Genomic DNA, 1041635 nt, shown 5'->3' with positions numbered 1-1041635 from the left:
CCAACAGCCATTAGAATTTGAAAGATCCCAGTGTGAAGAAACAGCACTCAGACTGGCCCTAGACCTTTTATCTTTAAGATGCTTAGATTTACACAGGCTATGGAAATTTTAAAGGCTGCTAAGGAAAAAAGAAACCTGAAATGGCAAGAATCAAAAGTGTTTTTTTTAATGTTTCTTGCTAACTTTGGTGAGTACACTTTTAATTCTGGGAAGTTCTACATATGTTCGTTTGTAATGGCGTGTTTTTTTAATGCTGGAGATTGATCTCAAGAAATTCAATGGAAAGTCCGTTAAGACAATGTGTTAATCAAAATTCTATTTTCAATAATGGTGTCGGTTTTGAATGCTGTTGAGGAGTGGAGCAACGGAACACCAGACTGAGGCTTGGAACGCTCAGTGGTCAAATAAGAAACTACAGTCCGGAAGAAGGAAGGAAAGGGGAAAAAAAACTGCACACACTAAAGGAAGTAAATCCCCCAAATCCTGTACCTGTGAAACCATTCTCGTAGTTGCTCTTCAAAACTCAACATTGCTGAAAAGTAGCCCAATCAGAAACAATTTACAATTTTCTAGCAAATAAATCCAGATCAATTGTGCAAAAAGCAGCAGAAACAGCTTGTTCTTACCAGCTTCTTTTCTCATGCATATGCCCCACATGTGACTCTGATGTCGGGTTCTGCCCTCAGCACCGGCCCTCTTTTCCCGTTTACCATGAGGTGCAGGGCTTGCTGCAACAAATATCGAAAGGCCCGCGGTTCATGCGGAACATGATTTCCGCCCCTTATGTGCATAGTGTGGTGCATACTTGGCAGCGCAGATGACCGAAGCAACCCTCTTATTTATTTATTTTTTTCTTTGGGAGTGGTCAGCGACAGCTACAGCTTCAGATGCCAGTGTTTCAACAACAGATGCAGAAACCAAAGGCTTTCTCGATGATAACTAATCCCCAAGCCATGCAGGCACTGCTACGGATCTACTGGGGGCTTTGGATGCTGCAGTTGGGGGCGCGGAAGCTGGTTCTCAGCCTCAGTTCATTTGGGTTGCCTGGGGTGCACCCCTTCCACCAGAGGCGGCACGGACCCTGGGAGTGTGCCGTCTTCCAGCTCTATGCCGGGGGAGGGCAGCGCCTCTCAACAGCGGCAGTGGCAATTCGTGCAGCATGTAATTTGAAGGTTGGCTAATAATGGTTCTTAGGTGTAGATTACAGAAGTGTGTTTTCAACAGCAGCTGGAGCAGCTGAACATCATGGGCTTTATCAACCAGGAGGCCCACCTGCTGGCCCTGATAGTCATTGGTGGAGACATTAATGTAGCCATCGAGAGACCGCTGGGCTCCCAGTCTTCCTAAAGCCACAATCTGCCTCACTGGACATGCACACAAAAGGTGTGAACTTTTGTCTGGTTTCCACAGTAACTATGATAGCTTAAGCAAAGATGGTGTAAATAAAAGATAGGAACACAGGTATGGATGTAGAAAGTATTGTAACAGTTATTTTACTATGTAGTTCTCCAGAAATGTAAATGGGATAAATATAATTAAATTGTTAAATTACATTAATTGATCTGTATTAAATGCTAAGGTACTTAGAGAATATCGTTTGCAAAATGTTTTGTTATAATATGTAGGGTATGGGTTTTTTAAGTGATAGCTTTTTCACTGATTACAAAGACAAATGTAAGGCTTCTAAGGTTGTAGGATGCTGTAGGAATGAGGTTTCTCACAGGACTCAGATCAGGATGAGGTGACCCTAATGGATGGTCTCACCCTTTTATTGAGTATCTTAACTCCCTTAATTACTTAGCTAATGCTTTGCAAGGTTACAGTTTCATCGTGCATTTACAGTGCAGATTATAACAAGGTAACTCACTTGTTTACATATCTCAAGTGATTCTCAAAGCTACTATCTCACATGATATATGAATACATCATAACGGTTACAATAAAGTGATTTCCTTGTGTACACTTCTAATATGTCTAAAAGCTTATTATATCATGTGACATTCCAAAGATTATAATGCATGCTCCTTAAACTCAGTGCGTGACAGAGGCCTGCTTTTGCACGTAGGCAAAGTCTGTTTGCTGCCCATATAAGGAATACTTAAACAAGATAAGGGTAAACTTGTATCAGGTTAATATGTGACAAGAGTCTTATGACAAGAGAGGGGAGGGGGGAATGCCTCAGCATTCTGTCACACGGTGCTAACATTTTTCCTTGCTTTAGAATGACTACGTGGCAAGAGGGGAGAAGGAATAATGAAGGATTCATACTTCTTTCACAGGGCCTTAGATCCTTTCACAGGGCCTTAGATCAGTGTGCTGACCTTGCCTGTGAGCTGACCTTGCCCTGGTTCAGAACTGCATGATAGATAATAGTGCTAATTGAAGGTATGAAAGGGCACATAACTCTGTGTATGTGTTCCACAATTTTATTTTTTATAATCGTTTCTACCATTTTGCCCGACACCGAAGTAAGGCTTACCAGTCTGTAATTTCCAAGATCTCCCCTGGAACCCTTTAAAAAAATTGGCGTAACATTGGCCACCTTCCAATTGTCAGGTACTACAGATGATTTTAGCGATGCGTTTCAGATCACTAATAGCAGGTCAGCAATTTCATGTTTGAGTTCTTTTAGTACTCTGGGATGTATACCAAAAGAACTGTAACATCCTATTAAAATATTAACATCTTGTACCATCTAATAGTACCTATTGATACCCAGTGGTGTAGTAAGGGGGAGCAGTCCGCCCCGGGCGTCGTCTTGGTGGGGGCGCCAGCACCCGTTCTCCTCTCCAAGCCCCTTGCCGCATGTGTGCGCCCCTTCCCTTCCCTCATACCTCTTTAATTTTCCCAGTGTGAGCAGCATCGCAAACTTATTGCCTGCATCGGTGTCGGCTCTCTCTGACACCACTTTCAGGTCCTACATCTAGGAAATGACATCAGAGAAAACAGACATGACGCGGGCAGCAAGTTTGTGATGCTGATCACATCGGGAAATTTAAAGAGGTATGGGGGAAGGGACAAGGAGGGTCAGGGGGGGCGGAGAAGGCAGGGGGAGGGGCACCACCACCCAGGCACCACTCTCCTTCACTATGCCACTGTTGGTACCCATTAGAAGAGCTCGTCCAACGCTCTTCTTCCATTTCTGTTTAATAAATCTTACAATTCTTTTTCTTGTTGAATCCCTTGGTTGTGTGGAGTTATTTGGGAACCCTGCTAGGTACTGTGACACTTGCACCAACTTATATTTAGAGGTAATTACACCACTCCACCATCAAGGGGTCCACAATACATATCTAGGACATTCACATGCAAACATGGCTATCTTCTGGGACAACTACCGGTAATAGCTTACCTATGCTAGACGTCTTGCAAGTCAGTGCTGGACGTCTTGTTCTCTATAATGGACAGTTCTGTACATCTTTGCCGTGGACGTACTTGCGGTTGGACAATCAAAATTTTTGTGCATCTTGTAAAACACATTTTGGACGCATTTTTCTGGATAGATACCTTTTCCATAACAAAAATACTCTGTTGCTCCTGGACATCTTTTTGATTAAAAGCCCGATTTTTAGATGTCTTTGTTTGGACATTCCAATTCAGGTTTAGACGTCCTATCCAAAATGCCCCTCCACGAGTTCACACCAAAAGCTCTCTAAAATAAGTCTTTAGATATTTCTTAAACAGTTTCAAGTTCCTAATAGATTGTACAGACAATGACAGAGAGTTCCACATCATAGGACCAGCAATATAAAAAGTAGCAGAATACCTAAGAACATAAGAACAGTCACAGTGGGTCAGACCATCCTGTTTCCAACAGTTGCCAATCCAGGACATATAGAGATGCCAGATTTCCTCTTTGAAAAAAAAAAGAGGATGCCTGGCCCTGCATTGTTCCGCCCCCCACATGAACCTCCCCGAGCTCGAAGGCTGCATTTGGAAGCCTATGTGCATGCATGGACATCAACGCAATGACGTTGCATGCATGCACATGTGTATATGATGTTATCACAGCGACGGCTATGCATGCGCAAAGGTTTCCAGATGTGGCCTCCAAGTTTAGGACTTCCAAAACCTGGACAAACTGCCGGGTTGTGGAAATCCCTCCGGGCGCCGGGCAGTCCTCTAAAAAGAGGACATGTCTGGATACGTTAGATAGATTGTGAGCCCACCAGGACAGATAGGGAAAATATTTGAGAACCTGATTATAAAACCACTTAGATAATCTTGATAGGCGGTATATAAAAAAAAACCTAATAAACTTGGGTTTTCCCAGACATCTGGAAACCCCAAGAAAATTAAATAGTATAAATAAAAGCTGTAAGAGACCAAAATGAAACTCAAATATCCAGCACATGGCTTTTGTCATAGACTTTAGTGTTTTAAAAGCAAAGGTCAAGGTTGTTGAAATTGCAAAATACCTTCTGCAACAGCTGCCTGAAACTACTGTGAAGAAAGCAGAAGGAACTCAACTCTCCCACAAGATGTGTGACAGAACTCATAGCAGTCTTTTTTCAGCAATATATTTAGAATGGATTTGATCTGCTGAAAATTTGTAAGTGAAAGTCATACAAAATAGATAGATCTGTCATAGCCAAAGTTTTCATCATTGGGCTAAAGAGAAACAGAGAAAATTTGGGTTGAACCATAGTAGAATGGGTTGGGGTGGGGCCAGAGATTAGTTTGTTTAGCCCTCCAGACAAAAAAGATGTTCTGCTGCCCTTGCTTTCAACAATGTGCAATAAAATCACAGTTTTATTGATGATATTTAAAGATATTATGTGAGACTTTGAAAAGTGTAATACCCCATGCAAGAGCTAAATTACGGGCACTTAAATGAGTCAAGCACTATCCCATAGACCACTGTTTCTCAACTTCTTCAAGTCAAGTACCCCCTAAACCTAACAAATACCAACCGAGTACCTAGCCAAGCTCCGGCCCAGACCATGCTCCCATAATAATAATACTAATTGTAATGCAATTGCATAATAATAGTACTAATTGTAACGCAATTTCTTCCATCCATTTTTCATATACACACAATATTATCTTATTAATATATTAATACATAAAGGTAACCACAAAATTAAAAAAGCACACTACGCACAGAAAATGTTAATTATCATTTGTATTGGGGGGTTCATAGAGGCAGTGGCATATCAAGGGGGCGGGGGGGGGGGCAATCTGCCCTGGGTGCACGCCTTAGGGGTGGTGCACAGCCAGTCAGGTCCGGGTTGTCCGGTGCCAGTCCGCATAAAATTCCTGCCGGCCCGCGAAGGGCCGGCAAGATCGGATTGGGAACATTGGCAGCGTCTGGGCTGCATCGGTGCCCCCCACGACGCAATTTAATATCGGCAATGAGCCTCCCCCCCTCCCGCGACAGCACTCAAGTTCAGCAACGTGCCTCCTCCCCCCCGGCATCAACAGTACTTCAGATCAGCTCAAAGCTTCCCTCTGACTCAGCTTCCTGTTTCCGCCCAGACAGTTTGAGTCAGAGGGAAGCTTTGGCCTGAGCACTGCAGTTGCTGATCTGAAGTACTGTTGATGCCGGGGGGGGGGTAGAAGGAGGCCCGTTGCCGAACTTGAGTGTCATCATGGGAAGGGGGGGGGGGGCATGCTGATCTTGTTGCTAAAATTGGAAAGAAAAGGGAGAAAAATGGGCCTGTGGTGGATGGAGAGATTGAGAGAAGGGGGCAGATGATGCAAGTGGGGGGAAAGAGAGAGAAGGGGCAGATGATGGAAGTGGGGAGAAGGGGCAGATGATGCAAGTGGGGGGAAGAGAGAGAAGGGGCAGATGATGGAAGTGGGGAAAAGGAGAGAAGAGGGCAGATGATGGAAGTGGGTAGAAGGGGCAGATGATGGAAGTGGGGAGAGAGAAGAGGGCAGATGATGAAAGTGGGGGAAAAGAGAGATGGGGCAGATGATGGAAGTGGGGAGAAGAGAGAGAAGGGGCAGATGATGGAAGTGGGGAAAAGGAGAGAGAAGAGGGCAGATGATGGAAGTGGGTAGAAGGGGCAGATGATGGAAGTGGGGAGAGAAGAGGGCAGATGATGAAAGTGGGGGAAAAGAGAGATGGGGCAGATGATGGAAGTGGGGAGAGGGGGGAGAGAGAAGAGGGCAGATGATAGAAGTGGGGAGAAGGGGGAGAGAGAAGAGGGCAAATTAGGGGTGGGGAGAAGGGAGAGCAAATGCTGAATGGAAGTGGAGAAAGAGAACACATGGAAGGAGAGATAAAGAAAAAGGACATGCTGGATGGGGGAAGAAGATAGAGTTAGTGAGATAGTGGAGGGGTGAAGGAAAGGGGTGGCATGCTGTGGGTAGACAGTGAAAAGAGGGAAACTGAGGACTGCATAGTAAGAAAGAATTTAATTTAGACGTAGGCAGAAAATAAAGAAGGAAGATCAGAGAAGGAAAGGGTGGAGAGAGAGATGCCAGAGAACGGGGAAGGAGACAGAGATATCAGATCTGAGTGGAGGAAATGAGGAGAGATGCTAAAAACCACATGGGGGAGGGAAAGAGAGATGAGAAAGATGCCAGACCATGAGGGAACAGAGGGAAGATGATGGATGCCAGATCAAAGGGGGGGGGTCTAGAGGAGAGATGGCAGGGGGAAACAGACAGTTTCTGGATGGGGCAGACAGTGGATGGAATGGGCAGATACTGGATTGAAGAGACAGGGCAAACGCTGGAAGGAAAAGAGTGAAAAGAAGATAAAAGCAGAAACCAGAGACAACAAAAGGTAGAAAAAAATCAGTTTATTTCTATTTTGTCATTAGAATATATCAGATTTGAAATATATATCCTGCTAGAGACATAACTGGGGACTGCAAAGCCCAGGCAGTGCTTCTTTAGCTTCCAGCTGGCTTAGGGCTCTCTCGAACCAGGGGGCACTCCCCTAACACTATTCCTGTCATGTGTGACTGCAGTATTCTGTTAGCATGATTTTTTTGTGTTGCATTCTGTAATAATTTGGCTTGTTCAGTTTTTTGATAGTAGAGGGGATATATGTGAAGGGGAGGAGAGACAGGGGTTTTGTTGGTCCTTGCTCTGTATATTTATATTTATAAAATGACAATTGTACAGAATATTGTTTCTTTTTATACTTTAATAAAATATGTTCAATATAAAATCATAACTGAGGCTTGTGCAGATGGGATCAGATGATTTGCGGGGACCAAGCATGCGGAGACGGGACGGAAATGTGTTATTTTTATTTCAGTCTTAGTAGTTTGCCGGTCCACAAAATAATTCTTTTATTTCTGCCAGTCCATGAGTGTAAAAAGGTTGAAAAACATTGCTCTAGAGCAGAGTCGGCAGCTGCGCTGAGATGCAGGAAGGTCCTTGATGACTCGTCTGCCGGCTTTGCTCCGGAAGAAGTAAGTTATGTCGGAGGGGGTGGACCCGGCAGACACAGTCATCGCGGGACCTTGCCGCAACTCTCTGCGTCTGCCGGGTCAACCCCCTCTGACGTAACTTACTTCTTCCGGAGCAAAGCCTGCAGACAAGTCATCGCAGGACCTTCCAGCATGCCACTGCCGACTCTGCTCCAGAGCTAGTAAGTCGGAGTGGGGTGGACCGGCAGCCAGCAACTACAGTCATCGCGGGAAAAGAGCAGGACTGCTGGAATGAAAGAGTGGTGCAGGGTCTGAAAGAGGGCAGGGTGGTATGGAAGGGTGGTGCTGATGGAATTGATGTATAGGGAAAGGGGAGAGAGACATAAGGGGAAAGGATACTGGATGGAATTGGATTGGAGGGAAAGAAAGGGGCAGATGCTGATTGAAGAGGGGTGGATGGAGAGAGAAAGGGCAGACATTGGATGGTAGTGTGGTGGGTAGAGGGGGAGCCTATGCTGGATGGAAGTGTGGATGGGAGAGATAAGGGAGCAAATGGGAGGAGAGAAAGAGGGGAGCAGACGATGGAAGTGGACAGAGAGAGGAGAAGGTACTAGATGGAAGGGGTAGAGAAAGAGGGCTTACCAGCTTCTTGGAAGTGTTCATAGGATGAAGAGGCAACACCGCACGCAGGGCTGCTCTGGAATCTTCTTCCTGCCGAGTCCCTCCTTCCAATATAACGCCCAGTTTCATCAGAAGTTACATAAGAAGGAGAGACTCAGCGGGAAGAAGGTTCCAATGCAGCCCTGCTTGTGATGTTGCCTCTTCATCCTATGAACACTTTTAACAACATGGTAGGCCCACCTTGGGAGGCACAAAGGGGCATATGGGGGAGTCACAGGTTTGAAGTTTTTTTGCCAGTAGCGATCGGGAGCGAGGAAGGGAGAGTACGAGGGAGGGGGGCTGCTGGATTTACAAGGTGGGGGGGGGGGGCTGTTGGACCCGCAATGGCGAGGAAGGGTTGTTGACCGGGAGGGAGGCAGATCCTTTACTATGGGGACAAGGCCATTCACTGCTCCACAGGGCAGTGAAAAGCCTCATCCCTATACCTGCAGCAACCAGTCGATTTTTCCCCCATTCCTACGGGTTACTCATGGTTAGCCACAGGAAACAGTCACCGTGTCATTCTCTACTGACACAGTTATCATACTGCATTAAGGTAGAGTATATGTCTGCTTTCCTACACATGGCTGAGTATGGCATGTTAGATCTCAAAACTATTGGCCTTTCTGATACTCTGAATATGAATACCACTGCTTGGCTATTCAAAATACTGAGCTTGTTGTACAATACTTTAAGATGTGAAGATATAACCCACTTTTCTGGACTGATCTGATAGGACTAAAGGAAGGAAAGATATCAGATAAGACAAACATCTTCCTTATTCCAGAAATTCATGTTGCAATGACTGTTAATTGATGATTTTATATAGTGTTGTCTATAGCTCATAACTACCCATGGTTGTCAGTGTCTTAAAACCTAGTGACCACCACAGATTGAATATTGGCCCATTCATTATCAGGATCATTAAAGTGTGGGGAATAAGTCTAATCTAATCTAACCTTTGGTTTATATACCGGATCATCTTCCAGTGGAGCTCGACTCAGTTCACATATAATTAAGACTAGAGTACATAGCAGAAAACATAGGAAAAGGAAGAACTAATTAAAAACTAAAGTACATAACAAAAGCATAAGAAAAATAACTATAATATTATCATTTCGTTGAGGCTGTAGTTAAACCATTTAAAAATTGCAAGAACATCAAAATTTTCAGGAATTTACGAAATAATTGCAGCTGGCCTAAAAGCCTAATGGAGTCTGGAAGTTCATTCCAGATCTCTACAGACTTGAAAACAGATTTAATTCCCTTAAAGGAAGGGAAGGGAAGGCTAACTTATATCTTTGTGTGAGTAGATTCTGCGCCGTTCACGGAGGAGGGTGTTTATGAGCAACTTGAAAAACTGAAGGTGGACAAAGCGATGGGACCAGACGGGATCCATCCCAGGATACTAAGGGAACTCAGAGAGGTTCTGGCGAGTCCTATTAAAGACTTGTTCAACAAATCTCTGGAGACGGGAGTGATTCCTGGGGATTGGAGGAGAGCGGATGTGGTCCCTATTCATAAAAGTGGTCACAGGGATGAAGCAGGAAACTACAGGCCGGTGAGCCTCACTTCAGTTGTTGGAAAAATAATGGAAGTGTTGCTGAAAGAAAGGATAGTGTATTTCCTTGAATCTAATGGGTTACAGGATCCGAGGCAACATGGCTTTACAAAAGGTAAATCGTGCCAAACGAACCTGATTGAATTTTTTGATTGGGTGACCAGAGAGCTGGATCAAGGACATATGCTAGATGTAATTTACTTGGATTTCAGCAAAGCCTTTGATACAGTTCCTCATAGGAGGCTGTTGAACAAACTTGAAGGGCTGAAGTTAGGACCCAAAGTGGTGAACTGGGTCAGAAACTGGCTATCGGACAGACGCCAGAGGGTGGTGGTTAATGGAAGTCGCTCGAAGGAAGGAAAGGTGACTAGTGGAGTCCCTCAGGGTTCGGTGCTGGGGCCAATCCTGTTCAATATGTATGTAAGTGACATTGCTGAAGGGCTAGAAGGAAAAGTGTGCCTTTTTGCAGATGATACCAAGATTTGTAACAGAGTAGACACCGAAGAGGGAGTGGATAATATGAAAAAGGATCTGCAAAAGTTAGAGGAATGGTCTAATGCCTGGCAACTAAAATTCAATGCAAAGAAATGCAGAGTAATGCATTTGGGGATTAATAATAGGAAGGAACCGTATATGCTGGGAGGAGAGAAGCTGATATGCACGGACGGAGAGAGGGACCTTGGGGTGATAGTGTCCGAAGATCTAAAGGCGAAAAAACAGTGTGATAAGGCAGTGGCTGCTGCCAGAAGGATTCTGGGCTGTATAAAGAGAGGCGTAGTCAGTAGAAGGAAGAAGGTGTTGATGCCCCTGTACAGGTCATTGGTGAGGCCCCACTTGGAGTATTGTGTTCAGTTTTGGAGACCGTATCTGGCGAAAGACATAAGAAGACTTGAGGCGGTCCAGAGGAGGGCGACGAAAATGATAGGAGGCTTGCGCCAGAAGACGTATGAGGAGAGACTGGAAGACCTGAATATGTATACCCTAGAGGAAAGGAGAGACAGGGGAGATATGATTCAGACGTTCAAATACTTAAAGGGTATTAACGTAGAACAAAATCTTTTCCAGAGAAAGGAAAATGGTAAAACCAGAGGACATAATTTGAGGTTGAGGGGTGGTAGATTCAGGGGCAATGTTAGGAAATTCTACTTTACGGAGAGGGTGGTGGATGCCTGGAATGCGCTCCCGAGAGAGGTGGTGGAGAGTAAAACTGTGACTGAGTTCAAAGAAGCGTGGGATGAACACAGAAGATTTAGAATCAGAAAATAATATTAAATATTGAACTAGGCCAGTTACTGGGCAGACTTGCACGGTCTGTGTCTGTATATGGCCGTTTGGTGGAGGATGGGCTGGGGAGGGCTTCAATGGCTGGGAGGGTGTAGATGGGCTGGAGTAAGTCTTAACAGAGATTTTGGCAGTTGGAACTCAAGCACAGTACCGGGTAAAGCTTTGGATTCTCGCCCAGAAATAGCTAAGAAGAAAAAAAAAAAAAAAAAAAAAAAAATTTAAATTGAATCAGGTTGGGCAGACTGGATGGACCATTCGGGTCTTTATCTGCCGTCATCTACTATGTTACTATGTGTGTTTCTCAAATGGCAAAGTCTAAGGGTATTCCAACATAAGGGGACAAAAGGATCAAATATTCCATAGAGAAGCTTGAAGATTATGCATGCGCATTTAAACTGGATCCTAAAGCGAACTGGGAGCCAGTGAAGCTTTATCAACAAAGGGGAAACATGATCATACTTTTGTTTCCCCAAAATGAGCTTAGCTGCAGTATTCTGTATTAACTGAAGTCCCTGGGTATAGCTACATAATGCAATTTCTAACCACCTGTCTCTGTTGATAATGGTTAGAGCAGCAGGCTAAGAACCAGCAGACATAAAACTCCTGCGCTGAAGGGAACAGTGCCCGTCTTATACCACAGGAACAGCTCAGAAAAAAAAAACCCCTTCACTTTATGCTCAAAGTTAATGGCATGCAAATTATATGCACGGTGAACAGCGGTAGCAAAATGCAAAGTAGCTAGAACACATGTACATTTCTTTAATGCGCTACTTCCAGCCCAGAACAATGCAGTTCTCTCACACATGTACAGTAGTCACTTCGCGTCATGTGTGTGTACTGTATAAGCATGCCCTAGACAGGGAAGAAATACTGCTGAAAAACTGCTGAAAAATACTGAGGCGTTTTAACACCCTGTAGTTCTGCATGCCAGTCTCTGCATTTTATTATGTATTATTTGGATTGTCATTAATGGAGATATTACATTACACAGTATAGTTAGTCCACTATCTAATGGAGACGGAGCTGAAATTTGCTGAAATTAATCCTCAAATTAAATAACAAGGAAAACTGGCCTTGAACAATTCCTCTCTGAACAGATTTAGAAGAAGCAGAGTAAATAATTACTTATTATCCTGGGATGAAATAAATTTAGATAACTGCTGCGGCTCATAGAAAACATATCTGTTCTCTTTATATACCAAAAATGCACTTACAGGGGTATCTCAGAACAAAGGTCGCCCCTAACTCTATCACCCAAGGTCTCAAAATAAGAAACTGTTTTCTTCTCTTCTGGGTCGGACGTGAAACATCCGGATACATTTTTATAATATTTGACAAAAAGGGAACATCCTTATATTAAAAAAACAATTTTAGTATCCATTCAGTCTGTCCTCTCCAGGAAATTAAACAAATCCCAACTATCAGCAGATAAATTCTGCTGGTTGGGATTTTGAGACTTAACTCTCCTAAGTAAATATTATTTTTAGAGAGAGGACTTTGTTTAGATAACGCTTAAACATAGCTATTGCAGGCATAGAAAATAATTTTGGAAAGTTAATAATCCGCAGGTTGCATCTCCTAATGGAGTTTCCCACCATTTCTCGCTTAAAGTGAAGACTTGCACTATCTTTAACCCAAGGTAGTGCTTGCATTTCTAAGGATTTTATTCTGGTGTCATAGTCATCTGATTTGTTTTCCAAAACTGAAACTCTATTCTTCAAATCCAAACTTTATGAAAATACTGCAGTGCAGCGTTGAGAAAGTTGCTGTATCTGGCTTCCCAGCGAGATTTGAAGACTGGAAATAGCCTCCCAAATTGACTCCATATTAAAGACTTCAGGTTTACGTAGGGGCAAAAACTCAGTTCTGGCACCCCCTGATAAAGCAATAGTACTTGCGTTTGCAGAAGAAATATGCGAAACAGCTTTTGTCTGCTCCTTTCTTCCATCTGGCTGCATTGCTGGCATAGCACACTCCTCCTGCCTCCTCTCAGAGCCGGATCCCCCGCCCTGCTGGACAGGCAAGAGGGCATCCTGAACCATATTCAGCGTCGACTGCTCCTCCCCTACGCTTACTGCTCCCGACAGGACGAGCCAGAGGACTCCGTTCCTCCGGAGACAAGCTGGCACCTTTGAGGGAGAGCTCCTGCGCCTCAGCTTGTGCATTCCCTCTTGCCGAGGCTTTGTCATCCAGTGGCTGCGCTCTTGGGCCATGCTGCACAAAGGAATCCATTAGCCTGGTCTGAGGTAAATGCTCCTCCGGGTAAACCTGGAGTTTCGATTTTCTTTTCATCATTGGCAAAATAGGAAATATTCAAAAAGATCGTGCCGGTGACCCAGTGCAACTTCGACCTTTCATCTTTGCCAAGCTCCGCCTATGTGCTGTTCTGAGGATGACATTTGCAGAAAGAAGAGCAAAGTCAGGCTTTAGTAGCCAAACCTAGTCTGCAGGGCAAAAAGTCTTCTGGGGGTAGTCTAAGTTGTAAAACCAATACAAAGGATGGTGGCATCTTTTATGTTTGAATGAAAACCATTTTCAAGTTTGGTCAGGAACTCAATGTGAAGTCTTTGCTGACCTCTGCTGGCAGGTTGAAGAACTGATTGTTTCTACTGCCATAAACTGAGGAGTTCATTTTCAAAAGTATTTATGTGGTCAATGGCAGGTGCTAACCATGTAAGCTTTCTTTTCAATATTGTGTTATAGAAAATGCTTGGAGAAACATAATCAAAACATACATCTAAGTCCGGTTTGGAAGTAGGGTGCTAGATGCCAAAATTGTCTGTCTGGACATCCAGGCCATCTGGAAACCCAGACCTCCAGGACATCTATCTTTATACCACATTTTCAACCAAAATTTCATCCAAGTCTCAAACACCCAGAACAAGACCGTTTGGATGTGGGAGGGGCCAATCTTGTAATGGACTGGCCACCCAGACATGGCAACCGAACAGTGGGACACCTTACAGGGCACTGCTGTGAACTCCACATAAAGGGTGCCAGATAAACATTTCACCAGAACTCCCTTATTGGTTATGGTGAGCGCCCCCCCCCCAAATACCCCCAAAACCCACTATACCCTTCTGTCTACAGCACCAATAGTCCTTATGTAGGTGGCACCTATATGGCTGTAGAGTAGAGTTTTGGAGTTTGGGGAGGGGGGGGCTCACATTTTCCACCATGAATGTACAGGTTAGAGTGGCTTATGGGCCTAAGTCATCTTTTCTATGGTTCACTAGCCCACCCCTCAAGCTATTTAAGATACCTGTGTGCAGCTCTACTAGGCTTTCCTATACCAGGTGCTGATGTTCTGGAGATAGGTATGTACTTTTTTATTCTGATCTTTGGTGTGTGTGTGAGGGGGACAGTGAACACTGGGGGAGTGTGTGGGGGGTCTTTACTCTGCAATGGTTATCTGGTCGCTTTGGATACCTGTTTTCACATCGTCTAACTCACATCATCTAAGTTTTGTCCAGGATGTCTAGTATACATTTGATTATCCCTGAAGGACGTCCAAGTCAGCTCACATCTGCCCAAATACCACCCTGACCACTCTTCTAGATATGCCTCTTTCAGCTCTGGGTGCACAGCAGCATTCAGAAGCATAAGAAATCCCACTACACATCCAGAAAGTCGGTTTGGTTATCGGCACTTGGACGTCCTGTCTATTAGGATGTCAAAGTTCTGACTTTGGCGGGTTTTTAGACATTTTAAAAGTTTTGATTATCAGCCCCATAGCTTTTAGCTGTACATAGTAAAGGGCCTACAAATATTTTCAGACCACAGGAGGCAGCCCAGCTACCTCCCATGGCTGGCAACAAATTCAGAAATTCAGTGCCTGGGCTGTATCTGGCTACTGGCACTGAATTTCCAGTCTAAGTTCAGTCATAGGAGCCAAAGATAGGCCTGCTATTTAGGCAGGTCTGTCTGGCCGCTAGACTTAGCTGGTTAGCCAATAAATAGTGGTGCTGGCTGGTGGTGACCAGGCTAGTGGCTGTCCAGGATACTCTGTGGAAGATAGCCATCTATCTCCTGCTGAGTATCAGTGGTTAACTGACTTAATGCTTAATGCTGGCTGGCTAAATAGTACTGAATAAACAGCAAAAAGAGAAATCCAACAAAGACTGCAGTGCAGGAACAAAAAGCAAAAAAACAAGAAAAACCTGCAGACAATATGTATATAATGCAGGCTGTGTTTATTATATCAAATATTAAATGGGGTCACTAATACCACCTTTTTACAAACCAAGGGACCTGACACGGTCCGTGTTTCAGTAAACACGCCTTCCTCAGGGGTCCATGGTTGATAAGGTTTTAAGACAAACCGCAATTTAAATTGATAATGAACTTCAAACTTAGAAGTAAAAACATAGAAACATAGAAATAGACAGCAGATAAGGGCCACAGCCCATCTAGTCTGCCCACCCCAATGACCCTCTCCTACCTTTCTCTGTGAATAGATCCCACGTGTTTATCCCATTTGGCCTTAAAATCAGGCACGCTGCTGGCCTCAATAACCTGAAGTGGAAGACTATTCCAGCGATCAACCACCCTTTCAGTGAAAAAGAATTTCCTTGTGTCCCCGTGCAGTTTCCCGCCCCTGATTTTCTACGGATGCCCCCTTGTTGCCGTGGGACCCTTGAAAAAGAAGATATCTTCTTCCACCTCGATGCGGCCCGTGAGATACTTGAATGTCTCGATCATGTCACCCCTCTCTCTGCGTTCCTCGAGTGAGTACAGCTGCAACTTATCCAGCCGTTCCTCGTACGGGAGATCCTTGAGTCCCAAGACCATCCGGGTGGCCATTCTCTGGACTGACTCCAGTCTCAGCTGCCACCGCCGCTGGCATCAGCGGCGGTGGCAGCAACAATTCATCCTGGGAATGTATTGTTGCCACCAACGCCGCCACTGCCGGCGGCTACCTCTAAGACAAGTTTGAAGTTCATTATCAATTTAAATTGCAGTTTGTCTTAAAACCTTATCAACCATGGACCCCTGAGGAAGGCGTGTTTACTGAAACACGGACCGTGTCAGGTCCCTTGGTTTGTAAAAAAGGTGGTATTAGTGACCCCATTTAATATTTGATATAATAAACACAGCCTGCATTGTATACATATCGTCTGCAGTTTTTTCTTGGTTTTTGTTTTTAAATAGTACTGCATTTCAAGCTGTAAGTTGCTACAGAAATTAGATTCCTTCCCTCTCTGATAATCTTTCTAAAAACTTTAAAGACTTATCTATTTCAGAAATCTTTGATAAATAAGGGATTGCAATTGATGACTTCCTTGTCCAATTATTCGCTTTCCTTGTCCTCTCAATAACTTTGTGTGAACCGGATCGAGCTCCATAGTCGGGATGACTCGGTATACAAGACTAAGGTTTGGATTGGATTGGCTACTATGGGGCATCAGGAATTGGGAAACACTCTAGCTGCCTTCAAGTTATAAGGAGAACCACAGAATCCAGCTGTTCCCCATATAACTTATGCATTCAAGTCTGAGATAAGCATACGCATAAGGCCTTGACACCCCAAATAGCTAGAGTTCAGTGCCCCTTTTGCTATCTCCAGTTATAAAAAATTATAGTGACAGCAAAACCCCAGCCCTGCTCCTATTTAAAAAAAAAATGGCAACAATGATCAATCCCATTCTTCAACGCCTTTTCCTTCCCATCAACCCCCATGAACTCTCTAGGAAGCTCTACAGGAGGAGGAGAGGCTCTTGCCTCCTCCTACAGGGCTGAATATGTACTGTTTTAACTGTATTGATACTTAAGATTTATTTACTCATTTTACTCAAGCAGTGATTGGTCCTTTCACAAAGAACTGGCAGTAAAGGGACCAATCTCTGTTTAGTATTTTCCATCTCTGCTTAGGAAATCAGACCAATGATGAATACTTGAAAGTGTTTCGAGTAATGCTCTGGGTGTATGAGGTCTGAATAAATAGTGAGTTATATTATATAAGTTCACTCTTTCAATTTGTTTATATTTGTGATACATTTTTGATTGAACTCTAGTTTTCATTCTTATATTTTGGATTCCCTATAATTATAAAATAACTGCAATGGCCTTGAAGGCGTGTGAGGAATTAGTGAATTAATGAATGCAACTGGTTGATCCGACTGGAGGATTATGAAAACCAAGACCAAAATTTTAAATTTTATTCTGTATGTTACAGGAAAGCAGTGATGCTGAAGCAAAAGCAGTATAACATGATCAAAATACTTTGCACAATGGATCAACTTAGCTTCATTTTGGATGTTCTTGAGTCTTTTGATCACTGTTAACCGAATGCCATTGTATAGTGCATTACAGTAGTCCACACAACTAATGACAGGTGCAAGAACCAGAAAAATATCAATCTAAGAAGGATCTAACATAAGAACATAAGCATTGCCTCTGCCGGGTCAGACCAGGGGTCCATTGTGCCCAGCAGTCCGCTCTTGCGGCGGCCCCCAGGTCCTTGAACTTTAAGTTCCCACCACCCACATTGTTTGTGCCCTAATCCTGAAGTACCCTGTATAGTAACCCTCTATCTATACACTGTAATCCCTTTCTCCTTCAAGAAGTCATCCAAGCCCAACATTGTACTCTGTCCTATCATCTCTCTTGGAAGCGCATTCCAGGTATCCACCACCCTCTGAGTGAAGAAGAACTTCCTAGTATTCGTCTTGAATCTGTCTCCTTTCAGTTTTTCTGAATGCCCTCTTGTTTTTGATGTCCCCGCTAGCCTGAAGAATCTGTCCCTCTCCACCTTCTCCATGCCTTTCAGGATTTTAAAAGTCTCTATCATGTCCCCTCTAAGTCTCCGCTTTTCCAGGGTAAAGAGCCCCAGCTTCTCTAGCCTTTCGGTATATGCAAGGTTTTCCATGCCCTTAATCATCTTTGTTGCTCTTCTCTGGACCCTCTCGAGAAATGCCACATCCTTCTTAAGGTGCGGCGACCAGTATTGGACGCAGTACTCCAGATGCGGGCGCACCATCGCTCGATACAGCAGCAGGATAACTTCTTTCGTTCTGGTAGTGATACCTTTTTTGATAATGCCCAACATTCTGTTCGCCTTTTTTGAGGCTGCTGCACATTGTGCCGCTGGCTTCATCATAGTATCCACCAATACCCCCAAGTGCATTTTTAGTGTGCACAATTGACCTGATTCGAGCTATAAGTGAACGTGGGGGACACGTCATTGCAAGGGAGGACAAGTCAATTGATTTATTTTATGTTCTGTTTTTACTACAGGGCAGAGGCACTGAAACAGATTCTCAGTGCAGTAGTAGTAGTGGCAGGACTCTCTTCTGTCTTCATGGTGTTTCGCAGTACTGAGGCTTATATGGATGCTGCGGGGATGGTGACAGGGCGGTGAATGGGATGGCAGTGGCGGTGACGGGGCGGTGAAAGGGATGGCGGTGACGGGGCGGTGAAGGGAACGGCGGTGACGGGGCGGTGCAGAGGATGGTGGGCCGGGGACGGTGCAGTGACGGGGACAGATTTTTTCCCCGTGTCATTCTCTGGAGTTGATCTCACAACCTCTGGATGTAAAGGCAGCAGCTCTACCAGCTAGCCTTCCCCCAGTACCCTCCCTCCCATCGTATAGCTGTACATCGGGTTCCCTTTCCCTATGTGCAAGACTTTACATTTCTCTACATTGAAGCTCATCTGCCATCTTTTTGCCCACTCACCCAGCTTGTTCAGGTCACTTTGTAGATCTTTGCATTCCTCAACAGTTCTGACCTTGTACCAGAGGAAACCTAACTCTCCATGGCCATTTCTATGTACAACACAAATCCAAAACTTGTAATAGTATCATAAAAACATAAGAATGGCCTTACTGGGTCAGACCAATGGTCCATCTAACCCGGTAGCCCATCTTCTTGGAGGCTAATCCAGGTCACTAGTACCTAGCAAAAGCCCAAATAGTAACAACATTCCATGCTACTGATCCAGGGCATGCAGTGGTTTCCTCCATGTTTGTCTCAATAACAGACTATGGACATTTCCTCCAGAAATATGTCCAAACTTTTCTTAAAACCAGCTACACTATCCGCTTTTACCACAACATCTGGCAATGTGTTCCAGAGCTTAATTATTCTCCGAGTGAAAAAATATTTTCTCCTATTGGTTTTAAAAGTATTTCCATATAACTTCATTGAGTGTCCCCTAGTCTTTGTAATTTTTGATGGAGTGAAAAATTGATCCACTTGTACCCGTTCTACTCCACTCATGATTTTGTAGACTGATCGTATCTCCCCTTCAGCCGTCTCTTTTCCAAACTGAAGAGCCCTAACCTTTTTAGTCTTTCCTCATACGAGAGGAGTTCCATCCCTTTATCATCATGGTCGCTCTTCTTTGAGACTTTTCTAGGGGCCGTTATATCTTTCTTGAGATAAGAAGACCAGAATTGATCGCAATACTCCAGGTGAGGTCGCACCATGTAGAAATATTGAGGCATTATAACACTCTTAGTCTTGTTAACCATCCCTTTTCTAATAATCTCTAGCATCTTGTTTGCTTTTGTGGCCACTGCCACACTTTGAGCATATTTCATTGTATTATGCACAATGATACCCCAAATATTTTTCTTGGGTGCTAACCCCCAAATTGGACTCTAGCATCTGGTAACTATGATTTGGGTTATTCTTCCCAATGTGCATCACTTTGCATTTGTCCACATTAAATTTCATCTGCCACTTGGACGCCCAGTCTTCCAATTTCCTAAGGTCTGCCTGCAATTTTTCACAATCTGCATGCGTTTTAACAACTTTGAACAGTTTAGTGTCATCTGCAAATTTAATCACCTCGCTCATTGTTTCAATTTCCAGATCATTTACAAATAAGTTAAATAGCAGGTCCCAGTACAGATCTTTGTGGCACTCCACTATTTACTCTTCTCCATTGAGAAAAATGGCCATTTAACCCTACCCTCTGTTTTCTATCTGATAATCAATTCCTAATCCACAACTGAACATTGCCTCCTATCCCATGGCCTTGGGGGAGCTTAAGCGGCTCTAGGCATCTCTCTAAGGCCGCAACAGATGCCTAAAATGTAGGCCTACAAAATACTAGCCTAGATTTTAAAACCTAAAAGTAGACATGGCTGGCTCAGCTGATCAAGGCAAGGGAATCCCCAATCAACTGAACTTGTGGGCCTCACTGAAGCCCTAGCTTCGGGGAGTCCTGTCAGCTCAGCTGATTGGGGAGAAAATACCCCTGTCACAATCAGCTGAGCAGCTTTGGCAGGGGACCTCCAGTACCCACCCCCCCCAAATCAGCAGGAGGGATGCTCATTCCCTCCTGCTGCCAGCCTGTGATCCCCCGCCATCACCCATGAAGCACCATTGGCAGGAGAAATGCCCACTCCCTCCTGCCATCACTTCTGAACCCCCAGGCCTGCTGGCCAGAGGGAGAAAATATCACTCCAGACGGCCTTTCCTCATCAAAGGTGCAAGGGTGGGAGGTGGAAGGGGGGGCTGTTAAGGTAGGCTTAGGGTTTTCGGGGGTGTTGGGGGTTGAGGTTTGGAGGGTGTCACTGGTTGAGGGTGTCAGGGGTTCCTGGGGAGGTGTTGGGATGGTCTGGATCAGCGGTCTCAAACATGCGGCCCCCCAGGGACTATTTTGCGGCCCTCGATCTGTCCTCTACTTCCCTTCCTGTCTCACTGCCCTTCCCCAAGCCACCACAGTTAGGGAACAGGCCAGCGCCGAGGTCTTAGCTCTCCCTGCTTATCTTCCCCAGCTCGGAGCCGACCAATTCTCGCCACCCAACGTCAATTCTAATGTCGGGGAGGAAGTTCCGGGCCAGCCAATCGCTGCCTGGCTGGCCCAGAACTTCCTCTCCGACGTTAGAATTGACGTTGGGTGGCGAGAATTGGTCGGCCCGCACTGGGGAAGATAAGCAGAGAGAACTAAGACCTCGGCGCTGGCCTGTTCCCGATTGCAGCAGTGGTGGCCTGTTCCCCAATGGTGGTGGCTTGGGGGAGGACAGGGAGAAATAAAGAAAGAAGGGGGGACAGGGAGACAGAAAGAAAGAAGGGAGACAGGACACAGACAGAAAGGGGCATGGAGAGAGAAAGACAGAAAGAAAGGGTGGGCATGGAGAAAGAAAAAAAGAAAGAAAGGGACCAGAGAGAGAGAGAGAGAGACAGACATATAGAAAGAAAGGGGGCATGGAGAGAGAGAGAAAGAAAGAAGGGGCAGAGTGAAAGAAATAAAAAAAAGTTGGGGGAGGGAAGGAGATAGATGCCAGACCAGGGGAAAGGAAGGAAGGAGAGAGAGAAAGGAAAGAAAGAGATGTCAGACCATGGAAATAGGGACGGAAAAAGAGAGAGAAAGAAGGGAAGGTAAGACATGGAAACATAGATTTTGAAAAGAAAGCAGAAAAATTGAATATTAAGTTAATGCTAAAGATGGATGCAAGGCAGAAAGTGAAGACAGAGAGAAAAACAGTCAAAGGACAAGAAGGCCCTGGAAACATAGTTAAAAGCACAGAAAAATAAAGTCACCAGCCAACAAATGTAGGAAAAATGATTTTATTTTCAATATAGTGATTGAAATGTGTCAGTTTTGAGAAAGGAAAGATATTAAACTTTAAATGTGAAGGCTGCAGAAAAAATAGGGTACTTGGAGGGCCGCAGAAAAAATAGTTAATGACAATTTTGCATAAGGTAAAACTCTTTATAGTTTATAAATCTTTCCTTTAACTGTTAAAGGAAAGATTTATAAACTATAAAGAATTTTACCTCATGCAAAGTTTTCATTTCTTTAATAAGACATTAACTATTTTTTCTGCGGCCCTCCAAGTACCTACAAATCCAAAATGTGACCCCACTAAGGATTTGAGTTTGAGACCACTGGTCTGGATGGAGACAGGAGGGAGTGGGCATCCATCCTTCTGGGCTACTTTGTGAGGTATCAGGGTTTGGGGGGTTGGCAGCAAGAGGGAGTGAGCATCCCTCCTGCTGGGCCACTTTGGGGGGCATTATGGGGGTTTGGGGGTGGTGACAGGAAGGAGTAGGCATCCCTCCTGATGGGCTACTTTGGGGGGGTGTTGGGGATTCGGGGTGGTGGTGGCAGGAGGGAATGGACATCCCTTCTAGCAGTCTTCAATAGGGAGGGGGGTTTGGGGGATCAAAGGAGCCAGTGGCAGGAGGGAATGGGCATCCCTCCTGCTATTCTCCGATTGGGGGTGTCAATGGTTCAGAAGGGCCAATGGCAGGAAGGAGTGGGCATCCCTCCTGCCAATTTCAGAGGTTCTTGTCAGGGGTGGTCCCCTGCCGCAGCCGGCTCAGCTGATTATAGCAAGGGCATTTTCCCTGATCAGCTGAGCCAGCAGGACTCTTCAAAGCCACAACTTCAGGGAGGCCTGCCAGCTCAACTGATCGGGGAATCCCTTGTCATGATCAGCTGATGGCAATGGATCACGTGATCAGGCAGGCACAAGCGCTGGTGACAAGGGTGCCAGTTAGAGAATTGGAGGATAAGGCGTCTGTTTTGTGTTTTTTACGGCAAACGCAGTTCTGTATAGGACACTGGTGTGCAATGCTCAGTCTGCTTCTTAGGCATATGCTGAGACTTGCATCCTATACAGAATCAGCCCCTTAGGCCCTGATTCTATAAATGGCGCCTAACTGCACCTAACTTGTAGGTGCAGGTAAATGTATTTGTCAATCACCTGCTAGGTGCCGCTTATAGAATCACACCTAGCAATGCCTAGGTGTGCTTAGGTGTCAGTAGGTGTCCTAGAGGTAAGTTATACCTGGCCTAATTTACTGGCGCCTAACTCTGACACCTAGTGACCCCTTCATCAATCCTATTCTCTGCCCCTAACCGTGCCTACTTTTCAGGTAGCCATCAGAGGGCGCCTCGACTTAGGCGCTGAGCTTATATCTGCATGCAACCTAAATTGATCATTAAAATAATGTTTCAAAATTGGTTTCCAATGGTGTGGTCAATTACTATGCCATTCAAACCAATTAAAAATAATTAAGTTGTGCGCGGGACTTACCTAAACTGGTTATAGAATCAATCCCTTAGAGGGCAAGTCTTACTATATAAGGTGTGCCTGCATTTCGCAAGTAGATGCAGAATAGGTGCCACTTATGTGCCTGCCCAAAGCTCTGTTCCGTAAGTTCACATGTAAGTGGCATAGCGTGAAAATCGAAAAGGGGACATATGGGAGGAATATGGAGGGAGTATGAGAGGAGCCAACAAGGGATCAGGCAATACTGGACCTGATACTTACCAATGGAGAAAATGTCACAGAGGTCTCGGTGGGCGACACGTTGGCCTCCAGTGACCACAACATGGTATGGTTCAATCTCAGGAAAGGTTTCGCCAAATCTAACACATTAACCAAGGTCCTCAGCTTCAAGGACACCAACTTCGAGGGCATGGGGGATTTCATCCATCAGGCGCTGCAAAACCAAGCAGAAACAGATAATGTAGAAGTAATGTGGTCAACTCTGAAAGCTACCATACAAGCAACCAACCACTATATAAAATCGGTAAGTAAACGGCGAAGAAACAATAAGCCACAGTGGTTCTCTGCGGAGATCTCAGACCTCATAAAAGAGAAGAAAAGAGCGTTCATCTCTTACAAACAATCAGGGAAGCAGGACTCTAGAGAAGACTAACTGGCCAAGTCAAGAGCCGTCAAAACAGCAGTCAGAGAGGCCAAATTCCGAATGGAGGAGAATCTAGCGAAGAACATCAAGAAGGGCGATAAATCCTTCTTCAGGTATATTAGTGACAGAAACAGAAACACAGGCGGGATAGTACGCCTTAAGAAACCAGACAGGAACTATGTAGAATCAGACTCCGAAAAAGCTAAACTTTTAAATGAATACTTCTGCTCAGTCTTCACCCGCGAGGCACCAGGATCCGGCCCTCAGCTGCAGACAAGGGATAGCTCGGTAGACCCATTTCGTAATTTTGAGTTTACGCCCAGCACTGTCTACTGTGAGCTGTCTAATCTCCAGGTTAACAAAGCAATGGGGCCAGACAACCTACACCCCAGGATACTCAGGGAGTTAAGTGACGTCTTGGCGGAACCGCTATCCATGCTCTTCAATCTCTCCCTTAGTACAGGTAGAGTCCCGTTGGACTGGAAAACGGCTAACGTCATTCCACTCCACAAAAAAAGATGCAGGACGGAGGCTGCGAACTACAGACCGGTGAGTCTCACATCAATAGTGAGCAAGCTAATGGAAACTCTAATCAAACGCCAATTGGATATGATCCTGAACGAGGAGAATCTACGAGATCCCCGCCAACATGAATTTACAAAGAGGAGGTCCTGCCAACCAACCTAATCAGCTTCTATGACTGGGTGACGGGGAAGCTGGATGTTGGGGAGTCCATAGACATCGTATACTTGGACTTCAGCAAAGCATTCGATAGCGTACCACACCGCAGGTTGTTGAGTAGGATGAGTTCTATAGGATTGGGAGACACATTGACAGCATGGGTTGGGGACTGGCTTGGAGGTAGACTTCAGAGGGTGGTGGTGAATGGCACCCACTCCGAAATGACGGAGGTGATCAGTGGAGTGCCGCAGGGCTCGGTCTTGGGCCCGATGCTATTCAACATCTTCATAAGGGACTTGGCTGAGGGGCTTCGAGGTAAAATAACGCTATTCGCTGACGACACCAAACTATGCAATGTAGTAGGCAAGAACACAACAGACAAAAGCACAGTGCCTGACAAAAACTCAATGCCAGACAGTATGGTGCACGACCTACTCCTACTGGAGCGCTGGTCCAGGACCTGGCAACTAAGTTTCAATGCCAAAAAATGTAAAGTCATGCACCTTGGCAGCCAAAATCCATGCAAGACTTACACCCTTAATGGTGAGATCCTAGCGAGGACTGTAGCAGAACGAGACTTAGGGGTGATCATCAGTGAGGACATGAAGACTGCCAAGCAAGTGGAGAAAGCTTCATCTAAGGCTAGACAAATCATAGGTTGTATATGTAGGAGTTTTGTCAGCCATATGCCCGAAGTCATTATGCCATTGTATAGATCCATGGTGAGACCCCCATCTGGAATACTGTGTACAATTTTGGAGGCCGCATTACCGCAAAGATGTGCTGAGACTTGAGTCAGTCCAGCGAATGGCCACCCGGATGGTCTCGGGACTCAAGGATCTCCCATATGAGGAACGGCTGGATAAATTGCAGCTATACTCACTCGAGGAACGCAGAAAGAGGGGAGGCATGATCGAGACGTTCAAATATCTCACGGGCCGTATCGAGGTGGAAGAGGATATCTTCTTTTTCAAAGGTCCCACGGCAACAAGAGGGCATCTGTGGAAAATCAGGGGCGGGAAACTGCACGGTGACACCAGGAAATACTTCTTCACCGAAAGTGTGGTTGATCGCTGGAATAGTCTTCCACTACAGGTAATTGAGGCCAGCAGCGTGCCTGATTTTAAGACAAAATGGGATCGTCATGTGGGATCTCTTCACAGAGAAAGGTAGGGGAGGGTTATTGGGGTGGGCAGACTAGATGGGCCGTGGCCCTTATCTGCCATCTGTTTCTATGTTTCTATGTTTCTATGAAGCATGGGATGTCACCTATCAATGAGCACACCAAATTGAATTCTGTCAGATACGTGCATTGACAGATTTATATGCCTGCAATTGACTCGGCATAAGTAGACATATGGTGGCATAGTATGGGGGGGGCAGGAAGGGAGGACCGTCCCGGGCATTATCTTCATGAGGGACATTGGCCCCTATCCTCTTCTCTGCCCTCCCCTCGTACAGGGCCGTCATCAGGGCAATACTACCAGTCCTGCATTCAGGGGCCCGGAGCTGACAGGGGGCCCGAGCTCCCCCAGGGTCCTAGGCCACAGTTCTTCAACCACCGGTCCGAGGACCAGTGTCGGTCCGCAGGAAATTTTTGCCGGTCCGCACAGGGCCGGCAAGATTGACTCCCTTCAATTTCCTGCCGGTCTGCGCAGGGCCAGCAAGATCAACAGCTGAAGTCTGACCTGGGCCGGAGAGATCTTGGGGAGCCTCCGACAGTGGCTTTCTCCACTCTGCAGCTCTCCTTTACTTCCCAGCACAGCGATTCACGAAGGCAGCCTCGGGGCTTTTGCTGAGTCGCGGATTGCTCTGATGATGCAACTTCCTCTTTTCTCAGAGGCGGCACGACCCAACAAAGGACCCGAGACTGCCTTCCTGAATCGCTGCGCTGGGAAGTAAGGAGAGCTGCTGGGAGGGGAGAAAGCCACTATTGGAGTCTGGGAAGCTGCTGGGCAAGGGGAAACAGGGACAGCTGCTACTGGAGAGGGAGAAGGAAAGATGCTGCTGGGAGGGGAGGAGGGAAAGGAATCTGGGAAGCTGCTGGGCAAGGGAAAAAAGGGACAGCAGCTACTGGACCTGGAGGGAAGGAGAAGGAGAGATGCTGCTGGGAGGGGAGGAGGGAAAGGAGTCTGGGAAGCTGCTGGGCAAGGGGAAAAAAAGGGACAGCTGCTACTGGACCTGGAGGGAAGCTTGTGGGCAAGGGAAAAAAAAGGGACAGCTGCTACTGGAGAGGGAGAAGGAGAGATGCTGCTGGGAGGGGAGGAAGGGAAGAGAGTTACTGCTGGACAGGAGGAGGAGGGAAGGGAGAATGAAAAAAGGAAGGAAACAGCTGGCAGAGAGATTAGAGGAGACACAGGCATGAGAAAGTAGAGAGACTGATGATAGGAAGGGGTCAGCAGAAAAATAAGCAGAGAGGGACAACGATGATAGATCTGGTGTAGGAGAGATAAAAATGAAGAGAGCAGTGAAGCTGGAATGAATCATGTAAAAAGGAGAGAGGGGGCACAAGCTGGATGGAAAGGGGAGAGGGGCATAGAAAGAAGACAGATACCATTTGGAAGGGGGAGAGGACAGACAGTGGATGGAAGGGGAAGATGCTGGATTGAAGAAACAGAGAGGGCAGGCGCTGGAAGGAAGAGAGTGAAAAGAAGATTGAAAGCAGAAACCAGAGACGACAAAAGGTAGAAAAAAATAATTTTATTTCTATTTTGTGATTAGAATATATCAGATTTGAAATATATATCCTGCTAGAGCTGGTGTTAGACATAACTGGGGACTGTAAAACCCAGGCAGTGCTTCTTTAGCTTCCAGCTGGCTTAGGGCGCTCTCTGACCATGGGGCAGTTGCCCTAGTTGCACTCCCCTAAAACTATTCCTGTCATGTGTGACTGCAGTATTCTGTTAGCATGATATTTCTGTGTAGCATTCTGTAATAATTTGGCTTGTTCAGTTTTCTTGATAGTAGAGGGGATATATGTGAAGGGGAGGGGAGACATGGATTTTGTTGATCCTTGCTCTGAATTATTTGTATTTATAAAATGACAATTGTACAGAATATTGTTTCTTTTTATACTTTAATAAAATACATTCAATATAAAATCATAACTGAGGCTTGTGTGGATGGGATCAGATGATTTGTGGGGACCAAGCTCGCAGAGATGGGGCAGAAACGGGGTTTTTAAATTTTAGTCCTAGTAATTTGCCGGTCCACAAAATAATTCTTTTTTTTCTGCCGGTCCACGGGTGTAAAAAGGTTGAGGAACACTGTCCTAGGCCACCATAGCACAAATTCCTGTATTATGCTTCTGCTGTGCACAACAATAAACAATAAACACTGCTGTCATACTTTTTTTTTGTCCCCTGCCGATTTCCTGATAGCACCCCCCCGGACAAAAGTGGATCCGTCTACCTGGCCCGCGGACGCAGCCGGCGATATACTAGGTGCGTGCCTCTCGTCTCCTGACTCCTTCACCAAGGCCCGCCCTGTCTCCACTCCGATTGGCTTGGGCTTAGGGTGCCTAGCCAATCAGGAGACACATCACTTGCCTGCCACTGAATCTGCGAGAGCGGGTCGGCCGGATGACGTCACCACGTCTCTAGGAGGACAGGACGAGAGGAGCAGCACGAGGAGCTGCAGAACTAGTAAGGCAGTGATCAATTTAAACATGCACCTTTCTTCCTCCATCCCATGCACCTTTCTTCCTCCATCCCATAACACAGCCTGGTGGTGATGATTATCAGATTGATTCATGAATATATAATGATGTTATGAGTGTGCACCTCTTCCTTCCCATCCTCTTTAGCATGTCCATACAGCATGTTACATTACACAAAGTCTGTGTAATGTGTGACATTTCCGCTTCCCGAGACGGTCATGTCAAAGTGAAACCCCGGTCTCAGTCTCTTACTCGAGACCAGACTCTCACTGAGAAGGATCAGGAAGAAGATCCTGAAAGCCTAGCTGCCTATCCTGAGTCTTCTAGCCTAGAGCAGTGCCCTGAGTATAGGTTAACTGCCCGGCCCAGAAAAGCTTCCAGTCACACTAAGGGGTTTAATCAAGCTCCCAGTGATATTCTGCCCTGTAGCCTGAGGGGGAGCCCAAGAACCCACAAGCTAGGCACACGATCACCCAGTGTAGGGCGTGGCCCTAAGCCTGTTAAGCAGCTCTCCAGAGCTTGGGGACACAGGCAGCTAAAATAGACTCTGACATCTCAAAATTACTGACCAAAACAACAGACATAAAAGAGTTCCGCAAAGAAATAAAAACACTACTGTTCAAAAAATATCTCCCATCACTCTAACCACCACCCAACGAGTTCCCAACCAACGACTTCGGAAACACCCATCTATACTATCTCTTTGTCTGTGACCTTAAATGTAATGTAACTCTCCTACTTTACACCTGATTTAAACGATCGAGTTGCCATGTATTACCTCTGCAAAATGCAATATCTTCTGTCATATGTAATAACTTCTGTGACAAGTATTATCTTCTGTGAACTTGAAGTATCATAACTCTTTACTGTTACTGTAATCTACTCCTAACCTGAAATGTAATTCAACTGGAACTGTCCAGATATCTTCTATAATGTAATCCGCCTAGAACCGCAAGGCACAGGTGGAATAGAAATCCCTAATGTAATGTAATGTAATTAAAGGAGGCTGCCCAAGAGAGTCTGGGAGAGAGAGTTCTCCGGGCCAGGAGAAGGCCAGACCTCACTCCAGAGCCAATGGAGTGTGAGGCTCCAATGCCTCAGGAACCAGCAGAGCAGCTGGATACCCCAGAAAGCATGGACCTGGATGAAGGGTGTATGCTGGAGACCGTTATGGAAGAAGCCATGGATGTGGGCTTGGCAACTTTCCTCTAAACACTACAGGTACAAGGCTGTACAGCAATAATAGTGGAGAGGAGTTTTTGGCAGAACTGTTTTGATTGTTTGTGCTGTAAAAACAAGCTTAGAGCAGTGCTGCACCAGCTTGATTGGATTGCTACATTGCAGCTGTGCCGGAGCTCCAGAGAAGCCCAAAGGACTGTGAGCTAATCAGGGCTGGAAGTTTAGGAGCCTGCAGTAAGGCTTCAGTTTTGTCTTTTGTTTTTGCTTAAAGTTTACTTTATATTCAAGAATGTAAAACACCTGGTGAAGAAACTGGACTGTGTTGGTTAGTAAGCCCAGGACTCCAGCTCACGGCTGGATAAGTGCTTAAGAGACTAATTGTGCTGTGTTTTTCAGAGACTGTGTGATCAGGTAGAGCAAGCCCTAAAACCTGGACTGGCATTATACCTGATAGAAAGCTTGCTGTGCTTTCACTGGACTGGGTGAAAGTTAAAAGTCTTTTTGTTTTCTGTTTTCTTTCTTTTTGCCTTGTTTGGGAAGAAAGGAAACTTGGACTATAATAATAGCTGATATGATTTATGTGTTAAGTGACTAATTAAACTTCTCACATTATTGTGTTCAACTTGACTCACGGTGCTTTATTTTTAGCAAAGCCCAAGATAGTGAGACACCAGTGAGGTCTCCCCCTTTGGGAGCCACGTCAGGAGTGTGCTACCCTCTACCGGAGGTCTTCTTAACTTTACCAAGACCCCGGCAGGTGACAAATGTAACATGCTGTATGTGACATGCTGAGGAGGATGGGAAGGAAGAGGTGCACACTCATAACATCATTATATATTCATCCATAGCTGCATGTTAATGATGTGCTCATATGCACTTATTTATCATCATAACATATACATCATCATTAACATGCAGCTGTGGATGTGTAAGGACAGGCTGAGGAGGATGGATGGGAAGGAAGGAAGGTGCACATATCAACATATCGTACATTTTTAACATGCATGATGCAGCTATAGGCAAGCTGAGGAGGATGGGATCATACAGATGTGTATGTTCAGATATGCGCTCAGATGTGTAGTTTTTTCTGATATATTTATTAAGCTTGCAGTATTTATAAAAACACATTTAATACTTGTTACAAAAAATATTGTGCAATTGTGATCTACTTCTGGCCTACAAAGGTCAAAAGAAATCCTTAACTGAGATTTTACATTCAAAAGTGAATTATAGCTACTAGCACTATTATTTATTAGTTATTTATTATGCAGGTTTGTTAGTTTGTTATTAGTTCAGAATTAGACATATGTTAGTTTAGAATAGATAGGTATAGATTAGTTTAGTTTAGGTTAGGTTAGGGCCCTGCTGAAAGAGTCTACCTTGACGTGGTTGCAGGCTTACAAATCTTTTGGTCAAAGAGTGCGGCGACAGAGAAAAGTATGTGTGTATTCAGCCCATGGAAGAAGGGGGGGTTGGGGGAGGGAGGGGTGCATGAGGGGCCCAATAGGATTGCTCTGTAAGGGGCCCAGAAATTTCTGATGGCGGCCCTGCCCTCGTGTACATCTTGCAATGTTCACACATGTGAGCAGCAGCTTCCACCCGCTGTTTGAGCCTTGACTCCCTTCTGACATCATATCCTGGTCCAGGATGTGACGTCAGAAGGGAGCCAATGCTGGCGAGAGTAGCAGGTGGAAGATGCTGCTTATACAGGTGAATATTTCAAGAGGTACGCGGGGGACGCTTAAGCGGCGGGAAAGAGTGGGGAGCATACGGTGCGGTGATGGCGGACGCCAACCTCCCTCACTACGCCACTGCAGACATACATTTTTGGTGCACCAATGTGGGTTTGCACTAATATTCTGTAAGGGCATCAGGGTACCCTGATGTCATTACAGAACTTGTGCTGCACTAAGGTACCAAAATTTACACCTTAAATTATACAATCCTAGCACTTTATGCATGTAATTGCTAATTGGGAGCTAACTGGTATTCTAGAACTTTAGCTCGCAACTCACTTAGCATGTAAATACAAGGGGGAATTAACAGAGGGAGGAGCATGGGCGGGGCAAGGTATATCAAACAATTATATGCATAATTTATAGAATACTGTTAGTTATGCACTAAATTGCCATAGGCAAGAGGCCAAAGTCGAGAGGAAATTTTGACCTATGCTCGAACATAGTTTTTTCACATACTTGTGAGGAAACCACACTTGGAACCCTGAGGAAGACTTTTATGTCGAAACACGGTCCGTGTAGGGTTCATATATCAAGTTGTGGATGTAGACTTTATTGGAATAAAGTAGTCAATAAAACATCAGTAACATCAGTCTCCACAGTCGTTTGTTTTGGGCATGTAAATAACATACATTACTATTCTATAACAGAATCTTGGTGCCCAGATACCATTACATTCTGTAATTTGTGCTCAGTTCACTGCATCTTGGCACCTAACTTTTGATGCCCTTTGTAGAATTGTTCCGCACCCTGTCCAGGTTATTAGTTTTCTTTCTGGAACAGAGTTAAAAACCTTGCAGAGGTCCATTGGGCTCATACTGAGGGCTTAGGTTGCCCGCAGTACATGCTAACTGCATAAATCCATTTTACAAAGCTTCCCTTCCATGAAATACTAAACTCTTGGCTGTATATGCCCTGAATATGTATACCCTAGAGGAAAGGAGAGACAGGGGAGATATGATTCAGACGTTCAAATACTTAAAGGGTATTAACGTAGAACAAAATCTTTTCCAGAGAAAGGAAAATGGTAAAACCAGAGGACATAATTTGAGGTTGAGGGGTGGTAGATTCAGGGGCAATGTTAGGAAATTCTACTTTACGGAGAGGGTGGTGGATGCCTGGAATGCGCTCCCGAGAGAGGTGGTGGAGAGTAAAACTGTGACTGAGTTCAAAGAAGCATGGGATGAACACAGAAGATTTAGAATCAGAAAATAATATTAAATATTGAACTAGGCCAGTTACTGGGCAGACTTGCACGGTCTGTGTCTGTATATGGCCGTTTGATGGAGGATGGGCTGGGGAGGGCTTCAATGGCTGGGAGGGTGTAGATGGGCTGGAGTAAGTCTTAACAGAGATTTCGGCAGTTGGAACCCAAGCACAGTACCGGGTAAAGCTTTGGATTCTCGCCCAGAAATAGCTAAGAAGAAAAAAAAAAAAAAAATTAAATTGAATCAGGTTGGGCAGACTGGATGGACCATTCGGGTCTTTATCTGCCGTCATCTACTATGTTACTATGTATAAGTTGCCATACAGCCAAAAATTTCAAATGGCCTAAGTAGAGTGGGTTCAGGGGGCTTAAAGTTCTACAGCAAAATTCAGTTGTTTTCCATACAACTTTACATGTATAACTGCTGCAACCAAACAACAGATGTAATTTTATATGAATGTTATCTGTATAAAGTTATATGTGTATGCTGAGCAGTGGTAAGAACATAAGAACATAAGAATTGCCGCTGCTGGGTCAGACCAGTGGTCCATCATGCCCAGCAGTCTGCTCACACGGCGGCCCTCTGGTCAAAGACCAGCACCCTAACCGAGACTAGCCCTAACAGCGCACGTTCTTGTTCAGCAGGAACTTGTCTAACTTTGGCTTGAATCCCTGGAGGGTGTTTTCCCCTATAACAGCCTTCGGAAGAGCATTCCAGTTTTCTACCACTCTCTGGGTGAAGAAGAACTTCCTTACGTTTGTACGGAATCTATCCCCTTTCAACTTTAGAGAGTGCCCTCTCATTCTCCCTACCTTGGAGAGGGTAGGGAGGGTACCTGTCCTTATCTACTTAGTCTATCCCCTTCAGTACCTTGAATGTTTCTATCATGTCCCCTCTCAATCTCCTCTGTTCGAGGGAGAAGAGATCCAGTTTCTCTAATCTTTTGCTGTACGGCAGCTCCTCCAACCCCTTAACCATTTTAGTCGCTCTTCTCTGGACCCTTTCGAATAGTACAGTGTCCTTCTTCATGTACGGCGACCAGAGCTGGACGATGTACTCCAGGTGAGGGCACACCATGGCCCGGTACAGTGGCATGATAACCTTCTCTGATCTGTTCGTGATCCCCTTCTATATCGTTCCAAGCATTGCGTGGACGGCTTCATCGATTGTCGATCAGAACTCCCAAGTCCCTTTCCTGGGAGGTCTCTCCAAGTACCGCCCTGAATATCCTGTATTCGTGCATGAGATTTTTGTTACTGACATGCATCACTTTACACTTATCCACGTTGAACCTCATCTGCCATGTCGATGCCCATTCCTCGAGCCTGATTATGTCACGTTGCAGATCTTCACAATCCCCCTGCATCTTTACTACTCTGAATAACTTTGTATCGTCCGCAAATTTAATCACCTCACTCATCGTACCTATGTCCAGATCGTTTATAAAGATGTTAAAGAGCACGGGTCCAAGCACCGAGTCCTGCGGCACCTCACTGGTGATGCTCTTCCAGTCCGAGTATTGTCCATTTACCCCCACTCTCTGTTTCCTATGCTCCAGCCAGTTTTTAATCCAAGTGAGTATTTCACCCTCGATTCCATGGCTCGCAATTTTCTGAAGTAGCAATTTATGCAGAACCTTGTTGAATGCTTTCTGAAAATCCAGATATACAATGTCGACCGGATCGCCCTTGTCTATCTGTCTGTTTACTTCCTCAAAGAAGTGCAGCAAGTTCGTCAAACATGATCTGCCTTTGCTAAAACCGTGCTGACTGGTCCTCATCAGCCCGTGTCCGTTAAGGTGATCAATGACGCTGTCCTTTATCAGTGACTCTACCTTCTTTCCCGGTACCGAGGTCAGACTCACAGGTCTGTAGTTTCCCGGATCTCCCCTCGAACCTTTCTTGAAGATCGGCGTAACATTTGCCACCTTCCAGTCTTCCGGAATCTTTCCCAATTTGATCGACAGATTGGCTATTAGTTGAAGCAGTTCAGCTATGGTCCCTTTCAGTTCCTTGATGACTCTCAGATGGATGCCATCCGGTCCCGGGGATTTATCGCTCTTAAGCCTATCAATCTGCCTACACACCTCCTCTAGACTGACCGTCAATCCTGTCAGCTTTCTGTCTTCATTTCCAGCATGGGGATTCAAAGAGGGATTGGATGGATTCCTGAAGGATAGGGGATTGAGGGATACAGATAAGGGTAGATAAGAGTATGGAAAGAGTAAAGATAAAAACAAGGGGCTATAGGGCTAAATCAAATTAACATGACAGGTCATGGACCTGATGGGCCGCCGCGGATGTGGACTGCTGGGCGCGATGGACCTCTGGTCTGACCCAGCAGAGGCAAATTCTTATGTTCTTATGTTCTTATATAGCCTGATGGGTTCCAGTATGCTGTGTACATCTTCTTCGGTAAATACAGACGCAAAACATGTGTTCAGTTTGTCGGCAGTTGCTTTGTCCCCTTTTAGCGCTCCCTTTATTCCATGGTCTTCCAACGGTCCCACCGCTTCCTTCATGGGTCATTTCCCCTTAATATATCGAAAGAACGGCTTGAAGTTCTTCGCCTCCTTAGCTGTTTAATTATATATGCCCAGCACTGTAGAGAATGACCCAGGGACAAATTTGTCCCTGCCCCTGCAGGATTTATCTCCATCCCCATTAGTTCTGTCCTTATTCTTGACACGTCCCTGCTAGCTCTGTCCTCATATGCACAAGCCTCGAACACCTTAACATCATAAGTGTCGAGGCTTGCAGGGATGGGGCAGGGACAGGGACAGGGACAGAACTCGCGGAGATGGGATGGGAATGGAGATAGATCCTGCCGGGATGGGGACAAATTTGCCCTCCCTCCATGTCCTTCTAATTCTCAGATGTTTTGATGCACCTCTTCTTATTTTCCATAAGAGGGAGCACTTGTACTTCTATAACATCTACATCTGCTATCTTCCAGCTATGAGCACAACCCCTATGCCATCAGTTGTCTCCTCCCTTGTGATTAGCTAGGCTCATGGATAAAATTGCAGTTTCACAGGAGGGTTGACATGAAATGGGTGCATATAGGAGGCATAGATATTCCGTTAGAGAACTGTGTGAGCCTATCACAGTGTTGAAAAATGGGCTTAACATAAGAATAGCCTTACTTGGTCAGACCAATGGTCCATCATGTCCAGTAGCCCGTTCTCACGGTGGCCAATCCAGATCACTAGTACTTGGCCAAAACCCAAAAAAGAAGCAACATTCCATGCTACCGATCCAGGGCAAGCAGTGGCTTCCCCCATATCTTTCTCAATAACAGACACCACTGGCGCCTCCCACCCTTACTAGACCAGTGTTTGGGACTCCTTGCTTCAACTACAAAATTAGCATCAGTGGTAAAAAAAAGTAAATAGGTTGATGAGACCGTTACACCCCTATTTGAGTCAGCGGGATCCTCAGCTGGTGATGCAAGCGATATGGCCATTCTTGGCCATCTTGATTAATGCAATGCTCTCTGGGAAGGACTTGTTGAATCTTTGCTTCAGACAGAGGCTGAAGATTGTCTGAAATATGGGCACAAAAAGCACTACGAAAGGGCATTCTCATTTTTATTAGAGCTCCTTGTAGGTAAGAGGGACAAGTTTAAATGTCTCTGCTCTATTTTTCGAGCTCTGACAGGCACGGGCCCTGAGTATTTAGAGAAAGAGGTAAGATTGTACTCAACCAGGTGTGCCTTCATTTGAAACATACAGACAATATAGTAACTCCCAGGAGGAAAGAGGTTTTCATATGATTGTAAGAGGAGAAATGCTTATCTGGGGGTGTCCCCAATCCTTTGGAATAGGTATCTAACATTTCTGAAACAGGCTGATTGTTGGGACTATTAAGATATTTGGAAGGGCCTTAAAACCTTTCTATTTTTATAAAGACCGAGCTGAAATTATGAAGAGTACTGTACTATAATGTGGTGTGGGATTATTTGTAGTCTGTTAAAAACCTAGGAGGTTGGGGGAATTGTGTGCGCATTAGTTGGGTTTTAACTCTTACCCTCCTTTGTCGCTTAAATTGATGTAAAGGTATGCATTAAAGTATCAATGATGTTTTTAGGTCTGCTTTCGTTTTATTTCTATGAGCCACTGAGCGGCATGTAAACTTCAACTCAATTAAATGAAGGCATTTACATGAAGCCATAACTCAAAAGAAGTCCAAGACTGGGTAAGAATGGATGTACCCTCAGTAACGGGAGCCAGGCCCAAGCTCTCCCCACAGTCGCAAAGTCTTTGGCTTCTGCACTGGGCTGTGTTTAGTCTGAGTAAATGTTTTTGTTTACCAGACTAATTAAGCTCTGCTCTGACATTCACAAATATTAACGTTTTTACATGACTTGGGCCTTCTGCTTTGACTCTTGTACAGCACAAGATAACTCTTTGGAGAGAGGGCTTTGAGTACACAGGGACAGCTCTTGCATTGACATGCTCTGTCTCATAATTCTGCCTCCAGATCATACCCCACTGAGTAGAGTTAACCATAAGGCTCCAGAAAAAGGAGGACGGATTGAGACATCAGGGTTTTACTTCTACTGAAAGCGATGGAAGTAAAACCCGGATGTCTCAATCTGTCCTCCTTTTTCTGGAGCCATATAGTAACCCTACCACTGAGGACCAGTCCTTAACAGTTGGATTCACTCTAGGCAGGATAGGCTAATTGGATTCATCAGCTGCACAGATACTCTGAGCTGACTGGGACATTCCCTGCCCTGACAGAACAGGACTGAGGATCTTCCCCATTTTAGTTTTCCTTCCACTCTGGCACTGTTTCAGTTTGTTCTCTAGTATGGCTTCTGGATTTATTCATCCTGTCTGATTCCTATTGGGAAACCAGCTCGCATGATCCCTTTCCTTATTCCTTATTTTTGGGGTGTCATCTGCCGCACGTAGGCAGCCTGCACTTAATTAAACTCTTTCCTGGGCCTCCTCATCTTTCTCTCTCCTTTACAGCAAATGCCGGAGAAATATTCCAACCATCCTCCTGCTGAGGGCTCTCGACTTGAAATGTTTGCATGTGTGGGACAGACCTGCAGTGGAGGGGGGGAAGGGGAGGGAAGAGAGAACCAAAGCATTCTTAAGCATAATATTCCCTAAGACATCTCAGATGTTATGGGTAGTGCTGCCTGATTTACCGATTTGAATTGATTCATTGATTCACTTCAGTGAATCGATTCAAATCTATTTGTGTTATGAAAATATCAGACTCGCCAATTCGGTGACCAACATCCCTTCCCCCAGTGAGACCTGACATACCTCTGAGCGGTGGGCCTCCTAAAGCAGTGGCTGCAGCAGCGGTGGCCAGTCAGTAGGGGTAGTGTTCTGAACAGGCTGCTCGTTGCCTGCCCTTCTGCGGCCTTCCCTCTGCACTGATGTGGCGGCAGAGGGAAACCCTGGTGGGGCAGGTCTCACTGGGGGAGGGGGGTTAACAGGTTTTCAAGATATCCTCAATGAATATGCATGAGAGAGATTTGCCTGCACTGCCTTCTTGGTATGCAAATCTCTCTCATGCATGTTTATTGTGGATATCCTGAAAACCTGGCCTGCCAGTAGATCTCGAGGCCCAGACTCGGGCAGCCCTGCTGTAGAGCAATGAGGCACACTTCACATATACATAACGTGACTATACATCTCATTTTGAATTACCTTGTCCCGTTGTCCTGAAGCACACCTGAAATGTCCTGTTTTCGGAGTCCAGGATTTCTTCCTGCTTCTCCTTGCTTCCCCAATGCAGCAACAGGCCAGGTGCTGCAGTGACTGCATTGCACAAGCGCCAGGCCTACAAGCCTTCTCCATCATCTAATCGCTGGCTGGCCCCGGAACTTCCTCTCTGATGTCAGAATTGACATCGGGGGGGGGGGGAGAGGGACTTCTAGGCCTGGCGTTTGTGCAGTGCAGTCATTGCACACGCCTTGGTGTTGCTGCATCAGGGAAGCAGGGTGTGTGAGGGCAAGGAAAGCAGGGAGGCTTGGCTTGTCGGGGGGGGGGCAGGGGAAACAGGGGGGCTTGGTTTGTCAGGGGCAAGGGAAGCAGGGTGGCTTGTCTTGGCTTGTAGGGGGGCAGGGGAAGCAGGGTGCATCAGGGAAGCAGGTGGCTTGGCTTGTCAGGGGCAAGGGAAGCAGAGTGGCTTGGCTTCTCGGGGGGAGCAGGGGAAGCAGGGTGTGTCGGGGAAGCAGGGTGGCTTGGCTTGTCGGGGGCAGGGGAAGCAGGGTGGCTTGGCTTCTCGGGGGGGGGCAGGGGAAGCAGGGTGCGTCAAAGAAGCAGGGTGTCTTGGGGGGCAGGGAGAGAGAAAGAAAGAAATGAAAGAGAGGATGCACAGTCAGATGGAAGTGCAAACAGAGACTCATGAAATCACCAGACAACACTATTTTTGATGGGATTCGGAGGATCCGGGTGTCCTGTCTCTTTTTAAGGAAAAAATAAATGGTCACTTTACATATACACAATGTACTCCAGTGCCGAATTTAGACTTGGTGAGGCCCTAAGTAGGGTTACCAGACGTCCAGATTTCCCCAGACAAGTCCTCCTTTTCGAGGACATGTCCAGGGGTCCGGATGGCTTTTTAAAACCCGGTACTTTGTCGAAATTGCATTGGGGTGGGGCAGGTCTGGGGTGGGATTGGGGCGAGACTGGGGTGTAATGGGGCAGGGATGGGTGGAACTGTGTGGGCCTGGGGACAAGTCTAGGAGTCTAAATTTTACTCAAGTAAAATCTGGTAACCCTAATCCTAAGCTATATATAGCTTGGAGGCCCCTTATTACACTATATCATATACCCTAGAAATAATACATAAATAATTTTTTAAATAATTTTAGCATACAATGATAGATATAATGCTAACAAAATTAGTAATTTGGATCACTTTCTGAATTTTTGTACACAAGAACATAAGAAATGCTATACTGAGACAGACCAAAGGTCCATCAAGCCCAGTATCCTGATTCCAACAATGGCCAACCCAGATCCCAAGTAGTAAAACAGATTTTATGCTGCTTATTCTAGGAATAAGCAGTGGATTTCCCTAAGCCATCTCAGTAATGGTCTATGGACTTCTCTTTTAGGAAATTAGCCAAGCGTTTTAAAAACCCCACTAAGCTAACTGATATTACCACATTCTCTGGCAATGAATTCCAGAGTTTAATTACACATTGTGTGAAGAAATATTTTCTCTGGTTTGTTTTAAATCTACTACTTAGTAGCTTCATCGCATGTTCCCTAGTCCTTGTATTTATGGAAAGAGTGAACAAGCGATTCACATCTATCCTTTCTACTCCACTCATTATTTTATAGACCTCTTTCATATCACCCCTGAGCCGCTTTAGCCTTTCCTCATAGGGAAGTCATCCCAAACCTTCTATCATTTTTGTTGCCCTTCTTTGTACCTTTTCTAATTCCGCTATATCTTTTTTGAGATTCAGCGACCAGAACTGCACACAGTATTCAAGTTGCAGCCATACTGTAGAGCGATACCAGGGCATTATAACATTTTCATCTTTGTTTTCCAGCCCTTTCCTGATAATTCCTAGCATTCTATTTGCTTTCTTAGCTCTGCCGCCGCACATTGAGCTGAGGGTTTCAACGTATCCTCAACAAAGACACCTAGAAGCCCTAAGCCGTAGCTGTAGTTTATAGGTATATCTGGCACTGACTGGAGCAGGAGGGAGGAATGGTGAGATGGTGTTGGTGAATTGACAAGGTAGAGAAAAAAAAGCTTCTTCCTCTTCCATTTGCAGCTTTCTTTTTCCCCCATTATCCTCTGACCCTGCAAGCAGGGCAGGATTAATCAATAGGCCAAGTAGGCATTTGCCTAGGGCCCGAAATGGTCAGGGGGGCCCGATGAAGGAAGGCATCAACATTGTTTTTTCCAAACAGCGATGGGCCCCTCCAGCATCAATCAGCAATGCGGCCCCCTCCCCCGATCGGCAACATGGGCCCCACCCCGATCGGCAAACCCCCCCCCCATCGACGGAAAGTAAGACAAGCAAGCAACGCGGGTAAGAAATGCAATGGGAACTGTAATTGTGCAAGCGGTGCTGCTTGCCCAAAGCTTCCTGTTTCCGCCTGGGTGCATGGTGGGGTGGGGTGGGGCAGGGGGCCCAGTGTACTTGTGTGCCTAGGGGCCCTCGACAAATTAATCCTGCCCTGCCTGCATGCCAGCCTAAACCAGAGCAACATTGCACAGATCAACTGTTTCCAGCCTTCCATAATCCAATGAGGAAATTATTCACTGTGAGGTCACCTGAATGAAGAAGAGGGCAAACACTTTCCTTATACTGGTGCCAGGCCAAGCTAAACAGGCCCTAAATCCAAACGCAGCTCAGCCAGCAGCTGGCTAGAATCTCTCCTGCTTCCACACCCGTCTTCAGGGCTGCTAGCTAACGTCTCGGTCCTGTTCTTCTACACCCACGCCGTGTCTAGGAGCAGACCTGGCATCCTGTCCAGAACGGTACCCAGGGTAGAATATTTCTGCAGTGAAGACACAGCTAGAAGCGCTTGACTTATCTCCAACAAAAGAAGCAAAGAAAGCCCTGCGCCAAAATATGGCCCTGGGGACTGGCTGTCTGAATACTTCAGATTTGTTGGTAGAGGGTCCAGATGACGGCAAGTGGAATCTCTTGGGAGCACAACAGCATTCATTGTATCAATTTTACTTTAGATTGTTAAAAGATATTAAATAAACTATATTATATATATAATCTTATTGTTACATGTTGTATAAGTATTGATTATATGATAGATAAGGGTGGGGAGGGGGGAGATAAGAGAATATTATATGTATCATTGTTGATTATTAAGTGATATATTTATGGTTATTTGTATGGATATGTTATCACACTTATTATAAGTTTAAAAATGAATAAAGATTAAAAAAAAAGAAACAAGGACCGTGCTGGGTCCCGGTTTCTTTAGAACAAAGGTGGATATATATATTTTTATAAACAATGTATCGATTGACTTAATAAAGTGCCTGCATCAAGAAAATATATATATATATATATATTAAATAGACCAATAAAGAATAACATCCCGTGACTGTTACTGTAGCAGTATAGTACTGCAGTTTAGAGAATCCTATGGGGGACACATTTTTCCCTGTCCCCACAGGACCTCAATTTCTCCGTCCCGTCCCCACAAGTTTGGTCACTGTCACTATCCCTGCCCTATTCCTGTAAGCTCTGCCTTAACCGCACAAGCCTCAAACACTTATGAATTTAAAGTGATTGAGACAAGTTTCAAGTTTCAAGTTTCAAGTTTAATATTTATTTGTTTAATCGCCTTTTCAATATTCAAGGCGATTTACATATTAATAAAATTACACAATAAGATAGTTAAAAACTGACAAGACTAGACAATAACTATACGAACTGGGAACAAAAGGAAGGACGGGAAAGAAGTTACAATGTAATTAAGCAAGGTGGGGAACCAATTAAGGAAAACACGAAAGGATGGGATAGAAATAGTTGAATATATGAAGACAAGAGAAATAGAAGTAAATGAAATTGAAAAATGTTAAAAAGAAAACTATAAATCAGAAGACAAATGCGTCGTTAAATAGAAAAGTTTTCAGTTTAATTTTAAATTTGTCTAAATTAAGTTCCTCACGTAAATAGATGGGAAGAGAATTCCAAGTTTGGGGGGCCGTTACTGAGAAAATATACTGACGGCGAGTATTTATTGTTTTTAATGATGGAATCGTTAATAAATGCTGTTGGTCTGATCTTAGAGTTCTATTGGAAGAATAAGGAATTAATAGTCTATGGATGAAGGCCGGAGTTTTAAACAGAAGAGATTTAAATGTGAGCAGACAAAGTTTGTAAGTTATTCTGTGAGCTACTGGAAGCCAGTGAGCTTCCTTAAGAAGAGGAGTTATGTGATCGAATTTTTTAGCTTTTGTGATAAGTCGGATAGCTGTATTCTGAATAATCTGAAGACGTCTGATTTCTTTTTGTGATATACCGTTAAATAAAGCGTTACAGTAGTCTAATTTAGAAATTACAAGGGAATGGATGAGAATTTTCAAAGAATCATTATTGAAGAGTTGGGAAATGGAACGTATCTGCCTCAGTCTAAAAAAAGAAGATTTAATAACACTACTGATGTGATCGTGGAAAGTAAGTTTATAGTCCAGAGACTTGTGCAGATGAGGACAGAGCTTGCAGGAATGGGGCAGGGACAGGAAAAGAGCTCGACGGGAAAATGAGTTCCTGAAGGGACGGGGAAAAATGTGTCCCTGTGTCATTCTCTACTTGGGAGAACAGTATAGAAAATTGAATAAATAAATAGTGTGAAAAGTTTCAGCCTCTGATAACCATTGTGATATCATAATGCCTCCTTCCACCAATAAGAGCCAACCTCATCAGTGATGTCACAATAGCTTGATTGTCCTTTACTTGGCTCACTTTTACTACATTTTGATTTCTAGAGTGGTAGAGAATGACACGGGGACACTTTTTCCCTGTCCCCGCAGGAATTCAGTTTCCCTGTCCCGTCCCTGCGAGTATTGTCGCTGTCCCTATCCCTGCCCCATTCCTGTAAGCTCTGCCTTAACTGCACAAGCCTCGAACACATGATTTTATCCATTTTTTTGCTTGCATGTTGGTTGAGCTTATGTTTTTGCCTATTGCCTCCCTTGTTATGTTTTTTTTAAATTTTCTTTTAATAATATATTATTGTAAACTGCTTAGACTAACTATGGTTGAATTTGTGGTATCTATATATATAAAATCGGAGGTATGTATGTGTGTGTGTATGTGCCACGATCACGCAAAAACGGCTTGACCGATTTGAACGAAACTTGGTATGCAGATCCCTCACTACCTGGGGTGATATGTTCTGGGGGTCTCGCGGCCCACCTGCACACGTGGGCGGAGCTACAAACATAAAATCAGATTTCACCCATTCATGTCAATGGAAAAAATGTAAAAAGCTGCCATTCTCACAGTAATTCAAAAACGGCTTGACCGATTTGAACGAAACTTGGTATGCAGATCCCTCACTACCTGGGGTGATATGTTCTGGGGGTCTCGCGGCCCACCTGCACATGTGGGCGGAGCTACAAACATAAAATCAGATTTCACCCATTCATGTCAATGGAAAAAATGTAAAAAGCTGCCATTCTCACTGTAATTCAAAAACGGCTTGACCGATTTGAACGAAACTTGGTATGCAGATCCCTCACTACCTGGGGTGATATGTTCTGGGGGTCTCGCAGCCCACCTGCACATGTGGGCGGAGCTACAAACATAAAATCAGATTTTACCCATTCATTTCAATGGAAAAAATGTAAAAAGCTGCCATTCTCACAGTAATTCAAAAACGGCTTGACCGATTTGAACGAAACTTGGTATGCAGATCCCTCACTACCTGGGGTGATATGTTCTGGGGGTCTCGCGGCCCACCTGCACACGTGGGCGGAGCTACAAACATAAAATCAGATTTCACCCATTCATGTCAATGGAAAAAATGTAAAAAGTTTCCATTCTCACAGTAATTCAAAAACGGCTTGACCGATTTGAACGAAACTTGGTATGCAGATCCCTCACTACCTGGGGTGATATGTTCTGGGGTCTCGCGGCCCACCTGCACACGTGGGCGGAGCTACAAACATAAAATCAGATTTCACCCATTCATGTCAATGGAAAAAATGTAAAAAGCTGCCATTCTCACTGTAATTCAAAAACGGCTTGACCGATTTGAACGAAACTTGGTATGCAGATCCCTCACTACCTGGGGTGATATGTTCTGGGGGTCTCGCAGCCCACCTGCACACGTGGGCGGAGCTACAAACATAAAATCAGATTTTACCCATTCATGTCAATGGAAAAATGTAAAAAGCTGCCATTCTCACAGTAATTCAAAAACGGCTTGACCGATTTGAACGAAACTTGGTATGCAGATCCCTCACTACCTGGGGTGATATGTTCTGGGGGTCTCGCGGCCCACCTGCACACGTGGGCGGAGCTACAAACATAAAATCAGATTTCACCCATTCATGTCAATGGAAAAAATGTAAAAAGCTGCCATTCTCACAGTAATTCAAAAACGGCTTGACCGATTTGAACGAAACTTGGTATGCAGATCCCTCACTACCTGGGGTGATATGTTCTGGGGGTCTCGCAGCCCACCTGCACACGTGGGCGGAGCTACAAACATAAAATCAGATTTTACCCATTCATGTCAATGGAAAAAATGTAAAAAGCTGCCATTCTCACAGTAATTCAAAAACGGCTTGACCGATTTGAACGAAACTTGGTATGCAGATCCCTCACTACCTGGGGTGATATGTTCTGGGGGTCTCGCGGCCCACCTGCACACGTGGGCGGAGCTACAAACATAAAATCAGATTTCACCCATTCATGTCAATGGAAAAAATGTAAAAAGCTGCCATTCTCACAGTAATTCAAAAACGGCTTGACCGATTTGAACGAAACTTGGTATGCAGATCCCTTACTACCTGGGGTGATATGTTCTGGGGGTCTCGCGGCCCACAACTCTATGTTGCTTGCTCAAGGCTGGGTTCACCCAATAATTTATATGTTCTTGCTCCAGGAGGTGAAACTAAAAATGTTGTTTATAATCACGTTTTGCGTTAGTTGTATTGTATTCATTTTGTCAAATATTTCACATTATAATTTGAATATTGTACTTTTTATTAAGCTGTAAAAAAATAATTTCATTCACCACTATAAAGTATCTTTATTTGAATCCATTTACAGTGTTATTGCTATAATTAAATACCCGTGCAATGCCGGGCATCAGCTAGTATCAAATAAATTGAAATTTGAGGATAGAGCTTGCAGGAATGGGGCAGGAAAAGACGGGATGGGGAAATTAGTTCCCGTGGAGACAGGGAAAAATTTGTCCCCGTGTCATTCTCTACTGCAGTGCAATACAAGGATCTGAAGACCCTCATATATATCTACAGCACTGGAGAGCACTGCAAGGATTGTGAGTTCCTAACATATGAATACACGGTGAGGAGTGTGAGACCCTCACAAGTGACTATAGCACTGGGAAATGCTCTGCAAAGTTCAGGACCCTCATGTCTGTCTGCTGCACTCTCCCAGTAAGCTCTGACTCTTGAAGTGGAATGAGGAGATGAAGAACCCAAGGAAAAGTGCATTTCATCACTTCATGGCTGAATCTGGCTTGAGCAGGAAATAAGCATTCCTCTCGTTGCTCTCTTGCGTACCACCGCTGTGCTCTGTGCTTGCAGATGTTCAGGCCCGATGGGTTGATGAGGAACAGATGTCCCTCCAGCAGCTTTGCCTGCAGTTCTGGCTGGCGCATGTGTTTTGGGACTGTACAGAAAATGTGCCCCATCCGAGGCCTGCCAGGCCCAGTCATTCTTTTCCAATGCTTTCTTTGGAGGCCACTTTCTGTTTTGAAAAGTCTATGCTGAAGTAACCTGTCTCTGGTTATATAAACGGGTCATAGTCCCTCTTTCCCGTTCCTTCACAGAGCTCTGAGTCCACAGTAGTGGGGGTGAGGATAGAGAATGACACGGGGACAAATTTCCCCCATCCCCACAGGGAAATTTCCCCCATCCCCACGGGAACTCATTTTCCCATTCCGGAGAGTTCTTTTCCTGTCCCTGCCCCATTCCTGCAAGCTCTGTCCTCATCTGCACAAGCCTCAAACACTTTAAAATCATAAGTGTTCGAGATTTGTGCAGTTAAGGCTGAGCATACAGGAATGGGACAGGGACAAAACTCGCAGGGAATTGAGTTCCTGCGGGGACAGGGACAAATTTGTCCCTGTGTCATTCTCTAGTTGAGAAAGAAGCCAACCGCTGCCCAAATCGTTGATTCTTTATTGATGGCTGTGCCCAGCCGCCATTCCTTTTCCCTCCTCCCTAGAGGCCAGGTGAATAGCATTTCTACGAACCAAGTCAGCAGACAGATCCAGGAGTTACATTCAGTGAGTCCGGCTTCCAGAAACTGGAACCAGATGTCTATAAAGGGCCTGCCCAGTGGCTCATTTCCAATACTGAATGCTACCAGGTGGGAGGCCTGAGTTCCTGAACCTGGCTCCTGCTCCCCTGGCTGCTGAGAGGTGTGGATGCTGCATTGGGAAGAGGGGTTGCACCAATGGGATACCAGTCTTGATCTGGATTATTAACTGTATAAAAGGTGGGGTAAGGAGAGTACTAAGAATATAGGAAAATGCCCTGGTAGTTGCATATATTATGTGATATTTGCATAGCAAAAAAGAAAAAAAAATCACAACTGGCCCCAAAATTGGATATGGAAAAACACTTTATTACTTCTATACTATTGCCTCCTGAGGTCTCTGATCTCTGTATTTCCTCTGAATATCTACTTATTGTATTTCGCTGAATGTCCAGCACTCTTGATTGTAAACCGCCTAGAAGTCGCAAGATTGTGGCGGTATAGAAGAATAAAGTTATTATTATTATTTATTGAGGGACATGAAAGAGGCTGTGTTTCGGCACTACACCTTTGTCAGAGGTCTATAGAAACATGACAGCAGATAAAGGCCAAATGGCCCGTCCAGTCTGCCCATCCACATCTCTTTTCCCTAAGAGATCCCACATGCCTGTTCAACGCTTTAATGAATTCAGACACAGTCTTTGTCTCCACCACCTCTACCAGGAGATTATTCTAAGCATTTGCCACCCTTTTTGTAAAAAAAAAAAAGTATTTCCTTAGATTACTCCTGAGCCTACCACCTCATTCTATGCCCTCACTCTGGAGTCTCCTTTCAGTTGAAAGAGACTCGCCTCATGCGTATTTATGCCACATAGATATTTCAGACCATCCCTCAAGCTTCGCTAGGTCCTTCCTCATGTTATCCACACCATCAGATAAATCAACATAATTGAATAATTCTGCTCAATTGAAACGAGAGTACAAATTTCACACATATAAGATGGCAACACCACACCCAAGTGACTATAGTTGAAAACACATACATGCATATTGACTGCGACCTTCATGTTCTGATTCAGCTAGAAGCCCAACAGAGTATGAAGAAATTGGTATGCAAAACCATCAAAATCTCCTTACGAGTCTATCCTTCATGAGTTGGGAGGCACTGACTTCGCAGGGAGAGTGGCAGAAAACCATATTGTCCCGGTGTGAATGCTTCAGGAAGCAGCTCTGCTGCCTGCCCCTTTCCCCGATTGTCCGACCAGTAAAGTGGAGAGCAGCTGGGAGCAAGAGAAAGGCTGTAATGCAAGGACCAAGTGGAGGTCAGTAAATCTTACGACTACTGTTTATTATTTCTATAGCGCTACCAGACTAGGGTTATCAGACATGCGGATTTCCCCGGATATGTCATCCTTTTGAGGATATGTCCGGAGGTCCGGATGGTTTTTCAAAGCCCGGCACTTTGTCCGGTTTTGAAAAGCTTCCTGGCATAATCGCGTTGGGAAGGAGCCATCCTCACATGTGCAGTCACAACACGGTGACATCATTGTGTCATGTCCACACATGCATGGCTGCTGTCTGGGGGCGGGACTGGGGGCAGAACAAGGCAGGAAAGAGGTGTAATTGGGCAGGCCTGGGGGTGTGACCATGGGTCCAGATTTTCCCGAAGGAAAATCTGGTAACCCTATACCAGACATACGCAGTGCTGTACATTAAACACGCAAGAGACAGTCCCTGCTCGAAAGAGCTTACAATCTAGTTATGACAGACAAATAGGGTGAATCTATACATGTTGTAGAGGTAGGGAATTACAAAAGGAGTGATGAGGAGAAAGGGTAGTGAGATATAGAGGGAATGACAGACCAAATGGGTGCTTTTCAAGTGAGTTGGGGTTAGGACTTAAACACAGCTTCAAAAAGGTGGGCTTTCAGGCTGGATTTGAATACCTCAAATAATATCTTTATTTCTTATTTTTCATTTTGTCGACATTTCAAAAACACAAATAAAATAAACAAGTAAAGACTTTGTGATTATATTTAGTGCTCAGAAAATGGCTACCGAGGTTGTTTGGTTATTGAAATTATTTGGAACTGAGATCTCAAAGACTGACATCATGGATTAGTGCAATGATCGAAGATGGTATTTCTGAGCACTATATATAATCACAAAGTCTTTGTTATTTTTATTTGTGTTTTTGAAATGTCAACAAAATGAAAAATAAGAAATAAAGATATTATTCCGGGCATGAGAGATTTGCTACCAAGTTAACCTGGAAATATAAATTTGTTCTCTCATATTGGATTTATTGAATTTGAATACCGCCAGAGACAAGCCTCACTTGCCAAAGTCATGAGATTTTGAGAACAGGAGGAGAGTGTCTTCCTCTTCTTCGCTGAGAGCCTGATAAAGAAGTCAGGAACCAGAACCAAGTCAAGTCTGTAGACCTCAGCTAACACAAAGGAGGATCACTGGGTCTTTTCATTCGTCATAATGTCTGTAAAAAGGTAACTTTCTTATTAAAGTAGGATGAATTAAACCAATTTACCTTTTTGAAGAATGCAAATAAGGGGGAAACCCTATCATTTTGCCACCTAGCCACTGGTTTTCCTGAAGGTAAGGAGGAGAGACGGGGTTAAATTTTGCAGAATAATCTAATCTAATCCTTAGATTTGTATACTGCGTCATCTTCTAATTTAGAAGCTCGACTCGGTTTACACAAAAAGATTGAAGACAAAATCCAAATTAACTAAAACCTAACACGTCTTCCATACGTGAGATCAACTAAATCCACAATAAGAATAGTTATTTTAAAATGTAGAAAGTTGAATTTAATGAGTTTCAGAATGTAGAAAAAGCTGTGTTTTTAATGATTTTCTGAAGATTTGAAGGGACGGAAATGTTCTAATCCAGACATGGGCAAACTATGGCCCGCAAGCCATATCCGGCCCGCCAGCCATCTGAACCTTACCGACTGCGAGCCCTACATACCTCCCTCCAGAGCAGCATTGGGCCATCAGTACTCTAAACAGGCTGCTTCGTGGCCTTCTCTCATTGGGGCCTTCCGTGTGCTGCATTACTGATGACATCATCAATGATGCATCAGAGGGAATTCCCTGACTAAGTTCCTGGAGGCTGTGAGGGATTGCTTCATGGAACAGCTGGTCAAGGAACCGACACGAGGAGATGCCACTCTCGACCTAATCCTCAACGGACTAGGGGGACCCGCAAAGGAGGTGGTAGTAGTAGGGCCACTAGGAAACAGTGATCACAACATGATCCAGTACAAACTAGAAGTGGGAACATCAAAAGTGAAGAGAACCACAACGACGGCACTCAACTTCAGAAAAGGGAACTACGAAGCTATGAGGAAAATGGTGAGAAAGAAACTCAGAAACAGCTCACGGAAGATGGAGACCGTAGAGAAAGCCTGGTCCCTACTCAAGGACACGGTGCAAAAAGCACAAAACATGTACATCCCCAGGTTTAGGAAAGGGTGCAAACAGAATCGAACAAAAACCAAGGTGTGGATAATAAAGGAAGTGAAGAAGGCGATAAGCGACAAGAAATCATCATTCAGAGAATGGAAAAAGGACCAAACTGAATAGAAGGAACACAAAAAACATCAGAAAGAGTGTCACCGAGTGGTTAGGAAAGCAAAAAGAGAATACGAAGAGAAGCTGGCTGGGGAGGCGAGAAACTTCAAACCGTTCTTTAGGTACGTGAAGGGGAGGCAACCGGCGAGGGAGGAAGTGGGACCGTTGGATGATGGAAACAGAAAGGGAGTGGTAAAGGAGGAAAAAGAGGTAGTAGACAAGTTAAACAAGTTCTTCTCTTCGGTCTTCACGAGCGAGGACACATCCAATGTACCAGAACCTGAGGAGATCATAAGTGGGGCTCTAGATGAAAAGCTGGAGCGAATAGAGGTAAGCCATGAGGACGTCCTACGACAGATAGATAGATTGAAAAGCGACAAATCACCGGGCCCGGATGGAATCCACTCAAGGGTACTAAAAGAACTGAGAAAGGAAATAGCGGAAACACTCTGGCAAATATGTAACCTATCATTGAAAACTGGGGAGATCCCGGAGGACTGGAAAATAGCAAATGTCATGCCTATCTTTAAGAAAGGATCAAGAGGTGACCCGGGAAACTACAGGCCGGTGAGCTTGACTTTGGTTCCGGGTAAGATGATGGAAGCACTGATTAAGGACAGCATCTGCGAGCACATAGAAAAAAATGGGCAGCTGAGGGCGAACCAACATGGCTTCTGCAAGGGAAGGTCTTGCCTCACAAACTTACTACACTTCTTTGAGGGTATAAACAGCCAGATAGACAAAGGGGAACCCATAGACATCATTTACCTCGACTTCCAAAAAGCTTTCAACAAGGTACCCCACGAACAGCTGCTTAAGAAGCTGTGGAACCACGGAGTGGAGGGGGATGTATACCGATGGATTAAACACTGGTTGGCGGGCAGAAAACAGAGGGTTGGAGTGAAGGGCAAGTACTCAGACTGGCAACGGGTCACGAGCAGAATTCCGCTGGGGTCGGTGTTGGGACCGCTCCTGTTCAATATATTTATAAACGATCTGGAGACAAGGACGAAATGTGAGGTTATCAAATTTGCAAATGACACCAAACTCTGCAGCAGGGTTAGAACCACGGAAGACTGTGAAGACCTGCAAAGGGACCTAACGAAACTGGAAGAGTGGGCCAAAAAGTGGCAGATGCGTTTTAATATAGAGAAATGCAAGGTCATGCATATTGGGAAAAAGAACCCAATGTTCAGCTATACAATGGGGGGAACATTGTTAGGGGTAAGTACCCTTGAAAGAGACCTGGGTGTGCTGGTGGATACAACAATGAAAGCATCGGCACAATGCGCGACAGCCTCAAAGAAAGCAAACAGAATGCTGGGTATCATCAAGAAGGGTATCACGACCAGGACAAAGGAAGTCATCATGCCACTGTATCGTGAAATGGTGCGCCCGCATCTGGAGTACTGTGTCCAGTATTGGTCGCCGTACCTCAAGAAGGACATGGCAATGCTTGAGGGGGTCCAGAGAAGAGCGACGAAAATGATAAGAGGTATGGAAAACCTTTCGTATGCTGACAGGCTAGAACAGCTGGGGCTGTTCTCCCTGGAAAAGAGGAGACTTAGGGGAGACATGATACAAACTTTCAAGATCCTGAAAGGCATAGATAAGGTAGACAGGGACAGATTCTTCAGACTGTGGGGAACAACAAGTACAAGGGGGCACTCGGAGAAACTGAAAGGGGATAGGTTTAGAACCAATGCCAGGAAGTTCTTCTTCACCCAGAGAGTGGTGGACACATGGAACGCACTCCCGGAGGTTGTGATAGGGCAGAAGACACTACAGGGATTCAAAGAAGGTTTGGATAAATTCCTGAAGGATAAGGGGATTGAGGGATACGGATAGAAGTAGTGATAGGTTTTTTAGGATGAGGCAAGGAACACTTGACAGGTCATGGACCTGATGGACCGCTGCGGGTGCGGACCGCTGGGCCGATGGACCTCTGGTCTGATCCCGGTGGAGGCAACTTCTTATGTTCTTATGTTCTTATGACGAGAGAAGTACGCAAAGGAGCCTGTTTAGAGTGCTGCCAGCCCGACGCTGCTCTGGAGGGAGGTATTTAGGGCTCGCAGTCAGCAGGGTTCGAATTGGAGGGAAGGATGAAGGGTCAGTTGGTGTTCGGCTGCACGGCGGGGGCGGGGGCGGGTGCTTAAGGGTTCTGCTGCACAAGGCATGGGAGGAAGGGAAGGATGGAAGCTGGGAAAGGGCTCTGCTGCACAAGGGATGGGAGGGGAGAGAGGGAAGGATAGAAGCTGGGCAAGGATTCTGCTGCACAGGAGAATGGGAAGAATGGAGGGATAGGAAGATGCTCTTGGTCCGGCCCCTCTGTCAAATATAAGAACCCATTGTGGCCCACGAGTCAAAAAGTTTGCCCACTGCTGTTCTAATCTCAACAGGAAGCTTGTTCCAAATGGATGCAAATAAGTATGCAAAAGATTGAGAAATGTAACTTGTGGTTTTTTTTGATCTTCTAAAAGACGGGAAAGACAATTTGTAGAGACAATTTGTGCTAGATTGTAAGGACCGCAAGGAATTCAAAGTAATGCCTACCAGTGGTTTAAATAGAATAGAATCAAGCCTAGGTACACTGAGTTTAGAATTAGAGGCATTAACTCAGGAGGTGCTTTCACTGGAAATAAAATGAGAAATTAACACAATGTTCCATTTCTTTACCTTTCATTTTAATATTAACTGCAAAAGAACAAAATTTAATTTATTTTCATTAGTTTCATTTTAAGATTTTAAGCTTCCTAAAAAAAAAATAATAAATTAAATGCTCCTCCAGCCCTTCATCAGCCCACCCCCAAACACTAAGTCATGTACCCATTTATGGGTGGGAGATGAGAGCAGAGGCAAGCCCCAGAAGCTTCTACCATACCAGTGTCATACTTCAGAATGGCACAGGCCAGTCCCATGTTGGATTAAGGCACAGGTGTCAAAGTCGGTCCTCGAGGGCCGTAATCCAGTCGGGTTTTCAGGATTTCCCCAATGAATATGCATGAGATCTATGTGCATGCACTGCTTTCAATGCATATTCATTGGGGAAATCCTGAAAACCCGACTGGATTACGGCCCTCGAGGAGGGACTTTGACACCCCTGGATTAAGGGCTTAACTCCCCCCAAAATGGGCCAGTCACAGGTCAGTTGGTATCTCACCAGCAGGGCAACAACAACTGGAGATCCCACCTACCTACTTTTCACCCACAGATGGAGTAAAACATGAAAGGGCTTGGGAGATATTGGGAACAGTTTTTTTGGGGGGAGGGAGGGGGACGCTGTGGGCAGGTCTGGGGCTGGGCTGCTGCTTTCTCAAAGCAGACAAAGATGAAACAAAAGGAAGCACAAAACAAAACAATTTTCAGTGCAAATCCATAGCATGAGCAATCATAAAAGTGGGGAAAGCACATGGAACACGGTGCAGGGGGGTCTCAAAGTCCCTCCTTGAGGGCCGCAATCCAGTCGGGTTTTCAGGATTTCCCCAATGAATAGGCATGAGATCTATGTGCATGCACTGCTATCAATGCATATTCATTGGGGAAATCCTGAAAACCCGACTGGATTACGGCCCTCAAGGAGGGACTTTGAGATCCCTGGAGGATTTTCTCTGCCCTTTCCCCCCCAGTATGTCTGTGTGTGTGTGTGTGTGCATTGGCTTGGATCTGTGTTGCTTCTGTCTGCGTGTGCATCTCGGTTTCCTGTGTGTGTCTGTCATTTAGAGGAGAGAGGAGCAACAGTTTCTAAACATTCCTTTTGCTTTGGAAAGAATAATAAGATGTGGTGATATAGTTGCCCATGAAGTGGACTATTTTAAAACTGAGTTCCTCCATTTAGGTGTCCCAAGGGCTCACAGTAGGAAACTAGGTTCCACTATAAAACACTAGCAGAACCCAATATGTTTGCAGCTAGCATTTAGGCTCCTGCATTAATATCAGTCATAGAGCTGGTGTTGAGTACGTGCATTAGGTGCAGCCGTAGGGCTACCAGACGTCCAGGAAAACCCGGATATGTCCTCTTTTTAGAGGACTCTCTGGCAAAACCCAGCAGTCTGTCTGCGTTATGGAAGTCCCTAAGCTCGGGGCCTCGCCTAGAGGTCCTCTGCACATGCGCAGACATCTATGCGATGACATAGGCACACGCGCAAGTGTGTGACATCATCACGTCGACGTCTGCACAGAGGCCCTCCAGATATGGCCTCGAGCTCGGGGAAGGAGACCGGAGGTTAGCGTGGGGGCAGAGCTGGAGGCAGAGCTGGAAGCTGAATGGGGCGGACACAGGACAGGGCCAGGTGTCCTCCTTTTTTTAAAGAGGAAATCTGGTTACCCTATGCAGCAGGGATGGGCGTAGGTTACAGCATTCTGTACGTTGTGTATGTAAATGGGAGCTCTGCATGACTCCCATCCATGCTCTACCTGTGTGTACACCCCTCCATGCAAATGTGCACTAGGAAAGTTAAGCAAGTATTTGCAGAAGAGTGGGGTTGGGCAGCACGTGTAAGTGTACACATATATGCATATTTCCCAGCATTCTATACATTTATATGCATAGGGTTACCAGACGGCCGGATTTCCCCGAACGGCTTTTCATAACTCGGCACTTTGTCCGGGTTTTGAAAAGCCTCCTCAGATCACGTCGGGCAGGGAGGAAGTCCGCGCACGCGTATGCGTGACATCATTGCGGTCTTCCTCCCTGCCCAAAAAGAGCAGGCAGCGGGGGAGGGTGGCGGGATTAGAGTGTTACAGGGCGGGGATGGGCAGAACTAGGCAGGCCTGGGGGTGGGTCTAGGGTTCTGGATTTTCCGAATGGAAAATCTGGCAACTCTATATATGCATAGCACACATGTAAACAGAAACATAGAAGATGACAGCGGATAAAGGCCACATGGCCCATTCAGTCTGCCATTCCATATCATCCACTTCCTCCCTCTAAGACAGTGGTCTCAAACTCGCGGCCCACCAGGTACTATTTTGAGGCCTTCGGTATGTTTATTATAATCACAAAAGTAAAATAAAATAGTTTCTTGATCATATGTCCCTTTAGCTATAAATGACAATATTATTATTAAGACTTAGCCAAAAGGAAAGATTTATAAACTATAAAGAGTTTTACCTCATGTAAAATTGTAATTTCTCACCTGTTTTTTCTGAGGCCCTCCAAGTACCTACGAATCCAAAATGTGGCCCTGCAAAGGGTTTGAGTTTGAGACCACTGCTCTAAGAGATCCCACATGCCTGTTCCATGCTTTCTTGACTTCAGATACAGTCCTCATCTCTACCAGCTCCACCAGGAAATCACTTCATGCATCCATTAGCCTTTCCATAAAGAAGTATTTCCTTAGACAACTTCTGAGTCTATCCCCTTTCAACATCATAGAATCACATACAAAATTATTTTACTGACCTTTAAAACTAGACAAAATAGTCAACCAGAATGTATCAATAACCTTCTTATTCCCTATAGTTCTTCTAAGTCTTTAAGATCTGCGTCTAAAAATTTGCTATCAGTTCCATCTCTGAAGTTTATCAATACAATGAGGTCTACCATTTTTTCTGTCAGCGTGCCATCTCTTTGGAATAATACTCCTGTCCACTTAAGGGAAGAATCAAATCTTAACCATTTTAAAACGAAACTAAGAATAAAAGCTGAGAATCTGGAGATCAAGATGGCGTCGAGAACGCGGCGCTGCTTACCTCGTCTGAACCAACACTTGCACTGACTCTCCCTCACATTTCAATATGGGGAAGAGGAAGGGAGCCTCTCGCCCTAACCCTCCAGCGACTGGAGCCTTGCAGCGGATGGTTCAAACGTCGATCCAAAGCGCGTTGACCCGTTTGGGTGAAGGAACCCATTCCACCTCAGTGGAGAACCCGGATTCCTCGGGAACTCTCGGCGTGGGAAGCCGAGCGTCATTGAGCCCGGAGCAAAGGCTGATTCCTCCCCAACCCGGAAGCGAACTGGAGCAGGGGTCAGAGGTAGTCCTTCCTCCGAGACTGGGAAGTTTGGACACCTCTGGGAGAGGGGTACCTGCACGGGACTCTTTGAAGGAAAGAGCAGGAGAACAGGGTCATCTAAGTCCCTGCACCAGAGAAGAAGAGGTGAGAGACGCTCCGGGAGGGAGAACTGTTTTGTTTGGGGAGTTGAGGAAGCCTGAAAAAATTGATATGGAGGCGCTCTGGCAGGCCATATCAATCATGGATTCCAACCTGAAACTTTCTTTGTCTGCCTTGAAAGTGGATTATGGATCTGTCCTTTCTAAGGTTGAGCAACAAAGGTCTATAGTAACCAATTTAAAAGACAAATTGGAGAAGTATGAAGAAGATTTGGGACAAATGAGAAGAGTGGAATTGCAAAGGATTAAAAAGAGCTCCTATATTTCACGTAAAATGGAGAATTTTGAGAACCAACTACGGAGAAATAATTTGAGAATGTTGAATTTTCCAAAATGTCCTATTATATCACCTGTGGAAATGGTAAAGAAATATTTTCAGGAGAACTTGGCCATTCCAATGGAGAATTTACCTCCAATTGTGAGAGCTTATTACCTAAATATTAGATGACCACAGGAGGAGTCCACTCCTATTGGAAAGCAATAGGTTCAAAATGTGGATATGGATTTAACAAATTATTTGGAAAACTCCCTTGAGGTTGTGACTGATAGAACTACCTTGATGCTCACAGTAGCCCTGGAAAGTGACAGGGAATTTATTTTGTGTTTGTATTTCCGTCATATTAATGAAAAATTTTTGGGCTCTAATGTACAAATTTTTCCTGATTTAGCTCAAAAAACCCAGAGACGTAGGAAAGAATTCTTGGCCTTAAAACCAAGAGTTCTTGCTCTAGGGGCTACATTTCTTGTTAAATTTCCATCAAAATGTTATGTGCTATTTCAAAATAAGAATTTTTTATTTTTTGAGCCCAAACAGTTATTGGAATTTATTACCTCTAAAGAAGGTGTGGTAACCATGAATAATTAGATATGGCCTTCCATCTGATAGTGAAATGGGTTATCTTATGTCGTTATTCTAATAATTTAAAGTTGAATTGAAATATATTTCTTTTCTTGATCTCCAATATTGTGGGCTAAATAAGAGTTAACATTACTTATTTATAATAATTTTGTGTTAATTTTATTTCTTCATCTCTGATCATTATCAAGTTATCATTGTATACTTGTACTATTATAAAATTCAATAAATAAATTAAATAATAAAAGCTGGAAAAAAAACAACAAACGAAACTAAAACCATTTATTTTTCTTGATGCTTTCGAGACCTAAATGCCCTTTTTAGGGCTACGTAGTTTTAATCTATTTTTTGTTACCCTCCCTTTTTTCCTTTCCCTATATGTTCTTTCTTACTTGATAAATTGTAGTTCTATCCTTCTCTCCTTTTTTGTTCCTGTTTGTTTTTGTATTGTTTTTAAATGTTTTGAATTATGACTATTATTTTAAAGGATGTATAGTTACCCCATATATGTTTTTAACATAATTTTCACCGCCTAGAAGGCCGATTGGGCAGTTTATAAAATTTTTGAATAAACTTGAAACTTGAATACAGAGTAACACAGGATTTTAGTGCACATTAAGTCCGGATTTAAAGTAGCACTTTTAGGGGTGCAAAAATATATATATAATTGTTGCCATTAGCATGTGGCACCTGCCTAGAGCTAATATGGTGCATTTACCATCTCCTAAGTGCTCCTGTATTAACAGTGCATTATCCATTTAGCGCTCGCTAATCATAACACGCTAGCTGGATAGCATAGGAATGCCCACACTCTGCCTTTGACACATAATAATAATAATAACTTTATTTTTCTATACCGCCACAATCTTGCGACTTCTAGGCAGTTTACAATCAAGAGTGCTGGACATTCAGCGAAATACAATAAGTAGATATTCAGAGGAAATACAGAAATACACATCCCCTCAGCAAATTCTTTTTTAAAAAAAATTGGTAATGCATAGGTTAGAGTGTGCAAACAGGCAAAATAGCACAAAACACTTTACCCATTGGCATGCGGTCAGGGCGATTTGCCCTACCCCCGAAAGGCCCTGAGGGCACTGCTCTGAATTTTATTAGTTGAGCAGGCAACAGGCAGATGCTGTTCAGCCAATCAAATTCAGATCAGTACTAGCAGGGCCTTCAGGGGGTAGGGCCTCAGCTTCTGTGTGTGGCTGTGAGCAGTTGGAGCACTTGGAGAGCCTCTGCAGTTGCTGGTGGAGTAGGCTGGAATCATTCCCCTGACGCAGCTCAGCGAAACGGAGGTTTTCCCGTCCCTGCTTACCATTGACTGTGTTTGAGACTCACATATGTGCTGCTTGCTTTACTCACATTTTTTTTTAAGTTTTGTAATTTGGCGTGCTAGAGTTTTTTTTGAGGTGGTTCCTACGAGGGCTACTATAGTGTTTCTCACTATTGAGTGAACTGATACATTTTGGACCTTGCTTAATGGTTGTTTATAAGTGGAGTTTTTTGCCATATGAAGATGAACTGAGGCTTTTTCTCCCCTTTTTTTTCTTGTTTTTTGTGTGTTAAATGAATGAGTGGGTCTTTGTATGAGTGCAGTGGGTAGACCTGGTAGTGTCTAGGTAGGTCCCTCCTATGGTTTCCAATACGGCATAATTTATTAGTAAAATTAGGGGTTTTGGAGAATCCCCAGCTCAAGAGCCCTGCTTTTTTTATGGTTTACTTTTTGTTTGATGCAGTTTGACTGGTTGAGCATGCTGCCTACTCAAGAAATCAAACTGTATCAAGCAAAAAAGTAAACAAAAAAAAGCAGGGCTCTTGAGCTGGAGATTCACTGAATCCCCTGAAAGCCTTCACCGCACGCCACTGACTTTAACACATTTCTGTGGTAGCCTTTTTGTATGCGCTAACTGCCCTTTAAGTAAAAGGGCCCCTAGGTGTCACTGTACATAGCAACATTTTAAAAAATGAAATACACCTCTGAATTACTAACAGCCAACCCAGCAGGGATGTGGCATTGGAGATTGGTGTAGGTTTAGGGGGAAGAGGTTAAAGGAATTATTTCCAGTCCCTTTATGCCTATCTGTGTATGTGTGCGTGCATTTTAAACTCTATTTCTAGAATTTAAAAATGACATCAAGTACAACACTTTCATTTATTGATTGGGACTTGAATACCACCTTTAGTATTCTCCATTTGTATTCTGTAATTCGCTAGCCATCCAGCCCCTTCACTGTAACATGTTAATACTATATTGTAGTTCGCTGATTGTAATTCATTGGTCTTTAAGATTGTAATTCGCTGATTGTACAGCTCTCTTTACTGTGAACCACCTAGAAGTCGTAAGATTATGGCGGTATAGAAAAATAAAGTTATTAGTAGTAGTAGTAGTTTTACAACCACACACAAAACGGTTTGTATACAAGTAATTCAAGCATTTTTCTTATCTGTCCCAGTGGGCTCACAATCTTTCTAATTTACCTGGGGCAGTGGAGGATTAAGTGATTTGCCCAGGGTCACAAAGAGCAGCATGGGGTTTGAACCCACAACCTCAGTGGGGCTGAGGTTGCTGCTCTAACTACTAACCACCTTTTTCATGATGAGATTCATCCAAAGCGGTTTATTTAACAGGAAAGCACATATTAGAAATGAAGTCACTAAGTAATATAAATAAAATCCAAGAAATAAGGTGCCATGCCATAATCCAATCATGCCCAAGAATAGGAAGACACATCCAGAAAAATAGCACTCAAAGAGGAAAACCAGAGTTTAAAGCGGCAGCAAATGAAGGTGACTGACAAGCTACCTACTCCCATCTTCTCCCTCTGTTCCTTGGCTCACTGGAGAAAACCCTCTGTATAGAATCTAAGAAAAAAAAAAAAAAAAATGCAGCTGAGAAAGCTCATAAAAATTAATATCATTCATTCTTGAAGGGCATGTGTATGGATAGTATAACACAAAAGAGACCCCCAACCGAGGGCCTCCTGCATATCTGAAGAAATGTCTTCCTCTGGTCCTGAGTACATCTTTTCAGGTTCAGAAAAATCCGACAACCCCAGGAACCAGAGCCTGTCTATTTTTAAAGAACAGATGTTGAATCTGGTCCCAGTCCCAAGGGATGACAAAGGTCACTAGGAGAATTCCTCTTCACTCTGCCTCCATCACTGAACCCTCCAAGTCAAAGCAACCTATGAAGGAAAAAAAAAAAAGCCCTTACTGGCATGAAAAGGGTTTCTTAAGCGATCTTTAGTACCTCCCGCAGTCATTTTTGGAAAGAAAAGATATTTGAGAAAAGATCAACTACAAAGTCAAAAACCTTGCGGTGTGTCTGGGCTTTCAAACTAACAGTAAGCAACAACTTTTTCCTGTACAAAGAGTGTTTGTACTTAAGATTACTTCCCAGAAGTCTGTTCCAGAACCTTCACTGTGTTCACTGTCTGAACCTTAGAGTACATCTCAGAGGTAATTATTGCCAAAGAGGGAACAGTTTTCTTAGGGAGGCCCATATCTATCTGTGATCCCCAAAGTTATAAGTCACCCTCGCATTCCTTAGATAAGTCTCCATCATATTCCCTGCTTGCAAATACTATATGTAAAAAGTGACATGGCGAGGTCCCTACTGCCCCAGCACCAGTATAGACTATAATTTCTAAGAATTTGTAGCTGGATCCCTAAATGAAAAGCCAGGGAAGGAGTGCCATACAGTAAAGTGCCATGCTCTAAAGTAAAAGGGGATAGATTCCGTACGAACGTAAGGAAGTTCTTCTTCACCCAGAGAGTGGTAGAAAACTGGAACGCTCTCCCGGAGCCTGTCATAGGGGAAAACATCCTCCAGGGATTCAAGACAAAGTTAGATAAGTTCCTGCTGAACCAGAACGTACGCAGGTAAGGCTAGTCTCAGGTAGGGCACTGGTCTTTGACCTAAGGGCCGCCGTATGAGCGGACTGCTGGGCACGATGGACCACAGGTCTGACCCAGCAGTGGCAATTCTTATGTTCTTATTTATGATGTGCTTAAAATAGAAGCCCAGCAGCGGGGAAGGAAGATGATGCCAGAGAAACTTCTACGGCCTGTGTCCCACACATGGCAAGATAGACTGGGGGAGGGGGGGGGGGCTGGAGTTAGCTGTTAGGGCAACTCCAGCCACTGGGCAGGGTGGGGTGGGGTACCCGATGCCAGTCAGACTTCTATTGTCTCCGTCCCATATGTGGCAAAAAGAATCAACAGCAATTATAAGTATTTTATAGCACACTAGCTGATGCCCCGGCGTTGCACGGGTATTTAATTATAGCAATAACACTGTAAATGGATTTAAATAAAGATACTTTATAGTGATGAATGAAATTATTTTTTTACAGCTTTATAAAAAGTACAATATTCAAATTATAATGTGAAATATTTGACAAAATGAATACAATACAACTAACACAAAACTTGATTATAAACAACATTTTTAGTTTCACCTCCAGGAGCAAGAACATATAAATTCTTGGGTGAAGAGACCCCCAGAACATGTCACCCCAGTTAGTGAGGGATCTGCATACCAAGTTTCGTTCAAATCGGTCAAGCCGTTTTTGCGTGATCGCAGCACATACACACACACATACACACATACATACCTCCGGTTTTATATATATAGATTTAAATCGTCTGAGTACTAGTCTTACCTATCTAGGGGGGGGGGGGGGACATCTTATACTGAAACTTAGCAAGTAAAATGAATAATTACTGGTCTGTTGCCTTGAGAATGAATGTGACTGTTGGGCAGACTGGATGGACAATGCAGGTCTTTATCTGCCGTCATTTACTATGTTACCATTATAAAGAGGCTTGTTCCTGAAGGAGACTTGTCTTTCACTTTCTCTCTACCCAGCTGACTGGAGTAGGGGGGCACTGAGCTCCAGTGTGGTCTCAAGCACTAGATATGGGGTTCTTCCAAAATTCCCTCTTTCCTCCTTCCCAGACTGGGGTTTAAGAAATCAAAGCCCCAGTGGGTAGAGCCTTACTACATCAACCTAGAACAGGGGTGCCCACACTTTATGGGCTTGCGAGCTACTTTTATAATGACTAAGTCAAAATGATCTACCAACAATAAAATAAAATAAAAAACACAAAGCACACTGAAAGGCAGAGAAAATGTTAATTATTCATATTCCGGGTTTTTTCAAAGAGGTCACGGCAGATGACTATGCAATGTCACCTCAGTAACAAAATACAAAAATAGACAAATACACCCCCTCCCTTTTTACTAAACCACAATAGTAGGTTTTAGCACAGGGAGTTACACTGAATGCTTCGTGCTGCTCTCAATGCTCATAGGCTCCCTGCGCTAAAAAACGCTATTGCGGTTTAGTAAAAGGGAGCCATAGTGCAAAATATAGACAGCAGATATAAATTCTCAAAACAGACACATTTTGATCACTAAATTGAAAATAAAATCATTTTTCCTACCTTTGCTGTTTGGTGATTTCATGAGTCTCTGGTTGCACTTTCTTCTTCTGACTGTGCATCCAATCTTTCTTCCTTTCTTTCAGCTTCCTGTATGTTTCCTCTCCTCCAGACCTCATTCTCTCCCCCAACTTTTTCTTTCTGTCTCCCTGTTCCCCCTTCTTTCTGTCTCCCTGTCTGCCCCCTTTCTTTCTTTCTCCGTGCCCTCCCCCAAGCCACTCGGTTTGCTGCCACCGCCATCGGGGAACAGCCCCCAAGCCACCGCCGTCCCAAGCTTTCCCTGCAGAAGCGTTGCGCTGACCAGCATTCCGCTCCCTGACGTCAATTCTGACATAGGAGAGGAAGTTCCGGGCCAACAAGGCATTTCTCCTCATTCCATCCAGCCTGAGCCCCATCTCTCCTTGATCCAGCATTTCCCTTCTGTGTCTGTCAGAATTACCATTCCACCTATTTTCCAGCATCACCCTTCTTTGTGTCCATCTCACCTATATCCCTATCTCACCACTTTTTCAGAATCTTCATTTGTCTCTGTCCTTGTCTTTACCCCATGTTCACCATTTGCCCTTTCAATGTCTTTATCTCCCCCCCCCCCCCCACTTTTTCAGCATTACTTCTATGTCTCTATTTCACCTCCTCTTCATGTCCCCTTTGTATCTCTATCCTTATTCAGTAGGTCCTGCTTACTCTTTCTCTTCTTTGTGTCACTATCTCCATTTTCAGCTTTCCCCCCTTTTCCTTTGTTAATGCACCCTGTAGCCAGAATCTTTCTACCCTCCCTCCACTCCGGCCCAGCCCAGTATGAAATATTTCCTTTTGTTTCCCTCCCCTCTCTCTTTCTCTCTCTCTTCTGCTCCCTCACCCACGAGTCCTGCATCTGGCCCTCTCCCTTCTACCTGCACCTGGCAAAAACCCCCTGCTCCGCGGCTCTCTTAAGCAATTCGTCAGCAGCGGTGATCAAGGCAAGCTGCCGACATCGAGGCCTTCCCTCTACAAGTCCCACCTTTGTGGAAAAAGGAAGTTGAAACAAGCGGGACTCGCAGAGGGTAGGCCCCGACGTCAGAAGCTTGTGTCGATCGCTGCTGCTGAGTTGCCGAAGAGAGCCGCAGAGCAGGGGGTGTGGCAGGAAGCAGGTAGAAGGGAGAGGGCTGCTGGAAGAGGTAGAAGTTCCGGAGTATGACACCGACCTGGGCCAGGATGATTTCTTTTTCAGGCTGTTGCTGTTGCTGTTGCTGCTGCTGCCGCCACCACGCCACGCCACGCCACCACGCCCCCCCCCCCCCGAAATGACAAAAACAGCCTAATGCCCGGCGTCGGCGTCTTTGACGTCGGGGAGAGGAAGGCTGATAGGCCCGGTAGATCGGGACGGCAACACAAGTCTATCACAGAGCCCGGGATGGGCTCTGCGATCGACTCACGTTGCCTTCCTGAGCTACTGGTCGATCGCGATCGACGCGTTGGGCACCCCTGACCTAGAAGATAGGCAAAGGGACAAAAAGGGCATTGGGAAACTATGATACTCCAATGGTAAGTAAGGATTTTCCACCCCATCCATCCCTTTTTCTGTGAAAGAAACTCTGAATATGAACCATGTAGAAAAGAGCTGTATCCTAATACCAGTGCTAAATATCTGGGTATAGGGGAGAATGTGGTGCGGTGGTTAAAGCTACAGTCTCAGCACCTTGAGGTTGTGGGTTCAAATCCACACTGCTACTTGTGAACCTGGGCAAGTCACTTAATCCCCCCATTGCCCCAGGTACATTAGATAGATTGTGAGCCCACCAGGGCAAGCAGGGAAAAATGCTTGAGTACCTGAATAAATTCATGTAAACTGTTCTGAGCTCCCCTGGGAAAATGGTATAGAAAATTGAATAAATAAATAAGGCAGCCACCCATAGTTATCCAGGTACTGCTGATATTCTGCTCACGCGGTGGCCCTTAGGTCAAAGACCAGTGCCCTAACTGAGACTAGCCTTACCTGCGTACGTTAGGACAGCTACCTGGATGCCAGAACCAAATATCTATGGTAGCCAGATACCTTCTGGCCAGTAAGCAAGCCCAGCAAAAAAGCCAGGGACACTCAATGGGTAGGAGTCACCTGCTATTGAACTGCTGCTCTCCATCCCTACTGTCCAGCTTCTCTTTCTCTCCCCCTCCCAAGTTCAGCATCTCTCTCTCTCTGCCCCCCCCCCCATGATCCTCCAGACTCACGCCAGCTGTGGTGCAGCAATGAAAGCAGGTAGCCTCTAGCCAGCCCCACTAGGGCCTTTCCTTTGCCGTATTGTGCCTCCTCTGAATATAGCCTTCCTATGGGGAGGAAAGGCCAAGGAAAGACCCTGGTGGAGCTGGCCAAAAGCTACCTGCTTTCATCTGTGTTGTTTCAAGTGTAAGATTGGAGGACCATGCAGTGTTGAAGGCAGAGATAATGAATTTGCAGGGGGAAATGAGAGATTCCAGACCCACATAGGGGTAGGAAGGAGATGGAAAGATGCCAGGCTTGCAGGAGGGTAAAGAGGGGGAAAGATGCTGGACCTGGAGAAAAGCAGAAGGAAGAGAAAACAGTTAGATATGCAGAACCTGGGGGACAAGAACAGAGAAAAGAGATGCTGGACAGGTCGCAGAGAGGAGAAGCTAGATAGGGTAAGAAAGGGACACTGAGGATAGATGCTAAATATGGGGTGGGTGGGAGATATGGACATAGAGAGGGCAAATATTGAACATAAGGGGAGGATAGGGATAGGGGAGGAGAGATGCTGGACAGGATGAATAAGGAACACAGAGGAAAAATGGATGGTGGACATACAGAAAAAAGAAGTTTCAAAAGGACAAAAGACCTTGGAAAGAGATAAGAAAAAAAAAAAATAGATAGAAGCAGATGAGAGACACTAGAACCAAAGTAATGCTCAGACAACAAAGATAGAAAACCATATTTTTCTCAATTTATTAACTGTACTGTATCAGCTTTGGGAGTTTCTTTACTGGAGCTCTGAAGGAGTTCCCCCAGCCCCACTACTGTGGTAGAGAAGGTGTCTCAATTCAGTCTTGGAGTCAGTCAGGTTTTCAGGATATCCATAGTGAATATGCAAGAAAACAATTTGCACATTTTGAAGGCAGTGTATGCAAATCAAGTTTTTGCATATTCATTGTGGATATCCAGAAAACCTAACTGACAAGGGGGTACCCCAGTCTGAGTTGAGAACCACTGTTATAAGGAGCCCATTTTAGGTTTTCCACATGGGACTCATTTAGTTCTCTGTTTTATGTTTTATTAAAACTTGTTCTACCGCTTGTTCTTATGACAGTTCTTGCGGCTGGAGAGATGGTCACACACCAGGGACACGGACCTGCGGCTGGAGAGACAAGAGAAGATAGAGAGGACATCGATCGTCATGGGGGACTCCATCATCAGACAAGTCAACAGCAACATAGCAGGAGGAAGACAGGATCAGATGGTGACCTGCCTACCGGGAGCCAGGGTAGAAGATATAGTGAGCCGCATCGATAGGATCATTGACAGCGTGGAAGATCTGATCTATTCTTAGGTCACGTGACAGACATTTCTCTACTTCACTGCCTCCAGTTTTACATTAGCTCTTCCTCTAGATCAGTGTTTTTCAACCTTTTTTGGGCAAAGGCACACTTGTTTCATGAAAAAAATCACGAGGCACACCACCATTAGAAAATGTTAAAAAATTTAACTCTGTGCCTATATTGACTATATATAAAGTAATTCTCTTGAATAGGAATCAAATAAACACAAAGAAAGTATTTTATAATTACTTTATTATGAAATATTAAGTAAACAGAATAGTGAAAAATTATAAAATACTTTATTCAGTGCGAAACCTGGGCCTGTTTGGCTGAACACAAAGCTGATATTCTGGCTGGAATCGAAGAAAGACACACACGTAGCTCTTCGTCAACAGCTCTCAGTCTCTCTCTGTATTTGGTTTTTATAGCATACAAAAATAGACAAATATACCCTCCATCCTTTTTATTAAACCACAATAGTAGTTTTTAGGGCAGGGAGCTGCGCTGAATGCCCAGCGTTGCTCTTGACACTCATAGGCTCCCTGCGCTAAAAAACACTATTGCAGTTTAGTAAAAGGTGACCATATTGTAAAATATAGACAGCAGATATAAATTCAGAACTGTGCATAGTAAGTGAAGGGAAGTTTTCATCTCTGGGAATTTACCCAGTTAACTATTAAGTTATTTGGGCAAATTCCTTTGAAAACTGTGGTAATACTGCCTCCACTTTGCTAAATTTAAAATAAAATCATTTTTCCTACCTTGTCTGGTGATTTCTGGTTGCACTTTCTTCTTCTGACTGTGCATCCAATCTTTCTTCCCTTCTATCAGCCTGTATGCTTTCTCTCCTCCACACCTCATTCCCTCCCCCAACTTTTTCTTCCTCTCTCCCTGACCTTTCTTTCTTTTTTTTCTGTTTCTCTTCTTTCCTTCTGTTTCCCTGCCTGCCCCCTTTCTTTCTTTCTCCCTGCCATTCCCCAAGCCACTGCCACTGCCGCTGCCATCGGGGAACAGGACCCACCAATGGATAACAGGCCCCAAAGCCGACGCCGACGCATGCTCTCCCTGACGTCAATTCTGCAATCGGAGAGGAAGTTCCGCCCAGCCAGGCAGCGATTGGCTGGCCCGAACTTCCTCTCCGACTGCAGAATTGACGTCGGGGAGAAGAAGACTTATCGGCTCGATAGATTAGATCGCCAAGACAAAGTGAGTCCTGGGTGATCGACTCACTTTGCCTTGGCGAGCTACTGGCGCCCCTGCCTCGGGCCCCCTGTCAGCAGGACTGGTAGTACTGCCCTGATGGCGGCCCTGCGGCACACCAGGCAACATCTCGCGGCACACTAGTGTGCCTCGGAACAGCGGTTGAAAAACACTGCTCTAGATCACTCTGGCGCAATCTGAATCGTGTCAGAGCCATCAGACATGAAAATCACTGGCTGATCCTGGTGAATGCAAGTATCCAGGTAGAGGTGATATTATCTGGGTAGTAGTTATCCTGAGTACTTTTCCAGACTTTCCTTATTTATTCAGCTACTTCATTCAAAAATTATAGCAGCTTCCTTTTCCTCTTCCTTATCCAGTTCATTGCCCTAAAAATATCTTTCAATTTTGCCTATTGCTTTTCTACTTTCCTCAGATGCTTCCCCCATCTTGACAATGTTAGTTTTCCAGAAATCCCTTGCTTTTAAAATTAAACATCTTCACCAATATCTTAAGGCTAGATTCACTAAGCTGTCCAATCGTGTCCCGACCGGTTTGCGACTCCGACCCGATTCACTAACTTGCCTCCCAATCTGATCCGCCAATGCAAATGAGGGGAAGCAGCATGCAAAGCAGGAAGGCAGCGATTTGCTAAAAAGAAAAAGGAACACTGATTGGGCTGGCCGATCCAAAAACAAGCAACTGCTGAGGAGCAGTCATTCACAGCCCTGCCGACTCTTCCTCTCCACGCCACCCTGAAATCCCAGCCCTGCAGCCCTGAAATCCAAAGTAAAACTTACCCCAAAGTATGTTGAAATATATTTATTCAATATCAAAGTGCACGCATACAAGAATAGCAAAATAAACAGGTTTCTTAAAATTTGCACAGTAAACAACCCCTCTTCCCTCCCCCACCCACCCCCGCCCATACCACCCTACACAGCAAGAATGTGAGCCTGCAAAACTATCACTACTCCAAATCAGACATTCAAAAGTCTACTCCGGGCATGCGGAGTAAAATCCATCAAAAAATGTTCCTAGATCATCTGAAAGCGACGTCCCAGACCCCCATCCAGAATTGTAAAGTGTCTACGCTCCAAGGAGGCCTGAACGATCATCAAAGACCTCCAATGACTATACGTCGGAGGGTCAGTGGACAGCCAACTTGTCAAAATGGCTTTTTCCCCAACAGCAGCACTCTAGCTATAAATCCTGACATTCCTATAGGCTTGGGAGATGTTATCTGGTAAAATCCAAAAAGTGCTCTTGGCATGGGCAGCCAACGCCTCCCCCATAAGTCGTGTAGTGACCCAAGCTAGTCCAGAATTGCTAGATACATGGGCATGACCAAAACATATGGCCCAGTGTAGCCTGAGCCTGTGCACATTTAGGGCAGTTGTGAACTGGAGTGATCCCCATCCGGAATGCTCTCATGGGTGGAACTTAAGCTGCAATTCCCAATGGACAACATTAGAAGACAGCTTCCTCAAATTCTTCAAAACCTGTTGCACCTGTAACGCTGTAAGCACATACTGCAAGCCCTCCGACCAGGTGGCTGCTAGGATCTCCAAATTGATACCTGATTGTGTGTCATGGAGTCCCACAAGATGAAAATGTAAAGGTATCTGTTGCTGAGCAGAAAAACTGAACATCTCCGAAATCGTTTCTCGACATGCCTCTGTCAAGTGGTGTCCCGGCAATGAGTGGACATAATGACATACTTGCCAATAAGCAAACAAGTCCACTTCCAATAGTCCAAAAGTTTGTTGCAAAGAGCGAAAGGAGACGAAAGTCCCCTCCTCCGTGTACAATTGGAAAAGATATTGTAATCCTTGAGAAGCCCATCGCCGAAAAGGAGGGTTATGCAAACCTGGAACAAAATCACAGTTACCCTGTATCGGAAGATAGGGAGAGATCATTGAAGATAGGTGTAAGCAACCACAAACCCATTGCCATGTCCACCGCGCAGGGGCAAAGATTGAATACCTCGCCACTACAGAGTGGAGAGCCAGGGCTGAGACATGTAACAGATAGCTAATATGATAAAGAGTTAACACCGACAACTCCACCCGAGTGGCAGAGAAGTAAGATGTACCTCTAAACCAATCATTAATATGTCGCATCTGGCCATAGTATACCAGCGGATGTTCAACAAGCCAAAAAAAACCCTCCCCCTGGGTAGACACATGCGCAGATAAGTCATATATGGCCTATTACCCCCCCCCCCCCCCCCCGAGATAGAATTGTAAAACTCTGGAGAGTTGGACATGGTGGGCATGGGTTAACAGCAGTGATAATACCTGAAAATAGTACAGCCATTTCAGAAATAAAACCATATTATACAAGACCACCTGTCCCGCCACTGACAAAGGGAAAGGTGTCCAAAGTTTAAGCTGATGCCTCGTTTCCTCCATTAATGGAGACACATTACAAGTATATAACTTGGACAAGTCATGAGGTAACCACACCCCTAAATATTTAAGCGCTATAGGAGCCCAAGAAAAAGGAAACTCCCCTTCCCAGGTATCCTGAAGGGCAATAGGAATAGCTAAGGCCTTGGATTTGAGATAGTTCAACGTAAACCCCGAGTAAAACCTAAACTCTTCCAGGGATTGCAAAAGATGGGGTAGAGAAGAATGGGGTTGAGTCAATGTGAATATTAAATCATCAGCAAAGGCAATACCTTTACCGTATGATCTGCAAATGCCATCCTAGTCACATCAGGATCCTGGATTATGGTTCTTAAAAAAGGAAACTTCCCCCAAAGTAAAGCTCTGCCTCTCTGCTCTCTGCCCTGCAGCCCTGAAATCCCACCCATACTTCCTCCAAAACCGCCCTGCTCTCTGCCTCCCTGACTCTGGATCTCTGCTGCCCCGACTCTCCTGCTCTTTGCTGCCCTTCCCTGCAGTGCGAGCCCGTGGTTTTAACCCATGGGTTTAAAGTGGGCCTGCACTACAGTGTGTTCTGTTCTGTTCTAGAACATGCCACAGTGCAGCCCCGCTTTAAACCCGCAGGTTAAAACCATGGGTTCGCGAGAAAAGTCATAAGAACATAAGAATTACTGCTGCTGGGTCAGACCAGTGGTCCATCGTGCCCAGAAGTCCGCTTACGCGGCAGCCCTCTGGTCAAAGACCAGTGCCCTAACTGAGACTAGCCATACCTGCGTACATTCTGGTTCAGCAGGAACTTGTCTAACTTTGTCTTGAATCCTTGGAGGGTATTTTCTCCTATGACAGACTCCGGAAGAGCTTTCCAGTTTTCTACCACTCTGGGTGAAGAAGAACTTCCGTACATTTGTACGGAATCTATCCCCTTTCAATTTTAGAGAGTGCCCTTGGAGAGGATGAACAACCTGTCCTTATCTACTAAGTCTATTCTCTTCAGTACCTTGAATGTTTCGATCATGTCCCCTCTCAATCTCCTCTGTTCGAGGGAGAAGAGGCCCAGTTTCTCTAATCTTTCGCTGTATGGCAACTCCTCCAGCCCCTTAACCATCTTAGTCGCTTTTCTCTGGACCCTTTCGAGTAGTACCGTGTCCTTCTTCATGTACGGCGACCAGTGCTGGACGCAGTACTCCTGGTGAAGTCAAAAATTAAAAAGCAAATTTTAGATAAGTGCTGGGTTCATGGAGAGCAAGCACATGCACAGACCATCTACAGGCAAAGAAGATGGTCTGCGCATGCGTCAGGATCGCTCTGCAGCGATCCGTGTGGTCGGGGGGGGGGGCGTGTCTCCGATCACCCCCACTTGCATGAGGACGCGTTGTGAATCAGTCAGCCTGCCACGGATCGTCCATGGATCGAATAGGATCGGTGAGCTAAGTGAATCCAGCCCTATATACTGATGATTACCCACTACGACTTCAGAAACTCTCTTCCCATTCCTCGGTAGCAGATACAGTATCTCATTCCCCCCCTCCCCCGCATGGGTTTCATTATCAGTTGCCAGAGCAGTTTTCCATGTCAAGAATGCAAATCTTCTGCACAACTTCACAGCCCAGATGCCTCAGTCAACACCCAGAAAACAGATATCACCTATCATTACACCTCCCCTTTCATAGCAAAATTCTGACTGTCTTCATTTAAGTCTGTGGTGTTTCTTCTACCCGCACAGGAAGTCTGTATATCACACCAGTGTAAATAAATGTCCCATTTCCTCTTTCCAGATGAACGGTGCCTTCTCTTTATCCAGTAATCCCTGCAGTTCTGTGGCTCTCGGAATAGTTTTTACAAATAGCACCACTCCTCCATCCTTTCTTCCTATCCTGTCCTTCCAGAATAAGTTATAGTCCAGCATAACCACGTCATGTTTCTCTGTGAACCTTGTCTCGGTAACTGCCACTAAATCCAAATCAGCTTCTTCCATCACAGACTCTAGATCCATAACCTTATTAATCTTTGTAAACTGCATAGAACTTCACGGTATTGCGGTATATAAGCTATTATTATTATTATTATTATGTGGACATTGGCATGCACTGCTTTCTAGATATTGCCCTTTTCCCCCCATATCTATAGAGGTATTTAATGCTTCACTTACCATATATACTCGAATATAAACTGGGATTTCACGGGAGCCAGTCAAGAAGCTGCTCGGCGCTGAGCAGCAGCACCGCAGCGTGCTCCTGCTCGATGCCTCTTAGCGGCTGAAGAAACCTGATCTTGAGACAGCCACCACCAACCGGGTTAGCAGCGGGGCAGGAGCGCGGAAAGCTCGCTCCTGCCCACCGCACCTCTGGACCACCAGGGATCGGCAGAGGAGGTACGAGGACAGGGCAGGGAGGGGGGCTGGGTGCAGAGTCTGACAGGAGAGGAGGGGAGGTAGGGAGGGGGCTAGGTGCTGAGCCTGACAGGGAGGGAGGGAAGGGGGGTTGAGTGCTGAGCCTGACAGGGAGGGAGGGAAGGGGGGTTGAGTGCTGAGCCTGACAGGGAGGGAGGGAAGGGGGGTTGAGTGCTGAGCCTGACAGGGAGGGAGGGAAGGGGGGTTAAGTGCTGAGCCTGACAGGGAGGGAGGGAAGGGGGGTTGAGTGCTGAGCCTGACAGGGCAGGGCACTTGAATATTAAGCCGCCCGACATATATTCGAGCCAACCATTTTTCCTCCTTTTGGGGGGAGGGATGGGAGTTTCGACATATTCGGACTGACTTATATTCAAATATATACAGTACTTTGGGGCTTTTATTCACCTGAGGACTTTGTTCACCCATTCTCAATGATCCTAGTTTAAAACCCTCCTCAGTAAATTAGCCGGTCTGTTGTACAAAACATTTCTCCCCTTTTTAACAGGTGGATGTCATCTTTCTTCAGCAGCTCTTGCAAAACCATCCCCATGTTTATGAAGCCAAAATGTTCTTGGTGACACCTGGGCAAGTCACTTAACCCTCCACTGCCCCAGGCACCATAGTCAGAGTGTGACCCTGCCGGGACAGATAGGAAATTACATAGAGTGCCTGCTTATTTTTGTTTTGTTTTATTTATAACCCGCCTTTCCCAAGGCGGCTCACAATTTAAACATATACAATAAGAAATACCTAAAATACATGTATATGCCCATATGTCATGTTACAGAATAGATGTCTTTTCAGCAACTTCTTAAAAGTATCAAAATTGCCTTTCTAATGTACAAAAGTAGCCAATTCCATTCCTGGGGGGCTCCTGCAGGAAAACATGCTTACACGTGAGGCATTCAGTCTGAAATCCCTTATGGGTGGCACAAACAAGTTACCATGTTGGACAAAATGTAATTTAGGTAGCGGGCCATAATCCTGAATAATACCCACTAAACTTGCAAGAGCCAGCCCATGTATACATAAATAAACCATCACAAACAGTTTAAAGTATATACGGTCTTCTAACTTCAACCAGCATAGCTTCACGTAATATTCTCTTACATGGTCAGTCCTTTCCAAGCGAAAAAGAGTCCTTACCACTGAATTTTGAGCAACCTGTAATGCACTCAACAAGGTTGCTGGTAGGCCCAAGAGAACAAGCTTACTGTTCAATGAATTGTAAACTGCTTTGATATCTGCGGAGGAAAGGCAGAATATCAACTAAAGATAACCGCAACCATTCTCACAACCATGCATTCATCTCCAGGGATGCTTCTCAACCTCTGCTTTCACCCTGCACACCTATCTGTTTTACCTTCTGTCTCATAGCCACAAAGTCACTTTTGATGTGTTCAGATGGGCAGCTGGCACTATAATTCATGCCAAGGTGGAAGAGCAGCATAGATTAATAGTAAGGTTGATGAGTCTCAGATTATGGCACCAAGAACAGCACACACATCCCTGGACATCATGTCTGGTTGGCAGATGGACACCTCTGTATCTCTTGGAAAGGAGTCACCAACAACCACTACCCTTCACATCCTAGTGGTCACCGAGCCTACAGATTTGGAAGTTTTGAGCTCGATGAAGTTATAGGGAAACACTTTTAAAACCAATAGGAGGAAATATTTTTTCACTCAGAGAATAGTTAACATCTGGAACGCATTGCCAGAGGATGTGGTAACAGTAGTTAATATAGACAGGTTTTAAAAAGGTTTGGACAAAGTCCATTGAGACAGATATGGGGGAAGCCAATGCTTGCCCTGGGATCAATGGTATGGAATGTTGCTACTATTTGGGTTTTTTGCCAGGTACTTGTGACCTGGCTTGGCCACTGTGGAAACAGGATACTGGGCTAGATGGACCATTGGTTTGGCCCAGTATTGCTATTCTTATGTTCCTTCTGTTCTTGAGATGCTGTCACCTTTTCCACTTCCAGAGCAAACTGATTCTTCATTTCTAGAGATTCTGGAGTTGGGGGTGTCAATTCTGCAGGGTCTAGGGTTCTCTGTTCAGCTGTCATCTTTTTGTTGGAGCCTATGATCAGCCAGGAAGAGCTAGAGAAAGAGGGCATAGAGTCAGATCTTTAGTGTTAGGGAAGTCTTGACCTATCTGTGGTGAAAAGTCCCAAATCAGAGACTCCTTGGCCCCAGGGAACTCACTTGTGTGAGAGTGAGCAGACTCAGCAGAATATCAATGCAGATCCCTGGAGGAGGAGTAGAAAAACAGAGATTACCAAAGGGTCAGCAAAGACCTGAAGAGGGGAGTATCTGAAAAAGAGGAGCCTCTGAAGCAGCCTAAGTATATAGAGAGCTAGGAATGGAGAAGTAAAAAATTTTTTTTAAAAATCTATTTTTGTGTTTTCCATTTTGAATTCCTTTCGATTTGTGTTTGTGAGGCAAAAGAAGGACTGTTAAATTAAGTCACCCAGGGCTCCTTTTACTACAGCTGCAGTATGAGCCAATGCCTGCTTGCTGCAGCTTACCATGGGACACATCGAGGCAGTGAGAAATCCTGCGGTAAAAGCCCAACGTGTATGCGCAAACCACTTGCTAAACAAATTTAATTTTTTCTCAGAGGGAGCATTTCCGCAGTTGTCAGTTAGTGTGGCTACTTTGCCACATGCTAACTGATCAGCACGTGATTCCTTACCGCCTACAAAATCGATGTCCGTAAGGGCTCACACGTTGATCTTTTTTAATGGCCATATGTGAATAGTAAGATAAATGGCTGTAACGCCTTTGAAACACCAACATAAGGGCACGCTAAGGCCACTTTTTAAACCCCCGGGACAATAATGAAAGGGGCCTAGATTAGAAAATCTCCCTGCTAATGTTGCATTGAAATCAGGTATTTTATTACACCTAGATTTTTCCTCCAGAATCTTGGGTATTATTCTGGATTCTTCTCTTACATTTCATGACAAGATAAATTATTTGGCAAAGAAATGTTTCTTTAGTTTACATATGCTGAGGAAAGTTAGGTCACTATTTCATCATTACTTAGTACTGGTACAGTCCACTGTGCTTGCTCAGTTGGATTATTGTAATTCTGTTTACTTGGGCATTAAACAGGGTAGTCTAGATTGGCTACAATTGATACAAAACACAGCGGCTACACTTATCTTTGGAAAGAGAAAGCACGACCATGTATCCCCACTATTGAGAAAGCTTCACTGGCTTCCAGTTCGTTATAGGATACAGTTTAAACATCTATCTCATTATTCACGGGGGATAGGGGTAGAGCCGGACCGCAAATGGGGAAATACCACAAATATCTTCTGGTCCGGCCATTTCCTATTGGTGATCTACACGGGGCAGGAGAATAGAAATATCGCTCCTGCCCCGAAAGCCCGATAGACCACCAGGTAAGGCTGGGATGCCAGGGGGAAGGCAAAAAAAATTTATGATTATGTGAAATCGCGAGTGCGGAAACCGCGAATGGGGAGGGGGAAGTGTATGTGTTGTCTTTAAGTTCCTTTATGGAATATTCGATTCTTCAATCCCTTTATGTTGGAATGCTGTTGCAGCACAGGGAAGGGGGGGAGAAATGCTACACAGGCAAGGTGGGAGACATGCTGCTGCACAGGAAAGGGGGGAGAAATGCTGCTGCTGCACAGGGAAGGGGGGTAGAAATGCTGCACAGGCGGGGGGGGGAAAAATGCTGCACAGGCAAGGGGGAGAGAAATGCTGCTGCTGCACAGGGAAGGGGGGAGAAAAATGCTGCTGCTGCATAGGAAAGAGGGTGAGAGAAATGCTGCTGCTGCTGCACCCAATTGGGGAGAGAGAGGGATGAAGGGAGAAGGAAGACAAGGGAGAGGAACCAGATATGCCAAGTCCATGGGAGGGAGGGAAAGGAAAAAAGGAAAAGAGATACCAGACCATGGAGGGGGAGGAAGAAATGCCATGGCATGGGGGGAGGGAAGGGAAGGAGATAGAGATACCAGGCCATGGTGTGGAGTGGGAAGGAAGGAAGGAAAGGAGAAGAGAAAGAGAGATGCCAAAGCATAAGTGAGGGGGTAGAGACAGAAAAATGGAGAGGTGGTGAAGCTGAAATGAATCATGTGCAAAGGAGAGAAGAGACACAGGATATACAGTTTATTGAAGGAACATAGAAAGAGGGAAGATGCCATATGGAAGAGAGAGAGGATGGACAGTAGATGGAAGGGGCAGAGAGAGTGTAGGCAGTAGATGGGAGGGGCAAAGAGAGGGCAGATGTTGCATGGAAGGGAGAGAGGACAAATGCTGTATAGAAAGAAGAAAGCAAAGAGAAGAGATTAAAGCAGAAACGACAAAAGGTAGAAAGATTTTTTTGTTGCTTTACTTAGAATCAAGTAGTATTTTAACTGTATTGATAAAAGTTTATAAATAGGAAATGAAAATAAGGCAATTTTTTGGACTAAACCCCTTTCCTCAGGTCAGGACAGGATACCATAACAGCAGTATACTGTACTGTTCTGAAGAAAGATTCGGCCTCTGAAAGCTAATTGAAAAATGGATTAGTCCAATAAAATGGTATTTTCTTATTTCTCATTATTTGTTTTATTTTTATTTGTTAATTTGAAAGTGGTGATTGTTATGTATCAGTTTTTTCAAATTTACATCTGCTGCCTTTATATTTTGCACAGTATTAGGGGACATGTGTTACTGTTTTTGTGGTGTTGCATTGTATCCAGGGTCTGGTTTCTTGGCGGTTCAGTTTAACTTTTGTCTATATATTTCTATTTTTAGTTTTGATTATTCCATATTGGGCAAGGGTGTATCTCTGTTCTGTGTATATGAAAAGGACATAGTTTTCAATTGGCATTGACTGCAGGATCAATTGACTGTGCAGGATCTGGCTTGTTTAGTTTTACAATGTATGTGTTGGTATTCTAGTGCTCACTGCAGTGTTTAAGATGCTGCCTTTTCCTAAGTACACTCTTATTGTGCGATATGTGGATTGTTACTAAAAATCATATCTTTCATATAGATGGGGGGTGTCAAAAAATGATGGGCCCCCTGGTGTCACATATACTAGGTACACCACTGTTGCCCAGACTACCACTATGTGTATGTTTAGAACACATTCCCAACCAGAAAAACGCCCAAGTCCCAAACACCCAAAACAAAACATTTTAGGCAAAGGAAGGGCCAGTCTTTCACCTAAAAGCATGATTCTCTAACTGGCGTCTGTCATAAACAACGCCGGTTATAGAATCGTGGAACCATCCCCCACTCCCCTGTAACAATCGCGACAGAAGAAATGCCCAATCTCTCCTGCCACCACCCCCCTGACACATCATGACAGGAGAGATTCCCAATCTCTCCTGACGAATTCCCCCCGAACTACCATAATCTTCACCAGCAGGAGGGATGTCCAGTCCCTCCTGCCGGACACCCCCACACCCCCCTGCCGGACCCTCAGCCCACCCCCCAGATACCCCTCCACCCCTACCAGGACCTCCCCTAACCCCACCTGAACCTCGCCAGACCCCTTGGACCCCCCTAACCTTTTTTTGATGGTTGGCCGGCCGGGGCCTCCCTCTGTCCGGCTGGCAGACCCACTTTCATCTGAATGGTGGGCCTGCCCCTTCCCAGTGCTTTGTGGGATGCACCGGGGAGAGGCCTAGGGCCTGATTGGCCCAGGCACCTAAGGCCCCGCCCATAGGAGGGGCCTTAGGCACCTGGGCCAACCGGAATCTTAGGTTGGCCCTTGGCGCCTGGGCCAATCAGGCCCTAAGCCCCTCCCCGGTGCATCCCACGTCTAAGTCAAAACATGTAAGTTCCATCTGGCAACCTGTCAAACTTTTTGATTATGGCTTCTGGATGACTAAGTCTAGGTCAGCCCACATTCTGCCCACCTCCTGTCCTATCCACTCCTCCAAAAATGCCCCTTTTCACTCTGGGTGTACAAACAACACTGAAAAGGTCTAAGCTGCTTTCATTATCAGTACATGTCTTTTGGATTGTCCAAGTACCAACTTAGGCCAATTTTTGGACGTTTAAAAAAAAAATTATTATGAGCCCCTTAATATTTGCGCATGTCTGGTTGATTTCCTCTGTTGTCCTCCTTTTTAAATAAATTTCTCCTTTTGTATATTTGTTTCTTTTTCTTTCTTTTCTCTCCACAAAATTTCTCTTTTCCCAAATGTGCCTCATTCTTCTCTCCCTGTTCCCTACTGTTTATTTTTCATTTGTTCACACTTTTAACATATGAACATAAGAGTTACCATACAGGGACAGACTGAAGGTCCATCATGCCCAGTATCCTGTTTCCAACAGTAGGCAACCTAGGTCACAAGCCCCTGGCAAATTCCAAAGAGTTAATCAGATTTATGTTGCTTATCCTAACAATGAGCAGTCCTTCCTCGTTCTCTCTCTGATAACTTGAGACAATGTACATTCAATAAGCAAACACAATAAGTCCACAATGAACAACAGCATCAATAAATACAAACAGTAAGAATATAAGAATAGCCATTGTGGGTCGGACCAATGGTCCATCTAGCCCAGGGGTGTCAAATGTCGGTCCTCGAGGGCCGCAATCCAGTCGGATTTTCAGGATTTCCCCAATGAATATGCATGAGATCTATTAGCATACAATGAAAGCAGTGCATGCAAATAGATCTCATGCATATTTATTGGGGAAATCCTGAAAACCTGACTGGATTGCGGCCCTCGAGGACCGACATTTGACACCCCTGATCTAGCCCAGTATTCTGTTTCCACAGTGGCTTATCCAGTTCAGAAATATGTACCTGGCAAAATCCCAACTAGCAGCAACATTCCATGCTATAGATCCCAGGGCAAGCAGTGGCTTCTCCCATGTCTGTCTCAATAGCAGATGATGGATTTTTCCTCCAGGAACTAATCAAAACCTTTTTTAAAACCCATTAGCCACTGTTACCACATCCTCTGGCAACAAGTTCCAGAGCTTAACTCTTCTTTGAGTGAAAAAAAATATTTCCTCCTATTGGTTTTAAAAGTATTTCCCTGTAACTTGATTGAGTGTCCCCTGGTCTTTGTAATAATAAAAGCAAATATTTTAACACACATTTTCACTTTGGTTTCCACCTCATGCATTCTTTGTCTTATTCTTTCTTTACTTTTCTTAGTTCCCGCCTTTCCCCCTCCTTCCTTCCATTATTCTCGATTTAGTCTGTGGTCTTCTTTTGTGACTATGCCTGCACCACTAAGGTTGGCATTTCCCATGCTGGTTGCTGGCAGTAACCCCAGACTCTCACTGTTTGCCTGGATAGGGCATGCCCCACCTTGTTAAGAAAAAGGCAGAGCCACACCACTGCTTGCTGTGGTTAAAAGCAGAATCCAAAGAGATGACAGGAGAACCAGACATTAAGACATATAGCGGAGCAAGAGACGGGCTCTTATCCTACCATTTGCAGCACAGTCCACATTTTGATGTTTATGGTGAACAGATATATATCAAGAAATGGAAATGAAAATTTGGCAAGAAACAGACTGTGGTCAGAGCAGCAGAGAAAACTGGAGTTCGTGTCTTCCATCAACGATGAGAATCCAGTCTGTGTTAAAGATACCCTCTCACACATTCAGTGCTACAGCTTTTCAGGGTTACATTATTCTGGGCTGGACCCTGATACTATTTCACCCCAAGTCAACTGAACAGTCAACTGAACGTTTAAAGTCAATCCTGGTTTTGTCCCATCACGTGCACTGAGCAGTTGTCTTTTTTAAGTAAGAAAAAACCAGTGGGAAAATCAACACTACAAGCTGTTGTTTGCAGTAGGGAAAACAGGATTGAATTAACCTGTTGAAAGTTGACCTGGGGTAAAGTGACAAACTCTTTATCCAGTAGTAGCATGTGGTGTCATGTTTTTCACATCCTTGTATCAGCCTCTTCTCCTGTTAAATGCTGGATGAAGGATGGCGCTGTTGCACAGACTCACCACTGGGTGACAGTAAACCTTGGCCAGAGGAAGCCTGGATTCACAAATCACAGACATCAGACAATTTCCATCTTCTCCTGCTGCCAGCTCTCTGCAAAGCATCACAGCCTGCCTTTCCCATTTCCAGCAGCAGCTGGAAAGTTTATTCACTTGGGACTGCTGAAATTTAGAAGTCATTTTGAGGGCCCCTGCCTTACTTCTGATTTTCATGCAATGTTTTGAGCAGAAATAAGTATTTCAAGTAATCGGCTTTTTGCTAGATTCTCTTATCTAGCTGACCCAGCTACATGGAATCTTAACAAGTCAGAAGCTCATAGAAATCCCATACTCAGAAAAGAAAATGGAGACTGTGGTTATCACAAATGATGCACATCTTTTAGTACTAAACATGCATGAAAAAGAAAAGAAGGAAATGAAGGGCTTTGGTTGAGGAGGGGGCAGTAAAAGACAGAATAGGTGCTGTGTTCTCCTGGCCCATGTGGTCTTAACTTTATGGAATGCTGGAGAAAAAGAAGAGAGAATGGGGCCAGGAGGTAAAAGCCTGAAAGATTATAAACCCTCTAGGGTAGTGGTCTCAAACTCAAACCCTTCGCAGGGCCACATTTTGGATTTGTACCTCAGAAAAAAAAATAGTTAATGCCTTATTAAAGAAATGACAATTTTGCATGAGGTAAAACTCTTTCTGGTTTATAAATCTTTCCTTTTGGCTAAGTCTTAATAATAATATTGTAATTTATAGCTAAAGAGACATATGATCAATAAAGTGTTTTATTTTACTTTTGTGATTATGATAAACATACAGAGGGCCTCAAAATAGTACCTGGCAGGCTGCATGTGGCCCCCAGCCCGCATGTTTGAGACCACTGCTCTAGGGAGAGGGAAATATCTACTGTACCCAGTGGCATGGTAAGGGGGGTAGGGATGGTCCGCCCTGGGCGCTGTCTTGGTGAGAGAGCAGACACCCATCCTCCTTTCTGCCCCCTTCCACTGCCGCACGTGAACACCACACTTCCCTTCCCCCATACCTCTGTAACCTTCCTGGTGTGAGCAGCAACCCCCAACCTGTTGTCACGCCAGTGTCAGCTCTTCCTCTGCCATCACTTCCTGGACACACACCTAAGAAGTGATGTCGGAGGAAGTGCTGGCGTGACAGCAGCTTGGGGGTTGCTGCTCAAACCAGGAATGATACAGAGGTACGAGGAAGGGAAGCGACCCATGCGAAGTAATAGGGGGCGGAGAAGGACCATGTGGAGGTTGGGGGTGGAGAAGAGGGCGGGGAGGGGGCACCACCACTGCGGGCACCTCTCACCCTCGCTACGCTACTGACTGTGCGTGAATGTAACTAACCTTGAACTACCACTGGAAAAACATGAGCAGGGACAGCTCAAAAGGTAATGGGTCCCTGGACCTACTTCTGTTTTGGTGCTCCTTGTCTCAACCCACTTTTTTTTGTGTTGCCCATGCCCTTCCCTCTGATGGTACTTCCTGGCACCGCAACCTGGAAGCGTTTCAGAGGGAAACCAGGTCAGCGCGAGCAAAAGGCAGAAGTTGCACTGGCACAAATCTACAGCAGTATGGGGTGGGGGGAAGGATTGCGAGATTCTGGCTTGGTATGGTGGGGCAGAGAGGTGCTGTTGCCCCCATTGAAACGGCGCCCAGGGCGGTCTATGCCCCCCCCCTTACTACGCCACTGCATACAGGTACGTCAAGCAGTTTCCCTATTTGTCCTTGTAGGCTCACAATCTATTTAATGTACCTGGGGCAGTGGAGGATTAAGGGCTAAATGCACAAAGCTCATTGTTAAAATCCTGTGGGTCACTGTGGGGCCAATTAATTGTCCAATTTGAAAATGGCGGTTGATGTTCAAACAATTTTGCATGCAAATGAGTTTCTTGGATTTCTGCTGTAATCCCATCCAATCGGTCTTCGGAAAAAGTGACTGACACATGTGCAAACCCGGTAGGGGAAGCCCCTAACAGCTGAGTGGCAGGGGAAACCCTGAAGCAGCTTCCTGCCACTCAGCTGTTTGGGCAGTAAGAATAGTTGCTTATTTTAATTGGTACAGATGTGCATGTGTTACACATGTACAAAATCTGTGCCTATTAAAAAAAAAAGTCATGCTAGGACCCCCCTCCCCCCCAACGACAACCCACACCCTCGAACTTTAAGAAAAGAATTGGCAGGAGGAAAGCTCACTCCCTCCTGCCTCAGCCACCTGGACCCCCACACACCCCAAGATCCCACCTTTAAATTAAAGAGTGTCAAGAGGAATACCCACTCCCTCTTGCCACCAGGACCCCCTGTGAACTTTCAACACCTCCTACCTTTAAAGAGCGGTAGGAAGGATGCCCACTCCCTTCTGCCACCAGGGCCCCTGTGAACCCCTCTACACAAAAGTAGAAGTAAGGAATTACAGGCCAGTAAGTCTGACTTCTATGGTAAGCAAGTTAATGGAAATGCTTTTAAAATAGAGAATGGTGAAGTTTCTGGAATCTGATGGATTACAGGACTGGAGGCAACATGGATTCACTAGAGGTAGGTCTTGTTAGACAAATCTGATCAATTTCTTTGACTGGGTGACCAGAGAATTGGACAGAGGGAGTGCACTAGATTTGGTGTATTTAGATTTTAGCAAAGCCTTTGACAGTGTTCCACACAGACATCTAATAAATAAACTGAGTGCCCTCGGCATGGGCTTGAAAGTGACGGGCTGGGTCAGGAACTGGTTGAGTGGAAGATGACAGAATGTAGTGGTCAGTGGAGATCGCTGTGAAGAAAAGGATGTTATCAGTGGTGTGCCTCAAGGTTCTGTTCATGGGCCTGTTCTCTTTAACATTTTTATAAGCGATATTGCTGAAGGGCTGTTAGGTAAGATTCGCCTTTTTGTGGATGATACCAAAATCTGCAATAGAGTAGACATCCCAGATGGTGTGAATAATATGACGAAAGACCAGGTGAAGCTTGAAGAATGGTCTGAAATTTGGCAGCTAAAATTTAATGCTAAGAAATGCAAGGTCATGCATTTGGGTTGCAAAAACCCAAAGGAACGGTACAGTTTAAGGGATGAAGAACTTATATGCACAACAGAAAAGTGGGACTTGGTGTGATTGTATGTGATGATCTTAATGAGGCCAAACAGGTTGAAAAGGTGACAGTGAAATCTAGAAGGATGCTAGGGTACATAGGAAGAGGTATGACCAGTAGGAAAAGGGAGGTATTGATGCCCCTGTATAAGACTTTGGTGAGACCTCATTTAGAATATTGTATACAATTCTGGAGACTGCATCTTCAAAAAGGTATAAAAAGGATGGCTACTAAAATGGCCAGAGAAAGGCTACTAAAATTGTGTGTGGTCTTCATCATAATGCGTATTGGACAGACTTAAAGATCTCAATCTGTATACTTTGGAGGAAAGGCAGGAGAGAGGAGATATGATACAGACATTTAAATACCTACGTGATGTAAATGTACATGAGTCGAGTCTCTTTCATTTGAAAGGAAGCTCTGGAATGAGAGGGCATAAGATGAAATTAAGAGGTGATAGGCTTAGGAGTAATCTAAGGAAATATTTTTTTACAGAAAGGGTGGTAGATGCATGGAACGGTCTCCCGGAAGAGGTGGTGGAGACAGAGACTGTGTCTAAATTCAAGAGGGCCGCCTGGGATAGGCACATGGGATCTCTTAGAGAAAGGAAGAGATAAGGGTTACTGCGTGCGGATGAGCAGACTGGATGGGCATTTGACCTTTATCTGCCATCATTTTTCTATGTTTCTATTCTGAAATGGAAACTTGACGCAGCACTTGGCATCAGGGTTTCCATATTGTAGTGTAGTTATAGTATTATTCCCTTATGTACTGTGTAGATCTTTCCTTAATGTTGTGGTGGCAGCAGTGGCAGTGGGTGGGGCAGAGAATATCTGGCCCCTTCGTACCACCTTTGCCCTCCTCCCCAATTGAATTACTTTAGAACAGGAACTAGAGAGCCTGCAAATAAGCTTCTGCTAAGCGAAATAGGAGTTGAGCGTCTAGGCTCAACAGGGCGCTTCTGGTGCCTCCTTGCCTGTTGACACATCAAAAACGGCCCATGGAGACTTCCTTGAAGGACAAAAAACATAGTGAAAGGGGTTTTAGAGGAGGGGGTCTAGGCTCTTCAACTTTGACTTTTGAAGACCCCCCTCCCCTCCCCCCTGATTTTCCCCATAGGCTATAATAGCCTTACCCACTGTGCCATGGTGGTGCCCGCCTGCTTCAGCATAGGAATCCAGCTGGAACAAATGGAAAAGAAATCTGCTTAACAGATTTGCTGTACAAACCTGGTCTTTGGGCTACTAGTCAGACCAAGGTCAGACTGAGCCTTAACCCCCAGAAAACTTTGTTACGAAGGGGGGAAGGGCCATACAGCTGGCCCACTATTAATCCCAGCCAAGTCGAGAAGGAGCCAAACAGCCTTTGCTCAAGCTCCTAAATAAATCAGGGATATATGCAGATATGCAGGGGACGGCCCCGAGCTTCAAAGCAGGCTGTCTAAGTAGGTGTCCCTGAGGGCTGATCCTGCTAACAACAGAATTCAGCAGGGTTAGTCTGCATCTTCTTCCAGGCAGAGGTTCCAACAAGTGAGAATCTCTGGGCACCGTGCCTACAATCGAACACTTAGAAAAATACCTGAAAATAATAAATCCACAAAGAAGAAGAGAAACATTTCTGAGCTACTTGCTTGCAGAAAACAAAATGAGGGGTCGGGAGCAGCTCCCTGGGAAGGAGGTGGAGTCCCAAAGGTTGATTGACAGTTTTCTGCAAGCAATTGTGGGTTCAGATGCAAAACCTCAAGTTCAGGACCACTAGACATATTGCATTATAAATGTATTTTATATGTACTCTTTCAAATGTATTTTCAAGTGTTGCAAATCACTTAGGACAATCCTTATAAACTGACTAGATAAACTTAAGAGAAATGGAACCTATACAAGACAGAGAAACATGTCAGTGAGACAAAAGGAAGAGAGAGAGAGAAAAAAAAATAGAGAATCAAAAGGATTTGAGAGGCAGTAAGCTGAAATCAAAGGTAAGGTGAGAACAGGTATGTTCTGACTTCTTTCTTTATGGTAATCAGTGTAACTTGTTACTTCCAAACACAGTAAATTTCAGCTTTCCCTTTTCAACAGCTTATCACTTTTTGTATTTATTAATAATAATAATAATAATAACTTTATTTTTGTATACCGCCATACCCCGAAGAGTTCTAGGCGGTTCACATTAGTTAGACAGAGATTACAAGTGGTTACATATCAAGTTGATCATAGAGTTGCGAACAGCAAGGAGAGAAGTGGGGGGGGGGAGAGGAGGGAGACGGGGGCGGGGAGTAGATCAGAAGGGGGGGGAGGAGGAGGGTTGAAAAGGGGCATTAGAGCTTTGCTTATTGCTCTTAATTCGAGAAGATTGGTATGGAAGGTTTGTTCGTGGTGAGACCATACTCCTTGAGTGTGTAGGCCACCTAGATGAGCATCCCATTCAAATATCGAAGCATCTGTGGTTGTCCCTTCTCTGATAGGATTTACAGAAGCACTCAGACATTAACATTTACATACAACAGAATCCCAAACAGATCAAGGTGTTTGCCTTAATCTCTGTCCTCTCTTTTCTATCACAAGCATGAATCATCGGATAAGGGCCTTTTAATATTAAATGTTCCTATTTAATATGTAACTACCCATAAATGATGATTTTTTTTTTTTTCTTAAATCCATGTTCCCTTTGTGGTTTCCAGACTCTCCTATCCAGGAAGAAAAAATACTTTATCAGGTAAATATGTGCAAATTACATTTATTTATTGGGATTTATTAACCACTTTTTTTCATGAAGAGAATCACCCAAAGCAGTTTACAAGACATGGAATAGTAATCAGGTACTCTTATGTATTTTCCCTATTTGTTCCAGCAGGCTCACAATCTAACTTCTATTTATTCAATTTTCTATAACGTTCTCCCAGGGGAGCTCAGAACGGTTTACATGCATTTATTCAGGTACTCAAGCAGTTTCCCTGTCTGTCCTGGCAGGCTCATAATCTATCTAATGTACCTGGGGCAATGGAGGGATTAAGTGACTTGCCCAGGGTCACAAGGAGCAGCGTGGGTTTGGATCCACAACCTCAGGGTGCTGAGGCTGTAGCTTTAACCACTGTGCCACTCTAGAAATCAAAATGTAGCAGAAGTGAGCCAAGTATAGGGCAATGAAGCCATTGTGACATCACTGATGAGGTTGGCTCTTATTGGTGGAATAAGGCATTATGACATCACAATACCAGCTCTGGTTATCAGAGGCTGAAATGTTTCACACTATTTATTTGTTCAATTTTCTATACTGTTCTCCCAGGGGAGCTCAGAATGGTTTCCATGATTGTATTCAGGTACTCAAGCATTTTTCCTTGTCTGTCCTGGTGGGCTCACAATCTATCTAACGTACATGGGGCAATTAAGGGTCACAAGGAGCAGCGTGGGTTTGAACCCGCAACCTCAGGGTGCTGAGGCTGTAGCTTTAACCACTGCACCACACTCTCCCCAACTGTGGTACCTGGGGCAACAGAGAGTGACTTGTCCAGAGTCACAGGGAGCAGGCTGGGATCAAACTCACAACCTTAGAGTACTGAGGCAGCAGCTTTAACTACTAGACCACTTGAAAATCTGTGAACTTGGGAATTCTGGGAAGGAATCTCCTGCTGCTGGAGGAAGGTAAGTGGATATCGTGTGAGTAAAGGAGCTCATAACTTAACCTCCTGGAGGCAGATGCCCAAAGTAAGGTCATTTAATTTGAAACAGGGGTTCTCCAGGAACTTGTCCCAACCTCTTTAGACTCCATTATTTAGGTGTGACGCAATGATGTCACAAGCATGTGCATGATGTCACCGCGTTGCATCCCCACATGCACTGATGTCATCCTGACACCGCTCGTTGCTAGAAGCTTTTCAAAACCTGGACAAAGTGCTGGGTTTTGAAAAGCCATCCGGAGTCTGGACCCCCGGACATATCCTCGAAAAGGAGGACATGTCCGGAAAAATCCAGACGTGTGGTAATCCTATCATTTCCTGTTCAGAGGGCCAGGAAGTGATGTCGGAGGGAAGGCTCAACCAGCGCAAGCAGTGGATAGCAGATGCTGTTCACTGCTGGCAGAAATTTTAAGAGGAATGGGGGTACACAGCACAGCGGGGAAGAGTGCATTGGGGGGGGGGGTGCACGGCACAATGAGGCAGGGCACCTTCCCTCACTATGCCACTATTAACAGCAACAGATTCCACAGATGAATTATACTCTACATACAAAAGTACTTTCTATAAGGTATTTCCAGCCTGCTAGCTGTTAATTTTATTGTGTCCTCACATTTTAGTGTTGTGTAACTCCCAGCCAACCTATGCTTATAGGAGGTAGATTGGAAGACACATTCAGATATAGGAGTGTGAATATACAAGAAAACTTCCTCCCATACCTAAAAAACAGGGTCTGGGTCACTGATCCACCAGAGCAAGATAGATAGGTATAACAGGTTGTTCAAAGATTTCTCTGTCAGTTTTATACCAAAATTAACCAGAAAGGGATGTACATATTTCATAATAATAACTTTACTGAAAGGTACTTGGGTTTAACTTAAAAACAAAACCCCAGGAATAACAAGGAAATAAGGCATTTATACAAGAAAAAAAAAAAATGGACCAGCATAAGGTAAGATAATAGCACTTCTTTTACATAGCAAATGATAATTCAGAACCTTGGGTTTCAGTCAGTTATTTGTCAGCCTATTACACCTGACCTTGGATATATTAGCTATTGTGCCTCTTCCCCCCCCCTCCAAAATATGGCTCTGCTATAGAGCAGGAGGTGCTGGTTTCTGTGGAGTCACTGAGGGATGGATTCTGTAACTGGTGCCTAAGTCGGTGGCCGCCGATCACCTGTCAATCATTTCAGAGCGCCAGTTACAGAATCGCGCCAAGATAGGAGGCTGAAATGTAGGCCCAGAAAATCCAGGCCTACATTTCAGCTGCTAGACTGCAGCAGCTGAGAGCAGCAGGGGGATTCCCCCCCCCCCCCCCCATCAGCTGAGCAGCAAGGACTCCCAAAAGCTGCGATTCTGTAACCGGTGCCGAAGTTTTGGTGCCGGTTACAGAATCGCGGCTTTGGGAAGTCCCTGCCACTGAGCAGATGGGGAGGGGGGAATTCCTTTGCTGCGATCAGCTGAAAGCAGCTGTGGCAGGGAACCCCACAGCAGGAGAGATTCCCACTTCTTCATGCCGGCACTCCTACCTTAACATCCCTGGCAGGAGGGATGCTCAATGCCTCCTGCCGGCACCTCCCCTGAACATCCCCAGCAGGACGGATGTCCAATCCCTCCTGCTGGCACCCCCACCCCCCAAAACCCACCCAGACCCTCCCCCGTACCTTTTTGTAGAAGGCCGGCTGGAGGGATGCCTACTCCCTCTGGCTGGCAGTCCTGCCTTTTCTGAATGGCAGGGCTTCCCCTTCACACCGGAGAGGGGCCTAAGGCCTTGATTGGCCCAGGAGGGGCTTTAAGTGCCTGGGCCAACCAGAGTCTTAGGCCTCCTTCCCATTGCATTCTGGGATGCACTGAGAGTGGCCTAAGACTCCAATTGGCCAGATCCCTAAGGCCCCCTTTACTTTTCCAAGTGGTCACCAGGAGTGGACAGAATAAGAAGTTTCAAGTTTATTTAAAATTTCTTATACCGCCCAATCAAGCCTTCTAGGCGGTGTACAAAAACACCAAAACAATGTGCCAATTAAAATACAATTTAAATAAAAAACAAACCAGGGGAAATAACTTTTTTTTTAAAATGACATTGACAAACGGGAACAAAAGGAAAGAAAGGTTAGAACTACAATTGACAGAAAGAAAGAAAGAAAGAAAGAAAACATTCAAGGGAAAGAATAACAAAGAGAGGGGGAACTGAAGGTTGAAACCTTTCTTGAATCTAAGTCATCCTTAAAAGGACAGTTTAAGTTACAAAAGCATCAAGGAAGAGAAATGTCTTTAACGTCACCTTAAAATTGGCAAGAGTTGTTTTTTCGCGTAAGTGATTCGGGATACTGTTCCAAAGAGAAGGGGCACTGACAGAGAAAATTATGGTCCTCATTGTACTGATATGTTTCAATGAGGGAATGGTAAGAAGGTTGTGAGCTGAAGATCTTAAGGTCCTAGTTTGATTATATGGAATAAGTAAGTTATTTATAAATGATGGTTGGTTATTTGTGCTGGTTTTAAAAGTTAGTAGAGGAATTTTATAGGTGATCCTGTGCTCTATTGGTAACAGGTGGGCTTTCTGTAAAAGAGGAGTAACATGGTCATAATTTTTTGCATTAAATATGACTTTTACCGCAGTGTTTTGTACTATTTGGAGTCCTCTTATTTCCTTTTTTGTTATGCCTTTGAAGAGGGCATTACAGTAATCTATGCATGAAATAATGAGGGAGTGGATTAAAATGTTCAGGGACGCGGGCTCTAACAATTTTGCTAAGGCTTTAATCATGCATAATCGATGGAAGTGTTGGACCACTGTACTAATATGTAAGTGATAAGTAAATTTACAATCAAATGTGACTCCCAATAGCTTTAAAGAAGGTACCACTTTGATAGAAACATAGAGTATGACGGCAGAAGAGGGCCGGCGGCCCAAGAAGTCTGCCCACTCAAGAACCCTCCTTCCCTGGAGTACCAATCTTTTATGCATAACTCTATAGCACCCCCACCTGTTTGTCCATTGACTTTTGAAGTTGAGCACTCTACTAGCCTTGACCACCTGGCATGGAAGTTTATTCCATCGATCAATCACCCGTTCGGTGAAGAAGTATTTCCTAGTGTCACCATGAAATCTTCCCCCCTTGCCCTCTTGTTGCCATGGGACTCGTAAGAAAAAAGATTTTCCTCCACTTCAATGTGACCCATGATGTATTTGAATGTTTCTATCATGTCCCCCCTTTCTCTGCGCTCCTCGAGAAAATATAAGCGCAGTCTAGTCAGACGTTCTTCATATGGGATGTCTTTAAGTCCTGAGACCATCCTAGTGGCCATTCTCTGGATCGACTCCATTCTCTTCACATCCTTTTGATAATGTGGCCTCCAAAACTGGACACAGTACTCCAGGTGAGGTCTCACCATGGATCTGTATAACGGTAGATTTTTAAGTTTAAGAGGGGTTTGAAGAGAAAGGCCATCTTTGGCTGGAAGATCATTAATTTCGACTTATTTACATTCAAGGAGAGCATGTGTACGTCAAGCCAAGAGTTAATCTTTTCTAATTTTTGATTGATGAAAGTAATTTCATTCAAGTTGTTTAAATTTATTGGATGAACTAGTTGGACATTGTCCATGTAAGTGAACGTTGTAAAACCAATAGATTGGCCTAGAGTTAGGAGAGGGGCTAAGAAAACATTAAAAAGTAAAGAGGATAGAATTGAGCCTTGTGGAATGCCGTATTCAGTTGTAATGAAATCTGAAGATGTGAAATTGTGGATGTTTTTATTGACTATGAGAATAAAGTCTACATCTGAAAATATCGGACTCCACAGCTCTTTTGGTTTTAAAAACCCAAAGAGTAACAACATTCTATGCTACCAATGCAGGGCAAGCAGTGGCTTCCCCCATGTCTGTCTCAATAACAGACTATGGACTTTTCCTTCAGGAAATTATCCAAACCTTTTTTAAAACTAGCTACGCTATTCGCAATCAGCCTTCTCCAAACCTCCTCTTTTCCCTTCTGACTGTAGCTCTGGGCTGAGCTCCCAGTCTTTCAAAGTAGCCAATAATAGCAGCTGTGTTCATGCAGTGGGAAGTGTCTAAGCAGTGTACCCTTCACTTCCTTGTTGCTATACAGAAGCCTGCATGGTGCTTTTTTACAAAAACAAGTGGCTTCCAGGGCTTGGTGAGTGCCATAGACCAATTCCTTGATTTCCTTTGTAAATACTCAGTCAGTGAAGGAATTTTGTATGAGACTTTCCTCACAATTGTTTGGAAGCAAAGAGTGTTATTTTATTTTGCAAAGTGCCAATTTGCGGAATTGTAATGCTATGTTTTGACACTGTTTCAGATCATTGATTGAACCATGTCAATGAAAAGTGTGGAATTTTCAAGTATGGAACTCCAAGCCATCATGAAGTTCCTATTTTTGCAAAAGAGCACGCCAAACGATATCCATAAATGTATGATGCAAACATTGAGTGACAAATGCCCATCATACTCCACAGTGAAGAAGTGGTGTGCAAACATACAGCGAAGAGATTTCAAGACCAAACATGCAGCAAGGTCTGGGAGGCCTCAAAAGGTGTCAACTCCTGAAATTGTTGACCATGTCCTTGGCCTGATTTTAACAGATCGGCAAATATCAGCTAAAACAATTGCTTGGACACTACAAATATCCAGGGGACGTGTTGAGTATATAATTCATGAGCAACTGGCTATGCAGAAGCTGTTAACCAAATGGGTGCCCAAATGTTTGACTGCTGACGAGAAACAATATTGAGTGAACATTTCCACGTTGATTTTGCAGCATTTTCAGCAAGCTGGTGCCAATATTTTGGAATAACTAGCTACTGTTGATGAAACATGGTTACACCACTATGATCCTGAGACAAAACAGCAGTCCATGCAATGGTGGCACTCACATTCTCCAAGGCCAAGGAAATTCAAGACCCCAAAGTCAGCAGGAAAGGTGTTTTGGGATCAGGAAGGTGTTGTAATGACTGAATGTCTTCCAAGGGGCCAAACAGTTAATGCAGAATACTATCGTAGCTTGCTGTGCTGATTAAAGGAGGCATTGAAAGAAAAAAAAGGAGAAAGAAGCTGTGGAAAGGAGTTCTCTTTTTGCAAGACAATACACTTGCTCAGAAGTCTAGAAAAACAATGGATGTTTTGACGCACTTGGGGTTTCAGTGCATAGATTCAGTGGTGTAGTAAAGGGGGGGGCAGACTGCCCCAGATGCTATCAGTGGGGGGCACCAGCACCTCACTGCCCCCCATGCCATGCTCATGCTCTCCCTTCCCCCCACCACTTTAACTCTTCCCAAGCACAAGAAACTTCTGTGGCCTGCTGCTCGCACTGGCCTGGCTCCCCTCTGAAATCACTTCCTGGTTGTGGGCCAGGAAGTGACATCAGAGGGAATGACAATGCTGGTGCAAGCAGCAGGCTGGAGAAGCTGATCGCATTTGCGAAGATTCAAAGAGGTACAGGGCAGAAGGAAGGGCGCAAGTGTGGCGTGGGGTGTGGAGGAAGCAACCACCCTGGGTGCCTCATACCCTCGCTACACCACTGCATAGACCATCCACCCTACTCACCAGATCTTGCTCCATCTAACTATTTTCTGTTTTCAAACCTTAAAACGAGTTTGAAAGAGTGACAATTTTGAGTGATTTGGAGGTGATTGCAGCAGCGGAGCACATTTCAGTGATCAGACATCAGAGTATTTTTTGGAAGGGTTACAGAAATTTCAGACATGATATGCCAAGTGTGTTGAACTTAGGGGTGAATAACTTGTAAATCTCATGGCTCCACGACATTCCCTTCTTGGTTGGGCTGAGAACTTTTCAGCACCCCCTCATACAAGACCCCCACGCCTGTAGCTGGGGTACAAGTAAGACAGGATCTAGCTGGCAACCCCCAATCTTTACCTTATCTTTTATTGTGCAGACAGCCAGCTTTTTGCAGTCTCAGGTCACAGGCCATGTAATAGTTCCAAACTTTGATCGGCTTAGCTATTATGAAGAAGCGACAATTTATGTGACATTTTACCATTTTGGGGGGTAGCTGGGATATATCATTTAAGAACAAAAATCCCCATTTCGGTTTCTGGACGTGAGAGCAAAGAAATACGCCAGATTGTTTACAGCAACTTTTGTCCATCAAGCTGCAAAAATTTTGAAAAATTTACCAGTTTATGTTATTTCTTTGACTAATTATAAAAACTTTAAAAGAGCATTTAAGTAAATGTGTGTTAAAAGTTAGTTAAATTGAGATTACATATCTTATTGCTGTTTTACACTTCCCCCCCTTTTTATGAATCCGCATTAGCGTTTTTTATTGCCGGACGCAGTGGTAAAAGTTCCGACGCTCATAGGAATTCTTTGAGCGTCCGAGCTTTTACCACTACATCTGGCAATAAAAAACGCTAACGCGGATTCATAAAAGGTGGGGTAAATTTGCTATTCTGGATAATGTCTCCACTCTTACTATTTGTAAACTGCAATGAACTTTGTAAAGGTATGTGCGGTATATAAACAATAATTGAAAATGAAATTGTGTAGTCTTCACCCATCCTGCCCAGGTGGTCTTAGAAGACAATCCCTTGTAGTCAGCTAGAGACAGAGTTGATGTGAAACATCCATCCAGTGGCCTTAATATCTACCGTATTTTCACGCATATAACGCGCGCGTTATACACGATTTTACAAACCGTGCATAACCTTGTGCGTTATACGCGTGAGCGCGTTGTACAAATTTTTTTTTACATAGTTCCCCCCCGACGTCCGATTCACCCCCCCGCAGGACCGCTCGCACCCCCACCCCGAAGGACCGCTCGCACGCACTCCCACCCGCACCTGAACCCCCACCCCGAAGGACTGCTTGCACCCCCACAGCCTCCCGACCCCCCCCCCATCATGTAGACGCTCCTACCGGTGTCCTGCTGCTTCCTCTTGGCGGACCCGGCCCTTCTGTGAGCCCTGCGCCTGCGCTGCTTCCTCTTCCGGCGGTCCCGCCCTTTCTCTGACATCAGAGAAAGGGCGGGACCGCCGGAAGAGGAAGTAGCGCAGGGCTCACAGAAGGGCCGGGACCGCCAAGAGGAAGCAGCAGGACACCGGTAGGAGCGTCTACATGATGGGGGGGGGTCGGGAGGCTGTGGGGGTGCGAGCGGTCCTTCGGGGTGGGGGTGCGGGTGCGTGCGAGCAGTCCTTCGGGGTGTGGGTGCGAGCAGTCCTGCGGGGGGGGGGGTGAATCGGACGTCAGGGGGGGCATCAGGCTTTCAGGGTGGGGACAGGACTTCAAGGGGGAGAGAAGAGTCGGGGCAGGCGAAAGGAGAGTCGGGGTGGCCAGAGGAGAGTCGGGGCGGGCGAAAGGAGAGTTGGGCGGCGACAGGAGAGTCAGGGCAGCATGCGCGGTATACGGGTGTGCGCGGTATACAAAATTTTTTTAACATATATTTTGGTTTCACGCGCGCTATACCCGTGTGCGCGTTTTACACAGGTGCGCGTTATCTACGTGAAAATACAGTAAGTGCTTTTCAGATCAGCTTTTCCAGTATACACGTCCTATTATATAGCATGTTATTTAGTTTGCATTCTTGGTCTCTGGTTGCCCAGAAGGGAGCCGGCAGTAATATCAATGATGCAGACCCGCATGCCCCCAAAATATAATAGGCAACAAATTCAATTATAAATCTGGGACTGAGTTGATTGCCGCTGCTGCCACCCGGGTTGGGTGGGTGGTTGGGTGGGTGGGGGATTGGTGTTGTGTTATGCTGAAAATCTATTTGTGTTGAGACCTGTATTGTAGTGAGTTTTTGCTTTTCTTTAATAAAAATGATTTAAACATAAATCTGGGACAACCTTTTAACCTGAGAAAGAATCTTTCATGCCTAGATGAGTCTTTACAGGAACACTGTGTAAATAAGAGTCTTGCTGAGCCCTGACCAAAAGTGGAGCTTTTTCAATCTGAAAGCTCCTGAAATCGGGACCACAGCGTTTAAAAAAAATTTTCTTCACAGAGCCAATGACTGCCTGAATTATGCAACGCTGACATAATATCTGTCTGCTCAGTGTGTGGCATAATTGGGTAGAGAAGACTTAATTATACGTAAGGAAAATGGTGATCAGACACATACGCGTATATCTAAATGTCTCTCTGTCTCCCTTTTTATGTACTGTATATATATAAATTTCTATTTATAGATATAAGTACTGTGAACACACAAATTCTCAGATCTTCATTTAAGAAAGGGGCACACCAGGTGCTACTGAACCCTAAGTTTTTCAGGACAGGGGAGAACTTGGTGCCTTATATATATACTGTATTGCAAGAACATACTAATAATAATCATGATAATCTTCACATACCAGAGTGTTGTTTCAATCAAATTAAAATTTACTGAGGTAAAACTAACAAAATGATTGAGTTGACAAATGTCTCTTCAAGAGCTGCAGTTCAGTTAGGGTTACCAGATGTCTGCATTTCCCTGGACATGCACTCCTTTTGAGGACATGTCCAGGTGTCTGGATGGCTTTTCAAAACCCAGCGGGGAGGGCCATAACAGGGCGGGAATGGGCGGGCCTGGGCGGGCCTGGGGGCAGGTCTAGGGGGGGCCCGGATTTTACTAATGTAAAATCTGGTAACCCTAAGTCCAGTCCTATACAAAACCAGAATCTAATTCTAATCCCAGGATTCCTTTGTCCTCCCTTCCCCTATTTCCTCTATCCTCTTGCCTCTAGTACTTCTCTAAGAACAGATATGGGATTTCTGGTTGCTCCTACAGATGTTCCCATGTTATTGCAGTCTTTATAGTCCCCCATGATAACTAACCCCCTGTTTTACAAAGGTGCACGCTAAATATACACACACGCTAACTGCTAACGCGTCCATAAACTAACACGCACGCGTTAGCGTTTAGTGTGTGGTTAGCGCGTACTTATATTTAGCGCACGCTAAATCGCTTAGCACACCTTTGTAAAAGGAGCCCTAAGTCTCTGCTCCTCTGATTAGGATGGCATAAACCAAATGCACTTTTACTGGATCAGTAAAAACTTATTTTCTTCTCCTTCTTGCAGGAAATCAAACACTTCTTTCCCTTCTCCCTCCAGAAAGAGACCAGCATGAAGCTGCTTCTCTCTTCCAATCCAGATGTAGACTGGGAATGGGGCTTTCTCTTATAGAGTGAGTGGGGACATAGCAGTCTTCCACAATAAGTATAGAGAGGCTCTGTGCTTCCATTTTATTTTTTAGCCACTCCTGTCACTATTTATCTTTGGCTGCGTAACCACAATGGCACTATACAGGAGATGATGGACTGGAGATGGAAGAACCCTGTGGTTATGGCAGCAGGAAGCTCCAGAACATGGGATTGGATAGACTTAGCCTCCCTAAGCCTCTTATACAGGGTTCTGTATCTATGGAGCCATTCATCGTTCAAACTTCATCTGTTGCAACCACTGGGACCTGCAAAGTTTGAACTAATAAAGTCTGAATCGTGCAGAGGTCTCTAGATATAGAGCTCCCCCCCCCCCCAATTCAAACAGAGTGTGTTTCCATTGTGTGGCTCTGCAGCCATGGGAGAGAGAGAGAGAGGTAGTAGGAGGCATCCATGAGTGGCTAAAACTGAAAACCCAGACCTACCAGTTTACAGGTGCTGGGCCAAGTAAGAGAGATGGGGGGGAGGGGGAGAAGGAAGGGCAGAGATTTAGGAAAACAGAGCAGAAGATGGATGGGATGGGTACTGGAGGAGACCGAGCGAAAGAGGGATGGGAAAGTGAGAAAGAGAGGAGGAGAAGGATGGGATTGGGGGAGAGAATACAACAGTGAAGAACAAGAACTTTATGACTGAACTGAGTGAGGGGGGCAGGGAACATGAAATTGGGGATGCAAGAGACTGAATGAAAATTTAGAGGAGACAGTCAAGTTCAGTTTATACCAAACCATACCATACAGTTTCTTATATCCTGCAAAATTTTGGGATGGATTAGTTGCGGTTTACAATAAGATTTCCAAAAGGCAATGTGTTGGTCCTGGTTTGTGTTTCTCAACCCATTTCTGATCAGTGGGTTGTTGATAACGTATTTCTGATCATTGTTTTGTTCATTGAGTTTTTATCTATGAAAGTTTAGCTGTTATGGAGATGAAACCATTTAAAATTGTAAAAAGTTGGTTTGAAACGAGTTGATCAGAACAGATCTACACTTCTCCCTCCATATTCGCGGTTTCGATTATTCACGGTTTGTAGCTTGCTAGCTCCTTTCCCCAAATTACATCAGCTTGCATAGAGAAATCACTGAGTCCAAGCTTTTACAGAGAAAATCGCCAATTCCCAGCACTTTCTTCATCACGTTTTGCCTCTCCTTCAGGAACAGACCAGATCTCCCACCATGTTATTCGTGGTTTCACCATATTCATGAAGGTTTTTTAATAGAAAACAGCGAATAACATATGAAAAAGTTATTTGCGGTTTTTCTTTATTTGTGGTTCTGTTAATCCCTTATCACAGCGAATACGGAGGGAGAAGTGTATTTGGAGTGTTCTCATCCTTAATGCCCCCTTTTGCTAGTTTTAATTTGAACAAGGCAATATAGAAGTGGTATAAGGTTTACAAAATTGCTGAGAACAAGTTGCTGGATATTAATACAATACACTATAATTTTTATTGTATACTGCCAATTCCTCTTCGAAGTTCTCAGCGGTTCATAAACAATAAAATTTCTGTTATTAGGTGCTTGGAAACTTCCCTATCTATCCAACAGGCTCACAATCTAGCTAAAGTACCTGTATAAACAATTACTTTCAATACTGAGGATAACAAAAGGGAAAAAAAGAGACCAATAAATTCAAAACAAATCCCCAGAAAGAATAAAACAAAAACAAAATAGCAAAATTAGTCCAAAACAAAACAATTAATACTAAATAAAATGAAAAATAAGACCCTGTTAGATAAAGTTATCGCATCTTGAATAGAATCAGTTCTGAGTCTCTCAACAAGCCAAGATTGATTAGGTTCTTACCTTGCAAATATCTTTTCTAACAGACAGGTGTGTCATTCTGGACAAGCATGCAATCTCCCTGTAGCTGCGAGCCCTGCAGAAGTAGTCCACTCTGGACCCCCCCCCCCGAATTCCTCCCACCCTACAAAGGGCTCCGCAGCCCCCCAGTCAGTTCCCTAGCAGGCAAGCGCCTTTTCGTAAAACATACCGTGTTTCCCCCATTATAGGACCTCCTCCTTTAGTAAGACACCCCCCTTTTTTTCCCCACCTGGGAAATATAAGGCCCCCCCCCGAAAATAAGGCACTATTTGGCAAGCATGTCTTGGCGATCCAGAGTACTGGTACAGTACCGTATGCGTGGTCACTCAACTTCCTGCTTCCGCTGTCCAGGAAAACAAGCCCAGGAACAGCCTCTGTACACCGAGGCCCTGATTCTCCAAAAGTGCATCCCGATTTTAGGCAGCTGTAGACGTCCTACAGCTGCCTAATCAGCCAATCGGGATGCACGTTTTTTTTTTTTAAATGCTCCCCAGGCAGGCCGCCCGGGACAGGCGTCCTATACTAAACGCCGATTCTGTAACCGGCAACTTTAGAGAATAGGGTTAAATTAGACGCGGCCGCTATACTTATGGCAGCAAGGGATCTCCCTGCTGCAATATGTATAGCGGCCGCGGTTGTTGCGGCCGCCTGTCCCATCACCGACAGGAGAATGCCTAACTCCTCCTGTCGGAACCCCGGAACCCCCTCCCCCCCCCAAACTCGTAATCGCAGATAGGAGGATGCCCAACTCCTCCTGCCGGAAAGCCCAACGACCCCCCGCCCCAACTAATCTCCCTCCCCCAACTAACCTTTCAATGTTGGTCAGTTGGACGGGTCTTGCTGCCGTCCAACCGACGGATCTGCCTCGTGGAAATGAGACAGCACGCCCCTTCCCGGCCCATCCCCGCTAAATCTAAGGCCTGATTGGCCCAGGCTGTAAAAGCCTGGACCAATCAGGCCTTAGGCATAGTGGGTCCGCCCATCACCACTAATCCTAAGGCCTGATTGGCCAAGGTGCCTAGCCTGGGCCAATCAGGCCTTAGATTTAGCGGGGATGGGCCGGGAAGGGGCGTGCCGTCTCATTTCCACGAGGCAGACCCGTCGGCTGGATGGCAGCAAGACCCGTCCAGCTGACCAACATTGAAAGGTTAGTTGGGGGAGGGAGATTAGTTGGGGCGGGGGGTCGTTGGGCTTTCCGGCAGGAGGAGTTGGCATCCTCCTGTCGGCGATTACGAGTTTTGGGGGGAGGGGGTTCCGGGGTTCCGACAGGAGGAGTTGGGCATCCTCCTGTCGGCAATTACGAGTTTGGGGGGGAGGGGGTTCCGGGGTTCCGACAGGAGGAGTTGGGCATCCTCCTGTCGGCGATTATGAGTTTGGGGGGAGGGGGCTCGGGGTTCCGACAGGAGGAGTTAGGCATTCTCCTGTCGGTGATGGGACAGGCGGCCGCAACAACCGCGGCCGCTATACATATTGCAGCAGGGAGATCCCTTGCTGCCATAAGTATAGCGGCCACGTCTAATTTAACCCGATTCTCTAAAGACGCCGGTTACAGAATCGGCGTTTAGTATAGGACGCCTCTCCCGGGCGGCCTGCCTGGGGAGCATGTTTTTAAAAAAAACGTGCATCCCGATTGGCTGATTAGACAGCTGTAGGACGTCTACAGCTGCCTAAAATCGGGACGCACTTTTGGAGAATCAGGGCCTTAAATGTTTTTCTGGTTTGTGATACAGTTTTTTCTGGTTTGTGATACAGCTTTTCTGGTTTGTGATGACCTGTACCATATAGAGGTAATAAATGTCTTTTTTTCAGCAATAAATGTGTACTGTATTCTTCTTCATGGAAAAATAAGACATCCCCCTGAAAATAAGACCTTGTGCATATTTTGGAGTTTTTAAAAATATAAGACAGTGTCATATATTCGGGGAAACAGGGTATGAGAAGTAGGTATATGGAGAAACCTCCCCAACTAACAATTCTGTTCTGCTCTAAATATAACAAAACATATGAACCATCTTGTTTCTTTTGCTATGCCTGTGCGTCAATTGGATCATAAGAGGAATAAACATCCAGCCGATGAGCTGTGTCAGAAATGTAGAGCTCAAAGCAAATTTTATCAACAAGAAATCTTAAAATGTAAAAAAGAATACATAAATAGGAAATTATCTGAACTAGGCAATAACTCACATTATAGGCCTGATTCTGTATAGAACGCTGGTCTCGGCAGCTGCCTAAGAATTGGATACCAGTGTCCTGTGCAGAATCACATCTGCCCTAACAAACAGACACTTAACCCCCTGATTCTCTAACTGGTGTCCATGTCACCAGCACTGGTTAGAGAATCACGCCTTAGCCTGATAGCAAAGATAGAGGGCACAGGGAGCAAAGATAGGGATACCTTGTCATCAGCTGATCACAGCAAGGGAAACCCTGATCAGCTGAGCGGGAGGACTCCCTGAAGCTGCACTTCAGAAAGTCCTGCCGGCACAGCTGATTGGGAGAAAATATCCCTGCCGCGATCAACTGAACCAGTTGCAGCAGAGGACCCTCCTGACACATATCCCCAAAACCACCAGGAGGGATACCCATTTCTTCCTGCTGCTGGCCCTCCTGAATCCCCAAACTCCCAATCCAAGATTGACAGGAGGGATGCTCATTCCCTCCTGCTGCTGGCCCCTTCGATCCCCTGACACCCCCCCAATCTGAGATTGGCAGGAAGAATATTCACTCCCATCAGCCCCTTCGATCCCCTATGGGAGGGGCCTTAGGCCCCTCCTCGGTGCATCCCAGGATGCACTGGGAAGGAGAAGGCCTGCCATTTTGAAGAGGCAGACCTGCCGGCCAAAGGGAGTATGAGGGGTGGGAAGTGTTGGGGTAGGCTTTGGGGTGTTGGGGTGGGGTTTGGAGCAGTCAGGGGGAGGGGTTCATAGGATCAAATGGGCCGGTAGCAGGAGGTAGTGGGCATTCCTCCTGCCAATTTTGGGAGTACGTGTCGGGGATGCTCTGCTGCAGCTGGTTCAGCTGATCATGGCAGGGATATTTTCCCCTCTATCAGCTGAGCCTCTATCTGCCTCTATCAGCTAATCATGGCAGAAGTATTTTCCCCTCTATCAGCTGAGCCAACAGGACTCTCCGAAGCACGGCTTCAGGGAGTCCTGCTGGCTCAGCTGATCGGGGATTCCCTTGCTGCAATCAGCTCAGGTGGCCGCGTCTACATTTAACATTTGAAATGTAGGCCAGCATTTTGCTGGCCTATATTTCAGGCATCTATCATGGCTCTAGGGAGACGCCTAGGGCTGCTTAAACTTGTCCAAGGCCCCTTCCGGGCAAAACCACACCCACGCCCAGCAACAAATGCTTACAATGTAGGCATCCTGCCTCGGAGGTTTTTTTCCTACAAATATGCATCCCGATTGGCTGCCCACCACTGCCTACAATTGGGATGCCTGTTTCTAGAATCAGTCCTTATCTGTTTAAAATTGTTTTGAATTTAACATCAGCCTCACCAGTGAATGGTATTGCAGAGGGTTCTTTAAACACCTCTGGATTTTCAGACTTCTGTGATGGTGAGGTATCCAATTTGTGCTTTTTGCAAGATTCTTTGACGCGCAAAAATGAGTCATTCCTTGCTTTAGCTAAGTCTGACCAGTCTTCTGATTCAAATGAATCAGGGAGCATTTGGGATTAGTTTCACTCTGTCTATGACTGAAGTGGCTAATATCTTGAGTCTATTAATTCATTACCTATGTTATTAGATTACATTCCTTTTTGTTATTTGTCTTAATGCAAATAATCTTTTGCTCCATTTCTTACCCATTTCATCATCAATTTGCCTTTGCAAACTGGAGATAAGAACATAAGAACATAAGAAGTTGCCTCCGCTGAGGCAGACCAGAGGTCCATCTCGCCCAGCGGTCCGCTCCCGCGGCGGCCCATCAGGCCCATTGCCTGAGCAATGGTCCCAGACTATCCCTATAACCTACCGCTACTCTTATCTGTACCCCTCAATTCCTTTATCCTCTAGGAACCTATCCAAACCTTCTTTGAAGCCTTGTAACGTGCTCCGGCCTATCACAGCCTCCGGAAGCGCGTTCCATGTGTCCACCACTCTCTGGGTGAAAAAGAACTTTCTGGCATTTGTTTTAAACCTGTCTCCTTTTAATTTTTCCGAGTGCCCCCTTGTACTTGTGGTTCCCCATAATCTGAAAAATCTGTCCCTGTCTACTTTTTCTATACCCTTTAGGATCTTGAAGGTTTCTATCATGTCTCCTCTAAGTCTCCGCTTTTCCAGGGAGAACAGCCCCAGCTTTTTCAGTCTGTCAGTATATGAGAGGTTTTCCATACCTCTTATCAGTTTAGTTGCTCTTCTCTGGACTCCCTCAAGTACCGCCATGTCCTTTTTGAGGTACGGCGACCAATATTGGACACAGTACTCCAGATGTGGTCGCACCATTGCACGATACAGTGGCAGGATGACCTCCTTCGTCCTGGTTGTGATACCCTTCTTAATGATACCCAACATTTTGTTTGCTTTTCTTGAGGCTGTGGCGCTGTGGCGATGTTCCAGCTCGTCTCAAAGAAGCCATATTTACTCCTCAAGAACATTTAAGAGATGAATATTCTGGTTTTAGCACTAAGGACCATCCAGATTTGGGAATGAAATTGAAGTGTTCATCTTTTGTACTTTGATCCTCTCCTACACTAGTTTATTCTGGTTTCAGGCCAGTCTCTAATTTGTCTCTGCTAACAAAAGTTCTAAAGAAAATAGCACTTTTACAGTTGAATGATTTTTTTTAGATGCCAATGGATATCAATGTGATCACAGTACAGAATCTTTACTGTTAGAAGTAGTAGTAGATGAGATACTGCTAAAGGCTGATCAGGGCTATGATGCCTTACGGCAGTGGTCTTCACTCATTTTTCAGTCAGAACAATTTTGGATTCAAACGAGTTGAAGGAGAACTGCTAAATCTTCTCATGCAAGATCACAACATTGCTGACCAGTGTTTGTCAATGACATCCATCCCACCAGCCAGTCTTCAAACCTCAAACCAAGGTGGTAGGCATTTCCAAATGCATTCCTTTCATTTATTGAGAAATGTCTTGTCCTTTAAGCACGCCGCACTTCCTCTCATCTGCTTCCCCCTTTCTTTCATGAACTTGGGTAGAGAAACAGGGAGTAGCAGGAAAAATTCAGAATAATGATGATGGCCACCCCAGAGGTCTCCAGGGGCCGCTATTGGTTCTCGGACCTTGCACTGAAGAACACTGCTTTATGGTTACAGTTAGATCTTTATGCAGTAGGGTTGTCCAAGGTTTTATGCAAAAAAAATCAACTTTGTCAAATCTTGGCTCCACAAGGCTTATTATTGTCCACTTGGTATGTCTTACTCATGGGTCAAATTTCAGCTTGATTAGGCAATATTTAGAGGTAACCCCAGCATGCACTGTTTGCTTGTGTGTTGTGTATGTAGGTGATTGTGCATAATTAGTTTGCATGGCATCATCTAATTTGCATTCTTCATCTGAAAACTGACTGCTCAGGAAGTCAGTCTTTCAGCTGTCAACTGCTAGACTGCCACGTGGACTGGATGTTCTTCGACTGGTCAATTTTCATCACTATGGCCTTTATCGGAAAGCTATAAGTTGTCATGTGAATCAGCGATGGCAGTATAGTATCGAGCCAGGATACTGACACAATGCATAGAACATTGTATCACAAAATGTGTGCTATGGCAAGATTCAGGGTGTGATGTGAGACACCAGTGAGGAGGAGAGGTGCCAGTGCTAACTGACTACCTATAGGATGTGCCCCATCTGGAGGGCCTCTGCGCATGTGCGGATGTCAACATGATGACATCACACATGTACGTGACGTCATCATGTCAAGTGTGCTGCAGCTTCAAAAAGTTTGCAACACACTGGCATAGACTCTTGCGTTAGGAAGTTGAAGAAGCGCGGATGTCAACATGATGACATCACACATGTACGTGACGTCATCATGTCAAGTGTGCTGCGGCTTCAAAAAGTTTGCAACACACTGGCATAGACTCTTGCGTTAGGAAGTTGAAGAAAATACACGAAGAGTATTTGTCCCTAAAGAAGCACAGAACTCATCAACGAGAAGGTGATAGAATGAAGAAATCTTTAAAAGTGAGCTCAAACAGTAATTTGATATTTCAGAAAAAGATGTTCTGACTGAACTTAAAAATGAAGATCGAGAATTCCTACAGAGGCAAAGGCAGAACGCGTTTTCTTGCTGTACGAGTGGAAGTAACTTTCAAACTACTGCAACAGAAAGCAGATAGATGCAGCGCGAAGAAAAGAAAATCATGACAAAAGCGAGGTATGACGAAGGCAGAACAAAGCAGTTAAACAAAAACAAAAAACAATCCAACTGGTCTGCAGTGAAAAACAATCAGAACAAACATAAGAAAAACTGCAGACAAGTGAGAAAAATTTCTTCAGGCCACATACAACATTTCTTCAGGTCGCATTCTAAATGTGCCCTTTCCTATTATCATGTAAATAGCAATCATCATATTTCTCTTAGCATCCCCTCCACATGGACATTTTTTGTCTCCCATTCTTCCTGTCCTCACATTTTTTAGCATATCATATATATCTTTTAGCACATCACAATTTTCATGGTTTGTGTACACTTTAACCACATATCCCTGTCTAATTTCATCTGTTCACTTTTACGTTTTTGTCCACCTTTATTATTTATCTATGGGCTCCTTTTACTAAGGTGCGCTAGCGTTTTTAGCACACGCAGAAAATTACCACGCGCTACGGTTCTAGAACTAACGCCACTTCAATGCTGGCGTTAAGGTCCAGCGCGCAGGGCAATGTAGCGCGCGCTATTCCGCGTGTTAAAGCCCTAACGCCGCTTAGTAAAAGGAGCCTTATAGTTTTAGCCTTTTGGTTACTTTTATCTTTTATTTATTAGGACCTCTGATGAAGGCGTGTTGACTGAAACACGGACAGTGTCGGGTCCCATGGTTTGTTAAAAGGTGGTGACATTAACCGCAACATATATTTGTTTCAATAAACGTAGCCTGCATCGTGTACTCTTGTCTGCAGACCAAAGCAGTTACCCATATAACAACTGAATTTTCTTCAACATCATCTGGTGATGTCTACGCTCAACACATAGCCAAATAAAACTGTTGCAAACAAGGTGCTCACAGCCATTTCCAGACATCTAAGGTTACTGACGGAGCACCTAGCAAGATTTGCCTTTTATGATAACAGAATCGCACCTGAAACAAAGGGCTCCTTTTACAAAGGCGCATTGGGGCCTTAACGCGCGGAATAGTGCACGCTAAAATGCCACACGCGCTAGCCGCTACAGCCTCCTCTTGAGCAGGAGGTAGTTTTTGGCTAGCACGCGCTAATCCGGTACGTGCGCTAAAAATGCTAGCGCGCCTTCGTAAAAGGAGCCCAAAGCTGCGAATGGTGTAAAACAGCATCCGCTGTTGCCAGACGTTTCGCATCTCATGCGTACAGATGAAACAGAGCCTATGACCTTTGAAAGTCTTGTAACACAGAGAACTTATCCATTTTTTTGATCTCTTGATTGAAGGAGGATCAACAAAAGCAAAAATATTCCTGATGATCCAGGTTTCAAGGAACTTTGAAATCGGGCAACCAAACTGACTGTTGCTAATGATGCAGCAGAATGAGGGATAAGCCTCATTGAGAAATACAACACTACTTTGACAAAAGATGAACAGAAGCTATTTGTTCTTTGGCTAGTGGCCAGTCACTGAAAGAAATTTCCTTCTTCACAGTGGCGTACCTAAGGTATGTGGCACCCGGGGCCCATCATTTTTTGACACCCCCCCCATGTAAAAAAATATTTTTTGTAATGACCATGAAACGGAATAAATGGTCAGAATAGAAACAGGCAGTGAAAATTTTCTTATATTCCAAACATAACATAACATAAATTATGTCTGAATTGTCATGACATCAGAAGTACATATGGAGTAGCTGCAGGTGATGCTTGGGACAGTTCTGATTGTGTTAGTTCGGTTTTATGTGTTTTTTGAATAGAAGGGTTTTTATTTCTTTTTGAAGGTTTTGCAGTCTGTGGTTGATGTCAATTGGTTGTAGAGTTGGGGGTCGAGTGTTGCAGCTCGAATGGCTAGGAGGTTGTCGAACAGTTTTTTTCTTTTGACGGTTTTGGTTGGAGGGTGTGTGAATGGTGCGTGAGTTATCCTATGTCTGTTTGAAGTGGATTGAATTATTTAGCTGAAGAAATTAGTTACCCCCTCATCCCACACACATTAATGCTCTTCCATTTTTGTTCCATTATAAAAAACACTGATAAAGTTCCCAGAAAAAAAATATTTTAAAATAAGAAGTGAAAACAAAGGCCCCTACAGATGAGAACATAACAAGAATAGCCTAACTGGGTCAGACCAATGGTCCATCATGCCCAGTAGCCCATTCTCATGGTAGCCAATCCAGGACACTAATACCTGGTCAAAACCCAAAGAGTTGCAACATTCCATGCTACCGATCCAGGGCTAGCAGACACTTCCCCCATGTCTTAATAACAGATTATGGACTTTTCCTCCAGGAATTTGTCCAAATCTTTCTTAAAACCAGCTACACTATCTGCTTTTACCATAACCTCTGGCCACTTCATTTTTAAGTTTAGATCTTTCCTTTCAAACAGAGACCTTGCTAGATGTCAAATACAGCACAAGGTAACTTCACATGGACTTAGCTGTGCAGGAAATGTGAATCTCCTCATACACCCACCATATAATGCAAAAATGTGCAAAGGTCTGTTTTTTTCTTTCGATCACTACATAGCCTAATGCCACACAAGCAGCGCTGTTACAAACATATTCTGTAGGTCAGTGCTAAGGATAACAAAGTTTCCTTCCTTGGACCAGAAGGAGATACTGATAAACCACTGGAAGAGATCCCAAAACAACACCCAAAGACCCACTCAGTGTGTGAACTAGAGAGCTGCACAGGAACGGGGATGACGGGAATCCCGTGGGACCCGCGGGGATTCCGCGGGTTCCCCCTTCGGGTCACGGGGATCCCGTGGGGACGGCAACTAGGGTCGCAGGGATCCTGCGGGGTTCAATGCCTTTCCTACCTGCCCTGCTGCGAGGCCTCGTTTTCCATTTCCTTCCTGCTTGCCCTGCTGCAGCACACATAGCCAATCAGAAGTCTTCCCTGATGTCAGCGCTGACGTCGGAAGGAGGGCTTAAGCAAAGTCCTCCCTTCCTCCGACGTCAGCGCTGACATCGGGATGATTTCCGGTCGACTGTGTGCGGCAGGGCAGGTAGGGAAAGGCAGTCGCGTACCAAAGCGAGGGGTGATCCGCCCCGGGTGCAGCCCGCCCTGGGTGCAGCCATGGGGGGGAGTGTGCACAGCCGGTCAGGTCCCCTTTGTGGTGCTTTCCCCGATCGACTGAGAACAGGCCCGGCCAACAAACCTCCCTGCCCTGTAGCCGCGAATCTAAATTACCTTCTTCAGCTGCTGTAAGAAGGTAATTTAGATGTCGCGGCTACAGAGCAGGGAGGTTTGTACGACCGGGCCTGTTCTGTTGTCGGTCGGATGGGGAAGCGCCACAAAGGTAAAGGGCAGGGAGGGAGAAAGGGAAGAAAGGTGGAGTGGAGAAGAAAAGACACTTAAGGGAAATGGGTAAAACCGAAGGGGGAGAAGGACGCTGAAAGCACAGGGGAAGACGGGAAGGGGGGAGAAGGATGCTGAAAGGACATGTGGAAGACAGAGGGGGGGAGAAGGATGCTGACAGGACATGGGGAAGACGGGAGGGGGGAAGAAGGACGCTGAAAGCACATGGGGAAGACAAAGGGGTGGAGAAAGATGCTGAAAGGACATGGAGAAGACGGGGGGAGAAGGACGCTGAAAGGACATGGGGAAGACAGAGGGGGAGAAGAACACTGAAAGGACCATGGGGAAGACGGGGAGAAGGACACTGAAAGCACATGTGGAAGACAGAGGGGGGAGAAGGATGCTGACAGGACATGGGGAAGATAGGGGGGAGAAGGACGCTGAAAGCAAATGGGGAAGAGAGAGAGGGAAGAAGACAGAGATCCAGACTGGGGGGAGTGGAGGGAAGAAGATGGGTGCCAGACCAATTTGGAAGGGGGGAGAAAGGGAGAGGCACAGTAACAGATCAAATGGAAGACGCAGAGAGAAGAGAGACAGTGGATGGAAGGAATTGAATGAGAACATGAGGAAAGCAGAAACCAGGCAAGTTTCAAGTTTCAAGTTTATTAAAATTTGATTGATCGCTTATTACAAGCTAAGCGATTAACAACAAAGCGATCAGCAACAAAGGTAGGAAAAAAATTCTTTTTTTTTTTTTGCTTCAGGATAATGTAGTATATTAGTTGTGTTGATAAAAATGTATAAACATTAGAGGCTCTGGTAGAAACCTCTTTACAAAGTATGTATTCTTCCCAATTAATATTTCCAAATTAATAAAGTCTTTTTGCTTATTTTTAAATGGGTTTCTACCAGAGCCTTTAATTCAGTAGCATAATTAACTGAAATAACTATTTCTGAAGTTTATAGGGACAGGCGGGGATGTAGGGGATTCCTCGCGTGGACTGGTGGGGACGGTGGGGATTCCTCGCGGGGACGGAGGGATTCCTCGCGGGGACGGGTGGGGACGGGTGGGAGTCCTCAAGGGGATGGGTGGGGATGGGTGGGACTTTGGCGGGGACAGGTGGGGACGGGTGAGATTTCTGACCCCGCGCAACTCTCTAGTGTGAACCAGTTGAGTGGAGTGGACTAACTGGGGGGTGGAAATGGGCCCGGAGTTTGCTCAGCAGAATTTCCCAGACCACCTCTTCCTCTCAATACATTGACACGCTGCCACCACCACCACTAGGAACACCTCACTGGGTAGGCCAGCTATGCTATAAACTTTATAAAACACATTATTATATTTTCTTATAAAGCACATATTTTAACTGAACTAGACATCCTCAGTCTTTCCATTCACAAAAATAGAAGGAAGAAAAGTTCCCATTTCCTGCTGTCTCATGTCCCCGGCCTATGCAATATTTTTTTCTGCAGACCCTTCAAAAGTCTGACCAAATCCTCGTTTCACTTGCATTATAAAGTACTGAGGATGCCATCTCTCCCCAATCCCAGGTCCTAAAGTCTAAGACAGTAGCGCAAACTAATGCTGCCAGATTCAGGAAAAAAAAATTTCGATTCGATTCAGCCTATTGAATTGGTTTTTCAATTCAATTTTCCTAACCAGTTGGGTGATTTTTTTCAAAACTCCTGGTGGGTTTTATAGCTTTTTCATCCCCTTTGGCTTCTCCTAACCACACTGGCGCTGTGGTGTAAATAAAATAAAGAAACAAAAAGGACTTTTCCTCTCTCTGTTAAATCCTAGCTCACGTTTGCAGTCCAACACCAGCTCTGGCAGGATACACATTTCAAATCTGACATATTATAATCACAAAACAGAAAATAAAATTAATTTTTCTACCTTTTGTTGTCTGGTTATATTTCAAATCTTGTTGGTCCTAGGCTCTGGTTTTCTTCTGATAACTTGCTTGCCAGGGTCTCCTTCTTTCTTCTTTCTGCATGCTAACCATCCATCTGCCAACTCTGTCCTCCCTTTCCATTTCCCTTCCCTCCCCAGGAAGTCTGGTATCTTTCCTTTTTTTCATCTCCCTCCACAGATCCACCTTTTCTTAACTACCCTTTCATCCGGCATCTCTCCCTCCTTCCCCACCACCCCAGAGTCCACCATCTCTCCCTTTCTTTTCCCAATTACTCTCCTATCCAGTATCTCTATCCCTCCTCCACACCATCCCTTGTGTCCAATTTCTCTCCCTTTCTGTTCCTTCCCTCCCTAAATCCCATGGTCCATCATCTCTCTTCCTCTCCTCTATTTTCAGACCCATTATTTCTTCCCCCCCCAAAAAAAAGTTTGGCATATGCACGTCTCTTTGAACACCCACTTCCCCTTCTCTTTGAACACCCACTTCTAAACCAGGGTCCCCCCCAAAGGCCTGTCCCCCCTTGAAGGCCTGCATCCCCCTTGAAGGCCTGTCCCACCCCCTTGTAGGCCTGTCCCCCCCCTTGAAGGCCTGCCTGCCTTTCCCCCCCTTGAAGGCCTGTCCCCCCCCCTTGAAGGCCTGCACCCCCTTGAAGGCCTGCACCCCCCTGAAGGCCTGCACCCCCCCGAAGGCCTGTCCCACCCCTTTGTAGGCCTGTCCCACCCCCTTGTAGGCCTGTCCCCCCCTTGAAGGCCTGCCTGCCCTCCCCTTGAAGGCCTGTCCCTCCCCCTTGAAGGCCTGTCCCTCCCCTTGAAGGCCTGCACCACTTGAAGGTCTGCACACGCCGCAAAGGCCTGCCTCCCCCCTTGAAGGCCTGCCTGTCCCCCCCTTAAAGGCCTGCCTGCCTGCCTGTCATCCCCCTCCCCCTTGAAAGCCTGCCTGCCTGCCCGCCCACCCCACCCTGAAGGCCTGATGCCCAGACCCACCCCGAAGGACCGCTCGCCCCCCTGGCCTCCTCGCACCACCTATGAAGCAGCCGCAGCAGGATCGCGACATCAGCGATCCCTGCGCTGCTTAGGCGCTGCTTCCTGCGCAGCAGTCCCGCCCCTCCTCTGACATCAGAGGAGGGGCGGGACCGCGGCGCAGGAAGCAGCGCCCAAGCAGCTCAGGGATCGCTGACGTCGCGATCCTGCTGCGGGCTGCTTCACAGGTAGTGCAGGAAGGTCAGTGGGGCGAGCGGTCCTTCGGGGATGGAGGGGGGACTGAACGGCAAGGCCGGGAGCACCCCCTCAGGGCTGGCACCCGGGGCGGTTCGCCCCCCACACCCGCCCCTTGGTACGCCACTGCTTCTTCATCAAAGGCGGCTCTTATGTCATAGACCGTTGATTTATTTGTCGAGTGCACAAGAATTACAATATACAGTTAAGCTTAGCTGTAGTTAAAAAACAAACAGCGAGGTGGGGTGACCCCTAAACTTTGTATTAAGTCAAATTGTGTCTTTTTTTTTCATTTTTATTTAAAGGAATAAAATTTAGCTTTGTGGACAAACAAAATGTGTTAATTAATTTTTGTGGACCACCCTATTATGCAACCTTTCATACATTATCTCATCCATAATCAGTGGTATTGAAGTGATTTGGTTCTTATTTTTCTTATCGTACACAATAGTCTGTTGGAACCAAGAACTCTCTTCTAAGAAGGTTTGAAAAGAAGCCTTCTACAAGGATCACTTCTCTTGCCTATCCCTTTTAATTTATATTTGTTACCTTTAGCGAAATAAATGGATAGTTGAGAAATTAATTTTCATTTTGTTGTTGATGATAATCAGCTTGTTATTTTCATGAAAAATAATTGAGAAGAGGTTTTCTCAGAGTTCAATAAAAACAAATTTCAGATTCTAGCAAACTGGCTGTGTAAGCATGATCTAATTTTAATTGCTGACGAATCATCAGCATTGTGGCTTTTATGCAAGCATAAGATTTCACGTGCTTTCCAGACGTATGTGGTAATCCTCTCCCATTTACGCAAGATCTAATGACTTTGGGGTTTTAGGAAGTAATGATGTGTTGAAGTCTAATCTGCAGTTAGCTCAAATTGTAAAATCTTGTTTTTATCATCTTTGGCTGATATGACAATTGAAGCCTATATTGACTGAAGGCAGCCTAATAAAGATAATAATAATAATAATAACTTTATTCTTCTATACCACCACAGTCGAATGAATTCTAGGCGGTTCACATCGAAGAAGGCTGTGGTGCATGCTCAAGTCATTAGTTGGTTAGATTACTGTAATTCTCTTAAGAGTAAGATTGGTTTGAGTATAATCAGCCTTCAATGCTTGCAGTTGGTGCAAAGCACAGCTGCTCATTTCATAACAGGAACAAAAAGATTTGCTCATATTATACCATCTGCCTTAGTTGCTTGTGGCAGCACAAATTACCTTTTAAGATCTTGTATTTGGTATATAAATTGTATTATTTGGAATGTCCAGCTTACTTTTCTGGCAAGTTATCAAGATATACTTCTCAGCAAGAAACATGTTCCTCACAAAAGAATCTTCTTACAACAACCAGGAAAAGAGCATTTTCTGGACCTCTTCTCTAGAACTCTCTTTCTGAGGAATCTCAAATACCGGTAGTTCCTTTTTAATCTTGCTTTTCATAAATGTTTAACTTGGCTGTTTCATCAGTCAGTATTTTGAGTTGAGGTGCTGGAGATTTTATTATAATGGTACTGTATGTTTGTAATATTTGTTTTTGGACTTGTTGATTGTGTTCTGCTTTTGACAATAAGGCCCCCTTATCAAGCTGCGTTAGGGTTTTTTTATTGCTGGCCGCTGCGGTAAAAGCTCTGATGTTCATACCTCAGCAGCCGATGATTTAAAAGGGGGCTTAAGGTAGCTGTGTGGTATAAAAATTAATAAATCTAATCCAATCCTATAATAAGCAATCTAAGTGGTATGTCAAATAAATTGACCTTGACCCTGTTCCTGGAACTTGTCAGGTATGAGCAGGGGTGTATTAGATGGGTTGGAAATATGAATGAGGGTGTGAGATGGGGGTAAGAAAAAGGGATTGAAAGTTGAGTCATGGTGTGAATGATCTGGAGTACTGGAGACTGGATGAGAGGCAGTGAAAAGGGATAAAGTGCTGTGGTGGGCCATGAGAGGAAAAGGAAGGTTCTCTGAAGGGGGTGAGGGTGGAAATTAGGTTTCAAAAATAGGAAAAGAGAGGCAGTAAGAGGCTGGATAGAGGGTAAGAGATAGAAGAAGCCTGGAGGCAAGTAAAGGAAGAAGATGGGCCTGGTGAGGGAATGAGAAGCACTGGATCATAGGTGAGGGCTGAGAGTACAAGGGATGGAATTCAGAACTAGAGAATGTGTGAAAAGAGAGAAATAAAAGGGGGCAATGGAAGTGCTAGAGAGGGAAAGACCATTAGGCAGATGAAAAGTGAACAGGAAACTAATGACTAGAGAGTGGAAGAAAGGAAATAAGGAGTAAAATCAGATGTGAGTGGATACAGAAGCAGAGAAGAGAAATTAAAAAAAGCATAAAAAGTAGAATCAGCATCAGACAGATATAAAGAAGGAAAGGAAGAAGACAAGAGGAAAGAGAATGGTACAGTTTAGAGGGTAAAGAACATTTGCACATGAAAGAGGAGTGGGACTTGGTGTGATAGTAAGTGATGATCTTAAGGTGGCTAAATAGGTTAAAAAGATGATGGCAAAAGCTAAAAGGATCCTTGGGGACATAGCGAGAGGAATGGCCAGTAGTAAAAAGAAGGCATTGATGCCCCTGTATAAGACTCTGATGAGACCTCATTTAAAATATTGTGTACAGTTCTGGATACCACACCTTCAAAAAGATATAAACAAGATGAAGTTGGTCCAGAGGAAGGCTACTAAAATGGCCAGTGGTCTTCGTTATAAGGCGTCTGGGGACAGACTTAAAGATCTCAATATGTGTTCTTTGGAGGAAAGGTGAGAGAGGGGAGATATGATAGAGACGTTTAAATACCTACATGGAAAAAATGTGCATGATGCAAGTCTTAGCTGAAAAAGGAAACTCTGGAATGAGGGGGCATAGGATGAAGGGGAAAGGGGACAGATTCGGAAGTACGGTAACCTCAGAAAATACTTTGCCATGGAAAGGACGGTGAATGCTTTGAACAGCCTCCGTTTGAGGAGGTGGAGTCAAAAAGAAAGCTTGGAACAACAATGTTGGATCTCTAAGGGAGAGGAGAGGATAGTAGATGGCATGGATGGGCAGACTAGATAGGCCATATGGTCTTTATCTGACTTCATGTTTCTATGAAAGGGAAGAAAAGGGAAAGAAAACCGGGAGAAGAACTTAAGGGAAGGCTGACCCAAGAAATGAGAGACTGGGACTAGCCCGATTAGAAAAATAACATTCATAGACTGCAAAGGTAGAGAAGAAAACAATATATTTTCAGTTTTTAAGTCCTTCTGGAACATGTGTGGCTTTTTTCTTTTTGTATTTTGCAAAACACAGGAGGAACTGCATTTGTTTCTCTTATGCCAGTGTTGCACTGCTCATTGTCACTAACTTTGGGGGATTTCGTTTTCTAATCTGTAATTTCTTATTCCATATTAGGTGAGGGTCTGTCCAAGCTCTGCTTGTGTGACTGAGGGGAAGGATTCTGTTAATATGTACCGTATTTTCGCGGATATAACGCGCGCGTTATACGTGATTTTACGTACCGCGCATACCCCTCGCGCGTTATATGCCTGAGCGCGGTATACAAAAGTTTTTAAACATAGTTCCCCGCCCGACGCCCGATTCACCCCCCCAGCAGGACCGCTCGCACCCCCACCCCGAACGACCGCTCGCACGCGCTCCCACCCGCACCCGCATCCACGATCGGAGCAAGAGGGAGCCCAAGCCCTCTTGCCCGGCCGACTCCCCGACGTCCGATACATCCCCCCCCCGGCAGGACCACTCGCACCCTCACCCCGAAGGACCGCCGACTCCCCAAAAATATCGGGCCAGGAGGGAGCCCAAACCCTCCTGGCCACGGCGACCCCCTAACCCCACCCCGCACTACATTACGGGCAGGAGGGATCCCAGGCCCTCCTGCCCTCGACGCAAACCCCCCCCCCCCAACGACCGCCCCCCCCCAAGAACCTCCGCCCGTCCCCCAGCCGACCCGCGACCCCCCTGGCCGACCCCCACGACACCCCCACCCGCCTTCCCCGTACTTTGTGTAGTTGGGCCAGAAGGGAGCCCAAACCCTCCTGGCCACGGCGACCCCCTAACCCCACCCCGCACTACATTACGGGCAGGAGGGATCCCAGGCCCTCCTGCCCTCGACGCAAACCCCCCTCCCTCCAACGACCGCCCCCCCCCAAGAACCTCCGACCGACCCGCGACCCCCCTGGCCGACCCCCCCACCCCCCTTCCCCGTACCTTTGGAAGTTGGCCGGACAGACGGGAGCCAAACCCGCCTGTCCGGCAAGCAGCCAACGAAGGAATGAGGCCGGATTGGCCCATCCGTCCTAAAGCTCCGCCTACTGGTGGGGCCTAAGGCGCGTGGGCCAATCAGAATAGGCCCTGGAGCCTTAGGTCCCACCTGGGGGCGCGGCCTGAGGCACATGGGCCAAACCCGACCATGTGTCTCAGGCCGCGCCCCCAGGTGGGACCTAAGGCTCCAGGGCCTATTCTGATTGGCCCACGCGCCTTAGGCCCCACCAGTAGGCGGAGCTTTAGGACGGATGGGCCAATCCGGCCTCATTCCTTCGTTGGCTGCCTGCCGGACAGGCGGGTTTGGCTCCCGTCTGTCCGGCCAACTTCCAAAGGTACGGGGAAGGGGGGTGGGGGGGTCGGCCAGGGGGGTCGCGGGTCGGTCGGAGGTTCTTGGGGGGGGGCGGTCGTTGGAGGGAGGGGGGTTTGCGTCGAGGGCAGGAGGGCCTGGGATCCCTCCTGCCCGTAATGTAGTGCGGGGTGGGGTTAGGGGGTCGCCGTGGCCAGGAGGGTTTGGGCTCCCTTCTGGCCCAACTACACAAAGTACGGGGAAGGCGGGTGGGGGTGTCGTGGGGGTCGGCCAGGGGGGTCGCGGGTCGGCTGGGGGACGGGCGGAGGTTCTTGGGGGGGGGCGGTCGTTGGGGGGAGGGGGTTTGCGTCGAGGGCAGGAGGGCCTGGGATCCCTCCTGCCCGTAATGTAGTGCGGGGTGGGGTTAGGGGGTCGCCGTGGCCAGGAGGATTTGGGCTCCCTCCTGGCCCAATATTGTCGGGGAGTCGGCGGTCCTTCGGGGTGGGGGTGCGAGTGGTCCTGCCGAGGGGGGAGAAGAATCGGACGTCGAGGGGGGGCATCAGGCTTTCAGAATGGGGACAGGACTTCAAGGGGGGACAGGCAGATCTTCAAGGGGGACAGGCAGACCTTCAAGGGGGACAGGACTTCAAGGGGGGACAGGCAGACCTTCAAGGGGGGACAGGACTTCAAGGGGGACAGGCACTGAGAGGCGGGGCAGTGCACCGAAAGTCAGGGCGGGTGAACGGTGAGTCGGGGCAACCAGAGGAGAGTCGGGGCAGTGCACCGAAAGTCAGGGTGAGTCGGGGCAACCAGAGGAGAGTCGGGGAGGGCGAAAGGAGAGTCGGGGTGGCCAGAGGAGAGTCGGGCAGCATGCGCGTTATATGCCTGAGCGCGGTATAGAAAAGTTTTTGTACATATCATCGTGATTTCTGCGCGCTATACCCCTGTGCGCGTTTTACAATGGTGCGCGTTATATCCGCGAAAATACGGTAATTCCAGTGTAGAGATCTGTAACAGTCCTACGCAGAAATATAGAAAAATGATAATAAATAAAGGCCACATGATCTGTACAGTTTTTCTGTTCAGACCATTTCTGTCTATAAACTTACTGTACCTCTCTGTACTAATCATGCAGGTCAAAGTAGTTTACAGACTAAACGTAAAGAAAGGAACAAACAGGAAAGATACAACTATTCATTCCATCAAGTAGTAAAACCATTCAGCTTCAAAGAACAAGGTCTACAAAATAAATACATTTTAGGGGCAGTTTTAATTTCTTTTTTTAAAGGATAATTCTCTGAAGATAAGAGGCGGTAGATTATTCCATAATCTGAAGGAAGTAGAGTGCCTAGTGGACCCTTAGAGAGAATGGACTGGGTCTGGAAGAACTAAGGTCCTTTTATCAAGCAGTTTTATGGTTATTTTTATCACCAGCCACTTTGGTAAAAGCTCTTACGCTCATAGGAAATCTATGAGCGTTGGAGCTTTTACTGCAGGGGCTGGCGATAAAAAGTCCTAATGCGGCTTGATAAAATTCAGCCTAAGTGATGAGAATCAAGTAAGCTGAGGATCTGGTTGGGAATTTTTCCAGTTTTTCATGTCTCTGCTAGAAGGCCAAGTCACATTCTCAAAAAGTACGTCTAAACCAGTGGTCTTAAACATGCGGCCCGGGGGCCACATGCGGCCCGCCAGGTACTATTTTGAGGCCCTCAGTATGTTTATCATAATCACAAAAGTAAAATAAAACAGTTTCTTGATCATATGTCTCTCTAGCTATAAATGACAATATTATTATTGAGACTTAGCCAAAAGGAAAGATTTATAAACTATAAAGAGTTTTACCTCATGCAAAATTGTCATTTCTTTAATAAGACATTAACTCTTTTTTTCTGAGGCTCTCCAAATACCTACAAATCCAAAATGTGGCCCTGCAAAGGGTTTGAGTTTCAGACCACTGGTCTAAACTGTTCAGTTTTTTGAAAATTGTCTATCTGTATGTCTAGGTGTTTGATCGTCCAGACTGTTACTACGTCTATCTTTATACCACATTCTCGACCAAAAATTCAACCAAGTCCCAAATGCCAAGAACAAGACTTTTTGGACATAAGAGGGGCCAGCATTATGATGGACTGGCCACCCAGACATGGCAACAGCACAGTGGGGCACCTTACAGGGCAGTACTGTGAACTTCACCAAAAGGGTACCACATAAACATCTCATCAGAACTCCCTTATAAGTCATGGTGAGCTCCCCCCACCAAACCCACTATACTCACCTGTCTACAACCCCAATAGCCCTTATGGCTGCAGGTGGCACCTATGTGGCAGTACAATAGTGTTTTGGGGGGTTTGGATGGGCTCACATTTTCCACTATGAATGTAGTGGTTAGTGTGGTTTATGGGCCTGGGTCCTCCTCTCTATGGTTCATTAGCCCCCCCCCCTCCACCGACTACTTAAGCCACCTCTGTGCAGCTCTACTAGGCTTTCATATGCCAGGTGCTGATGTTCCGGAAGCAGGTATGTACATTTTTATTCTGAACTTTGTGTGAGTACAGTAAACATGGGGGGAATCTTTACTTTGTCTCTGCAGTGGTTATCTGTTCACTTTTGATACCTTTTGGGCACTTATACCTGTCTTTACATTGTCTAACTCACAATGCATACGTTTCGCCTAGGAAGTCTCATCCCTACAGGCCGACTACAGGATTATCCCTACAGGCCGACTAAGTCTAGGTCAGCCCACATCCCACCTTAGCCACTCCTCCAAAAATGCCCCTTTCAGCTCTGGGTGCACAGTGGGATTCAGAGGCCTAAAATGTCCCTGGATATGTCCAAAAAGCCTTTTTGATTTGAATTTGGATGACCTGTCTTATAGATCATCCAAATGCCGACTTGGACGGGTTTTTAGATGTATTTAAGTATCGATTATGAGCCCCATAGTGTGCATATGATTTGCATGCTATTTGTACTGAATAGAGAATGACACAGGGACAAATTTTCCCCCATCCCTGAAGGAACTAATTTTCCTGTCCCTGTCCCATTCCTGCAAGTTCTGTTATCTGCAAAAGCCTCAAATACTTTAAAATCCTAGGTGTTCGAGGCTTGTGCGGTTAAGGCAGAGCTTACAGGAATGGTACAGCAACGGCGACAAAACTTTGGGGACGGGAAGGGGAAACTGAGTTCCTGTGGAGACGGGGACACATTTGTTCCCGTGTCATTCTCTAATACTGACTGAGCATAGCCTGGCAAAAGAAAATCACTCTCAACCCGGTATTTTTTACCAGGTTGCTGGAGCTTTGTGCATCCTGCTTGGAGTCAGCACTTAACCAGATAAGTGTCAATATTCAGCCCTTAACAAGTTAATTTAACCTGCCAAGTAGGACTGCATATACAGCAATCCTATCATTGTCTAGTTTAACTTAAGCATTTAAGGACTGAATATCAGCACTTATCTGGTTAAGTGCCAGTCGCACACACCTGGTTATTTAATGCTGGTACCCAGATATGGCCTAGCACTGAATATCTAGGTGAAATTTCAACAGCACCATTAGCAGCGGTGGTGAGCTTTTACAAAAACACTGACTGCTGCTAGCCAATTATCCCCCTCCCCCATGTTCTGAGCTCTTTGGGGGGGGGAGGACAGGATATAAATCCAAATACAATAAATGTACTTGTCTCATGCTTTCTTGAATTCAGGTAAAGTCCACATCTCCAACACCTCCACTAGGAGACTGTTTCACACATCCACAACCCTTTACATAGGGTTACAGGGTTACCAGATTTTCCATCTTGAAAATCCGGACTCTGACCTGGTTACACCCCATCATGCCTCCTCCCCCCCCCCCGTTGCCTTGAACTCTGTCCCTTTATGCTTCATGACGAATACCACTGAGCATTTTAGTAGCCACCCTCTCAATCAAGTCCATCCTGTTTATATCTTTTTGAAGGTGTGGCCTCCAGAATTGTACAAGGGGCCACTGAAAAGTTCTCAGCCCAACCAACAAAGTTAGGGCTGTCTCCATCGAGGGCTATATACACGTAGTCCAGCGATTTTCCACCTTTTTCTTTCCCTATTTTTCCAATGGAACAAAAAAAAAAAGTGGAAAATCACTGGACTAGGTGTGTATATAGCCCTTGATGGAGACAGCCCTAACTTTGTTGGTTGGGCTGAGAACTTTTCAGCGGCCCCTTGTACACAGTACTCTGAGGTCTCATAAGAAACTTTATAAAGAGACATCAAACACTTCTTTTATCCTGCTGGTCATTTCTCTCTCTATGCACTCAGAATCACTCTGACATTTGCTGTCCCCTTTTCTTACCTGTTTGGCCACTTTTAGCTTGTCGGATTCAATCACCTTTTCTTGTGTGCACAGAAGTGCGTCACTCCCTAAATCATACTGCTCCCTTGGCTTTTGCAGCCCCAAACGCATGACCCTGCATTTTGTTAGCATTAAATCTTAGCTGCCAAATTCGATATTATTATTCAAAGTTCACTAGATCCTTTCTCATGCTAACCACACCATCAACAGGTGTGTACTCTTTTGCAGATTTTGGTATCACATGCAAAGAGGCAAACCTTACCAGTTAGCCTTTGTTTGGTTTCCTCAAAAGGTGGAATATGACGGTCTAAGATCTGATGTAATATTTACAGTGTTGTCTTTTCATGGGTAGGGATGCTGAACTTGAGCCCTAGGGATTAATGCTGTTTCACTATGTTGTCTGCTATATAGATTCTGAGTGTCTTTTTGCTGGGTTATATTGAATGTTATTTCACAAAGTATCTGGCAGTGGAATGTAAGTGTGTATGGTAAGTTGTAAGGGAAAATGTCCCAGCTCCATTGTTAGGGAATATTGCATCTGTGTTAAGAGAACTGTAGGGGGTCAAGATTTATATTTAAATTGTGTCCCATCTTGTATTCCCTCAATCAAGGGCCGCCATCAGAAATTTCTGGGCCCCTTACTGAGCAATCCTATTGGGCCCCCGCGCACCCCTTCCCCCCCCCCCGACCCCCCCTTCTTCCATGGGCCGAATACACACATACTTTTCTCTGTCGCCACACTCTTTGACTAAAAGATTTGTAAGCCTGCAACCACGTCAAGGTAGACTCTTTCAGCAGGGCCCTAACCTAACCTAAACTAATCTATACCTATCTATTCTAAACTAACATATGTCTAATACTGAACTAATAACAAACTAACAAACATCTGCATAATAAATAACTAATAAATAATAGTGCTAGTATGTAAAATCTCAGTTAAGGATTTCTTTTGACCTTTGTAGGCCAGAAGTAGATCACAATTGCACTGGAGGTCTCTGTTGCAGGATTAGCTGCTCTAATCGGATACCATCGAACAGAAAAAGAATTCCGATCGATATTGATCAAACGGATTAATAAAAATGTACAAAATTATTTACAATCGATTATTTAATTGATCAGAACTGATTGATCTGACAAAATAATTAATGTGTCTGCTAGCCCTTACATATCTGACCGAGCACATATCTGAACATACATATCTGACCGCATATCTAAACATACACATCTGAGCGCATATCTGAACATACACATCTGAGCGCATATCTGAACATACACATCTGACCGTATATGTGAGCGCATATCTAAACATACACATCTGAGCGCATATCTGAACATACACATCTGACCGTATATGTGAGCGCATATCTAAACATACACATCTGTATGATTCCATCCTCCTCAGCTTGCCTATAGCTGCATCATGCATATTAAAAATGTACGATATGTTGATATGTGCACCTTCCTTCCTTCCCATCCATCCTCCTCAGCCTGTCCTTACACATCCACAGCTGCATGTTAATGATGATGTATATGTTATGATGATAAATAAGTGCATATGAGCACATCATTAACATGCAGCTATGGATGAATATATAATGATGTTATGAGTGTGCACCTCTTCCTTCCCATCCTCCTCAGCATTTCACATACAGCATGTTACATTACACAGACTTTGTGTAATGTAACATGCTGTATGTGAAATGTTGAGGAGGATGGGAAGGAAGAGGTGCACACTCATAACATCATTATATATTCATGAATCAATCTGATAATCATCACCAACAGGCTGTGTGTGTTATGGGATGGAGGAAAAAAGGTGCATGGGATGGAGGAAGAAAGGTGCATGTTTAAATTGCGCGGGGACAGAAATCCCACCCGTCCCCGCCAAAGTCCCACCCATCCCCACCCGTCCCCGTGAGGACTCCCACCCGTCCCCACGAGGAATCCTTCCGTCCCCACCCGTCCCCGCGAGGAATCCCCTCTGTCCCTGCCCGTCCCCGTAAGGAATCCCCTCTGTCCCCGCCCGTCCCTATAAACTACAGAAATAGTTATTTTATTTAATTATGCTACTGAATTAAAGGCTCTAGTAGAAACCCATTTAAAAATAAGCAAAAAGACTTTATTAATTGGGAAATATTAATTGGGAAGAATACATACTTTGTAAACGGGTTTCTACCAGAGCCTCTAATGTTTATAAATTTTTATCAACACAACTAATATACTACTTTATCCTGAAGCAAAAAAAAAAAAAAAGAATTTTTTTCCTACCTTTGTTGCCTGTTTTCTGCTTTCCTCGTGTTCTCATTTAATTCCTTCCATCCACTGTCTCTCTTCTTTCTGCGTCTTCCATTTGCTCTGTTACTGTGCCTCTCCCTTTCTCCTCCCTCCCAAATTGGTCTGGCACCCATCTTCTTCCCTCCGCTCCCCCCATAGTCTGGCATCTCTGTCTTCTTCCCTGCCAGTGTCTTCTCTCCACTCTCTCTTCCCCATTTCCTTTCAGTGTCCTTCTCCCCCCCCATCTTCCCCATGTCCTGTCAGCATCCTTCTCCCCCCTATGTCTTCCACATTTGTTTTCAGTGTCCTTCTCCCCCCTGTCTTCCTCATGTCCTTTCAGGGACCTTCTCCCCCCTCTGTCTTCTTCCCCATGTGCTTTCAGCGTCCTTCTCCCCCCTCCCGTCTTCCCCATGTCCTTTCAGCGTCCTTCTCCCCCCATCTTCCCATGTCCTTTCAGCGTCCTTCTCCACCCCTTTGTCTTCCCCATGTCCTTTCATGATCCTTCTCCCCCTTCTGTCTTCCCCATGTGCTTACAGCATCCTTCTCCCCCACTCCCATCTTTCCCATGTCCTTTCAGCGTCCTTCTCCCCCCATCTTCCCATGTCCTTTCAGCGTCCTTCTCCATCCCTTTGTCTTCCCCATGTCCTTTCAGGGTCCTTCTGCCCCTTCTGTCTTCTCCATGTGCTTTCAGCGCCCTTCTCCCCCCCTCCCGTCTTCCCCATGTCCTTTCAGTGTCCTTCTTCCCCATGTCCTTTCAGCGTCCTTCTCCACCCCTTTGTCTTCCCCATGTCCTTTCAGGGTCCTTCCCCCCCCTCTGTCTTCCCCATGTGCTTTCAGCGTCCTTCTCCCCCCCTTCCCATCCTCCCCATGTCCTTTCAGCGTCCTTCTCCACCCCTTTGTCTTCCCCAGTGCTTTCAGCGGCCTTCTCCCCCCTCAGTTTTACCCATTTCCCTTAAGCGTCTTTTCTTCTCCATTCCACCTTTCCTCCCTTTCTCCCTCCCTGCCCCTTACCTTTGTGGCGCTTCACCACCCGACCGACAACAGAACAAGCCCGGTCGGACAAACCTCCCTGCCCTGTAGCCGCGAATATAAATTACCTTCTTACAGCAGCTGGAGTATTGAAGCTGCTGTAAGAAGGTAATTTAGATTCGCTGCTACAGGGCAGGGAGGTTTGTTGGCTGGGCCTGTTGTCGGTCGGTCAGGGGAAGCGCCACAAGGCTAAGGGGACCTGACCGGCTGTGCACACTCCCCCCCATGGCTGCACCGGGGCGGACCGCCCCCCCCTTCGGTACACGACTGTCTTTTCCCTACCTGCCCTGCCGCAAGCAGCCAACCGGAAGTCTTCCCGATGTCAGCGCTGACGTCGGAGGAAGGAAGGGCTTTGCTTAAGCCCTCCCTCCCACCTTAGGAAGGGCTTTGCTTAAGCCCTCCCTAAGGTGGGCAGACTAGATGGGCCGTGGGCCCTTATCTGCCGTCTATTTCTATGTTTCTATGACTTCCGGTCGGCTGTGTGCTGCGGCAGGGCAGGTAAGGAGAAGGAGAGGAGACTATGCTTGCGAACCTGGGGGAGCCCGGGCCCCCTGTCAGTTCCGGGCCCCTGAATGCAGGACTGGTAGTACTGCCCTGATGGTGGCCCTGCCTCAATCCGACAACACAAAAAACCATTTACTCGGTAGTTGCGCCAGCACTGTGGAACGCCCTTCCCTTAACCCTATGGCAAGAAACTAGTCTAAATAACTTTAAAACCAATCTTAAAACTTTTCTCTTCAAAGATGCTTGTAAGATTTATGATTGATAATAAAAAATAAAATATAAAAAGAAGCGCGAAGAAGCTTTTTCCAGACAGACCCACTTCCCCGATGGTTTTTTTCCTGTACCTTTTCCTTTTATTTTTAATTGTGTATCCCTACCCTCTCTCTCTTTGTTTAAATTTTTGTCTTAATAGTTTCTATTAGTTTGTTTGTCTATTCCCCCGACTTTTAATTAATTTGTAACACTGTACAGATGTAAACTGCTTTGGTATGGAAAAGCGGTATATCAAGACATAATAAACTCGAAACTTGAAACTACAGACTACAGAATTTACTCCTATGTGAAAGACCTGATTGACCAATGCTATTAAATAATTATAATGATAGTTTTACTGAGTGGCTGAAAAGACTATAGTTCATTTAAATGTGGGAGAGAGGAGGCCTTTGATGTGGTGGGTGTGATGTGTAGAAGTGTCAACTTTGGTTTGCCCCTTCACCACATACCTGGTTTAAAGGCATGCCAAACTAGACAACCAAATTGCCAATCTACTGAGGCATCCCTTGACTACAAGACTTTTAGAAAAGAAATAAAGACCATACTTTTCAAGAAAGCCCTGAAAAAAAGAAATAACAACCCAAGTTTCAAACACCACCTCTCACTAAAGCCAACTACCCCCAAACAAATAACCATACTCATTTCTTACTCTCTTTGAAAATGACCAAATTTCTTTCTTTTTTTTTTTTTTTTTTTGAAAGTTCTAGTTGTAATACATCCTTGATAATTCTTTTGTAATCCGCCTTGAATTGCAAGGTAATGGCGGAATAGAAATCCCTAATATAATGTAATGTAATTTTAGTTTGGAGAATTTGCTCCTCAGGCCCAAATTTCACTCTAAATACTACAGTTATGATGGAATTTGCGAGCCTTCTGAACCCCATCCCAATTCCACTGAACCACATATAAGTGTCAATTGTAGACATAAGGGCTATTGGTATATTTGGTGGGTTTTGGAGGCCTCACCAAATAAGGGGGCTATGACGAGATGAGTACCTTGGACTTTTTATTTGAGGTTCACTGCAGTACCCCTTAGGGTGCTCCACTGCTCTGCTGGGATGTCTGTGTGGCCAATCTATTACAAAGGCTGGCCCTTCCTACATCCCAATGGCTTGTTTTGTGTGCATTTCTTTTAGACGTGTTTTTTGTTGTTGTTGATTTTTTTAATGGTTCAAAAAGATAGATGCACTGAGCACAAACAAATCCATTAAACCCCTCCCCCCTCCAAGATAGGCATTTTGCAGTTTTGAAAATGGGCATGTTTGGCTGGATTTTTATGTGTGTTCTGCAAAACATCTAACCTTGGATTTAGATGTCATATTGAAAATATCCCTCATTATCCCCCTCCTTTATGAGCGTCGGAGCAGTTACCGCCGCTGCTGGCACTAAAACCCGTGCTATGCGTTAGTAAAGGAGGTGGGTATGTTTTCACCAGTTCCTAGTTGACTAGTCCCTAGAAAGACCTTAAATGTAGCCTCTTGAACTGTTTGCGTTTAAAAAAAACAACACCCCAAAAACCAACCTTTTCTGCAAAGGTGGGTAGAACTGTGACCTTGGTACCTTATTATGCAGAATACCATTTGAAATCAACATTTATCAGCAGTCTGTCAGAGCTTGCACTTTTCACACCTTGCATGTGTTATTGTTAGAGCCTTTTCTCGGCTCAGGAAACAAGGGTGAAATGCCAGGAGATATACAGCTGATTTTCACCTTGTCACTGAGGCCCCGATACACAAAAGGTTGTCCATATTTAAATGTAAGGCTAGTCTGGCAAATTCCCATATGTAGTGTGTAACAGCACATGAATCCTTCACACTCTACAGAGTGCAGTTTACGGAAGAGCATTTCCGAATATGGACTTGCCCAGTAGGGCAGCTATTGCGGACTATACTTTAAAAAGGTGTGTGCTTTATCTTTCTGACAGCAAAAAAAAAACAAGGCCAATAAAATGTTGTAGCCCAAGAGGATCACGTGATGCTGTGAGCTGAACGGCTGTGTGCTTGTTCGTCTCCGGAGCCCTGCACATCTATAAACAGCAATTAACGCACAGACGCGGGTTATTTCGGCTCCCACAACCGGCGGAACGGGTGAACATTACATGGATAGGTTTTTGGCACACTCACCCGCCGCCATGACAACTAAATCGGCGAAAAAGGATCGTGAAAAAGTGCGGCCCAGCGATGACAAGATGGCGGCCACGCCGCGTGCAGACGCATCGGCGGCAATTTTTTCACCTGAAACGCTATCGGAACTGCAACGGGTGATAATACAAGCGCTGGGGCCGCGCATGGAATCGATCTCCACTCAGCTGACCAAGTTAGAGAATTTATTGGAGGATAATGCTAAGCGCGTGACAGACCTGGAGACGAGAGTGTCGGCGGTGGAGGACGGGGCACTAGCAATGGACGCTACAGTGACAACTCTGACAACACAGCTCCGTTCCTGCTAAGATAAACTTGAGGACCTAGAAAATAGGTCTCGTCGATTTATAGGCCTCCCGGAGACTATATCAGATACTGTACTCCTCTCGGTGGTGGAATCCTGGCTGGCCAGCGAGCTCCCAATGCCATCCTCTTTAGGCCCGGCCCGCTTTGAGCGGGTGCACCGCGTGGGCCCCTGAGCAGGAACAGACCAAAGACCAAGAGTAGTCATTGGCAAACTTCATAATTATAGACATAAGGTGGAGCTGCTGCGTGCCTTTAGAGCTAAAAGAGAATCTTTGCAATATGAATCCTCGCCGGTGCGCATAGGGCAGGATTACTCTGCAGCGCTTACTGAAAAGCGTAAAGTCTTTCATCCTCTCTGCTCTAAACTTGTGGAACAAAAGAAACGCTTTATGTTTCTCTATCCTGCAGTTTTGAAAATTTATCACAATGGAAAGTGGCATGTATTTGACTCTGCGGATCTAGCGGGAGAGTTTATTAATCGCCCTGAAACTCCACCTGGAACTGTCTGATTACAATGTACTTTATTCATGTAAAAACCAGTGATGGGAGTTTATAACAATTGATTGAATGTTGCTTACTGTTTGTGCATCTTGATAGGCATATTTCAAGAGGGCAGGGCTCTGATAGCCTCTGCGATGTGATCTGCTAACCTAAGGCCTGGTGGGTTTTGGGTTAGTGCAAGAACCAGATGGGTAGGGGATTGGAGAGAGGGGGGAGGAGGGTGGGAAGGGGGGATAGCTAGGATAGGGTTGAAAGGGAGGGGGGGAGTTAGATTTTGGGATTTGGGGAGAATTGTATACTACTGTGAGCTTCTTTCTGGTGCAGTTCCTGGGTGCTTTTCCTATACATTTCCATTGCTGAAAATATTGGTGTGCTTGTTGTGGGGTTCTCTCTGGTATGGCTGGGAGCCGGGGGGACCTATTCTGAGACACTGGACATGGTATCATTTTCGGGTATATTCATGATTCCTCAGCCTTTTCGTATCCTATATTGGAATGTGGGTGGTATTACTTCCCCAGTGAAGCGTAGTAAAATTCTTCAGCGTCTTCAACATCACAAAGCAGATCTGGCATGTCTTCAGGAGACCAGGCTTTCGGATCTTGAACACGCTAAGCTCTTAAGAAGTTGGGTGGGACAGGTTTTCTATACATCATCTACAACCAAAAAAGCTGGAGTGGTGCTGCTAGTCAGAAAGGGGTTCCCGGGGAAGGTGGAACATCTTTACCGGGACACATTGGGGAGGACATTACTTTGTAGGGTCACCATGTCAGGATCATTATTTACTTTACAAATGATATACGCTCCCAACCAATATGACCATTCCTTTTTTAAGTCCCTGGTGGGGGCCGGCCTGCGTGATCCTGCTAATCCCCTGATACTGATGGGCGACCTTAACCAGGTGCTGGATCCTACTATGGATAGAACGGGCCCGGGGCCTTCCCAGTCCTGTGGTCCAACTAAGGGAATACCTTACTTGTGTGACACATTAGACTTAATTGACCCTTGGCGAGTGATGCATCCCACGGAACGTGACTATACACATCAGTCCCGGGCACATCACACGTTTTCTCGAATAGATTACATCCTGACCTCTTCCGCATTCTTACCTAAAATACAGACTTCAGCGGTGGGACCCCTTTCGGTATCTGACCACTGTCCAATATGGATTGACGTCTTGGGAGACACAGACTTTGGGTCTGGTGGGACCTGGAGGTTTCCGTCTTACTTATTTAACAATTTGAACTTTAAGAAATATCTCACACAGAAATGGGATGACTATGTGACCTTCAACTCACAGCATCAGGACAGACCATTACTGTTTTGGGAGGCGGCTAAATCCGTACTTCGGGGGGACATCATATCTTACGTCAGTGCACATAGACACCGGATCTCCCGGGGCATTTTACAGTTAGAGCGTGACTACCAACGTCATAAACGTGCCCACATTGCGCACCCTACACAGAAATCTCAGGAGGCCCTGACGGCGGCGCAGGTTGCATTGAACACCTTATTACATGAACGCACTCAACATTACTTTCATTACTGTAAATATAAATTTTTCAGATATGGCAATAGAGCAGGGCGCTTGTTGGCTAATTTGACTAAACCTCGTCGCCCAAACCGCTACATTTCTCGGATCCTACTGGGTTCGGGTAAGGAATTAACTTCCACCCCTGAGATTGCAGATAGCTTTTTACAGCATTTTAGGGACTTTTACACATCTAGGGACGGTCGGGGAGGACCTGAGGTGGAGGACTATTTGATGGATGCAGGGGTCCCTAGATTGTCATCCCCAGATAGAACCTTTTTGAATCGCCCTATTCAGGGTAAGGAGATGCAGTTAGCTATTAAACCGCTTAAAGGGGGCACCTCACCTGGCCCAGATGGATTTTCCCCAGAGTTCTACAAACTTCTTAATCCTTCCCTCTGTGGTCCTCTGGAGGCATACTATAATGCGGCACTAGAGGGTGGATCCCTTCCCTTAGGGGCTAATCAGGCCTTTATTACTTTAATACCTAAACCGGGCAAACCGGAGACAGACCTAGAATCATACAGGCCTATCTCACTAATTAATGTCGACATCAAAATTTTAGATAAAATATTAGCTAACAGATTATCCACTTTACTGCCGAACATGATAGTGCCAGAACAAGTGGGATTCGTACAAAATCGTCACTCGGTCACCAACGTTCACAGGTTACTTGCTGCATTACAGCGCACTAAGGACTGGCACACAGGGGATATTGGTGGGACTAGATGCTGCTAAGGCATTTGACCAGGTTAACTGGACATACTTGTTCCAAGTGCTTACTTATATGGGTTTTGATGGGTGGTTCCTCGATATGCTAAATCTGCTTTATACTGACCCTACAGCCAGTGTTTTGATAAATGGTACCCATTCTCCCATATTCAAGATAGAGCGTGGCACGCGTCAAGGCAGCCCGCTTTCCCCCTTGCTCTTCTTATTGTACTTAGACCCCTTACTGCGCACCATCCAGCGGGACGATGTCTTGCAGGGCATGTCTGAGGGGGATTCCCAACTACGAGTATTGGCTTACGCTGATGATATCTTATTAACTCTAGGATCTCCGGATGCCTCTCTTCCCAGGGCCTTAGACATAATAGACGAATTTAGTATGTACTCAGGTATGAAATTGAATAAATCTAAATCTTTGGTATTGCCCTTGACTCCGGAGGTGCGGACGCACTGGCGGGGTACTTTTCCTTTAGTATGGGCGACAGATTATATATCTGGGTATATTGATTTCTGCAGATCCTGCACAATTGTATTCCCTAAATATAGATCCATTGATTTTAACAACGGTTCAAAAATTGGAGAATTGGCGGGTCTATCCACTATCTCTACTGGGTAAAATAGCATTGTATAACATGGTGTTGGTGCCTCAATGGCTTTATGTATTCCAAATGATCCCTGTGTTACTTTCTGCTCGTCACGATAAACTGATTGGGAAGAGTTTACAGAGGTTTTTGTGGAATGGGAGGAGGGCTCGATTATCCTTGTCTCATCTGGCCCGCCCTCGGGATCGAGGTGGATTTGGGCTCCGCAATCTTAAGTTACTGTCTTGGGCATGTCAGATGACATCTGAATGATTGGTTTTGAGGCACTGGACATTTCTCCGCCCCTGAACCTGAACTTTTACTTTGTGCACCTTATCACTTTAGTTATCTGCTTCATGTCTCTACATTACCGAAGCGGACATCATCAGCACGGGACCTTTTTCTCATGCCTTTGAGATGTCTATGGAGGACTCTGTGTCATCAACTTCGGCTCTCATTCCAGGTGACACCTTACTTACCTTTGCGGGGCAACGGAGCATTCAGAGCGGGCCTGGACTTGGAGTCCTCAGGGGTGTTGACTTCAAGATCTAACCAATACCTGTTTCAGGTGGTCCATTCTTCGGGTTCCTTGAAAACATTTGAGGAGCTCCGGCGCGACCATGGCTGGAGGTCTACTGACTGGCTTTCCTACCTTCAGCTATCTTCATACGTGAATTCCTTACCGCGAGCCTCCCTCACTGATTGTTGTATGGAGTCCATCTCTGAAGCGTTGAGTCTCTCGGCCCAGGTACCGATTCCACTGCGATTCCACCATCGTCATCTTCAGGAACAATTGGGGGAACCTTCTTATGGCACTATTGCATTACGATGGACTCAGGACTTTCCTTGTGAGGTGACTGCTTCTATGATCCGCAGGGGGTCACTTTGGGCGGTCCGGGTGACCCACAATGTACTTTTGTTTGAACTCAATTACAAATTTCTTCACCGGCTCTACAGATCTACTTCCTACCAGTTTCGTGCTAAAATGTGCACGTCAGACCAATGTCTTAAGTGTCTCCACTCACCATCCACTTTGGGTCACCAATTTTGGTCCTGTGCTAGGATCTCAGCGTTTTGGCATCAGCTAAACTTACATGTTCAACTCATGTGGACTTACAATTTTACTCTAGCTCCGATTATGCTATTTACATTGGAAAGTATTCCTCTGTCTGCACCGAACGGATTTCGAAGTTTTCTGTCCAAGGCGGTCTTGTTGGGGAAAAAGGCGATCTTGCTTTGTTGGATAACTGCTGATTCTCCGACCCTCTCTCGATGGCGCACGCTCATGATTCACCAAGCTTCTATGGAGCGACTTGGTTTCTCTTCATTGGACTCTGCACAGGGACGGTCATTTTGCACATGTTGGTTACCTTTTTGTGACACATTGACGCCTAGAACACGTAGTCATATACTGAATGTTTAATGTATTTCTGGGAACTGCATCGGATTGTGCTGTGTATTTTGTTTTGGTTAGGGATTGGGAATGGGGATGGGAGGGTGGGATGTTGGGAGGGTGACATATTTGGTACATGGTGAAGTTATGATGGATCTTGGTATTCAAACTGTATTGTTGTACACCGTGGCTTTTTGTGAGTTTGTAATTCTTTTCTGAAAATTTAATAAAATATATTTGTGAAAAAAAAAAAATGTTGTAGCCCAAAAGGTGGTTCACTTTGGTTAGAAACCAAGGACCCAACATGGTCCGTGTTTCGAAAAACACTTCTTCCTCAGGGGTCCTGTTTGGAAAATAATGCAATGAGGCTGTAGCAAGTCACATGTGTTGAAAATAACATACAGTACGTATATTTGAGCCAATGGGTATGGTGGATAAATATTAAACTGATATGTGTAGAAGCACAAAGAGTGATAATATTATGTGTGCAGTGGTGCGCAGTGATCGGATGCTAAAAAGACATATACGGTGGACACACCATATGACAAAATTTGTCCAGTGTGGTATGGTGATCAAGGGGTTGAAAGCCCTATGAATGGAAACCAATTTTGAGCTGGTGACCTATTGTATGTAGAATAAGTGATCCATGATCAAGAGCTATGAGAGGTGACTCAGATGGGATGAGAAGCGCCATAAAATATATGGGAAAAAAAAAGTTTAGTGGTGGGAGCGTAACATGAATACATACCAAGATCTTGTGTCGGGTCTTTGGTTCCTAACCAAAGCGAATCACCTTGTGGGCTATAATGTTTTATGGACCTTAATAAAGTCTCAACATCTTGTATATCGTCTCTGCAGTTTCTTTTGCTGTCCGACTATCACTGCAGAACCGTTGGATTTCTCGTTGTTTTGCCTTTATCTTTCTGAACCAGTCTGGACTCTTGACAAAGTGAAGGAGATTGAAGATAGCTCGCTGGAGGAGAAGGGGCCGTACACTGCAGCAGGACAGCCTGTTTCAACCAGGGATAAAGGGGTTGGGGCTTCTAGACTCCTAGATTCAAACCAAAGACTTTGCCTCTGTTTAGTAACCAGAACAATTCCTCACAATATCAACTTTCTTCCTTGAATGTATTACTTCTTCTTATGACTTCATTTCTGGATCTGTTTTCTTTCTTCCCCTTTTTTTTTTTTTTAAATATGGAAGGATATTTTCTGTTACACATTTCAACATTTTGGAATAAGAGGTGTGAATCTTTTATGATGGATCTTCCTCATAATAAGGTCCTTCGGCTCTCCTTGCTGTATTTGTGATTTGCACTTATCAAAACTGCATGTGTATGGGACTCTGAAGAAGATCTGCTCTTCATCTGTCTGTACTGCAATCATGAATTTTGTTTATTGGCAGTGCCAACTTTAGGAAATGTGAGCGGGGTACCATGTGACTACAGCATCATTGGCTAGGGTCAGCACCAGCTCTGCATGCCTCATCTCAAGTAGGGCAGACCCAACTCCAGTCCTAAAAGGAAATTGGGATAAGCTACTGGAACCTATCTTGCCATTATGCTTCTCCTTCCTATCATCACTAGCCCTGTAACATTGGAGTAGTAAGGGTAGGAGGAGCCCGGGGCGGTGGCATGCCCCCCTTGCTCCCTCCCCTTGTTCCTTCCTGCTCCTCCATTCCACACTTGTGCTCTCCCTCCCCACCCCAAGTACCTCTAAATCTTCACCAGCATGAGTGGCTTTGGCAGCATACTCTTTGCACCAGTGTTGGCGTTCCCTCTGATGTCACTTCCTGGCCCCATGACCCGTAAGTGATTCAGAGGGGAACCAGGCTGGTCCAAGCAATAGGTAAAAGTTGCTCATGCTAGCAAAGATAATACAGAGGTACGGGGTGGGAGAGGAGGGATATCATGAGCATGGTGGGGGTGGCAGAGAGGAGCCTGCGTCCCCACCGACTCGGCGCTCAGGGTGGTCCGCACCCCTCTTACTATGCCCCTGCCCTGTAAACATGTTCAAACTTATGCACTACCACTTGTTGTATGCTGACCTTATACATTGATATCATATAGAGCAGTGTCTCTCAAACCGTTTTAGTTCTGGCACACTAAACGGAGCAAATGCTTTTCGTGGCACATTATAATTGAAATTTTAAAATTGCAAAACCAACAAAAAATTTAATTTGAGTTATATATTTAAAGTTCTTTAAGCTATGTATGGGTAATTGTAAACTAATGTAGTGAATAGTGAAACTAATGTAGATAGAATTGCTAATCAATATGATGGATGTGCTTGTTTTTGAGTGTAAATTAAACTTAAAACGTGGCTCGATAGTCAACAGCCAAACACACATTTCATCATCCAGCATCTGCAGTCGTTCTCTTTTCAATTTAATTTGTCAGAGCTGAAAATCCAAATTCATAAATATGAGAAGTTTCAAATGGTAACAAAGCCTTGATTGCTTTGTTGCTCAAGTTAGGATAACTACTGGATTAAAAATAAAACTACAACTACTTGCTGTTAGTTTTGAAGGACCAATCACGTCAAAGAATGATGCTTGTCTGGGTAGTTGTATCCTTATGCACACAGATGCTCATAACATTTATAGACTCTTGAGTACGTGATGTACATGTCATCTATTCTAGTGCATACTTATGAAGGGAATTTTTAAAATACAGAAAAATGACTCTTGGCCCGGGTCGCAAATTTTGTCAGGTGTGGGAGCACTTCTGACAGGACCTCACACCGTGTGCTCGCAGTAGACTTTTGAATCTTTAAGATTTTATTCCCACTCTCAGCTGTTGGACTGGCCATGGATTCTTGGGGAGGGGAGGGGAGGGGGGATGGGAGGGGAACTGATTATATTTTGGAAAATGTTATTTCCTGAATGGTACTACTGTTTGTATTAGCTTCTTACTGCTGGAATAATAAAAATCATTTAAACATAAAATACAGAAAAATTGTGGAATCTCTCGTAGCACACCCAGAATCTCTTGAGCACACTACTATGCCATGGCACACAGTTTGAGAGACATTGATATAGAGCAGTGGTCTCAAACTCGCAGCCCGCCAGGTACTATTTTGAGGCCTTCAGTATTATAAAAAAATGATTCTTTATGGAAAATTTGTGCCTTAAGTGTCCGGCGGTTGTGTCTGGCGGTCATGTTCTGGAACGTTGCCCGCCTCACTGCTGTAACCTCACGCAAGCACTTTCCTGCGTCTGTATGCAATTGTCCTCTCCACTCAACCTCACAATCATGTACAGACGCAGGCAAGCACTTACGTGAGGTTAGTGAGGCGGGCAACATTCCAGAATGTAAGATAACCATTGGAGGCAGTGCAGCTTGTGCGTGTGTCCAGTGCTGGTTGCGGACGCGAACACCGGACACTTAAGGCACAAGTTTTCCATAAAAAATCATTCTTTATAATACCGAGGGCCTCAAAATAATTGGTCCAAAATCTTGTCTCTTGCAGTTGATACTTTGATAGTTTTTCACTTTCTGCAGTTGCACTGTTTTCAGCTGTGTATAGCTGAAATTATCAGATAATCCACATTTTGGATTTATAGGTACTTACCTCATATAAAGTTGTCATTTCTTTAATAAGACATTAACTATTTTTTTCTGCGGCCCTCCAAGTACCTACGAATCTAAAATGTGGCCCTGCAAAGGGTTTGGGTTTGAGTTCGCTGATATAGTGGAGTTGCTGACTTTTACAGGGGAGAAGCAGCAGCAGAGACTCTGATGCTAAACAGACATTTTTTTTCAAAGAAGGAGGCAAAGGGATCATGAGGAATGAGCTGATGCAACGGCAACAGTGGGGGTGAACAAGCGGGAGATGCTGAGGGAGGAAAAGATGTTAGGGGGGGGGGTTAAGAGGCAAAGATGGGATAGTTAAGAGATAACATAGAGAATACCGGGGATGGGGGTGATATAAAGGTAAGGATGGGGGAGGGGTAAGAGGCGGGGGAGTGGATTCTGGGAATGAAGAGGGAGAGCAGTTAAAAGGCAGAGGAGATGATGTTAAGGATGGGAAGGCTGTGGATGGTGGGGGTATGAAAGATCCTGCCCCTACCACTCGCATATTCTATTGTACTCCCTGCTAAATAAAGAATAAACAGTTGGTGGGGGGAGGAGGCCCATCAGTGATTTTCACCCAGAGTGCTATTTGCCCTAGCTTGCTCTTTTTTATCAGTGTGACTCTTGGTTGGGACTGATAAAAACTGATGCTTTACAATACAAACAATACAATATAGTTATTATATTCCCAGCTGTATTTGTAGTCCACGGGCCCTACCATTGAGCTCATGGCTCCACTTTTCAGCCTCTTCTGACTTATGCAAATGAGGCCCCAAAGTGTCTCCTTAGGTTGTCCCTGATAGCAGAGTCCTATTTTATTGAAGACCTTTGTGATGGGAATAGCCAAGGAAAAACTGAACCCGAATGAAACTTGGCTTGAACTACCGCTGGAAAGGCGTGAGCTCAATTCTACAAATAATGAAATCCTGTACAGAAGAGGTCAAAATATCTCTGCGCATCTTGACACGAAATGGGGTTGAATTAGAGCAAAGCTGAAGCTTGTGAGGAGCAAAAGCAGCATTAGTTGTCAAGGATTAAATCTGAATGCTATCTTCCTGAAAAATAAATGAGAGGAAAAAAAAAGGGTAATCTTAATGATTTTGCATAACGATTTATATACCACCTTTTATTTTTTGTAGGGCTGCTTTAAAAGAGAAAGTCTCCTAAGGGGCCCTTTTATTAAGCTGCGTTAGACGCTAATGTGCACCTAACGCAGCAAAAATGGCCTAACATAGAACATGCTAAATCATTCTGATTAGATTTGTCATCTGCGTGAGCTAAACTTGCTATAAATATATTTTTTGAGGGGCATCATGGGCAGAGAATGAGCGTGGAAGCTGAAAGTGCGTGCTAACTGAATACACTTCCCCCTCCGTATTCACGGGGGTTAGGGGCAGAGCCGGCCCGCGAATAATATTTGGGCCGGTTCTACCCCTTAACCCCATTTCCCCTAGCTATTTTAAGCCCTGAAAGCCCCCCTTTAATCCTTACCTGGTGGTCCAGCGGGTTTTCAGACAGGAGCGATCTTCCCACGCTCCTGCCCCGTGCAGATCGCTCACAGGAACTGGCTGCCTTGAGCTCCCGTAGTCTCTCGAGCCATTTCCTGTGAGCGATCTGCATGGGGCAGGAGCGTGGGAAGATTGCTCCTGCCCCGAAAACCCGCTAGACCACCAGGTAAGGCTTAAGGGGGGCTTACAGAGCTTAAAATAACCTGAAAAATGAAAATGAATTTTGTGGTTTTAAAACCATGCATAAGCGAATCCGTAGATATGGAATTTGCGAATACGGAGGGGGAAGTGTAATGCTGACTTAATGTGGGAGCTCTTAGTGCAGTGTGTCAGTTTGAAAGTGGTCCCCACAATATTAGGTGGTAGGGGTTAAGTGAAAGGCGTACTGACAAACGCCAGGTCCCAGGTTCAGTTCCCTCACAGATGACTCACCAGGAAGTAGAATAATAGACACAAAGCCGCAGTGTGAATACGAGAAAGCTCTTAGGGCCACCCAAACATTTCAAGCTTACATACATTACTAATTTTGTAAATCACCTTGACCTGTTGCTTCAGACTGAATATTAAACAAGAATTAATTCTAATATTGATTCTACAACACTTAAAGAATATACAGTGGTACCTCGGTTTACGAGTGCACCGGTTTGCGAGTGTTTTGCAAGACGAGCAAAACATTTGCAAACTTGGTGCCTCGTAAACCGAGCGCGTCTCGATTTGCGAGCGCCCTCCCTGCGAACCGGCACCCTCCCCCCCGCAATCCGGCACCCCCACCACTGCCATCGGGCACCCCCCCGCCGCGACCCCTCTTCTTACTTTGATGTAGCCTCCGCACCTGCACCAGCATGTCCTGTGCTGTGCTGTGCCGGTGCCCGAAAATCTGCCTCCGGTGCTGGGCCTTGAGCATGTGCGCATGCTCAAGGCCCAGCACCGGAGGTAAATTTTCGGGCACCGGCACAGCACAGCACGGCACAGCACAGCACAGCACAGGACATGCTGGTGCAGGTGCGGAGGCTACATCAAAGTAAGAAGAGGGTTCGGGTGGGTTGGGGGGACAACAGGTCATGGCGGGGGGGTGCCCGATGGCGGCGGGGGGTGTGCCGGATCGCGGGGGGAGGGTGCCGGTTCGCGGGGGGGGACCTTTGGGGGGAGCAATGCCGATTCTCGTGGGGGGGAGCAGCGCTGCTGGCCTCGGGGGGGGGGGGGGTGGAGAGTGGGAACCTATCAAAGCGAGTTTCCATTATTTTCTATGGGGAAACTCGCTTTGATAAACGAGCATTTTGGATTACGAGCATGCTCCTGGAACGGATTATGCTCGTAATCCAAGGTACCACTGTATTTTAAAAGCTCCCTTTATTTTGACTTGTTATGTTAGGTGCCATTGACTTGTGTTCGAGGCCTAGTGACTTGATGAACACCATCAAGTTTTTGTGGCAGAATACAGAAGTAGATTGCTTGGCCTTTCTTTTGTGCAGTATGAATTCAATGTTGTTGCCGTTGTCGCATCAAACACAATCCTACGCCTCCAGTACTGCCCATCTGCTGCTGCCCAGATGGGTGGTATGTCATTAGTCTGACATCGCCACTGAAACTGCATTGGGAGGCTGTGCTAGTAGTGAAACTATCAACAGCATAGCTTTCAACTTCTCAGATGTGTGTTAGCCCTAGTGAGAATTTGTTCTGGATAGTTAATACAGTTGACTCCGCCTAAGTTCACATCGGTTCACACTTCGGTTATCTGCAGCCTACCACCATGGTCCCGTTTTTTTTACATTAAAGTCAATGGACGTACCCCTCAGATAATTGCAATTCTGATAAGTACCCAATCTGCTTATGCGCACTGATGTTATAGGTCCCACCTCTATGAGTTCACGTTACATTCACTCCGGTTAAAAGTAATCACGTTCTCATGTTGATGAGCCATGTGTTTCGGATCAGCAGCTTAGGCCTGGCAAGGTGTTCGAACTTTCAAAACTGCACCATGGCATCTCGTGGAGAAAAACCTTTGTCTTTGGCTGGTCAAAAGTCATTGTCTCTGGCTGAACGTGTCGATGTCTTAAAGAGACTTGACCAACGGGAGAATCAGGTCTCTATTGCAAAACATTACAGCGTTCATCCTAGCCAGATTTCTCGGATTCACAAAAAAAAGCAAGCCATATTGAAAGACTAGCAAAACAACAGCAATCCTACCAGGAAACTGAAAAGAATTGGGAAGGCTGGAGATGTTGAACAGGCGTTGCTGCGATGGTTCGCTGAAGCTAGAAGTTGTCAACTGCCAATCAGTGGGCCTCTGCTGATGGAGAAAGCAGCACAGATATCTGAAGAACTGGGCCTAGAAGACTTCAAAGCAACAAACGGTTGGCTAGAGAGGTGGAAAGTTCGTAACGGCATAAAATTTAAGAAGCAGGATGGCGAAAAACAAGACGCTGATGAGTTTGGTGCAGAAAGATGAGTCATGGAAGTGTTGCCATCAATCACTGGTGGATCTGAACCATGCGATGTTTTTAACACCGATGAGACGGGTCTGTACTGGTGTGCCATCCCTGATGGAACATTGGCTTTCAAACACAGTGAAACTGTTGGCTTCAAGAAGCCAAAGGAATGATTGACATTGTTGCTCAGTTGCAATATGGATGATACTGAAAAACTCGAGCCACTGGTGATTGGGAAGAATCGAAATCCTTGATGCTTCGAAAACATTAAACGTCTGCCTGTTGAATATGAAAGCAACAAAAACGCATGGATGACGGCCACACTGTGGATTGAATGGTTGCAGAAGCTTGACAATCTGATGAGAAAGCATAGGAGGCACATTGTAATGCTGTGTGATAACTGTGCAGCACACAGCAAATGATGTACGACTAACCAACATCAAACTTGTGTTTCTGCCACCAAACACGACCTCTTTGATCCAACCGATGGACTAGGGGATAATCGCCAACTTCAAACGTCATTATAGGTCACTTGTCCTAAGATATGTGATGGCAGTGATTGATGGAAGCATGGAACCCAGCCTCCAAGCTGCTGAGCTTGTGAGAAAAATGACGGTGCTCGACTCTCTTCACATGGTACAGGAAGCGTGGAGTCAAATCTCATCAACGATTTCAAATTGCTATCGATGGGCGAGCTTCATTCACGCATCTGATGAGACAACTGAAGCTGACACCGTCCATTGAACTCCTAGTTAGACTCTCGCCACAAGAGTTTGAGCTGTATGTCGCCATTGACAACGATGTGCCTACATCAGGGGTGTCCAATGTCGGTCCTCGAGGGCCGCAATCCAGTCAGGTTTTCAGGATTTCCCCAATGAATATGCATGAGATCTATGTGCATGCACTGCTTTCAATGCATATTCATTGGGGAAATCCTGAAAACCCGACTGGATTGCGGCCCTCGAGGACCGACATTGGACACCCCTGGCCTACATCATCTGACAGCACTAATTCCGATATCTGTACAGTCATAAAGGACACTGCAGACAACCAAGAGTCTGATGAGGATGGAGATACTGCTGCGGTCATCATGACTAATGAAACACCTGCAGAGATTGTTTCCTTCTCGGACGCGCTGAAGTCCCTACACACGCTGCGTTGTTATCTGGAGATAAATGGATGTCACGATATGGACAGTTTTACAGCACCAGTAGTCAGATACACAGCCTGAATCATGCAATCTGCGTGCAGAAAACAATAATTGATTATTTCAGTAGAATGTTGTTTTAAAAAAATGTTTACAGTGCATTAGACAGAACAGTGCTGATTCTAAAACTGAAGCGTATACAATTATTTTACATGTGATTTTTTGCTGAATAAAAGTTTTATTGCATTTGACTACAGCGTACTGTGATTTTTCATGACTAAAAAGTGGTACTCCGATTAAGCGCACGTGGTGGTCTGGTCCAGAGGCCTTGCACTTAAGCGGAGTTGACTGTAGTAGCAAATTCCATAAATGAGAAACCTGAGTAATACACTTAAGTGAATGTTTGAAGTTACTACGGGCAGTCCCTGAAGTTAAGAACGAGTTACATTTTTAAAGCTGTTCTTAAGTCGGATTTGTATGTAACTCAAAACTTGTAGATGTTAAGATTCTTGTTGCTTACCTCTGCTCCCAGCTGACAAAAGGGCCAACTGTCCCTGTAAGGTACAGCATGCACAACCACGCACTGTTCTTAATGTGGCCATGTATCATTCCTGAATCTGCTGCAGAAGAAGTGAGAATCTCTGCCACTGAAAATACTGCTTAGTGAAATCAAATGAAGCTGCAACTTTGTTCTTAAATACGAATCATACATAAGTCAGGTGTCTGTAACTTGGGGACTGCCTGTATATTGAGTGGGCAATATTGAAATTAAAGCATTTCAACCAACTGTTTGAGGGCCGCAATGGAGGACGTTGAAGGCCACTGCCGCAGTGCAGTACATGCTCCTACATTAATATTTTTTAATGGCTGTGTGTTAATGCTAACATTAGTGCATGCCCATATATTCAACAAATAGGAAAAAGTCCTTTTTGATAGCTGCTGTAAGGGGAATCCTTTTACTAAGGTGTGCTAATGGAAATGTGCTAACAATTAGTGCATGCTAAATACTGTATAGCCCATTGTATATCTACAGGGCTGCATAGCACGCAGCACATATTAATTAATTAGTGCATTTTAGTAAAACGACCCCTAGAAATGGGGTTAGCAGTTTAATAAAAGGGCCTGTAAGCTAGGAACATTAGGTGAGCTTGCCGGCAGAGATAGGGAAAAATACTCGAGTACCAGAATGTAAAAAACAAATAAACAACACCCTTAGGCAACCTCCATTGATAGGAGGTATATAAAAAACTTGGAACATATCCCCCATCTCTCTCTTATTGTTTCACAGATTACAAATGATTATTTAAGAATATCATGTTCGAAGTAAAATAGAGTATGTTATTTTTAAACATATTTGTTGTTAGAAATATTACAAATAGCTTTCTTCCATTATTTAAGTATGGCATTAGAGGCTTGCAATTAACTACTGGATTTGCCTTGGACTCTCATGGGCCCCATATCTGCCTAAAATTGAAGAAAGCACAGGCCCTGCTCAGAATTCTACCCTGGACCCCCCAGCACGTCTATGACTATTCACGGGAAAAGTATCTACAAGATCGGATACTTTTTTCGGCCTGGCAATCTAAGCCATGAAGAAGCATGAAAACGGTAACGTCGGGATCGGACTATGTAACTGATTTCATGCAGATTTGGAGAAAGGTGGAAGAAGTTCGATGAAAGCCGGGAAAAAGAAGTAATTCAGCAGCGCCTAGAACGGGAACGGCCGCCAACGGTACAACGTCTTCCCATGCACGGATACAAGCGATGGATGCTCACTGCCATGTCCGCCACCCCCGACGCCCACAAGCCCACTGACAGCTGCTCCCCAGCGCGCATGTGCAATCCGGGGGCTGCCGCTTAGCATTCCCTCCTCTCTCGTGGCGGTGACGTCACTGCCAGTCCCGGCCAGGGAAGGGATAGAGAAAGCGAGCTGGGTGGCTCGCGCTCCCCCCTTCATTCCCCATTCGCCCTCCCTCTTCCCTCGCGCGCGGGCGCACACACTCAGCACCCAGGGAAGGCGCACGGCGCGTTCATACATGCTAGCAGAGAGCGAGAGGAGCAGCCGAGCACGCATCGGTGCAGGGAGCCTCTAGCTGCACAATTCCTCGTCTGTGCATTTAATTCAAGCCCTCCTCATGCATCCTTAATCCCAGAGGCAGAGGCGCTGTAACCCTTGGCCCGCCCGCCTCCGGACCTCGAGAAGTCACTAAAGCTGCTGCACTCCGGAGCTCCCCGACGCTTCAGCGCAGCCATGCCGCCGCCGCTGCTGCCTCCCCGGGCAGACGTGGTCCTGGCATCGCTCCTGGCCCTAGGATTCCTGCACCACTTTGTCGCTCCTGCTTCTGCCCTTGGTGAGTACAATGAGGGGAAGCCTTATTGATCGCATTGGGGCGGGCGGTTAACCCTTGGCGTGCCATGTTGCTCGTCTCAGGCATTGTTTTAGTCTTGCATTCTAGTATCAGCTACGGGCGATCAGTTATTATGGACCCAGCCCTTGGCCTGATTTTACCTCAGTTCATAAACCCCTCTACTTGCTGTCTGCTCTTCCCTCTCAGTCCACGGTGGAAAATAAAAATATGTTGGAATTAAGTCATTTCTTTTTTCAAGAGATTAGTCCCCCACCTCCTTTTTTTTTTTTGTATCTGTGCATCAGTATTTCCATTTGCATGCTTGTTCTTTGAAATTATTCCATACATTTTGGAACAATATTTAATGGTGTGAGACAGTGAGGGGTGTGGAAGGACGTAAAATGGTAGGGGGTTTGTTTGGATTGTTAGATCTGGATCCGGCTTGGCCTTCTTTGCCTACCGTGGAGCGATCGTTTTCAATCACAAGAAATATCTTGAATCATAATAATAGATTTTTCTTCTGAGCTTCAGATTTTTCAGCCTCTTTTCCAAATACTGGACCCTGGACCCGGGCTGTGCTTTCATTACGGCTCCAAGGGTGTATTTGTGTTTGTTTTCGGGGGGGGGGGGGGTCGAGTGAGGGGTGCGAGTGCCTGGCTAGCCTCCTTGTCTCCTTCCTTCTGTGGTTGTTACTTGCAGTTAAAACCCAGTAATTACTCAGTGTTGTGTTCCTCGTATTCTGGATGTGGAAAAGAGTGCAACCAGTATTTATAGATATTTATTAGAAACGACCCCTGAGCTTGTAATATGCAGAATGCAGGCAAGGTTTGAGGAGTTTCACATTTACTTTTGGAAGAAGGCACAGGGCTGTTGCTGTAAACCAAGAACACAAGGGTTTAATTGTGGAGGAATTCTGGATGGGGATCCAGATTTGCAATCCCAAAGCTCTGAGTGGTGTGAGGCTGCAGTGCGCCTCCACTGCGTGACATGGCACATAAAATCAAGAGGAGAGAAAACAAGAAAGGGGATCACTTCCATACCAGGGAGGGGTGCAGAACCTGGCCTACGCTTTGGGGAGCACTCTAGCTATAGAGCTTAGAATGTGTGTCTTTTTTTTTTTTTCTTTCTTTCTTTCTGTAGCTTTTGGGTTTTTTTTGCGTGTTTACTATATAGAGAGATGATTTTTTTTTTTTTTTAACAAGGGAACATGTTGCTTCGCCTCTCCACACAGATTATGTAAGCAGTGAATCATTTTGCAGGGACTCTTGAGCAACAGTTACAGATTCCAACAGATTTTACCCCCCCCCCCAAAAAAAAAAGAAAAAAGAAAAAAGGATGGAAGAACTATGAATAAAACAGGATTGTTTTCCTTAGAGTTAAGGCAATAGAGCTGGACTGGAAAAAAAATTGTTAGGAATCTTGTCATGTAGTTACAGCCACAGGACTAAAGTGTTAAAATACACAATTGTTGTGTCTTATAAGCAAGGATGTTGGGCATCATTTTGAAATTTCACATATCTATCTGCTGTCATCCAGGAGCTGAATCTAGGGAAAAATTTCCTAGTCCAGGAACTTGTTTTCTTCTTTCTGAATATTTTGTTCCTTATGTAGTGTTTGGGATGGGAGGAGGAGGGTAATACACGCCTTCCTGTTATTCCCCCTACTCCAGGCAAATCCTTCATTAGTTGCCAAGGCTGCTGTGATTAAGAGGTGTTCAGACCTGTGCTATACCTTCTGTTAGCCTCTCCTGCTGTGATCTCACAGGGCTGCTTTGTGACATCATAGTGGTTGCGGCTGCCACATTGGTTCTGATTCACCATTGTTGGCTCAGAGAGGAAAGAGCCTTTTGTTTAAACATCGCATTTCTCCAATTAGGCACAGTACAAAGGCAAAGCAAGTAGAATGTCAAATATAGGTATTCCAACAGAGGGTGTGGGTTGTTGGGGTTTTCTTTTAAATTATTATTAATCGCTTTCCCTGGGGAGAGATGCCAAGTGTTTTCTGTCCATCCAGTTTATTATGTAGTATAATTCAAACACCCTGAACTGTGAGATCTTTTTTATTTCTAAAATACCCCCCCCCCAAAAAAAAAAGAAAAAAAGCTGCTTATGCTTTAACCACAGAAACTTTATTTTTCCGTATGGGATTCCATTGTTTGTTTTCTCAGTGCTTGTCTGCACGCAGTTTTTATTCTCCAGCCCACTCCTGACTCGGTTCCAGATATAATGTAATAATTTTGATTTATTTAGTACTTTTCATTCAAATTACATGAGGCTTTGCAATGTGCATGCAGTCACCTCTGGGGTGGGTGGCCTGGCGACATACTTCTAACAGTACTGTGTGGAGCAAAAGAATCCGGACAGGCAGAAAGTGGGAGAAAATCCATAGGGAATTAGAGAGTATGCAGTGAGCTTTAGTGAAAGGGCCCCTCTGTATGCATGCTTTAGGTAACAGAATTACTGCACACTAAATCCTTAGAAGCTCATAGGTATATAAATGGACTACTTAGCGTACACTGATGTCCGTTGGCATGCCCTAAGCTTTAGTAAAAGAACCCGAAAGTCTTTTGTATTGGGACTCCCTTCTCCAATCACTGAGAGTACTAAACTTTTTTTTCTTCCTTCCAACTTATTCATGGCTAAGAGCTCTCATGGCAGCCAGAAGAAAGGATATAACTTCTTAAAGCATACTCCATGAATACAGATGTTGACATCCTTAGCTGGGAAGAGTTGGCCACAGATCAGGACTAGTGGCGCAGCAGCCCAAAGCTAAGGGCAGCCCACTTCTAGATAAAGCATTCTTTGCATAAAAAAAGAGAGAGGGAGAGAGATTGCAGAGGAAGAAGAAGGAAAAGGTTCTACCCTCCCCCGTCCCCTCAAATCTCTTGTGGAATGACCTCTAAATTTTTTGGGGATAGACCCGTTGCTCTATAATTGAACTCACAAGTCACCGCAAAACCCATCGGTAGTCCTTAGTCGAGCACATCTTGGACTTGAAGCATCGTACTGTTTACTATATGTTTAAAACTAAGGGGCCCTTTTATTCATAGGCAACGGAATGCTTTTTTGTTGGGGGGGAGGGAGGGTAAAAGCTCTGACCTAGCCGCAACAGGATCCTACATCATGACAACTCCCCCACCTACCTGCCCCGGCACTTGTAATTTTAAATCTGCGGGCAGCCGCTGTGCAGATTCAACGATCAGGCCTGTCCCAGAAGTCGTCATTCTGCAGCGATGCTGTGTGGCAGCTGTCCGCAGATTTAAAATTACTGTGGCCCGGGAGGAGGTGGGTGGAGCAGTAGAGCCATAATTGACTCTTCTGACTGCCAATTTTGGGGGATGCCATGGCCCCTATGGCCTTCCCAGTTCCGATGCCTAGACTTTTACTAAATCTTAGTGTGTGTTAAGTGCCACGTGGCCTATAGCTATAAAATTTAGGACCTGATTCTATAAACAGCGCCTAGGGGCTAGGCACTGCTTGGCAATGGTTATCAATCACTAGGCACCATTTGTAGAATCGCGCCTAACTCAACTTAGGTACTTGTAGGCATCATAATTAGGGTTGCCGGATGTCCGGATTTCCTCGGACATGTCTGGAAGTTCGGACAGCTTTTCAAAACCCGGCACTTTGAAAAGCCTCCTCTCAATTGCGTTGGGCAGGAGGCAATCCACATATGCACAGATTGCCTCCTGCCCGACCAAAGCAGGCAGCGGGGGTGGGGGTGGGGGGTGGAACTAGAGTAGGACTGGGGCGGAAATGGACAGGCCTGCGGGCGGGTCTAGGGTGTTCGGATTTTACAATCGTAAAATCTGGCAACCCTAATCATAATGTTAGGCGCTGGTAGATTGGACCAGGGTTTTCTTGGTCTGATTTACTAGATCATGAAGGGCATAGAAAAAATAGACAGGGACAGATTTTTCAAATTATGGGGATCAACAAGTACAAGGGGGCACTCAGAGAAATTGAAAGGGGAGAGGTTTAGAACAAACGCCAGGAAGTTCTTTTTCACACAGAGGGTGGTGGATACATGGAACGCGCTACCAGAGGATGTGATAAACAGGAGCACGCTACAGGGGTTCAGAGAAGCTTTGGATAGGTACTTGGAAGACAAAGGGATTGAGGGGTACAGATAAGAGTAAAGGTAGATTATAGGGATGGGATTAGAGGTAAGTTACAAAATTAATCAGGGACCACTGTTCAGGCACTAGGCCTGATGGGCCGCCGCGGGAGCGGACCGCTGAGCAAGATGGACCTCTGGTCTGACTCAGCGGGGGCAACTTCTTATGTTCTAAAGCAAGCCATGCCCAAACTCTGCTCCTAACCACACCTACTTTTCAGGTAAGCACTGGTGGGAGCCTCAATGTAGACGCCTACATAACACTTTCCCCAAAATTATTTGGGGGAACTGTTCAATTAAGAGCGCCGACTGAACCAATTATAAAAATTAAGTTAGGCACCTACCGGTAGGCAGAATCAAGGGCCTTAGGGCTAGATTCACGAACCTGCCCGATCGGGCCTGATCCGGGCAGGTCTGATGAATTCTCTAAACTCAAATATGAAGATGGGGGCGATCAGAGGAACGCAGGTCTGCGATCCCAACGCATGTGCAGACCATCTGTAGATGGTCTGCGCATGCGTCTAGACCCAACTTTTTAAAAAAAAATTTTTACTTTCACGCACGTTGACTCTCCTGCTCTCCCCTTCCAAGCCCTGCTCTTGCCGCCTTCCTTTAGTGCGAGCCCGCGGGTTTAAAGCGGGGCTGCACGCAACAGTTCAGCCCCGCTTTAAACCCGCGGGCTCGCACTGCAGGGAAGGCGGCAGAGCCAGGGGGAGCAGAGAGGACCTGTCAGGCAGGCAGATTGGGGCAGGCAGATCGGGGCAGCGGGAGGCGTTCGAGGCAGGCAGATCAGGGCTGACAGGGCAGAGAGCAGGGCTTCACTAGAGCAGGAGAGTCGGAAAGACGTTTTCGACTGCTCCCCAGCAGTCACTTCTTCAGTTGATTGGCCAGCCCAGTCGGATGTGAAATTTTGTGTTGTGAATCGCGCCCCTGCCTATTTTGTGTGCGTTTCCCCTCATTTGCATGCACGGATTGGAAGCGGATCGCAGAAGAAGTAAGTGAATCAGGCCGGAGGGAAATTGGGTCACAAACCGATCGGTTTGCTTTGTGAATCTAGGCCCTAGTGCAGGGATCTCAAAGTCCCTCCTTGAGGGCCGCAATCCAGTCGGGTTTTCAGGATTTCCCCAATGAATATGCATTGAAAGCAGTGCATGCACATAGATCTCATGCATATTCATTGGGGAAATCCTGAAAACCCGACTGGATTGCGGCCCTCAAGGAGGAACTTTGAGACCCCTGCCCTAGTGCATGCTAAGCTTTAGTGAAAGAGCCCTAAGTTTATTTGTTTCACTGTTCTGCTGTTTCTTTATCTGATCTTATTCCAAGAAGATCCATCCTTTCTGTTTTAGCCCCACACTTTTGGTCATGTTTTTTTCTCCCTTTTATGTATAACAATTTAAAGGACACAGTTTCATTTTAGCTCAACACTTTCTGCTTTTCCGGTTGAAGTTTTTTAGCTGCTTATGCTGTTATGGGGGAGGAGAAGGGGTATTCTGTTAGAGATCAGCAGAAACAGCCTTGTGAATTAATTGAAGTAATGATGAAAGAATGGGCCTTTTATTATTTGAAGCATTAATATGTAATGAAGAATGAAACATGGAAAAAGGCGAGATCTTAGTGATTGTTTTCTGTGCCAGATTATCCTGCTTTCTAATATTGTGGCAGGTATTTATGGTTATACATTTTTTTGTTACAGTGGTTCGGTACTGAAATTCATTTACTAGTGTAGATTTTGCCCCAGTTTTCTAACCCAAGGCTAGGCTACTCCGTTGCATGTTTTACTTTTCATAAATGTACATGCGGCCACGTCTTGGGAAGATGATCTCTGAAACTGTCTGATGCCTGAGCTGGATGTTAGTTTCTAAACAAGAAATTACGTTTGTGGTTATTCAGTTACAATTACTTAGCGGCGAAAGAAGATAAAGTGATGCCTGGAGGCATTTGCTTGGCAGAGTGGAGATTTCTAACACCTTTTCCCAGGTTTGCATCTGACTCATTGTATTTCTGTTTGGATAGATCCCGTTTCAATTCAGAATACAGTATTTCAGGAATTAGAAGGGACACGACTTGATAGCCTGCCAAAGTATAATTACCTAAAATTGACAAAGTAGTTGGAGCGAGAGGAGATATTCTTGAGGCCATCTTGTTGAAAGGTGCAGGTTGTGGGCCTATTAAAAGCGTTGTCTGAGGGATTCTAAAACAATTAATAATGTAATAACACAGTAGTCTTGTGTGGCACATTCCCCCCCCCCATTATCCTTCCCCTCCCCGTGTTCACACTGTGCAGGCAGACACACCATGGCCACATTGAGTCGTCCATATCATTTGCTTTCTGTAGATCTGGGTTTCTTCTCAATCAGGGGATAGTCTTAGCTTCAGGGCTCTTAGGCATGGGACTCTTCAAGCCACAGGTGGTGTTCCAACAACTACATGGTATTGATCTCTAAGACTGGCAGATCAATTATCTCAATTTCGAAAAAGTTTAAAAACCTGGTTGTTTTCACAATATTTAATTTGATTTTAGCTGTGGTATAGTAATTTTAAGCTGCCTACCTTTAAATGTAGTCTTCAGCCCTGCAGGCCAGTAGCAGCCCTACAGAAGGTCTTTCCCAAGGGTCTCTGGGTCAGAGGGAAAGACCTAGTGCAGCCCACAGGCAGCCTTTCTGTAGGGTTGCCACTGGTCTTAAAGGTAGGCTGAGCAGCGTTGAGTCTGGAGGAGGGGCAAAGGTGGAGAAGGGGAGGGTGGTGAGCAGTTGTGTTGGATTCTGTTGGGGGTGGGGAGGAAGGGAAGGCAGCTGCTTTGGGTCCTGGAGGGAGGAAAGGAGAGATAAAATGCCAGACTCTCCGACAAGGTGTGGGTAGGTGAAAGTTGGCTGCAGGCGATTACGGTACATATTTTTTTATTTATTTATTTATAAATTTAAATAATTACAATATCAGATGATACAAAAGAGAAAAAAGGTCTTCCTTGGATATTAACATTACATAATCATTCATACAAAATTCCTTTCTAAGCCCACATTAATGGGGAGACATGATACACTTAAAAAAAAAACAAATTATAAAGAAAGAAAAAGGAAATAATTCACAATTCACCCTCGCAAATCCTAAACCATTCCTTACTCTTATAGGGATTCTTAATTTCCCTCTTATTTCTCGGTAGTGAAAGTTAAACCTCTTAAATATTAACTCATTTCTGTTCTTGAGCAATTAGGAATTGTTGCAGTTGTATGGGATCCCAAAAAACATATTCTATGTCTTGTAATTTGACAAGACATTTACAACGGGAATTTTAGGTAAAAGAATGCCTCTAGAGCTAAAACTCTAACTTTTAATTTCAAAAACTCTTTCCTCCTTAATTGAGTAGCTCTGGAGACATCTGGAAAAATTCTAACCAAATCCCCACAAAGTTTTGTTAACCTATTTTTAAAATAAAGTTTCATTATTAACATCTTGTGTATCTCACTCATGGCCCGACTCTGGATCACATCCTGACTATCTTCCAGAAACTCTGTCAAATTAATTTCAGTTGTAACCAAATGGTCCCTCCTGGGCGGATTCTATTTTCTTTTGAGGAACATAATAGTAATTATTTATTGGAAAATTCTCCGCGTTGGGCAACCCCAGTATTTCTTTGAAAAATTTCCTTAGTAAGATTTCAGAAGATAGTAAGTGAGTTACTGGGAAATTGACCAAGCGGAGATTTCTCGCTCTATACATATTAGTTCCATTTTAGAATGTATCACCTTAGAATCCTTAACAAAAGATAATGGGACAGCTTGAAGTGTATTACATTGAGCTTCCACCACATTTAAACGTTTATCCAAACAACCCAGATTGGAATCCACATTTTCAAGCTTATGAGAAACAGACTGTGAAAAATCCACTGTTTGTTTCACAGTTGACCTGAGAAACCCTTCTACTCTAGAAATACCTAACCACAAATCTTTAAGGGTAATATCTTGTATTTCCTCCGTTAGTGGTTGATCCTCCACTACACCTGAAAAATCAAGTGATTTAGGTATTTCAGTAAAAACTAACGTATTTATCTGAGTGGAGGATACCACATATTCGGTGGAAATAGTAGGATTTATATTCCTACTATCACTTGATACTGGATGAAGGGGAGGAGTCTGTTCGAGGGGACTCATTGAAGCACCCAAAATGGAAGAGTTCATGTTAAGTGGTATTGCTGAAGGATTATCAGTTAATAATGTCAAATGCCTGTCCATAGGGCCAGATACAGCCGGTGTTGAACTCTTGGGTTTAATTTTTCTTTTCCCCATGTTCAAGCTATCAATAGTTATGGAAAAATAATACCTTAGATTCCGGCTCCTCATGGCTCCAAGGGGCTCCCAAGGGGCAAGACGTGCCCCTTTGGGCAAGCCCCTTGGAGCCACGCCCTGCGGCCGCAACCGCAGCAGCGGTGTCAATTTAAGGTGTTGGAGACGAACCCAGTGACGTCAGGGGTCCGTCTCTTGCTGTGCCTGAGCAGCAAAAGAAAATGCCAGCCGCTGCTGCAGGAAGCACGGGGGCAGCAGGAAAGTCACCTCCGGTATCCCTCACAGGTATCAGGCTCCCCGCAATTACATATTTTTATTGTATTTAATAATTAAGGCCTCCTTTTATCAAGCAGCGGTAGAGCCTTTTACTGTGGGCCAGTGATTGGAATTGAATGAGCATCGTAGCATTTAAATCACTGGCCTGTAGTAAAAGATTCTATCATTGATTGATAAAAGGAGCTCTAATGCGTTAATTGTGGTGTTAACCACAATTTAATGTGAAGTCTTAAATAAAGCCAATAATAACATTAACCAAAATAAGACTATTCACTAAAAATTTACTAAGTAAGAATTTCTTTAGTTGATGACAAAAAAATTGAATAAGAACTCTTAAGTCTACAAGGCAAACAACTTCATATTCAAATAGCGTGATAACTAACATTCTTTTTTAACAAAAACTTCTCACTAAGGCTTAGACTATCCTTAAATTGAGATGGTCTCTTAAGGACTGCACTAGATCCTTCGTATTTAGATTTTGAAACTATTCCATACAGGTGTCTAATAAATAAGCTGAGTGCCTTTGGTAAGGGCCCCAAAGTGACAGACTGGGTCAGGAACTGGTTAACCCTGGCTGAGAGAAAATTGGAGGAGGGATACTCACTCCCTCCTGCCATGATGATTCTCCCCCCTCATACAAGAGAAAATCAGTAGGAGGGATGCCAACTCCCTCCTGCCAACAGAGGGCCTCCAATCATTCCCTCCCCTCCCCACCCCCCTAAAAAGGCAGGAGGAATGCCCACTCCCTCCTGCCACTGGATGCTCCCCTAAACTCCCTGGTACCTTTTTCCAAAGTTGAAAGCAAGGTCCTTCCACCTACAAGGCCTGCTGATCCAAAATGGCGGGCCTTCCCTTCTTGGTGCCTCATGTGATGCATGGGGAGGGGTCCAAAGCCCTTATAGGCTCCTCCCTTGGGAGGGGCCTTAGATGTCTAAGTTTCCAAGTTTATTTAAAAATTTGTTATACCACTTATAATTTTAAGCGGTGTACACAGGTATCATAAAAAAAGGGTTATATATAAACAAATTATACAAATATACAATTATAGACGTAGTAGAGACAAACTGATGTACAACAAACAAGAGGGTAGAGGGAGAACTCCATTAAATCAATAGGATAGTAAGACGGTTAAGGGTAGAACAATAAGAAATGGGAATCCTGTCTGAAGTAGTCTAATAGAGAAGAGTTTTAAGTTTCAAAGGCGTCTTTAAATAGAAAGGATTTCAGTTTTGACTTGAAATGATCGAGTAGGGGTTCTTCTCTAATGAAGATTGGGATAGAGTTCCAGAGTGAGGGGGCAGTTACAGAGAATATAGAGGATCGGGTAGAATCATAATTTATTTGGCGTAATGATGGAATCACTAAAAGTTTTTGAGATTGTGGCTAAGGTGATCTTAATGGTGTATTGGATCAGAAGTCTGTTGATGAATTCTGGGGCATTGGTGGCTAAGGACTTAAACGTGAGTAGGAGTATTTTTTAGGTGATTCTGTAAGAGATTGAGAGCCAGTGTACCCCTTCCCGTGCATCACATGATGCACCAAAGAGGGAAGGCCTGCTATTTTAGATCTGCGGGCCTTGAAGGTGGAGGGATTTTTCTTCCAACTTTGGAAAAAGGTACCGGGGGAGTATTGGGGGGGGGACCATCCGGTGGCAGGAGGGAGTGAACTACATTGTATGCGGAGCAGCTCGTGCTTATATAAGTAGAATAGAACAATTTCCGGTAAACTTCATAAGTTGCGTTATCCTGGAAAGTTAATAACATATTTAGAGATGGTGGTAACTTTGCCCTGCCAGCCAGTTCTGGAGAGGAATTTACAATAGAGCCCCTCTCCCCTCTGGGCCAAAATCCCCTAGTGGGGAAGGTCTGGGATGTCCCTCTTCTTTTCCTATAAACCCTGCCTCTTTCAGAACGGCCCCCTTTCAGAACCTCTCTGGCTCCTCAACTTCCCTCCTGAATCCTCAGTTTACACCCACCTCTGACTCCTAGAGGGGCAACCTAGGCACTTCTAGTGAGGAGCAGGCGCAATGCCCAGATGCCTCTGTCCCAGTTTCCAAAATGATGCTGCTTGCTCCCTAGCAGTAGCCTTGGAGTACTTCTGGGATCAAACCTTGTGGCAAGTGGTGCAACTTGGAAACTGCCTCCACTGGGATTCACTCCTGCTGTCTACTGAGGAAACAGTGAGGGTTCCTGTAACACATATTGGGACAAAACAGGTGGTGGTGACCCCTCACTACAAGGCCACCAGTGAATTGGCTGGGGTTGGGGGGGCTTTTAAACATATTGGATGGCTCTTTAAAGCTAGTGGTCTCAAGTTGGGGCCTGCTTTTATGTGTTGCTTTTTAGCAAGAATATGCAAAGTTTCTGGCTTCAGCAACACAAACAAAATTCACTGTTGGATTCACTGACACATCCTGGTAATTTTTGGGTACTAGAATAGCATGCCGATAATGAAAAAGTGGGGATGGAACTGTACACATCAACCAGGGATGCATAAGTAGATGAATATTTGTTACAAGATAAGGGACTCATAATCAAAACTTAAACATGTCTAAAAACCCGCCCAAGTTGGCACTCGGATGACCTAAAAGACAGGTTGTCCCAAGTGCCAATAATTAAACCGAATTTCTGGATGTATGCAGGAACGTTTTAGGCCTCTGAATGCCGCTATGTGCCCAGAGCTGAAAGGGGCATATCTGGAAGAGTGATTAGGGTGGTATTTGGGCAGGATGAGGGCCAACCTAGACTTAGTCATCTTGCAGGGATAATCAAATGTTTCACAAGACTTCCTGAACGAAACTTATATGTTGTGACTTAGATGATGTAAAAGCAGATATAAATGGCAAAATGGTATCCAAAAGTGACCAGATAACCATGGCAGAGGCAACGTAAAGATTCCCATGCACTCCCTTAGTGTTCACTGACCCCCTCACACACCCACAAAGATTGGAATAAAAAAGTACATACCTGTCTCCGGAGCATCAGCATCTGCTATAGAAAAGCCTAGTAGAGCTGAAATTCAGGTATCTTAAGTCGCCGGGGGGGGGGGGGTAGGCTTAGTGAGGACCCAGGACCTAGAGGAGGACCCAGGCCCATAAGCCACTCTAACCACTACATTCATGGTGGAAAATGTGAGGACACCCCCCCCTAATCCTACTGTACTGCCATATAGGTGCCACCTGCAGCCATAAGGGCTATTGGGGTTGTAGACAGGTGGGTATAGTGTGTTTTAGGGGCTCACCATAACCTATAAGGGAGTTCTGGTGAGATGTTTATCTGGCACCTTTTTTGTGAAGTTCACAGCAGTGCCCTGTAAGGTGTCCACTGCTCTGTTGCCATGACCGAGTGGCCAGTCTGTCACAATGATGGCCCCTCCCACTTGTTCTGGGACATTTTTGGTCAAAAATGTGGTATAAAGTTAGATGTACTAGCAGTCTGGACGATCAATGGCATGGACATCCAGATAGATGATTTTCGAAAAAAAAAAAAAAAATATTCTAGACATATTTTTTGAAAATGAACAATTTCCCCCCTGCCGACTTTGGGCATCAAGTGCCATATATCTGAATCAGACTTAGATGTATCTTTTGATTATGCCCCTCTACGTGTTTATTAAAAGTCAGCAAAACTCATTTTCAACTCATTATTCACCTGCATTGCCATCAAAACGTGGAACAATCTTCCACTAGGTACCAGAAAAAAAAATCCTGTTACCTAAAATTCAGAAGAAAACTGAAAACATTTCTGCATCACACACCGTTAGAACTAATCATGCGACTACAACCTTGAACTACTTATACTAACTGATCAAACTGAATAACTGTTCTAAAGTGTTCATTCTCTACTGCATTGTATAATTGTACTATTAACGATTTTGTATAACTTGTTCTAACCCACGTAGTATGTAATTGTTAGCACCGGCAGAGTTTGTCAATGTCCCTGCTTCTTTTAGGTGCATTTTTGTACTCTTATCAGATGATGGCTGTAAGCTCCCCATGTATGTATGGGCTCTTAACTTTGTAAATTTCTCTTAACTTTGTAAATCGCCTTGAACCTTTATAGGGATAGAGCAATCCATAAATACTAGATTACATTAGATTAGATAACCCTTTCTTGATTGTGGATATACACTTCTCCCTCCGAATTTGCGGTTTTGATTATTCGTGGGCTTTATCTACATAAATGACCTAGAGGCGGGAACTAAGTGTGAAGTCATTAAATTTGCAGATGACACCAAACTATACAGCAGGGCTCAAACCAAGGAAGACTGCGAGGATCTCCAAAAGGATCTAACGCAGCTGGAAAAGTGGGCCGAAAAGTGGCAGATGAGCTTCAACGTGGGGAAATGCAAGGTCATGCACGTGGGGAAAAAGAACCCGATGTTCACATACAAAATGGGGGGAACACCACTAGGGGTTAGTAACCTGGAGAGAGACCTGGGAGTGATGGTAGACGCAACACTGAAGGCATCGGCGCAATGCGCCACAGCCTCTAGGAAAGCAAACAGAATGCTGGTATCATTAAGAAGGGTATTACGAGCAGGACGAAGGAAGTCATCATGCCGCTGTATCGTGCAATGGTACGGCCGCATCTGGAGTACTGTGTCCAGTACTGGTCGCCGTACCTCAAGAAAGACATGGCGGTACTTGAGGGAGTACAAAGAAGAGCAACCAAACTGATAAAGGGAATGGAAAATCTCCCATATTCTGACAGATTGAAGCAGTTGGGACTTTTCTCCCTGGAAAAGCGAAGACTTAGAGGAGACATGATAGAAACCTTCAAGATCCTGAAGGGCATAGAAAAAGTAGACAGGGACAGATTTTTTAAATTAAGGGGCACCACAAGTACAAGGGGGCACTTGGAGAAATTGAAAGGGGACAGGTTTAGAACAAACGCTAGGAAGTTCTTTTTCACTCAGAGGGTAGTGGACACATGGAACGCGCTTCCAGAGACTGTTGTAGACAAGAAAACATTAAATGGTTTCAAAGAAGGTTTGGATAGATTCCTAGAAGAAAAAGGGATTGGGGGGTATAGATAGGTATAGACCATTGCTCAGGCAATGGGCCTGATGGGCCGCCGCGGGAGCGGACCGCTGAGCAGGATGGACCTATGGTCTGCCTCAGCGGAGGCAACTTCTTATGTTCTTAGCTTGCTGGCTTCTCCCTCCAAATTACGTCAGCTTGCATAGATAAATCGCTGATTCCAAGCACTTTCTTCACCGTGTTCTGCCTCTCCTTCAGGAACAGGCCAGGTCTCCCACCATGTTGTTCGCGGTTTTACCATATTCACAATGGTTTTTAATAGAAAACAGCGAATAACATATGAAAATGTTATTTGCAGTTCTGTTAATCCCCTATCACAGCGAATACGGAGGGAGAAATGTATTATCTGCTGGATGGGGTGGGACTTGGGAGCCTTGTTTTATGTTTTTTTTATTCTCAGTTTAGTATTTTCTTCTCATATACAGTTACAATAAAAAATATTTTGTCAAAACAAAAAAAAAAAAAGAAAGAAGAGTTAACAGGATCTGAGTCCTGGGTTCCCTGCGCCACCCTTCTGCTCTACATTTAAAATTCTTTGAAAGGCTTTTAAATCTTTACATTATGCAGCTCCGTAACACTTGGCTGCTGTAACCATTCCATTTACTCCAATACTTTAAGGGTTAGATTCACTAACCCTCGATTCTATCTCCGATCTGTTCCCAATTGCATGCCGGCCGACAAATTCACGAAAGGCTTGCATGCAAATGGGGACAATCGTAGACACGCCCCCCACCCATGGCATGTATCGCTAGAGAGCGATCCTGGAGCATGCGCAAACCCTGACAGGAAGTCCCTGATTGGCTGAGGTGCCCCAGGCCCCTCTCAAGGGAGGAGCCTGAGGCACCTCAGCCAATCAGGGCCTTAGGCCCCTCCCTGTGCATCCCAGGCCAGTATTGTGTAGCGGCCCGGCAGAGCAGCAGGAACAGGAGGACTTTGCGTTTCTTCCTGCTCCCGAAGATTGGATCACTGGAGGCCTAAGGAGCAGGAGGGACTGGGCACCCCTCCTGCTCCCAATAATTTTTAAGGTACGGGGAGGGTGTGTGTGTGTCCGGTGGGCCGGTTGGGGGTGTGGTGGGCCAGTTGGGGTGGCCCGTGCCGGTGGTAGGAGGGAGGCCTATGGAGCAGGAGGGACTGAGCACCCCTCTTGCTCCCAGCTTTTACGTACCGGGGGGGGGGGATGTTGGGCCGTGGGACCGGGGCCGGTGGGTGGGCAATTTTTAACTCTCCTGCTTTCTGCCGCCCTTCCCTGCAGTGCAGTCCCACTTTAAATCCATGGGTTCACACTGTGGGAAAGGGCGGCAGAGAGCAGGAGAGTTGGGGGAGCCAGATAGGCAGGGCAGGCAGAGAGCAGGAGAGTCTGGGGAGGCAGAGAGAGTTGGAGCAGGCAGAGAGCAGGAGAGTCAGGAGAGGCAGAGAGAGCAGGGGAGCCAGAGAGAGAAGAGTCGGGGCAGAGCAGTTTTTTTACTCAAATCGCTTGTTCTTGAACGGCCAGCCAGTCAGTGTTTAGGGAAAAAAGTGTAGTGAATCGCATCCTTCCTGCTTTGCATGCTGATTCCCCTCATTTGCATGCACGGATCGGGATGGGATCGCGACACAGGTTAGTGAATGGGGTCGGAGGGATATTGGGTCGCAAAGGGCTCGCAAACCGATCGGTTTGCTTAGTGAATCCGCAAGTGATGCAAGTCTCTTGGTGTTTGGAGATGTGGTTAATTCTCAAGGACGAATTTCTGCAGTTGCCCGAATGTGGGATCAGTTTAAGTCTGTTTCAACCACTGAAGTAGAGCAGATTATATGTTCAATAAATTAATTGGCTGTTCAGTTAGATATTGTTCCTTTTCGATTTCTTCCTTCCAGTGAGAAGGTAGTGGCTCCCTTCATCAGCAATATAATCAACTTATCCCTGCATACAGGAACTGTTCTATACTGTTTGAAGGAAGCCATTATTACTCCTACCTAAAAAAAGAGCAGGTCTGATTGTGATGTATACACAAGATTTAGATCCATCCTATATAATAAAAGGCTAACTCGCGCATGCGCATTCCTATCCTCGTGCTTCCATGATCAGTAGTTCCGTGGCCGCAGGAATGCGCATGCGCGGACTCCAGGCTGGACATCCTGCTCTCCTGTTACCAGTGTTACAACGGCCGTACAAAGTTTTTCTCGGTGGTGGCTCCTCAATCTCGGCAGTCGGCCGGTGAGGGAGGCGGAGAAGGCAGCCGCTGCTCCCGGAATCCACTGTTGTTGCCGCCACCGCCTCCTCCCCGGCCTGGGTCCGCAGCGTGGGGAGCGGGGCAGCAACGGATGCAGCAGTAGTGGCGGCTCAGGGGGGTGGTGATAGCGCAGGGAGTCTCCGGGTAGGTTCAGGGCGGCTGTATTTGGCTGTTTGTCGGACCCCTATTAGTTGCGCCTAGAGGACCGGCAGGAGATTGGCGGTTGCGGTGGTGGTTTCACAATGGCGGCGCCGGCAGTTTGTCCACTGTTGCAGGTTTCTTAAGGTCATCTTGCTGGGAGGGAGACATAAGAGAGTTACCGAGGGTTGGGCTGGGAGGGGAGAGAAGCGATCTGCCTCGGGTGATTCAGCCAGCAGCAGCGTTTACAATTTGCTGCTGTTACCGGCTTCAGGCCTTCTTCTCTGGCGGGTCCTGCCTACTTCCTGTTTTCATGAAGACAGAACCCGCCAGAGAGGAAGACCTGAAGCCGGCAACAGCAATGAATTGTGAATGCTGCTGCTGCTGCCGCCAAGAGGAAAGGGAGCAGAGGGGGAGAGAATGGCTTGGAGGGAAGAAGAGATGGCAGGGCATGGAGGGAAGGAGGAAGGTATGCCAGACCAAGGGAAAAGGAAAGGGGAAAGGAAGGAGGAGATGCCATATGGAACAGATAGAGAGAGAACAGACAATGGATGGAAAGAGAAGAGAGGGCAGTGAATGGAAGGGGCAAGACAGAGGGTGAATAGTAGATGGAATGGTTTACAGAGAGGGAGACAGACACTGAATGGAAGTGTGGAGGACAGGGGAAGCAGACGTTGGAAGGAAGTGGAGAGGAGAAAGAAAAAAGGTCACATGCAGGATTGAGGGAAGAGCATAGAGTTAGAAATAAAGATAGACAGACAGGGGGCCAGGGACAGACACAGACAGAAAGAATGACAGACAGACAAAGAGCGTCCAAGGAAAAAGAAACAAATAAAAAACAAAACAAAACCAGACATACAGACATCTACTCTAGCATCCGTTAATGGAGAGAGAATCAGGAGGAACTGGAGGGGGAGAGGGAAAAGGAGCTGCTTTCTAGCACCCGTTAATGTAACGGGCTTAAAGACTAGTTTCTAATAAGTCACTATTACCAAAGCCAAAAAGGCTTTTTTAGGACAGCTTGTTGATATTTTTAAAAATAAGATTCTTCCCTCTCAGCAATCGGGTTACAGGAGTATCCATAACATGGAATAATTGCTTTTAGAGATGACAGATGAAATTTTGTGCAAAGCCAAGTCGGGGTTGGATGCTTTGCAGGTACAACTCGACAACAGCTTTTGACACGGTCTCACATTTGAAACTGTAGCAGAGACTTAAAGAAAGGGGCCTAAACTCTATAGTGTTAAAATGGTTTGCCTCTTATTCCACTTTAACCTTTATTGCACCACCAAGAAATCCCGCAGAATTCAGCTATTCGCCTTCCCTTCGCTAAAACTTTGTCATCTCAAAAGATTCCTAGACAAAACCTTCGCCTTCCAAGCAGCTAAGCTGAACACATGGCTAGCCCAAATGATACTCGAGGCCCCCTCTTACCTCGGCTTCAGAAAATTACTCAAAAAACTTACCTATTCAGCAAACAAGACCCTTAACCGTCCCCCCCCTCCTACAATAACACCTCGCCCTGCTCTTCTCCTCCTTCACGATAGCTTCTCTCGTCCCTATCTTTTACACTCTTCCTTCATCTTTTGTTAAGTTCGGTTAAAACTTTGTTATAAATCTGATAAATTGTTGTAAATCTGCTTTTCAACGCGGATCCTAATCTAATTGATTTAAACCGCCTAGAACTCACTGGGTATGGCAGTATATAAGAATAAAATTATTATTATTATTAATCGATCATGTTAAGTATTTTGGAAGAGTGAGCTTTAAACTAAGGGGTCTGTTAGATCAGGTGTACCTCAGGGATTATTATTGTCCCTAGTTCTTTTTAAACAGGTATTTAGTACCCCTAGCAAAATTGCTTGAGACCGGGGATATCAAGTCTCTTTGCAAATGACATTCATTTGCTTTGTTTTTATTCGTAAAAATCAGGAATTGGTGGTTTCTTATCTCAATGCCAAATTAAATCAGTCATGTGCCTGGCTTGTTGAGAATCATTTAATTCTGAATGCTGACAAATCCTTAGCAATGTGGATTTTTCATAGTCATTCAGATCTGAGAGTTGTACCAGAGATAGGTGGCAAGCAGCTACCGCTTCTCTAAAATCACAACGTTGGGTGTGTGTTGTGATTCAGAATTGAGCTATAAACTTCATATCAGTCATGTTGTGAAATCATGTGTTTTTCATTTACGATTATTGCAGCAGTGGAAGCAAGTTTTGAACAGGAGAATCTTACTAAACAGATTCATGCATTTATTACTAGTCGTTTAGACTACTGTAATACTCTTTTTTTTTGGGGGGGGGAATCAAAAAAGGTCAACTTGCATCGTTTGCACAGCTGCTAGGCCTGGGGTAGGGAACTCCGGTCCTCGAGAGCCGTATTCCAGTCGGGTTTTCAGGATTTCCCCAATGAGTATGCATTGAAAGCAATGCATGCAAATAGATCTCATGCGTATTCATTGGGGAAATCCTGAAAACCCGACTGGAATACGGCTCTCGAGGACCGGAGTTCCCTACCCCTGTCAGCTAGGCTATTGACCAGTGCGCAAAGAAATGAGCACCTAACCTCAGTCTTATATAAATTGCATTGGTTGCCTGTTACCAAAAGCATTGAGTTTAAATTGCTATTTTTAGTTTTTAAAACATTAGAAGATGCCATCATATACCAGAAATCCAATTATGTTGGCTGTTAAATACTATATTTTCAAAGTTAGTTCAAAATCAACAACAGCCTTCATACACACCACTAACTCACTATTATTTCAAAAATTTCATCTGCGACCTCAGTGAGGCCACCCAATAGCGACCCAAAATTTCATTGTTGCCAGGGATTCACACACCAAATCTTCATCAATCCCCTGTAATGTTTTTCATTTTGTTCACTTTTAAAATTATGATAGAAGGTTATTTAAATCAATATCTTAAATATTCTCAGATTAAGAAATCACCACTTAGCTTGCTAAAAAAAAGAAAAAAAAAAATTTAAATTGAATCAGGTTGGGCAGACTGGATGGACCATTCGGGTCTTTATCTGCAGTCATCTACTATGTTACTATGTTAAACTCAATGTGATGTTACTGCTTTGCAACTTGTGACCCTGGCAAGTCACTTGATTCTCCATTACCCCAGGTACATTAGGTAGAGTATGAACCCATTGGGACAAATAGAGAAAATGCTTGAGTACCTGAATGTAAACCTCTTAGGACATAAGTGATATATAAATACTAGAGCTAGAGCTCGTATTAGACATAACTGGGGACTGCAAAGTCCAGGCTGTGCTTCTTTAGCTTCCAGCTGGCTTAGGGCTCTCTCTCTGACCAGGGGGCAGTTGCCCTAGTTGCACTTCCCTAACATTATTCTTGCCATGTGTGACTAAAGTATTCTGTTATCTTGATTTTTCTATGTAGTATTCAGCAGTAATTTGGTTTGTTCAGTTTTCACAATAGTGAAGGGGATATTTGTGAGAGGGAGGGGAGATGGGTTTTGTTGAACCTTGCTCTTTTTAATTTGTGTTTATAAAATGGCAGTTATCAGAGGAGAAGCTTTCTTTTCTAAAGTGCCACCGGCGAAGGTAAGAGGGAAGGGAGAGAGGGAGATAGATTTGGCTGGATGTAGGGAGGGAGGGAAGGCGAGATAGATTTGGCCAGATGTAGGGAGGAGGGAAGGGACTGTGCACCTTCCCTCCCTTAAGTTTCTTTTACGCCGTGAAGGTAAGGGGGAGGGAGGGAGGGAGATTTTCAGGCCACTGAAAGGCGGTGAGGTGGCGAGAGAGAAGGCTGGATGCTGCGGGGACGGGGCAGTGAAGGGGATGGTGGGGACGGGGCGGTGAAGGGGATGGCGTGTTCGGGGACAGGGCGGTAAAGAGGACGGCGGGGACAGGGCGGTGAAGGGGACGGTGGTCCGGTGACGAGGCAGTGATGGGGACAGATTTTTTCCCCCGTGTCATTCTCTAGTTCTGATAAGAAGACTTCACTGCTCAAATCTCATGCAGGTCAAAAAAAAAAGGAGGAGCGGACCACCAAGACAGTCTGTTGCCTAAATGATAGCTTTGAGTCCTGAGAATCCTGAAAGGGTAGTCTTTAGCCTTTGAGGTGTTATGATTGCATGGGATGGTTAAGAAATAAGCGACTGACATAAACTGAAAAATGCCAATAATTATGAAGTCACCCTGATCCTTAATCATTCTTTTAAATATTTTTGAGTGAAATGGTGTGGTGGCCGTGTTAGTTCACTTTTCAAGGTAATATGCAGAAATAAAACAAAAAACAAAGGAAATATTTTTGAAAATGAAATGTTTAAAAAAAAAAAAGCATCAAAATGCCAGATAACTTCTGCTAAAGGGTGGAAGGCTTAAGGGTGTGTACAAGCACCCCACGAAGTGCTGTATGCCAAGCCAGAAAAAAATGGGGAGATCTTGGAGCCAGGTAAAAAAAGGTGCTCTCCAGAGGAGCTGAATGGAGTGGCTCATCAAATGTGATGAGATGTGATAATTGCAGACTTGTCACTTGATATGTCTTTCCCAGTTAACTTTAGCGGTAAGCGTTACAAAATTCTGTGTCATATCATGCACCCTTACTGCTTAATTTTCCCATTTGTGTATCACTGTTTTTCTAATTAAGAGAAGATAATTAACATTGAGAGCTGGTGGCAGCGTAGCAGGATGGTTAAAACACAGAGGGAGGTAACATGGAGCTAGATCTTTAGTACTGACTTGGAATCTGGGGAAATCTCTTGATCTCACTCTGTCTCGGTTCTCAACCTGGACTCAGCCACTGATACTCTGTACGCAGTCTTGGCCGTGTCCCTTGAGTACTGTGCAGATTCCATTTGAAGTGAAAATATTTGTCCCAGCAAGATTTTCTGGTGCAACAAAATATCCATTGTCTTTCTTTTTTTTTTCCCTCTTTCTCTTCTTCCTTTGGGATTTTTTGTTGTTGTGTTTTCAGATGTAGTGTTTCTCTCATTGCCTCTGTAATGGTCGCTTTTATCTTTTTTTTGAAACCAGACTCGCATTCTGGTCCGCTCCCCCCATATAACTGTAAAGAATTTGAGTGTATCATGTCTCAGAGGAGACCTGCTGTCTCTTTTGTCTGCTCTTCTCATTAGCTGAAGAGTTCATTGTGTAGAAGTTGAGTCTTCATGACAAATACTACCTTTTTCTGGGATTATAATTGGAATGTACAGCCAGCAGAGCAAACCAGAGATTATTTGGGATCTGTGTCATTCTAGGACTGAGCAAGTGGATGAGCTTTAGGCATTCTTACCTGTCCTCAGACTCTAACTTAACTAGGAGGGGCATAATCTAAATCCATTTTCGTCCAAGTTGCAAGTCGTCCAAAATAAAAAATAGCTCAGGACACATTTTCAAAAAATACGTCCAAATTTTTTTTCATTTTGAAAATCATCTAACTATACATCCTGCCAATCTGACCGTCCAAGCCGCTGAATCGTCCATTTTTATACCACATTTTCATCCAACTTTTCGTCCAAGTCAAAAACGCCTAGAACAAGCCTTGTTGGACGTGGGAGGTGTCTGTAAAGTGATGGACTGAACACCCAGACATGGCACCTAAATAGTGGGGTACCTTACAGGGCACTGCTGTGAACTTCACAAAAAGGGTGCCATGTCTTCATCTCACTACAGCTCCCTTATAGGTTATGGTGAGCCCCCCAAACCACCTCCAGAATCCCCTAGACCCACTTATCTACCACCCCAATAGTCCTTATGGCTGCAGGAGTCACTTATATTACATTACATTACATTACATTAGTGATTTCTATTCCGCTTGTGCCTTGCGGTTCTAAGCGGATTACAAGTTAGAAGACTGGACATTTCCAGTAGCATTGCAGTACATATAATCAAGAAGGTATCCAGTTACAATTATTAGTCTGGACTTTTCCAGGAGAAATTGATAGTAGGTAGTAGATAGTGATAGGTTGTTTAGACGAATAGAGATAATACTGTCCGGGTGTTGCTGGTGGAGGTGATGGAGGTAAAAAATGGTTTTGGGGTGTTTAGGGGAGTGCACATGTTTTAATATCAATGCAGTGATTACAGGGGCTTATGGGCATGGGTCCCCATCTCTATGGGTCTCCAACCCATCCCCAAGACGATTTAAGACGCCTCTATGCAGCACGACTAGGCTTTCCTATGCCAGGCTGCCAGGTGATGATGTTCTGGAGGCACAATTTTCACGTTGTGATTAATATTTTTATGGGGGTGGGGGGTCAGTGATCACTGGCGTAGTGTGTGTGTGGGGGTCTGTATTATGTGTTTGCAGTGCTTATTTGGTCACTTTAGGTGGGTTTTTTGACTCAGACCATGTTTTAAATGGTCTAAGTCACAACGTCCAAGTTCTGTCGATCCTGTGCTGTATAACTTTCAGTTATACATGCAGTACGACTAAGTCTAAACCTGCCCACGTCCCGCCCAAATCCCGCCCTCGACACTCCTCCTGAAATGCCCCGTTTAGCTATGGTCGTTCAGCGGCACTATTAAGGCCTAGGTTGTTTAGAAATACGTCCAAAACCTGGTTTGATTATCGGCACTTGGATGTCTTTTGTTTATGATCGTCCAAGTGCTGACTTAGGCCGGTTTTTGGACGTTTTTCTCTTTCGATTATGAGCCCCATAGATTCTAACCTGGGGGAAAAGTACAGTGAGGGGTGGGATGGCAGGGTCTTGGACTTCTGTAGCAAAGTGAAGGGGTTATGGGTCAAAGGAGGAGGCAAAGATTCCATGGCACTGTAAGGAAGTAGGAGGGGGCTGGGCTTCCATGGCATTGTGAAAGAGTTACAGGTGGGAGGGGACCAAGGTTCCATGGCTCTGTGAGGGGATAATGAGTGGGAGGAGCTTAGGCTGTAATGGTACTGTGAGGGGGTACAGGTAAGGAGGAAGCCAGGCTTCCATGGCGAGAGAGTTCAGGGTGAGAGGGAGCCCGTCTTGTCATAGCAAGGGGAGTATGGGATGAGAGGAAGCCTTGGCACAGTGAGGGTCAGGAGTGGAAGCAGGCTTGACTTGTGAGCATAAGAAGGGAGGAGTTTCACCCCCACAGTTTAGGGAAAGACAAGGACTGGAGTTCTACAGTGCAGACAGCGTGCCAGACTTTAAGAATAAATGGGATACCCAAGTGGGATCCCTACGAGGGTCAAGATAAGGAAATTGGGTCATTAGGGCATAGACAGGGGGTGGGTAAGCAGAGTGGGCAGACTTGATGGGCTGTAGCCCTTTTCTGCCGTCATCTTCTATGTTTCTATGTTTCTAATGGGACAGGTAGTTGTGCTGCTACAGTGGAGTAAACACTGGAATAGCTACCGAACTGTGACATCACTTAACTCCTGGAAGAGACATTTGAATGCTTGCTTGGCTATCAGCACCATTTTTGAAAAGCTGCCCAGATCCATTTTTTAATATTTTGCAGCTCAGAGGATAGCTGAGGGATCTCCTGGGGAAATTCCTTTGTCCTGGCCAGCGGCAGTGCTTACCGTATATTGTTTTCATAAGGAAATGGTCCACTTTAAGTACTTCCTCTGGCGCTGACGCTGCTCAGAACCCTGCCTCTGTTACAAGATAAGAGGAAAAGGAGAGGGCTACCCCAGTGATAACCTTTCCAGGGCATGTGCAAAATAAAAAAAAAAAAAATCTCGCTATCATGTTTCCCCCTTTGGTGGTATGGGTTTTAACAGATCTGCCTAGATATGGATTTGAGATACAGTTACCTGAATTTCCAAATCTGAGCTGAAAACAAGATGTATGCAGGGTGCGGTAGGTTTCTTGTCCAGGGGAAAAACTGGATCTCTTTGCTGGTTTTGATAGTGAAAACATCTTTGATTTTCCCCTCGCTCTTTCCTCTCTCTCTCCTTTCTGCCTTCTAGCTAAAGAGATACAGCAGTATAACATTTGTTTCCCTATTCCTATTGTTCCTGCCATCAATGTTATATTTCCTAGACTTTATTGTAGTTCCTCCTCCTTCCCTCCTATTAACTGTCTTTGTAGTCAGTTTGTATATGTCTCTGTCCTAATTTTTGTATTCCCCCTTTTTTATTATTGTATTTTCGCCTAGAATTCAGGATAGGCGAGTAATGAAATCTTTTTTTTTTATTTTTTTTTATTCTTTATTGATTTTCTAAACTTCAAAAGTGCAATACACAAATATATATCATATAATCATATATAATAAAATGCTAGAGCACGCATGCGCTCTCGAAAATTCGTGCGGTGGGGCAACATTCTAACCTCACGGCGCATGCGGGGGCTGAAGGCGCGCGACTGTGCTCTCTCCCTGCCTCGGCGCATCACCGCCCGCCCTCACTCACCGCTGTCTCTCACTCGCTGCCTGCCCGCGTCCTCGCCGTGTCACCTCACTCGCTGCCGCTGCCGATCCTCTTCAGAGCAGCCTGCGATTGTGGCCGGCTTTAAAGAACCTCGCAGGCCGCTCTCCAACCTCAGTAGCACGCTCCCTCTGACGCACAGGATCGCGTCAGAGGGAACGTGCTACCGAGTTGGAGAGCAGCCTGCGAGGTTCGCTAAAGCCGGCCACCACGATCGCAGGCTGCTTTGAAGAGGAGCAGGCCAGAAGATGCCGGGATGGAGGGGAGGGTAAGAAGGGGATCAATACCGGGAGCCAGGGGGAGAGGGAAAGGGAAAGGGGGCTGCTTTGGGGGGAGGGGTGTGCTGGGGGGAGACAGAAGGGGCCATGGATAGGGAGAGGGAAAGGGGGCTACTTTGGGGGGGGGAGGTGTGCTGGGGACAGACAGCTTTGCTCGGGGGGGGGGGGGGGAAGACAGAAGAGGGCCATGGAGAGACAGGGAGAGGGATTCTACCACCCGTTAATGTAACAGGCTTAAAGACTAGTAAGTTAATAAAAGCATATTCAACTTACAAATATGCATAACCAACCATTTTCTCCCCCCCCACCCAATGATTATTCAATAAAACACAGAAACATAGACTATCCCAATAACCTTACCCTATTCAGATTAAAAATATCCTCCCACCCTCCTCCCACCCCAGGTGGACATACTCAAAAGGCAAATTAGGACAGAAATAGCTCCCCACCCCTCTTTCCTGGATGTGTACAAAAATAAACCAAAACTGACTCATAATCAAAAACCTACTATAGTGAGGTAATAAACTTTGAAACTATGACTAGCCATACTGAGTCAGACCAATGGTCCATCTAGCTCAGTATCCTGTTTCCACAGTGGCCAATCCAGTCACAAGCATGCTACTGATCCCAGGGCAAGTAGTGGCTTCCCTCATGTCTGTCTCAATAGCAGACTATGGTCTTTTTTCCTCCAGGAACTTGTCCAAACCCAGCTACATTAACTGCGGTTATTAAACCCTCTGGTAACGAGTTCCAGATCTTAAGTAGTCGTTGAATGAAAATTCTTTTTCCTCCTATTTGTTTTAAAGGTATTTCCATGTAACTTCATTGAGTGTCCTCCCTAGTCTTTGTACTTTTGTAAAAAAAAAAATTGATTTTACACAACTCAGGATTTTATAGACCTCAAAAAAAAACGAAAGGAATTGACCCCCAAAATATCCACAGAGAAGAAAATCCAGAGAAAACCAAAAAACTCTGTGGAGTGACGATGTTCCAAAATGGGACTTTATTTGAAAGTGTCAAAGTTCCAAAGGTACACTGAAATCATCCACATAAAATAAATTCATCCACATAAAAATAAATTCATCCACATAAAAATAGTTATCTACATAAAAGCCTTAAAGGTCCTTTAAGACTTTTATGTGGATAACCTATTTTTATGTGGATGAATTTATTTTTATGTGGATGATTTCAGTGTACTTTTGGAACTTTGACACTTTCAAATAAAGTCCATTATGGAACATCGTCATTCCACAGAGGTTTTTTTTGGTTTTTTATAGACCTCAATCATATCCCCCTTCCCCCCTGAGAGCACCAACCTCTTTGGCTTTGCCTCAAAGGACAAGAATTCCACCATTCCCTTTATCATTTTGGTTGTTTTTCTTTGAACGTTCTCTAATTCCGCTATATCTTTTTGAAATACAGTGACCAGACTTGAATGCAATACTCAAACCTGATTCAATTTAAATTTTTAATTTTTTCTTCTTAGCTATTTCTGGGCAAGAATCCAAAGCTTTACCCTGCACTGTGCTTGGGTTCCAACTGCTGAACTCTCTGTTAAGACTTACTCCAGCCAATCTACACCCTCCCAGCCATTGAAGCCCTCCCCAACCCAGTTAATATACTCACCTTACCAGAATTTGGTCAGAGCAGTTTACATGTATGAAATTCAAATAAAATCAAAAGAAAGGAATGCCATTAACATTGATAGGAAAGTAACACATTCACACATGGGAAAGCAGAGGGAAGATAAAGGTACAGCTCTCCCTCTGGATTCGCGGTTTCCCTACTCGCAAATTCGGTTATTCGCAATTTTTTTCTTCTTTTTACAGGCTGCCTGATCCTCCCCGGACCTTACTTGGTGGTCTAGCGGTGACACGGGGCAGGAGCGTCCTATGCTCCTGCCCCGTGCAGAGCCGTCATCAAAATGAGTGCCGTGAGTTCCCATTGTAGGCGCGGCAGCCATTTTGATGATGCTCTGTACGGGGCAGGAGCGTAGGACGATCGATCCTGGCCCGTGTCTCCGAAAGACCACCAGGTAAGGTCTGGGGAAGGTCTGGGATGCAGCATTTCTAAAAAAAAACCAAAAAAATCGCGAATAACCAAATCCACGAGTAGTGAAACCGCGGATTCGGAGGGGTACTGTGATACAGTTATTAGTCTAGGTAGGTTGCTGTGAAAAATGATGTAACATATTCCTGTTTCCTAATGAAACTAGTGACTTATATTACTTTTGGAAAGTAACTTACCCAACACTGGTTACTCATTACTTTTAAAAGTACGGTAATATATTACCAGTGGTATGATGCTAGTAATATATTGCTGGTACTATTACTTTTCTTACTCTTTCCTTCAATTTCTTTCCTTTCCTTTGACAATTGGCATTCTTTCTTCTCAGATTTCGATTTGTCTATTGTTCACTGCTTTATCTCCCCAACAAAGATGTTACATGAAATTATAATAAACAATAAACCATGGGATATTACTTAATAATATATTACTTGCCCAACACTGACTATGGATTTTACCTCCAAGAACTTGTCCACCATTTAAGTCTTGAAACACTTGTGTGTTATGTTAAAATCATAAGCAGCATAAAATAAGCATGGTGTGCATTGATTGAGATACGAGCCCTTTTAGTGGTGGGCTCTCTAGCTCATCGTACGGTCTCCATTTACCAGCGGTTCTCTGAGCCCAAATATGTGACTTCTGCTAATAGTATAAAGTATGAAATTACCCAGCTTATTTTATGTGGTATCTATTTAGAACTTTAACACATGGCCATTAATTCAGAAAATGGGGGGAAAAAATCAGCTGTTTTCTGGCTATGGTGGAAGCGATCTTAGTACGCAGGAAAGACCTGCTTAAGGAAATGTTAAGGCCACCTTTTATTACAGATTTTTAAAAGGACCGCTTAATGATGTATAACTTTGGGGAGAGTGTGGCGCAGTGGTTAAAGCTATAGCAAAACCTCCCCAACCCCAAGAAAAACAACCGACAAGGGGGAGAGACAAGAGAACTCTGACCACGACCTAAATTAACCTACAAATGATATAATGTGAAACAGGAAAACCCTCAGTAACACAGCCACCCACTTGGGGAAAGGCTGTCACCGGCTGACACTCAGAAAGAGTGTAAACTGTGAAACATCCCCGGGTTTTTCCTGTGCAATTTATGAAAATCAATGAAGTGCACCCCCAAAAAGTGCTACGTGTGAAAAAAGATTAGTAAATCAAAAAAACACACAATGTAAATAGTCGAGAAAACTCTTGTCTCTACTCCTTGTCAGGGGGGCCAAACAAGGAAGGAAAGTGTCCAAATCTGTCCAAATCTGAACCAAGCCAGTCAATAAATGGAAGTACTTAGCTTCTCTGAGCAATAGCACAGCCAGCCGATGTGAGACATCATCCGTCCAACGGGACTCCGTTTCGGGGGTGTACACCCCCTTCTTCAGGAACAACTGGACTGTATTCAGACTGGTGATTCCTCCGACGTAGCTTGGAAAGTGAGGCAGAAAATGGCCTCATTTTCTGCCTCACTTTCCAAGCTACGTCGGAGGAATCACCAGTCTGAATACAGTCCAGTTGTTCCTGAAGAAGGGGGTGTACACCCCCGAAACGGAGTCCCGTTGGACGGATGATGTCTCACATCGGCTGGCTGTGCTATTGCTCAGAGAAGCTAAGTACTTCCATTTATTGACTGGCTTGGTTCAGATTTGGACAGATTTGGACACTTTCCTTCCTTGTTTGGCCCCCCTGACAAGGAGTAGAGACAAGAGTTTTCTCGACTATTTACATTGTGTGTTTTTTTGATTTACTAATCTTTTTTCACACGTAGCACTTTTTGGGGGTGCACTTCATTGATTTTCATAAATTGCACAGGAAAAACCCGGGGATGTTTCACAGTTTACACTCTTTCTGAGTGTCAGCCGGTGACAGCCTTTCCCCAAGTGGGTGGCTGTGTTACTGAGGGTTTTCCTGTTTCACATTATATCATTTGTAGGTTAATTTAGGTCGTGGTCAGAGTTCTCTTGTCTCTCCCCCTTGTCGGTTGTTTTTCTTGGGGTTGGGGAGGTTTTGCTATAGTTATATTTTTTCCTCCCTTTACATTTTTTTGGGTTCGTGTTTTGTATGCAGTGGTTAAAGCAACAGCCTCAGCACCCTGAGGATTTGGGTTCAAACCCACGCTGCTCCTTGTGACCCTGGGCAAATCACTTAATCCCCCCATGACCCCAGGCACATTAAATAGATTGTGAGCCCACCAGGACAGACAGGGAAAAATGCTTGAGTACCTGAATAAATTCATGTAAACCAGGGGTGTCCAACCTGCGGCTCAAGGGCCGCATACGGCCCCCCTGAAGTATTTTGTGCGGCCCCGGTTGAGGGTGATGGAGTGTTTTCCTCTGCTGCCCATGGGTGTTTACCGACTTGCTGGCTCCCTCCTCTGTCTTGCTGCAGTGTTTGCGCATTTGTACGGCCCTAGAAACATTTTTTTTCGGCCAAAGCGGCCCAGGAAAGCCAAAAGGTTGGACACTCCTGATGTAAACCATTCTGAGCTCTGCTAGGAGAACAGTATAGAAAATTGAATAAATAAATAGTGTGAAACATTACAGCCTCTGATAACCAGAGCTGGTGTTGTGATGTCATAATGCCTCATTCCACCAATAGGCTTCATTGTCCTATACTTGGCTCATTTCTGCTACATTTTGATTTCTAGAGTGGCACAGTGGTTAAAGCTACAGTCTCAGCACCTTGAGGTTGTGGGTTCAAACCCACGCTGCTCCTTGTGACCCTGGGCAAGTCAATCCCCCCAGTGCCCCTGGTACATTAGATAGATTGTGAGCTCACCAGGACAGACAGGGAAAAATACCTGAGTACCCGAATAAACTCATGTAAACCGTTCTGAGCTCCTCTGGGAGAACAGTATAGAAAATTGAATGAATAAATAAAGTATATAAATTGTGACACCAAAGCATGCAAGTGTCTTAAAATCATGAAAATTATTGGACAACAGGAAAGAAAAGGCTGAAGCCACAAAGGACACATTTCTGAACCCCAAAAGAGCGACTCTGCTATCTGTCCTGTGCTGTCCTCAGACCTAGGCGAAGGAGAAAAAAATGAATTAAACAGTCCATCCCTTATCGACCTGGCGGGTAAATCTGGACATCCGATAACGCTAGTTGTAGCTCAAAGCAAATTACATTCAGCTATGGTAGATAGTTCCCTATCCCCAGAGGCTCACAATCTAAGCCTGTACCTAAGGCAATTGGGGGGGGGGGGGGGTGAAATAACTTTCCCAAAATCACAAGGAGCAGCAATGGGATTTGAACCCTGGCTTCTTCCATGAAGCATTTCCGTTTACCATCCATTCAAGATGGTTTTGGCAATGCAACAAAATAAAGAACTACTGCAGCAGGTCAAGACTGGGGCCCAGTCTTGTCAGTGCATATATGCACTACAATTAGGGTTACCAGCCGTCCGGATTTCTCCAGACATGTCCTCCTTTTGAGGACATGTCCGGGGATCTGGACGGCTCTTCAAAACCCGGCACTTTGTCTGGGTTTTGAAAAGCCTCCTCAAATCGCGGCGGGCAGGGAGGAAACCGCACATGCACGGGTGCTACGCAATGACATCATGCGCAGGTTCGCGTGCACGTGACGTCATTGTGTGGCATCCGCTCATGCGCGGACTTCCTGCCTGCCTGACAAGAGCAGGCAGGGGGGGGGGACTTGGGCGTGGATGGGTGGAACTGGGCGGGCCTGGGGGGGGCGAGTCTAGGGAGTTCCAGATTTTCTGATTGGAAAATCTGGCAACCCTAATTACAACAGTTCAACTGAAAACCAGATGATTTTGCTTCAGTACCCTATTGCAACAGTGACAACATTTTCACACACTGCTGAAAAAACCAATAAACATCAGAGCATTCTACCTCTACCCTCTCTATCCAGCCCACTGGTGTTCATGACATAACAGATTCTCCAACACTGTCTCTTCCTACTATGAGTAATGGAAAGTTCCAGGGTGCCCCGAAGCAGAGGCTGGGATGCTTTACAAAGTGAACCACCTGCAGGGCAGGATTAATTCGTCGAGGGCCCCTAGACACTGGGCCTCCTGCCCCGCCCCACCCCACCATGCGCCCAGGTGGAAACAGGAAGTTGCGTCAAAGGGAAGCTTTGGGCAAGCAGCACCGCTTGCACAATTTCAGTTCCCGTTGTCTTTCTTACCCGCGTTGCTTGCTTGTCTTACTTTCCGTCGATGGGGAGGAGGGGGCACGTTGCCGATCGGGGTGGGGCCCGTGTTACCGATCGATGCTGGAGGGGCCCATCGCCGTTTGGAAAAAAAAACAATGTTGATGCCCTCCTTCATCGGGCCCCCCTGACAATTTCGGGCCCTAGGCACGTGCCTACTTGGCCCATTGGTTAATCCTGCCCTGACCACCTACACTTTGCTCTCTCTCTCTCTCTGGAGCTGCCCTCCTCACACACAATCACATTGATCAGTTTCAGAACAGGCCTGGTGACTCCCCCCACCCCAACTGCAGTGTGTGTCTCCTCCAGGGCCAGAGCATACTACAGGCAAGACCAAGGGACTCTTCTAAGGACTTCGGAAAACAGTTGAACTAATGGCTACCCTGTCTCAAGAGACATGGCAAATTAGGTACCAATTATGACAACCATTTGGGTTTAAATATGGAACCTTTAATTCAGCTTCTCAAGTTTCTGTAGTTTGCAAGTGACAGAACTTCAGAAATAAGATGCATTCGAAAACTTGGCAGACGCTTTAAGGCTTTCACTGCAGGACAGCCATCAAAAGGGAAAAGTCGGGGGGGGGGGAGGAGGAGGGGGGATATTATTGCCAGTGCAATGCTGAAGGGTAAACTAATACATCAGATAATAAAAGCAACTTGCAAAAAAAAAACAAAAAACACACCCACCCAGCCTGCAGCAGAGCAATGCAAACTAGAATAGAGGGACTTATCTGAGGTCACAGAGTCAGGTCACAGTCCAGCTATAAATCTGACATCTCTCTTTGAGAGAGTGATGGAAAACGCTGCCAGGAACATAGTTTAGGTAGAACTTGGAAATCCCTTTAGGACACTACAAGGAAACAGAGCAGTGTAGGACCAGAACTAACCAAGGCGCTTTAATGGGTCTCTCAACACAGATCACCTCCCTTCCCAAAAAGCAGACACAAAACAAGCCCTTAGCAAGCTGCTTATGATCAAAGATCGCCAATGCCCACTACTCAGACAAGTTACAAGCAACCCTTTTCACCCAACAAATAGTTAAACTCTGGAAAGCGTTGCCAGAGGATGTGGTTACAGTAGTTTGCATATAAGCTCTGGGACGCGTTGCCAGAGGATGTGGTAAGAGCGGATAGCGTAGCTGGTTTTAAGAAAAGTTTGGACAAGCTCCTGGAGGAAAAGTCCACAGTCTGTTATTGAGAAAGACATGGGGGAAGCCACTGCTTGCCCTGTATCGGTAGCATGGAATATTACTACACCTTGGGTTTTGGCCAGGTACTAGTGACCTGGATTGGCCACTGTGAGAACGGGCTACTGGGCTTGATGGACCATTGGTCTGACCCAGTAAGGCTATTCTTATGTTCTTATGTATAGGTCGGGGTCATGACATGTTTGCTGCTTCAGAAGACCCTGACTGCCAAGGTACTCTTAACTGTTGCTCACACCATCTCTAAAAGAAAGATAAAGAAACAAATTCTTAAACACTTAAACTTTTTAGAAGAAAATAACCTTACCTATTGCAAGTTCCATGACACTCACACTATACACAGTACCTGTTACTATTCATTTTCATTTTATCAAGACGCTGATGAATAAAACTCCTCCCATATTTATACAACACTCCTGACAATGATGTAACTCACCTAGTCCCGCCCATTTTCCAAATACTGCTCCTGATTGGACAACACACAGTGCTACAGAAATGTAAATACCCCAAAGTTACTAAACCCACACTGACACTACTAACCAAGCAAAACTCCCTTCACCATCTTATGTCAGATTTTCACTTTTATTGCCCTAAGAAAGCGCACCAGTCCACCTTCCTATTAAGGCCCGAAGGGGTCACTGTCTCTCACCGGAATATCCACTCCTGCTCCCTCTTCCACAGTCTGCTTGCCACATTTCCCCCACGTGATAATGTTAGAGTTTCAAGAACCATAAACTGCAGATCATGCAAAGAATGATTATATTCTATCCAATGTTGAACTAAAGGAGCTCCCTCTTCCCCTCTCCTGATCTTGCTCAGATGTTCAATGTGCGAATAGGATGCATAGTCTGGTCAATGTAAAACAAGGGACAGGTACATTGAATAAAATACACTACACCCTCAGAGTTGCAGTCAGTAATACCACGCAACTGGTGCGTATAATTTAATCGGGGGGGGGGGAGGAAGGGGGGAAGAGTGATACTACATGATTGAGACGTTCAAATATGTTATGGGCCGTATTGAGGTGGAAGATGATATCTTCTGTCCTATAGGTCCTTCGACCACCAGAGGGCATCCGCTGAAAATCAGGGGAGGGAAATTTCGTGGTGATTCCAGGAAATACTTCTTCACAGAGAGGGTGGTCGATCATTGGAACAGTCTACCTCTGCAGGTGATTGAGGCCAGCAGCGTGTCAGATTTTAAGAGAAAATGGGACATTCACGTGGGATCTCTAAGGGAGTAAAGTCAGGGGGGTGGGTCATTAGAGTGGGCAGACTTGATGGGCTATAGCCCTTTTCTGCCATCATATTCTATGTTTCTATGTTACATACAGATAGCGCATGTGGGCATAGAGAACACTGACCACATGCACTATGCCTCCCCTGAATAATATGTCCCTGCCCACGATCCCTACAAAATTGAGATCGCGTTACCAAATCTTTTAAATTTCTGGCTCTTGCATACGTGACTCGGAGGGGGGGGGGCTTCTAACTCGGGGTGCGCCTGTAAAATGTGCCAATGCTGGTTTGTAATTTTCTTAATCTGAAAAGCCTGTTGTGTGTATCGCAAAACACATACTAAAGATGTACCCTCCTGGTGAACAGAGGGTTGTAATAAGAGCATATAAAGTGTTAAAGTTGCCATTAGCATGTGTCCAGTAATGAAAATTAGCGTGTGAACCCCTATCACCACTTATTTTGAGGTGGTAAGTGCTTGTGTGCTAATCAGCATGCAGCAATGCCAACATTCTAACTGATTAGAGCAGAAATGCCCACTATCCACCCCCAGATACACACCCTCTACCAAAAGAAATATGCATATATATATTTTTAGTGCGTGAGTAGCTTCAATGAAACTTACTATGGGATGCTTCAGTGAACCCTATTAAAATGTGATGAGCACACATTGCTGCTTACTTCATCTTAGTGAAAGTACCCCTAACCCACTCTTTTATTAAGGTACGTTAACTGATTAGCGCATGCTAAACGCTAATGCGACCATAGACTGACATGCACGCGTTAGCGTTTAGTGTGCCCTAAATCGATTAGCACACCTTAATAAAAGAGGGCCTAAACATTAAAAGGAAAGAATTACAAAATACTCGGATAACAAAAACCAGGTTCTGGTGATCATTTAGTACTGCCTCTGATCAGACTACACCTTTACCTGTCATCATTTTTTTCTTCTTCCTTCCCAACCCCCTCCCCATTTCAGATGTGGGGTAGATTAAAATATGCAATTAAGATTCAAATAACTTTATTGGCATGAAAGATGGTAGTTTATTGTCTCAAAGCATTATAAGTATTATTTTCTAATCATCACAAAATAGTTAGACCCCCAATATAAAAAATTTGTGCCATGAATAGAAGAGAAATTATACCCTGGAAGGAAGTGTTCCCAGCATATAAATTCTGTGCTGTTGAGAACTGTGGTCAAAGACTTTGAACTGGGTTTCAGGACTTTTCCTGCTTGGATTTGTTGATTACTTTTCTTTATCAGGTAATCAGTTTTCAACCTTTGACATCACTGGATTGATTTTCTGGTTCATATCTGCCTCCTCTATGTTTAATCTCTTGAATCGAATAGTATCAAAATAACATCGACAGTAGAGATTGTAGCTTACATCCTTATTACCACGAAACATTTCATAACTGCAGAGACAACAGCTCTGTATAACTGATTTTATAGCTTTATTCTTGTAACCCTACCCAGACAAGAAATTCCCATTACTGCTCAACTGAAAGCATACCTAGCTAGTTGGTTTTTTTGGGATTACCACGGTGAATATGTATAAACTAGATTTGCTTCAGTTGGGTTTCTAGTAGATACTGTAGATATAGGTATTTATTTTAAAAATTTATGAATCGTTTAAATCTAAGCGATGTACAAAACATTTACATCCACAATTTCAAGCACAAACATTATAAAATGCAGCAAACAAATAAGTCTTCCCCACAAATCATTCCATTCAAAAATTCATGTCATCAAAGAACATAAGAATAGCCTTACTGGGTCAGACCAATGGTCCATCAAGCCCAATAGCCCGTTCTCACGGTGGCCAATCCAGGTCACTAGTACCTGGCCAAAACCCAAGGTGTAGCAATATTCCATGCTACCAATACAGAGCAAGCAGTGGCTTCCCCCATGTCTTTCTCAATAACAGACTGTGGACTTTTCCTTCAGGAACTTGTTCAAACCTTTCTTAAAACCAGCTACGCTATCTGCTCTTACCACAACCTCTGGCAACGTGTTTCAGAGCTTAACTATTCTCAGAGTGAAAAAAATTTCCTCTTATTGGTTTTAAGAGTATTTCCCTGTAACTTCATCGAGTGTCCCCTAGTCTTTGTAATTTTTTACCGAGTGAAAAATCGATCCACTTGTACTCCACTCAGGATTCTGTAGACTTTAATCATATGTCCCCTCAGCTGTCTCTTTTCCAAGCTGAAGAGCCCTAACCTTTTAGTCTTTCCTCATGCGAGAGGAGTTCCACCTCTTTACTATCTTAGTTGTTCTTCTTTGAACCTTTTCTAGCACCACTATATCTTTCTTGAGATAAGGAGACCAGAATTGAACGCAATACTCCAAATGAGGTCGTACCATGGAGCAATACAAGGGCATTATAGCATTCTTAGTTTTGTTAACCGTCCCTTTTTTAATAATTCCCAGTGTCCTGTTTGCTTTTTTGGATGCCGCTGCACATTGGGCGGAAGGTTTCATCGTATTGACACCCCAGGTGGACCCTACCATCCGGTAACTGTAATTTAGGTTATTCTTCCCAATGTGCATCACTTTGCATTTGTCCACATTGAATTTCATCTGCTACTTGGACGCCTAGTCTTCCAATTTCCTAAGAAAGTCTTCTTGATATCCAAGAAAATAGTACTTCTGCATAGTCCAAATTTTTTAATTTATAAATACTTACATTTAAAAAAAATTTTTAAATTAATGCTGGCTTTTACAAAGCCTCGGTAGTAGTTTTTACCATGTGTTGGCCAGGTAAATGCTCCAATACTCATAGAATTCCTATGAGTGTCGGAACATTTACCTTACCGGTCTGCTGTAGAAACATCTACCCGGGCTTTGTAAAAAGAGCCCTAAAATCTTTAAAGGGCAAATTTATCTCATGCATATTCATTATGGCAATCTTGAAAACGTGACTGGCTAAGAGTGGGTCCAGGAGAGGGTTGAAAAACAACACTGAATATGGCTATTACTTTTTAGTCATGGATGTGAAAGCACTGTAGCACTAATCAGTCTGTCTAACTTGTCCGTGAACACTACATCTTCAGCAAAAATTAATCAGTGAGACTCATACCTGGAGGTGAAAAGTGAAGCAGGACCCTGACACCTGTACTCTTGAAGTAATATCTATTTGAGAAAGGCGAGATCATTTCCAACAGGAATGCAGTTGAAACAGGGCTGCAGAAGTACAGTTTTTACTTTATTCCTTGTTCGCCTGTTTCGCAAAATGGTTGATTGCTATTCTTGTATGTTTGTACCGAGATAAATAGAAGATATTTTGTATTTTGTAAACTATTGTCCATATTTGTGATTGTGGGTTATATATTTTTATTTTGTACTCTCCTTAGATTGAAAGATTATATAGAATATCATTTTTTTTTTTAATAAGTAAAACAAAAAAACTTACATCCCTAACCCTAAGCCCCTCCTCCCTCCTTTTCTCAAAATAACCTTCTTTTGTTCTTGGTGTCTGATCTTCACCGATTAGCAGATCATATTGAGGGAGTCTCAGAAGATTCTGGCAGTGTTTTTAAAAAAAAATCACATCTGTATGTGTGTACCCTGAAAACATAGGCATAGTTTGACTGTTCCATTTGGGGGGCAGATACTTTAGTATATTGATTTACATATAGACATATTTGTTATGGTTATCTCAAAAAAAAAAAAAAAAAAGGACTGGATCGGAACCCTATTTATTGGAGATTGAAGATGATTTTTTTTTCACTGAAATTAACCAGCTGCAAGGGAAGTTTGTCTCATGCTGCTCCCAGTCACATCCCCATGAATTATCAAGGACAGCACTCCCCTTCCTCTCACTGCTGCAGCCTGATCTCTCCCTTCCTCCCCGCCAGCTCTCCCTCTTCCCCACAATACTCCAATATTTTCCCCTACCATATCCATGTGAACCTTAGAAATACACAGATTCTATAGATGCAGAAATGCTGTATTTGGTTTAGCAGAACAGCTGACAATGACAGCAAATAGTTTCTTATCTTCCAGAATAACATTTTCTAATGGGTTAGTTTTGTGTATTCCATAAGAGTTGCAGAAATGAACCTCACTTTTAAATCTGAATATGTTCTGGACGTCCGCTCCCTCCTCCAAGCGACTCTATCGCTTGATATATTACTTTTCTTGTTTCCTTCTTTGTTCCTGTCCTTCTCTGGCTATTTCAGAGCCCGGACGCCTTTAGCCCTTGTCCGGCCTATGGGCGGTCTAGATCAGTGGTTCCCAACCCTATCCTGGAGGACCACCAGTCAGTCAGGTTTTTGAGATAGCCCTAATGAATATGCATGGAGTGGATTTGCATGCATGTCACTTCCATTATATGCAAATCTCTCTCATGCATATTTATTAGGGCTATGTCAAAAATCTGACTGGCTGGCGGTCCTCCAGGACAGGGTTGGAAACCACTGGTCTAGTTCACCATATCAACTGCATATATGTTTGTTACTGCAGGATTTAGATGTGGGTCATCTCATTAAACATATTTCTACTCTCTCAGTGAATGCCGAACTACGTTAGTGCCAGTTTAGAGTTTTACACCGAGCATATTTTATGCGTGTCCACCTATTCAAATCTGGTTTAACAGCCTCTTCTCAATGTGAGAAATGTCACAGGGAGGGTAAGTCTTTCTTTCATGCTTTTTGGAGCTGTCCGGTGGTTAAGGAAATGAGTGGTTCGATATTTGGAACATCTGCTGGGAAGGACTGTATCCTTGATTCTGGTGGGCTTTCATTTTGATAAATATGAGGCTTTCCGTTCTAATAGGCTCTAATAGGCTTTTTGTTTCAAAGGCTGGCTTATTGGCTAAAAAAAATCATTTTAAGGGTCTCTACTACGTCAACCACCCCCATCCTTTTGAAGTTGGTGTAACCGCCTACATGCCCTTATGATATTGGAAAGAGGTCAGGTGCATGGTTCCTTTAGACAGAAAAAGGTTTTCCTCCAAATATGGGGTCTCTAAATACAGTATACTCCCCGCCCCATAGAGCTCATCGTTTTATTCTTAACTCCCTGTGAAGTCTCTTGAGGTGGTCTCTAATTTAGGATGACCGTGGAACCCTGGGGACAGGCGTGCTGAGCAGCTCTGGTTCCCTAGGTGCCACTCCCTTCTCTCTCTTTTTCTTTTTTTTTTCTTTCTTCTGTGTTTTGGGTTTATTGGTTAGTTGTGCTGCATAATCCGAAGCCTTTTTGTAGTTCTATTGGTTGGGGGGTGGGGGGGAAGTGTGGAAGCAATGTTTTATATATATATATATGTATATATATATATATATATATATAAATGATGAATGTAATGTTCAATTCTTGTGCTGTTTTTACTTGCATATTCATCAATAAAAACTGAGTCTTAAATCAGAATATGTTACCCAGAGATGATCTCAGATATACTGTATTTGAAAACCTGACATATTTCAAATACTACGTTAAAAATTAAGGGATTCGTTTACTAAGGTGTGCTAATAGATTTAGCATACGCTAACGATTAGTGCATACTGAATACCAAGAAGCCCATTTTATAGTTATGGGCTTCTTATAATTTAGTGCATGATGACTATTAGCACATGCTAAATTCATTAGTGTACCTTAGTAAAAGTTGACTTGAATATGGCATGATGTCTTAACTACAGGAAGGGGGTTTTGGCTTCTGAAAGCTAAATGAAAAATAATAATAATAAATTATTTTTATATACTGCTATACCAGAAAGGTTCAAAGCGGTTCACAACAAGATAAAATACATACAATCAGTAAAATTGAAATGACATAATAAAAACAATCAATTAAAATTGGAATACATCAATTAAGAATCAGTTAGAATTGAAATGCATCAGTTAAGAAACAAAAGTGAGTTAAACAGTTGTAATACTAGGATATAGACATGTCAAACAGATGGGTCTTTAATGTTTTCCTAAAATTAAAATAAGAAGTGGCCTCTAAGATAGGTTTTCCTAGCCACATATTCAGTTTGGCGGCCTAGAAGGAAACTTTTTTTTATCAAAAAACGTCTTATATTAGCAGGATTTTAAAGGGGGATAGTTAAATAGATTTATTCTACGTGTACTCTTGTTGAGATAATTCCAAGAGAAATGGGAAGCAAGATAGTCTGGTAACATCCCAAAAACAGCTTTGTAAGAACTCTGGACTCTTCCGGCAACCAGTAAAGTTTTTGATAGAAGGGAGTGTATGTGTGTGTGTGCGCGTGCGCGCGCCAATGGGCTTTAGTGCATTTACTGCACAGCATCGTTACTGCAGATTTATAAAAGGAGCCCTTAGTCCAATGGAAAGCTATCACCTTATTTTCCATTTTTAATTTAGACCCCTTTTATCAAGCCACGTTAGGGTTTTTTTTATTTTTATTGCTGACCGTTGTGGTAAAAGCTCTGATGCTCATAGGAATTCTGTGAGCATTGGAGCTTTTAATGCAGTGGCTGGCGATAAAAAACCCTAACAAGGGGGCTTTATATTTAATTTGTATATATTCCCCTCCTTTACAAAGCCGTGCTAGCGTTTTTAGTGCCGGCCACCACGGTAACAGCTCCGACACACATAGAATTGTTATGAGCATCTGAGCTATTACTGTGGCGGCCGGCGCTAAAAATGCTAGCGTGGCTTTGTAAAGGAGGGGAACTGTTTGTAAAATGCCAGTTTTTTAAACTTACACGTATGTTTTATACTTTCCACAGTACAGTGGGATAGACAACACTGTTTCTCTTTCTGTGGTATTGTATTCTGTGCTGAGCTTAAGGGTTCAGTTTAATTTTTGTCTACATATTTGTTTTATTTTTATTTATTAACTTTTAGAGATGGCTACAAAGCTATGACTCTACTTTAGACTAGAAAACTTTTTAAAAACTTTTTTCTTCTTACAGGTTAGATTACAGAAATTATATAGTTCCAAGTCTAATAGAGGCTGGCACTGCCATCTTGAATCTGGGACATTGGATCATTTATTATATTATTGTCCCTTGATACATCAATTTTGGAGATCCATTTGGGATCAGGTAAACAAAGTAATGGAAAATCCAGTGGCACTAACATATGACACTGTGCTATTTGGCACTATGATGAGAGCTAAAAGCCAAATATCATCTCACAATAATAAACTTCTCTTTATTATGACAGGGGTTGCCATACAGCTTATTGTAAGGAATTGGAAAAACTGGGATAGGCTGAACTATTCCTTTTGGTAGGAGTCTCTCTGTCACGTTTTTAAAATGGAACGTATTATGGCAATACAATAGGGACATTACAAAAAGTTTCTGAAGATTTAGGAGCTATTGACAAAGTTTTGCAAAGAGCGATTGATGATTTTGCTCTTTGGTCATACACGTCCAGGGTGGGTTGGAACATATTTTTAATTTCTTAATTTGAGTGTACTTTTTGAATATTATTAGGGGGGGGGGGTGATATATCTATTTGTATTTAAGTGCTTTTATAGTGTAATAATACCTAAAAAAAATTATCTGTGTGGTCCTTTAGGCCCCCTTTTATCAAACTGTGCTAGGGTTTTTTTTTATCACAGGCTGCGGTAAAATCTCTGATGTTCATAGAATTCCTAAGAGCATCGGAGCTTTTACTGCAGCGACTTGAGATAAAAAAACCCTAATGCAGCTTGATAAAAAGGGACCTTAATTTTGTAATCATGTTGATTCCAGGTAATTTTTTCTGCTTTCCTGTGTCTTTCCTTAACTCTCTTGCTAGATTTGCCTTTTTCTCTCTCCTGTCTTCTTCATGTCTTTCATTATATCTAGCACTGATCTTTTTCTTCTTTTCCTATGCAGATTTCATTATTACTAATCTTAAATTTCCCTCTTTCCTTAGGTTTTCATCTCTCCCTCACCCAGCCCTCTCATTCCCCTTCCAGACTTTCATTAACTGTCCTCTCCTCCTTCCATTCCATCCCATCTCCTTCCTTATCTTTTCTATCTCTCTCTCTCCTACTATTCCATTCCCCTATCCTCTTCCTCTCACTCCTTCCATCCAGCATCTCTGCTCTTTCTCCTTTTCCCTTCCATCTAGCATCTTCCCCTGTTTCATTGTCTACCCCTTCCATTCAGTGTCTCCCCCTCTCTCTCTTCTTCCGTTCAGTATCTCTCCTTTCCCCCTCCCATCTAGCATATTCCCCTCCTCTTCCATTTATTGTCTTTCGTTCCCCCCTCTCTCACTCCCCCTTTCCCTACTATAGCCATACAGGATCTCCTATCTCTCTCTCCCCACCTGCCCTGAGCATCCAGGATTTCCTGTCTCTTTCTCATGCCCCCCTCCCCATCCAACATCACCCCTATTTTTCTCTTGCTTCCCACCATCACCTCTTTCTTTCCCCCATTACCCTGTTTCTATCTTCCCTCCCTCCATTCATCATGGACTGTCTCTCCCCCCAAATCCTCTTTTTCTTGTCCTCATTATGCAGCAAAAGACAAAAGAAAATCATGTATTTGGTTCTTCTGTATAAGCCATTTGGCCAGACTAAGGGTTTATTTATCAATATGGGCTAACGTTAAGATGTGTTATTTTACCACTACCACTAACTTGTAGCTCAGGTCCTGTTTTATTTATTTATTTATTTGGTTGGTTTTATGCAAGTGAGACCTAGAGAGACTGATTACAGTGTTTCCATGTTGAAAGAAGATGGGGAGAAATGAAGAGGTTTGGTATGTGAGATGTATTCCTAATGAGAGCCAGAGGTTGAGGAATAAGGAGTGAGGTTGCATGTAATGAATCTTTGATTGAAGCCGTCTGGTAGGTGAAGAAGTGTACAAAAGAAACAATGCTGAGAGACGACTGGGGTAGAGTAAAGAGAGGCCTCGGGCAGGAAAGGGTAAACACATTTTCTATGTCAACAATTCTTGCTAAAAGTCCACCTTGAATCTCTGTTTCTGCAAATGTTTCACTTCCCATTTATTTCTGTTTATTTGCTTTTTTTTTTTTAATCTTTATTGATTTTCAAACTTCGATAGTGCAATACAAATAGTAAGACAGAAAAACTGCACAAAGCACACTATTAACAATACAATTATTACATTGACAATCATTTTCTCCCATCCTCATCTTCATTCTTAATATAATAATATATATATGTGATATGAATACAAATTATAATTGAATAATTTAACTATTCAAAATACATTTCCCTCCCCCCGCCCACCCTCCCTCCCTGGATGTGTAAGGAAATCTAATGAAAAAGAAAGAAACATGACCCTTATTATAATGCAATAAAATTAGTCAATGGACTTCATACATCATTAAAGGATTTACTAGACCCCAAACGATCTGCCATCATCCTTTCATACTTATATGTCAGTGGTCTCAAACTCAAACCCTTCACAGGGCCACATTTTGGATTTGTAGGTACTTGGAGGGCCTCAGAAAAAATAGTTAATGTCTTATTAAAGAAATAACAATTTTGCTGACATAAAACTCTTTATAGTTTATAAATCTTTCCTTTTGGCTAAGTCTTAATAATAATATTGTAATTTATAGCTTAAGAGACATATGATCAAGAAACTGTTTTATTTTACTTTTGCGATTATGATAAACATACCGAGGGCCTCAAAATAGTACCTGGTGGGCCGCATGTGGCCCCCGGGCCGCGTGTTTGAGACCACTGTTATATGTGGTAACACATTTACCCACCAAAAAGTGAAATTGATCCTATCATGGTTTTTCCAATTATGAGTAATCAGTTGAACCCCTATTCCTGTCAAGATCATGAAAAGGCGACTTTTATACTTATCTAAAGTAGGCTTAATATGTAGTATTTTTCCTAAACACGAATCTTATGCTCAATTCATGGATTGTTTGTCCCAAAAAAAGGATACAAAAAGAGTTTTACAAGCATTTCTGAACGTAGCACCGCAGACTGATCCAACCAAACCTTGGCAAGATTGTGAGATGGTACAGAACCAGGTGATACGTGTGACAGTGGGCAGCCAAATCATCCCATACCCACTGGCAGAAATACTTTGCTCAACACTCTGCATATTCTACCTTGGAGAAAACCACTTTACTGAGATCAGGCTGGATGTCCAGCATTACATCAACTAAATCCTTATTGCAGTGTCCCGCAAACTTTGTCGAGCCGCGGCACACTAAACGTGGACACAGGCCACAGTGGGTCTGGCGTGAAGGCAGATTTGCTGCTGGATCAGAAGTTTTCGTGAAAAAAGCAGCAGTAATTGTCAGCAGGTAATGGCGCTGGTATAATGTGGCCAGAGTCTTAGATGCTGATGGTGTGATGTGAAAAATGAGTCTCATCACATTGATTTCATTAGTCAGGGAGAGCTTTCTCGTATTAAAAAAAAAAAAGCCTAACGTTTCCTCTCAAACTCTTCAAAGTTAAAGATTAATAAATACCCTTTTTGAAATCAAGGTAAAAAGGCTTATGTGTAACCTCATCAAACAGAAAAGAAAAAAACCCCAAAACAAACACAAACACACACTAATAAAAGCAAAACAAAAAACCCTCCCACCTACAAGTTTTCAACCTAATGAAAATTGTGGTAAAAACTTTCCATCTTCTTCCTCCCCCAACTCTGAAGGGAAAAAAACCAATAAAAAGGAAGCTTATGTGAAAATGTTTTCATGATCTTGCTCCTTTAAAGATTTTCTGCAGTTTAAGCTTCTTCTTTTTTTTTTTTTTGTGGATTACATTTGAAAGGAATGTCAGAACGGATGTATTTTAAATATTTGTGGTGTCTCAGCCTCCTGCCTGGCATCAAAGGATCTCTCAGAACTGCCTGTACCCTCCATGCATAACTGAAGTTAAGAAAACTGTTGTCAAAGGTTTTAGGTCTATTTTTTTTAACAAGACTAATATTCCTTCCCCCAACCCACACCCCAAAAAAGAAGCAAAATGCTAATTTCAGGGTCTTCAGACAGATTTATTTCAGAAGGGCTGGACGAGAATGTTTGAATTCATAGCATGTTTTACTATCTAGCCCCAGGGGTAGGGAACTCCGGTCCTCGAGAGCCGTATTCCAGTCGGGTTTTTAGGATTTCCCCAATGAATATGCATTGAAAGCAGTGCATGCAAATAGATCTCAGGCATATTCATAGAGGAAATTCTGAAAACCCGACTGGAATACGGCTCTCGAGGACCGGAGTTCCCTACCCCTGATCTAGCCTAATACGAATAATGGGCTTTGAGTTTTAACATAACGAATAATAGAAGCAGCAACTTGAAATTAGAGGCCAAGTGTTTTATTTCAGTAAGATTTAGCACAGTAGAGGCCCACGGATTATTCATATTTGAATTTAAATCACTATTCAGCTGAATATAAAAAAAATGTTTTTGGGGTCCAGTCAAAACAAATGTGAATATTTGGTGCAGTCCTAATAGCAAATCATTGGATCCTTTTACTAAGATGCGCTAGTCATTTTAGCGTGCACTAAATATTAGCGTGCACTAAACGCTAACGCGTCCATAGACTATAATGTCAGCATTTAGTGTGCGCCAAAACGGCTAGCGCGCCTTAGTAAAAGGTCCCCAATATGCAGTCCATCTAATCTGCCCAAATGATGGGACGATCCTATCCGGGGGGGGGGGGGGGTGCCGATGCAATAAAGCGCCCCAGTTGGTTCTGTTTTTAGCGTATAAATTTATGAGCGCACAATGCGTAACACATTTAAATCCCTGCTAATGAAGTTATTAGCTATTCAGCGCAGATTCAGCAAAGTGTGCAAAGGTCCACCAGAAAGCTGAACGTAATTCCAGGGCTTTTAACGCAAGGTCTGAGGAGGCATGAAACATTGGCTCAGTCTTCTGCAGTCAGCATTATAGAGGATTTTGCATCTGTTTTCTTCTCTTTACTGAAACTTAGAAGGCCCCTGACATTTTTTATGGATTCCATAAAGAGCCTGGTGTGTGTGAAAGGAGAGGTGTGCTAGAATAAAGAGCAAAGTGCATGCATATTCCTGAGCTGGGAAAAAAACAAAAACTGTATTAGGGAATATAAAAATTTTCAAGCTAATATGGGGTCCATTGACGTCTTTTGTTGATCTATTGTAGATTTGATTTTTATTGATATATTATGTGCACATCCAGGGGGAGGGAGGGAGGGTAGATTTATTTTTAAATGATTCTCTGAATTCTTGTAAAATTAATGTATTGGATTATTTACTAGTGCTTATTATCTTTTATGGATATGAAATGTATATCATAATGAGCTTTTTGAAGATTTGATTATTAAATTAAAAATTTATAATAGTTATGGGATAGGGTGGGGGGAGGAATATAGATTGATTTGTTTCTTGAAAGAGCATTAAGTGATGTCTTAAATATAAAATGTATTTAATTTGTATTGCACTTATTGAAAAGATTGAAAATGAATAAAGAATTAACCCCCCCCCACATAAACCTGTATTAGCATCCAGAATTGCATGTGCATGTTTGTATTTGTTAAACTTGATATATACGTCCCCCTCCCCATTCGCGGTTTCCGCACTCGTGATTTCACATAATTGCAATTTTTTTGGGGGGACGGGGAACCCCTCCCCCATATTTTTGCCTTCCCCTTGGCATCCCAGCCTTACCTGGTAGTCTACGGAAACTCACGGCAGCCATTTCCTATTGGCGATCTGCAAGGGGCAGGAGCGTAGGAAGATCGCTCCTGCCCCGAAAGCCCGCTAGACCACCAGGTACGGCCGGGATGCCAGGGGAAGGCAGGAGGGAGGCGGGGGTGGGTCAGAGCCGGATATTCACGGTATTTCCCTATTCGCGGACCGGCTCTGCCCCTATCCCCCGCGAATAACGAGGGAGATGTGTACTGCCTTTACTGGTGTCTGAAACAAAGGGCTCCTTTTACAAAGGTGCGCTAGCGGTTTTATCGCACGCACCGGTTTAGCGTGCGCTAGCCGAAAATCTACCGCCTGCTCAAAAGGAGGCAGTAGCAGCTAGCGCGCGTGGCAATTTAGCATGCGCGATTTCACGCGCTAAGGCCCTAGCGCACCTTCCTAAAAAGAGCCCAAAGTGATTTACAATTTATAAAAATGTGTGCTAACATGGCAAAACACCCTGGACATATGCACACAAGGATTTGTGTGAGCGAGAGCTATGTTTTGCACACTAATTGTTGGACAGAGTTACATGAAAACACACATCTACACATGCACTGGGATGCTACTCTCTGTGTAACGGTTGGTATTGGAGAAATGTTATGCACAGAGTAGCATTCCACAATAAATAACTTTCAAAGGGTTCATTGCATATTTCAGTGTTGTGAGGAGAGGTTAAAACATTTCTTAAGGGCACCAGCAATACAAATAATCTTAAACCCAATATTACGTATAAGTGTTTAGACCAATGGTTCTTAAACCTGTCCTGGGGGAGCCCTAACCATTCGGTTTTTCAGGATATCCCTAATGAATATGCATCCTGTACTTAAATAGAAAACTATCCTCTGTCAATTTCTGTGTAATATGTTGTTCCGTCACTTTCTGCATTTTGCAATTTGCTGATTGTCCAGCATTATTCCTTGGGTTGCATACATGAGACCTATATTACATACTTAAGATTCATATTTCTTGTTAATAAGTTGTACCCTCACTACTTGCATTCTGTAATTAGCCGACTGTCTAGTTTTATTCTGCAATTCACCTTATTGTCCAGCTCTATTCTAAAATTTGCAGATTGTCCAGCTTTATTCCTTGGGTTGCATACAAGAGATCTATACTATATACTTAAGATTCATATTTTCCTTTGATCTATCTCTTATGTAATTAGTTGTAGCCTCACTTCTTGCATTCTGTAATTCACTGATTGTCCAGCCTTCATCGATGTGAACCGCCTAGAAGTCATTCGACTGTGGCAGTATAGAAGAATAAAGTTCTTATTATTATTACACTAAGGGCTCCTTTTACAAAGCTGCGCTAGCGTTTTTAGCATGCGCTAAGCGCCAAAAACTAACGCCAGCTCAATGGTGGCATTAGCGTCTAGCATGCGCTAAAACCGCTAGCTCAGCTTTGTAAAAGGATCCCCAAATATAATATAAATAATTATATCATTTTTAATATTTGTATTCTTTTTAATAATTTATCAATTTTCACATATAGATTCTAACACATAGAACCCCCCCCCCCCCACAATACATACTAATAATCTAAAAAGGCTTAATAACTGTTCATCTTTCAATGAAGGAATACTGGATATGTCCACATTGTTTCACAACTTATTCAAATTCCTCTGTGTCCAGGTCAATACTTGCTGTATGAAAACCTCCACAAACTGTCCAAATTGCGGATGAAGATGTAATTCCCCACAATCTGAGCTGGTTGTGTCCAATAATATCACTTGCTCAACACGAGACCGTGTTTCGCTTCACAGGGCGTCTTCAGAAGCTTATAGAGCTGAGGTTCCGTCTGTTACAAATATACATAGGGCTCCTTTTACTAAGGTGTGCTAGCGTTTTTAGCGCACGCAGGATTTTAGCGCGAGCTAAGCCCGCGCTAGGCTTTTAGAACTAATGCCAGCTCAATGCTGGCGTTAAGGTCTAGCGCGCGGGGCAATTTAGCGCGTATTATACTAGGCCCTAATGCACCTTTGTAAAAGGAGCCCATAGTAATATTATAAACTTTATTCACTAAACATTCTCATTAATTTTAACATTTATCATCTATCTTATCATAAGTGAGTATTCATAATATCTTTACGTCAAAAGGCAACTTGGTAGGAGAAAATATCCAAACTAGCGAATCCAGCGCTTCAACTAGGGCTTATTTTCGGGGAAACACAGTATGTTTATTTGTACTTTCTATACCACATTATTCTGTTGAAAACAGGTCAAGGCGGTTTACATAAAATTAAAATGTAACAAAGCAGGAAAAGAACTCCATTTAATTATTTCTATAGTTCTACTAGATGTATACAGAGCTGTACACATTCTATACAGGTGCTTTCTCCATCCCCAGTGAGCTCACAATCTAACCCCCCTCTTTTACGAAGCCTGATGGCGCGGGCCAATGCGGTAAATGCTCCAACGTCCATAGGGATTGAATGGGCGTCAAAGCATTTGCCGCACAGCACTTGTTCGCGCAGCTTTGTAAAAAAGATCCTAAATTTTTCTACCTGGGTTGAGTGACTTGCCCAAGGTCACAAGTAGAGAATGACACGGGGACAAACTTTTCCCCATCCCAAAGGGAACTCATTTTCCCGTCCCGTCCCCGTGAGTTCTTGTCCTGTCCCTGCCCCATTCCTGCAAGCTCCGTCCTCATCTACACAAGCCTCAAACACTTTAAAATCATAAGTTTTCCGAGGCTTGTGCGGTTAAGGCAGAGCTTACAGGAATGGGGCAGAGATAGGGACGGCGGCAAAACGCGCGAGGACGGGGAAAAATTTATCTCCATGGCTTTCTCTAGTCACAAGCACCTGCAAGAGCAATCAAAGCTAGTTTTCCTGGTTCTCAGTCTGCTGCACTAACCTTTTGGGCTAGTCCTCCAATCATTGTGAGCTTACAGACTGTATTGAGGACTTGGGCAGCTAAAACTGCAGCGAGAATTTAGAATTTTTATTTGTCTGATTGGGGCTTTTATTGCAACCTAATTGAAAGTAAATAGATAGTGCAGGTGCTAAGTAAAAGAAATGCAAGAATCTGCAGACTGTGCCAGAATAGCTAATATTGGGGTCCTTGTACTAAGGTGCGCTAGCCGATTTAGCGCGTGTTAAATATTTACCATGCGCTAAAATGCGCGCCTTGGTAAAAGGACCCCATTGTCCTGTGGCGCACTGCCAGTGTGTGGAAAAGATTTAGGGCTCCTGTTAATCACGCGCTAAGCTCTGCGCTAGCCGAAAAACTACCACCTGCTCAAGAGGAGGCGGTAGCGGCTAGCGCGACTGGCAGTTTAGCGCGCGCTATTACATATGTTAAACTGCTAACGTGGCTTCGTAAAAGGAGCCCTTAGTTCTTGTGCAGTGATCCTAGCGATCATGTCTTCCATGATGCAAGGTGTGGGTTTTCTTTCGTTATTAGGTAGTTTATGTCCAGCTGTGGAGCGATTTTTTTAAAAAATTCTTTTTAGTTTGTTTTAATAAGGGAGGTGGGCTCGCGTGATCACCTTGTGTATGTGTGTGTATGTACACCCTCTACTACTAAACGTCTGTGGTGATGTTCTGTAGAGACACAATTACGTGGACATGTTGCCGGGAAGGGGTGGGGTGGGGATGACAATATAAACCAGATGAGTGTTTTTTCAATGTGCGTCAATGTTCTGTTCCTGGTACACATCAGATTTGTGCCATATGGAAGAAGATTCATGAGGATAATCATGGAGTATTTTGGAGGGATTTACGTATTTCACAAACGCAAACATACCACCTAATAACTTTTGTTTTTTTTCATCTGATCCATTTCTATTTTTAAGGACTTGGTTAGAAAATGAAGATTTTCAGAAGCAGAAATTTCATTTTTTTTTTCCCCCTGATACACAACTTCTGTGAATATACGTGTGAAATTGCACCAGATGATAACAGTTTAGTTTTTTTTACATCCAATCCATACCAGATTTTCCAGACATATCAGTTCACCCACATTCATACTCCATGAATACTCACTTTCAGTTAGCCTATATAGTTTTAGTTTTCCGTCCAGTGCAAACCCAATATTCTAGGCACATGGAAATCCATGAAAATACTGAGCGCCATTTTTTTGGGGGTGTGGGTAGGGGGGTTGTCAACATAAATACATGTGTACAATTATGTCACAAATTTGATTATTTGCATCAACCACCTCAGATTTTCAGATGTCTGGGCTTTGAAAAGAGTCTGATTTAGGTATTTTTTTTAACCTAGATCCATAAGTTTGTGCACGCAAGTATGAAAGTATGGAAAGAACGGGAAGAAGGCTCCTTTAGTTCTCTGTGCGCCTTCTGTACCCTTTTGTTGCTACAAAAGCATAGAAACATGACTGCAGATAAAGACTAAATGGCCCATCCAGTCTTCCCATCTGCAGCATCCACTATCTCATCCTCTCCTTATGAGATCCAACATGCCTGTCCCACACTTTTTTGAGTTCTGACATAGTCTTTGTCTCATTTAGAGAATGACATGGGGACAATATTTCCCGTCCCTGCGGGAACTCATTTACCCATCCCATCCTGGCGAGTTCTTTTCCTCTCCCTGCCCTGTTCCTGCAAGCTGTGTCTTCATCTGCACAAGCCTCAAACACTTTAAAATCATAAGTGTTCGAGGCTTGTGCGGTTAAGGCGGAGCTTACAGGAATGAGGCGGGGACAGCGACAGCAAGAAGACTCACGGGGATATTGAGTTTCTGCGGGAACGGGGAAAAATTTGTCCCCATGTCATTCTCTAGTCTCACTCTCCACCACCTCTACCGGGAGACTGATCCACACGCTTCGCCCACCCTTTCTGTAAAAAAGTATTTCCTTAGATTATTCTGGAGCTTTATAGAAACATGGTATATTTGAAGATGTAATGTGCTGGCGTGGAGATGATCTTATTCCCCACCACCCCCTCTTTTTTTAAACTAACCACAGATTGTGACTAAAGTCATTCTGCACTTTTTTATTTTGCTTTTCAAGCTTTTCTGGTAACTTGCTCTGTCTCAAGGCCCTATGGGGTAGAGAGAGAGAGAGCAAGCAGATTATTTATGGCATGCAGAAAAACCTTTTACAGATTAGGAATGTGAATTTGCATTTTTGTTTATAACAAGAAACAGATTTTAGTAAAAAAAAAAAAAAAAAAGAGGGGGTGTGGCCAGTAATGAAAGCTCATGGCCTGTTGGGTCAGGGGAGGGATTACAAGGGCACAACCAGAACAAGGTAAAGAAAGCAGATTTTTCCTCTCCAGCTAAGTGGGCATATGTGGGAGGAAGAGGCCTTTTGATGTTAAAACATGTTCATCATCTTGTGTCTGATCCCTGAGATTAAATGGATGGCTCTGAAATCCTTTTGCTCCGAGATGTCATTCGTTTTTCTCTGTACATAGATGCATCATCATGTGTACGTATGTGGGGAAAACATTTTCAGTTTCTCTTTCCACCTTTTTTTTCAGGCTCTTCCTGGTGTCACACACATATTGATTTTTTATCACAATTTAAAGGTTTTAAGCTCTGTAGATTGCCTTAAAATTCGTAGGTGAAGATGTATTAGATTTTGTGTGTTATAAATTTTTAAAGTGCAGTAATGTTCCAAATGCAAGCTAAGAAATGCACATTCGTGTGTAAAAGTTCAGGCATGCCCAGTCAAGTGATATGTTTTCAATTAATCCTTAAGTGAACAGAAGCTGACACAACCTCTTTGTGGTATAAAAATAAACATGATATCTTTCTTCAAATTTTAATGCATACTATATGCTGATTATAACAGAATGACAGATTCACTTTTTTTATTTTATTCAGGCTCACATTTTGGACATCTTTTTAGCTGATTTTACTACTTTTTAAAGTTTTACAAGCTACGGCCAAAAAGGTTTAGGAGGGTAATTAATTAAGGTGTTTTATGGCCCTAATGCATGTTGCTTGCCATGGAGTTGCTGCTGGGGGAGGATGGAGCGAGTCCAGCTCCAACAAAGTAACAGGGTCAGCTTCGGGGGTGGGGTGGTGGTGCGTCGGGCGAGGAGGCAGGGAGGGGTCCCTGGCAGCAGCTTCAGCAGGGGGCAGGCAGGAATCCTTCTGTGGTCGAGTTGTCTTCAGGGGAGGGGGTGCAGATGGGGCAGGCAGGGATCCCTGGCGTGCAACTTAATTTTGGGACAAGGCTGGAAGGCAGGGGGAGGGAGCATGAACTCGACACAGAAGGAAGGGAAGGGGCAGGGGAGGGAGCGGTGCAGGGCCGGGCAGGAGGTTGAGATGCTCACTCCTGTGTACCTGTGCGCCGCGATCCACAAAATCGGAAGAAGGGGCGCAGGACTGGACTGCGGAAAGTTCGCTCCTGCCCATACACCGCTGGACCACCAGGGATGTGTGAAAAGGTATGGGAGGGAGGGGGTAAAAAAATTGTTAGTATTGGCCAGGACAGGAGGGATCCCTCCTGTCCCAGCCTACCAGAGGCCTTCATCAAGTCCGGGAAGAGGTCAGGTGATGACCTGAATGTAGGACGAGACCCCCATTTTGGGCCATTTTTTGGCCCCAAAATCTCATCCTATATTCGAGTATATATGGTGGTGATCTTCAGTGTCAAATGCCACCGATAGATTAAGAAGGAGGAGAACAGAATAGATGCTTTTGTATTTGGCCAGGAACAGGTCATTGGAGACTTTAGCAAGTGTAGTTTCTGTAGAATAGAGAGGGCGAAAGCGTGATTGAAGTAGGTTGTGAATAGCTCAAGATTAGAGAAGACAAGACAACGGTGGAGAACAGCACGTTCAAGTAACTTGAATAAGTAGGGGAGGAGGGAGATGGGGCAATAATTGGAAAGGCAGCTAAGGTCCAGTGGTGGATTTTTGAGGAGTAGCATAACTACGGCATGTTTGAAGGCGTTGGGTACAGTCACAGTAGAGAGGATATGGCGGATAGCAAGGGTGACTGACAGTAGGAGAGATGGTGATCAGTAGACGGGTGGGGATGGAATCGGAGGAACAGTTAATGAATTTGGAGGAGGAGAGAAAATGTGCAGTTTCCTCCTCTGTGATTTCAGAGAAGGAAGAAAAGGCGGCAGGGCGGACGGGAGGAGGGAAAGGCGGAGGCAATTCGGTTGAGAACTCAAGGTTAATCTTGTGAATCGTTCCATTACTCTAGGACTGGCCCGTATAGTTTTTCTCTGTCTTTCGGTATTTGTAGACTTCCCCCCAGTTGCTGCCATTATAATACAAAGATGTCGTCGTGAGCCATGTGTTAACCCTTTCAGGACCATAAGGATCGTAGGCCAATTTTTGTGGTTTTGACGACATTTTTATGGTAAAAAGGGCTTGCAGATGCCAAAAAATTGATTTTTTTTGTGAAATATCATTATTTTTATTTAAAAAAATCACACTTCTGGCTTATGGACAGTGTGGCAAGTGAATCTTCTCGTCAATCTAGCAACGACGCTAATGAATGAATGTCGGAACCAGTTTGTTTACATAAAGGTAGTATCATATGGAATCCGTACATATCAAATTTAGAACTGTAGACTATCCCAATCAAAATTTATAGGATTTTAAAGTTATGGGACAAATATGTCCCTTGGTCCTGAAAGGGTTAACCTACACACTGAAGCTCAGCACACAGTTTCCTTAATGAATGTTTAAATGTTTATACTCAACGCACCAAATTGAGGATAATTCTATTAAAGGAGCCTAATAAAAAGTGCTGGTTATGCTACCTATTTCTCATAAGCTCCTATAAAGAAAAGCTTAGGTGCCTGCTTTTCTTTTTAGAACAGCAGCACAAATGGCTGAAAATGCAGTTACATTTAATTTGCAATCATTTACGCCAGCCCCATAACTGGTGTAAATGCACTACACCTAAATGTTAGTGAGAGTAAATGATAGAATTCTATAATTTATATGCAAACTATCCAGCAAAGTATATGCCATCAGTTATGGCGCATACTTTCCTGCTCATCAGTCTTCTTTAAGAAGTCATTGATGGCTGCACCACTATCAGTTTCACGTGCCGACCCGCTGCCTAAAACTTAAGTGGCTCTTTAAAGAATAACGCCTTACATGCAAATAATTCTGCACAGAAAATGTGCACAGACACAGGCCAGCATGCCGTCTTGAAGCACGCTAGCAGCTGAAACAATATTTTGTGCAGAGATTGTACCCAGTAGCCGGTGGTGCATGTGCATTAGATGTGCATTTCTGAAATCACTTGAGTGCATTGTCTCACCTCTTTGAGAGTGCTTTCAACTAACTCCTCTCACCTCACCTATCCCCGGCCCTATATGTCATGTCTGCCTGTCCAAGTTAGATTGTAAGCTCTTCTGAGCAGGGATTGTCCATAAATATGAAAATGTACAGTGCTGCATACACCTTTCAGCATTTCCATGGCTCCTCAGTACCCTGTTGGTTTGTCTTTAAGTGACTCATTTCATTCAACCAAACAAGAAGAATGTTGGGGGAACTTCATGCTCACACAAAAAACAAGAGTGAAGCCTTCTTGAACACAAACTGCAGAAAATGATAAGCTATGTTTTGCTCAGATCACACACTAGAGCCCAAGTGCTAGAAAACCATGCACTTAGCCTTCAGGTAGGGTCACCATATGGCTCCGGAAAAAGGAGGATGGATTGAGACATCCGGGTTTTACTTCCATTGAAAGCAATGGAACTAAAACCCAGATGTCTTTATTCATCCTCCTTAGTTCCAAAGTGGTTTCAGCAGGCTGAAGCTGGCTGAATCTATTCTGGATTCTTCACCCTTGGTAATGCTGGTTCCAGCATATCCAAATGAAGAGGTTACAGACGGTAACCTAAAGATTGGGGGAAACGCTTGGTATGTCAAACTGTGAGAAGCAAAAGCAGGAAGAGGCAGTGTTCCACAGAAAAAGGAGCAAGCCAACGAAAAAAACACACTGTGGACGAAACACAATGTTCTTGACTTTTCCTTTATTTCTTCTATCGGTGTAAAGAAACTGTCCACATCAACCGAATTACAAACTAATGGACCCGACATGAGCCGTGTTTCTGCTAACAAAACCTTTCTCAAGGGTCGGTTGTTAGTTAATGCTCTGGTATTGTGGAAAAGGTTACCAAATTGCAAATTCCAGTGTGGTAAATAATGCATTATTCACCTCATTGGAAGTTTGGATAAGTTCGTGGGGAGAAATTCCACGTAGATTTGGGAAGAGCATCATTTACCCCTCGAAAGAAGCTATAAGAAACAGATGTACTTTTGGCATCTTCTAGATAACCTGTGATCCATCTGGCCATTGTCTAAAACAGGTTGCTGGGCTCAGTGGATCTTGGTGCGACCCAGCATGGCTTTTCTTATGTAAAAACTTGGGTTTTATTGCAAAACAAAGTTAGGCCCCCTTTTACTAAGCCGTGGTAGAGGTTTTTAGCGTGGCCCAGAGCGTAAAATGCTCTGACACTGCTCCGACACTCATAGGAATTCTATGAGCGTCGGAGCTCTGGGCCATGGTAGAAACCTCTACTGCAGCTTAATAAAAGTATGTGTGTGTGTGTGTGTGTGTGTGTGTGTGAGCGATTATATTTATTTCTCCTTGCAAAGATGTTATAAGAACTTGTAGCAGTTTCCTTGTAAATATGTTCTGTCTTATTTTATTTTTCTGCACCCAGTTCAGTTTCAGCATATGATAATGGAAGATGTGGGTGTGAGAGAGGCAGGATATAGCATACTTGAAACAAATGTGCTTAGAGATGGATTCTGAGAGAGAATCCTCCACTGGCCCAAAGTCAGTTCCCTGCAGATAAGGCAGCATGCTTCTAATTGGCACCAGAAGAGGGTGCGATTAATTTGCTGGGTTCCTTTGAATCATTGTGGAGCTTTCTCTGGGGTGTAGGAGGGAAGAGGTGGGAATGGCAATCTTGACTTCCTCTGCATTTAGTTCAAGCCTTCTCTTTCTGTCACACTGTAGACTGTTTGTGCATGAAGGTGTGAAATTTCTCCCTGTCTTGTAATTGTGTGAGGTATTTTCCACAGTGCTCTGTCACAGAATAGAGCCTTCTGTTGCGGATGGTTCCTCCAATGGCCAGTTAGGCATTCTGGGCACCCCTGCACTGAAGTTTTCACTTAAAATCCTTGAAACATAAATACCCTTTGAGATAAAATGTATGTGCAGGGTCTCAGCTGTGTACTGATCATCCCTTCTTCACCATCATCTTAAAGGTGATGGGACTTCATCTATTGCTTTTTCTGTGTGGTTACAATCAAGGTGCTTACATATTGTTTAGACGGGTATTTATTTTGTACCTAGGGCAATGAAGTATTAAGTGACTTATCCAATCACAAGCTGTTACAGTGGGAATTGAACTCACAACCTCGGGGTGCTGAGGCAGCTGCACTAGGCCACTCCTGTCTTCACCACCTCTATTTGATATACTGCAGACTCTTTGGATACTTTAACTTGGGGGTGTCCGACCTTTTGGCTTCCCTAGGCCGCATTGGCTGAAAAAAATGTTTCTGGGGCTGCACAAACGTGCAAACGCTGCAGCAGGACAGAGGAGGGAGCCGGCAAGACGGTAAACACCAGGGGGCAGCAGAGGAAAACACTGCATCGACCTCGACCGGGGCCACTCAAAATACTTCACAGGGCCACATGCGGCCCTTGGGCCGCAGGTTGGACATCCCTGCTTGAAACTGGTTTACAATACAGTTTAAGGGAAGAAAAAAAGGAACCAACACAAGAAAATAAAAGACAAATATATGAGTAGCACAAGGGAAGAATTAATAATCAGTAATAAAAATATATATATTATACCAGGGAACAAAAGATAAATTAACATTGGCATAAAAAAGAGAGGGAATGATAGTCACGAAGGCCTTTCAGCATAGTAGCTGTTGGCTAAAAGTTGAGGTATAGGCAAGGGGTAAAATCAAAAGTTAATTGGGGGGGAGGCCTGAGTATTGATTTTCAGAGCAGATTTGAATATTTTAAATGATGCCTCAAAGTGAATATAAAATGGAAAGCCATTCCAGAGCAATGAGGCTAAAAGTGGGAAACAGGAGTCTTGGGCTGATTCCAAGTGGATCTGCATTTGGTTTGGAATGACCCAAAATTGCTTATGAGGAGAGTGAATGATAGGAGACTTTAAGGAATGACAGCATTAGAGAGGAAGAGAGAAAGCTCAATAAGCTAATATAAGAATTTTAAAGTGGATGCAGTATATACGGAAACTGGGAACCAGTGCTCCTTAGAAGGGAGGGGGAGAATCACTGCCAAACTTCTTAGCACTAAAATGAAGTTCACAGAGATATTTTGAATTATGTGTAATCAGTGAAGTTGTGATTGCTGCGTCATGAAGTAGTAAGCTGCAGTAGTCCAAACACAAAATAACTTAAGGAATGTAGTAAGAGTCATAAGGCTTACTTGTCAATTAATGAATGGCTGCCTCATAATTGGCGAAGGGTAAAGAATCATTTCTTCATAATGGAATTTGGCCTGAGATTGACAGCCTATACAATATGGGGGCATTAATGCCCTATTGCCCAATCCCATTGGGGACATGGTAATGAAGGAGTAGTAGCTTGGTGGTTAGAGATGGGGGCTGAGACTCAGTGAAGCCAGGGTTCAAATCCACTCATGCCCCTTGTGACCTTGGATAACTCACTTAATCCTCTATTGTCTCAGGTATAAACTAAGGCCTGATTCTGGAAATGGCACCTATAAAACAGGAACCTACTTCATGTCAATGTAGGTGCCACATCCAGAATTGTCTATTTTTTGTACAGATGCCTTAAATGTAGGCCAGCGTTTTACAGGTCTACATTTAAGGCATGGGACTCGCGCCTAGGGACACCTAAGGCTACTTCTGGCGTAAGCCACGCCTACTAGAGAATGACACAGTGACAGAATTTGTCACCATCCCCATCCGTCCCCGCGGATAGCCATGGAAAATCATCCCGTGTCATTCTTTACTGTCTATCTCAACCTCATTCCTTCTTCAGTGTAAGGCTTGAGGGTCAGTGGTTGTGCCCATTCATACTCTGATTCTTTCCTCCCGCTTTAAAGAATGACATTGGGATGGTTTCCCATGGTTATCCACAAGGACGGTGAGGGTGACAAATTCTGTCATCGTGTCATTCTCTAACGCCCACACCAGCCTTAGGCATCCATAGGCATTCTTGGCGTGAGTCTGACACCTATACTGTAGGCATCGTTTGCCACTTTGGGTTTTTTTATATTTTTTATATATGCGTCCTAACTGGTCTGTTAGATGGCGATAGGATGCCTACCACCATCTACTTCGGGATGCTGTTTTGCGAATTAGGTCCATTAGTGTAATTCATCTGGGAGAGAGAAATATCTAATGCAATTCACTTTGCGCTACTACTGAAAAGATGTGAGTTAAAATCCACAACAATGATGTCATGACCATTGTCAAAACAGGATTAAACCTAGAAATAAATGTGATGGCAAAAACAACCTTTCCCAACTGGATTTCCTTTGTGTATAAATCTCTCCCGTATATATTTGTTATAGATAGCCTGAAAACACTACCAGTTAGGTATACTTCTGGGCTAAGATTGAGAATCATTGGCATGGAAGACTTTTGGGCCCATCTTGGCCACCCACAGTCTGTTATGGCTGCACTATTGCAAACCCTTAAGGATCTCATGGTTTTTTTTTACCGTCATTTCTGCAACGTTACGGCCCCTCAAGTCTGGAACTCTCTTCCAATTTATTTAAGAGAAGAACACAATATTGATAAATTTAAGACTAATTTAAAAACATTCCTTTTCAAAGATGCTTTTGAGTAATAATTCTCAACCTTGGATTTATTAATTATGTTGAATTTGACTATGCATCTTATATCCCCGACCTTGTGTTTTTCCCCGACTACTCTTTCTATAATAATTTGTAGTTCAAATCCCCTTCGCCCTTTTATCTTGTTTGTTAAGTTTGTATATAGTCTAGTTTATTTTTATGTTTATGTTAAATATTGTATTACTTTTTAATATTGTAATTTTTAATGTTTTTTTATGTATGTTCATCGCTTTGAAGTATGATTAAGCGATTAATCAAAAACACTAATAAACTTGAAAACTTGAAACTTGGACCATTATGACATGCTAATCATTAGTAAATTAACCTCTAAGAACTGTCCTTGGCTTTCTTGGTCTTGGTCTTGGTCTAAGAACTGTCCTTGGCCTTCTTGAATTTTAGTCCCTTTTGAGTCAGGTTTCATTACAGCAAAAGCACCTGTTGTAGAGGCTTTGCCCATTTGTTCGTTTTTACAGGTGCATGCATGGCTGTAGACCTTTGATGAAACTGCTCTGTATGCTGCATATTAGGCCCTGGAAGATCCAGGAGAGCAGTGAATCCATGCTGCTGAAGAAACAGAAAAATGAAGGCAGATAAAGACATAAGAATAGCCTTATTGGGTCACACTAAGTTTCCTATTTCTAACAGGAGCCATTCCAGGTACAAGTAACTGGCAGAAACCCACATTCGCCACATGCGACCCACCAGGTACTATTTTGAGGCCCTCGGTATGTTTATCATAATCAGCAAAATAAAACAGTTTCTTGATCATATGTCTGTTTAGCTATAAATTACAATATTACTATTAAGACTTAGCCAAAAGGAAAGATTTATAAACTATAAAGAGTTTTACCTCATACAAAATTGTCATTTCTTTAATAAGACATTAACTATTTTTTCTGAGGCCCTCCAACTTCCTACAAATCCAAAATGTGGCCCTGCAGAGGCAAACTGGGAAAATCCCTTCTCTTCAGAATCACAGGTCTTTGGAACGACCTTACTACCCCGCTGCGGAACCTGGGCTCCCTCCAATTATTCCGCAAGCAACTGAAAACCTGGCTTTTCACTAAAATGTAATTCTATCCCCCCTTACTCTTCTCTTCTATATATAAGTTCATGTAAACCTTTTTTTTTTTTCCTTCTCTTCCTATATTTTAAGTTCTTGTAAACCGTGCCGAGCTCCACATCCGTGGAGATGATGCGGTATATAAACTTAAAGTTTAGTTTAGTTTAGACCACTGATCTATGCCATCTATGCCATTACTTTTATAGGTGCTACTCTTCAGGCAGTTACTACCAACAAAATTCTAGGGGTCATATTCGATCAGAAACTGGCCTATCATGATCATATTAGCAGTTTAGTCAAATCAACACTCTTTAGGTTATGGCTAATTCGTTCAATTTGTAAATGGTTAGAATCAAAATCTTTAAACACACTAATCCATTCACTGATCATTTCTAAAATTGATTACTGTAACGCCTTATTTAAGGGTATTACTCAAAAAGAGATCAGGCGTTTACAGCTAATTCAAAACACCTCTATTAAAATTATCATGAATGCAAAAAAGTTTGACCATGTTTCACCAATTCTTAAAAAATCGCATAGAATAATTTACAAAATATATCTGTTATCATTTAAGGCCCAACTCTATAAGTCTCCAGCTTTCATCGACAGGATTCTAATTCCCTACTCTTCCACTAGAACTCTTCGATCTAATGACCAACATTTGCTAACCGTTCCATCACTTAAAACCATTAATAAACGAAGACAATACATTTTTTCTGTAGTGGCCCCTCAATTGTGGAATTCCTTGTCAATCTACTTAAGGGAGGAAAGAAATGTTGACATATTTAAGAGTCAGTTAAAATGCTTTCTTTTTAAAGATGCATTTGACTGCTAGACATTGTAAAAACACCAAAACCAAAGCAAAATTCTTTTCTTTTTAAAAAACAAAATAAAAAATAAAACAAAAGTCCCTCCTCTTCTAATTCTCCTTGATTGTCTCGTCTGCCTCCAATTATTGTATTTCTATCCTACTTACCCTAATAGTCCCGTCTGTTTTGAGAGTCATGTATTTGAGAGTCGTGTGTATTGTTATAAACTATTCTTAGAATTGTACATCGCCCTGAATATATGATAGGACGATTAAACAAATTTTAAATAAACTTGAAATTTGAAATACCATTCCTTCCTCTCCCTTAGAGATCCCCTATGCTTTTTTGAATTCAGATACAGTCTTCGTCTCCATCTTCACTGGGAGACCGTTCCAAGAATTTGCCACCGTTTCCACAAAGTTATTTCCTCAGGTTACTTTTGAGTCTGTCCCATTTCATCTTCATCCTATTCCCCTTCATTCCAGAGCTTCCTTTCAATTGTGCATTTATGCCATGGAGGTATTTAAATGTCTCCTGTCTCTCCTCTCCTGCCTTTCTTCCAAAGTATAAATGTTGAGATCATTAAGTCTGTCCTCATACACTTTATGAAAAAGGCCACTGACCATATTAATAGCTGTTCTCTGGACCAACTCCTTCTGGTAGTATCCAGAAGTCTATATATACAGTATTCTAAATGAGGTCTCACTAGAGTCTTATACAAAGGCATCATCTCCTCCTTTTTTCTACTGGCCATTCTCCCTATGCACCTAAGCATCCTTCTGGCTTTGCCATCACCTTTTCTACCTGTTTGGTTATCTAAAGATCATCACATACAATCATACCAAAGTGTCACTCCTCTTTTGTATACAAAAGTTCTTCACCTCCTAAATTATACTGTTTCCTCTGAATCAAATTTTAGCTGCTAAATTCTAGACCTTTCTTCAAGCTTCACTAGGTCTCTCCTCCTCCACATATACATAGAATGGAGGGAGCAGCAGGAAGCAGATGCTGACCATGTTGAATTTTAAATTTAAGGGAGGTGGGTAAAAGGTGATGGAAGGAAAACACACCAATGCTCATTGCATGAACTTTTCAACTTGTTTACTCATGCATGGTACTCGTTCCAGTCCTTCTGGGATTCAGCTGCTGCCAGGATGGAAGTGCATGCTATTTTTGGAGATGTAATGTAATTTTGTTTGTTCTCTGTGTGCCTTCTTATTTTTAAATGGCGTTCCTTTTTTATTTTAATGTACACAATTAGGCTTGGATTCTGTATAGGACGCGCTGTTCTTAGAAGCCGCCTAAACGGCTCGTGAGAATCGCACACGGGTATCCTATACAGAGTTGTGCCTAATCCCGCCTAAAAGAACCCGATTCTCTAACCGATGTCCATGTTTCAGACGCTGGTTAGAAAATCAGGCTGGCACTGAGCTTATCATGGCAAGGGATCTCCCTTTTCTTTGCTTGCCTACATTGTACGTGTCTCCTGCTAGCCTAGGGAGACACGTACGGCTGCCTAGGTCCGCCTAAGGCTACTTCTGGGCCAAACCATGCCTAGCCTTAGGTGAGCTTAGGTGGGCTTGCACGTCTCCCTAGGCTCCCGGAGGCACCTCCAATGTAAATGGCCTGCCTCGGGAGGTTTTTTTATATACAGTGGTGCCTCACACAACGAACTTAATTGGTTCCAGGAGCAAGTTTGTTATGCGAAAAGTTCGTTATGTGAAACGCGTTTTCCCATAACAATACATGTTAAAAAAAATAATTCGTTCTGTAGCATAAAATATGCTAAGATGACATAAAAAAAGATAAATTTTTTGTTATTATTTTTATTTAGATACATCTAAAAACATACATCTCCCTGTCCTTTTACTTCCACTATCTTCCTATCCCATCTCTATTCCCTTTTGTCCCTCTCCCCATGATCAATCATCTCACCACCTCTCTCTGCCCTCACCCTCAGGGTTCAAGATTGCTTCCACTCTTTTTCCTGTTGTTCTCTCTGCCTGTCACCCTATGATTTAGCATCCCTTCTGCCCTTGTCCAATATTTCCCCTTCTCTCCCTCCCTCTCATCCCCTGCTCCAACATGTGCTTTCAGCGGCCTTCTCCCCCCTTAAGCGTCTTTTCTTCTCCACTCCACCTTTCCTCCCTCCCTGCCTCCACCTTTGTGGCGCTTTTGCACCCGACCGACAACAGAACAGGCCCGGTCGGACAAATCTCCCTGTCCTGTAGCCGCGAATCTAAATTACCTTCTTACAGCAGCTGGATTATTGAAGCTGCTGTAAGAGGTAATTTAGATTCGCGGCTACAGGGCAGGGAGGTTTGTCGGCCGGGCCTGTTGTCGGTCGATCGGGGGACCTGACCAGCTGTGCACATTCTTCGGGGCGGACCGCCCCAGCTGTGCACATTCTTCGGGGCGGACCGCCCCCTCCCCCCTCTTTCGTTCGCCATTGCCTTCTTCCTACCTGCTCTGCCGCAGCCGCACACAGCCGACCGGAAGTCTTCCTGATGTCAGCGCTGACGTCGGAGGAAGGGAGGGCTTTGCTTAAGCCCTCCCTCCGACGTCAGCGCTGACATCGGGAAGATTTCCGTTCGGCTGTGTGCTGCGACAGGGCAGGTAAGGAGAAGGAGACTACCCTCGCGGCTCGACCAACCCCGCTGCGATCCAACCCCGCAGGAACCCCGGAAGGATGCAGCTTGGGCGACTTCGTTGTGTGAAACGAAGTCCGTTGTACGAATCAAGACATAACGTTCGTTGTGCGCAGCGTTCGCTGTGCGAGGCGACCGTTATGTGAGGCACCACTGTATATAAAACGTGTGTCCCGATTGGCTGGTTAGGCAGCAGTTGGCTGCCTACAATTGAGACACCATTTACAGAATCCGGGCCTTAGTGTCTATGTAAACCGCTGAAACCTATGTTAAAGATTTGGTGGTGTATCAAATTTTAATAAACATAAACATTTGCAGTGAGCCTGGGTAGTCAATTTACCAATGAGGGGACTTTACGCTCTATACAGGAATCAATATTGACTGTGTAATAACAAAACTTATTTAAAAAAAAATTGAGCACACCTCTTTAGTTGAGGTTGGAGCTGCTGGCACTGGAATATACCATTCTTTAGAGCAGTGTATCGCAAGCTGTGTGCCGTGGCAGATTCCAGATGTGCCGCGAGACACTGGCAAAGAGGAGAGGCACTGGCCGACTGCTTACAGGACATGCCTTTTGCGGCAAGAGGCACGTCCTGTAGGCAGTCAGCTGACGCCGGCGCCTCTCCTCCTCTCTGGCGTCTTTTCTCCTCTCCCCGCACCTCCCCTCCTCCAGGTTCCCCCACTGGCGAAGTAACTGGTTCAGGGTCGCGGCCGAAGGGCCTCCATGCATGTGCAGACCTCAACATGATGATGTCATGTATGTGTGTGATGCCATCGCGTTGACGTCTGTGCCCTTTCAGATGCCTTCCGGCTGTGGCACTGGGTTTAGTGTGCCGCGGATTCGGTTATTTGTGATTTTTTTTTTTTTGCAAAAAAACCTATTTTCATTTTTTGGCTATTTTTAAGCCGTCCAAACCTCCCCGGAACCTTACCTGGTGGTCTAGCGGTGAAGCGAGGCAGGAGCGATCTTCCTATGCTCCTGCCCCGTGCAGAGCCGTCATCAGAATGGCTGCCGTGAGTTCCCGTTGTTTGCGAATACCGAGGGAGAAGTTGGAAAAGTTTTTATAAAAGAGGGGTTCTTTGTGTAACAAAAAACCTCCAGCAGCCCTGAGGAGGGGGTCCTGTTGTACATTTCATTTCAACACTGTGACACTCCCTCCACACACATACCCAACCTGTCAACAGAGCCTGCCAAAAAAAAATCCAAACCTAAATCAAATGGGGCACTGCCTCTTGCCTTGAGATCCTAGTTCTTGCTGGGTTATTTATGATGGAGACATGCACTGTTTTGGCAGTTTGGTTCTTCCCCAACAGTAAATCCCCACTCATGTTCGGACTTCTCTTTTTATGTAATGTGTGTGTTAATAGCTCGTTATTATGACTAGTAGTGGGAGAGTATGCACAGCTTTGTTTCACTGCAGCTTTAATTAAAAAGGGCCTTATATTCAAAAGGGTTTAATCAGGCAGGGCAGGTTCCTGCCCATTAAATCCCACTGAGCTGGCCATCCACCAGTATTGAGCCATACTTAAGCAGGTGGTGCTGCTGAACAAAGATTGTGACTACTGAGGCGCTGTCTGGTGAGTGCTGGGGCTGCCCATGGGTGGAACTTCTGCACAGCTTGCATTTAACAGGTAGTGACAGTATCCAGTCCACTAAACAATTAAAATACAGTAAAACCTTGGATTGCAAGTAACTTGGTTTGCAAGTATTTTGCAAGACAAAACGTTTTATTAAATTTTAACTTGATATAAATGCAAGGTCTTGTAATACGAGTACATACAGTATACACGCCTCACATCATCACATCATCTTCTCTCTCTGACGCTCCGGGAGTGTAATGACTGTTCTAAACGAGTGCGGTCTTGCAATACAAGTACGTTTACTATTTTGTATTAAAGTTTTGGGTTGTGGAACGAATCGTCTTAGTTTCCATTATTTCTTAAGGGGAAATTCGCTTTGATATACGAGTGTTTTGGATTATAAGCATGTTTTTGGAACAAATTATGCTCGTAAACCAAGGTTTTACTGTATATTAAGTTAAGACGGCAAAAAGGCTGTCCTAACTTTATCCGCCAAACTAACTGAATATTGTCCAGTGCCCAGTTAACTTTTGGATGACAGCACTTACCCGGATATTCAATGCCTGGGCCTGGACATGGCCTGGCATTGAATTTATAACTATTAAACCTGTAGCTTAAAAATCACAGGCTGAATATTAGTTCCTCAGAGGGCTAGATGTACAAAACACAGTAGCTAAGACCGTGTGGGTTGCTGTGGGCTGATTTTTTTCGGCCGATTCTGAAACATTGGCCGATGTTCCAACAAGTTTACATGCAAATGATTTGTGCAGAGGTTTGCTGTAATCCCGTCCAATCAGTCACTGTGAGAGCGACTTTGACATATGCACAGAGCCAGTTTGGGGAAGCACGAACAACTGAGCGGCAGGGGAAGACCCAAAGCAGCCTGCTGCCACTGAGCTGTTAAGGGCTTTTTTCTTTTTTTTTAATGGCACAGATGTTGTGCATGTGTTACACACGCACAATATCTGCCTCATTAAAAATATGCGAGCCGGTGACCTGCCCCCTCCCGCTGTCATCCAGATTTGAAGTATGGGGACGTTCAAGGGGGGGGTTTTGGGGGTGGGGCATTCCCCATGCTGATTTTTGTTAAAACGGGGATGGGTCAGTTTGGCGGGAGGGGGAGTTCATAGAGGCAGGAGGGAGTAGGTGTTCTTCCTGCTGATTTTTAGTGAAGTGTGGGAGAGGCAATTTGGCTGGCATGGTGGGGGGTTCGCGGCAGCAGGAGGGAATAGGCATCCCTCCTGCTTCTATTTGTGGTTCTGGGGGTGTCATCAGGGAAGGGGGCCTTCATCCGGGGTGGAGGGGGGGCATGGTGGAGGGTGTTTTTTATAGGCACATCTTTGCCCATAGAAAAAAAAAAAGGAAAACCAGGCAGACCTGTTGGTAACACAGTTACCAACTAGACCTATTGTCTTTTTTAGGTTGATAGTACCGATCCGATTCTGGCATGCAATGTTAGGCCATCGATTGGATGGCTGGTTTTAATATTAATGACTTCATGCCAGAATCGGAGAATGTACAACAGCACGTTAAACCACTCGGTGAGCCGCTTTGTGCATCGGGTCAGCAAATTCGATTGGTTGCTAAGCCAATCAAACTAGTTTAGCAACAATCATTAGACGATCGGAAACTTTAGTGCATCTAGCCCAGAATTAGACTGCAGAAGTGGAGCTCTTACACCTCTTCTAAGATGAGGTGACAGTAGAAGCTGCAGCTGCAGTGGCTGGTGTAGCTACAAGCTGGGGTCCAGATAGACCAGGGGTGTCAAAGTCCCTCCTTGAGGGCCGCAATCCAGTCGGATATTCAGGATTTCCCCAATGAATATGCATGAGATCTATTTGCATGCAGTGCTTTCATTGTATGCTAATAGATCTCATGCATATTGATTGGGGAAATCCTGAAAACCCGACTGGATTGCGGCCCTCGAGGAGGGACTTTGACACCCCTGAGATAGACTAAACATATTTCACTTGTTTCAAAATGGGAAAAATCCATCTGATTCTTAGAGCCCTTGACCTCTTAACCCCTTCTCTCCTGCTGGGTACCTGTGCTCTCTGTGCTAGGTCTTCACCCCTCCCTTCCCATTCCTCCTAGTCTAATCTAATGTAATCTAATATAAGATTTCTGAATCGCTATAATATCATTTAGTTTAAGGCAATTTACATAAAAAAGAAGCCATAATAATTCTATGGGAAAATACAATTCCTTGGATAAAAAGATATCCTTACAGTTGTTTAACTAAAAGTGTTAACTTTGCAATCTATCATATAAAAATATTTTCAACATTCTACAAAATTTCCAATAACTAACTTCTGTCCTTATTTGTATAAGTAGATCATTCCAAATAATAATAGCAGCATATGTAAAAGAAGAATTAGATTGACGTTTAAAGTGTATACCTCTAAAAGGGGGAAGCTGCCATAAAAATGTATTATTCAATCTATTAGATGAATAATGCAAACATGAAAAGAACAAAGTGAGATGATCGGAAGCCTCTGCCTGTATATTATGATGAATCAGACAAGCAGTTTTAAACTCTGACATGTTTCTCTATAGGCAGCCAATGAAGTTTCTTATAAATTATAGAAACACTATCGTGTCTCTTCAGATCGTATATCAATCTCACTGCAGTATTTTGAATTACTGTAATTTTTTTTTTTTTTCTATTTTTGAATTTAATTTCAAATACAAAGAATTACAGTAATTGAGTTGTGATGATAATATCAACATTGGAACCACCAATGCAAAATGATGTTCAAAAAATAAGATTTCTCCAATCTCAACTGTCTCATTACATACTGTATATACTCGAATATGTCGATCCGAATATAAGTTGAGACCCCCATTTCCCCCCCAAAATGAGGAAAAATGGTTGACTCGAATATAAGTCAGGCGGCTTGATATTCAAGTGCCCTGTCCTGTCAGGCTCAGCACCCAACCCCCTTCCCTCCCTCCCCTGTCAGACTCTGCACCCAGCCCCCCTCCCTCCCAGGCTCTGCACCCTGTACCCCCTCTCTGCCTTGTCCATTGTACCTCCTCTGCTGATCCCTGGTGGTCCAGCGGTTCAGTGGGCAGCAGAGAGCTTTCTGCGCTCCTGCCCCGCTGTTAACCCGGCCAGTTGGTGGCTGCCGCAAGTTCTGGTTTTCTTCAGCTGCTGAGTGGCACTGAGCAGGAGCGCGCTTTGGAGCTGCTGCTCAGCACTGAGCAACTTCCTGACTGGCTCCAGGGCAGGGAGGGGGGCAGGGTGCAGAGCCTGTCGGTGGCCTGCAATAAGTCTGGGAAGGGGCGCTGGCCCGAATATAAACCGGGATCCCCATTTTCGTAATATAGATTGATGACCAAAACTCAACCAATATTTTACTCTTGATGTTAAAGCTAACAATAACCATTTAGTGCTATGTTTCGGTCGAAACCCAAATTGAGTTGGATATAAACAAGACAATTGTTCTATGTATGTGTATTCTGATAGCTGCATATTTACCAGAGACTCGAATAATTTAGTCAACAGAGGAATATTGGCTACCAGTCTAAAATTAGATGGTTAAAGATTGCTGTTTTGTTGTTTTGGTATAGGCATAAAGATACCTAAGTAGAAACACTTTCAGTTTTGTGCTTTATAAGCAGGGCTTGCCTGGGGTTTAGGGTACCCTTTCTGAGAATTTATTCGGAGGTGGCAAGACCTGGACAACTGCAACAATCTGAAATTTTCAGTCTCAAAACACAATTTTGGGGTGCTGTCGCCAGTTTAAAAGAACCTTTAGTAAAATAGTCCTGAAATGAGAAGGAAGACAGTTAAAAGAATGAGAAAAGAGAATTAATTTTCACGGCACAATCTTCCTGCCCCTTTAGGGACTAACCCAAGAATTAAACCGGGGCGTCTCTTGACCAACAAGCTCCTGAATTATAATATTCCTGAATGGAATCTGTACTTATTCCCTGTTAGTAACCGAGGCACGCAGGTGGGATGGGAATCAAAATTGTGTTTGTTTTAAGAGGCACAAAAATCCTTATTCATGTCAGCAGCAGATCAGTCCAAAATCACTATTATTATTATTATTTCTTTTAATGAGTCAACCAATAGGTAAGCATGCGGAAAAGCAGCAGATCAAGAAAGAAGGGAGCCGGCAGTGCATTATATTTGTGTATCCCTTTTGGTTTTGTGCTCTTTGAATCTTCTCCATGTTTGCTGGCATAGCTTTGCTGGTTAGACGTGACTAAAATGAGACAGGGTGCTTTAACATTTCAGTCACATGCGATTTTTGCTGAAAGAAAGTGTGGTCCTGGAAGAATAACAGCTCCAAAAGAAAAAAAAATCCCAGTTTTCTTCCTCTTCTCTTTTTAACTGATTGAGGCAAGAGAAAAGAGAAGCAGCTGGTAAAGGAACATACAGAAGTTTCAAGTTTATTATAAAATTTGATTAATCGCCTATTCCAAATTCTAAGCGATGTACAAATCGATTAAAATGACAGAATTAGGGGAAACAAACATAACTAACAAAGGGACTAAATCTACTAAACAAAATAAAAACCAACTTATACAAACATAATAAAACACAAGGAAAGACTAGGAAAGAAATACAATCTGATTAATATGAAGAAAAACAATTAAGGTTAAGAACAATAGGAAAGGGAAAGAGAAAACTCTCAGAAAATATAAAGATATAATGAGAGTCATAAGCAATTCATTTAGTCATTGAATGCATCTTTAAAAAGAAAACTCTTAAGTTTGCTCTTAAATTTTTCCAAATTCTTTTCCTCTCTTAAATAAATTGGAAGTGAATTCCATGTTTGAGGGGCTGTGATGGAAAAGATAGATTGCCGCCGTGTGTTAATAATTTTGAGAGACGGAATGACCTCAGTCATTCGACCTCAGTAATCTTGAGGTATTTAGCCTTCTAAAGTATACTTTAATATAAATAGAATTCAGAAGGCATGGAGGAGTAGCCTAATGGTTAAAGCAGAAGGCTAGGAATCATGGAAGTTGGAGTTCAAGTCTCACTCATGCTCTTTGGGCTCTTGAATAAGTCACTTACCCGCCCCCCCTTCTATTAAACTGCGCTAGCAGTTTCTAGCGTGGGGAGCTGCGCTGCTCCCGATGCTCATAGAGTTCCAATGAGCGTTGGGAGTAGCGTGGGCCATTCAGAACAGCTCTCTGCGCTAAAAACTGCTAGTGCAGTTTAATAGAAGGGGGAGGGGGGTTAGGGGTCCTTTTACTAAGGTGCGCTAACCAATTTAGCATGCGCTAAATTGATTAGCGTGCGCTAAATTGGTTAGCATGCCTTAGTAAAAGAACCCCTTAATCCCCCATTACTTTAGGTACAAACTTACTTAGGGCTTTTTTTTTTTTTTTTTACAAAGCTGCATGGCAAACACCCTGATGTCCATTAATTCCCTAAGGATGTCGGAACGATTACCGCAGCAGCATCTGTTAGCGCAGCTTTGTAAAGTGGGGGAGGAGGTTAGATTTTTAGATTTTAAGCCATCTGGGGGCAGGAAAAATATCTACTATGTCTGAATGTAACTCACCTAAAGCCACAACTGACAAAAGCATGAGCTGCATCCAAATCCAGAATCCCCATTATGGATTCAGACAGTCTAAAGTGGCCGAACACTTGTTTTCTACGTTTCACTTACTGCCATTTTTCATTTGTGCAATGTGTTCCTGGGTGTGAGAAAAGTTATTTCTTTCTCATCTCAATATTCTATATTTTGATTTAATGTTCTGGTTTTTGTAGAACAGTTTTTTTTTTTTCTCCATAGTGGGAAACATAATTTTTTCCTGTTCTGGTTTTCCCCCCCCCATTCTCTTAGATGGAGCCAGTGATATTAAAACTGGGTTTCAAATGATGTTACAGACAGAGATAAAGGATTGTGGTAAGAGCCGTTAACGTAGCTAGTTATAAGAAAAGTTTGGAGAATTTCCTGGAGGACAAGTCCATAGCCTGTTATTGAGAAAGGCAGGAGGGAAGTCACTTCTTGTCCTGGATCAGTAGCATGGAATGTTGCTACTATTTGGCTAGATGGACCATTGGTCTGACCCAGTATGGCTATTCTTAAGTTCTTATGTCTGAACATAGAGCTTTGAGGCTCTTTGCTTTTTAAATTTCAAATACAGTAAGTCCCTTACTCGGTCCCGCTTTAGAGCAAAGATTAGCAAACTAATATTTATTTGGACTTATTATGTTTTATAAACCACTTTTTGTTGGACTAAGTCAAAGCAAGGCAATATAACAGATCATATTTTGCAGGGTACAGGGATCCATTGTCTCTGCCTAGATCCTTTCTTTTGCAAGTACAAGCAACCTAGGAACAGCTGCTTTTCCCTGTGTGTGTAAGTATACACACAATACACTGTTTTTTTTTAGGCAGGGCTTCTTTTGAGGAGATACTCAGGGGTACTAAGCAGTGGTGTAGTAAGGCTAGGAGGCACCCAGGGTGGTGGCGCATCCCCCTGCGCCCCCTGCTCTCCGCACCCCCGCTCCTTCCAAGTCCCCCTATGTCTTTCTGCTCCACACTCGTGCTCTCCCTTCCACCCGTACCTCTAAATCTTCGCCAGTGTGAGTAGCTTCTGCAGCAGGCTGCTCGCACCAGCGTTGGATTTCCCTCTGACTTCACTTCCTGGCCCTGTGACCCGGAAGTGATTCAGAGGGGAACCAGGCTAGCACGAGTAAGAGGCAGGAGTTGCTCGTACTAGCGAAGATATACAGAGGTGGGGGGGGGGGGATGGTGCAAGTGGGGTGGGCAGGGTAGAGAGGTTCCGGCGCCACTACCAACATGGCGGCCAGGGCAGTCCGCACCCCTGTACCCCCTTACTACACCACAAGTACTGAGTACCGGCAACTTTAGCATTGCTTGGTAAAAATGACCTTTGGTACCCAAGTATTAATACTGTAAAAAAGCTCAGGTCCTGCACACTCTATGCTGCTTTTTCATGGATTCTGTAGCTGGTTTCAGGGGTCCTGGCTACTGTGGGGGCGGGGCCCATCAGTAATCACCTCGCTCCTGAAGAATGATCTGGTATTTGAATACCAGCACCTTTTTTGCTAGGAAAAAATGCACTGCTTTAGGTAAAGTAATCTTTAGCATTAACTTGTGATTTTTTTTTTTTTTTTTATTGCCTACCTTCCATGTAAGCTAAAGCTGGTGTATTACTGGAGAAAAGAAAGGGGGAGGGGGCAGCTGTAAATCTTGGAAGCTAAATTCTCCTCTACCAGTTCTAGCCAGAAGGGCCACTATTCCAACATGCACCTGTTCTCCCCACCCTCAGTCAATATTAGGCCAGAACACGAGTCTCCAGTACAGAAATATTGTGCTGCCACCAAAAAGTAGTCCCACAGACTATAAGTTTGACTGATGTTAGCACTGTTCTTACCCAATCATCAGTTTTTGTTAGTATTGGTGACATCCTAGAAGTAGAAAAAAAATGAGAAGGAATCAAGCAAAGCTTGAGGGATGATCTAGAACAGTGTTTCTCAACTCATAGTTTATTTAAAATTTGATTACACGTCTATCAAAATTCTAGGCAAAAATACAATACTGATATAAATAGTGGATACGGTACAGTGCTCCCCCGGTCATTCGCAGTCGGCGATTCGTGGTCCCAGTCATTCACGGTATTTTCTGACCACGAATGACCGGGCAGGAGAGGCAGGAGAGAGCAGCCGGAGCAACAGAAAGTGAAGGAAATCACTCGCGGTATGCTCCGACCACCTCTTCCTGCACTAAAGTCGGGCCTCACCAATCAGGAGCTGCGTGTCAAAGCGGCTCCTGATTGGTGAGGCCCTTTAATGCAGGAAGAGGCGGTCGAAGCATACCGCGAGTGATTTCCTTCACTCGCCGGTGCTCCGGCTGCTCTCGCCTGCCTCTCCAGCTGCCCTCTCCTGTCTCCCCCGCTGAAAACCGTGGTCCACGGCTTTTCAAGATTCGCAGGGGTTCCTGGAACGGAACCACCGCGAATATCTGTACTGTAATTTAAAATGAAGACATCTACAGACTGAGGACAAACCATACTGATTATACGTGGGAAGGGGGGAGGAACTACAAGAAAGTCAAGAAAGAAAATATAAAAGGAACAAATACAGGGAATGGGAAGACACATATTATGCTGCTGTATTTCTTTTAAAAGAAGGGAAACTGTAAGGGGCGAGCAGCGCATTCAGAAAGGGTAGCCGGTGTTCATAAGCAGTTTGAACAAAAAGGGTACCACCTAGTGTTCATAGGCATCTTTGAATAAAAAGCATTTTAAAGCGCCTTTGAATTTCTGAGTCCTGGAGCACCCCCTTGCCAGTCAGGTTTTCAGGATATTTTTTAAATTTTATTTATTCACTTTTCTATACCGTTCTCCCAGAGGAGCTCAGAACGGTTTACATGAATTTATTCAGGTACTCAAGCATTTTTCCCTGTCTGTCCCTGCGGACTCACAATCTACCTGAATATGCATGAAATAAATTTGCATATAATGCAGGCAGTGTATTCAAATTAAGTTTATTCATTGTGGATATCCTGAAAACCTGACTGGCAAGGGAGAAACATTGACCTAGAGCAGGGATACACAACCTTGGCCTTTGCCAAGCTGTATTTTCAGGATTTCCCCAATGAATTTGCATGAGATCTATTGCATATAATGGAGGTAGTGCATTCAAATAGATCTCAATCATATTTATTGGGGAAATCCTGAAAACTCAACTGAGTTGTGGCCCCAAGGATTGAGGTTGGATACTCCCGATTTAGGGCTCCTTTTATCAAGGTGCGCTACGGGGGTTAGCGCGTCGGACATTTCATCACACGCTAACCCCCGCGGCAAGCCAAAAACCTAATGCCTTGTCAATGGAGGCGTTAGCGACTAGCACGGCAGGCGGTTGAACGCGCGGTAACCGCCTACCGCACCTTGATAAAAGGAGCCCTTAGAGTTTGGCTGCTAAGGTCTAGTGCTAAAAAATGTGGAGGCGTGCATTTGGTTTGCAAAAACACGGGGCATGAAACACTTCTGTGAGCCAAAGGAACTGAGATCTAGGGGTAATCGCATATAGTGATCTAAAGCTGGTTGAACAAGTAGACAAGGTGACAGGAGGACTTTGTGCAGATCCAGAGACCTTCTTTTCAAAAAGATATTAACTAGATTGAGTCAGTCCAGAGGGTAGCTATTAAATTGATGAGTAGTTTTTGTCTTAAATCATAAGGAGACAAACTTAACAAATGTAAATGTATTTCTGGAGGAGGGATAGGGGAGATAAGAGAAACATGTAAATACCTCTAAGGTATAACTACGTCATACACTGAAGTTGGGCCTTTTTCCATGGATAGAAGCCTCTGGAATGAGGCGTTATAGGATGAGGATAAAAGAGGGTGGAAACTCAGGAATAAGGAAATACATCTTTACAGAAAGGGGTGGTGGATGTGTGGAATGGCCTCCCAGTAGAGGTGACGGAGAGGAAAACTGTATCTGAATTCAAGAGAACATGAGACAATCTCAGAGGATCTCCAAAGGATATTGTAGAGATGGGTAGATTGGTCTTTGGGCTAGATTCACTAAGCTCACAGATCCGATCCATGGGCGATCCGAGGCCTGGCGACCGATTCTCAACACGCCCACATGCAAAGTAGGCCGATCGGAGGCACGCCCCCCCTCCCCCCCCCCCACTGACTGCATGGATCACTAGCGAGCGATCCTAACGCATGCGCTGACCATCTTCTTTGCCTGTAGATGGTCTGTGCATGCTTTTCTGAGCTGGGAACTTTTTTTTTTTTTTAACCATGGTTTTAACCCTCTTTAAACCCGCGGGTTAAAACCATGGGCTCGCACTGCAGGAAAGGGCGAACAGGAGAGAGGAGCAGAGAGCGGGATGACAAGAGGAAAGTTGGGGCAGAGAGCAGGGCGGCAGTCAGGAAGTGTGTTAAAGGGACAAGAAAATATTGATCATGGATATAAAAGGAAGACACTATAGCTGCAGCTGGAAAAAGGCATATTTGTTGCTTGTGCTTTGAGATTTTGATGCATGGGAAACAGCGTTATTGGCCAGCAATAAAGAAACTTTTGCAGGGCGGCAGTTGGAAAGGACGTGAGCAACTGGTCTCCAGCAGTCGCTTCTTTGTTGATCGGCCAGCCCAGTCGGTGTTCCATATTTTGGTTAGTGAATCGCTGCCTTCCTACTTTGCATGCCTTATTCCCTCATTTGTATGCGCGGATTGGATCGGATTGGAGGATGATTGGTACAGAGGTTAGTGAATTGGGTTGGAGGAAAATCGGGTCGGTACATGATTGCAAACACGATCGGTGGGCTTAGTGAATCTAGTCTTTTATCATCTTCTACATTTCTATGAATAGGGAAGTCAAAGTCGGGATCTATTACTTCTATTACGTATCATTTCTTTAGTGCTACCAGACTTACACAGTGCTATGCACTAAACACATAAGAGAATCTCTGCTCGATAGAGCTTACAATCGGGGAGTTATTGTGAGAATGATTAAAACAGACATGGGTACGGAAGAGGTGAATAAGGGGTTAAGAGTTAAAAGCAACCTTAAAATAGTGAACTTTTTGCCTGGATTTGAATAGGGCCAGAGAGAGCATGACATTCTCAGGAAGTCTATTCCAGCGTCTAGCAGAACAAGATAAACGTAAGAGTGACGCGTTACCAGATGAATGGAGTTTCTAGGGAGGGGTGTAGACTAGAGAGAGATAAGAGAGGAAAGATACTGAGGAGCTGTAGAATGAACTGGAAGTCAGTAAGAGGAGTTTGAACTGTATACGGAAATAGGGAGCCAATGAAGAGTGGCATTCTGTCACTCCTTTTGATAGCAATTTTTTTTAAATTTTGATTTCTTTCTCATATAAATGACCATTTTCTTCCTCTAGACACAAAAACAGAGAGCAAAGGGGTTTTTTTTTGCTTTTTTTTTAAGTTTGGAAACTTTTGCAATCCAGCCTGGAGAACATCCTGTTTTGTCCCTCTCTGTGAAGATGATCTTGGGTATGATGAGCCTTCTGCCTACTTCTTTCCCTATCCCTTGTTTAGGGAAAGGAGCCTATGGACTTGCAAAAAGCAGTGGAGGAATGTGGATCCTGTTCCGTCCCCTCCCCCTTTCTGGCTTTCCGTAGAACATCTGTTTTTAGAATTAAGCTCAATGCAGACTACATTTGCTGCCAAACTGCTATTTCCTTTTGAGAGTTGGAGTGCAGCTAGAGCACTCTTCCAAACTTTAGGAACGGTAGTGTATTTGGTACAGAATGTGCATAAGAACTTAAGGCGTGCCATGTTGGGTCAGACTAGTGGCTTCCATTGATTGTTTGCATTTCTTTTTATTAATTGCTTTTTTAACCAAAGCAGTTTCTAATACAGGTACACTTAAGTATTTTCCCTACCTGCCCCGGCAGGCTTACAATCTAACTGTGATTAAGTGACTTGTCCGGAGTCACAAAGAGCAGGCTGGGATCAAACTCATAACCTCGGGCTGCCGAGGTAGTGGCTCTAACCAGCAGGCCACTCTGTCCCAACATCCAGTAAATCCTGAGCAATGGAATATTGAGGCCACTTCTAGCTTTTTGACAGGTTTTCTGCAGGCTGCTAGAAATCAGGAATTTGGGGTGGGGGGGGAGGGGTAGGGATATCTAAGAAAAAGAATTTCCCCCTGGTCAGTGGCTATTAATGGGTAACTTATGATGCCCATTTATGTCTAAATATCTTTATTGTCATTGTAAAACAGAGCAATGGAAAACAATGCAATTACACACCTACACAGAAAATCTAAAAGCATACAATATAAATGATATACTCGTATATTAAACAATGACTATTATAATATATATGAAGCCCATTTAAAGCAAAGCTGGTGTTTTAGTTTGTGCCTGATGGAAATTGATACAGCATCCTCAGAACCTGAACTCTGCCATGGATAACTGTATATTCATTTGCTTGACAATATGTATTCAGGACGAGTGTCTTGACCAAACAATGAGTGTCAGTCTGAGGGTGATTGTGTTTTGCAGCAGCCAGAAGGATCGGCTACCAGCACGTGTAGCTTGGGTCTAGTTGTGAGTCAGTGTTGTTGTGTGCTTGGAAGAGTCTACCCTGCCTGGAGTGAGGGGTGCTTGTGGGCAGAAGAGATGTGTGGGAAGGGCGCTTTGAGGAGGAAATAATTGCCAGTTTGTGAGAATATGCTGCAAGTCACTTTGCTTCTGTACTGGAAGCTTGCTGTAGACTCAAGTGTGTGGCAAATATCACCCCTCCCCTGCGTTATCGTGAATCACAGAGCCCAATTTAGAAAGGGAAAGGTATTGGGACTGGTATACCATTTTTTTGTAGATATGCAACCACATATACTGTATATACAGGTTCTTATACTACATACCAGTACATAAATAAATACCAGTGGTGAGAGGGGGCCCCTTTTTCTGCTCCTTGGTGAGTGGATGTACTTGCCACTGCCTTATGGCCTCCCTCCTGAGACACGGATGCTTTTGCAGTGCTATTCACTTTCTCTTTTTGCCTCCCCCTCTTCCCCCAACACTCTTCACTTCTGCCTACGGTACTTTACCATCATGCTTATAAATCAGGATTACATTATTGCAATCTATTTCCTCTAGATCAGCATGACAGAAATCACTGAACAATTTTTCAACCCTGTAGAAGTAAACACATAATAGAACATAATCTAGAGATAGTCTCAATAAAATAAGTATTTCAAAGCAAGTACTACCACAGAAGCTTAAAATATAACCATAGAATCATAGAGCATGATGGCAGATAAAAGGCCAAATGGCCCATCCAGTCTGCCCATCTGCAGCATCCGCCTTCTCCTCCTCTCCCTAAGAGATCCCATATGCCTGTCCCATGCTTTCTTGAATTCAGACACAGTTTGTCGCCACCACTTCTACTGGGAGACTATTCCTTGCAACTACCACCCTTTCTGTAGAAAAAAAAAAGAGAGATGAAGGACAAAAGGGGGGAAGGCTACCCAAGTTAGCGGTGGGCCCACCCAAAATAGCTATGTGACTGAGGAGTGACATTAACTCCCTCTTTTACAAAGGTGCGCTATGCTTTTAAAACACGCGCGTTAGCGCACACGTTGATTCAGTGCGCACTAAATCCGCGCTAAAATGCTTAGCACACCTTTGTAAAAGAGGCCCTAAGGGGTAACAGCAAGAATATATCTGTGGAACGCTAATAACATTGTAATGTCTAGGATTTAGCAGGCCCAAGGGGAGGGGTGGATAGGTGGGCAGGCGTGCAAAGCTATTTCTAAAGAGACTCAACTAGGAGGACTCTGGAGAGCTCAAAAAAAATTTCTGAATATTATGACAGAGCAAATACGGTTAGTAAAAAATTGATATTGAATGTGCATGGTTGCATTCCTCAGTGGTTCTGGATTCCTGCATCTCTCTGCTCTGAGGGGGGGGGGGGGAATGGGTTTAGGGGGACTGTTTTTTTTTAAGGGATGCCTTGTTCATTTATATGCCCTGGGGTCATCAGTTTCCAGACCCTGGGGGAATTTGGTCTGTGGTTTTTCTTATTCATGCCCTTGCATTCCTCTCCATTTGGGAGGGGAGGGGGGTGGGGGTATGGTGGGTGAGACTTGCGGGAAGGGGGGAACAGAGGAGGTCGGGGTTTGTGGGTGGTTGTAACTGACGCATGTTTTTGTCATGATGTACTTTGTTATGCGGATATTTTGCTCATGTTCATTATGTTCTGTAACTTGTTGTTTTCTTCGATTCTGCCGGTTTTTCATGTCAATAAAAATTGTTTACAATCTAAAATAAAAGTAGATTCAGGTGAAAAATATTGATCTTGTAGCTTTTGGTCAAAATAATCAAATTAGATTTTGTTTTCCTGCCCCAAACCCTTTTAAGTACAGAAGAGCACAAGAAATTAAAGTTTGGCTTTTCTGGATATAATGACTGACAAAGTGGGACAACTATACTGTATAGCATGGGTGCCTGCACTTTTTGGGCTTGCCAACAATAAAATTTTAAAAAACAAAAAGCACACTGTACGCAGAGAAAATGTTAATTATCATTTATATTCCGGGTTTTTTTCAAAGAGGTCAAGGCAGATGACTCTATGCAATGTCACCTCAGTAACAACCATACAAAAATAGACAAATATACCCCCTCCCTTTTTACTAAACCGCAATAGTGGTTTTTAGTGCAGGGAACTGCGCTGAATGCCCCGCGCTGCTCTCAACGCTCATAGGCTCTCTGCGCTAAAAAACGCTATTGCGGTTTAGTAAAAGGGGGTCATAGTGCAAAATATAGACAGCAAATATAAATTCTCAAAATGGACACATTTTGATCACTAAATTTAAAATAAAATCATTTTTCCTACCTTTGTTGTCTGGTGATTTCATGAGTCTCTGGTTGCACTTTCTTCTTCTGACTGTGCATCCAATATTTCTTCCCTTCTTTCAGCCTCCTATATGCTTCCTCTCCTCCAGACCTCATTCCCTCCCCATCCCCTTTCTTTCTCCCTGCCCCTTCATTCTTTCTGTCTCCCTGCCTCCTTTCTTTCTTTCTTCCCCCTTTCTTTCTTTCTGTTTCCCTTCTTTCTTTGTGTCTTCCTGTTCCCCCTTTCTTTCTTTCTGTTTTCCTTCTTTCTTTCTGTCTCCCTGCCCCCTTTCTTTCTGTCTGTCTTCCTCTCTCCATGCCCCCTTTTTCTTTCACTCCCCTTTCTTTCTTTGTTTCCCTGCTTTCTTTCTGTTTCCCTTCTTTCTTTCTGTCTCCCTGCCTGCCCCCTTTCTTTCTTTCTCCCTGCCCTCCCCCAAGCCACCGCCACCACAATTGGGGAACAGGCACCCAAGCCGCCCGCCGCCGAGTTGTGAGTAGAGGTCTGCACGGGAACGGGGATTGCGGGAATTCCATGGGTCCCACGGGGGTCCCGCAGGAATCCCCCTAACCCATGGGACTCCCATGGGGACACCCCTCTGGCCCACGGGACTCCTACGGGGACCCCCTTCTAGCCAACGGGACTCCCACGGGGATGGAAGGCTTTGCAAGCAGGGTTCTTCCATATAATATAATGGACACGTCAGTCTTAGTAAAAGAGGGGGTTTATAAGTTAATTACCGGAACAGAAAACAAAAAAGGTTTCACCAAAGAGATTCCACAAGGAAAACAGCAGCGCAAACACAAAAGAAACTGTGGAATTGATGATCCTGTCAGAAGTAATTGCTGCTTTTTATGGGGAAGGGCGGGGATGGAGGTAATTCCTTGTGGGGCTGGGTGGGGACGGAGAGGATCCTGAAGGGGACGGGTGAGGACGGAAAGGATCCTGGCGGGGACGGGTGGAGATGAAGAGGATCCTGGCGGGGATGTGTGGAATTTCTGTCCCTGCTCAACTCTCTAGTTGTGAGCTCTCCTTGCTTCCTGACGCGGTAAACAGAAGCTCCGGGCCGACCAGCCTTCCATCCAACGTTAAAGCAGTGATTGGCTAGGCCAGAACTTCCTCTCCGATGTCAGAATTGACGTCGGGGGGTGGGAGTGGGTGAGAAAGCTGGTCAGCCCGGCACATCTGCTTACTGCGTCGGGAAAGCAAATGTTGCCAATGGAGAAGCAGGTAGAATGCGAAGGCAATGGGCTCCGTGATCGACTCGCATTGCCTTCGTGACCTTTTAGGCATCCCTGCTGTATAGTAATCCATAAAAAAATACCTCCTTTGAGTTAAACACACAAGATTCCGTTGCAAGATTTATAACATTGGAACTGTTGTATAAATGTTATTTAATTTGTATGCACCAAATATTTACTTTTTTTTTTTTTTTGTCATAATAGCAAAAGTGGTAATTATTTATTTGGAGTTAGCTCACACTTTTTATTCAGTGGCAGCTCAAGATGCATTACATTACAATACACTAGGTATTTCCATGTCCCTGGAAGACTTATAGTAAGGGGAAAAGGATTGGGACTTGTATACCACTTTTTTTTTTTTTTGTAGTTTTTACCACCCTCAAAGCGGTTTACATACAGATACTTCAAGTGTTTTCCCTCTTTGTCCCGGTGGGATTACCTGAGGCAGTGGGGTTCAAGTGACTTGGCTGAGATCACAAAGAGCAACAATGGGATTTGAGCTGGGTTCCCCTGCTTGTCAGCCCTGTGTTCTAACCACTAGCTACTCCTCCCCTCCTATGACTACCATCTAATAATAGAAGGGGACTTTTAAAAACCAAGAACCTTCTAGTGAACTGTATGCCTTCAAAATCTTCACAGAAAGGCTATTTAGAAGAAGGAGTTATCTTTTATGTAAACAACTAGAACACACAGAGGGGCAATTGAAAGAACATGTAAGTCAGCATTGGGACTTCCTGCTTATAATGTTGAAAATAGAGAATGACATGGTGACAAAATTGATCACAGTTCCTGTCCCTGCAGATAACCATGGGAAGCAATCCAGTGTCCTTCATTAGTTTCTATCACAACCTCAGTCCTTCTACACCAGCATTCTTCAATGCAAGGCTTGAGGGTCAGTGGCTATGCCCATTCATACTCTGATTCTACCCTCTCTCCTTAAAGAATGACATGGAGATGGTTTCCTGCAGTTATCCTTGGGGACGGGAACGGTGATGAATTTTGTCACCTTGTCATACTTGAAAAGAAAATGCCCATCTCGCTGCAATTTTCAAACAGAGAAATCCAGGAAAAAAAATGTTGAGTTATTATAGGATTTGAAACTGTGCCCCTTAGACTACAGTCCACTCCATTAACCACGAGGCTACTCTTCTGACCTTCTCACTGCTTTGTTTAGAATGAACATAAGAACATAAGCAGTGCCTCTGCTGGGTCAGACCAGAGGTCCATCATGCCCAGCAGTCCGCTCACGCAGCAGCCCATCAGGTCCAGGACCTGTATAGTAATCCTCTATCTATACCCTTCTATCTCCTTTTCCTTCAGGAAGCTATCTAATCCCTTCTTGAACCCCAATACCATACATTGTCCTATTACCCCCTCTGGAAACGCATTCCAAGTGTCCACCACCCTTTGGGTGAAGAAGAACTTCCTAGCATTGGTTCTGAATCTGTCCCCTCTTAATTTTTCCGAATGCCCTCTTGTTCTTATATTTATCAAAAGTTTGAGGAATCTGTCCCTCTCCACTTTCTCTATGCCCTTCATGATCTTGTAAGTCTCTATCATGTCCCCTCTAAGTCTCCTCTTTTCTAGGGAAAAGAGCCCCAGTTTCTCTAATCTTTCAGCATATGAAAGGTTTTCCATACCTTTTATCAAACGTGTCGCTCTTTTCTGAATCCTCTCGAGTATCGCCATATCCTTCTTAAGGTACGGCGATCAATATTGGACGCAGTACTCCAGATTCAGGCGCACCATCGCCCGATACAACGGCAGGATAACTTCTTTCGTTCTGGTTGTAATACCTTTCTTGATAGTACCTAGCAATCTATTCGCCTTCTTAGAGTCTGCTGCGCACTGTGCCAACGGCTTCATTGTGTTGTCCACTATTACCCCCAAGTCCTTTTCTTGGGTACTTTCACCCATTACCAGCTCTCCCATCGTATAGCTGTACTTCGGGTTTCTGTTTCCTATATGCAAGTCTTTACATGGCCATAATACCTGGAGCTGACATTGATTCTGGTTTTCCATTTTGATTTCACTTTTGGGGAGAGAGAGGGGGTCATGCTTTAATCCTTCCAGTGGTCACCTGCTCAATCGAAGTACCTTTTTGTTACTTGGATATGTATGAAACAGATCTATATTAAAAATAACTTCCCTTTTTAGACATGGGGGTTTCTTCCCGTTTGAAAATTGCTGTTGGATAACGTTAACCAAATTAAGACTATTCACTAAATATTCACTAAGTAAGAATTTCTTTAGTTGATGACAAAATACGGAATAAGAACTCTGAAGTCTACGATCCCAAGGCAAACAACTTCATATTCAAATAACTTGACAACTAAAGGAACAGTCCAACACTCTTTTTTAATATAGACCTCTCACTAAAGATAAGACTGTGCTTAAATTGAGATGGTCTGTTAAGGACAGCACCAGATCTTTCAGCAAAACTGTCTGAGGGAGAGCACTAGAAGTGGTGTATTTAGATTTTTACACTGTTCCACAAAGGTGTCTAATAAATAAACCGAGCGCCTTTGGTAAGGGCCCCAAAGTGACAGACTGGGTCAGGAAGTGGCTAAGTAGAAGGTGACAGAGGGTAGTGGTAAATAGAGATTGCTCTGAGGAAAGGGATGTAACCAATGGTATGTCATAAGATTCAGTTCTTTAATATTTTTGTAAGTGATATTGCTGAAGGGTTGTCTGGTAAGATTTGCCTTTTTGTGGATGAGACCAAAATCTGCAATAGGGTAGACACCCCTGATGGTGTGGAGAACATGAGGAAGGACCTATTATTAAAACTTGGTACAAAATTTGGCTTTTAAAATTTAATGCTGAGAAATGCAAAGTCATGCATTTGGGCTGCAAAAAACTGAGGGAACGGTAACAGTTTAGGGGTTGAAGAACTTTTGTGCATGAAGGAGAAGTTGGACTTGAGTGTGATAGTATGTGATGATCTTAAGATGGCAAAGCAGGTTGAAAATGCAACGGTGAAAGATAGAAGGATGCTAGGGTGCATAGGAAGAGATATGGCCAGTAGGGAAAAAGAGGTAATCATGCCCCTGAATAAGACTTTGGAGAGATCTCATTTAGAATATTATGTACAGGTCTAGAGACTGCACCTTCAAAAAGATATAAAAAGTTAGTCCTAAAAAGGTCGGTGGTCTTCATCATAAAGCATATGGGGATAGTCTTAATGATCTCATGTCTACTTTGGAAGAAAAGCAGGAGAGGGGAGATATGATAGACGTTTAAATACTTATGTGGTATAAATGCGCATAATTCGAATCTTTTTCAATTGAAAAAGGAAACTCTGAAATGAGAGGGGCATAGGATGAAGGTGAAAGGGGACAGACTCGGAAGTAACCTCAGAAAATATTTTTTTCACGGAAAGGCTAGTGAATGCTTTGAATGGCCTCCGGTGGAGACAAAAAGTTATCTGAATTCAAGAAAGCTTGGGACAAATATGTTGGAGCTCTAAGGGAGAGGAGAGAATAGGAGATAGCATGGATAGGCAGACCAGATTGGCCATGTGATCTTTATCTGCCTTCATTTTTCTGTTTCTTTGGATGTCCTACTTTTGATCACTAGCTAGTCACGCCCACAACACACTCCTTCGCTCTTTGGATGAACTGCAGTGTGAAATGTCTAAATCCTGACTTTCCAAAATCAGGATTTGGACATTTTTTAGCAGATGGAAACCACAAAATGCTTTAAAAGTCCATCTGCTTTGAAAATGAGCACCATAAACTTATGGAGAACACCAAACCCATGAGATTTCACTTGTTTCACTTGAAACGCTTGTAAAGTCTCTGCAAAGCTGGATCATAAATTAATAGCAACCACATTCTGCATGCTAAAACTAGCAAACATTAAAAGCTTAAATTATGGCAAACCCCTTTCTAATCAGTATTACACTGACTTTATTAGAAACAAATATAAAGATTTTATATGGACATTAAATCCAACCTTACATTTAATCAAAGAATTTCATAATTTCATACACAATAATGACAGGAGTAAATTGGATAATAATAACAATGAAAAGACAAATGATCCAAGCTCTCAGAGGCAGCAAAAACTGCATTAAGAAGAAACATCTCGTATGGTGAGAATACAAAGGCGCACAAAAAACTCATTGAGTTGATGCAATGGTAAAACGGGAATATCTTAAATAACAGTGACAACGACGTGGAAAGTGACAAAATGCAAAGAGAAATCAGTGGGTCTATTTACGAAGTGGTTTTGCAGTTAACGCACAGTAGCTGTAAAACCACCTTAGGTGCCCTGGCATGTGTGGAAACCATGTTACATACATGTAGCTGCATTATAAAGCTGCCGATTGAGGCAAGAATATTGTTTAACTTTGGTTGTATATGTTTTAAGTCTTTGCAATGTCTTGCAAACATTTCCGGCCGGTGGCACACCAATTCCAGTGCCCCGGCTGGTAGGCACCCAGAAGTTGATGCAATGTGATCCCGCCTTTACAGGGATCTGGGAGGTGCATGGAGAAGAGGAGAGACGTCGGCCAGGAGGAGAGTCATCTGCTCCAGCTGACTTCCTACTGGACGTGCCTCTCGCCGTGAAAGGCACGTCCAGTAGGCAGGCAGCTGGCGTGGACGATTCTCCTCCTTGCCAGTGTCGCAGCACACCAGAAATCTCAGGAGGCACACTGGTGTGCCACAGCACACAGTTTGTGATACACTGCTTTATGTAGTCTTACACCTAGTTATTTTCTTGACCACTTTGAATTTGTTAATAGAAAACGCCGTACACATGGTTCGCGGATATTTGACTTTCCATCTATCAAGGGATGTGTTTACAAATGATTCTTTTGCAGAATTCTATCTTATCAGGCCAGTATCCTGTATAATAATACCCTTAACGCGCATGCGCACTTCAATCTTCGTGGCTACGTGTGTCCGTAGCTCTGTGGCCGGCAGAGAAATGTTGGAGAATGTGACGCATATGCATTCGATGAGTGCGCATGTTGGGAACTATGAGGTGGTTTACTTTCCTGGGTGCCGGTTGCCCTTTACAACACAACGCGTGATAAAAAAAAAGGTAGGTGAGAAAGTGGGCAGGGACATTGACAGACTGACAGAAATAGAGACACACACTAGAGAATGACATGGAGACCATTCACCGTGATAAACTGTGGGTCACCGCAGTAAATCCACAGGAATGGAGACATGTGCAACTGGTTTACTGCAGGAATGGGGACAAGATCTTTTACCACCCTGTGGGAGCGGTGGAAAGTCTTACTCCTGTGGTAAAAAAAAATTGTGCCCGGGTCAGACTCGGTCTCTTCTTCCCAGCTCCTCTTGCGCCTATTTTACCATCAGGAGCCAGTCATGCCATGATGAAGACAGAAGGAACCTAAAACCAAAGCCTGAGACCAATGTGATTTGAAGAATAAAATTACCAGACAACAAAAAGAAAAAAAATAAATTTATTTTATATTTTGTGATTAGAATATTTCAGATTTGAAATATGTATCCTGCTAGAGCTGGTATTAGACATAACTGGGGACCGCAAAGTCCAGGCTGTGCTTCTTTAGCTTCCAGCTGGCTTAGGGCTCTCTCTCTGACCAGGGGGCAATTGCCCTGTTTGCACTCCTCTAACATTATTCTTGCCATGTGTGACTAAAGTATTCTGTTAGCTTGATTTTTCTATGTAGCATTCTGTAGTAATTTGGTTTGTTCAGTTTTCACAATAGTGAAGGGGATATTTGTGAAACGGAGGGGAGATGGGTTTTGTTGAACCTTGCTCTGTTTTATTTGTGTTTATAAAATGACAATTAATTGTAAGAGAAGAAGCTTCCGCTCACACACATGCAACTGCAGGGCGGCACAGGCAGGCTTCGCTGGCATCAGTTTCTTTTCTAAAGCGCCGTGAAGGTAAGGGAGAGGGAGGGAGATAGATTTGGCCGGAGGTAGGGAGGGAGGGAAGGAAGGGGCCGCGAACGCGATTGATGACCGCGCGCCTTCCCTCCCTTAAATTTCTTTACGCCGTGAAGGCAAAGGGGAGGGAGGTAGATTCTTAGGCCGCTGAATGGCGGTAAGGTGGCGAGAGGGAAGGGTGGATGTTGCGGGGACGGGGTGGTGAAGGGAACGATGGGGACGGGGCGGTGAAGGGGATGGCGGGGGCGGGGTGGTGAAGGGGACGGTGGTCCAGTGACGCGGACAGATTTTTTTCCCCTTGTCATTCTCTAATACACACACTGAAAGACAGGTAGGTGGGAGTGAAAAACACACACAGAAGGACAGGGGGCCAGGGAGAGAGATTGAAAGAAAAACAAACAAACAGCGGACAAGGAGACAGACAGCAAAAAAAGACAGTCAAACAGACAGCGGCCAAGGAGAGAGAGAGACAGAAAGAAAGAACGACAGACACATATCTATTCTAGCACCCGTTAATGTAATGGGCTTGAAGACTAGTATGGGATAAACATCTTGGTAATTTTATATTAAGTTCCAATGCCTATCTGGCATTTAGAAAATTGTTAAAATACTTGTTTGGTAAATGTTTTAATTAATGGATTGTAATTCATTGTGAATGTTCATCTGTAAACCGCACAGAACTGAGAGGTAGACAAACATTTTGTTATGTTATGTTAGTGGTCTGGCCAATATTATGGAAAACAGTTAACTACACTCCTGAAGATATACCCCCTCTTTTACGAAACTGCGATAGCAGTTTCTAACGCGGGGAGCCACGCCGAATGGCCCGCACTGCTCCCAACGCTCCTAGGAACTCAATGAGCGTAGGGAGCAGTGCGGGCCATTCAGCGCGGCTCCCCGCGCTAGAAACTGCTATCGCAGTTTCGTAAAAGGAGGCTATAGTGAACTGTTCACATTATCTGCTGAATGAGCAGCAAATACATATTAGCTGCTGGATGGGCTCCCTGCCCCCTACTGCGCCTAAACATAAAATCTTGGGTTAATTACTGTTAAGTGGTTAATCCTACAAGGAGTGGAGGAGTAGCCTAATGGCTAGTGCAGAGGCCTGAGAGTCAGGGCAACTGGGTTTGATTCCTGCTGCAGCTCTTTGTGAGTCAGTGCCGAGCTCTGTAATTATGGAGAGGATGCGGTATATAAACTTAAGGTTTAGTTTAGTTTAGGCCAAATCATTTGACCTTCCATTACAAGGTAAGTAGAGTACATAGAGTGTCTTTTTGTGTTTGCAATTTATCAAATCCCATCCTCTTTCCTTTAGAAAGGAGTCACCTAGTTTTAAGTGGCAAGAATTTGTTAAATGCTGATATTGCAGTCATTATGTGTGTGGACCCATTCTAGTATAAATGCATATTTCTGTTAAGTGTGCACTAGTATTCGATGGTATGTACTTTGCAGGCGGGAATTCATGTAGGCCAGGGGTGTCCAATGTCGGTCCTCGAGGGCCGCAATCCAGTCGGGTTTTCAGGATCTCCCCAATGAATATGCATGAGATCTATTAGCATACAATGAAAGCAGTGCATGCAAATAGACCTCATGTATATTCATTGGGGAAATCCTGAAAACCCGACTGGACTGCGGCCCTCGAGGACCGACATTGGACACCCCTGATGTAGGCGAAGTGTGGGGGTGCACACTTACATTCATAAATTGTACAGTAGAATACTATAGTTTACACGCAAGAGCAGGTGTGGGCAACTCCGGTCCTCAAGGGCTGGAATCCAGTCGGGTTTTCAGGATTTCCCCAATGAATATGCATGATATCTATTTGCATGCATTGCTTTCAATGCATATTCATTGGGGAAATCCTGATAACCCGACTGGATTTCGGCCCTCGAGGACTGGAGTTGCCCACCCCTGCGCTAGAGGCATGCATGGGGCTGGGGACAGTGGGGAACCCACACGTATCCGTGGTGTTGGTGACAAAACAGTCATTAATACCACAGGGATGGATCCAAAGTGAAGAGGGATGGAATGAGATGGATCAGAAGCGTGTGGTGATGGGAAGGGATAGGGGCCAGATTGCATCCCCGTGCATAGCTCAGCTCAGAAACTTGAAACAAAAACACTACAGCTAAAAAAAAATTTTTTTTTTAAAAACAACCTTGCATATTTAACAAAGTTATACTTGCTGTTTTATGTTAAATTTTAACAAGTTATAGGACATATTTTATGTTTTGGTTGAATTTAGAAATCTTTTAAATATGGGTTGGTTCTTATAACCTTGTTATTGAAGCCTGCTAAGCTGGACTGCCATCCTGCTTCTTATCGTCCTAGATCCTTGATAAATGTTGATATCAAAGTACTGGCCAAAGTACTGGCCGATAGGCTAGCAACCTTTCTACCTCAGTTGATCTGTCCTGAGCAGGTTGGCTTTGTGAGTGCTTAATGAGCAGAAGGTTCTCTCATTTCCATGTCATATTGTACTTCGCATACAATCCACAAAGCCACTGGAGGGACCTGCTGTGACAACTGTGGTCCCAAGGACAGAGGCAAAAGACCAGGCTACTACAAAGAAACGAGAGACGTCCACAAAGCACACCACGTGGAACCTGTTCCTGGACACAGGAGTATAAAGTTCAAATCCCAAACTGCATCAACGAACACTGGAGCTAGGCTGTATCCAGGAACAGGCTCCACGTGGTGTGCTTTGTGGACGTATATTGTACTTCGCGGCACATACCAATGCTTTTGGTGGGCCTTGACGCAGAGAAAACATTTGACCAAGTTAGCTGGTCCTATCTTTTTCGGGTGTCGGGCTTTATAGGCTTGAATGGATGGTACTTGCAAACCTTACGTGCCTTGTATTCTTTGCCTTCCGCTAAACTTCTGGTCAATGGAACAGTTACATCCTTCTTTCCTATTTGCCGCGGGACACGACAGGGATAACCCTTGTCCCCTTTATTGTTTGTGCTTTAACTGGAGCCCTTATTGCACACCCTTCAGAAAGATCCAGATGTTACAGGAGTTTGTTTTTCTTCAGGGCTTTTGCTGATGTTCTTACTAATGTCCTTGCTTCTTTGTCTCATGCTATGGGGGGTTCTTCAAGAGTTTAGCTACTACTCAGGGCATCATTTAAATGTTCATAAATCTGAGGCTTTAGCGATTCCCATCTCATTACAAGCTAATTGGAAGAGGTCGTTTCCGCTTAAATAGGCAGACCATAAGCTAAAATATCTTGGAATTTGGATACCTGAGGATCTATCTACCTTCCTGAGAGTGAATTTGGAACCCCTATTGCAATCCACGGAGCTTCACTTGGGTTTGTTGCAGTCTTATCTCTTTGCACTTTATAATATGATTGTCATTCCACAATGGCTATATTATTTTCAAATGTTGCCTCTGCTTTGTATCATCCATTACTAATGTCCTTGCTTCTTTGTCTCATGCTATGGGGGGTTCTTCAAGAGTTTAGCTACTACTCAGGGCATCATTTAAATGTTCATAAATCTGAGGCTTTAGCGATTCCCATCTCATTACAAGCTAATTGGAAGAGGTCGTTTCCGCTTAAATAGGCAGACCATAAGCTAAAATATCTTGGAATTTGGATACCTGAGGATCTATCTACCTTCCTGAGAGTGAATTTGGAACCCCTATTGCAATCCACGGAGCTTCACTTGGGTTTGTTGCAGTCTTATCTCTTTGCACTTTATAATATGATTGTCATTCCACAATGGCTATATTATTTTCAAATGTTGCCTCTGCTTTGTATCATCCATTACCATTCTCGCCTTCGTCGAGCAGTGTAGCGCTTTTTGTGGAATGGGAAGTGTGCTTGCTTGACATATGCCAAATTGACTCTCCCTAGGGATAAGGGCGGGCAGGGCTTATTAAATTTACATTTGTTATCTATAGCGTGTCAGACGACTGGTTCAGGGGGAGTTCCTACTTTACTTTTACGGAGGTTGAGTTGGAGCTTCTGGCACCTTAGTCTATTGGATCTTTATTACAGGTACCTGAGTCTTTTCTTAAGACTGTTCTGACCAGTTATCCAGTTTATCAGCTTGCCAGAACTGCTTGGAAATGGATGTGTACTTACTTGCACCTTTCTCATACTAGCTCGCCCTTATTAACCATTTGAGGCAATTCTGAATTTCAACTGGGATTGGATTCCTCTTTGTTGCTACATGGACACCTCGTGGACTTATTTATCTTTATCAGGTTCTCACACGTACGGGAGAGATGTGGACCCATCAGCATCTGGTAAAGCGGTATGGGATTACAGCTAAGGGCACTTAGCCCTATTTAAAACTACGCCATTATATACATTCTTTACCTATGACAACTTTGACCTCGTCTTTATGAAAAGTCTTTAAGGAAGCCCTTTGTTTGGAGGCTCAATCCCTGATCCCTCTCCGTTTTCACCATAAATTTTTATTGGAGTCCTCACCAAGTATTGATTTTGTATCTTTGGGAGAGCGACAGTCAATGGATCTGGGTTGTCCTATATCAGCAATTCTTTTACAAACTGCTCTTAAAGCTGCTTCACAATTATGGACCTCAGTTTCCATGTTTGAAATGCAATATAAGATGATACTGCGCGTATACATTTCTTCATCTAGAGCACATCAAGCTTCTCTGCGCTCGTACTCTTGTTGTTCTAAATGCCATCAGACGAATGTGACTTTGGGCCACATGTTTTACTCTTGCCTCAAGATATTGCATTTTTGGAAGCTCCTGCATGCTCACATTTCAGCTTTGTGGAAGATGTGGTGTTCTCCTCGTCCTAAACTTTTGACTCATCTGATTCCTGTGCCCTTTTGTTTGCTAAGAAGTTGATATTGTTGCACTGGCTGGACTCTACTTCTCCCTCTGTCTCTGAGTGGCAAACTCTACTGCTTCATCAGTTGAAGATAGAATGCATGGACATGGCAGATATGGACTCTGTAAAGGGCCTCCAGCTGCAGAGTGTCTGGGAGCCCTTTTGGTCTTCTTTAACTATATATGCTCATAATAATATCTTGAACATTTAGCCGAGTGTTTAACTAGCTTCTCACTTGGTTGCCCCTCTCTCTCGCCTCCCTCCTTGTTTATTTATTTATTTTTTTGTGAGATGGGAGGGTGGTTTGGGGGATGGTGGGATTTCTGCTATACCTTGTTCACGTTTGCTTGCTATTCTACACATACTGTTTGTTTGTCTTCTGTTTGCTCGATAAAAGACAATTGAAATAAATAACGATCGGTTACGGCGATGGGAAAGAAAACTATGGGGATGTTGAGGGGATGATATCAATATGACTGGGGATGAGAACCAGATTATGCACACCTCTATTACATGCCTTATTTTACAGTCCAGGCATAAATAGTTACACTAGTTCTGTGGCTTTAGTACAGTGTCTCTCAAACTTTTTTTAGCTCTGGCACACTAAATGGAGCAAATGTTTCTTGTGGCACATTATAATTAAATTATAAAATTGCTAAACCAACAAAAAAAATTAAATTTGAGAGTTATTTATTTAAAGTTCTTTAAGCTATGTATGGGTAATTGTAACAATGGTGGAACTAAAGTAGATAGAATAGAATTGCTAATCAATGTGACGGATGTGCTTGTTTTTGAGTGCAAATCAACTCAAAATGCAGTTTGATAGTTGGCAAGAAAACACACATTTCATCTTCCACCATCTGCAGTCGTTCTCTTTTTTCGATTTAATTTTTGTCAGAGCTGAAAATCCAAGTTCGCAAAGATAAGAAGATAGAAATGGTTAAAAAGCCTTGATTGCTTTGTTGCTCAAGTTAGGATAACCACTGCATAAAAAATAAAACTAAAATTACTTACAGTAAGTTTTCAGAGACCAATCACGTCAAAGAATTACGCTTGTCTGGGCAGTTGTATCCTTACACACACAGACACTTGTAACATTGACAGAGTCTTGTGTATGCAACATACATGTCATCTATTCTTATGAATACATGTCATCTATTCTTATGAAGGGAATTTTTAAAAATAAGGTAAAATTCTGGAATCTCTCATGGCACACCCAGAATCACTTCGGGGCATACCATTGTGCCTTGGCACACAGTTTGGGAGACACTGCTTTAGTAGGTAATCTCTTCTTAAATATAAACAATCCATGGTCTTTTAGTTAATAAAACCCCTCTATAAAACATCTCCTACTTTTATCATTTTCATCACCATCAGATATACTGTAATATAAAAAGCCCCATAAAACAGCTGTAGTCTTTTTGCAGATGAACTTTGGGTGGTAGAGAATTATATTACATATCTCCCTCATTATTCGCGGGGGATAGGGGCTAAGCCAGACCGTGAATAGGGAAATACTGCGAATATCCGGATCTGACCCACCCCCGCCTGCCTCCTGCCTTCCCCCGGCATCCCGGCCTTACTGGGTGGTCTAGCGGGCTTTCGGGGCAGGAGCGATCTTCCTACGCTCCTGCCCCGTGTAGATCGCCAATAGAAAATGGCTGCCGTGAGTTCCCGTAGTCTCTCGAGACTACAGCGGGAACTCACAGCAGCCATTTCCTATTGGCGATCTACACGGGGCAGGAGCGTAGGAAGATCGCTCCTGCCCCGAAAGCCCGCTAGACCACCAGGTAAGGCCCGGATGCCGGGGGAAGGCAAAAATATGGGTTTGATTTTTTTCCCCCTCCCCCCAAAAAATTGCGATATGTGAAATCGTGAGTGCAGAAACCGCAAATGGGGAAGGGGAAGTGTACTCATTTCTTTCCTTCTCTTCACATATCCAACAGACTTCCAAAACCTGTCGTTTTTTTCTCTACAATTTTGCTAAAATCTGCCAAGACCTTCATCCATATCTTCATTATCTCTTGCTTAGACTACTACTGCAACTTTCATTCCGCTAAACCATCTCTCTCTTCTTCAATCTGTTGCACATCTTACATTCCGTCAATGCCACTATGCCCACATTACTCCTCTCCTCAAGTGACTTCATTGGCTCCCTATCTATTTCTGCCTACAAGTGTATTTGCTCTGCAGCTCTTCAGTATCTCTCCTCTCTCCCCACATTCCCCCCCAGGCACTCTGCTCATTGGAGTCTCTCTTATCTGTACCCTTCTCCTCTACTGCCAACTCCAGACTCTATCTCTTCTACCTTGCTGCACTGTATGCCTGGAACAAGCTGTCTGACTCAATATGTAAGTTTCTGTCTCTGGCAGTATTCAAATCCAGACTCAAAGCTCACTTCTTTGAAGATGCTTTCAGTTCCAAACTCCAATCCACCTTCTAAGCACCAATATCTATCTTATCATTCCCTCTGTAATTCCCCCACTTGATGCACATTCTTGTCCAGTTTGTCTGTCTTGACTAGCTTGTAAGATCGTTTGAGCATGGACTCTCTCTTCTGTGTTTTTGATGTAGTGCTATGTATGTCTAGTAGCACTATAGAAATTAATAATAGTAGCAGTAGCAGTAGTAGTAGTAGAAAAAGCCTATTCTCATGTTCGTTTCAGGCAGGCCCCAGTCTTAGTAGGAAATACCAGTACACCTATTTGACAGGAGTGAAGCTGTCATAATGGAATTATAGCAAACTAACTTTTCACTCAAATAAACCAGTCCAGACCCATGCAATGTGTAAAAATCAGAATTACCACCTTTAACAAAGTACATACCTCCACAAGGAGCCAGTGTAATTGTTTCAAAAAAGGGAAAGCATGATATCTCATTGAAAGTCCAAATATAATCTGTACAGCTGTGTTCTGTACAATTTGAAGTCATGTTAACCTCTTTCCTGGAAGGCCTACTGGGGCCAAATTCCAATAATTCTGTCTGGCTGTCAAAAGAGCCTGAGACACTTTCCTCCAAATCTGTTTATAATACATTTGGACATGTTTGGATTCAAGGTTGAATTTTTGTTCACATAACCCCACGGTCTCTCACCTTTGAGATTGCAGGAGATGTTTTATCTTCCTGGAGTTAACTGAATACCCGTTGGATCAGCTTTGCCTATATTGTGCAAACTAGTCAACTATCTGGGGCAGTGAATATTTTGATGGATACAATTCTTTCCTCCATTCATCTCAAAAGGCAACCAGATTTGGATATGATCAACATACACGTGAAAGCAGAAGCTTAACCCATATGTCATTGAGCAGTGATTGCATATCCAAGTGGGGACAAGTGACCCTTGAGCATTCCACATGAAAGGGGCCTGTGGTCAGACCAAAACTTGCCTAGCTCTATCACAGAGAAAAGAGGAAACCCATTTTGCACTGTACCACCCAAACCTATGCTCTCAAGCATCCCATAGGCAGATCATAATCAACTGTATCAAAGGCCAAGGAGAGGTCGAGCAGTCTAAGGTTGCTGAATCTCCTTTATCCACATGGTGATATGTATTGTCCAGTCGAGATGTTACCTTGCTTGCTGTGCTGGACAGGACTACCTTTTTTGTAATTTTTCCCAGATAGGGACAGTGGGACATTGTCTCATAGCTCTTAACAGCCACAGGATCAAGGCAAAAATGACCAAATAACAGCTCTCTTTGAAGCATTAGGAAAAGTACCTTCATTTACCGCTCTGTAACTCCCATCCTTTCTAGCCAGTTCAACTGAAGTTAAGGGGCAAAATCAAATTAACAATTTATCTAAAAAGTGTTATTTTAGTTTACGGATGTTGAGGAGAGTTCAAGGTTTTTTTCATCAGAATCAATTTGCGGTTTTGGTTCAAGCAATTATTTTGGCACGTCTGGATTATGCAAGTTCCCTGAATATCGGATTAACCAAATTTAATCTGAAGAGGCTACAACTTATTCAGAACACTGTGGCCAAATTAATTTTTGGAAGACATAAATATGATCATGCCTCTCCATTGTTGAGGTTACTTCACTGGCTTCCTGTTTACTGGCGAATTTAAATGTGCCAATGTAATATTTAAAATTTTACATGGAATTTTTTTGCCTTTATTACCTCTTTCATTTAACTCTCTTCGGTTTCACACTACCAGGAATACACATACATTTAAATTGCTTTTCCCTTCTGTTAAAGGGATTAAAACCCTAGGGGCAGTAGAGTTTTGGCTAGCGCGCGTTAATCCGGTGCATGCGCTAAAACGCTTAGCGCACCTTTGTAAAAGGAGCCCTAGGTAAATTCTCACATTCCTTATCCTATTCCTTGGTAAAAGTTTGGAACGATCTTCCCTTGATTATCAGAACGTCATTATCTCCATCACTTTTTAGGAAAAATCTGAAAACTTATCGCTTTCAGAGATTCTTAACTGAGGACTGATCTAATTTATTGAAAATTTTTCTATTACCTTCATTATTGTTTTCTATTATTTTTTTAAAATCTTTGTTATATTCTTTTAAATCTTTGTTAATCTTTGTTACCAATCAGGAGCTGCTTGTCAAAGCAGCTCCTGATTGGTAAGGCCCGACTTTAGTGCAGGAAGAGACAGTTGAAGCATACAGCGAGTGATTTCCTTCACTTGCCGGTGCTCCGGCTGCTCTCTCCTGCCTCTCCAGCTGTCCTCTCCTGGTCGGCGGTTTGCGGTCGGAAAATACCGTGAATGACCTGGACTGCGAACCGTCAACCGCGAATGACCGGGGGAACACTGTATACCATTAACAATAACTCCCTTCCCCATCGTAGGGTTACTATATGGCTCCAGAAAAAGAGTATTAATTGAGACATCCGGGTTTACTTCTACTGAAAGCAATAGAAGTAAGGAGGACAGATAGAGACATCCGTCCTCCTTTTTCTGGAGCCATATGGTAACCCTACCCCATCGCATGGTCTGATCACAGCACAATCTGTTTTAACTCATGGTGTCCTCTCACTCAAAGTAGTCCTTGTGACATGTTCAAAAGAATAAATTATAGAAATAAATTGACTGTGGAGAACTTTTCTTCCGTGCTGCCAAAAACAAAGGTTTGTCATCATAGATTTCTAGTGTAATGATCTGGAATCTCCCATCAATCTTTGCCCCAGAAAACAAACATGATTACAGAGGATATGAAACTGGGTTCAGAGTTAACAGAATCAGTATTCAATATTGAAATCCCTTAAAAGCAGTACAATATGGTATTCTAAAACAGTATGGCAAAAAAAAAGTTTTCTGAACCAGTTGGTTGATAAGTGAAGTGATTTTTGCTAAGAACATCACCCTTTCAAGTGGGGTAAAGATGTAGCCTAGTGGCACGAGCAGTGAGCTGAAAACCATGAGAGCTCAGTCAAATCTCACTGTGGCTCCTTGTAACCTTGGGCAAATCTCTTAATCTTCTACTGCCTCGGATATAAACTTGGGGGTCATTTTACTAAGCTGTGGTAAAAAGTGGCCAAAGTGGGCCCTTATGCAAGTCTTTCCCATAGGCTAAAACCATTTTTACTGCAGCAGTAAAATGGCAAATTTTCTATTTCTTTTTCGTATTAATAGCCATGTGCTAATGTCTCCATTAGCACGTGGCCATTAAATAAAAAAACATTACCGCCTGAACCCTTACTTTCACTCATTTTATAAGCGGTGAGGGCCCATGCAGTATTCCTGTGCTAAAACAAAACAGAAAATGGAGTTCCAAATATAGTCTAACCATGGGATAAAAAAGTGCTTTAAAAAGTCTTTATTAATCTCAATAGCACTTTTTTTATCCCATGGTTGGACTATATTTGGAACTCCATTTTCTGTTTTGTTTTGGCTATTTCTGTGGAGATCAAGTTTGTTTTTTCCTCGACTATTTAATGTATTCCTGTGCTAATCAGTTACCGTTTATTAGTATAGATGCACTAGCTAAATATTGCAGAAACTAGTTTTATAGCCCGTTACATTAACGGGTGCTAGAATGTATGTGTGTGTGTCTGTCTTTATTTCTTTCTCTCTCTGTCTCCTTAGCCGCTTTCGGTATTGCTGTCTTTATTTTTTTCTGTCACCACCCCTTGCGTGCTCCCCCTGTCCATTCTCCCTTCCTTTTACCTCCCCTGTGTCCACCACCACCCCTTCACTGCTCCCCTTATCCAGCAGCAGCCCTTCTCCCTTTGTTTTACCTCCCCCCTGTCCATCATCACCTCTTTCCTGCTCCCCCCTGTCCAGCAGTAGGTCTCCCTTCTTCCCCCCCCATCCATCAGCACCTCTTCCCCTGTCCAGCAGCACCTCTTTCCTGCTCCCCCTGTTCAGCAGTAGGCCTCCCTTCCCTATATTTTTTTTTGATGGCTTTAATAAACATCAATAAAGATATTCTTAAAGGAGGAAAAAGATTCAGATTCCCGTATGCCGCCAGTAAATTACTTGCAGGCTATACTGGAAAGGGATACCACCTCACTGGCTCAAAAAACCTCCTTGTTGTACATTCAATGTCCAAGTATACCCATGTTATCTCAAATTCTCCACTGCACTCATAATATAAAAGTGATTGCAAAACTTCACACATCCAAATTCTAGCATAGATATGCATTATAGCTAGATATGCATTAGAAGAAGAACGTATCTTTTTTGAGTTCACTGTGTCTGTTGCTAGGTCTCTGCTTTTGCGTAGGCTGCATCAGGGCAAAGGACCCAAATACACAGTCGGTGCCCAAACTTCACGCTCACTCTCAGCGGCAAAGATAGCCGCGGGTCAGGGCAGCCTCACTTTGATCCAGCGTCAGAGGGTTTATTTACTATCTGAGTGCTTTAGCTGTGCTGCCTTGAAGGAGGGCCAAGGCAGCCGCCGCCAGCACCGCTCTGTAAAGGCCTCCTTCTGGCAGCCGCCACTCCGCACCGCTGCGCGCGCCTGAAAACCGACTCCTCATGGCAGCCGCTGCTCCGGCCTGAAACCGACACCGCGGCCTACAGGCGCCGACAGCGAGCAGGCGGAGGGATTCCAATCTGCCGGTGCCCGGCGCGGAGCAGAATGTGGGACCTGGAGGAGTTCACCCAGCACTGGCGAGCGGAGTTAGCGGGCGAGGAGGTTCCTGCGATGCAGCTGCTCTCTGTCCTGGCCCTGCGTCTGCCCTCCGCCGACAGCCGCCTGCCTCAAAGCCCTCCTCCTGGCAGCCGCCGCTCTGCGCATCCTGGAGTCCTGATGTAGTAAACCTGCGGCCGAAAGTTTTTTTAAAGTTTAAAAGTGCTGGCGGCAGCTCCTCTCACGATCCCCGCCAGCGTCGGAAGCCTTCTCCGACGCTGGTGCAGGCTCATGAGAGGAGCCGACACCGCAGCTTGAGAGGTGGAGAGCAGGGAGTCCAGCGCTACCGGCCAGTTTGACGAAGTGAGGACGGGAGGGGGGGGAGTCGCTGCCAAGACCGCTATGTTAGACCGAGTGAGGGACCCTTGTATGCGCGCATGCGCACTCTGCCGACCACGGAACTACAGATCAGGCAACACGGTGGTAGAATGCGCATGCGCGCTTAGCGTTTTATTATATTAGTTAAACCTAAAACATAAAAATATTGTTCTTCTATTCTTTCCCTCCCATCTTATCCCCAGTCATACCTTATGTGTGGTTCATAGACAACCCCACGAAAGACAAAGGTGCGCGCCGACAACTGAGCGCAAGATGTAGGCGTGCGCCGAAGAAAATTACAGTTTTTAGGGGATCCGACGGGGGGTTTTGTTGGGGAGCCCCCCCCAGTTTACTTAATAGAGATCGCGCCGGCGTTATGGGGGGTTTGGGGGGTTGTAACCGTCCATATTTTACTGTAAACTTAACTTCAAGGTAAAAAGTTTTCAGTAAAATGTGGGGGGTTACAACCCCCCAAACCCCCACAACGCCCCCACAACGCGGCGCGATCTCTATTAAGTAAAATGGGGGGGGGTTCCCCCCCACGCTCCCCCGTCGTAGCCCTAAAAACAGTAATTTTGTGCGGCGCGCATCCCCGCGCTGCGCTCAATTGTCTGGGCGTGCCTTTGTCCCGGCGCGCTTTTGACCTGACACCCTTATGTGCCACAGCATAGAAACATGATAAGAACATAAGAATAGTCTTACTGGGTCAGACCAATGGTCCATCTAGCCCAGTAGCCCATCCTCACAGTGGCCAATCCAGGTCACTAGTACCTGGCAAAAACCCAACAAATAGCAACATTCTATGCTGCAGATCCAGGGCAAGCAGTGACTTCCCCCATGTCTGTCTCAATAACAGACTATGGATTTTTCCTCCAAGAAATTGTCCAAACCTTTCTTAAAACCAGCCTTGATATTAGCTCTTACCACAATCTATGGCAGATAAAATCCAAATGGCCCATCCAGTCTGCCCATCCACAGTATCTGATATCTCCTCCCTAACAGATCACATGTGCCTGTCCCATGCTTTCTTTAATTCATATTCAGTCTATATCTACTACCTCTACTGGGAGACTATTCCATACATCTACCACTTTTCGTTTAAAAAAGTATTTCCTTAGATTACTCCTAAGCCTATCACCTCTTAACTTCATTCCAAACCCTCGCACTCTGGAGTTTCCTTTCAATTGAAAGAGACTCACCTCAGGCATATTTATGCCATGTAGGTATTTACTGTATTTTTCGCTCCATAAGACGTACCTGACTATAAGACACACCCTGATTTAGAGGAGGAAAACAAGAAAAAACACATTCTGAACCAAATTCTCCCTGCCAGGCTCTGCACCCAACCTCACACTCCTTGCCAAGCTCTGCACCCTGTCCCCCCTCTGGTGATCTAGTGGTAGGCCTGGACAGGGCACAGGGCAGGCAGGGACAGGGCAGGCAGGCCTAGTGGCTGGAGGCAGGAGGGATGCCCACTCCTTGCCATGAAGGTGCCCTCTCCCCCTCCAGGCCCCCCTGCACCATATCTTAAAAGTTGGGAGCAGAAGGTACCCAAAAAACCTCTGGCTTTCTATACTTATTACCTGGTTAGCTTTCTAAACTTGTGTTACATCCCAGCACCTCTCTCAGTATCCCACAATCCCTTTATCCCTCAAGAATCCGTCCAATCCCTATTTGAATCCCTGTACCGTACTCTGCCTGATCACTTCCTCCGGTAGCGCATTCCAAGTGTCCACGACCCTTTGGGTGAAGAAAAACTTCCTTGTATTTGTTTTGAAACTGAAGGGAGATAGGTTCAAAACAAAGGGATCGAAGGGAAAAACACATGGTGGGCAGTTTTGTTCGTTGGGGAATACGATCGATCGCTAAACTGGTCAAATTGGTTTAGCAACGATCGGGACATGATTGGTAAGTTTTGTGCAACCTCCTGTAAGTCTGTCCCCATGTGCCTTATGATGTAGAGTAGACCATCAACCATTTTAGTTGCCTTTCTCTGGACCAACTTCATCCTGTTTATATCTTTTTGAAGGTGCGGTCTCCAGAATTATACATAATATTCTGAAGTCTCACCAGAGTCTTATACAGAGACATCAATAGCTTTTTCCTACTGATCCTTCCTTGCTCTATGCACCCAAGCATCCTTCTAGCTTTCACTGTCACTTTTTCTACCTTAAGTTCATACTATCGTACCCAAATTCCACTCCTCTTTCGTGCATAAATGTTCTTCACCCCTAAAATGTACTATTCCCTCGGGTTTTTGCAGCTCAAATGCATAACTTTGCATGTCTTAGCATTAAATCATAGCTGCCAAATTTCACACATAAGAACATAAGAAGCGCCATCTCCGGATCAGACCTTCGGTCCATCAAGTCCGGCGATCCGCACACGCGGAGGCCCTGCTAGGTATACACCTGGCTTATTTTATATCCAAACGTAATATAACCCTGTGGTATTAGCTATAAATACAAGCAATAGGAGTAGAATACCACTCTATCAGACCCTACACCTCAGTATACTCACACTATTATTATCTATTTTTTATAATCTATTTTTTATAATTTTTATAGATTTTTATACTTATCCAACTAAATAGCCTCAGAAATGGAGCCTACGCATAGCGACACAGTCATCAACTGAGAAAATCTGCGTAGTATACATGCTCCTGCTCCAATCATTGGCTTCTAAATCTAATGTTATCAAACATCTTATATATTTGCTGAATTTACTAAAACTTAATCGAGTTTTTCAAATTTGGACTTTACACACAGTAGTTTGATATGGAGTACCCAATTTAATGCCATTAAGTCTATAGCACTTTAGAGTGTGGGGTTACTCTATTAAGAACATAAGAACATAAGAACATAAGAGGTTGCCTCCGCTGAGGCAGACCAGAGGTCCATCTCGCCCAGCGGTCCGCTCCCGCGGCGGCCCATCAGGCCCATTGCCTGAGCAATGGTCCCAGACTATCCCTATAACCTACTGCTACTCTTATCTGTACCCTTCAATTCCTTTATCCTCTAGGAACCTATCCAAACCTTCTTTGAAGCCTTGTAACGTGCTCCGGCCTATCACAGCCTCCGGGAGCGCGTTCCATGTGTCCACCACCCTCTGGGTGAAAAAGAACTTTCTGGCATTTGTTTTAAACCTGTCTCCTTTTAATTTTTCCGAGTGCCCCCTTGTACTTGTGGTTCCCCGTAATCTGAAAAATCTGTCCCTGTCTACTTTTTATCCCAGGACAAGCAGGCAGGTATTCTCACTAGTGGGTGATGTCATCAGACAGAGCCCCGGTACGGACGTCTCACAAGCACGTGTTGCTTGTAGAAACTTAAAGTTTCTAGATGCCCGCACCGCGCATGCGCCGGTGCCTTCCTACCCGGAGATCCGGGCGTGTCTCCTCAGTTCTTTCTTTTCCACGGAGCTGAGAAGTTCAACTTCTTCATGCGCTAGCTGAATTCAGTTAAATTTGCCTTCCTTGTCCGCGTTTTCGTTTTCTTTTAATTACAGTTAACAGTTCTTTTCTTTTTCAGAAAAAAAAAAAAAGAAAAGAAGATTATTTCCTCCGGCGGGTCGAACGGGCCGGCCACGTGGCTCAGGCCCACTGGCTTCGACCTCGCGGCGGAGATTTTCCGGCCTATGTCCCGGCCAATCACCGGGTTTAAAAAGTGCAGCAAGTGCCAACGCGCGATTTCACTCACGGACCCTCACTGGCGCTGTTTGCAGTGTTTGGGCCCTGACCACATCCCGAAATCGTGCGGGCCTTGCTCTACCCTTACGGCACGCTCATTCAAGCGGCGTTGCCTATTGTGGGAATCGATGTTCAAGATGGACGCAGCTAAGGATCCCTCAGCCTCCACTTCATCTGATACCTCCCCGGTTCGGGCGAAACCGGCATCGACCCCCCCTGCATCGAGTGTGGTGAAACCGGCATCGCTCACCCCGACACCATCCACGAGCTCGACGTCGGTGCCTGCCCCGGTCTCCTCGGTTCAGGTACCTCTTCCTTCCACAGTGCCACCAATGGTCATCAAAGTGCCGAAAGCTACTAAGCAGAAGCACTCGGCCTCGAAGGAGCGCGATGTCCGTGCAGGAGGACCCCCTTTCGGTGCGGATCCCTCCTTATCGGCTTCGCTACGGTCCGTGCTGGAAGCTCAATTCGTTGAGCTCATGCAGACCATCGGACCCGGGCTCATCGCTGCCATACAGGGTGACCTCCCGGTACCGGTCCAAAGGGGCGGTCCGCCCCCTCCCCCTCCCCCACACCGTTCGACCTCGACAACCGACGAGGACGAACGGGGGAGGGCGGCGATGCCCGCGCGGCAAGCCTCGCTTACCGATATGCCGCCATTAGAACCCATTACGCCTCCGCGCCAACATGGGACCAGACCTCCGATCGATACTCGAAGCCCTGGGCATAGTCAGGAAGAGTTCTTCCGTACTCCTTACCAGACTTGGGTAGCATCGCAAGAACCCGCATCGCAAACCCAGTTGCGATCCACTGCTTCCAGCCCTATCCACTTGGGGGCCTCGGGAGACCATGCGATGCACAGACGATCCCGATCCCCGTCCCGCCACCGAGACGGGCACCGATCGAGACACTCATCCTGGCACTCCTCACGCCATTCGGAGGTGTCACCGCAGAAAAAACTGCAACGTAGGGGATACTCCTCATCAGAGGTGTCCCCTCCGAGGGGCCCGGAGTACGAGGAGACACCGGTGCCCGATTCTCCTTGTCACTCCCCGATGTCCACGGACCTGGAGGCCTCCTCCTCCTCCAGCCCGTCCCACAGACCGACGCTGGCGGAACAATTGTCCTTCTCATCATTCCTCCGACAAATGGCGGATGATCTGGATGTGACCCTTGACACGGGCTCCCGATACTCCAAAGAGTATCTGGACACCATGCATTTACCTAACCCTCCAACGGAGTCGCTTCGGCTCCCCTTGCATAAATTACTGGACCAGACCTTCATGCAGTGCTTCGAAACACCGTATTCCATACCGGCGATCCCCAGCAAACTCGATGCTCGATACCGCATCGTGCACCATAAAGGGTTCGAGGGCCCTCAACTCTCCCACCAATCCCTACTGGTCGAGTCCTCCCTTAAACGCTCTCATCCCTCCCAGGTCTACGCCTCTGTACCGCCGGGCCGAGAGGGGAGAACGATGGACAAATTTGGTAGAAAATTCTACCAAAACTCCATGATGGCGTCACGGGTGCTAAACTACAACTTCTTTTTCTCTTCCTATCTGGAGTTCTTCTTGCCGGTGCTCCGCAAGTTCACTCCGTTCATAGACAACCAAGCTCGATTCGAGTTCGAGGAAGTGGTAGCCTCCCTCTCCCAATTACGCCTCCAGCTGATGCAATCCTCCTTCGATGCATTCGAACTCTCGGCACGCGCCGCCGCAAGCGCGGTAGCTATGCGTCACCTGGCATGGCTCCGTACTATCGATATGGATCCCAACCTACAGGACAGACTCGCCAACGTACCATGTGCTGGAGCTGACCTGTTCGATGAGTCTATCGAAACTGTTACCAAGAAGCTGTCGGATCATGAAAAATCCTTTCAATCCATCCTGCGGCCCAAACCCAAACCTCAACAGTCTCGACCTTCCAGGCCACCCCTGATTTACCAGCGGCGTTACATGCCCAGACAAACGCCTGCTGCGAGACAGCCTGCGAAGAGACAACCTCCCCAGAAGTCTCAGCAAAAACTCCAGCCACCGGCTGTACCTAAGGCTCCCCAGCCCTTTTGACGCCCCTCCCGGGAGCATAACCTCGGCCTCTCCCATAGGGGGCCGCCTCCATCTTTTTTACCACCGATGGGAGGCCATAACCACGGACCTATGGGTCCTCTCCATCATAAGAGAAGGATACTCTCTTCAATTCCACCGGGCCCCCCCGGACCATCCTCCAAGAGAGTATCCTTCAAGCTCGACGCAGACCGCCCTTCTTCTTCAGGAAGTCCAAACCTTACTTCAGCTTCGGGCTGTCGAGCCGGTCCCGTCAGACCAATTGAACCGAGGGTTTTACTCCCGGTACTTCCTCGTCCCGAAGAAAACGGGCGACCTGCGACCCATTTTAGACCTTCGGGCCCTCAACAAGTTCCTGGTCAAAGAGAAGTTTCGCATGTTGACTTTGGCTTCTCTATACCCCCTCCTCGAGCAGAACGACTGGTTATGCTCCCTGGATCTCAAGGAGGCCTACACTCACATCCCCATTCACCCGGCCTCCCGAAAGTTCCTCAGATTTCGGGTGGGAAATCTGCACCTACAGTATCGAGTGCTACCATTCGGCCTATCTTCGTCCCCCAGAGTCTTCACAAAGTGCCTGGTGGTAGTGGCCGCAGCACTCCGGGACAGGGGTCTACAGGTGTTTCCATACCTCGACGACTGGCTCATCAAGGCCCCGTCAGCCCCAGAGGTCACTTTGGCGGCCTTGGCTACAACCTACTTCCTCCAGAATTTGGGCTTCGAGATCAACTTCTCCAAGTCTCATCTACAACCCACCCAGTCCCTCCCCTTCATCGGAGTGGTCCTGGACACCACCCGACTCCGAGCATTCCTGCCCCGGCAACGCATGGAGTCTCTTCTTCATCTCTGCCAGTCGGTGGCTACTCGCCAAACCCTACCGGCGAGACAACTGATGGTGCTCCTGGGCCATATGGCCTCCACAGTACACGTGACACCCTTTGCCAGACTCCACCTCAGGATCCCCCAGTGGACCCTGGCATCACAGTGGAATCAGACATCCGATCCACTGTCCAAACGCATCGTAGTCACACCTGCTCTTCGGCAGTCTCTACTTTGGTGGATGACCTCTTCGAATCTATCCAGAGGTTTGCTGATGCACTCTCCCCCCCATCAGAAAGTTCTCACAACCGACTCGTCGAATTACGCATGGGGGGCCCACCTGGAGGGTCTCCGCACCCAAGGATTCTGGACCAGTGCGGAAAGACTACACCAAATCAATCTATTGGAACTCAGAGCCATCTTCAATGCGCTCCAAGCTTTCCAACACCGACTCCACGACATGGTAATCCTCATTCGCACAGACAATCAGGCCGCCATGTATTATATCAACAAGCAAGGAGACACGGGCTCGGCCCTCCTTTGCCAGGAAGCTCTACGAGTCTGGGACTGGGCGGTGCGCCACAACGCCCTACTCAGAGCAGTATACATCCAGGGGGAGAACAACGTCTTAGCAGACAAACTAAGCCGTCTGCTACAACCGCACGAATGGACTCTCCATTCCAACCCCCTTCACCAAATCTTCACGCAATGGGGGACGCCTCAGATAGACCTCTTTGCGGCTCCCCACAACGCCAAACTGCCTCAGTTTTGCTCCAGGATCTACACTCCTCATCGCCTCGAGGCAGATGCTTTTCTACTGAACTGGGGGAAACGATTTCTATATGCGTTCCCACCATTCCCGCTGATCCAGAAGACTCTGGTCAAGCTGAAACTCGAACGGGCCACCATGATTCTAATAGCTCCTCGGTGGCCCAGACAACCTTGGTTCTCCCTCCTACTTCAACTCAGCAGCAGGGAACCAGTACCACTTCCAGTGTTTCCTTCACTACTTACTCAACATCAAGGATCACTACTTCATCCCAACCTGCAGTCTCTCCACCTGACAGCTTGGTTCCTCTCAACGTAACCCCTCACCAATTCTCACAAGAAGTGAGGGAGGTCTTGGAAGCTTCCAGGAAGCCCGCCACTCGACAATGCTACTCCCAGAAATGGACCAGATTCTCCTCATGGTGTGTTTCTAAGTCAAAGGAACCTCAGCGAGCTTCCTTATCCTCCGTGCTGGACTATCTCCTACACCTATCTCAATCTGGGCTCAAGTCCACATCCATACGAGTCCACCTGAGCGCTATTGCGGCGTTCCACCAGCCTCTACAAGGGAAACCCCTCTCGGCCCATCCGGTGGTCGCCAGATTTATGAAAGGACTCTTCCATGTTAACCCTCCTCTCAAACCACCCCCAGTAGTTTGGGACCTCAATGTAGTCCTTTCCCACCTCATGAAGCCCCCGTTTGAACCACTCAACAGGGCCCCTCTGAAGTATCTCACCTGGAAAGTGCTTTTCCTTGTAGCCCTTACGTCCGCTCGCAGAGTCAGCGAACTCCAGGCATTGATGGCGGACCCACCATTCACAGTATTCCACCATGACAAGGTGGTCCTCCGCACTCACCCGAAATTCCTGCCTAAGGTGGTCTCCGAATTTCATCTCAACCAATCCATTGTACTGCCAGTATTCTTCCCTAAGCCTCATTCTCACCACGGAGAATCGGCCCTTCATACTCTAGACTGCAAACGTGCCTTGGCTTTCTACCTGGATCGCACCAAGCCACACAGAACCACTCCTCAACTTTTTGTCTCCTTCGATCCTAACAAGTTGGGAAGACCCGTATCAAAGCGCACCATCTCTAATTGGATGGCGGCTTGTATCTCTTCCTGCTATGCCCAGGCTGGATTATCACTTCCTTGTAAGGTCACAGCCCATAAGGTCAGAGCAATGGCAGCCTCAGTAGCATTCCTCAGATCAACACCAATCGAGGAAATTTGCAAGGCTGCCACCTGGTCCTCGGTTCACACATTCACCTCACATTATTGTCTGGATACCCTCTCCAGACGGGATGGACAGTTTGGCCAAACAGTATTGAAAAATTTATTCTCTTAAGTCGCCAACTCCCCCTCCATCCCACTGAGGTTAGCTTGGAGGTCACCCACTAGTGAGAATACCTGCCTGCTTGTCCTGGGATAAAGCAATGTTACTTACCGTAACAGTTGTTATCCAGGGACAGCAGGCAGCTATTCTCACGTCCCACCCACCTCCCCTGGGTTGGCTTCTCAGGCTAGCTACCTGAACTGAGGAGACACGCCCGGATCTCCGGGTAGGAAGGCACCGGCGCATGCGCGGTGCGGGCATCTAGAAACTTTAAGTTTCTACAAGCAACACGTGCTTGTGAGACGTCCGTACCGGGGCTCTGTCTGATGACATCACCCACTAGTGAGAATAGCTGCCTGCTGTCCCTGGATAACAACTGTTACGGTAAGTAACATTGCTTTCTATACCCTTCAGGATCTTGAAGGTTTCTATCATGTCTCCTCTAAGTCTCCGCTTTTCCAGGGAGAACAGCCCCAGCTTTTTCAGTCTGTCAGTATATGAGAGGTTTTCCATACCTCTTATCAGTTTAGTTGCTCTTCTCTGGACTCCCTCAAGTACCGCCATGTCCTTTTTGAGGTACGGCGACCAATATTGGACACAGTACTCCAGATGCGGTCGCACCATTGCACGACCAGGACAAAGGAGGTCATCCTGCCACTGTATCGTGCAATGGTGCGACCGCATCTGGAGTACTGTGTCCAATATTGGTCGCCGTACCTCAAAAAGGACATGGCGGTACTTGAGGGAGTCCAGAGAAGAGCAACTAAACTGATAAGAGGTATGGAAAACCTCTCATATACTGACAGACTGAAAAAGCTGGGGCTGTTCTCCCTGGAAAAGCGGAGACTTAGAGGAGACATGATAGAAACCTTCAAGATCCTGAAGGGTATAGAAAAAGTAGACAGGGACAGATTTTTCAGATTACGGGGAACCACAAGTACAAGGGGGCACTCGGAAAAATTAAAAGGAGACAGGTTTAAAACAAATGCCAGAAAGTTCTTTTTCACCCAGAGGGTGGTGGACACATGGAACGCGCTCCCGGAGGCTGTGATAGGCCGGAGCACGTTACAAGGCTTCAAAGAAGGTTTGGATAGGTTCCTAGAGGATAAAGGAATTGAAGGGTACAGATAAGAGTAGCAGTAGGTTATAGGGATAGTCTGGGACCATTGCTCAGGCAATGGGCCTGATGGGCCGCCGCGGGAGCAGACCGCTGGGCGAGATGGACCTCTGGTCTGCCTCAGCGGAGGCAACCTCTTATGTTCTTATGTTCTTATGTTCTTAATAGAGTAACCCCACACTCTAAAGTGCTATAGACTTAATGGCATTAAATTGGGTACTCCATATCAAACTACTGTGTGTAAAGTCCAAATTTGAAAAACTCGACCAAGCAACTTATCTTGTTAGTTGAGTGTTCTTCATTGTCTAAGTTTAAGCAATAAAATTCTCAAAACATTCCGTTCACCATAGCACTTTAGAGTGTGGGGTTACTCTATTAAGTTTTAGTAAATTCAGCAAATATATAAGATGTTTGATAACATTAGATTTAGAAGCCAATGATTGGAGCAGGAGCATGTATACTACGCAGATTTTCTCAGTTGATGACTGTGTCGCTATGCGTAGGCTCCATTTCTGAGGCTATTTAGTTGGATAAGTATAAAAATCTATAAAAATTATAAAAAATAGATTATAAAAAATAGATAATAATAGTGTGAGTATACTGAGGTGTAGGGTCTGATAGAGTGGTATTCTACTCCTATTGCTTTTATTTTATATCCAACCATATCTTTATATGCCTCTCTCAAGGAGATATGCATCTAGTTTGCTTTTGAAGCCTAGGACTGTCGATTCCGCAATAATCTCCCCTGGGAGAGTATTCCAGATGTCAACCACTCTCTGTGTGAAGCAGAACTTCCTGATATTAGTCCTGAACTTGCCCCCCCTTAGCTTCATTTCATGTCCTCTTGTCCGTGTCAAATTGGACAATGTAAATAATCTTCTCTGCTCTATTTTGTCGATTCCTTTCAGTATTTTGAAGGTCTCGATCATATCCCCACGCAGTCTCCTTTTCTCAAGGGAGAACAATCCCAGTGTTTTAAGTCGATCCTCATATTCCAGTTTCTCCATACCCTTCACTAGTTTAGTTGCTCGTCTCTGCACCCTCTCCAGCAGTTTTATATCCTTCTTTAGGTAGGGAGACCAATGTTGGACGCAGTATTCCAAGTGGGGTCTGACCATTGCCCTATAAAGCGGCATTATAACTTTCTCCGATCTACTCGAGATTCCTTTCTTTATCATGCCCAACATTCTATTTGCCTTATTTGCCGCTGCTGCGCATTGTGCCGACGGCTTCAGGGTCCTATCTATCAGTACACCCAGATCCCTTTCCTGTTCACTTTTTCCCAGAGTTGCACCTGACATTCTGTACTCGTATTCCTTATTTTTACTGCCTAAATGCATTACCTTGCATTTCTCCACGTTGAACTTCATCTGCCATTTCTCCGCCCATTTTTCTAACCGACACAAATCGCTCTGGAGTTCCTCACTGTCCTCCTGCGATCTGATTGCCCGGCAGAGTTTTGTGTCGTCTGCAAACTTGATCTCACTGGATGTTCCGTTTTCCAGGTCATTGATATAAATATTAAAAAGGATCGGCCCAAGTACCGAGCCCTGGGGTACACCACTAGTCACTTTCTCCCAGTCGGAGAACTTCCCATTTATGCCCACTCTCTGCTTCCTGTTTTCCAGCCATTTGCCTATCCACCTTTGTATATCTCCCTCTATGCCATGGCTTTGTAGTTTCCTGAGAAGTCTTTTGTGTGGAACTTTGTCAAATGCTTTCTGGAAGTCCAAGTATATTATGTCCACCGGCTTTCCACTATCAATTTGCTTGTTCACGGTCTCAAAGAATTGGAGTAAATTCGTCAAACATGATTTCCCTTTCCTGAATCCATGTTGACTGGGTTTCATCAAGTCGTGTGTGTCCAAGTGCTGAACTATGCTATCCTTGATCAGTGATTCAATCATCTTGCCGGGGACAGATGTAAGACTCACAGGTCTATAGTTGCCCGGTTCTCCTCTCGATCCTTTTTTGAAAATTGGCGTGACGTTCGCTTTCCTCCAGTCGTCTGGTATCTGACCAGTTCTGATTGACAGGTTTGCAAGTTTTTGCAATAACTCTCCGATTTCAACCTTCAATTCCTTCAAGACTCTCGGGTGAATTTCATCCGGTCCAGGGGATTTGTCACTTTTAAGTTTGGCGATCTGGTAGTATATCTGATCTAAGTTCACTTCAACTGTGGTGAGGCTGTCCTCTATTTCTCCTGTAAACAGTTTCTCCGCTTCAGGTATTGTTGAGGTGTCCTCCTTCGTAAAGACGGACGCAAAGAAGGAATTTAGTTTGTCTGCGATTTATTTATCTTCCTTGATGTACCCTTTTCTTCCCTTGTCGTCCTAGCTTTGCTAGGTCCTTCCTCATGTTATCCACACCATCAGGGGTGTCCACACTAAAGCAGCTTTGTTGATGTGATGCCTAGGCATGCCCAGTATTTTCTGATATGCAGGGCTGGATTAACACTATATTATGCCCTAAATAAATATATATCTTTGCCCTCCCCTACTAGGGCTCTCCTCCTCCTCCATACTTCTCCAAAAGTAGCAGGGAAACGTGCAGGACTTAGCTATGGGTACGATAGCAGTAGTAGTTTGTGAGTGAACATGAATGAAGATGGTTAATGGTTAGAACTGAAGAACTACCAAGTTACTCAGTTCCAGGAAGGAACTTGTGAGCCAGTCCTGGATTTCCGCAATCCTATCCTGGTACAGTGGTACATTATGGGACCTGAAGTGCTATTTTCAATTGGTGGTATTAGGGACTATAAATAGAATACGGAATGAGAGTATAAGTTCAAAAACAGGACTGACCAAACAGTCTCCTTCTTTGAGCTGGATAATTTAGTGGGCTGAGAACCAGGGATGCTGGGTAAGTCATTTTCACTCTCCATTGCCTCCAGCACTGTACTTATCGGAAATTCCAAGTGTAGACTGCCCGAAAAAGTGAGATTTAAGGACAACGTATCCATTATAAATTTACAAAGTTTTATGTGTGAAAAAGGCTTCACAAATGGAAGAAGCAAACTAAAATACAGTATTTAGCTTTTTTGATATAGGCAGTATTAGGACAGTGTTCAAAGGATTTTGACCAAGTAATTTAATAGTTAACCGGGTAAGTTTCCTGGGCTGAAAACATCCTTTGACTTAGTATGTGCATAGGAACATTTGTACCACTGAAATCCTCCATTCCAGCCCAGGTTTTCAAAGATAAGCTTTATTTATTTACTAGTCTTTAAGCTCGTTACATTAACGGGTGCTAGAATAGATGTGTCTGTCTGTCTGTGTTTCTTTATCTCTCTCTCTCCTTGGCCGCTGTCTGTATCCTTCTGTCTCCCCCCCCCCTGAGCAAAGCAGTCCGCCCCCAGGACACACCTCCCCCCCCAAAGCAGGCCCCTTTCCCTCTCCCTAACTGTCTCTCCATGGTCCTCTTCTGCCTCCCCCCCCCCGAGCAAAGCTGTCTGTCCCCAGCACACCTCCCCCCAAAGCTGCCCCCTTTCCCTCTCCCTATCTCTCCATGGCTCCTTCTGTCTCCCCCAGCACACCCCTCCGCCCAAAGCAGCCCCCTTTCCCTCTCCCTATCCATGGCCCCTTCTGTCTCCCCCAGCACACCCCTCCCCCCAAAGCAGCCCCCTTTCCCTTTCCCCCTGGCTCCCAGTATTGATTCCCTTCTTACCCTCCCAACATCCAGGCGTCTTCTGGCCTGCTCCTCTTCACCAAAGCAGCCTGCGATCGTGGTGGCCGGCTTTAACGAACCTCGCAGGCTGCTCTCCAACTGGGTAGCACGTTCCCTCTGACGCGATCCCGTGCGTCAGAGGGAGCGTGCTACTGAAGCTGGAGAGCGGCCTGCGAGGTTCTTTAAAGCCGGCCACGATCGCAGGCTGCTCTGAAGAGGAGGATCAGTGGCGGCAGCGGCGAGTGAGGGCGGGAGGTGACACGGCGACTCCTTCTTCTGCACGGAGGTGGAGAGCGGCTTGCAAGGTTCGCTACAGCGGCTGGCGAACCTCAGCAGGCCGCTTTGAAGAGGAGCGGGAGGGAGGAGTTGCTGGTGTCTTCTGCACAGTCACATGCAGGCGCCTTGAGGACAGGCACAGAAGCACACCTCACGGCGCCACCGCTCACGAATTTTCAAGAGCGCATGCGCCTCTAGCATTTTATTATTATTGATATGAAACTGTCCTCATTAAATACTCAGAAACATACACAACTATATGTACTCTGTAGTTCTCTGGTGCTGTCTGCTGCTCCTGTTCATTGAGGCAGTGCCCCCCCCTCCCCCACCAGATCTGCCCACCTTCATGTATAATTCTGGCATTTGCTCCCAGACCTTTCCCTCAGCTGACGGCAGACCTGTCACACTGCCCCTCCCTCATTCTTCAGTCTTACTCCTTTGCAACAATTAGAGAGCTACAAAGGAATGGGGTTGGCAGGAATCCCCTCTAGGTCCACGGGGATTCCCTTCAGCGTAGCGGGAATCTTGCAGGGATGGAAGTACAAGTCCTGCGGGGTTCCAGAGGAAGTATACAAGCCTCTTGGTAACCCACCTATACCCCCAGGGTCCGCCAAGTACTGCCTCCTCCTACCTTGAGATAATTCAGTGCAATTGCACTTGTTCTCTGCTCAAAAGGGAAGGCTTCCGGGTCAGCTGCCAGCAGCATCTAGGAACCGCTACCCGCAGCCTTTTGAAGAGAGACACTGGAGAGAGGAAGGGACAATTGTTGAAGGTCGTTTTAGAAGCTGGACAGTGTTGGTACTCGGAGATCAGAGCAAGAGGAATTGGCTCACTGATCCATGCGGCAGTGCTCACCTTTCACTTGGTGACCTGGCTAGTAGCCATATTTTTATTCGAGCAGGGTACAAAGTATGAAAGGAAATACAGAAAATCTGACACAGTGACAAAATAGGACAGACCAGTCTTAGTTTCAGTACATACAAAGGAAATGATGCATCGCAATTTGTGTGTGTGTGTGTGTGTGTGTGTGTGTGTATTTTATTTATAAAAAGAAAAAAAAAAAGAGAAAGAGACAGAATGTTTATATATAAAATTTACACTACTGTTGGCAGTAGTGGTACAGCGGTATATAAGAAATAAAATTATTATTATTATTAAGAACATAAGAAATTGCCTCCACTGGGTCAGACCAGAGGTCCATCGCGCCCAGCAGTCCTCACCCGCGGCGGCCCATCAGGCCCATGACCTGTACGGTGATCATTTCCTAAGCCCTTTAATCCCTCCTATCTTCTGTCTATACTCTTTCTATAACATATCTCTACCCCTATCTGTATCCCTCAATCCCCCTATCCTTCAGGAATTTATCCAATCCTTCTTTGAACCCCCGTAGTGTACTCTGGCCTATCACAACCTCCGGAAGCGCATTCCAGGTGTCCACCACCCTCTGGGTGAAAAAGAACTTCCTAGCATTGGTTCTAAAATTGTCCCCTTTCAGTTTCTCCGAGTGCCCCCTTGTACTTGTGGTATCCAATAGTCTGAAGAATCTGTCCCTTTCTACCTTCTCTATGCCTTTCATGATCTATCATGTCTCCTCTGAGTCTCCACTTTTCCAGAGAGAAGAGCCCCAGCCTTTCTAACCTTTCTAACTCATCAGTATCAACACACACACACACTACATAGTATAATAATATATTGTAATATCCATATGTATGTATAGAATCATATCTGCTCATATAATACATGTGATCTCTAGTCTAGATAAAATAGATATGCCTTTAAGCCATTGTACACTTTTGAGAATAATATGAAAGAAAGTGTCTGCTTTTGGCTCACAGACTCTTGGATTTGACTGTTGTGCGACTGCGAACCCCGTTTTGAATTTCCCTGAACTTTTTATATTAGAGAGTTTGGGCTCCTTTTACTAAGGTGCGCTAGCGTTTTTGCGCGCTAACCACACGCTAAACAAAAAATACTAACACAAGCTCTATGGAGGCGTTAGCGTTTAGCGCGCGTGCTAAAACCGCTAGCGCACCTTAGTAAAAGGAGCCTGTTTGTGTGATGATGTTGATTAAATAGAATTATGTATTTATTACATAAGAACAGAAATACCACAGAGTTCCAGTTAGGCAGGGGTAGGGAACTCCGGTCCTCGAGAACTATATTGCAGTCGGGTTTTCAGGATTTCCCCAATGAATATGCATTGAAAGCAGTGCATGCAAATAGATCTCATGCATATTCATTGGAGAAATCCTGAAAACCCGACTGGAATACGGCTCTCGAGGACCGCAGTTCCCTACCCCTGAGTTAGGGTCTTTAAATATACCTTTAAAACATCAAATTCCTTTTTAAAAAGAACTAAAGTTCTTATTTAACTTGCAAAGCATTTTCACCATCCTGAAGATAGTAGTGGTGTCTAGATCAGTGGTTCCCAACCCTGTCCTGTGAGACCTCCAGGCCAATCGGGTTTTCAGGATAGCGCTAATGAATATGCATGGAGCAGATTTGCATGCCTGGCACCTCCATTATATGCAGATCTCTCTCATGCATATTCATTAGGGCTATCCTGAAAACCCGACTAGCCTGAGGGTCCTCCAGGACAGGGTTGGGAACCACTGGTCTAGATAACTGTGTAAAGAAATTGGATGTATTTCATTTTTAATTTGGGGATAGAAAGAAAACTCTGGGGTCCTTTTACTAAGGCGCACTAACCGATTTAGCGCGTGCTAAATGCTAATGCGCCCATAGAATATAATGGGGTGCTTTATCATTTAACGCATGCTAAACCGGTTAGTGCGCCTTAGTAAAAGGACCCCAATGTGTTCCTTTTATGAGCTCAGTATTTAATGTTAGGTGTATTCAGTTCTTTGAGCGAGTAATTTAAGCATTAAGCCTTAGAACATTGGAGAAGTGCTTAATGGCCATTTCTATGTGGAGATTTGTATTTTCTGCCCCTCTTAGAATTACAATTAATATTTTGTAGACTTATCACTACAGGGATCTGTAGCAGTATCTCAGGTAAATAGAACTGTATAAGACTAACCTTAAGATAAAAACAAAGACTGTGGATGTTCTGGAAGATAATTTATTATTCGCTCTTCACAATACAAACATAAAAATACAAATAAAAGTCTGAGTTTGTAGTACACATGTGATTGTCCTACCGGACCCTACATGGTCCGTGTTTTGGCGAAACCACCTTCCTCAGGGGTCCAGATGATGTAGGGTGCACAGATAAAAGTATGGTCCTCATCAGATTGTGTCCGTCAAGGTGATCAATGATGCGGTCCTTTATCAGCACCTCTACCATCTTTCTCGTTACCGAGGTCAGACTTACTGGTCTGTAGTTTCCCAGATCTCCCCTTGAACCTTTCTTGAAGATCGGTGTAACATTCGCCACTTTCCAGTCTTCCAGAATCCTTCCTGATTTGGCTATTAGTTGGAGCAGTTCAGCTATAACCCCTTTCAGTTCCTTGATTACCCTCGGATGGATGCTGTCCAGTCCCGGGGATTTATTGTTTTTAAGCCTATCAATCTGCCTGCATACTTCTTCTAGACTGACCGTCAACCCTGTCAGTTTCCAGTCTTCGTTTCCTGCATATAGCCTGTCAGCTTCCGGTATATTGTATATATCTTTTTTGGTAAATACAGACACAAAAAATTTGTTCAGTTTGTCGGCGATGGCTTTGTCCTCCTTTAGTACTCTCTTTATTCCATGGTCATCCAATGGCCCCCACCGCTTCCCTCGCTAATCGTTTCCCCTTAATATATCGAAAGAATGGCTTGAAGTTTTTTGCCTCCTTGGGTATTTTTTCCTTGTAGTCTCTTTTGGCCCCTCTTACTGCCTTATGGCACCTGCTTTGATGTTTGTGCTTTTTCCAGTTTTCATCCATTTTTGACCTTTTCCATTCCTTAAACGAAGTATTCTTGTCTCTGATCACTTCCTTCACTGCTACAGTGAGCCACGCTGGTTCCTTGTTCTTTTTCCTCTTGGATCTCTTGTTGATATGCGGCATATAGATTTTGCGCCTCGGTGACCATGCTTGCTCTAGTGTTTTTACAGTTGCTTATCCTCTTCTTAATCTTCTTCCCCACCATGATTCTCATCCCTTTGTAATTCCCTTTTTGGAAGTTCAGTGCCGTGGCCGTCGTTCTGGATCGATGTTTTGCCCTGTGTCCAGGTTGAAGTGGATCATATTGTTCTAACTTATGATTGTTTTAGTACAAATGCTGCTGGTAACATATTTGCATATCATTATAACATGCCATAAATAATGCAACAATGTTCCAAGACATTCCAGATTTTAATTTTTGCTCATTATTACAACTACTATTTATTATTTCTAGCATTAGCAGATGCACACAGCACTGTACAGTGAACATGCAAGAGACAGTCCATGTTCTAAGTATGACAGACAAACAGGACAAAAAGGGTGAATCTATGCATGCTGCTCAGGTAGGGAATTACAAAGGGAATGATAAGGTACTTTACAAGTGGGTTGGAGTTAAGACTTAAAAGTACCATATATACTCGAATATGTCAATCCGAATATAAGTTGAGACCCCCATTCCCCCCAAAAAATAAAAGGGGACGAGAACTGACCGCTGCCATTCAGAGAGCAGCGTGGGGCCAAGCAGGAAGAGCTCGGCCCTGTCGGGTGTGCTGCTGGCCATGAAAAGGGAATGGAGACGGAGAGGCTCAGCATGGGGTAGAGCGCGGAAAGATCGCTTCTGCTCCATACACTGCTGGACCACCATGGATTAAAAATGGCAGGTTAGCGTGCGCCGGGGGAAAGGGGGAGGGGTTAAAAAAAAGTTAGTCCTGCTGTCCCGGCCTACCATATCGTCTGGGAGGTGGTCTGGTTGATGACCCGAATATAGGACAAGACCCCCATTTTTGGGATATTTTTTTGGCCCAGAAATCTCGTCCTATATTCGAGTATATACGGCAGCTTCAAAGAAGTGGGCTTTAAGCATGGATTTGAGATAGTGCCTGAGGTACTGAATCAGGTAGTTTGTTCCAATCACACAGCGCAGGAAAGTAGAAAGGACGGAGTCGGGAGTTGGCAGTAGAGGAGAAGGATACAGACAAGAGAGACTTACCAATGAACAGAGTTCCTGGGGTGGAGTGTAGGAAGAGATAAGAGAGGAGAGATTTTAAAGAGCTGCAAAGTGAACTGTATGCAGAAACGGACAAAGGAGCCAGTGAAGTGACTGAGGAGAGGGGTAATATGGACATAACGACACTGGCGGAATATGAGGTGTGCAGCTGAATTCGAACTTTGTTTCCCCCCCCAGTTAGAGGTTTTAAACTGAAAAAACACCATGAACATCTTCTCTCACACCAAGCAGCATTATGGGGTAAAGACCTAGAACAATTGCTCTCGCCCAGTACTTACATGGAATTCAGGAAGCGCCTAAAAACATACCTGTTCCTGTTTTATCTAGACAACTGACCCGTACATCTCCCTCTCCTCAATATCGGTTTTCTAGACCTTTTACCCTCTCCCGTTCACCTCTCTTATGTTCAATCATTTTGTACCTTCTCTTAATCTTTTGTAAACCGCATAGAACTTCACGATATTGCGGTATATAAACTGTTATTATTATTATTTGTGAGAAGCAAGTGTCAGTAGTCCTGATGAGAGTGTGGATGAGGGCTGTGTGCTCAGAAAGGAAAGGCTGGATTTTAGTGATGCTGTGTAGAGAAAAAAAATGACAGGTTTTGGCGGTCTGTTGAAGAGAAGGAAAGAGATGAGTCAAAATATTATCTAGGCAAAATTATGTCATGTGAAAACATTTAAGTTACTAATTAAGGGGGGGGGAGGAGGATAGGAATGGCTAAGAAAGCAAATAGAATGTTTAGTTTTCCATTCCTTTCCTGATAATTCCTAAGATGAAAATTCTATAATGCAGTTCTGTCATGCCATGATGTGGCTGCACCTCAAATACTATGTGCAATTCTGTTCATCATATTTCAGAAAAGATCTAGCAGAACTAGAAAAGGTACAGAAAAGGGCCTCCCTTTATTTTCTGCCCTGGGCACCAGCATGTCCAACACTGGCCCTGACCCTTACTGTCGCTGGTGGGGATCCCCAAGCACAGCCAGCTGAGGACCTCCTCCAAAGGTGGCCAAACCTCCTTTCTACCAAGCATGGCAGTTGCTGGCAACATCCTTCACCCACTGAGGTGCCAGCATCTGTGGTTCAGGGATGTTGCTGCTGTCTGCCAAGCTTGGCAAAAGGGAGTTTTGGCCACCTTTGGAGGAAGTCTTCAGCTGACAGAACTTGGGGATCTTTATTAGCTAGAGTTTTAATATTTTATAGTTACATTAGAGGCTCTGGCAGCATCCCACTTCAAAGTCTGTATTCTTCCAATTTACATTTCCAAATTAATAAAGTGTCTTTGCTTATTTGGAAATGGTAATGGGGAAGAATACATACTTTGTAAATGGGTCTGTGCCAGAGCCTCTGATGTACTTTGATAGCAAATTAAATGAAATAACTACTTCTGAAGGCAGGGATGGGTTTGATTTCTGTCCCTATGCAACTCTCTAGCAACAATCTCCTGGCCAGCCCCACAACACTCACAAGCTCTACTGATTCTCTCCAAAGACACTGTGCAGCATCCCTAACGTGACCATATGTCCCGTTTTGAACGGGACCATCTCATTTTTAGGTAGCCTGGATGCCGAAATGTCCCGTTTTCAGAAAGGGAGCAACCTGAAAATAAGACCTATCCCGAAAATAAGCCCTAGCATGATTTTCAGGGTAGATCTTACTATAAGCCCTACCCCTAAAATTAATCCCTAGTCACTGGCAGGAATGCTTCCCCCATCCCTCCCTGCCCCCCTGTGAAACCCCCCCCCCCCGCTGACCCTTCCATCTCTCCTCCGCCAACCGCGAGACCGAAATACCTTGTAACAAACGACAATGTCGGCAGCAATCTAGACAGGCATGCTGCCTTCTCTTGCCGGGGCATTTTGTGTGTCACGTTGCTGATGACATCATCAGGGATGCGGCAGAGGAATGCCTGGGCGGGAGAAACGAGCTGCCAGTTTTAAAAGGTACTGGGGGGGAGGAGGAGGATATATTAGAAAAAATTTAATGCCTACTCAATTTAGGTTAAAGTCCACTCAAAATTGACTCTCTGGGTTATGCCGCTGGTACTAGGTATAGGTGAGCAGATTGACCTAGTACCTAAGGATGGTCTTTATCTGCTATAATTTTTCTCTGTTTCCGTAGCCTGCAATCTGTGATTCTGTGACATAAAAGAAATCTACATGAACATCCATAATCAAAAGCAAAATTTCACATTAAAAAAATTAAAATGTGTATTTTCCATTCTGACTTTGAGAGATGGGTAACTTGGTTCTTGCATGAAACCAGGTTTTGATCATATATCTTGAAACAGCACCAGGAAACATGATTCATCTTATTTAGTTCAATACATATCTGGAGGTTAGAAAGATCATTTCTCTTCTCTGTAACTGCTTTAAACCTGCCTCCTCCGAAATTGCTGCAGGCGAGCTTGATGAGAACTAAAACCATATCTACCCACCCCAGAAATAATCTTAATTTGACTTGTCAAATAGAGGCTATTATTCATCTCAACAACCTAGAACATAAATAGCCAAGAAGAAATAAATTAAAAGTTAAAAGCACTATAAAACTGGTGCAATACCTGTTTCTATAATTAGTGCCATTGTGAGGTTATTTGGCATCCTAGGCAAACTAGGCTTTCCTGCTAGCCAATTAATTTTAAGCCCCTTGTCCCCAAGATTGTGATAATTCAATATCAATAGCAGTGATCTTCTCAACGTCACTTTGTTCAGGATAATCCTGTAAAAATGCATAATTGAGAATCATACTTTTAAATATCAAACTTTTTAGAAAGTGCCTGAAACGATTTTTTTTTTTTTTTTTTACTTGCTCTGTATCCTTGTGGGTAAAAGTAGGGCTGAGGGAAAATTGAGATTTATTGTTTTGCCCCGTCCACAGTTGTGCTTTGCTGTTCCCCAGAATCTGCTGCCTGGGCAACCATATACCCTGCCAACCTTGTTTATAAAACTCAATATCTTCTCTCTCGATTTCTTAGCTTCTTCATAGGTGATATCAAACGTGGTGGGGCTATGCTGAAGTTAGGTTCATAGGCTGTCTGATTTTCTCATGCTATCTATTTCAACAATGGAATTTTCTCTCACCACCTATCATGTGATAGTCTGACACAACACCTTCTCCCCCCCCTCCCCCCCCCCCCCCCCCCCCGGACCAGTGCAATCTGCTGATGTATGTGGTGTTAGGGCTGACTCTTGTTCAATGATGTCAGCTGGTTTGTGAAAGTATTTAGCACATCGCTGGATTTCAGCTCTGTTCCTGTTAATTTCTTGTTCTGTTTGTAACACTATTAGTACAGGCCTATATGGATGGTGACCCGTCAAAAGCGCGCTGGACTTTGGCGCGCCGACAGAGGTGCACCAACAATTGCATGCAGGATGTATACATGCTGCCGGTTGCACCGCTTTAAAGCCTTACCGTTAGTGCTGTGAGGGGGTATGGGGGAACCCCCCCCAGTACATGTACAAGTCCTCGTGCTTCTCTTGGGTGTGTGTGTGTATGTGTGTGTGTGTGTGTGAACCCCCCACTATACTGAAAAACTCCCAACCACCGAAAACTGAAAAGAAAACGGAAGTTTTCAGTGTACTTGGGGGGTTCCCCCATACCCCCTCCCAGCGGGAGCGCAAGGACTTGAACATGTACTGAGGGGTTCCTCCCATATCCCCCCTCACAGCGCTAATGGTAAGGATTTATGGTGGCAGGACCGGCGGTGTGCATACATCCTACGCGCAATTATCGGCGGGCCTTTGTAGGAGTGCTTTTGTCCTGCACTCAATTGTTACGCTATCATATAGATCAGTGTTCTCAAACTCAAACCCTTTGCAGGGCCACATTATGGATTTGTTCGTACTTGGAGGGCCGCAGAAAAAAATAGTTAATGTCTTAATAAAGAAATGACAATTTTGCATGAGGTAAAACTCTTTATAGAGAAGCTTCCGACGAGGAGCCACCAACTGCTACTTTGAACGGAAAAAAGACCGCAGCAAGGGAGCCAACACTCGATCATCGCATCCAGACTGGGGGCCGCAGAATAATACCTGGGGGCATGCGGCTCGCAGGCCACGAGTTTGAGACCACTTATATAGATAGTACATGAAGCTGTAGAAACAGTTTTTCTGTTTGTTTTAAAGAGAATACCATTTGGACTTCAGGATGAATGAGGGGGATGAATAAACAGAGGGGAGAAAATGATAAAGTTATAAACTGACTTTTGTTCTTCATTATTGCTTGTAACAGAAATCACATTGTCAATACCACAAATTTTGCAAAAGAAAACAAAACAAAAAAAGGAAAGAATTCCTCTAACTCTGTGCTTCAAGTCTACAAATTAAGCGGTGACAATTACAACTCTAAGAAATATAAAATATAAGGAAAAAGAAAGAAACTATAATATACATAACAAATTCTACGGAGTAGATGTCGACATTGGGAGAGTAGGTCTAGGTGGTGTTACAGGTATTTTAGAATTCAAAAAATGTTTTTAGGTGGTCAGGATCAAAGAAAATATATTTTATAGAATTTGGAGAGGCTGTGGGGGGCTGGGGACTTTTGGGCACATCTGGTGGGACTGCCCTAAAGTGGTACTCTTCTGGGGAATGGTTCAACAGGTGTTGTCTGATGTATTGCATACTCCTGTACTCTGCACATGGACATTTTTTAGCTCAATCAACCTGCCCAGGGGCTGGATTGTGATCCAGCTCATTTTGTGGCTTTGGTTGCTACGGCAGCCAGACTGTGTGGCCCAGTTTTGAAAACAGACTGCTCTTCCTGCACAGTTGTATCTTCCTCTTAGAGTGGATGATATCTATCTTATGTCTAAACTGACTGCTTTACAAACTGATACCTGTAGTTCTTTTCATCACATTTGGCGTGCCTATGGTGCTTGGAGGGGCATCATCTAAAGGCTTTAATTTGGGAATATCCAGTCAATTCTTTCTTGCTGGTGGGTTACTTGCCTGCTATTTGGGGAATGTATATTACCCGGTAGGGAAGGGGGATTGTTGTTCTGCTTGGGGATGCTCTTTTGTTTTTTGTTGTTGGCATTTAGCCTGTGTTTGGCTCTTTGCACTGTTTAATAAAATTGTTTTAAAATTTAAAAAAAACTTTAAAAGAACGGTGAGAAAGAGGGCAAGATTTGAGTGGACAGAAGCAATAAAGTTAAGAAAGCTCAATGGAAAAAACCAATATGTTGAAGACAGGCATAAGGAATGCGCTTCCAGAGGGCGTAATAGGGCAGAGTACAGTACTGGGGTTTAAGAAAGGATTGGACAATTTCCTGCTGGAAAAGGGGATAGAAGGGTATAAATAGAGGATTACTGCACAGGTCCTGGACCTGTTGGGCCACCGCGTGAGCGGACTTCTGGGCATGATGGACCTCAGGTCTGACCCAGCAGAGGCATTGCTTATGTTCTTATGTTCTTATGTTCACTTAATGCATTTATAGGGAATAATGCTTGAGTACCTGAATAATTTGTAATCCGCATAGGATAAGCGGAATATAAATTATTAAATATATATATATATGCAGAAAATTTAATCAAAATAAACCTCCTAATTTTGCACCCACGGTTCATTTCTTAAGAAAAGCTGATGCCTTCTGTGTGTGGGACGGGCCACATCAGAAAAAACCCTTCCCTTTACAATTCAGAAATAAAGAACCTCTATGACAAAGAGAGAGTCTTAACACTGGGGGCCCCCTTTTACAAAACTGGGGTAGTGATTGTCCCGTGGCAAATGCACTGAAGCCCATTCAATTCCTATGGATTTCAGTGTATTTGCCACAGGAGAATCGCTACCGCAGCTATGTAAAAGGGACCCTAGATTTGTCGTCATAAAAAAAAACCGTAAAATTACTTCATATACCATGAGTAATGTTATTAGGGCAATTCTTTTTCTTTTCCCACTTTTCCAGTGCAGGTTTTTGGACATGCCACCAGTTACCCCCTCTTTTACTAAGGTGTGCTATGCTTTTTAGCCCGCGATAAAGATTAGCGCACGCTAATCACATGCTAAACGCTAACACGTGCATGTTATCCAATGGACGTGTTAGCGGTTAGCGCACGCGTTGATTCAGCGTGTGTTAAATACGCACTAAAACACTTAGTGCACCTTAGTGAAAGAGGGCCCTAGTTCTTGTGTTCATTTTGCCATCATGCTGTATTACTTCCTCTGGGTTATATGTTATGTTTTATTTTCTTCCTGTTTTCTTATAGTGCCTAAGACATGTAGCCCTAAACAGTTTGCCTGCAGAGATCAGATAACATGCATATCAAAGGGCTGGAGGTGCGATGGTGAGAAGGACTGTCCAGATGGCTCTGATGAATCCCCAGACATATGTGAGTACTATTCCCATTTCTTTTTATGAAATTTTTTATTTTTTATTTTTTTTTATAATTCTTTATTCATTTTCACAAATTACATTAAGTGTTAATATTTTCATTCACAGTAACAATAAATACATCACTTATAAACAATCATTGGTATATTACATATATTCTTATCCCTATCCCTCCCCCATCCCCCCCAACCATATACTCCATTATTGTATGATATATGTAATAATAAAATACCCCCCTCCCTACCTCATAAACTAATAAACATAAGGGAAATAATTTTACTTAATCCTGACAATATTTTGTTAATGGTTTCCATACATCCTGAAATTTCTTAAAATTTTTATTTAGAAAAGCACAATTCACTGAGGAGCTCTCAAAATTAATACTTGTGTTGCAAAATCAAAATACATACAAACTCCACAAGTTAGAAACATATAATAGCTTCAAAAAAACGAAATAAAGTGCATGTAAAGTGCTCAGATCACTAACCAAAAGTCGAAGGGAGGCAAGGTGGTTTTTATTACACCTTGTTATGGGGTGTTTGAGCTGAAAAATTGTACAAGCGCAGGACTCCATGGATAAACCGCTGTTCCTCTAAGAAGTTTAATCTACTCAAGATAAGTGATTTATTTAGAATGTTACATGCTGATTCATTATTTGTGCCAGATGACATATGAGGAGAGACTGGAAGCCCTGAATATGTATACCCTAAAGCAGGGGTAGGCAATTCCGGTCCTCGAGAGCCGGAGCCAGGTCAGGTTTTCAGGATCGCCACAATAAATATGCATGAGATAGATTTGCATCTCAAGGAGGCAGTGTGTGCAGATCCATCTCATACATATTCATTGTGGATATCCTGAAAACCTGACCTGGCTATGGCTCTCGAGGACCGGAATTGCCAACCCCTGCTCTAGAGGAAAGGAGGGACAGGGGAGATATGATTCAGATGTTCAAATACTTGAAGGGTATTAACGTAGAACAAAATTTTTTCCAGAGAAAGGAAAATGGTAAAACCAGAGGACATAATTTGAGGTTGAGGGGTGATAGATTCAAAGGCAATGTTAGGAAATTCTACTTTATGGAGAGGGTGGTGGATTCCTGAAATGTGCTCCCGAGAGAGGTGGTGGAGAGGAAAACGGTGACGGAGTTCAAAGAAACGTGGGATGAACACAGAGGATCTAGAATCAGAAAATAATAGTAAATATTGAACTAAGGCCAGTACTGGGCAGACTTGCACGGTATACGTCTGTATATGTCCTTTTGGTTGAGGATGGGCTGGGGAGGGCTTCAATGGCTGGGAGGGTGTAGATGGGCTGGAGTGAGATTTGATGGAGACTTCAGCAGTTGGAACTCAAGCACAGTACCGGGTAGAGCTTTGGATTCTTGCCCAGAAATAGCTAAGAAGAAAAAAATATAAATTGAATCAGGTTGGGCAGACTGGATGGACCATTTGAGTCTTGATCTGCCATCTTCTACTGTTACTATGTTAGAGTGAGTTACAGCAACCTTGAGGGCGGTGCATGGGACCTTTAAGTGCTATGATGGTTCCGGTAGACAACCAACGCTAGTACTTGGATTTGTACTTTATAGCACTTTTGGTTGGTGATCTAAGCACTTTACATGCACTCGATGAACTTTATTTCATTTTTTGAAGATATTATATGTTTCTAACTTGTGGAGTTATTGTATGTATATTAAACTTTTATTGCCAGGTTTATTTACTTACGTGTCTTGAGACTATGTACCACACTTTCTACATAATAAATCAAGGTGGTTTACAATCCAAATTTTAAAAAAACAAACCCCAATGTAAACATAAGGAGTAAAAGAACCCAAATTACAAACTTAAAATACAATTAGAAAAAATAAAATCGAAAAAGCCAGTGCCATCTTAGACTTGGGTTACAAGATTGAATCAAGTAAATAAAAACTTTGCATTCCCTGGCCTGGATTCCATTACACTCAGTACACATAGCTCACAGTTCTATTCTGATGGCAGATGCTTGTGACCGGAACCTTATGCTGGCAAGGAGAGCAAGTTGGATTAGTTTTTTGGCACTCGATGTTTTGGGAACCCTTCTTCTTCAAATGAGTAAACTTGAAATCCTGAGCAAGTGTAAGGGCCAGTATGTGTGAGTATGTGAAAGCTATTCTACTGTATGTGTTGTTTTGAGATTCCAAACAGGGCCAACTTAACCATTAAAGAGACTAGACCAGCGGTCTCAAACTCAAACCCTTTGCCGGGCCACATTTTGGATTTGTAGGGACTTGGAGGGCTGCAGAAAAAATAGTTAATGTCTTATTAAAGAAATGACAACTTTGCATGAGGTAAAACTTGTTATAATTTATAAATCTTTCCTTAATTGCTTCTGATAATTTCAGCTATACACAGCTGGGGGGTGGGGGAATGGGAATGGAAATGGTATTGATATAGGAATTTATAAATAGTTTCATGAAGGTTTTGATTTATTTGTTTATTAACTGGGAGGATGGGGGAAAACGTTTTATTTTTAATGATTGTTAAATACATAATTATGTATGGACACAATATTTTTTTAATTGTTATCTACCTAGAATCTATTGTGAGAATAGTGCGGAATATAAATAAATAGGAATAGAATAGAAATCAAATTGATTGTCCCTTCTGTAACAATCTGCCATAAAATGGTTACTAGTTGGCAGTCACTAACTAATAGCGGTCCTAATCTCTGGAATAAGTTACCTTGTGAGATTAGGAATAATAGATGCTGCCATACTTTTAGGAGGGCAGTAAAAGGCTTTGGGGCTCATAATCGAAACGGAAATATGTCTAAAAACCGGCCTAAATCGGCACTTAGACGATCAGTGAGACAAGTCGTCCAAGTGCCGATAATCGAACCGGATTTTAGACGTATCTAAAAATGACTTAGGCCTTCACAGTGTTGCAGTACGCCCAGAGCTAAAAGGGGCGTTTCAGGAGGAGTGGTGAGGGCAGGATTTGGGCGGGCCATGGGCCGTCCTAGACTTAGTCGTACTGCATGTATAACCAAAAGTTTTACAACACTGCCTAGACGGAACTTGGATATTGTGACTTAGGCCATCTAAAACCAGGTCTAAGTCAAAAGAATGTATCCAAAGTGACCAGATAACCACTGCAGGGACAAAGTACAGATCCCTACACACTCCCCTCAGTGATCACTGACCCCCCCTCCCCCCCACTGCCATAAAAATCATACTAACAACCTTACATATCTGCCTCCAGAACATCAGCACCTGGTAGCCTGGCATAGGAAAGCCTAGTAGAGCTGCACAGAGGTGGCTTAAGTGGTCTGGGGGGTGGGCTAGTCAACCATGGAGAGGAGGACCCAGGCCCATAAGCCACTGTAACCACTGCATGCATGGTGAAACATGTGCATCCCCCAAAAAACCCCCAAACCTTACTGTACTGCCATATAAGTGGCACCTGCTGCCATAAGGGCTATTGGGGTGGTAGACAGGTGGGTCTAGTCGGTTCTGGGGGTGTTTTGGGGGGCTCAACATGACCTATAAGGTTGTGGTGAGATGTGTGGCACCCTTTTTGTGAAGTTCACAGCGGTGTCCCGTAAGGTACCCCACTGCTCTGATGCAATGTTTGGGTGTCCAGTCCATCACTTTGCTGACCCCACCCATGTCCAAAAGGTCTTTTTCTAGGCACATAGATCTCATGCATATTCATTGGGGAAATCCTGAAAACCTGACTGGATTGCGGCCCTCAAGGAGGGACTTTGAGACCCCTGCCTTAGGGGCTGATGTGGTGAATTTGTGTTAGAGCAGGGTGGGCAACTCTGGTCCTCGAGGGCTGGAATCCAGTCATGTTTTCAGGATTTCCCCAATGAATATGCATGAGATCTATTTTCATGCACTGCTTTCAATGCAAATTCATTGGGGAAATCCTGAAAACCCGACTGGATTCCAGCCCTCAAGGACCGGAGTTGCTCACCCCTGTGTTAGAGCCATATGCTGACGCTTAGTCCATGGTTCTAGTGCAAGCCTAACATAGGGGTCTGGGATAGAGTGGGGCAGCTTGCCCAGGAGAAGAATTGCTCTGGGCATTCAAGAAAAAAAATTATTTAATTCCACAGTAGGGCAGAGCCTGTTTCTTCACAGGCTCCTCTAAGTTTGTGTTCTTCATAAGAAAACAGTAGGCTTTTCCCCTGTCTTTTCCCAAATACAAGTCCCGTTCTCCATAGAGCGTGACACGCCCTAGTCTTTATTCTATGTGCAGGAAACAGTTAGGCAGCAGTTGGTCCCAGGTCTTAGCAGGCACTAGAACAAGGGTAGGGTTTTTTAAAAAGCAGTAGAACCTTACTTCCTACAAACTCTGTCTGTGCCAGGCCCTTCAACCAGCTTCTCTAGCTCCTAGGTTCCCTCTAGCACACCTCTCCTCCTGGGTCTGGCTCGGCCTTTTAAATTCCCCTGTGTCACTTCCTGGTTTCCTACTTTTTTCCCCCTCCCCCCTTCCTGGGAGAAACTCTTTCTCAGTGCTGCTGTGGTTGTGAGCCAGTTTTGCCAGGAGGGGGAGTGCCAGGTTTTCCTGAGGTTTATTCTGAGTTTGAGCAGCAGTGCCCAGCCGGGGAAGTGGCAGGGTTTCATACACTCTGTCACAGGGTCCTTTTACTAAGGCACACTCTTTTAGCGCGCGCTGAATGCTAACGTGTGCATAGGATATAATGGACACGATAGCGTTTAGCGGGCACTAAAATGGCTAGCGTGTCTTAGTAAACGAGGGGGATACTGTTTTAGCTCCATAATGCAGTAAACCAATAGGATGCAAATTACTGGGTTATAGTAACATAGTAACATAGTAGATGATGGCAGATAAAGACCCGCATGGTCCATCCAGTCTGCCCAACCTGATTCAATTTAAATTTTTTAATTTTTTTTCTTAGCTATTTCTGGGCAAGAATCCAAAGCTCTACCCGGTACTATGCTTGGGTTATAGTAACATAGTATATGATGTCAGATAAAGACCCGAATGGCGTTAAAAAGTGTGCACTGTCGGAAAAAGCCGCGTACACTGCAGCAGTAATATGCATCCGTTTGTCGCAAATGTTTCCCTTTCTGTGTGCAAGTCTGGTCACCGTGTCTCGAGGAAAGATGTGGCGGAATCAGAAAAGACACAGAGAAGGGCGATGGAAATGATAAAGATGAGACAACTTCCATATAAGTAAATGTTGAGCTTGGACAAGAGACGACTGAGGAGAGATACGATAGAGGTCTGAGTGGAGTGGAATGGGTAGAAGTGAAATGTTTGTTAGCTAAAATCTTTATATACCACCTAGCTTAAACAGATCAAAGTGGTAAACAATAAATCAATAATCCAAATACATAAAAGAACTCAATCATTCAGATAGAAAAGACCTATCACTGTCTTTACATTCACACATATAAAATCGTTTTCACATCTATGCCTCTGTGTTGTCCAATACATTGAAAGCTTGATGAAAGAAATAAGTTTTAAGCATACTAATCTTAAATTTTGTGAAATTTACTTCAGATTGCAAATGCTTGGCTACTCTTTCCAAAGATACAAGGACTAGGTGGCACAAATCAGAGAAATTATTTCTTCACTCAATTTGTAATTAAACTCTGGAATTCATTGCCAGAGAATGTGGTTAAAGAGGTTAGCATAGTAGGTTTTAAAAAAGGTTTGGATAAGTCCCTTAAAAAAAAAAAAAGTCCTTAAGCCATTATTGAGAGGCGTTTGGGAAAAATCCACTGCTTATACCTGAGAAAAGTGGCATAAAATCTGTTTTACTATTGGGGGGTATCTTGTCAGGTACCGTACGTGTAACCTTGATTGGTCTCTGTAGGAAACGCTCTTCCGGAGTCTGTCATAGGGGAACACATCCTCCAGGGATTCAAGACAAAGTTAGACAAGTTCCTGCTGAACAAGGACATATGCTGGTAGGGCTAGTGTTAGTTAGGGCGCTGGTCTTTGACCAGAGGGCTGCCGCACGAGTGGACTGCTGGGCATGATGGACCACTGGTCTGACCCAGCAGCGGCAATTCTTATATTCTTATACTAGGCTCATATCTTTCAGGTATTCGGGGAAGGGTCATGGCGGTGTCAATGGCTAAGTGGAGTATGTCGCGGTCCAGTAGACCGTCAATGAGTTCATTTTTTGGGGTCTTGGGGGTGGAGGATTGCTGGATGGGGTCATCTTGAGGGTGAAAGTGTGGGTGCATTTTGCCCCCCTTTGTCCTCTCCAACCCCACGCCTGTGCTGCTCCTTTGCACGAGGTTAGCTGGTGTGCAAAGCCCCTTAATTGTCCGCTAAATTAGTGCTAATCCTATGAAAATTCTAGATTATTTTTTATGAATATTCACTGAAAACACTTCTGATGGCGCCTTTCAAATGGAATGGAAGCAGGTCACAATTCACCCACATATGAAGGACCTTAAGCTTGACTCAGAAAGTGTCTACAATTACTGTCTAACATCAAACCTGCCATTTGTGTGAAAAATAGCTGAGAAACTGGGAACTGCTTAGCTAATCTAATTTCTTGAGAACATCAGTGCTCTGCATCCCAGGCACACTGGGTTTTGAGCTCACTACTCCTTTGATGAACTTTGCTTGCCTTTTTTTAACTCGTAGATAGAGATAAGAAATATTGTTGATTTCATTGGACCTTTTCACGGGGTTTGATCTTGATTACCTCGTCCTTACTGGCAGGTTTTCTGAATTTTGTATAGCTGGATAAACCCTTGCATGGCACTATTATATCTTGCAGGTATATATTTTTTCAAATTCTCTGGTACAGCACTTTCTCTTCCTGTCTCTCTACCCTCAGGTTCTGTCTTTAAGCCACTGCCATCCTTGCTCCTTTTTCATGTATGCTGATGACATCCAACTAGCGTCAGAATTTCTTGCTTCATATTCTTTTTTTTTACTCTGGCGGTTTTTTCAGCGTGTCACCTATCGATAGCTATTTATCCAAGGCTTTTTTCTTTTGATAATTTTCCTTTTTATCAAAAGTGGACCCCTGACGAAGGTACTCATACATTTTTCCCTGTCTATCCCAGATGGCTCACAACCTGTCTAATGTACTTGGGGCAATGGGGGGCTTAAGTGACTTGCTCAGGGTCACAAGGAACTGCGTGGATTTGAACCCAACAACCTTAGGGTGCTGAGGCTGTAGCCTTAACCACTGTGCCACCAATTGGGTTTCCAAACAAAACTTTTGTGGCTATCTGCTGGGATTCAGGGTGCCCCTGCAAATTTTGAGTACGACAGAGTTTTGATTCCGATTATAGCAAGAGATGAAAAATCTGGGGGTGTTGTTGGACTCCTCCTTAACATTTTGGGGACATATTGCCTCAGTGGTTAGGATGGTCTTCTTTAATAATAATAATAATAATAATAACTTTTATCCCAGGACAAGCAGGCAGCTATTCTTGACTGATGGGTGACGGCACCGACGGAGCCCCGGTACGGACAATTTTAGAGTGATTGCACTCTAAGAACTTGGAAAGTTCTGGTAGGCCGCACCGCGCACGCGCGAGTGCCTTCCCGCCCGACAGAGGCGCGCGGTCCCCAGTTTTCTAGTTTCCGCGGAGCTAAGAAGACGCACGTTTCAACAGCTGTTGAACATTTTCTATTTTTTTCGCCTTCCCGCTCGCGTAAACTCCTTGGGAAATATTGTTTCCCTCTTTTTATTTATTTTCCTTGTAAAAAAAAAAAAAAAAAAAAACGAATTTTGGTTTTTCTCCCATTTTTTTCGTTTTGCCCCGGCGGGGCCTGCTGCCACCATCGAGGCCTCGGCCTTCGATTTGGCAGAAGCCGTGTTTACGTTCATGCCCCCCCAACCCGGCTTTAAAAAGTGCCAGCGGTGCGCGAGGCCTATTTCTAACTCTGACCCGCACAACTGGTGCTTGCAGTGCCTCGGACCTGACCATCAGGCGTCCACCTGCACACGCTGTGCCACTCTCAAGAAAAGAACCCTTAAAAACCGTCAAATTCAGCAACGGTTATTATTCGGTACCGACATGTCGAACTCGGCGGCACCGGTCCCTACTTCGACCCCGACGCAGTCGGCACCCGTCTCGTCGCGCGGCGTCGCACCAGTCAGGTAAGCTGGCTAAGAAGCCTTCCCCGCTGGAGCGTCCTCCGGTCAAAGTAGCAGAGAGCCCAATCCTGCCGACCGCGAGGCGCCCACGGAAGCGCTCCGCTCCGATAGAGGTAAGCCCCTCGACATCGGGTTCCTCTTCGGAGTGTAGAGCGGCACCCAAGGTACCGCAGAAGAGAAAAGCGGTACCGGTGCCTTCTTTAGATGAGCGCATTGCTGCCGTCTTACAAGTGCAATTGGAGGATCAGTTAAAGCAACTCCTTCCTGCACTACTGGTACCGAGCCTTCTGGTACCGGTCCGGTCTGAGCCATCGGTGCCGACAGTTCCACAGCCCATGCTCTTGGCTTCCTCTTTGTCGGCACCGACACAGTCTACTTCCATGCCAGTCCTAGCACCGGAGTCGACTGCTCAACATCAGGCTGTTCAGACGTCGGCACCGGTACAACCACGATCTCCCGGTACCGTCTCTATGAGATCAGGAAAGTCGGTACTCAAATCCCGACACCTAGATCCCTCCACTCCGGAATCTCGACGCAGTTTTCAGATTCGAGACCCTGATCTGTGGGGTGATTCAGAAGACCCTATGCTCTCTGAAGGAGAATGTTCATCTGGTGATGAGGATCCTTCTACTTTAGATCCATCCTCTAGACCAGATGTAACTTCATTTTCATCCTTTTTAAAAGAGATGTGTGACTCTCTCTCTATTCCCTTGGAGGCCGAGTTGAAGAAATCCAAAGCTTTTCTTGAAGCACTGGATTTTGACCAACCTCCAAGGGAATATCTCAAGTTACCTCTCCATGATATCTTGAGAGAAACTTTTTACAAGAATTTGGAGACACCTTTGACCATCCCTGGAGCACCTCGCAAATTAGACTCCTTATACAAGGTCATCCCAATTCCTGGGTTTGACAAACCACAGCTCCCACATGAGTCCCTATTGGTTGAATCCACTCTAAAAAAATCCACGGGAGCTAGTGTATACGCCTCAGTCCCTCCTGGCAGAGAGGGTAAGGCCATGGACAAATTTGGCAAACGGCTATACCAAAATGCCATGTTAGCCAACAGGTCAGGGAATTATGCATTCCACTTCTCCTTTTATCTTAAACATCTTGTTCAAGATCTAACTGCTTTTGAGAAGTACCTCCCTGACCGTAAAAAATCTGCTTTTCGCCACACTACTTCATCACTGTTGCAGCTTAGGAAATTCATGGTCAGGTCGATATATGACACCTTTGAGCTGACCTCTCGGGCCACAGCTATGTCGGTGGCTATGCGTCGACTGGCGTGGCTCAGAGTGTCAGAACTAGATGTCAATCATCAAGATCGACTGGCTAATGCACCGTGCCTGGGGGATGAGCTGTTTGGAGAATCCATGGACTCCACCACTCAAAAGTTGTCGGCACATGAAACTAGGTGGGATACTCTCCTCAAAACGAAAAAGAAAACCCCACCTTCCAGGCCTTTTCGCCAGCAGTCGGCCTACCAACGTAGATTTGTTGCTCGTCCTTTGCCACAAGCCCCGCAACAACCCAGACGTCAGCGGCAACAACAGAGGCCAGCTGCTAGACCAGCACAGCAGCAACAACAGGTGAAGCCTCCCCCTTCACAAAAATCTACTCAACCCTTTTGACTTAGTTCTCCAGGACATAGCCGGTCTCCATCCTGCTGCCCATCTTCCGCAGCCCATAGGAGGACGCCTTACTCTCTTCATAAGCCGTTGGGAATCCATCACCTCGGACCAGTGGGTCCTCAACATCGTCCGCCACGGCTACTCTCTCAACTTTCAGACTCTTCCGGACCAAAGTATTCCAAAAGAGTCTGCTTTGAACTCTCCTCAGTCCTCCCTCCTTCTTCAGGAGGTTCAATCCCTCCTCCTTCTGAACGCCATAGAGGAAGTTCCTCTAGATCAAAAGGGGCAGGGATTCTACTCACGTTATTTCCTAGTCCCCAAAAAAACAGGAGATCTCAGACCCATTCTAGATCTTCGGGACCTCAACAAATGCTTGGTCAAAGAGAAATTCAAAATGTTGTCTCTGGCCACTCTTTACCCCCTTCTCAATCAAGGCGACTGGCTATGCTCCCTCGATCTCAAAGAAGCATACACTCACATACCGATCGATCTAGCCTCCAGGAAGTATCTCCGCTTCATGATCAACCGTTGTCACTACCAGTACAAGATACTGCCCTTAGGTCTTGCCTCCTCTCCAAGAGTGTTCACCAAATGCCTGATTGTGGTGGCTGCTTTTCTTCGTACCCACCACCTTCAGGTGTTTCCTTATCTGGACGATTGGTTGATCAAGGCCAATTCGCCTCAGACAGTTCTCACGGCCACCAACCAGACCATTCTGTTTCTACGTTTTCTGGGATTCGAGATCAATCTACCCAAATCTCATCTCATCCCCACTCAGAGACTTCAATTCATTGGAGCAGTCTTAGACACAGTCCTCATGAGAGCGTTCCTACCGTCCAACCGTCTTCTCATGCTTCAATTTCTATGTCAACAGGTGCTTCTACAGGCGTCCATCTCTGCCAAGCGCATGATGGTTCTCTTGGGTCACATGGCGTCTACAGTTCATGTCACCCCTTTTGCACGTCTTCACCTACGCACTCCTCAATGGACCCTAGCCAACCAGTGGTCCCAAGCGATGGATCCCTGCTCACGACACATATCTGTAACATCATCTCTTCGTCAGTCTCTACAATGGTGGTTGATATCCTCAAATATATCCAGAGGTCTTCTGTTCCATCTACCTCCCCATCAACTGGTTATCACCACCGACGCCTCCCCTTATGCCTGGGGAGCTCATTTGAACGAGTTCCAAACTCAGGGCCTTTGGACAGCCCAGGAAAGGAAGCATCACATCAATTTCCTGGAACTCAGAGCGATGTTTTATGCCCTCAAAGCCATCCAACATCTTCTCTTTCCTCAAGTTCTCTTGCTGTGCACAGACAATCAGGTTGCGATGTACTACATCAACAAGCAGGGTGGGACGGGCTCTCGCCTCTTGTGCCAGGAAGCCCAGAAGATCTGGACTTGGGCCATAAATCGTCATCTATTTCTGAAAGCTATTTACATTCAGGGAGAACAGAATTCCTTAGCGGACAAGCTCAGCAGAATTCTCCAGCCTCACGAGTGGACACTCGATCCTTTCACTCTACAGTCCATCTTCGCTCAATGGGGCACCCCTCAGATAGACCTCTTTGCAGCTCCTTCCAATCACCGGCTGCCCCTATTCTGCTCCAGACTCTACTCTCCTCACCGTCTGGCAGCGGATGCATTTCTCCTCGACTGGTCCAATCTGTTCCTGTACGCTTTCCCTCCTCTGCCTCTCATGTTGAGAACCTTATTCAAGCTCAAGAGGGAACGAGCAACCATGATTCTGATTGCTCCAAGGTGGCCCAGGCAACATTGGTTCTCCCTTCTACTTCAACTCAGTTCCAGGGAACCTTTTCTTCTTCCACTGTTTCCTTCTCTACTTACACAGCAGCAGGAGACCCTTCTACATCCCAACCTCCAGTCTCTGCACCTGACAGCTTGGTATCTCTCGGGCTGACTTCTCATGATACACTTTTGTCTCAGCCTGTTCGTTCCATTCTAGATGCCTCCAGGAAACCTGCCACTTTGCAATGTTACCATCAGAAGTGGACACGGTTTTCTTCCTGGTGTTTCCTCCATCATCATGATCCCACTTCCCTTGCAGTGGAGACTTTGTTGGATTATCTCCTTTCTTTGTCTGACTCTGGCCTCAAGTCTTCTTCAGTCAGAGTCCACTTAAGTGCTATTGCAGCATTTCACGAGCCGGTCCATGGAAAGCTCCTCTCAGCTCATCCCCTGGTGTCCAGGTTCATGCGGGGTCTTTTCAATGTGAAACCACCTCTTAAAGCCCCTCCTGTTATCTGGGATCTTAATGTGGTTCTTTCCGTCTTAATGAAGCCTCCATTTGAACCTTTGGCTACTACCACTTTCAAGTTTCTCACTTGGAAGGTACTTTTCCTCATCGCCCTTACCTCTGCCAGGAGGGTCAGTGAGCTTCATGCACTAGTTGCAGATCCACCTTTTATGGTCTTTCATCATGACAAGGTGGTTCTGCGTACACATCCAAAGTTTCTCCCTAAGGTTGTCTCCGACTTCCATCTCAACCAATCCATTGTTCTGCCTGTCTTCTTTCCAAAACCTCATTCTCATTCTGGAGAACAGGCTCTGCATACTTTGGACTGTAAGAGGGCTCTCGCTTACTATCTGGAGCGTACGAAACCCCACAGATCAGCTCCTCAGCTTTTTCTGTCCTTTGATCCGAATAAGTTAGGACGTCCTGTTTCTAAACGTACGTTGTCTAATTGGCTGGCAGCGTGCATTTCATTCTGTTATGCTCAGACCGGACTGACACTGGAAGGTTCTGTCACAGCCCATAAAGTCCGAGCTATGGCAGCATCTGTAGCTTTCCTCCGGTCCACGCCCATTGAGGAAATCTGCAAAGCTGCCACTTGGTCCTCAGTTCATACTTTTACATCTCATTATTGTCTGGACACATTTTCCAGACGGGATGGACACTTCGGCCAATCTGTTTTGCAAAATTTGTTTTCCTAATGGCCAACCTTCCCTCCATCCCTCTTTTTGTTAGCTTGGAGGTCACCCATCAGTCAAGAATAGCTGCCTGCTTGTCCTGGGATAAAGCACAGTTACTTACCGTAACAGGTGTTATCCAGGGACAGCAGGCAGATATTCTTGCGTCCCTCCCACCTCCCCGGGTTGGCTTCTTAGCTGGCTTATCATAACTGGGGACCGCGCGCCTCTGTCGGGCGGGAAGGCACTCGCGCGTGCGCGGTGCAGCCTACCAGAACTTTCCAAGTTCTTAGAGTGCAATCACTCTAAAATTGTCCGTACCGGGGCTCCGTCGGTGCCGTCACCCATCAGTCAAGAATATCTGCCTGCTGTCCCTGGATAACACCTGTTACGGTAAGTAACTGTGCTTATTCTTATATACCGCCATACCCAGCGAGTTCTAGGCGGTTTACATCAATTAACAAATGATCTGCATTGACAAGCTTATTTAAGATTTGTCTAGTCTTGAAATTGCGTAAACTGCTTTCTCCAGAAAATTTTCAGCAAGTCATGCAATGTTTTGTGTTGCCCCATTTGGATTATTGTAATGCCCTCTTTTGTGGACTTCCCAAAAAGGCGCTAAGGGCATTGCAAATGGCGCAGAATGCGGCGGCTAGAGAGATTGGGGGAATTTCTTCTACAGCACATGTAACTCCTTTGTTGGCTAAGTTGCATTGGCTTCCAGTTACAGTTTAAGATCTTAGGTGGTCCTTTTACTAAGGCGCGCTAGTGCGTCTTAGCGTGTGCTAAAAATTAGCGCGTGCTGGGGAATCCAAGATGGCCGCACGCTGGAAGTGCTGAGGAACGCTCCTCAGAGTTCGCCCGATTTTGAAAAGAAAACTTCAGGGAGTGAGATCACTTCCTACCAGAAATGCCGAAGAGACATGGCCGGAGCGCCGCTGCTGCCTCATGGCACACCGGAGGAATCTCTGTTGGCACCATAGATGAGCTACTGAGGAGGATGCAAAGTGCCCTGTTGGCGTCAGCAGTTGGCCCGCTGGAGACGCGGGGAGAAGGCAGGACCGCGGCAACTCTCCTTGGGCCAGATACTATCCTTAGCCCTTTGTAGGACTTTAGTAAAGTTAAACATATATATATGTTCCCTTTTTTTTTTCTCTCTCTCTCTCTGATTGTTGCAATGTCAACTTTGATGGAATTTGTTCTTATGTTAACTTCTTTCTGTACAAGTTATTATGCTTGATATAAGTTTGAAAATTATATAAAAATTAGCACGTGCTAAATGCCTACGCATGCTAACACTTCCATTATCTCCTATGGACGCGCTTGCACGCATTAGAATTTAGCGCATGCTAATTTTTAGCATGCGCTAAGATGCACTAGTGCGCCTTAGTAAAAGGACCCCTTAATGTTAGCATTTAAGGCCATAAAGCATATGCTACCAAAGGTAGTGGGTTCTTTAATTATTCCATATGTACCCTCCTGTGCATTTGTTGGAAGTGCCTCCATTGCGGTCTATTGAAAAAGCCAGAATTCATTCCAGGATCTTTAGCGTGGCATGCCCTCCTTGATGATATTCACCATATCTCGCTGTTTTCTTTCTTTTCGCAAGGTTTTGAAGGCTTACTTTTTCCAGGAAGCTTTTGATCATTTATGAAGGGACGTTGTGATTGTTGCATTTCATTGCTAAAATCTGGATGCAGATCGTTATTTTAATAGTTTCAATTTTGATTTGCGTGTATTGATGTGGTAAGGTTGTTTTGTCTAATAATGTATTTGTGGGTTTATTGTAACCTGCATTGATTTTTGTGATATGCGGGATATAAATATTTTAAATAAATAAATGAAATAAAACAGTGGCTCAGAATTAACCTTGTAAAGACAGAGGGGATCCTTTTCTCTTGGCACACACAGATGTTTACCCCTACCATCCAAGGGAGTCCTGTTTTCCTTATAGACACCTTCAGTCTTGTGTGTTATCCTTGACAGTCACTTCACCTTTCATACACAGATTTCCAGCCATGTAAGGAAATTCCTTTTTTTTAACTCTTAAACAGTTGAACCAATCTGCCCATCGCCTTTGAATCCTGTAATTCCTTATAGCAAAGCTTAACCCTTACCCAAATCAGGTGACTTCATCTTATCCATTGTACATACGTAAAGGTCCTCTACGGTGCAAAAAGCTTTAAGAGTATCTCCTCTCCTTACTGATGAACAACGGCTCTCCATCGCTTCTTGTCTCCCTTTAAAACTGTCACATTAGCCCAGCAATCTTTCTATTCTGGCTTCCACCATTTTTCTTTGGTCTCTTGATCCCTTACAGACAATATCATTCTGTTCTTTCTACCCAACAAAATCTCTTTGTTATTCCGACCCATCTTCTGGTGAAGCATGTGACAGTTGTTTCAGTGTAGTAGCCCCCACCTTATGGAATGGTCTTCCACTTTATATTTGTGCTGAAACGTCTTAAACTAAAATTTAAGAAAGCATTGGAAACATTATTTACCTTAGATGAGTATATGATATACAGAAACTATAATAATACTATATGTACATAGATAGTATATATAGATAAGATATACATACAGTCAAACCGCAGGTTGCGAGTGTTTTGTAAGACGAGCAAAACACTCAAGCAAACTTTAAGTTGCAAAACGAGCGTTGACTCGATCAGCAACTGGATCAGGAAGTACTCCTTCATGCGGGCTGCAGGGTTGGGTTGCAGATGTTTAAGGGCCGTAGGTTGGAGCTAGGGGGACCCGGGTGAGTAAAGGGCACCTCCATGCTACCGGCCTCAGTTGGCAGCAGGGCCATGGGGCCGCTCTCCGAGTCCTTCAGCAGCAGCATGTCGGCCGTGATTCCGAGCTCCCCTCCCACCACCCTGCGACTGTTTATAACCACCAACTCACTTCAGGCCTCTCTCCAATTGGCCCGCGTCACGGACGCGGCTCGGTGCGTTGGGCTGGCTTCTCCGCACAACTCATTAGCCGGAAGTTGGAGAGAAGCACGGGAGCTTCCCCCGCCCAATGCAACTTCTCCCGCTTCCAGATTGGAGTGCTTCTCCTGACATCACCCCAGTAATTTTGCGTGCTAGGTTTGAATGTTCACAGCACGATGATGGTAGCCTGATGATGATGCTCCCTGAGAGCACTTAAATGTGGAGGTGAGAAACCATCTGTCCACCGCGCGAGCACAGGCAGCTGCCGGAGGTAAGTGTGCGGCTGACATTCTTTCCAGAGTTGTGGGTTAAGCTTGGCACCAGAGTCAGAGTAGTGGGTTGGCAGCGAGAGGGCTGGTTTGTGCTTAGAGAGGAGAGAAAGAGGCAGGCTGGAAGCAGAGGACGGCTTTCTTGAGCAATAGTGCACGGAGGGAGGAGAGAAAGCTGTTCGGGGGGCCAGCAGCTGATGCTGCGTTCTCCGGTTCGGGTGGATTAGATGCAGAAATCTGAGGTATTGGGGTGGGGTGTACTACAGTAGATACTGAAAGTTTGCAGGGGAAGGTGAGCTTTTATTTGCAACATAGGCCTGTTTTTGGGATATGGAACAAATCGAGTTCCATTACTTGCTATGGGGAAAGTTGCTTTGATATATGAGCACTTTGGATTACTAGCATGCGTATGGAACGAATTATGCTCGCAAACCAAGGTACCACTGTATATTTAATTCATGTATTGTAACACCATTGCAGAAGCTTGTGTATTGTAATACCTTTACTGAAGCTCATGTAAACTGCTCTGAATTAGTGCTGTCTGATTCCTGAAAAAAAAATTTAATTCGATTTAGCCTACTGAATCGATTTTTCGTTTTGATTCACTTTTCCTGCTCAATTGGGCGTTTTTCTCAAACGTCCTGATGGGTTTATTTTGTAGCCTCTTCACCTACCCCACCCCTCTTTGCCCTCTCCAATCCCAAGCCTGCGCTGTGGTGTAAACAAAATAACACCACCTCTGGCAGAATACACATTTCAAAACTGACATATTGTAATCACAAAATAGAAAATAAAATTATTTTTTCTACCTTTTGTTGTCTGGTCAAGTTATTATTCAAATCATGTTGGTCCCAGGCTCTGATTTCTGTTTATCTTCTGTTAACTCGCTCACCAGGGTCTCCTGCCCATTTGATGCTTTCTTCTTTCTCTGTGCTCACCATCTATATTCCATCTCTGTACCTTCCCTTCCACTGCCATATCCAACATTTCTTTCCCACTGTCTACCATCTCTCTTCTCTCTCTCCCTCTGCCTTCTGCTCTGGGTCAAACCTCTCTCCCTTCTTTCCTCCATTATCATGTGCAACATTTCTTCCTCTCTTCCCATGCACCATTTCTCCTTGCCCTCCACCTTACGTCCAACATCTTCTCCCTCTCTCATCTCCATGTATGTCTCCCTCCCCTCCACCATATGCAGAATTTCTCCCTCTCACCCCTTTTTATAGTTTTTTGCATCTCTCCCTTCCTCTCCTGCATCCCATGCCCAACAATTCTTCCTCTCTCCCCCCCATGTGCATCAACTTTCCATCCCTCCCTCCCAGCCTCCTGTGCAGCAGCTTTCCATGCCTCTCAACCCTCTACCTACCGACTCAATCACCATGCGATCTGACAAACCATTGGGCCTCCTAAAGCAGCAGCGGTGATGACTGGTGGGCAGAGGCAGCACTTTGAATAAGCCTGTACGTCAGGGCTTCCCTCTGCGGGAAAGCCCCAGCGGGGCAGGCCACAAGTAGCCCGCTCAGAGCGCTGCATCTGCCCGCCAGTCATCGCTGCAACTGCTTTAGGAAGCTCTGGAGGTATGTCAGGCTTCACCGGGGGAGGGTTGGTCACTGCATTGGTGAGTCTGATTCGAGGGGAAATGAATTGATTCACCAAAATGAATTGGTGATTTGATTTGAATCAGTGAATCGGGCAGCACTACTCTGAATTGACTCCCCATTAGTAGTGGTATAGAAACTTCCAGCAAACATAAACATAAACAAACAAACTCTTGACTAACTTCTGCTTCTTGTTTCCTTCTCTGCTTCGTGCTGCGTTTGCTGGCACTCTGGTTGCAGCGCAAAACGCCTTAAGAATTGTATTTTATATACCCCCCCTCTTTTACAAAGGTGCGCTAAGCTTTTTAACGCGCGCTAAACGCTAACGCGTGCATGCTATCCTATGGACGCATTAGCGGTTAGCGCACACGTTGATTTAGCGCGCGCTAAATCTGCGCTAAAACGCTTAGCGTGCCTTTGTAAAAGAGGGCCATCGTCTTCTCACACTCTCCTACCCTTCTGCTGTGTCTTTTGGCAATTACAACTTCATTACATTTTAATATATTGTAGCCTAGGCCTTCTCTTGTATCTTGCCCCAAATGTATATCATTTCTTTTATTATAGACCACATAGGCAATCTTATTTTATAGGTGCTATCAAATAAACCGTAAACCTTAAACCGTTGCATTGGCCCCTGAGTGACTTAATGTTTAATAACTTGAATAGACAGGCCAAAATGGTTTATAAATAAAAGAACATTTAGATTAAAAGAATAGAAAGAGAACTCCTTTATGGGTAGGAAAGTCACTACTGAGGATTACAATGTATAAAACCCCCGAACAAACCTATATTTGTATCGGCACTCTGGAATCACCATTGAGTACTGTATATTAACTTAAAGAGCTATTTCAACATAGATTTGAATTTCATTAAAGATAATTCCTTAAGTAATGGGACCAGTAAAGTATTCCAGTCAAATTTGCAAAGAAGAAAAAAGCTGAACCACTTGTTGATTCTAAATGTACACTAGTGGGGTATGGGAGAACTAAATGTCGTTTGTGTAGTGAATGAAGGGACCAGCCGGGAACATGGGGAATAATCACTGGTGAAAGATGGGAGGAGAGAATTCCTTAATAGAACTCTGTGGATAAATAATAATACCTTAAACTGATGGTGGTATTGTACAAGCAACCGATGTAATTTTCAGAGAATGGGAGAGATGTCAGATCTACGAGCCTCAAAACCAAACTCGGGGATTTTAATCTAATACTAGGTAGATCCAATGGTGGCTGGTGCACTTAAATATATGTAACTGATCTCCTCCCTGTGTTATTTACTTTAAACAGATTATATGTAAACTAACTCGGTAGTGCTCAGAACCCGCAGGTAGAGAACCCGCAAACGGGGACACGCTCCAAAATGCAGACCCCCTTGGTTTATCACTGCATCTCCTCCTACACTAATAAAACTGTTTAAATTATCTTTTTATCTTATTTTATTGTGATTATTTTCATTTGTATAAAGTGCTTAGTGCATTAGAGTTCATTCATTCACTACTCGGACTGGAGAGGGGTCACAAGTGGTGTCCCGCAGGGATCGGTACTCGGACCACTGCTGTTCAATGTTTTCATAAATGACATAGAAACAGGGCTGAAGTGCGAAGTTATAAAATTCGCAGATGACACAAAACTTTTTAGTGGGGTTAGGAGCAAAGAGGATTGTGAAGATTTAGAAAGGGACCTGAACAAACTGGGAGAGTGGGCGAATAAATGGCAGATGAAGTTTAATGTAGAGAAATGCAAAGTCTTGCATGTAGGACACAGAAACCCGATGTACAATTTTACGATGGGGGGGGCGTGGGCTGCTTATGGGTGAGAGTAGCCTTGAGAAAGACTTAGGGGTAATGATAGATAGATCAATGAAGCCGTCAGCGCAGTGCGCAGCGGCCTCAACAAAGGCGAACAGAATGCTAGGTATAATCAAGAAGGGTATTACAACCAGAATGGCAGAAGTTATCCTGCCGCTATATCGGGCAATGATGCATCCACATCTGGAGTACTGCGTCCAATTCTGGTCACCATACCTTAAGAAGGATATGGCGATACTCGAGAGGGTTCAGAGGAGAGCGACACGACTGATAAAGGGTATGGAAAACCTAACATATGCCAAAAGATTGGAGAAACTGGGCCTCTTTTCCTTAGAAAGGCGGAGGCTTAGAGGGGACATGATAGAGACTTACAAGATCATGAAGGGCATGGAGAAAGTGGATAGGGACAGATTTTTCAAAATTTCAAAAAGTACAAGAACGATTGGGCATTCAGAAAAGTTAAGAGGGGACAGATTCAGAACCAATACTAGGAAGTTCTTCTTCAGCCAGAGGGTAGTAGACACCTGGAATGCGCTTCCAGAGGGTGTGATACAACAGAGTACGCTACAGGGTTTCAAGAAGGGTTTGGATGAATTCCTGAAGGATAAGGGATTGAAGGGTATAGATAGAGGATTGGGTGATTTCCTGAAGGAAAAGGGGATTGAGGGGTACTGATAGAGAAGTACTATGCAGGTCCTTGACCTGATGGGCCGCCGCGGAATGGACCTCTGGTCTTACCCAGTAGAGGCACTGCTTATGTCCTAATGCCACTCAATTTCCATAAATGCTAAAGGGTCCATAACCTGGTGAAGTCAGAGAAGCTGACTGTGATGGTACTATTGGGTTCTGACGTGTTTTGCCTTCGCGGGCTTTCTCAGAGAACCCACCACTTCTTATGATGACCAAGAGAACATCAGCTTTACCTACAATAAATACATTAAAAAGTTTCAAAATTTGATACTAGTTGTTAGTTGTTTAAAAACTTCCATGATGCTGCTGGAGGGTACCTTCCGTTGTTCAGAACTGCATTTCCTGTTCTGCTACGTCACTCTTTCCCCAACCTAGTGTAGGAGGAAGTGCAGTGATAGACCAAGGGGATCTGGTCTGCATTTTGGGGTGTGTCCCTGTTTGTGGGTTCTCTACCTGTGGGTTCTGAGCACTTTCGAGTTAGCTTACATATAATATATTTTGTTTAAATAACACAGGGGTGAGATTGGTTACATATATAAGAGATATACGAGCCTGCCATGTTTGGAGAGGCTGGAGATGTTTTAGTTGAGACAGAGGGATTCCTGCAAGGACCATGTTACAGTAGTCGAGATGAGACATAACCAAAGCAAAGTTAAGCAAATGCAAGGTGTTGAAGTCAAAATATCTTCGAACCGAGCATAGTTGTCTGTTGTAAGAAGCCTGTTTGCATGATTGCTAACTGTAGAACCTGAAAGATAAGTTGGCATCAAAGATAACACCCAGGTATTTAAAACAATTTGCAACCTGCATTGGAGTGTCCCATAAGAGTAGGGGGGGGGGAAGATGCGTGGAAAGAGTCCCAGCAGCTCAATGGTGGCTGGGGGGAGGTAGGTGTGGTAAGAGAGTCTAATACAGCATTTCCTAACTGGAAGTGCAAATGTGTTTCAAATGTTTTCTATTGGCCAGCTGGAGCCAGATAGGGAGAGAAGCTAAGATAGGCCTGAGCCATTGCCATGGGTGCAAACTCTTCTGGGCCTCTTCTCCCTCGAACAGAGGAGATTGAGAGGGGACATGATCGAAACATTCAAGGTACTGAAGGGGATAGACTTAGTAGATAAGGACAGGTTGTTCACCCTCTCCAAGGTAGGGAGAACGAGAGGGCACTCTCTAAAGTTGAAAGGGGATAGATTCCGTACAAATGTAAGGAAGTTCTTCTTCACCCAGAGAGTGGTAGAAAACTGGAATGCTCTTCCGGAGTCTGACTTAGAGGAAAACACCCTCCAGGGATTCAAGACAAAGTTAGACAAGTTCCTGCTGAACAAGGATGTAAGCTAATAGGGCTAGTCTCAGTTAGGGCGCTGGTCTTTGACCAGAGGGCCCCCGCGTGAGTGGACTGCTGGGCATGATGGACCACTGGTCTGACCCAGCAGCGGCAATTCTTATGTTCTCCATTTCCCCCCCAACACCAGGCCTACAAGATTCCTAGCAGTGGGAGCCAGTATGGTTTCAGTGCAATGCTTGCATACTGTACCTGCTTTTTATGGCAGCTTTCCTCTACACTCAGAGTGGAGAATGACACGGGGACAAATTTTTCCATCCCATCCCGGAGAGTTCTTTCCCTGACTCATTCCTGCAAGCTCTGTCCTCATCTGCACAAGCCTCAAACACTTTAAAATCATAAGTGTTCGAGGCTTTTGCGGTAAAGACAGAGCTTACAGGAATGGGGCAGGGGCAGGGACAGCGACAAAACTCACAAGGAAATTTTCCCCGTGTCATTCTCTAACTCAGAGCTACTTGGAGCCAGTGGGTCTTGCAGGGCAATGAGAACCCTTGCAATTCCAGCTGCAGAGAAGTAAGAAGAGCATTTTGCCACACCTGTCACTTTTTGAGAGAAGATGGTGGTTGAGAAGGGACAGATAATGGTGCCAGGATGGTGAGGAAGGTTACAGTGCTGGGGAGAACTGGTGATTGGAGAGGGAAGGGAGTGTGGGGTTAGAAGATGGGGCAAAGCGGAGGTGATGATGCATGGCACTAGGGGGTGAGGGAAGGGAGGACAATGGTGTGCCACAGCAAAGTGAGCTCCCATGGCTGGTTGTGCTGCAAATTCTAAAGAGGTCTAGAATGACTGGCCCAGCAGCCTAGGGGAAATGATAATGATTGGATGCAGTGACCAGCAGCAGCAGTAGCCAGGCCCTGGGGTCCTGTGATTGGTGGCAAATTGTGTGGCATTAATGGAAGCTAGGGTATTAGATAATAGGGAAAATTCACACATGGTCTTTCACATACACACACTGCTTGCCTACATCTTTCTATTGAAGCTATAAAGAGGTAGGTGTACCTTTTTTTCTTTCCCTGGCTAGATCTTGAGTGTCTAGAAAATGTAATTTGCCAAACAGCCTTTAATTCCCCCCTCAGGCTGCCTCCACACACCATTAAGACTAGATTGAAAAGCATTAAGGCAAATAAAAAACTGAGCTCAAACCAATTACAGGGTTGTGCTCTCCCACAGAGGTGACGCTGGCTCTTTCCCCCTTAGGGCTCGGAAAGTGCAGACAATCTGATAGACAGTACTTAGTGCGCAGGTGAAAAGGCTGTGCTCCTGCTTGCTCTCTCTTCCTGCCCCCTTCCCCCCCCCCATCTTGTGAAGCATCAGGCCTGGGAGGCCATATGCAATAGGGCTATTAGAGTTACCCAAACTCTGTTGCACCCAGAAGCCGGCAAAGCCTCAAAGTTTTATAGAGAACGTTTACATCAAATGTGTTTCCTCTTTGGAATGGGCTTGGTGCACTTCAGCTCACTTACTATTGAATGAACGAGGGGAAGGTTGCAATAAAATTTCCTAAGGATTAAAAACAAAGTCAGAAGCAAAATAAGCTAATTCTTGTAAGTGGCTCCCTCTGCTGTAAGGGTGTGCTTAGTAGATGAAGAAAAGACGGAGCAGTTGCACAAAAAAAGGATGATGCTAATCCTTCTTGGTAACTGTGCTGAGGGCAGTCTCCTCCACCTGCCCCTCTCCTCCCTGCCTTTAGCCTTGGATTGGAAGCTATCCCTGGCTAGATAAAGCTGTTATAAGTTTGTTGCAAAACCTGGGGCCGAGCAAGCAAGAAAATACTTTCTGTCAGGGGTCAGGAGATAGGGACTCTCCCCTACACCTTGCATATGCTGACAGCTCAGCTTCCATTTGCAGCTTGACCTCTGAGAAACACACATACACAACCCTAGAAGGGAGAAACCTTTGTCTAAAAGACTGCTTTTATAGTTCCTTTAGTGTGGTGGTCATTGAAAGTAAAAAAGCAAGGTGGCTCCCAGGTTTTTTTTTTTTTCGGTGTTGCAGCACACCCAGTTCAGGGTCCACAGCACGGTAGCAAGGCACACCGACAAATCCGTGCACGACAATTGCGCCTTGACCATTGCGTGCATGTCAATTGTGCCCCGTGAAAAGCGCACACCAATCTGAATCTGCCATAAGTGGATATCTGGAAGGCCCTGATTTGCTCAGACTCCTCAGGCTTAGGGATGGGGCCTGAGGAGTATGAGCAAATCAGGCCCTTCCAGATATCTACGTATGTAAAGGGTTCCCATAATCATAATCTAAACCTTACCGTAACACAAGATACCAAGTGAATCTTTTAAGTGTAGAGGGGAGTGTGTGGGGGGAGGTATCCTCCCTCAAAAAGACAAAATAGTATCCACTGTGGATTGTGAGTGGGGAGGTCAATTGTCGGGGCACAATTGACAGGTCACCTCTCATTCAGTGTGCACATTTGTCATACGCACAATTGTCGGAGTGCATTTGTCAGGGCACAATTTGACGGGTCACCCTGTAGTACAGCATCATATTTCCTCCTATACCCTGCCCCCTCCCTAAGCCTTCATTTCTCTCTTTTCCTTTCCCTTCTGGTGCAAGCATTTGTCTCTTATTACCCTCTGTTTCCATGTTTTCCAACCAACAAGCACAAGCAGCTTCCTGCTTTGCCGACTTCCCTCTGCAATTGGCATTGTGTGTGTGTGTGTGTGGAGGGGGGGGGGGTGTGGGGTGTGGAAGAGCAGATAAGCGCTGATGGTAGATAAAGAATTTGTGACCTATCCAGTCTGTCCATCCATACCTTAAAATAAGTTCTACTGTCCTTCTCTCTTACTTAGAGATTCTTTCTGCTTGTCTCATGGTTTTTTAAAATTTGGATGCAGTCCTCGTCGCTACCACCTTCACTGGGAGGCCTTTCCATAACAAAGTATTTCATTAGATTACCCCTCAGTCTTTTCACCTTTGTTCCAAAGCTTCTTTTCAATTCAGAGAGGCCTGCCTCTTGTGCGTTTATGTCATGGAGTATTTAAATGTCACCATCATATCTCCCTTCTCCTGCCTTTCTTCCATATTAAGATCTTTGTCCTCAAGTACTTCATGCAGGGTCATACATTTGGTCTGTAATAACTCAAGGGAGAAATGGCAAAAGTGCTTGGGTGAATAGGGAGAGGAATAGCCAGTAGGAAAAAGGTGGTGGTAATGCCTTTAAAGCCTTTGGTGAGACCTCATTTAGAGTAATGTATACAGTTGTGGAGAGGAGACCACACCTTCAAAAAGATATAAACAAAATGAAGTTTATCTAGAGCAGTGTTCTTCAACCTTATTACACCCGTGGACCGGCAGAAATAAAAGAATTATTTTGTGGACCGGCAAACTAATAGGACTAAAATTTAAAAACCCCGTTTACACTCCATTTCCACGAGCTTGGTCCCCGCAAACCATCTGATCCCATCTGCACAAGCCGCAATTATGATTTTATATTGAACGTATTTTATTAAAGTATAAAAAGAAACAATATTCTGAACAATTGTGATTTTATAAATACAAATATACAGAGCACGGACCAACAAAACCCCTGTCTCCCCTCCCCTTCACATATATCCCCTCTACTATCAAGAAAACTGAACAAGCCAAGTTCATAGAAATATCATGCTAACAGAATACTGCAGTCCCCAGTTATGTCTCTAGCAGGATATATATTTCAAATCTGATATATTCTAATCACAAAATAGAAATAAAATTATTTGTTTCTACCTTTTGTTGTCTCTGGTTTCTGCTTTCATCTTCTTTTCACTCTCTTCCTTCCAGCGTCTGCCCTCTCTGTCTCTTCAATCCAGCATCTGCCCCTTCTATCTACTGTCTGACCTCTTCCCCTTCCATATGGTATTTGTCTTCTTTCTATGCCCCTCTCCCCTTTCCATCCAGCCTATGCCCCTCTCTCCTTTTTACACGATTCACTCCAGCTTCACTGCTCTCTTCATTTTTATCTCTCCTACACCAGATCTAGCATCTTTGTCCCTCTCAATTTCTATGCTGACCCCCCTTCCCATCTCATTGCTATCTCTCCCCTTCCCCTCTTCTAATCTCCCTGCAAGCTGTTTCCTTCCTTTTTTCTTCTCCCTTCCCTCCTCCCCCTGTCCAGCAGTAACTCTCTTCCTTTTCCTTTCCCTCCTCCCCTCCCAGCAGCATCTCTCCTTCTCCCTCCCTCCAGGTCCAGTAGCAGCTGTCCCTTTTCCCCCCTTGCCCAGCAGCTTCCCAGACTCCTTTCCCTCCTCCCCTCCCAGCAGCATCTCTCCTTCTCCCTCTCCAGGTCCAGTAGCAGTTGTCCCTTTTTCCCCCTTACCCAGCAGCTTCCCAGACTCCTTTTCCTCCCCCCTCCCAGCAGCATCTCTCCTTCTCCCTCTCCAGGTCCAGTAGCAGCTGTCCCTTTTTCCCCCTTACCCAGCAGCTTCCCAGACTCCTTTCCCTCCCCCGTCCCAGCAGCATCTCTCCTTCTCCCTCTCCAGGTCCAGTAGCAGCTGTCCCTTTTTCCCCCTTACCCAGCAGCTTCCCAGACTCCTTTCCCTCCCCCCTCCCAGCTGCATCTCTCCTTCTCCCTCTCTAGGTCCAGTAGTAGCAGTCCCTTTTTTTTTTCACCATGCCAGCAGCTTTCTCCCCTCCCAGCAACTCTCCTTACTTGCCAGCGCTGCGATTCAGTAAGTCAGCCTCGGGTCCTTTGTTGGATCGCACTGCCTCTGAGGAAAGCGGAAGTTGCATCATCGGAGGCGGCCCGACTCAGCAAAAGCTCCAAGGCTTCCTTCCTGAATCGCTGCACTTGTAAGGAGAGCCGCTGGGAGGGAAGAAAGCACAGTCTGAGGCTCCCCATTATATCTCCGGCCCTGCGCTCCTCGATCTTGCCGGTCCTGCGCGAACCGGCAGGAAATTGAAGAAGTTAATCTCGCTGGTCCTGTGCGGACCGGCAGGAATTTTCTGCGGACCGGCATCGGTCCGCGGACCGGCAGTTGAATAACTGTGATCTAGAGGGCAGCTACTAAAATGGTTAGTGGTTGCCATCCAAAAGCATACGGGGACAGACTTAAAGATCTCAGTGTGTATACTTTGGAAGACAGACAGGAGAAAGGTCATATGATAGACATTTAAATACTTCTATGGCATAAATGCACACGAGGTGAGTCTCAATTGAAAGGAAGCTCTGGAATGGGGGTGGGGCATAAGATGAAGGTGAAAGGGGACAGACTCTGGAGTGATCTAAGGAAATACTACTTTACAAAAAGGGTGGTGGATGATGGAAAGGCTTTTACCACTACACTTTATTGCCATTCAGTCAGTCATTTGTTGTTCAGTTAGTGACTCTAAGGCCTATACAAACAGTTCATCAAATATACTCAAATATAAACTGGGATTCTTGAGTCACAAAAAAACAGGGATCTCGATTTATATTCAAGCCACCAACTGACCACTTGGTACAGCTGCCCTCTTCCTGCTGAACTATAGGGGCGTCCTCCCTCCAAGCCGTTATCCACAGTACAAACACCCTCCCCGGAGCCATTATCCACATACATGCCCCCATCCCTCTAGTCACTGATCCCGATATACCTGTTGGTGCTCCCACTGCAGATTTGCTGACCTCCATGCGCCCCCCCCCCCCAGAGCTGCTGACCTCCATACTCTTGTGGATTGTACTGCCGCTGATCTGTTGTATATTGAACTGGGCATTGAGCATCTGCACATGCTCAAGGCCTGAGAATCTTGGAGGGGACAGAAGCCGGCATATCTTGAGCATGTGCAATTTGTTCAGTACCATTCAGTCCCATCACTTTGTCCACCTTTAGTTTAGCTAGCTCCTCATGAACACAGTCCGAGCTGAAAATTGTTCTTTCTCTACCTCCGTTGAAATAGAGTTCCCTTCTGTTCACTATTTTGTAAAGAAGACTGCAGACTAGTGCTGCCCAATTCAGGAAAAAAAATTTCGATTTGATTCGATTCAGCCTATTGAATCGATTTTTCGATTTGATTCAATTTTCCTGCCTAATTGGGTGTTTTTTTCCAAACATCCTGGTGGGTTTATTTTATAGCCTCTTCACCTCTTTTGCCTTCTCCTACCCACACTGGTCCTGTGGTGTAAACAAAATAAACAAACAAAAAATACTTTTCCTCCCTCTGTTAAATCCTAGCTCACGTTCGCGGTCCAACACCAGCTCTGGAAGAATACACATTTCAAATCTGACATATTGTAATTTGCAAAACAAAAAATAAAATTATTTTTCCTACCTTTTCTTGTCTGGTTATTTTTCAAATCATGTTGGTCCCATGTTGGTCTGGTTGTCTTCTGATCAGGCTCTCATTCTTTCTTCTTTCTCCGTGCTAACCATCCATCTTCCATCTATGTGCTCTCCTTCTGTTTCCCTTTCCTCCCCCAGAGGTCTGGCATCTTTTTTTTTTTTCCAATCTCCATCCCCCCGCAGCTGCAGCGATGGACCCCACCATCCCCAGATTCACCATCTCTCCTTTTCTTAACTACTCTTTCATCCAGCATCTCTCTTCTGTGTCCCTGTCCCTATTCTCCTCTCCAATACTGTCCCCGTTCCTATGCTCCCTCCATGCCCAGCATCTTATCTCTCCCTATATCCAGCTTCTTCTTTCTCTCTTCCTTACCTCTTGTATCCCCTTCCCCAGGTACAGGCTTTCTCCTACTATCTCTCCTGCCATCCTGCACCCTACCCACCTACTTTGGAGCCTCTTGTACGCTTCCCCTTGTGGTCTTGCATTACTTCTCCCTCTTTCCTTTAGTCCAGCACCTTTCCTTTGCTTTCTTCCCCCTCTTTTTTGTTTGGTCTCTCTCTTCCCTTCACCCCAGGTCTAGCATCTCTCCTCCCCTCTCTTACTCCTTCTTCTGCACAGGCCTGCCTCCCCACCACAAAGGAACTCTTCCTCCTCTTCCCTCTGCACAAGCCTGCCCCCATGCCATGAAGGCACTCTTCGGCCTGCTCCCCACCGCGAAGACCTGCTTCCCCCCGCAAAGGCCTGCCCCCCTGCTGTGAGGCACTCTTTTCTCCTGCTCCCCGCCGTGAAGACCTACCCCCCCCCGCTATGGCCTGCCCTCCTGCCGTGAAGGCACTCTTCAGACTGCTTCCCCCGCAATGGCCTGCCCTCCTGCTGTGAAGGCACTCTATGGCCTGCTCCCCGCCGCGAACGCTTGCTCCCCCCGCAAGCCTGTATCCTCCCCCAGCTTCCCCGCTCTTACTTTTAGGTTAACACGACAACTTGCAGGCTCGTTGGTATTATAGCGATCCCTGCAGCTGCCCGTTGTCCTCAGCTTCACGTTCTCTCTGCCACAATCCTGTCCCTGACGTCATAGCAGGGGCAGGACGTAGCAGAGAGAACGTGCCGCTGAGGATGACGGGCAGCTGCAGGGATCGCTATAACACCAACAAGCCTGCAAGCTGCCTTAAGGAGGTAAGAGCGGGGAAGCTGGGGGAGGCCTTTCTGACTGACTCTTCCCACTCAAGCAGGAGCGGCAGCGGATGGCCAGCAAGAGGCAGCGCTGCAGCTCCTGCTTTTGCAAGGTACGGGGGAATGGTCAATCATTGAATTGGGAGGCTGATTTTTTGGGGAAATTGAATCGATTCGAATCGATTCACCTGATTCGAATTGGTGAATCAATTCAAATCGTGAATCGGGCAGCACTACTGCAGACTGTTCTGACCTGTACATCAGAAAAGGCGATATGTTAAGTATCAATAAACCAATAAACCATAACCTCACTTCCATTCTTATTTGTGTTTTTTTTAAGTCCTACTCTTGGCCTTTCATCTCTAAACACAGTTGTTGAACAATTCAGCTTTATTCTCCTCTGTTTCTAAATTATTTCTTTTTCAAGATTGTTGATTCATGTTAAATTTTATGGGGTGTACCACAGGCTTCTCAGAAACCAAATGATTTGAACTACTTCTGCTAGGACGTACAAGTGTATCAGTGTGTTCTGGTGTCGATTGTCAGTTGTTGCAATACTTTTCAGCCATCTAATCTGTCCTCAAACTCAGGAGCTCAGGATTACTCAAGAAACTCTCAAAGTCTCCTGGTGTGTTGCAGGACATTTTCTGGATTTTTGTTCCTGCAGGGAGAGTGATCCAGCTGTAATTCTAGAGGAGACTGGAGGGCTTTGACTCTATCCTGCATTGACTATGTGTGATGTTGGGGTAGTTTGTTCTGTCTTCTTGTACCGTTTGGGCTTGTAATCTCTGCATCCCATGTTCTTGTTTCTAAGTATAGCTAAAAGCTCTGCATAAACTTTTGATATAAATGAGTCTTAACATTTCAAACTGTGTTAAAGAGCTTTTTGTACAACTCGTTGGCCTGTATGACAAGAGTTTAGGGTGTGTGTTTATTTTACAGTTATTCTGAGGGGACGATTCTCAAATGTTAGCAGTAAAATCTGACAGGCTGCTGTTACGGCCACTACTGTAATGATTTAAAAAAGGCGAGCCATTCTTAAAAAAACGTGCATGCAAATGAGGTTTGCGGAGGGTTGCTATATTTGCATGTGCTGATCGCTGGTGATAGTGATTGGCACATGTGCAGAATAAATGTACAAATAAAAAAGACCCCAAATCGAAGATTGGCAGGAGGGATGCCCACTTCATCCTGTCACTGCCGTCAAGCAATCCCCTCAGGCAACAGGAGGGTTGCCCACTCCCTCCCACTGCTGCCATCAAGCAACTCCCCCAACACCCCCCGGCAGCAGGAGGGATGCTCACTTCCTCCCGCCGCTGCAATCGTGCCTCCAATTACTCTCCTGCCCCCCTCCTTGTTTATGAATGCCAGACAGAGGGATGCTTAATCCTTATGGCCAAGTCAAAACAATACTGGGGAAACCAAAGATTCTTGGTCAGATCTCATTGGGAGTGATTAAAGGAAGGTATATATAAGTATAATGTTATGTTATGTTATGTTTGAAGATGACGAAAAATCACTCTCCTATACAATATTCAAACTTCTTATCTTTAAGTTATCAATCATTTAGACTGCTTATGCAGCGAAGAAAGTATATTTTTTTTCAAATGAGTCCAACTATATGCAATGATTGGGTGGTGAGGCTTTATTCTTGGGGTTCGCCCCTTGTTTTAGCCTTCATGTCTCTGAGCATATTTTGTGACTAAATATGAAGATATATGTAACATTCTAAGAAGTTTGAATATTGTATAGGAGAGTGATTTTTCGTCATCTTGTAATCCCTATGGCCAGCAGGCCTGCCTCTTCAAAATGGCAGGATGCGCCGGGGACGGGCCAAAGGCTCTGATTGGCCCAGGTTGGTTAAGGCCTCTCCTATGAGGGGGGCCTTTGGCGTCTGAGCCAGTCAGAACCTTAGGCCCCTCCCCAGATGCACCTTGAAACACCAGCAAGGAGGAGAGGCACTGGCTGACTGCCTAGAGGACGTGCCTCTTGAGGAGAGGAGGAGAGGCACTTCTCCTCTTCCAGCACCCTCCCCCCCCCACACTGGCAGCTCAGGACCCCATCTGGAGGGCCACCATGATGACATCACGCATACACAAGACGTCATTGCGTGAATGTCTGCGCATTTCCGGATGACCTCCAGCCATGGCCCCAAGTTTAGTGTGCCGCGGCTCCAGAGAGTTTGCGAGACACTGGGCTAGTCATTCATCATTATTTTATGTATGTACTTATTTGAGAACTTGTATGCTGTACAGTCTGATAATTGTTGTTGATTTACATAAGCACAGACACAGTAGTTAAGACAAAATCTAATTACATAAATCAGAGAGACATAAATAATTAAAATCAAAATAAACCATAACATAATTGAACTACAAAATTATAGCAGCCACCATAAGATTTTATACAACTCTTCTTGTCATCAGCATCAGAAAATGTCTGAGTATCATTTATTTTTTTTTTATAAATCTTTATTCATTTTAAAGCCAAAAATAAGTGCAACATATTATACAGACATTTTACATTGTAACAGCACTTAAATTCAATCATAATTATATTCTATGACAAATACAGATATCATCCCCCCGGCCCTTTCTACATATCCAACAATTGCACTTAAATTAAAAGTATCTTCCTATCCACCCTGGACGTGTATGATCAAAGGGCAAAATCAACATTCACTCCTTACAGAATTTTGTCAATGGCTCCCAAATATCCATAAACTTCCTATAATGTCCCTGCTGTATAGCAATCATATGTTCCATTTTAAGCGTGTGGCATAGAGACTCCCACCAGAAAGTATAATTTAACCGATCCCAATTTTCCAGTTCCTCATAATAAGTTGTATGGCAACCCCTGTCATAATAAAGAGAAGTTTATTATTCTGGGAAGATATTTGGCTTTTAGCCCTCATTTGCGTGCCAAATAGCACGGTGTCGTATGACAATGCCACTGGATTTTCCAACAGTTTATTCACTTGACCCCCAAATGGATCTCCAAAACCCAAGTATCAAGGGACAATAGTACAGTAAATGATCCAAAGTCCCTACATCAAAGATGACAGTGCCAGCATCTATTAGACTTGGAACTATCCAATTTCTGTAAACAAACAGGGGTCCAAAAAGATCTATGTAACAAGAAAAAACATGTTTGTCTCATAGATGCAGACGACGTACATCTTATCCTCCAAGTCCAAATTCGTGGCCAGTGAGACGCAGAAATCTGCTGCTTTAACTCAGTGCTCCAAATGTCACGAAGACCAGTCTTTGGTTTCTTATTCAAAAATTCAGATATTAATTTGTACCAATGAGCGGCCTGAGGTCCCAGGAAATCTGTCTGGAAGTATAGGATTGGCAAACTATACTGATTTTTAAGATTTTGCCAATCAGGGAACCCCTTCTGAATGGTCTGCTTCAACTGCAACCACTTATATACTTGAGACTTCGCAATACAAATGTTTGTTGCAGTCGTGAAAAGTCAAGCAGCTTTCCATCTGATACTACATCATCCAGAGTACGTATTCCCGCCTTCATCCAGTACTGATGGGCCGCCACGGGTGCGGACCGCTGGGCGAGATGGACCTCTGGTCTGACCCAGTGGAGGCAACTTCTTATGTTCTTATGTACTTCCAGATGACCTTAAACCCGCCAATTTGAATCTTGGAGTTCAACCAAAGGGACTGACATGTGGATTTATGAATTGGAATAGATGTTAGATTATTGATAAATTTTAATGTCTGCCAAGTGTCTAATAAAATTCTATTGTCCTTATATAACCTAGGTAACTTGATACTCAGAACGTGACACAATCTCAACGGAGACAGGAGTTGCCATTCCAACCATAACCAGTCTGGAAGATTTTCCATGAGCTTGGGGAAGATCTAATACTTACCCTGACGCATTATATAGGCTTGATGGTACCTATAAAAATTGGAAAAATTTACCCCCCCGCCGCAATTTTCGCAGCTTTCCCCAGCCAAATAAATTTAATGAGAATACTATTTAATTTCTTGTAATAGGACCCCTGAAAAAACCCTGGTAACCAGTGCTCCCTCTAAGCGGGCGGGTGGTGTGAGCAAAATTTTTTCCCCGTGCGCTAAAAATATCGGGCGCCAGCGCCAACTCGCCCAATTCTCCTCTCGCCGCGGCCTGCCATCTCCGTACGCCGTGCGCTGTGACGTGACATTGTGCGCTGCGAGGCAATATTTTGTGCGCCAGCGCACGCCAGCGCAGCTTAGAGGGAACACTGCTGGTAACATACCCGTTTGGTGACAAACCACAGACAAAAATCATCATCTTAACCGCTTGAACTCTCCCCCACCAAGACAGATGCAAGGGGTTCCGTTGCTCACACATTTCTGTGACCTTTAGCAATAAAGATTTTTCATTTACTTTCACCATCTCTTCCAGCGTTTTATGAATCCAAATACCTAAATAGTTTGCGACCTTAGAATGACATGGTTCTAACAGTACCGAAAGTCATTCTCAGGAATTTGAAGTGGAGGTTTGTGGGGGCAATTTGGGGCTCCTTTTACAAAGGCGCTAGCGGTTTAACGCACGTAATAGCACGCGCTAAAACACCGGACGCGCTAGCCGCTACCGCCTCCTCTTGAGCAGGCGGTAGTTTTGGGCCAGCGCGGGGGTTAGCGCGTGATGAAAAGTCGCGCGCGTTAACCTCGCTAGCGCGGCTTTGTAAAAGGAGCCCTTGGTGTTCAATGACATGTGCAGATTTATTTATTAATTTAATGCGCGAACAGAGTTTCTCCAAATACTACATGATGATAATATAAAGATAATGTCAGATAGAACCCGGAAGTCATCGGAGTTAAAAATACTGAAAATTGTCACTTAGAACCCTGTAATTCTAAGGTTGCGATTTTATACCCTCTTCCTTCCAAAGAAAGGGGAATGAATCAAATAATCCTTTTGGACAATGTACATTTAGCGGAAGAACCTCTGATTTACTCCGATTTATTTTATATCCTGAAAATTTCCCAAATCTATCAATCAAATTTAGTAAATGTGGCATGATAGTTTCAGGATTCCTCAAATGAAACAAAATATCATCTGTATACGCAGAGACATTATATTCCCGACCTGCATAAGGAATACCCTGAATCTCCTTTGCCTGCTAAATAGCCAATAACAAGGATTCCAGAACAATACCAAACAGCAAAGAAGATAACGGACACCCTTGTCTAACTCCCCTCTCCAGACAGAAGCGTTCCGAAAAAGTATTATTAATATATAATCTGGCAGAAGGGGAACTGTACAAGGTTTGAATCATTTGCATGAATCCGGATCCAATACCAAACCAATCCATTGCTTGGTCTGAGTATCATTTAAATATAGTGCATTACATTATGCTATCTATTGTAAGATAAAATCTCTATATCCTGTGAAACATAAAACCATCTCAAGATCAGACTGCCATACGCCCTGTTACCAAAAGCCTGTTTAAATAGATAAGTCAGTACCCACAATTCAGAAGGTAATGAATTTCACAAGCTAGATCTTTCAGTGTTTTGAGGGGAGAGGGAAAGGAATGCTTCCAAAGTAGGCTCTTCAGATTCAAAAAGCAGCAGATGATAGAATGGAAAATGGACAAAGTTTTCCCCCCCCCCTTCCCACTCCTACAAAGCAGCACTGATGAGGTGATTGGAATAAATTTGGCAGGACTGTCCCAGGTCTGTGTGTGCTTTTGCAGTCAGCAGACAGGATTTGCTCACAGTGCAGTAGTGTCACACTGAGAAGAGCAGAGGCACAAAACATCGCTATTCCCTGTTCAGTTTCCTGATTCTTTCTTCTCTTTGTACATGATACCCAGTGTATTCTTTTGCCCTTTGTCCTGGCACTCGGGCTGGATTTTTAAGTGGCCTATGGGTTCTGGAGCTTGGGGTGACCGGCTGGGATGTTGTGCTCTAACCAGATGTGGCATCCTCACTGGATTTCATTCTAGTGCAGTGTCTGACCCTCCCCCCCCCAGGACCGGTAAGCACCTGCAGCCTGAGAAACCAGGCACTTGAGCTGTGAAGGAAGCTCCTTTTCTCTGGTGGCTATTAGGGCTCAACTTTGTTGACTGGTTCTGTGGGGATAGGGATGGCTAACATGGGAAAACCTCTCTGATGGCACAGCCCACGGGAATGGTTTGCTGTTTTGAACACTGGGAAGAAGCTGCATCTCCGCTCTGGATTTTGTGGAATGAGCACCTTGGTCTTGAGGCAATTAAATAATCGTCCCCTATGCACACTTTGCATAGAGGCAGTCACAATAATCTTTAGCAGGCCCATTTGTTTTATAAGAGTCTGCTGACGCCATCCGGTGTATTTCTTTCATCATTTCCCCTTCCAAAAGTCCAGTAAGACTGGGAACTCATTCTGCTATCAGGTATCAGGTGCTCTAATAACATTGGGCTTCATTACTTCGTGATTAAAGGAAAAGGTATCCAGTCCACAGTTATCTGATAACTCCCATGTCCCTTAGTCAAAGGTCTCTGGCCTAGATACACTAAAGTCAGCGATCATCTAACGATTGTTGCTAAACCCATTTTGATTGGTTTAGCGACAATCAGATTTGCCGACCTGATGCAGAAAATGGCTCACCGCATGGTTTTCTGCACGATCGTTCATTCTCCGATCCAGCCATGCAAATGAGGTCATTAATATTAAAATACCATGCAAACTAGCTGAGCGACTGATGCTCTACCATCGCTTCACAATGCATAGATAAAAGCGATCACTTTTAGCGATCCGAAAAAAGCAACTGGTCAAGAAAAGTCACTTACGTGTCTTACCGATAGTTTAACCCTGAAATAAATATAATATTTATAACATTGATACCATAAATACAGTTTTTACGATAGCAGGGACGTATATGTGTTATATACATGTTGTGAGCAAGTATGTTGAAGGCGCATCTATGTGTGCCCGTTAACAGCGTAAAATATAAGAGAGGACAGCGAAAAGATGGGTCTAATGAGAGAAGGCTAAAATTTTTGTTCCTCATGATTAAAATATGTAAGAGCTGGGCCAGAACTTTACACAGCACTATCCTCATTTAAGCCCCACATTTGCGTAGTCTACTTCTACCTCTCTTCCCCCTCCGTACGGCCTCGTAGCAAATCTGGCGCATGCATACATTGTCACTATATCAACTGGACTATTCTGTGCATGTGTGAGAGTCACTCTCAGAGCGATCGATTGGATGCAATCGAACGGAGATTATGACGAACCTCCGCGCAAATCAATTGCATGCAAACTTGTCTGAGCATCGATCGCTCACAAAAAAATCAGCCCACAGCGATCCAAATGGTCTTATCAACTGTGTTTAGTGCATCTAAGCCCCTGTCTCCTTCTCGGTCAGACAAGGCAGAAAGTGCTGCATGGACCTCTCTGATACTGATGTCTCACTTGCACAATAGAAATATTTATGATTTATTATTACTACTGCTGTTGTTTATCATTTCTATAGCGCTGAAAGGCGTACTCAGCATTGTACATTCAGCATCTAATATACCAGTGGTTCCCAAACCTTTCCTGGAGGACCCCCAGGCCAGTCGGGTTTTCAAGATAGCCCTAATGAATATGCATGGAGCAGATCTGCATTCCTGGCATCTCCATTTTATGCAAATCTCTGTCATGCATATTCATTAGGGCTATCTTGAAAACCCGACTGGCCTGGGGGTCCTCCAGGACAGGTTTGGGAACCACTGTAATATACTGCTTTTTGAGGGCAACGGCAAAATGATGTACCAGATGCAGATACAACAAAGATTATATAAAAGGGGATTCCAGCCTTTCTCCTACTCCTCCGCTGATGTCACCACAGTAAGAAGCAAATTAAAGTCTTGGGATTTGCAACTTCTGTTCAGATTCAATTCCCCTGATTAACCTCACCAAGCACTGGCAAAATCTCCAGATCAGTAAACCCCTTACATTTTTGATCTAGTCATGGAGAGTGCCCAATCCATTGTTCAGTCCTTCCGCAAAGTCCCAGGCCATTTGGACTGTAGTAAAATATTGATCTTTGCCCTGGAAGGACACTCTTAGGCCCTCTTTTACAAAGGCACGCTAAGCGTTTTAGCGTGGATTTAGCGCATGTTAAATCAATGCGTGTGCTAACCGCTAATGCGTCCATAGGATAACATGCACGCGTTAGCGTTTAATGCACGCTAATATCCATTACTCACCCATTTAAGGGAGGAAAAAAATCTCGACAAGTTCAGAAGAATGGTCCTTGTAATTCTGTATTTTGGACTCTTGTCATCTTTTCTCTATCTCTTTTAAGCAGTCTGGCTGTCATTGCCTGGGTACAATTACACACCAGTAACAGTCTCAAGATCAGTAGGTGGTCATTCACTTTACTTCTCTTTTTTTAATTATAAATGTATAACAAAACAGTACAATGCATAAGGAGGCCACCAACCCATTATACAGATGGAAAGGGCCAAAGCTAGTCAGAAATTCTTACATATAGGTACATCAGTTGCACTCCCCCCCCAAAGAACAACAAGAAAAAATAACCCCTCCCTACTCCCCTTTAGGCTCTATAATATAGAAAAGAAAAGCAAGAAAAAGACAAATTCTAGGCCCCTCAAAGGGAGGCCCAACTCGATTAATTCACTATTCCCCGCCTGTCCAGATAAGAGTCCCAAACTTTGTGAAACAAAACAAAGCATCCATATTTAAAAGCACTGCGTTAACAACAGTATAAATTTCTCCTGTGGCTGCATGTGTCTCCCTACTGGGCATATGTTTCTGGATTTGCTTCTCATGCTCGGTGTCCAAAGTGCCAGTCTACCCCGGCAGGTTTGCTTCACATGTTTTGGTCTTGTGACCGACTTCAGATCTTTTGGTCCTTTGTCGCCCTGTATCTCCAAATTATATTGAGTAAGCCGATTCCTCTGAGGGCAGATATTCTACTTTTTTCTCAAGTTACTACATTGGGTTTGTCTAGAGGGGGAAATTTGCTGCTGTATAAAGCCTCTTTATTGGCTAGAAAATGTATCATTGTGATGTGGCGTCAAGCTGAGGTGCCCACTGTTACTATGTGGAGAATTGAATGTTTATCTTATTAAAATTTGAATATTTGGATGTCCGTAGTGGTGGCCCTGGTCCTTTGTGGAAATTTAGACGAATCTGGGCCCCTGTGTGGGAGTGTCTGTCCCATAGAGCTCATAATTCCCTTTTGAGCTTTTGACACTGGAGTGATGGGGTGGGGGTGGGGGTTCGGGATGGGTGGGATTTTTTTTGGGGGGGGGTGGAGTTTGGGTCTCTTAGGTCTCCATGAAGGATCAACACGGATATCCTTGTGTAATCAGCTGTTTGATTTTATATTGCTGTTGCATTGGGTATGTGATTTTGTATTCTGAAAATTTCAATAATAAAAGCACTGCGCTTAGACATCAGATGTCATTCGCTTCTCCGTGTAAATTAAGAAGCTAAAAGTTACCAAGGAGATGGCAAACAGGTTATTTGGGTTGAAGAGTGAGCTGCGTCACTGTCTACTTGCTGTCATAGCATCCTGTCCATCCTTGGTCTTCAGGTGATTAATAAGACACTGCTGCTGTTTCTCTCAGGCCTCCTGTCACTTTCTTTTGCACTTAATTTAATTTAATTAACAGGAAAAGATTGAGTCTGTCTAGCCAGTGTCTGTGTTTGTGAATCTTAGGATGGCCTCGTGGGATGGGGAGTGGTTTTGCTTTCAGGGTTTAATGGCAGTGCCAGCAGCTGGTAAGTTCTAATTTTGACAATTTCCGCTGCCCCTCTCAGGGATGTTTTGTAATTGCTTATCTTTTCTTGAGCTTTCTACATGTATCCTGTCATGAATGCAAGGGCTTTTAAAAAAATAAAAAATAAAAAATTATTTTTTTCCTCAGGTCCCCAGAGCAAAGTCTCCCGCTGCCAACCAAATGAGCACCACTGCTTGAGCATGGACTTGTGTATACACATGAGCAAGCTCTGTGATGGTATTTCCGACTGCTTGGATGCCACGGATGAAGGTGTTCACTGCAGGGGTATGTGTGCAAAGCTTCCTTTCTAAGCATTTCCTCACTATACTCAGCACCCTTTTCCCATACACCCCATCATTCTATAATCTTGGATCCTAAATGTAAGCGCCGTTTGCATGCTAAGATTCTAGAATACTAGTACTTATGTGCAAGAATGTAGCATTGTTGTGCCTAAGTGTTGGATGAACGCTAAGTGGTATTCTACAAACCTAATGTAGTTTGGATAGGTTGGAGTGAGCTTTGACGGCAACTTGAATGGTTGGAATCTAAGGACAAAACCAGGTGAGCTTCTACGGTCTATGTTCCAGAAATGTCAAGGAGAAACAATTTAATCATGAATTAATAAAGCATGTCACTGTTGGGGAGACTGGATGGACCATTCAGGTCTTTACCTGCCGTCATTTACTATGTTACTAGGGAATCTGCACAGTGCATAACTGCAAGGGGGTTGGGGAGTACACCTGGACGGAGCATTTACACAAACAACTTATAGATTGTTATGTGCCAAAATGCGACACTTATGCACACCTGCCTTTTACATGGCATAAGTCAGTGGTTCTTAAACCTGTCCTGGGAGACCCCTAGCCAGCTGGGCTTTCAAGATATCCCTAATGAATATTCATGAGGCAGATTTGCATGCCTGTTGCCTCTATTATATGCGAATCTGTCTCATGCATATTCATTAAATAAACTACACCAGGACTTATAAAAAAAACTTTCAATAGCTTTACCCATCAACTCAAAAATAAGCTAATTCAAATATTCAAATATCAATTCAAATATTTAATCAATTATTATAATAGTCATTAAATTATTTTATTAAATACTACTTTATATAAATCACATCAACTACACATAAATATCACAAACACAGGGCCTTCCCGATTCATTCACCCAATAAAATGTTCTATTAAAAATTCCACGAAATGTTCACCCATATAATCAGGTGTAGCAGAAACCAACAGTAAAGGTACTTGAACTTTTTTGTTCTTTGTCATATATACTCAAAATTCACTTCATTTTCATGTATCCAGTTGATATCATAAAGACAGAGATGTCCAATTCATTCAATAAACCTGATTGGCTGGTGGTCCCCCAAGATAGGTTTAGGAACCATTGGCATAAGTGATGGTGTCTAAATTCTGGCGTGCAATTGTGGACTTGTGCTCTATTCTATAATGGAATCTGAGCACCCAGATGCCATTATAGAATTCACACTCAGCACCCTACATTTTGGCACCCAAAATTGAGTGGCCTTTTTAGAATTGCCCCCTAGCATCCATTAAGGTCAGCCCCTCCCACTGCATGGGAGGGAAAAGTCCAGATCATTTTAATATTTGTGTCAGGTACATACAGTACATGTATCTGTTTCATGTTCAATTTATGATAATACTGCTTAAAGCTTTTTGTAATGCAGTCAGGGGCATGGCCAGACATACTGTTTTGGGTCGGCCTGGGCCCAAATTGGGTGGGCAGAAGAATGCCACCCCATAGGCAATCTGGTTTCTCCCACTTGGCGGCGGTATACCTTATAAAGTTCAGATCTTTGCCGGCAGCAAGCAGCATGACTGATACACTGCTCGCGTCAGTCCCACAGCCTCTCTTCTGATGTTCTCCGCCTATGTGAAAAGAGGAAATTTTGTCAGAAGAAAGGTGGTTCTGGCACGAGTATCAGTCATGCTTCTTGCTGCCGGTGAGTGTGAGCTTACTACAGAATAAAGCCATAAAACATGTGGTGGACATGAATAATTATAAAAATATACAAGACAGAAACTTGAAATGATATATACATCATAAGAGGTTCCAAAGTCTGTATAGTTATGATATGCCCACCACAAGTTTGATTGCTCAAAGAGGGAATAAGAAGAACACCAATAGAAATGTATAGAAAAAGTGAATGTTAGGAATTGATAACAAAAAATAATGGCAGAACTCTATATGAAACTCTATATGGAAGAGGGGGTTTACCGGCACTCACATATCAATCAAGGTTACTAAATGATTAAAAAAAATCAGTATGAATCAAAATGAATAAATAAATATGAGACACTTCAGTATGGGCCTAGATGTAATATCGATAGTCTTTCCTGACCCTGGACAAAAACTCATAGATGATCAGCACCATGTTTTGGAGTAAACCTAAATGAGTTTTGCTGGATACATCATTAGTCTCTTCTATAATTAAAGGTGCAGGTGATAAACCCTAAGAGGGAAAAATATAGGGGAGAGCGACTCTAAAAGCCCCACTCCTCAATGGGATATCAATTGATAAAAATAAAGTGTGTGGAGGGGCATAATCGAAAGGGACGTCTAAGTCCGTTTATGTCCATCTCGCAAGTCGTCCAAAGTTAAAAAGAGCCTAAGACACATTTTCGAAAGATACATCCAACTTTTTTTTACTTTCGAAATTAGTCTAATTATATGTCCTGCCGATCTGATCGTCCAAGCCGCTAAATCGTCCATCTTTATACCACATTTCCGTCCAACTTTCCGTCCAAGTCCAAAACGCCTAGAACAAGCCCTGTTGGACGTGGGAGGGGTCTGCAAAGTGATGGACTGCACACCCAGACATGTCACCTAAATAGTGGGGTACCTTACAAGGCATTGCTGTGAACTTCACAAAAAGGGTGCCATGGCTTCTCCTCATTACAGTACCCTTATAGGTGACGGTGAGCCCCCCAAACCACCTCCAGAATCCCCTAGACCCACTTATCTACCACCCCAATAGCCCATATGGCTGCATGAGCCACTTATATGCCAGTAAAAAAGGGTTTTGGGGGTGTACATATTTAAATATCAATGCAGTGATTACAGGGGCTTATGGGCATGGGTCCTCCTTTCTATGGGTCCCTAACCCACCCCCAAGACGACTTAAGCTGCCTCTTGGCTGGATGACTAGGCTTTCCTATGCCAGGTGGCCAGGTGATGATGGTCTGGAGGCTGAAATTTAAAGTTGTGAATAAAATTTTTATGGGGGTGAGGGGGGTTGGTGATCACTGGGGTAGTGTGTGGGGGTCTGTGTTATGTGTTTGCAGTGCTTATCTGGTGAGTTTAGGTGGGTGCTTGTGACTTAGACCATGTTTTACATGGTCTAAGTCACAACGTCCAAGTTCAGTCTAGGCTCTGTTGTTAAACTTTCAGTTATACATGCTAAGTCTAAGCCGGCCCATGTCCCGCACAACTCCTGCTTTCAACACACCTCCCGAAATGCCCCATTTAGCTTTGGACGTTGAGCGGCACTATGAAGGCCTAGGTCGTTTAGAAATACGTCCAAAATCCAGTTTTATTATCGGCGCTTGGAAATTTTTGAGAAATGTTCGTCCAAGTGCCAACTTAGGCTGGTTTTTGGACATTTTTCTCTTTCGATTATGAGCCCCATAGTGCTTACTGCTACAAAAAATGAAATATTGAAGGTGATAAAAAATAAAAAGTGCATAGTGAAAATTTCTCAATTTATCTTTTTCTAATGTTTAAAAGTTTGTATAAATCAATCTCCAATCACAGTCTTGTATAAATCATTCTCCAATCACAGTCCCAACATGTTCCAAAGTCATAAATTAAACTAATCACAATTCATGTCCTCATTCATAAAAATGGGATGGGGAGATGGGAAAGAACAGTCCCAAAATCGTAATTGATATCTCCGATCATTTTGACTCAATCTAAATAAATAAAGAACTTATCTGTATTTGAGCGAGTGGTAATCTCAGCTCACGAGTAATTGTCTCAGCTCGACAGGGCTCCGTTTCATGAACTTCCTCAGGAGCAGAAACACTTGGTTAATCCTTGCAAAGGCTTTCTTTGTAAAGAAAAACTCCAGATTCATTAAGAGAGCATTCATAATGAATAGAAAGCTCCCCATTCAGGCGTTAACATGACTAATAATGTTATAATGCTCCTGTATCACTTCATGGTGCGACCTCATCTGGAGTATTGCGTTCAATTCTGGTCTTCTTATCTCAGGAAAGATATAGCGGCGCTAGAAAAGGTTCAAAGAAGAGCGACTGAGATGATAAAGGGGACAGAACGCCTCTCATATGACAAAGGACTAAAAAGGTTAGGGCTCTTCAGTTGGAAAAGAGACAGCTGAGGGGAGATATGATTGAAGTCTACAAAATCCTGAGTGGAGTAGAACGGGTACAAGTGGATTGATTTTTCACTCTGTCAAAAATTACAAAGATTAGGGGGACACTTGATGAAGTTACAAGGAAATACTTTTAAAACCAATAGGAGGAAATTTTTTTCACTCAGAGAATAATTAAGCTCTGGAACGCGTTGCCAGAGGTTGTGGTAAGAGTGGATAGCATAGCTGGTTTTAAGAAAGGTTTAGACAATTTCCTTGAGGAAAAGTCTATAGTCTGTTATTGAGAATGACATGGCGGAAGCCACTGCTTGCCCTGGATCGGTAGCATGGAATAGTTCTACTTCTTGGGTTTTGGGCAGGTACTAATGACCTGGATTGGCCACTGTGAGAACGGGCTAGTGGGCTTGATGGGCCATTGATCTGACCCTGTAAGGCTATTCTTATGTTCTTATGAAAACCAGATTTGAAAAAATTATTTCAAATAGCACACTTCCTAGCTAACCCAACTGAGATAACAACCAGATCAACAAACCAAATCAACAAATACCCCAAAAGCAGCTGAACTGGCAACCTTTTTCAAAGCAAATGTAGATTACATCAGAACTGAGACTAACAAAGGAAATGTAGTGAACTGCACAGAAGAACAAGATTCTTTATCCGAAATTCTGAAATCCGAAAAACTCCGCAAGTGAAATTTAATGTGAACCAAAAGCAATCAATTTCCTTGATGTGATAACATGCTGAAACCAACGGAGGTACAGTGGTACCTTGGTTTACGAGCATAATTTGTTCCAGAAGCATGCTCATAAACCAAAATACTCGTATATCAAAGCGAGTTTCCCTATAGGAACTAAGGGAAACTCGCTTGATTCGTTCCCACCCACCCCTATCCCCCGAGGCCAGCGGCGTTGCTCTACCCCCCCCAATAACCAGCATTGCTCCCCTTGCTCATGAAGGCCCCCCCCCGCATGATCCGCCATCCCCCCGCTCATTTCGCCCCCCCCCCCGTTCATAGCGCCCCGCCCCCCCCGCGATCCGGCACCCACCCATCCACCCGATAACATTTCTTACCCCCCATTTGGCACCGGCACCAACGCACAGGACATGCTGGGCATCTCGGAGAGAACGGGAACACGAAGGCCTTGAGCATGCGCAGATGCTCAAGGCCCAGCGCAGAAGGAGGCACATCTTCGGGCACCGGCACCGGCATGTCCTGTGCGTTGGTGCCGGTGCAGGTGCCAAATGGGGGGTAAGAAATGTGATTGGGTGGGTGGGTGCCTTTTTGATGCCGGATCGCGGCGGGGAGGGAGTGCAATGTGAGCGGAGGGTGCCGGATCGTGGAGGGGGGGGCGCTCGTAAATCGAGGCACGCTCGGTTTCCGAGGCGCCGATTTTGCGAATGTTTTACTCGTCTTGTAAAACACTTGCAAACCGGTGCACTCGCAAACCGAGGTACCACTGTACATGTTTTTCTCCTGACCTCTGTGCAATTCAGGTCAGAAGGATGGAAAATGGCAAAGAGTGCTGTAGATCCCACTCAGGATGGCAGAAAGGGTTGAGGGCTGAATTAACAATGACAAAAATAAAATAATTCCAAAACCCGAAATATGCTTGGATAAGGGATCTTGCACCTGTAGTAGGAAGCAACACAAAATCAAAGGAGAGAGAGAGAGACCCATCACAAACAAAATGCTCATCAGATAGGTACTGGGAAGAATTCTCAATCATAGAAACAGAGTTCTTTTGTATATACATAGGAGTCTGTACTCTAGGTGAATATCCTCTGGTTGCAAACTGTTGCAGAAGGATGTCACTCACATCTTTCAGCTCCTCCTCCTCCTTCACCAGTGGAGTATAGTGCCCTCTTCAGTTTTTCCTTGTGCAAGCAAATTGAGAAGATGTGTTCTGATTTGCTCTGTACAGTTTTATTGTTTTCAGGTGTGTTCTTCCATATCATGAGGCTAAGGTGCCTAGAGGTCCCCAATTTGGGGCTACTCTGCCTAGGAGAAGATGCAGATTCCATGTGAGCAGTCTGCAGCTCATGGGGCAACCCCCAGTTGTACCTACTGAGCTAGCCTGCTTTGTGCATCTTGGAAGCTTGGGGACCGTTTCCCAGGTAGCTAGCTCACCTGATTTATCAGAGGTTTGAGCGCAGGCTATGAGGCCCCTGTGTTAGTCCTTTTGTGCTTCAGAGAGCCGGCTTCGTTTTTCATTCCCCTCATTGTGATGGTTGAGCTTACAGTCAATGCTGGACCAACTGACAGCCCAAAGATCTCCAGTTTTGGATCATTTTGATAGGAATGAAGCAGAGAGTCCCCCTCCATTTAATCAGGATGCAGAGAAAGCTGACACAGGCAGGCACCAGCATAACACAGTGAGTATAGCCCATTATTCTCTATGGGGAAATTTGGGGGGGGAGGGAGGGGGGGGGTCAGAAAATTAGATTTTTAGACATTTATGGGGCCAGTGATAAGGTCCACCCCCCTCTTCCAAAACCTATTTTCCTTAATTTTTTAAACTTCAGGGAGCCCTCACAGGTTGTTTTTGGTGCGAATACTAGAGAATGACATGGGGACCGTTTACCGTGATAAATTGTGGTCACCGCAGTGAATCAGCAGGAATGGAGACATTTGCAATTGGTTTACTGCAGGAATGGGGACAAGACCTTTCACCGCCCCCTGGGTGCGGTGAAAAGTCTTGCTCCTGTGGTAAAAAAATTGTGCCCATGTCAGACTCGGCATCTCCTCCCCAGCTCCTCTTGCGCCTATTTTACCTTCAGGAGCCAGTCATGCCATAATGAAGACAGAAGGAACCCAAATCCAAAGCCTGAGACCAATGTGATTTGAAGAATAAAATTACCAGACAACAAAAGGTAGAAAAAAATAAATTTATTTTATATTTTGTGATTAGAATATTTCAGATTTGAAATATTTTTCCTGCTGGAGCTGGTATTAGACATAACTTGGTTCCGCAAAGCCCAGGCTGTGCTTCTTTAGCTTCTAACTGGCTTAGGGCTCACTCTTTCTGACCAGGGAACAGTTGCCCTAGTTGCACTCCCCTAACACTATTCCAGCTGTGTGCGACTGAAGTATTCTGTTAACTTGATTTTTCTATGTAGCATTCTGTAGTAATTTGGTTTGTTCAGTTTTCACAATAGTGGAGGGGATATTTGTGAAAGGGAGGGGAGACAGGGGTTTTGTTGATCCTTGCTCTGTACTATTTGTGTTTATAAAATGACAATTGTACAGAATATTGTCTCTTTTTATACTGTAATAAAATAAGTTCAGTATAAAATCATAACTATTTGAGGCTTGTGCAGATGGGATCTGACAGTTTGCGGGGATGGGGCAGGAATGGGGACAGAGCTCACGGAGATGGGTCAGGGACGGGGACAAGCTCACGAGGACGGGGCGGTAACAGTGATAAATTTTCCTCCCATGTCATTCTCTTACGAATACGCTGGTGGTGGCCATTTTGGATTTTAAACGATTTTTTATTCTGAAGTCTTCATCTGCCTCAAATCCACTTGATTTGCCTCAAAATCAGTAGGGATAGATTCCTCAGTCTGTTTTGTCTCCATATCATGCCAGTTCTGTGCTGAATGGCTGGCTGAGGAGCTTCTGTGTACTGTGTGCTGTGGAGCGCACAATAGAGGGGCGGAAGTCTCAGGCTTAGCTTCCTCTGAGTCCTCTAGGGCTGGAGAACTATAGGAAGTTCGGATGGTTGGGAAGAAATCTTTCCCAGAGTCCCTGAACAGGGGTTATGCGAAACGCAAATGCATGGAAGTGGTGGAATCCAAGAGAAGGCAGTCTGAGGTCCTGCAGGGTCTGTGGAGCCTTCTATTCAGGGTTTTAGTCCAGTCTTGGTGAATCTCCTGTGGAAAATTTATTTGATAGGACCAGGATTCTCTGCACTGCCTGCAGGTAAGAACCTAAGAATTACCGCTGCTGGGTCAGACCAGTGGTCCATCGTGCCCAGCAGTCCGCTCACGCGGCGCCCCTTAGGTCAAAGACCAGTGCCCTAATTACTTGCATACGTTCTGGTTCAGCAGGAACTTGTCTAACTTTGTCTTGAATCCCTGGAGGGTGTTTTCCCCTATAACAGCCTCCGGAAGAGCATTCCAGTTTTCTACCACTCTCTGGGTGAAGAAGAACTTCCTTACGTTTGTACAGAATCTATCCCCTTTTAATTTTAGAGAGTGCCCTCTCATTCTCTCTACCTTAGAGAGGGTGAACAACCTGTCTTTGTCTATTAAGTCTATTCCCTTCATTATCTTGAATGTTTCGATCATGTCCCTTCTCAGTCTCCTTTTTTCAAGGAAGAAGAAGCCCAGTTTCTCTAATCTCTCACTGTATGGCAACTCCTCCAGCCCCTTAACCATTTTAGTCGCTCTTTTCTGAACCCTTTCGAGTAGTACTGTGTCCTTCTTCAAGTACGGCGACCAGTGCTGGACGCAGTATTCCAGGTGGGAGCGTATCATGGCTCGGTACAGAGGCATGATAACCTTCTACGATCTGTTCGTGATCCCCTTCTTAATCATTCCAAGCATTCTGTTTGCCCTTTTCGCCGCTGCCGTGCATTGCGCAGATGGCTTCATTGACTTGTCGACCAATATTCCCAAGTCTGTTTCCTGGGTTGTCTCTCTGAGTACTGCAGCAGACATCCTGTATTCGTGTGCAAGATTTTTGTTACCAACATGCATCACCTTACACTTGTCCATGTTAAACTTCATTTGCCATGTCTCAGCCCATTTCTCGAGCGTGTTTATGTCCTGTTGCAGGTCTTCGCAGTCCTCCTGCGTCTTTACTACTCTGAATAACTTCATATCATCTGCAAATTTAATCACCTCGCTCGTCGTTCCAATTTCCAGGTCCTTTACAAATATGTTGAAGATCACAGGCCCAAGCACCGAACCCTACGGCACTCCACTAGTGACGCTTTTCCAGTGCGAGCATTGCCCATTTACCCCCACTCTTTGCTTTCTATCTGCTAACCAGTTTTTGATCCACATGTGTATTTTACCCTCAATCCCATGGCTCACAATTTTTTGAAGTAGTCGTTCATGCGGGACCTTGTCAAACGCCTTGTGAAAATCCAATATCGTAATATCATGACTACGATACCAGATATAGCCAATCTTCTTCTCTTCAATAATCATATGTCTATACGAACACAAACCAAGGTATCTGTATCATGAGCCCTAATGAAATAATGTAATCCCTGGATATGGCCAAGCTCTTCTCAATTGTAAATCACATTGAACTCCTTCTGGAGTGTATTAGCGATCCATTGATGGTGCTGACTGTATAAGTGCATATTAAAAAAAAAAAAAGAGAAGGAAAAATTTCCAGAGTTAAATGCACAACTTTGGACACTTAAGTGCTAAACCACTAAAGTTTCTTTTGTTTTAAATGTGGGCTGGATTTGATACATACATAATGTACTATTGTACATTATGCAACAGTAATAAAATTAAGCACAGTAGGACTTTAAATGGATAAGTTACCTGTTTGCAGACAATCTGTTCATAACTTTAATCCAATTTATATGCTTAGGACTGATTAAAATCTGCACAACTTTCTATGGATAACTTGACTGCTTAAACTTACACTGCACCCGTTCTACTGAATATTTGTTCATGACGTCCAATGATGTTTTTACGAGATTGATCACCCCCAACCCTATCTCTCCGAGAACAATCATGGTGATATTCTTCCCCACACTCCTTGCTGCACCTGCTCACTGTTCTGCCTCTCTGGCTGACTTGTTCCTTCCATCCCACGTCCCCCTGTCACTGGAAAAGCCAGAGTATGGTGAAAAATGTGGCAGCCAGGTTAGCAGAGGCAATGTTGGAAACAGGCTGCTTGCAGCCAGCCCTGGCAGGACCTTTCCTCTGCTGTCTTGGCCCAGGCACAGGACCACAGGCTGGATTTTATCCTTAAGAGGCAATTTTTGAGGCCCGTGGTACTTGCTTGCCACTTGACATTACATCGTACTCCCGGAGCGGATGCCAACGCAGATCCCCAGTTTCTTATGTCGGGAATGGATTATGTGGTAGATGCTCTGTATGATCTGGGTAGGGTCCTGAGTAGAGAATGACACAGTGACAGAAGTTGTCACCATCCCTGCGAATAACTGCAGGAAACCATCTCCATGTCATTCTTTAAGGAGAGAGGGAAGAATCAGAGTATGAATAGGAACAACCACTGATCCTTAAGCCATTCATTGAAGAATGCTGATGTAGAAGGATTGAAGTTGAGATAGACAGTAAAGAATGACATGGGATGGTTTTCTGCAGTTATTCGTTGGGACTATGACAAATTCTGTTACCATGTCATTCTCTAGTTCCTGAGCAGTTTCTGCATATGCTATTTCCACCTGTAGAATGCTTTGGATCAGACAGTGGGCGGGAGATTCAGCCTCTATGTCTACACTAAACAAATTGCCCTTTTAGGATCAATTGCTCTTTGGTAAAGGGTTTGACAATCTTATGGCCAGCATGCAGGATTGTAAACCAAAGTCTTTACCAGACAGCAGACCAAAGGCCTTTAAGGGGTTGGGTTGAGGTAAATTTTGTAGACCTAGGTGCTTCTGCCAGTACTCTGAGGATCTTTGGTCCAGAAATCATTTCAAGGCTCAAGGCAGAGGTTTGGGAGTGGAGCTTTGAGTCCTGTCCTGTGGTTTATTCAAGTTTCAGAAATTGACTGCCCTGCCTTTGCCCTTTGGAACCACTGGCCAAAGATTATCTGTATGCTTATGTTTGAATAACTGGATTTAGCCAAACTTTTTTTTTTTTTTTTTGCAAATACCAGAAACCCTTTGAAAAAAATCAAACACAAAGGTCCATCTGCACACAGACTTGAGCACAAATGTTTGACAAGGACACAAAGTCCGCTTCAAAAGATAACGGGCAAAGTACTTTTTACTCAGATTGTGACCTTTAAGTGTGCAATTATAACAGCTTTTTTTCTTCTACTGACTCTTCCTCAGTGACATCATCTAAATGCCATTTGTCTATGCTTTGGAAGGACCTTATTAAACTTGATGGAGAAAATTCTATCCTCTATTGATTAAAAAAATTACTTATATATCTACAGGGGACTTTTTTTTTCAGCTAGAATGTATGGACACCTGTTTTTTCTTCCTTCTAAAAATGCCCTATCTACCCCATTACATTTATCACTCAAAATCGTTTTGTTTTCCATTGGTGCACCTCAAACCTGTGACTCTCAGATGTAGAGGCAGCCATCTTTCAGGAAGAGCATGCCCCATACTAGTTAAAAAAAAAAAAAAAAAAAAGAATCTCTGGTTATCCCAACATTGGTTCTGCATGAGTACAACAGCAACTTTTTTCCCCTGGAAAAGAAGTATTCTGTCTATATATCTATTATACATATATTTAGGGTTACCTTATTTATGAAGGCAAAAAAGAGGACACATGACCCGGCCAGCCCTGAAGTTGCTTCTCTGCAGTGATTTCCTTTTCTCGCTTAGGCGGGACTTGCAGAGGTGGCTTCCGTGGCAGCAGGCCGAAGTTTCAATGCAGCAGCTGGGGAGGAAGTAGGTGGGGGGAGTCAAGAGAACCAGAAAAACCCAGACAGAGTTCACTCCTTAAAAAAAAAAACCAAAACATTCAGGCACCTGGGCAGTCCTCTAAAACAGTGGTTCCCAATCCTGTCCTGGAGGACCACCAGGCCAGTCAGGTTTTCAGGATAGCCCTAATAAATATGCATGGAGCAGATTTGCATGCCTGGCACCTCCATTATATGCAGATCTCTCTCATGCATATTCATTAGGGCAGGGTTGGGAACCACTGCTCTAAAAAGAGGACATATCCGTGTTTTCCCGGACATCTGGTAACCCTACATATGCATGTACAGTACTAGCAAAAATTGGCAAAACATCTGTAATGGCCACAGGATTCAACTCTCCCCAAACAACCTGATTCATGTACTTTCTTTTTCCCTACGTTTGCCCCCTCCCCCAACATAGTTTATATCTCCCTCTCCCTCCCCTCCCCCCACCCAGTCACAACATTCTGTCTCTTCTACCCCTCCCCCCAGGCCGAGTTGCTCTATTTCTCTCATTCCCTTCCTGCTCTTCTCCCCCAGCACTGATTCTTTCTCTATGTCTCTCCTCTGCCCCACTGTTCCTGCAGTTCATTTGCTGTGGCAGCTCATAGTTCCTGTGGTCTAGAAGCATTTCAGTTTGTCAGTTCCTACATCAGAGTTTTCAGCTGCATCCAACACATATCTATCCTTTGCCAGTGTGGGCATGTTACCCCCTGCACTGTTGAAACAAACACCACTTTATCTACTCCAGTACATTCTCCCTGAAAGCAAAAATGCATCTGTAATGTTTTTGTGAAACAGGAGAGACGTGTATTTACATATATTTCAGGACACTGCTGTGAAATGGTTGAAACTTCTGAAAGGCCATATCTTGAGTAAAACATAAAAATTTGATCTTACTGGTGATTTATAATAGGTGCAGTAAACTTATCATTTTCTCTGTTTTCCATCAAGTGCACATACAACAATTTTTTTGCTTTCAGATGACAGTATATAATATGTTTATACACTTCTCCCTCAATATTCGCGGGGGTTAGAGGCAGAGCCGGCCCACGAATATTGAAAATCCACAAATAACATTTGGGCTGGCTCTGACCCATCCCTGCCATCCTGGACCTTACCTTGCGGATTCGGAGGGAGAAGTGTAACCAATTTTTATCTCCTTAGCTCTTACTCAACAAACTACCTCGTAGGAGGACGGAAGTGTGACCTTCTGACTGACAGCTCTACCCTCCAGTGGGCTTGGAAGGCGGGTCTAAGCGCATGGGGCGTGGGAGGCAGCGATTATTTGTATTTGGAAAACTACAGAGCGCTTATTCCTTTGCTTAACTGCTTAACGGCTCTGCCCCTCCCCGGCATCCCGGACCTTTCCTGGTGGTCTATCGGGCTTCAGGGCAGGAGCGATTTTCCTGTGCTCCTGCCCGTGGAGATCACCCATACAAAATGGCTGTCATGAGTTCCCATAGTCTCTCGAGACTAAGATGTGAACTTCCCGCAGCCATTTTGTATAAGTGATCTTCACAGGGCAGGAGCACAGGAAGATCACTCCTGCCCTGAAAGTCCGCTAGACCACCAGGTAAGGTCCGGGGAGGTCTGGTATGCAGCTTTTCCTTTACCAAAAAAAAAAAAAAAAATTTGTGAATAACCGAATCCCTGGATACTGAAACCGCGGATTTGGTGGGAGAAGTGTACACACTGGATGGTAAAAGCAGTTAACTTAGTTGGAGTTAAAAAATGTTTGGACACGTTCCTGGAGGAAAAGTCCATACGCTGACTTTTATCAAGCAGTGGTAGAGAGTTTTACCGCAGGCTGGGAGATAAATGCTTTGATGCTCATTCAATTCCTATGAAAGTCAGAGCATTTACCTTGCCAGCCACAGTACAACTCTACCGCTGCTGGATAAAAGTAGCCCATAGTATGCTATTAAGACAGACATGGGGGAAGCCACTGCTTGCCCTGGGATTGGTATTATGGAATATTGTAACAATTTAGGTTTCTGCCAAGTACTTGTGACCTGGATTGGCCACTGTTGGAAAAAAGATATTGGGCTAGAATCTGGACCATTGGTCTGACCCAGTATGACTATTCTTATTGTCTTATGTTCTAAAATAACAGGATTTATTTATTTTTTTTTGTAAAGGACTGGGTGTGAGATAATAAAACTTGGCTCACAAACAAGCTTATGATACAGTTATAAAATGATCATGCAATATGTAGCATGGTAAATATTCTTTGCAAATCATGATGTAATTATAGCATCATTATTTACCATTGTCAGTATGGGTTTTCTTCCTAGCTGATAAACACATCCATAAGCAAGTTGAATTAGAGCATAACATTCACACTTATTGTTTTCGTTTGTTCACGTGACATTTGACCTTGAGCAGATTTCCCAGACCTCTCTGAGCTCACAGTTAAGTTTTATAATCTTAGTGGGCAGGAAGATTGAATTTTTTTTGGTTTGGGGAAAGAGAGCCTTTATCTTCTGCTTCTGTTAATCAAGTACCTAGAATGTTGTATGTCACCCTTGGGGGCAAGCAGTTTTGTCTTCTCTCCAACTCTGGAACATTAGAACTAAATCCATTTGGGGTCAAGTAAATAACTTACTTGAAAATCCGGTGGCGTTATCATATGATACGCTGTTATTTGGTACATTAATGAGGGCTAAGAGTCAAATATCCTGTAATAATAATAAACTTTTACTCATAGTGACAGGAGTTGCCATTCAGCATATTACAAAAAATTGGAAAAACTGTGCTCGACTAAGTTACAGTTTTTGGTGGAATTCATTGTGCCACATTTTTAAAATGGAACGAGCAATAGCCATTCAGCAAAGGGCACTTTAAGAAGTTTAATGATGTTTGGGAGCCATTAACAAAATATTGTACAGATTGAATACGATTATTAATTTTACTTTCCCCTTTTGTTCATAAACGCCCAGGGTGGTAGGGGGGAGGGAGGGTTATTTTAATGTTAGATCATGATGGATATAAAGGAGGGAGGGTATTTGATGTGATTTAGTCTTTGATGGGTTAGTAAGTGATGTTAAAGTGTATAATGATTGTATTTTTGTTGCACTTATTGAAAGTTTAAAAATGAATAAAGAATTAAAAAAAAAAAAAAAAGAATTAAAAGCTCAGAAATGCTTCCCTATGTCTACTTTAAACCAAGACTGGCACAAATTGTCCTGGATGATAGGGAGCCACCAGTCTCCCCAGGTCACCAATATGTCCATCTTTGCTAAGGTCCACCATTATGCAGCGCTGGGTCACCAGCTGACCAAACCTCCCTCTTCTCTTTGATTTTAGAATTCATGGTGAACTGCTCACATGCAGGCTGCCAGCACCACTGTGTGCCAGCGCCGAGTGGACCAGCCTGCTACTGCAACAACTCCTTCCAGCTGGCCGATGATGGCAAGAGCTGCAAAGGTCAGTGGTCAGAATGCAAGCGAGGGGTTGCTGTGTGGGATCCTGTCGCAGATGCTGTTAGTCATAAGATTTGCTGCAGGCATGATGGAGCAAAGCATTGGTCAACATAAGGGTCATGCTACCAATACAAGTATTTGTAATGCTTGATGGGCCACATATCATCAAATAAGATAATTATGTGGTTTACAGTAAAACAAAACAAATAAGGAAAAAAGTTATGAGTTATTTATAGAGGAAATGGAGAGAAGGCAGGAAGCAGGGAATAAAGAGTTTGCAGGCGAGTAGATCCAGGCCCATCCTGCCAAGCGCCACTGCCCATTTAGAATCAATGAACTTTTGGAGACCCTAAAGCCCAAAGCCAGCCTGAAGCAAAGCATCTTTAAGCCAGACTTCTGGTCTGAGGACCAGAGGTAGCTCATTCCAGATGGATGAGGCTAACATGCTGAAAGAGGTGCAACAAATACTTTTCACGGCACTTCCTAGTATAGGTGGGACCACAAGAAGTTTTCAGATGAATGACCATGGGGCAGAGTAAGAGCATTGTGGGGTTTGACACAACATTGTGGAAGATTTCTAGTGGACCTTGCCAATTTGCGAACCCCCAGATCTAGTTGTTGGGGCTAGTGTTGAGGGGGGGGAGATGACAGAAGAACTAAAAAGAGGATGAGAAGGCCATTTAAGGAGGGGGATGTGAAAGGCAGATTGGGGAAGGCGCTCTGCGATTTACCTGAAAGGGGGAAAGCTTGTGCGCTCTAAGAGGGTGGGGACTTAAACACTAGCTTCTCTCATGCCCTCTGGCAATGCCCTAAAATACAATCCTTTTGGAATCATATCTTTCAATATTTAGGCACCTTATAGGACACTCCAGTTCAGGGTTCACCTATGGGTGCTTTGTTTGGCAAGTCTGCTAGCTGTGGGATCTTTGGAACAGGGAAACAATTGCTATTTCAGAAGGCATGTATGGTAGGCCACAAATGTGTTATTCAGACTTGGGTGCAAGAAGGCTCCCCCCCCCCCTGATTTTTGGCAATGGAGGAATCGACTATATCATTTGCTACTCTTTGAGGTTTGAGAAGCTCATGTAACTCCCAAACGTATAAGAAATTTCCTTATCTTTAAGTTATACCACACAGCTAGAAGTTTGATCTTAAATGATTTGCATTGATATATCGGGGTTTGCTTGTTTTTTCCTGTGCTATACAGGTCACCTTTCATCTTTAGAGTATTCATGGGGGTGGAGAAGGGGGTGTTAATCCATGCACTATTTGTAGGAACTGTTTCTCAGCAATGATAATTTCGCTACTGGAGTGGAGCCACAAGACACAGGGCTCTAATGGTCATGTTTGAAGTGTACACCTATTATGACTTTGTATGCTTGTTTGCACTCTGTTCATAAGTTCCTTCAATAAAATGCATTGAACACAAATGCTAACTGTGCCTCTCGCTTCTGCAGACTTGGATGAATGCGCTCTGTATGGCACCTGCAGTCAGTCCTGCACCAACACGGAGGGGGCGTACGTCTGCAGCTGCGTGGAAGGCTACCTACTGCAACCAGACAACAAATCCTGCAAAGCCAAGAACGGTGCGTTCTGCCCCTCGCCACAGCATCGCTTAATTTTTGGGGGAGGGTTTTTTTTTTTTTTTTTCATGTTTCACTGATACATGTGTCTGCTTTCTACGCACCCACGTACTAGGATGGTGCTGGAATATTTTTGGATTTCGCTATTGTTTTGTCTCTGTTTCTTGAAATGTATAAAATCGCAAAATCTCAATACAAATTTAAATTAAAAAAAATAAAATTAAATAACAGATTAAATTACAAGTTTTGGTGGAATTCAGTTTGCCATATATATAAGATGGAGCGTACATTTTCAACACAAAAGGATATATTGATAAGTTTAAGAAGATTTGGGGACCATTAACAGATTTTTGCAATGATTGATATAATTTTTCCCATAATAAGATACTTGATAAAGGGGGTGGGGGTGGGTGGGTAGGTTTATTCTTTACCACAAAATAAAAATAAATTACCATAATATTTGTTATGTCGTATGCAACTATCAAAATAAGGGGAGGGAAAGGGATTATAATTGAATAATAGTTGATATAATTATTAAATATTATATGATGTCTAAAATTATAGTAAGGACTATATAATGATATGTTGTATTTACAGTAAGTTATGGAAATATCAAGTGTATACTTAATGCAATTGTATGAATTTTTATGTTACACTTGTTATATGAAAAATGAATTAAAAAAAAAAGAATAAAAAAGTAGGCACCACGAGGCGCCTTTTTAATGGCAAAAAAAGAGAAAGGTTTGGATAATTTCCTGGAGGAAAAAGCCATAGTCTGTTATTGAAAAGACATGGAGGAAATCATTGCTTGCCCTGGATCGGTAGCATGGAATATGGGTTTTGGTAGTTACTAGTGACATGGATTGATGGACCATTGGTATGACCCAGTGGAGCTATTCTTATGCACATATGTTAGGTTGGCTTCCGTGCACAAAGAGACTAGAGTGAATGCTCAGAAGCAGTGCTGATCCTGTGTAGGAGTTTCTTGGGTGCAATATAACACCGGGCTTAAATATATAGGGTGTGATTTGAAATGGGGCAGGGAGAGAGGAGAGGGCAGGGGGTAATTTGTGAATTCAGCTCCAGTATGGGCACGTTCAAAACAGTAAATGAATCCCTTGGCACCAGCTAATGTTGGAACAATATTTGAAAATGGATTAGTTCAAGATTGAGCCTTGAAGCAGTTACAAGTCCCTCAGTCTTGCCAGACAGCAACCCTTTTTCTATTTCAGCACTCTGCTTGTACACCTCAGTCCTGCCCTGTAGCACCCCCTGCTGTTCTAGTCCTGAGACCCATACACACAGATATGTCGGTGCACTTTAGTCCTGCCCTGCAGCTCCTCTGGCTATTCCGGCTCTTACTACTACCGCTACTACTAGTAATACTACTTATTTCTATAGGGCTACTAGACATAACCAGGGCTGTGTACTAAACATATAAGAGATGACAGAAGGGCAGGATTTGGGTGTGTTTGTATGTGATGATCTTAAGGTGGCAAAACAGGTTGAAAAGGTGATGGCGAACGCTAGAAGGATGCTAGGGTGCATAGGAAGAGGTATGGCCAGTAGGCAAAAGGAGGTATTGATGCCCTTGTATAAGACTCTGGTGAGACCTCATTTAGAATATTGTATTCAATTCTGGAGACTGCACCTTGAAAAAGCTATAAAAAGGATGGAGTCAGTCCAGAGGAAGGCTACTAAAATGGTGCGTAGTCTTCGTTATAAGGTGTATGGGGACAGACTTAAAGATCTCAATATGTATACTGTGGAGGAAAGGCGGGAGAGGGGAGATATGATAGAGATGTTTAAATACTTATGTGGCGTAAATGCGCATGAGTCGAGTCTCTTTCATTTGAAAGGAAGCTCTGAAATGAGAGGGTTTAGGATGAAGTTAAGAGGTGATAAGCTCAGGAATAGAGAATGACACGGTGACAAAATTCATCACCGTCCCCGTCCCCGCGGATAACCGCAGGAAATAATCCCATGTCATTTTCTAGTGTCTATTTCAACCTCAGTCCTTCTACACCAGCATTCTTCAAAGCAAAGCTTGTGGGTCAGTGGTTGTGCCCAATTATACTCTGATTCTACCCTCTCTCCTTAAAGAATGACATGAAGATGGTTTCCCGCGGTTATCCACGGGGACGGGAACGGTGATGAATTTTGTCACCGTGTCATTCTCTAAATCTAAGGAAATATTTTTTTACAGAAAGGGTGGTAGATGCGTGGAACAGTCTCCCAGTAGAGGTGATGAATTCAAGAAAGTGTGGGATAGGCATGAGGGATCTCTTAGAGAGAGGAAGAGATAATGGTTACTGCGGATGGGCAGACTAGATAGGCCATTAGGCCTTTATCTGCCACCATGTTTCTATGTTTCTAACAGAGCTTACAATCTATTCAAGACAGACAATCAGGACAAATAAAGCATTAGGGAATTAAGTATAGAGGGAATGATTAAAACAGACATAAGTGAATAGAAGTTAGAAGTCCTGAGACCTCCCTACAAAGCTCAGCCTTGCAGGTAGCAGCCTGCTCCATTAGATGCAGTCAGAAGTGTTTGTGTTGACATCTGTCTCTGAGTGGAAAATATGTTTCCTGCTTCTTCCTTCCTGGGGTGCTAGCAAACAGGTGTGCAGTGTTGGTGGAGTTTTTTTGAGGCACACAAGCCCTGATCATCTGATAGCGATTGGGGGTGGGTGGATGTTTTTGAGAGCGCTGTGGATTTCCTCTGCATAGAGCTTTAACTGTCAGTGCTGGCATCAGATGGTCCCAGCACCGCATCCTCCCTTCAGACAGACATTCATATCAAACAGTAAGAAAGACAGTGGCCTATTGCAAGATCAGCAGCAAGAGGAAGATCTGGCTAGATCTAGCACCTGACTTAAACAAGAAAAATCTTCAAAGCGTGTGCATTTAAAAATTAAAGCTAGTTCTTGGTTAGGGTGACGAAAGCTCCTGGCCATGAAGAGTTGTCTGCAGGGCCAGAGCTGTGTATTGGCTGTAACATTTAAGAATCCCTCCTCCAGTTAAGCAGAAAGTAAATTTTAGGTTTAATAGTGACATCCTAAGCTAAATTCCCATACCCAACTCTTCCTCGCCATGACCCTTCCACCTCGCCCCCTAATTCTAAGGCCCAAAACTAATTATACTTCATTGAATCTCATGTACTGACATAATGTATCTTTATTGTAACCCACCTGTATCCCTAACACTGACAAAATGCACCTTGATAGTAAACCACTTGTATTGTAACCCACTTGTATCCCATGTACTGACTAAACGTATCTTTATTGTAAACCGTTTCTATCTCATGTACTGTCAAATGTATCTTTATTGTAAACCGCTTTGAACTTCACGGTATAACGGTATATAAGAAATAAATTATTATTATTATTACCTTGTCTAGCATAGTGTGGCCAGGCGACAGATTTTCAAGTTTTATCAAGTTTCAAGTTTATTATGTGATTTGATTAATCGCCTAATCTACATTCTAGGCGATGTACAAACAATAACGAATAAATAAAAACTTGGGGTAATTATTAAAAAACAAATAATATTACATAATTACAAAAACTTACAGTCATGAAACATTAGGAAAAATATATTTAAAGGGTTACATTCTGGTTCAAATTTTATATTTCAGGATTAAACAACAGGGAGGGAATAAAAGCACAAATATGAAAATGAGAGGATAGGAAGGAATATAAAGTTATTTAATTAACTAAAAGCATCATTGAAAAAAAAACTTTTAAGCTTACTCTTAAAATTAACTAAATTCTTTTCTTCTCTAATATAAAAAGGAAGATTATTCCAGGTTTGTGGAGCAGTCACTGAAAAAATAGTAAGCCGTCTAGTGTTGATGACTTTCAATGACGGGATAACCAATAGATGTTGATCCTGTGATCTAAGTGTTCTTGAAGTTATATACGGAATTAGAACTCTAAAAATAAAGGCTGGGGTTTGAGACATTATTGATTTGAACGTAAGCAAACATATTTTATATAAAATACGGTGTGCAACGGGAAGCCAGTGAGATTCTTTAAGTAAAGGAGTGACGTGGTCGAATTTCTTTGCTTTATGAATTAATTTTATGGAAGCGTTCTGTATGATTTGTAGGCGTCTGATTTCTTTTTGGGATATGCCCATGTACAAAGCATTACAATAATCTAATTTGGAAATGATTAGGGAATGTATTAAGATATTTAATGATTTTGGGCATAAGAATTTTGCAATAGAACGAATTTGACGTAATCTATAAAAGGTAGATTTAACCACATTTGGGTGGGTAACTAAGTAGGATGGGTAGGCACGATGTATTTCTTTTTTCCTCTCCCCCCAAACTTAAAATTTTGATACCATAGCATCTACTATGGCATAGCTGATAGAGGTCCTGAAGCCTGCCATAGTTCCCTTCAGATAGCTGCAGTATTCAGCGATAACTGTCCCAGCCGCATGCTCAGTTCTTGTGTGAGAACTGAGCTTATGCATGGTGCTAGGGTCGGCATCTCAGAAATGCTGCCCATGACTGCTAGCACCCCAGCAAAGAAGGAGCAGGAAACCTACTTTGCTCTCAGTGATAGGTATTAACCGAGTTGGAATTATGGCAAGCTTCAGCTGAGGGGAGTTAGGGCAGGCTTTGAAAGTCTTCACCTGGTGGGACTTGGGGATCCCAATCAGTATTTCTCAACCTACTTCTGCAGAGGTAAAAAAAAAAAACCAACCCAAAATCCAAAACTATATTATGGCGGAGGACCTACCAACTATTAGTTCTGTCCTAGTACTTTAATATAACATCTCTTAACCCTCTCCTGGAAGCACACCTAGCTAGTCAGATTTTCTGGATTTACTGCACTGAATATATTTGTACATGAGATAACTTTCAGATATTGGAAACCCATTGTATGTAGATATATCTCATGCATATTCAGTGTTGTAATCCAGAAAATCTGGCTAGGTATGCTTCCAGGAGAGGGTTGAGAAACAATGTATTAAAATACTAGGGCAGGACTAATAGTTGGTAGGTCTTCCATCATAAAATTTATTTATTTTTAACCTCTACAGATATCCAAACTTACCCCCTCCCCCTTTCTTGGGTTGGCTGTGGCTTACAATGGGCAAAAGTTTAATGGTTTCCACCTGGTGCTGCTACCTTTATTGCAGGGGTGTCAAAGTCCCTCCTCATGGGCTGCAATCCAGTCAGGGTTTCAGGATTTCCCCAATGAATATGCATGAGATCTATTAGCATACAATGAAAGCAGTGCATGCAAATAGATCTCATGCATATTCATTGGGGAAATCCTGAAAACCAGACTGGATTGCGGCCTTTAAGGAGGGACTTTGACACCCCTGCTTTATTGGCTTCTTTGAGAAATCAGAAGTGAACAAAATGCATAGGCAGCAGTGAACCAGAGAAGGAAGAGGCAGCTGCAGATATAAGATGTGTTACTTGCTGAGCTGACACCTACTAGCAGAAGACGATCACAAAGGAGTTGAGTGGAGGAGATGGGCTAAGATTTTCCTGGGGATCAGCACAGTTTTGGCTTGTTCAAGATGGACTTTTTGATCCGACCCATTGTATTGAACAGGAAATTCATTTCTTTGTGAAGCATGAAAAATAATTTGGTTTTATCTTTTTTTTCCCCATGTTAGAGCCCGTGGACAGACCAACAGTGCTGCTGATTGCTAACTCCCAGAACATTCTGGCTACATCCCTTAGCGGCATTCCTATACCCACCATCAACCCCACCAGCACCAAGCAGACCACTGCCATGGATTTCAACTACGCGGAGGAGACAGTGTGCTGGGTGCATGTGGGGGACACTGCCTCCCAAACTGTACTGAAGTGTGCCAAGATCCCTAACCTGAAGGGCTTCACCGAGGAACGATCCATCAACATCTCCCTCAGTCTGCACCGTAAGTCACTCCTCAGGGATCCAGGAAATCTAGCTGAGTTTTCTGCTTAAAGACAGATGTAACGTGCTTACTGAGACACAGGGTGGGGTTGGGGAGGGTGTTACTTTCTTACGGTGTTTTGAAATGAAGGCTGATATTTCCAGTTAAGGAAAATGTTGAGAGCAACCCAGGGAAAAATTCCCATTCCCTTTATGTAACAAAATTAGCCTTTTATTGTTTTATTTTGTAAACAGGTGTTAAACCGAATTGTACTCCTGCTGTAATTTCATGGGGCTGGATCAGACTAATGGGTTTATTCTGATGGTGGTAATTACTATATGCTTTGGTAGTACACATTACAAGCTTTGAGAGCTGCAGGAGACCTAGAGAATAACCTTTTAAATTAAAGGCTATGCCAACCAGATCTTGGCAAGAGCCTGGCCCAGGTTGGAGCATGTCTACTAGTGGATCGGAGATATGCTGGCTCATCTGAAATACACACAAAAGTCAAGGACCCAGTGTACCCATCAGCTTTGCACAGCGAGCAGCGATTGGTTCATTAAAATAACTCTCTATTTACAGAGGTCAAAGGTGAATTCTTTGGTCCTGACCTGGCATTTCCAGCAAACACACAGAGAAGCAGGGATCTGCACAGTGCATGCAACAAACCACAGCAGACCATACAATGAAAGAACATATACTGTACATTATCAAGATTTTAGTGAAAAGGCGTTAACAAAATAAAAGACCCAAATATGGCTGTGTTTAATCTCAAGGACTTGCATCGGGAAGAATAAACCAGTTTCCAAGATTTCAAATTAATAAATGTGGCCACGAATGTGCTTCACACAGCCAAGAGCAATTTTGGATGTTGTGATAAGACCAAGTCACAGCCGAAAGACTTTTCTATGAGGAAAAAAGTAAACCTGTCCCTCACCCTTGGGGGTGAAACATAGCCAGGTTGGGGCTTTTATTTTGTTAGTGTCTTTTCATTAAAATATTCTTAATTTATATTATTTTTATCTTATGGTCTGTTGTATTTTGTGATTCCTGCAGAGCTGACTGGTTACACCTGGATAATAGTTTTCAGTTCCAACTTTCTTAAAATTGAAGTAGCAGAGTCCTTCCTGTCCTGCTTACATTGTGGTACCTATAGTTCAGTGATTAAGACCAAATATGGAACCAAAGCACAGAGGAACATAAACATTATAATAAATCACCCAGGTAGAATGGCCTGGTGTTTGGCCCAAAGAACCACTTTCACAGTTTCCCAATACAAAACTGGGTTCGCCACATGAATTTGATTATAATATTGATAGTCCTTCCACTGCTGTACAAAAAAAAAAGCAAATTTTGGGATCCTTGTGTAGCCACAATAGATAAGTCCATTGTCAATGTGGACTAAGATCTGGTTGAACCCACCAATCCAGCCACACCCAGGCATGATCGGACTCCGCATAAGGCCCTATCTCAGCCCTGCGGATCATTGAGAAAAGATCTCTTGAAACCACCAAATAATCAGTGCGAGACTGTGTGGAGTGCGCTGTAGAAAGATGAGTAAAATCCTTCTCAGTGGGGTGTAAAACTCGCCAGACATCAATAAGGTCAGAGCTGGGGGAGACCTTTAGGTTCTGAAGCCATCCCTCCTGTCTGTGCCAAAGACTTATCCAAGAGTGGGACCCAGGCTATTTTAAAGTCCTCTCCTAGAATAACAGGGAAAGCCTCCTGAGCCAATAAGATTGTTTGTAGTTGTTTGTAAAATAAAAAGTCTATCATAAGTGTTAGGAGCATAAATACTACCCAATAAAGAGCGTCCTGCTCTAGTCGCACTACAAAACATGCATTGAACCAGCATAATAGAACGAAACTAAATTTGAGCCACACCAAAGGGAAATTTACTCTAGGTCCCCAACGGCGTCCGGATGCCATAAGAAGGAAACTGAAATAATTTATAATTTATTTATTTAATTAAGAATTTATTTACCACATAAAACTATGTAATTAACATATTGATTACACACATAATATACTAATCGCCCTTTAATCGCATGGATTTGAACAGACAATGGACACACATCTTATCAATTAAACCTTCAGCAATAACTATAAAATGTTAAAACCCATTCATCCTGGGATTCCACTAGGTGGGGGGGGGGGAATAAAAGCAACCAAAATAATGCAAACACTAGAAATGCCTACAAAAGGAGATGTACCAGTATATGAGATCACAAATCCAAGACCCTATCCCACACCCTCCCTCCCATCCCCCCTAACCACTAAGCACACATCCCACCCTGTCTCAAATTCCCCCCTCCCATTTAAAGGAATCCCAAAATATACCATACCCCATGTTCCTCAAAAGGGGAAACCAATCACGTACCAACACTTCCCCTCCTCCCAGAAATCCCAACATGAACAGAATAGCCCAGCCCTCCTACCGCACCCTAGTGCTATGCATTACATTAGCCAAAATCCACAATCTCCCCAAAGGCAATGTAGACCACTCTACATTGCCAATCTCATGGTGTGGACTAGTCCTAAGGACCTACCCTCGTCAGTACCACCGAAAGCCATTCAGTTGGTATAACAAGCCCCCCAAGCCCCCGCCGAACCCCCGCTTCTCCTCTACAAGGTGCCACAAGTAAACTGTAAGCAGGGGATCCATGTAGGCAGTGGAAGGCAGGAAATAACAAGAAACAGGCCCAGAACAGTACCAATTAACGAGCACCAAATTACATCATCCCTACATCTATAACAAGCACATCACCAAAGCAGCACACTCACACAGACTTCCCATACTCCACACACACATTGCTAAAGATAAAGTCAAGTCTCTGTGTCCAAATGGATCCAGCAAGGACAAAGGAGAAGGTGAGCTAACCAAATGGTGGGCCATATGAAGAATTCTTGATCCACTAGGACTATCCATGGAAAGCTCCAATAAGTGAAACAGGCGAAGAGAGCAAAATGGCTCAAACCAACTAAAGCCCCATAGTTAACTTTCAAGTAGAGGGAAGTCTCCACGGGGAACTGAATGAGCCAGGCTTCCAGGCGAAAATGAAAAAGCAGCATCCAGACCCGGACTCCAATCTGCTTAAGCCTCAGGTACTCATAGTGGAAGAAGTGGGCGCAGATATCTCAGTCAGGTAAAGCATCTACAAAAGCCTGCACTGCTGCCACAGTATCATAGACGCTGGTGGCGCTATTATGTGTTATCCGCAACTTGGCAGGGTAGTTCAAGGCAAACTGGATTTTGTGGGCGAATAGGGTGGAACAGAAGGTGCAAAAAATTTGTCTTTGCTGCACCACGCCACTAGAGTAGTCTTGAAAGCAGAGAATGTGCTTGTTGTCAAAGAGCAAAGTCTGGCCCCCATGAAGGGCTTGCAAAATAGCAGACTTATGAACGAAGTTAAGGAGCTTAGTGATGATCATGCGGGGACAGGCCCCAGGCACTGGTTGTCCTCCCATTCTATGTGCTCTTTTGATTTGAATGGACCTCAAAGTCTCCGGTAGCTGTAAATTGGAGGTTAGCCATCGTTCAAGAAACAGTCCAATGTCAGTCTCAGGTAAGAATTCAGTGAAGCCAACAAAGCACAGTTTGATTCTCCTACTCCTGTTCTCTAAATCCTCAATGCACTTTTCCAAGACCTTCAAGCGCTGCTGCTGATGGTTGTGTGTGACCTACACCTTGACAATCCAATCCTCGACATCACCTGTTTGTTGATGGAATGTGCCCAGTTTCTGGACAACAGCCTCCAATTTCCCCTGTAGTGTCTCCAGTTTCTGGTCAATAGGGAGCAGGCGCTTATCCAAGATTGTCTCCAGGGCTGCAGTAACCTCTGTTGTAATCTCCGCGATCCTCGTGGAAGCTATGGAGGGCCCCGCAGGCCTCGGAGGCATCACCATATTGTTGTCTAGCACCTGAACCCGATTTCGATCTTTCCGCATCGTTTTAGCAGCCATGGCGCCACTAAGGAGCACGACACAGGACCCAGCCAGGCACTACCCAATGCAGCAACTCTGCCCACAGAGTGAAACGATTTAGATTTAAAGAAAGTCATCAGGGTATCTGGGGGGCAGCAAGAGAGTCACATACTAGCATCCTCTCCCTAGCATGGCGTCATGTGATGATCCCGATGGTGGAACATTTTTAAAGGAGCTCTGAGAATTATCCCTACAAATGGGAAAATTGCTTTCAAAATAAGTTGGCAGGAAGAATCCCCTCTTAGACGGTGTCAGGTCACTTTACTTAATAGAGATCGCACCGCATTGTGGGGGCATTGTGGGGGGTGTGGGGGGTTGTAACCCCCCACATTTTACTGAAAACTTCACTTTTTCCCTGTTTTTAGGGAAAAAGTTAAGTTTACAGTAAAATGTGGAGGGTTACAACCCCCCAAACCCCCCACAACGCCGGCGCGATCTCTATTAAGTAAACTGGGGGGGGCTCCCCAACAAAACCCCCCGTCGGAGCCCCTAAAAACTGTAATTTTCTTCGGCGCGCGCCTCCGTCTTGCGCTCAGTTGTCGGCGCGCGCCTTTGTCTTTCGCGGGGTTGTCTATGAACCCTCTTAGACAACTCAAGTACTTGCAGACGTCTATGGGGCAGAATGGGCACACTGGGAAACATTCTGTTAATATGTGAATAGTACTCTTACTTATCTGTTGCAGCAAATAGAGAAACCCTGCAGAAGGGCTTTTGCCAGGGGGTAATGTCTCATAATGGGTTAATTTTGCACATACCTTGACAAAGTGGATCTCATTCCTATACTAGTGTATGTTGGGGATTATCTTTCTCTCAGATTCACTACCAGTGCTCACTTCAGCTTTTGAATTGTTTGGAACAGAGCTGTCTCCTTTGTACGAAGGACCCAAGAGCTTGTATCATTTGCCATATGAATGCTGCCTTGTCTCTGCCGAATTCTATATTCTTGAATTGTCCTTTTGCCAGATTAATGGCCTCATCAATCTGTGGATGTGTTTACCATGTGTGCCTTTCCCAATTGTGAGTTACAGGAAGCCAGCGAGGGTGTCGCAACCTTTGCTAGTCACTATATTGGGATGAAGGATTGCGGCCAATGATAATTAGTCTAACGTTGGGCCCGATTATTGCCAAGTGAGGGGGGACTGCCTTGTTGATTGCAATTCCCACGTATGAGGGAGGGGCTGAAATAATTTGGGAGACGTGGCACTTTATCATCAGACCCAGAAAAAGTTTTGTTTTCAAATCTTTTTTTAAAGTTTTCTTTATTAAGGTTTACAAAATATTTACATTCAGTTTTACACACCAGTGCTTAAATAATGAAGATATGAGTTGTCTTGCCACAGCCGGTTTCCTGTTGAGACAAGGAGGTATTAACCAAAGAGGATACCAGAATCCATAGGGAAAAATTCTCTCTTCTTTTTATTAGGATTTATTTACTGCATTTTTAAAGGAATTCATTCAAGGCAATGTACAGCAAAAATAAGTCAAACAAGGGAATAGACAATTAGAGCAATAAACATATTAAAATAACAGTACAAAGTATGGCATAGTATGCTACATTTCAAAGTCAACATATTACATAGTAATAATAATAATTTATTTTTACATACCACCTAACCAGCAGTTCATAGCGGTTTACACAATAGGTACTCAGCATACAATATAATAATAACATTATACATAATAAAATTCTAAGTAACTAATACAAGCATTAAAACTAATAAATAATGGAAAACACAATAAGTATAGGTAAAAATATGAAAAGTACATTATGGGCTCCTTTAGCAAAGGTGCGCTAGCATTTTTAACGCATGCACCGGATTAGCGTGTGCTGTAGCGCACACTAGCTGAAAAACTACTGCGTGATCAAGAGGAGGCAGTAGCGGCTAGCGCGTGGGGCATTTTAGCGCACGCTATTCCACGCGTTAAGGCCCTAACGCACCTTCGTAAAAGGAGCCCTATAACTACTTGATAATATGAAAATCTGTAATGCATATTATATTGTTTAAATAAGTGGTTTTTAAGATCTTTTCGAAATTGATAGTAAGTAAGAAATGGAGAAACAAGAAGATTCAAACATGAATTCATTAATCCTGCTTGGAATGCTAAGGTCCTATCCAACATTTTAATAGAAAGCATAGGTATAAGCAATATTGTAAACCCAGATACATGTGATGGTCGGTGTATGAAGCCATAAATAAACTTGAAACTTGAATATATAGGTAGATAAGACAGAGGAACAGTAGTTCGAAAATAAGGGGACCAACTTTAAAGAAAGTTGCACATGAAGTTCGAAAGGTGCATGAATATACAGTGATCTCAGCTAAGTTAAGAGTTGGATAAGCAAGTCTTGCTACAGTATGTGCAGCCAGTGTTAGTTCACATGTGTGTGTGCGAGACCAGCATGTTAGAAGATGCCTTTCACCCTCCCCTCCTCCTTTTCCTGGTCTGCTGCTGGTGTGTGCGCACGCCTGCGTTTGTGTGGTTTTGAACTCTACTTCTCCAGACCCCTGGGTCGGTGCTGGCTGAAAGTTGCTTAAATAAATAAATTAATACAAGAGCAGAGTAACCAGACACGTGTATAGAGTGCCAGAAGCTTTGTGGTAAAGGGGACTGGTCCCTGGTGGGGGGTGGGGGAGGGGGGAAAGTACATGCGCGCACGTGTGGGTTTTTTTCCCCTGTGAATTTCAGCCACAGTTCCGGGAAGACCATGCCTCTTTTTTTTTTTTTTAAAGTTGAAAGTCTGTTTTCAATCTTGGGGGATCCTGGCAGTGAGACTCGAGAAGGCAGTAATGGCTCCCAGCTGGCAGTGTTTGCTTTCTACACTCAGTCCGTTCATTTTGGGTTTTTGTCAGTTCTTAGATGTTATATAAAATGAGCACAGGCTTGGAGCAGGGAGAGAGAGGGGGAAGAAATCTGTCCCCATTTCACTTTCTGGAGCCAGCGGATACACAGACTAGCTCATATTGAATTCCTATCTTGCAACTTCTTGGATTAAATAGCGATGGGACATCTTTTATTGGTGATGTGAATGCCCTATTCTGGTCCTCAAGCAAGGGGAACAAAGAACCCACCATAGCCTCTCACATCAGGCAGCATTATGGGGTAAAGATCTAAAACAATTGCTTTTGCCCACTACCTATGAGGAATTCAGGAAGCGCCGAAAAACATATCTGTTCCTTAATCATCTAGACAGCTGACCCTTACATCTCTTTCCCCTCAATACAGTTCTCTTGACTTATTAACCACTTTCTTTCACCTCTTTAAGTTCTATCAATTTGTATCTTCTTTTAATCTTTTGTAAACCGCATAGAACTTCACGGTACTGCAGTATATAAACTGTTATTATTATTATTATTATCATTATTTTACATGTTCCAGAAAGGTAGCGGTGTTGGTTTGACATAGTCAAAATAGAGGCTGGTGGTATTTTAATCGGTTTATTGAGTCATGTGTGGTTCCGGAGGATTGGAGGCGGGCCGATTTGCAGTTCTGGGGGGTTACAGGCCACTTCTTACAGGTCTGATCCTCAGAAGTGAATATATAACTGACCGTTTCTCTTTCTCAGCCAACAGACATAAGAGAAGCTCACATTTGAACTTTGTTTCCCCTCCAGTTAGAGGATGTAAACTCAAAAGACATCATCAACACCTTTTCTCACATAAGGCAGCATTATGGGGTCAAGATCTAGAACAATTGCTTACGCCTACTACTTATGGGGAATTTAGGAAATGCCTAAAAACATATCTGTTCCTGAAGTATCTAGGCAGCTGACCTGTACAACTCTTTCTTCACAATAACTGATCCCTAGAGCTGTTAATCACTAGCTTTTAACTCTATTAAGTTCACTCATTCTGTACCATCTTTTAATCATTGTAAACCGCATAGAACTTCACGGTCCTGTGGTATATAAACTGTTATTATTATTATTAATAGTGGAATTACAGTGCAGTTTTGGGAATCCAGTGGATCTAAGGCAGCATGAGGAAGGTTACATTACATTTATGGATTTATAGTCTGCCAAAGCCTTTCAGTTTTAGGCAGGTCACAAAACAAGAAAAACTGGTCATTTCCAGGAATTATATAGAAACATGGTGGCAGATAAAGGCCTAATGGCCCATCTAGTCTGCCCATCCGCAGTAACCATTATCTCTTCCTCTCTCTAAGAGATCCCTCATGCCTATCCCACACTTTCTTGAATTCAGACAGCCTTTATCTTCACCACCTCTACCAGGAGACTATTCCACGCATCTACCACCCTTTCTGTAAAAGTATTTCCTTAGATTACTCCTGAGCCTATCGCCTCTTAACTTCATCCTATGCCCTCTCATTCTGAAGCTTACTTTCAAAATGAAAGAACCTCGCCTCATGCGCATTTATGCCACGTAGGTATTTAAACATCTCTATCATATCTCCCCTCTCCTGCTTTTCCTCCAAAGTATACCTATTGAGATCTTTAAGTCTATCCTGGTAAGCCTTATGACGAAGACCACTGACCATTTTAGTAGCCTTCCTCTGGACTGACTCCATCCTGTTTATATATTTTTGAAGGTGCGGACTACAGAATTGTTCACAATATTCTAAATGAGATCTCACAAAAGTCTTATACAGGGGCATCAATCACTATATTTAAACCATGATCTATGAACATACAAACTTTCAGAAGTTTTTATAATCGGTTGAACTCATCAATAATTCTAATTCTAGTGCAATAGGTGTGTCATTCTGGATGGACGGGTAATATTCCCTTGCTTGCGAGCTATGCAGAAGGAATCCACTCCAGATTTTGAATCCCTCTTCCTATACTAGAGGGCTCTGCTGCCCCCTACTGCATAAGAGTCAAAAGGAATCTTTCTGATCTAATCTGTATATTTTTTTATATTTTTCAGTCTTTTTATGTTCCTTTTGCAAAGTTTTGACGGCTTTCGGTGCTCAACCCTCCCTTTGTCGAGGGTTCAGCTCAGCCTGCATGGAAGACAAGCAGAATGAGGTCTGCAGCTGACAGGCCAGTCTCTCTGTGGCATCTGTTTGACAGCCTGCAAAAACTTTTTTGGAGCTTGGGGTCCATTCCCCTTGTCCCATTGCTTACCTATAGCATCGTAGGGGCTTGAGCGTGGGCTGTCACACCCATATGGAGCTCAGCAGCGTTGCACAGGGTGCCAACTGCATTTCGCCTTCCCCTTTCATGTCTGTGGCTTCACTGGGATTTGAGGCTCAGCCAGACACCGCTCTGACTGGCAACCCGAAGATTCAACATTGGAGTAACGGTCTGTTTGAGGCAATGATTTCTTCTTCCAGATCTAGCTACTTTTGGAGCTGAAGCATGGTGCAGCTCATTTCCAGAACAGGTCACAGTGAATAAAGCTGATACAGCCTTTATATTTAGGTTTCTGCCTCTTCCCTTAGGCTTCCCCCACCTCTAAAATAGCAGTTTTTTAAAAAATTTAGTTAAATCGATTTGGAGCCTCTTTTGGTGCCAAAATGCTTCTGCAGCAGCCATCTTGAATTTCCTGAAAACTTTTTTTCACCAGAATTCTTCAGAACCTTCAAATTGTCTCGTTTTACCTCAAAATTGGCTGGTATGGAGTCCTCTGACTCCTTTACCCTCAATTCATGCCAAGTTTGTGCTGGATGGGTGCCCGAAAAGTGCACTTGCACTACATGCCATGCAGAATGTGAAGGGGACGGGAGTGGTCGGCATAGCTTTCCCTTTGCTCTCTAGGGCTGAAGAATGGTCAGGGGAGTCTATCAGTAAGGAGTAAATCCCTTTCAGATTCCCGGAATCATGGTCATTCTAAGCACAGGAGTATGGAGGTTGCGGAGCCCAAGAGACGCAATCTGGAGTCATCTAAATGGGTCTCCATACTGCCTAGTATGGCATTTTCTCCAGAATTTGTCCTGTCTGTCAATCTGATGTGCTGAGCTTATCTGGCATGATGAGATCCGCAGGAGAAGTCTGCCATTGCACCAGAGGGTGCATGAGAGGATTTGGGCTCCCAGGGCACATGTACTTTAGCATCAGAGCCTGGCCAGGATCTGGTGCTTCTTTCTGAGGGAGACTCAGTCAATGAGGAGTCTATTTGTTTGCCTATACTGTCACAGAGTGAGCCTTCCATGTTGGGAGATGCAGGATCACACACTGGTGTGAGTATGCAAGATGCTGTTGTGGCCCACGATCAAGAGGATGGCTCCACAGTCCACCGACTGTTCAGGTCCTCAGCTCAGGTTGAGCTTATTGTGGACTCTCTGCAGGTGTTAAACATGGACTCCCAGCAGGTTCCATCTGCTCCCTGCTCTATAATGAGCAAGTGGGAGCTCAGTCTTCCACATTTCCCTGGCATCCTGACATCAGTGTATTGGGATGCTCCTGAGGGTCCCTTAAAGTAGCCAAGACTACGGCTTGGCTATATCCAATGGCACCGGAGTGTCAGCAGCTGTTCACTCAGCCTAAGTTATATTTCTTGGTAGTGCAGGAACCAAATGCTTGTCCCTGTTAAGTGAAGGAGGCGTGATATTAAAGGATCTGTAGGATCGCAGAATGGGTGTGATTCTTAAAAGACAATTTGAAGTACTAGCCTTAGGATTCAAGACAGCTGCAGCAATTTCCTTTGTGACACACGCCTGTCATACGAGGTTGTGGGGCTTGAGCTGGCTGATGACGAGTCTTTGTCCCAACTCCTATTAGCAGGAGTGAACTACGTAGTCAATGCTCTCTACGACATCATCAGAGTTATAAGCAAAGTTTTGGCTTATTTGATTAGCCCACAGAATGTTCTGGATCAGGCAATGGGCTGTGGATTCCTCCTTCATAGATGCCCTCAGCAGACTTCCTTTCAAGGGACAAATGTTCGGAAAGGGTCTGGATGATCTCACCACCAGCATAGCAGATCATCATCTGAAACCTCTATCTGACAGGAGGCCACAAGCAGTCTAATTTTCATGGTTACAGGTGCTTTCGACAGTACTGAGGTGGAGCCTCTTCCCATAGATTCATCCAGGGAGCCAGACAGAAATTCTCAGGCAAAGACAAGCCTCCAGTTCTTGTTTTTCTCCAACATCCAAGAAAGCACAATGACACCAGCTCCTGAGCAGTTCCCCTGAAGATAGGGGGACGGCTTTTAGAGTATGCGTAGGCCTGGGCTCAGATCTCATCAAACCATTGGGTGCTGGAGACCATTCAGAGCGATTACAAGCTCAAATTTGCCCAGCCCCTAATGGACTAGTTTTTTTGGACTTCCCTCGGGGCGACCAGAAAATTCAAGCACGGTCACAGCTACTGTTTATAGACTGTTAGATATTTAGGCCATAGAGTTTGTGCCGCCTGGAGATTTGGACTCAGGCAGATACTCCATATACTTTGTCATGCCCAAGAAAGGCTCAGACGTTTGGAGACCCATTCTGGATTTTACAGACAGCAATGTAGCCTTGAAAGAAATGCATTTTCGCATGGAGACTGATCAGTCATAGTGGCGATGGCATCAGATGAATTTCTGGCTTCGCTGGATTTGAGGGAGGCTTACCTGCACATTCCCATCTTTCTGGAACACAGAAAGTTCCTGAGATTTCATGTCCTGGAAAACCATTATCAGTTCTCAGCTCTTCCCTTTGGGCTGGCAACAGCTCCTTGCACCTTTACCAATGTGATGGTGATGATAGCTGCCCACTACGCAAGACAGGCTTGCAGGTTCTTCCATACCTGGACAACTGGCTGATCAGAGCTCCATCATTCCCAGAAGGAGAACAAATGCACATGGCTGGATAGAGAATTTCTGAAAGAGCTAACTGGATCCATCCCAATCCCTGGAATACCTGGGAGTCTTCTTCAGTACAGAAGAAGGTCATGTCTACCTTCCAGAGGCATGCAGACAGAAGCTTTATGCCCAGATAACGAGCTTATTTACCAAATCAGTTCTGTCTGTGGCAGTACATCCAAGTGTAGGCTCCATGGCAGCCACGAAAGACATGGTCTCATGGGCAAAGGCTCACATGTGTCCTCTCCAGGCTGCGTTACTATCAAGGTGGTCTCTTCAATCTGACTCTCTGCTGATGTCTGCCATGGACTCCAGAAGCCCGGGCCAGTATGAACTGGTGGCTCCATCCACAGGCATTATCAAGGGGCATGCCCCTCAGAGTAGCCTTGTGGGTAATTGTGGCAACAGATGCCAGCCTGTTTGACTGGGGGGCTCACTCCATGGAAACTCAATACAGGGGCATTGGTTAGCCTCCCAAAGGAAATGGTTGATCAACAAATTGGAACTTTGTGCCATTCAATTGGCGTTGCAGAGGCTAGAGAAGAGTCTGGAGGGGTAAGTGGTCCAAGTCTTATCGGACAATGCTACTGCGGTGGCATATGTCAATTGCCAAGGAGGCACCAAAAGTGCGTAGCTGAGTCTGGAAGCCTGCTTACTATTCAGATGGGCGGAGTCTAATCTTCAGGATCTTTCAGCTGCGCATGTAATGGGAGTGGCAGTGTCAAAGCCAATTTCCTCAGTAGACAGACTCTAGATCTGGGAGAATGGATGCTGTCTGCAGCAGCTTTCCTCACGTGGTCTGTAGGGTCACCCATTGTTCGATTTGACAGCAACAGCAAGAAATAAAAAGGTGGACTGATTCTTCAGTCGAAGATCTGAGCCTGAAAGCGCAGGCCTAGATGCTCTGGTCCATCCTTGGCTGAAGAGTGAGCTCTTGTACCTGATTCCACTGTGGGCCGGATACTCCACAGGATTGCAAGCCATTGGGGAACAGTCATTCTTGTAACTCCAAATTGGCCCTGCAGACTGTGGTATGCAGAACTAGTGTGTCTTTAGAGGGGCACAAGTCTCAGACTGCGAGTATAGCTAGATCTTCTTTCTCAGAGACCAGTGGTCATAGAAGATATGGATTGCTTTGCTCTTATAGCATTTTTCTTGCACATGTGGTGTTAGTGCGCAAGAGATACTCAGAGGTGGTCATTGCTACTCTGCTCGGAGCAAAAATCCTATGACGTTCTCTGCTTATGCTAAGGCGTGGGAAACTTTCCAGCACTGGTGTATTAAAAAGAAAGTGGAGCCTTTTTCTGCTCCAATCCCCATGGTGTTAGCCTTCTACCAGGTTGACCTTGACAAAGGACTTACAGTGGCATCCCTCAGGGTTCAAGAGTGATTCTCTTGTTTCAGGGCTCAAGAGTGTAAGGCTTCGTTGGCGTCTCATACGGACATTGCCAGATTCCTAAAAGGGGCGCTGTGGCTCAGGCCTCCAGTAAAACATCTGTTTCCCTCATGGAACCTTAAAGTGGTTTTGCAAGGCTTCAGTCAGGCTCCTTATGAGCCACTGAAAGAAGCATCCTTGATGGATCTGACACAAAAGATAGGTTTTCTTGTGGCTATTACCTCAGCAAGAAGTCTCTGATCTACAGGCTCTTTCTTGCAGAGAGCCTTTCCTCAAGTTCACAGAGGCCAGAGTTTCTTTATGCACAGTTCTATCCTTTTTGCCAAAGGTTGTTTTGGCTTTCCATGTCAATCAAGAAGTCAGATTGCCGGCATTCCAATTCACAGGTTCTGAGAAGAAAGACCAGATTCTGAAAATGTTGGATGCGAGAAGATATCTGACCATCTTTTTGTGCTCTCTAGTTAGGCTAGATGCAGTGCATCAGCTTCCAAGGCCACGATCTCCAGATGGATCCGTAGGGCCATTTCATCTGCTTACAGTATATTGCATGTGGTGAACAATCTCCAGTCTCTGTAAAGGCACATTCCATTATAGCTTCTTCATGGGCTGAAGCTCGGGCAGTTCTGAGATTTGTAGGTTGGTGACGGTCCACTCTACGTACATTTTCCAAGTTTTACAGAGTGGATGTAGCGGCAAGGGTGGACTCTGCCTTTGGGTCCTCACTGTTGTGAACTGGCGCAGTGGTCCCATCTTAGTTTTCTGGGATTGCTTTTGTATCTCCTGTCTGTCCAGAATGACATACCTATTGCACTAGAATAAGATATTAGATTCTTACCTTGCTAATATCTTTTCTAGTAGATAGATGTGTCATTCTGGAGCCCCACCCTGCAAGCTGATTAATCTTTAAGCCAATCTAAAATGGCTGCTAAGAACTTTATACACGCCCACCATTCAAATAACCCAATCACATATTCAAATGTCATAATGACATTTTATGTTTTTGAACAATCCTTATCAATGGAAAATCGAGGCTTCGTGATGTCGTATATGCACATTCAATTACTTTACCAGCATGCTGACCATTGTGTATATATATATATATTATTATTATTATTATTACACATAATAACAAGGAAAGGATATTACAGAGAAATCAAAAAAGAAATAAAGATCCTAATTACAAAACCTTTAGTTCACATCATGGAAGAGTAACCTTATCAGTAAAGAAATTAAAACATAATCATGATTAAACAATTAACTATCAATGGTGCTTGAATATTTCACCGAACTCCTTTCCTATTCAAGTCTAATGGAAATTACTTATTGGTTTAATGCAATTGCAAAAATTGTTCAAGCTGTACTCAATCCCAAAATATTTATTCACAATCTTTAAATTTCAAGATACATTTACATGGAAACTTAAGATAGAATGTAGCTTCCAAGGCTAATACTCTAGGTTTCAGATCCAAAAAAGCCTTCCTTTTCAACCGAGTTGCCCTGGTGACATCTGGAAAAATTAAAACTCTATCTCCACAGAATTTTACATGTTTGTTTTGAAAATAAGCTTTCATTATTAGAGATTTATCTATTTCCCTTGCACATATCACCAATAGGGTTAATCTAGTATGTATTGTATCCTGAGAATCTTCCAGGAAACCCATCAGATCAAAGTCTATTGGTTCTAATTGATCTGTTCTCAGATCAGCAGAAACTTTTTTCTTCTATGGGATATAGTAAGAATTTGTTATGGGCATAGTTTCCGAGTCAGTCAATTTCAAAACTTCTTTAAAATATTTATGTAACAAAATATCTGGTGTTAACAAATGAGTTTTGGGAAAATTGATTAGGTGCTGATTCTTTGCCCTTAACATATTTTCCATGAGTTCAAATCGAGTAAGAATGAGATGTGAATCCTTCACAGATGAAGAAGAAACTGCTTACAAAGTTGTAATTTGGGATTCAGTGGTTACAATACGTTTCTCCAAAACTTTCAAATTATCATCCACATTTTCTAATTTATGCACTACTTCTGAAATTTTATATTCCGATTTACCAGACTTCCACTCTAGTATTAATCGCCCACAAATCTTTTAAGGAAACATCCTGAGGCTTTTCCCGGCGCTCCTGTGCAAGTAAGGCCTCATCCTGAAGGGAAAAGGCCTTAGGCATCTCCCCAAAAGTCAATAGGGAAGATGCTAATTGCACAGGAGAGCCTGTCGGAAAAGAAATGGACCCAGTCATTGGGTCACTACCTCCAGGCTGAATGATGTCCCTGAAAAAGAGTCAGTGTTCACATTTTGACCAGTCACACTAATTGGTACAAAGTGTCTATCCATGGGGCCAGATAAGATAGGTGTCGAAACTTTAGCCCTCACTTTTCTCTTCCCCGTTGGGAAAAAAAAGGGAAATAATAAGTTCTCACTTATCTTCAATTTAAAGACTCCCCGTAACTCCCGTGTCTCTTGAGTCTCCAAAGGTGCTCCTAAGGTGCCTGGTGTGCCCCTAAGGCTGTGCTCCTCTGGCCACACGACGCAGTGACGGCTCACTTGTCACCCGCAGGTGAAAGGCCCTGATGATGTAGGGGCGTCTGTCTCCGCAGGTGCCCGCAGGGAAACGGCACCCAAAATCACCTCCTCTGATGGTGTTAAACAGAGCACTGAACTTTCTAGCAGGTAGGAAACAGCACCTCTCACAAGCAAGCTCTCCCCCAACCATTGTATATTAATGTTTAATCCTGATGGGTCAACTGTATTGAGGCAATGGATCCAACGCTATTCACACTGAATGAGCTTCTTATCACGATCTTCCCTGGGCCATCCGATTATTTTATCTAGGGGATCCTTCCCTTTCTACATCTGTTGGTTAGTTTTTACATCCTATTTTATCACAAAGTCGGTCTTATGTGAAGGATGTTACGCATTTTTTTAAATGACTGGATTTAGCCTCAATGGCTCTCCTGGTTGAACTTATAATAGTGACTTTTGACATCAAATCTTTGTACACATCCATACCACAACAAGCTGCTCTGGATGTAATTTTGGATGTGTTGGATTCTCGACCTAGACCACAATACATTTTTATACTGAATTTTTATTCGATTTAGCTAAAATCGTATTGATGAAATTTTTTTTTTCTTTTTCATAAAGAGATACATTTGTAGATTTCGGGAGTAGCTATGGGTGCTACTTTTGCACCACCTGTAGCTAACTTGTTTATGGCGCATTTTGAACAACATTGAGTATACAGTTCCCATTATTTTCAGTATGTTCATCTGTGGCTGTGATATATTGACGACTTATTTATGTCATGGTCAGATAGCGAGGCTAATTTGTGTACATTCATTGATTGATTGAATACTTGTGATGTTAACATTTAATTCACATATAATTTTTTGAAATATTCTATCAGTTTTTTAGATGTGAATATTATTTTTTTTGATCGTAAATTTCACACTAAAGTTTTTTAAAACCTACTGATAAAAATACAGTGCTAGAATATGGAAAGTTGTCATCCAGTAAAATTAAAGAACAGTCTTCCTTATTCTCAATGTTTGCGATACAAATGAATCTGTTCATCTGATCAATATTTTAAGTCATAAGTAAAACCTTTTTTGAGTGACCTGGTGGAGCGAGGTTATCCATCATTTGTTTTGAATAAAGCTTATAAGTGAGCTAAATACAGCAGCAGAGATATTTTGTTAACACATAAAAGATACGATTTAGTGGAAGATGCTATTCTTACATTTGTGTTACAATTTTTGACGGGTGGGGAAGTGGTGGCTGATATAATTAAACAACATTGGGATATTATCAGAACACATCCATTATTCAAGGTTTATCAAGTATGTGTTGCATTTTCAAGGATAAGTAAATTAAGAGTTTTTGAGTCCACTGTTTCCTGAGCAAGTAGGCCAGGAAGAACAGGAGAATTACATACCGGGGCATTTTCACTATGGAAATTGAATTATAATCTTTCACAAATCTGGTGGACAATATGATTTTTATATTAAGAAATCAAACGAATTGCAAGACAGCATTGGAAAAACAACTGTCCTTGCAATAAATTTTACATTGGAAAAACAATTAAAAGTTTGCACATCTGGATGGTTGAACATAAATCATGTATTATGTACCAAAAAATTGGTGCTCCCCTTGTTTCTCATTTTTGTGTTATAATTTCAGAGCAGAACAGAGTTATAATTTAGGGAGTTTCCCTGTACCCCTGATTCACAGGTATTTCTATATGAGGCTATTACCTGCTTTGGTACAAACTGAAGGGGGCAGCAGAGCCCTCTAGTGAAGGAGGAGGGATTCAGAAGCTAAAGTGGATTCCTTCTGCACGGCTCTTGAGTTTGGGGTATTATCCGTCCATCCAGAATGACACACCTATCTATTAGAAAAGATATTAAAGGTATGAACCTAATCTCTTTAACCTTCATATCTAGTTCGGCTGCTTGATAGGCCAGCTTACCTTTTTCCTCATTTTGTGTTGCATAGACCAGTGATTCCCAACCCTGTCCTGGAGGAACACCAGGCCAATCGGGTTTTCAGGCTAGCCCTAATGAATATGCATGAGAGAGATTTGCATATGATGGAAGTGATAGGCATGCAAATTTGCTTCATGCATATTCATTAGGGCTAGCCTGAAAACCCAATTGGCCTGGTGTTCCTCCAGGACAGGGTTGGGAACCACTGGCATAGACCATCAAGAGAAACTAGAAACTTTTACTTATTTGTTTATCCAAAAATTAATGGGTGTAGATATAAAACCTTCTTAGATAGGACCCTAGCATTTCAAGCTGGTAGACAACAATCTTAGTTAGGTAAATATATTCAGCAAGCTATGTTATCCTATTGCAGTTTTTGGAAATTAATTAAGACCACTTTGTTCAATAAATTTATTACTTAGCAAGTTTTATTATTGAAATCCTATTTTACAAATATTTTTATTTTTTACTGTATTATTGTAGTTTGCTGATTGTCCAGCTCTTTTTAGTGTAAACTGCCTAGAACTTTTGGTTATGGTGGTATAAAAGAATAAAGTTATTATTATTAGACCTTCTAGCATTTTCAATCTCTTTTTTTTCTTTTAGCGAGAAATAAGAAAAGGGTCTTGTCCGATGAAATTAATTTTTTTTTTGTTTAACTTGGGTGACTAGAGTCAGATCAGGGGAGAGCATTAGATGTAATGTACTTGGATTTAAGCATGGTTTTGGCACAGTTCCATATAAGTGACTCATAATCTTTGTGCCCTTGACATGTCAGAAAACAGTTAAGTGAGAGGTGACAAAGAGTAGTGGTAATTGGAGTTCACTCTGAGAGAAGGAGTGCTACCAGTAATGTTCCATGAGGATTGGTCTTTGGTTTGATTCTCTTCATTCATTCAAGAATTTCTCCCCACCCACCCCCCAATTTTAAAATTTTATCGTTAGCGATATCTTAGGGAAGGGGTGGAGGTTTGTCCATTATTTTTAGAAACTACTTATCTTGTACTGTTTTAAATTCCAAATCTACTTCTAACCTAGAAATTTTGTCTCTTAAATCTATATATATAAAATCGGAGGTATGTGTGTATGTGTGTATGTATGTATGTATGTATGTGTGTGTGTGTGTATGTGCCGCGATCACGCAAAAACGGCTTGACCGATTTGAACGAAACTTGGTATGCAGATCCCTCACTACCTGGGGTGATATGTTCTGGGGGTCTCACGGCCCACCTGCACACGTGGGCGGAGCTACAAACAGAAAATCAGTTATCCCAGGACAAGCAGGCAGGTATTCTCACTAGTGGGTGATGTCATCAGACAGAGCCCCGGTACGGACGTCTCACAAGCACGTGTTGCTTGTAGAAACTTAAAGTTTCTAGATGCCCGCACCGCGCATGCGCCGGTGCCTTCCTACCCGGAGATCCGGGCGTGTCTCCTCAGTTCTTTCTTTTCCGCGGAGCTGAGAAGTTCAACTTCTTCATGCGCTAGCTGAATTCAGTTAAATTTGCCTTCCTTGTCCGCGTTTTCGTTTTCTTTTAATTACAGTTAACAGTTCTTTTCTTTTTCAGTAAAAAAAAAAAAAAGAAGATTATTTCCTCCGGCGGGTCGAACGGGCCGGCCACGTGGCTCAGGCCCACCGGCTTCGACCTCGCGGCGGAGATTTTCCGGCCTATGTCCCGGCCAATCACCGGGTTTAAAAAGTGCAGCAAGTGCCAACGCGCGATTTCACTCACGGACCCTCACTGGCGCTGTTTGCAGTGTTTGGGCCCTGACCACATCCCGAAATCGTGCAGGCCTTGCTCTACCCTTACGGCACGCTCATTCAAGCGGCGTTGCCTATTGTGGGAATCGATGTTCAAGATGGACGCAGCTAAGGATCCCTCAGCCTCCACTTCATCTGATACCTCCCCGGTTCGGGCGAAACCGGCATCGACCCCTCCTGCATCGAGTGTGGTGAAACCGGCATCGCTCACCCCGGCACCATCCACGAGCTCGACGTCGGTGCCTGCCCCGGTCTCCTCGGTTCAGGTACCTCTTCCTTCCACAGTGCCACCAATGGTCATCAAAGTGCCGAAAGCTACTAAGCAGAAGCACTCGGCCTCGAAGGAGCGCGATGTCCGTGCAGGAGGACCCCCTTTCGGTGCGGATCCCTCCTTATCGGCTTCGCTACGGTCCGTGCTGGAAGCTCAATTCGTTGAGCTCATGCAGACCATCGGACCCGGGCTCATCGCTGCCATACAGGGTGACCTCCCGGTACCGGTCCAAAGGGGCGGCCCGCCCCCTCCCCCTCCCCCACACCGTTCGACCTCGACAACCGACGAGGACGAACGGGGGAGGGCGGCGATGCCCGCGCGGCAAGCCTCGCTTACCGATATGCCGCCATTAGAACCCATTACGCCTCCGCGCCAACATGGGACCAGACCCCCGATCGATACTCGAAGCCCTGGGCATAGTCAGGAAGAGTTCTTCCGTACTCCTTACCAGACTTGGGTAGCATCGCAAGAACCCGCATCGCAAACCCAGTTGCGATCCACTGCTTCCAGCCCTATCCACTTGGGGGCCTCGGGAGACCATGCGATGCACAGACGATCCCGATCCCCGTCCCGCCACCGAAACGGACACCGATTGAGACACTCATCCTGGCACTCCTCACGCCATTCGGAGGTGTCACCGCAGAAAAAACTGCAACGTAGGGGATACTCCTCATCAGAGGTGTCCCCTCCGAGGGGCCCGGAGTACGAGGAGACACCGGTGCCCGATTCTCCTTGTCACTCCCCGATGTCCACGGACCTGGAGGCCTCCTCCTCCTCCAGCCCGTCCCACAGACCGACGCTGGCGGAACAATTGTCCTTCTCATCATTCCTCCGACAAATGGCGGATGATCTGGACGTGACCCTTGACACGGGCTCCCGATACTCCAAAGAGTATCTGGACACCATGCATTTACCTAACCCTCCAACGGAGTCGCTTCGGCTCCCCTTGCATAAATTACTGGACCAGACCTTCATGCAGTGCTTCGAAACACCGTATTCCATACCGGCGATCCCCAGCAAACTCGATGCTCGATACCGCATCGTGCACCATAAAGGGTTCGAGGGCCCTCAACTCTCCCACCAATCCCTACTGGTCGAGTCCTCCCTTAAACGCTCTCACCCCTCCCAGGTCTACGCCTCTGTACCGCCGGGCCGAGAGGGGAGAACGATGGACAAATTTGGTAGAAAATTCTACCAAAACTCCATGATGGCGTCACGGGTGCTAAACTACAACTTCTTTTTCTCTTCCTATCTGGAGTTCTTCTTGCCGGTGCTCCGCAAGTTCACTCCGTTCATAGACAACCAAGCTCGATTCGAGTTCGAGGAAGTGGTAGCCTCCCTCTCCCAATTACGCCTCCAGCTGATGCAATCCTCCTTCGATGCATTCGAACTCTCGGCACGCGCCGCCGCAAGCGCGGTAGCTATGCGTCGCCTGGCATGGCTCCGTACTATCGATATGGATCCCAACCTACAGGACAGACTCGCCAACGTACCATGTGCTGGAGCTGACCTGTTCGATGAGTCTATCGAAACTGTTACCAAGAAGCTGTCGGATCATGAAAAATCCTTTCAATCCATCCTGCGGCCCAAACCCAAACCTCAACAGTCTCGACCTTCCAGGCCACCCCTGATTTACCAGCGGCGTTACATGCCCAGACAAACGCCTGCTGCGAGACAGCCTGCGAAGAGACAACCTCCCCAGAAGTCTCAGCAAAAACTTCAGCCACCGGCTGTACCTAAGGCTCCCCAGCCCTTTTGACGCCCCTCCCGGGAGCATAACCTCGGCCTCTCCCATAGGGGGCCGCCTCCATCTTTTTTACCACCGATGGGAGGCCATAACCACGGACCTATGGGTCCTCTCCATCATAAGAGAAGGATACTCTCTTCAATTCCACCGGGCCCCCCCGGACCATCCTCCAAGAGAGTATCCTTCAAGCTCGACGCAGACCGCCCTTCTTCTTCAGGAAGTCCAAACCTTACTTCAGCTTCGGGCTGTCGAGCCGGTCCCGTCAGACCAATTGAACCGAGGGTTTTACTCCCGGTACTTCCTCGTCCCGAAGAAAACGGGCGACCTGCGACCCATTTTAGACCTTCGGGCCCTCAACAAGTTCCTGGTCAAAGAGAAGTTTCGCATGTTGACTTTGGCTTCTCTATACCCCCTCCTCGAACAGAACGACTGGTTATGCTCCCTGGATCTCAAGGAGGCCTACACTCACATCCCCATTCACCCGGCCTCCCGAAAGTTCCTCAGATTTCGGGTGGGAAATCTGCACCTACAGTATCGAGTGCTACCATTCGGCCTATCTTCGTCCCCCAGAGTCTTCACAAAGTGCCTGGTGGTAGTGGCCGCAGCACTCCGGGACAGGGGTCTACAGGTGTTTCCATACCTCGACGACTGGCTCATCAAGGCCCCGTCAGCCCCAGAGGTCACTTCGGCGGCCTTGGCTACAACCTACTTCCTCCAGAATTTGGGCTTCGAGATCAACTTCTCCAAGTCTCATCTACAACCCACCCAGTCCCTCCCCTTCATCGGAGCGGTCCTGGACACCACCCGACTCCGAGCATTCCTGCCCCGGCAACGCATGGAGTCTCTTCTTCATCTCTGCCAGTCGGTGGCTACTCGCCAAACCCTACCGGCGAGACAACTGATGGTGCTCCTGGGCCATATGGCCTCCACAGTACACGTGACACCCTTTGCCAGACTCCACCTCAGGATCCCCCAGTGGACCCTGGCATCACAGTGGAATCAGACATCCGATCCACTGTCCAAACGCATCGTAGTCACACCTGCTCTTCGGCAGTCTCTACTTTGGTGGACGACCTCTTCGAATCTATCCAGAGGTTTGCTGATGCACTCTCCCCCCCATCAGAAAGTTCTCACAACCGACTCGTCGAATTACGCATGGGGGGCCCACCTGGAGGGTCTCCGCACCCAAGGATTCTGGACCAGTGCGGAAAGACTACACCAAATCAATCTATTGGAACTCAGAGCCATCTTCAATGCGCTCCAAGCTTTCCAACACCGACTCCACGACATGGTAATCCTCATTCGCACAGACAATCAGGCCGCCATGTATTATATCAACAAGCAAGGAGGCACGGGCTCGGCCCTCCTTTGCCAGGAAGCTCTACGAGTCTGGGACTGGGCGGTGCGCCACAACGCCCTACTCAGAGCAGTATACATCCAGGGGGAGAACAACGTCTTAGCAGACAAACTAAGCCGTCTGCTACAACCGCACGAATGGACTCTCCATTCCAGCCCCCTTCACCAAATCTTCACGCAATGGGGGACGCCTCAGATAGACCTCTTTGCGGCTCCCCACAACGCCAAACTGCCTCAGTTTTGCTCCAGGATCTACACTCCTCATCGCCTCGAGGCAGATGCTTTTCTACTGAACTGGGGGAAACGATTTCTATATGCGTTCCCACCATTCCCGCTGATCCAGAAGACTCTGGTCAAGCTGAAACTCGAACGGGCCACCATGATTCTAATAGCTCCTCGGTGGCCCAGACAACCTTGGTTCTCCCTCCTACTTCAACTCAGCAGCAGGGAACCAGTACCACTTCCAGTGTTTCCTTCACTACTTACTCAACATCAAGGATCACTACTTCATCCCAACCTGCAGTCTCTCCACCTGACAGCTTGGTTCCTCTCAACGTAACCCCTCACCAATTCTCACAAGAAGTGAGGGAGGTCTTGGAAGCTTCCAGGAAGCCCGCCACTCGACAATGCTACTCCCAGAAATGGACCAGATTCTCCTCATGGTGTGTTTCTAAGTCAAAGGAACCTCAGCGAGCTTCCTTATCCTCCGTGCTGGACTATCTCCTACACCTATCTCAATCTGGGCTCAAGTCCACATCCATACGAGTCCACCTGAGCGCTATTGCGGCGTTCCACCAGCCTCTGCAAGGGAAACCCCTCTCGGCCCATCCGGTGGTCGCCAGATTTATGAAAGGACTCTTCCATGTTAACCCTCCTCTCAAACCACCCCCAGTAGTTTGGGACCTCAATGTAGTCCTTTCCCACCTCATGAAGCCCCCGTTTGAACCACTCAACAGGGCCCCTCTGAAGTATCTCACCTGGAAAGTGCTTTTCCTTGTAGCCCTTACGTCCGCTCGCAGAGTCAGCGAACTCCAGGCATTGATGGCGGACCCACCATTCACAGTATTCCACCATGACAAGGTGGTCCTCCGCACTCACCCGAAATTCCTGCCTAAGGTGGTCTCCGAATTTCATCTCAACCAATCCATTGTACTTCCAGTATTCTTCCCTAAGCCTCATTCTCACCACGGAGAATCGGCCCTTCACACTCTAGACTGCAAACGTGCCTTGGCTTTCTACCTGGATCGCACCAAGCCACACAGAACCACTCCTCAACTTTTTGTCTCCTTCGATCCTAACAAGTTGGGAAGACCCGTATCAAAGCGCACCATCTCTAATTGGATGGCGGCTTGTATCTCTTTCTGCTATGCCCAGGCTGGATTATCACTTCCTTGTAAGGTCACAGCCCATAAGGTCAGAGCAATGGCAGCCTCAGTAGCATTCCTCAGATCAACACCAATCGAGGAAATTTGCAAGGCTGCCACCTGGTCCTCGGTTCACACATTCACCTCACATTATTGTCTGGATACCCTCTCCAGACGGGATGGACAGTTTGGCCAAACAGTATTGAAAAATTTATTCTCTTAAGTCGCCAACTCCCCCTCCATCCCACTGAGGTTAGCTTGGAGGTCACCCACTAGTGAGAATACCTGCCTGCTTGTCCTGGGATAAAGCAATGTTACTTACCGTAACAGTTGTTATCCAGGGACAGCAGGCAGCTATTCTCACGTCCCACCCACCTCCCCTGGGTTGGCTTCTCAGGCTAGCTACCTGAACTGAGGAGACACGCCCGGATCTCCGGGTAGGAAGGCACCGGCGCATGCGCGGTGCGGGCATCTAGAAACTTTAAGTTTCTACAAGCAACACGTGCTTGTGAGACGTCCGTACCGGGGCTCTGTCTGATGACATCACCCACTAGTGAGAATAGCTGCCTGCTGTCCCTGGATAACAACTGTTATCCCAGGACAAGCAGGCAGGTATTCTCACTAGTGGGTGATGTCATCAGACAGAGCCCCGGTACGGACGTCTCACAAGCACGTGTTGCTTGTAGAAACTTAAAGTTTCTAGATGCCCGCACCGCGCATGCGCCGGTGCCTTCCTACCCGGAGATCCGGGCGTGTCTCCTCAGTTCTTTCTTTTCCGCGGAGCTGAGAAGTTCAACTTCTTCATGCGCTAGCTGAATTCAGTTAAATTTGCCTTCCTTGTCCGCGTTTTCGTTTTCTTTTAATTACAGTTAACATTTCTTTTCTTTTTCAGTAAAAAAAAAAAAAAAGAAGATTATTTCCTCCGGCGGGTCGAACGGGCCGGCCACGTGGCTCAGGCCCACTGGCTTCGACCTCGCGGCGGAGATTTTCCGGCCTATGTCCCGGCCAATCACCGGGTTTAAAAAGTGCAGCAAGTGCCAGCGCGCGATTTCACTCACGGACCCTCACTGGCGCTGTTTGCAGTGTTTGGGCCCTGACCACATCCCGAAATCGTGCGGGCCTTGCTCTACCCTTACGGCACGCTCATTCAAGCGGCATTGCCTATTGTGGGAATCGATGTTCAAGATGGACGCAGCTAAGGATCCCTCAGCCTCCACTTCATCTGATACCTCCCCGGTTCGGGCGAAACCGGCATCGACCCCTCCTGCATCGAGTGTGGTGAAACCGGCATCGCTCACCCCGACACCATCCACGAGCTCGACGTCGGTGCCTGCCCCGGTCTCCTCGGTTCAGGTACCTCTTCCTTCCACAGTGCCACCAATGGTCATCAAAGTGCCGAAAGCTACTAAGCAGAAGCACTCGGCCTCGAAGGAGCGCGATGTCCGTGCAGGAGGACCCCCTTTCGGTGCGGATCCCTCCTTATCGGCTTCGCTACGGTCCGTGCTGGAAGCTCAATTCGTTGAGCTCATGCAGACCATCGGACCCGGGCTCATCGCTGCCATACAGGGTGACCTCCCGGTACCGGTCCAAAGGGGCGGTCCGCCCCCTCCCCCTCCCCCACACCGTTCGACCTCGACAACCGACGAGGACGAACGTGGGAGGGCGGCGATACCCGCGCGGCAAGCCTCGCTTACCGATATGCCGCCACTAGAACCCATTACGCCTCCGCGCCAACATGGGACCAGACCCCCGATCGATACTCGAAGCCCTGGGCATAGTCAGGAAGAGTTCCTCCGTACTCCTTACCAGACTTGGGTAGCATCGCAAGAACCCGCATCGCAAACCCAGTGGCGATCCACTGCTTCCAGCCCTATCCACTTGGGGGCCTCGGGAGACCATGCGATGCACAGACGATCCCGATCCCCGTCCCGCCACCGAGACGGGCACCGATCGAGACACTCATCCTGGCACTCCTCACGCCATTCGGAGGTGTCACCGCAGAAAAAACTGCAACGTAGGGGACACTCCTCATCAGAGGTGTCCCCTCCGAGGGGCCCGGAGTACGAGGAGACACCGGTGCCCGATTCTCCTTGTCACTCCCCGATGTCCACGGACCTGGAGGCCTCCTCCTCCTCCAGCCCGTCCCACAGACCGACGCTGGCGGAACAATTGTCCTTCTCATCATTCCTCCGACAAATGGCGGATGATCTGGATGTGACCCTTGACACGGGCTCCCGATACACCAAAGAGTATCTGGACACCATGCATTTACCTAACCCTCCAACGGAGTCGCTTCGGCTCCCCTTGCATAAATTACTGGACCAGACCTTCATGCAGTGCTTCGAAACGCCGTATTCCATACCGGCGATCCCCAGCAAACTCGATGCTCGATACCGCATCGTGCACCATAAAGGGTTCGAGGGCCCTCAACTCTCCCACCAATCCCTACTGGTCGAGTCCTCCCTCAAACGCTCTCATCCCTCCCAGGTCTACGCCTCTGTACCGCCGGGCCGAGAGGGGAGAACGATGGACAAATTTGGTAGAAAATTCTACCAAAACTCCATGATGGCGTCACGGGTGCTAAACTACAACTTCTTTTTCTCTTCCTATCTGGAGTTCTTCTTGCCGGTGCTCCGCAAGTTCACTCCGTTCATAGACAACCAAGCTCGATTCGAGTTCGAGGAAGTGGTAGCCTCCCTCTCCCAATTACGCCTCCAGCTGATGCAATCCTCCTTCGATGCATTCGAACTCTCGGCACGCGCCGCCGCAAGCGCGGTAGCTATGCGTCGCCTGGCATGGCTCCGTACCATCGATATGGATCCCAACCTACAGGACAGACTCGCCAACGTACCATGTGCTGGAGCTGACCTGTTCGATGAGTCTATCGAAACAGTTACCAAAAAGCTGTCGGATCATGAAAAATCCTTTCAATCCATCCTGCGGCCCAAGCCCAAACCTCAACAGTCTCGACCTTCCAGGCCACCCCTGATTTACCAGCGGCGTTACATGCCCAGACAAACGCCCGCTGCGAGACAGCCTGCGAAGAGACAACCTCCCCAGAAGTCTCAGCAAAAACCTCAGCCACCGGCTGTACCTAAGGCCCCCCAGCCCTTTTGACGCCCCCCCCGGGAGCATAACCTCGGCCTCTCCCATAGGGGGCCGCCTCCATCTTTTTTACCATCGATGGGAGGCCATAACCACGGACCTATGGGTCCTCACCATCATAAGAGAAGGATACTCTCTCCAATTCCACCGGGTCCCCCCGGACCATCCCCCAAGAGAGTATCCTTCAAGCTCGACGCAGACCGCCCTTCTTCTTCAGGAAGTCCAAACCTTACTCCAGCTTCAGGCTGTCGAGCCGGTCCCGCCAGACCAATTGAACCGAGGGTTTTACTCCCGGTACTTCCTCGTCCCGAAGAAAACGGGCGACCTGCGACCCATTTTAGACCTTCGGGCCCTCAACAAGTTCCTGGTCAAAGAGAAGTTTCGCATGTTGACTTTGGCTTCTCTATACCCCCTCCTCGAGCAGAACGACTGGTTATGCTCCCTGGATCTCAAGGAGGCCTACACTCACATCCCCATTCACAAAGTGCCTGGTGGTAGTGGCCGCAGCATTCCGGGACAGGGGTCTACAGGTGTTCCCATACCTCGACGACTGGCTCATCAAGGCCCCGTCAGCCCCAGAGGTCACCTCGGCGGCCTTGGCTACAACCTACTTCCTCCAGAATTTGGGCTTCGAGATCAACTTCTCCAAGTCTCATCTACAACCCACCCAGTCCCTCCCCTTCATCGGAGCGGTCCTGGATACCACCCGACTCCGAGCATTCCTACCTCGACAACGCATGGAGTCTCTTCTTCATCTCTGCCAGTCGGTGTCTACTCGCCAAACCCTACCGGCGAGACAACTGATGGTGCTCCTGGGCCATATGGGCTCCACAGTACATGTGACACCCTTTGCCAGACTCCACCTCAGGATCCCCCAGTGGACCCTGGCATCACAGTGGAATCAGACATCCGATCCACTATCCAAACGCATCTTAGTCACACCTGCTCTTCGGCAGTCTCTACTTTGGTGGATGACCTCTTCGAATCTATCCAGAGGTTTGCTGATGCACTCTCCCCCCCATCAGAAAGTTCTCACAACCGATTCGTCGAATTACGCATGGGGGGCCCACCTGGAGGGTCTCCGCACCCAAGGATTCTGGACCAGTGCGGAAAGACTACACCAAATCAATCTACTGGAACTCAGAGCCATCTTCAATGCGCTCCAAGCTTTCCAACACCTACTCCACGACATGGTAATCCTCATTCGCACAGACAATCAGGCCGCCATGTATTATATCAACAAGCAAGGAGGCACGGGCTCGGCCCTCCTTTGCCAGGAAGCTCTACGAGTCTGGGACTGGGCAGTGCGCCACAACATCCTACTCAGAGCAGTATACATCCAGGGGGAGAACAACGTCTTAGCAGACAAACTAAGCCGTCTGCTACAACCGCACGAATGGACTCTCCATTCCAGCCCCCTTCACCAAATCTTCACGCAATGGGGGACGCCTCAGATAGACCTCTTTGCGGCTCCCCACAACGCCAAACTGCCTCAGTTTTGCTCCAGGATCTACACTCCTCACCGCCTCGAGGCAGATGCTTTTCTACTGAACTGGGGGAAACGATTTCTATATGCGTTCCCACCATTCCCGCTGATCCAGAAGACTCTGGTCAAGCTGAAACTCGAACGGGCAACCATGATTCTAATAGCTCCTCGGTGGCCCAGACAACCTTTGTTCTCCCTCCTACTTCAACTCAGCAGCAGGGAACCAGTACCACTTCCAGTGTTTCCTTCACTACTTACTCAACAGCAAGGATCACTACTTCATCCCAACCTGCAGTCTCTCCACCTGACAGCTTGGTTCCTCTCAGCGTAACCCCTCACCAATTCTCACAAGAAGTGAGGGAAGTCTTGGAAGCTTCCAGGAAGCCCGCCACTCGACAATGCTACTCCCAGAAATGGACCAGATTCTCCTCATGGTGCGTTTCTAAGTCAAAGGAACCTCAGCGAGCTTCCTTATCCTCCGTGCTGGACTATCTCCTACACCTATCTCAATCTGGGCTCAAGTCCACATCCATACGAGTCCACCTGAGCGCTATTGCGGCGTTCCACCAGCCCCTACAAGGGAAACCCCTCTCGGCTCATCCGGTGGTCGCCAGATTTATGAAAGGACTCTTCCATGTTAACCCTCCTCTCAAACCACCCCCAGTAGTTTGGGACCTCAATGTAGTCCTTTCCCATCTCATGAAGCCCCCGTTTGAACCACTCAACAGGGCCCCTCTGAAGTACCTCACCTGGAAAGTGCTTTTCCTTGTAGCCCTTACGTCCGCTCGCAGAGTCAGCGAACTCCAGGCATTGATGGCGGACCCACCATTCACAGTATTCCACCATGACAAGGTGGTCCTCCGCACTCACCCGAAATTCCTACCTAAGGTGGTCTCCGAATTTCATCTCAACCAATCCATTGTACTTCCAGTATTCTTCCCTAAGCCTCATTCTCACCACGGAGAATCGGCCCTTCACACTCTAGACTGTAAACGTGCCTTGGCTTTCTACCTGGATCGCACCAAGCCACACAGAACCACTCCTCAACTTTTTGTCTCCTTCGACCCTAACAAGTTGGGAAGACCCGTATCAAAGCGCACCATCTCTAATTGGATGGCGGCTTGTATCTCTTTCTGCTATGCCCAGGCTGGATTATCACTTCCTTGTAAGGTCACAGCCCATAAGGTCAGAGCAATGGCAGCCTCAGTAGCATTCCTCAGATCAACACCAATCGAGGAAATTTGCAAGGCTGCCACCTGGTCCTCGGTTCACACATTCACCTCACATTATTGTCTGGATACCCTCTCCAGACGGGATGGACAGTTTGGCCAAACAGTATTGAAAAATTTATTCTCTTAAGTCGCCAACTCCCCCTCCATCCCACTGAGGTTAGCTTGGAGGTCACCCACTAGTGAGAATACCTGCCTGCTTGTCCTGGGATAAAGCAATGTTACTTACCGTAACAGTTGTTATCCAGGGACAGCAGGCAGCTATTCTCACGTCCCACCCACCTCCCCTGGGTTGGCTTCTCAGGCTAGCTACCTGAACTGAGGAGACACGCCCGGATCTCCGGGTAGGAAGGCACCGGCGCATGCGCGGTGCGGGCATCTAGAAACTTTAAGTTTCTACAAGCAACACGTGCTTGTGAGACGTCCGTACCGGGGCTCTGTCTGATGACATCACCCACTAGTGAGAATAGCTGCCTGCTGTCCCTGGATAACAACTGTTACGGTAAGTAACATTGCTTTACGGTAAGTAACATTGCTATTTCACCCATTCATGTCAATGGAGAAAATGTAAAAAGCTGCCATTCTCACAGTAATTCAAAAACGGCTTGACCGATTTGAACGAAACTTGGTATGCATATCCCTCACTACCTGGGGTGATATGTTCTTGGGGTCTCGCGGCCCACCTGCACACGTGGGCGGAGCTACAAACAGAAAATCACATTTCACCCATTCATGTCAATGGAAAAAATGTAAAAAGCTGCCATTCTCACAGTAATTCAAAAACGGCTTGACCGATTTGAACGAAACTTGGTATGCAGATCCCTCACTACCTGGGGTGATATGTTCTGGGGGTCTCGCGGCCCACCTGCACACGTGAGCGGAGCTACAAACATAAAATCAGATTTTAACCATTCATGTCATTGGAAAGGATGTAAAAAGCTGCCATTCTCACAGTAATTCCAACTATAAAACACTTTCTATGACACTATAACCACTAGGGACATCGTTTCTATTCTACCACGGACACCATACATATAGAGTTTGTATGTTCTAACTGTGTTTGTAACTGTTTCCTTCATGCACCCCAGTTCATAATGTTATTACATTACATGAGTACTCACATATGCTGAACTAGGAACACAGGTTCCATTCTGAACCGGGAAAAAACTGCATGGAGTTTCTTTTCAACCTGAGTTTCCACATATTGAGTTGTTTAAATCAATACTGAAACTTTTGGATGCCACTTATTCCAACAGATCTTCCTTTTCAGTTTACGAGATTGCAAATTCCAGTGAGATTTGCATTCTCTATCACAATCAACAAATCACAGGGACAGACTATTACATACTGTGGAGTGGATTTAAGATCCCCCTGTTTTTCCCATGGACAACTCTATGTTGCTTGCTCAAGGGTGGGTTCACCCAAGAATTTATATGTTCTTGCTCCTGGAGGTGAAACTAAAAATGTTGTTTATAATCAAGTTTTGTGTTAATTGTATTGTATTCATTTTGTCAAATATTTCACATTATAATTTGAATATTGTACTTTTTATAAAGCTGTTAAAAAATAATTTCATTCACTACTATAAAGTATCTTTATTTGAATCAATTTACAGTGTTATTGCTATAATTAAATACTCGTGCAACGCCGGGCCATCAGCTAGTTAACTTAAAAAATTTTGACAGATGCCTTAATCGCCACTGTGTGTTATGTTCCTCCTAAAAAATGGAGTTTAGCAAAGGAGGACTTCTTTGAATTTTTGCTAACTAATTCAATAACTGGTGCTTATAACCTATTGAGTGGGGACATCAATATTCATCTAGAGCAAGTAGATCAACCTGAAATCATAGAGATCTGGTCTTTTATTTCTTCACTAGGCTTTTTCAAATCATTCCCAATAAAAACCCACCAAAAGGGTCATCAATTAGATCTTATTATCTTTTCTTCTAAAGCAGTGGTTCTTAACCTGGGTTCGACTGAACCCCAGGGGTTCGGTGAGTCAGTCTCGCAGGTTCGGCGGAGGTCAAAACACACCTCCGACTCATATAGCGCTTCGGTCATGTTCAATCATCTATCAATTATTCAATGATTTTGATCAAGACTGATCGTGTACTCGGTTTCTTGATCTATCAATATGTAACTAACGCCTTATATATATCAATCAATTCCTGATCAAAATTTGTGATTTAACTGATAGATGATTGAACGTGTCCGAAGCGCTTATGATTTGTGATGATACGCCCCGCTTGTCCATAATTGGCTGCAGGTGATCACGCAACATCGCTTGGCCTATCTGTGCTGCAGGGGATTTGATGCGCACAGTAGTCGAATTGTAACTGTTGTGATGGTACGTCGTGTGATACCTATCTTAATATTTTAATCCCTTACTAACTATGTCGAGCAAAATACGAAAGTGGTCGGACGAATATGTACAATATGGATTCACATGTATAACGGAACGTGATGGGAGTCAGCGTCCTAATTGCATGATTTGCAATGCCAAGTTGAGTAATTCTAGTCTAGCTCCGGCAAAACTAAGGGTACACGTCCTTAAGCTGCATGGAGATGGAAAATACAAGAACACAACGCTCGCTGAATTCAAGGTGAAGAGAGCAAGATTCGATGAAAAGGCTACTCTGCCTGTTCTCGGCTTTGTACCCATCAACAAACCGATCCTCACAGCATCGTACGAAGTTGCTTACCTGATCGCAAAGCAGGGCAAACCACACACCATTGGTGAAACACTCATAAAACCAGCTGTGTTGAAGATGGCGAATATCATGCTTGGAAAAGCGGCTGAAGTTCAGTTATCTGAAATTCCTCTTTCAAATGACATCATCAGCAACAGAATAGAGGACATGAGCAAAGACATCTTGGCTCAAGTAGTTGCAGATCTGATTTCAAGCCTGGCAAAATTCAGCCTTCAACTTGATGAGACCACAGACGTTTCCAATCTAAGCCAGCTTGCAGTATTCTTGCGCTATGTGAAAGACGACATGATAAAGGAAGATTTTTTTATTTTGTAAGCCTCTTACAACAAGGCAACTGATGTGAAGAAACTTGTGGATGACTTCTTCAAAGACAACAATCTTTCGTGGGATATGGTTTCTGCAGTTTGTTTGGACGGAGCTCCAGCCATGCTCGGAAGAAAGTCCGGTTTTGGTGCGCTAATGAATGCCGATGCACCACACATCATTGTTATACATTGCATTCTGCACAGGCATGCGTTGGCAACAAAAACCTTGCCTCCAAAACTGGCAGAAGTTTTAAAAATTGTTGTGGAATGAGTGAACTATGTGCGAAATAATGCTCTGAAGCACCGCATTTTCAAGGAGCTGTGTAAAGAAATGGGATCTGAATTCGAGGTACTTCTGTACCATTCTAACGTTCGGTGGTTATCCCGGGGACAGGGGCGGAATCGTGTTTTTGCCATGCGTGTGGAATTAGCTCTATTTTTGCAAGAGCAGCAACATTGTCATGCAGATTGCTTCAAAAATTCTGAGTTCATTCTCATTTTAGCGTACATGGCTGATATCTTTGCAGCTCTCAATCATCTCAATAAGCAGATGCAGGATGGTGGAGTCAACATCATCGAAGCGGAAGAAAACCTGAAAGCTTTTCAAAAAAAGCTACCATTATGGAAACGACGAACAGAAAACGATAACTTCGCAAACTTTCCCCTGCTAGACAACTGTGTAAGTAAGATCAAAGATGTATCTGGAATTGGAGACATTTCTGTACCCGCGGAACTGAAGCAAACTATTGCCACGCACTTAGATGAGCTTGCAAAGTCTCTCGACGGATACTTCCCTACAAGAGAGTCATATCCAGCATGGGTGAGACAGCCGTTCACGTTTAGTGTTGAGACAACAGATGTCAATGATGAATACTTTGATGAAATCATTGAAATTCAGCAGAGCCAGGTTCAAAAGCAACTCTTCAGAACAACAACGCTCTCAACGTTTTGGTGTCAACAATTGGTAACGTACCCTGTTATTGCTAAGAAAGCTCTGGAAATTTTCATACTGTTTGTTACAACATATCTTTGCGAGCAATCCTTTTCGAGGATGCTGGACATAAAAATGAAGAAAAGGAACAGACTTTGTTGCGAAAATGACATGAGAGTGGCACTTGCCAAGGTAAAGTCGCGCATTTCTGAACTGGTCTCTGAGAGACAATAGCAGAAGTCACACTGATTTGCAGTAAATTTCATTATTATGTTATTATTATTAGAAATATAGGAGAACTTTTTTGTTTTCAAAATTGATATTATTTTTTCCCTCACTGTATACCTATGTTTTGAATTTGTAAAAATCATATTTTATTTTTCCAATAAAGAAGGGTTCGGTGAACACGCATATGAAACTGGTGGGGTTCAGTACCTCCAACAAGGTTAAGAACCACTGTTCTAAAGAACCAGTAAATCCTAAAATTTGCTGGAAACAAGCTAATTGGGCTGATTCTTTATGGTCTGATCATAGATTATGTAATTTTGAATTTGACTGGCAAGCAAAGACAACTCAATCTAAAAACAATGATATAAAACAAGAAATAAAAAAAATTGCATGCTAGCAGAGGTTTGATTAACCCTGTGGAATTTTGGTCCCATTATGATATAGGGTTCCTTTTATCAAGCCGCGCTAGCGGTTTAATGTGCGTAATAGCATGCGTTAAACCGCTGGCCGCGCTAGCCGCTACCGCCTCCTCTTGAACAGGCGATAGTTTTTGGCCAGCATGATGAAATGTCACGCATGCTAATCCCGCTAGTGCGGCTTGATAAAAGGAGCCCATAGTTTCTAAACATAATAATGAGATTGAACAATTTATGGATTCATGGATCAATACTAGTATCTATATTTTAAATGATATGGCCCCTATTAAACTGAGAAGAAAGAGATTTAGAAATTTAGATGGGTGGTTTGATTCAGGTCTTTTAATGTTTTGGAAGAATGTTTTGACTGATAGCTTTTTTCCATAGAGCAGTTTTTCCTGCTTGCTTTACTCCAGGACTACACCTGAATATCGAAGTGCTCAGATAAGTGACTTCTATTTTTGACAATTGTTGTTTGAAGAAAAGTTTAAAAAAATATATAAAACTATAAGAAAATATATAAAACTATTAGAAAATTAGAATAGAGGTTCACTTACTAATTGGGAGTTTTTCTGACCAAAGATGTGTCTGCTAGGATTAAATTCTGTTTAAAACTAGCCTGTCTATATGGGAAGCTTAAAGAGCCCCTATTAGACACTGAGGTCTTTTCTCCCTTTTTGTAAAGAAAGGTGACTTTTTTGTCCTGTATTTTGGAGGGTGCAATTTTTTGTGATTTATTTTGGGCATCCTTTTCTTGATTTTTTGGATATTTTTACTTCTTTCCCTGCCATGCCGGTATTTTCTGCATTATATTGAATGCTTTCTGTCTTTATCTGTTTTTAAGTCCATTATTCTAATTTGTATTTTATCTGTATCCCATGTATTAGCTCATCGTGTTGTGAACCGCCTGGAAGTTTTTCGATATGGCGGTATATAAGAATAAAATTATTATTATTATTATTATTATTCATTTGCAATATAGCTTAGGATAGGGGTAGGCAATTCCGGTCCTCGAGAGCCGGAGCCAGGTCAGGTTTTCAGGATATCCACAATGAATATGTATGAGATGGATTTGCATGTACTGCCTCCTTGAGATGCAAATCTATCTCATGCATATTTATTGTGGATATACTGAAAACCTGACCTGTCTCCGGCTCTCGAGGACCGGAATTGCCTACCCCTGGCTTAGGAAAATGTTAGACTATCAGGAAAAGTTTTTTTGTTTTGTTTTGGGGAATAAGAGCTGAGTCTGGCAATCAATCCTGTGTGCTGGTGGTGGGTCATCTGGTTACGTTAAAGTTGCCAAAATGTGGAGGGACAAATATGGGATACTTGGAGAGAAGGTGGTGTCATGGAGTTTTGCAACTGAGTTGCTGAGGGGAGGACAGAAACTCTTCTCAGAGGCGCAGTGGATCAGTTTTCATCTGGTCCATGGTAATTTTAGCATTCCCCAGGACATACACCCAGATCATAATTGAACTGGATCCCAATATTTGTTATTAATGTTATTTGTCAGGAGTAAAATGGTTTATTCCAATGTTTGGTGTCTCTGGTATTGTTTTCAGTGCTGCTTCTCTTTTTATTCATTTTCTGTTTCATATCTTTATTGTATTATTTTTTTGTCTCTCTGATATCTCTGTTTATCTTCCTTTTTATTTTTCATCTCGGTTGATTCTTTGCTGTCCAGTAAATGGATCATTTCACGTTCCTTATCTTTTCCTGACATTTTCCCTTTTCCTTGTTCAGCATTCTTCCCACTCTCCTCTATCTTTTCCACCTCTTCCCCTTTTGTATGAGAGTGGAGAGTGGTAAAGAAGCAGCTGGGGATCTGAGGAGATGGACAGCACTAGCAAGGTTAGGAAGAAAAGAGTTGAAGGATGCGGCTTTAGCAGGAAGGGGAGAGAGTGAGTAATGGGCAGGACTGAAAAGGGGAGTGTGAAGGGGGAGGGGGAAAGAAGGGGAAGCTTTGGAAAAAAGAGAGGAAGGGAGGGAGAATCAGGAAGCTAGAGAGCACAGCAACACTAGGAATGCAAGGGGAATGGAGTGAAAAGCATTAGCTAAAAGGGAGGTAAGCACATTAGGGTGAGGGACAGCCTCAGTAGAGAGAGCACCCTCTGCGTTCTTGGTCCCATGTTTCTCTCCAAGCACATTTTTCTTTTGCTCATTTATTTAGCCCATCCTCCCAAAGGAGCCCAGAACGGGTTACAAAGGTACACTCACAATATGGCCGAGACATGACATAGATGGCATAATTGACAATGTACTGTAGACATGACAAAAAATAAACATATTTAACATTAGGTGGCACACTGACTTTGAACTAGGAGTGGCATTTGTGTTCAGTAGGTTGGGTAGTGGAGGTGCTAGGTTACTGAGCGCATGTCAGTAAGGCGCTGGGTTTGCAAAGAGGAAGGTTTTCACAGCTTTCCTGAAGCTCAATAGTCCATCTAATGTTCTGACAGATGGGGGGGATGATGTGTCATAGTCTGGTTATGAAATGCTTGTAGGAGTGTTTGCGGGATTTGGGAGACACAGGGCTCCTTTTATTAAGCTGCGTTATTTTTTTTTGGCGCACGCAGCATTTTAGCGTGCGCTAAACCCGCGCTACGTGGCTAGAACCAACGCCAGTTCAATGCTGGCGTTAGTGTCTAGCGCGCTGCAATTTTTTTAAATTCTTTATTGATTTTCTAAACTTCAAAAGTGCAATACACAAATATATATGATTTAATAAGTTAATAAAAGCACATTCAACTTACAAATATGCATAACCAACCACCCAATGATTATTCAATACGCGCCCACAGGCCCCACTGTCCTACTCGCCTGGCTGCTGGGAGTATTGAAAGCAGTACTGTAGCTCACCACTTTGAGCTGTCCAGAGCTTGAGAGAAGGCAAAGAACGAAAGCAGAGCCATTTTCTTTATTCTGCCCCAGATGCAAAAGAGTTTCCTTCACACCATGTTGGGAGCAGAAGCAACGTTCAATGGTGTGGAGACTAGCCCTCCATCATACAGAAGGCTGGCACACCATTAAGTGCTGCTCCTGGCACGCCATTTAAATTGGGGACGGGAGATTTAGTCTATGGAGTTGGGGATGTGAACTCAAAATTGGAACGATCCTTAAAAATCAGGAACATTTGGTAATCTTAGGTTGTGCAAAAATGGAATGATCTTGCTCTTTTTTTTTTTTCTGTTCTCTGCACAAAATATTAATTTTTTCCTGTGCAGAACAGAATTGTTTAAAACGAACTGTAGTGAATTATAAAATATGCAGGGCATTTGAATCAATAGCTAACATCCCGTATTTTTGGTGGCAATGGTTAAAGTCCCAGCGCCAATGATGACAGATGACAAGTCATCTTACCCTGGCAGAGCCACAAAAGTTCAGCCCGTTGTGGAGGAGATGTGCTGGACTTGTTCTATTTTAGGCACGGAGGGAGAAAGGAGGACGAGCTGCAGGAGATACATAGTCCTCTGCTAACCTAACAGTCATGGAGCTAGATAGGAATCCTTAGATGCAACCGCCAGGATCACTAACTATTTTAGGAAGCAGAGCAAGAAGTAGCTCCTTCCTGAATCAAGTCCAGACAGCTATGGTGATATTCTTTTCCTCCAGTGCGCTCAGCTCTCTTCTGGTTTTGGGTCTCCTTTTCGTACGCCTTCCATCATCTCCCCGGATTACAGCACATTCTCCTCTTTAGAGTCCATTGCCTCTGCTCTCTCCTTTTCCAACCCCCAACCCCTTTGTTCTCTCACAGCCCAGATGCCTTGCGGATTTGAGTAATTTTGCTCTGTAGAGCACTGGCATTTCATTTATCTTCTTGCAGTTCTGTGGAAAGGTAGATGGCACCACAAGAACAGTCCAGACTGTCACTGCTAACCAGCACCTCAGACACAGAGCTGGATGACAGAGTACAAAAATTGGTGTAGAAATGAAAGGAAGGTGAAGCTGAATAAATCCAAAAAATAGAGGCAAGCAAAGAGGATTAGCCCAGAGATTCCAATAGGTGGAGAGGGAGCACAAAAATGGAGGTGAAGTGGAATGGTAGCATTGACAGTTCTACCTTTGGTACAAAGTCTTTATTACCACAATTATTACCGCTCTCCCATCAAATCCTAATGAGATTTGCAGCAGGAGTTCTGTAACGATGGCTATGCATGTTGCAACGTTCCCCCCCCCCCCAAAGCTGGAGCTTTTCACCTATCTCATCCTGGAAAGAATGCGCTTAGGTATGCATCTGATTTGAGCTTTACATATGGATTGTTTTTAACCCCTGGGGATTTTAGGCCTCTTTATAACTGAATGCCTTGTTCAGATCCCGTGGATGTTTTTCTAACCTCATAAAAGCTCTTTCTGAAAACTGTGTAGTTCTGATTTTCCTATGGCAAGGCATAGTGGTAACCCAGGAAATTGCAGCAGGAGATATCTGCATAGCTTTTCTCTGTTTAGTGGAACTACTCTTCAACAACAAAAACTGTTTTTAGGGAACTAAACTGGTAGACAAAACAAATGCCATAGTCTTGGAAACTTATTTTATTTTTAACCTCAGGTTTTTGTATTTTTTAAAATTTTGCCTTTATCAAGAAACCAAAGCAAAGTAGATAACAAGATAAAACTTAAGTCAATGTGCACAGAAGAATCACCCAAATTAAAAAAAATAAACAAACCCCAGGAGGGAAAAAAATGTATGCTGGTCTACACAGTGAAGTTCTTTAGAGTAAGGATGGACCGTGGATCTTCCACAAACATTGGAGCACTAGAAGATATAGTCCAAAAACCTTTTATTGACAGCAATCAGTAAAAGAGTATATAAAAGGCCTGAGGCCTAGTAAATAATAGAAGTCACCAGAGGAAAAGCCACAAGTGGATCCAGGGACCAGAGAAACTTGCAAAAGAGGCAAAAACATGAATTCTTTACAGAGGAGACACCGTGTATGGAAATTTGGGGCCCATTAACAAAATACTGCAAGTTATGAAATATTAGTATTTCCCTTTGATTTATGAAAGGTTGTTATACACATTCAGGAGGGGAGGGGGGCTTCAATAACTGCATAATATTTGTTGGAATAGAGTGCAGGTTGTGTTATTACTTGGTTGTTCATGTGTTTGCACTTTGTATTGGAATTAAAAATGAATAAAGAAACGAACTTCTGATAACCAGCCAACATGGTTTTTGCAAGGGGAGATCGTGCTTAACGAACTTATTGCACTTCTTCGAAGGAATTAACAAACGGATGGACAGAGGAGACCCCAAAGACATCATATATCTAGATTTCCAAAAAGCCTTTGACAAGGTACCCCATGAACGCCTACTTCGGAAACTGAAGAACCATGGGGTGGAAGGAGACGTACATAGATAGATCAGAAACTGGTTGGCGGGCAGGAAACAGAGGGTAGTAGTAAAGGGCCACTACTCAGAGTGAAGGAGGGTCACGAGTGGTGTCCCGCAGGTGCTTGGGCCACTGCTATTTAATATATTCATAAATGATCTAGAAACAGGGGCGAAGTGTGAGATAATAAAATTTACGGACGACACCAAACTATTTAGTGGAGCTCGGACTAAAGAGAATTGCGAAGAATTGCAAAGGGACTTGAACAGACTAGGGGAATGGGCGACGAGATGGCAGATGAAGTTCAACGTTGAGAAATGTAAAGTATTACATGTGGGAAGCAGAAACCTGAGGTACAACTATATGATGGGAGGGATGTTATTGAATGAGAGTATCCAAGAAAGGGACTTGGGGGTAATGGTGGACATGACATTGAAGCCGACGGCACAGTGCGCAGTGCAGCTAAGAGAGCAAATAGAATGCTAGGTATAATCAAGAAGGGTATTACTACCAGAACGAAAGAAGTTATCCTACTGTTGTATCAGGCGATGGTGTGTCCGCTTCTGGAGTACTGTGTCCAATATTGGTCGCCGTACATTAAGAAGGATATGGCGTTACTTGAGATAGTTCAGAGGAGAGCGACACGTCTGATAAAAGGTATGGAAAACCTTTCATACGCTGAGAGATTGGAGAAACTGGGACTCTTTTCCTTGGAAAAGAGGAGACTTAGAGGGGATATGATAGAGACTTACAAGATCATGAAGGGCATAGAGAGAGTAGAGAGGGACAGATTCTTCAAACTTTCGAAAAATAAAAGAACAAGCGGGCATTCAGAAAAGTTGAAAGGGGACAGATTCAAAACGAATGCTAGGAAGTTCTTCTTTACCCAACGTGTGGTGGACACTTGGAATGCGCTTCTAGAGGGCATAATAGGGCAGAGTACGGTACTGGGGTTCAAGAAAGGATAGGACAATTTCCTGCTGGAAAAGGGGATAGAGGGGTATAGATAGAGGATTACTGCACAGGTCCTGGACCTGTTGGGCCGCTGCGTAAGCGGACTGCTGGGCCTGATGGACCTCAGGTCTGACCCAGGGGAGGCATTGCTTATATTCTTAAAAAAAAAAAAAGTGGATCCATGGACCAGAGAAACTTGCAAAAGAGGCAAAAACTCATAACAATTTTTTTAGGTACATCAGAAGCAGAAAACCTGTGAGGGAATCTGTGGGACTGTTGGATGATCAGGGAGTGAAAGGGGCGCTCGGGGAGGATAAGACCATAGCGGAGAGACTGAATGAATTATTTGCTTCAGTTTTTACGGAAGAAGATGTAAGAGATCTATCTGAACCGGAAATGGTTTTCAAGGGTGATGATGCAGAGGAACTTAAAGAAATCTCGGTGAATCTGGAAGATATACTAAGCCAAATTGACAAGTTAAAAAGTGATAAATCACCAGGACCGGATGGTATGCATCCCAGGGTACTAAAAGAACTCAAAGATAAAAACAACAGACTGTGGATGTGGATGTCCTGAAAGATGATTTTTATTCACTCTTCACAATAAAAATACAAATAAAAGTCTGAATTAGTAATACACATATGAATGTCCTGATGGACCCTACATGGTCCGTATTTCGGCGAGACCGCCTTCCTCAGGGGTCTGGATGATGTAAGGTACAAAGATAAAAATATGAGCAAAACAATGTACTCGTCTTTGAGCAGAAAACCTAAAAATGGCGATGTTACACGCCAATCTGCTTGTTTCAGGTTTTATGCTCAAAGACACGTACATTGCTTTGCTCATATTTTTATCTTTGTACTCTACATAATCCGGACCCCTGAGGAAGTTTTTTACTGTGGATCATTGGGTCTCCCTTTTTGTTTTTTTGTGTTGCACTAAAAGAACTCAAACATGAAATTGCTGATCTGCTGTTAGTGATCTATAACCTATCGTTAAACTCGTCTGTAGTACCTGAAGATTGGAGGGTGGCCAATGTTATGCCAATTTTTAAAAAGGGCTCCAGGGGAGATCCGGGAAATTACAGACCGGTAAGCCTCACTTCAGTGCCTGGCAAAATGGTAGAAACAATTATATGAAATAAAATTGTGGAACACGTAGACAAACATGATTTAATGAGATGGAGTCAGCATGGGTTTAGCCGAGGGAGATTTTGCCTCACAAATTTGCTTGACTTCTTTGAAGGTGTGAATAAACATGTGGATGAAAGTGAGTTGGTTGATATTGTGTATCTAGATTTTCAGAAAACTTTTGATAAAGTTCCTCATGAGAGGCTCCTGAGAAAATTGAAGTGTCATGGGATAGGTGGCAAAGTTCAATTGTGGATTAGGAATTGGTTATCGGATAGAAAACAGTGGGTAGGTTTAAATGGTCATTTTTCTCAATGGAGGAGAGTAAACAGTGGAGTGCCGCAGGGGTCTGTACTAGGACTGGTGCTATTTAACTTATTTATTATAAATGATCTGGAAATTGGAACAACGAGTGAAGTGATTAAATTTGCAGATGACACGAAACTGTTCAAAGTTGTTAAAACGCATGTGGATTGTGAAAAATTGTAGGCGGACCTTAGGAAATTGGAAGACTGGGCATCCAAATGGCAGATGAAATTTAATGTGGACAAATGCAAAATGATGCACATTGGGAAGAATAACATGAATCACAGTTACCTGATGCTAGGGTCCACCTTGGGGGTTAGCGCCCAAGAAAAAGCATCTGGGTATCATCATAGACAATACAATGAAACCTTCCGCCCAATGTGTGGCGGCAGCCAAGAAAGCAAACAGCATGCTGGGAATTATTAAAAAAGGGATGGTTAACAAGACTAAGAATGTTATAATGCTCCTGTATCGCTCCATGGTGCAACCTCATCCGGAGTATTGCACTCTGTTCTGGTCTCCTTATCTCAGAAAAGATATAGTGGCACTGGAAAAGGTTCAAAGAAGAGCGACCAAGATGATAAAGGGGATGGAACTCCTCTTGTATGAGGAAAGATTAAAACGGTTAGGGCTCTTCAGCATGGAAAAGAGATGGCTGAGGGGAGATATGATTGAAGTCTACAAAATCCTGAGTGGAGTAGAACGGGTACAAGTGGATTGATTTTTCACTCCATCAGAAATTACAAAAACTAGGGGACACTCGATGAAGTTACAGGGAAATACTTTTAAAACCAATAGGAGGAAATATTTTTTCACTCAGAGAATAGTTAAGCTCTGGAACGCATTGCTAGAGGTTGTGGTAAGAGCGGATAGCGTAGCTGGTTTTAAGAAAGGTTTGGACAAGTTCCTGGAGGAAAAGTCCATAGTCTGGTTTTGAGAAAGACATGGGGGAAGCCACTGCTTGCCCTGAATCGGTAGCATGGAATGTTGCTACTCTTTGGGTTTTGGCCAGGTACTAGTGACCTGGATTGGCCACCGTGAGAACGGGCTACTGGGCTTGATGGACCGTTGGTCTGACCCAGTAGGGCTATTCTTATGTTCTTATCCGTTTTTCAGTGCAAACACCTGCCTCAGGAGTCACAATATCTGATGAACATGTTAATGCCTCTGCTCTTAAAAGGTGCCCTCAATGATGACAATAACAAACATCAAAAACAGCAGTTCATAGTATACAATCTGTTTCCTATAACCTCTACCTGGTCCTCTCATGACTTCTATTACTCACTAGGCCTTGGGCCTTTTATGTATTCTTTAATTCATTGTTGTCAATAAAAGATCCTCTAATGCTCCCATGTTTGTGGAAGGTCCATGGTCCATTCCTACTTTGAAGGACTTCTGTGCACAGAAGAATTGCTATATAAAAATATAGAAATAAAGAAGAAAAAGAAAAATAATTTATTTTAAAAAAATCTTTATTAATTTTCAAGTATGAACAGTGCAATATATATATATATATATATATATATGAATACATAACAATAACAGAAAGAATCACCTTCAACTTACAGAATTTAAAAAGTCATAATTTTCCCCAACCCTATTACTAATCAATGATGTAAATAAAATTATTCATAATACAATAAAATACCACCCCCCTCCCCACCTTCCTGGATATGCATGCGTATAATAAACAAACCTATATTAAAGAGAGATATCAATTTTATAGATGCAGTAAAATCTGCCAATGGGCCCCAAACTAATTTAAACACCTTATTATTCCCTAGCAATTCCACATTCATTTTTTCATATTTGTAACTAGAGCATAGATTAGCCCACCAGAAAGGGAAGTTGAGACGATCAGAGCTCTTCCAATTTCTTGTTATCATCTGAATGGCTATCCCTGTCATAATCAAGTAAAGCCAACATTTATAGCGATCCATTGGGGGTTTGACATGCAACAAGGTGCAACATATGACCATCTCATATGTCATTGGGAAATGATGAATCAAGTATTTCATTAATCTGTCCCGAAATCAACTTCCAGAAGCCGAGTATCAAAGGACAGAAGAACAGCAGATGATCCAGTGTCCCAATATCTCCATGACAATGCCAGCATCTATTAGATTTAGAACTGTCTAATTTTTGTAAACACACAGGGGTCCAGAATCTTCTAACAAAAGTTCTGTCTCATAGATGCTGAACTCATCCTCCAAGTCCAAATTCGTGGCCATTGAGTTGCAGAAATATGCTGCATAATCTCAATGCTCCAAATAATTAAGAAAATAATTAAGACTAACATAAAACACCCGTTCTTCTCAGCGTATGCAGCATCAGGGAACTAACAGGATAGAATTCCTTAACACAGATTTATGGTCTGTGTTCACAAATGAAGGGATCGGGAGTAATGGCAGTAGGAATGGATGTTAGTGGTAGACTTTGACTGAGTTCAAAAGACTGTGTTAAACTAAAGGTGGACAAAGCAATGGGGTGATACGGGATACATCAAAATGTACTGAAGGAATTTAGGGAAGTTCTGGGGTGGGGCTTCTCTGTCTGACCTTTTTAATACTTCCCTAGAGCCTGGAGTGGTCTCCTGGAGGTTGGAAACTACAAGCAGAGAATAGAGAGGTTTCTAGAATCAAATAAATTGCAAGACCCAAGGCAGCTTGGTTTTACTGGTGTCAGGTCAAAAGCGCGCCGGGACAAAGGTGCGCGCAGACAACTGAGCGCAACGCGGAGGTGCGCGCTGAAGAAAATGACTGTTTTAAAGGGCTCCGACAGGGGGTGTGTGTGGGGGGAAACCCCCCCCACTTTACTTTATTCAGATCGCGCCGCGTTGTGGGGGAGTGTTTTTAGGGGCTCCGACGGGAGGTTTTGTTGGGGAACCCCCCCACTTTACTTAATACAGATCGCAGCGGCGTTGTGGGGGGTTTGGGGGGTTGTAACCCCCCACATTTTACTGAAAACTTCACTTTTTCCCTAAAAAACAGGGAAACAGTTAAGTTTACAGTATAATGAGGGCGGTTACAACTCCCCAAACCCCCCACAACGCCGCTGCGATCTGTATTAAGTAAAGGGGGGGTTCCCCAACAAAACCTCCTGTCGGAGCCCCTAAAAACACTCTTTTTCTTCGGCGCGCGCTTCCGTCTTGCGCTCAGTTGTCGGCGCGCGCCTTTGTCTTCGGCGGTTTTGTCTATGAACCGGTTTTACTAGAGGCAGATTTTGTCAGACAAATCTGATTAATTTCTATGACTGGATGACCAGAGAGATCAAGGAAGAGCATTATATGTGGTTTAATCAGATTTTAGCAAGACCTCTGACATAGTTTCATATAGATGACTTATAAATAAACTGAGTGTCCTTGGTATGGGCCTTAAAGTGAGTGAGTAGAATAGGAACTGGCTGAGTGGAAGGCAACAAAGGATAGTGGTAAATGGAATTCACTCCAAAAAAAAAGGATGTTACCAGTGATATATATGCCTTGATCCAACTGGGTTTTTAAAAAAAAAATACAGTGGTGCCTCGCATAACGAACACCTCGCACAGCGAACGCTGCGCACAACGAACTTCAGGTCTTGCTTCCTACAACGAACTTCGTTTCACACAACGAAGTCGCCCGAGCTGCATCCTTCCGCGCAGGCACTGCGCTTAACTGCCCTCTCTCCGCCTGGCTCCCTGTGCAGTGGCGGACCGTCGGCTCGCAGGGGCCCGGCGCCTACTGCTGATGCGTTGGGGGGGGGGCGGAGCTACTCTCGCCGCTTCCCCGATGCTAGAAAAATACAGTAACAGCTTTGTTCTCTCTCACCATTGGCAATCTGTTTACATATTGAAAGAAACAGGAAAAAAAAAGCTTATCCATTTAGACCATTTTGTAATAAGTATAAACTAGTATTATAGACAGAATGATCTGCCCAAGGAAATGGACAACATTTTCAACCATGCAGGCATTTAAAAAATGAACAGTTAAGTCCCAGTTTTTGCCGCTGAGACTCTGCCCTCTCTCACTGTAAAATTAGACTCTACTTAGTCTGTCTTTAAATTTAAAAAATGTGTGTTGTTTTAAAAAACAATTATGTTTTTAGATGTATCTAAATAAACATAATAACAAAAAATTTATCTTTTTTTTATGTCATCTTAGCATATTTTATGCTGCAGAACGAATTATTTTTTTTAACATGTATTGTTATGGGAAAACGCGTTTCACATAACGAACTTTTCGCATAACAAACTTGCTCCTGGAACGAATTAAGTTCGTTGTGTGAGGCACCACTGTATAGGGCTCCTTTTACTAAGCATTGAACTGGCGTTAGTTCTAGCCATGTAGCGCGGGTTTAGCGCGCACTAAAAACGCCATCACAGCTTAGTAAAACAAGCCTATAGTTTTGCGAGCCATATTGTGGAAGGACTGTTTGGTAAGGTTTACCTCTTTTTAGATGACAGTGAACTCTGCAATAGGGTAAACATATTCAGTGATGTGGATAACATGAGAAGGGATCTACTGAAATTTGAAGAATGGTCCAGAAATTGGCAGCTAAGACTTAAGGCTAAAAAATGCAGGGTCACACGTTTGGCCTGCAAAACATTACAGTATAGGAGATGAATACTTCTGTACACAAAAGAAGAGTAGAATGTGATCATATCAGATGATCTTAAGGTGGCCAAACAGGTAAAAAAGGTGACAGCAAAAGCAAGAAGGATGCTTATGTATGTAGATAGAGGAATGGCCAGCAGTAAAATGAGGTGATAGTGTCTCTGTATAAGTCTCCAGTGAGACCTCATTTAGAGTACTGTGTACAGTTCTGGATAAAAGATATATAATAATATGGAGTTGGTCCAGAGGGAGGTCCACTAAAGTAGTCAGTGGTCTTCGTCATAAGTCATTTGGCGACACATTTTAAAGATTTCAATATGCACAAAAGGGGAAGAAGAGGACATATGATAGAGATGTTAATACCTCTGTGACATAAATGCAGGTTTCTTTTAATTGAAAGGAAGCTGTGGAATGAGGGGCATAGGATGAAGTTGAGAGCGGACACACTCAGGAGTAACCTAAGGAAATAGTTCTTTACAAAAAGAGTGATGGATGTGTGGAATGGCCTCCCAGTATTGGTGATGAAGACAGACTTATCTAAATTCAAGAAAGCATAGGACAAGCATGTAGTATCTCATAGGCAAAGGAAGAGAGAATGGATAGTATAAGACCTCTATAGACAAGTAGAGAGTATGTATAAAGAGGCAGACTAGATAGGACATATGGTCTTCATCTGCTATCATTTTCTCTGTTGCTATTAGGGCTACAAATTAATCACAATTAACTCTGCAATAATGCATTAATTATTAATTGTGACTTAAAAATTCATCACAATTAAATGTAACTAATCACATTGCAGAGATGCCAAGTCTCACTCATTAGGAGTGTGTTGCACTCATTTGAAAGCTTTTTCACTCTTGCCCTCTTTGAGCTCTGTTTCTCAGCCACTGCACTGTACATGATCACCGCTTTCATGAGAGGGAAGCCTTAGAGAAGCAAAAGAAGTGGTCCAATGAGTAGGAAGAAATCTGAACACACCTTCTTGCCGACTGCTTTCCCTTGCCTTGTCCCTTTTCCCTTTATTTCAAGTACATATGTTCTGAAACCAATGTAAATATTTTAACTGCTAGATGGAAGACAATTTTCAGTTAAATGTATTCCTTGGTTTGTTTGTATTCTATCAGAGTCTCTAAAAAAAAAAAAAAAGAAGCCAATATCATTTAGTGCTACCTTGATTCATTTTCAACACAATACTACACTTAAATCATTCACGATTTATACCCTGGATGTATTTTTTGGAAAAATCTCACTCTTTGACCTTTAATCGCGTTTTTTTGTGTGGTAAATATCAGCCTTTAGGATGGTTGATCTTTGGCATCCCTGCCATTAGTGTCTCCTGTCTCCTTTAAACATATCTCTTGTTCTCTTCCACTTTCAACCTCTGTCTTTGGTGTGATCCAGTATCTCAGTATCTTTCCTCCCACCTATGATTCAACGTCACCCCTACCCTATACCTTAAAGTTGGTCTTTTGTTGGCTGCCTGTGGTCTGACCTGAAGCTTTCCCTCTGACCTACCTCACCCATTCAGAAACAGGAAGTGATTCAGAGGAGGTGGGACAAACTAAAGGGAAATCTTTGGAGTAGGCTGCATATTTGCAACATTGCCTGGGGCCAACAGAAGGCTACCTTTAAGGTAGACCAGTGGGGACAGGGGGCAGATGCCAAACTCCAGGAGACAGGAAAAGGGAATGAATTGCAGACCTGCAAGCAGAATCGAAGGGCCACCAGTGAGCTCCAGCAGCCAAGAGAAGAACATGGTTATGCTTGCAACCAAATCTGTGTCACTTTTCATGGGGAGGGAGGGAGGAACTCCTATCATCTTGGGTCCTGCATCCCCAACCCTGTATGTCATGTCTGTCTGTCCAAGTTAGACTGAAAGCTCTTCTGAGCCAAGACCGTCTATTAAATGTCAAAATGTACAGCACTGCGCATGCTTTTCAACACTATAGAAGTGATAAATAGTAGTAGGAAGAAGAGAGAAAGAGCATGAGTAAAAGAGAAATAATGGACCCGGGGGAAGGAAGAGGAAAGGATAGATGTTAGACCTGCAAGTGGAAGGGAGGAAGATTCAGTTCTTTAGGGAAGGGAAAGGGGATGGGATTTGAAAAACTGCTTTTCTGTGGTTGCAGTCAAAGCAGTTTACAAATTATATACAGGCATTTATTATGTACCTGGTGCAGTGGAGGGTTAAGTGACAGGCTCAGGGTCACAGAGAGTTGCAGTGGGAAATAAATACCTTTAATTGTGCGATTAATCATGATTAAAATATTTAGTTAAAATGCAGCCCTAGTTCTATGTTAATTGCTGAAGAAAAGCTGGTGTGAAAAATCACCTCAAATCTCTGCTTACGCAAGTATCTTTATTTCGATTTCTATCCCCTTCTCCCAGAAGCTCAGAACGGGTTACAAGTAGACATTCACAGTCGTTTGAAAACAGACTAGTCATGACAACAAATAGGTTACAGTAAACAATAACAGAGCTTATTCTACAGACCAGACTGGTCTAGGAGAAGTATATTGTGTAGGCAGTTTTTAATGGCCCGATTGGCGGAAGAGGAAGGTCTTTACTGCTCTGCAGAAGGTCATTAGTGAGTCTAGGGACCTGATCTGTGTGGGTAGTCGGTTCCATAGCTAAGGTAGGAAATGGCTGTAGGATCTTTTGTACGCCATACTCATTCGGAGGGATCTCCCTGCAGGAATGCTGAGTCTTTGTTCTGCTTTGGAGTGGAGGGGGCTGTTAGAGGTGTATAGACGTAGCTTGGATGCTATGTAGGTTGGGGTTTTTTGGTAGAATCTCTTGTGTGTCATGATCAGAGCTTTGAAGATGCATCGCTTTTTGACTGGTAATCTGAGCTGCATAGAGCGCTGGAGTAATGGGGTCATGGTAGCTGAGGTTGTATAGGAGTCGAATTGCTGAGTTCTGGAATTTTTGGAGGCATTTTAGATCTCTTGCAGCGATGCCATTGAATAGGGAGCTGCAGTAGTCCAGTCTAGAGAGTACGTAGGCATATAGCAGTTGGGCTAAGTCTGTTTCTGGGAGGTAGGGTTTGATACTTTGCAGCTGGTGTAGGTAGTAAAAAGATGTAGAAACTACCTGCGAGACGCGGGCGGAGAGGGACAGGTAGCCATCCAGTATAATTCCAAGACTTCGTACCTGGTCTTTTGCTGTTAAGGGGGTGGATTCCCAGGATAGTGTCGGACGGGTGAAAGTAGTGTTCTTTTTCCTGATCCAGAGTAGTTCAGTCTTTGAGACATTCAGCTGGAGTTTATTGGCTGTCATCCAATTTTTCAGATCAGAGAGGCAGTGTAGGAGGTTAGTGAGTTGGGTTGGCCGATCGTCACCTAGAGGGAGCAATAGTTGAAGGTCATCAGCATAGGAGTGAATCTTAATGTTGTATTTGTGTGCAGTGTCGATGACTGGCCTGATATACAGATTGAAGAGGAGGGGATAGCAAGGCACCTTGGGGAACTCCGTATTTAATTGATTTGGGGTTTGATTTAGCTGTCGCTAGTAGCACAGCTTAAGCCTTTTACAAATTTTTGAAAGATTCCTGGAGGAAGGTCTGTTGAGAATTCTTCTTCTGGGCTGATTCACTCTAGAAAACTATGGGCCAGATTCACTAAACTCCCCTACCGATCCGATCTTTGTCTGATCCGTGGCTGATTCACGACGCATCCACTGCGGGGAAGGCACTGCAAATCGAGGCAGAAGCAGGGCGGCGATTGGAGCGGAGAGAAGGAGAGTCGGGGCAGAGAGCAGGAGATGGCAGTCGGAAAGGACGTGAGTGACTGGTCCCCAGCAGTAGCTTGTTTCTTGATCAGCCAACCCAGTTGGTGTTCCAGTTTTTTTGTTAGTAAATCGCTGCCTGCCTACTTTACATGCCATTTCCCCTCATTTGCACGCGCGGATCGGATTGGAGGATGATCGGCTACGAGGTTAGTGAATCGGGTCGGAGGACAATCAGGTTGCAAATTGTTTGCAAACTGGTCAGGATACGATCTGTGTCCTTAGTGAATTTAGCCCTGTGTTTCAGTAATTCTTTTTAAACAGACAAAACATTGTATATAAATGCTGGTGTCAAAATTCTAGAAAACTATTACAACCAATATAACAAATACAAAAACCATCATAGACATAAAACAAATGCACACAAATCCCTTGTATTTCTACCATTTTATCAACTTATATAATAAAAGTGTTCATTTCCTGTGCAAACAGCATACAATTCCTTAAAGATAGGTTGTGTACCCCGACTCGCAAGTTAGATTGTAGAAGACATTAATCATTTTTCTCAGCTCCGCCTCCTTTGCTCCCTCTCTCTTCAGTCTTAACTTCTACAAGCGAGTTGAGAAGGTGTCTTTTCCTCTGCTCTGCACTGGATTTATTATTTTGGGGTATTAATCCGATCTTTGTCGAAGCTTCCCTGTGCTAAGAGGTTACCAGTAGTCCTGGGACACCTGTGCCTGGGAGAAGGGTCAGAGTTTGGGGTCTGCAGCTAGGAGGGCAACCCTTTTGAAAGAGCACCTGCTTGGCTGACCTGCCTTTAACACTGGGAACTCGGGATTAGGTTCCATGGGAGCGGTGCTTGCCCCTGCAAAGACAAGTGCTTGACTGCAGGCTGATTTGACCCTGCAACTGGCTGAGAGACTTGGCAGAGGTTCCAAAAGGTTGGTACCAGCTCACTGAAAATGCTACAAAATCAAACTTGGATGTTTCCACTCAACGTAATTTCCTGTTAGCATTCAAACATTTGGGCAACTACTTGGCTGACAGCTTTTGTATACCCAGCTGCTCGTGGATTATTTACCCAATACGTTCCCTAGATATCTGTGGTGTCTCAGCAGTTGTTTTAGCTGATATTTGCCGATCTGCCAAAATCAGGTCATGTACATGCTCAGTAAAAAAAAAAAAATCAGCACAAACCAAGGAGAATTGACCCCACAGAGAAAAAATCCAAGAGAAAGAAAAAAAAAAAACCCCACTGGAAAAACGATGATCCTGAGATGGACTTTAATGAAAAAAATCAAAGTTCCAAATATACATAGAAAATCCGATTTTCAAACAAGCAGAATAATCCACTTCAAAAATAATCAAAAATCAAAATCCTTGCGTTCCAGTTATGTTTGATTCTCTACATACCAGTTTTTTTCCACATATTCGCCATCATAGGACTCTTAGGGACCCCTGAAGAAGACATCTTGTCGAAACGTGGACCGTGTTGGGTCCTGCAACATTAGCGGATTAGGTCCTTTTGATTTGTATGTGGATTTTGATTTTTGATGTTGATTATTTTTGAAGTGGATTATTCTGCTTGTTTGAAAATCGGATTTTCCATGTATATTTGGAACTTTGATTTTTTTCATTAAAGTCCATCTCAGGATCATCGTTTTTCCACAGTGTTTTCTCAGTTAAAAAAAAAATCACTATTTACATGACTTTCTAAAAAACTGAGTTTCAAGGTGCCTATTGGCATCTAAAAATTGGCATCAGAATTGTGCCTCTGTAGATGTTTTAGGCCGCCTAATGCCACTGTAGGCATGGCTAACACCGGAAGTGGCATTAGTTGGCTTAAACATAGAAACATAGAAGATGACGGCAGAAAAGGGCTACAGCCCATCAAGTCTGCCCACTCTGCTTACCCACCCCCTGTCTATGCCCTAATGACCCAATTTTCTTATCTTGACCCTCGTAGGGATCCCACATGGGTATCCCATTTATTCTTAAAGTCTGGCACGCTGTCTGCCTCGATCACCTGCACTGGAAGCTTGTTCCAATGATCAACCACTCTCTCTGTGAAGAAATACTTTCTGGTGTCGCCATGAAATTTTCCGCCCCTGAGTTTGAGCAGGTGACCTCTTGTGGCCGAGGGTCCCTTGAGAAAGAAAATATCATCTTCCACTTCGACACATCCCGTGAGGTACTTAAATGTTTCGATCATGTCTCCCCTCTCCCTACGTTCCTCGAGAGTGTAGAGCTGCAATTTGTTCAGTCTCTCTTCGTACGAGAGATCCTTGAGCCCCGAGATCATCCTGGTGGCCTATGGAGGCGTGATTCACATCAAAAGTAGGTGCAAAAAAATGTAGCTCTGGAAAACCCTGGCCTACATTTCCAGTGCCTACCTTTGCCAGAGGTGCAATTTTGTACCCCTTGCCGTCACATGATTAACATGCAGTTGGTGGCTTCTGCCAACGGCGCCAGTTACAGAATCCGGGCCTCAATGTTTGCATCATACATTTATGGATTTCCTTTGGAGTTTTCTTCTGCAGCAATAGGAGCTTCATGACAGCTCGGATTTCCATACTTGAAAATTCCATTGACATGGTTCAATCAGTGATCTGAAACAATGTCAGAACAGCATTACGATTCTGCTGTTTGGCACTTTACAAAATCAAATAACATTCTTCAGCTACAGTGGCAAAATAACGGCTCAGAATTTAGGAAGTTGGTTGGGCTGAGAACTTTTCAGCACTCTCTTGTACAATATAATAATGAGGTTAGCTATTTTATTTCTGTGTCACTTTTCATACTGTATTTTGCACTCCCAACCATGGTCAGAGAGTGGTTTCACACTGCTCCCAGGCTTTATCAAGGGAGATGTGGGATAAAGACAGTGACCACCATTACATGACATCAATAACTGTAGCAGACGTTGCTACTTGAAAGATCGAAAATAATCAATGCAGAAAGCTGGCGGGGGCTGGAGACTAAGGGCCGAGGGAGAGGGTGTCACGAGACACCCACCAAATCTTTTATGCTGCCTTGGACCTGGTGAAAAATTTCTCACGTTGTGCATTTATGGAAAGCCACTATTTCCTTCCATGCATTGCAATGGAATGCTTAATGGCTTCATTACCTTCATGTCTTCCATTTGAGTTAAAACCCGCACTTAATCCCTCTCTGCATTGCTTGGAAATTAGGACATGCAACCCGTGGTAACTGCATGGTTAGGTTCACGGTAGCTTTCTCCATTGGCCCCTTAGACTGGCCTCATCGCATATGGTTTAAGGTTATGTTGCTTATATTTAAAACTTTGGCTTACAACGAACCCCAGTTTATATCAAAAATGCGCGTGCACGTGCACTCAGATCATCTTTTCAAAATCTATTAGTTGTTCCTTCTCTAAAAATAATAGGCACACGAAGATCAGACATGTTTTCTGTAATCGGTCCCCAATGGTGGAACTCTTTGCCTTAACATATCAAAAACAAAAAAGATAAAAAATCCTTGAAAACACACCTTTTTAAAGATGCTTTTAACATTTAAACCTTTTTGATTTTATAATATTTTTTTATTAACTACCCTGTTTCCTTTTGTTTTTTCCCTTATTTGTCTTTCTCGATATAACAGATGTATCTTTTTACCCTCCTCCCCTTCCAACTAATGTCTGTCTTGTCTTAATCTCAATGTTCATGTATTTTGTATTTATTTTTAATTCTATCCTATTTTATAATTATGTACATCGCTTTGTAAACAGATTCAGCGATTCATCAAATATTTAATAAACCTTGATGATAAGCCCTCTGGAGACAGGAAAAATTTCTATGGTACCTGAATGGTGAGCTAAATTCAAACCCCAGACCATCTCCATCTCTATTGGCTTAACTGTGCCCACTATCTAGCATCTTCCATAAACAACGGAAAGAGCTACTTTTTTAATTTTTATTTATTTATAAATTTTCAAATTACAAATTAAGTATACCCATAGAAACATAGAAAATGACGGCAGAAAAGGGCCACAGCCCATCAAGTTTGCCCACTCAATTGACCCTTCCCCTTACTGTCCTCTTGGAGATCCCACTCTGATGACCCCTCCCTTTAACTCTATCCTCTTAGAGATCCAACATGTGCATCCCATTTATTCTTAAAATCTGGCACCTGTACTGGAAGCTCATTCCAATGATCAACCACTCTTTCGGTGAAGAAATATTTCCTGGTGTCGCCATGAAATTTCCCGCCCCTGATTTTCAGTGGATGCCCTCTTGTGGCCGAGGGTCCTTGTACAGAAAGTTGTTAGACAAGCCATAAATATTTCAAAGTATAAAACTTTACACCTTGGTATCTTAGAACAAAAGAATGTATATTTTAACTAACAAAACTCAAGTCCTCCATATTTGTATCAAAGAGCTACTTTTCATTGGGTGTCAGGCTGATGCAGGTTGTAACATAAAAACATAAGAATAGCTATACTGGGTCAGAACAATGGTCCATCTAGCCCAGTATCTTGTTTTCACAGTAGCCAATCCAGGTCACAAGGACCTGAAAGACACCCAAATTGTAGCAGCACTCCATGCTACCGATCCAGGGCAAGCAGTGGCTTCCCCCATGTAAATTTCAAAAGCAGACTATGGACTTTTCCTCCAGGAACTCGTCCAAACCTTTTTTAAACCCATCTGCGTTGACTGCTGTTACCACATCCTCTGTCAATGCTTTCCAGAGCTTAACTATTCTCTGAGTGATAAAATATTTCCTCCTATTGGTTTTAAAAGTATTTCCCTGTAACTTTATCAAGTGTCCCCTAGTCTTTGTAAGTTTTGATGGCGTGAAAAATCAATTCACTTGTACCTGTTCTATACCACGCCTGGATCTTTGTTAGAGACTCATGTAGGCATCAGACTGAAATGGATAAAGCATGAACATAAGCATGGTAAAATATCCAAAAATAAAATAAAGTATGCCAAAAGGGAAGTAGAATAGCTGTAGGACCTCCAAAGGAAATTAAGAGTCAGTATTGGGAGTGGAGCTGGAATTGTGCTGCTTGATGATTTAGCCTTACGGCTGGCAGAATGAGGCTTTATTTGAAGCTCTGAATTTTGCTTCTGGAAGAAGAGATGTGACGGGCACAGTGCTGAGTTGTGGTGGATAGGAGGCGTTGGAGCTGAAGTGCTTTTTGGGTGAGGCGGATGAAGGGATGGAAACAAAATTTATTTCGGCAGGAATGTTTGACGACTCCCCAGAGGAAAATGGATGACATCCGAGACCCCGTTGGCAGTGAATTGTGAAACTATGTGAAAGAACATTCTCCACAACCTTTGCAGAAACCAGAGTGCGGACTGTGCAGGCGGGCAGTTGCCTGGGGCTGGAAGCAGCATTTATTTTGACATTTTTAAGATGTGTTTGGTTTGGTATTATGTTTCCCCTCTAGGCAGAAGTATTTGACCTCAGAAGGGAAATGCTACCCCCACAGTGAGCGGCTTGCAGCAGAATCCCTTCAGCCTCTTGCTTATTTACACTGCCTAACCCCTCTCCTGCCTCCTCTTATCCAGCTCACATTAAGGAACCATCATACATCTCCTTTGGACTTATTATGTTGGCTTTCATGCACAGCTTTTCTCAGTACCCCTACCCATCTGTTTTCTTCAGGGTACCATCTTGGGCTTCTTAGGGATCCCCCAAGAGTGTGGCTAGGTCTGAATCCATCTTCTGTGGGGGATTGACCTTATTTATTTATTTATTTTAAAATTTTCTATACCGTTTTATTCCAAAACAGTTTACAATAAAATTACATATTTTAGGTCAGAACAGATAAAAAACAAAAGCAGAAAGATTGAATCCTTGCAATAGGTCAAATGCTCAAAGCAATGCATCAATAAATAATTGCGTTTTCAGCAATTTCCTGAATAAACTCCTATCCCCACATTTCCGAATTTGACCAACAAAGGCCATGCTCCTGCACCTGAAAAGTTCATGGGTGGCATTTGTTTCCACATACTTGGGATTGGCCTTTGTTTTCAACAGTGCTGAGTTTTCAGAGCACAATGATCTTGATGGTTGGTAACCAGACATCAAACTAGTAAAGAATTCAGGAATCGTGCCATATAAAAATTGATATATGTTGATGGAAGGATGATAAATAAATATGTTTGAGAGGATAATATCAGTTCAATACACAAAGGAGATGGTATACTGTTAACCAACACCAGTCAATCCACTCAAATAAATTAGTCTTCAGACCCTCAGAAATGCCACCATCCACTCCATTGTAGTTTCAATAGTGGTTGGATTTACACATTAGATCCTCACCGGGTCACTTATAATCTATTGTGAAGATAGAACTTTACTCTGACTATTTTGCCAACAATCTTCTTATAAAGCTAATACTTGCTGAGGTGGTGCATTCAAAGGGATCTATCACCAACATGTTTCACCCTATACTGGGTTTCACCAGGGCTCCGATCCCTATATATAACGATAAATAATATAAATAACTGCTATTGCTATTAAAACCTTTGCCAAACAATGGAGTGGATGGTGGCATTTCTGAGGGTCTGAAGACTAATTTATTTGAGTGGATTGACTGGTGTTGGTTAACAATATACCATCTCCTTTGTGTATTGATATAAAAATTGATGACATAGCATAGTTGCTTTGTATTGGATTCTAAATACAACTGGTAGCCAATGCAGTTGTCGGAGATATGGGGTAATATGTTCATATCTTGGCGTTCCTTCTTGGAAGCATCCACACCCTCCCCCCAGTCCCTATCACCTTGGATTTCTCTTCCATCCTTGTTAGCGCTGTTGCCTCTTGTTCACTTTCCCATTTCCAGTTTTCTCTCCTCTGCTGTCTAAGGCTGAGGTCAGGCATGTCCTCTGCTTTAGCTTTCTGGATTCCAGATTACCAGCCTTGCTTGATGGATTCCTCCCCCACCCCCTCCGAGTAGTTATTCTAAAGCTGCTGGTACTAGTATATTGGAGAGCCTATTCAAATATATTGTCCAGTGTGTTGATACTTGATATTTATTGACTTTATGCAGTGCGGTACAATGGAGATAAGTTTCTAGGTTCCTGCCTAAAAGAGCTTACAGTCTTAAGGGAGTATCTGAAGTTGACGAATGCAATTTGCAGAAGCAGAGTATGAACCTGGCTTCCCTGTTTCTCAGCCCATTGCTCAAACTACTAAACCACTTCCTGTAAAGTGGGCTCGAAATTCCAGCTTTTATTGAAGCCTGCTGTCTCAGGAATTGCTCTTGCCGGGTTTGGGTGAAGAGAGTTTTTCCTGAATGTGACTATGGCGGAGGCTGCTAGCAGCAAGCCTCCCTGTGTCCTGTTCCTACTGTTCATTTGCCAAGCAGCTGCAGAGTAACAGGGGTAGGAGAGCCTCAGATATGGTGAGTGTCCTTAGGAAGTAAATGGGGAATTAAATCCTAGCCAGAACATCAGCAAAAAGAGAAAAGTACATTTTGCATGAGCTGGAGCTCTGGTAGCTGGATATGTCTGTGCAGAGGAAAGAGCCTGTCTGTAACTGTGGTTACACTATTACCACGTACTGTATATAGAGAAGTGATACTCGGGATCTTTCTTGACATGTCCAGACAGTAACAGTTTAATTAACTCATAGACATTCTCAAGCCAAGCAGTATTGTCAGCTTTTAAACTTTTTTTTGTTGTTGTTGTTATTCATAAATTTTAATGGCATGCCCTTTATTGATATCCTGTACCTGAGAAGTGACATAACTAAGAATGCCTTCTGTAGGGTCTATGTGAGCATGTATACAGAAAGTAAGAGGGTCTTTGGGGCCCCTCTCAGGGACTCTGTTAGCTTTCATTTACATATGTATGCAGAGAGTGAGGGGGATTTGGCTTATAAATTTTGCTTTCACATATCTGAGAGATTCTTGTCCAGGGAGGCAGCTAATTTTCAAAGTGGTTATTATAGCTTTCTTGGCCTCCTTCCATGAATCTGACTTGGAATCTCTTCCCAGCTCTGCCCTTGCTTTCTCACATCAGATTCCTGTGATCTGTCTTGCGTATAATTTTAATTATCCTCAAATTTACCTCACTTTTTAAATTGTGTGTTACACTGTGTTCAGTGAATCTCTTCATAAAGCTTTTGACAAAGTTCCTCATGAGAGACTCCTGCGAAAATTAAAGAGTCATGGGATAGGAGGCAATGCTATGTTGTGGATTAGGAATTGCTTATTGTACCAAAAACAGAGGGTAGGGTTAAATGGTAATTTTTCTCATTAGAGGAGGGTGTATAGTGGAGTGCCGCAGGGATCTGTATTATCCCAGGACAAGCAGGCATGATATTCTCACATGTGGGTGACGTCATCTACGGAGCCCCGATGCGGAAGCATTTTCAAGCAAACTTGATTGAAGATTTAAGTTTGCTCTGCTGCTCCACGCATGCGTGCCTTCCTGCTCCACTAGGGGGCGCATCCCCTCGTGGTCTCCAGTTCAAAATTTTCCGCTGAGCCTAGAAGTCGTGTTTTTTCAGGCTCTGCCCCAACTGCCTTCTAGCACCGCGATTTTTTCTTGTTTTTCTCGATTTAGTCGCTGTGCGCGAGTTTTTTCTTGTTTCAACTGTTACTGCTTCGTTTTTCACCGACCCGGAGGCTGCGTGGCTATTCGAGCCGCGGCCAGTTTCGATTCTATGTCCCGGCCTTTGACCGGCTTTAAAAAGTGCTCCCGGTGCGAGCGGCTTCTTTCCATCACAGACCCGCATCGCCGGTGCATCCTCTGCCTGGGGGACGCTCATCCAACCGACTCCTGCCCCCAGTGCGCTACTTTCCAGAACCGGGCCCTCCGTCGAAGGAAAGCCCGCATGGCGGATCTTTTCGCCCCGGACCAACCCTCTACCTCGGCCTCGAGGCCGGCCCCGGCCTTGACCTCGGCATCGCCTCGAGACTCGAACCCGAAGCCCTCGGGACAACAGAAAACCTCGGCTCCGGGTAAGTCCCCTCTTCCCTCTTCAGGTTCTGTACCAGCAAAGAAACCGGCCTCGGGGACACCGGCGACGCATGGCGGAAGTCCCATGCTTACAGCCCTGGCGAAGCCCTCCAAGCCTTCGGGCCGTGCCTCCACCACACGGGAATACTCTGATACGAGGTCACCCCCGGTGGAGTGCACCGAGGCAGTGGACATGCCCTCGATGCTGTCCGTGCCCATTTTCCAGGACCTACTCCAAGCGATGATCTCGTCGGAACTGTCCGCTGCAATGGCCCATTTGCAACCGGCCTCGACCTCGACCTCGCATGTGCCAGACCAGCCTGAGCCTCGCGTCGAGCCACCTCGAAGAAAAGCGCGCAAGCTTCACCGCATTCCATCCTCCTCGGACTCCTCACCGAGGCACCCGAGGCGCTCTCCCTCCACAGACCGCCGCGGTGCAAAACGTCGTGCTAAAACGACAGAAACCTCGAACCACCGTACCTCCAAGAAGGCCCGGGGTTCCCCCACTCTATGAGGCCGTTCACCTACACCTCGTACGGGACCGCTAAGGGTGGCTGAGTTATCACTCTCCAACCCGCGCATCCTCCGAACTCCCCCTCGGACCGGGACTCCGACCCGAGGTCGCAGGTTTTCACCGAGGGAGTCCGGGTCGAGGTCACCGATTCGACATCGATCGGTACCTCGAACCCTGACATTGTCTCCGAGGGGCTCCTCGAGACGTCGGAGATCTACGACCCCGGAACACTTTCACAGTACTTCCCCGGTCTCGGAGCGTGGATCGGAGCAGGAACCTCGATACTCGAGGGAAGCCTCCCCATCCTTCTCCACCCGACTGAGGTCTCGTTCACTGACCCCGCACGGGGCCTCGGGAACATCTCGCCCATCCTTCACTCGCTTTGTCCAGGACATGGGCCACGCCTTGGACTTAGACCTCCAGTCCGACTCCAGATACTCTAAGGAATACCTAGCGGAGCTGGATATGCCATCCCTGCCCAGAGAGTCCCTCCGCTTACCGCCTAACCAGGTACTCCAACAGGCCTTCTTCAGGAACCTGGAGACCCCCTACATGGTCACAGCCGTACCCTCCAAAATGGAGGCCAAGTACCGCACAGTACCCTACCCGGGATTCGAACAACCACAGCTCTCCCACCAGTCGCTGCTAGTAGAATCCTCCTTGAAAAAGGCCCACCCATCCAGGGTCTCAGCCGCGGTCCCCCCAGGCCGAGAAGGCCGAACCCTAGACAAGTTCGGCAGGAGACTATATCAAAATGCGATGATGGCCTCTAGGGTGCAAAGCTACACGTTCACCTTCACATCCTACCTCAAACACCTCATTGGACTATTGAGAGCCTTTGAGACTGACCTACCGGCCTCCCGCCAAGGAGCGTTTGGCCTGCTTTTAGAGTCCCTCTCCAACCTGCGCCTCCATCTATTCCACGCGGCCTACGATGGCTTTGAACTCTCCTCCAGAGAGGCAGCCTTTGCTATCGCCATGTGCCGACTAGCTTGGCTGCGCCTGGTCGACATGGACCCCAACTTACAGGACCGGTTGGCTAACCTACCCTGCGTGGGAAAAGAACTGTTCGATGACACGATCGAGGCGGCTACAAAACGCCTCTCCGAACACGAACGCTCGTTTGCCTCCCTCGTCCGGCAAAAACCTAAACCGCCCGCGCCCAGGCCGTTCAGGGCCCCTCCATGCTGCTACCCACAAAAATCCACCCCTCCCTTCTTGCGGCCTCCACCCAGGCGTCCGCAAGCCCACCACCGGGCCATGCCCAAGTCCCAACCGCCTGCGACTTCCAAACCATCCCCGTCCTTTTGACGGGATTCGCAGAAGGGGGCGGGCACCCTCCGCCATAGTCCCAGGCCTCCTTCCCATCGGGGGCCGCCTCAAAGCCTTTTACTCTCGCTGGGAACAAGTTACGTCGGACGCATGGGTCCTTGGCGTGATCTCATCAGGATACTCTCTCAACTTTCGGGCCATTCCTCCAGACAACCCCCCAAGGAATTGCCCTCCCAACCGGACGCAGCTACCCCTACTCCTCTCCGAGGCTCGAGACCTGCTTCGCCTCAGGGCAGTGGAGGAGGTTCCCCCCGACCAACGGGGGAAGGGCTTCTACTCCCGTTACTTCCTGGTACCGAAAAAAACGGGAGACCTACGCCCAATACTAGACTTGAGACGCCTCAACAAATTTCTAGTACGGGAAAAATTTCGGATGCTTTCCCTACCGACCCTCTACCCCCTGATCGACGAGGGCGACTGGCTCTGCTCCCTCGATCTGAAGGAGGCGTACACACATGTCCCAGTACACCCCGCTCACCGCAAGTTTTTGCGTTTTCAGGTAGGGGACTGGCACCTACAATACCGAGTCCTCCCCTTCGGCCTTGCATCATCACCTCGGGTCTTCACCAAGTGCCTCGTGGTGGTCGCAGCAACCTTACGTTCCCAGGGCCTCCAGGTATTCCCCTACCTGGACGACTGGCTGATCAAAGCCCCGTCCAGGGAAGGGGTTATCTCAGCAACCCAACAGACTATTACCTATCTACAAAGTCTGGGGTTCGAAATAAACTTCCCAAAATCCCAACTACGCCCCTCGCAGTCCCTACAGTTCATCGGGGCCACGCTGGATACGGTTCGCTTTCGTTCCTTCCTCCCCCCTCCGCGCCTAGAGTTGTTAGTAAGTCTGAGTCGAAGGATCTCTCTGCTCACCTCGGTATCAGCTCGACAGATGATGACTCTCCTAGGCCACATGGCCTCCACCGTCCATGTCACACCCTTCGCCCGCCTCCATCTGAGAATCCCTCAATGGACCCTGGCCTCTCAATGGCGTCAAGACCGGGACCCGATCGACTGTCCCGTGACAGTGACTCCTTCCTTGCAAAGATCGCTCTGCTGGTGGGCCGACTCTTCAAATCTTTCCAAAGGTTTACTCTTCCTCGCCCCTCATCACAGCAAGGTACTCACCACGGACTCGTCAGAGTACGCTTGGGGAGCCCATCTGGATGGCCTACGCACGCAGGGGATGTGGTCAGCGGAAGACCGCCGCTGTCACATCAACGTGCTAGAGCTCCGGGCCATCTATCTCGCAGCTGTAGCCTTTCAACATCTGCTCCACGACCGGGTGGTCCTCATCCGAACAGACAACCAGGTAGCAATGTACTATGTAAACAAACAAGGAGGAACAGGGTCTTGGTCCCTCTGTCGGGAAGCCCTGCGCCTCTGGAAATGGGCAATCTCCAACAACACCTTCCTTCGAGCGGTGTACATACAAGGAGAACAAAACTGTCTGGCGGACAGACTCAGCCGCCTCCTCCAGCCACACGAGTGGTCACTGCACTCTCAAACACTACGACAGGTGTTCAAACAGTGGGGGACACCTCAAATAGATCTGTTCGCATCCCCCCACAATCACAAACTGCCTCTCTTCTGCTCCCGGATGTACTCCCCGGACCGGCTCGAGGCCGACGCCTTCCTCCTCGACTGGGAGGGATGGTTCCTGTACGTGTTCCCGCCGTTTCCTCTGATTCTGCGGACGCTTGTCCACCTGAAAACAGTACAAGCCACCCTGATCCTGATTGCTCCTCGCTGGCCATGCCAGCCTTGGTTTTCCCTTCTACTTCAACTCAGTGTCAGAGATCCACTGCCTCTGCCTCGGTTTCCCTCTCTACTATCACAGGGTCAGGGTTCGCTGTTACATCCCAATCTTCAATCTCTTCATCTGAATGCTTGGTTTCTTTCCCCCTGACTTCTCTCCCCGTGTCTCAATCAGTCAAGGAGATATTGGAGGCCTCTAGAAAGACCTCAATGAGAACCTGCTACTCCCAAAAGTGGACCAGATTCTCAGCCTGGTGCTCCTCTCACAGCCAGGACCCGGTGTCGGTCCCCGTCCCCCTGGTCCTTGACTATTTACTTCAATTATCTCACTCCGGCCTAAAGACCAACTCCATTCGAGTACACCTCAGTGCGATTGCAGCCTTCCATCAGCCCCTGGAAGGGAAAGCCCTCTCGCTCAACCCCCTAGTTTCTCGCTTCATGAAGGGTCTTCTGAATGTCCACCCTCCTCTCAAACCTCCTCCGGTGGTTTGGGACCTTAACGTGGTTCTGGCTCAACTAATGAAACCTCCATTTGAGCCCCTAGACAAATGCCATCCAAAATTCCTCACTTGGAAGGTGATTTTCCTGCTTGCGCTCACTTCCGCTCGGCGGGTTAGTGAGCTACAAGCTCTAGTGGCGGACCCACCCTTCACGGTATTCCATCACGACAAGGTGGTACTCCGCACTCATCCAAAGTTCTTGCCTAAAGTAGTGTCTGATTTTCATCTCAATCAGTCCATTGTCTTACCTGTGTTTTTTCCCAAGCCCCACTCTCATCCCGGAGAGGTGGCGCTCCACACTCTTGACTGTAAGAGAGCGTTGGCCTTCTACCTCCAACGCACTCAACCACACCGGAAAGTCCCACAATTGTTTTTGTCCTTCGACCCAAACCGGTTAGGTCACCCAGTCTCCAAGCGCACCTTGTCCAACTGGATGGCCGATTGCATCTCCTTCTGCTACGCTCAGGCTGGTCTCGCACTGCATGGTCGAGTAACGGGACACAAGGTCCGAGCGATGGCAGCCTCCGTAGCGTTCCTCACCTATTGAGGAAATCTGCAAGGCTGCCACGTGGTCTTCGGTTCATACTTTCACCTCCCATTACTGTCTGGACTCACTGTCCAGGAGCGATGGCCGGTTCGGCCAATCGGTTTTGCGAAATCTATTTGCTTAACTTGCCAACTTCCCTCCATCCCTTTTCAGTTAGCTTGGAAGTCACCCACATGTGAGAATATCATGCCTGCTTGTCCTGGGATAAAGCACAGTTACTTACCGTAACAGGTGTTATCCAGGGACAGCAGGCATATATTCTCACAACCCGCCCACCTCCCCGAGGTTGGCTGCACTATCTGTTGTGAACCGCCTTGAACTCCCTGGGTATGGCGGTATACAAAATAAAATATTATTATTATTATTATTATTCTTTGCTAGTTAAGTGAACTGGAGACCACGAGGGGATGCGCCCCCTAGTGGAGCAGGAAGGCACACATGCGTGGAGCAGCAGAGCAAACTTAAATCTTCAATCAAGTTTGCTTGAAAATGCTTCCGCATCGGGGCTCCGTAGATGACATCACCCACATGTGAGAATATATGCCTGCTGTCCCTGGATAACACATGTTACGGTAAGTAACTGTGCTTTCTGTACTAGGGCCAGTGCTGTTTAAGTTATTAATAAATGATCTAGAAATTGGAACAACCAGCAAGGTGATTAAATTTGCAAACTATTCAGAGTTGTTAAAACACATAAAGACTGTGAAAAATTGCAGGAAGACCTTATGAAATTAGAAGACTGGACATCCAAATGGCAGATGAAATTTTATGTGTAAAAATGCAAAATGATGCACATTGGGAAGAAGGATCCAAATCATTCTTACCAGATATTAGAGCCCACCTTAGAGGTTAGCACCTAAGAAAAAGATCTGAGTGTTAGACAAAACACTGAAACTTTCTGGCCAATGTGTTGCGGTGGCCAAAAAAGCAAACAGAATGCTAGGAGTTATTAGAAAAGGGAGGGTAAATAAGACCAAGAATATTATAATGCTTCTTTATTGCTCCATGGTGCGACCTCTCCTTGAATATTGCGTTCAGTTCTGGTAGCCATATCTCAAAAAACATATACTGTAACAAAATTAGACGAGGTTTTCAAAGAAGAGTAACCAAGATGATAAATGTGATGGAACTCCTCTCGTATGAGGAAAAGCTAAAGAAGTTAGGGCTGTTCAGCTCTGAAAAGAGATGACTGAGAGGAGATATGATTGTGGTGTATAAAATCTTGAATGGTATAGAACAGGTACAAGTTAATCAATTTTTTTACTCTTATCAAAAATTACAAAGACTAGGGGACACTCAATGAAATTACATGGCAATACTTTAAAAAATAATAGGAAGAAATAAATTTTCACTCAAAAAATAATGAAGTTCTGGAACTCATTGCCAGATGATATAATAACAGCGGGTTTAAAAAAGGTTTGGACAAGTTCTTAGAAGAAAAGTCTGGAACTCATTGCCAGATGATGTGGTAACAGCACTTAGCACTTCAAAACTTCAAACACAAACATATTTCAAACTATGGGACTGGAGTAATACCTTCAAACATAAATGAAGTGTCACATTTCGGTTTTCAGAATTTCAGATGATGAATCTTGTACCTGTAATCATTTTATTGATACTTGAAATGGAGCTTAAATTGGATGCTGATATCTCTGTAGTGAATAATTCTAATAAAAATATACCCCCCTCATACTAAACCACGGTAGCGTTTATTAGCACGGGGAGCCACTCTGAATGCACCGCGCTGCTCCCGACACTCATAGAGTTCCTATGAACATTGGGAGCAGTGCGGAGCGTTCGTCACAGCTCCCTGCGCTAATAAACACTATTGCTGTTTAGTAAAAGAGGGGGGCTAGTGAAAAAAAGTTATTAACCATCAGCTTACAATTTTTCAGATAGATACTATGAATTTTTTTTTCCAGTTTTTACATTTGTGGATCTTTAAACAAATAGGGAAAGCATGCAGAAGCATTGCTTAGGGAATGGCTTCCAGCACAGGTATTTTTTTTTTTTTTTTAAGTTCAACATGCTTATTTTTGTTCTTCAATAAAAACCAAACCAAACACAACATATTAATGAATGTATATCAAAACAACATCACACAACAGACATACCCATCCAGTCAAATTTATCCATATAAGGTATAATACATAAACTAATCCCAGAAAAATGAGTGATATTTTAAGTGGCAGTATCAGATACAATCCTGTACATAGAAACATAGAAGATGACGGCAGAAAAGAGCCATAGCCCATCAAGTCTCTAACGACTCCACCCCCTTGAATTTACCCCCCTAGAGATCCCACATGTGCATCCCATTTCCTTTTACAATCTGGCACGCTGCTGGCCTGAATCACCTGAAGTGGAAGTTCATTCCAACGATCGACTACCCTTTCGGTGAAGAAGAACTTCCTGGTGTCGCCATGAAAGTTTCCACCCCTGATTTTCAGCGGATGCCCCCTTGTGGCCGAGGGACCCTTAAGAAAGAAGATATCCTCCTCCACCTCAATACAGCCCATGATATATTTAAACGTCTCTATCATGTCCCCTCTCTCTCTACGTTCCTCGAGTGAGTATAGCTGCAATTTATTCAGCCTTTCCTCATACGGGAGGTCTTTGAGTCCCAAGACCATCCTGGTGGCCATTCGTTGTACCGACTCAACTCTCAGCACATCTTTTTGGTAATGTGGCCTCCAGAATTGCACACAATACTCCAGATGAGGCCTCACCATGGATCTGTACAACGGCATTATAACTTCGGGCTTCCGGCTGATAAAACTTCTACGGATACAACCCATCATTTGTCTTGCCTTTGATGAAGCCTTCTCCACTTGATTGGCAGTCTTCATGTCTTCGCTAATGATCACCCCCAAATCACGTTCCGCCTTGGTCCTAACTAAGGTCTCACCATTTAGTGTGTAAGTTTTGCATGGATTCCTGCTGCCAAGGTGCATGACCTTACATTTTCTAGCATTGAAGTTTAGCTGCCAAGTCGAGGACCAGTGTTCCAATAGAAGTAGGTCCTGCGTCATACTATCTGGTAAAGTGTTCTCACTTACTATGTTGCATAGTTTAGCGTCATCGGCGAATAATGTGATTTTACCCTGAAGCCCCTGAGTCAGATCTCCCACAAGATTAATAGAGAAAGGAAAACCCATTATACCCTATTTAGACACCAGTCATGTGATAATACGCATTCAAGTTAATAAGATAAATAAAGTTAAAGTTAGGTTAAGGGATTAATGCAATATAGCCCAATAAATATTTAGAGGGTCCCATATTTTTTGAAATCTACTTAGTGATCTATGTTTTTCTGTAACACACTCTTTGTATTTTACTGCCATACATACCATAGCCCACCAAGCATTGCAATTCACATTGAACAAATGCTTCCAGTTAGATAATATGATCTAAATCGCAATCAGCAATAAGCATTTCAGAAGGCATACATCAGAATCACTGAGGATACAGGTTATCCCTTCATATCCAAATACTATGATAGCGATCATTAATTGAGTCTCAATATGGTTTTAGAAGTGTTGAAGCAGAAGGAGGGAGAGGTATGGTAAGAATATGTTTGAGGGTTGTGAGGAGTCTAGGTGAGTGGTAGACGGGTTATATACTTATGGGTATATGTGTCAGAAGTGTTGCCACAAGTGGTTCTGGGTAGGTCATAGCTCCACCTGCATTGGCATGATGCAACCCATCTGCTGCATGGGTTGAAGAAACATATTCAGAGGTTGGCTGAAGCAGGACTGGAGGAAGAGGTGTTGATATGCCCTGAGCCCATTTTCTTAGCTCTCCCTCCATGGCTGCTGTTTCTTCGGCAGCCAGTGCTGCCACTTCTCTCATACATCTCAGCGATCATCTGTTTGAAACCCTAAAATGCTGTGTGGCTGAAATAGCAGATCATTAAGCGATTCATGCAAAGGAGGGGCTGCAGTGTTAGGAGGCAGGGTCATGGAAAGGGGAGGTAAGAGAGAAAGGAGGCTAAGACTCTGGAAGAAGTGTACTTTGTTTTGTAATGGTTTCCAGAGGTGATTGGGTTTGCAATGGAGCAGTTGAGGGATAAAGCTGCAAGGTCTCTAGAGTGAGCTGGGCTGGGCGTGAGATGATGTCCCATGTGCAAAAATTTCAGACTTAAACAGAAAAAAAATGCTTTTTCTGCCTTGATGCAGAAAAGAATTTCTGGCTAATATGAAACAGGAAAAGGTTAGAACTTTAGATCACCCACTGTATGAACAACAGCTGACTCACATTCCATCTGTTTCCCATCATCTTGTTCAAGTGTCTTAAGTTTTTCTTGCCAGAAACAAAATTGCACCATCTATGAGGCGTTTGAGAAGCTGGAAGTGGGGAGTGGGAAGATTGAGGAGAGTGGAGGAGTGTTCAGGCTGCATCAAGCCTGAGGGCAAAGTCTTAAACTGCAGGGTCATGGGCTTTGTTTATTCTGCTGATCGTCGAGGGTCAATGGATGCTTGGGGAAGGCCTTTTAAACGTCTCAGTCTAGCTCATAGTGCTTTCTGACCTTGTTTAACTTGCTAATTGTGATTAACTGCCATTATTGACTTTGTATGGTGGAATCTGCCAAAGGGGCATTAGGTGCAGGCCTATTCCATTTAGCACCTCTGACCTCCTTCTCTCCCCAGCTCTGTATTATAGTCATGGGGAGACAGCAGACCACTTCAGTTACATGGACTCCCTGTCTCCTCTAGCTCCTCTTAGGCAGGTTTGTGTGAACCAGTGTAAGAAAAGAAATCTGGGTTCTTCTATGTACATCTTGGGGGAGAGGACACTGGTGATAACTAGTTTCATTTCCTATTCTGAACCAACCAGTAATGTGAACTTCTCCAAAATAAGTGTGTATTCAGGTGCAATGTGTCTAAGTGGTCCTGAGCACTGTTTTTTTGCATCTGAACCAGCAAATTGCTTGCAGAATGCTGTCAATCATCTTTTGAACTCCACCTCATTCCCAGGGAGCTTCTCCTGCCCTCTCAGTTTTTTTTTTTTTTGGAAGCAAGTTGTTCAGATGTGTTTCTGCTCTGCTCTGTACTGCCCTGCTCTGCTCTGTACTGCCCAGTTCAGGGGAATTTTTTTTTTTTTATTCAATTTGGCCTATTGAATTGATTTTTAGATTAAATTTCATTCACTTTGATTCACTTTTCATGCCTAATCAGGTTTTTTTTCCCCCAAACAGCCTGGCAGATTTATTTTTGTAGCCTCTTTATCCACCCCAACCCCCTTTGCCCTCTCCAATCCCATGCCGGTGCTGTAAACAAAACAAAAAATACTTCACCTCTCTCTGTTAGGTGCTAGCTTACACTCGCTGTCTAACACCAGCTGTGGCAAGATACACATTTCAAATCTGTCATATTGTAATCACAAAACAGAAAATAAAATTATTTTTTCTACCTTTTGTTGTCTGGTCATTTTATTTATAAATTTAATACATTTACAATATCAAATGATATCAAAGAAAAAGGTTTCTTACACAAAATCTTACAACACTTCTAGTCTGGTCATTTTATTATTCAAATCATGTTGGTCCCAGGCTCTGGTTTCTGTTTGTCTTCTTTTAACTCACTCACCAGGGTTTCCTGCCCATTTGACGTTTTCTTCTTTCTCCATGCTTACCATTCATTTTCCATCTCTGTACCTTTCCTTCCACTGCCATATCCAACATTTCTGTTTCTTTCCCATTGTCTACCATCTCTCTCTCTCTCCCTGCCTTGTGCCCTGGGTCAAACCTCTCTGTTCCCCTCCATGCAGAATCTCTCCCTTTCACCCTTCCATTTTTGTGTGCAACATTTCTTTTTCTCTCTCTATGCACAATCTCTCTCTGTCCTCCACCCTATGTCCAACATTTCTTCCTCTCTCTTCTCTATGCATATCTCCCTCCCCTCCATCATATGCAGGATTTTTCCCTCACCCATTTCTACCTCTTTGTTGCATCTCTCCCTTGATCTCCTCCACCCCATGTCCAACAGTTATAACCTTTCTCCTCTCTCCCCCTATGTGCAGCAGCTTTCCAACCTCCCTCCCATTCCCATGTGCATCAGCTTTCCATCCCCTCCCATCCTTTGGTGCAGCAGCCTTTCATCCCTCCCTCCCATACCCTTGTGCAGCAGCATTACATTCCTCCTGTCCCCCTGTGCAGCACTTCCTGATAGGTTCCTCACCTCTAAAACCCCTTTTCCTGCATAAGACCTCACTTTTGGGCCTCCTAAAGCAGCAGCGTTGGTAAACAGGCTGCTTGGGTCTTGCCCACCAGGGCTTTCCTCTGCTGCATCATCAGTGATGTCTTCAGAGGGAATGCTCTGGTAGGGCAGGCCAGGAATGGCCTCTTCACCACCTGTCTCTGCCCGCTGGCTTCCACCACCACTGCTGCTGCTTTAGGAAACCCGGACAAGACCCAGACGTGTCAGGAGACTCAGGACTCACTAAATCGGTTAGTCCGATTTTTTTTTTTTTTTTTTTTTTAAAGTGAAATGATTAAAATCGATTCACGGAAGTGAATTGGACAGCACTACTGCTTTGTGGTTCTGTTATTTTCGGGTATTTTTTTCTAAGTGTTTAGTTGGAGGCTTTGTGCCCAGAGGTTCCCACTTGTTTGGACCTCTGCCTGGGAGAAGACATAGACTTGTGCTGCAGAAGTCTACTGCTAGCAGGATCAGCCCTCGGGAAATCTAGCTAGCCAGGCTGCTTTTGTATTTTTTGAACTCAGAGGTGCGTAGCTGCTCACATCCCTTATTTATCAGGAGCTTGAGTGCAGGCTGTTTGCCTCCTTCCCAACTTGGCCATGATTAATAGTGGGTCAAATGTATGGTCCTATCCTCTTTGCAGAGAGAGGTTTCCGGGGTTGAGGTTCAATCCAACCTCGATCTGACTGGTAGCCAGAAGACCTAGTTTGTCCGGCGATTCTGTGAGACAGAGTCCATTTATCCCAGCTGCATTCCTAACCTGAAACATGACACAGCGAGTAAGGAATTTAGGGGAAAATTGAGGGGGGGTTCCCAAAAGTGAATTTTGAAGGTTTCTGCATCTAGAACCAAGGCCCTACCTCTAAAACCCCTTTCCCTGAATTTTTTTGTACTTCAGGGAAGTCCCCATGGGCTGTTTTTTGATGCAATTTTACTGGTTATGACCATCTTAGATTTTAAACAGTATTTTTTTCTAAAGCCTCCATCTGCTTCAAAATCCCCCAATTTTGCTTAAAATCGACAGGGATGGACCCCTCAGGCCTTCCTACCCCTATGATATGTCAGGTTTGCACTCGATGGCTGGTCAAGGAGCGTCCATGTCCTGCATGCAATTTAGCATGTGGGGGAGGGGCGGAAGCTTTGGGCTCAGCCTCCTCCAAGTCCTCCAGGATTGGGGATCTGCTTGAGGTGCGTTCCCAAGGAAAAAAACAAGCACAGACGTGTGGTGACCACCAAGCCCAAGAGGCAGGGGGTCCCAGTATAAGGCTTCACCTCGGATTTTGTGAGCCATATGTGGAAAGCCTATTTTAACTATGAGTGTCCTCAGCATCTGCATTCAGAGCGACAGAGGTGGTGGCGCAGGGGATCTCCTCTCAGCATGCGCCCCGACAAGGCGAGGACACAGAACTGGACTAGGAGGTTCAATCTGACATAGACTGGGAGGATGGGAAGTCCAATTCCATGCCACTATTGTCCCAGGATGCAATTTTTCTGGCAGAGTCTGGTTCTCTGCATGAGAGCAACGTTCAAGAAGAGGTAGTGACCCTGGACCGGGGGAAGACCCCCCATGGTGTGCTGGCTGTTCAAAGCCTCTGAACTCTCAGGCATTATTTCTACCTTGCTGTGAGACTTGCAGCTGAAAGTTCCTCTAGCCCTCTCATCGCAGTGCTCAATTATGAGCAGCTCAGTTGGTCTGACCATGTTCTTTTCCTCGCATCTGGACATCACAAAGCTGGTTATGGACCACTGAGAGTCACCAGAAGGGTCCCTGCGAGTGGCTATTGCCAAACTCTACCTGATGGCTCTGGATTTACAGCAGCTGTTTTGTTCAGCAAAAGGTGGATTTTCTGGTGGCGCAGTCACCAAACAAACCTGTTTGCCTAGTGAAGGAGGTGTGACGTTAAAGGATACTCAGGACTGTAAAGTGGTGTGGTCTTCAAGTGGCAATTTGAAGCTTTGGCCTAAGATTAAGGTAGTAGCTGCAGTTTCCTTTGTGGCACCTTCATGTCTCGAGTTCCAGCCTTGGAGGACAAAGGATATATTGAATGCTCTGTATGATATCAGAGCAAGGTATCAGTCTTTGCTATCTCCACCTGGCTGGTGCTCTGGATCAGACAATGGGCAGGAATTCAGGCTCTAAAGCCACTTTGAGCAGGCTTCATTTTCAAGGGCAGATGTGATTTGGATGACCTGATGGCCAGATTTACAGACTGTCTCCCTAAGGCCTTGCCAAACAGCAGACCTTATCCGATTCAGGGTTTGGGACGTGGGACTTTTCAAGGCTCTCAAAGATTCCATCTTTATGCAGGAGGCCAAGCAACACAGAGGTCCATTCGGGGGTCATGGCAGAGGTTCAGCAGGAGTAGGAGACAGTAAGCCTCTGGCTCTCATCCCTCCCCAACCTCCAAGAAACACAGTGACTCCAGGACAGGGGCCAAGCTCCCCCAGATGTCGTTTTTTGGTCGATCTGGGCTCAGATAGGCACAGATGATTGGTTCCTAGAAGTTGTTTGAGAAGATTACAAAATTGAGTTTTGTGCCCCTCTTCCAGATATCTTTGTAGATTCTCCAGTCAGAGAGAGCCCTCAGAGTTTTGACAACGTTATAAAGGCTACTGGATTTTTGTATCAGAGTACTGGATGAAGAATTGGGCTTAGGCAGATAGTCCATATATAGTAGAATCCTGATTAACCGCTACTCAAGCAACCGACAAACTCACCCAACCAGAAAAAAAAAAAATTGCTGGGAAAAAAATTGGCTTACAGCCCCCGTAGCAGCAATAGCAGTGGTCCTGACACCCTCTTATTCCTCCTTCCAGTCTCTAAAGCAGCAGCAGCAGTCCTGACCTTCCACCCCCTTTCCTCCAGCCCCGAAGCAGCAGCGGCATCAGTCCTTACCCACCAACCCCCCTTCCTTCCTCTCTCACTTACCTAAAGCAGCAGAAGCAGCAGTCCTGACCATCCATGCCCCCTCTCTCCAGCCCCGAAGCAGCATGGCAGCAGTCCTGACCCCCCAACACCCCCTTCCTCCCACACTTACTCGAAGCAGCAGCGACAGCTGGTCAGAAGAAGCAGCGTTGTAAACAGGCTGCTCCAGCTAGCCCTGGCAGGGCCTTTCCTCTGCCGCTTAACTTCCGACATGGTAGAGGAAGGGCCTTGCTGGAGCTGGCCATGAGCAGCCTGTTTACAGCACTGCCCCTGCTGACCAGCTGCCGCTGCTGCTTTAGGTAAGTGAGGGAGATCCAGCAGGCCAGATCTGCGTAGAGGGAGAGAGGGCAGATCCTGGGGGGGGAGGTGGACCAGAAATGTGTGTAGGGGGTGGGTCCAGCAGGGTGAAGGGGAGGGAAGATGGATGGATACTAGACCATAAGTTGGGGGGGGAGAAAGTGACCCAGATCAGAAAGGATGGTGGGAAGGGAGAAACAGATGCTGGACCTACAAGTGGGTGTGGGGGGGGGGGTTGATAGAGAGGAGAAGAGAGTGAGGTGGGAAGGGAGACAAAACTATTTTTAGAGCAACTCTCAAGCAACCAGAAACGACAGTTATCCGGCATCTACCAATCCCCTTGGGTGTCGAATAACTGAGAGTCTACTATACTTCATCATACCAAAGAAAGGCTCAGACGACTGCAAGCCAATTCTGGATCTCAAGTCAGTCCGTGCTGCACTGAACATGCCGCATTTCCGCATGGAAACCGTTTGGTCGGACAGCAGCAGTGGTGCCAGGGGAGTTTCTTGTCTCCCTCGTTTTGACGGAAGCCTATCTCCACATTCCCATTTTTCCGGTCCACAGGAGGTACTTGAGGTTTCATACGCTATACTTAGTTGAAGTAGCACTATCTGCATCAGATAGCCAGTAATGACTTCCTCAGAGCTTCCCCTCTTGATCAGAGTTCTCAGCCCATTCTTTGGGACATATCTGGCCAGTCATGAGATAGATTTGCAGGCCCTACTTCCATTGTATGCAGATTTCTTTCATGCCTATTCATTGTGTGTATCCTGAAAACTTGACTGGGTATGTAAGTTCTGAGGATGGGGTTGAGAACCCCTGTTCTTGATGGATTCCCCATATTTCCTTACAGCTTGCCTTTTGTGTGTTAGCTGTATTCCCTCACTGACAGTGTGAGAGGTGAAGCTTCTTCCCTATTCCCAAGTTGTCTCTTGCTATAAAGCAGTATATACTCTTAGCTTCCACTCTTGTCCTCCTTATTCACATCATGTGTGGCCTTCAATTTATTCAACTTTCCTTGTGCCTAGCTTTCCTGTCTCTTTTGCACAGGTCTCCGTTTGTTTTATAGTAGAAAACAAAACAGCGAAGGAAGACTCTGGTGCTCAATGTTTTTTATTGGTATATCGTGACTCGACATGATCGTGTTTCGGCACAACCGGGCCTGCCTCAGGAGTCTGGACAAATACATATAAAGATCCATATAAAAATATGCATATAAACAAATGAACAAATACATATAAAAATACAATTGAAATTTGCATGTAAACTGATGATGAATACATTAAAAACATTTTTTAATGAAAATCTCATAAAAACATAAAATATGAATGAAACAAAAGAAACTGGATTAAAAAATATGTATTCCAAAAGTGCATCTTATATTCAGTATATATAGACAACAAGTATGTATTATAGTATGAAATGTTTTATGTCATTGCATGTTGTTTTATGTCTTTAGTCTCTTCTTCCCCAGTATTGGTTTATCTAGCCTGCACCAGAGCCTCTGAGTACAAGCAGGTGTTAAACATGCAGGGGCATAGGGCAGAAAATGGGCCTGCAAGTTATGCCTCCTTCAGCTTGAGGCAGGCATGGGGGTCCATGGCAATTGCCTCTTTGTCATTTCCTGACTCCTGCCCTAAGTATATGAACTGCAAATTTTTACTTTCTGCCTCTCATAATGCCATGTGTCCTTTCATGTCTTTCCAGAGAATTCTAAGAATTCTGAGACCCACTACGTTTTGCATTTTAGTTAGTAATAAACTTAAATTACTACCAAGGGGCAATTGCTTGGCTTTAATATTTGTGTTTCAACTAGTTGTTGCTCTGTTCAGATATCAGCCATGTGCAAGAAGACTCATATACATGATTGGCGCTATACAAAAGTCATATGGTTAATGGAGTCCATTTCCCATAGAGCTTACCATCTAGGGTTGGGTATAGGGAGGATAAGTGTCACAGTGAGTATAGGTCTACAAGTTCTTAGATGTGGGTTCTCCTGCCAATTCTTTCTTGTTCTACCCTCCTTTAAACCAAATACTCTGCTAACATCTAATTATAAACTGCATAAAAATGATGCTCAAAATTTGAGACATTAATATACCACATCAGTTGGATTACGTCTTTAAATTTTCTGAGAGTGCTCTGTCTTGAACTTCAAAGAACATCTGAGTTCTACTTTCCCAAAGGAAGAAAATTTTAAAAAAATTAAATTAAACAGTCATTTATTTCCTTAACATCTTGCAAAAGAGAACAGAGCAAACTGGTTTCCCAATTCAGCAAGTTCCCCCCACCCTGCTGAGAAATAACAATAATTTTAAAAAAAGCAGCAGAGATTTTCTGTAGAGATTTTAGATTTGTTGAAAAGCAGTGCTTGGATGGTGACTCACAGTTTTAGAGCTCAGTCTGCAGCCATATGAGAGCATTAAAAAAAAAAAAAAAAATCTAAAAGAGGTAGAAGGGACCTTGCAAAATATTTATGAATAACAAAAATACCCCCTCCCCCCAAGATAAAATACCAAGTGCAGCATGGTACTAAAGAACCCAAAAACACATTTTCCAACAATCACTCCATCAGCAACCTTCCAGCCAGGGCCAGTGTTAAGGGGGGAGGGGGCAAGGTTCTTGGGGGAGGGCCCCCCTTGGGCCAACACATCCTCCCCCTTCTAAGCAAGCTGGTCCGATGTCACCTTCACTCTTTGTTCAACTTCTCATCCATTTTTGTTGCAGAAAACTAGCAGCTGTGGCAGCAACTCTGAAATGCTTTCCCTGCTTTCCTTCTGCCGTGGTCCGCCTCCAATGACACAACTTCCTTTTTCCTCCTGGGCAGAAGGAAAGCATGGAGGGAGGCCGCAGGCTGTGTTTCAGAGTCACTGCCGCAACTGCCGGTTCCTTGCAACTAAAATGGATGAGAAGTTGAACAAAGAGTGAAGATGACATTGGACCAGCATGCTTAGAAGGGGGAGGATGTGTTGGGTCAGGTAGCCCCCTGGACCAACTGTGTTTTTTAAAAAAAAGTATAATGGGGGAGGGGTTTCAAAGAAGTGCTAGACTTGGGGTGTGTGTGTGGAGGGGAAGAACTTATAGGGCCAGAAACAGAGAGTACTAGAGAGAGAGAGATAGTGGGCAGTGGTTTGGAGGGAAAGAAGAGAAAGGGAGAGAAATTGGACATGGGGTGCTGTGAAGAGAAAGGGGAAAGAGATACTTGAAGGGAGGACAGTTGGGAAGAGATAGTCAGAGATGGTGGACCTGGGTGTGGTGTAGAGAGAAAGAGCAATATAGAATAGGAGGATAGGATAGTTGGAAAGAGAAAGGGAGAGATGGTGGACCTTAGGGAGGCAGGGAGAGATATGAGATGGGAAGGCAGTTGAGAAGAGAAAGGGAGAAAAATTGGACCCGGGGATGGAAGGAGAGTAGGGAGGGAGAAATGTTAGGTTTTGGGGTGGAAGGGAAAGAGAGATGCAACATCTCTTTTTTCCCTCTCTCCCATTGTTCAGCATCAAGGAGGGAGAGAAGAAGAAAAACAACAACAGAAAAGAAAGGGAGATATGTTGGACCATAGGGAGCGGGTGAAAGGTGGACCCATAGGAGGCAAGAGACGTGGGATAAGAAGATACTAGGGGATGGAGAGAAAGGGACAGGGAGATATAGCTTGATGAGAGAGGAAGGGAGATTCTGGAAGTGCTGAGCCATGTGGAAGAGGATAAAAGGGGGATGACAGGATGAGAGAGAGCAGTGAGTACAATGGTAGTAATGGGGAGAAGGAAATAGGAGGCCGGGAAAGGAGTGAGATGGGAAATGGGAGAGCTACAGAATAAGAAGAGATAGAAAATTGATAGGTAGCTGAAAATTTAAAAAGAAGGAGATGGATGAGAAAGAGGGCGAGATTTGAGTTGGACAGAGGCAGAAAAGAAAAAGGGAGGAAAATTGAAAGGGAAAAATTCAATATGCTGGAGACAGGAGTAGTGAAGGAATGGAGCAAGAGAGAAGAAAAAAAATGGACAGCAGACACTGGAAAGAGAATTAGAAGATAGACAAAAAGCAGACAGAGAAACCGGGACCAAGATGATGGAAAAACAAAATGTCCAGACAGTAAGGTAGAAAAAAGTATTTTATTTTGAATTTATTAACTGGAATATGTTAACCTTGGGATATGTACATCACAAATATATTTGTATTCTATTCAGTGGCATATCCACATGGCTAATTTTGTGGTAGTGGTGGTGGTGGCGGAGCCTAAAATGGTTGGATGGGCACCAAATTTTCTCCCCACCTGAATGCAAAATATAAATACAGTACTTGAGCTGGTGGGGATCCCCGAAGCCCTGCCAACTGAAGACTTCCTCCTTTGGTTCAGCAACCAGAAATGTATCGTGGGTGACACAGCAATGATATAGAAGTGATTCTGCTGTGCGCATGCATTCCAGAAGTTCCTCTGAGTGTTTGTCAGCATGCATCCGTGGCTGGAGACTTCATGGGGTTAAGTTTCTACACTCCATGGGATGCTGTCCACATAGTCCTTGGGCAAGAACAATTTGTAAAACTAAAACAGAAGAGAGGAAATAGTTACCGTAAAAGTTGGGATTGTGAAATTGAAGGCGCTTTTTGAATATTTGATTTTACTCATCTGAAATTGGGCAACCAGAGACAAATTTAGGATCATTAGGGCCCCCACCCTTACTGTTATCCCTAATGTGATCCTGTACAGACCTCCATCCAAATGATTATCTCATCCAGCTCCCCCTCCCAGTCTGCCATAGTATTGATTGATTTCCTTTCTGACAGTTTTGTTTGCTTAGGAAATGGGATCAGTAATATTTGAAACAAGTATTCAGCACAGCATTAGCTATGTAACTTTTATACAGATTAGCCTGGAGATCACTTTTCTGTCAGCTGTGTATTTGTTTATTTGATCTTCAACTCCTGACATTCTCTCCTCCAGATGATCAGTGTGGACACATCAGAGTGACAGTTTTTGTGATAAATTCAAAACCTCTGCCTTAATCGAAGATAATTGTCCTGTGTTTTCCATCAGTACTTCTTGAATCTTTTTCAATTCTACCATTACAGGATCAGTTGTTTCATTTTCATTTTGCTATACCGGCAGAGGAACTTTCGACGGAGTTACTGGGTCCTGCTTTGAACGTTTAACTACTGCCCCTGCTGCAAAAGCAGATTCCAGTAGAGAATGACACGGTGACAAAATTCATCACCGTTCCAGTTCCCACGGATAACCACGGGAAACCATCTTCATGTCATTCTTTAAGGAGAGAGGGAAGAATCAGAGTATGAATGGCCACAACCACTGACCCACAAGCTTTGCTTTGAAGAATGCTGGTATAGAAGGACTGAGGTTGAAATAGACACTAGAAAATGACATGGGATTATTTCCCGCGGGGACGGGAACGGTAACGGTGATGAATTTTGTCACCGTGTCATTCTCTAGATTCCAGTTTCGTTTGCTTCCTTAAAGCCATATTAGTACCATATTTTCTCGCATATAACGTGGGCGTTATACGTGGTTTTTACGAACCGCGCATACCCTTGCGTGTTATACGCGTGAGCGCGTTGTACAAAATTTTTTTTATATAGTTTCCCCCCCCACGACGCCCGATTCATCAACCGGAAGGAGCGCTCGCACTCCCACCCCAAAGGACCGCTCGCACCCCCACCCGAAGGACCTCTCGCACCCCCACAGCCTCCACCCCTCCCCCATGGAGAAGCTGTCTACCTTGTTTCCGGATACCAGTCCAGCTGCTTCCTCTGCCGGCGGTCCTGCCCCTTCTCAGAGCCCTGTGCTGCGCTGCTTTCTCTTCCGGCGGTCCCGCTCTTTCTCTGACATCAGAGAAAGGGCGGGACCGCCGGAAGAGGAAGCAGCGCAGCAGGGCTTAGAGAAGGGGCGGGACCGCCGGCAGAGGAAACAGCTGGGCTCGCTGGCATCCGAAAACAAGGTAGACAGCTTCTCCATGGGGGAGGGGGGAGGCTGTGGGGGTGCGAGCAGTCCTTCGGGTGGGGGGTGCGAGCGGTCCTGCGGGGGGGGGGGGTGAATCGGACGTCGGGGGGGGGGCATCAGGCTTTCAGGGTAGGGACAGGACTTCAAGGGGGAAAGGAGAGTCGGGGCGGGCGAAAAGAGAGTCGGGGTCTCAAGAGGAGAGTCGGGGCGGGCGAAAGGAGAGTTGGGCAGCATGCGCGGTATACGGGTGTGCGCGGTATATAAAAATTTCTGTACATAATTTTGTGTTTTTCGCGCGCTATACCCGTGTGCGCGTTTTGCACGGTGCGCGTTATCTACGTGAAAATACGGTAATCTTAAGAGTAAACAGCAATAAATTAGGCTGAATTGGGTAAAAATCCTGCCCAAATCCTCACTTTAACAAGTTACAAAAGTGTAGGAAGGAGAGAGCAACTGCTCACATGTCTGCTCTCATCATCAGTTAAGCCACGCCCCCCAGAAGCAACACTTCCTTTCTTCTGCTGGCTGCCTTCTGCTTTAGCTGTTATATCAAACCAAACTGTTTGATGATTACTGTTGCCCAGGTGGGCACCCACTCGGACATTAGACATACTTTCCCCATTTGTTAGCACAAGATCCAGCTTCACATCTTCCTTTGTGGGTTCCATTACTGTTTGTCTGAGCAGAGCACTTTCAATGGCACCCAAAATCTCTCTACTTCTTCCAGATTCTGCAGATGAAACTTTCTGGCAGATTAAACTTTCTCCCAGCAACACCCTTCCCCCCTTTCTTGTCCAACCTTTGGACATCCGCAGCCAGATCTTTATCAAGGTGCTCAGATTGTGTCGGATGTCTGTGGACAACACCCATATGGCTAGAGGTAGAGAATGACACGGTGACAAAATTCATCACCGTTCCCGTCCCCGCGGATAACCGCGGGAAATAATCCCATGTCATTTTCTAGTGTCTATTTCAACCTCAATCCTTCTACACCAGCATTCTTCAGAGCAAAGCTTGCGGGTCAGTGGTTGTGGCCATTCATACTCTGATTCTTCCCTCTCTCCTTAAAGAATGACATGAAGATGGTTTCCCGCGGTTATCCATGGGGACGGGAACGGTGATGAATTTTGTTACCGTGTCATTCTCTAGCTAGAGGTTCCATCTTCTCTTTTCAAAGCAATCCATATTGGGCTAGATTCACAAAGCAAACCGATCGTGTACCGATCGGTTTGTGAACCCTTAGCAAGCTGATTTCCCTCCGGCCCGATTCACTAAAGTGTTTAGCGATCCCCTCCTGATCCATGCATGCAATTGAGGGAAATGGCATGCAAATTTGGGAGGGCAGCGATTCACTAAACACTAACACCGATTGGGCTTGCCAATCAGAAAAGAAGCGACTGCTGAAGACCGGTCGCTTCTATCCTGGCCGACTCTTCTGCCCTTTAAAACCACGGGCTCGCAATGCTTTTTAGCAGAGCAAGCCTGTGGTTTTAAATCTGCCGCCCTCCTTGGGAGGGACCTGGGGTGCCTCAGCCAATCGGGGCCTTAGGCCCCATCTCGTGCATCACACGATGCACCGGGACGTGGCCTAAGGCCTCAGACTCGTTGCGGGAGGCGTTGGAGTAGGAGGGATTGAGCACCCCTCCTGCTCTGTTAAAGGTACGGGGAGGGGGCGTCTTGGGGGGGGTGGCATCAGGGAGTTGGCATCCCTCCTGCCGTTACCTTAGTTTTTGGGTGGGACCGATGGCAGGAGGGAGTGGGTACCCTCCTGCCATAATTTTTTTCAATGTGGCTGCAGGGCAAATTTTTGGAGGAGTTCGGGGAAGGAGGAGGGCTAGGGGCACTTGTTGGGAGGAGGGTTAGTAGTTTTAGATATGGAAGGAGGGAGTGGGAACCCTCCTGCCATAATTTTCTAAACGCGGCTACGGGGCAAATTTTTTGGGGGGTTCGGGTCACTTGTTGGGAGGGGGGGGTTTAATTTTTTTTTTTAAATCGGGCAGCTATTTTGCATGTTTAAAACACGCAAAATATCTGCCCAATTAAAAAAAAAAATTAAAAAGCCGACAGAAGCCCTGATGGTAGTGACAGGAGGCTGTTTGTCCTGTCACTACTGTCAGGGCTTTAGCGATCCGTGCAGTCGGTTGGGGACGTTCCTCTGATCGCCTCCATTTGTATGCAGATGGTTGGAGAATTGGTCGGCCTGCCTCCAATCACACACGGATCAGAGGCTTAGTGAATCTAGCCCATTGTTTCTTCCTTTTCCCAACCCCTCTGCACTTCGGTTGCTTGGATATTGTTTCTCACATGCAGAGCTACTCCTCCACCTTTTTCAATCATCTCTATCCTTCCTAAAAAGATTATAGCTTGGTTTGTTTGCATCCCATTCATGGGAATCATCCAACCATGTCTCTGATAGCAACAATATCTAAGTTTGCTTCTAACATCAGGGCTGCACAGATCATGAACTTTGTTGCTTAGACTGCGAGCGGTTGTGGTCATTGCTTTCCAGTTGCATTTCAGTGGCAGTCTCATCTTCTTGTATAGTTTTTTGTTTAGTCTCACTTCCTACTGTGTTGCTAAGAAGTGAATTGCTAAGATTGTTGTTTACATTGCTTTCTTTACTACTGTCACATCTTGTCTTTTGTTGGGGGCGACCACTGGAAGTGACTTGGTTCCATATGCCAGTGTTTTTCAACCTTTTTTGGGTAAAGGCACACTTGTTTCATGAAAAAAATCACGAGGCACACCACCATTAGAAAATGTTAAAAAATTTAACTCTGTGCCTATATTGACTATATATAAAGTAATTCTCTTGAATAGGAATCAAATAAACACAAAGAAAGTATTTTATAATGCTGCCACCGCCAACAACACCGTTGGCGGCGGTGGCACTCAAGTGGCTAAAGAGCCGCAGTTTGCCGGCCTAGGGACAACACTGGAGGGTGGCCAGCTGTGCACCTCCTTGGGACGTAAACCCGGGGTGGGGCAGACCGCCCCCCCCCCACCCTGGTATGCCACTATCTGTACCTCACTCCCTCCCTATGACCAAAAATTCTTTCTTCTATTCCCCGTGTACACAACCATCTCTTTCCCTCCCTTCCTCTCTCCAAAGTCCATTTCTTCTGTGTCCAAAAATGCATTCCCTCCCCCACCTCAGCATCTCTTTCCCTCCCTTCCTCTCTCCCAAGTCCATTTCTTCTGTGTCCAAAAACCCATTCCCTCCCCCACCTCAGCATCTCTTTCCCTCCCTTCCTCTCTCCCAAGTCCATTTCTTCTGTGTCCAAAAACCCATTCCCTCCCCCACCTCAGCATCTCTTTCCCTCCCTTCCTCTCTCCCAAGTTCATGCCTTGTGTCCAAAACGCACTCCCTCCCCCCTTTTGTGTTCCGTGTTTGCCTCCCAGCCCATCTTTGCAACTTTCTCAGCAAAACGAAGCTCAAGCCGCGAGGCTTGTCTTCTGCTTCCTGCCTGCCCTGCCACGCACAAATAGCCAAACGGAAGTATTCTCCGACGTCAGCGCTGACGTCGGAGGGCAGGCTTTGCTTAAGCCCTCCCTCCGACGTCAGCGCTGACATCGGGGAACGCTTGCGATCGGCTATATGTTAGCTGCAGGGCAGGCAGGAACAGAAGATGAGCCTCGCGGCTCGAGATGTATTGAACTTCGCGGGTCCCCCGTCCAGCTCTCTCCTGTCCACGTGGGGCGGACCGCCCCTCTCCCTAGACTGGTGGTACTGCCCTGATGGCGGCCCTGACCGTACGGCACACCAGGCAACATCTCGCGGCACACTAGTGTGCCGCGGAACAGCGGTTGAAAAACACTGCCATATGCCACCCCCACTTTCTATTTTAAATGCCTAGAAACATACTGTTTGAATTTCTCACCAAGAATTATTTTTCCTGCCACAGGGAAATGCAGCCCATCGTTACAATATAGTACAATACATGTATTGCCTCGTTCTCCTATGTACCTAAAACCTCATTGATGACACCAGGCTTTGAGACATCTATTGAAGTTTTCAGTACTATGTAATCTTTCCTCTCCCTTTCCAGAAGTTTTAACCCCTTCTCCAGTTCCCCAAAAGCTCTCTGCACTACAAGTAGGGTGATATTGGCCATGTGGATAACAAGTCAGATTAATACAGATTGATCCTGCACAGTCAGTGCTAACAGAAAACCATGTCCTTTTCATACACACAGAACACAGATACACCTGGGCAGACTGGATGGACTTTATCTGCCGTCATCTACTATGGAATAAGTAATCATAAACTAAAAACAGGAATATGTAGTCAAAACCAAACGGCCAAGAAGCCACCTTTCTGTAATTTTCCTGAGCTTTTCCCTTCCCCTCCACAAGCCCTGTTCTTTTTGCACCACTTGTCCATTATTCCAGAGCTTAAATATAAGTTGATGTGATGTTTTTAGTGAATTTGTTTTGTTTTACATTGTTTTCATATGGCTGCCTCACTTATCCAGTCCATTCAAGTCTGTCTTTGTTATTTTTTTTGCTCTTTAATTAGGGAGGGTTAAAGTAATTTTCCGAGAGGCTGTTGAGGTGCAGTGTCCTTCTGTAGATGTTGAAGCTGGTCTTGATGTTTCACAGCCACTTGGTACATCTCCTCCTGTTTTCTGTTTAATAACTTAATATTAAAATGTAGAGCTCTGTTATAGTCTAGGCTTGGGTTAGTGTCGGAAGGGCTTGGGCTTTGCCATGCTTCCTGTTTATTACTTGGCCCTCGGTCTGTTTACAGTAATTATTCCTCTTTAATTTCTATATTTTTGGCACAGCTGGGACTCCACAGGGCACAGATTTTGCTCCGTATCTCTATCCTGTTTTAGCTTTCAACCCATTTGATTACTTGGCAGATATCAGAATTTGGTTGGTTAATGTTGACTAAAAGCAAACAAAAACAAAAGCCCCACCTTGACTCCAAATATATGCACATAGGGCCTGGTTCTTCGGAAACCGCTGAGATTTTTGGCGGTTTAAAATTTTTTTTAAATAAATTAACTTTACCAGGTATAGTCAGTTCCTTTCTGGATAAGCCCCACTCACCCTGTTCCTACTGGGATTTTCAATGGAACCCAGAATCCCAGTCAGATGGCCTCGGCGCTCTCTGAGGATAGAGTCTAGATACTAGAGCCTTGACTTCCAAAAAAAAAACCAGCTTCACACTATTCATGGAAAAAAGTTTTTATATTGAACGTTGTCATTTACTTGTAAATTAGGAGTAAAAAGCCTCAGAACTGGAAATGCGGGACCAGATTAGATTTGTACCGTGTATGAAAAGATAAGTTTTCTGCTTTCCTGTGAATATCTATGGAATAAATTTTGGTTGTTGCCAAATTAAGCAGTGCACGGTTATAAATATGAGCAATTGAACATTTTGTTTGAGTTTGAGAAGAGTAGCATGATATAGATGAAATATTTTTGAATGATTTTACATTATAAACAATAAAATTGCACCATAGAAATGTAGGAAGTCTTTTTACTTATGAAGTTATTACCCTTTCCAGTCAAGAAATAGCGGTCTGCTCCTGACAGGGTCTTGAGGCTTTTTTCTCAGAATTTACAAGTAAATGATAACATTCAATAAAAAATATTTTTCCTTGAATATTGTGAAGCTGTTCTTATTTTTTTGTTTGATTTGGGAATGTTATGAACTCACAGTTTATAGATAGATAGGGCAATTTTGAAAATGGAGCTTGGACTTACCCAGCTAAAAGACTGTCCTAATTTTATCTGAGTAGTTATTTGGGTACTGGTCTGAATCAACAGTACCCAGAAGTGCCAGTGGCTGCATTAGACCTGGATATTCAGCACTGAATATTTGGATGTAAAATCTCATAGTAGCTGGCATTTAACCCCCCCCCCCCCAAAAAAAAAAAATACTGACCACCACAGTAGAATATGAAAACACACCACCCGCTTCTTAAACCCTGCGTCATGAACATGTTGACCTCAGTTCTGCAGATTACCTGAGCTCTTGGGAAAGAATATTTGGAAATCATTTTGTCTGTATGGCCTTTTATTTTTCCCCTAGCTCTGGGGTTTCCCACCCAGTCTTTGGGGCATACCTCAGTCAGTCAGAATTTCAGAGGACATCCACAATAATGCAACACACAGATTATCATGCAGTACCTGCCTTGTATGCAAATTTATCTCAAGCATATTTATTATGGGTATCTTGAAAATTTAGCTGATTGGGTTGAGAACCAGGGCTCTGACTTACAAAATGATTGTGGGGATGGAGGGAGACTGCAAACAGAGAACTCCATACATGCCTTGTCTCTCATACATTTCCTGCACAAGCCTGTTGTGTGTCTCTTTTGGAGATAGGATTGCTTTCTCTCACTGGCAATTCTCATAATTTTCCAGCAGTTGTTATAATTGTTGAGTTCTTTGTGGATTTAGGCTTGTGCATAAACTTGCTGCCCACCTACAAGTTCAGCAGAATCAAGGCAGCTGTCTTCATATGTAAAACAATAACCTATCAGTCTTGGGCCTAGGGAGGATGCCCTTGGCAGCAGCCAGCCAAGCCAGATGTGCATCTATGTGTACAGCGTTTGGCCCTCGAAGCCCTCAGAAATTCTTGCCTGTCAGATTATTCTATTGTCTTGGTCTGGCTACTTATACAAAAAGAAGTTTTCAAGACTTTTAAACACAAGCAAAGCTGTTCTGGGTTTTTTTTTTTTTTTACAGAAAAATAAGATGTACAGATTTCTGTATGGTCTATTTATTTTGTGAGACACATTTACTTCTTTTATGCAGTGAGAGGAGACAGTGGTTCTACTTTCTTGCAGCTCTTTCTGCATCCGCTTTTCATATCAGCCAGATTCATACAACCCCCTTCTGTATGGTGGCTCCTAATCCAGACATCAAGCAAATGTTAAAAGCAGCATTCATTAAAGGCAGAGCACTTGAGGATCTAGGCCACGGAAAGGTAATCACAGTCCTCAAGGGCCAGAAGCCAGACTTCAGGTTTTCAAGAGTTCCACAATGACTGTGTATGAGATCTATTTGCATACAATGAAAGCGGTACTTGTGAAACAATTTCATCCAGTCACTGTGGAAATCTTGAAAACTTGACTAGGTTGCTACCTTTAAGGACTGTGATTACTTAGACCCACTCCTGATCTAGGTGGATGTCTCTGAACTTGATTATAGCCCAGAAACCTAAATGTGCACCTTCCATTTTTGGATTAAGTACCGTATATACCGTATGTTTCTACGGTGGAGAAAGACTAAGGTGGCTAGTGCTCATCAGCCTGGAGAAGAGACAGCTCAGGCAAGATATAATAGAAGTCTCTAAAATACTGAGTGGAGAGGAATGGGTAGATGTAAATTGCTTGTTTACTCTTTCCAAAAATACTAGGACTAGGGGGCATGCGATGAAGCTACTAAGATAGTAGAACTCTGGAATTCTTTGCAGGAGAATGTAGTGAAAGTGGTTAGCTTAGCAGGGTTTAAAAAACTGTTTCCTCACTGTCGACAGTTTTTTTTTTTTCAATCTGTATTTAGGCCCCGATGCACAAAGCTCCAGACACTGTGATAAAAACTACCATGGTGGGAGCGATTTTTCTTTACAAGTGATGCTCAGCACAATAGCATTGACATTATATGTATGCTATTCTTGTGGAGCATCGCCAGTAAAAAGGAGAGGAACTGTGTCTGGCGCTTGCTCTGAAGAGCAATCGCAAGCACAGCTCCTTCTCCTGCCTGCCTGTCAAAAAAAAAAAAGCATCCCCTGCTCTCCCTGGCCCGCCAGTTCAGCTGATCAGGCAGAGGAATCCACAGTCGGCTAAACCAACAGGACTTCCCAAAGCCACCAATCAGTGGCTTTGGGGAATCCTGACAGTTCAGCTGATTGAGGATGCCCCTGCCCCGATAGCTGAACCGGCTTTTTTAAAATAGCCCTCCTTGAGGGCCGCAATCCAGTCGGGTTTTCAGGATTTCCCCAATGAATATGCATCGAAAGCAGTGCATGCACATAGATCTCATGCATATTCATTGGGGAAATCCTGAAAACCCGACTGGATTGCGGCCCTCAAGGAGGGACTTTTGAGACCCCTGCTGTAGTGCGTATGTTACAAATGCACAACAGCTTACACCCATTAAAAAAAAAAATAAAAAATATTACATTACCCTTGCATATTCTAGGAAGCTTGATACTCAAAATATGGCTCAGACGTAATAATCTAAGTTCAATAAATAAATAATTAATAAATAGTGCTCAGCGAAAGCCAAAACAAACTTCAAGGTATAAGAGCCCAGGACTCTACCAGCTCAGGCTTGAATACATCATCGCACTCCTCCCTCCCTACCAATAAATTAATCACTGAGCACTATTTATTAATTAATTATTTATTGAACTTAGATTATTAGAAATTCTCTTTCTTGAAGAAGTTGTGATTAATTGTTAGAGAATTTAGGATATTGATTTGATACTCCCATCTATAGTGAGTGTTTGTTCAGACGTAATGGGGGCCATAAGATGACTTTCCAGTATCAACCAGTCTGGCAGATTCTCCATGAGTTCAGGAAGGATCCAGTACATACCCAGACGCAAAATAAATGCTTGATGATATCTGTAAAAATTTGGAAAATTTACCCCTCCCTCCGATTGTGGTTTTTGCCACGATAAAGAGTTTGTATTTTAAATTATGTTTAAGCAAATTGAAACCAAATCCACGATAAGGGACCAAGTCTCAGAAATTGAGTTATGCAGATGGCTAAGTAATCAAGAAGATGCTGATTCAAATGCAACAAATCACATCTGTCTTATCATTTCATTTGCCAGAGATATAGTGTTTCAATTAACAAATTGTTGTAGTTGATAAATAGAACCCAACGGACATTGTTGCCTCATTTCTCAAGTAAGCGGTGCGCTGAGACTTGGTACCTTTTCTTAGATTGTGACACATTTCTTTCTGTATCTGATTTTAGTTATGCCCTGCAATCCCCATGGTCCTGAGTGGACTTCATCGTGCTGTAACTCCGTTTATTTGAGATTATCAGTTTCATGTATGAAGTCCTTACAGGTTGTGGGAAATTCAGCTGCATGTCTTGTGTTGAGATTCTCTACATTTGAGCTTATCTCTTCACATCTTACTAGGCTACACTGGCTTCCTGTTTCTTTTCGTATTTGTTTTAAGTTGCTGTTACCGATTCATTTGGGATTGCATCTCTCGTATCATGTTTCTTCCTTTTACTAGTAGTGCTTTAGAGCTGTATGCTCAGCCAGGTCTTCAGTCTGAAAGTACCCAGAGCCGGTGCTAGACGTGATGGGGTCCAGGGCAGATGCTAGGGAAGGGGGCCCAAAAGCTTGCTTGCAAGCTGTCCCTTTTTCAACTTCAGGCAGATTTGGGACTCCCTGTGACAGGGAGACCCAGGGCTATTGCCCTGTTTGCCTACCCTGAACGCTGGCCTTGAAAGTACCATTGGATTTATTGTTCCTGATTTGTGCCAGAAAAAGGCTTGAGGAGGCCAGGAGAAATGCCTCCTGTATATAGAGAATGACACAGGGACAAATTTTTCCCCGTCCCCGCGGGAACTCATTTTCCTGTCCCGTCCCAGCAAGTTCTTTTCCCGTCCCCGTCCTGTTCCTGCAAGCTCTGTCCTCATCTGCACAAGCTTCAAACACTTTAAAATCATAAGTGTTTGAGGCTTGTGTGGTTAAGGCAGAGCTTACAGGAATGGGACAGTGACAAAACTCACGGGGATGGGGAAATTGAGTTCCTGTGGGGACTTGTCCCCGTGTCATTCTCTACGTCCTGCATAGATTGACTGAAAGAATGGAACCAGTTGTCACTGGTGATTAAACTGCAACAAAATAAGCTTCTTTTAAAAAGATGGAATAAATACATTTTCAACAACTTGCATACAAATTGAACTGGAGACCGAAGCAATAGATGGTGGGAGCCTTGTATCTATTTTTTTTTATTTTGCAATATATCTAGTACACAGAATATGGAGAAAAAAATAAAAATATTACAATAACAAAGGAAAAATGTTATGAAGAAACAACTCTTCAGATAATCTACATCTAGGGAGCCATCTTGGCTAACATCTGAAGAAAAAGAAAAATATTTTCAAGAATTAAATATAAAATGCAATCTTCAAAATCTCTTACCTGAAAGAAAATTCTAAATTATACATTTTCTCCTTGAAGTAAAAGTTTATCTAAAAGAAATATTTCTAATTGAGAAGAGCCTTGAATCTTGTAGCGATGACCTGTGTTTGAGATTGTGTTGTATATTGTATTTGTACTGGACTGTCTGTTTTAATTACATAAGAACATAACAATAGCCTTACTAGATCAGACAAATGGTCCATCAAGCCCAGTAGCCCGTTCTCACGGTGGCCAATCCAGGTCACTAGTACCTGGCCAAAACCCAAGGCTTAGCAACATTCCAAGCTACCAATCCAGGACAAGCAAAGGTTTTCCCCATGTCTAAATAACAGACTTTTCCTCCAGGAATTTGTCCAAACCTTCCTTAAAACCAGCTACGCTATCCGCTCTAACCACAACCTATGGCAACGTGTTACAGAGTTTAACTATTCTCTGAATGGAAAAGAATTTCCTCTTATGGGTTTTAAAAGTATTTCCCTGTAACTTCATCGAGTGTCGCCTAGTCTAGTGTTTTTCAACCTTTTTACACCTATGGACCGGCAGAAATAAAAGAATTATTCTGTGGTCCGGCATCGGTCCGTGGTCCGGTGGTTTAGGAACACTGGGCTAAGTCGTGGGCCAGACCCTGTCCATCTCTACCCAATCTCCACCCCCATAATAATACTAATTGCACCTTGCACGTCCTGTGCCTTATCTGGAAGCCTTCCCTCTGACGTTGCAACGTCAGAGAGAAGGCTTCCGGTTCAGGCGCAGGATGCCTGTAGGAGCCACTGCCCCTGGCTTTGTGCACCGAATCAGTTAGGAAGAGGGAGCTGGCTCGAAGATAACGATGCATCGATTGCACCGTGGACCGGCAATTGAAGAACACTGTTTTGGGCCTGATGCATGTGCTGGCCCTGTGGACCGGCACTGGTCCGTGGACCGATGGTTGAAGAACACTGCCCTAGTCTAATGTAATTTTTTATGGAGTGAAAAGTCGATCCATTTGTATCTTGTTCTGCTCCACTCAAGATTTTGTAGACTGCAATCATATCTCCCCTCAGGCATCTCTTTTCCAAGCTAAAGAGCCCTAACCTTTTTTAGTCTTTCCTCATATGAGAGAAGTTCCATCCCTTTTACCATCTTGGTCGCCCTTCTTTGAACCTTTTCTAGCGCCACAATGGGCTCCTTTTACGAAGGTGCACTAGCGTTTTTTAGCGCACGCACCGGATTAGCGATCGCTATAGCGCATGCTAGCCGAAAAACTACTGCCTACTCAAGAGGAGGCGTAGTGGCTAGCACGCGGGGCATTTTAGAGCGCGCTATTCCGCGCGTTAAAGCCCTAACGCACCTTCTTAAAATGAGCCCTATATCTTTCTTGAATAAAGGCAGAATATAAGCAATAAACTAAAATGAAATCCTATAATAGGCACACATTAGACACATCCATATAACCTAGATATGATGAGTGGTGTAGTAAGGGTGGGTTGGGTGGTCCACCCTGGGCACTGTCTTGGTGAGGGTGCCATCACTCCTTTATTTATTTATTCAACTTTCTATACTGTTCTCCCAGGGAGCTCAGAATGGTTTTACATGAATTTATTCATAGAAACATAGAACCTGACGGTAGAAAAGGGCCACGGCCCATCCAGTCTGCCCACACTATTGGCCCATCCCTTAACTACCTCCATGAAGAGATCCCACATGCCAATCCCATCTTTTCTTAAAATCTGGCACGCTGCTGGCCTCAATTACCTGTTGTGGAAGATTATTCCAGCGATCAACCACCCTTTCGGTGAAGAAATATTTTCTGGTGTCGCCATGAAATTTCCCACCCCTGATTTTCAACGGATGCCCTCTTGTTGCCGTGGGTCCTTTAAGGAAAAAGAGATCCTCTTCCACCTCAGGTACTCAAGCATTTTCCCTGTCTGTCCTGACGGATTCACAATCTATCTAAAGTACCTGGGGCAATAGGGGGATTAAGTGACTTGCCCTGGGTCACAAGGAGCAGCGTGGGTTTGAACCCTCGACCTCAGGGTGCTGAGACTGTAGCTTTAACCACTGCGCCACACACTCCTCCACCTATCTGACCCCCTGCTCTTGCCCATTCCTCCCCTTGCTACATGGGTGCCTTCACTTCCCCCCCACCCAATACCTCTAGCTCTTCCCCGATGTGAGCAGCAGCTCCAATCTGCTGCTCGTGCCGGCGTCGGCTCTCCCGCTGATCTCACTTCCGGGTCCTGCGCCTAGGAAATGACGCCAGAGGGAGAGCCGGCGCGGGAAGCAAATTGGTGATGCTGCTCGCGGCAGGGACGTTAAAGAGGTATGGGGAAGGGAAGGTGGGTGCTTGCGTGTGGGGATAGGGTGCCACCCACCCAGTCGCCTCTCACCCTCGCTACGCCACTGGATATGCATAATACAAATGAAACATCCTAAAATGCACACATTAGATCGGGCCTGCACAACTTCGGCCCTCGCCAGGCCAGGTTTTCAGGATTTCCCCAATGAATATGCATGAGATTTATTTGCGTGCACTGCTTTCAATGCATATTCATTGGGGAAATCCCGAAAACCTGACTGGATTCAGCCCTCGAGGACCGGAGTTGTGCAGGCCTGCATTAGACCATAAAAATAACTTATGATAATAACAATATCGGTACCATATAGTGCAATGAAACATTTTAATGAAAGCCAAGGGAGCAAGTGCAGTTAAGAGGTATAGATGGACAAACTGGATAGGACAAAGATGGATAGCTAAATTGAAAGCAAATTATAAGTACAGTTGAATGAGATGTAATGTAATGTAATGTAATTTATTTCTTATATACCGCTACATCCGTTAGGTTCTAAGCGGTTTACAGAAAATATACATTAAGATTAGAAATAAGAAAGGTACTTGAAAAATTCCCTTACTGTCCCGAAGGCTCACAATCTAACTAAAGTACCTGGAGGGTAATAGAGAAGTGAAAAGTAGAGTTAGAGGAAAAATAAAAATAAAATAAACATTTTAACAAGACAGTATTGATCTAAATACTTTGGAAGGTAGAAGAGAGGAGAGAAAGGAATAGAAGCAGAAGGGGGAGCCGTTGAACAGTAGAATTCTGGAGAAATTTAAATGAAAGAAATAGAACAAAACAAAGACAAAAGGCAAAACAATAGATAAGATTAAAGATAAATCATAAGCTGGAAAGAAAATGTGTGGGACTGGTGTTACTGGTTACCCATCGAAGCCAGAATAATCTTCAAATTTGGTTGCCTCTGCTTCAAGACCCTTTCTGGCACCGCTCCCACCTACCTCCTGAAACACCTCACCCTACAGGACAAACTCCGCTTGTCCCGCCAAACAATTCTGTTCACATTTCCTTCTTCCAAAGGATGCAAATTCAAAAGATTCCATTTCTCAATCGGACACTCTCCTTTCAAGCAGGGATCTGGAACAACACCTTAAGGGACCTCATCAACTTACCACTCATTCAGAAAATCATTAAAAACCCATCTATTCGACAAATTTACCTGACCCTTCAATTCGGCTCTACACCTACCTCGTCTCACTCGTTCTCCCCTCCCCAATTTGGCCCTGTCTCATAACTGTCCATCTACCCCTGTCCAAATCTAAGTGATGTTACCTCGCTATCCTTACAGCACTTCTTGTTGTACACCGTCTTGAACTGAAAAGGTATGACAGGATCTAAATGAAGCTATTATTATTATTATTATTAATGGATGTCAGAAGTAATCCTCTATGATGCATTCATTTAACCCAAGAGAACCCTGGCACAAGTTAACTAGGGAGTGGTGGAACCTGTCACTAGAATTCAGTCTGGGAAGTTTTAGGAAGAGCAGTGGATGATGCGTGAGGACGGGGGGGGGGGTTGGACTGAATTACTTCTCCAGTTTTCCCTTTCAGCCTCATTTATGGTGATTTTTGAACTGCGTGACTGGCTTGTTCCTCATACTGTTCCTTGTCAGTTGCTTTGATGGTTTTACTAGTGTTTGAACGTAGGAGTCACTCTTGACACACTCTGAGCGCTTTAACACAGCTGGACAACTGCTAGCTTGTCTTGGATTCTGCCACATGTGATACTTGACTTTGTGAACCTCTTAGAGTGGATCAGTTGAATGTTTTTGCAGGCAGGGGGGCCTGCTCGCTCGTTTTACTGCTTTAGTCCATGCTAGTGGAGTGCCTTGCCTCTCTTACTGGTACCACTCGGGGACCAGTGCAGCTGAATCAATTATTATGCTGTGAAAGTGGCTTGGGAAAAAGTTCTTAGTTTTAATTATGATTAACTCTTCGTTTCTCAGATTTGTGAACGCTCCCTCGAGTTCTTACTTTTTCTAGCATAGAAACCTGCTCTCTGCAAAGCAAGCTACACTTTTTTTTTTTTTTTTTTTGCATTTAATAAAATGGATCTCTGTCCTCAAAACTTGTCTTTGAGAAGTATGCATGTTTAAGCAGTTGAAACTTTTTTTTTAAATTTAAATAAACTCAGCTTTATCTCTCTTGGCTAGTGGTTTGCACTACTGTGATCCTCCATGTGAGTGAATGAGGTGATTGAAGGCAGTTCAGTATGCAGCTGTAGAAAATCCGACCGTTGGGAACGGGCGGAAACTAAAGACTGGGGATTAGGGGGAAGCAGGGAGAAATGGGTAGGGCTTGGGCATGCCCAGTGGGGCCCGGGCACTGCACGTGCTCAGAGAGAGAGAGAGAGAGAAAAAAAAAAAAAAAATCTCTCTGAGCTATTGGAGAGCTTATCCGCAAATTGGGAGCTGTTGGGACAACACTCATATGTGGCTGACTCATCCTGCTTGTCCTAGGAGAAGTGTTTGCCCAGTGCTTGTGGAAGTGTAGTGGCTACCTATTAAGGAGTGGGTGCTTTTAAGGCACTAGAGCTGCTTTTTAAGGCTCTCCATGTGGTGAAATCTTTGTATCTTAGCGAAAGAATATGATGTATGAGAACATATAGGGTTCCTTTTACAAAGGTGCATTAGGGCCCTAACGCGCGGAATAGCGTGCACTAAAATGCCGATTGCACTAGCCGCTACCACCTCCTTTTAAGCAGGCGGTAGTTTTTCGGCTAGCGCGCTGTAGCACACGCTAGTCCAGTGCACGCGCTAAAAACGCTAGTGCACCTTTGTAAAAGGAGCCCATAGTAGTAACATAATAAATGATCTAATCTAATCTACAACTTGGATTTGTATACCGGGTGAGCTTGACTCGGTTAACAAAGTAGCTAATCTAACCTAATCTAATGCTTGGCTTTGTATACCGAGACTTCAATCCAGGAAAGCTCGTCTCGGTTTACAATAATTAGTTTAGGCTAAAAAGGACTAAGAGAAGGGAAATCGAAAAGGAGTTAGTTACCAAAATGCTTAGTGAACAGGATAGTTTTCAAAGACTTACGAAAAAAAGAAAGGGAGACGGAACTTCTTAAAAAGAGTGGGAGATTATTCCAGAGTTGAGGAAACTTAAAAAACAAAGATTGACTAAATATCTTAGCTCCTTTGACACCTTTACTAGAAGGACGGGATAGTTAGAGTTGTTGGTCACCCCTTGCAAAAGAGAATCTTTAAAGATTCCAAGATAAAAGGACTAGGGGAGTGAAAATGCCACGAGGAATCGTGAAAAGTAAAAAAAATCTCAGATTAAAAAGTATAACCAGTCTGAAAAAAGAACTATTAATTGATAGAAACATAAAACATGATGGCAGAAAAGGGCCACTGGCCCAACAAGTCTGCTGACTCTAAGGACCCTCCCCCTAAGTAAGAACATAAGAACATAAGAAGTTGCCCCCGCTGAGTCAGACCAGAGGTCCATCTTGCTCAGCAGTCCGCTCCCGCGGTGGCCCATCAGGCCTAGTGCCTGAACAGTGGTCCCTGATTAATTTTGTAACTTACCTCTAATCCCATCCCTATAATCTACCTTTACTCTTATCTGTACCCCTCAATCCCTTTGTCTTCCAAGTACCTATCCAAAGCTTCTTTGAACCCCTGTAGCGTGCTCCTGTTTATCACATCCTCTGGTAGCGCGTTCCATGTATCCACCACCCTCTGTGTGAAAAAGAACTTCCTAGCGTTTGTTCTAAACTTCTCCCCTTTCAATTTCTCTGAGTGCCCCCTTGTACTTATTGATCCCCTTAATTTGAAAAATCTGTCCCTGTCTATTTTTTCTATGCCCTTCATGATCTTGAAGGTTTCTATCATGTCTCCTCTAAGTTTCCGCTTTTCCAGGGAGAAAAGCCCTAGCTTTTTCAGTCTGTCAGTATATGAGAGGTCCTCCATGCCCTTTATTAGCTTAGTTGCTCTTCTCTGGACCCTCTCAAGTACCTCCATGTCCTTCTTGAGGTACGGCGACCAGAACTGAACACAGTACTCCAGGTGCGGGCGCACCATAGCACGATACAGTGGCAGGATGACGTCCTTTGTCCTGGTCGTGATACCCTTCTTAATGATGCCCAACATTCTGTTTGCTTTCCTTGAGGCCGTGGCACACTGTGCCGACGCCTTCAATGTTGTGTCTACCATCACTCCCAGGTCTCTTTCAAGGTCGCTCACCCCTAGCGCTGATCCCCCCATTTTGTAAGTGAACTTCCTCGAAGTGAACCCACATGCTTATCCCATTTTTTTCTTAAAATCGAGCACGTTGCTTGCCTCAATTACCTGAAGTGGAAGATCATTCCAATGATCAACCACCCTTTCGGTGAAGAAATACTTCCTAGTGTCGCTATGAAATCTCCCACCCTTGAGTTTCAACGGATGCCCTCTTGTTGCCGTAGGTCCTGTAAGGAAAAAGATACTTCTTCTACCTCAATACGGCCAGTAACATATTTGAACGTCTCTATCATGTCTCCCCTCTCTCTGCGTTCCTCGAGAGAGAATAGCTGCAACTTACCTAGACGTTCCTTGAGTCCTGAGACCTGAATGGTCTATCTAGTCTGCCCAACAGTCATGATTAAATTGTCACTGAACCTTTAAGATCTAGCCAGGAAAGGTCACAGCCAACCCTAGATTTAACTGACTAATTGCGGAGAGGGGGGGGGGGGAGAGAAGTTATCTGTTAAATCAAATTGTTCATTAAATTGAAATATCCCCCCAAAATTAGATTTTATTCATTTTGAAGTGCAATGCAATCAATTTTCATATTTAAGATCATGTAATTTTCCTGCAGGTTTTCTGCTATTTTTAGTGGGCTAATGTGATGTACAGGTATTGAAAGTATTTTATGTATGTTGTCCTCTGAACCATTGTGAATGTTTTATTTTGTAAACTGCTTAGTTATAAGCGGTCATGTCATTTTAGAAATAAATATTGTTTTGCTTTGGAATTCTGCAACTTCTGAATTCTGTCAGCATTGACATTGTCCATTAAATCTGAAATCTGTTAAATCAGGGTCTGTTAAATTGAGAGTTGGCTGTCCTGCAAGGCCAGAGCTCCATTTTGGAATGCTGGAAGTCGAGAGCGTTTTCAGGGATTTTTTTCCCCCAGTGTTGTGGAATGAACTTCCACTGTCCCTGATAGATAAGGGTAACCTCTCGGCAGCCTGGAAGACCTTGAAAACTGTTTCATGGTCATCCTGATAGGCTAACTGCTTAGCAGTAAGGTATGGAGAGATGCTCACATGAGTTTGTCTGCATTGTGACATTTATATGTTGCTGTGTACCATACTGATTGTATTTAGTATTGTAAACCGCATTGAATGTTTTTTTTTTTTTATAAGAATACGTTATAAAACAGGGTCTTGTGTGCAGAAATGCAGTCTTTGAAAATTGCTCACATCATTTGTGGGTGAACTTACATACATAGTTCCACTATTTGCACATTGGGGAGTACGCTTATGTGCAAACTGTTAGATTTCCAAAAGTTATGTGCATAAATTTGCATGGGAAAAGTACTCGGATGAATAGAAAGGGTATATTTTTCTTGTTAATGTGAAATCTGATGACCAGACTTTGTCAATTGTTGGAAAGTTGTCTCGTAAGGTGCCACCGGCTTTTGGCACCATCTTTGGATACTTAAAAAGCAAGACCTAAGCTGGGTTTCTTCCACTTTTTGTGGAATTGTCTCAAGTTGGAGAACTCATTGAAATGGGGAAAACTGCGAGATATGGTTGTAATATACGACCTCTTTTACAAAGCCGCACTAGTGGCTGCCGCGTGACAACAGCCCCAAAGCCCTTTAAATCTCTATATGCTTCGGGGCCGTTAGCGCAGCGCAGCCGCTAGCGTGGCTTTGTAAAAGAGGCCGATAATGTAATTGCATTTTACTCAATGGGTGCATTTTTTTTGGGGGGGGGATAGCTGTCTGGCTCTTTGTCTCTTACCCCTTTCTGTGGCATGGACCACTAATTGTAATGTGGCATCCAGTTGGTGGTGCTAATAAGGATGAAATAAAGAACTTTGGACGCTGTAATCAGTCTCTCTCTCCCTTCCTCCCCTCTTTTTTTTCATACAGATGTGGAGCAGATGGCCATCGACTGGTTGACGGGGAACTTCTATTTTGTTGATGACATTGATGACCGGATATTTGTGTGCAACAAGAATGGAGACACCTGTGTGACGTTGCTGGATCAAGAGCTCTACAATCCCAAAGGAATTGCCCTGGATCCTACCATGGGGTAAAGCAAACCCTCACTTTCCTTCCCAGCTAGCATACATCTCGTGGTCATCACATTCGATCTTTCTTTTTAAGCGCCTGTGAAATGCCATACCGAGTCATCCCAAAATTTCTATCAAGCCCAGCATCCTGTCTCTGACAGTGGCCAATCCAGATCAGAAGTACCTGGCAGGATGTCAAAGAATAGATTCAGTCTTCCTTGCTTTTCTAGCTCTTTATGGCTAATAATAGTTAATGGACTTTTCCTCCAGAAACTTGCTAAACCCAGCTATGCTAACTACTTTCACCACATTTTCCCATTAAAACATTCCATAGTTTAATTTGTGAAAAAATACTTTCTTCAATTTGTTTTAAATGTGCTACTTATTAGTTTAATGAATTGTTCCCTCATCTTAATACTTGAAAGTATAAATAACTACTCCACATTTACCCATTCCACCCCACTGACGATTTTGTCGGTTTCTATCATATACTGTATCTCCTTTAGGCTGGAGAGTTGCAGTCTCTTTAGCCCATTCCTCATAGGAAAGCTGTTCCATCCTCTTTATCATTTTGGCTGCCTCTCTCTGCATGCGAGTGTGTGCATGCGTTTCGAAAGAAGCAGATTCACACAGGCTTATCAGTGTCTGAAGGATGACTGAGTCAGCTGTGCATGTGAAGGGAACAGTCATGTCTTGCTTACTCATATCCATAATGCTGACAGTAGACCAGCACTGTTGCAAGACCTCATGCTTCTTATAAGGGAAACAACATGTGCTCACCGCTTGCCACAAAGGGAGATGCTGGGAACTGCAGCACAGTTTCAGAGCTTCAGTGCTTGTGCTCTGCACTGCCCTGCCCTTGAACTTTCCATATCTCATGATTCCCGAAGGCAACTTCTCTTTGTGCAGAAGTCAGTGCTAAATTGGCGTTGTGTCACCATACGAATGAGGTTGTTTTAAAAGTATCTCCTTTCATCTAAATAGCAGCAGAAAGATGCAATTGTAGATGACTGGGGGTGGGGGGGTGCCCAAATTAGAAAGGGGTGGGTTTGTGAGGCATTGAACAAGTTATGCATGGAGTGGAGGAGTGGAGGAGTGGCCTAGTGGATAGAGCTGCTGCCTTCACACCCTGCGTTTTTTAAGGTTCAATCCCAGTGCTGCTCCTTGTGACCCTGGGCAAGTCACTTAACCCTCAATTGCACCAGGTATTATAGTTAGTGTTTTTCCCTATCTGTCCTGGCAGGCTCACACTCTTAAGAGTACCCAGTCACCATTAAACTGCTTAGGGCCCTTGGGGCATGTACGCAGTATGTTAATAATAAAGGCCCCCCTATGGAAGCGTTCACATGCGTTAGCATTTAGCACTTGCTAAAACGGCTAGCGCACCTTAGATAGGTATGATTTTTTTTTTGAAGTGGGCTAATATATATATATATAATTGATAGCCCATAACACTTGGAAGTGCAAAGTAACCACTTCACATATAAATGTCAGCACTTAAACGTGAGAGCTGCCAAGTGATGCCACTCTTCATCCACGGGCAGGTATGGGAGATCCCACTGTACCTGCTGGTAAATACATGTGTATTTGCTGGTGTCCTTGTACCTGTTTTACAAAGACTTGTGAAAGAGTCTGGGGGAGATTGTAAATGTCTTGACCTAAAGAATCCAGTTCCATCTTTAATGTTCTATGCCAAATGGAGCTATACGGACACTGTTGGCACTGCTCAACATTGTCACCCCTGAAATGCTGCTACGGTGGCTCTTAAATGTACCTCGGTCCTACTGTGCAGCACCCAGTCTTCCAGTACCGAGATCCCCACAGAATCCTGCACAGCCCTGCAACTTCCCCTGTGCCAAAGCAGAGAATGGCTCACAGCTCTACCAGTGCTTCGCCTTAGAAGAGTTTTTCTGTGAAGCTTTCAAACAGTCTTTCTGGCTTAATTCAGTCCTCTTGACGTCGATTTCAGTTTATAGTCCATGAGATAGAAGAATGAATCTCCCCATGGGGACCAGTGAGCTTGCATACATAACTGGGCCATGATGATTCCTATGCTCAGCTTACTAATCCCACATTTTGGTAATGTGTTGAAAGGGTGATTGTGTTCTTATGGGGAAGAAAATTTACCTCAAGGAAGACCATTCTAGAAAGATTTGTTTCATGTAGACAGTAAAGAAATTATCTGTGGATATAGGCCAAGGACTTGTAGACTATTGAAAATTGGACTTTCTGGGCGAAATAGGTAGGAAAGTGTGTCCCTTTATAAAGCAGTATGGAAACTCTTGTCCATAGAGTCTTGTGGAAGATGCAGTCGTAATGTCATCAATTGGCAGAGCCCTGAAGCTTTCCAATTTTGCATACCATTTTCTTTATTAATATCCCTCTATTTGGTGTGTTTGACAGGAAAGTTTTTTTCACGGACTACGGGCAGATCCCAAAGGTGGAGAGGTGCGATATGGACGGCCAGAACAGGACCAAGCTGGTGGACAGTAAGATTGTGTTCCCTCACGGAATCTCGTTGGACTTGGTGAATCGACTTGTGTATTGGGCCGACGCTTACCTGGATTACATTGAAGTGGTGGATTATGAGGGAAAGAACAGACACACCATTATTCAGGGGCTCTTGGTACGTTCAGCTTGGGAGTAACATTTGATCTTGCTCTGACTGTTGTTGCTCGTTTGATACAATTCTGTCCTCCACCATGGTGGCTGAAGGACTACAGTTTTGCTTATTGGACAGAGTTTTAACACCTGATTGTTCAGCCTGGCTTAAGGTTACCAGGTGTCTGGATTTCCCCGGACAAGCCCTCTTTTTGTGGGCTCTGTAGGATGTCTGGGCAGCTTTTTTATTTTACTGCTTTTATCTGGGGAAACTGGACATCTGGTAATTTTTGAATCCTGGTCTGTCCTTTCCAGGGTCCTGCAGGACCTCTGCCACTTGGCGCCCTCACTTGCATCAGTGCGCATATTGAGACTACACCACAGCTGTTCCCCACCCATGGCCCACCAGTCTTCTGGACCACAGCCTCCATCCAGCTGGGGGGGGGTCTATTCATGTTTCCACCACTGTTGGCAGCAGTCTGGAAGCCCTCTCTGCTCTTCCTGGCCTCTCCTAATCGTAGGCACGTTCCCGCGTTTGCTAGGCCTCCTCTCCATCCCCGCTTCTCATTGCTGCACATGCGCTAGAATGAGTGCACCTCTCCTCCTTTTCCCCCAGCGGTTGGCATGCAGAATCAACAAGTGCCGCAGCTCCTACAGCAGTCCCATCAGCCCAGAGCAGCAATGCCATGCCCATCCATGGGCTATGGCAGGACTGCAGGAAAACCTCCAACCCCAATAGCCAGTCCCCAGGTGGGTTAAAAATATATTTTTTTAACTGGTTACAGAAGGATGGGTGGAAAGAAAAGAGAACCAATGCAAATACTGCTATTACCCAGCACTACACTTCTACATATAAGCCCAAACAACTAGAAGGGCTTGGGTCTCAGAAACGGAGCCTACGCGCAGCAGTGACACTCACAAACTGGAAGAAATCAGCGTAGTACAATTGCTCCAACTCCAATCATTGACCCCCATACATATTTTTTTAAAGCATTTTCAGAAAGCACTTAAAACAGCTAACCCACAATCGGGTCGCAAAAAGGAAGTGTAAGCTAGACACTAAGAAAAACAGCAACCAAATTACTTAGCAAAATCAGCAAAGTCAACCACTAAAAAGCTAAGTAATTTGGTTGCTGTTTTTCTTAGTGTCTAGCTTACACTTCCTTTTTGCGACCCGATTGTGGGTTAGCTGTTTTAAGTGCTTTCTGAAAATGCTTTAAAAAAATATGTATGGGGATCAATGATTGGAGTTGGAGCAATTGTACTACGCTGATTTCTTCCAGTTTGTGAGTGTCACTGCTGCGCGTAGGCTCCGTTTCTGAGACCCAAGCCCTTCTAGTTGTTTGGGCTTATATGTAGAAGTGTAGTGCTGGGTAATAGCAGTATTTGCATTGGTTCTCTACTATATATTTATATATACTGCTGGGGTATTGTGTTGTGGAAAGAAAAGAGGTCATGCTAAATGGAAGGATGGAATTTTGAAAAAGGGGGACCCTGGATGGAAAAGGGGAAGAGAGGAGATGCTGGATGGAAGGATAGGGTAGAGAGAGGGAATCATGCTAAATGGAAGGATGGGATAGAAAAAGGAGGACAGGGGGAGAACAGGAAATGCTAAATGGAAAGGGGGAGAACAGGACATGCTAAATGGAAGAATGGGGAAAGATAAAGGGGATCCTGAATGGAAAAGGGATAGTGTGGGGAGATGCTGAATAAAGGGATGAGGGAAGGGAAGGGGGAACATGGTAAATGGAAAGAAAAAGGTGACATACTAGATAGAAAAGGAGCAGAGACAAGATGCTGGATGTAAGGATGCAGAGTGAGGGGAGACACTTGATGGAAGGATGGGGGAGGGAGCACGACAAATGGAAGGTAAAGAGAGAAAAAGGGGACATGCTGGATGGAAAAGTCAGAGAGATGCTGGAAGGAAGAGTTAGGAAAGACGGAAGGGAGACGCTGGATGGAAGTGAGGAGAGAGGGGTGACAGTGGATGGAAGTGGGAAGAGAGAGAGAAGGACATGCTGAATAGATGGGAGTAGAGGACAGAGCTAGTGAGAGACCGGGCATAAGAGAAAGGGGAATGAAAGGTGTATGAGAGAAAAGAGATAGAAAGCAGTAGGTATATAATAAAAAGAAGGACATTATAGACTATATAGTAAGAATGAATAAAGAAAGGGAGAAAAATTGAAGAACGCTGAGATGGAAAAACAAAACAATGTTAGAGATGGATGTAATAGTGGAGGAGATGAAGAAGACAGGAGGTGAGAGAAAAATGACAAATGGACACATAAACCTAGCATGAGAGTTGAGATGACAGAGGAAAGCATAAAACAGAGATTGGGACCAACATGAAAAATGCTTGAGTACCTGAATAAATTCATTTAAACCGTTCTGAGCTCCCCTGGGAGAACAGTAAAGAAAATTGAATGAATAAATGATTAGAAAAATTAGACGGCTAAACAAAGGTAGAAAAAAAATTGTATTTTTAATTTTGAAAAAAGTCTAATATATCATGGGGTAGAGGGTAGGGGCAGCACAGGACAAGATGGGGGGCACCATTGAGGGAGGGTTGGGGCTTGGACCGGGGCTGGGGCTGGGGCCATGTGTCCTATTTTTTTTCTCGCAAATATGATAACCCTAGTCTGGCTCAGTTCCTAGGAAAGATGCAATGAAGGCTGTAAAACTTATCCTTTGGATTGAGGTGCCAGAGGTGCATGCATTTGTTTGCCACTCATGTGAGGATCACTATAGCTGAGGCTGCAGGAGAAGAGCTGCCAATTTTTTTATTTTTTTTGCATTTTTCAGATCGTACAAACCAAAAGTAAAAGGTGTGTTTTGAATTTTTTTTTTTTTTTAATTTATGGAGGTGCAACCTAGAGGAAGCCTCTGGTGAGAAATCTCATCCATTACATTCATAAGGGACTAAAACATCTGGTCCTCATGCTTTTAGTTAAGTGCGAAAATATGTCCTTAGGACTTTAACAGATCCCTAGAAATAGGTGTGCATATACAGAGATGCCAAGCCTCACTCATTAGGAGTGTGTCACACTCATTTGAAAGATTTTTCACTCTCATTCTCTGATAGAGATTGTATGAGACTTGAAGACCTCAGTATGTAGACCCTAGAGGGAATTGGGGGGGGGGATATGATACAGATATTTCAAGAATGTATGGTATAAACACAGAGGAACACTATACAGAAAAAGGGTGGAACCCAATTAAAGCAAAGCTTAAATGACCTCATAACTGAAGTGAGCTTTGATGGCAACTTCAGAGGCTGGGAAGTAAAACCAATGCCGGGCAGACTTCTACAGGCCTGAGTCCTGTAAATGGCAAAAACCACATCAGGATCAAGGCTGGAGTGAGCTTTGATGGCAGCTCTAGTAGTTGGCAAGCGAGTAGGACTGGCGCTGGGTAGACCTTGATTGTCTGTGCCCCAAAATTGGCAAGGGGAGAGAGAGATATACCAGTGTTTAATCATAATAGAATAGAACCTGCGCAGAGTTATTGGGCAGACTGGATGAACCGTGCTGACATTTACTGTTAGATCGCTCTCTCCCATGTGTCTGCGCCAGGTGTCTCCACCTTCTCAGTACAATAGCATTCTGTCGAGAACCTCTTCCCATACAGCTTTACATGGAGCTGTGGAAAATGCCACCTCCTAGAAATTTATTCAAGCCTGCTGTTTGAACAGTCAGACACAACAAGTGTATGCACTATGAAATTGAGGAGTTGAAAGCCCAACTGAACGCCATGGTCATCTTGTGTGTGTATGTGGAGTTGGGATCCACTTATGGTTCTGCGAGTGGTTTGATTTTGTTTTTATGTGGCATTTCAAAAGATATAAAATAAATTCTAGTGCAATGGGCACATCATTTATTTGAATCTATGGGTAGTGCCCCTCTGATCGTGAGATCTGATGTAAGAGTTTCACATACATTTTCTCTGCTCTGCTTCCCATCACTCTAGGCCAGTGTTTCTCTACTCGGTCCTGACGTACCCCTTTGCCAGTCAGGTTTTCAGGATATCCACAACGAATATGCATGAAAGAAATTTGCATATGCAAATCAAGTTTATGCATATTCATTTTGGATATCCTGCAAACCTGACTGGCAAACGGGTTCTCCAGGACCGAGTTGAGAAACACTGGCCTAGGCTGTCTTGCAGCTTCTCAGCTTTACTCTCTACACATGAGATGGTAGGAGCTTGTCTGTTCTGCTCAGGTTTATTTGTCCTTTAATTTGGGGTATGTTAATCCAGTTTGTGAGGCTTTTTGATGCTGCAGAGGCTCGCGGTTACGAGTCATCTCTGATTGCTAGAGAACACAGATTCTGAGAGCAGTAGTGTATAGCCAAGAGGCAGCCTGCTTTGCAGGACACCTGCTTGGCCAGTCTGCATTAGCAGTCCGGGAGCTCAGGGACCATTCCCTTGGGAGCAAGGCTCACTCCAGGTTTTGTCTGCAAAGAGCATAAGTGCAGGCTGAGTGGCACTGTAGTGTTTTTTTTTTTTTTTTACCAGGATCGGGTGCTGACTGCATTTTTCCCCCTGAGTTTCCAAACAAGTTCTGGTAGGGGTTTGAGATCTCAGTCTGGCTGGTGGGATTGAGGAGCAGTCTGAAGAAGCAAGCGGCCTGAGTGCCATGGCGCCACATACTTTCACCAAGGTGATGGTCGTAGTAGCAGCACACCTCCCCAAGGAGGGGATACAAATGCTTCCATACATGAGTGATTGGCTGATAGGAGCTCCATCCGAATCTGAAGGAAGGACAGCAGTGCAGCGCAGCGCGTAGTCCAACTTTTCAGAGGCTGGGTCATAAACTTCCGAAAAGACCACTTGGAGCTGACATGGTATCTGGGTGTATGTTTCAACTTGAAGGACGGCAAAGATCTTCTCACATAACACCGCTGAGTGAAACTCATGCATCAGATCAGGGTGTATCGGAACAGGCCAGCACCAACAGATGCTGGGGTCAATAGTGGCAACTATAGACATGATCCCCTAGATGAGAGCACATTTATGTCCTCTCCAGCACGCGCACTTATCTCACTGGTCCCCACAAATGGAAGCACTGCAGATGCCCCTGCTTGAACAACAGTAATGTGCAGCAGTTTGAACTGGTGGCTGGAACAAAAATCTGAATCTCCACTTGGGGTGATTCTGATGAAGGATACAAGCCTTTATGGCTGGGGAACTCATTGTGAGGGTTGCCTAGTGCAGGGACGTTGGTTCCCCTCACAGAGGAAGTGGTCCGTCAACCAGTTAGAGGTGAGAGCCATCCGTCCGTCCGACAAGGCACTACGAGTTTTCTTGGATAATGCAATGGCAGTAGCCTATATCAATTGGCAGTAAGGCATCAAGAGTGCTCCTTTACAGTTGGAGGCCCAAATGCTGTTTCAGTGGGCAGAGATCTACCTATTGGCACTCTCAGTGGCACATGGATGTGTAAGCGGATTTCTTCAGCTGACAGACTCTGGATCCCGGAGAATGGGCTCTTTGTCAGGAAGAGTTCAACAGCATTGTGAGCTGGTGGAGGTGCCCGAAGTTCAACCTGATGGTATCAGCGGCCAACAGGAAAATGGCATGGTTTTTCAGTCAAAGATATGAGCTGGGAAGTACCCTGGTGCAGCCATGGCCACAGGCAGGGCTCCTTTATGTGTTCCCTCTGTGGCCCATAATAGGCATTGTCCTGCAAAGAATAATGTTGCATCCGGGGTTAGTAGTTCTTGTTGCATCGAACTGGCCAAGGCATTCATGGTATGCAGACATGGTCCATCTAAAGAGGAACCAGGGTCTTTGACTGCCCTATCATCTGGGGTTACTCTCAAAGGGCCCAATCACCCTGGAGAATTTGGAACGCTTTGGTCTTGCAGCATGGCTCTTGAGTGCTCATCCTTAGTACACAAACGCTATTCGGAAGTGGTGATTACCACTCTCCTAAAGTCCAACAGACAAACGTGGCCGCCTGCGTGAAGGCCTGGAAGTGCTTCCAGGGCTTGTGTGCACAGAAGAGTGAGGACCTGGTCCCAGCACCAGTTTCGCTTGTTCTAGCTTTCCTTCAAGAAGGGCTGGAGAAAGTCCTAGCAGTTAGCTCCCTCAACATACAGGTAGCTGGTCTCTCGTGCTTCAGATCCCAGACAAATAAAAGGACATTGGCCTTTCACCCTGATGTGTCCTGATTTTTGAAGGGAGCATTATGTCTGTATCCTCCTGTACTTCAACCTTTTCCAACATGGAGTCTTAATCTCATTCTTCATATGAGCTCCATATGAGCCTTTGGAGATGGCATCATTAATGGACCTGACAGTTAAAATAGCATTTTTAGTGTCAGTTACATCAGTATGTCGGGTATCTGAACTACAGGCTTTGTCATGCAGAGAATCTTTTCTCTGATTTTCGGAGATGAGGGAATTGCTGCATAAAGTTGCCTCTTTCATGCTGAATGTAATTTCCAGTTTTCACTTCAATTAGGAAGTGTGGTTGCCAGCTTTTACATCTTCAGGGTCCAAGAAGAGTGATAAAGCTCTGAAATTGCTGGATTTTTGCCAAGTTTTGCTTCGGTATCTGGAATGGACAAATGAGTTTCAACTGTTGGATGATCTCTTTGTGCTAACAAGTACTAGCCACTTGGGTTGGCCAGCTTCAAAAGTATCCTTAAAGGCACATTTCACTAGGAGCATAGCTTCCTCCTAGGTGAAGTCTAGAGCAGTTTTCCTTGAAGAGATTTGTAGAGCGGCCACATGGTCCTCTCTCCACATCTTCACAGAGTTTTATAGAGTGAACTTTGCGACCAAACTGGATACTCCGTTCAGATCTTCAGTACACTCAGCAGGCTTATCTGTCCCACCTTAGATTCTGGGGAACTGCTTGAACTACAGGTTCAAGAATGATGTGCCTATTGCACTAGAAGGGAAGATTAGGTACTTACCTTAATAATCTTATTTCTAGTAAATAGGCACATCATTCTTGAAGACTGCCCAGTCAGACCTTCATTAGCCTGCTTGCTGTCTTGGACATGTCTGTATTACCAGATTTCTTATTTCTTTCCTCTCTCCAGCAAGGTCAGGGATAGAAGAGATCACTCCTATTTTGAAGAGACCAGGGGTGTCTTTCAGAACACCAAGACTGCTAGTGCAGGTTGCACTCAGGTAGGTGGCTTGTTTGTTCCATCTCATTATATATTTGAATGTTTCATGATTTTGTATTAAATGTTGTAATAAGAGCAGAACAGACTTGTTTTTCAGGGAGACTCCCCGTACCCCTCTCTGTTATGTTTTTTTCTCTAAGGCTGACCATCTGCTTTGATATGAGCTGAGGAGTTACAGGATAGCCTTGAGTGATGGGAGGTGGAGCAGAAAAATGTAAATGAGGCTCTTTATACCAGATCTTGCGATCAGAGGGACACTACCCACAGGTTCAAGAATGATATATCTATTTACTAGAAAGAATATTATAAAAGTAAGTACCTGATTTTCTCTTTTGGCATTTTGTGGGTCTGTGCATGCCCTTTCCCATCCAATAGGGTTCAATATTACAGGGCAACCTGCTACCATGTTCACAGATTCATGATGTGAACAGACTGTGGGTGTCATTGAGTCAGCCATAGATATTTTTTGTTTTTTTAACTTGAGTGTCTAGCCCTGGACATGTGTTTTGTACATCCAGATATGCTACATGTTAAGCTGAGCTCTTTTCTGTGCATGCTCCAGATCGAGCATCTCTACGGCTTGACCGTCTTCGAGAACTACCTATATGCTACCAACTCTGACAATGCCAATGCCCAGCAGAAGACCAGTGTCATCCGGGTCAATCGCTTCAACAGCACCGAATACCAGGTGGTGACACGTGTGGATAAGGGTGGGGCACTGCACATATACCATCAGCGGCGTCAACCCACAGGTAAGGTGATGGGGGGAGAGGAAATTACTGGTCATACAGGAGAGTAGAAAGCCACTGTCTGTTGCACCGAGACACTTCCATGGTAGCTTTTGGTTCGCCAGCTATAATACAATGGTGTCTCGACATAAAGACTGGGAGGAGGCAGGCAGGAGAGGTGAGAGGGAGGATATAGAAGTTAAGAAATGACTAGTAAAAAAAAATAAGAAATTTAAAATCTGTCTTTTTATTGATGGAGTGAAGAAGTATTCAGATTTTGTCTTTTTTCTAACATGCTCTTTTTCATGTTGAATTATATTTTTATTTTTTAAGGATAAAAAGCTGTTAGTCTGCACTACGTATATACTGCCACATACAATATGGATATGAGCTGGTGACTTGAAATTTAGCTGTTAACATGGAGTTACTGGACAGTTTCTTCTTTGAGCTTGTAGCTCTGTTGGAACTAGTTTTTAGTTTCCTTTATTGGCCTCTGCTGCACATTGGGCAGAAAGTTTCAGGGCTCCTTTTACTAAGCTGCGCTAGTGGTTTTAGCTGCATGCGCTAGATGCTAACACCAGCATTGAGTTGGCGTTAGTTCTTGGTGCGTAGCGCAGGGTTAGCATGCAGGGCAATGCAGCGCATGCTAAAAACGCTAGTGCAGCTTAGTAAAAGGAGCCCTCAGTGTATTGTCTACAATAACACCCAGATATTTTTCTTTGGCACTAACCCCCCCCCCCAAGCATCCGGTAACACTGATTCGGGTTATTCTTCCCAATGTGCATCACTTTGCATTTGTCCACATTAAATTTCATCTGCCATTTGGACGCCCAGTCTTCCGATTTCCTAAGGTCCGCCTGCAATTTTTCACAATCCGCATGCATTTTAACAACTTTGAACAGTTTCGTGTCATCTGCAAATTTAATCACTTCACTCGTCGTTCCAATTTCCAGATCATATATAAATAAGTTAATTAGCACCAGTCCTAGTACAGACCCCTGGGGCACTCCACTGTTTACTCTCCTCCATTGAGAAAAATGGCCATTTAACCCTACCCTCTGTTTTGTGTCTGATAACCAATTCCTAATCCACAACTGCACATTACATCCTATCCCATGCCTCTTTTTGATCTTTTTCCTTTTAAATATCAAATCATTCATTATTCAAAAATGATTCAACTTAGCTTGTACAGAGGTTTTCTTTCAAAAGGAAGCTGTGACAGAGAACAGAAACCCCAACTGGCTGATTTAAAGGAATTACCCCTTCATCTTCAATTTGCAGTGCTAGAATTGTAGCAGTCTCAACTCTTTCCTTGAAACAGCCAGTTGACGAAACACACATTTGTGTCGGGTTCCTGCTTTATGCCACAGCTTGCTTTTGAAAGTAAATCTCTGCACAAGATAAGTTGAATTATTTTTGAATAATGACTGAGTTCATATTAAAAAAAAAGGATCATTGAAGTATATCATAAGCCTAACGCTCTGAGAAAGAGAGAGTTTTGAAAAGATATAAGACTGATGATCCCCCAAAATAAATAAATAAATATATATATATATATATATATATACATACATTATATTTATAAGGAACCCTTGAGGGCATTCTACACACACACACACACATATATATATATATATATATATATATATATATATATATATATATATATATATATATATAAAAGGGCACTCCCCTTTTATCTCCCTGTTTTTGTGGAACCTCTGTCCAGATCCCCCTATTGTTCCACCATAGAAACATGATGGCAGATAAAGGCCAAATGGCCCATCCAGTCTGCCCATCCGCAGTAACCATTATCTTTTCCTCTCTCTAAGAGATCCCATGTGCCTATCTCACGCCTCCTTGAATTCAGACACAGTCTGTCTCCAGTTCTCCACCACTTCTTCTGGGATTTCCACGCATCTATCACCCTTTCTGTAAAAAAGATTACTCCTGAGCCTATCACCTCTTAACTTCATCCTATGCCCTCTCATTCCAGAGCTTCCTTTCAAATGAAAGAGACTCGACTCATGCGCATTTACGCCACCTAGGTATTTATATATTTATTTCTGTGACATTCTTATAAACAACAGTGGGGCTAAAAAACCTCACCTATTCAGTTCTTCTTTAATTTGTTGTAACACTAGGGGGTAATGCATGCAAACAGATCCTGTGTGGTCTTTATCTGCTGTCATTTACTATGCTACTGCGTTAGCTGGTATTCTTACCCTGAAGTAACTGAAACAAAAAATAAAGGCAAAAGATGTAGAATTCAAGGAATACAAAAAAAAAAACACAAGAAGACAAACACAACAGAATACTAGATAAAACTCAAGAAGTGAAGAGAAAAGATTGGCCATTGTGCAGGTGGAAGAAAAAAATGGCTAGCGTTGCAAACAGAGGAGTCAAGGCATTTTTCAGATACACTGGAGAAAGGAGGAAGACAAGAAATGGAATTGTGAGACCAAAAGATGCTGAAAACTACTATGTAGAAGGTGATGTGTTAAAAGCAGATGTGCTAAACAGACACTTCTGTTCTGTGTTCACGGAAGAAAAGTCTGGAGAAGGGCCTCAGCTAACCGACAAAGGTATCTAAGGGAATGGTGTAAATATCACACCCTTCACAGAAGAAAGTGTTTTTGAACAACTGGATAAACTAAGAGCCTCTTCTATCAAACTGCGCTAGCAATTTTTAGCACACAGTGCTGCGCTGCTCCTGGGCCATTCAGCGTGTCTCACCGTGCTACAAACTGCTAGCGCAGTTTGATAGAAGAGGCCCTAAAAATGGATAAAGCCATAGGACTAGATGAGATCCATCCTAGGAAATTGAGGGAGCTCAGAGAAGTTCTTGTGGGTCCTCTCACTTCAGTTTCATAGCGAGGTGGAGGCGGGGGTGCCAAATGCCCCGGGCAACGACACCTCTCCTGTTTCCCCCTCCCCATGGCGATGGAACGGGTCTCTGAAAGGTCCCCCTCCATAGTGCTATATCTTCAAATCTTTGGCGGCAACGAGCAGGCTGTTCTACGCGTTGCTTGTGCCAGCCAAATCCCTCAATCTAATGTCACTTCCTATTTGTGGGACCAGGAAGTGACATTAGAAGGAAGGTGTAACCGGTGCGAGCAGTGGGTACGATGGCTTTCTCGCTAACAGTGAAGATGTGACCAGGTACAGGAAGGAAGGGGGGCAGAAGAGCAGGGAGTGGGCATGGCACAGTGGGGAAGAGCGTATCGGGGGCGCCTATGCCCCCAGTGCCAACCTCCCTCACAACACCACTGTCTTACTGATTTGTTTAACAGATCATTGGAGATGGGAGAGGTTCTGTGGAAATGGAGAAGAGCAAATGTGATTTTTCTTCACAAAAATGGTAGTAGAGAAGAAGCTGGAGAAACTACAGGCCAGTAGGCCTCACTTTGGTGGTTAGAAAAATAGTGGAAGCTCTGCTGAAGTAAAGAAAAGTGAATTACTTGGATCCAAGACAACATGGTTTCACCAAGGGGACATCATACCAAATGAATCTGATTGAAATCTTTGATTGGGTGACCAGAGAATTGGGTAGAGGATGTGTGCTAGATGTCCACCTGGATTTCAGCAAAGCCTTTGACACAGTTCCTTTATAGGAAGCTTATCAATAAACTTAGCAGGCTGAAGTTAGGACCCAATGTGGTGACCTGGATTAGAAATTAGTTGACTGACAGAGAGTGGTGGTAAATGGAATTTGTTCTGAGGAAAGAAAGGAGAGTAGTGACGAACCTCAGGGATCGGTATTGGGGCCCATTCTGTTGAATATATGCGTGAGTGATATTTCTGATGGATTAGAAGGAAGAGTGTGTCTTTTTTTTTGCAGATGACATGAAGATTTGCAATTGAGTGGATATACCTGAGGGAATAGAAAACAAGAGAAAAGATCTGCAAATGTTAGAAGAATGGTCTAATGTTTGGCAATTAAAATTTAATGTGAAGAAGTGCAGAGTGATGCACTTGGGGAGTAAAAATCCAAAGGAGCTGTATTTTTTTTTTCTTTCTATAATTTATATTCCACATATCCTACAATTCTACACAGATTACAAATTATTCAGGTACTCAAGCATTATTCCCTAACTGTCCCAGCAGGCTCCCACACTATCTAATGTACCTCAGGCAATGGGGATTAAGTGACTTACCCAGAGTCACAAGGAGCAGTGTGGGATTTGAACCCACAAACCTCAGGGTGGGAAGGTTGTAGCTCTAACCACTGCACTACACACGCCCAGATGCTAGGAAGTGAGAAGATGATATGATCAGACTAAGAGAAACTCTGGGATGAAAGTATCTGATGATCTCAAGGCTGAAAAACAATGTGGCAAAGTTTTGGTAAGGAATCTGAGCACCATTAACTAATAATGGGTGAAGATAGGGAAACATTTCATGTCAGGGAAACATAATAGTGATGGATTTGGAGTGGCTACACTGTGAGATTGGATACCTCAAGGGTCTCTGCTCTTTGGGAGACCAGATTATAAGAGTCACTGTGTCTAGTGGTTGGTGGCTTCTCTATGAAAGATTCTGGACTAGTCTACACATGGCTTCTGCGTGGAAATCTTTTTTGTGAGATTTCTTGAGCAGCTTGTCAACATCTAAACATTTTATGAGATTGTTTAGACAATTCTTTAAGCTCTTCTGACATTTGAGTATTATGCTTACAGTACTTCTAGTCATGGTCAGGACTAAGGCATGAGAAATTTGTTGGTGTATGTCGAATTTTCGTGCCATGTTTCATCATGCATGGACGAATGGGAGAACTTTGTTTTACATCCATCCAGCTGAGTGAAAAAGACAAAACCGAGGAGCTGAGAAGACCATTGTATGCAGGAGGGGGCGTACACGCTCAGAACTTTCCACTAAGCTCTAAGCTCTGGAAGAGCAGCTCCATTCCGATGCCATCAGATGCCATCATACACTTGTGCGCTTGACTCAGCCCTGCTTGTCAACAGAAATCTGTTTGGTTTTTTTCCCTGTGGTGTCTCGTGGTAAACAAATGGATTTTTGTTGCTTACCTTCCAAAAATAATGAAAAGCCAGGTGTCATGCTCTTTGCTAGGTTGGCATTTGGAGAGGGAGTTGCAAAAATATTTGCAACGGCCACTGTTCAATTGAGCAGTGTTGCAGGGTTCTGTGGTGTGTATCTAAGGTCGCCATGGATCTCCAAATGGCTGTTATACTGCTTTTCACAATGCCATCTCACTGTAGGGTTTCCATCACCTCAAGATGACAACTGTCTCCTGAGAGCTTTAGGCGATAGATAGCTAGATAGACAGAATATGCATGTGTATGTAGAAGAGAAACAAAGCAACCAATTATGATACTCTAAAATATTAACAACTAATTATTTTGTGTTTTTCTCTTTCCACACCACATTTTCTCTACTGGATTTCTGGACGTCTTTCCCAAAGCATCTAAATTCAGACATTCTATTGATAATGCCCCTCCACATGTGTAAATGCTACTGTTTACAGATTGGTATGCTTCTAAAAGAAGGGCCACAAAATAAACATACAAGGGGGCACCCGCTCAAACTCAGAGGAGGGAAGTTTAATGGTGACACCAGGAAGTATTTCTTCACAGAAAGGGTAGTAGATCACTGGAACAAGCTTCCAATGCAGGTGATCAAGGCCACCAGCGTGCTTGACTTTAAGAATAAATGGGACACACCTGGGATCCCTACAAGGGTAGAGTTAAGGAACTAGGTCATTAGCACTCAGACTTAATGGGGTGGGTCAGAAGAGTGGGCAGACTTGATGGGCTATAGCCCTTTTCTGCCGTCATCTTTCTATGTTTCTATAGCTAAAATCCAATATATCAACTATAAAATAAAAATACAAGACATGAAATCAAAAATATAAAACAGAACTGGAAAAAAAGTTAAATACTAGTAAAAGCCAAGCTGAATGGTTCTTTAATATGTTCCTAAATTCCTTCAAATCAAATAGCGATCATAGACCACTGGAAAAGCATCGCAAATGTTTTCCACTGAAAAATAAAACTTGTGAAGGTGCTCTTGTGGTTTTACATTTGTCTTTTTAAATGCTACACTCCTCCAGTGAGAAGCCACGCCTGTGAGTCGGATCAGTTTGGGAAGCCAGGTGGATGCACCGACATCTGTCTCCTTGGCAACAGCCACAAAACACGGACGTGCCGCTGTCGCTCTGGCTTCAGTCTTGGTAACGACGGAAAGTCATGCAAAAGTAAGTACAATGTTCCCCCACCACCACCTCTTGCCTGACTTAGTTGTTCTGTGTTTTTTGGAGTGTGCGTCCACTCTTGGGCTTTCCCTTTGGTGATGATGTAGTCAGCATTTTCCCCCTACCCAGACGCTGGTCTGTTATAGCTTGTTGTGTTGAAATCCTGCAGTTTGCTGGTTTAATTTTTTATTTTTTTTTTTGCTTTGTAAGAAACCAAGTCACTGCGTGGGATGTTAACTTTGGAAAGGTTGGATCTTTTAAGTCTGTCGCTTATGTCATCTGCTGAGATCTTTTGGATTTGTTCGCTAGCTGTTCATTGGCTAAGCAGTTTCTCTTATGTCATAGTGCAGCTGCTTGTGATATCACAGAATCCTGCACATTGCATTGTTCCCTCTATAACATAGAACTTCATGCATAATACTGATCTCTAATGTTGTGATGACCATTTGAAGAGATAGCACTTTGTTTTAAAAATGTTTCTGTCGTATAAAATCTACTCTCTAAAACTGACTGCAGGCTGTCCTCAATCCCCCTGCTTTTGCCACCTTGTATCTACTGTTCTGATTCCTGTTGTCTGAAGATTGGTGAGCAGAAGAATAATTTAGGCATGCAGAACTGGCATGCCTAGGAGGAGGCTACTTTAAAAAAAATAAAGTAGAAAATGTTATGCTGAATAGACTTTGTATAGGGTTACATATAATTCAGCCTGGGCAGTTCTGAATTGGTGGTGTTGAAATGCTCGGCCGGATTTCAATATATTTTCAGTGGAGTCTGGGAGAATTAAAATATAAGTGGTCAAGATCAAGTCCCAGAAGTACTGTGTGGCGAGGCGACAGTGTCATAAGAACGTAAAGATAGCCATACTGGGTCAATCTAGCCCAGTATCTTGTTTCCAACAGTGGCCAATTCAGGTCACAAATACCTGACAGAAACCCAAATAGTAGCAACATGCCATATGACTACTACTATTAATGTAGCTTTACCAATAGATGTACGCAGTGCTGTACAGAGTCACAAAGAAGACAGTCCCTGCTCGAAAGAGCTTACAATCTAAACAAAACAAGACAGACAAACAGGATGTCATGGATATATTTAAGGGGAGCGGTTAATCTGCTGACTGGTTTGGTGGACAATGGGGAGTAGGGTTATGGACTGACCGCTATGGACTTTTCCTCCAGGAACTTGTCCAAACCTTTTTAAAACCCGGTTATGCTAATTGCTGTTACCACATTCTTTCCCAGTTGAAAGTTAAGATGCCACATTGGCTGCGCTAGTACTGGAAGAAGAAAGGATGGTAGGACAGCTAAAGTAGATTAGCTCCACTCCCCTTCCAAGATAGTATACATCAGCCATATGTGTCCACTGCCCAGCAAATGCCCTAGTGAAGTGCATAGGAAGAATCCTCCAAATTAATGTGCGATCTGTTCCAATCACTTACCTACCAGTCGCTCAGTTTTCATGGAAATCGGCCAGATAGTTTAATTGACAGAAAGGAGGTCATGAACAGATAGAAGGACGTGACCTGCCCATAAGGTATTCTTTTTGTTTTTTCACTTTGTGTTGAACACTTAAAACATAGATCTGTATGCATGTGTGTGTGGTTTTTCTTTTCTAAACCATATATAATAATAACTAAAGAAAACAAACTTCTCAGCTTGAATGTCTTGCCAGTCCACACACCCGGAGCTGACTCACCACAGAGAAAACTAGTGCCAAGGCCAACATGATGAAGCGGAAACAAGATTGCTTACTGATAAAAATTCTTCTTTTGCTATCCTGTCCTGGATAAACGGGCTCAGTATGTTACAGATTTTAGAGCTGCTGTTCTGTAGTCAATATCTTGAAACCTTTTAGGCCATGTCCCAAAGTGGTAAAATTAAGAGACCTGGTAGTTTATGCTCAAATCTTTTTATTGTTGAACAAAGAAAAAGCTTAAAATAGAACAGAATTCATCCAAACCAGTGTTCAACAAATACAAATTTATTTGTTTCTCTCCCCTCAAAACCCTTCCCCCAACTACCTAATCCTCCCATATCCCCTGTGAGAAAAAGCGAACTATCTTGATTGAAGGTATTCAGCCAGATTATATGACACAAGTAGTTAAATCTAACCAAAAAAGAGATGTGAGCGGAACAGTCAAGTGGATTTTAGAGAAAGGAAAAAGTGAACAAACTCAGTCATAAGAACATAAGAATAGCTGTAGTCGGTCAGACAAATGGTCCATCAAGCCCAGTAGCCCGTTCTCACGGTGGCCAATCCAGGTCACTAGTACCTGGCCAAAACCCAAGGTGTAGCAATATTCCATGCTACCAATCCAGGGCAAGCAGTGGCTTCCCCCGTGTCTTTCTCAATAACAGAATATGGACTTTTCCTCCAGGAAATTGTGCAAACTTTTCTTAAAACCAGCTATGCTATCCGCTCTTACCACATCCTCTGGCAACGCATTCCAGAGCTTAACTATTCTCTGAGTGAAAATTTTTTTCCTCCAATTGATTTTCTAAAAGTATTTCCCCGTAACTTCATCGAGTGTCCTCTAGTCGTTGTAATTTTTGACGGAGCGAAAAATCGATCCACTTGTACCCGTTCTACTCCACTCAGGATTTTGTAGACTTCAATCATATCTCCCCTCAGCCGTCTCTTTTCCAGGCTGAAGAGCCCTAGCCGTTTTAGTCTTTCCTCATATGAGAGGAGTTCCATCCCCTTTACCATCTTGGTCGCAAGTACTGTAGGAAGGAGAACCGCTCCTTCCTACAGTACTTGCTCTAACACTAACCCTTCCCCCCCAAAAAAAAACAAAACAAAACAAAATAAAACAGAGAGGGATGAGAAAATGTGCAGGAAATGTCCAAAAAAGTCATAATCCTTCCAGGGGCCTGGACTCTTGGGGCTCCCAGGGAACATCCGCAAACTCTTCCAAACTAAGAGAATATAGCAGTACCTGGTCGTTAAAAATAGCTCGCTATCCGCAAAGCACCCTAAGAGATGGTATTCATAACTACGCCCTCTTGGTGACAAGGAAGCCAAATAGGCCCCCCAAATAAGCAAAAAACGTTTATGCCTGCTTACACGCCCCGCCACTTCCCGAACCTCCCAGCAGCTACTGTAAATTGTGAACTATCGAATGTCTACAGTCAGTGCAATGTAACCTGCATGAATCCTCTTTAAAGAGATGTGTCCTGGTTATATGCATAATGTTACATGTGCATCACGGCTGCTATGAATAAAGTTTGGGTTGCTCGGCAGACGGGGTTGGGAGCAGTTACAGGTGGGATGGTGAGGTTGGGGGCAGGAACAAAAGTGGCAAATTCAATTGCTCTGTGTAAAGCTTGGTTGCGGTGAAAAAACATGCCTAACATATAATGTGTGTCTGTGTGTCCTATCTAGCTGCTGCCCTTGAACATAAGCATAAAGTTAAGCACTGGTTCCAGCACTTAACTTTACACAATGCACAACCATTTTCAGTACTCGGCCCAGCATTTTTTTTTTTTTTTTATGACGTACTGCATTTAAAGTTATGCTAAATTAAACATCCCATATGCCAATCCTCCCCTCCAGCTTAGAAAGCCACCATTATAAGCTGCTGACTGTGTGATTTGTGAATTTGTGCATTAGTCCATGCATGCTTTATGTCTTTTTTTTTTAGGGGGGAAGGGGGTAGCTGTAGATACAGGTGAAAGGAAGGGGAGGGCAGGGAAGGTCTTCTTCTCCTTGGGGGTCAGAGAGATGGAGGACAACAGCGTTCACTTCCGCAGCTGTATAACTCTTTGACTTCTCTTGCAGAGCCGGAACACGAGCTCTTTCTGGTATACGGCAAAGGGCGACCTGGAATCATCAGGGGGATGGACATAGGAGCCAAGGTCCCTGACGAGTACATGATTCCCATCGAAAACCTGATGAACCCAAGGGCCCTGGACTTTCATGCCGAGACTGGCTTCATCTACTTTGCTGACACAACCAGCTACCTGATAGGACGACAGAAGACTGATGGCACGGACCGGGAAACTATCCTGAAAGACGGTACTTGTGGTTCGGAGCTGGGGGGGGGGAACCTGTAGATATCAATGAGTACAATTTAATACAATCAAACCATTCTATTCCCAGTATATTAGGGTGGAGGGGAGGGAGACAATTGAGCTTGTTTGTTTTTTCCTTTGTAGTCTCTCTACTTCCAGCTGAACCCTCTCCAGGGTGTCATTCTGTACACTTACACTCCTTTTCTAATTCCTGTCCAGCTCTGGACATTACTTCTCCTCATTTAGCTGCCACTGGGGCATCTAGCCATGCAGCTTTCATCTGGGAGCCGCTGTGCATGCATGACCTCGTCCTCTTCTCAATTGGTTGTCTGCACTTGACCTTTAAAAGCATTCTTCTATTATACCTTACTCTGTTTCTCTTAGACGTTCCCTGCTGTCTCTCATAGGGAGCTGCTATTACAGGTTCATAGACAACGGTGCGAAAGACAAAGGCGCGCCCAGACAATTGAGCGCAGCGCGGAGGCGCGCGCCGCTCAAAATTACTGTTTTTAGGGCTCCGACGGGGGGTTTTGTTGGGGAACCCCCCCCACTTTACTTAATAGACATCGCGCCGGCGTTATGGGGGGCTTGGGGGTTGTAACCCTCCACATTTTACTGTAAACTTAACTTTTTCCCTAAAAACAGGGAAAAAGTTAAGTTTTCAGTAAAATGTGGGGGGTTAGAACCCCCCACAACGCGGCGTGATGTCTATTAAGTAAAGTGAGGGGGTTCGCCCCCCCGTCGGAACCCTAAAAACAGTAATTTTGAGCAGCGCGCGCCTCCGCGCTGCGCTCAATTGTCTGGGCGTGCCTTTGTCCCGGCGTGCTTTTGACCTGACACCGCTATTACAAGCCTCCAGCATTTTTCTAATGCTTGTCCCTGATAACCCACTATATAAAGACTAAGGGCCTCTTCTATTAAACTGCGCTAGCGGTTTCTAGCGCGGGGAGCCGCGCTGAATGGCCCGCGCTGCTCCCGACGCTCATAGAGTTCCTATGAGCGTCGGGAGCAGCGCGGGCCATTCAGCGCGGCTCCCCGCGCTAAAAACTGCTAGCGCAGTTTAGTAGAAGAGGGGGGTACGTATTAGAGAATGACATGGTGAAAAAATTCATCACCGTTCCCGTCTCCGCGGATAACCGCGGGAAATAAACCCATGTCATTTTCTATTGTCTATTTGAACCTCAGTCCTTCTACACCAGCATTCTTCAAAGCAAAGCTTGCGGGTCAATGGTTGTGGCCATTCATACTCTGATTCTTCCCTCTCTCCTTAAAGAATGACATGAAGATGGTTTCCCGCGGGGACGGGAACGGTGATGAATTTTGTCACCGTGTCATTCTCTAGTACGTATTGCAGCAGCATCCTCTGGATGAGATAACAGAATACAACATCCTTTGTGTTTAACGTTGCCCCATTTAGCACAAGTTGTCGATGAACTAGATAGGGCTGGACAGGCAGCAGGAGGTACCCTTAGTTCAGGTTCTCTGCCCTGCCTTTACTTACCAGGTGTGCATTGGTGTTTTAAGGCATTCATAACGTGGAAGGCATCGCTGTGGACTGGATGGGGAACAACCTCTACTGGACGGACGATGGACCTAAGAAAATAATTTGCGTGGCCCGGTTGGAGAAAGCATCACAGAGCAGGAAAACCCTTATTGAGGGAAAGATGACTCATCCCAGGGCCATTGTGGTGGATCCGCTGAATGGGTAAACATTATAGCATACGCCTGGCTCAGTAACAGTTTCTTGAGATTACATTGGTCTCCCTGAAACACATCAAGTGCTATTGGTCTGTGAACAGTTCTCTGGAACTGGAATATACATTACATTACATTACATTACATTACAGATTTCTATTCCGCCATTACCTTTCGGTTCAAAGCGGATTACAAAAAGAGTTATGGAAGAAGGGTTACAACATTAGATCAGAGAAGGTTTCCAAGAGAGGGAAAAGTAGGATCTGGGGTTAGGGAGGGGATGGTGAGAGGGGGGTTAAGCTTTATCATGGTATTAAGCTTTATTAAGGGATTTCTTGAAGAGTATAGTTTTTATTTCCTTTCTGATATAGCTAGGCCAATATCAGGGGCAGTGGTCAGTGACTTCACAAAGGATTCAGGTTGAGCAATGGTCAAGAACACAACTTGAAGCAGTCAGACTACCTATATCTTAACATGAAACGAGAGAATGGCGATGGTTCAGACAAAGTTCTTATTTTTTTGGCTTGAGAAGAAAAGCCCAGAAGTCATATGGAACTTGGGAATCAATAGATGTAGTGCATGGTGTACACATACATTTATTATGCATGGAAAAGGGATTTTGGATTTAGCCGTTGCCTTTCTCAGAAGCTCATGATGAATTAAGGATCAGTTATAGTGGGCATTTCTCTATCCCTCGAGGGCTTACAATTTAAGGATGTCCCTGAAGGAATGATTAAGGCCCAAATTCTGTAACCAGCGCCTAAAGTTAGGCACCTATTTTGGAGGCGCCTATCTAAATTGAATAACGAGCTCAATTAGGTTTTTTTAATCCGCACTGATTGAAACATAGGCGCCTATCAAGAAAGTGCGATTCTGTAACAAGGCGCCTCTAAAAATTTAGGCGGCCTTCAAAAAAAATAGGCGCTAGGCATGTTAGGCGTGGGCGTGGCTATGTGTTAGGCGCCTTCTTACAGAATCGCTGCTCTTAAGCGTGCTTAAGCGCTCAGCTAGGCGCCTCACATTTAAGTGTGCCTAGAGCTGGCCTATTTAATGGGCGCCTCCAAAATAGGTGCCCAAATAGGTGCCTCTCGGCGTGATTCACTAAACAGCACCCAATAATACTTGAATCACGCTGAACAGTGCCTCTAGAGGCGCCTAACTTTTGAGCGCTTCTTATAGAATTTGCCCTTAAGTGACTTTTTCAAGATCTCAGAGTAGCGGTGGGATTTGAACCCTGACTTCCTTGGTTCTTGTCCCACTGCTGTAGCCATTAAGCTGCTCCTCCCCTCTAGAGCATGAAGGAATCCTGATAACACAAGATGGTTTTGTAGGAAAAGCAGTATTGCAGGAGAGGAACACGTGAATTATGCTGATGCAAATGACCATTTATTCTAACCGTTAAGCCCATGAAGAGCCGTACGCTGCACTGACATGCAGCTGTTTCTCAAGAGCCCAGGATAGCTAGGATATGCCAGGGTGATCAGGAAACATTGCCTATCTCCAGGTAAAGAAGTAGCCCGGTCATTGTTCTGCCATCCCTGCCAGAAGGTAATAATAACAATAATAATAATAACTTTATTCTTGTATACCGCAATACCATGGAAGTTCAATGCGGTTAACAAAAGAAGAGACTGTACATTTACAGCGATGTTACATATATGGCAATGAAAAGGCATATAATGTGGAGGCCTGACATAGACAGGAGAATTAGATAAAACAGAGATTGATTAAGAGAGGCCATAAGTGGCTTGGCAGGAGGGCGAAGTCAGAGGATTGGGAGGCATAACGAGGTCAGGGAGGGGGGGCAGGGAAGGAGAGAAAGGAGAGCTAGCGGAATTTATCGAAGAGGTAGGTTTTTAGTGACTTCCTGAATAGGTGGTAGGGTGGAGAGTTAGAGATGAGGGCGGTTAGGCAATTGTTCCATTTGCCCGCTTGGAATGCTAGGGTTCTATCAATAAATCTCTTGTAGAGGCAACCTTTTAGGGAGGGAAAGGTGAATAGGTAGGCGTTTTGTGTGCGCGAGGGGCCTGCTATTTCAAGGTGCTCAGACAGGTAAATTGGGGAAGAGCCTGTTAAAGTTTTGAGGTACATGTGTCTCAAGAATATTCAGAAGGATGGTAATAAAAGGGATGAATATATACCAGGGAATTTTGATATCTAAGTGCATTCAATCCAACACAACACACACATCAACATTTTTCCATTTTTTCTGCCATGTGTTGGCCCTCCCTGTCTTCTCAGTACATGCTCACGGGAGGCTCTATGTCTTTCTTTGTTGCTGAGAAGTGGAACAGCCCTTGCTCTTTTCAAAGGACCCGTCAGCAACCGTTCTGTGCTTTTTCTGTCTGTGGTGTGGACCACTGCCAGTATACCTGCTTATATAAATGCCTTCTATATCCAAATGGAACTCGCGTTATGCTATTAATGAAAAAGGTGCGAGCTAAATCCAAAATCCCTAATAGGGTTTAAACTCTAGGGAGCATAAGCAGCTTGCTTGTTGTCACACGCATGCATTAGATCAGGTCAGCTGAGCGCTCGAGTGCATATTTGTAGGGTCATTGGCGAGACTTTTGAGACTATGGAAACATAACAATATAAATACATGGAAAAATATTTTCTCGCATTAGCAGTCGCATCAGAAAGTTCAGAACTGCTTTTTCTTTTCTGTCTCTGTGTGTGCGTGTGTGTTTCGCTACGAACCTGACAGGGTTTTCTTGAAAGTGCTGCCCTCCCCTTCCCTTGGGGGACACAGCTGGCTCCCAACTCATTCCCCTCCCTGCCTGTGACTCCAGGAATTCTTGTGCTTGTTCACTTCTCATTCATTATTTACAAATGCCAGTTGGCAGGCAAACTAAATTGGAAAGCTGACCCTTAGCAAATGAAGCAGAAGAAGGCAGCTCCCACCCCTCCCCTCCTGTCAGCTCTGCTTCGAGTCTTCATGGCTGATTTCTGTCAGCTGACTGCCTCGGCGAGGCTTGGCGGCTGCCGGGTATGGGCTGCAGATTGTTTAATCTGTACTTCAATTATCAATGTTTCAAAAGTGGTCCATAAACAAGTCATCAGGTTTAAAAGAAAAAAAAAAAACCTGACTGATTTTTTTCTCTCACTGTCTCTTTCTTTAGCAGTTTTATTTCACCCTTGCAGCAGATATCAGCAAACAGGTTTAAGGTGGACTGACCTAGTATATTTTGACTAACTTTTCAGAACTGGGCTGCTTCCATCATGCCAGCACTTAGATGCTATTTATATTTGAAGTTTCTGAGGCCCAGATGCTCAAAAGCTTTCTGTGCTGGTAAAACTCATTAAAGCAGTCTTACCGGCACAGGAGCTCTTCTCTTGATGTTCAAAAGGGTTCTCGAGGGCTGTTACCGATCCTCGTAGCAGCCACCGAGAATCCAATGTAAATGCAATTCAAGGGGCTCATTAGTATTTAAATGAGCTCTCCTTGTGATGCACAGAAGGGAATGCCCTCCTTTTTAGGGGACAAAAATTTCCAGCAGGTCTGGACCTACTGATATCTGTTGTGCATATGTTGTGTGCTTCTATGTCCAGCGCACAACCCCGCAGCAGAGCAAGCAGCCCCTGCTCTCCCTGCCGACTCAGCTGATTGCGGCTCCGGAGCTGTGATCAGCTGAGTTGGTGGAGGAGAGTAGCGGTGGCAGGAAAATGTTTGACCTAACAGGAGGGATGGGGGAGGAGCTGTGCCTACCGCTTTGCTCTTCTGAGCAGGCGCCAGGCACAGTTCCTCCCTCTTTTGTTAGGGCTGCTCTGCACAAATAACACTAATGGATTTGAAGTGCACGGCTGTGGTAGTGGGTAGACCCCTGACGAAACTTCAGTGAAACATGTCGGGTCTTACCGCATGAAAAACAAGATTTCACCATTACTAAGTTAAGTAATAATACACTAAGAAATGCATGTTATTTAAAACTTTGAAGAGACCGGTGAGGATTTCACCATTTGTAACTCCCCGTATATACACTTTGGTGGGACGGAGGAGTGGTGGTTCTGAGGTCTTATGAAAAAAACAAAAAAGAAGTGCTTTCCAAACATTATGAACACTCAGTTAAACTAGATGTTGGATTTGAAAGACAAACAGCCAAATACCTTAGAAACAATTCTAAATTTATTGACCAGATTTCTAAGGAAGCAATCAGCCTTTTCATATAAGTCTGCACAAATAGCATGCATATTATTTTCATGCTCTACTGCTGAGCATCACCCTGTAAATTTAAATCACTCTCAACACAGTATTTATTACTGTGTTATTGGAGCTTTTTGGATCCTTCCCTGAATGTTTCTCTTACTTACCTTCACTACTTATAAACCAGGAGTGGTGGAGGGTTGCTGTGCTGATCTCATACACAAACCTTGTATGTAAAGCATGACCACAACACAGATAGCTGAAAATAAATTTTGAGGAGACTGAAAATAATAAAAGGCACATTTTTCTTTCAGTAAATGGTGCACACCTTGAGGATAAAATAGTACTTTACTTGTGTTTGTCGGGGCTTTGATTACTGCTCAGCCTCTCTGCAAAAAACAAAGTTATATGTGGTGTTTGACAACACACACACTTTTATCCTTAGAAAGGAGAAAGGGGTGTCAGGGGCACAGTGAAGAAAGAGTTTGGAAATACATACCAAACCACTCCTGTATTTCCCATTGGAAGAACTTACTGCAGAAAACACAGCTGCAGTTTCTGCTTCTAATTTTTCAAGGACAAAAAAAAAGCGAAAGTCTGAGTTAAGTTTTGCTTTGATTATTGGCGATGGCGTGCCATTGCAGCCAGTTTTGATTTCTGCCCCTCATTTACTGTGTTACTGTGTTTGTTGCAAAAAATGTGTGATGCACTGGGTCTTGTCTTGTAAAGGTGGATGTACTGGACTGACTGGGAGGAGGACCCCAAAGAGAGCAAGCGAGGGAAGATTGAAAAGGCCTGGATGAATGGCTCTAACCGCAGCATATTTGTGACCTCCAAGAATGTACTGTGGCCCAATGGCCTCAGTCTGGATATTCCAGCCAAAATCCTGTACTGGGTGGATGCCTTCTATGACCGTATCGAGATGATCTTCCTGAATGGAACTGAAAGGAAGGCCAGTATAAAACCCCACAAGCCACTGACCCTGGTGGCTCTTATATGTATTTTCAATTGCAGAGATGGGAAGGGAAGAGTGTTAAAGCAGATGGGGAAGTAAGAAAAGCGGAGAGCTGAATAAGGGGAAGGCTACACAACCAAGGTGGAAGGATATAGTGTTTCATGGGAATGGGAAGAAATAGATAAAAAGATGGAATTACTGTTCTTGAAGGGTGGAGAGATTTGGATGGTTAGGAGGGAGGATGAGGAGAAGAAGATGAAAGGTGGAAGAAGGCACATGTGGAAAGGAAGAATTTGTTTATGGGTTAAGTCTCCTTATTTGTGATTCTCCTTTTTTGATCTCACTAGGAGTCAGATTCTCAAAACAAAAATTTGCCTTTAACGTGTTCGCTAAATAGGTTCCAGCTGATTTAGCGTGCATGTATTTTAAGCGGCAGATTATCAAAATGGCTTAAGGAGGTCTTTTCCGAGTTTTCTAGCAGTCTCCGATACTGCCAAGCAAATGTAGTACAACCAGGTCATTAATATTGAATGATCACTCCGAACGATTCTCTATAATTGTCGAACAATTCTCTAACCTCGTCCCACATTTGCATCTAAAATTTACTGACACATCTAAGCTGTCGTTGCCTTACTTTCTGATCAGTGCCTGAGTGATGATTGGCTCGGGCATTGAAAGGAAACTAAGGTTTGACAGCTCAGACCTCCACCCCCCCACGCAAATTAAAGTAATAAAAAACCCCAAATTGAAGATCAGCAGAAGAGATGCCCACTCTCTCCTGCCATGTCGCCGACACTAATAACGCCCCCCCCCCCCCTGTAGCTGGAAAGATGCCCACTCTCTCCCGCCGCCAAGCAACACACCCCAACACCCCTTCAGCAGCGGGAGAGATGCCCACTTTCTCCTGCCACCAAGCAACAGACACCCCAACAACCCCACTCCCTCCCACCGCCAAGCAACTGCACCTACCCCATCAGCGGGAGAGATGCCCACTCTCTCCCACTGCCATGCAACAGACACCCTGACAACCCCCCCCCCCCCGATTGGGAGATGCCCACTCACCTCCTGTCACCAAGCAACTGCACCCCCCAGCAACAGGAAAGATGCCTACTCCCCCCCGTGCCCATGAAGACCCCCCACCCTTTCCTCCTTACCTTACTTACCGTATTTTCACGCATATAACGCGCGCGTTATACGCGTTTTTACCTACCGCGCATACCCCTCGCGCGTTATACGCGTGAGCGCGGTATACAAAATTTTTTTTACATAGTTCCCACCCCACGCCCGATTCACCCCCCCCCCCAGCAGGACCGCTCGCACCCCACCCCGAACGACCGCTCGCACGCGTTCCCATCCGCACCCGCATCCACGATCGGAGCAAGAGGGAGCCCAAGCCCTCTTGCCCGGCCGACTCCCCAACTCCCCGACAATATCGGGCCAGGAGGGAGCCCAAACCCTCCTGGCCACGGCGACCCCCTACCCCCACCCCGCACTACATTACGGGCAGGAGGGATCCCAGGCCCTCCTGCCCTCGACGCAAACCCCCCTCCCTCCAACGACCGCCCCCCCCAAGAACCTCCGACCGCCCCCCCAGCCGACCCGTGACCCCCCTGGCTGACCCCCACGACCCCCCCACCCCCCTTCCCCGTACCTTTGGTAGTTGGCCGGACAGACGGGAGCCAAACCCGCCTGTCCGGCAGGCAGCCAACGACGGAATGAGGCCGGATTGGCCCATCCGTCCCAAAGCTCCGCCTACTGGTGGGGCCTAAGGCGCGTGGGCCAATCAGAATAGGCCCTGGAGCCTTAGGTCCCACCTGGGGGCACGGCCTGAGGCACATGGGCCCAACCCGACCACGTGGTGAAAAGCACACCACCAGAAAAACAGCCTTGGTGAAAACTAAGCGGCAAGCATGCTCAGACCATTGCGCATGCTTACAGAGCTGGGAGGAGGGCAGGGCGGGCGAAAGGAGAGTCGGGACAGCGCACGGAGAGGCGGGGCAGTGCACGGAAAGTCAGGGCGGGTGAACGGAGAGTCGGGACAGCGCACGGAGAGTCGGGGCAGTGCACGGAAAGTCAGGGAGGGTGAACGGAGAGTCGGGACAGCGCACGGAGAGTCGGGGAGGGCGAAAGGAGAGTCGGGGTGGCCAGAGGAGAGTCGGGGCGGGCGAAAGGACAGTCGGGCAGCATGCGCGGTATACCCGTGAGCGCGGTATACAAAAGTTTTTGTACATAAAATCGTGGTTTCTGCGCGCTATACCCGTGTGCGCGTTTTACACGGGTGCGCGTTATCTGCGTGAAAATACGGTAGATGGCTGGCTACAGGGATGCCTACTCCCTCTGGCTAGCAGGACTGCCTCTTCAAAATGGTGGGCCTTCTCTTCCCTGGTGCATCCTGATATACACCTGGGAGGGGCCTAAGGCTCTGTTTGGCTCAGGTTTTTTAAGACACCTATTATGGGTGGTGCCTTAAGCGTCGGGGCCAATCAGAGCCTTAGGCCCCTCCCTGGATGCACCAGGAAGAAGCCTAGAGCTCTGATTGGCCCAGATGCCTAAGGCCCTGCCCACAGGAGGGGCCTTAAATAACCTGGGCCAATCAGAGCCTTAGGCACTGATCAGATGCATCAGGAAGTAGCCTAAGGCTCTGATTGGCCCAGACGCCTAAGGTTCCGCCCACAAAAAGGCCCTTAAACAACCTGGGCACATGCAAATTTAGCGAATCTTCACTACTCTCCGCCAACTTTATTTGCATTAACGCTTTTTGAATATCACTAATATAACGGCTGTGACAGCGACCCGATGGTTTTTAACGTGATATTTTGAGAATCTAGGCCTAGGTCCTTTAGAGTTGTTCTGTTCCTATCTTGGGTAGCTGGGGGGAGGGTGAGAGGAGGGTGAGACATACTTGGATGGAACCCCTGGGTACATTTATTTTGTTCTATATGCTTTGCTACTACTACTATTTATCATTTCTAAAGTGCCGAAAGGCATACACTGAGCTGTACATTCAGTATATAATAGATGGTTCCTGTTCAGAAAAGCTTACAGTCTAATTAGGACAGACGGAACAAATGCTCAGAGCTTATACTGCTCCTGATCACCTAAATTGAGAAAGAGGTGTAGATAAACAGTTCTATTAATTTGATCTCCCATGTGCTTTTCTCTGAGCCATATTGTTATGGCAAAGATAAACTGTTTACAACTTCATACTATGGGGGTGGGGGTAAGTCAGTTGGATAGCCATAGACCATGGTCTCTGATGGATTTGACCTTTGCTTTCTAGTCCAGTAGAAGATTCCATATAGATGCATGAACACTTGACTTGTTGCTCATTGAACTGTCAGATGGATGGATGTCTGAGGAAATCTGTCCCTTCTTTTACAGGTTGTGTACGAAGGCACAGAGCTGAACCACGCTTTTGGCCTCTGCCACTATGGTAACTACCTTTTCTGGACAGAGTACCGGAGTGGGAGCATCTATCGCCTTGACCAGACAACCAAGTCTGTCATTTCACTCCGAAATGAGAGACCCCCTATCTTTGAGATCCGGATGTATGACGCTCAGCAGCAGCAAGGTACGCTCCTGCCGGTGGTGAGGCTGGCAAATTGGTGAAGTACCATGTTATAGTCCATTGTAATGGCTTGTATCTCTGATGCATTCAGCCTGGTTTCAAAGCTGCTATTGTGACTGTTCTGTTTACAGGGTATGTGTGGTGATATGGGATTGTATGTCTCCGTTGGGTTTTCCTGTTACATACGATTGCTGATATTATGAATGAGATATTGTTTTAGGTTTGTGTTTTTTATTTAGGGCTCCTTTTCCGGCGGCTTTATCGCACGCGCTAATCCCCGCGCTAGCCAAAAAACTACCGCCTGCTCAAGAGGAGGCGGTAGCGGCTAGCGCGGCCGGCAAATTAGCGCGCGCTATTACGCGCGTTAAACCGCTAATGCGGCTTCGTAAAAGGCGCCCTTAATGTTTTATCTTTTATGCATGTTTTAATGTACTTCGCTCGGAACTGTGGATATGAAGGCTAGAAATGTTCTCAACTAAATAAATGATCTGGGCATATTTATTTCCCCAGTGATGATTCTCTCCCTGATCTTGACCTGTGTGAGGTCCTGCAGCGGTCTGCACTCCCTTCGGTGGCTTCTCTTTGTGTCAGCTAGGACTAAGTCAGACAACTGTGCCCTTTTTGATCGAATCGTCCAGTGTGTTAGCTAGTGGTATAGGGGTAAAGTCTATAAAAGGTGCCAAAATGTAGGCCGAAGGATGATACGCACTGAACACAAATTCTGTAGTGGCAGTTCTGCAGTTTTACACCTGACTTTGACCCTCTATTACAAGCCGCAATAGAGGTTTTTACCATGGCCTGGGGCGCTAAATGCTTTGACGCTGCTCCGACGCTCATAGGAATTCTGTGAGCGTCTGGACTACAGTAAAAATTTCTGTCGTGGTTTAGTAAAAGAAGGGTTTAGGTGCAACCATATATCCAGGTTTACCCAGACATATTTTCTTTTTTGAAGACTGTCCGGGTTTCTGGATGTTTTTTGTTTTTTTTTTACTTGAGGGAGTTTTTCTGGGTTTAGCCTCAAACGCACCGGCTCTCCTCCCCAACCTCCTCCATGCTGCAGTCCAATCTTGAAGCCGCCGGGAGCATTAGCAAAGTGAGTTTGCACTTTTCCTCTGACGTGGTCCATCCCAGACCAAAACAGAATGTGATGTCAGAGGAGGGGCTGGACCGCAGTAGAGGGAATGTGCAATGGAGGCCGACGGCAGCCTCCTAGAATCGCTACATCACCAGTGATCTGCAGGCCGTAATTAGTTTTGAAAATGAGACTGGGAGGCCGTGGGGAAGCTGGATGATGGTGGAGAGAAGGGGGAAACATGCCGTCCTTCAAGGGGGGGCCCACTGGTGAAGCTATTAGAAGTGAACGGAGGGAGGGGGTCCAAAGAGAGGGGCATATGCCAGACTGAGGTTGGGGGGAAGGAGAAGAAATAATGTGTTTTAAAACAGAGGACAGGGAGAGAAATGGTGGACAATGGAATGGAAGGAAGGAGGGAAGTTGAACCCAAGGGATGGTGTGGAGGAAAGGGGGATTAGAAATACTGGACTGTGGGGAGTGGTCATTAGAGAAATGCTGGACTGCGGGGATGGAGACAAAAAAAAAGGAGAGGTGCCAGACCTCTGAGGAAGGGAAGGGAAATGGAAGGGGAGGACAGAGATGGAAGATGGGTGGTGAGCACTGAGAAAGAAGAAGATGTCAAATGGGCAGGAGACCCTGGCAAGCAAGTTAACAAAAGCCAAACAGAAACCAGAGCCTGGGACCAACATGATTTGAATAATGGCCAGACAACAAAAGGTAGAAAAAATAATTTTATTTTCTGTTTTCTGATTACAGTATGTCAGATTTGAAATGTGTATCCTGCCAGAGCTGGTGTTAGACAGCGAATGTGAGCTAGGATCTAACAGAGAGAGGAAGTCTTTTTTGTTTGTTTATTTTGTTTATACCACAGCGCCAGCATGGGTAGGAGAGGGCAAAGGAGGTGGGGTGGGTGAAGAGGCTACAAAATAAACCTGCCAGGACATTTGAAAAAAACAACAGTACCCAATTGGGCAGGAAAATCGAATCAAAAAATCTATTCAATAGGCTGAATCAAATCGAATCAAAATTTTTTTTCTTGAATCAGGCAGCACTAGTTTATACTTGGGTCAGTTTATATTCAAATATATAACAGGCAATTATTAAACTGAGTAGTGTACACTAGAGAATGACATGGGGACAAATTTGTCCCTGTCCCCACAGGAACTCAATTTCCCTGCCCCATCCCCTCTAATTTTGTCGCTGTGCCTGTCCTTGCCCCATTCCTGTAAGCTTTACCTTAACAGCACAAGCCTCGAACACTTATGACTTGCAGATGAGGACACAGCTTGCAGGAATGGGGGCAGAGACAGGAAAAGAACTCATCAGGATGGGAAAATGAGTTCTGGTATCATTCTCTAGTGCACACAACTGGCCTTACTACAAAATGGGCATCCAACAGAACTTAATTTATGTGGGAACAGCCTAGAACTGCAGTTCCACCACTTTTCAGACTTCAGAGCAGCAGGAGTGTTTGCTCCAGCACCTCCCTTTTAGGAAGCCTGCAGTAGGGGATGGAGTGAGTCTGGAGTAGAGCAGAGAACAGTCACTTTTACTCACTAATTCAGTTCATCTTTTCCTGTTGCTGCTGCCCCCACTCCGGCTCCACAGTTCCAGCCTTTTTTTTGCCTACATATTAAGCCCTGGCACTCAAATTTGCATGCTAAATGTAAAGTTGTATGCCCAAGTTTATAGAATTGGGGAAATAGTGTCCAGTTGGACACTGTACTGTCCAGTTGAGCATAGTTGGTCAATCAGGAATGTCATTTAACCTCATGTCTTTCTCCTTGTTCTCTCCCCCCCTTGTCTCATTTCTCTGCAATTGCTAGTGATGGACTGCCCCCTCCCTGCAGTTCATTGATTTTCTTATTGAACTGCATGATGTGTCTTAAGATACAGAGTACCCCACTGCTTTAAAGAGAAGATCAGTGAACTAAGGTGGGGAGGGAGGGGGAGCGCAGCCAGCAGCTACAGCAGCTATAGAGAGGCAGACTGACTGTCAATGCTGCAACCAGGAGAGAGGAGATGAGAGGGAAAGGTGGTACGACTATAAACTAGTGCTGCCTGATTCACGATTCAAATCAGTTCACCGATTCACTTCGGGTGAATCGATTCAAATCGATTTAAAACAACAAAAAAATTGGCTTCCTGATTTGGACCCTCGCCCCATAAAGCAGGAGCGGCAGCACTGCTCTTGCTGGCTGGCCGCTGACACACCTGCTTTAGAGGGCGAGGAGGGAGGGTCAGTCGGGAAGTGCTGCTGTGCTGCTGTCCGGCTTCCCCCCCTGGCGTCCGGCTTCCCCCCACGGCATCCGGCTTCCCACCTTGGCCTCCCTGCACCATTTACCTTATAGGTGCAGCCTGCAGAGAAGATTGCGGTTATAGTGTCTTTGCAAACTGCTTTGAGCTGTTTCCTCCGCCACAATCCTGCCTCTGATGTCAGATGAGGGGCGGGACCGCAGCAGAGGAAACAGCTCAAAGCAGTTTGCAAAGACGCTATAACCGCGATCTTCTCTGCAGGCTGCACCTATAAGGTAAACGGTGCGGGGAGGCCAGGGGGAACACGGAGGCCTTCCGGGGGGGGGGGGTGCACAGTCCTTCGGAGTGGTGGGGGTGGGACAGGCCTTCAGGGGGACAGGCCTTGGGAGGTGCAGGCCTTCAAGGGGGGGGGGGGGCAGGCCTTTAAGGGAGGTACAGGTCTTCAAGGGGGGAACAGGCCTTCAAGGGGGACAGGCCTTCAAGGGGGGGTGCAGACCTTTAAGGGGGAACACACCTTCAAGGGGGGGTGCAGACCTTCAAGAGAGGGTTCAAGCTTTTAATGGGGGAACAGGCCTTTAAGGGGGACAGGCCTTTAAGGGGGAACAGGCCTTTAAGGGGGGAACAGGCCTTTAAGGGAGAAACAAGCCTTCAAGGGGGGAACAGGCCTTTAAGGGGGGGGGGGACAGGCCAGGGATGGTGGCATAGGCCTTCAGGGAGGACAGGTAGGCCTTCAGGGGGGACAGACCTTTAAGGGGGGAACAAGCCTTCAAGGGGGGTGACAGGCCTTCAGGGATGGGGGGAACAGGCCTTCATGGTGGGGTGCAGGCCTTTAAGGGGAAGTGCAGGCCTTCAGGGGGAATAGACATTCAGGGGAGGGGGGCCCTGGTGTAGAAGTACACGGAGGGAGGGAGGGAAGGGGGGATTCAAAGAGACGTGTATATGCCGGACTTTTGGGGGGAAGAAATAATGGGTCTAAAAATAGAGGCGAGGGAGAGAGATGATGGACAATGGGATTTAGGGAGGGAAGGAACAGAAAGGGAGAGAAGTTGTACACAAGGGATGGTGTACTGTGGAGGGGGTATAGAGATACTGGATAGGAGGGTAATTGGGAAAAGAAAGGGAGAGATGGTGGACCCTGGGGTGGTGGGGAAGGAGGGAGAGATGCTGGATGAAAGGGTAGTTAAGAAAAGGTGGATCTGGGGAGGGAGATGAAAAAAAGGAAAGATACCAGACCTCCTGGGGAGGGAAGGGAAATGGAAGGGGAGGACAGAGATGGCAGATGGATGGTTAGAACGGAGAAAGAAGAAAGAAGGAGACCCTGGCAAGCAAGTTATCAGAAGACAACCAGAACTTGGGACCAACAAGATTTGAATAATGACCAGACAACAAAAGGTAGAAAAACTAATTTTATTTTCTGTTTTGTGATTACAATATGTCAGATTTGAAACATGTATCCTGCCAGAGCTGGTGTTAGACCGCAAACATGAGCTAGGATTTAACAGAGAGAGGAAAAGTCTTTTTTGTTTGTTTATTTTGTTTACACCACAGCGCCAGTGTGGTTAGGAGAAGGCAAAGGGGGTGAAGAGGCTATAAAAAAAACCCACCAGGATGTTTGAAAAAAAACACCCATTTGGGCGGGAAAATCGAATCGAATCAAAAAACCAATTCAATAGGCTGAGTCGAATTGAATCAAAAATTTTTTTCCTGAATCGGGCAGCACTACTACAAACTAACTGTGTGAGGTGGGAGGAGGGGGCTTAGGGGATTCCATGGAGTGGAAAGCAGCCCCCTGATGTGGAAAGCAGGAGCACCTGATGTGGAAAGGAGTGGTATCTGATGGAGAAAGGGAGGAGATGCATATTAGGAAAGGAGATGCCTGATCAGGGGAGGGGGGATCCCATGAGGAGGAATGTGAAAAGTGTGGGGGGAGGGGGACGCTTCTGGGAGACAGGGAGATCCTTGAAAGGGAAAGTGTTAGATAAGGAGGGAGGTGGTGGGAGGAGGAGAAAGGGATGTGATATAGGAAAGGAAGTATTAGGGAGTAAAGGGTGAAGAGAGGTGCCTGATGGGCCTGCAGACTATTAATAACATTCCTTTTGAAACAAAATAAAAAGGATAAACAACAAAACAATAATATATCCTGGCTGCCCATTCCTGGCTTAAACTGATGAAGGGTTGAGCATCAGAAGAAAGGAATGCCCACGAGTTAGTCACTTGAATTTTGGTGCTTACTGTTTATTTTCAGCAGAGATAACCGGATAAGTGCTGGGTAATAGCCACAAATAAGTGATTTAACTGGTCAGTGAATGTTTCCGGCTGGTTAAATTGTTTTGAATATCACCTGGAAAAGGTCCAGACAAAAAAAGATAAAACAGAAAATTCATTTAAAATGTACTGATTGGACTCCCTCAGCTTTGGGAATTTACATCTCTGTCATCTTTGTATTTTGCACAGTAGGAGAAGAAATGTGTTTGTTTCTCTTTCTCCATTTCCTCACTACATGCAGAACTTGGCTTCTTGTGGTTTCTATTTCTGATCTGCGGTTCCTTATTTGGTGATGGGGTTGCCAGCTGGCTTCAGATTTTCAGGATAAGTTGATCCAGCCCTGAGTTTAGCATTGCATTCACAGACTTGAAGCGTTGCCTTAGGAAATACAATAGGGAAATTAGAACCACAAGTTCCTGGCTGTAAGCGCTGGTATAAAACCAGTACAGGACCCATTCTGACAATCTAGAGCTCCAAAAAAAACTCCAGAGATATTTATCAAAAAAATGTTCATAACTAAATCCCAGCAAAAAGGTTAAAAAATGAATAAACCGAGTATTCAAAATATCAGGAACCCACTTGCCCTTTAGGGTGGCTGGATCAACTCATCATTGTACCCAGAAAAACCTTCTGGAAATATTACTAACCACTGCAACCAAAAAAAAAAAATATCAAAGAACACAATAAGAAAAAGAATATGGGGCTCATAATAATAATAAAAAAAAAAGTCTACAAAGTGGCCTAAATGGGTATTTGGACGATCAAAAAGCCTGATTGTCCAAGTACCCATAACCAAAGCTGGTTTTAGGCGTATCTAAAACCAGTTTAGGCCTTTCCTCTGCCTCTAAACGCATAGAACAAAAAAAGGCGTTTTTAGAGGAGGGGAAAAGGCGGGAGGTGGGCCGACCTAGACATAGGCGTACAGCAGGTATAACCAAAAGTTTAGGCAGGTTGCCTAGTCTGCACTTATATGAGCTCAGCGGCCCCGGCAACCTTCCCAACCCCCACCACAACTATCGCGGCAGGAGAGATGGCTCATCTCCCCTGCCATGACGGCGATCGGCCACCCCCCCGAACCGTGCCACTTCGCGCAAGTCTATAACCTAGGTGCTAAAGTTTCTGTCTGTGTTACATGCGTAAATGTTTAGAATTCTAATATAGACGTGTGTTTGTGCTAGCATGCTGCCTAAGCAGGTATCTGCAGAATAGCACTTAACCTACATAGCGTGTATTTGCAAGAGCGGGGATGGTAGAGGCAGGATGTAGGTGGGGCTTCCACTGGCGACGTAACTTACAGAATGCTGTAAGTTATGCATGACCCTGCTGCACTTATGTGCTCACACATAAACCAGCTCTTTAGCCATGCCTAAATATTGGGGACATTTATACTGGGTTATTCTAGTATTCTAGAATGGAACCTAGGTGCCTAGGTTCTTTGGAGTATAGGCTCCTATTTCATACCTTCTTGTTGGCAAAGGTTTGGTGCCCAATTATAGAATTGCCCTCAAGGACCTAGATTCACTAAACTCACCGATCGTGTCCCGACCAGTTTGCGATTGTTTCCCGATCCAATTCATTAACCTTCTGCCAGATCATAATAACATAGTAGATGACGGCAGATAAAGATCCGAATAGACCATCTAGTGTGCCCAATCTGATTCAATCTAAAAATTTGGTTTTTTTTTTTCCTTCTTCTTCTTCTCCTTAGCTATTTCTGGGCAAGGATCTAAAGCTTTGCCCGGTACTGTTCTTAGGTTCCAACTACTGAAGTCTCCGTCAAAGCTCACTCCCAACCATTGAAGCCCTCCCCAGCCCAACCTCCCCCAAACGGCCATATACAGACACAGACCGTGCAAGTCTGCCCAGTACTGGCCTTAGTTCTTCAATATTTACTATTATTTTCTGATTCTAGATCCTCTGTGTTCATCCCACGCTTTTTTGAACTCTGTCACCGTTTTTCTCTCCACCACCTCTCTCCGTAAAGAAGAATTTCCTTATATTGCTCTTGAGTCTTTCTCCCCTCAGCTTCAAATTATGCCCTCTGGTTTTATCATTTTCCTTTCTCTGGAAAAGATTTTGTTCTACATTAATACCTTTCAAGTATTTGAACGTCTGAATCATATCTCCCCTGTCACTCCTTTTCTCTAAGGTATACATATTCAGGGCTTCCAGTCTCTCCTCATACGTCTTTTGTCGCAAACCTCCTATCATTTTCGTCACCCTCCTTTGGACCGCTTCAAGCCTTTTTGTGTCCTTCGCCAGATACGGTCGCCAAAACTGAACACAATACTGCAAGTGGAGCCTCACCAACAACCTGTACAGGGGCATCAACACCTTTGTTCTTCTACTGGTCAATCTCCCACCCGATCTGATCCGCCCACACCAATGAGGGGAAATGGCATGCATAGATAGGAAGGCATCGATTCACTAAGCAGAAGAGGAAACACCAATTGGGTTTGCCGATCCGAAATGAAGCGACTGCTGAGGACCCAGTCGCTTACTGTCTTTGCTGACTCTCCTGCTCTTTGTCACCCTGGCCATCAAAATAAAAAATATAAAACGGTATCTATACATATGCATACAAACTCCCTTTCTGCAAAAAGTGCAGTGCTAGCCTGTGGGTTTAACCCACGGGTTTAAAGCGTGTTATGTTCCATAATCTGGCTTTACAAACAGTGTGTTCTGTTCCATAATCTGGCTGCACAAAAAATCATTCCTTTAAAATGTCCACTCGTAGGGCCAGCAAGTAAACTGCAGCCACCCCTCCCCCTTTATTTTGAGCTCGCTTGTGCGAAGAGCAAGCGCGTGCGCAAATGGCATCTACCACCAAGGATAATCTGGGCAAGCGTCTTGATCGTTCTACAGTGATCTGTGGGATTGCTTGTGGGCATGCGTCCGATCAGATCATTTGCATGCTGAATCTGTAGTGAATCAGTTGCTCGGCAAAACTCGGCCACGAATCGCCCAACAGTGATTCAGAGCGGTGAGTTTAGTGAATCTAGGCCAAAGTGACTGAAAGGATAACTCTGAGTGGGTTTTAGAAACAGAGCTAAGATGTTATGTTATAATGTAATAATAATAATAATAATAACTTTATTTTTGTATCCCACCATACCCGGAAGAGTTCTAGGCGGTTCACATCAATTAAACAAGGTTACAAGTGGTTTACATCAGTTGAGCGGGGTTACAAGCGGTTCAATAACAAATTGATCAAAGTTGCCAGGGGGGGGTGAGGGAAGGATGTGGAGGGGAGAGGGGATGTTAGATGGAAGGGGCGTTGGGATCCTGGTCTTGGAAGAGGCGGGTTTTGAGTAGTTTTCTAAAGCCGAGGTAGTTGGGGGCCTTGAGGGCCATTTGGGATAACCATGGGTTTAGCTTAGTGGCTTGGAAGGCGAGGGTTTTGTCGAGGAATTTTTTTGAGTGGCAAAGTTTGAGGGAGGGGTAGGCGAATAGTTGGATTCTGCGGGAGTCCTTGATGCTGTGATTTAGGGCGAAGTGAGGGATGATGTAGCTTGGGGATAAACCAAATACTGTTTTATAGCAGAAGCAGGCGAATTTGAATAGGACTCTGGATTCTAATGGCAGCCAGTGGAGCTTGTGGTAGAAAGGGGTGATGTGTTCCCATTTTTTTCAGGCCGAATATGAGGCGGATAGCAGTGTTCTGGATCATTTTGAGTCTCCTGATGGTTTTTTTTGTGGAGCTTAAGTAAATGATATTGCAGTAGTCTAATATGCTGAGGATGTACCACGAATAACAACATTCCTTTCCTTAATCATGGTATAAGAATATAAGAATAATCTTACTGGGTCAGACCAATGGTCCATCTAGCCTAGTCTCCCATCTTCATTGTGGCCAATCCAGGTTACAAGTATCTGGCAGAAACCCAAATAGTAGCAACATTCCATGGTACCGATCCAGGGCAAGTAGTGGCTTCTCCCATGTCTGTCTCAATAGCAGACTATGGACTTTTCCTCCAGTAACTTGTCCGAACCTTTTTTAAAACCAGCTACATTAAATGCTGTTACCAAATTCTCTGGCAATGCATTCCAGAGTTTAACTATTCTCTGAGTGAAAAAATATTTCCTCCTTTTGGTTTTAAAAGTATTTCCCTCTAACTTCAACAAGTGTCCTCTAGTCTTTGTAATTTTTGATGGAGTAAAAAAAACATCGATCCACTTGTTCTACACCACTTAGGATTTTGTAGCCTTCAATCATATCTTCCCTCAGCCATCTCTTTTCCAAGCTGAAGAGCCCCAACACCTTTAGTTTTTCCTCATAGGAGAGGAGTTCCATCCCTTTTATCATTTTGGTTGCTCTTTGAACATTTTCTAGTTCCACTGTATCTTTTTTGAGGTAAGGCAACCAGAATTGAATGCAGTACTCATGGTGAGGTCACACCATGGAGTGATACAGAGGCTTTATAACATTCTTACTTTTCTTTATCATCTTTTTTCTAATAATTCCTAGCAACTTGTTTGCTTTTTTGGCTACCACCAACCATTGGGCAAAAAGTTTCAGTGTACTGTCTAAAATGACACCCAGATCTTTTTCTTGGGTGCTGACCCCCATGGTGTACCCTAGCATCTGGTAAATATGATTTGTGTTATTCTTTCCAATATGCATCACTTTGCATTTGTCCACATTAAATGTCATCTGCCATTTGGTTGCCCAGTCTTCCAATTTCCTAAGGTCTGTCTGCAATGTTTCACAGTCTACTTGTTTTTTTAACAACTTTGAACAGTTTAGTGTCATCTGCAAATTTAATCACTTCACTTGCCATTCCAGTTTCCAGATCATTTATAAATAAGTTAAATAGCACCAGTCCCAGTAGAGATCCCTGAAGCACTCCACTATTTACCCTCCTCTATTGAGAAAAATGGCCCATTTAACCCAACCCTCTGTTTTCTGTCCGATAACCAATTCCTAATCCACAACTGAACATTGTCTTTTATCCCATGACTCTTTATTTTTCTCAGAAGCCTCTCTTGAGGAACTTTGTCAAAAGCTTTCTGGAAATCTAGATACATTACATCAACCGACTCACCTTTATCCACATGTTTATTCACACCTTCAAAGAAGTCAAACAAATTAGTAAGGCATGACTTGGCTGAACCCATACTGACTCTGTTCCATTACATCATGTTTGTCTACGTGTTCTACAATTTTATTTTTTATAATTGCCTCCATTATTTTGCTCGGCACTGAAGTCAGACTTACTGGTCTGCAATTTCCCAGATCTCTCCTAGAACCCTATTTAAAAATTGGTGAATCATTAGCCACCCTTCAATCTTCAGGTAGGACAGATGATTTTAGTGACAGGTTACAGATCACTAACAGCAGATCAGCAATCCCTGGGATGTATACCATCTGGTCCAGGGATTTATCACTCTTGAACTTGTCAGTTTGGCTTAGTATGTCTTCCAGGTTCACTGAGATTTCTTCTTTCAGTTCTTCCACATCATCACCCTTGAAACCCATTTCTGGTTCAGGTTGATCTCTTACATCTTCTTCCGTAAAGACTAAAACAAAGAATTCCTGCAGTCTGTCCACTATGGCGTTATTCTCTCTGAGCACCTGTTTTTCTTCTTGACCCAACGGTCCCTCGGACTCCTTTACAGGTTTTCTGCTTCTGATGTACTTAAAAAAATTGTACTATGAATTTTTGCCTCTTTAGCAAGTTTCTTTTAATATTATTTTTTTTTACTCTCTTATCAATGCTTTGTATCTAACTTGCCAGTGCTTATGTCTCTTCTTATTTTCTTTATTTCGATCCTTCTTCCATTCTTTAAAGGCTAAGAACATAAGAAATGCCTCCGCTGGGTCAGACCTGAGGTCCATCATGCCCAGCAGTCCGCTCACGCGGCGGCCCAACAGGTCCAGGACCTGTGCAGTAATCCTCTATCTATACCCCTCTATCCCCTTTTCCAGCAGGAAATTGTCCAATCCTTTCTTAAACCCCAGTACCGTACTCTGCCCTATAACGTCCTCTGGAAGCGCATTCCAGGATGGTTTATTTTGCTCCAATAGCTTCTTTCACTTCACCTTTTAACCATGCTGGCTCTCATTTTCTCTTCTTTTCACCAGTAGAACATAAGAACATAAGAAATGCCTTCACCGGATCAGACCGAGGTCATGCAGCGGCCCATTTAGGTTCTCTATTATGAAAACCTGAAATTACCGTATCCCTCAATATGATTTGCAAGAAGGTGTATATCCAACTTGTGCTTGAAACCCAGTAGAGTATTCTCCGCCACAACATCCTCAGGAAGAGAATTCCAAGCGCCCACCACTCGTTGTGAGAAACAGAACTTCCTGGCATTTATCTTGAACCTGCTGCCAACCAGTTTCAAGCTGTAACATCTGAAAATGTTAGTAATGATGCTTCTTGGTCTATTTTATCAATTCCTTTTAATATTTTAAAAGTCTCTATCAAATCGCCTCTCAGTCTTCTCCTCTCGAGTGTGAACAGTCCCAGTTTCCTGAGGCGTTCTTCGTAGCTCAAATTTTTCATTCCTTTGACTAGTTTCGTGGCTCGCCTTTGCACCTTCTCCAACAGAGTTCTTGAGGTAAGGAGACCAGTGTTGGACACAGTATTCTAAATGTGGTCTGACCATTGCTCTATAAAGTGGCATTATGACTTCTTCCGATCTACTCATGATCCCTTTCTTAATCATGCCCAACATCCTGTTTGCTCTCTTCGCCGCCGCCACACATTGCGCCGATGGCTTTAGGGTTCTGTCAATCAGTACCCCCAAATCCCTTTCATGTTCGCATTTTGCTAATGTTACCCCAAACATTGTATACTCTTGTTCTTTATTCTTCTTTCCTAGATGCATCACCTTGCATTTATTTATGTTAAAATTCATCTGCCACTTTGTTGCCCATGTTTCCAGCTGTCTCAGATCCTTCTGAAGCTCCTCGCAGTCCCTTTGAGAGCCAACCGCCCGACATAATTTTGTATCATCGGCGAACTTTATTATATTGGATGTTGTTTCCTCCTCAAGATCGTTTATAAAAATATTGAACAAAATAGGCCCAAGAACCGAGCCCTGGGGCATTACACTAGTCACCTTCACCCAGTCCGAGAATTTCCCTTTTATGCTACCCCTCTGCATTCTGTTCTCTAGCCATTTACCGATCCATCTATGCACTTCTCCTCCTATTCCATGGCTTAGTAATTTCTTCATAAGCCTTGCATGTGGGACCAGTGAGAAGGTTTTGTTTTAATATGCAACACTGATCAATGTGGATTTTTTTTGTAGAGTCTCCATAGGAAAGTGACTTGGTCTTTGTCTTTGCAGTGGGGTCCAATGCCTGCCGTGTGAACAATGGTGGTTGCAGCAGCCTATGTCTGGCCATCCCTGGGAGCAGACAGTGTGCTTGTGCGGAGGATCAGATCCTGGATATTGACATGGTCACTTGCAAAGGTAGGTGTCTGGCTGTGCCCCGTGTCTTCAGTAAAGAAACACCAGGTGAAAGTATTTCTATTTCCATCACTTGTCATTGTAAGATGTGTTGGGTACGTTGCAGATTTTGTGCTACTCTGGTTGTTTTGCATAGTAGTAGTATTTCCTGTGAAGGGTGTTCTGCCTATTGCTCAAATTAACCCAAAACTTGATATCTAGTTTGCCTTTCACAGCGTTTCCTGCTCAGAGAGACGGCATTTCTTACAACACAGATGAAAACTAATAATAATGCAAAATGCACAGACAACTTCTCTGTGGGGTTAATTTACACACATGGCATAGGACTAGAGAAAAACTACAAAAAGTAACATGTTGGATATGCTTTATGCTCAGTGTTTGCTTGTTGCAGCTACAGTATCTTCTCCAAAATGCATGGAGGGATTGGGAGCTACAGACTTGGGCCTGGATGCACTAAAGTCAGCAGTCATCGCTAACCCAGTTTTGACTGCTTTAGGGACGATCGCATTTGCTGACCCGATGCACAAAACAACTCACTGCGTGTTTTTTCCCCTCGATCGCCCATTTTCTGATCCGGCTGTGCAAATTAGTTATTTAATATTAAAACCCCACGCAAACTACTCGAGCAATTGATGTACTAACATCGCTTGGTGATGCACAAAAAAAGCCACCCAAAAAAAGCGATAAAAAAAACGACTAGTCAAGACCAGTCGCTTACCTGTCTTACCGGCACTGTTTTAATGGTGCAGATGCTGTGCATGGTTTGGGGGGTAGGGGTGGGGGGTTCCATTGGCAGGAAGGAGTGGGCATATCTCCTGCCTGTTTTTCTCATGCAGTCTCCTGCTCCGAACAGTTGAGTGGCAGGAGGCTGCTTCGGGGCTTCCTCTGCCTCTCAGCTGTTCAAACTTCCCCTGCTGGCTCTATGCATGTGAGAGTTATTCTCACAGCGATCAATCGGACGGGAGAGACAGGGATTACAATGAACCTCCATGCTAATCATATACATGCAAAATTTTTAGTGCTTCAATAGCTCTTTTAGAATCAGCCAAAAATTGGATTGGAGCGGACCCACGTGGTCTTGCTGATCCTGTTTAGTACATCTGGCCCTTGGCTAAGAGCCCTCTCTCAAAGCCCTTGTTGACGCCCTGTAGAAAAGCTGGCCTTTCCATACCTTGACATCACTTTTCCATTTGCCGGACCCTAGCTTTACCTATTTGTTTTTATTTTGTTTTCAAAGCCAACCCATCCTACGTGCCTCCTCCTCAGTGCCAGGCAGGGGAGTTTGCCTGTAAGAACAGTCGCTGCATTCAGGAGCGCTGGAAGTGTGATGGGGACAATGACTGTTTGGACAACAGCGACGAGGCACCTGAGCTCTGCCGTAAGTACCTATATCCTATCCTGCAACTCTTCAGGTCCTTCCTCAGTCTAATAGAAAGTTATTGCTGGGGCTAACACCTATGCTTGGCTGGTTTCAGCCAGCATTTTCTGTAAGCTATGTGCATGCATACAGATTGTGAACCCCATGTATACGACAAAACATAAAGTGCACAAGAAAATACATGAGGGCTCTTCAAAAAGCTTCTGCACTTTCATATTTTCGTGAGAAATGTTTGGGGCGGGAAAAGTGGTAAGAGGGCATGTCGTAGAATATCATGTGACTAGTCTGTCAGGCAAGCCAGCTCACTTTGCAGTTAGTGATATAATTTGTTTTTGAGATATTGAATAAGTGGAGGGGCATAATCAAAAGATATGTCTAAGTTTGTTTAGGGCCTAAGTCGCTAGTCTCCCAAAGTCGGACAAGAAAACATTCCATTTTCGAAAACTACGTCCAAAATTTTTTTTTTTAAATTGTCTAACTGTATGTCCAGTCTGCTAAGTCGTCTATCTTTATACCACTTTTCGTCCAAAAATTCGTCCAAGTCAAAAACACCTAGAAAAAGACCTTTTGGACGTGAGCGGGGTCAGCAAAGTGATGGACTGGACACCCAAACATTGCACCAAAGTTGTGGGGTACCTTACAGGGCACTGCTGTGAACTTCGCAAAAAGGGTGCCACAAACATCTCACCACAACAACCTTATAGGTCATGGTGAGCCCCCAAAACACCCCTCAGAACCTACTAGACCCACCTGTCTACCACCCCAATAGCCCTTATGGCTGCAGGTGCCACTTATATGGTTTTGGGGGGTGCACATGTTTCACCATGCATGCAGTGGTTAGAGTGGCTTATGGGCCTGGGTCCTCCTCTCCATGGTTCACTAGCCCACTCCCCAGACCACTTAAGCCACCTCTGTGCAGCTCTACTAGGCTTTCCTATGCCAGGCTGCGAGGTGCTGATGTTCTGGAGGCAGATATGTACAGTTGTTAGTATGATTTGTATGGCAGTGGGGGGAGGAGGGTCAGTGATCACTGGGGGAGTGTATAGGGGTCTGTACTTTGTCCCTACAGTGGTTATCTGGTTATTTTGGATACTTTCTTGTGACTTAGACCTGGTTTTAGATGGCCTAAGTCACAACATCCAAGTTCCGCCTAGGCAGTGTTGTTAAACTTTCGGTTATACATGCAGTATGACTAAGTCTAGGACGACCCATGTTCCGCCCCAATCTTGCCCTCACCACTCCTCCTAAAACGCCCCTTTTAGCTCTGGGCATACAGCAGCACTGTGAATGCCTAAGTTATTTTTAGATACGTCTAAAACCTAGTTCAATTATCGGCACTTGGACGACTTGTCTCACTGATCGTCTAAGTGCCAATTTAGGCTGTTTTTTTTTTTTTAGATGTATTTCTGTATATTTTTTAGTTGTATTTCTGCATAAACTTTATGAAAATCCCTTGTAATACTACAATGAATGTTTAATTAGTAGTTATGAAGCAGCACAGAGCCATTCACGTCCACCTGATTTTTTTTTTTTTACTTCATTTAGTTTTTAATGCCAACAAAAAGTGCAATACAATTTACATACAAATAATAATAATCAAATAAGAACTTATAATCAATCAGTATCTATACAAAAGATAAAAATTCCCTCCCCCCATCCATCATTACCATCAGGATTTCTAATCCACCTGATTTCTAATTATTTAACCCTTTAATTGGCAGATGGTGAAACAGCTGCTTTATGTAACTTGATGTTGAACGAGAGCAACAGTGCCAAATAATAGAAAACACTTTGCTTCTGAGCAACAATGTCAAATAAAGGGTTAAAGCAAAGATATGCTACAGTAACTTAATGTAGAATTACTTAAATAACACTCTCTAAAGTTAAAAGTGGATAAATTCCGTACAAACATAAGGAAGTTCTTCTTCACCCAGAGAGTGGTAGAGAACTGGAATGCTCTTCCGGAGTCTGTTATAGGGGAAAACACCCTCCAGGGATTCAAGACAAGGTTGGACAAGTTCCTGCTAAACCAGAACGAACACAGGTAGGGCGGGTCTTGGTTAGGGCATAGGTCTTTGACCTGGGGGCCGCCGCGTGAGCGGACTGCTGGGCGCGATGGATCACTGGTCTGACCCAGCAGCGGCAATTGTTATGTTCTTATATTATGTGCATTATAATTGCTGAAGTACCCTCGGCTTATAAAAAGTTGCACAAAAGAATATTTTTGTAGTTATAACATGTCAGCATTTAGAGGGAACATTGGTTTCATTCCTGTCTGTGGTTAGTGTCTGATGTATCATTGTATGCCAAGAGCAAGGATGATTCTATGATCGTGTCCACCCCCTCCTTCCCCACATTCTAGTCAAAAATGACTTTGGGGTTCAGCCATGCACAGAGCCTTTCCAGAGACTAGAAAGGGATTTGGTAAGCCCTTTGCTAACTGCTTCTAGAGTGTCATCCACATGCCTTGTTTGCAGGCTAACCAGGACTGAAATATTTGAGACAGATTTGCATGCATTTACTGTAGCCTGGTCTTTTTTTAAAAAAAATTATTTATTCATTTTTGATATCAAATACAAAGTGCAAACACATGAACATTCAAGTAACGTACCATATTGCACTCTATTCCAAAAATAAAATATAAAACTGTTTTATCTCCCCCTTCCCACCCTAACCCCCCCCCCACACCTAGATATGTATGATGTTCATTCATGAAACAAAGGGAAATAATAGTAGTAATAATAATGATAATAGTTCATATTCATATCTTACAATATTTTGTTAACGGGCCCCAAATTTCCTTAAATTTACTATGATGTCCCAACTGTAAAGAAATAATATTTTCAAACTTATAAATCTGGAATAGGGATTCCTACCAGAAACTATAATTTAAGTTATCCCAACTTTTCCAGTTGTTCATTATCAATTGCATAGCTACTTCTGTCATGATGAGGAGCAACTGTGGCCTGGTCTTTAAATTTATAGTTTTGATTCGCCTTTAAAACCAGGCATGTTTATAACCCTCTAGAGTTGGAATTTACTACTCCTCTGCTAAGCCTAAAGTGAGGTCTCTTTCCACACCTGGGCTACTTGAACCTTTTCAGAGTGAGGCACCCTTTAGAAGCAAAGTAGGTAGTAGGGTGTGGAGCCCATTGACATCATTTGTTGAATCACATTAGTTGTCATGTACCTTTTCTTTTTAGTTAATTTCCTTACACATCCAGAGTAGGAGGGAGGTGGGAAGGCATCATTATTTCTATATGTGGTTATACTTTTACGGATGAATGGGAGGAAGGGGGGGGAGAAAATGATTGTTTTCAGAATGTTTGTATATTTAAAGTGCTTTTCCTGTGATCACTGTGTCTTTCAGCATCATTTCTTCAAATAGTATACTGAAGAGCATTTCAGATGAAGAATAACACCCGGTTAGATAGACATCTAGGGGGAAATTCTGTAAATGGCATCTAAAAAAATAGTCACCTGTCTCTTAGACACCTATTACAGAATTGTACCTAACTTAAAACCTTGGCGGGAATCGCTGTGTTACATTTTTAAAATGGGTTAAGGGGGTGGGGGAAGGGAGTTGCATTGGAACTTGATTCAGGGTATATTTGGATAGTTTCATGTGGGTTTTATTTTATTTGAGTATTGGGTGGGAGGGTGGGGGAAAATTTAATTGTATGTTAATGTCTTAAAGTTTATTGTGCTTGTCTTGCGATATTTTATGTATATGAATTACTTGTTGCACAATTGTAGTTTGAAAATAAAGATATATAAAAAACAAAAAAAAAACTTTGGCGCCTGTAAAATAGGCCAGGGTTTTAAAGGCCTACATTGTAGGCGCTTAAGTCCTTTAGAGAATCGCGCCTAGTGGCGCTTAAGTCCATCTCCAACCCTAAACACACCTACTTTGGAGTTAGGTGCCATTAGGCGCCATATGATAGGCATTTATCTTTTGTAGAATTCTGCCTAAGAAGATAGGTGCCTATCACCCAATTAATTTGTATTTCTTTTCAATTATGAGCTTGTTAAGCTCATAAAAAGACAAAGAGAAGGCCTTATAAGGATTGGGTGACTGTTGATACTGTTTTTTGTGCTTGTCCTCTGCAGATCAGCATACGTGCCCTTCTGACCGATATAAGTGTGAGAACTATCGCTGCATCCCCATTCGTTGGCTGTGCGATGGAGACAATGACTGCGGGAACGGCGATGATGAGTCCAACTCGACATGTTCAGGTGAAGCTGGGTCACGCCACACCAGGTCTGCCTCTTTCACTTCCTGAAATGGAGGTCTGAAACCTCCAAGAGGCTACTCGGATGTATCTATGCAGTATGGTGCAGGAAGAGAGGGCTTTCTGTTAACCAATATTCCTCTGTTTCAAGTTTTCAAGTTTTATTTAGTCTTGATATACCACTTTTAAATGCAAAGCGGTTTACAATTACATAGAAATAAAAATATAAAATGATAAGTGACAAATTCACATGAACAGTACAAACAATACATGATACATAAGGGTAAATGGGACCGATACATTGCATAAAAATAAAAGGAAAGGGGTAGAGGGAGTCTTTAATGTTGGGCCTATTGTCTGAGTCTTATGAATGGAAGGACCTAAGGATAGATCTCATAAGCATCTTTGAAAAGAAATGTTTTAAGACTAGATTTAAAGTTGTTGAGGCTATTTTCTTGTCTCAGGGTCAGGGGTAGGGCATTCCACAGTGTGGGTGCAGATACTGGAAAAAATTGTTTTACGTGTTGTATTGTAAAACAACTGACGGACAGAAGGAACTGCAAGGAGATATTGTTGAGAAGAACGTAGTGACCGTTGAGATTCATAGGGGATCAGCAATCTGTCTATGAATGAGAGAATATGACTAGATTGAACTTTGAAAGCAAGAAGAAAAGTTTTGAAAGTAATACTATGGGAGACAGGTAACCAGTGAGCTTTTTTAAGGAGGGGGGGAGTGACATGATCAAATTTCTTAGCTATCTCCTGTAAGAATGAAGGAGTCTGGGACTGGTTTTCCTAAGTGTTGAACTAAGTTTTCTCTTTAATAAAATGCTGAATTATGTTTAGCTGCAGACCTAACTTATCTCATGTTCTAGCCTGCCTGCACTGGGTGTTAGCTTGGGCATTCTAGCTTCTTATGGCTATCTCAGCATAAACAACATGTAACAGAAAGACTGCAGGGCTTAGATAAGTGACCTGCTAGTGACCTGCTAGTATGAGCTTAGGACCAATGATTAAGAAAAGTAACACGTGAAAATTTTTTTCTAGAATTCAGTTGTATAGCCAGAAGAATGTATAAATACCTCTGTAACTTCCTGGTTTCGGGACTTCTGAAGCCAGCTTGGGGCTTAGGGGTCCGCATATGCTGAATAAACATCTGTGCTTTCTTCAAGTCTCTAAGTTTTGTGGCTGCCCAAAGTGACCTTTCAAGAACATCAGAGGCAACGTTATCAACGTGGGCTACCATTAGGCTGGTCTATTTTACTGTTAACCCCAGTTGTTGGTACCTCGATTTCTTTGCATATAATGGGATCCATGCTAAACTAGCATGTTAGTGGCAAAATGCATAGCCTGTTTAAATGGAAGCTCATATTAATAACTTCCATCCTAAGTCCCTTACTGCTCATCTTTTCTTGTCCTTATCTTCTGCCTCTAGCCCTTAGTTGGTTTGGCTGACTGTTCCTTGCCTTCCTGGCCATGATTATCAATATACAGACCTGTGCTACGTGGTCTGGGTTATGAGAGAAAGCAAGTCCATAGGTGGGAAAGAGCAGAGGCATAACAGCCAGGTGAAGGCAGCGGTGTAGTGAGGGAAGAAGGCACCTGGGGGGGGGGGGGTGACTCCCAGCATTGCTGTGCTGTGAACCTCCCCTCATACTTCTTCCCTGTGCGCCACTGCCCCCTCCCCCACTGACCTACCTCTTCCAAATCTTCACCGGCAGTGAGCAGTATCTCCTAGCTGCTGCTTACGCTGGCCTCGGCTCTCCCTCTGACATCACTTCTGTGACCCCCCTCTTCCCCCTCCCTCGCTAAGTCACTGGGTGAAAGAGACACACTGTAATTTAATAGACTACTAAAGCATCTGCCTGTGAAGCCATTGATGCATTTTGGATGCTTTGTAATGATTAAACACTTTCTCAGATTTGTTTGCACTAAATTAAAAGGGAAGCCAAGTTCCCTCAAATTGTGAGCTCTGGGAAATGGCACTTCTGCTTTATATCTGCCTATGTCTTTTCAGCGCGCACTTGCCCGCCGAACCAGTTCTCTTGTGCCAGTGGCCGCTGCATCCCAGTCTCCTGGACCTGTGACCTGGATGATGACTGTGGAGATCGATCAGATGAGTCTGCCAGCTGTGGTGAGTGCCATGGGATGCCAGCGCTACTCTGTCGCCAGGTGTGAGGGAAGGGACTCAGTAGCATGAGCATTAAGAATGAACTTCTAGGTCTGTGAGTGTCATTGTTTTGTTCAAGTGGGGGCCATTTTGAGGAAAAAAGGATTCAATGCAAATGTCAGAAGAATGCCTAGGGCAGTGGATTAAAGGGATCCTTTTCCTGTTGATACAGACAGCCCAGCTGTTAGGGCACACTCAGAGTGTCTGGAGTAACTCAAAAAATCTGCTCACCCAAGCGCACACTCTTATTCAATTCATCCCTTCAACAACTCACTCTCCCCCACAAAATACTCTGCTCCTCTCACCCCACATTCTCTTACCCCAATGTGCACATTTCCCCACTCTCATCCCAGCCATTCTCAGCTTTAACCCGTCTCTGCAATCAGTCAGCTTCCCAGGGCTTGTCCTTACCTTTAACCCCTCCAATATAATTCCCCCTTATCTTCTCAGAACATTTGCAGTCAGCATCTTCTCTGGTACAGCCATTCTCATCTTGTCTGGCACTGTGGGGCTCTTAATGAGCCGTGTGGCGCTTTAACTCCCACACTTTCTTACAATCTTGGCTCTGAAAACAGCACCATTGCTAAGCTTTTGGAGAAGTTTGGGGAAGAGAGTCAGGGCTGCAGCTGGACTCTGGGCCTTAACAGTGAAGAGCACTGATCTAGGTCGAGCATCCAAGGAAGATACTGAGAGTTCGAGAATAATGGTCTTACATTTTCATTCTTTAACATAAACTATAAGAACTTGAAATACTGTACACTTCTCCCTCCGTATTCGCGGTTTCAGCAATCGCGGTTTCGATTATTCACGTTTTTTAGCTTGTTGGCTCCTCCCCTCCCCCCCATTACATCAGCTTGCAAAGAGAAATCGCTGATTCTAAGCGTTTACAGAGAAAATCGCCGATTCCCAGCACTTTCTTCACCGTGTTTTGCCTCTCCTTCAGGAACAGGCCAGGTCTCCCACTATGTTATTCACGGTTTCATCATATTCACGATGGTTTTTAATAGAAAACAGCGAATAACATATGACAAAGTTATTCGCGGTTTTTCTGTATTTACGTTTCTGTTAATCCCCTATCACAGCGAATACGGAGGGAGAAGTGTAATCCTCAGTTCCATCTCCAAAGGATCTCACAAAATAAAAGTAAGAGTATACTAAAGGAGTTGAATAACATCACAGAAGACTCTTATGGCCCCTCATCAACTAATGAAAACATAAGCCCTAGTACCCCCCCCCCCCCACAGTTCCCTCATCTCCTCCCACCGTACCCCAAGCCCTGAGATCCAATTATGCCCCGCTGTCTGTATCCTGAAATCCATTCAATACTTGGGGCTTCTTTTACTAAGGAGCGCTAGCATTTTTTGGCATGCGCTGAAGATTAGCGCGCGCTAACTCCCGCGCAGAGCAGAAAATACTAACGCCAGCTCTATGGAGGCATTAGCATGTAGCACGCGCTAAAACCGCTAGTGCAGCTTAGTAAAAGGAGCCCTTGGTTTCATGCTTTATGGGATATAGCAGTGTTTCTCAACTCGGTCCTGGAGTACCCCCTTGCCAGTCAGGGTTTTCAGGATATCCACAATGAATATGCATGAAAGAAATTTGCATATAATGGAAGCAGTGTATGTAAATCAAGTTTACTCCAGGACTGAGCTGAGAAACACTGGACTAGGGGGACTTGTGTTTAAAAAAAACAACAAAATGACAATGAGGGAGGGAAGGACCGGAGAGGATTGAGGAGGTTGCTGAATGGAAGGAAGGAGAGGGGAAGACGAGGAAATGGCAGAAGAATCCTAAAGTGGGGAATCAGAGAGGGAAAAAGAGGGGAATACACAATACATGAAGAAGACGTTCTGAAGAAACAGAAGAATACCCGAAGAAGCAGGTTCAGAAACTTGGTTTTGATAAGAAGGAATATCTGTTTGAGAGGGAATGGGGCGGGGGAAGTAAGGAGATGCTTTTGTGAAATAGGTATTTTTGGAAGAACTTGAATTGTACAGTTTGATATTGAAAAAATTTAATTAAAAAAAAAAAAAAAAAGACTGGGGGCTCCTTTTATCAAGCCGCGCTTGTGGGTTTAGCGCGTGTTAAACCGCCGGCCGCGCTAGCCGCTACCGCCTCCTCTTGAGCAGGCGGTAGTTTTAGGCCAGCGTGAGGGTTAGCGCGTGATGAAAAGTCGCGCGCGTTAGCCCCGCTAGCGCGGCTTGATAAGAGGAGCCCTGGGTTTGATGTATCGGCAACAAAAACAGGAGAGCAGTCCATACCTCTCAGTCTCAGCTCTAATTCCCTGATGGGGACTGTGGACGGAAATGGTACGACCGTTCGTAAGTTGCAAGTAGATGCCTCTGCTGGATGGAAACTACAGGCAAGTTGGAGGGGCAAAAAAACAAATGCCTGTATATAAATTACAGCCTGATATCATTCTGTGTTTGTTATAGGGTCTTGATTTAGGTCTTTGCAGGTTCCTCTCCAAATCTCTGTCAGACCGAGCCCAGGAGGGTGAGGGATCATGCAACGCTTTCCAAATGATGTCCTTTTAATGAACGCATAGATATTTCTTAGGTCATTTACCTTTAACTCAAAAAAAAGTCTTTGCTGCCATATCTTTCAAGTTGCTCATTTTTTATGTGTCTGTTATTTTCTGTATCCTTTAGCTTATCCAACCTGCTTCCCCCTGACCCAGTTCACCTGCAGCAATGGCCGATGTATTAACGTCAACTGGCGCTGTGACAATGGTGAGTGTGGGGGAGTTACCAGGACTTTCGTGCCGGGTGGGAGGTGGTTCTGTTTATTTGGTTTTCTTCCTTTTCCGTGATACGTTTTGTAAGTCAGTTTGGAAACAGAAACAGTGAGATGGAATGAGGCAAGATCTTGGCAGAAGGGAACAGGGTGGGGAGGCAGAAGGAAGATTCCTGGATGAGAAAGGGAACCTGGCACACACTTCTGTCCATTCTGAGACCACAGCGTTTGAGGGAACGGCAGGGAGTTTAAAAATGGTGACTGCATAGCTCCGCTCCCAGCTCTGGAGAGGAAAAATAGACTGTGTAAACAGCCCAGAAAAAAAAAAAAAATCAGTAATTCAGGCAAAGTATCAATAATATAACTCATTATGATTTACAATTTAGTTTTTCTTTCTGTTATTTTAGAGAAAATCAATGTGTCCTCCTTTTTTCTACAGTTTTTGATGACTCTTGCTATACAGTTACCGCCCCCCCCCCCCTTCAACCAATTGTAAATCTGAGCTCGTGCTGCCTCATTTTTAAGTTTGCTTGCCTTTGCTTCAGAACCATGACAGGTTCATCCCCAACCTATCTGTCTCACCAGTTCGAATTCCCAGGCACAACTAATACACGCAGTACCTACTTGTTCGCTTTTTCATCCCTGAAGGGCTGCACCGACAAAAGATACCTCGATAGAACACTATCATTCCAAGTAGGCAAATGGAACAAACGTTTAACCAACTTCATCTCAAACGCACTTTCGTGCCAAACGTTTAGGAAGTCAATCAAAACTTATCTCTTTGACAAATTTCTCTGACCCCCCACTTCAACCTTGATGTACTTCCAAAACACTTCCGGATAAACTTGACTTAACACGTCAATTTAATTTCGAAAGTTCTCTGTAATGTCGCTGTCTGTATACAGTCTCTTCCCTTGTAAACCGCTTAGAACTGTTTGTGATATGGCGGTATATAAAAATAAAGTTATTATTATTAGAATGTGAGCGTAGCCAAACACTGACCGCAGTAGGTGCCATGGGTGAGGGGAACACATAGTCACAGTTAAAGAAGGGCTACCAAAATGACTTACTTATGTGTAGCTGGGGGCGGGGTGGGGGAATGTGAGGCACGTTCAAATACTTCATACACAGAAATAAAGCACAAGCCTCAAACCTTTTTTTAGTGCTAGGACATTGTTTTCCACAAAGGATCCTGTTAAGAGATAGTGGGAGTAGTGTACTGTTAGAAAGGGTAGTGGATGCATGAGATGAACAAGCCTGATGGTTAGTGCAGCAGCTGGGGAACCAGGTTCAATTCTCACTGCAGCTCCTTGTGACTCTGTCACTTCATTTCCCCAGGTGCAAAATAAGTACCTGTATATATTATGTAAACTGCTTTGATTGTAACTACAGGAAGGCGGTATATCAACTCCCATGCCCCTCCCTCCCCTGTCAGGATAGGACATGTGAAGCCCTCAAGAAACTCAGGGTTAGGAAGAGAGGAATCTTTATTGCAAAGAAATGAAGGTATAAAATCAAAGTGAACAAATATATAAAGTGATGCTTTTTTTTTTATTGGACTTCATGCGTGCGTTCATTAGCTTTTGGGAGCTACACCCCTTCATCGGGTTAAAGCAAAATGAGCAGGTGAAGGCAAACAATGTTATCTGGATATACAAGTCGAGGGGTTCTAGAGGCTGAGTCGTTTTGCCTAGGCATCACCCTTTTTTCAACTCCCCCCCCTTTTTTTTAATGTAATCAGTGATTCACTTACTCTGGATGTTCAGATAACTTTATTTTTCTTATTTACCTGCCAGCTCTAAAGCAATTGTATAGCAGGTATTGTTCTTTCCATAGAAGCCTCCCAACTTAAGGGGGGGGGGGCTTTTATTTAAGTGTGCTAGTTTTACACAGGGTTTTATTGCACTTTTTAGGGGCATGACCTCTAATTTTTATTGCAGGCCTTGAGAGTTAACGCAGGAACACTTACCGCTTTTTATTAAGGAAGTGCTAAGTGCTTCTGCGTCGACTCCGTGTTAGCCAGTTAGTGCACTATAGTTATTACGTACTAGCGGGCAAATGTGTCCATGCCCACTCCCCTCCCATGCCATTCCCCCTCGCAAAACAAACAAAAATCCTAAAAATTCAGTAATGGATGATTTAGCATGCATAAAGAAGGAAAATACCGCAAGATGCTTTAAAATGTTTGTGTGGAAGTCTGTTTTCACACATTAAGCATACGATGCTCTTTAATAAAAGGGCCCCTTAACTTTGTCCCTGAGGCAGTGGAAGATTAAATGACTTACCTGAGATTACATAGGGCTAAATTCACTAACCTGAGATCCGTGTCTGATTCGTGTCCGATTGCAGGCAGGCCGACAAATTCACGCCCCCCCCTCCGACCGCACAGATCGCTGGAGAGCAATCATTGAGCATGCACAGACCATCTTCCTTGACTGTAGATGGTCTGCACATGCGCTAGTCCTTTGTGCCCGTCAGATTTTTTTTACTTACTTTACTATTTAGTTTACTTTACTTTTTTTTTTTTACTTCACAAGCCCGTGGTTTTAACCCGCTTTAAACCCATGGGTTAAAACCACGGGCTCGCACTGCGGGGAAGGACAGGAGAGTCAGGGTTGAGCAGGGCAGGAGAGTTGGGGCAGAGAGCAGAGAGGCCAGAGCAGGAGAATCAGGGCAGAGAGCAGGGCCAGAAGAAAGTTTGCCAGAAGAAAGTTTAGTGAATTGCATCCTTCCTGCTTTGCATGCCGATTCCCCTCATTTGCAGCACGGATCGGGATCGGATCGGGACATAGGTTAGTGAATTGGGTCGGAGGGAAATCGGGTCGCAAAGGGCTTGCAAACCGATCGGTACACGATTGGTTTGCATAGTGAATGTAGCCCAAAGAGCTGTAGTGGAATTTCAACTGGGCTCCCCTTGTCCTCAGCTTCTGCTCCCACCATTAAGCTGCTCCTCCACTTTCAACTGTTCCTTTTGTTAGTATTATAATAGAGTTTGTTAGTAGTAATTTGAAATATTTTGTTAGCTTCCTAGAATGTTGTAGGTCAAGTGGAATAAAAGCATCAATATTAAATCACCTTAATGGATCCTTTGTTGACTTTTATTCTGTGCATGCAAACGGACTAATGCAGCATCACACTGCTTTATCGAAGAAGTGAAGGGAAAGACCAAGATCAGCTGAGGTTTGTGGCACTGCACCAGGAAATGGAGCAGACTTAGATGAGCCTTACCACCCTGGCTTGCTGTCTTCTGCTAGATTTCTACATTCAGTGTAGACGGCTAATAAATGCCAAACCTATGGTTGAATATAGATTTATGAGTAAGGTCACCAGAAATACTTAGAGAGGCACATTAATGAAATCTCATTGCCACTTGTGGTAAAACCCTGTCTTATTCAGCCCAGTCTCTTAACACATCTGCAAATTTTTTCTTATACCTGACTGCTTCTAGATGCGTAGAGTAAAAAGGTGTATCTGTGAGTTTATATATTAGGAAAAAAGGCCAAACATCTATACTTTGAGAGTTAGGCATTAAGGCACAGAGACAAAGGGATCGCACATTTTAACTTGTTATGGCAAGTTGTAGACTTTAGGCTTTTTTGACTTTTTAAGAGTTTTTAGAACTCCATCCAGGGCTAGTTTGAAAAAAACTTATTCTATGGAAGTGTGGGCAGAGTGGGGCATGAGAAGATGGGGTTGGAGGGTGGAAGAAGGTAATACTCGCAGAGCCTCATATTCCATATTCTTTACCCCAGCCCCCTACTTTATCTCTTCAACACCATGACCTCTCCCCTTTATGCTTTTAATTAGGCTTAATGAAAAGTTCCTGGGTGGGTAGGTGTGAGTAAAGCATCAGCGACATGTTTTTATTGTGAAATTTCTAGTTTTCAAACACAAGATTTGATGCTGCTCATTGATGAGCTGTGGAGAAGATGGTAAACTGTTCTCAGAGCTTCTTGTTAGCAGAAATCTTTACCGGTCCTTCTGTGCATCTGCCCTGGTAAAAGTGTGGGCAAACTACTCCTCTAGCTCTCTTGATAATTACAGATTCTGTTACATCCACTCCAGAGTCAGTATGATAGATGTTTTATCTCAACCACACTTTTTTTCTCTCTGCTCCTCCTATTTAGCTGAGTAACACAGAGCCCCCTACAGTTTTTATTTCTGCAAGTAAACTGTGCAGAAGTGCTTCTGATCTGCAATGCTTCTTTTTCTCATTTAAGTTCGCCTTTTTTGGTGGCTTATGTGCCTTGAGACCCCTTTTGGAGGGGTTCTGTGCCTTGGAAAGGAAGCAGTTTCCGTGGAGCTGGACTACAGCTTCACAGGGCAAGCTTCAGGTGGACCTGTGAAGCCAGACTGCTATGTGCCACTTCTTGGTTCAAGGTCTGTTTCCTGGCAGCGAGCTTGCCTCCTGACCTTGTCAGAGGTTTAAGGCAGCACAGGCTTCATGTGCCCTGAGTAAGAGCCCTCGGAGTATCAGGACACAGGTTACATTTTCCTGCCCCTGGCCGTGTGGTGAGGTTCTGAGAGGGCGGAGGTTTTGGTTGGGGTCTGTTTGATTGGCAGCCCAGAGATCCAAAAGATTGGTGTGTTTGTAGAAAATTTGAGGCAGGAATCCCTTTCCCTTGACTTCAGCTGCAAGATAGAACTTGAAGGCAGGCACTTTGGAGACTGTGAATACAGCCACATTACTTCCTATGGGAGAATTGGGGGTGGGTTGTCTAAATAAAATTTTTTTTAGCACTTTCTGGGGGGTAGAGTTCAGGTCTCCTACATTTACAACCCCTATTTAGCAATTTTTATCTTTATAACTCATCTCCATTGGATGTTTTTGGCGCAAATGTACTGGTGACAGCCATTTTGGATTTTATTGATCTTTTTTTCAACTTCTTTTTCTGCCTTATAACCCCTTGATTTTGTGTAAAATCATTAGGGATGAAATCCTCAGCCCCTAATCTGATTTCATGTGTGGATTGTGCCAGACTTCCGGTGGAGGAGCATCCATATACCGCATGCCATGTATTGGGTCCTTGAGAAGTGGGGAGCCGATGAAAGTCCGTTAATTAGGCAAAAAAATCCTGCCAAGTGCCAGTTTTTGGTGACTGCACAAAACACAAGCATGCTGAGTCTGGGAACTACTTTCAAGACTCATCTGGGGGACATTGGGAGCCAGTCTTGGCCCATGTGTGTATCTTCTCTGGGGGAATTTTTTGCATCTTTGGATTTGACAGAGGCTTATCTTCGTATCCCTTTATTCCTGGGACACTGGAAATATCTGAACTTTCATATTCTCCAGCAGCATTTCCAGTTCACAGCCCTCCCACTTGGGCTTGCGATGGCCCCCTTAACCTTCACCAAGGTGATGATGGTAGTGATGGCGCACCTCCACAGAATGGGGGGTCCAAGTTCATCCCTATCTGGATGACTGGTTGATCAGAGCTCCATCCAGTCTGGATTGAGAGCAGGTAGTGAAGATGGTGGTGTCTCTTCTGCCCTGCCTGGGCTGGATTGTCAATTTCAGGAAGAGCTAGCTCATAGCATCTCAGCCGCTGGAATTTCTGGGAGTTCAGTTTGACACAATCCAAGGATGTAGTTTTCTCCTGAGCCACACAAACAGAAGCTCCAGAAACAGCTCTTGGATGCTGTATGCGACTGCTTCCTGGAACAACTTGTCAAGGAAAATACAAGAGGAAATGCAATTCTAGACTTAATTTTAAATGGACTGCGAGGACCGGCACAAGGTGTAGAAATAGAAAGGATGCTGGGAAGCAGCGATCACAATATGATCCGCTTCGACCTGGACGCAGGGAAGAAACATCAGTCCAAAACGATGGCCACAGCGCTGAACTTCCAAAAGGGCAATTACGAAGAGATGAGACTCATGGTGGGGAAGAAGATTAAGAAGTGAATAGGAACTGTAAAAACGCTAGAGCAAGCTTGGTCCCTTTTTAACAGGGATTTCAAAGTCCCTCCTTGAGGGCCGCAATCCAGTTGGGTTTTCAGGATTTCCCCAATGAATATGCATTGAAAGCAGTGCATGCAAATAGGTCTCATGCATATTCGTTGGGGAAATCCTGAAAACCCGACTGGATTGCGGCCCTCAAGGAGGGACTTTGAGATCCCTGCTTTTTAAGGACACAGTCACCAAGGTGCAAAATCCGCATATACCGTGTATCAACAAAGGATACAAGAGGAAAAAGAACAAAGAACCGGCGTGGCTCACTGTAGAGGTAAAGGAAGCGATCAAAGACAAGACAACTTCGTTTAAAGAATGGAAAAGATCAAAAACAGACAAAAACTGGAGCAAGCACAAGCAACATCAATGCAAGTGCCATAAGACGGTAAAAGGGGCCAAAAGAGAATACGAGGAGAAAATAGCCAAGGAGGCGAAGAACTTCAAGCCATTCTTTCAATATATTAAGGGGAAACGACCCGCGAAGGAACGGTGGGACCATTGGATGACCATGAAATAAAGAGAATGCTAAAGGAGGACAAAGCATTCGCTGACAAACTGAACACATTTTTTGTGTCTGTATTTACCAAAGAAGATTTACACAGCATACCAGAACCTATCAGGCTATATGCTGGAAACGAAGACGGAAAGCTGACAAGATTGACAGTCAGTCTAGAGGAGGTGTGTAGACAGATTGATAGGCTTAAGAGCGACAAATCCCAGGGACCGGATGGCATCCATCCGAGGGTCATCAAGGAACTGAAAGGGACCATAGCTGAACTGCTTCAACTAATAGCCAATCTGTCGATCAAATTGGGAAAGATTCTGGAAGACTGGAAGGTGGCGAATGTTACGCCGATCTTCAAGAAAAGTTCGAGGGAAGACCCGGGAAACTACAGACCGGTGAGTCTGACCTCGGTACCGAGAAAGATGGTAGAATCGCTGATAAAGGACCGCATCATTGATCACCTTGACGGACATGGGCTGATGAGGACCAGTCAGCACAGCTTTAGCAAAGGCAGATCGTGTTTGACGAACTTGCTGCACTTCTTTGAGGGAGTAGACAGGTAGACAAGGGCGACCTGGTCGACATTGTATATCTGGATTTTCAGAAGGCGTTTGACAAGGTTCTGCATGAACAACTACTTCGGAAAATTGGAAGCCATGGGATCAAGGGTAAAATACTCACGTGAAATAAAAACTGGCTGGAGCATAGGAAACAGAGAGTGGGGGTAAATGGACAATACTCGGACTGAAAAAGCGTTACCAGTGTGGTGCCGCAAGGTTCGATGCTTGGACCGTGCTCTTCAACATCTTTATAAACGATCTGGACATTGGTACGACGAGGTGATTAAATTTGCAGACGATACGAAGTTATTCAGAGTAGTGAAGACGCAGGGGGATTGCGAAGATCTGCATCGTAACATAATCAGGCTTGAGGAATGGGCATCAACATGGCAGATGAGGTTCAACGTGGATAAGTGTAAAGTGATGCGTGTAGGTAACAAAAATCTCATGCACGAATACAGGATGTCTGGGGTGGTACTTGGAGAGACCTCTCATGAATGAGGCTTGGGAGTTATGATCGACAAGTCGATGAAGCCGTCCGCGCAATGTGCGGTGGCGGCAAAAAGGGTGAACAGAATGCTAGGAATGATAAAGAAGGGGATCACGAATAGATCGGAGAAGGTTATCATGCCGCTTTACCGGGTCATGGTGCACCCTCATCTGGAGTACTGCATCCCGCACTGGTCGCCGTACATGAAGAAGGACACGGTACTACTCGAAAGGGTCGAGAGAAGAACGACTAAGATGGTTAAAGGGCTGGAGGAGTTACTGTACAGCGAAAGATTAGAGAAACTTGGCCTCTTCTCCCTCGAACAGAGGAGATTGAGAGGGGACATGATCGAAACATTCAAGGTACTGAAGGGAATAGACTCAGTTGATAAGAACAGATTATTCACCCTCTCCAAGGTAGGGAGAACGAGAGGGCACTCTAAAATTAAAAGGGGATAGATTCCGTACGAATATAAGGAAGTTCTTCTTCAACCAGAGAGTGGTAGAGAACTGGAACGCTCTTCCGGAGTCTGTCATAGGGGAAATCACCCTCCAGGGATTCAAGACAAAGTTAAGCAAGTTCCTGCTGAACCAGAATGTACTTAGGTAAGGCTGGTCTCAGTTAGGGCACTGGTCTTTGACCAGAGGGCCGCCGTGTGAGCGGACTGCTGGGCACGATTGACCACTGGTCTGACCCAGCAGCGGCAATTCTTATGTTCTTAGATCACGGATCTCCTGGTGCTTCCATATCCCACTGCATGGCATTACATTTAAGTATTGGGGTCCATGGCAGGCTCCATAGAGGTTGTGCCCTGGGCCAGAGCACATATGTGGCATTTGCAGGAGCCCCTCCTATCTCATTGGTCCCCTTACGTCATTCTCTTCAAATGCCCCTTTCTTGAATGGAGCCAGCACGCAGCAGCATCTGCTGGTGGCTTCAGGCAGAAGCTCTAGGGAAGGGCATGCCTCTTCAACTTACGGATTGGATTACTCTCATGACTGATGCCAGTCTTTCCAGCTGGGGTGCTCTTTGCGGAGATCGCTCCATCCAGGGCCAGTAGACTCCCCATAAAAAAAGTTAATCAATCAACTGGCTAGAGCTTCGAGCCATACGATTGGCATTGAGTGCTCTCCAAAACGCCCTGGAAGAAAAAGAAGTAAGGGTGTTTTCCATCAATGCCATGACAGTGGCATATGTAAATTGACAGGGAGGCACTAGAAGTGCTCACGTGAGCTGGGAGGCTCGGATGTTATTCTGATGGGTGGAGCTGCACCTTGAGGCTCTCTACTTGGTGCACGTGGCCATAGTGGAAAATGTGCAAGAAGACTTTCTAAGTCACCAAGTCCTGGACCCGAGAGAGTGGTTTCTTTTACAGAGAGCGTTTCATCTCATTGTGCGTCATTGGGGCAGGCTAAAGGTAGACTTGATGGCCAAGAACTTGAAAGTCAAGCGCTTCTTCAGTCACAGAACAATCAGGAATCTTAGGCTTAAACACCTTGGTTTTGATCCTGGCCAGCTCAGGATCTCCTTTACTTCTTCCTGCCTTGGGCCTTGGTGGGACGAGTCATTCAGAGCCATTCATCCGGGTCTGGTGATCCTGGTGGCCCTAGACTGGCCTCACCTTTTGTGATATGCGGATCTTGTCCGACTTCAGCGGGATAGGTAGATCCAGCTTCTTCGCTACCTCCTTACACAGGGACTGGTTCCCATGGAGAACACCCATCACTTTGGTCTTACTTCATGGCTCTTGAGTGCCAGGCCTTGATTCAGAGAGGCTACTCTGGTGTGGTCATGGCCACTCTGTTGAGGTCCAAGAAGCCCTCTACTATGGCAGCTTATACCAAGACTTGGAAGGCTTTCCAGCAGTGGTGTGCCAGGGACCAGGTGGAGCAGTTAGGTGCTTCCATTCTGGTAGTCCTAGCTTTCCTCCAGGCTGGTCTAGAGAAGGGCCTGGCGGTGGCTTCCTCAAGGTACAGGTGGCAGACCTTTCCTGTTTCAAAGCGCACAACGGTTCCAGTGCACTTATCGCTCATCCAGATGTGACTAGATTTCTCAGGGAGGCGCTTCACTTGTGGCCACCCCTGCATGGAATCTCAACGTTGTGCTGAAGGTGCTTGCAGAAGCTCCTTTTGAGCCACTTAAGGATGCATCCCTTCTGGACCTTACAGTCAATTCAGTGTTCCTCATGGTGATTTTTTTCAGCAAGGCGTATTTCTGAGCTGCAGGCTCTCTCTTGTAGAGAACCCTTTTTCTGGATCACAGAGAAGGGGGTTTCCCTCTGTACAGTTCCTTTCTTTCTTCTGAAAGTGGTTTTGGATTTCCATGTCAACCAGGAAGTTCGTCTGCCTGTTTTTCATCCCTTGGGGGTCAGAGCAGAAGGATAAGATCTTACGGAAACTGAGCGTGCAGAGAATTTTACTCTTTTACTTAGAAAGGACCAATGACTTCTGTCTTTCTATCCATCTGTTTGTCCTGACTAGCAAGTCCAGATGAGATAGGCTGGCGTCCAAGGTCTCTATTGCCTGATGGATCCACATGGTCATCTCATCAACTTATATTGCCTGTAGTAAACAGCCACCAGTTCTCTCAAAAGCACACTCGACTAGGGGTGTCGCAGCTTCATGGGCAGAGACTCGAACAATTTATCTGGCTGAGATTTGTAGACCAGCTACTTTGTCTTCCTTCATACCTTCACAAGATTTTACAGAGTGGATATGGTTGCTCGGTCTGACGCTTCCTTTGAGGCCTTGGTGTTTTGGGCATGCTCTTCTATCCCACCCTAGACATTGCCATTGCTTTGGTATGTCACCTATTGTACTGACTCTGGAGAGGATGTAACAGAATGAACGATTAGGTTCTTACCTTTGATAATCTTCATTCTGTAAATCCATAAAGGAGTCAGTATGGTCCACCCTGTATCTACTCTCATTCTTTCTGTATTGCCTGCATTTTCTGCCAAAGATGTTTCTCCTTTCAGGCCTTTCCACCCAGCAGACGGGCCCTGATGTGAGTCTATACCTATACCGCTGTCTTTGTTCCAATTTGTGCTTGTTGCATGCAGTAGGTTGGTTCCATATTGCTGCCATGGTTCTTGCCTGTTTTTCAAGTTGCTTGTTTATTAATTGTTTTCTTATGTATTGCAAAGCAGAACATAATGCTGTTATGTTGGCAGGGAAGTTCCCTGTGCACCCTTTGTATGTATGCTTTGTTCCAGTGCTATATGTTTGCTTTTGGACTGAACTGTAGGGGGCTCTGTGTTCCTCAGCTAAGTGGGAGGAGCAGAGAGAAATAAAGTGTGGTTTTCTGCAAGGCCCGGGTTGAGATAAAACACCTATAACAGGGGTCCCCAAAGTCCCTCCTTGTGGGCCGAATCCAGTCGGGTTTTCAGGATTTCCCCTATGAATATGCATTGAAAGCAGTGCATGCACATAGATCTCATGCATATTCATTGGTGAAATCCTGAAAACCCGACTGGATTCGGCCCTCAAGGAGGGACTTTGGGGACCCCTGACCTATAATAATGACTCCTCTGTGGATTTACAGAATTATTTTTATGTTTAAGGTGTATATGAATATTGGTTTAGAATTTAAATAGTACTTTTACTTTTGATATTCAGAAATATATGTACACAGGATATGCAGTTCTGCTCGTTATTTGACAGTCCCGTCCAGTAACAGATACTAGTTTAGCAAGAAAATCCTTTCTTTTCTCCAGCATAATCTCCACTGATGTTTTGCTTCTGACCTCTGCCCCAAACTGGAATTCTCTTGAATCTTTACTCTCTTCACAGTAGTACAGTGGTGCCTCACACAACAAACTTAATTGGTTCCAGGAGCAAATTTGTTATGCGAAAAGTTCGTTATGTGAAACGCGTTTTCCCATAACAATACATGTTAAAAAAAATAATTCGTTCTGTAGCATAAAATATGCTAAGATGACATAAAAAAAGATAAATTTTTTGTTATTATTTTTATTTAGATACATCTAAAAACATAATTGTTTTTTAAAACAACACACATTTTTTAAATTTAACGACAGACTAAGCAGAGTCTAATTTTACAGTGAGAGAGGGCAGAGTCTCAGCGGCAAAAACTGGGACTTAACTGTTCATTTTTTTTTTTCTTGGCTTATTTTTGGTTGGCCCGGTGGTTTTCATGTTCTGTGGTGGTAGTTTTTTCTCTTTTTCGGTGCAGTAACATGGCAGCAGAGGTGGTTAAAAGTTGTTTCCGGTGTGGGAAGCGGCAAACACCATCGGGGTTATGCGCTGCAGGGTATGTGGACGCTTCGGGGGAAGATGTAGTAATGGCGCCGGTTGAGTTGGCATTTTCCCGCCCGAATGATGTGCATTCAGTTTCGCTGGCTCTCTCAGTGGATGCAGCCGCATCGGTGGTGCAGGACCCACAGCTGCTTGATACCGTGCTTCTTTCCCTGCCGACATCACTTTCTCTTCTCGGCAGGGTGTCGGCTGTAGCGCCAGTGCTTGTTTCACAGGGAGCCAGGCGGAGAGAGGGCAGTTAAGCTCGGTGCCTGCGCGGAAGGATGCAGCTCGGGCGACTTCGTTGTGTGAAACGAAGTTCGTTGTGGGAAGCAAGACCTGAAGTTCGTTGTGCGCAGCGTTCGCTGTGCGAGGCGTTCGTTATGCGAGGCACCACTGTATTTGGAATGCTGAATTCTAGGGTTTTGGCCTCCCATGTAAAGTTTACTCAACTGACCCTGAACTTGACAGATCAAGGAGTTTGAGCTCAGTCCAAAAGCATATATAGTGACGTGAATTCTTTGCACATGACAGTGAAGAATTGAGTCACTCTTAGGAGGAGGTGAGGAGTGGCCTAGTGGTAAAGCTGCTACCCCTGTACCCAGAGGTTGAAGGATCAAATCTCAGCACCTCTCCTTATGACCCTGGGCAAGTCACTTACCTCCTCTTCTACTAAACCACGCTAGCGGTTTTAGCGTGGGGAGCCGTGCTGAATGGCCCGCGCTGCTCCCGACGCTCATAGAAACTCTATGGGCGTCAGGAGCAGCATGAGCCATTCAGCGCTAAAAACGCTAGTGCGGTTTAATAGAAGGGGGGGGAGGTTAATCCTCCATTGCCCCAGGTACAAAATAAGTACCTGTATATATATAAACCACTTTGAATGCATAACCACAAAAAGGCAGTATACAAGTCCTTTTCCTTTCACTGGTTTTGGGGCAGAGCTTCTCTGAGGTCAAGACTCTTTACCTGTAGATGTCCATTGCATCCCTTCTACTGTCAAAAACAAATAATAGCACCTCCAGAATGTACAATTTTTATGGTAAATGATGCTAAGAACCCAAAGAGGGGTATAATCAAAATATACATCTAAGTCCAATTTGGACATATGATGCTAGATGCCCAAAATCAACACCAGGAAAATGTCCATTCTCAAAAAATACATCTAAAAAAAATATATATTTTTTGAGAATCGTCTATCTGAACATCCAGGCTATTGTTTGTCCAGACGGCCAGGTCATCTATCTTTATACCACATTCTCGACCAAAATTTTGTCCAAGTCCCAAACGCCCAGAAAAAGACCTTTTGGACACAGGAGAGGCCAGCATTGTGATGGACTGGCCACCCAGACATGGCAACAGAGCCATGGGATATCTTACAGGGCACAGCTGTGAGCTTCTCAAAAAGGATGCCACATAAGAACTTCCTTATAAGAACTTCCTTATAAGTTATGGTGAGCCCCCAAAACACACTATACCCACCTATCTACAACCCCAATAGCCCTTATGGCTGCAGGTGGCACCTATATGGCAATACAGTAGGATTTTGGGGGGGGGGGGGTGCCCTAACATTTTCTGCCATGAATGTAGTGTTTAGAGTGGCTTATGGGCCTGGGTCCTCCTCTCTGTGGTTCACTATCCCCCCCCCCAGGCTTTTTAAGAGACCTGTGTGCAGCTCTTCTAGGCTTTCCTATACTAGGTGCTAATATTCTGGAGACAGGTTTGTACATTTTTATTCCGATCTTTGTGGGGCTCAGTGAACATGGGGGAGTGTGTGTGTGTCTTTACTTTGCCTCTGCAGTGGTTATTTGGTGATTTTGGATACTTTTGGGGCACTTATAAGTTGTGAGTTAGATGATGTAAAAACAGGTATAAGTTTCATCCAGGATGTCTAGTAACACATTTGATTATCCCTGCAGGACGACTAAGTCCATGTCGGCCCACATCCTGCCCTATCCACTCCTCCAAATACGCCCCTTTCAGTTCTGGGCGCACAGCGGCATTCAGAGGCCTAAAATGTCCCTGGATACGTCCAAAAAATAGGTTTGATTAACGGCACTTGGATGACCTGTCTTTTAGGTCATCCAAGTGCCGACTTGGGCGGGTTTTTAAACGTATTTAAGTTTTGATTATGAGCCCCTTAATGCATATGACACTCGTATCCTGAACCAATTTAGGGTATTCATATAAAGGAACTCTCTCCTGTTTGCATACTGTGCCTTCAGAGCCTTGGCATCCTGAAACTGAAATGCATGTCTAGTTACCCTTTGCTAGCACTCTGATGTCATGGATTAATTGCCTCATCGAATCACCTGCTTCTGATTTCCCAGGTCTCCAGATGTTTGCATTCATGCATGGTATTCATCTCATTGCACTTTTAGTGGTATTTTTTGTTTTTATTAATGCATATAGTTCTTATGAATATATAACTCTGTTTTGCCTGTGTTTTGTGTTATTTGCAAGTGTTTTATGGTGTCTGTTTCTGTTTTCATTTTGTGTTTTCGCTGTGCCAATTGTCTTGTCTTTGGTTGGTGTTTCTGTGTTTCAGAGAAGGACTGTGGGGATGGCTCAGATGAAATGAACTGTCCATACTTTACCGGTTAGTGCATAGATCAACATGCACCACCCTTTAAAAAAAAACAACCATTTATCTAGTATGGATGAAGTGTTTCACCCCTTTGCAAGCAAACACGATTTTGTAGACTATAGAAGCTATGGGCTTACAAGGTCACTTTGACTGTTTCATATTAGATTCTTGGGAGCTCATGTGTTACACATGGGTGATTCAGTAATAAGTATATCTGTATGTCCTCAGAGGCAGGGACAGCATCTGTGTCACAAAAATAGCATCATCTCCATAATATGGCACTTAACTTACACAAGGTAGTCTGTTCCTCCTCTCGTGCAGCACCAGACCCCAGTTCAGCTTGTGTGATAGCTGCACGGCATTAAAGAAAGAAGCCGTTAGCACACACACCTGCCTCTGATAGAGAAGCAATACATAGACAATGACACGTGGACAAATTTTTTCCCTGGGTCCACAGGAACTCTGTCCCATCCCTGTGAGTTTTGTCCCTGCCCCATTCCTGTAAGCTCTGCCTTAACTGCACAAGCCTCAAACACTTATGATTTTGAAGTGTTCGAGGCTTGTTCAGATGAGGACAGAGTTTGCAGGAATGGTGCCGGGACAGGAAAAGAACTGGATGAAATGGGGAAAAATTTGCCCCATGTCATTCTCTAGTAGATATTGAAGTTTTATTAACCAATTTTCTCCCTCTGAGGACTCAGTTTATACTTGTATATTCATGGATAGCGTTTCTCAATCTAGCCTGGCTTTCAGGATCAATCATATTATACTGAGAGAGATACTGGGCAACAGGAATGTATTTGGGGTTGCCATGATGAACTAGTATTAATCCATAGCTAGCTTATAAGGTAGCTGAGGTGCTTAGTGGTCAAAGGCAGCATGCCCTAAATACCTTGCTGCGTTGCACAGTGTTGCCATTATATTAGAATCTACATGATTTCCCGTAACAGTGAAGTGTGCCTCTGCTAGAGAAGGGCCCCTTGATAGTTTCCTCAAAAATATTTTGCCTTGTTTCCTAAAGGAAAAGGGAGTCCTTGTTTGGGCAAATGTACACTTCAGTTTTGATTTAATAGATTTCTGCTATTGCTGTTTCATGTGCTATTGTGATATCACAAAGTAGCCTTGTCTGCCATGTACAATGCAGCTTTCACCTATTAGTTTCTAAGGCCCTGTTTATAGTCTTCAATTAGTAAGGCTGCCAACTGGATCCCGATTCACAGAACAGGGTTGATCCAGTCCTGGGTTTACCCTAGTGCAAGCTGGGTCTTATAGTCTTACTTTTCTTAGGGAATGCAATGAGGAAATCAGAACTAAAAGTCCCTGCATGCAATGGGGGTAAACCTGGGCCTGGATCAACCCTGTTCTGTGACTCTGGATCCAGTTAGCAGCCTTATCAACTAATATTCTAAGTTTTATGACACCAGAAGTTTGGATTCCTTTAATTTTCTGGTCTTCAAATGTTATTGTATTTTTTTAACAGAGTCTAGTCTGTGAAAAGCCTGTATCTAACTCCATAGCAGTTTGGAGCTTACTGCAGGGCACTGGGGCACAGCCAGATGTTTTTGATAGTGCCTGCCAGGGCTAGCAGATCTTATTCTCGTTTGAGCACTGTGTGCCAGCAAAATTGTTCAGAATCAGAGGTCTTAGGTGCAGGGCACAGACTTGCTTGTTTGCAGATTGAAACTGGTGACTCTTAATTCATTTCTGTGCATTCAGTCAGGGTCGTTTTGATGTGACTTTCGAGTTCTGGTTGGTGAAAGCTGCTCACTGCTCATGGCAGTCGCTTTGTGATGACACAAGTGTTGTACAGTTCGGGGTGGGGGGGGATCAAAAGAGAGACTCACTGTGATAGCAGCATTAAGATATAGGGCAGGGGAGTGCTTGAGGCTCCAGTTATCTGAAATGACTCGAGATTCTTTTCATTCTAAAAGGTCTTTGTTTTCTGTTTTCTCTGGAAGTTGATCCTAATCCCGTAACTGTGGTGCATGTAGTGATCTATGCAATTTGTGTTCATTTTCTTGCTTATAAATAATTCACCTTTTAATGTATGTTAAGGCAAAGGGGTGCATGCTCACTTGGGAAGGAAAAATGCCACAGTGGAAAATAGTGGTTCTTTAGTGTGTCTGATGTGGTTTCTTTGCTGAAAGGTTAATTCTCTGCCCTGTAGTAAATATTCTGAATGGAGGGCTGTTGGGAGTACAGGGGCCTTAGTCTTTTACCTTCAGAAATTTGGGCAAAAATGCTGAATTAAAGCTAAGTTGAACTCATGTTGGTGAGTCTTAGCTTGGTTTGCAACAAAGATAAATACATTGGGGGGGGATGGAAGGGGGGTAATTTTAAAAGCACATAAATTGCAGGTTTGTGTATGGAAATGGCTTTTTTCAAAATCACCTATAAATATATGGATAAAAATATGCTTGTAAGGCTGTTGTGTACGTATTTGTACTCATGATGAGCAGAGATATTTTTTGGGGTGGAGTTGGGATGGAGTTTGGATTTAACACACACACTTTTGGATTTTCAAAGGTACGTGCATAAATTTTTCTCAAAAGCTGTCGGGATGATGTGGTTGTATTTCTCCTTTCTATCTGCAGCTTTGCTCGAGTAATTTTTGAAGGGAAAATGCATGTGCCATTTCCCTTTGAAAACTTGTATAACTATGTGCATTATTGTTGCACGTTTTTCTTTACAAAATTGACTTTTTAGAGGGTAATTATACAACAAAATGCCTCTGTGAAAAATCCAAAAAGGGTCTATTTAGGTAAAATAAGTTGCCTATGTGACTTTTGTAAAACACTATCTGCTCGGAGGGTGTAAGCATGTGTATGTACTGATTGCTAAAGTTGTCCAGGTCTCACTGTGTCTTGAGTAGGTAAAATTGATATTTAAACCATCATGCTGTGGCTTTTCTTCAGGGTGTGCTGTGAGGTCTGAAGTTTGTCTTTATACATAGTGGGTTCTCAAACTTGATTGGCTGGGGCTTGAGGTGATTGACACAGGAAAATCTGTTGGTCACAAGTTTGAATTGTTATAAATTTGATTTTGACTGTAAATCAAATTTGAATTTTGGTGGGAAAGTCCGTTGGTCACAACTTTAAATTGTGGTGGAAAAGAGGTTGGAAATTAATTGGGACAGTTCTGACTCAGGGTGGGGAGGGAGGAAGAATTTCCGAGGTTATATGCTGTAACTTTGAGAGTGGGAAAGAAGGTGTTTGTCCTTGGGCTACTATTTGGATTTTTGCCAGGTTCTTGTGACTTGGATTGGCCTCTGTGAAGATGGGATAGTGGGCTAGATGGACCATTGGTCTGATCCTTATGTTTTTGCACTAAATTTATTTTGGATGGTCTGTTGCCATGCTTTGTTAGGGAGAGCCCTTTGTCTCCATTGAAGTTATTGGGGGTCTTGCTATCTCTTTTGCCTCTTTGATTCTGTTCGACTACAAATTATCTTCTTCAAGATTTTTGTGTCCTCAAATCTAATCATAGGACCAGTTGCCTTGGTGTGACCAATAGACTTTCCTACCTTAATCACCTCAAGCCCCAGCCAATCAGGTTTGAGGACAAACTGCAGACCTCACAGCACACCCTGAAGAAAGCATGATGGTTGAAACGTCAGTTCTATCTACTTAGATGTGGTGAGACCTGGATAACTGCAACAATCATGATGCCCAAGAGAACGTGTGTATGTACTCTCTGTGCAGGTGTGTTTTATAAAATGCTTCCATCTCTGCTCCACCCAGACTGCGCCTCCAGAAACATTTGACTTATTCATTTTATGCAACCTATTTTGCTATACTAGTTATAAGTGTTATCATATTTGATTATTGCAACTCATATATAGAAGTTGCAGCAGGTATGTTGAAGAGATTACAATTAGTTTGAAATACGGTGGCCTGCATAATTTAAAAAAATTTAAAATGTGAGCATGTTTCACTTTTTTTTTTTTAAAGCATCATTGGCTTCCATTACAGGAGAGGATTGCTTTCAAAAGTTTCTTGCTTTGTTTATAAAAATTTTCAAGGTGACATTCCAGATAAGGTCCTTTCATTGGTGTGCTCATTTTTATAAGGAAAGAAGGTTAGAGTATGCACACTTCAGTTCCCTTTTCCATTGAGAAGTTCAAGATTGCATGTGTAACCCTGGTCTCACTCGCGTCTCAGGCACCAGCTAGCTCCTCAGGTCAGGGACCCGCAACCAGGGCTCACAAAAATAAATTGAAGTTTATCTGTTTCTTGAACTAGGTGTGGCTGGGGCTAGATAAAACTGGTAGGCCGAAGGATCACTTTCCCTGGTTCAATCACCACAGTCAGCTACTACCTTGTTGCTTATCAAGGAAATCAGCAGAGATCAAAGTGCAATTGATAACTGGAACTTTACTTGAAACTTGATTGTAGATTTACTGTTTACAGTTCACTTTAATCTGATTTCAATACTCTTTGTGATTAAGTCCATTCAAGAACACTTCCATATGTTCCCCAGTCTCTTCATTCAATTATTTTTGTACACGTGGTGAGCTGCTCAGGGTCTCACCCTCTTCCCAGGACCATGCTATCTTCCCGACAAGCTGACACACTCCACACAGGTTCTACTGTAAGCAGGGTTTCTCACTCTCACAGTTACCCCTTTGAGATGGTCTCCATACAATCATTGTCCTGTCCTCTCCCAATGACATCCTTGAAAGGGCAAAGTCCCAATTATTTTCTGTGGTGAGCCTCTCCAGGTCCCACCCTCACTCTTGTCTCTGCTGTTCTGGCAAACCCACATGGACTCTCCCTCCACAAGCTGTCAGTACCTTCAAGAGTCTTCCTCAGCACTAGGGGTCTAGAGGGAGATGAGGATAACCAAAAGCCCTGGTCCTACTCCATTTCCTCCTTCACACACACACACCACACAGGCATGCTTTGCAGGGGGGGGGGGGTGCTCTCACGTGGACTATAGATAACCGCGCTAACATTTTTAGCGCCAGCCATTGCAGTAACTATTCCAACACTCATAGAATTCGTATGAGTGTCCGAGCTGTTATTGCCTTGGCTGGCGCTAAAAACACTAGTGTTGCTTTGTAAAGGAGGGGGAAAATAAATAAAGCCATTTGTTTTAAATAAGATAATAGAAGGTCTGAGGAATAGCCTAGCGGACTGTAAAAAGATACTGGAACAATCATTTTCCTATAGCATAACATAATAGCAGATTTCTAGACCGCATAGCCGTAAGTTCAATGCGGTTAACAAAAGATTATGAAAAAATACAGGAATAATATGATATACAGGAATCTAATTGATCAGAAATTTAGAAAAAATAAGTTTTCAAGAGTTTTCTGAAATGTCCATAAGACGTGGATCTAATTAATAATGGACGGAAATCTTTGTCATAGTAAGCTGCTTGATAGGAAAGACAATGCCCATGATGTTTCGTACTTTTACAGCCCTTGGCTGAAGGGAACGTAAATAGGGCATGAGATTTTCTACTATTCTTGTGCGTCACAATAACAAATCTGTCGGCAAAATGTAATGGGGCAGCACCAAAAGCAACTTTATAGTATAAGGATCCCAACTTAGGACTCCTTTTACGAAGGCGCGGTAGCGGTTTAATGCACGTAATACCACGTGCTAAACCGCCGGCTGCGCTAGCCGCTACCGCCTCCTCTTGAGCAGTGCGTCATGAAAAGTCGCACATGCTGAAGTCGCTAACGCGGCTTCGTAAAAGGAGCCCGTAAAGATCACCCGGGCTGTTTCAATTTGGAATACTCACAGGTTTTACCTGAAACTGTGCTTCCTGTCTCTTATTTCATAAAAGTCTTAAGTCTCTTTTATTTCAAAAATCCTTGGATGACATTTAGCTTCTGATCTTTTCAAAACTTAATTTATAGTGTTCTTTGTGCAACATATTTTATTGTCTGGATCTGTGAAGTGTAAGTGCAGAGAATAGACAGGAATATAAAATCCCAGATAACATAACGTAAAGCACAGCTTGCCTGTAGATACTTGCCACCTTGTCAGCACATGTGCTTTATATGCAATGCATGTCTTTGCTCTTAAAGAGAAAAGCCATTTCTATGGGCGAAACCTGCTTTATATGACTTTATAAAACTTACCCCCATGGAATGCAATTTTCAATCACTTGCCCTGGGTAAATTAGTTGGCTGAAATTTACCCTTCCTTTCTAGGGTTAAAAGTACACATGGTATCCAGATTGTGAGGAGGTTGAAAATAATGCACAGATATCATATTTTCAGATCTCTGTGTGTGTGGTTTTCACTGATACGTCACCTTCCCAAAAGGCAGGCACTCTGTTTACTGGTGCTTGGTACTTGTGACACCGTCTGGGTGCAGCGCAGGGAGCGTGTGTACTGTAAGAGCTTATGTGCATACAAATTCCGTTATAGAATACCAGTGTTAAGTCACAGAAACGTGCATAGATTTAGGTGCGCCCACTTAGGTCTAAGGAAGACGTAAATGGGCCACCTAAGTGTGGCACTTATGCAGGTAACGTACATTACGCTGTAAGTTGTACTTGTAACTGGGAGACGTGCTGTTGTCCTGCCCAAGCTCCGCCCATGTAATGCCCCCCGTGCATATCATCTTGCATTTATATGCCTATATTATAGAATACTGCTGTGTGCCCAGTTCACACTTCTAAGCATATGTGTACAGTGCATGCACATATGTGCTAGGATTCTATAACATATATGCCATATGGTACCTAATCTTAGGCACCCTATTATATAGAGTCAAGGGGATGGTGGGGTCCTCTTGCCATTGGGCTTCATTGGCCCAGGACTGGAATATCCAGGGGGTCCCACAGGGTTGGAGCTAGGTCTCAGTACAGGAGTATTTCGGGGGTGGGGGTGTTAGAAAGTAGGACAGGGGTGCATTAGCAGGATTGCACTTTGCATCTCTTCCTCCCTATCCTGGGCACTAATTATGCTGGGGGTTTTTTATCCATATTATGGGATGGGCAGTTTTCAGTCAACCTTTTTTCCCCTAGGTGAACAGCTGTTTCCATATCAACAATCCTCTGAAAATTGCCTTAGTAAAAACGGGAGGCTCTTGGACCCTTAATTCACCTGGATATGTTTGTAGATACAGTATTTCCCCCCGATGTTCAGCCTATGGCAATCAGCGTTTTTTAGATGCTGGCAGCTGTGGATTTTTTAAATTCTTGGTACCTGAATACTGGCACTGAAATTCTGGGTTACTCCTGGCTCTGTCTTAGCTCCGTCCCTAGACTATCTTGGCAGTATTTGGATATTGCTGAGGTGTTGGGGTAAATTTCTGTGCTATTATCCAGATAAAGCCTCTGAAACCATGGCTGGCCTGAGTAAGTGCCAGTTAACCCAGGTAGGAGCCACTCCTAACCGGATTAACTGTCACTGACTATCGATCCCTATCGGATTTGCCTCTGAAAGGTGTTAGGAGGCAGAAGTCCATGCAATAGCAGGCTTCCGTCCCTAGTTTGGGTGACATGAAATCCTTGTTTCTCAGACAACGACTGTGGTGATAACAGCGATGAGGCAGGCTGCAGCCACTCCTGCTCCAGCACACAGTTTAAGTGCAACAGCGGCCGTTGCATTCCTGAGCACTGGACCTGTGATGGAGACAATGACTGCGGAGACTACAGCGATGAGACTCATGCGAACTGCACCAACCATGGTAAGTATGTGAGGTGCTGGTGTCTCTGTAACCTGTACGTTGAGTTTTTCTTATACTGCCCTTCTCTATTTCTCTATTCCATTGTCTCGCAAATTTTGCAAACCTTTGCACGCTAAACTTGTGGCTGCGGCTTGAAGGCACCCGGAAGTGTGCGGAGTCCCTACAGATGGGGGCCCTGATCCACCAGTGAGGGGATGCTGAAAGAGGCACGTAGAGGAAGAGAGATGCTGACTGCCTACAGGATGTGCCTCTTGCCGCGAGAGGCATGCCCTGTAGGCAGTTAGCTGGCGCCTCTTCTCCTCCCCGGCGTCTCGTGCCACAGCACACAGTTTGCAATACACTGCTCTATTCCATTTTTGCTGATTATTAAATAATTCTGCATCTTTGTAGACATTTTATATATTTGCCTGTCCCTGCTTCAAAGAGCTTTCAACTGAAGTGGTACCTGGGACCCAGTAGGAGATGAAGCAACTTGTCCAAAGACTGTCGGCAGCAGAAGTAGGCTTTGAATCTAGGTCTCCAGAATCTGTCAGTTACCTCAGCCACTAGGTGCTCCCTGCCACATAGCTTTTACGTCCCAGTTCCTCTAATGCCACAGTGTCACTTTTATGACATCACAGCCCATGGGTTGTGTTTTTGTATATACTTGTTCTGTGACATCACTAAAGAATGAGCTTCCATGCTGCAGTTGTTGGTTACTGATCCACTCCTTGCATAGTTTCTCTAAGTGGTTATTTTCATTCATGCCAACTCTCATTCAAATGCCCATGCTTAATCATAGCAATGGCAGCTTTTAAAGCTGAAAATTGCTCCTCTCAAAGCAAGAAGAAAAAAAAAAAGCAGATGCAAAATCGAACTGGTCTTCTCCCGCCAACCCTGCATTTTTAACTCTGGGGGAGAAGGGGGGAAATGTCTTTGAAGACTCCCTTGCAGGCCTGTGAAAGTGTCCCCCACCCCAGCAGTGTACTCATGCCCTTTTGGACTTGCAAACCATGCTCTTGAAATGTGGAATAAGAAAGAACATAAGAAACGCCCTCACTGGATCAGACCTAAGTCCATCTAGTCCAGCGATCTGCACACGCGGAGGCCCAGTTAGGTGCTCCCTGTTGGAGACCCGGATTTCCCGTATCACCGGATATGATTTGCAAGAAGGTGTGCATCCAACTTGCGCTTGAAACCCTGAACACTGGTCTCTGCGACAAGCTCCTCTGGGAGAGCATTCCAAGCACTCACCACTCGCTGTGGAAACAGAACTTCCTGACATTTGTCCTGAACCTGCTGCCACACAGTTTCAGGCTGTGACCTCTTGTCTGTGTCACATCTGAAAATGTCAGTAATGCTTCTTCCTGGTCTATTATGTCAAATCATTTTAATATTTTAAAAGTCTCTATCAAATCCCCTCTCAATCTTCTCTTTTCGAGGGTGAACAGTCTCAGGGAAACCATCAGGGGAATTTGGATGATCACTGAAGTAGATATCTGTGATCAGGACCATACTGGGGGAGAAAGGAGAAAGAGGGATGGAAAATAATTTGCTAGGTAGCACTGGTGGGCTGCACAGTGAAGATGACATCACTATGCTTAGTGGTACATACTCCTCCGGCCCCTGTAATATCCCTCCATCCCCTTTATAGATAGCCTTGTCTGAGATAGACAGGAAGTTGTATTACATTAAGGACCAGATGCTCATAGTGCAGAGTTCCTTAGGTTTGGAAAAATGAGTGAAATGCAAATATTGGGCAGGAAGAGTCCCTGCTGTTGTACTGTCCAAGTGATAAAAGGGGAGAGGATTGGGAGTGCTTTCCTGTCTGGGTGATAAAAATCCTGGTTATGTCTACAGTTGCAAGCATCTTGTATGCGTGGTGATTAAACCGATGCCCTCAGATGACCAGTGTGTATGGATCTCTTAGAGAGAGGAAGAGATAATGGTCACTGTGGATGGGCAGACTGGATGGGCCATTTGGTCTTTATCTGCCATCATGTTTCTATGACCTGGAATATTTCAGGCAATTTTTCAACCTACCTGAGGTGCTCACAAGTACAGGGTTCCACTTTGAAAATGCAGAACTGCACTCAGAGCATGCATGTTAGCACTTTTTTTAAAAGTACACGCTAACATACCCACACATTGCCTTTCCCAGCCTAACCCTTCCCTGTTTATATTTTTTGACATGGGTAATTTTAGCTAAAGTGGAGAGGAAGGGAAGTTGGAAATTTTTAACGAAGCTTTGAAATTTACCCTTCTTATATTTTAAGAATGAACTCATTTATGCATTCAGGGGGGAATTCATGAAAGGGCATTAAGCGCGTTAGTGCACGCTAACCGCTAAAGATGCCCAAAGGACTATAATGGGCATTTTTAGAGGTTAGTGTGCACTAGAAACATAGAATATGACGGCAGAAAAGGGCCATAGCCCATCAAGTCTGCCCACTCTAATGACCCACCCCCCTGACTTTACTCCCTTAGAGATCCCACGTGAATATCCCATTTTCTCTTAAAATCTGACACGCTGCTGGCCTCAATCACCTGCAGAGGTAGACTGTTCCAATGATCAACCACCCTTTCTGTGAAGAAGTATTTTCTGGAATCACCATGAAACTTCCCTCCCCTGAGTTTCAGCAGATGCCCTCTGGTGGTCGAGGGACCTATTGGACAGAAGATATCATTTTCCACCTCGATACGGCCCGTAACATACATGAACGTCTCAATCATGTCTCCCCTCTCTCTTCGTTCCTCAAGTGAGTACAGCTGCAGTTTATGTAGCCTTTCTTCATATGTGAGATCCCTGAGCCCCGAGACCATCCTGGTGGCCATTCGCTGAACCGACTCAATTCGCAGCACATCTTTCCGGTAGTGTGGTCTCCAGAACTGAACACAATACTCCAAATGAGGTCTCACCATGGATCTGTACAGCGGCATTATGACTTCAGGTCTCCTGCTGACAAAACCCCTACGGATACAACCCATCTATTGCCTTGCCTTGGAGGAAGCCTTCTCCACTTGATTGGCAGCCTTCATGTCATCACTAATGATCACCCCTAAATCCCGTTCCGCCGTGGTCCTAGCCAAGGTCTCACCATTTAGTGTGTAAGTTCTGCATGGATTTCTCTTACCCAGGTGCATTACTTTACACTTTTTAGCATTGAAGCTGAGCTGCCAAGTCGATGACCACTGTTCCAGTAGTAGTAGGTCCTGCGTCATACTGTCAGACAAAAAACTTTTGCCTACTATGTTGCATAGTTTGGCGGCGTCGGCAAACAAAGATACTTTTCCTCTAAGCCCTTGGGTCATATCACCTATGAATAAGTTGAATAGAATCGGGCCCAAGACCGAGCCCTGTGGCATTCCACTAGTCACGTCTGACGTTTTGGAGGGGGTACCGTTTACCACTACTTTTTGAAGTCTACCGCTTAGCCAATCCATAACCCATGCAGTTAGTGTGTCCCCTAATCCCAGCGATTTCAGCTTGTTCAATAACCTGCGGTGTGGGACGCTGTCAAAAGCTTTGCTGAAGTCCAAATATATTACGTCCAGAGACTCCCCGGCATCCAGTTGTCTAGTTACCCAGTCAAAGAAGCCAATCAGATTAGATTGGCAGGACCTGCCCTTGGTAAATCCGTGTTGGTGGGAATTACGTAGGTTTTCTTCGTCCAGGATTGTGTCGAGTTTCTGCTTGATCAGTGTTTCCATAAGCTTGCTCACTATGGATGTGAGACTCACCGGTCTGTAATTTGCTGTCTCTGTCTTGTAGCCTTTTTTGTGAAGTGGAATAACGTTAGCTGTTTTCCAGTCCAAGGGAACTCTTCCGGTGCGTAGGGAAAGATTGAAGAGTACGGCTAATGGTTCTGCCAGGACTTCGCTCAACTCTCTGAGGACCCTGGGGTGTCTGGTCCCATGGCTTTGTTTACTTGGAGTCTTGAAAGTTCGCAGTAGACGCTGCTGGGCATAAACTCGAAATCTAGAAACGGGTCTTTCTGGTTGTCTCTTGTCTGTAACTGTGGACCGGCTCCCGGTGCTTCACAGGTGAAGACTGAGCAGAAGTATTCGTTTAGTAGTTCTGCCTTGGTAGAATCCGATTCTGCATAGCTTCTGTCCGATTTCCTAAGGCGTTCTATCCCATCTTTATTTCTTTTCCTGTCACTAATATACCTGAAGAAGGATTTGTCCCCTTTCTTAATGTTCCGTGCTAGATCTTCTTCTGTTCGGAGTTTGGCCTCTCTGACTGCCTTTTTGACTGCTCTAGATCTGACCAGATAGTCTTCTTTTGCCTGCTTTCCGAAATGTTTGTAGGCAATAAATGCTTCTTTTTTCTCTTTAACGAGGTTCAAAATTTCGGTGCTGAAGACCACTGGGGTTTTTTGTTTCTCCGGCGCTTGCTAACTGTTTTTATGTAGCGGTTTGTAGCATCATGCAGGGTGGATTTCAGAGTTGCTTAACACCCTTTCATGAATTCCCTCCTTACTGGAATCAAAACATCCTTTTGAATTTTTTTTTTTTTTTTTGAATTTTTAGTTTTTGCTGTCTGACTTTGGATTATTTGATTTTGAAAACCCTTTGAATGGGCTATTCCAGGAAAGAAGTATATCAGTTTAAAAAAAATGAATAAAAAGAAATAGGAGTTCTCTCTTCCTACTCCCTCACGTGTTTATATGTAAAAGATGTGCCCTGTTTACACACCAAAGCTTTTCTTGGCTTGTTCTAGCGACTCGCCCGCCAGGAGGCTGTCACATGGATGAGTTCCAGTGCCGACTGGATGGGTTGTGCATCCCCCTTCGCTGGCGCTGTGATGGTGACACAGACTGCATGGACTCCAGTGATGAGAAAAACTGTGAAGGGGTGACCCATGTCTGCGATCCTAATGTCAAGTTTGGCTGCAAGGATTCTGGTAAGTTCCACCTTCAGGATATTTTACTTTGTAGCAGGAAAGGACTGTGGAGATTTTGGGGGAGCTGCTTGAAGCAGAAGGTCCTAGGCCAGTTTTTGCACATTAGTGTTCAGGGTGGGAAATATAAATGCCAGCATTTCAGTTTCTTCTAGATCTTACTGAATAACACAGCTTGGAGGATTTGAAATGGTGAAAATACATTTGCTTCTCCTGAACACTTGATGTGCTGCTCTATTTATATGTAGGACCTGGTGTTTTTCAATTGTCCTTATCTGGTTGGATCTAATTCCCAGTAGCTTGTGCTTTGATAGGAAGGCTAGTTTTGCCTCAACTGAGCCCTTATCCCTTACCTTGCCTCTCACCCCACCCCTTCCCATTTCTAGAATACTTGAAGCATCAGCAGGAGCCCCAGATCTTGGTTTTGCATGCCCCATGCAAGGCCTCTTTATTTCAGTGAAATGATTGAAGGTCCTGTCCTCTGGTTGTGTTCCTGTCATGTTCTGGGGTTGACAGTTTAGCCAGGATAAGGAACATTTTGCAAGTTTTGTCAAAATACTAGAATGGTGAGAAATTTAAACAAAGCAGAGATGCTGTCATCTCTTTTTCTTTTTTTTTTTTATTTCATTGGTTGGGGTGAGAATTTAGAAATCGTCCCATTTTAGGCTGTAAATTGCAAAAACTTGTGTTCCTGTTTATTTTCGTAAAACCAACTCATGTTGGGGAATAACAATGAAGAAAGGTATTCATGGTATTATATGGATTGCATACAGTATTGGAATATTGTTGTTGTTATATAAGTAACTACTGTGTTTCAACTGGAAACGTTTTCCAATAAAAAAAAAGTTTTATCCCTTTCTTTGAAGCGAGGTGTATTAGCAAAGCCTGGGTGTGCGATGGAGACAGCGACTGTGAGGATAACTCTGATGAAGAGAACTGTGAATCTTTGATCTGCAAGCTCCCGTCCCACACTTGTGCTAACAACACCTCTATTTGCTTACCTCCCGAGAAGCTATGTGATGGGACTGATGACTGCGCAGATGGTTCTGACGAAGGGATGCTGTGTGGTAGGTTGCATCTCCTTTTCTCTTATTAATGGCAGTTGGATACCACAACACTTCTCCTGGGTGACTTCTGTACTTTTCCTTATGGCAGTGATCCCTGAATCTGTCCTTAGGAAACCCCAGCCAGTCAGGTTTCCAGGATACCTACAGTGAATATGCATGAGGAAGGAAAGGGTTCATGGGCTGGATTCAACAGCTATAAAGTTTAAATCTTGAGAATCTTAGTAGGCGAAACCAGTTGTGCATTGATAGTGGCTGTGTGGACTTCACATGTATATCATTAATCCTGGAGATTTGACCAATCAGCTCCAATGGTAAACTTCCTCATGGCGCTGCTGAGAGCCAAAAGTCGTTTTAACATGGAGGAGAAAGCCTCAGGAAAAAAAGAGAGCCATATATCAGCTCAACTTCACACACATCACTGGCTTAAAAAACCTCCAGAACGCTATTAGAGAAAAAAAGGGACAATGCAACCATGTGAACACCTCTCAAAATATCACCCCCCCCCATGTGTACCCGTGTTTCGAGGTACAATGTCCACTTTTTCAGGGCAACAGGGCAGAAAGTGTGCGTTGTCGTTGCTTCCCACAGATCAATCTCTGGAGTGGTATGTACCTCTGGAGATCGATCTGTGCGAAGAAACGATAACGCACACATTCTGCCCTGTTGCCCTGAAGAAGTTGTCATACCACGAAACGCGGGTCTACGTAGGGGGATGTTATTTTGAGAGGTGCTCGCATGGTTGCATTTCCCCTTTTTTTCTCTTAACAGTGTTCCGGAGTTTTTTTAAGCCAGTGATGTGTGTGAAGTTGAGCTGATATTTGGCTCCCTTTTATCCTGAGGCTTTTTCTTCCATGTTAAAACGACTTATTGCTCTCAGCAGCACCTTGAGGAAGTTTACCAGTGGAGCTGATTGGTCAAATTTTTAGCTTTGTTCCTCTACTCCTTTTTTTTTTATCCACAACACCTCAACCAGACATAGGAAAACTCACACCCCATTCTAATATCCCCCAATTAAAGAGATCAAAAAGAAAAATCTATATGATGGCCTCCTAGCCACTCAAGCAGCCAAACTAGACAACCAAATCGCCAATCTACTGACGGCATCCCTAGACTACAAAACATTTAGAAAAGAAATAAAGACCATACTCTTCAAAAAATCCCTGAAAAAGAAATAACGCCGCAAATTTCAAATAACGCCACTCACTAAAGCCCCCTACCCAAAACAACTAGCCATACTCAATTCTTACTCTCTTTGAAAATGACCAGATATCTTTTTGGTAAGATCTTTTTGTAATACATCCTTGATAATTCTTTTGTAATCCGCCCTGAACCGCAAGGTAATGGCGGAATAGAAATCCCTAATGTAATGTAATGTAATTAATCCTGGAGAGCCTTAGTGGGTGTAGTTTCTGAAGATCTCTCTATGTACACTCAATTCTTTGCAGATCAGTGCTCCCTGAACAATGGTGGCTGCAGCCACAACTGCACAGTGGCCCCTGGGGAGGGCATAGTATGTGCCTGTCCACTTGGGATGGAACTGAGCTCTGACAAGAAGACCTGCCAGATCCAGAGCTACTGTGCGAAGCACCTCAAGTGTAGCCAGAAGTGTGAACAGGAGAAGTTTAATGTGAAATGCTCCTGCTATGAGGGCTGGATGCTGGAACCCAATGGAGAAAGCTGTGTGAGTCTCGGTAAGTATAAATAGGAATGACTTTTATGTAGTCCTATTTAAAGTGGTTACCTTGGCCGGTTAAGGGCTGAATATTGGAATTTAACTGACCAATTGCCGAGGCTGCTTCTGGAAACCTCACCCCCCCCAAATAGCTGGTTTTCAGTTTAGTGCTAACTGGTTATTCTCAGTGGCACTAACCGGTTAAGTGCCTCTAAAATTAAATGGTTAGCCCAGGGGTGGACAACTCCGGTCCTCGAGGGCCGTAAGCCAGTCGGGTTTTCAGGATTTCCCCAATGAATATGCATTGAAAGCAGTGTATGCAAATAGATCTCATGCACATTCATTGGGGAAATCCCGAAAACCTGACTGGATTCCGGCCCTCGAGGACCGGAGTTGCCCGTCCCGGGGTTAGCCACAAACAGTGATTTAACTTGCCAGGAGCTCATTCTAGCCAGTTAAATCACTTTGATGTTTGTAGTATTTTTCATAGAAAAGCACCTTCCTTAGCCTTCAAAGGGAAAAGCATGTGTATAATTAAGCAACTCATACAGTGAACAGCTCAGAAGGTGTGCTTATGATGCAGTATATCAAAATAAATTGAAGAGACCTTGAACTTTTGAAAACTGGAGTGTAAAGACCTTGGCTAAAAATTCTCAGATTTTGCAGCAGCCTGGGTTGTTTAAACATTGCCTCCAAGGGACTTAATTTTATTACAGGATCTCAAACGTTCATCTGTCAATGGTAGCATAAGTACTTCCTGTGCCTGTATAGAATTTTATTTATTTTTTAAATTTATTTATATTCTGCTCCATCAAAACATTTCTAGGCAGATTCCAGCTCAACATGCACAATTTAAAACAGTACAATCATATCTAAAGACAATAAACAACATCACTATTATAAAAATAAAATCAGCTGATCTTATAAAAATCATCTTTAATCAAAAGACTGTATAAAGCAGGGGTCTCCAAAGTCCCTCCTTGAGGGCCGAATCCAGTCAGGTTTTCGGGATTTCCCCAATGAATATGCATGAGATTTATGTGCATTTACTGCTTTCAATGCATATTCATTGGGGAAATCCCGAAAACCTGACTGGATTCGGCCCTCAAGGAGGGACTTTGGAGACCCCTGCTATAAAGGAATGGACATAATTAGATGAATCAGCAATATAACACTTCTTTAAACTCAAGCTCAAAGCTCAAAATAACTTTTAAAGCATTTCAAGTCTTGCAAAACCCTGATCTGCTCTGGAAGCTGATTACAAAGTTGAGGTCCTTTTACATAAAAGATGGAATTCCTTTATACCAAATTTAAGAGCATTTGAAATTGTTGCTGTAGGGTGTGGTCAAAGTTAATATCATAGCTGAAATCAAACTAAATATTTGGGCAAGTTTCTAGAAGACTGGTCCGTTGCTAGCTAAGCAGCCATGAGCAGCAGGGAGGTGATCTTTGGGAAGAATGATTTTGGGCTCAGTGGACAGTTGCCCAACCTAGCATGGCGCTGCTTATATTTTTATGATTCTGAGTGCTTAGATTTAGGGGTATCCCCTTGGCTGTTTCTATCTGCTCTGTGGTATGTTAGAGAAAGCCTTCAGGAAGCTCCTCTTCATACCTGCTGGATCTCCCAAAATAAAAATACAACCGAGTTGTCAGGTATTTGCTGCAGCAGTCACAGGAATCATCTGGGTCACGTCCACTTTGCTCATATTTATAGGAGAAGACTAGATAGGATTAGGTTTCCTTTAGACAATAATTCTCAGCAGGGTAGATCTGCTAAAGGTTGGGGGTGGCCTGTCTTCTCACTACCAGAATTGGAAGACTTCCAGCTGCTTCCTGTGTAATTGTTCAAACCATGCCCAAGCCTCATCTACCCTTTTATTTTCTAGTTCTTAAGCAAAGCTTAGAGCCTGTCCTGGCATATAAGGAATGCTGATACCATTATTTGTCTGGACTTACTGGCATATTTCCTTTAAATTTCAAGTACTGTTTTCCCAATTCAGTGTAATTTGCTTAACAGGTAGACAAGATTCTTGCATTCAGCATTGAAGATGAATGTGGTATACACAGATAACTTTAATTTTTAAATATATGTTAATACATATTTCATAAACATAATAACATGCTCCAGGGTCCTGAGAGCTCTCTTCTAGGGCTGCATTTTAATTGTGATTAAACACATAATTAAAGGTATGTTGTTTATTTATTTTTCCTATTGCTGCTCTTTGTGACTCTGGGCAAGTCACTTAACCCTCCATTGCCCAGATGCTTTGCGGGGGTGGGGAGGGGGAATAACTAACATACCGTTAATTGTGATTACAAAGCTTAATCAAAATGCAGCCTTAAATAAATTATAGAATTAAAAGTAACGAAAAGAAATGCAAAATACAGATTGAAAAATTATAAATTGAATCTAAAACAGCATGCAAAATGGCTATAAATAGTGCTTCAGTTTTCAAATGGGCTACTTCAGAAATGCAGCCCGTTTGGAGGGTTTTTGTAAGCCGTATTGGAGATCTATTTGTTTCTAGCTGTATCTGACAGCATCTCATTGTCCATTTACTTATTTTCAACCTGTTTTTAATTTCTGGTGAGCTGAAGTTTTATTTAAAATTTGATCCAAGTTTATTTAATCTTTGATATACCATTTATCAAAACATACCTAAACAGTTTACAATGATCAAATATGGTTAAAATAAAAGTGGAAAATAAAAATAGAGGGTCGATAAAACATGTAGACTTACAGATACAAAAAGGAATAAGAGGGATGGGTGAGAGATTAAATACAATGAGAAAAAAAAAAAAAAATCATAAGAAGGAGGGAAGGGAGAGAAGGGCTTAATGCACTAGGGTAAGGTAGGGGTCGCTTCAAAAGAAGCATTTAAATTGGTAATGCCGGCTGCGTGGAAATTGTTTTGGCTCTGATTGAAATGAAAAAAGTCAGAATGTATAGGCGTCTTTAAAGAGGAAAGTTTTTAGTTTAGATTTGAACTTTTCGAGAGATGTTTCCAGTCTATGGTCCGACGGAAGGGCGTTCCATAAAGTGGGAGCAGTGACCGATAAGATAGTTTTGCAGGTTGTGTCAAGGAAGAATAGTTCATGAATAGACGGGACTGAAAACAGATTCTGAGTAATGGAACGCAAATTCCGGATAGGGGCCTAGGGTATAAGAAGTTTTGTTGATAAAGGCAGGTCAATTGGACTGCTTGGTTTTAAATGTTAACAGAAGTATTTTGTAGGTGATGCGGTGAGGAACGGGTAGCCAGTGCTCTTTGAACAAGAGGGGGGTGATGTGGTCAAATGTTTTAGCTTTGTAAATGAGTTTGACTGCAGTGTTTTGCAATAATTGAAGCCAACTTTTTGTGTAATGATAAAATGCTTATAAAAATTTCTAAGCGATTTATATTAAAAGTTAAGGCAAAAAACACATAACCAGTTTTTTTTTTTTTTGTGGAGAAGTGGGATTTATTTGGAATATGATGAGTGACTCTTCTTTTTTGCTCTCTTTAGACCCCTTTAAGCCCTTTATCATCTTCTCGAACCGTCATGAGATCCGCCGCATTGACCTGCATAAGGGCGACTACAGTGTTTTGGTGCCTGGTCTGCGGAACACCATTGCACTGGACTTTCACCTCAACCAGAGCTCTTTGTACTGGACAGATGTGGTGGAAGACAAGATCTATAGGGGAAAACTGTCAGAGAATGGAGGTAAGGGGGCTGACAGAAGGAGTGCCCATTTCAAAGATGGTGATGAACTTGTTTTCCATTTTTCTTTATTCCATGTTTTCTCTCTTTATGTCATTCTGGTCTTTTATTTCCCCTTTCCCCTGCTGTTGCTAGGCTATTGGGGTGGTCAGCAGTAAGGGAGATCTGAATGGGTTTGGTTGTATTGGCCTTTGAAATCTTGGCAAAGATTACAAGACCTGTCTAGTTCTTCCCATTTATACCTGTCTAGTTCTTTCCATTTATACTTCTGTTTTATATTATTCTTAACTTTACACTTTCCTTCATCTAAGAATCCTCTGCCTAACGCAGGCATTTTAAGGTTTTGTTACTGTCTTTGCTTCCACTTTCTTTGTGGTGAAAGATTTCCTAATGTTACTTCTGAGTCAGCGTCTCATGTCATGATCTCTCGTTCGTTCCATTGACAATTTCTTGCTGCATTTGCATTTCTAGGCCTTTCTGTCTCATTCCCTGCCTCTCCTTTCCTCTCTACTCTAGGGAATGAATATTTAGGCCTTTAATTTTCATCTGATTGGGCTTTTGCTACAAACTGTGCCATTTTGGTAGCCCTTCTTTGGGCTTTCTCTACTCAGCTATCTCCAGGCCTGGAGATGTCCTCTGCACATCGTACCTTACGGCAGCTGGAAAAGAGGACAGAGTTCCTATGAATAAAATAGTCTTGTGAACATTGCAGTGGTACTGACCCTTGGGCCCTGAGAATTGCATAGTCTGCATAGTCTTTCTGAACTCTTTTCATCTTGTTCAAATATGTGAATATCTAAATCATAGGTAGGGCAGGAGGAGTGCTATGATGTATTCAAGCCTGAGCTGGTAGAGTCCTGTGCTCTTATACCAAAAGCTGTTTTTGGCTTTCACTGAGCACTATCGTTATTTATTATGTTATATTTAAAGTTGATATTGAAAAATTCTCTTTTTAGTAGAAGTCTATAGAGAAAATTTTTTGAGAATTTATTTGTATAGTGTTGTACTCCCAATTTGAGTGTTCTGATATATTTCTAAGCAACATTTTTATCATTATGTGATGTGTGTTTTGAAGTGTGTTACTATGGAGGGGCATAATGAAAAGATATGTCAAAGTCCGTTTTGGGCCTAAGTTGCTAGTCGCCCAAAGTTGGACATGGGAAAAGGTCCATTTTCAAAAAATACATCCAATATATATATATATATATATTTTTTTACGAAAATCGTCTAACTGTACGTCCAGCCGTCTGATCGTCCATACAGTTAAGTTGTCCATCTTTTTACCCCATTTTTGTCCAAAAATTCATCCAAGTCAAAAACACCTAGAAAAAGATCTTTTGGACATGGGCGGGGTCAGCAAAGTGATGGACTGGATACCCAAACATTGCACCAGATTAGTGGGGTACCTTACAGGGCACTGCTGTGAACTTCACAAAAAGGGTGCCACATACACATCTCACCACAACAACCTTATAGGTCATGGTGAGTCCCCCAAAACAACCCCCAGAACCTACCGATTTAGGCCGGTTTTTAGATGTATTTCCATTTCGATTATGAGCCCCATAGTATATAACTTACTTGTACAGCCATGCGTTCACTGTTGATACTATAGAAATATTTCTCCATCTATAAACAGAATGAATGAACTACACAAGGAATGCTATCCAAGTAAAAAGGACAGCTCTCTGAGCTCAGAGAAAACCTAGTGGGTCAATATTAAAAGCCAACAATAAGAACTATTCTTTTAAAGTAATAACCACTTTGATATATAGTAGTACTGAATATACATGGAGAGTGCCTGCTACTAGCAGCTATAGGTATAGTGAAACTATTGAGCCATCACACATATAATTAGGGCTTCTCTTCTTATGAGTTTATGAATTGTAAATTTAGGGGTGGATATTCAGAACAATTTAACCGGACAGGAAGTGAGTGGGCCATCCCTAGTTTGTTAATAGCACTGAAAGGCCAATGTGACTGCCTCAGGTTAGTGCTGGTGCTAGACAGGCTGGAGCTAAGGGGGCCCCCAATTCCTCTCCTCACTGCCCCCTCCCCTGATTTCCACACCCACCAAATGCCCTCCCTTCCTGCATCTCTCCCTTCTTCCTCCTTCCCTCCCTCCCCACCACCCCACAGTCTTCCAAATGCCCTTCCATCCTACCCTTCATTTTAAAATCAGCTGCTCCAGGGGACCCCCATGGGCTGAGATATCCTTCCCTTCTTCCCATCCTATTCTGAAGCCCCTCCTCACCTTTTAAAATGCAAACTGGGAGACTGGTGCAGGAACAATTTTCTAGTGCTGCTTGTGGATTCCTTGGTTCTGTTCCCCTGCTGTGGTCCGCCACCTCTGACACAACTTCCTGTTTCCGCTTGAGCGTGCCTAGCCAATCTAAGCACCTAGCTTAATTTTCTTAAATAGCTCAATCGGCGCCATTAATTGAATGTGTTATTAAAAAAACAATTTAAAACCATTAAAAAATGTAATTAGCTGGTAGGTGCCTACCACTTTGAGGACGACCTGGGAGGAAAAGGGTGCATCAAGGATGACAAACAAATTGCAGACAGATTGAATTCCTTCTTTGCGTCTGTCTTTACAAAGGAGGACACTGCTACAATACCTGAAACAGTGAAAGTGTTCAAGGGGGTCGCAGAGGACAGCCTCACCACAGTAGAAGTGGACTTGGATTAGATTTACCACCAGATCGACAAACTTAAAAGTGATAAATCTCCTGGACCGGACGGAATTCACCCTAGAGTCTTAAAAGAACTGAAAGTTGAAATTGGAGAACTATTGCAAAAACTTGCCAACCTGTCAATTAGAACAGGACAGATACTGGATGACTGGAAGATCGCCAACGTCACGCCGATATTTAAAAAAGGATCGAGAGGAGTGCCAGGCAACTACAGACCTGTGAGTCTCACGTCTGTCCCTGGAAAGATGGTTGAGGCGCTGATCAAAGATAGCATAGTCCGGCACTTAGACACGCACGACCTAATGAGAGCCAGCCAACATGTATTCAGGAAAGGGAAATCATGTTTGATGAACCTACTTCAATTTTTTTGAGATAGTGAACAAACATATTGAGGGTGGAGAACCGGTGGATATTATATACTTGGACTTCCAGAAAGCGTTCGACAAGGTTCCACATGTAAGACTTCTCAGGAAACTACAAGGCCATGGAATAGAGGGAGATATACTAAGATGGAAAGGCAAATGGCTGGAGAACAGAAAGCAGAGAGTGGGCATAAATGGGAAGTTCTCAGACTGGGAGAAAGTGACTAACGGTGTGCCCCAGGGCTCGGCACTTGGGCCCATCTTATTTAATATTTTCATCAATGACCTAGAAGAAGGAACATCCAGTGAGATCATCAAGTTTGCAGACGACCCAAAGCTATGCCGGGCAATCAGATCGCTGAAGGACAGTGAGGAACTCCAGAGCGACCTGAGTCGACTGGAGAAATGAGCAGAGAAATGGCAGATAAAGTTTAATGTGGAAAAATGCAAAGTGATGCAAAAAATAAGGAACACAAGTACAGTATGTCAGGTGCAACTCTGGGAAAGACCGAACAGGAAAAGGACCTGGGTGTACTGATAGATAGGACCCTGAAACCGTCGGTGCAATGTGCGGCGGCGGCGAAGAAAGCAAATAAAATGCTGGGCATGATAAAGAAGGGAATCACGAGTAGATCGGAGAAAGTTATAATGCCACTCTACAGACCACACTTGGAATACTGCGTCCAGCATTGGTCTCCATACCTAAAGAAGGATATAAAACTGCTGGAGAGGGTGCAGAGACGAGCAACGAAGCTAGTGAAAGGTATGGAGAACCTGGATTACGAGGAACGACTTAGGAGACTGGGGTTGTTCTCCCTTGGGAAGAGGAGACTGCGAGGAGATCTGATCGAGACTTTCAAAATACTGAAAGGAATCGACAAAATAGAGCAGGAAAAACAGTTATTTACAATGTCCAATGTGACACGGACAAGAGGACACAGACTGAAGCTGAGGGGGGACAAGTCTAGGACAAATATCAGGAAGTTCGGCTTCACGCAGCGAGTGGTGTTCCCCTGGAATGCTCTCCCAGAGGTAGTAATTGAGGAATCCACCGTTCTAGGATTTAAGGGTAAACTAGATGCTCATCTCCTTAAGAGTGGCATAGAGTGATACGGGTATGGGTAAGCTGGATGCACATCTCCCTAATGAGAAGCATAGAGTGATATGGGAACCAAAACTATGCCACAGTACTCCTGGCGGGGTCTCTGCGTGTGCAGATCTCCGGACTTGATGGACCTAAGGTCTGATCCGGAGATGGCAATTCTTATGTTCTTGTGTTCAGATAGGGAGCCAGTGAAGTGACTTAAGGAGAGGGGTGACATGAGCGTAACAAGGTTGGTAGAAGATGAGTCGTGCAGCAGAGTTTTTCACAGATTGCAAGGGGGAGAGGTGACATTGTGGGATACCAGTTAGAAGTAGATTGCAGTAATCTAAGCGTGAGGTTGCGTGAGCACAAGAGCAGTGGTTCTCAATCTTTCTTCTGTTGTGACACACTTAACAGATATTGTTCATGTGCATTACACACTGAATGCTACAGTTCGCAGCTGAACAAAGAAAAATCCCTATATATCATTTCTCTGTTGCTGACGATGATACAAGAGAAATACAAATGTAATGGTGGTGATTGCTGGGGTAGAGGAAAAGGGTGGTCATAGAACTTCAACATTTTCAATTGGGGCTGATGACAGGAGTAAGGGTTTATTTATGGAGATAAGTATTTGACTTCTAGGTTCACCTCTCCCCAACCTGCCACACAAAATTTAAGAAAAGCACAAGGGTGCTGTCTATCAAATTTTTGGTGACACACCAGTGTTTTCTGACACACTGGTTGAGAACCACTGTACTAGAGAGATTATCTTGAAAGTTATCCTGTGGGATATTGGAAGCCAGTGTTCTTCCTTCAGAAGTGGGGTAATATGATCCCATCTCTTTGCTCCCTTTTACCAATCTAATAGCAGTAATCTGGAGTAATTTGTAATCAGTGAATATCGTTGACCTGGACTCCTTAAAACAGAGTTAGAGTAATTAATGTTAATACTGTGGAGATGAATAAGAACATGTCTGGCCAAAAAATTCCACCCCCCCCCCCCAAAAAAAAAAAAATCCCAGTGGGTTTAAGGAGCACTACCCTATCCCCAAACTCTTTTACCTGCCACAGTTGATCAGTTCACTTAAGTGTCTTTACTTGTAGAAGGCAGTTCCTTTACCACAGGGGTGTCAAAGTCCTTCCTCGAGGGCCACAATCCAGTCGGGTTTTCAGGATTTCCACAATGAATATGCATGAGATCTATTAGCATACAATGAAAGCAGTGCTTCTAACTGCTGAGTGAACTGATACATTTTGGACATTGCTTAATGGTTGTTTATAAGTGGAGTTTTTTGCCATATAAAGATGAACTGAGGCTTTTTCTCCACTTTTTTTTCTTGTTTTTTGTGTGTTAAGTGAATGAGTGGGTCTTTGTATGAGTGCAGTGGGTAGACCTGGTAGTGTCTAGGTAGGTCCCTCCTATGGTTTCCAATAGGGCATAATTCATTAGTTTTAGGGATAGTAGAGCCCCCTGTGGAACACCGTATTTGATCGTTTTTGTTTTCTATAGTACATTGTTAAGCAGTACGCTTTGGGATCTATTATTCAGGAAGAACTACCGAAGGCCCAGACATCAACACCTTCATCTTTTGGAGGATAGATAGAATAAGCAGTCTTTCAAAGAACATTTCACTACCTCTCCCAGTGGGAGGAAGGTTAATTTTTTTTTTTTCAGAAAGTCCTGGCCACTGATTCCAAAAAACAAGTGAATGTTGCGGGTTATAAATTAATGGCACTGCCTTATTTCTTTTTTAATTCTTAATTGATTTTCAAGTAATAACAGTGCAATAAAAGCACTTTGAACATACAAATATTTCAAAAACAATCATTTTCTCCCCCCCCCTTAACTAATCAACAATAGACATGCATATATACTTCAATAATCTAGTATAATAAATAGTAGCGCATTCTCACCCCCCCCCTCCCTCCCAACCCTGGATGTGTAAGGAAATCAAACAAAAAGTAAAGGGAGATGACAACTATATCGAAGTAATAAAAGATGCCAATGGGCCCCACACCAAGGGCTCCTTTAACGAAGCCGCGCTAGCGGTTTAATGCATGTAATAGCGTGCGCTAATTTGCCGGCTGTGCTAGCCGCTACCGCCTCCTCTTGAGCAGGCAGTTGTTTTTCGGCTAGCGCGGGGGTTAGCGCGTGATAAAAAGTCACGTGCGATAAAGCCGCTAACGTGGCTTCGTAAAAGGAGCCCCAAGTTAAATGCATTACTATGCCCCAAGATTTCAGCATTCATTCTTTCATATTTGTAGCTGGAGCATAAGTTCGCCCACCAGAAAGTAAAGTTGAGTCGATTGTAACTCTTCCGTTTGCTTGTAATCACCTGCCTGGCTATTCCCGTCATAATTTTAAAAAGCCGGCATTTAAAAACGTTTAACATGTAATAATGTTCCACAGATTATGACTTCATAAGTTAATTGGATTGATGACTCAAGTACTGCTTTCATTTATGTTAGATCTCATTAGATTGTCTCAGCCCTACTTCCCTCAGTGGATTCAACTGCATGGTGCTCTCTTCGTCAGGAGCAAGTTCCCAGTGCTGGAAACAAAGGTTTCTACTTCAGATATTTTTCTTAATTTTAGAGAGACAGGGAGCACTGAGACTAGTGTTGGACCTGAGAAATCGGAGCAGATTTCTGCTTCAGAAAAAGTTCAAAATGAAGTCTCAAAATACTGATTTTCTCCTGGATGTGGAAAACTGGTTACGTTCCCTGAATGTCAAAGATGTATACCCACACTTTACTCTCTGCAAAGGATATTTCTCTGCTTCCTAGTGCAAGAATTTCACTGCCATTACTGTGTCTATCCTTTCAGACTTTGAGTAACCCTGGAAATGTTCACAGAATAGTTAGAAGTAGAATCTGCTCACCGTTGAAGACAAAAAGTTTGTTTTTTCCCTGTCGGAACAATTTGGCTGGTGAAGGATTTTTCTGAAGAGAGCAAGCAGTCACTTTAGTGCACTTTTCTGTAAGTAGATATGACTGACTGAGCAGAAATGCTTACAGATGGTTCAAAACACCACAATTTGGATTTTTTTTTGTATGGCTCAAAAATTTGAGCAGGTTACACCTTTACCTATGCAGCAACACTGGCTACCTATAATCTATAGGGTTAAATTAAAAATATTGTTCCAAGCACATGGTTCTACGTTTGGGCATTCCCAGCTGTCTATCCTCTAAACTCATTTCTTGGGTTCTGTCCTCCCTCTTCATTCCTTACATGATAATTGACTTCTTTGCTCTATGTCCTGTATCTGAGCTGAGTCTGAGACATTGTGCGTTTTTCTTCCTGGTCCCTTCACTATGGAACAGCATTGATCCTTATCCTGTGTGCAGAGCTCTCCTACAAAACTTCCATGCAAATTTGAAGACTCACTGTTTTTCCATGGCCTTTCTCTGTTTTCAGGAAGCTGGTAAACCAATAGGAAGAAATTTCTTTTTTCACTCGGAGATTAGTTAAGCTCTGGAATGCATTGCCAGAGGTTGTGGTAAGAGCAGATAGCGTAGCTCGTTGTAAGAAAGGTTTGGACAAGTTCCTGGAGGAAAAGTCCATAGTCTGTTATTGAGAAAGACATGGGGGAAGCCACTGCTTGCCCTGGATCAGTAGCATGGAATATTTCTACTTCTTGGGTTTTGGCCAGGTACTAGTGACCTGGATTGGCCACCGTGAGAACGGGCTACTGGGCTTGATGGACCATTGGTCTGACCCAGTAAGGCTATTCTTATGTTCTTATATACTGATGTCTGCTTTTTCTTCTCTTGCCCTCTCCGTTCTGCCTTTTCTGCTTTTCTATTTGTTATACGACGTGCCTTTCCTTTTTCCATTAGTCTGTTGACATTTTGATATGAAAGGCGGTATATAGTAAATGGAAATAAAATGTAAACCATAATGATGAATCTGGTTCTAGAATATCTGGGATTCATTGTCAAACTTTCCAAAATTAATCTTTCATCTATCCCAACTACTCATACTTGTATATTAGAGCCCCAATAGATACGTATGGGTTGATGTTCAAAACAATTTAGGTAGTTAACTTAGGACAACCACATAAAACTTTTGGCACAGTAACATCATCATATTTTGGCCAGACACTGAGATGTTCAGCCAAAAATAATCCATTAAGAGGAGGAGGGTGAGGGCCAAAAGTGAACCAGATAACGCCAGTTTTCTGTGCTCTTCAGTCAACTTTATGCAGTTAGGACAGCCTTCGTGCAGTCTGACTTAATTGGGTAACTTATCCAGTTAAAGATTTTAGGACAGCATATTCAGCAGTCTTTTTCATGATTCAATTTGAAATTCACTTTTATGTTAAAAAAAGCATGTTTATTAAAACACAGCCATGTGACAAATACAAAGCTGAGAATCATTAAGAAATGACATTAAAAAAAAATCTTTATTAAGTTTTCAAAGCTAACAAAAAGTGCAAAACAATATACATATATACATTTATAATCATAATAAGCACTTATAATCATGGCAGTATAAAAGTTATTATTATTATCAGGGAATAAAACCAAACCAAACAGTCTTCTCTTTTCAAGGGAGAAGAGACCCAGTTTCTCTAGCCTCTTGTACAGCAACTCCCCCAGCCCCTTAACCATTTTTGTCACTCTTCTCTGGACCCTTTTGAGTAGTACCGTGTCCTTCTTCATGTATGGCAACCAGTTCTGGACACAGTATTCCAGGTGGGGGCATACCATGGCCCGGTTCAGCGGCATGATAACCTTCTCCGATCTGTTTGTGATCCCCTTCTTAACCTTTTCCTACCTTATCCAATCGTAATTATTTTAGCTAAGTTTTGTATTATTCACCATTATCATTTACGGCTATTGTAAACATAATATAAATAAGTCATAAGTCTGTAAATTCAAATATTTTGTGGTCCTGGCTCTTTATTTGTTTACCCACTGTCTATGTCATTTTTGGAATGTCCCGGGACACACGATAGGAAAAGGTTAATCATTTCTAGCATTCTGTTCGCCCTTTTTGCTGCTGCTGTGCATTGCGTGGACGGCTTCATTGACTTGTCTACCAGTACTCCCAAGTCTCTTTACTGGGGGGTCTCCCGAGTACTGCACCGGACATCCTGTATTTGTGTATAAGATTTTTGTTACCGACATGCATCACCTTAACTTATCCACGTTAAACCTCATGTGCCATGTCGTGGCCCATTCCTCGAGCATGTTTATGTCACGTTGCAGGTCTTCGCAGTCCTTCTGTGTCTTCACTACTCTGAATAACTTTATGTAGCGTCTGCAAATTTAATCACCTCGCTCGTCGTACCAATTTCCAGGCTGTTTATAAATATGTTGAAGAGCATGGGCCCAAGCACCAAACCCTGCGGCACTTCACTCGTGTTGCTTTTCCAGTCTGAGTATTGTCCATTTACCCCCACTCTCTGTTTCCTATCCGCCAACCAGTTTTTAATCCACGTGAGTATATCACCCTCGATTCCATGGTTCGCAATTTTTCAAAGTAGCCGTTCATGCGGGACCTTGTCGAACGCCTTCTGAAAATCCAGATATACGATGTCGACCGGGTTACCCTTGTCTATCTGCCGGTTTACTCCCTTGAAGAAGTGCAGTAAGTTCGTCAAGCAAAATCTTCCTCTGCTGAAGCCGTGCTGGCTGGTCCTCATCAGATTGTTTCCGCCAAGAAGATCAATGATGCGGCCCTTTATCAGCGCCTCTACCATCTTTCCCCGTACCGAGGTCAGACTCACTAGTTGGTAATTTAGACTTTCAAATGGGGCTAGATTCTGTGGTTTTTAAACAGTGGCATGCCAAGGGTTGGAAATGGGTGGGAGAGGTGATAGATGGACAAAGGGTGGTACTTAAGTATGGGGTACTAAAATCTTTATTTGATATTCCATTCAGGGACATGTTTAATATTGTACTTGAAAATATACATAGTTCCAGTTTTAGAGGACTGAGCTTATCTATAGACCTTGCCCAAACTCTGGATCAGTGCCTCAAATTTAAAGATGAGCAAAGGCAGTCGCTAACATACCTCCATCGATATTTCTTGGGTCTCCTCCCAGGGTTATGTTTAGAATGTCTGGCTTAGACGTGAAGTGGGGATTTGGGGGTGCGACAATGAAATTGATCTACTATAGAGGAACCTGGCCAGTGCCCCAGAGTTTCTATTAATATGTTGATAAGAGTTAGAATACAAATTTTTTACTTAGAACCCATGTTTCACCTTGGAAAGCTTTTAAGGCGCATTTGGACACTGACTGCAGCTGTCTCAAGAGTGTTATAGTGAAAGCAACTTTGGATCACTTGTTCTGGAAATGCCCTACAGTGGAAGGCTTTTGGAAACGGAGGGTAGGAGTGGCCTAGCGGTTGAAGCTGCTGCCTCAGCACTCTGAGGTTGTGAGTTGGATCCAAGCCTGTTGGTTGTGACTCGGGACAAGTCACGTAACCCTTCATTGTCCCAGGTGCTACAGTGAGATTGTGATCATGCCAGGATAGATCGTAAGCCCGAGTATCTGACTGTAAACCACTTTGGGCGAATCTCTTCATGAAAAGGTGGCATCTGAGACAACTTGTTTTTTTTCTGTTACATAGAGCATTTTGGACCCCGGTTCATTTACAGAAGTTAGATAGCTCTAAATCTAATAGATGCTGGCACTGTCATCTTGAAGCTGGGACATTAGATCATTTGTTATTCTATTGTCCATTAATACTTGCTTTTTGGAAATCCAATATGGGGTCATATAAATAATTTGTTAGATAATCCGGTGGCATTATCCTATGACACCGTATTGTTTGGCATGTCAATGAGGGCAAAAAGCCAAATATTCTCTAATAACAATAAGCTTCTACTCATTATGACAGGGGTTGCCATACAACAGATTACGAATATTGGAAAAATTGGGATAGGCTGAATTATAGCTTTTGGTGGAACTCTTTGTGTCACATATTTAAAATGGAAAGGGTAATTGTCATGCAGCAGGGAAATTTTAAGAAATTTCAGGTTATTTGGGAGCCATTTATAAGATACTGTAAAGATTGAAATTACTGCATAGAATAAATATTAATTTTTTCCCTTTTGTTCATATACGTCCAGGGTGGGGAGGGGGTGGGTGGGAATATTTTATGTTTTCTTCTGTTTATGAATAATTATTGGGTATAAGGGAGGGGGATATTTGATGAGAGTTAGAATTTGATGATATATTAAGTGATGTTAAAGTATAAAATGATTGTATTTTATGTTATACTTATTGTGCGTTTTAAAAATGATTAAAGATTTATAAAATAAAAAAAAGATAAGGTGGCAAATAAACCCCAAAACAAAAGATCTGGGCATTCTGTAATTCCTTATGTCATGGTAATTTTTCATTTCACCTCTGTAATCTACTTTTGCAAGAAGGGCTAATGACCGTTTGTGAGAGGCAGAAAGGACACAAAATGAAAAGGCTTTTTGACATGGCACTGATCAAGCGCAAAGGTGCAGGATATGGGGATGACTGGGGGGGGGGGGTCAGGGGATAAAAAGCAAAAAGAGGTGGGCTTTTAATTGGGCCTTGAACACTGCCAGAGATGGAGCCTGCCATAGGGATTTGGACAGCTTGTTCCAAGCATATATGGCACAGCAAGGCAGAAAGGACGGAGTCTGGAGTTGGTAGTTGAAGAGAAAGGCACAGATAGGAGGGACTTACCAGCAGACTTCTTGTGTCTTCTCACGTATGTCAGCTTCAGTATGCATAGTTTCAGTGGAACTGAATAACCTGGCTGTTAGTGAGCAGGAACAAATGGCTGAGTTCTTTGCTCCTTTTAAAGATAGAAGACTGATACTAATCTAATCTAATCTAATCCTTAGGTTTGTATACCGCATCATCTCCACGTTCGTAGAGCTCGACGCGGTTTACAGTAGGAGAAATAGGAAGGAACTACAACAGAGAGTTAGCGGTAGAAGTGTGAAGAAAATTTAGAGGACTTGGGATGCCAAGATATAAGATTTTCCTTGATTCCTAAGTTGGAGGGAGACTTACATTTTTTGAGAAAAGCCAGGTTTTCAGATGTTTGCGGAAAACTTGAAGAGAGCTCAAGTTCCGAAGAGGGGAGGTAAGGTTGTTCCAGAGCTCAGTGATTTTGAAGTGGAGGGAGGTCCCTAGCTTTCCTGTGTGGGAAATGCCTTTTAGCGAGGGGAAGGATAGTTTTAATTATTTCTGTAGAGCTGCTAGCCATATGCAGTGCTGTATACTAAAACATTCAAGAGACAGTCTTAGCGAGGGGAAGGATAGTTTTAATTATTTCTGTAGAGCTGCTAGCCATATGCAGTGCTGTACACTAAAACATTCAAGAGACAGTCCCTGCTCAGTAGAGCTTACAATCTAATCAGACAAGACAAGTAGACGAACGGCAACTTAAAGCAGAAATTTCTGTCAACAACTGTGCACCAGCTTGTATTAACCAGAGATACGGTGGAAGAGTAGCCTAAGGGTTAAAACAGCAGACTGAAGCTTTTTACAGCCCCACAGAAGGGGTTAACAGTCTTTTTCCCACTGTAAAAATAAATTTGCTCCTGGATCAGCACACCTAAAACTTTCTCCCCAGCTGCCTTCTCGGTCCTCAGCCATGCTATGGAGAATAGCCTTCAGAGGCCTGCACTGAGACCTTCCCTCTGCCCTCATCGATGTATCTTCCATGTCATTCTCGGAGTGTTCTCATGAGGGTTCTCACAGTGTTTTTCTGCTAGTTTTTCACACCTAACCTTAGTATACTTTATTGTGATTTAGCACTTATGAGTTTTGCACATGGAGGCAATTGATGATGGTGTGCAGGCAGAGGTGATGTACCTTTACCCTCAGTGTAAAGCGCTGGAGTTTGTCTCCTTTTTTCTGATCCTCCACACTGAGGTTGCCTCCTTCACCTTCACCACTATTATTATTAGCAGTATCATTATTATTATTATTTAGTGGTTTTGGTGTGTCTGGTTGGCGTTCCACACTCTCAGAACTCTTAGACTGATTTTGCCTTATTATTGGATTCTCTACTCTGAAGCAACAGCAGAAAATTGTTTCTTCACAGAAAGCGTGCTGGATGTATGAAGCAGCCTCCAATGGGAGGGACAAAAAAAAATGAACAGAATTCAGAAAAGCCTGGGGGATAAGCATGATGTTTAACAGTTGCAAAGACATGGGGAATAAAAGCTAGAGATGGCGAGGATATGTGACATTGCATAAGAATTAAGTTGGCCAGCCTAGGTGACTCTTCTGCTCTTCCTTGTGGTGACTTAGTAAATGATAGCACAGAGATACCAGCTGTGTGGTGTTCATCCAGTTATTGCTGCCCACTCTTCTAAGGTTGTGGCCCACCTGCCTTCCATAGAATGTAACAATTTGTAAGATATTGCTCCTTGTCCAGGACAGGTTTTATTTATTTATTTTTAGTATTTATATACCACTTGTAGCCTAAGTGGTTTACATTCAGGCAGTGGCATAGCAAGAGTGAGAGGCGTTCCTTCCCTGATCCCCCCTGCTGTGTGTGCGGCGGCCCCCTTCCTCCCCCCCCCCCCCGAACCTCTAGTTGTTCACCGCCGTGAGCAACAAGAACTTCAATATGCTCCTCGTGACCCTGTCATCTCTCCCACTGATGTCACTTCCTATGCGTGGCACCTGGAAGTGACATCGGCGGGAGAGACGATGTCACGAGGAGCACGTTGAAGTTGTTGTTTGCAGCGGTGAACAACTAGAGTTACTGGGGGGAAGGGAAAGGGGGCACGCATGTGGTGATGGGAGGAGTTGGAAGAGGCAGGGGGGCGGAGCAGAGGAGGGGTGCCGGCGCCCCCGGCAGACTGCCCTTACCCCCTTACTATGCCACTGCATTCAGGTACTCAAACATTTTTCCCTGTCCCTGTGGGCTCATACTCTCTAATGTACTTGGGGCAATGGGGGATTAAGTGACTTGTCCAGGGTCACAAGGAGCAGCACGGGATTTGAACCCACAACCTCAGGGTGCTGAGGCTGTAGCTTTAACCACTGCACCACCCACTTCCTCCTCTATATCCCACCAACTTTGTTAGATCATGTCAGATCATTTATTTATTTCATACCCAGAACCGTTCCGTTCTGTATTTAACAGTAGAACTTTGTAATAGTTGATAAGCCACATGTTAAAATAAAGTGGAAACTTGAACCTTAAACTAGCTGATCCATGGTGACCTCCACCATCTTGTTGACTCCCCCTACCCCCATCACCTCTGTCCTGAACACTTGCTTCTCACCCTTCCCCCCTTCCTCAGCCCTATCCTAAGCCTAGCACTCCATCTCTAACTCTCTTCCCTGCATGCCTCTCTACATCAGTCACACACTATCACCGTCTTTCTCTTCATTAATCTCTCTCCCCCTCTCTTGCTTTTTTCCTCTTCCTCTCCCCCCCTACTTGTCATGCTTGCTTTCAACATCCCATCAGTTCCTGTCCCTGTCCTCTGTCATCTTTTATGCTGTTCTCACTGCTCTCTCTCTCTTAAAACACCCTCTCTATCTGTCTCGTATCCAATCCTGGTAGCAACACTATCTCTCCTCTTCATGGCCCCAATGATGGTATGTGTTCCACTCTTTCTCCTCCCTTCATCTCTGGGGCTGAGCACACTCCTGTAGCCACCTCACAGCTCTGTTCTTCATAGTTTGAACTTCCCACTAGCAGATCTATTGATGGTTGTATGAATGAATACCATCAAGAGATGGGTAGAAAACACACTCAACCATGCCTCTGCACCCCTTCTACCTCCTATTCCGATAATCATATACAGAAAGCCTGACTTGAGATTGTAGCAGGCTTTCTTCTGCTGCAGTGTGATCAGTCCTTAGCGTCCACATTAGAGAATGACACGAGGACAAATTTTTCCCCGTTCCTGTGGGAACTCATTTTCCCGTCCCATCCCGGCAAGTTCTTTTCCTGTCCCTGCCCCATTCCTGCAAGCTCTGTCCTCATCTGCACAAGTCTCAAACACTTTAAATCAGTGGTCTCAAACTCAAACGCTTTGCAGGGCCACATTTTGGATTTGTAGGTACTTTGAGGGCCTCAGAAAAATAGTTAAATGTCTTATTAAAGAAATGACAATTTTGCATGAGGTAAAACTCTTTATCCCAGGACAAGCAGGCATGATATTCTCACATGTGGGTGACGTCATCTACGGAGCCCCAGCGCGGACAGCTTTTCAAGCAAACTTGATTGAAGTTTCAAGTTTGCACACTGCACCACGCATGTGCATGCCTTCTTGCCCACTAGAGGGCGCATCCCACCTCGTGGTCCTCAGTTCAATTTTTTCCGCGGAGCCAGAAAGCCCTGTGGATTTTGAGCTCCCTTTGCCTGCCTTTCTGCCACCGCGTCTGACTACTTTTCGGTCGCTGTGCTTTATTGTTTTAGTGTTCGTGTCGTTTCGATTCGCTTTTTCAAAAAAAAAAAAAAAAAAAATTTTTCTTTTCGTTGGGCTCCGGGGGCTCCCGGCAGCCGTGGCCGCGGGACGTCGCTAACGTTCCCGGCCTGTTTCATCATACATGTCCCGTCCTGTGACGGGCTTTAAAAAATGCAGCCAGTGTGAGCGGTTGCTATCGATAACTGACCCCCACCGGTGGTGCATAATTTGCCTGGGCCCAGATCATCCTACGGCCTCCTGTGACCGCTGTTCCACCTTCCAGCCCCGGGCTCTCCGCCGCCGAAGGGCGAGAATGGCGGAGTTGTTTGTAATTGACCCCGCGCCTGTGAAGGCCTCGACGTCGGCCTCGGCTTCGGCCCCGGCCTTGACCTCGGCCTCGGCGACCTCGGGGGCCTCGGCTTCGCCTCGTCCCTCGACCTCGAAGGCGACGTCGGGGACAAAACCTGCCTCGGGTAAGTCCTCCTTTCCATCCCCTACAGGGTCTGCAAAGAAGCCATCCTCGGCTCCGGCCAAGGCGGGGGGGTCGTCCTCGGCCCCGCCTAAGGCCCCGTCCGCGCACGCCCCGAGGGAATACTCGAGACCGAGGTCGCCCTCCAGGGAGCATGCCCCGGACTCGGATCTCCCGACCTTCGTCGGGATTCCGGCCTTTTAGGACCTCCTACGAGCTCTAATTTCATCGGAGCTGTCGGGGGCCCTGGAACAGCTGCAGCGGGCTTCGACCCCGGCTGCTTCGACCTCGGAGGCCCCGGCCTCGGCGACCTCGGCCTCGGGTATCGGGGCCCCACCAACCTCGGCCTCGGTCTTACCCTCGACCTCGGCCTCGGGGGCGCCACCCGAGCGTAGCGTGCGACCTCGGGACAAGGTGCGGCGGGTGCGACGCATTTCCTCCTCCTCTTCCTCGAGGTCCTCCCGGGGCTCCTCGCCCTCGACTCGACCTCGGACGAGGCGCCGGCCGAGGAAGCCGAAGCGCTCGCGGGGCTCTCCTCGGCGGCGTGATCGTTCTTCGCCGATCGGGGGCGGGGCGTTACAGGTGTCGGAGTTGCGCCTCGATAACCCGAGGCTCCTCCGGTCCCCTGCTAAAAGGGTTTCCCGTTCTTCCTCGCCGAGGAAAAGGGAGAGTGCCCCCATTCCCCGGACTCCGGCTACCTCGCCTAGAGGTTCTTCGAGGCGGGGACGTTCTCCTACCCCCTCGAGACCTTTGGAGCTAACTTCGTGGGGCTCGGGGTCCGGCAGGGATCCTCATTACTATTCCCACGAGGCTTCTCCCATTACTTCGGCGGGGAGGTCGAGAACCCCTTCACCGCCTGCGCGGCCGTCCTCTTTTTCTACCTTTGTGCAGGACATGGCCCGAGCCCTGGGGTTGGACCTCACGGCGGGTTCCCAATATTCCAAGGAGTTCCTTGAGGAGCAGGACCTTCCCACTCCGCCTAGGGAGGCTCCTCGGCTTCCCTTCAATAAGGTCCTCCTACAGACCTGGCTGAAAAATCTGGCTAACCCTCTTACAGTCACGTCTGTCCCGTCCAAGATGGAGGCTAAATACAGGACGGTGCCGGCCAAGGGGTTCGAGAAGGCGCAGCTCTCCCAGCAGTCTTTACTGGTGGAGTCTGCCCTGAAAAAATCCCAACCCTCCCGGGTTTCTGCGGCGGTTCCACCTGGCAGGGAGGGTCGGACCCTGGACAAGTTTGGCCGTCGCCTCTATTCAAATTCCTGATGGCCACCAGGGTACTAAATTATGCCTTCACCTTCTCCTCATATCTGCGTGGCATGGTGAAGGACCTCCCTCAATATCGTGACTCCTTACCGGACTCCCAAAAGGCGGGATTTGACAAATTTATGTCCAACCTGTCTCAATTGCGGTTGTACCTTTTCCATGCTTTGTACGACACATTTGAGCTGGTTTCGAGGGTGTCGGCCTTCGCGGTGGCCATGCGCCGTCTGGCCTGGCTTCGCACCCTCGATATGGACCCAAACCTGCAGGACCGTCTTGCAGACTTGCCTTGTGTGGGGTCCGAGTTGTTTGATGAGTCTTTAGAGGCAGCGACCAAACGGCTGTCTGAACAGGAGCGCTCGTTGGCCTCCTTGGTCCGTCCTAAGCCTAGACCCCCGCCGCAGAAACCGTTCCGCCCTCCTCCGAGGCGGTATCCACAAAAGTCAACCCCGGCTTTTTCTAGGCCGCCGCCTAGACGCCCATCTCAGCGAGGCAGAGGGGGACAGACGCAAGCCCCGGCGCAGGGTCCTTCCAAACCCGCGCCCTCCTTTTGACGGGCTGAGCGGATGGGGCAGGTTCCCCTCCGCGATCTCGCAGGAACCCCTTCCCATAGGGGGGCGTCTCCGGTCCTTCTATGCAGCTTGGACCGAAATAACATCAGACGCTTGGGTGCTCCGGACCGTCTCCGGGGGCTACTCTCTCAATTTGTTATCAGCGCCGCCGGATCAACCTCCGGGGGCTTCACTTTACAATCGGGCCCAGCTTCCCATCCTTCTGGCCGAAGCCAAGGCCCTGTTGAAACTTCGGGTGGTGGAACCGGTCCCCAAGGAACAGCGGGGGACGGGTTTTTACTCCCGTTACTTTTTGGTCCCAAAAAAGACCGGGGATTTGCGCCCCATACTGGACCTCAGGAAGCTCAACAAATTCCTAGTCCGGGAGAAGTTTCGAATGCTGTCTCTCCCGATTTTGTATCCTCTCTTGGAGGAAGGGGACTGGATGTGCTCCCTCGACCTGAAGGAGGCATACACCCATGTTCCGGTGCATCCCGCCTTCCGAAAATTTTTACGGTTCCAGGTGGGGGATCTGCACCTTCAGTACAGGGTCCTTCCCTTCGGCCTGGCCTCGTCCCCTCGAGTCTTCACGAAGTGTATGGTGGTGGTCGCGGCAGCCCTGAGATCTCGTGGGCTGCATGTTTTCCCGTACCTGGACGATTGGCTGATCAAAGCCCTGACCAGGGAGGGGGTTATCTCAGCGACCCGACAGTCTATCACCTTCCTTCAATGACTGGGGTTTGAGGTGAATTTTCCCAAGTCGCAGTTGTGCCCGGCCCAGTCTCTTCAGTTTATAGGCGCAGTGCTGGACACTGTGCGCCTACGTTCGTACCTCCCGCCGCCTCGGTTGGAAGCCTTGGTTCGGCTGGGCCGTCTGGTCTCTCAACTGCCTGTGGTGTCGGCCCAGCGCATGATGATGCTTCTGGGCCACATGGCATCGACGGTCCACGTCACTCCGTTCGCCAGGTTACACCTGAGAATTCCTCAGTGGACCCTGGCCTCCCAGTGGCGTCAGGATTGCGATCCGGTGTCCCGGCTCATTGCGGTGACTCCTTCTTTGCGGCGATCGCTCCGTTGGTGGACCAACTCTTCCAATCTTTCCGGGGGTTTGCTATTTCTTGTCCCTCCGTTTCGCAAGGTTCTGACCACGGACTCCTCGGAGTACGCGTGGGGGGCCCACCTCGACGGTCTACGGACACAGGGTCTGTGGTCGGCGGCAGACCGTCGCTGTCACATCAACGTGCTGGAACTTCGTGCCATCTTTCTGGCGGTTCGAGCGTTCGACCACTTACTCCAAGATCAGGTAGTCCTCGTTCGCACAGACAACCAAGTGGCGATGTACTATGTGAACAAGCAAGGTGGGACGGGTTCTTGGCCCCTCTGCACGGAGGCACTTCGCCTATGGGAGTGGGCGATCTCCCGGAACATCTTCCTACAGGCGGTCTATATTCAGGGAGAGCAGAACTGTTTAGCGGACAAGCTCAGTCGGCTTCTGCAGCCGCACGAGTGGTCGCTCAACGCCAGAGTCCTGCGCGAAGTCTTCGATCGCTGGGGGACCCCGCAGGTGGATCTGTTTGCCTCTCCAGAAACTCGCAAACTGCCCCTGTATTGTTCTCGGATGTACTCCCGGGACCGTCTCGAAGCAGATGCCTTCCTTCTCGACTGGGGAGGGAAGTTTCTGTACGCGTTCCCTCCTTTTCCTCTGATCATGAGAACGTTGGTGCGTCTAAAATCATCCGCAGCCACTATGATTCTCATTGCGCCTCGGTGGCCGCGTCAGCACTGGTTCTCCCTGCTGCTTCAGCTCAGTACCAGGGAGCCTCTACTTCTACCTGTGTTTCCTTCTCTGCTGTCGCAGAGTCAGGGTTCGATGCTACACCCCAATCTTCGGTCGTTACACCTGACCGCTTGGTTCCTTGCTCCGTGACTTCGCCCCGGGTTTCTCAATCCGTGAGGGAAGTGTTGGAAGCCTCCCGTAAGATTTCGACCAGGTTTTGTTATTCCCAGAAATGGACCAGGTTTTCCTCCTGGTGTTCAGCTTCTCACCTGGATCCTGCTTCGGTTCCGGTTTCCTCGGTTCTGGATTACTTGTTGCACCTGTCTAATTCTGGTCTGAAGACGACATCTGTGCGTGTTCATCTCAGTGCCATTTCGGCCTTCCATCGACACCTGGATGGACGCGCTCTTTCGCTTCATCCTTTGGTGACACGCTTCATGAAGGGATTACTCAGGGTTTGTCCCCCTCTGAAGCCTCCTCCCGTCGTGTGGGATCTGAATGTGGTTTTGGCTCAACTGATGAAACCTCCCTTTGAGCCAATCGACAAATCTCTTTTGAAATTTCTGACTTGGAAAGTTATTTTTCTGATTGCACTCACATCTGCACGGCGGATTGGTGAGTTGCAAGCCTTGGTTGCGGATCCTCCTTTTACGGTGTTTCATCATGATAAGGTGGTTCTCTGCACCCATCCGAAATTTTTACCAAAGGTTGTGTCTGATTTTCACCTCAATCAGTCCATTGTCCTTCCTGTGTTCTTCCCGAAGCCCCACTCCCATCCTGGCGAGACGGCGCTTCACACGCTTGACTGTAAGAGGGCGTTAGCATATTACCTCCAACGCACCAGGTCTCATAGGAAGGTTCCTCAATTGTTTTTGTCCTTTGATCCTAATCGCTTAGGGCATCCTGTTTCCAAGCGCACCTTGTCCAACTGGTTGGCTGCTTGTATTTCATTTTGCTATGCTCAGGCTGGTCTTTCGCCCCCGGGTCGAGTCACGGGGCATAAGGTCAGAGCGATGGCAGCCTCTGTGGCTTTCCTCCGTTCTACACCTGTGGAGGACATATGCAAGGCTGCCACTTGGTCTTCGGTTCATACGTTCACCTCCACACTACTGTCTGGACACTTTGTCCAGAAAGCGACGCCGGTTTGGCCAGTCGGTGTTGCGTAATCTGTTTCCTAAATTGCCATCCTCCCACCTGCCCTTTTTGGTTGGCTTGGGAGGTCACCCACATGTGAGAATATCATGCCTGCTTGTCCTGGGATAAAGCACAGTTCTTACCGTAACAGGTGTTATCCAGGGACAGCAGGCATATATTCTCACAACCCACCCGCCTCCCCGGGGATGGCTTCTTTGCTAGTTATGGAACTGAGGACCACGAGGTGGGATGCGCCCTCTAGTGGGCGAGAAGGCATGCACATGCGTGGTGCAGTGTGCAAACTTGAAACTTCAATCAAGTTTGCTTGAAAAGCTGTCCGCGCTGGGGCTCCGTAGATGACGTCACCCACATGTGAGAATATATGCCTGCTGTCCCTGGATAACACCTGTTACGGTAAGTAACTGTGCTTTATAGTTTATAAAATCTGATCAAGAAACTGTTTTATATTTACTTTTGTGATTATGATAAATATACTGAGGGCCTCAAAATAGTACCTGGGCGGGCCGCATGTGGTCCCCGGGCCACGAGTTTGAGACCACTGCTTTAAATCATAAGTATTCGAGGTTGTGTGGTAAAGCTCAGCTTACAGGAATGGGGCAGTGACAGGCACAGCAACAAAACTCACGGGGAAGGGACGAAGAAATTGAGTTCCTGTGGGGACGGGAAAAATTTGTCCCTGTGTTATTCTCTAGTAAACATCTTGCTATGTCAGCATCCTCTCCTCTATCTACCATTACCAGAAGTAAAAAGTGACACCCCCCTCAAAAAAAATCCCCAAAACCAACATTGAGCATATGATTATCTTTATGGTTAAGTGGGATGTTTATTAATTAAAATGGCTATGCTAATATGCAGAGTTTGTACTTCTTGCAAAGAGATGGCTTCAGAAGATATTCACAAGATTGCACATTCACACAGATACATACATGTGCACACTTGCAATTGTTAGAAATGTTTTCTCTTGATTTTCTGCTGCGTATATTCCAAAGGAACAATTGAGTCCGCTAAACCTAGCAATTACATGCATCCCACCCTGGTTACAGGGGACCTAGGGTTTAGCAACCAGTTTCACATAATGATACCTTGTTTGCTGAAATACTCATCATTATGTGAGACTTAATTAGCATTCTGAGCGCATGGCTAATGGTAATTATGATCTGTCAGCAATTAGAACTGAAAAGCAAATCCTAACTTGATTAATGCTTGGAAAGTAGGAAGTTCAAAAGGGTAGAGCGGGGAAGGGTGGTGGGGGAGAGATAGAGGTTTCTTCCACTTATCTAAGAGCTCTAGATAGCTTACAGTGCAAAAAGTCTTGCGTGCAAACATCTTGAATGATTTTTAAGCATTCAGTTTTTTTGAAGATATAGAAGAGGAAAGGACTGCTACTTATCATTTGTACAACACTGCTAGATGTACTCAGAGCTGTACATTAAACATTCAAGAAAAGGAAGGGTATGTAATGTTTCCAGAATATTGGATGATTGTGCTGTTCCTCTTGAGAGTCTATGGTAGGGTTTCCAGATATCCGGGAAAAACCGTATATGTCCTCTTTTTAGAGGACTGTCGAGGTGCCCATATAGACTTTCCAAAACCCGGCAGGTTGTCAGGGTTTGAAATGCCCCTGCCGTATCTGGAGGGCCTCTGAGCAGGTGCGGATGAAGTCACACATATCTATGCATGCTCGAGGCCCTGCAGACACGGCACGGGTGTCGGGGAAGAAGAGATGAGACTTTCTGGGGCTGGAACTGGGTGAGGCTGGAGGCAGAACAGTACAGAGCCATGTGTCCGGGTTTTTACGTCTCAAAATATGGTAACCCTAGTTATCATCATAGGCTGCCATTAAGATGTGTTGTTTTATACAGGCCTCATTTGATACATTGAGACTTAGTTGCTAATAATTGAGGTTAACAGTAAAATAACTTGTCTCAATGATAGCCCAGATTGATAACTTCCCTTCTTAATGTAACAAAATACATGTCTCTAGAAATCGAAATCATTGCTATATGTAATAGAAATTAACCAAGTATAGGACAGTGAAATTATTGTGACATCACTAAGGAGATTGGCTTGTAGACATTGATGGAATGAGGCATTATGACATCGCAGTATCAACACTTGATATCAGAGACTGAAACACTCCACAATAAGAGGGAAAATTATCAATGTTGGCTACCGTTAAGATGTGTTATTGTACCACTATTTGTGCTCTTTTAGCCCAGGTCCCATCTTATGCAATAAGACCTAGTATCTAATAACTGAAGCCCATGTTGATAACTTCCCAGTAAATCGTTGGAAGAGTAGTTCTGCAACTAGGTGCAGATGGATGCCCCTTTGCATGCATATATGCTCAAAAAAGCAGCAGTTATGTGTGTGAGCACCCCGTGTACTACGCTGTAAGGTCATGAAATACTCAATGGGGCTCACGTCATCCTTTAGCTTGAACCAATCCTCAATATTCACCTCAAGCATTACACCTTTAGTGATTACTCACAAATTCAAGCCACTACATTTTTCTTAAGAACCACAGAACACCACTCCAGGCTCCATGCAGTCATTGCCTTAAGCTTGACGTGCAGGTTCGTCACAGGTTCTAAACTGTTCTTCAACTATCCAGTTTAATAATTTAATTTTTTTTTAAATTCTTTATTCATTTTACATCTTACAACAAGTGTATCATAAAATAATATTTAAACTTAAACAATATCACTTGATTCTCTATCAATTTAACTTAAACCATAATATTTAAACCCTCCCTCCCAATCCTACTAATTCATATGTAGTACATATATCATATAATATATTATGTATTTTGTCCTATTAATCTAATCATTTAATATCAAATCAGAAATTTTACTCATTTTATCTTGAAGGTTACTAGCACTTAAAATTCTACAAGTACTTAGCTTTTCCGTGCGGTCTTAAAATGAGTGAAATTTTAATTTTTGCACTTTACACTTGTAAATCAAAAATTATTTATTAAAATGAAATTATTAAACTGGATAGTTGAAGAACAGTTTAGAACCTGTGACGAACCTGCACGTCAAGCTTAAGGCAATGACTGCATGGAGCCTGGAGTGGTGTTCTGTGGTTCTTAAGAAAAGTGTAGTGGCTTGAATTTGTGAGTAATCACTAATGGTGTAATATTTGAGGTGAATTAGAGAATGACACGGGGAAAAATTATGTCCCCGTCACCGCCCCGTCCCCGGACCACCATCCTCTGCACCGCCCCGTCCCCGCTGTCTCTTTCACTGTCCCGTCACCGTCTCTGCCGTCCCCTTCACCGTCCCGTCACCGGACCACCATCCTCTGCACCGCCCCGTCCCCGCTGTCTCTTTCACTGTCCCGTCAACGTCTCTGCCGTCCCCTTCACCGTCCCGTCACCGCCCCGTTGTCTCTTTCACCGCCCATGGCCCCCATCCCCATCTTCAGCATCTTCTCCTCTCCATCCCCCCCCCCCCAGCACCCTTCACACGGTCCAGCAGCTCCCTCCCACCGGCCAGCCGTGCATTTCCCTCCCACCTTCTTTTCTCCCTTACCTTTTCCTTGTTAAAACGCGCGTTTTCTTATAAGGCTAGGAGCTGTATTACAGCGGAGCCTTGAAGTCACGTCGGGTTGCCGGCTAGAAAAGTCTCCTCCGATGCAACCGGAAACAGGAAGTTGCGTCAGAGGAGACTTTTTCCTGTGTGCAACGCGACTTGACTTCAAGGCTCCGGCTATAATACAGCTCCTAGACCTTATAGAAAACGCGCATTTTAACAAGAAAAAGGTAAGGGAAAAAGAAGGGAGGGAGGGAGGATGCAGTGGTCGGTATGGCTGGCGGGAGGAGAGTGGGCTGCTGCTCGTTCACCGCCGAGTTCCAGATGGTTCACCGCCCCGTGCTACCATTCACCGCCCCACGGGGCGGTGAATTGCCTTGTCTCCAAACTTGCGGTAACCATTATTTTGGTCACTGTTTGGCGGGTTACCCACGGCTAAACGCGGCTAGCCGCGGGTAACCGCCACCGTGTCATTCTCTAAGGTGAATAGTAGGGTCATGCAATAACAAGCAAAAGCAAGGGGGCATAGTGCAGATGGATAGGGCTCCCAGTTACACACATAACTTACAGAATGCAGTATGTTTCACGTATCCTTACTGCATTTGGGCTCTGGCATGCTGTAACTGTGCTTGTCTAAATTGTAAGGCCACCAGATAGCTGGTTATGCTGTAATTCTATAATGAGATCTGGGTGCCCAGCTGCAGCTATAGAATAGGCTTCACTGTGTGGCATCAGCCACTGTGTGGCATCAGCAACTGCAACAATAGGATAATTTTATAAGGGGATCTCACACAGGACTGTACTGAGCTATGGTTGTGCCTTGGGTCCACCTGCCTACTTGTCCCTCCTTCCTTACCCGTTTTGCTGTCGCCCAAGGAGACAGTGAGGTGGGAGCAGTTTTTGCACCCCCTCTTCTGCATTTGTGCCCTGAATGCTGCACTGTTTCACACAGCCCTTAATATGCTTTCTGGTTCAGTTCTGTGTGCTCCAAGGTGCTCTCTTAAAGCTCTCGATGTACAGTATGTGTTCACAAAAGGCATGATGAAATCACGGCAGCTGCTTTTACATGATAGAAATGTAGGTGCTCTGGGGTCAGAGAATAGGGCAGAATTGGGGTTGGGTGCAGCACTTTTATTTATAATATATTTATGCTTTTTTAGTATAAAAGTCTATGTGGCCTAAATGCAGAAAAATGTTGTGCACCTTACGTTGTTCGCTGCAACACAGGGTATATATATACAGCAGGTGGTGCCAACACGTCGATCGCGGATCGTACCGGTTCGCTCGGGAAGGCAATGCAGAGTCGATACACGGAACCCATCCCGGGTTCCGTGATAGACTCATGTTGCCGTCCCGAACGAACACAGCCGATCATCCTTCCTCTCCCTGTGGTTCCCCAGCCTGTCATCACTTCATGCCACCATCTCTCGCTGCGTCCTTCCTTGCCCGACTGCCAGAACCCGTCTTCCTCGCGCGCCTTTGTCCCGGCGCGCTTTTGACCTGATGCCCTTGCTTTGTCCGAAGAAAATCCTTGATAGACTGGGGGATGATGTCACTTCCTTCTGGAGAAAGCGGGAGGGCAGGTCTAGGAAGTCACGTCATCTGGAAGGCTGAGCGCCCGGCTGCCCCTGGCGGAATATCATAGCGCCAGACTGGAGAAAGGCGGTTCAGGAGCAGGAGGTGCTCTGCCCAAAAATGCAAGAACTGCTGCTGCTCTGGCATATTGAGCCTGAAAATGGGAAGTTGAGGAGGGGGGGGGGGGTGGCTACGCATTTTTGTAAGTGCCGTGCTGAAAGGAGACCTGGAACAGCTCTCATGGAAGGATTTATGGACTGGCTTTTTCTTTTCCTCGGCCCTGGGCGTTCCGGAGATTTGGGCCTGCAGAAGCCTCGCGCTGACCAGCATTCCTCTCCCCGACGTCAATTCTGACATCGGAGAGGAATTTCTGGGCCAGCCAATCGCTGCCTGGCTGGCCCGGAACTTCCTCTCCCACATCAGAATTGAAGGGAGCAGAACCCTGGTCAGCGCAAGGCTTCTGCAAAGAAAGCTTGGGGCGGTGGTGGCTTGGAGGCCTGTTTCCCGGTAGCGGTGGAAAACCTAGTGGCTTGGGGGAGGGCAGGGAGAAAGAAACAAAGGGGGCAGGCAGGGAGACAGAAAAAAGGGGAGACAGGGAGACAAAGAAAGAAGGGAAACAGAAATAAAGAGGGAACAGGGTGACAGAAAGAAAGTGGGCATGGAGAGAAAGAGAAAGAACAGGAGGCAGGGAGAAAGAAAGAGAAAGTTGGGGGGAGAATGAGGTCTGGAGGAGAGAAAGCATATAGGAGGCTGAAAGAAGGGAAGAAATATTGGATGCAGGAGTGGGCTGAAGTCAGAAGATGTCAGAAGAAGAAGTGCAGCTAGAGTGAAGTGAGAAGAAGTCAGAAGAAGAAAGTGCAACCAGAGACTCATGAAATCACCCAGACAACAAAAGTAGGAAAAATGATTTTATTTTCAATTTAGTGATCAAAATGTGTCCATTTTGAGAATTTATATCTGCTGTTTATATTTTTGCACTATGGCTCCCTTTTACTAAACCTCAATAGCGGTTTTTAGCGCAGGGAGCCTATGAGCGTCGAGAGCAACGTGGGGCATTCAACGCAGCTCCCTGCACTAAAAACTGCTATGTGGTTCAGTAAAAAGGGAGGGGGTATATTTGTCTATTTTTGTATGGCTGTTATTGAGGCGACATTGCATAGTCATTTGCCTTGACCTCTTTGAAAAAAAACCCGGAATATGAATTATAATTAACATTATTCTCTGCCTTTCAGTGTGCTTTGTGGGGGTTTTTAAAAAATTATTTTATTGTTGGTAGATCATTTTGACTTGGTCATTTTAAAAGTAGCTCGCAAGCCCAAAAAGTGTGGGCACCCCTGATATACAGTATACATCTAGAGATTGCCACAGGTTGGATTATAAATTTGCCATCAATGAAGCTTGTGTGGTTAAAATCAAGTTGGAAAAATCTTTTATGTTTCAGGGTGCAAAGATAAGGAATAATATACCAATCTGTATTCAGAAAATTCCTTCTTTTATTCAGTTTAGAAAAGCTTTAAAAACGTATCTGTTTTCAAATTAATATTGCCCAAATTTTCTCTGATATCACAATGAATCTATTGTAAAATCCCTTTTAATGAGAAGGTCGTCTTATTGTAATCCACTCAGCAGCTTTGGATTAAAGTCAGCATAATAGAATGCATAGGTACTGATTCTTACTGGCACACAATTATACCTGCATGTAAGCAGCTGTACATATGTGCATCTGCTTTCCCCGGACTAAGATGCATTGCTCCTACATTAAAATAATTACCCACCCCCCACCACCACCGTCTAGAGCAGTGGTTCTCAACCCTGTCCTGTGGACCCCCCAGCCAGTTGGGTCTCAAGAAATCCCTAATGAATGTGCATGAGAGAGATGTGCATACCTGTCACTTCCATTATATGCAAATCTCTCTCATGCATATTCATTAGGGATATCTTGAAAACCCGACTGGCTGGGGGGTCCCCGGGCCAGGGTTGAGAACCACTGCTCTAGAGTATAAATGAGTTGTCAAATAGTTTGGCCCACCTTACCTTAACCTCTTAGTTTTTCTTCAGAGGCCACTGTCTAGTGACCAAGAACAGTTCAATGGCCTTCACCAAATCAGTGAGAAGAGACTTCAGGACCTACCATAAATGTATGTGCTTTAGTTTATGGTAGTGGTTTTCAAAACAGTCCTTGAGACATATCCAGCTTAACTTTGTGTTGTACCCTCTAGGCTGCCATGATCTTTCCAGACAGCAGTATGATTTTATTCCACTTCTCTATCTGTGTTTTTGTGTTTTGTTTGGTTTTTAGCTCTTACCAGCTTTGAGGTTGTGATCCAGCATGGCCTGGCAACTCCAGAAGGTTTGGCCGTCGACTGGATCGCTGGGAACATTTACTGGGTGGAAAGTAATCTGGATCAGATTGAGGTGGCCAAGCTGGATGGGACCATGAGGACCACTCTGCTGGCTGGGGACATTGAACACCCGCGAGCCATTGCACTGGATCCCAGGGACGGGTGTGTAGCAGCATTTCTTTAATTTCTGTAAAATGCTGATGAACTCACCTTGTTGGCAGTTGAGATGGTTTATTCTGTTGGGATCGTTTTAATTTCCATTTCCCTTAAAAATAATCACAGCTGAAGTTTTTACAGATCTGGTTTGCCTTTCATAGATACCTTACTGATGCGTCTCAGATCTACAATACTGAATAATTTGGACATCTAACGATGATGCCATTGCGATAGGCTCAGAATTGAATATGTTATTTTGTCTTCATGGATCACTTGAATGTCAGCAGAGCTAAGGGTTCTTAGGGTGGGGAGATGTAGATTCTTGGGGATGGGGGGGGTGGTAGAGGGAAGGGGGAGGGGTATCTGAATAAGATTGTATTGCTTAACAGATATTACGAATGTGGTATTTTGACTTGTTTTCAAGAAAACTGAATAAAGAAATTTCCAAATAAAAGTGATCGCAGCTGAAGAGACATTGGCCAGTACTTCTAAAGCATCACTGGTTGAGCTCAAGATATCTGGAGTTCTCATACTAAGCAGCCAATCACCAGTGATCTCATAGACCCATTGTGCAATAATCCGGTATCCATGTGTCACTAAGGATTATCTTGCCAGTGCAGGCATCCAGTTAATCCCAGGACATTCAGAGAGATTGCAGAGGAGCTGCCTAAAACCATTTTCAGAGTAAAGATCTTTTCTTTCTGAAGGGTGCATCTCATAAGAACGGACATGCTGAGTCAGACTCGTCTTACCCAGCATCTCAGACAATGGCCCTGGAGTTATTAGGAACACCCAGCAGAGCTCACGCACGCTCCCTGTGGATAGGTTAAGTATTGCTTTCCCTGTGCACTGTTTTGAAGACATCTACCGTACTACTATTAGTACATATCATTTCTATAGCAGCCCTGCACAACATATGGCCCCCCCGGGTCGCATGCGGCCCAAAACGGCTCTCAGTGCAACCCAGCTCTCGCTCCGCTCTCCTGCTCTTCCCTCCTAGTCTCACCTTTAAAAGCGCCGCCGCCGCCACCCTTTCGAGGACCAACAAGCTAATTACGGAAGCCTGCAGAGCGAACCTAGCAGTATGCTGTCAATCTCCGCACACGTTTCCTCTGCCGCAGTCCCTGCCTCCCCTGATGTCAGAGGAGGGTCGGGACCGCAGCAGAAGGAACGTGGTTCAGAGACCAACGGCAGCCTGTTAGGTTCACTCTGCAGACTGCCATAATTAGCTTAGCGGCAGGACCGCGGGAAGAAGATCTCTCTCTGGCTGGTTGTGGGAAGCAGCAGAGTAAGGCCCTGCCGGTTTGCGAGGGCCCCCGGTGGGACGCTGGATCTGGACACCAGGGAGGAGAGAGAGAGAGACGGAAAAGGACCTTGAGGAGGGGCGGGTGGGGAGAGAGAGACAGAAAAGGACCTTGAGGAGGGGTGAGAAAATAGACTTGAAGACAGGGAAAGACAGGGCAGATGCTGGACTAGAGGAGGTAGAGAGGGGAAACACCCTGAACCGAGGAGAGAGAGATGCCAGGCCCTGGGGAGGGGGAAGACAAAGAGAGTGAGAGAGACAGAAAGACCTGGATCAAAGGTGGGAGGACTCAAAATGTTAGCTAAAGGAAGATAGAGAGAGGGAGAAACCTTAAACAAAGGGGAAACAGAAGAGAGGAGAGAAGATGTTGGACTTGGGGGTGTATAGAGGAAAGAAAGAGACTGCAGAGAGGTGGAAAAATTCTGGACCAGGGAGGAAGGAAGACCTGACAGAAAGGAGAACAGATACTGGGAGGAGGGGGGTTGTTAGCAGAAAAAAGACAGGATCAAAGGGGAAAGACAGGAGGCAGATGCTGGACCTTGGAAGGTACAGATAGAGTGGGAGAGACCCTGAGGAAGAACAGAGAGATGGAAGATCATAACAGAGGAGGGAGAGAGAGGGAGACCTGGAACAAAGATGGTGGTAGGTACAAAGGAGAACTGACACTGGATCTGGGGAGGGTAAGCAGAGGGAAAAGAGATAGAGACCTGGACCCAAAGGGGAATGGGCTAGATTGGAAAGAAATGTTGGATGCACAGTCAGAAGGAAGTCCAACCAGAAACCAGACAACAAAGGTAGGAAAAATGATTTTATTTTCAATTTAGTGATCAAAATGTGTCAGTTTTGAGAATTTATATCTGCTGAGTGTATATGAAAAATGGAAGGAAAAAAATTGCATTAAAGTTAGTAAAGGGGGCAGGATCTGCGGGCACAGCTTGGGTGGGGTTTAGGGCGGAGCTTGGGAGGTCTGTGGTTGGGGTACTTAGCTTGAAGTAGTTGAGAAAACACTGGCACCCCTGCTGGCACCCCCCTACTGGCATCTCAGGGCCCGTCTGAAAGGTCTCTATGCATGCATGGATGTCATCGTGATGATGTCACACATGCGCCTGATGTCATCATGGCAACATCCGCGCACTTCTGGGTGCCTCGAGCCGTGGCCACTACCTGCGGCCTCACAACATTTTCAACTTACGGCCCGGATCATTACTACTTATCATTTCTATAGCGCAGCATACAGTGCTGTACATTAAGCATATAAGAGAATCCCAGCTCAATAGAGCTTACAGTCTAATCAGTTACGGTACATCGTGGGGGCTGGTTAGAGCTGTACCAAACAGAATGTTTTACTATTTGTCCAAATACTGTACTGGGCATTGAGCTTTAACATAACAAAGAAGCAACAATTACTTTCAATTATATGTAAGTTCAAAGTGCTTTTCTTGATTTGTTATATGTTCAGCTTCATATGTAATGCACTGTTACTACTTGAAAATCAATAAAGATTTATTAAAAAAAAAAAAAATATCAAAGAAGCAACATAAAATCAGAGGTCAAAGTGCTTATTTCAGCAGGATTTAGCACAGTAGAGTCCCAGATTATTTGTGGTCAAATGAATAAAGAATTAAAAAAAAAAAAAAATCACTATTCGGCCAAGTACAAATCATGTATTTGGGGCATTATTTGGAGCCAAATAGATTTGAATACAGATATTCAGTGCAGCCCTAGTACTGGTTGCTGGTAAAGCACAAATGTAGCTGATGTGAGCTATTTTCTTGAGGAAGGGAGGGGTGCTTTGTAAATCTTCACACTGATCTCCCTCCTTTCTTTTTCTTCTTCCCCCAGGATCCTCTTCTGGACAGATTGGGATGCCAGCCTCCCACGGATTGAAGCTGCTTCCATGAGTGGGGAGGGGCGACGCACCATTCACAAGGAGACTGGATTTGGAGGCTGGCCCAATGGCCTCACCGTGGACTACTTGGAGAAGCGAATTCTGTGGATAGATGCCAGGTGAATATGGGAGGGAGTGATTTAGCTTGGTTAAGAAAAAATGTTGCTAGTTGCTCCCAGCCTTCCTCATTGGATGGTGTGTGAAATAGAAGATGGTCAATGTAGTCACTGTATAATTTCATGGCAGCACAACACCAATCCTGTGTACGTGGGAGGGTTCTTGGTTGTGTGTTTCATTTCTTTGATGTTGAAGCGCTAGTGATATGACTCTGAGACAGAGAGCACACCACCTCCATCAGTGAAGCAGCTTGCGAAGTGCAGGAACAAGGAAATTACAGTCTCAGCTGAAGGGTATAGACAGGACATAAACAAATGGATGAAATGTCCTTTAACCAAATTTTGGAAATAATTGTGTGTGTGTGTGTGTATCTTGTTGTTGTTGGTGGTGGGTGACCTGGTAACTTCCTCTTGCTCCCTTTGAATTCAGAACTGGCCTGTATTAGGCTGCAGAGCCTTCTGTTTCACTCCTTGCCTTGCTCAACCAGTCTAATGAGAATCGTTGACTAGGAACCACAAATCACCACTCTTTTTAGGTCCCAGTATGCTGATCCCTCCAACAACAGATGAGACTTCCTCTCCTACTCCAAGGACTGTGAGAGTAGCTGTCTCAGGAATTAAATCTGGGCCTTCTGTATGTCACAGAGATCTTTGTTACATGACAAAGCTATAAGTTAGGTTTAAAGTCTGTTTTTGAAATTAGTGGCCAGAGTGAGATGAAGTATCTCTGTTTTTTTTAAAATGCTTTTTCTAGGTCTGATGCAATTTATTCAGCTTTATATGATGGATCAGGCCACATTGAAGTCTTGAGAGGCCATGAGTATCATCTCTCATCCCGTTTTGCTGTGACGCTTTATGGAGGGGAAGTGTATTGGACAGACTGGAGGACCAACACATTGGCGAAAGCGAACAAATGGACTGGTTATAATGTGACAGTAGTTCAGAGGACCACCACTCAACCATTTGACTTGCAGGTGTATCATCCATCCAGGCAGCCTCTAGGTAATTTTAGCAAGCATACATGGATGTCCGAGTTTCAGTTGTTAGACATTGGTATGTGAAAACTGAGTTGTGAGTACTCTGAGGGGTTTTGGAAACAGTTTGCCAACTCCCGGGGCGCTGCTTTTTGCAATCTCTGGTTGTTTTGTGAATAAATTTGACCAACAGCCAAATTTATCCATCTATAAAAGGGGTGTCGTTTGGGATGGGGGTGAGGACATCAAATAGCATCATATATTCAATAGCAAAATTAAGTTGTCCATCAGCGTACCTAAATATTTAAAGTTGTATGCAAATTTTAAAGCCAGCACCAGGAAGTGACATCAGAGGGAGAGCCGAGGTTGGCGCAGGCAGCAAGTTGGAGATGCTGCTCATGTTGAGGAGGTAAAAGAGATATGGGGGAAGAGAAGGGGCATGCACGCGGGGTGGGGGGGCAGGGAAGGAGTAGGGGTGGAGAAGAGGGCGGGGGCACTTCCCACCTTTGCTATGCTACTGTGCAGCTGTGTTCACATTTATGTGCAAATGACTCAGATACTGGCCATTACGTGTGTTCTTGCCACCTAAAACTGGTACACCGACAAATGAATGCAGGACAATCGCACATCGTCAAATGCGCGTACCAACAAGTGCAGGACAATAGTGCCCCGTCAATTGCGCTAGCGTTAGGGTAGGTTTTAGATGAGGATTAAATCCTCATCTAAATCTTACCCTAACACTAGATACAAAGTGAATATTTTAAGTGAAGTGGGGGGGGTTTCCCCCCACCCACTTCAGAAAAGAGGGTTACTTTGTAACCCTCAAAAAGACAAAATAGTATCCGCTGTATGGAGCGCAAATGACGGGGTGCCATTGTCCTACGCGCACTTGTCGGTGCGCAGATTTGACGGGATGCGATTGACGGGGGGGCCATTATCCCGTACGCATTTGTGAGGCCATGCCTAAAACTAGGCTGTCTTCATAGAATTACCCCTGTAGTGGTTTATTGAAGCAAATTAGTGGTTTGGTGTTTATAGCACTATAGGATCCCATCGTCAGAACTAATGCTGATGGGAGTGCTTGGCCATTCCTCATGCTTGCCTGAATCCTTGCCCTTTGCGCTGCAGTAATTTTATGGAGAGCTATTTTTAATGCACCCAGTTACTGTTTGGTGAGAGTGGATACTTCAGTGTTCCACTGCTTATTCCTAGGATAAGCAGCATAAAATCTGTTTACTGTTTGGGATCTAGCTAGGTACTTCGGACCTGGCTTGTCCAGTGTTAGAAACAGGATACTGGGCTTGATGGATCTTTGGTCTGTCCCAGTATGACAATTCTTATGTTCTTATGTACCAGTTTGTGACATAATTTGGGGTGGCCCAGGCTATTGTCTCATGATCCTCGAAAGCAGGGCTGCATGAGAGAGATTTGCCTGCACTGCCTTCTTGGTATGCAAATTAAAGAATGACACGGTGACAAAATTCATCACCGTTCCCGTCCCCGTGGATAACCGCTGTAAACCATCTTCATGTCATTCTTTAAGGAGAGAGGGAAGAATCAGAGTATGAATGGCCACAACCACTGACCCGCAAGCTTTGCTTTGAAGAATGCTGGTGTAGAAGGACTGAGGTTGAAACAGACAATACAGAATGACAGTCTCTGGTATCCAGAGCAGATATTGTGATGTCATAATGCCTCATTCCACCAATGCCTAAGAACCAATCACGTCAGTGATGTCACAGTGGCTTCATTATCCTTGGCTCACATAAGAATCAGAGTCATGAATGGGCTCAGCCCACTGACCCGCAAGCTTTGCTTTGAAGAATGCTGGTGTTAGAAGGACTGAGGTTGAAATAGGCACTAGAAAATGACATGGGATTATTTTCCTGCGGTTATCTGCGGGGACGGGAACGGTGATGAATTTGTCACCGTGTCATTCTCTAATGCAAATCTCTCTCATGCATGTTCATTGTGCATATCCTGAAAACCTGGCCTGCCAGTAGATCTTGAGGACTGGACTCGGGCAGCCCTGCTCTAAAGAATAATAACACAGTGTATTTAAAATAGATGATACTGTGTGTTGCGACTTGCTAAAAACCAACAGGAATAATACAGCTTAATACTGCAACAATGGCTCCAGAGTCGGAAGAGAAGCACACAGTTTCATCTTGTTTTCCCAAAGTGCAGCAGGAGTCCAGCGAGACATTGGAAATCAGGGAAGAGAAAGCCAAGTGACTCAGAATAACATTGACTGAAGGGTAGTCATTGACAGGAAGGGGGGAGCCTAGAGCAAAGATCCATTTTAAGCTGCCATGAAGCAATCACTAACCTTCATCTTTTTTGTCATCCTTTCCCCTCCCCCATCTTCTTTTTTACATCAGCTCCAAACCCTTGCGCAGAAAATGGAGGAAAAGGCCCCTGCTCTCACCTTTGCCTCATCAATTACAACCGCACCTTCACCTGTGCTTGCCCGCATCTAATGAAGCTGGCACAGGACAAGAAAACCTGCTACGGTATGTGAAAGCTTTAAAAAAAAAAAATCAAGGTTACTGTAACAGATTAAGGTATGTTGCTCTGAAGGGTGGGCTTTCTCTGACCACGCCCACTAGTAGTATGCATGTTGTCCTCTTGAGAAGATGCACACCTTCGTAGGGTTCCAGGGTGATGTTGGGGTGCCTCGTTGCTATCACTATAATGCTGTTGGAGCTAAGCTCCTATCTAGCTGACCCAGCATGACCTGCCATTGTAAAGGCTGCTGTCCTTCCTGGGCCAACTATGATGTTAAAGAGGGTCTCCCAGCTGACCATCTGTCCTAGAGTGTTGTTTAGCCTGGCAACTACTCCCACTCAACTATACAAAGTAGGGTAAATATAATCAATTACTGATGTTCAATTCATTAAAATGCTATACCAAGATTACTAAAACATAAAATTAATTAAAAGTTTAATTTATTAATTTCTTTAATTCAATTCATATCCTAAAAACTAACAAAATTTATTTCACCTACATTTAAAATCTACAATAACAAGTAATAGAAAGTGCAGAGTGCTACTATTGACAAAATCATAGGCTGGGAAAAGCTACAGGTACTATCTAAAGCTTTTAAATAGAGTCCATCAATCAATCTTCAAGGCTCTTAATGATGTTAAGTATTGAAGCCATTCAGACCCAATAAAGCTCACTTAACTTGATAATGAGTCAGTTAAAGTCCCAATATCTCCTTGAATTGTAATCCGTAGACTTGACCAAGCCAGTTGTTCCTTATATTCATGATCCAATAAGAAATGCTTAATCAGTTCTGAGGTTCTCTCTTCTTAATCCTTATTGTTTTCCATTTTGGTATTCTTGGCATCTTACCAATGGTGTAGTTTTTTTTTAGATTGTTACCTTTTGTATTATGTAGCTGCTTGGCTGGAAGAATGGCTTCAGTCTATTCAATTTATTTGGTAGTCAGATTTGGAGTATATTTCCTTTCATGGGGAATACACAATGGGGAGAGAAATATTACAACAGAGAAATTATAAGGAACTGGTGAGAAGAAACAGGGAATTCACTAATTTTAGAGGAAAAGAAGGAATAATCCCTGCACAATTTTATTTATATTTCAAATTTGATATATCACTTTAAAAAACAAAATTACAATTTCACAGTCAAACATAAAGAAGGAAATAAACCTTAACTTTGGGGCTTTTCATTCCACAGCTTGTCATTTTGCCTTTTTGCTATTCAGTTACTGGATATAGCTCCATGAACTAGAGTCTAAGGCCCAGATTCTCAAAAGTTTAACGCCGTCACTAAATTGTTTTCCGATGGTTTAGCCTGCAGGCATTTTAGCGTCGGATTATCAAAACAGCTTATCTCTGTTTTTAGCGAGGTTTCTAGCAGTCTCTGACACTGACCATGCAAATGTGCTCTTCAACATTAAAATGAGCACTCCGGTGGATTCTTTAAAACCACCGAGCCATTCTCCAAGAGCAGCGTTGGCTTTTGGCAACAAAAATCAGTGACTGGTCCAGGGGTGCCAGTACAGTGACAGCACTGCTTAAAACCCCGGCATAGCAGTGTCGGAGACTGCTAGGAACCCCCCCCCCAACAGTGGAAGAGATGCCCATTCTCTCCCGCTGCCACACTACAACCCTCCTGCAGTGGGAGAGATAACCATTATCTCCCGCTGCCACACAACAGACCCCCCCTTGCAGTGGGAGAGATGCCCATTCTCTCCCGCTGCTAAGCAAACACCACCCCCCAGCAGAGGGAGAGATGTCCATTCTCTCCCGCTGCATCACAACACCCCCCCCCGCCTCTGACCCCTCTCCCCCATATCTTTAATTAGGTGGCTGACCAGAGAGATGCCTACTCCCTCTGGCCAGCTGGCCTGCCTCTTCCAAAATTGGCCCATGCAAATTTAGTGATCCTTCGCCACTCTCTGCCACCCTCATTTACATGAACGTTTTTTGGAGAATGACTTGTTTTTTTAAATTTGCTACCAGAATGGCTGCGATAGCAACCCATCATTTCTTAACATGGTTTTTTTTTTTTAAAGAATCTAGGCCTAAATCTCTGGAAATGCATTCAGGTGTCTTCCATTAAAAATTTCCACTGGTAGTGGAAACTAAAGGGCTTTGTGAAAATCAAAGTTAATTCCCTAGTGGAATGATATTTTTGGATCTCCTGTTAATCTCTAGACATAAAGGGGTGCTAGACTCCATGTCATAACCACACCCCGCTGTCGGTGCATTACAGGGAGCCTCAGAGCTACTGCAGTATCTAGGGAGTAAATGGAACAGAGGCCAAGAATTTCAGACTTACTGATGTCTTCTCTCTATCTTAGAACTGAAGAAGTTCCTGCTTTATGCTCGCCAGATGGAAATACGTGGGGTGGACATTGACAAACCGTATTACAATTACATCATCTCCTTCACTGTCCCTGATATCGACAATGTCACTGTGGTGGACTACGATGCACTAGAGCAGAGGATTTACTGGTCTGATGTGAGGACCCAGACCATTAAGAGAGCCTTCATCAACGGCACAGGAGTGGACATCGTGGTGTCTGCAGGTATGCTATAGGTTGCTGGACAGAGATTTCTCTGCTCACAACTCCAGTTCCCATCCTTGCTTACTTTTTTCACTTTCAATTAGAGGTGGGAAATGATTAAAAATATTTTAATTGCACCTTTAATCGTACAATGCAATGGCACAGCTCTGATATGGCAAGCCCCGCCAGTTGAGAATCCCCTAGCATCCTCCCACCATTGGGAAAACATACCCATGACCAAGAAGAAACCAGTGTACAGTACAAACCTTATTAATTTAAAGATCCAGAAAAGTTCAATATACAGTCAGCCCTCTTTATCCGCAAGTTTGGGATCCGCAGATTCAACCAACCGCTGACCTGACTGGGTCTCTCCCTATCAGATCCTCCACCCCCCAGAGTTCCGTCACATCATGTTTTCGACCCTGCTGGGCCCCTGCAGCAACAGCAGTAGCCATATTAAAAAACTGCAGCCTGCACCAGATCTCTTCCTTTGACCTGGCCCGCCCAGGAAGTTGCATTAGAAAGAGTGGGCCAGGTTAGAGGGAGTGGCCTGGTGCTGGCCGCAGCCTTTGAGTCTGGCTGTTGTTGCAGTAGCCCAGCAAAGCTGTGAAGGTGCACAGGAGGCAAGGGACGTGAGAGACTGAACTGCTAGACCATGCAGTGGTTGGAGTGGGGGCTGGGGGGTGAGGAGAGGAGGAGGAGAAGGGAGGAAACCAAGAGATTTGAGCATCCGCTGATTTTGATATCCATGGGTTTTCTGAGGATACGTTGGGCCAAATATACTTTTATAAAAAAGTTAAATTTGAGAAACTGCTCCCTATGAAAAACTGTAAATATATTAGTACACTGGCTGAACCAAAATCAATGCATAGCCTTGAAACAGACACCAGCTGACCATAGTTTTCCCATATATGTACTGCACATGTAATATTAGAGCAGTTTTAGTGTATACATGAGTATGACAGCTTAAATAAGTTACTGCAATATTTGTTAGAAATAGCTTGAATGTCATTAAAATATCATGAAGCTACTGTCACCACAGTAAATTAAAAAAAATGATAAACTTCACAATTAACCATAAATTTCTAAGGCAAGTGGCACACAAGGGTGTGCTTCTAATAGGGATCTATCTTATGCAAATGGGCACCAGCTGGGGGCCTGGCAATTTGTTTTACTTCTCTTGGCCAGATAAAAAAGTACTATATAGGCACAGAGTAAAGTATTTTGTAATTTGGTGGACAATAAATGTAACCATTGCATGTGTTGGCACAGATCTGATGTGGCCAGTCCTGCCTGCTGAAGTCTCCCAGCGTCCCCCTGTCCGGCATCTCACCTCCAGCCCACCCCAGGTGATCTGGATCTCAATTCTCTTACCCCGTTGCCCCCTCCAAAATTTGACCATGTTACACCACTACTAATAAAAGCACATTGGCTTCCAATACCTCACAGAATAACTTACAAAATCTTGCTCTTAACATTCAAAACACTCAACTATAACTAAGCAGAATTCCTAAATAGCATTTGAATTCCCTATATCCATACTAGAATATTCAGATCACAGTCACAAAATCTTTTAACTATTCCATCTATTTGCATCCTTAGTACTATACGAATAACAAACTTTTCAGTCACAGTCCCTACTTTCTGGAACGCAATGCCCCCGGACCTACGGGACGAAACAGTATTAGAACGTTTCAAAGGAAAACTAAAAACGTTTCTATTCAAAGATGCAGTACGTTTGATATTTGGGTTGAAAAAAATCGGATCACATTACCCCATACTATACTGGCTGCCAGTGGAGGCCAGAATTATTTTCAAACTGGCATGTTTGTGCTACAAAACACTGGCAGGACTTGTTCCCATTTCTCTTGTCAACCACTTTGTATTCTCTACAAACCTTTGACCCATGCGGAGAATTTCTCTATTCTCTTTTCCTACACTAAAAGTATGTATTGTAAAAAGATTCCTGAGCAAAACCTTAAGTGCCCTATTTGTGAATTCATTGTCTTGTCAAATGTTTCGGAAATCTGTGAAGTTTTATTTGTATGACAAATTTGTTTGAGAAATCTCATATTTGTGAATTCTTTCCCTTACTAAGGAGTCCTTTTACAAAGGCTCGCTAACTGATTTAGCGTGTGCTAAATAAGTTAGCGCACCTTTGTATAAGGACCCCCTAAATGATTAAGAAAACCTGTGAAATCTCTTTTGTGTGACAATTTTGGCTAAAGAAACCCAACCATGCAAGTTACATAATTCCATTTGCCTTTCATCTGCGTCTGACAGATTCTCTTTGTTGTAAACCGCTCTGAACTGTTAAGGTAAAGTGAGTTATAAATAAATATTATTTTATTACACTGTCATTACTAGAGCTTAGCCTCGGTTTACAGATGGAATCCCCTCCCTTTTGTACTTCCCTTAAATGGCTCTCTTTCCTATTTTGAAATGTATTTCGTACCTCCATCTGTATTGTCGTAGTATGTCTTTTTATGTCACAATGTTCGTTACCCCAATTTTATAATTTTAAATATGTATAACTGTCTAGAAGTTTGATAAGTGGTATATCAAATTTTATTAAAATTTGAAACCTCAAAACCTTTTAGTTCTTTGGAAGCAACGACTCATATCCACTGCTTGTGCCGGCTCTGAGCCTTCCATCTGATGTAGCTTCCTGTTTCTGCATAGGCAGGACCAGAACAGAAGGAAGGTTCAGATGCATGGTGAGTGGTGGGTATGTTGCTGCCAGCGAAGAGCTAAAAGTTTAAGGGGGGGGAGTGGAGGGGAGATGCTGGCCAGGAACAGACTCGCCCTATGAGCCTCATGACCCTGCATTAAAAATAATGAATGCATTAAAAATTTGAGTTTGTGTTAAAATTTTAAAGTGTTAAATGCCCACATCTACTTTCAACCTTTCCCTTATATCTAATTCTCTTCCTCTAGCTGTTCCTTTTTATGTCTTTTATATCGCAGTTATAAAATAAAGATAGACATACAGGATTTTTTTTTTTTGGGGGGGGGGGTTATTTTTACCCCTGCTTTTTTAGGCATTAACCCCCTCTTCTATGAAACCATGCTAGCGGTTTTTAGCGCAGAGAGCCGCGGTGAATGACTTGCGCTGCTCCCGACGTTCATTGAGTTCCTATGAGCATCGGGAGCAGCGCGGGCCATTCAGCGCGGTTCTCTGCCCTAAAAACCGCTAGCACGGTTTCGTAGAAGAGGGGGTGAGTTTTTATTATGGCTACAATACCTTGAGCCTTCATTTGCAGCTACTTAGGTTATCACATAGAGGAAATATCTTTTGTTAGTTTAGTCATTGCAGCGAGAGGCTGCGGATCCCTACAGAACTTCTGTCACTGGGAGTTGCCATTGAGTGACGGTTTAGCCTCCCCCTTCCCCCACTCCTGCTATAATGCTCTCTGCCGCCCTTCCCCACAGTGTAGCCCCGCTTTAAACCCGCGGGTTAAAACCACGGGCTCGCACTGCGGGGAAGGGCGGCAGAGAGCAGGAGAGTCAGGGTGGCAAGAGCAGGGCTCTTGAGGGCGCTGAAAGTGCGGCGATGCATCCCTGTTCGCCACCTTTTGGGGCAGAGATGCAGGACGGCAGAGATCAGGGGGCTTTTTTGATAGTTTGATGGGATGCAAGGCTGGGATTTCAGGGTGAGGACAGTCGGCAGTGACGTGAGCGGCTGGTCCTCAACAGTCGCTTCTTTTGCGATCGGCCAGCCATGTCGGTGTTCCTGGATTTTTTTTGTGAATCGCTGCCTTCCTACTTTTGGATGCCCTTCCCCTCATTTGCATACGCGGATCAGAATCGGATTGGGAGGAAGGTTAGTGAATCGGGTTGGGGTCGCAAAGGGATCGCTAAGTGGTTGAGACATGATTGGTGGGCTTTGTGAATCTAACCCTAAGACTATAACATGAAAATGTGACCAAGACGCAGCTCATGGCTGGAGTAGACCCATAAGATTATACTGTGGCCTCACTGTGTTCCCTTTGCTTTGCAGACTTGCCAAATGCGCATGGCTTGGCTGTGGATTGGGTGTCAAGAAACCTCTTCTGGACTAGTTACGATGCTAACAAAAAACAGATTAACGTGGCTCGGCTGGATGGCTCCTTTAAGAACGCTGTGATTCAGGGACTGGATAAACCCCACTGCCTGGTGCTGAATCCTCTGAAAGGGTGAGTGGCCGCTTCCTGAGGCTAGAATGGCAGCTTTGCTAATACTTTTATAGGCCTTCATAGACAAATTGAAAAGATCCTTTTCATTTGAAATATCACCATTTGTTATACAGGGTGCCCACAAAAACACTCCTTGATTTTAAATGGTTTTATAATCCAAATTTATTGGAATATTCTTTCATCTTTTGAGGCTACAGTTTCATCAACTCACAAAGATTCATATGGTATCTGTTGATTACATGCACTCGATGTGCGCCCCACCTGTTACTCGGCAAACATCGATGTGACAATTGAGCTTGGACCAGACTCTCCGAAGCATATCTGGCACGTACTCCCCAAAGGAAAAAGTCACAAACAGTAATGTCTGGCGATCTCGGGGGCCACTTGAGGAACACCCGGCCATTTTGTCGTGTTGCATTGTGTGACGGTTGTAACTTCTGCACCAATTGCAGCTTATAAGGGTGAAAGTGCAAGCGATTGTGTAAGAACTTGCTAACCGTGCTTTTTGGGACTTGTATTTGCTGTCATCTTATTTATAAACATATTCCAATAAGTTTTGATTTTGTAACCATTTAAAATCAAAGAGTGTTTTATGGGCACCCTGTATATTGGCCCAGATTAATTTTTGGTGAAAATTCTTGTTGATGTTGAAACTGGTGGCTTGTGCTTTGCCATTTTCTCTCTGTGTATTAAGCTGAGCAAATCTGTGCTTACAGGGACTGCATCATTGGGGGCCATCTGCAGTCTGAGCTGTTGCTTCTGTGTTGAGGCAGTGGTGTTGGAAGAAAAACTTTTCCAATTTCCTAAATGAACCAGCAGGGGTCAGGGACCAAGATTTGTCGCATGACAGCTAGTATTAAGTTGAAATAGTGAGAACAAGGGTACATTTTAGGGTGTTGTGGATGTTTACATTTTTCGCCCAGCCCTTTCCGCTTCCTCTTCTGGACTTCCTGATCAGTTAGAGCTAGCCTCTACCAGACTCCGATGCCATGGTCTTCCATTTGTTGTAGCACTTGGGAGCCATTCATAGGTGTTGCTCTTCTATGATGGCCGGGACTTCTTCCCTATTGCTAGATTAGGGGTTCTCAAGCTGGTCCTCGGGACGCGCCCAGTCAGTGAGGTTTTCAGGATATCCACAATGAATATGCATGAGATCAATTTGCATGCACTATTTTGTGCAAATGTATCTCGTGCATGTTCGTTGTGGGTATCCTGAAAACTTGACTGGCTGGGTGTGTCCTGAGGACTGGGTTGAGAACCCCGGCACTAGATGACATCTCTAGTCCTGTAGAATCAGTTCTTGGAAATGACCCTCAGTTTCCCTGCATGAAGCCCTCTCATTAAGCATCCAGTATGTTCCATGTGGTAGAGTGTTTCGCCCTGATTATTTTGTGAAAGCAGCGCACAATCAAGTGTTCATTTTGTCGAACCCTTTGCTTCATATTTATCCTGTATGCTTTTCATTTATCTTCGAGTAATATGGACTCCTGAGGAAGGCCAAGTGCTGAAACACGGACCATTTGGGGTCCTTTTTACTATCATTGTTTACATGATACAGACTTTTAAATGGGGGTCATTTTTACCGCCATTGTTCTTGCGACACAGACTTTTTTTTATTGTTCTGAATAAATGCCACTTTGTACTACTTTTTAATTTCTTTCAAATCTTTAATCTCCCTGTACCAATCCAGGTACTTTTTTTTTGCCCACTGTTTTTCTACAAGAGTGCTTTGCTGTAACAGGATACAGTGGAGGCATAGATACAGTGAGACACTACAAAGAAGACAGGGCAAAAGAGCAGTGTTAGGACATGCGTAGGTCTTGGAAAATTACTCTAGGACAACTGTGCATTTATGTTTGTTCTCACATTTTCTGGGTTAAAATGAATCTTTGATGCCCCAGTTTTCAAGCCTTGCCCCCATCCCTGTCTCAGGAATGCCTCTTTAATATAATGGGTTTTCTTCATCGACAAATAGGATGAAATTAGCTAAACTAGAGAGTATGTGGGGCAGTGGTTAGAGCTACAGCCTTGGTACCCCTGAGGTTGTGGGTTCGAATTCCGTGCTGCTCCTTGTGACCCTGTCAAGTCACTTAATCCCGATCCAGGTACATTAGAAAGTGGGAGCCTGTCAGGACAGTTAGGGAAAAATGCTTGAGTACCTGAATAATTTGTAATCCACATAGAATTGTAGGATATGCGGAATATAAATTATTAGGAAAAACAAAAAAACCTCATGGTGCCAGCACAGATCTTGGAGCTCAGAAAAACTGAGAAAACTTTTCCAAGCCTGTTGAGGAATTCTTGCGCAGCCACCACCTCACTGGTCCGTTCAGTTTGGTTTTATTCTGCAGCTGCTGCACAGACTTGTTTCTCTTCTCATGCAGCATTTTTTTTCTTGTGTCTTTAGCCATTCTAGATTTAACCCACCCTGCTGATTCCCTCCCCATCTCTTTAACAAAAAAAAAAAAAGGAAAATAAATTTTAGAAAGTAGTGTACCTCCCCCCTCCCTTGTTACAAAAATCAACTTCAGTCTCGCTTACTAGCTGTTCTGTTGGCAGATCCTCCCTGCATGTTCAAACAGAGAGATCCCTCTCAAACTTCCATGATGTCTGCTGTGGGTACCTGGGACCTGATCATAAGCCCTGAATTGCCCCCATTGTGTGTTCCAGGAGAAGCAAGATGAACTTACTGCACTTCTTCGAAAGAGTAAATGGGCAGATAGACAAGAGTGACCCGGTTGACATCGTATATCTAGATTTTCAGAAGGCATTCAACAAGGTTCCACATGAACATCTACTTTGAAAAATTGCGAGCCATGGAATCGAGGGTGATATACTCACATGGTGGATAGGAAACAGAGAGTGGGGGTTAATGGACAATTCTTGGACTGGAAAAGCGACACAAGTGGAGTGCCACACTGCCGCAGCATTCGGTGCTCGAGCCTGTGCTCATCAACATATTTATAAACGACCTAGAAATTGGCATGACGAATGAGGTGATTAAATTTACAGATGATACAAAGTAGTGAGGACACAGAAGGATTGCAAAGACCTACAAAGAGACATAAATACGCTCAAGGAATGGGTTGCGAAATGGCAAATAAGGTTCAACGTGGATAAGTGCAAGGTGATGCATGTCGGAAACCAAAATCATATGCATGAATACAGGATATCCGGTGCTATACTCGGAGAAAGCCCCCAGGAAAGAGACTTGGGAGTACTTGTAGACAAGTCAATGAAACTGTGCGCAATGTGCAGCGGCGGCAAAAAGCACAAACAGAATGCTAGGAGTGATTAAGAAGGGGGATTACAAACAGATCCAAAAAGGTTATCATGCCGTTATACCGGGCCATGGTACGCCCCTACCTGGAATCCAACACTGGTCGCCGTACATGAAAAAGGACATAGTACTACTCGAAAGGGTCCAGAGAAGAGTGACAAAAATGGTTAAGGGGCCGTACAACGAAAGGCTAGAGAAACAAACTGAGTCTTTTCTCCCTTGAAAAGAGAAGACTGAGAGGGGACATGATCGAAACATTCAAGATATTGAAGGGAATTGAATTAGTAGAGACAGAGAGATTGTTCACTCTCTCCAAGCTGAAGAGAACGAGAGGAAACTCGCTAAAGTTAGAAGGGAAAAGATTCCGTACAAATGTAAGGAAGTTCTTCTTCACCCAAAGAATGGTGGAGGAATGAAACACTCTCCTGGAGGCTGTTATAGGGGAAAGCACCCTTCAGGGATTCAAGACAAGGTTGGATAAGTTCCTACTGGAACAGAACATACACAAGTAAAGCTAGACTCAAACAGGGCACTGGTCTTTGACCTAAGAGCCGCCACGTGAGTGGACTGCTGGGCACAATGGACCACTGGTTTGATCCAGCAGTGGCAAATCTTATGTTCTTATGAAGTCTTGCAGTCTTTTCTTTTGTCTCCAATTGTGATGAAACCTAGTAAGTTGGCTCAGTAAAGTGCAAGGGGAGATGAGAAGTTTCTCCTCGTCTAGGAATGAGTTCTTATAGAAGAACAGGAAGGTGTGTCATAAGAAGAAATATCACTGGGTTAAGCCCAACAGAAATGAGGAGCTTTGATCCTTGGAGTCTAAGCCAAACTTAGCACAGGAACTGCTGTTTTAGAGGACAGCCCCAAGAATTCCAAGTTTGCATTCAAGCTTGTGCTGATGCTGGCCCTATCAGTGAGCATGGTGGCATCATTCTCAGTGACATCAATCTTTTCTGTGTCAGGTTTGCCTTTTTTGTAATTTTATTTTTTTTATAATTTTGTACATCGCATAGCAAACCAAATAAGCGATTCATCAAAAACTAATAAACTTGAACTTGATTCCCATTGTTACATTTAGTGCATCTAATACCAAAGATCTCATTTCAAGATCTGCCAGTATTGGTACTAGAGGATGGTGAACAGAACATAGTACAGATCCAGGCTGGATATAGTGGTCAGTCCGGCCAATACTATAGGTGATTTGAGGGTTAGCTGCCCCTGTTCTATTGGTCTTTTGTAAGTCAGTTACTTTCCTCAGTCCCAAGCAATGCTTTGCTCAAATGTCAAGCTGGTGCTCTTGGATCCTGGTGTAAGAGGACAGAATTGAATCTGCAGCATCTTGCTATCCCCCAAACTAGCAATACAGCTCTACCACTAAAGAGCAGGCACCACTTTCAGTCCCCATACTTAGACAAGTCTTAGGGAGGATTTTCCTGAGTGATTCATTAAGAAGGAATTGACTAAAATTCAGCTTTCTTCTGTGCTGCCATGAAGTGGAAATATTCCGGTTTGTTTGTAAGCATATCTTTCAGAATATGGGCTAATTACTATTTCAGTAAAAGTCCTTCTGAATGTGATAGCAACCTACCATGTGTACATGGATAGAAACCTAATTTTACATAATTAATTCACCCCTTAATGTCCTATTTCAGGGGTAGGCAATTCTGGTCCTTGAGAGCCACAGGCAGGTCAGCTTTTCAGGATATTCAAAATGAAAATACATATGAGATGGATTTGCATGCACTGCCTCCTTGAGATGCAAATCTATCTCTTGCATATTTATTGTGGATATCCTGAAAACCTGACCTGCCTGTGGCTCTCGAGAACCAGAATTGCCTACCCCTGTCCTAGTTCATCTCTATTCCGCAGAGATAGAGTGGCTCAAAAAGGTGGGGGCATTTCCATATACATCAAAGAGGGAATTGAATCTATTGGAGAGAACACGCCACAACTGATGGATAAGTTAGAGTCTCTATGGGTCAAAGTTCCGGGAACAAATGGCCTGGAAACGAAGATTGGCATCTACTACCAACCCCTGGGGCAGTCTGAAGAAATTGACGGAGCAATGACGGACGAGATTAAACGCAACTGCAAGGGAGGCAATGCAGTTATCATGGGTGACTTCAACTAAAGACTGGAACTTAGGCACCTCTGGCTGTGTTAGAGAGACCACGTTCTTGGATGCTGTAGGCGATTGCTTCCTGGAACAACATGTCAAGGAAAATACTAGAGGAAATGCAATTCTGGACTTAATTCTAAATGGTTTGCGAGATGTAGAAGTAGAAGGGATGCTGGGAAACAGCGATCACAATATTATCCGCTTCGATCTGGATGCAGGGGGAGAAACATCGGTCCAGAACGATGACCACAGCACTGAACTTCCGAAAAGGAAATTACGAAGAGATGAGACTCATGGTAGGGAAGAAGAAGGTAAAAACGCTAGAGCAAGCTTGGTCTCTTTTTAAGGACACAATTACCGAGGCGCAAAATCTATATATACCGTGTATCAACAAGGGATCTAAGAGGAAAAAGAACAAAGAACCGGTGTGGGTCACTGTAGAGGTGACGGAAGCGATCAGAGACAAGAAATCTTCATTTAAGGAATGGAAAAGGTCAAAAATGGATGAAAACTGGAGCAAGCACAAACAACATCAATGCAGGTGCCACAGGGTGATAAAAGTGGCCAAAAGAGATTACGAGGAAAAAATAGCCAAAGAGGCAAAAAATTTCAAGCCGTTCTTTTGATATATCAAGGGGAAATGACCCGTTGGATGACCGTGGAATAAAAGGAGCGCTAAAGGAGGACAAAGCAATCGCCGACAAACTGAACACATTTTTTTGCATCTGTATTTACTGAAGAAGATTTACACAGCATACCGGAACCCATCAAGCTATATGCTGGAAACGAAGACGGAAAGCTGATAGGATTGACAGTCAGTCTAGAGGAGGTGTGTAGGCAGATTGATAGACTTAAGAGCGATAAATCCCCGGGACCGGATGGCATTCATCCGAGGGTCATCAAGGAACTGAAAGGGATCATAGCTGAACTGCTTCAACTAATAGCCAATCTGTCAATCAAATCGGGAAAGATTCCGGAAGACTGGAAGGTGGCAAATGTTACGCCGATCTTCAAGAAAGGTTTGAGGGGAGATCCGGGAAACTACAGACCGGTGAGTCTGACCTCGGTACCAGGAAAGATGGTAGAGGTGCTGATAAAGGACCACATCATTGATCACCTTGATGGACATGGGCTGATGAGGACCAGTCAGCAAGGTTTTAGCAAAGGCAGATCATGTTTGACGAACTTGCTACACTTCTTTGAGGGAGTAAACAGGCAGATAGATAAGGGCGACCCTGTCGACATTGTATATCTGGATTTTCAGAAGGTGTTTGACAAGGTTCCACATGAACGACTACTTCGGAAAATTGCGAGCTATGGAATCGAGGGTGAAATACTCACGTGGATTAAAAACTGGCTGGAGCATAGGAAACAGAGATTGGGGGTAAATGGACAATACTCAGACTGGAGGAGCATCACCAGTGGGTGCTGCAAAGCTCGGTGCTTGGACCCATGCTCTTCAACATCTTTATAAATGATCTGGACATTGGTATAACGAGTGAGGTGATTAATCAGAACTGTCAGCTGGTCCTTGCCTCCTCCAAGAGCTTGCGTTTGCCTTCTACCGTTTCTCCTTCATTCAGAAAATGAGATCTTATAGTTATGCAGCATCCCTACCTGTGAAATTCCCTGCCTCTGAAAATCAGTTGTACTTATTCATCTTTCAAATCTGGGTTAAAGATGTGGTTCTTTATCCAAGCATTTGGTCTAGAGTAGTAAGACCCTGGACTGGCTCTCCAAAGTGGCCTATAGCGTGTTTCATTACACAGGTGCTTCTATTTGGATACAACAGTAAACTCTCTTTGCACCCCTTCCTGCTTACCTACTACCATCACCCTCTAGAATAGGGATGCACAAGGCCTGCCCTCATTCAGGCCTGGGTTTTGTCAATTAGGCCTGCCTAGCAATTTTCACAATGAGCACTTCTTATTTGATAATTTCACCTATCTCCATATAACACACAGCTTTATTGTGGAAATGCCTTTAAACATCCCTCTCTGCTTTTTAATATCTCTCTTAGAACAGTGTGCATTCCTGTCGAGCCCTGTTGCCTAGCAGAGCACCCCTGCAGTGTGCTGCACTTTGTTCCTTCAGCTCTGCCCCTCTTCCCCAGGATTGGGAATGGCACAGTATGAATTCTACTTTTCCCCAACCCCTCTACTGTGTAGACTGAGCCTAGTATTGATGTCTAGTCACTGGGGGAGCACCTACTTCTGGTGCCTCTCTTAATTAACACTAAGACCCCAGACTTCCTCATGTTGCAGCAGAATCCAAGGACCACACACGGATAAGCAACTGACATCACCTAGATCCACACTGCCCTCCCCATGTCAGCACCCACCAGAATCAGCAAGAGAAGGAAATAAATGAAAGACTGTGTATATGTAATGAGACAGGCATCCTGTTTATAGTACACCTAATCCTTGCTGGGGAACAGGTTTCAAAATAATCCTTTTACACAATGTGGCTTGGCTGGGAAGAGAGGTTAAATGCCAGTTACGCTTTTGAGAGGCAGATGAGAAAGAATAACAAAATCCATGTACTTTAGGCCTACCTTTTCTCTTTAAATAAAAACCATAGTAGCTGATAAGAACTAAAATCCGTAGCTGATGCTGGTTAAACAAGTCAAAGCATTGCGCTTAGCCACAGTTTATTTATTTTTTTTTAACACATAAAACCCTTAATTCAGTTCTCAATGACTTGGGTTGGGTTTTTTTGTTATTGTTGTTGCAAGAAGGGTATTAGCAGATTTGTTAACTAGTAAGTTCCACTTTTGCTTCCATCATGATCAGTTTAACAAGTTGCAAGGGGTTAAGGTGTCGTGTTCATAGTCCTACAGATTACTGGTGTGAGTGGCTGTTTAAGAGTGTCTTGTCATAGCAGAGGTCCCTTGTTGAATTTAGGGTAGGATTTAAATTGTGCAGAGGGCCCGTTTGAATCGTCCTGCCATTGGCAAAAATTCCAACAGATTTGGGAACATTTGTGGAATGTTATGCCTAACAGGGCATGTAGTTGGATTTTGAATTGTTGACTGTCTTTCCAGACTTGGATAAGAGTCCATCAAGTCTGGAAGGATTAGTTACTGGTTTTAAGAAGGGGGAAGAATCTGAGCAAGGAGGGGGATGAGGGGATAAAATGGAAATATTTTTTATCTGTTATTGCTTTTCTTATCTTGTATTTTAATGTTTAAAAAATTGTGCAATGTTCTGCTGTGTTCGTTCATAGGACATCAAGAGATACTATACCAACTGCGTGTCCTCTTCTCCTAGCCCCTTCCAAACTGACCTCATTTGCTTTCGTAGGGTTTAGTATGTTCTTAGCATTCCATCCTGTACCTTTCAAAATGTTAGAAGGTCCAGTATGGTTTATGAGTTATCGTCACTGCTTCAGCTTTGCTGCCAGGTTGTGGACTTCTATAGTAACGTAAAGGTTGGTTTTCATAGGGTTTGGTGCTAAGTAGAGAATGACACGGGGAAAAAATCTGTCCCCGTCACCGCCCCGTCCCCGGCCCACCATCCTCTGCACCGCCCCGTCACCGCCATTCCATTCACCGCCCCATCACCGTCACTGCCATCCCTTTCACCGCCCCGTCACCGCCACTGCCATCCCATTCACCGCCCCGTCACCGTCCCCGCAGCATCCATATAAGCCTTAGTACTCTAATATTTAGCGTATTCCATTCTTATAAATCAAAGTTCCTGCTGCTGAACTAGAGAAAGAGATGTTCAGCTGGCAGGGCTTTGTTTATAAATTTTTATTAACACAACTAATATACCACCATAATGTTTCCGACAGAGGACAAGTATGCAATAAATGCATTTTGCTGTTTCAATGCCAGTGCTCAGCAGAACAACAGACAGCAATATGGACATTCACCTTATGTAGTACTTTTTTAATATATAAAAATAGGCAAAATTAGTTGCTGTTTTATCATTATATTTTCTTGCCATTATAGTATTCTTCATTGATCATTTTTCTTTTTAAATTCAAAACAAATTCAACCTATCTTGTGTCCCAGCATGAATTCATGTTTCACTCAATTGGCTGTTTCAAGGGAATTAACCCTCCAACTTCCATTTGCAAAAATACCCAATGTTGTTCCTTCTATGAGCAATATTTAAATTATGAGGAACAACATTGGGTATTTTTGCTGAATTGTGTGACACCATTTGGGCTGAACATGAAGATTGAAAATGCCTGGTTAGCCCTGGACAGATGATTTGAACAGCCAGGAGCCTGTCCTGGCCATTTAAATCATTTTGAATATCTAGTCCAATGATAACAGAATTAGGGTGATTATAGAAACATAGAACTTTGTTGATCACTAAAAACAGTGGAGACTAAGGGTCTATCAAGCTCAGCATCCTGTCTTTGACACTGGCCAGTCTTGGTCTTTGGAACTGCCCATTGTGTCAGAAGCAATAGGGATTAAGTGACTTGCCCAGGGTCACAAGGAGTGTAGTGTAGCTCTAACCACTGGATTTAGAAGTTGGCTTCTTTTGGGATCTTTAACTCATCATCGCTAGGACTCGAATCTGAGTCCGTGGCACCTAACATAGAATGGAATTAGTATGGCAAAGTAATGAAGAATGGTCCAGCAGCCCCCACCCTCCCTCCACCTCACCTTATATTCGTTCCGAGTTTTCCGGCTTCCTTTTTTCCGAGCCGCACGTGTTCAAAAATCCGTGCACGCGCGGCTGCGCGAGTCAATCAAACTTCTCCTCTCCTGCAACTTCCTGTTTCCGGTTGCGTCAGAGGAGAAGATTGATTGACTTGCGTAGCCGCACGTGCACGGATTTTTGAACACGTGCGGCTCGGAAAAAAGGAAGCCGGAAAACTCGAAATTTAAGGTGAGGTGGAGGGAGGGAGCTGGCTAAATGCTACGGGCGGGCGGGCGGTGGTTGCGGGGACCGCGCGATCCTTGATACCTCACTGCGGAGACAAGACCATTCACCGCCCCGCGGGCGGTGAATGGCCTTGTCCCCGTCGCCGCAGCGACTGCTAGTTTTCTTCCCCGTTTTCGGCGGGTGACCCGCGGCTAAAATGCGGTGGCCGCGGGTAAACCGCCACCGTGTCATTCTCTAGTGCTAAGCTTTGAGAGCTGAGAACAACACTGGGCTACGTGATTAGAAATTGTGGACCCCCAATAATTTTTTTATAATGGTTACTTGATCAGAAATTCACATGTGCATGGGTTACATTAGATATTCTAATCTGTTATAGCAGAAATGTGTGAATTTCTTCTGAAACTGTGACTTATGTGCACCAAATTAAGTGTGCAGCTAATCAGCTAAAGATCTTTTTTTGTGCTAAAATTTGGCTTTATCCCAAGATGGTGGGCCATGTATTTACCTGTAAGCCACCTGTTGGATGCTCCAGATCACAACTGACACCTCTGAAAATGTACTGGGGCTGAGTTCCTAAATGTAGGTTCTTTAAAGAGGGCAGGACCAGGTTGGGTCAAGAAGGGTGGAAATACAAATCTGGTGCTTTAGTTGTACTAGGTGCCTAACTTGACAGCTATTTTGCATTGAAGACTTTGGTTATTCTCTAAAGTCTTTGGGTAATTTTCATTATTCGCTCCTTAACTTTCTAATATTTCACCTCCCCCTTCCTTTTGGATACTGTTTATTCTGGAATTGGTTAGGTTATTTTTGTTGTGCCATTCATCCCCTTTTTCTTGTCATGTTACACAGTGATTGATGTTGGCTTCCCTTGTCTAGTCTGTTTTTGTAAATCTCCTTTGAACCAGATTATATAAACCACTTTGATACTTTAATTGCAGTATATGAAATGCCCAAAATAAAATAAAAAAAACAAAAACCAACACCTAGTTGCTGTAATAACAGGTCTAGCTTTTGTTGGCCAACAATCAGCAACTTTTTTCTTTCCCCTTGCCCCCTCCTCCCTGGCTTTGATTGTAGGAATTGTATGATACTGTTAATCCCCCCATTTCCCCTCTGAATTCAGGTAAACTGGAGAACTGCTAAATCAGTGGTCTCAAACTCAAACCCTTTGCAGGGCCCATTTTGGATTTGTGGGTACTTGGGAGGGCCTCTGAAAAAATAGTTAATGTCTTATTAAAGAAATGACAGTTTTGCATGAGGTAAAACTCTTTATAGTTTAGAAATCTTTCCTTTTGGCTAAGTCTTAATAATAATATTGTAATTTATAGCTAAAGAGACATATGATCAAGAAACTGTTTTATTTTACTTTTGTGATTATGATAAACATACTGAGGGCTGCATGTGGCCCTCAGGCCACGGGTTTGAGACCACTGTGCTAAATGATGAGCTACTAAGAGGTATATTAAATATTTTTAAATATTACTCAAAAAGAAAAAAGGAGACTCCAAATTATCCAGAATACGGCCATAAAACTAATTTATAACGCTAAAAAATTCGATCACGTATCCCCATTGTTAATAGACGCGCACTGGTTACCAATTCATCATAGGATTCTTTATAAACTGATGTTTTTAATCTTTAAAACTCTAGCATTTAGCGAGCCGCAATTCATATCTAAATCATTGATTCCATACAAACCCCAACGATCTCTGCGTTCATCCGATCAAAACTTATTAATTGTGCCTTCTTTAAAAATCATTGGAATGAGAAGAGCAGATATGTTCACTGTTGCAGGTCCACAATGGTGGAATTCCCTTCCCCAGTACATTAGAATGGAACGTGATGTTTCATCATTTAAAAATTTGTTAAAAACTTATTTGTTTAGGGATGCTTTTGACCTTTAAAACTTCTAAAATCTTCTATTTTGTTTTAATTAATATTTATGAAGTATGCCTTGCAAATTTTTACCCTACCTTTTGTTCTTCCCTTTTTTCCTATACCCTCATTGTAACTTTACCCCCTTACCTATCTCTCATGTTAGTTATTATTAGATTTTATTGTTATTTTGTTAAAGTTTTTTTACTATATTATGTACATCGCCTAGTAATTTGAAATAGGCGATTCATCAAAAGTGAAATAAACTTGAAACTTGAAACTTGATATTGTCATGGAAAGAGAGGAATAGCAAGATAGGAAGTTGGCTATGGATGGTGATAAACCACAGGTTTATTGATAATTGACAACAATAAATTTATTTGACTCAACACGCATCGTGTTTTGGGTCATTCAGTAAATTCATAGTTGTCAATCAGTAACAGATTCCCTTTTTCACCATTTGTGGCCAACTCTTTGTCATTGTTGATAGAAAGAGGTATACATGTGTCATCTTGGGTTTCACTTTGGTGAGTTTTGGGGACTGTCAGCTCTGAGGTTGTCTGAATTTGGCTGGATGGGAAGGGTACCTTACACCGTTCCTTTCATTGCATTCAGGAAAGTAGTATGTAGATCAGGGGGGGGCACAAGTGTTTTATTTAGGTGAGGAGAAAAGGATTTAGTACTAGTCAGCTAAGGTTGATATCTTAATTCTAAGTGATTACATAGTAGCTGATCATAAGAATTGCCATCCTGGAATAGACCAAAGGTCCATTGAGACCAGTATCCTGTTTCTAACAGTGGTCAACCCAGGTCAGAAACCCAAAGAGTAGCAATATTCCAGAGCTCATAGTGTGATGTTGCAACGCCTCATTCCACCAGCACCCAAGAGCCAACCTCATCAGTGATGTCACAATGGCTCAGGTCCCAATTATCTAGCTAGATCCCAAGTAGTAAAACAGATTTTTTGATGCTTATCCTAGGAATAAGCAGTGGATTTCCCCAAGTCATCTCAATAATGGCCTATGGACTTCTCTTTTAGGAATTTATCCAAACCTTTTTTTAAACCCTTCTAAGCTATAAGAACATAAGAATTGAGCTGTTTAAATTTAGGATGCTTTTAAAGGCAAAAATAGTGCTTGTGTAAAATTGGTCCATTGGAGGAGTGCTTGATGTTTGGGGGCTCTAAAGGTCAGGGGTGCCCTGGGACTGGGTTCCTAATGTTTGTTGATCTAGTTTTGATTTTTGTTAACTACCAGAGTCAATGGGAACTTAAAATTTTACCTCTGAAGGCAAAGTAAAGTTTCAGTGGTTACTCAAGTATTTAAAAAACAAACTGTGTGACCAAAATGTTCTCCCCCGTGCACAAAACAATAACCAGGTATGGTGACAGACCCCACCCAAAACCAGAAATGTTTGTCCTGCTGCTGCCTCAGGTCAAGGAGTGCCTGAGGCCTAGGAAGTTACTCTTTTTCCTCTGACATTCAGTCCTCCACAATGTCCACCAGAACCCATGGAAGAGACAGGGTTTCCCTGTCTTATGGGGCAATGAGGGATTAAGTGACTTGCCCAAGGTCACAAGGAGCAGCATGGGATCTGAACCCACAACCTCAGGGTGCTATGGCTGTAGCTCTAACCACTGTACCACACACTCCCCATTATTTGCCATTAGTTATCAAGGACCAATCACATCAAAGAATGATGCTTCTCTGGGTGGTTTTATCCTTAAGCACACAGATGCTCATAACATTGACAGACTCTTGTGTACATGACTTGCATATCATCTATTCTAGTGTATACTTATGAAGGAAATTTTTAAAAATAAAGTACAATTCTGGAATCTCTCATGGTACATCCGGAATCTCTTTGGGGCACACCACTGTACCATGGCACAGTTTGAGAGACACTGTTTTAGCTGTTTGTGGTGAAAATTTATCTTCTGTATTTATATTTGCATGATTTAGTGTTATAAGATTTAAATTAGAGATGGTGTAAAAGCACAATAAGTGCATGGTATGAATAGAGATTAATGTGTGTATTGATTTTGTATTATGGTATATTTATGCATTGTATAATAAACTAGTCTTTAAGCCCGTTACATTAACGGGTGCTAGAATAGATGTGTCTGTCTGTCTGTGTTTCTTTATCTCTCTCTCCTTGGCCGCTGTCTCCTTCTGTCTCCCCCTCCAAATGGGTCTCCATAGCCCTCTTCTGTCTTCCCCCCCAGAGCAAAGCTGTCTGTCCCCAGCACACCTCCCCCCAAAGCAGCCCCCTTTCCCTATCTCTCCATGGCCCCTTCTGTCTCCCCCAGCACACCCCTCTCCCCAAAGCAGCCCCGTTTCCCTCTCCTGCTGACTCTCTCTCTGGTCCCCTTTCTCTGTCTGTCTTTCTGTCCCTCTCCCTGCCCCTGTGTCTTTCTTTCTTTCTGTCTCCCTCCCTCCCGCTGTCTGTCTGTCATTTTTCCCCATTTCCCTGTGCAGCAGCATTTCCATCCCACTTCCCTATGCAGCAGCAACAGCATTTCCCTCCTATCCCCCCCTTTCCTGTGCAGAAGTAGTAGCAGCATTTTCCCCCATCCCCCCTTTCCCTTCTCTTCCCTTCTCTTTCCTGCTCCGTTCGGTCCCTCCCCCTTCTATTACTGCCGTTGTCCTGCTCGATCCAGCCTGCTCCTGACCCTCCCACCGCCAACAAATCTCGGGGCTCCAGCCGCGTAGGCAGCACTTTAAACACGCCGCTTCGGGGCCTTCTACTGCCGATTTCCTCTGCCGCGTCTGTCTCCGATGATGTCATTAGAGACACGGCAGAGGAAATCGGCAGAGAAGGGCGTGAAGCAGCGTGTTTATAGTGCTGCCTACGCCGCTTGAGTCGGGAGGCAACGGAGAGGGCAGGGGGTGCTAGCGGCCGGCAGCTGCCGCTCCGCAGGTGGAGAGCAGTGAAGGGCGCGCATGCTGCCTTCCCCGCCTCCCTCGCCGCCTGACTGCAGAGCCGAGATTGAGGAGCCACCACCGGCTTGAAAGTTAGGCGGCCAGGCAACTTCCGTCTCGCAGCGATTCAGTCAGGCGCTGGTGCGGCTCGTGAGAGGAGCCGACAGGAGAGCAGGATGTCCAGCGCTGGGGTCCAGTCCGGGGATTCGCGCATGCGCACTCATGCGGCCACGGAACTACTGATCATGGAAGCACGCAAATAGGAGTGCGCATGCGCGAGTTAGCCTTTTATTATATAGGATGTTATCATTTTTCATTAATGTATTGAATTCAGCTTGTGGTATAATATGTAGATTGGAGATTTATACTTTATAAAATTATACTGTATTATTCCTAGAGATATATTTTTATATATTTTGTTTGTATCATGTCAATTCTGCCATCTGTTAAAGAATTCCAGAGATGGGGGAACTACTTTTCATATAACCTTTGTATGTAAGACAGATTTTCTTTCTACTTTTTTTCATTGTGCATTGAAAATGTTTATTTATATATATATATATATATATAAGTTTTTATTCATTTTCAATAAACAGATACAGCGAATGAATCAGCAAAATCAATATACACTTCTCCCTCCGGATTTGTGGGGGATAGGGGTAGAGCCAGACCGCGAATGACGAAAAACCACGAATATCCGGCTCTGACCCATCCCCGCCTCCCTCCCGCCTTCCCGGTCTTACCTGGTGGTCTAGCGGGCTTTCAGGGCAGGAGCGATCTTCCTACGCTCCTGCCCCGTGCAGATAGCCATGAGGAAATGGCTGCTGTGAGTTCCCGTAGTCTCTCGAGACTAAGACGGGAACTCTCTACAGCTATTTCCTAATGCGATCTGCACGGGGCAGGAGCGTAGGAAGATCGCTCCTGCCCCGAAAGCCCGCTAGACCACCAGGTATGGCCGGGATGCCGGAGGGAAGACTTGAGGATGTTTGTTTTTTTTTCTTTTTTCCCCCTCCCCCAAAAATCGCAAATATGTGAAATCGCGATTAACGAAATCACGAATGGGGAGGGGGAATTGTATAACAAACTTGTAAAGAGTAAATAAAATGCACTTTCTTGCGTCTGTCACTGAAACATCAGAAGAACAGTATACTCCATAAATTCAGTCCCATACCTGTAAACAATAATAAACCCAGCATAGACTCACTACTTGAGCCCACCCTTCAACAGATCCCACCCCCACTCCCACCCCCATGTACTTCAAACAGGAGCAAGACATTAATATGGATACCAACGTGGTCTAAATGTCAGAAACAACAACCAGACCATCCTCAATCAGGCGTCAGACTCCAACTTATCCAAGACTAAGTCCCAAGTTCCCTTGCAGAGTTGGAGATATCCCCTTCATTTAGCCACCATCTCTTCCATGTGACCCATTAAATGAAGTTTCAATTTCCAGTCCTCCAAACCAGGTGCAATCGGACGTTTCAATTACTAGCGATCAAGCATTTGGCTGCCACCAGACCCCCATCTCAAGAGTTTAGTCTGCCACTAGTATTATAGAAGCCCAGAAGACATCCCAAGGGGGTGACCCCCATGTGTGCACTCAGTAACTTGGACAGCTCCCTCATCACTAACATCCAAAAGGGCTGCAACACAGGGCAACCCCACCAGATATGTAAAAAGGATCCCAGGGCCCTATGGCAACATCAGCACCGATCAGACACAGCGGGGTACATTTTATGCAACCTCTCCGGAGTATAGTACCACCGAGAGAGTACTTTATAAGTGTTCTCTTGCACCAACGCACAAGTCAAAGCTCTACCTATCTCCCCACAAATCCTATCCCAGTCTTTGGACCCAGATCCCTTCCCCACTGAGTCCGAAATAAAAAAGCAGGTATCTCACTGCCCCTCAAATATTTATATAAAATAGAAATGGGCTGAGACACAGTTTATAAGGTTAACTAGAAATTTTCCAAATGTTCTCCCCCCCCCCCCAAGGAGGCAGACAATCTCAACCCTTAGAGCACATAAAATGTCTCACCTGATAATATGCAAGATAATCACCCTCGGGAATCCCATAAGAATGTTGCAAAGAGGAAAACATTCTGATGCCACCCAACAAATCCCTGAACCGTACTAACCCCACTTGTTCCCATCTCTTGAAAACCAGATTAGTCCTTGCCACCCTAAACAGTGGCTCCCCACTAATGGGCGCCAAAGAAGATACCACCAAATTCCCATCTATCTCTGTCCTAGTCTTATTCCATAATTTAACCAAATGAAGCAGAAAAGATTAGCCGTCTGCTTCTGCCAGCGACGCTCAACCAACGAGGACCACAAAGAATGTCGGATCAGTGTATCTCCTTCCATACTCTGCTCCATCTGCACCCCCCATTTGTAAGTACCTATGTCCCAATCCAATAACATATGCAACTGTGCTGCTTGATAATACCAATACAAGTTAGGAACCCCTCTACCTCCCTCTGCCCACATCACCTTCTGAGAAATCCAGGGCGGTCTATTTTGCCAAATAAAACGTCTAAATACCCCATGCAATTGCCGAAACATAGAAGCCGGTATCGGTATAGGTAGCGTTTGAAAATGAAACAGGAGTCTCAGCAAAATATTCATTTTTAAAACTGCTATCCTCCCCCACCAAGACAACCAAAGGCCACACCATCTCTGGAGATCTCCTCTAATCTTGCGTACCATCGGGGCGTAATTTATTTCATACAAGCGAGAGAGGTCTCTTGGAATACAAATCCCCAAATAACGCAGTTCCTGATGAGCCCAACGAAACGGGAACTGTTCTCTCAGAAATCCCACTTCCTCTTCAGCCAAGTTAAGATTCAACAATTTGGTTGTCAAGATTATTTTTAAATCCTGAGATTGCACCATAATTCTCAAAAACAGACGACAAAACCGGAATAGAAGGTCTAGGATCTGTAATATACAGTAGAATGTCATCCGCAAAAAGCGCAATCCGATGATCCGTCTCCGCCAATGCAATTCCCCTCAAAACTCCATGTTGTCGCATAGAAAGAGCTAACGGTTCTATAGAAAGGGCAAAAAGCAGCTGCGACAGGGGGCATCTCTGCCTAGTCTGCATTGAAAATGTTTTAATTTGCAAAGCATTGTGCCGATGATAGATAAGCATTGCTTTTCATTTGTTTTTTTTATTAATCTTTATTCATTTTTAAAACTCACAATAAGTGTAACATATAATACAATCATTTTATACTTTAACATCACTTAATATATCATCAAATTCTAACTCGCATCAAATATCCCCCCCTCCCTTATACCCAACAATTAATTCATAAGCAAAAGAAATCATAAAATATTCCCACCCCCCCACCCCACCCTGGACGTGTATGAACAATTTTTCATTTAAATCTGTATTAAATGTGTGCTTTCTGGTAAATGTACCAGTTTTAATTAAGAATTGTAGGTCACTTAGAACGGAGTAAATAGAATGCCGTTCAGTCTGTAAATCTGGTGCTGTTCCACTTGTAGCAATTCCTTGCTGTGGTTACCACCTCTAACTTACTGCAGTGCCATACATCTAGAGCAGTATCCCACAAACTTTTCCAAGCTGTGGCATACTAAACATAGTGGCCAGGGCTAGAGGCATCCAGAAGTGTGCGGACATTACCGTGATGATGTCATGCGCATGCGTGATGTCATCACATCGACGTCCGCACCTGCGTGAAGGCCCTCCAGAGGGGCCCCTGATATGCCAGAAAGGGGTGCCAGCAGGGAAGAGGGCCGGAGAGAAGGAGAGGCACTGGCACCGGCCGATTGTCTACAGGATGCACCTCTCGCCACAAGAGGCGTGTCCTGTAGGCAGTCAGCCAGCGCCTCTCCTCCTCCTCAGTGTGCCATGGCACACCTGAAATCTCAGGAGGCACACTAGTGTGTTGCGGCACACAGTTTACGATACACTGATCTAGAGGCACTGTTAGTTGTGATTGTGTCTTTTTAAATAAAGACATAAATGAAGAAAAATCAATAAAAGTATCAGAGGCCCTCTAGATCAGGGATTCTCAGCTCAGTTCTTTGGACACACATAGCTAGTCAGGTTTTCAGGAAAACCCACATGAGAGAAATTTGCATGCACTACCTCCATTCTATGCAAATCTAGCTCATGTATATTGATTATAGGTATCCTGAAAACCTGACTGGCTAGGTGTTTCCAGAGGACTGGGTTGAGAACCCTGCTCTAGATATAAGGTGTTGAAGAAATTTCTTGGCTATCAGGGTGGCTCTGGAGTTGCCTTCTCAACACTCATTGTGTGCAGTGTCAAAGTGTTCAATTATTTATTTTATTTTTGGTATTGTTATTTATATATGTATATTGATTTTATGCGCTTTTATGTTTTCACAGTTTTTTATGCTCCTAATGCAGGTTCAGCCAAAACTTGGTCATGTTGGGTTTTATGTGTTTTACATTACTAAAACTGTAAGTGGTCAATAATGAAAATAATTTAAATGGGCAGGGAAAGGCTTCCGCCCGTGATTATCATGCTCAGCAGGCAGTTCCACTGAATATCAGCATTAACCACCCATCTTGAAACCAGCAGAAGAGCAAGGGTGTTCCAGAGGTGAAGTTGGGGAGGAGCCAGGAGTTATGCAGGTACTGACAATATTCAGTGCCGGTGCTCACTGTCAGCATTACATTACTGTGTGCTGGCATATCAGGAGTGCAAGCAAAGGATTCTGGGATATTAAACAAATCTGTCCCTGGGAATGCCAGTGCAAGCAGACTAGATGACTCCTGAACACCAGTACTTAAGACCAACAAAAGACCTTTTGCTTAGTACTTGGGAGTATCCTCAAACTCTGGACTTTCAAAAGATATGATAAAGAACAAAGAAACTCAGACAGAATGATTCCATCCACAAGGGTCACAGCTCCTTGAAAATTTAGGGCCATTGTTTCTAACAAATACCAAATACACCCACCCACACCCACCCACACCATTCATTCCTACATACTCTCTCTGCTCTGCTGTCTCACACACACACATTCTGACCCCCCCCCCCAACCTCATTCATTCAGGTAGGACATAGACACACATACACATTGAAGCTGCTTTGCAACTAATATATGCTCTACATTTGTAATAAGCCTATTTTTATATAAAACTGGACTGCAAATCAGGAGTTTAGAGAAGAGTAAAGACCATTTAATAAAGCTCATTAGATCTATTCTTGACCAACGTAATATTTACAGAAAATTAGTTTTTTATCTCTACTTTCCACCTTTTGGCATAATCAAGGCAGGTTGCCTTATCGGAGTTCAAATGGGACTTGTGCCAGTGTCTTTGCAGCTGTCATTTAGCTTGTTTTGGCTGCCTCAAATGTTCAGCATAACGTGCCTGAAATCTAACAGGAACAATAACATTTGAAGTATGGGATTATCGAGGGAAAAGGAGAAGCATGTGATGGGATATCAAGAACAAAGAGAACTCCTAGGAGTAACTGCAGATTTACCGCTACCTTAGATAGAAAGCTAAATTATACAGTGTAACTGAAATTAAACAGAAATGTATCTTGTATTACTGCTTAGTGTTCCAAACATAGGGAAGTTTCTCACCCAGTCAGTTGGTATTAAACATGCTGGGGTCCTGGGCAGAGATTTGGGAACCAGGTTATATTTCCTTCAGCTTCAGACAGGTTTGGATATCACTTTCTCTCGACTGTAGCAAGGGAATCTAGGGAACCCCTTCTAACATTGTCCCTGCCTAGTCAGGAGCTTGGTATCAGGTCCTTAAGACAACATAGTTTTTTTTATTCTTTCTATTTTTTATATACAGCATGGTTACACCACTGATCAGGTGGAGCCTCTCAAAGCAAGGTGCACATCTTGGAATGTCCAGTTGGTAGCCGCTATCTTGTCCAGGGTCCTGCTATCTTGTCCAAGCTATTTCTATATTTGTGCAGCATTTATCTGGTCAACATCTTTAGTACTATCGCATCTGCAGGGGGGCTGTTGGTTCTTCCTCTTTCTGGTCACCACGAATGTCCACAGATGGCCATAATGGATTTAACTTTGAGCCCTCACACAAACAGTGTTCAGTTATCAGCCACCTAGTCCTTCCCTTGGTTCATCCTTGCATATTGGTTCAGGACTATCAGTGTCCCTGAAGTGATTCTTCCAGTAAGAAGTGGTGTTTTGAAACAACCTGCCATGCACAAAAAAATTTCCCCATTGAAAAGGAATGAGAGATGTAGGGCACACGACAAAAGAAACCATCTAAAGCTCAGTGATCCACATCCTGTGAAAGAGATGGTAGAAATGATAAGGCAGTCTGCCAACTACAGTCATTCAACCCCCCCAAGGGTACTCCTATGAAGTTCAGTTATGTGATACCTTTAATGAAGTAATTATACGAACAGCATAATAGCACTGCATTTCACTGATCAACCAGAAAATTCAGTGGCATTCAAGTAAAATGAAAAGGAAAGATACTTGCTGCATTTGCAAGATATAGAGTAGGTCTTCCCGGACCTCTCCAGGGGTATCCCCATCAGGTAAGGTTTTCAGAATGTCCACAGTGAATATGCATGAGATCATTTTGCATGCACTGGAGGCTCAGAAATATATAAATTGGTCCATGAATATTCATTGCAGGTTTCCTGAAAACTTTGACTGTGGTGATGGTGTCCCCAGGACAGGTTTGAGAAGTCCTGATATAGAAGGTCAATTTACCCCCTACAGCATGCCTTTCTTTTGCTAACAATATTAGGGAAGGCCAAGAAGAACCTTTATAAGGTAGCGATCAGACCAGGGGACAGGACTCTCAAGTGGATTGTCATCTTATGACATGGAATCGGAAGACCACGAGTATACTAAGTACTAGGAATGATCTGGGAGCCATAATAAGCTCCTGAATGGAACCAAGAAAAAGATCAAAGTGTAGATAAAAAAAACCTCTTGAAACCATTGAACATTAAATCTTCAGTACTGTTTGTCAAAATACCTAAAAAGAAGTCTATAAATCACCAAAAAAGTAAGGGTAATGAAATTTGCTACTAGTATCGCCTTTCTGTGGTACAAAGCGATTTACATTTATCATGACCCTAGTAGACACACAATCTTAAGTTTTTTTTGTACCTGAGGCAAGGGAGGGTTTAGTGTCTTGCTCAGAGTCACAAGGAGCTGCAGTGGGAATCAAACCAAGTTCTCCAGGTTCTCAGCTCACTGCACTAACCACTAGGAGCTGGATTCTATAAACCGCACCTAGCAGCGCCTACATTGTAGGTAGCACTTGGCACAGTTGTCAATCAGCTGCTAGGTGCCATTTGTAGAATCTCGCCTAGCGAGATCTAGGCATACTTAGGTATCACTAAGCTGTTCAAAGTTGTTAAAACTCATGTGGATTGTGAAAAATTGTATGCAGACCTTAGGAAATTGGAAGACTGGGCATCCAAGTGGCAGATGAAATTTAATGTAGACAAATGCAAATTGATGCACATTGGGAAGAATAACCCAAATCACAGTTACCGGATACTAGGGTCCACCTTGGGGGTTAGCGCCCAAGAAAAAGGACCTGGGTGTCATCGTAGACAATACGATGAAACCTTCTGCCCAATGTGTGGCAGCAGCCAAAAAAGCAAACAAGATGCTAGGAATTATTAAAAAAGGGATGGTTAACAAGGCTATGAATGTTATAATGCCTCTGTATTGCCATATGGTGTGACCTCACCTGGAGTATTGTGTTTAATTCTGGTCTCCTTATCTCAAGAAAGATATAACAGCACTAGAAAAGGTTCAAAGAAGAGCGACCAAGATGATAAAGGGGATGGAACTCCTCTTATATGAGGAAAGACTAAAAAAGTTAGGGCTCTTCAGTTTGGAAAAGAGATGGCTGAGGGGAGATATGATTGAAAACTACAAAATCCTGAGTGGAGTAGAAAGGGTACAAGTGGATCGATTTTTCACTCCAGAAATTACAAAGATTAGGGGACACCCAATGAAGTTAAAGGGAAATAATTTTAAAACCAATAGGAGGAAATAGTTTTACACTCAGAGAATAGTTAAGCTCTGGAACGCTTTGCCAGAGGTTGTGGTTAAGAGCGGATAGCGTAGCTGGTTTTAAGAAAGGTTCGGACAAGTTCCTGGAGGAAAAGTCCATAGTCTGTTATTGAGAAAGACATGGGGGAAGCCACTGCTTGCGCTGGATCAGTAGCATGGAATAGTGCTACTCCTTGGGTTTTGGCCAGGTACTAGTGACCTGGATTGACAACTGTGAGAACGGGCTACTGGTCTTGATGGACCATTGGTCTGACCCAGTAAGGCTGTTCTTATTTCAGGTTGTATGGCATATCTAGCTAAAGGTAATAGGGAGAGAAAATGAGTGCACACCCCACCCTCCGTGTCTGCCAATTCTCAGCTGATACATAATCCAATAGCCTAATGGACACAATGGAAAGAGGTGTAAATTTGTCAGAATTGATCTCTGTGACACTGACTAGATCCACTGCATTGTCTAAAATCATACAAGATGAGATTTTTTTTTAACTTGACAGGCCTTCTGCAATCAGAATTAGCAAAAAGGGGGGGGGGGGGGAAATTAAAAGGTTAGTGTGGTTTCTGTCACCTGTATGGAGAAAGACTTATAGAATATCTCCATCTTCTTTATTATCAATCTCTACTGCTTATCATTTTAAGATATTTAGTCCAACATCTCCACTGTTCTCTCTACTTTTCTCTGACCGGCCTAACATCTCTGCCCCCCTTACTGGAATGGGGGGCAGAAGGTTACGAAAAAAGAGGCAGTCAGATAAAATTTACTATCTGCCATTTTCTGTGAAAAATTCCCAGGAGATTAGGGAAGGGGAAAATATTCAATCTTCACAGGTTGATCTGAAAAACATCTGCTATTCTAGAGGAATCTATCTCTGAGTTAACTGCAAGAACAACATTATTGATATCCTTCATCTTTCAACAAGACTTGGACTCATTTATGAAGTTATACATCAAGTTTTCTAAAAATTTGTTATACAGCATACAGAATTTGGGCATATTTAGACGTAACAAAGACTACTCAAAAAAGAAGGAAACGGTTTTTGTCTTTAAGACAAGAAGTTATATCTTTGGGAGCAACCTTCCTTCTAGTTTACCCTTGTAAATGTGTTTTGAAATCTGCACAAATTAAGTATGTATTTTTTCTGCCAGACCAGCTAAAATCTTTTCTGGAGCTGAAAAAGATAGCTTGATGGAGTAGACACAAGTGTATTGAAAAAATTGTTAGCAAACTTGCGTTATAGCCTTACCTTAGTAATTTTTACTTCCTCTTACATTACATTACATTAGTGATTTTTATTCCACCATTACCTTGCGGTTCAAGGCGGATTACAGAAGAAGATTTCTGGATATGTCCAGAGGTGTTACAGAGTAGAGCGGGTTGCTTCAGAGGATTGAAATGTTTCATACTGTGTTAGTTAGTCTTCATGGATTTCTTGAATAGCAGTGGTTTTATTTCTTTTCTGAAAGTTTTGTAGTCTGGGGTTGCGATTAGTAGATTGGAGAGTTGATAGTCTAGTTTTGCTGCCTGTGTGGCTAGAAGGCCATCGTACAGTTTTTTCTGTTTGATGTCTCTGATTGGAGGGTACATGAATGGTGTCTGGGTTCTCCTGGGTCTGGTTGTGGTAGTTTGGATTAGGCGGTTGTTCAAGTAGGCTGGGCTGTCACCATTTATGGATTTAAATAATAGACAGTAGAATTTAAATAGTATTCTTGCTTGAATTGGGAGCCAGTATGAGTTGAGGTATGTCTCGGTGATGTGGTTGTGTTTTCTTATTTATTTTATTTATTTATTTATTTAGATTTTTATCCCGTCCTCCCAGTAGCTCAGAACAGTTTACAAATGAACATACACAGTGGGGAGTAACTAGACATATAAGTAGTACAACAGGTTTAGTGATTGGATTTATAGTTTTTGGAGAGAATTAAATACAGGGAGAGTAAGCAGAAAGAGAGAAGGGGGAAATACAGTAGTTTAGGTTAAGGAAAGTTAGTGAATAGATTAGTCTCAGAGCTGTGTTTTGTACTGTTTGTAGTTGTTTTATCATTGTTGCGGGACAGTGGAGATATAGGATGTTGCAGTAGTCAAATGCAGTATAATTTTTCTTCTCATTATTCTGGCTTTAATTCCCCTTACAATATTGGGGTCTAAGGAAGCTTACATAATTATTCTCCTTATCAAATTTTGATTTTTGATATATTAACTGTATTCTGCTGTATTTCTTTAACAAGAAGTTTATTTTTCTTGTAAATGTGATTGAAAAGTGATAAATAAAGAGGGTTTTTTTAAAAAAAAAAAAAAAAAAAAAAGAAGAGATAGTCAGGCACACAGGTCTGAAATCAGTGATAATCCCTGAAAATTGGGTATATCTGATGACGTTTCCCTTTTAGGCTTGTGCTGCAGGTAGTACAAAATGTGATGGGGATGTTGGCAGGTGTCCACTTGAACCTCCAATACCTTCTGCTGTGACATCTTCACTGGCTACATGTTTCAAAAAGAATTTAGTCTAAACTCTTGCTTTGAACTTTTAAGGGAACAGGTCCTGATCCCTGACATAGCAGGCTTTTGAGATATGTGCTGGATTATACTTAAAGGATCAAGTTGATTGTCTTTGCTACAGCTGTCCTTGTATCGAGAGGTTGCAGATTTCAGGATTAAAGAGAAAGCATTCACAGCAGTGACTCCACTTCCATGGAATAAACTTCAACGGGTCAATATTTAAACACCATGGTCTATATTATTTTCTTTTAATGCCAGCTGTGGCATTCATAGATAGTCTAAATAGTTTTTGCTGAATATCTTTGCCCTCTGGATAAAGTGCCACTCTCCTCATGCTCCACACCTGCACTATCTAGATGGCATAAGGATATTCAGCTGCTGAATTTCCACAAAAAGTGGTAGTCAGCACCAGTAAAGGTGAAAAACAGTGTGACAAGGCGGTGGCTGCTGCCAGAAGGATGCTGGGCTGTATAAAGAAAGGCCAGTAGAAGGAGGAAGGTGTTGATGCCCCTATCAGACCATTGGTGAGGCACCACTTGGAGTACTGTGTTCAGTTTTGGAGACCGTATCTGGCGAAGGACGTAAGAAGACTTGAAGCGGTCCAGAGGAGGGCGACAAAAGTGATAGGAGGCTTGCGCCAGAAGACGTATGAGGAGAGACTGGAAGCCCTGAATATGTATACCCTAGAGGAAAGGAGGGACAGGGGAGATATGATTCAGACGTACAAATACTTGAAGGGTATTAACGTAGAACAAAATCTTTTCCAGAGAAAAGAAAATGGTAAAACCAGAGGACATAATTTGAGGTTGAGGAGCGGTAGATTCAAGAGCTAGTAGTTTTTTAGTGCAGAGAGCCGCGCTGAATGGCCCGCGCTGCTCTTGATGCTCATTGAGTTCCTATAAGCGTCGGGAGTAGCACGGGCCATTCAGCGTGTCTCCCCGCGCTAGAAACTGCTAGCGCGGTTTCATAGAAGAGGGGGTAAGTGTTTGGCTATATCCATAATCCTTAACGTTTAATCATTTTGTCTATTTTATTAAGACTTTTATTTGATTTACTTCAGGTTTATAGAATCTTGTCTCTTTCTTTTTGTACACAGCTTTGATTTTCTGGAGTCAGTAAATCCTCACAATAACACAACGGCATGGTATTTTTAGATCTGCCACTACCTATATGTCAAACGAAGAAAACTATATGACAATCTAATGGCCTGCAAAGCAACAAAACTAGACAGACAAATCACCAATCTGCTGTCCTCGACCACAGACTACAAAACCTTCAAAAAAGAAACTAAAACCCTACTCTTCAAAAAATACATAAAACCTATTTAGCACAACCAGTTCCTTCCCAATCTCTACCTACCACACCCACTACCCCTTTCAAATCTAAAATGTTTCTAATTTACCCAACATGTATCGCCTCAAGTTCCCGACAATTCTTATATAACTCCTTTGTAATTCCTATGACAATTCTTATATAAAGTTACAATTCTTGTAACTCCTGATAAATCTTATGTAATCCGCCTTGAACCGCAAGGTATTGGCGGAATAGAAATCACTAATGTAATGTAATAAACCTAGATCTCTGTTTTATTGGCTTTCAAAAAAGATATAGCAGAATTAGAAAAAGTACAGAGAAGGGCAATGAAAATGATAAAAGGAACAATTTTCTTTGAAATCCATATCTTATTATGTTTAAATGGATGTAATACTGTATTAAAAAAAAAAAAAAGAAGAAAATGATAAAAGGGATGGGACAACTTCTCTGTGAGGAAAGGTTAAGTGGGAGAAGAGACATAGAGATCTATAAAATACTGAGAGTGGAAAGGGTAGATATGAATCGCATTTTTATTCTTTCCAAAAATATTAACCCCCTCTTTTACAAAGGTGCGTTAGGGCCTTAACGCGCGGAATAGCGCATGCTAAATTGCCACGTGCGCTAGCCGCTACTGCCTCCTCTTGAGCAGGAGCCCTAAGCTTTTTAGCGCGCGCTAAATATTAGTGCGTGATAAACACACGCTAAATGCTAATGCGTGCATGTTATCCTATGGACACATTAGCGGTTAGCGCATGCGTTGATATAGCGCACGCTAAATCTGCACTAAAACGCATAGCGCGCCTTTGTAAAAGAGGGCTTTAGTAGCTTCATCGCATGACCCTAGTCTTAGGCCCTCTTATACAAAGGCGCGCTAAGCGTTTTAGCGCGGATTTAGCGTGCACTAAATCAACACATGCGCTAACTGCTAATGCGTCCATGGGATAACATGCACACGTTAGCATTTAGTGCGTGTTTAGCATGCGCTAAAAAGCTTAGCACCTTTGTAAAAGAGGGGGTAAGTAGTAGTTATAGAACGAACCGGAGAAAATATTTCTTCACATAACGTGTAATTAAACTTTGGAATCCGTTGTCAGAGAATGTGGTGAAATCAGCTTAGCGGGGTTTAAAAAAAGGTTTGGATAAATTCCTAAAAGGGAAGTCCATAGGCTATTGAGATGGCTTGGAAAATTCTACTGCTTATTCTTAGGATAAGCAGTATAAAATCAGTTTTATTTCTTGGGATCTAGCTTCATACTTGGGACCTGGGTTGGCCACAGTTAGAAACAGGATACTGGGCTTAATGGACTTTCAGTCTGTCCCAGTATGGCAATTCTTAAGTTCTTATTATTAACCTGCCATCGGGGAAGCCTGAATTGAACCAGAATTGAGATTAGATAACAGATGACGGTCAGATTTTATAAATAAAATTGGCCTGTAAGCACCATCCAGTTCAGTACCCTTTGTTCAATACCCAGACATATATTAGAAATAATCTAGATGGTAGAAAAGAGGAGTGGATCCCAAATCAGATTAAATATGATCTTTATTTCAAGCAATTTAAAAATCACCCGACGTGGGCCACGTTTCGCCCAAATTAGAGCTGCATCAGGGATTACATTCTAAAACATATATATTAAAACATTAAAAGAGATCAAAAAACATAGTGCTCCTGTGTGTGCACCATTGTATTGTGCTTTTCTCTTTGTTGATGAGCAGTGTTCTAAATAAAGAATTATTTAAAAAAAACAACCCCCCATACATAAAACATAAACATCAGTAGTTTAAAAACAAAAAAAGACTTACAAATTCTTAAAATACAAACAATGTGCTACATATCAGTTGAGTGTCTAAGTCATACACTAACACAGCACATAAATACTCAGGACAGCAGTAAAGTCAGAAAAAAATATTCAGTATAAGTCTGACTAAAAGCAAGGGCTGTAAAACAAAAACCAGTATACAACAAATTATTAAAAAGAATCTAGTGAATCACAAATTGTTCCTTCCCCGCTCCATTCCGCCTCCAGCCCCTCCCCACTCTGCCCCCATACCTGCCCAGTTCCGCCTTCAGCCCCACCCCCAGAAAGCCTCCTCTCATTGGTACGAGCTCCGGCCGCGTCTGCACGGTTGCATGTGATGTCATCTGCGCATGCTCAGAGGCCCTCCAGATGTGGCCAGAGCTGGTATTGGCTTTCCAAAACCCGGACAGACACCGGGTTTTGGAAAGTCCATCCGGGAGCCTGGACTATTCTCTAACCCAGACATCTGGTTTTAGGATATTTACCACTAATATGTATAAGAGCAATTTACAAGCAAAGGGGGGCAATACATGCTAATGTATCTCATGAATAATCATTGCAGATGTCCTGAAACCTTGACTTGCTGGGGTGTCCTCCAGGAGAGGTTTGGGAACCACTGATCTAGGTGAACAATAAATGTTTTGAAAAGAACCCCCACCCTTATTTCCAGAAGTAATATCAGCAGGTGTAGTCTTTGCTCCATCTTGCGGACTTTCTCTAGCAATGTCGCATGTACCTCAGGGGATCATGACCTGCCTCAAACGCATTAGTATTCAAATGGCTTAACAAGTGACTCTTCAAGATGTCTCAGCCATGACTCTTTCCTCTACTTCCCAGCCCCACCCCCTCCCTTTCAGTACTGAAGCAAGCCCTAAGATGGGGCTGGCAGACCTGAGGTTCCTGTCTATCCACACTTGTGGGGTAAAGTGCAGCCACCGTTCAAAAGAACAGAACTGGGGAAAATTTGGACCCTGGCGCCTCATTAGATTTAGTGAGGAGGGAGTTCATCTAGGTTATATGCACTAATAGCCACTATTAATAGCTTAGTATGGCCATCTGGGTCCAACTGTTTGGTGTCATCACTAAGGTTTAACATCTTTTAGTAAGACTAAGGCTAATTCAAAATACAGCTGTCCGTTTAATCTTCAGGTTGAAAAAACAGGAACGCCAGCCCTTATTATCGTCAACTGCACTGGTTGCCAACAGAAGCTAGAATACTTTTTAAATTTGCCTGCATTTGTTATAAATTGCTATCTGGATTATCACCATCTTATCTTTTCTCTCATTTTGAATTTTGTAGTCTGATTAAGTATACTCGGCACGCCGGTTTGTTCACTTTTCCTAAGCCCCAAAACTGCCCTTATAAAAAGTTTTTCGATAGAACCATGGCCTATCAAGCAGGTAAAGTTCAAACCTGGTTAGATGATATGATTCGATAAACTGCATCTTATTGCACTTTCAGGAAATGAATTAGGATCTATTTGTTCAAAAAATGTGTTACTTGATTGATGATTATATCTTAGTATTCATGCTACAGTATTTTAAAACTGTATATTGTATTGTGGCTTCTCATGTGTTATGTTTCATCACTGAATTGTTCAGTCCTCTTTGTGAACCACCTAGAACTTTTTGGGTGTTGGCGGTATAGAAAAATGAAGTTATTATTTTTATTATTAGTCTTTAAGCCCGCTACATTAACGGGTGCTAGAATAGATCTGTCTGTCTGTCTTTCTTTCTGTCACTCTCTCTCTCCTTGGGCCGCTGTCTTTCTGTCTCCCTCTGTCGCTCTCTGTGTCTGTCTTTTTGTCTCTTTTTGTCTCTCTCTTCTTGGCCACTGTCTGTGTGTCTTTCTGTCTCCCTCTGTCACTCTCTGTGTCTGTCTGTCTTTCTGTGTGTGTGTGTGTGTGTCTCTCTCTCCTTGGCTGCTGTCTGTCTTTCTGTCTTTCTCTCTCTTTCCTTGGCCACCTGTCTATGTGTCTTTCTGTCTCCCTCTGTCGCTCTCTGTGTGTGTCTGTCTTTCTGTGTGTGTCTCTCTCTGTCCTTGGCTGCTGTCTGTCTTTCTGTCTCTCTCTCTCTCTCCTTGGCCACTGTCTGTGTGTCTCTTTCTCTCCTTGGCCGCTGTCTGTGTGTATTTCTGTCTCCCTCTGTCGCTCTCTGTGTGTGTCTATCTTTCTGTGTCTCTCTCTCTCCTTGGCTGCTGTCTGTCTTTCTGTCTCTCTCTCCTTGGCCGCTGTCTCTGTGTCTGTCTGTCTTTCTGTCTCTTTCTCTCCTTGGTCACTGTCTGTGTATCTTTCTGTCTTTCTGTGTGTGTGTGTCTCTCTCTCTCATTGGCCATTTACCTACATCCTTAGGATCAAGTGATCTGTCTGGAAACCAAGAACACCAACTAAGATACAGTACCTAAGCCTTGCCTACTCCTTCCCCCATTTCATCCGTCCTGCCCACCTCAAACTGTCATCCTCTGCCCCTACAGCAGTTCGCTCGCGGGCAGAATGACGCCTCCCCCTTAGCCTGTGGCGAGCGCCTAGCTGCCTCCTCCCAGACGTGGGACGCAATCGTGACGTGAGCGGCCGGAAGAAGACGCATGGCGTTGGTTGGCTCTGGGAAGGGGGAAGGCTGTGGCTGTTGTAGCGGCGGATTGTGCGTGAGCCCCATGAGGGTCTTGGTCTCTCTTTCTCTCTCCTCTTCCTCGATCCTTCTCATTCGCTTAGTATTAGAGATTGTCCTTCTGTCCTGCACCTATCAAGTACGTTTTAATCACGATCTCTCTGATACCTGGAGCAATTCATCTGGCATACCGCAGGGGTCACCACTATCCCCATTGCTTTTCAATGTCTACATGTCTTTAGGGGCGCAATTGACCAAGCTGGGAATAAAATTATTTAGCTATGCAGATGACTTTACGATCATTATCCCATTTGCTAGTCTCTCGGAAGTTACTCCCAAAGCAACAGAAGTACTAAATTTGATGGAGCAATGGATGACTGAATTCAGACTGAAACTTAATTCAGAAAAAACAAAATTTTTCGTAGCTTCGCCTCACCCGCTTAACACCAAAACATCACTAAGCATCAATAAACTTAGTTATCCTATTCAGTCTACTATGAATGTATTGGGTGTAACACTAGACCAGAGCCTAACCATGAAAGACCAGGTAGACTCATTAATCAGAAAGGGTTTATTCACTCTCTGGAAGCTTTGGTCCATTAGAGCATATTTTGATATGTCAGCATTTAGAATTCTGGTACAATCCCTCGTACTGAGTCAACTTGATTACAGAAACATCGCCTATTTGGCAATTTCCCAAAAGAATATGCGACAATTACAACTAGTGCAAAATGCAGCAGTCAAACTGATTTTCGGGCTGAAGAAGTTCGATCATGTGATACCTTACTACCAACAGCTGCATTGGCTGCCGACGGAGGCACGTGTGAAGTTTAAGTTTGGTTGTTTTTGCTTTAAGGTACTATTCGGTCTAGCCCCTAAATATATAACTGACCTTTTCTCTTTCTCAGCCAACAGACATAAGAGAAGCTCACATTTGAACTTTGTTTCCCCTCCAGTTAGAGGATGTAAACTCAAAAGACATCATCAACACCTTTCTCACATCAGGCAGCATTATGGGGTCAAGATCTAGAAAAAATTGCTTACGCCTACTACTTATGGGGAATTTAGGAAACGCTTAAAAACATATCTGTTCTTGAAGTATCTAGGCAGCTGACCCGTACAATTCTTTCTCCACAATAGCTGATCCCTAGAGCTGTTAATCACTACCTTTCAACTCTGTTAAGCTCACTCAGTTTGTACCATCTTTTAATCATTGTAAACCGCATAGAACTTCACGGTCCTGCGGTATATAAACTGTTGTTATTATTATTGTCTCTATGTTATCACGTGCACACGCGCCGCATATGCACGCGCCACCCCCTTTAACATTCTACCAGCCACGGAGCTACGGATCATGGATCACGCAGGTAGGAGTGCGCATGCGCGCTTAGGATTTTATTATTAGTGATTGTTAATAAATAGACCTATGACGATTGTTAATACTTGAAGGTGATCTTTTTTTTCCTAGCTTTCTGTTGGTGATGAAACTGATGATAACTGTACCTAAATAAACAATAATTTATTTAGTTCTAAGAAGATAGAACTTAGTTTTGGGTAATTTTCCAAATCTCAGGGTTAGCATCGGAACCTTTTTTCTTTATAGAAAGAGCAGCTCGTCTCTTTTGTTAAGTGGTGGTTTTTCATTTGAGCACATCTTGTAAGCGAAGGATGTTCCCCCTGAGAAATTTCCTGTATTACCCCCTTCCTTTCTGTAACTCTGTTAACTACCTCCCCGCCGACTCTTTGCGTCTGGCGGATGGTTTTATGTGGAAAAAAGAGTCTGCGTGCTTCATTAGAAAAAGAAGCTGCCTTGCATAAACTGTCAAATGCTTTTTCGTTGACATCTCCAGAGAAAGTTGTTCATCAGAAACAGCTGCTGGTTCATGGACTGTGACAGCCTTCCTCTAAGAACAGCCAGCATGGCTAAGTGGAGGATGCAGGGAGCGGTGCAGTAGAATTCATTTTGGAAGAATGGATTTAGTGGCTTTAGGGAGCCTGAGCTGACATTAAGAAAAACCTTGTTTCACTTCAATCTTAGGGCCCCTTGTCACTAATCTTTTTCCCGTAAGACACGAAATGAGGGAAGGCTTTTTAACCTGGATTTCAACCCAGCTCTCCAGAAAAACCATCTTTAAAATAATTTTTCAGGTCTTTGTCTTTCTTCTTGCCTCATATTTTTATCTAATTATTTATTGAATTGTAACTTTCAGAGTGCTTATTGGAGTTGCTGGGATATCTCTGGTTATTTCCTGAAGTTGGGAAGGGCAACGGATGTTGGATGTTTTATTATCTTGGCAGGACAAATAAGCAGACTTCCATAACCCTGAAAGCTAAAGCCATCGACAGAAGTCAGCTGTCTGCAGTAATTACAGTGAATAGCAAACTGGTAGCAATGTTGCCAGTTTGAATTTAATTCTTTTTTTTTTGTTTTGAAGGAAAGTTGATCACATTTCGGTTAAATAAAACTGTTAACCCATACATCAAAATGTTTAACACCTTGTCCCATCCTCCACATCACCAGTCTGGAAGGAATATTCACAGTAGTACCCTCTGAAGTTTTGAAAGGATTAATGGAAAGCAGTTCCTTGGGTACAACTGTGTTCTACATATGGAATTGGGCTTTTCAGATTTTGACAAAGCAAAACCAACTACTGTTGAAAAAAGCTACCAGGGTGAGAATGCCTACACATTACATTGTTCATTCAAATAACTCTAAGATAAATGTCCTTAGTTCAACTCTTCTTGTTTCATACACATGCTATCTTTGCCGAAGACCTCAGAAACACTACTCCACCGTCCCATGTATACACTCTTTCACGGGGAGAATTATGTGTTAAATCCTCACTGGTCACAGCTTAAAGATTTGCATTTTGTTTGTTCTCAAGATCTATACTTAAATAATTTTTTATATAAATTAAGTTAATATTTAATATTTTTATTTATCTTAGCAGTAGTCAACCTTAATTACATGTTGGTGGACTTAGCGGTTGGATCCGACATGTTTCGCACTAGTTTCGTCTGGGTTCCACCCAATGCTGGATGACAACGGCTAGTGCGAAACATGTCAGGTCCAACCGCTAAATCCACCAACATGTAATTAAGGTTGACTACTGCTAAGATAAGTAAAAATATAAAATATTAACTTAATTTATATAAAAAATTATTTAAGTATAGATCTTGAGAACAAACAAAATGCAAATCTTTAAGCTGTGACCAGTGAGGATTTAACACATAATTCTCCCCGTGAAAGATGTATACATGGGACGGTGGAGTAGTGTTTCTGAGGTCTTCGGCAAAAATAGCATGTGTATGAAACAAGAAAAGTTGAACTAAGGACATTTATCTTAGAGTTATTTGAATGAACTTTTAGATCAGAAGCTCTAAGTTGAAATTTTACACATTACTGTACATTGTAACACCACTTATTTGGTAGAGAAAAAAGCCTCAGAAGCAACAGCAGCAATAATATAACTTGAATGCTAATAATATTTCAAATACTGTTTACATCAGGGGTCTCAAAGTCCCTCCTTGAGGGCCGCAATCCACTCGGGCTTTCAGGATTTCCCCAATGAATATGCATGAGATCTATGTGCATGCACTGCTTTCAATGCATATTCATTGGGGAATCCTGAAAACCCGACTGGATTGCGGCCCTCAAGGATGGACTTTGAGATCCATGGTTTACATCAAATCATAGGTATAAAAAAATTCCACCACCATCCAAATACAGTCCATCTTGCAATGTGTATACGCAACTCACAACCTATAGCTATGCGCACAGTGAGGAAAAACGTATCTGACCGGCTCCACCAGGAAATCTTCACCGCAGCCTTCCAACGCTGCAACTTCATTAAAAAAAAGAAAAAAACCCAGAATCAGGAGTGGAACTGTATTCAACAGAAGAACCTGACAAGAATTCCTGTTTCGTCAGACCCACCAGCTTCTTCGGGGGGGGGGGGGGGGGGGAGGGGAATGATCACATCTCCTGTATATTGACTATCCTGTGTGTGTGGGAAACTACTTTCTTTCATGTTTTGCAGAGGTTTTCCTGGGGACAAGATTGCTTTCAACTCTCACTTACCGTATAATTACTTATACCCATCCTATCATTCTGTCTGCAAGAAGCTCTCCAACCCCTATGTGTCCTGTCTGTCTGTCTAAATTATTTATTTATTTTATTTTCATTGTTAAAAATTTATGAATCACTTAAATCTAAGCGATGTACAAAAACATTTACATCCACAATTTCAAACACAAACATTGCAAAATGCTGTAAACAAGTCAGTCTCCCCTACAAAATTTCCATAATACAGAATTATTCAAACCTAGAACAAATAATACTGTAACCACAGAGTTAGAGAAAGGCATCCACAAACAATTGTGTTTTTAACAATTTGTTGAAAGACATATGATCTTTGCATGATCTCATTGTACCTGGAATTGAATTTCAGAGATTCTTATCGGCAATTGAGAAGATAGATAGACTGTATGCTCTTCTGAGCAGGACCATTTATTGCATGTTAAATGTACAGTGCTGCCAAAAAACTACATACAGAGAAAGCAGGCTCTAATTCCATGTGTAATCTTTCCTCAGACAAAGCAGAAGTACCGGTGCTGTGTCCCTTTCTGTTGCTGTCCCCTTGGTATTGTTGCAGTCCATCCTTTCATTGGTCAAGCTTTTGCCCTTTATATATACGTCATAATTTGCAAGATAGCATTGTTTGTATATCATCTCCAATAATGCATTTAGTAGCTAGTTTTTAGCTGTCATTATGTACACTTGGTTATTTCACCTTGCTTTTCCGAGTTTGGGAATTTACTTTGTCATGATTTGCTATTGGAGGAGATGGGATTAGCAAGTGAGGGAGAGTGTGTAGAATAGCGTTCAGTGGGTCATAAATGTAATTATAACAGATTTTCACTGTTTGGGTTTTTTTCCTTTGTTCGCAGAAAGCTGTACTGGACAGATGGAGACAATATCAGCATAGCCAACATGGATGGCACCAATCAAAGCATTCTATTCAGTGGTCAGAAAGGACCTGTTGGTAAGACTCGCAGATCACAATTTCCAACACTCGGTAACTGATCTGTGGGCAGATTAGAGCTGCATGTGCTGAACAGATCATGACTTTGATCTCCTCTTGTTCTGTGTGCTGCATTCAGGTCTTTCCATCGATTTTGTGGATCAGAAGCTGTACTGGATCAGCTCTGGCAACGGGACCATTAATCGATGCGAGTTGGATGGAAGTAGATTTGAAGCCATTGATACCATGAAGAGCCAACTGGCTAAAGCCACATGCCTGGCCATCATGGGTAAATAACTCTTGGTAGCACCTTTTGTAAATCCATTTTCACAGACAGGACTTCAGGCAAAGTGTTTCATGAGTTCCCTGTACTCAATTATTCACTTCATCAGTCTTGTTTTAGGCTCGCAGCAGGGCAGACTTACAAAGCTTTGAAGCCCTTTTTATGAGATGTGGCAGTGCAGTACAAAGGTCTGGGAATCATTATCCTCTCAGTTTGAAAAGTGCTTTCAGGGTTTACATACAAGGGATGAAATAGAATCTCCCACCTACTGTGGCTGCTCCCCCAGCAAATATGTTTATTTTGGGAGGGGGTTGGGGGAGTTCTGTGGGAGGTGAGAGGAAAGTTCTAGGAGCTCACTTCTTCCCTGACAAATGCACACGTCCCATCCCACCAGCATGCAGCCCCGGCCCAGACCTCATCTCTGCCAGCTGCAGTCCTCGCATCTCTTGTAGCGCTTTACCCCCTCGCTCTCCTCCTCTTCTTCTCTCCTCTTCCCCTTACTGACCTCCAGAGGTCTTAGGGCTAGATTCACTAAGCAAACCGATCGTGTACCGATCGGATTGTGACCCGTTTGCAACCCGATTTCTCTCCCACCCGATTCACTAATCTCTCCTGCGATCCACTTCCGATCCGTGCATGCAAATGAGGGGAAACGGCAAAGTAGGCAGGGACGCGATTCACCAAACACCAACTGGGCTGTCCGATCAACAGAAGAAGCGACTCTCCTGCTCCATTGCCGCCCTACACTCTGCCCCGATCTTCCAGCCCTGCTTCTGCCCTGATCATTTCCTGCTCTCTGATCCGAGCTCTGGATCTCTGCCACCTTCCCTGCAGTGTGAGCCCATGGGTTTAAAGCGGGGCTGCACAAGAGTCGGGGCCCGAAAAAAAAAAACCGGACACAAAACGCTTGCGCAGACCAACTGCAGGGAAAGCAGATGGTCTGCGCATGCGTCAGGATCGTACACTAGCGATCCATGCAGTCGGAGGGGGGGCGTTCCTCTGATCACCCTCATTTGAATTTTTTGCTGTTGTGAATTGGTCGGGCCTGCTGGAATCGTCCACGGAATTCAGGTTAGTGAATCTAACCCTTAGTTGGGGTTTAAAGACACAACCTCTTGCTGTCAGACGCGTGATTGCTACCCAGAGATGCCGCCTGAAGAAGTGGTTGCCTTTGAACATGACCCTGCTCAGTGCACAAAGGCACGTCCTTCCAGGCAGGATCAAAGGATGATGTCTTTTCACTCACCCCACATGAGCACCGAGTGGTTTAACAGTTACACACATGACTGCCCAAAGTCAGTGTTTTATAATTTTCATAGTGTGCAACTGAAAGGGGGGGGGCTGCTGGGAGGGGTATGGAGTTAACTACCTGTTTTAATAATTGGTATCTAGCTAGGTACTTGGGATCTGGGTTGGCCACTGTTGGAAACAGGATACTGGGCTTGATGGACCTTTGGTCTTTCCCAGTATGGCAATTCTTATGCTCTTATGTTCTCACCTAACTGCCTTTTTGATACGCTTTACTGCTGTTGGCTTTTTTGGCGAACTTGGCACACACAGGCATCCTGTCGATATTCTTCATTTTTTGTGGCTTTTTTTAGCCCCCCCTATTTTACCATGGACCCCTGACGAAGGTTTGTCCGAAACACGGATCGTGTCGGGTCCCTTTATGGGTAAAAGGGTTTTATATATTGTGTTCTTGCCATATTAAAATTTGCCTGCATCTTGTACACAGTCTGCAGTTTTTTGTTCTGTTTGCTTCTCACCTAACTGCCAACAGTTAGGAGCAAGTGTTTACACCAGCCATTTTACTAGTGTTTATGTCTAAAGTTAGATGTGTAACTGCAGTCTTATGCTAGTATCCTATAATGGCAGTGTCACGCACAATCGCCAACAGAGAATTCAAGCTCAGCACGCATCACCCTGGCAGCCAATTTTAGGTGAGCTATAGAGAATTGCCACCTAAGAGGTACCGTATTTTCACGCAAATAACACGCACCCGTATAAAACGCGCACACGTGTATAGCGCGCAGAAATCACGATGATAAGCACAAAAACTTTGGTATAACGCGCTCACGATTATACCGCGCATGCTGCCCGACTCTCCGTTCACCCCCCTGACTTCCGTGCACTGCCCCGCCTCTCCGTGCGCTGTCCCGACTCTCCGTTCACCCCCCCTGACTTCCGTGCACTGCCCCGCCTCTCCGTGCACTGTCCCGACTCTCCGTTCACCCCCCCCTGACTTCCGTGCACTGCCCTGACTTTCCGTGCGCTGTCCCGACTCTCCGTTCACCCCCCCTGACTTCCGTGCACTGCCCCGCCTCTCCGTGCGCTGTCCCGACTCTCCGTTCACCCCCCCTGACTTCCGTGCACTGCCCCGCCTCTCCGTGCGCTGTCCCGACTCTCCGTTCACCCCCCCCCCTGACTTCCGTGCACTGCCCCGCCTCTCCGTGCGCTGTCCCGACTCTCCGTTCACCCCCCCCTGACTTCCATGCACTGCCCTGACTTTCCGTGCGCTGTCCCGACTCTCCGTTCACCCCCCCTGACCTCCGTGCACTGCCCTGACTTTCCGTGCGCTGTCCCGACTCTCCGTTCACCCCCCTGACTTCCGTGCACTGCCCCGCCTCTCCGTGCGCTGTCCCGACTCTCCGTTCACCCACCCCCGACGTCCGATTCATCCCCCCCCGGCAGGACCATTCGCACCCCCACCCCGAAGGACCGCCGACTCCCCGACAATATCGGGCCAGGAGGGAGCCCAAACCCTCCTGGCCACGGCGACCCCCTACCCCCACCCCGCACTACATTACGGGCAGGAGGGATCCCAGGCCCTCCTGCCCTCGACGCAAACCCCCCTCCCCCCCAACGACCGCCCCCCCCCAAGAACCTCCGATCGCCCCCCCAGCCGACCCGCGACCCCCCTGGCGACCCCCACGACGCCCCCACCCCCCTTCCCCGTACCTTTGGTAGTTGGGCCAGAAGGGAGCCCAAACCCTCCTGGCCACGGCGACCCCCTAACCCCACCCCGCACTACATTACGGGCAGGAGGGATCCCAGGCCCTCCTGCCCTCGACGCAAACCCCCCTCCCCCCCAACGACCGTCCCCCCCCCAAGAACCTCCGACCGCCCCCCCAGCCGACCCGCGACCCCCCTGGCCGACCCCCACGACCCCCCCACCCCCCTTCCCCGTACCTTTGGTAGTTGGCCGGACAGACGGGAGCCAAACCCGCCTGTCCGGCAGGCAGCCAACGAAGGAATGAGGCCGGATTGGCCCATCCGTCCTAAAGCTCCGCCTACTGGTGGGGCCTAAGGCGCGTGGGCCAATCAGAATAGGCCCTGGAGCCTTAGGTCCCACCTGGGGGCGCGGCCTGAGGCACATGGGCCCAACCCGACCATGTGCCTCAGGCCGCGCCCCCAGGTGGGACCTAAGGCTCCAGGGCCTATTCTGATTGGCCCACGCGCCTTAGGCCCCACCAGTAGGCGGAGCTTTAGGACGAATGGGCCAATCCGGCCTCATTCCTTCGTTGGCTGCCTGCCGGACAGGCGGGTTTGGCTCCAGTCTGTCCGGCCAACTTCCAAAGGTACGGGGAAGGGGGGTGGGGGGGTCGTGGGGGCCGGCCAGGGGGGGCGCGGGTCGGCTGGGGGGGCGGTCGGAGGTTCTTGGGGGGGGGACGGTCGTTGGGGGGGGGGGGGGTTTGCGTCGAGGGCAGGAGGGCCTGGGATCCCTCCTGCCCGTAATGTAGTGCGGGGTGGGGTTAGGGGGTCGCCGTGGCCAGGAGGGTTTGGGCTCCCTTCTGGCCCGATATTGTCGGGAAGTCGGCGGTCCTTCGGGGTGGGGGTGCGAGTGGTCCTGCCGGGGGGGGGGGGATGTATCGGACGTCGGGGAGTCGGCCGGGCAAGAGGGCTTGGGCTCCCTCTTGCTCCGATCGTGGATGCGGGTGCGGGTGGGAGCGCGTGCGAGTGGTCGTTCGGGGTGGGGGTGCGAGTGGTCCTGCTGGGGGGGTGAATCGGGCGTCGGGCGGGGTGGGAACTATGTTTTAAAACTTTCGTATACCGCGCTCACGCATATAGCGCGCGAGGGGTATGCGCGGTAGGTAAAAACGCGTATAACGCGCGCGTTATATGCGTGAAAATACGGTACTTTACATTACATTACATTACTGATTTCTATTCCGCTTGTACCTTGCGGTTCAAAGCGGATTACATAAGAAGAGAGCTGGACATTTCCAGGAGGATACATTACATTGGAAAAATTCTGGTACAGGTACAAATTGAGGAATCAGATTACATTACATTGGCAATTATTTCAGGTTACATTACATAGAAAAATATCCTGTTTCTTTACATTGATAGATAGCTGGCTTCGGTAGGAGATATTAGGTTTCAGGATGAATTACTTGGGTTTCCGGTTCCTTTTTTTTTTTTTTTGGGACGATTGAGGAATGGTACCAGGGAGTGGGTTGTTCTTGGTAAAGTTAAAGAGGGGAATAGGAGGAGGAGGGGGAGATTAAGTAGATTGTATATACTTTTTGAATAGAAGTGTTTTGATTTCTTTACGGAATGCAACTTCTTACAACAGGTCACCGAGGTAGGAAGACCAAGCAGGCACCTCTTTAGGGACTGTTTTGGAAAGACACACAGTCTTCAATGTGCCTTTATAAAATGGCCTACAAAATCGGCACGTTAGCGGCTAAAATGCATCTGCATGCGTGTGCACCTGCTCGGGAATGTGGGCAAAGTACATGTATAAGCGTATATTTTATAAACCACCCATGCACTTCGTGACGCTGTGCCCCCAAATGCCCCTACAATATTGTTTTTGTAAATGGATGTGCCGCCTCCTTGCTGTGTATACTCTTACCCACTTGGGGGGAGGGGGGCATCCAGATCTGGGCACTAAGATGCAGGGTGCTGAGCATGAATTCTTTAATGGAATCAGGGTGCCCACATTCCTTTATAGAATAGAACATAAGTCACAATTTAGACACCAGAACCCTACACTGTAAAAGTGAACGCATGAATGTTGTACTTTGGTGTGTAAGTGAAAGTAATATAGGGGCTATAAACGTAGGCCTTTAAAACCCTCACCTACATTTCAGGCACCTAAGTTTTTACATAGGTGCCACTAGTCGCAATTCTATAAATGGTGCCTAAATCAGCCAGTGCCTAAAAAAAAAAAAAAAAAGGTGCTGGCCACATGTCAATCACGCTTAGGCGCTGTTTACGGAATTGCAGCTAGCGGCACCTATGTGAAAACGTAGGCGCCTGAAATGTAGGTGAGGATTTTAAAGGCCTACATTTCAGGTGCCTACGTTTTTTGGAGAATCACGCTTAGCAGCGCCTAATTCACGCTCCGCCCATAGAAACGCCTACTTAGGTGTTAGGCGCTGCTAAGCGCCATGCAATAGGCACCTATCGCCTAATTCAAAAAAATTTTTTTTTAAAATCAACTACTGAGCCTATTAAGGGTATTTTACCAATTAAGTTAGGCCCCATAGTTTATAGTTTATTAAGAATTTGGAAAAGAGATGGCTGAGGGGGGGGGGGGGGGGGAGTGATATGATTGATGCCTACAAAATCCTGAGTGATGTAGAATGGGTAAAAGTGAATCCATTTTTTACCCTTTCAAAAATTCTGAAGGCTAGGGGGCACTCAATGAAGTTAACAAGGAAATACTTTTAAAACAAATAGGAGGAAATATCTTTTTTTTTTTTTAAACTGAAAGAATAGTTAAACTCTGAAACTTATTGACAGAGGATTTGGTTACAGCGGTTAACGTAACTGGGTTTAGAAGAAAGGTATGCACCAGTTCCTGGAGGAAAAGTCCATAGTCTGCTATTGAGACAGACATGAGGGAAGCCACTGCTTGCCCTGGGATTGGTAGCATGGATTATTGCTATTATTTGAGTTTCTGTCAAGTACTTCTGACCTGGATTGGCCACTGTATAATTGGCCAATCCAGGTCAGAAGTAGCCACTGTATAATTGGTCACTGTATAATCCGATATGGCTATTCTTAAATTCTTAATATTGCTAACTATAAAGGCAGCATTGCTGAATATACAGTTTGTATAATGGGTGTTTCTTTCTCCTGTTTCAGGTGATAAGCTGTGGTGGGCTGACCAGGCTTCTGAGAAGATGGGAACCTGTAACAAGAAGGATGGGACAGATGCGCAGGTCCTGCGGAATAGCACCGCACTGGTGATGCACATGAAGGTTTATGATGAAAAGATACAGCATGGTAAGTTGCTAGATCCCTCTCCAAAACTCTTGTAATCCCTCTGTGCTGCAAGACTAGAAGAGGGTTAGCAGAAATGTGATTGTTGCCATCAGGATACAAAGATTAGAAGCACCAACTTTGGAATTCATAATCGCATAATATCCCCCTTTTCCCCAAAACTATTATTATACTTATCCATCCATAGTGATCATCACTGAATTTCTCCTTCCTTATAAGTTAGTATCTAAGATCCATCAGGTAAATGCTATGAAAGCAATACTGGTTTGTTTTTTTGTCCTCCCCCTAGAGCTGTACCAAATAGAATATTTTACTATTTGACCGAATATGTATAATGCAAAATATTATTCAGTTGAATACTAAATACAGTACGAATAACAGGCATTGAACTTTTAACATAAAAAATAATAAAAGAAGCAACTTGAAATCAGAGGTCATGTGTTTATTTTAGTAGGCTTATGCTCAGAAGAGCCCTGGATTATTCATATATTCAAATTTAAATCATTATTTGGTCAAATATGAATAATGTATCTCGGGCACTATTCAGGGTCAAATCGAATCAAGTGCAAATATTTGGTACAGCCCTATCCCTACCCAGGCCTCGGGCACAAAAATAAAATGTGGATTCTAGCAGATCCTTACAATTTTATGTGAAAAATATGTGCACTTGCGACTAACCCATACCAGCTCAGTGTCAGATCTGTATCCCGTCTCTTTAGCCACAGAAGTCTCCCCTCAAGAATCTGCTCAAATACAGTCAAGAATCCAGTTCACCAGGAAAACAAAATAAAACACTGCCAGTAGGACCAGAAGTATCTGGAATTTCCACAGTTGTCTGAACTGGAGACCATTTGTAAACATGGGTTTTAGGAGGGCCACACCACCTGTCAGTTTTACAAAGTGGTATAAACTGAACATGGGCTTAAAACTTAACTTGGGATCATGATATTGGATGACCAGGCTCAAATACTAATTGGTCACTATTTTTATAGACACACTATCTAAACATTTGACACAAGCTTTGTACTTTGATTCATAGAGCACTATATTCTAATAGAATGTACAGGGATGACCTATGCCTTAATAATCTTTCTAGGGCAATAGGCACATCATGCTTGAACCTATAAGTTGTATATCTCTGATTGCGAGATCTGGTGTAGAGAGCCTCATTTACTTTTTTTCTGCTTTGCCTCCCCTCATTCTGTGCTGTCCTATAACTCCTCAGTTTTACTCCGTACATATGAGATGGTAGGAGCCTGTCTGTTCTGCTTGAGTTTATTTTTCTTTCATTTCATTTTTTTGTTATATAGTTATTAGGCTTTTTGGTGCTGCTTGGGATATTTTTGGCTGCTAGAAAACTCTGTGGGCAGAAGTCTGTAGTCAAGAGGTAGTTTGCTTTGCAGGGCACCTGCTTGGCCAGCCTGCATTAACAGTACGGTGGGGGGGAAGGGGGGATAGGCAGGAGCCACTGGCTTAGCCTTGAGTCCCTCTGATGGTATGGGGTCCCAGATGACACAAGTTCCAGGTCAAAAATCCTGGTTGGAGCTGCAAAATGATTTAAGTGCATCCTTCAAAGCGCAACCGTGCATCTGCTGTGAAACCCCAGACTACCATACAGGAGCGTCCTGGTCTGGCTTTTGCTTCAGAATCTATAAGCATGATGCTCGAAGCCTATTTAAATTACAGTGGTCGCAATGACTCCTTGAGTATTGCGGCAGTGGTAACACCAGGGGTTTCCCCACCTAAGAGCACAGCAGAGCCATGTGCAAGATATGGAGGTACAATCAGAAGAGGACTGTGATGAAATGGAGTCTGTATCTATGCTTTTTTACTTTCCCAGTCTGAGTCTTCAGTATAGAAGATTCTGTTTTGTGCCTGGGAGGGCCAGGTCCTGACCAGGGGGCAGCCTTGGATCTCGGAAAGGACCCGACTGTGTGCAGGCTGGTTAAGCCCACATTGTTTTTGGAGATTATTACTGAACCTCTTCAAGAATTAAAAGATAGAACTTCCACTGACTTACTGCCCAGTGCTCGCTTATGAGCAGCACTAAGGCTCAGAACACATGCTTTCCTTTGGTAAAAGGATTGATGACCTTATGGACAGCATGCAGGATCTTAAACCAAAGTCTTTACCAGACAGCAGACCAAGGACCTCTAGAGGGGTCAGGTTGAGTTAGTTTTTGTAGCTCTAGGTGCTTTTGCCAGTACTCAGGAGGACCTTCGATCAGAGATCATTTCAAGGCTTGAGACAGAGGTTTGGGGTGCTAAGTGTCCCCATTCTTCAGGATATTGCCCCTCAGCCACCCCCAAAAAGCAGTTCTGAAGCTAGGTCAGGAGCCATACCTCCAAGGATAAGAGAGAGGTTGTTGGCTTATTGGGAAGCATGGGCATGGATCACTTCAGACTGCTGGGCACTGGAAATTATTCGGAGGTGGGGGGTACAAGTTTGAGTTCTTTCGTCCCCTTTCTGACCTCTATGTGGATTATCTGGCGGGAAAGCCAGAGAAAGTGGTCAGAGTCTGAACGACAGTAAAGAGGTTACCAGATTTTGTAGCCATAGAGGCCGTCCCGTACACAGAATTGGGCTTGGGCAGACACTCCATATACTTTATTGTGCCCTAAAGAGTCTAAGAAGACTGGAGGCCAATCCTGGATCTGAAGTCGGTCAATGCTGCCCTCAAAATACTGCGCTTCTGAATGGGAATGGTGAAGCCAGTCACTGCCTCCGTTGTGCCAGGTGAATTTCCTGCCTCGCTGGATTTGACAGAGGGTTTTCTGCATATCCCCATTTTTCTGGATCACAGAAAATCTCAAGCTTCCATGTTCTGGAGCAGCACTTCCAGTTCTTGGCCCTTCTGTTTGGGCTAGCCATGGTGATGGTTATTGTAGCAGTGCACCTCTTCAAGGTGGAGGTACATGTGTATCCATACGTGGACAATTGGCTGATACGAGCTCTGTCCAAATCCGAAGAGAGGACAACGATGTAGCACTTAATCCAACTATTGCAGAGCCTAGTCTGGGTCATAAACTTCTGAAAAAGCCACTCGGAGCCCACACAGTTCCTGGAGTACTTGAGCATCCATTTCAACATTAAGGACACCAAAGTTTTTCTCGCATCATATCAGGGCGTTTCGGGACAGGCCAACAGTGACAGCTTGGCATTATTTGCAGATGCCAGTGGTGGCAACTGTAGACATGGTCTCCTGGGCAAAGGCACATTTACGTCCTCTCCAGCATGTGCTTTAATCCCTCTGGTCCCCACAGACAGATATATTGCAGATGCTTCTGCCTTGGACAACAGAAGCATGTCGCAGTTTGAACTGGTGGCTGGAACCACAGTCTCTATCCCGTGGAGTGCCGTTTTTGCATCTCCAATTGGGTGATTCTGATGACAAATGGAGAGCTAACTACGAGGGTCACCTGGTGCAGGGACGTTGGTCCCCCTCACAGAGGAAGTGGTCCATCAACCAGTTAGAGCTGAGAGCCATCCGCCTGGCGCTGTGGGTGTTCGGAAGCTCACTACAGGACAATACGGTACAAGTTTTCTCAGACAGTGCAATAGCAGTAGCATGTGTCAATGGTCAGGGAGGTACCTCACCCCCATTAAACCCCCCTCCACTCTACCCTCTCTTCTCCATTCTAAACTTCTACTTAAATTGCTGTATAGTTCATTCTTAACCTGTACTTAAATTGCTGTATAGTCCTTGTATTTAAACTACTGTATAGTCTTTGTATTGTCCAAATGTACTCCACTGTGAATGTTTGCTTGTAAGCCATTCTGAGTTACTGGGAGGACAGGATAAAAATAGAAATAAATAAATAAAGAGTGTTTCTCTACAGTTGGAGGCCCAAATGCTATTTCAGTGGGTGTTGGTGCTCTTGATGGCATATGTAACGTGAATGGACAACATGCAAGCGGATTTCCTCAGCTGACAGACTCTGGATCATGGCAAATGGACCCTTATCTCCAGGAAGCATTTGATAGCATTGTGAGTTGGTGGGGGCACCCGAGGTTCAACCTCGTGGCATCAGTGGCCAAGAAGAAAACAGCTTGGTTGTTCAGTTGAAGATACGAACAAGGAAGCGTTGGACTGGATGCCCTGGTACAGCCGAGGCCACAGACAGGGCTCCTGTATGTGTTCCTTCTGTGGCCCATGATAGGCAGAGTCCTGTGAAGAATGTCACAAACAGGGCTGGTAGTTCTTGTTGCACTGGACTGGCTGAGGCATCCATGGTATGCAGATCTGATCTGTCTAAAGAGGGACCAGGGTCTCAGACTACATTGTTATCTGGCGTTGCAGGGCCCAATCACCCTAGAGAATCCGGTGTGCTTTGTATTACAGCTTGGCTTTTGAGCACACAGTCATAGCGTGCATAGGCTATTTGGAAGTGGTTATTGCCACTTTTCTAAAGTCCAAGGAACAGTCAACCTTGGCTGCCTATGTGAAGGCCTGGAAGCACTTCCAGGGCTGGTGTTCACAGAAGAGTAAGGACCCAGTCACGGCACTGGTTTCGCTGGTCCTAGTTTTCCTTCAAGAAGGGCTGGAAAAAGACCTAGCAGTTGGCTACCTCAAAAACAAATAGTGGGTCTCTTATGCTTCAGATCCCAGTCAAATTAAAGGGCATTGGCCTCTCACTCAGATGTGTCCAGATTTTTGAAGGGAGCATTACGTCTGTATCTTCCTGTACATCAACTATTTCCAACGTGGAGTCTTAATCTCATTTTGCGATCTCTGACAAGAGCTCCGTATGAGCCTTTGGAGACAGCATCATTGATGGACCTGACAATTAAAACTGCGTTTTTAGTGGTGGCCACATCATCACATCAGGTGTCTGAACTACAGGCTTTATCTTGCAGAGAACCATTTCTCAGATTTTCAGAGACAGGGGTAGTGCTGCATACAGTTGCCTCTTTCTTACTGAAAGTAGTCTCCAGTTTTCACGTCAGCCAGGAAATACGGTTGCCAGCTTTCACCTCCTCGGGGTCCAAGAAGAGTGACAAAGCTCTGAAATTGCTGGATGTCAGCAGAGGGTTGCTTTGTTTTCTGGAAATGACAAATGAGTTTTGACTGTTGGATCATCTCTTTGTACTGATGGATACTGGCTGCCAAAGGGGCCAGCTTCCCAAAAGCGACCATTTCTAGATGGATTCGTATGGCCATTTCTTCAGCTTATATTGGCAGCAGAAAACAACCTCCAGTGTCCTTAAAGGCACATTCCATTAGGAGCATAGCTTCCTCCTGGGCAGAGTCAAGAGCAGTTTCACCTGAGGAAATTTGTAGAGTGGCCACATATTCCTCTCTCCACACCTTCACAAAGTTTTATATGGTGGATATTTTGACCAAATTGGATACCGCATTTGGATCGTCAGTACTTTCAGCAGGCTTATCTGTCCCACCCTAGATTCTGGGGGACTTCTTTAATATGTCCCACAGGTTCAAGAATGATGTGCCTATTGCACTAGAAAAGAAGATTAGGTATTTACCTTGATAATCTTCTTTCTAGTAAATAGGTACATCATTCTGCCCACCCTGTCAGATGTTCATTAGCCTGCTTGCTGTCTCAGATATGTCTATATTACCGGATATCTTGTTTCTTTCCTCTCTCCAGCAAAGTCAAGGATAGAGGAGATCACTCCTATTTTGAAGAGACCTTGGGGTTTCTTTAAAACTCCAAGACTATTAGTGCAGGTTGTACTCAGGTAGGTGGCTTGTTCGTTCCACCTTGTTATCCACCCCCCTCCCCCTTTTACTAAGCCACAGTAGAGGTTTTTACCGCAGCCTGCAGCACTAAATGCTCTGATGTTGATTGAACACTCATAGAATTCCTATGAACGTTGGAACATTTAGAAACCTCTACCATAGCTTAGTAAAAGAGGGCCTATATGTTCAAATGTTTCATGATTATTTTGTATTAAATGTTGTGATATGAGCAGAACAGACTTGTTTCTCGGGGAGACTCCCCATACCCCATATATTTTCTATTATAGGGCTGACCATCTGCTTTGATACAAACTGAGGAGTTACAGGAGAGCCCAGAGTGAGGGAAGGTGGAGCGGAAAAAATGTAAACGAGGCTCTCTACACCAGATCTTGCGATCAGAGATACACCACCTACAGGTTCAAGAATGATGTGCTTAATTACTAGAAAGAAGATTATCAAGATTATACTAATCTTCTCTTGCTAACACTGTAATACTTCTGTTGGTGATTTTGCATATACTGTTCTGGTGCCCCCTGATTTTGTGTTTTTGGATGTCTGGGAGGAGATCAAATCATTATTCCTATTGTCTAATCTTATTTATTAGAGAATTGTGATATTCCAATCCCTGGCAATTTGGAGTCTGTTAGATAAATTGCACAGTCGCTTATTTGATATTTTGATTGCTTTGAAAATTCAATTGATCTTAAATAATTAGAAATCGGGAATATATGTTTTTGATGGAACACCATTCAATGGTATATAAATTTGAATGTAAAGTTGCTGCATACATCAGTCGACTAGGTACTGCTGAGAAGATTTGGTCTCTTCCACTTCAGAGTCATAAATAACTACCAACATTTCATTTCATGCGCTTTTCATTATCTGAATTGTTTGCATTTGTTGCTATTCTGGATATTTCCTCCAACGCTTGATGGTGGATTTGTGTTTTGTTTTGTTTTTTTGTTGAGGCGTTTCTGGTATTATATTTTACTATTTATTTGTAGGTGTTATTTATGTAATAAAATTTGTAATTTTTTTTAAAAGGAAGAGGACAGAATTACCTGGAAATGGCAAAGTTTGTGCTTTTCTTGTACCCTCAGCTATGGTGCACTTCACTTATTTGTATATATGTAATTGAACTGTCGCGGACAGATACAAAACTGCTTCTTTTTTCCATCTTTTTGTATCTTACTTAGGTACAAATCCCTGCAGCGTGAATAATGGAGATTGCTCTCAGCTGTGCCTCCCGACTTCGGAAACTACCCGGGCCTGTATGTGTACGGCCGGCTACAGTCTGAAGAGTGGTCAGCAGTCTTGTGAAGGTCAGCTGAGAGTGGTTTGTTTAAAGTTAGGGCTGCATAGTGATTCAAAACTTTAATCACGCAATTAATCACATAATGCGTCCCTCTCTTGTTTCCTCCTGTACCCTGCGAAATATAGGTGGCAGATGTAAATTCTCAAAACTGATATAATTGAATCATTTTTCTTATCTTTGTTGTCTGGTGATTTCATTTTTATAATCATCTTGTTCCTGTCTCTGGTTCTGCTTCTCTCTGTCTCTAGTCTGTTTCCAGATTTTCCTGTCCATTCACTATTTCTTGTCTCCCCTCCTTTCTTCTTTTCCTGCTATATATCCATCTTTCATGTTCAGCTTTCTTCCATTTTTCTGGCTGCTTCTCAAATCTATGTAGTTTCTAGCTCTTCACTTCCCCTCCATCCATGGACAGCATCTCCTCCCTTCTCTCTTTCTTCCATCTCTCATTTCCAACATCTGTCCCTTGCTTCTCCCACCATCCAGTATGGCTTCTCTCTTTCTGTCATCCATTGCCCTTTAACATTAGCTAAGGGGCAAGGAATACAGATTAGTACCCCAAAGCAACTTGTGTATTTTTAAAAATCCTACATCCATCAGTTTCCTTCAACAGGATGGTTTACAGAAAAGTGATATGTGGACCCTTAATTAAGTAGCAAGATAGTTTGCTTTGTTAGAGTAGCATGCTGCTGACATAATGGGTGATTAGTTGAAGTTCTGCCTCCAGTGTTGTAGCATTCCATTGTGATCAGTGCTTGGAACAACACCTTTGGGATGTCTGGTAATTGTGTGTGTTTGCTCTGACTTTGTGTGTTTCAGGTGTGGGCTCCTTCCTGCTCTATTCTGTCCATGAAGGAATCCGTGGAATTCCACTTGACCCTGTGGATAAGTCTGACGCTTTGGTTCCTGTCTCTGGGACATCGCTGGCTGTTGGGATAGATTTTCATGCAGGTGAGAGAAGCAGGAGTTGCTCTTTTCAAATAGTTTGAATCTTCAGATTTCTGCGGAAATAATAATAAATCTCCTTGTTGTCTAGTGGATTCTAAACTGGTTTATGGTCCAGGGAGACCTTTCTTTCTGGGTCTCCTGCTTGTTATGTAGGTTATCAAATTTATCAGTGGACAACTTTCTCCATACCGTATGTTGGGAAAATCATTGGAAGAGTGCTTTGTTTATAGCATTGTTTAATTTTTAAAAAATTTCATCCACTTTTTGTTATGAAGCATTTGTGAAATTATATTGGTAAATTACATTAGCAAAGGGATCATTTTGGGGATCCAGGGCAGGGGTTCTAAGAATGAGCCATAAACAAGATTAGTTTCCAGGATATCCCCAATGAATATTCATCAGATATATTTGCAGACACATGATCTAACAAAACAAAAACAAAACTACTCTGCTGAAAACTTGACCTGTTTGTGGTATTTGAGGATCAGCATTAGAAACTCATGAGAAAGTGGTGATGAGATCTCTGACCCAGGTCATGTTCCTTCAGGGGCCAGTGCAGAAAGCTATGCATTACAGCTCTGCACTAAAGCTCAGCACAGGGTTTCCTAATTCATGCATAAAAAAGTTGGTATGTAACGCAGTAATCAGATGATATGCAAATAAGCTGTTTGCAAACAATGCTCTGACAAAAGAGCATAATGGATGCATGCACAAATGGGTCTGCACTCACTGCAATCATATTTTCCACACAAAAAATTGTACTGACACTTTTGTGATGTGCACTAATGCTTCCTGATTCGCCGATTCAGATCAATTCACCGATTCACTTTGGTGAATTGATTCGTTGTCCAAGAATATCGGACTCACCGATTCAGCGACCAACACCCCCTACCCTCGGTGAGACCTGACATGTTTATGTTTTATGGTTTTATTCATTTATATCCTGCTTTATACAAAGCAGTTTACAGCGAAACATAACACAGTATTTAAAACACATATACACACACAATACTTGCTTAAAAGAAACACCGATTAGCGACCAGCGCTCAAACAAATATAATAGTCTTAGTTCCCATATTTCATTTTACAGAACAAGTGTCGTCAATAATCATTTAAATGTACATGAGTTTCCCTGCTGGCTTATATACATTGGTACTCCATTCCATTCCTAAGGGCCCATGCACAAAAACATGCTTGTTCTTGACACTTTCAATCTCAGACACTTGACAGGTGGAATATGCAAGTCGGCACGATGAACTTAATTTTGGTAATGGAACATATGCCAATCCATGCACACAAAGATAGACCATCGCTAGCAATTTATACTGTATTCAATTTTCCAATTTCAACCAATATAACTTCACATAGTATTCTGTCACATGTTCAGTCTTCCCCAACCGAAACAGCTTCCTGACAGCTGAGTTTTGTGCAACCTGCGAGGCACTTAATGTCATGGCATATAAGCCCAAAAGCACCATATTGCAGTAGTCAGAACATGATAGCACCACAAATTGTAAAATGATCTTAAATGAGCTGTCCAACAAATACGGCCTGCGTTTGCTTAAAAGGCGTAGTCTGAAAAAAGTTTTTTGTAACATCACCTGAACGTGGCCTCTAAATGTCAATCTGGAATCAATGAACACACCCAAATACTTGACCTCTTCTGAAATTCTTATAGACATATCTAGGAATTGACTTGAATCTGGGATATCATTCAGTTGTGCCCTCCGGACACACATAATTTTCGTTTTCTCTACATTCAACTTTAGTCGACAACCATCCATCCATCCAATCACCCCTTCCTTTACCGCCTGTAACTGTTCTACAGCCCCCTCAAAATTTCCTTTCATGGGGACATACTTCCGAGGCCTCCTAAAGCAGCGGTGGCGGCAGCGACATCGTTTTGAATGGGCTGCTTTGCGACCTGACCCACTGGGGTCTTCCCTCTGCCGCATCACTGATGACATCAATGATGACATGGTAGAGGGAATCCCTAGCGGGGCAGGCTGCAAGTAGCTTTTTCTGAGTGATGCCGCTGGTCCATCACTGCCACCACTGTTGCTGTAGGAGGCCTTGGAGGTATGTCAGATCTCACGGTGGGAGAGTCAGTGGGGTGCTGCTGAACAGGGGGATGGGAGGGTGGGAGGGATAGAAAACTACTGCACAGTGGGGATGGAAAGCTACTAAACAGGTGAGTGGGTGGGAGGTGAGGAAAGCTGCTGCTCAGGGGGATGGGATGGGAGAAAAACTGCTGCTCAGGGGGATGGGAGAGGAGGAAAGATGCTGCACATGGGGAGGTTGATAGGAGAGAGGAAGAATTGTTGGGCTGGAGGAGAGGAAGAGATAGAAGAGGTAGAAAGGGGTGAGAGGGGGAAATCCTGCATATGGTGGAAGGGAGGGAGACATGCATGGAGAAGAGAGAGGGAGAAATGTTGGACATCATAATAGAGAGGGAGGAAAAGATGCTGCATGGAGCAGAATAGAGAGGTTTGACCTAGGGCACAAGGCAGGGAGAGAGAGAGATGGTAGACAGTGGGAAAGAAACAAATGTTGGAGATGGCAGTGGAAGGTAGAAAAAATTAATTTTATTTTCTGTTTTATAATTACAATATGTCAGATTTGAAATGTGTATCCTGTCAGAGCTGGTGTTGGCGAGTGTGAGCTAGGATCTAACAGAGAGCGGAAAAGACTTTTTTGTTTATTTTGTTTACACCACAGCGCCGAAGTGGGGGTGAAGAGGGAAAAGGGGGTAGGTGGGAAAGCTACACAATAAATCTGCCAGGCCATTCGAAAAAAGCGCCCGATTGGGCAGGAAAAGTGATTCGAATCGAAAAATCTATTCAATAGACCAAATCGAATTGAATTGGAAAACTTTTTCCCTGAATCGGGCAGCACTAGTGTGCACATGCCACACCATAAGCTGATACAACTTTTGCAATATGTCAGCACTCCAGCACTTTACTTTCACCACCCTTCCTCCCTCGGCTCCTCTTCTCCTGCCATGTTGTTGATCTTCAACAAAGGCAGAAAAAAAGGTTGTAGGCCATGTACGCACGCAGGAAAGAGAAGAACATAAAATCCTCATTTAACGCCGACCACTGAAGAACAAGCTAACCTTTTATTGCTCTTCAGCGGGCCATCTGCTCACTTTATCTGCATCTGCGATTAAGAGCTCATACCTTCATTCCCATAATAATAAAATAAGCTGTGCACTGATGTCTACTGGAATCTTTGCACAAGGTTGAGTCATGCGCAAAACTCATTTTAATATAGGGTGTCCACATTAGCACACTAAATTGTATGCCAAAGCTGAGCTATGCTGTGTGCAGAGCCTTGCAGACTTAAGAACATAAGATGCCATCTCCGGATCAGACCCTAGGTCCATCAAGTCCGGTGATCCGCACACGCGGAGGCCCCGGCAGGTGTACCCTGGCATAGTTTTAGTCCCCATATCACTCTAAGCTTCTCATAAGGAGGTGTGCATCTAGTTTACCCTTACCCGTATCACTTTATGCCACTCATAAGGAGATGTACATCTAGCTTACCCTTAAATCCTAGAACGGTGGATTCCGCAATTACCTCTTCTGGGAGAGCATTCCAGGTGTTCACCACTCGTTGCGTGAAGAAGAACTTTCTGATATTTGTCCTGAACATGTCCCCCCTTAGCTTCATTCCATATCCTCTTGTCCGTGTCACATTGGACATTGTAAATAATTTTTTTTCCTGCTCTATTTTGTCGATTCCTTTCAATATTTTGAAAGTCTCGATCATATCCCCTCGCAGTCTCCTCTTCTCAAGGGAGAACAATCCCAGTCTCTTAAGTCGTTCCTCGTATTCCAAGTTCTCCATACCTTTTATTAGCTTCGTTGCTCGTTTCTGCACCCTCTCCAGCATTTTTATATCCTTCTTTAGGTATGGAGACCAATGCTGGACGCAGTATTCCAAGTTTGGTCTGACCATCGCTCTATAAAACGGCATTATTACTTTCTCCGATCTACTCGTGATTCTCTTCTTTATCATGCCTAGCATTCTATTTGCGTTCTTCGCTGCCGCCGTGCATTGTGCCGACGGCTTCGCGGTCCTATCAGTTAGTACACCCTGGTCCTTTTCCTGTTCTGGTGACCAGCCAGCAAGCAACATCAGGAGTAGTTCTGAGAATGCATTGTCTCTGTTACTAGCGACATAAAACTGCTGCAGCACCTGGTCAGGGCTGGCTTGATCTATGGGCAAGGTGAGGGCACTGGTCCAGGGTGCCAATGATAAAGGACACCAAAATCCCAGTCTAGTCTATTAGAACATAAGAATAGCCTTACTGGGTCAGACCAATGGTCCATCAAGCCCAGTAGCCCATTCTCACGATGGCCAATCCAGGTCACTAATACCTGGCCAAAACCCAAGTAGTAGCAACATTCCATGCTACCGATTCAGGGGCAAACAGTGGCTTCCCCCATGTCTTTCTCAATAACAGACTATGGACTTTTCCTCCAGGAACATGTCCAAACCTTTCTTAAAATCAGCTACGCTATCTGCTCTTACCACAATCTCTGGCAGTTCCATAGCTTAACAATTCTCAGAGTGGAAAAAAAAAATTTCCTCCTATTGGTTTTAAAAGTATTTCCCTGTAACTTCATCGAGTGTCCCCTAGTCTTTGTCATTTTTGACGGAGTGAAAAATCGATCCACTTGTACCCATTCTACTCCACTCAGGATTTTCAGACTCCTAGAGGGATAGATGCCGGATTGGGATTTTGACATCTTTTATCATCTGAGTCCCTGTCTCATAGGCATGGGGTAGAAGAAGAGAAAGTTATCAGATTGCGGGTTGGAGGGGACTCCATTGCAAAAGTTGGCTCAGTGCACCACAGTCCCTTGAGCCATCCCTGTAGCTAGTATCCTCAGAAGAGAGAGAGAATGGGCAAAAATGGAGAAATTTTGGAGGCTGTATTTGATAGTAACGGGAAATACAAGGGGGGGAGCCTTAAAAAAAAAAAAAGTTAAAATGTGAAGGGGGGAGTTGAATAATGTCTGCACCTTAAATCTGGTAGGTGTGGCTTTACCTTCCCAATGTTTTGCTTAGCATCTGAAACGCTCTCTTCTCAGATAATGACACTATTTACTGGGTGGACATGGGGCTGAGCACCATTAGCAGAGCCAAGCGTGACCAGACGTGGCGAGAGGATGTCGTTACCAATGGCATTGGCAGAGTTGAAGGAATTGCTGTTGATTGGATAGCAGGTGAGAGTTAGTGTCTGTTCACTTCTTGAATCTGTCATGAAAAGCTGCTGGTGTATTCTGGCGGTGATACTTGCCTTTAAGTATTTATTAATTGGTTAGTTTTATATCCCTTCCTCCCCAACGAGCTCAGAATGGTTAACAAGGCTGACATACATAAAGCATAGACAAACAAATTATGAATTTACATTTGAACAGTAATGTTAGATATACAGAATCAAGTTTACATACAATTTGGTCTTTAAGCTAGTATACGGTCATTTCCATCTTCAGTTAACAACCTGAGTGGATCTAGTGAAGGAAGCGACTGGATTTATGGGAAGAGGTAAGTTTTTATTGCTTTCCTGAAGTTCAGAAGCCCATTTGAGGGATTTGATGTGAGGAGGCAATTCATTCCAGTAACTTGGTAGGAAGTGGGAGTAGGAACGGTGTCTGGTGCTCCAGAGTTGGAGGCCTCAACCAGGAAGTATTTGCAGGCATGTTTGAATAAACAATAAGCAACCTGAGATCGCCAGAAGCGGAGCAAGAGTTTACCTTCTGCTCTGCAGTGCTTTGTCATTGCCCAGCAGCAAAGTATATTAACAAACAGGAAAAAAAAAAGAATAAATTAATAAGAAAATTGGACATGCTTGAAAAAAGGCAACCAATTCTATTCTGAGGGACATTTTAAGAAAAATATTGGTGGAATTGCTGCTTGTTCTTACAACCTACATTCCACTTTTCAGAGGGCAACAAGTCAGCATCGTGTCATGGAGGGTGAGCGGTTCAGCTGCCCAGAGTGCAAATGAGGAGGGGTGCAAAAATGACTTCAAGTTTCAAGTTTATTAAAATTTGATTTATCGCTTTACATAAAATTCTAAGCAATTTACAGCTGTCTCTTCTCATGCCAGAGAGCAGGTCATACTGGGTTCAACTATAGTAACATAGTAAATAACGGTACATAAAGACCCGAGTGGTCCATCCAGTCTGCCTAACTATAGATGCTTCATAAATTAATTTAGTTTAAATGGTTCTTTTTCTTAGATATTTCTGGGCCAGAAACCCAGAGCCCTGCTTGGTAGTGTGCTTAGGTTCCATCTACTGGAGTCTCCATCAAAGCTCACTCCAGTCCATCTTAACCATCCCAGCCATCGAAACCTTCCCCAGCCCATCCTCAACTGAATGTCCATATATAGGACACAGACCTTGCAAGCCTGCCCAGTACTGGCCTTAGTTCCTTCAATGTATACCCATTATTTTCTGATTACAGATCCTCTGTGTTCATCCCACGCTTGTTTGAACTCTTGTCATCGTTTTCTTCTCCATCACCTCCCTCAGGATGGCATTCCGCACATCAACCATCCTCTCCGTAAAGAAGAATTTCCTAACATTACTCTTGAATCTACCACCCCTCAACCTCAAATCATGCCCTCTGGTTTTACCATTTTCCTTTCTCTGGAAATTCTGTACAACTCTGCAGGGAATGAACCAAACATAATGAATTCAGAGCACCCATTTGAAGTTATCAGTTGAGGACAGGGGTTCTCAAATCAGTCCTCGGAATACATTCAGTCAAGTATTCAGAATATCTGCAATAAATGTGCTCGAGAGAGATTTACATGCAAGGTCTCTACCTCATGCATATTCATTGTGAATGTCCTTGAAACCTGACTGGCTCAGTGTATCCCGTGGACTGGATTGAGAATCCTTGTTTTAGGGTATTGGCAGTGGAATGGGCCACTGGGGCCATGAACTGACCAATATTTTGCTCCACACAGCAACAGAAGCTAGAGAACTTAGGTCTGGGGTTGGAGATTGGTTTGTTTGGTCCCTCTCAACTAAAACAAGGTGGTTCTTGCCCCTGGTATAGGGGAAGATGGGGCCGGCATGCCATGATTCAGAACTGGACTGAAGCAGCGCTGTGATGCATACATGCTGTTTTATTTGCTTTTCTTTCCATTTTTTTCTTGCCAGGGGTTGGAAGGGTAGCCTCTTCTGAGGCTAGTATGTGTGCTTATATAATGTCATCCCTCTTAATAGAGGCCACATATATGTAGGTATATTGGGTCAGGAGGAAAAAAATAACTTGCAGTGTCTCCCAATGCTGTATTATAGGAAACATTTACTGGACAGATCAGGGATTTGATGTGATCGAAGTGGCACGGCTGAATGGCTCCTTCCGTTACGTGGTGATTTCACAGGGACTGGACAAACCTCGTGCCATCGCTGTGCATCCAGAAAAAGGGTGAGTTTTATAGCTAAATATTGGATTTGACCTTTGCCCTGTGTCCTGAACTTAACTTTCCTTCTCTGACTGTTCTCTTTTTTTTTTTTTTTTGGAACGGCTTGGGATAAAGAGAACATTTTTGTTAGGGCAGATAGAGGTTTTGTGCCAAGGGCAGTTTTGGAGGGCGGTGATAGAAGTACATTACCTTACATTGCCTATACACTAATGCTAGGAGCCTAAGGGCCAAAATGGGAAAGCTGGAAGTCATAGCCAGCAAGAAGGACCTAGACATAATTGGAGTCACAGAAACGTGGTGGACTGATGACAATAAATGGGATGTGGCCATATCAGGGTACAAACTCTACAGGAGAGACAGGACACACAAAAAGGGTGGAGGAATAGCGCTATATATAAAAGACTCCATACCCTCAACCAGGATGGAAACAACAGTAAGGGTGGATGGCTTGGAATCACTATGGGTTAAGCTACCGGGAGGAACTGGAGCAGACATAAAATTGGGTCTGTACTGTCGCCCACCTGGACAACCAGAAGAAATCGACCAGGACCTGGAGGCTGAACTGAGGCAGGTATGCAAAAGCGGAAGTGTGGTGGTGATGGGGGACTTCAACTACCCTGGGATAGACTGGAATATCGGGCACTCAAACTGCACGAGGGAGACCAAATTCCTGGAGGTCACGAGGGACTGTTTCATGGAACAGCTGGTCACGGAACCAACACGGGGAGATGCCACTCTTGACCTAATCTTCAACGGACTAGAGGGACCCGCAAAGGAGGTGGCGGTACTAGCCCCACTAGGAAACAGCAATCACAACACGATCCAGTGCAGGCTAGAAATTGGATTATCAAAGGTGAAAAGAACCACAACGACGGCACTCAACTTCAAAAAAGGGAATTATGATGCCATGAGGAAAATGGTGGGAAAGAAACTCAACGGCAACACAAGGAAGATGGAGTCCGTAGAAAAAGCCTGGACCCTACTCAAGGGCACTGTGCACGAAGCACAGAACCTGTGCGTCCCCAAGTTCAGGAAAGGGTGCAAAAAAATAGAACAAAAAACCCAGTGTGGATAACAAATGCAGTGAAAGAGGCGATAAGTGACAAGAAAGCATCGTTCAAAAAATGGAGAAAGGACCAAACAAAGGACAACCAAAAGGAGCACAAAGAACACCAAAGGGAGTGTCACCGAGTGGTTAGGAAAGCAAAAAGAGAATATGAAGAGAGGCTGGCGGGGGAAGCAACAAACTTCAAATCATTCTTCAGGTACATTAAGGGGAAACAACCAGCAAGGGAGGAAGTGGGACCCTTGGATGATGGAGACAGAAAGGGAGTGGTAAAAGAGGAAAAAGAGATAGCTGACAAGTTAAATGAGTTCTTCACGTCAGTCTTCACGAGGGAAGACACAACCAACATTCCGGAACCTGAAGAGATCGTAAATGGAGATCAGGATGATAAGCTGGTCCAACTAGAGGTAAGCCAAGAGAATGTCCTCAGGCAGATAGACAGGCTAAAGAGCGACAAATCGCCAGGTCCGGACGGCATTCACCCAAGGGTACTCAAGGAACTAAGGAACGAAATAGCAGAGCCACTTCGACAAATATGCAACCTATCGTTAAAAACTGGAGAGATCCCGGAGGACTGGAAAATAGCAAATGTCACGCCCATCTTCAAGAAAGGTTCAAGGGGTTACCCAGGAAACTACAGGCCGGTGAGCTTGACCTCGGTCCCGGGAAAGATGATGGAAGCGCTGATTAAGGACAGCATCTGTGAACACATCGAAAACAATGGACAGCTAAAGTCGAGTCAACATAGCTTCTGCAAGGGTAGGTCATGCCTCACAAACTTATTGTACTTCTTTGAGGGGGTAAACAGCCAGGTGGATAAAGGGGAATCCATAGACATCATTTACCTTGACTTCCAAAAAGCCTTCGACAAGGTACCACACGAAAGACTGCTTAAGAAGCTATGGAACCACGGGGTGCAAGGGGAGGTCCACCGATGGATCAAAAACTGGCTGGCAGACAGGAAACAGAGGGTTGGAGTAAAGGGCCATTACTCAGACTGGCAATGGATCACGAGCGGAGTTCTACAGGGGTCGGTGCTGGGACCGCTCCTGTTCAATATATTCATTAACGATTTGGAGGCGGGAACAAAATGTGAGGTCATTAAATTTGCGGATGACACCAAACTATACAGCAGGGTTAAAACCACGGCAGACTGCGAAGATCTCCAAAAGGATCTGACGACACTGGAAGAGTGGGCCAAAAAGTGGCAAATGAGCTTCAACATAGGGAAATGCAAGGTCATGCATGTTGGGAAAAAGAACCCGATGTTCACTTACAAAATGGGGGGATCACTGCTAGGGGTAAGTAACCTTGAAAGAGACCTGGGAGTGATGGTAGACACAACATTGAAGGCGTCGGCACAGTGCGCCACAGCCTCAAGGAAAGCAAACAAAATGTTGGGTATCATTAAAAAGGGTATCACGACCAGGACGAAGGAAGTCATCCTGCCACTGTATCGTGCAATGGTGCACCCACATCTGGAATACTGTGTCCAGTACTAGTCGCCGTACCTCAAGAAGGACATGGCAGTACTTGAGGGAGTCCAGAGAAGAGCAACTAAGCTGATAAAGGGTATGGAAAATCTCTCATATACTGACAGACTAAAAAAGTTGGGGCTGTTCTCCCTGGAGAAGCGGAGACTTAGAGGAGACATGATAGAAACCTTCAAGATCCTGAAGGGCAAAGAAAAAGTAGACAGGGACAGATTTTTCAAATTATGGGGAACCACAAGTACAAGGGGGCACTCGGAGAAATTGAAAGGGGACAGGTTTAGAACAAATGCTAGGAAGTTATTTTTCACCCAGAGGGTGGTGGATACATGGATCGCGCTTCCGGAGGCTGTGGTAGGCAGGAGCACGTTACAGGGCTTCAAAGAAGGTTTGGATAGGTTCCTAGAGGATAAAGGGATTGAGGGGTACAGATAGGAGTAGAAGTAGGTTATAGGGATAGGAGTAGAGGTAGGTTATAGAAATAGTCAGGGACCACTGATCAGGCAATAGGCCTGATGGGCCGCCACGGGAGTGGACCGCTGGGCGAGATGGACCTCTGGTCTGCCTCAGCGGAGGCAACTTCTTATGTTCTTATGTTCTTAAGGGTGAAGAATCAGGTGGTTTCGGGCAATAGCAGTGCAAATTTATTAGTGATGTGCATTCATTTGAAATGACTTGGGGCATGTTAGTAGCATTTCCTGTCATTTTAAGTTGCCAGGAAACAACAACAAAAACCCTGCTGTCAATAGCTGCTCTATTTACAAAAGCATGCACTCTCTTCTGATAGTGCGTGTGTATCCAAACCATTAAGCATGTCTGCATTATCAGGAAAGAGTATGTGCTTTTCATGAATAATAAATGCCTTGATTGATATTGCTCCATGACAACCAAACGACATTCATTCCACCTTAGGTGAATCTCTTCATAAAGGTGGTCAATCAATCTGAATGAATAAAAGTATAACACAAAATAATGAACTGTCTCCGCATTCCATCCCCCCCCAACCCGAAAAACATAAACTTTCCCTGGTAAATGACATGGAAAATGGCAGATAAAATTTGGGGCTCCTTTTACTAAGGTGCGCTAGCATTTTTAGCGCATGCAGGAAATTACCGTGCGCTATACTTCTAGAACTAAGGGCCGCCGCACGAGCAGACTGCTGTGCATGATGGACCTCTGGTCTGACCCAGCAGAGGCACTTCTTATGTTCTTATGGCTCTTTTTACTAAGCTGCGTTAGGGCGGAATAGCGCACGCTTCATTGCCATGCACACTAGACCTTAACACCAGCATTGAGCTGCCGTTAGTTCTAGAAGCGTAGCGTGTGGTAATTTCCTGCATGCGCTAAAAACGCTAGCGCACCTTAGTAAAAGGAGCCCTAATGCCACCTCAATGCTGGCGTTAAGGTCTAGAGCGCGGCAATGTAGCATGCGCTATTCCGGTCTAGAGCGCGGCAATGTAGCATGCGCTATTCTGCGTGTTAAAGCACTAACGCGGCTTAGTAAAAGGAGCCCTTAATGTGGACAAATACAAAGTGATGCACATTGGGAAGAATAACCTGAATTACAGTTACCGGATGCTAGACTCCACTTTGGGGATTAGCGCCCAAGAATAGGATTTGGGTATCGTTGTAGACAATACGATGAAACCTTCCGCCCAATGTGTGGCAGTGGCCAAAAAAGCAAACAGCATGCTGGGAATTTTTTAAAGGGATGGTTAACAAAACTAAGAATATCATAATGCCCTCATATCGCTCCATGGTGCGACCTCATCTGGAGTATTGCGTTCAATTCTGGTCTTCTTATCTCAAGAAAGATATAGTGGCACTAGAAAAGGTTCAAAGAAGAGCGACCGAGATTATAAAGGGGATGGAATTCCCTTCATATGAGGAAAGACTAAAATGGTTAGGGTTCTTCAGCTTGGAAAAGAGACGGCTGAGGGGAGATATTATTGAAGTCTTCAAAATCCTAAGTGGAGTAGAACGGGTACAAGTGGATCGATATTTCATTCCGTCAAAAATGACAAAGACTAGGGGACACTCAATGAAGCTCGCGTAAATAGATGGTCGAGGAGCTATTCCATCCCAATGCAGAGCTGATTTTAAAGTGAGGCAGCATAGAAAGATTATTTTGCCCTCTACATTGGGGAAAAAAGGGTTAATTTTCTCACCCTGGATACCCCCAAAAAGAGACCCTCTCCTCTGCCTTGGGGGAAAAAAACACCTGCTGGTATCTAATACAGTAGTACCCCTTCCAACATGACAGACACTCTCCCTTTTTCCTTAACTTAACAAAACAAACAAACAAAAAAAGCGATGGTGTCTAGAGAATGTCACGGGGAAGAAATTTGTAGAGATATCTGGTGTGGAGAGGTAGATCTGGGAGTCATCAGCATAGAGGTGATATTAAAAACCATGGCAGGAGATCAGTGCATCAAGGGAATGGGTATAGATGGAGAAAAGGAGAGGCCCCAAGACAGAGCCTTGAGGTACATCAATTGATAGTGGGATAGCAGTGGAGGAGGATTCACCATTACATAAACTGAAAATGTGATGGGAGAGGTAGGAAGAAAGCCAGGAAAGAACAGAACCCTGGAATCCCAGTGAGGACAGCATATCAACAGTGTCGAAAGCAGCAGATAGATCGAGAAAGATATAAGGATAGAGTAGAGGCCTTTGGATCTGGTGAGGAACAGGTCATTGGAGACTTTTTAGGGCAGTTCCCGTTTTATGCAGTGGGCAAAAGCCTGACTGAAGTGGGTCAAGAATAGCTTGAGATGAAAGAAAGTCCAGGCAATGGCGGTGAACAGCACGTTCAAGTAGCTTGGATAAGAAGGGACGAAGGGAGATGGGGCAATAGTTGGAGGGACATATGGGGTCTAACTACAGTATGTTTGAAGACATCGGGAACTGCTTTGGCAGAGCCAAAATCTTGGGTCTTAGGGCTCATATTGTGAGACTTCAGTTGTGTAACAGGCTGAGGTGGAGTGCTGGAGTGCTTTATCGGTGCATGACTGCTTGGAGGGAGAAATTAAAGATTGATTGGAGGCAGCAGGGCTAGAGGTAAGAGTTTTGTGTGTGCTATGTTCACCAATTTCCAGACTTCAAAAATAGTTTAATATCCCATGAGAAGGGGGAAGAAATAAGGAGCTTTTTCTGAACCCTCCACCATATCATACGGTATAAATGACAGCTCATCTCCTCTTTTGCTTAAACTGCCATTACAATTTGGAATAATCTACCTGTTTACATTAGGATGGATATCAATTACTTAAGGATTCATAAAAATGTGAAAATGTTGTAATATTCATGTTATGATGATATTTTAATTATTGACGGTTTTTGTATTTTCCTGTAGATTTTATGGCCTCTTTGAATGTAAATCGCCTTGAACCTTTTTGGTATAGTGCGATTAATAAATTGAGGATTAGACTAGATATCATACTATACCATACAATTTCTTCTACCCTGCAAAATTTCGACAAGGATTCATTGTGGCTTACAATAAGATTCATATCTCTTTCTGAGCAGTTACAATACGATTCTTAGGTTATAAAAGAATATAACAGAGTAGAAGACTTCTGTTCTTGAGGGTTACAAGAAGAGGAGATATGTTTTGTAGCATTTTCCTGAAATGGTAATAAGAAGAGGTCCACGGCACCACTAAACTCCTTGTACATCTGGGAAATCTCCAATCTACCGTTGAATCGTTTTGGATATTTCTTTTCACTGCGCCCATCCATTTCTTTTCTGCAAGCTTACACCTCCCCTCCACAGTATACCCCGACATCCTCCCTGCAGCCCTCGGACGCTTCTCCTTTACTGCCCCCCCCCCTCATTGTACTGCCAGTGTAAGCAGAACCCTTCAAAGACCATGCCACCCTCACCCCTCCCCTTGGGCTGTTACACAGGCCCTTTCCATTCTCTACAACCCCAAACACAACATACATAAATCCCTACTCCCATACCTTAGATGTTTCACCCACAGCAGTCATCTAATATAATAAAATGCTAGGTCGCGCATGCGCACTCAAAAGTCGTGTTCCCTGATCCGTCGCGGAAACACGAGTGCGCATGCGCGCCAGACAAGCTTCCCTGCTCTCCACCTCACAATACGGAAGTTTCTTTACACGCTGACGATGTCTCCACAAGCCTGCTCCCAGCCAGCCGACAATCGCCTCCACAAGCCGGGACTGGGGTACAAAGAGCTCCTCCCCCCCCGGGACGAACCGAAAAACTGACCCCGCCGCCCAGGACCCGAGTCCTTTGCCACCCCACCCTTCCCTTCCCGCGGACCCGACTACCAACCTTGCGATTCCAGCGTGTGCAGCAGTCTTCACACGCTGCTTCGGGCCCTTCTACTGCCCTGATTTGCTCTGCCGCGTGTCTGATGATGTCATCAGGGACGTGCCAGAGTAAATCAGGGCAGTAGAAGGGCCCGAAGCAGCGTGTGAAGACTGCTGCACACGCTGGAATCGCAAGGTTGGTAGTCGGGTCCACGGGAAGGGAAAGGGGTAGAGGAAACGCTAATGCTGCTGCACAGGGCACCCATTAATGTAACGGGCTTGCTTTCGACAGGGGGTAGGGAGTCAGAAGGGGGCCACGGAGAGACAGTCAGGCATGGAACAACAGATAAATATAGATAAGCAGGGGGCCAGGGAGAAAGTCAGAGAGACATACAGAAAGAAAGACAGGGGGCCAGGGAGAGAGACAGACATGAAGAAAGACAAACAGACAGGGGGCCAGAGAGACAACAGATAAATACAGGTAGGCAGGAGGGCCAGGGAGAAAGACAGAGAGACATACAGAAAGAAAGACAGGGGGCCAGGGAGACAGATAGAATAAACACAGACAGACAGCAGAGAAAGAGAGAAAGAAACCTCCCCCTCCCCAGACAAACACTAGCCAAGGATAGAGAGAGAGAAAGAATGACAGACAGGGGGCCAGAGAGAAAGACAGACAGACATCTATTCTAGCACCCATTAATTTAACAGGCTTAAAGACTAGTTCCCATATAATCTTCCTGCCTTGCATGCAAAACTCCCAGACTCCCAAACACTATTCCAGATACATCTCAATCTCCAAACATCTTCCCTCATCCTTCTCCATTTACTGATGGAGCTCTGAAAGGACCAGCCCCTGGCCTCAAATAACTTGGAAAATATGGTGGTGTAAAAGCCCATCTTAATTTTTCTGCCTGGAGCACCTTCCGTTCCAGTTACTCCAATATTCAAACCTCATAACCATTCTTCTGTGTTTTTCAAGTCCTCTCTTCTTTTTCTTATGTTATTAGGTACCTGTTCTGGACAGAATGGGGTCAGTACCCTCGCATTGAGCGGTCTCGATTAGATGGGACAGAGAGAGCAGTTCTGGTGAATGCCAGCATAAGCTGGCCAAATGGGATCTCAATTGATTACGAGGTGGGTGCGTTTCCTTCAAACAGGTAAGGCGGTATGCTTAAGTGCAAACCTCTGCTAACATCTCTCAAGCTCTGATAAGCTTCATCAATGCACGTAGAGCAATGTGGTTTTTAGTTTTACATTCCTGTTTTAGTGATGCGCAAAGGTCAGTTTCATTCTAAGGACCAGATTATATTTGATAGCATTAATAGACTGTGCAGCAACATGTTGCTAATGATAATTTTGAATGAATTGCACCACATCACTACGGAAAGCCACATCAACATCCTAACCTCAAGCAATATCAGCGTTGGCGAGTTGAAGTTTTGCTGCCTTAAATGTATATTACAGAAGTAAAGCAGCTCGCTCACTGGAAGGTTCTTGAATAAATTGGGGAGGGGGTTATCAGTGTGGGCAGTGGCGTAGCGAGGGTAGGAGGTGGATGGGATGGTGGGGCCCCCCCTCTCCCCTCCCCCCGTGCCCTCCTCTCTCCTTCCCTGCGCCCTCCCTTCCACCTGTACCTCTTTAAATCATCACCAGTGCGAGCATCTTCTCCAGCCTGCTTCTCATGCTTGCATTGACTTTCCCTCTGACATCACTTCTGGTCCCGCAACCAGGAAGAGATTTCAGAAGTGAAGAAGCCGCTGCTAGCCCCTCCAATGTACTAGAATGACCTCACACCAACAACCCAATTGTTGTATATAATATATGATTAATAGTAATAAGTAAAAGACAGCTTCTATAAAAATAGTATCCAAATAGGATATAGTATCAGCAAGTTAGGCTAACGGAGGAGCTTACACAGAGTACCGGTATGTCATGTGTTGCCCAATCTGTTCAAAAGCATAAGTCATCAGGTATGCTACTTTTATACCCTAGTTTAGTGGCCTAGGATTAAGAGTGCTACCTGGTTACTAATTACATACTTAATTTCTATTGGATTATCACACTTGTCATTTTTATTGATTGGATGGTATACATACTGGCCATTGAGTCATAATAAAGCATGGTGTCACTTAGGGCTCCTTTTACTAAGGTGCGCTAGCATTTTTAGCACACGCACAAGATTATTGCATGCTAGCTGAAAAATTACCGCCTGCTTAAAAGGAGGCGGTAGCGGCTAGCGCGCGGAGCAATTTAGCGCACGCTATTCTGCGCATTAAGGCCCTAACGCACCTTTGTAAAAGGAGCCCTTAGTGTCAAATATGACTTCTCTATTTTCCCTGACAATGCATTCCTAATACTAAAGTCAATGATCCCTGAGGGTGGGCATCCTCACTTCCCCCTCCTAATTTTGCTTGTAGATTGCCAACAGCTTTATTTACAGACTAGTTTTTTTAGCCCGTTACATTAACGGATGCTAAAATAGATGTGTAGACTTAGGCATTTCTTTCTCTCTTTCTGTATGTGTGTCTTTTTTTCTTTCTCCCTGCCCCCCTTTCTTCCTGTCTTTTCTTTCTGTCTCTCCCCCCCTGTCCAGCAGTAGTCCTTCTCCCTTCCTTTTACCTTCCCTCTGTCCAGCAGAACCCTTTCCCTGCTCCCCCTGTCCATCAGTAGCCCTTCTCCCTTCTTTTTACCTACCAATATTCCCATTTCCCCTTTTATCTTTCCTATTTCCACCTTTTTCACCCCATCCAGCATCATTAGAGTACCTGTTGCATTGTTGGTGTTCCAGTGTCTCCTCTGCCTTGGGTCTGGGCCGACTATTGTGGGCCAGGATTGCCAGGGGTGCCCTAAGGGACAGGCAGGGGCAAGGGTCAGCAGAGATGGGGAAGTTCTGGGTGGCAGCGTGAGTTCACTCTGGTGCGGGGACTCTGCCGTGTCGCGGGGAGCTGGTGTCTGTACTTCTAGCCACTTCCTCTAGAGTCCCTACTGCAGCACGCAAGTGTCGCATCGCGTGGCGGTGACGTCCAGGCCTTGCACTGCCACGTCTCTCCTGAGCCGCGACGAAGAGGGCAGGGGGTGCTAGCGGCTGGCAGCCGCTGCTCCGCGCTGCCTTTCACCTCAAGCTGCCGCGGCCTCCTGCCTTGCCGCGGCAGCGTCTAAAGACACTTCGGCCGGTAGGGCCATATTGTGAGGTGGAGAGCAGGGAAGCTTGTCTGGCGCGCATGCGCACTCGTGCCGCCGCAACAGATCAGGGAACACGCGGCGCTAGTGCACATGCGCGTTTAGCGTTTTATTATATATGATGATGTCATTTTGACCATGTCATCTTGACCTGACATTGTGACTTTGTTGTGGCCCAAGCATTTCTTGGAATGTCCCAGAATAGAACATCCACCATTTGTCACAGTCAGCAGATGTTTGCCAGCTTCTAGGGCAAAGACAAAGTCCTCTTGAAAAGTATTATTTGTGCTGACAGGAGCAGCACTATGCCCCTCCTGAGGGTCTCCTAAGGGTCTTTTTTCCTCTCAGAGGAGAGACAGGCTGGTGCGAGCAGCAGGCTGGATAAGTTGCTCATGCCAGTGAAGATTTAAAGAGGTACGGTGGGAGCGAGAGTGCAAGCTTGGTGTGGGGGCTAGAGAGATGCCAGTGCCCTCACCAATATGGTGCCTGGGGTGGTCCTCCTCCCCCCCTTTACTAAGCCACCGATTATGGGCTCTCATTGTATAAAATGGCACGACTTGTGGCACAATAACCCATCTTAATGAGAGCCCAAGTTGATAACTTCCTCCCCTTATGGTTGAACTCTGATTCCAATGTGTTTTGGAGGTCTGCAGTGCTGTTTTATGTAATCTGGATAAATGTAACACTAGAAGGAAGGAAAGTGAGAGCAGACTTCTTTCACCTCAGAAAACAGCACAGTGCTGCCACTTTCAGTGATGCTTGAGACCAAGCAAAGGGAATTTAGGTCGTACGTTTGCTTTCTTCAAAGTGTATTGACTTTATTTTGAGTGGCCCTTCTCTACCTAGGCTTGAGACACTGGAACTATAAATTAGAAGCTTAACATCTGCGGCCTCTAAATGGTAGCTATAAAGTATCCCCCACTGACAGAATGGATTATGTGTTAGTATCAGCAGCTATACTTTTGATAATGCATTCTCTTCGAGTTTGCCATTTTCCCACCATTTCATGAGCGCAATAAAGCTTTCCCATGGTGATGGTGTGCACTGTAATGCTTACATCCTATGTGAGGTGGAGGCCGCTGTCTGCACTTCAGGCTTCACAGCCCACTGAGGATGTGCCATTATAGCTTGTACTACACTTAGTCATGTCTTATTACTCTCTTCACTGGATATTCTGTCGGGCAGCTGTAAAAGTTATTTGTAGGTGCTAGTTAACAGTCCAAGATTACTGTTTCTTTTGCTGTGTTTCTGTATTTCATCTCAGATAGGGAAGCTGTACTGGTGCGATGCTCGAACAGATAAGATTGAGAGGATTGACCTGGAAAGTGGAGAGAACAGGGAGGTGGTGCTCTCCAGCAACAACATGGATATGTTTTCTGTTTCTGTCTTTGAGGATTATATTTACTGGAGTGACAGGTAAACTGCCTTTCCTTCACAGTCAATGGAAAATGCAGTTCATTAAAACTTTTTTGTTGTTGTTGTTGTTAATATTGCCTTTTTGGCACTCACTGATGCTTTCCTGTAGGTCTCCCTAAAGGCCAAGTATGATCACTTTAAATCTAAGTGATGACTGAAGAGGGCAAGAGGCCCAGTAGGGTGCGGTAACATTTTCTGACAGTTGAATATAGATGTATTTGCAGCTGTGGTTGCTATTACAAGTTCCTCTTGAATATTAGTTTCAATTCAGCTAGTAAGGAACCAGTAATTAAGATGACTCAACCTAGCTTTTTCAATTGCCTTCATTCTCTGTTCTCCCTTTCCCCACTTTCAATTCTGGTCTAGAATGCAGGAGAAAGGTGAGCCTAGCCTACTGGCCTTACCTAGCGATCAGAACTGCCATGCTAGAGACCTGAGTTTGGCTGCTAGCTTGGCAGTCTACCTTTTGGGTTTGATTTAGGTAGCCAGAGGAGGGAATGAATGGAAGAACAGGGAAAGTAGAAGGCAGCTGAACTAGTTAATCTAAAGATCTGAGAGTTTATGAAAAAATCTTCTGAAAATTCCTGAAGAATACATACAGCAGTTGGATGGGAAAATTAAGGAGAAAAGGCATTCAGGAGAGGCTAAATTGTGAACATATGTTTCGCAATGTCAAGGTAGTAGGCCGAACCTTTAGAGACCTGTCTCACCGCTATGTCCTGCTTTCTTCCATTACAGGACCCATGCTAATGGCTCCATTAAGAGAGGCAGTAAGGATAATGCTACAGATTCTCTGTCCCTCAGAGCAGGGATTGGTGTCCAGTTAAAGGACATCAAAGTGTTTAACCGAGACAGACAGAAGGGTATGTCCTGAAGCAATTGCATTTCATCATATAAAAATGCTATGTATATGTTTCTGAAATGTGGATTTGTGGGTTTTCTGTCTCTGATGGAATAAAGCAATGTGTTTGCTATGTTACACCACAGAGACAAAGGTCAAAAGAATACATTTTGGGTGAAGGCTTTCCATTGGACTGACTCATGCAGCTAGTTTTTTGAGCTGAAGAAGGGAGCCTACCCTAGAAAGCTAGTCAGAAATGCATTCGTTCAGTGAAAAGGCATCGCCTACAGCTTACATTTTGTTCTTTCACTGGATTACAGAGAACAACTTGAGGGGAGAGGCATAGGGATCAATCTTGAAAGCAGCTCATAGAGCGGGGCTCTGAGCCCAGTCCTCAGGACACACCCTGTCTGGTTTTCAAGATATCCACAATGAATTTGCATGGAAAGATTTACATACAGTGGAGGTAGTGCATGCAATTTTATCTCATCCATATTCATCTTGAAAACCAGACTGGTTTGGCGTGTCCTTGCCTGGGGACTGGATTGAGAATCCCTCTCAGAAGTATAAAAATAAATGTCCCTAAAGAGGGTAATTGTATAGGATGCTTATGTCAAAGGTGGGAAAATATGTCTAATTTATAATACAACCCAAAGAAATACAATAACACAGAATATCCTCTAAAAGCATTTATATATTTGTAGACCATCATACAGAAAAGTTTTTGAAGATAAGTCACCTAATTCCTCCAGATTTAGAGTAGTTTATAATCATAGGTCCCCCTCAAAACTTTTAACAAATATATTATTTTTCCATCCATGATTGTATATTCAAACCTTCAGTGTTCAGAATCACATTAATCAATAATAATAATAATATATTTGTTAGCTTTGAGGGGGATCTATAATTACAATCTACTCTAAATCTGAAAGATTGAGGTGTCCGGTCTTCAAAATGATTTTTCAGTATGATGAGAAGTTTGTTTGAAGATTATTTTATAAAGGCAGAATAAACATCTATATCCAGGCCCCCAGATCCAGCCCTAATAGTGCACAAATGTATAGCTACTCTGAAGAAGATGTAAATAAATTCATGACCTCTCCATGTATGTTCACATTTTATAACATATCTACATATAATGTACCCTGTCTCTATTGCACTCAAAATATATCCTGGGAACCCCTCTGCCTAGCCATGCAGAGTACAGTACATATACACTCATATTCAGCTGTGCATTTTTAAAGAGCCATCTCCTTTAAGAACATAAGAATAGCCTCACTGGGTCAGACCAATGCTCCATCAAGCCCAGTAGCCCGTTCCCACAGTGGCCAATCCAGGTCACCAGTACCTGGCCAAAACCCAAGGTATAGCAATATTCCATGCTACCGATACAGGGCAAGCAGTGGCTTCCCCCTTGTCTTTCTCAATAACAGACTATGGATTTTTCCTCCAGGAACTTGTCCAAACCTTTCTTAAAACCAGCTACGCTATCTGCTCTTACCACATCCTCTGACAATGTATTCCAGAGCTTAACTATTCTCTGAGTGAAAAAATTTCCTTCAATTGGTTTTAAAAGTATTTCCCTGTATCTTCATCGAGTGCCCCCTAGTCTTTGTAATTTTTGATGGAGTGAAAAACCGATCCACTTGTACCTTTTCTACTTCACTCAGGATTTTGTAAACTTCAATCATATCTCCCCTCAGCCGCCTCTTTTCCAAGCTGAAGAGCCCTAAAATTTGTGGTCTTTCCTCATACGAAAGGCATTCAATCTCCTTTATTATCTTGGTCGCTCTTTGAACCTTTTCTAGCACCACTATCTTTCTTGAGATAAGGAGACCAGAATTGAACGCAATACTCCAGATGAGGTTGCACCATGGAGCGATACATGGGCATTATAACATTCTTAGTCTTGTTAACCATCCCTTTTTTAATAATTCCCAGCATCCTGTTTGCTTTTTTGGCCGCTGCCGCACAATGGGCGGAAGGTTTCATCGCATTGTTTACGATGACACCCAGATCCTTTTCTTGGGCGCTAATCTCCAAGGTGGACTCTAGCATCACTTTGCATTTGTCCACATTAAATTTCATCTGCCATTTAGACACCCAGTCTTCCAATTTCCTAATGTCTGCCTGCAATTTTTCACAATCCGCATGCATTTTAACAACTTTGAACGTTTAGTGTCATCTGCAGATTTAATCACCTCTCAAGGCGGCTCACAATATAAACATACATAATAAAAACCCATAAAATACATATAAAACAAACAAGGTAAGCGACCAGCGCTTTCATAAAATACAAATTTCTTAATGCCCATATTTCATCTTGCAAAATAATGCAAATTCTTAGGAACATGTGTGTTCATATAGAGTGTTTGGAAATATCTTTATCTACAAAGAGAGAAATTGTGACCGTCTCTGGGAAAAGGTGACTAAAGTATTTGAAGTCGATCCAAAATGTTGAGAATGGCTGATTTTTATAGATATGTTTGAACTTCTTTTTTTATTTTATCACAGAAAAAGATGGGGTTTGTATTGTTATAGTACAAATAGTTTGTTCTAATAGAATTAATTAAAACCTCATCTTTTGTTTCTGAAGACTTCAGTCAGCTTTTTCCCAGAATTCTCTAGTGCTCTCTATAGAATTCCATGGTTGTATGCTACTGTATTTGTACATATTCATAGCCTAGAAACCAGGATGACTGGGTCATCACCCTGGTGAGAATGATGGTGCCATTTTCATTCCACTATAATATTTTTGAGCTTGTCTAATTTGTGACCCCATTGCATCCCACTTGCTCTCAGTTCTAATAAAGTTGATATAATTTTTTTTTTTAAATTATCCCCTCTTCATGTGGGTTTTTCACTTTAATCCAAGTTTTACATTGACACTGTATTTATCACAGTCGATTCTTGTCTTGTTTTTGAACAGGGACTAATGTCTGTGCCCAGAGCAATGGGGGGTGCCAGCAGCTGTGCTTGTACCGTGGTAATGGACAGAGGACTTGTGCCTGTGCCCATGGCATGCTCTCGGAGGACAGCGTGAGCTGTCGCGATTATGATGGCTACTTACTGTACTCGGAACGGACAATACTCAAGAGCATCCACCTATCGGATGAAAACAACTTGAATGCCCCGATAAAGCCATTTGAAGACGCAGAGCACATGAAGAATGTGATCGCCTTGGCGTTTGACTACCGCTACAATAACCGGGGCAGCAACAGGATTTTCTTCAGTGACATCCACTTCGGCAACATCCAGCAAATCCTTGATGATGGCTCGGGCAGGGTCACGATCGTGGAAAGTAAGTACCAGTGGGACCCGTACAAAACATGTAGGATCCACTCCCCCTTCCCCAGCTAAACTCTGAAAGGACAAGCTGCAGGATTCACCAGGCAAAATAGTGGAGTTTATGGGCTATGAGGGGGGTTCAAGGATTTGTCATGGCAGACTGAAGCTTTTTAGTGCTTGTAACACAGGGCACGAAAGCGAGAAGGAGGTAATCCAGCTTGTCATCTCAGAAACACAGAAACCTGCTGCTCATCTGCGCCAGCTTGCTAAAAACTTGGTGGGAGAGTGGGGAGCCGTCCTACTGAATATAACCAGCTTGAACCTTATTATGTTCCAGTTGTTTTCAGTAATGTTAAAAAGTGCTACAAAATCCATGCATAGGCAGTTTTCACTTCCTCCCTTGTTTAAGAGACAGCATTGCGCTGCTGGATCAGGACTGGGCAACCACAGTCCTTGAGGGCTACAGCACAGTTAGGTTTTCATGATTTTCCCAATGAATATACATGAGTTCTGTTTGCATACAGTGGAAGCAATACAAATAAATTAATCTCATGCATATTCATTGTGGAAATCTTCCAAGTTTATTCATTATTTACATACCGCCTATCAATGAAGGTTGTCTAAGTGGTTTTACATTCAGGTACTCAAGCATTTTTCCTTATCTGTCCCGATGGGCTTACATTCTACCTAGCGTACCTGGGGCATTGGAGGATTAAGTGACTTGCTCAGGGTCACAAAGAGCAGTGCTGGGCTTGAATTCACAACCTCAGGGCCACTCCTTATATCATGATAACTTGACTGTGCTATGTGCTTCCTTACCTTGTTTCCATGAGGACAGGAGATTATTAAATGGTTGTATGTGTCTATGTGTACTCCCCACCCCACCCCCTTTCAATTTTTAAGGAGCTAGACCAAGCTGAACCAAATTTTGTGTGGAGGTAGACTCTTGAGGACCATCTGATTTTTATACCTTTCAAAAGTTCATGAGAGAGATAAAGTTGAAAATTTCCTCAGAAAAAAAACAACAACAACGCACAAAGCAAACTGAACTCATATCTCAAGAACCAATGGACCAGTTCTAATGAACCCTGATCTTTGGACATAGATTATAAGGAGCTAAATGCAAGAATATAGTAATCGGTCCTTAGCTACCGAAGAGCTGGTATTCAGCAGGAGTTAAACCAGACAAGAGCCATTTCTGCCTAATTAATTCTCACTGACTTCATCCCAACATAGAGTGACATCTTAACTGGATAGTGCAGTTGAATTTCATGTCTGACTGTGCAGCACCATCTGGTTAATGTTGGGTCAGTCTGGGAGCGGACCATAGGCAAGGCCAGACAGCAGCTTAGTGAGGGAAGGAGGCACCTGGAGCAGTGGCACCCAGCATCACTGCATAATGCACTCCCCCCCTACTCTTTTCCATCACATCCTGTATACTTCTTCAAGTCTTCTCTGGCAGCAAGCAGCATCTCCTACCTGCTGCTCTTGCTGACCTCGGCTCTTTCTCTGATGTCACTTCCTGGTCCTGAAACCAGAAAGTGACATCAGAAGGAGGGCTGAGGCCGGTGGGAGCAGCAGGTAAGAGATACTGCTCGCTGACAAAGAAGATTTGGTAGGTGGGTGTAGAGAAGAGGAGGTGCCGGCACCCCTGCCATTATGGCACCTGGAGCAGTCTGCTCTCCCTCATTATACCATTGAGGCCAGAAGCGATCTGGATATTACCATTATTCAGTGATGCCACCCATATAACTATCTGGGACCTTATACAGGGAAGTCCTCACTTGCCCGGATAGTTTGTCTGGTACTGGCTCTGAATATTGGTAGTACCTGGAGAACTACCGGCAGCCACACAAGACCCAGATATTCTGTGCCAGTAGCCAGATATGGCTACTGGCACAGAAGTCTAAATCAGCCTGTGGCAGCTGGCATTCAAAAACATACTGTCTGCTGCTGGTTGAATATTGCTTGGAGAATGTTTCTTAAGACAGTGCGATGATGCTTCGTCCCATATGTTTATACAAAATGCTTTGGTTTTGCCAAGCTAACTCCTGCGTAAATCTACTCCCCTAAAGGGGATGCCCGATTTTCATGTTCTCCAAAGTTCACATAAAATTAGAGGCACATAGGAGACAAATTTGTATATTTCCCCATCAGAGATGAATGAGAGGCACTATTGGTATATTTCAAGGATCCCTGGGCCAGTTATCATTAAATTTTCTATCTGGTGGTTGGTTCTACTGGTGTTTTATTGAGCTGATTGGAATGTCATTAGCTTCTTATTTAAAAATTGCTTATGTGACTGTGTCATGGTTTCAGCTACTATTATTTCTCTCACATATTCTCCTTTATCTTTCCTTGCATTTTAGTTTGTAATTTAATGCTAGCCTAACCCTGATCCATGCTGACCTTGTGTTGTGGAAGTCTCGCATAAATTGATACCCTGAAAATGGAATAGACTTATGTAGAATGGTTGAATCTGCAGAGTTGTATTCTCAAATATATTTTGAAATGGGTTACAAGCCAAACACTTCAAATATGTCCTGATTGATTGGTTCTCGTACCTGTTGGCAGTATAGCAAATAAATTGGAACAGAGGTTATCTAGAAAGGCACTCTTTCTGCTGGTATTAGATGGGATACAGGTGGCTTTGAATCCTGCCTTTCTTACGTTCTCACAGGCTACAGAAGATTCCAGTATCCACTGGGAATTTTCAGATTTTTCATAAACTCTCGGATCTTTAGATCAACTAGTCCAGCTGCCTTCTATTTTCCCTTCTCTTCCATTCATTCCCTCCTCTGGCTACCTGAAGCAAACCCAAAAGGTAGATTGCCAAGCTAGCAGCCAAGCTCTGGCAGGAGGCACTAGGATCAGTTCTGCTTTTGTAGTAGTTTTGTGAGCTGAGGTTTCCAGTATGGGCTCTCCAATCCTTGCTAGCCACAGGAGGTGCGCAGTCGCATCATTTTCCTTTAGAGGCTCTAGAAATCTTTTCTGGTTGAATCATTGGATGTCCACAAGAGGAATCTCTATATCTTTGGTGATATCATTGGCTTCTGAACTATACTTCCAAGACCCATTCTGTTTGTATAGACCAGCATCGTGTTAGCAGAAAATACAAAAATATTCTGGAATCAACAATGCCTGTAATAATGCACTTAGAGGGCAATCCTGAAAAGTTTGCCGAAATTTTGGTAGCAAACCAAAAAGCAGATCAATCAAATAGAAAGAAGTCTGATTTATTGAATCAATGGCCCAACGTAGCCATGTTTCACCCAAAGGCTGTGTCAGGAGTAACAACTGCAAGGAAATACCATCAAACAAACCCCTGCTAGTCCTGATTGAACCATGTCAACCAAAAGTGTGGAATTTTCAAGTGTGGAACTCTGAGCTGTTATGAAGTTCCTATTTCTGTAGAAGAAAACTCCAGAAGAAATCCATGAATGTATGATGCAGACATTGAGTGACAAATGTCCATCATACTCTATAGTAAAAAAAAGTAGTGTGCAAATTTTCAGCGTGTAAATTTCGAGACCGAAGATGCAGCAAAGTCTGAAACAGTGCCAACTCCTGAAATTGTTGACCATGTCCATGGCCTGATTTTGACAGATTGGCAAATATTGGCTGAAACAATTGCTTAGATACTACAAATATCTAGGGAACATGTTGGTGTATAATCAATGAGCAGCTGGATATGCAGAAGCTGTCAACCATGTGGATGCCCAAATGTTTGAATGCTGATGAGAAATGACATTGAGTGAACACTTCCAAGTTGATTTTGCAGAATTTTCAGCGAGCTGGTGCCAACTTTTTGGAACAAGTAATTACTGTTGATGAAACATGATTACACCACTATGATCTTGGGATAAAACAACAGTCCATGCAATGGCGGCACTCAGGTTCTACAAGGCCAAGGAAATTCAAAACCTAAAAGTCAGCAGAAAAGGTCATGGCCACAGTGTTTTGGGATCAGGAAGGTGTTGTAATTTAATTTACTTAGATGCAGAGTTTATATACCAATAATCATCACACTGGCTTTGAAACGGTTTGCAAGAAAACAAATAAAAACTAAACTTGTATAATAGCCAAAAATCTAATCAGGTACTTTAAGTAATTTCCCTCTCTGTCCCAATGGGCTCACGGTCTAACTGCGGTACCTATGAAAAGGAATGAACAAACAATTATCATCATTCATAACAGACATAGATGAAGGAAGGAAGAGGGAACAATAATACAATCATTCAATGAAAAAAAATACAGGAGAATAAAGGCTTTTCTCGCAATAAGGATCCAAGATGGCCGCTGACTAGTTTAGCTGAGTGTCACGCGTAGGTGAGCTCGCTATACATCAGACTTTTATCGGCAAACTTTACCTTTGAGAACGGAGATGCCAAAAAGGAGAGGAAAGAGTTCATCTGGGGCTTTGCGGAACTCTGGAACAGCTGGTTTGGTCAACATAGAGGAGCTTGTCAGGCTCATGCAGGGTGCCCTTCAGCCGTGGGGGATTCTCCCGCTAGAGACGCCCCAGATGGCCGGGACGGAGGTGATCTCTCAGGGACTGGAAACCATGCCGAATCCCGACATGAGGGCACCGCCCACACGTCCTCAGGTTACTAGCTCCCCGCGGACAGGGGAGCCCTCAGAAGAGAGAACCTGCTCTGCTCTGGAGGCCGGTGAAAACGCTGATGGGAGCTTGGAGCCAGACTCTCTACATTTACAGGAGAGTCTAGATATGGAGACTGAGGAGTCGATAACAGCAGGGGGACAGGCGAATCCAGGAGAGTGACCAACAAGGAGAACAATCAGCTGGAAAGGAATTGGAACCTCTGGTTCATTTGCCTCAAGTGCATTAGATTCTATCTGGGACTTGGTAGCTAGTATACCTAATTTAATAAATCCTCAATTTCACCAATTAGTACAGATAGAAGTAAAGGTAGTTTATAGAAATGGTCAGGAACCACTTCACAGGTCATGGACCTGATGGGCCGCCGTGGGAGCGGACCGCTGGGAGCGATGGACCTCTGGTCTGACCCAGTGGAGGCAACTTCTTATGTTCTTATATTCAGAACTTAAAATTAGAAGTAACAGAATCAAAAAAGGAAATTGTTAACATTAATCAGGAGATATCAAAGACCAGACAGCTCCATGAGACATTTATCAAAGACAATACTAATCTTGAGTCTTTGGAAATTTATCTCGCAGTAATAATTTAAGATTGGTGAATTTTCCCAAGGTCACTATGATAACTCCTATTGAGATGTTGAAAAGATACATGTTGGAAATTGTGGAATTATCAGAGGAGGTGATGCTTCCATTTACACAAGTTTACTATCTTCCCAAAAACCAGCAGAAAAAACAACAGCAAGAAATTGTTCAGGAGATTTTGAATGTGTCCACTCTATTGGAATTATCCTATAGGGAAAGGGCGGTACCTTCAACTTTATTATTAACAGTAGCTTTGGCCCCAGACAAAAGCTGGTTTTGAGATTTTTCTTTAAAAACAAGCAGAAGCAATTCCTAGGCATGAAGATACAAATGTATCCAGATCTTGCCTGACATACCAAGAGACGTTGAAAATAATTTTTACTTTTAAAGTCAGGAGTGTTAGTCTTAGGGACGATGTTTTATTTGCATCATCCATGTAAATGTATTGTTTATTATTCTTCACAAAAATATGTTTTCTTTGAACCTTTCCAGTTGACGACTTTCCTGTCGTTATCACGACTGGAGAAAGAAAAAGATAAGAGCTAAGCCGTAGATAAAGATGAAAATTTATGGGCTATCCCTGAGTTCAGTTTAAATTTAATTGTAGTATTCTTCTTTACATATTTTCTATTAAATCTCGCTTTGTTACCTTGGATCCAAAAAAGGAGGACTTGAGTTGAAATTTAAGCATATTGTTATAATATATTGTTAAATGTTTGATTTGTATTGATGACAAGTTTTTGGCTTAAATTTTGCTTTCTGTACAAGTTTATACTTGATAATTAAATGTAAAATGATAAATAAAATAATAATAATTTTTAAAAAACATAACAGGAGATAAAAACTCCAAGAAGCAAAGTTACTGAACAGATAGGTATTTAACAAAGAGATAAGTTTTAAGTAGCTTTCTAAAGGTAAGGTAAATGAATTCTGTTCTTAAGGGTGCTGGAAGGCCATTCCCGGTTCTGGTAGCTGCAAGCATGGTATTGAATATTCAATTGTATTTCACTCAAGTTTCAAGTTTATTTAAAATTTTTTATACCGCTCAATCAGACTTCTGAGCGGTGTGCAATAAAAATACAGTTTTCAACAAAATTAAGGTTTGCATTTGACAATTAAAATCTACGTGATATACTCGGACAAAAAAACGGACGGGAACAAATGGAAAAAGGGGTAGGAACTACAATATTTTGAGAAAAGAGAACAATTAAGGAAAAAATGACAGGGGGACAATCAGTTGTAGAGTGTTATTAATCCTCAATGAGACTATCTTCCAAAGGACCAAACAGTTAGGGCTCCTTTTACAAAGGCGCACTAGCAGTTTAACGCGTGTAATAGCGTGCGCTAAACCACCGGACGTGCTAGCCGCTACCGCCTCCTCTTGAGCAGGCGGTAGTTTTTGGTCAGTGCGGGGGGTTAGCGCATGATGAAAAGTTGCGTGCGTTAACCCCGCTAGCGCACCTTTGGTTTTTTTTTAATCTTTATTCATTTCAAATCTTAAATCAAGTACAATAAATACATATTCCGGAACTTGCGGAACTTTGTAAAAGGAGCCCTTAATGTAACTTGCTGTGCCTATTAAAGGAGCCATTGAAAGAGAAAAGGAGAGGGAAGCTGTGGAAAGAGTTTCAAAGAGTTTGAAAGGGCAGCGATGTTGAGTGATTCAGAAGTGAATGCAGCAGGAGCAGTATTTCAGTGGCCAGGCATCAAGAGGGTGTCAGGTCAAAAGCGCGCCGGGATAAAGGGGCGCCCAGACAATTGAGCGCAGCGCGGAGGCGCACGCCGCTCTAAATTAATGTTTTTAGGCCTCCGACGGGGGGGGGGAACCCCCACTTTACTTAATAGACATCGCGCCACATTGTGGGGGGTGTGGGGGATTGTAACCCCCCACATTTTACTGAAAACTTCACTTTTTCCCTGTTTTTAGGGAAAAAGTTAAGTTTACAGTAAAATGTGGAGGGTTACAACCCCCCCAAACCCCCATAACGCCGGCGCGATGTCTATTAAGTAAAGTGTGGGGGGGTCCCCAACAAAACCCCCCCGTCGGAGCCCCTAAAAACAGTAATTTTGAGCGGCATGCGCCTCCGCGCTGCGCTCAATTGTCTGGGCGCGCCTTTGTCTTTCGCGTCATTGTCTATGAACCCATCAAGAGTGTTTTTGGGAACGGTTACAGAAACTTCAGACACGATGTGCCAAGTGGGTTGAGCGTAGGGGGTGAATATGTAGAATAACTTGTGAGTTTCATGGCTCCGTGTCATTCCCTTCTTGGTTGAGCTGAGAACTTTTCAGCAACCCCTCGTGTTCTAGGTCCTATGTGAGTAAGGTTGAGAGGATGACTGTATTTTTGAAATGCTGAGTTCATGATTTAATTTGTAATTATAAATGCATCATAAGGTACCATTCATTTTAAAATATTTTTCTTTTTTCTGTTGTCTGTTTATGGCTAGAATCTGGAGTTACACCTTATTTTTATGTGTTCTTTTATTTTTTGCGCTAAGCAAGGAGCCTGCCAGAGATTGTAGTAGGTGGTTGATTTGTACCATGTTAATAGCTATCCAGGAGACTGCTTGTATCATCCGATAGTGTCTATAGGAGACTCCAGGACTAGGTTCTGTTTATCTCATTTCCTTAAATAAACCTTTAGGCCATTAACAGTGTTTACACTGTACACTCATTTTCATGGTAAGAATTTAATGTTGATTGATTTTTTAAAAAAAATTAGTTTTATTTTTTGTTTACACTCGGGAGGTGTGATGCTGTTGTTCAGTTGAGGCTGATGCTATGGTTTATAATGCATCAGATGTGTTACTGGCGGCATCTCTTTGACTCTTCACAAACTGGAAATTGTATTATTCTCCAGTTTTGCTGTGATCACTCAGTATTCCGCAAAGTGTTCCATATTACCTTGACTAATCACCATCACAGTTAAAGGATCATTTGCAAACTTTCATTAGAGAAAACAGGTATGAGGTGCTTATAAATACAAGCTAGACTTGTCACATGATGGCAGATAAAGGTCAAATGGCCCATCAAGTCTGCCCATCTGCAGTGATCATTATCTCTTCCTCTCTAAGAGATCCCACGAGACTATTCCAGGCTTTCTTGAAAACAGACATAGTCTCTGTCTCCACCACCTCTATCGGGAGACTGTTCCACGCATCTACCACCCTTTCTGTAGAAAAGTATTTCCTTAGATTACTCCTCTTAACTTCATCCTATGCCCTCATTCCAGAGCTTCCTTTCAAATGAAAGAGACTCGACTCATGCACATTTACATTACGTAGGTATTTAAACATCTCAATCATATTTCCCCTCTCCTGCATTTCCTCCAAAGTTTACAGATGAGATAAACTAAACTAAATCTTAAGCTTATATATCGCATCTTCTCTATAAATATAGAGCTCGACACGGTTTACAAAAATTAAAAGGGAAGTACGGTGAGAATTGGTGGGAAGCGGAAATTTACATTTTTTTAAATAGCCAAGTTTTCAGGTGTTTTCAGTCTGTCCCCATACGCCTTATGACGAAGACCATGTGCCATTTTAGTAGCCTTCCTCTGGACCGACTCCATCCTTTTTATATCTTTTTGAAGGTATGGCCTCCAGAATTGTACATAATATTCTAAATGAGGTCTCACTAGAGTCTAATATAGAGGCATCAATACCTCCTTTTTCCTACTGGCCATACCTCTCCCTATGCACCCTAGCATCCTTCCAGCTTCAAACTGAACACTACCAATAATTATATCTAATATCTTTCTATATAAAGATCCAAGTATATTAAATATGGTGTATTTTATTGCCAAACTAGGATTTTATATTCCATAATACCACTAGACAGCCAGTAGACACTCCATGAATGCATGTACAATCACACACACCCATGTCATCATCATCTTTCACTAGAACATTATAACCCCGAACACCTGGTTAGCTTTGATAACTGGTTATTATCCTCACCATCCATGTCTAATTGAAACAAGTAGACCTGGTAGAGAGAGAGGTGGAAAGTTTCCCATCTAGAGTCACTGGACTCACCTTATGTGATTGTTTGGGTCTATGATCCTTACACAGAAGGGCCCACATTTCGTTCTTGAATTGCTTAGAGGTAAACATGTATGCAATAGGGTTCACAATGGTAGAAAAGGAAGCCAATACCCAGGCCAAAGCCGGTAAGGCTCCTTGAATACTCACCTGCCTTCTGATTAGCAAGAACATGATGACGTATGATGGTAACCAACAGCCCATGAAGGCTGATACCAGAATAATGGAGAGTCGGGTGATCTGTGTGTAGTGCCTGACTAGATAGCTGGTCTTCATGTTCAACCGTTTAGTTTTCAAGTAGGTTAAGATTTTTCTGTACATGATGGTGATAGTAATAAGTGGTATGGCAAAAGCACAGAGAAATAGTGAGACACTATAAGTTATTTCTGTTTCGGCTGTTAGAAAGGCAAAACAATACATTGAGTCTGACCAGACAGATCGATAAATGAACTGTGGGATGGCCAATGCCAAGGCAGGCAGCCAGATGATGCATAACATCAAAACCAGATAGCAGTTGACTTGAAAGCAATAGGACTTGAAAAGGTTCACAATGATAAGGTAACGGTTGACAGCAATTCCAACCAGGGTGAATACGCTGGCAGAGGAGCAGAAGACGCTAAGAAAGTTGACCAGTTTGCAGAGAAACCTTCCAAACACCCAGGTCCTCATGATTATGGATGTGGCATTGAAGGGCAAGCAGGTCAGTTGCAGAATATTGGCCACACTCAGGTTGAGGAACAAGATGGTTGTGCCATGCCGGTGATTTTTCCTCTTTAGGAGAATAAACACAACCAGAGTGTGACCTCCCAAACCAGTGAGAAAAATGAGTCCATTGAAAACGGATACTACTAGCTGCTGCGGCTGAGTGTGTAGCTCTCTCCCAGAATACTCACTACTATTTGCGATTGAGAAGTGTGCTGTGCTATTCATGTTGTCGTATGCTGAGCTATCAAAAGAGAAGAGAAGACAAATCTTATCAGAATATTGGCGATTAAGAGCAGTCTCATTACCTGTTTAAAAAAGACAAGAAGAAGCGGGACTTAGACAATGACATGGTGGATGTTACCCGCGGCTAGCTGCGAGTAGCGGCGGGTAACCCGCCAAAACGGTGGAGGGGGGAAAGGTGCTCACTGCAGGTACGGGGACAAGGCCATCTACTGTCCCGTGGAGCGGTGAATGGCCTTGTCCCCACAGTTAAGGATGGGATCGCGCGCGGCCCCCCTCCCTCCTTCCTACCCGAATCTATCTCCCTCCCTCCCCTTACTTTCGCGGCATGTTTTAAGGTTGCAGACTTGTTGAAAGCCGCCAGAGCGTACGTGCAATCGCGTGCATGTGTGGGCAGAAGCTTCTCCTCTGATGCACTGCACGAACACTTCGGCAGCTTTTAATAAGTGTGAAACCTTAAAACGTGCCGAGAAGGTAAGGGGGAGGGAGGGAGATGCACAGACCGCGCGAGGGGTGCTGAAGGGTAGTGAGGTGGCGTGAGGGAAGGGTGGATGCTGCGGGGACGGGGCGGTGAAGGGGATGGTGGGGACAGGGTGGTGATAGAGATGGTGGGGATGGGGTGGTGAAGGGGATGGTGGTCCGGTGGCGGGGCAGTGACAGGGACAGATTTTTTTTCCCTGTGTCATTTTGTAGCGGGACTCTCCAAATCCTAAAAATCAGTGGTTCTTTCCTAGGGACAAACCTATCTGGTTGAGTTTTCAGAATATCACCAATGAATTTCCTTGAGAAAGATTTGCATGTACTACCTCCATTTCAGGGATGGGGGGGCCCAACCACAGTACCCTGATTGGCTGGCAGAGTTGCCCAATACCTGCCAGCCGAAGAGTTCCATGGTCCAAGTCTCTCCTGATATGAGGAAATTGTTGGTGTGCATTTTAGCCACCCATGCTGGCACTCCTCATACGTGCTCAGGTGACGCACATAAACTGAGCATGTGGAAAGAATGCTGGCGTTCATGGCTGAAAAGCACGCCACCTATTTCTTTTCATTGGGGAGATTGGGTTCACAAAACTCTTTTACTGGCAGGGCGGTTCGGGGGCAGGAAAGAGTGCGCATCCCTCCTGCCTGGCTGCTTCGGGAGAGGTTCAGCAGCAGGAGAGAGTGGGTATCCCTTCTGCTGGGGGATTTCTCAGGGGGGGTGAGGTCGGCGGTTCCAGCGGGAGGGAGTGGGAATCCTTCCTGCTGGGGACTTCACGGAGCATGGTCCCCTGCAGCACCTGATCATGACAGGGGGGTTTCCCTTGCTGTGCTCAGCTGATGGCAAGGGATCAGGCATGATTCTCTAGCTGGTGCCTGTGACATGGGTACTGGTTAGAGAATCGAGGCAGTTAGGCAGGGATTGGCGTCTGCCCGTTAGGGTAGACATGATTCTATATAGGATGCTGGTATGCGATTCTCAGCTGCTTCTTAGGCAGCTGCTGAGACCGGCATCCTATACAGAATTTCCCCCAACTTGTCTTGCTATAAGGTGTGTTGCTGTTGGAATTATCCTGGTCATGCCCTTCTCTTTGTCCTGATCATTAGTGGAATAGGGTGAACCCATTGCAGAACTCCTCCATCTTGACTTGAAGTCATAGCATAACTATATAGCAGCTTCTTGTCAAGCAAATAGCAAAGGAATGCAGGCTGTCTAGCCCTGGGCAGTATTCCCTCTAAGCTATGTATGCGCACATAGGTCTGAAAGGGAGCACACACGCTTACACAGAAAACTTTTGGTGGCTTTTTTTTTTTATTGTGCAACAAACAACCGAAAAGTAGGATTTAAATTCCACAATACAAAATAGCGAATTAGAACCAAAAGTGGAACTTGCAATTCATTAAGAAAGATATACTCAATTGATCAGCCCCAACGATTTCTCTTCAATATCAATTATTTGTGCTTATGGTTTTCATCATATGGCCCGAAGGGGAGAAAGGACCTCAGACTGGTTACTAGTACTTACAAACCAGTTGGGACAGCTGTTCAGCTAGATGAAACCATATTGTAATCATAGGTCCTCCTTCTCCTCCATAACTACTCAAATGTGCAAACTTTTCAACTCTATATTTAAAATTTCTTAAATAATTCCAACTATCAAGGCCACATCTCAGAATATAAGTGATTGTAATGAAGATTCTGATGGGCCCGTTTCACCCACTGCTTCTTCAGAGAATCAGTCCAAGGGGTCAAGACTGGAAATATTCCAGTCCGCCTGTTTCGTTGCAGTCATAAGTGCTGTTAAGAAGAATACTGACTTTCAGGACTCAAAAAGCACTATTACTTGCATGACTGCTGCCAACGCACCACAAATAATGGCGTCTCTCTCTTTTTTTTATTGTGAACATACTGCACACATTGAATCGAGGATAAAAACTTGGCACACAAAATGTTTTTCATATGCAAAAATTAGATAGAACATTTGCACTGAGCATTAGTGTGCATGGGAGTTGTAAAAGCTCACATGGTGTGGGAACACATCTCTAAAATGGATGGGTGGTAACTTGGGAACAGAGGGACTCTCTATCTGGATTGGGATTAGTACCGTTTTTGGTATGTTCAATGTAAACTGGACGAAAGGCCTTGTAATATTGAACGCAAAAAGGATGACGTTGTAAGAGGTGGGCTTTCAAAATGAAAGCTGAAGATAGGCATAGTGTGAAGCAGTTGAAGACGGGTGGAAGGACCTTACTTGGAGCAGACTTGAAGGGTGAAATGCTGCCTGATGAGAGGAACACAAATCCTGCAAGAAAATAGTTGTCTATGTAGGCAGTGATGCTATAGGAATGTCGTCTTAAAAGTAGTAGGGCTTGAGTCATAGCTGTTGCAAAGCCATCTGAAGGGTGAGGAAGAGAAAGTCTCTGCTTTGAAATGGGCAGGGAATACATGAAGGATGGAATTATCACATGGGAGATCTTAGTTGTAGAAAAAAAAAACCTATGGCAATTTTGAGTTTTCTGTGAAAACCAGTCAACGCTACAGTATTGTAGCATTTATTCCAATGAATGTATGCTTATTATTCTTTTAATGCACATATTCATAATTTGTTTAATGAAACACTATAGAAGATTAGACTCTTAGGGAAGACACTATGGGTCTGATTCTGTAAGCGACGCCTACAAAATGGATGTCAATCACCAACAGGCGCTGTTTCCAGAATCATGGCTTGACGGGGCCAGGATTTCATAGGCTTACATTTCCGCCACCTAGGGTCATGTCAGAATCGCTTTCTGCAGCGCATAGTGACGCTGAAGTTCAGTGCCACCCTTAACCACACCCACATCCGGGCTTTGCCGTCACTAGCCTTCAGGGACCTAGGTGCCGCTCCCAGAAGCTGCGTAGTGGTGCCGTTTTTTTGTAATTACTTTAATTGGTTTTAAACGATGCGGTCACCTTAGGCCTTAGGCACCTGGGCCAGTCAGAGCCTTAGGCCACTCCCCGGTGCATCCCAGAATGCACCAGGAAAGGGAAGGCCCATTTTGGAAGAGGTGGGCCTGCCGGTAGGAGAGAGTGGACATCCCTCTTGCTGGCCATCTCATAAAGGAGCAGGGGGGGAAGTTGGGAGGTGTCAGGGGGATATTGGGGTGCGATGGAGTGTTGGGGTATTTTGAGAAATGTCGGGTGGGTGTTGGGGAATGTCGGGTGAGTGTCCAGGGGTATTGGGGAGGTGTTGAGGAGTGTTGGGTGGGTGTTGGGGAGTGTCAGGTTGTGTTGGGGAATGTTGGGTGAGTGTAAGGAATTGTCAGAGAATGTAAGGTGGGTGTTGGGGAGTGTTCGGGGTTCAGAGGATTGATTGTGCCGCCGGCAGGAGGGAGTGGGCATCCCTCCTGCCAATTGGATGGGGAGGTGTTGGGTTTGGGGATCAACAGGGTAGGCAGTAGTAGGGAGTGGGCATCCCTCTTATTGTGGACAGTGTCGGGTGGAGGGTTTGGGGGTGGCAGCGGGAATGAGTGAGCATACCTCCTGCTGGCTAATTTTAGGGGTGGGGGGTTCTTGCCACGGCCGCTCAGCTGATCATGGCAGTGAGATTTATTTGCTGTGATCAGCATAGCGGCCACATCTATTTGAAATGTAGACCAGCTTTATGTTGGCCTACATTTCAGGTGCCTATCGCGGCCCTAGGGAGACGCCTAGGGATGCTTAAGCTCACCCAAGGCCACTTCTGGGTAAAACCACACCCAACCTTGGGCGAGCTTAAATGTCCCTACGCGTCTTCCTCAACCGCCACAGACACCTACAGTGAAGGCAGCCTGCCTTGGAGAGTTTTTTTAAAAAAACATACGTCCTGATTGGCTGGTTAGACAGTGGTTTGATGTCTACCGCCACCTACAGTTGGGACACCATTTATAGAATTTGGCCCACTATTTCTAAAGATTTTTTTTATACTTCATAGTCCTCTTAATTGATCAGAATATAACATTTACCTCCCTCCCTCCCTCCCTCCTTCCCCCCCCCCCATATCATGTTTGAGTTCTATATTGGCTTATAGTTAGCATAACCCCTCTTACCCTCAAATAAATACTCAAATGCTAAATTATATAAATATTGTACTTACCACCTCAAGAAAGGAATTAAGTCCATAAGCATGTCCAATAATAGCAGAGCAGTATTTTTTTTGCAATGGAGAAACCAGGCATCTGCTTAACATCCTAAAACATAAGGAAAAAAAAAAGTTCTTTTCTTGAATTTTAAGTTCATTTTAAAAGAGTTCTGTGTGCAAGCTGCTTTCCTCCTCTCCTAATGAGGCATGCTTGCATGCACATATTAATAACTGGCTCATAGCTTAGAGCAAAGATGAATTGTGATCTTCAGCTATTGAAAACCTCTGCAAATATTTTTTGGTAAAGCATGAAAAACATCCTGCAAAGAAAGATAGCCAAGTTCGGCAAACCCAAATACTTATTAGACAGGTCGAGAATAAAGTAATTTGGTCAAGAAATGTATTGTCAGCCCAAGAAAAAGAGGTTACCTCTCAATTATTTTCTTGAGGCGTTACGCTTTATAGAAGCTTCTGTGCAGAAAAGGGCCATTGAGTTTGTCCTTGTTCAGTGCAATTAGCATTTCCACCAAGGCGGGGTTTAATCTTACTGCAATGTTCATGATTTGCAACACGTGTCATCAGTGTATACAGAGTGTTTAAGGTAATTTACAGTTTTCAACCTGAGATTATTTGCTTAGGATATCTTGCTGAATGGTGGATAAGGGGACAGGGTGAGTCCAATATTCAAACATGCTTATGTGTTTGGAAGTAGTTGCTGATCACATAAGTGAGTTGTTGTTTTAATTGCTGCCTTTTGTGCCCTTAACAGTTGACCATATAGGTTGTTATATTGCCAAAGATCTCGGTTTGAAATTAGGCTGGTCCATTAATGAGTTCCTTAGTTTATGCATTCAAATCTTAATGCAGAAATAGGAATAGTTTTAGAAGGATAAACCTAGCTTTGCTGAATATTTGTGTAGCTTTAAATGGATAATTTGCCTCCGAAAATCTCTTAAATCTTTATGAATAAACCACCTCCAAGTGCTGGTAGTAGAGGTAAAAACTCTGTTGCAGTTGAAGAAAGAGTGAAATGGACCTGGCAGATCCTTATCAAAGCGCAGGATCAGGTAGGATCTGTGATAGGTTAGCATGAAAGAGGAATGAGGAAGTGCTTTTGCAGGTAGGTGAGCAGGACATGTGTATTTTTAGTTTGAAAAAGAAAGCAAGTTATTTCAGTGTGTATTTTTACAGCCAGTAAGATAAACTTTGTTTAAATTAATGTTGTGTGTATAGGGTGATCGTGTTTGCTGGTTTAAATAATGTTCGAAGAATAGATTTTGCAAAAGGTATTGGTTTGGCCGTACTGGATTGCTGTCCTAGCAGATAGTGATCAATAATTGATTTTTTTTTTTTCACCCTCCCCATTTTCTACACACACGTTAAACTTTTTGATACATGGACTGTTACACTGATTAAGAGGGAAATATTCAGTGCAAGCATCAGTTAGGAAGTAACTACAACCTTAGCAATAGTTAGTTGTCCATTTGCAGGTCATTTGCAAATTAACAAAAATACATCAAATAAATTTAAGAGATGTTAAAATGGATGAAGCATCCCCAAACTTTAAACAATTTTAAATTACTTCAACAAATATTAAGGTGAAATGGCAGTCCAGCAACAGGATAGGGTTAACTAGTCTGTCACAGCTGAGTGTCATATCATGTATGATTATCTCCTGGAAAGCAAGAAGAATAATGAGGAGACCTTCAAGTTCATTCTGTTTTTAGTCTGTTAAAATTTGGCACCCACTTCATCTTATACAACTAATACCACCTTATTATCTTTCCCAAAGACAATTAAAGATGGATCTTTTTCATAAATACTTAATCTAAAAATTGTAGTAATTTTTTTTGTACTATTCCTACTGCTGTTCACTAGATTCTTCTCTTGTGACTTCACTTTGGACCTTAACAGGAGAAAGGCAGGTTATAAATGCATAACATAGCATAAAAATAGAGTAGTCTGGTATCCTTTTAGTGGCCTTGGAGGAGTAAAATCACTTAGAAAGTAGAGCATCACCTTGGTGTAGCAGGAAGGCCCTGCTTCTCTAAATGGTGCTTAGGCTAGGCGCCAGTAGGCGGCTAAATCAGCAACGCCAAGCCGAGTTCAGCACGGAACTCAAAATTTTGTAATTGACCTAGTAATTGAAAACGCTATTGAAAGCCAATTAAAATACATTTTTATTAATGATTAAAGTTCCATGCGGAACTCAACAAGGCTCTTAACCAGCACTTGCCTGAAAAGTGGGTGTGGTTAGGGGTGGAGAATGGGCATGGAATGATTGGGTGTTGGTAGGGGTTTGTGTTAGGCGTTAGTAAATTAGGCCAGGAAATATATGCCGGCACCTAACAACATGATGCCTATGCTGAGTTAGATACTGCTAGGTGTGATTCTATAAAAGACACCTAGAGGTTGATTGACAACTGCACTGAATGGTGCCTAGCTGCTAGGCGCTGTTTATAGAATCAGGGCTGAAGTGATCTTGTAGCAAAGATCTGCCCTCCAAGTGATGCGGTGTTATCCTGCTTTGAGGATATGTCTCCAAGTGCATGTGGTCCACAAAAAAAAAGAGAGAAGAACCAGAAATAATAATAATAACAACTTTATTTGGATACCGCAATACCACAAGCAGTTCAGAGTGGTTTACAGAAGAAGAGACTGTACATATACAGTGATGTTACAGTAGATATTGTCAGATACATTAGTAAAAAATTTCAATTACATTGGAAGTCGAGAGTGGTTAGGTAAAGTCGGGAATATGGTCAGAGACACCACAAGAATTTCAGGGCTACAGCAAGGCAGGAAGGAGGTTAGAGAAATTTATCAAAGAGGTAGGATTTAATTGATTTCCTGAAGAAAGGCCTACAGGTCACAAAAAACCCCAAAACAAAACGCAGAGTGAATGACCAAAACAAAGGAGGGTGATCCAACACAAAAATGCCCTTTATTGTGATAAATCACTTCTTTGATGCTTAGGTGCATGCAGACTTGAAAAGGGCCCTGTTTTGGCACTTATCATCTGCATCAGGTGTCTGAGTACTGAGAAGGTACGAATAGACTAAAAAAACGTACACGATCTTCCTTAAACAGTAATATGGTATTGTGTCTCTGTACAATGGAAAAAATAAATCTCAAATAATGATTCTAAAAGCTTGATAGGCACACTCTCAGGAGTCTGTCTGGCAATACGAGTTGATGATTCAATCATTCGGAATGTATATAGATGGGAGGCTTGTGGCCCTGATGATCACGCAATAAATTGCCTGGTTAGTGCAAAGGAAATAATCCTCATATGACACTTGATAAGATGTCAGCTGTCACAGTGCATTTGGAAACCAATGACAGAGAAAAGTGCCGAGGTGGGGGGGAAGTTCCAGAAGCCAAAATTGTGGGTTGAAAACTGAAATGCAGAATCTCAGGGTAGCATTCTTGTACAGTCCCTCTGGAGGCTGAACTTTTGGGTTCTTGTATGTCTGATAGCTTCTGCTGCAGGGCTACTATAACTTGTTCCCTCCCCTTTGGGCTACCTGCTCGGGAGCTTCCTATCATGCTCAGTTTTGATCCAGCAGCTTCTCTGCATGGTTGAAGGTCTCTTCTGCTCGTGATTTCTTTTCAATTCCTAGTCTTTTTTAAAATTTATTTCATGAGTTGGCCCACGTGTTGCAAATCAACTCTGTGCGAGTGATTAGAGAATGACATGGTGGTTGTTACCCGCGGGTAACCTGCCAAAACGGTGACCAAAAAAAAAAGGTCACCGTGAGTTCGGGGACAAGGCCATTCACCGGCCCGTGGAGCGGTGAATGCTAGCACGGGGCGGTGAACAAGTAGTGAACGTGCGGTGAACGAGCGTTCGATCCGGCAGCCCACTCTCTCCCGCCAACCGTCCATGCATCTCCCTCCCTCCTTTTCCCTTACCTTTTCTTCTTGAAACTGGCAATTTATATAAGGCTACAAGCTGTATTACAGCCGGAGCATTGAAGTCGTGTCGCGTTGCCTGCTGGAAAAAGTGTCCTCTGACACAACTTCCTGTTTCCGGTTGCATCGGAGGAGACTTTTCTAGCAGGCAACCCGACGCGACTTCAAGGCTCCGGCTGTAATACAGCTTGTAGCCTTATAGAAATCACCAGTTTTAAGAAGAAAAGGTAAGGGAAAAGGAGGGAGGGAGGGAAATGCACGGCTGGCTGGCGGGAGGGAACTATTAGACCGCATGAAGGGTGCTGGGGATGGGGGGGATGGAGAGGAGAAGACGGGGTCGGTGACGGGGCTGTGAAAGAGACAGCAGGGACGATGATGGGGCAGTGAAGGGGACAGCAGAGATAGGGACGGAGCTGTGTAGAGGATGGTGGGACGGGGACGGGACGGTGACGGGGACAGAATTTTTCCCCGTGTCATTCTCTACGAGTGATCCTTTGGCGGGAGATCACAGACATTTTAAATTTTGTCTGTTTCTGGAGGGTGCTTTGTTAACTTAACCTGCAGTAAGCCTTCTGGACAGACTGCAGATTGGATCGGGTCTCCGAGACAGGAGCCATCTCTCCCCTGGTTCATCCGCAAAGGGGTAGAGCGCAAGTTGCTGTGGTTCCGTGGAGGTACGCCAGGATCGGAACCACGCCGTGTGCCTTCCCTAATTTCCCTGAGGGGTCCTGGTGGTCGTGATCTGTGGTGACGGTGAGGCGGTCAGAAGACCTGAAAAATCCAGTGTAATCAACACCTGAGATATTGATCTCCTTACTTATACTGTGTATTGCAGGCAGACATAGACTTTCATTGCAGCACGTCTATGTGGTGTCTGTGAGTCATAGAGTTTGCTGATTTTTGGGGGGTGTTCAAATCAGGGTTTTTGGGGGCTTCCCTGCATGCCCTGCCCCCCACCTGTAAAATCCTAAAATTGCCATTTTTCATGTTTTCCTGCATTTTTAACAGCCATTTTTCAGTCAAAATCGGCACCCGCAGTGGCCATCTTGAATTTTCTTTAAACTTTTTAAAACTATATATTTTTTGGTCTTAGAAGCTTTGTTTTTGCTTCAAACTTCTTAGATGGCCACATCAGGGCAGGATGGCATGGATTCATGCCGTAAATGTGGTGGATGGTTGACAGATTCACAGCTGTAGATCATGTGTGCTGCGGCCCGTGAGGGGCGTGAACCGTGTGTGGATCCCACATTATCCTCCTCCAGGGAGGCCCTGCTTTCTTCCGATTCCATCGGAGACGCGATTCCAGCGTCCAGGATGCCAAATTTGGGCGAGGAGGGCACTTCCGCAAAATGCAAGCCCAGTTGCAGGGAAAAGTCTCATAAGTCTTCATACAATCTCTACTGTAACAAGGATAGAACCCAGGTGCTGCACTAACATTTATTTATTTTTCTGTTCTTGCCTCCTCTTCTCCCACAAAAAGCTGGCAGGCACTAAATTCACTCACTCACTCTTTTCTCAATCAATAACAGTCCACCCAGGTTGTGTCAGACTGTGAAGGGTTACTGTCTGCAACTTGGATAGTCAGCTGGGGGTAGAGGGTTGTCTTCTCCAACTATATACAAAATCAACGGTGTATTCTCCAGTACTCTCCTATGTTAGCAGCAGTGCTTATGAAAAGCTATTACTCTACCCAGAGTAGCAATTTCCCCAGAGGTAAATTGGTATGGAAGGCTTTCCCTTGATGACTGTGTTGCTCCAGCTGGATAACAAAGTATTTCTTTTCCTTTTTCTCTTATTTGCTCCACTGGAGTAGTGGTGGAAGACAGGGTCCCATACCTGTTCCTCTTGAAATAATCCAGCAGCTGTGAGGCCACAGCATACACCTGGCTCCTTATGGTCAGCAGCTATAACATAACATAATAAATTATTTCTATACCACATAACCGGTAAGTTCAATGTGGTTAACAAATATTTAAAAAATAATATAGGTTAGAAAAATTTGATCAGCTAGTAAACAAATGTGTTTTTAATTGCTTTCAAAAATAATGATAAGACACAGAGCTCAGTAGCAAAGGTTTCAATTCCTTATCCCAGAGAGCCGCCTGATAAGAAAGCAAACATTGATGGTATTTTTTTTATAACTACAGCCTTTGATAGATGGAAAACTAAAGAGACTGTGTGAACTACGTGGACACTTAGATTGAACAAAGGAAAATAATTCGGATAAGTAGGTAGGTGCCATGCCAAAGAGAACTTTATAACAGAGACAGCCGAATTTAAATTTAACTCGAGCCTCCACAGGAAGCCAATGCAATTCTCGATAGTAGGGGCTCACAAGGCCAAACTTTCTCAAACCATAAATCAGGCAGACCACAGCATTCTGGACTATATGCAGCCTGGATAGATTCTTTTGTGGGCCTGCCAAATATATTATGTAACAATAGTCCAGCTGGCTCAACAACATGGATTGTACCAGTAATTTAAACGATGCAATGTCAAAGTATGATCTTATACTGCGTAATTTCCACAAAGAATAGAAAACTTTCTGCAATAAAGCATTTACCTGATCCTGCATAGTTAAATGTTGATCTAAAATAACACCCAAGATCTTAATAGTGCAGTGGTCTCAAACTCAAACCCTTTGCAGGGCTACATTTTAGATTTGTAGGTACTTGGAGGGCCGCCGAAAAAATAGTTAATGTCTTATTAAAGAAATGACAATTTTGCACGAGGTAAAATTCTTTATATTTATAAATCTTTCCTTTTGGCTAAGTCTTAATAATAATAATTGTAATTTATAGCTAAAGAGACATATGATCAAGAAACTGTTTTATTTTACTTTTGTGATTATGATAAACATACCGAGGGCCTCAAAATAGTACCTGGCAGGCCGCATGTGGTCCCCGGGCCGTGAGTTTGAGACTACTGTAATAGTGGGTTGTATTCAGAACCAATGCTAGGAAGTTCTTCTTCACCCAAAGGGTGGTGGACACCTGGAATGTGCTTCCAGAGGGTGTGATAGGACAGAGTACGATATTGGGGTTCAAGAAGGGATTAGATAATTTCCTGAAGGAAAAGGGGATAGAAGGGTATAGAGAAAGGATTACTATACAGGTCCTGGACCTGATGGGCCGCCGCGTGAGCAGACTGCTGGGCATGATGGACCTCTGGTCTGACCCAGCAGAGGCATTGTTTATGTTCTTATGTTCTTAATAATAAAAATGTTTCAGTAAAATTCTGACCTGAAGAGGCAACAAAGAATTTTGTCTTCTCTGGGTTTAATTTTAATTTAAATTCTAACATCCATGTTTCAATGACCTTAAATATCTCTTCTACCTCATTTCTGATGGATAAGATTGAAAGAGAAAATGGCAAGATGATGGTAATATCATCTGCATAACTGAATATTTTTAATCCCAGAGAAGCTAATTTTGTGCCCAAAGAAGATAGGTACACATTAAACAACAGAGAGGAAAGAATGGAGAGGAAAGGTACTCCGCAAGGGCTCCTCCATTTTCCAGAAAATTATTTGTTAAATCTGATCTGATATGAGCGAGTCGACAATAATCCTTTGAACCAATTATACACTTTTCCATGTATCCCAATAGAATCTAAGCAAGCCAAAAGTTTAGCATGATTCACCAAATCAAAGGCGCTGCTCAGATCAAATTGCATGATCGGTGCATTAGAATCCTTTCCTTGCAGGTCACGTACATAATCAAAGATCGCAGCTATCACTGTTTCAGTGCTACATGAAGGCCGAAAACCCGATTATCATGCAGAAGTGAGTGAGATTCTAAGTAATTCAATAGCTGAGAATGAACCAAACCCTCCATAATTTTAATAGAAAATGGGATTGATGCTATTGGTCTATAGTTATTAACTAATGATATTGAATCCTTTTAGTCAAAGACCTCTACAGCTTGGAGGTTAATATGTGTTTAGTCCCTTTTCACTATTATGGGAATGGCTAGGGACTGTAAGGTAAAACCTGATCCTCTTGGATGGTGCTTTGGCCAGGAAGCTAAATGACCTTTTCCCCTAGACTGGATATTTGCTAGTATTGGTTTTCATGCCAGGAGCTGGATCCTCTTATTTTGCCAGTCAGGCAGAAAGGTGCAACCCCTATTCTGGAATTTGTTGAGGTTAGTAAATCAACTGTTTCATTTTCTAACAGAGTGCTAAAAGTTCTGGTACCGCTACACAGGCAGAATTTTAATCATGTCTGCACTATCGTAAAAGCTATATCCCTGTACATCCACCTTTAACAACACTCTGATCATACTGTTAATTCTCCATCAGCCAAAAACATTTCCGAAAGAGTAATTCATTTCTCGACTTCCAAAAGGCCAAGCATTTCATCTCCAACCAAACTTCCAAGGGAATATAAATTTGACATGCCTGTGGCAAAACAAGAAAATAACACCCTTGCAGGTGCTCAACAGCCTTACTGCTAGAAACATGACGCTTATAATAAGGCCTGCTGTGAAGATAATGATTGCCATATTTTGTAAGCGCGCCCCTCTTCCCTTCACTTCGAACAGGCATGACCCAGCCCACTCCATGCGCGACCCATTGCCCCCTCCAGTGGTAGGAACCCCAAGCCTACCGTGCTCCTCCTGGTGTTCTAGCAGCATGTTGGGGCAGGCGTGATACTCACGCCTGCCTTTGTTTTCTTGGTGGTGAAAATGGTTGCTGAGATTCTAGCAAAACAGTGAGTGAGAATTGTTCCTGCCCCTATGTGCACCAGGAAAGCACGATAGGCATGGGAGTCCTGCCACTAGGGGTGGGAGGAAGAGGGAGGGGTGTCACAACCCCGCCCTCTTGTCCTTTTCCTGGTATCCTTTAAATATTATTGTAGTTCTCCCTTTTATCCATTTGTATCTGTCCAGTCGTGCGTCTTGTTTTCTGTCCTTTTATGTTAATGGTTTTTATGGTGTATTATTTGTATTACCCTAATTTTTATTGTACAACCACCTTGAAATATATAATAAGGTGGTATATCAAATTAATAATAAACTACCCAGGACCATCAGGCTACTAATACTGTAATCCCTGCTGGTCTAGGGAGGTCCTGGGAAGAGGCAGCTCCCAGGTACTCCTTGCCCCTGCTGGCATTAGGGCCAAAGTGACACCAACGACCCCTGGCAGTAGTCTTGCAGTCCTTAAATGGCAGTTTGACACTTAGGGCTCCTTTTACGAAGGTGCGCTAGCGTTTATAGCGCGCGCTGAAGATTAGTGCACGCTAGCCCCGCCCTACACGAAAAATATTAACACAAGCTCTATGGAGGCGTTAGTGTGTAGCACGCGCTAAAATCTCTAGCGCACTTTCGTAAAAGGAGCCCTTAGTGGTAGTAGTACTATGAGGCTACTTCTAGGGGTCACCAGTGTCATGGTACCAGCAGGGATTCATAGAGGTAGGCCGGTGGGGGTGGGGGAGAGTGTGTCTCTTCAGGGGAAGGTCTTTGGGGAGGAGGGGAGAAGAGAGAAAGCAATCATACTTTTAACTCCACTGGACTTTTTGAAATGGTTCCTCAGCAGCATCGGGCAGTGTATTAGCTGCTCCATGTTCTTGAGGAGCTGAAAACTGTGATACTACTACTATTTATTATTTCTATAGCGCTGAAAAGGCGTACACAGCGCTATACATTTTAACATACAGAATAGCTTACAATCTTAATTTAGACAGGACATTTCAGGGTTGGGGGCAATTATAGTGGGTATATGTATCTGACAACAATGAGGGGGAGTTAAGAATTGAAAGCAGTTTTAAAAATGTGGGCCTTTAGCTTGGATTTGGACGGAGCACGACATATTGATTTAGGCAACCTGTTCCTGGCATGCGGCGCTGCAAGAAAGAAGGGACGGAATCTGGAGTTAACAGTGGAAGAGAAGGGTACAGATAAGATGGGCTTGCCTGATGAGTGGAGATCATGGGGGAAAGCATAGGGGGAGATGAGCGAGGAGAGATATCGGGGGGCTTCAGAGTGAATGCACTTGTAGGTCAGCAAGAGGAGTTTAAACTGTACAGTACTCTCCCGATATTTGCGGGGGTTCCATTCCAGGAACCCCCGCGAATCTCGAAAAACCGCGAATATGGTTTTTAACGGGAGAGACAGGAGAGGGCAGTCGGAGAGGCAGGAGAGAACAGCCGGAGCGCCAGCGAGTAAAGGAAATCACTTACGGTATGCTCCGACCACCTCTTCCTGCACTAAAGTCGGGCCTCACCAATCAGGAGCTGCTTTGACACGCAGCTCCTGATTGGTTAGACCCAACTTTAGTGCAGGAAGAGGCAGTCGGAGCATACTGTGAGTGATTTCCTTCATGCGCCGGCTGCTCTCTCTGGCTGCCCTCTCCTGCCTGTTCATTCGCAGTCAGAAAATATCACGAATGACTGGGACCGCAAATCGTCGACCACAAATGACCGGGGAGCACTGTATTTGGAAATGGATGGGGAGCCAATGAAGTGACTTGAGGAGAGGGGTAATGTGAGAATGGCGGTTCTCATGGAATATGAGTCGCGCAGCAGCATTTTGAACGGATTGAAGCGGCGAGAGACAGGCACGCGGGAGGCCTGAGAGAAGTGTTGACCACATGTTGTGTTAGTAATGCAAGTTGTGACTCCCTTGTAAAATGAGAGATACCTGAAGTTAGTGACTCCTGTGTTAAAGTAAGCTGTGGTAAAAACCATAATATTAACTTCCGCTCCACCATAGAAACATAGAAACATAGAAAGATGACGGCAGAAAGGGCTATAGCCCATCAAGTCTGCCCACTCTACTGACCCACCCCATTAAGTCTGAGTACTAATGACCTAGTTCCTTAACTCGACCCTCGTAAGGATCCCACTAGGGCATCCCATTTATTCTTAAAGTCAATAACGCTGGTGGCCTTGATCACCTGCTCTGGAAGCTTGTTCCAGTGATCTACAACCCTTTCTGTGAAGAAATACTTCCTTATGTCACTATCGAATTTCCCTCCTCTGAGTTTGAATGGATGCCCCCTTGTGACCGAGGGTCCCCTGAGAAAGAAGATGTCTTCTTCCACCTCGACACGTCCCGTGGACCGGGTAATATGGTCCAAAATCTTGTGACCCCATACCAATCGCTCATCTGTGTTCTGCAGTAATTGCAGCTTCCTTCACCTCATAACAGGCAAACCATGGTAGAGAGTATTACCACAGTCAGTCTTCATAGTTATAAAAGGATAAATTGCCAATATCAAGTCCTTATTTTAAGAAAAGTACAAATTGGCTAAATGTATCTTAAGGGTGCAAATGAAGTTTCCATATGTGAAATTTGAGCATCCCCCCGAACTCTGAACCACCACCTTGGGTGGCAAAATATGTCCCAGCACACCTGCTGAACTCCTCATTCCCTATTTTGATCCAGCTTCTTTTAAACCTCTTCAAATTACGCCTCTGCAGCCTTCAAGTATGCTGTTAAATTTGTCACAACTGACAACTGATTTGCAACCGTTATAACAATCATAAGATATTTGTAAATGGATAGCCGTTGCTTTGAAGAGTTTTCATTTAAATGATGTACTTTGCCTACAAAAACATCACTTTTTTGTTCTCCATGAATCTTGATCCAGAATGGTTTGATCTCTGAGGCAGGTGCACTTTCATCGAAATACAGTGCCATGTCAGGTCCCCTGTACATACTGGCCCAATAAGGATTTATATGATAAGCTATAATTTCACCCAGGCTTTTTTTGGAACTCCCTTGTTCAGCCCTGCTTTTTTTTTCATTGATTTTCTCATCATGGGGTTTCTTCTCTGAACTTTGCTTCTGGTAAAATAAATTCTAGAAAGAGTTTTTATTTTTACTCAGCATACAAGCTATGGAATATATTTTTGGAAGATGTGATTAAGGCAGTTAGTCTAACTGGATTTAAAAAATGATTTCTGCAGGTTCCTGGAGGAAAAACCCATCATTGGCCATACAGTTTGGGGGAAGTTGCCACTTAATCCCTGAGTGTGAGCAACAAGCAGTGAATCTGCTCTTTGGGTTCTGCCAGGGGTTTTTGACTTGGATTTATCGCTGTGAGAGTCCAGCGTGACACATCTCATGTTCTTGTGAGACTGGATGAGTCTGAAAATCTTTATCTGCTTGCATATTTTCAGTTCTTTGTGGCAGTCAGTCCTGGAAATGAGGCTATACTCTTCAGTCCGTATTCTGACCCTGTTCTGCAAATGTTCCTGGTTTATTGGTAAATCTTAGAATTAGAATCACACTCCATTGCGTAGTGTGCCAGCACCTGCATTGGTAGTTAAACTGATAAAGATGATATTTGGCATGAAGACTATGCAGCTCATTGCATTACATATAAGTAAGCCAATGTTATTGTTGATTTAGGGGTTGAAATACATTATAAGAAACAATTTTCTTCTCTGGAATAAAAACAAAAATCCTGTGTGGAGATCTATATGATAATAGGCTGTAGCATATGCTGAAAACACATAGGGCTCCTTTTACGAAGGTGCGTTAAGGCCTTAACGCGCGGAATAGCGTGCGCTAAAATGCCACGCCAGCTAGCCGCTACCGCCTCCTCTTGAGCAGGCGGTAGTTTTTCAGCTAGCGCGCACTATAGCGTGTGCTAATCCGGTGCATGCGCTAAAAACGCTAGCTCACCTTCGTAAAAGGAGCCCAGAATCTAAAATTAAACTTAGAAAATGCCATCTTTTTAGCAAAATATTTGCATCTGACTATATAGACAAGTGGCAATCTTGTGATTATAGCCCGGAACTGGCAGTCAATACTTCTGTAACCTTATCTTTGTGATTCCAGCAAGTCTGTTTAATTGGTTGGTTTAGCTGAACTCTCGTCACAGAAACCCCAGTATAAAGAGCTCTGAACTCCGCTACAGTGCTGAGAAAGTATGATGCACAGGCATGCTATTATTTATCCTGGGGGGGGGGGGGAATGTTAATTTTATAACAGAGCTTCTGTCAAATTTCAAAAATCATGCCTATTATTTTTATCACATTATCAAATTACAATGACGTCAATCTAGAGTGACAGAAGGAAAAAGGACGTATAGTAAACATAATAAATCAAATTAATCATCACACATTTTACGTTCGACTACAAAAACAAAGAGGCCAATGGAAATTAAAATAAGGAAAACAAAATCTATCTACGAGAGCGTCATCAAAACAGTGCACATAGCCAGACTGAACTCTAGCTACTCTGGGTTAGTCAGAACTGAAACTGGCAACTCCTTTCTAGCAGACAAGAAGTCAATAAGCAATTTGGGGGTAAAAAAAAACCCAAAATGTTATTCCCCCCTAAAAATAACAAACCAATTATAAGAACATTTCAAACTGAAGCTATTGTATTTACTCAAATATAAACTGAGATTTTTAGGCCAAAAAGTGGCACACAGTTTGCGATACACTACTCTAAGTAAAGGAAGCAGATATAATATGTAAAAAGGGAATAAAGCAGGCTACTACACTCCTCCTTCAATATTCACAGGGATTAGGGGCAGAGCCAGCCCATGAATAATGAAAATTTGCAAATAACTTTTGGGCCGACTCTGACCCACCCCCGCCTCCCTCCTGGACCTTGTGGTCTAGCGGTCTTTCGGGGCAGTAGCGATCTTCCTACGTTCCTGTCCTGTGCAGATCACTCATCCAGAATGGCTGCCGTGAGTTCCCGTAGTCTCTCGAGAATGACACAGTGACAGAATTTGTCACCGTCTCCGACCCCGCGGATAACCATGGGAAACCATCCCCATGTCATTCTTTAGGGAGAGAGGGAAGGATCAGAGTATGAATGGGCACAGCCACTGACCCTCAAGCCTTACATTGAAGAATGCTGGTGTTTAAGGACTGAGGTTGAGATAGACACTAAAGAATGGCACAGGATGGTTTCCCACGGTTATCAACGGGGACATGACAAATTCTGTCACCATGTCATTCTCTATAAGTACAAGTGCACACACACACACAAACTGCAAGCTTCCCTCATATTTTACCAGCCAGTGATGCCAGGTGAGACCATCTCTTGAAGTCAGTCAATTTGTACCTTTGCTTAATCTTTTGTAAACCGCATAGAACTTCACGGTATTGCGGTATATAAGCTGTTATTATTATTATTATTATTATTATCTGTCAGGGTAGAGGAGTGAGGACACTCATTCCTTCTGTACAGTGTTCTGCTTTCTTTTCTGGTGTGTACTAAATATCATTACCTTTGCTGGTAGCTTCCTCTGTGCTTGTGAATGGAACAGAATTTGTTAATTCCTATGAAACTGAATTTTTTGATGGTGGTTAAATCAGTGCCATTTGGAGGCAAGAAAAAGAGAATGGCCTTTAATGTTCTCTCTTTTGCTTTCTTCATAGATGTTGGGTCAGTGGAGGGCTTGGCCTACCACAGAGGATGGGATACGTTGTACTGGACAAGTTATACCACTTCTACCATCACTCGTCATACTGTGGATCAGAGCCGGCAGGGAGCCTTTGATAGAGATACAGTTGTCACCATGTCGGGGGATGATCATCCTCGAGCCTTTGTACTGGATGAATGTCAAAAGTGAGTGCAAAATCTGAGACTTATAAGCACACTTTTCTCTGTATGCTTTTATTTGATTTTTGAACCAGTAATCTCCTCCTCCCCTTGGGCTTCCCATGAATTTTGGAACTCACCTCTATGGGCCTTCAGTACCGTATTCATCCAACTGAGGATTCTCCTCTTTATCGGCTGTCATTTTCTGTGTTTATCAGCATTCCCATCTTTCTTCATCTGGTCTCCCAGAACCCGGTGTACCTGTCACTGTCTGAAAGTTGAGCCTGCATTCCAGTGTGCCTTTCTGGCAGAGCTGCCTCTGCATCCAGAGATTATGAGATCAAATCCTATTGCTGCTCCTTGTGACCCTGGGCAAGTCACTTAATCCTCCAGTGCCCCCTGGTTTGAATGTCAGCTTTGAAATGCCAAAGCCACAAAAAGGCAGTATACAAGTCCCCCTCCCCATTCAGGTGATCATAAAAGATAGATTCAAATGAATGTACATGTAACTCTCATCAGGTTCATGCCAAATCTCCTGAAAGTTTTGGGAGATTTCTTGATACTTTCGGTTGCATTTTGGACTAGTTTTCAGCAGCGTTAAATACCTGTCTATTGTAATATTCTTCAAAATAAGCAGCTGTGAAAACACAGGAAGGGTAATTGTGGGGTGGGAGAGGGCTTATATTGTTGTACTGCTATTGATCAAATTTAAATGCTTAGTTGTTATTGTTATGAATATTGTGTTGCATTTTTTGTTAGTAATGGAAAATCAATAAGGACTTTTTTTTTTTTTTTAAGTTTAAGTCCCCTTATATTTAGTTGTAAACAGTCACCCATCTTCTCAGTTTCAAATCTCAACTACTATGAGTAATATTTGCACCAAAACCTCTCCCTCCATGTCGATGCTGGTAAATTTCTGCCGATCTGAATTTTAGCAGTGTGCTATCTTGGTTTGGCCATGTGCAGACTTCTGGTTTTGTTCCGTGTTCTGCCTTTCCCACAGCTTGATGTTCTGGACCAACTGGAATGAGCAGCACCCCAGCATCATGAGGGCCACCCTCTCTGGGGGCAACGTTGTGATCATTATCGACAAGGATATCCGGACGCCCAACGGCCTCGCCATCGATCACAAGACCGAAAAGATCTACTTCTCCGATGCCACCCTGGATAAGATCGAGCGGTGCGAATATGATGGTTCACGGCGATACGTGAGTTCAAAGCGCAGCAAACCCCTGGGACATTGTGCTAGTGGATTTAGAAGCCTGTTGCCCTGTTCAGATACCGAAGATCCACATCAAGCATTTTCAAGCAGCTGGGTGCTTTCTTCCTATCTAATTATGCACAGTCAGTGATCTACATCTTCTCAAGGTGTAAAGATCCATACACAATAATACTACACTTCTCCCTCCGGATTCGCGGGGGATAGGGGCAGAGCCGGGCCGCAAATGGCGAAAAACCGTGAATATCCGGCTCTGTCCCACCCCATCTCCCTCCTGCCTTCCCGGCCTTACCTGGTGGTCTAGCGGGCTTTCGGGGCAGGAGCGATCTTCCTACGCTCCTTCCCCGTGCAGATCGCCATTAGAAAATGGCTGCTGTGAGTTCCCGTAGTCTCTCAAGACCACGACGGGAACTCCCTACAGCTATTTCCTAATGGCGATCTGCACAGGGCAGGAGCGTAGGAAGACCGCTCCTGCCCCGAAAGCCCGCTAGACCACCAGGTAAGGCCGGGATGCCGGAGGGAAGACTTAACGATGGTTTTTTTTTTCTTTTTTCCCCCTCACCAAAAAAATCACAAATATGTGAAATCGCGATTACCGAAACCACGAATGGGGAGGGGGAAGTGTAATCCAAATTCTCCCCAGAACACAAAAGGTACGCTAGGCTCATAAGCCAATGAAAGAAAAAGCTTCAGTAATAATGTGAGGGAAAGAAATCCACTCTACCAACCACACATCACAGGCCTAAAACACTTTTGTTGCAGAGACAATTGCAAAGCCTAATTACAAAATAAAGTGTTGAAAAGTTTTAGCAGTTCAAAATTTGCCAAACAACTAATGTCAACTATGTGCAGCCAGCCGACGATCATTTCACAGCCACATTGCTTTTTCGTCAGGGCTGTAATAGCTCACATAGAACAGGAAATCAAAAAAAGCACATTGATCATAGCATTTCTATAATTAGAAGCATTGGATTTGTGTTTAATTGTTTTTTGTAGGTTCCTATTTCCTGTTCCATGTGCGCTATTACAGTTTTTTTATGCTCCTTGTGACCCTGGGCAAGTCACTTAATCCCCCCATTGCCCCAGGTAACGCTAGATAGATTGTGAGCCCGCTGGGACAGACAGGGAAAAATGCTTGAGTACCTGAATAAATCCATGTAAACCATTCTGAGCTCCCTTGGGAGACCGGTATAGAAAATTGAATAAATAAATATGATTTCAGAAGGAGAGAGAGTGAACAGTGCAGCTTCTGTCTTACAGTTTATCTGCCTTGAGTTGGACTCAGTCTGGGGACTTACCAGCACTCTCATCAGCCACAGGGGTGAGCAGGCACATCTCAAAGCACTGGTTCTGAGTCTAGGGGCAGGGAGGATTTGGATAATTGGAGCCTCTTACTTCTGGAACGCACAGTTCTTATGTTCTTAAGTACAGTGGTGCCTCGCATAACGAACGCCTCGCACAGCGAACGCTGCACACAACGAACTTCATGTCTTGATTCATACAACGAACTTCGTTTCACACAACGAAGTCGCCCGAGCTGCCGATGTATTGCATCCTTCCGCGCAGGCACTGCAGGCAGTCGTTAGTCACTGCGCTTAACTGCCCTCTCTCACAGCCCTTCGCCTGGCTCCCTGTGCAGTGGCGGACCGTCGGCTCGCCTCCTTTTATGGAGGGGCCCGGCGCCTACTGCTGATGCGTTGGGGGGGGGCGGAGCTACTCTCGCCGCTTCCCCGATGCTAAGAAAAAAAAAAAAAAGAAAAGTTAAGTCCCAGTTTTTGCCGCTGAGACTCTGCCCTCTCTCACTGTATACAGTCGTCCTTTTAAGATAAACTCAATATTTTTTATATATCATGGCTTCTAAAAAAAGCAGGAAGGTGATTTCTTTTTTTTTGGTTTAAAACGTGTTTATTAAGAAGGAGCATACCGACAAACAATCAAGCAATGGAAATACAACCGAACAATAATCAGGTACAAGGTGCCAGGTACAAAGTATAAAATACAATGGGAGAAAACGGTACACAATGCAAAAGGCCTAAAGGCCAGGAAGAAAGGAAGGATATAGGAGAGAGGGACTGAATCATCCAGGCACACAAAATGAACAGCGAGCCCCCCCCCCTCTAAACTCCCCGATATCAGCCAGGACCCGCAAGACCCAACACCCACCAAACAACCCGTAAGAAGAACCAGGCTGGCCGCATACCTCCTTCGTTTTCCCAGAGAAGAATCCCCCCCCCGCCCCCCCCAAATCAACCCAAAACCACCCTGCTACCCCCCCCCCCCCCCAGCGACTGGAGAATAGAGAAAGAAAGGAAAAAAGGTAGTAAGAAAAGGCAGAAAGAAGAAAAAGGAAAGAGAAGAAAGGAGAAGAAAGGGAAGAAAGGAAAGGAGGAAGAAAGGAAAGGAGGAACAGCCTCAAACGGGAGCAGCAAGCGCAGAAAGCTCAGCAAGAGCCCGCTCCCAGATAGACTGATATAGCAGGGTCTGCCCCCCCGGCTGTCCCCGTATACCCCTCAGCTCCCAATGTGCCACCTCCCTCAAGGCCCGATGCCACCCCACTATTACCGGTGGTTCCACATCGATCCATTTGCTAAGGACCCCCCGCTTGGCAACCAGGAGAGCGACATAGACAAATCGCCACTGAGCAGCAGTGAAACCCTGATCCAAGAACTCCACCCCATGGCCCAAAACCAAAATCCGATAAGACCATTGGACTGGCACTCCCAAGATCTGAACAAGAAAGTCCAAGACCCCATTCCAGAAAACACCCAGAGACGGACATTCAATGATCATGTGCAACAGTGTCCCCGACGCACGCTCACATTTCGTGCAATCCGCTGAATCCCACAAACCCGCCTGCAGACCCCGGAGCCGGGTAAAAAAGGTACGATGGAGCAGTTTGAACTGAAGTTCCTGGAGCTGTACACTGCGGGCCCCCGAAGTGACCTCGGAGAAGCAAGCTTGAAGCTCCCCCGACGTGACCTCCTCCCCCAAGTCTCCAGACCATCGAGCAGCCAGGTCAGGCAGCAAAGTATTTGCCCTCTCCGCCCTTGCCGTCCGATACCAAAAGGATAAGGAATTATGAGCCGGAGGTACGGACAAGAAAATCAGGTCCACCCGTAAAAAAGAGCCACCCCCAGGAGTGCGCCGAAGGCTGGCCATGTAAAAATGCCGCAACTGGAGGTAAGCGAAAAAGGGCATGCGCGGCAAGTCCCACTTAATACGTAGGGTGTTAAAGGAGGGAAAAACAAAAGGATCAGAGCCCAGCGCAGACACGTGACCCAGACAGAAACAGGGGCCGAATCGCGTCTCCACTCCCGCTGTGGGTCCCACCCCCGGGGGAAAATCAGGATTGTGGCTGATCAGTTGAAGAGCCCAGTTGCCCTGTCCCTGACCAATCCTATGCCTCCACCACCGCAGTGCCCTACAAAGGGGAAGGAACCAGACCGAAGCAAGACCCAAGCGAGGGAGCCTCCACCGAGGGCAAGTCAAACAAGCAAAAGCTCTATGAGGTGTCGTCCAGGAATCGAACAGCCCCCCTGGGGCAAAACGAGGAGCCTCCGTAAAAAGCTCATGGACCCATCTCATCAGAGCGGCGACATTGTACAAGCGTAGATCTGGTAAAGCCAGCCCCCCCCCTCCCTACTCAGAGTGAGCTTCCGCCAACTAATTCTTGCCCTCCGATTATGCCAAATAAAGGAGCCAATAGTAGATCGATAGAGACGTTCATCCACCGCCTTAATCCAGATAGGGATCATCTGCAAAGGATAAAGAAGTTTGGGGAGCAGCACCATCTTCACCAAAGCAATTCTGCCGCACAAAGAGAGAGGCAGCTCACCCCATCGCACACATGAGTCTTGCAATGTTTTCAATCGATCAGATATGTTCCGGCGATACACCGTGGACCAGTCTGCTCCGAGGAAAATACCCAGGTATTTGAGTTCCCCCGCAGCCCAACGGAATGGAAATCCAGGATCAGAACGCGAGGCACACGGGGAGGAGACTGGAAGGGCCTCTGACTTACTAAAATTAATGCAAAGTCCCGAGAATGCCCCAAACTGCCCAATAAGGGCAGTCAGACAGGGAATCGATTCCCGCGCCCTACTCACAAAGATCAACATATCGTCCGCAAAAAGAGAGACCTTACACTCCTCAGCGCCCACCCGGATGCCCGAAATATCTGAACAGGTCCTAATCTTTTGGGCCAGAGGCTCCAAAGATAGGATAAACAAAAGTGGGGACAGTGGGCAGCCCTGCCGCGTACCCCTATACAACGAGAAGGACTGCGTACGACACTTATTGATAAGCAACTGGGCCGTAGGAGACGCATAGAGATAAGTAATCCACTGATGGAAGGCCCCAGAAATACCGAACTGCTGCACAACCCAGAAAAGATAAGGCCAAGTCACCTTATCGAAGGCCTTTTCCGCATCCAAGCTAGCCAATAGATCATCCCCTGTGCGAGTCCTGCCCTCCCCAAGGGCTACCATCGCCCGCAAGATATTGGCAGAGGCAAATCGACCCGGGACAAAGCCCACCTGGTCAGCATGAACTAAGTGAGGAATCACTTGAGCCAATCGGCGCGCCAGAATTGCCGTAAGGAGTTTCATGTCCTGGTTCAAAAGGGAGATCGGCCGGTACGAGCCCACCAATTCCGGATCCTTTCCAGGCTTTGGTAGGACCACCACATGGGCATGGTTCTGAGCGGGGAGAACCCGTCCCGTATTCTGCATGTCAGCGTACATGGCCGCCAATGCCGGTCCCACTTTAAATTTCAGAATCTTATAGAATTCTGGCCCCATACCATCCGGTCCAGGAGCCTTCGCAAGTTTCAACGCCCCCACCGCAGTTGTAATCTCATCACACGAAATAGGGGCATTCAGCAGACTTAACTGCTGGTCCGATACTCGAGGTAACACAAGGTCCCGAAAAAAAGTGTCACGCGCCTCCAGATCATAAGGGCCCGGGCCGTAGAGATCCTGATAAAAACGAACAAATTGGTCTTGAATCTCAGCCTCCCCTGTGTAAACCATGTTAGCGCTCGCCCTTATGCGAGAGATACGAGTAGCCTTACGAAAAGGGCGCACCAGATTGGCCAACAATTTGCCCGCCTTATTTCCCCATTGATACAACCGAAACTTGTAGACGTCAATATGGGACATAGCTCTTTCAGTAAAAATGACGTCAATTTGTTTACGCAGGCTCAAATATTCCGCCCTACCGGCCTCCGAAGGTGCAGCATGCAAGGCACTCCTACACAAACGTAATTGACGAGTGAGAGACACTAAAACTGCGTCGCGTTTCCGACGTTGTGCCACCGTATAGGCGATAATTCGACCCCGAAGAAAGGCCTTAGCAGCTTCCCAGAAGATGGTATCAGAGACCTCTCCTCCACCATTGGTTTGACAGTAAAAATCCCATTCCGTTTCAAGATAGGCATGAAATGTTTTATCTAAATAAAGTGAGGGGTTCAAGCGCCATATACGGTCATGGACAGGTCCCTGCCAGTGCAAGGTAAGGGAGACCGCCGCGTGATCGCTGAAGGGAACATCGAGGATGTGAGTACGTACCACCCTACCAATGGCCTGTGACGGCATCAAGATGTAATCCAACCTGGAGTGGGTATGATGCACTGCGGAGTAAAACGTAAAATCCACTTCCCCAGGATGGAGAGTTCTCCATACATCCACCAGTCCCAGCTCGCTCATCAAAAAATTTACGCCAATGCGCTCGTTGTCTCCCCGCACCGCCCTCGGAGGTCTGCAGTCTAGGGTGGGATCGCTAGTGATGTTGAAATCCCCCGCCAGGATGAGCTCGTAATTAGGCAAGGCCAAAATATGAGCAAGCACAGCGGAAAAGAAAGAGTGATCATACACATTAGGGCCATAAACGTTGCACAAGAGCACCGAGCGATCCTGTAGGGTGCCAGCCCAAAGGACAAAACGGCCCTGGGGATCCACAATGGTCTTATGCGTAACTGCCACCACCGCTTTATTGATAAGGATCGCGACCCCACGCTGTCTGGAGTTATAAGAAGAGTATACCGCCTCTCCCACCCAATCCCTGACCAACTTGGAGTGTTCACTCGATGTAAGGTGGGTCTCCTGGAGGAAAGCCACTGACACCCTTTCCCTCCTCAGGAAAGACAGCACCTTCTTACGTTTGATGGGAGAGTGGAGACCATCCACATTAAGAGTTATATAAGTCAGATCAGCCATATCCATGGGAGCTACCTAGAAACAAGAAAGTAATACATAGGGTCTCATATTCCCAAAGAGCCTCCCAGCAGAGCCCTCCGGGAAAAAGGAAAGAAGAGAAAGACTCCCCGTCGCCAGGGGATACCCACCCCCTAACCCAACCCACCCCCCTCCAAGGCCAGACCAACCCCCAGCCCCCCCAGAATGCAGCCCCCACCCAGCCACTCCTCCCCACCCCCCACCTCCCCACCATGGAAAAGCCCGGGGAGTGCAGCAGGGAAGCCCTCCAGATCCCCCATCGGACCACCACAACCCTCCCCTGCCAAGTCTGGAGGATCCCATGGAGAAAAGAGTACTCACAACCCCGCCTCCCCCTCCCCCCTCCCTGCCAACCACACCCCACAAACAGTCCCCACAACCAACACACAGACAACCCCCACTCAAACCCCCCCAGCCGCACAGCCTGCACCCTGTTTCCCTCCCCCTTCACTACAACAATGCAACCATCCCATCCCCTACCCCCCGACAGGCTCGCCCTCCCTCCCATCACCCACAACCCCCAAAACCAAAAGGTAAAAAACATCCCCATATAGCCCTCCCCCGCCCCCCTCCAGCCCATCTACATAGAACAGAGAAACAATGAACAGTGCAAAAAACATAAGAAATACAGTGTAAATCCCAAAACCTTCAGAGAACAACCATAATAACAGCCCCGTTCAGATCAGGACTCCAGCACTCCCAGGAAGGTGAGCAGCCCTCAAATGAGGTGCCTCCACTCCAAAGTCAGGCATACAAATAGAGTCATTAATATCCCCAACCTGAGCAGGCAAATAAACAGACAAACAAATACACAAACAGAGCTCCCCCCCCCCGGAAAACAGTATAAACCAGCATTACGGGCGACACAAAGTCCGCCATCCAGTTCAGGGGGAGAACATGGACCAGACACCAGAGAACGACAGGCCCAAAATGTACCGGGACATGGCAGCCAGTCAGAGGCCAAGGGAGCCCCCCTAGGGGCCACCCCTCGGCACCAAGAGTCCCAAATGGCCCCACCCCACTCCCCCAGTCCACAGAAGGAACCCATATGAGCCTTGGGGAGTCAGGGGCAGCAAGGACCTGGTATGACAGGACCAGACAACTTAAGACGCAGCCTCTCCTCGACGCTCCGCCAAAAAGGCCTGCAGTTCCTCCTTGTTCTCACACAGACGAGTCCCATCAGATGTATGAATCCGGACCCTGGCTGGAAAGAGGACAGCAAATTTCATACCACGGTTCCGGAGCTCCGTGCAATAGGGAGCCAGGGCCTTCCGTCTTCCCGCCACATCAGCCGAGTAGTCATTGAAGAGCAGGAGCTTCGCCCCTTCGTAGGCCAAAGTCCCAGATCTGCGGAACATCGCCAAAATACGGTCCTTGACAGCTGCATTCAGGTATCGGGCAATCACCGGTCTAGGGCGCGCCTCATCCCCTCTCACCGTCCCAATGCGATGCACCCGCTCAATCACACAGCCTCCTGCTTCAGGGTGCCAGCCAACCTGTTCAGGCAGCCATTTTTCCATGAGGTCTCTCAGCTCCGTGTCCTTGACCCGCTCAGGGAGGCCAATGAGCCGCAGGTTATTTCGCCGCCCCCTGTTCTCCTGGTCTTCCAGACGGGAGTGGAGCAACTTACAGGTGGCCTCCAGATCTCGAACCCGCGTCTCAGTCAGCCCCGCCTCATCTTCCCGGGCCGAAACCCGTTGCTCTAGTTGGGTGATCTGGGACCCCTGGCGCTCGACACAGTCCTTCATCTCGTCCACCGCCGCTTGGAAACGAGCGAATTTATCATCAATTAGGGCCGACAAATGCCGAGTCAGCTCCCTGATTGTCTCCTCCTGCAGCGCGACGGTGGTTTTTGGAGACGCGCTGGCGGCCGCCATATTTGAGGGGAGCGTGGTCTGTCGCAGTTTAACGGGCCGCGGAGTCTTCGAGGGCATGGCCCAGGACCCGACGCTATCCCCGAGGCAAGTTCGCGCTACCACCGTGCGCTGCGAGATCTCAGCTTGTCCCGGAGACCAAAATAGAAACCCGGCCACGAGGTAAGCACTTTTAAAAAGGCTGGAAGGGAACGGAGCTCGGGCTGGAAGCCTCCGCTCAGCTAAGCCTCATCACGTGACCCCGGAAGGTGATTTCTGTTGAAATGAAACGGGAAATAATTAGAAGGAGTGAATGTGGGGTAAAACAGTGTGACCTCGTCAAAGAGTTTGGCCTCAGCAAGACCACCATTTTCACCATTTTGACAAATTTATCTTTTTTTATGCCATCTTAGCATATTTTATGCTGCAGAAAGAATAATTTTTTTTAACATGTATTGTTATGGGAAAACGCGTTTCACATAACGAACTTTTCGCATAACAAACTTGCTCCTGGAACGAATTAAGTTCGTTGTGTGAGGCACCACTGTACGTTGTGCAGACGCAAGCTCTCCAACCAAAACCTGGACAAAAACAGACATCCACAAAAACCGCTTGGATGCCCCAACAGTCGCCAAAAAAGAGGACATGTTTGGGGACACCTGAACATATGGTAACCTTAGTGCATTTTTTCTAGTAAAAAAAAAAGATGCCAGGTCATTCTTCAGGAGTGGGGTGATCACTGAGGGCCCCCTGCAGTCAGCCACAGAATCCATGAAAAGGCAGCACCGAATGTGCAAGACCTGAGCTCTTTTATTAATTCTTGGGGCCCATGGGTCATTTGTATCAAGTAATGGAAAATGAACAATCAGATCTTAAAATATTCATGTTAAAGACGCTTACAATGTCTAAGAGGATTCAGTCAACGATAGCGAACAAGAAACATTCCTTTCCCATCTGTGTTTTCCTTTTTTTTAAATGTTTATTTCTTCCCTCTATCCTTTCTGTATCAAGTCTTTGGGCTCCTTTTACAAAGGTGCGCTAGCGGTTTTAGTGCGCGCTTAGCGTGCGCTAAAATGCCCCACGCGCTAGCTGCTACCGCCTCCTTTTATCAAGGCGGTAATTTTTCGGGGCTAGCGCCCGCTAATCTAATGCATGCGCTAAAAACACTAGCGCATCTTTGTAAAAGGAGCCCTTTGTTTTTACGCTGTTCACTTTTGTCTCTGTTTTTAACACCTTTTTGTTAAATATTTATTTTAAATCTACTGTAAACCGCTTAGACTTACTGATAGGCGGTAAATCAATAAAAAATAAACTTGAAAAGGTGCCAGTAAGCCTAATGATAGTCATGTGCCTGTGAAATTAAAGCAGAGTATATATTCGGTCGAGAGGAATGGAGAGAACCAAAATTGCATTATTTGTACTTTGGTGAGATTTGCCTATTTAATGGGTGTTACATCTACAATGTAAAATTCATTCCATTGATTTTCTGTTTATCGTCCAACAGGTTATTTTAAAATCTGAACCAGTTCATACTTTTGGCTTGGCCGTCTACGGGGATTACATCTTTTGGACGGACTGGGTACGCAGAGCCGTGCAGAGGGCCAACAAGTATGTAGGCACAGACATGAAGATGTTGAGGGTTGACATTCCGCAGCAGCCCATGGGGATCATCGCCGTGGCCAACGACACCAATAGCTGTAAGCAGCTTTCTCTTGCTAACTAGATGATTGCTGGCTTGAGGGCTTCAAATCTTTTTTTACATTTGTACATCAAGAAGTCAGGCTATGTTGGCTGTTGCAGCCTTGTCGCCAAGGTGCCATTAACACAGGGATCTCAAAGTCCCTCCTTGAGGGCCGCAATCCAGTCGGGTTTTCAGGATTTCCCCAATGAATATGCACTGAAAGCCGTGCATGCACATAGATCTCATGCATATTCATTGGGGAAATCCTGAAAACCCGACTAGATTGCGGCCCACGAGGAGGGACTTTGAGATCCCTGCATTAACACGCTCTGGCACAGGTTTGGCAAATTCCTTCCCTCAAAGAAGTAGCAAGACCGACAAAAGATTGAGAAGAGGAAGTGTTTGGGCTCAGGAAGAGGCTAGTGAACTTTCATGTAAAGTTTGTTTGAGGAAGGCTAAGTAAACTAGTTTACTCAGTTATTCTGTGATACCAAAAAAAACTGAGTTCTAAGCTAATAAGCACCAGTACATTCTGGGCCACCCTCTGTGTACAAACCATTACATTTTTTTATTTTATTTATTTATTTTTAAAATGTCTATACCGTTTAAAACTAAACAGTTTACATAATTTACATACAGAATTTTATAGCAAAAACATGATAGAATAAATATGCAAACAATCCTCAGAAATCATAACTACACAATAATACCATAGCTTTGCATAGTAAAGATCATGAATAGTTCGTCAACTCTGCCAGTGAGGAAAATTATTGGCTAGAGGAAGGCATCTACATGTATGCACCTGGCCGTCCCTCGCTGTTGCTGGCTCATATCGAAAAACTGTGTCTTTAGTTCTGTCAGCTGAATTGTTTCCCTTGGTTTTCAGGTGAGCTCTCCCCTTGTAAGATTAATAATGGCGGCTGTGAGGACCTGTGCTTTCTTACTGCCGAAGGGCGCGTGGACTGCAGCTGCCGAGGAGACAGAGTTTTGCAGGAAGATTTCACCTGCATAGGTGAGTCTGGGCCTGGACATAGAGCAGAAGCACGGTTGGGGGAGGGGTAAGGGGAAGAGATCAACTGGGAGGCCATTTCTTAGTTGTAGGGAAAAGGGATTTCATTAACCTGAAATCGATAAGCTGGCCAGCCTTTTCCATTTGTACTCTTATGATGACGGAGAGAGCAGAGGCCAGTTTCTTGCTATAAGAACAAAGGTCAACCAGTGGTGTAGCAAGAGTCGGGCTGGTGGATGCGGCTTGTCCTGGGAGCAGACACTAAGATGGTGCATCAAGATATCGTGGAGCCGCAGTCTACGTGCGTGGCTTTCAACTCTGCTAATCCCTTGTGTCCTCTGATGTCAACTTCTTCTTCTGTGACTGCTCGATGTGCCCCCTTATTTCTTGAAGGAGGAGGGCTGCCCCTGGAGCAGGGGTTTGCTCTGTTCCAGTTGGCAGCCGAGCTGGGTACGCCATTGCAGGCCAACACAAGCTGCTGGTGATAGCTTTCTTATGTGTTAATAATATATTTTTGTCTAGATTTTCAGTGTCCTTGTTTTTAAATAGTACACAGTGCATAAGGCTAGAGAATGACACGGTGACAAAATTCATCACCGTCCCCGTCCCCGCGGATAACCGCGGGAAATAATCCCATCTAATTTTGCAGTGTCTATTTCAACCTCGGTCCTTCTGCCCCAGCATTCTTCAACGCAAAGCTTGAGGGTTAGTGGTTATGGCCATTCATATTCTGATTCTTCCCTCTCTCCTTAAAGAATGACATGAAGATGGTTTTCCGCGGTTATCCGCGGGGACAGGAACAGTGATGAATTTTGTCACCGTGTCATTCTCTACATAAGGCATTAAGTGAATATGTATGCTAGCAGTTTCTGAGTTGCATAAAAATGGGAACATGGTGTTGTCAGTTTGAACATAAGAATTGCCATACTGAGTCAAACCAAAGGACTATGAACAGTGGCCATCCAAGTCAGAAATACCTGGCAGGATCATAAAAGTGAAAAGATTCCATTCTGTTTACCCTCGGGGATAAGCAATGGATTTTCCTAAGTCAATCTCGGCAATGGTTTATGAAATTTTCCTCCAGGAATTCATCCAAGCCCTTTATTTTTCATTTAACTCTTTATTGGAATCATAGAACAATGCAAACTATAATTTGCATTGCAAAAAGTATACACTTAAGTAAACTCTGCTGCTACCTTCAAATTCAAATTTATCCAGGTTTATAACAATGGCCCACCCCGTACACCATACCCCTAAGAAGCAAGTACATTCTAGCTAAAAAAAAATGAATAAACAAATGCATATGGGCCCCTACGTAAGAGAAAATATGCACTAATGTTGCAACTTTTGCAGCCACTGCCAGTAGCTGGCTTACTTATTCTCCATCTCTCGCATCTTCCCATATTGTAAAGCTGTCAACTTATTCAGCTGGTAATAATTGTTAACTTGGTTACAATAGCTCACAGAGGTAGGCCCCTCGAGTCTCTTCCAGCTTGCTGCAGTTTCATATCTGGCTGCCACCGTGAAGTATTCCAGTTCCAAACATCCCCCTACCCCAGTAGTTCCCAACCCTGTCCTGGAGGACCACCAGCCAGTCAGGTTTTCGGGATAGCCCTAATGAATATGCATGAAAGAAATTTGCATGTAATGAAGTTGATAGAAATGCAGATCTGGTCCATGCATATTTATTAGGGCTATCCCGAAAACCCGACTGGCTAGTGGTCCTCCAGGACAGGGTCGGGGACCACTGCCCTACCCCTCCCACATGTAACAGAGCCTCAGGTTCCCATCCAGCTGGATTCCCTGGTTCTCTATTTTCTGCACTTTTTCTCTTTTTCCACGCTCTCCACCTAATTATTCCCTCGAACAGTAGCTTTAAATTCATCTCACAATATGACATGAGAAGTCGCTGTGGGAGTATTTAGAAATAACAGCAATAGGAGATGGTAGATTTAGCACAAAGTCAAACAACATAGATCCAAACCATGATCACCATAAATTTTTCCCCACCAAGGTAACCAGACGTAATTGTTGCAGTTGTCTGGGTCTTGCTGCATCTGAGTAAGTGGAACTGATGTGTGGAACTGATGTTTCGGCCGTTGTGCTGTGGCTTTTCTTATCAGACCTGGAAAACAAACTCATTAAACTGCATCTCCTCCTGATCAATCATTTCAGCAAAGGAGGCTGGAGGATCTTAGATTGTGTCTCGACAACCTAGGTGGACTGGGCCTCTGACCAAGCTAGATCCAACCAGTTCAGAAAGTTTCTGTCCAACAGCCACCACAACCAATACCTACTGTCACCAACCTGCACACCAGCAAACTTGGTGCAATCATACATGTGGCATGCTGAGGTGCTCACCTCATTACTAACAGAGCCTTCACCTTGATACGCAAATTCTTTGAGATCAACTGCTCATCTCTTGCCGCTCATTACATAGAAACATAGAACATGACGGCAGAAAAGGGCCACGGCCCATCTAGTCTGCCCACACTAATGGCACACCCCTTAACTACCTCCATGAAGAGATCCCACATGCCAATCCCATCTTTTCTTAAAATCTGGCACGTTGCTGGCCTCAATTACCTGTTGTGGAAGATTATTCTGGCGATCAACCACCCATTCGGTGAAGAAATATTTTCTGATGTCGCCATGAAATTTCCCACCCCTGATTTTCAACGGATGCCCTCTTGTTGCTGTGGGTCCTTTAAGGAAAAAGAGATCCTCTTCCACCTCGATAAGGCCTGTGACATATTTGAACGTCTGTCACAGGCCGTATCGAGGTGGAAGAGGATCTCTTTTTCCTTAAAGGACCCACGGCAACAAGAGGGCATCCATTGAAAATTATTGCTAATCCATTCCAGAAGAATTTACACTGCACAGTGAGAGGTAAAGTGTCCATCTACCTGGCGTATGCTAAAATAATCATACAGGCTGACTAGTACTCTGTAATTAGGTGGCAATATTGAGCAGTGATGTCACTTCCTTTTTTCCAAACCTTTTTTAAACCCAGCTAAACTAACTGCATTTACCATATTTTACAGCAGGGATGCTCTTGGACTGTACTTGAGGTCCACAACCCAGTTGTATTTTCAGAATTTCCCCAATGAATACATATAAGATCTATTTGCATGCACTGCCTCCATTGTATGCAAATAGATCTCATGCATATTCATTGTGAAAATCCTGAAAACCCAACTGATTTGCGGACCTCAAGGACTGACATTGAGCAACCCTGTCCTCCAGCAACAAGTTCCAGAGCTGGCTATGCTTCGAGTGACACTAAGGGAGGAGCCTAAAGCCCTGATTGGTCAAGCCAATCAGGGCCTTGGGCTCCTCCCTCAGTATCGGAGAGAGAAAGAGCTAATGGTTACTGCGGATGAGCAGACTAGATGGGCCATTTGGCTTTTAACTGCCATCATGTTTCTATGTTTCTGATTGACTCAGATGCCTAAGGCTCCTCCCCTTGGGAGGGGCCTTAGGTGTCTGAATCAATCAGGGCCTTTGGCCCCTCCTCGTGCATCACATGATGCACTGGGGAGGGGAAGGGTCATCATTTAGACAGGTGGGCCCAAAGCGAGAGCCTTAGAGCGGGCTTTCTGCTTCCAATGTTTTAAAAAGGTCAGGGGAGGTTTGGGGGAGGGGGTCATCCAGGGGCAGGAGGGAATAGGCATCCCTCCTGCCATTTTGGGGGGCAGTGGCTCCGGGGTGCCTGGAGCGGGAGTGTTCTGCGTGGCAGGAGGGAATGGGCATCCCTCCCACCATTTTGGGGGGATCGGGGTAGGGACTGTGGCTGAGCTTAAAACTACTGGAATCCTGGATGCTTCTCCCTGTTACAAAACATATGCATATAAGTAGGATGATCAATAATAGTTTATTTTTATATATCACCAAACCATCAGTTCGAGGCAATTTACAATAAGAAGAAAGCTGAACATAAAGCAAATTACAGTAGTAGCCAAATGGCTTCTCAGAGAAATACAAATTACAATTAATTCAAAATCAGAATCAAAATTAATTAATTTATCTCAAGCAGTTCTAAATATGTAAAAAAGTAAAAGTACAATAAATAAGAATCATGGTCAGATATATCATGCAAGATAAAAAATACAGTTAAGTTAGAAATTTTTCAAACAAATATGTTTTAAAGAGTTTTCGAAACACGTAATAAGATTGGGTTTGAGGGATAAGAGCATTCCAATAAGAATTCATTGTATCAACCTGAAATGCCAGGGTTTCCCCCCCAAAAAGATCTCTTGTTATAGCATGCTTTTGCTGAAGGAAGCAAAAACCAACATGATCTTCGTGTATTTTTGTTAGAATTATAGAATTCAAAGTGGGAAGAGAGGTAGGTTGGAGACAATCCAAATAATACTTTAAAACAGATACAACCAAATTTGAACAGAATTCTAGCCTCAAATGGTAACCAGTGATGGTGTAGGTAATAAGAGCTTATGTGATCATGTGCCAGTAACATAAGTAGGATGATTTATTATGGTATAATCATGCTGGTATTATTAATAACTCTGTATTGTAACACCACCATAGGGCTCCGTGTAATTCAGTATAGAGCCTGTGTATTGTAACTCCTCACAGAAGCTCTTTGTAACTCTGTATAATAATATCTCTACAGAAGCTCATGTAAACCGCTCTGAATTGACTCCCCAGTCATTAGTAGCGGTATAGAAGCTCTCCAGAAACATAACTAAAATATGTTTTCATGAGTAGAGCAGTACCTGAGAATGGTTGAGGAAGTGAGTGTCTTTTGAGGTCCTTTTCAAGTTTGCTCTGCAGCAAGTTTTCATTTTAATTTCAAATATTTTGGACTCTTGGGTGTCCTGAAATTCTCTTTAAGAATCCTGACTTTGAGCTCAAAAGAGAGGCATCTGCTCTGGATAAATGTAAGCCCCTCTCCATCTGCCCAATGAGGTGTTATGGTGGTGGTCTCCATAATATGTCATTTGCTGTCTCGTCTGTTCCCTTTTATCTTGGTCGTACATCTCTTCACTTGGCGGGTTAATGAGATGAACAGGAAAATGAGCCCTTATGTTTAATGCCTTTCCCATGCAAGTAATTGTAGAGTCTGGCACAGTCTGCAGCGTGGTATCTTGCAAGGTTTCAAGCCATTTTCTTATTGTGTGCTTTGAGGCTTTTACTTTGGACTAAATAATTGCTGGAAAGCTTGAACTGGTGGAGCAGGGATTATTTCTTTCAAAGATTTATCCCCTGTAGTAGCATCTGTAGGATTTTATAGCTTTTCTCTGTTTTTCTGTTTCTCAGTTAGGTATCCCTTTGTAGGAACACATAATCTGTGATTTTCCCCTCTGTACTGTGCTGGGTTTTCTGTTTGTGCAAGTTAACCTTCAAGAAAAATCAATTTAGGATTATTTTAAGATTATCTCATTTAAATACAAACACCCCCCTCTAATGCACTTAGCCGGCCAGATATGGCTTCCGGCCAGCTAAATCCCGTTTGGCCAGCTATCTGCTGATATTCAGCAGGAGATAGCCAGCCAACTAGTTCTGTGACTGGCTGTCATTCAACATTGCTAGTCACTGCCAATTTTCATTGGCTGGCCGGCTAAGGCACAAAGCCAGGTGAATAAAACAGGTCTATCTTTGGCCGTTAGCCTTAGTTTCAAGTTCAAGTTTATTAAGTTTTTATATACTGCCTATCAAGATTATCTAAGCGGTTTTACAATCAGGTACTCAAGTATTTTCCCTATCTGTCCTGGTGGGCTCACAATCTATCTAATGTACCTGGGGCTATGGAGGACTTAGCCCTCCCACTGATGAAAATTGGCTTTGCCAGCTAAGTGTGAACTGCCAAATTATGACTCAGATTTTCATTGCCGGCGACCCCAGAATTGAATATCCAGGACTGCTTCCAACCAAAGAAAGTGGTACCAGTAAGTTGGCTGCCTTCCACGGTTTCAATATTTATTTATTTATTTATTTTTAATGTCTACACTGCCTGAACCTAGGAGGTTTCCAAAAAACATACAAATATAAAGACATAAGAATTGCTGCTGCTGGATCAGACCAGTGGTCCATCGTGCCCAGCAGTCCGCTCACGCAGCGGCCATTAGGTCAAAGACCAATGCCCTAACTCAGTCTAGCCTTACCTGCATACGTTCTGGTTCAGTAGGAACTTGTCTAACTCTGTCTTGAATCCCTGGAGGGTGTTTTCCCCTATAACAGCCTCCGGAAGAGCGTTCCAGTTTTCTACCACTCTCTGTGTGAAGAAGAACTTCCTTACGTTTGTACGGAATCTATCCCCTTTTAACTTTAAAGAGTGCCCTCTCGTTCTCTCTACCTTGGAGAGGGTGAACAAACTGTCTTTATCTACTAAGTCTATTCCCTTCATTATCTTGAATGTTTCGATCATGTCTCCTCTCAGTCTCCTCTTTTCAAGGGAGAAGAGGCCCAGTTTATCTAATCTCTCTGTACAGCAACAAATCCAGCCTCTTAACCATTTTAGTCGCTCTTCTCTGGACCCTTTTGAGTAGTACTGTGTCCTTCTTCATGTAAGGCGACCAGTGCTGGACACAGTATTCCAGGTGGGGGCGTGCCATGGCCCGGTACAGCGGCATGATAACCTCCAATCTGTTTGTGATCCCCTTCTTAATCATTCCTAGCATTCTGTTCGCCCTTTTCGCCGCTACCGCACATTGAGCGGACAGCTTCATTGACTTGTCGACCAGTACTCCCAAGTCTCTTTCCTGGGGAGGTCTCTTCAAGTATTGCACTGGGCATCCTGTATGTGTGTATAAGATTTTTGTTACCGACACGCATCACCTTATACCTTTCCACGTTAAACCTCATTTGCCATGTCACGGCCCATTTCTCGAGCGTGTTTATGTCATGTTACAGGTCTTCATAATCCTTCTGTGTCTTCACTACTCTGAATAACTTCGTATCGCCTGCAAATTTAATCACCTCGCTGGTCATACCAATTTCCAGGTCGTTTATAAATATGTTGAAGAGCATGGGTCCAAGCACCAAACCCCACGGCACTCCACTCATGACGCTTCTCCAGTCTGAGTATTGTCCATTTACCCCCACTTTCTGTTTCCTATCTGCCAACCAGTTTTTAATTTACGTGAGTATTTCACCCTCGATTCCATGACTCGCAGTTTTTCAAAGTAGTCGTTCATGCAGGACCTTGTCGAACACCTTCTGAAAATCCAGATATACAATGTCGACCAGGTCACCCTTGTCTATCTGCCTGTTTACTCCCTCGAAGAAGTGCATCAAGTTCGTCAAGCAAGATCTTCCTTTGCTGAAGCCTTGCTGGCTGGTCCTCATCAGATGACCGTCACGGTGATCAATAATGCGGTCCTTTATCAGCGCCTCTACCATCTTTCCCGGTACCGAGGTCAGACTCACAGGTCTGTAGTTTCCCGGATTTCCCCTCAAACTTCTCTTGAAGATCGGCGTAACAGTTTCCAGTTTTTGTCTGTTTTTGACCTTTTCCATTCCTTAAACAAAGTCTTCTCGCCTCTTATCACTTCCTTCACCACTACAGTGAGCCACGCCAGTTCCTTGTTCTTTTTCCTCTTGGATCCCTTGTTGATACGTCGTATATATAGATTTTGCGCATCAGTGAGTGTCCTTAAAAGGGGACCATCCTTGCTGTAGCGTTTTTACAGTGCTTATCCTCTTCTTAATCTTCTTCCCCACCATGAGTCTCGTCCCTTCATAATTCCCTTTTCAGAAGTTCAGTGCCATGGCTGTCGTTCTGGATCGATGTTTTGCCCCTGTGTCCAGATGAAGTGGATCATATTGTGATCACTGCTTCCCACCATCCCTTCTACTTCTACACCTTGCGCCGGTCCTCGTAGTCCATTTAGAATTAAGTCCAGAACTGCATTTCCTCTTGTATTTTTCTTGACAAGTTGTTCCAGGAAGCAATCGCCTACAGCATCCAGGAACTTGGTCTCCCTACTGCAACCGGAGGTGCCTAGGTTCCAGTCTATTCCCGGATAATTGAAGTCGCCCACGATAACTGCGTTGCCTCCCTTGCAGTTGCGTTTAATGTCATCCGTCATTTCTCCATCAGTTTCTTCGGACTGCCCTGGGGGTCGGTGGTAGATGCCGATCTTCTTTTCTCTTCCATTTGTTCCCGGAATTTTGGCCCATAGAGACTCTACCTTATTTTTCATTTCCAGCATGTTCTCTCTGGTAGTGTTAATTCCCTCTTTGATGTATAGGGCAATACCTCCACCTTTTTGACCTACTCTGTCCCTGCGGTATAGTTTGTATCCCTGTAGCACAGTGTCCCAGATGTTTTCCTCATTCCATCATGTTTCCGTGATGCCGATGATGTCAAGGTTATCTTTTCATGGCATAGCTTCCAATTCCCCCATCTTATTCCTTAGGCTCCTTGCGTTCGTGTACGTACACTTGAGTTTGCGGACTGTTACTTTCTTGCATTTCCTTCCCTCATGTGTCCCTTTCAATCTGTCAGGATTTCTGTCTTGCCTATGATCCGGTGAGTCTTTCCCACTATCTTCCTGCATGGTATCCACTCTTTTATATCCTACAAGTAAAATCAAGCTGTCCTAACATCTGCACTTCTGTCAAACTGACAGTCCTGTTACATAAATTCATCAAGAAATAGCTGTGTCTTCAATAGTCTTTTAGAGCTAGCATGGTCTACACAAAGACGTAAATGACCTGGCTATTGATAACATAGAGCTTGTTGGAAATATGGCAAGGGTGTAATAAAGTGAATGCTATATCCAGTCAAATGCAATATAGGTAGATATATAATATTGTCTGGATTGTAATAGCTTTTTGTAATTTCAAAAAGACGCCTCAGCCCCACCACTCCACCGCATATAATATTTTATACAGCGGGAAGCATATTGTGGCGCTTCATCATTGGCTGTCAATTTTTGAATATTGTTCTCTCCTTTTTATCTTTAATTTATCTTTTTATCTTTAATTTTCTATACGTGTTGCTACTAATAAATACTTCTGACTCCCCAGGTTTTGGCTGAGATAAGTACCATTTACTTTTTTTAAAGCATATATTACGACACTGAAGAAGCAAACTGTTTTTGAAATATCGATTTCTTAAAAGTATTTATTAGTAGCAACACGTATAGAAAATTAAAGATAAAAAGATAAATTAAAGATAAAAAGGAGAGAACAATATTCAAAAATTGACAGCCAATGATGAAGCGCCACAATATGCTTCCCGCTGTATAAAATATTATATGCGGTGGAGTGGTGGGGCTGAGGCGTCTTTTTGAAATTATAAAAAGCTATTACAATCCAGACAATATTGATAACATAGAGCAGGGGTGTCCAATGTCGGTCCTCGAGGGCCGCAGTCCAGTCGGATTTTCAGGATTTCCCCAATGAATATACATGAGGTCTATTTGCATGCACTGCTTTCATTGTATGCTAATAGATCTCATGCATATTCATTGGGGAAATCCTGAAAACCCGACTGGATTGCGGCCCTCGAGGACCGACATTGGACACCCCTGACATAGAGGCTCTAGTATCTGTATAATGTGCTTTTAACACACTAACTCAATTAACACAGATTTTGGGGTACAAGATATTTGATGGTGTTATATGTGAATCTCCATTCCACAGGTAATACATAATAACAAAAAAAGTTGTGTCCAACCCTTGAGTCTGTTGTAAGCATTCCTGCATGATTTCTGCCATGTACTTTTGGGTCAGAACATATGTCGTGATCAGTGGCATACTTAGGTTTAAATTGGCCCTGAGTGAAGAAATTAAATACGATGGCAAATGATAACAGGGATGTGGGACTGGACACTTTGGGATGCCCTTAAGGAACTGATTGGGGGTGTTTGATAAAACGGCGTTGGAGGGAAAGGAAAAAAAGACGACAAGAAAAATAAAAATGAGAGCATTATGAGAGATTGAGACAGCTGGAGTGGAAGCATAAAATGAGGCAGTTGTCAGAGAGCTGCAGCTGGAGGAGATCGACAGGATGAAACAGAAGTTTTATAAGGAAGGTGATAAGCTGGGTAGATTGCTAACAAGGTTAAAAGAGTGGAATACAATGAATGGAATACGGCAGCTAATGATACAGAAAAGGTGTTAAAATGATGTATAATAATTAAGGATTGATTAAGAATTGTGAGGGAAGCGGTAATCATCTCTGACCAGTAGATATTGATGGTGTACGAAGACTTATAAATAATGGCTTTAGAACTCTGGAAACAAACGCGTCTTTTGGTAATTGACCTTGAGTTTAGAATCCCTCTTATTATTTCCTGACAAACTGCAAGGACCACAAGGAACTAATTTAAAAAGTAGACTTTATTTACAGAGGCAAAATATAAACACAATGTGCGCAGAAGAAAAGATTAGAATATACCTACTTCTTCCTTACTTCCACTTTTGTGGAGAGAGACCACATCCGCTCTTCTCCAGTCCTCCAGTACCACTTCCGACTCTAGAGACTCATTGAAAAGGTCAGTCAGCGGATCCACCAGAACTTCCCTAAGTTCCTTCTGCACCTTCGGATGTACACCAATCGGCCCCATCGCTTTGTCTACCTTTAATTTAGCTAGCTCCTCACAAACACAACCCTCTGAAAATCGATCAGGATCTACCACTCCTCCATCCTTATTCATGTTTGTCTTCTGCGGTCCCACTCCCGCGCATCCTCTTCCCAAAGAAAGTGCATGTTGTTCTTTAATGGTGCAATCTTGAAATGGAGCATCCATGTTTCTGACCTCATAAGAAGTTGCCTCCGCTGAGGCAGACCAGAGGTCCATCTCGTCCAGCGTCCGCTCCCGCGGCGGCTCATCAGGCCTATTGCCTGAGCAGTGGTCCCTGACTATTTCTATAACCTACCTCTACTCCTATCTATACCCCTCAATCCCTTTGTCCTCTAGGAACCTATCCAAACCTTCTTTGAAGCCCTGTAACGTGCTCCTGCCTATCACAGCCTCCGGAAGCGCATTCCATGTATCCACCACCCTCTGGGTGAAAAAGAACTTCCTAGCGTTTGTTCTAAACCTGTCCCCTTTCAATTTCTCCGAGTGCCCCCTTGTACTCGTGGTTTCCCATAATTTGAAAAATCTGTCCCTGTCTACTTTTTCTATGCCCTTCAGGATCTTGAAGGTTTCTATCATGGCTTCCACATGACTAAAGGCTGAGCGCTGCACTGTGCATAGACAAAATATCCACCAGGCAAGGTACGAGTGCATATGTTGCATTTTGCTAGCTCTGTTCCTGTTATTGCATAATTTAACAATCGCCTTTAATTTTTGATTTCACCCTCGTACAAAAAACTTACAGACAGATGGAGCTGCCTCCACAACTCCAACTTTTACCCCTCACATACAAAAAAAATAATGGACACAGCCAAGTCACACGATAGCATAGTATCTGCTCTGACCTACAGTAAGTGACCTTGGCTATTTTCCTACTACAAAGAAATATAAACTGCTTTTTCGCTTCTTTGTCTCCTGTTTACCTACCTTTCCCTCCCTCTTCCTGTGAAACTATCACTGGAATGCTTTCATGTTTCCCTTATATATACTGATATTTGTTAACATTTGCTTATTTCTGATCTTAGAAGGGGTTGCCTTCGAAAGCTAATCATAAAATGTATTGTCAGTTCAATAAAAAAGGTATCACCCTATTTCCTTTATGTTTTTGTTTTATTTCTATATAGTACCTTTTTTACTTTAAATATTAATATAGTTCCTGATCTTGCAAGGGAAGTGCAGAAAAGGGGGAAAAGAGCTTCTTCTTTTAAAACCTGGATAGTACAGTTGAAGCTATGTTCCTTCTTAGTGGAGTGTGTGAGCAATTACTCATATGAGAGCTGTTCAAAAAGTATCAGACCTTTGTTCATAAAAAATACTTGTATTCAGATACAACAATCTTATACTAAACTCCTTCAAAGTAGCCCCCTTGGGCTGCCACACACTTCTTCCAATGGTTCTGCCACTGTCGGAAGCAGCGCTGGAAAAGCTCTTTTGAGATTGCTCGCAACTGGTCCATCGCATTCTGCATGATATCTTCTCTTGACTGAAATCTGGTCCCTTTCAGGGACATTTTCAGCTTGAGGAAAAGCCAGAAGTCACACGGAGCCATGTTGGGAGAGTAGGGAGCCTGAGGAATCGCAGGTGTGTTGTGTTTGGCCAGGAAATTCCATATCAAATGTAAAGAATGGGCAGGTATGTTATCGTGATGAAACTTCCAATTGCCCGCTGCCCACAGGTCTGACCGTTTGCATCTCGCAGCATTACCTCAACACACAAAACATCCACATCACCAACGGCTCTTGGAATCCAACCTTATGGTCCGACCACTACAAATACACCTTAACCATCAATTGGATGTATAATAAAATCAAATCTATTCCAATCACAACCAGCTTCAAATCCAGACAGAAAATCGAACCCATTACTTTCTGGGACACAGTAGACCCATTACTAGACTTAAACAACCACAAGGAGTTCATAAACACATGGCGTTACATTAGTGATACCACTTTGAACAAACTAGCACCACTAAAAACAAAAAACAAAATAAGTAGACCATCAGACAAATGGTATGACACTGAACTCATACAACTAAAGAGGCAATGCAGACAACTAGAAAGATCATGGAAAAAACAGAAACAAGACCACATTAAAACAGAATGGAGATCCCAAATCAAACAATATAAAATCAAACTGAAGGAAAAACGTAAAGACTATTACTCCAAACTCATTGGCACTGAAAAACTAGACACCAAAAAACTTTTCAGCATTGTAAAAAACCTCACAGATACCAAACCCTTCCTCGCCACCCAAGGAACCCAGACTCCAACAGCTTCACAATTATCGGACTACTTCAAAAATAAAATCACCACAATCAGATCTACATTCAACAATTCCCAAAATATCATTGAAGAGATACCAATAAAACCCACAAATGACGAAGCCATCTCAGCAGATAGGACCTGGACCAACTTCCCAACGACACAATGGTCAGACCTGGACCTGCTATACAAAAAATACAGCAAATCCTCCTGTGATTTGAACAACTGTTCTCCTTACCTATTAGCAACAGCATCTACCAAATTTATTACTTGTCTCACATTATGGTTGCAAACCACTCTCAAGGAAGGTCAATTCCCTCCAGAACTTGGAGAAATAATAATCACCCCCATACTAAAAGATCCCAAAGGCCCAATAGACAATCCAACAAATTATAGACCAATTGCTTCTATCCCACTATACATCAAAATCATCGAGGGTCTAGTTGCACAATATCTATCCAATTACCTTGAAGACCACAACATTCTACATCCAACTCAATCTGGTTTCAGAGCCAATCACAGCACAGAAACATTACTGGTATCTTTACTTGATATAGCCCGACAGCACCTCAGCAAAGGAAACAAGTTACTAATCATCCAACTCGACCTTTCAGCAGCATTTGACTTAGTAGATCATCTAATACTTCTTCAGACACTAGATGCCATAGGAATAACTGGTAAAGTTCACAACTGGTTCCAAGGCTTCCTTCAAACAAGATCATATAGAGTTAAGTCAAAAGATATTTTATCTGAACCATGGACAAACCCCTGCGGAGTAATACAAGGATCCCCACTATCGCCCATACTATTCAACCTCTTCATAGCTTCCTTAGGCACTGCCCTAGACGCCCTAAATATAACATCTTTCAGTTACGCAGATGACATAACCATCATTCTCCCATTTGACATACAAGACCCCAGCTCCAATGAACACCTGATAACAACACTAGAAACTGTAGAAAAATGGATGAAGAACCATAAATTGAAACTGAATGCAGAGAAAACCAAATTCCTACTACTAGAGAAGGAACAAAAGCAATCTATAACAGAATTGGAAGTAAATACAATCAAATATCCCATACAGAGCACTCTAAAAATTCTAGGAATACAATTAGATAGACGCTGCACTATGCAGACACAGATACACAAAGTCATACAGAAAGCATTCTTCACCATGCGAAACCTAAGAAAAATAAGAAATTTCTTTACCAAAGAACACTACAAGATCATTGTACAATCCCTCACACTCAGTAACTTGGATTACTGCAACAGCCTCTACCTAACATGTCCTAACAATATGATAAAACAACTACAGACAGTTCAGAACACTGCCATCAGACTCATCTACTGTCTCAGCAAATTTGACCACATCACTCCCGCCTATATAGACTCTCACTGGCTTCCGATAAAAGCAAGAACTCAATTCAAGTTCTATTGTCTGCTGTTTAAGATAACCCATGGAACTGCCCCCTGTTACCTAAACAACCGCCTAAACCATTACTGCTCATCCAGATCAAGAAGAACTCAAAACCTATTCACCTTCCCCCCTAATAATGGAACCCGTCTTAAGAAACTATACGACAGCCTTCTAGCGACACAGGCAGCAAAAATTGACCCCACAATCACCAAACTAATGATCAATACAACAGACATCAAAGTGTTTCGAAAAGAAATCAAAACATTTCTATTCAGAAAACACGTCATTACCAACTAATATCCTCCCTTTATACACAAGCTCTCCCTCGATAGAATAACACATTAATTCAATTCTTAAAACCTTTCCTATCATACATACTCTGATTCCTATATAAACATTTCCCACACTATCCAATAAATTTCTTACTTCATTATTAGGTAACTTCCAATCTGTAAACCGTATATACTGATAATCTCCACTATATTCTGTTATCACTTGATTCCCTTGATATGTAATTCTCAAAATTGAATCCTCTACCACACCATTTAATGTACACGAATCACTGTTATGTAATTTATCTACATAATCTTTATTACGCAATTCTTTTGGTAATTCCTATAATTTGTATTCCGCCTTGAACAATATATAATGTATAATGTATTCGAAATTAATTTTCCTATGAACTGTTTTCCTATCTTATTCTACTCTATGTTTATAACCTAACTAATTTATTTTTCTCAAGTACTTTAGCAAGAATGTGAGCCTTTGGGACAGTCAGGGAACTCTAAGTACTTTCTTTTCATCTTAATTAATCTTACTTATTGCATTTCTTCTGTTTCTACTGTAAACCGCTTAGAACCTCACGGTACAGCGGTATATAAGAAATAAAATTATTATTATTATTATTATTATTACAAAGGCGACGCAGAACCTCTTGGTACTACCTCTTGGTGATTCGACGATACTGCATCACCAGGGTCCTCACTCGGTCAATGACGATCTCATTTCCGGATGTTGAGGGCCTACCAGAACGTGCTTCACTCTCCACTAATGTGTGGCCATCTCTGAAGTGGTTGTACCACTCCTTTATCTGTGTGGTGCCCATTGCTTCGTCCCCCGAAGGCTTGTTGAATCTTGTGGATCGTTTCCATTTGAGAATCACCAAGTTTTACACAAAATTTAATGCAGTAGTGTCGTTCAACTTTTTCTGTCATTTTGTCAAAAATGAAAATTGGAAGGTGCTAACTTACACTTCCTCACTCATTGGTGGTCTGCTGGCGACTGACAGCATCTGTAGGCGGGAAAAAATTCAAGCATGCACATTAGGGTTGCCTACATATGTGCACCAAACCATGCCTCCCTAGCTTTATTTGTTTACACAAGAAAAATTAAGGTCTGATACTTTTTGAACAGCCCTTGTACATTTTACATGGTTGTTACTTGGTCGCTAACAAAAGGCCCAGCCTGACTTTCAAACAAAGTTAAACTATAAGAAATTAAGTCAATTACTACTGCATATGTGTGATAACTTTTTGTGCTATACTGTATGTAGAAAAGCTAATACTGGAATCAAAAATTGTTGGTTTTTAGAACTTGTTGCTCACATGAAATAAAAAATGTGCACGCACTTGGCCACTCCTTAGAGGGAACATTGGTTGAGAGCATTCTTCAAGTTCAAGTTCAATTTATTTAATATACCGCAAATATAAACCAAGGTTAATCTAAGCAGTTTACAATAAAAATATTGCTTAAAAAAAAGAAGTAAAAACAAAAGTAAAATAAAAAGGGGAAAGGAACAAAATAATCAAAACACATAATTGCAACAAACAATCAGAGGTAGAAAAAGAATGGGTAGGTTACAATAGAAATAAAGGGTGAGGGGAAGCGGAATGAATGGAACAAATAAGGTAGGGGAAGAACATACAGTATTTCTTTTCTGCCCACAGAAGTTAAGATATAATCAAAAAAGCTAGGGAAAGAAGATTTCCTGCAGTTATGACTGAGTAAAAGAAGGAGTTAAGAGCAAAAAGCCAGAGTAAAATAATATAATTTTAATTGTGCCTTGAATGTCACAAAATATTTTTCAGAACGGAGGTAATAAAGTAAGGAGTTCCCCTGTAAATTTTCTTTGAACTAACCACCTCACAAGCTCTCTGTGCATGCAGGCAACCTTTGGTTGCCCATCCACTTTCTTCTGCTATTGGTCAAGAAAAAGTTATGCTCTAAATAATGGTTGGTTGTCCTTTACTCAGGCTTTGCTTGTTACTTAGTATATTATTGTTTGAAGAGATTTCTTTAGATAATTTTCTGAAATGCTGATCCCCGCTTGTGGACTCGAGTGAAAAAGTGAAAAGTCTTGTTACTTAAAGGTTTGATTTTTCTTTGCTATAATTATATGGATCATTTTTTCCCCCCTTTTTTCTGTGCAAAATTAATTCTTGGATTTAATGTGAAATTTGATATAAATAAAAAGTTGTAAAAATGTGTGGTTGGGATGGGTTATTGTGCAAGGCTGAATGCAAAGCAACAATCGCATGCCAGTGGGATGCTCTTAATAGAACCCCAGTTACATATATAAGAATATAGGGGGGAATGGGATATTACCTACAATCAAGACACCTATACCCTTAACTGTCACTGTGGAATGTTAAATGTTAGATTATACAATAACAGAATTCCAGAAAGCCTGGCATAAGCACAGAGGATCTCTGCTTGGAAAGAAGAGGGGAAATCAAGAAAGCCACTGAGTTCTGTTTGTGGTTGTCATCTCTCCCTATATTCGGTGGTTCTGTGGACTGGAAGGGTAGAAGTTGAAACGGAAGGAAACTTGATTGGTTTTCTGTATGCAAGTGCTTGTAAATGGCCCACAGTCTCGATCTATGGCTTACTAATGGCATAATGAATGTATAAAGGGTAAAAGTGAAAACTCATCAGAGCTCTTAGCAGATGTGGGGTTTGCACATGTACTGAGTTATAGAAAGTGAGCTTGAAATAAAGGGGACTTAAGGTAAGGTGATGAAAGCCATCTTGTTGGCCAATATATTTACCACAATCTGTGCAAATTACCATGTTCACACTTTAGCTGATTAAGGGCATGCCTACTTAAACTGCAGAAGGACTAGGCTTCTCTCCTTGCCTTTTGGTTTCTAATGACAAGAAAAATACAGTACACAAGCAAATTGGAGGTTTTATTTGGGGAAAGGGGTAGTTGAGCTTTGGTGGTTGACCTAGGAGTTTTCTCCTTTGCTTTGTACAGTTGACTCTCAGTTAACCAGCACCCAAGGGGATTGATAGATGCCGGATAAATGTAGTTTCTGGTTGCTTGAGAGCTACTATTAAAAATAGGCCTAACTAATACTGTGCCATACCATAAACTGTTCAAGACAAACTACCGGACTTGTGGTAGGCAAAGTATGGGCATACTCAGGTTTGGCATGAAAAATTTACACTTTAAATTTCTGCCAGAAATTGATATTTTTGAAAAGTATTGCAGTATTTCTTAGATATTTTTTTTTTTCTCTTTGCTTGAGAGTTCTAGTTGCTTAAGTTCCATTTAACAGAGAGTCTACTGTATTTACCTTCAGCTGGAATCGGGGGTGGGGGTGGGGGTAGATGGATGTTTTTTTACCCCTATCTTTATGTCCCTCTTATGATCTAGTAATTGCCCTGCATCGGGTCTCATGCGTCAATCAAGACCCTGAATCTAGCCACTGGGTATCACCATAGTGCAAAAGTAGACTCCCTTCCTTTCTTCCTCGGGGCTTGCGTTACTTAGTAAATAAGGGGTTTAACTTAGACAGAGTCTTGATTTTGGACTATTTAGTTAGAGGCAGAATTGTTTGACACCATATCACAATGTCGTGTTGTCTTCCAGCGCCTAATTCAACCTGCAGCCATGATGAATTTGAATGCAAGAATGGAGATTGCATCAGCTACAGACTGACCTGTGACAAATTCCCACACTGCAAAGACAAATCGGATGAGAAACTATCTTACTGTAGTAAGTTTCCTTTTCGTGCTACTTTAGGTTGTATAACATGATCACCTTCAAAAGTAAACTGGTATTTAAACTGAAAGATGTGCCGGGATGCTTCATACTAAGCATGAATTCTGTATTGGTAATTTTGCACATAATTGACATTGTAAAATGCTAGCATAAGTCCACAGTGGCATGCCAACAGTTCAGCACAGCTGCTTACATCCTGCCAGTGGCTGGTGTAAATGTTCATGACTAAATATGATATCCCTTCTTTTACAAAACTGCGGAAGCAGTTTTTAGCGCAGGTCGGCATGCTGAATGCGAAGCGCAGAGCATTCAGCACACCGGCCTGTGCTAAAAACCGCTTTCACTGTTTTGTAAATGGGCCTTTGATCGTGTGGAATGGACTTTCATGTAGAAAATGACACGGGAAAAATATCTGTTCCAGTCACTGCCCCGTCACCGGACCACCGTCCTCTTCACTGCCCCGTTCCCAAACCCACTGTCCCCTTCACCGCCCCGTCCCCGCCGTCTCCTTCACCGCCCCGTCGCTATAGCATCCACCCTTCCCTCTCGCCACCTCACCGCCCTTCAGCAGCCCAAGAATCTCCCTCCCTCCCCCTTACCTTCGCGGCGCAAAGAAACTTAAGGGAGGGAAGACGTGCGGTCACCGATCACGCGCGCGGGGCCCCTTCCCTCCCTCCCTACTTCCGGCCAAATCTATCTCCCTCCCTCCCCCTTACCTTCGCGGCGCTTTAGAAAAGAAACTGATGCCACCCTGCAGTCGCGTGTGTGTGGGCGGAAGCTTCTCCTCTGACAATTGTCATTTTATAAACACAAATAAAACAGAGCAAGGTTCAACAAACCCCATCTCCCCTCCCTTTCACAAATGTCCCCTTCACTATTGTGAAAACTGAACAAACCAAATTACTACAGAATGCTACATAGAAAAATCAAGCTAACAGAATACTTTAGTCACACTTGGCAAGAATAATGTTAGGGGAGTGCAACTAGGGCAACTGCCCCCTGGTCAGAGAGAGCCCTAAGCCAGCTGGAAGCTAAAGAAGCACAGCCTGGACTTTGCAGTCTCCAGTTATGTCTAATACCAACTCTAGCAGGATACATATTTCAAATCTGAAATATTCTAATCACAAAATATAAAATAAATTTATTTTTTTTCTTTTTGTTGTCTGGTAATTTTATTCTTCAAATCACATTGGTCTCAGTCTTTGGTTTTAGGTTCCTTCTGTCTTCATCGTGGCATGGCTGGCTCCTGAAGGTAAAATAGGCGTGAGAGGAGCTGGGGAGAAGATGCCGAGTTTAACACGGGCGCAATTTATTTTACCACAGGAGTAAGACTTTTCACTGCTCCCACGGGGCTGTGAAAGGTCTTGTCCCCATTCCTGCGGTAAAACAGTTGTAAATGTCTCCATTCCTGCGGATTTACTGCGGTGACCCACGGTTTACGGCGGTAAACGGTCCCCGTGTCATTCTCTACTTTCATGTATCAAGCAATGGATTGGTTTGGTATAGGATGCGGATTTATACAAATGATTCAAACTTTGAATAGTTCCTCTTCTGCCAGATTATATATTAATAATACTTTTTCACAACATTTTTGTCTGGCGAGGAGAGTTAGACAAGGATGTCCCTTATCTCCCTTGCATTTTGATATTGTTCTGGAACCTTTGTTGGTTATTGAACAGGCAAGGGAGATACTGGGGATTCCTTATGCAGGTCAGGAATATAATATCTCTGCATATGCATTGTGCAAAAGGACTATTTGATCCATTCCCATTCCTTTGGAAGGAAGAGGGTATAAAATATTTAGGTATCATGATTCAAAAAACATTGGAAGACACGATGACAGTAAATGAAAAATCTTTATTGCTGAAAGTCAAAGAAATATGTGAGCATTGGAACCCATTACATCTCTCTTGGTGGGGGAGAGCCCAAACTGTGAAGATGATGATTTTGCCTGTAGTTTGCTACCAAATGAGTTTCTTTTCAGGGGTCCTTTTATAAGAAATTGAATGGAATTCTCACTAAATTTATATGGCTGGGTAAAACTGCTAGAATAGCTTTAGTATCTTTGCAAAAACCAATTGTGGCAGGTGGGGTAAATTTTCCAAATTTCTATAGATACCATCAAGCTTTTATTATGTGGCAGGGTATATATTGGATCCTACCTGAAGTATTGGAGCATCTTCCGGATTGGTTGATTTTAGAAAGACAACTTATGTCCCCATTACAATTGGTCTCCAAAGAATATGATTAATAATTCTCTGTTTAGAATATATATTTAGTTTAATAGATTATATTGACACTCTAAGCTTCCAAAAGAGTTCTTATTAATTTACAAATCTTTGAGCCTCAGTCCCACCACTCCACCGCCTCAAAATACTCTCATCGCGGCGAGCTTTACGTGGTCATTTCCTCACTGGCTCATTTCTATTTCTTTTTTACTTATTACTTTTCTTTGTTAGTTGGAAGCTTAGAGTGTCAATATAATCTATTAAGCCCATTACAATTGAGCCATGTTTTGAGTATCAAGTTACCCCGTATTTATAAGGACAATAGTATTGTTTTGGCTACATGGAAAACCTTACAATTCATTAATAATTTAACTTCTATCCGGTACAACAATCCACATGTCAATCCTTATGGTTGAACTCCAAGATTCAAATTGGCGAGTCTAAGATCCTCTGAAAGCACTGGCTGCGGTCAGGTATACATACTTTAGACGATGTGTTATTAAATGGGAAAGTGCTTGGGTTTTCACGACTGCAACAATAATGGTATTTGGTATTACAAAGTCTCAAGCATATAAGTGGTTGCAGTTGAAGTAGGCCATTCAGAAAGGGTTCCCTGATTGGCAAAATTTTAAAAAACAGTATAGCCTGCCGGCTCTTTGCTTCCAGACAGATTTGCTAGGGCATCAGGCAGCCAAATGGTATAAATTAATATCTGAATATTTGAATAAGAAACCTAAAACTAGTCTAAAAGACATTTGAAGTATTGAGATAACGCAGCAGATTTCTGCTACTCAATGGCCACGGATTTGGTCTTGGAGTATGAGATGTTACACAGATGGACCCCAGTTCGTTTGCAGAAGTTAGATAGTTCTAAATCTAATCTTGAAATAGGGACACTGGATCATCTGTTGTTCTATTGTCCTTTGATATTCAATTTTTGGAAGTCGATATGGGGACATATCAATAACATACTAGAATCATCGATTCCATTAACCTATGATGTAGTCATCTGTGGGACACTATTTCATATTAAACCCTCATTGGACTGGTATAAATGCCGGCTTTTCTAGCCTATTTATATTTTGTTCCCCTTCCTTTTGTTTTGGTCCCTCTTCCCCTCCCTTTCTCTTTATTTAAATTGTATTTCTGTCCATTTCCATCCTGTATCGGTAAGTTAATGTTTGTCATTGTGTTTGACTGTTTGTAGCATTATTTGTTTCTAAAGTATGTTCTTATTATACTTTTTTTATATTATGTAAAACCGATTTGAATTTTAGTAAGGCGGTATATCAATTTTTTAAATAAACCTGAAACCTAGATTGCCATGCAAATGGTTACCCACAATTGGAAAAATTGGGATCGGCTTAGTTTTACCTTTTGGTGGGCGAAATTATGTTTGTGTTATAAGTATGAAAAAATGAACACTGACATGTTGGGGCATAATAATTTATTCAGATTAATTTGAGGTCCATTAACGACTTTTGTTACTTAAGTTTAGTTGTCTTTTACCTTTAATTTCCTTTAGATTTGTACACACATCCAGGGAAGGGTGGGAGGGGTGGGTGGGTTTGTTTTATTCCTTGATTGAATGTACTGGAAGGGAGGAGGGGGGAGGTAATTCATTTTGTATTGCTTCTAATGGATTGTAAGTCTTGATTCTGGTTATTAATGTATGTATAATTTTATGCACTGTGTATTAGCCTTGAAAATGTATTAAAGATTTTAAAAAAAAAATTGGGGGGGATAGTTGCATGCATAACTGTTGGTATTCTGTAACATTAGCATGTAAGTTCTGGACACGCCCATGACCCTCCCATAACCACACCTCCCTTGCAGTTATACATTATAAAATTTGCACGTTAAGGTGGTTTTTTTTTTTTTTTTTAATATATCTTTATTAGATTTTCAAACTACAATTGTGCAACAAGTAGTTCATATACATAAAATATCGCAAGACAAGCACAATAAACTTTCAGACATTAACATACAATTAAATTTTCCCCCACCCTCCCACCCAATACTCAAATAAAATAAAACCCACAAGAAACTATCCATATATACCCTGAATCAAGTTCCAATGCAACTCCCTTTCCCCACCCCCCAACTCACCCTGAGGGGCTGAAAGCTGAATTTACTTTGGTTGCTTTTGAAGAGGAACATGAACAGAACATTGACTTTAGAAAAGTATCCATAAACTACAATTGAGTCTGGAAGACTGTGATTCAACAAGGCAAATTTTGCACAAGCAGTTTTGAACAATGAATGAATGAACTTTTTCTTAGGGGACTGAAAGGAAAATGAGAGTTTCATTAATAAATGTCAGTGATTGATATAATGTATTGTGTTAATATTTATTATAAAAAAGTATATATTAAATTAATAAATATTTGAAAATTAACTTATTCGAGTTTTAGTAATAGCAGATTTGAAAGGGTATATGCATATCCATTAGGGATATCCTGGAAACCCGACTGGCCCGTGACCCTGTTTGACTACCCCTGTTTAAAGCATTTTAATTTGTGCTTTTACTGGTACATGTTCTCTAGCTGATGCAAATTATAAGCCCATATTTGACCTTTTAGACTAGTATTCTATAAAGTGGTTTATTTAATCTTCAACATTATTGTTATTATTAGTTCATGATTTGTTAACCGAGTCGAGCTCCATTTTCCGTGGAGATGACCCGGTCTATAAACTTAAGTTTTAGTTTAGTTTAGGCATTGTTTAGAATTGCCCTCCACCAGACTCACTTTTATTTTATTATTATTTATTTATCATTTTTCAATTAACGTAACAAGTATAAACTTGTACAGAAAGGTAAAGTTAGGCAGAAAAAAAAATCCAATACAAAACTAAACTGATTATTATCTGTTTTCATAACGCGAATATATATATAAACTAAACTAAACCTTAGGTTTGTATACCGCGCCATCTCCACAAGTGTAGAACTCGGCATGGTTTACAGGGTTAAGTTGAAAAGGAGCTACAATGAAGGGTTATAGGAAAGGAGCTAGGAAGATAAAGCTGGACAGGGAACCAAAAAGCGGGAAGTGTTAGATTTTTGAAAAGAGCCAAGTTTTCAGGTGTTTGTGGAAGGATTGGAGGGAACTTCAAACTCTGAACGGGGATGTGAGATTATTCCAGAGTTCTGTGGTTCTAAAGGGGAGGGATGTTCCTAATTTTCCTACGCGGGATATACCTTTTGTAGAGGGGAATGATAGTTTCAGTTTTTGGGAGGATCTAGTGAAATTAGGGTTAAGTCCTCATCTAATCCAATCGGCGAAAAATATAATAGGAAATTACAAAATAGCAATCTATAAGATTAAGGATTGTATAAGCTGAGCTAGAAGGTCAAGCAATCAAAGAGTACTCGTATCTCTCCTCCTTTTTTCAGGGAAGCCATTGACAAGAAGGTTATAAGTTGGATAGATTCAAAGAATACCGTATTTGCCGGCGTATAAGATGACTTTTCAGTACCTTAAAATCCTCCCCAAAGTCGGGGGTCGTCTTATACGCCGGGTACTGTTTACATCATAGTTCTTCAACCGCCGGTCCGCAGAAAATTCCTGCCGGACCGCACAGGACCGGCGAGATGGACCCGTTAAATTTTCTGCCCCGATGGTGTTTGCAGAAATCTTCTGTTCCTCCCAGCCTCGGGCGATCAAGACAGGCGGTCATTCCCTCTGTGAGTCTCGCCTATGCGGAAACAGGAAGTTGAAACAAAATAGGCGGGACTCAGAGAGGGAAGGTCCCGACGTTTGCAGCCTGTCTTGATCACTGCCCCTGCTGAGTCGCCGAAGAGGGCCGTGGGGAAAGTGCAGGCAGAGAGAAGATGGTCAGCGTGCGCGGGGAGGTTAGCGTGTCGATTGGGGCCATCAGCAGCGTTTGTGCTGAGTCTGCCCACGTGCAGGATGCGGCGGGTAGGGCCTCCGACTCGTCTTGGGCAGCTGGGCCTGCGGTGCAAAGCTGTTTTTGCCGGCTTGGGGGGGGGGGGTCGCGAATCGGAAGAAGGGGTAGTCTTATACGGCGAGTATATAACAAACTCTATATTTTAACTGTAAAAGTTGGGGGGTCGTCTTATACGCCCAGTCGTCTTATACGCCGGCAAATACGGTACATATTTTTGCATTTGATGCAATATCACACATTTACATGGGTGACGAAGAAAGAAAGTCGCCCCTAGAGCTATAACACCGGGTTTTAGCAGCAGACATTCACGTTGACGTTTTTGCGTATCTCGTGACAGATCAGGAAACATTTGTATCTTATAGCCAAGAAATTCTTTGTGTTTGTTTTTAAAGAAAAGTCTCAATAACCAGTTCTTATCAGGTGCTAAGGCCACTATAAGAAGAAGAGTTGCTGGCATTGCTATTTCCCTATCCAAAAGTTCCAAGACCGTTGAGATGTTTAACATTTGTTGATCATCTTCCTTCAATTTTTCTTCCCTTTTAACAGGTAAATAATACACTTGGGTGAATGGCGGTAATAATTCCTCGGTAATTTCTAAGACTTCCTTCAAGTAACGTTTCAACATGTCGGACTCACTTTTATATAGTTCATCTAGGTTGGAAAAGGGACATTCAAGTCAGGATGTTGACAATACTTAGGGTATTTTACAAAATGCTTGCTGATTGTAGCACCTTTTATAAAGTATCTACAAGGTTGCAGGGAAAGCATAGGCATTTTGTGGCGTGTACAGAGAGAGCAGAATTATTTTGTTAACCAAGAAACACACTCAGAAGAAAAAGAGAAATTGCTGCATTGGTCGGAATATCAGCGGCATTTACACTTGTAAGCAGTGATTTTCTATCTAACACACGCCATCACTACTTCTTAATGTGTGACATGGCCAGATTTTACATAGCTAGCTACCCAATGGGAGCTCAACTACTAAATTTATTTATTTATTTAATTAATTCATCTTATATCATTACATTACATTACATTACATTACATTATATCCCATTCTCCCCAAAGAACTCAGAATAGGTTACAGGTTAACATACATAATATACAGTTAACAGGTTGTCATAGTTACAGTACAAGTTTTTTCAATACAAGTTTTTATCCTTACTCAACACATACACTAAGGGGCTCATAATCGAAAGAGAAAAACGTCCAAAAACCGGCCTAAGTCGGTATTTGGACGAACGTTGTCAAAATACGTCCAAGTGCCGATAATGAAAACGGGTTTTGGACATATTTCTAAACGACCTAGGCCTTCTTAGTGCCGCTGAACGACCAAAGCTAAACGGGGCATTTCAGGAGGAGTGTCGAGGGCAGGGGTTGGGTGGGATGTTGGCCAGCTTAGGCTTAGTCGTACAGCATGTATAACCAAAAGTTAAACAGCCTAGGATCGACGGAACTTGGACGTTGTGACTTAGACCATTTAAAACATGGTCTAAGTCACAAAAACCCACCTAAAGTCACCAGATAAGCACTGCAAACACATAAAACAGACCCCCACACACTACCCCAGTGATCCCCGACCCCCCCCATCCCCATAAAAATATTAATCACACCTTTAAAATTCAGCCTCCAGACCATCATCACCTGGCATCCTGGCATAGGAAAGCCTAGTCGTCCAGCACAGAGGCGGCTTAAGCCGTCTTGAGGGTTGGTTAGGGACCCATAGAGAGGAGGCCCCATGCCCATAAGCCCCTGTAATCATTGCATTGATACTTAAACATGGGCACTCCTCTATACACCCCCAAAATCCTTTTCTACTGGCATATAAGTGGCTCCTGCAGCCATAAGGGCTATTAGGGTGGTAGATAAATAGGTCTAGGGGATTCTGGAGGTGATTTGGGAGGCGCACCATGACCTATAAGGGAGCTGTAGTGAGGAGAAGACATGGCACCCTTTTTGTGAAGTTCACAGCAGTGCCCTGTAAGGTACCCCACTATTTAGGTGCCATGTCTGGCTGTTCAGTCTATCACTTTGCAGACCCCTCCCACCACCTCCAACAGGGCTTGTTCTAAGCATTTTTGACTTGGATGAAAAGTTGGATGAAAATGTGGTATAAAGATGGACGATTTAGCGACTTGGACGATCAGATCAGCAGGACGTATAGTTAGACGATTTTCGAAACAAAAAAATTTTGGACATATTTTTCAAAAATGTGTCCTAGGCTTTTTTTTACTTTGGACAACTTGCGACTTAGACGAAAATGGACTTAGACGTCCCTTTCGATTATGCCCCTCCACGGATCTAATACTGATATAAATAATATACAGTTTACAGCTTGCAATTTGCCATAGTTACAGTGCAAGGTTTCTCAATACAAGTTTATATTCTAACATGACACATACCGAGGATCTAGTACCAATATACATTTGCTGTCCCCCTACCCCAAACACTCCAAACCCCAGGTCCAAACAAGCATTTGTCTGACACACATGCGATAATGTGTGTTTTCTGGTACAGCACATTTTGTGAGAAGTTGTCATTCTCTGTGCCTGCCGGTGTTGTGTTGAACTTATATTGCACTCTTTTGTATGGGGAGAGTGAGTGCATTCACAGGTCGGCAGTGGATGCTGCTCATTGGCAGTTGATCTGGACGCAATCTCCTGTGTAGTGACCTGGTAACTGTGTTCCTTGCAGGCACTCGTCGCTGCAAAAAAGGTTTCTTGCGCTGTTTGAATGGGCGCTGCATCTCCAGCTCACTTTGGTGCAATGGGCAGGATGACTGCGGAGATCACTCTGATGAAGTGCCTTGCAATGGTGAGTCACATAACTTATTTCACATCTTACCAGGAAAATGCCTTTCTCAGCCAAGTTCAGAATATATCTAAAAGGTACGAAAGTGTTGCCTCAGCGTATAATAATCTTCATTGGTTATCAGTTGAGAGACGAATTAAGTTTAAATCTGCTTGTATAGTTCATTATATATTACACTTCCCCCTCCCCATTTGCGGTTTCGGTAATTGCGATTTCACATATTCGTGATTTTTTGGGGGAGGGGGGAAAAAAGAAAAAAAAAAAACCCCATCGTTAAGTCTTCCCCCCGGCATCCCGGCCTTACCTGGTGGTCTAGCGGGTTTTCGGGGCAGAAGCGATCTTCCTACGCTCCTGCCCCGTGCAGATCGCCATTAAGAAATAGCTGTAGGGAGTTCTCATCGTAGTCTCGAGAGACGACGGGAACTCACAGCAGCCATTTCCTAATATAATTTCATGTAACTGAGTCTAACAAATATGTCGGGAAAATTTCTGGAAGTTCTTCAGTTACGGTGCTTAGATGTTAAACAAGGAAATTAGGGTCTTCTTTTCCAGCGTCTTAGAATGGGTATGCTGCTGAAGAAATATTCCTAGAGCCTGTAGCAGGAACAGCCAAACATTTTTCTTAGTAGAACCCCTGGTGACTGTTCAAAGGATGTAGTTCACAGAGATGCTCCCTCTCGCCCCCTTATGGTGTTGAGTATGTTTGCAGTAGCCCAATAGATATCAGCAGTGAAAGACCTCACAGTCTGCCTAGTAGCTGAAGAAGGGGTTGGAGATGGGAAGTTCTTTGTGAACCGAGGATAATATAGGCATGCTTAGTAACAGGTTTTGGCCGACTGCAATATATAAACAGATGCTGTTCCTTCTCTGTAAATGTTGTTGCTTGCCTGTAATGGATGTTCTCTGTGGACAGCAGGATAATGCAGACATACTTGATGAAAAGTTTCCCTTGTTGGACTAGGCAGTCAGCCGAAACCTGTTATCAAACCTGCTCATGAAGAACTGCATATTTACAGACGATGAACAGCATCTGCGTGTGTGTATATATATATATATTTTGCATAACTGGGAACTTTAAAGCCCCAGATTGTCCTAAGAACAGCTGGCCTAAAATTCAGAGCCTTTTAAATGTCCAGGAAACGCTACTGGCCGTATAAATGGCTTGTACAGAAATGTGTAGAAGAATGCTAAAGTATATCATGAGGTAGACAACAAAAAGCACCAAGGACCATCCAGGTTAGGAACAATCAAATAAAATTTATTGATGGACTCGACACGGGCTGTGTTTCAGCGAGAAACACCTGCCTTGGGTCTAAGGGCTCCTTTTACTATGCCGCGCTAGCGGTTTTAACGCACGCACCGGATTAGTGCACGCTAGCTGAAAATCTACCACCTGCTCAAAAGGAGGTGGTAGCGGCTAGCGCACGCGGAAAATTAACGTGCGCTATTCCGCGTGTTAAGGCCCTAGCGTGGCTTTGTAAAAGGAGCCCTAAATGAAAAAAATTCATAAAAATACACAAGTTTTTTTAAAATAACTTGTACGTATGAAAGCATTAACAAAACAAGATAGGAATGAAGTGACTAAAATAAATTGTGAAAGTCTTTTGGCAAAAGGACACATTGAGTAAAACATCAAGTAATGCTGAATGATGAAATAGGAAAAATAAAAATAAAAACATGAGGATGATAAAAACATGAAAAACATGCAACTAGATTGTATCATGTCTTAGTTCATATTTGTGTACCTTTTTGCTTTTTTCTAAAAAATCAATAAAACTTTTGAACTGGAAAAAAAAGAGAACTTTTTTAAAAGAGGGAATGCATATAAGAAACTTATTGTGTTGAGAAATGAAGAAAACCAAAGGCTTTTATGTCATTATAATTCAAGAAATGAGGAAATGCCACAATCATGATCATGCGAGAGATGCATTAATAAAGAATAAAAACAAAAACAACCCTTTCTGATGATGATAGATAATACCTAAAATTTGAATACAGAAGCCATCACTGCGCTATTGAAGAATGAAAAAATATTTGAATAAATTAAGAAAATGTCCTGAACTACATGTGATTTGAAACAGCTGTCCAAAAAACAAACTAAATGTGATTTGAGATGCTCATCCCAAAAAATGCTTTAAATGCTTTCATTCATAGTTTTATTTGAACTATTTTATATCTTATCTAATTTAATACACAACTTATAATTCGCACTATATCAACAGCAACTGGGACAAAAAAATTGCAGATGATTTGAAATCGACCTTACTTTATTGATCAATAAACTGAGTGAGGTAGCTTTTAGGTGGCTCTGTCCTCAATTGGTTTACTGAATTTTTAGTCAGTTGGAGCTATAGTATTGATGGATGACATTTTTTCTAGGAAGTGGACTTTTTGCGAAGTACCTCAGAGTTCTTCCAATTCCCCTGTGCTTTTTAATATATTCATGAGTACTCTCAAAAAGTATGTTTACCAGCTGAAGCTGTTTTATTATCTGTTAATTCTGCTGATTCTAAATATGGTAGATGTTACAGCTAAGGTTACAGATTGCATGAACATCAGCGATTGGGTTTTTCCTAATAAGTTGAAATTAATGCAAGTAAGACGAAGGTTCTCTCTGGTTTCATAACTCTTTCTTTTCCTTCATCTATCAGTTTACAATCAGGTTCTACTTTGCAAGTAGATAAAACGTCTAAAGTTTTGGGTATTCTTTTAGACTCCTCTCTTACATTTGAAGATCAAATTTCCAGTTGACTTGATATATTATGAGGAAACTTAGATTAGTGAAATCTTGATTTTTTTGCACATCATTTTACAGTTTTGGTCTAGATGTTGGAGTTGCCTCAACTGTAATTCGTTATATTTGAACTTAACATCAAAATTGGGTAAAAATAACTGCAGGTGCTCTAAAATACTGCATTGAGGTTAATATGTAGTCTAAAAGATACAAAAGTGTTGCCTCAGCATATAATAATCTTCATTGGTTATCGGTTGAGAGGGGTCTTGTCTTATGTTCGGGTCAGTGCCCACCCGCCCCTCTCCCGGACTTGTTACAGGCCTCCACCAGGCCTGCCTTATGACCTGGTAGTCCAATGGTATCCCTCCCATCTCATGTCCCGGCCAAATCTGACAATTTCTTTACCTCCCTCCCGCCTCACCCTATGTACCTTTTTGAATCCCTGGTGTACCGGGCAGGAGTGAGCTCCTGCCCCGTGCTGAGCCCCTCCCTGAATGGCTGCCTCGAGTTCTCATGACCCAGCAGTGTACTGGGCACGAGCAAACTTTCTGCTCTCCTGCCTGGCCCTGAGCCACTCCCTGAATGACTGCTGTGAGTTCTCGCAGGACTCGTGAGAACTCGTAGTAACCATTCAGGGAGTGGCTCAGGGCCAGGCAGGAGAGCGGATAGCTCGCTCATGCTCGGTATACTGCTAGGCCATGAGAACTCGAGGCAGCCATTCAGGGAGGGGCTCAGCACGGGGCAGGAGTGAAGAAAGCTTGCTCCTGTCCGGTACACTATTGGACCACTAGGGATTCAAAAAGATATGCGATGAGAAGCGGGAGGGAGGTAAAAAATTTGTCTGAGTCGGCCAGGACAGGAAACTGGAGGGATCCCTACTATCCCAGCACACCACTGGCCTACCAGGTCATATGGTAGGCCTGGTAAAAGCCTGCAGGACATCGGGAGAGAGGGGGGACAGGGTGGAGAACCTGGCAGGGAGTGAGGGGGGCTGCATACAGAGCCTGGCAAGGCATATGAATATTACCATTCCCAGCTTATATTCAAGTCCACCTTTTTTCTTCCTTTTTTTTTGGGGGGGGAAAGGGTACCTGGACTTATATTCGGATCATTTTATATTTGAGTATATACGGTAAATAAATAAGAATACAAATAAAGCATAAAAAGAGACAATGAAAAAAATGAAAAAGATAAAAAAATTATTGGAAAAAATTGTAAAAGTGGGTGGTATAAGAAATCAATTAGTCCTAACATTCTTATGGCTTGCTGAATATCTTCACTGACTGTTCATCCCCTAAGTGGCTCGGCTAGGCTGGGGCGGGCTAGAGGCGGGACATGGGCGGAGTATGAAAGCTGGTTAACCACATACTTAGCAAAAAGATTGTCCTAACTTTCGCTGGCTTTTACAAAGCCCTGCTAGCTGTTTCTACTGCAGGCCAGCGAGGAAAATGCTATGATGCTTACAGAATTCTTAAGAGCATCAAAGCATTTACCTCGCCAGACCACTGTAGAAACCTCTACCGCAGCTTTGTAAAAGGAGCCCTTTATGTGGTGAAGTGAAACGAGTACTGTTCTGAATATCGGCTGGTATCCAGTTAACTTTTGGATGTCTACTGACACCTAGATATTCAATAATGGGCGCTGCGCATGCTTCAGCATTGAATCTCCAGGATCAGTTCAGCCCATGGCTGTGAGTGGCTCAGCTGCCGCTTATCACTACGGGCTGAAAATTGGGCAGCATCTATTTGTTTATAGCAAAATACTTCACACAAGCCTTTGCCCTAAGGTAGGTGTCGTATACTGCTGCACTTTTCTACCAATGCTGTTTCATTTTCTGCAGCGACTGCTTGCACGGCTGAAGAATTTCGGTGTCGAGACGGGAGCTGTATTGGCAACACAAGCCGGTGCAACCAGTTCATTGACTGTGAAGATGCCTCTGATGAGATGAACTGCAGTAAGTTCCGAATGTTACTTGGCAGTTTTCATCACCCAAAACTGTGCAATGTCTAATTCCTGTCACACTGAGAGCACAATACTGAAATAGTGTTGATCCTGCAGACTGGCACAGTGCAGGGCTGCGAACGCTGATCTTCAAGAGTTGAAGACAGGCCGGATTTTTCTGAAGGGGTAAAATTTAAGCAAGTAACCTGCCTCTTGTATCCTCTGCACGCAGGTATATTTGATGAAATATTCATTGTAGATATCATGAAATCCAGACTGTTTTGCAACACTTGAGGTAATCCTCAGGGATTATCAGATAGCTCCAGGTCAGCAAGGGGAAGACTGAGCTGTTTTGTTTTGCTTTGGTTTTTTACCACTATTCATAAGGAGAAGAGCATGTTTCCAAGTATTCACAACAAGAAAAAACCCTGCACTCTTTATATAACTAACCAGCCACTAATCTGCCTTACAAAAAAATTAATAAAGGGGAGGAAAAGACCTCAGTTCAGCTTCATAGGTCATAAAAATCTCCCCCTTGTGTAGATTAAAATGTGTTCTAGCAACAGTCTCTGACTGCAAAAAAAATGTTATAATTTAATAGTCTCTATTCACATATCAAGCTTCTTTAGCATCCATCTTGCATAAAGTTCAAAATTCGACAGCATAGTGAAAAAAAAAATCTCTACAGAGTACTTAGCTGTAATCCAAACTGTAGCTAATCGTCAGAAGTCCCCTTCCTCTGGTCAGTTATATTCCAGATATCAATCAAAACCTTCACAGTTCAATGTTATGTAAAATCTGGCATTTCACACATTAAGCAGTAGTGCTGACGTGTCAGATGCAAAATCACTGCTTACAAGTGTAAATGCCGCTACTTAAGCCTTGAGCAATTTAACATTGAACTGTGAAGGTTTTGATTGATATCTGGAATATGGAAGAAATTGACCGGAGGAAGGGGACTTCTGAAGATTAGCCACAGTTTGGATTACAGCTAAGTATTCTGTAGAGATTTTTTTTTATTATTTTCTCACTATGTTGTCAAATTTTGAACTTTGTGCAAGATGGATGTTAAAGAAGCATGATGTGTGAATAGAGACTATTAAATTTGGGAACTTTTTTTTTTTTTTTTTTGCAATCAGAGACTGTTGATAGAGGACATTTTGATCTATGTAAGGGGGAGTTTTTTTATGACCTATGAAGCTGAACTGAGGCCTATTTCTCCCCTTTATTAATTTTTTGTAAGGTGGATTAGTGGCAGGTTAGTTATAAAAAGAGTGTATATTTTTTTTAAATCCCATTACATGTGTCACTTCTGATGCATCAGAGGAAAGGCCCTGACAGGGCTGGCTGCAAGTAGCCTATTTATGGCACTGCCTCTACTGGCTGACTACCACTGCTGCTTTGGGAGGGCCCGTGAGTAAGAGATACCAGCTCCGCATGATGGGGGTGGGGGGGGGGGTCAATCGGAGACCAGACCAGCATGGGGGAAGGAGGGGTGTTGTCAGGTCAGGAGCAGGACAGCAGGGAGATGCCACGGGGTGGGGTGGGGGATGGTTAGAGAGTGCAGACCTGCAGAACAGAGGGGAGATGAATGCCTAGATCACAATTAGGAACGGGGAGAGGAGGGAACATGGATAATGGACCAAAGGTGAGGGAGGGGAAATAGGAAAGGACATGGATGCTGGACCCAGACCAGAAAGGAGGGTGGGAAGGGAGGAAGAGATGCAAGCAAGAGAGGTGGTGGGGTGGGGAGACATGGATGCTGGACCTACAAGTGGGGGTGAGGGGAATGGTAGAGAGAGGAAGAGAGAGTATTCAAATTCAGACTCAAAGCCCACTTCTTTGAAGTTGCTTTTAATTCCAAACTCCAACCCACCTTCTGAGCACCAATATCTGTCTTAACATTCCCTCTGTAATTCCCCTATCTGAGCATAGTGTATTGATGCACCTCCTTAGTCAGTTTGTCCGTCTTGTAAGTAGAGATTGACATGGGGACACATTTTTCCCCGTCCCCGCAGGAACTCAATTTCCCTGTCCCATCCCATCCCCGCGAGTTTTGACGCTGTCCCTGCCCCATTTCTTTAAACTCTGTCTTAACCACACAAGCCTTGGACACTTGTGATTTTAAAGTGTTTGAGGCTTGTGCAGATGAGGACAGAGCTTGCAGGAATGGGGCAGGGATAGGAAAAGAACTCTCCGGGATGGGAAAATGAGGTCCCGCGAGGACAGGGAAAAATTTATTATCGTGTCATTCTCTAATTGTAAGCTCTTTTGAGCAGGGATTCTCCTGTGTTTTGCTGTGTATGTCTAGTAGCGGTATAGAAATGATTAGTAGTAGCAGAGTGACTCAGACCAGAAAGGGGTGGTGGGAAGGGAGGGAGAGATCTTTGACCATGGAGAGAAGGAGACAGTGGGGATGGGGGGATGTTAGAGAGAGGAAGATTGTGACTAGAGAATGACACGGTGGCGGTTTACCCGCGGCCACCGCATTTTAGCCGCGGGTCACCCGCCGAAAACGGGGAAGAAAACTAGCAGTCGCTGCGGCGACGGGGACAAGGCCATTCACCGCCCGCGGGGCGGTGAATGGTCTTGTCTCCGCAGTGAGGTATCAAGGATCGTGCGGTCCCCGCAGCCACCGCCCGCCCGCCCGTAGCATTTAGCCAGCTCCCTCCCTCCACCTCACCTTAAATTTCGAGTTTTCCGGCTTCCTTTTTTCCGAGCCGCACGTGTTCAAAAATCGGTGCACGCGCGGCTGCGCGAGTCAATCAATCTTCTCCTCTGACGCAACCGGAAACAGGAAGTTGCAGGAGAGGAGAAGTTTGATTGACTCGCGCAGCCGCGCATGCACGGATTTTTGAACACGTGCGGCTCGGAAAAAAGGAAGCCGGAAAACTCGAAATTTAAGGTGAGGTGGAGGGAGGGAGCTGGCTAAATGCACGGCTTTTTGAACGCGTGCGGCTAGGGAAAAAGGAAGCCGGCAAACTCGGAACGAATATAAGGTGAGGTGGAGGGAGGGTGGGGGCTGCTGGACCATTCTTCATTACTTTGCCATACTAATTCCATTCTATGTTAGGTGCCACGGACTCAGATTCGAGTCCTAGCGATGATGAGTTAAAGATCCCTAAATATTAGAGTACTAAGGCTTATATGGATGCTGCGGGGACGGTGACGGGGCGGTGAATGGAATGGCGGTGACGGGGCGGTGCAGAGGATGGTGGGCCGGGGACGAGGCGGTGACGGGGACAGAGCTGGCCTAAAGCAGCTTGTTTTTGAGGCTGCCTCCTGCTGGCCGCTGCTCTTCGAGTAAAGAAGAGAGAGAGGGAGGGAGGGAGCGAGGTGGTTCGCAGATCAAGACCGCCACCTGCTTCTGCTACTTAAGGGCTTAAGGGATGAGGGCTTTGTGTCTCAGGACTGCTGCCACGCTGGTGTTTCGGGGAGGGAGGACTTGAGAGTGTGTTAGATAAGGTTTCTAACACACTCTCAGTTAATCAGAAAAACAGTTATCTGGTATCCACCAATCCCCGTGGGTGCCAGATAACTGAGATTCTACTCTTGTTAATATTTGTACATATATATGCTTCTGACTTGACCTGTGTATCATTGCATAGCACATTGACTATAAGGTTTACATTAACACACATCATCTTACTTTGCAATCATATTCTATACTACCAAGAGTCATTGTAATTAGCTTATACTAAGAGTGACATCAGCTTTTAACCACTTAAACAACACCATAAAGCGAAATTACTTACCTGTAACAGGTGTTATCCAGGAACAGCAGGCAGATATTCTTACATAAGGGTGACATCATCCATGGACAGTTCACATGTGCAGTGTCACTTTAAAATTTGAAGATCACCCATACTGTGCATATGTGAGTGCCTTCCCACCATCCGCCCATTCGCAGGACTGTCAGTTCAGTAAAAAAGTTAAGAAGTCAACTACAGGAGATGGGAGGGTTTTAAGAATATCTGCCTGCTGTCCCTGGATAACACTTGTTAAACGTAAGTAACTTTGTTTTATCCCAGGACAAGCAGGCAACATATTCTTACGGATGGAACTCCCTAGCTGCCAGGGTCATGAGTCTGGTGAAACCCAAGAGGGTTGGAGGGAAGTTGGCCTCTAAACGGAAAACAAATTTCTCAGAACTGTTTGTTCAAACTGACTGTCTCATCTGGAATGATTCTCCAAACAGTAATAAGATGTGAAGGAATAGATTGAGAACCAGATGGCTGCCTTGCAAATATCCTCGATGGGAGTGGAACATAGATGAGCTACTGAAATCGCCATTGCTTGAACTTTATGTGCAGTGACATAGCCTTCAAGTATCAGCCTAGCCCGAGCATAGCAAAAGGAGAAATAGTCCGCCAGCCATTTGAAATGGTTCTTTGGTGACAGAAACTCCAAATCTGTTTGAATCGAATGATAGGAATAGCTGACTAGAAGTTCTGTGAGACATCCTTAGTCTGATCTAAGTAATAAGCGAGGGCTCGTTTACAGTCCAATGAATGGAGTGCAGCTTCAGGGTGAGAATGTGGCTTTGGAAAGAAGACAAGGAAGAAAACAATAAACTGATTGAAATGAAGTTCTGAGACAACTTTAGGGAGGAACTTCAGATGAGTACGGAGAACTACCATGTCATGATAGAATGTTGTAAAAGGTGGATCCAACACTAGCGCATGAAGTTCACAACTCTGCATGCAGATGTGATAGATATGAGGATTATCACTTTCCAGGTGAGATATTTGAGAGATGATTTTGAAAGTGGTTCAGAAGGAGGCTTCATGAAAGCAGAAAGGACTACATTAAGATCCTATGCCACTGGAGGAGGTCTGAGAGGTGGCTTATATGAAAAAGTCCTTTCATGAATCTAAAAACCAGAGGAAGAGCCAGGGCAGGATTAATTCATCGAGGGCCCCTAGGCACACAAATACACTGGGCCCCCTGCCCCACCCCGCCCCCACTCCACCATGCCCTGCCCCCATTTCTTACCCATTTTCTTAATTACTTCTTTATTTCCACTTTATTTCTTTTATTTTAAAATTCAAAACAAACAACAAAGATTACCATACCAGTGCCAGTGTACAGTTTTTTTTTCTATGCAACCTCCAAACATCTCTGAACAAATCTCTCCTTCCTTCCTAGAGGAAGAGATCTTCAGCTGGCAGGGCTTTGGGAAGCCCACTAATTTATATTTTGCATATGGGTAGGAGGATTGGCGGGAAGAAAATTTAGTGCCCGTCATTTTATTGGACTAATACATTTCTCACTTAGCTTTCAGAGGTTAAAACCTCTTTCTTCAGGTCAGTAAATTATATTGCTGTTACAGTAACCCTGTCCTACCTGAGGAAAGGAGTTATGGTCTCTGAATTAGTAAAAAAAAAGTATTAAAATGAGTTCAATAAACAGGATCACCTTATTTCTATTTTCTATTAATAAACGATTATCAACACAGCTACAAAAATACTTTATCCTAAAGCAAAAAGAAATAAATAAAACAAATATAATTTTTTTTTTCTACCTTTGTTGTCTGATTTCTGCTTTCCTCATCTTCTCATCATTCTTTTCCTTCCACTGTCTGCCCTCTCTTTGCTTCTTCCATAAGGCATCTGCTCTCTTTCTATGCCTCTTCCAGAAATTGTCTGCCTCTCCCTTCCATCTCTCCCTCCCCCCTCCATTGATGTAGCATCTATCTTCTTCCCTTCCCTTCTCCAATGGTCTGGCATCTCTCTCTTCCCCTTCCCTCTCCCACACCCCCATGGTCTAGCATTTCACTCTCTCCTCTCCCTTCCCCCCCACTTCCATCAGCATTTGCCCCCTTTCTTTCCCTCCAACCCAATTGCATCTAGTATCCTTCCCCCTCATGTCTCTCTCCCCTTTCCCTGCACACCAATTCCATCAGCCCTTTATGTCTCTCTCCCCTTTTCCTTCCCTCCACTTCCATCAGCATCTACCCCCTTTGCTTCCCTCTAACCCAATTCCATCCAGTATCCTTCTCCCTTATGTCTCTCTCCTCTTTCCCTTCCCCCCACTTCCATCAGCATCTGCCCCCTTTCTCTCCCTCTACCACCCTTCCATACCACGCTGCCCCACCACCCTTCAATACCATTTTTTCTACCACCCTTTCATACCACCCTGCCCCCTTTCTTTCCCTCCACCACCCTTCCATGCTCTTTTCTCTCTCCCTCCAAACAAATGCACAACAGCTTGCGGCAACAGCATCGATGGCAACACCTGGCCCCCAACATTAATGGCAATGGGGCCCCCCAACAGCAACAAGGCCCTCCAGACATCAAGAGCAACATGGCCGGCTCTGCTGCAAGAAGGTCCCACGATAACTGTGCCTGCCAGTCCATCCCCATCCAACGTTCTTCCGGAACAGAGCCGTCAGATGCAGTCATCGCGGGACCTTCCTGCAGCAGAGCCGGCTGCATTGCCGTTGATGTTGGGGGGGGGGCCTCCGTCACCATTGATGCCAGGGAGGGGGCTTCCATTGTTGTTTGAAAAAAAAAAATTAACAAGGTGAGTTGCTCGTCTGCCCTCATCAGTAGGCCCCCTGATAATTTTGGGCCCTAGGCACATGCCTACTGGGCCTATCCATTAATCCAGCCCTGGGAAGAGCAGATAATGACCTTTTGTCTATTACTGAATGAAAAGTACTGATAGCACTGTGGTGAACTCTAACTGAAGTAGTCTTAAGACCTGAGTTGAAAAGAAGCAGGAGATATTCAAGCACCAGTGGTAGTGGGTATGTGACTGGATCTAGCAAGTGATGATCACACCAGACTGTGAAGCAAGACTACTTGAAATGGGAACAGTGTTGAATGGATGTCCTTCTGGAAGCTTCAATAATGGCTGACTGCTGCAGAAAGTGTCAAAGTTTCTAATTGTTGGGAGAGAGATACCACACTGTGAATGCTAACAAACGTAGATTGAGATGGAGTAGAGATCCTTTGTTCTGTGTTAGCAAGGTTGGAAAGATCTGCAGTGTGATTGGCTCCCTTTTGCTGAGCTATAGGAAGAGAGGGAACCAAGGCTGATGAGGCCACCATGGAGCTATTAAAATCATGGTGGCCTGATCTTGTCGGAGTAATTGGCGGAAATGAGTACAGAAACTGGTTCTGCCAGTCAAGAAGAATGGCATCCAACTCTAGATAATTGGGAGTGTACAATCTGGAACAGAAGACTGGAAGTTTGTGGTTGTGGGCGAAAGCAAAGAGGTCTATCCATGGGATTCCCCAGTCCACAAACATTTGATAAAGAACTTGGAACAAAAGTCCCCTGGAGAGGTTGGTAGGTGTTAGCCACCACTGGAATGATTTTTGAAGTTGTGATGTCACACTGATCTGCTGAGATAGAAGGCCCCTGGCCTGAGACCACTGGTGGAAAGAGTTCATTGAAGATCTCTGAGGTGGAGACAGGCAAACAGAGTGACAAGTACTGTAGATGCCATATGACCAAGTACTCGCAGCATTTGGCATGTTGAAATGTAGTGAGAAGAGGAGACTTTCTGGCAAAGTTGAATCAGTGTTTTGTCTCTGTTGTGGCAGGAATGCACAAGTTTGAATTGTGTTCAAAAGTGCTCCAATGAACTTGAGAGTCTGTGTAGGTTCTAGATGTGATTTCTGGTAGTTGATTGCAAACCCTAGGAGTTCTAGTTGGTGAACCATTGCATCTCTGGCTTTTTGAGCTTGCAAAGGTGTGGAGGCTTTGATCAACCAGTCGTCCAAGTATGAGAATACATGAAAGCTGTACATGCAGAGCAATGCTGCTACCAGTACTAGGTGTTTTGTGAAAACTCTGGGTGCTGATGCCAGGCCAAATGGAAGCACCTTGTACTGGAAATGGTGTGTTCATATTTGAAAGCGGAGGTATTTCCTGTGAGTAGATAGAAAGGAATATGGGTGAATGCTTCTTTGAGATCTAGAGCAATGTTTCTAAACATGCAGTACTAAGCCGCTTGGGGGGGGAGGTTATGCGGTGCCGGGCTCTGTATGTCTCCCAACTTCCTTCTGCCGTCACGTATACGTGGCGATACTGTATGTTTCCCTTCAATCTGCTGTCACGTATCTCCCGCCTTCCTCATCTTCTTTCCCCAGCCTCCCTCCCCCCTTCCCAGAGCAGCAGCGGCAGCTCACTGTGTGACCTCTGCTAGATCAGCCCACCTCTGACGAAAGAGGAAGTTGCATCATTGGAGGCAGGGTGGCCTAGCAAAGGCCCTGAGGCTGCCTGATGGAATTGTCGGCTCTGCAGTACCTCTTCTCTCCCTAGCAGCAGCTCACTGCTTTTAACTTTCCCACACAGCTGCCGCTAGCTTTAGTTTAGGCGCAGGAAGGAGATGATGAAGAAGAAGAAGAAGCATAAGACTCATTTGCTGACATCTCTGGGCATTCACTAGAAGAGCATTGAGTTAGATCAGAGCCATAGTCCTCAATACCATGTTCTGTTAGTTGAGAATGACATCAAGGAGATTGTCAAGATGAGCATTGAGGAGATAGAGTATGATGTCAATGAACGTTGACCAGAGTGCCTCAATGAACGTTGACCAGATTGCTTCATTGAATGGAGCTCTGAGAATGAGATGAACTGTGCTTTCTCGATGAAGATGCATGCCTTGATGTAGATGCTTGATGTCGGGTGTTGTTTATGTGATGTGCATTTATGACAGATGCCGATGATGTGCATCAGTCATCTACATCAACTGTAGACAATGATGCTTGAGGCTGTATGCTTTGAGAATGAGGCCTTAAGTGAGTATCCAGGCAGTGCTTGGACTGAGCTGAGGCTAGCATTGTTTGAGCTGGATTTTGCATCGTTGGATTTTGCATCGTTTGTGACTGCAGCAGTACAGCTAACTCTTTCTGCAACAGCATGGAAAGCTGTTCCTGCAGAGATGTCACCATAACTGGTACATGCACTGGTATCATAGGTGAATTAGTTGAGCATCGAAGCACTGGTGATCCGAGTATCAAGGCACACTTCAAAGGTGAAGCCAATTGTACAGGTGGTGATGTGACATCGGTGAATCAGCACTTAGAGTGAATTGATGGTGAAGATTCCTAAGATGATGCTGAAGCATTCCTGGAGGGAGAAGTGTATTTATGCTTCTTAGCCTTTTTATAAGGTTCCCCTGATCCAGGCTGCACTGATATTGTAGACCAGGGGTGCCCACACTTTTTGGGCTTGCGAGCTACTTTTAAAATGACCAAGTCAAAACAATAAAATTTTTAAAAACACAAAGCACACTGTACGCTGAGAAAATGTTAATTATCATTCCTATTCCTGGGTTTTTTCAAAGAGGTCAAGGCAGATGACTCTATGCACTGTCACCTCAGTAACAACCATACAAAAATAGACAAATATACCCACCCTCCCTTTTTACTAAACCACAATAGCAGTTTTTAGCGCAGGGAGCTGCGATGAATGCCCAGCGCTGCTCTCGACGCTCATAGGCTCCCTGCGCTAAAAAATGCTATTGCGGTTTAGTAAAAGGGGGCCATAGTGCAAAATATAGACAGCAGATATAAATTCTCAAAATAGACACATTTTGATCACTAAATTGAAAATAAAATCATTCTTCCTACCCTTGTTGTTTGATGATTTCATGAGTCTCTGGTTGCGCTTTCTTCTTCTGACTGTGCATCCAATCTTTCTTCCCTTCTTTCAGCCTCCTGTATGCTTCCTTTCCTCCAGACCTCATTCCCTCCCCCAACTTTTTCTTCCTCTCTCCCTGCTCTTTCTTTCTCCTTGCCTCCCTTTCTTTTTTTCTCTCTTCATGCCCCCTTTCTTTTTTTTGTTTCCCTTCTTTCGTTCTGTCTCCCTGCCTGCCCCCTTTCTTTCTTTCTCCCTGCCCACCCCCAAGCCACTGCCACCACCATCGGGGAACAGGCCCCCAAGCCGCCGCCCCAAGCTCTCCCTGCTTCCCTGCGTCGGGCTAACTAGCATTCCTCTCCCCAATGTCAATTCTGCCGTCGGAGAGGAAGTTCCGGCCCGGCCAGGCAGCGATTGGCTGGCCCAAACTTCCTCTCCGACAGCAGAATTGACGTCGGGGAGAGGAAGGCTGATAGGCCTGGTAGATCGCCAAGGCAAAGTGAGTCTATCACGGAGCCCGGGATGGGCTCCACGATTGACTCACTTTGCCTTGGCGATCTATGAGTCAATCGTGATCGACCTATTGGGCACCCCTGTTGTAGACTATATTGATGCAGTCATTACAGGAGTTATTTGATGCTGAGAAACAGTATCAGAAACTCTTGCCATGTGTGACATAGAAACAGATAACCTGAAAGGTTTTTCAAACTGTAATTTTCTGACTTTTAGCGACCTTTTCAATAATTTCAAACAGAGTGGGCAAGAAAAATTACAGTGATCAAGACCTAGGCACTGAATGCAACAACTATTTAGATCAGTACAAAAATAGACCTATGACATTGAGCAGCGTTTAAATCTACTAGAAGCCTTGGATATCAGAGGAAAAACTGCTGACATGAGGTCAAAAGACTGAATGATTCAGGGAGGCTGAGCAGATTGTAAACCGAAAAAGGCTTGAAGACAGGCTAAAGAGAACTTAAGGGCCCCAAGAAAAACTCAATAAAAAATGAAAAACGATGAAACTGGGATAATGGGAAGGCACAAAAGGACTAATAAAGAACCTACGGATAAGAAATGCATAGAAAAACTATCCCTCCTCTTCTACGAAACCGAGCTAGTGGTTTTTAGCACATAGAGCTGCGCTGAATGGCCTGCGCTGCTCCTGACGCTCATAGGAACTCAATGAGCATATGGAGCAGCGCGGGCTATTCAGCGTGGCTTTCTACACTAAAAAAACGCTAGCGCGGTTTCATAGAAGAGGGGGTATGTCTAAATTAGACACAAATAGTACACATGCTGAGAGAAACTGAAAGAAACGACTTCTCAGGTTTGCAAAATACTTAGAACTGATTGTCCTGTGACTGAGCAACGGGCAGGAAGGCACTCGCCCATGTGCAGTATGGGTGGTCTTCAAATTTTAAAGCAACACTGCACTTGTGGACTGTCCGTAATGAGCTCCTTGTATGATGTCACCCATACGTAAGAATATGTTGCCTGGGATAACACAGACAACTCTCTCTCTTATAAAACATCCCAACAATAAACTTAAAAAATTCAAACTATGGACTCTCACAGGGAAGTCAGTGCACATAAGTCAAAATGTAATTAAAATCTTAAGGACTGATCTCAAACCTTACAGAAGTTTATATAGTACAGTGGAACCTTGGTTTACGAGCATAATTCGTTCCAGAAGCATGCTCGTAAACCAAATTGCTCGTATATCAAAGCAAGTTTCCCCATAGGAAGTAAGGGAAACTGCTTTGATTGGTTTCACCTCCCCCCCCCCCACGAGGCTACCAGCGCTGCTCCATTCTCCCCCCCCCCCTTGAGGAATCTGATGCTGTTCCAAACCCCTCCCCGCGATCCATCTTCCCCCCCCTGCGAACAGGCATCCCCCCCTCTCGCTTTGCCCCCCCCCCCACTCCACCGCGATCCTACTTTCCCCTCTCCGGAGTAGTCAATGACACCCTTTACCCGACTTGGCACCAGTGCCGGTGCCCGAAGATCCTCCCTCTTCTGGCGCGGCTGGGCGGTGCGTCGGAGATCCTCCTTCTTCTGGTCTGGGCTGGGCTGGACTGGCTTTGAGCATTTGCGCTTGCTCAAAGCCTTCTGGTCTCGCTCTCTCCGAGATTGAGAGCGAGACCAGAAGACTTTGAGCATGCGCAAATGCTCAAAGCCAGTCCAGCCCAGCCCAGACCAGAAGAAGGAGGATCTCCGACGCACCACCCAGCCCAGGCCGCGCCAGAAGAGGGAGGATCTTCGGGCACCGGCACTGGTGCCAAGTCGGGTAAAGGGTGTCATTGACTGCTCGGGGGGGGGGGGGGGAAGTAGGATCGCGGTGGAGGGGGGCAACGCGAGCGGGGGGGATGCCGGATCGCTGGGGAGGATGCCGGATCGCGGGGGGGGGGGGCACTCGTCCTGCGAGGCAAGCTCGGTTTACGAGGCACCAAGTTTGCGAATGTTTTGCTCGTCTTGCAAAACACTCTCAAACTGGTGCACTCGTAAACCGAGGTACCACTGTATTTCAGTTTGTAAGAGACAGTGTCATTACTGATTTAAATTCATGCTTGAAATGTTCTGTTACTTTTTCTTAGACATCACTGATTGCAGCAGCTATTTTAAACTTGGAGTGAAAGGGGTAACCTTCCAAAAGTGTGCAAAGACATCACTGTGCTATGCCCCATCATGGATTTGCGATGGCTCAAACGACTGTGGGGACTTCTCTGATGAAAGGAACTGCCCTGGTAAGTGTGAGGTCATTCCCCAATAAATCAGTTAGGCTATAAGGTGAACATAAGAACAGGCATACTGGTTCAGACCAATGGTCCAGTTTCCTGTTTCCAACAGTGGCTAATCCAGGTCACAGTACCTGGCAGAAACCCAAATAGAAGCAACATTCCTTGCTACTAATCCCAGAGCAAAGAATGGCTTCCCCCAGGTCTCTCTTAATAGCAGACTATGGACTTTTCCTCCGGGAATTTGTCCAAACCTTTTTTAAACTCATGTACATTAACCGCTGTTACCACATCCTCTGGCAAAGAGTTCCAGAGCTTAACCATTCTTTGAATGAAAAAACATTTCCTCCTATTTGTTTTAAAAGTATTTCCATGTAATTTCATTGAGTGTCCTCTGGCTTTCGTACTTCTTGAAAGGGTGAAAAATCGATTCACTCTTATCCATTCTACGCCTCTCAGGATTTTGTAAACCTCAATCATATTCCCCCTCGGCTGTCTCTTTTCCAAGCTGAAGAGCCCCGACCTCTTTAGTCTTTCCTCATACAAGAGGAGTTCCATCCCCTTTATCATTTTGGTTGCTCTTCTCTAAATTTCGCCATACCTCTTTTGAGATAAGGCGACCCATACTTTGCACAATATTCAAGGTGAGGACATACCATGGAGCCTCCAGCATCTGTCATTGGTGTTCCTCTGGACATTTCTTTGATACCTGTGCATCTCCTGTCCTTTACCATTCTCTGGCTGTCACAGAGAAACAATCCGCCCAATATGCAAAGCGATTTGTCCAGTCAGGAGAGGCTTCTGGCCATTTAAATCACTTGTCCAGGGCTAGCTGCAAATATTCAGCAGCATCTAATTAGATTGTGCCACTGAATATCTATGGTATAGAGTCTAAGCTGAAACTGACTATTATGTGGGCAACCCTGGAACAGAGTCAGCACTTATGTGGTAATATTCAGCTTGTAGCTGCATAAAATGGGTCACATAAAATACAATGGCACAGCACTGCAAAAGATATATAATTGCAGAGCAATTTAGACTTGCAGATAAATGATAACATATAGGAAACTACACAGTAGAAAGTGAAAGAGTTTTATAGCTGGCGAATCCAGGTTCCAGAAGAAGCACCAAGCGAAACGGAATATCTGTAGAGCCAGACAAATGATCACTGGGTTTGTAGAAGAAACAGAATTTTCTGCCGAGAGCCAGAGAAGTAATTGCTAGTTTTATAGAAAATATAGAATTTTCCTGTTGTAATGGAAAGTGATTTGCACTGTGAGTCGGATAATAACTGTTGTGTTACTGATCCAGTTCTGTTGGTAAATTACAGATAGAGAATGACATGGGGAAAAAATTTGTCCACGTCACTGCCCCGTCCCCGTGACCACCATCTCTGTCACTGCCCTGTCCCCATGACCACTGTCCCGCCCCGTCCCTGTCCCCCCCAGCTAATATCCCCGCAGCATCCATACGAGCCTCAGTACTGCAATATTTAGCTTATTCCTTCCTTATAAATCAAAGTTCTGGCTGCTGAACTAAAGAAAGAGATGTTCAGCTGGCAGAGCTTTGTTTATAAATTTTTATCAACACAAACTAATATACTACTTTATCCTAAAGCAAATAAATAAATAAATATAAATTTTTTTTCTACCTTTGTTGTCTGGTTTCTGCTTTCCTCTTCTTCTCATTCAATTCCTTCCATCCACAGTCTGTCTTCTCTCTGCATCTTCCATTTGCTCTGTTACTGTGCCTCTGTTTTCATCCCCCCAATTGGTGTGGCACCCATCTTCTTCCCTCCGCTCCCCTCATAGTCTGGCATCTCTGTCTTCTTCCCTTCCAGCGTCTTCTCCCCATTCTCTGTTCCCCATTTCCCTTCAGCGTCTTCTCCCCACTCTGTCTTGCCCATTTCCCTTCAGTGTCTTCTCCCCACTCTGTCTTCCATATTTCCCTTGAAGTGAAAGGCTGCTAACTTTTCTTCATTGGGAGTGTCCGACGTGATGCAGAGAAAAACCCCAAATATAAAAATAAAACCCAAAAATATACATTGTATATTCCAAAACAGATAACTTTTTATTCTTCTAGTAATTAGTATTATAGCAGCATTTGTCAAATCAGAAATAAATCAGTTTGGACATATACAATGGAGAGAAAATATCTCATACCAACAGTGCTGGCATCTTTCTGTAAGCATGGCGTAGTCTCTCTAAAGAGACTGCCAGAGCATGGGGGGTTTTATACAAAAAGTATTTCTTTTTAATAAGACCTTCCCCTGGCTATTAATGTACCACGCTACTGGATAAACCAAATGCCTATCTAACTCCCTCTCCTAGTCCATGCCTCCATTCTTCCCTGGGGGGCCCTGGACAGACATAGCATCTAGAATTTTCTTCTTCTTGAAGTTTCCATTCTTCACACGGGTACAGCATCACGTTATCAGTTCTTAGGTTCCCGGATGGAGTGTTTTTGCTGACTTGCATTTTCCTTTTAGCACTGTTCATTGTCTTTTCCAGCACTGGTTAGTGTCCTTGAGAAACTCTTTACAGCAAGAAATCTACACACTCACTTGCCACACATTAGCATCTCAGCATCTGAACTGACACCAGTTTGCACAAGCCCGTGACTAACAACTTCAGCAAAATATAGGAATAGGTCTCACAACCTGTAAAAGTCTCCCATAGGCTCCTGTCATCCACCTCACCCTTCAGCCTCTTCTCCCCACTCTGTCTTCCACATTTCCCTTCAACGTCTTCTCTCCACTCTCTGTTCCCTATTTCCTTTCAGCGTCTGTTCCTCTCCACTCCCCTTCAGCGTCTGTTGCTTTCCTTTCCACCACCAGCCTTCCCTCTCGCCACATCACCGCCCTTCAGCACCCCTCGCACGGTCTGAGCATCTCCCTCCCTCCCCCTTACCTTCATGGTGCATTTTAAGTTTACAGAGTAACTTGCTTAAGCCACCGGAGCCTGCCTGCAGTCGCGTGTGTCTGTGGGCGAAAGCTTCTCCTCTGACACAACCAGAAGCTGCGTCAGAGGAGAAGCTTCCGCCCACAGACGCACACGACTGCAGGCAGGCTCCGGTGGCTTGAGCAAGTTACTCTGTAAACTTAAAACGCACCATGAAGGGGGAGGGAGATAGATAGATTTGGTAGGTAGGAAGAAGGGAGGGGGCTACACGTGATCGGTGACCACGTGTGTTCCCTCCCTTAACTGCGGGGACAAGGCCATTCACCGCTCCATGGGGAGGTGGATGGCCTTGTCCCCATACCCGCAGTGAGCATTCTCCCCCTGTTTCGGCGGGTTACCCGCAGCTAGCCGCGGGTAACAGCCACCGTGTCATTCTCTAATTACAGGGTAAAATAGTACTACAGGTGCACAAGATGCAAGAAATAAATTTATATTAATAAAAGGAAGATTTTCCTGACCAATGACTACGTGCTAGATGGTATGGAGGTTTAACTGATAACCCGTGTTAAAGCATTACTGAGATCTTTTCCTCCCTTTAAAACATTTCTCTGTAATAACAATTATTATTTACATATATTTACTATTGCTAGTGTTACCTTACAGGAATCTTGAATGTTTTTTAGGCTAAGTCAGTAGGAAGTAATCCACATAAAAAGCTGACATATCTTTGTGATTCAACTTATATGGTTAAGTGCTAAATATTGCACTTAACAGCATAAGTGTTATCTGAACACATAAGCCTAGATATTCAAAGCCAGTGCCTGAATGTGGCCCAGCATTGAATATCTGGAAATAAAGCCAGCAGCAGCCAAAAAGTGCTGATCTCCACCAGCTGAATATTGGCCAGTGTGCGTTTACCAAGAAAACTGAATTTTGGGAATTGGGTTCCTTTTTGAAAAGTGGCCTTTGTTTTCAGATTAAATTCAAGGTTTCTTTTTACCTTTTGTATTCTGTATTTTAGGTATAAAAAAGCCAAAATGTCCAGTAAATTATTTTGCCTGCTTGAGTGGGCGATGCATCCCACTGAGCTGGACTTGTGACAAAGAGAATGACTGTGAGAATGGAGAAGATGAAACCCATTGTGGTAAGTGTGCTCAGTCCTGTCTAGGGCATAGAGGCCTGGATTGGAAATCTCAGAAAAATGATTGCTTTGTATCCTTTTGGCTGAGATCAAGTGCTGGCTCCCCCACTCACAGCCCTCTTTATCAGGGTGATTTATAACAGAACACCTATGTAAAAAGTCAATATAGACATCTGTCTGCCTTTACTAAATAGGCTCCCAGATCCAAACAGCAGTGACATGGCTCGGACTGATTGAGCCCCCATTAACACTACTGTGGAGGGGGTGACACATTTCCCAAAGTTGATATAGTGCAATTAGAGAAAAACACTTTTTTTTCCTACCTTTATTGTCTCAATATTGCTTTTGGTTCTAGTATCTGTCTTCTGCTTTTCTCAACTCTCCAGGATCTCCTTTTGATATTTCTTCTCTATGTCCATCATCCACCTTTCCTGTATGCCCCTATCTGTCCTGTCCAGCATCTCGCCTCTTTGTCCCTGTGCCTATCCTCCTCCTGCCCAGCATTTCTCCTTTGTGTCCCTAATTTATTCTGTCCAGCATCCCACTTTGTGTCTGTTGTGTTCAGTATTGATCCTCTGCATGCCTATGGGGAAAAAGAGACCAACTGATTTTCCCACCAAAATTCAAATTGGTGTCCAACGGACTTTCCTGCCTCATTCATCTCAAGCCCCAACCAATCAGTTTGAAGACCCACTATATATAAAGACAAACTGTAGATCTCACAGCATACCCTGAAGAAAGCCACAGCATGATTGCTGAAACGTCGGTTCTATCTGACCAGATGTGGCAACATCCAGAAAACTGCAGCAAACATGATGCCAGCTACGGAAGCCTAAGAGAACAGGTTGCCAACTCTTTCCTCAGTTGCATTTTTTCTGGCTTTGATCTGAAAAAGAAAAACTCGAAGATTTCACTCCCATTTAATGAGCTAGAAGAGTATTCAAACAATACATTTCTGCTTTTTTGCTCCTAGTATTTTATGAGAATAGTCATACTGGGTCAGACCGACAGTCCATCCAGCCCAGTATCCTGTTTCCATAGTGGCCAATCCAGGTCACAAGTACCTGGCAAAATCCCAAATGGTAACAAAATTCCATTCTACTGATAACCCAGGACAAGCAGTGGCTTCCCCTGTGTCTGTCTCAATAGCAGACTATGGACTTTTCCTCCATATCTTTATCAAATGAGATGGAAATAGGTGTCTACATGGCCTTCACTATTTATTTATTGGCTTTAATCACCCTCTTGGAATCCCCATCAAGATGGTGTACATAGAATAAAAATATTTAAAAGATACAGTAAACACATAAATTAATAAACATTTAAGCAGAAAGAGAAGGACTGCTTAAGATCTTTTCTAAGAAACAAAAGTGAGAGCTCATCTTTCAGCACCTCAGGGAGCTTATTTCATCACTCAGCCATAATCACTGTAAAAGCTTTTCCCCCCAGGTTTCTTATATTTATGATTTCTTTACCTGGAAATGCTAACAAGTTATGAGAGGATTGCAAAAGTGACTTGGAATATATTTATACAAATGTTCATATAATAATCAAAGTGCTCCTTTTACAAAGCTGTGCTACTGGTTAGCATTAGAACATAAGAATTGTGATACTGGGACAGACTGAAGGTCCATCAAGTGCAGAATCCTGTTTCCAACAGTAGTCAAGACAGATCCCAAATACCTAGCTAGATCTCAAGTAATAAAACAGATTTTTTGCTGCTTATCCTAGGAATAAGCAGTGGATTTTCACAAGCAGGGGCACTGAATTCAAAGAAATCCGTTCTATTCCCATGGACTTCTTCACATTTAGCGCACTGCTAATATAACATAAAACATAAAAATCAGCTTATAGGCTGCATAACCATGAGGATCTAAGCGGTTTACAAAAGATTAACATGTAATTACAAATAGAACAATGAAGAAATTTAATCACCCAAAAAGCTAGAATCGGTAGCGCATTATTGTGAATGGAGCCCAAAGTTTCTGATTCATTAAAACCTACTGACCTATGTAAGCCAGATTCCAAAGAAGGCCATAGGGTTGTTTGTTTTTTTTTTGGGGGGGGGGGGTTTACCAGCTTTAACCATACCTGACACGTAATTTGAACAACCTGTTTCTGGTTCATCCCATCTCTTCTAAAATCACTGCCAGGACCTTAAGAGAAGATAGATGGCGTAGCATTTATCTTCTTCATTCACCTAAATGTGCAGGCTCTATCATTCTATATCCCCAGAACATAATGCTGTAACATTCCAAACTAATCTACTCACAGTAAGAATGACATCCTATATTTTCCTTACATATAGACAATATGAGGCCCATTTATGATAGGATGTCTAAGTCCAACTTTGGATGGTTCCCTCAGGACGGCCAAAGTCGGAGATGGACAAACAGCTATTTTTGAAACAGGCAAAACTGTTAGACGTCCAAAGTTTTTTTTAAATTGCCTACTTAGATGTCTTGGCTGCCAGTCCAAGTGCAAAACATCCAAATCCAGACCTGGGAGGGGCCTTTGTTGTAATGGACTTGCCACACAGACATCCCAACAGAGCAGTAGGGCATCTTAGAGGGCACTGCTGTGACCTTCACATAAAGGGTGCCAGATGTACATCTCACCATGTACGCCTTATAATTTATGCCTAGCCTTCCAAAACTCCTCCAAAACCTACTATACCTACCTGTCTACTACTCCAATAGCCCTTATGGCTGCAGGTGGCACCTACTGTATATTGCAGTATAGTAGGATTTGGTGGCCTCACACTTTCAACCATAAATGTAGTGGTTAGAGTGGCTTATAGGCTTGGTTTGTCCTCTCTATGGCTCCCTAGCCCACCTACCAGGCTACTTAAAACACCTGTGTAATGCTCTACTAGGATTTCCCATATCAGGTGCTGCTGTTCTAAAGACAGGTCTGTACTGTTTCATCCAGATCTTTGGGGGTGGGAGGGATCATTAATTAATCCTTTCATTGGTCATCTGTTTAGTTTGAGTACCTTTTTGGCAATTAGATGCTTTTTTTTTAATCTGAACATATAACAAATCAAAAAAAGCACTTTGAACTTACAAATATTCGAAAGTAATCTTTTCCCCCAGCCCCTTAATCAATAATATAAATGTAATTATTCTTCCAATAACCCACTCTTATTTAAAGTAGTAATACATTCCCACCCTGGATGTGTAAGGAAAACAGACAAAATTAAAGAGAAATGACAACTATATAGAAGCAATAAAAGATGCCAATGGGCCCCACACCAAGTTAAATACATTACTATGCCCCCAATATCTTAGCATTCATTTTTTCATATTTCAAGTTGGAGCATAAGTTCGCCCACCAGAAAGGAAAGTTAAGGCGATCATAGTTCTTCCAATTACGTGTTATCATCTGCATGGCTATTCCCATCATAATTAAGAAAAGCCAGCATTTATAATGATCCATAAGGGGTTTAACATGTAATAGTGTTCCACATATTATGACTTCATAAGTCAATGGGATTGATGACTCAAGTACAGCATTAATTTGACCCCATATCGACTTCCAACTTAGACGCTTTTAAAACAGGTCTAGTCTCAGATTCAGGACATCTTGGGGAAATGTTTGATTATCGCCAAAGATGTCCAAGTCTAAGTCCGCCCAGAGCTCACTTAAAATCCCCTCCCCCTTTAGTTTTGGATGCACAGATGTTGGCCATTTCATTTATAACACACCTTTTCAAATTATTCATGGTGGGATACAGCAATAGTAAAAATTACTAATAATAAAACCCTAAGCGCGCATGCGCACTCCTACCTGCGTGATCGGTAGCTCCATGGCTTCGCATGCGCAGTAGAAGGAATCAGCGGTGGTTTCTTCTATCCATACGGAGGCGGTGACCACAGAAATTACATGGCTCAAACAAAGATAGAGCTCCAGTAGGCCTGAAACTTTCTTTCATCCATCAACGAGTTAGGGCTGAACTTAAATCTGCAAATAAACACAATTATACAAAAGGAAGAAGAAAAACAGCATCATAGAACCAGGCATATTTGTGTGCACACCTTAGCAAAGTAAATTTCTATCTAACACATGGCACAGTAATCAGAAAAGGCATAATCAAATGGTCTGGAGTCTAAATGTATGCTTGAACTTCCAAAAGAGAAAACAAAAAAAAAATGTAGTCAATTGGCTTCATTGCTCTGCCTATGTCATTCATAGGGCATGTTTTCAGTCAAGTCACACAGGCATAAGAGATAATGCAATCAGGGACGCAACAGGCTAGTCTGTGCTTCAATCTACAAAAATATGCAGATCTTACTAGGTAAAGCAAGATACAGTGTCCAGGGTTAGGTACAGAGGTAGTATGAAGTATTGCAGTGTCAATGCTAAGAGGAAAAAGAAACATTTGAAATCTTAAAGTGCAAGGTCATTTCAAGGTTACTTGAAGCACAACTTTTTCTTCCTGGTTATTTCGTTTCAGTTCAACAAAAGATTCTTTGTGCCAGAACTGATCCAAGATAGCTATGTATGTATTCCAACCGAGAAAGAGAAAGAAGAAGAAACATTTCAAATCATCATCATAAGGAAACACATACTCATTGTTAAGAAAAAAGAAAAGTGATAGGGGAAACGCCCCTTGCCAGATACCGGTGGTAAATCAGCTGCCAACAATCTGCATCTCCCAGACCTGTAAAAGAGACTTGTACAGTGTACTGTAAAACAAAAAAAAAAGTGATAAACTACAACAATGCTAATGCAGATCCACTGGTCTTAACAGAGTAAATTATTAAATTACACTTTCCACTAGAACATATGAAGTAGTGCCAATTCATAGTTGCTTTATACAGTTCCTTCCCCAAAGAGCTTACCTAAACAAAAATAACTTGGAACTTTACTCACACCTGCCTATTCCAACTAGAATGTCCCTTATAATAAGGACATAATACATGCACAAACTTTCAAACACATGACAGATGCTCTGTTTATCAACGTACACTATCCTGTCTGCAACTTTCGGCAACTATCATGCATCCTTGCTGCACCAAATTCACATCAGCCACAAGGCAAACCTGAATCTGCAACCTTTCCCAGGTTTCCAAACCAAATTTTTTTTCCTTCTCCCCTGGTAATTTCTTAACATCACCAATTTCTCGTTCTCTGTTTCTTGTCTTGTTTTCCCAGTTCTTTCTTTTACTAATAATAAAACCCTGAGCGCGTATGCACACTCCTACCTGCGTAATCTGTAGCTCCGTGGCTTCGCATGCACAGTAGAAGGAGTCAGCGGTGGTTTCTTCTGCCCATACAGAGGCAGTGACCACGGAGGTGACTCCCCCTCCCGCCCTCACTCCGTCTAACACAGCGGTCTCAAACTTGCGTCCTCCCAAGGTACTGTTCTGCAGCCCGCGGTCTGATCTGCTCCCTTACAGTCCCTTGTTGAAGTTATTTTTAAGTTCAAAGCTGCTGCGGCAGGTCCTCTCATGAGCCACACCTGCATCAGAAGCCTCTCTGATGTCATGTCAGAGAGAAGGCTTCCAACGCAGGTGCGGATTGTGAGAGGAACCGCCGCAGCAGCTTTAAACTCAAAAATAACTTTGGCAAGGGACTGTAAGGGAGCCGGCCAGAAACAAACAAATGCTGCTGCACAGGAAAGTGGGGTGGTGGGAGGGAAATGCTGCTGCACAGGAAAATGGAGGCGGAGGGAATGCTGTTGCTGCTGCACAGGGAAGTGGGGGGGAGGAGGGAAATGCTGCTGCTGCTGCACAGGAAAGGGTGGGAGGGAAATGCTGCTGCTGCACAGGGAAGTGGGGGGAGAGGGAAAGGGGGCCAGGGAGCGAACTTGCTTTGCTTTAGTGGGGGGGAGACAGAAGGGGGCCACAGAGAAAGACAAAGAAAGGCAGGCAGGCAGTGGGCCATGGAGAGAGACAAAAAGATAGGCAGGCAATGCACGAGAATGAAAGACAGCGGACAGGGAGAGAGACAGAAAGAAAGACATTCAGTACAGACAGGGGCCCAGGGAGAGAGACGGACAGAAAGAAAGACAGACAGACATCGGGAGGGAGAGAGACAGAAAGAAAGGAAGAAAGAGATGGGGCAGGGAGAGAGACAGAAACACAGACAGCCAAAGGGGACCAGGGAGAGAGACAGACAGAAAGACAGACAGACAGAGAGCGGGAGGGAGAGAGACAGAAAGAAAGGCAAACAGACATATTGTAACAGGCTTAAACACTAGTATAATAGATAATTTAAAAACACACAAATAATTTTGGCCAAGATGGATTGACAACTTGTACAATATGCAGGTTTGAGGGTTATTGATCTTTGGGAACACAATAATGTAATGGTGGATTAAATCAATGCTTTAAAAAATTGAAATCTAGAAACCTCTGGGTGTTCTGCTCTTTGTGTAGAGAACTTTAAGCTTCCTTGTCCATCAAAAGCTCTGGAGTTCTGTGCTGTTCTTCCCACATTGTATGAAGTGCAGTGAAAGGAGTGGAACAGCAAAAAGATAAAACAAAATCTTGTCTAGGGTTATATTTTTTCTAGGGTTGCACATCAATTAATTCTAATTAAAATTTTTAATCGCATAAAAGTGTCTCCCTCACATTTCCTTCTATAATTGTACAGTGGCAGATATAGACAGCAGAAGTAAATTCTCAGAACTGACATGTTTTAATTACTAAAATGAAAATAAATAATTTTTCTTACCTTTGTTGCTTGGTGATTTTATTTTTCTAATTTTGTTCCATCTTTAAAAGCCAAAATAAACCCAAGGAAATCAACCCCACAAAAAACTCACAAAAAATAAAAGAAGTGGGGAAGGAACATTACACATCAACCAGAGATAAAATCATTGAAGTTTTGTTCTAACACAATGAAACAGTCAACAAAGGTAAGAAAAATTATTTCTTTTCATTTTAGTAATTTAAACATGTCAGTTCTGAGAATTTACTTCTGCTGTCTATATTTGCCACTGTACAAGTATAGAAGGAAATGTAAGGTTGGGACACTTTATGTGATTCAAAAATTTAATCGTAATTAATCGATGTGCAGCCCTAATTTTTCTTTTTAATTATTTTAGTGTGCTTGATTTCTTCAACGGACAATTCCAGATCAGAATGATTGATATTGGAATCCAAACTACATCCTCTCATTTCCCTTGGTTAAAAAGCAATTGTAAATTATTTTCTTATTGTAACTGTAATTAGACTTTAGAAACACTTTTTAGTTAGTTGGTTGGAGGGAGGGGGCAATTCTATAAACTGGTACCAAGATGTAGGCACCACAATAGGACATGTTTAGAGCTAATTCTAGAATGGCTTCTAAGCTATTATAGATTACTAGTGTAAAAGCACGCTGGCGTGCCAAAACCTAGTCATACGAGTGGCTGGTTGTCACATCAAAGTGTGCTATGCAACATTGTAACTGATAATAATCTGCAAATTGCATGCATTGTTTGGTGACACCTATATCCTGTCCAAGTTCTAGCCTCATGTATGCCCCCCTGCATTTATATGCTAAATGATGTTGGCGATGTACGTAGATAAGGTGGAGAAGAAGTGAGATAACAACAAAGAAAACAGATGATTTGCTCTGAACATCAAGCAGTAAGCCTCAATTTGGAAAATCGAGACTGCTGCGTTTCGGCAAAACATTGCCTGTATCAGGAGTAAAAAAATGCTAATAAACATGTTAGTTTGCCCTGTCTGGTGTTTCACAAATACCTGAACAGCCAAACCAGACTATTACACGTGTTTTGTGCAAACGGCTCTTTTGCTGAATGGTGTTGATGTTAGGCAGTCTTGCAGAAAACTCAGAACAGGTCTGTCGCTCCTAAAGGGTCATACTATGTTTTTCTTCCTTTCTTTCCTAGATAAGTTCTGTACGTCGGTCCAGTTTGAGTGCAGTAATCATCGCTGTATCGCCAAGCAGTGGGTCTGCGATGGGACAGATGACTGCGGTGATGGATCTGATGAAGACAGCCATTGCAGTACGTTCCAGTCATGTTTTCATTCCCAGCAAATGTCCTTCTTCCTGATGACTGCCTGAGCGGCTAACACATGGAGCAGAAGCATTCGTAGCACATACACGGGAACGAGGCATACAGCTTCTTGCTCTGAAAATCAGCGAATAGCATTTAAAGCTAAGGGCTCCTTAAAGGTGCGCTAGCGTTTTAAGCGCGCGCTAGCCGAAAAACTACCGCCTGCTCAAGAGGAGGCGGTCGCGGCTAGGGCGCGCGGCATTTTAGTGCGCGCTATTCTGCGCATTAAGGCCCTAACGCACCTTTGTAAAAGGAGCCCTAAGTGTGGTGCAAACTCACTGAATTAGAAAAGGAGAGGGGAACCTTTTGTTCGGACATCAATATTATACTTTTGACTCTGAGAAGGCAGTAATTTATACGTGGCTGATATTTCACTGATACCGTTGACTCTTTGCCAAGACAGAAAGCTATGGTAGCAGATGTAATTTTTAAAAGAAATTAGTTAACCTTTTCTCTGTAATTGTAAACCTGTCTTGATTAAAAACCTTAGTGGGAAGGGCAGTTAAGCACATGTTATAAATAAATCAATGAAGCCGATATTTAGATCACAGACGTTAGCTAAGCGGACTCCCACGGTCGGCGGCGAACCTGGAAATTCAATGCTGAGCCATATCCAGCGACTGACATTGAATTTCCGGTCTAATTTTAACCACTTTTATTAGTCAAGCCAATATTTATTGGTTGGCCAGCTAAGTTATAGGGGCCAAAGACAGACCTGCTATTATGCAGGTCTATCTAGCCACTCAGCTTAGCCGTGTGACATAGCTGGCGACCAGGCTAGCTGATAGATGCTAATCGTCAACATCCATGTCGCGTTGAATATTAGCTCATAGCCGGCTAAGTACTATTTAACTGGATAGGAGCTGTTCCTTGCCAGTTAAATAGCACTAAATATTGGGTGGAATGTATTTATTTTATTTCTGTTTTGGGAAATACAACAGACATCTGGCGATCAGGGCCTTGATTGGAAAAGAGAGCAAGATTAAATATAGGTTGTTACACATTCCTAAATTGAGAATATGACCTGTTAATTCCTGCCAGTGTTATTCATTGTGTTGGATGATAACATCACTTAAAGTTTCATTACAAACCAAACACTCCTGCTAAAAATAAACCAAACTACAGGTGTTGAATGTAATCATTAGAGTGTAAGGCAAAAAATGAAGGTGACATAGCAAAACCCATTAAGAAACTATCAAACATTCTAGTCTGTACTGCCACCAAAACTTAGAGTGAGGAGGAAAGAGCCTCAGAACCCCACTGCCACCCTGTTTAAATTGGGTGAAAGATATTTCCAGTGCAATTGGTGAGTCATTCTAGACAAGCGGGTTATCTCCCCATCGCCATAAGCCATGTGCAGAAGGAATCCACTCCAGATTGTTTCTGTGTCCCTCCTACTTCCCTGGGAGCTCTACTGCCACCTGCAGTTTTTCCCCTTTGCATGCGAGCCAGGAGAGTTTCTGTTCTCTTTTCTTGTTTTATTCAGTGTTTTTTCAACATTATTTGGTGTTTTCAGTGCTCGAAACTTTCACCTTGATTCTAGCTGTGCCTGTGTGGAGAAGGAGCAGACTCCGGTCTGCAGCTGATAGGTCGATCTCTGGTGGTACCTATTAGCGAGCCTGCACAAGTATTTTTTGAGCAGGCGTTCAAGAGCAGGCTGTTTGGCATTCATAGGATGCTCAGCGCTGTCTTGCAGGGTGCCGGCTGCTTTGGTCACGCACCCATCAGTCTACAGGGATGGAGGTGCAGTTAGGCATCGTGTCTGACCGGCAGCCTAAAGATCAGCATTGGAGAGGCATTTCCACATTGAGGAAGTGATTCTTCTCATTTCCAGCTACTGCAGCACAGGTCACAGTGAGTAAGGCTGTTACAGTCTCTGAGATGCTTCGGGGGTTGTTTGAAATGCAGGTTTTTGAAGGTCCCCCTCCTAAAAAATCTCCAAATTGCCAGTTTTGCACTTTGTTTAATATGTTTAATTAGCAATTTTAGGCCTGAATTTCTTGATGGTGGCCATGTTGGATTTTTAACAATCTTTTTTTCAAAAGTTGCCTGCACTTCCACAACTTTGGTTTTTGCCTCAAAACTGGTTAGGATGGAGTCCTTGGTCTCTGCTACCCTGAATACATGCCAGGATTGTGCAAAATGTGTTCCTCGGGAGCATGCTTGCACCACATGCCACACTGAGCCGACCAAAGAGGAGACAAAAAGGGAAGCTAGCCCACTGGGGAAGCCATCTCTATTTCTGGGGCCTAGAAACAGTGACTGTTCCACACGTAAGGACGCAGATGCCTCACAGCCCAAGTAACGTATTCTAGAGTCATCTCAGGGTGACTTAGCGCTCCCTAGTCAGGATGCTTTCTGACTTTCTGAAATTTTTGTGGAAAGCTTTTCATGAGAGCTGGGCTTCTACTGCACAGTACCCCTGCAACTCAGTTTTGTTCCCGCATGGCAATGTCTCACAGGACACGTCTTCTACCTAGTTGTCACTGTCCAGGACATGGGAGTCCTCTGTCCCGGAGATACAAATGATGATCATTTTGCTGATCCCTTATTTTCGGGGGTACTACTCATGTGACAGGGGACCCGGAACTGTAAGCAGGTTCTTTGGATCATGCTTTGGCACTTGAACCAGGGGATGATCCCACAGTTCTGTTTATTTAAGTATGTAGCCTTGCCGGATTTTATTTCAGAATCTCTGCATGAGTTGGATTTAGCCACTCAGTTGACTCCTTTTACTTCCTTCTCCTTTTTGTGTGGAATGAGAGCACAGTCTTCAGCATTTCCTTGGCATCCTGAGCAGTGGTACTCTCTGGAAGGAACTCTCAAGGTAGCGAGAGCCAAATTTAGGCTGTATCCTATGGCTCAAGAGTGTTGGCAGCTTTTTAGTCAGCCTAAAGTGGATTCCCTGATTGCACAGGTCACTAAGCGCACCTCCCTTCTTAGTGAAGGTGGAGTGGTGCTTAAGGACACGCAGGACTGCCAAGTAGATATAGTTTTCAGGAGACTTTTTGAGGCAATGGCTTTGGGAGTCAAAGTAGCCTCAGCGACGTCCTTTGTCACACACAATTGTCTGTGCAGACTGCACACTGCACACTTTGGAGAGCGAGGGTGATGAACCTCCTCTTCAACTTCTTTTGTCTGGTGTGGATTATGTAGCTGACACCCTGAAGAATGGTCTGAAATTTGGCAGCTAAGATATAGGGCTAAGAAATGCAAGGTCATGCATTTGGGCTGCAAAAACCTAAGAGAACGGTACAGTTTAGGGGGTGAAGAACTTTTGTGCACGACACAAGAGCGGGTTTGGTTGTGATTGTATGTGATGATCTTAAGGTGGCCAAACAGGTTGAAAAGGTGACGGCGAAAGCTAGAAGGATGCTAGGGTGCATAGGGAGAGGTATGGCCGGTAGGAAAAAGGAAGTATTGATGCTCCTGTATAAGGCTCTGGTGAGACCTCATTTAGAATATTGTGTAGAATTCTGGAGACCGCATCTCTGAAAAGATATCAAAAGGATGGAGTCGGTCCAGACGAAGGCTACTAAAATGGTGTGTGGCCTTCATCATAAGGCGTATTGGGACAGACTTAAAGATCTCAATATGTATACTTTAGAGGAGAGGGGAAATATGATAGAGTCATTTAAATACCTACGTGGCGTAAATGCGCATAAGTCAAGTCTCTTTCAATTGAAAGGAAGCTCTGGAATGAGAGGGCTTAGGATGAAGTTAAGAGGTGATAGGCTCCAGAGTGATCAAAGGAAATACTTTTTTACAGAAACGGTGGTAGATGCGTGGAACAGTTTCCTGGAAGAAGTGGAGACAGAGACTGTGTCTGAATTCAAGAAGGTGTGAGATCTCTCAGAGAGAGAAAGAGATAATGGTTACTGTGGATGGGCCATTTGGCCTTTATCTACCATCATGTTTCTATGTTTCTATTATTCATGTCCTGGGGAAGGCGTCAGCTTATTCTATTTTTGCATGCAGAATTCTTTGGATAAGGCAATGGGCAGGTGATTCTACATCTAAAGCTATTCTTGCCAGACTCCCTTTTATGGGACAACTGTTATTTGGCAAAGTCCTAGATGATCTCATGAATTCTGTGGTGGACCATCGCCTCAAGTGCCTACCTGATAGTAGACCCAGAACCTCTAGGGCAGTGGGGACCCCCAGCCAGTTGGATTCTCAAGATATCCCTAATGAATATGCATAAGACATATTTGCATGCCTGTATCCTCCATTATATGCAAATCTCTGTTATGCATATTCATTAGGAATATCTTGAAACCCGACTGGCTGGGGGTCCCCTAGGACAGGGTTGAGAACCACTGGTCTAGAGGCTCAGGCACTCTAAATCTTTATTAAATTTCCAAACTACAATTATGCATGCAAATAATTCATGTACATATAATATTACAAGAAAAGCACAATAAACTTACAGATAGTAATAAGCAATTATTTCCCCCACCCTCCCACCTAGTAATCAAGAAAATAAATACCCACAAGAAACTACCTAAAATAACACTTGAACACTGAAGGGGAGGGGGTATGTTTTGGCATTGGTTAAGAGATATAGATGGGTTGTTTACAGGTATTTTTATGAGGTGTTGGTTAATTGGAAATTGGGTGGGGGAAAATAAGTCTTGTCTTTATTCTATTAACCCTTTCAGGACCATAAGGATCGTAGGCCAATTTTTGTGGTTTTGACGACATTTTTATGGTAAAAAGGGCTTGCAGATGCCAAAAAATTGATTTTTTTTGTGAAATATCATTATTTTTATTTAAAAAAATCACACTTCTGGCTTATGGACAGTGTGGCAAGTGAATCTTCTCGTCAATCTAGCAACGACGCTAATGAATGAATGTCGGAACCAGTTTGTTTACATAAAGGCAGTATCATATGGAATCCGTACATATCAAATTTAGAACTGTAGACTATCCCAATCAAAATTTATAGGATTTTAAAGTTATGGGACAAATATGTCCCTTGGTCCTGAAAGGGTTCTATTAAGTATATTGTGCTGTAATGATAATATTTTATGTAAATGCATCATCTTTTGTGCACAATTGAAGTTTTGAAAATGAATAAAGAATTAAAAAAAAAATAAAAAGAAACTACCTAAAATAATCCCCGAATCAATTCCAATGCAAACCCCTCCCTTCCACCCTGGATGTGTATTTTTAAAGGTCAGTAAAATTAAGTTAGTTATCATTCCTTACAAAATTTAGCCAATGGCTCCCAAACATTCAGAAATTTCCAGTAACTTCCCTGCTGTATAGCCATCAAACGTTCCATTTTAAAAGTATAACACAGAGATTCTCACCAGAAAGTGTAATTTAATCTATCCCAGTTCTTCCAATTCTTCAAGCTAGGGCACGGAAGCTAGAGACTTCACGAAAGCTAAGGACAGTCTTCAGGGAAAGTCTTCATGGAAGCTATGGCAGTCTCTCCAGAGGAGATTTGTAGAGCTGCAACTTGGTCCACTCTCCACACATTTGCAAAATTTTAAAGAGTGGATGTTGTGGCAAGAGAGGACTCTGCCTTTGGTTCCTCAGTGTTGCGAGCCAGTGCAGTCAGCTCGCCCTAAATTCCTGGGATTGCTTTGGTACATCCTGCTTGTCTAGAATGACACACTTATTGCACTGGAAAAGAGATTATGTCCTTACCTTGATAATATCTTTTCCAGTAGATAAGTGTCATTCTAGACTCCTACCCTGTCCTTCCTGCGCCTGCTTACGGTCTTGTTACATAAGAACATAAGAATAGCCTTACTGGGTCAAACCAATGGTCCATGTAGCTCAGTATCGCGTCTTCATGGAAGCCAATCAATTCAGAAGTACCTGGAAAATCCCAAATAATAGCAGCGTTCCATGCTACCGATCCAGGGCAAGCAGTGGTTTCCCCCATGTCTGTCTCAATAGCAGACTATGGACTTTTCCTCCAGGAACTTGTCCAAACCTTTTTTTAAAACCAGCTACATTAACCTCTCTTACTACATCCTCTGGCAATGCATTCCAGAGCTTAACTATTAGATAGAAACATAGAAATAGACGGCAGATAAGGGCCAAGGCCAATCTAGTCTGCCCACCTTAATGTCCCTCCCCTACCTTCGCCCTATGAATAGATCCCTCCCCTCCCTTCGCCCTGTGAATAAATCCCATGTGACGATCCCATTTGGCCTTAAAATCAGGCACGCTGCTGGCCTCAATCACATGCATTGGAAGACTATTCCAGCGATCAACCACCCTTTCTATGAAAAAGAATTTCCTGGTGTCAGCTCATAGTTTCCCTCCCCTAATTTTCCACGGATGCCCTCTTGTTGTCGTGGGACCCTTGAAAAGGAAGATATCTTCCTCCGTCTCTATGCGGTCCGAGAGATACTTGAACGTCTCGATCATGTCCCCCCTCTCTCTGCGCTCCTCGAGTGAGTATAGCTGCAATTTGTTTAGCCGTTCCTCGTATGGGAGATCCTTGAGTCCAGAGACCATCCGGGTGGCCATTCTCTGAACCGACTCCAGTCTCAGCACATCCTTGCGATAATGCGGCCTCCAGAATTGCACACAGTATTCCAGATGGGGCCTCACCATGGATCTATACAGCGGCATAATGACTTCCGGCTTTCGGCTGACGAAACCCCTGCGTATGCAACCTATGACTTGTCTTGCTTTGGATAAAGCTTGCTCCACTTGATTGGCGGCCTTCATGTCCTCACTGACGATCACCCCTAGGTCATGTTCTGCTTCAGTTCTTGTTAGGATCTCTCCATTTAGGGTGTAAGTCTTGCATGGATTTTGGTTGCCCAGGTGCATAACTTTGCATTTTTTGGCATTGAAGTTGAGTTGCCAGGACCTAGACCAGCGCTCCAGTAGGAGTAGGTCGTGCATCATGTTGTCGGGCATTGAAACATCACCTATTGTGCATTTGCCCACTACATTACTTAGTTTGGCGTCATCGGCGAATAATGTTATTTTACCCCGAAGCCCTTCTGCCAAGTCCCTTATAAAGATGTTGAATAGGATTGGGCCCAAGACCGAGCCCTGCGGCACTCCACTGATCACCTCCGTCATTTCAGAGGGTGTGCCGTTCACCACCACCCTTTGAAGCCTACCTCCAAGCCAGTTCCCAACCCATTTCGTCAATGTGTCACCTAATCCTATAGAACTCATCTTGCTCAGCAACCTGCGGTGTGGTACGCTATCGAATGCTTTGCTAAAGTCCAGGCACACGATGTCCAGGGACTCCCCAATATCTAGCTTCCCCGTCACCCAGTCAAAGAAGCTGATCAGGTTGAATTGGCACAATCTCCCTTTTGTAAATCCATGTTGACGGGGATCCCGTAGATTCTCCTCATCCAGGATCTTATCCAATTGGTGTTTTATTAGAGTTTCCATTAGTTTGCTCACTATCGATGTTAGACTCACCGGTCTGTAGTTTGCTGTCTCCATCTTGGAGCCTTTCTTGTGGAGTGGAATGACGTTAGCCGTCCTCCAGTCCGACGGGACGCTGCCTTTCCTAAGGGAGAGGTTGAAGAGCTTGGACAGTGGCTCCGCCAGGACATCACACAGCTCCCTTAGCACCCTGGGGTGTAGGTTGTCAGGCCCCATTGCCTTGTTAACCTTGAGCCAAGTCCCGGCGCTTCTCGGGTGAAGACTGAGCTGAAGTATTCATTTAATAGTTGGGCTTTTTCTGAATCCTTTTCCACATAGTCTCCATCTGGTTTCCTAAGACGTACAATCCCGCCTGAGTTTTTACTTCTGTCACTGATATACCTAAAGAAGGATTTATCTCCCTTCTTGATGTTTTTTGCCAGAGACTCCTCCATGTGAAACTTAGCGTCCCTGACTGCCGTTTTGACGGCTTTTGATTTGGTCAAGTAGTCTGCTCTAGAGACCTGTTTCCCTGATTGTTTGTAAGAGATGAATTCTTTTTTCTTCTCCTTGATAAGGGCTGAGATCTCCACAGTGAACCACTTCGGCTTATTGTTCCTTCGCCGTTTACTTACTAATTTAACATAGTGGTTTGTCGCTTCCTGTATGGTGGTTTTCAAAGTCGACCACATTTCTTCCACACTATCGGTTTCTGCTTGTCCTTGTAGCGCCTGGTGAACGAAGTCTCCCATTTCTTTGAAGTTTGTATCCTTGAATTGGAGGACCTTGGTCAGTGTGGTAGATTTAGTGAAACCTTTCCTAAGATTGAACCATATCATGTTGTGGTCACTGGAGGCCAATGTGTCGCCCACCGAGACCTCTGTGACACTTTCTCCATTGGTAAGTAGTAGGTCCAGTATTGCCTGATCCCTTGTTGGGTCCAACACCAGTTGCTTGAGACCAGCTCCTTTCATAGAGTTTAATAGCCTCCTGCTGCTGCCGGAAGCAGAGGTAAGTGTATCCCAATCCACATCAGGCATGTTGAAGTCACCTAACACTACTGCGTCCCCACGCAAGGTGATATTTTCTATATCACTAATTATTTCCATATCCAGGTCATCATGTTGTCTTGGGGGTCTGTAAATTACGCCAAGATACAAGCATTTGTCCTTCCCTCTGGCCAAATTAACCCAAAGGGATTCCCCAGTGTACTGGACATCTGAGATTCTTGTGACCATAATGTCATCTTTAGTATATAATGCTACACCTCCCCCTATTCTGCCCTCCCTGTCCCGGCGAAGCAAGTTGTAACCCGGTAAGACCATGTCCCACCCGTGGGAGTCTGTGAGCCAGGTCTCAGATATTGCCACCACATCCAGGTCGGCATTCCTTATTTCCGTTTCTAATTCCAGGATCTTGTTTCCCAAACTGTGTGCGTTGACGTACATAGCCCTCCATGTTGTATTTTTGTTACGTCTCAGTGGGGATGTTCCTGCTTGAGCTACTTGAACATCTTTAGCATTGTTTGTATTCTCCCTAGACTCATAACTACAATGTGTACTTGTATTCTCCCTAGACTCATAACTACAATGTGTACTCCCCTTGGACCCAGAATTACAATGTGTGCTCCCTCTAGACTCAAAATTACAATGTGACCCATAATTGTCATATGAACATACCCCCGATTCGAAAGTTTTCGTACTCGCCCCTGACCCAGAATTACGGTGACTACTTTCCTCAGCCCCAAAAAAGTATTGGCAGTTTAGTTCGCCAGGTATGTTGTATGTGCCTGTACCCTCCCCCGACTTGCCTAGTTTAAAGCCCTGTGAAGAAGGCAGGCTAGACGGTGTCAAGTTTCAAGTTCAAGTTTCAAGTTTATTTGGATTTGATTAATCGCTTTATCTTAATTCAAAGCGATGTACAAAGTAAAATTACAAATTAAAATAATACAGGTTAAGAATGTGGACAAAACAGACAAAACTTATTTAACAATACTAGAAACAGTTATGGTAAGGGAGGGAATGAGGTTACATTTTCATAAAAAGATGGGTAAAACATTTAGGGAAAGTACATAAGGCTGGGAGGAGAACATAATCTTGAAGTTATTTTATAGTGAAATTATTGTTGACTTATAAAGGCATCAATAAATAAAAAAGATTTCAGATTACTTTTAAATTTTTCTAGGTTAGATTCTTGTCTTAAATAGTAAGGTAATGAATTCCAGGTTTGTGGTGCGGTAACAGAGAAAATGTATTGACGTCGTGTATTTATAATTTTAAGAGATGGAATTGTTAACAGATGTTGATCAGTTGATCTGAGAGTCCTATTCGTTATGTAAGGGATTAGAAGATTATATATAAAGGCCGGAGTTTTAAAAGATAAAGATTTGAAAGTAAGTAGGCTAAGTTTATAGATGATTCTATGAGCAACAGGAAGCCAATGAGCTTCCTTAAGAAGTGGAGTTACGTGATCAAATTTTTTTGCTTTGAAAATAAGCTTAACGGCTGTGTTTTGTATAATCTGTAAGCGTTTAATTTCCTTTTGGGCTATGCCTTTGAACAAAGCGTTACAGTAATCTATCTTTGAGATAATGAGTGAGTGGATGAGAATGTTAAGGGAATTATTATTGAGGAACTGTGCAACAGATCGAATTTGGCGAAGCCTAAAAAAAGATGATGTTATAACATAGCTGATATGGTTATGAAAGGAAAGTTTATGGTCAAAGATAACTCCTAATATTTTAATATTAATTACCTCTTGTAGTGGATGATCTTTGATAGTAATCGGGAATTTGAGTTTAGGATTGTCTTTCCAAGGAAACAATAGTACATTGGATTTATTAATATTTAGGGCGAGTCTATTAGTATCTAACCAAGTATGAATTTTCTCTAATTTCGCATTTATCCAAGGACATTCTTTCCTCTTCTGGTCAGGTGTAGTCCGTCGTGTCCCTGTAGTCCTTGCAAAGCTTCTCCATGGTGCAGGAACCCGAAGTTCATCTCCTTGCACCATCCTCGCAGCCAGTCGTTCGCCTTCTCTATTCGATCCTCTCTGGCTCTGCCCTTGCCCCTCACTGGGAGAATCGAGGAGAAGACCACCTGCGCATCCATCCTCCTCAGCTTCTCCCCCAGGGCTTTGAAGTCTTCAGATATGCTGTCCGGGGTGATCCTGGCGGTGTCGTTGGTCCCAACGTGGATTAGAATCATGGGGAAGTGGTCTCGGGGCTTGATGAGTCTGTCAAGGCAAGTGGTTACATCCCGGATCCTGGCCCCTGGCAAACAGCAGACCTCTCTTGATTGTAGGTCTGATCTGCAAATTGGTCCCTCGGTGCCCCTCAGCAGCGAATCTCCGATGACCACTACTCTGCGCTTCTTAGGGGTGGGCCTTACTGTTGATTCTGGAGCTGGAACCGTCTGCCGAACAACTTCTTGAACAACATCTCGTACTTCGTTCTCAGGACCTTCTTGTAGCAGCTGATATCTGTTCCTCAGGACGATTTGTGGTGTCGATGTAGAGCTGCCCTGTATGTGAGAAAAAGAGACAGAGTTAGGTCCTCTGCATTTTCCTGTGGAGGAAGTCACCAGCTGCCAGGAGTCAGCGTCTCCAGTAACTTCCTGCATTCTGACGGTTTTTCTCAAGTTAACAGGTTTGGATGCTTTGGGTGTTCCCAGGGTGATCTTATCAGGTTCCTGTTCCGTGATCTGTGACAGCTCTTGGATGACTCCATCGATGAAGGTCTCGTCATCTCGGATGCTCCTTAAGCGCTGAACCTCCTCTCTCAGGCTCCTCAGCTCCATCAAAAGGCTTTCGTCCGGCTGATCAATTACTGCGTTGAGACTGTAGCCATCTTTCAGGGGATGGCCTCGGTCTGTACAGAGACCTCTGCCCTCCGTCCCGGTTCCCCTTCCATCTGTACTCGGACCATAGCCATCCCCTGGGTACTCTCGGTGACTGAACTACCCATTTTGATTGAAGTCTTGCTGCTTCTAGTTCTACCTGCCATTTACAAAGGTTTATTAAATATTAATTTTTATTTATTTATTTTTTTTAAGATATTTGTTTGGGTAGGGGCTGTTAGGTGTTGGTTAGTAGGTAGTAGTGGTTAGTAGGTATTCTGTGAGTGAAAAAATATTTTCCCCCTATTGGGTTTAAAAGTATTACTCTGTAACTTCATTGAGTCTTTGTAAATCTTGATGCAGTAAAAAAAAAAAAAAAAATTGGATCCACTTGTACCCTTTCTACTCCACTCAGGATTTTGTAGACCTCAATCATATCCCCCCTCAGCTGTCTCTTTTCCAAGCTGAAGAGCCCTAACCTCTTTAGTCTTTCCTCATACGTGAGGTGTTCCTTCCCCTTATCATCTTGGTCGCTCTTCTTCAAGTGATTTCTTGGATGCCAGTCAGCCCTTTGAGCCTTGAAGAATACTGTATAATATGTTTTGGCGTCTACCCGGGGTACTACTTGAGCTCCTTTGATGCTTCTGTTAGCTGTTACTTGTTGGTTCAGCGTTCAAGTGTTATTTTGTTTAAGTAGCACAATGTCAGATGGTCTATTAATAACACAGCTCAGGCTTAATTACAAACATAAGGAAATTCTTCTTCACCCAGAGAGTGACAGAAAACTGGAACGCTCTTCCGGAGTCCGTTATAGGGGAAAACACCCTCCAGGGTTTCAAGACAAAGCTGGACAAGTTCATGCTAAACTGGTGAGACTGGACTCATTTGGAGCACTGTTCTTGACCTTGGGGCCACCGTGTGAGCAGACTGCGGGGCAGGTTGGGCCATTGGTCTGACCCAGCAGCGGCAATTCTCATGTTCTTATTTAAGGAAAAAGCCTCCGACAAGGGCCCTCCCACCTCCACAAAAGATGATTTAAAGGTTCCACCCAAACCATCTTTTGTGGAGGTGGGAGGGCCCTTGTCTGAGGCTTTTTCCTCCGTTTTTAAATTGTAATTAAGCCTGAGCTGTGTTATTAATAGACCATCCGACATTGTGCATTTTTCTTAGTGAAAGTGTTTTCTTAGTATTATTGACTTTTCATAATATCTGAGTCTTTTTGGCTGGAAGGATTTCGTTTAAGTAGAACAGTTGGTTGGTTTGGGAAATTTCCCAATTTGTCCCAACTTCACGTTGTGTCCATGGAGCGCTTCATTGCTTGGGTATTAACCCTTTCGGGACCAAGGGACATATTTGTCCCATAACTTTAAAATCCTATAAATTTTGATTGGGATAGTCTACAGTTCTAAATTTGATATGTACGGATTCCATATGATACTGCCTTTATGTAAACAAACTGGTTCCGACATTCATTCATTAGCGTCGTTGCCAGATTGACGAGAAGATTCACTTGCCACACTGTCCATAAGCCAGAAGTGTGATTTTTTTAAATAAAAATAATGATATTTCACAAAAAAAATCAATTTTTTGGCATCTGCAAGCCCTTTTTACCATAAAAATGTCGTCAAAACCACAAAAATTGGCCTACGATCCTTATGGTCCTGAAAGGGTTTAACTGCAGGCGGTAATACAGCTTCCAGGAAAGTAGGAGGGACACAGAAAAAAAATCCAAAATGGATTTCTTCTGCATGTGGCTTGTGGCCACGGAGAGATAACCCGCTTGTCTAAAATGACACACCTTATTTTCAAGATATTATCAAGGTAAGGACATAATCTCTTTATGTGGGGTAGCAAACCTCATTGGCAAAAAAAAAAAAAAAACCCTCCTTCACTACAATAACTTTGGTGGCTCTGTGCAATGCAAATAAATTGAAAACAGTGCTTATCTGCTGCGGGAGATCAATCACACCCACCACAAACATAAGCAAATAGAAAAAATATAACCACTGTAAACCAAACAAAAAATAATCCAAAGTGCATGTTTTGAATGTAATCTTTAGAGTGTAAGGCAAAAAAATAAGATGACATAAATATAGCCAAACACCCCATTTTATACTGCCGCCAAAACGTAGAGTTTAAGGTCACTTAAGGTTTCAACAGAAATTAGCCAGAAATCAGTATTGAGGAGAGGAAGAATGAGGAGTTGGTAACACTGGAAAAACCTCAACCAAGACAGACTTACATTGTAAGAGCCTCATCCCACTTTATACATTTGCAGATACGAAAACTTGTAGTCCTGGGTTTTTCCAGTGTCCTGGTAGCCCTGTGTGTATTCCACTGTACTGGCTCTGTGATGGGGAACCGGACTGCCAGAATGCGGAAGATGAGAACATCAAGGCAGGATGTGGTAAGTTGTTTTGCAGGAAGAAAGGAGATTAAAGTCTGCTATATGTTTTCAACTTTCTCTGTGATTGCATTTGTTAGCCAAGTTTGTTTTGGTATCCCTGGTCGTTTCCAAAATTATCTTATGAGCATGTACCAAAGGGCATGTACCAAAGGGCCAATTATTTCTTCCCTTCTTTCAGCCTTCTCCTCCAGACCTCATTCCCTCCCCCAACTTTTTCTTTGTTTCATCCTGTCCCCTTCTTTCTTTCTCTCTCCATGCCCCCTTTCTTTCTGTATGTCTGTCTTTCTCTCTCTCTCCCCATGCCCCATTTTTTTCTTTCTTTCACCCTGTCCCCTTTCTTTCTTTCTGGCTCCCTGTCTCCCCCCCCTTTCTTTCTTTCTCCTGCCCTCACCCATGCCACCGCCGCCACAACCACCATGCTGCCACCACCGTCGGGGAAAGGCTGCCACTGGCCATCGGAAATAGGCCGGCGCAGAATTCGCCCTGCTTGTTTCCCGCGGACCGACCAACTCTGGCTGTCTGACATCAATTCTAACGTCGGGGAGGACGTTCCGGGCCAGCCAGGCAGCGATTGGCCCTTTGGTACATGCTTATGAGATTGGCCCTTTGGTACATCTTATGAGCATGTACCAAAGAGCATTGCCCTTCTTTGTTGTAATACATTTTGAATGCAAGGTGCTCATAGTAATCTGGGTTATTCCCTAATTTAGGTTATAGTGCTATACATATAGCTAGCTGATTTGAAGTGATATAAATCAGTGGTTCCCAAACTGGCCAGGGCGGACACAGCCTGCGCTATGTCTTCTAACTCCCCTTCTCTCATCTTGTCAGTTTGGTGCTGTAAGTTATTTACATCTTCACCTACTTCATTCAAGCAGTCCTTAACCTTCTCTAGTTGGTGTGAGTGCCGCTCTTGTTGGGCACTATTTGTATGGCCTTGCTTGTCTAGCTTTCCTGCCTCAACCTCTTTTGTTGTAATTTTCTCCTGAAGCATCTCCATCCTTTCCAGACACTGCCTCATTTCTTGCTGTTGGGCCTAGCTACTGGCTACCTGCTCTCTGATTTGTCAAAGCTGGATACTGATCTGGGCCATCTAGTTTCTGAGAGCTTCTGTCTGCTGCTGACATTGAACTAGGTACTCTTCCCCCGTTTCTCCACAAGATCCCTGTGGGAAATCTTTAGTTGACTGACCACTTCCCTTCAGTTATTCAGAGCTTAGTTCAGCCCATTCTTGACGGGTCATTTCCAGCTCCTTTCTCCACTGAGCAACCTGAGTTTTCCCCATTTCCTCCAGATTTCCTTTCAAGATCACTATCTCTTGTCCTCTTTCTGGGTCATACAGGCTCCTTCCCAGAGCTTGGATGCCTGGGGCCTAGCTTCAGGGGTTCTTTCCTGCTCTCCCACTATATTCCCCATATTTCTGGTTCTGGGGTCCATTAAGGTGTCCATTCCCTGTGGAAGCAAACCCTCTTTGTCCTGTACTTGTACTGGGGAGGTGCACCCAGCTCTCCAACCTAGCATGCCAAATGCATTTGCAAACCATTTGAGTGATGCAACCTCCAGGCTGAATTCTATGGTCAGCGATCCCTTGGTTGACTACTAATACAGCTAAATTGCCTCTGAAGTCGGGGTCTAATACAGCCACAACCAGGGAGTGCTGCATGGCCAAGCCCAATCGGGTGCTATTCTCAGGTAGGAACTCGGTGGAGGGGAAACTTGCAAGTGCGTATATATCAGGGACCTCCTATTAGCGGGAAATAGCTATTCATGAGTGGCATATAAATCATACCCCACCACTTGTGAATAAGCTTGCGTAGGGGTGTGAGCTGTATCAGATAGAACCACCCACCTAATGGTAGGGCACCATTGCCTCCGACTGTTTTCCCGCTGCTGGTATCTCCTAGGAATCAGGTAATCCTACTGGGACCCTCCCCCTTCTTACTTGTGCTCCTAGTACCCATTTATCAGGACCTACAAGACTGCCCTGTTGCTTGTCCTCTGGGCATCTGGCCTGGGTTGCTACACGGATTCAATCAGGCCAGTCCCTTCCTAGAACTAAGGGATAGGAAACAGAATCCAAGACATCTAGTTCCAAGTTCTGTTCCTTTCCCTTGAATTCAAGAGCAGTTCTGTGGAAAGGATATTCCCTCATATCCCCATGGACACATAAGATGGATACCTTTCCAGTGCTACCTTTTGAAGAGCCTTCCCTCTATATCTGGTTCCAGAACTGCTGGGACATAACAGTCTGCTCTGCCCCTGTGTCTACCAGGGCAAAGACCCTTTTCCTGGCCACAGAAACCTGTACCTGGCATTCTCCCCTTGCATAACTGTTGGGCTTTCGAGCTGCTATGAAATTCCTCTTTTCCCTACAGAACCACTGGGTATGTCTGCTTTTCCCACATATGTAACATTTGGGCCCTTCTCTAGGCAGGTTTTGTCTGGGGCCTGGAGGGACAGGACTTTTATGGGGTGACTTCCTAAGGTCAATGCCTTTCACTACCCGTGGGTGCTCCCTTAAAGTTTAGGCTTTGCTGGGGGGTCAGGTTTACTTTCCCCTAGCAAACCCTGTGCATCCAAATAGGCCTCAGCAACTTCCAGTGCCTGTGTCAGGCTAGGGCAACCTTGCCTTCAGATCCAGCCCCTCATATTCTTGGAGACCACTTCCAAAAATTGCTCCTTCATGATTTCCGTGAAGAGTGCTCACGGGTCACCAAGGCAAGGTTGGAGTCATCTTTCAGCTAGCTTTGTTAAGCCTCAGAGAAAGACCTAAAGCCCTTTTACAATCTAGCATTTCAATAGCTCTAAATGTCTGTCTATAGTGTTTATATGTGTACCCTAGGTAATCTAGAATATGGGTCTTTGCAAGTTGGTAACTGTTGGCTTGCTCTGCACTTAGTGTCTGAAAGGCAGTCAGAGTCTCCCCTGCTAAGCAAGGCAATAATCTGACCACCCATTGTTCTGGTGGCCAACCAGCTGCAATTGCTATCCTTTCAAAGAAATTTAAAAAGTCATCCAGAGTATCGCTGGGTGCTATCTTGTACAAGTTTAAGGTAGATAGTGTATTAGATCCTACCATACGCTGTGTAGGAGGATTCTGGAACAACTGTCCGGTAGGAGGTATGATAGGCTGCTGTTGTAACAATTGTGTGAGCGCCTTGGTCTGTTCTCCCATTGCCTTGGCCAGTTCATCATGCTGGAGTCTTGTCGCTTCCAGGCTGGCATTCCACAGGTCTTGGTTGGCCTTCAAGATCTCCCTCTGGACCTCGATCTGCTTCTGACGCTGACCTGCCAGTATCGACAACACTTGCTGTTGCTCTATCTTGCGTCCCTGAAAACTCAAACAGAAAAAAAAACCCAACCCAAGTGTGGTTCTTTTAAATAGATCTTTATCCCTCTTTCAAGAATGATAGTCTTTAGGACTTCCCTACACTAGTACCACTGTATCCTCACCAGAGCCCCGCTAGGTACTTTTTAACTGAGGGCCCGATGAGTCTGAGCTTTGAGGTTCATGGCCCCGCCAGCTTTTCTCCAATCGGCTCTCCTGTGGAGCTCCGCCAGCCTGGATTAGGTAATCCACTCTCAGGATCGGGTTCTCCCTACTGTGCCTTGCCTGGGCTCCAATCTTCTGGTCCTCGGCTTCTGGCATCAGTCAGGGTTTTCCTCGGATGTACGGATCCCTGGCTGCTTGTTGGTTTGCTTGCAAAAAGAATGAGTCCAACAACAAAACAGACAGTTAAAAAACAAACAAACCTTTTTTTTCCTGCTATGTCTGGGTGTCTCATGTAGGGGCGCATATCACACTCCTGACACCACTTTGTTGCCCCAGGGTCTGTGAGCTTCATATAGAAACATGATGGCAGATAAAGGCCAAATGCCCCATCCAGTCAGCCCATCTGCAGTAACCATTATCTCTTCTTCTCTTTAAGAGATCCCACGTGCCTATCCCAGGCTTTCTTAAATTCAGACACAGTCTCCACACACCTACTACCCTTTCTATAAAAAAGTATTTCCTTAGATTACTCCTGAGCCTATCACCTCTTAACTTCATCCTAAGCTTTCTCATTCCACAGCTTCCATTCAAATGAAAGACTCACCTCATGCGCATTTATATTATATAGGTATTTAAATGACTTTATCATATCTGCCCTCTCCCGCCTTTCCTCCAAAGTATTGAGATCTCTAAGTCTGTCACACTGCAGCAATCCTCACTCACAGGATCAAAATATAGGATGGTAACAAGGTTCCCAAAGTCATTTACATCAATACGAAAATCCAGTGCAGATGTTTTGACTTGGCTCATATCATTGCCTCCTTTGTCAAATGCAGCTTAATTATTTACTTCTGTATTATTCCTTCAGAAATAAAAACTAATAGACAGCATAGTTTCATTTTTACTTATCGTTTTTAGTGCAGTATCTCTAGCATACGCTGACGGGACCCGCTTCGCCCACAAGGGCTTTCTCAAGGGTTCATAGAGGAGCTCTTTACTAACGTCCTTCCTCTTTTGGGGCTAGAGAAAAACTGCAGTTCTGGGATTTCCATTAACTTCTCTTGGCTTGGGAGTTCTGCCTGGGATAGCTGGGCAGGTTCTTCAGCCTCTATCATTTCTACCTCATTGCTCTGTCTATTCTGGGGTTTTCTCCATAGCAAGTCTTCATCCTCTGTCTCTACTCTTGCCCTTACCTTCTGTCTATATCTCTCCCTCTTGTGTACGAGTTCCCTCCTTTTGTTTGTGTGAGCCCTACCCAAACCTACATGAGGCAGGTGTGGGTCATGGTTCTCACTGGCTCCCCCTCTGGCCAGCCTGCAAATCTCTGCCTGATCTGATTACAGGGAATTGTTGCTGTTTTCTTAGTAAAGCTTTATAAGGTTTTGCTTTCTGCGTGCTTTATCTTCATTATTGGATACCCTATCTTGCCAGAGTTCATGCTCTGGGGCAACTGGGCCAGGATAGGCAGCCAAATTTCAGTGAGCCAGGGCTAAGCTTTTCTCACCTTGGAACCTGTTTTTCTTTGACTTTTAAATGGGATCAAGTCAGGAACTGTGTCGGACTTGTCACAATATATATATAATATTCCACTTAAATGCTATTCTATAAATATGTGCATATTTGCAAGGGAAGTATATGCATGGGTGAGACATAAGTGGGACACTCACTTACATGCAGAATTTAAAGAACATTTAGGTGCTTACACTGACACCACCTCTGTAGCTGACATAATTGCAACTGCCTATATCAGGATATACCAGAATAGAATAGGCTTCGACCACACTCCACACCTCCACTGGGGCACCTAAGTGGAGGCCCCCAGTCATAATATTGCTTCCATAAAGCAGAGAATATTAGCCTAAGATGCTTTAGTTATATCTTCTTGCATAGGTTCTTCTTTGGTAGCCTGGACATCAGCCACTAATGTTTTGCCTTCTTCTTTCCATCATAGTATATAACAATACTTGCAGTGCCAGAGAATTTATGTGTCAGAACAAGCAGTGCATTCCCAAACAGTTTGTGTGTGACCATGACCGCGACTGCATCGACGGATCCGATGAGGCCCCAGAATGTGGTACGTCTCGCTTAGGGGCGGGGACAGGGCTGGCTCAGCCTATGGACCAGGTGAGGCCCTGGCCCAAGGTACTGGACATAAAGAGTGCCAAAATCCCAGTCGGGCATCCTTTCCTTTCTCTTCCTTCCCTCTACAGGTGGGGAGGGAGAGATGTTGGGGGGGATTCAGAATTTTGGTGCCCTTTATCACCATCATTGGGAGGGAGGGTTGCTACTGGATCATGGGGGTAGGGTGGAGTGGGGATACTTCATATAGAGGGGGATCAACTGGATCATAGGGGTGGGGGGGGGGAGGCATGGATGCAAAAGTTGGCTCAAGGTGCCACAGTCCTGGGCAAGGATAGGTCGGGAACTGTGGGAAGCTGATTAAAAAGCCTTTTCTTTCAAATACATATGTTCACAAAACAGCTCTGCAAAACTCATAATTGTGCTCCGTTTCTGACTGTTAAATCTAACCATGTTGTCTTGTCTGATGTCTGGTAGAATACTCAACTTGCAGCCCCCTGGAGTTCCGCTGTGCAGACAGCAGGTGCCTGAACCTTGAGTGGGAGTGCGATGGGGAGTTTGACTGTCATGATCATTCAGATGAGGCTCCAAAAAATCCACGCTGTACCAGTTCTGGTGGGTGCACCTTAAGTCAGTAATGGATTTGGTAATTTTATATTAGCCCAATTTCTCCCGCTTTCTCTCTTTCACGTACGCACTGCAGCTTTCTAGGAACATCCACCAGTGTAACATAAGAACAAAAGAAATGCCATAGTGGGTCAAGTTAGTGGTTTACTGAGCCCAGCAGTCTGTCTCACATAGTATCAATCTGGGTCTCTTGCAGGACCTGCCTAACATATCCCCATTGCTCACAGCTTCCGGCTGTAAGAAATGTCACTCCTCAAGTTAGGCTGGCCAGTAGTTATCCCTCCTCCTCCAGTTTTAGGCCCCCTTTTATCAAGCCGCATTAGGGTTTTTTATCGCCAGCCGCTGCAGTAAAAGCTCTGACACTCATAGGAATTCTTGATAAAAGGGGGCCTTAATTTCTCTGACTGTTTTTCTTTAACTCTTTATTTTAGAATTTTCATAATGTACAGCAAGCTTTTGATGGTATTTAAGTTTCTTTTTTGGACAGATAGTAGCAGCAATTTTAAGTTAGGTTTGATGGTTTTATTTTTATTGTTTGACTGTATTTTGTTGTGTATGTTTTTTTGTACTCTGCAAGATAAGAGCAGTCTATATATTTAAAAATAAGAATAATGATGATGATAATAATGACAATGCTAGATATCACTAAATAATTTCTGTGACTGTTTTTTATACATAATAACCCAATCCTAACACTCTCGTGTAAGTCAAAGATAGGTAATTAAAGCAGAGGAAAAAGAGTCTCAGTAACCCCACAAACCATCCACCAAGGATAATCTAGGTCCGTGTATATATGGGGTTCCGATGTCTATCGTTGACTCAAAAAAACCTCCGAGTAATTCTCTATCTGCTATATTCTTTAATTCATTGTACGTAAAGTTTCTCTTTATTGTATTTACATTTTCCTTCATTGTATTCACAATTTCTTTTATTGTAAACCGCCTAGAAGTCGCAAGATAGCTGGCGGTATATAAAAATAAAGTTATTATTATTATTATTATTTTTAACATATAATTTTTATATTTGTTTTTTATGTTGGTATTTCAACTTTGTTTTATCAATAAATAAATATGCTGCTTATAATTTTTCATATAAAACTTTTCTTAGTGCAAGGACTTATCTTAGTCTGCAGGTATGATTAAACAGTCATAACTGTTTATTTATTTTATTTATGAAAGCTGCAGTGCCACCATGTTATCCTGAGTCATTCATGGTGGTTTACATCCTCAGTAGCAGTAGAGACTGACACGGTGACAAAATTCATCACCGTTCCCGTCCCCGCGGATAACCGCGGGAAATAATCCCATGTCATTTTCTAGTGTCTATTTCAACCTCGGTCCTTCTACACCAGCATTCTTCAAAGCAAAGCTTGCGGGTCAGTGGTTGTGGCCATTCATACTCTGGTTCTTATGTGAACCAAGGATAATGAAGCCATTGTGACATCACTGATGTGATTGGCTCTTAGGCACTGGTGGAATGAGGCATTATGACATCACAATATCTGCTTCTACACCAGCATTCTTCAAAGCAAAGCTTGTGGGTCAGTGGTTGTGGCCATTCATACTCTGATTCTTCCCTCTCTCCTTAAAGAATGACATGAAGATGGTTTCCCGCGGTTATCCGTGGGGACGGGAACGGTGATGAATTTTGTCACCGTGTCATTCTCTAAGTAGCAGAACGTATACCAAAGGCCAGCTAGCACATAGTAAGGCTTCAAAGAGAACCTGCTTTCTCAGCCCTGACATTTTCTGACGGTGTCAAGAGCACGTGTGTCATTTTCCCAGTCAGGCTCTGCCGAGTTGTTTCACAAATATTTTCTGCGTGTAATGACAGTTGTCTTTGTGTGCATCTATCAGAAAACAAGTGCAACGAGTCCTTCTTCATGTGCAAGAATGGGAATTGTATCGCCGAGAGCTTGATCTGTGACAATAATGATGACTGCAAAGATGGCTCGGACGAGCTGAACTGCTTTATCAATGAGTGTCTTAACAAGAAGCTCAGCGGCTGTACCCAGGAATGTGAGGACCTCAAAATTGGCTACAAGGTTGAGACCTTAGACTTCATTTGCTTTCGTTAAGTTTGAAAATGAGTGAAAGGTTAAAATGGATATAATTTTGTTTTTCTTTTTAAGAGTAGAATATGAACTGAGAACATAGGAGCTAACTTTTCAAAATGACTGAGGTGCTCAATTTGGCACACATTACCACGTCTGAAAAAAGGAAAATAGAGTATGACAGGGTCATGAGCAAACTGGGCAGGTCATATTTAGATGTACAGCACAGCAGATAGTACATTCACTGGATGGGCTCGTGGCTAAAAATAGAACTAGGGGAGCACTGAATGTTCCAACAATTCCTTTTTTCCCAATGTCATCTCATCCCCCACCAATTTACTCCATCTTTTCTTCCCTTCCCCTCCCTTCTGCAGCCCATCTATAGCAGAGTCATATTCCTTGCAGTCCAGCATGGTATATTTTTGTGAAAAAGGAACACGATGTTCCTCTCCATTCCTCTTTCAATTTGAGGCTTGACTACAGGTCCTCTCCATTACAAAACTTTTTCAAGTCATGGCATCTCGTATTGCCAGAAACCCCTTCTGCCCCTCCTTGTCCCTTCAGCAATAGAACTTGTATATCCTGATGATCATAGGACTGGAGGAAAATGGCAAAATACCAGCTATTCTCCACCCTTGATCCAGCCCAGCTAGCACAGAAATCTTTACTTTTGTGTTTACAGTTTGTCTTATACCAGTGTATTGCAAACTGTGTGCCGCAGCACACCAATATGTCTCTTAAAATTTTAGGTGTCCCGTGAGACGCCGGGGACGAGAAGAGGCACCGGCTGACTTCCTACAGGATGTGTCTCTCACGGTGAGAGGCACATCCTGTAGGCAATCAGCTGGTACCAGCACCTCTCCTCTCCAAGCATCTTCCCTGACGGCACCCCCCACTGGCATCCCAGAGCCCGTGCGGACATCGATATGATGACCTCATTCATGTGCACTTCCGGATGTCTCAAGCCGCGGCCACTACATTTACTGTGCTGTGGCTCGACAAAGTTTGCGGGACACTGTCTCTGCTTACTCTTGGATATTCCATTATGCTTCCTCTTCATCTTCATGTTTTTGTCTTTTGTTAATTTGGTTCCAGTCTTCTCATGTATTTCATTTCTGTTTACTTCATGTGTTTGACTCTAATAATCTGTGTCTCTGCCTTCTCTCATTTCACTTCCCTCCAGTGTCACCCCCTCAGACCACTTCTCACCCTTCTCACCTTCATGATCTCTTTCCTCTCAACTCCTCTTTTCCCAAACCTACAAAGATGCACTCCATTTCTGTCAGCTCCTCTTTCCTCTGCATCTTGTCTCTTCTGCCTGCTGTTTTTCTCTCCCAAATCATGTCTTTCTCCCAGCTCCCTTCCCCCATTATAGTCCCCTCTATTCATTTCTCCTCAGCAACACTACCAGTGCCTATCCCAATCATCCAGCCTTTCTCCTCCTTACAGCTACTTTGTTTCTTCTAGCCTTTTACAGCAGCATTCTCATTTCAAGGCAGTAAGTCCTTTGAGTTTCTCTACAGCTCCAATCTCTGCTTGTCCCCATTACCCAGCCACTCTTTCCCATACAGATCCTTTCTGCCTCTTTTAGCCCTTCACAGCAGAATTCTCTCTCCCTGTCAGAAACCCCTTTCAATCCCCTTCACTCCTTCCTAGACATCTCCACCCCCAGTGCATGTCCCCATCACCTAAGCCCTCTACTCCTTATAGCTCCTTTTTTAACTTTTAGCCTTTCACAGCAGAATTCTCTCTCCTGGGCAATAACCCCTTTCAATTCACTTACATCTTCTTATTCCTCTCTCCTTAGCCCGACTTCCTATCCCCCAGGTCCCTTTCCCTCACAACTGCTTTCTGCCACCTCCAGCTCTTCAAAGCCGCATTCTGTCTCCTGGACAGTAATCCCTTCACCCCTTCCTAACCCCTCCATTCTTCTCCAGTATGTCTCTTTCTTTTTTACCTTAAAAGCTAAACATGTTGTTGTCATGCCAATAAAAGTTATGTGACTTAGTCGTCTTTCATTGCCTTTCTGTTGCTCCTGCCCTTCTTTCAGTGTCTGTCTGTTGCTCCTGCCTTCCCATTGGCAGCTGCAGGCAGGAAGTGTATTTATGCTCGGTTAGGACTGTCCTAACTACTTCCTGCCTATAGCTGCCAATGGAAGGGCAGGAGCAACAGACAGACACTGAAAGAAGACTAAGTCACATAGCAGGAAGGAAATGTTTCTGTATCCCAGTTACTGCACCCTGTAGACTATTGTCTGGAATTTCTGACCAATGGGCTACAGGAGAAAGAGAGAGAGGAGGGAGCTGTTCCTTCTTCTCTCTCTTCCTCCTGTAGCCCACTGGTCTGAAATTCCAGCCAATAGTCTATAGGGAGATGGGTTCAGTAACTGGGATACAGAAACAATTCTGAGCTCCCTCCTTTCTCTCTTCTTCCTATAGCCCATTGGTCAGAAATTCCAGCCAATAGCCTACAGAAAGATGGGTGCAGTAACTGGGACACACTTCTATTGGCAGCTGCAGGCAGGAAGTGCCCTTACTCTTGGAGAGGAGGGAGCTGCCTACCTACTCCCTCAATCCAATGGTTCAAGTCAAAGCTGAAATTTTGATGTCAGTCCCCCCTCAAAGGTATAAAGATTAGTGTATTGCTATAGCACATTGAGGAATGTTTCTGATTATTCTGAAGTTTGGATTGTTCATTGCAATGTTTAACATGTTTGTTCTACTTTGAGAGCAGGACAGTACTGTATTTTGGAAAGTCTCCCCATAGCCCCCTTTCTTACGTATATTTATATAGGGCTGTCACCTGCTTTGGTATAAACTGAAGAGGGCGGCAGAGCACTCAGTAGAAGGAGGAGGAGTTGAAAACCTGGACTAGATTCCTTCTGCACAACTTGCGAGCATGAGGAGAATACTCTACTTTCCAGAATGACACATCTGTCTATTAGAAAAGATATTAGTAAGGTAAGAACCTAATCTCTTTATTAAATAGACCTCCAGATCCATCCTCAATAGTGTAGTTTTCAAATTTGAACACATCATCTTTGTTTAGGTCAGGAATTGTGCTATACATCTGCCTCCCACGCCCCCACCCTCAAGTTAACTTCTTTGTCTTGAACTCTGCAGTGCAGGTGCCGTCCTGGCTTTAGACTGAAGGATGACAGGAAAACATGCATTGACATAGACGAGTGTACAACCACGTATCCATGTAGTCAGAAGTGTATCAACACCCCAGGAAGCTATCACTGCCTGTGTGTGGAGGGATACGAGACCAAACCAAATGACACCACAGGCTGTAAAGCCACTATAGGTAAGTCAGCTGCTTGAAAGATGCAGTTAAATTTTGAAGTGTCTTTTGATTATCACAAATGCTCATTTCTTGGGAAAGGAATTTCAGCACGACCAAAAAAGGATTTAGTTACATTGTAGCAATGAATTTATGTTGACCCAAAAATGTTTGAGATGGGGCAGGGGGGGGGTGCAATGCAAATACAAACAAATGAATATGCATATTGGAGATTTGCATGGACTGCTTCCTCAATATGCAAATCTGTCTCATGCTTGTTCGTATTGCTGATATCCAGGAAACCTGGGTGTGTGTTGAGGACTGGGTTGAGAACCACTGCCATAGATACCTAGAAATGAAGTTAAAGGGAAATTACTTTTAAAACCAATTGGAGGAAATTTTTTTTCACTCAGAGAATAGTTAAGATCTGGAACGCATTGCAAGAGGATGTGGTAAGAGCAGATAGTGTAGCTGGTTTTAAGAAAGGTTTGGAAAAGTTCTAGGAGGAGAAGTCCATAGTCTGTTGTTAAGAAAGACATGGGAGAAGCCACTGCTTGCTCTGGATTGGTAGCATGGAATATTGCTACACCTTGGGTTTTGGCCACCTTGGGTTTTGGGTGACCTGGATTGGCCATCATGAGAACGGGCTACTGGGCTTGATGGACCATTGGTCTGACCCAGTAAGGCTATTCTTATGTTCTTATATTCAGTAGATTTGCCCAAGAAACTATGGATGTTCCGCAAACTGGTTACATTTAGTTTGTCTAACAAGTTGTCAGACAAAATTTAATCAATTAAAGGCGGTAGAGCAGGGGTTCCCAAAGTCCCTCCTTGAGGGCCGAATCCAGTCGGGTTTTCAGGATTTCCCCAATGCATATGCATTGAAAGCAGTGCATGCACATAGATTCGGCCCTCAAGGAGGGACTTTGGGGACCCCTGCGGTAGAGAAAAGGAGTGCAGTTAAAAAGAGACAGTTAAAGGTTAACACAGGACAATGAAAAGAAGATATTAAAGTCTCTTAGAAATTTTAACCATCGAAGACGTCTTTAAATAAAAAGGTTTTTAATAAACCTTTGAATTTGTCTAATGACTTTTCTTCCCTCAGTTGTTTCGGGAGTGAATTCCAAGTTTGTGGGGCAACAGTTGAAAAGATAGTATCTCTTCGGGTATTAATGATGGGATGGACAGGAGGTTTTTGTGGTCAGATCTTAATGCTCTTGACGGAGCACAGGGAATAAGCATTCTCTCCAGGAATAGGGGAAGTTTACAGATTGATGAGTCAATAAGCATATTTTTAAATGTAATTCTATGGTTTATTGGTAGCCTGTGAGCTTGCTTTAGAAGGGGTGTAATGTGATCAAATTTTCTAGATTGGGTGATGATTTTTATTGCGGAGTTTTGAATGATTTGTATAGGGAAAGGGAAAGAAGATACCAGGCCTCAAGGCAAAGCAAAATCAACAAAGATAGGCACTGGAGATGTCACATCCAACCTGTGGATACTGAGCCTTTATTTGCAGTTTTATCAAAGTTTCATAACAAGTCTTAAAACAAGTAAAGTTCCAAAAAAACAAACAACAAAGTCCCGACTAGGATCCGAGTTTCGGCAATACCATCACCTTCCTCAGGGGACAATTTCGTACTTGCAAAGCTCTGTAAACTGTGCGTGCGAACGCATCGGCGTCTCTCCATCCGAAAAGAAGCGCCAAAAAGCTTCTTTTGGGATGGAGAGACGCCGACGCATTGGCAGTAGATAACGTAGAAGTCTACTGGGACCTCTGCCTAGGGAGCATAACCATAAACTAGCCTGGATATTGCTGAACACTGGATAACAGCCTCCAAAGCCTGCCTTTTCACTGAACTAAGGTTTTGTTTGACAGATTGCTCTAAATTTGTTATAAAAATCACTCTTAGAAAACCTTGCAGTCTGAGATTGCATGGTTGGCCTCTCATCAGTATGTATATCCTGAAATACATATGTGAGAGCTTTATCTTATGCATATTCATGGCAGATATCATGGAAGCCTGACTCGATTCCCAATGCAGCTCCCTGTGAACCTGGGCAAGTCACTTAACACTTCGTTGACCCAGGTAGAAAATAAACTACACAGAAAAAGCAGTATACAAGTCCCTTCCCCCTTACTGCTGTCCTTGCAGAGAGATTTGGGAACTACTACTTTAGGGAAAGGCGTTGATCAAGCTAAATGCTGTATTTGCGTTTGGAAGGGCATTTTTGTTGTGAATTGGAATGGCTCAGGATGAACAGAGTGTATATTTGTGGGCCCTTCTCTAGACCAGGGCTGCCCAAGTCCGATCCTCGAGATCTACTGGCAGGCCAGGTTTTCAGGATATCCACAATGAATATGCATGAGAGAGATTTGCCTGTACTGCCTTCTTGGTATGCAAATCTCTCGCTCATGCATATTCATTGTGGATATCCTGAAAACCTGGCTTGCCAGTAGATCTCGAGAACCGGACTTGGGCAGCCCTTCTCTAGACTGTGGTGCCTGAAAAGCTGTCAGATATGTAGTAGATATTTCTACCTGATGGGTCTCTAGTATTCTTTCAACTTAGCTCTATAAGGCTATGCCAGGAGTCTGCAAACTATTATTTATTGTATACCACCAGATTTAATTAGAATTGAACAATTACTTGCCACCACACATTTCCTCTCTGCCGCACCCCCCCTTCCCCCCTGGCATCATGAAATTAATACCTTGGCTGGCGGGGATGTCCAAACTCTGCTATCTAAAAATGTTCTCTGCCCTTCCCCCTCCGCCTTCTGAACAGCAGGATACTTGGCAATGCACTTTTAGCTGCTGACGCTGGCACTCCCTGCATGTATTCAGTTCATGATCCGAGAATGTGCAGGGGTCTAGTGTCAGAAGCTAGAAGCATGCCACAGACTTCCGCTGCTCAAACAGCACAGGGGGCACCAGGCAGAGAAAATATTTAGCTGGAAGGGCTTGGGCATCTCAACCAGCAATGCCGACCACGCATTTTGTAGAAAACCTATTGGCATGCCACAAGCTGCTGACCCCAGTCTCGGCAGAATGAGCACTAATAGAAGTCATTACAATGGAACCCATGTATTGGTACCAATCCATTGCAGTGCAAACTAATCAGCTGTGTTTGCGTTTCTGTTCTGCATCCATCTGCTGCACAGGGACTGCAGTGGTTTCTGTAGGCCAAGCCTTTGCTTGAGGTATGAACAGCTCAAGGAAGATGATGAAATGAGCAATTCATTTGAATTGTGGCTCCAAAATTATATTTTTCCACTTTTTAAGTAACTAAACCCCTGAACCGTTTGTCTTCTTTTCCAGATGAGGAACCTTTCCTGATTTTTGCAAATCGTTATTACCTGAGGAGACTGAGTTTGGATGGTACCAATTACACACTGCTGAAACAGGTAAAACCACTGCCCCGGAGCAAGTTCTGCTGTATTTAATGTGATCAGATCACACAGCGTGCTCATTCTGCTAATTGGAGTTAAAGATGGAGAGCAACTTTCGAAAATTGCTCACTCTTTTCTCAAGTAATAATGCACGCATTGGGGAAAAGCAACATGCTTACTTCTACCCAATGCAAGAGGAAATGGGCTTAGATACAGAATAAATTCAGGGGGGTAAAGGAGGAAGAGGGCAAAAATTTGCATTTTCAGAACTACACATGAAATATTTCCAGGGAAATATATCCACAGAAAAAGCAGATAAAGATCTTTTTGAACACTTTTTTCCTTTGGCAAAGGGAATGTGTGCATGTGTTTTCCTTTTGAGAATTAGCTTACAGATTCCAGGTTAAGGTACTAGTAGACCTGCATAGTTCTGAAAATTGTCCCCTTAATGTTTCCCAAGAAGACGTGTTTTGACTCGCACAGATCTGTATTTGATTTTCATGTATGTTCTTCTTTTACTCTCAAAAAGCAGCTTTGTATGGTGGCCATGTTGGTAATACAAACCTTGTGATTCCGTTTTTAATATATTAGTTTAAATCCTCTGCAATAGTGGTAACACACATCATTGTTGTTAGTGTCAGAGTTGAACTTTCCTTTTTTACTTCTGAGTCTTCGAGGAAGCTGTGTGAAATTGTATGCAGCTCCATGTCCAGGCCACACGGCTGAAATAAAAACAGGGTGGGGAGGGAAGCGGTGGGGTGGGGGAAGGTGTCAGTTTGGTGCATTCAATAGTGAATGTAAGAACAAGGTTCAGCCAGGTGTGGTGGGGAGGCATTAACCAGGGTAGTTGTTCTTGGCCTCAGCCCTGCCCAAAGCTGAACGAAGCTCAACTTCAGTGGGCTATCAGACCCCTTTTCAAGACTCTGCCCTGGGCCCCAGAAGGTCTCAGTGCCCGCTAATGTGCAGAGCAAACTGGAGTCTGGTGTAGAGTTAAGATACGGCTCCAGAAAAAGGAGGACGGATTGAGACATCCGGGCTTTACTTCCATTGCTTTCGATGGAAGTAAAACCCGGATGTCTCAATCCATCCTCTTTCTGGAGCCGTATGTTAACTGTAGTCTGGTGATTTCCTTTCTGAAAGCTTTTACGTCTGTTGCTTTGAAATGTTCCTTCACAGGGCTTGAACAATGCTGTGGCTTTGGACTTCGATTACAGAGAGCAGATGATCTACTGGACAGATGTCACCACCCAGGGTAGCATGATACGCAGAATGAACATCAACGGGAGTGATGTTCAGGTCAGTGCGGCTGTTCCATATGGCTCTTATTCTTTCTTCCCCTACATAGAAAACTACTTTGAGATGTGGGTTAAATGGCAGCAGTGGACTTGGGGCTGGATAACATAACATAAACTTTGATTTGTATACCGCTATACACTGTTAACAGGAGTTAACTGAAGAGATCGTACATAAGAGGTAAGTATGCAATTGCAAGTAACACAGGCATACAAATAACAAAGGACCATGGTAAGGTCGGAGTCGAGAACAAAGGAAGTAGGGGATACAAGGAGAACTCAAGGGATGAGCAGAGGTGTAGGGTCTCAATATGGGTATAGATACAGAGACCCGAGAGGGAGGAGAGATGAGGATGTCTACAAAGTGTTCAAAGTAAGATTCAGAACTTTCTTAAGCATATCTTGTTTTGAGCTTGATGTTCAAAACTGTACTGAAAGACAGCCCAAAATTCAGCAATTTAGTGGTCTCCCCCCTTCCCAGTCCTTTATTTAACTGGTAACTTGCGATATAAGCAAACTCTGCATTTTCCTGTGGTCTAAATCCAGGTAAAACCCTAAGCCATATTGACAGGAATCCTAGAAGATATCACCCCTCAGACATTAAGGGCCAGATACTCAAAACTCACCCTGCATTTAGCGATGGATGCTAAACCAGTCCTAGCCGGTTTAGCGTCCAAGTATTTTACAGGTCAGTTCTCAGAACAGCTCACCGTGCTCTTTTCTGTGCTTCCTAGCAACCTCCGATTGTACTATGCAAATGTCATTAATATTAAAATGGTAGTACAATGAGGTCATTAATATTAAAACAAGCACTCTGGCAACTTGGGCTATTCTCTAAATTTCCCGGGTGATTCTCTAACCTTGTTGTACTACATATGTGGGCAAATATTTTCTGGCAGGGTCTGAGCTGTCATAGCCTTACTTTTCAGTCCATGCCTGAGCGCTGACTGGTTTAGGCACTGACAGTAAAGTAAGGCTTGACATTCAGACCCCACCACACAAAAAAAGACCCCCGATTCCTTCAGCTGCTCTTCATGCTGGCCAGCAGGTCTCAGGGACTGGCAGGTCTCAGGGATCAGGGCAGAGAGATCAGACTTGACAGAAGGGAGGAGCTGTACCTAGCGATTACTCTTCTGAGCAAGTGCCAGGCACAGTTCTTCTCCTCTTTACTGGCGAGTCTCTGCACAAATAGTATTTATATAATTTGCATGCTGTTATGCTAAGAATTGCCCATAAAAGCAGAATCGCTCCCACTATGGCTGCTACATCAACCCACCAGATTTACCGGTGAGTTTTTAGAATCTAGCCCTTAATCAGTACGCACCCCAATATGATTTTTAAAAAGTAGTTCTACGTAATGATTAATAAAATACATCATCATCATTACCACAGATCAGATCGTTCTTGAATCAAAAGTCAGCAAATGGGGCATTTGAATGTCCTGTCCTTTGGGAGAAGTGATTCAAGACTGCCGATCGTTACACCAGTTATTAAATTTAACCAAACTTGGCAGGTTGGTAGCCCAGTGGTTCTGTGTGAAAGTCGCCAGAAAGCCTCTCTCTCGCTCTACCCTTCCTTGCAATGGGATTCCTGCTTTTGGAAATAAATGTAAAAGTCATGTTTCCTGTTTCAGATTCTCCATCGTACTGGCCTAAGTAACCCTGATGGGCTGGCAGTAGATTGGGTCGGTGGGAACCTTTACTGGTGCGACAAAGGGAGAGACACCATTGAAGTATCTAAACTTAATGGAGCCTATCGAACTGTACTGGTGAACTCGGGACTGAGAGAACCCCGAGCTCTTGTGGTCGATGTGCAGCATGGGTAAGAGTTTCAATATTTTCATGTAAGCAGAAAGGTTCCATGAACACAATCTCCTGTCCCAGATAAAAAAATCTGAAACACCCGGCTCTATAAGCCTTTGGGCTAGCTTGACTTTGGATAACTACTGTATTATCTGACATCTATTCCTGTGTTTCCCAGGCAATTTAGTTAAAAAACAAAAAAACGTGAACCTCACCAAAAATGTTTCATTAAGAAGAGATGTTTTCTCTTACTTAGTTACCTTTACTGGACAGACTGGGGTGACAACTCACTTATCGGTAAGATAGGCATGGATGGCTCCAACCGAAGCGTGATTGTTGACAGCAAGATCACCTGGCCCAATGGTCTTACTCTGGATTATGTCAACAGCAGGATATATTGGGCTGATGCCCGAGAAGACTACATTCAGTTTGCTAGCCTCGATGGTAGCAACAGGCACACAGGTGAGGAGACCAGGCAGTAGTTTACGATGGGAGCTAGATTCAAGTGCTCTATGCATGAGCACTTCTGAGCATGTAGCATGTACTGAGGATGTATTTTGTGCATGTCCTTTGTGACAATTAGAGGCCTAAATTACCCAAGCAAGGGCTTCCAGCTAAAATATGTGAAACCCAATTCTGCAAGTATTTGCAACTGTATTAACAAAAAATATAAGGGAGCCCCCCCCCCAGCAGTCCAACATAGATTAATACATTTACCAAGCAAATAGAAATTTCACTAGGGAGATTGGTGTGAGCTATATACATTTCTAGTAGCTTCCACTGATGAATAGGTGAGATAGAAGATTGGGATCTTCTGACATCACCTCATAAAGAGACTGAAATATAACTACAATGTATGATAGCTCTATATCAATTTGAAAGATCTCTTGTATTTCGCTTTCTAGCATGACTAAAGGATGGAGCCTCCAGAGGTCATATGAGACAATGGAGTGTGTGGTGCAATGGTTAGAGCTACAGCCTCAGCACCCTGAGGTTATGGGTTCAAATCCCACACTACTCCTTGTGACTCTGGGCAAGTCACTTAATCCCTCTCCCATTGCCCCAGGTACTTTAGGTAGAGTGTGAGCTCACCGGGACAGATAGGAAAAAATGCTTGTGTGCCTGAATGTAAACCACTTAGGCTATAAGTGGTATATAAAATACTAGAAGAAAATAAATAACTTCTATCCCACAATGCCAGCAAGTACTAGTCTACTACTACTATTTATTATTTCTATAGCGCTAAAAGGCATACGCAGTGCTGTACATTTTAACATACAATAGACAGTCCCTGCTCAGAAGAGCTTACAATCTAATTTAGACAGGACATTTCAGGGTTGGGGAGGTTATAGTGGGTCTAGGTATCTGACAGCAGTGAGGGGGAGTTTAAAAGTTGAAAGCAGTTTCACAAAAGTGGGCCAGTCCTCTGCATTATCCTGGGGGTCCTAAGGGTTCTATGGGCCAAGAGATATACATGGTGTCTGGGAAAAAAAACAGGACCCCCACCATTTTTTCAGGTAACTCAAAAAGTCCTACTGCAGCAGAAACTAGTGCCTGAAATTTGAGACATTTCTGAGTACTTTAGTTTTCAACAGGATGGCGCACCAGCAAATTGAGCTTGCCAAACAGTTGAGCTATTAATTAACGAAACCATAGAGTTCATTGAGCCAGGAGGTCAGTGGCATCCAAGAAAGACTTCATGAATTGTCAAGGTAGAAGGAGGACATTTTGAACACACATGATGAGTTAACTAAGAAACCTCCCCCCACCCCATATATTTCAAAGGTCATACTAAATGTTTAAATAATTGCAAAGTATTTTGAAATCATGTAAGGGGGGTCCCATTTTTTTCTGGACATCATGTAAACTTTGCATCTGACTTTCTGAACAGATTGGTGGTTCACTTTATACCAGAACCAAGGCCATTTTATATTAACTATAGGCCTGATGGGCCGCCGCGGGAGCGGACCGCTGGGCGAGATGGACCTCTGGTCTGACTCAGCGGAGGCAACTTCTTCTTCTTATGTTCTTAACTAGTCGCCGGCTTCTGCCCTTTGTCCGCATGTCATCTATCCTTATGGCTCTTTTATAAACATTTGCGTTTACAAGGTATAGGCTCTGGAGGCTCCATGTCCTTCCGTTAGGGCCAGTTTGCAGACAAGAGAAAATCAGATTCTAGAGATCTTTAGCTTGAGAAAGTAGTCTGTGTTCAATACAATGTTTTGATTGAAGCCATCTATAATATTGAGTGTGTAGCAAATTGTGGCAATTTTGTAGGTATTCAAAAGATACAGCTGTAGAATATACAGTAGCAGCCTATGAAGATGACTGTCTGGTCTTTCTGGAACAACCTCATTCATCTGTAGCTGTCTTATTGGAGGTGGTTAGGCAATTTCCTACTTTTTCTGGAAATAAGATCAACTGGACAAAGTTATAGTTAATGCCCATGAACTATCATATGATTATATCAGATATGGGGAAATTTGGGCTATATCAGAACCCTCTACAGATAAAATTTCTAGGTATTTTAGTTAAAGATCCCGAGAAATGGTGCGGAGTAATATGGAGAGAATGCTGGATTTCTATACAGCTTCGATTCTCTCCCCCTCACTTTCTTGGTGGGGGAGGTTAGAGTAAATGAAAATAGTAACTATGCTACAGATTAATTATATCTTTATAATACTTCTGGGCTAAACAATTCTATTTCCAAACTGAAAGGGAGTTCACAAAAGTTTTTTGGTAGAACAGTCAAACCTGCATAGCTCTAAAAACTTTGAAAGCCACCAAAGATAAAAGAGACATTAATTAATCCACTATTTACCATTATCACGTAGCGTTATGATCTCATTATTCTGTTTATTGGGTACTTCATCCTATATTATCATGGTTGGGAGTAGGAGATGAATTATTGGCCCCCCCATTCCAGTTTAGTACCTGGGGGAGTGTGAGATAATACGGGGACAGCCTTGAAAAAGCCTGAACGCGAAATATGTCGGCAGAATTCCCCAGCCAACACAGCTTCAAATAAAAAAGATAAGTGACAAAGAAGCTTTTAAAAAAGTTAAGATAAGTTCAATAAGTTAAGAAATTAATTAAATTAAAAAACAGACAAAAATAAAAATAAATGGGATTGATGACGATTTAGCAGTTCTTCTATATGACAATGTGAAGGAACAGCTGCGCTAAATTCTGATGATCCAAGAAAGGGATTAAAAAGATATAACTGATTTAATAAATCTATACATTATTGGTATATGATTACATATTACTGCTTTACAAGTTTGTACACCAGTATGATCATAGAGCATGATAGCCAATAGGAGTGACTTGGTCCCTAAGTGAAACAGTTGTACATGCAGTCTAGCACCCAGAAGAGCCTCATGAGTGGGGGAAATGGGGGGGAGCAATCAGTACCTGCCTTCTTCCGGGGACCTGGGGGAGAAGGTGGGAGAAGTGCGCGGAGAGAGACCGCGCTGCTGTGACTATTTAAATCAGGCATCCATCTACTTATGGCAATGTGATCAGATCAAATATACCTCAGTTTCATATAAGATACCACGAAATCTGAAAAGTGTCCTTTTAAAAATGTGATGAGAGGTACTGGTGGTTATTGCTACTATATTTCAATACGTGTGAAATTCACAACCACTCTGTCTTGTGCTTTAATTTGATTCCCCCCCCCCTTCCCCCAATGTATGGTACGGTTCATAAGCTGCCCTCTCTCTGCAGTACTGAGCCAGGATATCCCTCACATCTTTGCTCTGACACTCTTTGAGGATTACATCTATTGGACGGACTGGGAGACCAAGTCTATCAACCGAGCCCACAAGAGCACCGGTGCAAACAAGTCTGTTCTCATCAGCACCCTTCATAGACCCATGGACATCCATATCTACCATTCCTACCGGCAGCCAGATGGTACGTAAGTTCCTAATGTACTTTGCAGGTCTCCTTTAAAACTATAGGTCTTTGTAAAGGTGAGAAATAGCTCTGGGACGACTTTGTAAAATAGCACATTTCCTGTTACTATAAAGTGCAAAGCTAGGGCTTTGGGCAGACCTTTTTGGATGGCTCCCCATCCCCCTGATCTAACAGTGCCCTTTTTCTCTACCTCCTCCTCAGTCCAGCAACACTTTTCTTGCTTCCTTGGGATAAGCAGAGGCATAAAGGCACAGAGATACCTTCAGTCCATGCCACTGTCGGCGCCGCTGATCTCACCCTTCAAAAATAGGAAGTGATGTTAGAAGGGAAGAGACAATTAGAGCCATCAGTGGTGCTGTCTGATGGCAACTCTAAACCTGTTTGGCTCTTTTTATTCCAGGGAAGTGCTGCACTGTGGGAGGGGAAGGGTGGAAAAGATAGATGCTTTACAGGTACACGTCCTGTGCTCAGGGCCTCTTTTCCTTATGAGCTCCCTTGTTAAACTGGGCCTAGGGCAGCTGCCCTCTTTGTCCATTGGTAAAAGTGTCAACAAAAACCATATAAGAGGAAATAAAAAAAATATATAAACCAAACTCAAAATCCTAATTAATTAATAAAATTAATCCTGAAATGTGCTCAGAATTGAGCCCAATATACTGTATATAGTGCATAAATCACCATATGGACGGGTATGTATATATTTCAGTCATCACATATCAAGGAGACATCAGTTTAACACAGCAGAGATCAATACTTATCTCCATGATATCCAACTGTATACTTGGAACTCCTTGGTGATACAATATTTGTTAATATCAACACAATACTATCCATAAAATATAAATCTTCAGTCATTCATATCTAATCCCAAAATAGATCTATGATTCAGAGGCCTAAACTAGAAATCAAAATAAGAATAAATTACTGAACTATTTAAAGGCAAATAGCATACAACATTAGAACTGAATTTAAACAAGATGAAGATCATGATCACAGAAAATGATTAAAATTTTGAGTTTGAAGGCAATAGAATAGAAGTTGTAAAGGATTTCAATCTCCTGGGCTCTTTTGTAAACCAAGAAGGAACTAGCAGGGAGGAAATACTCTGCAGAATAGCACTCTGTCTCTCGTCAATGAAGGCTATCGACAAACTATTCTAAGGCAAGGAGGTAACACTCCAAATGAAGATCAGACTTGCCCATGCACTCATTTTCTCAGTGGTCAGTTATGGATGCAAAAGCTGGACACTACTGAAACAAGACAGAAAGAAGATTGACTCACTTGAGCTTTGGTGCTGAAGAAGGATTTTAGGCGATTCTAGAAGAGATCAACTGGCTATGTCACTCGAAGCCCAAACGATGACGTTATGACTGTCTTATTTTGGTCACACCATTAGTAGAGAGAGATCACTGGAGAAGGACATCATATTTGGGAAGATCAAAGGAACCAGGTGAAGAGGGCGACCTGCGATCAGATGGCTGGACATGTTGAAAACAACCATGGGGATGACGATTGAGGTCCTTTCCGAACTAGCACAAAACAGATTTCTTTTTACATCCTTAGTTCATCAAGTCACTAGGACTCGCAGTCAGCTTCAACATTGAAAAGTCATCTAAAATACCGGTGAGTTCAATTAGACAACTCACTGAACTTAGAAACATATGTAAACAACTTAGGAAATCATTTGCCACACTTCATAAGCTGAGGAGAGTTAGAGCACGCTTCCTCCAACAACACTTTAGAATATTAGTATAATCATCCATTCTATCCCTACGAAAACTTGTAATGAAAAACCTTGCACTGTAACTATGGCAAATTGCAACTTGTACACTGTATATTGTGTACTGTATATTAAACTAAACTAAAACTTAGCTTTACATACCAGGTCTTCAGCCAGAAAGGAGTTCGACTCAGTTAACAGTAACTAAAAAAATACTTTAAAAAGTAACAATCAGAAAATATTAATATTACAAGATGGAAAGAGCAATTGCAATACAGAAAGGAAGTTATAAAAAATTTTTAAAGATATGGAGACCGATGGTTGATTTTTGTAGTGAATAGGCATCATTTTTCTTTGATAATATACATAGGGGGGTGGGGAGATTGGAAGATAAGATGTAGCAAAATTGAAATTTTGAAGGAATATGATAGTTTTAATGATTGTATAGAAAGATGGGAGGGGGGAGGGTTTTTAATTAATTTACATATTAAGAATATAATGTATGATGTTCAAGTGTTATACGATAGTTTTTCATGTTGTTCTTTTTGTGCACTTGATGTAAGTTTGAAAAAGAATAAAGAAATTAAAAAAATATATATATATTAATATGACTGGTTTCCAAAGTGTTTGGCAAATAAAATAATTTTTAAAGATTTACGAAAAAGTTGAAAAGGACCAGGACCCCTTAAAATAAGAGGAAGTTCGTTCCATAGTTGACAAAATTTGAAAACCAAGGATTGACTGAAATTCTTGACTCCTTTGATTTCTTTCACTGAAGGAAGGGAGAGTTTGAATTGTTGGGTGCCTCTTGCATAGGAGAATCTATAAGCATTCCATAATAAAGGAACAAGAGGGATGAAGATACCATATAAAATTTTAAAAGTAATACATGCACATTTGAAGTGAATCCTGAGATAGACCGGAAGCCAATGAAGGTTCAAAAGCAAAGGAGACACATGGTCAAATTTACTTTTTCCAAAAATCAATTTTGCAGCGGTATTTTGTGTCAGTTGGAGTCTTTGAAGGCAGGTCTTTGTTATGCCGAGATAAGAGTTAGGATAAAAACTTGTACTGTAACTATAGCACATTGTAACCTGTTAACTGTATATTATGTATGTTAGCCTGTAACCCGTTCTGAGCTCTTTGGGGAGGACACGATAGAAAACTGAATAATAAATAATGCACTACTTTCAGGAATCTCAGAGAAATCTATGAAAAAACTTCAACTAATACAATATACCTCAGCAAGTCTCATATTCTATAAACCAAAATTCAGTCATGTCACCCCGCTCCTCAAAAGAACTTCCAAAGGAAAAAAAAAAGAATTTACTTCAAATTATGCTGCATAGCATTCACACCCTGTATGGTGATACTCCTGACGGCTACTAGGAAGAGCACTAGAACACCCCAACTCTGACAAACTAATTCTGTCCTACCCATCTATGAAAGGTATAAAATACACTTCCCCCTCCGAATCCGCGGTTTCAGCACCTGCGGATTCGGTTATTCATGATTTTAAACCAAAAAAAAACCATTTTCATTTTCAGGCTATTTTTAAGCCCCCCCCCCCCCCCTTAAGCCTGACCTGGTGATCTAGTGGGTTTTTGGGCAGAAGCGCTCTTCCCACGCTCCTGCCCTGTGCAGATCGCTCACAGGAAATGGCTCGAGAGACTACGGAAGCTCAAGGCAGCCATTTCCTGTGAGCGATCTGCACGGGGCAGGAGCTTGGGAAGATCGCTCCTGCCCCAAAAACCCGCTAGACCACCAGGTCAGGCTTAAGGGGGGAGGGCTTACAGGGCGGGGTTAGGGGCAGAACCGGCCCGAATATTATTCACAGTTTTTTAATATTCGCGGGCCGGCTCTGCCCCTAACCCCTGTGGATAAGGAGGGAGAAGTGTATACTAAACCACACTGCAAATCTTTTACCTATTGGATTGCTAAAACTTGGAACTCACTTCCCACAGAAATCTGAACTGCCATCAATCTCACCAGATTCCGAAAAGATCTGAAAAGGTGGCTTTTCCAGAATTGTGAGAAATCTCGAGAAATGTAAATTACACACAGCAACATAGCTCCCTCAATGAATAAAGACAATATACTTTACAACCCACTACCTAAGAGTTGATATCAGTCAACCCACAGAAATTTGTGATAATTGTCAAGATGATACAGCTCAATCTATGTATGTATGTGAGCTTTAGAAAAGCTATTTTCTAATTGCAACTCGCTTAGAACTCCAATATGTGAGAATTTGGTGGGATATAAGTTGACACAATATGCCATGTTTCTTTTTCTCCAGTTCCCAACCATCCTTGTAAAACTAATAATGGAGGCTGCAGCAACCTGTGTCTCCTCTCACCAGGAGGTAGCCACAGATGTGCCTGTCCAACCAACTTCTATCTTGCTAACGACGGCAAGACTTGTGTTTCCAATTGCACCGCTAGCCAGGTAATAGGCACTTTATTCATTTACTGTAGAGAATGACACAGGGGCAAATTTTTCTCTGTCCCCGCGGGAACTCATTTTCCCGTTCCTGCAAGTTCTCTTCCTGCCCCTGCCCCATGCCTGCAAGCTTTGTCCTCATTTGCACAAGCCTCGAACACTTTAAAATCATAAGTGTTCGAGGTTTGTGCAGTTATGGCAGAGCTTTTGCAGTTATGGCAGAGCTTTTAAAAACTTATTTATTTAAAGATGTTTTTAATACTTGAAATTTTTATTTGCTTTAGGGATACTTCTTAAACTGTGCTTTGGTTTTTTAACCCCTTACCTCTTGTTTTTACCTTTTTTACCGAACTCAAGATTGTAACCTTTTAATTTCTTTCCTCCCACCTCAAGTATGTATTTTATGTAATTACATTGTTAATATGTTAGTTTCTCTGTTTTTTACTTGGATTATGTACATCGCCTAGCAATTTAAATAGGCGATACATCAAATGTATAAATAAACTTGAAACTTGAAACTTACATGAATGGGACAGGGACAGCGACAAAACTCGTGGGGACGGAGAAATTGAGTTCCTACGGGGATGGGGACAAATTTGTCCCCGTGCCATTCTCTAATTTACTGCCAGCAACTGGTGAGATGATGTTAATAAGGTCAGATATTGCACAGGGGCCCAGAGTGTCAGCTATTGACAATGCATTTGGGGGTTTTTGACCTGGCAGTTGTCTTCTACTCTTTGGAGATTCCATTTTGGACAGAATCAGGGCTAAGATCTCCATTTCTCCCTGTTTTTATTCCCCCCCCAACTCATTTTCATCTAGTCATTGCATTAATGGTGCTTAGTAGGAGACCAAGCACCAGAGCTGCTCCAGAAACCCTGCAATCATGGACCCTAAATGGTGCCATTAGGGATCATTCGGGCTTCCTTCCCTCAGGGGCTGTGAATGCTGCCTCTGGAGACCAGAAGACCTGACTTAGGGCTCCTTTTAGTGCACACAGGATATTACCGCACGCTACACCACGCGCAACACAGCTAGAACTAACGCCAGCTCAATGCTGGCGTTAAGGTCTAGCGCGTGCGGCAATTCAGCACGTGCTATTCCACGCGTTAATGCCCTAACGCAGCTTAGTAAAAGGAGCCCTTCGTCACTGAAGCCAGACTCCTCCACATGCCACTGAATTGGTCCTAAAATCATGTGTGATAGGTACAGTGTTAAATGCATATTGAAATCTAAGAGGGCTTTAAAAATGGTACTTCTCATTAAATTTCTCAGAGTCCTTGCCCAGCTTTATAAACATAGTTAGAATCTTAAAACACATTTGGGCCAGATTGTCACATTTAATTTGTATATTCAGAAGTGCTACTGGTTTAGGTAGCTCAACCATGCTCTATCCATGTGTACACCCTCTTGCAAATATGTGTAATGTAAGTTAAGCAGGTATTTTTTGAATAGTATTTAGTTAGCACTTCCACAGGTAGGTATACACGTTGGAACTGTCCGATTCAGTAAAAAAAATTTCAATTTGATTCAATTTTTTTTTTTAAATCGATTTTTGGATACAATTCGATTTGCTTTCTATGATATAGCTTTAAAATTAGCTGAAGGGTTTATTTTGCAGCTTCTTCACCCCCACCCCACCCCTTCGCCCTCTCCAGCCCTACACAGGTGTGCTCTCAGTTGTAAACAAAACAAACACTGTTAGATCCTAGCTCGTGCTTGCTGTCTTAACACCAGCTCAGGCAGGATACACATTTCAAATCTGATGTATTGTAATCACAAAATAGAAAATAAAATTATTTCTTCTACCTTTTGTTGTCTGGTCATTTTATTATTCAAATCATGTTGGCCCCAGACTATGGTTTCTGTTTGTCTTCTGTTAACTCACTCGCAAGGTCTGCCCATTTTACATTTTCTTCTTTCTTTGTGTTCACCATCCATCTTCCATCTCTATAACTTCCCTTCCCTTCTCTCTCCTCCTCCCTGCAGGTCCAGTACCCTCTCTCCCTGCCCCTTCAGCTCCAGCCTACAATGCAGTGTCTCTCTCTCTCTTCCCTCCAGCATCCCTTCCACCCCATGTGGCCAGCATCCTCTCTCTTCCCTTCCCTCCAGCCCCCCCCCCCCCCCCATCAACATACCATATGGCCAGCACCCTCTCTTTCTGGCAGAGGGAAAGCCCAAGAGCAGGCCTTAATTAGTGAGTCCATTTTGTTTTTTTCAAAACAAATCGATTTACCCAAACTGAATCAGTGAATTGATTGGAATCGTGAATCGGGCAGCACTAATGCACATACACATGCAAGTATTAATGCTCTAGACATGTGAACAAGGAATGCATAAATGAGGGCACCTAGATTAGAACATTACCTTTGTGTTTGGATAACATCGAGCTGTGTAGTCCTATTTTCTACCTGATACTATAAGTATAAGAATTGAAAATGCATAGAAAGCAAAGTTGTACGTTCATCCACTGCTGGTCAAGATATATCCATTTGAATATCAGCCCGATTCTTGGTAACTTGGCTGTTCTTAACAGATCCCATTGGAGCAATTGGCTGTTTGCCACCATTTTATCTTTAAGCTTCAATTTCTACCTTTCTGTTCCTAGTTTGTGTGTAAGAATGACAAGTGCATTCCATTCTGGTGGAAGTGTGACACAGAGGATGACTGCGGAGACCGCTCGGATGAACCCGAGGACTGTCGTGAGTTACCAGTTATCCATTCCTTGATTACTGTTTTTAAATATCACGTGTGGCATACCTGTACCTTTCAATGAAAGAAAGTGGTGTAACAAGAGAATGTTTAGAACAGACAAATTTTAATAAATATTTGGAGGGGGATGCCTAAACTGGATGGGTTCCTGTCATACCTCTCAGCTTACTGAGGCACTGTTTGAGATCTTTGATTTTCGAAAGAGTGGGACCCCTGAAGGGTAATGAACATGGAGAACTTGGGGCTAGATTCACTAAGCAAACCGATCGTGTATCGATCGGTTTGCGACCCGATTTCCCTCCGATCCGATTCACTAACCCCTTTGCGACCCGATTTCCATCCGACCCGATTCACTAACCTGATCCTGATCCGTGCATGCAAAAGAGAGGAATCGGCATGCAAAGCAGGAAGGACGCGATTCACAATACTTTTTTCCTGATACACCGACTGGCTGGTCGATCAAGAGCAAGCGACTGGTGAGGACCAGTTGCTTGTATAAAATACTGCTCTCTGCCCCGATCAGGCTTCTCTGCTCTCTGCCCTGCTATTTTTTTTGGTGAGGCTCCACTCAGAGTACTGCCTGCTCCGACTCTTTTTGGCTTCCCCAACTCTCCTGCTCTCTGCCTCCCCCGACTCTCCTGCTCTGTGCCGCCCTTTCTGCAGCACAAGCCCATGGTTTTAACCTGCTTTAAACCCACGGGTTAAAACCATGGGCAAGCACTGCGGGGAAGGGCGGCAGAGAGCAGGAGAGTTGGGACCAGTAAAAAAGAATTTAAAAACAAAAAAACAGAGCAGACACACGCACAGACCTTCTACAGGCAAAGTAGATGGTCTGCGCATGCGTCAGGATCGCTACCTAGCGATCCGCGTCACCAGGTGAGGGCATGCCTCCAGTCACCCCCATTAGAATATTCTTGGTTGCAGAATCCATCGGACCTGCACGGATCGGTCATGATCGGGCAGGTTAGTGAATCTAGCCCTTAGTTAGGAGGATGAGACTTCCTCTGAAGGCATCTCCTCTCAGTAGGTACTCACTGATTAATGCATGTTGACTTAGGCCAGGGATAGGCAATTCCGGTCCTCGAGAGCCGGAGCCAGGTCAGGTTTTCAGGATATCCACAATAAATATGCACGAGATAGATTTGCATCTCAAGGAGGCAGTGTGTGCAAATCCATCTCATACATATTCATGGTGGAGATCCTGAAAACCTGACCTGGCCCTGGCTCTCGAGGACCGGAATTGCCTACCCCTGACTTAGGCTTTACAGATTGCCTACATTCATGAACTTCCCCATTTGCTGCCTTCTCATGCCATCACATAGTTTTGTTTACTACTTTTTTTCCCCTTTTACTGACAGTTGGTTCCACACAGAAACAAGACAAAAAAAGCAATTCTGATGATATTTGTGAATTTTACACACACTTGACACAATAAAGAAAACTGAATTTTTACAGTTAGTATAACCTAAACCAGTGGTTCCCAACCCTGTCCTGGAGGACCACCAGGCCAGTCGGGTTTTCAGGATAGCCCTAATGAATATGCATGAGAGAGATGCATGAGAGAGGTGCCAGGCATGCAAATCTGCTCCATGCATATTCATTAGGGCTATCCTGAAAACCTGACTGGCCTGGTGGTCCTCCAGGACAGGGTTGGGAACTACTGGTTTAGGTTATACTAACTGTAAAAACCACTGACCTAAACTAAAGCAAGAATTGATTTCACATTTAGAAGTTGAGGTGGGGGTGGGGGTTAGATATCAATGTGGGCTACCGTTAAGATGTTATTTTAATGTTTACCCATTATTAGGAACTAGGTCTCATTCCTTAAAATGGTACCTGTGGTAAAATAGCACAAGTTAGTGGTAAAATAATGTGACATAGGGCTCCTTTTACTAAGGTGCGCTAGCGTTTTTAGCGCACAAACAAGATTAGTGTGAGGTAGCCGAAAAATTACCGTCTGCTTAAAAGGAGGCTATTCAGCGCGTTAAGGCCCTAACGCACCTTTGTAAAAGGAGCCCATAATGTTAGCCCATGCTGATAATTACACCTTTCAGTGGCTTTCCCAATTTTGTAGCACTTTCCCCACTATGTGCTGTGAAACCACGTCTAGGGCCTGACATTCATTAGAACAAACATACCGGGTCAGACCAATGGTCTATTTAGCCCAGTAGCCTGTTTTCACAGTGGCCAATCCAGGTCACTAGTTAGTACCTGACAAAAACCCAAATAGTAGCAACATTCCATGCTACCAATCCAGGGCAAGCAGTGGCTCCCCCCATCTCCGTCTCAATAGGAGGCTATACGCTTTTCCTCCAGGAACTTGTCAAAAACACTTTTAAAACCAGCTATTACCACATCCTCTGGCAGTGCGTTCCAGAGCTTAACTATTCTGTGAGTGAAAAAAATATTTCCTCCTATTGATTTTAAAAGTATTTTCCTGTAACTTCGAGTGTCCCCTCTCGTCTTTGTAATTTTTGATGCTGACCACTGCTGGGGTTAAAACTGGAAATTCAATGCCAGGCCATGTCCGGACATTGGCATTGAATTTCTGGGTTTCTGGAGCCATCTAATGCATAGCCAGTTAAAGGTGATATTCAGCACTTATGGCACACAGCATAAAGATAGGGCTTCCTTTTATACAGTCCCATTTATGTAGTTAACCTGGCCAGTTAAATGCTGGATGTGGGCACTTAACCAGCCAAGTGCCAGTTCCACCCCTGGTTTTCAGTTCAGCGCTACCTGGTTATTTTCAGTGGCATTGGTTGATTAAGCTGAAATTTTTTTTTTTTAATTCTTTATTCATTTAAAAAATCAAATACATAGTGCAAATACATGAACAATCAAGTAATATAACATACTGCACTCTATACCAATAAATAATATACAGCTATTTAAATCCCCTCCCCTACTCTAGCCATCCCCCCACCCCTCCTGGATATATATAACAATCTTTCATGAATCAAAGGGAAATAATGCTAATAATTCAAACTTATATCTTACAATATTTTAACGAGCCCCAAATTTCCTTAAATTTGCTATGGTGTCCCCTCTGTAAAGAATTAATGTTTTCAAACTTATAAATCTGACATAAGGATTCCCACCAGAAACTATAGTTTAAGTTATCCCAATTTTTCATTATCAGCTGCATGACTACTCCTGTCATGATGAGGAGAAATTTATTCGGATTTGCATTAATTGGTGTCATAGGGAATAATATCATTCCAAACAATATTATATCATATAATAGCGATGGTGGAACTTCCAATATCGTAATAATGTGACCCCCAAATGGATTTCCAGAAGTTGAGTATCAAGGGACAATAGTAGATTAAGCTGAAAATTAGCAGTTAACCTAAACAGGCAGTTTAGCTGCCCGGTAGCAATTTCTGACTGGCTAAATTGCTTGACTAATCAACCCCTTTCATTTTTATTTTCATTCAGTTGTTGGCATTTCCCTGGTACATTTATTTCAACTACAATTTGTGCAGGCTTTCATGCATTTTCTTACTGAACCTTCCAGGCTGAGCAGGGTGAAAACAGGAGGCAGCAGAAATTTAGGGCAGCTTTGCAGGTTATCTACCCTGACTTCTTGAGCCCACAATATAAAGTAATCTGGAAAACGAACAAAATGGTTTTGAGCCGGTTACTATGCAGATGAAACTTTGTAAGGAAATAGATCCGATTTTTAATAATAGAATAGGTTTTGATTGTGAGTCAGTTTTTGTTCATTTTGGTACACCTCCAGAGAAGGGGTGGGGGGGGGAGGTTATTTCTGTCATAATTTGATTTTTAAATTCCTACACTTGGGATGGGTGGGAGGATGGAAGGATATGGCTAATAGGGTAAGGTTATTGGGGAAATCTATGGGCTCCTTTTATCAAGCCGCGCCAGCGGTTTAATGCGTGTAATTACTGCGCGCTAAACTGCCGTCCGCGCTAGCCACTACCGACTCCCTTGAGCAGGCGGTAGTTTTTAGGCCAGCGTGGCGGGGGTTAACGCGTGATGAAAAGTTGCGAGTGTTAACCCCGCTAGCGCAGCTTGATAAAAGGAGCCCTATGTTTCTGTATTTTTAAAAATTATCATTAGGTGGGTGGGTGGGGGGGAGAAATGGTTGGCTAGGTATATTTTAAAGTTAAATATGCTTATATTGACTTATTATATATGATATATTTATGTATTGCACTATTGAAGATAGGAAAATCAATAAAGATTAAAAATAATAATAATAATACTGTTCTCCGCTTCTTGCCACACAGTTGAATTTAAATGTCGGCCAGGACAATTCCAGTGCTCAACGGGGATCTGCACCAATCCAGCCTTCATCTGTGATGGTGACAATGACTGCCAGGACAACTCTGACGAAGCCAACTGTGGTGAGCATGAGCATCATTTTTTTAGGGGGGGTTTGAGGCAGTGACATAGCGAGGGTGAAAGGCACCTAGGGTGGTGACGTTCCTTCCCCACTCCCTTCCCTCGTACCTCTGTAACGATCCTGGCGCAAGCAGCAACCCCCCCAAGCTGCTATCGCGTCAGCATCGGCTCTTCCTCCGACATCACTTCCTAGGCACGGGTCCAGGAAGTGACATCGGAGGAAGAGCCGACCCTGGTGTGACAGCAGCTTGGGGGTTGCTGTTTGCATCAGGAACATTATAAAGGTACAGAGGAAGGGAAACAGCATACACACATGATAGTGGCTGTGGCGAGGAGGATGGGTGCTTGCGCCCTCACCAAGACCTGGGGTGGACCGCCCCCTCCCCTTAATATGCCACTGGGTGGAGGAGTGAGCTTGAGTGTGTTGTTTGGAGAAGTTCTGCTGAATAACAATAATAACAACTTTTGTTCTTATATACCGCCCTACCATAAGTTCTAAGCGGTTTACATCCGAGAAGGCTGTACATTCAGTGAAATATACATAAATATTTTGAAGGGAATACATCCAATCTCATTTTATCCAATAAGTAGGTTTTTAATAACTTCCTAAAGGAATAATAGGATTGGGCTTGTGGTCTAAGAGTACTTAACCAGGTGTTCATTTTCCCAGCTTGAAAAGAAAACGTTTTCTCCAAAAATCTCTTAAATCGACAGGCTTTTAAGGTCGGATAAGTAAACATATAGCTATGTTGAGTGCTCGTATTGGATTTATGCAAGTGTAGCTGAGAGGATAATATCCTGGAGCTAGTCCAAAACAACGCTTTAAAACAAATACATCCAAATTTAAACATAACTCTTGGCTCAAATGTTAACCAGTGAAGATGTTGATAATATGGGCTCACATGATCATACTTCTTGAGCCCAAATATCAAGCGGACTGCTGCATTTTGTATTATTTGAAGGCAGTGAACATAAGAATAGCCTAATGGGTCAGACCAATGGTCCATCAAGCCCAGTAGCCCGTTTTCACGGTGGCCAATCCAGGTCATTAGTACCTGGCCAAAACCCAAGGAGCAGCAACATTCCATGCTACCGATCCAGGGCAAGAAGTAGCTTCCCCCATGTCTTTCTCAATAACAGACTATGGACTTTTCCTCCAGGAACTTGTCCAAACCTTTCTTAAAACCAGCTACGCTATCTCTTACCACAACCTCTGGCAACGCGTGATTGTGTGTTTAAGTCCCTTGGGTCTCCTTGTACCTTAGGAAATAAGTACAAAGGCTGGTGAAGCAGCCGTGATGTCCCCTCTCAATGTAAAATTCTATTCTTGTTTTTACCCCGACTGACTTGGTTTCGATTGGCATTTGCTTAGTTTTACGATTGCACAGAGGTATAAGTCAGAATCGTGTAGTAAAAAGCGCACGCACCTTTTTTTTTCCAGCATTATCATGCCTTCTTTTATGGAAACTTACCCGTCTACCTAAGGGAAGGTTTTTTTTTTTCAGTGAAAAGGTTCCTCTTCCTCATTTTGTGGATTTCTTTCTCATTCAGAATTGGCCTCTGCTAACCGGGTCACAGGAAGACATGGAAGTACACCCGGGGTATTATGGAGGTGGGTGTGGGCCTGAAGAAGATGTAATAATCAGACAAAATGAGCAGAGATGACCAGGGTATTCAGGCTGATAAAAACTTTAATAGGCAGCTTGCGTGGAACACACTTCAAACAAACCCGACACAGGCCATAAAATATCAATAAAATATGAAATCATTTACCTTAAAACATAAATTTCAATAGGTATATTAGGCGTTACACTAGATCACTTTGTTATCTTTTAATGACCATACTCATCTACTGATTAAAAAATGCTTTTCAGGACTATGGAAGCTTCGCACTATTAAAAAATATTTTGATTTAACGTCTTTTAAGTTACTGGTTCAGTCATCAATTTTGTCTATTCTGAACTACTGCAATATTGTTTATCTGGGATCTCATAAAAAAAACTCTTAGACTCAGAATAATACGGAATACAGCAGTCCGTTTGATTTTTGGCCTTAAAAAATATGACCATGTAAACCCTTATTATCTGAAGCTCCATTGGTTACCATTCGAGGCTAGAGTTTTGTTTAAATTTGGCTGTATTTGTTTTAAAGTTTTATTTGGATTGACTTCAACCTACCTCTCTTCCCACTTTGAGTTTTATAATTCAAACAAGAATACACGAAAAACCTGTTGGTTTATGTTCCCATCGGTAAAAGCATGTCGCAGCAAGAGATTCTTAGGAAAAACTTTTGCATTTCAGGCTAGTGCAATGAATTCATGTTGGAATGCTTTTATTCCCCAAGCTCAGGCTTATTATCTACTTGTCTTTAAGCCCGTTATATTAACGGGTGTTAGAATAGATGTGTGTGTCTGTCTTTCTTCCCTTCTTTCTTTCTTTCTCTCTCTCTCCTTGGCCGCTGTCTGTCTTTCTTGCTGTCTCTCTCTTTCCTCGGCTGTCCACACCACCCCTTCCCTGCTCCCCCTGTCCAGCGGTAGCCCTTCTACCTTCCTTTTACCTCCCCCCTGTCCAGCAGCACCCCTTCCCTGCTCCCCCTGTCCAGCAGCAGCCCTTCTCCCTTCGTTTAACCTGGCCCCCTGCCTGCATATATTTCTCTTGCGCCATGCCTGCCTGTCTCTCCGTGGCCTCCTTCTGTTTCCCCCCTCCCAGAGCAAAGCATGATTGCTGTCTGCCCCCCAGCACACCCCTCCCCCCAGAGCAGCCCCCTTTTCCTCTCCCCTTCCACTTCTTACCAGCATAGGACACCTCGCAAGACACCCTCCTGCCGTTGTAAAGACAAACCGCCGCTCAATCCATGTCCCAAGCCGGTGTAAGCCGCCCCACGTGCCACAAATGTAATTTGGCACAGAGTCACAAATCACGGTGGCAGGAATCACGGAATCGTAAGTGCGCATGCGTGGGTAAGTGTTTTATTATAGAGGATTTTGAAAAATTCTAAAAACTTACCTGTTTGATAAATATGTGACTTAATTGCAATTTGTATTTTCTGAGAAACATTTGATGCTCATGTGTGTAATTCACTGTTTGTGCAGCCTCTTCTTGTTGTAAACCACCTTGAACTGATGGTTTGGCAGTATTTAAGAATAAAATTATTATAAAAACCAAAAGGTGATGATGCATTCATATATAAAGTGACAACCGAACAAATTAAACCTATGTATATGACACAAAAAGCATTAAAAAATTGCATACTAAAACAACAGAGTTAAATTGATAAACTTTAAGCAAATAATAGCCTACCACCTTCTAAAATTGTAATTTGCTTAAAGTCGATCATAAGTTTATCAATTTAACTTTGCTGTTTTAGTATGCAACTTTTAATGCTTTTTATGTCATATATTTGGGTGTGGGATTTTTTAATTGACAAGTTTTGGTTTTTATCTTACATTTCATTTTGCATTATGTTGCACACCTATTGAAATTTATGTTTTAATGTAAATGATTTCATTTTTTTTTTTCTCAATAAACTAAATTTCCCAAAATAGCAAACGTATGGTCCACATTAGACCGCCACAACAAAGTTATCCGGCTTGATGATTTCATATTTTTATTGATGTTTTGCCGAAATATGGCCCGTGTCGGGTTCATTTGTAGTGTGCTCCATGAGAGCTACCTATTAAAGTTTTTGCCAGCCTGAATACCGTGGTCATCTCTGCTCATTTTTGACTGGTTGACTTTGTACAGAGTTTGGTCTTCTTTGCTTTTCGTCTTCGAAGATGTAATTATGCCATCTTCCCATTAGTGTCACCACAGCTGGGATAAGCAGCACAAGCTGATCGATTGTATCATTGCACGCAGACACCAACTGGCTAGCCATCAGCTAAGAGGGAATGCAGACCCAGATAGGGTTCTGTCTGCTGATGCTGCAGTACCAAGAGTCTTTGTTCCCAACTACCCTGGATTCGTCTCTACCTCCCATTTTTATATACCCCCCCCCACCTCCTAATGACCTAGATTTTTCAGCAGCAGCAGCACTCAGCCAGAGCCACAGACTGCAGCTCCCTGAGAAATCCAGTCAGTGACGGGACTAAATCGCGCGAGACAACGGCGCGCCGACAACTGAGTGCAGACAACTGAGCGCAAGATTGATGGCGTGCCGAAGAAAAGCACTATTTTAAAGGGCTACGACATGGGTGGGGGGGAACCCCCCCCCCCCCCCACTTTACTTAACAGACATGGCGCTGGCGTTGTGGGGGATTTGGGGGGTTGTAACCCCCCACATTATACTTAAAACTGAACTTTTTCCCTAAACAGGCAAAAAGTTTGGTTTCAAGTATAATCAGGGGGGTTACAACCTCCCAAACCCCCCACAACACCAGCGCCATGTCTGTTAAGTAAAGTAGGGGAGTTCCCCACCAACACCCCCCGTCGGAACCCTTTAAAATAGTGCTTTTCTTTGGCGCGCCGTCAACCTTGCGCTCAGTTGTCGGCGTGCCGTTGTCTTTAGCGATTTTGTCTATGAACCAATCCAATCTATATGCACCTGGAGTGTGACCACTAGGGGTCACTAGTGCATGATGACTGGGACTCTGACTTGACAGGATCCCCAGAACCCTTGGTATAAGACTCATAGTAATGCACAAGTTCAGTGTAACTGGCAGAAGAACAGGTTCTGAGGTTTTTATGTTTTGTTTTTACATGAGGCACCACAAAAAGGAGATTCAGCACTTTTTGCTCAATAGGTAAAAGCTTGTATAAGAAATAGCTGAGTACGTCAAACAGGGTAGGCTTAGAAGTCCCAAGGAGAGAGCGATAAAAGCATGAAAATGGTTGTTTGGCATTTTGAGCAGTCCAAGTAGTTGTAGGCCTCCTTTAATTTCTCCTTATTCTCTGTTTCTCAATCTAGATGTACATGTCTGCCTCCCCAGCCAGTACAAATGCACAAATACGAACCGCTGCATTCCCGGCATATTCCGCTGCAATGGACAGGACAACTGTGGGGATGGAGAGGATGAGAGAGAGTGCCGTAAGTAGATTTTAATCACACAAGTTGTCCTCAGTTCAATAAAGAAAAAAACCTCTTTGGGCTAACCAGAGAGATTCTATCTTTTAATTTCCTTTTGTCTGCTTTGTCTAAAATCGGGTAATTAATGCTCTATTGTGTACAGTATACATTAAAAAAGCATGTTATGTTAGAAGCTCAGTGTCATTTGTTTCAGCCCTCCCAGAAGCTGGATGTCCCTGGAGTGTAAGTAGGAAATTCAATGTAATTAGGAGTTTGAATCCGTTGTGTGAGGCCGATGGCAGAAATCTGATCTGATTAGCAGTTATGTCAGACTTAATTTCAATTTCAGGGTCATTTGTGTAAAAAAGTGCAGTACATGAGGAAAAGGCACCTCATGAATCTCGGCAAAATGCAGCAAGTCAAAAGGAAGGACGAAGAGCGACGTTCTTTTCGTGAAGGTCATTTTCCTAGAGCATGTTAAAGAATCTTCATGCAAATCACACCACTATAGGCATTAAAGTTATGGATTGTGTTGCATAGGAGCCCTCCATGTCGAGAACCTAGTCACTCACTTGAAATTTTATCTTAAGTGACAGTTCTGGGATTTAGATTGTAGTGTCCAATGAAGAATGACACGGGGACAAATTTGGCCTCATCCCTGCAAGATCTCAATATCCCTGTCCCGTCCCCATAAGTTCTGTCCCATTCCTAGAAGCCCTGCCTTAACCGCACAAGCCTCAAACCCTTATGATTTTAAAGTATTTGAGGCTTATGCAGATGAGGACAGAGTTTACAGGAATGGGGGAGAGATAGGGTAAAGAGCTTGGCTAGAGAGATCCCGTGGGGACGGGGAAAATTTGTCCCTGTGTCATTCTCTAGCCAGTTTAACACAAAATTAAAAACCGGAATGTTCTAACAAAATTCCTAACATTCACTTCATCAAATTCTATACTCAGGATGTCATTATAGTTCATATTTTATTGAATTACATTTATTTTCTAAAAGTTTTCCAACTATCCTTACATTTTATTTCTAAAATGATTAAATAACTACAATTCTTTAGCACTCTCCAGACCAGTAGAGGTTAATCTTTACGAATGGGTATATATCCAATCATGACCAGCAGGTGGAGACTGAAAACAAACTGTGGGACAGTATATAATATACTCCCTTCTCTATTTACCTCAGTCTTCTTTCAGTCTCCAGCAGGTGTTGAGTGATCTGTACCCATCTCCCTTGGTAGGGCTGTTGGAATTTGTTTTAGGGGGTTTCTAGTCCCTGTTTTTGGCCGGACAGAGCTTGGGCGGGCCCTGTTTGGGGGTCCGTCCGACCTCGGGGGTGTCAAACCCGGCGGGTCTCGAGCGGGGTCCCTCCCCCCACTTCCTCCACCTCCCCACATTTTTTTAGAGGAGCCTCAGCAGTAAGCCTTGCCCCCTAAATCAAGCAAGGCATATTGCTTCGAGAGCCTGTGGAGTCTGTTCTGTGAAAAAAAAAAAAAAAATCCTGAGGTAGTGCCGGTCTGCAGGGTTACTTCCCTGTCAGTTTAATGTTTTTTACTGTATTTTTTCTTCTAACCGGCACTTTGTTTCTAGCTAGGTCGCGTATGGAGCAATTGTGCCCTTCTCCGGGGGAGTGGGACACAATTAGGTCCAGCCGCGAGGCACTCGCGGCCGGACTGAAATCGGTAGTTTGGCCCGGTGAGGTGGTGGAGCTCCGTCGGCAGCGGCTGCAGGCGCCCAGAGCTCCCCGCCGATGGTGCCTCGCGAGTCGGCTGGGAGCAGTGGGGAAGCTGATGCCGACTTGCCTGTTTTAGCGGCTGGGACTGTTTCAGCCTTCTCAGCCGCTACAGGCCATGGAGGGAGCTTTTTTGGCGGGAACTTCGCCATTTTCTCTGTCTGGCCCCTCCATTTTGTCTGCAACCTCAGGTGACCTTCCCCCTGTATTGCAAACACAGGGGCAGGTTTCAGCAAGGACCCCTGCTGGGGCAGGGAGTCCCTGGGGACCCCCAGGGGTTTTTTGTCCCCAATTTAATTTCTTTCTTTGTGCAGACAATTGGGGGTCCCACGTGCACCTGGGGGGTTTCGGGGTGGTTTCCCTCCGCGCCCCCTATGGCTTTGCCTCCCTCTTTTTGTTTGGCGTCCCTCTTCCTCCTCCCTCATCCAAGCGCCCGCGGGGGGGCTTGGATTGCGAATTGGTGGTTAGAGGAGCGTGTTGGCATGGTTGAGGACCTGGCTGCTTTGGCGGGCTTCCAGGATCCTCTAGAGGGGATGCCCGCTGGCAGCAGGGCGGCAGGTTTCCCGTCTTCCAGAGCAGATGCGTCCGTGGTGCGCTTTTTATTCAGAGGGATGAGCTTTTAGACCTGATGTAGCAGGTCTCCTTGGTGCTGCATTTTTGAAGTTGCGCCACCGAGACCCCGCATATGGGGCCTCTCTGCTTCAGGGGGTCTGTCCTGTTTCCCGCTCTTTTCCTGTGCGTCAGGATTTTCAGGATTTTGTGTTGGCGCAGTGGCCTACAGGCGCCGTTTCGTTTGGTGTGCGCCTTGGCTCATGGGTATCCCATCCCGGAGGGGGGATAGGGCTACCTTAATTTCGCCAATGGGGGACACGGTGGTCTCGGCACTTCCTAAGCGGCATACCGTGCCTGTTATGGACGGTTCTGCTCTTAGGGTCTCTGAGGAGAGTACGTTAGAGACACTTCTTAAGTATAATTTTGATGTCTCTGCCTTGGGGGTCCAGGCGGCTATTTGTGTGGGGCTGGTGGCTCGCACCGTGTTTCGGTGGTCTGAGCATGTCCTGGATCGTGAGTCTGATGACTGGTCCTTAGTGGATCAGGAGGTGGTGAAGTTTGAGATGACTGCCTCGTTCCTCTCGGTTGTTCTTTGTGACTTGGTGCTGCTAAGTCTGGGACTTTTGGTGGCCACACGCTGTACCTTGTGGCTTCGCGCTTGGTCGGCGGTTGCCGCGTCCAAAACTGAACTTCCCAAAATTTCCCTTTCGGGGGTTGTTTTTTGTTTAGAGAGGACTTAGATCCGGTGGTTCAGACTCTGACGGACTCTGAGGTGCCCCGTCTGCCTGAGGACCGTGCCCGCCCGGCATCTCGGGTTGGCATTGCCCGGGGGTGTCTGCGGGAATTTCGCAAGTTTCGCCTGGGGCATGGGACTGCTTCTTTCCAGGCTTCCGGTTTTTTCCCCGGGGTCGGTTGGCTTAGCGCATGCAGTCTTTTCAGGGAGCCCGTCGGGGGGCTGGGAGTTCCCCCCCCGGTTCCCCTGCTGCCCGTCCTGCGCGATGTCTCTTTGCCGGCGCCCCCTTTGGTTCCCGTGGGTGCCCGGCTTCGCAACTTGTTTCCCAAGTGGGCCAAGATCACGTCCGATCAGTGGGTCCTGGTGGTGGTGCGGGACGGTTATGTACTTGAATTTTGCCCACTCTCTGCCGGATCATATCTAGCCTCTCCATGTCAGGTGGCATGGGAGACGCTAGCCTTTCGCCAGACCCTTCAGCGCTTGCTAGATCTCAAAGCAGTTGTCCAGTGTCCCCTCAGGAGTGCGGTATCGGCTGGTACGCCATTTCCTTTATGGGGCCCTAAAGGGAGGGGACCTTTTGGCCCATCCTTGGTTTAAACTGAGGTCAACAGGACTCTCAGAATTCCCTTTTATTCGCATGGACACACTGCAGTCTGTCCTTCTGGCGGTTCAGCCGGGGGAGTTCCTGTCTTCTCTCGCTCTGGCGGAGACCTACTTGCCTGTTTCCATTCGGGCCTCTCCTCAGCTCTTTCTTTGCTTTGCGATATTGGGTCTGCACTATCAGTTCTGTGTGCTTCCCTTGGGCCTGGCCACGACTCCCCGGACGTTCGCCAAGTTGATGGTGGTCGTCACGGTGGCATTGCAGTCAGAGGGCATTCTGGTGCACCCCTTCTGGGATGACTGGTTGTTTCGGGCGAAGTCGTTGCAGGAGAGCGCCCAAGTTACGGCTCGGGTGGTTGAGTTTCTCCGGTCACTGGGCTGGGTGGTCAACCTTTCCAAGAGTCGGTTGGTCCCCGCTCAGCATCTAGAGTACCTTGGGGTTCTGTTCGACACCTCCTTGGGGAAGGTCTTCCTTCCAGAGGCCCGGGTAAGCAAATTGCAATCTCAGATTCGCCTTCTTTTGGCGTCCCGGTGTCCTCGGGTGCAGGATTTCCTCCAAGTCTTGGGGTCGATGGCAGCGTTCCTGGATGTTGTGAGGTGGGCGCGGGCCCACATGTGTCTCTTCAGTATGCTCTGCTCCGTAGATGGTCACCCCAGAGGCTCAGTTTGGAGGTCCCTGTCCTTCTGCGAGGCTTGGCGCGCTGCAGTCTTCTTTGGTGGCTCCAGACCTCTCATCTGGTCCAGAGGATGAGTCTGGATCTATCGCAGTGGACGGTGCTTCTCACGGATGCCAGTCTCCTCGGTTGGGGGGGCTCAGTGTCTAGGTCACTCAGCTCAGGGCACCTGGTCCATGGAGGAGGCGTCCTGGTCGATCAACATGTTGGAGACCAGAGCCGTCCCTCTGGCGCTGTTAGCCTTCCGCTCCCTCTTGATGGGCAAGTCGGTCAGAGTTAGGTCTGACAATGCCACAGCGGTGGCTTATGTCAATCGTTGAGGCACCAAGAGCGCTCAGGTGGCGGAGGAGGCGGCTCGGCTCATGCTTTGGGGCGGAGTCACGCCTTCTGGACCTCTCGGCCTCTCACATGGCCGGGGTGGAAAATGTTCAGGCGAACTTCCTCAGTCACATCTTAGATCACAGAGAGTGGTGTCTCAGCCCTGTGGCTTTTCAGTTGATAATGCAGGCTTGGGGTCAGTCCCTGATGGACCTGACGGCCACGAGTGGCAATGCCGAGGTGTTCCACTTCTTCAGTCGTCGCAGGGATGGACTGGCCGAGGGTCTGGATGCTCTGGTTCAACCATGACCAACAGAGGGGCTGTTGTGCATGTTCCCTCCGTGGCCATTAGTGGGCAGAGTTCTTCTCCGCATTGTTCGCCATCCGGGTCTGGTGGTTCTGGTGGCTCCAGATTGACCTCGGCATCCGTGATACGCAGATCTGGTGACACTCTGGTGGCGGATCCTCTTCCTCTGCCTCCCTTGGACGACCTTCTGACGCAGGGTCCCATTCCCATGTTCGACCCGTCTCCCTTCTGTCTTACGGCTTGGCTTTTGAAAGGGGTCGCCTTGGTAAGAAGGGGTATTCAGATAGGGTGATTTCTATACTCTTGGGGTCCTGGAGGCTTTCTACCTCTCAGGCTTCTGTGTGGATTTCGCACTTCTTTGAGGGGTGGTGCCAGGTGCGGGGAGTGGTCTCTCTTCGCGTTTCTGTGCCTAACATCCTAGAGTTCTTGCAAGATGGCCTGGATAGAGGCCTGGCTTCGGCTTCTCTCCGGGTTCAGCTTGTGGCCTTGTCAGCCTTTCGGGGGTTTGTGACGGGTCAGCGTTTGACAGCCATTCCTGATGTGATTCGCTTTTTGCGGGCGGCCAAGGTGCTCAGGCCTCCCGTGTGGTCCTCTATTCCCTCTTGGAATCTCAGTCTGGTTCTCTCTATTCTGATGCACCCGCCCTTCGAACCATTGGGCGGCTGCTCTTTGAAGGACCTTACTCTGAAGACGGTCTTTTTGGTGGACATTTCTTCCGCTAGGCGTGTTTCTGAGCTACAGGTTTTCTCTTGTAGGGCTCCCTTCTTGGAGTTTTCTAGGGAGCAGGTTGTCTTGAGGCCTGTTCCTTCCTTTTCTGCCGAAAGTAGTTTTTCCTTTTCATGTCAATCAATCTGTGGTCCTCCCGGTCTTGGGTAGTTGGGAGGGCTCTTCTGAGCAAAGACAGCTGAGCAAGTTGGATGTTGGTCGGGTCCTTCGCTCTTATGTGCAACGGACCCAGGAGATCAGGAAATAAAATCATCTCTTTGTCCTTCTGACTGGTCCTCTTAGGGGGGCTGGCGCTTCTAGTGCTACTATTGCATGCTAGATCAAGGAGACTATTGCTTCCGCTTCTCTTCTGGGGCAGCAGCCCGTTCCGGAGTTTCTCAAAGCTCATTCTACTCGGGGTCAGGCGGCTTCTTGGGCTGAGTCGTCGCTCGTGCCTCCAGTGGACATTTGTAAGGCTGCGGTTTGGTCTTCCTTGTATTCCTTTGTCAGACTCTTTCGGGTAGATGTTCTGGCGCGTCAGGGCGCAGTGTTCGGTGTGTGTGTTCTGGTGTCAGCCCTTCGGGGTCCCGCCCGTGTGAGGGACTGCTTTGGTACGTCCCATTCGTAAAGATTAACCTCTACTGGTCTGGAGAGTGCTAAAGAAGGAGAAATTAGGTTCTTACCTGCTAATTTACTTTCTTTTAGCTTCTCCAGACCAGTAGAGGTCCCCACCCTGTCTGTTGTTGTTGTTGTTGGGGCTGTTTCGCGGGCAGTTTTGGTTTTTTGCTGCGGGTTCTAGTATTTTTCTAGGGCCGGGGAGAATTAAATAACAGCGGCTGTGGCTCAGCTGGCTTAGCTGGCGAGCTGTGGGGACATTTTCCTTCTGGTATTTCTCCTCTGCATTTTCCAACAGCATTTGGGTATATTATTTGTTACTCCTGTTCGGAGTATTGTTTTCTTTCTGTTTTCCTGTTCTTAGTTCTGCTTGGCTATTCGGCAGACTGATGTAAATAGAGAAGGGAGTATATTATATACTGTCCCACAGTTTTGTTTTCAGTCTCCACCTGCTGGTCATGATTGGATATATACCCATTCGTAAAGATTAACCTCTACTGGTCTGGAGAAGCTAAAAGAAAGTAAATTAGCAGGTAAGAACCTAATTTCTCCTTATAAAGTGTGAATATAAAACAGGGTAAGCTTAGAAGACCCAAGGTGTGATTACACTTTGCACTTTATATTTGCACTTTATAATTTATTTATTTATGTTAGAAATAAAATGTAAGGATAGTTGGACAACTTTTAGAAAATAAATGTAATTAAATAAAATATGAAATATAATGACATTCTGAGTATAGAATTCTCTAGCCAGGTCTCATAGCCCCTGTTCTTACCTGCTAGACTAGGGATCTCAAAGTCCCTCCTTGAGGGCCGCAATCCAGTCGGGTTTTCAGGATTTCCCCGATGAATATGCATTGAAAGCAGTGCATGCACATAGATCTCATGCATATTCATTGGGGAAATTCTGAAAACCCGACTGGATTGCGGCCCTCAAGGAGGGACTTTGAGACCCCTGTGCTAGACTGTGTTGGGAGAGGAGGGGAAGTGGAGGAGCAAATGCCTAGAGATTAAATTTGAAATCAATGTAGGAGTAATTAGCAAATTATGTTTGCTGTCCATTCCAAGTGGAAAACAATAAAATTAAAAGGAAAGGGGGTGGGATTAGATATAACACATTTTTGTGGTTACAGTCAAGGTGGTTTACATATTATGGAGCTTATTTTGTTCTTGGTGCAATAGAGGGTTTAGGCCCAAATTCTGTAACTGGCGCCTAAAGTTAGGCACCCAACTAGATAAGCGCCTATCTAAATTGAATAACAAGCTCAATTAAGCTTTTTAATCAGCAATAATTGAAACTTAGGCGCCGATCGAGATAGATTCTGTAACAAGGCGCCTCTAAAAAATTTAGGCGGCCTTCAAACAAATAGGCACTCTGCATGTTAGGCGTGGGCGTGGCTTCATGCTAGGCGCCTTGTTACAGAATCGCTGCTCTTAAGCGTGTTTAAACGCTCGCATGGCCGCCTAACTTTTAGTTGTGCCTAGAGCTGGCCTATTTATTGGGCGCCTCCAAAATATGGTGCCGCTCAGCGTGATTCACCAAAAGGCACCCAATTTTGCATGAGTCGCGCTGCACGGTGCCTATTGCGGCGCCCAACCTGGGCGCTTCTTATAGAATTTGCGCCTAAGTGAAGTGCTGCGGTGGGAATCGAGCCTGGTTTTCAGACCGCTGTACTAAACCAATCAGGTGATGAGTCAGATATCTACTATATGACCATTTACAAAGTCCATTATGTAACATTTCCTCTGTTTTGCTCTTTGCCCAGCGGAGGTGACTTGTGCTTCAAATCAGTTCCAGTGTGCAATTACTAAGCGCTGCATCCCAAGAGTCTGGGTCTGCGACCGAGACAATGACTGTGTGGATGGATCTGATGAGCCCGCCAACTGCAGTAAGACTTTCTGTTTGCTGGTCTTCTGTGACTATAAGCACACAAGATAGAAAAGTTATATCTATCTGGCTAGTTGAGGGGCTGGCTGGAGGTAACAAGGTGTTGTGTATAAAGACTAAATACTAAAGTTATTGCAGCAAAATAGGAAATACCTCATCATTCTTATCCATAGTAGACATGCAAATCCTTTTCATGCATCTTCATTAGGGATATCCAAAATACCTGGGACCGTTCATGGCCCTCAAGGCCTAGAAATGAAAACCAATGGATAAACATTAATAATGATGGCTGGATTTTTTTTTTTTTATTGAGAATTTTCCTTTAGTTCTACAGTTTACTCCGTTCCCACTTACACGTTATCCTAGTGGATTTTTCCTGGACTGTTTTGCTCAGTTTTGCAGACCTTCAACATCATGTTCTAAGGTGGACAGCACCAAATTCTTGGACAGTTATTCACATATAATAGCAAGAAATGTGCTTTTCAGGTTCTTAAATTATTGGCTGTGCCTGTACACAGTAAAGGGTTAGACTCCAATATGACTATTAATGGTTCCCCACTAACTGGGCCTGTCCTTTTCCTGTTAACCTGTGGCCCAAAATTCCAAGGGATATTGCAGCATCCACTGTGCAGATCATTTTTTATTTTGTTTATTAGGATTTACAGTCTACCGCCTTTTTTAAGAAATTCACCTAAGCGTGTGTACCACAGAAATAAGCTGGACATAGGCAATAGGCAATTACAGCAGTAATAATATTCAAATAATAGTGTACATTATGGTGTAATGTGCTACTTACAATATTAATACAATACACATTAAAGCAGGGGTGCCCAAATGGTGAATCGCGATCGACCAGTAGATCGCAAAGGCAACGCGAGTCAATCGCGTTGCCTTTGCGATCTTTTTCTCCCTGCTGCTTCCCCAAGCCAGGCCTGGCACGTACAAACACCGGACTTAGAAAACTTCACCTCCGACATCAATTCTGACGTCCGAGAGGAAGTTCTGGGCCAGCCAATCGCTGCCTGGCTGGCCTGGAACTTCCTCCATGACATTAGAATTGACGTTGGAAGTGAAGTCTTGTGGCCCGGCGCTTGTACGTGCCAGGCCTAGCTCAGGGAAGCAGCAGGGAGAAATCGCATTGGTGGCTTGAGGGTAGGGAAAGAATTGGGGAAGTGGAGAAATCAGCACAATGGCTTCGGGGGGCACGAGGAGAGAGAAAGAAAGGCAGAAATAAAGAGAGGGGGGCCAGGGGGAGAGAGAAAGAAAGGCAGAATGAAAGAGGGGCAGGGGTAGAGAGAAAGAAAGGCATAAATAAAGAGGGGGGCAGGGGGAGAGAGAAAGGAAGGCAGAAAGAAAGAAATATTGGCTTTACAGAAGAAGGAAGTGCAACCAGAGACTCATGAAATCACCAGACAAAAAGGTAGGAAAAATGATTTTTTCAATTTAGTGGTCAAAATGTGTCCATTTTGAAAATTTATATCTGCTGTCTATATTTTGCACTATGGCCCCCTTTTACTAAACCTCAATAGCGGTTTTTAGCGCAGGGAGCCTATGAACATCGAGAGCAGCGCAGGGCATTAAGCACATGGCCACAAGCTTCCTACGCTAAAAACCGCTGCCGCAGTTTAGTAAAAGGGGAGGGGGTATATTTGTCTATTTTTGTATAATTGTTACTCAGGTGACATTGCATATTTTAAAGTTATCTGCCTTGACCTCTTTGAAAAAACCTCCAAATATAAATTATAATTAACATTTTCTCAGCGCACAGTGTGCTTTGTGTTTTTTTAAAATTTTATTGTTGGTAGATCATTTTGACTTGGTCATTTTAAAAGTAGCTCGCAAACCAAAAAGTGTGGGCACCCCTGCATTAAAGCATCTTGATAGCATAGGTCAGTGTTTCTCAAGTTGTTCCTGGAGTACCCCCTTGCCAGTCAGGTTTTCAGGATATCCACAATGAATATTCATGAAACAGATTTGCATATAATGGAGGCAGTGAATGCAAATTGTTCTCATGCATATTTGTATGTGTCTGCTGTGGATATCCTGAAAACCTGACTGGCAGGACCAGCGTAGGAAACACTGGTATCAGTCCTCTTGCAGCCATGATCACAGCCAAATTAAAGTTGTCTGCCCCCCCCCCCCCCCACCCCCCTTATCTCTGCTGGAGGTGCAGGATAATGAAGTGCACCTATGGAGAGCCTACCTAGGCCACAACCCCAAACTCTAGCTTTATGACCCCTTTGGGTCAACAGTTCATGCAGATATTGAATTCATTTCATCCCACCACTAAATTTGACTCAGTCATCAAACTGTGATTACATTTCTTTATGTGCAGGTGGAATTAAAGAATAAGTTATGTACAACCATGTTTTCGAAAGTAACAGATAGAAATTCTTTGTTGGACTTCTCGAGAATGCATCCACAGCATTTAAAGAATAATGTCCCTTTTGAACAATTTCTTAAACACTGCCAGATTTGCGGAACATATGATGAATATAGGGACAAATCCGGAATTTTAATGGCTAGACCAGGGGTGCCCACACTTTTTGGGCTTACGAGCTACTTTTAAAATGACCAAGTCAAAATGATCTACCAACAATGAAATTTAAAAAAAAACCACAAAGCACACTGAAAGGCAGAGAAAATGTTAATTATCATTTATATTCCGGGGGGTTTTCAAAGAGGTCAAAGCAGACCTCAGTAACAACCATACAAAAATGGACAAATATACCCCCTCCCTTTTTACTAAACCGCAATAGCAGTTTTTAGCACAGGGAGTTGCGCTGAATGCCCCACGCTGCTCTCGATGCTCATAGGCCCCCTGCGCTAAAAGCTGCTATTGCGGTTTAGTAAAAGGGGGCTATAGTGCAAAATATGGACAGCAGATATAAATTCTCAAAATGGACACATTTTGATCACTAGATTGAAAATAAAATCATTTTTCCTACCCTTGTTGTTTGATGATTTCATGAGTCTCTGGTTGCACTTTCTTCTTCTGACTGTGCATCCAATCTTTCTTCCCTTCTTTCAGCCTCCTGTATGCTTCCTCTCCTCCAGACCTTATTTCCTCCCCCAACTTTTTCTTTCTGTTTCCCTGCCTCCCTTTCTTTCTGTCTCCCTGCCTGCCCCCTTTCTTTCTCCTGCCCCTCCCTCAGCCACTCAGTTTGCCGCTGCCACCATCGGGAAACAGCTCCCATGCCACCGCCGCCCCAAGCTCTTCCTGCAGAAGCGTCGCACTGACCAGCATTCGCTCCCCGATGTCAATTCTGATGTAGGAGAGAAAGTTCTGGGCCAACCAGGCATTTCTCCCCATTCCATCCAGCCTGAGCCCCATCTCTCCTTGATCCAGCTGAGAAATATTATTGTATGAAACAAAACATCATGATATATTTATGATGATTAGAAAAGGACTGAAATTCATGTTTAATATGGGTGTAGTAGAGTGAAAGAGTTAGGGGCATGATAGGCGAAAAAACTTTGTATTGCCCCCTTCCTTAAGCAGGTGTTTATTTTGCTTATTGGTTATGTTTATGCTTATTAAAATTTGGGATCCCACAATTTACAACAGATCAATGTGGCTTATAGTATAACACAATAAAATCATTTTTTTAAAAAAAAGAATGCCATTATCAATAGTAAAGTCCTAATCTAAATATTGAGGAGAAAAAAAACACACATCTTTTTGTTGTGATCTCATGAATGCAGTCTTCTCAGGTCCACTGATAATCTAAAAATTACCTCAAATTAAATGCCAAATTGAAAAAATGACTTTTCAACATAGACTTCAATGTTGGAAATGAAAGTTCACTTCACATATAACTTGTGGAAGGTTGTACCATAAGACTGGAAATAAAAAGAAAAAAGCAGAATTACGAGTTGATTCATAATGAGCCATTTTTGGTAAAGGAAGTACCAGTCTCTTGAGAGTCAACTGCCCGAAATGTGCATGTAGGTGTATATGGAATGGTTACAGCAGCCAAGTATGATGGAGCTGCATAATATAGAGCAGTGGTTCCCAATGAATATGCATGGGGCAGATTTGCGTGCCTGTCACCCTCATTATATGCAAATATCTCTCATGCATATTCATTAGGGTTATCCCAGAAACCCGACTGGCTGCTGGTCCTCCAGGACAGAGTTGGGAACCACTGATATAGAGCTTTAAAAATCTATATAATGTACAGGCAACCAGTGTAAACTTATCAACAGAGGAGTGATATGATCTTATACTTTAGCCTTCAATAGAAGCCTAGCTGATTTTAATAACGCGTTACTGACGTGATGTCCAACAGAGTTCCCAGACATTTCATATGAAGGGCCATGTAGGGTATTTCAGATCAGAAGCACTAGACGGGGGTAGGACCCACTGGAGAAAGCCTTGTTCAGTGAAGGGGTGAGGGATGAGGGGTTGGGGGTACCATGTCTGGCTTTCTGATTTTGGATTTCATTGTGGGGTCCCTCTTTCCTGCTGCCTAGGCAGTGGCGTAGCGAGGGTAGGAGGCGCCCAGGGTGGTGGAGACCTCCTGCTCCCTCCTCTCCATCCCCCTCCCCTACTCCTTCCATGCCACTCCCCCCACGCCCTCCTTCCATCCTCTGCTCCTTCTGCGCCCCCCACTCCATACTTGCGCCCTCCCTTCCCACCCCTGTACCTCTTTACATCTTTTCCAACATAAGCAGATTCTCCGCCTGCTGCTTGCACTGGCTTTCCCTCTGATGTCATTTCCTGGCCTTGCGACCTGGAAGTGATTTCAGAGGGAACCAGGCCTGTGCAAGCAACAGGCTAGAGTAGTTGCTCACGCTGGCAAAGATTTTAAAGAGGTACAGGGGGCAGGGAAGGGAGGACATGGGCGGAGAAGTACCAGCACCCAACCAAGGCGGTGCCCGGGGCAGTTTTCCCCCTTACTATGCCACTGTGCTTGGGTCATCCTACCACCTTCTGAAAACAGGCCTGTTTTTTAATGCCTTTATATAGTTTTCAAAGAGCATATGTTAGCTTACAGCACCCCCTGGTGGCAGCAGGTATTAAATATTTTTAAACTTGCATAAGTATATTTATGTAGGGGGAGTTTTTCTATTTATTGTAATTGAGCAAATTAGTTATGCCACTATCCTGTGGTATCGTTATATTAATATTAACTGTCCATCGTGCCCGGCAGTCCGCTCCCGCGGCGGCCCCCCAGGTCCATGACCTGTAAGTGATCCTTTACCTAAATCGTGTATTCCCTATTCATTTAGTGTCCTGTATAGTTACCCTCTATCTGTATCCTTCAATCCCCTGCACCTTCAGGAAATCATCCAATCCCTTTTTGAAACCAATATTGTACTCTGTCCTATCACCTCCTCTGGGAGCGCATTCCAGATGTCCACCACCCTCTGAGTGAAGAAAAACTTCCTAGCATTCGTTTTGAAATTGTCTCCTTTCAACTTTTCTGAATGCCCTCTTGTTTTTGTTGTCCCTGCTAGTCTGAAGAATCTGTCCCTCTCCACCTTCTCTATGCCTTTCATGATTTTATAAGTCTCAATCATGTCCCCTCTAAGTCTCTGCTTTTCCAGGGTAAAGAGCCCCAGCTTCTCCAGACTTTCAGCATACGAAAAGTTTTCCATGCCCTTTATCATCCTAGTTGCTCTTCTCTGGACCCTCTCGAGTATCGCCATATCCTTCTTAAGGTACGGCAACCATTATTGGACTCAGTACTCCAGTTGCGGGCGCACCATCGCTCGATACAGTGGTAGGATAACTTCCTTCGTTCTGGTAGTGATACCCTTTTTGATAATGCCCAACATTCTGTTCGCTTTCTTTGAGGCCGCTGCACATTGCGCCGCCGGCTTCATTGTTTTGTCCACCAATACCCCTAAGTCTCTTTCTAGGTTGCCTTCCCCCAGTGCCCTCTCTCCCATCGTATAACTGTATATCGGGTTCCCTTTCCCTATGTGCAAGACTTTACATTTCTCTACATTGAAGCTCATCTGCCATCTTTCTGGCCACTCGCTAAGTCTGTTCAGATCTCTTTGTAGATCTTTGCATTCCTCAACAGTTCTGACCCTGCTGGAGAGTTTTGTGTCATCCGCAAATTTTATAACTTCGCACTTCGTCACTGTTTCCAGGTCATTTATGAATATATTGAACAGCAGCGGTCCCAACACTGACCCCTGTGGGACACCACTTGTGACCCCTTTCCAGCCAGAGTAGTGTCCCTTTACTCCTACCTTCTGTTTCCTGTCTTTTATCTCTGCTCTCCACTGTACCTTTCTAGACCTTATATTTGTAACTAGTGTATTGATAGCACACTGCAGTAAAGACACACAGGTTTGTTGTATTTTTGTATATCAGTGTACATCATCCCTCTTTTTCATGTCTATCTCATGAGAGATGTCTTGTAAAAAAACAAGATACAGCTCTTGATTTTATGGTCTCCTGCCATCAAGGTTTTACAGAGTACTAGCATTTTGCATTTCTGCTTAGCAACTCTGTGTTCAGAGAAAGATAAATCTAAGAATTCACACATTTCCGACCTTGTGTCATTTGGGGAAGAGGGGGCATTCTACATTAAAGGTTCTAGTTTAGGGGTTCTCAATTTTTTTCAGGCTCTGGTTTTTTTTTTTTTCTAAATGAATACCTATATCATTGAGAATCATTTATGCTGTGGAAACATTTGCAATGGCAGGACCAGCTACACAGATATCAAGTTATTTTTGAATGCTGGAGAATAATCATTCAATCAATTGTGTTGTATTGTTTTTTGTTTGGTTTTCTGCCTGAAGGCATTATGTTCACTGTGCTCTGTATTTTAGCTCAGATGACGTGTGGTGTGGATGAGTTCCGCTGCAAGGATTCTGGGAGGTGCATTCCAGCACGCTGGAAGTGTGACGGCGAGGATGACTGCGGGGATGGATCTGATGAGCCCAAAGAAGAATGCGGTAAGTGTGGGTTGGCTTGCAACATTTATACAAGGGATCTTCAAAAAGGTTCCACACTTTCATTTTATTTTTAAGCATTATTAAATATCTCAAAAGCAAATTACATCGCTTTTCCACCTAATCACCCTGTTTTGCGATACATTTTTCCCGGTGTCCTACTAACTTCTTAATGCCATCAGAAAAGAATGTTTTTGGTTGAGTGTGAAAATATGAACGTGCAGAAACTTTTTGAAGAACCCTCATATTTAGAGGATAACTTGTGGGCCAAATAAACATATCCGAAGTTCTGGGGTCTGTTCCAATGTAGTCTGCATTATAGAAGGAACAGGTTGTTGCTTTTTTAAGTGCCTTTGGATAAGCGATAGTAGCTGTTCGGGAGGGGCATCCATATGTCTGTCTGTCTCTATGCATCTGTTTGTGCATGTGCAAATATATAAGTAGAATTTCACTACTGGTGGAGGAAGAACAATGAAGAGAGGCCAGATCCCACCATCAAACAAGGAGCCTGACAATGAAGCTGTGGATGGTGCAAGGATAGTCCTCACAACCTAAATGGAGCCAAATGGCAGAGGAAGTATGCAGCCAGTGCAGGAGGTGGGGAAACAAGGACCTACCCATGAAGAAGGAGCAGATCCAAGCCACAAATCATAGTGAAAAAAACATGCAGCCAAACAACTAACCCCATGTTTTACTAAGGTGCGCTAAGCGTTTTAGCGCGTTAACCGTTAATGCGTCCATAAACTAACATGCACGCATTAGCATTTAGCGTATGGTTAGCTTTCGCTAATATTTGTTGCGTGCTAAAAAGCATAGCGCACCTTAGTAAAAGGAGCCCTAAGACCCAGCTCCCTTCCAGTACTGCAAAGGAGTCCCTACCTCTTCCCCAGGTTATGAGCATCTTACCTTCCCCCATCTCCTCCCTCCCCAAGGTGATCAGCTTCTTCCTTCTCTCTTTCTACCACCCCTTTCCCCCCCAGATGCTCAGTTGAGAAAGGTGTGAGCTAAATATAAATCTCTGCCCCTTTCTTATTCCTCAGGTGTCCAGTACAGGCAGTTCACGGTTTAAGAACGCCCGACTTACATGAATCTGATACTTACAAACCGGGGTCCTGCCTTGCCCCTCCTGTGCCAATGCGCCCCTTCTTCCTCCCTTCCTGTCCAAACACGACCCTCCTCCCTTCCGTGTCCCAACGTGATCCTCCTCCTCCCTTCCATGTCCAACGTGTGACCCTCATCATCTTTCCCTCCATTCTGTGTCCCAAATTTGTGTTTCTAGTGGGTTTTTACCTCCTCTGGCCGGCTCCCTCCTCTCGTTCGCACTTCTCTTTGCAAAGCCACGGCTTGCAGCTGACCCGGCAGCCTAACCCTTCATGCCTCCCACAAGTGTTTACCTCCTCTGGTCAGCTCGCTCCTCCCAAACGCATTTCTCTTCACAAAGTCATGGCTGCTGGTTACTGCACGCGACTTGCGGCTGACCCTCTGACGTGAGGGAAGGCTTTTGGGTCAGCTGTGAGCTGTGTGCAGGAACCAGCGGCCGCAGCCTTTTGAAGAGAAGTGCGACTTGGAGGAGAGAACCGGCCAGAGGAGGTAAACACTCACGGGAGGCACGAAGGGTCAAGTTATCGGAACAATCGCGAGCTGCGTGCAGAAACTGCAGCTTGGCAAAGAGAAGTGTGACTGGGAGGAAGGAGCCAGTCAGAGGAGGCAAACACCTGCGAGAGGTACAAATTTGGGATGCAGAATGGAGGGAAAGACGATGAGGGGGCGCATTGGGACACGGGAGGGAGGAGGAGGTTCGCGTTGCGACAGGAAGGGAGGAAGGAAGGTTGCGTTGGGACACAGAAGGAAGGGAAGGAGCATAAACTTCGAAGAAAGGATGAAAGGAGGGAGAGAGCCTGAACTTGGGACATAGGAGGAACAATGGAGGGAGTGAAGGAAAGAGATGCTGAGATGGGAAAGAAATAGAAAGGAAGAATTGTTGGGCATGGGTGTCTGAGTGTGAGAGGGAAAGAGAGATGATGTACTTAGGGAAATAAAGAAAGCAGTGAATTGTTGGGCATAGGGAGGGAGAAAGAAAATTGGACATCATGGTGGGAGAGGCGTGAGGTTTAGATGCATGGGAAAGAGAGATGAGAGGGTGAAATGTTGGATGTGATGGTGGAGAGGGAACAGCAGGACGGATGAAGAACAAAAGTAAGTGTGAGCCTCCTATTTTTCTGTCTATTTAAACTACAGTACTTTGTTTTGAGGACGGTTTCTTTAATGTTTTTATAAACTGTGTACTGTAGAGGATCCGAGTTACATACAGATTCAACTTAAGAACGGTTTAAAAAAACGGAGCTCGTTCTTAACCTGGGGATTGCCTGTATCTCATCTCCCTTCTTTGCCGCTACCCTCTCCCTTCACCCGGACCAGAGGAGGCATCATCGCAGCACAAGCCTGCACTTAAGCACTGCTGCATCCTTCCCTGTCAGTGGAGGGTGGGACGTGTTGGCACTTGAGTACAGGCCTCCGATAAGCGCTCCCCTGTCATGCGAGAGCCACACCACTACTCCCCAAATTCTGTCACGTCAGGGTCAGGGGTTCTTAACCTAGTCATGGGACACATCTAACCAATCAGGTTTTCAGGATATCCGCAATGAATTTAGATTTACACAGAATAGAGAGGGAGAAGCACACACATGTATACTTATGTCACACCATAAGTATACATGCTTGGGTTTGTTTCATATTAATTCTAAGATTCCCAAAAATCTAAGAGGTTTTTTTACTAAGGCGCACTAACTTGGTTAGCACATCTTAGTAAAAGGACCCCTAAATTTGTCAAGATTATGGCAGAACGTTTAGAGGGGCATAATCAAAAAAAGCATCTAAGTCTCCTTTTGGCCTAAGTCCCTAAACGTTCAACCCAGAAGCAGGGAAAGTGTCCATAACCAAAACAAACGTCCATGTTTTGATTATGGCCTTCCTCTGCCTAAACGCCCAATCTCCACTACGTCTAAAAGTACACCCACACCACGTCTACACTTTTTAGCCATATTGAAACAAAAAAATGCCTAAGCCAAAAACGTCCAACAGAAGGGCTTTTAGGCGAAGGAGGAGCCGGTCCTTCGCCTAAAAGCTGGATTCTGTAACCGATGTCTGTCAAAAACAACACCGGTTATAGAATCCCCCCCCCCCCCACAACGATCCAGGCAGGAGGGTGCCAAAGCCCTCCTGCCATGTCAAACCACGACCCTCCCCCCTCCCGACAACATCGGGGCAAGAGGGAGCCCAAGCCCTCTTGCCCCGCTGACTCCCCGACTACATCGGCGGGGCAGGAGGGCTAGGGCTCCCTCTTGCCCCGATATCGTCGGGGGTGCTGAGGTTGGCCGGGGCAAGAGGGCTTGGGCTCCCTCTTGCCCCGATGTTGTGTGTGGGGGGGTAGTGATGCATCGCGACACGAGAGATGCCTCATCTCCCCTACCGCGATGCCATCACTCCTCTACCCGAACTGCCGCGGGTTGCGGCAGTTCGGGTAGAAGAGTGATGGCATCGCGGTAGGGAGATGAGGCATCTCTCCTGCTGCGATGGTTAGGTTGCCAGGCCGCTGAACTGATGACACCAGCGGCCATCAGCTCAGCGGCCCGTTTTTCGGCACTTAGATCTTTTATTTTATTTCGTCTAAGTGAAAAAGGTCTAAGTGCCGACTAGGCAACCTTTAACTGTTTTGGTTATAGGTGTTGTACGCCTAGGTGTAGGTCGGCCCACCTCCCGCCCACTGCCCGCCCTTTCCCCTCCTCTAAACACACCTCTTTTCTCTCTGTGCGTTTAGAGGCAGGGGAAAGGCCTAAGCTGTTTTTAGATACGTCTAAAAACCAGCTTTGGTTATAGGTACTTGGACGATCAGGCTTTTTGATCATCCAAGTAGCCACTTAGGACACTTTTTAGACGCTTTTTTTTTTTATTATTACCCCCATAGGGTTTAGCAAATCCTTTAATGGGGTATGGGGTCCATTAACTAATTTGTTACATTATAATTAAAGTGTGACTCTTTTCTTTATGTTAGATTCCTTTGCAAATCCAGGGTGGGTTGGAGGGTGGGGAGTGGAATATTTATTTGGAAGAGTAAATTTATTTATTTATTTTTATTATAATATTGATAGTATAATATATAATATTACTGTTAATAATTAGGATAAGAAGGGGATAAAAATTGTTGAATGTAATAATTCCGATGATAATAATGTATTTTCATACAGTTTTTCTGATTCTTCAATTGTATACATTATAAAGTTTGAAATATCAATAGAGATTTATTTAAAAAAAAAAGAATTTCTAATATTTCAAAATAAAAACCATAGTTTTTTTTCTTGTGTGTGTGAGGGAGAGTGTGGTGTTTTAATGTACTGTACTTTATTAGCAAATGTATTTTCCTATTTCTGTTTGGTTTTTCATTTCAGACGAGAGAACGTGTGAACCCTATCAATTCCGCTGCAAAAATAATCGCTGTGTGCCGGGACGCTGGCAGTGTGATTATGATAATGACTGTGGGGACAATTCCGATGAAGAAAGCTGCAGTATGTTTACCTTCTTAAAGCTAAATGACAGCGGGGGACATGGTGTGTGACAGACTATGGGCTCCTTTTTACTAAGGTGCGCTAGCGTTTTTTAGCGCACGCACAAAATTACCGCGCGCTAAACTGCACGCTACGCTTCTATAATAACGCCAGCTCAATGCTGGCATTAAGGTCTACCGCGCGGGGCAATTTAGCGTGCGCTATTCCGCGCGTTAAGGCCCTAACGCACCTTGGTAAAAGGAGCCCTGTGTTACAGACCGGGGTATCTTTGCTTATGGCAACTGTTTAACTCCATGTGAGGTTAGGAAGGTACTGTTCCTTTAAAGTGTTGGGTCTCTTTGGCCTTTTCCGTTGTCGGTCTCTCTCTGGAGTAACAGTACTAATCAACTCCGGTTAAAAGTGAAAAAAGAAGAGCTGTGAAACCAAACTAACTGTCTCCCACAAAATGTGCTCCACCTTAAAATCACAGCCCACACAAGGGGCATATATTATTGTATTTAAATCTAGATACTAACGTGTAGCGGTGGTAAATTGCTTCGACGCTCATAGGAATTATATGAGCACCAGAGCAGCTGCCGGCGCTAAAACCCGCGCTACGCGTTAGCAAAAGAGGGGGTAATGAGGAAGGAAAAATCCTCAAAACCCCATCTAGAACAAAACTGTTAGTGTTGTCAGACTAAAGAGGCTGATAATGTCACTGGCTAAAACCCTCCTCTTATCATTTTTTTTTTTTTATATTCTTTTTTCTGGAATAAAGTCTAATCCTCTAATTTTTATGTAGCACGATACTTTGCAATAATTAAAACAATGTATTTTTAAACCAATCGGTGTAGATAGCAAAGATTGACAGGCCCTCTTTTCCTAAGGTGCGCTAAGCGTTTTAGCGCATGTTTAGCGTGATCTAAATTAACGAGTGCGTTAACCGCTAACGCGTCCATAGGATGACATGCGCGCTGTAGCGTTTACCCCGCGCTAAAAAGCATAGCGCACCTTAGGAAAAGAGTGGGGGTTAGCCCCATTGACGTTTCATTAAATGCTGCATAGGGTATACGGGACAAACATTGTAACCAGCACAGTAAGGAATATGCTCACATTTAGCAAAATGCTGGCCATCGTCTGTAGGCCCAAGTCAATCTTTATCTACGCAGATACATTTTTTGAAAAGCTTTTTGCAATTATTCCAAAGCGTGGTGCTATATAAAAGTTTGAGGATATGGAAGGTACCTGCTGATTGTTAACACAGAAAGTGTCAGGACCCAGAACTAGCAAGTTTGTATGATTCTATACACCTATTGCGTTTGAAACAAAACATTTTTAGTGTGCAGTGGTTGAATGAGTTTGAGACACCGTTGAGAAAGTCACATCACCTCTGAACACACTGCACTCAGATTTTGAATTTATCCATTGGACTTTATTAAGGCATTTAAATCAAATATTACTCTGGGTTATCACCAATTTACATGGAGCACAGAAAATGTGCTTTGAATGCAATTTGTTCCTAGTTGCCTTTAACAGCAATTGCATTCCCTCCCCCAACCCTAAGAGCTCCTTTTACTAAGATGTGCTAGCGTTGAGCTCCTTTTACTAAGATGTGCTAGCGTTTTTAGTGTGCGCTACACAGGAAATACTAACGCCAGCTCTATGGAGGCGTTAGCGTCTAGCGCGTGGGGCATTTAAGCGTGCACTAAAACCGCTAGCGCACCTTCGTAAAAGGAGCCCTAAGTTTAGAGTGTTAAGTGAGAAATCGGTCCCCTGGTTCTTCCCCTTGCAGTAATGAAAGCAGGCAGTCTTAAAGTGTGCACCATCTCAGTAAATAGCCACAATTTGTCCCGTGGGTGTGTTTCTACTTGCTGTGAAAGGGGAGCCAAGTGACACATCATTCCTTCACTGTTCCTCCACTTCTGGTCTAGACTGTGGCTGTTTTCATGTTGTGTATTTTGAGTTGTATCATTTCACCTCATTTTATGTTTTTCTCCATTTTAACACTGTCGTAACGGGGCATCCAGAGGTAGGTTTCCATCATACTTTTCATAATAGAGTTTTATTAAATTGTTGACAGATAAATTTCTCCATGTTATATTGCTATGCTTCTCTTCCATCTTATGTTATGTACCTATATTTATATAGTGGGGTGGAAAAATATGTAGAAAAAGTATGCACCAACCAAAATTATTAGGAGTCAAAGGAACTATTTACTGTTAACAAACGTTGTTGACTTTTTATGAACTCTCTGTTTTGGTGTATTAGTTTATTGTGGAGGAAAGAGTTTACTCTTTATTTTCCCAGCTTAATCCTCCCCCTACTTTTTTTCCTTCTTTCAGATTCTTCTCCTTCAGCCTCTCTACCCCTAGCTGCCGCCTCTTTTTCCTTCCCCCAGTCTCTCTTGTCCTACACCTCCTCTCTCCTCTATTAACAATACAGTACTCCCACGAAATTTGCAGAGGTTCCGCTCCAGGAACCCCCGCGAATTTCAAAAAAACCGCGATTTCGTTTTTTTGCCTGTCAAAAAGCAGGAGAGGGCAGCTGGAGCACTGGCAGGTGAAGAAAATCACTCACGGTCTGCTCCGACCGCCTCTTCCTGTAGTAAAGTCGGGCTACACCAATCAGGAGCTGCTTTGACACACAGCTCCTGATTGGTGTAGCCCAGCTTTACTACAGGAAGAGGCGGTCGGAGCAGACTGCGAATTCGCGGGGGAACACTGTATCTCTGCCTCTAGAAATGCAGCACAGCCCTGGGAAATTACATTTGGGACATATAGAAAAATAAGGTTTTTCCATCCTTGTCTATATCTATATATTTTGATACACACACACATATATATATATATATATATGTGTGTGTGTGTGTAATGTATAATGTAAACATGAGTGTATATACAGTGCTGAGAGATTATGTGAAGCCCCTAGGATAGTCTGCATTCTAGCACAATTTATCCTCAGAACATGCTTAGGTTCTAATTTAAGCTTTGATGAGAAAGGAAGATAACCTCACTGAATAGATAACTCAGATAAAATGGATATTTTCTGATTATATGCTCAACAAAATGATTCAGCAATAAGGGCCCTGTTACTAAAGTACAATAAGCAATTAATATACCAGTTAGCCCGCACTGTTACTGCACTGGCATGACAGCATGTGCTAATTCATGCATTAACTGCAGGCTGTGGTGGTGGTGGTGGGGGGAGGAGCAGGACCCTGGAGGTTTATGGGCGGAGAATGGGTGTGGTCTGTGCACCACAATTAATGCACAGTACTTACCATACGCTGTCACTGGTGCTGCTAGAGCAGGTGTATTCCCTGCCCCCTCAGGAGGAAGCATGAAAGCATCCACGTTAATTGCAAACAGTGTTAACGTATGGTAAGGAATTTTTCTGTGCACTTATTGTGTGTTAATTTTTGTTAGAACAGCAGGCTGAGAACACAGACAAGCCTGGTTTAAATCCCACTGTGATCTTGAGCAAGTCACTTGACTGTGAGTCCTCCAGAGCTAGAAAAATGCCTACACTGCCTGAAGGTTCAGTGCTTTGATTGTCTGTGGGCTTGTGAGCAGTATATAAGAAATGTTATAAATAAATACCCCTCCCCCCCATTTTTTTATAAAGTTATGTTAGACGTTTTTATCACTGGGCGCGGTAGTATTGACATCGGAGCTGATACTGCCATGGCTGGCGATTTTTTTTTTTTTAAAAAAGCCTAACGCGGCTTCATAAAAGAGGGGGAGAGGGGGAAGTACAGTAAGTGCAAAAGCTTACCACATTTTAGTGAAAAGGTCCCCAAGTATTCTTTCGTGAAAAAGCATGTAGACCCCTTGTTTCCTTGGCACAATGACTTGACTAATTAGAATCAGGCACTTAACACAATTGGGTAACGAATAAATCACCCTGCAGAGTACAGTAATTTTAGCATCCTGGCCTAAGTAAAACTCTGAAAGGGTTTGACTTTGATCCTCATCATAAAATTTCATGGAAGTTGCCATGGCTAGATCAAAAGAAATTTCAGAAAACCTGGGAAAAGAGTAGTCGATGCTAATGTGACTGGACAGGATTACGAGTCTATTTCTAAACATTTGGGCTGCCTGCCATCCATCCACCGGCCTCTATATGGAAGTTGAATGAAGGTTGCAGTGGCCCTGCCTAGGAGAGGTTGTCCTGCTAAGATTACTCCAAGAGCAAACCCCCAAAAATCATCCACATAGTCGCAAAGAACTCCAGACTAACGTCTAAAGCAGTGGTATTCAACCCAGTCCTCGGGGACCGCCTGGCCAGTCGGGTTTTCAAAGTCTCTGTCATCCATATTCATTGTGGATAACCTGAAAGCCCGACTGGCCAGGTGGTCCCCGAGGACTGGGTTGAATACCACTGGTCTAAAGAGCTATGGGCTTCTCTTACTGCAGCTGATGTAAAGCTGCATGTGTCAACCATCAGGGTAAAAAAACAAACAAACTGATTGGGAATGGTGTTTGTGAGAGGATAGCTAGGAAGATACCACAGCGCTCTAAAAAGAACAGTGCTGCCAGCCATAGTTTTCACCAAAGAGCTTCTGAATGACCCATGAGACTTCTGGAAACATGTTCTCTGGACAGAGGAGTCAATAATTGAACTTGTTTGTCTCAGTAACAAAAAATTGTGTGGCAAAACCAAACACTGCTTTATAAAATAAGAATCTTGGTGTGGGGCTGCTTTGCCACTTCCAGCCTGGATGACTTGCCTTCCTTTATGGACCCCCTTCAATTTCACTTTATAGCAGAAAGATGTAGAGGAGAATTCTGGATATTTGTCTGTGAGGTGAAGCCAAGCCAGAAGTGGGCCATAAAGCAAGACAACACCCCTAAACATTCAAGTGAATCTATTAAAGAGGAAGAGATTTTATTTTGGATTTGCCAAGTCAGAGTCCCAACTGTTCACGCAAAGCAATCCTCAAATATGAGAGGTGAAGAATGGAGCAAAATTCTTCAAGGGTGATGTGAGACATTTATTTATTGTTGCTTAAGAAGGTGCCCCCAGTTACTGAATAAAAGCACTCACATACTTTCACATAAATCGCCTTATTGTTGAAACATTTTGTCTGTTATTTTTTTCAATAGGTTTACTTTATTCTCCTTTCAGGGTCTAAGTAAGGATTTAATCCATGTTTTGTGTCTGAATTGGAGTAAAACAAAAATCATCTTAGGGAGTTCACAATCTTTCTCAACTCTGTAAATAATCATTACACCCAAAAATGAACTGACCAGCCCGCCACCTATCTCATGCATGGCTCATGTTTCAGCACAGAATCCTTCTACCTGTTTTTGTCAAATAATCCCAGCATTTTTCTTTGATCCTTCGTCTTTCTCAAAACTCTGGGAGAATAGTGATTGTAAGCTGTGGCGTATATAAGGTTGGCACCCAAGGTGGTGGCACCAGGCATCACTGCACCATGTGCACCCCCCCCCCCCCCGGGTCTTTCCGCTGCATGAGCACTCGTCTCACCCCACCCTCTCTGCGTACCTCTTGAAATGTTCGCCAGCACGAGCAGCATCATCCACCTGCTGCTGGCGCCAGCTCCCTTCTGAGGACACGTCTTAGTCTACGCCCAGGAAGTGATGTCATAAAGGAGCCAAGGCTTATTCGATGCTGCTCGCACTGGTGCATATATCAAGAGGTACACCAGGGGGGCAGAGAAGAGGAGAGGCCCTGATGCTGGCGCACCCGCAAAGACAGTACACACCCCACCCCCATCTTTTACTACATCACTGATTGTAAGACACAGGAAGGACAACAAATAGGAGTTTTAGGTATTGAGGGCGACTTTTAATAAAGATTAGCCACAGGACCCATTGTATCTGCCCTAGGACCCATTTTATTCCTATAGGCCAGGGGTAGGGAACGCCGGTCCTCGAGAGCTGTATTCCAGTCGGGAATTTCAGGATTTCCCCAATGAATATGTAGATCTATTTGCATGCACTGCTTTCAATGCATATTCATTGGGGAAATCCTGAAAACCCGACTGGAATACGGCTCTCGAGGACCGGAGTTCTCTACCCCTGCTATAAGCCCTGCTGCATATAACAAACACTAATCTTTTTTTATAAAGACCCCCCCCCCCCAAAGGTTGTAATACTAAAATGTAACACATCCTGCATACTTTAAAAGATAACAGGTACCCTAAAAGGAACCACAGGTTTAATTAATTTTGCGACATTGGAACACATTCAAGAGCAAAGCAGTTATAACATATTTGGTCTGAAACAGAATAACATAAACATAACATAACATAAAAACTCACTTGTATACCACAAATACCGTTAAGGTCTATGCGGTTCACAGAGATTAGCAATACAATTGAATAAACAACCAGTATCTAACTTCCAAAAGATTCCATAAAAAGATGCATCTTTAAAGCACGTCGAAATTGTTGATACGAATTTGGAAAGTGTGAATATGTGAGTCAGATCCCTAATCCATGAGGCTGCCTGGAAGGACGATAGTCGTTCCTGGAATTTCTTATATTTGCATCCCTAAGGATAAAATAAAAGCTTTTGATATAGTTTATCTTTAATTGGAATATTCCTTACTGGGAGCTTTATAGCTCACCCAAAAAATCCTAGTTATTACTGGTGAGAGAAGTGCCCAGAGGGCTGTTTCGGCATTGTTCTCTTGGATCATGGTCAAGCAGTGCCTGGCACTTAGCAGGAATGAAGTTGGTCAGATTAGATGGACCTTATCTGCCCTCCTCTGCTTGTTTTCATGCTGCGTTCAGTTTCCTTAGCAGTGTCCATGAAGTAAATTAGTGCTGCTAGGCCATCAGTACATTTTAGCTAATGGACACGGGCTGATTTGGGAGGAGAGTTTGTTGCAATTTAGAAAGACATCGCCAAGCCAGGTGATTTCTGGCACAAGCACTATGGCCCTCCTATACAAAGCCATGGCCGGCGCTAAAAACACTAGCTCGGCTTTGTAAAGCAGGGGGGGTATATTAGTCAAACTACAGTCCAATATTTATTTTTTTTATCATTCACCTAAGTAGGTATAAAAATAATTTTAAATGGTAGAGATTGATCTGTTTATGTTGAGGATTTTTATTTTTTGGGGAGGGGGGAGGGGGATGCTGCTTTTGTTTGTTGGTTCTGTTTAATGGGGTGTCTATTTTCTTAAGTGGTTGGCCAGATGGTTACGTGTTTTTCACTGCCCATTGTTCAACATTCTGGAATTCTAGTGTGGCTTCTTTGTTAAGGTTACCACATGGTTCCAGAAAAAGGAGGAAGGATTGAGACATCCGGGTTTTACTTCCATTGCTTTCAATGGAAGTAAAACCCAGATGTCGCTCTGTCCTCCTTACTTCCATTACTTTAAGTGGAAGTAAAACCCGGATATCTCAGTCTGTCGCCTTTTTATTCAGAAAACCAGACTAGTGAAGGTCACTAGCTTGTGAAGCAAATTGTAAGTTAACATTAAAAAAATACTAGAAAATGCCAAATAGATTAGTCTTCTCAGTTTGTAGCTATCTTAATGCATATGTATAACTTCTCACTCGTTCCTACTTTATACATGGCTTGTTGATTTTCTAAAACGGATGAATTCTTGACATTTTTTCCTCTGTGCTGGCCAGTTGAAACCATAAGAAGCCTTGCTTCCTGACCAGTCCCTTCTGCTTGGGGTGGAAGGGAGCAGGGACGCTGTTTTAGAAAACTCTGCTTGCTTCCTAAATGAAAATGCATTGCCCTTGATTGTAGAATGAAGATTTTTGAGCTAAGTTTAAAAAAAAAGAAATAAATATAAAAAGAGAGCACACCTGTAACTTTTTAAATACTTGAAAAAGGTTGGGGTCTTTAATACCTTGTTTATTTTGTTATGGGTTTACTCTTTTGCCGTAGCACCAAGACCTTGCTCTGAAAGTGAATTCTCCTGTGCTAACGGCCGATGTATTGCTGGAAGATGGAGATGTGATGGAGACCACGATTGTATTGATGGGTCCGATGAGGTAAGAAGTTTAGGGGAACGGAAGTACAGATTAATTCCAGTAGAAGAGGACAACCTGGGAATAAATGGTTCTATTTGAAAAGAACAGCCTTTAAAAAGCCATTCATCTCTTTTAATAAATTCAGAGATCGTCTTTCTTTCCCTAGAGGACTAACAGGATGTTTTCTTAATGTGTGACATCATCTAAAGGAGTCCAAGCTGGAAAAAATGCAAAAGTAACTTGTAGCACTGTTTAGCCCTGTGAACTGCACATATATGGATCCCTCTTGTGCTGGTGTCATCATACAGGGCCACCTCAGTTCTTTTCTTCAAGGAGCTCAGTAGTCTTTTATTTTGGTTGTTGGTTTCACTGGGGTCAGTATGTTTTTCATCATGCTTAAAAGCTATCTGTTTGCATCGCAGCCACCTCTGTTTCATGCCGTTTCCCCCTTAGAAAAGTGTCTAGCATGTTACAGGTAGTGTTCAACATTTGTTGTGGAGCCCAAAAAAGAAAGTACCGGGCTTTTATGTTTAAATCTATTTTATTAAGCAACAGTAAGTACAACAGCAATAATAACCATGGAATGCAGTTTCATCAAACACCCGCGGAGGACTGGACTCTCCCCGGACCCACCATACCCCCCCCCCCCCCAACAAAGAAAACCCTACCCCCACCCACCCCTCCCCATCCCCCCACATGTACAGAAAACTCGCAAGCAGGGAATTTGTGACACGTTACTGCACGAGTGCTTTACGGCAATTTTTACAATGGACACCTATGATGTGGTTGTCGCTTTTGGGGTTTTCCTGGGCATGCGCACATCGTCGATGCTTACTGCAAAATACTAGGCGCTTTCCCTACCAAGCCACTTGCAGAATTTCCTTGCATCTCATTTGCATGTGATTTCCTTTGCACGCAGTATTTAACAGTAACCTTTGAGCCTGGCCCCTAGTTGTCATGTAGGGCATTATTTTTATGGATACATCGGTAAGCTCAAATAATATAGTATGTGGGGTGAAGGAGGTTAGTGGTCTGACATGAAAAGAGTGTAAGAAGCCCTGAGGAGCAGCGGTAAGATCTATATGAACTACAATATGCACTGCTCTGTATACATGATATAGATAAATCATTTTTGTATTAGAATCATAAAGCCAAAGTAAATATGGATGAAGGTACAGCAATATTCATGAATTTAATAAGAAATCAAAATCCCTCCACTGCAACCAACCGCATCATGAAAAGAAAAAGCGCACAAATTAAAAAGAAATCCATCTCAAAACAAGGACGAGATCAAAAACTCAGGGATTTCCATAATCCTATTATCCACCCAAAAGAAATATAAGGAAACATCAAGCAGCATGTTCTTGCAAAACATTTTGCAACTAAGCAAGATCAACATATTTCCTGATAAAGTGGCTATGAATTTGCAGGGAAGTTTCTAAAAGAAGGTGGAGCCCCCTCCCCCCCTCTCTAAAACCCAAGTTTAAATCTTAAGAAGGCTTTTCCTTTGCAATTGTCAATTCAGCCACCTTAGGAAAATATATAAATCTGTTGACCACAAAAGGGTAGTGGGTAAATCATTTTAGAGACATTTTCCAAACATGATAAATCTATCTTTGGTTTCTCACTTCTCTCCTAATTTCTCAGATCATGGTGTGAACTTTGCTACAGATGCACAGAAGCACTTGTCTAGAGCAGTGTTTTTCAACCTTTTTACACCTATGGACCGGCAGAAATAAAAGAATTATTCTGTGGACTGGCATTGGTCTGTGGACCGGCGGTTGAAGAACACGGGGCTAAGTCGTGGGCCAGACCCCGCCCATCTCTACCCAATCTCCACCCCAGACCCTGCCCCCATAATAGTACTAAATGCACCTTCCACGTCCCGTGCCTCATCTGGAAGCCTTCCCTCTGACGTTGCAATGTCAGAGAAAAGGCTTCCGGTTCAGGCGCAGGATGCCCGTAGGAGCCGCTGCCCGTGGCTTTGTGCACTGAATCAGTTAGGAAGAGGGAGCTAGGCTCGAAGATAATGCCGCATCGATCGCAACGTGGGCCGGCGGTTGAAGAACACTGGGCTAAGTCGTGGGCCAGACCCCGCCCATCTCTACCCAATCTCCACCCCAGACCCCGCCCCCATAATAGTACTAAATGCACCTTGCACGTCCCTTGCCTCATCTGGAAGCCTTCCCTCTGACGTTGCGATGTCAGAGAGAAGGCTTCCGGTTCAGGCGCAGGATGCCCGTAGGAGCCGCTGCCCATGGCTTTGTGCACTGAATCAGTTAGGAAGAGGGAGCTAGCTCGAAAATAACGCCGCATCAATCGCACCGTGGACCGGCGGTTGAAGAACACTGGTCTAGAGTACGAATGAAACTCATCCCCTCTTTTACAAAGGTGTGCTATGCTTTTTAACGTGCACTAAATATTATTGCGCGCTAAATGCTAACGCATGTATGTTATCCTATGGACGCATTAGCGTTTAGCGTGCACATTGATTTAGCGCGCACTAATCGCACGCTAAAATGCTTAACGCACCTTTGTAAAAGAGGGGATCAGTCTAAAAGGCAGCTACATTTGTATATACAAGATGATTTTTGAGAAACACAGCCCTGTCTACCCCTTTTCTTCCTTTCCCCCAATGCAGACAGACTGTGTCATACGATGCGAGGCAGACCAGTTCCAGTGCAACAACGGGCACTGCATCCCTCATCGGTGGCGCTGTGATGCTGATGTGGACTGCATAGATGGCAGCGACGAAGAGAACTGTGGCACCGGAGGTAAAGTGGTCCTGGTTCACCCCATCCTAGAGCTGTCCGATTCTCGATTCAAATTGATTCACTGATTCACTTCAGCTAGATCGATTCGAATCAATTCATTCTCACAACAAATCAGAGTCACTGATTCAGTTCAGGCCCTTAAGCGGGTGCTCCGAGGGCCGGCATCGTCACGGTCCAGGAACTTCTCTGCAGCGGCAGCCTTCATAATTTGCTGCTCTTTCTTTGTGGAAACAGGAAATAGGCGGGACATGGCAGAAATAAAGTCTGATACAAATAAACCCCCAAGATTTTAATGGTGAAATTAATGGGATATGAAATTCCATTCCGTTTCAGGGTCCCTTCATTGATCTTATTTGATGGGTTGTCTACATATTTTTATTTTTAGTTTGTGATTACTTAATTCCATACTGGGTGAGGGTGTATGAAAAGGACATGGTTTTCTGTTAGCATTGACTATGCAGGATTGATCTATATCTATATTAATCTGGTTTATTTAATTTTACACTGCAAACACAGAAAATTCCAGTGGTCACCTGTGGGACACTGGTATGGCTCCTGGGTAATCTTTACTGTCCAGCGTGGGTCAGAGAGCAGGGAAAGGATAAAAGATATAGAAGGCAGAGGGAGGGATATGACACTGCTATGTTGCTAGGACCAGTACAAGAATATTAGGTATCCTAAGTAAAATTTCTGCCTTGTGTGCCCCTGCTGCTGCCCCCTACCAAAGATTTTGACAATTAAGCTGCCAGTGCTGATGGCCTCAGTGCCATTCCTTCAGGAAAATTCTGCTAAACCACATAATTGAACATCATATGTTGCATAGATATATACATAATACAGATATGTTTGAGAAATCATGCCAGTCTTTGATGAATGTGTCATCTTTGATTTTCAGGGATAAAATTTATAAAATACAAATATGTACCGTATTTTCACGCATATAACACGCGCGTTATACACGATTTTACAAACCGTGCATAACCATGCGCGTTATACGTGTGAGCGCGTTTTACAATTTTTTTTTTACATTCTGATCCGGCATTCCCCCTGCGAACCGGCATCCTCCCCCGTGATCCTATATCCCCCCAGCACCGCAAATACAACTCTTACCCGATTGGGCACCGGCACCAGCACCAATGCACAGCATGTGCCAGTGCCAGTGCCCAAAGATCCTCCCTCGTTGGTTTGGGCTGGGCGGTGCGAGAGAGATCCTCCTTCTTCCTCTGCCGGGCTGGACTAGGCTTTGAGCATTTGCGCATGCTCAAAGCCTTCTGGTCTGGCTCTCTCTGAGATAATCTTTTAAGCGTCCCAAGTACATTTCAGACCCTTAAAAGGAGAGGAATCAAAGAATTTGACTCGTATGGTGTCATGTCAATATGATTTCTCTTTGAATACCAGGATAAATCTTAGCAACCACAGTGGACTCCAGAGTTTTTTGTCCTCGGTGGTCACCTTTGTGTGTGACAATATTAAAAATTTACATAGTGAGAGGCTAGCTAGTAAGGGGTTTTTCAAACATAATTCACATTAAAGAAAAATAATGTTCATTATACTACCATAACACATATAAATGGTGTCTTAATAATGAAATGCAAATGCATGCAAAACACCTCATTTCTATGTAAACTTGGAACTGCAATGGACACCCCAAGCTATGTTATTCCTGGAAAATAATGCCAGCTGGCCGGGAGCATCAGGCTGCTGGCAAGCTCCCAGGCTGCTTCTTAAAGGGTCTGTGCATGAATCTCCTCTCCCCGCCCCACAATTCTCCCATGAGCCCACTTCCCAGGGTCTACTTTGTGAAATTCCCTGGATTCTAGTTAGTTAATAGAAGGAGGGATCCGTAGTTGCTCTTGTTCCTGCTGGCACTGGGTTCAGAATGGTGCCAGGACCTGTAGCTCAGGAGGATGTGTGCCTGAGGGGAACTATTCAGGAGGATATGCTGGGGGTGGGGGGCTTTACAAATAGGAGTATGTATTGATAGGATATATAATGAAGGGCTTTGGAATTAGGGATATATGCTGGGGGAAAGGAGTAGTATGTAATATGAAAGGGCATCAGAGGTGGGCAGAACTAATGCCCAGCCTCTGTATGGAATGGCCTGGGATCAGACCACAGCTTAGCTCTTGATGTCTCAAGGCAATGAATAGCATAATTTGTGAAGTAGATCATATGCTGTTCTATTCATGTACGTAGGGTGTTACTGAGATTCTACACCACAGGTTTGTCATGTCCATGGAAAATTAAAGTGTGGTAAAAGCCTAACTGTTATCGCACTTTAATGACTACCCCCTAAAACAGCACAGTAAAACATTTATATAAGAGGAATATGACAAATGTTGGCAGAATACTATCAATACACTATAATAGGCAGCATGGAAAAAACATATAGCATGGATATGATGCTTACACTGTTCATGTAATACAAGGAAGTATCTTCTTAGGCAGTTGAGGGGGCAAGTGCAGTTGAGGCATAGAGACAGATAAAGTGGGTAGGAGAAAGACATTGGGATAAATAAACGGCTAGCCTTCGAAAGAAGGCACGTCAAAATTGTTGATACGAGTTTGAGAATGTGAATATGTGAGTTAGATCCATGGAGGGGCATAATAAAAACGCCTCTTTTCAGTCTAGGCATTTAAAGGCAGGGGAAAGGCCTAAGCTGGTTTTACCTATGTCTAAAACCAGCTTTGATTATCGGTACTTGGACGATCTGGCTTTTTGATCATCCAAATACCAATTTAGGCCACTTTTTGAAAGTTTTTTTTAAAATTATTATCATGAACCCCCTAATCCAGCGATGGCGAACCTATGGCACGCGTGCCAACTGTGGCACGCGAAGGCCTTGCAGCTGACACGCGCAGGGCCGCCATCAGGGCAGTACTACCAGGGGGTGCACAGGAGAGAGAGCTGAACGGGGACGATGGGGGACCCGCGGGGTTAAATATAACTCGAGCCGCGAGGTTCGTCTTCTACTCCGACTGCCCTGCCGCTCACACAGCCGATCGGAAATCTTCCCCGACGTCAGCGCTGATGTCGGAGGGAGGGCTTAAGCAAAGCCCGCCCTCCGACGTCAGCGCTGAAGTCGGGGAAGATTTCCAATCGGCTATGTGTGCGCGGCAGGACAGGCAGGAAATAGAAGACAAGCCTACGCGGCTCGAGCTACATTTTGCTGAGAAAGTTGCTAAGAGGGGGTGGGAGACAAACGGGGAACACAAAAGGGGGAGGGAGTGCGTTTTGGACACAAGGCATGAACTTGGGAGAAAGGAAGGGAGGGAAAGAGATGCTGAGGTGGGGGAGGGAATGGGTTTTTGGACACAGAAGGCATGAACTTGGGAGAGAGGAAGGGAGGGAAAGAGATGCTGAGGTGGGGGATGGAATGGGTTTTTGCACACAGAAGGCATGGACTTGAGAGAGAGGAAGGGAGAGAAAGAGATGCTGAGGTGGGGGAGGGAATGGGTTTTTGGACACAGAAGGCATGAACTTGGGAGAGAGAAAGGGAGGGAAAGAGATGCTGAGGTGGGGGATGGAATGGGTTTTTGGACACAGAAAGCATGAACTTGGGAGAGAGGAAAGGAGGGAAAGAGATGCTGAGGTGGGGGAGGGAATAGGTTTTTGCACACAGAAGGCATGGACTTGGGAGAGAGGAAGGGAGGGAAAGAGATGCTGAGGTGGGGGAGGGAATGGGTTTTTGGACACAGAAGGCATGGACTTGGGAGAGAGGAAGGGAGGGAAATAGATGCTGAGGTGGGGGAGGGAATGGGTTTTTGGACACAAGGCATGAACTTGGGAGAGAGGAAGGGAGGGAAAGAGATGCTGAGGTGGGGGAGGGAATGGGTTTTTGGACACAAGGCATGGACTTGGGAGAGAGGAAGGGAGGGAAATAGATGCTGATGTGGGGGAGGGAATGTGTTTTTGGACACAGAAGGCATGGACTTGGGAGATAGGAAGGGAGGGAAAGAGATGCTGAGGTGGGAGAGGGAATGTGTTTTTGGACACAGAAGGCAAGGACTTAGGAGAGAGGAAGGGAGGGAAAGAGATGGTTGTGTACACGGGGAATAGAAGAAAGGAGAATTTTTGGTCATAGGGAGGGAGTGAGGTACAGACAGTGGCATACCAAGGTGGGGGTGGGGGCGGTCTGTCCCAGTTTTACGCCCCATGGGGGTGCACAGCTGGCCACCCTCCAGTGTTCTCCCTAGGCTGGCAAACTGCTTCTCTTTAGCCACTTGAGTGCAGGTCGGTGCCAAGTTCTCCCTGCTTTTCCCTGTGGGGCCGACCAACTCTCGCCACCCGCGTCAATTCTGATGTCGGAGAGGACGTTCTGGGCCAGCCAATCGTTGCCTGGCTGGCCCAGAACGTCCTCTCCGATGTTAGAATTGACGTCGAGTGGCGAGAGTTGGTCGGCCCCGTGAGGAAGAGAAGCAGGGTGAACTCGGCGCCGGCCTGTTCTCGATAGCGGCAGTGGCAGCCTATTCCCCAGTGGCGGTGGCAGCATTTTCCCAATGGTGGTGGCATAGGGGAGGGCAAGGAGAAAGAAAGAAAGGGGGGGACAGGGAGCCAAAAAAAAAAAAAAGAAAGAGGGCTGGGTGAAACAAAGAAAAATGGGGCACGGAGAGAGAGAGAAAGACAGACATACAGAATGAAAGGGGGTATGGAGAGAGAGAAAAAGAAAGAAGGGGGCAGGATGAAACAAAGAAAAAGTTTGGGGAGGGAATGAGGACTGGAGGAGAGAAAGCATACAGGAGGCTGAAAAAAGGGAAGAAATATTGGATGCACAGTCAGAAGAATAAAGTGCAACCAGAGACTGATGAAATTACCAAAGGTAGGAAAATGATTTTATTTTCAATTTAGTGATCAAAATGTGTCCATTTTGAGAATTTATATATGCTGTCTATATTTTGCACTATGGCCCCCTTTTACTAAACCGCAATAGCGTTTTTTAGCGCAGGGAGCCTATGAGCTTCAAGAGCAGCGTGGGGCATTCAGCGCAGGTCCCTGCGCTAAAAACCGCTATCGCGGTTTAGTAAAAAGGGAGGGGGAATATTTGTCTATTTTTGTATAGTTGTTACTGAAGTGACATTGCATAAAGTCATCTGCCTTGACCTCTTTGAAAACCCGCGGAATATAAATGATAATTAACATTTTCTCTGCGTACAGCGTGCTTTGTGTTTTTAAAATTTTATTGTTGGTAGATCATTTTGACTTGGCCACAAAGGTAAGGGGGAGGGAGGGGAGCTGCTGAAAGAGTCTACCTTGACGTGGTTGCAGGCTTACAAATCTTTTGGTCAAAGAGTGCGGCGACAGAGAAAAGTATGTGTGTATTCGGCCCATGAATGAAATCATTAAAACATTATAAATTGCCAATAAATTGAAATGAAAACCAAAGGATTGTGAATCAAATTGATTCTCTGACAATACAAAGATTCCAACCTTTAAAAATGATGTTACATAGTTCAGGCAACTTTATAAAGAGTTTTTAGATACTAAAATCTTGTTATTAAGGTTTAATTGACGTGCTGGCACTTTGAGGAAATTCTTTGGTTTTGTGCGGCAGTTTGGGCACTCGGGCTCAAAAAGGTTAGCCATCACTGCCCTAGTCCATAAGGCTGCCTGAAAAGACAGCAATCATTTCTGAAATTTCTTATATTTACATCCTTTTACAGAAGGAAATGAAAATAATGAATGAATGAGATTTTCTAAAATGTTTAGAATTTGTAATAATGAAAGATTCCATAAGATACTCTGGAATTAAACCTGTTAGTGCCTTAAAACAATACAGCCGAACTTAAATTTAACCTGTGCCTCAACTGGAAGCCAGTGCGGTCGGCGATAGAAATCAGTGACATGGTCATACTTCTTTAAATTAAAAATCAATCTGACTGCTGCATTCTGAATTATGCGTAGTCTTTGAAGATTTTTATGAGTACCAGAAAGATGAACAATGTTACAGTAGTCTGACTAAGGACCAGTGACTGAGCTAACAATCGAAAGGAGTTACTATCAAAATATGTTCTAATAGTTCTTAGTTTCCATAAAGTATAGAAACCCTTTCGAACCAATGAGGCCTTAGTTGTGCACTTTCTGCTAATGTAGAGCCACTTTCTAAGGTTTTTTGAAGCTCCCCTACTGATTACTTTAAACATTTCACAATACTTTTCTACCACAGGCTGAATAGAAGAGAGTCCCAGTATTTTCTTTAATCCTTCATAATTTCTGCCTTTTGTAATAGGGAGAGGCAGTGGCGTAGTAAGGGAGGGGTAGACTGTTCCAGGCGCCATCTTGGTGTGGGCAACGGCACCTCTGTGCTTCCCCCCCATGCCACACTCATGCCCTCCCTTCCCCCCTCCCCCATACCTCTTTAAATATTCGTCAGTGCGAGCAGCTATTCTGGCCAGCTGCTAATGCCAGCCTGGCTCCCTTTGAAATTACTTCCAGGTCACAGGGCCAGGAAGTGACATCAGAGGGAAAGCCAATGCTGGCGCGAGCAGCAGGCCGGAGAATTTGCTCACACTGGCGAAGATTTAAAGAGGTATGGGGGGAGGGGAAGGGAGGACACAAGTGTAGCATGGGGGACGCAGAAGGAGTGGGGGAGGGCACGGGTATCATAATCCAAACGGGCTGCTTCATCACCTTCCATAAGACGAAATAAAATAGTTGGCTTCTGGTTTCCCCAGTGCTTATAACAAGAATTGAACAGCCCCGGCTGAAATTCTGCATTGCCTACAATCGGTAAATATCTGGAGCAATGTGCAAGTAATCCAAATTTCTTTCACAAATACCCCAAGCTCATCGTGTTGACTTGAGTAAAAGATGTTGCTTCAGGGCGCAAGGTAGGTTTTTTGCCTTTGCATATAAAAGATAAGAGAGGGACAACAAAACCCCTATAGTGTTGTCCAAGGGCAGACTGGATGGGCCATTTGGCCTTTATCTGCTGTCATCTTTCTTTTTATATTTCTACATCACAAACTCAGAGGTGCCAAAAGTTCAAGCACTAATATTGACTCGATTGGATTACTGCAACCTTGTTTTGACTAAGATAAAGTGCAAGGCGTTGCAGCAACTGATGAACTCATCTGCTAGGTTGATGGCAGGGTAATCAGGCAAAGCAGGTAAAGTTGTGGAAACAAGGTTTTAGATAAAGTGCTGTGTTAACTGAGCAATAGTACTCACAGAACAGTGAACTGGTCAATGACAATCAATGGACAGTGAGAAACCAACTGGTCAAAAGTGACAATTCGTACTTGCCTGTGAGAATTCATACTTGCCTATTCCACATTCAGTCTAGACAGGAGTGCTGGAAGACCTACTTAACTCACAGAACAGCGAAACTGGTCAATGACAATCAATTGAACAGTGAGAAAAACCAACTAGTCAACAGTGACAATTCGTAACTGGTCAACAGTGACAATTCGTACTTGCATATGAGAATTCATACTTGCCTATTCCACATTCAGACTAGACAGGAGTGCTGGAAGACCTACTTAACTCACAGAACAGCCGAAAACTGGTCAATGACAATCAATGAACAGTGAGAAAACCAACTGGTCAACTGTGACAATTTATAACTGGTCAGTAGTGACAATTCGTACTTGCATATGAGAATTCATACTTGCCTATTCCACCTTCAGACTAGACAGGATTGCTGGAAGACCTACTTAACTCACAGAACAGTGAAATTGGTCAATGACAATCAATGAACAGTGAGAAACCAACTGGTCAACAGTGACAAATCTTACAAGACAGCTACTATGGCTCCAGTTTTGAAACAATTACTCTGGCTCCCATTATAACAGAGGATATATATTGCAAAGTGCTTTTGACAGTGCACCAAGTTTTATATTGGTCTGTCCCATTGTATTTTCAAAATCTTTGGAAAATTTACCAACCTGGTACAAGGTTGAGATCTGAGGGAGGAATGAAATTAATTACTGATAAAGAAGAGAGAGTTCACTATGTAAGGTCGAAAGTGTCTATGTTTTTCATGGTTGAAGTAAAACTATGGAATTCTCTTCCTGGGACATTGAGACTGGGTATGAATCGCCTGACCTTCAAGAGAATGTTGAAAAAACAACTATTTGTGGATGCTTTCATGTAATATATGCCGGGAAGATATTGATTTTGATATGGTAACTTTGGGCTCCTTTTACTAAGCTACGATAGCGGTTTTAGCGCACGGGCTAGACCTTAATGCCAGCATTGAGCTGGTGTTAGTTCTAGCCATGTAACACGGGTTTAGCGCGCGCTAAAATTGCTATCACAGCTTAGTAAAAGGAGCGCTTTGTAACAAGTTTACGAGAAATGCAAAGAATGGGAGGACAAGATTCTGATATGGTAATCTTGTAACGCAAAGAATGAATGTTTTTGATAAATGTAATGTAATTTATTTCTTATATACCGCTACATCCGTTAGGTTCTAAGCGGTTTACAGAAAATATACATTAAGATTAGAAATAAGAAAGGTACTTGAAAAATTCCCTTACTGTCCCGAAGGCTCACAATCTAACTAAAGTACCTGGAGGGTAATAGAGAAGTGAAAAGTAGAGTTAGAGGAAAAATAAAAATAAAATAAACATTTTAACAAGACAGCATTGATCTAAATACTTTGGAAGGTAGAAGAGAGGAGAGAAAGGAATAGAAGCAGAAGGGGGAGCCGTTGAACAGTAGAATTCTGGAGAAATTTAAATGATAGAAATAGAACAAAACAAAGACAAATGGCAAAACAATAGATAAGATTAAAGATAAATCATAAGCTGGAAAGAAAAATAAAATAAAACTTTGTCTTCAATCCACGGTTTCAGCGTCAGTGATGAAGTGGAGCAAGTAAGTTTAGGAGGAGCGATTGACGTTTCCAGAAAGGGCTTCTTCAGGGAAGAGACTTGGCAGACAGTCCCAGGATGCCTATGTCTCCTCCCCTGCGATGTTCTCCCATCCATGCATTCCCTCCCAGACACACTGCCCGTGCCCCAGCCGCTCCAAGGAGGCTGCCCCAGATGAGGCCCACGGTGAATGCAGGATTCTCTTCTCTGCGGGAAAGCCGCCCGGAGCCGACAGTCGATCTTCTTAGCGGATTGCATGGGGGGAAGAGTTCACACTCTTGGTAGGATCGGGTCTGTGTGCTCTCGGTGGTTGTGGCTGGTCTTTGTTGCTGCTTAGGTGTAAAAGCAGTTGATCTCCACTGCTGCTGATATTTAAAAGCAGGTAGATTGATCCTCTCCAATGGACTGCAGGGTTAAATCTGAGCTGTATGTCATTTGTATCAGTGTTATGTATGTTCTTATGTAAACCGCTTAGACTTAGGTGGTCTATATATTTTTTAAATAAATAAATAAAGATCCAGTCCCTAGCATACCTTAAATGGCATGCTATATAATAAACTTGTAAATAGGTGCCATGGAAAAGGGCATCAGAAGTGATACATTGTGCAGAGGATGAAATCTATATAATAAAACTGCAGGCGGCGCATGCGCAGTCTTATCGGCGTGCTTCCATGATCCGTAGGTCCGTGGCCGCCAAGAGTGCAGCATGCCCCGCGCTTACTATGGCCCCACGCGCAGCTGAGTTCGGCACGGCAGTTTCCCCAGATAGGGGAAGTCGAACAACTCACTCTCGACGCGCAGCTGAGTTCGGCACGGCAATTTCCCCGGTTTCCCCAGATAGGGGAAGCCGAACTGCTACACTCCCGCCTCATGGTCCTGCCGCCGCTCCTGTTCACAGCGGCCTGCATGTCGATGACTCCACCCCCTGGGGCTGCCTAAAGAAACAAAGTTTCACGGTGCTTGGCCCGCCAAACAATTTCTGCCGTTGCCGAAATTTTGCCCCACCGTTCCTTCCCTTCCTCCATCAGGTACAGTTCAGCTCCGCTAAAAGGAGCTGCTTTGAAATTGGAGCCCTGCCGCCACCATAACACGTTCCCCTGTGCCGCGGTTCCATATGTCAAAGAAGGGGCGGGACCAAGGCAGAGGGGAAACATGCTACGGCCAGTGGCAGGCCTCCGATTTCGACGCGGCTCCTTTTAACATTGGTGGAGCTGCACTGCACCTGATGGAGGGAGGGAAGGAAAGGTGGTTGTGCGCTGTTGAGCCCCTCTTTGCCCTCAGGAACCCTCTCCTAACTGTTCCCTCCTGTCTCAGACCACTGGGGGGAGGTGCCTGTCTTCAGCTGCAGGGATGGAGGGAGGGAAGAAGAAAGAAGGGGCCCTGGCAAGCAAGTTATCAAAAGCCAACCATAGCCTGGGACCCCTACATGGTATGAATAATGACCAGACAACAAAAGGTAAGAAAAATAATTTTATTTTCTGTTTTGTGATTACAATATGTCAGATTTGAAATGTGTCTTGAGGGAGGCTGCCGCCGCGGCTTTGGACAGAGGGGTACCATTTTCGTGGGAGCTGGCCTTCGGAGAGGCTTGGGACGCGGGGACGGATGCAGGAAGGGCTGCCGCTGCGAAGGGCTGTGGTGGGGGAGCCAGCCAGACCGCGAGTGTGGGGCCTTTGTAAGCGCGGATTGGTCAAGGAGCCGCCGTTGCCGAGGCTTTGAAATTGCTCTCCCACCGTCACTCCCTCCTGTCCCTGCTCTGCCTCTGCCCCTGCCCAGGTTCAAAAGCAGGAGAGGCGGTCATCTAGAACCCATTAATCTAACGGGCTTAAACACTAGTATATATATTTTTTTTCAACAGTACGGACATGTCCCTTGGATGAGTTTCAGTGTAACAACACCCTCTGTAAACCACTGGCATGGAAATGTGATGGGGAAGATGACTGCGGAGACAATTCAGATGAGAACCCTGAAATGTGTTGTAAGTTGTTTTCCTTATTTATAGAGATAACATCCCTTTAAACATTAGCACAATGGTTCAAAGAAGGATATTTTATCCACTGTCTGATATGGATCTAGCTTTCAGGATTCAGATGCCATAATTGAGTTCTGTTGCCTTGCTGGAGCTGAAAGTTTCATGGGGTGGTTTGTTGTTTAAAAATGTAGTTCTAGGGTAGCCTTTGACTCGGTGCCGTGAAGAAGAAGCTGGATTTGATTCCCGTATCCAGTCTTCCGCTCCTCAGGTTGGCAGGGGATGCTCCAGAGGCTATGGGGCTCATAATCAAAAGAAAAAAACGTCTAAAAAGTGGCCTAAATGGCTACTTGGACGATCAAAAAACCTGATCGTCCAAGTACCCATAATCAAAGCTGGTTTTAGACGTATCTAAAACCAGCTTAGGCCTTTCCCCTGCCTCTAAAGGCACAGAGAGAAAAGAGAAGTTTTTAGAGGAGGGGAAAGGGTGGGAGGTGGGCCGACCTACACCTAGTCGTACAACACGTATAACCAAAACATTTGACAGGTTGCCTAGTCGGCACTTATATGTTTTGACTTAGACCAAACCAAAACAGGTATAAGTGCCGAAAAAGGGGCCGCTGAGCTGATCGTGGCTGCTACGATCAGCTCAGCGGCCCCAGCAACCTGCCTAACCCCTACAGCAGTGATCGCGGCAGGAGAGATGGCTCATCTCCCCAGCCACGATCTACCCTCCCTCCCCCCCCCACCCGACAACGATCAGGGCAAGAAGGAGCCCAAGCCCTGTTGCCCCGGCGTGCACCCCCGACTCCCCGATTATGTTCGGGGCAGGAGGGAGTCCTATCCCTCCTGCCCTGCGATCCCCAACCCCCCCTCCCGATTACGATTGGGGCAGGAGGGAGCCCAAGCCCTCCTGCCCAGATGGACCCCCTACCCCCCACTACAATACTGCCTTCGACACAACCCCCCCCAACGACCACCCCCCCCGAACCCCCGATCGCCCCCCCCCGCCTACCCCACAACCTCCCCATCCCCATTCCCCATACCTCAAAACGTTGGCCGGCTGGTCGAAATGGGTGTCAAGCCCGCCCGTCCCGTCAGGCTAGCCGACTCCGGAATGGGACCGGATTGGCCCAGGTGGCTGTAAACCCCGCCCACAGGTGGGGTCTGAGGCGCCCTGGGCCAACCAGAATAGGCCCAGGAGCCTTAGGCTCCTCCTGTGTGCAGGGCCTTAAGCACATGGGCCGGGTTGGGCATGATTGGACCACTGGTCTGACCCAGCAGCGGCAATTCTTATGTTCTTACGATCCCTTGGTACATCAGCCCAAACCAGGGGACCAATCACTAGAGAGACTAGACTCAAATAAATTGAGCAGCGATATAAAATAGGAAGAAAATCTCTATGGGCTCCTTTACTAAGGTGCGCTATCATTTTTTAGCGCACGCAAGATGTTACCGCATGCTACACGGCTAAAACTAACGCCAGCTTCAATGCTGGCGTTAAGGTCTAGCACACGTGGCAATTCAGCGTGTTAATGCCCTAACGTTCCTTAGTAAGAACATAAGAACATAAGCAGTGCCTCCGCCGGGTCAGACCACAGGTCCATCCTGCCCAGCAGTCCGCTCCCGCGGTGGCCCAAAAACAGGTCAAGACCTGTCTGAATCATCAGAAGGGGCTCCCTTGCCACCTTGGTTTCTCATTTAAGTCCTGCCTTCCTATCGAAGTCTTAGCCCTCCGGACTTGCACATGCACGACCAGGTTGGTTTATACTCATTATCTGGTTAACTTCCTATACTTGTGTTACATCCCAGCTCCTCCCTCAGTATCCCACAATCCCTTTATCCGTCAGGAATCCATCCAATCCCTGTTTGAATCCTTGTACCGTACTCTGCCTGATCACTTCCTCCGGTAGCGCATTCCAAGTGTCCACGACCCTTTGAGTGAAAAAAAACTTCCTTGCATTTGTTTTGAACCTGTCTCCCTTCAGTTTCTCAGAATGCCCCCTCGTATTTGCTGTCCCCTTCAGTCTGAAGAATCTGTCCCTATCCACCCTCTCTATGCCCCTCATGTCCCTATCCACCCTCTCTATGCCCTATATGTTTGCAAATGAAGGTTCATGGCACTGATCCCAGAACTGGCCCCAGCTGAGCTGGATGAATAGAGGGTAAAGAGAGCACAAAAAAAAGACCAGAATACTAGATTATACAGGCATATGTGAACACACATGTGAATAAATGGCAGTATTCCAGCTACATTCCAATCTATAAAACGAAGCATAGTTTAAAGATGAGCAGAGTCTGTTTGAGGCACACATTTATGTGCAGAAATAATAGAAATTGTAATTCACATGCAATCTAGGTGTGCACCTAAATTATAGGAAACTATTATACTTAATCTGGTGAAAGTGGGTAATAAATATTCTATATAGACTCCACTATTTTAGTTGAGAGCACTATCCCCACGGAAGAAAAAGCCTCAGGTTTTATTTTAGGTAGAGCTTGAATGCTCAAACCTCCTACCACCCACATCATTGGCAAAAAAAACGTTGGCTTTTATTTAAATATCACTTAGATCCTTACGACTTAGAGGCAACAGCTATTTCAGTCCTGCACTAATATAGTTTGTGGCACTTGCATATCCCCTGTGGGTGGAGGAGGTTTGAGCATTCAAGCTCTACCTAAAATAAAACCTGAGGCTTTTTCTTCCGTGGGAATAGTGCTCTCAACTAAAATAGTGGAGTCTATATAGAATATTTATTATTACCTAAATTATAGGTGCATATTTTGACCTATTACACTAAAGAAGGGTAGGGTAGATTCTGAATAACCTATGATTTGCTGTTATGTGTTTTCTGGAATGTTTCCTTGGGTTGCCTACTGTATCCCTATGGGTTGGGGAGGGGGGCCCAACGGGCAGGGTGGGCCTGTACGGGTGGGGGGATGGGGGTGGGTTGGGTAGTAGAACTTGTAACAGAATATGTTGTCTGGCTTGGAAGTTGTAAATTGTCTCGTTTGCAATAAAAAGATTTCTAAATAAAACAATATAAATTATAGTTTTTGGTGGAATTCGTTATGTCACATATTTAAAATGGAAAGGGTAATAGCCATACAAAGGGGGGGGCATTAAGAAATTTCAGGATATTTGGGAGCCATTAACAAATACTGTAATGATTGAATATCAAATTTTTCCCCTTAAATATGCACATCCAAGAAGGGGGGGGGTGGGGATTTCTTGGTTTTCTTTGAGAGTGACAATGGGGGGAGGGGGAGGGGGGAGGTTATTATATATTTGTCTTGAGTTGAAAGTTATTGAATAGGGAGGGGGAGGGATATGGAATTTGAAATTGAGTTTTGTATAATATTAAGTGATGTATGTAAGACCAAATAGATGTTATATACTGTTTCACTTATTGTGAGTGTTAAAATGAATAAAGAATTATAAAAAAAAAAAACCCAATATAAAAATGGCAAATTAGATTTACAGATTGCAGGGGGGTGGGTGTTGATGGACCAGATTTCTGCATGTTTTCTCCCACCTGATTTTCTCATTGCAAAACGCTGGAAAGTTACTTCTGCGCTTCCTCTGCTCTGCCGCTGTGGACAGACATTGGGTACTGATGTACTTTTTCTTTGTTCTTACGTTTTCGCCTGCCTGCAGTGAAATTCCAGTGTCCTCCCAACAGACAGTTCAGATGCAGAAATGACCGGGTGTGTCTGTGGATTGGGCGTCAGTGTGACGGAATAGATAACTGTGGAGACGGCACCGATGAGGAGGACTGCGGTGAGTAGCGGGGAGCTGCAAATGGAATGTAGCCATCTCTGTAACTGGCTCCGTTGATTTAACTCGGCAAAGTTCCGGCTTTGGGCACTTGTTTGCTTTTTCTCAATTGGAATAAGCACATTGATGTACAGTGATACCTCGGTTTACGAGGAACGTGAACTCGCAGGCCTTGAGCATGCTCAGATGCTCAAGGCCCAGCAGAGGAGAAGGCCGATTTTCAAGAGTGTGCCCAGATGAGGGTAAGAAGCGGCGGGGGGGTGCCCAATTGTGTTGGGGGGATGTCGGATCGTGGCGGGGGGGGGTCAGATCGTGGCGGGGGGGTGCCGGTTCGAGGCAGGGGCAGTGCCGGATCGCGGGGGGGGGTGCCTGATCGCGGGGGGGGGCCTTCGAGGGGAGCAATGCCGGTTCTCGGGGGGGGGGGAACGCATCAAAGCGAGTTTCCATTATTTCCTATGGGGAAACTCGCTTTGATAAACGAGCATTTTGGATTACAAGCATGCTCCTGGAACGGATTATGCTCGTAATCCAAGGTACCACTGTATTTGCTCTTTGTTTTGATCTGGCACGTGGCTTAACGAAGGGGATCTCGAAAGATTATGCCAGTAATTTCCGCATCAGGTGCCAGAAAATTTAGAGACTATAAATGGTCATGTCGATATTTAAACACCACACTGTCATTTTTTTTTTCCACAAATTCCAGCCATGATGATTATGTTCTAATTGTTTATTGATAATATAAAAGCAGAATGCAAAAAAATAAATATGTCAAACGCTTTCTCCCTTCTTCCCTCCCCTCAAAACCAATGTTGTCTTCCAGCTTTCTCTTCCAGGGTGCTTGGACTAATAGGACCGCATGAAATTACTACCATCCCCCACCCTCAAACCCCCTGCCAGTAAGAGAAGTAACTAGGGGGTCTTTTACTAAGGCGAGCGAGCCATTTTGGTGCACACTAAACACTAGCGCATCCGTAGGATATAACGTGCCTTAGTAAAAGGACCCTTAGGTTTCTTAAAAGGGGACATAGTTTTTTCACAATTAAACTTCTACTAGCCATAATGTTTTCAGCACTGAAACCCAGATGGTTTCTGGCAGTGAATATCCAGCTAGAACAGCAAGCACCATTGCTCTCCGGATCATGGCTCTCTAGGCAACTTTAGGACAGCTGTTTTTGCTCTCCTGAAGTTATCTGATAGCCGTCTCAATATTACCACTTTGTGGATAATTTCTGGGACTGCCCCAGCACCACCTCGACACTGTAAGGGGAATTCCATAACTGGGCACCTTCAATTATGTACCCCCATACAGAATACCAGCATTTTCACACAAAAGTGCCAGCAGGATGCCTATGTGCTACCCTATATCAACTTGTGTAAGTGGCATAGCATATATATATAATAATAACTTTATTTTTTTATACCGCAATACCACAAACAGTTCAGAGCGGTTTACAGAGGAAGAGACTGTATACAGACAGCGATATTCTAAAAAAAACTTTCAAAATTACATTAACATGGTAAGATTAATCAATTTTTCCTGGAAGTGTTTTAGCAGTACATCATGGTAGAATTGGAGTCAGAGAAATTTGTCAAAGAGATAAGTTTTGATTGACTTCCTAAAAGTTTGGTATGAAAGAGCGTTTGAGATAAAGTTGGTTAAACATTTATTCCATTTGCCTGCTTGGAATGATAGTGTTCTATCGAGGAATCTCTTGTAGATACAGCCCTTCAAGGATGGGAAAGTGAACAAGTAGGCACTACGTGTACAAGTTGTGCCTGGGAGAGGGGCATACTAGTGGGCGGAGCATGGGCAGGCCTGCCATTTACACATACAACCTACAGCAATGATTCCCAAGTCAGTCCTGGAGTACTCCTTCAGCAGTCTGATTGTTTGGATATCCATAATGAATATGCGTGAAAGGGTAATTCCATGTCAACTGGTCCAATTTCGAGGGTCCCCACTTAACATCTTCTATGGATACAAAAAGGTGGCGCAAATAAAGGGGCCCCTAACTCTGGACCTAGTTGAGACCATGCACCAAAACTTTGGATAATTTTCATTAGAAGCCCCTGAAAAAATTTCATCAGTTTCTGAGATCGTTGAGTGGGGAGCTCTGGACCACTTGACATGGAATGACCCGAAAGAGATTTGCATATGATGGAGGCAGCATATACAAATCCAATTTCATGCATATTCATTGTGGAAATCCTGAAAACTGAACTGACAAGGAGGTACTCGAGGACCAACTTGGGAAACACTGACCTACAGAATATTGGAAGTTACGCACATCCCTGCTACATGTATGTGACTGTACTCGCACCAGGTCTCTGACTGACGTGTATCTATAAGACGTGCTGATACTCAGTTACATTATTTTTTTATAATGAATTTGGGCAGCTGGAAGCCATTATTCATGGGTATCCAACCTTGGGCCTCACCAGCTCAGATTTTCAGGATTTCCGCAATGAATTAGCATGAGATCTATCTGTATACAGTGGAGGCACTGCAAGCAAATAGATGTCATGCATAGTCATAGAGAAAAACCTGAAAACCAACTGGATTGCAACCCTCGAGGACTGAAGTTGGACACCCTCCTGCATTATAGAATAGGTTCTTACCACGGGGCATTGGGACACCTAAATGGAGGTACCTGGTTATACAATTGCCCCCCCCCCCCCATCTGTACAGTGCTGAGGCAGATACAAATGATTCAGTGATACTATCCAGATGAATGCGTAGAGCTGCTTTAGGCCCCAGCAGGTGGGGTGCCACCATCTGGGTAAGTACATTCGAATACCAAGCTGGCTATTTTAAGGTTTCTGCCATGTATACAGTGCCAATGTAAAAAAATGTTCTGTTAGCAATTGTACAGCTGCTGCTGCTGCCCTTACTCCCATCACCCCCTCCTCCTCGCACTCATTTACAGGCTCTGTGTGCATTCATCTTCACCTGAACACTAAGTTTCTTACCAACAGAGACATCAGCTGGGAAGGGCAAGAGATGTGATCCTGAGAAGAGTGAGTTTGAGTGCCAGAACAAGGAGTGCATCCCCTTCAGCAAGCGCTGTGACTTCTTCGATGACTGCGGCGACGGCTCGGACGAAAAGCAGTGCTCAGAAAGTCAGTGACTGCAGGCACATGGTCTGACTGGCAGACTGTTGGAGCTATGCACTTAATTCTGGGTTTCTCACTTGTCTGCACACTCTTACAGCTTACAGCAAGCACTCTCCGTATTCTTGACTAGTGGTCAGTGGTCATAGACTATAGAAACATAAAAACATAGGGCTCCTTTTACTAAGGTGCGCTGGGGCTTTAACGCACGGAATAGTGCGTGCTACATTGCCGCGGGCACTAGACCTTAACGCCAGCATTGAGCTGGCGTTAGTTCTAGAAGCATAGCGCACGGTAATTTCATGTGTGCGCTAAAAACACTAGCGCACCTTAGTAAAAGGAGCCCATAGACAAAGATGGAAGATGGCCTACCCTTCCATAACAAATACTAAACTCTAAAATCCCTTCCTCCCCCTCAGAGATCTTCAGTGCTTGTCATATGTTTTCTAGAATTCAGATATGATCCTCATCTCCAGTTGGAGGCTGTTCCACACATACGCCATCCTTTCCATAAATATTCCCGTAGAGAGGGATCCTCAACCCAGTCTTCGAAACACTTCCAACCAGTCAAGTTTTCAGCATACCTACAATGAATATGCGTGAGACACATTTGCATATTTGTAGTGGGTATCCTGAAAACCTGAATGGCTAGGTATGTCCCGAGGACTGAGTTAAGAACATTTAACCTAATGCCATCATAGAAGAAATTGTTAAAAGTAATTTACACATACCAAGCAGAGGTTTATATCCAAATTTCCAAGTTTATTTAAAACTTACTATCCCATACCTATGAGCGTCGGGAGCAGCACAGAGCGCTGGTCTGCGCTAAAAACTTCTTTCACGGTTTTGTAAAAAAAGGGAAGTAAACTAAGCTAAATCAATTACCATATGTGTGATGGTTCTTTGCGCTCTATACAGAAATGCATTGCTAATAGTGAGGTCAAAAACTGTTAGTTTTTAGAGATTGGTTGCTCATGTGAAAAAAATTTGCATACACCTGGCCTACTCCTTATAGGGAGCATTGGTGGTGGGGGTAATTGCCAAAAGGCACTTAGGCACAGGCTTGCCATCCAGTTTAGGCAGCCTGTTATTACTGGCCCATGTTGGCATCATTATGAGAGTAATGTTATTAGAGGATGCCTCTACGAGAGATCCAAAAATGTGACTATTTTACGGACATCACAGGCGCCTCTGTGCATTCTCAAAATCGGTTTCCAGATCCAGCTCCAACAGCATGCAAATGTCTATGCTCTAAAAAAAAAAAAAAAGTATTGAATGTGGGCATGTATTCTCTGAAAAGAGTTTCCAAGTTATATTTAAATCTTGATATACCGCACAATCAGATGTCTGAGTGGTTTATATTAAATAAATAAATAATAAATTTTAAAAAGTCAAATAACAAGGATTACCAAAAAGACAAACAATAAGATACACAAGGAGCATGGGGAGAAAACCAACATGTTAATAGAAAAGAGAACAAACAGAAATCACAAAAGGAAAAATGGTATAGATTTAAAATAAACCATATCCTTGTCTAGGCTTAAGTTAAAATAATCCTATCCTTATTTAAATCAAAAGAAAATATGTCTTAATAAAGATAGTTTCTTATTCTTATATTTCATGAGTGTCTTTGGAATAAAAATGGTTTTAGGGCTAGATTTAAACCTAGCCATTGAAGTTTTGTGATGAAGTCAGGAAGGCAAAACATTCCATAATGTAGGGGCTGTCACCGAAAAAATAGATTCACGAGTGGTATTGTATATAATTGATGGACTGAAGAGAACGGCAAGGAGATTTTGTTGGTTAGAGCACCGTATTTGTGAGGGATTATGTGGAAGAAGTAATCTGTCTATAAAGGGAGAGCATTCTTGCCTAGTTTTAAAAGTATGGACAAAATTTTGTATGTCTTTTGGTGAGTAAATGGCAACCAGTGATCAGCAATCAGAAGTGGTTGGTCTTCTTTTTTTTTTTTTAATTCTTTATTCATTTTCAATATTTTCAATAAGTGCAATACAAATTAAATACATTTTATATTTAAGACATCGCTTATATTCTTTCAAGAAACAAAGCAATCTATATCCCTCCCCCCACCCTATCCCATAACTATTATAAATTTTTTATTATAATAATCAAATTTTCAAAAGCTCATTAGATATACATTTCATATCCATAACAGATAATAAGCACTAGTAAATAATCCAATACATTAATTTTACAAGAATTCAGAGAATCATTTAAAAATAAATCCACCCTCCCTCCCCACCCTGGATGTGCACATAATATATCAATAAAAATCAAATCTACAATTGATCAACAAATTTATGCTTCATATACAGATATGAAAAAATGATTGCAGAATCGTTAGGGAATATAAAAATTTCAAGCTAATATGGGGTCCATTGACGTCTTTTGTAGAAGTGGTTGGTCTTACAGAAAAGCACTTAGGCCTGGGGTACGTGTTCACATCTATATGACGAATGCAATTGTATATTACATTACATTAGTGATTTCTATTCCGCCTGTGCCTTGCGGTTCTAAGCGGATTACAAAATTAGAAGAAAGCTGGACATTTCCAGGAAGTTTAAATATCAAGTTTACATATCAGGTAAGAATAGCAATACATTCAGGTTATAGAAGATTATTACATAACGTTGAGGGAAGAAATATTCTGGTTACAGATGGAGGTTGCTTGTTTAGGTTTCTGAATATAATTTTGGGGATATGGTTTGAAGAATTGGCTAGGAGATACTATAGGGGTGGCATTTATGAAGGAATATGCATGTGCGAGTAGGATATCAACAGCAGGAGAGAGGCATTCTAGAACACATAGCACAAGACGAAAGAGCAATGGTTCTTTAATAAAGATCTGACATGGGCTGTGTTTCGGCATAAATACTTGCAACAGGGGTCAGATTTATAGAGAGTCACTTCTGTTAATAAACAAAGAAAGGAATCCAACGAGTCTGGAATAAGTGTAAAAATATGAAATCCAAAAAAGAAACTGCAGGACTGATGGACTTGATGCAGGAACTTTATTTTAGTCAATAAAACGTTTTGTAGTGGTCCACCTTGGTTTAGAAACAAGGACCCAGCACGGTCCATGTTTTGATTAACGCATCTTCTTCAGGGATCCGAGGTGTTTCCTTTTGTGATGAACCATGTGGAGCACAACACCATACTGAAGATTTCAGAGCTTGCGAAACAGCCGAACTGAAAGAGGTGCATCTCAGTGCAAAGCTGATAACAAAAGTACATCAATCCTGCAGTTTCTTTTTTGGATTTCACTCTTGTTAGTAAAACACCATCCAATATAGCGTTACTTCGCAAACGTCACCGAAGCAAAACTCCTTTGCTCACTTGACTGACAAGAGTGGATGTCAATAATTGACCCCGACGCAGGCATTTATGCCATTACACAGCCTTTCCTGGCACTTTCATTAAAGAAACCACTTTGTTATCCCATCTTTGGAGGCCCTTCATGCTTTTTTTTTAATGCATCATCCATGTGAACTTGAACTTGCAAAGTACACTCATAATAACATAGTAGATGATGGCAGATAAAGACCCGAATGGTCCATCCAGTCTGCCCAACCTGATTCAATTTAATTTTTTTTTCTTCTTCTTAGCTATTTCTGGGCAAGAATCCAAAGCTCTGCCCGATACTGTGATTAGGTTCCAACTACTGAAGCCCTCCCCAGCCCATCCTCAACCAAACGGCCATATACAGACACAGACCGTGCAAGTGATAAGAACATAAGAACATAAGAATTGCCACTGCTGGGTCAGACCAGTGGTCCATCGTGCCAGCAAGTCCGCTCCTGCGGCGGCCCCCATGTCAAACACCAGTGCTCTAAATGAGCCCAGCCTCACTTGCGTTCTTTCCAGTTGAGCAGGAACTTGTCCAACTTTGTCTTGAATGCCTGGAGGGCGTTTTCCCCTACGACAGACTCCTGAAGAGCGTTCCAGTTTTCTACCACTCTCTGGGTGAAGAAGAACTTTCTTACGTTCATACGGAATCTATCCCTTTCAGCTTTAGAGAGTGCCCTCTCATTCTCCCTTCCTTGGAGAGCGTGAACATCCTGTCTTTATCTACTAAGTCTATCCCCTTCAGTATCTTGAATGTTTTCGATCATGTCCCCTTTCAATCTCCTCTTTTCGAGTCTTCCCAGTACTGGCCTTAGTTCTTCAATATTTACTATTATTTTTTTTTATTCTAGATCCTCTGTGTTCATCCCACACTTTTTTGAACTCTGTCGCCGTTTTCCTCTCCACCACCTCTCTCGGGAGTGTATTCCAGGCATCCACCACCCTCTCCGTAAAGTAGAATTTCCTAACATTGCTCTTGAGTCTCCCACCCCTCAGCCTCAAATTATGCCCTCTGGTTTTACCATTTTCCTTTCTCTCGAAAAGATTTTGTTCTACATTAATACCTTTCAAGTTCTACGTTAATACCTTTCAAGTACTCCACCAAAGACTGGCCTGTGCTTGCATAATGACACATAGCCAGGCTATTAATTATCATTTACCCACATATGTATTCACACAGGCATGTAAATGACTATAATACTGGCATTTCTGCATGTACTTGACACTTAAATCCTAGATGGCTCCTTATGGAATTACCCCCATGTACATACTCAAGTATTTTATAAAATACATGAACATCACAGCAAATTTGCTCCACCTAACCTGCACCCCTGGGAATATCAGCTTGCAGATCACACTAAAATAGATGCATTTTTTCCAAGCATCTACTTTTTTAGCTACGTGAAAGGCTGATTTTAAGGGAAAAATAACTTTATAAAATACCCTCCTATAAGTTCTATCATCCTGGGAGTGGATGCATGCATGTTACATATACTGTACATTAGGGATGAGGACAGGGTAAAATCTTTTGGTTCATTTTCAGTTTGGTCTCATTCCATGGTTTTTCAACTGTACACATTCATTTTGATAAGAACTTTTTAATGTGCGCTGATCGACTCAATGTGTGTTAATTCATGGATTAGTAAGAGTTTAATTCATTTAGAGTGCACTAAACATTTTAGGCTGTGCTAATGATCCTAATGTGCATTAGTAAACGTTAAGCCCTAACACATGTATCTGTGGGGAGTATAGATATAGATAGGCAGATATAGATGGATAAGTAATTGTAATGTTTGTGTTGCAGTTCCGAAAATCCAAAGCTGCGAGTCTAACATGGCCCTGTGCGGTGATGAGTCAAAGTGCACTCAATCTCAGGACTCTGTTTATTGCACCTGCAAAAAAGGTTTCCAGAGGATTCAAGAGCAGAACTCATGCAAAGGTAGGGATCATGTTAGAAGCACTTTGCAGTCCAATTTCTGACTGCTTGTGAGCAGTAGAATATAATATGTTTAGAAATTACGTCTTTTCTGCCAAGTACTATGGAATACTTAACCACCATGAACTATAACATAGCACTATAGTAAATGGCAGGAAAAAAAAGACCCGTTGGCCCACTCACTCAGCCAAGTTACTCCTGCATATATTGCCAAGGTTAAATCCCAGTTGTCATACTCTGAGATTAAACTAAACTAAACGTTAAGCTTATATACAGCATCTTCTCTATAAAGATAGAGCTCGGCACGGTTTACAAGAAATTTAAAGAAAGGAAAATATAATTAGAATTAGTGAATTATATAGAGAGCAGCGAAATTTACATTTTTGAGAATAGCCAAGTTTTCAGATGTTTTCAAAATAATTGGAAAGAGCCCAAGATACGCAGCTGGACAGGAAAATTATTCCAAAGCTCAGTAATTTTAAAGTAGAGATTTCCCTAATATTCCAATAAAGATAATGCCTTTTAACAAGGGGAAAGATAATTTAAGCTTTTGGATAGACCTGGTAATATCAGGTCTCGCAGAATTCCAGGATAGAGGAATTAAAGGAGGAAGAGTGCCATGCGAGATCTTAAATGTTAGGCAGACACATTTACAGTAAACCCTGGAGATTACTGGGAGCCAGTGAAGTTTTAACAAAAGTGAGGAAACATGATCAAATTTGCTTTTTGCAAAGATCAACTAGCCGCAGTATTCTGGATCTGTTGAAGTCTTTGAAGACTGTTCTTGGTTAGACGTAAATAGACCGAATTACAATAATCCAACCTCGAAAGAATGATTGATTGTACAAGGACAGCAAAATGGTGGAAACAGGATCTCGCTTTCCTCAGCATATGGAGACTAAAGAAACATTCAGGCTGTATCTTTACTTTCTACAGCTAGTGCTGCTCTGTGCTTTCTGAAAGGCTGCTATTAGTATTCTGTCTCCTGCTCTTGGAAGATGTTCTATGCCAGTCCTTCTCAACTTTTTCATGTAAAGGACTGCAGTGTAAACATGATAAAGCTCTGAGGTTCCACCAAAAGATTTCAGCCTTACACATGTTACTAAATTTGTAAACTGCCTTGACTTGCTTGTTCAGGCTGGGTATTGAACATTAAAAATTAATACTAACGTTGATTCTACAACACTTCAAGGATATATTTTGTTTTCAATAAATTTTTTATTCAAATGATATAAAAACCCACATTTTCTTGGATTATTAACAGTAGCAAATTCCATAAGTGAGACATTTGAAGTATCACAACAGATTGCTTGCAGTTATTATATTTATGTGGGCAAGAGTGAAATTAATGCATTTACAGGATTTGAAGAGCATTTCCGCCAACTAGGGCCACAATGGAGGATTTGAGGGGGTCGCGTCTTGGAAGCCTCTGTTCTATGCAATCGCTAAACTTTTTTTGTAGGGAAAAATTATCCTTACCGGTCCAGTCCAAATGAGTGGATTTTGCCATCTTGCCAGCAGATGGAGACATAGAAATACTCTGGACTGGATTGCTAAGACTCAATGGAAGGAAATGAACATCTAAATTTCACCTTCCTAACATTCCTGATTTTACCCCCTTGGAGCTTTGAATGATCTCTTATTCTACAACAGCATCCTTCACTGTGAAGTGGGGGCCACATAGGTAAAAAGACTTCAACCTGAAGACATGAGTAGTGCTGATTAAAATGGATGGTGCCCAGAACCTCCAGGTGATAAAAATTATAGCCAGTGGCGTATTAACGGGGGGAGGGGGGCTGCGGTCTTCCCTGGGGCCACCTTGGTGAGAGCGCAGGCACCTGTCGTCTCCGCCTCCTCGATCATCCCCCCCCTCCCCACTGTCACACGTGCATGCCGCTTCCCTTCCCCATGCCTCTAACCTTCCTGATGCGAACAGCAACCCCCTAACTGCTGTCGCGCCAGCATCAGCTCTTCCTGTAACATCACTTCCTGGACCCGCACCTAGAAAGTTCGGGGCACGGGGGAAGGGAAGCGGTGTGCGTGGCAAGAGGGGATGGAGAAGAGGGTGGGGGAGGGGGGCACCTCTCATCCTCGCTATGCCACTGGATAGAGCCAGTCCTGCTCAGATGCAATCAAAGTAATTACATTACATTAGAGATTTCTATTCCGCCATTACCTTGCGGTTCAAGGCGGATAATACAAGGTCTGTTCAGAAAGTTCCAGGACAGTTTGAATTGCGTGGCAACAAGAAGTTCTTTTGAAATGCACTAGGCGACATTGAGTAGATTGAAACCTCACAAGTAACCTCCTTTTCTTTAGCACTCTCCAGACCAGTAGAGGTTAACTTTACGAATGGGTATATATCTAATCATGACCAGCAGGTGGAGACTGAAAACAAAACTTTGGGACAGTATATCCTAGCCCCTCCTCTCTATTTCCCTCAGTCCTTCTTTCAGTCTCCAGCAGGTGTTGAGTGATCTGTACCCATCTCCCTTGGTAGGGCTGTTGGAATTTGTTTAGGGGGTTTATTGTCCCTGTTTTTAGCCGGACGGAGCTTGGGCGGACTCTGTTTGGGGGTTCGTCCGACCTCGGGGGTGTTTAAACCCGGCGGGTCACGAGCGGGGTCCCCCCCCCCCACTTCCTCCACCTCCCCACATTTTTTTAGAGGAGCCTCAGCAGTAAGCCTTGCCCCCTAAGTCAAGCAAGGCATATTGCTTCGAGAGCCTGTGGAGTCTGTTCTGTAAAAAAAAAAAAAAAAAAAATCCTGAGGTAGTGCTGGTCTGAAGGGTTGTTTCCCTTTAAGAAAACTTGATTTTACTGTTTTTTTTCATGTAACCAGCACTTTTTTTTATAGCTAGGTCGCGTATGGAGCAATTGTGCCCTTCTCCGGGGGAGTAGGACACAATTTTAGTCCAGCCGCGAGGCACTTCGCGGCCGGCCTGAACTCGGCGGTTTGGTCGGTGGAGGTGGTGGAGCTCCGTCGGCAGCGGCTGCAGGCGCCCAGAGCTCCCTGCCGATGGTTCCTCGCGAGTCGGCTTGGAGCAGTGGGGAAGCCCGGTCTTCCACAACCGCCCACGGAGGGATTCCCCGAAGGATTCCCTCTCAGCTGATTTTTTGACAGCTGATGCCGGCTTGCCTGCTTTAGCGGCTGAGACTATTCAGGTTTCTCAGCCGCTTCAGGCTATGGAGGGAGCTTTTTTGGCGGGAAAACCGCCATCTTCTCTGTCTGGCCCCTCCATTTTGTCTTCCACCTCAGGTGACCTTCCCCCTGTTTTGACTATGCAGGGGCAAGGTTCTGCTGGGTCCCCTGCTTGTGGCAGGGAGTCCCTTGGGACCCTCGGGGGGTTTTTTCTCCTGAATTTTTCTTTTCTTTATGCAGAGCCTATTTTCAGGCGGCTGGGGGTCCCGGTTGCGCCCAGGGGGTTTCGGGGGGTGGGTTTTCCTCCGCGCTCACCTGCGGCTTTGCCTCTTTCGTCTGGCGTGACGTCCCCTCCGCCGCCTCCCTTGTCCAAGCGTCCGCGGGTGTCGTGGGACGAGAATTTGTGGTCGGAGGAACGGGATCGGTCTGGGAGGAGGAATGGACCCTTCTGAGGAGTTCCAGGACTCTCTGGAGGGGACGGAAGCTGGCGGCGTGTTGTCGGATTTCCGTTCTCCAGTGACGAGGCGTCCGTGGTGCGCCTTTTTCAGATAAGATGAGCTGCCTTGACCTTATTCAGCAGTGTTTCTTCGGTTTTGCGTTTTTGAGGACGCGCCGCCGGAGACTCCGCGTGGGGGGGACCCCCTGTTACGGGGGAGTCCGTTCACGTTTCCCGCTCTTCTTTTCCTATGCATCAGGATATTCGGGATATTATTCTGGAGCAGTGGAAAAACGCCGGAGACGCCGTTTCGGCTGGCGCGCAGCATGGCTCGCCTGTATCCCATTCCGGAAGGGGATCGGGCTACGTTTAGCTTCGCCAGTCTGTGGATGCGGTGGTCTCAGCAATTTCCAGCGGCATACCGTGCCTGTTGAGGGCGGGTTCTGCCTTGCGGGACTCTGAGGAGCGCAAATTGGAGAGCATCCTTAAGGCAAAATTTTCAGGTCTCTGCCTTTGGGGTCCCAGGCGGCTATTTGTGGGGGACTGGTCGCTCGCGCCGTGTTTTCGGTGGGCGGAAGTGCGGGTCTTGGATCGAGAGTCTGACGACTGGTCTCTGGTGGATCAGGAGGTAGCGAAGATTAGGATGGCGGGCCTCATTCCTCTCAGATGCTCTATATGACTTGGTGCGGATCTCGGCTAAGTCTATGGCTTTTGGCGTGGCCGCAAGGCGTGTGTTGTGGCTGCGCGCTTGGGCGGCGGAATGCTGCGTCCAAAGCTAAGCTTACTAAATTTCCCTTTCGGGGGTCGTTTTTTGTTTGGAGAGGACTTGGATAAGTTAGATTCAGACTTTGTCGGACTCGAAAGTTCCCCGTCTGCCGGAGGACCCGTGCCCGTCCGGCGTCTCGGGGGGGTGCGGCCCGGGGCGTTTGCGGGATTTTCGCAAGTATCGCCCTGGGCGTGGGGCTGCTTCTTTCCAGTCTCCGGATTTTCCCGGGGTCGGTTCTTCCAGCGCATGCAGAGCCCTTTCGAGGGGCCCGTCGGGGGGCAGGGAATCCCTCCAGCAGGTTCCCCCCCGCTTCCCGTCCTGCACAATGACGCCTTGCCGGCGCCCCCTTTGGTTCCGGTGGGGGCCCGGCTGCGCGAATTTTTCCCCCAAATGGGCCGAGATCACGTCCGATCAGTGGGTCCTGGAGGTGGTGCGGGACGGTTATGCCCTGGAGTTCGCCCGCTCTCTGCCGGATTTTTTCCTCGCTTCTCCATGTCAGACTCCGGGGGAAGACGCAGGCTTTTCGCCAGACCCTTCAGCGCTTGCTAGATCTCAGGGCAGTTGTTCCGGTGCCCCCTCCGGAGTGGGGCACGGGCAGGTACTCCATTTACTTTGTGGGTGCCCAAGAAGGAGGGGACTTTTCGGCCCATCCTCGATTTGAAAGGGGTCAACAGGGCTCTCAAGATTCCCTCTTCCCGTATGGAAACTCTGCGGTCGGTCATTCTGGCGGTTCAGCCGGGGGAGTTTCTCACTTCTCTCGATCTGACGGAGGCCTACTTGCATGTTCCCATTCGGGCCTCTCATCAGCGTTTCCTGCGCTTTGCGATCTTGGGTCGGCACTTTCAGTTCTGTGCGCTTCCCTTTGGGCTGGCCACGGCTCCTCGGACGTTCACCAAGGTGATGGTGGTCGTCGCGGCAGCCTTGCGGTCGGAGGGCATCCTGGTACACCCCTACCTGGACGACTGGTTAATTCGGGCAAAGTCGTTGCAGGAAAGCTCCCGGGGTTACTGCTCGGGTGGTGGAGTTTTCTCCGTCGCTGGGCTGGGTGGTCAACCTTTCCAAGAGTCGGGTTGGTCCCGGCTCAGCGTCTGGAGTACCTAGGGGTGCTGTTTCGACACCTCCTTGGGGAGGTCTTCCTCCCAGAGGGGCCGGGTGAGCAAATTGCAATCTCAGATTCGCCTGCTTTTGGCGTCCCGGTGTCCTCGGGCGCGAGATTTCCCTCCAGGTCTTGGGGTCGATGGCGGCGTCCCTGGACGTGGTGAGGTGGGCGCGGGCCCACATGCTGTCCTCTCCAGTATGCTCTGCACTCGGAGGTGTGTCTCCCCAGAGGCTACGGGATGGATGTTCCGGTCCCCCTGCGAGGCTTGGCGCGCTTGCTGCAGTCTGCGTTGGTGGCTCCAGACCCCTCACCTAGTTCAGGGGGGTGGGTCTGGATCACCCGCAGTGGACGGTGCTCCTGACGGATGCGAGTCTCCTGGGTTGGGGGGCTCAGTGTTTGGGTTCACTCAGCTCAGGGCACCTGGTCCGCGGAGGAGGCCGCCTGGTCGATCAACCGTGTTGGAGACCAGAGCGGTCCGTCTGGCGCTGTTGGTTTTCCACTCCCTGTTGCTGGGCCAAGTCGGTCAGAGTGCTGTCGGACAATGCCACGGCGGTGGCTTAGGTCAATCGTCAGGGGGGCACCAAGAGCACTCAGGTGGCGCAGGAGGCGGCTCTGCTCATGGTTTGGTGGGCGGAAATCCCATCTGCTGGACCTCTCGGCCTCTCATATAGCCGGAGTAGAAAATGTTCAGGCAGACTTCCTCAGTCGTCACTTTCTAGATCCAGGAGAGTGGTGTCTCGGCGCCGAGGCGTTTCAGTTGATAGTGCAGGCTTGGGGGCAGCCCCTGATGGACCTGATGGCCACGGGTGGCAACGCCAAAGTGCCCCGCTTCTTCAGTCGTCGCAGGGACGGTCTGGCCGAGGGTCTGGTTGCTCTGGTCCAGCAGTGGCCAACGGAGGGGCTGTTGTATGTGTTACCTCCTTGGCCGCTGGTGGGCAGAGTGCTTCTTCGCATTGTTCACCATCCGGGTTTGGTGGTGCTGGTGGCGCCGGATTGGCCTCGCCGTCCGGGGTATGCGGATCTGGTGAGGCACCTGGTAGCGGATCCTCTTCCTCTGCCTCTCTCGGACGACCTTCTGATGCAGGGTCCCATTCCCATGTTCGACCCGTCTCCCTTCTGTCTTACGGCGTGGCTCTTGAAAGGGGTCGCCTTAGCAAGAAGGGATATTCAGACAAGGTGATCTCTACACTGTTGGGGTCCCGGAGGCTTTCTACCTCTCGGGCTTATGTGCGGGTTTGGCGTCTCTTTGAGGAATGGTGTCGGGCGCGGGAGTGACCTCTTTTTCGCGCTTATCTGCCTAACATTCTGGAGTTCTTGCAGGATGGCCTGGATAGAGGCCTGGCTTGGTCTTCTCTCCGGGTTCATATTGCGGCCCTGTCGGCCTTTCGAGGGTTGGTGTCAGGTCAGCGTTTATCGGCTCTTCCTGATGTGATTCGGTTTTTGCGGGCGGCCAAGTTGCTTAGGCCTCCCCTACGGCCCTCGGTTCCCTCTTGGGATCTTAATCTGGTTCTCTCTGTTTTGGTGCGTCCGCCTTTCGAGCCCTTGGACGACTGTTCTTTGAAGGACCTTACTTTGAAGGCGGTCTTTTTGGTGGCCATTACTTCTGCTAGGCGTGTTTCTGAGCTGCAGGCTTTCTCTTGTAGGGCTCCCTTCTTGGAGTTTTCTAGGGAGCGGGTCGTCTTGCGGCCTGTTCCTTCCTTTCTGCCGAAGGTTGTTTCTCCTTTTCATGTCAATCAATCGGTGGTTCTCCCGGTCTTGGGTGGTCGGGAGGGCTCTTCTGAGCAACGGCAGCTGCGCAAGTTGGATGTCGGTCGGGTCCTTCGCTCTTATGTGCAGCGGACCCAGGAATTCCGGAAGTCCGATCATCTCTTTGTCCTCCTGGCGGGTCCTCGTCGGGGAGCGGGCGTTTCTAAGGCTACTATTGCGCGCTGGATCAAGGAGACGATTGCTTCCGCTTATCTTCTGAAACAGCAGCCTGTTCCGGAGTTTCTCAAGGCTCATTCCACTCGGGGTCAGGCGGCTTCTTGGGCTGAGTCGTCGCTCGTGCCTCCAGTGGATATTTGTAAGGCTGCGGTTTGGTCCTCCTTGCATTCCTTTGTTCGTCATTATCGGGTTGATGTGCAGGCGCGTCGGGACGCGGTGTTCGGTGAGCGTGTACTGGTATCGGCCCTTCGGGGGTCCCGCCCGTGAGAGGGACTGCTTTGGTACGTCCCATTCGTAAAGTTAACCTCTACTGGTCTGGAGAGTGCTAAAGAAGGAGAAATTAGGTTCTTACCTGCTAATTTACTTTCTTTTAGCTTCTCCAGACCAGTAGAGGTCCCCACCCTGTCTGTTGTTGTTGTTGTTGGGGCTGTTGCGCGGGCAGTTTTTGGTTTTTGCTGCGGGTTCTAGTATTTTTTCTAGGGCCGGGGAGAATTGAAGAACAGCGGCTGTGGCTCGGCTGGCTTAGCTGGCGAGCTGTGGGGACATTCTTCCTTCGGGAATTTCTCCTCTGCATTTTCCAACAGCATTTTTGGGTATGTTATTTGTTACTCCTTTTGGAGTATTGTTTTTTTCTCTCTGTTGTTTTCCAGTTCTTGGTTCTGCTTGGCTATTCGGCAGACTGAGGGAAATAGAGAGGAGGGGCTAGGATATACTGTCCCAAAGTTTTGTTTTCAGTCTCCACCTGCTGGTCATGATTAGATATATACCCATTCGTTAAAGTTAACCTCTACTGGTCTGGAGAAGCTAAAAGAAAGTAAATTAGCAGGGTAAGAACCTAATTTCTCCTTTTCCATTGTTAATATCTGTTTTCGTCTCCGAGCTACAGCAGTTTTTGTGAATGTGTGTTTTTGTGATTGGCTATTTTTCATCATGTGCAACCTCATTGAGCAGCGCTACAGCATAGAACTGCACAAAGATGGCTTAAGTAGTCTGGGGGGTGAGCTAGTGAATTATAGAGGACCCAGGCCCATAAGACACTCTAACCACTACATTCATTGTGGGACATGTGCACCCACCAAACCCCACCCCCCAAACCCTACTCTGCTGCCTTATAGATGCCACCTGCTGCCATAAGGGCTATTGGGGTTGTAGACAGATGGGTATAGTGGGTTTTGGGGGGGCTCACCATAACCTGAGATATTTGTGTGACATCCCTTTTGTGAAGCTCACAGCTGTGCCCTGTAAGGTTCCCCAATGCTCTCTTGCCATGTCTTGGTGGTCTGTCCAACACTGCTGGCCCCTCCCACGTCCAAAAGGTCTTGTTCTGGGTGTTTGGGACTTGGACGAATTTGTGGTCGAGAATTAGTATAAAGTTAGACGTAGTGGCAGTCTGGACGATCAAACGCTTGGATGTACAAATAGACAATTTTCAGAAAAAAAAAAAAAAATTGGACATACTTTTCGAGAATGGACATTTTTCTGCTGCCGACTTTGGGCGTCTAGTGCCTTATGTCTAAATCGGACTTAGACGTTTCTTTTGATTAGGCCCCTTCATGTGTCTCAGTCCATCTTGTCCCCCTCAACTCACATTTACATTACATTACATTAGAGACTTCTATTCCGCCTGTGCCTTGCAGTTCTAAGCGGATTACAATTGAAGATGGCTGAACATTTCCAGGAAGTTACAAATTTTAGGGAAAGATACATAGAGAGGCTAGGTTATGATTAGGTTAGATACATAGTAGTGGCTAAGATGGGTAAATTTAAGGAAGGGGAGACATTTTAGGAAACGTAGGGAGGGAGGAGATTAGGGTTGATTACATGGTAGAGTATGCAAGGAGGGGGATGTTACCGGAGGAGGGGGGGATAAGCGGACAGGATAGTTTCTTTTGAATAACAGAGTTTTGATTTCTTTTCAAAAAGATTTAAAGTCACGTGTGGTTGACAACAGGAAAGAGATGAAAGGGGTCTAGCTTCGCTGCCTGCGTTGCTAGGAGCTCTAAAATTATCTTCCCCCCAATACACACTCTCCCCCTACCCTATCCCAATTAGTCTACCCCAGCAGCCTCTTCTCTATCAGTATCATCCTGTTCCCCCCCCCCCCCCTCCAGTTTGTTAATGCCGTTGACTCATTTTCCCAGAGTCTTGCCTCAGGCACTGCCTCAGAGACAACTGTTTCTGTTTTTCTTCCAGCAGATTCTTGGTGAGCTTCATGCATGTGATTTTCAACCTTCTTACTATTTGCACAGTCTTGCAAGAATAGCATGAGAGTTTGTACACTGTATAAATCAAATGTACTGAGTCCCATGCAGTGCTAAAGGAAAACAGAGTAGGTGATCTGGAGACAGTGCCAGCTGCAAGCTTCTGGTCAAGATGGGGAGGAGTGGAAGGAAGTATGCTGGCTTGCAGTGAAGAATGCTGTTCTAGATATTAGAGAATGACACGGGGACAAATTTATCCGCGTCCCTGCAGGAACTCAATTTCCCCATTCCATCCCCGCGAGTTTTGCCATAGTCCCTGTCCCATTCCTGTAAACTCTGCCTTAACCCACACAGGCCTTGAACACTTATGATTTTAAAGGGTTTGAGGCTTGTGCAGATGAGGATGAAGCTTGCAGGAATGAGATGGGGACAGGAAAAGAACTTTGTGGGAACAGGGAAAAATTTGTCCCCATGTCATTCTCTAGTAGATATTCCTTTCCACTGAAAAATGCTAACATCCTATTCATCATTAATACTTTTCAGATATTTACATTTCTTTCTTATATACTTTATTTCTCCTGTCCTTTTGTGTATACAGTTGTTTGCAAACTTTTATGCATCCCTGGTCAAATGATATGTCTCAGTAAATCACCAAAACAACAGTCGAAATCTTATCCTTTTATGTGAAAAAAATAAAACAGTCATAAGTTCAAACATGCAGCTTTTGCAGGCTGTTATGAATCCATGAAATGAAAAACCAGCCAATTCTCAACATTTTTGATCCACATCTTTGGTCATTTTTCCCCGAGAGATGGTCAAATATAGAACCTGAGGACATTAGGAACCTATTCTGTATCTGCAGCTGGGCACCCAGGTTTCACTATAGCAGTGGATATCTTGAAAACCCGACTGGCTGGGGGGGCTCCCCTAGGACATGGTTAGGAACGACTGCGCTATAGTATCAGCGTGCTTTACATTCACACCACCCATACTTTGCGTAACTATGAGTGTCTAAATATGGCAAGAGCATGAATAACTTACAGTATTTTGTATGCTTTGCACTAGAGGTCTGCACGGGAATGGGGATCGTGGGAATCCCGCGGGGTTCTCGCGGGAATCCCCTCTAACCCCACAGGGACCCCCATAAGGACTCCTCTCTAGCCCACGGGACTCCCACGGGGACCCCCCTCTAGCCAACGGGACTCCCACGGGGATGGAAGGCTTTGGAAGCAGGGTTCTTCCATATAATATAATGGACACGTCAGCCTTAGTAAAAGAGGGGGGTTTATAAGTTAATTATCTGAACAGAAAACAAAAAAAGGGTTCCACCAAAGAGATTCCACAAGGAAAACAGCAGCGCAAACACAAAAGAAACTGGAATTGATGATCCTGTCAGAAGTAATTGCTGCATTTTATGGGGACGGGCGGGGATGGAGGTAATTCCTTGCGGGGACGGGTGGGGACGGAGAGGATCCTGACGGGGACGGGTGGGGACGGAGAGGATCCGGGGGGGGACGGGTGGGATTTCTGTCCCCATGCAACTCTCTACTTTGCACTTCATGGCTAAGTGTGCACTTATGAACAAAAATGTTATTATTCTAGACATTTACAAGTGCAAGGGACACGTAATTACAGATGTCTGGATGATAGACTTGCCCTTCATACTTTTTGTCTACAGAGGGGGAAGTCCAAGTGGTGGCAGTAATAGGTCATTAAGAGCCAGAATGTAATGGCTGGAGAGAGGACGAGAGAGCAGGAATGTGACTGGCTAATCAGTAATAGGTCAGAACTTTGTTTTCTGCCTCTCTTGTAGACATAAATGAATGTGTGAAGTTCGGTGCTTGCTCTCAGATCTGCAACAACACCAAAGGCTCTCACGTGTGCTCTTGCTCAAAGAACTTCATAAAGGTTCATCACGGCTGTAAGGCAGAAGGTAACATTTGATCTCTTTTTTTTTTTTTAATCCCCCTCCCCAAAGTTTTTCAGTGCCTCTGAAAATAAGGAGTTAGTCACTAGCACCAGCTGTGCGTAATATAAATTGTTGTGTTGTAAATTTCTTCTTGCTAGCGGGATTCCTGGTTTCCTGCAGTGCCCCTGGCAAGCTGCCACAGAAATTTGCTGCTCCCCACAGAATCACAGGAAACCAGAAACTCTACTGTAGCTGGTCATCTTCCACCTATGATGACCATGCAGTTTTCCTTCCTTGAAGACAAGCAATTCCCTATCACACAGTTGGGTGATGTCAGGTTTGACACCTTCAAGGTGACAACTTTTTTCAGAGCAACACAATGCTTTTCTGGTGTGTCTGCAGCATGCCTGATCTCTTTATTTTTCCTGTCAAATGATTTTCTTCACTTAGGGCTCCTTTTTCCGAAGGCACATTAGGGCCTTAACGCTTGGAATAGCGCACGCGCTAAAATGTTCCGCGTGCTAGCTCTGAGCAGGCGGTAGTTTTTCAGCTAGCACGCACTATAGTGCGTGCTAAAAACACTAGTGCACCTTCTTAAAAGGAGCCCTTAATGTCATTTTTGGTGTTGTACTCTGTTTTAATATTTCACAAGCTCGCCTTAGTGTTACTTTTCCTCCTAGTGTACAGTTTCGTTTAATTTTACACGATTTTAGTCTTATTTTTCATCATTCCCATGTTGAGCCTGAATTTTCACAACTGCAGTCACTCCTCATTTACCAGTGAGAGGAGGACTAGTGGCTTTAATTGAAAGTGCAATTGTTTGTTAAAGCATTTTTGTGAAATGTCCAAGGTTTTCAGTTTCTTATTTAGTCAAAAATTTGAATTTTTTTTTTTTGACTGAATCCAGAACGTATAGCCAATATTACAGTCCACACGTTTAAGGTAGTCCCTGTTTAAGAGTTTATTCACACCACTGGTTCATCATAACTTCCAGCAGCTGGATGCTTTTGATAATCTGGCAGGCTACAGATTTGTCTGTTTGGCTTTGCCACCAAATTGCCTACAAAGGAGAGCTTTACCTCCTGACAAACTCCATGACCTACTAAGGTTTGAAATCTCCTTCCTCTTAGAGGCCAGAACAGTTGAGTCAGTGATGTGCCACATAAGAATGAGAGAGAAATATTATTCAAGAAGTGTCTTGGTTCCTTGGATTCTATTCTATTCTAGAGTGGACAATGACACAGGGACAAATTTGTTCCCGTTGGAACCCTGTTGCTCTCACTGTCCCTGCCCCATTCCTGTAAGCTCTGCCTTAATCGCACAAGCCTCAAACACATGATTTTAAAATGTTTGAGGCATGTGCACCTGAGGATAGAGCTTGCAGGAATGGGGCAGGGACAGGAAAAGAACTTGCGGAGACAGGAAAATGAGTTCACACAGGGACGGGGAAAAATTTGTTCCCGTGTCATTCTCTATTCTAAAGCTAAGGACCTCGAACAAGTGCCTAATGAAAGAGAAATTCAACATGCTTTCCCTAGACACCTTATTTCCTTTAGTTAAACAAAGGGGACTGGCTACATTCTCTGAACTTAAACGTAGTATCTCATGGTTTGCGTATTACTTTTTGGCATAGCATCAACCCCTCTGTAGATGTGTAGCAGTAATAACTGCATGCATGTGTTTGTGTTTCCCCACATGGATGACTGCCTGGGCACATCTTAGGCAAAGGTAAAGAGAAAAGTAAGAGTTGAGTGCTGGTATTAATAGACTTCATCATATATGTTCAATCTCAGCCCATTTGGAGTTTAGAGGAGCTCTGCTAGATCATGCTTGAAATCATGGCTTTTCTTCCAGCTAATAGTTCAACAGAATCATACCCTCAGTTGAGGAAGGTATGCAGCTTCGGCTCAGTACGTGTTGAGGATATTGGGTCTTGTTGCCTCAGTTCATCTTGTGCCTATGAGATTATTTCAAAAACAAAGCAAAAATAGAAAATAATCACTCAATTCAAATAATCAGATATAGACATCATATACAACTGATAGTGAATTAGTATGCTCAGAGATATGAGGTGATAACAGGGAACACCCAACACTACCCACCTCACCGCCCAATCATTGCATAATTCAAAGCACCAGTTGTAAGCAGTGTTCCCTCTAAGCGGGCGGGTGTTGTGAGCAAACTTTTTTCACTGTGAGCTAATAAATATCGGGCGCCAGCAAGTTATGAGCCAAATAAATATGTTGTCAAAGTTGCTGATACATTGAGGACGAGGTATTCAAAGGAATTTTAGGCCTACACGCTAAATTAAATAACGTTAAATAATATTTTTAAGAACACAGAAATTGTAGGGATGAAATGATATCTTAATAAATGTTTTACAACAAATGTAGTTATGTCTGTTACATCCATATGTGTAAACTGTAAATTAAAAACAGTCCAGAAGACAATACGTTTGATGCTTTCAATTTCTAGACCAGTGTTTTTCAAACCTTTTTTGGGCAAAGGCACACTTGTTTCATGAAAAAAATCACGAGGCACACCACCATTAGAAAATGTTAAAAAATTTAACTCTCTGCCTATATTGACTATATATAAAGTAATTCTCTTGAATAGGAATCAAATAAACACAAAGAAAGTATTTTATAATTACTTTATTATGAAATAAAAATTATAAAAATTATAAAATACTTTATTCAGTGCGAAACCTGGGCCTGTTTGGCTGAACACAAAGCTGATATTCTGGCTGGAATGGAAGAAAGACACACACGTAGCTCTTCGTCAACAGCTCTCAGTCTCTCTCTGTATTTGGTTTTTATAGCATACAAAAATAGACAAATATACCCTCCATCCTTTTTATTAAACCACAATAGCAGTTTTTAGCGCAGGGAGCTGCGCTGAATGCCCAGCACTGCTCTTGACGCTCATAGGCTCCCTGCGCTAAAAGCCACTATTGCGGTTTAGTAAAAGGGGACCATATTGTAAAATATAGACAGCAGATATAAATTCAGAACTGTGCATAGTAAGTGAAGGGAAGTTTTCATCTCTGGGAATTTACCCAGTTAACTATTAAGTTATTTGGGCAAATTCCTTTGAAAACTGTGGTAATACTGCCTCCACTTTGCTAAATTTAAAATAAAATCATTTTTTTCCTACCTTGTCTGGTGATTTCTGGTTGCACTTTCTTCTTCTGACTGTGCATCCAATCTTTCTTCCCTTCTATCAGCCTGTATGCTTTCTCTCCTCCACACCTCATTCCCTCCCCCAACTTTTTCTTCCTCTCTCCCTGACCTTTCTTTCTTTTTTTCTGTTTCTCTTCTTTCCTTCTGTTTCCCTGCCTGCCCCCTTTCTTTCTTTCTCCCAGCCTCCTGTCCAGCAGTAACTCTCTTCCCTTCCTCCCCCTCCCAGCAGCAATCTCTCCGTCTCCCTCTCCAGTAGCAGCTGTCCCTTTTTTTTCCTAGCCCAGCAGCTTCCCAGATTCCTTTCCCTCCTCCCCTCCCAGAAGCATCTCTCCTTCTTCTCCTTATCCAGTAGCAGCTGTCCCTTTTTTTCCTGGCCCAGCAGCTTCCCAGATTCCTTTCCCTCCTCCCCTCCCAGAAGCATCTCTCCGTCTCCTTCTCCCTCTCCAGTAGCAGCTGTCCCTTTTTTTTCCTAGCCCAGCAGCTTCCCAGATTCCTTTCCCTCCTCCCCTCCCAGAAGCATCTCTCCGTCTCCTTCTCCCTCTCCAGTAGCAGCTGTCCCTTTTTTTCCTAGCCCAGCAGCTTCCCAGATTCCTTTCCCTCCTCCCCTCCCAGAAGCATCTCTCCTTCTTCTCCTTATCCAGTAGCAGCTGTCCCTTTTTTTCCTTGCCCAGCAGCTTCCCAGATTCCTTTCCCTCCTCCCCTCCCAGAAGCATCTCTCCTTCTTCTCCCTCTCCAGTAGCAGCTGTCCTTTTTTTTTCCTGGCCCAGCAGCTTCCCAGATTCCTTTCCCTCCTCCCCTCCCAGATGCATCTCTCCTTCTCCTTCTCCCTCTCCAGTAGCAGCTGTCCCTTTTTTTTTCCTGGCCCAGCAGCTTCCCAGATTCCTTTCCCTCCTCCCCTCCCAGAAGCATCTCTCCTTCTCCCTTTCCAGTAGCAGCTGTCCCTTTTTTTCCCCTGCCCAGCAGCTTCCCAGACTGATAGTGGTTTTCTCCCCTCCCAGCAGCTCTTCTTACTTCCCAGCGCAGCGATTCACGAAGGCAGCCTCAGGTCCTTTGTTGTGTCGCGCCGCCTCTGAGGAAAGAGGAAGTTGCATCATCAGAGGCAGCCGCGACTCAGCAAAAGCCCCGAGGCTGCCTTCGTGAATCGCTGCGCTGGGAAGTAAAGGAGAGCTGCAGAGAGGGGAGAAAGCCACTGTCGGAGGCTCCCCAAGATCTCTCCGGCCCAGCGCACGCTTCCGATGCTGATCTTGCAGAAGTTCAAATGAGTCAATCTTGCCGGTCCTGCGCTGTGACGAGAAACTTGTGCGCTGCGACCTAATATTTTGTGCGCCAGCGCACGCCAGCGCAGCTTAGCGGGAACATATTATCTACGTGCACACAGCTACCATATTTGAAAAATAACAAACGCTATATAAGTGTTAGTCTAGAATCGGAAACTTATCTTAGGCTTGTGGGAACTCATCATTTTGAGTGTGGTAAGGTGGTAGTGTTGGTGTTCCCTGCTATCACCTTCATATCTCTGAGCATACTAATTCACTATCAGTTGTATATGATGTCTATATCTGATTATTCGAATTGAGTGATTATTTTCTATTTTTGCTACGATTCTCTGATCACTCTACTCTCATTTCTTTGGAGAGTCTTTTTGCCCTATTTGATTATTTGTATGAGATTATTTCTGCAGAATTTCTGTGCAATCTAACCTATCTACAGCAGGAGATTTGTTGGAGGGGAATGGGCGTTGGGTATTAAGAGAAAAGGTAACTCATGCAAGGGAAAAATTGGGATTTATTAATCAAGTGATCTCAGCATTTTTATACTCTTCTAATCACTACCTCTTCTCCCACCCTTACCCCCCAATGCCTAGGTGTCGAGCATCACGTCCTGTATATCGCTGATGATAATGAGATCCGAAGCCTCTACCCATTCAACCCCAACTCCGCTTATGAACAGGCTTTCCAGGGAGATGAGAATGTCCGCATCGATGCTATGGACGTGTATGTGAAAGGTAACAAGATCTACTGGACCAACTGGCATACTGGCAAGATTTCCTACCGAGAATTGCACTCTACATCTTCCACATCCTCCAACAGGAACAGGCGGCAGATAGAGGGTGGAGTCACCAATCTGAATGTGAGTGTGGGTTATCAGTCCTTTTCTGACAACCAGCAGATTTCAGTTGTCATTGTGCGGTCTTTCATTTTGTTGACTAATCCCAAATTGTGGTTTTATTATGTGAGATTTGGTTCTGAACATCAATTAACCGTCCCTTCTAACTGCTGTGCTCAATTTGCATCAACTTCTCATAGTTAATTTTGCTGCTTGGCTAATCTCCTCTGGAATTCTCTTCACTTTCAGGCTAAACACTTGTATCCTAAATTTAAAGTGGGGATAAAAACTCATCTTTTTACTCAGGTCTTTCCAAGTTGAATAAATTCTTGGGGACTGGCTCTTGCAGTGGAAAAGTCCTCTGTTTCTTTCATTTTATTTTTTCTTCCTATTTTAGTTATGTAACTTGATTAGTTTGCTTCTATTTGAAAGAAAGGCGGTATATTAAGTGTCATATAAATGCAAACATATACAAGGCTAAATTTTATATTTTATATAAAACTAGATGTATGTGTCTGTCTGTCTTTCTTTCTTTTCTGTCTCTCTCTCCCTGGCTGCTGTCTGTCTGTCTTTCTTTCTGTCTCTCTCTCTCTCCTTGGCCGCTGTCTGTCTGTATTTTTATTTTTATTTTTTGCTGTCTCTCTCCTTGGCCGCTGTATGTCTGTCTTTTTTTCTGTGTGTCTCACTCTCTCCTTGTCCGCTGTCTCTTTTTTCTTTCTTTCAATCTCTCTCCCTGTCCCCCTGGCCTTCTGTATGTGTCTTTCACTCCCACCTACCTTTCAGTGTGTGTGTCTCTATTTTCTGTCAGTCTGTCAATGTCGCATCTGGGGTTTTTTTTTTTTCAATCTCTCTCCCTGGCCCCCTGTCCTTCTGTGTGTGTCTTTCACTCCCACCTACCTGTCTTTCAGTGTGTCAGTCTGTCAATGTCCCGTCTGGTTTTTGTTTTTTTTCTTTCAATCTCACTTCCTGTCAATTATCGTGCCCCATCCTACTTTTTTTTTTTTTTTAATCACGCATTGTGTTGGGATGGGCAACCGGCACACAGTAACCGCTGCTGGATTAGGTTAAACCGCCACTCGAAGCAAATCATCATGTGCGCACGCGCTGAACACGCATGTACTACACGCTTTACAATTTCTCTGCTGGCCACGGAGCTACAGATGCATGGAGCCACGAAAATTGAAGTGCGCATGCGTGCTAAGAGTATTATTATATAGTTTTATGTATAAATTATGTCATGGGTTCGCAACCCTGCCCTCGAGATGCACCCAGTCAGTCAGATTTTCATGATATCCATAATGAATATGTACAAGAAAAATTTGCATACAGTGGAGGCTTAGCCTAGTGGTTAGAGCTGCTGCCTCAGCACTCTAGGGTTGCAGATTAGATCCTTGTTCCTTGTGACCCTGGGCAAGTCACTTATCCCCCCATTGTCCCAGGCACCATAGTTGGATTGAGAGCCCACTGGCACAGATAGGGAAAATACTTAGAGTACCTGTTGAAAAAAAAATTGTACACGGCCCTGAACTTCTCCAAGAGAGGGCAGTATGTCAGGTACCCCAATAAACATAAACATTTATGTCATCCATATTCATTATAGGAATCTTGGAAACCTGACTGGCCAGGTGTGTCCTGAGGACTGGGCTGAGAACCCCTGGATTAGATATCAAGGTATAGATACTTGCATATGTTTAGAGAAAGCAGGATATCTGTTCATATTTAGTAGAGATTTTCAAGTATTCTTTTTCCTGATGATGACTGTGGGGCCACGTGTTCGGAGCCACAATGGAGCACACGGCGTGCCAGTTCTGTAACAATAACTGTGGACAGAGATGTCGTTAGAGAATACTGGCCGAAACCCAAAGATGTGCACAGTGTCAATGGAAGGCATACATGGGTAGCGCCTAAACACTTCCGATCGTGCACATAGGACTAGGTTCAGTAAATGGGGATCTGAGCGCTGGTCTATAAATGGCGCTCCAAGATGGCCCTTGTTTATTGAATAGTGCTTAGCGCCAGGATCTGCACCCAACTTCAGGCACAAGGATTTACAGCAATTTAAACCTGGTGTAAATCCTTGCTTGTAAATTAAGCGCTGATTAGAGAGTTGCGCGGGGACAGAAATCCCACCCTTCACCTTCAGGATCCTCTCCGTCCCCACCCGTCCCCATCAGGATCCTCTCCATCCCCACCCATCCCCACAAGGAATTACCTTCATCCCCGCCCGTCCCCAAAAAAAGCAGCAATTACTTCTGACAGGATCATCAATTCCACAGTTTCTTTTGTGTTTGCGCTGCTGTTTTCCTTGTGGAATCTCTTTGGTGGAATCCTTTTTTTGTTTTCTGTTCAGGTAATTAACTTATAAACCCCCTCTTTTACTAAGGCTGACGTGTCCATTATATTATATGGAAGAACCCTGCTTCCCCGTGGGAGTCCCGTTGGCTAGAAGGGAGTCCCCATGGGAGTCCCGTGGGCCAGAGGCGGGTCCCCGTGGGTTAGGGGGGGATTCCCACGGGAACCCCGCGGGATTCCCGTGATCCCCATTCCTGTGCAGACCTCTAGCGCTGATCCTCCAAATTCAATAGTAGTGTGGACATCTTTAGTGAAGAATAATACAGTAGAATCCCAATTATCCAGTACTCAACCAACCAGAAAGAAAAAAAAATTGTCCTCTCTCCAGCATCCCAAAGCAGCAGCGGTCCTGATCCACCAACACCCCTCCCTTTCTCACTTACTCAAAACAGCAGTGTCAGCCAGTTAGCTGAGGCAGTGCTTTAAACAGGCTGTTCGTGACCAGCCCCAGTAGGGCCTTTCCTTTGCTGCATCACTTCCGATGCAGTAGAGGAAAGGCTCTGCTGGGGCTGACCATAAGCAGCCTGTTTACAGCGCTGCCTCAGCTGACCAGCTGCCGCTGCTGTTTTGGATAAGTGAGGGAGGGAGGGTGGTTGGCAGATCAGGACTGCTTTAGGTAAGTGAGGGGGGTCAAGGAGATCAGACCCACACAGAGGGAGAGAAGACCTCGGGGGGGGAGAGAGGTGCACCAAAAGTGTGTATGTGTGGGAGAGTCCAGCAGCTTGAAGGGGAGAGGAGATGGATGGATGCTGAATTCATAAGGTGGTGGGGGGGAGGGATAGAAAGTGACCCAGACCAGAAAGAAGGGTGTGAAGGGAGGAACAGATGCTGGACCTACAAGTGTGGGTGGGAAGATGATAGAGAGAGGGATGTGGGAAGGGAGACAAAGCACAGTTACTTACCGTAACAGGTGTTATCCAGGGACAGCAGGCATATATTCTCACATGTTGGGTGACGTCATCTACGGAGCCCCGATGCGGAAGCATTTTCAAGCAAACTTGATTGAAGATTTAAGTTTGCTCTGCTGCTCCACGCATGCGTGCCTTTCTGCTCCACTAGGGGGCGCATCCCCTCGTGGTCTCCAGTTCACTTAACTAGCAAAGAAGCCAAACTCGGGGAGGTGGGCGGGTTGTGAGAATATATGTCTGCTGTCCCTGGATAACACCTGTTACGGTAAGTAACTGTGCTTTATCCCAGGACAAGCAGGCATGATATTCTCACATGTGGGTGACCTCCAAGCTAACTGAAAAGGGATGGAGGGAAGTTGGCAATTTAAGCAAATAGATTTCGCAATACCGACTGGCCGAACCGGCCATCGCTTCTGGACAGTGAGTCCAGACAGTAGTGGGAGGTGAAAGTATGAACCGAAGACCACGTGGCAGCCTTGCAGATTTCCTCAATAGGTGTGGACCTGAGGAATGCTACGGAGGCTGCCATCGCTCGGACCTTGTGTCCCGTTACTCGACCATGCAGCGCGAGACCAGCCTGAGCGTAGCAAAAGGTGATGCAATCGGCCAACCAGTTGGACAAGGTGCGCTTGGAAACTGGGTGGCCTAACCGGTTTGGGTCGAAGGACAGAAACAATTGTGGGACTTTCCGGTGTGGTTGAGTGCGTTGAAAATAAAAGGCCAACGCTCTCTTACAGTCAAGAGTGTGAAGTGCCACCTCTCCGGGGTGAGAGTGGGGCTTGGGAAAAAACACGGGCAAGACGATGGACTGATTGAGGTGAAAATCAGACACTACTTTAGGCAAGAACTTTGGATGTGTGCGGAGTACCACCTTGTCATGGTGGAAAACAGTGAAGGGTGGGTCCGCTACCAGAGCCTGTAGCTCACTAACTCGCCGGGCGGAAGTGAGTGCAAGCAGGAAAATCACCTTCCACGTGAGGAATTTAGGATGGCATTTGTCTAGGGGCTCAAATGGAGGTTTCATTAGTTGAGCCAGAACCACGTTAAGGTCCCAAACCACCGGAGGGGGTTTGAGAGGAGGGTGGACATTCAGAAGACCCTTCATGAAGCGAGAGACTAAGGGGTGGAGCGATAGGGCTTTTCCTTCCAGGGGCTGATGAAAGGCCGCAATCGCACTGAGATGTACTCGAATGGAGTTGGTCTTTAGGCCGGAGTGAGATAATTGAAGTAAATAGTCAAGGACCAGAGGGACGGGGATCGACACCGAGTCCTGGCTGTGAGAGGAGCACCAGGCTGAGAATCTGGTCCACTTTTGAGAATAGCAGGTTCTCGTCGAGGTCTTTCTAGAGGCCTCCAATATCTCCTTGACTGATTGAGACACGGGGAGAGAAGTCAGGGGGGAAAGAAACCAAGCATTCAGATGAAGAGATTGAAGATTGGGATGTAACAGCGAACCCTGACTCTGTGATAGTAGAGAGGGAAACCGAGGCAGAGGCAGTGGATCTCTGACACTGAGTTGAAGTAGAAGGAAAAACCAAGGCTGGCGTGGCCAGCGAGGAGCAATCAGGATCAGGGTGGCTTTCACCGTTTTCAGGTGGACCAGCGTCCGCAGGATCAGAGGAAACGGCGGAAACGCGTACAGAAACCTTCCCTCCCAGTCGAGGAGGAAGGCGTCGGCCTCGAGTCGGTCCGGGGAGTGTATCCGGAGCAGAAGAGGGGCAGTTTGTGATTGTGGGGGGATGCAAACAGATCTATTTGAGGCGTCCCCCACTTTTCGAACACCTGTCGTAGGGTCTGAGAGTGCAGTGACCACTCGTGTGGCTGGAGGAGGCGGCTGAGTCTGTCCGCCAGACAGTTTTGTTCTCCTTGTATGTACACCGCTCGAAGGAAGGTGTTGTTGGAGATTGCCCATTTCCAGAGGCGCATGGCTTCCCGACAGAGGGACCAAGACTCTGTCCCCCCCTTTGTTTGTTTATGTAATACATTGCTACCTGGTTGTCGGTTCGGATGAGGACCACCCGGTCGTGAAGCAGGTGTTGAAAAGCTACAGCTGCGAGATAGATGGCCCGGAGCTCTAGCACGTTGATGTGACAGCGGCGGTCTTCTGCTGACCACATCCCCTGAGTGCGGAGGCCGTCCAGGTGGGCTCCCCAAGCGTACTCCGACGAGTCCGTGGTGAGAACCTTGCTGTGAGGAGGGGCGAGTAAGAGCAAACCTTTGGAAAGATTTGAAGAGTCGGCCCACCAGCGGAGCGATCGTTGCAAGGAAGGAGTCACTGTCACGGGACGATCGATCAGGTCCAGGTCTTGACGCCATTGAGAGGCCAGGGTCCATTGAGGGATTCTCAGATGGAGACGGGCGAAGGGTGTGACATGGACGGTGGAGGCCATGTGGCCCAGGAGAGTCATCATCTGTCGAGCTGATACCAAGGTCAGCATTGAGATCCTTCGGCTCAGACTTACTAACGCCTTTAGACGCGGAGGGGGGAGGAAGGAACGGAGGCGAACCGTGTCCAGCGTGGCCCCGATGAATTGTAGGGACTGCGAGGGGCGCAGTTGGGATTTTGGGAAGTTTATCTCGAACCCCAGACTCTGTAGGTAGATAATAGTCTGTTGGGTCGCTGAGATAACCCCTTCCCTGGACGGGGCTTTGATCAGCCAGTCGTCCAGGTAGGGGAATACCGGAAGACCTTGGGAGCGTAAGGTAGCTGCGACCACCACGAGGCACTTGGTGAAGACCCGAGGTGATGATGCTAGGCCGAAGGGGAGGACTCGGTATTGCAGGTGCAGGTCTCCCACCTGAAAACGCAAGAACTTGCGGTGAGCGGGGTGCACTGGAACATGTGTGTACGCCTCCTTCAGATCGAGGGAGCAGAGCCAGTCGCCCTCGTCGATCAGGGGGTAGAGGGTTGGTAGGGAAAGCATCCGAAAATTTTTCCCGTACCAGATATTTGTTGAGGCGTCTCAAGTCTAGTATTGGGCGAAGGTCTCCCGTTTTTTTCGGTACCAGGAAGTAACGGGAGTAGAAGCCCTTCCCCCGTTGGCCGGGGGGACCTCCTCTACTGCTCTCAGGTGAAGCAGATCTCGAGCTTCGGAGAGGAGTAGGGGTAGCTGCGTCCGGTTGGGAGGGCAATTCTTTGGGGGGTTGTCTGGAGGAATGGCCCGAAAGTTGAGAGAGTATCCTGATGAGATCACGCTAAGGACCCATGCGTCCGACGTGACTTGTTCCCAGCGAGGGTAAAAGACTTTGAGGCGACCCCCGATGGGAAGGAGGCCTGGGACTATGGCGGAGGGGGCCCGCCCCCTTCCGCGTATCCCGTCAAAAGGACTGGGATGGTTTGGTAGTCGCAGGCGGTTGGGACTTGGGCAGGGCCCGATGGTGGGCTTGCGGACGCCTGGGCGGAGGCCGCGAGAAGGCAGGAGTGGATTTTTGTTGGTAGCGGCGCAGAGGGGCCCTGAACGGCCTGGACGCGGGCGGTTTAGGCTTTTGCCGCACGAGGGAGGCAAACGAGCGTTGGTGTTCGGAGAGGCGTTTTGTAGCCGCCTCGATAGTGTCATCGAACAGTTCTTTACCCACGCAGGGGAGGTTAGCCAACTGGTCCTGTAAGTTGGGGGTCCATGTCGACCAGGCACAGCCAAGCTAGGCGGCGCATGGCGATAGCAAAGGCTGCCTCTCTGGAGGAGAGTTCGAAGCCATCATAGGCCGCGTGGAATAGATGGAGGCGTAGGTTGGAGAGGGACTCTGAAAGCAGGCTAAACCCTCCTTGGCGGGAGGCCGGTAAGTCAGCCTCAAAGGCTCTCAGTAGTCCAATGAGGTGTTTGAGGTAGGATGTGAAGGTGAAAGTGTAGCTTTGCACCCTAGAGGCCATCATCGCATTTTGATATAGTCTCCTGCCGAACTTGTCTAGGGTTCGGCCTTCTCGGCCTGGGGGGACCGCCGCTGAGACCCTGGAGGGGTGAGCCTTTTTCAAGGAGGATTCTACTAATAGCGACTGGTGGGAGAGCTGCGGTTGTTCAAATCCCGGGAAGGGTACTGTACGGTACTTGGCCTCCATTTTGGAGGGTACTGCTGTGACCATATAGGGGGTCTCCAGGTTCCTGAAGAAAGCCTGTTGGAGTACCGGGTTAGGCGGTAAGCGAAGGGACTCTCTGGGCAGTGATGGCATATCCAGCTCCGCTAGGTACTCCTTAGAGTATCTGGAGTCGGACTGGAGGTCCAAGTCTAAAGCATGGCCCATGTCCTGGACAAAGCGAGAGAAGGATGGGCGGGATGTTCCCGAGGCCCCTTGCGGGGTCGGTGAACGAGACCTCCGTCGGGTGGAGAAGGATGGGGAAGCTTCCCTCGAGTATCGAGGCTCCTGCTCCGATCCACGCTCCGAGACCGGGGAAGCACTGTGAAAGTGTTCCGGGGTCGTGGATCTCCAACGTCTCGAGGAGCCCCTCGGAGACGATGCCGGGGTTCGGGGTACCGATCGATGTCGAATCAGTGACCTCGACCCGGACTCCCTCGGTGAAAGTCTGAAACCTCGGATCGGAGCCCCCGGTCCGAGGGGGAGTTCGGAGGATGCGCGGGTTGGAGAGTGATAGCTCCGTCACCCTCAGCGGTCCCGTACGAGTTGTAGGTGAACGGCCTCGTAGAGTGGGGGAACCCCGGGCCTTCTTGGAGGTACGGCGGTTCGAGGTTTCTGTCGTTTTAGCACGACGTTTTGCCCCGCGGCGGTCTGTGGAGGGAGAGCGCCTTGGGTGTCTCGGCGAGGAGTCCGAGGAGGATGGGATGCGGCGAAGCTTGCGCGCTTTTCCCCGAGATGGCTTGACGCGAGGCTCAGGCTGGTCTGGCACATGCGGGGTCGAGATCGAGGCCGATTGTAAATGGGCCATTGCAGCGGATAGCTCCGATGAGATCATCGCTCGGAGTAGGTCCTGGAAAACGGGCACGGACAGCATCGAGGGCATGTCCACTGCCTCGGTGCGCTCCACCGGGGGCGACCTCGTATCAGAGTATTCCCGTGTGGTGGAGGCACGGCCCGAAGGCTTGGAGGGCTTTGCCGGGGCTGTAAGCATGGGACTTCCGCCATGCGTCACCGGTGTCCCCGAGGCTGGCTTCTTCGATGTTACGGGACCTGAAGAGGGGACTTACCCGGAGCCGAGGCTTTCTGTTGTCCCGAGGACTTCGGATTCGAGTCTCGAGGCGATGCTGAGGTATTCGGGGCCGAGGTCGGGGCCGACCTCGAGGCCGAGGTAGAGGGTTGGTGGGCGGCAAAGAGATCCGCCATGCGGGCTTTTCTTCGGCGGAGGGCCCGGTTCTGGAAAGTAGCACACTGGGGGCAGGAGTCGGTTGGATGAGCGGCCCCCAGGCAGAGGATGCACCGGCGATGCGGGTCTGTGATAGAAAGAAGCCGCTCGCACCGGGTGCACTTTTTAAAGCCGGTCAAAGGCCGGGACATAGAATCGAAACTGGCCGCGGCTCAAGTAGCCACGCGGCCACGGGGACCCGGAAGCCTCCGGGTCGGTCAAAAACGAAGCAGGAACAAGTTGAAACAAGAAAAAATTTGCACACAGCGACTTAATCGAGAAAAATAAGAAAAAATTGCAGTGCTAGAAGGCAGTTGGGGCAGAGCCTGAAACAACACGACTTCTAGGCTCAGCGGAAAATTTTGAACTGGAGACCACGATGGGATGCGCCCCCTAGTGGAGCAGGAAGGCATGCATGCGTGGAGCAGCAGAGCAAACTTAAATCTTCAATCAAGTTTGCTTGAAAATGCTTCCGCATCGGGGCTCCGTAGATGACGTCACCCAACATGTGAGAATATCATGCCTGCTTGTCCTGGGATAAAACTATTTTTAGAGTAGCTCTCAAGCAACCAAAAACTAGGTATTCTGCACCTACCAATCCCCATGGCTGCCGGATAATTGAGAGTTTACTGTAACTGTATTTATAATCCGTCCATACCTTACAGTATATCTAAAGAGCTGGAATATATCCAGGAATTATTTTAAAACATTTCAATTGCAAAGCAGCTTATCATTAATAACCACTAGATTATACAGTATCAAGGCAATAAAACAAATTTCTTGAACAAGTATGCTTTGATATTCCTATGAAATATCCGATAAGACAAAGAAGACTCAGTTATAACAATGATCTCATTGCTTAATTTAGCTGCCTGATAAGATAATAATTGTTCAAAATTTTTTAATCTTTTCATGCCTCTAGGTGAAGGAAAACAAAAAAAAAAAAAGGATTTGATTTCTTTGACACATGATCTCCTCTTTTTAAACTGAACTGTAAAAATAAATTGGAACTAACCCAAATAAAACTTTATAAAGAAAGCAATGAAATTTAAAAAATATTTGTGTTTCAATAAGTAACCAATGTGACTGCAAAAAATGAGATATACAGTACAGTCCGATTTCTTCAACAAATAAATCAATCAATGCCGTGTTCTGAATTGTCTGTAATGCTCCTCCCATAGCCACGCCTCCTTTTCAGTTGTGCACTAAAAGATTTGCATGCACATCTTTATAGAATCGTGCCTAGCACATATAAATCTAAATTGTTGCCAGTCAGTGCCAATAATTGATTAATAGCACCTAATATTGGTACTAAATGGCTCGTTACTCAAATTGTGCACGCAAATTGGGCGCATGCCCAAATTTGCACAGCTTTGCGCACCATATGTAAAATCCACGGAATAATGCACACGCATAACTTAGAGTATTGTATGTGGAGGAGACACCCATATCCTACCCACATACATGCCACCCTTGCAATATTTAATAGACTAGTGTGTATTGCACATGCAAATGCCAGTTATCTTAGCGCTTAAGTATGTATGACACACTTAACTATACGCATGTAGGTGATAGAATTGCCCATTGTAGTTTTAAACTGAAACCATTGCTATTCTATGGGCAGCAGCAGCAGCAGAGTTGGATACTGTTCTGTTTAATCTATGAGGGATAGCTTTTGCACCCTACAAGGCATGTCAAACAGCCTAATTTCTGTTCTCCGGCTTCTTTGCATCGACCTTCTCTCTTTTTAAAACTAAACTCTTGTGTTTCTGCTGATGGTCACATGGAAGGTGATTGCCGTAAGCTGCAAAAGGAAAGTCTTACGCTTTACTAATTAAAAGAAAACCATCAGAACAGATTATTTGCAAATCCTTGGTAACTGCAGCAGTGGCTACAACCAATGTCTGGATATTTGAATGTATTGCAGATTTCCTTTACCGCAAGATCCAGAGGAGATAAAAAAGGAACACCTGTTCTTCATTTTTGTCTATTGCTAACTTATAATTTTACCCCCGCCCCCTTCAAAAATAATGACATAAAATATTTAGATTAGCTATACTGAGCAGTTCAGACACACTGAAATTCCTAAGACGTCCTCTAAAATGAAAAATTAAATTCTTACAAAACGAATGGGGGGGGGAGGTGGAAACTTGGTAATTGAATTTCCTAATGGAGCTATCTCTAGCCTCAGGCTGTAATACCGTTCTTTGTAGTAATGGGAGCAGAAATACACAGATAAGCTACTTCTCTGAGCTAAATGAAATAGTCCCTAAGGTCATTTGGTAAAATCAGGGCACAGTATTCTTAAATTGACATAAGCAGTGCATTGCAGAGTAATTTTCAAAAAAGTTAATTTTATTTGGAATCTGTTTATGGAACAATGAAACAAACACGATGAACTAATAACACGAGGAACAACTTTCCAAGAGCTTGTAAAACAATCCCAGAAGAACAAGTATAGACCAAAAAAGCAAATTTTTCCAGTTTTGTGATCGGAGAGGCAGAAACTAACCCCCTCTTTTACTAAGGTGCGCTATGCTTTTTAGCGTGCGATAAACACGCGCTAAACCCTAACGTGTACATGTTATCATATGGACACGTTAGCGTTTAGCGCACATGTTGGTTTAGCGCGCGCTAAAACGCTTAGCGCACCTTAGTAAAAGAGGGCCTAAAAGTATTACAGAGATGAAAAGGGGAGAGGGGTGGAAGCTAAAAATTTGAGAAATGCTGCCCTGTGATGGAGAAGACTCAAGTTCATCTTCTCCCAGCTAGGCTTGAGGGGCTTGGTACCTAGGAGAGGAGGGAAGGCAGCTGCTAGTGCTACATCTCCCCTGTCATCCAGGACTAGTCTTAAAAGGGACTTATCTGCAACTCTCAAAACCTAATTGTCGGATTCTCCTTTGACCCCGTTCGCCTCAGAAACTCATGTTTGCTCTGTCTTAGGTTCAGAGAAATTTTTTAAAAATCCAAAAAAACCCCAACAAAAAAAATCTTTTGATTTTCTTTTTTAATCTTGATTATAATTTTAAAATTTTTACCCTCCTTTTGTACTTACCTTTCATGTTCTCTTTACTATGCCTATTGTAGTTCTTTCTACTTCCCTTATGTATCAGTCTGCAATGTTTGTGTGTCTATTGTACTTAATAACTAAGACCCTGTTTTTAATTGTAAATCGCTTTGAATTCACGATATTGCGGGGAGCGCAGGGAGAGGGGTGACATGATTGAGACATTTAAGTACGTCACAGGTCGTGTCGAGGTGGAAAACGACATATTCTTTCCTAAGGGACCTTCAGTCACAAGAGGGCACCCGCTCAAACTCAGAGGAGGGAGATTTGGTGGTGACACCAGGAAGTATTTCTTTACAGAAAGGGTGGTGGATCACTGGAACAAACTACATGCAGGTGATCAAGGCCACTAGCGTGCTCGACTTTAAGAATAAATGGGACATCCACATGGGATCTCTACGTGGGTCGAGCAGCACTCTGACTTAATGGGGTGGGACAGTAGAGTGGGCAGACTTGATGGGCTATAGCCCTTTTCTGCCGTCATCTTTCTATGTTTCTACATCAAAATTTAATAAAACTTGAAACTGGCGAGGGTTTCTGTTATTTCCTGGGAGTGCTACTTGGGCTGGATAGTGAGTAAAGGGAAAAAATGAGCTTGACTTTTCCAGAATGCTTGTGTTCGGCCCATTCATGCCAAGAAACATAGAAACATGATGGCAGATAAAGGCCAAATAGCCCATCCAGTCTGCGTGCCTATCTGCAGCATCCACTATCCCCCCCTGTCCTTAAGATATCCCATGTGCCTGATCCATGCTTTCTTGAATTCAGACACAGTTTTTGTTTCTACTGGGAGACTATTCCAAACATCTACCACCCTTTCTGTAAAATAGTATTTCCTTAGATTACTCCTGAGCCTATCACTTCTTAACCTCATTCTGTGCCCTCTCAGTCTGGAGTTTCCTTTCATATCATATCTCCCCTCTCCCACCTTTCCTCCAAAGTATACATATTGAGATCTTTCAGTCTGTCCCCATACGCTTTATGACGTAGACATTTTAGTTGCCTTCCTCTGGTCCGACTCCATCCTGTTTATATCTTTTGAAAGTGCAGTCTCCAGAATTGTACAAAATATTCTAAAAGAGGTCTCACCAGAATCTTTTGCAGGGCATCATTACCTCCTTTTTCCTACTGGCCATTCCTCTCCCTATGCATCCAAGCATCCTTCTAGCTTTTGCCTTCCATTTTCAACCTGTTTGGCCACTTTTAAGATCATTTCATATTACCGTATATACTCAAATATGAACTGAGATTTTTGTGCCAAAAAATGGCCCAAAAATGAGGGTCTCAGTTTATATTCAGGTCCTCAAGTCTGCGCGCTCCCCCGCCCCCACCTGGATCCATTGCAGGCCTGCCTTAAGCCCTGGTGATCCAGCGGTGAGCCGGGACAGGAGCGATCCTTCCCACATTCTGTCCCGGCCAGCTGTTAACCATCCCGTTTCCCTCCTGCCTCCCAGACCCGTTGCATGCCTCCTGCGGGTCTGCCTTAAGCCCTGGTGGTCCAGTGGTGAGCCAGGACAGGAGCAATCCTTCCTGTGTCCTGTCCCGGCCAACTGTTAACCACCCCACTTCCCTCCCGCCTCCCGAATCCCTCTGCAACATTCCTGTACCAAACTGCCCCGGGAACTTGCGCAGCCATTTCTGATTGCGGCTCTGCTTGGGGAAAGAATGAAGAAAGTTTGTTCCTGCCTCGCTTCACTGCTAGAACAGCAGGGTTCAAAAGATATGTTGGAGAGGGGTCCAGGAGGAGGGAGGGAAGCGGAGTGGTTAACAGTTGGCCCGGACAGGACTTGGGAAGGATCGCTACTGTCCTAGTTCACTGCTGGACCATCAGGGCTTAAGGCAGACCCGCGGGAGGCCTGCAATGGGTCTAGGAGGTGGGAGGGAAGAGGGGTTGTTAACAGCTGGCTGGGATAGGACGCAGGAAGGATCGCTCCTGTCCCGGCTCACCACTGGACCACCAGGGATTAAGGAAGACCTGCAGTGGTCATCGGAGGCTGGGTGCAGAGCTGGGCAGGTTGGGAAGGAAAGAGGGAGGCAGTTGAATATAAACAACCCCCCCCCCCCCCGGGTTTATATTCGAGTGAACCTTTTTCCCGCTCTTCTTTTCGTGCACAGAAGTTCTTCACCCCCTAAACTGTACTGTTGTCTCAGGTTTTTGCAACCCAAATGCATGATCTTAACTGCCAAATAGGGCCTAATCGTTACATAAGACTAGGTGGTTGCCCAGGGCAGCAGTTTATAGAGAGCAGAAAAGAGTAGCTGCAGTCAGAGCAAAACAATAGATCCTGACAGCCATTCTTACACAAAGAACCATCAATGACTTCTTTTATCTGCAGGAAGGGTGATCAATTTTCAAATAAAAACAGAGGAAAGAAATGGAGTAGATGGAAAGCCACACCACCAGTGGTATTAAATGTTTATTGAAACAATAAAGACTTGATACAGCAATGGAAACTTTGGAGACTTGACTGGACATGAGTTGTGGTTTGGCCTTGAGGCCTACTTCAGGATCTATTTGTAACACTGAGATTTTTAAAAAATGGGATGTGTCTCATATAGAAACATCTTATAAATCACTCGGCAACAATCGCAGCAGAATGCGTGCATGCATGCCTTTCAAAACTTGATGATGTGTGCTGTGTGACATGCAAATTCTGCTGCGATTGTTGCCGAGTGATTTATAAGATGTTTCTATATGAGACACATCCCATCTTTTAAAAATCTCAGTGTTACAGAGAATAGATCCTGAAGTAGGCCTCACGGCCAAACCACAACTCATGTCAAGTCTCCAAAGTCTTCATTGCTGTATCAAGCCTTTATTGTTTCAATAAACATTTAAGGAACACTACTAGATGGTGTGGCTTTCCATCTACTCCGCATCTTTTCTCTGTTTTTTTTGACTGATCTGCGTAGGATTGTTTCTTCTCTCTTCGTTTCAATTTTCAAGTAACCCATTGACTTGTGTAAATAGATTAGCAGGATTGCATAAAATGGTGGTATGTTACAGCACAATATGTTCTCTTTTCGTTGACAGATTCCAGGTCTTAAGATGCCCAGAGGAATTGCTGTTGATTGGGTTGCAGGCAATATCTACTGGACAGATTCAGGGCGAGATGTTATTGAAGTGGCTCAGATGAAGGGAGAGAACTGTAAAACATTAATCTCGGGCATGATTGACGAACCCCATGCAATAGTTGTAGATCCACAGAGAGGGTAAGGGGCAAGCTGTTAATAATTTTCTTTTGTTTTTGCATAGATAACTTTGAAATGAAATTTTTTTTCCATTACTCGTTGTGGGCCTGAGCAATTTGCAGATTAGGCAACAAGGATAACATGTATGAGGGAGTGGAGGAAGCTTATCTCTTCCAAAGTAATCTCCCTAGCACAGGTTGCACAGCAAGCTATCCTATCCATTGCCAAAGAGGAAACTAAGGTGACTGAAGACTCTTAAGTCTGCCACAACTGCATGTGCATTCTCACAACTCGTGGGTCAGCAGAGCCCCAACTTAGCCAGTTAGCGGCAATATTCAGCATAAAGTTAAGGCAGCAAAAAGGCTGTCCAGACTTTATGTGCCGAATTAATGGGGCACTAGTCTGAATATTGTCTAGTATCTGGTTAACTTCCAGGTCACTGCACATACACATGCCCCAGCGTTGAATATCCAAGGTTAGTTCAGCTTACAGTTGTGAGTGGATTATAAGCCACCACCACAAGATGAATATTGCTCTCATTGTAGATATCTTGAAAACCAGGCCAGCTAGTGGTTACTCCAGGAGCAGCTTGAGAAACTGCTTCTTTAGTGTCTCTCCAGACCAGCACAGATGGATGGGTTTATGCACCTTTGCCAGCAGGTGGAGTACACATTGAATTCTAACAGTACAAGTGGGCTGTGCTGTCCCTCATAGAATCAGTCTGTTCTCAGTCTCCAGCAGATGGTGTAGTAAGCATGTGCTGTGCTGTTCTATTCTGTTCTGTTTTTCTAGGCCTTTCCTTAGGAACTTTTGGAGAGGATAGGCAGGGCTTTTTTCTGGCCCTTTTTATTGTCCGGACTGAGCTTGGGGCCTCAGGGTTCCCGTTAAACCTTGGGGTGTGTCACACTCAAGCGGCTGAGTCCCTCCCCCATTCCTTCACCTCCCCAATTTTTATTTAGAGGTGCCTCAGCTGTACACCAGGAGGCAAAGACTACAGCTTGGAGAGCCAGTGATGTCTGCTTCTTAAAACATTTAAGTTTAATTAAAACAAAAACAAAAAACCTGAGGTTGAGCCATTGATTTTCTCTAGTGCTCTAGGGAAGTTTCATTCATTAATTTTTCTCCCTTCTAGCTAACCGGCAGTTTATTTGAGCCTGCCTCGTGGTTCAGAATGAGCACTTCTCAGCCTTAGAAGTGCTCAGTGTGCTTTTTGTTCAGGGCCGCACAAAGGGGAACCCTCGTCAGGGTCGGCATCAGGTGCTGGCAGGAGGGATTCCCCTGCAGTTGCAAAGAGTCAGCAGTGGGCGGTGGGGACACCTGGGATTCCACAACCACCCACGACTCTAGGGCTTCCCTAACCATCATAGCTGCTGCTGGCAGGGAGGCCCAAAGTTCACTGACCGTCTGGGGATTCCCATCTGAGAATTCCCTTGACATCGTGTTGGAGTTTTCTGGGGATTCCCTTTTTGTGGCTGATTCTTTTCAGGCCTCTTCAGTGATTTCGACCTTGGAGGAGCCTTTTCAGTGGGCCTTTCCTCTTTGGCAGGAAACTCTGCCATTTTAGCTGAGTCTTCAGCTGAGATCCCGTCTAGATTAGAAAGGCAGGAACAGGTCCAGCAGGCCTCTTCCTCTGCAGCTGAGCATGCTTCCATCCCGTTAGGGGGGGTTTTCCCTGTATTTTGTGCTGCTATGTACAAAGCGTACTGCCTGCACATGGCTAGTGGTTTTGGCTTTTTCCAGGGGTTCTTTATCTTTGAAGCCAGCCTTTCCTCTGCCCCCATGCCAGCATCTCTTGTTGGAGGACATGGCTTTCCTGGATGACGATTTGTTACTAGATGATGACCTTGGTTTCTCTGGGGACTTGCAGGACACTTGTTGGGGTGGGGGATGATGTGGGTGGCTGGGTGTCAAAGCCGCCCATGGGGAAGGATACTTTTGCACCGGGAAGAGCTGCAGGAGCTCATTCTTCAGGTGCCCTCTGTATTGCATTTTGAGGATGATTCCAAAGAGGCTCCTCGTTTGGTGGATCCTCTTCTTTGAGGGATTCGGACGGCTTCCCTTTCCCATGTATCAGGATCTCCGGAATATTGTGCACGCTCAGTGGAAGACCTCTGAAGCCCCTTTTCGACTGGTGTAGTCCATGTCCCACTTGTACCTTATTCCTGAGGCTGATAGAGACTCCTTTTGGCTGTCAGTTGTAGATGCAGTGGTTTTGACCATCGCTAAGAGGCTTGCTGTTCCTGTGGAGGAGGGTTCAGCTCTGAGGGACCCCCAGGCAGGAGGATGGAGTCTCTTCTTAAGCAGAGTTTTGATATGGCTGTTCTTGCAGTCCAAGCGGCGATATGTAGTCTGGTAGCCAGAGCCTGTTTCCGGTTTGCTGAGCATGTGTTGGATAGGGAGTCTAATGACTGGTCTCTGGTGGATCAGGAGGTTACTAAAATTAAGCTTGGCTCTTCATATCTTTCTGATGCCATGTATGATTTGTTGCTTGCTTCAGCTAAGTCTATGGCCTTAGGGGTGACTTCTAGACATACTGAGTGGCTACGTGGTTGGTCAGCAGACTCTGCCTCCAAATCCAAGCTTAGAAAATTTGCCTTTAAGGATTATTTCCTCTTTGGTGAGGACTTGGACAAGCTGGTGTATGGTTTAGGTGATTCCAAGGTGCCTCGGTTGCCAGAGGACAGGCCTTGGCAGTCTGGTAGAGGAGGATTGAGTTACGGTCGTCTTTGTGAGTTTCACCAGTATAGACCTTTCAGAGTGTCTGCTGCAGGTACTTCCTCACGAAGTCGGTCCTTCCAGTCCTTTTGGAGTGCTCATGAGGGAGGAAGGGACTCCTCTCTCTCCTCCTCTTGACCAATGATGGTGTTCAGGTCCTTCTCCTAATAAAAGTGGGAGCCTTATTATTGTAGTTTTACCAGAGGTGGACTGAGATCACAATAGATCAGTGGTCCTGGAGATGATTTGAGATGGGTATGCTCTCAAGTTCGAATGGCCCTTGCCAGATCATTTTTTCCCTTCCCCTTGTCAGTCCACTCGAAAGAAGCGGGCGTTTCATCAGATGCTTCAGAGGTTAGTTGAACTCAAAGCAGTGGTTCAAGAGCCCCCTCCAGAGATTCGCCCTGGGAGTTACTCTATTTATTTGTGGTGCCCAAGAAAGAGGGGTACTTTCGGCCTATTCTGGATCTAAAGGGTGTGAACCAGGCACTCCGAGTCCCTTCCTTTTGTATGAAGACACTAAATTTGATGATCTTAGCAGTTCAGCCTAGAGAGTTTCTGACTTATCTTAACCTGACGAAGACCTACCTTCATATCTCGATTTGGGACTAGCGATTGTTTTGCTTTTTGATTTGGGGAAAGCATTATCAGTTCTGTGTGCTTCCGTTTGGTCTGGCCACAGCTCTGCATACCTTCACCAAGGTTATGGTGGTGGTAGTGGTGACGGCCTTGCACAAGGAGGGTATCTTGGGTCATCCTTACCTAGACAACTGATTGATTTGTGCGAAGTCCTTTCAGGAGAACTTCTGAGTCACAGCTCATGTAATGGAGTTGCTGCTGTCGTTGGGCTAGGTGGTCAACCTTTCCAAGAGTCGGTTGACTCCATCTCAATGATTGGAGTATCTTGGAGTTCTGTTCGACACCAGTCGAGGGAGGGTTTTCTGTCCCAAGGCCCATGTGCAGAAGTTGCAGATTAGCTTCCTGATGGGTTCCCATTGCCCCCAGGCACATGAATTTCTTTGGCCTCCTTGGAGGGGTCCAGTAGGCTTGGACTACCATGCGCCCCTTTCAGTATGCCCTTCTTCAGCGGTGGTCCTCGCAGATTCACGATCTGGACACTTTGGGCCCTCTTTGTGGATTTGTTCATCTCAGTCTGCGCTGGTGACTTCAGTCCTACAATCTGGTCCAGGGAGCGAGTCTGGAACATTCCCAGTGGATAGTTCTTCTCATGGACACCAGTCTCCTTGGCTGGGGAGCCCAGTGTCTCAGTGGTTCAGTTCAGGGCAACTGATCGTCAGAGGAGGCTGACTGGTCGACCAATGTTCTGGAGACTAGAGCCATTCAGTTGACGTTGGCGGCCTTCCAGTCGTTGCTGGAGGGCAAAACGATACGGGTTCTCTCCAACAATGCCACGGTGGTGGCTTACGTCAATCGTCAGAGGGGAACCAAAGATCAGAAATGGACTGAGGCTCATCTTCTGGACAACTCGGCTTCTCATATAGTGGGAGTGGACTGTGTCCAGGCAGATTATCTTAGCTGTCATGTGCTGGATCCCAGCAAGTGGTGTCTCAGGATGGTAGCATTTGATCTAATTGTTCGGTCATGGGGTCAGCCAATGATGGATGTCATGGACACACGTTTCAACTTGAAGGCGCGGAGGTTCTTCAGTCAGCACAGAGATTGTCAGGCCAAGGGGCTGGATGCTATGGTTCAGATTGGCTGACAGACGGTCTGCTGTAAGCCTTTCCTCTGTGGCCACTGGTGGGCAGAGCTCTTCATCACATTACACATCACGCAGGCTGCATGATCCTGGTGGCCCTGCGTGATCCTGGTGGCACCTGTGGGATCTGGTTTATCTTCTCATGGCAGATCCCCTTTCTCTGCCTCTCTCAAACAATCTCTGATTCCCATGTTTGATCCGGGTCCCTTTTGTTCCACGGCTTTTGAAAGGGAATGCTGAAGCAAGAAAGGATATTCAGATAACGTGGTCTGTACCCTTTTAGGATCTCAGCAGTTCTCTACGTCTTGGGCTTATTTGTGTATTTGGCACCTCTTTGAGGTATGGTGATCCATTCGGGCGGTAATTCCTCTGCATGCATCTCTGCCACATATTTTGAAGTTTTTGCAGGATGCCATGGAGTGAGGCCTTGCCTGGTTCTACTTGAGGGTTCAGGTGGTGGCCTTGTACTACTTTAGAGGTCTTTTGTCTCTTCTTGATGTGATCCTTTTCTTGAGGGTGGCAAAGTTGATTTGGCCTCCTGTTCACCCTTCAGTTCCGGCTTGGGATCTCAGTCTGGTGCTTTCAGTGTTGATTCGTCCTCCGTTTTAACTCCTTAGCTTCTGCACGCTGAATGACCTTACTTTGAATATGGTTTTTCTTGTAGCCATTACTTCTGCAAGACATGTGTTGAAGTTGCAAGCCTTTTCTTGTCGTTCTCCCTTCTTGGAATTTTCAAAGGAGCGTGTGGTGCTGCAACCTGTTCCTTTTTTCCTTACTAATATCATTTCCCCCTTTCAGGTGAATCATAGTTGCCCTTCTGGTTTTGGGTAGTCGGGAGGGTACTTTAGAGCAGAGGCAGTTGCACAAGTTGAATATCCACAGAGTCCTCTGCACTTACGTGAAAAGGATTCAGGAGTTCCGATGGGCAGTCGTAAGGGGGAAGGTGCCTTTAAGGCTTCAGTTGCATGCTGGATCAAAGAGGCTATCCCTTCGGTGTACATTCTTCAGAAGAAACTAGTTCTGGATTTTCTCAAAGCTCATTCCACTCAGGGTCAGGCGGCTTCCTGGGCTGAGACTTCTTGTGCCTCCGGTGGATATCTGTAAGGCTACAGTTTGGTCTTCTTTGCATTCTTTTATGCATCACTATCAGCGTTCAGGCGTGTCGGGATGCTGTTTTTGGTGAGCGTGTTCTTGTGGTGGCTCTTCAGGGGTCCCACCCTTGATGGGCACTGCTTTGGAATGTCCCATCTGTCTGTGCAAATCTGGAGAGATGCTAAAGAAGGAGAAAATAGGTCTTAAATGCTAATTTTCTTTGTTTTAGTCCCTCCAGACCAGCACAGAACCCACCCAGTGTTTGTGCTTGTTGATGCAAAGAGTCACTTTTTTCTCAGGAATGAAATCTGCTAATTTTTGTTCTTTTTTGCCATTTTTCTTGTTCTGAGGAGTGTAAATAGTTATTGTGGAGCAGCAGCAGCATCTGGTTCAACTGGTATAGCTGGCGAACTGTGGGGACAGTTTTGGTTACCTGTTCCGATCCTTCTCCAACAGTTGTATTTTACTTTAAAAACAAACAAAAAATAGAATTTTAGTTTTGCGTTCCTTTTCTTCCAGCTGGTATATTTGTATTGTTCTTACTTTGCTATTTGTCAGACTGATTCTATGAGGGATAGCACAGCCCACTTGTACTGTTAGAATTCAGTAAGTTCTCCATCTCCACCTGCTGGCAGAGGAGCATAAACCCATCTGTCTGTGCTGGTCTGGAGGGACTAAAAGAAAGAAAATTAGCAGGTAAGACCTAATTTCTCCTTTACTTAGTCTAATTAAATTACCCTCAGAATTTCCAAAATATATATGTGTGCCTGTGAAACTTGAGGAGGTATATGAGTGAGTGTGAGAACTGCACACACTTGGGTGTGTGAAAGAAGGTTGTGTGACTGAGCGTCAAGGATTAAAGAAGATGATTTGTATGAGAGGGAAGCTGTGTGTGTTTGTAAAACTGAGGCCACTGTTCTTCCTCCTCCTCGTCCTCTCTTCTGCCCACAAACTTTTTTTTTTCTCCTTCACGCTCCCAGGGTAGGAGTGAGGAAGAGACAACAGCAGGTAACAATACACTGGCTATTTTGGGGAGTAATCACCTGCCCACCTTCCCATGAGAACCATGAAATGGAAAGGACGACACTAACCTATGTCTGTTTTCAATCCGTATCTTAAAAATAAGAAAATAGGGGAAATCGGCATCACCATTGGGTATTCTCCACTTACTGTAAACAAGAGAGAGAGAGATGTGCAGTCTAAAATATGCTGATTGGTGCATCACTATGTGCTCATTATGTGCGTTTTCTGGTTTCATCTTTAAGAACAATGTATTGGTCTGACTGGGGTAACCACCCTAAAATTGAAACTGCAGCTATGGATGGGACACTGAGACAGACGCTGGTGCAAGACAACATACAGTGGCCTACAGGTAAGCCTATGGACAGAATTTACCCGAGCACGGCTGATATTAAGTGTTGGTACCTGAATAACTAAGAACAGACAAAAGGATCTCCTAAGTTAGCCAAGTATCTAGGTACCTGAGTTGTACTACTGAATATCGATAGTACCCGAGTAGCTCCTGGCAGGCTGCTAATTGCCTTTGTATTCAGTTCAAATTCCTGGATCAGAGCTGCTCATGAATATGCAGGCACAGTTCAGCCGGCAGAGACAGCGTTTTAAGAAACAGACCACCGCCGGCTGTCGATTATTTCATTCACAGCATACAGTCCTCACTAAAATCATGGGCACAAATATGATCCTGTACAGCTGTTGAACAGTGTTAAACTTGGCATACACATGAAGATGGGCTTGGAGGTTTCTCAGCACCCATTCGTGCCAGAAAAATCTCTTCTCCTTTGAGCAGCAGCAGCTCTTAAGACCCTTGTACTGGGGTGAAACAGAAGAAGCCCTTTCTAGTGATATGCCATTTTCGTTTCACACTGATCTGTGCCTAGACTCGTACATGGTTTTCACTTTCCTCATTTCAAGAAAGCTACCTTGAATATTTGCATTCGGGTTTGGAAGGCTGACCATCTCCAGCATCTTAACAATGACTAAGGGAGTGTGTGGCACAGTGGTTAAAGCTGCAGCCTCAGCACCCTGAGGTTTTGGGTTCAAATCTCACACTGCTCCTTGTGACCCTGGGAAAGTCACTTAATCCCCCATTACGCCAGATAGATTAGATAGAGTGTGAGACCACCAGTACGGACCTGACTGTAAACCACTTAGGCTTAAAGTGGTATATAAATGCTAAAAAAATAAATATATAATTGCAAAAATGTAAAATTTTCCAGCACGACAAGTGTTCATAGGAATAACATGTCGGGGGTGACTGATGTGACCCATCCCTAGAAGGAGGGTATTTCTTCCTGAATGGTAGGTATCTTCCAGAGGGGCTAGAGCAGAGTATTGTAAACTGTGTGCCTCCTGAGATTTCAGGTGTGCCACGGTACACTGGGGAAGAGGAGAGGTGCTGGCACCGACTGACTTCTCGCGAAGAGAGGCATGTCTTGTAAGCAATCTCCCAACGCCGGCACCTCTTCTCTCCAGCGCAAGTCCTTCTCTCTGCGCAAGGCCCGTTTAAAGGGCCGTTGCACATGTGCTGACGTTGGCGCGCTTCCGGGTGTATCGAACCAAGGACACTAGGTTTAGTGTGCCCCCGGCTCGAAAAAGTTTGAGAGACACTGGGCTAGAGGAATGAAAAAAGGCAGCAAAAGTGCTAGATGGCTTTCTGGAGACATTTCTCCTGCTCCTTACCTTTTTCTCTTAGAAAGGCAGTGTGCTTTTTTTTCTTTTTTTTTTTTTTTGTCTTTTCTGCAGTCTTGTGGAGTTGGGGGAGTTTGCCCTGATAATAATCTTACAAGGAGATCTCAAACCTCTTTAAATCTTTTGTGGTGATCAAGGTTTTCTAAAGGTGTGCTATAAATCTACAGCTGGACGCTCAACTCTTTATTTGTTCTCTGTCAAGGAGAGGAGCTTGGTACCATTGTTGAGTAACAGCAACTCCTAAAGTTACCAGAAAGAATCTCTACTGTGTTTCCCTGAAAATAAGACAATGTCTTATCTTAATTTGGGGATCAAAAAACAATTGGGCTTATTTTCGGGAGATGTCTTATTTTTTTCATGTACAACAATCATTTCTCCCTGCCTCTCCTCCACCCCAATTCTTCCTCTTTCCTTTCTCCCCCCCCCCCCCACCATGTGCAACATCTTTTCTCCCCTCTCACCCATCCCCTTGTGCAGCATCTTTCTATCCCTCCCTCCCAACCCCCTGTGCAGCACAACCCCACCAACCCTCCCACCGTGAAACTGACATACTGTATCTCCGAGGCCTCCTAAAGCAGCAGGGTTGGGAGTTGCTGAAACGATGAGTCTAATTTTTTCAGCAAATCAGGCAGCACTTGTGTCAGGGATGGAGTCAGGGAGTGTCAGGGACATTCAGTGTGGGGAGGGGGGCTTTGGGGGTCAATCTTAACTAGGGCTTATTTTTGGGATAGGTCTTATATTAGGAGCATCTTTAAAAATCATGCTAGGGCTTATTTATGGGATAGGTCTTATTTTCGAGGAAACAGGGTAATAGCAACAAAGCTGCTTTTGATTCCTGGGAGATCTGGAATCAGTACTTCTCTCTATATTTTTTCTTGTTTGGATGTGAACTGGAGAAACGAATTCTCTGGAGGCCAATTTATTTGTGTTCATTCCTAATATTGTACTAGTCTTTTCAGTAAGCTTTTAATGTTGGCACAACTCTAGTTGCATGGAAAACGTTTTTTAAGTGACTTCGTATTGATCCCCTGGACCTTGTAGCTTTGTGCCTTGCTCTCCCATGACTGACTAATATTAATCCCAGGGGTGTATCTAATTTACTCTTCCTCCATAGACCCTGAAGGAGGACACTGAGCAAAGGGACTGCACTTCTTTGAAAATACTATATTGGCAATAATATTTTGGTATTTAAAAGTATGTTGTAAAGGTGGAAAAATGAAGGACAGTTCTTCTGTTAGCACATTAGCTGCAAAGCGTGTGAAATGATTCCAGTTGAGGTAATGCTCGGGAAGGGGACTGTATTGGTAGAGTCATAGGCACTCTGAATGGTATGGCTTTGCTTCCTCCATAGGCTTAGCAGTGGATTACTACAATGAGCGGCTGTACTGGGCTGATGCCAAACTCTCCGTTATTGGCAGTATTCACCTCAATGGCACGGATCCAGTTGTGGCCATTAACAGCAAGAAAGGTACAGTGGTGGTTTCTAATTTACTTCAGAAGACTCACTCAGTCATGTCTGTATGCACCTTTCAAGGTTATAAATGTTCATACCTTTCTTATGTGTAAGTGATTAGTTATCATTAGCAAACAAAGAATTAACTGGCATCTAAAGCATGCACTAAAATGCCACAAAGGGGGAAGGGGAATCCCTACAGCAAAAACACAAAAAGGAAAAAAAGTGGGGGAGAGCAATGGACTTCTAACAAAAAGAGAAAGAAAATCCCAAGGTGTAACTAAAAATAATTGGAGTCTTCAAAAAATTGCAGATCCAAACAATCGTTGCAAGAAACACATGTAACAGGCCCAACATGGCAATGTGTTTTGGTGAAAATCAGGCCTGCCTCAGGGGATGGAACCATCTATCAAAAAATATATATATACAGGCAGTCCCCGAGTTACAGATACCCTACTTAAGTATGACTCGTACTTAGGAACGCGGTCATGGCTTCATTTGCTTTCACTGAGCAGTATTTCCAGTGGCATAGACTCCTACACTTCTCCTGCAGCAGATTCAGGAATGATGCGTGGCCACATTAAAAACTGTGTGGTTGTGCATGCAGTACCTTAGAAAGAACACTGGTAGGGACAGTTGGCCCTTTTGTCAGTTGGGAGCAGAGGAAAACAGCAAGAATCTTAAAATCTACAAGTTCTGAGTTACATACAAATCTGACTTAAGAACAGCTTTAAAAAAAGAACTCGTTCTCAACTCAGGGATTGCCTGCATACAAAAAGGGACAACTTAAAATACCATATTTTTTGCTCCATAAGATGCACTTTTTTTCCACCCAAAAGTGGGTGGAAATCTCACTGCGTCTTATGAAGTGAAGGTACAAATTTTGTTACCCCCATACCATTGTAAAACCCGCCCCCCCCCCACCGCCGCATCACCTTTTTAAACTCAACTGCCGCACCACCTTTTTTTTTAACCCCGCCCATCCATCCATTGTTGTCGTCCCCCCTTTTTAACCTGGTGATCCAATGTGTATCCTTTCCTCATCTTATTTCCCGGCTAGCGGCACACAGATCAGCAGCGCAGACGCCAGAAGCAAGCTTTATGCTCTCCTGGTTGGCCCTGCACTGCTTTCCGAATGGCTGCCATAGGTTCTTGCAGGACTTGCAAGAACTTACGGCAGCCATTCGGAAAGCAGCATGGGGCCGAGCAGGAAAGCGTAAAGCTTTCTCCTGATGTCCATGCTGCTAATCTGTGCGCCGCTGGCCGGGAAATAAGTAGGAGCCCAGCAGAGTGAAGGCTGTGAGCACTATCTGAAAGGTAGGTGCTGCAGCAGGGAGGGAAGGAGAGAAGCCCGCTGGAGCTGCTAGGCCCACGAGCAAGGGAGGTGGGCTGGAGCCGATAGACCCACGAGCAGAGGATGGGTGGGCAGGATTTAAAAAGGTATGGGGGGGCTGGCTTGCTTGCTGGTTTGGGGCTGGCTGCCCGGTTTGGGGCTGGCTGGCTGGCCTGGGGTTGGCTGGCTAGTTTGGGGCTGGCTGACCTGGGGCTTGGGGCTGGCTGGCCTAGGGCTGGCAGGCTGGCTGGGGGTGGGCTGGCTTGGGGCTGCCTACCATTAGACGTGCCCACCACTAGATGTGCCCTGTACCCTGTCCAGGCCTACCACTAGACCACCAGAGGGGAGACAGGGTACAGGGCACACCATTTGGTTCAGAATTTTTTTTTCTTGGTTTTTCCTCCTCTAAAGGTGGGTGCATCTTATGGTCAGGTGCGTCTTATGAAACAAAAAATACAGTATAAACAAAAATCATTATAACATAAAAGTGAAGAGGTATAAAAAGACAAGAAATCTAAAATACATAAATGTACTCAACAAATGGACATACAGGAAAAGTTATATATATTCAAAAATGTGGCTAGAAAGTAGAAACATATATTGGAAGTCCTTTGCTCTCCCCATATTAAGCATTCATTCTAGGACACAAGCTGTGCTTTTCCAATATTAGACAGCATTCACTTGTTATAAAGAGGGGTAAAGAATATACATCTTTGATAGCTTATGGGCTTGCAGACAGTATAACATATAAGAAATTACCCCCCCCCCCCCTTTTATGAAGCCGCGTTAGGCTTTTTTATTGCTGGCCATGGCATAGGAATTCTATGAGTGTCAGATCTAATACTGCCGTGACTGGCAATAAAAAAGCCTAACATGGCTTCGTAAAAGGGGTTGTAAATAACATAAAACATTTAGAATCAGAAAATAATATTAAATATTGAACTAGGCCAGTACTGGGCAGACTTGCACGGTCTGTGTCTGTGTATGGCCGTTTGGTGGAGGATGGGCTGGGGAGGGCTTCAATGGCTGGGAGGGTGTAGATAGGCTGGAGTAAGTCTTATCAGAGATTTCGGCAGTTGGAACCCAAGCACAGTACCGGGTAAAGCTTTGGATTCTTGCCCAGAAATAGCTAAGAAGAAAAAAATTTAAAAAAAAAATTTAAATTGAATCAGGTTGGGCAGACTGGATGGACCATTCAGGTCTTTATCTGCCGTCATCTACTATGTTACTATGTTATAAAAGCAAAATTCTTGCAAGATTTTGAGTTGGACCAAATGATTTAAGCCCCCCTTTTACTAAGCCACGATAGAGGTTTCTACCGCTGCCCAGAGTGTTAAATGCTCCAACGCTGTTCCGACGCTCATAATTCTTGAGCATCGCTTGGAGCATTTAGCACCCCGGGCCACGGTAGAAGCCTCTATTGTGGCTTAGTAAAAGAGGGCCGTATTTATTTTAAAAAACTTTTAACCCATGTATAGCTAAGTGGTTCACAAAATATGTACAAAATATAACATTGAATATCACAACAATTCAAAACGCATTTAAAAACAAAATAGAATCGTATAATCATACTTCACTCCATTTTTTTTGAATACTGCTCCTAAACTGCTTAGAGAAAACTTAAATAAAATTAAAAGACAAAATACAGTCATATAGTCATAGCTCATTCCATCTTTTTAAAACGGCTCCTTAAAATGCTTCAATAAAAAGATATGTCTTCAACAATTTTTTAATTCATTCAGCATATTTTTATTCATTCTCAATTGACCAATTAAATTGTTCCCTAACTTAACCCCTGCCATGTATCAAACAAAACAGCTTAGGGATATATGCAGGGAAAAGCCTTTATGCCCGATTCTTGGACATTTTTTTCATTTGTGTTGCACATTCATGTTAAAAAAATTTGTATTTAACATACAGTGCTCATTAATCAACTTTATGCACATTAATTTTATTTTATGCACACTACATTTTTTTCAGGCATACTAACAGATCCATATTTCTTAAGCAGTCTAAATAGATTCCTTTATCTGGCCGTGCTACTGAGTCTGTGCACTGCCATGCAGAAAGTTCTAATCTTTTGCTCCCTGGGCCATCCGGTGCTGAGGATGGTGTGGCCGCCACATTCACATCCTTTAAGGAAGTGAGTCTTGGTCATCATTCAACAGCAACAGCTAGTGGGGTCCATGTTTGCAGGGTTCCCAAAGGGGATTTGATTTATAGCTGAGGGCTGTTGCTACAATGGTTGGGCCAGATTTGGAGAGATATATATAGCTGAAGAAAAACCTTGGATCATGATGAATTGGAGGCTCTTAGGACCAAAACCTAGCCCTGGTTCAGGTTGAACTGGGACCTCAAAAACTGCTGGGTCAAAAAATAAGTATAAGCTTTCCAAGATCCCAAAACAAAAAGTAGAGATACACTGTGTTTTGGATTTGTCAGTGGACATGCTTAATAATGCTCAATTATTTTTCTTTGTAGGGCTGAATCATCCATTCAGCATCGATATCTTTGAAGACTATATTTATGGCGTAACATACATCAACAATATCATCTTCAGAGTGCACAAGTTTGGCAATGATTCAGTCGTCAGTCTAACATCTGGAATAAACCATGCCACTGACGTTGTTCTCTACCACCAGTATAAACAACCAGAAGGTCAGTGGTGCTGTTAAGATATTTTAGATAGACGTTGGAATCAGTATTCAGTGGCAGCAGTGAGGGTTTTGCTGACTACCACTGGCATTATTCCTGAATATTCAATGCCAGGCTACTTCTGGGCTTCAGCATTGAATATCTAGTTTTTGGGGAGCCAGCTAGCTTGGGCAGTTAACCCGATATTTGAATCTAACTGGCCATGGCTTGCTGTATAAAAATAGGATTGATTTTATGCAGTTACCCTAGTTTAAGTGATAAATATCATTACTTAACTGGCCAAGTGCTGTCTCTAACCCCAAAATAGCCGTTTTTCATTTAAACGCTAACTGCTAAATTTCAGCGGCAGTAACTACTTAAGTGCCACTGAAAATTAGCAGATAGCTCCAAACAAGCAATTTAACTAGTCAGAAACTGTTTTTTGACCAGTTAAATTGTTTCGACTGTTTTTTCATATATTACCACTTCTTTTGGTGGTATAATTTCAGGGCATATGCTACGTTTCTTCATAGCTGGGCAACCAAAATGCTAATCTTGAGGTAGAAGGAAAGTAGGGGAATGACTGGTTGTCAGCATGGAATGAAGGGCTGGGGGATCCTTTGGGGGGGTTAAGGAGGGGGAAAGGGGGGTGGTTTTGCATTCTTGTGTTATTTAAATGTATTTGATGACAATGGTTTTTGGATTGTGGGTCCTTTTGACGAGTTGGGCCTGTAGCTCTGTATCCTATTCTGTTATTTTATTCTTTTGTACCTATTGCTGGTCATCAACAAAATTGGTTGAACATAAGAACAGCCATACTGGGTCAGACCAATGGTCCATCTAGAGCAGGGGTGTCAAAGTCCCTCCTCGAGGGCCGGAATCCAGTCGGGTTTTCTGGATTTCCCCAATGAATATGCATTGAAAGCAGTGCATGCAAATAGATCTCATGCAGATTCATTGGGGAAATCCTGAAAACCCGACTGGATTCTGGCCCTCGAGGACCGACTTTGACACCTGTGATCTAGAGCATTATCTTGTTTCCAACAGTGGCCAATCCAGGTCGCAAGTACCTGGCAGAAACTCAAATAGTAGCATCATTCCATGCTACCGATCCCAGGGCAAGCAGTGGCTTCCCCCATGTCTGTCTCAATAGCAAACTATGGATTTTTCCTCTAAGAATTTGTCCAAACGCTTTTTTAATCTACCTATGCTAACTGCTGTTATCACACCATCTGGCAATGCGTTTTAGAGCTTAACTATTCTTTGTATGAAAAAATATTTCTTTTTATTGGTTTAAAGGTATTTCCATGTAACTTCTTGAGCTTCCTCTTGTATTTATAATTTTTGATATAGTAAAAAATCAATTCACTTTTACCCATTCTACACCACTTAGGATTTTGTAGACCTCAATCATCAGCCATCTATTTTCTAAGCTGAAGAGACCTAATATCTTTTTGTCATGTGAGAGGAGTTCTGTCCCATTTATCATCTTAGTCTCTCTTCTTGGAACCTTTTCTAATTCCAGTCTTCCTATCTTTTTTTTTTTTTTTTGAGATAAGGCGACCAGAATTGAATGCAGTACTCGAGGTGAGATCACACCATCCTCTTGATCTTATTTACCGTCCCTTTCCTAATAATTCCTAGCATCCTATTTCGTTTTTGGACTGCTGCCGCACTTTGCACAAAAGGTTTCAGCATTTCGTCTACGATGACACCTAGATCTTTTTCTCGGGTGCCGATTGCTAAGCTGGATCCTAGCATCTGCTAACTATGATTTGGATTATTCTTATCAATGTGCATCAGTTTGCACTTGTCCACATTAACGGCCTCTTTTACAAAGCCACGCTAGCGGCTGCGCTGCGCTGCGCTAATGGCCCCGAAGCCCATAGAGATTTAAAGGGCTTCAGGGCTGTTGCCGCGCGGCTTTGTAAAAGAGACCGTAAGTTTCATCTGCCATTTGGTATGTCCAGTCTTCCAATTTCCTAAAGTCTTCCTGCAATTTTTCAAAATTCACATATGTTTTAACAACTTTGAATAATTTTGTGTCATCTGCAAATTTAATGACCTCACGTGTCGTTCCAGTTTCCAGATCATTTATAAATAGGTTAAATAGCACCTGTCCCAGAATAGATAGTTGCAGAACTCCACTATTCAACCTTCTCCATTGAGAAAAATGGCCATTTAACCCCAAGCTCTGTTTTCTGTCCAATGACCAATTCCTAATCCACAACAGAACATTGCCTCCTATCCCATGACTCTAACCCCCCTCTTTTACAAAGGTGCGCTACCCTTTTGATGGGAAAAAAAGCCATCCTCACCAACTGGCTCTCCCGTGATCCCCCGTCATATGCACATTGGAGATCCCTAATGATAGTGCACGCAACACTGGAGAGACGCATGGTGGGAGACTTGACTCTTGGCCCGGGTCGCAAATTTTGTCAGGTGTGAGAGCACTTCTGGCAGGACCTCACACCGCGTGCTCGCAGTAGACTTTTGAATCTTTAAGATTTTATTCCCACTCTCAGCTGTTGGACTGGCCATGGATTCTTGGGGAGGGGAGGGGGGGATGGGAGGGGAACTGATTATATTGTTGAAAATGTTATTTCCTGAATGGTACTACTGTTTGTATTTGCTTCTTACTGCTGGAATAATAAAAATCATTTAAACATACAAAGGTGCGCTAGCACGTACATGTTATCCTATGGGCGCGTTAGCGGTTAGCGTACGCGTTGATTTAGCGCCCGTGCTAAATCCACGCTAAAACGCTTAGCGCACCTTTGTAAAAGAAGGCCTAATTTTCTTAGGAGTCTCTCATAAGGGACTTTCTCAAAAGTTTTCTGAAAATCTAAATACACTACATCAACTGGCTCACCTTTATCTACATGTTTATTCACATCTTCAAAGAAATGAAGCAAATTGGTGAGACAAGGCTTCCCTTGGCTGAACCCATGCTGACTCTGATCTATTAAGCCATGTTTGTTTACGTGTTCCACTATGTTGTCCAGAACTGAGGTCAGGCTTACTAGACTGTAATCTCCTTGATCACCTCTAGAACACAATTTAAAAATCAGCATTACATTGACCACCCTTTAGGTACTACGGGCAATTTTAAAGCGGCGAACACTGCTGCCAGATACTATAGGAGGTAATTCTACAACGGGGAGCTTCCATGTAGGCCCCTCGAGTACAGACAGTAGAAGCCTGTTCTAGAATGGCACCTGGGCATCCACATTCCATTATAGAATACCGTATTTTCACGTAGATAACGCGCACCCGTGTAAAGCGCGCACACGGGTATAGCGTGCGGAAAACACAAATTTATGTACAGAAATTTTAATATACCGCGCACACCCGTATACCGCGCATGCTGCCTGACTCTCCCGTCGCCGCCCGACTCTCCTTTCGCCCGCCCCGACTCTCCTCTGGCCACCCCAACTCTCCTTTAGCCCGCCCCGACTCTCCTCTCCCCCTTGAAGTCCTGTCCCCACCCTGAAAGCCTGATCCCCTCCCCCCGACGTCTGATTCACCCCCCCGCAGGACCGCTCGCACCCCCACCCCGAAGGACCGCTCGCATGCACTCCCACCCGCACCCGCAACCCCACCCTGAAGGACCGCTCGCACCCCCACAGCCTCCCGACCCCCCCCCCCCATCATGTAGAAGCTCCTACCGGTGTCCTGCTGCTTTCTCTTGGCGGTCCCGGCCCTTCCGTGAGCCCTGCGCTTGCGCTGCTTCCTCTTCCAGCGGTTCGCCCTTTCTCTAACGTCAATCCCTCTTGCCCCGACTCCCCGACACGATCGGGGCAAGAGGGAGCTCAAGCCCTCTTGCCCCAGCCAACCGCGGCACCCCCGACACAATCGGGGCAAGAGGGAGCTCAAGCCCTCTTGCCCCCCCGACACGATCGGGGCAAAAGGGAGCCCAAGCCCTCTTGCCCCGCCGACTCCCCAACTCCCTGACAATATCGGGCCAGGAGGGAGCCCAAACCCTCCTGGCCACGGCGACCCCCACCCCGCACTAGATTACGGCAGGAGGGATCCCAGGCCCTCCTGCCCTCGACGCAAACCCCACTCCCCCCAATGACCGCCCCTCCCCCAAGAACCTCCGACCGCCCCCCCAGCCAACCCGCGACCCCCCCTGGCCGACCCCCATGACACCCCCACCTTCCTTCCCCGTACCTTTGTGTAGTTGGCCGGACAGACGGGAGCCAAACCCGCCTGTCCGGCAGGCAGCCAACGACGGAATGAGGCCGGATTGGCCCATCCGTCCCAAAGCTCCGCCTACTGGTGGGGCCTAAGGCGCCTGGGCCAATCAGAATATGCCCGGGAGCCTTAGGTCCCTCCTGGGGGTGGGGCCTGAGGCATATGGGCCCAACCCGACCATGTGCCCAAGGCCCCGCCCCCAGGAGGGACCTAAGGCTCCCGGGCCTATTCTTATTGGCCCAAGCGCCTTAGGCCCCACCAGTAGGCGGAGCTTTGGGACGGATGGGCCAATCCGGCCTCATTCCGTCGTTGGCTGCCTGCCGGACAGGCGGGTTTGGCTCCCGTCTGTCCGGCCAACTACACAAAAGTAAGGGGGGTGGGGGTGTCGTGGGGGTCGGCCAGGGGGGTCGCGGGTCGGCTGGGGGGGCGGTCGGAGGGTCATGGGGGAGGGGCGGTCGTTGGGGGGAGGGGGGTTTGCGTCGAGGGCAGGAGGGCCTGGGATCTCTCCTGCCCGTAATGTAGTGCGGGGTGGGGGTAGGGGGTCGCCATGGCCAGGAGGGTTTGGGCTCCCTCCTGGCCCGATATTGTCGGGGAGTTGGGGAGTCGGCGGGGCAAGAGGGCTTGGGCTCCCTTTTGCCCTGATCGTGTCGGGGGGGCAAGAGGGCTTGAGCTCCCTCTTGCCCCGATCGTGTCGGGGGTGCCGCGGTTGGCTGGGGCAAGAGAGCTTGAGCTCCCTCTTGCCCCGATCGTGTCGGGGAGTCGGCGGGGCAAGAGGGCTTGACGTTAGAGAAAGGGCGAACCACCGGAAGAGGAAGCAGCAGGCGCAGGGCTCACAGAAGGGCCGGGACCGCCAAGAGGAAGCAGCAGGACACCGGTAGGAGCTTCTACATGATGGGGGGAAGTTGGGAGGCTGTGGGGGTGCGAGCGGTCCTTCAGGGTGGGGGTGCGGGTGCGGGTGGGAGTGCGTGCGAGCGGTCCTTCGGGGTGGGGATGCGAGCGGTCCTGCGGAGGGGGGGTGAATCGGACATCGGGGGGGGAACTATGTAAAAAAAATTTTATATAGCGCGCTCACGCGTATCCCGCGCAAGGTTATGCACGGTTTGTAAAAACACTTATAACGCACGCGTTATATGCGTGAAAATACGGTACTAGCGTACCCTGGCATCGGCACATCTTATATTTATGTGTCTGCAGTTACACCAGCCATAGACTCAGGCCTCCTTTTACGAAACTGTGATAGCAATTTCTAGCACGGGGAACCGCACTGAATGGCCTCGCGCTGCTCCCGATGCTCATTGAGTTCCTATGAGTGTCGGGAGCAGCGCGGGCCATTCAGTGCAGCTCCCCACGCTAGAAACTGCTATCGCAGTTTCGTAAAAGAGGGGGGTAAGTGTTAATGCAGGCGCCTAAACATGGCAGGAACAAGATGCACTGCCTAAGGAACTATTCTGAGATGCTGCCGAATGCTTTTGTACAGTAGTTCATTCTCAAGAGATAAATTAGAATTTGGACTAAAATAGCATGTGGTATATCGATGAAGCATGAAAGGGAGCAAGAACTTTCTCATGGTCTCCTTGCCTCTGCACTAAATCTAACTTTACACAGACACTCACTTTCACCAACTAAAAATCTCAGCCCAATTTTAGAAACAGCAAAGGGAAATAAAAGACAGTTTTCTATGGGAAGATAACTCTCGTAGCTGTTCTTCCAGAGCAGAGCTAAGGGTATTGTAAAGACTAAAACGAAATGAGCAGTGCTAATTAATTTACAGGCATCTGGTTTTCTGCTTTTCTTTTCGCTCATAAACATCTGTGATTTGGAAACTTATTGTAGATAGATGCATACAAATCCAGGCCTTTATGGAGAAGCTTTAAAGAGCTCCTGGCAGAGTTATGAAACCAATAACACTTCACCAAGCAGATGACAAGGAAATTTTATTTGAGATTTGTGTTTGAGAGGCAGGTTAATTATTTTGTTATTTTTCTGTCCCAGCTAGCAATATCTGTCGGACAAGGAGCACCGTTGAACGAGGAGAAAGGAAAATAAACATGACTAGTTAGGACCCTCTTTTCTTCTCCAAATCACCAGTGCAGGATTTACCTATAAGCTAAATAAGCTACAGTTTAGGTCTCATAAAAGTTCAGAATTTTAATTTTTTTTTTGTGGGGGGGGCTCTGAAAATTTTAAGTTGGTTTTTATCAAACTTATTTAAATGTTTGAGAGGTGGAATTGCTTTCAAATGTACTTTTCAACTGGCTTCTTACGTAATGAATTTACTCCCCACAACACCCCTTTTACAAAACCGCAAAAGTGGTTTTTAGCGCACTGAATGCTCTGTGCTGCTCTCGACACTCATAGAGTTCCTATGAGCGTTGGGAGCAGCGCAGAACATTCAGCGCACCGATCTGCGCTAAAAAACGCTTCCACGGTTTTGTAAAAGGGGGGTTAGGTAATATTTTAAGCATAAATTTTCTATTTCCAGGCTTGTCAGTTTTCTGATTTTGCAAACAAATTCATTATTACTTATATTAATAAAGTGATCTAAATTACTAATTTTGTCAGCATTTTATGAATGTAAACCGCTTAGACTATAAGCAGTATATAAATATTAAAATTATATATATATATATCGATGTACTTACTGTACACTAAAATTATTTTTAAAAATTCCATTTAAGTATTGTTTCTAGGATATACAACATGGTTTTATAGCTTTAAGCCTTGCCAAGTCTAAATCAAGTACTGCAAATCACAGTTACACTGTGTAAGCAGCGATTGGGACTTGCGTTTCGATAGCCCGGAGTTTTTTGGTGTCAAGGCCCTGAAGCAAAACAATGGCTTTTTTCTAACTAGTGGTTCCACTCTGGGTTACATTCCTGGCTATTTTCATGCCAGTATTTAGTTTCTGCGAAAGTTTTTCAGCCTATGATGCTTGGGGGGAAGAGTGTGGGTACACCTCTCCGTTAGTCTGAGTGAGGCTTTTCTTTCGCTTAAACAATATATTCCTTGCTCTGGCATCTGCTGTTTGGTGGTGCTTATTGGAGTGTTTTTGTATTTTGTTTTGAATTTTCTCTCCATTCCTCCTTTTTTGGCTTTGTAATTAAATAGGCTACACCTGCATTAATACAATATTCAAAATTAACCTGAACAAACCCCCTGCTCTTAATTATGATTTGGTTAGGCAACCTGCTTACCTCAGTGAGCCCATCATGCAGTAAGCTAAGTCGGGTCTCTAGTCCTCTACCAAGGTCCCAAGCAAGGGTCCTTTCACTGGCACGATTATGCCCAGCACATGCCATGTGATATTTGGAGACCCTCCCACTAATGTCTGACTGATTTCCTGCTTGGAAAAATGTGCAGCTTCACAGCTTCGAGCTGAAGTCCAGGGCATGATTAATTTGTCGAGGGCCCCTAGGCACCCAAGTACACTGGGCCCCCTGCCCCGCCCCACCCTACCATGCGCCCAGGCGGAAACAGGACGCTGCATCAGAGGGAAGCTTTGGGCAAGCGGCACCGCTTGCACAATTACAGTTCCCGTTGCCTTTCTTACCCGCGTTGCTTGCTTGTCTTACTTTCTGTCGATGGGGGGGGGACCACGTTGCCGATCAGGGTGGGACCCACGTTGCCGATCAGGGGGAAGATCCCGCGTTACCGATCGATGCTGGAGGGTCCCATCACCGTTTGCAAAAAACAATGTTGATGCCCTCCTTCATCGGGCCCCCCTGACCATTTCGGACCCTAGGCACGTGCCTACTTGGCCCATTGGTTAATCCTGCCCTTCTGATGCCACGTTGCACATTTCCTTAGTAAGGAGGGGTTCCCTGTTACAGATTAAAAATAAAAAAAGACAAGGGAAGTTGTTCCCATCAGATAAGTCTCCTAGAAAGAAAAGTAGCCTTCTGAACCCAGGTTGCAAAAAAGAGTGTCTTACAAGCTGGCATCTAAATGGTGATGTACTATCTAAACAAGCAGAGAGGGACTAAGAATCTGGGAATGAGCCATCTCTCACTGGATCTTGTGAAAGCCACTTAATGGCCATCACGACTCCTGAGTGGGCTACAGATCAACATCTGTAATTAAGACAAATACGGCAAACTGCTGCAAATTGATTATTCTACAAAATCAAATAACTTCCTAAGGAATATGATCTTAACCTGCATCCTGAAAGCCTTCCAATCCAATTCTCTGCACAGGTAATGAGAGAGAGCATTCCAGCAGACTATGCCATTGTACATACCGCCCAATAACCTATTTAAAAAGTTCTTAGTTTGAGGAGCGAGAAAGATAAAGTGACTGATAAAAATACATAACTGAATGCACTGCAACCAGAATATCACCATACAGGGTCTTCCAAACCAATGAACTAGGATCTCACAAATGGGCCCTAGCTCAGAGAATAGCTGTTTGTGTTTTCTCTTGTCGGGGGACTCCAGATACAGATCTCTTTGCAACAGAAGAGATCCGACTTCATTTCGTCTGTTCTTCAATCTTGTTATGGTTGCCTTTCTACTAGATGGGAACACTAAGCTTCACAATGTCTTTCCACATATCCCTTTGATATTCCAGACAATTGAAACATGAAATCGAATAAAGCCAAAGTGATACTCATAGTGCCCTCGTGGCCTCTTCATTCACTGTGGCAGTGGAACCATCATGCAATACAATAAATCGATTTCTAGACCATTTAACCAAATAGTTCTATGCGGTTTACAAAAGAATTATAAGAATACAAACAGATCTGAGAGTAAAGGATCTGGTTGCCTATGAATTTATCAAAAAGGAACATTTTCAGGTGCCTTCTAAACTGAAGATAGGAATGAGAGGTCAAATACAGATGCCTGAAATTATCATCATGCAGAGCTGCTTGAAAGGAAAGTTATTGGCTCATGAAATCTTTTAAACTTACAGCCTTTGGCTGATGGAAAAACAAGAAGAGCGTGGGTTTTTCTTGATTGTTTCTGGGATGAAAAGACAAATAGATCCATCAGATATTGAGGGGCCTGGCCAGTGATAACTTTGAAGTACACCAATCCAATTTAAAGATAATACGTGCCTCCACAGGGAGCCAATGCATCTCACGGTACAATGGAGTAACATGATCGTATTTTCTTTGATTGCATATAAGTTAATTGCGGTGTTCTGAATAATACACAATTTTAAGGTGTTCTTTTTAAATCCCACAAGATAAACTATATTGCAGTAGTCAAGCTGACTCAGCACCAAGGACTGGACCAGGATTCTAAATGCTGAGGCATCAAAGTAAGATCTAAGCGTGCCCAACTTCTACAACATGAAAAAACACTAATGGACCACATTATTAACTTGATGTTTCATAGTTAAATTGTAGTCCAGGGTAACACCTGGTATTTTTACATCTAGTATTTTTATTGTAGAGTGAATCATATATTGCGTAGAATTTATAGATATTGTTGAATCAGGAATAAATGGTCGTGGAGAAGCAAAGAAAAATTTGAATTCCAACATCCAAGTCTCAAGGGATAGTCTCAACGATGGGAGTTATATTACTCAGTGATGTTTTGCAGGGAAGTATAAGAGTAATATCGTCGGCGTAACTAAACAATTTTGCTCCGAAGTTGGAAAGTCTTTGTCCAAGAGATGAAAGGTAAATGTTAAAGAGTGTCGGAGACAATGGCGATCCTTGAGGGACCGAGGCCATGTGGCCGACCGAGTAAGTGTTGTTAACTCTGACTTGGTACGTACGGAATTCTAAGAAGCCCTGGAACCACAAATGAACCCTGTCATGAATTCCAATATTATCTAAGCATCCCAAGAGTTTTTTGTGGTCAACCAGGTCAAAAGCGCTGCTTAGATCAAACTGCAGTACAAGTACATTATGGCCCTTACTGAATAATGTGTGAAGGTAGTCTAAGATTGCAGCCATAACAGTTTCAGTGCTAAATTGTGATTGGAACCCAGCTTGTGAGTTGTGTAGAAGAATGTGATACTCTAAAAATTTTAACAATTGAGATTGTACCATTTTAATAAAGAATGGAATAGAGGCAATTGGCCTATAATTGGAAACTTTAGATACGGGTTCCTTTGGATTCTTGACAATAGGTGTAATTATGATATGTCCATGACAGCTGAAAGACTCCCCTTTGGAAATATCTCAGCAAGGGAAGATTCAACACCTAAACTAGAAATCTTTAGCTGTGATGCATGGTATTGAATGCCATCCAATAACTCCTCTCTGAGTATGCCAGTAACTGGAGGATATCCTGGTTGCATCAAGAAAAGCCTCTACCAGGAAGCTGCATGTTCTCAAGTGAAAAAGGTGATCTCTGCTTGATGACCGCAAAGGCTGTCAGATTATTGCATCACAAAATATTTGTCTGTCTCAGCCATATGCCCCAGAGCTATAAGTCAAAATCAAAAGATAGTGCACTTAGGTTCAAGAACTAATCAATAAAGTGAATTAGTCACCAAATAAAAATATATAGAAAACTAATCACTGGTTCCTCAGTTTGCCACACAATGATTGAGTATGGTAGCTGTCCTCATGGGAACTTTATAGCGTGTATAGTTTTCATTATTTTTATACTTTTCTTTTCCTTTTCTTACTTTAATATGTTCAATAATTTATAACTCTGAGATACTTATGCCTAGTATATTATCATTTTTAGCAAAGTGGTGAAAATAACAGTCACTTAGCTTTAGTCTGACTCTGGGTCTAGCTCGATCCCCACCAGGTGGGGATCGAGCTAGACCCAGAGTCAGACTAAAGCTAAGTGACTGTTATTTTCACCACTTTGCTAAAAATGATAATATACTAGGCATAAGTATCTCAGAGTTATAAATTATTGAACATATTAAAGTAAGAAAAGGAAAAGAAAAGTATAAAAATAATGAAAACTATACACGCTATAAAGTTCCCATGAGGACAGCTACCATACTCAATCATTGTGTGGCAAACTGAGGAACCAGTGATTAGTTTTCTATATATTTTTATTTGGTGACTAATTCACTTTATTGACCAGAGCTATAAGGTCATCACAGCAGCTGAAGAAATGAGATCTTCTCAGAAAGTCAGTCACGAACCTCGTAGTTGACCAGGATGCACCTCACATCATTTTCCAATGTTTCCCTTGTAAATAAACACCAACTTCCACCTTCCGATGGATATCAAAATAAAGTTTGAATTTGCTGCTCAAGACTGATAGTACCTGACATGCAGATAGGCCGTTGCAATCTCAGGAGATCATTACCCACCTATTCAATGCTTTCTTAATCTGTTTATAAGGATATGAAATTTATGGAGGGTGAAATTCTGTGTAAAGTAATTTAACGGCAGATAAATTGTTTATTAAAAGCTTTTATACCGCTGCTAAAGACTGGGGGAGTCAATTCAGAGTAGTTTATATGAGCTTTGTAATGGTGTTACAATATGTGAGCTTCTGTAAAGGTGTTACAATATAGAGTTTGTGTTTCCTGATTATTAAACCATAATCAATACATTATTAAACCATAATCAATACATTATTAAACCATAATCAATTCTTGTGCTTTTGTAAAGGTGTTACAATACAGAGTTAACATTTTCTGAGTTGGTTCTCAGTACAGCCCTCTTAAATCATAATCAATCCTCTTTTTTATATCCACCTATAATATATAATCAATTTACTTGCTTATATTTATTCATATTATACCTTCTTATACGCACATATAAATGATGCTGAATGTTAGACACTACCTCTGTGCTGAATTTTTGACACAAGAAAAGCATTCTAATGGATGCAAGGTGCCAGACGGGGGCAGTAATGGCAGTTACTACTACTCCTGCTATCACTTATTTTTATAGCACTACCAGGCATACACAGCGCTGTACACCAAAACATGGAAGAGCCAGTCCCTGCTCGAAAGAGCTTACACTCTAGTTAACAAAGAAAACTGGACAAAAAGGTGCATCTGTATGCAGTGCTCAGGTGGGAGAATTAGAGAAAGAATGATAAGACAGATATGGGTGCTAAGCAGGTGGGTTGGAGTTAGGAATTGAAAGGAGCTTCAAAGAAGTGGGCTTTGAGCATGAATACTGCCAGAGATGGAGCTTGACTTACCGAGTCAGGTAGTTTGTTCCAGGCATACGGTGCAGCAAAATAGAAGGGATGGAGTCTGGAGTTTGCTATAGGGTAGAGATAAAAAAAGACTGACCTGATGAGTGGAGTTCCCTGGGAGGGGTATAGGGAGAGATGAAATGGGAGAGATACTGAGGAGCTGCAAAACAAATATACTTGTAGGCCAGTAAGAGGAGTTTGAACTGTATGTGGAAACGGATAGGGAGCCAATGAAGTGACTTGAGGGAGAGGGGTTGTGTGGTCATAGCGACATTGGCAGAATATGAGACAGAGTTCTGAATGGATTGAAGGGGAGAGAGATAGTTTAGCGGAAAGCCAGTGAGACGCACCCATTTATAAAGTAATGCATAAGTGTTCTGTGCGGATATATGAAGGAGGCATGGGTGGTCATAATAATTTCTTGAAGTTGAGTTGCCAACCAGTTGTCAATTTTAAATGATCGTGATATTCAGTATGTCCTGTCCCATAGTATGCTTTTGCTGGTCCTGATTATTCCAAGCCCAGGGACACCGAACAGGAGAATGTATCAAAATGACCATTAAAAACTTTTTTTCTTAATCCATATTCTCTTCTAGTGACAAATCCTTGTGACAGGAAAAAGTGTGAGTGGCTCTGTTTGCTGAGTCCAAGTGGCCCAGTCTGCACCTGTCCAAATGGCCGGCGGCTGGACAATGGAACTTGTATTGTAATCCCCACGCCCTCAGTTTCACCAGATGGTATGTGGCTAACGACACTTTCACTGTGACCCACTCATAGTGTTAATGCTATGTCATCCTGGTTGTTGCTTGACTTTGTACAGGTTAAGGGAGATTGTGGAGAGATGTTAATGTCTTGTCCTCCAAGGAGAACTTTTTTTTTTGGTCATGAAGGTTTTGAATCAAGTGTAGTTTATGAGTGATTTTGAATTTTTGAGTATTTAATGTTTTCAGTGAGTGTTGATTACATAAGAATTGCCATACTGGGACAGACCAAAGGTCCATCCTGGATCCTTGGCCAACCCGGGTCCCAAGCACCCAGCTAGAACCCAAGTAGCAAAACAGATTCTATGCTGCTTATCCTAGGAATAAGCAGTGGACTTCCCCCAGCCATCTCAATAATGGCCTATGGACTTCTCTTTCTGTTTTCTTGCACTTCAACTCTGTCTGCCCTTCATCTCAGAATGTGCCTGATAGCTCACAGAACCTCCCCAGTCCATGGGCTGATTGATTGCTTCCTTTAATACTTTAAGTGGCAGGGGACTGCCACGTTTTCTTCTTTACCTACATAGGAAGGGGTGGCCTAGTGGCTAGAGCTACAGCCTCAGCACCCTGAGTTTGTAGTTTCAAGCCGAGCGCTGCTTCTTGTGACCCTGGGCAAGTCACTTAATCCTCCTTTGGTCCAGATACACTAGGTAGATTGTGAGCCCACCGGAGCAGATAGGGAAAAATGCTTGAGTAGCTGAAGGTAAAACAGCTCAGACAACCTCCATTGATAGGCAGTATGTGCTGGATTCTGTAACCAGCGCTTATGTCAGTGGCCGCCTAAAAAGCAGCCACCACTGTTGTGTCAATCACACGACAGCGCTGGTTACAGACTCGCGCCTAAATTCGGCCAAAAAAGGCGACTGAAATGTAGGCCCGTAAAACCCTGGCCTGCATTTCAAGCCACCTATCTATGCCGCCACGGGATACTAAAGTTAGGCCGCAGCAGCTATAAACTGATCGCGGCAGGGGAAGTTATCCCCAATTAGCTGAACCGGCAGTGCTCCCTGAAGCCACGATCAGCTGATCGGGGGTGGGGGGAAGACCCCTGCCATGATCAGCTGAGCGGCTGCAGCAGTGGACCCCCCCCCCCAACATCGGAAGGAGGAATTCCCACTCCCTCCTGCCGGAACACCCAAAACACCCCCTAATCACAATAGGCAGGAGGGATGCCAACTGCAGGCTGATATGCTTTTTCTCTAAGGGACTTCTGTTAGGATGTCTGGGTCCTTGTGACAGCACATATACCTTAGCACAGTGTGTTTTTTTGTTTTTTTTTTTAATAGTGTTTTAAGTTTCATAAACAAAATACAAGTAACAAGTATTTTATGAGAAGTTTGTAAATTGAAAATGGGTGGGAGAAAATAAGTTTTGTCTTTATTCTATGAAGTATATTGTGCTGTAATGATATTAATTTATGTAAATCTTTTGTGCACAATTGAAGTTTTAAAAATGAATAAAGAATATATAAAAAAAAAAATACAAGTAATGCATCATTAAACCAAAATAAATACACTCACTCAAATTTAAAACCACGTTATGGGAGTCTGAGGGTTATAATATGAAAAAATTAAAAGGAAATACTGCTCTAACAGATAAGTATCAATCAAGCCCCTTCCATATAGTCCACTGAAAATGTCACGAACCTCCAATGTCCTACTTGGGTTTCACTTTTGTCTTTTATGGTCATTACTGTATCTTGTTTGGGTACAGTATTATGAAAAGGGATAAAGGAATGTTGTCCAGTGCTTCAAAGTAGATTTTATTTATTTAAAACAAGAAATTGTTTCCCGCTGCTTGGGGAAAGAGAGCTCCAACCTGTTCTTCTCTTTTTTCATAATCTTATTGCCGTAGTTCCAAGCCCAGACACGTGTAGCCTGGAATGCTTGAATGGTGGCAGCTGTTTCCTCAATGCCCGAAAACAGGCAAAATGCCGATGCCAGCCACGTTACACTGGTGAGAAGTGTGAAACTGACCAGTGCCGAGACTACTGCCAGAACGGTGGAACTTGTGCCGCTTCTCCATCAGGTAAGCGGGTAAAAGAGCTTCCACTCTCATGTAGTGTCTTTGTCAAGTTCGTTCCTCTAGTCTGTGCAGTTTTCAGCTTTTCCTTTTCAGACTCCATTTTTTTGTCTTAGTTCCACAGTTCCTCAGTTCTTCCATTCATTGTCTTCTATCTTTCTTCTCTTCTCTTCTTCTTTTTTAAAATCTGTATTAATTTTCAAAACTAATACAAAATGCCAGGAATTATACAGACATTAATAATCAATGTAAGCACTTAAATTCCATCAATAACAATGCAGAAGAAAAATATCCCTCCCCTCCCATCCAACAATTTAATCCAGAAATAAACCAAAAGGATATCCCCACCCACCCCGTCCTGGATATATATAAAAATAAACAAAAATAAAAGACAACTATGTTGAAGTAACAAAAGATGTCAACGGGCCCCAAACCAAATTTAAAAAATTGCTATGCCCCATCATATCAGCATTCATCTTTTCATATTTGTAACCTAAACATAAACTGGCCCACCAAAAAGGAAAGTTGAGGCTCCTCTGGTCTGTGCAGGTTTCAGCTTTTCCTTTTCAGACTCCACAGTTCCTCAGTTCTTCCATTCATTGTCTTCTGTCTTTCTTCTCTTCTTCCTCCTTCTTTTATTGTTCTTTCTATTTTTTTGTTTTGTTTTGCTTCATATTGTAATCTTCATAATCACATTAAAGGAGCAGGTTTGTCTTGAAACACAGAGGTTATTCCTTTAGATGTCAAGTGTTGCATGCTATTCCCATTTTTATATTACAGCTCAGATTTTTCTATAGTTAACATTTAATTCAGCACACTGAAGGGGTTGGCTTGCCCACTTTTACACATGCAAATTGCTGTGTTTCAACATGACCAGCTATTTGGAAAGCTGCTAGTTATGCTTCTGGGAGGAGCTACTCATATATTGTGAGTGTGGTTTGGTTGGCCCAGAAAAGTACAAATGCATTTCCAATTTTACAGTGCACACTTACTTTAAAAATATCTAGATGTCAATATTTACATCTATGATAAGAAAAAGAAATCCCTAAAGAGTATATACCACAGAAAAATACTATATCAGAGCAATGTACTCAAATTACAAAGTTAGAAATATTGTACATATTTATTAATTTAAAATTTGCAAAATATCACAAAATTTTCATATAATAGCATACACAGAACACCAAACTAACACTACAAACAAACCAAACAGACCAGACAAAATATAATAACATATAACAAACACTATTAAACCAAGCTGGAAAAGGCCACACAAAAAACCATACAATGATATATAAATATAGCTGTGTTCAAAAGTTCATAGATCACTTAGCTTGAACGTTCAAAGTCTTCCTGGAACAATGTCCACGAGGAGTAAAGCAAACAAGATTATTGTGGGCCATCCAGAAAGGAAAAAAATCAAAAAACCAACATCCCAGGCAGATTAGAGTTCAAATCCAAACTCCATATCACAAAGTGCAGATGCAAGTGCAAACATGCTGTCAGTAAACAGTGCAGACGTGCTGTCAGTAAACAGTATAATAAGTTAGATAATCAAGAAGGTCTCAAACCAAGAGGACAGAGAGCATTTTCAAAATCTTCACAAGCAGAGATGAAATGCCATAACAGGCAACCAATCTTCTAACATCTCCTCACACTTCCTCCTTCTAACATCTCCTCACACTTCCTCCTTCTAACATCTCCTCACACTTCCTCTTAACATCTCCTCACACTTCCTCCTAACATCTCCTCACACTTCCTCCTTCTAACATCTCCTCACACTTCCTCCTTCTAACATCTCCTCACACTTCCTCCTTCTAACATCTCCTCACACTTCCTCCTTCTAACATCTCCTCACACTTCCTCCTTCTAACATCTCCTCACACTTCCTCCTTCTAACATCTCCTCACACTTCCTCCTTCTAACATCTCCTCATACTTCCTCCTAACATCTCCTCACACTTCCTCCTTCTAACATCTCCTCACACTTTCTCCTTCTAACATCTCCTCATACTTCCTCCTAACATCTCCTCACACTTCCTCCTTCTAACATCTCCTCACACTTCCTCTTTCTAACATCTCTTCACACAACTGGTGCAGGCATCAGTTAATTTCTCGCTTCGATGAGGCTTTAGCAGTGTCTCAGAAACTGTTTCCAGCTGCGTCATATTAAATAGGTGGCCGTGGCTCGAAGGCGCCCGGAAGTGCATAGACGTTGACGCAATGACGTCACATGCAGTGTTCCCTCTAAGCGGGCGGGTGTTGTGAGCAAACTTTTTTCACTGTGAGCTAAAAATATCGGGCGCCAGCAAGTTATGAGCCAAATAAATATGTTGCTTTCTACCACAGAACTTCCTTACGTTTGTATGGAATCTATCCCCTTTCAACTTTAGAGAGTGCCCTCTCGTTCTCCCTGCCTTAGCTACTAAGTCTATTCCCTTCAGTACCTTGAATGTTTCTATCATGTCCCCTCTCAATCTCCTCTGCTCAAGGGAGAAGAGGCCCAGTTTCTCTAATCTTTCGCTGTACGGCAACTCCTCCAGCCCCTTAACCATTTTAGTTGCTCTTCTCTGGATCCTTTCGAGTAGTACCGTGTCCTTCTTAAAGTACCAGTGCTGGACGCAGTACTCCAGGTGAGGGCGTACCATGGCCCGGTACAGCAGCATGATAACCTTCTCTGTCTCTTCAGTCCAGCATCTGCCCCTTCCATTCACTGTCTGTCTTTCCCTGCCATCTCTCCTCCTGCCCCCCCCCACCCCCCAATTTGGTCTAGCATCCATCATCTTCCTTCTGTTCCCCTCATGGTCTGGCATCTCTATCCTTCCCTCCCCCCTGTGGTTTTTAGCATATCTCTCTTCTCATTTCCTCCACTCAGATCTGATCATTCTCTGCTCTCTCTTCCCTTTTCTTCTCTGGTCTTCCTTCTCTATTTTCTGCCTCCATCTAAATTAAATTCTTTCTTACTATTTAGTCCCGTTTCCCTCTTTTCACTGTGTCTACACACAGCTTGTCACCCCTTTCCCTCACCCCTCCATTATCTTACTATTTTCTTCCCCCTTTATTTATCTCCTCCTTCCATCCAGTATGTGTTCTTTCCCCACTTCCATTCAGCATCTGCTCTCCCTTCTCAACTGACATCCATCTGCCTTCTGCTCTCTCTCCCTTCTTCTCACTTCCATCATCTGTCCCCTTCTCTCTCTCTCTCATCTCCTCCATTCCATCATCTGCCCCTTCTCTCTCTCTCTCTCTCCCCCCCCCCCCCCCCAACTTCCATCATCTGCCCCCCTTCCCCTCACCTTTGTGGGTCACTTTCTTTCCCCTGAGGGTGGCTCATGTCACAGGGGAAGCTTTGGCCGAGCAGAACCGCTTGATTGACAGTGGAACTTACTTGATTGATGTCGATGCTGGGGCCCGTTGCCGTTTGAAGGAAAAAAAAAAAAGGTGGAAAAAAGGAACCTGTAAAGGCGAGAGGAAGGGAAACCTCCAGGACAGCTGCTTTTTGCCCTCCTTCAGCGGCCCAAGAGTTCAGACCAGCAGCGGCAGCTCTGTATGCTTTTAACTTCGGCACAGAGCTGCCCCTAATCAATAGTTTAGCGCGGTTTCATGAGGCAGCCTCGGGGCCTTTGATAGCCGGCCCGCTTCGATGATGCGATGTGGGCCGGCCTAGCAAAGGCCCCGAGGCTGCCTTATGAAACCGCGCTAAACTATTGATTAGGGGCAGCTCTGTGCCGAAGTTAAAAGCATACACAGCTGCCGCTGCTGGTCTGGAGGTGCGGAGACAAGGCAGGAGGCAAACGCGGTGGAAGGCAGGAGTCCCGGCGAAGGCAGGAGTCCCGGCACAGCGACTGCAACAGGAAGTTGCAAGTCAGCTGACGCCGGCCTTTCGTTGCGGCGGGGACCGAATCCTTCGTGGACCGGCAAGATTTTGTTTGCGGACCGGCGGTTGAAGAACTGTGCTCTACACTGTGTGCGCTGCGACGAGAAACTTGTGCGCTGCGAGGTAATATTTTGTGCGCGTGCGCACGTCAACGCAGCTTAGCGGGAACACTGGTCACATGCATGCATGACATCGTCACGTCAATATCTGCGCATGCGCAAAGACTCTGCAGATGGGGCCTTGAGCCAGCAGTGGGGAGGTGGGGTTAACAGGACAGGTGCCAGGGGAGTAGAGCTGCCGGGGACGAGGAGAGGCGCTGGTGCCGGCTGTTTACAGGACGTGCCTCTCTCTGTGAGAGGCACATCCTATAGACCAGTGATTCCCAACCCTGTCCTGGAGGAACACCAGGCCAATCGGGTTTTCAGGCTAGCCCTAATGAATATGCATGAGAGAGATTTGCATATGATGGAAGTGATAGGCATGCAAATTTGCTTCATGCATATTCATTAGGGCTAGCCTGAAAACCCAATTGGCCTGGTGTTCCTCCAGGACAGGGTTGGGAACCACTGCTATAGACAGCCAGCACCAGCGACTCTCCTCCTCACCGGCATCTCGTGGCAGTGTGCTGTGGCACACAATTTGCGATTCACTGCTTTAGAGAATGATAGAGGGAACAGTTGAACTTAAATTTCTGCTGTTTTAAAACAAAAAGTTATTTTATCTGGCTCCATAATTAGCCATTCAGAGGTATCCAGTTTTATAAAATCTGGTACTTGCTCATGTAAATACTAACACTCACACCCATGGATCGTAAAACCAGCACCTACTCATGCAAGTGTCGGCAGTTACCGCAAATGATACTGCTCCTCTTTGGACAGTGTATCTTAACTAAAATGTCTGTCCCTGCCAGCACCATGAATTTCCCGATGTCATTATATGTATTTTACAAAAAGCTCTACATTTAGGAAGCCAAAAATTAATGGGTGTAGATATAAGACCTTCTTGGACAGGACTCTAGCATTTCAAGCTGGTAGGCAACAATCTTGGTTAGGTAAATGTATTCAGCAAGATATGTTATCCTATTGCAGTTTTCGGAAATTAATTAAGACCACTTTGTTCGATAAGTTTATTACTTAGTGAGTTTTATTATTGAAATTCTATTTTATAAATATTTGTATTTTTTACTGTATTATTGTATTTCGCTGATTGTCCAGCTCTTTTTAGTGTAAACTGCCTAGAACTTTTGGTTATGGCGGTATAAAAGAATAAAGTTATTATTATTATTATTTTGTGAAATACATGGGAAATTGTGTATGTCTCAATCTGGATGTTCCAAATCCTACCAAAAAAAAACCTGAAATATAAAACAAGTCTAACATACTTCAAATATGTCCAAAAATGCAGCAAAACTAATTAAAATAATGTATATATGTTTATAAGATTTATTTATAAGCTAGGAGGAAGCTTCAGAATAATACTACAGCTCATAATAAACCTACCATGCACGCAACAGTTACTTATCGCAGTTATTGTGACTAAGGGGTCCTTATATCAAGCTGCGGTAGGGGTTTAACGCGCGTAATACCGTGCGTTAAACTGCCTGCTGCGCTAGCCGCTAACACCTGCATTGAGCAGGCGTTAGTTTTTTAGCCGGCCGTGGGGGTTAGCGCGTGATGAAATGTCCGAGGCGCTAAGCCCGGTAGCGTGGCTTGATAAAAGGACCCCTAAGCATTTTTTTGTGCATATATGGAACATATTTCTTTGAGCAGAACCAAATCTGACATTTGTATTTGTATTTATTTGAACTTACCATACCGCTATTAGCTATAAAAGAACAGAGCAAAGCGGTTTACAATCTAAAAGTATGTTTTTTATGCATGTAATTTTGGAAACCGCTGAGACTCCAGGTGGTATATAATTTTTTTAAAATAATAAATAAATAAATAACACAAATTGAAAGGAAAAGAACTACTTTTGTATATATACAGTAGTAAAGAACCATTCATTTTTCATTCATAAGATAAACCACAGATGGGAGGAGAAGGAGGAGAGGATTGGGTTCAGATTGACTGTAAAAAGCCAGCCAATGTTTCTCTACCTGGCTTCTGTTTTATAGGAAATCCCACATGCCGCTGCCTAACCGGATTCACTGGTCCAACCTGTAACCAGCAAGTGTGTGCCGACTACTGCCAAAACAATGCCAGCTGCACCGTCAACCAGGGCAACCAACCCAAATGCCGCTGCCTTGCGGATTTCACTGGAGACAAGTGCCAATTCAGTAAGGAGGGAAATGGCAGCTTGCTTTTTGTAACTGAATGTACTTTTCCCACTGTAAGAGCCTTTTATCCCCTGCACTGTTGAGATATTACTGTTTTGTGACTTACAGAGACATCCCACTGTAATCTAACTATATGCAATGTAAAATTGAGATGGTTTATTTACTTATAATCACTTTTCCTAAGGTGGAGCAGAAAAGTAACACATAATCATAATACATAATTGACATGCAACACATAATCAATAAAAGAGCATGAAAAAAAATCGCATAAAGCAAAGAATCAACAGTATGAAACAAGTTAAAAACAGACTATCACTGCATCATGATAAAACACACTTACATAAAGGACACCAGTATCTGTGCGTTGCATTTGCCAAAGAAGTAGCTTAGAGATTGGAACAGTGGGACTGAGAACCTGGTAAACCAAGGTTCAAATTCTGCCTCTCCTGATGTGCCTTGTGACTTTGGATAAGTCATGTCACTCTCTATTGCCACAAGTACATACTTAGGGCTAGATTGCTAACCTGAATTACTAGCTATGTAAATCATTTATATTAACATGCATTAGAAAATCTAGCTTAGAACTGTAGGCTGTTTGAGATAAGCCTGCCTATCATACCTTAATATACAGTAACTTGCCTGAGCTCAGGTTTGGAAAAATAAGTACCGTATTTGCCGGCGTATAAGACGACTTTTCAGTACCTTAAAATCCTCCCCAAAGTCGGGGGTCGTCTTATACGCCGGGTACTGTTGACATGCAGTGGCGTACCAAGGGGGGGGGGCGGAGGGGGCGGTGCGCCCCGGGTGCCAGCCCTAAGGGGGTGTTCCCGGCCTTGCCGTTCAGTCCCCCGCCACCCCAGAAGGACCGCTCGCCCCACTGACCTTCCTGCACCACCTGTGAAGCAGCCCGCAGCAGGATCGCGAAGTCAGCGTCAGCGATCCCTGCGCTGCTTCCTGCGCCGCGATCCCGCCCCTTCTCTGACGTCAGAGGAGGGGCGGGACCGTGGCACAGGAAGCAGCGCAGGGATCGCTGACGCTGACTTCGCGATCCTGCTGCAGCTGCTTCATAGGTGGTGCGGGGAGGCCAGGGGGGCGAGCGGTCCTTCGGGGTGGGTCGGGGCATCAGGCCTTCAGGGTGGGGCGGGCGGGCAGTTAGGCAGGCTTTCAAGGGGGAAGGGGTGACAGGCAGGCAGGCAGGCCTTCAAGGGGGGACAGGCCTTCAAGGGGGGAAAGGCAGGCAGGCAGGCCTTCAAGGGGGAGACAGGCCTATAAGGGGGGGACAGGCCTACAAGGGGGGGAACAGGCCTTCGGGGGGTGCAGACCTTCAAGGGGGGGACAGGCAGGCAGAAGGTTGTGCAGAAGGTGTGCGGAAGAAGGGGTAGTCTTATACGGCGAGTATATAACAAACTCTATATTTTAACTGTAAAAGTTGGGGGGTCGTCTTATACGCCCAGTCGTCTTATACGCCGGCAAATACGGGTAATTAAATCTAAAACTAAAAATATTATACATGCCATTTAAAAAAATAATCCTTATCTGATTTCTATATACTGTATCTTAACCCAAAAATAAACACATTGCTGATGTTCAAATGGCTTTGACCAGCCACCTCATTTCCGAGGAGGGAGCAGCGCAGAGAAGCGTGTTAAATTAAAGTAGCATGTACCAGGAGAACCCTGTACTAAAACATTGTATCTAAATGACTGAAGAGGCTGCCCTGAGCTTTTACGTTTTGCAAGTTCTGTTCACTCAGTTCCTCTGCTCTCTTTGCTAGGGATGTGCTTTGACTATTGTGAGAACGGGGGAAGTTGTCAACTCACCGTCAATGGCAGCAAACAGTGTCGCTGCACGCCGCAGTACGAGGGCGCCAAGTGCGAGGTCGACAAGTGCACACGCTGCAAGGATGGCAAATGCAATATCAACAAACAAAATGGAGAGATCATGTGCAAGTAAGCATGGGGGCAGCCCACTAGTTACTGAGCATTGAATTGTTGCATTTATCATGAGGAAAGACCTAGGAGCGGCAACCTAACTTATAAGAACATAAGAGTTGTCTGTCAAGCCCAGAATCCTATTTCCAACAGTGGCCAACCCAGGTAACAAATTCCTGACAAGATCCCGAAGAATAAAACAGATTTTATGCTGCTTATCCTAGAAAAAAGCAATGGATTTCCCCGAGTCCATCTTAATAATGGCTTAAAGGCTTCCCTTTTAGGAAATTATCCAAACCTTTTTTAAACCCTGCTAAACTAACTGCTTTCACCACATTCTGCATCAATGAATTCCAGAGTGTAATTACACATTGAGTGAAGAAATATTTTCTCCGGTTTATTTTAAATTTACTACTTAGTAGCTTCATCACATGCACCTTAATCCTAGTATTGCTGAAAAGAGTAAACAAATGATTCACCTCTACCCGTAGAGCTCTTGAAAATTCAATGGGAATCATCTGGTCAATATTTAGGGCCAAAACAAAGGCACTAGGCATCCTACATAAACATTTAGCCTTGCACCCCTTCCCCTATCTTTCAGGCCTCTGTCCACCCTTCTGCACTGAAACTGATAATTAAAGTCAACCTCATGATTCTCCCAGTTTCAGGCCTCCAAAATGATCCTGTAAAAATGCATAACTGGACTTCATGGGGCCAGTTCTCAGCCATGGGCCAAGTGCATATACGTATCTGATTTTATCATCAGGTGCTGTCCATTTCAGTGGCATCGCTGGAAGTGCACGCATAAAGTTAGATAAGATACCCATTTAACTTTCTTTGCGGGGGGGGGGGGGGGGGGGGGGGTTGTGTGTGGCACTATTTAAATGGATAGGTTCTTTGTTTAGTGGCCAAATATTGCCGCTCAAACTGATAGCTTTTTAGCTGGCCCCAGAATGTCCAGAGCCCCACTGCTTGTAAATGGATAACATCAGCTGTTCAGAAATTCAAATGGCCAAAGTTGTCCATATATTCATAATGGAGGACAATTTTTTAAATCTCTTTCTGTGTGTAAAACGTGTTTTACAGGTGGAAAGGGGCTCTTATACAATTTTTTTTATTTTTTGGGATCTATTAACTGCCTTTATGAAGAGATTCGTCCAAGCTGGTCTACAGCAGGTATATTTCAACATAAAACTTACAATTTTGTTAACAGCATAACGGCAGTAGAAAGACCAAATATAAACATAAATACAATGAATGAGGTAAAGTCAAATTCAGTAAATTGAAACTTTTTAATACGACTAACATGAAACAGTTCAAAAATATACTTAGCAGCACTGAAATTCAAATAAGAGAGATTATAATACATACCAAAAGAGAGACATAGGGCTCCTTTTACTAAGGTGCGCTAGCGTTTTTAGCGCACACACAAAATTATTGCACGCTAAACCGCGCACTACACGTCTAGAATAACGCCAGCTCGGTGCTGGCGTTAAGGTCTAGCACGCGCTATTCCACGCGTTAAGGCCCTAACGCACCTTAGTAAAAGGAGCCCATAATACTTATGAAGGATCTAATAAGCACAAATCAGAACATTTTAAAAACATACTCCCCCCCCCTTTTTTTTTTCCAAAACCGTTTCATGGTTTTTAGTGCCAGCCGTGGCAGTAACGGCTCCGACGCTCATAGAATTCCTATGAGCGTCAGAGCTGTTACCGCCACAGTCGGCACTAAAATCCACACTACGGTTTTGTAGATGGGGGGGATAGATATGACGCTAATGTTTTTCTATAATACAGCTTATCCTATAGCTGCAGCATCAATAGGAGTGTGTGGCGCAGTGGTTGAAGCTACAGGCTCAGCACCCTGGGGTTGTGGGTTCAAACCCCACGCTGCTCCTTGTGATCCTGGGCAAGTCACTTAATCCTCCATAGCCCCAGGTACATTAGATAGGTTGTGAGCCCACCGGGACAGACAGGGAAAATGTTTGAGTACCTGATTGTAAAAACCGCTTAGATAACCTTGATAGGCGGTATATAAAATCCTAATAAAACTTAAACTTAAAACTTAAACTTAAACTTATTTAAACTTAAATGCAGATATTAGATAGAGACAAGATGAGTGGTACAGCGTACATTGAGATAAATAGATGGGAGGCTAAAATCAAGGCAAGCTGTTTATACAGTTAAACAACTGATTTAGTAACTATGTGTGGCAAGGTAGTCCTGGTGCAGAATGAGTGTATAGCCAATAACTCTGTGTATTAAAGGCTTGAGTGAAGAGGGAGACTTTCACCTGTTTTCTAAAGTAGAGGTAGTCTGGAGTTAGACGTAGCCCCTGTGGGAGTAAATTCCAGAATAGCACAGGAGAGTCAAATCCACAAACACCATACGCAGACACGAAGGAGTGGAAAAGTCCAAAAAAAGCCTGGTGAACTCAAGGTATTTCACAAACACCCTTTCTTTATTTCTTCAATATAACGTACACCGACTCGACATGTACATGTTTCGGCCAGAACGGCCTGCCTCAGGAGTCTCAGTGGTTTGTGTAAAAGTCAAAAGGATTCACATCCGATGATTACTTCAACCTCAAAAGGAATACAATATAAATACCGCTGTGAAAATGCCACCAATAGCGATAGTAATCATCGGATGAGACTCCTGAAGCAGGCCGTTCTGGCCGAAACATGGACATGTCGAGTCGGTGTACGTTATATTGAAGAAATAGAGAATGGGTGTTTGTGAAATACCTTGAGTTCACCAGTCTTTTTTTGGACTTTTCCACTCCTTCATGTCTGAGTAAATTCCAGAGCATAGCGGCTACTCCTGTGAAAACTTGCTGGCGAGTATCACATCATACAGTTTCTTTATAGTGATGCTCCTTGAGAGGACCTCAGAGGTCTTGACAGTGTACAAAGGGTTAGTTTGTTCTTTAAGTATTCTGGCCTATTTTATCTGAGGACCTCGAACATCAAATATAGAGATTTAGGGCTCCTTTTACAAAGGTGTGTTAGGGCCTTAACGTGCAGAATAGCGCCTGCTAAATTGCCCCGCACGCTAGCCGCGACTGTCTCCTTTTAAGCAGGCAGTAATTTTTCAGCTAGCGCACGCTAATCTTGTGCGTGCGCTAAAAACGCTAGCATACCTTAGTAAAAGGAGCCCTTAAATTTAGCCCTGTAAGGTACTGGTAGCCAGTGTACGTAGTTTGGTCGTGCTGCAGCATTCTGAATTAGGTGCAGATGATGCAAACTCTTTTTGGTTAGACCAGTGTACCTGTCATTGCAGTAGTCTAATTGGGATGTTATCATGGCATGGATCACTGTAGTCAGTCTTGTCTTTTCAATATACGGAGGGAGATTTCATAGCTGTCAAAGATGATGAGACCATTTTTAAAGGTAATTTGAATCCACGTGTGGGCATTCTTGGGGAAAGAGATGAGGCGGAGTAGCAGAATATCCTTGTATTATATAAGTATGTCGACACGCATATATTTCTGCCTCCTTTGGAACAGATGTGAATTTTCACTCTGCCAAGATTGGTTGCCTTTACCACCTGCTACATAGCCCCACCCTCCCACCACCACCACCACTTTTCCAGTAGATGGGGCCGTTTAAAAATTTCACCAAAATTATATACAGGATGAGAAAGAACATATATTCATTTCAAAAAATACCCTTCTCAAATGTCATTTCAATTTTCTTAGTCCAAGTTATTCAGAGGTGTAAATCTAATATAAACTTAATTCCTTTTTGGTTACTATCTAAGGGGCTGAGCCTCAGATCCCCGTGTGTTGTATGTTTCGCAAGCACACTAGAAAGGGAATTAACCTCACTGGCTCATGCTCCCCTCCTGCCCTGTTGTTAATCAAAAACACTTTTAGTTCTTAAACTTATGGTTTTTAAAACAAGGACTTAACTTTTAGATCCTGGGCAGGGTGTTGTTGAAAATAGGCAGTAAAAATCGTTGTCATTTAACATTTCCTGCTGTCTCTGCACTAGTCCCTTCGCCGTTTAAAAATTTCCCACCTCCCTGCAGGTAGGAGTGCCAGCTGATCGTTCTTTGAGTTATTGTGATGTCAGGATCTATTATTCTGCTTTCACCACAGGCAAGGGCCTAGTCTGTCTGTCCAGTAGGTTATATTTTCTTTGAGTATTAATAAGACACACATCATTCATATCTCCACTGCCTTTCAGGGTTTTTTGTTTTGTTTTATTTTTACCTTCCCTTAATATTTCCTTACCACCCTCTGTCTCCTCCCTCTACTTGATAAAGGCAAGTCTTGTTCTGACCTGTTTATCCTTTATTTTTTTTTTTATTTCTAGTTGTCCAGATGGTAGGATAGCACTCAGCTGCCTGAACTGTGATAACTACTGCATGAATGGAGGGACCTGCACAATGAATGCCAGGTCGCAGATGCCAGAGTGCCAGTAAGTAACCTTTGAAACGTCTCTCCTTTCCTCTTCTGATTTTTGAGGAGTTGCCTCTTCTGAAGCACCTACACCTTGAGTCACTTGCTCACCTACATTCTTTCTGTCCCTCAGGTGCACGCCACAGTTGAGAGGCCAGAGATGTGAGGAAGTTGAGACCATGGAACCAAAAAGTGGCAGTACGTACACACATTGCTTTCTCTGGTTTTACAAAAGAACCCCAAAGCTCCCAAATTCCAAGGCTAGAGCATATAATAGGTACTGAAAATAAGCCCAAAGCAGCATCGAGGTCTGCAGTATAGCAGGCAGACATTCTTAGCAGCTGTTCATTTTGCTGGGTGTAGCAACACACCGGTACTACTGCTTGTGACGGCATCAGGACCAAAATATATAATATTCCATAAAAATTTGGCCAGTCAAGACAGATTCTGAATAATGATCTTTTTCGAAAGAAGAAACTTGCCTCAATCTACAAGAAGCAAACAAGAAAAAAGGCAAGTGAGATGTCAGAATCAACCAAACAGTTACGTTTATTGATGTAGAAAGTCACAATGTAATAAAAAGTCCCGACTAGGATCCCAGTTTTGGCATTCGCATGCCATGCTTGCCCCTTCCCCGACCCCCCATCCCCGTACCTCTTTAAAATCTTCACCAGCGCGAGTAACTGCTCTAGCCTGCTGCTTGCACTGGCTTGGCTCCCTCTGAAATCACTTCTGGGTCACAGGGCCAGGAAATGATGTCAGAGGGAAAGCCAGTGTGAGCAGCAGGCTGGAGAAGGTGCTCGCATTGCCAAAGATTATAAGAGGTACTGAAGTGGGCAAGGCGGGCGCGAGTGTGGTGCAGGTGGTGGTGGGGAGCGGAGAGGAGGGCGCGGTGGGGCGCCTCTGCCCCGGACGCCTACTACCCTTGCGACGCCACTGGCCTTAACTTATTTTTTTAGTGGCTGAATAATCACCACTTAGACATATAGGTCTGGGTTCAGCTCTGAATTTAGCACAAAAAAATTGGCACTGAATGGTATTCTATAAAAGGCATTCTAGGATGGGCACCCTTTGTGCCTGGATCCTCACTCAGGTTTGGGTGTGAGCATTTACACCAGCTGAAACTGAGTGTAGATCCGGCATGCAAGTTGGACGCATATCTGCACTATTCTGTCACACTGCGCATCTTAAGGGAGCGCCCCGACCCACTCATGTCCCTCCCCTTATTATGCCCCCCCCCCCCTTTTTCAGATCCAGGCAGAAACACTTAGGGGCTGATTCTGTAAGTGGTGCCTGCTGCATCAGGCACCTAGAAAACAAGCGCCTGCCGCGTGTCCGTCACAGACAGGTGCCGCTTACAGAATTGCAGCAAGCAAGGACCCTAAGTGCCAGAAATGTAAGCCAGAGTTTTACAGGCCTACATTTCCGGTGCCTAGGGGTCTTTGCAGAATAGAAGCCAGCAGCGGCGCCCCTAAATATGCCCACTTCTGGGCTTCAGTGTCACTTGGCACCACTAGATGCCATGGATCCAGACGCCGTTCCCAGAGGGCACCTCATATTTTAAAAATGAGGTTTTTAATTGGTTTTTAATGGTGCGACCAATTATCGGGTCACTTAAAACCAATTGGCTGATCGGAGGGATGCCTACTCCCTGTGGCCAGCTGGCCCGCCTCTTCAAAATGGGCCTTCCCCTCCCCCGTTCATCCTGAGATGCACCGGGGAGGAGCCTGAGGCTCTGATTGGCCCAGGTTGTTTAAGCCCCTTCGTATGAGAGGGGCCTTAGACAACCTGGGCCAATCAGAGCCTCAGGCACCTCCCCAGTATATCCCAGGATGCACCAAGGAGGGGAAGGCCCATTTTAAAGAGGCGGACCAGCTGGCCACAGGGAGTAGGCATCCCTCCGGTCAGTCAACTAATTTAAAGTAAGGGGAAGAGGGGTTGGAGGAAGGGAGGTGGGGTTGTTGTATGGCAGCAGGAAAGAGTGAGCATCTCTCTCCCACTGCTGGGGGGGGGTGTTTGTGGTGGGAGAGAACCGGCATATCATCCGCTGCTGGGGGGGTTTGGGGTCGGCTCTCTAGCAGTCTCCAACCCTGCCATGCTGGGGTTTTAAACAGTGCTGTCACTGTACCAGCACCCCTGGACCAGTCGCTGATTTTTGTCGCCCAAAGCTGACGCCACTCTTAGAAAATGGCTCGGCAATTGTTAAGAATCCACCAGAGTGCTTATTTCAATGTTGAAGAGCCCATTTGCATGTCAGTGTCGGAGACTGCTAGAAACCTCGCTAAAGACAGAGATAAGCCGTTTTGATAACCCGCCATTAAAATGCCTGCAGGCTAAACCATCGAAAAACAATTTAGTGATGGCATTAAAGTTTTGAGAATCTGGGCCTTAGTGTTAGTTTGTTTTCTGCGTGCATGTGCTGTTTTCCTTTAGTGACAGGGGAAGTTTTCTTATCTTGGAAAGGTGTTTCAAGAATTCCCTGGGACTGTACTAGAGAGTTGCACGGAGACAGAAATCTCGCCCATCCCCGTCGGGATTCTCTCCGTCCCCACCCGTCCCCACCAGGATCCTCTCCGTCCCCACCCGTCCCCGTCAGGATCCTCTCCGTCCCCACCTGTCCCCACCAGGATCCTCTCCGTCCCCACCCATCCCCGTCAGGATCCTCTCCGTCTCCACCAGGATCCTCTCCGTCCCCACCCGTCCCCACCAGGATCCTCTCCGTCCCCACCCGTCCCCGTCAGAATCCTCTCCGTCCCCACCAGGATCCTCTCTGTCCCCACCCGTCCCCACCAGGATCATCTCCGTCCTCACCCGTCCCCACCAGAATCCTCTCCGTCCCCACCCGTCCCCGTCAGGATCCTCTCCGTCCCCACCCGTCCCCACCAGGATCCTCTCCGTCCCCACCCATCCCCGTCAGGATCCTCTCCGTCCCCACCCGTCCCCACCAGGATCCTCTCTGTCCCCACCCGTCCCCGTCAGGATCCTCTCCGTCCCCACCCGTCCCCACCAGGATCCTCTCCGTCCCCACCCGTCCCCGTCAGGATCCTCTCCGTCCCCACCCGTCCCCACCAGGATCCTCTCCGTCCCCACCCGTCCCCGTCAGGATCCTCTCCGTCCCCACCCGTCCCCGTCAGGATCCTCTCCGTCCCCACCCGTCCCCACCAGGATCCTCTCCGTCCCCACCCATCCCCCAAAAAAGCAGCAATTACTTCTGACAGGATCATCAATTCCACAGTTGCTTTTGTGTTTGCGCTGCTGTTTTCCTTGTGGAATCTCTTTGGTGGAACCCTTTTTTTGTTTTCCGTTCAGGTAATTAACTTATAAACCCCCCTCTTTTACTAAGGCTGACGTGTCCATTATGTTATATGGACGAACCCTGCTTCCAAAGTCTTCCATCCCCGTGGGAGTCCCGGGCGCCAGAGGGGGGTCCCTGTGGGAGTCCCGTGGATTAGGGGAGATTCCCGCGGGACCCCCGCAATCCCTGTTCCCGTGTAGACCTCTAGACTGTACCTTTTCCCCATCACAGTGCGTAAGTGCATTGTTGCATGAATTTGCTACTTTGGCACCTTGTGTCTTGTTAGAATGCTTTTTTGCACTGAAAACTTGGCACAGACATAGCACCTAACTTTCGGCGCCAAATATAGAATCAAGGTGTTACGTTATATATCAAAATCATACCCCGTTTTCAGATGGATAATCTTGACAATGTAATAGTTTATTGGGGCAATTCTATATCATACGCCAAACTTTAGGAGCTAATCAGGTACTTAATCTTTGGTGTGTAAATGGAAGTTAAATGGTAGTTAAGTGCGAAAACGGTGGAAAAATGGCAGGTGTTAAAGTGCACAGGCGCTATTCTGTAACTCGGTGCCTCCAGTAAGTGCTCTAGTGAGTAAGTGCAAAGGGGGCATTCTCATGGGAGGGGAACTGGCGTTCCAAATGTTCTCGCACGCCTTTTATACAACAGTTGCAATTAGTGCCTAACCGCTTTATTCAGTAACGTTATTGGTGTAACTGCTTTATTCAGGCGCCAGCATTTATACCGTTCATAGACATGGCGGTTGCGCCTAAAATTTGGCGTGTAACTGCAGACTTATGCTAGTAGTGTGTCACAGATTTGGTGCACAATTTTGCCATTATAGAGTACCAGCTTAGCGTCCATTTTTTTTTTTTTTTGTGCCTAACTTTTAGCAACCTATGTTAAAATTACCCCTATATATCCAGAATTATCTGGTTAAAAAACAAACAAACAATAAAGCATTTCTTAGGCCATTTCCAACAATGGCCGCTTCAGTGTTTTTTGAATATCGATCCCTTTGTGTCCCGTGGCTGGAGAGATGTGAGAAGAGTGAGGATAAGGTAAGCATACTTCTTCCTATGTGTGGGTAACGGCAGGCCCTAAACCCCATCTAATGGCCCTCTCAGAGTTGTGCTTCAGGGGTGTCGTCGCCTGTGTCAAGAGTCCAAAGTGCTCCTGACGTTATGGTGTTGCCATGGAGTTCTCAACCAGTCAGGACTGAGTATCCTAAACCTAGCCTAGCTGAATTGTAATAAGTTAGATTTAACAACATTTTCAGCTGAAATCCTGGTTAGGTGTGACTAAAAATTCCCTCAAAATGCTTTAGCGTTGTATTAAATGAGACTACTTGAAATTTGTGCTAGACCATGTTTGTATGAAGGAAAAGTTTTTATAGTTCTTATGGTCAATAAAAAGATTTTTTTTTCTGTGTGTTTTTCTTTAAAGAAACAGCTTCGATAGTGATCCCTATCATATTGCTTCTCCTCATTGTCCTCATCACTGGGGCTGTGTTTTGGTATAAACACAGAATGAGTGGGTAAGTATGGCATCTTGCTGTGTATGTGTTACTAGGATGGAAAAGCTCTCGGACCAAGCAGGGCACAGGGATGGTGAAATGTTCCGTATGTCGGAGCAGAACAATATGAGGCTTTTTCGCCTTCATTTCTCCAGTGCTTTTAGTCCAGACAAACGCCAGTTTTCTCAGTTTATATCTGTTCTGTTTATCAGTTGGTGAATAAGTACTGAATATAAACCGGGATTTTGGGGCCCAAAAATGGGGGTTCTGGTTTATATTCGGGTCATCCCCCAGTGACCACTCAAAACTCTTCCGGACTTCCTGCAGGCCTGCCTTGCAGGAGGGATCCCTTCCGTCTCCTGCCCCGGCCGACACTAATAATTACAACCCTCCCTCGCTTACCTGTTCCCTGGTGGTCCAACGTGTATACCACCCTGAAATCCTTTGTAAAAGTAGTAGCCAGCGGCACACCCGGGCCGGCATGCAGGAATGAGCTTTTCGTGCTGCCTGCCGGCCCTGCACTGCTCCTTGATAGGCTGCCAAGAGAACCACGAATCCCACAAGAAATTGCGGCAGCCTATCAAGGCGCAGTGCAGGGCTGGCCGGCAGCACGAGAAGCTCGCTCTTGCATGCCGGCTCATCTTATCTTCTGTCTCTATTCTTCCATCTGTTACCTTCCCCCTCTTGGCACTCTGTTTCTATACTCTTTTCCCCTTCCTGGCATACATTACCCCACCCCCAGTCCTCAGTTCACAACACACTTCTTCCAGCAGCACCACTTTTTGGCCTTGGATGGTCCAAACCACCACATGTCTGTCCTTGATCAGTGATGTGTGCAAAAGGATATACGTACATCTTCACAAAAATTTTGTGTGCATCCTAAAACAGCAGGTATAAATGTATGTTGTTATTTGGGGGGGAATGATTTTAAAAGAAAAAGCATGTTCTCACATTCCCTTTGAAAGTGAAAATAACATATACATATACTAGCTACAGCCTACAGCAGTGTATCTCAAACTGTGTGCCGTGGCACACTAGTGTAATGTAATGTAATGTAATTTATTTCTTATATACTGCTACATCCATTAGGTTCTAAGCGGTTTACAGAAAATATACATTAAGATTAGAAATAAGAAAGGTACTTGAAAAATTCCCTTACTGTCCCGAAGGCTCACAATCTAACTAAAGTACCTGGAGGGTAATAGAGAAGTGAAAAGTAGAGTTAGAGGAAAAATAAAATAAACATTTTAACAAGACAGCATTGATCTAAATACTTTGGAAGGTAGAAGAGAGGAGAGAAAGGAATAGAAGCAGAAGGGGGAGCCGTTGAACAGTAGAATTCTGGAGAAATTTAAATGATAGAAATAGAACAAAACAAAGACAAAAGGCAAAACAATAGATAAGATTAATAGTGTGCCTCCTGCATAGAGAAATCGCTGATTCCAAGCGTTTACAGAGAAAATCGCCGATTCCCAGCACTTTCTTCACCACGTTTTGCCTCTCCTTCAGGAAAAGGCCAGATATCTCCCACCATGTTATTCGCAGTTTCACCATATTCACGATGGTTTTTAATTAAAAAAAACAGCGAATAACGTATGAAAAAGTTATTTGCGTTTTTTTCTATATTTGCGTTTCTGTTAATCCCCTATCACAGCAACTACAAAGGGAGAAGTGTACAAGTCTCTCAGTCTTCAAGCCAGAACACATTTCATGTTGTTGCCAGTAACATTGGGTCTGTGCCAGGAATGTATGAGTGCCACTGTCCTGTTTGTCCTGTTGCAGTGCCAAAGGATTCCAGCACCAGCGGATGACGAACGGAGCCATGAACGTGGAAATAGGAAACCCCACATATAAGATGTATGAAGGAGAGCCGGATGATGATGTTGGTGAGCTGCTCGATGCAAATTTTGCCCTGGATCCAGATAAGGTAATGAAAACAACAACAAAATAAATATCTCAAGTTTGGGGAGGATAAGCAATAGCACCATCTCCAAGAAGGTGATATTTCTGCAGAGCAGTGTTTTCAGTCGAAGCACACTTTTGAGAGAGTTCTGGTAATCTGTCATGTCACCGTGTTATGTTCCTGTCTGCAGATAAAAATTCTAGCACTCTGCCTAGCAAAGAGTCACTGCCTGGGTGCTAGCGCCAGCCCTCCATTCTTTTTCCTTCCCAGCCGCTTGAGTGCCTGCCTGCATAGTTGTTGAAATGTTCGCCGACGTGAGCGACATCTTCCACCTGCTGTTCACGTAGGCCTCAGATCCCTTCTGCGACCAGGAAGTGATGTCAGATGGGAGCCAAGACCTGCGCATGCAGCAGGTGGAAGATGCTACTCATGCCGGCAAGCATTTAAAGAGGTATGCGGGTGAGGGGGGTGGAGTGGAAGAGAGGCACCAGCACCCCCTTACCATGCCACTGGGTGTGGTGGAGGATTATTAAGAAAAAGGGATGGGTCTTTGAAAGAGATGAGAGAGACTGGATATAGAGCCAGAGGGAGGGGTAATAAGAGACTGGTTAAGAGCCAGAAGGAAAGAATGAATGATAGGAAAGCAGCTGGTGAAGGGGTGAGGCAGAGAAAAGCAGAGATGCAGAAAAATAGAGAAACAAGATGAAAAGGAAAGATCGCTGTCAGACAGATGAAGAGAAGCAAGGATAAGTGGAAGGAAGGCCAAATAGATGGTATGGTGAAAGAAACTATTGATGCCAAAAGAGCATCTTTCAAAAAATGGAAAAAGGATCTAAATGAAAGAAAAAGAATGTAGCATAAGCATTGGCAAGTTAGATGCAAAACATTGATAAGGAGGGCAAAAAAAGAGAATCTGAAAAGAAGCTTATACTTGAACCTTTTTCAGGTACATTAGAAGTAGAAAGCCTGTGTGAGAGTTAGTTGGACCATTAGAACATCAAGAAGTAAAAAGGGGCATTCATGGATGACAAAGCCATAGCAGAGACACTAAATTAAATTAATTCTTGACTTTGGTCTTTACTAAGGAAGATGCCAGAAACGGTATTTCAAGGTGAGAACATGGAGGAACTGAAACATACCCTTATATTTTTCTTGGCCACTAATACCTTATAGTCCATCTCATGCTCTTAGATCCTCTTCTCAGAATCAACTGACTTTATGGAACATCTTCCCTGTCTCCCTCCAATTAGAATCATCCTTCAACAAATTCAAGGCCTAGCTAAAAACATATCTGGAATGATTCTTGAAGATAAGTCTTCAGAGCATTACTGGTGCAAGGAAAGATTGGAAGCTGAACGACAAGCACTTTCATGTCTGTCTGCCTCCTTTATTATGATTGTTAACTTTCTTGTCCTTTCCCTTAATATAGATTTTAGATTTTATTAAATAAGCCACTTAGAAGGTCTTACCCATGAGTGGGGTATCAAACAGTAAAGAAACTTGATTGAACCTGGAAGGTGTAATAGACCAAATCAACAATCTAAGCAAATCACCTGGACTGGATGGTCTACACCACAGAGTACCAAAAGAACTTGGGAATGAAATTTCAAATCTACTATTAGTAATCTGTAACCTACAATTAAAATCACTCATGGTACCTGAAGACTGAAAAATGACTAACATAATGCCAATTTTTAAAAAGGGTTCCAGGGGTGATCTGGAGTGAAATGGGGTGGTGGCCGTGTTAGTCCATGTTTCAAGGTAATATCCAAGGGGACCACTGAAATGTTCTCAGCCCAACTAACAAAGTTGGGGCAGTCTCCATCAAGGACTATACACTTACCCCCCTCTTTTGCAAAGGTGCGCTATGATTTTTAGCGCGCGCTAAACGCTAACGTGCATTTTCTAATCTAATCTAATTTAGTCTTCAATTTATATACTGAATCATTTCCCGAGGAACTCGATTCGGTTTACAGTTAATTAAAAAATAACATCTAGTAGATAGAATGGAGAGAGTACTATTAGTTAGGATTATATACCGGTAGATACAGTGGTACCTTGGATTACGAGCATAATCCGTTCCAGGAGCATGCTTGTAATCCAAAATGCTCGTTTATCAAAGCGAGTTTCCCCATAGGAAATAATGGAAACTCGCTTTGATGCGTTCCCCCCCACGAGAACCGGCATTGCTCCCCCCGAAGGCCCCCTCTGTGATCCGGCACCCCCCCTTCCCCCCGACGCTTCTTACCCTCATCTGGGCACCAGCACCGGCATAAACTGTGCTTGGTGCCGGTGCCCGAAGATTGGCCTCCTCTTCTGCTAGGCCTTGAGCGTTAAACCGCCTGCCACGCTAGCCGCTAACGCCTGCATTGAGCAGGCGTTAGTTTTTTAGCCAGCCGCGGGGGTTAGCGCGTGATGAAATGTCCGACGCGCTAACCCCGCAAGCGCGGCTTGATGAAAGGAGCCCCAAGTTTTTAAATCTTTCCGAAATTGCTGTAACTGACCTGACAGTCTTAAAGAGTCTGGTAATTTGTTCCAAATTTCCACCAATTTAAATGACAAAGTTTTGCTGAGTTTCCCAGCACATTTAAGTCCTCTAGAAGATGGAAATGATAGTTTGTAAATTGTTGTAATCTGATAGCATTCCAGCATAGAGGGATTGAAGGATCAAATATTCCATTAAAGAATTTAAAAACGACACATGCACGCTTAAACTGTATCCTATAACAAAGTGGGAGCCAGTGAAGCTTTCTCAACAACGGGGACACCTGATCGTACTTTCTCTTTCCAAAGATAAGTTTGGCCTCTGTATTAGCTGCAGTCGATCTAGGCTGCCTTGTTTAATATAGAGAATTACAATAGTCCAGCTGAGCAAGCACAGCAGACTGTACCAATAATGTGTAGTGTTCCTGATAGAATAATGACCTAACTTTCCTCAACATACGCAAACTGAAAAAACAGTTCTTTGCCAAGGAATTTATCTGATCGTTAAAAGTAAGGGAGGAGTCCAATATAATGCCCAAAACTCTGGAGGAGAAATCAAGTTTTAATGAGATACCTGACTTCAGTAGAACAATCTTACGAAGCCACATAACCTGAATACTCAGATGCACCACTCCACGTTCAAACTTTATCACCACGTTAAGCTTGATGTGCAAAATCTTCCCTGGATCAATATTTATCAATCGTTTAATTTTTATCTTTTTTTATTATCTTTTTATCATTTAAAAAAAAATGCAAAATATTTGTTAGTTATTATTAAATGGACTTATCTTGAGTCTGTGGTCAGTGTAGGGACTTCTTGTGCCGACATGTTTCGCGTGAAAAACGCTTTTTCAAGTGCTTTTATCGTGTAATATGATTGTATTATATGTTGCACTTATTTATAGCTTCAAAATGAATAAAGATATTTTTTTTTTAAAAAAAAGAAATAAGCAAATGTTGACAACTATCAGTATATATAAGGAAAACATTAAAGCATTTCAGTGATAGTTTCACAGGAAGAGGGCGAAATGGGTGGGTAAGTGGGCATGTGTTTATGCTTATTGTGGACTCAGTTACTGCCTATTCCGACAAGCGGGTCTTGGCGATTTGCAATTCTAACACAATTACATAGACAAGAACTCTATTTAAAAATAGCACAGAATATCAGCATTCATGTTAAGAATAAAACACCATTCAGGTAAATCTGCATTCGAGTCATTCTGACAGATCACGCCCACGCCATCCTTCACTGAAAGGCAGATGGAAAGAGCGGGCTTTTAGAATTTTCTTACATTAAAAAAAAGGATTGTTCTAAGCGAATGTATGAGGGGAAATAGCTCCACAACTCTGGGGCTAAATAATAGAAAGCACAACATCTAGCATACTCATAGTCACCAACTTTAGCCAGATAGAACTAGTCAGTGAGCATCAGATGATCATAGTACTCTAGCCAGTGGGTAAGGTGGTTGACCCAGGTGACATGCTTTACAAGTTATATGGAGAGATTTTGTAAAAATGCGATAGTGAATCGGTGGATAAAGATGAATCAGTTAATGTCAAGTCTGTCTGTTCAAGTTAGATTGTAAGCTCTTCCGAGCAGGGACCATCTATAAATGTTGACATGTACAGCACTGTGTACGCCTTTCAGCGCAATATAAGTGATAAGTAATAGTAATATTCAGATGGCTTTTGACAAAACTCCCTCATGAGAGACTCCTGAGGAATTAAAAAGCTGTGGCATACGAGGCAATTTTATGTTGAGGACTGGAAAGTAAGGAAGATGATATTTCTCTTGTATTTCACTGTGATACACAGTCTCTTGATGATGTAAACTGCATCGATCTGGAAGGTATTGAGGTCTAGAAATGTATTTTAATGTAATGTAATGGAAGGGAACTGGTTAAAAGATTAAAAAAACAGAGAGTAGGTTTAAATGGACAATTCTCTGAATGGAGGAAGGTAAATAGTGGAGTATCTCGGTGATCTGTATTAGGAGGGACCAATGCTTTTAAACATATTTTAAAATGATTTGTGACTGAGAATGACAAGTGAGGTAATCAGATTTGCGAATGACACTATGGGCTCCTTTTACAAAGGTGTGCTAGCGGTTTTAGCTTGCGCTAAAATGCCGTGCGCGCTAGCCGCTACCGACTCCTTTTAAGCAGGCGGTAGTTTTTCAGCTTGCGCGCGCTAATCTTGTGCGTGTGCTAAAAACGCTAGCGCACCTTCGTAAAAGCCCTAAGAGGGAGATCAGTGCAGGCTACCATTATTTTACTGTTAAACCCAATTATTAGTAATTAAGTTTTATTGCATAAAATGGGACTTACGCTGAAAATGCACGTTAGTGGTAAAATAATACATCTAACTACTCCCCTTAACTATTCAAAGTGGTTACATCGGGCAGCGAGAGAATTTAAAACTAACACACCAGAAGCCTGCACAGAGAGAAATAGTTGAGATGGTTCTAAATTTTAGAATGAAAAATATGGGCCATTATGCTCAGCTTTCCAGCTGTGTCCCAGGTGTTGTTCAAAACATGTTTCTCTCTATTATACATGTTTGTATATTATTTATGACAGTTTACTTGTGCTTACTCTACTCCCTTTATCCCTGGTTAGTTTACGAGCTTTATCACTAGATCCATCTTTCCTGAACAGTTTGGACATTTTTGTATTCCGTCTGAAGTACAATGTTGGTCCTACTTTAAGGAGACAAACCGGTCAGGTTTTATGGATAACGTAACGAATTTACTATGTATGCAAATCCTCTCTCATACATATTCAATAGTAACATAGTAAATGACAGCAGATAAAGATCCAAATGGTCCGTCCAGTCTGCCCAGCAATCACACTCATTATTAATTCATGATTAAATTGTCTTTCTGTGGCATTTCTGGGATATAGACCACAGGAGTCTGCCCAGCACTGTCCTTGGGTTTCAGCTACTGGAGACGCCGTTGAATCCTACTCCAGCCTATCCAAACCATCTTGCCATTTGTGGGACACAGACCGTAAAAGTCTGTTCCACACTTCTGGAGTTTACACAGAAGCCTTCTCTAGCCCATCCTCAACCAATCTGCCCAATACAGGACACAAGTCTGCCCAGTACTGGCCTTAGTTCTTCACAGCGGAAGTCGCCATCTAAGCACCACTCAACACATCAAACACACTTGCAACCATTTAAGTTGTGGGTTTTTATACCATTCATTTTCCAATTTGAGATCCTCTGTGTTCATCTTGTGCCTTTTTGAATTCTGTTACCTTTTTTTTATCTCGTGAAAAGTTGACTAGTTTGTGGCTCTTGGATAGATGGCATTGTCCACCCCAGTTCTAAAGTTTGATACAAAGGTGTATTGCTTCCTCTTTCCAGCTGACCTCTTTAACCTCTTTTTTTTTGTTGTTTTACCTTTCTCTTGTTTCATTTTCGTCTTTAGCCTACAAATTTTACAAATCCAGTTTATGCAACATTATACATGGGAGCCCACAACAGCCGAAATTCGTTAGCCAGCACGGATGAGAAGAGAGAACTACTTTCAAGAGGTGGCGAGGATGACCTCGGAGATCCTCTAGCATAGAGCAAGTTCCTGCATTGCATTTGTGAGAATGGGGAAAATGGAAAAAAAAAGACATAAAGAACACTGTATAAAGTGTACAAATGAAGGACTACTTTTATATGTGATCACAGTATTATATTTTCTTTAATGTTTTTCTCTTTTTTGTTTTTTTTGGAATTTATATTGTTCCCCATTGCCACTGCCTTCCTTGTGATGCTGGAATTTGTACAGATGGCAAAAATGGTATCACAAAACTGAGGGAGGGGAGGGGGTCACATTTTAAAACATTAGAGGGGAGGTCAGAAGTTGAGAGATGAAGAAAAAGAAGGAAAAAGGCTGAAAGGGCTGGATGCTAAAATCAAGACTGTTATATCTTATTTTTTCTTAACACTTCAGAGGGTAAGTTTTTAAGGACCAGAACAAAGAGGATCCCTTATTTCATTTAAGACATTTTAAACCTCTCTAGAGCAATTGTTTCCTTTATTCTTGCACACTTAAAAAATTTTAAATTGAAAAATGTATCTTCTGTTTTTAAGAAGTATTGTATATTTTTTTAATTATTATTATGTTACGGTTAATCGTGTGGCACCCACTGGCTTGGACAGAGTCATTTGGCCATTCTCAGCGTTTAAGAGCAAAAGGGTGTAAGTGCTGTCAAAGAAATTTGATCTTCATAGGCTTGGTGGGATGCTGCTAGCTTCAGCTAAGTAAATGCACAAGGCCTTCATGGTTTCTGTCTTCTTGAAGAGAAGTTTAGGAAGTTAGCTGTGTTGCTCCCCTGCACCCTTCTTCCTGATCTCCACTTCCAACGATTGTCTTGTCCTGCACTTGGGGGATGACAGCCAAGAATTGGAGTTTGTCTTTTTCAGGGAGGTAAGGAAGGATAAGGGGTCAGAACGAGGCCTGATCTTAAGAGGTTTGTTTGGCAGCCAATGTAGCAACCCTTTTCATAGCTGAAATGGAGGTCAACAGCCAACTAAAGTGCATTTTCAACATAAGGATCAAGAAAATGAAATAAACATTTAGGATTTTGTCATTTTATTATGTAAAGAGCAAACTGGTAAGTTCATCAAAAGTGTCACTCTGTAGTGGTCATGTTTATAAAAATGATACCTTCTAGCTCCCTATGTGATGCTGTGTGATAAGACTTTCACGGTACAGTTTACTAATAATAATTGTTTTATACACTTGAGTCTTCTCAAACTAAGTTGGGAACATATTCTTTTCTAAGCAGACCTTATCAAACAATTACCAGTAGTATGTATGAAATGTCAGGAGAGAGCATATACAGTATATAGTTTAATATTCAATTTTTACTACGAAGAAACTGTAGAAATGAGCTAGAGGTCAAAGGTAGAAAGGGGCCATTTCAGACTGTAATGGTTGCAGGGCAAGAGGGCACATTCCAATTTGGGCATTTTTGAGCAGGTTCTCATCTTAAAACTAGATTGTTGGAATTTTGTAGCTTAGGATGAACAACTGATTTTTGGGGTCATTTTCTGACGTGTTTTATTTACCCACATCAAAACCCTGCACATTCCCCTCCCCTGCCACAGATCTCAGGATTCCAACCGCAAGACATAAACAAGAACTCTCCCCCAAATCGGTCCTTTTATCGGGACTCACACGTATCTGCCCGTTTGCAGTTACCGGCCACATATGCACAGATAGCTACGTCTCGTTCTTAGCAGGTGGTCTCTCATTGAAGAGACACTTTAAAGAAAGGGTGTTCCTTCCTTATTTCTCCCCCACCCCATAACCATGTCCCTACATCTTAAAACACTTGCCCCCCTCTTTTACTAAGGTGCGCTATGCTTTTTAGTGCGCGGTAAATATTAGCACACGCTAAATGCTAACACTTTCATGTTATCCCATGGACGAGTTAGCAGTTGGCGTGCGTGCTGACTTAGCGTGTGCTAAAACGCACCTTTGTAAAAGAAGGCCTTGGTTTTAGATACTTCTGAAATTTCAACTTTTTAAGATGTTTTCATGTTTTAACATACAATGATATTAAATACATTCTGAAGAAAGGTTTTATTTTATTTTTTTGTTTTATTTCATTCAAGTAAGCAACTCATGGATTACTTTTATGATTATTTTCCTTAGAGCGTTTTGCTGCTAAAGACAGCTCGGTCCGAAGCATTATCAACCTCAGCTTGCTATAATTTCTGCTGAGATGCTGCTTTTTTTTATTATTGTTTTATGTCTTTTGGGGGGGGAGGAAAAGAGGGGAGTTTTATCAGCCATATTTAATGCATGCATTTGAAAATGCAAAGAACAAAAAGCTTGTGCTTACCCAAACACTAAACTTCTTCAGTTCAACATGTGCTTCTCTATTTTTATCAGACAGGAGTACAATCATTTTTTTTGTCTCAGTTTCCTCTTACATGCATTTTTTTTTTTTTTAAAGAAAACAGAAGAACAAAAAAGAGAGATTTTATAGTGTAAATGCATGTGGCTCAATCCTTTTGGGGAGGGAGGGAAATAAAAATGTTTTAATAATTTTTGCTGGATTACTTTACAACTTAAATAACACAGAATATTGTTATAAATAAAAATGGAAAAAATTGTACCTAAATGCTTTTGTGTGTGTGTTTGTGACTCTGCTCTGTACGGTCACAATTATGCTGCTAGTGGTTAGACTACTATTGGTTTAACTGTGGCAGCTGATTTTCAGTCTCGCATCTTCCTTGTTGCTTGAGAGTCCAGCATTGGCATCACCTTGAATATCCGCGCCCTGGGAAGGAAGAAATGTCATTTTTGAAAGGATCATGGGACCTTTGACTTTTTTACAAAGCCACGCTAGCAGCTTTTAGCGCACGCACCGGATTAGCGTGTGCTATAGCGCTCACTAGCTGAAAATCCAACGCCTGCTCAAAAGGAGGCGGTAGCGGCAATTTAGCACGCGCTATTCCGCGCGTTAAGGCCCTAGCGCGGCTTTGTAAAAGGAGCCCTAAGCTACACTACGAAATGGGCTTTAGCACATCCTAAAGCAGGACCTCCTCTCACATTTTTTTTTTCTTTATTAGAATTTTAATACAGAAAGAAAATAATAATAACAACACGTCGTTAACAAAAGATTTCTGAAGAGAACTCTCTCTTTTCAAGCTGCTAAATTGAATGGTTGATTAGGTAAAATGATGTGCTCCTTTTATCAAGGTGCGCTACGGGGGTTAGCGCATCGGTCATTTCATCACGCGCTGACCCCCGCGTCAAGCCAAAAACCTAACGCCTCATCAATGGAGGTGTTAGCGACTAGCGCGGCAGGTGGTTGAACGCGCGGTATTCCGCGCGTTAACCGCCTACCGCACCTTGATAAAAGGAGCCCCATATTAGGATCTTCTTCTCTTGATTTTAGAAAATTATTGAAGACCCAACTATTTGAAAAATTTGTATCCTAACTGGAAATTTTATGCTTTTATGTAAGGTATCGCCTTTTAAATTGCATTTTTACTGTACAATCGGATCTTATTTGTTGTAAACCGCTTAGAACCATTCTTTAAAATTGTACTTTTCTTTTAATTCTCCACTGTAGGATCAGTTCCTATTTATTGTACATTGCTTAGAATTGTATTTTCCTTTTAAATTGTACTCTTCACTGTATATCTAGTTATTATTTGTTTTAACCACCTTAGAACCATTTTTTTGGTTAGGCGGTATATAAAAATAAAATGATTATTATTATACTGCAAGGCCGTAAAGTTCTATGCGGTTTACAATAGTTAAAAAGAATACAATCAAGTAAATATAAAAGAAACTATTACTTTTCCCCATTTAAAGCAAACAACTTAATTCTTTCTTAGACCACAGTCAAAAGAAGGAGAGTATGAATAACTGAGGAGCAACAAATAAAGTCAAAATACAAAGGAAAAGGCTGAACAGCAATTTATGGTCCTTTCTTTTCTTCGCATGACTATCTTAGGATCTTTACTAAACTTTCCCAGTTGCCATTTTCTTCATATCCAGGAACGCTCAGAGTCAAGTACACCGGGGAATCCCTCTGGGTGAACCTGGCCAGAGGCAGGGAAAAATGCCTGTATCTTGGTGTAGTATATAGACCTCCAAGACAACTGGAAGACAAAGACTCCGAATTAATTGAAGACATAGAGAATATCACTCTACGGGGAGACGCTGTTCTGCTAGGGGACTTCAACATGCCTGACACAGATTGGAACTCATACTCAGCAACAACCAGCGGCAGCAGGAGACTGTTAACATCCATAAAGGGAGCACAACTCAAACAAATGGTATTGGAACCCACTAGGGCCCAGGCGATCCTTGGAACGAGCTCCCGGTGCAGGTGATCGAGGCAAACAGCGTGCAAGAATTTAAGAGCAAATGGGATGCCCATGTGGGATCCCTTAGAGGGTTAAGCCAAAGGAACCTGTCACCAGGAGTGGGATCCCTAGGATAGTAGACTTGGGGTGGGTCAGTAGAGTGGGCAGACCTGATGGGCTATGGCCCTTATCTGCCGTCATCTTCTATGTTCTGGCATAAAGGCATATTTTGCACCAAGAAGCTTCATTAAAGCCTATTTTAGTGCATCCTCAAAAAGAGGGGCTTTTTTAAAAAAAATTTCAGGTCATGCACTAATTATTATTAGGATTTATTTACTGCCATTTGTAGGAATTCACTCAAGGCAGTGTACAGCCAAGAATAAGTCAAACATAGACAACAGACAATTACAGCTGTAAATACAGGCTGTCCCAAAAGTCACTACATACTTTGAATAAATTCTTAAAAATTACACAAGAAACAGTTTATTCAAATTCTTAACATCAACAAAAGAGTTGTTGCAGTTTTACTTGCTAGGCTTGCCATCACGTCCCAATGCCGCAAAAACTAGTTGTATACCTCCACATGAACGCCTCCATTTTCGGTAACTTTCAGCCACCTTCGGACGCAAGCCTCTCCGATGTTTTGCAGCATCTCTTCCCTGACCTCGCTGCAGGCCGTGCTTATTCTTTCCTCAAGCGGTGACATCCTGGTGTGTTCTTTTCCTGTCCCTGCCCCACTCCTGCAAGCTCCATCATCATCTGCACAAATCTCAAACACTTTAAAATCATAAGCGTTTGAGGCTTGTGCTGTTAAGGCAGAGCTTACAGGAGTGGGGCAGGGACAAAACTCGCAGGGACAGGGAAATTGAGTTCCTACGGGGACAGAAAAATTTGACCCAGTGTCATTTTCTAGCATCCAACTGAAAATAATGTATGCAGGAGCCGATACCAGAGATGCCAAGTGCTCCTATATTAACCCTGTGTTAACCAGTTAGCATACAGTAATGTAAATGTGCTAGCTAGATAGCATTTCCATGCCCACTCTCTGCCCACGATATCTCTCCTTCAAAAAAAAAACCTACAAAAGAATATGTATTGTGAGATTAGCACACGCAAACAGGAATTCTATTACAGGACACTTCAGCACTCTTGTGGTAAGTCTTTCTTCAAAGTGCTAAGCCCATGTTAGGCCTTAGCGGAAATTAGTAAAAGAGCCCCATAGTTTTCTGACCGAGCTCTTCCCTTTGTTGACAAAAACCAGGTGAGTTCCGGTACAGAAGCCAGAATTCCCTACTCCCTCTCTATTTCTCTTTCTGCAGCATCACTCAGTTGTTTCAAGACATCTTCACTCAAGTTCCATCCTTTCATTTGTCCAATCAAAGATCTTAGATTGGCATCAGTTGTTTCTCGAAGCTTGTCCTATGAGAAATGTCTTCTTTCCTCCAATTTCTTACGAGTTCTTTGTGTACTATCTGTGATCAAATGCAAGGTTTATAACACAGTAATAGCAGTACATTATCTCCTTTTTATCTTCAAGAGACTAAGGCAGGGGTAGGGAACTCCGGTCCTCGAGAGCCGTATTCCAGTCTGGTTTTCAAGATTTCCCCAGTGAATATGCATGAGATCTATTTGCATGCACTGCCTTCAATGCATATTCATTGGGGAAATCCTGGAAACCCAACTGGAATACGGCTCTCGAAGACCGGCGTTCCCTACCCCTGGACTAAGGGCTCCATTTACGAAGGCGCGTTAGCGGCTTTAGCGCGTGTGACTTTTCATCACGTGCTAATCCCCATGCTAGCTGAAAAACTACCGCCTGCTCAAGAGGAAGCAGTAGCGGCTAGCGTGACCGGCGGTTTAGCGCACGGTATTACGCACGTTAAAGCGCTAATGCGCCTTCATAAAAGGAGCCCTAACAGTTGTTAATCCTGTTTAATTTTTTCATCAGTTTCTGTGGTTTATGTCCTGCTGTATTGGGTCCACGAACAAGAAACCAAAACCAAACTGCAGAAAAATGTACAAGGTGCAGGAATTTATTCAATAAAAGTCATAAAAATATATATAACATAAATAAACCAATTGTATCCAATCAGGGACGCCGGCAGAGGAAATCAGAGCATGGGAAGGCCGCGAAGCAGCGTCTTTAGTGTGATGCGGCCGCTGCTGGAGCAAGTAGGTTTGACGGTCGTCTCGCGGTGGGAGGGTCCGTGGGATCGGCTGCACGGTGGCAATAGTGCCATGGGGGAGAGGGTTCTACTGCACAGGGGGATGGCTGGCAGGCAGGTTGGAGTCGGAGGGTGCGGGAGGGACAAAGTATGGAAGGCAGTGAGGGGGGGGAGCAGGGAAGAGAAGCTGCTGGACAGGGGGAGCAGGGAAGGGGCAGGGGGAGTATGGAAGAGGTGCTGCTGGACAGGGGGAGCAGGGAAGAGGGGCAGGGGGAGTATGGAAGAGGTGCTGCTGGACAGGGGGGCAGGGAAGAGGGAGCAGGGGAGCAGGAAAGAGGTGCTGCTTGACAGGGGGTCAGGGAAGAGGGAGCAGGGGAGCAGGAAAGAGGTGCTGCTGGACCAGGGGAGCAGGGAAGAGAGACAGGGGGAGCACGGAAGATGTGCTGCACAGGGAAGTGGGTTGGGGGAGGGAAATCCTGCTGCTGCTGCACAGGAAAATGGAGGGGGAGGGTATGCTTCTGCTGCTATTGCACAGGGAAGTGGAGTGGGGAGGGAAATGCTGCTGGTGAGAAAAGGGGGCTGGGGCTGAAAGGGAAAAGATGGGAGAAGGGGGCTGGGGGGTAAAAATGGGTTTGGAGCTGGAGCTGGGGCTGAAAATAGGGGACATGTGAGGAAAGAAGGCTTTACTAACACCCATTAATGTAACGGGCTGAAACACTAGCAGCAAAATAATACAATAAATTTAGTATTCTGGGAATATATACATGTACATTAACACTTGCCTCTCATTCAGCCCTACCTCCCCATTCCAGCTCTGTGATGTTCAGTAGCACTGTAACAGAAATCCAGTGGTTACAAAGCATGCAAATGTCACTGAGGACCTACATAGAAATTCTATATGACTTACCAAGGAAAACAGTTTGGAATTGATTCAAAAGAGCATAAGGTACCATTCACTTTAATGCAGTCAAATACTTTAATCTCAATATGGAATCTATATAATATATCAATATAGTATCTTTTGGATCTTCAGACCACCACTCATGTAGCCTAACATCATGTGGTTTAATTCCTCATCGATCCCAATACCAACCTGAACAGTTTTTTCTTTTTTATATATGTATTACTTTAAGTAGGTATTTAATATAGTTTTCTCATTTTAACTTATTATTTTCATTAGTAAATGAATATTTTTCAAAGCAAGTAATTGTGACGATTTTACTTAGCTCCACAATTACTTGCTTTGAAAAATATTCAGTTACTAATGAAAATAATAAGTTCAAATAAGAAAACTATATTAAATACTTACTTAAAGTAATCTTGGTTTGCTCTGGGGTGGGGGGGGGGGATCAGAAGGGGGCCACGGAGAGACAGGCAAGCATGGCACAACAGAGAGACACAGACAGACAGGGGGCCAGAGAGACAGTCAGACAAAGAGAGAGAGACAAATAAAAAAAAAAAGAGGCAAAAGAGAGAAAGACAAAGAAAACAAAACCAGACAGACAGACAGCGGCCAAGGAGAGAGAGAGAAAGAAATAAAAGACAGGGGGCCAGGGAGACACAGACAGACAGCAGCAAAAGAGAGAGAGACAAAGAAAAAGAATAAACAGACAGATAGCGGCCAAGGAGAAAAAGAGAGATAGGGAGCCAAGGAGAGACACAGACAGAAAGAAAGACAGACAGACAGGGGGCCAGGGAGAGACAGAAACAGAATGGCAGACGGGGGGGCCACAGAGACAGACAGACAGTGGCAAAAGAGAGAGACAAAGAAAAAAGACAGACAGACAGTGGCCAAGGAGAGAGAGAGAAAGAAAATAAAACAGACAGCGGCCAAGGAGAGAGAGAGAAAAAGACAGACAGCTCACATGGTAAGTTTTCATTAAATGTGATCTGTTAAGTCTACACATCTATTTTAGCACCTGTTAATCTAAAGGGCTTAAACACTAGTACATATAGAAAAAAAGAAGAAAAAACTGTTCAAGTTGGTATCGGGATCGATGAGGAATTAAACCACACAATGTTAAGCTACACAAGTGGTGGTCTGAAGATCCAAAAGATACTATATTGACATACTATATTGATTCCATATTGAGATAAAAGTATTTGACTGCATTAAAGTGAGTGGTATCTTATGCTACTAAGGAAAAGACACTATCGTAACCACTACGCTGGGTACCACTCTAGAATATCTATAAAATGAAACAAAGCACATTTGTCCAGATGGATCCTGTACAAACAATATTAACAGAGAAAAAAGTCTCTCTCACACATGCAGAACACAGATAGAGATCCCCACCTAGTACAGAGTAAGAAATCGCAAACTAAAAATATAAATATGTAGACAAAAATTAAACTTGACTCCTAAGAAACCAGACTCTGCATATACTTAACACCAGAGAAAGAGAAACAGCGACGCTTCTCCACCTATATTTCCTAGGTAAACAAGACTGAGGAGAGGAGTTGATGGGTAAGTAGGTTGTGAGTTTGTTTTAACTAATTTTTATAATAATGCTTTATGTTGCAGTGAGATTTATGGTAACATCATTTCTAAATGGAATGAATGAATGTTCAGCCACTGATTTAGGGATCCTTTTACTAAACTGGGTTGTGCTCTAACGCAGGCCTAATGCAGCTTAAAATGCCATACCACTGAATGCACTCAGGTCCTGCAGTAACTGCCAAATGTGTAAATGCTCCAAAAAAAACTTTATGGGGAGGGGGCAAAGAGTGGGCATTCCTATGCTAAAAAGTTAATCCAACTACATTAGCACGCACTTAGGCCTGGATTATCTAAACGGCGCTGGGTTTTTAGGTGCCAGTATGCGCCCAAAGTCAGTAAGAAAATATGGCATTGAAAATTATAATTATAATGTAATCACATCATATGTCTTATTGTATTAACATTTGGGAGGAGGGTGGGAGAAAATGATTGTTTTATGTTCAATTAATTGTATTGCACTGTCAAAGTTTGAAAATAAATAAAGATTTTTTTTTAAAAAAAAGAAACTACATTTTTAACTGAGTTTTAAGGAGCCTACCAGTGCCTGAAAAATCAGTTTTTCAACTGTGCCTAATGCCACTGCAGGCGTGGCTAATGCTGGAAGTGGCGTTAGGCGCTCTAAAGTGCTTAAGGAGTTGCGCTTCATATCATAGGGAAAAACCCTGGCCTACGTTTCCGGTGCCTACCTTTGCCAGAGACGCAATTCTGTACCCGGCACCATTGCGTGATGACACACAATCAATGGCTGCTGACAACGGCACTGGTTACAGAATCTGGGCCTAATTGGTTAGTAAAGAAATACCACGTGAGCCCTTAGGACCAGATGCTACAAATGACACCTAGGTCAGGTGCCTTAATCTCGGAAGCCTAGCGATGCGTAACTTAAACCCATGAGCAGCTTAATTGTTCATGGTTCAAATGTCATGGTAATTGACCACGCTATTAAAAGCCACAAGGACGACTAAGCATGCCTAGGCACTGCTAAGTGTGATTCTATAGCGGACGCCTAGCAGTTGATTGACAACCACATGGAGTGGTGCTTACATGTTAGGCGCCATTTGTAGAATCAGGCCCTTATCACTTACAAAATGGGTGGCGGAAATTCTCACATAACCCCCCTCCCCCTCCCCTGTTTTTTGCACCGACTGGAGTGCTGAATGTCGGAAGCAGCACAGAGCATTCAGTGCGCTGGCCTGCGCTAAAAACCGCTTTTGCAGTTTTGTAAAAAGGGGAATAGTAATTTTTTTAAATGACTATAAGCTAATGCAACATTACCACATGACCATTAATACAAATTGGCTATGTCACAGCTGTGGTAAAAATTACTTTAGTGCGAGGGAAAGGCCGGTGTAGGAGCATGCTAAGGCTACTGTTTATCACATCTTAGTAAAAGGACCTTTTGGGCAGTTATAAAATTTAATCCCTAGGTGGTGAAAAGTATGAAAAGATCAACTGCTTTTACACCTAAGCAGCAACGAGACCAGCCACAACCACCAAGAGCACAAAGACCCGATACTACCAAGAGTGTGAACTCTTCCCCCCCTGCAATCCGCTAAGAAGATCGACTGTCGGCTCCGGGCGGCTTTCCCGCAGAGGAGAGAATCCTGCATTCACCGTGGGCCTCATCTGGGGCAGCCTCCTTGGAGCGGCTGGGGCACGGGCAGTGTGTCTGGGAGGGAATGCATGGATGGGAGAACATCGCAGGGGAGGAGACATAGGCATCCTGGGACTGTCGGCCAAGTCTCTTCCCTGAAGAAGCCCTTTCTGGAAACGTCAATCGCTCCTCCTAAACTTACTTGCTCCACTTCATCACTTCATCATGCTTCTATTCCTTTCTCTCCTCTCTTCTACCTTCCAAAGTATTTAGATCAATGCTGTCTTGTTAAAATGTTTATTTTATTTTTATTTTTCCTCTAACTCTACTTTTCACTTCTCTATTACCCTCCAGGTACTTTAGTTAGATTGTGAGCCTTCGGGACAGTAAGGGAATTTTTCAAGTACCTTTCTTATTTCTAATCTTAATGTATATTTTCTGTAAACCGCTTAGAACCTAACGGATGTAGCGGTATATAAGAAATAAATTACAAATTTGCACATAATTTCACTATGTTGGACTCAGCTTTGAAAATGATCACAGGTAAACTTTTCAAACACCTGCCATTTGGGGCACATCATTTTCTGAGTTAAAATATGCGCACACTTTGGAAAAATCAAATGTGCCCGTGCCAAGTGCCAATCCTGTCCCAACCCCGCCCTCGAATGCTTCTGCACAAAGTATGTGCAGAAAGAGTGCGTATGCATAAACAAACTCACTGAGGTGAAAAAGTGAGAAACTAACCAAACGAAAAAAGTTCAATCCAATGGCTAAAGTCTTTAATGAGTACTGTATTCATCAAGGGTTTGTGGCACAAAAAAAATATGTGGACCCAACCTGGCTATGTTTTGCAAACTACATCAGAACTCGCACGTTTCTATGAAATGTGTCAATAGTGCAAATATGATGTATTAACTGGAACAGTTAAGAACATAAGAATAGCCTTACTGGGTCATACCAATGGTCCATCTAGCCCAGTATCCCATCTTCGCGGAGGTCAATCCAAGTCACAAGTACCTGGCAAAAACCTAAATAATAGCAGCATTCCATGCTACCGTCCCATGTCTGTTTATTACCACAACCTCTGGCAACGCGCTCCAGCGCTTAACTATTTTCTGAGTGAAAAAATATTTCCTCCTATTGGTTTTAAAAGTATTTCCCTGTAACTTCATCGAGTGTCCCCCTAGTCTTTGTAATTTTTGACACTGAAAAATCGATCCACTTGTATCCGTTCCACTCCACTCAGGATTTTGTAGACTTCAATCCTATCTCTCCTCAGCCGTCTCTTTTCCAACCTGAAGAGCCCTAACCTCTTTAGTCGTTTGGGCCAAATGATCTGTAGAAAAGATCCGCTTCAGAGCAAAGCCCTCTTCTGTTTTACCCATGAAAACAGCTTTGAAAATTACTCCTCCTTGTGATTAAATGCCTAAGATCTGATTGTTCCAACAGACATTTAGGCCCGGATTCTGTATAAGACGCCCGGTCTCAGAAGCCAACAGGCTTCCTATATAGAATCACGCCTAGGCCCAGCTAAAAACAACCCGATTCTCTAATTGACATCCATGTTACAGACGCCGGTTAGAGAATCGGGTCGAAGTAAACGTGGTCGCTGAGCTTATCACGGCAAGGGAAATCCCTGCTGCAATAAGTTTAGTGGCTGTGGCCACCCATCCCCCCCCCCCCCCCCCCGAATGATCACCAGCAGAAGGGATGCCCAATCCCTCCTGCTGGAATCCCCCCTGTCCCCCATGAATGATCACCAGCAGGAGGGATGCCCAATCCCTCTTGAATGACCCCCCCAAACAATTGCCGGCAGGAGGGAAGCCCAATCCCTCCTGCCGGTACCCCCCACCCCCCAATAGATCAAGGCAGGAGGGATGCCCAATCCCTCCTGCCGGAACCCCCAACCTCCCTAAGATTCTGGTTGGCCCAACTGCCTAAGGGCCTGCCCATGTGAGGGGCCTCAGGAACCTAAGATTTTGGTTGGCCTAGGGACCTAAGGCCCCTCCTATGGGCAGGGCCTTAGGCTCCTGGGTTAATCAGGCCTTAGGTCCCTCCACGGTGCATCCCAAAATGAACTGAGAAGGGGCAGACCTGCCTCATTCAGACGAAGGCAGGCCAGCTGGATGGAAGACCCGTCCGGCCAACTTTCAGAAAAGATTAGAGGGCCCCACTAAAAAATCTGGGGGGTCCGGGTGGAGTTAGGAGGGGTTCTAGTGTGGGTAGGGGGGGTCTGGTGGAGGTGGGTGGGTGGTTCAGCATGATTTACAGAGGGTTCTGGCAGAAGGGATTGGGCATCCCTCCCACCAGCGATCATTTGGAGGGGGGGAAGAGCAGTTGCAGCTGCTAAACTTATCGCTGCAAGGAGATCCCTTGCCTTGATAAGCTCATTGGCTAAGCCTACTTACAGTGTAGGCCACGTGTTGGCCGCCTAGATCTAGCTAATACCACTCCCGGGCCAAACCATGCCCACGCCTAGCCGAGCTCAAGCGAGCTTGCACACCTCCATAGGCTCCTAGAGGCATCTCCAATGTAGGCGGCCTGCCTCATGAGCTTTTTTAAAAAAAATAACATATGTACCGATTGGCTGGTTAGACGGCAGTAGGATGCCTATTGTCACCTACAATTGGGACACCGTTTATAGAATCCAGGCTTTAGGGGGAAATTCAATAAGCAGTGCCTTAACTTGGATGCCAGTAGGCGCCCTACTGGCGCTTAACTTAAGAGGGAAATGCCATTTTAAACAGTATTTAAATAGAAATTCAAAGCACCTACTGGAGCCTAAACAAACAGCACTGGAATTGCGCCTCCAGAGGTGCCTACTGGCACTTAACGCCTCTGTAGGCATGGCTAATCCCAGACGTGGCATTAGGTGCCAGTAGGCACCTCTGAAAGTGCAATTCACATCAAAGGTAGGCGCCGGAAATTAATTAATTTATTTAAAAACATTAATTTTCTTCTATACTGCTTCAGAACTAAACAGTTCACATGAGTTAAAACAAACATAATAATTATGACAAACTAAAATCTTAAAATCAACAGGGGAAAACTATATTTTCTTTTCCAAAGAACTGTTAAGTCATAAGAATGCGGTGACAAACAATTGGGTTTTTAGCTGTTTCTTGAATTGAAATCGATCACATGTAGGCCTTGAAAACCCTGGCCTACATTTCTGGTACCTATCTTTGCCAGAGGTGTGACTCTCTAAATGGTGCTGTCGTGTAATTGACAAGCAATCGGCGGCCACTTTTAAGGCGGTGGCTGACAATGGCGCCTTGTAGAGAATCCAGTTCTTAGGGCTAGATTCTGTAATTGGCACCTAAAAATGATAGGCGCCTATTGCATTACAATCACACTTAGGCATCCATTATAGAATCGCGCTTAGCAGAACCTAATTTAAAACTTAGGCACCCTGTAATGTAGGCCAAGGTTTTAAAGGCCTACTTTATGGGCACCTATGTCCTGTAAAAAATCGCACCTAATGGTGTCTAACTTTCTCCACCCCTAGGCTTGGCACCTGTCTTCTAATTCAATTTTATATTTTTCCAATATGAGTTCATGATTTAAGCCAATTTACTAATTAACCCCCCACCCCCAATTTTACCAAATTTTGTTTTTATTAATGTTATTTACCCTGCTTTTATGAAGCCGCGTTAGGCTTTTTTTTTTTTGCCAGCCACGATGGTATTACCTCAGACACTCATAGAATTCCTATGAGCATCGGAGCTAATACTGTCGCAACCGGCGATAAAAAAGTCTTATTCAGTTTCATAAAACTTGAGTAAATTAGGCACCTAACTTTATTTATTTGATTCGATTTATATCCCATCCTCCTCAAGGAGCCCAGAACGGGTTACTAGGTAACATATATAACAGTTAGTAATAAGACATATTACAATTAATGTAATGTAATGTAATGTAATTTATTTCTTATATACCGCTACATCCATTAGGTTCTAAGCAGTTTACAGAAAATATACATTAAGATTAGAAATAAGAAAGGTACTTGAAAAATTCCCTTACTGTCCCGAAGGCTCACAATCTAACTAAAGTACCTGGAGGGTAATAGAGAAGTGAAAAGTAGAGTTAGAGGAAAAATAAAAATAAAATAAACATTTTAACAAGACAGCATTGATCTAAATACTTTGGAAGGTAGAAGAGAGGAGAGAAAGGAATAGAAGCAGAAGGGGGAGCCGTTGAACAGTAGAATTAACAACAAGGAAGAGAAGACTAAGGCAATAGGGTAATGTAAGATGCGTTTTTGTTCAATTCTTCTGGATTAGCAGACACTTGGGGGCAAATTCTATAAATGGCGTCTCGATTGTAGGCAGCAGTAGGCTAACCAGCCAATCAGGATGCACGTTTAATGGAACTAATGGAAACTGCCTATTATCGGTATTCCATGTTGCAAATAGTGGTGTGTTATTGCACACAGTGTGAATTTGTGTTGGTTATTTTTAACTGTTTGAAATCTTGGCTATTCTGTTATAATAGAAATGTAATTATATTCCCAATGTTGCTTTTGTAAGTGCTTATTAATTGTTTTTTTATTGGTGTCAAATTGACCCAAGAGGGCCTCAGTGACAAACCTTTTTCAGCATTTAACTTGTAACAATAACACATAAAAAATCGTAAAATATTAAAAGATAACTGAGCCATTGTTGCACAGCAGACTAGAGAGTTGTGCGGGGACAGAAATCCCACCCATCCCTGCCAGGATCCTCTCCGTCCCCACAAGGAATTACCTCCATCCCTGCCCGTCCCCTTAAAAAGCAGCAAATACTTCTGACAAAATCATCAATTCCATAGTTTCTTTTGTATTTGCGCTGCTATTTTCCTTGTGGAATCTCTTTGGTGAAACCCTTTTTTTGTTTTCTGTTCAGGTAATTAACTTATAAACCTCCTCTTTTACTGAGGCTGACGTGTCCATTATATTATATGGACGAACCCTGCTTCCAAAGCCTTCCATCCCCGTGGGAGTCTCGTTGGCTAGAGGGGGGTCCCCATGGGAGTCCCGTGGGCCAGAGGTGGGTCCCCGTGGGAGTCCCGTGGGTTATGGGGGATTCCCGCAGGACCCGCGGGATTCCCGCAATCCCCGTTCCCGTGCAGACCTCTATAGCAGATTCAAAAATGAACGCTGGGGGTCATTTTGACCTATCGGGCCTTCCAGGGTTAAGGGATTTGATGTTAGGAGGTAGCTGATTCCCGCACTTTGGTAAGAAGTAAGAGTATGACCTTTGTCTGGCACTTTCTATTTGGAGGTTCCAACCAGGGGGTATTTGAAGACGTGTTTCCTCCTGGGAGCGGAGGGGTCTGTTTGGGAGATAAAGGTGGGAGTGTGGCTGATGTGTAGCCAGGCGCCATGTTGTATAAGGATTTGAACGCAAATACTAAACCTTTGAAGATGCAGCGTTTGGCTATGGGTAACCAGTGGGCTACCGCTAGCTCTTGCTATGTGCGGATGTGAAGGTTCTTCAGTAGTCTGATTACTGCATTTTGTACATGTTGGAGACGCTTTATATTATAGAATGTCCCGCTTAATTTATAAATAGTCCAATATTCTTGAAGTCCTTCTTAGTACTTCTTCGCGGATAATATCCAAATTATTTTCCGTCTCTTCTTCAGTCTCTAATTTCAGAAAGTTTGTTTCAAACGTATCTCAATTTGAATGACCAGGACATTTTTTCAAACTGAATCCTGAAAAACAAGTCTAATGCAGGTGGGTGGGTCACAAGACTAATCCTCAACTATTAACTGGCCCAGTGTTCGATGGTAAGCCTATTTCCCTCCAGACTACTGCTCGTAGCTTTGGGGCTTTGGATTGATTCTTCTCTAGAGAGCGAATCTCAAATTCGCCATCTAGTTCCTACCGTATTTGAAAGACTACGCTTTCTGTGATCAAGTCGAACATTTTTTCTTTAGATGATTTACAGTGGGTGTGATGGGCAATAATAGACTTGTTTTTAATTGTGTACATTGATGTATTCTCTGCCTTGAATAAAGGCAAATTACAAATAACCTTTCAGTACAATACAATACTCATACAATTATCTCATGATTGGATTATTATACCTCTTTATATATAGGTTATTCTATAATCTTATTACCCAGACTGCAACTTTTACAAAACACAGCAGCTAAGATCATTTATTCAAGCCTAAGGGAGGAATTCATCAAAGAGCGCTAAGCACGTTAGTGTGCATTAATGATTAGCGCATGTTAAATGCTAAAGACACCCAAAGGGATATAATGGGTGTCTTTAGTGTTTAGCACATGCTAACGCACTTAGAGCCCTTTGATGAATTCCCCCTCTAGATATGACAGTGGCTCCATTTTTGCAGATCTACACTTACTTCCTGTAACATCCTGCATCAAATTTGAAATTTTGTGATTGGTTTTTAAATTATTGTATCTAAATGCGTGATTCATGCGAATAAGTTTGAGCTTCAAGCAGCTTCTTTTACTCGATTGCTTTCATCTTGAAAGAAACGTTTTGGGGCTAGATTCACAAAGCAAACCGATCGTGTACCATCAAATTTCCATCCGGCCTGATTCACTTACCTCTCCTGCGATCCGCTTCGAATCCGTGCATGCAAATGAGGTGAAATGCAAATTGGACAGCGACCCGATTCACTACACCAAATTTCCAATCCGACTGGGCTGGCCGATCACCTGAAGAAGCAACTGCTGGGGGACCAGTCGAAAACATCTTTCCGACTGGAAGCCCTGCTCTCTGTCCTGCAATCTCTCCTGCCTGCTCGCCCCGAATCCTGCCCTGCTTTGCCCTGCTTCTTATCTCTGCTGCTCGTTCTCATGCCGCCCTGCTCTGCCTCGATCTTCCCCGAATCTCTCCTGCCGCATCGCCGTTCTCCTGCCATTCCCGAAGCTCTCCTGCCCTTCCCCGCCCAGCGAGCTCATGGTTTTAACCCGCGGGTTTAAAGTGGGTTAAAACCACGGGCTTGCAGGGCTAAAAACTAAAGTTTTAAGTTAAAAAAAAAGGTTGCGTCTCAGACAGGCATGCGCAGACCATCTACAGATGGTCTGCGCATGCGTGGGGATCACTATAGAGCAATCCATGCAGGCAGATGGGGTCGTTCCTCCAATCGCCCCATCTGCATATTTTTTGTTCCTGAATTCATCGGACCTGCCCGGATTGGACTTGGATCGGGCCTGATCAGGCAGGTTAGTGAATCCAGGCCTTAGTTCAGTATTTCTGAGTCTCTGGAATTCTTTGCCCATCAAGTTTAGACATGAACAGACTACATGAGATTTCAAACATTATTGAAAGTGTAGTTATTTATCAATAGAGTCTGAGCTATATTATCTAGATTAGAATAACAACATTCGTGGACTGCATATTGCTAACAAGATGTCTCCTTAAGGGGTCTTTTTATTAAGGCACGCTAACTGATTTAGCGCGCATTAAATGCTATGGCATCCATTATATTCTATGGGTGCCTTAAAATTTAGCGTGCGCTAAATTGGTTAGCGCACCTTAATAAAATGACCCCTAAGTTATTAACTATCCTAAGCTAAGGATTGTGACAGTATATAAAAATCCTGTTTATTATTATTATTTAATGTTTGTATTAAGCTGCTGCATTGGATTGTTTTTATATTAGTTCTAGTGTTTAAGCCCGTTACATTAACGGGTGCTAGAGTAGATGTCTGTCTGTCTTTCTTTTTTTCTGTCTCTCTCCCTTCCCCGTCTCTCTATTTTCCTTTCTTTCTTTTTCTCTCTCCCTGCCCCGTCTATCTTTTTTTTCTTTCTCTCTCTCTTCTTGCCCTGTCCATCTTTCTTTTTCTCTCTCTCTCCCGCTGTCTTTCTTTCTTTCTGTCTTCCTGCCCAGACCCTCACTGAAGCTGCCTTCCAGCTGTGCCAGCTAAGGGATCCCTTGCCCTTTCCTCAATCCAGCTATGGCTTCCACTTTTCAGTGGCTATCCCATGTCTCTCTTCTCACCAACCCAGGCCTCAACTCCCAAGTAGGCATCTTTTTCCTTCCCCACCCAAATATCAGTAGCAGCGGCAGTAGTCCTGACCCGCCAACCCCCCATTCCTTACCCAAAGCAGCAGTGGCAGCGCTGTAAACAGGTTGTTCGCAGCCAGCCCCGATAGGCAGAGGAAAGCCCCGAAGTGATATGGCAGAGGAAAGGCCCTGAAGGGCTTGCCACGAACAGCCTGTTTACAGCGCTGCCACTGCTGCTTTGGGTAAGGAATGGGGGTTGGCGGGTCAGGACTGCTGACGCTTCCCTAGTCAGCAGTCCCTTTATGCTCGGCGGCTTCCCTGGTCAGCGGTTCCTCTGTGCTCAGTGGCTTCCCTGCTCTGCGGTTCCTCCCTGCTTGGCGGCTTCCCTGGTTGGTGGTTCTTCCCTGCTCGGCAGCTTCCCTGCTCAGCGGCTTCCTCTACGGAGTTGCCGCCGTGGTGTTTGCCATTTCAAATTCCGTGTCTCCGCATGTGCAGTAGAAGAAGCCAGAAAACCACTGCATACAAAATGCCACAGGCTTATTCTACTGCGCATACGGGGCCACGGAGCTACGGATCACGGAGGCAGAGATCACGGAGGAAGGAGAGCACATGCACGGTTAGGGTTTTATTATTATTGATTTTAATAGTTATGCTCACATGATTGTTATGTTTGTTGTTGTATCTCTCCTTGAACTTTCTGAAAAGTCAAGTTTTATATTTAATAATAATGATGAACAAGTAGTAACAGGTTTTTATTACATAGCCACTTATTTTCCACATAGCCACTTATTTTCCACTAGCCAGTGACTAGCCGTCACATAGTGCAGAAAGAGATGTCCAATTTACTTCATGGGATCAGCAGCCTGGATAAAAAAATAAAAAGGAAGAATTCATTAATGTATGGAGATCTTTTTCACTGCTAGATGCAATGTCTGCCAGGGACCGAGAAATGTCATTGCACGGAGAAATGTCAACACTGATGAGAAAGGGATAAAGGTGCTAGCTATGGAGATAGAAAAAATGTCCCCAAAATAGTGTAGGTCTGTTGGTGAGAATAAAACAATATGATAGGTGATATGATGATAGTAAACAATTCATGCTGTGGGTGGGGAAGGGGCAGTAAGAGGGGATGCAGCTAAATAGTGAGAAGCCAAAGAGATACAGTATGTATGAGTATTCTGGCATCTTTCTTTTGGACAAACACAGGAAGAAGGGAGACTACCTTTACCCAATATAGCAAGAAGCAAACAGGAGAAAAGGCAAAGCAGATGTCCTAATGCAACCAAGGTAAACTTTATTAAAAGTTCCCACTAAGATCCTGGGTTTCGCAAGGTGAACTGCCTTTTTCAGGGGACAAAACAACTAAAATTGAAGAAACACAATAAAAAGCCAAATGAGTATGGCAGATACATTTAAAAAAATGGAGCGCTGTTAGTATACATATAAAGGTGCCATACACTAAAAAACTAAAACAGTAAATACTAAAGGAATACTTGAAAAATATACTGTATACTAAAGGAATATTAAAACTGTGTTGCCTACTAGGAACTGTGCATTTGTTAATGCATTTGGGACCTCATTTATTAAAATGTGTTAGAATAATATAATAATATAAGAACATAAGAATAGCCTTACTGAGGCAAACCAAGCCCAGTAGCCCGTTCTCATGGTCGCCAATCCAGGTCACTAGTACCTGGCCAAAACCCAAGGAGAAGTAGCATTCCATGCTACCCATCCAGGGCAAGAAGTAGCTTCCCCCATGTCTTTCTCAATAACAGACTGTGGACTTTTCCTCCAGGAACTTGTCCAAACCTTTTTTAAAACCAGCTACGCTATCTGCTCTTACCACATCCTCTGGCAACGCGTTCCACAGCTTAACTATTCTCTGAGTGAAAAAAAAAATTTCCTCCTATTGGTTTTACAAGTATTTCCCTGTAACTTCATCGAGTGTCCCCTAGTCTTTGTAAATGACAGGAGATAAAGACCTGCACCATCCATTCAGTCTGCCCAGCAGTCACCTTCATTTTCAGTTCCTGACTAAACCAACAACCCAATAATAGTATTTCATTTTACTCACTAAGGGCGGAATTCATGAAAGAGTATTACGGGCCATATTCTATAAAGGATGCCTACATTACGTGCCCTAATTGCCGCCGCCTAGCAATGCCTAAGTTCGGGATCTGTGCCTAATTTTTTTTTTAGTTGGCATAATCAGTGTGGTAATTAAAGTAGAGCATGACACGGGGACAAATTTGTCCCCATCATGCAGGATATATCTCCATCCCTGCCCCCATCCCTGCGGAGTTTTCTCTCTGTCCCGTCCCTGTCCGAGGCTTGTGCAGATGAGGACAGAGCTCACGGGGTCGAGACGGGGATGGAGATAGATCCCCGCGGGGATGGGGACAAATTTGTCCAAGTGTCATTCTTTATGTGCCGGTTTTTACCCAATCGAAAAAAAAATTAAGTCTGGCGGCAAACTCCTAGGATGTCTAGAGACACCTAAGGACACCTAATGATACCAACCTGAAAAGTAGGCATAGTTAGGGGTGGAGAATAGGTGTGGTTGAGTTAAGCCTCAATAGGCATCCGACATCGATGCTGCCAAATTAGGCAAAGGAAAAGCTGGCCTAATGGAGTGTTGACTATGTCTATAAGTTCACTTAAGTGCCTCTAGGCGTGATTCTATAAATGACACCTAGTGGTTGATTGACAACCGCGCTGACTGGTGCCTACAATGTAAGTGCCGTTTAGAGAATATGGCCCTAAAAAAGCCCATTACATTTTGTGAGTGTCTTTAGTGGTTAGTGCACGCTAACATGATTGTGTCCTAATGCACTCAACGTCCTTTTACAAATCCCCAAGTTCCACTTTAAGATGTCTTTTCCTCCTTTACCGAGATACAGAGCACCTGCACTCGTAGCATATAATATGAATGTGGTATAAAGTACACATACTTGATCCTGATCCGTCATTGCCACTTTCAGGGCTCAGACTGTAAAAGTCTGCCTGGTACTGACCCAACTTCCCAAGGGGTGGTAGATTCAGGGGCAATGTTAGGAAATTCTACTTTACGGAGAGGGTGGTGGATGCCTGGAATGCGCTCCCGAGAGAGGTGGTGGAGAGTAAAACTGTGACTGAGTTCAAAGAAGCGTGGGATGAACACAGAAGATTTAGAATCAGAAAATAATATTAAAGATTGAACTAGGCCAGTTACTGGGCAGACTTGTACGGTCTGTGTCTGTGTATGGCCGTTTGGTGGAGGATGGGCAGGGGAGGGCTTCAATGGCTGGGAGGGTGTAAATGGGCTGGAGTAAGTCTTAACAGAGATTTCGGCAGTTGGAACCCAAGCACAGTACCGGGTAAAGCTTTGGATTCTCGCCCAGAAATAGCTAAGAAGAAAAAAAAAATAAAATAATAATTTAAATTGAATCAGGTTGGGCAGACTGGATGGACCATTCGGGTCTTTATCTGCCGTCATCTACTATGTTACTATGTAGTACTACAGATGCCATTGAAAACCATTCCAGCGCATCCTGCTCTTTATAGCCATATGTAAGACACAGACAGAAGTCTGTCCAATTGGGGGAGAATTCTTTTGGAGAGAATCAGCTATTCATCTATGGGTTGGGATTGTGGGTGCTAGAAGAAGTTATATGCTTAGGTGGATTCAACAATTCTATCCCCAGGTCCTAGGAGTTGGTGGTTAGCCTGAGTGAGAACAAACAGGCAGAGTGAAGACTTGAAAGTGAGCCATTTGGACTATGTTTTATGCTCTTTGGACTTATATTTTCTTTTTTCTTTTTTTGAGGGGGGGTGGAGTTGAAATATCAGGGGAATAATTCCTGAATGACATTTAAGAAGGCGGCCTAGTAAGAGGCATGATGGCCTGACAGCCAGGGGAGCTGTACTGAAGCCTTCTAAGTAAGCACTAGATTTCTGGTGAATTAGGAAACAATTGGACTTTTTTATGTTGATTCTTGTTATGTTCTCCCATTTGAACATTCTTGAGAGAAGCCAATGAACTGTATGAGACTTTCCTTAAAGAAACTGTGTGGGAATATGTGCTTTGGTCTTGGACTGAATTATTGTTTTTGGTTTTTTTATACTGTCAGGATTTTTTGAGGGCAGAATAAAAGACAACAGTACCGTACCAGTTGCCAAGTTATTGTTTTTGGAACTTTGCATGAATTAATATTATCACCGTTGTAGAACTTTCTCTCTTAGGAAGCACACTAGAACTTTTAATATGCCAGGTGAGGTCAGCGGCCTATGTACCGGGACCAGCTGTGTGACAATATTGAGATTGTGAAGGCTGTCCCCATACATCTTATGACAAAGACCACCAACCATTTTAGTAGCCTTCCTCTGGAATGACTTCTTCCTGTTTATGTCTTTTTGAAAGTGTGGTCTGCAGAATTGAACATAATATTCTAAGGCCAGGATTCTCAAAAACCCGAGTTAAAGAGCAACGGTCTGCTAACGCAGCTGTTTTCATAGTGAATCTAAAAAAGCGAGACATTCTCAAAAAAAATCACACATGCAAATGATGTCGGCAGATAGAAGCAAAGATTCGCTAAATTTGCATGTGCCCATCACTGGTGATAGCAATGGGCACATGCTGAATATGTGGATTTGCGTCACATCCCAACATAAAGGGTATTTCATGCTAGTAACTCATACACAGACATGTAATGTAATCAAAATAATTTTTATTTAATTTATATTCAATTAAGCTTGAGGTTCAAATTAGAATTAAGATTACATTGCAAATTTTGTTCATTACCAATTTGGCAAAACCCTATAGTAATTTGTGGCCTGCACAACACCACCTCTCACAACACTGTCTTCAGCAGACAAACGCGCCACCATGGCCCGACCAAACTTTCACCAATGTGCCACCCTGCTCCTAATTTATCTACTCACCATCAAGATTTGCACAGCCGACCCAATATACTCTGCCCCCATCTCAGTTCTCTACTCCTCATACCGCATGGTAAAATCCAAATTCCACACCATCACAGCCCACTCTCCTTACAACTATCCAGAAATAAGCTCACCCGTTGACACAGGTTCCCCCTATCTCAATCCCCCCCCTCTCCCACAGATCAACCAAGCCCTGCAAAAAAATACAAAGATCACTGAAAAAACTAGCCTACTCCCACTACTCCCCAACAGACCCCACTAACATCCAGACCCTCCAAGGATTCTACCTAAACATAAGATCGATGAGAAACAAATCCATTTTGATCAAAGACTGATTAACTGAAACCAACCCTGACCTGGTCCTACTCACGGAAACCTGGCTGCTATCAGATAAAGATATTATTATCAAAGAGTGTCTTCCCCAAGGCTTCAAGATTCTATCCCTAGCCAGAACTTGGGGAAGGGGAGGAGGACTAGCAATAATCTACAGAGACCATCTAAACTGCACCACTCTCAACTCCAAATCTTCCCCCAACTTAGAAACACTAGCCATCTCACTAACCGCCAAGTCATTGGCCTCCTCCCTAACAATCACACTGTTCTATATCCCACCCAATAAATGGACTTTAGCCAAGGAGGACTTCGCAGAATGCCTACTAACTAACTCTTTAGCAAGTCCATACAACCTATTATGCGGAGACATCAACATTCACCTAGAGCAAACAGACCAGCCAGACATATCAGACTTTTGGTCACTAATCTCCCAACTAGACTACTTCAAACCCCTGCCCATCAAAACCCACGAAAGAGGCCACCAACTAGACCTGGTGACATTCTCCACCAAAGAGCAAATAAACCCCAAATTCCTCTGGAACCAAGACAACTGAACTGACTCCCTATGGTCCGACCACAAACTATGCAGCTTTACCATTCACAGCCAACAAAAAACCACTAAAAACAGCAAAAAAAGAAACACCAAAACCCACACCTCCAGAGGTAAGATCGACCCGGTCGAATTCTGGTCCACTATGAAACCACTGTTAAACAAAATGATGAACCGGATCAACTTATGACCTCCTGGATCAAAGACAGCACAAACATTCTAAATGAAATAGCCCCAATAAAAACACATAGAATCAGATCCCCAATTCAGGAGGGATGGTTTGATTCAGAGCTACTACTGTTAAAGAGGGACCTTAGAAAATTAGAAAGAATTTGGATTAAATCTGGAACCAAGGAGCACAGAGTAGCTTGGAGACTCAAACTAAAAAACTACAAAAACCTCACCACGGAAAAACGAAAAAATTTCTATGCCCACAAAATTGGAAATGTCACAATCAACAGTAGCAACCTCTTTAAACTGGTCAACGACCTCTACAACCTCGAGACACTCACTGAAAACCGTGATGATGAATCTTCATTAACCGCTAACACCCTAGCAGACTTCTTCAACTCTAAGATACAGAAACTAAGATCCTTGTTAACTTCCCCCCTCAACCCCCACGGGGACTTCCCAATCCTCCCAGACACAGACAGGACTACACAAGACCAAGGGTCAAGAACGGACCTAAGTTGGAATCAATTCACAGCCATCGACTGGCACACCTACAACAAATACTTTAACAAATACTCCAACTCCTTCTGCAGACTGGACACCTGCCCCCCACACATCATGAAAACTGCTCCGATCCACTTCAAAGCCAATATGCTGGCTTGGACAAACCACCTTCTATCCACAGGGAGCTTTCCAGCAGAACAGGGCCACATTTCGATAACCCCAATCATAAAAAACACGAAAGAACCACCCAATTCACCGTCTAATTACAGACCGATTGCAAGTATCTCACTATTCACCAAAATAACTGAAGGGGTGGTAAATACCGAGCTAATCACATATCTGGAAAAATTCAACATCCTAAATGACAATCAATCAGGTTTCTGCTCCTACCACAGTACCGAAACCATCATAGCCTCTTTACTAGACAACTTACACACACTCTTTAGCCAGGGCTTCAGCGCATTGATCGTGCAACTCGACCTGAGCAGTGCTTTTGACTTAGTCGACCACAACATTCTCTTAGACTGCCTTACATTCATCGGCATCTCCGGCCAGGTCCTCAACTGGTTCCAGGGATTCCTAAGAAACAGATCATACCGAGTATTTAAGAATGATTCCTTTTCATACAGCTGGGATAACTCCTGTGGTGTTCCGCAGGGCTCCCCCTTGTCCCCCACCCTGTTTAATGTCTACCTTACCTCCCTGGGTAATCTTCTGCATTGTCTCAAGCTCAAATTCTTCATCTACGCCGATGACATCACAATAGTCATCCCGCTATCCAGTTTCACACCAGAATTCCTCACCTCCCTTTCAAATACACTCAATCAGATAGAACTTTGGATGCAATCCTACAGACTAAAACTAAACCCCGACAAAACAAAATTCTTCCTGGCTAGCCCCACAGACAAAATCATAGACACCACAATTCAAGTAAAAGGATCGACCTTTCCCCTCGAACAAACCCTAAAAATACTAGGAGTCACACTAGACAAACACCTAACCCTGGAGAAGCACACCGACATTACATTTAGGAAAAGCATCTCAGTGCTCTGGAAACTACGCACCATAAAAAAATATTTCGACGACACGTCATTCCGCCTGCTAGTGCAATCCTCCATTCTCAGCATACTGGACTACTGTAATATCATTTATCTGAGCTCCACGAAGAAAACTATCAGAAGACTCAAAATGATCCAGAACACCGCTGTCCGCCTTATATTTGGCCTGAAAAAATGGGAACATATTACCCCTTTTTACCACAAACTTCATTGGCTACCATTGGAATCCAGAGTCCGTTTGGCGCGCAGCGAAGGCGAGCAGCAAAGGCGCTCGCCTTAGCGAGAGCGCCTTTGCGAAGGGCCTTGAGAAAGGGCCTTATACAGACCTAATATACACTCTACATTCTCATACTCTATCAGTCACACCTTTATTTTCTTCGTACAATCATACACTTTTCTTACATACTCTCATTCAGATAGTCAATCTTCCCTAGAACCCTGACTCTCTAATCTCTCATACTCTCTACTCTCTATCAAATCTCTCATACTCTCTACTCTAATCTCTCATACTCTCTACTCTCTATCTAATCTCTCATACTCTCTAATATCTCATTCTCCTCCGTTCTCCTTACAAACTCTCTGATATCTCAACCCTTCTCTTTTACAGAAATAAATCTGCCGGAAATGGCAGGGAGGACACGTGGCAGCAGGGCTACTATCAAGATCAACACCCCAGCGTCCGGAGGGATCCAGGGGATGGCCAAGGTCTATACTCAGAAGAAAGAGGGTGACACGGATCAGAGGGCAGAGGTCTCTGTGCAGACCGAGACCATTCCACTCCCAACGTCCACTACAGTCTCTACGCAGACAGAAGAGCTGGGACAGAGACACACAGACGAGGACATCGTGCAGGAACTGCTGAACCTCAGGGAGGAGGTAAAGCGGCTGAGGAGTATCAGAGATGACGAGGCCTTCATCGACGAGGCTATCCTGGAACTGTCTCACATCACAGAGCGAACCCACGACAGGTCCATCCTTGACTCCCCCAAACCTACAGCCCTAAAATCAACGATTGGAGTACAGGAGATGATTAGAGATGCCGGCCCCTGGCAACTGGTAACCTCCTCTACGGGCAAGCAAAGAAAATCCACCTCATTCTCACTCTCTTCTTCTTTTTCTCTCCAACAGGATAACTCTACAATTACCCCACAACTCACCCTCAGAAACAGATTTCAAATCCTACAAGAAGAGAACACAGAGGAAATAACGGAAGGGGCTCAGGAGAATACTCAGCACCTAACCCCAATTCCAGGGCTCACGGATCAACCCCTCCGGAAGGAACGAAGAGTGGTGGTCATTGGGGACTCCATGCTGAGGGGCACCGAGGGACCAATTTGCAGGCCCAACTTGCAGTCAAGAGAGGTCTGCTGTCTTCCCGGAGCCAGGATCCGGGATGTCACCACCAGCCTAGACAAACTTATAAAGCCCAATGATCATTTTCCCATGTTTCTCATCCATGTAGGTACAAACGACACTGCCAGAAGTACCACGGAGAACATTCCCGACGACTTTGGAGCCCTGGGAAAGAAGCTGAAGCAGATAGGAGCGCAGGTGGTCTTCTCATCGATCCTCCCAGTAAGAAACAAAGGCAGAGCTAGAGAAGAGCATATCCGACGGACTAACGAATGGCTCCGCATGTGGTGCACAGAGATGAACTTTGGATTCCTAGACCACGGTGAGACACTCCAGGGACTGCAGGGACCCGACGGACTACACCTAACCAGGAGAGGTAAGAACGTATTCGGACATCGCCTGGCCCGCCTACTCCGCAGGGCTTTAAACTAGGTAAGTTGGGGGAGGGCACTTATTTATATCCCAGAGCAGTAAGTAACCACCCTGAGGAGGCGAGTCACACCCACACTTCTAAGTCTAAGGTAAGTACCCATGCTATCCACGATAATTTAAAGGGAATTATCAATAAAAATTTAGGAGTCACTCTAACCCAAAAGGGAATCTCTTCACAGATATGGAGGGCTATGTACGTCAATGCACACAGCTTGGGCAATAAAATTCTAGAATTAGAGACTGAGATAATAAACGCTGACCTAGACGTGGTAGCAATATCAGAAACCTGGTTCACGGACTCACATGGGTGGGATATGGTTATACCAGGCTACAACCTACTACGTCGCGACAGAGAGGGCAAGTTAGGGGGAGGGGTAGCACTATACACTAAGGATAACATCAAAACTACCAGAATTACGGATATTAGATACACTGGGGAATCCCTCTGGGTGAATCTGGCCAGAGGAAATGAAAAATGCCTATATCTTGGTGTGATATACAGACCTCCGAAACAACAAGAAGACAAAGACTTAGAACTGATAGAGGACATAGAGAACATCACTCTACGGGGAGACACAGTGTTGTTAGGGGACTTCAACATGCCCGATGCAGATTGGAACACACTCTCCGCGACTACGAGTGGCAGTAAAAGAATTCTGAACTCCATAAAGGGTGCACGACTCAAGCAAATGGTGTTGGAGCCCACCAGGGACCAAACGATACTGGACCTGGTACTCACCAACGGAGATAGCGTCTCAGATGTCTCAGTTGGAGACACACTGGCCTCCAGCGACCATAATATGGTATGGCTTAACCTTAAGAAAGGTTTCTCAAGGTCAAACACAGCAACGAGGGTTCTCAACTTTAGAGGCACAGACTTCGACCGCATGGGAATTTTTGTCGATCAGGAGATGCAAAAACAAGCACAACCTAACAATGTAGAGGATATGTGGTTGACTCTGAAGTCCACCCTACACGAAGCAACAAACCGCTACATAAGAACAGTAAGTAAGCGCAGGAGGAACAAAAGACCCCAATGGTTCAGCGCAGAAATTTCGGACCTCGTTAAAAAGAAAAAAGAAGCATTTATCACCTACAAACATTTAGGAAAACAAGAGGCGGAAAAAGACTATCTGGACAGGTCAAAAGCTGTCAAAATAGCAGTCAGGGAGGCCAAACTCAAAATGGAAGAAGATCTAGCACGGAACATTAAGAAAGGGGATAAATCCTTCTTCAGCTATATTAGTCACAGGAAAAGAAACAAAGATGGGATAGAACGCCTGAAGAAATCGGACGGTAACCTTGTAGAATCAGATTCTGCCAAGGCAGAATTACTAAACGAATACTTCTGCTCAGTCTTCACCTGTGAAGCGCCGGGAGCTGGTCCACAGCTTCAGATGGGAGACAGCCAGAATGACCCGTTTCTGGACTTCGAGTTTACGCCCAGTAGCGTCTACTACGAACTATCAAGACTCAAGGTGAACAAAGCCATGGGACCGGACAACCTACATCCCAGAGTGCTCAGGGAATTGAGAGAAGTCCTGGCAGAACCACTATCTGTTCTTTTCAATCTTTCCCTACGCACAGGAAGAGTCCCCTTGGACTGGAAAACCGCCAACGTTATCCCACTCCACAAGAAGGGCTGCAGAACAGAGACGGCAAACTACAGACCGGTGAGTCTCACATCTATAGTGTGCAAGCTCATGGAAACACTGATTAAACAAAATATTGATACAATCCTAGACGAGGAAAACCTACGTGATCCCCACCAGCACGGATTCACCCAGGGCAGATCCTGCCAATCTAACCTAATCAGCTTTTTCGACTGGGTTACTAGACAATTGGATGCCGGAGAGTCATTGGATGTGGTATATCTAGACTTCAGTAAAGCTTTTGATAGCGTCCCACACAGAAGGTTATTGAACAAGCTGAAGTCGATAGGATTAGGGGACACTCTAACTACATGGATTGAGGATTGGCTGAGTGGTAGACTTCAGAGGGTGGTGGTAAACGGTACCCCGTCCAAAATGTCAGGCGTGATCAGTGGAGTGCCGCAGGGGTCGGTCTTGGGCCCGATTCTATTCAACCTATTCATAAGAGATATGACCCAAGGACTTAGAGGAAGGGTATCACTGTTCGCCGACGACGCCAAACTTTGCAACATAGTAGGTAAAAACACCATGCCTGATAATATGACACAGGATCTACTGCTGCTGGAACGGTGGTCAGCAACATGGCAGCTAGGCTTCAATGCTAAAAAGTGTAAGGTAATGCACCTGGGAAAGAAAAACCCGCACAGAACTTACATACTAAATGGTGAGACCTTGGCCAGGACCACGACGGAACGAGATCTAGGGGTGATCATTAGTGATAACATGAAGGTTGCAAATCAAGTGGAGAAAGCTACCTCCAAGGCAAGGCAAATGATGGGTTGTATTCGTAGAGGTTTTGTCAGCAGGAGACCTGAAGTTATGATGCCGCTGTACAGGACCATGGTGAGGCCTCACTTGGAGTACTGCGTTCAATTCTGGAGACCTCACTACCGGAAGGATGTGCAGAGAATCGAGTCAGTTCAGCGAATGGCCACAAAGATGGTCTGGGGGCTCAAAGATCTCACGTATGAAGAAAGACTGAATAAACTGAGGCTGTACTCACTTGAGGAACGAAGAGAGAGGGGTGATATGATTGAAACGTTTAAGTACATCACGGGCCGTATCGAGTCGGAAGAAGATATCTTCTACCTCATGGGACCCTCGAACACCAGGGGGCATCCGCTAAAAATCAGGGGAGGGAAGTTCCATAGCGACTCCAGAAAATACTTCTTCACTGAAAGAGTGGTGGATCATTGGAACAAACTCCCACTGCAGGTGATTGAGGCCAACAGCGTGTCGGACTTTAAGAGAAGGTGGGATATTCACAGGGGATCCCTAGGGGAGTGAAATCAGAGGGCGGGTATTTGGAGTGGGCAGACTTGGTGGGCTATAGCCCTTTTCTGCCGTCTTTTTCTATGTTTCTATGTTTCTATGTTTCTATTTAAATTCGCCTGTTTCTGCTACAAAACAGTATTCGGCCTAGCCCCAAACTACATCAACCCACACTTCATCCTGAATCATAGAAACAAGAACTCCCGCAGAATCCAGCTATTTGCTTTCCCCTCCCTAAAACTCTGTCACTCCAATAAATTCTTCGACAAAACCTTCGCCTTCCAGGCCGCCAAACTAAACCCATGGTTAGCCTAATTAATCCTCGAGGCTCCAACATACCTCAGCTTCAGAAAATTACTCAAAACACACCTCTTCCAACGCCACGGCACTTAATTGCCCCCTCCTCAAAGAATCCCACCCTCCCCCCCTTTTCTTATTCACGCCCACCCCCACCCACCCCCGATCCACTCTATCCTGCTACCCAATTTCATCTACTTCGTTGCCTGCATCCCTGTTCAATTTAACACTTAACTCTATGTAAATCTGTTCAATTAATACTTAACTGCATGTAACTATGTTTAATCAATGTGAACCGCCTAGAACTCACTGGGTATGGTGGTATATAAGAATAAAGTTATTGTTATTATTATTATTATTACTACGCCACTGATGTAAATACCCAGTTACACACCAAACTTTATGGCAGAAATGGTTGCACCTAAATGTGGAGGTTGGACACATAAATGGAAGAATTCTACAAAGCGTGCACAAGAATAGTGGGAATGCCTACGCCGCTCCCAGGTAAATGCCCCCTGTTCTGTTTATGCATAAGAACACTTATGTGCCTAGATTCTCTAAACAGCGCTGTTGTCAGCGGCCACCGAGCACGTGTCGATCACATTTGAAGTGAATCGTGCCTAATGCAATTTCTGGCGTTCGCCACACCTACAATGGGGTTGGCCACTGTATTCTGGCGCTGTCTTTTTTTTAAGGCGCTGTTAGGCACCTTCAGTTTTTTTTGAAATCCACTTTTAAATGGCATTTTGGACTTATCTTAGGCGCCGGCAGTGTGTCTAAGTTAAGGCGCCATTTATAGAATATGGGCCTAAGTGCACCTTCATACCTGTCATTTCAATCCCGTTTTCCCTAGTCCTAATCTAATCTACAATTTGTGAGTCGCTCTGTGCCTACATAGGTTCAAGGCGACATACAAGTCGATTAAAGTCAGAGAAGAAGAGGGCGGAGAAGAGGGAGGGAGGAAGGTCAGTTCATAGACAAGTCGGCGAAAGACAAAGGCACATGCCGACAACTGAGCGCAACATGGAGGCGTGCGTCGAAGAAAATTACAGTTTTTAGGGGCTCCGATGGGGTTTTTTGTTGGGGAGCCCCCCCAGTTTACTTAATAGAGATTGCGCCAGCGTTGTGGGGGGTTTGGGGGGTTGTAACCCTCCACATTTTACTGTAAACTTAACTTTTTCCCTAAAAACAGGGGGGTTACAACTCCCCACACCCCCCACAACGTGGCGCGATCTCTATTAAGTAAAGTGGGGGGTTCCCCCCTGCGCCCCCCCTGTCGGAGCTGTAAAAACAGTAATTTTGTGCGGCGCGCACCTCCGCACTGCGCTCAATTGTCTGCGCGCGCCTTTGTCCCGGCGTGCTTTTGACCTGACACCAGGAAGGTCTTCTAGAATGAAATAGAGAGGAGAATTAGCGGTGCATTGTACATTGAAGATAATGAAATCTCAGTCCATGCAGGCTACTGATTGTCAGTGGAGTGTGTTGCCCCGAAGAGAAGAGTCTTCAGGTTTGTTTGTTTTTTTTCAAAATTTGAGACAGACGGGTTCAGTTTTGATAGCTGTCAAGTGGTTGTTCCAGAGTTGTTTTTTTCTGCCAAGGTAGGTGATAAGTGTGCTGAATGTGCACTTGTATTTTGGGTCTTAACTACCATTTTCACACCTAACTTACGGCAGACAGAATTACCCAGTTAATTTGGGGGCTTTTTTTTCCTCTAATGCAGCCCAACATTAAAAAATCAATTTGATACACCCAGTGGCATAGTGAGGGTGAGAGGCACCCAGGCTAGCGGCACCCTTTCCTTGCCCTCATCGCGTCCCCCTTTCCTTGCCCTCATCGCGTCCCCCCCTCACTCCTTCCCCGACCCCCCTCTGCTGTGCGCGCATCCCCTTCCCTTCCCCCATACCTCTATTTGCTCACCGCCACGACCAACAGCTACACATTCCTCACGACCACATCCTCTCCCTCTGACATCACTTCCTCTGCACAGCACCCGGAAGTGATGTCAGTGGGAATGGACACAGTTGCGAGGAGCACAGTGAAGTTGTTACTTGTGGCGGTGAACAACTAGAGGTAGGGGGAAGGGAAGGGGGGACACGTGTGGTGGGGGAAGAGGTGAGGGCGGAGAGGAGGAGGGATGATGGCACTGGGCTGAACCCTCCCCCCGCCCTTACTATGCCACTGGATACACCTGTTCTACTATCGCTTGTTACATCATAGAAGACCAGCGATTAAGTCACTGAATGGCAATGCTCTAGTTTGTGAGAAGACTCCAAATATGGCTCTGGTTTCAGCCTCCCTCTCTTCTGGTAAACCTGCAGAAGCAGGATTATTGTTTGATTGCCATCTATCAAAAGCTGTTGAAATGAAAGTGTAACTTTCTCCAGCACAGAAAAACAATTGCCGGCAATCCAGTTTGACATTTTTTTTTTTTTTTCTAATGCTAGCATTGATGTTCCATGGGTGACAGTCTAATTCAGCCTAACATCACCATAGAAACAGAATTTAGCAGGGATTTTTTTTTCCAGCGGTGTGGTTTATTCTTGTCATTTATAAAACCCCAGAAAATGTCTCCTGTAATCTTTCTTAGGCTCAATTCCTCTAGTGAAGTTCCTGGAAAAGTAACTTTCCACATGTATCATGCAACATAAGGCAACTGCCCTGCAGTCTTCAGTTGATACAAAATGACCATTTCGTGGTTTTAGATTTTAAAAAAGAAATTACAATTTATTTTTTTTTAGCTCCAGCTTGGAGAGAAAAATGTTTATAGTTTCATTGAATTTGCTGATTCTTAACTGCTCTGCTCAATCCATGGCATCTTTAAAATGTTCTTTTCTTTGCCAAATGTAAAATTTGTTCACAGCTGGACAAACCATGAAGGCCGAAGCACTCTGCCTCCTTGCGACATCGGGAAGTGATCTTCTGCAGGAAGTCAGTGTGGGAAAATAAGACGGCTCTACTTCAAGGTCCAAGTTGACTTTCTTTCATTTAATACAATTTTTACATACCATTGCATATGCTACAAAGAGAAATAGGCAGCATACAAAGCTAAAAGGCACAATAAAAATATACCATTAAAAAAAAAATTAAAACCTAAGGGCTCCTTTTACGAAGGTGCGCTAGCGTTTTTAGCGCACGCACCGGATTAGCGCATGCTATAGCGTGCACTAGCCGAAAAACTACCGCCTGCTCAAGAGGAGGCGGTAGCGGCTAGCGTGCAAGGCATTTTAGCGTGCACTGTTCTGTGCATTAAGACCCTAACGCGCCTTCGTAAAAAACAGCCCTAAATTTCAGTCTACGAAACAAAATAAAAATATCCATAGTATATTCCCTATCCAACATACAATAAATTTCTCCAGCCCAAGAACAAACTATTCTGCACGGTAATATTAATTTTAATAGTTTTTAACAGAGATCCAGTTATATATTATTACCATTGTAACTATTTACTAAAGAGTTACATTTTACCTATTTTCTGAAAATCAGAAATGCTGATTTAATTTCCAAAGCTAGCTCATTCCATGTTGAGCAGGGGTAGGGAACTCCGGTCCTCGAGAACCGTATTCCAGTCGGGTTTTCAGGATTTCCCCAATGAATATGCATTGAAAGCAGTGCATGCAAATAGATCTCAGGCATATTCATTGGGGAAATCCTGAAAACCCGACTGGAATACAGCTCTCGAGGACTGGAGTTCCCTACACCTGATATTGAGGATGCTTTACCCACTAGAGCCAACTCCTTTGTTACACTAAGGAACTTCCCTACTAAAATATGGGAAGGTTTTACACCCAACACTTTTTAGTTGTAATAACTAGTTGCACAGTGTTTGTGATAAATGCAGACGGCACGGCCAGCACATGCCCTGCATTCACTGTATTTATTACACAGGCATTGTGTATCATACAGTGGTAGATAATTCAGATTCACTCCATTTGCCACTGTAGGGAACATAGCACCGGCCCACACATCCTCGGTCTGATTCCCACCCCCTGCCTCAAAAGACACCCCACATCTGATCCAATCTGATCCCACAAGAACGTCTTCACCCGAACAAAGCCTTATTCCCGTAGAAAAGCTATTTTACCTAGTACCCACACAATCACCCTCTTTTTCATGAGCAGCCCTAGTAATCCTTGATGGTCTACAGAAAAGGGGCAGGAGCAGGCCCACTCCCACCCCCATCTGGCTCCAGGTAATAAATGGCAAAGATGACCCCTAGCAGCAGTCTCACAGTACTACTGCTAGAGGATCAGCCTTCAATATTACATTACATTAGAGATTTCTATTCCGCCATTACCTTGCGGTTCAAGGCAGATTACAAATGAGATGAAAAACGTTGGGTTACAATGGAAGAACATTTGTCCTTTCTAGAGAGGTAAAGAGTAGCATACATTAGCCAAAAAACTACCGCGATACTTTCTTATTATGAGGTCATAGGTCAATAATACAGTACTGGGATTTAAGAGAGGATTGGACATTTTCCTGTTGGAAAAGGGAATAGAAGGGTATAAATAGAGGATTACTGCTCAGGTCCTGGACCTGTTGGGCCGCCGCGTGAGCGGACTGCTGGGCAAGATGGACCTCAGGTCTGACCCAGCAGAGGCATTGCTTATGTTCTTAATAACAGTGTAGAGGCCGCCAATGGAACAAGGTGGAGCCAAAATCGCAGGGAAGCAACTTTATTAAAAGACTCAACAAGGCCAGTGTGTCAGCAAGCACCTGCATCAGGAGGATATTAAAATGGAAAACACAATATTCAGGATCTTCTTTCAAACAATCACATGCATAGCAAATATCAGCATGTTGCCTATAAAGTCTTGCTCTACTGATGTTCTTCTCTTGGGTAATATAGCTGAGGAAGTGGAGAGACTGGCTGGCATGAATTAGAACACAGAAACATGATAATAATAATAATATATTTTCTTATATACCGCCCTACCAACAGTTCTGGGCGGTTCACAACAAGGAATAAAACTGAACAATTCAGCGAAAGGGATACAATTTCATAATAAAAAAAACCAATACGTCGTAAGCAATCAAATGCAGCAAAGAGACTATTATTCAATTTAAAATATTATAAAATCTAATGAAGAGAAACATAGAATAAAAAAAATGGCCTACAGCAGATTCTTCTAAAAACCGATCAATTAATGATTGAACCCATCACAATTAAAAACATCAATCCAATTTATCAAATAAATATGTTTTTAAAACTTTCCTAAATGTAGTATAAGAATAAGTTTGAGTGATCAATGGATGTAACCAGGAATTAAACTTCCCGGCCTGGTACTCCAATGTCCTGTCAAAAAAAGTTTTATAACGGCAGATAAAGGCCAAATGGTCCATTCAGTCTACATATTCACAGCATCCACTATCTCCTCTTCTCCCTAACAGATCACATGTGCCTGTCACATGCTTTCTTTAATTCAGTCACAGTCTTTGTCTCCACCACCTCTACCAGGAGACTATTCTACTATGCATTTACCACCCTTTCTGAAAAAAAGTATTTCCTTAGCTTACTCCTGAGCCTGTCACTAGAGAATGACACGGTGACAAAATTCATCACCGTTCCCGTCCCCGCGGATAACTGCAGGAAATAATCCCATGTCATTTTCTAGTGTCTATTTCAACCTCAGTCCTTCTACATCAGCAATCTTCAAAGCAAAGCTTGTGGGTCAGTGGTTGTGGCCATTCATACTCTGATTCTTCCCTCTCTCTTTAAAGAATGACATGAAGATGGTTTCCCGCGGTTATCCGCGGGGACGGGAACGGTGATGAATTTTGTCACCGTGTCATTCTCTACCTGTCACCTCTTAACCTCATCCCATGCCCTCTCACTCTAGTTTCCTTTCAGTTAAAAGAGACTTGCCTCATGTGAATTTATGCCACATAGGCATTTAAACATCTCTACATACAATCAAAATGTTTTTAGCCAAGTGGCGGGGATACCCCATGAAAAACCATTTATACTCTGGAGAAAAAGCCTCAACTATCAACAATATACAGATGGCAACCCAATGAATTTTTTATCCAGTCCAGTTCTGTATCACAGGCAAAAAACTCCACAAATTTTTCTAATGATTGGCGAAACAAGAGCCTTGTTGGATGATAACAGCTAGTTCCTTATCTTCAGTTCAACATTAACATTGCTATAGCAGGAAGATCAACTCGCAGGAAGGAACATGAAACGTTCTTAGTGAACATCCATGAAGGTAAGTGAACTGTGACTCTTGTGGTAGGTTTTTTTTTCCCATTTTGAAAAGCTACATTTGAAAAATTTGTGGAGTTTTTTGCCTATGACACAGAACTGGATTGGCTAAAAAACTCATTGGGTTGCCATCTGTATAATGTTGATAGTTGAGGCTATTTCTCCACTGAGTATAAATGGTTTTTCATGGAGTATCCCCACCACTTGGCTAATAACATTTTGATTGTATGTTGAATTTATATTTTCTTATTGCAATTAGTATTCTTATTTAAACATCTCTATCATATAAGAACATAAGAACATAAGCAATGCCTCCACTGAGTCAGACCTGAGGTCCATCGTGCCCAGCAGTCCGCTCATGCGGCGGCTCAACAGGTCCAGGACATGTCCAGTAGCCCTCTATCTATACCCCTCTATTCCTTTTTCCAGCAGGAAATTGTCCAATCCTTTCTTGAACTCCAGTACCATACTCTGTCCTATTACACCCTCTGGAAACGCATTCCAGGTGTCCACCACACGCTGGGTAAAGAAAAACTTCCTAGCATTCGTTTTGAATCTGTCCCCTTCCAACTTTTCCGAATGCCCTCTTGTTCTTTTATGTTTTGAAAGTTTGAAGAATCTGTCCCTCTCTACTCTCTCTATGCCCTTCATGATCTTGTAGGTCTCTATCATGTCTGCTCTGATTCTCCGCTTTTCCAGGGAGAAGAGCCCCAGTCTCTCCAATCTTTCAGTGTATGAAAGGTTTTCCATGCCCTTAATCATTCGTGTCGCTCTCCTCTGGACCCTCTCAAGTATTGCCATATCCTTCTTACGGTAGGGTGACCAATACTGAGCACAGTACTCCAGGTGCGGGCGCAGCATTGCCCGATACAACGGCAGGATGACTTCTTTCGTTCTGGTCGTAATACCCTTCTTAATAATACCCAACATTCTGTTTGCCTTCTTCGCGGCTGCTGCGCATTGTGCCGTTGACTTCATTGTCGTGTCCACCAGTACACCCAAATCTCTTTCAAGGTTACTTCCCTCTAATACTAATCCCCCCATTTGGTAGCTGAACATCGGGTTCTTTCTCCCTATATGCATGACCTTGCATTTCTCTACATTGAAGTTCATCTGCCATTTATTCGCTCACTCCTCCAGTTTGTAGGTCCTCACACTCTTCCGCAGTTCTAACCCTTCTACAGAGTTTAGTGTCACCCGCAAATTTTATAACTTCACACTTCATCCCCGTTTCCAGGTCATTAATAAATACATTGAACAGCAGCGGTCCGAGTACCGACCCCTGCAGAACTCCGCTCGTGACCCTCCTCCAGCCCAAGTAGAGACCCTTCACTCCAACCCTCTGCTTTCTGCCTGCCAACCAGTGTTTGACCCATCTGTGTATGTTCCCTTCCACCCCGTGGTTCCACAGCTTCCTAAGTAGCCGCTCAAGGGGTACCTTGTCAAAGGCCTTTTGGAAGTCGAGGTAAATGATGTCCACAGGTTCCCCTTTGTCCAACTGGCTGTTTACCCCCTCAAAGAAGTGCAGTAAGTTTGTTTGCAGAAGCCATGTTGGCTCGCTTTCATCAGCCCATTTTTTTCGATGTGCTCACAGATGCTGTCCTTTATCAGTGCTTCTACCATCTTGCCCGGAACCGATGTAAAACTTACCGGCCTGTATCTCCCCTCTCCTGCCTTTCCTCCAAAGTATACAGATTGAGATCCTTAAATCTGGTCCCATATGCCTTATGAAAACAAGAGAATTGACCCAATGATCTCCACAGACAAATCCAAGAAGAAACAAAAAAACAATGTGGAGAAATGATGTTCCTGAGATGGACTTTATTAATATTAAAATAATATTAAAACTTGGCAAACCACATAAAAACCTCTAGGACGCAGTCCGCTGAAAAGCTTTGGACCCTGGACCCAACACAGAATGTCTTCTTCAGGGGTCCTATGAATATAATTATAATGAGTTTCATGCCATAGTATCCTGTGTGCGTAAAGGCATCACTAGGTAGTATTGAAACTGATGGATTCATGGATGCAGGATTTTAAGTTTAAATTAAATCACAATAAGACCAAGTTTTTTGTGACATCACCGCACAAAAAACCCCATGAACCATCAATCACTATAGACTCAACTTTATATACAATCCACCCGACGATTAAAATTTGGGAGTAGTCATAGACCAACATTTGACTATGAAAAAAACAGGTAGATTCCATGGTACAAAAGGGTTATTATATCTTATGGAAGCTCCGGACCATAAAACCATATTTTGAATTTTCTGCTTTCAAACTTCTGGTTCAATCATTACTATTGAGACTTCTCGATTATTGTAATATAATTTATTTGACATGTACTAAAAAGGAGATGGCTGGACTTAGATTAATTCAGACTACGACGGTAAGATTGATTTATGGTCTGAAGGAGTATGATCAAGTGACTCCATTCTATTGTGAGTTGCATTGGCTCCCGATGGAGGCTCGGGTATTGTTTAAGTTGGGTTGTCTTTGTTATAAGGTCATGAGTGGCACTTCTATTTATTTATTTTATTTCTTCCATTTGTGCATCAGTCATATCTATTCAAGCTCTTGGTGACATTACAGAGGAAGTGGTTAGAAGAGGGCAGGAAGATACAGGAGAAGAGGATACAAGTGATTAGGTGTCAAATAGATGAGTTTTCAGTTTCTTCCGGAATTTGATGTGGTTAGGTTCGGTCCTGGTCATATATGATTGATAGATTTCTCATAGCATCTCAAAAATATAGTAGAAAATCTCATGCCCTGTTTATTTTTCCATCATTCCAAGGTGTTAAAAGTAAGAAATACTTGGATCATACATTAGCATTTCAGGCAGCCTCCTACAATAAAGAATTCCGATTGTTGTTATGTAAAGCCTGCTCCTACAAACATTTTAGAACTTTGCTGAAAACCTATCTTTTTTCAAAGTATCCGGCTAATTAGTTTTAGGCATCTGCTATAATAATTCCCTCAGCACGCATGCACACTTCAAACCTGGTGGCTCCTTGCATCCATAGCTCTGTGGCCGGCAGAATGTTAAAGAGTGCGGCGCGTGGATGTTCGGAGCTGACATGGGGGAGAGAAGGAGGCGGTGGCGACCGAGCTACGGAGCTAGGGGAGGGAAGGTCACAACCCCTGCCGCTCCCTGATCGTACGGCCTTCTACTCTGCCTCCACTCTCACCTCTGGGTCAGAGCACCATTGCAGCTCGCAGGAGCCGCACTCTGCCCGCCCGGCAGCAATCCAATACCCCTTACCTCAGAATTTAAGTTCGTTGGGCAGGTTGAGGATGAGGATTTGTTTATTCGCTGCCATGGCACTGGAGGCTGGTGTGCTGCCGCAGAGAGGGGCGTGGGGTCGGGTGGGGGGCGGCCAAAGGAAGGGGAGCGGGACGCAGGCGAGAAATGGGAGGGAGGGGAAGAGACAGACAGGCACACAGACAGTGGCCAAGGAGAGAGAGAGAAAGAGAGAGACAGGCCAAGGAGAGAGAGAGAGAAAGAGATAGAAAGACAGATAGACACACAGACAGCAGCCAAGGAGAGAGAGAGGCAGAAAGACAAACAGACAGCGGCCAAGGAGAGAGAGAGATAGCGGCCCAGAAGAGAGAGAGAGAAAGAGACAGAAAGACAGACAGACACACAGATAGCAGCCAAGGAGAGAGAGAGGCAGAAAGACAAACAGACAGCGGCCAAAGAGAGAGAGAAAGACACACAGACAGCGGCCAAGGAGAGAGAGAGATAGCGGCCCAGAAGAGAGAGAGAGAAAGAGACAGAAAGACAGACAGACACACAGATAGCAGCCAAGGAGAGAGAGAGGCAGAAAGACAAACAGACAGCGGCCAACGAGAGACAGAAAGACACACAGACAGTGGCCAAGGAGAGAGAAAGAGAGATAGAAAGACAGACAACGGCAAATGAGAGAGAGAAAGAGACAGAAAGACACACAGACAGTGGCCAAGGAGAGAGAGAGAAAGAGACAGAGTCAGAAAGACACACAGATAGTGGCCAAGGAGAGAAATAGACAGACACACAGACAGCGGCCAACGAGAGAGAGACAGAAAGACAGACAGACAACGGCCAACGAGAGAGAGAGAAAGAGACAGAAAGACACACAGATATAGTGGCCAAGGAGAGAAATAAACAGAAAGACAGACAGACACACAGACAGCGGCCAACGAGAGAGAAAGAAACAGAAAGACACACAGACAGCGGTCAAGGAGAGAGAGAAAGAGACAGAAAGACAGCCAAGGAGAGAAAGACAGAAAGACAGACACACCCAGAGAGCAACAGAGGGAGATAGAAAGACAGACAGACAGCGGCCAAGGAGAGAAACAGAAAGACAGACATTCAGCGGCCAAAGAGAGAGAGACGGACAGACACATCTATTCTAGCACCCGTTAATGTAACGGGTTTAAAGACTAGTTCCTTATATTATTTTATTGTTAATCTTTTGTTAACCACATTGAACTTCTGGTTACGCGGTTTAAGCATGATGTTATGTACTGTTAGAAGCAGGATACTGGGCCAGTTGGACCTATGGTCTGACCCAGTATGGCAATTCTTCTATTCCTATGATTCCTCTTGCATGGATTCTGCTTTGGGTGCTTTTATTCCACTCTCTTCCATATGGATTCTGAGTGGATTACAAAAAAAGAATGCACTGAGAATTACAATTGATATAAATACATAACTGTATATCAGCTAATGAACTAAACCTTAAAATATTTTTTTAAAAAGAATAATAATTGACAAAAAAATAGAATATAAGTTATAGCTCTGATTTGCAGTGGAAGGCTATTCCAGACTTTTGCCCTTTACAACAAACATCCTTGATTGTTAGGTAGTTCAAGATCTTAAAAACAAAACAAGCCATTTAAAACTGAACAAGTACCTCAACAGGCAATCAATGCAATTCAGCCAATTAAGGAGAAACTCATATTTACAGGAGTCAAAAATTAATTTAGCCACATTTTGCGATAATTGGAGCATATCTTGTAGTATGACAGAAATATCTGAATATAAAGAATTACAATAATCAAGCTATGGAAGTATAATGGTTTGAATCAAGACCCTAAAATACTGTGAATTAACAAGAGAACTCATTTGCAATTACAATTTCACTGCCAGACTTGTATGGTCTGTGGTGAGAGACCAAGAAGAGTGGCCAAATCCAGCATGGAGAAGCAGAGCCTGGACAGACCTGTACATTCTGTGGTGAGAGACAGGTGAAGTCTCGACAACTTCAGTCTGTTGATCATTTTACACACTGTGAGCGGAGTGGGGGGAACTATGCAGCTTTGGGGGGTGGGGAAGGTGGTTTGACTGGTAAACTGAATACTTTCAGCAATACACCACATATCATCCCCATCATGGTTGGCATGGTGGTGACTTCACAACCAGCATTTTAAAAATGGGTGAGCTGGGTCTACATAGAGTGGAGGGTGAGGCCCTGGTCACCTTGCTGGGTAGAGAGGATGGACCGTTAGGGTCTTTTTCTGCCTTTATTTACTGTGTTACTGTAGGTCAGGAAATATACCTACTACCTTGGATTCCCTTTTCATCCTTGTGATGCTCCTGAATTTAAAATGACGGTTGAAGGAATATTATCAAATTGTTACTGAACCACAGAACTGTTGTTCTCCACTTGTTAAGTTTTAAAAATGGATCTGAGTATAATTTTCGACTAAATCAATACAATCTTTCAGTTTATCCAGTATTAACAAAATAATATCTAGCATTGATACCAACTCAAAGATATCATCAGCTTAAGAAAGAACGTGTACCATGACGCTTGATTATGAGAAACCTAATGAAATTAGATACAAGTTAATCATCAGAAAGGAGAGTGGTGATTTTGAAGGACATCAAAGATAGAATAGCAAATGAACGACTTTTTCACTTTGGTTACAAATAGTAAGCTTTCATATTGGAACAGGCCAGTTGTGAGGTAAAAGTCCTATGACTATCCCATATGAATTCTGGTCCAGGGAGTAGCTGCTGATAGTGGACGCTTCAGTCCCAAAGCTTTTAGACAACAGTCAGTTGATATGATTAGAACTCTGCTGCTATCTGTTTGCTTCACTAAATTCGTCTCATCTGAACCCCTGTGCTGTGAGAAATTGAAAAACAAAATAACACTGATTTTATTCCAATTGAAAATCCATCTGTGATCCTTTAAGAACTGTTATCATTTTGTCTCTTTTGTGGAGAGCAAGCTTAAAAGGACAGAATTCTAGCTATAAAGTCATCCAATAAGGAAAATATGAAAATGCCTTGAACTATGGCCGTGGTAATAAGAGGGTCTAGAATAGTGGTCTTCGCTAATTTTTAAAGCTGTTTTGGGTTCAAAAGGCCTGAAGGAGAGCAGACAAATATCTTCTTACTTGGGACCATGATGCCAATAGCGCTTCTCGACCTTCATTCCTACCAGAACACCTGGCCTTGGTCACACAATGAACCCTATGCATATACAGAACCACTAACTTAAGTACTAATATACACAACTGAAACCCATGATGCAAAATTCTCCATGCAGTACACCACCAGAGAAATAGAAAGAAATCAATTTCTTCCTGAACAATACAAAATATAGGCAGCAGATATAAATTCTCAAAACCAACATATTTCAATCACTGAATTGAAAATAAAATTATTTTTCCGCTGATTATATTTTTGTAATCATCTTTTCCCAGGCTCTGGTTGCACTTCCTTCTATCTGTGCTCTTAACTGTTTCTAGAATCTTCTTATCCTTTTGCTGTTTTTCACTCCTTCACTTTCTGACCTACATCCATCTTTGGCATTAACTTTTAACTTTCTTTCTTCCATTTTTCTGCTTCCTTCACAATATGTCTACTTTTCCATGTCTTCCCCTTCTCTCCATCCATGTGCACCATCTCCTCCCTCTCCTGCTCTTCCTCTTTCCTCTAGATCTTTCTTCCCACAGAAGTCTGGCATCTTCTTCCTCTTTCCTCCCCGTTTTTCTTCAGTCTTCTCCTTTCTCTTCCACCTCCCCCCCCCCCCCGGTTAGGATTTGCCACGTTTTGTTTCCAGTGCTGCAGTCCTGGACTCTTCGGGCTGTGGTCAGCGTGAATGAAATAAACACATTACCCTCGGCGGCCCTGGATGCTTTCCCTCTGCTACAGCTTCCTGGCTTCCTGTCCCCACGTTAGAAAACTGTAGCAGAGGGAAAGCTTGAGGGGCCACTCAAGGCAGTGTGTTTCTTTTATTCACGTTGCCTGTGGGCCAAAGAGTGCAGGACTACAGCACTGAAAAAAAAAGTACTAGATCCCGCCAGGTGTATGATATTCTGCACAGGCTCTGCAGGCCACCACAGAGGTCTCACAGGGGGCCACCATTGGCTCACGGATTTTACAATGAAGACTACTAATCTAGAACTTTGAATGAAAAAAAAGAAGAAGAAAAGGCATAACTGAAATAGAGGCCAACTGAATTTTGGTTTCAGCACCAAAACTAGACCACAATTTAGATTTGGGTTTCAGCCAAAAATGCCTGTGCAAAGGCATTTTTGGCCGAAACCCGAAACTCACTCCTCTCCTCCCATATGATCACTTCCGCCCCCATCCCACCCTTAGGCCTTCACTTGGCCTTCATTGGGAAGGTCTGGTAGTCTAGTGGCATCTTCAAGGGCAGGAATGAACCCCATCCATTCCTGCTCAAGCTACTGCTCCAACGCAATGGCTGCCAAGACTGCTGCAGGAGGTACTGGCAGCCATTTTGCAAATAGAACCAGCAGCAGTCCTGGCAGCTATTGAGAGGGAGCAGTGGCACAGGGCAGGAATAAATAGAATTTGTTTCTGCCCGCAAAGAAATCATTAGACAAGCAGGCTTTCCTAAGGTAGGCCCACGGAGGGCCTACAGGTGAGATGGGGGTGAGAGAGAGGGGGTTGCCTCTGGGGGATCAACTTAGAAGGAGAACATTTTTGGTTGGATATGTGGAGGGAGGGATATTTCATTTACAGTTTTGGTTTCTGCTGAAACCCAGTGGTCCATTTCAGTTGCAGATTCAGTTTCAGCAGAAACCAAAGATCCTGAGTTTTGTGGGGCTCTAGACTGAAACAAAGGTCCTCTTTTACTAAGGTGCGCTAACTTATTTGCGTGCGCTATATGCTAACGCATGCATGTTAGTCTATGGACGCGTTAGTGTTTAGCGCACACTAATTTGATTAGTGCGAGTTAATCAGTTAGCACACCTTAGTAAAAGAGGGGGAAAGTATCTTATACTGGTAATAGCGTCCATAATTAATTTGTATTTATACACCTGTCTTATCTTATATGCCCAGTCACTAAATTGAAAATAAAATAATTTTTCCTACTATATTGTCTGGTGATTTTATTTTTCTAATAATCTTTTCCCAGTCTCTGGCTGCACTTCCTTCTGTCTGTGCTCTTAACTGTATTTCCAGGGTCTTCTCATCCATTTGCTGTTTTTCTCTCCTTCACTTTCTGCCCTATATCCATCTTTGGTATTAACTTTTAACATTCAACTTTCTTCCATTTTTCCACTTTCTTCTCAAAATCTATCTACTTTTCCATGTCTTATCTTCCCTTCCCATCTATCCATGTGTACAATCACCTCCCTCTCTCTTCTCCCCATCTATCCATAAGCATTTCTTCTATCTCTTTTTCCAGCCACACCCTTTGCTGTGTACCATCTCCTCCCTCTCCCATGGTCTGACATCTTTGTCTTCTCTCTTCATCTCTCATATGGTCTGGCATCTTTGTCCTCTCCTTTCCACAGCCTGGCATCTCTCTCCTCTCCTATTGTCTGGCACTTATTTCTCCTTCCTTCCCCCTTCCCGTGGTCTAACATCTCTCTCCTTTTCTTCCCCCTTTCTCGCAGTGTGGCATCTCTCTCTTCTCCTTCCTGCAGTATGGCATCTCTTTCCTCTCCTTCCCACAATCTGGCATATTGCCCTCCACTCCTCTCCTTCCCTTCCATTCCCTAGTCTGACATCTCTCTCTGTCCCTTCTTCCATCACCTTTTCCAGAATCTGATATCTCTCCCTCCCTTGAGTCATCTATCCTCCCTCCCAGTGTAAAATTTCTTCCTCCCTTCCTCCTTTCTGCCCCTTGCAGTTCAACATCCCCCCTCCTTTTCTCCTTTCTAGCCCCCCTCACACTCTATCATTTCTCCCTCTCTCATCCCCTGGCTTCTAATCTGTACAGCATCTTTTGTCTCTTCCCAGCAGCCCCATGCCCAAAATTTCCCCTTCTATCAACCCTCTAAACTAAACTAAATCTTAAATTTATATACCGCATCCTCTCCTTGATTATAGAGCTCGGCACGGTTTACAAGAGCTTAATAAAGGAAGAGATAACACATTGGGTTTGGAGGTGAGTATTGGGGGGGAGCATTATATTTTTGTGAAAAGCCTAGTTTTCAGGTGCTTACGGAATAGTTGGAAGGAGACCTGATTCCGTAGTGGGGTAGTAAGGTTATTTCAAAGCCCTGTGATTCTGAAGAAGAGAGATTTTCCCAATTTTCCCGCATAGAGGATACCTTTTAGTGAGGGGAAGGGTAGTTTAAGTTTTTGGGTGGGCCTGGTGTTGTCAGGACTCGAGGAGTTCCAAGATATGAGCAAGGGACACGACGCCTCTTGAAAGCTCACGGTTTGAAAAATAATAAAACATGCAAAATGACACCAGCGCAAGGTTTTAAAACTTATAATTAGGCTTTATTGAGTTATTGTTTCTATTTTTCCATTATGAGATCAAAAGAATTTGCATTAACAGTTGCGCTAATGGGAGATCGTTATAGTTACCAAATGCTGGCCTTCTAATAACGATCTCACCTTAATATCTCAGGTCATTCTATTATATACTTTTGGCTCAGTGACATCATCAGTATCTCAACCAATAACAATTCAGAAAGGAGGTGTTTAAAAGTTAGACAAAGAAAATTCCTCTAAGTTTAAAAGTTTGACAAAGTTTCAGAAATGTACATTTGTTTGCTTACAGTCATTTCTGAATATAAATCATAATTTTCACAAAAGTATATTAAGAGAAATTATTTTTTAAAAAGATGCTGAAAAGTTCTCAGCCCTTCCATGCTGAAAAGTTGTCAGCCTTAGAGGAAAAAACTCTCCCTAAGCTGACAAGTTATGGATCTGCACACAGAAACCTTCCTATGTTAGAGCAGGAGTCTCTGACTTAATTACTTCCAGATGTTGCTTTAGGATTTCTTTAGGTTGCAAAGATATATCATATGTTTTTCAAAACCCATTCTTTTGTTCAATACACAGTCATACAATTCACTCCAGCACTTGCTTGGCCAAGCCTTCCATACATAAATAATTTTCATTCAAAACTATATTTAATTCCTGTTATATCTCAGTTTGGGACACGTTACTAACTAGATTAAAGCAAGCACATGTGGTATTAATTAACACCACGATGCAGACCTGGAAACCAAAATGGATTCCTCTGGTTTCCTTCATGATCTGGCCCAACAGCAAAATACATAAAAAGAACACCACTCTTTCCCTTATACCAATCTGTAGTGTTTTTCTGGCTTTAACTACATTTATATTTAGATTTTTTATTCACCCTTTTTTCGTACGCTTCCATTGGGTGTGGCCTTAACTAACACATATGTGACTTTGTATCTAACTAGAATTACCCAGAATCATACAAAAAAAATAAGCACTTTTGTAGAAAAACTCCACAAAAATACTGCACTATCATGCTCCGACATCCATTCCATTACCGTCCCATAAACATCACCCCCTACTGGCCACGAGCCACTACTCCTCAGATAGTGGGATTAGGGGAGGGAGGATGCCATGTAGGATTTTAAAAGCTAGGCAGAAGCATTTAAAATGAACCCTGGAAATTATTGGGAGCCAGTGGAGTTTGGACAAAAGTGGGGAAACATAGTCAAATTTGCATTTTGCGAAGATCAACTTGGCTGCAGTGTTCTGAATTAGTTGAAATCTTTGAAGACTTTTTTTAGTTAGATTTAGATAGATGAAATTACAATAGTCTAGTCTGGAAAGGATGATGGATTGAACAAGGATGGCAAAATGTTGTTGGTGGAAGCAGGATCTCACTTTCCTCAGCATGTGGAGGCTGAAAAAGCTTGATTTTACCAGGGAGTTGAGGTGGTCATTGAAAAAAAGAGAAGAGTCAATATTGATGCCTAGAACTTTTCTTGAGAACTCAAGCTGCAGTGTGGTGCCAGAGGGCAGTGTGAAGAGGGTGGGCAGCTGTTCTAATTTTGGACCGAGCCAGAGAAGTTTCATTTTGGACTCGTTCAGCTTCATTTGAACTGAGAGGGACCAGGATTGGAGTTTCATTGCAGCTCTTCCTCCCTTCCCTCCACTCCACTTCATTGCAGCTCTTCCTCCCTTCCCTTCACTACCATGTTCAACATTCATTCTAGAGCAGGGGTGTCAAAGTCCCTCCTTGAGGGCCGCAATCCAGTCGGGTTTTCAGGAGTTCCTCAATGAATATGTATGAGATCTATTTGCATGCACTGCTTTCATTGTATGCTAATATATATCATGCATATTCATTGGGGAAATCCTGAAAACCCGACTGGATTGCGGCCCTCGAGGAGGGACTTTGACACCCCTGTTCTAGAGAATGACACGGGGACATATTTTTTTCCCCATCCTTGCAGGAACTCAATTTCCCCATCCTGTCCCCATGAGTTTTGTTCCTGTCCCTATCCTTGCCCCATTCCTGTAAGCCAGTAGTCTCAAACCCGCAGCCCACCAGGTACTATTTTGAGGCCCTCGGTATGTTTATCATAATCACAAAAATAAAATAAAACAGTTTCTTTATCATATGTTTCTTTAGCTATAAATTACAATATTATTATTAAGACTTAGCCAAAAGGAAAGATTTATAAACTATAAAGAGTTTTACCTCATACAAAATTGTCTTTTCTTGAATAAGACTAACTATTTTTTTTTCTGAAGCCCTCCAAGTACCTACAAATCCAAAATGTGTCCCTGCAAAGGGTTTGAGTTTGAGACCACTGATGTAAGCTCTGCCTTAACTGCACAAGCCTCAAACACTTATGATTTTAAATTGTTTGAGGCTTATGCAGATGAGAACAGAACTTGTAGAAATGGGGCAGGGAGAGAAAAAGAACTCTCTGGGACGGGATGGGAAAATGAGTTCCTCCAGGGATGGAGAAAAATTTGGCCCCGTGTCATTCTCTAATTCATTCCTCTTGCATCCTTTCCATCAATCCACCATTATCATGTCCAACAATTCTCAATCTTTCTACCTTTCCCCATGTATACCATCTTTCTTTCCCTCCATGCACCTATAGCCAACAATTCTCCTTTTCTATTTCTTCTCTCACTGGCAGTATCTCTATTTTCACCCCTACTCACCACCACACTCATGCAGCATCTCTCTTTCCCTACCTTCCTAACCCGTGCAGCATCTGTCCTTCCCTGCCTTCCCAACTTCTCCAGCTCCTTCCCCGCCCCAGTGGGATCCTATGGCACGACTTCTCTCACCAGCTCCTGACTGCCCCATTTACCTCTTTCCCAGCCGCTGCAATTTTAAATCTTTGGGCAACTGGCAGCGGCAATGAGGTGAGCCTACTGCCATTAGCCTGCCCTGGAAATCTTCATTCTGCAGCAACTTCCTGTTCCCACAAAGGCGGGACGCTGCAGAATGATGGCTTCCAGGGCAGGATGATGGCAGTAGGCTCACCTCATTGCTGCTGCTAGGTAGATTTAAAATTACAGCAGCCAGAGAGGAGGCAGGTTGAGGAGTTAGGAGAGCTATAACTGACTCCTCTGACCACTGAATTTGGGGAGGGTATGGCATCTGTGCTGCCCCCCCATTCTGGCATCTATGAGCTACATGGCGTAGTAGTTAGAGCTACAGTCTCAGCACTTTGAGGTTGTGGATTCAAACCCAGTGCTGCTCCTTGTGACCCTGGGCAAGTCCCTTAATACTCCATGGCCCCAGGTACATTAGATAGATTGTGAGTCCTCTGGAACAGATAGGAAAAACGTTTGAAGTACCTTATGTAAACCGCTTCGAGTGTGGTTGTAAAAACTACAAAAGGTGGTATATAAGTTCCAATTCCTGAACCTTTACAATGTTTTACATTGTGGATGTGGCAGTGCAAAAGGACACCAACGTTGGGGCCTCAGTGCTAAAGGTAGGCTCTTTTGTCCCACACTAGATACATGGGACTGCTTTGGTATGTCTCACTTGCCAGCCTACTATACCCAGTGCACTAGTAGGGAAGATTAGGTTCTTACCTTGATAATCTTTCTAGTAGACAAGTATAATAGGCTGGATGATTTGCTCTGTCAGTTACTAGCCACCTGCCTACTGCCTCGATCGAATTGTGTGTCCAGAGTTGGAGATTTCCTCCTGTCAGTCAGACAAGAAGAGTGCTCAAATATAAAATAAATAAATCAATTTAAATAAGATGATATCTGTGAGTCTCTAGGAGCTCCAAAAGCGTTAGTGTTGGTTGCACACAGGTTGGTGGCTTATTCGTTCCACAAATAATCAAATTAAGTATGGTTCTATGCAGATTACATGCTAAGAAACTTGGGGTCTCTATGAGTTACAAATTATAACAGCAATAAATATCACAGATGAGCAGTTCAAACAATATTCAAGCAAAGAATCTGTTGAAAAAAAACTCCTGGTTAACATTATCCCATACATTTCCTAAATAGATGAATTCTTAGTTCTTTCATATGGTTGCAAAGAGAGCTTGATAGAATTAAGTGTTCCATACCCTTAGGAATAGTAAAATGCAATAACAATCCATTCTGAGAACAGAAACTCCATCTAGTCGACAGCACTTGTACTAAGGGAATCATAAGACGATGCTTGACCAAATAATATCTTATGAACTAAAGTGCACAGTTTAAAGATTACTTGACCTCATATTGGTAACCAATGGAGATATTGCATTAATGGTTATCCCATCAAACCTTTGTTCCCTTGCACAATATTCTGGTTGCAGTATTTTGCAAGGTCTTCAGCTTTTAACAAACCCTATCCAAACAGGTAATACTGTAGTAGTCTAAGTGGGATAAAATGCATGCCTGAACAATAGTCCTAACTGTTCAAATTTGAAATATGTTTGAATTTGTTGTAAGTACCTTAACTTTAAAAATGCTTTCTCTGTTTTAATTGTTCCTCCAAAGATACGAGACCTGAATCAATTACGTCAAAAATTCGTAGGAAGGATTCCAGGGAGAAATCCACTCTATCATTCCATGATTGGGTATCAGATTCTACAAAGGTCCTTTCCAAAACATTTTGGTATTACTTTTGTTAAGTTTCAATAGGCAAGAAGTTACCCATTTTTCCATTTTGTGAAACTTATCCTGCAGTCTCAACCTGATGTTTGTTGAAGTACTATCTACTGGAATAAGCAGGGACCAGGGTGATATCATCTGCATAACTAAAAGCTTTAGCCCCTGCAGTTATAAATTCCTCTCCCAGAGGCAGCATTAAAACATTGAAAAGAACAGGAAATAGCAGATTTCTGCGGGACTCCACCTCTTGCTGTCCATATATAAGAGTTCATGTTGGCATTGTGACACTATAAGAACCTAGAACCTAGTTTGATCATTGTAGTGAGAAAGAGGAGGAGTGTCTGTTTCTTAATTAGCATATTTAAGCAAATATATTGAGACATTTGTGTATAGCAGTATCTCTCAAACGATTTTAGCTCCGGCACACTAAGGGCTCCTTTTACTAAGCTGCGATAGTGGTTTTAGTGCGCGCTTAGTGTGCGCAGAATTGCTGCATGCGCTGGACACTAACGCTAGCATTGAGTTGGTGTTAGTTCTAGCTGCATAGTGCGGGTTTTGCGCACGCTAAAATTCTGCACGTGCTAAAAATGCTATCGCAGCTTAGTAAAAGGAACCCTAAATTTAAATGGAGCAAATGTTTTTTGCGGCATATTAGAGCAAATGTTTTTCACAGCAAATTATAATTGAAATTATAAAACTGCAAAACCAACAAAAAATTAGAGAGTTATTTATTTAAAGTTCTTTAACCTACATATGGTAATTTTAACAATGGTGAAACTAAAGTACCATATATACTCAAATATAAACCGGGATTTTGGGGCCAAATAATTGGCCCAAAAAATGGGGGTCCCGGTTTATTTTTTGGTCAATGCCCACTCCCAGAATTTTTTAAGGCCGCTGCTGCCGGGCTCTGCCCCCTCCTCCTCCCTGCCCTATCATACATCTGCCAATCTGGTGGAGGTACAGCGGGCAGGAGCAAGCTTTCCAAACTCCTGCCCTGCTGCTAACCGGCTGCGCAATCCAATTCCTTCATATGAGGTGCATGAGCAGCAGCGTGATTTGGCGCTGCTTCTCAGCACTGAGCTGGCTTCCTTACTGGCTCCCGCGAATTCTTCACTGGTGCAAAAAAACAGAATGGCTAACAAGAAACAAACAATTTTAAAAAACCTCAAAGCATAAATCCTGCATAGCAAATCAGAATATCCCAAAGTCCCTGTGCCTTAGCAAGTTCAGAACCACTTTCTGAAGCTAGGCCTCGCCTGGGCCTAGGCTTTACTCTGACTCTAGAATCGGGCCATGCTCAAAAAAGGAACTTTAAATCCACTTATCACAGTGCATTAATGTACACAGCCTTGTTTTCCCAAAACATCAATTGTAACAGAAAATGTTCAGGAGGCCCTTAGCTCTGCTCCTGAGCTGGGGCAGGAGAACTGTCAAGTTCGTCTTCAAGCAAAACACAATCCAAAAACTCTCAACTGAGCAGTAGTGGCTCGTGGCCTGTAGGGGGCAATATCTATGGTACGTTAATGGAATGGACAGTGCAGGACATGAGGTTGCAGTATTTTGTGGAGTTTTCTACAAAAATGCCTGCTTTTTGTATGGTTTGGGTAACTCTAGTTAGATACAAGCATATGTGTTAGTTAAGGCCATGCCCAATAGAAGCGTACGAAAAGTTGGTGAATAAAAATCTGAATATGGATGTAGCCAAGGCCAGAAAAACATACTACAGATTAATATTAAGGAAAAGCATAATAATATTCTCCTTATGTACTTTGCTATTAAGCCAGGCCATTGAGGAAATGGATATATATAATACATGGATGTATGAAATTGCCTCCATGACTCTCTCACTCTCTCTCTCTCTCTCTCTCTGATTCTTTGTTCAGCTTCCTGCCATAAACCTCATGGTTCTAATTGTGTTTAAGGCTGGTTAGGAAGAGCATATTAGATTACGTATCCCAAAATGGAGCATAACATGTATTAAGTGTGTTGGATGGATGAAAGGGGCCCCGAACGAACGAATGAATGATGGATGTATGAAAGCTATATATGAAAGAATGGTGTGTACTTAATTTCTAATATTTTATATATTTTAAACCTGAAGGAACACTAAGGAAAAATCCTAAGGCAACATCTGGAAATAGTTAAGTTAGAATCTGAGACGTTGTACTAGTCTCCAGTATAGGAAGGCTTCTGTGTGAGTATCAGTGAAACTTAACACTGTCAGTTTTGTAAAGATCAGAGCAAGGGGGAACAGCCCCTCCTTTCTCTGATACTGATAGGGACATTAATTTTCAGCGCTTTAAATGTAGGTTCTTTTGAAATAGATAAGTAGGTTTAGATTTAAAGTTTCCTTGGCTATGTTATAATAATATGTTTATGTATATTCAGAAATGAATGTAAACAAAAAATATAATTTCTGAAACTTATTCCATGTTAAAAAGAAGTTCTTTGTCCAAATCTAAGGACAGCCTCTGTTTGTGGATTGGCTGACAGCCAATGATGTCATGCAGGACAAAAGGTATATATATTGGGGAGCAACGAATTATCGGGTTGAAATCTTTGTCAGGAAGGCCAGCGTTTGGCGTCTGTAAAAGATTTCCCAGATGACACAATAACCTTTTGAGGTCCATTCTGACAATTAATAAACGGAAATAATTATTTTAATAAAATTTGCATCATGTGTTATTTTCCATGTACTTTTTATACACCTAGAGCTAGTGCGCGTGTGACCCCGTGGTCAATAGGCAGACTATATTACAGTTACAATGGAGAATAATAGAGCATTTACAAGAAGGGAGGGAGGGTGGTAACTGGTAAGAAAAACTTAACTTTATAGAACAAAGATGGATCTACCGACTTAATATGGTGATCCCTTCTGGGTTAAATTTGGAACTCAAATGGACTACATTGATATGAATGGTTTCAGCCGGGTGGGCCTCAGGTTACAATAACTTGGGTTTTTAACATCCTGGGGTAAGCTTTTATGGAGGGCATGACAAAGCATTTTGTAACTAAGTTTTTCCAGTTAATTTTCCCTTCCCTGTTCTAAATGTTAGTGCCTCCCCTATGATGACATCATCAGCAGCAGCAGTCCAGGCTGGGTGAGTGTATTTAAGTGAGACAGGAACAAGCTGCGGCCATTTTGAATTAACTATTCAGTGGTCGGGTACAGCGGTGTTAAGCTTTAGAAAGGTAAGCTGAAAGGTTTGAATGTCTTTGTGCATTTTTTAAATTAAAGAACCATCTGTGAAAAGTGTTCCCCAAGGTGTTGGGATATGGTAATTACCTAAGTCTAAGATAGTAACATAGTTTAGGTATGTAAGTATTAAAATGTTTGTCTTGATTCTATTAGGGATATGGTGCCTTAATAAAACCCTTCGGGTGAAACATGTTGGTGGTATAAATCCCTGAAAGCATGACCACAAGTTTTAAGCTAAGTATTTAAACTATTTATACACTAAGGTGGGAAAAAGTATTTATAAATTTAATAGGAAAGTATGGAAGATCTGGTGAGGAAGTAGTACATAAATCCTGACACAATGAATTTGTATGAGTGTTGGGTGGTACTTCTGAGGATCTATAAACGTTGTACTATTTACTGTGAAGAGAGTTAGGAGGGGTAAAAGAATATACACCCTTCCAATCTGAAGTTTGGGCTATACTCCAACAGAAAATTTAACTTGAACTATTGTGCTGTTTGGTCAATAAATTCAGACTTGGACATCCTATTGAAAATGCCCCTCCACATATATCGTCTTAAGGCTAAAAGGGCCTTTGTTGCTTTTGTAATATCTGGGTATATCTATATCCTTTGGCCATAAAATAAAGCCTGAGAATTTTGAAAGTAAAACTTCATGACAGTGTTCAGGTCCTGTTCAAATTCAAAAGAGTTTATCAAAGTAGCTATTGATGCAGCTCAGTTATCACAGATAAATTATTAAAGTAAAATTGTTTTTTTTCTGAACTTGTTCTGGGATATCTTGACCCTGGGATGTCTTTGAAGAAACTGGTATAAAAAATCCCTTATTTAAGGGGGGAACAGCTTCTGAAGAAAACATTAGAATTTCTATGATTTTTTTAAACATCTATAAAGATGAAATTCCAGGAATCCTAGGAAAATTCAAAATCTGAAGGTTAAGCCGCTGATTGCAATTTTCAATCTTGTTCAATTTTTTTATGAAGAAACATTTTACCTTAGCAACTGAGTTTTTAAAGTACAACTGGAGATATATATTTTTTTAATACCCTCTTGTATCTGCTGGAACTGTTTAGAGCAGGGGTGTCCAATGTCGGTCCTCGAGGGCCGCAGTCCAGTCGGATTTTCAGGATTTCCCCAATGAATATACATGAGGTCTATTTGCATGCACTGCTTTCATTGTATGCTAATAGATCTCATGCATATTCATTGGGGAAATCCTGAAAACCCGACTGGATTGCGGCCCTCGAGGACCGACATTGGACACCCCTGGTTTAGAGGAATTAATTTTAATTGCTTCCACTGCCTTAGATACACTGTCCACTTTTATTAATAATAATAACAACAGTTTATATACCGCAGGGCCGTGATGTTCTATGTGGTTTACAATGTTTAAAAAAATGCTACAAATTGAGTAGAACTAACAAAGTTAGAGATTAGTGACTAACAGTTTTAGAGATCAGTTGTTGTGGGAGAAATTGTGCAGATTAGTTACCTAAATACTTCAAGAACAGATATGTTTTTAGGTGTTTCCTAAATTCCCCATAGTTATTTGCATGCATAAGTAATTTTTCCAGATCTTTGCTCCATAATGCTGCTTGATAAGAGAAAAGATGTTGATGATGTCTTTTAAATTTACATCCTCTAACCGGAGGAGAGACAAACTTCAGGTGTGAGCTTCTCTTATGTCTATTGGTTGAGAAAGAGAAGAGGTCAGTTATATATTTAGGGGTTAAACTGAATAGTACTTTAAAGCAAAAACATGCAAACTTAAACTTTGCATGTGCTTCCGTCGGCAACCAGTGCAGGAGTCGGTAGGAAGGGGTTATGTGATCGGACTTCTTCAACCCAAAAATCAGCCTGACCAGCGCATTTTGCACCAGTTGTAATCTCTGCATATTCTTCTGGGAAATTGCCAGATGGGTGATATTACAGTAATCAAGATGGCTCAGTATAAGGGATTGTACCAGAATTCTGAATGATGAAGCATCAAAGATGCTCTAATGGACCGAACCTTCCAGAGAGTAAAAAAATCCTTTTCTAACCAAGGAGTCCACTTGGTCTTTCATGGTTAGGCTTCTTCAGTTGATTTCTTGTGTGGAAATCAACTCTTGCAAAGCCTTTCATCCATATTGCAAATCCTTGGGAGCAGCGGAACTCTCCTGTGCTCCATGGTTCTCCAATTCACAGAGGCTGTCTGTCGGCGAGTGACCATCAGCTGAGGCCTACAAAGCCCCTGACTCTGGCACATACGTCTCAGCTATAGCAGCTGCCAGACACAGCAGTGAACTGGAATCTGGGGAGGAAAGGGTAACATCATGCCCCATAGTGGCAGGCACTTCAAGGAATTAGCCATCAAGATCCCAGAGGCACGGTGCTCAAACCTCTGCTGCACTAGTGAGGATGACAGGGCCGGCAAGGGAACAGCCTTAACCTGAAGCAAAATCCAGTCCAGGTTTTCCTGGACCCTGTGCCCACTCATATAAACAGCCTGGACACTCTTGCAGGTATAACAGTTTTGTTTTTTTTTAAATTAAGTACAGACCAGAGAATGGTAAGGGGACAAATTTTTCCCCGTCCCCGCAGGAACTCAATTTCCCTGTCCCATCCCCGCAAGTTTTGTTACTATCCCTGTCCTTGCTCCATTCCTACAAGCTCTGCCATAACTACACAAGTCTCGAATATTTATGATTTTAAAGTGTTTGAGGCTTGTGCAGATGAGGATGGAGCTTGCAGTAATGGGACAGAGACAGGAAAAGAACTCGTGGGGACAGGACGGGAAAATGAGTTCCCGTGGGGATGGGAGAAATTTGCCCCCATATCATTCTCTAGTACAGACCTAAGCCTGTTACCTCACAGGCTCTGGTAAGGCAAAACCCTTTTCTCAGCTCCAGGATAAACAATTTTCCTTGAGCAAAGTTCAAGGGTTGGTCCCAGCAGACCCATGCATAGTCCACATTCCTCAGTATATTAAAGTTGGTTTACTTTAGCCAGCCCCGTATCAAAAGTCATGCACTGTCAGCTCTTCAAACAGTCCTTGCCAGATTTCTTGGCTTCCCAGGGTTCTTCCCAAACCCCAGCTAGTGAAGGATTCTCTAGTAGAAGTCTCTTCCTCGGGAGCTCCTCTCTCAGGGACCGCTCCTGAATAATTCAAGTCTAGGGCAGAAGTACATCTCCCTGCCTGAGTCCTGCTCCTTTGACTCAGTCCTGAGTTACAAACTATGGGCATTCTGGGACATGTAGTTTTCCCTAATTTACCTAACACTTCCTGCTGCCCAGTAAGATAACTGCAGTCTTAGGGCTAGATTCTCAAGACTTCATGGTAGAAACCAATGGACTGCTATCGCAGCTGTTATTGTAGCAATTTCAAAAAGGCGAGTCATTCTCAAAAAAACATGCATGCAAATGAGGTAGGCGGAGGGTAGCGAAGGTTTGCTAGATTTGCATGAGATGAGTCACTGGTGATGGTGGTCGGCACATGTGCAGAATACACCACGAAGGAGGCCTAAATGTGCGCATGTGCCAGGAAAAGCAATGCTGTAAGCACACATATCGCATGCGTGCCTTATTTGAGCATAATATATGCTCACATCAGGCTGTAGTCATTACCCAGACTCCTTCAGTTGGGTGCTCATGTCACAAAAACTACTATAATTCATGTAAATCTTGTAATTTGTTTTTTAATGTCAAATTTTATCATGAAAGTCAAAGAGAATTGACCCCAGAGAATCCACAGAGAAGAAAGTCCAAGAGAAATAAAAAAAGCACTATGAAGCGACGATGATCCTGAAGCGACGATGATCCTGAAATGGACTTTAATGAAAGACTCAAAGTTCCAAATGCACAATAAAACATTCCACATAAAAATAAAATAATCCACATAGACACCTATAGGGCCTAGTCTGCCTAGGCCTAGTGGCGCAGGACCCAAATTTTATCATGAACCACAGTCAGAAACACATAAGACATGGCTGTAATATACATGCTCAAAAAGCATGCTTTTGTCCATTCCCCCCCCCCAAAAAAAAAAAAAGACTACAATTTATGTGACTCATGTAACTTTTATTTAGTTTAATTAGCCACAGTCAAAACACACTCCAGAGATGCGCTTTTCACAGTGCTTGAATAGTACCGGCGCCCCCCGGACCAGTTACTGATTTTTGTTTGCCAAAAGCCGACACCGCACTTGGAGAATCACTCGGCAATGTTGAAGAATCCCCCAGAATGTTCGTGTAAATATTGATGAGCCCATTTGCATGGCTGAGACTGCTAGGAAGCTGGGAAAAGACCACGGTAAGCTGTTTTGATAATCCGCCACTAAAATACATGCATGCTAAACTGGCTGGAACCAGTTTAGCGACCGTGTTAAAGGCAACCTGAAGTTTTGAGAATCTGACACTTAGAGAGGGGAAACCCCTGAATCACTCACACAACCCCTTCCTCTGTGTATGGGGCATCTGGTGAGGTAAAAAATAACTCGGTGGAAAATCAAGGTAGTGAGCTTAGAGGGAGAACAGAACACAGCTTATCAGCGTGGTGCTGCCATCTTGGACCTCCCTCATCCCCCATCTTTAGATAAAGATCTATTACTTAATGAGAAAATCTCTTCTGTAGTATGCACTGTCTTTGCAAGTCTGCATCTTCTTTGGCAACTGATACCTTTGTAAGAATGTGATGATTTAGCGGTTTTGCTTAATGCATTTTTGTTGTCTAGATTAGAACAGACTATTGTAACTTGATCTACAGAGGACTGCTAAAATATCAATTGTGCCTAATGCAATTAAGTCAAAATACTGCCACTAGATTGTTCTTTGAAAGAAAAAAAAAAGTTGTGCAGGATCATGTTATACTACTCTGCCCAGAATGGCACTGGCTTCACTTGAAGCTGTGTATTATGTTTAAAATTCTTTAATTTTTAATGCATTGCATGACGAGGGCCTGGTATATCGTGGAAATTTTGAAAAGTTATGAATCCACTAGAAATTTAAGATTTTCTCAGTTGGGATTGCTAGACATACCAGGCAAGGTGAAATAGCAGGGGATATCTCTTCAAGTTTTTTTGAGTCACTAGTCTGACATTAGGGAACTTTATTCCTTATGATCTAAGAAAAGCAACGTTTTTCTTAACATTATGAAATCATCAAAGACTTGGCTTTATCAAAAAAATTGGGGGAGTTTCTTTGGGTGGGGGGAGGGAGGGAAGCAAGGGCAATCTAGATTAAGATGTAATTAACATGCTAGTCTGATAACAGAAGTTCTGCAGCCTGATTGTTTTATTGTAAATTGCCTCAAGCTATTTGGTGAAGTGAGAGCTCAAATTCTACTGTGAGCAGTAAGAATGGAAGATTATCCAAGTCTGGACTTGAAGGATATCGTTATTATGAGCTCCTGAGCTGGTCTATGCACTAAGGTTCCTTCCAGTTAGGGTTACCATATGGTTCCAGAAAAAGGAGGACGAATTGAGGTATCTGGGTTTTACTTTCATTGAAAGCGATGTCTCAATCCGTCCTCCTTTTTCTGGAGCCATATGATTATCCTACTTCCAATGTCCTGAAATTAGGGTTACCTTATGGCTCCAGAAAAAGGAGGACAGATTGAGTCATCCAGATTTTACTTCCATTGTTTTCAATAGAAGTAAAACCCGGATGTCTCAATCCATCCTCTTTTTTTAATGGAACCATAGGGTAACCCTAACTGCAATCATGAGCCCTCCCAGAGGGCTGTGAATGTTGAGCTATCTCCATCCCCAGGCAGCATAAGATCCACTAAGCTGGCTCGATACAAGCAGTTTTGAACTTGGCAGTAAACTTTATATTGCTTGCTGCTGCTTTATATGTAGCCAAAAGATGGCGCCAATGCACTTTGAAATGCCAAGTAAATAAAACAAAGGTCTAACTAAAAATAAATCTTCAGTTACCCAAGGAATCAGACCAGGAGAACTGAGGTTCGCTAAAATGAATCTGACTTGTAAGCCACTTGAAATGAATAGAAATCAAAAGTGCAGAAAAAAAGCTCAAAAGACTACGATCACAAATGGAATGGAAAGCAATAATGTCACCGACCCCCAGCAGATAAATTCAGCACAATACAACACACAATAAAAGAAACCTGAAAAAAAAAAAACCCACAACAGAAAACCTAAAAAACATATCCCTAGCCTATTTCAGAAAGATCATAAACCACAGTAAGAGGTATGAGTTCATGCCAAGATCGCTCCCTCACAATTTTTGGCCTTTTAAAGTAATAACTAAAGCAGTTACTTCCAGTCTGAGGAGATTAACACAATGCACTGAAGGCTTATTACTTTCCATGTGAATGTGACTAAATGGAACAGAGTTCCACCTTTTGTGACCTCATTTTCTGCCTTGCTCGTATCCCCCTGAGGCAAAGTGTATGTAAACAGATCATGCCCACAATTTCAGTCTGTATTGTCCCATCCCGCAAAATTTAAAAATAAAAAATAGAGCACTCGTTTAAATAAGCACTATTCTATCACTTAAAAGTCTTCAGCTGATGTATTGGTGTTGCACTCAAATTTTAACACTGCACCCAATCAACATGATGCAGTGACATAAAGGGACTCAGTTCTGCAAATACGCGCACTAAGCACAATCCTATTAACAGCGCTCCGATTTGGGTGCCTTTTATAGAATAGTTCCTAGTGCCAGGATCTGTGCCCAATTTTGGGTGAGAGAATTTACTCCAGCTAAACTCTGGTTTAAATCTCCGGGCCTAAATTAGGCCGGATCCCCTGACTTTCATTTGCTCTTTATCAAGTTTCAAGTTTATTAGGATTTTATATACCGCCTATCAAGGTTATCTAAGCGGTTTTTACAATCAGGTACTCAAGCATTTTCCCTATCTGTCCCGGTGGGCTCACAATCTATCTAACGTACCTGGGGCTATGGAGGACTGAGTGATTTGCCCAGGGTCACAAGGAGCAGCGCGGGGTTTGAACCCACAACCCCAGGGTGCTGAGGCTGTAGATCCAACCACTGCGCCACACGCTCCTCCTTTATGCAAATCCAGAAATGCCCTCGACCTACTCATGCACCTCCCAAGGCCAGGCTCCCTTTTTGGATCAGCGTGGAAAGATTTACATGCATATCTTTATAGAATAGCTTTGGTAACGATGCATGCATAAATGCAAATTAATGCCAATAATTGATTTGCTCGTTAAGCCTGCAATTATGAACATTGTTTGCAGAATTATGGTGATAATGTATAAAGTAATTCACCCATACCACGGTACAGGCTCCTGTAAATTATTTTACCCCTTGTGGGGGTATAGAACTCTTTTCCTAAACAGACACGGATAAGCTGAACTGGTTTTCAAACTAACTAAAATATACAAAACTAGTGTTTAAGCCCGTTACATTAATGGGTGCTAGAATAGATGTTTGTCTGTCTTTCTTTTTTTTCTGTCTCTCTCCCTACCCAGACCCTCACTGAAGCCGCCTTTCAGCTGTGCCAGCTAAGGGATCCCTTGCCCTTTCCTCAATCCAGCTGTGGTTTTCACTTTCCAGTAGCTATCCCGTGTCTCTCTTCTCCTCACCAACCCAGGCCACAACTCCCAATCAGGCATCTCTTTCCTCTCCCACCCAAATATCAGTAGCAGCAGTCCTGACCTGCCAACCCCCCATTCCTTACCCATAGCAGCAGCGGCAGCGCTGTAAACAGGCTGTTTGCGGCCAGCCCCAACAGAGCCTTTCGTCTACATCTGAAGTGATGCAGCAGAGGAAAGGCCCACAAGGGCTTGCTGTGAGCAGCCTGTTTGCAGCACTGCCACTGCTGCTTTGGGTAAGGAATGGGGGGGTTGGCGGTTCAGGACTGCTGCCACTGCGCTGAGACGCTTCCCTGGTCGGCGGTTCCTCCGTGCTTGACGGCTTCCTCTACTGTGCATGCGGAGACACGGCGTTTCAAGTCCGCATGCGCGGCTAAGGTTTTATTATTATAGATAACATCTATGCAAATATTTCACGAATATTTGTTGAGGATATCCTGGACAAGAGACCTTTCTATGCAGGACTCTAAGACAGCTAAAGGTGACTGTGGCAACCCCTTTCCACAGCTTCTCAGTAGGTTAGTGTAGGGCCAGAGCAACTGTTCACAGCACATAGCTCTGCTGTTCGCTTCCACTTTTCATCTCCCAGTGGTTTATGCAAATGAAGCCCCATAACAAGTGTCTGTACAGGGACCCGTATCATCTGCATCCCTCCACAAGTGGAATTAGAACAAAGGAGGACAACCAAAATGATCAAGGGGATGGAACGACTCTCACAGGGCCGACTTAACCTATGGACCACGTGAGGCTCTGGCCAAGGGCGTCGGTGCTAAAGGGCGTCAAATACCTGAGGCCGTGATGCCACCAGCCCATAAGTGCCGGGTTTTGAAAAGCTGTCCAGACCTCTAGACATATCCTTAAAAAGAGGACATGTCTGGGGAAATCCGGATGTCTAGTAACCCTACTTAAGCCAGCCTTGGACTCTCATATGAGGAAAGACTAAAGAGGTTGACTGCATAAATAGGACCACATAAAATTCATTTCTATCTTTATGTGATAGCCCACAGCCAGTTAAGTGCTGAATATCACACTTAACCATTAGCCGGCTCAGAAACCTGGAAATTCAATGCCGGTGCCCAAACATGGCCCAGAACTGAATTTCTGGATTTAACATGAGTGGCAGTCAGCAAAACAGTGATCACTGCCAGCTGCAGATCAGGCCCACTGTGTCCAGCGTCATTAGAACAAATCTGTAAATGTGAAGGAACAACTGTAAAGTTTTGATTAGTGGAATGAAGGGTATGGGTTAGCTTATATGAAATCAAGACGTTAAAGAGAAATAGTGGACAGCCAGAGTAAAATGGAAAGAAAAAAAAATCCTGGAGGTAAAGTCCATAACACAAAAAAAGGTGGAATGAAACCAAAATTAACTTTGGCTATTCAATTGCACTGATAGATCATAAATGGAAGAAGGCAAAACCTCAGACCATATTGCTGCGTCTCATAACAGCCAAAAGCTATTGACAAATGCAATGCTATGGTTTCAATCATTGGTCCACCTCCATCCTTTTTATATGAATGCAATAATTCATTAAGTGCCATAACTAATATTAAAAAAAATTTCAGTAAATTTATAATTTTGTATGAATAAAGCTATTGTGATTGTCAAAGTTAATAATAAAGTTGTATGAGCTCAAAATGCTCAGAACGGGTTACAAAAAAATAACATTCACAGTAAATTAAAGATTCGACAGTAAGTCAAGGATATGACTGGTCATAAGACATATTGTACATAAGAGGAGTGATATGATGAGGCGTATGTCTGCTGGTGTCTGTTTAGTTGAAGAGGAGGGTCATTACTTCTTTTCGGAATGCCGTCAGTGAGTTCTTAGATCTTATCTGTTCAGGCAACTGGTTCCATAGTTGACGGATAAAGTGGCTGTATGAGCACTTATGAGCTGTTTCAATCAGGAAGGACCTTCCTGGGGCGATGCATAGTCATCTCTCTGTTTCGGGGCGGAGTGGGCGGTTGGGGGTGTACTGGGGTAGCTCATTAAAAAAAAGTAGGAGTGGTTATGACCTTAGGTTCCGCTAGGCCTGATTCTCAAAAAAAAAAACCTTAGGCGCCGGTAATCTAGGCCTTTAAAACTCTTGCCTACATTACAGATGCCTAAGTTTTTTCTTAAATGCTGGTAGCCGCAATTCTGTTAACAATGCCTACGTGTGATTGACACGCAACCTGCGCCGTTTTTCTAGATGCCAGCCAATTGAGGCACTGTTTACAGAATCTGGGCCTAAAGGCATGGCCCTATGATTTTGGCCATGTTAAATTGGCCACAATAAAATCCAGGACTGGATCAGCTTGTTTAATTGACATAAGTGTTAAAAGCTCATTTTTCTCCCACAAATACCTGAGCAGGCTGTCCAGAAATGCTCTCTGTTCCCCCCTTGCAATCCTCTAGTCTTGTGATTAGCAGCACATAGAAGCAGTTCTGCTCCTCAGCACAGATACCCTTTTCACTCCTCATGTGCCACTTATCTCCATTGCTCACCTCCCCCATCACAGCAGAGGTACAACAATAGTAATTTTTCCTTTTGCTTCAAACCACTCCTTGCTCTCTCCTCACATTTTATTGCATGAATATTTTTGATATGAAATTGCTACCAATGTAGAAAATTTGTATATGAGAGATTTAATAGAACTGCCTTCTGACCTTTTTTAAGTCTGCAAGGCTCCCTGTATGAAGGCATCCCCTCACATGCTTTTCTCAGGAACATTCACTTCCTGTCATCCATCTTGGGTTTTCTGATGGTCTAAAATAAATATTCATAAGATATATTATTTGTTTATATTCTACCCTGAAAATCAATGCTATTCGTGGCCCTTGATGAGTAATGGTTGCATAGACCTTCCATGTTCAATGAACGGGTTGAGCCAGCCCAAATTTTGTCACAATGTATGAACTGATACTTCTAATTCATCTTTAAATTAAAACCTGAAGTTACAAGTGCATAGATGCAATAGGTTAAAAAGATGTCTGGTTCAATCTGCCCTTGATGATCTGATGCACTCAGGTAGTAGAGCTGTACAGCTTGATAATGTTCATTATGCTTCATGTTTCATGGCTATGGGAGTTTTGGTTTTATTTTTCATTACAGAACCAGTATTATTATGAGTGTGTGCTCTTTCGAAAGAACATACACTAAAAATAACACATGAATAAAACATGAGATGAATGTTTTCCTGTTGTTTAAGGAGGGAAAAAACCCCAATAAGGGAAATGTAATTTCAACAAATGTGTCATATTCCAAAAAAAGGGACCAAGACTTAGAAACTCACCCCTTCCCCCCTTTTTACTAAACCGCAATAGCAGTTTTTAGTGCAGTGAGCCGCGCTGAATGCGCTGTGCTGCTCCTGACGCTCATAGGATCCCTGCACTAATAACTACTATAGCGGATTAGTAAAAAGGGGGGAGGGGATGAATTATTCAGCTGGCTAAGTAATCACGAAGATACTGACTCAAATGCAACAAACCACATCTTTCTATCATTTCATTTGCCAGAGATATATATCTGATAGGCATAAAAAAAAAAAATTTTGGTTATAAATAAGACCCAACTGACATTGTTGCCTCGTTTCTTAACTAAGGGCTCCTTTTACAAAGGTGCATTAGGGCCTTAACGCGTGGAATAGTATGCGCTAAATTGCCACGCGCGCTAGACCTTAACGCCAGCATTGAGCTGCGGTTTAGCACGTGGAAATTTTGTGCATGCGCTAAAAACGCTAGCGCACCTTAGTAAAAGAAGCCCTAAGTGTGCACTAAGATTTGGTACCTATTCTTAGATTGCGACACAAATACTGTACTTCCCTATCTTGTATCTAGTTTTGAGTAGTATAGTTTTTGCTTCTATTCAATTGCCTGTCAATGAAAGGGGCGGTTGTTCAATTTCAGGATAATTTTTAATTGGCTTTGAGTGAGCTTGGCTCCACATCATTCTCTTCCCGGTTGGGCTGTGAACTTTTCAGTAGCCCCTCGTACATGGGCATAGAAAATAGGTCTACAGAAATCATAGCACCTATTTTATATGATATATGTGTAAGCAATACTGGGGACGAAGATAGGCGGAGCGAGAGTGAGTTTGGCATGTACAGTTCTTATAAAAACTTTAGAACTCAATTGAAAACCTATCTTTTTTCTAAATACTTGGCGAATTAAGTTAAATGATCCTTAGGTTATGTTATTTTTAGTCTTTTGTTCACCGCGTTGAACTTATGGTTATGCAGTTTATAAGTACAATGTTATGTTATGCTACAGTTGTGATCTTAACAAACAAACAAACAAACCTCCGTGTCCTTAACCGCGAATCTAAATTTCCTTCTTACAGCTGCTGTAAGAAGGTAATTTATATTCGCGGTTAAGGGCAGGGAGGTTTGTCGGACCAGGGCTGTTGTCGGTCGGTCGGGGAAGCGCCATAAAAGTAAGAGGACCTGGCCGGCTGTGCTACACCCGGGGCGGGGCGGACCGCCCTCCTCCCTTGGTAGCCACTCGAGCCGCGAGGCTACTCCTCCTTACCTACCCTACCTGCAGCACAGAGCCGAACGGAAGTCTTCCCGACGTCAGCGCTGACGTCGGGAAGACTTCCGTTCGGCTCTGTGCTGCAAGCAGAGCAGGTAGGGAGAAAAGCCGCGCGACTTAGTACATCCAGCCCCGCAGGAACCCCGTGACCCTAGGGGGCGTCCCTGCGACCCTAGGGGGCGTCCCCATGGGATTTCCACAACCCTAGGGGGCGTCCCCACAGGATCCCCGTGACCCGAAGGGGGAACCTGCGGGATGCCCGCGGGTCCCGCGGGATTCCCGTCGTCCTCGTTCCCGTGCAGCTCTCTAGTTTGAACAGCTTGTGTTTTGCCTCATAGTTTTGAGTGCTTGTTTTGAGGTCTGCTAAGCTGAAGCATTTTTCCTTTTGTTCAATGCAACCAATGAACATAATAAAACCTTTGTTTGATTATTCTACTATACTGGATTTTGAGGTGTGTGTTTCTTTTCCCTTGCCTGTTTTTCTTTTGGTAATGTCAGGGAATCTGATATTATACCTTAGGCAGACGCCTAAGAAGGCCTGAAGGGTACCCTAGTTAAAGGGTACACGTATGGACAGGAACAGTCACAGTGTTCCAGCTCGCTGCCGTGAACAGGAGCTGGGCAGGTGTGACAATATGTAAAGGCAGAATAACATAACATTTATATTTTGTTATAAATATCAGTGATCCTGCAAAACACCATTCTGACTATCCCTTCTCTAAAAATAATAGGTACCAGAAGAGCTACAATTTTTTCAGTCATAGCACCCCAGCTTTGGAACAATTTACCAATCTATCTACGTGGAGAAACCTCTTTAGAAAAATTCAAACACATTAAAATGCTACTGTACAAAGACGCATTTGAGTCATAGATAGGATATTTCAACTATCATTAATCCCAGGTTCAAATACCTAATTTTAACTAGACCTTATGTATAGGTCACAACCTCCACTATTCTCTTAAGCTTAGCCATATTTTTAAAAACATTCATCAATACCCTCCTGATGTTGTTATTCCTTAAATGTACTTTTACTTTCCTTAAAGACTGTAGTTCACCCCTCTTCCCTTTTGTATCGCCAATTACTTGTGTACATATATTGTATGTTTATATGTGCAAATTGTTTTATTTTGTCTCCCAATTTTAAATTGTCATACGCATTGAAGTATTTGATATTGCGTATACAACAAACTTTTAATAAACTTGAAACTTTAATTTAGGAATATTGGTCAGATGAAGCTATTTATCATCATAGTATCGTGTGTATCCTTTAGTAATCATAATAATAATTAAACTCACACAGATGTCATGATCATAAGATTACATACCCTTGAATGTTTGGGCTGATAATATACACTTAAGTTGACCTACTCAGGTTGAAATGGAAATTAAGAGTTAACTATTCACACTTGTGCCTTGTTTGATTGCAATTAATGTTTGTGTATAAATAGTCAATAAGGGGGAAATTCTAGGAACATCACCTAAATATAGGCCCCCAGTAGGTGTCTTTCTGATGCCTAAGTTAATTACCAAACGCTGTTTAAAACGACAAAAATGTCACCATTAAAGCACCTACTGGTGCCAAAATAATACATGCCGGAATCATGCCTATGCAGGCATTTTAGGCCTCTGAATGCCACTTTAAGTGTGGCTAACGTTGGAAGTGGCGCTAGGTAGCCTAAAGCCCTACATAGGCGTGATTTACAACACAGATAGGCACCAGAAATGTAGGCCCTGAAAATCCTGGCCTACATTTCCAGTACCTATCTTTTGCGGAGGCGCAATTCTCTATAGGGCACCGTCATGTGACTGAGATGCATTCGGCGGCTGCTGATGTTAGCGCCCTATAGAGAATCTGGGCCTGAGTTTCTTAGAAACCCTTGGACATTTCATCCAGGGCTGCACTGACTTTGCTGGTTACTGAAGTATGGGGAAAGCAAAAGAGTTAGCAAAGGATCAGCGAGCAAAAATAGTTCAACTTTATAAATCAGAAGGAGGATATAAAAAGATATCTAAAGATTTGAAAATTCCAATCAATATTGTTCAAACTCTGATCAGGAAATGGAAAATTACGGGTTCTGTTAATACCAAGCCATGGTCAGGTTTCAGACACAACCGTTAGGAAACTTTGTAGGGATGCAAAGAAAACCCCACAAGTAGGGTTACCGGATGTCCGGATTTCCTCGGACATGTCCTCCTTTTGAGGACATATCTGGGGGTCCGGACAGCTTTTCAAAACCTGGCACTTTGTCCGGGTTTTGAAAAGCTGTGTCGGACAGGGAGGAAGTCCGCGCATTGCGGCCGTCACTCGATGACATCACGGATGCCATCACGTAGCGTCCACGCATGTGCGGACTTCCTCCCTGTCTGACAAGAGCAGGCAGCGGAGAGTGGGGCTAGGGTGGGCTTGAGGGCGGGATTAGGGCAGGGTGGGCATAACTAGGTGTGCCTGGGGGCGGGGCTAGGGGGGTCTGGATTTTCCAAAAGGAAAATCTGGCAACCCTACCCACAAGCAACTTCTGAAACAAAGTGGTGTGACTGTTTCAATATGTACAAAAAGTAGAAACTTGAACAAAAATGGGTGGCATGGTAGAGTTGTTAGAAAAAAAACCCCAACAACATTGCTGCACCAATGCCACAAAACAGCCTGCTTACAATATACCAAACAGCAACTCGAGAAGCCTCAAAACATTTGGAACAAAATAATTTGGAGTGATGAGAACAAAATTGAACTTTATGATCACAACCACAAACACTATCCCCCCCCTCCTTTTACTAACGTATAGCGCGGGTTTTAGCGCCGGCAGCGGCGGTAACTGCTCTGACGCTCATAGAATTCCGCCGCTTCTGGCACTAAAACCCGCGCTGCACGTTAGTAATGGAGGGGGTATGTTTGGAAGAGTCAACAAGGCCTATGAAGAGAAGCTCACCATCCCTACTGTCAAGCATGGTGGTAAATTGCTGCTGCTTTGGGAGGGGGGGGCTTGTGAGCTCCAGCAGCACAGGGAATTTAGTCAAAATTGATTGTAGGATGAATGCAGCATCTTCTCAGAAAATACTAGAAAAGTATTTTCAATCATCAGCCAGGAAGCTGCACATGGAGCGCGACTTCTGTTTAGACTGTTTTGATTTTATTTGTCACTTTCTTTCCAGTTTTTAAATTATTTTAATTTCATTCATTGTTTTGCCCCTTATTTTGTTTCATTTTATCATTTAAATTTTATCAGAATTCTATTGTATAACGGTTCCTCCCTTCTGCTTCTATTCCTATCTCTCCTCTTTTCAACCTTTCAAAGCCCTTAGATTAATGTAACCTTGCTAGAATGTTTATAATCTTATTTTTTCCTCCATCTCTATTTTTACTTTTTTATCATTCTACTAATTGTTGTTTTTTCCCAAGGTACTTTAGTTAGATTGTGAGCCTTCGGGACAGTAAGGGAATTTCTAAGTACCTATCTTATTTATAATTTTATTAGACCTAATGTATTTTATGTAAACCGCTTCGAACCTAATGGATTAGCGGTATATAAGAAATAAATTACATTACATTACATTACATTACTTGGACTTTCCAAGATGAGAAAGATCTGAAACATAAGGGCCAAGTCAACCCTTCGGCGGTTGCAGCAGAAAGAAGTGAAAGTTCTGGAGTGGCCATCAGTCTTCTGACCTCAGCATCACTGATCCACTTTGGGGAGAGCTCAAACATGCAGTTCATGTTAGACAACCAAAGAATTTTCAGGATCTGGAGGCTTTTTGACAGAAGATTTACAATGACACCTAGGATCTTTTTTTCTTGGGTGCTGACTCCAAAGGTGGACCCTAGCGTGAGGTAACTATGATTTGGATTATTCTTCACGATGCCCATCACTTTGCATTTGTCCACGTTACACTTCATCTGCCATTTGGATGCCCAGTTTTCCAATTTCCTAAGATCTTCCTGCAATTTTTCACAACCCTCCTATGTTTTCACAGCTTTGAATAATTTTGTGTCATCTGCAGTGTTGTATAGTAACTAGCCCTCCCCTTTACAAAAGCGTAGTGAGGCTTTTTTAGCGCCAGCTGGGGTGGTAACAGCTCTGACGCTCATGGAATTCCTTTGAGCGTTGGAACTGTTACCTCTGCAGCCAGCGCTAAAAACTGCACTACGCTTTTGTAAGAAGGAGGGAGGGGGTAAGTAAATGTAACTAATTACTGTACTTAAGCAAAAGTTTTGATACTTTTTACTTGTAAAGAAGTACAGAATAATATTTATTTTTACTGAAGCAATAATTTTTTCCAATTTTTACTACTTTTATCTAGTTATTTTTGATGCTCGCAGTTAAAGGTAAAAAATAAAAGTGAAAGGGAGATGTAAATCATAATTCCTCAGTACAGTACTCCCCTGAAATTCGCGGGGGTTTCGTTCCATGAGCACCCGCAAATTTCAAAAAAACAAGAATGCGGTTTAGGAGCAGATCGGAGGTGGGAGAGGGCTGCAGGAGTAGCGGCGGATGCTAAAAAAACAATATTTAGGCTGGCAGGCGGTTTGGCTGTGCAGAAGGCTGACGGGGGGAGGGGGAGAGAAGGAGGAATCGGCTATGCAGAAGGCTGATTGACTGACCGGGTGGGGGGGGGGAAGAAGAGGAGGAATCAGCTGTGCAGAAGGCTGATTGGCTGACCAAGGTGGGAGAGGAGGAGGAATCGGCTGTGCAGAAGGCTGATTGGAATCGGCTCTCCCTCTGACATCACTTCCTATGCGTATCAATCGGAAGTGACGTCAACGGGAGAGATGACGTGGTCTAGAAGAGCATGTTGAAGTTGTTGCTCAAGGTAGTGAACAACCAGAGGTGTGGGGGAAGGGAAAAGGGGGGGGGGCATGCATGATGAGGGGAGGTGTGGGAAGAGGCAGGGGGTGGAGAGGAGGCACCCCCACCAACATGGCACTTGGGGCGGACTGCCCTCCTCCCTATCCCCCTTATTATGCCACTGGGTGGGACCAGTATCCACTTGGGGGAGGAGGAACATTCCACACTCTTATCACTCCTCTGACACACAGTAACTCAACTCAGCCCAGAATTGGACTAGCCTAAAGGAAGAGATCAAACTGGCTATGTCACTTGAAGCTCTAGTGCAGTGGTCTCAAACTCGCAGCCCGGGGTCCACATGCAGCCCGCCGGGTACTATTTTGAGGCTCTCGGTATATTTATCATAATCAGTAAATAAAACAGTTTCTTGATCATATGTCTCTTTAGCTATAAATTACAATACTATTATTAAGACTTAGCCAAAAGGAAAGATTTATAAACTATAAAGAGTTTTACCTCATGCAAAATTGTCATTTCTTTAATAAGACATTAACTATTTTTTTTCTGAGGCCCTCCAAGTACCTACAAAACCAAAATGTGGCCCTGAAAAGGGTTTGAGTTTGAGAGCACTGCTCTAGTGTGATTGTGCCAAGCTGTTATTTGCAGGACTTACTATTCCCCGCCTTCATTCAGTGGACTGGCTATTCGTTTAAGAGATCAATCTACCTGCTTTAAATATCAGCAGCAGTAGAAAAACAACTGCTTTTACATACAAGCAGCAACGAGACCTACCGCAACCACCAAGAGCCCACAGACCCGATCCTGCCAGGAGTGTGAACTCCTCCCCCTGCAGTCCATTGGAGAGATCAATCTGCCTGCTTTTAAATATCAGCAGCAGTGGAGATCAACTGCTTTTACACCTAAGCAGCAATGAGACCAGCCACAACCACCGAGAGCACACAGACCCGATCCTACCAAGAGTGTGAACTCTTCCCCCCCTGCAATCCGCTAAGAAGATCGACTGTCGGCTCCGGGCGGCTTTCCCGCAGAGGAGAGAATCCTGCATTCACCGTGGGCCTCATCTGGGGCAGCCTCCTTGGAGCGGCTGGGGCATGGGCAGTGTGTCTGGGAGGGAATGCATGGATGGGAGAACATCGCAGGGGAGGAGACATAGGCATCCTGGGACTGTCTGCCAAGTCTCTTCCCTGAAGAAGCCCTTTCTGGAAACGTCAATCGCTCCTCCTAAACTTACTTGCTCCACTTCATCACTGACGCTGAAACCGTGGATTGAAGACAAAGTTTTATTTTATTTTTCTTTCCAGCTTATGATTTATCTTTAATCTTATCTATTGTTTTGCCTTTTGTCTTTGTTTTGTTCTATTTCTATCATTTAAATTTCTCCAGAATTCTACTGTTCAACGGCTCCCCCTTCTGCTTCTATTCCTTTCTCTCCTCTCTTCTACCTTCCAAAGTATTTAGATCAATGCTGTCTTGTTAAAATGTTTATTTTATTTTTATTTTTCCTCTAACTCTACTTTTCACTTCTCTATTACCCTCCAGGTACTTTAGTTAGATTGTGAGCCTTCGGGACAGTAAGGGAATTTTTCAAGTACCTTTCTTATTTTAATCTTAATGTATATTTTCTGTAAACCGCTTAGAACCTAACGGATGTAGCGGTATATAAGAAATAAATTACATTACATTACATTCTTTCGTCTCTCCAGAATTTCATCCCTACTCCTGACAAAGATTCCAAAACGGGGCTCTGTCAGTGGAGGTAGAGTGACGATGTGAACTTGATGGGACTCAGCTGAGTTGAATTTTTACCTTAGCTTCTTTGCTTTCAGCATTGTTAGGAATTTTGCACTCTTTATTATTATTTTGATTGTTTTGGGAATTTTTTCTGGGGGGGGGGTTTAAAAACGCCTCTTAGGGGTCCTTTTACAAAGGTGCGGTAGCGGTTTAACGTGCGGAATACCGCGCGTTAAACCGCCTGCCGCACTAGTACCTAACACCTCCATTGACGAGGCGTTAGGATTTTAGGCTGCCGCGGGGGTTAGCGCGTGATGAAATGTCCGATGCGCTAACCCCTGTAGCGCGCCTTGATAAAAGGAGCCCTTAGTCTTTTTGCTTCTGTTTTGAATCCACACTTAGGGCTCCTTTTACTAAGGTGCGCTGGCGTTTTTAGCACATGCACAAGATTAGCACGCACTATAGCATGCGCTAGCCGAAAAATTACCACCTGCTTAAAAGGAGCTAGCATGTGCAGCATTTTAGCACGTGCTAAGCGCGTACTAAAACCACTAGCGCACCTTTGTAAAAATAGCCCTTAGTATTATAGTGTTTATTAGCACTTATATTTACCGTATTTTCACGGATATAACACGCGCGTTATACGCGATTTTACGTACCGCGCATACCCCTCGCGCGTTATATGCCTGAGCGCGGTATACAAAAGTTTTTAAACATAGTTCCCACCCCGCCCGACGCCCGATTCACCCCCCCAGCAGGACCGCTCGCACCCCCACCCCGAACGACCGCTCGCACGCGCTCCCACCCGCACCCGCATCCACGATCGGAGCAAGAGGGAGCCCAAGCCCTCTTGCCCGGCCGACTCCCCGACGTCCGATACATCCCCCCCCCGGCAGGACCACTCGCACCCTCACCCCGAAGGACCGCCGACTCCCCAACAATATCGGGCCAGGAGGGAGCCCAAACCCTCCTGGCCACGGCGACCCCCTAACCCCACCCCGCACTACATTACGGGCCGGAGGGACCCCAGGCCCCCCTGCCCTCGACGCAAACCCCCTCCCCCCAACGACCGCCCCCCCCAAGAACCTCCGCCCGTCCCCCAGCCGACCCGCGACCCCCCTGGCCGACCCCCACGACACCCCCACCCACCTTCCCCGTACTTTGTGTAGTTGGGCCAGAAGGGAGCCCAAACCCTCCTGGCCACGGCGACCCCCTAACCCCACCCCGCACTACATTACGGGCAGGAGGGATCCCAGGCCCTCCTGCCCTCGACGAAAACCCCCCTCCCTCCAACGACCGCCCCCCCCCAAGAACCTCCGACCGACCCGCGACCCCCCTGGCCGACCCCCCCACCCCCCTTCCCCGTACCTTTGGAAGTTGGCCGGACAGACGGGAGCCAAACCCGCCTGTCCGGCAGGCAGCCAACGAAGGAATGAGGCCGGATTGGCCCATCCGTCCTAAAGCTCCGCCTACTGGTGGGGCCTAAGGCGCGTGGGCCAATCAGAATAGGCCCTGGAGCCTTAGGTCCCACCTGGGGGCGCGGCCTGAGGCACATGGGCCAAACCCGACCATGTGTCTCAGGCCGCGCCCCCAGGTGGGACCTAAGGCTCCAGGGCCTATTCTGATTGGCCCACGCGCCTTAGGCCCCACCAGTAGGCGGAGCTTTAGGACGGATGGGCAAATCCGGCCTCATTCCTTCGTTGGCTGCCTGCCGGACAGGCGGGTTTGGCTCCCGTCTGTCCGGCCAACTTCCAAAGGTACGGGGAAGGGGGGTGGGGGGTCGGCCAGGGGGGTCGCGGGTCGGTCGGAGGTTCTTGGGGGGGGGGCGGTCGTTGGAGGGAGGGGGGTTTGCGTCGAGGGCAGGAGGGCCTGGGATCCCTCCTGCCCGTAATGTAGTGCGGGGTGGGGTTAGGGGGTCGCCGTGGCCAGAAGGATTTGGGCTCCCTCCTGGCCCAATATTGTCGGGGAGTCAGCGGTCCTTCGGGGTGGGGGTGCGAGTGGTCCTGCCGAGGGGGGAGAAGAATCGGACGTCGAGGGGGGGCATCAGGCTTTCAGGATGGGGACAGGACTTCAAGGGGGGACAGGCAGATCTTCAAGGGGGGACAGGCAGACCTTCAAGGGGGACAGGACTTCAAGGGGGGACAGGCAGACCTTCAAGGGGGGACAGGCAGACCTTCAAGGGGGGACAGGACTTCAAGGGGGACAGGCACGGAGAGGCGGGGCAGTGCACCGAAAGTCAGGGCGGGTGAACGGTGAGTCGGGGCAACCAGAGGAGAGTCGGGGCAGTGCACCGAAAGTCAGGGTGAGTCGGGGCAACCAGATGAGAGTCGGGGAGGGCGAAAGGAGAGTCGGGGTGGCCAGAGGAGAGTCGGGGAGAGCGAAAGGAGAGTCGGGGTGGCCAGAGGAGAGTCGGGCAGCATGCGCGTTATATGCCTGAGCGCGGTATAGAAAAGTTTTTGTACATATCATCGTGATTTCTGCGCGCTATACCCCTGTGCGCGTTTTACAATGGTGCGCGTTATATCCGCGAAAATACGGTAATCCTAAAAAATTTTATTAGGAACATTATGATGTACGGGGCAGTGTTTATTTAGACCTTGCAGGTCTGGTGCTGGTCATCTATGGACATGTGCCCGGGGCTAAAACAAAAATGAAGGGTTGATTGAGCCCGTACTGAGGCTCCTTTATAGCTTATATTATATTTTTCTTTATTACATTGGCGTTGATTCTTAACAGGGAGCTTAAAGCTGGTTTATTTTGGTCACACCATCAGAAGAGCGAGATCATTGGAGAAGGACCTCATGTTTGGGAAGATCAAAGGAACCAGGCGAAGAGGGTGACCTGCAGTCAGATGGCTGGACTCGTTAAAAACAACCATGGGGGATGACGCTGTAGGGCCTTTCCGGACTAGCACAAAACCAATTTCTTTTTAGATCTGCAATTCATCAAGTCGCTGGGACTCGAGCACGAGTCGATGTCATCTAACAATAACACAGTACAGTTTTTTTTAATCCTAACTTGTTATAATATGCCTAGGCGAAGCAGTAATTGAGTCTAATCAAGTTCAACACACAAACACAGCAGTAGCTAGCTTGGTTGTGAGACCAGCAACACAAATAGAGTTCCTTCTCCAATGACAGGCAGTGGAGGAAGCTGCGGGTTTTGGGAACTCGGAAAGCAGGCAGAGTGAGGAGACTGGAGGGCTGAAAAACCGAGTAGGCAGAGACAGGAGACCGGCGAGTGGAGCGTAGAGTGTGTGGGGGTTAAAGCAGAGCGGACGGAGACAGGAGACTGAGAGAGGAGCGGACAGAGACCGGAGAGTGGAGCAGACAGAGAGAGAAGACTGAGGGCTGGCAGCAGAGCTGAAAGCAGGGGAGGAGAGCCAAGGGGCGGTAGTAGACCAAGTGGAGCCAAGGGGAAGAGGCGCGCGGCGCCTTAGTGAGAGCGCCTTTGCGAAGGAGCCTTGAGAAGGGGCCAGGCAGCCCAGCAGCGTTATCTAACTTCTAGAAAATAAACCACAGGTACTTCTTCTCTACTCATTTCTCTCTTCTCTCTCTACTCTTTCAGCTAGCTGCGCACCAGGCACCACCCATACGCACCGTGGGACATAGGAACAGGAAATAAGAAATGGAGGCAGTAGGAACCCAGCAGAGCTACCCAGTATACTGCATCGAATGTCATATGTATGACTACCTCCCCTCCGGGAGGCGGGCGTACATATGCAGTCGATGCCAGGAACTGGATAGCATGAAGAAGGAGGTCGGGAGACTGCAGGTTCGAGTACAGGAACTGGAAGGACTCTGCACCATAGAGGAGCAGTGCTGGGCAACGGAAGACACCGCCAGAGAGGACCACATCACAGAACAAGTTAGAGAGCTCGAGAAGTTCATCGAGGAGGCCTGCAGGATGGTGGAGGCACAGGACCACAAGCACATCAGGAGGGAACTAACAGTCGGACGACAAAATCCACCAGACACCATGGGAGTAGGACCTTGCGGAGAATCTGGACAGGCAGATGAGGAAGAGACCCGACAGAACCCGGAGGAGGGCTAGAGGACTGCACCACCGACACAGACCAGAGAGACAGTTGAGGAAGGGGAGATCTGCTATCGTAGTGGGAGACTCAATCCTGAGAGGAGTGGACAGTCACATAGCTGGAGGGAGAGAGGATCGTCTAGTGACATGTCTCCCGGGGGCAAGAACGAAGGACGTCAATGACAGAATTGAGAGGATCCTGGAAGGGGCCGAGACAGAGGAGACAGCTGTAGTAATCCATGTTGGAACCAAAGACGTCAGCAGGAGGGACTACAACAGGACTGCACTAACTGATCAGTTCAGGATCCTGGGGAGGAAACTGAAACTGAGGGCAAGGAAGTTAGCCTTCTCAGAGATCCTGCCAGTACCGAGAGCGGACGGAAGGAGGCAGAGCGAACTACAAGCAATAAACGATTGGCTCAGGAGATGGTGCGAAGAGGAGGGTTTCCTTTTTGCACGGAACTGGACAACTTTCTTGGGAAAGAATAAGCTCTACAGGAGAGACGGACTGCACCTGAGCACGACTGGGACGAGGATGCTGGCACGCAACATCCAGAGCGTCATAGATTTGGCTTTAAACTGAGGAAGAGGGGAAAGCCGACAGTCGATCTGACACATCGGACAAAAGTATCAAGTAAGGATACTGAGCAGGGACATTGTAAAAGAGGGCTCGGGACTGAGTGGGAGCTTTTTGAAAAAGGACCTAAGGGAGAATTGCAGGGGTCTAGGGCACGAATAAAACCGGCAAGCAGGACTAATAAAGTACAACGGAATCCAGAGGGACAACCAAAAACAGGGAAACAAGCTGAGGACGAAACAGACACACCACAGGAGGAGGATGACCGAGACGAGGCTTGGGGACTGGCAACTCACGAGGGGGTCGCCAGGAGCGCCAAACCACGAGGAAAAACAGCAAGAAAGGTGAACAACCGGGACTTACTTTGCCTATACACAAATGCTAGGAGCCTAAAGGCTAAAATGGGAGAGCTGGAAGTCTTAGCCAGCAAAAAGGGCCTAGACATAATTGGAGTCACAGAAACGTGGTGGACTGATGACAACAAATGGGATGTGGCTTTACCAGGATTCAAACTCTACAGGAGAGATAGGTCACACAAAAAGGGTGGAGGAATAGCGCTATATATAAAAGATTCCATACCTTCAACCAGGATGGAAACAACTGTAAGGGCGGACGACTTGGAATCACTATGGGTTAAGCTACCAGGAGGAATTGGAGCAGACATAAAATTGGGTCTGTACTATCGCCCACCTGGACAAACGGAAGAAATCGACCAGGATCTGGAGGCTGAACTGAGGCAGGTATGCAAAAGCGGAAGGGTGGTGGTTATGGGGGACTTCAACTACCCAGCAATAGACTGGAGTATCGGGCACTCAAACTGCATGAGGGAGACCAAATTCCTGGAGGTCACGAGGGACTGTTTCATGGAACAGCTAGTCACGGAACCAACACGGGGTGATGCCACTCTTGACCTAATCCTCAATGGACTAGGGGGACCCGCTAAGGAGGTGGCGGTACTAGCCCCACTAGGAAACAGTGATCACAACACAATCCAGTACAGGCTAGAAATTGGATCAACAAAGGTGAAAAGAACTACAACGACAACACTCAACTTCAAAAAAGGGAATTATGATGCCATGAGGAAAATGGTGGGAAATAAACTCAACAACGCAAAGAAGATGGAGTCCGTAGAAAAAGCCTGGACCCTACTCAAGTGCACGAAGCACAGAACCTGTGCGTCCCCAAGTTCAGGAAAGGGTGCAAAAAAAATAGAACAAAAAACCCAGTGTGGATAACAAATGCAGTAACAAAGGCGATAAGTGACAAGAAAGCATCATTCAAAAAATGGAAAAAGGACAAAACAGAGGACAACCAAAAAGAGCATAAAATACACCAAAAGGAGTGTCACCGAGTGGTTAGGAAAGCAAAAAGAGAATATGAAGAGAGACTGGCGGGGGGAGCAACAAACTTCAAATCATTCTTCAGGTACGTTAAGGGGAAGCAACCAGCAAGAGAGGAAGTGGGACCCTTGGATGATGGGGACAGAAAGGGAGTGGTAAAAGAGGAAAAAGAGATAGCTGACAGGTTAAATGAGTTCTTCACGTCAGTTTTCACGAGGGAGGACACAACCAACATTCCGGAACCCGAGGAGATCATAAAAGGAGAGCAGGATGAAAATCTGGTCCAACTAGAGGTGAGCAAGGTGGATGTCCTCAGGCAGATAGACAGGCTAAAGAGCGACAAATCGCCAGGTCCGGACAGCATTCACCCAAGGAACTAAGAAATGAAATAGCTGAGCCACTTCGACAAATATGCAACCTATCCTTAAAAACTGGAGAGATTCCGGAGGACTGGAAAATAGCAAATGTCACGCCCATCTTCAAAAAAGACTCAAGGGGAGACCCAGGAAACCACAGGCTGGTGAGCTTGACCTCGGTCGATGGAAGCGCTGATTAAAGACAGCATCTGGGAACACATCGAAAACAATGGGCAGCTAAAGTCGAGCCAGCATGGCTTCTGCAGGGGCAGGTCATGCCTCACGAACTTATTATACTTCTTTTAGGGGGTAACCTGCCAGGTGGATAAAGGGGAATCCATAGACATCATTTACCTTGACTTCCAAAAAGCCTTCGACAAGGTGCCACACGAAAGACTGCTAAGGAAGCTATGGAACCACGGGGTACAAGGGGAGGTCCACTGAAGGATCAAAAACTGGCTGGCAGACAGGAAACAGAGGGTTGGAGTAAAGGTCCATTACTCAGACTGGCAATGGGTCACGAGCGGAGTTCCGCAGGGGTCGGTACTGGGACCGCTCCAGTTCAATATATTTATTAACGACCTGGAGGCAGGAACAAAATGTGAGGTTATTAAATTTGCGGATGACACCAAGCTATATAGCAAGGTCAATAACATGGAGGACTGCGAAGATCTCCAAAAAGATCTGACAACACTGGAAAAATGGGCCAAAAAGTGGCAAATGAGCTTCAACATAGGGAAATGCAAGGTCATGCATATAGGGAAAAAGAACCCGATGTTCACTTACAAAATGGGGGGATCATCGCTAGGGGTGAGCAACCTTGAAAGAGACCTGGGAGTGATGGTAGACACAACATTAAAGGCGTCGGCGCAGTGCGCCACAGCCTCAAGGAAAGCAAACAAAATGTTGGGTATCATTAAGAAGGGTATCACGACCAGGAAGAAGGAAATCATCCTGCCACTGTATCGTGCAATGGTGTGCCCGGACCTGGAGTACTGTGTTCAGTACTGGTCGCCGTACTTCAAGAAGGACATAGCGGTACTTGAGAAAGTCCAGAGAAGAGCAACTAAGCTAATAAAGGGCATGGAGGACCTCTCATATACTGACAGACTGAAAAAGCTGGGGCTTTTCTCCCTGGAAAAGTGGAGACTTAGAGGAGATATGATAGAAACCTTCAAGATCATGAAGGGTATAGAAAAAATAGACAGGGACAGATTTTTCAAATTATGAGGAACCACAAGCACAAGGGGGCACTCAGAGAAATTGAAAGGGGAGAGGTTTAGAACAAATGCCAGGAAGTTCTTTTTCACACAGAGGGTGGTGGATACATGGAACGCGCTACCGGAGGATGTGATAAGCAGGAGCACGCTACAGGGCTTCAAAGAAGCTTTGGATAGGTACTTGGAGGACAAAGGGATTGAGAGGTAAAGATAAGAGTAGAGGTAGATTATAGGGACAGGATTAGAGGTAAGTTATAAAATTAGTCAGGGACCACTGTTCAGGCAATAGGCCTGATGGGCCGCCGCGGGAGCGGACCGCTGGGCAAGATGGACCTCTGGTCTGCCTCAGCGGAGGCAACTCTTATGTTCTTAATAGTTTGGCATATAACCAATGGCATAAGCAAACGAAAAAAAAAAAAGATACAAGGATCTGCAAAGCAGAAAATTACTGTCAGATCCTCCCTGCTTGTTATATATAATCCAATCTTGTAATAAGTTTTAGCTTTGGTAGTTGTCATAAGATGATAATTTCTGTCACATCAGGGGCACGCTGTTAAATTATTAAAATAACAAATAGAAGAAAACAGAGCAACGCATAACAGAGCACTTTATCCAAGCCTCATAACAAAGGTGGCAGGAGGGTTAAGGAAAGGAAGTCTATATTGTGATGGCTCTCAGCAGGGTGGTAAAAATATCAGTAGGAAAAATTCAGCAGGTCAGAGTGCCCTTTTTTTTTTAATCCTCTCGGTCTTTGATCTTGCTAATGTGATGTATAATTTCACTTGCTTTAAAATGCATTAAGTGCTCATGAAAGGTGTTGGATTGACAGCCTAGGGAACCGAAGTCTTCACTGCTTCCGTGGAAGAAGTGCAGCAGAGATAATGACAGGCTGCCCTCTCACATGCCCAGGCATTGCCTAGGCCAGGGGTGTCCAAATGGTTGATCGCAAAGGCAACGCGAGTTGATCGCATTGCCTTTGCGATCTTGTTCTTCCTGCCTCCCCGAACCAGGCCAGGCGCATACAAGAGCCGGACCCACAAGCCTTCACCTCCAATGTTAGAGGAAGTTCTGGGCCAGCCAATCGCTGCCTGGCTGGCCTGAAACTTCCTCTCCGACGTTAGAATTGATGTCGGGGGGGTGGGGGTGGGGAAAGGCTTGTGGGGCCGGCATTTGTAAGCGCCAGGCCGGGGAAGCAGGGAGAAATCGATGTGGCAGCTTGGGGGGAGGGGTGCAGGGAGAGAGAAAGAATTGGGGAAGTGGAGAAATTGGCGCGATGACTGGGGGGGCAGGGCAGAGAGAAAGAAAGACAGACAGGCAGGGGGGGAGAGAGAAAGACAGAAATAAAGAGGGGCAGGAGAGAGAGAAAGAGAGACAGAAAGAAAAGAAGAGGGAGCAGAAAGAAAGAAATATTGGATTTACAGAAGAAGGAAGTGCACCCAGAGACTCATGAAGTCACCAGACAAAAAGGTAGGAGAAATGATTTTATTTTCAATTTAATAATCAAATGTGTCCGTTTTGAGAATTTATATCTGCTGTCTCTATTTTGCACTATGGTCCCCATTTTAATAAACTGCAAGGAGACTATGAGCGTTGGGAGCTGCAAGGGGCATTCAGCGCAGTTCCCTGCGCTAAAATCTTCTATCATGGTTTAGTACAAGGGGAGGGGGGTATATTTGTCTATTTTTGTATATTTGTTACTGAGGTGACTGTATACTTTAAAGTCATCTGCCTTGACCTCTGGGAAAAAAAAAAAAAGAATACAGACGATAATTAACATTTTCTCTGCGTACAGTGTGCTTTTTATAATTTTATTGTTGGTAGATCATTTTGACTTGGTCATTTTAAAAGTAGCTCGCAAACCAAAAAAGTGTGGGCACCTCTGGCCTAGGCAATCTAGACAGTGCCAGTGTAAGTTTCTCCTCCTACATACCCATCCGCCACAAAACAAGATCAATGTGGTTCATGGCACTGATTTTTTTTATATATAATTTATATTCTGCATATCCTACAATTCTATGCGGATTACAAAATATTCAGGTACTCAAGCATTATTCCCTAACTGTCCTGGCAGGCTCCCACTCTATCTAATGTACCTGGGTCAATGGGGATTAAATGACTTGCCCAGGGTCACAAGGAGCAGTGCAGGATTCGAACCCACAACCTCAGGTTATAACTCTGTGCCAAGGTTGTAACTCTAACCACTGCACCACACACTCCCACAATTTCTCCTATTACACTCTCAACCTCCCCAAACACAAGGCATGAAGCGTGCTCTGGGAGGATCATTTTGAGTGTTTCATTCTAGTTCCGTCTTTGCTCTCTCTGCTGAGATTAGCTAGGGTGCTCATTAGAGGCAACGGTTATGCTGTTCATTTTTAAGTAAGGTGGACACCTGTCTACTAAGCGGCTCCTTTCATAAGCAGACCAGATCCCATGAAGGATTCCTGAACTTTAGGAAAGCAATTAAAACTTACCTCTTCACCTGATCCCCCCTCTTATTGAAACAAGATTTTCTGTACAAATGAGTTAGGAATCATTGTATTGTAAATATGGCAAAATGTATGACAATTGTTTACTGAAAGCTTCTATACCGCTACTAATGGCTGGGGAGTCAATTCAGAGCAGTTTGCATGAGCTTCTGTATAGGTGTTACAATACATGAGCTTCTGTAGAAGTGTTACAATACAGAGTTACAAAGAGCTTCTATGAGGTGTTACCATACATGGGCTCTATACAGAGTTACAGGGGCTTCTAAAGCAGTGTTACAATACAGAATTGTTAATACTGGGATAATTATGCCATAATCAATCTTCCTACTTATGTTACTGACACATCACATTGTATTAAATATATGGCAAAATGTAAGTCATTTTACTGTCTCTTATGTATGTTATCCCATAACCCGTTCTGAGCTCATCGGGGAGAACAGAATAGGAAACTAACTAAATAAATATGGACTACTGGCTAACAAACATTTAATGATGATGGTTTCCAGTCATTGGTGATTACTGCTCGATGTAAATCAGAATAGCTTGATGTTTATAACATATTACTTGACAAAGAAAGCACTTTATAAATCAGTAAATGAAATAAACATTTACAAAAAGCCCTTAAGGATGCCATGTTCAAGCTCACAGAACATGTATAGTATTCCTCAACAGAGAAGGTGGCTACATTCCATACATCTCTTACTCATTTACTCCTTAGCAAAGGTAAGTGCTGCTCTCAGACCCAGAAATGGTTAAAATGTTTCACTGCAAGGCTGTAAACAGTGGTGTAGAAATTGGGGGGGGGGGGGGCGGTTTACTCCAAGTGCCATGTTGAGGGGGGTACCAATACCCCTCCTCCTCTCCACCCCCCCTTACTTCTAGTTGAAGAAGTTGTTTGCGGCGGTCAACATGTTCTTCGTGACCCTGTCGGCTCTCTCGCTGACGTCACTTCCGGGTGCCATGCAAAGGAAGTGACGTCAGAGGAGGAGCTGAAGGGGTTGCAAGGAACACGTTGTTGACTGCCGCGAGCAACAACTTCAACTAGAGGTACAGGGAAAGGGAAGGGGGGGGGAGGCGTGCACAGCAGGCAGGATCAGGGAAGGAGTGGGGGGGGGGGGAAGCAAAGACAAGGGTGGGTGAGGGGCATCCCTCACCATGCCACTGGCTGTGAGCTGTCCCTGGTTCACATTCTTGCATCAGCCCCCTCCCCTGTCCACCTCACCCCACCTTGATGCACTTTTCCAGACAGGAAACCCATGAGAAGCAGGGACGGGGCTGATGCAGGGACTGTGGGTATGCAGTGGAACATTGCAGCTAGTTCCTATCCAGAATTTAACTCACCTCTAGTGAGACATTTTAAGGGTAATTCTATAACGGGATGCATGCCTTGCATGCATAAGTTCACTGAAATGCACCACTTACCTAAGTACTATTTTATAAAGTAATGAATAAGTGCTATGTGTATAACTGCAAGAGAGGTGGGCATTTAAATAAGCCTTGAACGTGTTGCCAAGTAGAGAATGGCACGGAGACAAATTTTCCCCGTCCCTGCAGGATCTCTCCGTCCCTGTGAACTCTGTCCCTTTCTTGCCCATGCCCCATTCCTGCAAGCTCTGTCCTCATCTGCACAAGCCTCAAACACTTTAAAATCATAAGGGTCCGAAGCTTGATTAGTTAAGGCAGAGCTTACAGGAATGGGGCAGGGACAGGGAAAGAACTCGTGAGGACGAGACAGGGATATTGAGATCCCGCGGGGATGGGGACAAATTTGTCCCCGTGTCATGCAGCACCAACTTATGCATGTCATTTATGCACATCACACTGTGCACTTAGGCAGACCCGCTTATGCCTGCCACTGACCAGGTTTAAATGGTCGTACCTAATTTTAGATGTGTCAATGAGAGTTTATGCTCGTATTCTATTATATAATGGCATTTTAGCACCCAGATACCCTTTTAGAATTGGGTAGGGTTACCATATTTTACATAGGAAAACCCCACCCTTTTCCACCTCCAGCCCCACCCTCCACAAGCCTCCTCTCTTCTGCAACAAGCTCCGGTCGAGTCTGGAGGGCTTGGAGCTGAGTTTTGAAAAGCCCATCCGAGAGCCTGGACAGTCCTCTAAAAAGAGGACATGTCCTGGTTTTCCTGGATGTCTGGTAAACCATGCCATCAGGGTGCCATTATAGAATTTCCCTCTTTAGTATTTTAGCAACAATGGCTCCTTTTGCAAACAGCAGGAACAGCGCCCTCTATGCCTACAGTGGACATCACAGGCAGCACACCCCTAACGCCAAGTCATGAGGTAAAGGGATCAGTGTGGAAGAGGATGACACTGATTATTGAACAATTCGGAGCCCAAGGAGAAATATGTCAGCATGAAGATGCAGTTTATCATAGCCCAGACTTTCTCGCCACCAGATCACTGTTGCATAAAACACACGTTTCCTGATTCAAGAAAAAAGTAAATTATCTTCTTTGCAGTAGACCTTAAGCACTGTTATTAAATCAATACTTGATGGATCGCATTGAAGGTAGAGCTGCTTTGTGTATTAATATGTATTATGGGCACCAACTTAATTTTTTTTAAAGGTGACCTGAAAGAGAGAACCTAGCCCAAGACTTTAATAGTGTCGGTTTGCTGCAGGAAGCCACTTTTTGATAATGAACTGTTTTGGCTTTGTGTATTATTCATGTTTTCTGAAGTTCATGCCTTAGCTGAATTGGTGCACTGAGAGATATTTTGGGCTTTTTTGTTTGTTTGTTTGTTTTACCTCTTTTACCTCAGACTCTGTTTTACCTGTTAATGACTTTACAGTGATCAGTTGTCCATTACCTGAGAGATAACAGATAAGAGAATGAATACGGCATGGTTACAGGGCAATGATATTATTCTTGTAAGGTGATGTCTAGTAGAGAATGACACGGTGACAAAATTCATCACCGTTCCCGTCCCCGCGGATAACCGTGGGAAATAATCCCATGTCATTTTCTAGTATCTATTTCAACCTCAGTCAAAGCTTGTGGGTTGTGGCCATTCATACTCTGATTCGTCCCTCTCTCTTTAAAGAATGACATGAAGATGGTTTCCCGCGGTTATCCGCGGGACGGGAACAGTGATGAATTTTGTCACCGTGTCATTCTCTAATGTCTAGCATTGAAGAAGCGTTCTGAACAAAGACAGGATAAGATTAAAGTCTACAAAATCCTGAGTGGAGTAGACCGGGGACACTCAATGAAGTCCAATATTGGTCGCCATACCTAAAGAAGGATATGGCGATACATGAGAGGGTTCAGAAGAGAGCAACACATTTGATAAAAGGTATGGAAAACCTTTCATATGCTGAAAGATTAAAGAGACTGGGGCTTTTTTCCCTGGAGAAGCGGAGACTTAGAGGGGATATGATAGAGACTTACAAGATCACGAAGGGCATAGAGAATGTGGAGAGGGACAGATTCTTCAAACTTTCGACAACTACAAGAACGAGAGGGTATTCGGAAAAATTAAAAGGGGACAGATTCAGAACCAATGCTAGGAAGTTCTTCTTCACCCAACGGGTGGTGGACACCTGGAACGCGCTTCCAGAGGGAGGGATAGGACAGGGTACGGTATTGGAGTTCAAGAAGGGATTGGACAATTTTCTGAAGGAAAGGGGGATAGAAGGGTATAGATAGAGGGCTAGTATACAGGTCCTGGACCTGATGGGCTGCCGCGTGAGCGGACTGCTGGGCATGATGTACCTCAGGTCTGACCCAGCAGAGGCATGGCTTATGTTCTTATGTACTTTTAAAACCAATAGGAGGAAATATTTTTTCACTCAGAGAATAGTTAAACTCTGGAACGCATTGCCAGAGGTTGTAGTAAGTGTGGATAGCAAACCTAGTTTTAAGAAGGGTTTGGAAAATTTCCTGGAGGAAAAGTCCATAGTCTGTAATTGAGAGAGGCATGGGGGAAGCCACTGCTTGCCCTGGATCGGTAACATGGAATATTGCTACTCCTTGGGGTTCTGGAATCTTTTGTTACTCAGGGATTCCAGAATCTTGTTATTATTTAGGATTATGAATGGAATGTTGCTACTCTTTGGGTTTTAGCCAGGTACTAGGGACCTGGATTGGCCATTGTGAGAACAGGCTACTGGGCTTGATGGACCTTTGGTCTGACCCAGTAAGGCTATTCTTATGTTCTTACGTCTCAGGTAGTTAACAAAGGAATGTCTGGAAAATGAGGTTGACTTGGAAGGTAAGGATGGGAAATGCATGGGCCAGGAAGTGGAGGAAAAATTGGTAAAACAATTAATGCCAAGCTCATAGTATTTATAGTAGTAGGTAGCAGTGTATTTATATGGCTGACTGTCCTTTGGCAGGTGGACAGTGGTTGACCTCATCTCCTGATGCAGCATTTTAGCCTGGTGAAAGGCAAGTAACAGTCCTTTTGACAAATCTAGTTGAAGAAAAACAGCTTCCAGATGCTGCTATAGTTCACCATGGTCCTTACAGGTTAGAAAGCAACAAGGAAGAGCAGCCATAGTGGCTGATGATAGAAATCAAGAATGGGCCACAAATTATATAATGTCGGAATCGAAGCCCCTAGACCTTCTGTGATATATAAAGCACCGATTCAGTAACAAAGCGCCTAACAGGAAGCCAAGCCCATGCCTAACATGCATAGCATCTAATTTTTTGAAGGCCGCTTACATTTTTGGAGGCACCGTTTTGTAGAATTGATATTTCTTGATAGGCACCTAAGTTTCAATTCTTGCAAATTAAAAAGCTTAATTAAGCTTGTTATTCAATTTAGATAGGCGCGTATCTAGTCAGGCGCCTCCAAAATAGGCGTCTAAATAAGTCTAAAAAAAAAAGGTAACTACTAGTGTGGCTAGTCTGAAAATATTTGCAAAATACAGTACTTAAAATTGCTAGACTTTAGTTAATGATGTTCTCTGTGTATAGAATAGATCCCATGGTCTTGAGGGCCTCATAAAATTCAATGACAGGCTGCAGGTTGCCCACATCCTGATATAAAATAAGTGATTTACACAAGCAGGATATTTCCCCCTCACCCATGTTGGCTGCCCATAGGCACTTGATCACTTTGCCTATTGGTAAGTTCATCTGTGGCAATAGGGAAGTTAAAGCTAATGCTGAAGATTGGGTCAATGAAAGAAAAATAAGCCAATGAGAGAGGCCTTTTCTAGTGACATGTTCCACATTTCAGTAATAGCATGGTGAAATGATCTTAATTTGTCAGCTATGAATATACAAATCTCTTAAATCACACTTAAGGTAGGTTTAGTGCATGGAAATGATTCCTTTTATGTCATTGCAGTGCAAGAATAAAACTGGATTGTATACAAATGTATCTTAGGGAAATATATGCCTTAAAAAATCACGGTTTCTGTACGGAGGGTACATAAATAGTTTGTGCAAAGCCAGAATTTTTTTAAGTTCTCCATATTCTGTAATTCTGCTACCCTGTTATCTGCCCTAGGTGTGCAGCTTAAAGCTAAGGGAATGCAATCACGCTTTATCTAGATCTAATTTCCCCTGAAATTGAAAAAGGCAATCAGGTTGTTGCCAGAAACAAAAGAAAAGAAAACAGAAAGGGAAAATAATTTTACACCTCCTGGAAGCGAAGTATCTTCTTGCTTAAGAATTCATTGGCAAATGCTACAGGAAAAGACAGATGAACGCATGCACTAGTCAAAACTAGCAGTACGCTGATGCCTGTGGCTGAGGAGACCCAAGCCTGGCTCATCCAAATTTAGGGTTCCTTTTATCAAGCTGTGCTAGAAGTTTGTAGCGCAAGCCAGTGCAGTAAATGCTTCGACACTCCTATGAGCGTTGGAGCATTTAGCACTCCGGGCTGCGGTAGAAACTGCTACCGCAGCTTAGTAAAAGAGAGCCTAAATTTGCTGATCATACAAAATTGTTCGAAGAAAACCTTGCAAGAATGTGAAACTGGACATCAAAATGGCAGATGACATTTAATGTGAGCAAATGCAAAGTGATGCATGTGGAAAAGAGGAACCCAGACTATAGCTACAAGATGCAAGGTTCCATGTTAGGAATCATAACATAACATAACACTGTGCTTATAGACCGCGTAACCATAAGTTCAATGCAGTTAATAAAAGATTAATAATAAAAATAACATAAAAGACACATAGAACTAATTGGCCAGATACTTTGAGAAAGGGTAAGTTTTCAACTGGGCTCTAAAATGTTTGTAAGAGCAAGCTCTACGCAAGAACGGTCGAAATTCTTTGTCGTAGGAAGCTGCCTGGAATGCTAATGTATGATCCAAATACTTCTTACTTTTACAACCCTGAACAGATGGAAAAATGAACAGAGCGTGTGATCGTCTACTATATTTATAAGATTCTATATGGAATCTATCAATCATATAAATTGGGGCAATACCATACACAACTTTATAACAAAGACAACCCAACTTGAACAAAACGCGAGCTTCCTTCAGAAGCCAGTGCAACTTGTGGTAGAAGGGTGTCACATGGTCATATTTCTTCAAACCGTAAATCAATCTGACTGCCATATTCTGAATTAACCTAAGTCTAGCCATCTCTTTCTTAGTGCATGGTGTAGAACGAGTTGGAAAATCCTTGAGCAACACCAGAAAAAAATACCATCAGTTGAAAGATGGTTCAGACTAGAGAATGACACGGGGGAAAAAATTGTCCCTGACCCCACAAATTCTGTCCCCATCCCCGCAAATTCTGTCTGATCCCATCTGCACAGGTATTGAATAGTCATGATTTTATATTGAAATCATTTTATTAAAGTATAAAAAGAAACAATATTCTGTACAACTGTCATTTTATAAATCACAAATATAGAAAAAGGATCAACAAAACCCGTCTCAGTACTTACAATATCTCCTCCACTATCAGGAAAACTGAATGTTACTTAGAATACCTCGGTCACACACACAGAACATAAATGCCAAATACTTAATAGCTGATAAAAAATGATAAACATAAACCAAAATCCCAAGAAGCCACACCTTCCATGTAGTACAACACCAAAGAAACAGAAAGATCCATTTCCTCCTATACTGTACAAAATATAACGATCACATATGCCAGAGATGGTGTTAGGCAAAGGAGTACAATTAGGGCAACTGACCTCTGGCTAGAGAAAGCCCTATGCTGCTGGAAAATGAAGATGGCATGGGCTAGTAGTGGGCTTTGGGGTCCCCTTCCAAGTTTCTGCCATGGGCCCTACCCATGTCTAACACCAGAACTAGAAGCATAAACATTTCAGTTCTCATATTTTCTAATCACAAAATAAAAAATAAAATTATTTTCTCTACCTTGTTGTCTGGCCATTTTATTTTCCAAGTCATGTTGGTCCCAGGCTCTGGTTTCTGTTTCCTTCTGTCTTCTCTTAACTCATTCGCCAGGGTCTCCTGCACATTTGATGTTTCTTCTTCTCCTCTGTGCTCACCATCCATCTTCCATCTTTGTGTACTTATCTTTCCCTTCTCTGTGTCCCCTATACTTTCCTATCCAGCATCTCCCCTGTGCCCATCTCCCTATATTTATCATCACTAATCTATGTCCTACATTACTCATCTCCCTTCTGTGTCCCTATTCTCTCCCACATCTAGCACTTTCCTTTTGTATCCACCATACACCCCTCCCATTGCCCCTCTCTGAATATATACTAGTCCCATGCAGCAACTCCCTTTGTGTCCCTGTCCCTATTCTCCTCTCCATGGCCATTATTTTCCCGTTTCTGATAACTCCCTTTATCTCTCCCTCGCTCTGCTTTGTGTTCAGTATTTCATTCCCTCTTCCTTCACCCACTTAGTATGGCATCTTTTTTCCTTCAGCCCCTCCCCCAACAGGTCCAGCATCTTTCTACCTTCCCTCCAGCAGCCCCCCCTTTCCACAGGTGCAGCAACTTTCTCCCCTCCAGCTTCCCCTCCTTCAGGTCCTGTAGCTCTCTCCCTTCCCTTCAGTTCCAGCCCTTCCCTCCATATGTCAAGCACATCTCTCTCCCTTACCTTCAGCTCCAGCCCCCTCCTATGCTTTTCCCTCCAGCCCCAGCTTCCCCTCCTATGCCCTTTCATCAAGTCCCAGCTCACTCTCCTGTGCCCTTGTCTTCGGCCCTAGCCCTTCACCTGTGCCCTTTCCTCCTGCCTCAGCATCTGCTTTGCTGACAGCTCCAGCTTCCCCACTCAAGGGTCTGTCAGGTCTAGCTGGCTTCCCTTCTTCCCTGCTGCTGGCATATACCATGAAGAAGAACAAGCCGATCAATGGTGCTTGCAATCGTGGCCTTCTCTCTGCCAGGTATCTCCTTATGCCAAAATTTCCTGTTTTCGCAAAGATAGGAAGTTGTTCATAAGGAGGAGCCCAGTAGAGGGAAGGCTGCGACCACGAGCACTGTCGATTGGCTCGCTCTTCTTCAAGATATAGGCCAGCAGCAGGAAGGGAGGGAAGGTGGCTGGACTCGCTGGATCCATAAGGGGGGGTGAGGGGTGGGCTGGAGCCACCAGACCTGTGGGCAAGGGGAGGGGGGCTGGAGCCACCAGACCCACGAGGAGGGAGGGATGGAGCTGTGAGCTGGGGAGCTGTGTTCGTGGGGGGGGGGGGGGTTCACTGTGGGATCAAAGTCTTTTACTGCTCCTGCAGAGCAGTAAAAGGTTTTGTTCCCGCACCAACAGTAAATATATCAAATTTTTGCCCGTTCCTGCGGTTGCCGTGGGTTGACTGCGGGAAACAGGCACCGTATCATTCTCTAGTTCAGACTAAGTTTGCTTCAGCTCATGGTTGTCTTCCTTGAATGGTTCTTTTGCAGCACCAGAATTGTATGATATGCCACTTCATAAGCAAAGTGTATTTTCAGGGTTTGCGCTGTTAAAGCTGGTTGAACTATATCTCTGTCTGAGGTGATGAAGACAGTAGGAAATATCAATCAGAGAAGTCAATCAGGCATTACAATGTGAGAAGCATAGGTTCAGTTCTCAGGCTGGGTTTCTGCTTCTTGGGCTCGACTGGGCTGTGGATAGTGCAGAGTCAGTGCTCGCCCCCCCCCCCCCCCTCCCCGTGAAGAGAGAGACCCAGCCATTTCTGAAAGCAGTACCTACTACTTAAGTTCAGAAAGTGCCGTCATCCTGGTTTTTATGACAAATGAGCAAGGCAGAGAAGAGGGAGGATTTAAAAAAATTGAGAAAAGTCTGTAGCTGGTTGTAAATGAAAGCTCATGGTAGACCTGTTCTGTATGAGCTGGAAGCCTACTAGTGTCCCTATCTGCCCCTAGTCAGACTACTTTTCTATATATGCAGCAGGGCAAAACAAGGACTAACTGACCTGGGTGAAACCATGGCAACCTCATGTAAATAACAGCATGAATGTTCTATAAAAATAGCTCATGTTCGCCAAATCCTGCACTTCTGTGTCAAGGGTTTTTATTAGGCTTTGTCAATAACACAGTGCACTCAGAAAAGTCGAGCATCCATTCTGGCACAAACAACAGAGACACAAAATTCATAATAAGCAATTTGGCAAACAAGTTCCAACTCTTATAAATCTGCATGTCATGCTTCACTCAAACTCCACCCATGTGAATGCCTACTATTAAAATATACATCATTGAATCTTGGTGCATACTTACAGAACATGCCTAGCCAGAAAATGGCCAGCATGGATTTAGTCAAGGGAAATCTTGCCTCACCAATCCATTGCATTTCTTTGAAGGGGTGAATGAACACGTGGATAAAGGTGAGCCGGTTGATATTGTTCATTTGGATTTTCAAAAGGCATTTGACACAGTGCCTCATTAAAGACTTCTAAGGAAATTAGAAAGTCATGGGACGGGAGGTAATGTTACAATTGAAAATGTTATATTGCCCTTGTACGGTTGCATCTCGAACACTGGGTGCAATTCTGGTCACCATATCTCAAAAAAGATATAGCGGAATTAGAAAAGGTACAGAGAAAGGCAACGAAAATGATAAAAGGAATGGGACGACTTCTCTGCGAGGAAAGGCTAAAGCGGCTAGGGTTCTTCAACTTGGAGAAGAGACGGCTCAGGGGTGAAATGATAGAGGTCTATAAAATACTGAATGGAGTGGAAAGGGTAGATGTGAATCGCTTGTTCACTCTTTCCAAAAATACTACGACTAGGGGACATGCGATGAAGCTACTAAGTAGATTTTTAAAAAATCTGAGAAAATATTTCTTCATACAACATGCAATTAAACTCTGGAATTCATTGCTGGAGAATGTGGTGAAATCAGTTTGCTTAGCGGGGTTTAAAAAAGGTTTGGATAAATTCCTAAAAGAGAAGTCCATAGGCCATTATTGAGATGGGTTGGGGAAATCCACTGCTTCGGTCAGTACAGGGTGTAATTTTATGGAATTTGTTGCCAATTGAAATCAGGTGGTCTCCTAATGTGATGCAATTTAGAAAAAGTATGAAAACTATCCCCTCCTTTAACTAAACTGTGATAGTGGTTATTAGCGCAGGGAGCCACGCTGAATGCTCTGTGCAGCTCCCAACACTCATAGAGTTCCTTTGAGCGTCGGGAGCAGCGCGGAGCATTCAGAACAGCTCCCTGCGTTAATAACCGCTATCACAGTTTATTATTTATAAGCTCTTCTATTTATTGCAGGCAGGTTTTTTTTTTTGTCAATTTACTGTATTTATGCTAAAAGAATGGGGGTAATTGTTGAGTGTAAATTTTATAGGCGTTTTAGTCTATTACATGTTTTGTTTATTATAACTTTATTATTTGTGTTTTTTTATGCAAAACTCTGGATGCAGCGGGCTATAAATTTTTAAATAAATAAAAAATAAGCAGCATTAAATTTGTTTTATTACTTGAAATCTAGCTAGGTACTTGGGATCTAGGTTGACCACTGTTGGAAAGAGGATACTGGGCTTGATGGACCTTTGGTCTGGCAATTCTTATTACATGCCTAAAACTAAGTGGCTAGTGATATTAGGTAGCAACATTTAGGAAATTCTCTCCTAATTAGGGTTACCATAGGGCTTCAGAAAAAAGAGGACGGATTGAGACCTCCGGGTTTTACTTCCATTGCTTTCAATGGACGTAAAACCCAGTGTGACAAGACAGTGGCTGCTGCCAGAAGGATTTTGGGCTGTATAAAGAGAGGCGTAACCAGTAGAAGAAAGAAGGTGTTGATGCCCCTGTACAGGTCGTTGGTGAGGCCCTACTTGGAGTATTTTGTTCAATTTTGGAGACCATATCTGGCGAAGGACATAGCAGGTTTGCGCCAAGGATGTATGAGGAGAGACTGGAAGCCCTGAATATGCAAGGAGGGACAGAGGAGATATGATTCAGACGTTCAAGTATTTGAAAGGTATTAACGTAATGTAATGTAATTTATTTCTTATATACCGCTAAATTCCGTTAGGATTCTAAGCGGTTTACAGAAAATAGACAATAAAAATAAGATAAATAAATAAAGAATAGGTACTTTGAAATTCCCTTACTGTCCCGAAGGCTCACAATCTAACTAAAGTACCAAAGAACAAACAAATTAGCAAAATAATAGAGAGGAAAATAAAGATAGAGGAAAAAATGAGATATGAAGCATCCTAACAAGAATACATTGAACTCTCAATACCATACTGTTAAACAAAACGTACATTCCAAAATAATAATGTAATGGAAAGAAAATAATTAAATAGAAAATAATTTTAAGAATTAAATCAAATATAGAAATGTAAAAAGAAAAATAAACATTAGAAATGAGGAAAAAAGAAAAGGTAGAGGAAGGCATATGAATAGAATGGAAAGAGAAACAGTTAAACAATAGAATTCTAAGAAATTTTAAATGAAAACTATTAACATAGAACAAAATCTTTTCCAGACAAAGGAAAAAGGTAAAAGCAGAGGGCTGAGGGGTGGTAGACTTGAGCAATGTAAGGAAATTCTTCTTAACGGAGAAGGTGGTCAATGCCTGGAATGCGTTCCTGAGAGAGGTGGTGGAGAGGAATATGGTGACGGAATTAAAAAAAAAAGTGTGGGATGAACACAGAGGATCTAGAATCAGAACATAATAGTAAATATTGAAGAACTAAGGCCAGTACTGGCCAGACTTGCACAGTCTGTGTCTGTATATGGCTGCTTGGTTGAGGATGGGCTGGGGAGGGCTTCAATGGCTGGGATGGTATAGATGGGCTGAAGTGAGCTTTGATGGAGACTTCAGTAGTCTGAACCTAAGCACAGTATCGGGCAGAGCTTTGGATTCTTGCCCAGAGATAGCTAAGAAGAACAAATTTAAATTGAATCAGGTTGGGCAGACTAGTTGGACCATTCTGGAACTTGGAGGCGAGGAGGATGGCAGTTTGAGTGCAGAGCTCCTCTCCCTGGACAATCTGCCTGCTTTTAAATATCAGCAGCAGTGGGAGATCAATTGCTTTTACACCTAAGCAGCAACGGGACCAACCCACCAAAAACCCACAGTCCCGGTCCTGCAAAAATATGAGCTCCACCCTCCCTGCAGTTCGCTAGGAAAATCAACTGCTTTTACACCTAAGCAGCAGCAGGACCAGCCACCACTACCAAGAGCCCTTTGCCCCGATCCAGCCAGGCATGTGAGCTCCTCCCTCTGCAGTCCATTGGAGAGATCAATCTACCTGCTTTTAAATATCAGCAACAGTGGGAAATCAACTGCTTTTACACCTCAGCAGCAGCGGAACTATCCGCAACTACCAAGAGCACACAGACCCGATCCAACCAAGAGTGTGAGCTCCACCTCCCCCTGCAGTCCACTAGGAAGATCAACTGTTTTTTACACCTAAGCAGCAACAGGACCAGCCACCACTACCGAGAGCCCTTTGCCCTGATCCAGCCAGACAAGTAAGCTCTTCCCCCAGCATTCCGTTGGAAAAATCAATATGCTTGCTTTTAAATACTATCAGAAGTAGGAGATCAACTGCTTTTACACCTAAGCAGCCTATAATAGGAGCCCTTGCCCCGATCCAACCAGGCATGTGAGCTCCTCCCCCTATATCCCGTTTAAGAGATCAATCTACCTGCTTTAAATATCAGCAGCAGTAGAAAAACAACTGCTTTTACATACAAGCAGCAGCGAGACCTACCGCAACCACCAAGAGCCCACAGACCCGATCCTGCCAGGAGTGTGAACTCCTCCCCCTGCAGTCCATTGGAGAGATCAATCTGCCTGCTTTTAAATATCAGCAGCAGTGGAGATCAACTGCTTTTACACCTAAGCAGCAACGAGACCAGCCACAACCACCGAGAGCACACAGACCCGATCCTACCAAGAGTGTGAACTCTTCCCCCCATGCAATCCGCTAAGAAGATCGACTGTCGGCTCCGGGCGGCTTTCCCACAGAGGAGAGAATCCTGCATTCACCGTGGGCCTCATCTGGGGCAGCCTCCTTGGAGCAGCTGGGGCACGGGCAGTGTGTCTGGGAGGGAATGCATGGATGGGAGAACATCGCAGGGGAGGAGACATAGGCATCCTGGGACTGTCTGCCAAGTCTCTTCCCTGAAGAAGCCCTTTCTGGAAACGTCAATCGCTCCTCCTAAACTTACTTGCTCCACTTCATCACTGACGCTGAAACCGTGGATTGAAGACAAAGTTTTATTTTATTTTTCTTTCCAGCTTATGATTTATCTTTAATCTTATCTATTGTTTTGCCTTTTGTCTTTGTTTTGTTCTATTTCTATCATTTAAATTTCTCCAGAATTCTACTGTTCAACGGCTCCCCCTTCTGCTTCTATTCCTTTCTCTCCTCTCTTCTACCTTCCAAAGTATTTAGATCAATGCTGTCTTGTTAAAATGTTTATTTTATTTTTATTTTTCCTCTAACTCTACTTTTCACTTCTCTATTACCCTCCAGGTACTTTAGTTAGATTGTGAGCCTTCGGGACAGTAAGGGAATTTTTCAAGTACCTTTCTTATTTCTAATCTTAATGTATATTTTCTGTAAACCGCTTAGAACCTAACGGATGTAGCGGTATATAAGAAATAAATTACATTACATTACATTCGGAACTTTATCTGCTGTCATCTACTATGTATGTCTCAATCTATCTTTCTTCTCAATCTGTCCACTTTTGAATGGAACCTTACTACCAACAGAAATCAAGAGATAGCAAATGAGACTTTAGAACTAGTGAACTGCCATGCAGTAACCTGAACCTCATTCTGCAAGTCCTGGATACAAGGGTCATCCCCTCACAGCAGACTATGGACTTTTCCTCCAGGAACTTGTCCAAACCTTTTTTTAAACCAGCTACCTTAACCACATTCTCTGGAAATGAATTCCAGAGCTTACCTATTCTCTGAGTGAAAAAATATTTCTTCCTATTGGTTTTAAAAGTATTACTCTGTAACTTCAACAAGTGTCCCCTAGTCTTTGTAAATCTTGATGCAGTAAAAAAATCGATCCACTTGTACCCATTAAACACCATTTTGTAGACTTTGATCATATCTCCCTCAGCTGTCTCTTTTCCAAGCTGAAGCGCCCTGACCTTTTTAGTCTTTCCTTATGCGAGAGGAGTTCCATCCCTTTTATCATATTGGTCGCTCTTCTTTGAACCTTTTCTAGTGCCGCTAAATCTTTTTTGAGATAAAGAGACCAGAACTGAATGCAATACTTGAGGTGAGGTCGCACCATTGAGCGATACAGAGGCATTATAACATTATTAGTGTTTGTAGGGCATAGGATAGATCTTGGTCTTCAGTCTGTCACTCCTTTCTCATGCTCCTCACAGACTGTGCAGTCTCCTTCTCACACACTACCCATGCTTAGCCTCACTGGACTAGGTAAGTGGGATGCACCAGGCCTTGGGTCCCACCTCCTATCACTCAGGCTTCCAGCATGTATTCACACTGCTTCTGAGTTCCAATACTTTTTCTGATGAATGTGGAACCGGTTGCAGCTTCTCTCTCTTGAGAACAGAATAAGATCTCCCTGATGATCCCTCCTTGTATCCCAGGGTTCAGTTAGATTCCGGGCTTCCAACCTTTCTCCTCTTCTTTACTTATAGGAACAGGCTCCATTCCTGGGCTTTCTCTTCTCTCACTTTTCATCCTCAGCCTCTTGGATGGAAAATCAAAGTCTTGATGGACCTCAGGGTGGGATACCCACCAATCGGTATTCTATATATTTTTTCCTTACTAATTGCTCTATTTTATACTTCCCTCTAGTTCTTGAGGATCTGGTGCTACTGTAATTTTTTCATTAAAAAAATCCATTAGCTTGGCTGGCACTACTACAGAACAGGAATCCAAGAATGTACATTCTTTTATTTAATAGGAAAACACTTTATGTTATCCTCCTACATAGAGATATCCTGAAAGCCTGACTACTTATGCCCCTTGAGAAGAGTGGAATAGCCAGACCTCAAATTGTGAGTAGGCCTATGGACAAAATGGGTAGGCATGGGCACAATATCCTCTCTGTAGTCTTCCCCTCTCCCAGCACCCTCCACCCCTACTCAAAATATGAAATACCTGAGTTGGTGGGGATCCCTAAACCCTGTCATTTGAAGATCTCATTGAAGGCGCCAGAACTCTCTCCAGCACAAGTCAGCAGTTAGCAACAGCTTTTCTGAACTGTCCAATGCCAGCACCTAATGCATGCACAAAAACTGAGCATGCTCAGAGTGCTGGTGTTGGATGGTACAAGAAAGATGCAGCCAACTGCTGAGCTGCACTGAATGGAGTTCTGGGCACCTCCAAAGAGGTTTTTAGTTGGCGACGCCTGGGTATCCTCTCTAGCTGCAGCAAGTGTGTGCCTCCACTGCTAGAGAACTGCCATTTTTAAACCAATTTTGGTCTCAAAACCTGTTATCATCCTCAAGGCTGGTGTTCCTCTTTGTTTCACAGTGCTATGCTCATCAGAGACAACAGAGGGTAAAAGGGTGCTCTGGGAAGACAATGCCATAGTGGAGAGATTAAATGAATTATTTGCTTTGCTCTCCATCGAGGAAGATGTGGGGGGAAATACCGATGCCAAATATGGTATTCAATGCTGATGAACCATAGAAACTGAAACAAATCTCTGCAACACTGGAAGATGTAATGGGTCGATTTGATAAATTAAACAGTAGCAAATCATCTGGACTGGATGGTATACATTTCAGAGTGCTGACAGAATTGAAAAATGGACTTGCAGAGCTATTGTTAGTAATTTCTAATTTATCTTTAATATCCAGCATGATACCGGATAACTGGAGGGTGGCGAATGTAACGCCGATTTTTAAAAAGTGTTCTAGAGGTGATCTGGGATATTATACATCAGTGAATCTGACACCAGTGCCAGACAAAATTGTAGAGACTATTATAAAGAACAAAAAGATAGAATATATGCATAAGCATGGATTAATGAGACAAAGCAAACATGGATTTAGTCAAGGTAAATTTTTCCTCACTAATCTACTACATGCCTTTGAACATGTAGATAAAGGTGAACTAGTCAATATTGTGTACTTGGATTTTCAAAAGGCCTTTGACAAATACCTCATGAAAGACTTCTGAGGAAAGTAGAAAATCATGGGATAGGAGATAATGTCTTATTATGGATTAAGAACTGGTTGAAAGAGAAAACAGAGAGGAGGTTTAAATGGTCAATATTCTCAATAGAGAAGAGTAAATAGTGGGGTTCCCCAGGGGTTTTTTGTTGGGAACGCTGTTTTTTTAACATATTTATCAATGATTTAGAGATGGGAATAACTAGTGAGATAATTAAATATGCTGATGACACAAAGTTAAGTTGCAAGAGTATTGTGAAAAATTGCAAAAGGACTTTGCAAGACTGGGAGATTGAGCATCAAAATGGCAGATGACATTTAATGTGAGCAAGTGCAAAGTGACGCATGTGGGAAAGAGAAACCTGAACTATAGCTAGGTGATGCAGGGTTTCATGTTAGGAGTGGCCCAGGAAAAGGATCTAGGTGTCATCACTGAGGATACGTTGAAACTCTCAGCTCAGTGAGCGGCAGTGCCTAAGAAAGCAAACAGAATATTAAGAATTATCATAGGAACTATTAAGAAAGAAATGGAAAACAAAGATTTAAATGTTTTAATGCCTTTGTATTGCTCTATGGCAGGGGTGCCCACACTTTTTTGGCTTGCGAGCTACTTTTAAAATGACCAAGTCAAAATGACCTACCAACAATAAAATTTTTAAAAACACACAGCACACTGTACGCAGAGAAAATGTTAATTATCATTTATTTTTGGGGTTTTTATCAGAGATCAAGGCCGATGATTTTAAAATATGCAATGCTACCTCAGTAACAACTATACAAAAATAAACAAATATACCCCCTCCCTTTTTACTAAACCGCAATAGCGGTTTTTAGCGCAGGAAGCTGTGCTGAATGCTCTGCACTGCTCTTGATGCTCATAGGCTCCCTGTGCTAAAAACCACTATCACGGTTTAGTAAAAGGGGGCCATAGTGCAAAATATAGACAGCAGATATAAATTTTCAAAACAGACACATTTTGACCACTAAATTGAAAAAAATCATTTTTCCTACCTTTTTGTCTGGTGATTTCATGAGTCTCTGGTTGCACTTCCTTCTTCTGTAAAGCCAATATTTCTTTCTTTCTGCCTTTCTTTCTCTCTCCCCCCTGCCCCCCTCTTTCTTTCTGCCTTTCTTTCTCTCTCCCCCTGCTCCCCTCTTTCTTTCTGCCTTTCTTTCTCTCTCCCCCCTGGCCCCCCTTTCTTTCTCTCTCCTCCTGGCCTCCTCTTTATTTCTGCCTTTCTTTCTCTCTCCCCCTGCCCCCTAAGCCATCGTGCCGATTTCTCCACTTCCCCGATTCTTTCCCTACCCCTAAGCCACTAACGAGATTTCTCCCTGCTGCTTCCCCAAGCCAGGCCTGGCGAGTACAAGCGCCGAGCCCACAAGACTTCACTTGGGGAAGTAGCAGGGAGAAAAAGATTGCAAAGGCAACGCGATTGACTCACGTTGCCTTTGCGATCTACTGGTCGATCACAATCGACCATTTGGGTACTCCTGCTCTATGGTATGGCCGCAACTCAAGTACTGTATGCATTTCTGGTCATCATATCTCAAAACAGATATAGCAGAATTAGAAAAGGTCAGAGAAGGGTGACACAAATGATAAAAGAGATGGGATAACTTCCATATGAGGAAAGGTTAAAGCAGCTAGAGCTCTTCAGCTTAGAGAAAAGATGGCTCAGTGGTGATATGATAGAGGTCCTTAAAATATTGAGTGGAGTGGAAAGGTTAGATGTGAATCGCTTTTTAATGTTTCCAAAAATACTAGGACTAGGGGACATGCGATGAAGCTACTAAGTAGTAAATTTAAAACAGAAACTGGAGAAAATATTTCAATCAACATGTAATTAAACTCTGGAATTTGTTGCCAGAGAATGTGGGGAAATCAGTTAGCTTAGCAGACTTGAAAAAAGGTTTAGATAATTTCCTACAAGAGAAGGCCATAAGCCATTATTTATATGGCTTGGAGAAATCCACTGCTTGTTCCTGTTTTAGCCCTTGGGATTTTGCTAGGTACTTGTGACCTGGATTGGCCAGTGTTGGAAACAGAATACTGAGCTTGATGGACCTTTGGTCTGTCCCAAAATGGCAATTTTTATGTTCTTATCATCGACCATGTCTCTTTATCATGTACATATTGTTGGTTATTCTCGCTTTTTTCCTCAATGTTCAGCAATTTCCCCTTTGAACTAACATGGGAGAAAACCTTCAATTGGTCATTATCCAGGTAACAAACATTAATATGTGGGTTCTGACCAAGACAAAGACCATCTTTAAATCTGGACTCTTTACTCAAGTTTTACTCAGGGGGGAATTAAATAATACAACACCCAGTTTAATATGTCAGAGTAAAAGGTATATCAACATTCAGAACTGACCTGTTCTGGAAGGGCTGGTTCAAGGATATTTGATATTCTAAAGTAACCTTTGACTATGCACCTCCCTCCCTCTCCCAGAGAGGTTCAAGGCCCTCCTTCCCCCCTGCCCCACCCCAAACCAGCATCTTCTTTTTAGTCCACAATCTCCCCTTTCCTACCTCCAGATGACCAGCATAACTCCTTCCCTATCCTCCTTCAGATTGCCAGCATCTCCCTTTCTCCTCCCTATACCCCACACATGGTGGTAAGTGTCTTCCCTTCCTTAGCTCCTCCTTACCAGGTGTCCAGCATCTTTTTCCCTACATCCTTCCCCAGCATGTTCCCTTATCTTCCCTGCATTTGTGTCCATTTCTCCTTTCCTTCTCTCCCACATATATCCAGCATTTTTCCTTCAATGTTTTATCTTAGGTATCCAACATCTCTCTTTTCCTTCCCTTCCATCCCCCTCTCAAGACTTTCCTCTTCTCTTTGACTCATCTGTATCTAGCATGTCTCTTTCCCTTCTCTTCCTCCACTCCTTTTGTGTCCAGCATCATTTTTACTTCCTCCTTTCACTTGCTGCATGTGTGGGGAGTGTGGGGAAAGGTGGCAGATGGTGAAGGTCTCAAACAGTTTCGACTTGCAGGCACAATGGGAAATAGGGAGTTGTGTTGGATCAGGTTGAGGTCAGTCTTGCGACCAAGGATACTGCACTTCTCCATGGTTCGCTGCCTAGTGCTGGCTCTGACCCTGTGTTCTGGGCATTTCCCATCCCTATCTCAGACTCTCAACATTGTTTCTTTCATCAAGAAATGTGTGTTTGATTGCATATGAATCATTGTGCAGCTTGTGGCGTCAAACTCCCTGTGCTGGGCACAAAATGCCCCAGGTAGGGAAAAGTGTATAGATGTGCTGAATGAACCTTTGACTGCTGTCACTTATCTTCATGAGGACACCGATGCCAGTATTGCTATTGCAAATCAATCAGTATGTTTAGACTTTTGAAGTGGCAGAATAATTTTATATATGCCCAAGGGCAAAACTACAAATGTGAAGCTGCCCAAAGAGTTAGTAATGGTCAGACAAATAAGCATTTAAAAAAAACAACAGTGGGTTTGTTTTGGGCCTCACGGACACCCACAAAGATAACAAAGGAATATCTCAAAATGTACTTAGCACCTGATTAGATTATGGGATGGAGTTTATGATAAAAAAATTAATTCTGAAACTTTTATGAGCAGCGCTTATCCAGAGGTGGGAGGGGGATTTATTTCAACTTAACAGCTGTTACAAAGGATTAATTAGACATTACAGACCCATTATTCATCTGATTTTGTGCAAATAGCCAAACTAAAACTCACTGCAGTAGAAAACTGGCATATTAAAAATGCTTGCATAGAAATCTAAATATATATACACCTGAAATGCATGCAAATGGAATTGCCCTAAAGTTTTTAAACAGTTCAGTGTGACAGATCAAAATGAGCTAATATTGTGCTGCTTTATAGGTGGTTCCAATAATGTTAAAAATCATAGTGGCAAGAGGAAGAAATGCTGCAGAGCATGATATAATGAGACAGAGTCAGCATGGGCTCAGCCGAGGGAGGTCTTGCCTCACCAGTTTTCTTGACTTCTTTGAAGGTGTGAATAAACATGTGGATAAAGGCGAGCCAGTTGATGTAGTGTATCTAGATTTTCAGAAAGCTTTTGACAAAGTTCCTCATGAGAGGCTCCTGAGAAAATTAAAGAGTCAATATTATTAATTGGTTATTGGACAGAAAACAGAGGGTAGGGTTCAATGGCCATTTTTCTCAGTGGAGGAGGGTAAATAGTGGTGTGCCACAGGGATCTGTACTAAAACCGGTGCTATTTAACTTATTTATAAATGATCTGGAAACTGGAAATTGGAATGATGAGTGAGGTGATTCAATTTGCAGATGAAACTAAACTGTTCAAAGTTGTTAAAATGCATGCAGACTGTGAAAAACTGCAGGAAGACCTTAGGAAATTGGAAGACTGGTTGTCCAAATGACAGATGAAATTTAATGTGGACAAATGCAAAGTTTTGCACATTCGGAAGAATAATCCAAATCATAGTTATCAGATGCTAGGGTCAACCTTGGGGGACAGTGCTCAAGAAAAGGATCTGGGTGTCTTCGTAGACAACACACTGAAGCCTTCCACCCAATGTGCAGTGGCGACCAAGAAGGCAAACAGGATGCTAGGAATTATTAGAAAGGGATGGTAAACAAGACTAAGAATGTTATAATGCCTCTGTATCACTCAATAGTGCTACCTCACCTTGAGAATTGCATTCAGTTCTGGTCTCCTTATCTCAAAAAAGATATAGCGGCACTAGAAAAAGTTCAAAGAAGAATGACAAAATGATAAAGGGAACTCCTCTTGTATGAGGAAAGACTAAAGAGGTTAGGGCTCTTCAGCTTGGAAAAAAGACGGCTGAGGGAAGATATGATTGAAGTCTACAAAATCCTGAGTGATATAAAACGGGTACAAGTGGATCGATTTTTTTACTGCATCAGGATTTACGAAGACTAGGGGATACTCGATACAGTTACAGAGTAATGATTTTAAAACCAATAGGAGGAAATATTTTTTTTGGAACGCTTTGCCAGAGGATGTGGTAAGAGCAGTTAATGTAGCTGGTTTTAAAAAAGGTTTGGACAAGTTCCTGGAGGAAAAGTCCATAATCTGCTGTTGGGACAGGACATAGGATGGTAGCATGGAGTGCTGCTACTATTTGGGTTTTTGCTAGGTACTTGTGACTTGGATTGGCCTCCGCGAAGACGGGATACTGGGCTAGATGGGCCATAGCTCTGACCCAGTAAGGCTATTCTTATGTTATATTTTTTTCATAGATTGCCAACTTAGGGCTTTGACTCCCTGGGTAAAGGTTTCCCTGCACCTTGGAACCTGTAACAGCTTCCAGCATACCATGGAGTCAGCGAGTCTCCCAGCACCTTTTTTAAATTTAATTTAATTTTGTTTTCGTTGGCCCTGCCGCAGACAGGGAGGCTTGCCGGCATGGGAGCGCACTCCGCCCCTCCCCCAACCCGACATGACTTTGTTGAGCCAATAAAAGGCTCAGCGCAAAACGATGCGCAGCTGTTCGGCGCGCTGTCGAAGGCGCGTGTCAAAGGCGCCTTAGCGAAGCGACCAAGAAGCGACCCATCCCCACAACACTACCAAAAATAAAACCAACTGTAAAACAACAGACAAATCACCAAAGACCCCCCACCATCTATTACCTACCTCCAATCACCAAAAATGAAGCTAACATCACGTGCCCAGCACTTCCTACTGATAATTCTACTTTTAACCAGCTGGAAGGCAACAGAAAATAACCTCCTCCCAACACCCGCTACAGACATAAACAAAACCCTCCTCCCAAATAGGAGAACTTCAATTGACATAAATTCTAACCTACAATCTAATACTCAACATTCCATTACCACAGCATGGGGAAGAAGACCAACACACACTAAGACTAAACCATGCCAGCACCCTAAATCACTTATATTCCCAAATACAACTCATAACTATCACACAGAGATAACCATACTCAAATGCGCCTACTTAAACATCAGAGTGCTAGGCCCAAAAACAGTGTCCAAGTGCCGGACTATGCTATCCTTGATCAGTGCTTCAACCATCTTGCCGGGGACAGACGTAAGACTCACAGGTCTATAGTTGCCCGGTTCCCCTCTCGATCCTTTTTTGAAAATTGGGGTGACGTTCGCTATCCTCCAGTCGTCCGGTATCTGTCCAGTTCTGATTGTCAGGTTTGCAAGTTTTTGCAATAACTCTCCAATTTCAACCTTCAAAAGAAGGCAAACACTGGATGGAAGGGCAGAGAAAGAGGGCAGATGCTGGATGATTTGGTCATTTTTTGCACCTGAAGCAACCATCTGGCAAAATGTGGCCAAGTCAGATTCTGTGTTCAAAGCCCTCCATTCCTTTTGTAAAATAAATATATTTTTATATTATTTTGGACTTCTGCGGTCTTTTTGTGGTTTGCTCACCATTTCCTTTGGTCTAGATTTTGCAGACTGCGTACCTACTTGTTTTTTAGGACAATATCATAGATTTTAAGGCCATTAGGTTGAACCACAAATCAATAAAACAATACAAAAATCATTCTCAATCATGAGAAACTTAAGACAAGTGCGGAAATTCTTTGAAAAATCACAATTCCAGCTTATAGTACAATCCCTAATACTAGGCCTACTAGACTACTGTAATATCCTCTATCTCCCCTGCCCTGCAACAATAACAAAACAACTACAAACAATCCAAAACACAGCAATAAGACGTATCTGCTCATTGAAGAAACATGACCACATTACAGAAGCATATCTCATATCGCACTGGCTTCCAATCCCTGCAAGAATACAATTCAAATTCTACTGTCTACTATTTAAGATTTTATACGGAGACAGTCCAAACTACCTGAACAACCGCCTCATCCACAACACCTCAACCAGACATAGGAAAACTCACACCCCATTCTCATACCCCCCAATTAAGGAAATCAAACTGAAAAAAACTATATGATGGCCTTCTAGCCACACAAGCAGCCAAACTGGACAACCAAATCGCCAATCTACTGATGGCATCCCTTGACTACAAGACTTTTAGAAAAGAAATAAAGACCATGCTCTTCAAGAAAGCCCTGAAAAAAGAAATAACACCGCAAGTTTCAAACACCACCTCTCACTAAAGCTAACTACCCCAAACAAGTAACCATACTCATTTCTTACTCTCTTTGAAAATGTCCAAAATTCTTTTTTTTATTTTGTAAGTTCTTGTTGTAATACTTCCTTGATAATTCTTTTGTAATCTGCCTTGAACTGCAAGGTAATGGTGGAATAGAAATCCCTAATGTAATGTAATGGACAAGGCAGACTGGAGTGTCACACCACTGTCACTGACGAGGGAAAGAGATCAACTTGTTTTCCTTCATTTTTTAATCATTGATAAGCATAGATCACCCTTTTACAGTGCCAATAATATTTGTCCATAGCTTCTAAAGCAGGGGCATTCTGGTTTTTCCAACAGTGAGTCACAGGATCAGAAATCAGTGTATTCGAGCCACATGAATATCTTAACCCAGTGGTTCTCAAATGGTGTGCCACAGCACATTAGTGTGTTGCAAGAGGTGGCTAGGTGCGCTGAGAATTGTTGTGGGTAAGTATTTTAGAGGTGAGCTTGGGGAAGATGTGAGAGAGGTGTGGCAAGGCTCAGGAATGCATGAGTGAAAGAGTGGCGAAGCATGGCCAGGCTGGGGAGCATGTGCGAAGGAGGAAGAGAGGTGAGATTAGCGAGGGGAAGGAACATGCGAAAGGCAAAAGGCAAACTGGCGGGCAGGAGTTTCGGACGGCACACACCCAAGAGTCACCAGCCAGCTCCGGGTCGCCATCTAGGGCCAGAGAAAGGACAGTGCAATGCACGGCAGTTGTACCCTGGAGCAGGGAGCATGGCCCGTTTTCCCCATTCTCTCTGGGATGGTGTGCCTCTCTGGGACGGTCACTCTCGGATGTACTCTTTGTCTGTTTCATGACTTTGCATTTCTCCCAGTCACAGTTTTCTTCTTAGTCCTCCCTGATGGAACACACCTGTGGAGGGGGGAGGGGGATTTCCCCCTTTCTATGAGTGTTTTACTGTGATGACTTAACTCAGCTTTTCTTTTATTATTTTTATGCTGTCTAGCACCTCGGTTTTCTACATATCTATGTGAATTAGGGTTTTCTTCACTAACATTAAATGCAAAAAAAAAAAAGAGAAACACTTCAATGCATTGACGATGAAATGAGAGCATGTTTGTCTCATATATATTCTAACATTGAAAAAGTCACCCAGAAACATCAAGCTCATGTTTCATACATGCATGCTTAATTTATTAAAACAAGGTTATTAATAGTTTTCTGAAGTTTGCTACTTTTATTCATAGTTTAGTTAATATCTTTTTCATTTTGCGCACAAGTGCTCTGGAAAATTTTTCATATGTTTTACAGTGTGCCGCAAACCAAAAATGTTTGAGGACCACAATCTTAACCTGATATATAGCATGACATATATTTATCAAAGTATAAAGATATTCCCTTTTTGTCAAATACAATAAGAATGTATTCAGATGTCTTGCATCCTACCCAGAAGAGAAGGAAACAGTTTCTTATTTTGAGACCCCCAGGCTGTGCAGTTAGGGGCGACTTTTGTTCTGAGATACCCCTGTAAGTGTATTTTGGTATATAAAGAGAACAGGTATGTTTTCTATGAGCCACAGCAGTTATCTAAATTCATTTCTTCTAAGGACAATATGTAACCAAGTTATGACCTTATCTTCTTGCAAATCCGCTCAGAGAGGAAAAGTTTGAGGGCAGTCAAGCCTCATCTTTAAGTTTTCCTTGTTATTTCTTTGATGGTTAATCTAAGCTAACTTTCAGCTCCGTCTTCATAACTGTGGACTAAATATACTGTGTAATGTGATATTTATCGATGTACTATGATTCAGAACCTATTGTATGGATAGATTTTTCTTTACACTGTATTTTTTCCCTGTGTTTTGACTGAGAATGTCAAAATTATAAAATTAATAAAGAATTTTTTTAAAAAAAGGAAATATGGTTGTTGGGAGTTTCTCTGGATTGCCAACTGACAATGCAGAGTCAAATAACACAAGCTGTGAATTCAGCATTCTTTCAATTGCATGTGTTGAGAAAATTAAACCCTTTAATAGCTATGAGTGTTTTTCAGTGTCTTACAGAGCTTAGTACAGTATATACTCTAATATAACACGTGATTTTGGGGCCAAAATATTGGCCCAAAAATGGGAGTCCACCTTTATATTTGGGTCAATGCTCCCTCCCAGAATTTTTAAGGCCGCCGCAAGGCTCTGCCCTCCTTCCTCCTCCCTGCCCTATCATACCTCTGCCGATCCCTGGTGGAGGTGCAGCGGGTCTTCTGCTAATCTTTGGTGGAGGTGAAGTGGGCAGGAGCAAGCTTTCTGAACTCCTGCCCCACTGCTAACCGGCTGCGCAGATCCACTTTGTTCATCTCAGCGGCATGAGCAGCAGCATAATTTGGTGCTGTTTCTCGGTGCTGAGTGGCTTCCTTACTGGCTCCCGTGAATTCTTACGGGTGCAGAGCCTGACAGGGGAAGGAAGGAAAGGTGATGGGTGCAGAACCTGACAGTGGAGGGAAGGAAGGAAGGGTGCTGGGTGCAGTGCCTGACAGGGGAGGGGAGGAAGGAAGAGGGCTGGGTGCAGAGCTTGGCAGGGAGGGTGCTGGGTGCAGAGCTTGACAGAGCAGGACAGTTGAATATTAAGCCACCCGACTTATATTCGAGTCAACCATTTTTTTTTATTTTTTTTTTTATCCTCCTTTTGGGGGGTCTCGGCTTATATTCGGATCGACTTATATTCGAGTATATACGGTACTCTGTAAAAATGATTATTGTAATGCTTTCTATTTAGTAATTATAAAATATAGATTAAACACAAAGCATTACAAATAATACAAAATGTAGTGGCAAGGGTTTTGGTGGGAGTGGAAAAGCATGTTTTGATGACTCCAATTTTGAAACTGCTCAATTGGCTACTGATAGGTTGGAGGGTTCAATATAAAGCAATGTTAGTGGTTCATCAAGTTTTCTATGTTCAAGCACTGCCATTTTTACAACAAGCATTTTTACAACAAGCATTTTTACAACAAGCATTATGTATTTACCTAATAGGAAACTGAGATCAGAAACTGCTGTGAGTTTGAGGATTGATATTGTATGATATGTGGTAACAGGTCAGTCAGCTTTTTCAGTGGCTGTAGCGAGAATGTGGAATAAGCTACCAGGAACTTTGAGATTATGTAAAGGTAGTGACCAGTTTCGTAAATTGCTTAACACACATCTTTTTGTGTAAGCTTTCTATGATTAAGAAATGCAGGTTCTTTAATGATATTTCAAATTGCCGATAATCGAATATGTTGTTTTTATTGTCGATATTTTTATGATGTAAATGGATTTTATCTGTGTTATTTGTAACTCAGCTAGGTATCAGGCGGGAGATAAATTTTAAAATAAATATCTTTGTAATCTTTTATAAATGTGGCAAATGTGCTCAGATAAAGGTGCCAGTGCTCACCAACAAAGGCAGGCCACTCCAATAAATAATACCATCGTTGCACACTACCAGAAAGATCAAGCAAAAATAGAAAAAGCAATCTTCTCATACAGATTACTACTAATATTATTACTTATTTCTATAATGCTACCAGAAGCACTGTACAGAGTCACAAAGAGTAAGAAAACAGTCCCTGCTCGAAAGAGCTTACAATCTAAACAGGCAAGACAGACAAACAGGATGTCATGGATACAGTTAAGAGGAACGGTTAATCAGCTGGCTGGGTTGGAAGGCAAAGGAGTATGGCTGGATGGTCTGAGTCAGTCGCCCTATGGGTGACAGCCCAGGAATTGGGCGGGGAGTAGCTGGGGTCGAGGGGGGTGGGGGCGGCAGGAGGCACGAAGAGAACTTTGCTTCTCGCCCAACAGCTGGGAGGTGATTGGCTACAGGGAGGAAGAGTGAGGCATGATGGGCGGGGATTATAGGGCTATTTTTTTTAATTTCAGTTTCAAAATAAGCATCTCAAAAGAGAAAGAATATGGAATACAAGAAAATAATTCCTTCCAAGTTTATTAGTTATTTGATATACCATCCATTGTAAAGGCACCTGGGCAGTTTATAAGAGTCAAATAAAAGCTGATAGAAAGTATGGGTGAACATGAGAATATGGGGAAGGAAAAGGAACGAACGGGAAAAAGGGGAAGGAAGGATGCTGTCAGGCTGTGATACAGATTTGCTCCTCAGGAAACATAAGTTGTGACTAAGGGTCAACTTCCCCATGTCCCAGTTGTGCCCCTCTCAGTCTCTGCAGTTCATAGGGGCGATGCTGGACACGGTTCGCCTCCGCTCGTTTCTGCCTCAGCCTCGGCAGGCCGCCCTCATTCACCTGTGCCAGCAGGTCTCCTTTCAGTCCACGGCCTCGGCCAAACAGATGATGATCCTGTTGGGACACATGGTCCCCACCGTTTATGCGACTCCTTTTGCCAGACTTCACCTCCGAGTGCCTCAGTGGACCCTGGCGTCCCAGTGGAGACAGGATCGGGATCCCGCATCTCAGCACATTGCGGTGACTCCCTCCTTGAAGCGTTCGTTCCGCTGGTGGACGCTCTCTTCCAATCTTTCCAGAGGTTTTCTCTTTCTCGTGCCCCCGCCGCAGAAGGTCCTAACAACGGACTCCTCCGCATATGCCTGGGGGGCTCACCTCGACGGCCTCCGGACTCAGGGACTTTGGTCGAGCGCAGACCGTCGCTGCCACATCAACCTGCTAGAGCTTTGGGCCATTTACAATGCTTTGGCTGCCTTTTGGCATTTGCTTCAGGATCGCGTGGTCCTGGTGCGCAAGGACAACCAGGTGGTGAAGTATTATGTGAACAAGCAGGGGGGTACAGGTTCCCTGTCTCTTTGTCGGGAGACTCTTTGACTCTGGGAGTGGGCGAAATGCCACAACATCTTTCTTCGAGCGGTCTACATCCAAGGCGAGCAAAACTGCCTGGCGGACAGGTTGAGTTGCCTTCTCCAGCCGCACGAATGGTTGTCGCTCCATTTCTCGACTCTGCGTCAGGTGTTTGCTCGATGGATAGATCTATTCGCCTAGCCCCTCAATCACAAGTTGCCTTGCTTCTGCTCCCGGATTTACTCCCTGGATCGTCTCGAGGTGTATGCTTTCTTTCTAGATTGGACGGGATGGTTCCTCTACGCGTTCCCACCATTTCCTCTGATTCTGAAGATTCTCGTTCAACTCAAGTTGATCCATGCCACCATGATTTTGATAGCTCATCAGTGGCCCAGACAGCCGTGGTTCTCCCTTCTCCTCCGACTCAGTGCCAGGGAGCCTCTGCTTCTGCCTGTATTTCCTTCTCTGCTGTCTCAGAGCCGGGGTTCGCTGCTGCATCCCAATCTGCTGTCTCTACACTTAACAGCGTGGTTCCTTTCCACCTAACTCCCTCCTTCGTTTTTTCTCAGTCGGTGCGGGATGTCCTCTTGGCCTCTCGGAAGAGTTCCACTAGACAATGCTACTCTCAAAAATGGATTAGGTTTGCTGCGGGGTGTGCTATGCATCGCGTGGAGCCGCTGTCTGCCTCCTTATCCTCCGTGCTGGACTATCTGCTAACTTGTCTAGGTCTGGTCTCAAATCGACTTCTGTTCAAGTCCACCTCAGTGCGATTGCTGCCTTTCACAGGCCGATTGATGGGAACTTGCTCTCGGTCCATCCGGTGGTTTCCCGATTTATGAAGGGCCTTTTCAATGTTCATCCTCCACTCAAGCTCCCCCCCTGTGGTTTGGGATCTTAATGTGGTTCTGGGTCAATTGATGAAACCTCCGTTTGAACCCATTGATAAGACTCATCTGAAGTATCTCACTTGGAAGGTGGTGTTTCTGATTGCCCTCACGTCTGCTCGCAGAGTCAGTGAACTGCAAGCTCTGGTTGCAGACCAACCTTTTACTGTTTTTCATCATGATAAGATGGTCCTTCGTACTCATCCTAAGTTCTTGCCTAAGGTGGTTTCGGATTTCCACCTCAACCAGTCCATTGTTCTTCTGGTGTTTTTCCCTAAGCCTCATTCTCATCTTGGAGAGGTGGCGCTTCACACTCTTGACTGTAAAAGGGCGTTGGCTTTTTACCTCCAACGCACCCAGTCTCATCGGACAGCTCCCCAACTTTTCATCCCCAACTTTTGATCCTAAACAGTTGGGGCGTCCTGTTTCCAAGCGTACCTTGTCCAACTGGTTGGCTGCTTGTATTTCCTTCTGCTACGCTCAGGCTAGTCTCCCGCTGCAGGGTTGGGTCACAGGGCATAAAGTCCGAGCAATGGCGGCGTCTGCCGCTTTCCTCAGGTCCATGCCTATTGAGGAGATCCGCAAGGCCGCCACTTGGTCCTCGGTTCATACATTCACCTCTCACTACTGTCTGGATACTTTCTCCAGGCGCGACGGCCAGTTCAGCCAGTTGGTTTTACGTAATCTGTTCTCCTATATTACCAACTCTCCCACCTTCCCATCCTAGTTAGCTTGGAGGTCACCCACATGTAGAGAATATGCTGCCTGCTTGTCCTGGGATAAAGCACAGTTACTTACCGTAACAGGTGTTATCCAGGGACAGTAGGCAGATATTCGCGCAACCCTCCCACCTCCCCGGGTTGGCTTCTTTGCTAGCTATTTGAACTGAGGGCCACGTTGAGGAGATGCGCCCTCTAGCTGAGCGGGAAGGCACACGCATGCGCGGTGCAGCACTAGCAAACTTTAAGATCTTCAATCAAGTTTGCTTGAAAAGCTGTCCGCGACGGGGCTCCATGGATGACGTCACCCACATGTAGAGAATATCTGCCTGCTGTCCCTGGATAACACCTGTTACGGTAAGTAACTGTGCTTTATCGTTGAGCCCAGTTAGACCTAACCCACCTCCTGCTCCCGGAGAGGCAAGGGGAAGCTGGCCTTCTATGGAGAGTCCTCAGGGATCACCGAGTAAGAGGGCAGAGGAACCTGTAACAAACCCGGAAGTGGAGGTTTTGATGCTTTGCGCGTTGCAACTCAATGGAGGAGGAGTACTAGTACAGAGAGGTAGGGAGTCTGGGCCCAGTTGATACCGAGAAGCCTGAGCAAGATCAGCTCCCGTTATCCACGCTCAAGCCACTCATGAAACTACCGGTAGTTACACTCAAATCTCTCTGGGTGGCAATTGAGAATCTACACCTGGTATGTGCAAACTTTATGACTTTAACACTAAACCTTTCTCAAAAAATTACTAAACTTGAGACAGAGGTTCACCAAAATACTGTGGACAATGCTGAACTGGAGAAATCATCTACTGAAATTAAAAATCTTTATAAGTCGCAAATGTCTGATAAAGCATTACTTACATGAAAAATTGAGAATTTGGAAAACCAGGAGTCTAAATTTAAGAATATTGAATTTTCCTATTCCCAAGTTTATTATGCCTCGAGAGCTCTTTAAAAACTTTTTGACCACCATTTTGAAGATTCCAGAAACTAATGTTCCTCCGATACAAAAGACATATTTCTTGAAAAGATTACCAAAGGAACAGAAAGATGGTGGAGAAGAAATGGAAGTTTCGGCTTTGCTAGAATCATCAGATATAGAACTCTCAGGCCGTGCTACGTTATTGGTGTCCTTTGTGATTCATCAGGACAAAGAGATGGTTCTAAAGTTTTACTATAATTTAAAGCAAATCTCCTTTATTGCAGAGAGAATATATATATTCCCAGATGTCTCTAAGTAGACACAAACTAGAAGAAAGGAGTTTTTTGGCTTACCGTAATCAAGTTATTTCTTTAGGTGCACTCTTTCAATTACGTTTTCATGTAAATCAGGGATGTCCAACCTGTGGCCCAATGAAGTATTTTGTGCGGCCCTGATCGAGAGCGATGCAGTGTTTTCCTTTGCTGCCTCCGGGTGTTTATCGTCTTGCCGGCTCCTTCCTCTGTCTTGCTGCAGCATTTGCATGTTTGTGTGGCCCCAGAAACATTTTTTTCGGCCAATACGGCCCAGCGAAGCCAAAAGGTTGGACACTCCTGATGTAAATATTTTGTTTCCTATCAGGATAATAGATAATTTTTTTGAACCTGTTCAATTACGTTTTTTTCTTGAAGGTAAAGGAATCTCAATGACTACTTAAGAGATGTAATTTAAGTCCATATTTAATTTCACTGAAGTTAACCTGCTGTATTTCTTTGTTTCTTTTACATATGTAACCTCCTTTTTCCTAAGAGTTTTCTATTTCATGCCCTCTGTGATTTGAGGACTACATAAGGATAAATAATTTTTGTTATATTATTTCTCTTCCAATTTCTAATGGTAATTGGCTGTAACTATTTGTTATTGCTTGTCAAAGATTCTGCTTTGTATGTTAAATTTAAATTATAAATTTAAAAAATGATATTGTTCTGAATTAACTGTAGACTAGAATGTTGATATTTTATCAGCTGTAGATTGTTTAATGATATTTTACATAGAAAAATGCTTTGGACCTTCATAGGGATTAAGTGGGTTAAAAATGACAGATTAGATTAGATAAGATTAGAAAAAAAATCTGTGTGAGAAATTACAGCCCTTGACATTCCCTCCACACACAGAGGAGAGGGAGAGAAATGATGGACCATGGGATTTAGGGAGGGAAGGAACTGAAAGGGAGAGAAATTGGACACAAGGGATGGTGTGGAGGAGGGATAGAGATACTGGATAGGAGGGTAATTGGGAAAAGAAAGGGAGAGATGGTGGACTCTGGGGTGGTGGGGAAGGAGGGAGAGATGCCGGATGAAAGGGTAGTTAAGAAAAGGTGGATCTGTGGAGGGAGATGAAAAAAAGGAAAGATACGAGACTTCCTGGGGAGGGAAGGGAAATGGAAAGGGAGGACAGAGTTGGCAGATGGATGGTTAGCACGCAGAAAGAAGAAAGAAGGAGACCCTGGCAAGCAAGTTATCAGAAGAAAACCAGAGCCTTGGACCAACAAGATTTGAAATATAACCAGACAACAAAAGGTAGAAAAATTAATTTTATTTTCTGTTTTGTGATTATAATATGTCAGATTTGAAGTGTATATCCTGACAGAGCTGGTGTTGGACTGCAAACGTGAGCTAGGATTTAACAGAGAGAGGAAAAGTCCTTTTTGTTTCTTTATTTTATTTACACCACAGCGCCAGTGTGGTTAGGAGAAGCCAAAGGGGGTGAAAAAGCTATAAAACCCACCAGGAGTTTTGAAAAAAATCACCCAACTGGGCAGGAAAATCGAATTGAAAAACCAATTCAATAGGCTGAATCGAATCGAAATTTTTTTTCTTGAATCTGGCAGCATTAGTTTGCGCTACTGTCTTAGACTTTAGGACCTGGGATTGGGGAGAGATGGCATCCTCAGTACTTTATAATGCAAGTGAAACGAGGATTTGGTCAGACTTTTGAAGGGTCTGCAGAAAAAAAATATTGTATAGGCCGGGGACATGAAACAGCAGGAAATGGGAACTTTTCTTCCTTCTATTTTTGTGAATGGAAAGGCTGAGGATGTCAGAGAGTTCAGTTAAAAATATGTGCTTTATAAGAAAATATAATAATGTGTTTTATAAAGTTTATAGCATAGCTGGCCTACCCAGTAAGGTGTTTCTAGTGGTGGTGGTGGCAGCGTGTCAATGTGTTGAGAGGAAGAGGTGGTCTGGGAAATTCTGCTGAGCAAACTCCGGGCCCATTTCCACCCCCCAGTTAGTCCACTCCACTCAACTGGTTCACACACTGAGTGGGTCATTGGGTGTTGTGTTGGGATCTCTTCCAGTGGTTTATCAGTATCTCCTTCTGGTCCAAGGAAGAAAACTTTGTTATCCTTAGCATTGACCTACAGAATATGTTTGTAACAGCGCTGCTTGTGTGGCATTAGGCTATGTAGTGATCGAAAGAAAAAAACAGACCTTTGCACATTTTTGCACTATATGGTGGGTGTATGAGGAGATTCACATTTCCTGCACAGCTAAGTCCATGTGAAGTTACCTTGTACTGTATTTGACATCTAGCAAGGTCTCTGTTTGAAAGGAAAGATCTAAACTTAAAAATGAAGTGGCCAGAAGTTATGGTAAAAGCAGATAGTGTAGCTGGTTTTAAGAAAGATTTGGACAAATTCCTGGAGGAAAAGTCCATAATCTGTTATTAAGACATGGGGGAAGTGTCTGCTTGCCCTGGATCGGTAGCATGGAATGTTGCTACTCTTTGGGTTTTGACCAGGTATTAGTATCCTGGATTGGCTACCATGAGAATGGGCTACTGGGCATGATGGACCATTGGTCTGACCCAGTTAGGCTATTCTTATGTTATGTTCTCATCTGTAGGGGCCTTTGTTTTCACTTCTTATTTTAATGTATTTTTTTTCTGGGAACTTATCAGTGTTTTTTATAATGGGAACAAAATTGGAAGAGAATTAATGTGTGTGGGATGAGGGGGTAACTAATTTCTTCAGCTAAATAATTCAATCCACTTCAAACAGACATAGGAGAACTCACGCACCATTCACACACCCTCCAACCAAAAACGTTAAAAGGAAAAAAACTGTTCGACAACCTCCTAGCCATTCGAGCTGCAACACTCGACCCCCAACTCTACAACCAATTGACATCGACCACAGACTGCAAAACCTTCAAAAAGAAATAAAAACCCTTCTATTCAAAACACATAAAACCGAACTAACACAATCAGAACTGTCCCAAGCATCACCTGCAACTACTCCATATGTACTTCTGATGTCATGACAATTCAGACATAATTTATGTTATGTTATGTTATGTTTGGAATATAAGAAAATTCTCACTGCCTGTTTCTATTCTGACCATTTATTCCGTTTCATGGTCATTACAAAAAATATTTTTTTACATGGGGGGAGGGTGTCAAAAAATGATGGGCCCCGGGTGCCACATACCCTAGGTACGCCACTGCTTACAGGTCATGTTGAGCCCCTCAAAACACCCCCAAAGCCTACTAGACCCACCTGTCTACAAACCCAATAGCTCCAGACTCCTTAAGCCTGTGCTTTGCTATGCCAGGTGCTGATGTGCTGGAGGCAAGTATGTATGTTTTTATTCTGATTTTTATAGTGTTGTGGAGGAGTCAGTGATCACTGGGGCAGTGTATGTGGATCTGTACTTTGTGTCTGCAGTGGTTATTTGGATACCTTCTGGGCACTTAGACCTGTTTTTACATCGTCTAAGTCACAACGTGTAAGTTCTATCTAGGCAGTCACGTTAAACTTTCAGTTATACTTACAGTACGACTAAATCTAAGTCAGCCCACATCTCACCCTCACAACTCCTCCTAAAACCTCCCTTTCGACTCTGGTCATGCAGCAGCACTGAAATGGCCTAAGCTGTTTTTAGATACGTCTAAAACCCGTTTCTATTATCGGCACTTGGACAACTTGTCTTTTTGATCGTCCAAGTGCCGATTTAGGCGGGATTTTAGACGTATTTCCGTTTTGATTATGAGCCCCATAACTCCTATATTACAGAGTCTGCACTGGTCACTTATTGTTTTTCAAATACGATTTAGAAGTTGGCAGTCTTTTTTTATTTATCAAAGAGAAAAAGGGGGTATAAAGGATAATTTATACAAAACCTACTTCAACAAACTTACCCCAACCTCTTAGTTTATGTGCTGGGGTAAGTTTGTTTTACTTGTATGATAAAAAGTGGGTTATTAGAAATAATATATTAACTACAATAAAGAAGTTAGACACTAATGTGTAGAAAATTTATTGAAGTAGATTTTGTATAAATTATCCTTTATACCATCTTTTTCTCTTTGATTGACGACATTTTTGTGGGTTGGATAACTTAGGAACTGATCCAATTTTTGTTAGTCTTTTTTTATTTGGCATCCGTTTAGAAGACTTATCATTCAGTAAGGTCTCCTGAAAGCAGAGGGATTAGGCTTGTTGGAATTACCTAATTTTTGAAAGGTTCACAATGAAGAAACAAGAAAATGTGCTTTTTCTTTAGCAGACCCCATAGAATGGAATGCATTGCCAATTTATATTAAATTACAAACTGAGCTAGAGAATTTTAAAAATCTTTGAAAGGAAATCTATTTGTTCAGAGCAAATAGACTTAAAACACACTCAGTCACTCTAACAGATTCAGTTTCCGAAAACTTGAACAAATAGATTTCCTTTCAAAGATTTTTTAAATTCTCTAGCTCAGTTTGTAATTTAATATAAATTGGCAATGCATTCCATTCTATGGGGTCTGCTAAAGAAAAAGCACATTTTCTTGTTTCTTCATAGTGAACTTTTCAAAAATTAGGTTTTATATATATATATATATTTCAATTGCAATTACAGAATGAATTAATTCATGTTGTATTGTTTATTTTATAGTTTTATGCATGTTCTATTGTGATCTGCATTATGAAAACAAATAAATAATTGGTGGCTAAACACAGAGCAAGGAACACGGGGAGTGATATAAGGGACAATAAAGGGAAGAGAGACAGGATGGAATCCCTGAGTGAAATCCTTATTTTGTGAACCAGAGTAAAGATTTTGTGTTGGATCTTAAAGGTTATTGGTAGCCGCCCCCCTCTGATGCAACTTCCTGTTTCCACTTGAGCACACTGTGGCAGAGGAACAGCACTGAGGAAGCTGTAGACAGTGTTAGAGAATCACTGACATGCCAGTGACCTCCTTGCATTTTTTACAGGTGAGGGGTCTTTGGAACTAGGTGGGGAGAAGGAAAGAACATTCTGGTCCATGGGGGACCCCTGGAGCAGCTGATTTTTAACATGAAGGGAGGGACAGTGGCATACCAAGGGGGGATGTGGGGTCTATCCCAGGTGCAGCCCATAAGGGGGTGCTCCGATGACTTCTCCGAGAGCCGGCGCTGGTGTCAATAACTTTTTCCGGCAGCAGCATTCACAATTTGCTGCTCTTGCCAGCGTCGGGCCTTCCTCTCTGCCGGGTCCCACCTACTTCCTGTTTCCGCAATGACAGGACCTGGCAAAAAGGAAGGCCTGATGCTGGCAAGAGCAGTGAATTGTGAACGTTGCGCTGCTGACTGGAGGGTGACAAAGAGAGGGAGAGAAATGTTGTATTCAATTGGGGGAGGGAGTGGGAAGAAAGACCAGAGGAGAGGAGATAAAAGGGAGATGCCAGACCATAGGGCAGGGAGGGAGGGAGGGAGGAAAATAAAGGAAGGAAAGGAGATGTCAGACCATGGAGGGAGAGGAAGAGATGCCAGGCCATTGGGGGGGGGGAGGGAAGGGGACAGAGATGCCAGACCAGGGAGAAAAGAGGGAGTGAAAGGAAATAGGGGAGTTACCAGAGCATGGAGGGAGAGAGATGGAAGGAGGAGAGGAAAGAGATTCCAAGGCATGGGGGAAAGGAAGCATATGCCAGACCATGGGGTGAGTTGGGGTGGAAAGGAGAAGGGAGAGATGCAAGATCAAGGGGGAAGGAGTGGAAGTAGAAAGAGAAAAATGGAAGGGACAGAGAAAGAGGGTGGATGCTGGATAGAATGGAGAGTGAAGAGAAAATGAGGAAAGCAGAAACCAGAGATGACGACAAAAGGTTGAAAAAAGATTTTTTCTGTTGCTTTAGAAAAAAGTAGTACTGTAGGCTGTATTGTTAAATATTTATAAATAGAAAATTGAAATAAGGTAATCTTTTTATTGGACTAATTTTAATACATTTTTTTACTAACTTTTGGAGACCAAAATCTCCTTTCTTCGGGCAGTGGTGTACCAAAGGGGGAGGAGGTGAGGGGTGGACCTGGAGGTAGTGGGGAGGGAGGGAAGGAGGAAGAAGAGAGAAATGCTGGATGGGAGGGCATTTGGTGGGTAGGAAAATCAGGGAAAAAGGATGGGAGGAGAGGAATTGGGGGGACTTATGAATGGAGGGAAGGGGAAGGAAATGGTGCACATGGAGGGGAAGGCAAGAGAAAGGGAGGATGTGGTGTACATGGATGGAGGAGAGGAAAAGCCAAGATAGGGCAGAAATGGTGCACATGGATGGAGGGGAAGGGAAGAGAGAGAAAGGTAGATAGATTTGAGATGGAGGCAGAAAAATGGAAGAAAGCTGAATATGAAAAATCAGTGCCAAAGATGGATGTAGTGCAAAGAGTAAAGAAGGAAAGGAAAGAAACAGAAAATGAATCAGTTAAGAACATAAATAGAGGGAACAAGATTATCAGAAAAATAAAATCACCAGACAAGGGTAGGATTAAAATGTTTTTATTTTCAATTTAGTGATTGAAATATGTTAGTTTTGAAAATTTCCATCTGTTGTCTTTATATTTTGAACTGTTCAGGAAGAAATGTATTTCTTTCTATTTCTCTTGGTTTGTACTGTGTGCAGTCTAGCATCTTAGGGTTTCATTTGTGTACATTAGTACTTTTAGATTGTGGGTCTGTATTTGAAAAGGGCTATTTTTTTCTGTTTTCTGCATGTGTGACTGAGGCCAAATATTCTGGTAGGGATGGAAGGCAAGAAACTTTGTTGGTGGCATAGCCCCAAGTAGGAAGATATTTGTCAGCTTTCCTTCAGCATTTTTGTACTTGAATCAGCCCCAACTTAAAAATTAGTGAAGGCCACAGTACAGATTGTAGTTTAGTTCTCTATTTAAATTTTTGTTGTACAGTATTTTGATTATGCTTCCTCTTCCATGGTTCATGTGATGGTTCCCTTTTCTGTCAGTAAGTCATTATCCACATGAAGTGCAAATCATATGTAAAATATTTGTCCCCCCCAAGCATGTAGGAGTGCTGAAACATCAGGCATGCTTTTAATGTTCACTTCAGTTTATTTGATATACCACAAATATAAGAACAAAGTTTAAAATCTATGCGATTTACAATAAAAATGTGTGTGGGGAAGGGACAGGCCAGTAAAATGTGATTATTGACTGCAACATGTTATATGATTGAACTATAATGTTCATTAGATCTGTGTGATAACAATTGAGCTTCAGTTAAATATCCCTGAGGGGGCAGCACTGATCACTGGAATCATCCATCGCTGAAATATCACTCCAAAGCATGGCCATCGTGGGCCTGGTTCTTTGAATCTCAGAAGGAGCTGCTACCGTATAGAATATTGGCTATCAGGGTAAAATGAACTCTGGCAGCCTCCCTCTGATTACTACTAGCCAAGGCTAATGAGTATGCTTTCTTTCAATTCTTAATGTATGCACACGGTGTCAACAGGTGGAGAAAAGGATTTCACATTATATTAACTGGTTAACGGTACTGTTTGGAATTCTACTGGCATTCTAATTTAGAAAATGGATGGTATTAAAGAAATAAAACAAACTTAAATGGTTGCATGTGCGCAGTGGCGTAGCGCGGGTGAGAGGCACCCAGGGCGGTGGCGCCCCTTCCCCGCCCTCTTCTCTGAAATCCAGCTTTGCTTTTTTGAGAAATGTATCACTCGCTTACTTTTTTTCTGTGCAGGATATCAACTGGTAGTTGTTTGCAGGGGCGTAGTAAGGATGAGTGGCGCACGGGGCGGTGGTGCCCCTTCCCCGCCCTCTTCCCCACCCCCCCTGCAGTGCATGCACTCCCCTTCCCTGTACCTTTTTAACTTCTCCAGCATGAGCTGGAGCTTCTTATGCGCGGGTCCCGGAAGTAATGTCAGAGAGAGCGCCAATGCAGATGCGGGTAGCAACCACACACCAGCAAAGTAAAAAGGGTACAAAGGAAGGCAAGGGGCGCATGTGTGCACGGTAAAGAAAGGAGCGGGGGGGGGAGGGTAGAGAAGAAGAGGGATGCCACGCCCTTAGGGACTGTGCCTGGGGCGAACGGCCCCTCCCCCATTACTATGCCACTGGTTGTTTGCGAAATGAAGTATCTTAGATTCGTAGGGGTAAGACAGAAAAGGATGGCAGCTAGCAATTTCTCTCTGAAGTACACAGGATGCTTACTGCAGAATAGAAAAAATAAAATATAGGGTGGATTCGGTTACAGATGATGTTGGTATCATCATGGAAGAAATCCCCCCTCCTTTTTTTAATCAAAGCCTGAGCGCAGACAGCGAAATTTAATGGAAGTCAAAATCTTTGTAATTGCAGACAAAAGCAACAAAAAAACCCACTTTATTTTCAGATGTGAAAGCAATAATTAATTCTTCATAACTGTCATATTCTATCTAAGCTTTAATATGCTTGCCATGCAAGAACCACACAATTTGACTATGGGACAACATGTCTAAAAACCCGCCCAAGTCGGCACGTGGATGACCTAAAAAACAGGTTGTCCAAGTGCCGATCAACCAAGTTTCTGGATGTGCCACGGGACTTTTTTATGCCTCTGTGCACCCAGAGCTGAAAGGGACGTATCTTGAGGAGTGGCTAAGCCAGTATGTGGGCGGGATGGGGGCCGACCTAGACTTAGTTATCCTGCAGGGATAACTGAATGTTTTACTAGACATCCTGGATGAAACTTAAATGTTATGAGTTAGATGATGTAAAAATAGGTTGTAAGTGCCAAAAAGGCATCCAAAGTGACTAAATAACCATTGCAGAGACAAAGTAAAGACCCCCACACACTCCCCCAGTATTCGCAGACCCCTTCACACCCCGACAAAGATCAGAATAACAAAGTACATACCTGTCTCCAGAGCACCTGGTATAGGAAAGCTGTATACAAGTGTCTTAAATAGCCTGGGGGGTGGGGTAGTGAACCCTAGAGAGGAGGACCCAGGCCCATAAGCCACTCTAACCACTACATTTATGGTGGAACAAATGCACACACCGCACCCCCAAAACCTACTCTATTGCCATATAAGTGCCACCTGCAACCATAAGGGTTATTGGGGTTGTAGACAGGTGGGCACCTCACCATAATCTATAAGGGAGTTCTGATGAGATGTTTATCTGGCATCCTTTTTGTGAAGTTCACAACAGTGCCCTGTAAGGTGCTCCACTGCTCTGTTGCCATGTCTGGATCGCTAGTCCATTACAAGATTGGCCCCTCCCGCGTCCAAATAGTCTTGTTCTGGGTGTTTGGGACTTGAATTAAATTTTGGTCCTGGCAGTCTGGAGAAACAATAGCCTGGACATTCAGATAGACGATTAAAAAAAAAAAAAAAAAAAAAAAAAAATATATATATATATATATATACAGTCAAACCTCGTAGCGAGTGGGAGCCAGAAGGCCTTGAGCATGTGCAGATGCTCAAGGCCCAGCAGAATCAGTGGCAAGCGGCAGGCTCTTTTGGCACCGGCATGTCCTGTGGGTTGATGCGTGCCGGTGCCCGATCCCGGTAAGAGTTTGGGTGGGTGGGCGGACGATGCCGGTTTACGGAGGCGATGCCAGTTCTCAGGGGTGGGGTGGGCGAAACCGGTTCCCAGGGGTAGGGTGGAAACACACCGGTGGCCTCGGGGGTGGGGGTATTTTTGGGGTGGGGTGGGGGGTAGAAGCGCACCAGTGGCCTTGGGGGGGGGGGGGGTCTTTTTAGGATGTGGAAGGAATCATGCGAGTTTCCCTTACTTTCTATGGGGAATATAGCTTTGATATACGAGCACTTTGGTTTACAAGCATGCTTCTGGAACGAATTATGCTCGCAAACCAAGGTTCCACTAGGCATATTTTTCGAAAATGGGCACTTTCCCACTGCCGACTTTGGGTGTCTATCGCCATATGCCCAAAACAAACTTAGATGTATGTTTTGATTATGCCCCTCTTTATACCTGGAAAGGGAGGTATGGGTTGGATGTAAAGATAGAGAAGGATATACGTATTATCCTCTATAATAAAACCCTAAGGGCGCATGCGCACTTAGGACAGCGTGTTCCCTGGGTCTGTGCCGAATTCCATTTTCGAACATGGAGGTAGGGAAAACGCCGACGACTCCCCCCTCACTCCATCTAACAGCGGTGTCAAATTCATGGCCCCCCAGGAACTGTTCTGCGGCCCGGCCAGTTCCCTTACCCTTGCTGAAGTTATTTTTAAGTTCAAAGCGGCGAATCCTCTCAGTTGCCGCATCTGTGTCAGAAGCCTCTCTGACGTCACGTCAGAGAAAAGGCTTCCCACGCAAGCGCGGATTGTGAGAGGAGGCGCGGTGGCAGCTTTAAACTCAAAAATAACTTTGGCAAGGGTAAGGAAGCTGGCCAGAAACGCTGCTGCACAGGGAAGTGGGGTGGGGAGAGGGAAATGCTGCTGCACAGGGAAATGGAGGGGGAGGGAATGCTGCTGCTGCACAGGGAAATGGGGGGAGGGAAATGCTGCTGCTGCTGCACAGGGAAGGGGGAAGGAAATGCTGCTGCAGCACAGGGAAGTGGGGAGAGGGAAATGCTGCTGCTGCTGCACAGGGAAATGGAGGGGGAGGGAATGCTGCTGCTGCACAGAGAAGTGGGGTGGGGGAGGGAAATGCTGCTGCTGCACAGGAAAATGGAGGGGGAGGGTATGCTGCTGCTGCACAGGGAAGTGGGGAGAAGGAAATGCTGCTGCTGCTGCACAGGGAAATGGAGGGGGAGGGAATGCTGCTGCTGCACAGAGAAGTGGGGTGGGGAGGGAAATGCTGCTGCTGCACAGGGAAGTGGGGAGAGGGAAATGCTGCTGCTGCACAGGGAAGGGTGGGAGGGAAACGCTGCTGCTGCACATGGTGGGGGGGGGGGAGAGGGAAAGGGGGCCAGGGAGCAAACTTGTTTTGGGGGAAGGGGCGTGCAGGGGGGGCAGGGAGCAATCTTGGTTTGCTTTGGGGGATTGACAGAAGGGGGCCATGGAGAAAGACAAAGAAAGGCAGGGGACCACGGAGAGAGACAGAAAGACAGGCAGGCAGCGCACGAGAACTAAAGACAGCGGTCGGGGAGAGAGATAGAAAGAAAGACAGACAGCCAGACAAAGGAGGCTAGAGAGAGAAACAGACAGAAAGACAGCCAGACAAAGGAGGCTAGAGAGAGAGAGAGACAGACAGAAAGACAGCCAGACAAAGGAGGCCAGAGAGAGAGAGACAGACAGAAAGAAAGACAGACAAAGGAGTCCAGAGAGACAGACAGAAAGAAATTCAGACAAAGGGGGCCAGGGAGAGAGAAAGACAGAAAGAAAAACGGACAGTGGGAGGTAGAGAGAGAAAGAAAGATAGACAGCAGGAGGGAGAGAGACAGAAAGAAGAAGAAAGAGACAGGGGCAGGGAGACAGAAAGA

The 1041635-nt window shown here is 44.3% G+C and overlaps 1 protein-coding gene across 1 annotated transcript; it reads left to right on the top strand.

Moving 5' to 3' along the window:
* The first annotated feature begins 140534 nt into the window (after positions 1-140534).
* On the top strand, positions 140535-918239 carry LRP1 (LDL receptor related protein 1). The gene is made up of 89 exons (XM_033939435.1): positions 140535-140937; positions 264443-264565; positions 303148-303285; positions 318243-318362; positions 319816-319944; positions 325588-325851; positions 423915-424077; positions 426461-426683; positions 434362-434551; positions 440601-440744; positions 444522-444758; positions 446279-446459; positions 451323-451545; positions 454930-455119; positions 468012-468137; positions 469372-469512; positions 473623-473748; positions 475762-475878; positions 478566-478646; positions 500480-500647; positions 505350-505532; positions 506396-506596; positions 508042-508287; positions 511776-511973; positions 540112-540316; positions 543456-543620; positions 544372-544619; positions 546973-547104; positions 549423-549650; positions 553630-553804; positions 590050-590144; positions 590263-590412; positions 596503-596643; positions 603538-603663; positions 604473-604604; positions 609701-609835; positions 611927-612056; positions 619901-620027; positions 623338-623489; positions 624228-624352; positions 627260-627631; positions 656652-656841; positions 657818-658022; positions 667624-667816; positions 668687-668812; positions 686915-687040; positions 695878-695997; positions 700569-700682; positions 712858-713007; positions 716920-717042; positions 724886-725002; positions 738527-738655; positions 744100-744222; positions 744705-744842; positions 746711-746898; positions 750030-750213; positions 753512-753597; positions 754759-754878; positions 756508-756695; positions 756933-757138; positions 760406-760594; positions 764617-764765; positions 767368-767461; positions 771728-771844; positions 776748-776867; positions 784851-784973; positions 791765-791890; positions 796333-796449; positions 804303-804409; positions 807030-807162; positions 817835-817954; positions 821604-821726; positions 824700-824843; positions 830005-830139; positions 841514-841633; positions 846656-846921; positions 861550-861728; positions 868500-868606; positions 871295-871411; positions 875211-875387; positions 888229-888369; positions 890248-890421; positions 896408-896569; positions 898344-898518; positions 902822-902926; positions 903041-903105; positions 907652-907742; positions 909504-909648; positions 915542-918239. The coding sequence occupies exons 1-89, from the start codon at positions 140838-140840 to the stop codon at positions 915680-915682; spliced, it is 13638 nt and encodes a 4545-aa protein (XP_033795326.1). The 5' UTR covers positions 140535-140837; the 3' UTR covers positions 915683-918239.
* Positions 918240-1041635: the final 123396 nt, after the last annotated feature.

This window comes from Geotrypetes seraphini, chromosome 3 (genome assembly GCF_902459505.1).
Source record: "Geotrypetes seraphini chromosome 3, aGeoSer1.1, whole genome shotgun sequence".
In the NCBI taxonomy this organism is placed as follows: Eukaryota; Metazoa; Chordata; class Amphibia; order Gymnophiona; family Dermophiidae; genus Geotrypetes; species Geotrypetes seraphini.
Note: the sequence above shows the minus strand (reverse complement) of the source record. Positions and strands in the feature narration are given on the sequence as shown.

What these genes read in the sequence shown, in the direction of transcription:
- LRP1 (XM_033939435.1), top strand. Translation starts at nt 140,838, where the DNA reads ATGCCGCCGCCGCTGCTGCCTCCCCGGGCAGACGTGGTCCTGGCATCG. An exon ending in TGACGAAGGGATGCTGTGTG is followed by an intron (nt 506,597 to 508,041) that starts GTAGGTTGCATC and finishes AATTCTTTGCAG; the next exon opens with ATCAGTGCTCCCTGAACAAT. An exon ending in TGGAGACAAGTGCCAATTCA is followed by an intron (nt 896,570 to 898,343) that starts GTAAGGAGGGAA and finishes TCTCTTTGCTAG; the next exon opens with GGATGTGCTTTGACTATTGT.